Below are 1,153,433 nucleotides of genomic sequence, written 5' to 3'. Positions count from 1 at the left end.
GCAATAATAGATTCCTTCTCTTTTGACTATTATGATATCACTGGAATGAATTTGAACATGGATCTCAATGCTATTATATCTATTCTGTTACGGTGAAGATGTTTTCTCAGCAGAGCAATCCAACATGCTATGGAAAAATACCTCAGTGAAAACTTGGCTAGTTTAAGGCTATAGGTTTTTTGCTCTTTTGTGCAGAAAAATGGATGATTTGGACAACTAAAAATAGTATGTATTTGAAAATGAAGCATAAGCATATAAAATAATTAAGGGCTTATTTAATTTTGACTAATTGTGGATATTTGAGGTCATGTGAAAAATTTCAGGAATATAGATTTTTTTTTTTTCTACCAAGAATTTTAACAAATAACATCAAAAGTACCAACACTGAATATCTTGGGTTGGCATTAGATAGAAGAGCAGTAGCGATGCAGTAATGTACATAGTTTACATTTTGGTTTTCTGAAGACTGATCAAGGTAAGAAGATATTTTTAAAGTCTAACAAGAGCAGTAGTTTAAGAACATGGAAAAATAGGTCTCTGGAATGTAAAAGAAGAGTGAAAAAAGCAAAGCAGTGACCCAGACAGAACTTTAAAAAAGAGTTTAAAACTGGTAATACAGGAGTAAAACAGAATTTAAATATGAGCATGCAGAATTTTAAACTCTTTACCATGGCTAGAGTTATGGATGGAGCAGGAAGTAGATTTAGAGAGTGTGTGTATGAGTTTGGATCCAGAAATGGAATGGACACCAGTGCTCCTACAAGGTAATTGATGCTCAGATGAATAGTCTTAATATGAAATTATTTAACCTTATTTTCCATGTTTCAATGGAGTTCATTCCAGCATAAGAATGCGTGTTTTTTAAAACCTATATTTACTGACATTAATTTTTACATGACTTATGTCAAAAATATATGATCTTATAAGAATTGTAAATTTTGTGATTAAGAGTATTTAATTGCCTATAATTCCTTCTATCACTTCCCAAGATCTGTAATAGTTTTGAAAAATTATTGAAAAATGCCTGTTTATAACTACTGATCCTTATTCTTAAAGAATAAGGCTACTAGTCAGTCTGTGTTTTATTCCTCCCTGAAAAAAATAAAAAGGTCTTCCTTACTCTTGTTTATGTCTTCATTTTAGCAGAATCTAGGAACACAGCTTTTACATAGCTTTTTATATTCTCTTTCAAATTATAATAAATTATTTTTCCTTTTCCCCATTTTCTTGTTGAACTGAAGTATTTTTCTAGAGGTTTATCAAAATAGGGAATCTTTATCTAATAAATTGCTGTAGAGTAGTCTTGACTGCCTTACCCTCATGTAAAATTCTACAGAAGTTAAAGAAACTGTTCTGGCAGAAAGAAGTAAAGCATCTTATTCACACTGTGTACTCTTGGCCAAGAATTTTATCTCTTCAAGCAACTCTCAGGGAGGAGGAAGTCAGGTTCAAACCTTATGAAGTGGCATGTGTTAATCTTCTTCAGTTAAAAACTGTATTACATTTTGATTGGCATGTACCTCAGAGCTTACAAGTTCTTTTTTCTGCAGATGCTCTATTAAAAACCAATTAACTTTCAGTGTAATCAGGTATTTAACTTATCAGTTATGCAGTGAAAAATGTTGGGGGTGATAGCAATGACAAACAGGCTTACCAACTAATCAGCTGTCTAATTAATTTGAAAGTCTTTCATGTCTGATAAAAATTATACATAATATGAACTGTTTAAATCCTGGGGATAAATATACCTGTGTGAAGGTTTGTCTTGGGATATATTCAGAAGGCAATAAAACATGTGAAGACGTTGTGGTACAAAACATTTTAGTTTCTTCTTTCTTATTTTACCTTCCTCAGATATTAATAGAGAAATCTAGAAAGAAAAAATTATTTAACTAAGGTTAATTAATAAACAACCTTTTCAATGATGTCAAAACTGATGTTCCAGGGCAGACCCGCATCTGTAATCAGGGAATATTTAATTTCCTGAAAATTTCAGGGCAGATTATTACTTCTCTCCAGTTATTTATAAATATTATGGCCTTTCCATCCCAAACAGGCAATTATTGATAGGGTTTGGGTATTGAGCATTGCAGAATGCCATGTGTGGGAAGAGGTCAGGAGATACCCTGTGACAGTCAAGCCAGATTCAGCTGACTTGGCAACAGATAGAAACAATCCACAGCCCACCAGAATTTCAGGATGAGGAGCACATGGCAACACCTCTCAAACATCATTAAGAAACACCAGTAGCTGTGGGGAGTAGGAGAAATGAAAAGAAAGCTGAGGCAGGAGGATGAGGAGGAGGCACAGGAGACAAAAATGGAAATACACAAGGAGAGGTGAAGAGCATATTTCACAGAAAACAGAGAAAAAGTTCAGAAGACATAAGGAAAAAGACATTGCTGGGAATACTGCTAGAAAAAAAGCTCTTGAAAGGGGATGATCCATGCCAGAGAAGGACTAGGACTGCAAGAGCCCTGAAAGAGTACACAGTATTGAGACCTCTGAGGTATTGCAGGCTATGGTGAAGCCAGCTGCTGAAAACTGTGGGAATGGTGACTGAAAAAGGCAAGGAGAGGTGTTCAAATGAAGTTGACCCTATAAGGCCAGGAGCAAAACTCTTGCTCTACATGTCTATAATTGCATGAGTTTTGTTCCTCAATATCTGAACCAATAATAAAAATTATCGTTAATTATCAATAATTCAAATGAAGTTAAAAATCCCATGGTCAAGATTGTTTTACCTATGAAGGTAGTGGAAATAGAAATGTAACAGAACTTCAAATATTTTTAAATTTTTTTTTCTCTTTGTATTCTAGCTAAAATAAATTCAATTAGCAACATTTCATCAGACACTCATTTATGGTGTCAGTATTGTCTAAGCATTGTCATTATGGCTTCAGATGTTTTATTTTTTAATTATTTTTTCTCTGTTTTGATAGTGAAAGAATTTTGGGTAGATACTGGTATAGTAATAGTTATATCTACAGGAAGATTTGAACATGCACTGCTCAATTTGAATGTTTCTTGCATACCCCAGGGACAAGAACTATTGTCTGGGTGACCTGACTGTCTAAAAAGTGCATTAAGAATGTGATACTTTGAGAGTACAAATGCAAGTCAGACAACAGAAGCAGGCAACATTACCCTGATCTATCAATCCTGCCTTTCTTTAGGTTGCCTCTTTCAGAGGTTGACTAGATAACTAAACTGCATAATATTCCCTGCTTTCAGTTTTGCCTTACTTCCATGTCTATTAAAAGGATCTGTAGGAAATTTTTAGAATACCTTAGCAGAGATGGGGAATAGTGGTAATTTAGCTATAGGTTCAGTTACCAGCAAGTGTGGATATGGCTTATATGTTGCTTCTGAAATTACAGCAGTTTCATGGAGGAAGAAGGGTAGTTTAAAGATTAGATGGGAGTACAGCAGCTTTCCTCATGTCTTAAACTTATCTGTGAGTCATTCTTTATTTCAGAAAAGGATCTGAACCCAACACTAGACTACAGAGAAAGGTGCCTACAACTGGCCACTGGGAAATGTAATTATGGATCACTGAATATTTTCCACCTGCTCTAGTTATAAAAGAATGGTTTCTGATAGCTACAGTAAAATAAAAGTGCTGCTGTCAGACTATTGAGATAAATTAGATTACATGGGTATCTCTGTTCTGAAGGATTTTAGCATGCAGCTTTTGTTTTCAAATGCCTGTTTTTCAGGTGACTCTCAGTTTGTACTTTATAAAAAATTCAAAACTCATTAATAGGGACTGGAACATAACTTTGTTGAGATACTCAGATGGGAAAGAGGCTTTCGTTTTTCTTTTTGTTCCTAGAAATTTGTACACTTCTGTATAACATGAGGCAAATAAAGGAAAACAGGTTTCTCTCTGAATATCCCACCAGTCTGCAGAGGTATATTAGAACTTGAAAAAAAAAACCAAAACCCTGCAAAGATTGCTTACAATACAAATACAACCATTATTTGGTCCATGATACACATGATTTTATGCCTAAACATATCTACAAACAAGAACACACCTCTCTCTGGGGAGTTTTCTCTTGTACTGCTGGTGGTGATTTGATTCAGCAGGCTCCTCATGGACCTGTGCTCTCTGTGCCCTAGGTAGGTCTGGCAATCCCGACACTCTCAGTGGAGCTTTTGATCTTCTCTGCTGGGATCCTCTCTGCACCACTGCTTTGCTTTATTTCTGGGCCTTCCCTAGGTGGACACTTCCATGCAGTTTTTTGGCTGTTTCTTGGTCATAACTCCCCATCTTAGTTTAAACAGTCAATTCTATATAATTCGATCTCACTGCTCTGTTTAACACCTCGTTTCCATGTGAGAGCATGAGAACTTCCCCACTTCTATCATCAGGAAAGTTTTGTCTTTGATTTTGCTGCAATCTTTGCATCACAACCCACAGGAAGTATACAATAAAGAGCAAGCATCCAACTCTTTCTAGGTTTATGCACCACTTGGCAAGGGATTTTCAGGAAGCACTTTTGAATCTGAGGACCTCTGCTCATTCTAAGTCTTACACTGGCCATCTTTCTGTAGGTCATCTAGTTCTTAACATTTTTATAAACTAGTGACTCACAAAACTCTTACCAGAGCCCATTTGCTGTACCTTAGAGATACATAATAAAATAGTTCAGAGTATTTTAGTCTGAATAAACATGACAGATTAAGTGTAACAACTTGTTAGAAACCTCTAATGAATTGCTAAAGGTATAGAATTATATCTGCTAATGTACTCCCATGCTGCTGGAGGGAGTTGCTTCTGTTCATTTCACTGAATAAAAAACATCTTTTAAATTTATTTTAGTATTCATGACATTCTACTTAATATTCATTGGAGATTTTAGGGAGCTAGCAAAAATGTGACGTAATTCTTTTTTTTGCTATACACAACGAGTCTATTTGGATGGATGTGGAGAACAAGTTTTTATACCTGAATTTGACTGGAAATTGTGCTGTCCAACCAAAATCTCAGTTGATGGAGGAATATAAACCTAGCAGGTTTTGAAAAGGCACAGAACTAACAGGAGGATTTTGGTTTCATTCCAGGGAAAGCAGGTCATATATACAGGAAAAAGTTGCATAAGAGTTCAGACAGAATCTCTATTTACATTGTATGAGGACATTTTAAAAGTTTCAGGAGAAGATAATCAAGCAACACCAAATTAGTTGTATTGTTTAAGTAAAATAATAATTTAATGCTTCTCAGACTGTTTCAATTGTAGGTCATGTGCTGCATTAATGCCTCTCAAAGTCTGACACTGCGAAGTTGAAATAAGCATATTTTACAGCACGAAATTTTGAAATGCTTCAGGCAATTCTTCACTAGTCATTAGCTTACGTACTTAAAGAAAATCTTATTAACAGTATAATCTTTATTTTTATTCAAGAGAAAAATTTAAATTTATATTTGGTTACCATAACAAGAATAAATCCAGCAACTATAATTGCCCTTTTCTACTAAAATTTATCTTTATAGCTACATTAGGGATGATAAACAAAATCCAGTTGTAATGTAATTTTCAAATGCATTTATTTTCTTTATTTTTCTTCTTTAGGCTTTTTGTCGCAAACAAAAAAGCATTTGTTGAGTACAAGATTTTACTCTTTCCTCTTACTGACAAAATGGGCTGGCATGAATCTTTCAGCTATGCTAAAAAAGGTGCTGTTTTTCTACTTGTTTGCCCTAACTGATCTCTTTTCTGGGAAGTTACTTCTAGTTCACCAGACCTGCATTACAGAGGTCAAAAACTGCACTTCTTAATGACCTTGATGTCCTGAGAGGCTACCTAGAACAGAGGCTAGACAGAGTTAAAGGAATAAAGTAGGTATTTATTAAAAAGTCCTTCAAAGGATACACCTTGGGCAGTATAAGAGTCCAGCCGTGGCTACATCCAAGATGAATGCTGTGCCACAAGTTTGCACACTTTTATAAGTTTTGATCCATTTACATATTGACATTAAATGTCCAATTACAGCTTCAGGTTATGAAGTCACATCTTCCCAGTTTGCTCTCCTCAACTGGCTGTTATTTATGCATTTTATGTTATGCTAGGCTGTAATGGCTGTGCTTGGTTCTTGGGCTGGGAAAGGATTGTTTTGTCTAACGAAACTGTGAAGAGAACTTGCTGACACTTTATATGAAGTTCAGAGTTATATACTAATGCAGTATAGAATCTGGAAAAGATGATAGCTAAAACCTAAGGCAGCAAACAGTGTGACTGGGTGCAAACTCAGCAGGCTTGCAGATTACACCAAATTGAAGACACAATTGATATGCTAGAGTGGTGGGATACCATCCAGAGGGACCTGAGAGATTTGAGGAGTGAGTGCTTGGGAACCTCATGAAGTTCAACAACGTGGTCAGGGCAATCATCAGTATGAATAGTCTGTGGAAGGAAGGGACTGAGACCAGCCCTGCAGGGGACTTGGGGATAAAAAATTGAACATAAGCCAGCAATATGCCCTGTGGCCTAGAAAGCCAGTTGTATCCTGAGCTGCATAAAATGAAACATCAACAGAAGTTTTGGGAGGTGGTTCTCCCACCTCTATTCTGCCCTCGTGACACTTCACCTGGAGTACTGCATTCACTTCTGCAGTCCAGTTCTGGGTAAAGAAAGACATGGACCTGGTAGAGGGTCATGAAATGGGATGCTGGAGCACCTCTCCTACAAAGACAGGCTGAGATACTCAATGGAAGGCTATTGGGAGAGTTTATTGTGGCCCTTTATAAATAAAATGGGGCTTATAAGAAAGTCAGAGTGACATTTTACTGAGGCCTGTAGAGACAGGAGAAGGGACACTTATTTTAAACTCAGAGGGCAGATTTAGATTTTATATAAGCAATAAATTCTTTGCTGTGAGGATGTGAGGCACTGGAACAGGTTGTCCTCAGAAGCTATGGACAATGCATCCCTGGAAGTGTTCAAGGCAAGGTTGGAAGGGGCTTTGAGCAACCCCAGGTTGTTGAGGTCTAGTGGAAGGCATTTCTGCCCATGGAAATGTGGCTGGGATTAGATGTGGTGTAAAGTTCTTTCCAACTCAAAACATTCTATGACTCCATGATTTTATAATTCATCTTTTAAAAATTTAAATAGTTCCACATTTAAGTTCTTAATTTCTAATAGATCAAGAGAGCAGTTGTTATAGTAACTAAACTGAAGTTGCTGTTGTACACTAACTTTATTCTAATTTTGTTCTGTACTGTATTACAACTTGCCAAAGTAGGTGTAGGGAAATAGAGAAATTGAAATAATTGTGTGATTTCAAGCATGTTTTATACATAAATATTCTATAATGAAATTCAGACATATTTCTGTCATTATTTTGCACATAATATTACTGGAACTGAGCAACGCTTATACTAATCTTAGGCTACTGAGGTTTCTAACTTACAAACATCTTGAAATTTCATACAAAAAAAAAGTATATTTATTCTGCTTATTCAGGCATATGCTTAAGTACTACTACCTTCTCCCTTCATTGTACTCCATTGTACTCCATTGTACTCCATAAAACTTGTGACTTTTCTTTATTCTCAGATCAGTAATTAGCTCCCAGATCCTTTGATTTGACTGAAGTCAGCAGAGAGATGGAGGAGCAGTGACTATAATCAATAATGCATCTCTCTACAGGTTCTTTAACAGAATCAACATAGAAATATGCTCAATCCCATTGAATGAAACACAAACTATATTTCACACTACAAGCTGGGAGACTTAAACCAGTATAGTTGCTTGGATCCAAAGATTCAAGGATAGCACTATCAGTGTAGCTGGGATTAAGAAATAAAATAATTTAAAATTATCCTTTACTTTGTCAATACACTTAGGCCGTGCTTTTCTGGAGTAAAGTTCTGTATTTAGGCTTTGTATATATTTTATGAAAATTTGCACTGAATGATAGTGTACTATAGTAGCAGAATGAGACTTCTTTTCCTAAAATACTAGTAAGAAAAATGCAGTCAGAGCAAATGCTGCTCAATGTGAATATGTTTTCAAAATACCTGTCACCACTAATTGGCAATTCCACGGCTTGCTCAGGAAAAACTGTATGAGCATCTCAACCTGTTGATTAAGAAATCTTCTGGGTGTCTTGATTTATTGGGTAGAGGAATTGATGTGGAGGGGGATGGAATGAATGGTCTGCCACATAGTCTGCCAAATTAAACTGAGTTCTGATTATCATCAAGAATAAAAATGCACATATTTTATCTAATACTTATTTAAGATACCTGTTCTTATTTAGCTGTAGATCTATCTGCCTAGCAGCTATTTGTACTTCTAAGTACCAGACATGATAAAGTTATCCTAAAATGACCATTTAAAAAACCCCCAAATATCTGGAAAATTTAGAATATTTAACTTAAATTTATCAATCAGAGCAGGTTTAAAAGTTGTTCCAACTGGTGTTCCTGAAAATTAAATGTTTGCTTCATTTTCTTAAGTTCATCGATTTTCCAGTTATCAGTATCTTCAGGTTCTACAGAAGTGGCACAGGATGAATGTAAACTGTTATTTCTATCAAACTACATGTGACAGAAAAACACATTTGCTATGCTTTAAGCAGTACGTGGAAGAGAAAGTAATAGAATTGTTCACTTTAAAAAAATGCTTCTTTCACAGTTCAGTGGAAGATGCATTTCTCCAATTGAGTGTTGGTAGCTCTTTCCATGCTCTAACATGTGAACAAGAACTGGATTAAAGCAATTGCTGACTTTGTACATTTGGGCTGCTGGAAATTCATTTTTCTGAGAGGTGGTAGGTTCTCAGATCAACATTGACAATGGTCCAAATTATAGTCCAAAGACTATAATTTATCAGCTTCAAGAAGGTCCAGAGAGGAGGAGGAGGAAAGAAAGGTTACCTCTATTGCTTTATAGAGCAGCAACCTCTAGCATCAAGTCCTTTCAGACTTTTGTTCTAGGCTGCCTCATTTCTGAGCCTAATTATAAGACATGGTTCAATTTATTATGGAAAGTAGCTTGAAAGAAAACAGTCAAATTCATGTCAAAGTGTTTCTTAAAAAAAGTGTTTATGAATCAGAAAGTTCTCTGTAGCATAGTGTCATTCTTTTTTTCTGTGAGATTTAGCTGCAGCCCAAAGAAAATCAAAGACTGCGATAGGTCCAGGTATTGGAAGAGAAAAGTAAAAGCACTGGAGGGAGAAGTGAAAAAACAGTAGAATTACAGAATGATTGAAGTTGGAAAGGACCTCTTGAGGTCATTTGGACCACCTTCCCTCCTCAAGTAGGGGAAACTTGAGTTGATTGCTCAATTCTCCGCTCACTTGAGTTTTGAATATCCCAGTATCCCTACCACTTCTCTGGGAAGATCATGTCTGTCTCTCACAACTCTCAAAGCACAACTGTTGTCTTATGTTTAGATGTAATTTCCAGTATTTCAGTTTGTGCCCATTGAGTCTTGTCCTGCACACTACCACTCAGTCTGTCTGTTTCATCTTCATTCCCTCAAAAACAGGCATTTGTATACACTGATAAGACCCCCCTTGAGCCTCCACTTCTCCAGGCTAAAGTGTGACAGCTCTCTTAGCCCTTTTTCATATGAGAAATGCTCCACTTTCTCATCTTTGAGTGTCTTTGTCAGGTTCCCTCCAGAAAGTTCTTATCTTTCTTGTGTGAGAAAACTAGGTATTGTCAAAGATAAATCAGTAAATGGCTGAGGGAGAAAGACATTTTAAATTGACTGCGGGTTATATTGGTGAAATTTTGTACATAAACACCCTTAGAATATTATATGACGTGAACGTAGAATGCAATTTTCCAGGATTCAATGTAAATTTTACATAGAATTTATAGATGTTTTTGAAAGTGGGAATTTCATGGTCACTTTTTTTTTTTTTCTGAAAAAAAAAGGAAAGTCACCTAGTACTAAAGACTTAATTCCTGTTGATTCCAAGAGCTTTTGCATATTATGTGAAAATGTATAATACCTTTAGGCTTTTCTCACAAGAGATAATGAATGACGTGTTTCTATCCTGAACAGATGAGCTTAAATGAAAATCCAGCACAGCCTTAAACCATGCGTAGGTTCTGGTATATGTATAGAGATTCTACCAGTAGAAGGGGGTTTTGCTGTTATGTTTCTGGGGATTTTTTTTGTGTGTGTTTGTAGTCTAGGGAAAGAAAAACTTTCATCAGCAAAGGTTGGGATCAAAACCATAAAGTGAGAAAGTTCTATAAAATTGTTTTATTAGCTGCACAGCATGCTTCAGAAAAGTTGTCTGGTTTTGGAGTAATAACTTTAAGAAATAGTGAGATAGCATAGATGGAGTTGTTTTTTTAAGGTCAGGACAGTTCTCTATTTTTATCATCTACGTAAGTATGTAAGTGACCTTTGTTCTGTGACCTTTGTTACCTACTGATCACACCACACCCATGGTTTCTGAATGCTAGTGTATTCTGAGGAGGACTGAAATATCAGCTGGAAGTTCCAATGTATTAGAAGATCAAGCAAACTTATTTAAACTGATTAATTTTTAAATGATAACTAATAAAACATCTTGGGTGAATAGATTAATGAGTAACTGGTGATCTGATTTCATTGAACCTTCAGAATGAACCCCACATGGACAGAAACTAAGGTAAAAAGATCAGCTTTTCACTTCTGAGTTATTTTTTGAATATTCAGATTGTAGCTATTCAAACATTAACTGCAGTGGCAAGACTTTCATATCTACACTGGACCCGGCTTGGATGCAGTAAATCCAAATAGTGATGAGATTTGTATCTGTGACTGAAATAGTGCTGATAACACACCGCTTTTTCAATATAACCATAACAGTAGGAGAGAGGATTGCTTGACTAGAGAAAGAATCATTAAAAAAATATCATTCATAAGAACACTTATGAGGGAATGAAGCAGTTGTAGTGTAAACACCAAGCTTCAGATCTCTTAAAGTCTGCTGTTGTGTTTTTTTCTCTCAAACATAGAACTTCAGTGGGACCTAAACTTGTCCTATGTTTCCATAACTCCTTCCTTCAAAAAAGTAGAAGATAGGTGGGGATATTTTTCCAAATCTCATAGAAAAGTGACAGAAAGCTTCTAGGTATTTAAAGCTTATGCATTCATATACATACAGAGACTTAGACATAAATATACATATGCATTTATATTCAATAAATATACACTATATAATGATAAATATGTGTATAACTATAAATGTCTATGAGATAAAAATAAATGATATGCATAATAAATGTATAACTTCAGACAGTATAACTGTTAGTTTAAACAACCTTCCTTTTCCTATTTAGCACAGTAAATGAATAGAAGGTATGCCATATTTGACCAGTAATATTTTCTAATTATTTTCAAAAGTGTCTCTCAAAGTGACTTTTTTTCAATAAACACCTTTCTTTTTCCATGTGTGTAAGCTCCATTAAAAAAAGGAAAGAAAAATTAAAATCCTATACCTTTTTCCTTTATCTATTCCTAATCAGAGAATAATGTGATGAGAATAATCAAAATTTGGAATACACTCTCCTAAGCCATTTATTTTTTCCTGATTTTTCTTTTTTGTCTGCTCCATAACACTGTGTCTTCCATATGGGAAAAGCTATGAAAAATAATGTTTTGAGCATTAGAAGCAGAGGAAAAAAGTTGAAGTTAGTTCCAGCATAGCTGTCAGTAAGTGTGGCCCATGGTAATGTCTAAAATCTTAAAATTTAGAGTTATTTGAAATTCAGAGAAAAACTTACCTATTTTATATGCTGAAACCTGTTTTCTAGGTCTACTCTTAGTAGCTTTGGACACTTTTTTTGCCTCCAGACATTTTCTTTGCCATTTGAATTACACAAAGATTGGTGTTTTCTTCTGTCACTAAAATTGCTGAATAAGTAGCTGTTTCAGACACTAAGTAAGGATTACTACAGACATATAGGTTATAGACAGCCTTAAATTTTTAATAGCAAAATATTTTTTTTATAGTTTGAAGACTAAAACTACATTCAGAATATTCTGTATTGCTTGAAGTCTGTCAGAATATGATGAGTGTTAGTTGTTTTCAGTAACTTTCTTAGAATGCTGCTTGTTTCCCTTTGGAAATAAAAACTTGGGTCATTGATTGAAAATTTAAGGGCAGAAATAACTATTTCTTACAGGATTATTTCATGTCAGTGGCTGATAATGTTAATAGCCTAAGGAGTATTTGCCAGCCTGCTCCATTTAATGTGGTCTGAAAACGCCATCCTAGAAATCCTACTACTTTTCAAAACTTAGTAATACATTTTCAGAGCACTTTTTCCATTCCATATCCCATTTTAATGGCAGGTTCAATATAGAGAAATATCATATATAAAACAAAAGATAAGTAGATTCCAAATGGAAAGACTCCATAAAATCATGGAATTTAGAAAAGACACATTCTTTTTCAATGAAAAAATGTGTGTTTTAGGGTTGTCAGATGTAGGCAAAAGTTCTGCTTTTCTTTCCTTTTTCTATTTTATTATAATTAAATTCCAAATATCATTGTATTTGGTATTGCAATACCAAGGTTCATATTGAAAAATATATTGTTACATTTAGAACCTCTTGGGTACTCTGACTTCAGGTAAAAATTGTGATCTTAAGATGACCTCAGATTGTGTTTAGAATAAGTTAATTTCCACTTTGTAAAGTCCAGTTTAACAGAACCTTGCTTTTCCTTGCACAATCAATGTTCTTTTCTTTCCAGGCTATGAGGTAAAAGTGGTAAAAGTGCATTGGCCTCCCAGTAAAAGGTGAAAAATTGACCACAGTCAATTTCTATGATGCCTAGGAAAAAGCAGGTGCCTTTCTTATGTCCTCAGTTTTCAAAGTTCTGTTTTCAAGCTGAATGATTACAGCCAATTTTGTCAGTCTTAAAGCAGAAGCCATTTCCTACACTTGATATTTCACACTGGCTTTTTTCTGCTAGTTCTACTGCACCCTTTCTGCAACGTCAACCTGAACCAGGCAAAACCACCAGCATTGCATGGATGATGCAATAAGAGAATAAAGCTTCCCTTTTGTCCTTATGTCTTTCTCCTTAATTACTGTGTTTTTCTGGATGTGTTTGGACTTTTGGACAAAAATGAACAGCAGACCACACAACTTCATGCCTGTTTGAGTAGCTATGGTCAGCTCACACATTCCTCTGTGGCACATATAATAATTTTGCTGCTGTTTTGCTGCCTGGCTATTGAATAAAACTGGCATATCCCAATAGCTGAGCAAGTACCCATTTATCTTTATCAGTATTTGCAAAAAGCCTTTAGGTTTCAATTTTCATGACCTAAGTGATGGATTCATATTCTTTTAGCAGTACTGACTTAGCTCTTATCTTATTGGAAGAGTATAATATTACTATAAGTCATTATAGACTTATAAGTCTACTTATTATCTACTATATATTTATTGCACTCAATGTAATGTCTTCTTGCTCCATTTGCTACCTCCATTTCTCTCTCTGAGTTGAGAGAAATAGCCATACAGAAAATTTTTGGTAGATCCTGTCTTAAATGTTCCTATGAAATATGTTTAAAATAGCTAAATTACAAATTAAGACTGCAAAGAAAAATTCATCAAGCAGAAAAATAAAAAAAAGATACAAAGTTTTGAATGTCATAAAAACTGCAAAGCAAAAGCTTCTAAGGGATAGAAAGGTTCTTGGAAGAAAAACAATGCTTGCTTTGGATCAATGAACATTTTTTCCTTCTACTCAAAATGGAACATTCCTTTTTTTGGACATCTGTAATGTAGTCTGAGGAAAAGAAGAGCTTAAACTATAAAATTATTAATAAAGATGCTGAAATCCCAACTTGGTAAGATACAGCTGAATAGGACTCCACAGTTCAAATCCCCCATCCTTTTATTTAGAGAGATTGAGCTTCAGTCACATTATAGGTACTGAGCGCCTTTTCTCACAGAAATCTTCAGGCTGGCCTGAACTTTTTCTAGAATTGATTAGTTCTGTTGGAACAAAACCTTAATTTTAGACAATGACTGTTTATGACTGGAAACCTTAATCTCTTTGAGAACATATTATATTTTTTATGTTAAATATTGAGGCCTTAATTTAAACTTAATTTAACTAAATCTAGATATAGAGAGACATAACAGAAATTATATTCCAGTAAACCATACTCTTTGCTAAATTTTTCATGCTCCTGACAAAACATTGTATTTGTTTAGGTCTGCAATTCTGCCTTCTTTTTTTTTTTTTTTTTTTTTTTTTTTTTTTTTTTTTTTTTTTTTTTTTTTTTTTTGTGGTTCTTGAAGTTCCCAATACTTCCAGTTTTCAACCATTACAGTGTACACTCTCATTGTCCTTGAAATTCAGTCTGGAATCCAATTTACTGGGATCATTTTATTTCCCACCCAGAAAAAAAACAGAGTATACTTTCCTATTAGGGTTTTTTTAGTAGCATATCCAGTGTTTCTGAAAACATTCTCATTGCAGTCACAATTTTCCTCAACACAGAACATCAAAATAACACATAAAAGTGGATATCCAAAACTAGAGAAATTAGTCTGAGCAAGATTATTCAGAATTTGTCTCACTAATATTTTATTCCTTTGCCATTGTTATAATTTCCACAATTATATCCCAAGCATCAGAAAGAAGCGTTTATCTGCTTTAATTTAGAAAAGGAAAATGAAGTGATGATTTCAGCATCACTGTTACAGCCTCTGTTACTTATGCATAACTTTATAACCTAGCATGTAAGTGGTTTAACACTACGGACATAGACAGTGTACCTAACCAACATTTGTATTCTAAAACTACATTTTCAAAGCAAAGAGAGTTTCTATAGAGAACAATCTCAATTATTATTCCAAAAGAGCCCCAAAATGTAAAAATTTACAGTTAGAATCTCAAGTCTTCTTCCTACCTTTAAGCATATAATTTTAATGAAGCAAAATATTTCTGAGAATTATTTGCTTTGCGAGCATTGTAAGGTGAAACTATATACAGAGGGAACAGAACGATATGCAAAGGAAGGGATAAGGTGCTTTGGACAGTAAAAAATTTGGGAAAATAGTGGCATAAGGAGATAAAAAGGGATACTCATGTAAAAATTAGCAAATTTTAGAAAATTAGCCCTACCTCAGATAAGTATTGTTTATAGACTAAAAGGCTGCATCTGTTATCTGTGTTTGCAGAGCAAAGAAAGAAGGCAAAATAATTTAAAACTCTAGAAAAAATGAATAAAACCTCAATATCTGCCTCATTTTTGCATTTGCTAAGACAGCAATATCTCCTTATTGACAAAGTAGTTTTCTCTTTTAAGCTATACCTTTTCTTGCCAAATTTTGGATTTTCCAGTCCCATTGTAAGGATTATTTTTTGTTGTTTATTATAGAAATACAATATGAGAAATTATAGATGATACGGAAGGAGTTTTCAAGAGGTCCCTAGATTATGACACCTATTTGAAAACTCTCTTCTCCCATTTTTATTTTGCATTTCACTATGTAAAAAGAAAGTGTATTCTTGGCACATAATGTGTTTTGTTCTTATAGTTGTGTTTCATTTCTTTTTTTAATTAAGGTGCTGTTTCATCCCAATACGATTTTACTTGTACATTAAAAAAAAAAAAAATCTTTGGAGAGTTATCTCCTAAAAGTCTGATAAGCACTTTTTAAAAAAAACAATATTTTTCTTTCTGTGAAAAAAAGGACTTGGAGATATACTTTGCCAGTTTCCCAGATAACTTTCACAGACTTTTTAAAATTTAATATATATTATTTAATCGTTACTAATGAAAATTATGAACGGCACTCTTACCAATCACCTTCTATACTTCATTATATGTTTTCCAGACCACAGGTCTCTTAGCTCTCAGCTTTTCCCAAGAATTTAAAAATATTTAAAAAATGGCTAATTTGTCAAGAAATGTCTGAAGTCTGATTGACTATCAAGTTTCTCAGACTATCTTATACAGACAGAGATTTTATTTTTCAAATGCAGCTGTGCCTCCCTTAACTAATGCAAACTGTTAAAGCTAAGTGTTCTTGATTCCAATTTCCACAGCATTCTGGTGATTTTATCTTCTATATGCTTTTAAGGTATTATAAGATTCATGTCTTGCACCACAACTACACATAATTTTGTGATACCATTACTTCAGAATTGCAGATTTTCTCCAAATAAATTGTTAGGTTTTTATTTCAGGATACATCAAAGGTATTTTTAAATTAAAAACTAAAGCAAATAGTGTCAGTTCCTAAGGGTAGCTCTCTGAATGAACAAATTAGTTTTAAAGTATTCAATTGCAAATAAAAAATTCTCATTAAATACTCTGTCACAGACTTGACAACTTAATGGAAAACAGACTAACAAAGAAGTACATATGTGAGCTACCAGAAAATAAAATAGTTGCATTTCTAAGTGCCTCTTTCAAACAACGAAAGTGTCTTTAATGCAATCAAATACTGCATCTTGTTTTGTATTTCTGAAATGCATGTGTCTATTTGGCCTTTTACTTGATCACTCTTCTGAAAGACTTGAAGTGCAACTTTTTGTTGGCTTTTCATTTAGCAGGGTATCAGAGAGCCATGGGAGATGACAATAATACATTTTTGTTATTTTTTACTTTAAAATTGTGGGGTTTTGTCCAACACAATTGCTTGTATATTATTATAATTTCGTAAAGCAGATCTGAATTAATCTAATACTAGTATTTTATTCCTACTCAGAAAACTAAGGAATCCTGTAGCTAATACTTTGTCTTAAACCAGATGAAATAGGAATATATTTTATTTACTTCTTCCCTTCTTCCAGAGAAAATTTCAGTTTCTACCTAATGCTTCAAACCTAATTATTTCCTAATTATTTCCTATTTATTTCTTCTACTACTATCTCACAACAAATTTTGAGTCTTTACACTACTAAAATAACTGGGACTACTTAAAACTGTACTGCAGTCAGTAGAGTCTGCCAGTGTAACCATAATACAGTGACAAGTCATGACTTTTCCTGCCACACCTCAACAAGTAGTTAGTGTTACTGAAAACCTGGATGGGATGCTCAGTGCTCTAAATAATTTTTTTAGGTATTTTTATCCATCTTTATTCTAAAACATTTGCAAAAATAGTGAGAAGACTTTGCTGTCCGTCTTTCATCTTCCAGTTCAGGAGTATTGACCAAACCTGTTTTGTTTTATGGTGTTCTAAACAGGAATGGAACTTGATGTAAAGAGACATCTCAGTGCTTCAAAAGGAATGATGGTGTAGGGATGGGGCTGGTGTTTTTTTTTTTTTTTTTTTTTTTGTTTTTTTGTTTTTTTGTTTTTTTTTGCAGAAGGTTTATATGGTTCATAACCATGACAGGGATAGGTTATATGTTTATAACCATGAGAGGGAATGAAAAGAGTGGTATCTAACCTTGATGGTGACAGTAGAATCAGAGTTAGTATCCTCTTCCAAAATCACTGTATATTTAGTTCAAAAAGAGGAGACCTCTAGATTTTTCATGTAGCATTGTTTTTTGATAAGATCATAATTACAGATATATCACTCTCATATACATTTTCAATTTAAATTCCTTGCAACAAGAAATTGATACCTCGGAAGACTTGAAATTCATCCAGTGAGCTAAAATCCATTTCACACACTTAAAAAAACTGTATTAGTCAATTAGAACATCATAAAAAGTTTAAAAATTCCAAATCACATATTCTTACTGAATTGGCTTTGGTTTAAGAGGCCTAAATTATTTGGAAGGACATGTACGTTAATTTGGTTTTAGTCTCTATTTTTCATTCATGTAATGAATTGACTTGATTCATATCATCAATACTATAAAACTCATCTGTATGTTAATAGACGCTATGTAGTTCCACACTGTATTTTGAAGGGGAATTAGAAATATCTAATAATCCATCAGTGATGAGCTCCTTTTAAACATTTGTGTATTTAAAATAGCAAAAAAATGTTAAGTTCTGTATTGCCTCTGTCTTTCATAACACAAAAATTCAGCTCTGACATATTAACTTGTGGAAAAACTTAACATCATATGCAAACTATGATTTAGAGTGGTAGTCTTGCAGGCAGTCATCACATATTTCCAGGTCTACATTATGAATTAAAAAAATACAAAACAACCTCTTATGATAATTATCAGTTAAATTATACAGAATTTCTCCATAAATAAATACGTTGCTTTTTTTTTAGCCAAGTTTAGCTCCAGGGCCAAGGAAATATTAATTTTCCTATATTGAGAGAAATGGACTGTTCTTTTGTGTCATTTATACTGGAATGTGAACTTAAACAAGCCCTGAATCTAGCACAGTAAACAAATCTGAAAAGAAATCTACTTCTGCAACATTTTAAATACTGCTCTAAACCTTTTAGTACAGACCAAGCCAATGCAGATCACAATGAGCTGCACACTATAATGAATGGTTTTTCTATTCCTGGCACTTTCCTTATTGAGTGGTTTTACTCAGGAGTCAAATCCATTAGGAACTGAAATAAAAATATTTTCTCCTGATACTCTCATAGTGTCTCTATGGAGACAGTGAGCAGTAGTTTTGTCTTCTTCATACATTTTGAAAGACCAAGAGAGAAACAAAAATGTAATTAGACAACAAGCATAAACATGGATTTTTATGCCTTTTAATCACATACTATATCATAAAACAAAACATCCTTTGTTTTAAATCAAATACTAAAAAATGTAGCATAGCTAATTATTGAAGAGAGACATCAGATCAGAAAAACATCTCTGCTACACAGTTTTAGACTTTCACCTGGAAAGACTGAATGATAATAATTAATAGGAAATATCAGATTTTTCCTTGTATGATAGACATGATTGGAAAAATTTTTTAAGCACAGTGTTAATTTAATGACACTCTGAACCCTGTTTCTAATAGTAACATGTGATTAGTACATTTGTGAATGTTTGGAGAAAAAAAAAGTAAATTGAAGGACCATAAACTTTTTTCTTGAAGGGCAGGAGGCTTTGTTCAAGTAAATAAAAAAAATATGGAAATGTAAATCTTGCTGGTTTATGTAAAATATTTTTATTCTAATTTCATTCCTATCACTACCATGTGTTCTGATGTTAAGCATAAATTAATGCCATGAACTAAGTGCTCATATTCTCTTTTAAGTGCAACAAACTTTCATTCATAGCTTTTGTTCATAGAAGATAAAAACATGGAAGAAATTCTGTTTAATTCCAGCCTGTCATTTTATTCTGGTATGACATAAAGTTTTTACTGGCAATTGCTGCATTTTCAATATTTGAACTTCCCATACATGGATTCATTTATATAATTTCTTCTCATAAAGAAATTTTCTCAGCTTTTTCTCCTTAATTTCTTAACCTTTTACTCCTTAAGCATTAGACTGTTGAATTTTACAAGGTGGAACAATCTCTTTTTATTGTATTAAATGTACTTTTTCCCAAAAGTCTTCAAGCAATTTTTAAATTTCTTCTAAGGGTCATCCTGGAAAAATACTGTGAGAGAAAATATTTCTGTGCACTGTTGAGTACTCAAAGCAAAAAGAAACAACAGACTGTTCAATAACATGGTGCAGTACTTGATTGGACACAATAAGTTCAAATTGAACACAATAAGTCCAATTTGATACCAGGTATTTACTGACTGTAAGAGAGGAAAGATCAACCTGGAGAAACAATCAGCTAAATGAAAAGTAACAAACACAGGTTCCAATCACCTGATTCATACCTTGAAACTTATCCTTTAATTCACATTAAATATCTGACTTTTATGTTATACAGCCTTTCAGGTGGATAAACCAAAACTGTCTGCACACTTTAGAAAAACTAAACCTAAAGCCTGAAAATGTTATGAGGAGAGCAGAGCTTTTTAACAAAGGTTCATCTCAGAAGTTGGTCAAATAACATTAGGAGCACAGAGGTTACCTTGCCATTCCACTTTCAAATCTATTAAAGTCATCAAAAATTGTAAGATGTAACACTTCTCTTTTTGCCCTTATTGTCAGATTGGAGTGGCAACAGACCTCTTGATTAAGTGCTTTTTCAGCTTATAAATTCACAGTAGAAAAATGATTGAAACTAAACCCATTAGTGTAAAACACGATGTGCACGAACTTTGTAGAGTGAGGTACACAGAGAACAGAACGGGAGATTGCCTGAATTTAGTGGGAAAAAAAAAATCAGTTCAATTTTCTTTATAATAAAGCTAAACAGAGTGTCAGCTAAGACTGTGTCATAAAACTGAGACTTCATGTGTGTTCATGTATAGATATATGCATGAATATTTATTGCATGTTCAGATGAAAAGATGTGCTAAAATTTCGTTCTTTGAAGATATATCCTCAGTGTTAAAAATAATTTATTTATAAAAATAAATATATAACAGAATAAAAGCACAGGGAAACAATATACTCAGCTGTGCATAAGAAAGGACAGACTGAGTGCATTGTCTGGGATGCATTAAATCTGACTGCATGCCTATCTTTTTCATTCAGATTTTGTTCCTCTTGTACAGTAATGTTCCTTGATATGACAGTGACTTCTGTTGATGCAGAGGTTACACTTTTTTTTCCTTCCACAAGGAACGAAGAAGTAGAGTTGTGGAAGGAAAAAAAGACTTACTGATGTTCCTGGTGCTGTAAAAGTCTTTTTGGTTCTCGAGGCCATTTGAGTGCATCAGCCCTGTCACACACTCAGCGAGGCAATTTGTCATTTATAGAACAGATTCTATCTGCCATTTTGCTATGAAAACACTGTCTTGTTAAAAAGTTTTCTTGACAGAGAGCACAGTTCCAGAAAATGTGTACAGGTAATGCGACAATTCATTGCTGCTAAACAAGGTGTTTCAGCCACACTTTCTCCATCACCACCTATCTTTTGGCATCTCTTTCATATCTTAGACCCTTTCATGGCCACTTTAAATACTATTATATAGGGGGAAATTTTCTGACTGTTTCCTGTCAAGATAATGTTAAAGAAGCTTACAGAAAGGCCAGAAATGTGCAGAATATGATTCAAGATCAGGAGGAAGATGAAGAAATGAGAGGAAAGGTTCCTCACTATGAAAACCCTGAGTTATTAGTCCACCTCTACTTCCTATAAAATAAAACAATCCCCATGCTGCAGTACTAGCAATCTGAGCTCTATATGATGTTCCACTCATTCCAGCTTGAAAGGTTCTATAGCTGAAGTAACACTTATCTTTGTGGTGAAAGTCCCAAGGATGCTACAGAAAAATAGCTTAGTACTGATGAGAAAGATCATGGATGAAAGATCAAACATTTTGTCAACTATTAGAGATAATAAAGCACAACAGAAGTCAATGTATTAATACCTATTAATAAAAAAGGATGAGGTTAACAAGAGAGAATTGAATCTGTTTATGAGGAGAATACTGTAAACTTAAACACTAGCTATTTCCAGGCATGGTTGCAATTATGACTCTGGAAAGAGGCAGTACCGAACATGGAATTAGACAGAATGAATAAAAAGAAGGCAAAACAATGTCTGCCAAAAAACAAACCCAGAATAAACTGCCTAGAGTCACAGTTTTAGCTACTATAAACTGAGTAAAATTCTATTGAGGAGAAAGCGCAGCATAAATAACAAGAGAACCAAAAAGGAATAAAACATATAGCAGCCCCATTCTCTTTATTTGTAAAAAGAAAAAGAAGGAAAGCCACAATAAAACTGGTTTTTATACTTATGGTGCCTCAGTTGGTCATAGCTAAATGCAGCAAACTATAAAGGGATCAGTGAGAGCTACAGGGAAAACTGAACAAGCAAGACCAAGTTTGCCCATTGCCTTATACAATATCTGGAACCTGAGTAAATACCTAGGCTGGTATGACTGAGAGCCTTTCCTGTGAACAGGGACTAAAGAAATCATTTCATGAGTCAAACATTTCACACATGCACAGAGGAAAGTCTTGTAAGATTGAACCTGCTACCCAGAGCAGATGGCTGTTTTGTTACCATAACTGTGAAAGTTTCTTTGCTGTAGAAATAGCTGTCATACTAGAATACTTAGTCCTGTGTTTACATGAGAACTTTACTGGTTTTTATCCTAATTTTTTTTCTAGATTTTTTAGTATTTGTCTAATATATTTGCTTTAGGTAAATTTTAATCTCATCAAATATATCAGTTTGTAAGGCATCCATAAGAATCATTGAATCCATGTTCCTGCTCCTTGTAAAATGACCTAAAATGAAAAAAAAAAACCACCTAAACCATGGGAATAAAATTATCTAGATATTCTGCAATAACCTAGATATTCTATAACTCTGGCAGGCTTGGCAGAGCCTTTTCTGGAGACTGTGTTCCTGTGATTGATCACCCTCTCAGTGAAGAACAGTTTTCTAATACCAAGCCTCAACTTCTCATGATACAGCTTCCCTTCATTTCTTTGTCACTTTTGGAGATCAGAACCTTCCCCTCTGCTGGTCCCTTGAGGAAGTTGTAGACTGTGATGAAGTTGCCCTCAGCCTTCTCCAAGCTGAATGAATGAAGTGATCTCAGCCTCTCCTCAACAGTCCTTGAGACCTTTCAGCACCTTTGGATGCTTTCTAAAAGCTTTGTATCCTTTACTTATTGTCGTGCCCAAAACTGCACACAGGACTTGAGGTGAGGCCACAGAGCAGCAGAGTGAGACAATCACCTCCTTCAATAAGTCATTTAGCATCTCTGCTTTGTCTTTGTCCCTATTTTAAGGTGGACTAACCCCATCAAATACTAGATCAGTGTTATTTCTAATCTTCCTTTTACTGTTTAAATATGCCAAAAAGCCTTCACTGGTTGAACTCTGCTCAGGCTATGGCCTCATGAACTTTCTTCCTACAGCAGCAAACAGCATCTCTGTAGTCCTCCTGTGCCACCTGTCCTGGCTTCCAATGTCCAAAGACTTTCTTTTTCTACCTAAGTTTTAGTCTGGTTTAAAAAGGTTTACAGCAGGCTTTTTAAAGCTCTTGAACCTATTTGAAGAGCTTTAAAGCTCTTTGAACCTCTTTAAAGCAAGTAGATGGTAGTGTGCTATTTAAAGATGGGAGTAGATATCTAAGTTCGTAAGGGGAAGGAAGGCAAGCAGAGGAAAATCTTTTAGTACTGGATTAAAGTGTCACCATTAAGTCATATTCTGCCATGTTCCCTCATGATATTTTTTCTTTGTTTCATGAATGGTCTCATTAGCATAATTTTATCTTCATGCATAGCAACTCACTGACTGCTACAGATCAACGTAATGAAATCTAATCCTTAGGAAATTAGTGGCATAAATTGGCACTGTCTATGGAATGTTAAAACCATCTATGTTAACAGAAAATAAACCATGTCAGTGTAGTATTCACATAAGAGAGACATTTATTATTTTAATAAGACAATAAAATTAATTAAACTAGCCTTGTTCCTAAAATTTAACTGTAAGCATATTTTCTTATTTAACAACTCGCCCCTCTCTTTGGACTATGTTTTCTTCCTCTCCTCTTTATCCAGGCCACAAATAGGTAACATCTCAGACAGTTTTCCAAGCCCATGTGGGGCTTTCCAACCCATCTAAAAGAAGTCAAACCAGGAGAAAATGCTTATGATATATGCAGCGATACTGTCTCCTGTTTCAGTTTTCCTTGTGGTTTAAAATTGTATGATTGATAGTCTAACCTCATATATATAAGAAACAATGACAATACCCAAGGAAGTTCCAAATGACAATATTCCATTTTCTCAGGCCAGAAAAAATAAGAATGGAATTTTTCAAGTGTCCCCTTAGAACTAAGAGAAGAGAGAATGCTTGCTCTTATTCCAATGTGACTATATGATCTTTTCGAGGACAATATCCATGGTGTATGTAGTGTTTTTCATGAATTTCAGATAGATCTGGGAGATGATTTGTCCAGGAACAGTTGCCATAGAAAAATAAATACATTCAGTAAGCACAACTTTCTTTTCTCAGCTATGATCATTCATTTACCACTTTTATTTCCCCCTCTTCCCCCAACTATGGGACACTTTCTGTGACCTTCAGAATTCAAGCACACAGCCCAAAGCACATATCAGAATGTGAGGGAAACTCATCCTCTTCTGGTAAGCTCTCTGGGCTATAGAGCTCAAACAAAGGCTCATTGTGTTCCTCTTTTGATAATAGTAGTTAATGCCTTAGGTATCCAAAACACAAGGTGTTATTTTAGTGTTTCAGTTGTTTGATTGGCTGTGTCAGATTCTGTTTTTAACAGTTGCCTCATTTTGCCTCAAAATGAGGGGGAAGTAAAATGTAATGAAATATTTGTTTATAACATCCTAAGCAGTCTTTGCATCTACTGGTATATACAACAGATATTGCTAAAGGCAGAAAGTATTCCTTTACTTTTTAAAAGATGTTTATGTATCTTTTCTAAAGTAAGGATCATCCCTGAAAATGAACAGCTTGTAGACATCTGGTGTCACGGAAGTTAAGACTTGTTTATTCTTTGTAACTCAATAGGATATTACAGTTCAAAATATGTTCTTACATTCTATAACCAGTGCATCACAAATACACAGAATACCCTAAAGACAAATACACATACCTATTTTCTGGTATTTGACTGTCACCAGAGACAATACACATTAGGTGATTTCAGATACTGATCCACAACTTCTTTCTCATTCATACCCTAGTACAAATAAACTTTCTCTGTACCCCAGGTTCTTGATTTAATTAATAAAATATTGCTATTTTTATTATTAACTTACTTCAATATTTTACTTCAAATTTTTAAATAGGAAATGTAACAATTTCTAGTGAAAACAAATTCTTAATCCATAACTGCAATTTAACGGTGGACTTGATAATCTTAAAGGTCCTTTAGAACTTAAACAATCCCATTGTTCTGTGATTCCAGTTGAAAACATAAAATCCTAGTGGTTAGAGTAAAATTCTTCAATAACTTTTGAAAATATGCAACTTTTTTGGCTTTGGCTTATATGGACCACAGTTCCCAGAGAAAAAAAATTGTCCATATTTCACAGCACATTTTTAGTATGTCTGTTGATGAGCAATTTCCAGTCTTGCTGTTGCTGCTCAACTTATTTCATTTTCTGTGGTGTCTCCCAGTATGACAACTTACTGTAACTCAGTGAGATTGATTCTGAGAAAGAGAGAGATGGTTGGCTTCCAGTCACTGAAGTTATTTTCTTCTTCTACCTTTCCCAGCCAACCGTTCTGTTAGCAGAATTCTCTCTCAGCAGGCAGCTGTCAGTGCTGTTGCTTAAGTGTTTTTGCTGGTGTGTGCTCTTATTGAGCTATTGCCAATGAATTTCATGATGCTTCCTGTTTGGATATTTTGGCCTTTCTGATGCCACTGTACAGCAAAATAGCCATAATTTTTTTTTCCAGAGATTGTAGTATTTTTTACAGAGATAGTACAGCATCCCAGACTTGTGAACAGAGTGGCAGAAACCTCACATGAGTTTCCTGTTGTTCACTCTTTTTTTACTCCATAGAGTTTGTAGTCTCTGTTATTTTTGGATTTAATGTAGCACTTCTTTCTGCCACTTCACCACCAATCATACAGACTTGCGTATTTCCCATGTCTCTTCTAAAGAAACAGCCCTTCCTTCTTCTGAAGTCTTAAATTCGGAAATTAACATGGAAGAAGTAGTAAAGTTTTTAGTAGAAAGAAAACTAGAATAAGTTGCATGACTGTGGCCTTGTATATATATAAATGATATATATATATATACACATATATATATATGATGATGGCTCCTATAATGAAGAGCTTTTAAATGGTATTCTAGTCCTTTGCTGAGCTCCCCCTATTTCCCCAATTTACACAAAGTAAAATCTCAGTCTTTTTTCAAGTTCCTGATGTATTGTCTTTCTCAGTTGCATTTACTTTTACCTAACAAAGATTATTTTGTGTATTTTTTTCCTGCAAAATGGAAAGAACTTTCAATGCATGTCTGCTGTCATATTTTTTATGAATATGGGTTGCCATTTTCTAGCAGTTATAATCATAAAACCTGCTCTTTAAATAGAAGGGAAAAACCCCCAAAAAACTAACTGAATGAAAAAATCAGATAAAAGTTTAGATAATGTTTTTTTTTTTTTTTTTTTTTTTTTTTTTTTTTTTTTTTTTTTTTTTTTTTTTTTTTTCATTTGGGAAGCTTACACTGTCTAAATTTGGAAAAGTAGAAATTTACAGTTTTGGTCCTGTTCAAGGCTAGAATGTCTATTGAGATTTGAAATGTTAAGACCTTTTGAGAAGTCTGCGTTGGATCTAGATTCTTTACCTTATGAAGTTAAAAGTGATTTTTCTTTCCTGAAACTCAGTTGTATTTTATGAATCTGCTGTAAGCCAAGTAATGTGGTGATAATATGAATACAGCTGGTTATTCATTGTACTTTTTGTGCCTCATATTTAGAAATATGAAAGGGTTGCTCTTTTTTCAGAAGATTTGTCTTTTTCTTATAAGAGAATATTGACGCGATTCAAGTTGTCTCATGCAGATGTAAATGTGTTTCATTTACAACTCTGACTAGAGTCACTCAAATTTTGACGAAATGTTGGTGGAAATAATTCTACAGCTTTTTTTTGGATGTTATTAGTTTTTGGTTTTTTTTTTTTTTTACAGGACACCAGTATATTTGCATCATTTAAAATAATTCCTGGTCAGTTGTTCATCTAGACATTTCCTAAATCATCCGTTTCTCCTAATCACTAAGGCATTAGATTTAATGTTACTCATTTCTTAGTCTGGGCTCCAGGATTTTTACTATACTTAATTTTTAACAAATCAGATTCCCACTTTTAGGAACTCTGACCAAATATTCTATGGCAATTTCACAGTCTTTCTAGAACAAAATCAAAGTGAATTAAAAGACCTTCAAGGACTGTTCTAAAATCTTGTGTCTATCTTAGCTAAATTCCCCACTCCAATGTTTGCCTGCACAAATCAAACTTTTTCAGATATTCCAGAAAAGCATTTTCGCAATTATTTTATTGAATAATTCTGAAAAATTAGATTTGCCAGGGCAAGAGTGAGGGTCACCTGTTGTCCCCTGAGATTTCCTGCATTCCTAAGTATAAAGCACTGTCAAACTCACTTCTGTTAGCTCCAGAGGATGCCAAAACCAATATTATGGTGTCACTCTCAGAGCCATTTCCTTATGTATTTGCTACTGTGTAGCTCATCACAGGTTTTTCTGCAATCATCTGATGAAACCAACCAAAGACAGGCAAAGGAACACTGTTTAACCGGAGTGGCCATGCATTAATTAGCAGCTTGATATAAAGAGTTCAGTAAATTTCATGCATTCATTTAAATGTATGTATTTTGTGCATCTTGTTTGTATCAATTTTGATAAATGTCCAGCATCATACTGCAGACAGGCTCCCTGACAGCTGCCAGTTTTTGGTTTTCAGTGTTAGAACTTCAACCTGAGCATTCTAACCTTTGATATGGAGATATGTAGAGGTCTGATGGGCAATTATGATTGATCAGAGTTCCTTAGCAGTGGTTCAGAAAAGTAGATATTTTTACTACTATTTTGTGTAGTAGTGTTGCAATATTTATTCTTCTCCTGTGCACTATCAATGGAATATGCCAAATCATTTGTGATGGAATACATACGAAATGTTGTAAGACATATTTATAATACACCTTACAGACAGGCAAATGTGAATTTGTTTTAAAAGAAGAGGGGCTGGGAATAGAAAGGATTTTATTATTCATTTTACAAATAATACACTAATTGCAAATATTTCTCCTACCTTTTCTCTTTTCTTTTTCTAATGGAAGAAGAATTGTTTCTGACCAGCACCAGTGCAAATTACTGTTGTGTTGTTACAAGGACGATATATCTCAAAAAACAAGCCAAGTATGGCTAACATATTTTCCCCCAATATTGACTAAATAAAGATATTTTTAAAGGGTTATCTAGCTTACAACTAACTTTTAGATACTTAAGAATTTACAGGACAATACATACATCATAAATCTCTATTTTATTTCATCTTCTCCAGATACATAATTTTTAAAAGAAATGGTAAGTTTCTTCACTGAAGAGTGTTGGAAAAGTTGACATTATTTGTCCTAACAAGAACTCAACATTAGACTTCAAGTAATATCCTGGCAAAAAGATGTCATGTCAATCTGTGCTGTATGTGAGAAGTGATGATAGAACTCAATAGGGAAAATTTAGTAATCAATGACAAGTCAAATACAGAACAAAAATAATCTGATTCCTCATGACATAAATTTATTTCCTGCCAGCTCACGTCTGGATTCATCCTCGATCAACTTCATTCACCACTAACAGATCCATCACAATTCAGAAACAAAATAAAAAATTGCATAAATTATGTGCCTAGTGAAATATGGAGGCTACAGGATTAGTCATTTAGTGACAGCTTTGAAATATGTATTCTGTTGAATACCATATGTTTTTAATGCTTTTAGTCAAACTGCATTTATGGAGTTTTTCTGGTAAAATCACTTAAGTGTGTGCAAAATATTCATGGAAATCTAAATTATGGGATTCATTTGAATATTCAGGTACTCATAGTGAGAAGGACTCACTGTAGGAAATTAGTCATTTTCCATACACTCACATAAACAATAATCACTATAAATGGAACAGTTACATGACAAGGTTACTTTTGTAGTTACCAGGACAACAAAGCTGAAGTTACAGATGCAAGCAATTAAGTTAGTTTAATTCACAATAGTAAAAATTTCATTCTTTATAATTGAGGTCACAAGGGTGGAGGCAACTTTTTACAAATTGTGGCATGCTATTCTGAAGGGTGTGGGATCCATGATTAATTCTTGCTCAGCTGCTGTTGTATTTTTCTGAAGCTGTTCAAATACCAAAACTTATATTAATTGACAAAAATAAAGATAGTTTTATGGCTATAAAAAGTCCATAACATGAAATATTATTTATAAAAATCCCTATTTTGAAATTAGATTAAAACCCTCGTGCCTATTCATGCTAGGAAATGTTTGTTTAATGTTTCAATTCTGTTACAAACCATGTGCTTTAATTTGAATTTAAGTTGCTTTCAGTTCAGTTTATCATCTTCCATAAACTACATCCTGAAGCTGTACATATTTGTTTGTGACTGTTCAGTTTCCAGACATTCACTTTACAAGCTACCCATATTTAATCCAAAGAAATAATAGTGTAAATTCAACCCAAACTAATTCATTAAAAAAAATAAAATTCAATTTTAAACCAATTTGATAAGAGATTATTCAAAGTATTATGTCTCACTGATATGTTTGGTATTGACAATATATGCATATAATTAGCTAAACCTCTATCAGCAAACTATATACACATTTTTCTGAGAAAATTTTATGATTTGTCTTGTGATCTTGCTGATGGAAAAATCTGACCTGAAATACTGATGTGAGAAGTGCCCTTTCATATTTCTTTCACTTTGAGAATTAAGAGAAGGTACTGTTCAGTGCAAAATAGTGTAAATATTTTTATGTGAATAAAAGGATATGTGTGTCTGTATGCCCCAAGAAAAAATGTCCATCCTTCTTCCAATTCTTAAATTTCATGTGGATTTAAGGCCTTTTTCAATATTATTTCAAAGATTTCTCACAATTTTACTATGAAAACATTCAAGTAGAAACCTGTAGATTTTTGGCAAGGGATTTTTTTAGTTTTGTACACGTACACTCTTCATATTTTCAGTGTAACTAACATTGAACTATGGTTCACAAAATCTTATACTGGTTTCTCTGACAAAAGTTTGCTAAACCATGACATTTTCTTCCTTCCTCCATTATTTTTCAGTTCTTTCCCACTTTGCATGATCCATATAAAATAAGACATCAAAGAAAATCATGAAAATGAAGAGTTCTTTTGACTGCCAGCAGTAGCTGCTGAGACAAAATTTTTTGTCTATGTATTTTCTTATGTTTAAGGCCATAGGAACTTCAGAAAATATTGTCTTTTGTTGCTTCACTCCCTATTCAGCCCTTGACGTGTGGAACTGGTATCATAGCATTGCACAGATATATATTTTAAGGAATTTTAATGATGGACCTTCCCTGCTCTCCACAGTTTTCTTCCTGTTTCTTCCAACAGAATGAAGCTTCAGATTGCTCAGACTAAAGGGTGCTTTTTACATACGAATTGTTCATATAGTGCCTAAATATGAAAATTAACATGTGCAGTTGTAGCTTTCCACTTTAGCAGTGTAATGCACATCCAATACCAGAAAGTATTTTATCTGATACCAGAAACTATATTTTTCTTTTTTTTCTTTTTTTTTTTTTTCTTTCAAGACAACAGAACATGGTTATGGACTGATTCATAATGATTTCTTATGAAGATGTGATGTCTGTGGTTCTTGCTCTCTTCAAAGTCATTGACTAGACAAAAAAATTTGAAACTCTTACAAAAAAACAAAAGTGTCCCTTCTTACAGATTCTCTACTACTATATTTACCTTTCTTCTTAATTTTTCAGATTCTTACATTTTTTTTCTTAATGTATTTTGGAATAGAAGGAGCTGGAATGTGAATGTGATATTAGATGGAAAAAACCACTTTCTTATTTTTCTTAAGTCAGCAAACCTGAGTATGACAGTGGTCAAGCTTAACAAGAATAAACTTGGATAAAATTGAGGTCTTTAAAACTAATCCTTTTTTTTTTTTTTCCTTCCTGTGTGATAAGCTCTAACTCAGACTCCTAAGTAGAAGGCAGTGAGAAAATAGGAAGTGGACAGATAAAGATGCCCTTCTATCTCAGCAGAAACTTGCTGATGAGGCATGCCTTGTATCTTCTAGCTACTGAATTTTTATGTATATTTATACTTGTGCATCATCTAATTTCTACAGCATACTGTCAACTTTGTCACATGAAATGAAAAGGAGGTTGGCATACGCATTGTTCAGTCCCACACAAAATAGTCTGTCATAGTTACCCTCATGCTGAAGAGTTCTGAGAAAATGCAGGAAATATATTTTGGTTGTTAAGTTGTTGAAGACAAGTCTATCTTTCAAAGTATGTCGATACAATATATTGGAAGCTTCAGGGTAGATATACAACAAGTAGTAAAAAAAACCCCAAACAACCCACACTAGGAACGTGTGGATCCTTATGCTAGATATGTATATATATATAAATATTTATATTAACTTATTACTTGCTTGTGGCAGTGTGGCTTGCTTAAAGACTGTAAGATCTTCAGAGTTGGGATTATATTTCATATAGCTTGTATATTATAATGTCTATAATCCTGATAAATAAGGAAAAGTGACGTAACTAGTAAAAAGGTTTTTGGCACTCTGGTTAGTTTTTCAGCAGTTCATTAGGAAATATCATGTACTCCACTCCATAAATGTTTACAATTATGCTGATCTCTTAAAAATAGCTTTCATTTAAAGTGTTTATTTGGTTTTCTCTGAAAATAACCAACTAATCATTTTCAAACTGTACCTGTTTAAATCAAAATCCCTAGCACTGAAATTTTGTGAAGACACTTTAGAAGACACCACATCTTTGACTATGCACTGCTTGAAAAACAAAAGTATCGCTGTCCTGGGTTTATCTGGGACAGTGGATTTTCTTCCTTGCATCTGGTGCAGTTCTGTGTTTGGATTTAGGGTGATAATAATTTTGATAACACACAGATCTTTTAGTTGTTGCTGAGCAGTGCTTGCCCTAAGTCAGGGACTTTTCAGTTTCCCTTGCTCTGACAGTGAGCAGGTGCAAAAAAAAAGCTGGAAGACAGCATGGCCAGGGCAGCTGACCCAAACTGGCCAAAAGGATATTCCACACCACAGAACATTATGTCCAATATACAAACTGAGGGAAGTTGGCCAGGAGAGGCCATTTGCTTCTCAAGGGCAGGCTGGGCATCAGCGAGCAGGTGGTGAGCAATGGTATTGTGCACTACTCCTCTCTTTTTGTTATCTTCCATTTCTTCATAATCATTATTGCTATTATTGGTATGGTGGTCACATTTTTTTTTCCTTATTTAAACTGTTAAACTGTTTTTATCTCAACCCACAGGTTTTATCTTTTTCTGATTCTCATCCCTAACCCAGTGGGAGAGGGGAGCGGAGAAGTGAAGGAGTGAGCAAACATCCGTGTGGTGATGTTTTGGTAGCTGTGGTTATACCAAAACACCCGGAAGGCCAAGAGTGAAAAGTATCTTGCAACTGACAAGTCTTACCCTTTTTGATTAAATAAGCAGTGACACTCTTCAGTCATCCTTGGACCATTGTATTGTAATGAACACTTAGCTCTTTCTGGGTGGTGCAAAAATTACATTTGACAGAGACTGTTTTGATATGGACATCTGTAAATACTTCTCCTGGTAATGGCTGTAAATTTGTTGTAAAACTTTCCTTTAAACAGCACAATAAGGCCTTTATAGACATTTTGTCCCTAGAAATTTTGCTTTCCAGATTCAATTCCAAAAATTCAACATTTGTGTTCCTACAAATGTTCAAATATCAGAGACACTTATTTTCAAAGTGTCAATTAACAACCCTAAGTTTGGTTAATTTGTGTTCTCCATACAAGATAAAAAGCTGGATTTAGATTGTTTTCTATTTCTTCACCATTAGGGTAAAAGGTATTCTTTTGTTCAGCATTTGACAAAAATTTCTGAGTGGGTCATCTGAAGTTTTTTAACGAAATCTTTGTTTCCTTTTCTGCTCTAACTTAAAGTGATATCTCCAGCTTAAATTTACAAATAGATTATAAATTTAACCTTTGTGTCAGAGAAAACTCTGTTTTTATCTATCTTTTTTTTTTAACTGAATTTTTGATTTATCTAGATTTTTGGCTGTTTCTATTGGTTATGATAATTCTGCTGCTTTTTGGAAAAAAGCAAATCTCCCCTCTTTATTTTAAGAATGATTCACTTTAAACATATTGCTCATTTCACAAAAAGGTCTTTGGAGTTGTTTTTTTTTTTTATGGCACTTTCCAAGGACATGGTATATCCTAGCTCTTTTTGGTTCAGTAGCATTTTATATGTATTGTAGAAAAATGCCACTCATTCTTTTGTGACAGTAGAGATTGCCAGCAGTGCTTGCCATCAGTTTTTAGAGGTCTCTAAATATGTTGTGCATATCTTCTGAAATTTTGTGCCACATTTTTCAAGTTAGCTAAAGGTGTCTTACTCTTCTGACCTTTGAAATGGAAGTAAAATGGAAACTGTGCCATTTGTTTCCTCATGTTGTCAGTGATGGCCTCAAATATGTACAATTTAAACTTCAAAAATATTCTGTGGGTTGTTTGTTGGGGTTTTTTTCTTTGATTTTCTTTTTCATTTGAAGTGCCCCATTGTAATGTTGTGCTTTATGCATAAAAGGACACTTTTGAGAAACTGAAGTCCATTTGTGTCATAATGAAATCTAAGCCATTTCTTTCTAGCATTCACATTGAATGTTGAGAAGGGTGTTTTTCTTTGGACCTTGTTTTCCTTACTTGATCCTGGTTTGCATCCAGATGCAAACAGGGAAAATGGATATAAGAAAAATTTGGAAACCTCCAGGTTATCAGAGGGGTTATCTGAAAACCCCTCTGTTTAATTTTTCAGTATAAAAAATGTTCTATTACAGTTCTTCATTATTTTGGACACATTTCACTCTTTTACAAGAAGATGGATATACTAATTTATTTCCTTTTATAACTGAGTAGGCAATGTCAATCTGATAATTTTGCCAGTGGGAACTGAGGCACATTTTATTCCCAAAGAAACTGTCAGCTTCTTCCCATGCTATTATTTTTATGTGGCTGCTGACTTTACTTTCCTATTACATGTTTCCTATTAAGTGATAATGTCAGGACTGGCAGCTAAATTTCTCCTGGTCTTCTTTAAAATGAAAAAGGCGTTATGTTATTCACCTCCCAGTCCTCTGCTATCAAGGTGCTACTGCAGAAGAGTTTTATATAGAAACTCTTGGACTGACTATTCTGGAGAAGAGTCCAGTCTTTCTATGCTCTTCCTACTTCTGGATGAAACCAGTCTCAAAGAGGTGGTGCTGTGATGACACCAACTGAAACAGAGCAGGGTAATATTTCACCTCAGTGCCAAAGATAATTGTGAGGAAGCTGACTGGAAGGTACAAAGAGCTGAGAGCAAGAAAATCTGAGCACTAGTGAGATGAGGAAAGGTGATGTCTCCTCAATGCTCCTGACCATTGCTCACAAGTTGTTTGAGATGCAGGAGCTTCTCAAATAAAAAATGATTTATTTGTTAGTCCGCATCACATTCGGGGAAATTATGGAAATAAATACAGAGAAAGAAAACTGATGGTTCTTTAGCAGTCATATCACTCCAGGTTTTCCTTACTGCATTTCAATGCTATATTTTCTGCCATGATACTGCTCTTGGTGATCAGGGCTGACATTCAGTACTCTGTGTTTTCAGATGTCTTTTTATTTTTCTTTATCTTTTATTGATTCTTTAGGAAATTATGCTGTTTTCTTACAGATATTTTATCTACTATGACTTCAATTTAATATTTAACTGTTGTTAAAGGAAACATTTCTTCCATTGCTTGGCGCCTACCATGGATATCTTGGAGCTGGATATTTTTATAAATATTGCTGTTCTGCAGAAGAAATTCAATATTTGTATTCAAAAGTCTTTGTCTTAGCACCTTTTAGAAAGCTGTTTTAAAGTATACCTGCTGAGAAAAACTTTACTTAAAGGTGTTTTGAATGGTGCCAAGTTGAAGAGAACTCAGAGATTCTTTGTGAAATGTACAACAGGATTGTACTATAGTGTTGCTGTAACTCAGTTGGACTTCTGAATGCCCTTTACAAGTCCCATTTCAGAATGAAATTATGATTTTTCTTCTTTTCTTTTCCTAATACTTAGACATTTCAGCTTGCATTTGAGTAGGGACTTCAAGCTGCTGTGTACCTATGTAACAAAAGCAGGCAAATTGTGTATACTTAGGACCAAAGAACTGTATCTGTAGAATTGCGAAAACAAGTTTATTTGAAAAGAGACAGAAGACACTTACTACCATGCATCAAGATGTAAGTTCCAATTATCTTTTCATAATTCAAAACTCTCTGAAATGAAGCATTTGTTTATTTTCTTGAAACTATCATGAGGCAAAAAATCTTCCATCATCTGCATCAAAAATAATGCTTTCTGCTTATTGCATCCATCTCCTGTCTAAAACATCAAATTTTTTATATTTATGTGAAATTTAGATATGCGCTTATCCACTTCTTGAACATAATAAACTACAGACAAACACAATGGGATGATTTACCTTTCAATCTTAATTTTAGGAGATAAATTTACTTATTGCAGCTTCTCAGTGGACATGTGATTTTTTTTTTTCTCCTGCACAAATAATACTGAAATTAAATCATAAGGGACAGTCACTGTTTATAGATACAGATTTTAAAATATATGTATTTTTTAATACATTTTGGAAAATAAGAGAAATCTATAATGTTGGTTTATTTTGAAGGACTTATTAGTGAGCCAAGAAAAAATCTGAAATATTGTAGACATCGATATGAAGGTTTTTGCATCCTAATAAAGATTACAGAGAGGAGCTAGATTTAAGAGCACTGGAGTAAAGCATTGTCATATTTGTTTCAAGGTATTGAGTAAGCTCTCTTTCAGCTCAGCTAATATTTTTTTTTTATCTTGAGCTCCACTGTAAATATTTGCCTTATTCCTACAACATAATTGTTATCTACAATTTAAAAAAAATAATTGCATGAGCCTTTGTGACTTTCAAGAAATCTGGATGGAACATACAACTTAGTAGTCACCTGTATAATGACTCTTCTCACAGTATCTCTGACATATTCTGGTATTTCATACCAAAGTAATTTTAATTTAGCAGCTAAAAGCAGAAGCTAATAAAATACAAGGTATCTATCCATTGCATACCGGTGTTAATGTTGGCAGTATGCTAGATATCAGGAATATTGCTCTATCTTGTGATTTTACTGATCTACAATTAAGAGTACATATTAAATCAGCATATTTAAATTATAAAAATTATGTCCAAACTAGTATCAAGAGCTTAATCTAAAGGCCCATCAACAAAAGAAAGAACATTTTTTCAATAGCATGAACTCTGGTAAAATGGAAAATTTCTGTTTCCAATATGTGATCTTTGAAATTCAACTGTAACAGAATTGATATGTGAATTTTTACAAATTAAGTGTCTTCAAAAATAAATCTCTATTCATTAATCTTATGGTGTACGGAATCCCTGCCTGAGTGAGTGCACAAAGACTGAGCAGAAATTTTGAAGTCTTCTTCACTATCCAATATAAAGCATTTCTATTTTGAGCACCTGAGTTTCTATTCCAGCACAAAATGCTCTTGCAAATTCTCATACCAAACATGTATTTTCAGTACTTATACCACCCTGTGTTTAGCCTTTAAGTTAAACAATTCTTTTAAAATCTCCTTCACCCAGGATTGCCTTCCCTTCTGCCTTTCCTGATCTCTTTCAAATGCCCTTTATCCACTAGGTTCAGCAGCCAGCTCTGTTGCCCTCACCTGCTGCTTTCACCTGCAGATACTCAGCTGCAGTGCTTTGTGGAAACTCCTTCTCCCACCTGCAAAAGTCATCAGGAAATGCTGCTGAAAAGGATTGTGAAGTCTCACTTATTTTGCATGTATAACCTAAAGAGTGATTCCTACTGCTAAGAAAAAAAAGTGTTTGTTGATTTTATTTCAGCAATATTTTCTTCTCTGAGATGTACTGGATAATCTGAATTATTGCATGGTATATAAGGCTAAAAAGAATGGATGGTGGTGTGGGGCAGTGTTTAGATGTGAGTTTGGGTCTTGTGTGGGGCTGCTTTGGAAAAGATAGGAATTTTGCTTTCCAGTTTCAGTTTGTGTAAGTATATCCAAATTAAAGGATAACTGCAATCACACAAGAGCTTTTAGACCTCAGTTTTCATATGTGACTACATGTGCTTGGGGTTGTTCTTTTGGGCCTTGGTTTACTGTACAAACTCACAGAATTGTAGAATGGTTTAGGTTGGAAAAGACCTCCATGATCATTGAGTCCAGCTGTTAACCCAGCACAACCAAGTCCAGCACTAAACCATATTCCAAGTGCCACATCTTTGTCTTTTAAATATTTCCAGGGATGGTAATTCTACCACTTTCCTGGACAGACTGTCCTTGACACCCCTTTTAGTGTTGAAATTTTTTGTAATATCCAAACTAAACCTTCCCTTGTGCAACTTGAGGCCATCCCTCTTGCTTGTTAGTGAGGAGAAGAGTCACTTCACTACAATCTTGTTTCATATAGTTGTAGAGGGTAATAAGGTCCTCTTGATTGTTTTTTTTTTTCTCCAAGCTAAACAACCTCAGAACTCTTAGCCACTCCTCCTGAGTCTTGTGCTCCAGATCCTTCATCAACTCTGTTGCCCTTCTCTGGACACACTCTAGCACCTCAATATCTCTTTAGTAGTGAGAGGCCCAGAATTGGATGCAAGATTTGAAGTGTGGCCCGGTAAAGGGGACAATCACTGCCCTGGTCCTGCTGGCCACACTATTGCTGATACAGGTCAGGATGCCATTGGCCTTCTTTGCCAGCCGGGTGCATACTAGATTGTGTTTGGCCCCTGTCACCAGCACTCCCAGGTCCTTTTTCCACTGGGCAGCTTTCCAGCCACTGCCCCAGCCTGTCACACTGCCTTGGGGTTGTTGTGACCCAGCTGCAGGACCCAGCACCAGACCTTTTAAACCTCATACAATTGACTCTGGCCCATCGGTCCAGCCTGTCCAGACTCCTCCAGAGAGCCTTCCTACCCTCCATCAGATCAACACTCCTGCCCAGCTTGTTTTCATCTGAGAACTGAGAGAGGGTACACTCCATCTGCTCATCCAGGTCATTGATAAAGATATTTATCTTGACTGGCCCCAACACTGAGCTCTAAGGAAAACCACCTGTGACATGCCACCCGCAGGATTTAACTCTATTTACCACCACTCTCTAAGCCTGGCAGTTCAGCCAGTTTTTTTTCTTACAAACAGTACACATGTCCAGGCAATGAGTAGCCACTGTTTCCACACAGTGGATACAGTATCAAAGATTTTATTAAATTGCTGGTGGACAACATCCTTAGCTTTTACTGCATCCACTAATCAGTTCACCTTGCTATACAAGGGGATCAGGTTGGTCAAGCGAGACCTGTCTTTCATAAAGTCATCTTGAGTTTATTTTCCTGATCCCCTGGTTGTCCTGGACGTGCTGTGTGATGATGCTTAAAATTATCAGCTCTGCGACCTTCCCTAGAACCAAAGGTCAGACTGACTGGACTGTAGTTTCCTGGATCCTCTGCCCAGTTCTTATAGATAGATGGCACATTTGTGAACTTCCAGTCACCTGGGACGTCCTTAGTTAGACAGGACTGCTGGCAAATGATGAAAAATGTCTTGGTGAGCATTTCTGCCAGCTCCCTCAGTACCCCTGGGTAAATCCCTTCTGGTCCCATAGACCAAGTGGTGCTAACAGGTCACTGACCATTTGCCCTTGGATTTTGGGGGCTTTATTCTGCTTCCTGTCTTCCTAGCATAGGGGGCTACTACCTAGAGAACAAGTGGTCTTGCAGTTAAAGACTGAGGCAAAGAAGACATTAAGCACCTCAGCCTTTTCCTCATTATTTGCAACTATATTTCCCCCTGCATCCAAAAAAGGATGGAGATTTTCCTTAGACCTCCTTTTGTGACACATGTATTTATATAAACATTTTTATTTTTACAGCAGTAGCCAGATTAATTTCTGGTTGGGGTTTTGGCTTTCTAATTTTTTTTTTTTCCTTGAAATCCTAGTAGTCCTCCTCAGCTGTCATCCAATTCTTCCAAAGGTTAAAAATCCTCCTATTTTTCCTAAGTTACAGCCACAGCTCTCTGTTCAGCCAGGATACTTTTCCTCACCATTGGTTCATCCTTCAGTATGTGGGGATGCCCTGCTTCTGTCCTTTTCATATTACTTTCACAAAGAGTGCCCAGCCTTATTGGACTCCTTGTCCCTCAGGACTGCCTCTCAAGGGACTCTTCCAACCAGCCAGCCAAAGTCTGTCCTTCCAATGGCCAAGGCAGGAGGTCTGCTGACTCTTCTCCTTACTTCTCTGAGAATCAAAAGTCATTAGCTCATTATGACAATGCCCAAGATGGCCTCCACAGCCATCGCATCACCCACCAGTCTTTTCTCTATTCAAAGGTAATCAAGCGGGCACCTCTCCTAGCTGCCTCTCTTACCAGCTGTGTCAGGAAGTTATCTTCCAAGCACTCCAGGAAACACTTAAACTGTTTCCTCTCTGCTGTACTTTATTTCCAGCAGATATCTCATCCTATAAGTTGTAGTTCCCTATGGTGGGGCTTCTCCCAGAGGTTTATAGAATATTTCATCTGTTTCTTCATTTTGGTTGAGTGGTCTATAAGACACTGCCACCAGGATATCCATCTCATTGTCCTTCCCTGATTCTTACCCACAAATTCTGAAGGCTATGCACAAGTTATCCTACCATGTTTCTGTGATGTCATAGTCTTCCTGCTGCACAGCTCCTCCTGTCTGTTGCCCATACACATGTGTTAGCATGATGCATTTCAGTTGGGCTATTTATCCCACCACCTTCTTTGTGGGGGTGATGCCTTAAGTTTTAGCTACCATATTTTTCAGATTCTCTACTGCCTTAGTGTGTAACTCTGAACTTCATATGCAAAAAAAAAAACACTTTTTTTTTTTTTAAAAAAAAAAAAAAAAAAAAAAAAAAAAAAAGTAAACAATGGCAAATTGAAGAAAGCAATCTGGGAGGATGAGATTTCATAACCTGAAGCTGTAATTGGACAATTAACCCCAATATGTAAATGGACCAAAACTTATAAAAGTGTGAAAACTCGTGACCTGTTGTCCACCTTGCGTCCATCTTGAGTCCATCTCGAGTCCATCTTGGGTAGAGCTTGGCCAGGTTCTTTTACTGCCCAAGGTGTATCCTTTGAAGGCCTTTTAATAAATATCTACTTTATTCCTTTAACTCTGTCTATCCTCTGTTCCAGGTAGCCTCTCTTAGCAGCAGGGGAAACCCCTAATTCTTGGATGGAATTTTCTAGTGATGGATAATACTTTTGCTACAGAATAATTGTTTGCTCCTAAGGTTTAATTTAAATGGCAGGGTGCACAAATTTTATACTTATCTCCAGCTATGTGTCTCTACTTCAAAGGCAAATAGTTCACAGGAGTTGAAACCTGACAATCTGAAAACATATTGAGACAGTTCTGTAGATGAGTAATCTAGCAGGCAGCAGCTGGGCTTATTCAATCAGCACTGTCTTCTCTGATCTCATACCTCACAAATCACTTTCATCTGACAAAATTTCAGTCCTTTTCCTGTTGTGATTTCCTGTGAACACTGTTATTGTGAAATAGTTGTACAGTGCTTAAACACCTTGATCTAACTGCAAGAAAGACTTGTTTCTTGTACTTGATCACCTGAAGCGTTGAGTTTTAGTTCCTTGTGATCAGTTGTAGGCAGTTTGAATTTGTGTGTTCTGTTCTGTAAATGGCCTCTTTTCTCTCTGAGTGAAGTATACAATTATGTTCTGCTGCAAATATAAAAATAATTATTTTCTTTACTGTTAATCAATGTAGAGTAACATAAATCTTCACAATACATCATTTGGAACGTTTATTTGCTTTAGAATATTATTTTTTTTTTCTTCAAAATACCTCTTTGACTGCTTCCCTTTGAAATCAGTACCAGCAGGAGTAGTAGAATGAGGACCATCATTATCTAGATTTCTCTCCATAGCCTGCTGTCTGATTATAGATAACAGAAGTAAACATCCACTTAATTACCAAGTATATTGCAGTTAAAACTGTCTGTTAACTATAATTATAAATAGACGCTACCATATAATTTCATTCCTATTCATGACCCTTTTTGTTTGCTTATTGATAAACACTAAGTTGTATAAATTTATTTGTAAGCATGTTTGTGATAAGTACAAATGTTGCACATGGGAACCTAAATAAATATTTGCAAGATACGAAACTTTGGCAAAGAGCTTTCATGTACACTTAAGATTCACCTCTTTCTCCTCTATCAACTTCTATTTAATTTTATGCTGTAAAATACTGGTGCTGAGGTAATTTAATTGTTATTATGCACAACTTTCAAGTCAAAAATGTAGCTCTAAAACAGGCACCACTCTCCCACTCCTGTTCAAATTCTTCTTACTATATCTCCCTTGCCTACTTCAAACAACCTTAAAAATTTTACTATAAGTCAGAAAACAAACCAAAAAAAGGATCTAATTTGAACAAAGCATGTGATTGCCTTTTGTTTTTTTAATCCACAATCTAAATATTAGGGTCATTCTGCAAAAAAAAAAAAAAGTCTTTGAGAAAATCACCTGTTATGGATTAATGAACTAAACAGTACAACCAAACTAGAAAAACCTACAGTGTGGTTGCACTTATTTCTCATTACTCTTGAGAAATCACAGATGTGATTCAAAGTCATAAGAATATTGCAACTCTTACACATTTCTCGTTCAATATGAATTCTTTAGAGTTTGTCTGCATGTAAAATTTACTGCCATAGTTTTTACTGCTATAGTTACATTGATCTAATTCTTCCTGGAAATGCTTATTTTAGAATAGGTACCATGAGAGGGAGCAATAAATACAGTGGTATGGTTATGATAGTATTGTTCCCTGTAGATCTTCTTTCTGGGTTAATTTTTGATGCAGAACATAATTTCTATAACCATTTCACAAAAAAACAGAGGTTGTGGCTTACCAGAATAAAACTAGCATAGCTGGGAAACAGAATCAAAGTGCTAGTTTCATCATCACTGTCTCTGCATACACCTAAGGACTACAGCCACATTATTAAATTACACTGGCTGAGAAAATTTCCCATAAGAATAAGTTTGTCTGTGGAAGTAGGTTGTTAGAGATGTTACTTGCATCGGCTTGGCCCATGCTAGTTACCAATCTTCCCAAATAATTCCCAGCTGTATTTCAGTGGTTAAAATGTCTCTTGGGACCTGTTTCTGCCTTTCAACAACATCGAAGCAGGCCCTGTGACTCCACCAAACTGTAACTCCATGCACTCCTTCATGCTATTGTGTTGTTCTACCATAGCACTGGAGGAGCACTTAAAGGATCATTCCACATATCTCCACCCTTTGGAGCAGAGAGCAGGCTTTTGTTCTCATAGCCTGGTGGAATTGCAGGGGAAGGGATCTTCAGATTCAAGGAAAGCACACTGCAAATGCAGTTTATGAGACTTGCCATGAGCAGACTGGCTGCAGGTTTGGATGGGCAGTTCATAGTTGAGTCTTTTCCAGCTTTTATCCTCCCTCCTGTCTCTTCCTTAAGTTCATTATTTGGGTATTGCAATTTGGTATGTTGTGATTGTGGGTAACAAATGCATGAAATAGAAATCAGTGTGGTAAACTGGGGACAGACAGAATTTTCTTAAAACCATTTGTTGTGGTTTAACCCTGGCTAAATTCCAGCCACCCATGAAAGTCACTCGCCCTCCCCTGCTGCACGAGGAGAGGAAAAATTAAGGAAGGCTTTATGAGTTGAGATGAAGACTGGGAGAAAACACTCCAAGTACAAAACAGGCTCAATTTAGAGGTAAAAAAGTGAATTTATTAAGAGTAAAGTCAGAGGAAGATAATGAGAAGTAAAATAAGACCTTAAGACCATCTTTTTTTCCCCAACCCATCCCTCCTTCCCACCAACAGGGGAGGGAGACGGGGTGGGTGTTTTGGTCATTTCATCACCCAAGGTTTTCTTCTTCTACTCTGGGAGAGGAGTCCTTCCCCTGAGACCATGGGGTCCCTTCCACAGGAGACAGTTCTGCATGAACTTCTCCAGTGTGGATCCACGCTCATGAGCAGCAGTTCTCCTAAAATTGCTGCAACATGAGTCCCTCCCACAGGCACAGTCCTCCCAAAACTGTTTTGGTGTCCATCACTCTTCTACAGGGTGCAGTCCTCCAAGGACAGGATGCTTCTCTGGAAGGGCCCTCTCTCCATGGGTCTTCCACTAGATCACAGCCTCCTCCAGGCATCCACCCACTCCACTGGCACTTCCCCCACAGGCTGTGGGTGGATCTCTGCATCCCCCATGGGTGCCCATGGGCTGCAGGGGGACAACCTGATTCATCATGGTTTCACCACAGACTGCAGAGGGATCTTGGCTCCAGCACCTAGAGCACCTCCTGCCCCTCCTTCTCCACTGACCTTGGTGTCTCCATGTTGTTTCTCTCACATGTTCCCACATCCTCCTCTTCTCTGACTAGAAAAATCTGTGTCCCACTTTGTTTTTATTTTCTTTTTAAATTTGTTATCACAGAGGCATTACCATCATCTCTAATTGGCCCAGCGTTGGCCAGCAGCTTTTCCATCTTCAGAGCCATCAGGGATTGGCTCTGCTGGACATGGTGGAAGCTTCTAGCAGCTTCTCACTGAAGCCACCTCTGTGGCACCCTGCTACCAAAAACCAGGTTTTGCAACACCAACACACCATTGTATCACAATGATAGGAAAGCAAACATTGCATAAGAATACCCACCTATCTATCTATAGACAGAGGAGAACAGCACTTAAGATTCCTAATATAGAGATGGAAGCAAAGTCTAACTCAACACCTACAAGCTGAAGTGTATCATACAGACAGGTTGAAACAGTGGAATCTAGAAACTGTTTAGGTGAGTGTGGGTGGTGGGTGCCCAGGGCTCATCCAGAAAGTCTGTGTGAGAATACAGAGAAGGTAGGTGGGAACAGGCTAGAACAGCTGGGAAGGGGCTGTGGTTTAGCAGAGCGAATTTTGCACCTCATCAGATGATCTGTGTTCCAAGCAGATGGTGTGGCAATGGAGAGTGAGGTGGTTGGAACTAAATGGTCAATATTATATGACTGGGTGTAGAGGGAGTACCCATTATAGATTTTTGGGTTAGTTAGGTGTCTTTTTCTTCTGGAATTTAATTTTGTTTTGGGGTCTTTTTCTTTCTCTTTTCTTTTTTTTTTTTAAGTCAAAGAACTGATGTACAGCAAGAAAATATGTTAGTGCCATATAGAGCGTGGGAGAGAGCTCAGATCTATTTTTAAAACCTGCTTTTTGGTATGTGGCTGATGGAATGCTGCTGCAATCCTCATGAATATTTTGATGGAAAAGCCCTTAACAAGATGAGGGCAGTGAAGTCAGGGAAGATTTACATGAGCTAAAGGACCCAATCCTGCAGTGAATTGTCCTTATGAAATAGTTTGCCTGCATTCTCAGTCACGACTAAGATACTCCAGGTAGATGTTTTCTGCAGCACTGGGCATGCTGAAGTCCAACCTGTCCCTCATAGTTTTCTGTTTCAAAATCAGCAGGTCAAACACTGCAATGAGATTCTAAGGGACCACAGGTCCTAATCCAAAATCAGGTCTTGTAGTTATTGTTGGAACGGCTGCAAGTTTTGGGCAGAACTAACCAGAATATGTGTGATTCTTCACTGATAGTCTAACAACAACCTTCTGGATTTGTGACTGGAAGACCTTTCAGCTGCTGTAGGAATTCTGCAGAGGCCTATGGCTGCAAAGGACAGAAAGGGCATGACTTTCCGTGGGTTTAGCAGTATGCTAATTTTTTTCTTGTGCAGGTGGGACAGTGATGCCTTCACTGTAGGTTTGCTTGGCCTTGCTGATACTGTGGACATGCACCAGTCATGGGTAGATGATCTATATGATGGTCTCTGTGCCATCTGAAATAATCCTACCTGCTATGGACCTTCTGACCCCAAACTGTTTGTATGTTGACTGGGACAAGCAACAGGAGTTTATTTCATTTTTGCGATAGAGGTTCAAGATACTTGAAAAGAGACTATCACACATGCCAACAACGCATGGTTTCCACAGTAGTGCTTTCCTGTTTAAGTCTTGGCATTCACAAGAGCAAAATCCTAATTTTTTTTACGAATTCAAGTGTCAAGATGTTGAAGAAGAGAAGAAAGGAGATGACTTTTATGGTAGCATTAGAGTAAGAAGAGTTAGTTAAAGTATTAGGTAATTAACAAGGTCATATACTGTAGAAGTACTGCCCTCAAAATTAATGGACAGTCCAAATGCTGATGAAATATTTCTACACAAGGTCAGGATGAAGAAGAAAGCACGGTGCATGAGCCAATGTTTTGGTCTACTTTGTGGGCAGGTTTCAGGAGTACCTGGTTTTTTACTAATAGGAGTTGAAACTCTATGGATATTTCCTTTCAAAGGATATGTCCTTTGAAAACACTGTCTGACCACCTTCTGAGCAAGTACTTAATCTATTTCTATCAAAGTGCAGCCTGATATTAGAGCTGTAGGCCTTTCCCATTCACTAATGACTATATAGATTTGGATTAGCATTTTTAATCAGAATGTTCTTCTGCCTAAACCTGAATACATGTTTTATGTTCAATGTCTGTGTGCATGATCTATCAGGTGACAATTTAATCTATTAAATGAGATTATAAGGGAAACACTGTAAATCAAAACTAGAAAGTGTTATTAAAAAAAATTTATTTTGATATCTAGTCTTACAAAGGGTTAAAAAATGTTTTTTTCGAATGCAGATTATTCCTAGAAATCAGTTGTAGATATCAGATATATGTGCACATTGTTAATGTGACTCCTTTTCTTTGGAGAAAAAGGAATGATTGATGATTGCTTCTGAAAAAGAAATTAACTTAGGTTGTTGCCTGATAGCTCCCTCTGTTCTATCTGAGATGCCGTCATTGAAATGTTATTATTCAGAACTGAGAAATATTGTTGAGACCTACTGCCTAAGGCAGGGAGGAAGCAGAATGCAGGCTGTTTAATTGAACCTGCTAACAATAACATTGACTATTCATGTGAAACAGAGGTGCATAATCAGAGGAACTGGGACAGAGGGAATATATTAATTCTCCGTCTTAGTATGAAGAAGAAGCTTCAGATACAGTCACTGGGTTTTTTTGTTGTTTTTTTTTTTTTTTTAATAGTACATTACTTTTCACTGTATGGACAAATTAGGCTGCTAGACATGCACAGTGGAGCAAATTTCTGCTTGAGATCTCTGCAGAAAAAAAAAAAAAGTGGTCTTATTTTTTTTTTTGGAAAGTATAAAGTAATGGGTCTCAGTGATGTACAGTGTCTTCCATCCATCCATCCATCCATCCATCCATCCATCCATCCATCCATCCATCCTCTAGCCAATGTGGCTGCTCAATACACTTGTAGGTGATACTGTGCAGGAAATCGTGCAAGTATAGATGGTCTATCAAACATACAACCATGTCTGAAGGTTGTCTTTCTGGAGGATATGGGAGAGCTCAGATCCGTGAGCATAGTGTAATGTGACTAATCTTACTGAGCCCAACAATACACAGTATCAGACTTGTATTTGCAAAACCAGTAGCATCTCAACTCCTGAAAACTAAAAAGCATTCAGGTAGACTGAGACTGTGCCAGATAGTATAACAAACCCCGAATTCTGACTGATACTTAACTTTGGTAGCACACAGGAGTTTCCCACACAGGTGCCTTGCCTTTCATTCCAAAAGCTGATAGCTAATCATGGCTGGTTCTCAGCTTTTTCACCCCTACTCATTTAATGGGAAGGAAGTGGTATCTGAGGAATCTGTCCTATTGAGGTGTGTTATACGCTGTACAGTATGTTACTAACTTCTCTGTTTCTTAAGTTTTACCAGACTACCATAGCCCCTTATAACCTCCTGGAGACACTGTCTTGCAGAGAGAAGGGTAGTCAGTAGTCAGCCATTTTGATACACAGGCTGGGCATTAATTTTGTGGTTGTCATGGAAACAACATTGTATTTGAAACAAAAATGTGTCTGCAGAATGTGCAAAGATGATACATTTCAAAATTAAAGGGAATTAATAGAATTCTCAGCAAGAAAAAGTTAACTTAGTTAACTCTGTTTAGTTTGGTATTATGCAGAAAGTCTAAAATGGCGTATGTCAAACCACACATTAACAAGACCACTTTTAGACACCACTGAAAATTAAATAGTTCTGCATTATGACAGCAGGTAGTGCAAATGGGGTAGCAGTTTGTAAGTGGTCCATAGCTTCCCTCTGAAATATTGCAGTGGTATAAAAAAGTAGACAACTTGTACATGGTTAAATATTTGAAGCTGATATTCACTGACATGGTAAGTGTACAAACACAATTTACTGAATCAAATTCATGTCTCAACTGCAGTCAGGAAATTACAGCCTTGTGTTATTTTCCAGAAGTTGAAATTTTCAATTAAGGAAAGAATGTCTAAGAGATGAATTCTTGGTTCTTTACTAGCAAACTTGGGAATTTCCAACCATATCCTTCTGGAAGTGATTACTCTTTACTAATCCATATTATTAAATATAAAATAATTTTACTTTCCCTGGTGAAATCTGACCTCCCCAAATTAAAACATAAGATGTAGCACATCCCACATAACCATTTAAGTACTCCAGTGTTTCATTTACTGTGCTAAAACTATCAGGATCCAGCTGGCTGACTCTTGTATGTTTTTGTCTTTGTAAAATTGGAAATACATTTGTTTTCTAATAAAATATTGCACACTAGGAAAGTAACTCTTCTACCAATATCAATACATTACTGAGGCTTGACCTTTTTACATTAAGAATCTTAAAACAGGAGAGGAAAAAAAACTGGAAGGCTTTGGGGTTTATGAGACCTACAGAACAACAGAAAAAAAAAATAGAGGAAATATTCACAGCCTAATAGAGCAAACTTCATGGAACCTCTTACTTGTACTGACAGAAGCATGCAGGAGATGTTTAAAAGCTTTCTGTTGTTTAAATATAAAGCAGGAGAATATCACATGATAGAATAAATAATATATTATTCAAGTGGAGGTCTTTAGCAGTCCCTTTTATGAGTGGGGACAGTGCAGGCTCTGCATAAGGTTGATTTACTGGAATTAAAAATGTAAAGGAAAAAAACCCAGCTAACCTCAAAGGCAAACTGAAATAATACCAGCTGGATATTTTTACGTATTTAACTGCCAAGCATAGTGAAACTAATACCATATTGATCTAATTCAGAAGAAAGATAAAAGACTATTTTAAAAAAAATTTATCTCAAAAATATTTGTTCAGACTCTGACTGTACATATATTTTGACTCAACTCCATTTAACTGTTGAAGCTTTTGATGTTCTAGAGGATAATTGTTTATTTAATTATGTAAACTGCACATAGTACATGGTATACCGACCTTAAAATCTCATTGGGTCACTAAAATGCATTTGAAAATAGATTAAGTTATTGCAAAAATTTGTATATATTCTCTTCAATCATGAAAGCAATGTGTGTATACAAATGTGAAGGACTAACCTAAGATTCAAAACATTACTGGGTGAACCCTTCCCAAAAGGCTATCAGATAAAATGAGACCTTGACTGCACTACCCAGTTCTATGCCATCAGATGACGTTCATATGTGCTGGGAAAAGAACGAAAACCCAAATCATTGTTAGGGAAAGATGTGTCACTTTCCTCTGGATAGTATCTCCCCTTCTGTCGCAGTTTAAGCCCAGCCAGTAACCAAGCCGCACACAGCCATTTGCCCATTCCCTCACTGGTGGGTAGGGGAAAGAATCAAAATGTCAAAAAGTAAAAAAAGTATGGTTTGAGATAAATACAATTTAAAAGCGAAAAGAAAACCCACCACATAAGGAAAGCAAAACAAGGAATTAATTCACTGCTTCTCATGGCTGGACAGGTGCTCAGCCATCCCCTAGACAGCATGTCCCTATCAGACATTAGAGTGACTTGGGAAGACAAATGCTAGCACTCCAAATGTTCTCCTGCTTCCTTCTTCTTTCTCCCACTTCATAAACTGAGTATGATGTTACACAGTCTGGAATACCCCTTTGGTCAGTTGGGATCACCTTTCCCAGCCGTGTCTCCTCCTACCCACCTCCCAAGCACCCCGGTTTCCTTGCCAACATTGCAGTGCAAAAAGCAGAAAAGGCCTTGGCTCTGTGCAGACACTGCTCAGCAACAACAAAAACATCTCTACATTTTCAACCCTGTCTTCAGCACAAATCCAAAACATAGCTCATAGCCACTGTGAAGAAAATCAACTCTACTGCAGCCAAAATCAACACACCTGTTCTGATATTATAATATGAGGGGGAAAGAAACAAAACATCACTGTTTCACATCCCTGTAACAGAAGTGACTCCAGAAACTGCACTAACTGGCTCTAGATACAGTGGAATTCAGATATTAGCCTGTGTAATTTAACCAGCAAGGCCACTACTTACTTCTGGGACCATCTAAGTCAGAAAAAAAACAAATAATAAACCAACTAAACTCTCAGTGGAGGATGTGTTACCCAAGTATACGGTAAAGCCATAGTACATCAGAGAATCGTGGAAATATGCTGTCCTGAATAAGAATACAATTTGAGTCTCCTCAAGTCAAGTAAAAGAAACAAGAATTTTGTATAGAATTGTATGTAATTTTGGCAGGAATCAATAAGGAAAAGTTGGTATTTTTTTGCAAGATTACTCAAAATTTTTAGTCCTTGAGTCTCTGGTCTCTGGGTTTTATTTTATGTATTTGCATTTTCAACAGCTCACTGTTTTTTTTTCTTTTTTTTTTTCTTTCTTTTTTTTAGCTGATACTAGACAAATTTGGTTGAGGGAAAAAAAATTGTGAAATGGATTTTGCTGATGTGATCTGAAGCCCCATATGCCAGGATGAATCTCTTTTCTCTATAGATATCTGATATATTACATACCAGTGTTCTATCTGTTGACTTAAAACATTTTCAAGGCGGACACTGAAAGAAGAGAGAACATTTTCTTTACAATATTTTAATTAAGAGTCTCATGAGTTTGATTGGATTGTCTAAAACCATAAACCCTTCATTACTTCTGCTAACAGTGTCACTAATAACATTATGAACCTAAATCTTCTTATCCTGCTTTCTATTTGCTGAAATGTTCCATAATTACTGTTGATTTGGTTAATAATAGCATATTCTAACTATTAAGAGAAAAGAAATTGACAATGACAGTGTATTTAATCTATATGAAACAAGATATACAGAAGAAAGAGGAACAGCAAAGTAGACAAATTCTCTCACCTATGTAATATTTTTACCAAGAAAAAGAACTCTAAATTAAAACAACATGAGGGCAAGCAACAGAACAATAAGCATTAAGTATGACCCACAAGGATCTCTCAATATGTGTGAGAATTAAGAGCATAATCAGAGCTGCAATTCTGGCCCACCCTACAGCTGACGTGTTTCTAGCTTTCTCCTGCCACAATTTTTGAACCAGTAGGAATAGGTAAGGGAGAGCTTTCTAGGCTATGAAAAATCCCAAACAAACAAAAACCTTAAAAGTGCTCTCTACTGGAACATTCATAGTGTGCTGGGAGGTTTTTATCTATAAACAATACTTCATGCTTGAAGATTTCCCTTTCAAAAACAAATGGATAATTTTTTTTCATGTATTTTTCTCAAGCCATTTATTGTTTCCCATACTTTAATTCCCTGTTTGTATACCTCATTCTATTTGTGTTATTCTTATAGCATTAGGGATATGTTAAGGATTAAACTATTTGTAAATTTGCTGAACTCTTTATTTTCTAATAATCTGGAAAATAAACTGAGATGTGTGGGGTGTTACTTAATTTGTTGTATTTCTCTTTGGAAGTGCTGCACTGCATTAAAAAGGATTTAACTAGATATTAAGAAAGACTTTGAAAATTATCTAGTATGGTATTAGCAATGAAAAACTGCACAAAATGTTAAAAACTAAATGCATATCTAGAAAAGCCCTGGGATGTCAATAAAAAAGAGAACTAGGAATTCAGGTAATGAAATTATTACTTTTGTACATGTACATGGATTTGTGTGAGTCCAAAGAGGTACGTGATGTGTACATAAAGAAATAGTAAAATGCTGAGGCATTTTTTTGCTCTTAAAGCATTCACAATAGGACTTAGGTCCTGTATAATACTATCAGTTACAATTCTGAGTTTCACTGTTATAACAAGGTCATGTAGAACTAAAAATTTTGTCTTTTTATCATCACGTCATGACTAAAGATATCAACATGAAGTGATGTAGAAAATCTTTTGCTGGAAGATTTTACATTAGTAATCAGTAGCATCCTAAGACTGGGATCTGCAGGGACAACAGTGGTGGAAATAGAATAAGGGAAGAGGATAGCTTTAAGCAATTTTCAACATTTTAACATACACTTATTGTTTATTGTTTTATCTCAGGATGTGCTGGTTCCTTTTGGATCCCAGCAAGAAAGCCAAATATTGATAGTCCAGGAAAAGTGATAGTATGTAGGAAGACATTACATGCCTGATAATGAAAACCTGGAGTGATGACACAGGCTAAGGAACGGTTAGGGACTGGCATTCTGAACAAAATTCCTGTTTATGGTGAGGTTTGTTGCTACTGTTGTCTTTAGAGATTTTTAGCATTTTCTTCAAGAGAATGTACTTCTGAAACATGTTGGGAACTGAAGTTATCCTTCATCAAAGTACGTGTGTAGCACAGCTCTCCTTGAGGCTAAGTAATATGCGTGGTACAACCCAGCACAGCCCAGAACCCACTCAGAACAGCTGTTGATGGAGCACTAACTCCTCAATATACAATAACCTCCCAGGCAGGGCCACAGTGTTTATTAGGAGTACTTGAGCAATATTTTGTGGCTATTTTACCTTTCGTCTTACCTGAGCTGCAAGCAGGAGCTCTGCTAGCAATCTGGTAGCCCCAAAAGCACCGCTGAAACAGGATCAAACCATAGCCTGCATTTTGTGAAAGGTATTCTAGAGAAAGGACTTGAGTTCATCTATTTTGCCTGAGATACTGCAGTAGGGTATAAAAAGAGCGTAACAGTTGCATGTAACTAATAGGGATATTACTGGTGAGTTTTGAATGTTGTATTACATTACTAATTGCCAAAAATAATGCTCTGCTGCCTGCTACGTGATGTGATAACATGGTGTGAACATATCTGAAACTTGGTGTAGTGGATTGAGCCTGGCTGGAATCCAGGTGTCTACTAAAGCTGCTCTATCACTCTCCTCCTCAGCTGCACAACAGAGAGAAAATATAGCAAAAAGCTTCTGGGATGAGATACGGGCAGTAGGAGATCACTCACCAATTACCATCTGAGGCAAAACAGACTCGACTTGGGGAAATTAATTCAATTTATTACTGAACAAATCAGAGTAATAAGAAATAATTTCTCAGGGTAATGACAAATCAAATTAAATCTTAAAACACCTTTCCATCCCTCCCTTCTTCCTGGACTCAGCTTCATTCCCCATTTTCTCTACCTTCTGGCCCCCACAGCAATGCAGGGGTACAGGGAATGGGTCCTGTGGTCAGTTTGCCACACGTTGTCTCTGCTGTTCCTTTTCCCTCAGAACTGGGACTCCTCACATTCTTTCCCTGCTCACACAGGGAGTCCCTCCCACAGGAGACATCTCTAACACGAGTCCTTTGCACAGGCTGCAGTTCTTCACAAAGTGCTCCAGTGCAGGTCCCTCCCAGGGGTTCAGTCTTTCAGAACCAAGCTGCTCCAGGTAGGGATCTCTGGGTGGGGTCACAGCTTCTGTCAGTAGCCTGCTCCAGCACAGTCTTCCCACAGAGTCACAGGCTCCTTTGGTCACCCACCTGCTCCAGCCTTAGCTGCAGCTGGATCTGTGCTCCCTCTTGTGCTTCAGGAGGACAGCTTGCCTCCTCAGGTTCTTCCTCACAGGCTGCAGGGGAATCTCTGTTCCAACATCTGGAGCGCCATGCCCCACCCTTCTCCTTCTTCAGTACCCTTGGTGTCTGCAGATTTCTTTCTCCCACATATTTCTACTCCTCTCTCCAATTTCAATTGATCCTGAGCAGCTTTTTTCCTCTTCTTAAATGTGTTATGACAGTTTATGCTACCATGACCGCTGATGGGCTCAGCCTTGGCCAGCAGCAGATCCATCTTGGAGCCAGCTGGCATTGGTTCTGTCGGACATGAGGGGACCTTCTGGCATCTTCTCATAGAAGCCACTACTGCACCCCCTTGCTACCAAAAGCCTTGTCATGCAAAGCCAGTGCACTTGGCAAAGAACATTTTGAAATATATCTTTCACCTTTTTTTGAAGCTTTTTAGAGACTCTGTGTGTCAAAATAAGAATAATGCAAGAGTTAATTCCAAAGTGTTAAGATATTTACAAGGTTTGGTCTTTTTTTGAAGTTAAATTTTTAAGACTGGCAGTTTCCTAAATATTTTAGATGTTGGTGATGGTGATTTGATAGAAAATGAGTGTCTTTTTTTTATGATCTCTAAGCCTAACTTTCATTTATACTGCACACGAATTCTTATCTTTGAAAGTTCAATTCGGCCCTTAAAATCATTCTTAAATTTAGTGACCTGGCTTTAAAATATTATTACTCACAGAAAAATACAAAAAAGCCTTTTCTGGGTGGTAGTGAATAGGGATATGCTGAACCTAAGAACTCAGTTGTGAAGCTATCATCCAGGGTTATTCCTGTCCACAAGCAAGACTTGGCATTTCCTTGCACTGAACTTCATGAGTTCAATGAAGTTGAACTCTCTGCCTGATTCTACAATCTGTCAAGGTCCCTCTGAATGACAGCAACTTTCTGCTGGATCTGTTGCTCCTTTCAGTTTGGTACAACTTGCAAACTTGTGGAGTGTACACTCTGCCCTATACTCTAGATCATTAACAAGGATTTTAAAAGGTCAGCCCCTGGAACACATCACTAGTGACTGGCCTCCAGCTGGAGTCCAGCAATTCAGACAGTTTTCAGCCCATTCTTGTTCATTCATCTGTCTCAGATGGTGCAGCAGGAGACAATGTTGATAGCCTTTCTCTAATTTATAACACCCTCCCCTCAATAACCACGTCAGTCACATCAGGTGGATTAAGAAAAAATTCATTATGGTAAATCCATGTTGCTGATTCCTGATGACATTCTTGTCCTTAATATATTTGGAAAGGTTTCCAGAAAGATTTGCTCTATCACATTTCCAAAGATCAACATGAAGACTAACAAGGTTATAATTCACCACATCCTGCTTCTTACACATCTGGATGAAAAGATTGATGTTTCCTTCTTTTCAAATTTTAGAACTTCTCCTTGCAAGATGGAACCCCTCCACTCCACTGCAAATTATAAGTGATACATGCAATTGTTTTTCATCTTCAGTCTAATTTTGTAGTTCCAGCTTCTGCTTTTCGTCTCAGTTTTGGTGCAAACACTGTTTAGCAACACTGATTAAATTTCTCTCATATTGGTTGCTTCCTTTTGATTCCACCCCTTCCCTCCCTTTTCTGTGCACCAGCATCTCACATTTGCAAAGCAAGTACCCAGTGATTTCTATTTTCCAGTCACCATCTGCTAGACAGTGTATCTGTACCTAGGTAGCCATCCCCTAACCAAGTACACATAGCATAAAGGTTTCCAGAGTGGTAAAGAGGTTCCAGCTTTACACTCCAGGCATCAAAGGGCCCTCCTACAGAGAAAATACTTCCCAGTAGCAGCATGACTTCTCCACTGTGATGCAACTTGGTTTGCTTTTTATTTACCTCACATAAGCCTGAGCGAGTGACTTGATAGACAGCCTCATGCCTCTACTTTCAACAAAACTGTTAACTTCTCACTGAGAAGTCTGTGTCCTGATATTCAGTCTATGCCTGTACATATGCCTGGCCTTAATATATTTGTTTTAATATTATTTATATGGAACTCTGATTGTGATATGGTAGAACACAAGGAAAAGTGTTCTACTAGTATACTACTAGTTTTAAATTCAGTGTTAGTTTTGTATATGTGGATACACAGACATTGGAAATATTTAGATATAAGAATAGATTATATGCTTTCCAGGCCTTTGAATAAAGGCCTTACTACAGAGGTCTCAAGCAATATCCCAGGCAATATTCTCAGGAACAGAGCCAGTACATCAAGAGAAGAGATTATGCCCCTCTGCCTGGTATTTGGGATATCACACCTAAGACTTCGCCTTGCTCCTCCCACCTCCAACTGTGTATTGCAGAAAGGACATACAGCAGAGATCACCGTTGTTGCAGCACATGACATATGAGAGGCTGAGGAACCAGATCTGGAGAAGAATTCAGGGAAACTTAATGACAGCCTAGAAAAACCTACAAATGATAACTTGATGAGAGTATAAGTGACAAGAAGTGTGAGCTGAAACAAGAGAAGAGTTTCACACTGGATAGAAAGAAAACCTTTTTCATTCTGAGAATAGTCAAGCAAAGGAGAAGGATGTAAATTATTTCTAAAGCAGAAATTGCATTGCTTTAAGTGATGAAAACAGACTGCAACTGAAGTGAAGTTGGTGAAGTTCTGCAGCTTCACCAAGAAATCTACCTTGTAGTCTGGTTATGTTTTTATTTTTTATTTTTAAACTGTTACAGAATGGTCACTATTTACCTTTCTCTCAGTGGGTAATTTGGAGATAATTTGCTTCTCTTTTCTTTAATATATTTTAAAGAGATTTTTTCAAAATAAAAGTATTTTTTCCACATGAGATTCCATTATGTTCAAAGCAGGGGACTGATTTTGTACCTCCTTTAATATTTCAAGATGGTTTTTTTGTCCTGAGTGACTCTGGACCTTGTGATTTCTGACTAAGTGCAGAGTCTTATATTTGTCCCTATGTAATTTCAGCTGCTTTTTTTGGAACAGTTCTCCACCTCTGTCTGTCCTGTCTTTTTTGAACTCCGCTTCTGTCTTTGGTGAAGTTGATGATATATTGAGCTGTAGGTGCATGGCTTTTTTTTAGGCAGAAAAACAGTTTCTGAGTAATAGATTTCATGGACCAGATCCATGGTATATCTAGCCTCTTTCATGATTTGTAGCCTGAAAGACTAAACATTCAATAATTTAAGCACCAGTAAATGAGTCAATAGCTATGAACTCATTCCCAGAGTAGTTCCCGTTTAATTCCAATGTTTATAATTTCTGAATATTTTCTGGATAATGCAAACAACTGTTATGCACAAAAACTCACCATGTTAGAACTGCTTTTGTACTTTGGAAATTTTCAGATTTTGCAAAATCAGATTCAGATTTTTTTCCAGCATCTAAAAGAAAACATATGTTTCTTGCAAATCTATATTTAAGGAACCAAAAAAAATGACACAGGAATAGAAGGGAATTCTGATCGGTAATGGATCTTGGTCTGGGCCTTAGGCTGATCACTCTTCTGTATAGTAAGCAGTGTGTGTGTGAGACAGTGCTCACACACAAAACTAACTTGTAGGTTTTACTGGCTTTACTTTACAGGGTGTATATTCCATAAATGTTTAATATTTTATTGCTTGATGGACTGTTGCTTTTTAATATATAACTTTAGTATATTAAGTTATTAAAAGCATTCATTCTCTGTAGCATGAACTACTTCTCAGCTATTCTTTAAAGAAGCATTAAGGAAATAGAATTGTTGACCTCTTTTGCTTTGCCTAGGGATGTTTTTGAAATGCTGATGTCTAAGTACTACTATTTACCTTTCTTGAAGAGCTATGATGTATATTGGGTCTGCAAACCCTGAGAACTTCCTAAAGCAGCAGTATTTCTATTATCATTGAACTTCTGTCACATCCTACTGGGAAGATTAACTTTTATTACTACTTTTCAGGGAAATTACGAAAGTGAGAATTTACTTCATTCATTGTACTGTTTTCTTGCTAATATTTGTGAATTTGAGTACTAAAGTGAGTACAGCTGCACCAAAGATAGAGTGAAATAATTGGGTTTCTGGAAGATACAGTTGCACAGAGTTAAGTGGTAATTTTTTACCAAAAGAGAATGGACCAAATGTGAAATATTTATTTAGTAACTTTAAAAGTTCCATAAGACCAAAGGACATTTGCAATAAACATAAATAATTCAAAGTTTTAAACTAAGGCAAAAAAATGACTGGAAGCCTTTGTATAATTTATTTTAAGTAAGGTGATTTTGTACATAGCCTTGCAACAGAATCTTCTTTCCTTTATTGTGACAATAAACATGAGAAATACACTCTAATCACTTGAAGCAATAGCGTCTTTAAATATATGACCTGGTTAGTTTGATAATGTGGCTCTACACTGCAACAGCATGGTAGGAAAATTAGCGAAGTAAAGCTCAGTGCTGGATATCTATTTACAAATTCCTCAAGCGAAGGATTTTATGCATTCACACTCACTCACATACTTGTATGCAATATGAAAAGCATTAGTTCTTGATGAGAGATGGCAAAAAGGTTTCTGGACAATTCTCTCACACCCCTTAGGAGTCACCAGATGTCACTGTCATCTCGGAATCTTGCCAATTTATGCTTTCATAAATCTTTGAATATGTTGATGCCTATCATATGCTTTTACTCACTTGCGGGTGTATAGTCTGTTCTTTTGAGCAAGGAGAAAAACAGGATGGTGTGCACCACATGCAGCAACCTAGTTTCCTTCTTCCTTGTGTGAGGGCAGTGGTCATCAGCTAGAAAGTCATCTGTGCTGTGACCTTTTCAGAATGCAGGCCTTGTCATCTTGTCATAAGCAACATCTTCCTCAGTACCTCCCAAGAGAACAGTGCCTGGGGAAGGGTGCCCTTTCCTTCCCAGTGCAGGCTACCTTTTAAAACCTTTTTGTGCTGTTTCTTCTGATGCTTGAAAACATGTATTTCATTTATTCTGCATCCATACAATACTTGCTCTATCTGTTATAAGTCTGTGGAAATAAAGAGTGCAAATATTTACCTCATCTCAAGACTTTCTGCCATAAACTGTCATAAGAAATTAGAATTCCAACTGTGCTTTCATTTATTGGTATTTGATGGTTGCTATTAGTCCATCCTAATAGGGGGTAACAGAACACACCAAATGAATCCTGCACCACAACATAAGGACTCATCAAATTCTATGTTTGAATAATGGTATGCAGAAGAACATCATGAAGAGTGGGAATATTTATGAAGAACAGATGTCTTGAGCTTGAGACTTCAGTTACAACTTCCTTGAGGCTTCTCAGTGCTTAGGAATTCTTTGTGCAAATGAAGTAGATCGCCAGGGCTCAGAAGATTAAAAAATGTTCTAAATGCTCAGACAGCAATTTATTTGGAGACTTTAATAATGAAGGTTCAATATGATGTGGCACAAGGAAAGTGTAAAAGAAGAAAAAGAAACCTGGTCATTTAAACAGTTTTTTGAAACTACAATCAGAATTTTTCTCTATATTCTTTATTTAGCAGAATGTAATAGAATGTCAAAAACTTTTCCATTGTTAATCAAGTTTCCCATGGTGCCTGACCTGACCCATAGACAACCAACAATACAAACTAACTTCAAATTTTACATCAAATGAAACATAGAGGAACTCTTTTTTCACTGGAAATTTTTATCAGAATGATGCTTTGTTCAACAAGCAATGGTTATGCCAGCCCTGAGAATCCTTTCAAAACTCTGTGTTTCAGGATCAAACACACTGTGACTATTCACAGCTGCATTCAATTAATGAAAATTTAGCATGTTGTGTTGATGTTGGGCTCCTGTGGCTATTGATGGTGTTTCTCTGTGGAGTGAGAAAATGATGTGTTCTTGGTTTCCAGAAAGACTCAGTTCTGGCCATATTTCTGGCTTCAATGTAAAAGCATTATATTGTTCAGGGCTATTGAAAATTTGCCATGTTCGGCTGACGTTGTAAGAAATGAAACCTTGGATTGCAGCATTGTAATATGGAGGCAGGCACTACTCTTGCAGCAAGGAATTGAGCATGAAGATAGAATGGTTTTAGTTAGACTTGCTGTGAAGACATTGGGCAGATAGTCAAAGGATATTATTCATCAGGAAGTTATTTGGCAAGGAGCTAGGAATTATAGCACTGAATGTCAACCCCTGTACTGCAGGACCAGTTTTTTAGGGAAAGTAGCTCCAAGGGGAACTTGAGAAGCATTAGAGTGAGCTTCTGAAAAGCAGATGACATGGCAGAAAAATTATTAAGCTACTAATCCAGGGAAGAATCTGTACTAACTTGGGGGCTCAGTAGACTTTTGGACACATCAGCTATGGAGGAGAAATGCGTGGAATTTTTTTTTGCTGTACAAGACCAGGGGTTACAGCTAGGTGCTCTGAATGCAGGAACAGCTTGAGTGAAGAAGAGATTGGTACACTTTTGGGTATACATGAGATGCCAGTTTAGCTCACTCGCTATTGGCAGCAACACTTTTTGTATTCACATGCAGTCCTGCTCTAATTTTGTCTCTTCCTCTTAAATTATTCAGTCTTGCTCATTGGTAAAAAAACCAGGCATGCTCTTTCAAAGAAGGAATGAACAAACTAGTATCATTCTATCCCTCTGCATCCATAGCTGGAACAGTAGTTAAAATTCAACACTTTTGCAATAATCTACATAGAGTTCTATAATACTAAATCCAGAAATACTTTTTTTTTTTCCTCTCACAGTTGGTTTTGGGGTTTTGTTTTGGGGGTTTTTTGTTTGGGGGTTTTTGTTTTTATTGTTTTTAATGGTTATGATGTAAGCAGCAGTAAGAGAATTTTAATTTGTCATTTTGATAAGCTAAATGGCAGCATTATCAAATTTGAAAGGTGATTAAATTTTGGAATCTCTTTTAGAAGTATCTACCGAGTTGTTTGCTGTGGATGTTTGCTGACTTACAAATAAATAGCACATAAATCTACCCTGAGCTGATTAATATTGTTTTCGATAATATAGCTATCACAGAACTCTGCTAAGATTTAGAATCTGCAGCTTTTCATTAACTATTTTTCAGAAGCTTCAACTATTTTTCAGAAGCTTCTTTTTTTTTTTTTTTTTTTTCCCATGGGCATAATTAATTAAGATAATCTAAATAAAGCGTACATATAAGATTTATTTGCCAAGCCAGATGAATGTTACTTGAAATCTGTCTCATCTAAAATATTTGTTAGAAGAAAATAGTGCAAATAAAACAAATCTATTAAAAGTTTTCAAATAACTTATGCCTAAGAGTTACCATTGAATTTTACCATTGAAGACCTCCTAAATTAACTATTTTTAAAAACAAATGAAATAAAATTTGTTTATTTGCAAAACCTAAAACAACACCACGTTTTATTTCCTACCTTCTTCATAATTTACAATAGTTTCAAAGCTTCCTTTAAATAGATGAGCAGCCCTTTAGAAATACAGCTTTTAACATTTTAATAGATTTAGTCCCTTATAGCCACTATATAAGTTAGGTATCCACCCATATTTGATCTGGAACTAACCTTATGATTCTCTTGTTTTCTACATTATTGATTGTGATCAGGCAGTCATCAGCATGATCTTTCAGAACTGATTTACTAGACTTGAATGACTTAAGATATTGTGTTAGCTTTTCCTGAGAAATAAGTTCCTCATAACTAAGTATTCTGCGTATATCTTAAGTCTGTCCTCATTGATGTAAAAAGTTACTACAGCAGACATGGGTACTTAACAAGAGTACAACACCACAGCTCTGACATCCACAATTTTGTCCCCTTTGATTGAGATATGCCTGAGTGAATAGCTGAAATTTCTGACTGCTCAAAAAAACCCCTCATTAGCTTAGATATTGAAGTGCAATGCAGAAGTGTAATGCAAATTATTTCCCAATTTAGACCAATTTCAAAATATACTTATTGTGGTTTGAAATTAGAATTATTTTAAAAATGAATGTAATTTTTCAACATTATTAAATTAGGCATTTTCAAGTATTTATTTTCATAATGGTTAGAATATTATTTATCTGATATTAGAGTAGTAATAGCAAGAGAACAGATTAGAACTGAAAGCTAGGATTTCAAAAGGGTAAGGTTAGGTATATAGGGGATTTTTTAGCCACAATTTTTCATTCATATAATTTTTTTCAGATTTTTTATGCTTTTTATATTTGCTATTTCTTATAATTTGTTTTACTATTTTTTTATAATATTGAGGTCTTTGTTTTTCACTCTGTTCCTGCAGACAAATAGGTTGGGGCTTAGCAAGTGGAGGTATGAGAGGAGGCACAGCCTGGACAGCTGATCACAACTGAGCAAAGGAATATCCAATATCATCTGACATCATCCTCAGCAGTAGAAATTTGGGAAAGAAAGATAAAGCAGAAGGATGACTGCTGCTGTTTGTCTTCTGGTGTTTTTATTCCATCATCATTACAAATGATGGGGCCCTGTTTTCCTGGGGGTGGCTGAACACTGCCTGCCCATGAAAAGGGGGCAAAAAATTCCATGTTTCACTTTGATTGCATGTGCAAATTTAACTTCACCTACTAAACTTTCCTTATTGCAACTCATTATTTTTCTCATTCTTCATCTTCCAAAGAGCAAGTGGCTGCATGGGGCTTGTTGGCTGCCAGAGCTAAACCACAACCATGGTCCAATTCAACTACAGAGAGAAAGAAAAAAAAATAGCTCAGGTTTTTACAAACGTGTTTGGCAAAGTTATTTACACTACAGTTCTAGCTATTCTTGATTCCTGTATAGCTCGCTGTTTCTCACTAGTTATCAAATAACCTTTTTTTATGTTCTAATATTCAGGTGGTATTTAATGTTGTTTAATATTTATGGGTGATTATTATGAAATACAAAATTAACAGGACCAAAAATAATATTTAAAGAAATTTTAGAGAAATGTAAACTATAAGAATAAAATATTGCTGTAAATATTTACAAATGTGTGTGTGTCTGCAGCTGTGGGCACAAACCTCAGTAGCTTGGGATGTGGTTAAAAATTACTTGTTCTATTTACCCACTATTTAAATCTTTCAGAAGAAAATCTGAATAGCTTTCTGGAAATTCTTTAATAAGCTTCCTGTATCAGCTATTTAAAAGAAAAAAGCAATAATAGTTTCTCAAAGCATTAGAAAAACTGCTACTAATATGGATATTTCAAACAAAAATTAAAAAAAAAAAAGTATAGCATGACCCCATTAACTATACCATGGCCATCTACGAATCTAGAACCTGGGGAAAAAAGTGAAGTAATTTAAAATGTGTACATGATTGTTCTACTAACTCAACCTTAAACGAACTTCCACATTCTCATGAGTTGGTCTTCTTTGGGATTTATTCTAATTGCTTTTTATCAATACATTTTTCTTTCATTTTGTTATTCCTTTTATAATTCACAAAGGATATCCTGCTCATTAATGAGAATTAGTAAGTCGTTATTAAGATCAAATGCTCTCTTTCTTTTTTTGGCCTTTTGCTCAAGGGCAACTACTGCAGATCATTCTGATATCCTGGATAGGAGTGAAAGTAATTTAGTTCACACCAAGTTATTCCACAGTGCCAGAATTCCAGGGCCATATGGGGCACTCAGTAACAATCCTGTTCAGAATATTACCAGGAGCTTTTAACAGCACTCTTTTTTTGAAGGATTTCTCTCCTGAAGGTTGAAATATTTCATTGCTGGAAGCAGCACTACAGCTGGTCTATGAGATGAGAGAGATAACCCTGCTCTCTGTCCTAAGGTCAATTAAACACAGCCCCGAAGGGCAGAGCTAACTGAAAGTGGATTTTTATTTTGTATGTACAATTTCTGTCAAAACCAACAGGTGTTAACTCTATATTACCAAGAGCAATACTTGGAATGTAGCTTAGTGTGTTAAATCTATTACTTTCAAGGTACAATGAAGATTTCACAGGGATTTTTTATGACCCTAGCTAGACTCTACTTTCATTTGTGCACACTACAAACAAAAGTATTCAGGACTAAAAATAGAAAGAGTTCTTGCTTTAGATGTGAATCACAAATCTAATCCTTTTTTCTAGATATTGATTCGGTTGATACTAAAAAGTTATAAGATACTGCTCAATACAATCAGTTTTGTTTTAATAGCTTACCAAGAAATTTAACTGTGAACCTTCCTTTTTTCAGGGTTTGCTTGTTGGGGAGTTTATGATTTTAGTCCATCTAGCCATTTTCCCAGCAGTTGTCTGGTGCCAGCCCACAGTACCCTTCTAAGGGGCTGAACTCACCTGGCTTTCTGCTAAGTGCATGAACATCTGCAATCTGCATAATGCTAGTCCCCAGTGCAGGTTGGGACTCACTTTTTCTGTACATTGACCATCCCAACAATACATTAATTAAGAGCACAACTTATTCTGAATATGTCTTTTATGTGCTTTAATTTTTCTCTAATCAAATGTAAGGAAGGCATCATGCATTTATTTTTCCATCTGACAGCACCTCACTCAGGGTCAACTGGTTTTGAATTTTTTTTTTCTGTGGATCATTGAATTCCATTTGCCATTAAGTTGTCATCACCTCACATGTTGATATTTCAATTAAAAAGGACTGGCTTATATGACTTAATTTTTAATATGCACAGCTGTTTTTCCTTAATTAGCCTGGCCTTACTGGTGAGGATCTAGGTATGCAGAACTAAAGTGGCCAGATGAGTCAGTCAAAAATTAGAACATGGAAATTTGTATTTAGACTTTTTACATGGTCACACAACTGGGCACTTTCTTATCTCAAAGCTGGAAATATTTTGAAAGAGTGAAATTGTGAGTGTCATGCAAATGGCAGAGGAGTCAAAGTGATTTAGATAAATCATCTGTAGGCTGTAAAGGAGTTTGTTGGTGTCTCTAATTACATCTCCCACTGCATCACACTTAGTTAAAACAGCAAAAATTATATCAGGGAGGTAATACAGATGAGATACTGCTGTCTTAGAAGTTCAGGACTTTTTGAGTCTAGGAGATCTGAAAAATGGCAAAGAGAAGCAGTAAACCACACTGTCACAAGAAAAGAAAATTTTATTTGATAGTAATAAAATATTTTGGATTATGCTAAAAGATACAGAAAGAAAGCAGTATCTCAAACATGAGGGTATTAGCTTTTTAAACAATGCAGTTGTTTAGTCTTCTGTTTTGTTTCCAAGGGGAATCAAAATATGACTAGCAGCCAAAAACTGAATTTTATTTGATGTTTGTTGTCCTTTCATATCACTAATTCCCAAGAGTTTTTTGTTGTTTTATGTAGAAACCTTCAGTTAATTAAATACATTTATGAAACACTGCTTTCCAACAGATGACTGAAAAGTCTGGGCAATCCTATTTAATTCCTGCTGCTCTTCTGCAAACTCTTATCTAATGTCATCAAATGTGCTCCCTTTTTCAGCAAATGCAGTATCCCCCGAGGCTGCCCATTTTCTCCATTGCTAAAAATACTTCCTTCTGTCTCAAAATGAGCATCCTATTGGACAGGACAGAGGGTCCTTGTCTCCCACAACAGATTTTTGGTATCCAGAGATCATGATATGCAAACTGTTATTTTAGGACAGTAAATGTTTTTAAGGGAACTCAAATTATGATAATGCTCCAATCAGGTAAAACAGAAATACAAGGTTACAATATCCAAAAGATCTTCTGGACATATTTTAGTGTAATAGGCAATAACAATCAGTAAATCATATGATGATGATCCCTCTTAGTTCCCCCTGTTGAATTAGGTTTTCACTACATCCTTTGTCACCTCAAAATGTTGAGCCATCTAATAGATGAGACATTGCCCTACCTTTACCTTGGACTCAATAAGTTTTTTGTCCTTAGACTCGCAGCTTCTCTTTAATGTCTATATCAAAATATTTGAACAAAGGTTTGGTTTGTTTTCAGAAGGAAGGAAAAATTGATACCTAAATTGACACTTTTGTCAGTGTAACTAAATCTTATTTGCTGTTAAACCCTGTCTGCTAGAAATGACCACCATTTCACATTTTTAAAAAAGTTTATTTCTTATAAACAATATGTGTGTTATTTCTTGTTTTAAAAAATGGACAATATTGAATTCTCTGGCTGTAAATTATAAAAGAGAATGCAGGTATTTCTATAATGAGAGACTACAAAAAGTATTGTATTATGTGGTGCAATGTCCAGTCAACTTTGTAAAAGGCAACTTTGAAATTTTGAAGCTGAATGCCTCTTTGACCAACCTAACTATAACCTCTGTTAAAAAAAAAAAAAAAAACAAAAAAAGAGAAAAAATTCTCCCCTATCCTTAAAACCAAGTATTTCACTGTACACAGAACCTTAGAAATCATGCTTCTTATGATAAAGGAATTTAAAGGATATACAAAAAGTAAAGCAATTGCTTAGTGAGATTATCCAGTATGTCTTCTGATCCAATAAACAGAAAGTGCCAAATTAGAATAGCAGCAAGAGGTTTGAAAAAAGCTAGAGATTGCTTTTCCTAAAATGGGACACTTAAACAGCAGAATTGTGTCAACTGGATATCTGAGATACTAAAATCAGCTGGACAGATGATTCAAGGAAGAGAAATTATCAAGCACTAATTATAAAAAAAATTAGCCTTGACTGATCTGTCATTCCCGTTCTTAAATTCTTATTTTCCTTTCAAATAATTATATCCATTAATATATATTTATGGTTTGGAGACTACTCTTTCTGTCTTGGCTGTTTAATTGTCAGTAGGGATGATTTCAAATATATGCCTTCCTGATATCAGAAGGTGCTGGGAAACTTTACTTTCCATCACTCACCTCACTCAGTGTGCCTATCAGCAATAAAATAACATGTGCTAGGAGGAACTTTGGAATTGTACTAAAGCTGTGAGTGAAACCTTTAAGATATTCTTGCCCTCATGTAAAATTACTCTGCAGTAGCCTAGAGTAACATGTGCTTATTCTCCTTCAGTCATGTATCAGGATTAGCTACATCATCATTACAACATACATGGATTATTAAGTTCTTCTCTATTAGAGCAAAATCAGGCTTCTTTTAGTAGAACCATTGATAAAGAAGATACACAGAAAGGTCTTTTGACTTTGTCAGCTGGGAAGAAATGAGAAATCTGCATAATTTTCACTATTTCCAATAAGGAAATGTAGTTTCAGTTCTCAAGTTATGTTAGCGAGCATCTGTCAGGGTTTGAGAACACCAGTTGTCACAGAGCAACGAGTCATATGGTTCATAAGACAGTGTGTTGATGTGCTGTGAAGAGCATCCTCTTGGGCACAGGAATTAATGTGTCCCATCCTCACTTACTGCGGCTGTTAATTGCAGTCATGGATGGGAAGCAAGGGCACTGGCAGACAGCTCTGTTTAGATGTTTATGTGACTCTCACTGTCGTTCCTTGGGATAATACAGAAATTGCCAAAAACAGAATAGTCCAGTAATAAAATCATACATAGTGCATTGGGATCATATTGGTGTTAAAATTATAGAAATTTCATTTGATAGACATTTCCTGATAACATGAAAAAAGCTGATGACCTTTGGATATCAGTATGAAAGTCATGAGAAAACAGACCGTGAAAGAAGTCACAAGAAAAGATAATGCAGAAACAATCAAACTCTGGGTGACACAATTACTTGGTTTCTGTATCAAAGTTTCCCTGGTAATATGGATGTCTAACATCCTTCTGAATATGTAGGAGGTTTACATATGCTAAATCTCTGACCAAGCATATCATTTTTTATAGCTATAGACATCCTTTACTCTGGGTGTTAAACTTTGTGTATCAGTACTTTCTGCTGTACTGACACTGCAACATAAGGTTAGTTGCAACAGTACCCCACTGTCAGGCCCACACAACCTGTCATCTTCCCAGCCCAGTCACCAAAGCTATCAAATGAGATAAGGCACTCAGTAACAGAAAAGTTTTGGTTTTATACCATAAGATGTGTCTAGGTGTGTCACATATATTTATTTATAAAATACACAAAAGTTAATGAATATAGAAAATGGCAACTATTTTTTGCTTATCTAGTCTGTAGCAATTCTTCCACTTAAAATGTTCAGCTCCCTATTTGCATTTGCGCTGTTCTGATCTCTGCATAACACTTTAGCATAGCTAGATTCCAAATATCCAACTAAATTGTATTGGTAGAGGAAGGATTTAGCTAACTGTGGACATTCCTCTTCTGATGAAGTACTGCATGGTATTTGCAAGAAAATAAAAGAATACAAGAGAGGTCTCTCATACTGCTTCAACAGATGCTTGCTCTAGGGAGTCAATTCCTCATTCTTCCACTTCTGTTATTAACTTCCAATTTCCTGATGGTCATTCTCCAGAGCACGGCTACAAATTGCCTGCTTTCTAGACATGGATGCGCTTATTTTTTTTCTTTTCCAGCTTGGCAGAGATGCATAGGCTTTCCTTACTTTATCTGGAGCTGAAATTTCTTCTGTGGTTCTGGTCACTGTCTGATATCTTATAATGGGTTCTGTCAAATTTCTCTAGCTATCTAACTGAGTCATTAATCGAATATAAGTAAGAAATTAATCAAATTATTAATCAATTAATCAAATTATTCTTCTTGAATATGTAGACTCTAATAAACTTGTTCTTTATAATAGTGTTATATTTCTGTTGAGGTGTTATAATCTTTAATCTTATTATTTCATACTTCTTTCATCTTAAAAAATGTATTAGCATTTTTAGTTTCACATAACTTCTGAATCTTTTTATATATTGAAATCCTCTTTCTCAAAGAGTGTTTTTTCTTCTATATAGGTGTAATTTGCTTGAACAATTTCAAGACATTGCAATTAGGTCTGTTGTTCCAGATACTTGGGAATTCCATTTCCTCTCCCTGCCCCTCTGGGGCAGTAAGAAAAAAAGATTTGCCTTTCCATAATCATACTTTCTGGTGAGTCGTATTGAGTCCTTGAAGAAAAACTCAACTAAATGCAAATGTGAAATTTCCTGCAAAAGCTAAAATTTCATTGCAGACAGGCTTGTAGGTGCTCAATGGATTCACCTTCACAATTTCATGTGCAGTGTAAGGTAATATATGTAGTCTCCCCATTATTTTATTAGTATGCAATTTGTGGCCAGCAGCACATTCTTTAGTCTTGACCTCCACAGTCAGTGGGAAGCTGGCTGGAAAGGAGTTGTCCAGTCGCTGTATGCATAAACACTAAACTGAAAAGTGATGTTTGCTGCACTGAGTCAAGGCATTTATTTCTTGTAGGTAAATATGATTCTGCAGCACACCAAAGTCTTCCAGTACACAGAATACTGCAGGACTTTTGTAGTTGCACAGATTGTCTGCGACAGCACATGGTCTACCTAGTTAGTGCAAAGTTAAGGTTATGATCACATTTGATTTTTCCCATGGCAAAGAGATTAACACAACATAGTACATAAACATGGCACTGAAAAAGATATTAATAATCTAATTATTACAAGTCATATAAAATATTGCAATTTCCATTTTGTACATTTATTTAGCAGTAGCTAAAATCATTAAATACCATATTTTTTTTCCCACAGAGAAGTTTGAAGCTTAGCAGTGTTTGGAAAAAAGTATGAACCCTTTCAGTATATTATCTATCTCTCTATATCCATAATTTTTGTCTCAAGTGAGTATAGACTGCCTTCACACAGAGTCTTACAGCCCCTGGACAAAATGGATTTACATTATGAGCACCATTAAAATATTTAGCTATCCCTTTTCACTGTTTGGATGTTTTCCAGAGCTGCTTATGCAGAGTTGCTGTTTCTGTCAGATGAAATATTAAGGCACGTTACCTTGTCTGACAGAAACAGTAAGCATCAAGGATTTCCTGGAAGAAACATCAATATGCAGCATGTTAAGTTTAATATTTCACAACACTACTAATTACATTATCACCTCAACATCAGCTTCTAATAATAGCTATAACTAAAATGTGTACAGCTGTTTATCTTCTTTAAAGATAATCCATCTGACAGACTGCACAGGTCTTTTATCTCCCCCATTGTCTTAAAGTGACTCAGGAACTATTCCAGATGAATGATGAATCAATGGCAATAATCCAGCTTAATTCAACAGTGGGAGGCTAGAACCACAGTGACAGGAAAAATGTCTTCTTTAGACATATAGTATGATGTGAGGAGATATTTGTATTTTTATGTTATGCTCTTTGTTTGTTGGGCTTTTTGGATTTTTGGGTTTTTGGTGGGTTTTGGTTTCCTTTTTATTTTTTTTGGTTTGTTTGTTTATTTTGTTGGTGGTTTTTTCTTTATTTTTTTCTTTTTTTTTTCTCTATTTTTTTCAGTTTTAAATTAAGTATGACATGCAACCTGACTACAAAGATAAGTAGGGCAGCTGACAGGAAAATTGAAATTTATGGCACTGAAGAGATTTCATGTTAAACATAATCTTACCTATCTATTCAGGCCATTTTTTTCAAACATTGTAGCTGATATATGCCTTGTTTTTTTTCTTAGAAGGGAAAGTGGTATCCAATCAGAGATCAGAAATACATGCTAAACTAAAAAGAGAAACCATTTTGGAGATGAATATGAAAGAGAGAAAACCTGTTATACTTATAAAGGTACTATGTATATATGTGAATTATATGCATGTATGTTCTTCAAAATATATAATTAATTCAGAAAATCATGAAAGGAACAAATGCAACCACATGCAGCACAGTTTTTCTAGGATACTTGGAAGATAACCAAGCATTCATGAAGTAGATATACACAATGGTTCATAACAAGTGGCAAGAGTGTTCAACAAACAACCTGAATGAAGTAATCAGTGCTGAAAATTCCAGATAAGATACAAAAATATTGCCAGTAGGAATAAATACAAAATGATGGATGCTGAGCACATTGAGGAAAAACAAAAACTAATACTAACTTGCCGATAATTTTAAAAATTCCTTTTCACAGTTGGATAAACAGAGAGGTAATTTTATAGCAAATACGAAGATTTGTTAAAAAAAACAACAGTTAATATATCTAAGAGAAGTCAGAATCCAACTGAAAATTTAGTAGGGAAAAAGCTGTATATATTAAGGTTAAGGGTTACACTGGAAACTGACCTTAGTCATTGAAAGCACGGCAGCAGAGAGACCTCTGCACAAGTGGGCAGAAAGAAGTAAACATAAATAAAATTTTGGGGTCTTGCTGGAAGGATATGACAAGAGCTAGTGAGGTAAGGCGGAGGTAACAGGAAAACCACTGGAGCACAAAACCCTGAAAGCCCAAGGAAGTAATAGATAAGCCATAAATAATTTAAAGTCTGAAAACACTTCAGTGATCAAAGGGGGAGGAGAGCAGAGAAAATATCTTTGAGTATAGCCAGCTGCAGTTTATTAGCAAACTTTTAAAAAAGTAGTTCAGAAGAATTTAAGAGGGTGAAAACAAGAGACTGCTTATTTTCTCTGCTATTATTGAGAATTAAAATTAAGAATATGAATTTAGAGCTAGGATGACAACTGTCAAGTACATACAAACCAGAACTGTAATAAAGCTTCTGAATGCAGTTAGCAGTCAATCATGTTTGGAAAGCTCTTAAACCTTGAAAATCTGCACCAGATGCAGAATAAAAGAAAGCAATTTCTGATGCAATTGTTCACCTTTGCCTTTTTCTTAGTACCAACAGAATTGATAACAAACTCTCAATGCCTCTCAGTGATCACTTCATATCACAGCTCTCCCTACTTCACCTATAGAACTCTCGTTAAATAACTAGTTGTGACCCAGTAAGCTCTTGGTGTTAAGAAGTCATTATTTATTTTGTTCTAATACTGCACAGTGTGTCATTTGCAAACTGCATGAGACTGTCAACACAAGTTAAAATAAAGGCAAAGGTATGCAGCAGTCATGTTTTCCACCTCTTTCTGAATGAGTATTTATCAGATAGAACAGGTCAATGTCTTTCAGCACAATAATTTTAAAGCTCTACTGCCCCCAGTTTCTTCCATATTTGGTGTAATTGCCTAACAACAGCCATTACACATCCTGTAATACACGATATGTATTTTCTTGACAAAATTCATATAGAATGTATTTAAATAGGCATGCCAGCTATCAGTGTAACACATAAAACCAAGGGAAAGATTAGAAATGTAGCAAAATTTCAGGGATACCCTTGAGAAGTAGAGAAGCTGAAATTACCATACTGTGATGCAGAAGTCTACTACCATAGTGACTTCTGTAGCTTTCTCATAAAAAGGGCAGCATTGGAGTTCATCAAATATGACACAGACTTAAAAGCATTTTGAGCTTGTCCACATTTGTAATACTGCACTTCATAACAATTATATAGTAAATGCTACAGTGCTTAAGCTGCACTAGGATTTCTGGGAGGTTATTAAGATTTATTACTACTCTTGGAATATAAACAATCTGAAACAGTATCTTGAAATTGCTGTGGTTAACCACCCTTTCATAATAATTAAGGGTAGCATAAATATACTAATAGAGTATATATAAATATATGTATATATATATTTATATATACACTCTCTGTTGTCTGCCTACTGTTTAACAAATTAACTAACTAAATGTAGTTGGAAGGATTGACACTAATTCAGTTTTTCGGAACAGCCAAAAAACCCCATGATATTTAAGGTTCTCAAGACATTTGGAAAAGAAGCAGGAGCTTCTTTAGTGACAATTTTTTTTTTGTTTTGGAGTATGTTCTCTTTTTTGTGTGTGCCTTTTTAGATTCTGTTGCCTTTTTTTTTTTCCTCCCCTGAAACAAAACTGTATGTTTCTGATCTAGAAAGAAATAAAAGAGGTTTAACTGATAAGAAGCCCTAACAGTAATTGGACTATATAGAATTATTATTTTCGATGTATAAGCAGAACATGTAAGTGAAGGTCAGCCTCCTGAAATATTCTGTAAGAAAAAAAAAAAAAAATGGAAAAAATAATCTTGGACTCATTATAATAAAAAATTTCATTGAGGAGAAGAGACTTTAGATGACTTGCATTTTCAGGTGAATGCAAAACAAGATTTATATCTTTTGGTTTGGCAGAACACCAAGTTGCTTAAAGTATCAAAGGAAATAAATGGAGTATATTAATTTTTATTATTTTATATTACCCTTAAGACTTATTTCTGTGTTGTCTGTTATATTCCAATGATTTTAATGAAGACTAAGTCAAGACTTTCAGTTTTGGGCACTAAAAATTTGGTGTTGTGCCAGGTAGTATAATGGAGGGTAAAAATAATATCTATGCTCTATTACCAGCTAACACTTTTTTTTTTTCTTTTTTTTTTTTTTTTACTCCATGTATCATAGACTACAAGGACTCCTGTTTTAGGAAAGCCAGAATCTATTTGATGAAGACTTGCCTTAAATGCAGACACACAGACTAACCTTCTGCCTTTTTCTTAATTGGCTATTAGAAAGTTTGAGATGTGAGAATAAGCAGCCTCCCACAGGATAAATTAGGGATATGTTGAAAACCTTTCATTGTTGTAGATTACGGGAATTTGGATGAGATTGTGTTCAAAATCTGGTCAGCTTCAGCCTTTGCTCTGTCTAAATCTTAAATGCTTGAATTAGCCCTTAGGTTTCCAAAGCCAAATCTAGTGAGACAAACCAACATGGTTGAATGGCATATATTTATAACCTGTGGCTGAATGATAATAATAAAATTATTGTCTAGCTGTGGTTAGTACAAGCTTCATGAAAGTGCATAATGTTAGTTGCAATCACTGTGTAGAATATATTCTGCTCACAAGTTGCACAACGACATTGCAGCCAGCTTCAGTTGGTTAATGGGTCACCTAAATGAAATGACAGGGGAGATTGCAGCTGAACTCCCATTTGACAAATGCCTTAATCATAAAAAGTAATAAACATTGTCACTTCCTCCTGTGCTGCCATTACTTGGAGAATGGTGGCAAGGTTAAATTACATAGGTAAGCAGAAAAGAAATTAGTGGTGACTTACAGACGCCCACCATAATTATCATTGCCACTTGTGGTCTCACAGTTTCTGATTGTAGCAGTGCAGTACTTTTTCATAGCATTAAAATTCAGTCTAGACTGTACTGCGAATAAACTTTTGTCAAATGCATTAGAAGTGTCTCATACACAGGGAAATTTTTCAAGGTATTCCCACAGACTTAGTGGAAATTTTAGTGGTGCATTTCTTAAGTTGCTGGGGAGAAATTAAAAAGTTGAAATGCGAAACAAAAAGGGGAAAGAAGAAACTAAAATATTCAGCATCAAATCCAATAAAAGACAGCTTTTTGCAAGTTATCTTAAAATTATGGTAAAATTTACACTTTTAAGCGATCTGGATTTTCAGTTACATAACTTAATGGAATTTGAATTTTCCTCATTGATAAAACTACATTGCTGGAATTTGCACATATATTTATGTAAATATGTTAAAAATACTGAAGTCCCATCAGTTTCTAAAATGATATACTGAAAGTAAAAAGTCTTGATGTGAAAATTTTCTAATGTTACTCTTTTCATTTTTCACACATAGCCATCAAGCTTTGCTTATGAGAGACCTTGCTGAAGATAACTTCCTACTCCACAGCATGATAAAAACTGGGAAAATGGCATGTGAAACTAATTTTTCTCTAGTGGTCATATATTACAGCTGTTTACTATAGATGCAGCACCTCTGGAGACTGGCAGCTCTACCTATTGCCTTACACTATTTTAGCGTCATAACACAAACAAATACATATTTAACTCTTTGAATGTATGATCTCATTGCAACCTTTTGGTTACAGAGATAAGGAAAATTGTAGCATCTTTAAGAATTAAAATAAACGTACTTTTCAATAGCTATCATGTACTTTGTCTTGTCAAGAATATAATTAAGATGAAAGACTAAGTGTTATTCTGTTTCTGATAAAAGCCTTAAATAATCCTCAGCAAAACCCAAGAACCTCCACAGTTCCATCTAGCATGAACTATATAGTCAAGGTGCATTGCATTCCGAGGGGTAGTCAGAGATGCTGTTTATTCCTTCAATAGATAACAACCAGATAACTTCTCATATATTAGTCTTTTCTAAATAGGCTCACATTCTGAAAAAGAATGAGTTTTTAAGTCTGCAAATACTCCTGCAACTGCCTTTCATTTGGAAAAACAAGGCTTTATTATGGATGGTATTTAAAATAAATCAAGTTTTCATGTTAAAGAAGATGAAAACATGATTTTTTTTCCTCTCTCACATCCTTCATTCCTACAAGCTATGTTTTCTCCATGTTACTTAAGAAAGACTTCCTATTTTTTTCCATGTTTTTTGAGCAAAAAGCTAATTGCATCACCTCACAATTCCAGCAGATTTGCAGTCACTTTTAAGAAATCTGAAGATCAACTGGGGTAAACCAGAAGAAAAGAGAAGAAATAAACTCAATTATATGGATATAAACCTTCACAAAAAGAAAGAAATTGCAGAATATTAGTAGTGACAATAACAATACTTTTATTTTGACATAAAAAAAGAACAGGAATTATTTTAAAATTATGATGGTCACACCAGGTGCAACTGTTGTCTTTTTCTTTCCTTCTAATTATTGCTGTTGCACTCACAAAGAAATGTTAAAGAGGAGATTGATGATAAGAGTAGGAAAGTGCTGCTAAAACTTAAATTTTAAGAGAAGTTTTATACTCTTTGTGTTGGCTTTTTTGTGGGTTTTTCTTGTTGTTGTTATTGTTTGTTTGTTTTGTTTTGTTTGTGTTTTGATTGGGATGTATTTTTGTAATATGGTTTATGGTTTTTATTTCCACCATTTGCATTTTCAAACATAGTAAAGTTCTGAGTCTTAACAAGACAACTTCCTCATAACAAAAATTGCTCATATAAAGTGCCAAAATATTTTATTTCATACACAACAATTTTGAGAGTGATGATCAATCAAATATTAACTAATCACCTCTTCCTTTTTGTTCTTCATTTAAATGTCAGTGCAGATGTGTGAAGAAGCAAAAGTCATCTCAGGAAAGACAGGGCAAACTTCTGAAAATATTTCTTTTACTTCAAAGTTTTATTTCTCTGTAAGGGCTTCTCAGTCATTCTGCATGGAAGTTATCTATTTCCTAATTGCAGGAGTCTCCATGAAAAAAAGAAGCTAGCTAAAGATGGAGAACTACATGGCTTTGGGAACTATGTAGAGTAATTAAGGCTTTGTAAAAATATTTAAGAGTTTCTAACAATGCAGTTCAGAAGCTGGAGAGTTTTCCCAACTTCTGTAGGGAGAGGGAGGTTGTTAGTAAGTCTATCACTCATATTTACTGCTGCAAGTTTATTCATTCTGCACGATTCGAAGTGGCTCTTGCAGATAACTCCACTATCCATCCAAAGACTGAATAATGGAGAAATAGGGGAACATGCAAGCCTGATTTTTTTATTCATTTTTTTAGTTCTAATTAATTAGAAAAACTATTGCAACCAAAATATTCCTAATATAATAGAGAAGACAGGAAATAAATAGTTCTGTGAAAACTGTGATTCTATGATCATCCTTCCTGAATGGTCTCAGAAACTTCAAAGCACCAGAAAAAAAATTATTTTCTTGATGTTATTTTGTAAGTTTAACTTACGTAGATTCAAGAAACAGATAAAATTATTCTTGGAGGCTAATCCTGATTTCAAGTATTGATTTTCTTACACTTGAACATTGCTGGATGTTGCTGGGTATTTAGGTAAACATTGCCCTGAGAAGTCTCTTCAGCTGCTTTTTTTTTTTTTTTTTCCCTTGAATTCAGGGATTTTTTTTGTTTTTTTTTTTTTTTTTTTTTAATTCAAATTATCTCTCAATTTTTTAATACTAAGTGTAATAAAATAAGAAAGGGCAGAAGATATTAGTTTACTAAATCAGAGACATTTTACCCTTCAATCTAGCAATGCCAACAAAAAAATCCCAGCAAACACCTTATGAAATTCCATCTAAAAACTCAATGCAAGAATAATTAGAAGTTATTTGGTTATCTCTTGTTTTCTTAGACTTTTAAAAATTAAAGAAAATCTTCCTTTGTACACACAAAATTTGTACTCTGGAAGGACAAGTCAAGGAACCTGACCAACCTTGGCATTTTCTGATGTTCCAGAATGATAGACTAAGAATCCTCCTGTGGTCCATGAAAGATCACAGTAAATCCCTGGAAAGCAAGGCAAAGCCCAAGGATATTTTCATCTGATGACTGAACAGTAAATAGAGGGATAAAGGAGGAAATGTTGCAGCCTTCTGTTTTGCAGTCCTGAAGACACTCTTGTCATGAATCTCCAGCCATGCGATTCTCTTCCTACTGACTGTCAGCCTGACCTTTGGTTTCACAAAGGCTGCATTTCTGATGGCACCATTGGGAATGTACCACTTTAACTATCAAAAATTCTGAGTTGATTTATTTTTTTTCTCACACTCCTTTCTCACAAAATACAGGGTGCAGATTAGGACAAAGCTCAATGATCTTGAAGACTGGAGATTATTACAGTAGGTCCTGACTGAAATATTTCTGATTTTATTAACTTTTGCTGTAAAGTTATTGCTTGCAGGACTTGTGTTTATGTTGAATTTGTAACTCTGTTGTTAGTCAAAAAGACTAGATTAGGTTTTTTCTGTGTGCTTGATGTCATAGATGAACCATGTATGTTTCTCATGGTGCTTCTTTTGTAGATCTGATATGAGGTCTACATATTGTAATATTCAACATATCCAGAGTTCTTTGCCCCAGATTTTTAATAGGGTCCTCTGGCAGAAGTGGCACTCCTCCTTCACTACATTGGTGAGAGATATCAGAGGGGACTGAAATGAAAATGCTGAGAAAGAGATGAAAAACACACAGTTGTTATTGCATTTTTTTTCCTAAGGTAATTTTAAATTTTTTTGCAGATTTTACTTAAAGATACAAATAAAGTTGTAATTAAATTGAAATTTTAATAAGGAATATTTAATAGTAAGTAAGGAAGAATGGCTATTGCAGAAATCCTATTAATACCTAATAAGATGTTATGTTGGTTTATGGTTTGTGACCATTCTTAACTAAAGCAAGATTTGGTCCACTTGTAAACATTATAAAAATCCCAAATTAATATAGAAGTTTAATAACTATATCTTCATAAAGCTTGTGCCCATTAAAAATTGTTATATGCCTCACTAAAAGATTGGTATCACATGAGGACACAAGGAAACAATTAAAAAATTACTTTGGCTTTATATATATATATATATATATATATATATCTTGATAGACTTTAAAGTTTTACTGGAATAGTGCTCTAAAAGACTTTTGCTCTTTTCAGTGATTATGTTTGACTTTCTTGCCACCAGAATTTTTCAAATTAAAATGAGCCCATTTCTATTTGTGGCTAGTTCAGGCGATTACTCTTTAAACAAATATTTCTCATAATACCTTGAATTTGCTTTGAAGATTCCTATGCCCTATTTCATACACCAACATAACATTAGCACATGTATGTTTCTCATATAACTCTCTATAATAACATAACTTTTCATGTTTGTGATATTTCTAATTTCTTTTAATTTATTCTACATCTTGTTACACATTTCCAAAAAACAAAATGCTGGTGCATAGTCATTTTATTCTGCTTACAGAATCATAGAAGAGTCCATCTTGAAAGAGCTTTAAAGATCATCTAGGACAGTAAAGAATTAATTTCTTTTTTTAACTGTGCTTTTTTCTCAAGGAGTTTCAGTGCTAGTGATTGTCTTAGGACAGGATCCCCAAACCTCTTTATTTCTTCATTTCTTCAAAGGTTCTTTTATGCTTTTTCAATTACACAATAATGCAGTAGTGAGAAAAGTCATCCTTGTAAGTTCTCAATTTTCTTTACTACGCATCTTAAGAGGAGTCAATCCAGTACAGTGCCAAAACATTTGAAATTAATTTTCTGCAGTCAACAGCTGTTCTTGTTTGGCAGAGGATGTGATTGGTCCAACAGATGGACCTTTATAGTAGCTTACACTCTTCAGGATCCTGATTTATCAGAGTAACTCAAGGAAAATGCTGAAGTTAAGCAGGCATAACTTGGTAGTGACATAGTGATTAATTAGGTTTTCACTGTTGTGCGGAGCAGTCCAGAAAACTACAGAAATAATAAACTATCTTGTTCCCAGAATTTGGGAATCAATCTAAAGTCTTTTTATGCAAGCTGCAACATTATCAGCTTGGTTGGGCAGTTTTTTTGATGTCACAAGACAGGGAAAGGTAGAAAGAGTTTGTTTAAACTGTTGAGAATTAATTATTTTGTGACATCAAAGTATTAACTATACTTTTACTTATTAAGTATAGGTTTCTGTAGGACCCTACAACAGCTGTGCACCTGCATACAAGCCAGAACATCTGAGGAGCTCACCCAGAAAAAAGAGGGTGGAGAGAGAGAAAGAATGAGCTATGTTCCCGTTTCTTAATTGTAGTCAGTTTCTAACTGTACCAAAAATGAAAGACTATAAACTTCCTAAGAACACTGAGGGGCAGAGTTGACAATCTTACATAAAATATTTAACATCAGGTTGAATCTAACATTTAGCATTTTTGGCAAAGGACAAACAACACAAATTGCTTTAGTATGCCACACAGCATGACTTGCCATCTGATAAATCTATATAGACTGTAGCACTTATAAACTGATATTCTTCTCATTTATACTAAGAATGGTAAAAGTTTAAATATTTTGATGGACCTATGATAGGTTTATAAATATGTGCCTTAGTTTGTAAAGAGTAAGTGGATATGGAAAGTTGCCTTATACATTTACAAAGATGAAATTAAAGTTTTTGTAACACCAGCTTAAGGTAAATATAACTTTAATGCATACCTATGTGAAATACAAATGCAAAGAAAATAATAGTGTTATAGTAGTACTTGGTATGCCTGTTCAGGTGTAATCAATTTAGCACAGATAAAGCAGGAATGTTGTTTTGCTAAGAAGACTCAGAGAAGTGTTATTATAGCAAACAGTCTAGGCCTCCTACTTTGCTCTCTCATGGGATCTGATGCCACAGCAGAATTTAAACCATATGCTGACATTCCCTTCAGAACTGCGCTCATCTTTGAATTACAAGATTACATTTTTTAAGACATTGTATTGATGCCAAGATGATTTTTTTGCATTTTCTTTTATATATCTTTTATGTATCCTCAGTACTCCTAGCATGCATACTTGTAATTCCTGAAGTCTGATAACTTAGCATAGTCCTAGAATTCTCTTAAGTCAAGGCACCAAACATCCTGGAGGCCTTGCAGTTGGAGGCCGAAAAGCCCTACGCTATCTTGAGAAACCTCTCTAGAATATATCCTGTAAACTAAGGTTCCGCCCATCCAGAGGGGAATTCCTCAGCATGGGAGGACATCAACTCTATTCTTTCAAGCTTCTCATTGGGGCATCTTTGTTAGATATACCGATTGGTAAGGTCTTTAAAACTGTACATTTGATTTACATTTGTAAAACTGTACATTTTATGTGCATGTTGGTGCATTCCACCTTGGCGAATTGGTGCACCATAAGGATCTTTATTAAACACAGAGGTAAAAACCCTTTATCCCTTGATCGTGTCTGGCTCTTAATTTTTAGGACCAGAGAAAAGGCATTAGTATAAGCTAATTTTCTTGATGCAAGAAAATATTCTCGCTGAAACTCCTGGAATGAGGTGGAGGGAAGAGTCTTTTGTGGTAGTAAAAAAGAGTTTGCATAAAGTAGGGTATAACACTTTGTTATGTCTCTTAGAGCATCCAAAGATATCCTATATTCACAGATGTGAAGAGAGCTTCGTTTTTAAGGCACATTGCAATGCAAATGGAGAAAGAACATGACACCAGCCTTCAAAAACTGGAAAACTGAAGCCATAAAACTTTGTCCACTCATAAGGGATAGTTTACAATTTTCAAAAAATGAGATATTTTGGTTGGAAGAAATGTTAGGAAGAAATTCTTTACTCACTAGATAGTGAGGCATTAGAACAGGTTGCCCAGAGAATCTGTGAATGGCCCAGCCCTGGAAGTGTTTGAGGCCAGGTTGGATGAGGCCCTGGGCAGCCTGATCCAGTGGGTAGCATCCCTGCCCATGGCATGGGGGTTGAAACTATATGATATTTAAGGTCCTTTCCAAACCAAGCTTTTATATTTTATATGATTCCATGATAATTCTTATCATACTGCTAACCACAGCATGAAATATATTCTGTCAACAATCATTTTGGTTCTTTGCATCAAAGCAGTTTGTACAATTGGAGAAGGAAACTGGAAGTATAGGTTTGTGGTTCTGCTGTGTCTGTCAGATTAGATTGCCCTTAAAATACTCAATGATGCACACAAAAAGAACAGGCTATACTGGATGTTTGTGATAAAATGTAAAATTTGCAAAGAGGTACACATGCAGGTGATCTTTCTACATCTGAAACAACTATATTTTATGTGAACAAGATGAAAAATGAGCAAGCTGCTATACATGACTCACCAACAGAACAAAAACCAAAATAATGAAATAAATCCCTATACCAGTAGGTTAGTCAGCTGTGCATTGTCCTTCTGGGTTCAGCTACTCTGAATTGTCAGTCATGAAGGGAAAGAATTCCATTTCCTTAGGAAGTGGATTCCACACCTGAGCTTTGAGTGATTTTTTTTAAGGTTGTAAGGATTCAACACTCAAGAAAATCAGTTAATTGCCCTTCTCCAAAAGACGTTTGCAGTGAATGGAGGAGATTTGAAAGACATTACGTGACTTGTCTTGGGTTCCAGTTTCTCACCTAACATAAATTTACAAAAAGTGTCTCAGTATGTGAGAAGCCCTTAAACGTTGCAGGACTGCAGGACGAAGGAGGATGTTTCTGGCAGTCCAAAGCTGGAATAAAAGGTTGTTCTGAGCCCTCAACTACTACAATCATCTTTCTGCCTCTTTTATGCACCAGGTTAGTGGCTATTTTTGGACAGCTAGTGTCTGCATGAACCTCTCTCCTACTGCTTCTTTATTCCCTAAATTTCAGGGGATTTCTATCCTCCAGGATGTGGAATGAGAGGTTTTTCAGAATTTCTTATATGGTTCTCTTGAAAACAAAACCTTCATAAAAATGTTATTCTAGAGCTTTGTTTCAATTTCTGTTATTTTTTGAAGTCTTATCCTCTTACCTATTTTCTTGTCATGCCTGGTTTTATTTTGAATTTTTCACAGTTTTGTTTAAAGCAAAGGTGTATGCAACGGTATGATGGCTGGCTGACTGCATGAGCTGTAATAAAGGAGTGATGAATGACATCTAGTGATTTTTTCTTTTTAGAGCACAAACAATTATCCTACAAATCTACAGATCAGTATGCGTAATTTCCATGGCACTGCCAGTACAAAATAAAACGGCATTCTCCTATAAAGTAAAAAGATTTATTCAGGAAAATGCAACAGTTGGTGCATGTGTTGTCCCACAGTTGTTAATGTAAATAAGAGTGATTAATATTCTCAAAACCTAAAACAGCAAAGGAAAAACCTTTATTTTCTCCACTAGAGAAACACTGTTACTGTACCATTCTTTGAACTGTGCTGTTAACAGCAAGAATTACAGGTCCCATTGCTGAGTAGGGTGCAAATGCATCAATGTAAGAATAGGAAAAGTTGAGCTCAGACTATTACAGCTTTCCTGCACTTTGCAGGATGCTAGAGACATTTTTCTTCCTTTATTTAAACAAATAATTTTACAAATAAAAATTTGTACTTTCATTGTGAATGATTTTTAATTATAGCTGCTCCCACTATCTGCTATCAGCTATATCCCAGAAGAGAACTCTATTCTCCCTGTTATGTTATCAATTGTTATTACATTTACTGATCCTGTGAATTTATTTGTATTGAAATACTGTATCCCTGTGCAGAAAAGATGACATTTTTGTGAAACATCAGTGTTACAGTTTTATTGTTGCTCTGAAATCTCTGTTTTGTTACCCTGCAAATTATATGGTGTTAGCTTTCTGTGGAGCATTTAGTTTGTATTAAACTTGCAGAAAGAACTACAACAACATCTGAACTCATACAGAGCATTAATTTAAAAATCCTATTTTTTCTAGTAATTTTTTGTGTTATAATTTTCATGCATCGCAGCTTTGAATTGTGTAACATGATACTTTTTATCCTAATTTTGATCTTTTCATTAGCAGTTGGGGCTAAAAAAAAAGAATAAGAAAAGGATTAGCTGAAAAGTGATGGTTAGAAAGAACAATTGAACACATGAATGTGGAAATACACAAGCAAAAGTGGGATTTTTTTCCCCAGCAAGGTGGTATTTCAGGACTGACTTTGTTTTTTATTTTCTCAAAGCAAGAATCAGATGTAAGAGAAGAACAGAAATAGCCTTAGTAATATATTTACTGTATTGATCAAAAATTACTGTAAAATCTGTTTTGCAGTAACTATGTAGCAAAATCAAAGACAGTAGGTTAAATATCAAGACAAAACAAAAATTAATACAATACATTCATAAATAGTTCAGTGAAATACAAAAATGCTAATATGTTTTACTGATATCGATTAGGTTTTTAGTATCTCACTTTATACATGCTTGGTTAAGTCACTTTTTGTTTTCAAGAGCATTAGTGGGAAAAAATGAAATGATTACTTACAAATTACTGACATTTTTGCTGGTTTTAGACATATTTTTAGGAAGTCTTATTATCTACGCAGTGTATTAAAATTATGAGTATGAGAAATGTTTTAAAGAACAGTTTTTTACTAAATTAATATAATCAATGAATAGCAATTCAAAATAGCAAATAGCAAATATTCTATAGTGAAAATTTCCATGGTGGAAAATGAACCAGTATTTAAAACTTGTTGTAAAATTCCATTAAAATTGCAAAGGGAAAGAATGACTATCTGCAAATAATTTATAAGCAAAGGAAAAGATTTAGTTTTGAAAATGTTCACATCTATGTATATTTGAATAGTTATGCTCATGTATGGTTTATGAATACGTCTGTTCTGTAAGAATTCCAAATCTACTATGATAGTGTTAATGCCGCATTGGGACTTCCACTGAAACCAGCTAGCATCCCCTGGGATAAGCTCTACTTAGGATTTTTTTTTTTTTTAGTTGAATGCAATGCATTTGTATGTTTATGGGTAATAAATCTGGTGAAGGATTTAAAGAACAAGCCCTGTGAGGAGCAGCTGAGGGAGCTGGGTTTGTTTAACCTCGAGAAAAGGAGGTTCAAGGGTGTCTCTATTTCTTTTCACCTCTACCCAACAGGAGGCTGTGTCCAAGTGGGGATTGGTCTCCTCTCCTGGGTAACAAGAGATAGGACAAGATGAAAAGGCCTCAAGTTGTGCCAAGGGAGTTTTAGATTGGATATTGGAAAAACAGTTTTCACCCAAAGGGTCATTAAGCCCTGGAACAGGCTGCTTGGGGAAGTGGTGGCGTCACCATCCCTGGAGCTATCTAAAGGGCTTGTAGGTGTGTGCTTAGAGATGTGGTTTATTGGTGTGCATGGCCATGCTGGGATAATGGTTGGACTTGATCTTTAGGGTCTTTTCCAACCTAAAATGATTCACTCTTTTCCAACCTTAATGATTCGTTGAATTTATGATGATCCTAATGACCTTTTCCAACATATACAATTCTACAATTTTATGTATAATGCCAAAAATGAACGTGAGCTTTTTAAGAATGATGGTATAACACATGCCAGTGATGTCCCTGTTCTCTTTTGAAGTTAATAGAAAACTTAATTATCTAGGAATTTGTAAAGGTAAAACAGCCTTCAGATGTCTTGTTTAACATTTTAAAGCAATGTATTGCAAGAATATATATATATGAAATATTTATATTTGTGGATTTTTATGCAAAAGATGTTTCCTTTTCTGTAAGAAACAGTGTTACAAAATGGACCTCTTAATCCTGATGTGCAGTATCTATATCTACATATAAAGTGAAAATGCCATAAACACACTGAAGTCACAACATAAAAGCTGAAAAGAAATGGGAATTACACATACTATTGAGCACAGCAAATCAACAATATGAAAATTGTCCAGTATAAAAATAAACTCTTTTCCAAAAGCCCTTAATGCAAGAAAGGTATATAATCTATAACAGTGAGATAATTGGATTTCACTACAATACAATTTGAAAAAAATCTTTTAAATTCTTAAGAGTGATGTTACCCGTTCACCATAAGTCTTGGAAATGAGGACACACCTGGATTTCCAAATACCAGCTGAAAAGGAAGAACAGCAATATAAACAACACAGTGTAAAAGAAAGCTGCCTTCTATTTTGTTTTTTAACTATTCATTTTCTTGAAGGCAGTCAGGAGACTGTCATAGCCAGTAGAGAACAGAGGAAGTAAGGGTATAAGGACAGACATACTACATGGAAGCAAGAAGTTTGCCTAGCCTACTATTTTGTGGATGCATACAGAAGCACGAAGATGACAAAAGAGTGTACACATAATTCATCTTCGGGATTTACCAAGCTGAAAAGGGAAAATATTTGGAGATTCCAAGTGTAAGAAATTACATCTTTGGTGTTATTTGTATGAAATTATTGGGTTGATGAATTGGGTTGATGAAACTCTTGTTTCATCAATTCATCTAATTGACTGGTAAACTCATGGCATCTTGTAGAAAAGAATTCCTCAGCTTATTTACGATGTGCCATAGGAAGTTCCTCCATCTGGCTGCTTTGAACCTTTCACTTTCTAGCTTTAACTGATGTTATCGTTACCTGTACAGGAGGATAGCGAAACATATTTCCTAATTGTTTTTCCGATGCTGCTCACAATTTTGCAAGTCTTCATCCTCTTCCTCTTTCCAACCTTATTTTTGTCTCCTTTAAGATTTAGAGGCAAACAAGCAAATGAATGCAAAACACATATAGAGAAGTGGTGTTGATTTGGAAAACATTCTAGACCTTTGATCATCCTTGGCACCCTTCTCTGAACTATTTCTGGTATTATCTGTGTCCTGATGAGAAAAGAAAAGAATGATCTTCAGGACAAAGAAAGACGGGGTATACAAAATGGCAAAGTAATGAAATTTTCTCTCCTGATAAAGTTCTTGACTCTGTGTAAAAACAAGGATTCACCATAAACTATTCTGCAGCTCATTATGTCTTCCAAGGGATTTCTTGTGTCTGGTTTTAAATAAGCCCATCCCATTGCGATGCTAATTATAAATTTTTGATAGGAGTAGAAATTTGTTCAATTTGTCTCTCTATATAGTGACATATCATGTTTCTCTGATTGAAAATTTGAGTCATATTCACTTCAGATATAAAATGTCTGGACAAAATTGTAGCTCTGCAAGCTTCCCAGTGTAGCAGTTTATCCTCATACGAATTTATAGCCATAATTTCAGATGATGATGATATTTTATACTCTCAAAGCATAGCTGGTGACATCAGGGCAAGTTGTACTTGGAAATAGCTGGTACAAAATGGTTGCAAAAGAGACGAGCTGTACACCAAGGGAATAGTCATGATTTCGGAAATAGCTGAATACACTAAGGTGATTTCTTTGGTAATTACCCATGATCCTCCTTAAAAATCTCAGTGCCTTTCCCACAGGTATTCAAATAAGACAAGGTTAGTGTTAATGACTCTAGTTTGTCAAAACCAGCAAGTTTGGAAGCTTTGAAACAGGGCTACTTTTGGCACAGTTGCACTTGAACAATACATAGCCTTACTCCAAGGGGTGGTGCACAGCCATCTTGCAGTTGTGCAGCAGTACAATGTGAGAAAAATACTGTCTGTGACTACAGACATATTTCATAAGAAGAGTTAGCTCTGTTTGAATGACACATTATACTGTATGAGACATAAATGAACAGAACATCTCATCTAAGTATGTAAAACAGGCACAAGGATCAGAGAACTTAAGGAAAACTTCTCTGCCTGAGAACATAAATGCCTGAGTTCTTAGCTGTGCCAGGTTTGATGTGGCTTCAAATAATTCAGTAATGAGCTTTCTTGCACACACTTTCACAAATAAACCAGTACTGATTATTTTCAGTTCATTCAAGCTCAGAATCATAGAATCCTAGAATCATCAAGGTTGAAAGAGACCTTCAAGATCCTTCAGTCCAACCATTCATTCAGCACTGCCTCTGCAATCCCTAAGTTACCAAACCACATCACTCAGCACCAGATCCAGACACCTCTTGCACATCCCCAGGAATGGGGACTCCACCACCTCCTCTGTCTGTTTATGGCCATTTCCACTGGTGCTCTCTCTGCAGGCACAGAAGAAGAGGTTGGACCCCATGTCATTGTAACATTCTTTCAGCTGTAGAGAGCAATGAGGTACCCACTGAGCCGCCTCTTCTCAAGACCAAACAAACCCAGCTCCCTCAGCCATTCCCATAAGACAGGTTATCTAAACCCTTAATAAACCTTGTTGCCCCTGTCTGGACATGCTCTGGCACCACAATGTTCTTTTGAGGCAAAGTGTCCAAAGCTGAATGCAATAATCAAGGAGTGGCTCCATCAGTGCTGAGTACAGGGGGGAAATCATTACCCCAGTCCTGCTGGGTGCACTGTTCTTGATAGAGACCACAATGTCATTGGCCTTCTTGGCCACTTGGGCATGCACTGGCTCATGTTCAGCCAGCTGCCAGCCAGCACCCCCAGGCTCCTTTTTGCTGAGCAGTTTTCTAACCACTGCTCTCCAAACCTTACTACACTGGATTGCTGCAACCTGTCTAGATGTGTTCCTGTGTCACCTGTTCTAGGTGACCCTGCCTTGGCAGGGTACTTGGACTAAATTATATCCAGAGGTCAGTTCAAGTAAGAATTCTGTGATTTTTTTGACGCAAGCACAGGAGCCAGGGGCCTTGCGTCATTGAACTTCTTGCTGTTGTCCTTACTCCATTGATCAAGTCTGTCAAGGTCTCTCTATAGACCCTTTCTACCCCTGAGCAGATCAACACTCCCACCCAACTTGATATCATCTGCAAATTTACTGAGGGTGCTCTTGATCACCACATCTGGATCATCAATAAAGATACTAATCAGGACCAGCCCCAAAACTGAGCCCTGGGGAATACCACTAGTGACTGACTGCCAACAGGATTTAACTCCATTCACCACAACTCTCTGGGGCTGCCCATCCCACCAGCTTTCTACCCACCACAGTCACCCATCCAAGTTGTGAGCTGTCATTTTTTCCAGGAGCATGCTGTGGATGATTGCACCAAGTGCTTTACTGAAGTCAGGAGAGACAACATCCACATCTTTTCCCTCATCTAGTAGCAGGTCATCTTGATCTTGAAGAAGATGAGGTTTGTTAAGAACAACTTTCATAAGTCCATGTGGACAAGGCCTCATGTTTGTATGTGCCGTGTAATGTCACTCAGGTTGATCTCTTCCACAACCTTGCCCTGAACTGAGGTAAGCTTTTTTTTTCCTTAGAAACACAGCATTGCTACTCCTATATTACTTTTTAAAAAGTTTGTCATGGTTGTTTTTCTAGTAACAGAAAATAAACTGACTTTTCACTTAGCACTTACCAAATTATACATTATTTAATTTTGTATGGGATTTTTTCCTAATTTTTTAGATTACCAGGTTTATTTGTATTTAATCAATTTGTATTTAAATCCTTTAAGCCTGCTGCATCAATTAGGATTAATCTTCTTGCTCTTTCTCATAAAACCACAACCAAAGATGAACGGTTCTTAGGAGAATGTGATGGAGTGGTTCCATGGATAATAATTTACTACATCCATCATTTATATCTGAGTCACTGTAGGTATCTTAAGGTGCCCTGACTGATGCACTGAGACCTAGGTCACCAGCTTCAGTTTTGCTGCCTGTGCATGTTGTTCTTAAACCATAACAAAGTATTTCAGTCCCTTACTGTTCATGACACTCTGTGGTACAGACCAGTCTTGCTCTCATTCACATCTCACTAAGCTTGGTTTCTGAATGTAATTTAAGTTGCAAAAGTGATTATTTTCTTCCTACACAGAGAGTCTTTCTGTAGATCTCCTAACCTGACCTGAAAGCTGCTGTATCTTCTATACCAATACATCATTCATAATCTAATTATGTTGTTGTTTGTACATAGTAATAGAGGGTGTGGCCTCTCTCACCTAAATTTTAACACTTATTTAAGTTTGTTTTCAGCAGAGTTTTATTACTTTATTGCTGCAAGACAGAAGACTTTTTTTGATTTTTGTTTTAGAAGTGACGAGACACTTTTTTAAATGAAGCGCTTTTCTATCATCAGCCATCATGCCTCCTCCAGTTCTCCCCGTCCTTCCTTTTCTGCCCTTCATTGCCACTGAAGAGGAGCCCTTTCCCACAGTTCAATTTCACAGTCCCAGACATGTCACATTCCATTCACAAGGTCAGATATTTCAGAAGAAGGCAGAAAAGCCCAAATCTTTGCTTGTGTAGCTGGTGTTAATCCCCCAACACCAAACCCAGTTTAAGGAAATCCACATTTCAGATAGGTTTTCAATTTTGAAGCCACACCTAAAGTAATTAATAAAAGCCATTAAATGAACCACCCTGCAAGAGACTCAGAAATTAACTTAAGCAGAAGGAAGGATCAGTCTGTAAAGAACAAGTTCTAGAGCAGTGTGACCATTCAGATTGTTAGGTGACATTAGATGTAAAAATTCAACACTAATGGAAAATATTGACTTAAGAAAAAAATTGAAAAATTTAGCAATGCTTTATGGGCAAATTAGAAATTGGTTTTGTTGCTGATGCTTTTTTTAATGGCTTAGAAAGCAATGGATTTTCCTTCTTTTTTATTTTTAAATCATGATCCTTTTATTGACTACTACTTCAGGTCATAATAAATCAACATGTTTCATCAGACAAAGATTAAGACAATGTTTTAAAGCATAATATTGACATGGTTAATAACAAAATTTTGATTGCAACAGCCAATGACAGCTCAAAGTGAAACTAGAAAAATATATAAGTTGAATTGATATTTGATATATTATTATATCATATTTGATATATTAATTTGAAAAACTGTTTCACAAAGGAATAGTATTAAAATTTGGGAAGTCTTTCTTTTTGGAGTTTGCTATCAGTCAGTGTTGGTTCTGCTTCCAATCTTAGCAAGTAATATATGTCAAAAATTTTTACCACCATGAGTTTCCAACTTTTAGCAGGTTTGCACTTTGCTTAAAATTAGCTGTGGTGAAAAGAGGAAGAACAAGATGCATGAAAAGGTTGCAATTTTCTTCATCCTACAGTTTAGTTCTTTGCCCTGTGAGCTCTTTGCACTTCATACCATCTAGACTGCATAAGAGCCTTTAAAGAGAGGTTTGTTTGCAGTTATTTGTCCTCTGCTTTCTTTTTCCGTCTGTTTCCATCAGTGTGAACTGAAGCCATCAGTCTACAAGACTACAAATAATTTTACGGTTTTTGAATGCATGATTAAATGTATCAATTTAAATTAAAAGTGCATGTAGAAATCAATTTATTAGCCCAAAATGGTTGCTGATAGCAACTTGTACCCAAAAGCAGATGACAATAATAACAAAATTCTCTCTCTCCTATCTTGTTATTCTTGTTTTTCATGTAAGTCTTTGATTATCAGCATGCGTCTCCTAAATATGAGTTTTACTCACAAAGAAACCAGGGTTCACAGAAGTAAGAAAGTGAAGTGTCCTTCTTGATATTATTGACATAAAGGTTTAACCCCCTTAAATTGTGATAGGGAGTCAGATTCAAACTTTAAGGATGCCCAACTATATTTCTCTTTTTCTTCTCCTTCAGCTTTACAATATATAATTTGCCCACTCATGCAAGACAGATAAGGTAAAAAAAAAAATAATTCTTTCATTTCTGTAAGCTTTATGCACCAGAAAATATTGTTTTTAAAATCTCAGTTCTATACTGCAGTGGTTACATTGTGAGTTGACTTTTCTTGTAAATTCAGTGCTCAGTTTTCAGTGTTCTCCTCTCTCAGTGTTTTCCTATTTCAGTGTTTAGATTGTGCTGAAGATTTAAAAAATCCATAAATATTGTGGTCTACAGAATTGTAACTCTTAAATTAACTAAGCCTTTGAATAGCATCTATATTTTGAAAATAAATCAATTTTTGCATCTTTTCCTCTTAAAAATATATTTTAAAAGCTACTTCTATGTTCATCCTGTCTTTCAAATTAATATATTTTATATCTGGTAAATCAAAGGTGACACAGAATTCATAATGATTTAGGTGACAAAAATATTAACAGTGCTGTTTAAAGAGCAATAGCAGCCTAAAATAGCAATTAGTACGCAAAATAAAGCCAGCCAAATAATCCTGGTACATAAACAGTCAATGGGAAAGATGTAACTAAACATTTGCAAAGTCATAGCAGATTGACTTGAAAGCTCTCAAATGGACGGTTTCCAGCTATAAATATTTTCTTATAGAATCTGTCATTCCTGACTTCCTAATATGTTATCTTTTTTGCATATTTTATTTTATTTGTGGCCTTATTAAGACATAATTATCTATTACATCCATTACATCATTGTTAAAATTGACTTAATATTTCTCTTTCTTTTTCTTCGGTGTTGCAAAGATGATCCAGGAATATTTGTACAGATAATGAATGACAAACAGTCTTGAGTTTCTCTCTGCTGTCACAGGTGAACAGATTTCCACTCTAAATGAAAAGAAATATAATAACTAAGATCTAGTAGGTAGAAATTGGTATTGGCAATTAGCTTTAATTTTCAGCACATTCCTGGTCCTATCTGGACAGTGAATGCCTCAATAAAGCTGACATATTTACTGAGCACATCAGTAAAAATGAAAATAAACTGCAGAGCTAGTGGATAGATACAGCATACCAGACAAGTTAAAAGACAGCTAACTAGCTGATAATAAATAGTTCAGCTTCATGTAGAAACCAGTCACGGTGAAGTCATGCTGGAGGATTGATACAGATATCCCTAAGATTATGACAGGCTGTGGAATATGAATATAGAAAAACTGATCACTTTCTGTTCTAAGAAAATAAATTAATTTTACTAACACAGAGTTAAACTGTAGAACACTTTACCACAGCTCGGTAGGGTTACCAGAAGTGCACATGGCAGATAGAAAACCAGCATGGGTGTCTTTGTAGAAGCAATTTAACGAAAAGGAGTCAAGAGAGAGAAAGAATGTTCTAAGGGTTGTGGGGTAATACACTTTACAGCCTTTCTTGTACCTCCACAAAATCTTTTGGCCTAGTAAGAAGAGAAGCAAAAATCTTTTCATCATTTTATTATTGATAGTTTTGCCACTGTTTATACTGCACATGATCAAATTAATGCAATTTGGGTAAAACAATATGCTTGCATAGTGTTAGTACCTAAAAGACTGCCAGTACATATTTTTTTTTAATTTCTCTAAATTTTAAGTGTTGCATTTATGCATTTCTTAGGCTGTAATCTCTTGTGGCGTTGCACCTTTGGTGGCTTGTTGACTGCTGTTAATGGAAAATGATGGGCTACAGAAATGCTGGATGTTTCTTCTCTGCAACACTGCAATACCTTCAATTTCTACAGTGTGTTAGTACTTGATGCTTGCTATAATTTATTATCTCTAGACTCTTTGGGTAACCTAAACATTTTCTCTGTTTTCCTCTTTCATGTAGAAATAACACTTAAGATTTTGCTTATTTAACAACTTGGAGGAATTTATTTTTGATTGTTATTCTTCTAGATACATTGTATCAGATCAAATAACTGTATCAGACAAGTCACTGATATAGCTGCTGAGTAATTTCTCTGCTCCAAATGCGAATCTATGGAAAGCTATTTATATGTATAATGATTGATCAGTACTTAATTTAGGTTATGCTTTTAAATTTATAACATCCACAACACAAACTCCTGCAGTCCTAGGATATTAATGATTCAGAAGATAACACTTTGAAAAACAGCTCTATCGTTACTGACTTTGATGTGAACAGTCATTATGTAAATTGTTTCCCTTAGCAAATAAAAGTTTAGGAAGTGACATAATTGTGATATATCTGCAGTTATGGGTCAGTAACTGTACATCGCCTTGTCAGTGTGATGGGATGTATCCAATGTGCTTAAGTATAACCTGGAACAAATTTGTTTCTATTCAACTCATCATTGTCCTTTTCAATATTCTACTCAAAACTACTGATAAAATTTTTTGAGCATAAGAAGGAGTAAATAGACAAGCATTTCTGCTGTTGATCCAGGACATATCTTGGCTGTACTGTTTGATGTAACTAACCTTTTTGATAGGCTTTGGACAGTCAGTTGACCTTTTTCTCCTAATACCTCCCAGCATTCATGCACTTCAGAAATGATGGTTTTTGCTTGCTTTAGCCATACTTTTTCTTATGAACACAGTGTTCATTATCCTTCTCACTATAATGTCAGATTGAAAGGCAAACATTTGCTCTGCTATTGCCTTCTTCTTTCAATATATCAATGGCTTAAGCTATGAACCCTGTATATGCTTGACACTCCCAAGCACATCAAGGGAAACTGGATATAACTGTCCTTTGTCATGCGAATACCAACCAGAAAGTGATCAACAAGTTACTTCAGGTAAGATCAGTATCAATTTCTCTCTCTTTATTGTTTTGGGATTACTCAATGAGGCAACTAAGGGAAAGAGATGACCAGCGCTGTTATAACTTGTGAAACATAAAAAGTGTTGTGGATCATGAGTAAAGCAATAACAGCTCTGCCTAGAAATGGAAATTTGATTCTCGACTTACAGTTAATGAGACCATTAACATGTTCTTCATAGTTCTAAACACATAGAGGCTGTTGTTATGCAATCTAACAGATTTGTATCATTATGTTCTGGAAATGATGGAAATTAGCATAAATCGCCTGAAATGTGCCATTTGAAATGCAGCACAGAGTGATGCTGAGGATATTGTCTTTCCACTTTGTAAAGCATTAGTTTATAATGACTTTGTATCCCTTGTGCTAATATTGCATGTATGTAAATATTAAATGCTGCCAACAACAATTATAAAGTAGAAAAGTTTGTTTGCTTTATTCCATATTCATCCTGATAATGAGAGATGAATTGTGCTGGGTATCCAGAAACACTGCTGGTGAAACAGGCTAAAACTTAATGAATACAAAGTGTAATTAATATAGTTCCATATCCCTCTGTGTAGGGAATTTAATGGTAAAGTATTTTCCTAAGAAGTGATGCTTGTGATGATGAGGAATTTGTTGCCAATATTTTCCTCTCAGACTTTGGGATTAAGACAAGGAACCATAAGTTTACACACTGTTCTTTATGGCTAACTGCTTGTTGCAAAAGTTTTCCTTGGAAATACCTTGGAAAACGCCTGCAGAAAGAAAAAAAAAAGGCATCATATTTGCTATATGTTCAGCTGCATTGTGTCCTTTCAATGAAACTGGGGAAGTATTTTGAATATCAAGTTTAAGCTTGAACAATTTCCCTCAAATATTTATCTTTTGTTAGGCTGTATTAAGTGTCAGGTGTTGCTATTACTTTTAAGGTCTTGTCCAGGTGAAGTGGAAGGGACCTTCAAAAGGGACAAAACCATGTACTTCTTCTCAACCTAGGTAGTGTGTCACACTGCTCAAGAATGAGTGAGGATTCCCACAGGGTGGGGGAATTGTTCTGGAAATCATGGCTTTTTACAAGGTGAAGGAGGAGAGAGATTTTTTTTTCAGTTATGTAACAAAAAAATCCGCACAGAAAGTAATCAAAAAGTCAAGAATGCAATTGTAAGAGCAGGGAAATTAGTTAATAGTACCTGTGCCTCCATACTAATTGGAAAAATGTTGCTAATTTTGAGCAAAGTTGGTGTCCTTGCTGACAGCTTCCTACTGTGTTCATAGAAGTAGAACTTGTTACATCCTTAATCCATAAACAGGATTGCCTTGAATCCACTTCCTATTTATCGTTTCCTAATGCTTGGCTGCCTCCAAATTTGTAATTGACTCATAGGTTCATAACTTAACTTGTTGATTAATAACCCAATAATAGTGTTCTGTGAAATAAACCTTATAGCTTTATCAAACTTTTCTTTTTGATTCTCTTCTTTTTAGCATTCAGGTGGAGGATTTTTTTGGTTCTATTTTTAGCAGTGATTTTGAACATCATTACTAAAATAAGGAACTCATTTTCCTGGTGGTTCTTATTAAGCCATTCCTTTAAAACTTTAGGAATTTTTGCTTAATGGCAGTGGGAGCTGTAAGAAGTCAGGTCTACAGTTTCTTCTAGTATTTTATAGGATCACATTTTATTTATGATAATCAAAATGTGTGTTTACATTGAGATCTCAACATTCTATGAGATAGCAATACATATCACACAAAATAAAGCTCAAAATTAAGGATGTGTTTTGCAAGTTCTTATCATGCTATACACTAACATTAATTAAAGAACAGGACAGTCTGGTTGTCTCTAAAGGTACTCAGTGTTTGTTGCATGTTTGGATGCACTGCACACCTTCCCAGAGGATATTAATCTAAAATTATTCCGTTCTCCTCTGTATTTTCCAAACCATTAACAATTTCCCCATTTTTCAAAGGGAGACTAAAAAACTAGAGAGCAAGTACGTTTTCCTATTTTAATGGAAATATTTTTACATTTATTTGTTTTTATTTAGTTTGGATTTTCTTCTCATAGTTACTGATTATCTTAAGAAATATCTGCTTCTCTGGTTGAGCCTTGCTTCCAGTATGCAACTAAGACTTCAGAATGGCTTCAGAGGCCAAAGGAGTGACTGACCCAAGTAAGCTCCATTTTCTTAAAAAAATATTCAGAGAGAAATCCTTATTGAAAAATAAAACACTAAAGCCAGATAGTTTTTCTTGTTATCTTACAAGAATAAGAATAAGCTTTAAAAATACCTCTTTAATACCTCCAAAATTATGCATTTGAAAGTTCAGTTTCCACATTAAGCATTTGGCTTTATTCATTTTGCTGACATACAACCACTCCTCCCCACAAAAAACCCAATATCGAAACCAAACAAAACAACAACATCAAACAACATCAACAACAACAACATCAACAAACCTTCAATCCAATACTTACGGATAATTACAGAGACAATTGAATATGAGCCTTAATTGTTCTTTGAATTTCTCTTTTCTTTAAAAATGTATGTAGGGCATTGTAAAATACATAGAAAAAAAAAGAGGTTTATTTCCTTGCTGGTTTGGTTTTTTGTTTGTTTAAGGGAAAAAAAAAATCTCATAATAATATTTTCTGGTTTTTGAGACATCTATATTCCCCAAAAGAATTGGTGATTTCAGATGTTTATCTTGAAGGACTACTCCAGAACATCTGGGATAAAAGTGTCTGAGGATCATGAGAGAAAATAACCAGTAATTCCACTGCTCTAGTGCATGCCCATGTTTATTTACACATGGTAACATTTGTAGCAACTGAGGTAAACATTAAGCGTACTTGAAAAGGGAGGACAGATCAAAGAAATATCTTCTCAAAGATCTGAAAATATTTATAGAAGACCAAGAATGTTTCCACACAGTCAGGAAACTACCCTGGAAAAACCTGACATGCACTGCTAGCAATAAAAAGTGAAACACTGGCGCTTTGGGAACTACAACACAAAAAAGACATTAAGCTACCAGACAGTGTCCAAAGGAGGACCAAGAGGATGGGAAACAGTCTGGAGGGGAAACCTGATGAAAACTGGATGGGGACACTTGGCCTGTTCAGCCTGGAGGAGGCTGAGGGAGACCTCATAGTGCTCTCCAACAACCTTACAAGGGGAAGACAAGGGGCAGGCTCTGATCTCTTCACTTTCGTGACCAGGGACAGGACTTGGGGAAACAATATGAAGCCAAGGCAGGGGAAATTTAGGTTGGATATCAGGTACAGGTTCTTCCCCCACAGTGTGGTTGGGCACTGGAACAGACTTTCCAGGGAAGTAGTCACAAGCCTGACAGAATTCAAGAAGTTTTTGGACAACACTCTGAGATCCACGGTGTGACTTGGAGTGTCCTGCACAGGTTCAGGCATGGGGCTTGATGATCCTTGTGGATTCTTCTAACTCAGTGTATTTTACAATTCTATTATATATTGAGTCTGAAGTTCACTTTGTGGGGTAAGCAAGGCCTCACCACTTCAGCAGTATATCCAATGAGATGTACAAAACCTTAGCCCCAGTGACTGCAGTCGCACATTACAAGATGGCCAATGTCACATCTCCTAGCTGGCCATCTGTCTCATTTACAGAAAGTCTTGACCTCATTTACTTACACTGAAGAAAAAATTGAAAGCTGTGAAACAGAACCACATGTCTTTTTAAGAACTGAACTGATGATACAAACTGAGAAAATGCAGGCAGTTGTAGGGCAGACATATTAGGCAGTTCAATTTCAGGTTTCAAACACTAAGTCAGACTGGGTCTGGTGGCACTTCTCCAGCTGAGAATCATCACGAGGATAGAACACTCCTTGTCACAGAATGAGTCCACTTCCCTTCTCTCCACTCACAGCAAGGGATTTGTCACAAAAAGAAAATGGTTAACCTTCAGCAATTGCCTCAACATGTTTGGGAAGTAACTATTCCTTCATTATGGCTACACTACTCCACAACTGGACAGCCCTATGCAGTCCCCTGATACACAGTAACAAACCTGGCTTTTTGTAATCTGAGTGATTCAGAAATAGGAAGACAAAATCCCTCTTTTTTTTTTTTTTTTTTTTTTTTTTTTTTTTTTGTAGATTCATAGAATAGTTAGGATGTCAAGGGACATTAAAGTTCATCTCCTTCCAACACTCCTGCCTGCCATGGACAAGGATACCACCTTCTAGACCAGATTGCTCAAAGCCCCATCCAACCTGGCTTTGATCACCTGTTTCATAATAAGAAATGTTAATAAAAATATTATTTTATAAGAAATAAACATATGTTTTAAAGTGAGATTAAATAAATACATTTGGACAATCATGTCTGTATGCATAGATGTTTTTATTATAAATGAATATTTCTTGTTTCTATCAGTCTGTGTCCACACTCAGATATAGAATGAGTTTAGTTTGAGCATTTCCCAGAAATTTCATTCAATAAAACAATGTTTCTGTAGTTTTTTCTTCTTATTTAGTTATGTCTTTTTTACTAATGTTTTGAAAGTGAAGTCAAAATAACAGTAACAATAGAGGAAAATTTCATTGAACCATAGATCAAGTTGCTGTCAAGAATATTTATTAATTTATATTCTGTAAACAAAAGAGGTTTTTTTATGTTGAGTATGAAATAGATTATATTCTTGTACACTTGTTTTCTTTGGTTTATGCTTCTATTGCTTGTATTTCAGAACCAATATAATAAACAAAGACTGTTGCTTAGCAACTTCAAATATTTACTTCTTAAATTCGATGCTCATATTTTGCATTGTAATGTGAGTTCATTTTATACTGTGTGATGAGCTATTGGAAAATAATTAACTTCTTTCTTGGACTAATTTATCAAAAATTTATCTATTATTTGTCTAGAGAAAAGGAAGTTTTCTAAATCATATTCATCTGCAGAGATTTTGTTAAAAAGGCAATTTATTATTTTACATACTGAAGGATTAATTTTTCAGTAATTACCATTTAAGTAGAATTTTTTTTCTTTGGTATATATAGAACAATCTTAAACCAGTAGACTTCTAGATTTTAAATGTACCCCAAGTAGAGGGATTCCAGTTTTTATATCTCTAATGAGTACCCAGTGATGCAACCTCTTCATGCTGTACAGTTACACTTTGAAATTTTTGTATTTTGAGTGTGAAACAACAGGCTAGACTTTTATCTATTTATCAGTTCAGTGATATAGAAGTTAGAAGCTATTAATCATTTTCTAGTACAAGGTGTCCCAACAGTGTTTGACTTCTAATAAAATCAACTTGTTATTAATGACTAGTTGGATTATGTGGCTATTAATAAAAGTAGGGTTATATGGTTATTATTTTTACCATCTACTTTATTTGCAAACTTGTATTTTCCTCTTCAATATATTATGAAATAATTTCTTGTAAAATACTACACATATATTTTCCCCCAGGAATTAGAAGTCATGAATTCATTTAGCTGATATTTTTTATGTTGATTAAAACTTGAAATTGACTGTTCCTTTTATACATTTTCTAATTGTTCCTGGTAACAGATTTAGGTAGTAAGGTTCTAAAATACAAAACAGCAGACATAAAATTTCCCTCCTCACTAGTGAGTCACATTTACAGTTTGGGTTTTTTTTCGGGTGTTGTTGTTTCAGGGTTTTTAAAGTGTTTTTCATTCTATGTTTGGAATGAAAGATTTCTGCATTTTGGTGGATTAATTATTGTGTATAGAACTGAGACTTTGATCAGAAGAAGAAATTTATGGAAGATTGTTCCATTGTGACAAAAAGGGTTTTCAATATAGCAAAGTGAATATGGATGAAAGAAACATAGAAATGTTTATTTAGTTGGAACTCATGTTAAATTTGGGTGCTGTCATAACACAGTATCTATACTAAAGAAAGGGAAAGGACAGGAGTTCCTTATTATATAATAGTATGCCTCTGCTGTTTAAATGTTATTTACCCTATTGGGGGACATTTAAAACAAACACAGTATTTCCCAATAGCAAGAAGCTGGCAGAAACGTAATAGGCAAAGATTAACATATTTCCTTACAATTTATTAACTTAGGTAATTTAGGTAGACTGCGTTGCTGGTTTGTTTTTTTCCCTGAACTTTTCTTTGAAGAAAAATAGATCTTGAGCTAACTCTCTGGTGGAAGGGCAGCATTTGCTAGATTTTACTTGTTAAACACCAGCATTTTAATGTGCCATGAGTATCATGGCACAGAGCACTCTGGAATATCATATTCACAGGGAGTGAACCAGTGAATATGCTTTCCCAAATATTTTTTTTTTAGTGAAGAGAGAGATAACTGTTAACTTTTGAATATGAATGGGTAATATATTATTGCTTTAATTACCTTTTGACTTCAAAGTGTAGACAAATTTCTAAATAAATTAAGATATAAGCAAAAATGTTCTTAGTACTTTCTTTAAGCAGAAAATGCAGCTGTCAAACTTTCTCTTTTAGTCTTGTTTAGCACTTGAAATTTAGTGACAAATACTGCCTGTTTTACAAATTTGTATAGTCATCCACTTCTTACTGAATGTAGAATCTGTTAAGGGGAATAAACTCATGGAAGCTGGCATTCTTGATTTAGAAAATGGACTATCAAACTGCAGAGAGATGAGTTGCAATATTCTCCATGCCGTGTTAAGTTGTTGAACATAAAAAATGTTAAACAGAATCCCATTTAGGGAAAAAGAAAACCAGCAACCACTGAAAAAAGTTATTTATTTTTCATTCAACTTAGTCACAAGCATGAATATGAAAAGCTTTCAAAACACAGTGATTTCTGAGTTGGTTAACAGCTACATTTGACAAAATATGAAAAAACACAGCAAAATACTATTATCAGTGATAGCAGCTGGGATCATAATTTCCAGAGTTTTAAACACACTCTACAAATATTTTGTAGCTCAGGATATTCTTGCTTGGCAAGTCCTTTAGTAAATTTTTCAAAACCAGTTTTTCTGTTTTTTCTGCGGGGGGTGTTTGGTTTGTTTGTTTGGTTGATTTTTGTTTTGTTTGTCTGGGGTTTTTTTGTTTGGTTTTGTTTTCTTCTTTGGTTTCTTTTCTATTTCTGAAAAGACAGTATAAAATGAATAGATTATCTGCTGTGTTTGTTTCATACCAAACTCTACAGTCTAATATCTGATTGCAATATACATTTTTATGGCTTGTTATTAACTCTGTAGGTATTTTGCATATTTCAGGAAAAGGCACTTATCTAAGAAACAAAGGTAGCTTGTGATTCAGGAGATGGTCTCAAAAATTGCCAAAAGCTATAATAAGACTTAATCTTGCAGTTTCTCTTTAGTCATGTATATAATAAGCATCATAATTAACCATTTAGCTCAGATTTCATAGCATCAGTCCTTGAAATTCCTGCAGTTCTGTTTCCCACTTTTCATGAGTTTGAACTGGTTGCTGATTGCACACCTGCTTGCACCTTTCTTCACCTTGCTGCATTTTGTTCATGTCAGGTGTTCTCCACAGAGAATTTTTATAGCCCTCCTAGAGAATATGCATTCTTATTCTTTGGCTTAGCTGCATTTGTTTTTTTTTTTTTTTTTTTTTTTTTTTTTTTTTTTTTTTTTTTTTTTTTTTTTTTGCCTTGTACCTGAAAGGAAAAAAACAAACCAGGGAATGCTAAAATACTTTTCTGTATAGGTTATTATTCTCACAGTGAGAGAACATAAAATAATATGTTAATGTTGTTTCTTGAGAAATGCAGAATGGGATAGAAATTTGGCATTACAAACATGTGGGAAAGAAAGGATAGCTTCTACAGCTTTTATTGAAGGAGAAGACATGCAAGATGACTATATATTCATACCAAAACTTACTGATTTAGGGACTTCTATGAGTGAACAGTTTTTAAAACCTAAGTTTGTAATATGATTATCTGAAATATGGTAATCTTAATAGTTTAATGTTGTAGAGAAGATGTATTCTGGTTTTAGAGGTTCTCTTTCCATGTCTACCTACAGTATCTCTACTTTTTTCCTGTATCTCTACTTTTTTCCTGTAAGTGTTTACTTGCATCTATCTGGTAGAGTCCACATTTTGGGGGTTTCTGTTTCTCTCCCCTCTCTTACTCCCTTCAAAATGTTGTTAATAATTCTCCTATGGAGCACTTTACATTCCTTTGAATCCTGAAAATGTAACCATGCAACAATTCTGCTTCCATTTTAGATTTGATTTTTTTCAGTCGGTACTCTAATCTGTGGAATGTTATGTGTCAAAACAGATAAGCTGGGTTGAAAATTGAATTTTTTCTTATCCATATATTTATCTTTTAACATTTCCTTTTTTTGCATTGGACCTGCAAAAACATACACTTAATTCTTCTCTTTCATTCATCAGTATTACTTCATCATTCAGACGATTCAGAAGACTGCTTCTAGAAAGAAAATGCGCATGTCCTATATTTTGTGAAAAAATAATCTCTTTGAGTTTTGATCCTTTTTATTGCAATTGAAGAGAAAGATGTTTGTTCTGAGTAAAAAGGAAAAATAATGACTAAATCTTTAAGAGAAAATGAAACACCTACTGGGAATTAAATGTAAGTCAGTCAAAAGGCTTCTTCTGTGAAGCTATTGTATCACCTCCCAAGAGACTGAAATCATCTTATTTGGCTTCCAGGAGGTACCACACAGAATTATTTCTGCCCTAAGAGAAAAAATCCCATTAATTCAAAATGATTTAATGTTGAATTTTTCATATCCTCAATGATAAAAGCTCTAACTATTTTCCCTGCAGGCTAGAAAAATATGCAAGTATCATTTCTATGTGGTTTCAAAATGTATGACTGTGTGTGTGTTTGTGTGTGTTTCTGTATGCGTTTGTATGGTATATACACAGGAAAAAAAGCCACACTAATCTGGAGATTCAGATTTTTAAATCTTTTGTCTTTTAATTTTTTTAAAACTTGTTTCTCTCATCATTATAGGTGTTAATTATTGGAAAACCTGAGCTGGTATTTTAAGATAATCTTACCCACACTAACTAGAAAAATCAGGAAAATGTCTACTTAAAATAATTATGAAAAATAATTGTTGCTGAATAGCATGTTTTTAAGGTGCTACAGTGAAAAACAACTGAGAGGCCTGGATTCTCTGCTCATATGTCATCTGGCAATTATGTGGCTTTCACTTTCTCTAAGATATGAAAAGGCCACTTTGATTTCAAACAGAAAGCCATACAGAGGCAGTTTATATTCTATAGACCCTGCTCTGAATGTCTTTTTGATGATACTCTGAACAGTATGAATTATGGCTCTAGACATCTGATCCTATGTGTCTTTCTGTACCAACATTCCAGTTAGGACAGATAATGGTGGAGTAATATTTATGAGTTAAGAACAAAAAAAAAGGCAGAAGATGCATTGTAGGTAATCCATGTGCATTACAGTAATAGGACACAATTTCTCAGATTAAATTACCATTAGTAAAGCTACTACAATAAATGGTGTTATTTGTATGTCTGACTTAGCAAGTTTACAAGCTGTTTGGCTAGTTTGGTGTTTACCTCCAATTTGTCACCAGTGAAACTTGCTTTAATTGTCATTTTTCAGTAGTTGCTGCCGATTTGGTTTCATTAAACTCACAACTGTACACAATTTCTAATAATCAAACAAGCTAATAGTGCTTGCTGCAGACTGCAGCTTGACCCATCTATGGTTCAAAATCTGAAAAATCAAGAAGAATAAATGCACTCCTTTTTCTCTTGTCACATGAAGAGGGGAGATTTCCTTGACCCTTAGTATTTGGTTTGTCTGTTAGTGTCCCAGGAAAGCTGACACCCTTGTGCTCAACCGGGCTGTCAGCATCCTATTATGGGGACTCATCACTGAGCAGCTCACTAGAATGGAGAGTGGTTTGGCTGACTTGTTCAGGGATATCCACAAATAGCATAAAGGAGACCCCTCAGCAGGTCTTCCCACTTTATGACTCCTATGTGGGTCTTCCCCTTTAACTGAGTATATATCTTTCCACATCCCCTCTCAGATTTAGTTACTACCTCACATAGTTTCAAGAATACTCTATATTATGATTTGCAGGTCTAAGCAACATTCCAAAGACATTAACTGGATGTATTCAGAATTATTTGATTCTTACTGTTGTTTCCCCCCCCCGCCCCAGGTCAAGTCCTTTCTCTGGAGTTCCCACTTTTACACTAGATGTACTTTGTCCATGTAAATTTATCTCAAAGAATTGTTCTTGGCCTTCGTTCCCAGGAAGAACCAAGAGAGCGCTGAGACCTTGTACCCCCTGGGGCTTGGAGCTCTGGAGGTTGCTCTTTCTTTCTGCCTAGGGAAAGGCCATGGAAAATTACTGGCAAAACTAGCCTCCAATACAATAGGCTACAGAGCTACAAATATATGTGTGAAGAATATAGAGAACATAGGAAAAAAAGGCAAAACCTGAACAGCATCATTGTGGCAACGTAAGCCATATGGATTTTTTTCCTGCTTACTTGATTGGGTGACAGCAATTTAAATTCTGACTGTGAAAATGTTATAGTTACTTGCAGAATTACTTTTTCTTCCTTCTTTTTAATGATTGCAATTTAGGAACATTTTTCTTACTAAGCTCATTTAAAGGACAATTCCAGAAAATAAAAAAAAAATAGTGGAAACAACAAAACTATTGGAAATTTCTCTCTGAAATAACATGAAAGAAAGACATTTCAGACAAAATTTCCCAAGAGTAAAATGTACACTGTGTATCAAATATTAAGGAAATTATGAAATCAATTTATTCTCAAAAAATCTGCATGTGTATATATGTGCAAGTTTGTATGTTTGTGCAGGCATATATACAAAATAGTTGAAAAATATCTGAAGGATAGACAGAGAATACATAGTAATTATTCTTTGTGTATCACTGCAGACCTGTGTGTGATTAATTAATGTGGTTTTTGCTGTTTTTCTTGGAGAAGAGCCAATCTGTCCTTAACATGAGATTTAGGAATTATTTCTTACGTGTGAATACTCAACTACTAGGTATTTTGTTTGGAATTGCAGTCAGATCTCTGATCTACTCTACAAAGTCTTTACTTTTTTAACCACCTTGCTTATCATAGCATAAATTCCCTGTCAATAAGGATTCAAGAGATTTTTACTTCTGAGAAACACACAATAATTTTTTTATTTCCACTGTGGTCAGCAAGAAACTTCCATGCTGCCTGAGAAGACTTTCACTTCCTATCTTTTTCTTCTACCTTTTTTTCATTAAATTTGTTCATTTCTATGTTTCTCACCTTTTTAAATTGACAGCAGCTCTAGTGAATGTCTGCTTTTGTTGCTACAGAAGAGGGCTACAGAAATGCTGAATGTTCTAGAGGAAGCAATTTGAAGCTGGCTCTTGTCCAGCCAAGAGAAGAGGACACTGAGAAGAGATCTCATGGTGGTCCACAACTTATTCACATGGGAAAGCAGAAGGGCAGGCAGTGATCTCTTCTCTCTGGTGATCGGTGGCAGGACTGAGGGAATGGCCGGAGTCTGTGTCAGAAGCGGCTTAGTTTAGATATTGTGAAAAGCCTCTTCACCCAGACAGTGGTTGGGCACCAGAAAAAGCTCCCCAAGGAAGTAGTCATGGCACAAAACTGCCAGAGTTCAAGAAGCACTTGGACAGTGCTCTCAGGCACACAGTGTGACTCTTGGGGATGTCCTGAGCAGGGTGATTTCTGTCTCCTAGAGATTTTTGTCTCTTCCAAATAAGGATACTCTGTGATTTTATAAATACTGAATTAAAAAAATCAGTCACTGTAATTGAATTGACCTCAAGCGTCAGCACTTAGAATCACATCCTTTGTGCTGGTGAGGACCAAATAAAAAATTACCCTGCCTCTTATGAGAACTTCTGTGATCTTTCCCTGGTTTAAATAAGGTAAGTAAAATTTGCCATTTCTCTTGAATGCTCTAATCTCAAAGCTAATACTACAAAAGCCCACCAATACTACTTCTGATACTTAATTCAGTTAACTTGGAAATCCATCCTCTTGAAATATTTCTTAGTGCTCATTTTACCTATTTCAAATGACAAGATATTACTCCAGGTACTCCAAAGTATCTAGCTGCTATGGCTGACATTCCTTACTAAATTTCTGTCCCAAGTTACAAAAGGTATTTTAGACTTCAGTCTTCTGTTGTTGCTTCATTTACTCCATGTTAAAAATACCTTTACAGTTTATTTATGTACAGATTTTGTTTATTGTTGATCTTCATGTGACAAAGATGGTTTTGGTGTGCTTCAAAGTTATCCATATATATGTCATAAATATTCATGCCAACAAATGTGACCAGTGTGTGGTTGGGTCTACACATTAGCCAGATTCTTTCTTGACTGCTTTCCCACTCCTACAACATTGTGGATTTGTAAGATCTTAGAAATTCCTCAGTGTTCCTTAGCGACAGGATCAAGTCCTTAGGTACAGTGATGATTATAATTCTCAAGGTTTACAACTTGCTTCTTCATCTGCTCTGTACAGGGCGGGAGCATTCTATATGCAAACTCTCCTCGGCTAAGTTTATATTAAAATTTTTGGTGGAGTTTTAGTCTAGTATCTTATATCTTTATAGAGTGATTTCGCTTGAAATTCAGAGAATTTAATTTGCTAGCTCAACACTTTTCAGACTAGATTAGATTATTTTTTGATAAAGGAAGCTTTAAAGTTATTAATGAGAATGTGAACTACCATTTTGTTCCTACCTTCACTTTTCAAGGAAACACACTTTCTAAAGTGAACCAAAAAGTATCCTAAGAAAATAGGGACATCTCTTTGGACAGAAAGCCCTATTTTCCCACAGCTGCAGTTAGATAATAGAATAAGATGAACCATATTTGTTTAGAACAACCATGGACTATGAACAATAAAGCAGAATAATTTGTCTGACCTCTGTCTTCCCTCATCTGCCTCAGAAACTATGATTTCTGTCCTGCTGTCATCCCAAAGGTACTTAACTGAAGCACTTTCACAAGGATTCTGTCAAGTCAGTCTAGCCAGCTAGATGAACTGATTCATTTGTCTTGGGGATTCTTCTCCTTTGACACAAGATGAAAAGTAAGTAAATATTCTCATTGGATAAGGTGATGCCAGGAGAATTCCTAATTTTTAATATTCTAGATGCCTAACATGTGCCTTAGGTCTGTGTTCTGCCCAGACAGCCACAAGCAGTCAAAGACCAATTCACCTGAATATTTAAATATACAAGAAAAAGTTATTAAAGCCTCTAACCAAAGCAAATCTTCAACACCCACGAAATCGTTCTTCTAAGGATTCTGCACAAACTAGACATACATAGCCATAGCTATCTAATTTAAAGCACACATTACCCTTGCCTCTTGACAGCAAGGTCACATGGTTGTACTCCTGAGAATGTATTTTCTTTTTTGTCACCTGTGAATTTCTGTGCTACTTTCTCCCTTACAGTTCTAATAATTTTATTATTAGCACTGTAATAAATCTGTTGTATAACATGTATAACAACCTTTTATTCAAAAAGAAAAGCATGCGCATTCAATGTTGTCAAGACCCACCAAAAAGGACAGAACCAATATTTTTGTGGCACTTGGTGGACAACAAAAAATTGCTAGGAATTTTAATATCCTCAAAATGTCATAGAATCATAGAAACATAGAATCATTGAATAATTTGGGTTGGAAGGTACCTTAAACGTCACCTAGTTCCAACCCCCATATTTGTTGGCAGGGACATTGTCCACTAGATCAGGTTGCTTACAGCCCCATCCAACAGGTCATTCCTTCCAGGAACGGGATACCATACCTTCTCTCAGCAGTCTGATTTTACTTGAATTTACAGAATCAGGATTGGTTAATTTGGAATGGACCAATGAGCCTGTGAAATCTTCACCTTTCAACTATTAAACAGTAAATAAGTCAAGAGTCTGATAAAAACGGATCAGCTTATTCATTATATATGTCTAGAAACTTTGTGTCAAGTTTACTTTTATTGGACAAATTAAGTGCAATGTTGATGATGACATAAAAATTTTATATTCCTTTGGACCCTACTGCTTTCATGGTTTTTTACTTTTATCAAAAAAATCTTTTGCAAAATAAACCACATTTATTGTTGCAAGAGAGAATTCAGATTAATTCTAGAAAAATAGCTACACAGTTTATTTTTATATTTTCATTGGCAGCAATTTCTTGTCAACCAAAAATTTTAATCTTTTTATGTTAACATAAAGAAAATTGATATTTTTAGTCATTTAGTGTTTGAAAGAATTTCAGATTTCAGGATAACTGCTAAAAGAAGAGAAAGCTAAAATGTTCATTGATTGAGGCAGTCTCCAAGTAAAGGAACAGAGTCTGTTTCTTAGTCAAGTACTGTTTCAGATTTTCAGAGCCTGAAGACTAAACCAATAATCAAACTAAGGGACATTATTTTGCCTATTTGCATGAGAAAATTTCCAGAATACTTAAAAAACTCTTTTGAAGTGCAGAAATGTGGACCCCAAATATTTTTTTAGGCTCAATCGCTAAATCTTCTCCATCTCTATGGATTGTTTGTATTCATACTGTGAATGCATTACACTTCCAGGAGTATTGATCCCACAAGTGTATCAGTTGTTCATATTCCAGATTCAGATGTTATGGTATATGTACATTTTATGAATAAAAATATTTTTAAATCAAGTTCCTTCATACTTTCATTTCAGCAGTTTTAGGGTTAGAGTTTTTATTCATCAAATTCAACCACATTATATTTTCATATAGTAGTGTTTGTGAAATCGAGCTTTATTTTAAAGTATGAATTTATTAAAAGTTACATGGTCACACAATTTGCCTTATAGGTTAAGTGTCAGTTACAAGGTACCAAGTCTAATGTCAAATACCCCTACCTCACCACAATCACAGAATAGATTGGGTTGGAAAGAACCTTTTAAAACCATATAGTTCCAAACATCTTCCTTGGTCAGGAACACCTTCCACTAGACCTGTTTGCTTAGAGTTTCATCCAACCTGGCCTTGAATACTTCTAGGAATGGGGCAGCCTCTCAAAAAAAAAAAAAAAAAAAAAAAAAAAAAAAAAAAAAAAAAAAAAAAGGTAAAGAAAGTTTAGATTAGATATTAGAGGAAGAAAATCTTTACATGTGTTTCCTCCTTGTCCTGTCAATACTTGCCCTTGCAAAAAGTCCTTCTCTATGTTTCCCTTCAGGTACCGGAAGGCCACAGTTGCATCACTCCCAAAGGTCACAGACTTTTCTTTTCCAGACTGAGCAATCACAGTTCTCTGATTTTTCTCATAGGAGAAATGCTCCATCTCTCTGATCAACTTGTTGGCTTTCTCTGGCTTGTGGGAATCCATAAAATCAGGGGGTTTGGGGAAAGCTGTGAAAGGCAGGCCTCAGACACAGCAGAACTGTGATTAGAGCTAAGCAGTAGCCATAAAATAAGTCAGCAGAAAAATTATGTAAAAAGTAGAAAAGTAAGAACAAATGGAAGAATGGTCTGTGTATTAACACTTGTCTAGAATAACTCCCTAAACAGCAGAAAAGTATATCTAGCGAGACATTAGGAAGTTCTAAGTTTAATAATGGAGCTCTGTGCATTGTGTTTTAAGGTTTAGAAACAGGTATTGTATTTGAAATAAGAAAGCATTGTTTTAACCGAAGGTACGTGTGCTTATAGTGGTTGGATAGAACTACTGTCACTATGCTTTTGCTTTGTGTGATTGGTCAAAAAACTTATAAAGTTGTAGCATAAAGTTCTTGGTCTGCTGCCTGGGATGTGAGCTGCTGGCATCTTCCCATTGTCATAACCAAGTAATGAGACTGATGCTGGGAAATAAAACGGCTCAAGGCACGTTCCTAGAAGTCCTGTCCCATTCATGATTTGTACATAGCCTCTGGCTGGTGATATGGACTTGCTCCAATAAGTCGTGTCCTTCCTGTGCTGGGACCCCAGAACTGGAGGAAGCACTGTAGGTGGAGTCTCAGCTGAGCAGAGCAGAGGGGCAGAATCCCCTCCCTCCCTCCCTTGCTGGCCACACTGCTTTGGATGCAGTCCATGATACATTTGGTTTCTGGGATGTGAGTGCCTATGGCTGGGTCGTGTCCAGCCTCTCATTTCCCAGCACCCCCAAGCCCTTCTCAGCAGGACTGCTCCTATCTGTTCATCCCCTAGCCTGTGGTGATACCAGGGGTTACCCCAACCCAGGTGTAGCTTTGTCTTGTTAAACCTCATGAGATTCCCATGGGCCAGCTCTAGAAGTGTCTAGAGCTTGTCCAGCTCCCTCTGAGTGTCATCCAGTCCTTCAGATGGCTCAACCACACCACTCAGCTTAGTGTCATCTGCACATTTGCTGAGGGTGCAGCCACCAGTGGCTTACCCACCTTCTAGCTGTCACCAACTCAGGCTTTTTTTTTTTTTTTAATCGCAGATTATTTCTGAACAGTGTTTCACTAATACTGCTGTCAGTGTTGCCCTGTGGACAGCTGATAATGTAGACTATGAGTTAGGTGGAATACCATGTGGGGTTTTATATGAATCAGGAAATTTTGCAATGAAAGGAAGGAAACAGAGAAGCTGGGGAATGGATGTATCTAACTTTTTGAGTTTAATGCAGGAATATCTTCATTAAATGGAAGTACCATCAGCCCTAGAGCTAAACCTCCTTAATAATCAAAAGTTCAAGTGTGATTCTCTTTACAGCAAAATCTCTAAAAAAAGAGAGGAAAAGAGGAACCACAATTCTGAGCTAAAAAAAAAACAACTAGAAGTCTATTCATTTGAGTAGTGAAATGAGAGTTTTAGTGTGGAGATCACTCCTTGATCATGTAATATAAAATGAATCCTGAAACTATAAGTAGTACAGACAGCAGGACCAAGAATATTTGGGAGAAGATGTAATTGATAACATTCCTCAGTCATGAAACAGAGGAAATCTAGCACCACTGAAATCTTCTTTCTTGGTCTTTGCTAGAAATAAATGCAGTAAGGTCTCTCAATATTTATTTAAATATTTAAAACATTTATTAATAAACATCTAATCTAATCTGGAGAAAAAACACTTGCAAAAATGTACCTTGTACTTGTAGGCATGAAGAACTAGCCTTTAGAAGGTCTCAGATTCTTGTGAAATACTCATGCCTTGTCATACTATCACAGGGAATGTCTTTGACAGTAACACACTATGGTGATAAAGATTTCTAGAACAGTGTAAATCACTTGATTGTTAAGCAAGTATTTTCTTTGGGTGTGTTTAAAGAAGTCCTCATAGATCAGCATTGCTGAAGAAGCTTCACGGAACTTACTTTAATCTTCAGAATTAGTAAAGGAATTTGTGTTTCTGTCTTTCAGAACAGATCATTAAAGAATCACTGAAATATGCCAGAAAAGGAATGGGAAAACTTTTGCATCCACAGCCATAAATGAAAACAGTTGCTGAGGCACAACAGAGACAGCTCTGAGATAGGAAGATGATCTTGTTAAAAATGAAATAAATTAGAGTCTAAGCACTAAGGAGGAAGTACTGGCAGAAGAAAATATTGTGAGAAATAATGAAAGTTTAAAGAGATCTTCAGTTTAGCCAGCAGGAAATCTCCTTTCACCAGAAAAGTAATTCAGTACCAAGAGAGGCTACCCAGAGAGGCTGCAGATTCTCTGTCCAGGGTGATTTTTAAGACTCAGTTAAATAAAGCCATATCTGACTTGATGCAGTGTGGGTGTAGCGCCTGTTTAAATTGGAGAATGGACTTCATGAATTCCAAAATTTGCTTTAAGCTAATACTTCTGTAACTTTAGGGAAAAAAAGATAGGTGGATAACTTGAAAAGAGAGCAGGTATTAGAAGCTGGAGGATTGTAAATGGTAAAGTATTATGTTGTGGGAGGATGTGTGGCATTGCAAGATTAATAGGGTACACCAGAGATTTAATATTTGCCTTCTCATTTCTTAAGTGTTCACCTGATGTCGTGTATGGCTAAAATCCTTTCATTCTTTTTGAAAGTACATGAAAGCAGCTTGTAAAATCAATTTAACAAATGGTCTGAGAACAATAAAAAATTCAGGCAAAAATACTCTAAAGCCATAAAGTATTCTCAGAAAAGAATAGAAAATGGCAGTATATGCTCCAATTTCTGCATATTCCTGTGTATGCACTGAGTCACTACAGAAAGCTTGGGGACAGGAAAATATCACAATGAGATGTCTCAGGAGGGTTTTTCAGAACAAATCAGATTAATATCTGTTACATGCATCCCAGCTCATTATATGTTTGGTTTGGATACCCTTTAAGATTAAATAAAAGTAAGATTTTGCATGAACGAAACATGAGTCATTTCTAAGCATAATAACTACTATTCAGGTATTTAGATTTGTAGTAGTTTTTGTTTTAAGTCAGTTGCTCTGTCTGTGTCTTCAGTATACTGAAGCCTCAAGGGCTAGTGGTTTAAAGAAATTTACATTTAGGCTTTTGCAAAAAAACTTCATAAAACAGATATTAAAAATATAATGACTAAGGTAATTGACTTCTCTAGTTGCTCAACGCGCTCTTGAAATCTGAGGAGACGAGAGTGCATGTGCGTGTGTGACTGAAATTTCACCACTGTGTGCTTGTACTTTCTAACTGAGAAAATTGCAATCAAAACAATTGGCAAACTTCATACTTGGCCTTTTTTGTGCTACAGAATTTTTCTTAAATGATCTGAAAATGGCACTTGTCAGTGTGATTTTTCACATTTTTCTTCTCATTTTATGCATCTAAATAATGCTAGTCATTAAGCTCAGTTCTCGAGTGGCATACTTGAAATTGTGACTTCCACAAATTAAATGGGGATATTGGATGTGAAATGAATAGAGCGAAAGTATGAGAACTATTCATTTTAATGAAGAATTTTTCAAGTCCCATGGATGACTTACCTTATTAACATCCTACCCAGGCTTAAACTTTTACTAAAATATGTCTTTTATATTGATGCTAGCAGTAGACAGCATTAAAATGAATAGAAAACACTTTCTCTTCACTGTACCATTCATTTTACAAGTACTTAATTTATGCTCACTTCTCTACTTGTTAAATGGCACTGTAACTTCAAACTACAAACCAGTGTAAAACAATACTATTCACACTCTGCTATTTGGCTCTTCTATTACTGAATCCTCATGGGACGATTATGTTTCTGCATGCATATCATGAATTATACAATTATAGAGAATTAAGACTAAGAGCTGAACATAAAAAGGTATTTGTATTTTCAATCATGAATGAAGTGTGCACAAACACACTTAAAAATATGTATATTTAGCCTAGTTATAGTAAAGCTGAAAATTCCCTTTTTTTAATAGCAGAATTCAGTTTGAGACCATTGTTAAGTGGCATTGGAATCTGACAAAAAGAATCCAAATTTTCAAATACTCATAACTCTATTAAACATGTATACATCACATTCACAACTAGCATTTTCATTTTTCTTCAGTCTATGGAATCTCATTTAGGAAATGAAGAGTAGATTTTCCAATTGAGATGTCAGTTTTGATCAAGAACAGGGTTGCTTCAAAATACTTACAGTAGAAAGCAAAGAAATCAAATTATTCTTTTTACATCATTGTGGAGTGATGTTTGAAATTCAAATTAAAAGGATGCATCAGGTTTAACAGCCATGGCAGTAATACCTGGCCTAAACAAAAAAAAAAAAGAAAAACCAAACCAACCAACAACCAAACAAAAAGCAGCTGCAGAGTTTGGTCTAGTTTTGTTTGCAGCACGTAAAACAGAAGCAGCTGCCTTTTACACAAAACATTCTTAGGATAGACTCCAACGTGTATCAGCTTTGGTGCTAAGTCTAGAAAACAAAATGTTACAACTTTTTTAACACTAAGCCATCAACTTATTAAGTGATTTATAATTTTTAATACCAGGTATGATTTCCCCTAATTTGTCCTAAACCAGGACATAATCATATGAGAATATTTACCTCAAAGTGAATTATATGGTAAATTAATTTTGTAGGTCTGTAGAATCTGTCTTACTCTTTAACAAGGACTAGATACCTAGGTAAATGTTACATAATCCTGAGTAGAAATGAATTAAATTTAACCAAAATGAGATACTCAGTCTTCTGAAGAATTTTTTTCTCTTATTATACTGTTTATTTAGAAACAACTTAGCCAGCCAATTTTGGGCAAAATATTTTTATTAGCAGAAAGCAAATCTTTCTCAAACTTTATGAAGTTCAGCATTGTGTCAGATTAGTGCAGCTTTGCAAAAAATTCAGTAATTTTCAACCATGCTTTTCTTCAGCTGTAGAAACAGGGCAAGATACAAAGCAGTCTTGACAAGAAAATGGTCATAGCCATGTTGTTCACATAGAATTATAAGAACACAAGTAATCAAAACAGGTATTTTCACAATCTTCAAAACTGTAGAATGTAGAAATAAAAACTACTTATTGTAGAAGGCACATTTCCCATAAAAAAAAGATTAAAGGAGTCAAAATGCATCTTATGAAAACATACTTTAAAGAGATTTCTGTAAACTTCAAGTACTAGACCATCATAATCTTAGCAGTTAGGGCATGGTTTTCTCATTTTCTGAAGAAAAATGTTTAGATGTTTTGGGATATCCATTGTGGTATTTGGAAAGGAGTAAATACCGTGTTAAAAAGAAACGGTAAAAATTTTACAGGAGACTATAATTACTCTTTCAAGTAACTATATCTACGCTAAGCATGTATTCTCATTGGTTAATCATTGCACTCCAGTATGACAACATATCAGTAATTTTTCAGTTCATTTCTTCATGTTGCTGATGTACATAGTTTTTTACATGGAATCGAGGAACAATCAGACTTTTGTGGAACAGAATTTTAAATTGATATAAAGTTAGTGTCATTTTCCAAAAATATTTGAATCAATTTTCTTACTTAATGGAGAATATTAAATTATTAAAGATATATTTGTCCCTAGGTAGCTCAGGCCTCCGTTCTGATACACTGTGTGAAATAGAACTTGGTGACTATATAGCTAATTAAACTAAGGTGGAAGTTACATTCCTGATTTTGGACTAATATCCAATATTTATAAAAACATCTGCTAGTATGGATTCCTGTGATCAGAGATGTTACCTTGATTGTAAACTACAATTTTATTTCCATAAATGTGAGTTTCCAAAAGCAGATTCAGTTACCTAAACAAAGTGTACAAGATATAATATATACATATATACATATACATATATATATATATATATATATATATATATATATATATATAAAATGCTCACGATCTGACAAGAGAAATACCTTGATTAGTTGACAAGTGTTGTCTGTAAATAGAGCAAGACAATAGCAATGTTCCTTAGTAGGATGTTCCTTAGTAGGAACATAATGACTCGTTAGGGGGCTGTGCAGCCCAGTAGATTTGAGAGCAACCTCGTAGTGATGTGACATGATCAGCAGCAGAACAGTACTTGTCCAAGGATTATGGGGTGAACTGCTATTAGTGAGTCAACTCAGAAACTAGTTGCACCCCTGGAGTAGCATGCTTTCATCCCGTTTCCTTGTGAAGCTTCCAGCCAATTGCTAGTCATTGATAGTGTATAAAATTGCTGTCTCCGCATTAGAGCCTCATAAGACATTTTTCTAGTTTAAATGGAGTCAAGATTACCATGCCTGCTGTATTTCTTGCCTCTAATTTCTATAAACAGATCAAAACCAGTGTCACCATCATGTGTTATCAGAAAATCACATCAAAATAGTATACTCTTCCTATCTGAGACTGGAAATTTCAATCTATTTGGATTCTGTTACCTTCTGGGGTAAACAATATTTCATATATATTTCAGTATTAATCCTGTACATTGTGTAACCCAGTTACAGTCTCCCAATGATTAGATAAATATTCAGCATTCTATTATATGTCTTCATTTAGTGCTGGACTAAGATAATCCACACTATTCTTCACATGTCCTTGTTCTGGCCAGGACAGGGTTAATGTTTGCAGTAACCAGGAGGGGTATGGACACTGAGGATCCTGAATTTATTCTATACCACACCACAACATGTGCAGGCATTGGAGGAAAAGGGTCCCTGTGGTTGGGTAGCGTGGTGGATCAGTCGGGTATTGATGATTCCCCTGTGGTAGGCGCTCGCATGTGAATCATTCACCTCTTGTACACTCTGTTATTAACATTGTAGCTGTTGCTGTTCATTTCTAATTTCATTCTTGTTTCTAGTAAATTGTTCTTATCTCAACCCATGATCTTCACCTTTTGTTCCTCCAATTCTCCTCTCCAGTCTGCTGTAAGAAGGGTCAGGGGAAGTGATTGAGTAGCAAGAGGTTTGGAGTGTTTCATTTAATTGTGGCCTGACGTTCTTAAACCATGACAGCATCCTGTATGAAGAGAACCCAACCATTCCTAATTCCTCCGCTTGAGTGTGCATGCTCTCTCCCATAACTTAACTATTGCTATTTATTTCAAGCACAAGAAACCTAGTTCTATTGTTGAGTTAAAATCCATTTCTTCCTAAAAGATGCTCTTTAATCTACTGTGGTTGGATGAATCCTATTGGTTTCTGATGAATCCAAGTTCTTACTCCTTGCACTTTCTGAGCCTGATACTAAGATTCTTCAACTTCTTAGGAACTTTCTCTGGCATAGCTGTGCTTACTGCCTCATTCTTCTGAATCATCTGAATTTGCTTTCAGATTCTTTCTCTTGCTCTTCTCTGTCAGCAGCATCCATGCAAACTGGGATTATTGGCTTTTCACCAAATCTTTCTAGTATGGATCCATACTCCCTAGGAGATCAGGTTTTTCTATATCCAACAGACAAATCACTACACAGTATTCTCTGGGAGAAGGAGAAGAGGTTGTCAATTGGATTGAAATAGCATCTTCTGCCACTGAAGAACTGCTTTAGACTTTGGGTTTCTGATTCCAAAAAGATTTGCTCCATGCAAGAGGTTAAAAGGCCATATGTTTTTTTTTTAATCACACTGATATCTCCCCTTTCTTTCAGTTTGGTGTCCTCCCAGAAACCAGCTGCTGTTTAGACTTTCACTCTACTGTGTGATATGATATTCTTAAAGATCTCTACGAAGCTCTGCTGCCTTTCTCAGCACAGGATTGTTTGCTTTTTAAGAATAATCTGCTCAAGGTTGTTGTTAAATTTAGTGAGTGAAACTCTTCAGTACAGCTACTCTGCTCTCAAGAGATAAAATGTTCTCTGATGCTATAAGTGGTCTGTATTATGCATAGATGTATACTATCTTTTCAGAAAGATCCTAGCTATAAAATTCATCCCCACTTTATTTTGCTGCAGTTCTTTCTCCATTTCTTCTTTCAGAGTAGAGAAAACAGAAGCAGTTTGAAGTTGATTTTGTGTCAAGATGAGTTTACATACTGCAGTACACTGAATCAAGCTAGATATCATTTAGCTGTAGCACCAAATGTACAATAATATACTATATCATATATACACACTGATTATTTTCTAATTGAAATTAGAAATTTAATTACATAGATGTAATTAAATTGTGCACTTTCATTTGTAGCACATTCATTTGTAGTGATTAATATATATATACAGGATAAATTGGTCAAATGATCTATAGTTTGTGTACATCAGTTATGACTTGTAAATAATATTCACAATTAAAGTGGGGTTTTTTACTCTCCAGAAGTCCAGTAGGTTTTGTTTGAATTAAAAATATTGCTTTTCAATTTTTCATAATTGACACCACTATTAACTTTTTTTGGCATTAATTTTCTTTTATGCCAATAAGAACTATGGATTGAAAAAAATGCATCTCTTAATTTTTAACTATGATATCTGTTATTATTTTAACTCCTAGTTTGGAAAAACTGAATTCATGTATTGCCATATAGGCATCCTTAGGTTTTCTCATGGGCCAAATGAAGTCTCCAGAAAGGCAACAGATTTTTCCATCTCATCTCTCCATGCTTTGTCTTCATTTGTTGAAGGCCATAAATGTTATCTATCATTATCCAATAGATATATTTAGTTCTAGCTTGTTCACAGCAGTCAGTAGAGGACTCATAATTTTGTAGCATTTCACTCACCCTGGAGAGGAATGATAGGTTGCCTGGCAGCAATTCTCATTCAAGATGATATCAGGCCCATCCAAACCTCCTTGTCAAGGTCAGTTCTCAATAAATAACAAAGGGTAGAATCAATCTGCAGAAAAATACTTTCCTGCACAGGATGCAAATCAAACCTAAAGTAGTTTTGTGTTAAATCATATAAATGTTAACATACACATGCAATTAAATATATTGAAGAGAATATGCAGAAGGCAAACAACTGAAAAACTATAGCTATTTTGATGAGTTCGCTTCTTAACATGATTTATTAGCTCTGAAGAAAGACTGTCTTGCAACTAGAGAAAACAATTTCAGTCTACAGTAGAAATCCTCCAATAAAATGAACACATTAAAACACCAATCTTGCTATTGCCTCCCAACAAAATTTATTTGGAGTAAAATAAATGTATTTGTAGATTCTAGACTCTCTTAGAATGGTTTAATGAAGCCTTATGGTGTGAAGTAACAAACAGACAGAAAAATCAGGTATCCTGCTCTACTGTGAAATTTCTGATGAAGGAAGAAATAAAACAAACTTAGAAAAAGTATATTGTTCTTTTCACATAAAAAAACTCTTAGGAAATAACCACTGAATATTTATTTTTACTAGCAAAATAGTCTCCATTAAAATTTGACAGTATATATAAATGCAACCATATGCTTTTGTAAGGCTTTATACACCAACTTTGGAAATAACTTCACTTGATCCTGCTGGTTTTCCTAAATTTCCATCACTATGTTCACAGAACTCATTCATCGTCCCCTCACTGAACCCTAGTTTAAGAGTCAACCAAACTGCTGGTTTTCCTGCTGGTATCTCTAATATATATTCTAATTAAGTCTGGAATGCCCCCCAGAAGTCAAACTGAAACTTTTTCCTGAATGCCATAGAGATTTCTGCATTATAACACTCATGAATCAAACAAAATATCAGCTGCCAATCTCAATTTACTGGCTGAGAGGTGATGAGCAACAAATGAATTCCTCTTGACTGTAAGTGATCCTATCAGGCAACTGCTTCCTTTCCAGTAGAAAATCAAACAGAATATTGAAAAAACACAGTATAGGTGAACTCATTTGAGTTTGTGAAGAAAGGAGTAGGAGTACAGACACCACTAGCTAGAGATGACAGAGACTGAAGTAAAATGTAACCACTCCATTTCAATGCAAATTCCAATAGGCAGTCATTTTTCTTTCACTGGTAATATTAATAGAAAAAGCTCTGCTTTCCTGCGGACATGAATATTTCAGCAGCATGATGTTGCATTGCACTAACTTGCTTATTTAGTTGTTGTTTTGCACTCGGTGATTTCAGATTTGCACTGAGTAGTCTTTATATTGCACCGAATACTTTATGTTCTATCACGTAGTTTGTTCTCCCCATCTCCCATTACATGCTCTTACCCTCATCTACCCCAGTACCCCCTGGTGGATTCTCCCTTGGTTTGCCGCTCCTCTCGCTCCTCCTCACTGGTATCCCATTGGCTGTGGACCTCTACCACTGACCCCCACTCCCCCAGGAATAAAACTCTCCAGACATAAGGGAACAGCCTCTTTCCTGCTTTGGAAATAAATATAGCATATAGTAGTCCAGGTGGCAAAGACCATTTCTAATCCTTTCCTCATGTCCATGGAACATTGTGTGGTCTAGGGTCCATAGCTAGCCGGAGTGAGCCCAAAAAACTGGTCCAGACATGGTCTTAGAGATGTTGCAAAGTCAGGAGAAAAAATCAAGGAGGAAAACAGCACGTTGAGGGGAGAATAGAAGTGAGATGGCATGGATCCTGAAAAAAAAATAAGATCTTTACCAAAGTCAAAGCCATCCAAAGGCATGGGATGCTGTGAAGTTCAGGGACGTGGACCAAAGCTTGCCAAAACTGATCCCCATTGAAACCTTAGAAACAGAAAAGAAGGACTTACAAACACTCTGGAATGGAGATATAATCAAACGAAATGCAATTGAAGAAAAAAACCCTAAAATTGGGACATTTAATGACTTCAAGAAATGGATTGACAATACATCAGGTGCAGGACAAACTACAAAAAGATGACAAAACGAACCTCACAGATGTTGCAAAGTCAGGAGAAAAAAATCAAGGAGGAAGACAGAACTTTGAGGGGAGAATAAGACTGAGATAGCACGGACACTGAAAATAAAAAATTTGCCAAACTCAAACCCATCAGAAGGCATGGGATGCTGTCAAGTGCTGGGACATGGACCAAAGACTGCCCAAATTATGCCCATTGAAATCGCAAGATTTCATTTCCCTTCCCGAAAGAAATTTCATTTCTTTTTGGGAAGAGAAACGAAATCTTGTGACCCTGAACAGAAAGGTTTTCAAATGCTCTGGAAAGGAGATATGATCAAGTGAAATGCGCCTGAAAAAAATACTAAAAAACAGAAAATTTGGACATTAGGTGACTACAAGAAAATGGTGTGGGAGGAAACGTACAGCAGTGCAAAGGACCAAAAGGTACCAAAACTAAGCTCACAGATGCTGCAAAGGCAGGGCAAAAGGTTGAGGAGGAAGACACAACTTGCAGGGGAAGATAGGAGAGCCTTGGCATGGTTGCTGAAGAAAAAAAAAATGTACAAATTTAGTGACTATAGGAAAATAGACCAGGATTACATGACGTGCAGTGCAAAGGACCAAAAGATGCCAAAACTAAGCTCACAGATGCTGCAAAAGCAGGGCAAAAAGTAGAGGAGGAAGATGCAACTTGGAGGGGAAGATATGAGAGCCATGTCATGAAATGAAATTAAATTAAATTAAATTTCGGGAAGGGAAACAAAATCTTGCCAACATGAAAAGAAAAGCTTACAAACACTCTGCAAAGGAGATAGGATCAAAAGAAAAGCACCCGAAAAAAAGTCTCAAAAAACAGAAAATTTGGACATTAGGTGACTACAAGGATATGGTGTGGGAGGAAATGTGGTGCAGTGCAAGGGACCAAAAGGTACCAAAAATAAGCTCACAGATGGTGCAAAGGCAGGGCAAAAAGTTGAGGAGGAAGACAAAACTTGCAGCGGAAGATATGAGAGCCATGGCATGGATACTGGAAAAAAAAAAATAACCTTTGCCAAACTCAAACCCATCAAAAGGCATGGGATGGTGTCAAGTGCTGGGACTTGGTCCAAAGATTGCCCAATTGATCCCCTATTGAATTCGTAAGATTTCGTTTCCCTTCCCGAAAGGAAATTTCATTTGTAAGAAAGGCATACAAAGGCTCTGGAAAGGAGATAGCATCAAATGAAATGCGCCTGAAAAAAATCCAAAAATCCTGAAAACTGGGAAACTATTTTTGACAAGAAAATGGTCTTTGACGAAATGAGGTGCTGTGCAAACGACAAAACCATGCCTAAACTAACCTCAGAGATGTTGCAAAAGCAGGAGAAAATATCAAGGTGCAAGACAAACCTTTGACGGGAAAATAGTATTGACATAGAATGGATAAAACAAAAAAATTGGGAAATTTAGTGACTACATGTAAATGGACCAGGATTACATGAGGTGCAATGCAAAGAGAAAACATGCCAAAACTAACCACAGAGATGTTGCCAAAGCAGGAGAAAAAATGGAGGAAGAAGACAGATCTTTGAGGGGTGCATAGGAGGGACATGGCATGGATACTGGAAAAAAAAAAAAAATTAATCGCCAGAGTGAAAGGCATCAAAAGGCATGAGATGCCGGCAACTGCAGGGACATGGACTAAAGATTGCCCACTTTATTCCCATTGAAAACTCAAGATTTCGTTTCCCTTCCCGAAAGGAAATTTCATTTCTTTTTGGGAAGGGAGACAAAATCTTGCGACCCAGAAAAGAAAGATTTACAAAGGCTCTGGAAAGGACATACGATCAAATGAAATGCACCTGAAAAAAACCCCAAAGTTTTGGGAAATTTAGTGATGATAAGAAAATGGTCTGAGAGGAAATAACATGCAGTGCAAAGGACCAAAGAATGCCAAAACTAACCTCAGAGTTGCTGCAAAAGCAGGGGGAAAAAGCAAGGAGGAAGACACAACTTTGAGGGGAAGATATGAGAGTCGTGGCATGTGTACTGAAAAAAAAAAAAAAATCTTCACCAAAGTCAAAGCCATCCAGAGGCGTGGGATGCCATGAAGTGCAGGGATGTGGACCAAAGCTTGTCAAAATTGATTCCCACTGAAGTCTTGGAAACAGAAAAGAAGGACTTACAAACGGTCTGGAATGGAGATACGATCAATGAAATGGAAATGAAGAAAAAAATTAACAAATCTGGGACATGTAGTGACTACCAGAAAATGGACCAGGAATACATCAGGTGCAGTGCAAAGTACAAAAAGATGCCAAAACCAACCTCACATATGTTGCAAAATCAGGAGAAAAATCAAGGAGGCTGACAGAACTTCGGGGGGAGAATAAAAGTGAGATGACATGGATACTGAAAAAAAAAAAATTCTTCACCATAGTCAAAGCCATCAAAAGACATGGGATGCCATGAAGTGCAGGGACATGTATCAAAGATTGCCCAAATGATCCCATTGAAATCACATCATTTGGGCAATGAATTTCATTTGGGCAAATGAAATTTCCTTTTGGAAAGGGAAACGAAATCTTGTGACCCAGAAAAGAAAGACTTAGAAACTCTCTGGAAAGGAGATACGATCAAATGAAGTGCACCCGAAAAAAACCCAAAATTTTGGGACATTTAGTGACTACAAGAAAATGGTCTAGGAGGAAATGAGGTCCAGTGCAAAGGACCAAAAAATGCCAAAACTAACCTCAGAGATGCTGCAAAAACAAGGAAAAAAAAATCAAGGAGGAAGACACAACTTTGAGGGGAAGATATGAGAGCCAGGGCATGCATTGTCGAAAAAACCCCAAAAACTTCTCCAAAGTCAAAGCGTTCACAAGCCATGGGATGCCATGAAGTCCAGGGATGTGGACCAAAGCTTGTCAAAATTGATCCCCATTGAAGTCTTGGAAACAGAAAAGAAGGACTTAGAAACACTCTGGAATGGAGGTATGATCAAAGGAAATGGATATGAAGAAATAAAAAAAAAAATAAAACTGGAGACTTCAGTGACAACAAGAAAATGGACCGGGATTACATGAGGCAAAGGTATAAAAGATGTCTTTTGCATTGCACTGAATTTTTTATTTTGTTGTTGTTTTGCTCTGCTTTATTTGACATTTGCACTGAGTAGTCTTTATATTGCTTTGAATACTTTATGTTCTATCACATGGTTTGTTATTCCCGTCTCCCATCACATGGTCATTCCTTCATCCACCCCAGTACACCCTGGTAGTGTCTTCCCTAGTTTACCCCTCTTCCCACCCCGCCTCACTGGTATCCCATTGGTGTGGACCTCTTCGTCTGCCCCCCATTCCCCCGGGCATAAAAGCCTCCCGCCATGAGGTGACAGCCTCTTTCCCTCTTTGGAAATAAAGATAGCACATTGGACTCTATGTGGAGAAGAGCGCTTCTCGTCTTTTGCTCTCGTCCATAAAAGACCCTGTAGGCTAGGGTCCACAGCTAGCCAGAGTGGACCCAAACAGCCCATCCAGACACGATCTTACAGCATAAGAAAATTTTTTTTTGTTTTGAGCTACATCTGAACTTGAATAAGGTGTGTCAGGAAGGCACAGCTAGTTACCCAAAAATAAATACAGGTTAAGAGGTGTTTGGGGCCCCAGGTGTAGTTAATAGTCAAATATATTCCCCACAGAGATTAAGCAATTGGATAAACACTAGCCCAAGAGAAATGAAGGGATAACTTCCAAAAAAATAATTTTCATTAGATTTCATTTCTCTTTTGTGCAATTTCAGATTCACAGGTGTGAATACATGGCTGACTTGTAGATAATGTACAAGCGCACTTCTAAATAAAGATGAAACTCATTATTTAATTTTTTTGCCCTTTCAGAAGGAGAAAGACAGCTTGTCATTGAAAAATAACGAGTTGACATTCTTCTTTTGACAGTGGAGAAAAAGCATACAATCTTTATTTTATTATAATTTTAATCAAGCTAGCAGCTGCTCACTGTTGCAATTGAATGAAAGGAAGTTTATATAAAAAATAAACCATTGGTCAAGCCTGGTAGCATAATCTCTTAGTTTTTTTACTTTTTGTAGCATTGCTGTGATTGTACCATTTTTAAATTCCTTGGCATTTTAGCCATTAAAGCTCAACAGAGTGCATCTGGGGGTGGTGTTTTGTTCTGGGGTTTTTTTGTTGTTTTGTTTGTTTGGGGTGTTTCTGGGCTTCATTTGTTTGTTAGTTTTGTATTTCTATCAACAGTTGTTACTCAGAGCTACTCAAACATTGTTTCTGATAGAGGTAAGCAGTGCACAAGAAAGCAGTCAGAACACTGTTTTTAACTAATATTACAAGAAATTTCCAGGTTAATATTAATTAAAACCACATTTGCTTGTGAAGAAAAATTCAAGCCTCATTCCAGATAGGTTTTTCTTTTTTTTCAAATGGTAAGAGACAGCGTCTGGTTGTTCACCTTATGGTGCTACACATTTCTGGGACATTGTCGCTAGTTTTTTTAGTTTTTCAAATTTTTCTAAAGAAACACAACCATCTTGGCCTGAATATTAGATGTTTATGCAAGCAACTGAAAAGAAATCTGAATTTCTTTAGGGTCTCTGAAACATGAGAATCTCTTGGCTTGATTCATATCTTGGGGGCTCAGGTTTGGCCAATTAGCCTGAGGGAGTATATCAGACAGATGATTCCATAGCTTAATCGCTAATGATTATATCCCATGATCTATCATCTTAGGCTACTTTCTGTTCTTTGACACTGATGATATCTGGTTATTACTAGACACTTTTATATTGATATACAAAAATTACCCAACATCAGTGTTCACCTTCTCTCAGTAACTTGTCTGCAGTTGACAGAAATTGAGGGTCACCATTTAAAGTAAGCTAAAATTTGATGCTATTCAGGAAAGGAATCTAGAATGCCTTAATATTTTTTTACAGATTATGTGTTTAGAGACATCACCCTTCAGGTTAGAAATACTTTCTAGAACTAGTAAAGCTTCTAGGTTCTAAGAACCTCCAATGCCACATGTAAGTTTTCACCTAGATGCATATGTAAATAACAGAAGTTTCATGATCTCTTATTGGAGCAAATAGAATGCAGTACAATAAAAATAGTGAAATTTAAGTTCTCTGAATTTGCAATTATGAGAACACAGAATTTAATGTCACATATTATGAAATGTAAATAAAAATATTTCCTTAGTTTATGGCAAACAGCGAAGTTCCATTAATTTGAATTAGAATGCCAGATTACAGAAGACAGCTAACTAGAGAGCAGGGATTTCTGTCCTCTCTCCCAGAGGAGACTGGATTTTTTTATGTTTTATTTAAATAAAAGTAAAAGAAGGCTGGAAGCTTACCTTTAGCAGCAGTAGGAGGTTTTGGAATAAGGAAAAAAATGTTGGGAATTATGAAAATGATAATAACATACATTTACTTCTAAAGAAAAATAGTTTCTCATCCTCTTAACAAAGCCAGAAATATCTATTCACAATACACTCACAGACACATACCCCTTGTTTTTATACTTTGAATCAATCTTTCAGGTAATTGTTCATAAATATGCGATGACTACAGCCTATGTTCAAACATACACTATATTTCAAAAACTGAAGGTTTAGTGCTTTTGTTCTAAATACTTTGCAGTTCTTGGGCCATTTGGTGTGGGAAATGCAGTGGAGATTTCCTGTCTGAGTTTTCTGCTATTGTAGCTCAATTGCTTTCTGAAAATGCTTTGCTATCCTATATAACAAAAAGCTTTTTTTCCTGGAAATACTTTTACTTTAAGATAAACCTTCCTCTTCTGAGGAAGAGTTCTTAAAGTTATCAAGAGTCTATTAAATATTGTTTAATTTCCAATTATTTTCCATTTTAGTCTTCTCTGAAAGTTTTTTGAAGAGATAGTGCTTTCTTATGTATAGCCATTAATTTTGCATAAAACATGTTGTAATTCTTTCTTTGGAGATGATACTTATTTGGAGAAAGGTATTTTTCCTGGATCATTTTTCAATGAAAGTTGAAATACTGTAGTTTACTATCAACCCTTCTAATACTGTGCTAATATTCTAGGAATAAGTTTTTTTTTGCCTGAAACTTCTGGTAGATGTAGGGAAAACAGTTTTTCTTTACTTATTTTTGGCTTGAATCCTTCTATCTTTTCTATATCTATATCATTTATCTATATCATCTATCTGTATCTCTATCTCTATATCATCTACATCTATATACATATGCACATTTATTTATTTATTTATTTGTATTTACATATTTACATAGGTACATATATTTAGTATCTGAAAATATCCATGCCTCTGTTTCTTCTCAATTTTCTCATTGTGATAGTTGAAGTTATAAATCTATTGGTCAGGACTTTAAAGTATCATACTTTATATTATATTACATGTGTATAATTATATTTAATGTAATACTTTAAAGCATAATGACATGGTGACCACCTGAAACTCTCATTAATATTGTGGCCTAACCCTGTAGGCCCCACACAGCTGCCTAAAATCCAAAACACAGCATTGTGCAAGGTACTATAAGGAAAATTAATAACATCACATTGAGACATAGTAAAAGTTGGTTCTGGTGTTCTTATAACTTAGGAGCAAAGCTGTCAGAGAAGTCAGCTAGAGCACCTGTTCCAGAGGTACACAGTGTTGTGAAAAGGATGCTGGGACAGGTTCAAATGCACAAAAATTTAACACAGCAGTCTGCAGCTGATGGCAAACACATTCTATTGGTGACAGATACTGCTTTGGGGCATAAAGAAAAAATATGAAACAAGAGTGAAAGAGAAGGGAGAGAGAGAGGAAAGGGAAAACTGTTCCTAGTGGACAGTTCTTAAAGAATGCACAATAATTCCTAGACAAACATCTTACCTGTATGTTTTCTCTGATGCAGCTGGCTGTTTTTCCCTGTAGCACTTTAGCAACTACACAGTTTCTATCAGGAATTGCTCAGCCTCCCAGCTGGTTGTTCCTGCTGGTGCTGCCTCAGTTGCTGAGGACATCAGGGCAGATACTGCCCACTGCCTTGCTCTGACCTTTCTGGATGCACATTATTGTCCCCACTAGCACAACCAGGCTTATCTTGGGCAGCAGCTAGAACAATGGTAAAGAAGGGTCTTTCTTACTCTAATGGCAGCTGCTTCTCAGAAGTAACTAAAGTAGCAACACCACTGAGCCTGTGGGAGCCAGACCATGGGAATTATAGCAGCAAAACAACAGCACGAGAAAAATTTTGGGAAACAAGGTCACAGCAGATTGCGTGAAGAGGTACAAAGCTTGAAGGATGTAGAGTGGGAAAACTGAAGATCCTTAGCAATACAAAAAGGCTAAGGCACCTAAGGAACTGTGAAAAAAAAACCAGGTTGGTACCACCTGAAGAATGAAATCCTCTTTCTTAGGTGGAAGGGCGGGTGAGAAAGAAGAAAGAGGTGAGGTCTCATGCTGATCTACAGTGTAAATGACGGACCTTTGTTTTGAGGTTTTTTCCTCTACCTAGTAGAAAATATGGGATTGTTTAGAAGCACTGTATATTTTAAACCCAAAATAATAGAAATATAAATTCCTACCTAGTTTGTACAAAGGCTGAGGTTCGTTTTTTGGAACAAAATATGAAATACTTATTTTGAAATGTGGAGACATTTTTATAGAGGTTTTGACATCAAATTGCATTTGCTTAGAGTGCTGCAGGAAATTATGATTCATTCAGCTAATATTATCTTTCTTCTTGAGGACAATATCTTCTATAATCTTCCAAGCAGAAAGTAAAACAGTGTTTTATAATAATCTATGCAGTTAAAAAGAGAAAATAAGATACAAACTGCATGAACTGATGACAACTGGAATAAATGAAGTTTATTTTATACAAAGCAGTTTAATTTTATACAATAAACATTGTATTTTTGATACATAATAAATATTTTAATCTTATTGTAACACAAGTAATGCATTTTCTCTTGAAAAATCATAGCTGAATTTTTTTTCTGTCCTGCTTATGGATAAGATTAATCTTATAAATTATTATGAATCTAACATTTTTGCTTAGAAAACATATTAGGCTTTACAGTTCCTCAAGCATCATGAGATTTTCTGGAATGAGGAATTCTTAGTTAATTTTGGTTTCTTGTTTAATTGAAATATTGCCTTCTGTAGCTGGTACCAATGAGCTCTATTTATTGAGAAGTCATGTTATTTGCGTATACTTAGATTGTTAGACTGCAAAATATTTAAACTGATTGGCAGCTCTTCTGATCATATGTGCATAACATCCTGAGGTCACTGCCTCTCAGCCATCAAAAATGGAAATTTTATTAATAAGATGCTTACCTCACAAAACTGTTGCTCTTTGAAATACATTGTCTGTATACAAGACATAGGGGAATCTCTGATTTTACACTTTAAGCCAAAAACAACACCCAGACACAATCCTGTGGTTTTTTGAGTGGCAGCTGGGAGAGGACTCAGAAGGTTGTTGCAATGTGAGTTGGAACAAATATATAAGGAAAGTTCCTTTAAGGTATGAGGAGTCAAAGTTCCAATAAAAGGTTACACTGAGTATTTGTTTTTGAGGCAGGTACTTTCATACAGAAAGAGGAAGAAGCATAGGACTCTAGCGAGTTTCAGCAGTCAGTGCCTGAGGACACTTGCTATGCTCTTACTGGTTTAACTGGGATTTAACTCCTAGTTCTAGCAGGTGATGCTCTCTTCCACATCCTTTATAATGATGAAAAATTTTTTGCTATCTTGTCTTCTATGATCCCACATGAAGAAGAAGCAGCCTGGATATGAGAAGGATGGGAACATTCCTTTAACATTCCTTAACATTCTTTTAGGCAGTAGACAACACAATTGTCAGCTGCAACAGATAGCAAAGCATGTCATGGTAGAGATTGCAAACACATTCCAAGACTTGCACAATCACAGCGCAGCTCAAGTTTGGAAGGGATCTCAGGAGGTCATCCTGTCTTAGCTCTTACTAGAAACTGGGTCAGTTATGAGGTCAGGCCTAGTTGCTCAGAGATTTCCCCAGTCATGTCTTTAAACCTCCTGGAGACTGCACCACTGCTCTGTGCATCCAAGTTTGAGTGTTTACCTGCCATCAGAGCAATGACAAACAAGTCTCTCACTATTTCAGATATAAAAATAAATTGAAAGCAGTGCAATGAGTTTATGCCAAAACCACTGACATAGTTTACATTTTCTCCTGAGCCATAACGAAATACACTGCATTTTGCTAGACTACTTGTAAGAAGTTCTTGCTTTCTTACAGTGAAAAAAAAAAGAAAATAAAACACACCTAAGCCTGCAAAGAAGCAACCAAAACTTCTGTAAAAATTAATTTCCCATATTTACTGAAAGATGCATTCACTCTTCTTATTTTTCACTTTGAAAAGTTAAAAGCTTTTTCTTGCTTTCTAATTTTTCTGGAAATAGACAATTACAGAGAACTACAACAACCCCATTCACATTTCATGTCATGTGTTATACTTTTCAAGTTATATTCTTAGCACCACTCACAAATACTCATCTGAAAATAATTTTTGGCTACCAGAATAATGCAGCTAGGAAAAAAAAAATCACTACTCTCTTTTAAAGATGTGTATTTTAATCATCATTTGCAATATGTTATAGACTTGCAGCTCTGTCTGGTAGGTATCAGAAACTTCTCATGACTAAAGCACAAGGAATAGTTCTTTTGACTTCTGTAATTTAAGGAAACCACAAAAGTGAATTTTTAGTCTAAAAATTTTTGTCTGTCTCTACGTCCTTTTTCCCAAGAAACCCTGCAACATTTGTTACCTCAGGTGATGTATTTAATATCTAATTCACACTAATAAATTTGCACTGCAGATTTAGAAAGGTTGTATAGGCCAAACTACACAATACAATTGGTTATCACCTTTAGATGGATACAAGGAGTCAGTGATATAGCGTAGATTTAATATCCTATTACTATTAATTAGGTTTGCTTCACTTGCTTTGTTCTCTTTTGAATCCTTGTCCTATAACCTGTCTTGTCCTTGATAGATATAGGTGTCTAAAGACAAAATATGGTCATTGCCACATGCAATCCTGCTTTCATCAAGTGAAAGTTATTTAAATGTTTTACAGTTCATTCTTCCCCTCCTCTGCTGTACTACAGGCTGCCATATTAAATGACAAAGTAAGGACAATACCTGTTTAGGTATACCATGTAATACATCAGCTTAGTAACTCCTTTGCCATCAAATGGTGCTTATCTAGGACCGTAGAAATAGACATTTTGTTTTCATCTGCAAGTCTATGACCTCTCCAGCAATTATCCCAGGCTCAAGATCAGCCAGGCAGGAAGAGGAACAGCATGAGACAATGGCTCAGTGCTAAAGAGAAGCCTAAACATTTCCCAAAAAACAACGAGCTTCATCTTTACCAGGCAGGGGGTCAGTATCATCAGCAAAGGATGAATGATTACTTACTGCAGGATAGCCAGCATTTCAGAAGCATCTAAAGCTTTTCTGTTGCTCCAAATCTTACCACTGTTTAACAGCTGTCACAAGAAGGCTAATGACCACAGGGAATGTGTCTCAGATCCCATCTCTGAGACAGTAATGTATCGTATCTCACATTCTATATATAGATTGAAAGACATGCAAATTCACTTGTGGATTTTTGCTCTGCTATTATTCACTGATGTCAGTATTAAAAATAGGAAAAAAAGGAGACACAGTTTCAGTCAGTGGGATTTGAGAGACAAGATGCACAAGGTTAATGAATTACAGAGATTCAAAACCTAAATAAATTTTTACATGTAAATTAGATTGAATGTTCCATGAAGAAGATAAAATATAAAAAATAGGGTTCACTAAAGTAATTGAAAATCAAAGTGTAAATACAATTATATTGTATTAGTGTAAATGATAAAACAAATTTGTATTATAATTTTGATAGTGATGTCCATAAAACTTGTGCAGGTCTATTCATGGGCAAACAGAAATAGTAAATCAAGGGACAATGGGGTTCAAACTGAAAATATTTCAGATTTCTTACACTTCTACTACATAGATATAGAAACCAGGAGAATTCACTCTTATAAAAGTTATTTTTCAGTCTGGTCTTGTAGTATGTAAACAAGGTTGTAGATGGTACCCTTTTTATAAATAATTTAGAAAAAGCTAGGGGCTTACTGGTGAACAGGAAGCTTTTTTTTCTGAGATTGGGTAGGGGTTATTATATATTCAGAGTGTTTCTTAGTATTGCTCTTGGGTTTCTAAAGTGTGTTGGGAACATGGGACACTTCAGCAACATCTTCTATATTTATGTAAAATAGGACTGTGCTTTCTGGGTTGGCTTTTGCCTGTAGTTGTTCATGCCTTACTGTCGTGGTTTTGGATGCAGTTATTTTTGTTCCTAGAACGACAGAATTGCTTTGGTTAAAAGCAACCTTGAAGGGACCTAGTTTCAATCCCTTTGCCATGGGCAGGAATACCTTTCTCTAGATCAGGTTGCTCACCGCTCCAACCAACTTTCCCTTGAACATTTCTAGGGATGGGACATTGACAGCTTCTCTGGGAAACCTGATCGAGCACCTCACATTCTTCAAAAGTATTTTAATAATGTTTGCCATGAAATTCTTCCCCTGTTTCATGAAAAATTTCACAAGACTTAAAAATTTTCACATTATGGGCTCTTGTATGTCTATTAATTGTTTTACTGGTTTCACTTTTCCTTTGAATCAATTATTATGTGTTCATGGTAGCTGTCTGAATTCAAAGTATTTTAAAACTTCTGTCACATTCTACTGTCTTTCCATGATAAAATGGGTAGTTAGCACATGATAAATGTGGAAGAGAAAGGCAAAGGTGAATAACTTCTAGCTTCTTTAGCATATTCTTTTCTTTAGGAAAATGTCTTGCTACTGTTATGATTAAATGAGGTCATGTTTGAATAAAGAAATGGTATTTTGCTTGCAGGCTGAGGGTATAAAAGAGACATTGCATCTTTAAGCAGGGCTCAGTAAAACCTGACCCTAAATTATTATTTTTCACTGATATGACTGTTTCTTGACCACCATGGAGCAAGCTGTGGTGATGAGATTTAAAGTAGCTCCTCGCTTTCTCATGCCAACAAATGAAGCTGTCTGCGTACAGATGAGGCACGTTAAGGACTGTGATGATCTGTTCCCTTTAGCAAAGCAGAGTACTCATTGTTTCAAGTTTATAGTCTGGGGATAGTCATAACTGAGTTTGTTACTGAGAAAAAGAAATTATACCAAGGACTTGATCCAAGGTCTTGATGTACATTTGATGTCTTCCAATTTCCTTAAATAAGCTTTTGATTGCACTCAAAGTTCTCTGGTTGGAATTTTCAAGCCAGTTAAAGGAAAAGAATAGGTAATCCAGGTAATTCTGTGTTTGTAAGGAGATGGGATATGAATTTAGTTAGCTCCCCTTCCCACCTTGTGCATGGACTAAATATTGGAATATTGGAATTTTCAAACACTTGGTCAATACATGATGAAGAACATGCTGGGATTGAGAATGGAAGGTGGAAGTAAATGGAGGAATGGGAGGAGGAATCCTGCATGCCAATAGTCATGTTTGTATGATGAATGATGATTAGTCGCATGAAGAGCAGTTAATAGAACTACTCCTAAATCATTAAGAGTCATATAAATCTCTCTTTAGGGGAAAGGAGGTGTTGAAATTTAGATCAAAATTTAACTACAACTTCATTACTTTAAAAAAAGGCAAAAAAGCTTGTTTTGCTGCCTGACTGGAGTGACTAAATCACAGTATGTGTATCATACTGTGGACTATGTGTATCAACTAATGCAAAATAAAGTAAGCGCTATAAAATCAGAAAGGTCTGATCCTTGGGTGTAGGTCAAACAAATTGGATATATTAAAGATGTTTAATCTGGTAGTTTTGAGTTTGAACAGAATTTTATTACTTGTTTAATTCACCTTCATGTTTAGTGTGAAAACAACTGCAAGGAATGAAATATTGCTTAAAATATTCAGGGCAGCAACATATGCCTCAAGAGATAAGAGTTTCACTGTTAGTTTAATTAAGAGAAAAAAAAGCACAAGCTTCAAGTGTTATTTACAGGTTCTTGACATATTCACTAATGAATCATAGGATGCTGTAAAGGTTATTCTGCCTATTACAAAAGAAGAACACAATAATTGTTTCTTAACCAACTTATTTTCTTTGCACTTTTAGTCTGTTCATAGTAGATCAACGTGCTTGAAATTGGAAACAAAGATTCATTGTTTTCATTGTATCAGCAAGCTGGCAAGATACCTTCATATGTGAGATAGAGTACAGTGGGACATTTTTATGTACATTGTTGTACATTAAGGAGTTGAGCAGAGGTTTCACTATTCTGTACTTTCCAGGTCACTTAAATTGATTTGAGGAATGGCAGAAATGTTTTGCAACATTGCAGCATACCAGACAACAATGGATTTTCAAAATACAATGCATTATTTTCTTTAGTACAATCAATCTTTATTCTTTCTGCATGCATACTTACTAACTGGATTGGTAATTTTTGTTTCTATTTCTTTTTTCATTCTTTCTAATGCAGACACTATTTCTTGAGAAATTACCTGTTACATAAGACAATCTCTCAGCTAAAACAAATCAAGAAACAATGCTTCCTTTCCAAATGAGTGACTTTATGAGTTGATGGAGATGATAGTGCATCCTACCTCAGATATAAGGAGTGCTAGACAATGTGCAGCATCCATATTAGCATTATGCCAGAGTTTTAACAGCTCTAAGTCCAGCATGTCTTACATACTAATGTGTTGCTCATCTTCAGTCTTCTAAAGAACAGGCATCTTCTTATTTCAGCTGTGGCTAACTACAGAAAGACAGATTATGAAATAGAGCATTTATAGTTCTTGGGTTTGAGTGCTATCAAGATTAGAGAGCCAATATTGGAGAGTTACTGATGTGTGCCTGTGAGAAAATAACCTATGTGCACCAGAAGATCAAAAAACCCCATATTTTTAATGTTTGAAACATTTATGTTATTTGTTCCTTATTAAATGGAAAAACTATTTTTTTAATAAAAGATGGATGAAATATTGGTTTTATTATTAATATATAAATTTTTAAAAGTGAAATCTTGCCTCTTTTCATATGACCAGGATTTGAAGGTTTAGATTTTGTCTGAAAAAACCTTGATTTCCTATACTTGGCATTGAAGGAAGGAATAGCACTCTATTATAGCTGTAATAGCTAGTCTGAGCTATACACACTCAGAGGAAAGGAAGAAAACCTAACATCCCAAACCTTCTTCAAGGGTGACAGTGAGCAGAAAATTAGATACAGCTAGTGGTAAAGCATGGCTGCAAGAAGGCCATAACTTGCCCTGCTGAAGATCTAGATACATTTCCCTGTCTGCTTTAGTTTCCCTGCATTTTGTGCACAGATGCAGATTTATCAGTCTCCAGCAGTCAGCAAAGGTATAGAAAAAAACCTGGAGGAAATTACATTTCCCCCAACAGCAGGTGATTTCCCTCTAATGAGATTTTCTGAGGACCTTAAATGGGCCCATTTAATTTCTGGTTATGTTCTAAGAGCTGTTTTGTAGGTGACTGTCTTTAACTTAAACACTGATACCGATGCATTTGTGTCAGGTTATGTCCTGAAAGATTCAATTACAAAATGGGTGGATTTTTTTCTCTCTATCTGTCACACAGCCTCTTCCACCAGCTGTAAACTTGTCCACATTAAGAACTTTACCACATCTGCAAGTCCCTTTCTTCCTTTCAGTGGAGACAGGGCAGTGAAGAATTACCACAAGCCAGAAAGAAAAACAAGAGGAGAAAAAAACCCCAAACAAACTAAACCAAAAAAACCAGTCATTTGATTTCTCTGTTATTCAGATCCCACTGTCAGTTGTTTATAAATAATTGTGATCACATCTGAGATACTTGACTTCATCACTAAATTTGGCTTCTAACTGAAATAAAATATAAAACTCAAAATTTTTAAGATTTAAAAGCAAAACCTATGGCTATCTAAATTGAAAATGAGGGTGGGGGGTGGGTTAGGTGTTTGAAACAAACAAACAAACCCAAGATTTTTCTCATACATCCTACTCTTTCACACAGACATATTTTAAGACATCTTTGCATAGTCCTGTTGATGGTTTTCACATCTTTCTCTCCTTTTTACAAAGAAGCAAATCACTCTGAAGTTCCACAGTAAATGAATAAAAAAGCAAAAATAAGCCAAATGGAGGATGTATATATGCTTTCCTATACAACATATTTTATTATCTATTTATTGGTTTTCTTGTTCATGGAAAAAGTAGATGTGAAACAGCCGTTTGAATACTGCATAGGACTTCATTAATAGAAACCTTTCTCAATAGAAAGCTATAACTCTTATTGTAGATTTGGAGGTTCTCCATCCATTCAAATGAAAGAAACAATCCTCCACCAGGATTTAAAGTGAAAACTGAAGTGGTGCAATTATTGTTTTCTGAGCCCCAAAAGAGCAAAGTAAACTAATATACAGTCTGAAATTTTTATACCTTGCCAGATGAGTCAAACTTGCTTTGAATTGTTCCAAAATTTTATTACAAGTATTTAAACTGAAATCCAGGAAAGAAACCTAAATGCCAATAGCAGAGTTCTCAGAATGGTCAGGGAGACATAGTATACTAAAAGTTTTCTTATTATGTTGATAGTTAAAACAGGCTTTGGAAATGTAGATTTGATCAGGAGAATCTATTTGAAGCAAAGATAATCTTTATTTATCTGCTCTTTTGTGCTTCTATTAGCAGATATTTCCCATAATTGAAAAATAAGAAAGAATTCCTCTATCAAGAGACAACAACAGAAAAAATTGAACAGTTTTGACAGTATTGTCATAGAAGTTGACCAGGAAAGCCTTTGCTTTTTAAATCAATTTTTCAGCAACTGATTTTAAGAAGTGACATTGCCATTTCTTCTGAAAGAAGTCTTCTCCATATTTCAGAGTCCAAATAAATACAGAGAAACAATACAGAGAAAAAGCAATAAAGAAGATGGCTGAAACAGTGTGATTATTCAATATAGTTATAGAGGTTCCCATATAAATGAGCATTCTATTTTTATTCCAAATGCCAAAAATCTCCTAACATGGTACTACTTAACAATGCACTGTACAAAACCCAGGGAAATATAACAGCATCTAACTGTGAATTTTTTTCATTGAAGACTCAAATCTACATATCTCACCTGCATGGAAGGGATATCAAATGACCTAGAAGAAAAGGAAATGGAAGTTCAAAGTCTCATGGTTTCCTGTCAAATGACAATTACTATTCACTGCTGTAGCAGGTAACAGTTTCTCTCTGCCTCAGGGTTAATATAACCTGTTATTTAGTAAATGTTGATTTTATTTTGTAAAAGTAGTATGTGGAGGACCCTACATGAAGAAAATATGCCCATGTTGCCAATGGCTGACAGATCTTTTTTTTTTACCTTAAGGTGCAAACAGACCCAGATATCCAGTAAGATGAGAGCTATGGAGGTCATATTCATAAAAAACATTTTTTCAATTTTTTGTGGCATGGATACCTTTTTCACAGTAACTATTCACTGTAACGTGGACCATCAAGATAATACTCTTTAAAAAGAAATTATACTGCAATATGAGGTACAGACTTAGACAGTTGGTACTGGATAATTTCAAAAGTTTTAGAGAAACAGAGAGGAATACTTTTACACTGAAATGCTACTGCAGAGAAAACTGTTGTTTCTGGAAATCTTTTATATTTTATTGGAATTTCCTTCAGTGACAACCACACTGCCATGCCCTCATAAAATTTGATTGTATCTGAATCTTTATTTTCTTTTGGAGTCTTCAAAATTGTATGACACATTTTAGAGGTTATTGTCTTTTCTGCACTTCTGTTCCCTATCAGACACCAGACACACCCAAATGGTTAGCATGGTCAAGAAATTAGGAGGGAATGTAGCCAGGACATTTGACCCAAATTGACCAAAGGGATCATCCCTACCTTATGAGATCATGTTTAGCAATAAAAGCTAAGGGAAAAGAGGAAGAGGTGAGAAATTCCTTATTAAAGTGTTTGTCTTCCAAAACAAATACTAGTCATAGTGATGCTCTACTTTCTAGAAAGTGGCTGGGCATCATGTGCTGGTGGGAAGGAGAGAATTAATCATATCTCCTGATCTGTCGTAGGAGGTGGAGTAGGATAACTACATAGCTAAGTTGTGAATGCAGTTTTCAGCAGAAGGGCCTTGCATTCTGAAGACTTCCAAGACTGTCTTGGAAAACATTCAGCATGTCACGAGGCAAAGGTATCTGCCAGCTCCATCAATAGAAACCATCCAGACATTTCAGTCTGAGGCTTCACAGAGGCCATCTAGATTCTCAGAATTTTGAAGACATCATAAAAAGCATGGTGGCATTTATTCTGGACTCTCAGTAGGCCATGAAGGAAAAAAAAAGAATAAATCTATTAGTTTGTGACTTCCAAGTGCATGGAGAATTTGTAGATGCCATACCTAATGATCCATCTTGGATCACAGTTCTGCAAAGATCTGAAGTCTGAGAGTGTATTTTACAAAAGAGTGTGATACATCCCTTTCCTGTTTCAAATATTGTCATTTGTCTTCATGACACAAGAGAGATGGATCATTTTGATTTAGAAAATTGAACTTACATTTAGAACCAATATTCCTATTACACTTGACTGAAGTTCTGCCACTGAGTGACATGGGAATAGAACAAGTACTTGTAGCTTGTATGTTTGCCTAACTTCATTCAGAAGCATGAATCAGTTTCCCTTAGACTGGAAATAAGAACACATTAAACAAAATTACATACATTCTGGTCCTAAATTACTGTTTCTATTTAAGAGTTTGTCATTGTTTAAGTCATTTAGAAGTTAAACAAAGTAATTTTTTTTTTCAGTGTCTTTACCTAGGTAAGGCTTAAATAATTGTTTCTGGCAAGCATGTCATCACAGGATAAAACTCATGCTCTGATTGCAGTGGATGTAAGCATTTATCTTCTGCTGACAGCTTCAGACAAAAGGAAGTTAAGTGACGCTATTGTAACTGTAAAGTGACCTTTCTGCTATAAGGGTATTGACAGCCATCGTCTCACTTCTGTACAGTATGTTTTCCACCATGAAAACTAGGTTTTTGCTAGTCTATTGTTGGCTTTTATGCTTACAGTGCTCTCTCTCAAGTGTTTGTAGATTTTTTTCTGTTTTCCTCAAGATAACATTTACTATGTACCTGACAAAATGTCAGCAAATAGTAGTACATATTTTCTTAAAAGGACTCTTGCTTTTTTCATGTTGATATCAAATCACAATTTTGCTGAACAGAAAAATAAAAAGCTCGTCCTTTTTCAGTTTTAAGAACCATTTTTTTCATCCACATCCCTTTGGGGTCCCCCTGGTTAGAATGCAGAAGAGTAGACCAACTGCAAAGATTTGTGTGTCAAATAAGAAGGCATAAAATTAACTATGGAATACAAGAAAATGAAGCTGGATTTGCAACTCAGTTTTCAACAAAACTCTTAAAAAATTCAGGCAGCTATATGAGGGAAACATTTATTTAGTGATTTTTAAAATAAAGCTGATGTTAGTGCAAGTAATATAACAGGGTACTGTTAATTTTAACAGTGACAAAGTGACCAAAAGGGCTAGAGGGTAAGGATTAGACTTTAATTTGATTTGGCAACAAGTCAGGTAACTACAAAAGCCCTATTACATTTTAATTGTTCAAGTACACATGAATAAATTTGGATTTCTGTCTGCTACCCACACTTAGGATTGGATCTCTGTCAAGGCACTGGCACTGACCATAGTTATGGCTTAACTTTCCATCTTCTTGGTCAATACCCCTGATTAAAAGCAAGGATTATCCTGATTTAGAGAAGCTGTACACTATCTGAAATTTACCATTCTTCTTCTCTCAGGGAAAGGAGGAATTTAGACTTAACAGTTTGACTTAAGTCATAAACTAGATGTTAGAGAACTCCTCTTTGACAATGCCACCCTGTGGCAGGCAAGTGGATTCACTGCTCCACTGAAACAGATCTCAGCAAATAATTCATAGGCCTTTTCCCTCAGCTTTCACAGTAAATGTGACTAGTCTGCTGTTTCCCAGCACTAGTGCACTATTTGTGTGTTTGACAACTATCTTTCAAGTCACTGCTATTTGGATTGTTCGTGTAGATTTTTTGTGATCATGACTTGTGCATAGATATTCCATGCATGAGAAGAAATGTTATAGTCAATGGGGTGATGATTTGCCCATAAATTTTGCCTCAGTTGTATTATTAGAACATCACTACTTGAATGTTATCATTCTAATTTAATAATGTATATTTATCATTTCACATTAGGTCATTTCAATCCTTTATATTTCTTCCTATTCTCTTGTGAGTAAAGTTAATGTAAGAGCAAAGGTTATCAAAACAACACGTACCTCACTCAAAATCCATTGAAGTTCAGAGGAGGAACTTAGAGTCAAGGCAAGCTCTTCCACATTTGTACTTTGACTTTTATCTTTAGATACTGTCCATTTGACAGGATTCATGTTAGAATCTAATTTTTAAAAATAGTTTTAAGGAAGCATTACAGAAGGCATCTTCAGAAAAATATTCCTGAAGTTACTCTAACAGCTTCTGGCCTTCCAAGTCAACTAGAGATGTGGAAAAATATTTGCCTCTTTAGAACAATATATCATATAAAATGGCTTACATTCTGCAGTTTATGATGAAGAAAACATCTTATGTGCAAAAATGGCACTGACAGTAAAATTCAATGAAAAACAGTTTTTCCTTATTTCTTCATAAAATATCCCTATTTAGGTCTGATATGCCACAGGAAAACTGTTGCTTACAACAATCTCCCTTTTATGAATCCCAGCTATGCGACATTTATTGTCTTAACAATTGGTAATTATTGATCAATCCTTTGCATCAAATGTGTAGTTTTTATTTTTGTACATGTAGACTTCAAAATTTTTTATTTCTTCAATAACTTTTTTTCTCTTTATATACTTTCAATATTTTTGATGTGTTCTGTTCTTAAAAGACTATCAGTAATATTTGACAGTAGGGGAAGGTTACTGTTTTTATTAATATGATAGTATTGTGGGCCAAAAATGATGGGCCTAGGGCTCAATGAGGACCCTGTGCCAATACACCCTCTACCCAAAATCATCATTCTGTTCCTGCAGAAGAACCTCTCAGAACCATTGCAAGACCCCAGATTGTGTGAATCATACATTGCCAGCTGCTGTTACTTAATTTGCCTTAAGAAGGAGCTGTCTTCTGTCAATGAGAGTGCTTGCCAAGGAAAGAAAGGACCAGATATATAGAAAAATTAATTCCTTTACTTTCAGATCCCCGAAGGGATCTCTGCAATTGGAATTCTGACTGAAAATCTCTACCTGTGGAGAGTCACTTAGGTGCTTACAGATAATTTTCATGATGATGTTCAGGTTTTGATCTGTTACCCATTTTTTATTATTTGAATCATCTACACTGACTTTGCTGTTATGGAGGCAGGCAGACAAAAAATACAGCTAGATATAAAATTTTTATGGACAGCACATATCATAAAGGGAAAACTTTATTAAATAATGTATTCCTTACCTGGAAATATTGATGATCAGCCCAAATATTTTTTTCTATGAAATATAGGAAAGGAAAATAAAATGGATTAATTTGACCTTGCACTGTCAATTTACACCTCTAAGTACTGTCTGTAGTTAAAAGTGAATCAGTTTATGCTAATATTATAAAAGATTATGTCACATGTTGTGATGTTTACGTTTGTTTTATGCATTTGTTCTAAGAGCTTGTCATTACTTAGGGTAATTTCTCTATGCTTATGACCTTAAAAAGTAAGAGAAGAATGAAAAGAGAAGTATAGAAGTTGCATTAAAGTGTTATCCAACTTCTTTTTGATTGATATTTTTGAGCTGTCAGTGCCAAAAGCTATGATATAATGTACAACAGGAATGCTAAATTATCCATGTAGAAAACATTAAAAAAAATTGAGTCTAAAGGTGAACTTCAGAGTAGTTACTTATTCTAGAGAGCAGTCTCTATAAAATGCTTTTCCCCCCTGATGCCAGTAATTTTAACAATAAAAGTGAAAGGATAACAAACTTGTCTTTAAAAGTGACAATGCAGTGATTGAAATGAGTGATGTTCCTACACATATAAAGCAGCTAGAGTCTTTCCTCTGTTTTTAGTGGTACATAAATCAATCAGTCTTGTAGACCCAAATACAGAAATCTTTTTTCATGATTAGTTGTTTTATACGTAAACAGAATCCTGTAAAAATAAAAGACTTTCAACTGACTAATATTTTAGCACAGCCACAACTGCAGTGTCTGTTCTATTTAGATGATGAAATCAAAATTGGTCATTCCTTGTTATTAAAAAATACTCCTTCAAGAATGCAAAAAAGAAGACAATATATTAACTTTTTAAACTACTCTCTAGCCACTCTACAATTTTGGGAGGAGTTCAACAAAACACTTATAGAGGTTTTTCTTTCTTGTAGAGCAATCAGATTTGATGATATCCATGCATTCTACAAGATCTCCATGGATTTTTCTGATGCAGTGGAATAGCTGCTAATAGCACTCTACATTAATAAATTGAATCTATAAGGAAATTGTCTGGATTTTTCCCTCTCAGCAGTCATCTTTGCAAAATGATATTGTTAAAATGGAAACTGTGCCTTATTGATGAAATTTATTCTAGTGCATTTTTGAAAAAAAAAAAAATTGCATTGGAAGAAAAATCTAAATATTTTTTAGTCCCAGAGCTGAATTAGATTTTATGCTCCATTCATCACCAGAACTGTTAACCTGAAGGTTTTAATTCCAGGAACATTTATTCAGTTTTGATGGGCAAGTTGATAAGAAAAAGAGGGAAAGAATTTCACTGATATATCAGTATAGGTAGGCAACCTGCCATTTAAAAAATAAATTTTAGAAATGAAATGAGATAACTATGTCCCACCAAGGACACATAAGCCATACCCACTGAAGCTTATTAGAGAAATACCTGCTGGAACTAAAAACATCTATATTCAGAATGATAAAGATATTTTAGAAGAAAAAGGAGGAAATTTCAGGGATGGAATCTGAAAAGCAAACCTTTTTAGGGCAGATAAAGGCTTGCTCAAACCAATTTTCAGTAGCAAGCAGTTCTTGAATTTTTCACATATCTTGCTTTGGAGTTTCATTCTCTTTTTCAGATGCAAATAACAAGGTAACCACTTTTTTTCGACTTATATACTTGAGACCTATGATACGGAAACAGATTCTTCTGCTTATCTTACATGACCTTTATTACTTTCTGATTGCACTGACATTACGAAGCATTGCTCCAAATCCTGAAGCAAGTATTAAACAGTTGGCTAGTGTTTTCTCCTTAAATTCTACTTTATTTTGGCTTATCAGTTCACCTCAAGTTCTTTACATTCCAGTGATACTGTCCAGAGGCTTTCCAGAAGTCTCAGTGGCTTAAAGATGTGGGAGTTAGTGCTATACAGACCTACAGTTTGGCTCTCCATATTTACTATATATTCCCATAGTTCCTGGTGCAAGACTGATTTTTTTCTTCCAGTGCATACAATTTCTTAACTACTTGATCTAGTCAGATTATCTCCTTTACTGTTGTTCTAGCTGATAAAATGTAGCAGTGATACTAAAATAATAGCCATGCTTCTGCTTCAGCCAATCTTCTCTTTTTCAGTGACTTGTTCATTTAGAGGCTTCACATCTTTTCAATGGGGATTAGCTGTAACTGTGAGAATTTACTTATATGGTGCTGTAAGACAACAAAAGGTCAAACACAAGAAAGAGAAAAAATTCACAAGAAAGAAAGGTAGAAAAACTTGCTATAACAGTTTGTGGCCTGTCTGTGTAAAGATGTGTTCCCTTATACTGAACAGGGTAATTTCTTTCCTTAAATGCTTATTTCATTTTACTTTTGTGTCTTTATCCTGACCCAAACTTTCATCTCTATTTTCCAAAAACTCCATTACTTAATCTTCTCATTTCTCCATTAATCTTTTGGCTCCAGCAACATCCAGTACTGCTAGGAATTTAAACCTTTTCTTGTGCTGGCTATGATTCTTAGCTCTGTTGACAGGTCTAAAATATAGCCTCCTGCAGTCTATATAAAGATGAGAAGTGTAATGATGCTAGAAAAACAATGTGATGTGGAGATTGAATTTGTTGAATTTGGATTTTAACACAAAGCTTCTCTTTCTCCCATGTGAAAACAAATGAGCAGAGCAGTGATTATGCAAGACTGAGCATCTTCAGCTCAAGAATATACCTGATGTATCTGCTCTTACAACCAGAAGACATACACATGCTCTTGAGGGGGTGAGAGCATAATCTCAATTTGACTTTATGCTAAAGCTGGATTGTGTTTTAGAAACATGAAGGGGAAACACAGTAGCATAGTTCCTTAAGGAGTAATGGCAGTCTTGTTTCTAAGAATTCTTAAGAAAGGGCTGAGTCCTGTGGGGCTGCAATTCTGCCTTTGTTTCCTTGTGCCTGTCCAGTTATTACAAAACAGATAAAAGACTGTACAATCTAAGCACTGTCTAAGCAAACTGGGTTAAATATCCTGGAAGATTTAAGTGATCCAATTGTCCCCATATTTGACACTTGCAATTGATTTGTGCTCACTAAAAAAACCACTAAAAAAACCCCAAACAAACAAAAAACCAACCCCATTAAAAATATTTTAAAAAATAATATTAAAAACCAACCAAAGCCAAACTCACCACTGAGTACTGTGCTCTTAAGTGTATACAGAATTTAGGTCCAGAAAATCTGCTACCTTTGAAATGTGGATGTTAGTACTAGGACATAATGCTTGGTGCATGTAGCAAGTGACTACCTACTTCTGTACTGGTGAATTCGAGCACCAACAGAAATGTTTTTGGACATGAATTTGGCCTGTGCTAACTACTGCCTTACCAAAGAAAACCCAAGCACATTTGGACAATGAAAATGTTATCACAGGATGAAATCAGAGAATCATTAATGTTAGAAGGTGTCACAGAGGCAGACTACTAATTTTGCATGGTTTAAATCAAGAGCAGGTCTGAAGTGGTTTATTAGTTTACTAACAACTTGTAATTAACCAGCAATCAATAATCTATACATGGAGGTTAAATATTGCTAATCCTGCAGTTAAAACTGAAATGTTAATAAATGCATACAAAAGTCTAAATATATCTCCATAACTATTCCCAAGTAGTTCTAATCAGAAACACAAATGGTGGTACAAACACACCCCACCCTCTAACAGCACTTGTGCATTACAAGTACCCCCTGCCCTGTCTGGGGCAACAGGTTCCCTTACATGTACCCTCATCCTTCAAGAGCTGTGGATGCTCTGGCCTTGTGGGACTCATTGATGCTCTCTGCATCTGATGAGACAACATGCATGATCTCACATGCATCCTGCGAGGGGTCTCCTTGCAGTAATCCATGCTAGTACCCCTGATCAGAGAGAAACAGCTTATGGTATCTGACCACACTGCTTTGCCTAGCCATGGAAGAAGTGTGAAGCCAGTGCAATGACTTCTAGCCGCGTCAAAACAGGATTTTGCTACTGCTGTGTCTACTCCAAAGTCCCTACACGCATCTTCCAACTTGTCGGTCTCCTTTCATGCTTTTTCCTGTGCTGACTCCTTCATTTCAAAGAGTCCTTTGTAATTCCTTGTGTAATTCCTTGGTTATTCATTTTGAGATGATTTATGTATTTCCTTTTTACATTTGGCAATTCATAGTTGTCTTTCAATTGAGCACAATGTTTTGTGGCAAATGTTTTCCAGTTTGGCATACTCAGCCCAATATATGCATTAAATAGTTTCATGTTCTTACCCACAGCAGACACTGTTATCCAGGCCATTTGCCAAGGGTAGACTGTGAAAACACCCCACAAAAGAGATCTTGTGAAGTCATTTACTCCTCCTGCTCAAAACAAGTTCAACATACAACTCTGATCAGAGTGCTTAGGTTTTTTGTCCAGTTGGGTTTTGGAAGCCTCCAGAGCTGGAGATTGTACAGATTCTTGGGGCAATTGGCTCCAGTTCTTAATTATACTCTGCATACTTTTCCCTATATCTGATTGGAAGAGGGAGGGTAGGGGCTCTTTCTTAAAAAAGAAGAAGGTGTGATAACATCAGATAATGGCAGAACATGGCAGGCATGTTGCACCAGACGATCATAGTTCTTAACATCCTCTGAAACCTGTGGGATATGTTCTGTGTTAGGATCTGTGTCAGCTAGTTTTCAATCTGATCAAGGCTGATTTGTTTTATGATACAGGAAGTTTTAATCTTTAGAAAAGACTGTTCCATGCTGGTGGCATCAGTGACAGAGGCTTAATTTACTATTGTAAATATAATCCACATGCCTTCTCTTTCCTACTTTTACTTGCTTGCAACCACACTGTACTATAGCTCAAGACATTTCCTCAAACATTCTCCTAAATTGTTTGTAATTGGAGACAGACTAAATTCTGACCTACATGTATAGCAAACCTTTGGGATTCAGTGGAAAATTACATGGAAATATAAAATTCTAATTTTTTTTAAAATAATTATAATATATGCCAACTATATCTGGGCTGCATCACAAGAAGCGTGGCCAGCAGGTTGAGAGATGTGGTTCTCCACTTTTACTCCACTTTCATGGAGTGCTGCATCCTTCTTTGGAACACCTAACATAAGATAGAAGTGGACCTGCTGGAGCAAGTCCAGAGCAGAGCCACCAAGATGATCAGAGCCCTGAAGCACCTTTCCTGTGAAGATGGGCTGAGAGAATTGGGATTGTTTAGCCTGAAGACAAAACTCCAAGGAAGCCTACAAGAGACCTTGAGAAGGACTTTTCTTTTAGAAGGGTGCGTAGTGACAGGACAAGGGGGAGAAGTTTCAAACTGAAAGACAGTAGGCTGGGATTAGATGTTAGGAAGAAATTCTTTACTGTGCAAGTCCTGAGGTACTGGAATAACTTGCCCAGAGAAGCTGTGGATGCCTCATCCCTGGAAGTATTCAAGGCCAGGCTGAATGGGGTTTTAAACAGCCTGCTTTAGTGGAAGATCTCCCTGCTCATGGCAGGGGACTGGAAGTAGATGATCTTTAAGATCCTTTCCAACACAAATCACTCTATAATTCTCTGATAGTTCCTTCTACAGTGTAGATAATATAGCAGCAAGGTTGCTTATTCCTAAAAATACTTTGTTTATGTATTATTAGTAACCGAGTTCAGCAAAAAGAAAATACAGCTTTCTTTCAAAGAATGACAGTTCCATAAAGTCTGGTGATCAAACATTCCTGAGGGGAAAGAGGTTTTTTATTTCCCTTTGTGTGGAAAAATGAGAAAAAGTGCAAGACATACATCACCCACTCACACCTCCTCTAGGGATATTTGGAGAGGCATTCTAGCCATCAGAGTTGATGAGCAGTGGATTTTTCACTTCACAGAAGCAGCCAAAGTTTTACATTCTATTATGTTCTGATATGAAAACTAGAAGTACAGCCATATTTTCCATCTGAAAATTTCCAGGCAGCTCTAATAACTGCATATGAACTTAGACACCAGCAAGGTAATGGATGTGCAGAAAAGCTCAGTGAAGGAAACATCTCTTACTCAAGAGCTCAGGTTTGGCAGCCAGACTTCTATTTAAAAGGACTACAAGCTCGTTACTGCTCTCCCGTGAGGCATGTGGTGTGACACATTGCACATATGACAGTAAACAGTGCTGACTGAGACCACTTTTCTAGGCAACATGACACAGAGGACATAACATAAGATTATGAGGAAAAAAAACTTAAAAAACCCCTATACAGCTAATCAATTTACTGTGGATTTAACAGAGCTGGCCTTACAGCAAAAATGAGGAGCTTCAATACAGGGCCAGAACCGGAGGTAAGCAATCTCTGGTTAGCCTTTCTAAGTCCCTCAGTACACCTTTAAAGAATATTTTATGGTCATTCCTTGTGGCAGAACCAGAGAACCTGGAAAGATGCAGTCTGGCTCAGGCTGCATCTAACTATGTGCCTGATTAAGACTCTTAATCAACACTGATTAAGCAAGTCTTTCTTGCTTGATTGTCCTTATTTTGTACAGTATCTCCTGCACTAACTGGAATGACCAATATTGCAAAGAGCTGAGTAAAAGAAGAAAGTCTAATTTCTAGCAACCGTGTCTACTACTCAGAAAAGATTTTGCTACTGCTCAGAAGGTTTGACTATATTAAGATGAAATATGCTAGTACATGTGCCTTTGTGTAGAGGGAATAATCTAGATGCATGTAATGTCTTGTTATTTTATGTTAGTGGAAACTTAGTAAGAATGAGACATTAATAAGGCACAGACATAGCTGACACATTATAAGATAGCACCAAGAAATTCTAGTTATTGCAGTCATTTCCAGAGAAGACCTGCTCATGCCTGCAGTCCTCTCTCCAGAACTTTCTTCCATGTGTTAAAATCCATTACCTACTTCAGCCAGAGCCTCTGACCTTTTCTGTCAAGGTCTTCATTATACAAAACATAAGGCCACTCTTTTGCAGACAGTTTGGTAAATTAGATAATGCAATGTATGGACTGTTTCGGGGGATAAATGTACTTTCCTTCCTTTGAAGTCTGATAGAAGAAACCAGTGCCTGAAACAGGAAAAAAAAAGAGGTTGCTGAAAAAGGCAATTAATTTTATGCCTTTCTCCACATGATGTTTATGAGTGTCATTGTGCACATGTTAATCCAGAGCAGGTGATGCCTCTCTCAAACCAGTGAGCCTCGTCATCGAAGGTCAAACAGAAACTTGAAGCTGGGAAGGGTCAAGCTAGTGAATGAGAAGGAAAAGCTTGCTGTGACCATAATCCCTTCAATCATGTCAAAACAGATTTGAGCTATTGTTCAGCCTGTGGAACCTCTATTACCTTTAGAAGTCATTCTCTTTGAAAGCATTCAGGAGGCTGTGGATAGGAAACTTGAAATGAGCCCAGTTTAAAAGAATTCACCTTTGTCATTTCAAGGAGAGAACAGCCTGTGCCCTACAGATATGAGCATAAAACACAGGCACAGTGAAAGCCCACTGGTTTATGAGTTTTGTTGTTAGAATGATTACAGTCATTTGGTTTTGAATATTTTTAAAATAATTTTTATAATTTAAGGTATTAACAAAGGTAATTGCATTAATCTTGGTCTGAAGGGTAAAATTTCTTTAGATATTGATGGAAGCAATACTTGTAAAAGATATAAGCTGTCAAGCATCGCTGTAATGCACAGCTGAAAAACTCTGCTAAGACAAGAAACTCAGAAGAAAATCTAAGTCCTTTGCAGAGTGAGTAAAGACTATAAAATGTATTTTTAAAAAGACAAATGATTGTAGAGCATCATTATAGTCTGAATGGGACTCAACATTTATGTGGAAGTAAGAAGGTATGGAATTCGGGGAAATAGATAATAAGGCAGATCATGCATGAGGTCATGACTTCTGGGAAGATAAATATTGACTTTGTAAATAGAGATAGAGAAGAAAATTATTGGGCATGGGAATTTGGAGACCAATCCATCTTCTTTGAACTGAAGGCCAGTAAGACCTAAGCAGGCTTTCCATATTTTTTGAGATCTTTTGCTAAAATTATCAGCACATAGTCAGTATAAATTACTAGTAAGAACATGAACACTGAGCAACATACTGAAAGTAAAAACTAATGGTGTGATTTGGTAGAAATCACTAAATCACTAGGTCTGTTGGTGATATAATAAAAGTGTATATGTGATCTTTCAAGGAATGCAAAGTAATGGTTTGCTTGAGTTTACAAGAAAATTAGGCATATATGCTGGGTCTCAGACTAGAGCCATAATTCTCAGCTGCCTGATTTAAACAAAATTCTCTGCAGAAGAAGAGTGCATAAGTGGTTTTATTCTTTGGTGGGAAGGATCCTAGGAGACTTGATCTGATAGAAGTTGTTAGAGAAACAGAAAAGAACAGGACAGATTATTGCTTTTGTTCTTAAGTGTGATGAATTGCCATTATTTTCATCTTGTTAGTGAAAGAAACAAAAAAAAAAAAAAAGGAAAAAGAGGGCATTTATCAAGAGATTTTGACTGCAACACTGACTGTTTGGCTGGAAATTCTTTTTTTTACACACTCTCTCTTTATCTTCCCCTTCCCAAGAGACCCTATAACACCTTACAGAAAGAACAAAGCTAAAATCTAATTCCAATGCCAAAATGATCTTAAAAAGAAATTTATTAGATCTGGACAACCACAGAAATTCCTAAACTCTGTAAGAGCTTCAAGTAGGATTATCAGGTTGCAAAGAAAAGATTGTAGAAAATAGTACAAAAGCAACCAGAAAAAAACAAAAACAGAAGAAGGATCCATGAGGAAAAAAAGCAGAATTTACATTTTCAGTATACCAGCAGTAAGACAAGGTTCATCTTCCTTATCATTTCACTGCCATTACTATATTATTCCATGCATGCATTAACATTATTGTGATATATTTTTTTAAGACTAACCAGGGCACCTGCCAATATGTACAGATAAATTTTGATAGTTGGACTTAATTGTAGAAGCCTCTTATAAGCCACTGAAGTCTGCAGAGGGTCTTGTTCAACATAGGAACTACTTACGTGTTAGCGTTTACAAGAGATACTTAAAAACTGTTATTGTCAGAGTAATCTTCAGTGTAGGGAAAATTGACATGGACCTCAACACAAATGCCTGCATTCCTTCTTCTACCATGATCTTGTAAGGCTGATGTTGGGGCTGTATTGTGTAAGCCAACACACTCTCACTCGTGTTTCCCAGAATCTAATATTGAAAAAAATGGCTTCCTTTGTGTAGGAAACATTTCTTATGAAAAAGGATGTGTTTAAATCTGACCTTACTTGAATCAGCACAAATGTAATAGAGGGGCTAATAGAACTGGATACACATGGCATAAACCCACTTGTTAGCAACATATTCTTGGTGCTGAGTTACGTTTTGATAGCTGGTCTAACTTACGCAATTAAAGGATGAAGAAGAATTAGAGAGAAACCCCAAATGCTGCATGGAAGAAATAAATAAAATGCCTTAGTTTTTATCATGGAAATTTTCATAGACTACATTGATTACAGAAGTTGTGAAGGAAAGAGAGAGGTAGGGGAGAGAAATTGTAACGAGAAATAAAACCATTTCTATTGTTCCACTTGGTGTGGACATACTGGTAATATGTCTCAGTGTGTTGCAAAATCTAAAGACAAGAAGGATCAAAGCTACCTTTTGAAACTTCAAATTTCAAAGGACACCTTAGCCTTATGACTTCAGATTAAACCAGACAGCTGCCTGCCAGATCTAAAAGAAGTTAACTTCTACTAGTAGTAGTCACAAGTTTCATGAAATGATGTGAGACTCAGCTTGAGAAAACTGACAGTCTTAAATCCTGTCAAGTAAATGCCCACAGTATGCCAATAAAAACACTTAATACTTGCTGGCACATATATATTCCAAGAATCAGATAAAGGATTCATTTTCAAATTAGATTAATGCAACTGAGCTGTTCAGTATATGGGATGAAATAATAATTCTGAATATTTAACCAGTCTATCACTGTTAGGGAGGTGGAAGTTCAGGCAGGTATAAAAAAATTAGCCCTTGTTATGATATGGATTGAGAACTACCAGGAATTCTAATAGCTGTCAAAGAAGTTGTAATTTTCTAACTGAAGACACTTTTTTATTCTAATGAAAAAAGTGAAATTGTTGTAATCAGATACCTTAGTATAGTGAAGAAAGGTAAACGGCAATATCAACTACTTATTTTTTAAAAGGATCAGCTTTTTAAAGTGAGCAAAAGGGCAACTCAGTGTTTGGTTATGAGAACAGATATTATTAAGGAAACAAAACCATAGTAAGGGACTAAATTTGAAGAGACAACCCAAGTAATGGTAAAAATATTAAGAAAAAAAAAAAGATCACCCATTCTTGCACCATGTAGAAAGACCTTATATTAAAACAGACATTTGACTCTCCTCTAAGTGGTCCATATGTTCACTTGAGAAATACAATGCAGTATTGGAGAAATAGACACCTTAGTGTCAAAAAGTCTTCTTTAGAACCACATGAAAATGTGGCTTTTCTACCATAATGCAATGTATAGTGAGCCACAAATTCATAAATATCTACCGAGTGGTGCTGTTTATGGTAGAATAAATCTATAATCCTGTTTTCTTACTCCTTGGTCAAAGACATTTAATGTCTTATTTTAGTATTTTCATTAAGGGCACTGAGTTAACACATGGTAATATCACCCTAAGACAGCACTTCTTGTCATTTTATCTTATTCTCTAAAGTCCATTTGCTTTGATAAGAAAGATCATAAGTGAATATTTGACAAATCAACACTGTCCAGACACCAGCTATTCTACTCTATTTTACTGCACATATTTTCTTCTGTATCTCATAATGACAGACTGTTATCCATTAGATTAGGTTTAGAGAACAATGAGACACTCATTTTTTATTTATCTGATAAAGATGCATTGCTCTGATAGCATTACTTTTATTTTAGAAGGATATTATCTCAGCCTGCAAGACTGACAGCATAATTCTAGTTTAATTCATGAGGCCTAAGATTTTTCACGGCCTTGGTCTCTGTCTTTCGCAAAAAGACAAGTGTATATCTAATAGGAAAACAGAACTGCAAGTTAATTGTTTCAATGAATTCCCACAGGAATAAGAAAGACTTAACATGAGTGTTTTAAGCATATTCATTTTGAGAGTGGAGGGATGGAGAGGAAGTCTCTGAAGGTTCATTGTAACAAAAATCACATCACCTATAGGGGCCTTGAGTATGTGCTGCCCTGAGTTCTGTAACAAGAGTGGAAACCAGAAAAATCAATTATAAAAAAATTAAAATGGTCTACAGAGAGAAAGACTTGTAATACCTTCTGTGACAGCTGAGATCAGCTGATGGTTGCAACCTTTTCTTTCATCAAGAATATGTGGTTAAGAAAGCAAAGAAAAATGCCTGAAATTCACATTTGCACATTTCTACCCATCTGCCATGTTGGTAGCCATGTTTTTAACCTGTGTGATAGAAAGATGTTGACATCAGGATATAACTTCAGTAAGAAAAACTGAAGGCTTGTAAACCCTGAACTACAACTTGCAGGCTCTTTGAGAAATGAAAGCAAACTTAGTCACCTGAAGTTCACAATGGCTGGCTAAAACAGCACTACAATATTACAAAAGGAAGTAAACAAAAGCAAGAATCCAAAAGCATTTCTGCACCTGTTTCTTTACGAAAACTGAAAAACATCATGGTACTCTCAAAGCCTGGAGCCAATCTTATAAAAATTCAAGTGAAGTGTGTTGGAGATTCATTGCTGCTACCATTCAGGGACATTTTAAACTTATTGCTGAAGCTGAAAAATTAGCTTTTCAAGCATGCTGAAGTTACAGAGGGATGCAAGCTGTTACATACAAGCATAAGTCTTTTTTCAATTTTTAGTGGTATCTTCATAATTAAAAAAAAAAGAAAGAGGAAATCAAAGTGCCTCTTATGCTGTTTGCACAATATCTGTGATATCAGACTGGATACTGTTTGGAAATAAGCCTACAAAAGTCTTAATTTTTATCCAGAGTTCATTTTTACAGTCAAGTCAAGTTTGTATCCTTAGCTTAATTTTTACCATTCACAAACCACCTAAACCACAAAACAGTGGGCAAATATTTAACCTTAAGTCTATACCAAGATTATGTGTAAGGCAGAAGGAACCATTTTTTCCCAATTTATGGTAAAGGTTGGAAGCAAGTAAAGGGATATTCTATTGCATATTGCTCCAGTTGTGCTATATCAGATGATAAGGAGACAGCTTGATAACAGAGAAGATCCTTGGTTTCCACTGTCCATTCACTTCTGCCTATCTGAAACCTCATGGAATAACAGAAATGTTAGAAATGGCTGCAATAGATGCAACATTAAGTGCTTTACTGAGTCACTAGAAGTATGTGGACTTTCAACAGCACTTGGAGAAGATTTTTAATTGCTTCATCAGCATTCTACTTTTTCTGTCTCATTCACTGACAAACCAATAGCCATATATTTTGTCTGTGGTAGAGATACCGCTGAAATACGTTCACTTATTTCAAACAAGATTAATAATGATGCAAGATTGCCTGATCTGGAAGTCAGGAAAATGAAACTAGAGGAGGCAGGGCAGAGAAACAAGGGAAGAAAGAAGGCATAGTTAATCTGAAAACTTTTAAAGTATCTCAAAGTGAAGACAGAGGAAATTTGTGATGTTTCTGAGAGAAGATAGCAGCCAATTCCCAATTTTCAACACGACTAAAATTGTTTGAACAAGGAACACTGTGAGTCAGTCACTGCCTGGTCTGCTATGCCCAGGTAGTTACTTAGGTAAGCTAAAACAAATTTCAGACAGAACTCAGCTCCTGACTTCTTTTATGTAACTTTTCACTCACTTTAAATAGCACACAGTCTGCGATTTAAACAGCTGCATGATACATATACAGACTATTTCCCTACTAGCAGGGAAATGTGAGAGTCCCTGTAACAGGTCTTAGCAACACTAAGTATTAGCATAAAGTGAAGACTTAGAATTCGATTCTGCTTAGCCACCATGCAAATTTTCTTATGGAGGCAGTAGAGAAGACATAGGACATATGCACTCAAAAAAACCCAAACAAACCAGCAAACCTAGCTTTGTGCCAGGCCTGTCTTCACCTAAAGATCTTTCTGTTAGACAGGCAGTGACATGAAAGACATAATATAGCAGTGTTACCACAAGCATTCAGAAATCATTATGGCTGCCCCACACATCAAGCCATAGCATGAGCTAAAAATAAGTTTAAAAATTTCAATGTAATAATGTTGGATTCAAAATCTTTTTTCATTTTGAAGCTTCGGAATTAATATACTTTCATAACTCTTTTGCAACTCAGAATCTTGCCCAGCTTTCAGTTTAGAACTATTCATCATTAAAAAGTAAAATCATGTCATTGGTCGTAATGTGTAAGTTCACATAGTAAATGTTGTTTTACAGATCACAAGAGAATTTGAGGTTGGTGACCCAAAGAGAGAATATAATGTCAGTTTGTTCTCAATCTCCTTTGTGAATAGTTGTCACTCAGTATTACTCATTTATGTTTTTCCAAGTTTGTTCAGGTTAAAGAGCAAAAACAGTATAAAAGGATTCATCCTATACTTGAATCCAGATTGTAATAAAATGTTCCAAATGTTGAATGCCACACAAAATACATCTTCTTTTGGCAGATTTTTCCTGAGGAGCTGAGGAGAAACTGCTCTTGTTCTGATTTTTTTTCTGATGCCTTCACAGGGCCTAGGGTTATGACTGTAATCATAAGGTAAGAGCAAGATAGAGAGAAACAAATGCCTTCCTGTATATGCATACAGAAAATCCCTGGGGAAAGCAAGCCACTGTTGCTATGTCAAGTGTGGACCATCCTGAGCTACACAACATACTCTTTCCGTGACTGCTGTACAACATAGTTCTTTTCTTCACTGTGTATCTCCAAAATTCAATGAATGAGTGTCTTGCTCTTCCAGAGACAATGCAAGAGCAGGAGGAATAGTACACAAATCAGTTGTTATCAGGATAATCTGAAACTTCTTTTCATGTAAAAGTTAGTAAGCAAAGGAGGTCCTAGAGTTCATTTTTTATTCATCCAGTGAGGTGCAAATCCATCAAATTTCACAGAACTATAGAGCATCTTTCTAAATTGAGACTAAGTATTACCAAAAAGTATACAGATTATAACCTATCTTCAAAAGAAAATTCATATGGCTGTTTCTGTCAGGACTTTATACCTGGCTATAAGATCTGTGAGACTAGTGTCATAAATCAATATTCCTCAGTATAATATCTTTCTCATTGTAAATATACAGTCCAAAGACTACTTTCATGAGCTATGTAAGAAAAGTCATTCATGCTCTTAACAGCAGCAAACTCCATGGATACTGTTCAAATCCTGATATTTATTTTATTAACATCTATGATCAATTATTTATATTAATCTAGGTTTCATTTTTATGTTTAATAATTGTTTTATTGTGGGATCATTTTTCTTGTCTCAGATGATCTCTGCCCTGAACAATGATAATGCAAACTCCTTTGACAACTTTCTATTTGTATCCAGAGGTTAGAGAACACAACCCAAAAATTTTCTCTGAAAACGTATTTTTTAAATTAATCTTTCTGTTTTAAACTTTCATTGTTATGTGGAAAAATAGTGTTTTCCTGGTTTTCTTTTTCTTAAAATGTACCTACTAGCAAGGGCAAGTAAGAAGCCAGGTGAGAAGGGTCTTAATAGAAAATTATACAGTAGCAAAGAATGGGGTATGAATTTTATATATGTTGTAAGAAAAATTGTTCATTTTTGAAAACAAATAATGCTTCTATGATCCTTTATCATTGCTGTAGATGAAACCTTTTTGAACTGTTTCAGAATAATTTGCTGAGGTGGAATATTGGAAAAAATAATTAGCACTGCCAGGTAATTCACAGTTCGGTGATTAAGGCTGCCTCCTCTTGCCCTTTCTGTTTGCATTTGTATTTGTTGTTTCTTTGTGAGTGAGCACAAAAGAGTTTTTTCTCAATTTTTTTGTTTTCCCTTGTTTTCTACATTTCTCATTCAGCCTTCTTTCTTCCCAATGGGAATTAGAAAGAAAAATAATTTAAAAAGTGAAAAGGGAAGGAAAAGCACAAACAAGAAAACTTTTTTTCCAGCTTTTTCTTCTCTACTAATATAAATTCAGCATGTTTGAATAAGGAACAAAACTTTGAACATATTGAATAATGACTTTTTGAACCAAGAAGGACATTTTCATAAATAATTGACTTCCTCATTGAGATACAGAATTGACCTTTATAATGGAAATTTTCTGGATTAAAAAAAAAAAATTGAATCTTTAACTGTTCATGTAAAGTTTTATTTTTAACAGAAGTCAATAAGAAAATAATGTTTTAAGTGGCATTATCTTCTATATTCGTTCAGCTGTTTCACAGGCCCAGGAAACAAAGAATAATATTTTCATGAAAACATAAAATTTAAGCTCTTTATTGTCGCTCCTGATACTGCACACTACTTATTGATGGAAATTTACAGTATCTGATCTGTGAAGGGCCAAATATACATTGACTGTATTCTGACTTTTCCTGTGCTATGTCACATGCAGAATTACATAATCTAAATATATTCAAATGGTTTCTCAAAATAAGAATAGATTTCAAGCACCTTATAAATATTTTTATTTTAAAGGTAGTAAAGTAGTTATGTAAGTTTTAAGCATTAGGTTTCTTTTTATTTCATCTCTGTTTGGTTGAGACACTTGGCACTATGCACTGCAAATACTTACTAGCACCACAAAGATACAACCAGGCTGGAAGGTGTTTGATGACTGCACTTAACATTGATGGATTAATATTGATACATTAAGTTTCACCTTAAGCAGACTATTTGGAGGTAATGGGCCAAATAGTACATTGTTGCTCTAGATAAGATTCTGTCATGATGTGAAAAATTAATTTTTTGAAGCCCTTAATAAATCAGTGGTAGATTAGACTACAACCTACCATTTCCTGGTAGTTCATCCCACACCTATCCCATTAACCTGACTGCAATTATACAGGGAATACATTTTTTTTAAGGATGTTAACAAAGCTCTGCACATGTGAAAACTTACACTGTAATCTAATAAAACTGTTCAATTTTACTAGCTTTTATGCTTCTATTAACACTTGAATGATGCTACTGAATAATTTTTCCAGCACTTCTGTTGGGGCATCATACTGATGACTATTAAGATAAACTCCTGAGTTCATAAAACCAAAGTACAAATGTTCAGGAGTCAATAGATGAGATGCACATTTTTGCGGTGATCCAAGTAATCTCTTAGTGACTACATAAAGAAAAACAAGTGTCTATTAATAAGATTAATATTAATGAATGTTTTTAAGAGGTAGTAATGTCATCAGCCATATGCCATTTTGAGTTTGCATTGCAGTTTCAAGAGTACCTTTGGATAACAATCTGATGTTAAAATAAATGACAGGCTTTACAGAGAGAAAAGTTTTGAAGGACTTTTCAACATCTCTGTTTGTATCTGACCTATACTTACCCTCTTTTCCACTTCTCTTCTATTGCTTTCACTTTTCACTTTTTAGTCTCAACCAAGAAAGTGAATTATATGCTCAGTTGGCTCAAACCACTATAGTCATTACAGAAATATTCAACACCAGGGAACAAATAGTATTTCATTACAATTAGGATCTGTCAATACTGCAAACATGAACTGTATAGAATTTGATTAAAGTGCTGCTGTGTCCTGACCTGGTTGTGAAGTGATTCTAATTTGCAGTGTAGACAGTTTGCCATCTTTTATCGTTTTCCCTTTATAACCTTCTCCACTCTCTTAATGATAATAGGATCTGATTATTTCCATTTTATTTTGGTGAGAAAGTTGGAGATGAGCACCATGGAGAGCTGCTGAATTTCTGTCACATGACCAAAAAAGTCAGCAAGAACATAGTAAAGCAAATTTCATTTTCAACATTTAATTTGATCCATAATGTTATACTTAATATCCAGATAAATAGCTTGTTTAATATTAGTTTTATTCTCTTCTTATAAAGGTTTCTTATTCTGTTTGATCTCTGTGCTAGGAAATTCAGTTTCTTCAGTTGTTTCTTAGTGATTTCTGTGAGGTCCTTTACAGATTTGCTTATCTCTATTCTTCCATTTTCAACACCTTATGGTACTTCATTTCTAAATAGCATTTTGCCTTCTTTATTGCAGGAAAAAATAAACAGAAAAACAGAGCTGAAGAAAATATGGAAGTGTTTTATGTCCCAGAACACACTAAAGAATATGGCATCTATAAATTAAAAACAAACAAACAAACTACCAAAAAATAAACAAAAAACCCAACCAACCAACCAATCATAAAAAAACAAGAAAAACAAACTCTTTAAAAAAACCCTTAAAAGCAGGGCCAGTTCCTGGCCTGATGGGACTATGGACATCCATAAAGGTGGGGAATAGTTAAGGTAAATCACTGTCTCCGGTTATCTCAGTAATTAGGGGTACTCAGTTCACAAATCTTGAGCACACCTGCTGTTGCAGCAGTTTACATAAGAGCACATGACGTCAAGACCACCTAGAAAATGTGAGAATCATATGAAACATCTTTTTAATACTTTACTTTGAGCTTTCACTGTTCAGAATGAAAGTCCTTTCTGAGTGCTGTCTCTCAAGGATGGGTGGAGGGACCAGTCATCAGTTACAGAGACTGCAGGATTGAGTACAACCCCAGCAACTTTGCATGCCACTCCAAGCTGAGTGCTGAACCTGATATGCCTGAAGGAAAGATCCATAAAAACCTCATGAAATTCAACAAGTCCACATGCAAGGCCCTGAACCTGGGACAGAATAATCCCAACATTGGTATAGTCTGAGGAATTAAGGGATTCTGAGCAGCCCTTTGGCAAAAGACTTGAGGTTGCTGCTGGATGAAAAACTTGGAATGAGCTAATAATGTGCACCCACAGCTCAGAAAGGCAACTGCATCCTTTACTGCATAAACAGGAACATGTCCTGCAGGTCAAGGGAGTTGGTTCTGTGCCTCTACTTCACTGTTGTGAGACCCCACCTGGAGTGACACATCCAGCTCTGAATTCCCTGGAACAAGAAAGACATAGACCTCTTGGAACAGCTCCAGAGGAGGGCTGCAAAAATGATCAGAAGGCTGGAACATTTTGTCTCCTTGGGAAGAGTGAGAGAGTTGGGGTTTTTTGACCTGAAGAAAACAAGACTTTGTGGAGAACTTATAGTACCAGTCCATATCTAAAGGAAGCTTATATGATAGTTAGAGAAACATTTCTGGCCAAGGCTAATAGGACAATAGTTTCAAACAGACAGACAGAAAGGCAGATTTATATCAGATTTTAATCTGAAAAAGACTACTTTTATATAAGAGAGAAGGAAGAAAGGTGAGGATAGTGAGTCACTGGAAGAGGTTGCCCAGAGAAGTTGTGGACACTGGAAGTATTCAAAATAAGGTTGGAGGAGCTTTAAGGTCTATTCTGCCAATACAAACCATTCTATTATTCTATGAAATAACTGAAAATGCACAAGTAGGAAAATTCTAGACCAATTCTGGGAATAAATGACTAAATACTAAATAAAAACCAAGAGTAAAGCTGTTGAAAATGAAGATAGAAAAACATTGTCAAAAACCCTTAAGCTTTTGGAAAAAATGTGCTGGGTCTTACCTGAAATAAATCTAGAGACACAGTGCAATTCAGCTTAAGTAGAAGTTCATTTAGATGTAGTCCCATTAAATATTTTAATCTAGACTGCAGAAATCATGAAATCTTTGGGCTTATGCTGTGGTTAACCTCAGCCTGCCACAAAGCCCTGCAGCCTGCCCGTTTGTGGGATGGGGGAGACAATCAGAAAAGTAAGAACAAACTCATGGATTGAATAAAGACACTTAAATAAGGAAAGTAAAAGCTCTGCACACAAAACATCAGAACAAGAAATTAATTAATTAATTCATTCATTCATTCCCATGTGCAGACCATCCCCAGGAAAGCAGGGCTCCATCACTTCTAAAAGTGACTTGGGAAGACATATGCTATCACCATGAATGCCATATTCCACTTCCTTCTTGTCTGCCCAACTTTCTATACTGAGCATAACATGACATGGATTTTCCCTTTGGTCAGATGAGGTCAGCTGTCCCAACTTTGCCCTTTCCAAATATTTCTGCACCCCAGTACCATTGCTGGTGTTGTGGTGTCAGGAGCAAAAAAAAGGCTTTGGCTCTGTGTTAGGGCCACTCAGCAGTAACAAATAAATCTCGGAGTCATCAATGTTGTTTTCAGCACAAATACACAGCTGCTGTCCATACCAGCTATTGTACCAGCCAAAACAATATCATAAGAATGTACATGCTATATTCTTTGTCCCATCAAGTTCAAGAAGGTGAAAGATACATTGTATTATAAAGGAGGTGCTTTAAAAGCAAGCACCATTTTCAAATAAAATTGGAAGCCTCAGCTAAATAGATTGTCAGTTTTATCCTTGTTTTTGCTACAAGTGTAGACTGAGTTCATAATACAAGCAAAAAATAAAGGCAATGCAAGCCTATTAACTTTCATGAGAACTTCTTCAATACATATAAGAGGGACTTTAGAACCCATTTGTGATCTTTGGAAACTCATTTGAATTCTGTGGATGAAATCATGGCCTCATTCAGTGAGGTCAAAATATTGTTGAGTTTAGGATTTCTTTTTCAGAGACCAACTTCATCTGCATGCTGGAGATAAAACTAATTCTACATTGTTAATTTATTCAATTTATGACAGCTGGTGGTAACTGTTCACACCAGGTATAGCATGCAGTTGCAAAAATTAACATTTCTAATTATGTGTCAGAGTCCTGAGTTTTTTCTTGCTTCCCCTCTGGGGTTTGACTGTGCTCAAGGCCAGTTCTGATGTGGTGCAGCTGTGGAAATGAGGGTTAGAGTGCTGGGAAAAGAGCTTGGACAGAAAAGGCTGTGAGAAGCCTTTTTAGCATCCCGTTCCCCTTTGTACAAGAAATGTTTTTTAGGCAAAGATGCTTAGACTTGTTTTTGCCAGAGCTATATTACCGCTTTGCCTGTGCCTGTGGTCACCTGTGTATCTCACTGTTCTTGACCTGTGGATTTGACTTCCGTGGCTTTCCAGCTTGGTCTTGGAGCTGTCTTCTGGCTATAAGTTGGCCTGGTGATCTGAACTGTCCACTGAACCAAATCCCTGGAGCTGCTCTTCTCCCTTGTGTACCATGGGACTATGTCCTTTATCTTCGGGGGTGCTGCCCCTCCTGCTCTGCTGTCTCTCAACGACTGGCTTTCCCTCTCCCCTGGACTATCTGCTGCTGGGTTCCTCCTGCCCTCCAATTCTGTGTGCAAAAATGTCACAGCATGTGCCATGGACTCCTCATCCTTGCCTCTAAGAATAAGCACATATTCATCATTTGCAGTCATAAATGAAGAAAGGAGGAAACAACTTACTAAATAAATGATGAATCCCTGTGTAGTGGGTATGGTGCTTAAAGTCTACGCCTTTACTAAAAACCAAGCTATGTCAAACCATGGCACCCTAACGCTGATATCTTAGTGTGTTTTGCTCTGAATGCTCTGAAAGATAAAGCTTAAATCAGCCCTTAAATTCAGGTAAACATGAACTTAGTGAAAACTTGTCACTCAACCTTGCTTGTTTTTAGAAAGCTTTATTAGTTTCACAGCTATAGTGTGCAAAACGTACATCCACTTAACTTCAATAAACTTGGTTTTTTAAAGATACTTTGCTCACCCACAATGCACCAAATAATTTTGTGGTTGTAAGAAACCCTGATTTTGTGTAATTTGTTCAGTCAATACAATGGAGAGACAGATTACGAGAGCTAAAGAGAATTTAACACTTTGCAATATATGCCAAATTATCTATCAAGGTGTTTTCTATGCATGGAGATGGAAAAATAAGGAATTGCCCAGATGGATCAGAACAGAAAGGAAAAGAGAAACAACTTTGCTAGTACACTCTATGAATTTTCAGAAACTTCTTCATTTGGACTCCATTTTTCTGGAATTCTACAACTTTGTGATTCAAACAAGAGATGCAGTGTCAGTGCAATATAATATATATCCATGATATTAAGAGGACCAGATCTTGTAACATCCATCCAAGGTTTTCTGCTTCTGTCTTTGAGGACTGAACAGCTGGAAACCTATTTTCCAGGAACACCCAATAGAGATACAATTCTGCAGTGACTGATCTGGGAATAGATGGCCTTTAAGAAGCAATGAAATTCAGGAGTAATATAATATAGCATGAAGGTGGAACCCAAACTGTTACCAGAAGAGAGTAAGGTAGTTGAAAACAAATTCACCTGTTCATCATGTAGTCCAGATGAGCCAATGATACTTTTCTTCCTGATAATAGCAAAGTCCTTTGTGTATGAACTGTAATTCAGACATCTTCCTAAAGATGTCTGCTAAATTCGCCAGGACAAAAGAAGATTAAGACATCAAAATTTTTCATTACAGATTGATCACCAATTTATATTTCTGCTTTGTCTCAGCTGTCCAAGTGTGCTGCAGCCCAAAGAAAGAATGTTTTGAAAATCCTTCTATTAGCAATACCAGCAAGTAGGGGTTAAAGTGTATTAAGTAACTTATTCCTTTCTCCAGTGATAGAAAACTTGCCAGACCAAACCAGATTATTAAAATTCTGCATCTTTCTTGAAGTAGTGACTACAACAGCAAACACAGCAAACATTCATGCTTGCTAACTCTTACATGAACATGCTAGCTGTGGCATAATTTGATCTCAACTACAATCCATTATTCATGTTTCATATTTCCTAGAAAGTTTACAACAGAGTGGAGTTCAACCACTAAAACATTACAGATATTAAGATATTTTTTAATCACAATCCTTACCAGTTAAACTGCATGGAGGTTGTGCATCTCTTAAGGCAGAGTCTTTTGTATTGTCCCTCACTCTGTCACTGCCTTGAAGATGCAGCAGCAGCTGCCAACCACAAGCTTCCTGTAGAATATGTCAAAGAATCTATTTAAGAAATCCATTATCTCACTGGAAAGGCACAATATTTTAATGACATAATTAAAGGGTTCCATGTGTACTCAAAGTACGTTGAATTTGTATCTCACCTAATAAATGGTCAAAGCACAAGAAACTAAAGGTGCTTTTATTTAACAAAAAAAATTACAGTGTAGTGATAATTTAACCAGAAAGCCTGAGTGAAATTCCTTTTTTTATTTGCTTGATTTTGATTATCAATTTGTTGTACAGGTTTTGAAAGGAATCATTGCAGGTGAAAATTTCCAGAATGTTAACATACACTAGATTTCAGCTGAGTTATTTATGCTCTAATGTCACACATACAACTGATTTAAGGTATTTTGCACTTAGCTGCCATGGCTTTTTCTTCTAACCTCACCAACCATAATCATTCTAGATACTGAGCCCCTTCTGAAGATCCAGGATTTCCTTGGTCATTTTGACTTTAGATCTCAGATTTTCTGAGAGAATATGACATTTTACAAAGATCAGTTCTGTGTGGATTTTTTACAGATCGTGCACTAACCAGTCCTCTCTCTTACCTGTCATATTGCATTTTGTTTAAATGGTATGCTCTGTCTCACCCCTCCGAAATGTATGGTGTATTCTAAGCCTGTGGTCCTGCCCTGAACCATCCTGTATCTGTCATCCCATTGGCCCAATATGATTCCACGCCCAATTTAATTCCCCTCTTAAGCTGTGCTATGAAATCAGCCTCTCTCTTAGCCCTTCCGCTCTCTCAGCCTTTCCCCCCTCTTGCCCCTTCCCCCTCCCTAGACTCCCCCTCCTTCCCCTTTCCCCCCTTTTCCCTCAGTAACCACCATGCTGTTCCTGGGGATGGGACCCCAAATAAACCTTCATCTGATCAGCACCCTCAGAAGCCGTGTGGAGTCTCCTTGCCTGCCCGCTGCTGCCAGCCAACTCACAGCCTAAGGGGCCCTCCGGGGACACCCCGGGATGCCCCCACCCCCAAACGACCCACATCACTCACCTAAAATACAGAAGCATGGAACATTTCTTTCTTGTTTTGCAGCCAAATCTCTCAATTCTCAGGTATTTACTTTGTAACCTGGAAATTATTTTTGTCTCTGCATACCTTAGGTGAACCACTTTCCCAAGTATTGCAACAAATCCTTTAAAATGGGAGGGTTTATGGAGAGAAACATTTATTAGCAGCCAGAGGAGCTGCAATGACTGAGCTTCTTACAGGAAGCAAGATTTCAGAGTTTTGGTTTTGTGCTATCTGCAGCAGGTTGGACTGGAAATGATGAGCTGATGAACAAAGTGATTTTTTTGTTATCATTTGTTCTTCAATTCCATTTATTCAAGTCATGTTACAATGTCAATCCTACAATAGCTAGCTGTGCCACCTTCAAGGGTTTCTCTCTGCTGAACTGTCAGTCAAACTTGTAAATCTTTTTCATTGAAACTGTCATCTCATGGCTTAAACACAAGAGATGAAACTGCTATTACAAATGAGTGTGAGCTTTTTCTTTTAATTTCAGTGAAGAGAGGAGGACTTTTTAAAATCATTATACATTTTACAGAACTCTAACTTCCATGACTTATATTCAGCTTAACTGATGATTTCTCTATTGACAATTCATACAGACGGGCTGTGTGAATGAGGAGGGATATTTCTGAGCTGAACAAGTAATGAGGAAATATTCTGGCAAAAAGTTGAGTGCTTCATAATCCATTAGAGAAGATAGAAAAATATTTCTGTCAGTTTCACATGCTGTGCAATACATATCATGCAGATTTCAAGATTATTATTTCTCATTCAGAAATTTGAAAATTGAGCTACAGAGCACACCCTTCCCACTCCTCAGTTACTCAAAATTTAGTTCCATAAAATTATTTAAATGGCACATCATGCTGTGGAGAAAAAAATCATTCCAATTAAGTAATTTTCAGGATGTCATGAAGTTATATCTACAGACATTGTTTTTATTAAATGAATTTCCAGAATACACGATATTGTAAGTATCATCCAAGCCATTTGAATGTTAAAAGAAATATTATATTTCATATATATTTCAAATATTCTTATTTGAAAATTACTACATGAAAACTTTAATATAAATAAAAAAATTGTAAGCCATGCAGAGGAATGCATGCACCATGAGAAAATATAAATTCTTGTTGCTAGGTTTACCAATGCCTGTAAGAATGAGGTCAAATTTTGTCATTCACTTCATTCCATATGTATAACAATAAGCTTCATTCTCATAGGTAATATATAAAGACTTATCAAACTAGGTGTGCCATGCTAACACAAAGGACCAATACTTTTATAAAAGAACTGTGTTGTTATTCATATTAGGTTAAAACAGTGATCCACTATAAGCAAATTATCCGCACCATAAATACTCTCACAGGAGGGAATAACTTCTCAAACTGCAAATATTACCTGTGCTCAAGTCATAGTTGACCCCTGTTGCAGCAATTAAATCTTAGCAAGCAAATGGGGGCTTTGTGCAGTAGTAGACCGATCTTCTGTCAGGTTTTGTGGTTTCTAACCTGAAGACATGAAGTAGATTTCAACTGGGGATCAAAACTAAATATATTTGTGAAAGAAAAACTTGCATAACAAATTTAATATAAAACACACGTAGACCTTATTTTAATCACTGAACCAAAATTATTTTTCTTGGAAAGCATAACCACTAAAAGCTACCAATAAAGATTTAACCCTACTGCGAATATCAAGCATGAAAAGAGCCATCTGGCCTTTTTCATTTTTCACTTTAAATTTATGGCACAACCTTGTGTCATACATGTTATGCCATTTTAAAATAAGTCCTTTTTACAAGAGTGCATACTCTTTTGTTTGCCCAAAAACTTTTGTTACCATACCTGTATATTATTGAAGAGATGTATAGAACACTCTTTGTACTTCAGAAAGTTGTTTTGCTGGAAAAAAAAATACATTACTTTAAGAGTTCTACAAATACTGTAAAATTTCATACAGTTTAAATCTGTCACAACAGATTTATATAAAAGGTTGGATTATTTGATGTGCACTGAAATTTTTATTATAAATTGAGTGATGGGTACCTGAAAAGGAATATAACACTCTACAGCTCTTTCCAATGACTTACAAAAAATTAAAGTAAAATGAAATACACAGATAGCATACATGGTTAATGGAGAAAATAAATCTTTGAAGATCTGCAGTGCTCTAGTTGTATTTTTAATTTCGCCAATTTTTGTTTGGTTGGTTTTTTTTACTAACATTTGTGCTATGAAGAGGAGGTCCATGGAGAATAAAAATAATCTTATTCAAGGTCTCAAAACTGTAGTCCAGAAATAGTATTTCAAAAATGAGTTTTCCATTAACCTTTGCAAAACACACATACCAAGACTTTTAAGATCTGGAACTTCATGCAAACTGACTTCATGAACACATGGTTCAGTGGAGATGCATTTCATCCGTGGGTATTATTTTCTGCCTTGGTAGAAATTTGAAGTTAGAATATTTCTCAACTAGAGCAAGTAATTCTCTGTTCTGTCAAGAATCTTCTCTAAACACTGTAAGAACCAAGGTCACATTATTGCCTCTCCTCCTGCCTTCTTCACTACAAGGAAAGTAGGTGTTACATCTGTGTTATTTCCCAAAATATAAGTACTTACTAACAGGTGAGTATATTGCTAGCATGAAAAATAATACTAGCTGACTCTAAAGGTGGTATATTTTTTATTTTTTCTGTGGATTTCTTTGTTTGTACCTTTTTTCTAGAATACCTTGTTAATCTCCAGTCAAGATATTTGTCAGCTAAAGGAACAACAAGGAGACTGTGTGTGATTTTCTTGTTTTAGAGAAAATCCAGGATTTCATTAGTTTGGTGTGAGAAAGAGGTGTTATTCAGATATGAGCCCAAGCCCCATGTCAAACTAGTACTTAACCTCTGCTGCTAGTCAGATGAGGTGTAGTATCCAGGCAAATAAGGTAAGTTCATGTGGCCTGCGTGCTTGCTACAGTGAGAGAATAATGCACATATATATCTTAGGGCAGATAATGAAGGCAGGAAGAAGAAAGAGAATGTATGGTGGGAGTGCTAATGCTAGACTACATCCAGCCTGTCCAATCAAAGATGTCTTAACACATAACATGGATCTCATTTATGCTCACTTACTGCTCCTTACTGACAAAACAAATGGTGATAGCAAGTATGTGACTAGAACCAGCCACAGGTGTACTGGAACTAAATAAGCAAAATATATTGCAGGGGACAAGGAAAGAAGAGAAGTCAATGTCTAAATAACAGAAATCACAGCACCTCAGCTACAGTTTGTAAAGCAGAATTTTGAAGTAACCAATTCTCTGGAAAGTGAAAATCTGGAGGGCTTTATTATATGTGGTTGTAAATGTTTATTCAGGAAGAATTTAATGGAATAGCAAGGCTACTAGAGCTTCCCACAGAATCTTGCTAACTGAATTTAGTCAAATTTAGATAAAATGCTTTTGGTTTGATGTTTAGGATTGATTTGCTTGGTAGTACTTCCAATGGTGTCTGCCTCTTTGCCTGAGATTCTGTTAAGCTGTAGCTCTTTCATTTGAAAACAGAGACAAAGCCACATTCTCCTGTAACTTGTAGAATTATCAAGAATTGAGTCGTATATGTACATTTTCACCTGTACTTGGCACTGATGAGGCTGCACCTTAAGCACTGTGTCCAGATCTGGGCCCCTAAGTTTAGGCAGGACACATCCAGAGGAGGGCAGCAAGGCTGGTGAAGGACTTGGAACACAAGCCGTACGAAGAATGGCTGAGGGAGCTGGGGTTGTTTAGCTTGGAGAAAAGGAGATTCAGAGATGACCTTATCACTCTCTACAACTTCCTGAGAGGTTGTTGCAGCCAGATAGGGGTTGGTCTCTTCTTCCAGACAGCCACTGATGGAAAGAGAAGACACAGTCTTAACCTGCACCAGGAATAGTTTAGGCTAGAAATTACCAAAAAATACTTCACTGAAAGGGTGGTTGGGCGCTGGAATGGAGTGCCCAGTGAGGTGGTAGAGTCACCGTCCCAGGTGGTGTTTAAAAATAAACCTGGATGTGCACGCGGTGCCATGATTTAAGTAATGTGGTGTTAGGTTGACTTGATGATCTCAAAGGTATTTTCCAACCTAGTTAATTCTGTAAGTCCGTGATCCTGATACTATCATTTTATTGTTACAATGTTCTGTCATTTTGAAGATCAGTGGAGGAGTCTGAAAAGAAGGACGTGACTGTTGATGTGGGAAAATGAGTGGAAGAAGCATTAAGGGACCAGACAGTCTGACAGAAGAAACTAGTTGAGGTAGAGGAACAGCATTGGAAATATCTCTTCAGTCTTGAATATTTGGGAAGGGGAAAGATGAGGCGTTAGACTCAAAGTTAAGAAATACATTTGTGGGAAAGGAAAAAATAGAAATGGTTCTAAGAAGCCAGGTTGAAGAAGGCTATAGAAGAGGAAAAACACAATAAATATTGCCGGAAAAAGAAACATGTCTTAGAAGAAGAAGAAGCAAAGAAGCATGGCTAGCATCATTCATGTGGTGTTTTGTGCTTTTTTTTTTTTTTTTTTCCCTCAGCTGGGAGTTTCTGTAATACTGGCTCAGACAGGTACAGAGATGCTGCTTGCAACTGAATGTGTTCATAGGGTGTAAAATGTTTAGGGCCTTCAGCAGGGAAAGAAGAGGAGATTCTCCTCACAAGAGCATCAAGTGCCTTTGGAGATGACTGGAGGGCCTGTCTGGAGCATGCTGAGTTTGTTACAGTTTGGTAAATTGCCTAAACCACACCTGGAAACAAAGGCATGGAGATCAGGATTAGCTGTAAACTCTTCTTTATTTCTGTTTATTCTGACCTAATTTGAACTTTTCCTAGTTAAAAAGTTAATTACTCTTCTATAATAAAAGCTGATTTTTCTGAGTTTAGCCTTTCCAGTTTCCACTGGGAGTTCCCTACAGGGTATTGACATTAAAGTTTTGGTGACTCAGGTTACACTATCTTTTTAAAAGACACTGCATTTACAGGAATGGAAGATAAATGTCTGTGGAAAGAGAGGGGATAGGTAGGAATAGAAAAGAAAAAATAGAGAATATTTTTTTTTGCTAAGCTATGATCTCACCTGGATACTCTGCTTTAGATTGTACGTTGAATTTAAATAGCATGGATCATTATGCACAATGACTTTGATTAAAACCTCAGTTGGATTATTCTGGATTTGAAATATTTTAACTTATTCTCACCTATTACTATGCTGAATGGATGGGAACACACTTTTCTTTTAGCGGGATCTATAAAATCTCGTTTAAGAGAAAGCTGTTCACTGTACATTAGAGTTTGATCCCCTGGGCCATCGGTCAGCAGTGTGCATTTCTGACACAGCAGTAGATAGTTATATATCACAGTGCCATCTCAGCTTTTTACCTCTCCTTATTCTCAGGGTTATTGTTGTAACACTTCAGATAATTCTTTATGTGATGGTTTGCTTTTAAAAAATGATGGCTATTAGAACAGAGAAACATTCATCCTAATATGCTTCCTCTGTTCACACTTTTTTTCTATCCAATGTAGCACAGAGTAAAATAACGTTTTTCTAACTATGGATTTATGAGCAAAATTTTTACAATATTTATTGAAAGCATGAGCATAAATTTCTTTGCGAACTGATGGCGTTGTACTTCCTGGAATGTATGTGCATTGCATGTCTTTGATGCTTGGCTTTGCTAGAAACCTCCCAGCCATTTCTTCAAACCTCTTAAATGCAAGCCATTAAGGTACCTTTTCATGCACAGACATTTCTGAAAAACTTTCACATAGTTACTGTTGCTAGGTAAATCACTCCCTTGACATCCATGTATTTAGATATGTTTCTTACTTTCTTTGTCTTAGATCTGACACAGTGACATGAATTTGGGCGTGGGGGTAAGGAAAGATGTATGCAGCCAAAGCAACTGCTGAACTGTGAGAATAAAAGAAATTAAGTTTATATCTTTTAGGCATTTAAAATGTGTTTTAATATATCTGGATGGAGCTCACACATTGGATGGATAATTATCAAGCTGAGGGTAAAGAATAGCAGAAAGATATTCAAGCATAGGTCATCTTTGACAGCAGACAACTGTTGGTAAATTAAACTCCTCAGACTGAGCCTTTCTTTAGGATTTTCACTCCTATTGTATTTCTGTCTGTACTTACATGTGTTTTTTGCACCTGAGTTACTGCACATCTGTATTTAGATCAGTTTTGGATGATGTAAACAATTCACAAATTACTTGTCCATGTCCTGAACAGGAAAGCTTCAGTTTCAAAACTGAGACATGACTGTTGATTGCTGACTTTTAGGATTTGTCAGATGAATGCATAGGCTAGGCTAAAGAATAAAAAAGCCCAAAAATTTTTTAAGAAAATCTGTAGATGATGAACAAGAGAAAGGTAGACTCTTCTTCATGAAAGAAATACTAGACTGAGTTGAGATTTAATATTCTGCAACAGTGTTCTAGATGTTATCCTCCGAGTGTTGGAATTGAACAGGCTTGCAGCAGCACAGTAGTTCTAATACTTCTAATATCCTTCTGCAAAAGGGCAAAATCTACCTGTTGTGAACATTCAGTAGACTGTCAATGGTACTGATGATATTTCTAATGGATGTTACCATTCAGTGGATGCAAGATGTGTCTCACAGCTTTTATAGAAATTTCTTAACCAACTATTTTCAAAAAGTACATTACAACCTTAGGATTTGGCTCTTAGTAACACAATTGTTATGTAAACAGTAGTGGAAAAATTATTTTCTGGAACTAACAGATAAAATAAAGGTAAAAGTCCTAGATCAGCTTTCATGAATGCATAATGAGGCAATTCATGTGATGTAGATCTTTCATCAAAGCCTTTCTGGTTTTTACCTTTAATAATTTTATTAACTTCTTTGTATTGTGAAAGCCAAAAAATAATTAATTTAGAAGCCACAATACGTGTTGAGATACTTGGGATGTTTGACTTGCAGAGTTGTAGGTGTTACTAGTAAATAATACCTTTTATGTTGCTGAGCCACTGACCAGTAATACCCTACAATGGAAGAAAGCTCAGAGGAGATTGGTTAGAAGGCCCAGGAAGCCCAGGGAGTACTGCAGGGTGTGACTGAAGACAGCTGTTGCACAGAAGCTGTCTGTATCTTGACACAGTGGGGACCAGTGGAAGTTTTAGAAAAACAGCTGTTAACAGTCCAGTGCATCAACATGAAGTACAAATGCTTCTCCCCCAAGTTCCTTAAATGACCCTGAAAGTCTCCCTGTGTTAGCCAGACCAGGATGAGGAAAGTAAATACATGGCCCAACCCAACTTGGAGGTGAAAGCTGAACAATTAACAAAGATATTTTAAAGAGAGTAATGAGCATGAGCTGCTTTTAACCCACGTTCTCCTTCCTAGCAACTGGGGACACCCAGAATTGTGAGTGTATTGCAGAACCTGATAACTGGGACCTCATTGGTGTTGTGATTGAACCCTGTACTGCAATTGTTTTTTTTCCGTAAGTGTTAACGTTAATTTGTGTCATATTTTTCAGTATATTTTGTATTACTTTGCTAAATGAGAAATTCCATTTCACATCAGCTATCTCATGCAAGTAAATATGATGCTAAACATTGCATCTTCCACTCTGAGAATGTCCAAAAGAACTTGACCAGAAAGGATGAGACTCTGGCACACTGATTTCCTTATAAAGCATTTGATTTCTCTCTTTTAATGTTCCATTTGCAAAAAAAAAAATTAATTAGTTATATCAGTAAATCGTAATTAGCAATATCATAACTATGTACACACACAGATATGTGCTAAATAGCTAAAAATGTGAATTTAAAATGTTAATTTAAAAAGTCCTATACCTTAGTATTTTTCTTCATGATTTTTCAAGATGACTTTTCTAGGGAATGAGAGCGCTACTGTCAGAATTATTTTTTGTGCTTTTTCAGTGTCTACATTTTTCTTTGCAAGTTTTCTATTTGCAACAAAAAAAAAAAAAAAAAAAAAAGTAAGTTTCCAATATTCAATGTCACCTGAATCATTATTTTTCCTTCTTCAGGTTTAGTTTCTCTGCTCAGTTTGGGGGATACCAATTTTTCTTCAAGCTGTACTGATTAAAGACATTATACCTTGTCCAATCTGAATCTTTTAATTCAGAGGATTTATTCCTTGCCAAAAAAAAAAAAAAACCAAAAAAAACCAAAAAACCCCAAGTTAAATTAAACCCAAGAAAAAAGCAACTGAACAACATAAATGCCCATTAATTTAAAATTGCTTTGAAAAGTGTTACTGACTAAGCTACATGGGACATAAAGTATTTATTGATATTTAAAAATAACTAGAAGGGAAGAAGATTATTTACATTAACCCTTCAGCATTCTCTGAAACACATAGTTTATTACAAACAAGCAAATATTCTTCTGGATAAAAATAGAAAAGGAGAAAAAGAAATTTGTTCTTATGGTACCATCTAAGGCTTGTACCGAGTCTCTATTTAGTTGTTCTAAATTTATTCTAACCCAATTTTCTTATGTACGTTTCTATGCAATAAGTGTTAGAATGAACATTGGCATCAAACTCTGTTAAAGTCTCACAAGTTCTTAATAGAACCTGCTTTTTGCCAATACATTTGAAGGTGGTTCTTTAAAGTGGACCACACCAGCTCTTCCTTATGGTGATTTAAGGCAATTTAACAACAACACAATATTTCTCTTGGATCCGACAACCCTGTAAACCAACGAATGTTATAACTTATTCCAGTGAGGAATAAGAAGTTAGTCCTCAGCCTAGGCAAAGAAGGATCTTCAAGAGAGTTCTCCAGCATTTAAAAATCCTGTATTATTATTTATACAAGGATGTTGACAATCTTTACAACAGAACTTAGTTCAGAAGACAGGACACCAGAGTATTTAATTCCTTTGATGAATATTTTCAGGTATGCTTAATGTACAGGCTAGACAAAGAAATATAGTGGTATTATACAAATTATCCACTTAGTATTTGTGGCTACTTAACTGACTTCATTAGAAGCATGAAGAATTTATTCATATTGTAGCAAGCACAGTTCAGTTTGCACAACAATAACTAGAAAAGGAAATAGAATGGAATAGAAAATAAATTCATGTTTGCAGAGAGGGAGAATTCTCCATCATTCAAGATCTTTATAATGAGGTTTTATAGTGGTATCTGTAGGTACAGCTGACTCTGCTTTAGAGTAAGGAAATGAAACACAAGACCTGATTTACACATTTAGACTTACACAACAAACAGCTCTCACGAACTGTAATACAGATTTTCCAACAGACCAGAAGCAAAATGAAAACCTAAAAGCTGGGTTAATTTAAATGACATATGTCAAGTGACAAAAAGTAAGAGCATTTGGCTTTTAAAAAGTAGTGTGATATTAGACACAACACTTCATAATGCTTTTTAATTTAGGTAGCACCTTTCATCTCAGATAATTTTGCACATTATTTAATTCAGAAAAAAAAAGAGTTTCTTCTGAATTGGCCTGTAGCAAGGATAGTAAAATAAATTATATTCAAGTGAAACTCTGAGCATTTTGAAATTGTTACTGTTTTAGAACCTTCCAACATGTGCTGACCTTGGAAACAAAAATATCTGCCTTACAGACATGAAATAAACCAATTCTGCTTGCATATTGATATGTGAATTCAAGGGTCATATTTAACATTTTTTTTCTGCTATAGAAATTCTCATCATAAGTTGTTTGCAGCAATGCTAGACATTAAAAAAAATGTTTTTTCCTTTACTTTCAACAATGTTATAAACCATATGTTATAAAACCAGAAAACATAAGGAAACAAAATCATTCATAAATTCTCCAAGAATGAGTAATCATGAGACATCAGCTGTGTACCTCTGTGGAGAATTTCTACAGCAAAACTGAGTTTTCAGAAGGGTATTCACTGGGTTTTCCAAGTTGGTTGCCCATTTATTTATGATTTTCGAAAGAACTTGCTACAAACCCAGGAAGAGAATATCAGCAAAGCCAAGGTTATTTCTTAGAAAGAAAATTTCTGTAAAGTTTCTGCAGTGCTGAAGTGGAAGGAAAAATCAACATCCCAATAGGGTGCAAGAAATACTGGATAGATTATGCTGTGTCAGTTTGACACATTTGACAATACCAGTCCTTATGATTCCATTTGAACAGGATCATTTTTATTGCAGGTAAAAGGGAATTTCTTGAGAACTGAAAAAGAAGATGGCAGCACATAAACCATGAAAATGGTCTCCACAAAATAATTTTGGGAATAAAGAATCAAGTCTGAATATTAAATTCATTTTAATAGAAGGAACATATTCCATTAGAAGTCTCATTCTTAGGGTGCGCACTTTCACTTTAGCATTGCTACTTACCTTGGATGTTAAATCCAGTTCAGAAAGTTTTACTTTGGGATGTTGTTTTTTTTCCTGTAAGGTATTATGCACATGATTATTTTTGTAGTCTACTCTTGTGAAGGATCTATCTTGCATATTATCTTCTTCTTTCAGTTTATTTCTCCCAGAAAATGTCTTAATTTTTTTTCAGCCTGTAGGCTCTCAGTCTTGTTAGTATTCTGAGTAATGTGAAATTTGACTACAGAAAGGAACAATTCTTACCCTGTATAACAGCTCTGTCATTAGTCATGCAGAAAAATAAAAGGATAATGTTTGTGGAATGCTTTATTTTCTTAACATCCCCAAATTCCTCAAACTCTTCCTTTCTCTTCACCTCCACATTTTCTTAGAAGATGCCAAATGTGTATTTGACTGCCTAGTGAAAAGGCTCTATGCTCTTTCGTGTGTTTGGAGTTTTTCAGGAGAAAGCTGTAATTCCAAGGGCAATAAACTAAAATCACCTGTTTCTTTCACTGTTTACTTGCCTATTTTTACATTTTCAAGGAACTGTAGTGCTCAATTGATAGGTATCTTCACTTTTGATGGAACAGCTATTATCTGTTATTCCAGCATTACAGGATCAAAAGGAAATGATGACTAATCAGTTAGATTTACTCCACTGACGGTTTATGTGTCTTTCTGTGCCTAATTGCAGGAATTGTGAGTTTGATTCTCTTCTAGAGACTCATTTTAGTTAAAATAAACCTAACCTAGGATGAATAAAAGAACTCTTGTTTACCTCAGTGGATTTTGTCATCTGACTGAGCTAATTAAATAAAATCTAGCATATTTCCATATTGGTGCCCTTAGCCCTCCGACAGAAATGCCAACTCAAGTAGCAGATAATTTGCAATGTATCTGGAAATAAAGACCATAGTCATTTACACTCTCTAGGAAAGTTTGATTTTGGATTAGCAATATGATTTTATAATCCTGTTTCATTAAAAGGAATGAAAATAACATTTTTTTGCGGCAGTTTCTGAGGATATTTCTTCAGTTTTCTCCAGCCTTGTATTTGGCATGTTTGTGATGATGTTTCAGGCTAATTTGTTTTTCTTAAATGTCTCATATTGTGGATTAGTTTTGGTTTTGTTTTTATTTTTAATTTTTCCTACCAAGATTACATCCATCCCTTAGTCTGCACCTATACTTATCTTTTAATAAGTTCTCTTTAAAGAATGTCATAATAAGTAAAAATTTTCTCCATTTGTGCCACAGCTAAATTTTCACAGAATATATGCATTTTTTCTTATAAAGTCAGCTAAGTTCCTTGGAAGATTTTTTTGTACTCTTTTCATTACTTACTAAGGTTTGGTTTTTTTAGTTATTCTTTTGTGGCATTCTCCTGACTAAGACAATTTCAAGATCACTTAGAAAGCACTTTGAAACCTTGGTAAACTTATCTTCAGTGTATGTGATGCTCTGAGTTAAAAATTATCAATAAGCAATCATCCCTTGAGTATTTAGTAATAGTAATCACAAGAAATGTTACCTTTCCACTGACTGTTTGGGTTTGTATCTGGTTGCCTGGCAATGTATAAAATGCATATTCCAGATGTCTCTTGGGAAAGCTGAGGCATTCCTAAAACAGTATTCAACAGTATTCAAACAGTATTGGACAGATCACCTGACCTTCCCTACCCTGAGAAATAAAGAACAGACCATAGTGCAGCCCTTAAAATTTATCAGATATTGCTTTTTTTTCCATGCCAAGTTCAAGTGAGCTAGATATTCTTCAAGGATTTTTGAAAATGACAGATCTGTGAACAGATTTCACTAGTGTCTCACCCCATATTCTAGTCACTACTTTGATAAAAGCTATGTAAGCTTTGAATGACCAAGGGTTGTAGGGTCAATCCTGTTATAAAAAATTGAAAAGAAAATAATGAAAATACTTAATGGCACAAACACTTCTTGAAGCTCTGCCATCTTTGAGCTTTTGAGCAAAAAATATTCTCAACCAGCTCTTGGGCTTTTTGTAAGTGTCCATGAACTGGGAAAGTCCAAAGACTGCCCTTGATTTGTGTGCTTCCAGGTAGAGTATGGCCAAAGTCAGGCCAGAGTCTCTCCTTTAGTAATATGTTAGACTTAGAACAATTTAGGTTGGGAAAGAGCTTTAAGATCATCAAGTCCAACTGTTAACTCAGCACTGCCAAATCTGCCACTAAACTGCGTCCCCAGGTGTCACATCTATACTTCTTTTAAATACCTTCAGGGGTAGTGACTTCACCAGTTCCTTGGGTGGCTTACCCCAGTGCTTGCTGACCTTTAAGTCAAGAAGTTTCTCCTGATATCTAAACTAAATCTCCCCTGGCACAACTGGAAGCCTTTTCCTCTTGTTGTGTCACTTGTTACCTAGGAGAATAAGCTGACCCCCACCTGGCTATGGCCTCCTTTCAGGTATTTGTAGCGTGATAAGATCCCTTTCAGCCTCTTTTGCTGCAGGTTAAAGAGCCCCAGCTACCTCAGCTTCTCATCATCAGACTTGTGCTTCAGATCCTTTCCCAGTTTCATTACTCTTTTCAGTTCAGCACCTCATTGTTCTTGTAATAAGGGGCCCAAAACTGAACACAGGATTCCAGGTGTGGCCTCACCGCCGCTGAGTACAGAGGATAAATCACTGCTCTGGTCCTGCTGGACACACTATTGCTGATGGAAGGCAGGATGCTGCTGGCCTTCTTGGATGCATGGGCACACTGCTGCTTAATCAGCTGTCTGTCTAACCTGGGGATAGAGAAGCAGAGCCATTAATAACTGATCTTTCAAAATTATCAGTTAACCAAAGACGGAAACCTATGTATATTTTCTGAAGTCTACAATTTAAGTCAAATCTGGCTAACCATGAATTAAATCGAGGCAAAATTCCTAAAATTATTTTGCCTTCCTGACTATTAGTAATTAATTTGAGTATGAAGATTGCAATCCTGACCTGGAGTAGCGTAGATGAGCTACTGTATTGTACTCATCCAAAGACCAGAGCAATTCACAGACACAAGCTTTGTTTTGAGAAGGAAAGAAAATAGTCTGAAGGCTGGGATAAAATAGGTGTTGCTACTGTAGGCATCATTGTCATAGCCTGGGAAACTCAGCTTCCAGAAAACAGATAAAGTTTTGTCAGTTTTAATAATGTTCATGCTACTGAAGCTATGCCCTCTGAAATGTTTTACCGTGCTGTGGATCAGTTGTAGCAAACACAATAGTTTCTGTTTATCTAAATTAATCCACCTGCCTTAGCATTTAAAGCAGAATAGTTTAAGCATGCTCATAAAAGTACAGGTATGCTATTGAGGCAGTTATTGCTGTCTCATAAATTTTCTCTTAACTGGCTGTACTTTCTGAAATGTATTCTCTGCAATGATCTTGTTACTGCCAAAATATGATTTTGGTTTTAAGTTTATGCATATTTTTAAAATGGCACTATTATATCTCATGATATTGACAAAACAACTTATTCCCCTGCATTCTGCCATGCCTGCCATACAAAGCCAGGAGCGGGCACAGATCACTCAGTTCAGTTTTGTTCATCATGCACAAAGGCTGAATTTTTTATTAGGATTTCTAGGGACACTGGATATCTTTCCTGGCTATATCCTGATCTACATATCCTATGCAGGTATGTCTAGCTATTTGTGGGGTAGACAGTTTTTCCAATTATATAATTCATTTGATTAAAGTCAAAGTCTCAGAGGTTTGGTTTTTTATGAAACTTTGTGCTTCAAGAGCTTCATAGCGTATTCGATTAACTTGTTAAATTGTTTTGGTTTCTGTGATTTTCAAGATCTGCTCATTTAATATTTTAGCAATTGGGAAGAAAACCATCAAAGCCAAAGTATTAAATGTAAATAAACTTAAAAAAAGAAACCCTGAACTTCTTGAATTGGAAGAAATTCTATTTAAAATGTTCAGATTTCATAAGGATGAAGTAGTCTTCCTAACATTGAAAAAAATATAAAATCCTGAATTTAGCATTTCAGGACTTCGTGTTCTCTCATCTTTTTGTGATACTAGAAAATTTAAAAAATTAGCATCACTGTTTCAAATATTCATTGGGTAAAATGTTTTGCAGTTGATTTATTATATGTTTTCAAGTTACATCAGAGGAAATTGTACTAGTGCTTTTAATATTAGCACTGAATTACTGCCTGATGAGAAACCCTTCCTTTAATGGAAACCTCAGTGGAGTTCAATAGACAGCTTTTCTTTATTTCATATGGAACTAGATGTGACAAAGGTCTTTCCATAAAGGGTGATGTAATCTGACTGCAGTACATTTTCCTTCAATCATAACACTTTGCTAATTACTTGTATCTTTCCACAATTTTCTTGCAGAGCTGTATTCCATAAAAAATACACATTTGGTGCTATAATTTTTTAGAAACATTTTCCTACTCTCTCCTCAAAATTTTAATATTTTGGCAAGCATGCTTTGACAGTTGTGACAGTTTTGAGAATGGCATCAGTTGAAGAGATGTACTACTGATTACAAAACAACTACTCCAATTACACCAACAATGTAAAATCCATAGATTTAAGTAGATAATTGTTTATATTGACTTCTTTTGGCCTAATTAGTACATGTGCTTGAAATATTTGCTGGTCTGTCACTCAATCAAATTGTTGAAGAATACAAGAATCTCTTAGTACATAAAAAAGGTCTATATTGAGGTTAGAAATTGCTAATATGTTTCTTGTTATTTTCTCTCATTGTACAGAGATTTCTTGGTTTCCTGTTAGAAGTGCTAAATGAGTCTTAATGTTTCTGTCACAAAGACTACTACAGCCTACCTGACCCAATCATATTCCCCAGCTACCAGTTGCAAAAAAAATCAGAGAATTTAAAATTAAAAAATTAAAAAATAACAAGACTGAAACCAAAACCAACAACCATAAAACACCAAACTTATAATTTGAAAGAAATTTTTCAATGTTGGATTTGTTTGAACAGCAAAATATCTGAAGCATTATGAGAGGCCTGGAAGATTTTAGTTTTACAAATCTTCCTTTTTAAAAGTTGAACAATAAAACTTTGTTAGGCATTGTAATAAATGAAAACTATACAAAAATACTCTTATAAATTTTAGAAAGCAAACAAACCCTGAGCTGTAATATTGTATCTGTTGGTAGGTTAGTTCTATTTGTTTTGAATTATTTAGAACTGCTGGACCTTTGCACAGGAAGCTGACATTGAAAATTATTCTTGCTACACTTGTTGCTAAGTGTAGCAAACCTTCTCTGGATAAGTCTGGTGAGGTAATTAATGAGACAGCTTTTGACTCATTTGATAGATACTTAAAAAAATATCAGTATTGTGTTACATAGCCTGTGAACCTCTACTTATTCTCTACTTAATCCTAATCTTTTTACATTTCATATATTTAAGGAAATATGAAGTCATTAAATCAATTTGGATTTATTTTCAGCTTACTAAGTGTCCTTATTTTAGACAATACAGATAAAATACTTCTTTCTTTTAGGAGTTTATTATTTTGCACCAATATCCTATAAAAATATGCATGTACCTTTACCTTGAAAAAAAGGCTATTGTAGAGAGACCTCTGAAATAATCTCATTGAGATCAAGGATGGTATGGAGCCTAAAAGGTAAAAAACTACTCAGATATGCATGATTTTGTCTTACACTTAAAACCTGTCATATTAGTTAACTGTGTGTTTGCCCTTTCTTACTGTTCTCAAACATATAAACATATTTTTTAGCTCAGTACCTCTTGAGAATCAAAACATGAATTCATGTATACCAATTTCTTATCACATACACTGGACATGAACTTCTGAGTTATGTACAGTGTTTTGTTCAGAGATCTTAAGCATATTTATTTGTATGTATTCACCATATACAGTTCATCTCACAACTGTGAACTCTTATGACACCAAACTAGCCCCTTACTTCTTGTAAAGAAGCAAATTGATTTTCTGGGAAAGCTACTATTGCCCTAATTTTGTTACAATACCATAAACTGGGATTCACACTAAGGCATCATTCCAAAATTCATCAGGCAGTCATTCAGGTTTGTACAATAATGATTGTTTGAACATGCCTTATCCTGTAACAGTGGACAAAAGTGGAAAATGGTCCAGCTAGGTGAAGGTGAGAAAGGCAGTCTGAGAAGGAATAGTATTCTTGGACCTTATTGTGTTTGTTGCTGGCCACTAAAAGAGTGTGTCACAGGGAAGAAAGCATATTTATTTTTAATGATAGTGAAAGCACGGCCAAAGCAAGCATAGCAATCATTTACATTTTCTATCAACTGAAAAAGTGGAAGTGTAAAGAGCACACAAAATCTTGATTGATTTTAAAATTTGTGAAAATTTGTGAAAATCTGTTCATTAGACTAGATTCATAAATAGAGATGAGCGGCAATTGAAAAGATAGCTACTCAAATTGTCTTCTTCCCTGCCTCTAATTTCCCTAGCAAATCAGGAGTGTGCTTGTATTGTACAGCATGATCTAGATCAAAGATCCTGAGGCAAACACCAAAAGGTTATCTCTGGGGTTGCAAGCAGTACAGCTTCATAAACTTGGACCAAAATGTTTTAGCTATTTTCCTTATGGACCTGAACTCCTTTCCATGTGCAACCCTGAAAACATGAAACATCAAGCATCATCATAAAAGTTCCTTTAGAGGTGCTGTGCATTTTTATGACTGGGCACATCCATAATTTGCCTTGATAACACCAAGAAGCTGCCACTTCACCTCTGCCAGGTACTCCACCTGCTGAGCTATGCTGCCTCTTATGTCCAGTCCCATGGTATTTTACTTAAGCATTCCCTGTGAAATTATGCAACAGTAACAAAGTCATCACTTCTGGTCTAAGCAGCTTAAGCATCTCTGAAGCCTGTCTTAAGAAACATACAGTGTTTTGTGCACTAGAAAGAATGATGGACTATCTGCCCAATTCTCTGTTCCTCCACTTAAGTCTGAATGTGTTCAGCCCCATCATGCCTAGACAACAAGTCAGTTTTGCTTATATTTCTAATACTCTATAACCAACCGTTACACTGAAATCTTCACTGCTTCCCAACTCAGACTTTCACACTAGTGTCATGTCATTTCATCATTTTCTTAAGAGCCTAAGTCTTATAGACTTATAGTAAGTATACAACTTTAGCTGTTTGACCTAATTGAGACACAGAAGTACATTAAGTTGTTTTTATTTGAATTATCTCCTTTTTTGGATTTTCTCCAATTATCTGTTTGAATCAGTCCCAGTTATCTCAATTTACCACTTTAGCCTATATCTTTTTTCTCTCCTTCTCCATCCTTCTCCTGCTACAGGCCTGGAAATGCAGCCCATCTGTTATTTGCTATCATAGCATTGCAATTTTCAATTGTACCTAAACTCGGTTGATTTGTTGGTTGGTTTGTTTCTCCCTGATGCCAGCATTTAACATTTAACACTTGGGGCCATGAAAGAGGTCAAATTCAATCATTGCTACCTGCAGTGTTTAATGTTTGAATATTTCAACTAATCTAACAGGGAAAGCACCCACTCTAATTTGTGTGCTTAATTACAGTATAAATAGAATTTTAATTTCCATAGCCAGAAGCATCATTCTTATTTTAATATCATGGGGTAACATCAACTAAAATCCCATATAATGCTGGACATACTGCCCCACCACAGTCTTAAAGCAGCCCTAAAACCATTAACTATTGGGCATTTTTTGGACTAGAAATATAATGAATTCCCTAGGCATCAGTTAACATTTAAGGGTTTCATGATTTCCTTGTGTTTCTTAATCGCTGCATAAACACAACATCTCCCTTGATTTCCGGAGTTTTTACTCTATCCAATTCAATTTTATGTTCTCTGGGAAATTTAGGGGAGGGTAGTTATGACCTCTAACCCCAATCTAAATAAGATCTCAGTCAGTTCTATCAGTAGGCAAAGATAATAAGATAATTTACTTTAAATTAGATTTTATTACTTCTAGTCTTCTATTCTGAAATTACTTCTAAATTATTGTGGCAGGGAACTAACTTAAATAATAGTATAAAAACTACTTATTGAATCAGAAAAGAAAGTTGATCATGAAAGCAGGTGGTTGGAGTTCAGCCTGAGGTGTCCCCTGCTACCACATGTATTTCCTTGCTTGAAGGACAAATCACGTTCTTTTATTGTGTCTATTAGGCAAGTTGCAAATCTCTTGGTACAGTATTTCAGGATTTATTTTGTTGTAAATAACTGATGACATGATTTAACACAGGAGTAAGAAGTTAAATTATTTTCTCACATCCTAAATAATATTACATTTGCCCCAAACAAAAACATTTTGTAAAATTTACTCTTTCCCATATGCATCTATTTTTTTTATTGTGAAAAAGTCAGTGCATAAATTTCATTGATAAGAGGGTATACAATGCAACAGTCAATCATATAGTACTGTTTGAGATAAAAATATGTTTTCTGTTGCAATCATATAATTATCTTACATATTCCAATGTTAACCACATTAAATATGTTGCTTTGAGTGTCAGTTTTAGTAATCTTTTCATTAACAACTGTAATACAAAGTTACTAAGGTAACAGAAGCATACAGAGTAATATTTTTCTATTCATTTTCTATATTATGATAAAACAAAAACTTAATTTATAACTGAATAAAATGCTCAAAATCCAGATGCCTTGTTCTTCAGTTTGTTACCCACCTGTTCTTTGCCGATGTACAAGCTTTATATTGGACTTATTATTGTAATCTGGATTGGATTGTGCTGGAGAAATTTATTCATATCCATGAATATGCAAGTATCTCTATGTTTTGTCTTGTCATTATTGGTTTACTTCAGGGTCTTACTTCAGGTCATTTTTCTCAAGCTTTTCAACCAGGGATGTTTAAGGCTAGTTAGGTTCTTAATTGCTAAAGATCTGTTAAATACTCATGTAAGATATATTAAATACAGTCTTTCTGAGTCTGGGATTTTTCAGCATTGACTTCTTCTGCAGAGAAAGGTGAGCAGTGTAGGTCAGATTACTAGAAACCTTTAAACACAAGACTTCAAGGAAAGATGCTGTGTCACCTAAAGACACAGAAATTCTGTATCCCTCTCTTCTATCATGCTCAGGATCACAGGGAAACTTATGAGATTTTCTTTTCTTCTTTTTTAGAAAAGCACCTGTAAAGTTTGATTTTCTCTTGCTATTTAATGGCTATGCAAGACTTGTGATCATACAAGCACTGTACATTTTCAGGAAAGAAAATAGCATTTTGGTTTTATAGCCTGTCTTTGACACTTGGAATGGTGAGTTGTCCCTTACTGACACCTGCCTTTGATTATAACTCATCCCAATGCACAGACAACCTGTTGGAATTGTGCATTAATAATACAACATGTAAAAAAGAGATGTCACCAGGGTTTTCACACATAATAAGCTTTTTATAAAAATATGCCTGATTTCTAATATAAAACTGAAAATATATTAATGACCTTGCTCCTAACCTAGAATAAACGAGACATTCATTTGCTGCAAATTGGTATAGCTTCTTTGACTGTTTGGCACCAACCTGATTTACAAATAAAAAGAGTCTAGTCCAGTGATGGTAAATGTATTTCCTGCACCTTTTTTAGCTGTTTGTTCTTGTTTCATCCCTAATCCTGATTTTGGATGACATGAATAAGGAATTCAGAAATATGTGCACATATGACTTGGAGAAGATTTGTTTACCTCAGCTTGCAGATTCCTCCTCTCCCATGGGAGAATTATAGCTCCCACTGAATTTTAACTCCTACTAAAGTCTTTGAAAAGAAGGGCAGGATATCTCTCAGAATTTGGCTTACAGGTTAATGGCAGGGTTGGTTGCTGGCAAAGGAATAATAACATAGCTAATTCTCAGGACATGCATTCTGTATTAGTTCAAATACTGTTATCTACCCACACACCAAGAAATTTTCAATAGATTCTTGCTCACCATATATGCAGGCAGAAGTCTGAAGCCTGTGTATTTTTGTGTAATGGGCAAATACCAAGTATCTTGCTCCATGCAGGGAGGATCTGTCTGCTTGTACTATAAAGGAAGTTTCATTTATTATAGCAACAATGTTACTCTTCATTTGTTACCAAAAAAAAGAGCCAATTCATGTTTCTTTAAACATTTCCCTATATTTACAAGGCTTTTTACACTGCAGCTGGCTAACACCAGTGAGCACTTACTTGTAAGGTCAGTGGCCTGGTCAGAAACTGGTATTGCTGTGAGAATGGCCCACAGTCTCATATGGCCTGGGAAAGTCATTGAGGAAATTATTTTGGGAGGTATTGAAAATTACCTGAAAGGCAATGCAGTCATTGGTCACAGCATGAGAGGAAAGTCCTGCTTATCAAACCTGATTTTTTTTAGAACATGGTAACTCCCCTAGTTGATCAAGGGAAGCCAATTGATGTAATCTTTTGGGATTTCAATAAAGTTTTCTATACTGTCTCAGAACAGATCCTTCTGGACCAAATGCGCAGCATTCAGTTGCATAAACACATCATGCAATGGGTGAGCAACTGGCTCATGGGTCAGGCACAGAGGGTTACAGTGGATGGGGTGACTGACATCAGCCTGGGAACCTGTCCCTAGTGGGGTTCCTCAGCGCCCCATCCTTGGCCCTGTGCTCTTCAATGTCTTCATAAATGATTTGGATCAGGGCTGGGAGGGATGTTAAGCAAGTTCACAGATGATGCAAATCTGGGAGGAGATGTTGACTCCTTTGAGGGCAGAGAGGCCATGCAGAGAGACCTAGACAAATTAGAAGGCTGGGCAGTCAGCAGCCACCTGAAGTTCACCAACAGAAGGTGTCAGATCCTGCACCTGGGATGGGGTGCCCCGGGATGTACAGACAGACTGGGGAATGAGAAGCTGGAAAGCAGTGCCACAGAAAGGGACCTGGGGGTCCTGGTCAACATAAAGTTGAACATGAGTCAGCAGTGCCCTGGCAGGCAGGGGACAAAGAGTGTCCTGGCAGGGCAGGAACAGCACCAGGGAGGGAATTGTCCTTCTCTGCTCTGCACTGGGGTGGCCTCACCTCGAATGCTGGCAGCAGTTTTGGGTTCCACTGATGCCATGGACTGGGTACCTAGAACAGAGGCTAGTCAAAGTTAGAGAATAAAGTGGGTATTTATTAAAGGCTTTCAATAGATACACCTTAGGCAGTGCAAAAGCCTCACAGTGGCTACAACCAACATGGATGATGGTCATGAATTTTTCAGATATATATAAGTTCGGTCTACTTGCATATCAGAGGTTAATCTTCCTATTACAGCTTCAGGTATAAGTCATATACCCCCTGTTTGCTTCCTCTTCCCAATTCACTTTTGTTCATACTTTTCAGGGCCTGAAGCCAAGGATGTCCTTGGTTCTCAGGCTTACAAGGATTATTTTGTCAAAATGTGAAGAGAATTTACTAATACTTTATATGGAGATCAGAGTTATACACTAAGGCAGTACAAGATCTGAAAAATATAAAAGCTAAAACTTAAGGCATCACCACAATATAAGAAAGATATTAAGTTATTAGAGAGCATCCAAAGGATGGTGGCAAAGATGGTGAAGGGCCTTGAGGGGAAGCCGTATGAGGAGCAGCTGAGGTCACTTGGTCTGTTCAGCCTGGAGAAGAAATGGCTGAGGAGAGACCTCACTGCAGCTACAGCTTCCTCCTGGGGGGAAGAGGAGGAACAAACACTGATCTCTTCTCTATGGTGACAGGACCTGAGAGAAGAAGGTTTAGTTTGGATGTTAGAAAAGGCTTCTTCACCCAGCAACCTTTGGACAATTCTCTCGGGCACATGGTGTGATTCTTGGAGTGTTCTGTGCAGGCCCAGGACTTGGACTTGGTGATCCTTGTGGGTTCTTTCCAACCAATCATGTTCTATAATTCTGTGATGACCTAGAACCTCCATGATGGTTGTAGTCTCCAGATTGAAGACTTTTCTGCTTTGTGAAATTCCCTTAATTTTAGATTTCCAAGTATATCAGTGAAAGAGATGAAATATGGGTTAATTGACCCAGCAATGTAGTAGCCGTTTTACTGCTTTCAGTCAAATTATTTACTAAAATGTTTGCTAGAACTAAATTAGGGTGCAGGAGGACACTAAATTAATTTGGATCATTTTGAGTGTTAAAGGTTGTCAATGAAATTGAAAATTAATAGTACATATTGTCTTGTCAGCAATTAGAAAGATTAGAAAGTTTTGTTACATCTCTAGAATGTCTGGCAAATTGCATTTATAGGTCATAGGATATCATTTGTCATGATTAGTGGATGCCAAAATGGATTTCAGCAGGAATACTGATTTTGTGTTTTGACATTTGTTTTGGAAGAGGGAAAGGGAAGAGGTCACTTGTTTGATGTTATTTATTTGCAGCCACCCAAAGAGACTGATCAAACTTGGCTCTGTTGCAGAGTAACTTTCACTGCTGTCTGTGTGTGACAAGACCCAGAGCTGACCTGAGTTTCAGATGCGTATGAGTAGACTTTTATATTTAGACCAAAACCTGTAAAATCAATTTGTATTTCAACATGAGGTAAACCTCCTGAAGGTTTGCAAATAGACTAAACAGAATGAATTGGAACATGAGTAAGGCCAGTTCTTTTCTTTCAAACTTGCTCTTAGTCAAGAACATCTAAATTTTTTTTAGTTTTGGGTGATAACAAACTCTTTAAAGCCTTCTTTAAGTCTTCAGATAATTATAAATCACCTCTATAATTTGGATTTGTTTCTACTGTCTGCTTGTCTCAGCCATTCATGTTGCCCTCCAGATGCAGTTCTTGATGGACACTCAATCCTGGGCCCCCTTACCCGCAACTAGGAAATTATATTTTATCTTTTGTGTGAACCTGCTCATTTGCAGTAGTAGGTTCAGTCTCCCAGGATGATCTGCACATTTCCCACACTTTTATCTGTCACTTTGCTCCTGCCTCTGGTTAAATAGCCCTTGAATTTTACTGTAATTTAGGAATCTGCATTCTTTCTATAGCAAATTATTTTTGTAGATAACAGACCCCACTGACCAAAAATTAGATTCCTACAAAAAACCTTTGGCTTTCAAAATAAGACATAACATTGTTTAAGGTTTATTTTCTTGTAAATGTCAGTAAACATTAGTCATAATTTTTAGTTTCCTATGTAAATTGCATGTCCTGATATTAGTTTTCATATAATTTTTAGGTTAAAATTTCAGTTTCAATAAGATAAAAATAAGGACCGTTTCCTTAAATGAGGTGAGGTGGTAGGCAATAACCTTAGGGTCCTGGCCATGCCCCTTCTGGCCACTGCAAAAATTAACCCTGTCCTGGCTGGAATGAGGATGTACACCAGGATAATATAGCCCATAGTGGTACATTGTTAGAAATCCTAAACATTGACCTCTGGAAGAATTGGTCTGTCGTTTTGCCCATGGCAAAAAATGACATGATAGATGAATGGGAATTATAAAGTCTAGTCCTAAACCCATATTTCCTGTGTTCCTTAGCTTTGCTTCCCTGATATGATATTCCAGATATGTGATTTCCATACAGAAACAGGGAAATAAAAAGCTTATAATTTCATAAAATAGCATATAAAACAGTGTCTTCTTGTTGGATGATCTTTTTACATTTAAATAGCTAATCTGTGTTTGTATGTACTAACTATAATTTTTGAAGCATGTTGCTATCTTTGCCTAGTTGTACTTAATTAGCACTTCCAGTGAAACACTCCTTCAGAAGTAGGTTGTTGTCACCAAACATAAAACAATTCACACTATTGGAGGCAGGAAGGTATTTTTATGACTGCTTTGTATTGGATTCTATGGAACATATGGCTCTTAAATAAGGCAGGAAAAATCACAGAAGGTGGATTAACATCTACGTGTTTTTACAAAGAAATCAATGTTCATTTGAATTAATTGATGTTTAGGCAGGCAGATGAGGAAATATTAAGTTAAAAATCAGTAGGAAGCCATTTTACCACAATGGTAAAAATTGATTCAGTTTTCTCTGTAATAACTCATCAAACAGGATTTTGAAGCTAAGAGCTGAACACTTGGTACTGATTTTGATCAGGCAAGTTTGAGAACAGTTATTCCTTTCTTGTTCGAAATCAGTTTTGGAAAGATTTCATAAGTCTGAAAAGCCATTCTTTGTCTAGTGAAACACATCAATCTTTTACATACTGTTAAGTCTTCTTATAGTCTTACTCTGTAACAAAAATGAAGGCAGCTTGCACCTGCAGATGTGAATGTGGACACTCCATTAGATAAACTAATGGCCCTAGTCACTAGGTACACTTCATTACACTAAAAATCCACTTCCAACTGACTGGGGGTTAAATTAGTCATGAGCTGGTATGAGATACAGGGTAGGTTAAAACATAATACATTTTATATAGGAAGATAATTTCTAGCTCTCCGGTGGTTTTTTGTCCCTTCTTAAAGTGCAAACCTTCAGCCATAATGACACAGTTTGCTGTTTGCTGTTACATAGAAATTTAGCTCTTTCCATCTTCAGATGCACCTAATTGTGTAGACAGGGCTTAACCTTGACCTGTGAGCGAACATCCAGTGGGTGGCAGTGTCATGGTGATTCACCCAGTCAAGAAACATTCTTGCTGATACTGTGGTCCTCCTGCTTCCCTCATTTCCTTCTATGGAAAGGGAAGAAGAATAAGAAAAGTTTCACCATCATATGGAGCTACCCAGAAGTCCAAACCCTCTGGAGTACTTAAAAACAGTGGTACCCTCTCTGAAGTTGGGTTATGGAACTGAAATCATCCCTCAGAGTGCCCTCTGCAGCTCTGTCCTCACAAGAATATCTCTTTCTGTGGCATAATATTATATGTACAGAACCTGCAAAACTTTGCTATGCCATGCCAAAAGCTTTGATGTGGCTATTGTACATCTCTTACCTGACACTTTCAATAAGGAAATTAGCATTTAGGACTGTTTTTAGTAGGTTAATCAAATAAATCTGTGCTTTCACATTACTGGGCATTGTTATTTATAACATGTACAGGGATTGTATCCACAGGTACCTGTCAGAATCTCATTTTCTTGGCTATTGTACAGACCTACCATAGGAGAAAACCCCTCTTAGAATGAGTGAGTACAAAATGTGAAAACACAGCATGGGTTGGCAAAAATGAGGCAGCAGCAAAAGGAAGCAAATTGTTGTGCCATTACTGAAGGCTCCACTTACTCTGCTTACAGTCTGCAGCACACTGTGTCCTTGCTGTGTGCTACTACACAGAGAAATTTCTAAGTACAAATATCACTTCTGTTCTTAATGGACACAAGATTTTGAAACCCTTTTGAAGAGGATTAAACCTTTAGTTTTAGCATAAGCGTAACATGAAAATAAGTTCAATTCTGTGGGGCAGGGAGAGTATTTTGCTTTTATTTGGAGTTTTTCTTGACTTGAAATATGAAGAATTCTACATTAGATGCAGATATGATTATTTAAAATCTCTAAAGAGATCTAAATTTATCTGAGAAATAATTGCATCCACACCACTAAGGAAACTCTGTCAGAGACACCAGAGGCAATACACCTATGCATATTCTTCAAAAGCAATCAGCCCACTTCTAAAAATGACTTCTAAGATCTCCCTATGACTAAAATACTGTTGGGTTTTTCTCCCTGGGAACCCCTTATGGGAAGTTTTTCTTCTTTCAAGTACAGCTTCAACTTTATAGGTATTAAGTTTTCACTGTATTGATAACAAGCAGAAGTGTTTCAACCAAGAGTTGCTTGACCAAGGTCAGTCCTGATCACTTCTTGTGATCAGCCTCTTGTGTGGGTAGTGACCATGACTGAATACATTTGTGATCTCAGCCCAGTCACCAGTGAAATATATCCTTTTAACATGAAGAAAACCAAACAATAGCATAATCACGTCTCCAGGTAGCTGCCTTACAGAGGTGAAGTTCTGAATGAAGTTGTCAGGTGGAGCTTGTTTGATGAGTGTTTGGATAACTTAGATCTGTCTTGTACCCCACAAATCATTTTTTGCACACAGCCTTATTAAAGCATTTCAGTTGGAAACATAATTAAGTGCAAGTTCCCAATATTTCCTGTCTGTAAAAATGCTTCTTAGATAAGAATGCTATTGCTACTGATTTAAACAGATGAAATATTTTTTTCTCTAGGCCTTGTAATGTGGATAAAACATTGACATATATTCTTGAACCCTGGCAGAAACTTCAACACAAGATTTACAGTGTCATCCCACAAACATCTGACTGATGTCAAATGGTTGCAGGCATTAGTCTTAAATCATTAAAAAGGCACAGTTGTAATGCAATTAGTGCATCATCTTATCTTTGTAAGTGTATTAAATTGTAGTCTACTGAGTAATCTCTGTTCTTTAGGATAATTCACCTTACTCCTAAAACTAATTGTGCCAGATTAATGATCAAACTATGCTTTCCATTCTGAGAAGTCAGAAAATAGATATTTTCTTCTTTTTTTATATTCAAGATGAATTTATTTCTATAAATAAAACAACAATTAAATCCCTGTCTCTTTAGAAATCTTTTTATAAAACTTTAAGAGCACATTTGAAGATAAGTCTTCTAGGAGCCTCCGCTGGTTACTTACCAGTCTAATCTTATGATTAAAGATCTGTTTTCAAAATCCCTATAGGATTTGGTATACCATGGGTTTAATGATGTTTAAATTTGTTACAGTTCTTCTGAATTAGGAGAATCACTGTTCTGACTTAAAATTTAAGACTAATTCGGCTCAAATATGATTAATATGATGAATATGAAATAAACTAAAGAAAGCAAGCTAGCAAATAGGTGGTTGGGGTTTTTTTCCAGATAAGGTCTCCCAAAAATTTTAGGAGCTTTCTCATTTCTTGTTTGACCCATATATCCTAACCCTGATGTATTTTCATATTAAAAAATTCACATGGGATTGGGTGGTTTATCTCAGCAATCTCAATTGTCTTTTGGATCACAAAAGACAATTTTATAAACCTTCAAGACATACGGGACATTTGAAAAACAATTTTAAAAGCTGGACAGCAGGGAATCAATAGTGGGGAATCAAGACAATTTACAATAATTACCTGATTGCCTTTTGTATTCCAATTGATAATTAAATATCTCTTAGGTGAAAGAATTAAACCAGTCAGGTAAAGAGGGGTTAGAAATCTTTTATGTACTGAGGATTTTAGTTAAAATATTTTCATGATAGCCAAATAGATTCAACTGACTTTATAGAGACTATTGTTCTTCCTGAAACACTGTGGTGTGACAAATCTCAAAGGAAAAAAATATGGTATTCAAGTCGTATTAGTTAAAATCCAGCACTTTTCTGTTTTCCAGTTCTATAAAAAGGACACAATTTTTAAGGGCTCTCATGAGTAAATCAGGATATTTTTAAAAACAATTGATTAAAAAAAAGATAAAAAAATAAGACTGACAAGTAGGCCCCACAGAGCTGCTTGTTCACTCCCCACCAACATGATGGGAGAGAAAACTGGAAGTGTAAAAGTGAGAAAACTTGTGGGATGAGATTAGGACAGTTCAATATGGAAAGCAAAAGTCAGCACACAAGCAAAGAAAAACAAGGATTTTATTCACCACTTCCCATGGACAGACAGTTGCTCAGAAGTGATCTTCTATAAAGGTAATTTCCTTGTAGGGATCTTTCAAAAGACAAGAATTTTTAGCTGCTTACTTTAATAATTGCAGCTCTTTTTTTTATAGAAACACAACATTTTGTAAAAAAGAAAACAAATAAAATAAAATTCTTTATGTTTGAATGTATTTCTTTTAATTTTTTTTTTCTTTAGAAATCAGAGCACATAAAGACTACAGCAAAATGATAGTGCACTACTGCAACCTGATAAGCAACTTTGTTTGCGTTCATTTCGGTGAAGTTCAACCCCGTGCAGGCATCGCTGCGAGCACTGTGGAGGTATGGACTGAACATGCAGGAGCTGCCCTTTTGAAGTTTCCCTAGAGCTGGGATGCATTCCTTCTGACTAAGCGCTAACCATGTGAGCTGTGACACTATTCAGTAGGGCTATTTGTGGCAAGACTAGTATGTGCACAGCACTTTGAGAGAGCTTCTGTGAAGTTCTAGGGTCTACCAGTACAGCAGTAAAAGAGTAACTCCCTCTCTCCTGTAGCATTAATAATTTCTTCTGGATAAGAAGCTTGCTACTGCTGACACACTAATTAAAGTCCATTGGTATGGGTTTTGCTAATGTCTGTTTGGTACTTATGTATTTGTACATAAGTAATCATTTGAGGTTTCCTTTTTAAGGTTTCTTAGAAATGTTGCCTATAGCTTACTAATGCATCATAGAGACAGAAACTGCTCCAAAGTGGCAACAAAATCCTTCCTGCTGGCATACAGTAATGGAATAATCAAAACAAAACCAAGGAAATAAATTATTTTGCTCTGGACTAAACTTGACTTTTTTTTTTCTCCCTTAAAATAAATAAAATAGGGTTCCATGAGCATCTGTTGTGATGATGGTACTTGAGATCGTTTTGGAATATAATTTGTAACATATCTTTGTACTTTCATCCCCATTGTTTCTTCAGGCTGTAAAGAACTTGTCTCTGAAATTAAAGAGGGGAGACATGGAGAAGAGTTTGCACATGCCAAATGAATTAAAAAGGCTTTATCAGCTCCATAAAAAATGTTGGATTCATGAACTAAACTGTATTTAATTCATTAGTTTTGAGAGTACCCTGAAGTGGAAGCACAATATCAGTCTTAAATTAAGGTACTATTAAAAGAGATTAAATTATATTATTTGTGACTATTTATAATACGTAAATATTTTCAAGCTTGATTCATAGTGAAAAGAAAATTTATATCCTATTTTAAGCATAACTGAAACTTTTATTTTGTAAGATGAGACCAAGTTACTCCATTTCTAATTCCACCTTTTAATTTCTTCTAAAATTATGAAACTTCACCTTTCAATGTAAATAATGTCATCGTATTAGCATACCATTGCATTCTTATATTTTCTGCCTGATGCAAACCCTCGGTAATGCTAATCCTGCTTCCCTTTAGAAGTCTGATTTAAAAGGTGGACCATTAGTTCTGCATTTTTACACCTTGGAAATAATATATTCTCTGATTTTTCAGCATGATTAGTACTCTTTTGTACCAGTGATTAAAAAAAATAATTAAATTTAGATCATATATACCTTAGTAGGTGTTAAAAAAACCAACTTATGAACCTGAGTAACTGTTGAAAAAGTTTCTTCACTAAGTGTCACAACTGACATATTTTGAAATTTTTGTATACCCACAACTAAGGTATAAATTCTGTTATTCATATAAGTATCCAAGCACTTTTTGAAAACTCTTGTTCACCTGTTTTCTTTTCTATTTATTTTTCTTTGAATAATTTCTGCCATGGTTTAATTGCACTCCTGTATTTTGCATTATGCATTATGGAAGATGTAGAAGCAATCATTACATTGATAATAATATATGGTTAAATTCAAGTAAATTTCTATGAGACAGTATTCTCCTTCATGAACTAATACTAATTCATTCTTTACAGAATTCTTGCTACTGAAGGTAATTTTTTCTTATTCATCATCCATTTTTTGTTTCATGGACTTATTCTTTTCAACTCTTTTTGTTGATAATTGGTCAGTTATTTTATGCAATTTGTGCAAGACCATGCAGAAATATAACATCAAATAGCAATGTAAAATTCTATCAGTAAATGAAAAAAGCTATCAAGAAGTAATCTGTGACAAAATATCTTGTTTGGGAAACAAACTTGAAAATAAGAATTTACTTAAATTATTATATAAGCTTACTCACATAATTTAGCCCTACAGAACAGCAGAAAAATACCAGTAACCTGGGAAATCTGAAGTTGGATCACTTCATAAGTTGGGTGTTTTGCATATCTTGAAGGTGAAAGCACTCCCTTTTTTTTAGGAAGGTACAAAACAATTAGGAATCCGTGAAAATACTTAGACTTCAATGATACTAAGTTCCATAAGAGCATCTTTCTTTGGATTGCAGCAAGCTGTCATGCCAGCTGACTCTCAGAGTCTCATTAGCAGTGTTTTGGTTCCAATTCCCCACAACATTTATTTACTTGTTCTTTATTCACCAAAGATATGTCTCTCCCTGTAAGCGTGTTACTCATATCTCTTTTTTTCTCATCCCTAATGTAAAACAAATATGAAAAGGGTTTGCTCTTTTCTTAACTTCCCTGTAGATCTTCTTTTACAGATAGTCCCATATCACATTACTGAAAAATATCAGGGAAAACTAAAGATGTTCAACACAAATGCAATTTCCATGGTAAAACTGTGAGGTTACAATGAATCTGTTTCTTCGCTGGAAATTTCTGCGTGTGCCTCTTGCGCTCTTTTTCCTGCTTCCTTTACCCTTTGGTTTGTGTCACATTGCTGGTAGCTCAATGAATATACTCAAATTTTTTCCTTCCAGAAATTGTTTAGTATCTGTCTGCCCTTGTTGCTTATCCCCCCTTGATTTCGGTGACGTCATGAAACACCATCTGTTGCCATGGCAATGATCAGCGGTGTGTGGCGTGATCTGCGATGATTACAGGTCTGCACTGCTCCACTGTTTTTTCCAGTCAGTTCACAGAGACAGCTTTTGTTTTGCGGTATATTTCAAGTTGTGTTATTAACATGCTTAACCAATTTTGTGCTTATATAAGTGCCTATCACGGTAGAAAATACATTTCCCAAAGGGCTTTCCATGCACCCTTTCGTGTACGTGCAGCCACACTTCTTCAACTGGCATTTATGCCTTTGAGAGGCATTACCTCACTTGTGTGGAGAAGAACATATGGAAGGGCTAATTTCTAGTCTGCAATAGCACTTAGTTCTTCTTACTAGACCTAGAGGCAAGCAGGCCCAGAATGGGACAAGCTGTGAGTAGTTATTAAATGAGGAGGAGATTGCTGTACAGGGGGCTTTCCTTTAACAATACTGTCACAGAAATCCTCCTCTTTTTTATTTCATTTCTTTTCTTTTTAAGAGCAAAGATTGAGATGTGATTTACAACTCAGATCCATGATCTGAAAAGGGAGAATTTCCTGGTGACATATCTGCCTATGGAAGAACTTTGATTCAGCTATTACAGACAGCCACAGCTCAGCCGTTCTCATATGGCATGCAGCAAATATTTCTTTTTAAGTTTATTTAGTTACACTTTGCAACTGGAGGAAAGGTGGACAGAAAATCTCATTTTGCTTAATTTTGAGACCTTCAATGTCTCATACTAGGAATGTCCTGGGGTGTCTTTATGATGCTTGTATCCCCAGTCATCTGTTCTGTTTATGCTGGATATTAAAGTCTGCACCTTTAAGACTGATTCTGAGAGTGAAGGGGGAGAGAAGAAGCGCAGAAAAGCGCATTTGTTATCAGAAATGCACTTGCTCCCCCACATCCTGCTCCTGGACTGTGCTGTCTGTGGAATGGAGTAAGAGAGAGCTCTCCTTTGCTTTTAATTAGTTTTTTGCTGGCTGAGGCAGTGAAGTTCCCTTGACTGTGGTTTTTCTTTTTCTTGGAACTGTTTGAACCTGCTCTGGACTGAAATTCACCAGGAGCTCAGGAGCATCAGGAGCTCATGCCTGTGGTCCACGGGGCCTGGGACACTGCATTCCAGCATGTAGCTGTGAGTTGCTCAGACACAATTTATTAACATGAATAATTTCAGCTAGCATCTTGCTGCACTTTTGCATTGGGCTAAAAAATTCTTCCGTCAAATTGTTCCCAAATGCTTTCCAAGCACATTAAAAAATGCAAACGTTCTGCTTGAGAAGAATTTACCTAAATCTCCCTCTTCAAACTTTATGATGATTTTACTGTATATAATATCTTTAAGGAATTTAGGGGGAAAAATATTATAAATATTCTAACCATTCCTTATCATCCATTAAGTCCATAGCTGAATCTTCCTTTCCATCCTCAAACCAGAAAAAAATCTTCATGAAAACTGTTGGATAAAACCTGAAGTGGTGAGAAACAAGACAAGTGAGAAGAGTTCTGCTACACCTTGCAGATGAGCCACAGTCCTGTGACTGGGAAACCATCATGGCAAGGACTGTTTATGACTTTTTGACTTTCAGAATCATAGGATTCTCAAATTATGTTTAGTTTAACAAATCATGTGGTGCGAAAGAATAGGTGCTTACAGAAAAAGAGTTGGTGTGCTCCTGGAGCATGCTCCTATTTTTGTTGCAAGAAGAATATTGCAAAAAAGTGAGAGTTTGCTCACTTGAAATCAAAGCAGAGCAAACGGGAATAATGTGATTTACTTCAGAAATGCTTTTCACATCTGAATTGTAGCTTGACCCTGAATTGAGAGCTGCCCAGGGATGTTGCAGCGTTTGTTGCAGGTACCCTTCTTTAAAGAAAAGTCGGTTTGTTTGTTGTTCTTAATTTAAAAAAAAAAAAAAAAAAAAAAGTGGCATGTGCTCATATTCTTTGGATAACACTTGAACAGCCCTGAACTGTGCTCCATCATATATTTTTCTTCCACATTTAGATTACAGGCTACCTAGGAATTCCTCCAATATTTCAGGGATTTTCTCTGTTTCCAAAAACAAAGTTTAAATATATTTGAAAAACTGTATTTAAATAATATATTTAATGCTGTATAAACATTTTTAGCATAGTATCTTGAAATGCTAACTCAACAAAATGTTTTGCATTCTTTTCTTTGCTCTCAAAATTAAAGCCTTAAGGAAAGAAACCTTCCTTTTTTAAAAAGCAACTCAGCCAAACAATTCTTCTATATGCTCTTTCCCCTTCGAAGAAACAAAAGAAGAGGACGTAAATATGTAATGAAATCTGTAAATGAATTTGGACAAGTTTGCATTCCTGTTTTAAAAATCAGTGGCAAAAGGAAGGAATTTTTCTCTCCTTTGCTGGAATCAAAAATACTCTTTGATAAGAAGGAACATTTTCTTACACTTTTGTATTTTTGAGAAAGCACTTTACTTTGAGATCACTGTACATTTTAGATTCTGTAATGGAGGGGCATTTATATACCTATGTATCTATCTATATCTATATCTAATCTATCTATATCTATATCATATGTATATAAATGTAATTCCTAAATTAACCACTTGCTTTCATTTTCTTCTCCTGTCTTTTGCTCCTTGACTGCAAAGAGATGAACTAATACAAAAATTAGAAATTTGCAAATAATTTTTTAATATAGAAAGTACATTAATTTTTCAAGGACAGGTTTTATTCTTCTTTGATATAAGGTGTACTGGCTTGCTTATTTCCACTAATTCCTTATACTTCAGGGCATGGACAAATGTTATCTGCTCCTGGACTGCAGGCAAAGACTTTCAGTCATTCACTTCCATCTTCTCTGTTGCTTTTCTGAGGCTAGAAGTTAGGAAGACTGAAGAACATCCTTACATATTCTATGGTGATATGTCCTTTTTCTTCTAAATTTCTATTTCTTCTGAGTCTTGACAGCATATCAATGTGAATCATGTGCTTGCATATAGAAAGAACAACAGCTTTTGTAGATGGATGCTAGTCATGAATTCTTTTGGGATTTTGACATAAAATTGTAACTAGTCATGTATCTAAGAATGTTGATGCCTTAATACAACAATTAATTATACAATAGAATTAAATCATAGAACCATCACTGATTATTTTCCTGTCTGGCATTTAATCAAAGAAATGAGACTATACCCAAACCCACATATGGATGTAAATTAGCCTGGTTCCTTTCACTGAAGACACATTTTTGGGTTGTGCTTCTCCTTGTAATTTCCAGCACGTGTCCTATGGATGCAAAACAGTTAGTGTAAATCAATCAGTTATCAGTTAGCTAGATTTGTTTGTTAAACCTTTGCAGGCCTCACTAGCCAAAAAACATTTGCAGCCAACGGTCTGTCAGTCAGCCCAATCTATCAGAGGAGTGAATTATTTGTAAGAGAATGCCCTGTATGGAGCCTCAGTATCTGAAAGACTTTGATGTCTGATGTTATTTACCATATCCTGTGTGTCTGACCCAGTTTTGAAGAAGAATGTGCTGTGTAACCTAAAGGTGTGCAAGTTCTGTCACTGCTCCATTCAGGCAGGGCTGGCCCTGGCAGAGCCCGGATCTGCTGTCCCTGGCTCTCTCCCTCAATAATAATAAATGTCAAATTATTATTATTGTTTGCTTGTCAGATTCCATTTATTTCTGCAACAGACCCTTACACTTAGAAACCAAGAGTAGTTAGTTCAAAATACTAATTTTCTGAGCATAGGATGATATTAAGTCAAGTGTAGTTTCCAAGGATGGGGTAACGTCTCCTTACTTAGGCCACTGATGTGAGGAGGGGGTAATAGTGCAAAAAGAGTACAGAAATTTGGAAGAAAATAAACCCTCTTGCTTTCCAGATGGACCTCGGGGATTAAAGGGACTGAGTGTGTCTGGATTAATTTCTGATTAGAACCAATTCAACACCGTAAGTCTGGTCACCCATGTTCAAAAATAATTTTCACGGGTGCAGATTCACAAATAGCACAGTTTACCAATCCAATACCATGAGGCTGGCTGAGTTCTGTAAGAACTTTCACAATCCAAATTCACTAAAAATACACTTTATTGAAACAACAGGGCAGAGGTACAGAATTGCCAGTGATAAATTCACTAATTAGTGACTGTTAATATGTACCACTACAGAAGGTACAGCAGCAGAGATTTATTAGTACTATATACATATATATAGAGTCTGTCTGCTGATTTCAAGCAAACAGAGGTGCTTCCCTTTTTCTCTTCTCTCTCTCTTTTTTTTTTTTTTTTTTTTCTGGAACTCACTTTCTCTTAATACTATAATTTTTGGCTCTTCCCAAAGGAGTGGAACAATTGTGTGCCTCATAGGTGGGGCTTTGAAAACTGTGGTCATACATGCAATGCATATTCTCTTTCTCTTCATTTCCATCCTTATGGGTAAGAAATTTAACAAAGAAATGGTTATCATGAAGGTCTTGGTTACTTTCAGTCAGACTTTACAGTTGATTCAAAAGATAAAATAAAGGCTTAATTCTGCCTCCACCTGTTTTGGTGGCAGTAAAGACTGTCTGATCCCAGAGGGTCTTTGAGCTTATCCTTATCTCCTTAATGGACCAGATTTACAGCAAAGATTGGTATGCATGGTAAAGGGGGACTGAGACTAATGGATTTTGTCTCGCTGAAACAACATCAGGCCATGAGTCCTCTGTTTCATTGCAAACATTTTTCAGTCATTAGGTCCTGCTTGAGGCAGGTACAGGATGAGGGACCCAGTTGATGTTTTTCTCAAACAGCCTCATCAATTCTTCTCTGACTTAAACCTCAGATTTAAGGCTCTGCCTGTAGCAAGTCTGACCATTTGCCACAGATAAATACCTGATGATGATACCTTGTACCTGTAGTGGTACAAGGTTGCACAAAAGAGCAGAGAAGGCATTCATTAAGCATGTGCTCTTTTTCTTCGTTCTGTTTAATATCCTTTCAAGAAATTGATCCTGCACTGGAAAAGGAGGGTCTAGGAAATTTTCCATGCGTGATGTGGTGGTGATTAGCTGGAGTTCTTAGTGAGGATCAAATTTCTGTACCCTATTATCATAATTAATAAGCAAACATTAATAAATATTTTGCAGTTTAAGAGAAATCTTTTCAAATAGTATAAACAAACCAATACATAGATATTGCTAAAATTGAGGCTGTCTCAGTAATAGTTGTGATGAGACAGTTTTGCTCTTTGTACTCTGCTTAAGAGAGAGTACTGCTCTCTCTTGGCATGGAGCATTTTATTAGGTAAACATTGCAGTGTTCCTAGTCTCTATTAAATTTAACTACAGACTTGCTGATGGTCTGCTGGCCTATATGATAGCATAGTTAAAGCTTCTAAACATTATTAGCATACCAGCTACTTGCTTTTGGGAGGGGAAGATATTATGCTGAAGACTTAAAAGGTTTTTTTTCCATGTCAGAGCTAGCTGAATCCACAGGAGAGAAACATTTGAAATGTATCATCTGTTCCTCTTATAATGGTGCTTTATTTCTTTCAAATGAGGAAAAGGTTTAATTCAAATGGCTGTCTTCATGGAACGTACTATTATAAGGCACACTTGGGATTTCCTCAGACACCTGTGTACTATAACTAGGTGCCTCAAGTGATATTAACTTTTAGACTAAAGTATTACAATTTTCTCCTGAAGAACAAGGAGTACAGTTTCAATATATTTTTATATTTTACAGGGGTGTGGGGGAGGGGAGGGCTTTTTGCACTGATTTTTTTGGTTTCTGTTTTGCATTTTCTTAATTCTACTTTTCTTGTCCTGTCTAAAACACCTGTCTGTCTTTCCTATAACTCAAATAACTGTCTGTGAATAAACATTTCCCCTACAAAGAAGTAATGAAATAACCTCTATTCTTGGCTAAATTGACAGAGGTAAAATAAATAAAAATATTATTTATTTCTACTTTCAGATATTTTACGGTTTTTTCCTTAGAACTTCTTTAACGCTCTCCAGAGTTATAGACATAATATATCCTGAAGAAACACACCAAATACATCTCATGCAAAATAGCAATTATGATGCATCATAAAAAATTTTATTACAATACCAGGACCTTCTATCTGTACTTGGATTCAAGGCCCCTTTCACCTTTCTGTTTCTCATGTTTGTCAAAGTAATTCCAGTGACTATGAAAAAACAGACCTATACTGCAAGTTACACCAATATCCAGATAGCAAACAGTTCTGGCTCTCTCTCCTTGTTTTGAAATCTGTTCAGTATACTCCTCTCTGCTGTAAAAGTGTCAAGAAAAAGAAGGTGTTTTTCTCTTAATTATTATGTCACTGAGGAAGCAACGGTTTGGCTTTTATCAGTAGAATGCATATGTTTGTATAATACTTTATGTGGTTACTCCAAAATCAGGTATTAAGCAGCTTTAGATCCTAATGCAAATATACATTTGAGATGCATGTTAGAAAACAAACTGTTTTCCTGTAGCTAAAAAAAGTCAGCCAGATTTGTGAGGGTAAGGCAGAAATATGAAGCAAATTAATTGTTCTGGTATGATTTTACATAGATAATTGGAATTTAGTAATATAAAGCCTTTATTTAAGGAAAAATGTTTTTTTAAGTTGAAATAACTACTTTAATAGTAGGTTTCGAGTAAAAAGTGCATGAAATAAAATACTTCATTGAGTGATCAAATTAATTCATGAAAGCTATGAGCACTAATGACTTCTATGCTTGGGTCCTCATGCCTTCCTAAGAATATATGATTTAGGTATGAGGGACAGTTAGGAACACTGTGTTCTTGAAATCCATACCATGACTGAAAAATGAAGTTGAAACAAGAGAGTTGAATTTCTCTGTTATCTCTTTCAGGTCCACACTCCTGAATACAATACTGAAATTTACTGAAGTTTCTCATTAGTGAATGTCATTTTGAAACAAAAAAAAAAAAGCAAAACAAGACTGCTCCAGCATCTGCATTTGGCTTAAGCTCTCCCACTAACTAATAGAAATAAAAGCATCTAAGAGACAAAGCAAATTATGATCAAGAAATGGTCCAAAGGAAGAGCTCTCTGGTTTTTATATGTGACAGTTTTCACTAGCTTCTTTTTTCAGACGGACTATAGGATTAAAAATACTTTTAAACAAATTAAAGAGTGAGTTTAGCCTAGCTACAATAATTTAGGATAGGGAGAGGAATATTAGATAATTTCACAATTAAGCAAAAGTAAACAGATAAAAACCTGGGCTGTAAAGATGTCCAGGTACTTATATTCTAACATTCTGTAAACTTGGAAACATAAAATTATATAAGTTGTTTTTAAAGTCTTCTAGAAAGAAATGTGAAAATTTAGGGGTCAGGGGGAAACAATCTAAAAAAACAACATGCACACATGCAAAATGAACCCTCAAAACCCCCTAAACACAATCTAAACTTTTAATGTGTTTAAGATGTACTATGGCTATTTTTAATCCACAAGATAAACATACTTTGCTGTGTTTGTTTCCCTCATTACAGCCACAAAAATGATCAAGAGTGCTGGAGAAACTCTTCTTTGAAGACAGGCTGAGAGAGTTCTGGATTCTTCAATCTGGAGAAGAGAAGGCTACCACAAGACCTTATTACAGCCTTTCAATATATTTTCAAAGAGCAGGTCTATAAGAAAGGTGTAGAGAGACTTCACCACAGCAGGTAGTGACAGGATAAAGGCAGTGGTTTTAAACTGAAAGAGGGTAGATTTAGATAAGACTTCTGAAAGAATTTTTTTTAAAAGGAGAATGATGAAACAGTGGAAGAGGTTGCAGCCATCGCCTCTGAAAGTGTTCAAGGTCAGATTGGACAGGGCTTTGAGCAGCCTGATCTTAGAGAAGATGACCCTAACCATGACAGGGAAGTTCTACTAGACGATCTTTAAAGATCCTTTCCAACACAAACCATTCTACAATTCTATGATTTCATGACATTAATTTTTTTTCCACTGAAGCTTGAGTACAAGAGACAGAGCAATTCCAATAAATGCAAATTTTTGAATCTTCCTTGTAAACACTGACTGGTGTAGATAAAAATTATAGTCCCTAAAATGCACAATGAACAATTATTGGAAGACACAGGTTTTATGTTTTTCAACTTTTTGTTTTCTTAGTTGAGGTTTATTAAAGGAGCCATTTAGCCTCCTATACTTTCCATTTTTGCATGCACAAGCTTCTATAGAATTACATTATTGTACAGTCCAAGTAAATAAAAGCTTTCTGGGTTTCTGAGAGAGAAAAGCAAATTAAGACTCAGTGTCTGGTGTCTGAATTAGCTGCATGTCACTCAGACTGAAAGAAATAAACGAGAACTAGATTTTATATTGGGTTTATATTGAAAGGATTCAGTGTGGCATAGGGTTTTTGTGTGCAGGTTTTTGTCAGAAGAGATTGGGAGCTGACCCCTAGTCAGAAACAGCCAATTCCACCTGGCTCCAAACCAGACCCACCACTGGCCAAAATCTGAGCTCCCCAGCAACTCTAGCATAGCCTCTGTGATAATGTATTCAGGAAAGACTAAAAAATGCTACAAAGCTGCTGTGACAGAGAGAGGAATAAGGAAAATGAAGCAGCCTTGCAGACGTCGAGGTGAGAGAAGGAAGACAGATGGAGAGGAAGTGCTCCAGGCACCTGAGCAGGCATTTCCTGGTAACTTCTGAAGTTGTGGAGGAGAAGGTGCTTCCCAGTAGTTCACAGAGAGACCTACTGAAGAAAATACCACACTGCATCCACTGGAGAGACCATGCTGGAGCAGGTGGATATGCCCTGAAGGAAGATGCAGGCCATGGAGATCCCATGCAGGAGCAAACTACTGGCAGAAACTGCACTCAATGAAGCAGAGCCCACACACAGCTTTTCTGGCACACTCTGAGGCGTGTGGGGAACCAGCGCTGCAGCCATTCTTGGAGGACTGTAACACATGGAAAGGGCTCGATTTTTAATTAGAAATAAATTAATCCTAATAAATTAATTCCCCAAGTCCAACCAATATGTTTTGCTCATGAGAGTAATTTTTGAATGATTTCTCTGTCCTTATCTTAAAACATGATCTTCTTCATTTATTTTCTTTCAAGTTTTCTGCTGAAGAAAGAGGTGAGGCAACAGCTTAGTGAGCATCTGGCAGACAGTGAAGGTTAACTGATCAAAGGTTCATATGGAAGAAGAAAAGGGAACAATTATTTCCTACATAAAATGTATATTAGATTTGCATTTGCTGTGTTCATGTTAGCACTTTTTTCTGAAGATCTAGTTTTGTTGTAAATGGACAATGTTGTATCTTTACAGTCTTTTTTTCATATTTCTTTTAGTATTGGCTTGTTTCATTCACAAACCCTTAGTCTTTCTATTAGAACTTCATAAATTATTTTCATTAATCACACCCTTATAAGTTTCAATACTGCAGTATGTATGACAGAAGAAGCCCCTTCTTAATCAATGAAAAATTAATCTCTTGATCACTAGATTGGAATACTGCAAATTCTTTGGCAGATTATGTTCTGGGTTTCAGTCTTCCTCATTTTTCTTTCTGTACTCTCCATTCTCACCCAGATATAATGTGTTTCATAATCATTATTATTTCCATCTTTCCTAAGGAGTTGAAACATCAGTTCTACAACAGCTCATTCCCACAACAATCTATTCTCTGATGAAGAATTGCTTCTGTTTCCTCATACCCACCTCCTGGGTTTCATTCCACACCTGCTCTGCAATCCTGGCTTGATACATTCTGCCTCTCCTGACTTTTTTTCCTCTTATAATATTCTCCGCACACTTCTGGAGGCACCAGAAGGACTCCCCTTCCCCCTAGACTGTGCACTGCAGGGAGACCAGGGGAAGCATCTCCTCACAGTGATAGCGAATTGATAGATCAGGAGAGCTGCTGGACTCATCACAGTCCCCTTTCTTCAGTTTACAAGAGCTGCCCTAGGCTAGTAAGCTAAAGTTTATTCTGCTTGCCAAAAACCTAATCAGATGCCTCCACCTTGAGAGGCAGTAAATTGGGACGGAAAGATAACCTAAGAAGTAGCCTTTCTTCTTCCCAGCATCTATTAAAGATTTATTCAATGTTTCCACAAAAATGTAGATTCTCTTTTCAAAATATTTTTGCATTAACAGGAGGTAACTTGTATTAGACATAAGTGAAAACTGCACTGTTTTTCTAGGTGATAAATCCTTTTAAGGAATGTTTTATCCTGAGAGAGTGTGTTTAAAGTAAATACCAGTTGCCTATTAAGATACAAAATCACAGCAAGTACAACTTTGGCTTTAATATTTGGTGCTGGCTGCACCACTCATAAATCTGTTTAAATATTCAGTCACATTACATGAGAAGTGATCCCTAAGGCAGACAAGGAAACTCTGTCTGTTAAACTACTGGACTGTCAGCTGTTTTTCTCAATGTTTTTCACTCTTGACTAGTGCCCACCACAATTGAAAAGATTGTAGAAGAGTAGAGATATAGGCCAGTTCTGCTTCAACCATTTCTACTCCTGCCTTTTGCTATCAAAAGCTAGATGTTGCAAATGCATTATCTTAAGGTCAGATCTTGGGGAAATATATTTGAAATTTAATAGCAGTAATGAGGTTGATATACTGAAAAGGGACTTTGGGATGCTTGGAAGCCATAATAAAGGGCAAATAAATTCCAAAAGCTAACTATTACAAAGTGTTCATGAGGAAAAAAAAATTAGTTGGAGGAGCCATTTTTAATAAAAATATTGCTTGCAGGAAAGAGAATTTTATGAATTAATGGAAGCTCAGTATGAACTTAACCTGTAAACTGAAATGATGAAAGAAATAAGAACAGGTAGCTTGTCATATTAGAAGAGACCATTAACTTGGCAATTGTGGAGGTATATCCACATCGTGCTAATCATTGGCTGTTTGTCAGAAGAAAGACTTGCACCTGCTTCTTATAAAGTGGTGTCATGCTATCTCCAAGGATTTCAAAGTTATTGTCAGAAAACCTGAATTCCCAGAACTTAAAGTATTAAAACTAGCAAAGCTGATTGAGGATTTATGGGAAAAAAAGCAAACAAGTCACAAAATTTATTTAAAAATTAATAAATATTCCAGCCACAAGTACTGATATGTCCTTTGAGGTTACTTATGAGTTATCTGATGCCTTTCTTGATTTTTGCATCTCTACCTCATGATTTGAAGTGCTAGAAATGTGATATAAATTGGACAGTTGGATGGTGGCCTAAGACCTTAGATGAGTGTCTCTCAAGTATTTTTTAATGTCTCTTGAAAAATGTCAGAGTCCCATCAACTCTGCATGTTCCCTTCCTGTATGGAAAGTTGATGGTCACCGGAAGATACATCTGATTTCTATGATATCCAATCATCCTAGACCATAGCTTTTCTTCATATTCATGGAAATTCACAGTGGGATTTCTAAGGCTGTTCAAATACCCCATGTTTGCTTAATATATCCATTTGTGACAAATGGCTGGATATTAACCAGAAAATCCTCTTTAAGTAAAATGAAATAAGGTAAAATATAAGTGTAGATATCAATCTGAAACTCCCACAATAATAACCGAATTTAGAAGTCTACATCAAGAAAAAAAATGAGATAACTAAAGGAAAAAAAAAAAAACAAAACATGAAACACCTTGCTATTCAGTTTAAGACAAAATTATGCTTAGGATGTCTGTGTTTTGATTCACAATGATTTTCACAAATGCCTGGCACTGCAGGTTGTGCACCTCAGATAACAACATTCATTACTGAAGCATGCTGATTTTACAAACTGTTTTTAGTTTCTTTTCAAGGTCACCCAGAGGGTCTACTCAAATTCTGTGTTTCACCATCAAAATGTATTCCAACCAACCTTCACTGGCTTCTCTGTTGACAGAGACTAGGGTTTCGTATAACCTATCAGCAACATGGTGTCCAGTTCCCGTAATCCAACTCCTTGTGGCAGCATGTCTGATTTTTCCTTCATGTTGCTGGTTGAGGCTTTATGTGAACTAAACTTCTACACCGTTGTTCCTTGCAAAAATTGAGCATGGATTAAGCAATCCAGGAGTTTCATTCCATTCCTAAAATTAAATTACTGTAGCTGAGGTTTGTAAGTGAAAATCTTCCTAGGACAGATGGACAGCAGCTGTCATTCACGCTAGGAGTTTGTTTACATCTGGAACATAAGGTATCATTTTTGTTGATGGGTGATATTTACCTGGGCATTATAGACTGAAAGTATATTTTGTGTACAATACTCAACTTGAAAGGACACATTTGGAAAAATTGTTTGAGAAGTATGATGATTATGAAGCAAATATAAACAAAAGAGGAGAGGAACACATTCAGATTGCTTTATTTTGGACCTTGTATTTGTTTTGGAAAAATGGGAGAGGGATGTGCAAAAAATTGTTTTATTTTGCATATCATGTTTTGCAGTTATTGAGGGTCATATATTCACAGTTATTACATTAATTCAAAGACATTATATGAAAGTCTGAAGAAGAGCATTAAAAATGGAAGAAAACTGCAGTATGACCTATCACTACAATATTGCAATATAATATTGCAGTGATAAATATTAACTCATTGCTGCAGAATTATGAAGTGTTCTGATTTATTTCGGCTCAAGGGGTTTGCAAATATTTAAACATTTACATCCGTGCACATTGGTTTGAACAGCAAATTACAACTATGGCATCTAAGTACTCCATTATGCTGAATTTATAGTTTCACAACATCTTCAATAAAGCTGGGAAGAAAATGAGACTGAGAAGAGGAACCATATGTGGGGAAGGGTGTGGGAGAGGAAAACAGGTGGGTGCTGATGTGGGGGATAAGGCTGGATAAGGAGACAGGAAAGGAAAGCTTACATTTGCTCTACAGGGAGAAAAGATACAAGAATCTGGCCTACGTTCTGTTTAGTAATAAGTCCACATGTGAAATTGTAAGTGTATTTAAGAAACAACATGAAGTACATGGAAAAATTGCGGCTGAGCTGAACAGACTATTATGTTTCTTGATTTTTCAGTTCTACCCTTTGCTACCTCAGACACACCCAAAAATCTGAGAAAAGGAACGTGAGGCATTTCTTTCTAGCCTGGTGGCAGTGCCAGTAACCTGCTGAGAAAGTCAAAGAGGCAAATGAAAACAGGAAGCACAGTATCAGCTGAGGACTTAACTTACCTTGCTACAAATTAGAGGAGAGTGAGGCTGAAGCATGATGATAGGGCTGAAGTTGTAGATGCACATCACGGCTTCTTCATTAAGTTAACAAAGAGAGAAATACAGCAGAGCTGTACACAGTTTTTCAAAGGGGATCTACAAGACAAACAGAAAGCTAGCAGGAGTAGAAAAAAAAAAATTCAGAAGCAGCATAGGAATCATGTTGGAGCCACAGAGCAAAAGCATGACACCTACCAGAAAAGATGTGAGAAGTGATAAAGAGAAATAGGTAAGCAGCAATGTAGAGGAAGCTAAGAAATTAAGAAGGCATTTAAAAAGAATATATATTTTTTTGTACACAATAGAAAGCAGAAGCTTTCCAGAGAATCTTAAGAGCTAATAGAATAACTAAAATATAGAAAGAATACCCTAAGTAAATAATGGTTATAACATTGATTTTTTTTTTCCCATCTGTGTTAACCATGGAGGAGTTTGAAGCGTAGAAACAGGGACCCTTCTCTACAGAGTCTGTGTCAGAGGTTTTGTTTAAAATTGAAGTATTGGCAGAAAAGGTGAATGGATCAAGGAGACGATGTGAGCAGTAAGAAATCACCAGGAGCAGGTGGTTTCTGCCCCAGAGCTCTAAAGGAATTCGAGTGTGAAATAGCCAAACTAAAAAATGTGGTGTGTAAAAACTGAGTCCTTGTTAAAGGACAGGAAAGAGGCTCAAACAATGCCAGTTTTTGAAAAAAGACTCCAGCGGACCACAGATGGATAAAAACTGGAATTAAGGAACATATGGATGCATATGAGAAGTCACAAAACTAGTAGGGTTCTTTGAAAATATTAACAGGCATTTAGATAAAGGAGGTCTGAATACCATTCTTGTGAATTTGCAGGGTGCTTTCATTTATGTACCTCACCAAAGGTTTTCCAGAAAACTAAACAAAAGTACTCTTAAGGGTAAAGACTAATAAAATCTTGGGAAACAGGATAGGAATAAATTAATAACTACACTTGCAGTGAAAGACAATTCAGTGCAGAAAGTCCATAGGTATCTATGCTGTGTTCCTTGGAGCTCATCATACTCACATGCAGTCTGGAAAAGGGAAATTACAAAGTTGCTGATTCTGTTAAACTATTCAGGATTGTAAAGATGATTTCCAGCTGTAAAAAACTGCAAAAAGAAATTACTGGGAGCTGAAGTGAAGCTGAAAACCAGTGTAGACAACTGCAAGTCAAAATCCCTGCCTGAACTACCTTCCTTCAAATATCCAAATCCTATCTTTCAGAGGGAATAATGCAGCATGGATTAGAAAATCACTCCCCAAAATCACCTCCCTGATAATCTACCTTCCATATTCTTAAATTCTGAACTCCATACCTGTGCTGTAGCTGTCATAGAATGGCTGTAAAATGAATTTACTCAAGGATCAGAGTGCTGAAGGACTTCTATGATGAAGAAAGGCTAAGTGTTGGGTTTGTTCAGCCTGGAGAAGAGAACGCTCTTAAGAGACCTAATAAGGCCTTTCAATACTTAACAGGAACCTAAAGAAATAACTCTTTACAGTGTTATGTGGTGATGGGACAAGTGGGAATGGCTTTAAACTGAAAGATAATAGATTTAGATTAAATATTAGGAAGAAATTCTTTACTGTGAGGGTAGAGAGGCACTGGAACAGATAGCCCAGAGAAACTTTGGCTGCCTATTCCTAGAAGCATTCAAGGCCAGCCTGAATGGGGCTTCTGATGTGTCCCTGTCCATGGCACTGGGAGTGAAACTAGGTGATCTTTAAGGTGCCTTCAAGCCTAAACCATTCTATGAATCTATGATTCTCTGACCTGATCCGTATTCATGTGGTAGAAAACACATAACCTTAAGGGAGGAAAAAGCACTTAAACCAAATCTTGCCTATGAAAGCATGAGGATGATTTGATCTATTCCTCCCATCCTTCACTCGTATCAGTTGCAAATGAGACTCACTTAATTGTGACTGTGCTAGTATCTAACCATTATCAGAATAATTTTATCATGGCAAAAATGCAAATCTCTGAGAGATTTTTCCTGGTTTTTAAGTAGAGAGAATGCATTGGCAAATTACTTCAGTTTATTGATTGAAATCCAAACTCTGTGAAAAGACTGCAGAATCAACATGCCATGGGAGAGATGGACACAGGAATGACCATCACATGTAGATAGTATTGGAGTGGACAAGTTATATACATTGACTTTTAAAGCAACATGGAAACTGATTGTGTAAGATATTGATAACAAATGGACTGCTCAGGTGAAAAAAAAAAACAACCTGAGAATTTAATTGTAGTTGCCATGCACTTTAAAAAGCATTAGAATGTGAAATATTCACTTGTTTTCTGACATGATCTTTTGCCTGATTAAGTCTAAAATGAGAGAGAGTCCCTTATATACAAGTGTGTAAGTAGAGGGAGTTAAAAATCAAGTCCTTGCTCAGAATCTCTTTTATCTATGTTTTTATCCCGTGCTATTCTTAAGCTCCATGAGCTCCACATTTAAGTGTCTGTTCTAAAATTGGAAGAGTTTTTGTTGGCTGTTGGCAGAAGACAACATGGATAAGAATATCAGTCAAAGTAGACTATAATGTGTGCCTGCATGAAGATATGTAGGTGTGACTAAAGAAAGTAATACATGCCAAGCACATATTAGTTTCCACTTCTGACTGCATTTTATGTGAATTAATATATCATTTAGTTTAGGAAAGTTCAGTGGCTGATATAAAACAGTTTTCAAGAGAGAGAACTAAGTATGCATAAACCTTATTTCTTAAACAACAATTTCAACCAAGTTTTGTGATGAACTTCTTGGTTCAATATGCAGTTAAAGACCTTTTGTTGGGCTATGGAGAGGGTGGTGAAACTGCCAGTCATGTTAAGTTGCCCAATTTCCATTACTCATTTAAAAGCAGTTTGATGGAAACTAAAGGTACAGATAAATCTCCTAACACTCTTATTCCTATGGTATCTGAGCAAGCTTAAACTCAGTTGGATTATGAGGATCTATTTATTGTGGAGAAAATATTCTAAATTTTCTGATCTTTTCTATTTCTCCAACTTCTTATTTATACAGCTCATTAGTTGTAGGACTCAAAAGACCTGCTATTTCAACAGGTACATCTGCATTGCTGCAGTGTGTGAAGGTTCATAATGGTCTACGCAAATTATGACTGTAATCAAGCCAGGAGGTCAAGTGCCATATACAGTTAAGCAAACATGCACAGAGTGATTCAGTCATATATTGTGATTTAGTCCTGTGGCAATGGGAACTTAAGTTGAAAATTAGTTTTAAATATGAAATTAATATTTGTCCTTTCTTTCTAGCTATGGCATAGTTGTGTCAGTGTTGTGCTTATCTTCACCTATAGTGTACTAAAGTAAATAACTTCTTCAGTTAGTAACTTCACTGTTATTCATGTGCATAAATGAGGCAATGGAGTAATTTGCACAGTGGACTAAAATCAGACCAAGTGATTTAACCCCTAGCCACCTCCATAATTAAGTACTAGAGCAGTTGCTACGATCTCTCCCACTGCCCTGGAGATCCATCTCATGCGGCTCCTCCTGTACCTAAACCAATGGGCATAATTCAGCATGTAAATTAACATCCTAGGTGGAGAATCTGGCCATCTCAGAGGCACACATCCCACACAGAGATTCACAGTTTCAGAAAAAATTGCTCTATAAGTGCAAATAAATGTTCTCTGTGCAGCTAAGTAGTTAGAAGATGTTTTGTACATTATTAAAGTAAATTTTAGCAATAGATAATGCATGTTGAGAAGTCTCACAGAATTGTGAGCTAGAGTGTATAGGAGTTCAAGAAATCTCCAGCTAAAACACCATGAATTTTCTCACACTGTTGTTCCCACAATAAGTTAATGATCTGATTTTTTACTAGAAAGAAAACAATTGCAATAAAACAATGTCAGTTGTTCCTTTCTTAAACAAAAAAAGTTTTTACTTCTTTAATGTTAATTACTCTACATTCTGTATTATGAAGTACATTTTAAACAGTAATACCACAGCTTCCACAATAACCAAATCTAGATACCACAAATTTTAAAAGGAAGTTTAGTAATGAATTTAAATAAAAATATCATTACTATTATACTTTAATAGTTTCCACTTTTTAAAGTACCAGTAATACATTTCAGTAGAGAAGTAACACATACTTTCTTTTGCAGTTCAACATAATGAAATCTCTTTCAAAGACATTAACCTGAAAGTGTATAATAGATGAGCATTGTACAAGTAAATGTGAAAGACAAAAAGAGCAGTGCACTAACCCATATCACTCCTACTGATAATTGGTCTAGAAATAATCCTGAACAGAACAAATATAACTTTTCTTTGATTGATTTTTAGTATTTTTGATTAACTCTAAATTGGCTTTTCTTTTATGTCAGTCTAGCACCATGAAACAGAGGTGTAACCAGGCAATGTGAGATATTATTCAGAATTGAAATGCTGTTCACTGAAAAGCAAGAATCAAATTCAGGAGATAAAGCAAGGCATTGTTATGATTATTAAACTAATGCAAACTAAAACTTATCTTGCTGGGAAAGAAACCTATGATAAAGATTTCACTTTTAGAGAAGAGCTGAAAGTAATAGCATAAAGATGCTTTCTGCTGTTACTTATCCTTTCAAATCCAATTAATAAAGCCATTAGGAATCAAGTCAAAACAAGCAAGGAGGTGAGTCTTCATGCAACATTTAGCAACCTTTCCAAAGGCTGCTGTGAAAATAAGAAGATTACTTTCATTCTAAAGAGTCATTCGCAGGAAGAAAAATCCTATCAGGGCACTTAGTTCATGGCACTTGAAAGGCTGGAAGGTATTAAGAGGAAACATCCTGTACTCTTGCCCAGTTTTTATTCTTTCTGAATCATTAGCACATACCTGTTCTGCCTTTTAGTTGTCTTTTGCACATTGAAAGAACCTAAATCTCTAATATGTGCTTAAAGCCCTCCTTGAAAATGAGGTTACTAAAAGATATTGGAAGGGTGGGGAGAAGAAGGGTTCAAGACCACAAATTTTGTGGGAGTGGGCAAGAGAATGAACTGAATGTCAAAGGCTCAGAAGTGGAGAAATGAGGAACCCAGAAGATAATCTGAAAAGCAGGAACACCCCCAGCAGCACCTCTACTCCCTGGAAACAGTCTGAGGAGCTGGCTGATGGACATAGCTGGAAGGAAGGTTCTGAGGTGGAGGAATCCTTGATCTGACCCATTCCTGTGTAACTTGCTAAAGTGTCATATGAGTTTATGTTGTTGAGCACTGTCTGTTTTCTGTGAACAACTCAGAACAGTTCCCAGTGGGAGAGCACTTACATTGACAAAAGTGTGTGTGTTGACACATTTGACAGTGGGCCTGCAGGCTGAATGGGCTGTGACGAGAAAGGTGATTTTAGTTGCCTGCACCAAAACGGGATCTTCTGTCTTAGAAAAGAGAATAAGGAGCAGAACACTGAAGCTAAATAAGGCAGATGTGTAAATGTTTTCCCTGGTTATGTAACAACACACTTAGGATTGAAAGCGTTGAAAGGTCAGTTGCTTTACTAGTAGAGTAGGAAGGATTTGTTGTACAAGATCTTCAAACTTAATTTATTTTAAGTAGTAATTTTATTCATTTTCTTAATTTCTGTTTATTGTATAAAATGCCAAACCTACTCACAGTAACACAGGAACATGCTGCTGCTTATATGGAGGTGTAAATGCTAGGATATCATATCTAATTCTGGAGCAAGGTCCAAGAACCATTCTTTTGTGAGTCAAGTGAAATAGGACATCCATTTAGTTAAAAGCAAATAATTAAGCTTGTTGTTGTCATTGTTGTTGATATTGATCTTCACATTTTTTGACATTGGAATCAAACAAACTTGGGATTGTAGAATTGAAAGGTTTTCCAAAGAACTGCACTGAAACATATTACTGTGCAATAATACGGTGCGTAGAATAAAACCTCAACTGACATGTTCTTCAAAAAATCAGAGTTGATAGTCATACCAAAATTTTTGTCTGGAAATTTTCAAAAAATTGATGGAGAAATTATGTTTAAACAATCCTGTAAAACTCTGTTGTTGGCCCAGTTTTTATGCATTTCTAGCAAAAATAATTTTCTTTGGTGGGGTTATTTTGTTTTGTTGAGGGTTTTGGCAGATTTAACACTTCCTTATAGAATATTGGAAATTTTCTGAAAAGAGTTCATGAAAATGTCATAGAGAACACTTTGCCACTGACTCCTTGCAACCTGGTTTTCATTCAGCAATACCTTTGTCTTGTCCTTTTTCCCATTGTTAGATTACACTAAACAATATTTTCCAATGTATAAGCCTTGCTTGAGTATCTCCAATTATCATCCTACAGTCTGACAGAAAAAGCTATGATAAGGATTTTTTTTAGTTTAAAAGTCTAGTTAATAATAGTTTGCATTTGGACTAGGCAATTCAGGAGTTATATAATTCATTATTTTTTTTAAGTAACAACAATGTTTAAAAATGCAATACTTCATTCTGTTTTATTTTTATTAGTCTTCATTTTGAAGGGAATTACAGACAAGATAAAACCAGCCCACTTGAACAAGTTCATAAACAAGGTTGACAGCAGCAATTACAGATCAGAGACTTGTGTTCTTGATTCTGTACTGCTGGAACCACCGACCATTCGGCTTTGGATCAAGCACCAGATTTATATTTGCTGTCAAGCAGCACAATGCAGAGAGAGTTTACTAGAAAAAATTTAAAATAGAATTCAAAAGTAGGGTTAAATGACCATTAATGTACTAAATCTAAAAACACTCAATACGTATTTGAACTTTGCACCACAATCAGCATGGATTTCTTCTTCATACTATGTATAGGAGGAATGAACATCCCTCTGCTGCAGATTTTAATCCAGCTTTCATTGTGTTAGAGATTTTGCATCAGTCAAATGCACATTTGAACTGTACATTTAATTGTCCCAAAATAAACATACATAAACACAAATTTGGATATTACTTTTTGATTTCCATTTTCTCTTTTTTTTCCATTTTCTGCAGCCCTCCTATTACTCACAGTAAACTGCTGACAGATTTCAGTTTAAATATACATTGTACTATACTCTCTGGTCATTGCTTCCCTCTTGTTGTTTTTTCCAGTAACTATATCCCATAAAAAGCATGTTTCCTTTTCTTTCTCCTTTTGACTAGTTCTCTTGGTTCATTAATTTTAACCATAATGCAAACCTTTCTGGATCCTATCTTTTATTTATTGTGTAAATCAAGAACAAAAAACTAAGCTGTTCAGGCTCTGTTAGAAGTTCTTGCATTTCTGTCCACTGTTGTATATCATTATACTTCATATTGAACTGTTAACAAGATTTGTGCTTTTTCATAATGTACGGATACTTTGATGCAATGACGCAAATGACAATCAAAATGATGAGGTGATATTCCCTAATATTTCAATAATATTTGAGTAGTCTGATGCATTTCCTTGATTCAGTACTGTTTTCTGTAGTGTGTTGAAGGAAAAATTATTTGCCCACAAAACTATATCTAAATTTGTTATGATCAGCATTTTCATAAGAAGATTTTTAATCATAATATCATAATAACATTATCAGAAATCTCAATATTTCAGAATGAGATATTAACCATTAAAAGTAGTCTTTCTTTTGTTAAAGACTGATGTGGCAGTTGCTTTCCTCTCTCAATTCATCTCCAATCTGGGCATTCTTTGTTTCCTCTGTCATCAATATTATATAGCCCATTTGTTTGGCACTTTAATAAAACCATAATCCTTGTCCTACTTTAATAGTATTGTTTTCTAGGAATTTCTTCTGCAATTTGCATGTAGTTATGTTTTTCTATCATCATGTAATTTGTATTTGTGTCTTTTTTGTCCATTTTATTAAGATGAGTCATTTGTACTGTTTCTCTTCCATGGATTTTAATGGATATGTATGTACTTTAAAATTTTAATATGGTTCAATAAGAATTTTATTATTTTTAATTGATTTTAAAAATATATATAATTATTTATGTACTTTCAAAGAAAATACCTTCTATTCTTATGGTTTCTTATAATAAAATTGATCAACTGAAACCTCTTTTGGTTTTTCAATATATTCTTATCAACCTAAAGTAATTTGCAGTATATTTCTGAAAACTGTACTTTCCACAGAGGCGACGTATCCAACATAATGTCTTGGAACAGACTGAATTGGCTCCATAAAAATTCATTCTATGCTTTCTAAATGTTTTTGTTTAAACCACATTTGAATTTCACATATGGAGGATCATCGTGTTAGATCTATTGGGGAAAATAAAACTGTTAAACTGGAAAGTCTGGTTTTATGATGAAAAGATGTAATCTGATATATAATGAGGGAAAGATGTCTGCAAAAAATGTACTTTGTTTACTGAGTCAATATAGCAACAGGGTGAGAATGAGTTTATTTCAATGTCATTTTAGTTTAATTGTTCTTTTCAGTGGAATCAAATTCCTGAAATAATAGGATGCATCTGTGAAGAAGGCAAATGCAATTCTAAGTTGCTCCAGGGCAAACATTTCCAAGAGAAGTAAGGAAGTTTTTGTGCCATTGTACAAGGTCCCACACCAAACTCATCTGGAAAACTGCTCTAGTCAGCCATATTCAATAAAAGAAACTGAAATGAGAAGATCTACATATAAGAGGACAAGGAACATCAGGAGAATGAGCAGTTCGTACTTGGAGAAGATTCTGGTAGAACAGCTTGTTTGTATGAGCAAAATGAAGATTTACAAGGGGTATGATTACTGTCTTGGAATATGTTATAAGGGAAGCTCTTAGGAAAGAAGATGCTAAAGCTAAATATCAATGCTGGCAAAAACACAAGTGGGAATGAACTGGCTATAATTAAACTGAGCACAGCTATTGCAAAATGCCTGACTATCAAAGTAACAAACTTCTGAAAAAATCCTCAGATCAGAAAAACAGGGTCAAAATCTTGACCAAAATTTTTGCCAATTAGGCTTCAAGATTCACCTCACTATCACACAATATGTCACAGTAATGTTCAGTTTCATTGTTATGTTTTGAGTGATTCTTTTTGAGCTGCTCTGATTTGTAATAGTTCTTTTTTATGTACAATGCCTATGTTTTGTGCTGTTTTGATTCTTAAAAAATTTAAGAATACCTTTAACTTGCTTTCAATGGTCAACTTGTTTTTAACTCTCACTTTACTTGTACTTTATAATATATGCTACTTTGCCACCACTTTTTCCTGAAGGCTTTTGTTCCCTTCTGCACACGCACTGAACTAAGGAAAAGAACATAAAATTTCAGAGAAGTTGTGGAACTTTCTCAAGTGGACACGCCATTTTTTAAAAACAATGCTATGATCAATTTTAATCTCAAATTCATTACATAGGGAAATCCAGAAGATGTATAACCAAATAGCAACCAAAGGGCAGGATTATGAAATATTAATATATTTTTGATAATGACAAGTATGCATTATTTTACACTGAAATCATTACGTTTTGTAGTGAATGGCTGATGGTTTAATTCTACATGCTAAAGGACAAACCATGTGCAGCTTGGTATGTACTTGCACAGTTTTCTCTACTGCCAATAATTTTCAATTGTATAATCAAATTGCCAGCAAAATTACGTGTAAGTAACTAGGCAGGATCTACATGTTTAACATTAAGATATAAATAACATTAAGATTTTTGGTTTTTATTTATTTCCAGTGCTCTTTGTTCATCAACAAATCAAAAGCACTTTTGGAAAAGAAACACAGATAAATTCACTCACGTTTGAAGCCAATATAATAATCCACACTGTGATTATCTTCCAAATTGTTTAGAGACTTAGATGAACAAATACACTGAATGTATGTTGTTTAAATTGAGTATCCTAGATCTTTCACATACAGGTCACCAGAACAGTAGGTCAGCCCCCAGGTGTGTCTTTCTTGCTGTTCATTATGCTGAAAGATACCAAGGAAACAGAGATTCGAGACACCAACCATCCTGTTGAGGTACATATCAGATATGAAGACTAATCTGTCAGATATATTTTTAGCTCTTTTATAGAGCTCAGTGCCTGAACTCAGTCAAATGTCATAGGAACGTTTCATCTCTCAAGATCTTGCTTCTGTAAAGTAGTTGAGGCAAGTTCTGAAACTTCAACAGAGGGAATACAGAAAACTGACTGAAATGCAATACTGTAAACATCTTCTGAGAAGTGCAAAGGCACAGGATAGGTAAGACCCCTTTGAAAGTTCCCCACCAAAAGTATACAATATAAATACTTCCAAGAAACTGCCTTTTTTACAGTAGCAGTTCTGAGTGGACAGAAGACAGAGTAAATATATGCCACACTACAGGAATCTGCTGCTCTGAACTACTCTAACTGCCATTAGAACTTCCAGCACTACTTAATTTCTTTAAATTTTATTTTAATTAAAAATAATATCTCTAATGCGTTGCTACCTCTGAGCTACTCTGAATTTTTAAACACCAGTAGTGCTGTGGCAAGTGTCATTTGACAGTATTGGCTGACTCATTGCAGCCTGGACCCTTAGGTTTCTGTCAGGTAGTATATTTCTCACAACAGAATGATTTCTGTCTGCCCTATTTAAACGCTTCCAATTTATGTCTATAAAGCACCATGCCTTGAAACTAGTTCATTAACTTTATGTGCAGCAGTCACTCAGATGTGATAGCAGCACTTGTGATGAATGCCCAAAACATGGCTGAAAAAAATGATATTCCTATTAAGACAAATAAGATTATTAAATAGTTGGTACCTGTCTCTCATATATCATAGCTGAGATTTAAGTTTGCAGTCAAAACTTACACATTTGTAGCAATTATCAAGCACACTAACTGAAAACAGAATGACATGAAGACATGTAGACATGTATATATGTGTATCTATATATATGCATATAATATGTGAGTTTCAAACAGCAGTTCTAAAAATTGTATAACTTAAACTCCTTAGGAACAGTGCCACTGTCTTTCCGATTTTTTTTTTTTTTTTTTGACTTTGCAGGGAGCTACTTCTTGAAAGCAACTGTCAGGGATTCAGGGTTTTTTGAAAACTTTCAGGATAAATATTAGCTCAGAATACTCTCTGGAGATACTAATTTCTGAAATGCTGACCATGGTTGGTAAAACAGAGTAGTGCTTAAAGCAGTAATACATTCTAGCATGGCGTAGCCTGTCATACCATAAAAATGTGGGTAGAGGTTCATGAATTCTTTGAGAAGAAAACAAAAATCTTTAACATTTAAATAAAAATTTTCTTTTGTCAGCTATTGATTGGAATATATGTCAGCTGTTGTTTGTATTGTTTGGAATATTTTGTCAAATGTGCTTGAATGTTTGTTGACAAAAATGTGAGAATGAAATCAGTTTTCCATGGGCAGAGCAGATTTGTAGAGTTCAGGAATAAATTACAGCATACCATAATCACTCCTCTCTTATCCCTCTCTGTTTCAGGTGAAAGTTCTTACAGACCATTTTTCCTACCTTATTTTAACTTGATATTTCTACTATTCACATCTTGCCATTCAGTGCTGATACTTTTGCTTCTTTCACCCACATCACCCTACTGCAGATCACACTTGTATCTGTGACACTTCATTTCTCTTTTACAGATTCCCATTTTATCAAGCCAGTTGCTTTCCCAGCCTGTTCATCCTGCTAATAACCTTTCTTTTCCTCTCAAAGATATTATCATCTTAATTTTTCTCTCTAGAATTTTTTCCTACACCTCCTGAATTTATGCTTCTGGACAAAAAAGAAATTGATTAGTTAAGGTCAAAGTTTTTTAAATCAAAGAACTTTAATGTATATCTAAATGCAAATTTTAAAAGCTATACTTGTGCACTAGACAGATTTAAGAGAGCTATAAATCTGTATGTGTTCCTGTAAAATCCCTCTATTTTTTTTAGTTAATCTCTCTTCAATATTCTAAGTAGCAGTAATGCTCCAAAATAAAACTTCACATATATATCATAGCTTTATTGGTCGGGGGAGGAGGGAAGTTTACCTATTAAGTGGAGTGAAATTTTTAGATGAATCAAAATGATGTATCAGAACAGCAAAGAGAGCACAATTACAGATATGATGTAATGCCACATCTAAAAAGATCATATAAGATCAGACTTCAGGATATTTCACAATTTGAGCATAGTCTGAGGATAGGGGAAATTAATTTTAAAATTATATGGCAGTTAAGTCACTCCAATTTTAACTTTTTCAAAATCTTCCTTGCATCACCCCCACTCAAAAGATGTTTGCCACAGATCTCAGCGACAACTCGCTTCTTTATGCAACATGAAAAATTAATGGAGGGGATGGTGTAATGTTGTGGGTTTGATGCTGATCTTTTCCTGTTCTCTTACAGATGTATGGGGTGAGTCTAAATGTTACCAGACAGCTGTCCAGTCCAGCACCTTGTCTACATCACTGCTTCATAGGAACATCTAGAAACTTTACTGAAAATTATTATGCAGTAAACTTTCATGGGAAAGAAAATTATTCGTTTTCTACTGCTTTTTAATTCTGTTAAAGACATAAGGAAAACATTGCTAGAAAATTTTGTGGGGCTTCTTGCAGTGAGTTTTATCACAGATTATTTCTCTACAAAATAGTTGCTCAGCAATGCCAACTGATGTTGAACATCTCTCTTTTTTAATATCATCCTATGTCTCAGATGACAAATTATTCTTAATGTGTGAACTTTTAGAAAGCTGGACTTGTTGAAATAAGAATATTTTGCCTTTAAGCTGCATGAAAATGTCACTTCACTCCTCTCAGCATGCTGGACACCTGCAATGTAAGGTGGAAATTAGATCTGGGCCTTAAAAACAATTCTGTATCTACAAGATTCTCAAAAACTGAAATACCTGGCAAGTACCTTGATGACAGGTAGCAGGAAAAAGCAGAGGTCTTTGAAAGACAATATCATCTGAAAAAGGTAAAACTTTAAAAAAGGCAGCCTAAATTTGAAATGCAAGTGAGATGCAGTAGGTTGCTTTCCTAATAAATAAGAAAGGTCTTTTCTAGACATTCTATAAAATTATAAACTTATTTTCTCAATAGTTTTTTAAATGAGATTCCTAAACAGTCTTTGTGACTCACTTTCTGGGAAAGAATAACACATATGAAGGTCAATGGCAAAGTTCAACTCACTTTAATAGCTTAAGAATTAAGTTCATTCGGAGATGACATTTCTCTGACAGTATACTCTGTCTTGAAATATTTCTATGAAGTAATGCTAAGGTACAATTACAAATTTTTTAGTATATGAAAAAGCACAAATCTTGATACACCTTCAAAATCTTAAACATCCTAATCATTCAATAATAGAATATTTTTGCTAACACAATTTCATTACTATTGCTAAACCTGAAAAAAAAAATATCTGCATTGTCTGTTAGTACCTTAAGAAAGACATCTCTTTCTACCTAACTTTCCAGCTCTTCAGCCTATCTCCAAGAAATTGCACTGTACTGCAGTCTATGAGTTGCATCATAATCAATTAAAAATTAACCCCATACTGCAATGGTACACCAAAACTTTATGTGTGGTCTTATTACAATAAAAAGTGTTCTGGCTTAGCTATTACTGAATTAAAATAGTTTTTTTACAACTTTCCAGTGCTCACTTCATAGTAATTGTGCTGTGTGAGAATAGCAGTACATCATGCTATTTACTGAAAACTTTTGGAAGCCCCAAATGGTCAATCAGAGAAAAATTCTATCAGTCTTTAAGCTTTTTTTTTTTTTTTTTTTTAATTAAAGCCAGAATCTCTAACTTAGAACATGCTAAGAAGCCATCCAGAATGTTCAAGGATTTTACAAAAAAAAAGGGCGGGGGGGGGGGGGGGGGTTTAAATTCTTTTTTCTTTGTGATTTTTTTTTCCTAAGCATGTTTTCAGAGACTTTTTTTCCTCTGGATATTCCCAAGAGAAGCAAACCCCTTCCTATCACTATGAAATTGATTCAACCATAAATCCAGAAACTGACTACTTTGATTTTTTTTTTTTCTTAGCCTTGTAAAAAATGGAAATCTGATACCCCATTTGGTAATTGGATATTCTTTTCTGTGTAGTGATCAAGCCTTGCCATGGTCAAGCTGAGCAATGGTTCATACTTAAAAAAATCACAACTGACCTCTCAGCCACACTGTCAAAGACCACGCAAAGATAAAATTTCAATGACATTCCTATGCTTTGTATTTGCACTCCAGCTGATGCAGTTATCATGACAGATGTATTTTTTCAGCTCAGACTTACATTTCAGTTCAGCTCTGAAGTACACAACTGTCCTAATTTAAAAGCATATATAAATTTTTCCTTATAAGCTGAAAAATGTGGAAGGGTGGATAAGAGCTGACAGACTGACATCTGTTTATACTGAAATTAAAGTATTGAAGTTCATCACTTTTGAAGTGAAACATTAATCCATTAGTTTCCTCAGCCTACATTTTTTTAACCTATATAGGAAGAATTTAAAGAGTGAGCTAGTGAGCTGTTACTAAGATCATGAAATATGTTACCATGATCAAATAGAATAAGAGAATACTCTTTGTCATGTCATTTTCTGACTGCAATCTCTGTTTAGCTCTTGTTGGGATGACAAGGTGCTGCTGCTTTTGCTGGTTCTGCAATTGAGAATTGCCATTACCATCTGAGTTGTTGTTGTATCGTGCTTTTTGTTTTATCAGTGGGTCTATGGTTTGATTTGTGATTTAGTGCTTTTCCTTGTTCTGGTTTTTTCTTTTGTCTCCACCCTTTTCCCAGAAATGTCGTCAGCTAGTTCCTAGTTTCTATTTCTCCAAATTTTACCCATTTCCTAAAACTGTTTTTCTTCCTTGGAAGCCTATTGGTTCGCTCCTGTTATTCCCCGCCTGGGTTTTTACTCCCAACTCTCCTGATTTGTTGGAAGTTGGGTCTGCCCCTGCCTTTCCCCTGAGATATAAGTCTTTGTCGGCCCCTTAGTGAGGGCCCAGGAAGAAAGAGGGGAAGAAACACCATCAAATAAAGTTTCCCTGGGCCCCATGTGCACTGCCTGTGTTTTATTCTGCGCCGAATCAACTGACAACTGGGATTCAAGGAGCTCCAGGGGGAAAAACTGCCGCCCCCCAGCTCTCAACATCAGCTAGCCGGGGAAAGCGAAGTGGCAGAAGTTGTGTTTCTGGGAACTATGTTTAATTCAAGTAAATTTTCCACTGGTTGGAAAACTTTTACTCCACAGAGTGTCCATCCCTTGGAACAGGCTGCCTAAGGAAGTAGTTGAGTGATCATCCCTGAAGTTATTTAAAAGACACGCAGATGTGGTACTTGGAGACATGGTGTTGTGGGCTTGGAAGTGCTGTGTTAATGGTTGGACTCATTGGTCTTGGGAGCCATTTTCAGCATAGATGACTTTATGATTCTGTCATTCTGTAAGGATGACTATGCAGAAGAAATAAATATATGCTTCACTTTCTGTAACTGGGGTTTGGTGGCATGGATGGGGCCAGCTGTAGCTCAGTACTGCTGGAGACAACGCATTGCTTGTTGGCATGTCACCTGTCCTCAGCCCTAACATCTCGCAGTGTCATGCTTGCACTAAGCCAGATGGCTACAAGATGGAGAAGCCTGCAGGACTTGCCCCACACCAGTGTACTCGCAAAGGGTTTTATCCTTTAAGAACTTGTGCAAGGTGCTGCTTCAGTTTTCCCTGCAGGAGTTCGTTCCCTGGCCAAGGTTCCACTCTCACATCCACTCACAGCTCACAGTATGCACCATGCCCAGCTCAGCACAGACACCTCAATCAGTGTAATAGCTGAGCTCTCTGGTAAAAAAAAAAAAAAAACACAAAAACACCAAACTAATAAACAAGAAACAAATCCCAAAAAACAACAAAAAATCCAATCAACAAATAAATCTGCTTTACTTCCAACTTTTCTCTCCTTGTTTGGAAAGCATATTAAGCTACTACTTAGTCTTTTCCCTCCGGGCTTCTGACAGACCACATGCCTTTGTTTTCACACTTAGTGTTTACCTTTTAAAAGCACTCCTCTCAATATCATGCTGTTTTCTGTATTTTGTCCTTTATCTCAGTGTATGTACTCTGCAGAGGCCAGGAGCTTGGAAAAAGCCATGAATTCTTTTCCTAACTAGAAGTGTCAAAGCTGCTGCACATACATCTTTTCACATATAATTTGTAGTTGGGATTCAGCCATGACTGCCTTCTCAACTCAAAATATTAGCACTGGGACTGATGAACTGCACAAACATATGCTGAGTTTGATGGAATATTCACACATTTTAGATTCTACTTGCTAAAATAAAAGGTTCAGGGACAAGACAACAGTTTTTTCTTATAAAACTATTTAAATTATCAGAAAAAAACATTTATCAAAAACAAAGGTTCAACCACCAATTTTCCAGACCCTGGCCATATTTCTGATCTTGGTCAAAGTGACTGTAACACTGAGGTAAGACCCAATACAGCCTTGTCATAACTCCAGGATAGTAACCTTTATCTCTAGTCATGCAGGAGGAGGTTTTTGATGATTGTGGGCACATTACCACCACAAGTGTGGCAAATGCAGAAGGCTCTGCAAAAGGATCATGGGACAAACACCTTCCACAGAAGATGTCAGTCCCAAATTCCTTCTTGCTTCAAGAACAGTTATACTAGAAAAATCCTACCCTTCTATTCAGTTCCTGCATAGGCTCCTCACAATGGATTTCATCCCAGTAGATGAATTCCACTCTCCTGTAAAAGTTTCTCCTCCTTCCTCGTTTCCAGCCCATAGGATGTTACACAAGTTCAGATTTTTTTTAGTCTGAAAGGGGATGGCCCTGGTGGCTTTTCTTGGAGTATAGACATAAAAGGGGTTTGTTCTTCCTGGGGTGAGACATAAAAGGGGTTTGTTCTTCCTGAGCAATAGCTGGAAACAGAAGAGTGCATATAGAGCGCAGAGGTGTACTCCCTTATCTGCCTTTACCTCAGTTCCTTGTATTGCAAAGCCAAAGCTCGCAGTCTGTGTATGAAGAGATTTGGACTCTTGCACTCTTTTATCTTGCATTTTTGTGTCCCAGTGAAACATAAAATTGGTTAGGCTGGCAAAAAGTTCAGATCATTAAGTTCAACCATTAACCTAGCACTTCCTAGTCCACCACTAAACATTTGTTTTTAGTATATATATAATGTGTGTGATGGCTTCCTGTTCAGAAAAATATGACTGTGTGAGAGTCTGATGCTATGTCAAATACGAAAGACAAAAGAGTTGATGTTGTGTTATCACTACAAAGCAGAATCATTTATTGGTACTACACCTATTTACTAAAGAACAGATGCTTGTATTTTGCCAGTGCAGCACTGACAAAGTTGTTTCCATTCTGAAGACTTGTATTTCACCATTCTGAGTAGTTTATATGAGTAATTGGGAAGATTTTCTGTATTTGCTAGGCTTTTCTCAGTCTCCAGCTTAGCAGCTAATTCTGGTGCCTCTCCAGAGAGCCACAGAATAGAGACCTGGGTGAGCTTGGGTTGCCTTGGGCATCAGGACATTGTCTGGTCCCTCTCATCACTTAGAGGACAGCTTAGACCCAGTGCCCAAAGGCATTGGAGTGCTGTGACCTGCCTAGTTTGCCATTCTCCTGAATGAAGAGTCCAGCATTCAGACTCACTGATGGGGGAGAGTCTCATCACAAATACTAGGTCAGAACTTTTCGGTAATAGTTTTTTTAAAGTTTTCACTGAAATGTTCAGTGCAGGAAGTCTGAATAATTAGTGGGTTTACATCCCGTTAGACAACTACTTGCTTATTCCACACATAGTAGAGGAAACAATTCTAAGTATTTATATACACATATCAGATACTTTACTTGTACTCGTGTATATATATATATATATATATATATATATATATATATATATATAAATGTAATATTTATTGGCATGGAAAATTGTTCAGAATTGCCCTTTGATTTACATTTTCTTCATTGAAATTATTTTAAAGTAGCTACCAGAAATGGTCACTGTTTAAATTTGTTTTAATAGCTATTTTTTTGATTACCTGTTAAAAGCTCAAGTTCTAGTTGTGAATAATTGTACATGAACCGATATAGATGTCTTTTAGGAGAACAAAAAATCAAGCATGCAATTGTATGTGTAACAAGGGGAAGGAAACAAGATTGGAAAACATATAAAACATAAACGTTTTGTTAAAAGTGCGTATTTTTCATTGTATAAATAACTTGAAATTCCGATTTTTTAAATTAGTAACAGAAGCATTTTTACAAATAAAACTTATGAATACTTCATGTATTATGTGTTATATAATTCAAAATTATATATGCATGTGATATACATGTGCAAAGGAACAGTATACATCTCATTTATATGCTACAGATATAACTTATCTGTTTATACAAACACATATTTTCTGTGCTTATGTTTAAATATGAGAATCCTGTAAATTAGAACTTTTTACTTAAAACATTTTTAAAATAGCCATATGTTTAACAAAATTCAATAAATTATCATGCATTTTTGTTGATAAACCCTTGAGAGAAATTTATTTCTGGTTAATTGGTGTTACCTGTAAAATTGAAATGAAAGTGTCTTCCCAGTCTATCAGATAATCATTATTTGATAATGATAATCTCATATCCACATAGGACTGGAGAAACAGATATTGCCTTGAATACCAAATACATATGTATTTTAAAATTATCATCTAGGTTATTATGCAATATCTTCTTATAATTCTCTTTGTGCCTCAAACTATTTAGGGCATGAAGTTGAATCCATGCAAATTCTCAGTTCACGTTAGTCAATTAAAGAAATTATTAATAGAGAAAATCTGAGGAGATTTTTTTTTTCCTACAATATAACCATTCAGGATTCAGGATGTGGCAGTAAAAACAGTCAACAACACAATTTTGAGATCAGGACACCTGCAACACAAAAAAAAAAAAATAGTTAAACTTCACAGTGTACTTTTCTTTTACTTTGTTTCTTACTTGGATCCTTCAATTAAAAAAAAAAAAAAAACAAAAACCAAAACCAATAAATATTTAAATTCCAGTAGCTAAAACTCTTACCTTCATAAGAAGATCAGGGAAAAGATACAAGGTTTTCAAGAAATGAAGGCAAAGAATTGTTGAACACGGGGTACATATAATCATAAAATATTTAACCAAGTCAGGATTGCAAGACAATGGCCGGGGAGAGACAACATGAGCTACACAGCAGTTTCACGATATGCACAATTTTACTGAGCCACTAATAATATTTACCTCCTCTATTTCATCCTCTTCAGACACATTTTTCATGATTACCATCACTTCTTCACTTTACAGAGACAATATGGACGCAACAGGTGAGAACCAGTAGAACAGAAAAGGTTTTAATGCTAATTGGTCAAAAATCAAATATGTAAATCACCATGACTTCTGTTCTTTCCAGGATAAAGCAGAACATAAGTTACCTGTTTTCCAATTTTGTATGCCATAAGCTGCTCTTTTGCTTCAGTTAATTTATGATTTGTTCCTTGATAATGAACCTTTGAGAAAGGCTATGAATTGGTGTGAAACAAATTGATTATCCTGGAAAGAAAGATGCATTCTGCTTTGAAGAAGAAAAACTCAGAAAGTTAAAAACCTAAAAAGCTGTGTTGAGCAACTCTACAATAATTTGACATTCCCGGATAGGCATCTGGGTACCACGTGTAGAATAAACCCACTGCTCAATACATCATGCCCGACACTTCCCACTCTCCCTTGCTTGCTGTTTGGCTTTGACACAGATGATAAAACCTACTACACTCGTGACTGTGCCACTGTGGAGACTTAGTTGTGGGATTTCCTCTCAGCCCCTTGTTTGTCACCATTTTCCACATTGCATTCTCAGACTTATGCAAAAACTGGGAGTTAGGAAGCTAACTTGTAAGGTTTATTAGACAGCTTTCTCCCTTCCTCCTTTTCTCTCTATTTCACTACCCTCTTCCCCATACACACTCCCCACATCTGAGTAGGAATGATCCCTTTATAATGGGATGAACATCCAGCTCATGTGTAAAATCAGTGGCTTGGTTTTTCCTTTGCTAAATGGTCATAAATGTGCAACTCTTCCATTTTCTTCAGTTTCTTCACCCATTTACTACCTTTTAGCTGAGGCTTCTGAGCATCCTGTGGCGTCCTTCTCCAGACATTTCTGTTGTTGAGAGCAGGACTGGCTCTCTGCTAGCAAGCCAGTGCTTCCCAGTGAGCCTGCAAGGGGCTAATGCCCATTGCAGTGCTGTTACCAGCACACTGTGTAAGTGCCATTCAGCTCCGACCTTTCTGGTCACCTTAAACTGGGAACTGCAAAGGTAGTTCTGCTAGGAAACTCTTAAATCCCTGCAAAACTTTCAAGCTTTTACTGGAAATGTTCAGTTTCTTGAGCCTGCCCACACAGCAACATTGTGTTCAAAATAAAGTCATTAACAGAACTGCAAACAATTTAAAAGTCAAAGAAGTTAAGTTGAATAAGACTCACTCTTAATTTGTGGTACTTCAGGATTTAATCAACAGTATTTTCTGACTAAGTAAAATCAGTAGAAAATAAACCCATCAGAATTAGTTGCTGTGAAAAAATCTATTAACCTATGTTTAAAAGCGTGCTGATTTAGGTCTCAAAGTGGTACACAGGAGTTACAAGTGATTGCTATGGGTAATAAAGAGTGGAAGTTTAGCAGTTATTCTCTATATTTAGAACAAATGTTTTCTGTTTTAAGTTAATTCAGCAGTTGTGGAAGCAGATACTGAAGCTTTAGTGGCATTGAAATGATTGAGACTGAAATCTACATTGCTTTTATTTTGGAGCTGGAAATAAAATGTTATGGAACTGAATTATAGAATTTCAAAAAATATTTTATTTGCTTTTGGACATGTCAGTTTAGGGTGCTGTAATTTTTTGCCAGTATTTGTGATTAAATTATCTCAAATCTTAGACTTTAACAGCTGAAATATATTTCTCTGAACATGTTGCACATGAGCAATCCATGTAAACATTGATGCTGTAAACCAACGTGTTTAGTGTTTGTATTTTACTTTTTACATGGGTTTTTTCGGTTTGGGTTTTTTTTTTCTCTGTTTGATTTGTTTATTTGTTTGGGTTTTGGGTTTGGGGTTTTTTTTGGGGGGGTGGGTTTGTTTTTGGGTTTTAGGTTTTTTTAATGAATCTGTGTCAACAGTTCTGATCTATTAAGTCCTATCATTGTTATTTTCATTTTGTGCTTTCACGACTACTAGGAACAAGAGAACGTCAAGTCCCTCCTTATTTGTAGGTTTTTACTACCCCAATTATTTTAGTTGTTAAATTAGGTGTGAAATAAACTAACATCATTAATTCTTGAGATAAACGAAATTGTTAGATGATATTGTTTGTGTTTGGATGGCTCTTCTGAAAGGACATTGAATATCTTGGAAAAGCATGTCTGTTGTCATTCCAGTGGAAAAAAATGCTAATAGGAAATAGTTAACCTGTACAGACAAAAAGACCTGATGAGATTTTAGAAAAATATTGCTTTGCTCACCTGTACAAACAGGAGAGCATTTTGTTGACAAAGTTAGTCCTGGAGTGCCTAAATCAGAGCTATGAATTGCTTCACTGGAAATCATAACACTGGGTAGTCCTTACACATTCTGTGTAGTAATTTATTTAGCATTTACTAATGGCCTTGGTTTAAGCAATGTAAACTTCTTTGGATGAAAGTTTAAATTTATTGAAAGCAGATCATCAAAACTAGAGTGATTATCCCAATTGATTGCTGTCATAGATGCCATTCCCCAAATTTACTGTTTGTGAGAGTGCCTAATGATGCAGGTTATATTTTATCACCAGCAGTTTTCAATTTTTACCTTCAGAACCCCATTTACAGATGTCATATAATATCATTGTTACTTTTTTCCCATTCAAATAGCATTGTTCTTTCTTCCAAGCAGACTTTGGTGAATTGTGAAGAACTTTTATTCAGAAGAGATTGAATGAAAGGTACTGATATTCCTGAAGTGATTGTGATCCAGGACTCAGAATCTTGTTTACAGCAAGGAAGAGAAAATTTTGTCCTGGAGAAGAGAAGGTTTAAGAAACAAGAAAATTAAAAGTGTCACCAGGCATTATTGCATTGAGGAGAAAATCAGAAAACACTCAGATTTCTTTTGAAGCAATTAACCTGCCAAATGATCAAACTTTTCTAAGAAAATTCCAATGTCTTCTAAGTCTAAGGTAGACAGAAATAACAGCAGATCTTCACACAATGTTTTCAGTTTATGTTAAAAAAATTGCTCATTTTTCATGGTTTTAAAAAAATCCACTTCAGTTTAAGAGTCTGACCTTTTCCCCCTTATTCTCTTAGTATGCAGGTGAATATATCTGTAATTTTTTTTTTTTTCACTAGTGACAATTAATACTGAGAGTCACTTGCATGATGAGCATATGTTCTTGTGGTCAAAAAAGGGCAGATTGACTAATTTCATCATCATGTCATATGAAAGTGCTGAAGTACCTGAGGTCATATGACTAACTGTCTGTCCAGAATGCAGACAACCAAAAAGAATGGTTTAACCTCCCTACTGAATTTTAGGAGGTGATTAACTCAGGTGATTTACAAGTGGAATGGAATTGCACCATTCCTGGAGATTTCAAAGAGAGTATTTATTTCATTATGGATTTTTTTTTTAAATTCTACATCAGTATTTTAAAATGGATGTATTTAGATGAACAATTCAGAAGCTTGTTTTTAACTTTCATGCTAGTATTCTGCCCTAAGGGTAGGATATACACTGCATTTTTTTTAACATTATACTAATATGAGGGGGTAATTCAACAGTTTGGACTTTGGACTGTGATTCAATAAAGCTCTTAAAATACCCCTGAACTTATTTCACTAAATCATATACATATTCAGTTAGTCCCAGTCCTCTGTTAGGTGTGAATGAATATCTTTTGATTGGGAAAAATATCTTTAAAGCTAAAAATATACTATAGGATTTCTTTTGGAAAATAAAATGTAGTCTGACAGCTACGTCCTAAATCAGGCATGATAAATATAATGTAGATTTAGAACATTAAGGTCTTACAGTTGGTGTTGTTTCTCTGGCACATAGAAAGGCCCTTGAGATGAATAATCTACTGTAAAATATCAAAGTGGAATTTTTGTTTTATTTGATCCTTAAATTACTGGGTTTAAAGACATTGTAACTAATCAGGTGGGGTTTTGATCTACCTAGATAGCTCCAAATAGTATTCTTCTGTTATTTTTTGTATATTCTAATATAAAGTATTTCTTCTGTTATTTTTCTCTTTTTTTTTTAAATTTTGTTATATATTAAAATTATAAAGCTTTTAAATACTTGCTCTTTAAAATTACTGAAATCTTGTTTTGATTAACAGATCAAACCTATGTATTTTCACCAGGAGCCAAATTTTCACAAGTGCATTATCCCCTTGTAGCATGAGTCACCAAAGCATGTGCCATTCATGTAGAGTCCAAATTATTCTGTCAAGCAGTCAATTTTGAAAGAATTCAAATTCTTCCTAGGTGTTCCCTCAGTCTTTTTAATTGTTTTAGTTATACAGTAATAGTACATAAGTTATTAATACATTAATTTTTCTACAGAAATTCAGAAAAGAAGGCATACTAGAAAAGATAAATCTGGGTTTAGGATTGGCAATGACAATGGAAATCTTCTTGCATAAAACACTGATTGAAATTATGTGCAACACAGGTAAATGTCATGATCCAGAATCACCCTGGATGTGAAAGATTTCTTAATCTTTGGAAAGCCTTGTTTTCTTCAAAGTAATTCTGCTTTGCAGTAGGACAAACATTTCATTTTGTGGTCAAATTTATCTCTGGGATGATGGAGAGTAGGGAAAGAAAAAGTGAAATATTTTTTGTGTCCTTCGCTGACTGTTACTCCATTGAATCTAAAGATGGAGCACGTTATTTGGAATGGCATGATATATTAATAAGCTTTTTAAGTAGCTCAGAATATGCCATTATTAATATTTCGGGTGATTTTTTTAAAATTAATGTGGAGCTTTTCTGCTGTATAAAGAGATTCTGCAGTATAAACAGATTCTTCTTGCAACTCTTTGGTTCTACCTGGAAAAGAAATGTAGCAATCTCCTGGGATTTTCTTTGGATTTAAAGAAAGCCCTAAGGTTTCCTTTGAAGGGGGATTCCTGAAGACTGGCTGCTATTTAGTGAATTTCAGAGTGCAGGGTTTAAACTGACAGAGACAATCTTGTAAGAAGGGGAGCTGCTAAGTCTCATCCTTTCTCTGCATATATCATAGTCCAATAGATGAGTAATTGAATGTTTTTACTTTAGATATTTCATATATTGCAACTGTATTTAGTCTGGCAAGTTTAGTTTTCCAGTGCCATCTCTAAAGCATTTCCTTCATTGCCACACGTGTTTAAGTTATGTATTTTAATTCTATTAGCAGTTATTCTAGTGGTACTTGACTTAAGGATCCCTCTAAGACATGAGTAAAAAATGCTGTTATAATTCTCTTGATGGTTATCTGTATCACCATTGTATCCAAACAGTGAAATATTATCTTTACTTTTCTGAGTGTGAATAAAGAACAGATTCTGACAATGTTTAATTGTTTCATAAAAAAATGTTATATCTTGCATATTTGGAATACTGATGTGTGCAGAACTTACAGTCTTAAAGTGCAGGACAACATTCATAGTCTTTTCACAGTCTGTGAAATATCACCGACAGTGAAAATATCAGTATGTGAGTGATATTTCACTGTCTTATGAGAGTGCGTCAGAGCAAGTAATTCACACTTTTCCAGAAATAATCCAGTGTGCCCTCCACAGAGCAGTAAATATTTACTTTTTTCTTTAGGCCCTATGTTGCACTGCTTAAGCTGGAAAGGTTGACTCATGGAGGAACAAAGATGGTGAGGGAAAAGAAGAAAATTGTGCAGTCTATATACTCACCAGTTCTTGAAAAAGAGGGTAGATAACAAAGTTATGGAGTTTGAAGTGAATAAAAATCAACCTTCTGTGAGTCCAAACTAAAACTCTCTGGAGAACTGCATCAGGATCTCATAATGCTGAATAAAAATTGCAAATAAAATTTCATATCCACATGAGAAAAATAAAACATGGGAGCACAGACAACACCATACACAGACTATCATGTTTCAGAAGTAGCTGCCACTGCTTAAGAGATTGTAATCATTATAGTTATCACCTCCCTCTTTACAGAATGCTCAAATAATTGCAGAGAAAATAACAGAAAGAATGATATCCCACTAAGTAAATTCATTGCTGTCACAACTTGTGTACTGCTTGCACTTCTGGATTACCTATTTTCCCCTTTGATCAGGGCTACAGAGAAAATAACAGGGGTCAGAAGTGCTTTCTGCAGAAGACAAGAAACCAAGTACAGTACTTCTCTTTAAAAAGCTGAAAACAGATGGCTATAATGAAATCATGAATATAGAGAAAGTGTGTAATGAATGATTTTTCATTTTCTGCTTAAAGCTACTGCAGTCATACCAAAAGGATGAATGAGTTATATTCTTCCTTTCTTAAACACTGGTAACACCACAAGACCTTTGATGTGAGAATCAAGATACTTTTCATTGGTTGCGATCTTTAAGGATAAACCTGAAAGTTTAGTAAGTCCTCTAGTAAGACCCATGGAAAGTTTAGTAATTCCTCCATCATGGACTTCATGAGCCATGTTCTTTCAGGGAATGTCCACCTACACAGTGGAGTTGTCCAGGCACTCAGTGTGGATACCCAGTTCACCATGGGGCCTCTCTAGGAGCTGCAGACACCATCTCCTCCAGCAGGGACTCTGCAGGGACCACAGGGACCCATCTGCTGAGGCTCCCAGAGGACCTCCTCTGCTCCTACTGCTTTCCCCTCCGGTCTCAAAGGGTCATTTATCACACTTTTTCTCTCAGTCCTCACTGTCCCCCACCACTGATAGTACCCCTGCAGCCACTCTCTGCTACCAAAACCTTGGCACCTGCACTCAATAAAATTATTTGCTTTCCAAGTACCTGAGGTCAAAACTGTTTAAAAATATACTTTACATCCTTTGTGTTGGATTATGTGACTGAAAAGTTAATATCTTACAAATTTCGAATAATGGAAGTCAATATAGAAATCTGGTAGCTTGCTGTTTGCAAGCCAAAAGTAGTTCATGCCTCCTAAAAAATGCTGCATATCATTGTACTGTTCTCTCCTTCCTTTGGCTGTACCTGCCTTCTTCGACTGTGTTTTTTGTTTCATTTCTTTGTAATTGTGTCAGGACAAAAATTTTAGCTTTTTGGCAACATGGAACATTCTTTTCAAATTTTCTCTCCCATCAGTATGATGAAGTAAAATCTCATGTTTTATTGAGCAATTATGTCATGGAGTAATAATGGCACTGAATTAAGTAGCTAAAAGATATTCAGATATCATTTGTCAACCCTTTTCCTCAGTATTGATGACATTATATTCTTCGCCTGACACTGTAAAATATATTAAATCTTTACAATTTTTTTCAATTTTAAAAATGCCAGAGTGCTTGCATATGCTGAATTCATGAATCTTTTTCTACAGTCTTCTCTTAAGCCATAATTTTCATCTATGAAAATGGCACTCAATTTTTTCTGAACTTAAAAAAATTATAAAAAGTTATATTCACACAGAAGACTTCATTGGCCTTTCTTCTCTTTAATGTTTCCTTCATTCTTTCAGAGCAGATATGTCTGAAGACAGACTAAATACTCAAGGACTAGTCACAAGTCAGAAGAAAATCTAAGCCCTTTCACTAATTATAAATGTCAGTGATATGAAGATCACAGCGGCCTATAATTTATATAAAGTCTCTGGTTATTTCAAAGTTATAAGCCAATTAATACACTCAGATTATTAATGAATAATGTATTAGGAAAAAAGAGAAAACATTGCTGTCTTTGAAGAGTTTGCTTGCTGCAGTCAGAGATATTTTTTAAAGATCACTCATTGTACATCAATAATCTTTTAGATCAAATACCACCATCAGTTACATGAAGCTCTCCAGTAACAACCATAGCTAGTAAATTACAACAGTGAACAGACTGATCAAGATCTGTTTGATGGAAAGTGAACATCTTCCTGATGTTGTGCAACACTGAATTAAAGAAGAACCCTTGCTGAAAATATAAATTTGAACTCCAATACTGATGTAAAACAGAGGGGGTTTTTAGTTATGCCCTTTGTTCTTTCCTTCTCAGAGTCTTAGGTAGCTGTTGGATGATGAGGAGCAGCCCAGTGGGAGATTTTCTTGCATCTTGCCAGTAGTAAGTGAGCCTTTTATTTATCCTATCCCAGGAAAGAGCAACATGAAAATACATGCTGTGATTTCTTGTTTTACCATAATGTGCAGCACATCCCCTTGTTTTTTCAAGCTTCCTTTATTGGCAGTTTTAATTTCAGCACATTCCTTGCTCAAATTAAAGGAATATTTTATATTCACTATGTGCTAGAAGCTAGAACCGAGACAATTTAGAGGTCCAAAAGAAACATCAGGTAAATACAGAGAAGATAAACTTAGAAACTTGTATTATCCCTATACGGCAAGAAAGTAACATGCACAGAGGCTATCTAGTAAAGACACAGATTTTCTATCTGAAAAGAACATACCATAAGATAACAGCTTTTATCCATCTCACAGATGCCAACATTTGTTACATAGGAAGGACTGATTTTTTTCCTATGCGATCATTCTTGACTTCTCCAACTTTTCCTTGGAGAGATAACAATGAATAGTTGTCTCTTTTTCACTGCTCTAACTTTTGTGTCTCTTCAATAATTTTGGGAAGAAAAAGTTTTGAGACTCCTATACCAGGTTCATCCTCAAGTTCTTCAAATGTTCTACTATTTTCTGTTACCTTTACAAAAGTTTAACAAAAATGCAGCTATGAGCTGTGTAACTTCAAGCACCAATCCTCTCTAACTTTTAACTCGGGTAGAGTTTCTGTATCAGAAAAATCGCCAGTGCTTGAGTTTTTTCTAAGATTTTTTTGTTTATTCAGTTAAGTCATAGTTATGTGTTTATTGTTTTAGCATATGGGGTATCCAACTGGAGCTGGAACATCCAAACTTTTCTGAATCGGCATCTTTTTCTCAGTGGTGAAGATTGAAAACACAGAATAATGAGATCTGGAAGGGACTTCAGGTTGTATATGCTTCCAACCATTGCTCATTAAATCATAGAGTAAGACTGAAAACTAAATATTTGTGGGGAAGCCATGCAAAGAATGGCTGAGGTCACCTGACTTATCCAGCCTGGAGAAGAGAAGACTGAGGGAAGATGCCGTGGCAGTCTACAGCTTTCTTACAAGGGGAATTGAAGGGACAAGTACTTATCTTTTCTTTCTAGTCACCAGTGACGGAGCCTGAGTTTGTGCCAGGGGAGGATTAGGTTGGAAATTAGAGGGTGACTGAGCACTGGAACAGTCTCCACAGGGAAGTGGTCACAGTACAAAGCCTGACAGAGTTCCAGAAGCATTTGGACAACACCCTCAGGCACATGGTGTGATTCTTGGGGTGTCCTGTGCAGGGCGAGGAGTTGGAGGCTCAATGATCCTCATGAGTCCCTTCCTCAGGATATTCTATGATTTTTTAGTTAGACTTCCTGTATTCTGAGGATTGTCTGAGATAAATCCTGTCTTCTGGTTTTTAGTGTCACTCTTTAAATTTGGTGAGTTCTATATCCATTCCAGGAGAATTCAAAAGTTGAAGTTCTTTAATTTCTTTTCTTCAATTCTGTCTAAACTGTTACCATGTTTAGTGGCAATCCTTTTAAGTGTAGAATCAGCTGTTTATTTCTTGTTATAGAAAACCTCAGGATGTTCAAAAATTGCTGTCTTTTGGGAATTATCTCAGGTTCCTAGGTTTTTGTTTGGTGAAACCTAATGCTTATTCATTAGATGGAAAATGAGAATGTCACTATACCATTCTGTTTACATGCCCACTTTCTACAATGAAATTTCTGATCTGCCATGAAAATTCTTCTAGCTGATAAATTTTAAAGGTCCTCTGGATAAAGGAAGAACTTGGTTTGAACTACAAAATTCTTTCTAATTCCTACAAATATTATGAACAATGCACTTAGCAAAAATACCCCTGGAATTTTATACATTAAAAATAAATGAGATTAGAGTAACACAGAAAATAATTTCTATCTCTACCAGGCACATATCTGCACAAATATTTTCCTAAAGCAGAGTCAAACATTTCAAAGCCTAGTGAAAATCAAAATTAATTTATATGTATATAAACTGTAGTGGAAATGAAATACTTTTTTTTTAATATTCATTTCATAATCTAGCATACACATTCATAAACAGGTTCTCATTTACTAATATGTAAGTAACACATTTGTATAGCCTTCAAATGTGTGATGGAGAGCTGTTCCTTCTGGAGAAATTACTCCATCTGGAATAATTTCCAGAGCTTCTATGACTTTTTTCACAGGCTTGGTCCTTTCAGATAGACTATAAAATAAATCTTCCCTCTTCATTCATCCTAAAGTCCTACAGCATCACGAGGTGCTTCTGGGGGGAAAAAAAAAAAAAAAAAAAAAAATAATAGCTAAATTTCATCATAGTGCCTAGACTACAAAAGTTAAGAGACCTCCTCAAAGTCTCATGAGAAAGGATGTATTGTCAAGTTAAATACTGGAAAGCTTCCAGAGGGAGACAGTGGGAACAGTGTAAGAATTTACTTAAAGCAGGGATTGAAAGCATAGAAAATTGAAAGCATAGAAGAGAAGATAATTAAAAATCTCAGATCTAACCTATTTCGATAACTCTTCTATTGTGTTCTCTGTGGAGCATCTCTGCAAAGGCTGAGATAAGCACTTGATGGATCTGTGGGTTTGACAGCAGAATGACAGCAAGAAAAAAAAAAAGGATTGATGAACTATGGGACTTTTTTTTTGTATTAAATTGCAGGATGGGTAAAGAGAGATTGTGGAAATGGAGCCTTGGGCTATGAGAGTATTAGTGACCAAACAGTGGGCTTGCACACCCTTAGGCTCTCTATGAATTTAGTCACACTGAAGCTCCCTGCAAAGCACATTGTTTTGCAGCAAGGATATATAGCAGCAGAACACTTCTCAGAGCTCAGTGATGCACTGACACAGAGTAATGTTCCAAACCAGCAAAACTTTGCGCTGCTGCTCTTCTTTTGTGAAGACAAAAGCATTTCCACTTCTAATTCAGTAGAGAGTTTCTCTATTCTAATTCAGCAGTGCTCAGTAATGTTTCTCTATTGCACTAAATTTTAACATGTCTAGGTGTGTTATAGAGAAGCCGTGATTTAGACATCAACTTAAAGATTAACCGGTTCTTCCATGATGGTTGTTTTTGACTCCACCACGCAACTTATAGTGTCATAAAATAAAGGTTTTATTTTCCTATTAATTACTGCCCAGCAAAATCCAGTGGTGCTCTGGTGGATGGCAGAGTCTAAGCTATTTAAAGGTGTTTTGCTTTTTCAAGGATTTTCAGTGAACCACAAGGAACAGCTGTGTGTTTCTAATGCCACTCCAGATCTGTAATGTTCTCACTCCCCAAGGACTCTTTGTTTCTGTTCCAGTGATATGTCTAGACCCATGGAAAGTCAGAGATGGAGAAAGGTCCTCACAAGGACAGCAGGTCCTGGGCAAGGCAAGGCCCAGAGAGATTAAGCATGTGGGGTAGTGGTGATTAGCAGAAAAATATTCCTTTCACAGTGCAATAGAATAATTAGTAAGAAATATTTTGGCTTGAAGTATTTCTCCGTAGTCCACCTTGAGCTAAACTGAAGAACCTGCTAGGTCTCCAATAGTACATATAATAGGAATATGCTCCTGCACAACCAAGAGAAAATCCCTTTTGGAATTCCAAATGGGAATATATTTGAAAGATTAATTGTATCCTTTATTTATTCGTTTATTTTTGGAAAAATTGTGAAAGAGGAATATATAGTGTGAATTGTGTGAAATGCGTCCTTATACGGAGTATTTCAATAAATGCAGAAAACTGAGGAAATTAACTAACATTCTAAACAATTTTTTCCCTGACCTTTGCCTTGGAGACAAAGTTGCTTATAAGACCTTTTGAAGTTGTTAAGTGTTGTTGGAAATTAGGATGAGAAATAGACTACACTGTTTACACTTCATTTTTTCCTTGTGTTTTAAAGCAACACAGTGGACTGAATTGGTGGATTGGGTGTGTAGCCATGCTTTAATACCAGAGGGTGGCTACCCAGGTGGCTATCCAGGTGGCTTCTATGAGAAGCCACCAGAAGATTTCCCCATGCCTGGAAGCCCAGGGGAATGCAGAGATCCCCCTGCAGCCCACGAAGGGCTCCAAGCCACAGCAGGTGGATGCCTAAGAGGAGGCTGTGACCCCATGGGAGGCCTGTGCTGGAACAGAGTCCTGGTAGGGACCTGCAGACGCATGGAGACAGGAGCCCACACTGGAGCAGATTTCCTGCTAGGACTTGTGGCCCTGTGTGGCATCCACTCTAAAGCAGATTGTTCTTGAAGTACTGACCCCATGGAAGAATGACCCACGTTACGATAGTTCATGGAGAACTGTTGCCCTTGGGATGGACTCAGACTGGAGAAGTTCACGGAGGGCTGTCTCTCATGGGAGGGACTCCACGAGCAGGGAAAGGGCTCCTCTCCCTGGGAAGTGTCAGGAAAAAACATTTCATGAACTGACGATAACCCCGATTTCCCATCTCCCTGCGCCACTGCAGTGGAGAAAATAGAGTTCAGGAAGAAGGAGCAATGGGGAAAAGGTGTTTTTAAGATTTATTTTCTTCCCGTTATCCTGCTCTGATCTAGTTAGGAATAAATTCACTTAATATCCTCAGGCTGAGTCTGTTATGCCTGTGATGGTATCTGGTTAGTGATCTCTCCTAGTCCTTATCTCAAACCTTGAATCTTTTGCTATTTTTTCTTTTCTTTGTCTGTCTGAGAAGGAGAGTGATAGAGGAGTACTGGTGAGCACCTGGTGTCTAGCCAGTGACAAACCCTTACAACTGATCATTGCTAAACTGCATACATTTCCAAACATGTTAGTTAAGATGGCCCTTGCAATCACATAATGGAAGTCTCTTTACACTGTACTACAATTGCCAGTTTACATACCTTGTTATGTCATTACAGAATTATATATAAATAAAATTGGTACTTTGGAAACTTAATCTTAGTCCTGCTGCCATATCTTCTGAGATAATTTACTCTGTTTCGTCTTATGCCACTACTTCTGTTCTTGCTGTGTAAAGAGAAGCCTGGGAATGAGCATCCCATTGCTATCATGCGGTCAGATGTTTGCTGGCCTACAGGATGTTATCCAGGTGGGCAGCTGGTATGCCCTACACAGTTCTAGATCCATGGTTTGGATTGTGGCTGAGACATATCACTGCATGTTGAAATGGAATTTCTACACCTGAGAGATTAGTTTTGACAATATCATTGCTCTCTGTAATGTGTGAGAGATGGGAGATCTGTCAGTTTGGCATGTCACTTCCTCTCTCTCTGTGGCAGCACCTTGCACTTTACATGGCTTTTTTTGATTCTAGTACCACAGGGTCTGCAAAATACTGGCAAGGGTAAGAGAACTTCCACATTTAGACTGGGCACCTGTTTCTTCTAAGGGCCACTTATTTTTCATTTTCTCCAGAAGCAGTAAAAGACTATTTTTGCCAGGTTTCCTCTGTGCTGCTAAGGACAAGTTGTGATAAGTCGCTTTGACAAACACTGTCAAGAAGCCAGAGAAGGGAGGTGCAAAAATTTAAGGCGCTGTCATTAGAATGGGGTTCCCTGTTCATTTCGTTTTGTTCAGATCCAGATTTTGTTGACCTAGAGCACAGACTGTCTTCATTTGCCTCACAACACCTAGTGTATTTGTGGACATTGCTGTACATTGATGTCTTTTCAGATGAAGTTTGGGTAACACTACAGTATGAGTACAGAGTATATTAGACAAATATTTCCTGGTTAGTGTTTTTGTCCTTGACCTTCATTCCACCAGCTTTCCTTTCCCTGAAACAACACTAATCTATGTTCCTGTCAAAAGTTATTCAACCATGTTTCTCCAGGTGTTCCTACTGGGAAATTCTCCAGGCAGCATCTCTTCTTCCAGCATAATCAGACCAAAAATTCAATTTAGTCCAGTCCCCAGGTTATCCTTCTCTGGTCCTAGGACTGGGATTACAACATCTTCTTTCTCTTCTATAGCATCTGTAAGAAGTAACAAAATGCTCTGCAGGAGACTTTTGTTTTCCAGCATGAGAGACACGTGTTTTTATAGCTTTTTGAAGTCATGGGATCATTAGGTTATAGGGAGTTTTGGAAGAAATTGTTGTAGGGCTCAGGCAGGAAAGGAAGACTGAAGTTTGTTGTTTCATTATGCTCTGGATAAACCAGCTTTTCCTCTCCTACTTCATTTTTGGGGTTATGACTAGAAATGTGACCAGAAACTTTCTTCCTTAACATGTGACTCATGCAATACAGATAGTAGGTAAAAAGATACTCTAAGTAGCCCAAGTACCTTTGTTCAGTATACTTCCTAATGTTCCAGCTGAAGTTGCAAAATGTTAATCTATATAAGTGAGACTGTAAAATCACACAAAGAACACAGAGAAATCAAATATATGAAATAAATATATAAAAAATGAAACAAACTCTGAAGAATATAATTTTAATAGACGAAGATACATTCCTTGCATGTGAACAGATTTCAAAGTAGGAACCATTAGGATTTCTCAAAAATTTTAAAGAATTATTGCAGTAAAACTTGAAATTTCACTGGTGGAGAATGAGCCATTTGGTCCTGCAATTTACAGTGAATTAAAGTTTTCTTGTACCATGACATACAGAAATAATATTGGGGGTTTTATAAAATAGTTAAATGAGGAAGCACAGTTGGCTAAAAGGATTATCTAAACAAAATTGCATATAGAGATGGAAAGCATTCACGGAGATCTATACTTAAAAGATTTAGGCACAATGACTGATATTAAATGTCTGTTTCAAAGAATGACTCATGCAGTAGTCTGTGGAGACAGTATGGTGAGGCGTAGCTTTTCTGCAACTTTTCAATGGCACAGGTAATTGGACAACAAAGTGGAGACACTGATGTGTGGCTGACAGTGAGTTTAAGTTTGACTGGGTGATGTATGATGTCTCCCTGAAATCAAACTCTCAGGAAATGTCTAATGGTGTCACACAAAATGATGACCCCTGAGAGAGTTGCAAGCTGGGCATGTTCTTGGGGCTTATACAACATATAGGAGTGATAGGGCTGAAATCGTTTAATAATAAAATAATAAAATAATTTTTAAAATTGTCTCAGTGTTTTTCGTGCTATTTTTATTTAGCTGAACAGAGCCTTTGGCATGCACAGTTGTTACAAGGGACCAACTACTATATAAAACACAAGAAGCTGTTTGAAGCTATCACACCCTCTAAACTGAGGTGTTTCAAAACTGTTCAGAAAAAGGAAATACTGTAGCTGTTTTCAAACCTTGTTCTAAAGAGGTCAGAGCAGAGAGAGGTACTGAAAATGCTAGTGCTGGCAGGAGGCTCTGGAAGCACCATCAAGAAGATTTGGCAGTACCTGTTTTGACAATATTCAGCCTTCTGCAGGCTTCTGTCCATATCAATGTGTGAAGAAGTGCCTCTTCAAGGAGTCACAACTCCCCTGAGTCTCCCACATTCCCTGAGCACTCCCATCTGAACCACTTCTTATATACAAGGCAACAATGCAGCTTTCTTTCAGATAAGAGAGCAAATGTATTTGAAATCCTGGAAAGGAGGCTGTATCAACCTGGTTCAGACACTATTCCAGCTGTCAAGCCAAAACAATGCAGAATTTCAGAGTTTTGATACTCATCCAGAAACCATAGCAGCTGGGTTATCAGTAAAACACAGTGGCAGAACTACCTATTATGGTACTCAGCTGTACTTGATGTAAGGCCCTGAATATTTGTTATGAGACAAACCCAGGATGTTGCCAGTAGCAAATATCTGCTTTGAAGTTTCTGGAAAAATAGAGACTTAGTCTGACAATGGTTGACAAGGGGCTGTCTTATCTCATAATACCTGCAATTAAAGCTAAGAGGATTGCAGTTTTGGTGGCATAGTAGATGTTTTTGTATCTGAAGGATGACAGTAAACTTCAGAAAACTCTTCTAACATAAGTAGCAGTGGAAATGCTGTAAAATCAAGAATACCTTAACACTTAAGTGGAAATGTTTCGGGCAAATTAATGTAAAATCTACGTTTCCTTCATATCACAAAGTAGATGTGTGTAGGACAAACGTGCAAAGATTTATTACATAAATCAATGAAAAAGAAAAATAAAATGTCATCTGTTGTTTAATGGGTTTTTTTCTTTTTTAAACTCTGAAGCAAGAAAGATTCATTAAGTGCCAGAAATTCTGAATTTTTTACAGCTCTTATTCGCTTTTACCCAAACTTAGTACTTCTGAATTAATGAGTCTTTGTCAGAAGAACAGCCATAAGATCTTCTGTCAAATGAAGACATTTTCCCAGTAAGTTTTACAGTTCTGAAATGCAATAAAGCCACTCACAACACTACAGGCTGGATGGCTTTTTGTATTTCCATCATGGACACATTTTATCAGTGTGGTTTGTTGCAAGGAGTCATTATAAGTGAATAACCAGTTATGCAGGGAAAAACATAACATAATATAGAAACGCCAATATTCAAAATCCATGATTTGTGAGTATTTACCATTTGGGTGAAATTCTTCATCCTGTCTTCCTGCATAACTCAGTCTTTGCATTTCAAATTTGTTTCAATGAATGGTTATAAGAAGTTTTTCTAGTGGGCAGAAATACTAATCACACTTGCAAAACATGAAAAGCAGTTGAAATGAAACTGTGCCATAAATGAAGACGATTTTAAATTCAGTGCACCTTTAAAACATTAATTGCATGGATTTCCATAATATTAGAGACCTCAGATTGTGGTGGTTTAGGAGCCTGATCATTTGAATTCTGCAAGTGTTGCTGCATAGAACAGTTCATTTTAAGTATAGTAATCAGAAGATTGTCATAAATACATATATGTATGTTTTAAAATGAAAAATTAAATTTGAATGTTTCTTCTTTGCAACAATGTGCTTTCCTCAGTATAGTTCGACACAACAAAATTTGTGGAGAAAAGTTATACCTTTTATTAGTTCAGCTGATGTTACTGGGAAAGACAGACATCTGTTTTGACATTATGTTATTAGACATACCAGTCTCAGACATGCCACTAGTTTTTAGAGAGGGGAGAAAGTCATTAGGCAAATTACAGTAACAAAAGCAAAAATATGAAGACTGGTTTCCTAGAGGCACTTTCTTTATCAGAGTATTTAATTAATTTCACCCTTTGAATATGAAATTAATAAATGAACTATGGGGTAAAGAAGATGAGTACCATCTTGTCTCATGGCTTTGCACAGTTTATTTTGATACAAAAGGACTGGAAAAAGGCAGTTAGGTCAAAAGCATGGAAAACATTCTAAACTTGTCAAGCAGAAAGGTTAGCTAAGAATTAACTTGTTACTTCACATGGGGAATTCAGGAGGAGGTGAGTAATCCAACTGAACTGTGCCAAAATAAGTACAGAAGATGAGGGAAGATGATACTTCGATAAAGGCCTGTCAATCTATCTTACATCTTCCGTTCATATGAAATTTCTTGTAATTGAATTTCAAAAGAAAAATGAGGAACAAATTCCAACAGTGATTAAATATAATTTAATATTATTAACATTCAGATTTTTAACTTTTTTGTATTTATTAATGAGATGCATAATAAAATAATTTGCTTGGTTTTCTAACTGATTTATTTTTTCATGAAAAAATTTGAGTGTAAAATCCAACAACAAAATAAAAGAACATTGTTCCTATGTTAACGTCACTAGATTATAAGGAAGTTATTTTCAGATTCTCATAACATGGGATTTTTTTATTGGTGAGTGGATGCTTTACAAGTATTATTTGGGTATTCCTGTTACAAGAAATTATAAAAGTAAAACACAATAAAGAATATCTAAGAAAAATATTTCTGTGTTTTGCTGTGTAAAGTATTCCATAAGAATGAGGTTTGTAATTTTTTCTAATTTCTCAGATTTTAAATGCAACAAATTTATATGCCCTACTCCTTTCATAAAAAAGAAAAAGAACAAAAAATCCCACAAAAAACCATTCTTACAAAAAGCAAGATGTCATTTGTAGCTAGCACATAAGAAGTTAATTAAAATTTTGCAGACAGGAGAGAAAAATTTTCTTTCAGTCAAAAACACTGTCACGGAAAAACAAAGATTCAAGTCAGCCAAACTTGTCACAGGTTCTTTTTGAATGGATTTGGCAGGAAAGTCAATTAAAAAAAAGTAAGAGCCTGTTCAGAAATTGTTTAAAATTTTAAACTTTCATCCTGAACTTCTTATGCCATCCTAATTAGCTAAGGTATTTAGAACACTTACTAGCCTTTCACTGCCTTTTAACATATGATTATGTATTAACATATGTCTTTATTCAAAGTTATCATAGCTATTCAGAAAAATTTAACAAAAAATGGTGGAAAACCCCCAATCATTTTCAGAATCCTTTCTTAGTAGAAAAATAAATATTTTTAAGAAATTAGTTTACCGTAATAAAATATTTGTTCTCCTCCTTGTCTTACTTGATTTTTTTTAAATTTGCTTAATTGCACTGCGCTCTATACCACATTTACATGTCTCTGGCAGTTATCATCATTCATCAAAAAGCATTCTAACAACAGGCTATATTTCTTAAAGCATCTAATCAAAATATTTCGATAGTCACTGAGAAATTAGAATTAATCTCAATACAGTAAGTGTTTCATATATAGACAGTGAGCAATTTAGAGAAAATATTCTGTCATGGAATTCCAATATGAAATACAAATTTCAGCTTTGACTACAGAACCAGCAACAATATCTTTTTAGGACATATTGATCATGTATGGCCCTTTGTAATACCTATTAGAAGAACTGAATATTCTTAAAGCTGCCTTTTCCCTTTAGTTGAGTTTTAAGTCACAGCAAGCTGTATTAAAGTCCTCTGAATTGTGTATTTTAGGGATGCTTTTCAGCCAAAGGACTTCTTTTCAACATACTGTAATAGCCTTTCTGAAAGCTTAGCTTTGAACACTTACAATTGGAAAGGCCTCTCTGTCAGGCTTTTGCTCAGGAGATTTTGCATACATTTTAGATGATTTTGCAGTCTAACAGAGCGTGCTGTAGCAGCCCCTGGTCTTATGAAATGCTTTTCTAGTTGCTTAGAAGTACAAGCGTCTGCCCTGTCTGCCATCATTGCTCCCTTCCCAAGGTTCCTGCATAGATCCTTAAAGAACAAATGAATAATTAAAAAAACAAAAAAAAACCAAACAAAAATTAAATTAACCCACAAAACAAACACAAAAAAAAACCACCAAAAAAAGTAAAGTAAGAAAAGCAATTTCTTAGTCTCAGATAAATTAATTCTTAAGAAGACACGAGGCTTCATCAGACTGCTTCTGTAAGAAGACTTCTGTAAGTCCACTTACTGCATCTCCACAGAGGAAATAAATTCACTGACTTACCTGTAAAATAATATTTTGCTTTGAGAGATCTCATTCTTCTTTGATCCCTAATATGCCCACTCCAACAAACAAATGAATGTCCTTATTCTAAATTACAGATCATGTCAATCTAAAGATATTATGAAAATTTGTATGTGAAATATATCCCTCTAACCATCCAGCACATCTTGTTACTACTCACAGGTTACAGCTTTAGAGGTTGCAGATTTGCACCACACTTTCCGTGTGATTAAAAAATATTGTGACATACGCAAAGATTCTAAAACATTATATAATCGTAAGTATTTCCCAGGTGAAAAATGCAGGCTCTAGGTAACTAAGAATGAGAAATCTGTTCAAACTTTTCCTTCATCATATAACCTGTATTCTAAAAATTGCAATATGCCTTTAAACTATAGGCCTGTAAAGATATTTTAATATTTTTGCTCATGAAAATACTATCTTAGCAGGTTATAGATATTAGATAAGATTTTAGCATCAGAGTGTTTATTCAAATATAATGAAAACCATTACTGAAAAGTATATTACAATGTTTGTATCACTGTGTCCTTTTAAAAATCTAATATTAAAATGCCAAAATTGAGATTATTACAGGAATTTTTTTCTTTTAAGTTACTGACATATTTCTGTTAGTGTTACATGTCATGCATGGAATTTTTGTGCAACATTGCAGGTGATACAGAAACACTTAAGAGAAAGATTAGACATCTTTCTGTCTTCATTAATGGTTGAGTTGTGCTTTACCTTTGGTGGATCATAAATACCTTTATTTTCTTCACTGTCTGTAAGATTATTATACATGTGCAATACAATACATTAATTCAAATACATTTGAATTAATCGAAATTCAATCAAAATCACACAATCAAAAACTCCAGAATCAGAGTCCAGAAATAAAATATATTTGGTTTTGATCTTTAACGAAAGCTTAAAACACGTCACTGAGAGAAAACTTGTTTATCTGGATGTCAGTGGGCATTATGCTTTATAAAGATCTAATCTGTAAGAAGGGAAATGCTAGATTGCTGTGTGTCAGCACTGATCTTTTCTTTCACTTGGAATAATTCTGGGTCAGGTGAAACTGTAATTTTTTATACTTACTTGATGCCAGTCCATATTCCAACTTGAAACACAACCTGAATGCAAATTCAACATATGCCATATGGACATTACGATACAGGCAGATGATGACAGAATTGGAGACACTTGCTAGAAGGAAAATAATAAAATTTTGAGAAACTCTCTTACTTTGGGATACTCTATTAATCTCAAATACATTATGCCAGATGATAAACTAATTGATTTCTAGGGGACTAAAGCTATCCTCATTGTTCATCCTTGAATTTGAATGATACAGCAGTGGGTAAAGGGAGATACATTGCCAACTAGGTCAAATTATGTGTATTGTGTATATTGTGTTATGTATATTGTGTTTTACATGAAATAAATCTACTAGTGCCTTGGAAGTTAAAAAGAATTAAATTTATGTCAAAACTGAAAAGCAAGCAAACAAAACCACTTCACTTGGGAAAAAAAAACCAAAAAAACAACAAGGAATATGTGTTACTTGAAAAATGGTTTTTTGACTAGGGTAGGAATGTGAAAACCTTAGCTGACCTGATGACAGGGACTCAAACCTTTAAATCCATGTTGACATACTGCACAACACTAGTGGGCACTTGAAGTCAGCACATGTCAGCGCTGAGCTAATAGAAGTGAGTTTACTTTTGTCTCTCCTCACTCCCCTTTCATTCCATTTCAATAACGCGCCTTGCCCCTCTCTTTTGCTGGTGGAGGAAGTGTCTGAGGTGCAACATGTGCCAGGGAATCTCTCTGCTCCTGCTAAAGCTCTGCTCTTCCACAGCAAAGAATCTCACTCAGCAGGTCAGACAGGGACACAAAGTTCGTGCTCATGAAATCTAAAACCCTACATTATCGTATTTACTTATTAACCTCCTCACTTGGAGAGAGAGCCTAGCCTTGCTCCCTAGTCCCAGGCACATTTGGTAATTGATCCAGTGAGTGATTTAAATTAGTGCTTGCCATGGGCCTTCCTGTGATATTACTTGGGCCTAAGTCAGTTCTTTTCATAAAGTGATTTGCTATAGAAGAAGAATAATATTGGTCACTTGGTTTTGTCATCACCTGAGCCGTTGGAATTTTGCTTCCAATATACATCCAAACTGTGATGTCCGGGACCTTTGCTGTGCAGTGAGCCAGACTAAGAACAATGTGAACTGTGCAGGGCTTGCACTTTAATCTGAAACACGATATTTCTAGTAAAAAACCACAAATTACATTTTCTTCTGTTATTTCATTAACACTTTATCCCAAATATATTTTTTTTTTATTTTAAAATAAATTCCTCTTTTATATTAAACAATTTTTGTTTATTTCTTTGTGTTTGAGATCAATGTATTTATTTACCCTTTGTTATTGATTGCAGAAATAGAAAAGAAATGTAATTTTAAAATGTGCAAGAAGTACAAGTTCCCAATTTAGCTGCAGCAGAACCTGAGATAAATATATTTGAGTATTTGTAACTCAAAATCTTTTTTGGTAAACAGAATAAATGTTTCTGAGCTGTCCATCTGCTTCAAGTAAGATTATTTGTACTGCATATGTTTAAATTAACTACAGAAGAAGGTTAATTCTGGTAATAACCCTGAGTGATGACTTCCTTTTTTTAATTGCAATTAGAGAATGAGGTATCAATTTAGTCATTTATTCATTAGTAGAATATAATAGATAAATGAAAGACACAAATTAATGTCTTCAGTGTTATGTAAATAATGAAAAGTCTCTTTCCCTGCTGTAGTTACACTTTTGATGAGTAGACTAAGATAGTTCTCATCACATGAATATTACATTGTGCTGCTTGATGGAAAGAATTAATCACATTTTTGTGGAAGCAAGCATTGTGTTTATTTCAATGAAACTGCAAAAGGTGATAGGAAGATCTAGTTTTGTTTCTCCTCAGTAGTGCCTTTGCAGTGACAAATGCAGTGCAGAAAGCAAAGCTGGTATTGTGTCAGATTTGCAAGCACTGAACAAAAAATTTGTTGTCCCATTCCATCAGTTTTCACTCTGGGCAAAATTATTCTTGCCAAACACTATATGTTATAGTTGAGTGGGTAAAAAGAGGATGTTAAAGAGGAAAGTTTAAAGTGATTTGTTTGCTTTGTTGTAGAGCTGCAGCAATCCTGTGGACCATAGCAGTCTCACTGAAATGAGTGAGTATACAATTAAGCAGATTAGCAGAGAAAGTGTACTGGGTCTGTGTCATCATTTCCCTTTGGGGTTTTCTGAAAGTGATCACAACATGAGGAAAGGCTAAGGCACTTTCTTTACAAAACTCTTCTCACATCTCAGTCTTGTATTTTACCTATTACAGTAGGATATGGCACAGCCCATCTAAAAAGAAATTTGCATCTTTTGCTGAGTCTCACAGTTTTTAATTCTGTTTCTTATCCCCAATAAAACAGGGATAGGTCCCCTGAGCACTGTAGAAGGAATTCCACAGTTCATATGACTGCAGAGGTGAACCTGAGTTTCTTTCCATTCTTGGTATATTCCAAACATGTCTGAATACCATTTCTGGGCCCTGACACAATACAACCATCCTTTCATTCTTCCCGCTCCATGACTGCCTTCACACTTGAGCTCTGTAGTGCGTTAACTATGGAGCACCTGGTTATTGAGAATTTTATGGACGTTTCTCCTTGTTGACTCTTTTCCCCTGAAATAACTGGGGAATGTTCTGTTTGTTTGGAAAAAAGTCAGTGTGTATGGTCCTTGTCCCATTTTTTCTTGCCAACCCAGCATGGGATATGAGATTTGTAATGCAATAAGGCACCTGTTGACTTCAACCTGACCTCATTTGTATGAAGGTTATTTATCTGAAATGCTTATTTCAAGAAACTTTTTTCTGGAGACTAATAGAAATTATATTGTCCAAATCTTGTTTTACAGATGAAGATTAAGGATATTTTTGATCCAAATTTTCATTTTTAAAGCATTATCCTACTAATCACTCTGATTTTTCAGTACGTTGGTGTTAACCTTTGCAAGTTGCTGACCCCTGCTAAATGATATATGTTCTACACAAATAAAATTGCTAATGTATCTTTTCCATGCCATTTCTATAATTTTTCCTGTACAGAGAGAGGTAAAAGCATAAAAAGAACCCTGAGATAACTCTGAAATACCTGACTAACTCCAGATCTCAAATCATCAATTTATATTATTTTCTTACAGGACAGTGAAAGCAGGAACAGCATTTATTTCATTCAGATTAATGCTAATTTAGTTTGAATTTGCTATTAATTTCTTCTGGCTCTCCTTGCATAGAGACAGACAAAACAAGAAAAAAAGAAATACCAAAAATTAAGACTGAATTGCTTGTAGCAAGGACCTGGAAAGCTTTGCAGACAACAGGTTCTCTATTTTAGTCTATATACTGAAAGAGATGAGGACCAGAGGGAGATGAGAGGAGAGGGTGAGTGAATAGTCACCTGCAGTCTCACTCTGCAGGCACCAATGTTCAGATTTCCAAGCCAGTTTTTAACTATCCAGAATTTAAAATGGTGTCTACAACAACCTCAGGGAAGGTTAATTCACCTTTCTGGGGCAGACACATTCACTTTCCCACCTTAACACAGAAGGTGAGTCAGGGTTGGTGGATTGATCCCAGCCTGACTACTTTGTTTACATTCCCCTGGTTTGCTTTTTTTAAAAATGTCATTTGGGACTGGTTTTAAAAAGAGCCTTCTCAGAGACACTCATTTTCTCCCAAGTTAAAATTTCTGTTGAGATGAACTGGGTAAAGTCCAAATAAATGCTTTTGGTAAAATGATAAAATGCACGGACATGATCAATGGCTCCACAACAGCTTGTTCTTTGGGCAGCCTGTGTGTCAGGATCAAGGGGTGGGGGGTGCAGTGAGAAAGCTGCACTTGAAAAAATAAGTAGTATTTACAGAAAGGACTTGTTTCCTTGTTCTTGATGAGTAACCATTTATTAAACAGACTCAAACTTTCATGAAATTTGCAGTTTTTACTGAGTCCGTGCTTAGGATAGCCTACATTACTCACTTCAATTTAACAACTCAGAACACGTCAGGAGGAAATACATCTAGACTGAGAGATTACTAACTGCATTTCTTCTTCTCTGGTAGCAAAACACAAACTTTGAGAACTAGCAAAGCACTGTTCCTCTGGAGTGACAGTTAAGAGAAACATAACTGAAGTAGATCCAGAGGACACTTGCCAAAATATATCACATCCTTCCTGGTTTGTAAATTTTGAGCACCTTAAGTACTTGGCAAAAGGTTTTTAAGCTACAGCAGGCAAAATTCCAGCTGCAAAATCAGAACTTTAAAGAGGTTTGATTAATTTGCCATTCATGCTTGTACTATTATAATTATGTTTTCTCTTGGCTGTTTGATTAAAGAAATAAGTAAACCACTTCAGCATTATTGGCATTAATATCAAACGTGCTGATCCTGGTGGGAACTTAATACTTCCTTCTGTGAAGACAATGACACAATCACTTAGCAGATGGGAAATGGCATCTTTGTCTTCAGGTGTCACAATGTAAGACAGGAGAAGCAAAGCTGTTCTGCCATGGAAAGCTCACTGTGTAAAAGAGGCTGAGTCATCAATGCAGACAGTCAGAAAGTAGATGGTTTTTTCCATAAGAGATCTCTGGGTCTGAAAGGTTTGTGCCACATACTTTTCACAGTAGAATGAAAAAAAAAAAAAAAAAAAAAAAAAAAAAAAAAAAAAACCAAAACCAGCCAGCTGACAATAAATAAATCAAGACAAATAAGATTTTAGCCAATTCAGAGGCCTGTGACACCAATAAACTATAAATGGACTAATGAAGGTATAATCAACATTAACTACACTATAAAATATGAACCTATTAAATGGTATAATTAACAGTAGTATGTATTTATAACACTGTGACAGCATAGACAGACAGAACTTTGCTTAAATATTTGAGTAATACATTCACCAAATAGTCAAAAAAGCTAGGTCTGGTTGCATATAGAAAGCATCCTGACAACTAAAGCTGCCAGAGTGAGAACAGGATAAGCATAAGGGACATCCTTCCAAATACTCACAGATGACTGGCAAGATAAAAGTTATGGGCTAAAACTGCCTTTCCTCTTGTGATAGGACAGCACTAGCACAAGCACATGGAGCACGAGTAGAACTGGAGAATGGGAGAAAGGGAAGGAAGACAAGCTCATTTCATTTCTGACTTCTCTTGTTGAATAACTTCCAAGCCTGATCAATGGGATCTCTGCAATTAAAATCCACGAAGGGCTCCACCCACTGATAGTAGCTATATGGTATGTGCTCCATGGTGTTATGTACTGGCAGCTAATTTAGACTGGGACTCTCAAAAGATGGAGAGTTTTGTGCATATACTGTTGATGATGACTATTAAAATCTGACCATTAACAAATCTGCTACTAATGAAAAACTCTAAAGCTGGCTTATTTTACCACTCTAGTTCTAAACAGCTACATCATGATGGTTCTCTAGCTTATATATATATATATATATATATGTATATATATATATATAGATATAGATATATATAAGACTAATACTTACATACAGATATGTTGAGTAGGAATAAGGATAAGGTATTACACCATTTTTCCATATTAAGATAATTTACACATAATATGCAGAACTGTGTGATAGCATTTGGTATGAACACAATATCATTGACAGAGAAGGACATCCACATCCTTGCAAGCTAGAAGCCACAATACCTTACTCTTAAATCCTAGGGAAGAATTTAAACTACAATAACACTCAATTTCTAACCTGGAAAACATATCTGAATGGTATTAATGTTTTTTCTTTAAGAGCATCAAAAAAAGACCTAATTGTCTCTGTCTATCCTTTTTACCATGTTGGAAGTAAGCTCTCTTCTCACCAAGATTTCAAAGCAGATGTAACTTCAGAGCATTCTCTATTTTAACTTCATTTTATTCACTAACTACTTAATGCAAATTGCAATAGTGAGTTGCTTCATTACTAGATTAGTGATGCAGGCTCTCATGGCCATTAGTCTGTTTGATGCCATGAATCTTGAAAACTCCCTGTTCCCCATAGTAGCACAGCTGCTGCTGTGAAGCAGCCTGAACATTCTGAGCTTTCCAGAAACAGTGGAATTTGTCTTCAGAAGTGTGAGCTCGAACTTGTTCCAACTCAGGTGAGCATAAGCCCTTGGGCAAATGCTAAAGTCACAATGTTTGGTTTGCTGTGTTTTTTTCCCAGCAATTTAAAGAGTTGTTATATTTAACATTAGTGGGAAATCTTGTGAGTTCACAAAATCTGCTTTGGCTCTGCTAGTGGTCCAGGGCTTTGGTTCTTCTTTATCTGCTTTCCTGTGTGACTGAGAAAAGAAGAGGATGTGACAACAAATTTTAAGCAGGCAATTTGTAGAACGAAAGACATCAATAGAGCAAAATGTCAATGCAAGAAGAGGCACTCCTTTAAAGCGGTGATATTTGGTATAATATCCAAATTACAGATTATACCCGGATTTCTTAGCTCAGTCCAAAATTTTTTTTTAATTGCTCATGTTGTAGACAACAAGAAATGCATGTCTTTGCCACAGGGTAGACTAGGATTTACATATAATTTTATCAATTCTTGACCTTGCAGACTGTTACACAAAATCTTAAGTGCCATTTACACTGAAAGAAAGTGGCACCTGAAAATAATAAGCTTGAAGTTAATGAGGTAATTTATAGAGGTAGATTCATCTTATAAGGTTTTTTTTTAAAGTATGAAAGCTAGAAAAGCAGAATGATATGAAAACAACTCATTAGTCAGAGAGCTATCATAAAACTAAACCTCTGCCTTACACAGCTCTTAAATGAAACTGCATTCCCTAACTACTGTTTTCTAACATACCCATAGATTTTATATGTATTTAGTATAAATATTTAAACAACTGGATGGATATCTCCATCTGTTTGATGCATGCTAGATTTGCTGTTTCTATTCCGGCACCAAAGATTGCCACTTAGATTTAGGACATGAAAGATGTTACAAAAATTTTAGAGGTCAAAATATATCTTAAAATTGCTCCATACAGTACAGAGAATTCCAAATTAGGGTCCAGGTTTACACTGTGATGGCACAACTCCCTGATCTATAATAAACTTGAAATAAGTGTAACACTAGCATCACAGTTGCAGGTTTAGGCATTTAAAATCAAAGCTTCACCTGTGGCGGTTGAAATTCTGGTGCCAAATCTTCAGAAGTCAGAGAGCTGTAAATCATATTTGGAGTTTCCATGGAGTTGTGACCACAGACATGTATCTCAAGACTTCACTTTCAATTCTACATCAAAGTCAGAGAATGCCTGGTGTTGAAAGGCATCTTAAAGGGCATCTAGTTCTAAACCCCTGCCATAAGCAGGGATACCTTTCACTGGACCGGGTTGCTCAGGGACACATCCAGCCTGGCCTTGATCACTTCAAAGTATGGGTGGGGCAACCGCAGCTTCTCTAGGCAGCTGTTCCCATACCTCAACACCCTCAGAGTAAAGAATTTTTTCCTAATATCTAACCTAAACCTATTTTCTTTCTGTTTGAATCCATTCCCCAGTCCCATTAATACATGCTTTTGGAAAAAGAACCTCTCCATTTTTTTTTGTAAGTTCCCTTCAGCTACTGGAAGGGCACAATTAGGTCGCCAAAAGTCTTCTCTTTTCCACCTGGGACCAATCCTAATTGTCTCAGCCTTTCCTCATAGGAGAGGTGCTCCATCCCTCTAATCACCCTAGTGGCCTCCTCTGGACTCACTCCAACAGTTCCATGTCCTCTGTGCTGGACACCCCAGAGCTGGCTGCAGCACTGCAGGTGGGGTCTCAGCAGAGCAGAGCAGAGGGGCAGAATCCCCTCCCTGGCCCTGCTGCCCACACTGCTTTGAATGCAGCCCAGGACACGTTTGGCTTTCTGGGCTGTCAGTGCCCATGGCTGGGTCATGTCCAACCTCTCCAGCACCCCCAAGTCTTTTTGGCAGGGCTGTTCATTTCCAGCCTGTGTCAATACTGATCAGCAGCACGTTTCACTTGTTCTTATTACACCTCATGAGATTCCCATGGGCTACTTCTAGAGCTTGTCCAGGTCTCGCTGGATGCCATCCTTTCTTCAGGTGTGTCAACTGCATCACTCAGTTTGGTGTCATCTGCAAATATGCTGAGTGCACTTGATCCCTCTATGCCATTAATGAATATATTAAATATCACAGGTCTCAGTACAAACTCCTGAGGGTTCTCACTTTTCTGTGATATCTGTCAGGACTCTTTATCACTATCCTACTAAATAACTCATGTTATAAAATCTAGAAGATGTAGTAAAACCTCTCGGAGAAACCATTGCCTATGAAACAAACAAAACAAAGGACTAAATATCTGATATAGCAAAATGTTTGGCATCCTTACCACTCATCATTTTAGTGAGAGGCTTAAGGACACTCACTACTTCATGATGTTTCCAGAGACTTGTCATGCATGTGGATTTAATTTGTATCTTTAAGGTGTGGCTTTCACATGCAGGTACAGACAACAAACAGACTGGGATCCATGATTATAAACACCTACAGTCAATGAAAGCATCAAAATTACTTCCGCTATAGAACATTTCACATGCAGCATTTATTTTGAAGCACACTCTTCTCTGATGTGCTGACCTAGGAATTGTCTGTATAACTATCAGCAGAAACTCAAAACAGCAGAGGAACTGTAGAGAAAAGATCTGAAATATTGCTTTATAACCAAAAAAAAACTTGGTTAATCAACATCACAGAAAGCTGGTAAAACAAATTAGTAGAATTGGAAGTCCAGTAAAGCAGAAACAGTTTATTCAGGAATCATGAACAGGAGAAAAGGAGACCAATATTATACTGTAGATCAAGAATGCTTTGAAGTCACACTCTGAAGCTGAGAATAAGGTGAGAGGCAAATTTGTTGCATTTCTCTAGGTGAAGATAAAAGAGGAAAGAATAAAACAAAAGCTCCTATCAAAAAGAAGCCACAGATGAAATTTTTGATTAGGCAACAACAGCAACCAAAGGAAGAAAGCAATGTGGGACTGAGTACTTAATTATTTATTGGAAAAGAGTATGTAGGGCACAGTTCTACAAAATGTCTGGAACAGAACTTTGCATAGGATATGTCAGAGAGGTTCAAATGTTCAGAGAATGATAAAATTCTTTCTAGAGTACCTCAAAAGTAATACAGACCATATCACTGTTATTCTTGAAGAAATAGTTTTGCTACATCAGGAAACTTACCCTCCAAAGGAAACTGTATCAATGGAAAAAAGGTATAATTGATAAATCATAGATTTAGTGCTTCAACTTGCCTTCTGAATTCATTGAGTTATCAATTTGTAAGCAACTGAATGACAACAACAAAAAACCTGTACTGTTTCTGATCATTGCCATTACTTTTTGGCAATATAACTGGCATAGAAGATAAGGATGTTGTAATACTTGAGATATATTATTACCTTAATAATCTTTCTTGCACTAGTCACATGACATTTGAAAATAATGATGGCCAGGTTATATACTATGGGCATGAGCCAAATTCCTGAGTCAGTGTGTGCTCTTAGAGTGGATAATGGTTCGCTGTTCATCAGCACTGTTCATCAGCACTGTTCGCTGATGAGCTGAGGAGATTTTTTAGATGGATGCCTGCAGGGTTCTTGCTTGGGCCAACTTCTAAATGATGTTTTCATTAATGGCTTTAAAGAAAGAAATAATCAAGGTTATGTTTGTAAGACTTGCACAAAGTGCTAGTCTAAGAGGAATTTCTAGTTGAAAGAACAAAATGATAATTCAAAATGCATCTGATATTCACAAGATCAAAATAAATTAAAAACAACCAGTACTTTGATAAAAAGGAGACATCAGACAATCTATCTGAGACAAGAGTCTGATCTCCAGCAGGCACTGAGCTCTGTGGATTTCTGCTGATGGAGACCCTTATGAATGCAAACAGCAGGAACAATTCCTGTCAACGAGGTCGACAGCCCTTCAATGAGCCTGGTGCCAACCTCAAGTGCAGTGAGGGTGGTTTGCTTAGAAAAGTCAAAGAGAGGAAGTCTAAATGAAAGTCTTCCCTGATTCTTATTAATAAAGTATCAGAGGCTCCCATCTCCACTACAATGGACACTAAGTCCATTGTTTCCTTCTATGTCTTTCTTAGTTGCAAAAGCTCACTCTTCTTTTCCAGGGTTGGATCTAGCAAGAAATCTGTCTTAGATTCTATTAGAGTTTCTCCTCCTCTGAAAAAGCAAGGTTTATTTGTTCTTATTGTTTGAAACTTTGAAGAAGACAGATTTCAAGGCAAAATGCTGTTCAGCTGAGATGTCAAAAAATAATCTTATGCTGTCTCAACAGAAGCGTGTTGGGCATCTCAGTCCAACTGCTGAATGGAAGCTAGAAACACATGGATGCTATTTCTTAGTTTTTATCAGCTTTTATATATTTCCCCTTTAAAGGAACTGTTTGTTTTCTTTATACCACACAGGTTGCTCAGGGTTGCAAACTCAGTGCCTCTTGTCTGGAAAAAAATCCTCCCAAGTTTTGCAAAATTACTTGAAGACAGCTCCAACCTTAGAATAGAGAGTAAGTTACAAAGCCAGCCTACTCACATGGCTATCCTTCACTTTTTTACTGGAGATAAAATAATCCTTTTTCTTACTTAAAAAAGAGGTTAAGAATCTAACACATCCAGACTCCTGGAACAGCAGGAAGAATAAGAAGGTTTTAGTCCTTTTGCAAGCAAAATGTATGTTTCTTTTTATGCCTGACTTTTACCACTTTCTTAATGGCATGGGTGAATGAAATATCCACAGGGCAGTAAGAGGTTGGAAAAAGGCCCCAGAAAGCAAAGTTTTCTGAGTATGCAACCAATCTCTTCTTAACCACTGCAAAGTTAGGTCCAAATTATTGGTTATAAATATTGTAGTGAGATAATTCTATGCATGCTCCAATTTGGTTTTAATATCTTCTCTTGATGAAGAAAGAACACTGTAAGGTAGCCATGAGTTGTCTGTGTCTCTCTGAAAAGATGTTGGGGATTATTTCATTGTGAGGATCTTGGTTGCTAGAGGAAAGGGTCGGTTTGGCCCAGGAGTAGAGCGGTGTAATTGCAAATTTGATTCAGTTCCTCCCTTTGTTATTGATAACACACCACAACCATTTCCACAGGTTCTGCCTGTGGTACCATGAAAGGGGCCACAATACCAATTTAGATCTTCTAAATCGCAAGCACAGTAGCTATCTCCTGGACCAGCTAGGGGGAAGATCACCACCACTGATTTCATTAATACCTGGTAGCTGGTATAGCATTCTAATTGACACAGACACCTGCCTTCAGGTGCTAAAATTGAGTTCAGGGGAGAAGTACAAATTCTATGTCAGCCATTTCCTTTTCCTTTCTTTCCTCATTTCATTCCAATATTATTCTCACTGGATTCTTAGAGATGTATTAATCTAATTCTGCTAACCAGAAATCTTATTTCTTCACAGAATACAGTTATACAGTTTATACAGTTGCAAATTGCTCTTTACTCTTACTGTCTGTGAGGACAGTTTTTCTTGAGGATATTTCTACTGCTAGGAAGAAGGAGATCCGTGTGGTGGTAATCCCTCTTGCATTATTTCTTTGATGAATGAGACCTCTGTCACAACTTATCTAAGGTTCTACCTAAGGTGAAAAAGTGACTTGGTACTAACATTATGGAAACAATTTTTTTTTCCCCTAGTTTTATATTTATGAGCTCAAGGGTTGTTTTTCCTGCATAGACTAAGTCTTCTGTGTCAATACAACAAATTTCCACCCTATTTCTTGAGTGGATGACAGTGAAAAAGTTGTTCCAAAATTGTACTTGTGAGAAGTAGAAATCAACAAGACACAATTTTTAAAAAAAAAAACTCAAATAAGACATTGAGATTTTTCTCATGCTGTTTGGACTGAGTGAATAGAGTACACCCAATGTCCAATAGTATATTTCATTAATTTAGTAGCAAAGGTCAATAGGGCAGACCATATCTTGCTAAGGAAGATCAATGTATTTACCTGTCAGGTAAAAAAAATTTCTAATTGAGAAGCATGACAAAAAGATTTGCCTGAAATGCAGCAAGAAGAGGCTGTAAAAAATGAATGCCATAAAGCCCAACCCTCCAAAGATGGGTTAGCTGTCTGATGTAAGCATCAGCTGATTGATGAGCTATAGCCTGTTGAATACAGAGTTCCTATATTATTTTTTTAAATAAAACCTTTGCAAGTCTGTAGTCTGCTCTTCAATTGCCAACAAAGAAATTCTTGCCTGATTACAGGTATTAGAGGCAGGAATTATCTCCTAGTGCAAAGGTGCTGACTGTTCTGAAAAATCTCAGTGGCTGTTTGGATCAATAGTTAGAGATCTCTGCACAAAGAAAATTTGGATCAGGGACTTTGTTAAAATATCTAAGACCCAGGTAGATCTACCTTCATTGATCAAAGTATATTCTGACAGAGCCAATATTATTGCAGGAGCCTTGATAAGTGATATCTCTATTAGCATATTTTTCCATAGAAAAGAAAAAGGAAAAAGAAAAAGAAAAAGAAAAAGAAAAAGAAAAAGAAAAAGAAAAAGAAAAAGAACCACCACGGTGTGAATCCATACACAGACAAGCATTCAAACCAGAAAAGTAACTGGGAAATTTAAACATATTTTATCCACGCACATATTGTTTATTCTTGTCCATATTTTCTTCAAGTTATTAGGCACTTGGGACTTAGCAGGTTGAAATTGGGGAAAGTATATATATATATATATATATATATATATATATATATGTATGTATGTATGTATAAATACAATATATAATTGTTACAACATGGAGTAATTTGTTTCCTCTATGTTTCAATGGTGACAGCTTGCCAAAATACCATGTCTAGGTTGGTAAGAATATAGAGAATGATAGAAAAGAGAATGAAAAAAGAGCATAAGCAACAAAGTAAAATATTTGCTACACTGTCTTGTAAAGACTGAGTCAAAAGATAAATGTTACTACATTAAAAAAAAAAAAAAAAAAGAGAAGAAAAGAAAAGATTACTGAAAATGATCAGTCAGTTTTTCCCTGTTGTTGGTTGGTTGCTTTGTTTAGAGAGAGGGATGGAAATAGATATTTATTAAAGGTGATCAGTTATTAAAAGAAGTTTTCATGGAATCCTAGAATGTTAAGGGCTGGAAGGGACTTTTAGAACTCTCTAGTTCCAACCCCCCTGTTGTGGGCAGGGACATCTCTCACCAGACCAGGTTGCTCAAGGCCTTATCCAACAGGTCTTTGAACACTTCCATGGATGTAGCATCCACAAGATCCATGGGCAACCTGCACATAACCTTCAAGGCTAACTATAAACAGGAAAAAAGGTTTTCTTGGAGAGTTTATAAAATCCTTTTCACTGCAGATTTTTGTGAGAGAGAGGTAGCCAAACACTTTGCAAGAGAGGGCTTCAAGTATTATTTTCCTTCTCATAGGACAGACTGCGTAGACTTTTTAAAGGAATTTGAGACAAATGTGTTTGAAATTCTTTTAGATTTTTCTCTTTTTTCTCAGCCTGTATGAAAATTCCATGAAAATTCCACACCCAGATCATAATCAATAAATAATTTGTATTGAAGTCAAATCTTAGGACTCTCTTGTACTTCAGAAGCAGTACAATCTTGATTTATAATCCACATTCAGAGATATATTGTCTTCCAGGCTAAAAAGTATCCTCAAACAAAACAGTTCTTAATAGTTTTTCAGAGTTGTTCCCTGATTTTATTACTCCCAAATCAACAGTAATATAGATTCTGTCTTTCTTTTAATATGAGGAAACTGGATTCTTTTCATTTCCCTTTATTTAAGATTGGTTTTGTTCATTTCAAAGACACTCAGCATTATTATTCCTTATTATATATATTCCTTATTCCTTGTTATTTCCTTTGGATGGATCACAGTGTATCAAGCATCAATTTCAAACAAGTAACCCTTGAGGTAAATTTTTGTTACTGCTGTGTCTTTCCAATCTTTCTATTTAAATGGAGAGTCAATAGTAAAGACAGTAATTTCTTTCCTTTCTATTATTCTAGGAGTCTCCTAAAACATCATATCTATCTAAACAATTCTATTGCTGAGATTAAAATATTTCTCTATACAAGATCAGAACTGATGATAATTTCTAGCAGCCACAAGTCATGTTTAAACCTCAAAAATAGTAAATAATTTAAACCTCTAATATGTAGACCATTCCTTGTCATTTTCTAGTGATTTTAAACTTTCAGTTTGTATTTTTTGCACACATACAATTTTTGTACACTTTTGTTGCTGAAGTGAAAACTTTAAACTAGAGTTGTGTTTTTCTGAAAGGTCAGCACCTTCACCCAGAGGAAGCAACAGCACTGGGCTAAAGATTTGGATATTTCAGTCTCAGTGTTGCTTCTGGTAATGAAACATTTGTCGTTGAGGACTTTTCCCCCCCACCCACTGTTCCAAACTACTTTGAAAAAATTAGTTACAAAGTTTGCACTATTAATGTATTCCATCATAAACTTCAATATGAAAATGCATTAGATAGGGTTTTAAAACTGGAATGTGAAAAACCATTGGAAATTTGAAGAGATAGCAGATTTTTACTTGCTAATAATATCTTTTTCTCATAATCTGTATGCTCATAATCTATATATATTTATATATATTTATATATAATCTATATATGTCTCATATCTGTATTCTTATAATCTATATCATATGCAATATGTATAACTTGCAGTTGGATTTGTTGTGTTTTGGTTGTTATATAAAACTAGCTTCAGGATGCTGGAAAATATTTCAAAGACCTTTTGATGTCAGTTGTATTGAGATAATACTCTGGTAGGGGATGTGCTTCCATGTGATGCCATTGTCAACAGGCAGATGAAGGCAGGATGTCCAGAATTTTTGAAAATACATTTAGATTTTGTGGAAGAAAAGAAATAACATAAAAATCCACAACTTCCAATTCTTTCTATTGATCATTGCATGAATCTCTGGATGTTAACTTGTCTGGAGTTTATTTACCTATTTTTCACCTAAAAAGAGATAGTTGGAAATAAATGGTTGATTTTCCTTTTCAGGTATTCATTAGAGACCCCTCTGAAAGGTAACTTCAAATTGTTGTCAGATAAAGACAGAGTGTCAAGTTTCAAGTAACTTGAATCTGGCATTTATTTTTGTTGGTTTTTGTTGTTAAAAATTCTTAATTGAATTTAACTTCTGTCTATAAAACAATCAAATGGGAAATAATTAAGTCCTTTTTCCAGAAGTTCAGCAGTAAGCAAACATAAGAAATACAACAATATTTCTGTGGATTGTGGCAACAGTTGCCATGGAAAAAAACATGCCATTTTCATTTAAACCTCTGTTCTTCTCAAATGAAATGGCAGTTACTATATTGCGCTACCAAGGTGTTGGAGTTTAGCTTTAGGTAAATCTCCAATTATAATTTAATACATTATTTTGATTGGCTTGATTAACATTTATTGCTTCTCTGACTCAGTTCTAACTTGTACAAGTGGGAAAACGACTGGGGAGTACAATAATTGGGGAATAAAAAAGCCCCAGAGTCATCAGAAGCTGTTCTGCAGTTGGCTTCATGATATATTTTGCTGGCATTTTGACAATTAACCATAAGAAACGGAGAAACCTCCTCTGTCTAAATGACAAACTTTCTGTAACCATTACCTCTAAAACACCATGAAAACATCTCAGTACACTCTTATATGATCAGTTATTCTCTGCTCACCATCACCTGTGTTTTGGGATATGGCACCCTACACTCAATGCACTGCAAAATCCATATTTACCCCCCCATGGAGTATGCCAATATCTACTCCACCTAGCAGGGAATTAAGAATGTCTAAATAATGTCACCATTGAGCCAGAAATTACACAAATTCACTTGAAGGCTGTTTTGCAGAAGTGCATTTAATATGAAAAATCCTCACATTCTACTTGATCGGCTAACCAACAAAAACATCTTTCTCACAAACAGTCCTTGAGAAGAACAGAAAAACAGAGTAGGAAAACACCACCTGCAGGTTGTTTATACTAACAAGCTATCATTGTTTTTCTACAAATCCCTAAAAGTCTCACAAGTCCATTGTGAGAAAATGAAGCCCATTTTCTTGCTTTCTGACCAGACTATTGCATCCACAAAATAAAATCAGCATTGAATATATACAATCATAATTTTGAAGACCAGACCTAGTTTGGAAATAAATTTTCATTTCAGTGGTGACAGAACAACTTGTTGCTGAGTTATACAAAGCATGAAGTGTCCAGTCATGTCTTCTGAGTTACAATCAGATATCTTATCTTCAATGTTCTTATAGCCACTTCCAGATACTTGAGAAAGTGAGTATTTTTTTAATAATACACAGAGAAGGGTTGGTTGTTTGGTTTGGGGTTTTTGGGTTTTTTGGGTTGTTTTTTTTTTTTTTTTGTTTGTTTGTTTGTTTGGGTTTTTTTGTGGGTTTTTTTTTTGGTTTTTTTGGGGTTTTTTTTTGTTTGTTTTTGTTTGTTTGTTTGTTTGTTTGTTTTTGTTGGTTGTTTTTTTCCATTCAGAGAACTCTTGGGTTTATTAGTTGTTGGGGTTCATTATATGTTAAATGAAAGACAAGAAGAAGACTTAACTTTTAGCCATCAGTAGCCATCAATTCCTAAATGTTAAAGTCAGGCTGCAGTTAGAGGCCTAATCATAATAATTATGGAGTGGCATAGCTTTGAACTCCTCAAGATTTACTGTGATTGGTACAGTTTAATTTGGTAATGAATTTCTACCAGAATGAATTCCATGAAAATGAGAGATGGTGCTTGACAGCGTAAAGTGTTCTTTGGTCTTTTAAATATAATTACATTTTTTAAAACCTTAATATTTTATGTAGATGCATGTGAAGAAAATATTAGATTTTTTGAGTAGACTTAAAATGAGTTTATAATTGTAAACTTGTTCTGTTGGCGTAAGACAAAGGCTGAAGTCTAAACTTCCTTCTGAGCATGCACCATAAAGATCTGAAAATCACAGCTGCTGAAAACATATTTATTTCAGTACAGCTTAGCTACTATATGTTTTACACAATAGGTGCAAGTTAGACCCTATTTACAATTTATGCCTTTATGAGTTCATTATTTTTGTTGAAATCTACTTGATTTCATAGTAAAGAACAGTTTTCTCACTACTGAAGATACAATACATCAAGACAATGACAGTTACAGGCAGAAGTCATCACATTCTCTCAGCACATAAGACATCCATCAGAATGTCATTTTTATCATGTGATTTTACAGTTTTTCGTGTCTTCTCTAGAAGATACAAGACAAAAACTAACTTCAGCAAGCACTGATGAAGAAGTCAAGGTGTGGGAGAAGCAAGTCTTGATATTAAATAGTGTTGCTGTTTTCTTTTTGCATTTAAATAATTAAATCTGATTTAATCTTTGAGGCTTTTTCTACAAATTTGCTACAGCTTCACTATAGGGATATTTAGTTTTTGCTGATTTTCTGTCTGCTTTTATTTACTTAGTGAGTTGACTGCTTCTCCATTTCTTGTAAAATTTTCTTTCTTTTTCTTCCTTGCTTTGTTTTCAATCTCTCTAAAGAATGCATTTCATAGTCTCTTATTATTTTTTATTTGCCAGAAAACTTAAGGAATATGAGGCTGCAGATAAAAATCCTTCTACAAGCAGTCAACCTAATGTTGTAATGAAATAGAGCAACTTCAACTGATTTCATTTGGAGTGAAATAATTCATTCTGATACCTTGAAAATCCTCAGTGTCTCTCTTTTTTCTTTCTTAAAGCAGAGAGGACATTCTTCAGTTTTCCCAGCTGCTGTAAATGCATTATTGCTTTCCATCAAATTTCATTTTTACAAGAGTGCACATTTACATTTTGCTTGTATTCATACATTAGATTTTTATTGCTCCATATTAAAATTTACAGCTCATAGATTTGGTATTCTTCTCTGCATTATCCTCTTTGAATTAATAGGTGATTATCCTGACTTCATTCGCTGTCTGTGGTCAAAAAAATCAAACATTGTGCATTTGTCATGTTAGTGTATATGATGAATTTTTAAGGATCAAAATTGATATTTGTTTATGCCATATTCATCTATTTCATTAGGATTCTGCATATTCATGGATGCCAGAATCCCCTGTGCTTCCATATTTTACATACTTTTTTTTTTTCACAGCATAAAACCATTTGACAACTTTATTATTCTTTGGGACAAAATTTAAAAGGAAGAATGTCCCATGCCTTATAGACATCTGGATGCTTCAAGTTATCCTTTAACTATATGTTATGAGGAAAATGGGCTTCAGATCCACATCTGAGAAAAAAAGGGACAAAATAACACCTCCTCTCAGATGTGAAAGACCTTTAAAATGTATGCAGTTAATACATAAAAATACACTATAAACCCAGAATTTAGATTCCATAAGGCCTGTTTTGTCTGCCAACTGTTAAAACTCCCCAGATAACTGAGCTTCCTTGGCTGCTTAACCTGTGCAGCCACAAGTTCAAAGCTTACATAGTTAGAACTGCAGGAACCAGGAGCCAATCCTGGAGTGTGAAGTGTCTCCCTTGATCTTCCATCACATTAATTTCATAAAGCATCAGCCATGGGAAAGTTGCCAGAGCAGTGTTTTGCTGTTTAAAGCGAGGATGTGGCACATTTGGAGAGAAGAACCATTCTGAATGATATTAGCACTGGTCTGTAATTCTGTGTGAGCCTTTGGAAACAGAAAACACTGACAAACTAGTAAGGCAAAGTTTGCACTTATATTTCCATGACTCAGGCTGTTGTGCAGTGTTGAGGTAAATGTTTGTCCCAGAAAAGGCAAAGTAGGTATATCAGATTTTTTTTTTGTTTTGGTTTGGTTTTTTGTTTGATTTTTTTGTTTTTGTTTTTGTTTTTGTTTTTGTTTTTTAGCATTTGAAATCTATTGTATAGAAGCAGAAAAGATATAGCACAGCACAGAATAATGGCCAGTGATGTACAAGTTGTATCTCCCTGTTATTGCAGTGACTGACATTTTCTACAGCAATTAGGTGTTTTGCAAAGGAAAGTGAAAAGAAAATCAAGTGTGGAGTATATCTTTCCTTATTTTCCTGCTTGAAAAACCATGAATTCTTTATTGGTCAGAGCTACCAAGGGTTCTTAATAGCTGAATGCCACTGCTTACTAAAGCAAATCTGTAAGAATATTGAAACAAAAAATATTTTCAGCTGTGCTATCTGAACTCTCTTATACCATGCAGTAAAACATTAGCATTAACACTTCCAGTAATAAAGCATGGAGCCTGTTAAGATTATTGCAGACAGAAGCTTTTTGTTACCGTAGGAGTTGAGAGCTAATGAGATAAAATGGCAGGGAGTACCTCTGACCTCCTGCCCTGCACGGTCTCACCTGTGCCTACCACCAAGGGAAGCAGGGCCAGGTCCTGCACATGTGGACCAGTCAGCTCTGGTTTGTTGTAGACAGGCTTCAGAGCCAGTTTTCAGTGCACCACAGCAGCATCCTGCGAGCTCTGCCTGGCCTTTGCCTCCCAACAGCCTCCATAGCTCAACAGCACTGAGAATCTCAGGGGATGCAAGGAAATGGGAATGTTGGGAAATAAGGCCAGCAGCCATCCACAGGGCTGGCATTCTGTTATTTAGACAGGGATCAGGGTAAGGTTCTACAGCAGGTTCTGCCTAGTACCTTCAAGTTTAATTCAGAAAAATCACTGGCACAGGTGTACTTGTCAAAGCACTGTCCTTCATGGTGTCCTTAAAAGAAGATAGATTACTCTAGATGCAAGAAATAAAACACTTCATCATAATAAGTGTCCCATAATTCAGTGACTGGGATGAGAAAGAGCATATTGTTAAACATTTAAAAATACCAGATGGGAAGTTTAACTTACTCATTCCTGTCTCGGTCTACCTAACACTCTCACTCTTTTGCCAAACGCACATATTAATATTTCTCCTTAAACCATCTGAGACTGAGAATATATTACATTCAAATAATTAACAGAATTAAGTAGAATGATTTTGATAGATGATTTGTGTGAAAGCTGGGTGCCATGAAAATTTCTGGGAGTTTCAGTACTTATTCTACAAGTGTAAAAGCTGTGAATGTGGTGGATTTAACCTAGCTGACAGTCAAACACCCATCCACCAAGTTGCTTGTTCACTTGCAGTGGGATAAGGAAAGAAAACAGGAAGAACAGGCATGAGAAAGATCACAGGTCAAGCTTAAGACTGTAAAATTGCTTACGAAATGCCAGTGTGGGAAAAACACTCTCAACTCAGGGAAAATTAATATAACTTGTTGCTAACTAAACTAAATATTATCAACTTGACGGTGAGAAACAAAAAGACAAACAAACACCTTTCCTGCTCCATTTCCAAGTCTCAACTTCACTCCTTCATCCTCGATTCCTCTACTTCTACACTTGTTAGTGCCACACCTTCAACCCCTTTGGCAAAGACATGGACAGAGTAAACATAAGGACAGGGAGTTAGGGTCAGCACATTATGTTTTTCTCCTTAAAGTGCTCAGCTGTGACCGTTTCTGAGTCTTTATGCAGTAGTCTTTGTAAATCAAGTCTGTGTGAGGTTTGTCTGCTCATATATATATATATATATATATATATATATATATATGCATTTGTGCTCATATATGTTTGAATGTTTGATAATTTAAAATTATTAAATGACAACAACTTGTTTTATCTTCCAGAATCTTAATTCTTCAAACCCAGAATCTCAGTGGTCAGTCCTCATACTGGTCTTACCAAGCCTGCAGTGGTGTGTTAGCTCTGCACAGATATGGGCTGTAGGCCAGACAATGTGAGTTAAACATTCATACTACTTGTAAGGTTGAAGTTTTGAGTTCAGACAGTTGTCAGCCTGCCAAATTTTTCCTGGATTGAAGACTGACTTTTTTTAATCCCTAAAGGAAAAGAATTACTTCTCTGCTTAGTTCATGAAGATCAAGGTATTTTATGAAACACATACATTTCCTACACACACAGGATCTGCTCAAAATGCTTATTTCAGAAGGTCATTAGTGAAATAGTTAAACAAATACTTAAACAAATTTATATATCCACCATACACATCAGCTCTTGAATTAAGGATCTGCTATCCCTTTAGACAAATTAGATGCAGTTAATTTATCTTTCTCTCAGCTACCATGTTTAGATTCTCTAAAAACTAAACTCAACAATTTAGTAAGAGGTGCGTTTAATTGGCACAAAAAGAGCTTAGGATAAATGGACACAAATTCTGTGTTTATGCCAAAGAAAAGGATACTCAGGTTATGTGCAAATCCTGTTCTGCATCTTGCACATGAAATTCAAACTTTTTCTCTGTCTTGATTTTTTTATCTAGATGAGTGCTCTATATACTAGGAGTTAGCAAAAGCTTTGGAAATGACACCTCTTGCACTTCACAAATTCAAATGTTTTAAAAGAGGATTAACAGTTCTCAGCAATCAACATCTCTTGCTGACTTCCTGGAAGTTGGTTAGAGCAGTATTTATAATATTTTGTAACTTTGTCTTAATATATTCACTTGCCAATTTTTTCTTTTTAGCATTCTCTTTTCCAATCCTTTTTTTGCTTGCATCAGTGACCTTTTCTTATCTTGTGCTTTCTCTTCATGGCCTGGCATGCAGCTCTCTTCTTTTCACAACATCTGTATTTTTTTCCTCAAACCTCTACCACCATGAAATTTCTAATTTCCTCTAAATGTTAAAATCAGTTGCTAAACAGCATGTAGGAATCACTTCTGAATGTGTGTATGTGGCATTTTAGGAGGCCCTTCAGGAGGCAAAAATGTCACCAGCACAGCCATTTGGTTAGAATGAGGAAAAGAGTAATAAATTATTTATGTGTGGTATTTTGTAAAAACAGCTTCATTTGATAATGTTGTATGTCATTTGGACCTAACCTAGATAAACCTACTTGTAGGATCAGTTAGTATGACAAAAAACTAATATAGCATATTATTATATTTGGAAAGACAATTTTTTTGAAATCTATATGTACTACAAGTCCCTAGTGCTCACTGGGTCTGCACACTTGAAATACAAGAACATTTTAAAAAAACCCTAAAAACTCAAAAAGAAACAAGCATGGTTACTGCAATACTGCAAAGTATTGACATTGCTATGAACTAAATCACAAGTAATGCAAGGCAACTTTGCATGTTCTGGACAATTGGTTAGAGAAAAGTAAAAGGAATTGTTCAGTGAAAGCAATTCAGTGATGTTTGGATGAAAAACTAGAATGTGGAATTAGGACATATTAGATGTTAATGTTCCATTATTCAGCCAGTAGATAGGTAGTGCTGAGATCTGACTTGCATGCCACCAAGCCTCAGGACCATGGACAGGCATCATCAATGCTATAATATAGTCTATATTACAGAAAAACAATAGCAATACCAAAATACACAGCATGACATAGTGATTAATGTTTCTTGGGTGAGGTCTCTCTTAAGCTTAGACTCTGTGACTGCCTAAGTTGGGCCTGCTTGGACATAGAGACCTTACCTAGCTTCAGGATCTTTGCCATGACAGGAATATCTGATTGCCTTTATAATCAGAAAAATGCTCTCTAAGTTTTGAGCAAAAGTCAAAGTGCATAAATACAAATCCTTCTCTCAGAAGAAAAAGAACAAACAAACAAGCAAGCAAACAAATGCACTTGTTTCATTTCCTCAAACCAAGCTCCACATGTTAAGCTCCACAGGCTTTGGGGTGCAGATGCAAAGCAGGGATGCCCTGCATGGTTCTATGGAGTCTGACTGCCAGAAAGGCTGAGGACTGCATATGGTATCCTCATCAAAGGGCAGAAAGGCACAGAGCATTACAATGCAATATCACAGATACAGGAAAAAATAAGTTTTTAATAAACTTCATGATTCTGAGATAGAGTTGTATTTTGTGGTATAGCTGGGGTCAGCCTTTGGGAGAGAAAAAGGGGAATTGCACGATTTAATTTTCTCTTGCAATATGCTGTAATTATCTCAACAAATCTAAATTCAGATTGGTACTTGCACTTTTCCTTTGTGAGAACACTGATAAGTTCAGTTAATGATCTCTCCCTAAGAAAAGCACTGTTTACTCAGGACAGTAGCATTACAATGGAAATGAAAATGAGATGTAAGTGCCTGTCTTGCTTAGGAGTAGTCTATTAATATCCCTAAAGAAATATAAATCTAAATCTCTTCCCTCTGACTGTTCACTCAGCTCCTGCCCAGGTTTTGGCCTGGTACACAGCTCACAGTAAGACCTGGTGTGTGCTGGGAGCAGGACCATTAGGTCAGCAAGAGAGCCACATGTAGGCAGGACAGGATAGATAGGACTGCACAAAGGTCATCACGCAGCTGTCATCACCTGCTGCTTGCTGTCTCCTCCAGCCACTGTGTCTTCCCTCCTCGCATATTAATTGCCTGAAGTTTCTTCTGTGTCCATTAATTTATGGAAATGACATAGGCCAAATTTCCAAGCCTGAGGTTATAAATGCATCTTCTTACCTAAGGGAATTTTGAAGCAGTTCTCATAGCAGCCAGACAGCTGAGGATTTCATTCTTCCCTGTGTGACACAGACGACACCTGTGCTGTGAGGGAGGAGGGAGAATGAACACTTCCACCCTTTCCAAGGTAAGGGGTTTGGTCATTGGCATGTGAGTAAAACTTAAAGAACTTGTGAGTCATGATTTACTGAAGTGAATTCATGTTAGGCTAGCCTGTACCAGTAAGGTTGAGTGTTTGTTTTCCTTTCCTCAAAAAGTAGAGATTAATTTACAGAGTATATTGTCCTTTAAATTTAAGAGGTTCAAGCAGACCATGACACCACTTCTAGTGCTTGTTATACCTGCTACAGTCCCAAGTCATTAATTTGCAAACAGTATCTATTTTTTCAGCCTGGACTGCCAATTTTCTAATTTTAAAGTCTGATTTCCTTTTCTGCCTCTCTGGCTAGGTCAATTATTTCAAATATTCCTTGGTGGGGAAAGAAAATATGGCCAGTGACATCTCAAAAGGCTTTTCACTTGCATTCTTTCCCTATAACAATTTGGTCTTATAGGCTCCTAACCTTTTCTAAACTCTTAGGACCATCCTTTAGCTCACCATCTTCTTTTTGGTCTTACTGCTGACTGAATTCCTGGCTTCTTGTATATCATTTATAGTCCTAACATGGTAGCCTTCTGCTGTTCTGTGGCATTACAGGGTTTTTCAGATGGGATATTGATCACTCAAAACTATGAATATTGAAAAACAAGAATTTATTGCTTTCTGTAAGCTGTGACTCTTCAATAATGCTGCATTTAAATAATTCAAGAGTAAGTAGGGCTTCTGTATTACAGAATGCCATCCACTCCATCTTAAAATTTCATTTTGATAGCTTTTTCCTAATGTCAGCTTTCTAAATTCCTCTATTTATAACTGACATCATCCCTTGAAATTCAACAGAAAAAAACAGTGCTTCTTGTAATAGTAATTTCTGAACAAGCATTTCCTTTCTGTTCTCTCTATGGAGATTGGAGTTTTATTTAGGCAATGAGTGTAAATCTCATCTAAAACTAGAAAACGTTGCTGTCAAATGATTATTCAATGCTATTTCAGTACTGGGATAACAAATTAAAAATTATAATATCACATATTGCATCTTACTGAGGATGCCTAAGAGATCTAAAAATTGCTGTGGATTCAGCTGCAAGAATCCCGTAGGTATTGCACACTTTAGCGGGACAGAAATCTGCAATGCCATATGGCAAACTGAAGTCAGATCCAAATAGAATAATTGTTTTGTGGCTGAGGAATAAGTTTTCTTTCATTGTATAAAGTAGATATTCATCTAATTTTCACCCAATTGTTCTTTCATAATTTAAGATAAGATTAATTTTTTTTTTCTGGTACTACTGCTGTGAATAATGTTAAGACAAACAGGATCACATACTTAGTTGGACCTGAACAGATGATCCATCTATTAATTTCTTCTTTCAAACCACACAACTGTGCAATTTCATGTTCATTTAGCTAGGTAATATCCCTTTTTTTTTTCCATATTTTTACCTTTAGAGGAATAATGGAAAGGCCTTTCCGATAGTGAGGTAGCAAAACCTTGTCAAACCCCCAGATTTTATTAGTTCAGTTTACAGAAACATTATATGTTGTGGAACCTGAAGGAAGTATACCAGAAAGCTGTCTCAAAGTCTCAAAATAGCCCTTTGTTTCTATCCAGGAAATACTAGACACAATTTAATTTTGGGCATTGTTCTTAAGAGGAAATAGTCCCAATTTTATATTTTTAAATTATTAATAAATTTGGGTGGTCTTGTACATTTAGTTTTATCGCAGTTAAGGAAGAAAATATCACTGTGTAATGAAGTTTTGAGTAGGCCATGTGAGACATGAAAACCAGCAGTAGTAGTTGGCATGGCAAAGAATTTTGCTTTTGTGTTTATTTCAAAAATATGCCTACTTCTTTATCTTTAAACAGCATATCTTTAAACTTCTTTATCTTTAAACAGCTTATCTTTAAACAGCATTTTATTATCATCATAGAGCATCTGAAATTTTAGTTCAAGGCTACCTTTTAGCAGACCGTTTCTGTCCACTCATCACTCCTATACCTGAGGTGAATGTTATATTTTTCTTTTCAAATGAGGTAGAAATTCCAATGTTCTTTATCAAGAATGTAATTTTTTTCTCCATTGAGAAATAACATAAATGAACATAAAGAATATTTGCTTTATCTGAGAAAAATAATCAGCTGATAGAAGTTTGTGACTGTGCTATAGCTCTGCAAAATGTGGTAAATATAGTGGATAATCTCATTCAGAAAGAATAGCTACAACTACTGAGCAAACACCCATGGAAAGACAATTCTTGGTAGACCTTGCAGGATTTTTTTTTTTTTTTAACAAAAGGAAAAGTTTATCCTGTGTTTACAGAACTAAGATAAAAAGACCATATCACTTGTTCAGCCCCTTCTTCCTAAGAGGTGTCTTTTAAAATAAATATTAACTTTCTTCAGTGAAGGCCAGGAAGTTTAAATAACCCTTGTCAGCAATATTAGGTAGAAGGGCATGAAGCAGCCTCCCACTGAAGATGGGTTGCAGAAAAATTTAACTGCTGATAGTTCATTTAAGTGTGAGGAAACCTAGTCTTGCAAGCGTTTTACAACTTGACAGCAAGGTCCTAACATTACAGGGAGGACCATAGGACCTAAGAAAAACATTCAGTGTGGTAGCAGAACAGCTGAGGATAAGATACTTTTCCTCTCAGAAATGACTGCTATAGAATGGCATATGCTCCTGCTTTCCTTAACTGCAGAAATCTCACCAATTAAATTAAGGCAAATACATGGAAATGAAAGGCAGATGGAAGAAAAGGAAACAAAAAATTACCTCCAAAACCTTGAATTCAGTCAAGCTGTAGACTACTGCAAATGGTTGCTTATCAGGAAAACACTTAGGTGGTGTTATCACCTACACTTACAATAGTATTCTCTGGTATCAGACATTTATTGAACTCTGGCTGAAAAAAGTCTAGCAGATAACCCTTGTAAATGTATGTTTCTTAGCTGGACAGTTTGCACGTGTTTGTTGTTTTTTTTGTTTGGTTGGTTGGTTGGTTGGTTTTTTTTAAATAATTTAGTGGGAGTGATATGAACTTTTTTTTTTCCTTCACACCTGGAATTTCAATGGGCAGCCCTCATAGCTGGTCTTACCAAGCATGCAGTGGATTTTTAGCTCTGCACAGCTATGGGTTGTAGGCCAGACAGTGTGAGCTGAACATTCGTACTGATTCCAAGGTTCAAATTTTGAGTTCAGACCAGTTGTCAGCCTGCTAATTTTTTACTTGATCAGAGACTGACATCTCTCAAGCTGCTGAAAAACCCCCAAAGAAAGCATTGATATAATTTATCCAAACTAAATTCAACAGATGTAAGCCAACAGAGTCAAAAGACTGAACTAAATAAAGTATTTCATCACAGTCCAATGAAGTGTTACTGAAATGGTTACATGATATAGACATAAAGAAATTGAGGAAATTGTGTTTATTTGATCGGAATGAGAAAAGATGGGGAGATGTAACTGCAGCCGTCTATTGCACTGAGGTTGGGTTGTGCAAAAGAGGGACAAAAAATAATCACTGAGCTGCCCAATGAAAAGATGAGCCATAATTGTAGGCTGCAGCAAAGAAATTCTAGATAGATATAAGGAAAATATCTTCACAAACAAATGCAGTGGTCAAGGACTTAAACAGGTGGATTGCGGAAAGTTGTGAAATCTTTATCCGCAGAGATTTTTGAAAGGAGAATGTCCTGAGCAAACTAATCATTCTTTGAAGCTAGTCCTACATAACAAGCTTGAATGATCCCTTCCAAATTAATTTTTCTTGTGATTTCTATGAAGTATATTTGAACAACAATATAGTCAGTTCTGGGTTCTCCAGTACAAAAGAGATAAGGCGTCACTGAGGAGAGATCAGTGAATGGCCACAAAGACAATGAAGGGACTGCAGCCTCTCTCCTGCATGGAAAGGCTGGGAGAACAGGAGCTGTTCAGACTGGAGAAGAGAAGGCTTCAGGTGATCTCATCATTGTATATAAGTATCTGAAGGAAGATACAAAGAAGTTAGAACCACTTTCTTTCTAGTGGTATCCAGTGAGAGGACCAGAGGTAATAGACACAAACTGGAAGACGAGAGGTTCTCTCAAAACTTCAGGACATGCTTTTTCACCACTTCAGTTTGACCAGAGAGATCGTGACATCACCATCCTTGGAGAGACTAAAAAGATGTCATAGTGCTGGGCAGTGAGGTCTTGGTAGCCCTCCCTGAGCAAGGGAATTGGACCACGTAACTTCCAGAGGTCACTTCCTACCTCAACCCTTCCATGATTCTGCTATACATATTAAGTTAAAAAACAATTTTGGGGCTATGTTGACAGTACAGATCAATCCTCTGAGTTTCTCTCTTTTTCCCGATGGTAACAGCTCTAAATGGCATAAATGTCAGTGGTAATCAATATTCAGTGATAGGTTTTGTCCAATTATTAAAACATGGAAGTTGTATTATATAGACATTTATAATTTCTGAAAACTAATTGTCTAAATTCCAAGGAAAATGGGGTTTACAAGTATTCATAACCATCATTGGCTTTAATAGGATTAATTTTTAAAATTACATTTGTTTTAGTCATAAAAAGGCATTATCCAAGATTATGGTTGAAATGTCTTTCTAGGTCTCTGAAAATATTACATAGCCAAACTCTCAAAGTAAATTGAAAAGCCGCCCCTTCCCTCTCTCCATCACAGCTAACTTTTCTCCTGTACTCACAGAAAGTCCAAGAAAAAAAAATATCTGAGCTTCAAACTGACATTGAATATACTTGGCAATCAAAATGTATTCCCAGTTTGAACTCTAAAACACAGAGTTCTTTCAAGGTTAGGCAATAACTTTATGAAAGAAAAAAATATGATATCTGCTGGTGCCTGCACCTGTATCAGCAATTCAATTAAATAACTGAACTGTTCTACCTTATTCTGGAAGCAACATTTTCCCTGGAGTAATTAATGTTCAAATGGAAGCAAAACCAAATGCAAACCAATCAAATCTATGTGACGTTATTAAGACACTTTTAGGTTTATTTCTCTAACAGTGTTGTCTATATAAAGCAGAAGCTCAGGTGAACATCTCTTATCTGACAAGACTCTAAACTGCAGTAGCTGTCTGGCATCTTTGCTCTCTGAAAAAATTGAAACTTTTAATAAGTTTTCTCCTTGTTTCATGTGTGTTTGTTTTCCTTCTTTTAAGAATTTTAGTGAGGTAAATCAGAGGAATAAACAGTTCATGGCATGGTATGAACCAAGAACTCTTTCCAGTTCACATTTTGTGTAAGGCTTCCCAGGCAGCACACCAGTGTGGACTTCCCTATTGACTCCAGAGCCCAAGAACTGTCCCTGGCCTATTTAAAAGCCTTTGTTCTGAGTTCCAAACCTCAAGGTTTGTAACTGACTATGTTTCTTCCACTCATACATTCTGCATCTCAATTCATGGTGCTGGATATGCCTGGAGTTACCATCTACTGACAGAAGTGAGAGGAAAGGCTCCAGCTGAGTTATTCCCATGTGGTACAAGGCATAATACCAGCCCATCAGAATATGCCTCCTGTTTTAGAGTAAGCAGTAGCCTTCCACAGTTTTGACACTCACTATTGCAGTTTTAGCCATGATTCAAATTAAACCTCTTTGTCAGTAAATTTGAACACTGAAATGCTTCAGGTGGGTATAATAAAAGTTGAGTTTTCAGGTTTCAAAAAATTTGAAATACTTTCTATGACATAGGAAAGGACCATCTCTGGATATGTGCATGAAGATAATCAGGATATGACCCAAGAACATTTCTATTTACAAGAAAAAACTTACTTTTAGGGAGTCAGGCTGCTTCATGTCTTGCTGACAGCTCAGCAGGAAGAATAGAAGCTGATGTAGTCTTTACCTAATTTTTGTTGTTTTATACTTCTCAAGTAATTCCAACCCAAATCTCTTGGCTAGAGCTAGGACTTTTTAACTGCCTAGATGGGAAGACTGGTACATGATGTCCGACATAACTGTGGGTGTGAGAGTGATAATTCTTCTTTATCTACACATTTTCATTGTTTAAGAAACTATTTGTCTCCCTGAGGAAAAGAGCTGAATTTAGCATTCATTCTCTAGTTACTTCTATTTCTCTTTTATTCATTTGTGACTGGGGCATAAAAACACTGAATGGATTCTTCATTTTATTTTTATATGAGAACATAAATACACACTACAGTTGTGTCCCATGGATTCACAGTTGAATGAAACACTAAAGTGCTGTCTTTTTTATGTGACACTCAATTTTGTAAGCTAAGCAGCAGTGTAAAGTAGTCTGAAGATCCGCTTGACTTGAAAGATAATTGCAAATACTTATGAGACTCTTAACAATTGTGATTTATTATCAAGTAGTTTATATTCAAAAGCATTAATAATATTCTGAAGTAATGCAAACTCTTGACTGTGACAAAAGGATTCATAAAGACAGTTAGTGTTTCATGAAATGATGAAATGACAGCTTTCACTCCAGTGTATGCAAATTGCTAAAAATATGGTGTGACACCTTTGCTTTGCTGTCAAAGGTTTTCCATCTGAATATATGCTTAGTCTTCCCTGCTGCTTCAAAAGATAAGTAGAATATTTTAGTTTCTGAGGAAAGCAATAAGGAACTACCATCACAGCTTGCCCCTTTAAATACCTTTCTTTTGGTCCATTGACATCCGTACTTATGGAAAGAAGCCAGCAGTCAAGGTGGAGAATACAGAATGCCAAAGGGTTTGCAGAGAGTATCCAGAGTAGGCAACATAACAGTGGTTAGATTGCTCTAAAAGTGAGCAGGGTGGAATCTAATTTAGGAATTACTTGAGATTAATTAGATACAAAATGACTAAGGAGATAAAGGGACTAATTGAGCTGAAAATGCCTGGGGAAATGTGGAGTCCATGTGGTCCAAATGCACCTCATTTTCTTTGTACAAGCATTTAGAAAGAGATGTTTTAAAAGTGTGGGAGAAGCCAAAAGTCTTGGGAACATCACAGCCTCATTCCAAGTTTCAGGAAATACTTCAGTGCTTTGTCTCTGATTGTGTTAAGCCTCTCTCCAGGAGCATGGATCTCAATCTAGTTTCATCCACATTTCTAATCAATCATGCCAGGAAAGTAGAATAGCATCTGCAAGTGAATTTTTTATACAAAGATCTGAATTTTTTCCTGTATATAGATGCTGAGCAGCTTATTGATTATGAGGAAAATAATGTCTGATACTCTTATGAGCGTATACATTTAATTGAGGGAAGCACATTTCGTTGTGATGGGTACAAAAGTGGGAAATTCCTTCACACACACTAATCATTGGTATTAAGACATAACCTGTGTTTACTTTTAGCTTTAACCTCTCTTCCCTTCAAATTGTGCAGTATTTTTCTCCAACTGCAGGTCATGAAATGGTTCTACACCAAAACAGGAGCACCTTGGGAGAGTTTCATGGGCATGGTGAGGGAAGGGTGGAGGGCACCACAGGCAGCTCTAGTTCCATGTACTGAGTCCCTCTCTGGGGACAAGTTGTGAGCATGTAAGAAGTTCAATGGGTCTGGAAATGCCCTCCCCAGTGAGTTGATCAGGAAGAGGACAGGCCTCAGCTGCATTGCCTCTGAGCTGGCCCTGAGCTCCAGCAGCCAGGGCCGCAGGAGCGAGGATGAATACAGGGCTCTCACTTTTACTTGATAGCTTCTCTTTGTTTGCTCATCTTTACAACAAATTTTTGACCTTCTGTCTAGAAAGTGTATATGCTAATTAATGCCTTTCATTTCCTTGGAATGTTTTCAAATATTATTTTTATAATCCTTAATGTTGAGCTTGGTTCTGTTACACTAGTAAATCAGAAATAAAAGAAAGTCTGGGATGGTTGATATATTTTTATGGTCCCTATAATATTTAAATCATTAGTTTGTATAAAAGAATGATATTGACAGGCAGAACATGGAGAAAGCTAGAATTCCAATTGTATTGTAAAAATCCTCTTTTATCTTTCAGAGGTATTTTTCCTTTAACAGATTGGGGTTTTTACATAATATTTTTTCTCTTAGAGAGGTATATTTCTGTCCTCTGCCAGAGTAGCTACAAAATCATTAGAATATGAGGAATTAGACTCTCCTGTCTTAAGATTAGCATTACTGACTGAGTTGAAAGAATTTTAACAATTATGAAGGTCAGTAACAAGGACAGAAATGCAATAAACTATCATTTGTTGTTATAGTAACAGCAATTTCATTATAAAATTAAGCTGGACTAATTACTGTGACTTTGGTGGTTCTGGTGGACAAAGTTTTTTCTTCTTTAGATTGGGATGATTTTGCTTTTCATCATTCAATTAGGTTTTCACTTTTAAGTGTGGTACCACTCAAATGATCTGGTAAACAACAGGCACAAAATTACAGGTACAATGATGAAGGTGTCATCTTTTTTTCAAGTCAGAATTGGGTTTTTAGGGTTTTCTACTTGGAAACCTGTTAAACAAAACTATAGAAAACTGTAGAAAGAAAAAATGATGGGAGAATTCCTGCAGTTAGTCTGGAACTATAATTATATTATAATACTAATATTCTTCATTATCTATGACCTAGATGGTAAGGCAGCCATCAGTGTAAAATAATCTTTTCCATATAAGCAATTAACTATTGAATACTTAAGTATTTGTACATTATACTTCTACCTAAATATTCTCTTAAATTGTTTTTTGGCTTTGTCAGGAAAAATGGGCTATAAAATTATTTACTGTCTGTTTTATGTAAAAAGATAAAAAGTAGATTTTTTTTCTATGAATCTATTACCCACTTTTTGGCCTGATAAACTTTCTTTATGGCAAAACCAAGCCTCTTTCCTGAAATTCTAGGCAAGATTTTAAACTTAGCTCCTGTCTTCTCTTTTAGTTGTTTCTTCTATTGTTAAAAACATTTGAATGGATTTAATCTTAGGTTTGTGGCACTGATTGAATTTCTTATTCCCTTTTTTGCACATGGTGTTGCCACCCCCTTTGCAGAGAAGCTGGCTACCTGCTAAAACTTCTCTCCATCCTTACGTATATGTTGCAAACAGACTGGTTACTTACAAAGAAAGTCCCTGTCACTAGTGTCCTTGAAGACAGCTTAGCAAGAAGAGGAATAGAAGGTGTAAAAGGGGATACAAATGTGTAGCTGTATAATTAAGAAGTCATATAGGAGATTAGAAACTGATTGGAAAAGGCAAGGGATAACACAGAGAAGTACAGTTTGGGTAAAACATATTGTCTAGCTATTTCTCTCCTTATACATATCCAAGAAAAAAAGACCCAGAAAAAATACTATGTCCTCCATGGTCTGTTAACAGTTGCCTGTATTACCAATGAAAAGGTAATAACTTTCCTCTAACACCTGGGGAGAATTAAGTTTCAGTGTGTGATAGCAACTATTTGTATGCATGAGTATGGATACACACACAGATTCATATATTGGGGTGTGTATTAGTAAAGCATAACATCAGCTATACTACTAGCACAATATTCTGTATTATTGTGTGGATATACATACATACATGGACACCTGCAAAATACATATACTAAAATAAATATATTACATATGACATGTCTTTACATATATGTAAAGAAACAGGCACATTTTTGCCTTTGAAAGTATAGCTAGCAACAGTTTGAATTTCCAGGTATCAGACAGGCTAAGGACATCGCCCGTCCAAAAATCTTATTTAATTAAAATTTTGTGCATGATCTATACACTAGTAGCTTGTTGCTGAAACAGAAGTGACTAAATCTTAATGTAGATGGGGAAGAGAGAAAATAACATCTTTCACCAATTCCTTTTCTCCAAGTGCTAGACAGTCCTTGCAGTACCAATTTAGAGATTTTCATTTGTTTTAACTGATTTCTCAGTCTGAATATTAAAGTTTCTACTACCCATTATTTGGAATTTAGGAATTATAGACCTATCCAGGATACTATATAAACAAGATACCTGCTATTTAAAGTAGAAGTTCAATAATTTCATATATTTAATTTCCAGGATTGGTATTTAGACTTACTCATCCTTCTGTAGCCAGCTAAATTTCCTAGAACAGTTTTTAGTCAAATGATTCCTGACAAACATTTAAAAATTAATTTGTCTTGAATAAGCAATGGACTTCAGATAAAGGAGGTTCCTCAAGGGAAAGTATTCTACAAGCTCCCCTGCCTCACCTTGTACATACAAATGCACATAGAATTGTAAATATAGACATTTCTGAATTAAAAATTACCCCTCTGTCCAAAAAAAGCTGAAAAGTAGAACTTTCACATTTCTCAAAGTCTCTCATTTCTGCTAGGAAAGTCCTTAACATACTAAGCACTTTTTCTCCAACCTGCTAGTGACTACCCTGTCTCCTTGAGCTCCTTGACTTGTTTCTCAGATATCAGTAATAAAGGCAAGAAAACCCTGCAGAGGAATACAAAGGGATCTGTGCAGGACAGGCTATAGGACTTGAAAAAAACGAAAAAAATGGAATTTTACGCTGCTTCCTGCAGTCAGGCAGCACGTGGAGCTGGTCACAAAAAATGAATGCCAGATTTGGGCATGGGATGGGCAGGGTGTTGGTTGAATTCTGAGAGGAATAAGGGCTGAGTGAAATACAAAGTGCTCAATTACTATGCACTTGTGGAGAAAGTGATAATGGAAAACCTTTCTTCTGAGGAGAAATTTTTTAGCAAACTAAAGAGGTTGTATTGGCTGGAGGGAGGACTTGAGACAACCAATGAATTGCTAAATGTTCCCCACTCCCCACATGAGAGGCTGGAAGACTCAAACACAACCTTGACTGCAAAAATGCTGACAAAATAACAAGGGAGTCTTTGCCACTTAATACATACATAGGTAATCAAACATTATTTTCACATAAACTTGTTTCTTTCATTCAGTTTGAAGCTGTCCACGTCTTTAGTTGGATGCTAGGGGATTGTATAAGTGTGTGGGCAATATTACACAAGTATGTGGACCTGAAAGACACAGGAAAGTAATTTGGATAATACATTTGAGGCTTTCAGAAACATGAACATCTTCCCTGTTTCTCAGCTACTGTATAATGTATGGCAGAAGTGGGACACTCTTCCTTTTGAGTTTATAAACGATGTGAGTTTTAACTATCTGTAAAACCAGAATTTCTGGCACAGAAACTCCTACATTTTGGAGGAATAACACCCTTGGGAGCCATTAGAATGAAATCTGGAATGTCATAGAATAACCAAACATCATAATGGAGCATGATGCAGGTGCTCCTTTTCAGAAGAAAATACTTTCAGCTGAATTTCCATCACCACTTCCCTACATATCTTGCATGCTCTCTTAGGTCTCTGGTTTGATCCACATTCTCCAGTACAGCTCAGGTTGGGGGCCTTGGAGCAGGTGTGATTACAGTGAGGTGGTTAAGCCAATTGAAGCAAATGAAGATTTACACAATTTGTCTTGTTTAAATAAATCTTAATTTCATGAAAGGAGCAGATGACCAGGATTTACAGGGAATGTTGGGAAGGCAGAGAAGGAAGATGAATAAGAATAGATTTAGTTGTAACTGTCAAGCTTTGAAGACCTTATTTGCAAGTCATCTGCTGGCTCCGTACTTCAAATGCAAAGAAAGGATTTACAAATCTACTCATTTTAATTTAGGATTTATTGGGATGATTTGTAAATTAATCATAGGAATTACACACAGTAAGTAGGATTTATAAGCCTAGGGGAGGATTATAAAGTGTGATGTAGGATTAGTAAATCTATTGTACGTATATAAATATATTTCCAGATATCTAAAGCTATAACATACAATAGTTATATCATATTTTTGAATTAATGGCGTGCAAATCAAAACTGAGTAAAATACTTTTTTTTTTTAACCTAGTAGCAACATATGACAAGTTGGTACAAAATCTAAAAAAAAGTCTCATAAACACATACAATTTGTAGAACAAAGTCAGTACAGAGTACATATTACCTATGTAAATGTATGTGAAGAAGAAGAAGAAGAGGAGGATATACTGAAATAGTGACTTTCCCTAACTAGATTTAATTTGTAGAAACAAGTCCAGTTGAAGCAAAGTAGCAGTCTAAAACAACCCTTTCAGTGATCATATATACGATGGTGAGGGGAAGTGAAGACACTGGAACACAATAGAACTAGGGAAGAGTGCTTGCATCATGTTGATTAAGTCAATTAGAACACAAAATCCAGTGACAGTGCAGTGATTAGAAATGACAGGGAAGTTACACTACAAGTCTGAAAAAAAACAACTTGCCCTCTGCAATGACTCTGGGATCTCTTCCCTTTTTATTCCTTCTCCTTAAGTCCTAGGTCAAGGGAAGACGGGCTTGGTGAACCACTGGCAGAAGTCTAACAGACTGTTCCATCTTTCAGAGGGCAAAATAACCTGTAGAGATAGCATGAGTAATTTTAGATTTTTAGTAGTACAGCTTTCCAGAATAAAAACTTTACATAACGACAAAAAGTTAAAGCCTTCTGGTAACCTGTAATCATTCAGTTGAAGGCGCCACAAAGTAGCAGGCATAAAATGCAAGAGAAAAACAACTGGCAGTGTTATCAGAACAATCTGAGGAATTTGACTCACACTATGAGCATGTTTGAAATTTTTCTTGGCTGGCACTCAGATTGCATTTGCCAGCTTCTAGCAAGTTGCTCAGATTTGCTCTGTGTTTGTAAACACTCTGCAGAATTCATTTTTATTCCATCAAAAAAATCTATTTTTATTCTGTTTTTAGATAACCACATATATAAGAAAAGTCAAAGCAAAACTTAGCCAAAGATATTCAAAGGAAGAAGGCAAATGAGAAAGAGAGCTTCATTATGTAGAAAGCTTATCTGTAGAAAAGTCATAATTCTCTATTACTAAAAGACAGAGATTGCCTGCTTGGGCTCCTACATGCAAGTAAGTTTCATCAAATTTTTAGCACTAAAAATTCTAGTCAGGTGTTCAGCTTCATCCATATTCCATTAATAATTCAACAAAAATATCTCAGGAATAAGGAATAAGTTTCCTTTTTATTAATGTTGACTTACACAAGCTCTAATTTTTCTTAATTACTTAATCACTTCTTCTGCAAATGCATTCAATGGTCACAGAGTAAACAGAGCAAGAGCTTCTCCTTTAAATCACTGGCAAAGTTTAATATTCAAGGGAAGTTAGGGCTTGACTTTGAGGTTCCAAAATGAACTTTCAGAGCAGAAGTTAAGGAAAAGATGCTATTCCTTACTAAGGAAAAAAGTTCGGACTCCAGATAATTGAAACATAAGACTAACAATTCCACTTTATTCCTTCTTCAAAACACAAATGCATGACGAAAAATGTAAGTAAAGCAAAAAGAAGGAAGCAGCAAAAATTGCTTGAAGCTGAAAGTCAAGTCAGGATAGCATATAAGCATAGACACAGATGAAAATTTAGAGTTGTGACAACTGACAGGTATTTACTTTCCCCCATTTTACCTCATTGAAGTTGTATTTAAGAAATACCATGTTGCCTCCTCCCAGTCATCTGCAATGTTAAATCCTGCTTCATACTGCCCTTTGGAAAAAAAAAAAAAAAACAAAAAAAACAAAACCAAAAAAAAACCAGCCTGTGGCCTAAATATTTTATTGTAGCACCAAGCACCCCAAATTGTTTCCATCATGTGCATAACTAGGAACTGCAAAGTATGGAAGGACCATTAGATAACAACTCACCACTGCTACCAAGGTAGCCACCACTGGTACCCTATTTCTCCTAAGTTGTCCCGTTCTCATCTTTTTGTGCTTGCTATTTCATCCTCTGCAAAAGTCAACTGAACAGTGTTTCTTGGTTGTGTCTACTTTTAATAGGACTGTAGAACTGTAGAATCATGCAATTATCTAGTCTGGAAGGGAGCCCCAGAGGGCATCTCATTCAACTCATTGCTCAAAGTCTCATTAGATCATGTTGCTCAGGGCTGTGTCCAGTCAAGTCTTGAACAATTCCAAGGACAGTTTCTGGACAACCTGTTCTTTCATTTTTACCTCATCTTGTTTAAAACAAAAAATAATCCTTGTATCTAATCAGAATTTTCAATGTTCCAACTTGTTCCTCGTTCATCCTGACTTCTCACTCTCTCAGAAGAGTCTCGGTTTTTCTCTATATCCTCACAAGTAACTTTGGACAGCAATAAGCTCTCCCCTTAGCCTTCTCTTCTCCAGACTGAACAATCTTGTCTCAGTCTGTCCTAGTGCACCATGTGCCCCAAGACCCTAACAATCTTGGTGGGCCCCACTGGATTTTCTTTATGACAACAGTATGCTCCTCATACTGGTGAGCCCAAAACTGGACACAGAACTGTAAATATAATTTGATAAGTGCTGAATAAGTTGGAAGGATCACTTCCTTGAAACTTCTGGCTACAATCCTGCTAATACAGTCCAGGATGCAGCTGGTCTTTTTGCTGCAAGAGTTCACTGCAGGCTCATGCTCAACTTGTTATCCAACACAGATAAGTTAAGCATGTTCTTTTCTTCAGACCTCCTTGCTAGTCAGTTCCCACCTTGTTCTGTTGTGTAGGATTATCCTACTCTGAATATAAGACTGCATCTTCTTCACTGAACTTAATGACATTCCATCAGACCATTCCTCCAGTCTGCCCAGGTGCCCATGTCCTCTAACATACTGATCACTTTCCACATTTGGCATCATTCACAAATTCACTGACAGTGCACTCTGTCCCATCCTTCAGGCTTTAACAGAGACATTAAACAATGCTGGTTCCAGTATTGATTCCTGATGGCCACTATCTACTGACCTTCAGATGGATTAGACAATGATTCCAACTCTTTGAGACTTGCAGTCCAGCTGATTTTCCACCCACCTTGAGAACCAGGCCATGTTTTACCGATGTGGTGACAGGGAAACTATGAGCAACGGTGTCAGAAGCTTTGTTAAATAAAGTCAAAGTATAAAGCATTCACTACCATCCTTTTGGGAGTCACACTAGGCATCTTATCATAAAAAACTTGAGATTTTTCAGGCACGGCTTGCCCTTTGTAAATCTCAGCTTGCTGTTTCTAGTCACTATCTTGTTGTTCACATATTTGGGAGTTGCTTCTAAGAGGACTTGGTCCAAAATCTTTCACGAGACTGATGTGAGGTTGATCAGCTTGTTAACTGAATCTCCCTTCTGGCCCATCTTTAAGATGGGCATGACACTTGCTTTTTTCCAGTCATTAAGAACTTTTCCCAGCTCTAGTGACCATTAGGAAATGACAGAGAGCACCCCTAAAGCGCCATCAGCCATCTCCATCAGCACTGGAGGAGGCATTCCATCTGGTTCCAAAGGCTGTTCAATTTATATCTGGCTTAAGTGATTCCAGACTCTTCCTCTACTGTGAGCAGAGCTTCACTTTTATAGACTCTGCTAGTGGGCTCAGGGACCTGGGATGCCTGAGTAAATATGATAAATATTTCACTAGTAAATATTACCAGTGAAAGCTGAGGCAAAGCAAATGTATTCTGCATCCCTAGTCATTAAATGCCCTGCTCCACTGAACAGCGGACTCATTTCCTAGCCTTTCTTTAAACTGTCAACATATTTACAAAATCCCTTCTTGTTTTCTGTTACCTCCCTCACTGTATTCAACTCCAACTAACCTTTAGCTTTCCTAGGTAAATTGCTACACACAAAGGCAATACCTTTTTATTCCTTTTGAGCAGACTGTTTCCACCTTCTGTGTATTTCCTTTTTTTATCAGACAGAATTTTCATGTTCATCCACACTGGCCTTCTGCTGTGATTGCTCAACTTTCTGTGTGTTGGAATGCACCATTCTTTCCCTTTAAGTAAGCTGTCACTGGAACCTCCCCAGAGGGGTCTGTGCATTTTTCTTGGGCTCTTTGAACTCCAGGCAAGATTCCTGTGGATTCTTGCCAAACAGGTCCATGAAGAAGTGAACATCTGCTCTTTTGAGTCCAAGGCTGAAATTCAGATAGATACATGTCTTGCTTACTTCTCTGAGGATTTTAAAATTCATAGCCTCACAGTCACTGCAGCCAAGGTTGTCCTTAACCTTAATATCTTAATCCAGTTTTTACTTCCTTGGGAAGAAATAACTGGTCCAAGAAAGAATTTGAATTTGTTCACTGATTACTTACATTTAAAAAGCCTTCTGTACATTTTAGAGATCTCCTAGCTCTCTTGTACCTCACTTTATTGCTCTTCCAGAAAATATTTTAGCAGTTTAAATAGCACATGAGCATTGTGACCCATGATTCTGAGTCTTTCTCCAGCTACTTTAAAGTCTTCTAAAGTTAAGTGAAGCAAGTGAAGCAGGAACCAGAGCACATAAACTTCCAGATTTCTCCATCTTGGGAGCAAACCTCCACTCCTTGTTTGACCACGGCCTCAGACTGTTTCTCCTTTGCTGTTTTGTATGGATCATGCTGCTATCTCTGCCAATTTTCAGTGAAGACTCACTCAACCACCTTTCTATTTTTCCTGTACACAACCTGCTCACCTCTTCCTTCAGCTCCTCCACTGAGTGACTCAGTGCCTCTAGCTAAGTACACCTCACACTTGGGAGGTCTCTGGGACCAGGCATTCCCCAGAGCTCTGCAGCTGAACATGGATATAATTCCCATGGAGCTCTGTTAGGAAAAAGGTTTCCAAAGCATCAATGGCAATTGTACCAGTTGATACCAAAGAATGTACCCTCAGCATGCTGAAACCATTATCAAATACTTTTCAAACAGCCTCACAGAGCCTTGAGTGTTTTTTCTGTGTCCTGTGCCCCTGCCGTGCCATGATATCTGCTATCCTTCTGGTGTGCTCAAAAATCTGGAAAAATAGCAATTGTTTCCTTCTCTCTGCTGCTCGGTATTCTGTTTTTCCTTTGCTTCTCAGATAGCTGAACCTGGCAGCAAAAAGAAAACATATGCCAAGAGCTTGAGTTAGAAGAAGAGGATTTTAACACAGAAGAGAAATTTGAAAGGTGATAAGTTATAATCCATTACTACTACTCAGTAATTCCAGCTAAGATTTTTAACCTTGTACCCAAAAAATATACCATATGCACTGCACTACCCACTACAGATAACATCACTATTTTAGCAGTTTATATTTTGATGTAAAATTTCTTATGAACATTCATAGAACTGACCACTTTACCTAGCCATGTCATTGCTATGCTCAACTTTACATCTGTCAGCACAGCTCTAAAAAACAGACTAAAGAAACAAGGTTCCAGACCTTAATTACTTACAATTGTATTTGTATTGATTTATTGAACACCTTGTTCATGAGCTCTCATTGCAAGGATTACACTGTTTGTGATCTTTTTACCTTTTCCTGCCACTTGCAAATCAAACACGCATTTGAAAGTCAAGAAAGCATGTTTACATTACTGTTGTAATTGAAAAAGCACACCTGTTATCCTCTCAATGGATAAATTAAACCTATGATAGACCTTGGAAAAAAAGTATGAAAGGGAAATGACAGTTATTTCAAGTAACATGGAACACAAAATGTAGGAATGAGAGCCTGAAAGCAAATGGCATGAAATACGGCTTATGAACATGTGTCAAACTTATGCAGTTTTGTGCTTGCATAAGTTATTTTACTTTTTAAGTAGGTACTTCAAAGATAGTGGAAAGTTTTTTATGTGTGTATGCCTTGGTTTTTACTTCCTGACAATGACAGTTCTTTTATCTGAACTATAGGGAAAACAGTCCTGTCAGGCATCAGTAGTAAAATCATGAAAATCACGAACCATAACAGAAGTGAAATTAAGAGGGTAGAGGAAATAGCAAACGACCTAGGACAAGCACACTCATACCCATCTCTTTTAAGCACATGCTTAACAAGGTTTCTTAAAAATTCCCAGTGATAGTCACTCCACCATTCCTTATGTCTAGAGAAATCCCATTTTATCCAGCAATTAAATGTCCATACTATTTTCTATATTTTCTTCATGGTGAGACTGCAGAACAGTTTATTTCTTTCTTCTCTGTGGCAACAAACATTCAAAAAACATCACAGTGTGCAGAACTAGAAAATAAACAGACTAGAATTTCATTCTAAGGTTACTTTGTTACCTTCCAAACTGCAACACATAGCAGTTTGTTCAATGGTACTTTTCTCACTCAATTTATTTTTTTAAATTATTAGGGGAGAAGTCTTACCTGGTTAGTTAAATTTATTTGCTTTGTATTATCTTTAGTAAAAGTACCTTTTAATAATAGGCTTCTGGGGTTTTTTGGGTATGTGTTTTTTTGGGGTTTTTTTGGGGGTTTTTTTGGGGTTTTTTGTTGGGTTTTTTTTTGGTGGTTTTGTTTTGTTTTGTTTTTTGAGTTTTTTTTTTTGTTTTGTACTCCTTGTTTTTACTGACTTTACTGGGTCTGGTTGGGACAGAGTTGATTTCGTTCATTCACAGCCTATGTCATTCTGTGTTTTGGATTTGTAACTAAACCAGTGTTGAAAACACAACAGTGTTTCGCCTATTGCTGAGCAGTATTTACACAGCAACCAGGTTTTATCTTTTTCCCATTCTCTTTCCTTCATGAATGTCATGGGGGTGTGCAAAAAACTGGGAGGAAACATGGCTGGGACAGGTGACCCAAACTTATCACAGAAATACTCCATACCACATGACTTCATGATCAGCCATCATCTGGGAGAAAGGGACTTCCAATGGGAAGTAATGAAAAGTTCCTTATTTTGCTTTGCTTCCATGTGAGCTTTGTTTTACCTATTAAAGTCTTTTTATCTTTATGCTCAAATTTTCTTGGCTTTAATCTTCCAGTTCTCTTTCCCATCCCAATGAGTTGGAAATAAGCCAACAACTGATTTGCTCAGCTGCTAGCCAGGGTCAACCCAGCACCCTGGCTGTAAATATGAGAAGAGATACTGCCAATCTTAAGAATTTCTGTCTATGTTTCTATGCCATAGGAACTTTAGATTCTTAGTAACTTTCAGTGGCATTTTCTTATTTTCTTTTGTTTTTTATTCTTTTGTCTCTACTTCAAGTGATATTATTTGTCAGTTCAGGAGCAAAATAAAGCAAAATAAATTACTTAATCTACTTCATCTGTGTGAAGGTGAAGTTGAGTGTTAGGTGTGTTGAGTACTTTCATAGCAGCTTGAGAAACTGGGCAAATGATAAGCACCTGACTGAAGCCATAGAATTACTCATGAACATATGCATTGTGGAGACACTTCCCCCGAAGCAACCGCCCCGCTGACTCCTCAGCATGGCCATTCTGGCAGAGTCTAAGAGTTCATCTCCTTGGAGGCAGACTCTCCAAGGTCATTCACCAGGGTTCTCGATGCTAAAAGTTCACTGAGGGTATGCCTCTGCCTTGGGAGGGGGGCATATGGCCATTCAGTGAGCCATCAGCATAAACCCAGTGTTTCAGTTTCCCAGTTATGCTTTCATACCACCTTCCTCACGTGCCTTCCGTTACATTCATTCACACTGAGATTCAGCTGACATTCTATTGCCTCTCAATTTGCCTCCTGCAATTTTACAAGTGGCCCTTACTTTTCATGTTCTGAGTCAGCTGGTATATTAACAAATTTTTGTCTTTCACTGCTTAATCTCTTCAGGAGTATCTGAGATTAAACTAACACACTTCCCTGCAGAACCCCACTGCTAGCCAGCCTCCACTCTGAGGGCTGAATACTTAATCTCATTTCCTGAGGCTTACTCTGCAAATTTTTGGACACGCTAGAACTTTTTCTCCTCCTCCTGTTTGTTGGGATATTTTTAAAGATTTATGAAAAATGTTGTCAATGCCTTTTTTTAAAAGTCCTTTGAATCAATATTCAAGAACTATCTGAATTATAAGCACCTAACATGGAATGTCCTACAGTTAGTACTTACACTGCAGGAAGGGAAAATAGCCCAGGGTTTAAGAGCAGCACCAAGTAATTTAAAAATATCAAAAATTAAGAGCATATATTTGGCAGCCTCCTGCTGTATAAACTTTTTCCTTAAGTACTAAGATTCACAGTCTAAAACTAGAGACCACAAAGACCATAAACTACTTGTCTCTCTCCTTGTTTTAGGAGGCTGGTACTTTCTCAGCTCTCAGAAAGCGATCTTTTTGAGATTTAGAAGTCACTACCCTCATCCCAAATATTTTTCCATTTCTTAGGTAGCAGCTGCACTATCTTTCAGAAACAGTATAACTGATACTTATCTAATTAAATTCCCATTGGTTCTTCCAAATCTGTTTTCAGACTTTTTCCCTCTGTTCATTGATCTGAAGGATTTGTTTGCCTGAAACCTTCTCTGTTTTTTCCTATCTATGGCAGTGGATGTAACAAAAGAGGTGTGTCACAATACGACACACAATGAATGACACACACACACTGAGATGTCCAAGGCCAAAAAGAGCACATTTATTTCCCGACCTCGATTTTTATAGAATTCCAAAAGTGACCATAGATTGGAGGATGAATTTGCCACCTCTCCAACCACACTGGTCAAACCAACAGTCCATCAATTCTCTCCTCTTCCAGAAAGGAATGCAAAACAATCATTATTTACATGAAAAATGCATGAGAAACTCCATTACAAAAATGTAAATATCAGAAGGCTTAGAAGAACTTTAGAAGAACAGGGTGACAGAGGTGTTAATGCCACTTGTAAACTTTGTCTTGCCTGTATCCCTAAAGTGTTATTGCAGAAGCAATACTACCATTAAAAAGAGGTTATTGGTGTAAATTCACTCAGTCAGAAGAAAATAGAGCTGCCTTGTTTCTCCTTCTTTAACTCAGAGATTACACAAAGGATTATGCATCACAAAATTTTCTTCTTAACCTCATTAATTCTGAAGAACATTTTGTGAAGAAATTTGCTGTTTTATCTTTAATTTCCTTTCTTTCTAGACAGATTTTTAGTCACGAGGTTAGGCTTACGCTGCTGTTTTCCATCATAAAAGAATAATGAGTTATGAAATATTTTAAAAATAATGGTTTGTATGCACCTTTAATTAAAAACTCATTTTCTAACATATTTCAAGAGTAAATATCAATATTTTACCATATATTGCCTTTGATACGTCAGCAGAATAAAAAATATAATAACATTAAAATTTGAATAGCAACTGATTCATTTTGCAAACCTAAAATTCTCTGTGAAACCGGGATGAGGTTTGGATAGCTAGGAACTATAGCAATGATCAGAATTCAGTGTTATCAGAGATTCTAGGTTCTCTTAGTCTTTGGTGATACTAATAAGAGGGTCACTGATTTGCCTTGAGTTATGACCATTATATTCAAGATCCTAAATTTTCACTTCATTTAAGGAAAAAAGCAATGTCACTCTAGCCATACCTTACACTGTATTTCTCACATTTTCCACATATTTAAAAATGAATAGAATTCTCTTTTACTCCTGAACATAACACTAAGGTATGAGGTGAACTCTGAATTAAAAATAAGTTCCTGTGAGATTTTAAAATGTTTGATTTTCACATTTATTTGTTTTTCACTTTTATTGTGCAGTAAGATATTTTCTTTAGAAATTTTTATTTTCTCTATGGAAGTTACTAAACAGAATTAGATTCTCATTTGTATTTTAAAACATTATTTAAAGAGGTGTAAATAATTTCTTTTTTGCCAGAAAAGAATTACCAGCTACATACAATCCAATACTTATCTAGTTTCCCATTAACATGGTATTCATTAGAAATCAGCAGGTGAAATCCATCTCCAGGAGCTGCAGCAGAAGTATTGAATCTAATTACTACATGTAGCACACTGCATGTCAGCTTCTAGACAGCACACTCAGCTAACTCTCGGAGTAAAAGAGGCATGGCATAAAAAAAGGATAGCTCATATATTTGGTGCTTTACTCTTTATGTATGCAAGAGTTTTTTCATAGGAAGAAGTAGGTGTGAACAGCAGATGCTTTTAAACACACATTTGTTGTATTATTAATTCTATGACAAAGTGCAGTGTGAATCAAGCAGTACTTTGTTTCCAGAGTGCTGAAGACTCACAGATGAAGCAGGTTTTCAAAAAGCACAGTAAAGCCTTCAGGCAATTAAATGCCGTCATTTTTTCCTCATACTTGGTACCACTACGACCATCATGGCAGAGGTTTTTTTTAAATAACCTAGCACATGATGTACTAGTCTATTCTGAATTGTAACAATTTATTTGGATATGTAAATAAGACCACAACCATCAAAAAGCTCTGCCCCTTCACACATTTCTCTTTGGATTCAGAACTAACTTAGGCCAGACTTTGAATTTTACTCTAGTGAAACAAAATCTAAGTTTGTTCTGAATTAAGGGAATTCAATTCCAGCGCTTAAGAGTTAACATCAGATTTTCTTTCTATTCACAGAGACAGGACTAATCTTTTCCAGTTTCCCTGTCCTCTGAGCCATCAACAGACACTAATTTTAGCTGACATTGGGTTCCTATTCACTTCTCTCATACTAGGAGATTGTTAAGACATTAGTGACAATGAAGAATTGCTTGTCTGCATAGCATGTTGTGTATTGCAGCAATCACTACATGCAGGAAACTTTGAAGAGTGACAATGATGGCTTGATGTGCACAAAACTATTGATGTCACATGAAGAATATCAGGTTTTATATCAAGTTTTAATTGTCATTCATCTTGTTATCAAATTTTTCATGTTCTTGAACAGAATTAAAAACAGTGTGTTTGTCATATTAATCCATATTTCTATTGATACTTCCAAAATTATTTCACAAACATGAAACCATTCAAGCAAGGCTGACAATTTTTAAATGCCACCTATATATTACTCATGCCTGCACTGAATCTGCAGTAGAATATTTTATGTTTTGTATTCTGTACTTATACGCTACACACAGAACTATAAAATCATAATTACACCTCAATTTAAAATAGGATACAAAAAGGTATGATCAGAAAGCCATAAATGAAATTTAACATGTTCAATCTTCTTTATAGTTACCATGTGTTTTTCTTAGGTTTCTACTTGTTTGAAGGTTTTATGAGGTAAGAAGCCTTGAAATATTGATATAGTTATAATTACAAACTTTTAATAATCTAACAGGATGTAAGATAAAAGCTACTTGAAGCTTTTTATAGCCTGAGGGACTATGTTGATTCCTTTCTGCACTCATTTCTTAAAGTATTAAAAATGCATTATTGGAAGTGCTCCGATAAATGCTCAGATGTCTATTTATTCAACTCTGCAATTGTTTATGTTAGAATTATGGACTTGGTTTTCTATTCAGACAGTTATTTAGTTTGCTTGCTTGCTGAGTCTTGAATCTATTTTAGTTCAAATTATATTAGAGCACCACATACAAAAGAATTCTTTGTTCACAGCCTATCCAACAAAATAGAGAAGACTTCAGAGGCATCTGTAGCTCCAGGGCCCAGTAAATTAGGTCTTGACTAGAAAAATGAAAGGAATAAAAATTGCCATATGTAAGAGGGTGGATTGGATGTGCTGTCTTCCACTAAGAAAAAGGCAACTTCATTCTCTTATAAATTGAGTATGTTTATTTTACAAACTTTTTCAAAAAGTCACATATTCTGAGATAACAGGATCTACTCTAAGATAAAGAAACACTGTGTTTTCTATTCTTTCTGTGGCCCAGATGACATTTTTCTATGATAAAAAAGAGAAGGAAGTCAGATAACAAATCTCTATGGAATTTACATTGTCTTGGCAACTACCCATCTTTACACCAGCCAGGAAAGCTGTGGAAGCGCATGGCTCCAGGGAATCTAGTTTTTGCCACACCCTTATTGTTGTACAACATCACAGTCTGAAAGTGGGAAGTATTTGTAGAAGCTGTTTCAAAATAGAGTGTTTTTCTTTTCTTTCTCTGCTACTGCCCTTTTTCAAAAGGTTGAAAATCAATTTACAATGTATTCTTCTACTGAAGCAGCCACTGAAAGATATCTTGGGAAGGCTAAGACATGAAAACTCTGGTATCATCAAAACATTGGTTTTTTTGCCCTTATTCTTTTAATGATAATATTTTGAAGCAGGTATCCTTTTAAATACCTTTCACAGAGAAGAACCCAATTGTTTCATTTCCTGTAGATGTCTTATTAGCTATGTTATTTTCCTTCACTTTTTTATTTACATAGCTGAAGCATAGAATTAGGTGGAAACTGATAAAATTAGCTTTATGTACAATTTTGATAGCTATTTTTGCATTGAAAATTATTGTCCTGTATTAATACAAGCTGTAGAAGGAGGATTATTGTTAATTAGATTGATTAATCCTTAATATTTTAGTGAGAAAGAGTGTGGTTTCAGTCATGTCTATGTAGGGCCATCTGCAAAATCTTCTACATTGTTTTAGAAAAATCTTTTCTTGTATTGCATGTTACATTTTTTCAGTATTAACTCATATGAATATTGTACATACGCTATCCTTTAATACTAGTTAATAATATTTTAATTTCTACTTTCTTCCAGCACACTTGACAAGGATGAGGATCCAACTTCAGTTTTATTTCAGAGTTCATTAAAAGGACATTTTATTTTGATCTGTTTGTCTTTCTTTATAAGATCAGGTCCCTGCATATCATTTGTATATTTTGAAAAAAAAAAATTAACAAAACAGAAAAAAACAGCATAAAAAAAAACAAAGGGGGAAGAATTATGTCTTACTGGAAACAATGAAAAATTAATAGTGTATTTTAAATATGCCAGGTACTATTTTTGATTCATCTGTATTATAAATATGCATCTTTAAACAAGTATATGTTGCTTAGTTAAAATTTTATATACCTCTTGAATTCATTCATGTAGTAAGCTAAAAGCTCATTCTTTAGTGCTTCATGTGTTACTTTAGACCAGGATTCTAATTTAAGAACATTTTTCAGAAACTATCAATCAGAATTGTAGGTAGCTTTTCATTATAGCAATGAGATATTGATTTTTTTTCCTGTAATAACATGGGCCAATGCCTTTTTTCTTAAGAATTGTAATGTCTCATTTTTTTTTGTTTGTTTCAATATTCAGCTAAAGAAGGATATTCACAGCACAACCTTTTAAGCTATCAGTAGTGACAATGATATGAAACAGTGACAAAATATGGAAAGAATAGATTGATAAATCAGTCACATTTCAGGGTTGACAATAAGGTGTTTAAGGGTCAGCTGAAGAAATGTTCATGCCGCTTAACTTTGGGAGTTACAGGATGATGGCCCTGGTCTTGGAGGTGTGGGAGCTGTAGCACAACACCTATATTTCAAGCAGGGGAAATAAAAATGAAAATATGAAGTCATTTAGCCTTGAAAGATTTTAGCACTACTTAAGTAATTGGGGTGTGCATATGTGAATTCAAGAGAGTAACAAATGTCAGATATGAATTTGCTGTCACTCAATGTCTTTCATCACCAGAACAGAGGCTTACTGAATGGAAGATATGGCAAACATGATACAACTTCATTTCAGCAATATTTTGATTGCACCATATGGCTTGAAATTCATACAACCAACTAGAAAAATACATTTTAGAAAGTCTTTATGAACTATTAGTAACAAAACTTGCAAATTAATTATCAATTAATCATAGCAACACTGAAAACATGCCAAAGCTAAATGCATTAGGAGTTCTGAATACTCAGAAGATCCAAACTGGATGTGAGAGTGAAATCCAGACACAATAATTAGATGAGGGTCTGATCTACTGGGTAGGGTCAAGAAAAGTGAGTTCTTCATCGGATCCAGTGAACAGTGTCCCTCTCCTTACAAATGAAAGAATTACCTTAATCTCTGTCACTTTTGGCTTGGCACAACATTTCTTGCAAATTTATAGATCTCAGAGGAAAAAAAAGAAAAAATTGAAGTCATTGCAGTTCAACAACTTGAACAGCTTCAGAACATTATCTGTGCCTTTTAATCAAGTCCTCTACAAATAAAAAATTGAAATTAATACTGATTTAATAATACTGTAATGATATTTAATACTGGTTACTAAGTTTACTGAATTTTAGGAAGTAAAATAACTTAGCTTTTTACTTTTCTAGCCATGGGCAACCTGCAATCCCTCTTCTGAGATGAGCAGAAAAAATATACAAAGACCTCTTAAAAGAACGGCTTTTGTGCAGAAGTTTTGTTTGTACATGTGAATAATGGCTTCTCAGGACTGAGAAAGCAATTTCAAAGTGAGTGTAGACCACGAGGAAACAGAAAATGTCTTTCGGTCTTTTAGCCAACATACAGCACGGAAGCATCACAGATCTTTTTCTGGCAATGTAACATTTTCTGTTTCTGAGAGTCAGACACTTTACAGTGGTGTGTGATAGGAGAACACAAGACCACAGAGAAAGCCAGGAACTAGAGAGGCTCCAGCCTGATATATGAAAAAATTCAAGGACTGGAACAGGTTGCCCAGAGACTGTATGCAACCTCCACTGCTGAATACCTTCAAAAACATAGAAAAAATGGTGAATATTCTGGTCTGATATCACAGCCAACCCTGCTTTAGTAGGGATTTGGACCAGAAACTGAGATTCTTTCCAACTTGAGTTATCCTATAAACATAGAACCAGCAGTTTTTCATATCATTAGCTAGCAGGGTTTTCCTCATACCTCTCTCTGGTCTGTTTTCAGTGTACTTGTAATAATCAGATGTGGATTACAGCCTTACAGTTGTAGTGAACTTCAAGTTTCCAACTTTTTACAAATTGTGAGGCGGAAATTCTAAGCTCCCATAACATTTTGGACTTAAATCAGACTCACTAAGTGAAACAGCACTCATCTCACTTTGTATTCTAAATGGCACTTTTTTGTGTCCGGTTTAGTGCCTGCAGATGCCTGAATTGTATGTGTTGGTCTGCTTCTTTCTGGCTCTCAAGGCACTGAGTACCTGCCTTACAGTCCACCACAGAGGGAATACCTTTTACTAAAAAAACACGTAAGTAAATATGGTCTTTTCTGTTTGGCCTGTCTCATTCTTAGCCATGTTTACTTTACTACCCTTTCATTCTTTCTTTTTACCCACTGCTGGTAAGAAACAACTTTGTACATCAGCAGAAAAAATAGACAATCTTTTTTTGTGTCTTCTTACTTTGACCTAAAAGGAATTGGGGGGGGAGGGGNGGGGGGGGGCGGGGGAAGTGGGGTGTGTGGAAATTTATATATATATATATAACATATTTCCTGTCTGGGCTGAGAGAGAAATAGGTTTGATGGGAGAGCAAAACAAGTTTCTTTGTTTTTAGTAAGACAGATCGTACTAATACGATGTCACACACAATTATCAGGGTTAAATTAAATAATATCAAGCTTAATTGATATTAATACCTTAAAGATTAGGAGATGCCCTGTAGGTTGTTCTGAATGGGGTTCTATCATTTCAGAGGTCTGTAGAGTCATCCTTAAAGCATCAAGAACAGAGAACATATATGGACTGTATTCAGTGACTGTAATGAGTTAATTTCTTATCTGTTTTTCTGTAGGACAGTTCTGAGATCTCTTGCTTCTCCAGGTCTGCTTCTTCAAAATGTCAGTGATTTGAATGAAAAGGATCTAGAAAGAACAAGTTGCGCTATTTTCACATTCTTTCTATTTGTGTTGAAAGTTTGATCAAACCTGCCAAAAAAATTAATCTTGTCATGCAGATGTCTGGGGTGTTTATGTTCTAAACAGAACCACTCAGAGCTGGCCAACTCCATTACTGAAATGAAACTGTCTCAACTTAACAGAGAGAAGAGATGCTTTACCAAGGTATAATTGCCCAGTTTTTCTTTTTACTGTGATATCTTATGCTTAAATTTTGTTAGTAAACTATTAATTGAAAGTAAATATTGGTAGGGGAAAAAAAAGGTAAATGAAATTTCAAGTTGATCCCTGCTTAGTCTTCATAATTTACAAAGACTAAGCCTCCTTTTTAAAAAAAAATACAAATATTCACTGACCAAATATTTTCTTGAATCTTTTGAGGTTTTTGGACTTTTTAGTTTTCTTTTTTTTTTTTTTCTGTATAAATCTCATTTTTCAAAAGAAATCAGTAATGTCTAGTTATCTATATTAACTATATTTACAAAAGCATTCCCTATATATAGCTGTAGGTGTTCCAAAAACATAAAAGATATCATGTTCTTGAAAAGCATATCTCAAAAGATGGATAAAGCTAAATAGTCCTCTGGAATCTACAGGTTTGTTCTGCATGTGCTGGGAGTCACAAGCTAACCTTTGATACAGTCATAATGTGCAGGAAATTTTTACTATCCAATTTCTGGCCCTTGTGAACATTTCTCACTGCTTTCTAGAATTTCCAGTCAGCACTATAAATTTCCAGTATGACTATGAATAAACAACCTCTAATCTGTATTCTGGTGTCACTTTTCTCAGAGCATCATGCTTAAAGCATGACTCTTTATCTACAAGAAACTTTGTCATGGCTGCAAGATAAGTATTATGATACAGAGAGCACAGACACTTCTGCATGGAAGGTTTGGTGACTTTCCCATGCTTTCGTTATTAAATATTTGAAAGAAATTGATTGTACAAGATGGATTGCTTTGGCATGTTTCTAAAGCTACAGAAGCAATGCATATGACCTTCAGATTAATAAATAAGACTTCTTTAGAATATCGTTCATATTTTTTCTTTGGAAATTTATCCATTGGGACTGCAGTTATTTCAACCCACCTTTTGGGCAGACAGGAAACCTGTACAATGGAATTCTCCTTGTTTCAATTCTGAAGATCTTTTGGAAAAAAGCCCTGTGATTGGAGACCTGGATATATCTTAGGAACTCACAGAATTCAAGCATTTAATGTTTCCCTTCCGAAAGTCAACTCATACATCTACATTTCAAGCTAAAGTGATGATGACTAAGAAACCCTGCAAATAATTATCTAAAATATCATCATATTTTTCATTATAGATTCTGTCATTCTTAAATGAGTTATTTAAAAACTTTTCAACTAAAATAGCAAATGAAGCATTGGAAGCTTATTATGAAACACAAAAACCTGCAGTACAAACTCAAATAACAGATACTCCTCAGCTGGTCCCACATCTAAGCAAATATTTGCGAAATAAGTTTAAACGATGGTGACAGCAATTTAAGATTATTTGTATGACAAAACTGGGAGCTGAATAATTTTCCACACAAAATATACTTAACTGAAAACTCTTCAGTGTAAATTAAATGTACAATTAAAGTGACATATGGCAAGACAGTATTTGAAATGCCCAGACAAAGATCCACTTGAACAAACTTTAAACATTACACAGCAGAAATTACCATTATACATTAATATAACATGATCCTTATGGTTTATATTCATTATCCATGTAATGCAAAAAAGATTAAGAAAATGCATTGCTTTAAAGTATTGAAAATTTCCTGATCCTAACAATCCCCTAGAGGAATCATATTTCTCTTGATAACAGAAATATCTGCTATATATAAATATTTGTAAAGATTTTTCATTATTTCAAAAAACATCATGGAAAACAACAAGTTATATTTAATTACTTATGTTAATTTATTTACAATTAATTTATGAGTTTTGCATTTAAATTATACAACCTACAGCAAAGAAACTGCTTTACAAACCTGAACTGACATGTGCATGAAAGCATCATTGAAATCAAATTCAAACAGAAAATGTTTTTTAGAAAGTTATATCCTTCTCTTTTTTTTCATATGAGGTTACTATTTATTGTTCTCCCTTACATGCTTGACATACTGAAACAAATATAACTGTAAGCAAAATTGCAACATAATTGTTTCTTACAGTAAAAATTAAGAAAAGGTGAGAAAAATTTAGGAAAAATATATATTATTTTTATAATTTCACTGGTGTCTATATTGTATATCACTGTAAATAACAAAATGCTGGATTTCTTTTGAAAATACAAATATATTGTCAAAAATTCTTGCAATATTTAAAGCTTTTCTACAAAAAATAGAATTTCTAAAATAATGTTTACCTTTATAAGTATAACCTTACAGAGGCTTTATCAGTCTAATATCTTTCAACACATCAAATTTCATAAGTTTGCAGAAAAACTAGAATCTAAAGGAAACAGTAAAACGATCATGCAGCAAATTTAAAAGGAAAGAAAATGCAAGTTAAAAATCCTCACATCATTTTATTTCTGCTCTTTCATGTACACACTGTAATTTTTCACAGTATTATTGAACCATCTCTATGTACTCAAATACATGGATACAAAATTGATGGAAAAACTCATCATTCTGGTGATGGTGGTATTTTTTGCTGCTGTGTTACCCAAGTTATTTTTACCTTCCTCTGTATCACCATGTGTCATCTGTTTCTAGGCTCATCAGAGCACATTCACCTAAAAAAGTTATCTGCCATTCTATTGACATGGGGATTGCTAATACACTGGATTGTTCCTGCCCTCCTTCTATTTTTGTGATCTTTTACACTAAAGTTCTTCATTTCTAAAGCACTGAATTGCTTTGTGATTCAGGGTGTGTCAGTATGGTCCCTTCTAGATTAGATATTTGTTAAATGGATGGCTGTAATTCACAGCTGGGTGTATTTGATGGGTCAGAAGGTCTTCTTGAGCGTTATAGTTCTAAAACTAAATGTGATTACATAAGGTGGGAAGTAGTAAAGATATTTAATTACTAAATCACACAGGCTATTATTTGTGAAGGCAGTGATGCATCATGAATAAGGTAAATGGAGCACATTGCTTTTATCCTCTCCTTTCAGTAAGCAAGGACACCTGCATCATTCCTCTGTCCGCTGTTTATTCTGTCAGGGGGGATTGTTCTCGTGAGCATAGTACAAATTAGATTATTCCTTCTAAACAAGACAGGGATCTAAAATGCATTGCCATGCTTGTGAAATCAGATATTAGCATCCTTAAGCAATTTTTCTGAAACTCATTTTGGTAGTCTGTGTATGTTTTTTGAAGAGATATTCTCTTCTGCTGATTTGTTTTTGCCATTCAAGCTATCCCCACTTTCCTGGGACTGCAAGGTGGTGGTTGACTGAGTCTTGACCTACCTACCTGAATGGGCATCATAAACTACTAAACAAGAGAAACTCCTGGACGTGATAAGATGGATTTGTGGGAATCTAACAACAGTAACAGAAGTGCCATGAGGGGATGGTTGGATTTCACTGGCAGCTCAGGAGTAGGTATGCAAGAAACAGGCAAACTTGACAGGAGATGAAAAGGACCTTTGGGAAAGGGAATCTTGCAAGGCCCAAGATACTGAGAAAATCATATCAGCAGTAGCACATGCCTGAGAACCCTCCATAACAGTAGCAGAAATACCAGATTAGAGTACAGATAGATGTAACAAAACATGATATGAAAAGTAATTAGGGACATACTGTTTATTTTGTAGGAAACAGTAGTAAAAAAGGGAAAACCTGAGAAAAAAAGTAAAAGAAAGCAGCAGCTAAGGATGAGTTGGAGCTACATAGGTGGAGCAGCTGGTGGTCTTGGTGCTTGATTACTACCCCTGGCAGCACAGCAAAACAGAACTGTTATTCTGCCCATAAAATGTGGCGAATGTGCTTCAACTCCTAGGTGGACCAAGATCATCCTGACATCTTCGTATGCTTAGTGGAGAATGTCTAGACAGTCCTGCTACTGTCACTTTTTCAGTACCCTTTCTGGGTCTCATGACACCACAACCTTCCACATAGCTACCCAGCACTCTTCTAGTCTGACTATAGGAAACACGTGATTAAAAACCCAGAACAGATATGGACTTGAGGCTGTTTCAGATGAATGCCCTGTTGTAGGTAAAAATTGTATTAACACTGCATCAGCCCCCAGAAAGCTGAGAATAGGTGAACAGGAAAATTGCATAAAATTATACATAAATTTATGTATAATAAAAACAGTCTTCTAGTTCTCTTCTGTTACTTTGCAGTCCGAGAGCAATGAACAATTAAAACTTTTCAGACTTCACAGAGTAACTTTGAAAACCTTTCAGACCCTTTGGTCTACAATAATACACTGGAGAGTCAGAGAGTCATAGAAAAACTGAGTTGGAAGGCACCCATAACAACCATTGAGTCCAACTCCTGGCCCTGCACAGGACCCTTCCCAAGAGACACACCACATGCCCAGCTGTACTGTCCAAACCCTTGTCAAATTCTGTCAGGATTTGTGTTTTGACTACTTCCCTGGGAAGCCAGTTCCAGGGCTCAATCACGCTCTCGTTGAAGAATTTTTTCCTAATATCTGACATAAACTTCCCCTGACACAACTGCAGGCCATTCCCTTCAGTCCTGCCACTGATCACCAGAGAGAAGAGATCTGTGCCTGTCCCTCCACTTCCCCTCATGAGGAAGTTGTGACTGCAATGACAACTCCCCTCAGCCTCCTCCAGGCTGAACAGACCAAGTTCAGCTGCTCCTCATACAGCTTCCCCTCCAGACCCCTCATCATTGCTGCCCTCCTCTCTATGCTCTCTAACAACTTTATACCCTTCTTATATTGTGGCAGAACTTCCCCCAGCACTACAGGTGAGGCCACCCTAGCTCAGAGCAGAGCGGGACAATCCCCTCCCTTGCCTGGCTGGCGATGCCGTGCCTGATGTCCGCAGGACACGCTTGGCTCTGCCAGGGCACTGCTGACTCGTGTTCAACTTGCCATCAACCAGGACCCTCAGTCAGTCTGTCCCTATATCCAGTTTTGCCCTGTCACAGGTGTAGAATCCAACCTTCCCTTAGTGAACTTCATCTGGTTGGTGATTGCCCACCCCTCTCATTTGTTGAGGTCTCTCTGCAGGGCCTCCCTTCCTTGGAGGGAGTCAACAGCTCCTCCCAGATTTGTATCATCTGCCAACTTACTTAGTATCCTTTCCAATCCTGTATCCAAGTAATTTATGAAGACGTTGAAGAGCACAGGGCTGAGGATGGGGCTCTGTGGAACCCCGCTAGTGACAGATTGTCAATCTGATGTCAGTCACCCCTCCACTGTAACCCTCTGTGCTGACCTGTGAGCCAGTTGCTCACCCATCACATGAAGTGTTTATCCAACTGAATGCTGGACATTTTGTTCAGCACCACTTTAAGATTGCTCTGGTTTTATATTCTTTACCAGGCATCCTCTACCAACCTCTGCCCAAAAAAATGCCAGGTTGCCTTTTGGTCTGGTCTGAGCAGCTAGTAGTAGGTGCAAGGGAAGATCTCTCCAGACATTTGCATTGATGCCTGACTTTGAGGAAGTCAGGCATCAATAGGCTTGGGAGCACTGGTCAATATTATAGTGGTCCACACAAATCTATGGATTTGAAGATGAAATCTAATATTTCATATTCCATGCAGTCTCCTCCTCTTCTGCCAAAAGGAAGAATTAAGAAGAAACATTTTGAAGCATTTCTCCCATGATAGTCTGCTAAACATTCTCCCAAATGTCAAGCTGGTCTGTGTGACCAGAGAAGACGTGATAGAACCAAAAAAGGCATTTCAGACAGGAAAAAGGCATTAAAATAGCTTAACCATAAATCTGAAGATAAAGTTGAAACAAACAAGAACTAGTCTTATAGAAGTGTGTTGAAAATACTAGCTTACAAACACTAAAATGTGTAAAAGTTTCAGTCCTCAAAAGTACAATCTAGGCAAACACTTGTAAAAAATTTTGCCTTACTTGACCATTAATGAAAGAAAATATCAAGGTAAATTAGATTTTTGTGTGTGTCTTTCCAGCATAATGGCCAAATGCAACTTGGCTTATTTTAATCTGACTACTTTAAAACCACTGTAAATAGCACAGTTAGACATAAGGAGGACTAATGTAGCCAATGTCTAGACTGAGGTCAGTGAAGCATGGCTGTCCTTCTTCAGGGCCAGGTGTCAAAACAACAAAACACTTTCTGAACAGGTAAAGGTAAAATCCAGTAATCTGTTCTCAGGGTTGAAACATCAGGGGCAGGGACATGACATGATTTCTGAAATGGGAAATATTTTTGCTTAAAAATAATACCATAGCTTTCAGTGCTGACACTAAGTACCTTTTTCACAGATCCCTTTATGATTTCCTGCATAGGAGTTAATACATTCAATTTTCAACAGCATCATTCAGTCTCATGGTGATCTGGATAACACACTACCAATTAATTAAGTTCAGAAATAAGGTGTAATTAATTCTCTGAGCATTTATTTAATTTCTGTCCAAGCAAACTAATTCTACCTAAAAATGTGCATGTTTTTCTGTGGTTAGCTGTGCTTCAAAGAAAGACTATTCAAATATAACCCACATGTTTTTTCTTCCCCCATCCCCCATGTACTAAGAGTTTAAATATAATTGAATTTATCATCACAGAACACATCCAGTAGAGTGTGCACGAATAGACAACATAAACAATGCACATAATATACAGACAATTCTGTCAAATATTGATTGATGCCTTTGCTGCATGTGTTGGAGAAGGCTATTATAGAGATTCAGCTAATATGTGAAAACGTTTATTTTCACCTATTCTTTTACATTTACTTTTCACCCTTACACATTTACTTAAGATTTATCATGAGAAGCTTAGAAAATATTTGATGTTCCTATGCATCTGGTATATTTTAACAGGGTTTCACTGGAACTGCATCAAATAAAAAAGCAAAACTTACTGAAACCAATTGGGCTACTCCAGCCATATGCAAAAGCTAAATATTTACAAATGCTTTCCTAACTCCATGACTGAGGGACGTGCATATATTTTCAGTGTTGCCTGAACCAGAATGCAATCATTCATAGTAGTTATCAATCTGCTTCAACACTCCCTCATGTTTCTAAGCTTTCATCAAAAGAACTCTTTTTATAATGCAATAAAAAGTAAATCATATAGGAAAGTAAAATGTGAATTCTGCATCTCTCATTTTTAAATACTTTCTTTGCTTGGAATACAGTTGCAAAATACCCACATATCAGTCCTTAGAGCTAGATAAAATGTTCAACTGTGCTTATCATGTTTTAGTTGGTTTCATTTGACTTTTGCTGGAGGAATGGATTGCCTTTTCAATTTTTTTGCTTAGTTTTTTTGGTTTTTTGGTTTTTTGGGTTTTTTTTAAGGAGCATATTTATGTCATCTTTAAGAAGAATGAAGTTATGTCAGACACTCTTCCAGGACTGATGTGCCAATTCTTCTTCTGCTGCTGGAAAACTAAATATATATGTGTGTAAATCTGTTTTTTCAAGTGTTCTTTGGCTGTCTCAATGAACAAACTGTAAAATACAGTTTTATCTTCTTCCTCCACATCCATTCCTAAATGTTATCTCATTTATCAGTCTTTTAAAAAAATTACAGGGAAAAGACATTCTATCAGCAGAATTAACAAGGACTGTAACAAAAACATCCTTCTTCATGGAAGTCTATAAGGTAAACTGGCACAGTATAAGTTTAGAGAGTGTGTTAGTTTCTTTTCACTAAAGTGAACATAAGACAGCATTCAACTGGCATAATTTTCACTGGGGATGGCTTGCAAGAGATATAGAATTTCAAGATATTTCATTTTATTGCTGATTTTTTTTTTGTGTTTGGTACTCTCCTACAAGTAAATAATGTCCAGATGTTAATATTTCCTAATCAGGATGTTTTAGAATTGTCTAAGTCAGCTATGTGCCTTGTTGGAGTCAAGCCTTGTTGCTGTTGCCAATTAACATTTTGGTTCTTTCCCCCTATTGTCAATAGGTTTTTCAAGCCTATTGTCATTAAGTTTTCAAAAGTATTAGATAACTAGGATATAAATTTCTCCAAAGTGTTCATCATTCATCTGTTCTAATCCCTTTAATTATTGTTTCATGTCTTTTCAATTCTCCATTTATTGCTATCAAGTTTTGTGATGAACTATGTCAATATTTTAGTTTCCACATTTTACTTTCTTCTCTTTGATAAATCATGTAGGTTCTGAGCATATATATGTATGAAACATAATGTCCAAACTGGTGACACTAGCTAACATCTCAGAACTTCCAGGTTCTGTTCTAAGAATCCTGAAATATTCTTGGTTTTAACATCAAAAGTAATGCTCACATAAAACAATCCCGGACCAAAAAAAAAAAAAAAAAAAAAAAAACACCACTAAGGAAGTAAAGGACAGCCAATCAAACAATAGTGTCTTTGAGAAATTAAGTGCTAAACACTTTTAGCAAAGCCTTTCTAACTTTTCAAAGTTGAGAAAAGTAAGACTGACTTTTTACTGGTTGTAAGTATAACTAAGTTAGAAAATACAGAGAAAGGTGTAAGTTTGTCATTAGTTGCATCTTTATTCACAAGTTTTCAACTTGAACATCCACAGGCATTTGAAGAAAGTCTTAGATGCTCTTTAAAGATGTTTTTGTTTAAAGCAAATAAATGCTTCTAAAGAGTACAGTACAAGATTGAGAATAGAAAATCTATGAGTAAACATAGAATTTGTTGTTGATAAATGGTTATAAATTCAGAAATATGTATAAAGAGTGCAGGGAGAGAGAAGAGCAACATGGGAGGAATCTCAATTGACACAAAAAGATGAGCAATTGTACACAAAACTATAAATGTAATTTCTTTGGCTGTATTTATGATAAATTAAACAGTAAATGTAGTTTTGTTTTAACTGAATTGAAAAGGGCAACTGAGAAAAAAGCTTGCATCCTAATATAAAATAAAGACACTGTGGCTTTGACAACTTCCTCCAGTCTAAGCCACGAGCATGGAAAACTGACATGCAAGAGCAGATGGTGATCTAATGTAAATTTTAATATTTATATAAACTATGTTAATATAATCGCCTAATATTTGGGATTATTATTCTCATATAGGATCCTACTGGGATCCTGTGTTCCTCTGCCCTCAAATATAGCAATTACCCTCCTTTTTCCTTTGTAATAATTTAACAGATGAGAAAACTGAATATTTGTTTGCATTTCATTAGCTGTGGATCGTAGAACAGAAGTCCAATTTCAAGGAGGTAGACGTCTGCTAGCATTATCATTTAGAAGTCAAAGGATGCAACAGTGTGAAAAATGAGGATATTTATCAATGAGATGAAAAAATTTTGAGGCTGGATGTTCCTTAATTTCATATATCAGATCTAAGCTACTTTAGAAAGAAATGAATCATTCTTTGAAAGGTCCTGTCTCTTCCCATGAGATGTAAAGGTAGTCTAAAGATCCACAAATATTTGGTGCTGAAGTAAAGGTCAGCAAGATGTATCCAATTCTAAATTAGTGAATGTAAGCCACTGATTCTATGCTCTTTACTTGGCTTCATCTCATTTTAATTTTCCAAAACGAACAATGTTTGTATACCACATTACAATGTTCTGATCATTATGGTTGCTATGGAAACTTAGCTCAAGTTTTATCAATATAAACTCAAATAATTGAATTGTGATTAAGCACAGTAGGAGAAAGAAGAGCTCACACAATATCCTTGTACTTCAAAGCAAATTACAAGGTCATGAGTCCAGGCATGTAGGAACAAGATCTCCAGGGTAATTCCATTGCTCCCACCAAGGTGTGTCTGAACAGGAGTAAAGGCTACAAAGACAGAGGCTATGACTCCCTCTTGGTACATGCCATGAGTAAAGTACCAGGGTAACTTCTGCCTGCCATGCCTCATCAAGGATAGAAATGAAACTTCTGGAGCCTTGCAATGGCAGTGAAAGCAAAAAACAAACCCAAGTGCAAGGTCCTGCAGCTGGCTCGTGGCAATCCCAGGAATACCTGCAGGCTGGAAGGAGAAAAGATTGAGAGCAGCCCTGTGGAGAAGGCCTTAGGGATGTCAGTTGGTGAAAAATTCAACCTGAGCCTGCAGTGTGCACACACAGCCCAGAAAGCCAGTGGAATCCTGGGCTGCCTCCAAAGGGGCTTGGCCTGCAGATCTAGGGAGGTGATTCTGCCCCTCTACTCCACTCTGTGAGATCCCACCTGTACTGCATCCAGTTCTGGTGTCCCAAACATAAGAAGGACATGGAACTGTTGGAGCAAGTCCAGAGGAGGGTCATGAAGCCAGTAAGTGGACTAGAGCAAGTTGTGCTTGAGAAGGTTGTCGCTGTTCATCCTGGAGGAGATTGTGTGGAGATCTCATAGCAAATTTCCAGTATCAGAAGGGAGCCTCCAGGGAAGCTGGAGAGGGACTCTTCTTCAGCAGCTTTAGGGACAGGACAAGGGAGAATGGGTACAAACTGAAAGCGGAAATTTGGGTTAAATATTAGGAAGAGAGTGGTGAGACATTGGAAGAGGTTGCCCAGGAAGGCTGTGGATGCACCAACCCAGGCAGTGTTCAAAGCCAGGCTGGATAAGATCTCAAACCACCTGGTCTACTGGGAGGTGTCCCTTCCCATGTCAGGGGGCTAGAACTTGATGACCTTTAAGGTCCATTCCAACGTCTTAACTTTCTCTGTTTCTGTGAAGGCCTGGATACAGCTGAAGAGTAATCCAGTCTCAACTCACACCTATCAGCCTTGACCTTATATGTAAAGTTGATTTTATGTCACCTAATAACTAATATACATAATTAGCATCAATTATCAAATAATTATGTACACAAATTCCAGTGTGGAAAAAAAATGTTAAATGTTTGTAGTATCTCCCTGGAAAGGCACAAATCTTCAAGCCAACACTAGAAGAACACAGGACAGTAATTAGTGATGTAGAACAGAGTATAATCAGAAAAATAAATAACTTCTCACATGATTGAAAAGAGTTTGAGCCTGCAGCAGCAGAATATATTCTAAAGGTTTTTAGGGCAGCTATGTAAACACAAGATATTATATAGTATTGTTCATGCAAAAATAGAGTCAGCAAGCACAAAGCAATGGTTACAATGAACTGTTTGTGAACACTGTGGGGTAGAGGCAATTACTCAGCCACAGCTGTGTAGGGAAAGGAACTGGGTATCAGCTGCACAGCTCAACTGCAGTACAGTTTTCAGTTTTGGTCATCTTAATTAGAAAGGGAAAGAGCACATAAGGATCAGGCTTAGTAAGAGTCAATGTGACTCAGCAGAAACAGTGAAAAAGCCATAAAGAATTTTTTCTGAAATATCTAAGTTTATCTTAGAGAAGAATAACAATGCCTTTTGGTATAAAAAAACCACAATGAATTCCAGAGGGAAAAAATGGCGGAAAACAGTAAATCCTTTTGCCATTTCTTTTAGGAGGCAAAAAAGGGTAGCTAATTTGGTACTACTGTCTGTCATTCAGTGAAAGAACTCCTTGCCACAAAATAGCACCAGGAGAAACTTTTAAGTTGAAAGGGGAAAGGAGTTTGATACTGACACAGTTGGTGAGTACTTCTGTAGTTAAATCCTAGAGAGAATTTTAGAGAAGCGAGGTTTGTAAACTGACACATTTTTATCCAGAACAAAATGTCAAAGGTGCTTGTATCATGCCAGTTTTTCTAGATTCAGCTTTCTAGATTATTTCACACTGTCAAATATCAAACAGAATTACCAGACTATGGTTAGCATTATAGTTCATTAATAATTGTCTCCCAACCATTTTTCTAATTTCTGAACTTCTCTATTTCTGTGATGATCTCAGATCACAACAGCCCCTTTTGTACAAGAATTAGATTGAAATTAATCCGCAGCAAATGAAAAGATAATTCCATGAGTTATAGTTGTAGGTCAGGTTTCAGCATGGGAAAAAAAAGTTAATTTATTTCAAAATAGGAAATATGCTGATATAAATGACATGCTAGAGCTATTGACTGACAGAAATTCTTAATTCTTTGTTAGAATCAAGAAGGACAAAAGCAGGGAAGCTGGGCTTTTTTTTGTTGTTGTTGTTGTTTGTTTGGTTTTGTTTGTTTGTTTGGTTTTTTAAGAAACAGGAAGTTTTTGTGGCTTGATATGGTTCTGTATTCTTTTGACCTCACTGAAATAACTTGATGTGGCCAGCAAGTGCAGTAACAGGCATTACTCAGGATTTGAATGAAGATGCTAATGGGCCAGTTTCCAGACAGACTTCTTATACTGAGACTGTGATCTTTCACTCAAGGGATCACTAATATGAATCTTCCAGTTCTATGTGATAGTTTACTTTTATGAAGCTTGTAGTAACTTAAAAGCTTTGAGTCCTCAGCTGTGCTTTCACATTTTTTTGAAATTGGAAACCTTTTTTGAAAGTGGTTGTGTAGACTCACAGACTGACAGACAGATAAATGGCCGTGGACAGCATGATTGCATAAAACTTTTCTGTTTAGAAAACCAGGATAAAAATAAACTCCCTTTATTATAACACTCAGTAGACTTCTGGAATCACTAAGAAAGCCTCCATAATTACAGTACTATGCTTCTAAGGCTGCTTGAAGGTATATAATGGTTATAACTGTTATTCTTGTCTGACTACCTGTAAAATTGCTGCATGCCACTCATTCCTAATGTTTAACAATTTTTATTGTCGAATATGTGCTACCAACTGACTGGAGGAAGCTCGAAGAAGCAAATAACACGACAAAACAAAAATCTCAATATTCATTTAGAGTTGTCTCCACTGAGTTCTGTAAACAAAAGCTATTAATTCAACTGGAAGCATGATGAGTGATGCTGAATAGTTCAATCCAAGAGAACTAAACTCTTTAGAATGGTTTTGGTTGGAAAAGACCTTTAAGGTTATTGAGCACAACTGTTAACCCAGCACTGCCACGGCCACGACTAAACAGTTTCCCAAGCACCACATCTACACAGATTTTAAATACTTCCAGGGATAGTGACTCCACCACTTCCATGGGAAGCCTGTTCAAATGCTTAACAACTCTTTTGGTGGAGAATATTTTCTTTAATATCCAGATTAACCCTTCTCTGGCACAACCTAAGGCTGTTTTCTTTTGAATGGTCACTTGTTTATTGGGAAAAGAGACTGACACATACCTTTCAAGTAGATGTAGAGAGCAAAAAGTAATCCTCTGAGCCTTCTTTTTTCCAGGCTAAACAACCCCAGCTCCCTCTGCCACTCTTATAGAACTTGTTCTCCAGACACTTCACCAGCCTTGTTGCTCTGCACTTACAAGTCATTCGCAATTATTTTATGATGCCATTTTTTGAGAATCAAGTGAATACTTGATTCTGAAGTACATCAGAAAAAGCTTGAGGTCCTTTTGGCCATTTAATGGAACACAAAAAGCTATTAAAGTAAACTGTGCTCCTTAAATGAATATTTATTCAGATCATGAAGTGGTTTATTTCAACCAATTCAATTTTTAAAATCCATCTTTGCTGCATTCCAGTTGTTATTTTCAGTAAACAGATAGGCATTTATCTAGAGGCAGAAGAATATTTGCCTGTAAAAATAACCCATTATGATGAAATTATCAAGATTATAATGTATGCAGCTTTCAACAAAAGCAAGTTACCTTTCTGGAAACTTACAGATACTTGGTCTGATTAGATTATTTACTGTTTTAAAAGACAGGCCTGTGACTCCTTACTGGACTAGCCTAGTGTTTGTTTTTTTCGGGGAGATGAAGACCCTGCTGGAAGTTTGACGCAAAGCTAAGAGTCCATTGCTGGCATTGAAGTTACAATCTGGGTGCAATTTGGGCCAACATCACCATAGTTTAACATTAAATTAATGTTTTTGATTAAATAATAAGTAATGATTTTTGAGTTCTCATCTCATATTTTTCAGTAACATAGACATAAGCTAGAAAAAGGGTACAGTCTTGTTCTTCTTTACTCTCATGGTAAGGTATCTATTTTCATCAATAGAAGTCATACGTGCTTGATCTGTTTTCTCTTCTCTTGCAATTGTCAAGCACAGAACAGCTGAGCTGGGAGGAGAATAGCAGTGAAAAAAAGGAAATAGATTTGTTAATCATGCTCTTCATTTAGTTAAAATGGCGTTGGCCATTCTTACTATTATTATTCCTACTTTTTTGTGATTTATTTTTCATCTCTTTATTACTAATGCATATCCATTAGCTCCAAAGATTTGTTTTTAAATTTGCTGATGAACAACCCCATACAATGGCTTGGCAACAGTCCCCTAGAATAATGTGGTATTCAAATGTTCTGCCCTTGTCACCTTGTGCTGGTCTAGTCTTTGTCATAACAAACAGAAAGTTGGAATACTGAACAAAGAGATTTTTAAATCATTGGAGAAGGCTTATTGTACCATAATGATCCTTTCTGGGCAAAATCTAAAAATAATACTCTATAGGTGAGCTGACCTTATGTCTAAAGCCAACCCTTAGTATTTATCACTATGTTGGCTTTCTTGATTACAGAATTATGATATGCAGTCCTGCATCTAACACTGTTGCTCTAAAGTTTTGGGATGATTTTGCTACTAAGTGCAAATAAGAGGCAAGATGCCAAACTTGAGGTAGAGACAGTTTTCACTACTGGACTGGGTAGAAGAGTTATGTGTCTTTTTTAAAATATCTGTTTCATCTCTTACTTGAATGCATCCATTTGCTCCAATGGCACCTCAGTGTTTTGTTTCCCTTAAAACACCTTGGATGCGAGATTTTCTTTTTGATGAAGGGCTATTCAGGGCTTAGTGTTTTCATATCTTAAACCTTTCCATGCTGAAAATATACACCCTTTCCATCACACACCAGAAAGAAGACAATAAAACTGTCATAGCAGAATAGACTGCAAGGTAAGTAACTGTTTTCCAGTTCTTAAAGACAACTTGTAAAAAGAAAATAGGCAGTTTTTTTACAACCATATTTGAAAGAATTGATGTATTTATCTTGAAACCTGGAAGAATTTTTATACTATCAGTAAGTTTTGACCTATTGATCTGCCTTCCATCTGGTAACACCATTTATACTCATGCAGAGCACAATCAATAGTATAGAAAAACCATATTTCTCCTGTAACTCCTGTATTACTGGGATATTTTAAGTGACAGTATGGTCAAGGGAGAAGTCTTCAATAATAATAAAAAAAAATTAAAATAAGAAATATAGTTTGGGGTTTAATAACTTGCCCATATTGATTTTTACCAGGATTACTTGCCATATTTTACCATCAGGAGGAGCTGTCATCTCTGCAAAAGCCATTATTTTCCAATTAATTATTTCAGCTTGGGAAAGCAAATAAGAATACCTAGGGATTATTGTTTCCCAAAAAAGTAAGCCAAGCTTTCCTGCCCCAGGGTTCTATCCACTTTCTGCACCATTTCCTCTGGCTCTTTGGGATCCTTGAAGCTTAATATTTTTCAAAAATGTGAAATGATCCCAGTTCATCCTTGAGTCTCAGCAGTGCAGACTATTATGTCACAAACAAGAGAGGTTTCCAGAGGTCCTGTTAGGAGGAGGGAAAGCAAGAACACACCCTTGGCTTATGCTCCAGCAGAAATCATTTAGGCAAACATAGGCTTTCCTTGACAGGCTTAGGCAACAGCCACTGCTCAGTACCACAGAGGAACATAAACAAAAGCCCAAAGTCTCAGTCAGTCTGACTGGGAAGAAAAGTCCTTCCTCACTTCAAAGCCAGCAAGTATTGTTTCACAGAGTCTGTCTTATGGGGGATGAAGCTTACCTGAAAGCACTGCTCACGTAACAAGATCCTGTTTATTTCTTCACAGCCCTGACTGAATGTATCAATCCGCTATAGACACTAGAAAACAAAAAAGACCCGATAAACTTTAAATTGCTGCTGCCAAATTCACACCCTTTTAACATTTTGGGGGGCAAGAGGCTTGAGTGTCATAGAAATCAAGACAAAAAGTGTTAAAAGGTCTTCAATATAAAGAAACTCAAGGAAATTGATTTGGACTACATGATTAGCAGCTTATCAAATCGATTTTAGAAAACACTAAATGGTGAAGACAATTCTGGGGAGACAAGCGGAACTCTAACACAGACACTGTGAAGTCTGAGTCCAAGGTGAACCACTGTGAGGACTGAGTCCAAGGTGAAACCAGGGGTCAGGCCACCTGCCACATGTTGAGAAATTAGACCAGTGTCGTGCTGCAGATCTGTGGTGCTTGTCAGACCTGCACTGCAGGGCCTCAGTTATGTGAGAATTACTTGAGTGCTGTGGAACAGAAATCTTAGAATTGAACTTATTACTCACATTTTTTACCTTATTACATAAATTTAACTCTGTGTCACTGAGTGGTGTGGTTCTGTTCTCATATCCATCTGATTCAGATTCCCTCCAGGACAGCACAAGAACAAGAATAGCGCAGCTGACATTTTGGGTCATTGCTTTTACTGATGCTATCTGAACACTAATGCTGTCTTCTCTGGGGTTTCCCACATTCACAGGCAGCAGTATCAATGTTTCAAAAGAAAAGGGAAGGAAAAATGAACTATAATGAAATGAAAAAAATTCTTTCTTTTCTCTTCAGTGAATTTATACTTTTATAGACCCTTCCATCAAAATCTTTGGTGTTTTTCCCCTACAAAAGCAACCGGCCTTGTAAACAAATATAAGAAATAATGATAAGCATTGTTTGCATGAAATGTCTATGGAGATGACATGAATTTATCATTCTTCCAATCATAGCCCAGAGTCTACATATGTGGTTTTAACCACTTGTTAAAAGAGTTTGCATCTCTCCGATGGGGCTCTGTGACTTTGTGCAACTCCAGAGAGGTTGTGCCTGTCAATGCAACAGGCTGTCTTAGTCATAATTTTCTTTAAGAGAGAAGAAACTTCCAAGGACTTAATTTAGCACAAAGCAGCTTAGCTTTCTCTGGGCCCTGAAGCAATCAGCAACAAGTAGTGAAATCCACACATACAAAAAAAAAAAAAAACCCAAACCAAACCAAACAAACAAAAAAACAAAAACATAAACAAACAAACAAACAAAAAAAGGAAAAAAAAACCATAAAAACCAAAAAAACCCAAAACCAAACAAAAGAACCCCTACCTTTAAAGTCAGTGAGAAAATAATTGCAATAGTATATGTTATATTGTTCTTACAGCCATCCTTTGGGAATTGTAAACTCCCTGGAAATTTCACAGAAATTTCAGCTGAAAGATTGTTCATCTGAAACTGGTAAATGAAGAAAGACACAGCTGGAAGGGTAAAAAAGAGAAGTGTTTGCTCTGCAGCAGCAATTAATTTATTAACTCTTCAAGGGAAAGATGAGAGATGCTATGAATGATATCTCTGTACTTGTGCACTGTACAGCAAAGGTAAGGGAAGTGTGGCAGCTGCAAGTTTTGCAGGGACTAAATTATTAAGCACAAATAGTCTTAATATGATGGAAACCTAAGACTAAGACATTGGGAACATTTCCTGTAAAACTCCACCTTGATTTCATGATTATTTGTTCTGTTTTGTTCTACTAGGTTTTTGTAGACTTTTTGTTATTAAAGAGGAGATGAATCAACATGGATAACTGAAAAAAAACCCCAACCAAACAAAACACCCCTAAACCAACAACAACCATAGCCTCCCCCACCCCCTCAAAAAAAAAGCCAAACCGGTTTTGTCTCAACAAAAAGAAATCTCAGGCTTAAGGGTAATTTTATGTGAAAGATGGATAAAGGTGAAGCTTTCTAGGGAATCTGTAGCACACAGAAATGAATCAAAGAATGAAAAGAGGCTGCAGAGGAAGGGAGGCCACAACAGAGAAGAAAAATTACTTGTTTATATCCCTGCCTAACTTGGGTAACTTCAGGGAGATTTCTGAGCTGAACTATGTTTTTTAGCTCTAGACTCATTAAAGGATACTCTCAACTGTCAGCAGAAGATATTGAAGTAATAGAATTAAGAATAAAAAATCTGCAAGTCTGATTGGTATTACTCTTTAGGCTCTAGGGAGGCTTAAAGATGAAACACAAGAATCTCAAACCTCCGTCTCAAATACAGCATGGTGGCACATGTGACATCAATTACTTCAGTAAGCTGCAGGGGAATCCAAAGACTGACCAGTAGCTCAATGCATCCACCATGTTACTTAATTGAAACTGCCTGAAAAATGAAAATAATGTGCATCTGAATAAATATGAACAATTACGATTCATAAATATGACAAATTAGGGAAGAGCAATATGGCTTTTGCAAATGGATAATGGTTTTTACAAATGCACAGTCCTCTAAAGTAATCAGCACACTTCCAGACTGGTGCAAGAAGGCTGATAAAGTGCACCATTACCTTGAAAAGGTGTTGAACAAGGTCTTCCAACAAAGACTTAAAGAGATGAAGATAACTGTGGAGAAAGGACTAAAATGAATAAATAAATTCCTTATTAAGAGGTAGAAAACAAGGGGCAAAAATAGTTAGATTTCACAGGGGAGGAAGATTAGCAGAAATATTCCTTAGTGAGTTGCACTTGACTCCATAATTCTTAATTTAGTTTTTAATGATCTTGAAAAGATGCTGAGCAGTGAGGTGGAAAAGTCTGTCAAAGTTAATAAGTTATTTGGTACAGTATATATGACCAGTGGCTGTGAAAAACACAAAAGCACTTCCTAGTGGTGACTGACTGGGTGACAGAATGGTGGATGAATGTAAAGGAGAGAGCAGAAGCCCACTTTCTTACCTTTAGTGTGCTTTTATCAATCTTTTGATAAATGAAATTTAGAGAAGGCAAATATAAAGTCATCAACCCATTTCAGAAAGAATATGGCAGCCTTAGAAAACTCTCCAAAATACTGTTTCAGTTCAAAATCAGTATTTATAAATTACATCGTTGAGTGTGTGGATATTGTTCCCTTGGTTTTCAGACAGAATGGAAGAGAATGAAACATCTGGTTTATGATCTATTAAATAAAATCCATCTATGAAAACTTCTAATGTAATATTATGATTTAATTTTATTTGACAAGCTGATAAACCATTTGATATTTGTTTCCAGTGTAAGATCCAGAAATAATGTGTCAATTACCATTAAGCTACTGCAACTTTTAATGATCTTTTAAAGTAAATATATTACAACTGCTTTATAAAGCCAGGCCAAGAGCTAGACAACCTAATACATATCATAACGTAATGAACACAACCTAAGCAAAAGTCTTCCAAAACAAACCTGGGAAACTTTTCTACATATTCTTCCCCAGGGCACTTTGATCAATATGCCGTCATAGAAACTGTTGTTCATGCATATTTTTCTGTCCATTGTCTTGTTTTCCTGGGACTGATAGAAGAAACAGATTCTTTTTCTTATACTGAGAAATTTTGCATTTTCTATTTTTTATATCCTTTCAATGATAAACACTAAAATCAGCAAGATTTGTAGAATCATAGAATCACTTAGGTTGGAAAAGACCTTTAGGGTCATTGAGTCTAACCATATGTGAAGGAATCATTTCTGTAGCTCTTGAGAAAAAAAAGTAAATAGATCAAAAAACTGAATTAGCCTTTGGAAAAAAAAAACAAAACAATTTTTAATAGTTTTAAGAAAAGTTAGCAGGGCCACTGAAATCTGTCTTGAGGTTTTGACAATCTCACTGTAATTGTTGATGCAATTAACTGCATCTCTTGAAGGTTTTTGCAACCCTAAGAGGGTTTGACCATCATGTCCGTACTCCAGGTAGTTTATCAAGCTTATATCTCAGAGTTTTAAGGTATTGCAACCTTAAAACTGGCTGGTTGTCTTGCATTTAATATGTTAAAATGTTAGTGCTTCAACTTTTCGTTGGTCTTATCAATTTGTATAATTTTGTTTGCAGCCTTTATAAAATTTATAATTATTAAAAGTGACACACAAGGAGTTGATTTAAGGTGACAAAGTAAATATATGCCATAAGTAAAATGAAAATAATAGTTTTATCAGTTATCTCTTCATCTCTCTTTTTCTTCACTGAAAAAATATATCAGTTATAGTTTAGCAAAACTTGAATTAAACTATCAGTATCTAATTTAGAGAAATTTCCTGAAACATAGAGCAAAAATGGTAGAGGCCATCATCCCAAAATAATCAGCTTACTTTTAAAATGTCTTTCAGTTTGATGAGTTTGTCAATGTCATTAATTATAGTTCCTCCACTCAGACAATCTGTCAAATCCAGTAGACACCAAGAAAAACCCACCTGATCTAGCGAAAATACGGGTAATTTTAATAGAGGAGTTTAAACTGTAGAACTGCAATATTGTTCATTTTGAGTCATCTAATTTCATTTTCTCCAAATAAATTAGTAAATATTGGACAACATTTTGAAGGGTCTCAGATATTAAAGAAAAATATTTAGCTGCTCAATAATTTTAAAATAAAGGTTCACTATTACTTTTGCTAATTTTAAAATGGAATGTCAAATATTAATTCTTCTAACATGTATATGCTGTTAGTTTAGTTTGCTACTGTTATTGGCAAAAGCTTCTGAGTGTATGCTATTATTTTAAATGTTCAGAGATTCTAGAAGCATATTTTCTTGTAATGTCTCATGATTGTTTTAGGTACTGGGAGTAACAAAGATATCTGAATATAGCTGAACTAATTAGAGAGGTCAAGAGTGGTGTCAGCAAACTTTCAGCTGTTTAAGGAGCTAGTGGATGTGGCCTCCTGGAAAATGCCCTCAGGGATAAAGGATTGAACAGAGCTTAGAGAATATTTTTCTCACAGCACAAGAACTTTCAATTTCCCTTTTTAAGAAATCAGGCACAGAAGGCAAAGTGATAAGCGTGGCTGAGCAAGGATCTCCTGATCAAATTAAGTACAAGAAATGCACAAGCAGTGGAACCAAGGACAGGTTTCCTGATTATAAAATAGCCTAGATATGTAGGGATGGGATCAGGGAAGATATGGTTCAGTTAGAGCTTAATTAAGCAAGGAATGCAAAGAATAATAAGGCTATCTATATGTATGTTGATATGAAAAGGAAGATAAAAAGAAAAGTACCTGCCCTGATAAGTAAGACAGGGGAACTGATGGCAACAAACATGAAGAATACTTGAGATACTTAAATTATTTTCTGCTTCAATTTTCTGTTTTAATCTCTCCTCCCACACCTCTCAAATCCCTAAACCTCAAGAGAAGGGATGAGGGAGTGATCTCTTTGGCCCTAGAAGATCATTTTCAAGAACACCTGAGAAACCTGAATGTATGTAAGTCCATGCGACCTCATGAGATGCATCTCAGGGTCTTGAGGCAATTAGCTGCCTAAGATAGTGGTCTCTTAAGATGGAGTGACTACATCAGTGGACAAGGGAAGAACTATGGGTGTCATCAATCTGGGCTTCTGTATGGCCTTTAACATGTCCCCCCATCCAATATTCTACTTGATAAATTGGACAGATATGGGTTTGATGAATGCACTTTTAAATGGATACGAACTTTGCTGGATGACTGTGTCTGAAGTTCAGTCACAGCTATCAGCTCAATAGACAAGTGGAAACTAGTAATGAGAGGTGTCCTTCAAGGGTCCATACTGGAACAATACTATTTAATACCTTCACCAGTTACATAGACAGAGGGTTTGAGTACACTCTCACCAAGGTTGCAGATAACACCAAGCTCAGTGGTGAGGATCTTGGTGTTATCTGCTGGTGTGTTTTAGGGAAGTGATGCCAACCAGAGGGACCTTGACAGGCTTGAGAAATGAGCATATGCAAACCTCATGAAATCCTACAAGCCCAAGTACAAGATCCTGCACCTGTGTCAGGGCAATCCTAAGCACAAATACAGGCTGGGTGGAGAATAGATAGGGAGCAGCCCTGCAGTGAAAGACTTCAGAATATTGATTGTATATGAGACAGCAATACGCACTTACAGCCCAGAAAGCCATCTGTAACCAGGGCTGCATCCAAAGCAGCCAGGGCAGCAGGGTGAGGAACGGGATTCTGCCTCTCTGCTCTTGTGAGACCCCACTTGCTGGTCTGGAGTTCAGCAAACACATGGACATGTTAGAACTGACCCAGAGGAGGGCCACACCAATGACCAGAGGGGTGGAGAACCTCTCTTATGAAGAAAGGCTGAGTTGTTGCAGCTGGATTTGTTCAGCCTGGAGAAGGGAAGACTCATGGAAGATCTTATTGCAGCTTTTCAGTGTGTAAAATGGGGCTTACAAGAAAGATGGAGGGACACTTTTTTATGAAGATCTGTACTAATTGGACAGGGGTAATGCTTTTAAGTTGAAAGAGGATATAAGAAAGACCTTCTTTACAATGTGAACAAAGATATGAAGAATTGTGTATGCTCCATTTCTGGAAGTGTTCAAGGTCGGGTTGCATAGAGCTTTGAGCAATCTCATCCAACAGAAAATGTCCTGGCCCATGGCAGGGTGTCTGGACCAGATGATCCGTAGAGATGCTTTTCATAAACATCCCATGGTTCTATTATTTCATGATCCATAAAGTGACAAATACAGTGAAGCAAGAACTCTGGTTCTTTAGGATGAGACACACAGAAGATTTGTAAATAATGAGATTTCCCAAGATGCTCACTTTTGTACAACCTTTTTCAGATTTACCAATTACTAACCTAGATTGAACAATTTTATAAATCTGTCATATTTTATTTCAGCTAAAAATGAAGAAAAATAAGATAGTTAAACACAGAATAAACAATAAGAGGACAGCTAAATTAAGGGGGGGGGAGGAAGAACTAGCTATAAAATTATGCTTTGAAAAAATCAGACTGCTAAAAATACATTTAAATAGCAAAGATGAATAACAGTATCTAACAAATGTAAATAGTATTGGCACATTCTAATCTTGAGCCTGTATATTCTACCATGTAAATAATATACATGTTTCTTCTTCCCTAAGTTGATGTTCTCTCAGCAAAAATATTTTTGCTTATAAGTGCTTGAAAAGTAAACCAATTTACAGAAATCTACCGCAGAATATAATTGCCACCTAGTACTACAGGCAGCTTTGCCCTTAAATGGAGGAGAAAGTAATAGATAAGGGGGAAACATAAAAAACAATGAGAAAGAAGTGGAATTTTAGACTGCTGAGAAGAGGAACTACTTTTTTCAGTCCTGCCAGTTCATGAGAAACTGATCTGCAATTCATGAGTGTGACAAAACACATTTTCCTTACAAAACAAAAAGAAGGGAGGTAAATAGAGCAAAAGGTGCCCTATTCGACTGCAGAATGGTGAATAGTATTTCTACTTAGGTAGATCCTTTGTGTATTTACAAAACAAGAGCCTGAAGAATAAAGAAATTAGAAAAAAAAATCACATTTTTTACAGTTGAAAAAATTAGATCCACAAAAATTAAGACATCTATGTAAAGTTTTGAACATGTATATAACTTCTGGTAAAGTATGGAATCCTCAAAGCCTTGCATTTGAGAAGCTGTTAGGGAAAACTGCTTACTTTTTTCTTCTAATTTAGGTTTCTTTCTAGCTAACAGAAGCTGAGATCCTTTTATGTGTTTTTTACTGTTGTTTTCCTTTTTTATATAAGAGTAGAGCTCCTGTGATCCTTTGTCTATGACTTTTTTTGTCTGTTTACTCCAAAGTAACCACATGCTTTCTTTTTCTCTCCTGTATTCCCATGTCTTTAAAGGCACTGTATGGGAAATTTATTTTTCCCCTCTCTGTTGGAAAATCAGGACTGTTGTTTTGCTTCTGGAAACAAAGAAAGGAGACTTTATGGATCAGACCCAGTAGATTTTTTTTTTTAATCAAGTCAAATAGTACATGCTATTGATTATGCATTCAAATGCAAATGTTGTACACTTAAATATTAGTTCTAACCTTATCAGTTTCGGTCTTTAAGCTTTTTTATTTTTTACATTCCTTTTCCTCTGTGAGATTTTGATTCATTTTAAAATCCACTTGTAGGACTTCTAACCCTGGAAACATTGTGGGCTTTCAGACTGACATAAGGAAGCAGGGGAATCTCTGATGGAAATGGTCTTAAATCAGATGGCCACCCCACAAGACATTGTGGAAAACCTTATTGTAACATATGTATCTACACAATAAAATTTTTGTCAAGCATGACAGCACCACTGTTCCAGGGCAACGTGTCTGTGTCTTCTTGGGCGTTAACATTTCCATCACAAGTCCTTTTCCTCTTCATTTTTTCTCAACTAACAAATTCCTTCTCCTTCTTATATCTGTATGCAGAACAAATAAGGGTAATATCTCAAAAGAATTACAGTAACAGATTAAAAGTAATGTGCAGGATCACGATTACATTGTACATGTCCAAAATGAATAAAATAGAATTAATTTCAGATTTATAATCACAAGAAATGAGGTTAATGAACAGCACTAATTACATCCCTGTAACATGATAAGCATAAAATAATTAAGTATGGATAATGTATTATATGATTTTAACAGAGATCAGGATCATAGGTTTTCAGGAGAAGTTCTAGGCAGTGGAGAAGATTCTAAACCTTTAAAATTAGCAAAGATCTCTGGAGTATGAGATTTTCCTTTAGGTGTCTGTAATAACACTTTTTAAACCGGCATTTTATATAACTTAAACATGAACTGCAAAACTGCAGCTTATATTTAAGGCCAGGAGGACATAACTGCCTAATTTCCATTTCTGACTGTTCTTTAGAGCATCTTTATTGTAATAACTTTGATGCCTCTTATATCACATTATGTTAATTCTTTATGAGCACTTATTAAATTGTTATTTTTAGGAATACCTCCAAGTACTGATTGAATTTGTATATCTTAGCTTTCTCTAGAAAAGTAGATTTTTGTTTGTACAAATAACATTACAACAATAATAAAAAATATTAGGTGTCCACACTGGAAATAGAAACATAAAATTAGACAAAGGTATGGAAAACTAGTCCACCTTAAAATTATAATATTTAGTGTTTAAATAGCAAACAAAAGCATTCAAAGAAATATTGGGGAAATTATACAAATCACAATCCAAATTATTAGCAAGCAGAAGAGGAAGATTGGTTTGTTCTCCAACCATTATTTCTGAAATGGGATTTCTGAACGGTACCATGTTACGGAGTTTTCCTCTTTCAATTTTTGATTCATACCTTAATACTGCTGAGGTTTCTTACAAAAATATTTCTGAAATCAAACATTTTCTTTAACAGCACTTCAGATTTGAACCAAACCTTCTAATGCTTGCTACCCTTTTACATGGAGTATTCTTATGAACCAGCAGATGCAAAGATGAACAGGAGGGTTTCCAGTCACGTGCTGTGGACTGCTTATCTTTAAAAATGCTTCATGAAAAGCACATTCTAAATGGCAGGTGTGTCGCCTAATGGAAGGAAAGGCCTTTTAAAAACTACATGTTTTCAAGTTGTTTTACCAATGCTTCATTAGCTTTACTTTACAATCAAGAATAAGTTCTTCCTCTTTTTTTTTTTTTTTTTTTTTTTTTTTGTAAAGTAAAACTAGAGCTGGTAGGACTTGGTGGAGGGGAGGGGGGGTGGGTGTATGTGGAAGGAAAGCAGTAGCACTTCTGTTTATGTTTCATTCTTTGTAAAGCCAGAGAGTCTCACAACCCACTTGCAGCTGCATCAGGCTTTAGCCAGTCTGCAGAATTGTGTCGGATAGGAAAGGGCTGAAGCTGAAAGATGAGCTGCTGTACATCTTGGGTTAAAACTTCCCAGGGTGCAAATAGCATCTCAGAGCATGATCAACATTTTCAAAACTTCTGTCAAGCACTGAGCAGAAACCATGTTTGTGTAGCTTCCAAAGGAAAACCAGCTTTGCTAGGTGATCAGAAATGGAGACCAGCTAAATGTATTTGGACTCTCATGCAGCAAAGCACAGAAGCATGGCCTTATTCTCCATATAGCCTGACCACATGCACAAAAAATCATATTCCTTGGGCCTGATCAGATTGAAGCTTGTACTTGAACTGATCCTTCTGGGTCCATTGAAAGCTCACTAAGCGAATGAAAAATGTTGCATTAGCATTAACAAGCTTCAGAAACTAAAATCCTATGATCTGCAGAGCATGAAGCTGATTTCACAGTAAATCGCCTCATTGCAGTTTTTGAACTGAACAAATACAATGAGATTAGAAGGACCCTCTCATGGATATTTACAGTATAAATGAGTATGCATTGCCTATAGATATGTTTTTGTCTGTTACTTATCACCAACTAGTAATTCCAAAAAATTTTTCTCCTCTGAAAATGTCTTGAAACTTCTTGGACTCAACTAAGCATTATGACTTGGAATAGATGACAACTTTGAGTCAGAACTTACAAGAATAAAGTTAAAAGATGGACGTTTTTATTACTTCTGCACAGCAAATACCCAGACTACAATGTGATTTTCTGAATGAAGAAATTATGGAATCTATGTAAGGAAGTCTTGGCATGACTAAATTCTATTGAATTATTTAATTGATCAGTGTCTTGAAAGACAAATTTAGTGGCATTTTTTGAATAAAGAATAATAGAGATTCAGAAAATACAACACTAGAAGGGGAAAGCTTCCATTTGTGACCAGGAAAAGACATTAATGAGAAAGTAAATCACACTCTTCATCAAATAAAAACCTTGTTGAGAACTGAAAACTGTCAGCAAAAGGAAATTGTAAGCCAGGTTGCTCATTTTATCCATGTTGTGTCTTTAGCTGGAACAGAGCATGGCTTAAACAGTCAAAAAAATATTTTTGTGTGGATACGTGCTCTGTATCACTTCGGACTCACCCAGCAGAGGAAGAAAGCCAAGGTTGAACAGATGTCCATTTCCAGCCTCACACTGTACCATATGGCAGAGACATACAGACAGTGCCCAGAGGAGAGAGACAAAAGGTTTGTTTAATTCCAAAAACCCTAAAGTGCTATGGATGGGTGTTATAACAAAAAAAAGTGGGAAAAGCAGCCTGCAGCTCCTGGTACTGGGCAAGCTGTGTGTCTCCCATGCCATCTTATCTGCTGATAAACCAGTTGTAGTAGATTATTTTGCACCAGCAGAGCATGCAGAGGTCTCCCACTGGAGCAGTAAATCTAACCCAGCAGACTTCATAATGGAGGGAACTGCTGAGCCTAACATTTACATGACCTGCAAATGATATTACAGTCCTTTATTTCACAGTAGACTAACCATGCTGGATGTCACTTCAGGGTGGAATGGGCGTGCCTGCGTATTCCTATACATACAGGTTTGTGAAGGAACTGCAGTACCACATATTTTGGTTTTATCATAGTAACTCTGATTCTTGAAAAAAACAAAATTAACATTTAATAAATCCACAATTTTCTTGATAAGGGACTTGACAACTGGTCTTGGCCTATCCTGGAGACATGTAATGAAGAGCTATTTTTGTACTGGAGATCTAGCCCCTTTAATATGATATGGCGCATCTGAGAAATGTAGACGAGACATAAAGGGGTAAGCACAGGGTCTTTTTTTCTTCTGGAGTGGCATCTGGAAGATAAACAGCATACCCTGTACTAAAATGGCACAGGAATCCACCCTCAGGTACCTGAATAACCAACTCCTTAATTTTTTTGCGAGAAAACAAGAACAAAAAAATCAGTTCAACAAACCCAAATACATAAACTAGCAATTATGAATTTTTTGGCTGTGAGCACTAGCACAGATCACATGCCAAAGTATTATTCTGAACATTTAAAAATAAAGTTACTAAAAATTTAAGTGTCACCAGTGCTGATATTACAAAACATATGTAGCCCTCCTTGCTTCAGAGCAAGGCCTCCAGTGTGGGCCCAGAAATGCACAACATGTGCCTTCCTTTGGCCAGGGTTGTCTGGTGTGAGGGATTGGGGAGCAAGTGTGTGTTGCCCAGTTGTTCCAGGGAGAAGTGGCCTGCCAGCAACTTTCCTTCCATCATACCCACATCTCTCTAGCCTGTTCATCTGACTGTCAGCCTCAGCTCCTTCCTGCCCCATTCCTCCCATCCTCCTCACTGGGGAGATATAACAAGGATTCTGGTCTCAAGAGCCAACAAAAATCACCTGTGGGTGAGCAACCTGCAAACACATTACACACGAGCACAACACAATAGAAGCAAATGAGATATGAGATTATACTGAATTAAAGATTCAATGAAGCCTTTAGGTTCAATGGCAAGGTTGGTATTCTCATTTACAAAGCTGTCTTATGCAAGCTGGTAATTGAGCATTTACAGTAACATATATGTGATTTATTCCAATCCCAGATGAATGGTGGTGGAATCCATAACAAAATTATTTTTACAAAAGAAAAGAAAAAGCGAACTTACTCCACTCCCAAATGTGAATAAAAAATACTTTTAATTCATACTACTATTTTAATAGTAGTATGAATCAAAAATAAATATTAAAAATACATACTTTTATTTTTAATTCATACTAGTTTTCAAATAGTGGAACTATCCAGGAATAACTATGGAGTTATTGGCAAATTACTTCAAATATATGTATATTGTAATCAAGAAGCCCCAACGAAGGCAGGAATGATGAGGAGGACTCCATGTTCTCAGAAGGCTAATTTATTACTTTATTATACTATATTATATTAAAGAATACTGTACTACACTATAGTAAAGAATACAGAAAAGATACTTACTCAATGCTAAAGAGATAATAATAAAATCTCATGACTCTTTCCAGAGTCCCGACACAGCTTGGCCCTGACTGGCCAATGAGTCAAACAACTCACACCAGAATCCAATGAAACAATCACCTGTGGGTGTACAATATGCAGACACATTACACACCAGCACAACACAAGAGAAGTAAATGAGATAAGAGATATTTTCCTTTTCTCTGAGACCTCTCTCGCTGCCTTTCAGCTTCCCTGGAGAAAAGCCCTGGGCGAAGGAATTTTTCAGAGAACATGAATGCCACATAGTATATGATACTATACATACATAGAACACAACATTTGAAGGAGATAAATGTGGTTTATCATGTTAGCTACATTAAGCTTAAGTATATGAAATTATCTTTGACAAATTCAATTGATTTGAGCACTGTGTTTTGAAAGTTGAAAAGCAACTGAAAACTCAAAAAGCTGGAAAACAAAAAAGATACAATTCTTTTACCTCCGGTTCATACACCAAGCAGGTAAAAAAAATTATTTCCCACCTCATCTCTTCTTTTAATCATATGATCAGTTTCAGTCCCTGTTTCACATTAGCATTATGTAAAATCATTCTATTAGGTCCTTGTTTTCACTCTATGTATTATATGTGCTTTGGGTTTCATGTACATTTTACTTAGAATATTAGAATACAGAATGGATTATAATCCTCTGTATTCTACTGTATCTTTACTTAGTCACACACATATTTAATGCTTATAAATTACTATGGGGTGGTAGACTTTTTTCAGTTGAACTTTCACCAACTCTCCCTTAGATGCAATTTCTTGCTTGTTAAAAAAAAAAAGCTGTAATTAATTACATAATATTTCCTTTTATGTTCCTCAGTTCTGCTAAGAATATAAATATTTTTCAACCTAAACATATTGTTTAGGTTGCTGGATAATTAGCTTTTGCCCCTCCTTAGGTACAGGCCTGAGTTCTCAAGGACCCACAAGACAAATGTATCATAGAACTGTTAATCCTGAAGGAAAATTATATCAGCCCTCAGTCCCTCCTACTTCAGACAAGTCAATTATAAAATGTCAGTGACAGCAACAGTGCCAGCGTTTTCACTTTAAGAGAGGCAAAATGTTCCTTCCTTCTTAATGCTTTCAGATAGGGAAATTTAAAGAACAAAGCTCTAGCAAAGGAAATTAAAATTAAAGGGAGAAAGTGACCTGAGTAAAGCATCAAGTTTGACTGACTGGTTATATTAACGAGATCATACTGAGTTTAACTAATGTTATTTTCAGTAGCTAAAATCAGGGATCTCTGACCATTGCAAAACTAGAATTTTGTGACTATTATGTTTAATAAACTTAATAATAAAATTATTATGTTAATAATTTTAAAAATTAATAATATCAAATAATTATAATTATCATTTAATTATTTAATTAATATAAATTATTATTATGTTAATAATTTAATAATATTATATTATTAAAATAATTTAATAATTTTACATAAACATAGAGGCAACAGCCTCAACTAAGTAAAAAAAAATAGGGAAAGAAGAATTTAATTTGTAATATTTTGTTTAAAACTTATTTTTAGCCCAAGCTCTCAATACATACCGGGCAGTCTATCTCACGCTCTTGCACATCACAGTACAATGCATGTCAATGTCCTACATGCTGCAAAGTGTCCTAAATAAATAATGCTGGCATATAAAAATAGTTCTTTGCCAGCCAAGACAGAAAGCAGGTATGTGATCTGTATAACAGAAACCTATGTCTGTATCATCTTTATGGAAAGACATAATTGAAAATGGAGTCAAAGGGATATTTTGTGTAAATTATTGATTGCTTTGAATTTAAGGCTTCTACAAAATTAGTAACTTTTGATAAGAAATGGTAAAAATCTCCCAAAAGTTAGTGTTTGCTATAGAGAACTGAGTCTTGGGTTAGAAATGTTTATAAAATTAGAAGACAAACAGTAAAATGGTAGGCTATTAAGTAATTTTAATTTTCTAAAGCTACTTCTAGAAAATTAATGCAAGGTTATTAGGAGTTATCATATTCCTTGGTAGATAAAAAAACTCCAAAACATATTTATTTGTTAAACAGTTAAGACATAAGAACAAAATATAATACTAGTTTTATTTTTAGTGAGATAAATCTTACCAAAGCAATAGGAAACTTTCGTTTACATTTTGAGTCAGTCAACTCAGTTAAAATTTCAGAAGAACAAACTTTGAGGAATACTGGAAATTTTCTAGCACGTTTCCCTGGAATGATGAATTCAAGAATATCTGAACCTCTGAAACTGAAGAGGATGCAGAAACATGTTGTGTCCAATATATTAGCTTGGTGCTTGAAGGTCAGGGGGAAAAAATCCATTACAAACCAGAACTTTGAGAGGCTTACAGACTTCCTGGGATGACTAAGCAGTTCCTACAGAGATGAGGAGTAAAAATAGAGCATGCAAATATGGAAATTGGAATGTAACACTTTTCTACATCTTGGCAATTTAGAGATTTACAAAAGACCAACAGCCTACTGTGGACCTAGATCTTACAAAGAATGAAAGTATGACACTAATGTTCTCCCTAACCATAAAGCAAGAAGTAAACAGAAAGTGCAAAACCAGTGTACTGCAGACTGAAAACACAAGACTAATGCCAAAAATAATGAAGCACACCCAAATATTAAAACATGATACTAGAGTCAAGGAAGAAAAGAGAGGGTAGAATAATGGAAAAACAATATACATCACGGAAAAAATATCCAGATTGCTCAAGATAACAAAAGGAGGGGCTGAAAGATCAACATGTGAAACACAGCTACAAATATCCAAACACTACAGAACCGGGGAAAGAATTTAAAATGACACAACCATATTTTTGTGAAAGTATGTTTATTCTAGATATTGTTCCCATTTTTCACTTTTCTGACTTGGTTATTTTTCTCTATTGGTGTACTTTGCACTAGAGAAATTTTTACACATTTTACAATAAAGGCAGGTCATACTCATATGAGATTATAAAATTTCAATACTGGAAACCTGGAGCCTCACTTTTCTTACAAGATATTGGGAATCCAATTAAAAGAAATATTTGTATGATTTCTGATGATTCTCCACTGCTGTCAATGAAATATTTATAAGAGCCTCAGTTCTTTTGATATTATAAAAAAATGCTATGCTATTTTACAAGTGTGACCCATGAAATACAACAAATTTGTGGCGTGTCTAAAACTTTTGTGCCTACCTAGACCCTGCCTGAGATTTCAAGCAGAATTGGAGAATATCACCTCTGTAGTCAGTTCCACTCTAGTACCATAGCAGCTGAACAATGAAATGGTTGATTTCAGAAAGCATCACAGGAAACAGTAATCCACAGAAACCTACAAAGAATCAAGTAATCTCAATCTCAATAATCAATAGCCATAACTATAATGACTACCACAGGAAAAAAAAAAAAAAAAAAAAGAATGTCAAACTAAACAAAAAAAGGAAAGAACAGCATTGTACAAAAGAAGGGGGAAAAAAGAAAAAAGTATAAAAACTATAAATGTTCTCTGTGATTTGACATGCAAGAAAACAGTCTTCCTGATTTCCAGTATAGTCTCCACTCTAACCCTGAGCATGTGAGCAGGGCTCAAAAACACAGTACCTGATAAATTGATAGTACTGAGTACTAGTGAGCACTATTCTCCAGTCTGCCACTGTGTTCAACTAAGAAAATACCTTAGGGAGAAAAAAAACCAAGAAGCAACAAAACACAAACACAAAAAACCCCACATTATTCATGGAACAAAAAACTAAGCTGGTCTTATTTGACAAAAGAAAAAATTTCTGAAGCATATTAATATAACTATCCATTTATAGCATATAAAAAGAACAATCACTCTCCTAAAATATTGATACATCAGACAGACACAGATTTTGCTTCATTTTTCAAATATTCTGTCATCTTTTCCATGAACTTGACATGTTCTGATGATTCTTCATTGTTATGCTGTTTTGGAAGATTTTTTTGAGCATAAACCTATAAAAAAGAAAGGAGAAGAAAGAAAGAGGAAGGAAGGAAGGAAGGAAGGAAGGAAGGAAGGAAGGAAGGAAGGAAGGAAGGAAGGAAGGAAGGGTCAGTAACAATGATGACAACAATGATGATGCTGACAATTGAGTTTATTTTTGTATTTCCTCTCCTGAAATTTACTTGTTTATTTTAGTAGGTGGTCAACAACCCCCTCAGACTCTGTTCCACTAATCAGAACAAGTAAACTCCTTTTAATTCCACTTCTTTAGGATAATCTTCTCCTTTGATTAATCTAGTAAACCACAGGCTGCTTTCAGATAAGAATTTTGTTACTTGAAAAAGGCTAATCTAAGCATTATATGTTATTTCAGAGGAAGTCCTGACATTGTCTCAAATAAGAATTCTGATAACTCTATATCTCCATCAGATGACAGTTTTCTCTCCAAGGTCACTGCTGCCCTGTTTTGCCAAATTTATCTCAAAGCAGCAGCACTTCTCACACACGACTCAGGGGGACGGCTCAGATGCCTTCTCCAGGCGACCGTGCACACAGATACCTCTTGTCATCTCTTGTCTCCTTTTGGACAAGGGATCAAACTACAGCAGCTCTTTGTGGCTGCCTCTGTGCCTAAGTTTTCATTGTTTAATACCATTTTATTCCCATGTCTCCACAATAGTGGCAATCCTCTCCAGCTTTCTTGTTTCCCTGATGAAATGAACCTATGCCAGCCCTTACCTGGTGGCCACTACTGCATCTATTCAACAGGATCCCATTCCCAAGTGTCACCAAAAAGTGATCCCTGTCCTTTCTGACAACTGTTTAACTGTCCCTTTTCCTCCAGCTTTTTCAATCTACCTCACAATTCACTAGCAATCTCTGTCATCCACACCTCCCTTTTTTAATGTACAGAAGTCACATACAGATGCTAAACCTGGACATTCTCTGGATTAGATCCCTTCTCTGAGAAACTGGAAATATTAAAAAACTTCAAAAGGTGGAATTCCATTTCGCTCTTGTCAATTTTCACACTTTCCTTCAAGATCTTTTTTAAGACAATGTCCAGTATTTAGGTCTACTATCAAGAAGTTTGTTGGTGGGTAATTTTCCAAATTTTTTGGAATATGTGTTGATAAACTTCAGCAAGTTTTGAAATAGATTTTCCTCCATGAGAAAAAACCAAAAACCACACCAACTAACCAATCAAGACTGGTTTTGTTATTCTTTAATCCACTTGATAAAAAGAGCTCAAGAAAACACTGAACTTACAGAAATGGTATTTGTTACAGAACACCATATATATGTTACAGAACAATTATATACTCTGCATGTTCAAGGATTGAAAATTTTATTACCTCTTGGTTCCTGCATATTTTTAATTATCCAATTTTAAGACTAATGTTCATACAAATATTTTTGGGAAATGCATGAGGATTCATCTAACATTGTTTTTTACTATATGGACTACAATTATATAAGAAAAGTACACCTGAATATAAAATAAAATTATGCTTCTCAAAAGACCTTTTCTTAAAAAGAAATAAAAGTTTGGTAAAAGAGCTGCTGCATTGTCAAGGATATTCAAGGATGTAAGGAAGAGGAACCAAGAGCAACTAAAAAACTCAGAGAAAAATAGCTTTACTTTTTCAGGAAAATTCACATTCAAAAAAAAAGAGATAGTGAAAATAAAAGTTCATTACTCTTATCACAAGCATCATTAGTTGGCTGCAGGTATTTTTATCTACTGAAAGTAGTGGCTAAATATGTGTTTATTTTAACAGAAACAGAATTTCAAAAACCTTTTAAAAAAAACTTTGCTGGATAGTTAAGGCAATTGTATCCATTAATTAGCCTGGACACAAAAAAAAAAAAAAAAACCAAAACCAAAAAGAAAACCAAAACCAAACAAACAAAAAAAAAAAATTAAAAAAAAAACCCCAAACAAATAAACAAACAAAAACAACCAAAAAAACCCCAAGAAATAAAATTAAAAAAAATGCACCAGAACTTTGACTTGGTTGCACCTATCAAATGTTACATTCTAAGATATCATGAAATACAGACACAGACACAAAAATTATTGGAGCTAACTGGAATTAACACAGGACTTTCCCTGAGATAATTTGCCCTTCATTATCCACTACTGAGAGATTTAGATACCACCACTCTGTTGAAGTGTGCTTTTCCTTTTCTTTCTGAAGTTCTCTACATCATCCTCACAAAACTACATATGATATCTTAGTCATTACAGGGAATCTTAGTTCTCAGCTACTGTTTGCCTTGGAAGATCTTCCTTTATGAAGCATCCGCTAAAACAGATGTCTTCCAGCTTAGACTGAAAGATCAGAAATGAAGTAATAGCATGAAAATCACATTATCCTCATGAAATCTGGCAATGCAGACAGCAACAGGAGACTGGAAACAGGGTGAGAACTCAGCTAACCATCTGATTTCCAAGCAGATACTATGTTATATGCTGCATACAGCAGGTACAAGGCTGAAAATTCATTCATGTTAGCAAAAAGCATATAGTAGATGTGCTGAAAGGAACACAAAGTTTTCTAAGCATTACTAGTATTCATGCCATGTGATATCAAGGAGGAGCTGCAGATAAACTAGAGTACCTTTTTGTAGATATCAGTGTTTTCTCTCTTTTTTTTTTTTTAGCAATACACATTGCTATCTAATGAAAAATCAAAAAGTGTCAAAAAGAATAAGAATTATTCAACAATACAAAACCGCAGCTTTTAAGGCCACAGTTTTTTTCAAAGTAGTACACTTTTCTAAACTATGTTGTATGAAGATGCTTTGGGTCTTGAATGTGTCTAACATTTATTACACATGCAACAGAAACTAAAAAGATTGCCTGAAACTTAAGACAGACTCTTTCGTATTTAAGCGTATAGCAAGTCTACCCTGATTCTGTGAATCACCAAACACTTCACTACCTCTGAAAGATTTTGCATAGATCTGGCATGAGCTAGATCCTCCTCCTGCTACAAACTTAGATGAGCAGACGGCAAATATTAAAATTAAATTACTTCGATGCAACCTTATGCACAAGCATTTCACTCAGTGATTACACATACACTGAAAATAGAGCTCCTGATCTCTAAATTCAGACTCAGATATTTGAGAGCTAGAAATGGATCTGTTTTTGTATAAGAGCTTTGTCATGTACCTTAATTACTGCATTGCAGAACACAAGTATAATGACCATCATATATTTAGAAAGAAATTTCTTGAACATCTTTATTTTATATATTAGAGTCAATGACAGAATTAATAAACTATCTATCATGTGATTGTCTAAAATAAAAGATGAAGTCTCATTAACAGAATACTATTGAATACAGAACAGAATACTACTTTCTATAGTTTACTCAGTAATATGATGAGTTCTAAAACATGGAATGGTCTCTAAGAGTAACAATAAATCAAGTGTAATATTATGAGTTTGGCTTATTTTTTCCTTAGTTTACATTCATCCTACTCCTTTCAATTCTAAAATATAAGCTAGTTTCAACCAAAATCTGCACTGGGACCTCAAGGACTGCAAAAATATTGTATGCTTCATCATTCTGTGCCTGTGAATGATTGTCTACACCTGAAATCCCAAAATTCATGGAAGCAAAGAGCAGTAAAAAACCCCATCAGAATGCACACATCGTCTTGACTATCTAACCTTGAAATTTATGGAACCAAGGGAGTGTACTAACTTTTCAATGTAAGTGTGATGAACAATGTGAGCCCCTGTCCTGAATTGCAAGAATTTTATTTTGGACAAGGTCCATTTAAATTATTTTTCCTCATGAGTGACCTGTCAGTGTAAAACAACCGTTACATACGTAATTTTACTGCAGTTGGCATTTTCAAATGCTCCTGAGTTTGTAACACCAAAGTTGGAATGCTTTCCAGGGTATCATCATTCAGTGTCATGTTGTCTACTCTCAATTTACATCAAAACTGAAATTCCAATTATTCCTACCTTTGATTTCTTGTTCAAATTCTGGTTTCTACTTTGCTATGTGTTATTTCCCACTGCATGCTCCACTTAATGAATATAAATGGTGAGTTTTGGATTAGACAATCTTTTCGTTCTTAATATCATGCTGGTTTTAAACAATAGGCACTCTGTACCTGAACAAAGTAGGGAGGGTTCACAATCTGTATGAATCTGGACCAGATACAATGTGATTGTCCAGGGAAAAGAGGGGACATTAAAGATTGTATATGGACAGCTGATCATGACCAGATGGAGTATCTAGCTGTGCTTAGCAGCAGATAAAATATTTTGAAGGACCCATAACAATCTCAGCAAAACTGTAAAATTTCAGATTAAATATATATATGTGAACCTTTTTTAATTATTTTTTTTCAGTAGATAGTCATTTAAAGTTGCTAACAAATGAAAAAAAGTTGAATTTCTAAGTAGTTTCCCTAAAAGTAAGTTCTACATGAAGTAAAATACATATTACAATATGAATATTTTAAGGACTACAGAAATTCAGAGTACCACTTCAGGGTGAAAAATAGACAAAACTTAATTTCCTGCTGAACAGAAGTTGCCTTGCTTTGGTGAAGAGCTGGAATCAGTCATGGTTCTTGACAATTTGCCAGGCTACAAAATGTGAAGCAGAATTAAAGAAAATCTAGTTATTTATGATTTAATTATTTCAGGTTGATAAAATATAGTGCTGATTTAGCAAACCACGTTTGAAGTGCTTTGCAAACATTATCTAATTTGTTTATAAATATGTCTCTCTCTTTTGCGTTTTTATTTGTACCACTCTTTGTTTTGGATAAATGTGTTAAATTAAAATTAGCCACCCCAATAAGAGATACTGTAGAAAAAGAGACTCAGTAAAATGTAAGAGGATTCAATGCAGCACAGAGCAGATTCTAATATTAACAACTATTATGTCAAAATTCAGGTTTTGAAGGCTGCAGCACTGCAGGGCAGACTATATCATTAAGGCACATCTGTGGAGGTGGCAGAGAGAGACTACTGAAAGCACTGAAAAATAGCTTTTTCCCTAAAAGAGGTGTAACACACATATCTTAACCAGCCACTGAAGTCAGGTAGGGATAGAGTCACAAAAAACACCCACATACAAAAAAAATCTAGGGTCTGAGCAATGCAAAAGCTGCTGTACTTTATATAGTTGCTACAAATGCTTCTGCCTTATTAGAACACTGCATTTTTTGCCTGCATCTCTATACTAAATACCATGAGGTTTCTAATCTGTCATCTTGAAAGACTTTAAAGTTTTCATGAAGTTGGTCTTTCCATGAATTCCATTATGTCAGAACAACTACAGATAGGACATATCCCATGTTAAAACCACAGTGTAAGTCTCAGCTGACATAAATTCTTTCAGATCTGAAAATGTATCTACCCCTGAGACTGGTTTTGTTTTAATGAACAGTTGTGATATTTCTTACTAAGTATATTAAATTAATAATATTTTATGAGGAAAAATTATATAAAAATTATTCAAAGAACAGTACATTTATTTTTCAGAAGTTTACTTTTAGTTTCTACTAATTTTCAATTATTTTTGCCTTATTTTTCTTTAATTTCACTAAGCAGGAAGAGAAATAAAATGCAAGATTTCTGTAATAAATTTCTTGTGATGGATGTAAATAACTACAAGCTAAAAGGGGGGAAAGGTATATATTTACACTCATTTTTAAGCAGTATTCTTTTTCATAATGCAGTTCAGATTTTAATTTAGCCTTGTAAGTGTCTGCACTTACAGGGTAGGCAGATTTTTACACCCATGTGACCAGACAGCTTTTGGGGCAAGCAAAGCTTGCTGGAGCTTTCTTTCTGTTTGTTTTCAACTTGAAAGTTTTCAAAATATATATATATACCTAATCCTGTCTGGCTAAACATTTGAGTTATGACTCAGCTCTTGATGTGAGCAAACAAGAACTCAGAAAGGAAGAAGCAGCTTGTAAGGCTTCTGCAGGTGTGCTTAAAAAGCAGCCAGTGCTTCCAATGTGTTTAGATGCCTAGGATACTGCTGCAAGGGAAGAGTTGGCTGCTTCAGATCCTGGGTAACACCAATTCTACCTGAAAGCACTTTCTCAGTGGTATTTTGGTGGTTTGGAGCACCTTCACACAATTCCCCACCTCTGGCTGAACGACATATCTGGTGTCTATAAATGTACAAGTACCCGCAGGTGCACTGTCGGTACATATTTATATATGTGGACATATACAAACACTGTGTGTGGAGATATCTGCTCCCCACTGAGCCAGGGGTAGGCTTCAGGAGCCTACTTGCTGAGAACACAGCCGCTGACCTGTTAGTGTTGGACTCTTGACAGACCTGGCCACCTCCTTCTAAGGAGCTGTGAGGGCCAAGGCAAAGCCCAGCCATCAAATGCAGAGGCCCATGTGCTTGGCTGTCAAAAGAAAAAATGAAAGACAGACTGCATCTAAAATGCTTCTCTCCACCATGTATACATGCTACAATAAGAAGTTTCTGAACGCATTTCCACTATTTGATAGCAAGCAATATCATCAGGATTTGCTGGAATGACTGAAAGTGCCTTCTGGGGAATGGAAGATGTTAAGCACAGCTATAGCGTACTCCATTTCATTTTTTGAGCAAGAAATGCATCTTTCTTATGCTCTCCACTGACACAAAAGTCAGTCTTTATTACTGCTTAGGAAAAAGGCTTCGTAAGAATCTCGTTGCCACCTGGACACTTCTTTCAATGACTGTCAGGATGTTCATGATAAATGTGTGATTCCAGCAAAATAATTTTCCTAGATGCATATATTAATCAGCATATCTCTATCTAAGTATATAGTAGTCAGTTTAATGAACATATATTGCTGGATATGTTTTGCTATTTGTTTCTTTTCATTAATTGATGGCCTATGAGAATTCAACGTTTTCTATACTTAATTAATTAATAAATATAGCACACCAATTACTTTTTTTTACAATAAAAAGCAGGTCATAAAATATCACAAGGAAATGATCATGAATCTACAACTATGCCAGCAGCTAGGTTTAATTGTGTCATAAAACAACCAAATGTCTCTTACAACTGTTTCATTTTCTCACCCCACTTCTTACTGGAAAGATGGTTCAAAGTCTCATTTTGTTAAAGAACGTATTGTTAAATCTAATCTAAACTTACTTGTGCACAGCATAGAGCTTTTTTACTTTTCCTGTATCAATATTTTCTTCTGGCTTAACAAACTCCTCCACAGTTTTTGGTCTAGAAGTGAAGGTCTCTCACAGAGGGATCAAGTGTGTGTCATTCAGCCTTTTTTTAGTGAGATTATTAAACCAAATTCTGTTAGTCACTGTTTGCAGGAAGTTTTGCCCTTTTGCTGAGCAGTCTCTGTACTCCTTTTAATGCAAATTTCTTTTTCCTGAGTGTGGATGATCACAATGTATGTAAGACTCTCCAATAAGACTCTCCATGAAAATTTTCTTCTAGGACTTTATTAATATTTCTTAGTCTCCTGCCAATTCTTCTGATATGTTTAATTATATTTCCTTTCTCTCGACCACATCATACTGATAACTTATCACTCATCTTGATGAACTCAAACTTTTCTTTTCCACTGTCACTAGTTCATTTCCTTTTCATGAACCTTCAATTTATAGAAGAAAATTTTTTTATCAATCCATAGTAACAAGACCTTCTTGTTCTTGCATTTTATACCAATTCCTATTTGCCTTTCTAGTCTTAATTGCTTTTTCTTTGACAATATATTCCAAGTCTTGCACACTGTAGAGGTCAAAGTCATCTATTTGCAGCTGCCTAGATAACTCATTCCTTTTGAAAAGTTACTGCTTCAAGAACTATTTTTGATATCTTAAAAAATCGAGTCTTTAGTAAAAAACATTGCTACTAGACTCACTTGCACACTTTACTATGTTTCTGTACTTGGAAATCTAAAAATTGTAGGTAAGCCATCCTAACAGGTAGGCCACTCCCCCTCCTCCAGTGAGGAGGTACCCATGAGGAGGATCTGACCTCCTTAATTTCTCCTGGCATTTTCTATGACTCAGTTTCCACTTCCACACAATCCTTCTCACAGCCATCTTACTCCTGCTATATATTCACCAATGATGTCCCATCTTCTGCAAAGAGAAGCAGAATGCTGCTTTAACTTAGCCACCCCTGTAATTATTTTGACCCTTCATCACTGATCAGGATGAGCTCAACTTTGTTTAATCATTTTTTTCTTAACTTTCTGGTTGTCCTGATAAGATTTTTTTATTATTAATATTTTCTCAGGATTTTTTTTCATCCAAGTTTCCAGGTTATTATTACCATCCTGTTTCAGTTACCTAGGTATTCAACTAAATCTAGAGTGCTATGGAATTTCCTTTGTGCTTGACAACAAACTCCACGTACTGTAAATGTTTCCTTCACATCCTTCCAGAGCCTTGGACACACGAATCCTCTCAGTCTGACCTCTGAATTCCTTTGTAAAACTCAAATCTGTGATTTTGAACTAGAAAGAATTATCTAGTAGCCTGGATTTTTAAACTTCTTTTTTATTTAAGCTGAACAACTCTAAGATACTGGTTTGTGTATTTAGCACTTACGAGCCTTCCAGAATAACTTTATTTCTTGACACTGCATCACTCTTGAATGACAAAATCTTTTAGCTTTTGCAAACAGAAATGACATTGTTATTCTTCGTAATAATATTTTGTGTTACCCATATCTAGGAAATTTAAAGTCTGGTAAGCACAGAAATATAAATACTTGTAGTATTTACAAGATAAAGAACCACAGATTAAAGTTCTTGAAATCTTTAAAATATTTTTATGTTGTTGCAGTGGTACTAATTTGTTGCAGTCCTTTCCCAAATTTGACTAATATATTATTTCAGTGCCTCTGCTCTTCCTCTCCTCCTCCACATGTAGCTCAGTTATGATTGGGCCATTTCAGTGGGAATATTTTAGCTCAAGAATAGCAATTTGTATATTTTTCTTGGTTTCTATAAGTGTCTCTTTTTTTAACCTTACCTCCACTTTTCTTATTCTGTATGACAGGCAATTCTTTTTTCCATTCTCTGTTTCTTCTTTGGATTTAGGACTGAAAGTTCTTTAACAGCAGTCCACACTAGAAAAATTCAAACAGACTTGTGGTATTTGTACCAGGCCCTATATTTTACTTTCAGTTTTCTCTTACAGTCTCTTTGGCATCATTCACCTTTTGGGGGCATTACTGCCTCTATCCACTCCCATTTTCTTTGTCTGCTCTGATGGAAAGAATCTCCTTTCTCCTTGTCCTTGTCACCCTGTCTCTTACCTGATTCTCTTTTTACTTCCCCAGCGCAGCTAAACTTGTTCTTCAGGGGACAAAAAGACTTGTTTATCTTGGGAATTAGCCAAGCCAGACAGGATATTGGTTTGAGCCTGCATTCAGCAGAGAAGAGAGGGAAATATGGGAAATTGTTGCTGGAGTGGGATGAAGACTACATGTGGCAGAATCCCAAAAAGCAGCTGCTCTTTACTTCTGCTTAGCTCCTGTCAGTCAGTTCTCATTAGTTGTCTTATTTAATTAACATTTATGCAATTACAGGCCTAAGAGTGCAGGCTTTAGTCAGGCAAGCCGCCTGCTGAGTTTTCAAAGTGACTTTTCTACAAGTTTTCCCTTTCTAGAGTTCAAGTACAAGAGAAGCAATAGCTGAGTTTTATGTCTTTTGTATCTGGACTGATTCCCACACCATCTGCAATAAGCATTTTTAAACAACTTGTTAATTCTCTAGGGTTCCTTACAGAAGCAACATGATGACTACGTTACTAGATCAGTTCTGTTTCAGAAAGAGATGAGGGCATTACCTTGATAAGCCTCAACAAAATTCCAGTGTCAGGCACTACTCCAGATTTTCACCAAAGTCTTATTTCTAACTCACGAGTTTAGTCATCAGCAAACACAGCTTGCATTCAATATAATATTGAATTTTATAGTTATGCAATACCATAGAGATAACCATCAATATTTACTTTATATTAGAAGCTTCCTTTGGTCCAGCTTTGACCCTTATTCATTTTATGTAGTCTCCTGCAAAATGGTGTAATTTCATGAAAAACTTCCCAGAGCCTGGATCTTTGAGCGACGGTGGAAATGACAAGGGAAACGCTAAGATTATTTAGAAATGTCAAGCCCAGTGATGCAGCAGTGAGTACTTTCATTTTTTTCAATTTTGTTAACTGTAGTTTTGAATCAGCTTTACACTGAGAAAATAATGGATCTATTTCTGCCAACTGTAATAACTGTGGTTCATGAGGTCTGTTCTGGCTGTGAACTGAAGGGTTGCAAAGTCAACGGAAGTTTATAAAATGTTTTGATAGCTGTTAATAACATAAACTGAGGGGTAAAAGTTACCAAAGAGAGAGAAAAAAGAGGAAAAAAAAAAGAAAAAAATTACAAATTATATCTGTATGTGGATATGAAAAAAGGACTGCACTGAAACCATATTTAGCCAGAAAATAAAGCAGCATAGAAATGAAAGAAGGCAAACTGGTGTGTTGGAAACAGTCTGTTCAACATCTGCCCTTAATCACTGCCTTTTTAATGGCCTTTAAAGAGGCACTTTGAAAGGAACAGGTGGACACAAAACCCAACCATCAAATAGGGAAATAACTGTTTTTTCACTCCAGAGACTTCAGCCTTTGATTTTGATTCCTGAACTCATCTCCCTAAGGGTGTTTCCAGATTAGCTCATTATAAAATTAACAAAATCCCCGTTCTGATTAATGTGAAGCCTTCCTTCTGTTATCTGCCCAGGACTCAGGGGAATGAATTTGGTGATAATACTTATGGTGATTGAGCTCCAGCCTTGGACACTAAAAAGCACTAAAAAAATGGGGAGGAAAAATAAGAACAGAGCTCTTCTCTGTTACCAGATATCACTTTCCCTATTTTGTGTTTGCTCCCTTTAAAAAAAAAAGGAAAACTACCATCTTTCAAAGAACAGAAAGACAGACATAGCCTTGTTTTCTCTATGAAATATGTCCCCACAGCAACAAATTACTTTTTCTGCTAGATCCTGACATTTTAAAAAGGCTCTTTGGTGATCTTTGACCATAGTTTTCAGTTTTGTAATCAGGCAAGATTTCTTTTGCTTTTTTTTTTTTCTTGTAAATAATTATTTCCTACTTTAACATGTATTTTCTATATTCTTTGAAACAGTAAACAAGTACCTCTACTTAAAACCTGTTTACCATTTGACACACTGTTACAATGGAGTTTTCATATTAATATTGATAATTTGCTCTGCCTATTTACCCTTTGTGAATAAAGGCAGTTGTGCTGAAGCTCAAGTATAACTGAGCAATCCCTAGTGACTCCAGATCTGCTCAGTCATACCATCAAACAAACTCCCTTTCGTGGGCTGTACCAGAAGGGCTGAGAAGCTGAGACTCAGCTGAGAAATAAGAGGATATCAGACCACAGAAACAAAGAGCACTGTTCACACTGCAGCTGCGGTTGTCCAATCCACATTCATCCATTCCTGAAAAAGTTTTTGCCTTTGCTTTCCTTGCCAGAATACAGCTGCTGCTGACTAATGAATGCTGCTCAGAATAACCACATTTTGCTGAAAGTGAACCACTGGCACTATGCTCCCCCCATGACTACTGACAGAGAAGGTATTTGAAGTACAAGCTCTCTTTAAATAGCCCAATGTAACTTAAAATACAGTCTAATTTGGTAAACAGGTGGGGAGGCTTATGGACAACTATGTGTTTCATACCTGCTATTACATGAATACTGCAAAACACTAAGGGTCTTCCTGATCATGTCTGAACAGTAATTTCTATGGGTGAAGATGTCCAATTTTGCAGTGTGAAATGTTATCATAGAATATGAAAAATTCCTCTTTTTTTCAAATGTAGTTGGACTGCGTTACCAGCACAACCCAAAATGAAATTTTTCTGAAATCATATGATCTTGTTAACACTTAGGAAATTTGTCCATGAATTATTTACAGCTTGCTGTTACTTAGACATGTTCTCTACTGCCTACGTGATTCAGATAATTTTACCTTCCTTTTGCACTATCATGCTCTTGCCACAGTCTTGCCACAGTCTTATTTCTTACCTCATTCAAATATTTATTATGTTTCATTTCAGACAGAAATCATTCCAGGGCATATGACTCAACTCAAGACTTTAATTATATTTCAGCAGGTAAAGTTTGAGAGTTTTGAGTCAGATGCATCACTTGGTAATTTTTCACCCAGTATAATATCACATACTGGGTTATATTAATACAGGTTTTTCTTCATTACAGGAATATACGGCTTGTCTCCTCCTTAGATGACACAACTAATTAAATCCTGAGTTAACAAGTAAAGGCATCTGCTTTCTGATAGCTTGCTATATGGTTGAAGGGAGTTCCATTGGCTGGCTGTTCATCCCAGTGAAATATCACAGATATTGATTATTAAGCATTCCATAAGTAGGATATAAACTATTTCCTCGCCAAGTGGAACTATAATATATTTAGTTACTATTATATTTGTATTCAGAAACTAAGGTGATTTGGTTTCATAAGTCAGAAGGTGTGTAGTACTGTTAAATGCAATTACGAGCCAGCTGTGAATTATTTTGTAATGTTTTTAAATCACTGTGAAAATTTTGCACTGAAATTATTCCATATTCCTTTTTGCCTCTAATGATCAAAATGTAATATATTCTTTAAAGAACTAAACTCCTTACTAAATGCTTTATATTGGTTCTAAGTTTTTATCTTAAACCTGTTTTTCTTCATTGCACTGCACTTGTGAGATATGGTGGAGTCAAATGAATTAAGTAGAGTGAAAATAAGGAAAAATAATTCTTTGCAGAATGACCAGCCACACTCATATCTGGAGTTTATCTACAATATTTTCTTCTATATAAAATTCTACAGATTTTTGTTCCCAACAGTGCTTGCCAATTTAAATTAATTTTTCATTATATTCTGAAAAAAATAGTTGTGTAAAGTAATCTCCAGAGACCTTTGAGGTTTATGTAAATGGACTCTAAGGTGGTATCTCAGATCAAATGAAACAACATATTGATTCTCATTAAGAATTCTGATCATTGATTCAGCAGTGCACTCAAATGATGGTGTTGTAGGTAGACATTCATGGACAGGGATCCTCAGATTTACATCCATCTGGCCAAAATGGATATCGTAATAGACAAAGTATGATGTGTAAGAAAAAAAGGTGAAGCAGCAACCAGCTGCTTAGAGGGGATTTATGCAGTTTTTTGTAACACAATTCAGACTGTGCTGCAGGCTATCTGAATCTGAAAAAAAAGTACAGAGGAAGTAGAAAGAAACCATTCACATGGAAAAACTCTTCTGTGATAGTCACTGGTTTTATTTTCAGTCTTCTTTTGGTTTTAAAAACAAAAAAGAGATTAGCAATTACCAGGAGATTGTTGTCTTTTTGCAGATAGGGATTCTACACAAAAAGTGGCATTCATTAAAATAAAATGAGGGGCCTTTTATTTTTGCTCAGGAAAATTATTGATGTTTCTCTTTCCTCCATTTTCAAGAACTTTAATGTGCTGTTGATCCCATGAGAATGGGAACTCCCCTTTCTTTACTCCTCTAACACAGAGGCGTATGTATGCATGCGCAAACACTCACACATCTGTTCTTGCTGGTCCATTTACGAATAATTCCAGATTGATTTCAGCTAAATCAGGAGTACTCATATTCTAAGCGCTTTTGGGAATGGTAGCGCAAAAAGAGACCCTCTGACAAATCCTGGAATTAGTGATTATAAGAAAATGGGAGGAAAGGACTGGAGAGACTCTTTGCTTAGTCTGAAGAAGTCTAAAGAAAATAAGCAGAGTTATCCTGTGCCATCTGTTGGAAAAGGATTGGGAGGAAGAATACAGGCATGAAGTCTTTCCAAAGAATCATGGAATACGAGGTACACAGAGACGAGAAGGAAATAAATAAGAGTAATGAGTGGATTGGACAGCAAAGTCCACTTGTGAGCCCTGTACTAAGGCATGATGCTAAAAGTGTCAAGGATGATAGAAGTAGGGACCCTTTGGTATGCTGTCACATGCATTTACTCTCACTAAGAGCCTGTCCAGACAATGCAAGAATGTCCTTCTCTACTTTTATTTATTTATTTATTTATTTGGGAGGACTATTCAAGTGGATAATGGACAAAGTGCATATGAAGTTTCATTGTCTTGTAGAGAAAGGATCTTGCTACCATGAGAATTCCTTGTGGCTTTCTAAAAGTGCTAGCATACATCAATTACTCCACAAGAAAAATACAGTTTGATCAATGCCAGTCTATGTATGGAAAAAGCATGGGAACTTCAGCAGCAGAATACTATCTGAGGCTTTAGCACATTACTTCATTAAGTACCCCTGAATTTTAAGTTCCCCCTTTCTCAAGCCTGCTCCCCAGAGCCTATATTTTTTTGCATTGCAATCAAAATTGTGCATGAAAAGAAAAATCTGAGTTTGAACAATATTTTTTTGTCTGTATTATAGCAACATATTGTTCCACATTTTTTCAACCATCATTTTACTGTAAAATTTTTGTCCTAGCAGATAGAGAAGATATGCAGATCTAGAATTTAAAGGAAATTTAATGTAATGAAGTTTCTAAGATAGAAAGACAATATTCCAATTTCTTTGCAGTCATTAAAATATGAAAGATTTTCAACAATCATAATATAGTAGAACATGAAAATGAAATTTGACCTAGGAGAATATATGGAAACATATACAATATAAGTAAAACATCACTTCAGAACAAAAGACTTTTGAGTACATCATATTAAAAAAAAATAAAAAAGAGACAAAAGAGACAGTCTGCTATACAGCAGAAAGATAGATCAAATATGTATGGAGGTATTTGGTTGTTTAAGTGGCACCGATTTCTTTGAACAATTGTTACTAGCTCTTCTGTAGGTGTCCAGCAATCAGTCACAACGCCACATCTGGTCCAGAAGTCACTATTTAAACTATGCTGACAGAAGTGAATAATGCTGCAGGCTCCTAAAACTAATTTTAATTAATAAGCAATGGAATACTTATTGCACATCAGCTTAATTTTTCATAAATAGACATTTCAAAAATCACACTGAGGTCACTGATAACTTTATGCATTAAGGAAAGACCTTAGGAGAGCACTTATTCCCAACTCACTTATTAAAGCACAGTCAGTGTTCAACACACACCAGGCTGCTTTGTCCAACCAGCTCTTGAAAACCTCCTTAAAGCTATTTGAGACATCTGTGATATAGTAAAAGTCCTGTGAAAGCTCCTTGGCCATTTCCTTCAGTTTTGATTCAGAGATCCAGAAAAAGACTACCTCAGAGATACTTCACCAATAAAGTTCCTCAGGAATTTTCCAAATTATATAATTGTAACAGAACTGCAATGATATTGTCCCAGTCTAGGAAATGAAAATATATTACAAATATATTGGTTTTCCTGACTGTATTTGCTTTTCAGCATTAAACAACTGGTGTGGTGGGAGAGACATTCTGTTCGACACCTGCCTTTTTTTTTTTTTTTTTTTTTTTTTGATCTCTTGAGTCTTTAGTAGAGCCCCTTTTGAAATTACAGAAATACTCACAGCTTCTATTTTAACAAAATGTAATTCCTGCACTGACATCCACTCATAGCCCGCTGGTAAGTATTTTTTTAAGATGTTATATTGGTACAATCATGGGCTAAAATTTTAGTGAAGCAGTTCTTCCTTAAGGAAATGAACAAATATAAGATTGCTTGATTTTTATTCATAAGCAGCAGGCAGATGTTTGCTGTGGTCCTACTTGGTTTTGAGGCTCTTAAGAAGTTCTGTGCTACATTGTGAAAACATAGGAAATAATTTGATTATATGAAAAGGAATTGTTAATACATTTATTCTACAGATAGATTTAACTTTTTCTTTTATCTTCTATTAATTTTTCTTGAAAACACATTTCCCATTACTTGCATATGCTAGAATTAAGATCTACAAAAAATTAAAATGTAAAAATATTTTCTTTACAACACATAAGGCATCACCTATAAAAGCACAGCAAAGAACAATCATTTAAGTGTTTTTTCATCTCTCTGGTACTTGAGAATACATCTTCATGAAGAAGAAATTTTGACTTAGGCAAAGGCCGTTATAATATCACTAAATGTTTTCTCATAGCACGATATGTACAAGTTTTGATTATAACTTTTTCAGTTTTATATCATCATTCAAAATAGAATAATATCACTTTTAGCAAATGAAAGAAAATAATTTCTTGTATTAAACAAAACAAACAAGGAAAGGGTTGAATTTTTCCAAGAATTTCACAGGGTTACATGAAAACTCCTGAGATGTGTTTAATTGTCAGACTATTGCCTCACACATTAAAATATATAGTTTTAATTTTTTTTCTTATGTATGAATCTTAAATCTATTTCACCTACATTACACTCACTGAGAGCATGAAACTGTAGCCTGTTTGTGCTTATAGGAAAGCAGCAAATCATATGTGACAGACAAGCAAGAACCTGCTCATTTTCAGCCTACGGATTCATAATTCCTGATTTGGGGGGAAACTTCTATTTGGCTTTTTAGTGTTGGTGATGGGAGTTTTTAAGCTTGGGAATTCTTGATTTTAGCTTGAGCTCCAGGACAGCATTATAAAATATAGTTGCAATGTCAGAAGATCTAAGTATAGAGACAGAACTACCAATTTAGGTACTTACTTTTAATTTTCTGGATCTAATTTGAGTAAAAGAAGGTTGAACAGGTGATAAGAGAATTATTTTGATCAAGATCTGCACTTCCCATGCTTTAGCTACTGACATGGATATTCAACAAACTGCATCAAGAAAACCTATCCTGATACTTTATGCTTGAAACAAGAAAATGGTAATTCTTTTTTTCAGCTCAAGTGTACCTTTATAACTGCATAAAACTCTCTTCAAGAATTTCTCAATCTTTTTTTACTCCTACATCTCAGTACATGTAGTCACACTTTCCATGACCCCACAGTCAACGCTTTGCAGCAGCTCATCCTCAGATTCAGAAGTGCTCCAAGATATTTTCTGTGTGTTTTCCAGAGACACAAAAGTAACACCTATGACCCCAACAAACACAGTGTTCTCTGATTTGGTCATAGGACTAAGCAACTGAGAAGTTGCTGCAAAAAATTGGCAGACTAGATGAGTTAGAGGAAATGCTGCAATACTTCAAGACTTTATCTCTTAAAAAAGCAGAGGGAGAAGTGTGAAGATCAAACAGATGGAGGTTGTCAAAAGCCTTTATTAATGTTTGATTTTATGTATCACACTATATGAGACACTTATACACTCAATCTTTTTACTGCTCCAGATATACATTAGATAGGATCTGTGTTGTCTGGAATGGCTGATAAAAATAAAACACCTTTTGTAATTGCAAGAAAAGAAGTAGTAAGAGTTATTACACAGGAAGAAGATTTATAATGCTGCCACAGGGCACATTACAAACAACCAGAAAACAAATGAACATTAAAGGCCAGAGGAAGATGACTTTATTGTTCTTCTAGATCTGCCCTCACCATATGGTCTACAACCTCTGATTGTTTTTACCTTTCCCAATGTTTTATTATCCCTTCGTGTTACACACATAAAATGTTAGGAAAATTAACCACTGGCACATTCTGATAAGATGGTTTTCAAACATAAAATGAAAAACCTTTCAGCATTTTTTGCCTTTGAAAATAATGCTAGCTTCATTTTTGTGTCCAGGTTGAGAATCATTATTTGTTTTATAGGAGCTGCCAAATGGTGTCCAAAATGATACCTGAATGTATCTTGCCTCACAAAAATGTGTGTTCTAATGCAATCAGAGCCAAGTCTTGCCACTACATCAAAAATTAGGCAGACAAGAGGGGAAAAGGCCTTACAACAAGGGTGAAAGCAGCTTGTGTGTGTGCTGCATACTCCTCACCATCTGACTATGTCCAGATCATGTGCTACCAATTTTTCCATCCCAACCCTTCTGGTGCCCAGTCACAGCTCATTTATCTTTTTTGCAATTACAGCCAGAGTGCCATATGACATGGGAGGTCCAGGTCTCCCAGAGGTGGAGGTTGTTTGAAGTGCTGGGCATTCCCTAGTTTTCCTGGGGTGCTCAGTGTTGCCTTTTTGAGCCCTTCTCACAGCTTCCTTCATCACCAGTAGGGCTGAAGAGGTCAACTGATGGACATTTCCAGCCTTACTTGGCTCACCCTTTTCCTCTGCCCTGTGATAGCAATAGTTTCTGACAGTAGCAGGCACTACTAGCAGCATCCTGGAGCACCACCACTGCTCTGACTCCCAAAAGCAAAGCAGGGACTAGAAAGACTAGAAGTTAAGAAAGACTAGAAGTTAAACCTGGCTCATTTTTCCTCTCAGTCAATGCCTGTGGGAGTATTATGCTCTATAAAGATAAGGTCTGTGAATTTGAAACACATATTTGACCTTCAGTATTATAAAGGTTCTTTATGTTCTTCTCAGCATGGGAAAAGCTTCATGAGGTGGGAGCTGGAGTGTGGGAGAGAACTGTTTTGTGCATGTTGTCCTGAAATGGTAAAGAATTTCTCTGTACAAGAGCAACTGCACCTCTTGAATCAAGCACATCAGAGGTGAATCCAATAGAAAAAGAAAGATATAAAAGGTGTTGAGTCTAAAAATAGAGTAAAACAAATTGTTGGTTTCAAGAAGGGGCTATAGTGCTATGGGAGTTTCACTGTGGATCTCAGGAAATACAGGTTTCAAGAGTTCTCTCTTCTGATGACATCACAAAAGAAGAGTGGGAGGTCAAATGGACCCTAAAAGCCCTTCTCAAAAAAAAAAAAAAAAAAGTGGCAATATTTCACAGCCTGAGGTGTGTAATGCAGACATTCCATTGTTCGTCGCTGATTTACATGTATGATAGCACAAACATAAGATCTTTTATTTATTTCTATATTAGTTGTTTGACCATTTCTTTTCATAGAGGGAGAGGTCAATATTTTCTCCTGAATTAATAGAAAATATTATTAATATTACACAAAATACTACATATTATACATATAATTAGTATTTTTAATTACAAAGGACCAAGATACTGTGGCTTGTCAGATGTCATTTATTATGTAAACAGTGACACCATTTAATGCTTTCTGTATAAGGGCATCTACCCTTCTCCAGAGGTACTGAATTCTGCAAAGTGAATTATAATAATTCTTACAGGCTGCAGTGACAGCTTTTAACAAAGGAACAGCTGATCTGCTGTAGATGCATCAGCTGCCAGACTGAGTCAACTGTGAGGCCACAATGAGCTGATGAGCCCCGCTTATGTGCATGTGTGTGTAAGTAATCAAAACAAAATCAGTCAGAAACACCTATAAATAGTAGCATTGTTCATAGCTGTAAATTCCTGCTCGTGTAGTGACTCAGTTGGTAATTTGTTAGGTGTTTGTAGGTCTTGTCAAATGCCAGCTAGTATAATTGACTGGTATTAGTATTGTTTGCAAAACAGACTTGTAGGATTATAAAACAGGCTTTATAAAAACAGGTGAAAACCAAAAAAGGCATTAATGCTCTCCTAGACAATATGTTTATATTACTCTTAAAATACATAACTGATAAAATAAAACAATTCCAATGCCTCTGTGTGCTATGTAAATTAAATGTATGTCTGATTTAGAAAAAGCTAATTCGCTCTTTATTAGCTGTATATCTCCCTCTGATAATTTTTTATCCGTCACATTCACTTGTGAGTAGGCATCACCTCTTCTGAAGAATGTCATGTCACACATGACTTTTAAGCTGTAGTCATATTTTCACACAATTTTGTAGTGCAGTGAAGGGGAAGGATAAGAAGAGATCGATGTAACTAATGACTTCTTCACTTACTTCAAGCAAAAGATGAATCCAGGAAGTGAAGACAAAATCAGGTTGCTAAAGATTAATGCAAAACAATGTAGGTGAGATATATGGAAACAAAAGACCAAAGTATAAACTCCATGAAACTGAAAAGACATATCCCCATAACATAGGCACAGCTTGCTAGCAGAAAAGTAGGAAAAAAAATCCCTGCTCCTTACTCAACAGTGAAGAAAACCCATTAATTTTGTGCCTTTTTTGAAACTTGCTTTTCCAGAATTCCCCATCAATTATCACTGGCTTTCATAATTGATTACTTCACACCGGTGGGACCTTAGCCTAGAAAAGGGAAAAAGAGGTGTGAATACATTTAGGTAAGATAATTTTTTGGAAATCAGCTGGACCTGATACATTTAATTCTACAGTATCAAAATAGCTGAAATAAACACATTTATTAGCAGTTGTTTTTGAAAATGTATAGGGACAAAAGGTGGCCTAAATGCCCTAAGAACCCTAAGAACAGTTAAAAGAAGTGAGCTGGACAAGTTCATGGGGATTTTGCAGATTTTTCAGCTTTGTTGTGGACCCTGAAAAGCCTTGATACAAGCAACTAAACCATTTCCAAGCAGACGAGACTGAAAGATTACAGGATTAATAGCAGCTAATGTGGATTTGTAAAAAAAATAAAATGTGTCAATTACAATATAATTTTATCCTACAGTGGGGTGATGAAACCTGGAATAGAATGGAACTACAGCTACATGGATATATGTTTCATATCAGAAGAATAATAAAAACTTTTAATGGTGCCCTACATGATACTCAATAAGCAGGTTAGGGAGATGTGATGTAGATAAAATTTATTACAGGACGATTTGGATAAATCAGTTAGAGAGTGGGTGGAAATCTTTTTGGAAACCAGTAATCAGAAGGGTATCTGTCAATGAATTGCCGCCCACAGTAGAAGAGGTCTGCTCCGAATCTGTTTTTACTTAAATCTTGTCATGAATTATGATATTGATGAATTTGATATTAAAGTAAAGCTTATTAAATGCACAAAGATGGAAAATCAGGTGAGACTGCAAGCATGTTGAAACATAAACTTTAAATAAAGAATTCAAAATTACTTTGATAAATTGAAGAGATGATCCTACAATTTAAGAAAAGGTTTTTAATGGTTAGAAATGCAGTGTGCAGTTGTGCATGTAAAAGGTGAAAAGCAACCTGTTAAAAGTCAGTCCTATGGGAAGAAAGGTTATTCTCAGAGGATTATTTTTGGAAGACAGCACAGTTTTAAGACATCCATGTGTCCACACTGTGCATCTGTTACTTAGTACTGCTGTCCATATACCAAGAATAAAGGAGAAAATCTATTATCATTGATGGACACTGAATATTTTGGTAAGGTAAGATCTAATTTGTGGACTTTAGTGGTTTTAAATACACTTCAGAATAGGATGATATCCACTCTATAGATAAACCATGCCAGAAAACTATAGTTATCTAGATAATAATTCTTCTTTACCATTGCCTCCAGAAGCAACCATTCCTTCCCTGAATTTTTTGAAACGTATCTGCAGTAGACCTGGTGGATATTTGATCTCTAGATTAGCTGGCTGGCTCAGCATGTGAGGACCAAATTTAGAGCAAAATTACCTCAATCTGTGAATTCATAGGAATCTGCAACAAATAAAATCATAACCAGTTTCTAGGAAGATGTTCTTTTTTGTATTATACTATGTAATATGCAGTATCAATTATTTTCTCAGGAGTTTTAAAGGTTTGTAGGCTGTAAAAACCAATGCCATGTCATTGAGAAATTATTTTTATCCATCCATGTATTTTCCTATATCTAGGATGTAGGATGCTTTCCTGACATAATTCTTGGAAAGGCCAAAATCACTTTAACTCCCACCTCCCCACTATTTTACTATCTGGAGCTCTAGATCAAAGAAGTCTATCAAATCTGTGGCTCATTCAAAAGTCTGAACACCTTAAAGTGAGTACAAATCTGGTTTGTGTCACTTGGAGACACAACAAGAAAGGATAAACTGCCTCTGGGAAGGGGTTGAGGTACATGGAATATCTTGGCAGGCTATCTACAATAGATGAAAATATTTTAATCAATCAAAATAGAGATGAATTTGTCCAGTTCCTTTGTTCTTGTTTTTTTTTTTTTTTCCTTCATGTAATATTTTATGTTCTTCAAGGATTCTCTTTCAGTACGAAAAGTTAATTATTGAAAACTGAGTTTTTTCAATAATTTCTGATTCACAGCTAAAAAACATCAGGTGAAATGAAGTCACATGAGCAAGTTCTCACATAATGCACTAGAGCAGGGAAATTACCTTGAAAGAGCTCAGGAAGATACCCCGGGAAAAGTAGAGGGTTGCAGCTAAAATATTTTTGCTTATCAGCTTTTGCTGAATACTGGTAATTCAGTTCAGAATATGCAGACTGTCTCAGCTGCTGTTGTAAAAAATCTGTCAAAGCAGCACTAAAAGATCTGAAGATTATTGGTTATTTTAAAAGCTCACAGGACTGGAGATGTTTTTGAGTCTTCGTGTTAAATTATTACATAATCCAAGTGGCTAGTTATTTGTTGTTACCAGGGGTCTTTTTCTTTTAATATCAGTGCTCATTTTCTACCAGGAAAATACTTTGTAAAAATCAAAGTTATTTTATGCAGCTGTTGCTCTCTTCAGAGTCTGCAAAAAACACATTGTATTTCTTGAAAGAGCACCAGGTGATGTTACCTTCAGAATACCCTTAACAAATGACTCAAACAAAAAGAACTGGCTTAGTTTTTTTCATCTAGATTCATTCTCCTAAGAAGATGAGCTCCAGTTGCTAAACATTGTGTTAATATTGATAAGTACTGTAAGGATAGGTGGAAGGTAAAAGCAGTGTGAAATATAAAGGACATCTGACATTGGTGATGTAAGGACATTTTTTGAGAATAGTATTGAAAAAAAAAAATAAAGAGAAGACCAGAAAAAGTAATAAACCCCATCTTGATACACAGATCCTCCGGAAAACGAGATAACAGAGACAATATCTCTGACCAGATCTCCCATCTCACAGATTGAGGGAACACAACTGAACAAATCACTCAAGGCCTTGGAGAGGTTCCATCAGCTTTCTGTAACTGATAAGAAGGAGTGCAAAGAAGGAGAAAGAGTCTCACAGGTCTCTCAGAAAAGAACATTTTCAGAATCTTTAAGGGTCTTTAAGGCAATGGATGAAACTGACTATAGCATGTTATGGGATCCAAAACAAAGGTTGACAGAGTTGGCTGACATAGACAACGACATTGAAGTGAAATCATGTGATCATAGATCTATAGAGACAAGAAATTAAGAGCAAAAGAGACACTTTTGGTATATAAGTGGAATAGCCTTCCCCCTTGCTCTGGAAGGACGATGAACACCCACTGCCTGTCTGAGCTGAAAGAGCAGTCAGGACTTTGACCAAAATGGTCAGGAGTACCTAGTTTGTGCCATTCTTCATAAAAAAAAATATATTGATCTGCAGCATCTGGTGGGAAACTTCACCTCTTCCAGTGACATCATATTTATTTGTCAGTTACTTAAAAAGGGGAAAACTGAGCCCCCCCTAACAAACCAGTGGGAGAGGAGAAGCCTGTGAAAGAGTCACAGTCAGGACAGTCTGCCTTTCACAGATATTCAATATGTGGCAGCTCTTTATACTTGCTCATTCTAGAGTACACTGCTTATATTTCGGGAGTTCCTCTATCATGCTTATATGTTGTTCCTTATCCAAAAACCTCAGTCTAATCTAACAAGTTTGATACACCCATTCAATAAGTGAAACAGTAGAAATCCGTTGTGTGGAAGCTACAGACGCATCCTGCCTCAGTGAGGATCTGACCCTCAGCCCTCTGATTTACTGAGAACCTCATATATACATTAAATTCATAAATTGTCTGCTATCCCTGTGACTACGATCATCTTGAGATTGTTATTTCCTCTGTAAAAATTCCAGATCACATTTTTCATAATAGACTAATGCAATATTATATCTGAAGAACAAGTTGCTAAATAATGACTAAAGAAACGTACTTTACAGATAAAAGTATTTTTCTTCACCGTAATACACTGACTTCTACCCATGAAACCTAAGTGAAGAATGAAATTTGCAAATTGTTGAAATTAATGCTTGCCATTGTAAGCCCACAGTGCATTCTATAAAGAGGCAAGGAGTAATGAGTACAAAATGAAAGAGGAAATTTAGACTAGTTGTTAGGAAGAAATTCTTTACTGTGAGGTGATGAGGTACGGGAGCAGGTTGCCCAGAGAAACTTTGAGTGCATCATCCCTGGAAGTGTTCAAGGCCAGGCTGGAAAAGGCCTTGAGCAACCTGATCTATTGGGAGGTGAATGGAAGAGGAGTTGAGACTAGATGATCTTTAAGGTACCTTCCAGTCCTTAATATTCTGTGATTCTATAAGTCTTCTTTTTTTGAGCTCTGTGTATGAAAACAAAAACTGTAGCTTTTGTAACGTGAGGGGGGTTAGCCACTATGTACTATTGAAATAACAGCATATTAACATCTCTTACATTTTGTTTTGTGGTTTGATCATTTTTTTATAAGAAGCAGCTACCTTGACAAAGTGCAAATACGGTCTAGCCATAAATTTCCTGCAAAGTGTATGAAGATCAAAGCCTACTGCGTGTCACACAACTGCTTGATGCAGTGTTAGGTTAAATTGGCAACTACATTGTCAATCACTCATTAGAATAAACAGGAAAAAATAATCCAAAGATGGATCATTGCTCACCTGTAATTTTCTACAGAATATGTTCAAACTTCCAAAACCACAGTACCATTCTCAGCTGCTTTATAACAGCTGAAAAATCTCACAGGCATCACAAATAACATAAATATGACCAAAGGTCACTGAATCTAACACAAATTTCTAAATTTATATCCTAGAATGAAAAAGGAGAATATTTACCATCTGAACTCTGTATGAGACAAAAGTAACTAACTTTAGGGACAGAGTTGACATGGGAAATGTCAAAGATTTTTTTGTAACTCAGTTAAAAGGCTTTAACTCTTTAAATGGATTCTTGTTGTTGAGCTCACCAGAGCTGTCACAGCATGCTTTCACAGTTTCTCCAAAAGGACAGACGCTGGGACTGACTATGTTACCTTTGAATAGCTACAGTTGTTTTCATAATGTATAGCTGCAGTAGAAGTTATGGAAATTAAAAAAAAAATTAGCAAAAATTACTGGCAACATAAATTTAGATAAATGCATTTTAATAAGTCCTTGATAAATAATAATAGTGATAGTGATAATAAAATTTTTACATTCGGATGATAAAACGTCTTATTTCTCTCTTAGAATTTGGTACTACTTTACAGCTTATTACTTTCATTTATTTCTTCTTTCATAAAAGGTAAGAAATTACTAAATACAGTCATCTTCTCCTTTGTAATTTTAGCAGGTGGTGCTGATAAAACACATTTTTCTGTTTTCCACTAAGTTAAAAATACCACAGGGGAGGTCAGGTGTGCTGTACCACAGAGATTTACATAACAGGATTACATGAAAATAAGCAGTTAGTTTTTCTGCTGAAAAAACATAGGATAAGAAACTCAAGTTTTCCTTCAAAATCTGTTACCCTGAAACTGAAAGAGCAGGGGTAGAACGGGAAATGAGGAAAAAACATTCTGCCCCTTGTACACCACGTATTTTCTTGATGCACTTAAAAGATGTGCTGAGAACTACCACAAAGAACTTGAGACAGCAACAGACTTTAAGAATGATACCAAGCTTAACAATTTATAATTGTTTAAATGCTGTGTCACAGATTTTTTCACTATTTACATTTCTAAAATGTCATTGTGAAAATCTAGTTTCCTAGATAGAAAACCATGATGTTGTAAACCTTCATAGGAAAAATTCAGTACTGTATTCATCCATTGCACAGTCAGCCCTTCAACTCTTATGTGAATTTAAACTGCAATTAAACTGCAGCAACTGGTTGCTGAAATTTATTCTTTCTAAACAACTTGGTTTGTACAAGTAAGCTTGCTACTGAAAACTCTACAGGATGATGACAAACACACCTTTTTACAAACCATGTATAGGACCAGAAATAGGCAATTATGCAAGACAGCCTGTAGCAAAAAGTGGTAAAACTGGGTAGCAGGCATGAATCAGATGATCTGACACAGTCCAACCTTTTCTGAGGTGTACTGAGGCCTGACAGAGAAAACTATCAGGTCAAAGTGTAAGGAAATCTGCTTCACAGCTATGAAGTGCAGAACAGCTCAGCTGAGAAACAAAATGCAATGGAGTATTTTGGGCCTCACAAGGTACAGGATATGCTGGAGGGCCTTGTGTCCACACTGCCATCAGTGCTTTCCAGACAGCCGCCACTGCGACTTCAGCCTTGGTGCCACTGGTGCGGCAAACATTTTAAGTGCTCCAGTGGCATACCCAAGAAGCTTCAAGTATTGGGAATATTACCAGGTGTCTTCCTGTACACTGAAACACTCATGTGCATGCCTCATAGGAAGACAATTCTTGTAAGTTGTCCTTGCTAACAGTTGTATACCTGTGGAGCTTCAGAGCTGTGGGTTTTCATAACAGTTGTTAGTGAAACTATCAAATTAAATTTAGAGTAAGTTTCTGAAAAAGTGTCAGATGAGAAGCTCTTCCGAGCACTGGAAAAACACACTAAGACTCCCCAGAAAATTAAAATCACACTGGCTGGAAAAGGTGTGTCACTTTTGGAGTATGGCATTCACGGAGTATAACAGTGAAGTAAAACTAGCTTCATCTTTCCTGATACTTACGAATTATAATAGTGCCCAGATTAGAAAATGATCCAGCATTCCATAATTCCGTAATGCCAAGTCATTAACTTTGTCTTCAGGGTAAGTAATATCTCAGTCTTATGCAATATGAGGTCTAACTAGATAATCAATCTATTGGTTCCTTGAACTCTGACAGTCTTTTACACTGTGGAAAGATACAAAGTAGAACCCAGACATAAATGGACTAAATAAAAGGATAATCATTGTAACAAGTTTTCACTAACTTTTTTTCAAACAGCATCATTTTATGAATCTGTGTCAAGATTTCTGCTTGACTTTTTGCAAAATGGTCTTTTTTGTTGAGATAGACTTATTCAATATACAAATACAGAAAAGAGAAAAAAACAATCCGAAAGTACAATATAGTTTTGTAAGTGTAATACCTTAATCTTAAATGCTTTTATAGCTGTAAATGTATTAAAGGATGTATCCTGAGAATGGCTTGTCATTTCAGTTGACAGTAATAGAGATAAACTTGTTTTGAACATTCAAAGATATCCAATCCATAGATTACAATTTGCAGCCAAGTTGACATTGTACTGCTAGTAGTACTGGGTGACGTGAAGACAGAATGAAATTACTTTCTTTCATGGGGTTAATGTTTACAAATTATTTCAGAACAATCATCTCTTTGTATAACCTATACATGTACAGGGTACATGAATTTATAACAGCAAACTTTGTTTTACTGGATGCTGAAAAGAACAGTTTTTACACTACACTAATTTTCATTTCAACTTCTGGCCTTCCATCTTCCAAATAACAATATATCAAAAAACAACAAAAACCCCACAAACTAAAAACCCCAAGCCCTCTTTAAATCAGATCTATTTAATGGATAGGAAAAAGCACTTACATTGTTTGTTACCCTCTTAATATTTTCACCATGTTTTTCTGTGAAGTTAAGTAAAACTCCAACTAGCTCCTTAATCAGGAACACTTAAATGAACTTTTATTAGTAATAAATGTAGCTCCTTACTATACCTTGAATAGGAACTCTGTGTGACTGGCACACACTATTGAATTCAATTGAATTTTTAACCTTTTGTATAATTTCATGTGAAAATTTGACATGCTCAAAATGCCAAATTGTTTAGGAAACCAATGGCAGCTATTCACTAAACAATAATTTTACAATGATTTGTTAAAGTAAGATAGGTCCAAAAATATTTTAATACAGCTGTTTCAGAGAGATTTTGTTCATTACTGCATATTTGGTCATCAATGGATGAAGCTGGGAATAAGAAAATCTCAGTCAGGTCCTAGGGATGTGAGTTGTCTTCAGTACATAAAAACCAACTCTCCCAATGCAAATACAGATTCATTTACAAAATCTGCAGGTACTACAAATTCAATTGTATCTTCCTATTGCCAGTCGAGCTTAGCACTTCAACAATAATTTACTCATAATCAGACTGAGTCAAAGCCAGCTGTGCCTCAGAATTGAAAATACCTTATATTTCTTTAGGAGACTTCTGTTCAAAAAATATTTTCATGAGATCAGAATGCAAGCTTTTGCGAATACAATCATGCATATCTTTTCTTGTCATGTCATCATTGCAGCATAGAAAATGATCCTCATCCCTGGATTTATGGGTACTTTGTTGTTATACAATATTGTGAAACAATTTAGGAGAAATGGAAATTCTATATTTCAAGGATGAAAAATTCTATAATTCAAGAGAAAAATTCTATAATTCAAGGATGATTTGACATTTTAAAAATAACATCAAAGTCAAATAAAAGAGAGGAAATTTGGACCAATTATTTGAATTCATTGCAGCTTAGTTTCATTAAGACATAATACTCTGTGACTTAAGAAACATGTTCTTTCTTATCTGAAATCTGTATTTTGGTGGATATTGTTAATGTCTTTTAATAATTTCACCTTGAAATAATTCTTAGAAAGGGATAAGACAGTGATTTTAAGAACTTCTTTGAAATACTGCTCTAAACTTAAAAACTATACATGCTTGACTGATTTTTCAGTTTATTTAAAATGGCAAAAACAAGTTTTCCCAATTTTATTCTAGATTTGCTAATGATTGTCTGAAACATGGAACTATAGCTAGTTTCACTTCAGTTACATTTTTAGTATGGAAAGTTCCCATTGACTTCAGCTTGAAAAAAGAAGTTGCTGGACATGGACATGACAGAGGAGCTCAACAATCTTCATATCAAGTACACATTTAAATTTAAACATAATCTTAAAGTCAAAACAGAAAAGAAATGTTTTCCTTTCTGTCCAAAAATTCAAGCTTCCAAACTCTGTTCCAAGAAGGATCAAACAAAAATTAAATATGAATTGAGACAGAACATGCAGACACAACTAGTATCTAGGTGTCCCATATTTTAGATGACCCATCCTGGCTGTTGACTCAATTGTTGACCAATGGACTTTTCCTTAGGTTCCTCCACTCCTAGCTTCATCCTTTACCTCATGAAGAAATTGTTCCAAAGAAAAATAAGTATTTTTATTCAGCAGGATGGAAAAATGATCACTGGTAACCAGCTATTCCAAGATGGAACCCTTGAGTCTAAACTTGAAAAATTTGTTACTGCTTTTTTTTTATAACACAGTCATTTGGAGGATTAATTATCTGGAAATTCTATTACTGCATTTAACTCTATTCATGTTATTACTTCTTTTTTTTCTGTTTTCTAAAAATTTTACTTGCTATTACCTTGTCCAAATAGAAATTGGAGGCTCAAGAACCTTTGTAAATCTAACAGGTAGCTATAAATGGCAAAGATGATTTTACAGCTGCTGTGCTAGAAAATATCTGCGTTGGTATGATAATTTCCTTTTCTTTTTCCATCTTTTTCAAGGAAAAAATAAAAATTTCCAACTTAAACAAACTCTCAGGGAAGCTAACCAAAGATTAGGATAGATACACCACTTCTAGGTACAGACCTGAGAAGCCTGAGAAAACAGACTGTCTATACCCAAGAAGTCTGGGACTGACCAAAAAAAGGGAACAGCTTCCGCCTACGCATGCTTTTGGCTTTTCAGAAGAAGAGGTTTAGTCACTGAGAATAAAGTTGGCAGACCTCTTCCAGAAGCTGTGTGGAATGCAGCCTTTTCCAGAAGCTGATCTCGATGCTTTTCACATTCTTAACCCTCACTGATCTCCCTTACTCTTCCTCTGTGACAGCAACAACAGCACTAAAAAGTCGTAGGGCAACTCCGATTTAATTCCTTTGTTACGTTTCTCCATATCCATAAGCAGGGCTTGGTCCTGGCCCCTTCTCTGACCTCATGTTATATCAGGGAACATTGAAAACTTGATGCATCAGGGAGAATCAAAGAGGAATGTGACAGGAAAAGAAGCTTTTTGAATGTTGAAGCATCTTGAGATGAAATCCCTCTCATGCAAAACTGTGATGTGAAAGGAGGAAACTATGTGAGAGAAAAATAGATTTCAGACACCTCCCAGATTCTTTCAAAACCCTTCTGCCTCCAGGCCTCACTTTTCCTATGGAGAATCTAAATTATTATATATCTTTTTTGTTACTTTATTTAACTTCCAGTCTAACAGCTTCCATACTAACTACTCAGATCAGTACAGCCAGCTGGGTAATCTTTGCAGTGTGGAGAGAATCAGATGTTTTAGGTTCATTCTTCACTAGCACACACTGTTTATCCTACAATTAGGTCAGATGTGTGCAGTCCCCAGGGCCATGAAATGTCCCTATTACATGGGAATATTTGAGGGGGGAATGGAAGAAGGACACAGCCTACTTCTAGTCTTTCAATCTCCTTTACCTTTATTGACAGAAAGATTTTCAGCTCTGAAAAAGAGGCTGAGCTGCAGAAGGTAGATCACATGATGCTATGGCATATCTATGATATTGTAGTACCCAGTAATTTTACCATCAAGTACATATTGAAGTTTAACTCTAAGACAGTGACTCCAGGTAACTATTGAGAGATCCTCTACTTTCAGTTCAGAGTCAGAGGTCTGTCTCAGGCTGGGAATCACAAATCCAGGGTCTTGCACTTAGCAGAAAAAATGAATTTTTGGTCCAACCAAAAGTTCGGACAATGGGCTAGTTGGTCACTTCTCTGCTTGAGTCAAGACTGGATTGGCCACTGTGTTCTGCCACCAGCAAGCTCCCCTCTATAGTTGCAACTCAGCAGGCATCAAGACATGCCAGACCAGAACCCGACAATGAGGTTTTGGGCTTACTTTAGACTTGAGCCCAGAGATGCTCTTTTCACAAGTCCTAATAGTTGGGCAAAATCTGGATTGGCATTGAGGGGTGCTGCCAGGCTGAATCACCCTCAGCTATAACTTACCGATTTTGTCACAGGTGCATGGGCGACCTTCACCTAACCCGGGGAAAGGACACATACTAGTCATCTATATGGTCCAATAAATATGGAAATAAACCCCCCTTGCCCCCCCAAAAAAGTAACCTCAAGCCATTCTGGCAGTGGGAAGACGTACCCTCCGGCTTTCCCGTGACATTAAAGGAGGGGTAGCCACCTCAACCATCCGTCAGTGAGAAGTGGGTTCTTCAGCCAGGTGAATCTCCTGCTCTCAGCAGTTTGGGAAGCTGCGAGAACGCCAGGCGAGAGGTGGCAGCAGCGAGTCGCCGTGCAGCCCGGTGGCGGCGGTGGGCCCGCGCCGCTGCCGCCTCGGCTCAGCCCGGCCGCAGGCACCGCTGCCCAGCCCGCTGCGGGGCCCGGCACGGCTTATCTGGCACGGCGGTGCGGGGCCGGAGGGGCGCGGGGAGGATGGATGGGACCGACGTGTCCCGCGGGAGAGGCCCGCCTGGCTCCTGGCGCCCGGGGACACGCGGGTCCCTCCCTGCGGGGCAGGTGCTGGGACCGCGATTTTGGGCAACAAATATCCATCCGGCTGTAGGCGCTGGCCGGGCACCTCGGCCGCGCCTGTGGCTGTCCTCAGTGCAGCACTGATGCTCAACCCTCTGCGAGCGTGAATTAGCAGAGGTTACCCCGGGCAACAACCCCAAACAATTGGGTGGTATTGTTCAGGTACCAAAACTTCGAGCAGCGAGTTGAAAGGAGCCGTGGAGAGGCAACTTTCAGGTGAGTGCTGCAATTGCATTCCACACAAGTTTCTCAACGAAGGGTTAAGCGTGCGCAGGAGTAAAACACGACTTCCATATTCCTTACCCTATTTGCTCGCCAGAAGACTTCTGAAAACACTGTAGGATTTCCACCTAGGTTTCCCAAGCATGGGAAGAGAGACCCGAGGTAGACACGAGCCAGGAAACGAGCTCTGGCTTCCCTGTTGCTGTCACCGTCTTGGCTGGCCGACCTCAAGTTCCCAACCCATGACAGCAGGAGCCGCGGTCACTGCCGAGGGGCTGCTCCCCACCGAGGACCCCCGCCCCAGGGTGCGCTCCCACACCTGCGCCCTCTGCCCTGCCTCCCCTTCCCCAGTAAATCAGAGAGCCCCCCGGCCACGGGAGTCTGAGGGAACACGAGGACGCGCCCCTCTGCGGCGAGGCTGGGGGACCCGGCCCGGCCCGGCCCTACCTCAGCCCCGCCCGGCACAGGCGGCAGCGCCTCATCGGTAGCGGGGCCGCCCGTCCCCCTCTGTGCCCCCCCAGCGCCGGCTGCTCGGCCGCGGCGGGCGCGCTCCTGCTGGGGAGGGGACGGGCAGGGAGGGGCGGAGGGAGGCGGGAGGGAGGCAGGGCGGGCGGGAGCGCGGCGGCGGCAGATGCTGCGGCGGCGGCTGTGTCTCCTTCGGCCACATCCCGCGGCCGGTGCGCCCGCCCGGCGCGCCGCCGCCGCCGCAGCGGCCCCGCGCCTCGCCCCAGCGGCGGGGCGGTGGATGCCGAGCCCTCCTCGCCCCGGCAGCCAGCGGGCAGCTGTCCTGCGGCCGAGCCCCTCGGAGCCGGATCGGCGCGCTCGCACGGACACGGGGACACACGGGCGCACACGCACGCCCTGGGGGGGGGCAAGCCGAAGATGCTGCAGCTGGGCAAGGTCAGGACCTTGCGGTGAAGCCCGGAGCCGTCGCTCGCCCCCCCCCACCCCCGCTCCCCCGCTTCATTCTCGCTTAGCGGACTGAGGATTTGCTGTTGGGTTTTGGTATATGTTTGGGAGCAAGCAGGCTGAATCGGCGCCGATCGGTGAGTACGACAGGCACCGTAATGGTGCCAGGTCCGTCCCCCTCCCCCCCACACACCCTTCCCGCCTGCGTAATATTTCTTCTTGGTGCGGGGTCCTGCGCTGCTCCCCTCGGCGAGGCAGCCGGGCTGGGTTGGGCTGCAAGGAGCGGTGTTTATGCCCTCAGCCGAAAGGTAACAAAGTGCGTTATTTCCTCATGGCTCTTTCTCCCGGGCCTCCCCCCTCTATGGCTTTCCTCCCTTTCTTGCTACGTTAGTCGTTGCTTATGTAGGGCATCCGCGGCACAGTGTCTCCCGACGCCCTGCACTAATGTGCTCGTTACGGCGGTGAAGTCATGGGCCAGGGAGAAGGAGGAGGAAGAAGAGGAGAAAGAAGATGAAGGGGCCCGGGGACCCGCGGGCGGAGGCAGCGCCCGGCCCTGCGCGGAGCCCGCGCCCTGGGGCGGCTCCGAGCGACGGCTGCTGCGTGTTTCTGTGTGTCTGTGCTGCGTGTGTGTCTGTGTGTGTGTGTGTGTGCACGGAGGGGTGTGTGGGGTGTGTGCTCTTCCTTTGAAGCCACCGTCTGCGAAATCCTGCGCTCGAGGAGCGGGCGGAGGGGGTGGGGAGGGGAGCCGCGATGTGCGCTGTGATGTTTCGTTGATCTATATTTAATGGCTGAAAGAAGAGATGCTTTTCTTTCCTTTACCCTTACCTTACTCTTATTCTGATGTGTAATGTGCTTGCATCGATCGGTCAAATCGTAGCTTCAGCTGAATCAAGTCACCACAGAGGAAGGAGGTACAGCGGCACAGGCAGTACATGTAATACACAAATTCATCTGGCCAGGGATCTTGGAGAAAAATGAAAAAAACCCGTTAAAGGGATAATTTTAGAAATCATGTTAAATTTCCCCTGGAGGGACTGGAAGGACGAATAGACGGAAGAGTGTAATACAGTGTCTTGTGCTGTTACATTTTCTTATACTTTGTTAGGGTGTGCTTTGTTTGGATTCAGGGTGTCACGATTAACCCTATGCTTTACAGAAAAGAAAAATCCAAAACTTGGAAGAAATATTTAGAAATAAATAGGCTCCTTTATTGAACAGCCAGCTCTTAACTTTAGTGGCTGTAGTAACTGATATCCGTGCCCCGAAGACATGCATGCCTTTTTATTGGCAATAACAAGGTAAAGTAAAAACTTCACATTGCGGGTTTATTTTCGAAGTCTTTTTAGGTAGCCTATATGTAAAGTGAAAACAGTGAGTCAGGCTGAGCTGTGCTTTGTAGCAAACCTTTCCATAGGGTACGTCAAGACTTACGTACCTCAAGACAGAGGGAGGACAACCCAGAATTATATGGAGTTTATGTAAGTCTGTTGTGTCTCTTGCAAAATCAAGAGAGGGGGAAAAAAAATCTTTAATCATTCTGTACTTCAGGATCTATTCATCCTGTCTTAAAAAAATGAACTGATTATGTAACTCATGTAGGCTGGGTTTATCTTTTTCAGACAGCCTAGTTAGTTGGCAGTGTATAAATGATATGGCACGAAGGGGTTAAGGGCAGGTCTCCAGAGAAAGCTGCTGTATATCCTGCTTGTGGGCCTCTGAGACTCAAGTGGCTTTAGGGCTTTTGTTGCCTTTACACAGGTTATCTGGGGAAGAGACCCAACACTAAGCCCAAACCACCTGGAATGACTGTGATATTTAAGCAAAACATTATATGATGATCAAATACCCTTGTAAGACTAATTTCAGAGCTGAGTTGGTGAAGCTGTCTCATTTCAGTCTGTGAATGACATGATCCTTTGGGAACCTTGACTGACTATCAGCTGCAAAACTGCGGAGAACTTGCGATCGATCATCGTCATTAGTAAGAAGTTGATTAATAGCTCAGGACTGGGTTGAATGTGATTATGTTGAATGTTGTAGTTCCAAAAGAGGAGATCACATCTTGATCACGTTGTTCAGAGATGGTTTTTGCAGTCTGTTATATAAGAGAGGCTTGGGAAAAAAAAAAGGAGTAGCGGGCTGTGCTGTGTATACCTACTGAGGGAAATACACCCCAAAGCTGCTAGTAGGAAGCTAAGTATTTATTTCCAAATGCCAGTTGCATGACTTTTTGTGGATTGGAAGAAAGATGCTTTTAGGAGAGGATTCCAGCTACAATTCTGAAGTTCTGTTTGTCAGGTGCCTTAATAGATGTTAAAGGCAATAAATAGCTCATCAGTGACACAAGCCTCTGACTTTTGCTGTGGGGTTTTTTTTTGATAACAATACCAAGATAATTTTATCCTCACATAATGAACTCTAACAGACAATTGCACAAAATAGAAATAGTAGCAACTAAAAAAAAAGATTTTTGCATAATTCTGATTTGTATAATTTACCTCTGCTAATGGATGGTAGCAATTTAATGACTATGGTTTGGTGTTGAGTATTTGTTGCTCAAGACACGTGTAAAATCAACTTATGCTACAAAAGAAGTGCTGGAGTAGTTTATGTTAAGCATTTTAGGAAAAGCCTTTTTAGGTAGGGGTGTAGATTGGCGTGTAAATGGAGCAGATAACAGAATCAGCGGAACTCATGAGTGTTAAATTTTGCACTAAATTTCAGGTACATTTTCTATTTCATGGTTCAGTGTGATATGATTTTTAGAGCTGATCATTTGTGGAAATTCCAGCATATCTTTGTTAGGATTTCAATAAGCTGTTTTCAGGAGTATCAGCAAGATAAGGAAAATGCATTATTACAGTACTCTTCACTTAAATAAGGACCTGTGATTTTGATGCTCATTGATTGTGCCTGTAAGTCATGAAGGGTTTGATATTTGAAGTTGCAGCTGAGGTTTGACAAAAATGATAGTGATTGTTTTTTCTCTTTGAAGTTCTCAGTAAGATTCTATTAGAGGATGAATTTTGGATACTAATTTACCTGCACAATATTAAGTTTAGTAGTAGAAATAACATACAAGTAAACAACATAACTTCATAGAGGCAGCACTTTTAAATACGGAAAAGTTATTTCATAAGTGACAGAATGACTGTCAAATAGGACCAAATCACATTTTCTCTTCGAGAAGAGATTATTTGTGTCATGACAAAAGATATTATACCAGGAAAAACATTGTATTTTTGGCCTTTTTTTAATGGGGGTATGTTGGGAAAAGTATTTTGTCTCATATGAATAGGAAGTCTCTGTGCAGGATAGGTAAGTAGTCCTCTGCTCACACACTGCAGAACCACACAACTCTTTGGCTAAATGGCTCCTTGGTAGTTAGGCTCACCTGGAAAGAAATCTGAATGCAGCATGACACACTGAAACAATTTCTTCTATCCCCTTGGGATGTGCTCAATTTGTAGTGAATGGGTTGTAAAAGCAGACTGCCTGACCAGATTGTCTGGCATTATGCTGGACAAAATTTAAATTCAATAGTATTAAAAAGGAAATATGCTATTTGTTTCTATGTAAACCAATTGCCATGTTAATAGATTTTTTTTTCTTATATAAACTGCCAGTTTAGTCTAGAACTACGAAACAGAGAAACATTTCATTATCTATGAGAGCAAGCATTTAATATTTGTTTAAATTGCTCTTGGCATGGTAACTTCTAGTGCATCCTACCGGCTCTTAATCTGCCTATTCTACTTTACAAAATTCTATTATAATAATAAGCAATAACTTCAAGACACATAAAGCATGGAACAAAATGTATTGTCTTGTGCTTTTGGTTGCTGCCTATTTTATTGAAGCTTCTGGAAAAAAAAAAACCAAAACCAAAAACCACTCAACCTAAACTCTCTCAAGAAACGCCCCAGGTTTCTAATGAAACTTTTAAAGTTTGTACTTCTCAGAGCTGCCAAAATGGTGTTAACTTTCTAAAACTTATATATAAAATAACCATGTTTGATGTTACATTTTGTTTTGCTTTATTATGTTAATCGTAATAATTCTACTATATGATGAAGTATTATTTTCCACTTGTTTTAATCCCACTTTAAGAAGCCACAAACATGTAGAGTTTGACTTGTAGCATCCAAAATAAAGAACATCTGAGACTCAGAGGGGCTTTACATAAAACATTCTGTAGAGGAGGGTTTTTGCATTTTCCCCCTCCTATGTTTTTGATGTTTTGTCTTCCATTCTTTTTTCCTTGCCAAATTTACAATTGATTTCTTCATCTCCCAAAAATCTTCACAGTAGAGCAACTTACTTTTGGTCAAGATAATTACTTTTACTGACAGTGTAACTTAAATTTGCCTGCTTAATGTAACATAAACATCTTTTTTTTCAGCCATGGGTACATTTTCCTGTTCAAATACTGTCAGATGTTATTCAATTTAGTAGCCAAGATATACCTTTAAGGCTGAATTTTTGAAGGGAGCCAAAGAAAATAAGCAGGTAGTGTAAATATATATTCTGATGGGATTCTTGATTATTTTAAACCCACTGAATAAGACTTAACCCTTACACATTCATTTATATCAGATTTCTATTAAATAGTTTCATTCAAATTATTAAGATGCTTATTATGGGAAAAAAATTAGGAATAAGTTTCAGTCTGGTGGTAGAAAATTACTGTACCTTTTAGCTCCAGTAGGATGACTATAGGTTGTTATCTTCATCCTGTAAAAGTATGTGCTTTCCATCAGAACCAGCAAGCAGTTTAGAAGGGTGACTGGCAAGGATGGTCTGAGAGGTAACTCAAGGCTCCAGACAACGACTTTTAAGGTATTTTAATTCCTGCTTTCCAAGAGACTTCTACAATTTTTGAAGCTGGGTATCTGAAAGGCAAGAAAACATTCACTGGATATTATAAACCGAACATGTGAACTTTTTCATTTTTCTTAACAGTTTCGTTTTTCCTAACATTTCTTAACACCTTAATGCTGGAATTCATGAATTTGTGTGTTTCTGATATGCTAGCTGGTCTATAAGTGGCTGTAGTTTTTTGTTTGTTTACTTGGGGTGTCTTTTTTTGGGGTGTTTTTTGTTTGTTTTGTTTTGGGTTTTTGTTTTTTCAATGTATACATTGTTTTAGATTTATGTGAGCAAAGAGTGTAACTTTTCTGAAGATGGCATAAATGAATCAAATCCTGGCATGTTGGCTGGGTAATAATCAGGTTTCTTTGAAAGCAAGTTGTTGTTGTCCTCAGTCAAATTTGCTTGCTCAAAAAAAAATTGTTCTTCTTGACAGGAGGTTGACTGTTGCTTTACCTGTTTGGCATATGGGAAGGCAAAAGCTTTTTCATGCTCTTTTTTTTGTTTGAAAAATGTCATGATATTAGATATGGATGTTCATATTCAGCGAAAACAGAGTGAGAAGGCAGAAGGCTAGGTGGGACAATGATTATCTAAGGAAACAACAACTTAAATGTTTTCAGCAATGGAAATGCCTCAAGATTAAACATGTAAATCATGCCTGTACAAACCTTGTTGTTGTTTTGTATGCCGGAATTTGTAGAGTCAGTTCTTTAAATAAGCAGGTACTTGGAGACATTCATTACACCATCACTTTCTCATATTTCTTATGCCAACCAAACTTCAGGACAACTTTTGAAAGTGCCTAATGGCGTCATCGAATTTGTGCATGACACGATACCGTAGTAGGTGAGATTCTGTGTGATTGAGAAATTGAAATCTCCTGGAAAGCTGGAGTTAGGCCTGCTAAAAATTGTAGGTACTAAATTCAGAGTGGTACATCTAGTGAATTCTTTCAAATCAAAATCTAGGTTAGTCTGTGAGCATTTGAAAAATTTTAACAAAATGATTAGTCATATTTGATATTTTCTGAGTGCTTCTGATAAAACACCTGTATCCTTGATCACCACATGATGGTAACCTGAACCTTCAGTTCAGTGCCTAACCTTGTCTGACCTAGTGTGCTTAGAAATGCAGTGACTAGAACAAAAAAGTTCTGGGTATTTTAAAAAGTTTGCGTTTTAATGAAGGAGGTTGACAGTAATTGATGAGTTGTAGAATTTTTGCTGCAAATGGTTTTGAAGCCTGAGTTACAAGAATAATGTGATTTTACATGTGGGTTTCCACTGCAGTGCTGATGTATGTCATCTGATGTTACAAAGGGAAAAACTTGGAAGTGTGATAGTACATCTCTATCATTGCAGTGGGCCCCCAGCCAGGTAATAGCTTACATAGACTCCATGTATTACAGAAGGCTGATTAATCTCTTTGTTATATTAAGAAGCCCATTGTTCTTTTATATCTTAGTTCACTACAGGTGTACTTGATTGGTCCTTTAATTAAAGCACCATCACCACTGGCTAATTAAGAAACCACCCTTTGGTAAACAAATTTCCATAACACATTCCACATGTTCACAATACTGGGTGCAGCAAGTTAAGATAAGAATTGTTTCTCATTCTTTTCTCTGACCTTCTCACAGTCTTTTTCCAGAACGACGCCTAGGAAAGTTGTGTTTCTCTCTGTGGTCAGAGAGCTGCTGCCACACATCTCTTCTTTATAAGTGTCAAAAATATAGAATGTATTCTAAAATATTTCATTAGGATTAAAGCAACAGAAGACTGTTGGCTTCTGTTTTCTTTACTTCTGACATTTAATTGTGTTAACTTTCCCAATAGAACGATTTTGGGTAGCAGGTTTGGAAGTCCTGTCCTGCTTATGGCTCACCAGGTTAATTCCAGATCCTTCTCACTATGTTTGTGTGATTTTCAGATGATAAAGTTTGGCCATTCTGGGAAAAAAAAAAAGGGGTTGCAATCTGCCACAGACCTCGAGGGTTAACTACTACACATACATTTGTTTTACTGATGACTTACAGCACTCTACAGTTGAATGCATAGGAGATAGGTAACACCAATGCCTCTTTTTCTGCCATAATAAATATGATAGTCCCTTACAGATTTTATAGATTCAGTAGTATGTGTTTTTCGTTGAAAATGTTTCTGACAAGCTTGGTGGTTTATTGCACTTATTTTTCATTTCTGACTTCTACTGCCTTTATCAAGAACAAGTAAATTATTGCACAGAGCCTCAGGAGTCTTGGGGGACTGACTTTAATCTCTTCAAAGAAGAATGGACAGGTTGAGCTTAATTAGAAACATGCATGTCTAATCAAAGGGTAAATTTAGAATCACAAGTTTTAAGAACTGGCATTAAAAGCAGACTCATGATACCAAAAAATCTTTGGTATCATGAAGCCATGGTATGCTAAGCAATTGTTTAATATCTCAGGTACATAGGCCTTCCTAATATTTGTCGTTACATAGTTTTTTCAATTAAAAAAATTCCAAAGCATGCAATTGTGGTCAAACTATGGAAGTTCGTTAGCCCCTGAGTGTTTCTACTGGGATCCTCTGCACTTAATTCTCAATGCAGACTCTCATAATGAGCACCCAAAGGATGGCTAATACTCCTCATTTCAGAAAGGAACAAACATTTCCTTACATTCCATGTATCTTATGTAGCATAGATCTGTTCAGCAAGTACTGTATGTGGATGAAGTGGAAAGCTATGGTGTAAAATATAACCTTTACATTTTCTTTGCTTTTCTTGAGGTTGAGTTTTGATTAGTTGGCTTACATGTTCCCTCTCTATACATACCTTATACATAAAAGTAGCCAAGAGTAATCTGTTTATTAATTCTTACTTTTCTATCCCTAAGTCTTGGAGATACAGTGTATATATAGGTCTTGCTGTTTGGTTTTTTTTTTTTAGTTTTGTTGTAGTTTTTTTCTCCAGTCAGTAAGAGATGTGATTTTTTTGTAGTGAGTAATAAATATTTCTTATATTTCATGTGTATTAGAAAAGCAGTATTTGAAATCAGCACAGGAGACATCTGGTTTTGTGTGCTAAAAAAATTTTCCAGGTTTTGATGATGTTTAATGCCTTCAATTTAGCTTAGAGTGGATAACATTTTACAGAGATATATAAAGTAATTTAGTTTGATTTCTAGAATAAAATTTATGTACTTAATTTTTTTTTTTTTTTTTTTTTTTTTTGTGAGCAAGTGCAACACTGGTATATGAGGAATATGCTATACCTGACAGTGACAGTTAAGTGCAACATAAACTTGACCTACTCTTAGGATTTTGGACAACTTGGATTTTTGAGACCTGGCATTTCTGACTCCTGGACATGCTGGTGTCATTTCATTGGAAAGCTGGCTGAACAAAGCCACTTCAAAGAACCTGATTTTCCTGTTTGTGTGTGAAGTCCCTAATATCTAGTTACTCAGAGGGGAGCCTGGCCAGTGAAGGGGAGCAGGTTTTCCTTCACAGCTGTGTTCTGCCCACCAGAGTCCTCAGGCTGACATTGCTGATGGATTGCTCTCCCTGAGACTGTCTTCCCTCTAAAAATATCCAGGGAGGAACTACTTGGCTTTTGATCAGTGGTGATGGAAATATTTGAGGTCCCCAAATGACAGATTGTTGGTGATCTATTGACAGAACAGACTTGGAGCAATGATGTTTGTCAAGGAGCCAAAGAGTCTGCAATATAAATTGCTTTTACATTTTGAGGTTTGTTTCATTTTGCTTTCATTTGAGTTTTTTTTGTTTGTTTGTTTGTTTTTACTGTACACAGTGTCCAAAGCAAAGAAGGAGATCTGAGTTACTGCTTATAGCAGGCCAGAAAAAGGCTGGATGTGAATATGGGGACAGGGAGGCAGACTGGAATGTATAACTGCTATGTTGTCATGTTGTCAATGAATAGGAAAGATGCTAATTCAATCTCTAACAACTGGTGGTTAATCCAGTGTGATGATTTCTAGCAAATAGTTTTAGAAATACATTTTTGGGAGTGTTTTATTTACTGAAGTGCATCAGTTCTAGCAGAACACCTTGCACAGATAAGCAAAATAGAGTTTGAAAATGTTTAAGAAATGCATGCATGCATATATTCTATTTTTGTGCATTAAACACATATGGAATTAGTTGCACTTCTGTCAAATGTAAAAATTCCTTTCTTGCATGCACATTACACAACCTGCATATTAATCTCAATGTAATGTTGTCATCTCCCCCAGGCAAAACCCAGGTGTACTCTTGTTGAATTTGGCAATAGAAATCCAACTGATTCAATTTCCATGGGACCCCTGTGTTTTACTAGATGTCTCATAGTAAAAATATTTTTTTCTATTTAATTCGCCTTCTTTCACTTGACTCTTTAGTAATTCCACAAGATAATGTTTGTCGTGAAACAATTGGGGTGAGCTTTTTAAGTGGATTTTGTTGTGTTTGGTTTGGTTTTTGATTGGTTGGCTTGTTGGTTGAGCTTTTTTTTTTTGTTTAGTGGAGGTTTCTGTTTGTTTTTTGGTTTTTGGTTTTTTTTTTAAGAAAATTGCAGTTATTATACTGTTATCATAAAACAGGCAGGATGAGTAAACTCAGTAGCAGTTAATAGTTTTTATACTATTTGGTCAATATATAAGTTACAGGTGACAGTAAAAATGGTGGAGAATTGGGAAAGAGAAGAAAAGATCAGAATATAAGTTGGTTTAGCTAACTTATCTTACTGAAAGATTCTTCCTGACCTACTGTTCTACTGTAGAACAGTATAGTTCTGGAAGTATGAGGTTTGTTTATCTGATAGTTTAGTATGCTAGTCATCAAATGGAATTGCTCTCTAGGAAGTTGTACAGATCTCCTAAAACAAGTGACTGAGTTTATGGAAATACACATTCTTGGGAATAAAGCAATTTATTCTTCCCCTTCTGCTCTTTTTAAATTCATTTTTTCATAAAGTATTTAGCATGCCTCCAGTAAAATACTGTAATAAAGAAGCAAGAGCTCCTGATTTTTGAAGGGCTTAATATTCTCGTAATATTCAAGTATCCATGTTTTTTTCAAATACTTATTATAATAGATCTTTATTTAAATATGGTCTTTTGGTTCCACTTTGGATTTAATAACTAAATAGTATTGGCAGATCTCCAAAAATAAGGGATTTTTTTTTTTTTGTCATATGGTTTTGTTTAGGAGTGTCTAATTTGTATATTACTGTGCAATGCATTAATGTATTTGCTAAACAAAAGAGAATGAGCAATGGGTATTAAAAATACTAGTTGACCAGGAGGAATGGGATAAATGGAAAAGTGACATAGTCTTGAAATGTAGATGTTTAGCTGTGCTTCAGAAATAAATGTTGTGTCTAAAACCTAGTATTGTGAATTACATTGTGAGTTTCTCACTCTTTCACATCAATGACAGTAAGTTGCACATTTAAGGGAATAGGATGCAGAAATAAAATTATTTTAGCCATCCTCAAACTCCATGGAAACAGTAGAAGATTTATTTCAGTGATATTGCTTCCATTAGCTGACCCAAAACACATCTCAAGTCATATCATTCCAACCAACATGGAAGGTTCTCGATGAATTTTACAGGCGAGCTGAGGTGCTGTCACTACCACTTACTGCTGAGGCTGATTTTTGTCTGAATGGGAACATCCACTGAAAACTTGTACCACTTCTGTGTAGGCTTTTCTACCTTTAAGTATGTTCCTGCACCTTGATACAGACCCTGATGGATGTCTGTCTCTCTTGTACCATCTACTTAAGTTGGTTGTACAATAACTATTACGAACTACTGTAGTCTTGTTTTTTCACTGTAAGAAAACAAACATTTTTTGCTTAAAAAACAGTAAAGAACTTCCTCTAATCTGAATTTCCAGTAGCTACCACACTTGCTAACAACATGATGGGAAATTTATGGAGTCCAAATTCTCTGTCATTTTTATTTTAAAACTTTTATTTGAACAGCAGTAACCCACAAATAAATATATGTGCATTCAAGAAGCATGGAGAAGAATGGTTATGTCTGATTGTGTTATCAGTATCCAAAGCTTGCACTTCTGTCCAAAGACTGTGAAAGGAAAGGGTTAGAGACTTGTGATTGATTTCACAATACCAGTTTTTAGATACAAAGTGTATTTCAGAGGCACAGCTATACATCTGCATTTCACAGGAACAGCTGAAGAAAGGAAGGCCAGCACAAAGCTTTTTCTTTTTTGCAGATGAATCCTTCTGAAGCTCCTTCAAAAAGGTGACTTACCTCGCTGAATGAATTTATAGAACATTGTTCAATGTTTCTGATGTTTTAATCTTCACATTTTTTGTACATGTGTAGAAGAGAAGAATAAAAGAGACTTGCAATTTAAAGTATGAGCATTTATACATCCAAAACTTCTGAAGTTTGAAGATGTGTGCAGAGCTTTTAATAGTACCTAAATATGAGATTCAAATATTACCCAAAGTGTAACAGGCATGTAAAGTAATACTTTCTATCTTTTTATTATTTGTTTCTGCCAGGCAGGCTTCCTTCTTTTGAATAGATTTTTTATTTGGTTGTCTTGAAACACTCATTAATGGGTTAAATAGAATATCATGGAAGTTGTGGTGGCCTTGTGATTTCTGTTCTTACCTTTTAATTTTTATTTATTTATTTTTTTACTATTTTGATAAGCTCTACAGTTTATGATACTACTTTATCCCTGAAATAATTTTAAGGTGCAAAAAGATATTGTGAAGGGCCCGAAGCTCTTAATTCTAGATGTTGTGAACGGCCCGAAACTGTTAATTCTAGACGCAGGCTAGCTCACAGTGGCTAGCCCAAGAGGCTCCTTCAGTATTCCTGTTTGCAACTGTTGTTTCAAACTTTCTTACCATTCTGCCTACAGGAAATCAAACTTGTCAGTGTTTAAGTGGAAGTGTATTTGCTTTGTATTGATACTGAATTTCAGTAGGCTAATTTTATTGTGGGGATGGATCTTAGAACTGCATTAGAACAAGACCTTGAAGCTAGCTGTAAATACCCCAGTGTTTCCCACATTGAAATACAGAGTGAGCTCAGCACTCATGAGTCTGTCTGTGGCTCTTTACAATAACAAACAGACCCACAGGGTGGACTGTGCCCCAGCACTCTCTCCCTCTGCAGGGGGGTGTGTGACCAATCCCCTCCTGGGGCGCGCTTAGAAAATTGCGTGCTGGAGCTTCATTAAGTGCACCGTGTATGAGAGACCATATGCAAGAATGCAGATGGAGGAACAGGCTGGACTCATCTAAGCAATCAAACATAGTGGAGGCTCTTTATTTTGTATTACATCAGTGTTTTGACAGCCATCCTTAGATCACAGCCCCGTTGAACCTGTGCTGTCCAAAACATACTCACAGATGGTCCTTGTGCTGAAAAGTTCAAAAACCTATCTAATGAGACTGCTGAAGGGAAAACAAGTCAAGAGAGGCTGAAAATAGGCCAGGAGCAAGCATGAAAATAGGATCCTGGTTGCTTATGTACTCTGTCTCCTAGAGCATGTAGCCTTTTCCATGTTGCTTAAGCAAAAAGCTCTTGCTACACTACTCTCAGTGCATGGGTGGCATGAAAGTTTACTTTTGTTTGATTTCAGCTGTTTTTTTCCGAAACAAGTAACAACATATTTTATGTGATGTAAGAGACTTTTTTTCCAAAACAGAAAATTTCATTAGTGAGCTTTTTCTACATCTTTAAGAAAATGAAAATAAGTTAAAAAGAGAGTAATTTGAGGGGGTGTAAACAAGGCGGGGGTGGAGGGGGGGGGAGGAAGTATGCTGTACTAGATCCCTTCTCTGTGAGAATGTTAAAGAAGAAAGCTAGAACTTGCTTTGGTAAGAATAATGAAGCCCTAGAAAGCATCAGCAAATACCCTGCTGCTGGTCCCTTACTATGCTGTTACTTCTATTGTATTAAAAGAGAGTGTGTAAGGAATGGCATTATACTCATTTGTAGACAAAGGTTGCTACTGTTTCATTATGTACTAAGAGAGAAGTGGACAGACAACTTCTGCTCGAGCCTCGCTGTGATACCGATAGTAGTCTTTTCAGTCCTTTGTTATTTCAAGCAAAAAGGAGCCATTTCAGAGAAGGAAAATGAGGAAAAAATGCTTGAATTCCCTACATCTCTAGGTTTTCTTCTTTTAATAAGGGTCAAGATGGTGTTGGAGTAATTAGAGATTGTTTCAGCTAAATAAGTAGCATAGGCAAGCCCTTGAGTATTTGAACAATCTTTCAGCATTTTTTTTCACTTCCACAAAATTAATACTACTCTAATATTTGTCTGAAAATATCTCAGTGCGTTTAAGTTTGTTTCTCACAAGTGTCTTTTCTGATATAGTATTTCTTGGTGTTCATTTTGTGAGGAGAAATAAACAAACAAATACAAAAGAAACAAAAAGGAAAGAGAAGGGGAAGGGTCTAAGGTGGCTGAGCACCCAAGGCTTTGGCTCAGTGGATCAGATTTTTCTTTGTAGTTGGTTTATTAGGCAAAAGTTGCCTTTATCACTTCATGAGTTTTAAATAAAGTAAAATATCTCAACAAATATAGGTGATGGCAAGAATATATAATATTTTTGGACATACTGTAGATTGTGTTTATTGTTCTGGAATAATTTACAGGTAGCAGTATGATACATTCTCAAAACCATAATTAATGCAGTATTAATTTGAAAAAGAAAATGTGTTAAATCTAACAAATTCCATGAAACTTTAGTTGTAGCTTTTGTAGCTGCTGCTCTTTCAGTCAAAGTAATAATTAAAGAAGGTTTGCTGAGCAAAATTAATTTAATTTACTGAAGAAATCTAATTTACTCAACTCTGATCCATTTATGTACTTGTACTCAGCCTTTATAGCATGGTCTATTGAAATTCACAGTGAATTTTAGAACATCTGCCTTCTAATTATTCTAAATATCACTATCCTAAAAGCATGTACATAAGGCAGTTACTCCTTATGGTTTTATACTTTCAGAGCTGCTCAAAGCATGTCTTTGTTTTTCTTATCCATTGCTCCTCTAGGTTGTCAGGTTACAATCAACAGGGCTTGTGCAGTTACACCTCAAAAGGGTAACTACAGCACAAATGACAATGGTGTTTCCTACAGATATAATCTGAAGAGAAAGTTCGGTTTAAACCCCGTATTTTCTAGGACATAAGTTTATTTACCCATGTGTGTGAATGTAGTACATTACCTCCTTTATTCATGGCATAGGTGTTTTTTATCTCAGAGAATGGTTAGAACACAGATCTTATTTTTTTTTCTACTTCCAACAGACTGTTCCACAGTTGAACATCTTTCCCTAACATCACTTAATCTTCTCTCATAAGCTTTGCTCTAGGCTTTATTTCCTGTGTTTTCAGCTACTAGCTAGCTTGTTTTGGATTCTGCTTTTCCTGACTTAGGGCACAGGCTGCTGTAAGTGACAGAAAACCTGGGCTCACTCATCATGACTGTGGTAACCCAAAATTCTTTGGCATCTCATTATTGGTCTGTGACTATCAAACTGTCTCAGGATGTTTCAAGTAGGGCCTTTCCTTTTATTCTAGTGTGGACTCTGTTACAGATACAAGAACATATCTGATCAAATGCTAATAAACAGCTGAATTGGGCTTCAGAATTTTCTTCTAGACAACAGTTTCCTCCAGCAACAGAAAGTGATATCTCTCTCATGCATTTCTGCCATATTTGCTCACTGAAGAATGGAGGAGTTTATACCAATCCTCTTTATCATGGCATCTGCCCATCATCTACTTAAAAAATTATAATTATATGAGATTTAAAATCTCTAATAATTATCTTTGAAAGGTCATGGCTCTCATGGGAGTTTCCTAAGGACTGGAGCAAAGCAGACATCATCCCTGCTGTTGAGAGGATGATCTGGAGAACTACAGTCAAGTCAGCCTTACCTCTGTCCTTGGGAAGGTGATGGAGAAAATCCACCTGGAAACACTTTCCAAATATATGAAGGACAAGAAGATGATTTGGAGTAGTCATAATTGATTTATGAAGGAGAAGACAAACTTTGCCAGCCTGATGGCCTTCTATGGTGAGATATGATGACCATGGGGCATGAAGGAAGAGCAACAGTTGTAATTTATTTTGACTTTATGGAAGATTTTTGACAGTATTCTATAATATATTCATACTCAATCTTTAAAAGTATGGAAAGAAGAAATAAATGAGCATTGACGTGAGATGAAAACTGTCAGATCTGTTGGGTCTAAGGATTGTTGTCATCTACATGACATCCAGCTGGAGGCCAGGCACTAACAGTATGCACCAAAGGTTTCTGTTGTGTCCTGTATTGTTGAACATCTTTGTTCCTGATCTCAGTGATGGGACACTGAGCTGCACTCAGCAGCTGATAGGAAACTCAGAGGATACACCAGATTGGTAAGATGGTGTGTCTGGCTGATACACCAGAAGATTGTGCTGCTGTTCAGAAACATTTTACCAGATTGGAGAAAAGAGAAGAAGGAAATCTTGTGAAGTTCAGTGAAGCCAAAATGCCAAATTTTGCACCTTGATTGGAATAACCTCTTGTGCCAATTACATGCTGGGGCCGGCTGGCTAGAAAGCAGCTTTGCAGAGAAGGATCTGAAAGTTCCTGGTGGATGGCAGCAGTGTGCTCTCATGGCAGAAAAGATCCAACCACTTCCCAGGCTTCAGAGGGAAGTGACTTTTTCATTCTATGCATTACTGATGAAGCCATGTCTGAACAAATGTGCACAGTTTTGCTGTATTTCATAATTCACATTCTTTGACTTAAGCATTGACATCTCCACTGTCTCAAAGAAATTCAGATATTAATGGACTGTAGTATCAGTTTAACTGTTATTTAATATTGATCAAAGAACAAGGCTTTAAACCAGGAATGGAAGTTGTTTAGTACCATGGAAGAATTTTGGGTGTGGGCCTGATGTGTTTCCATTGATGCTTGCTTTTAACACAGCAGACAACTTGTTTCTCTGCAAGTGAGAATCTGTGTGGTCTTCAGATTGTTCATTGAATGTGGCGGTCATCCCAAGGATGTCACTTGCATTTATTACCTTGGCTTGTTTGTTGACAGGCAGATGGAAAGGAAATACTCTAATGCTGCCTGAAGACTTAGATATTTCAGGATGGAAAGGAGCTTTGCATGAGTTCCAGTAGAGCCCAAAAGACTGCAGTAAGTATGCCTGTGCAGAAGCATTCAGCCTTGTCTGAGACTGCCTTTTCTACATTCAAGAGCTAGTCTCCTGAAATTCAGAATTCACAGTAGCTAGAGCTGCATCCCTTAGGAGCCATCATCAGGATGTTTCAAGAGTCTCATTACAGTTTTCTCTGAAGCAGATGCTGTATGATTTTTGTTAACAATTGGTCTTCATTTAATTTCACCAGTCACTGAAATGGCAGTCTAATTCAAATAAAGCCATGAGTAGGTCTCAAATTAGTCTGATACTGGAACTGGAAAAGTATATGTATAGAATCATAGAAAATGCATATGCTACATTGGAAGGAACCTGTCAGGATCATAGAGTTCAACTCCTGGCCCTGTGCAGGACACCACAAGAATCACACTGTGTTCCTGAGAGCATTTCCCTTGTGCTTCTTGAACTCAGACTATCTTGGTGCTGGGACCACTTCCCTGGGAAGCCTTTTCCAGTGTCCAACCAACATCTGGGTGAAAAACTTTCTCCTGATATCCAACCTAAATCTCCCCTGACTCAATTTTGTGCTGTTTCCTCGAGTCCTATCACTGGTCGTGAGAGTGAAGAAGTTGGTACCTGCTTCTCTTCTTCCAGTCATGAGGAAGTTGTGACTCCAATGAGGTTTCCCCTTAGTCTCCTCTTCTCCAGGCTGAACAGACCAAGTGACTTCAGATGCTCCTCCTATGGCTTCCCCTCCAGACCCTTCACCATCCTTGTGGCTGTCTTTTGGACACTCTATAACAGCTTAATGCCTTTTTTATATTGTGGCACCCAGAACTGCCCTCAGCATTTGAGGTGAGGCTGCCCCAGTGCAGAGCAGAGCAGGACAATCCCCTCCCTTGCCCACTGGCCATGCTGTGCCTGATGCACCCCAGGGCAGGGTTGGCCCTCCTGGCTGCCAGGGCACTGCTGGCTCATGTTCAACTTGCCACTGACCAGAATCCCCAGGGCCCTTTCCATAGCACTGCTCTCCAGCATCTCGTTTCCAGTCAGTCTGTCCATGCATCCAGGGCTGTCCCATCCCAGGTGCAGAACCCAGCACATTTCCTTGTTGAACTTTGTACAGTTGGTGATTGGTGAGGTCTCTCTGCAGGGCTTCTCTGTCATCAAGGGAGTCAAGAGCTCCTTGCCATTTAGTGTCATCAGCAAGCTTATTTAGTATTCTTTTGAGTCCTGAGTCCAGATGCTTAATGAACATGTGGAAAAGAACTGGGCCAAGGATATAGCAGTCCTTCTTTTTTCTTTTACTCCTGGGATACCCTGGATTCCCTAATCTGTGTGTTCTGGGATTTTTTAGATTTGCTTTCTTAAGAAAATCAAGGCGAGATGTTTGCAGCAAAAGACCAGTGGTTGGAAAGCTCTGGATTAATGGCTTGCAATTTCAAATGATTCTAAAAATAAACACTTCACAGTCAGAATTTCTGTGATATAATTGATGATGACAAATGCTTCTTCAATATTCAGATTGCAGAATGTTTTGTTGGGATTTTTTCTTTCATAATGAAGCATCTAAAATGAGCAAATGCTTTCTGCTTTGTTTTAGGAACTTGTGTAAATCTGCTTGAAATACCCTTTATTTTTAGATATAAAGTGAGTATGGCAGAAAATTAATGCTTCATTCCTGATAAATTTGTGTTGGACCTGAAGAGCATGATCTACTGAGATTTGAAGAGCTAGTTATATAGTATAGAAAATGGCATCCTAACACTAACTTGGTCCAAAAGTCAGAAGGCAGTTTTGCAATAGAAGGCTCTTTTCCCTTCATACTTTGTATGGACAGGATTTTGTGGGAAGGTGTCTGGAAAAATGGTGGCAAAATGGATTATTAATTCTGCTTTTATTCAGAGAACATGAACAAAATTTAACTTCCACTTTATAAAAATATATCCACGTGACAGTAGAGGTTTGAAATATTATTTTACAGTGTTGCATAGATGGGTGACCTATTATTTTGCTAGATGTCTTCCAGGTTGGTTAATTTTCTCATAAACTAAGTGAAATATTATTTTTTATAAAGACACAGTTATGTGGTGATTCCCTATGTTTTAACAGGGGAGAATTAATTGTCATCTGTTTTTCTAGTTGTTCTTACAAATCCAAAAGTCCTGGGCTGATAGACTGAGTTGAGTAATCTGATCACAAAGAATGAAACCAGAATTGATTTTCTGATGTATTAGCTTTGCATTCTTGCATAAACCTTTATGTAGAAAGCTTCACTGGTTCAAGGCTTGAGTTCTGGGTTGTAAGCTCTTCTAAATTTTGTTATAAGTATCTATCTTCTGAATTGTTTCTTTGTGGGAGCAAAACCTCTAGAGGGTGCCAAAAACTGGTTTTGGTTAAAGAAGCTGTTGGGTCCTGCACTACTAATGTTAGAAGTGGAGAAGTGCAGGTCACAGATCAGGCCCTGAAAGCTCTTCCTGCTCCCAGTAATTCAGGTACCTTTAAAATCCCTGCTCCTTTAAATTTGATTCCTAAGCCTTTCTACTCTGTGATAATAATCTTTTTATTTATTTATTTATTTATTTATTTATTTATTTATTTAATACTAGGCTCTAACTGTATCATTGACAGGACTGGCATTGGACTTACTTTTTTAGAAAAACTTGGTTAATCTTTGTTTATAATTTCTCCAAATGGGAATAATTCATCATGTTTCCAATGTCACACAGTGCATACACTAAGATAAGTACTTTTTATTTGATCAAGGCTTCTTGTACCAGCAGGCTCTAGATGTCTACAAACTGTAGATTTTCCAATTCCTTTGTAACTCTTAATCTTGCCCTTCACCATTGCTAGGTTTTAAAAAGGTCCAGCTAGCATTAAGAACACTCTGCATTTTAAAGGGAAGCAAAACAAAACCAAAACCAACCTAACCACCCCCTCACTCCAAAACCAAACAGGGAGGAAGGGGAGGAGTTCGGTAGTGGAGATTGGTGCAAAGTCGAAGCTCCAGGAACAGATTCTCTTAGTGGCTACTTCTAATTGACTTCTTGTCATGTAGCTACAATTTAAGAATAACTAGATCAGTTGTTTTTTTTCTAAGAAACACTGTTTTCTTGCAGTTAAACATGTACATGACAAAGTATTGCCTACTGAACAATGTATCAAGCTGCATCAATGCCAATCATCTGCAGCTAGGGGTGAGGAGGACACTATCAGAAGCAACTGGCTTGTAATTGCTCCTGCTGCACCTTGTAAGAGACATGACATGTGCCTTGTTTCTTCTCTTTCTCTGTGTAGGTGTGCCAAAAATACCTGGGTGTGCTCATGTATTTTAGGTTGAAATATTGCTAGGAATTCTTCTTGGTGGCAGCCTTGCACACAACGCCAACAGTTGTAGAGGTTATAGACAGTAGTGATGTGCCTTTAAACATAAAGTGCTATATCAGAGTTTCAACTATCAGTACAAATTAAAAGTTGGGGAAGAATGTTCTGAAGAGTTTTTTAGGGATTTGGAAGCTTCTGCTGTACGATATGATTATTTAGAGGATTTGTATATGACCTAGGACCACTGCTCCCACTTTTCAAGGTACGGAAGATCTTTGTATTTTGGTCAACACAATTGTTCATAATTACTCTCAAAATTCTCTTGACATCAGTGGAACTCTTTACATGAGTGAAACCAATGGGATTTGCCCCAAATTATATAATCTCTGAATGAATTTAATAATTTGCATGTATTAACAACATTTACAGCTCTTGATCAAGATCAATATGTAGTCCACAGAAATTGTGCTGCACATAAATCAATTACATGACCTGCCTAAAGAGGACATTAAGAACATTTGCAGACTTAGGAGCCTCAAAAAAACTTCTCTTAAAAAAAAGGGTAGCATATATTCTTAAGTGGATATGATCATTTTCAATAGGGTGCTGAGAAAACATGATGAAAAGACCAGCTAAAAATAAAGATTGTCCCAGTAAAATATTGACTTGTTAGAATGGCAAGGCTAATGGGCACAATTGACAAAATCAATTGGTTTTACCAAAAAAGTTTTTTTATGAAGCGAATCATACAAGTGCAGGGAAAATCTGATGTCCTTTCTAGGGAAGAGCAAAACATGGGGATTAAGAAAAAAAGGAGGAGTGATTACTCTGTCCCAGACAAAATCACATACTGTTTATTGGATTAAAGATTAGTTGAACAAAAAACCAAACCAAACAAACAAACAAAAAAAAACCCAAAAAACAAAATAAACAACAAAAAAAAACCCAAAACCAAAACAACACCCAACCACACAACAGCAAAAGTTTAAGTTTAAGGATTCTCACCCTTCAGTGCAGTCAGCTGAGACACTGTGCACATGTATTGACAGGGTCTTTCTGCAGTGAATCGTGATCTAGAAAGCACACCTGCAGAAGATGATAAAGAAGCTCAAGCTGTTTTCCTTTGCCAGATGAATCAAATTATTGCAGACTGTTAGTACCTCCCTGGAAGGTAGTTTCTGTTGGATGGCTTTTTGATTTTGTAGCAAATAATGAGATTTGGAGTTGGTGGCTAATGTGAACAAATTGATTTTAGAAATGGATTTAGACTTATAATACTTCTTGTAGTTCATCATGGAAATAAAACCATCAAATTACAATTATCTGGATATATTTCTTGAATGCTATATATATTTTTAAAATGCATAAATAGTCTGATTGGTAAACTATTCTGTTGTGGATATCAAATGATAGTATATTCTGGCCTCACAACTGAATTAATTACTGAGCTCATGCACTTCAGAAGTTATTCTTTAAATTGTTCTCAGTTGCTCACTAGTTCAGTGTGCTGGTTGCATACTTCATCCTTCCTTTTGAAAGAACACTTAATGCTCATTTATTTCTACTTAAATCACCAGAGGTAATACTACTGCTTAAAATTTTGATATTTATTTATTCTATTACCACTGGTTCTGGGATGCTTCCAAGAGAACCATACATTTATAGGTATGAGTAAACCCTGATTTAATTTGTTTTCATTTCATGATGGTGGAATCTTATCCAATTTAAAATCAAGAACAAAATCTCATGCGCAGTTCTAAGGACCTGCTTCCTTCATCATCTGAAATTCATGAGTTATCGGGTTTCTATCTTCCTGTTGAAATATTCCACAAAACTAGCACCAGAAGGCAAATCATAGCATTTGATTTCCTTTTCTCTGTATTTTTAGGCTTTTACTTCTATCTGCTTCTCAAAAGCACGAGGGAGATTTTGGCTCCAATAGGAACCTTGTTAATATACAGTAAAAGACGCTGGATGTAGGCTATTGATAATTCTGTGTCTTGGTCTTTAGTTTATCTGTCTGTTTGGCTTGAACTTTGTTTTAGAATAGTAAGGGTCATAAATGTCTGTTCCAAATTTTTGGCTAATTGACTTTCTGCATAATGAATGTGGGTTTTTTAGAAAGCAAACTGAAAAAGTATTAACTGGTAACAGAATGTGCAGAAGATGGAGTTGGTTTTGTCTCAACTGCAGTTGTTTGCTAAGCTACAGAAGTGAACTTCTTTATAGGTGCATGATGTCACCAAATCTGACTGAGGAACACAGGAAGATAGAGTCACATTCTGCAGGGTTTTTTTTGTAATAAATGCTTATGATAATTTTCAAAACCAAACTGCTTTGGTGAGGTAGCCTTAGAATGATGACATTCTGTTCAGAGAGAAATGCAAGTACATCTGCATTTTGCATAAGGATTGCTCTGTATAGTGCATTTCTGTTACAGAGTCATGGAATCATTCAGGTTGGAAAAGACTTTTAAGATCACTGAGTCCAACCGTCAGCCCAGCACTGTCAAGCCCACCACTAATCTGTGTCCCCATCGGACAGCAGCACATCTAGGCGTCTTCTAAACACCTCCAGGGATGGTGACTCCACCACTTCCCTGCGCAGCCCGTTCTGATGCTTGACAAGTCTTTCTGTGAAGACTTTTTTCCTAATATCCAGTCAGAAATCCGCTGGTGCAACTTGAAGCCATTTGCTCTTGTTCTCTTGTTTGTTACTTGGGACAAGACGCTGACCTCCACCTGACAACAGACTCCTTTCACGTGGTTGTAGAGAGTGATAAGGTCTCCCTTGAGTCTCCTTTCCTCCAGGCTAAACAACCTCAGTTCTCTCAGCTGCTCCTCATTAGACTTGTGCTCCAGACCCTTCACCAGCCTGGTTGCCCTTCTCTGGATACACTCCAGCATCTCAATGTCTTCCTTGCAGAGAGGGACCCAAAACTGAACACAGGATTTGAGTTGCGCCCCCTCAAGGGCTGAGTACAGAGGGTCAGTCACTGCCCTGGTCCTGCTGGCCTTTTGGGAACCTTGTCTATCATAACTCCAGGACTTGTTCCTAAACATGACTCTACAATCAAGACAGGCTTACTGAGTATTTTGGTACTTGGCAATAACTGAATATCCAAATACTTGAAAAGGTACATGCCACTTAGTTTCTTAATATTATAAAGAACTAGAGTTAGGAGGCTTACACTCTTACATGTGTGTAGAACACAAGTTTCCAGCGCCCTTGAAGTGTGGTGGTGCTTGGGTTTGTAATTTGAGAGTAAGCCTGTTTCTCCTGCAGCTGACTTCTTACCTGACTGGCACTTCTGAAATTTAATTTAGGCTTCACAGGTGTGCTAATTGAACTTTATTAATTTTAAATGCCTTAACCGTGTTATGAAGAGCAAGAAAGCATTTGTTTATGTTTTGAAGAGAGAAGAAAAAAGGTTGTTCTTCTCCAAATTTCTTGTGTAAGAAATAAAGATCTCTTCTTAAGATTGCAGTAAAAACTACAGATAACCTTTATAAAATCCATCTGACTACTGAGTAGCTTTTTGTTTTAACAATGTAGACACCTACATGTTCAGTTTTAAGATTCCACTTTTCTGAACCTTGATGTATTATGTAGTATACCACTGTTTTTTGTTCTTAATGATAGATAATTAAGGGTAATTTGTATCAATTTTTACTCACAGAGCTAGACTTATTAGCAACAGAAAGTGATGCTCTTTCTCATGCATTTCTGTCATATCAGTCTACTGTTAAAGCCATATATCCTGGCATGCATCCCGGTGTATTTCCCAGCCTTCTACTCTCGGTAGTGCTAATTGATATGTAATGTTTCATACCTACCTTCTTGTCAATTTCCCAGTATTTATATCGAGCACAGGTTATTTTGTTACCCGCTAAGTGTGAGACTTGTTACTTTTCTGGGCATTTAGTAAAATTGTGTTAGGAATGTTTATTGGGAAATTATAGTAGCCATTATTAAAAATTGAGAGTTTGCCAAACAATTTATTTTTTGTAAGACGTTGCATTTTACTGCTTCCTAAATAAAGGAAACGTGGGCTCCATGAGTACCTGTCCAGCTGATTCCAAAACAGCATGCATATGTCTTTTAAATCCTGGTTTCTCTCAAAATATAATGGCAATTTGTGATGATGTTTTTTCTGAAGAGTGATAACCTAGGCATCTTCAATTGGTTTAGAAATTATTTGTTATATGATGATACATAGTTCAGAACAAGGTAATTCTTGTAAGAGTATAATGATGAAAACTGTCACTTTTAAAAAAAACATTTCCACTTATAAATTGAAATGGATCAGATAATAATGAGACTTCTTTCTGTTTTCCCTCAATTATAGTACTAACAGATCTTTAGTGAACTTAGGCATTCAGAAGTAGAGCATCTCATAACTAATTGACAGAGAAATGCACGTGCAAGTAGAAGATTATTCTTGTACTTATTTTTATCCTCAGAGTTTTAACAGCTGCATATTTCAATTATGTGTGGCTAATTAGAAGCCTGGCTTAAAGGCACTACTGCTCTTGGGGTTTTAAAAAATGCACTGGGCTCTTTATCACAAGAATGAAATTGTGAGTCTGTTTTCACTTTGGACTACTTCTTCCATGTTTCATTGCTTCTTTTTTGCCTGGAGAGATGAGGCATCGCCTTCAGTTGTATTAGGTTACTCAAGCTTGTTACTCAAGCGGCCTTTGTTCATAGGATCCTTTTTTTCAGAGGATGCTAACGCTCTCCTGTAATCACTTTATTTGGATTGTCAGTCTGTTGGCCTCTTAAAATCCAAAGATAATAGATTTTTTTTTTCTAGTATTGGTATTTGTATTTTTTCTAGTATTAGTATTTGTTTCAGAGTTTGGAGGAAATTACGATAATGGTCTCCTAGTGCCTCAAAGCAGAGGTGAAATTTTGAAATCTTACATAAATACCATTGTTTACTGGTGGACCTTGAGCAGCCACCTGCTTGTCTGAAAGTCAAGCTTTTGTTCTCCCCAGTGTTCTCTGAAGGCTTTGGCTAAAGCATCAAAGGTTCTCTCCTAAGCAGTGGATAACTTGTGAAATCACTCAAACGGTGTGTAGCTTTCCTTGAGCCTTTCCTTTGGGCTTTGTCAAGAGAGACATGGGTTTTATGCTGCTGTTGGGCTGTGTGTTCTGAATGAATTGATTCTTTGGACAGCTGCAGGGACCAGCTTTGCACCATGATCTGGGCCCAGAACTGTCATTCTGAAGCAGGGGGTGGAACTGCTCTGTTGAAGATAAGGCTTTCAGAAGGGAGAACTCAAGATGCTTTCTCGATTTATATAAATCGTGCTTGAAAGAGCAATTGCAATGTCAGGTGAAATAAAAGAGCATTATGTAATGGGTCTTGAAACATCTCCAAGCTGAAGGAATCAGGACAAGATTCAGTCCAGTTTGCTGACAGTTTGCTTTCTGCACCCTTCCTTATGGTAAATCCATTAAATTTCACTCACTTTTTAACAGAAGAGGGAGTGGACTTAGTGATTAGCAGTTAATGTGATAGCACCAGCTTTACTTCAGAGTGAAATGGTGTGTGTAACAATGTGAAAGTATGATTTCTTTTTTTTTTTGTTCCTGAATCTGGCGGTATATATTGACTTATAGAACACACTAAGCAGGATTTTGTTAGCATTTGGAGATACAGTAGAAAATTCAGCAATAAGAACATTCTACACTATAAAAAGAATTTGAATTATTTTCAAGGTTGTTTAAGGAACCCAATTGCTAGTTCTAAATAAACACCCATAAAGGTAATACATTTAAGTATTAGTGGAGTTCAGAAAGGCCTTTTAACTTGACTAGGATGGGAGTGTAGGTGTGGGCTTTTTGTGGGTGTGTTTGCCTTGGTTTTGGTGGTGTTGACTTTGGTTTTTTTTTTTAGCTTACTTTAAGAAAAACTGATTCTGTCCTCAGAACAATTAATGTTTATGTTCTTGGTGACCAAACACACTTAATTCCACATTGGCACTTGCTCTGTGCAGTTGGAAAGCGTAATTGAATTTTCTGATTTTTTTTTTTTATTTTTTAAGACATTTTAAGCCCATCTCTTTTTTGAATGACTAAAAACAGCCGAATAACTAACAAAAAGGGTACAGAAGTGCTCAAGCGAAGAACAAAAGAACAAAGCCAGATTCAAACATGATTTGAAATGACATTGGTAGAACTTTATTTTCACTTTTAGAATCCAGCTTAAAAAAATGTGCTCTCTCCTGTGCACAGATAACCATTGACTTCAAGGGGGAAACTTGATAATCATGGACAGAATCAGGTCCACAAGCACTAACACCCTTTTTTACTAAGTACAAAATACATGTGTAAGCATTTTCCAGATGTTTCAAATGTTTTCATTGCCATCTTCTGAACCTGGATTTGATGTGGATAATTAAAAGAGTCATTGCTTACATAGCAAATAGGGAGGAATAAATGTTTTACAGTGTGTTTATTGTGCACGACCAGATGTCATGTTATCACGCTGCATTATTTTTCTTTGAGATTAACAGTGCTTTGTCTGTCTCCCAGATGTATGCGACACCTGCTAGTTTAATATCTGTCTAGGTCATTGTTACAGAAAGTCTCTCCATTCTATCCCTGCTGTAAGGATAGATCCTGTGTAATGACTTTGCTCCAGTTTATGCTGCTTGTTTTTCATCATTTAGAGGATACATGCATCGATCTGTGGAGCTGTAGGAAAAGTCCTCAGCTTCCTTCTTTCTCTTCTGGCACTGAGAATGTTTTCAAGACCAGTTTTAGAGTGTATGTGAGAGCCGAAGCTGTTTCCTGGTTTGGCCAAAACCTCTGTGCCAATGCAGACATCAGGATAGAGAGAAACAGATCTGTCTCTTCCACCTACTGGTTCTGCCAGATGAAAAGAGAGGTGCAAATTTCTTTCGCTATCCCTTTATCCTCTTTGTGGTGTTTCTGGCATCCATTTAGCTCATGAATAACTGCACCACTTGTTTCAGATGCTCTTCACAGGGTCTTGCCAACAGCAGTGCTGTGAAATAAGCGTGGTTCATGTGAGGTGTCGTGGCTCCCCACTGGGCTCTCAGTGGCAGCGCTGAGCGATAATAACATGGTCTTTTTGTTTTCACTCTGCTGTGGTTTAACAAGCCCATGTGTAACAGCAGAGATTAATTCAGCTTTCCGTCTGCTGGCTTGGGACAGCATTACAGCACTTCGCATTACAAAGTTTAGATTTACTATTATGTCATGTAGTAGGACTTATTCTTACTACTACTACTACTATTATTATTATTATGGAATAATTTGAAACAGGAACGCTTCTGGCCTGTTTGGCTTGCTTTGGGAGGTTTTACCTCTTGATAATTAGCAAAGTAATATATAGATTTTAGAACCTTTTCGTGCTGTGTAGTCTGATCTGTGTAAGTGTTTTATCTGATTCCTACCAGGATAACAGGGTTTAGGGTGGTGGTGCTAGTGGTAATCCCAGATAGAGTAGGGTTTGAGTCAAGAAAAAGCTCCTCTTACATCTAAACCATATTAGTTTATTTAAACATTCCTAAGGATGTTTCTTTATGAAGCAGTGAGGGTATACGTGCTGTTGCTGGTCCATGGTAAAGGAAAACTTGTAGTGGTCCTTCTCAAGTCCGCCCCTGAGAATGGGGGCTGCCTTTGCTGTCCCTTTGTAGCAGCACTGGCTTCTCTGCTCTTCTCTGTATGGGATCCTCAGAACTGCTGCTGGTGCTTTAGAAAAGGTCTTACTTTTCCAGATTATTGCACTCTCAGGTTTCAGGACTTCTTGCATGCATGTCCTGGCCTCCTGGGTTTTTCTTGCCCCATATTTCCCTTCTCAGTGGGAGGCAGGGTAGAAAAGAAAAAGTCAGCAAGATTTTTGAGGATGTCTCACTGTGCAGTGGTTGCCTCATTTTTAATGTGCTTTTGGAACATTCTTTGCTGATTGACCAAAAACCATCGTTTTTGGGTATTTCAAGGTGTAATGAGTTTCAGACCTACTAGACAAGATTTTAATTTTTTATTCCTCATGAACCAGGATCTGTTCAACCCTGTTCTTCTCAAGTCCCTCCACTACCAAGGCAAGCAAGTCACATGCAAAGGATTTGTTTTGCACTGCAGCTTGCTTTGTACTGCTAATGCTGCTGTTGCAGCACTGTTACTTCACTCTTCTGCTCTATTGTGGGGTCTCAATCACAGTGTGCTCTCTTGTAATGAACACAGAAAATTCTCCTGCCTAGCATGAAGTTTCAAAGACAATGCATAAATCTCCCTTGTACAGCACTGCACAGAGATAGAATCTTATTTTCAGTATTGTGGCATCTGCTGAATTGCAATACTTCTCCTGCAATAATTTATTCTGTTTTATTTTAATACTGTGGTCTAATGCACACAGATTACCCGCCTTTGCATTGAAAAAGATGGGGTGAGAAATCCATGTGAAGGTCTGAGATGGACAGACCTGCTAACCTCTGCCATAAAGTCCCTTCAAAATTGCTGTGGAAATGCAGTATAAGAGTTAGATATTTGCTCTTGCTGATGAAGCTGGCATCTGTATTTGCTATGGTGTAGTTTAGTGGGTTTGTTAATTAGTTTTAATATGTGGTTGAAGCTGCTTCTGCTATCTACAAGTAGATAGGGACTAAAGTTGCCAAAAATGAGTTGTCATTGCAGCTGCTTCCACTCTGTGAAGAGATGGAGTGTATTTTTTCAGGCTCAGATGAGTATATCTGTGATGCAGGAACAACACTTGCAGATAAACGCCAACTATTTGTCATTTGCATCCAGTTCAGACACTGTTCAGAAGTCAGTTAAAATTAGTCAAAATTTGTTCCTAAATGTTATATTAAAATGTGTCCTTTCATTTAATGTCATATTTATCTTTAAGTTTGAGGAAGAACATGAAGTTGCACATTTACTACAGGGCTTTAATAATTCTGCAGCTAATTTTGGGAAATTAGAAATTACTCCATCTGCTTGCTGTTATTTAGAAGTGTGTGATTTCTCAGGTGTCTAGGTAGAAGAGCCAAGCTATTTTGGAGTGCACAGAATAAACTCACGTTCAAATGTCAATGTAAATTTTCAAGTATACCTTTAAATAAATTCACTCATTCGCAACCTTCAACCTTTTGTAAATTGAAATGATCTTTACCAGATATTAACTTGTTATATTTTAGTAAGCTTAAGTATCACAACTGATGAAAAGGAATAAAATTTATATTAGGGGCAAACTTTTGAGATGCGGTGTTACTTAAATTTTGATAAAATAGAAAATTTAAGTTAAATGAAACATTTTGTTTCAATTGCAGAGGCATTACATTTTATATATTGGATGAATTTTAATGTGGTGAAAAAATCCTATTGAAACATTGTTCTATTCTGAGCTTGTCTCTTCAGTGTGCTATTTCGCCATTATCTAGATTTTCCCCATTCAAAATATTATATTCGGCTTTAGTGTTTTAGAAGACTTTGGCCAAGGAGAGGCAGTGTGCTGCAAATAACTTCCTATGGTATTTTTGGAAGCTGTCTGAGAAGGTGAAGAAAAGGTCTGTAAGGGTGAATATTCATCAAAGCATCAAGCTTATTACATGGTCCATCAATGCAACCAGGCATCTTTGCTTGCTGACTCCAGCTAAGGCCAGCTCTGCCTTTCTGTGTTTTGCTGGGCTTTTTTGCTGATGTGAGGAGCTTGGGTTTCTGCTGTAGCTGTGAAATATGCATTTTTCATATGTTCAGCAGAAAGTGAATGGATCGTATGGATCCTAACTTCCTAATATTTTTTAGGCTTTGCAAGGGGTGATGTGAAGTACCAGCTCTCTGCTGAGCCTGTTGGTTGAGCTGTGTTTCACTTTGAGTGTGAAAGGTGCCTTCATATTAGTGATGTAGTTTTTCAGATCATGTTGGAGGGAGTATATAATTGGTGTAAACAAGAGTCTTTGCATTTTTAAGTATTGCAAACAAAATTCACCCTTGTCAGGGCGATCCCAAGAACAATTATGGGCTGAGTGGAGAATGATTTGAGAGCAGCCCTTTGGAGAAGGACTTGAGGGTGTTGGGGGACAAAACCTGACATGAGCCAGCCATGTGCAGTCACAGCCCAGAAGGCCAAACATGTCCTGGGCTGCATCCAAAGCAGCGTGGGCAGCAGAGTGAGAGAGGGGTTTCTGCCCCTCTGCTCTGCTCTGGTGACACCCCACCTGCAGTGCTGCATCCAGCTCTGGGGCCCCCATAATAAGGACATGGACCTGTTGGAACAAGTCCAAAGGAGGACCACGAAGATGATCAGAGGGATGGAATACCTCTCCTATGACAACAGGCTGAGAGAACTGGGATTGTTCTGCCTGGAGAAGAGAAGGTTCCAGGCAGATACTATCATAGCATTCCATAATAATGAGGGACTACAAGAAAGATGGAGGGGGACTTTTTCTAAGGTCCTGTAGTGACAGGAAAAGGGATTATGTTTTTGAAATGAAAGAGGGTAGGTTTAGGTTAGATATTAGGAAGAAATTCTTTACAATGAGGGTGGTGAGGCACTGGAACATATTGCTGAAGGAAACTGTGGGTGGAAGCCTTCAAGGCTGGGTTAGATGGAGCTCTGAGCAGCCTGGTCTGTTGGAAGGTATCTCTGCCCATGGTGGAGAGGCTGGAACTAGATGGTCTTTAACATTCCTTCCAACTTAAACCATTCTATGGAAATATTGTGTTGTAGCTGAAAAGAATGTGTTGGTTGTCATCCTCTTGCACTGGGTTCTGGTGGTATGGGCTCTCTTCAGGACTGGTGGTCTTATCTATGAATTACCCATCTGTTCTGCTAGATTACTGCCAGGTTTTGGACATTCTCTGGCTCCTGTGTCCAGCTTTCCAATTCCATGTCCTGTTCCACTGCAGGCAGTGCTCAGGTATGTGATGGAATAATTTTGCTTGCTGGGGGACCCCAGGCTGTTGCTGATGGTGGAAGTGGTTTCTGTATGTATCCTTGCAATTCTGGCACCTCCAAGGCAGGCATGATCTGCTGTGAGCATGCTTCTACCTACAGTGAATCCAGGAGCCTTTGCCTAACTGTTTGTGCTTGTGGGATGAAAGCAGTAAGGAAGACACATGGAGTTGAATAAAAGTGCCTGCTCTGACCATGTTGCTCTGAGTGACAAGAGGCTCTGACATACAGCTCCCTGGACCTTCCCCTCTCAGGAGGTCCCCAGAGAAGCCTGAATAATTTTTACATTAAGAAAGCATCAGGTTTTACCACGGGGGAAGATACTTCCTTTGTTAAAAAAAACATCACCCTAAGTGATGGGTGGGAGACAGGAATGTAAAGGGAGGACTGTGAGTAACTTTTGTTCAGGTATGCCCTTACAGGGAGAGCCCTTGTGGCTGGGCATAGCTGTCATGGCAGCAAACTGCACAGATCCATTTGATTTGGGGAGGATTTTTCCATTCTACAATCCTGGAAGAAAAAGCATTCGTCATAAGGATCTTCAGGGTAGGATAGTAACGATAGGTCATTACTAAATGTCTGAGCACTGGATTAGATCAGACAAGATGTTATGAGGCTAAGTAAGGAACCGGGTTTTTAATCTATGGTCAAATTACATTTTTAATTTTGTTCCTACTAGATGTTTTAGTAGCATGCTGTGGGGTTTTCTGTTTGGTTGGATATGAGGGTTTTGTTGTTGTGTTGGGGTCTTCTATTTTTTTTTTTCTTTACTGCATGCTTTCCAGTTATTTGTATTGTTTTATGTTTCTTTGTCTCTTTCTTCTGTTTGCAATTGTACAGTTATTTTTATGGTGCCACTTTTTAGTAAGTAAAGAGTGTCTGCTGCTGATTTTTAGCATCTGTAAATAACTTCCATTGTTATTTACTCAAAGAGAGAGCTGATGAAGGAGTGACTGCGTATATCCTGCCTAATGATCTCAGGCAATTCAGTTTAATCATGGGTGTTGCTATTTACTCTGCAAATGTTTTTTAAAAATAAAAAAAAAAACCCTACATAATACATTATGGAGGAAAAAGCTGCATATTGAGATGACCATACAATGTTCATATATATAAAAACTAACATAAAAATACTAAAATGTTACTTGAAATAGCTGGTTGAATAGCCAAGCTTCATCACTTATTATGTGTATTGATTTTTATTTTGTTCCCATTGTGAACTTCAGAAAAATATAATGCTTATTTGTCGGTGATTTCGGTGTCCAGTGGGAACCTGTGAAACACTTTGGTATGGAGGTCATCAAGATTCTTAATTTTCTTGCTAAGTACTTAACCCTGCTGTGCAATTCTTAAATTCAATTTTACATAGTGCTGACTAAAGGAAACCACAATATAAATAGCAAAACATCTCAGTGTAATATTTATTTAAGAATAATTTTACAATGAACATAAGTCCCATAAGATGTGGGCAAGTAGGAAATCCTGTGAATTATTTGGCATATTACATGATCTGTGTAAAAAGTGTTTTCTTTCTCTTTATTAATTAAAAAATAAAAAGGAAAGAACCTTTTATATATGGTTTTAGCTTTTAGTAAAGGATTGTGTCTATTTTAATTTTATTAAGGCATTAGTCTTTACATTAAATATATCTTTAATTTTATTGAGGCATTATTGAGAAGATGAAACAGTCTGGCAGCCTTTTTCCTCCCCCTTAATTGAGAGTTCAATGTCAGACCACTAGAAAGCTTTCCCCCCACTCCAAAGCCCCTGCTGCTCCTAAACTCACCAAATTCATACTGCTGCAATGACCATAGAACCTGAACTTTGCTGAAAAATACTAGATGAACTTCTGTATGAGGCAAAGGAGATGGTAGAGAAGGTCATATAGATGAGGATTCTTTTTATTTAGTGTAGAGGACAAGCCCCACTATGCATGAAAGATATTTGGTTGAAAGTTTTAGAGGTGTTTCAGCTTGATAAGAATACTTGTCACTGTTTATGTTGTATTGGAGGATTAAATTAAAATTTTATAGGACTAATGAATTCAGACTATTGCTTCCAATTATATTTTGACAAGATTTGTGTGACCTCCTTTCCTCTGTATGAGTTATGAGCAAAATTATGGGAGATCACAGAGAATGAATAAACTTTAGAACTAAAATGCAAGTAGTTTATTTCTCTAAATTTAAGTTAATAGAAGTCTATGCAGTTTTATGGGAGTGTTTGAATAGAACATGCCATACGTATTTCAGCTCATTTATGTTCCAATATGCACACATATAGGCAAAAATAAAGAACTTGCTTATCCTGCCTATTGAGATTGTAGATTGTACATGTTTCTTAAAAAAAGAAAGGGGGGAGATACCCCACCTCCCCATCCCCATTTTATTTGCTTTCTGCAATAAACTATGGTGTTTCTTGAGCATGTTGGTCTTTACTTTGTATATTATTCATGCTGTCACTGTGCCTAGGGCTTTACCAAAGCTAATGAATAAATGCATCAGTTATAGCTGCAGAAGAAACCAGTTCAGCTGGAAGGCTGATTCTGAATTATATCAAGGAATGCTTGGAAAATAAGCAAATAAGCCAAAATACATACATAGCTGGGAATTGTAAATTTGCAGATGGTGATAAAGCTTTCAATATAAAGCTGCTGCTTCTTCTAGTATAATGCACTGTCCTGCATTTGAGCCTCTACTCCCCTAATGTGCAGTAAGTAGGCTGCAAGCAGTGAATGCAGTGGGAGTCAGGTTTGTGTGCACAGGACTGGGGAAGTCTCTATGCTCTTATGCCTGGCTGATACGTTTCTTGGAAAAAAATAATGCACCATACAATGTTAAGTCCTATCTCATATAAGAAAGGGCTGATTAACTTATTTATTTGAGGATTAAGTGACTGGCTATAAATTTCTGTAAAAAAAAAAATTAGATTTGGAGAGTAAAAAGATTACCAGGCCTTAAAAACCTGTAAGTACACAAAAATATTTCCTTATATGGGATTAAGACAGAAAATATGACCTTATACTTTAGGGTGTCTGCAAAGTACAAAGGGAGTAGGAAGAAAATTCTGTGATAGGCTATTTTTTGCATGCTGACCCAGACTGGATTTCGTTTTTCTGAAAATATCCTCCCACAGTCTCCTGTACTAGCCATGGACTGATCTCAATGTAGCTAGAAAAATCAGTGGGGTCTGATCCCTCCTATTGCATGTGCAGAGGATTCCAGCAATATTGTTAAAGATGATCTGGTTAGGAATGTATAGGCATGAAAGAACCAAGAGCAATAAATTGCAGGAAAGGGGCTATAGGAAGGGGCAAGTCTAAATGCAGCTTTTCCTGAGCCCTGGGTTAAGGGGCAGTGATTAGGCCCTGGTGGCTCCCAGGATGGAAAGATTGATCACTGGCAGCTCCTGAAGGCTGGGAGAAGCCACACATAGCTGCCTATGGCTGCCATCTGACGGGAAGAGGACTCATCCTGTGAGCACCTTGGCTCCCAGATCATCCTGGGAGGCCATGGGTGGATGCCAGTGACACTCTGACCTTGCAGCCTCATCACTGGGCAGGCTGCTCAGACCAGTGAGTTTTGGTGCTGGTGAATATTTGGGTATGAGAGCAAGAATGTGAGTGAGTGAAGACAGCTTTGTTTAAAAGCAAACCCGCCTTATTCTCCGGTAAGTTTTGCTACAGGAACACTGCGATAATGGAGCAACGCTCTCTACATAGCAACCGGCATCTGCTCACCAGTGAACCATTGCATGCATTTCTCCTGACGTAACTAAAGATTGTGGCAGTCTTATGGGGGCTCAGTAGGGTGTTGCATATGTTTTTCGCAAATATCCCATCTGTGAGTAGTTAAGTACTGGAAAAACACTTAGAAACACAAATGAAAGCAGAAAAACACACACAGAGAAACTCAATCACCAAGATGTTGTTATGCTTCTTCAGTGCATTGGTCCTGGAGCGCTGCTTGTGTCGGTGGTGCTGCCTGGTGGGCGTGAGTGGGGTGTGAGGAGGGAGGGGGGTTTATTGGTTTGCGTCTTCCTGCAGGAGACCCTTATGCCAGGGTCTTATCAGATCAAAGCAGTAACAAAAGTTGCTCTTGGTTTTGTTTTAAATGAAAAGAAAGGCAGAACCTTTGCTTCATCTTCCTCAAATGTTTGGGAAAAGAAAGCTATGGATTGCTTGTGGCGTTTTCAGGATTCCATTCTTTTTGTTTGAATAGGTACATCGTACTTAAAAAGTTAAGTCTGGAAAGAAATGATAAACACTCATGTATTTCACAGCCATCACTGGTCTAATCAGTGTGTAACTGTTAATTTCTTGCTTTGTTTTTTCCATCCCTTGCCATGACTCTGGTGAATTAATAGGAAAAAGAAATCAGTGGTTTGACTTGTACCTCCCTTCAATAACATCTGTAAAACAAGCTGCTCTTCATGCATGAAGAATCCTTTTCTGTCATTGGTGTTAGGCTATGGGAAGTCTTTCTAAATTTTGGGGTTTCTCTGTTATCTTTTAACTTGGGCTCTCACAAGGTTCTCTCATTGGTGTGCAGATTCTTTTTTTCTGCCAACACAAGATGTGGTTTGTAGTTTATAATATGGATGCATGGTAGCAGAAGTTTCCCAGGTGTGTACAGGGGCCATGGTTCTATCTGAGCCAGCATGCTGATTATTCACTTACCTTGTGATCTTTACTTCTTCATAATAAAGGCAGTTGTGAGGTAAAAGGTGTGGTGTGCACACTGTTCCCCCAAAGCTGCAGAAGCGTGTACTGGGGGCCTACTTGCTGGTGTAGGGAAGAAGTCTGGGAGACTGGAGACTGTAACACAGCAATAGTATTAGAAAAGTTCACTCAGTGGGATGTCTGTGTAAGCTATGCTGTACCCAGGCAGAAAAATGTTTGGCATCATACATCAGTCTGGAGGAGTAGACTTTACTGAAGCACATAGTGGAAAAAAAATGTATGTTGTTTACATGAATTGATTTTGATTTGTTGTAACAAAATTAACTTGAAATTCAATTTCTAAAAGTGTTAAATGTATTTTCACCAGCAGTAAACTGATAATTTATTAGTCTGAGTCTAGTCATCTGTTCTTTTAGCTGCAAGGATGTGGGCTGAAAATTTTCTCGAGTAGGAGAGAGATCTTTTTAAGTCATTCTATTGGAAGTACATCCTACTCATGGTGAACAAATTCAGTTGTCTGAAAGATGCTATGGATAATCCATCCAATACTGCATTTATTATGAAGATGTAAAGATTACAAGGTAAATGAATAATTAGCATGCTGGCAACCTTATGAAGTCTCAGGCTTACTGGCTTTCATATTTTTTTCAGGTATTTCTAATTTTTTTGCCACAAATTAACATATTTATTTAAATTCCTTTGAAATACTATTTCTTAAACATCAAAGAAATTTTCTCCATCAGGATTACTATTTATTATTCATCAGGATTCTGAAAGAAGCATTGTATTATTTAATTTAGATCCTGGAGGAAGGTGAGGAGAGACAAAGCAGAACTGGTGTTAAGTCAATGTATCATTTTTTTATTTGAATAGAGAAGGTTATTGTTCAGCTGGCTTCCTGCCAGATGTTCCTATGCTAAGAGGACTCTCACCATAGAGTTAAGATAACTTGAATTTCATAATGAAGTTCCAAACCAGTGACTAGGAGACTAGTAAAAGAATGAGGGAGTCCCGTGTTGCTTTGTGAGCACAGCTTTTCTCCTGAAATGCTTACATAGTGGTGTGAGATGTAAAATGCTTACACATATTGCAGGTTAGTCTTGCAAAGAGTATAGAAATAACTATAAAACATGACCATCAAATAATTATAAAATATGGCTGTTAATAGAAGAAGCATTTAACATGCATATGACATTGAAACAATATTGATTTATGCTTTATAACCCACAGTTACTGATATAGAGTTATATTTCCTCCACATTTTAACAGTGACAAAAGCTTTCTTTCTCACGGGGTTAGAAAACAAGTCAAGTTTTTACTCAGAAAATAAAATTTAATGCTTTTTAATTTTAAGTAGTTGAGAAACTTCACAGTTTAGCTTAAAATAAATCATTACCCAATTAAGTGCTTACGCAAGTGTTTTATTTGCCTTCAGATAACTGTGTGTTACAGAACTTAGTTTAGAAAGTTACTGACTCCAGGCTTTGACAATAGTGCTTGCTCCCACTGATAGAGAAGAGTGTAAGCCTCTAGACTGCGGTTCATTTATTGCAACTAAACTTGACTAACTTCAGGGTCCCAGTCTGTAGGGATGTAGCATTATTTTACCTGAGGGAGAGGAGGTGTGGTGGACACCTATGGCCTTGGACAGGAAAATATGGAGCTGTGTTTAATACAGAATGAAGGAACTTCTCCTAAGTAAATGTCCGACTCAGTGCACTGAGTGATACTGAGCAAAAGCTGAAGATGAGAAAAATGTCTTACTCTCTGGTGATGCTTATCAAATGATGTACAAAATAAGCTCCAAATATGGTGGAAAACATCCAGCCAGACTTTTGATATGCTTGACTCCATTCAGTTTTGAATTTAATTAATCTAGTTTAATTAAACTGGTTTTTTTATTGTGTTTACTTTTACTAAAGGTGTAAGATGTAAGCCTAGATACATCACAGTGGGGAGAAAAATAAAATAATTTTGGATTTTAGAGAAGATTTCTCCACAAATGAAATTCTTGGCCTTGCTTTGTGCAGAAAAGAACATCTTTGGCCTTATTAATTGGGAAAGAGTTTTATGTGAAATACTACTTAAAATCAATCCTATCTTTTTGATTCTTAGGATGTCTCTCTATGACAGTTACATGTTTGTGGACAGAAGTATTAACATCCTTAATTCTTGCTCTTGCTTGTGATTCTGCTATGCTTTATATTCTTTACTTTTCATGGTCTGGGGGACTGAACAGTGACTGTATATATACTGCCTTGCTAGTGCAGTTTTCTGGATCTGGAGGTTTTATTTATGTGCCGGACTCTTGGCTGCTGAGCTTGGATGTACCAGGTGGCTGTGGGAGTTGAGCTGTTCTCACAGTTTATGTAAAACTAATCAGTATTTCTTTGTTAGTGTTTTGCCTCTCTTATGGGCTACCTGTTTTGCTAAGTAGTGCTATGAAGCTCTGAGTATATGATGTGCTTACAGAATCAGAAAGCTGTAATAGTGTCTTTGCTACTGTGTGGTATCATTTTTTTTCTCCCCATTTGTTCTTTAATGCTGTGTTGCAAAACATTGAGCTGTGTTTGGACTCTTTTAATGCTATGACTGTTATGGGCTTTAATAATAATCTCTCAAACCTGTTTTGCACATAATTGTTTTTTCTGGCAGTGGAAATCTGGCAAATGTTAGGTCATTTCATTTTAAAATAATCCTAATGTTTGTAAATTGCCTGAAACACAGTTGGTATTAAAAAAAAAAAAAAAAAAAAACCAACAAAAACCACCAGCAATTATCTTTGCCTTTTGCTATCCAAAATAAACAACAAATGCTAAGAATCCTTTTATTCTAATTTCTCCATTTTCCTGTTTTGAAATAATTTATGAGATATCATTTATACCTCTACAAAATCCTTAAATTAAAAAATGGTGTCATACCTTTGAATGGAAAGGCATGGCAGTTTCTGTAAATTATGTGTGTTACTTAAAGCAGTGTAGCTTTCATGCTATTCAGCGCTACTGACTTATTTCATACAGACTAATTAGAGCCATGGAGCCTGGCTTCAATGGGGCTTTGAACTTTGGTTCTTACTTGGGCAGAGTATCTCAATTACAGAAATGCTGAAGGTGTGATACATCAACGTGGTTTATTAAATAATGTACTTGCCTAGTGTTGAATAAACTTTAGAGTCCCATCAAAAATATATCCTATACAGTAGTCCTGCACAGTAATATTTCTTGTGAAGTAGCTGTTTGAAACTCATTTTGCTCTTGAATTCCCCTCTGATCAATTATGGAGCCTGTATCCAAGACAGAGAATCTGGGAGATCAAGGGACAAGGGATTTATGCAGACATGGCTGTATGCTAAATAACAAAATCTAAATCCATGGACCAGACAGCCCTACTCAAGTGAAGTAGTTGCAAGAGTTTTGGTAGATCCCTACTTGAACAACTGAGAAGCTCAAAACCAAAACAAAACAACCCAGCCACTGTCCTCCCCAAAAAAACCTCCCAAAACTACAAACTCAAAGAAAACCCACCAACACCCCAAAACAACAACAAAAAACTAAACTACAATTAAATCAAATTCTAGCCAAAGCATCTATTTGCCCTACACAAGGGACATGCTAGGAGCTGAGGAGCCTCAGACATCAAGTATATCCTTGAGCTTCATGGATGCTAAATGGGAAGGAGTCTGCTGTTATCATACCCAGACTGCTAAAAAATTTTTGCTCTTTTTTTGAATGGAGCATGCATGGTAACAATTTTAGACAACATTTTACTGGCGTTCTGTTGCTTCAAGTACAGACTTTTTAGAAGGGTGGATACACCACTGACATGTAAAGCATGCCTGTCCCCCTGTGGCAGTCAACCCTAATCGTAGAGAACAGCAGTGACTAACTGCACGTGCAATAAACACTTTCCTTAGTGAAAACCAAGGCTGACAGAAATTGCTTAGCCTTGGCAGACTAGAGTAGCTGGCTGAGAAAAAGCATATCTGGACTGAATCTTGGATAGAAACATTGCTTTCATATGTGGAAGCCTAAAATAATTAGATGATTCTTGTGCTGGGGGCGGGGAAGGTCAAAAATTTAAGTATGGTATTTCTAATTTCTTTGAAAATAAGTGACCACAAAAAATTGACATTTTAACAAAAAAGAAATAGCGTACATTGAATCGAGAGTATAAATTCTTTGGTTTGTAAAGTTGTGTTTGTCAATGGTAAAGCATTTGGTTTGTGTTTCTCCCAGTTTAGGAGATTTCAGGGAAGTTTACTATCATAATCAGAAATAAATTTAGTTTTACAATATGTTCAATTAATATTTCTTTAAAATTGGCATAGCTTTTATCTTTGGGGTGCTGGTTGTATTAATGATTGTTTAATTAGGTTTCTTATAGCAGTCTCAAATACAGTGCTGTATTTCTTACATACTTCTTAAAAAGCCCTGAAAGGTGTTAGGTCACGTCACTGAAAGTGTGTGTGGTGGGATTATTTTCTTTTGATTTGCAGTCTTAGTGTGCAGAAAATGAAACCATTGCTACCCACCTGCACTTCCAAAGGTAGACTAGTTTTTTTCAGGCTTGTGCCTCTCTAGTTCAGAGGTTCTCTCATGTAGGTGAAAGAACAACTGGATTTTCATAATTTACTTGTAAACCAGAGCATTGAGAATGTAATGGGTAATAGGCTGAATTCCCAGCCTGATCAGAGAGGCTTGTCTGAAGCAGTTGTCTGCACATAACTCTAGAAATGCTGCTTTCAGGTTTTGTAGCATGGTTTTGTGAAACATTTGCAAGCTTGGCAACACGTGGGCCAGCCCTGTTGTTCAACCTCGAATGTCAGGGCACAGAGATAAATGTTGTCACAATATAATATGTGTGTATGTCTTCAAGTATGTGAGACTTGCTAATATTTTTACAAGCTTCTGTAGCAGCTGTGTTGCAACTGCCTCCAGAAAAGGGAAAATAATGAAACAGATCTCTGTGTGTTCTCTCTTCTGAACAATCACGAACAGAATAGATCCTGTTTACATCTCCACTAGAAAACATAATTTGTTGGTCTTGATACTGTTTTCTGGAAATATTCTTCTAAAGAAAATGTAGAGCTAGATAACCATTATACTGAATAATTGTATCTCACAGGTGAGCTTGCTCAACATTTCAGACCAATTCCTGCAGACCAGCCTGAAATGGGTGGTAGTGGAGATTTTTATGGAAGAGTACATTGAGCAAGATGGTATTTTCTTGATTTGGCCTCAGGAATTTAGTTCCCTGTTAAATGGAAGATGCCTTTTCTGAGGACATGGTCCTGGAAGGAAAGGTCAGGTGTGTCTGTGCTGCAGTGTTGAGGGTCAGGGGAAATTAATAGCATTAATGAATTTGCAGTAGTTCATAATAGCTCATTAGTAGCAGTCTCATGAAGTAAGCTGTATGTAAAACTTTTTTTCTATGATAAAGATGATCCTCTTACAATGCTTAGATACCATTTCATTATAATGACAAGTAGTTATGCTTAATTGGTACTATATAAAGAATAAATTACAGAAGTATGACCTGTACCAGGCTTTAGAAAGTCATCACTACAATTTCTTAAATAAACTTTTTTTTTAAGATACAGCTGGCATGATGTCAGCAAAATTCTTCAATTACTATTTTTTTTTACTTAAGTTTTTAATTTAATGGTTTAAAAATTACACTGATTTTAATGATGGAAATAACTACAGAGGATAAAAAATTAGCAACTTTTTAATGATAAATTTTAACTTTGAAAGAAATGTAAGAATTGTATGCAAATGTTTACTATAAGCTACTTTTACTGGAAGATCTATTACTTAAAAAAATATAGATATATGGAAGAATTTAATTGGGTTTTTTTCATTGGGTCCTCAATTGTTCTTAAGAGAAGTAAAGCCTTTCACTTTTGCTTGCATTCTCTGCTTTTACAAAATTCTTGTTCCTTTTCTGTTATCTCTCTGTTTCCTTTATCTGCTAAACATTGGGTTGCCTTTGAGCCTTTGTGTTTGGATAAATACCTGGGGTTTCTTTGTAAATGGTTGAGAGACTGATAGTCAGTGTAGCCTATTTGTTCTTCTGAAAGAGAAGGATGGTATTTTGCAGTTGGTTATGTCTGTGTTTCACTGCTCGTGCACTAAGCACAAATGAGGTTTTCTTTTTTTTTTTTTTTTGGCCAGATCTCTCTTTATGTTGAATTATTGATTACTCATTGGAGAAATAGATTTAGTTTAGCTGTTACTCAAAAGTACTACACAAAGACTCATTCTCCTCCATTCCTTTCCCTTTTTTCTGACACTTTTGGTATTTTGGTAAAATACTGAAGTATTTTACCCATTCATTTTGAAGGAAAAGTGCACTCTTGCTGGCTTTTAGAAGCAGAGAGAAGTGCAAGTGGAGACTATGCAGAACTAAAATTCTGTTACACAAAGAATAGGCAGCAGACTGCATGTGCTCATGTGTCCTTAATAGATCTGGGAAGCAGGTCTCCATTGAGACAGAGAAATCTGCTTGGCTAACCTCCATGTCTCTGCAGCTTTACCCAAAGATGTTTTTTCAACTTTTCATCAGTCACTTTTTTCATCACAACTTAACAGTTTGTGAGACTGTTAAGTAGACAAGTGCACACTCAGTTAATGAACACAAACTGGGCGTCCAGACTACTTTGTGATTCAAAGCTCCCCCCTCCAGTTCACTGGGAATGCTCAGTCTGGGATGCTCAGTCCTTCTGCGAAGTGTAAGACATGGTTGTCTTGTTTGACAAGGGGTTCTCCTGAAATTGCAGATCTGTTGGTTGAGTGTGCCCTGAGCAATCTGAGGTTCCACTTGCTTCACGACCAACACAAGCTGTGTTGCATGCCAATGCAGTTCAAAGGTCCTTTCCTTTGGAAATAGTGGCGCTGTTGGCCTGTTAGTTGTATTGAGGTACAGTAACATTGCTAGACCCCAAAATAAAAGTGAGTGGTCTGTAATTCAGTTGTTCTAGCTTAGCATTTGCAGCTGTGGCATGGCGAATGAGCAGAAGGGATGAGTGCTTTGAGTTAGTATGTGGATGAGACAACCTTTGTTGCCTTCTCTTTGAGGGACTTTCTCACAATTCAGTTTCCATTACTTTTACCTTCTTGAGTAAATTCTTTTTGCTACTCATAAGTGGTAATTTGTGTACAGAAAAGATCCTGCTGACTGCAACTGCTTTGTACTTTTGCTGAGACCTTGCTGGAGTTTAGAGTCAGCATTTTTTTCTATAGTGAAATTAATTTTTTATTGCTGCTTAATGTTCAGCATGTAAATCTTGTGGCACAGTTGCTTGTTACTTGCCACTTTTTAAAATTAATTTTTTCTTTGTCTCGCTCTGTCATTCTCTGTAGAGAATGGTGCTTGTTCTCTGCAGTTGTAAGTGAATTGTGAGACTCTGCACCCTGAGCCATATTTCCTTCACATTTGTTTTGCAGCAAATGTTTTAGATTGCCTGGCATCTTCCCCAAACCAATTAACATTAAAATCTGTCAAGAACAGTTCAAGCAAAAGAACTTAGCCTCTAACGTGTCAGACTACAGTGAGCAATTGCATTTTTGACAAAAAATTCAGACAAGCATTTCTGCTGTTTAAATTATTATTTTATTTAGCTGTGATTTTCTTCTTCTGTAGTGTTTACTGTCTGGCGAACGTATTCCCTAAACATAGACAATGCTGAAATACAATCTCTATTCCAAACATTTTAGAGCCTATAATCTCCCCAGTCATTTAAATACCTGTCAGAGCCAGAATCAAATTTCTACAATCTCATTTTTCTCAGTTTCATGAACAGTAGAATTACTTCTCCACCACTGTAGGGAAAACAAGTAGGATTGCTATTGTGGTGAGGGAGGGGTTTTTTTAATGCCTGTGAGTTCTCACTCTCCTCTTAATGCTCAAGTTGAGCCATTCTCCAGTACTTCAGATGTGGTTGTGGAAGCTGAACTGAGAAAGTTTCTTATATGTTTCCATGCTGTATTTAAACGTTGTTAAGCCATAAAGTAAGGAGAAATTGTAATTAATTTTTTGCAACAGCAATTGGTTTTGTGGTGGGACCTAGAAAGTCAAGTTTAGGACAGTGTTACAAACACATAAGAAAGAGGGAAGCTTCACCATGGAACTGCACCACACATGTCATCAGAGGTGGGCAAGGGATGAGCAAATTTGTTTAAAGTTCAGTAGGCAAATGCAGTGTCCCCTGGCAGTGTCCCCTGGCAGCAGTGAAAGCTGACAGCGTCCTGGACTGTGTTAGACAGTACACTGATGGAAGTGTCCCATTCCCCTTTTTGTCAGCACTTGTCAGAACCCACCTGGAATACTGTGTTGAGATTTCAACACCACCTCCCCTCTTTCTGCCTGCCCAGCTCAAGACAGACATGGAATGACTGGAATATATTCAGTGGAGGGTGGTCAAAACAGTTGGAAACTGAAGCGTACATCCTTTGTTAAGATGAGGGAACCGAGCTTGTTCAGCCTGGAGGAGATACGCCAAGGGGAGGATAACCTAATGGCAGCCTTCCATGACAGATAAGGAGGCAATCAAGTGAGTAGAGCTGGGCTCTTCACTGAGGTGCTCGGCCAGAAAACGAGACACCGTGTACGTAAATCAAGAGATAAGAGGCTCAGTCTTAAGGAGAAATATCCATTCACTGTGGGGATAATTAAGCATTGAGAGAGGCTGCCTAGCAAGGCTGTGGAATCTCTGTCCTTGAGATTTTTCAAGTCCTGCCTGACAAAGCCCTGAGCAACCTGATGTGAATTCAGAATTGGCTCTGCTTTCTGTAGATTGGAGTAGATGACCACCTAATTCCTTTCCAACATGACTTATAATTTGATTCTATGAACCAAGGAAGATCACCAAGGAAGATCCTGGGAAGAAGAATATTTGCTGTCAAAGGTAGTGGTTTATAGAAGATAGGCCTACTTCCTTGTAGCTGATCAAGAAAAAGATTTCAAATAGTTTTCAAGAGCCCACATTTCAGGTTTTTGAGAGACTCATCCCTCTGAACCACAGAATTATGCAGTGTTCCAAAAGTATAGCAGTGATCAAGAAAGTACGGAAAGCTGAAATAATTATCAGGATAGGGCACAACTTCCCTGAGAGGGATGGTGTATGTTTGGGATCTACAGGCTACAGAATGGATAACTGAACACGTGTAAGGTAAATCACAGGAAATATGCAGGCTATGAACTTGGAGCTCTTGTTTTTTTTCCACTAGCAGGCAAACATGGTCATGAAATGCAGCAAACAAGAAACAGGTCCAAGATACAAGCCACTGGTTCCCTCCTAATAAAGGCAGTTGGTTGGGATTGCTTGCTGCAGCCATTAATGTAAAAAATAAGTCAATAAATAAGTAACCTTCAATATGTTTTAAAAAACTGAAGAAATAATGGAAGATTAAAAAATCAGTTACAGGTGGTCTACCATAGACTTGACAAGAGTATGTGAGAGAAAAAACCTAGTTTTGATGAACACTAGAGACAGGAGAGGACTCTGTACCTGACTATTAGTACTGCTGCGCTCTGATTAAAGGAATAGTCTGTTACCTAAGTTTGAATTGTACCAGCTCGGAATTTCCCATATTTGCAAACCTTAAAATGACGTCATGTCACAGTCTGACAACTGATCAGTAATTGATTGATTAATACCAATCATCTGAGAACCTGGAAAGGACATAAAGGCATGAAATTAAAAGGATGGATTTACTGGAAGGGGACTCAGAGAGAGTTTCCTCCTTGCTGCTGGTTTTGTTGACATTCAGGAACTGTTCATCATTCAGTCTGGGAAAAAGTATTTTATCACAGGATCTTTTCCACAGAGTTTTCATCCTCTTGTAAGCTGATTTTCCTCTGGTTAAGAAAAAAACCCGTCCTTTGAAGATGTCAATAGGCATATCATATATGTAGAAGTATTTAGAGCAGTAACTTTATGATACTTTGATGTAATAAGGTCAGAAGGAAACTATTTCAGACAGCAAAAAATTTGTACTTGGACTACTTTGTCCTTTGGGCAACACATCAAGCAGGAGTGGAATGTGTGCATACACATACAAAGTATCCAATGTTCAATCACATTCAATAATACTCAAAATCCTGACTTCACAATCTGCGTAGGCAACTGAAGTCCAAATGCCATGAAAGTGAGCTTCTTAAATTAGCAAAATTTGACCAGTGTAGTTGGTGGGCAGGATGCAATAGTCTATAGAAAATACCCAGTACAGAGTCAAGAGTGTATAATTTAACATAGTGTGCTTTGGGCGCTTCAAATGAGCATAGGGTGTGAGGGTATTGCAACAAATTTATGCACTGTAAATTTTTCTCAATGTGTGTGGGATTTTTAATCATCACAACATGTTTCAAGAACTGCAGATAGAGAATTGCTGTAACAGCTTCCTCATATTTGAATAAGTTTATGTTAATAGCAAATACGTGATGACTGCTTCAGAAGTAGGAACAGAATTCCAGAAATACTAATGAACTTCCAGAGCTTTATGTACTCTTTTCCACTTCAGTTATGATATATATTGAATCTGTTTTTTGGGTACAGCATCCAGCCTTGGAGAAGTGTGTGGGTGGGATGCAGAGGACAGTGGAAGGGAAATACACCCCTGACTACATCTGCCAGGAACATGTTTTATAAAACAAAAACTTGGAACAGGGATTATATTCCATATGAACCTTTCCAAGTGAGGATAGGCTGTGTCTTGGCATGCTCTTTGTTGGTGTTTGACACACAGTTCTCATCTTCCCTTCAGTGCAGAAACAAATGTTAGTAGTCACCACAGTGTGCCTGTAGTTGGGAGATGGTTGTTTCCCACGTGCTGCATTCTTTGCACTGAGCTACATCTAGAGATGCCAGAGAGCATCTTTGTATCTGCAAGTTTTAAACTGTCCTCAAAGCTACTGTTAGAACAGTCTTTACATGGCATGGCAAAAGCAATGATATATTCTATTTTAAGCAGGAGAGACAACACTTGGAAGAAACAAATACCTATGTGTGAATACTATAAAAGCAAAAATGTGGTGCTATTAAGCAAATACACTCTTTTTGTTCAGCTGGTTTTGGTCTTACATACTTAATCATCCATTTAAAAACCCAGAGACCTAGTCAGCAACAATGGATTATGTCTATTACTTGATCACAGAAGTTCATAACTATAAAAGTTTTGGTTTTATATATAATTAAGAGCACCTAAATACAGTTAGTCCATTTTGTTTACTTTATGCTAGTTGAAAACACTCGCAGTGAAACAAAATATTCAGTGTGCATTGTACCATCTTTTACTTAAAACAACAAAAAAATTGTATAAAAAGATTATTTCCTAAAGCTGTAAGCTCAGATGCTTGTGTTCAGCTGTGAATAATCAACTGGCAAACACTCTACTCATTTCTAATTTTGGCATCCTTTATGCAGCTGTGTTATAAAAGAATGTGTTAAAGATTTTGGATTACTTTTATCTGTCTCTATATTGGTGGTCCCTAACCTCCACATGTAATGATAAGTGTTTCAACTCAGATGGTCCTATTTTATTTGTTTGCATCAATTAGAATTGCTTTTATTAAAAAGACCAAACAAACAGAAAACCCCCAGCAAACACAAAACACACACACAAGCCCAAACAGCAAAAATAAGAATTTAATAAGTAGCCTGAATGATGTAATGGGAATTCGTGGTAATACTCTGAAACCATTTAGAGAAAGAAAATTAAGTATTCTGAACAATGCCATGTTTCACATATGAAGTCTGTTAATGCTGAATGATCAAATGCTTGTTTGGAAACATTTCTGGGGATAATGAAATAGTATCAGAATGGAGTTGATGAAATGTTTGTGACAGACACATAATGTCAGATGTGCTTAGTGACTACTTCTCCTGAACCAGTTCATATTTTGTACATGTGCTAAATGGCAAAATAGCTACCAAACGCCTGAGTGTTGCTGGTACGTTAACAGGTTGATTTAGACAACAGGAGATGTTTGAATGTATCTATCTGCCACAAAAATATTGTTATTATAATTTATTAGCATGGATCAAAAATGACATCACCGTGTGCAGGAAGATGACTGCTAACTGAAGCAAATTTAGTTTGTTGTCAGGACCTATAAATTTATGTTAAAGTAGTCCTAAATAATGCAAGTGCTGCTCTAGAATACAGGGGAAGGCACAGTGAAGCAATTGCTTAGCAATGATGTTAATCAGTCACTGCGATGATTCTGTAATTACTGATTGTCAGAGACATGTCCAGTTTCAATAACATAGCCAAAGTCATTGTGATGCTGGAAGAAGATTGTCATTTCTGGATGCCCATGGCAGTTTGGAATTTTTTAACACCCATTTCTGGAAAAGGGTCAATGAGAGAAAATAAACAGTAGATACTGGGGCACTCATTAAATATGTTTTGGTTTGCATTTAGAAATTAGTTGCTGGAGGACTCTGAGAAATTCTATTTGTGTTCCAAGCTTCTTTCCTAATTTGCAAAATGATCATCATACTTGCAGGTGATTGGCTGTGTCCATTTTACAGGAGTCTATGATTATAATTGTCAGAACTGAGAACTGGCTCTCTGAGACCATTCAGGTCAAAGCAAAGCAGGCATGCTTTGAAGTCCTTTGGTGGCATGGGTTGAATTTTTGTGTTACACTGAATATGTCAGTCACAAGGAGAGGAGGACTGTGTGTGGTACTCCTATGCCTCCATCAGAACTTCTGTCAGCTGCTGGATTTGTTTAGAGGTGTTTCAGATTATGAACTCTAAAAGGTTTGCAATTGAAGATGGTGGAGGTAGAACATCCTTCCTAGATCAGATTATTCCACTTTTTTGTCATTTCAAAAGCTGTTTAGGATATGTACCACCATCAGCTGAAAAAAAAAATTAAAAATACATTCACTATTAAACATGGTCATATCTTGTTTCATAATTTTATGCAACTTCAAAGCCATGCACATGAGAATATTCATAGCTGACCTCATATAGAAGCTGCTGTTGTATCAGGGCTTCAGCTTCTTTTTCAGCTCCCTCCTTGATGTCAAATATGACTGTGAAAACAGTGACTTATTGCAGAAATATGGTTAAAGGAATACTTCAAGATTTCAATCCAAGATCTTCAACATGTAACAGGAAAACTGGAAATTATTCTCTTTTCTTGTAACTCCTTCAATCTTGACAGCAACTTTTTTGTTTTAGTGGTAAGATATGTTCTGATGGCGTAAACATAGTGCTTTAGTTATACCACACAAGAATCTTTTGTTTCTCATATCAAGGAATAATATATATAGTTAAATTTCTTAGTTCCTCTCTTACCTCTTATGTAGTTTGCATACAATGAGTTTCCATTTTCCGGTCTTTGTTTCTCTTTGTGGTTTTTTTCCTGATGTTTCTTTGCTCCCTACTCTGTTAAATGAAATTTGAGGTATTGGTTTCATTAACTGAGGCATTAATAAGAAACTGTGGGATTGCTGACATAAGAATGGCCTGCAGAAACAGACCTTCAAATAATACAATAGAGAAAAATCTTGGAAATTTATATTCATAAACTAATTCACTTTCCTCTTTTGCCTGCTTTTCCTCACTAAAGATTTGACAAAATTCTTGTTCTTTTGTCAACAGTCACATCTTTAGGTGTTTTTTGTTCCTCATCATTAGATGATCATGTCTTGCATTTGTAAATATGTAGCAAAAATCCTACTGCTGTAGGACTTTTGTCTTAATCAGAAATGTCTTAAGTTGCCAGTTACTGCACAGGTATGACAAAAACCATCCTGTTGTTTGGTGGAATTTTTTACTGTTAAACAGATGGCATAGAGAGACAAAGAGCAGGTGAAGAGATTGTATACTTGGGTGAAAAGCTACACCTTTCTGAGCAAACACCTAGTTTCAGGATTGCTTCAGTAATTAGTGTTTTGTTCTGTCCTTTTTACCTGACTCAGACTTCACAGTGCCCAAGGAAAGATGCACGACTGTGAAACTTGCTTTTCTTTTATAAAAACCATTACAGAGGCATTTGTTGTAGTACTAGCAGTTTTTAAACTAGTGAAATAGTTTAAAAATGTTTTATACACCTGGAAAAGGGAACATTTGTCTGTGAAAGAATGGAAGAGCTTAAATTTCATAGTTGCAATGGGAATATATAATTAATATTTCCTCATTGCTACTATAATAGAAATTAAATGGTAAAACAAAGCGTTTTCTCTGTGAAACATAATTGTAGAGAAAAATCAGTTCTGCACAATTGGCAGGTTGAGCATCTATGTGAAATTTCCATTTAATTTAGTAGCCTACTTCGTGAACAAGGAGATATTGCAAATAAGGACACAGATGAGAAAAAAATCCCAAAGTATTAATTATCAAATATTTTAGTAAAATAAAATTGAGTTTCTTGAATATTTTACTTTTTTCTCAGCCTAAAATAGATCACATTTTTTAGAAAATGCAAATATTCATGACTTCTTTGTCTAAGTGGTGGAGAAATTCACTAGGAACGTCATGTTCTTCTGTGTTCCTTGCTTCTGGAAGATATTCCTCTTCAGAAGAGACTGCTTGTGTTTTTTAATGAGCTGGACAATTTGAGTGGTGCTTGGGGTGTTTCTTCTGACTGGCAGCATGTGCTGAAGGTGGGGGTAGGAGTTGCAACAAGCCACTGGACAGAAGTAGAGAGCTGAAGGAGTAACCATTTGGTTTGAGAATAAGTTTGGTAGTTAGTTGCATGGAGTCATATCAAAGCTAAGAAACACTAGGCTGATCTGACATGAAGAGTAAACAGATTGTACTTCCATAGTTACATCTATTCTGAAAACAGATACACAGTGCTGAAATTGCTCAGCTTCGTGTGACGACTGTGGAATCTGAATGTGAACTCCAGAGTTTTAGACAAATATATGTACTCTCTATATTTAAAATATATTTACTCTATATATTAGGAAAACTTAAGGATTGTCTTCTATATGAACCACAACAAAAAAAAAAATAGCATACCATACCATAGAATTGTTCCACATGCCGGGGACTTGTAATGATCGTCTGGTCCAGCTACCTGATCACTGTATAGCTGACCAAAGTTCAGTGACTGGACACTGGAAAAGGTTTCCTAGGGAGGTGATTGATGACCCATGTTTGTCAGTGCCTAAAAATAAAGATATATTTGGCAATTGGTTATGCCCTTGATAATGGGATTCACTTCTTGGTCAGCCCTGACGTGGTCAGGCAGTTGGACTAGGTCATCACTGTAGGTCCCTGCAAAATGAACTGTATCCTCCCCTCCCTTCCTCTCCCCTTCCCTGTCCTCTCCTTTCCTCTCCTTTTGGTGAAGAAGATGATGAGGTCATTACTTAACATACTTTGTTCTCCAGCTTTCTCCTGCCTCTTTCTGTTCTGGGAATTGTCTTGATTATTGGGACTTGGTGTAGAGCTGTTTATGGTCTTTATTTTCTAAAGCATTTTCTATATGCTTCAGGGTTTTATTTGTTACCCTTTCATAAGTTTGAACTTAAAATATTTTGTAGACATACAAATTATTAACTTGGGAAGGTGAAATTTCATGTAATATACTTTCAGACATTGACATGCATGTGTGAACAGGTTTAGTAAGGAGAAAGAAATTTAACCTAATTCAGTGGTATTGTTTGGTAATGGATACATACATTGTGTATAAAATAATGTTATACATTAAGTAGTCAAAAAGAAAAGTAAATTGTTAGGTTACACAGAGAAGAGTCATACGAATTCAATCTGTGATATAAAGCTCAAAAATGTTAATTATTTCTGCAGTTGGGAGATTTGGTAGAGATTAAAAACTACTTCTGTCTCAGGCTGATAGACTAATGTTACTGATCTCTTATGATACATGAAGAATAATGTTCCTATGCTAACACATTTTACTTAATCTCTCAGATTTGTAATTCTGAAAAGGAAGCTCTAAAGAATGCAGCATTCTGCATAAAGTTCCCAATATTGATGTGAAGGTGATTCCTGAAAGTTAATTTTCTATGCACTGTTAGTATTCCGTCTTCCTTTTGGCATTCATTCATTGACTCATTCATTCATTCATTCATTCATTCACAATTATAAGAACTCACGATACGGAGTTAGCATGTTTATCCAGAGCAGGCAAGCACATATTGTTTTCCATGCAGTGAAGCATCAATAAAGCATCTCTAATGTTAACACGTGCTGCACCCCTGTGTTACATTTGACTGCATTAATGCAGTGTGCACCCATCCCTTCTTCCCTGGTAAAGTTTTGTTGGACAGCACCTTGGGATCAGTGCTTGTGCTAGCTGTGGATGGAAAAATGCATGGTCGTGGAGGAGGTGTGTGTTTTTTGTTTTAGTTGGTTTGTTTTTCTGAGCAACAGATAGAGAGGAGGCACAGAGAAGACACTGTGGCTACTGTGCCAGTTCTTCTGATGCCTTGGACTGGCTACCTAGAACCAGAGGCTTGGCAGAGTTAAGAGAATAATGTGGATATTTATTAAAGGCCTGCAATAGATACACCTTGGGCAGTCAAAAGCCTTGCAGGAGGCTACACCCAGTGTGAGCGATGGTCATGAGTTTTTCAGGCATAAACCAGGTTTTCAGGTATAAGACTGGTTTGTTTGCATATCAGGTGTTAATTCTCCAATTACAGCTTCAGGTAATGAAGTCATATACCCCCCAGTTTGCTCCCTCCCCCTCCAATTCACTTTTGTTTCTACTTTATGGGGCCTGATGCTATGGTATATCCTTGGATCACAGGCCTAGAGGGATTGTTTGGTCTAACCAAAAGGTGAAGACAGTTAACTACACATTATATGGAGTTTAAAGCTATACACTAATGCACTACAGGATTTAAAACATATAAAAGCTGAAATCTTAAAGGCATCCATTCTACCACTATGAAGGGAGAGCAGGGAAGAGGAAAGAACAGGGCTCTGTGCTCTTCATGAACACAGAAAGCAGAAGTTAAGCAACCATGCTTAGAAGTGTACAGTGTTGCACTACACCTGATATGTTTTTGTAGGTCAAAGAAACACACCTTACACACAAAGACAAGAATTTATTGTTAGTCTAATTGAAATTGTACCTCAGTCTCATCAAGAAGCGTCATTTTAATTGGACTAATAATACCAATGACTCAAAAAAACTCATTAACATTATGTTTAAAGTTGTTCATAAATGTCCTTGAATTGACTTTTGTGTCACACTCATGTAACGTGGCTTGGGTCCTGAGGTCAGTGGCATTGAGGACAGGGGGGCAGGGCAGCACTGATGTTCTCTGGGAGTGGTGAGATACTGTCTGCATGAGTGGAAAGCTTTCCCCCTTGGTCTCAGATCTGTTTAGGTCTGGCTTTACACATTTGAGTCTGTTCATACAGTCTCTTTTCTAAATGACTTGAAGGGTGGATACACAAGGATTCACTCAGACCATTATCACAGCAAGGTTAAAGCACATCATGGCAGTTGGCACAAAGCAGTAGCAAAGGAATCTCCTGTCAAGCTCTAGAAAATAAGTCTTTGTAGAGTCACAGAACCATGGAATGGTTTGGGTTGGAAGATACCTTAAAAATAAGATAGTTCCAGCCTCCCTGGTGTGGGCAGGGACACCTTCCAATAGCCCAGGTTGCTCAGAGCCCCATCCAAACTGGTCTTGACATTTTAAAGTTAATGCCAGGCATGGGGCATCCATAGCCTTCTCTGGGAAACCAGATCCAGTGTCTCACCAACCTCATTATAAAAGATTTCCTTGTAATATCTAATCCAAACCTACCCTCCTTCAGCTTAGGGCCATTACCCCATGTCCTATCCTTACATGTCCTTGTGTAAAAAGTTCGTATCCAGCTTCCTCCATTAGGTACTGGAATGCTGCTGTAAGTTCACCCTGGAACGTTCTCTTCTCCAGGCTGAACAACCTCAAAACCTTTTAGCCTGCCTGCCTAGGAGAAGTTCTCCATCCCTCATCTTTGTGGTCCTCCTCTGGACTTGCTTCAGCAATTCCACATTCTTCTTATGCAGGGGACCCCAGAGCTGGATGCAGCACTATAGATGGGGTCTTACCAGAGCAGAGGGGCAGAACCCCCTCCCTCACCCTGCTGGCCATGCTGCTTTGGATGGAATCTAGGATACTATTGGCCTTCTGGCTTCCAAGTTCACATTGCTGGTTCATGTCCTGGCTCATGTCATGACTCATTGCTGGCTTCTTGTCCACCAAGACCTCCGAGACTTTCTCCTCAGGACTGCTCTTAATATCCAGAGTCACTGTCCAATTCTAGGAAATAATCTTCCCATCCTTTCCTGACCCTTTTCAATGTTTGCAGTTACAGCTAAAGCAGACCCATAGCCATTGAAAGCATTCTCTGTTCAGGGGCCAGTGTTGTGAAGCTGCTGATGGGCTCTGATGTCTCCTGCTGGTGCTGCAGGTGCAGGGGAGAAGAGCACTGTGGGATGGGCATGAAGGCCATGTGAGCTGAGGAGAGGAGGTGCCCAAGGAGAGGATTCTGAGGGTGGATGCAAAAGCAGTACAGCTTCACATCAGCCATGGAGTGTCTAACAGAAGATGTTACCCAGCACTTCACACGTGGGTCTATGGAGACCTTTCTTTACCCTGTGTCAGACAGTGGCAGTTCAAAAAGTCACTTTTTTGCCTTAAGCTTATGAACTGACCAAGCCAATTTGAGCACACAAGAAAAAATCAGAGTTTGAGCACATGTTTCCATTTTTGGCATTTTAAATCTTTGATTGCTCTTTAAGCCTTTAACTTTAAAATGTCATTGATTTTCATTAGAAGGCTTTGTAATCTATTTCAGAACTGCTCTTAAAAAAAAAAAAAAATCTATGTTGTTAGGGAGTTACACCGATTTTCTGTGTTGGCCTCCTTCCACTTTTATAAATTGAGAGTTAATCAGGGCTACTGAACTGAAATTGATTTTATAGAAAGTAACAACCCATTAATAATATCTTTTACTTTAAATAAGTCTTTAATTGGAGCTCTGTACAAATGTGATAGAGGAAAAATGTTTGTTAGTGCCATGACTTAATATTGACTAATATTTGTTCTTTGAGAAATATATTTTTCCTTCTCTATTTGTTAGAGAGTACAACCAAATCTGGATCTAAGCTTTATTTCCCTAACCAAATGCATTTGAGGCATTAACGGATATTTTTTTTTCAAATGTCTATCAACTTAATCTTGTGTAGCAATCTTGATTCAGCAGTTTAGAGCTCTAAATTGTTACAATAGTCTACTTTAATGAATTTCCAAACCTTGGAAAACCCTGTTAAATCTTTTTGTCCCCTCCCCCTCAGATCCACTACTGAGGGAAAAAAAAGTCTATGGAGCTGAAGTATGAAAATAAGATGGTATCCCTAATGAAATGTGTCTTAAATAAAGGTTAATGTGAGTAGACTATATTGATCACCCCCTCCCTGGTCATCTTTCTTTCAGTCTCCATACCTCATTGAATTACCTGATACCATTTTTTGCCAGGACATTGCTACAGAGCTGCCCAATACAATGGTGTATCTCTGGCTGATTAATGTAAGCATTACTCAATGATGCATAATCTCTAATCCTTGTATAACAAGCTGGTTGAGTTTCTATTGCTCTTATTTTCTGTCTTCCCTGCAAAACGATCCTATTTCTTAATTTAGAGTTTTCAAGGAGATGACCTTGTTATCTCATTGGGACAGGAGTTCTCTCTCAGGTGTAGACCCTGGGCCCTTTCTGGTCAGGGTTCTCACAAGTAGTTATCAGACTGTACTCCAGTTCCAGGTGTGAGACAGTGGTGTGCCATTTTTAACCCATTTCAGCTGCCTTTACAAATGCTTTTGAAAGATAAGCTCAGTTCTGTCATGGGCATACAGTCGATGTGATGTTTCTCAAGGAAATGCATCATTTTATTGATAACAAGCTGTTTTTTCTATTGATGTGTCACTTGGTCAGCACTGCAGTGACATGGCTCTCAGTGATAGTTTTTGTCTGAAAGGTCAGATACATTTCAGGACATCTCAGTCAGTGTGTGTTGACACTTACAGGGAGAAATTAGAGAAGGAGATCACTTAAGCTTCTGTCAATAACAGCTACACTTCCAGCCAACAGCAGGATCTCCTGAGTCTTGTGGATCTGACCAAGTGGTGCTCCTGGCATGTATTGCAGCAGTTATGGAGTTGTTAGTCAGGAGGGACCAATACAAACTCTTCTACATCTTGGAAAGCTTTAAATGTTGTTGAAGGTTAAATACAGAAATTCCTGCTTGTAGTTTGTACTGCTTCAGCTGTTCATTCCGACTAGGCAGTACGTTTCTGGCTATCTTTCCCCATGCAACTGTACAATAATTAAAGTGTAAAAAAGCTCAAAGATGTTCCTGCAGACATTTGATACATATGGCCTATAGGTATCTGCCTGATTTTCTGACCAGGAAAACAGCTGGGCTTTTTCCTTCAGAAGTCTCTTAAGCATTATTAAGATGCTGAACCTCATTAGTTCCCATCCCAGATTGCTTTAACATTCTGACTTGGAAGTACTGCTCTTTGAAAAGATAGTCTAGGATCTTTATTTAATTGGCTCATAATTTAACCACAAATTAGCCAGTAAATTTGTAAATTAGTAACTTTCAAGTTTATGCTCCAAATTAGACTTATCGAAGGAGTATTTGCATTACTTTATGCAGGTGGAATAATTACCTTAGCTTACTAGCACTCAACAGATTTTCAGCTTACTTTCAGCTTAGATTGCATTTGTTTAAACAAACACAATAAGCAGATATTCTTTAAATATCAAAATATCAAGGTCTTAATTGAAGTCCCCAAAATTCTTTATATCTAATCCCCACCCCCAAGGTATGTAAAGATGGCCCTATATAGTAGGCAGACAGAACCAAATCCATTTCCCTCTTCTTTGTCAAGAAGCTTGGAAAACTGACATTACCATAACTCTTCCAAGGGAATCTGTATCTTACCAATCAGTTTTCTCTAATACCATAGCTTTGCAAAGCTGTTAATTGTTTTTTTAAAAAGTTATTTTGCTATGTCCTTAGCATTTTTTCTTGATGCATATGAGTGTGGGTGTGGAATGTATATTTGCAGCCAGTCAGTCAAAGGAAAGAAAAATTAAGAGACAACAATAGAAGACTCGAAATTATAAGTATTTTTCAAAGGTTGAAACCCAGAACTGATTAAGATAATGAAAAATACTGGGAGTGGGCAGAGTCACTGATGCTTAAATGCTTCAATTAACAGACGAAAAACCAAACCCAAATTCAGAATGAAGTGTTAATTGTGATGGTTAATGAACATCTCTAAATAAGCTGGAAAATAATTTCCCACCCAGAATCTCACACTTGTTACCAGAATGATTCTTTTAAATGCCTTTGAAGTATGGTATTAAGAAATTCTGAGTCTTTGCCTATTTTGCACATGCCTTTATTATGCATAAACCTTATTCTTGACAGATGAGTCTTAATGTGAATAATTCTTTTTACCTTGTTTCAAAATAATATCACACTTCCCAGAATTCCAAAATCAGGACTGAATATAAGCCCTATCATGTTTTGGTAAAAAAAAAAAGTTTATTCCTAAATTATTGGTGTTACGTGTTCAGGCTACTTTTCAGTCTTCTTCCTTTCCTTCCTGCTCTGAACTTCCCCATCACATCCCAAGCAAGAGGCTGGAACATGTTTACACCATCAAGTGAAACATTTCTGCTAAATTATTCTTGTTGTTTCCAATTTAACTTAAATGAGGCACAAATAACACCTAATAAACACCAACCAGCCACCTCCCAAAAAACCCCACCTGCAAAGAAAGCCTTCCCCAAACAACTGTGTTTCAAAAGTCAGTGTCCTTATCTTGGGATGAAGAAAGGAGAAATTTTCTAAGAGGCTTGGGTATGACTACCAAATATGTTATGATTTTTGAGGTAAAAAGTCTCCTAAGGATATGTCTAAGCTGAGGAAGCTTTGTGTGACTCTAGCAGTGGAACATAGCTGGCAAGTCTACTGTAGGCTGAAATTTTATTTCATATTCCGTTAACTGCTGCTACAGTGGCAGCAGTTTGTTGTTCTGTTCTGTCAGCTAGTGGAAATAACCTGTGGTGGTAAAAGGTGTTAGTGTGAACATGGCTCTGATTTGATTTAGGAGCTGTGCACATATGTCATGGCAGGGCAAAAGGAATTCATTTGGAGTAAAGGACTTACTGAATATGGTCTGCTACAATGACATGTATCTGTCAGCTGAGGTTAGTGTGGTAGCTGGTGGCGGAACATTGACCTATTTATGCGTACCTTCATAGAGACTTGGGCTATTTGAGGTTTTTTTACCCAAAAAGAATAAATGAAAAATTAATTACCCCAAAATGGTAACATTTTTCCCTGTTACAGTTTGGTTACTGGGCTCTATTCCATGTATAATAGCATTGATGTCAAATTTCACATTTTGGTGCCATCAGTACTGAGACAGGGACCACCTCTAAAAAATTATGTAAGACAGTGCATATAAGATGAGGAAAAAGGATTCTTTTCTGCTACCATCCAGAGGAGAACTCCAGGTTATCTGTAGCAAGTTTATCAAAAAGATCAAGAAAGCTTATGCATTTGGAATTTAATGGTGACATTTTTTCAAAGTGCTGATAATCTGAAATCATAAATTACTTGGCACTGATACTGCCTTTAAATAGGAAATGTTATGTAACACTTGTCAGAAGAGGTATTTAATCCTAAATTAGCTTTTTAAGGAGCTGTTGAATTGCTGAATAACCATGATATGGGAAACTACAAATCCTTCTATAATAAGAAAAGATGCAAGAGGAATGTAACAGGGTGGGAACTTGAAAGTGAAAGGTGAGGGTCAAGTCTGACAGTTTTAACTATGTGTAGCAGAATTAAGAACCAGCTGTCTGAGAAGCTGCCTGTGCTTGGTGTGAAATCCTGATCACTCAAAACATATCCCATAGTAACTTTTGCAGCCCAATGGGAGGAGAGGAAGACTGGGTCTCACTTATCCTGAACATGAGTTCCTCCAAGGCTGAAAATTCCAGAATGGTGATGAAGAACAATAGGGAAAGTACTGCATGGTTTTTTTGCTCATCTGTATCACAGACCTCTTCAGTCCTTGGCTCAATTTAGAGTGGCCTTGCAGCTCCTGCTGCTTGTGTCATGGTGACAGTTCCTTGATAGCTGTGCAGTTGCAGAGGTGCTCGAGTATGGCATGTTCATCTCTTCTGTTGGCAGGAGCACTTAGGTTGGATACCATTTTAGGGTGGTTTTTTTGATCCCTGTCAGTATACTTTGTCCTTATATATGAATATGACAAGATATGTAACTAGAAAGTAGAAAAGCTTCCTGAATGCTGTGTAGGAGTCTGTGCAATTTTAGTTATGTAGTACAGTAGAAGGGAGAAAAGAGTAGATACATTAAAAAGGATTATCTTGTCATCATCTTTTGTATAACCATGATCAGATTTTTCTTTGCCCTTTGCCTGTCTCCAGGTTAAGAAATGCAATGGGGATTTTTCACTGGATTTCATGTTTCCAAATTTTTATTGTAATGTGTCATGATGAATTACACTTTGCTGCAAAATGTGGTGCTGTGTTTTTGTGCTGTAGCCTTAACATTAATAGCATAGTCCCACTGGAACGAGTCCAGGTTTGTTGTGTAAAGGAGGGGGTCAGTCTTGGACCAGTCACCTGGCTGTTGGAATGAAGCCTGTAAACAATACTTCTGACAGTGTTTGATGCTCTCCACTCTCTGCCCCTCTAAAATGTTAATTAGCCTCAGGCTTTAAGTAACTCTTTAATCTGAAAAGTGAGCATCTTTTCAAAAGTACTATACCTCGCTCACTTTCCACTGCAGAGGCACAACAGATGTGTCTTCCCATCTGGTTAGTAGTGCTGATCCTACTTGAGATCAAATTGTGCCACAAAATTGTGATCTCCTCATACTTCTAAACAAGAATTACTTGAAGTCTGAGACACTACAGCTTCAGAGGCAATTTTTGAGCGCTTACCTTCAGGATTCTGTTTCCTAGAATGTACGTGTAATGCAGTCCTTGCAGTATCCCATCCTGTAACATTGTATTTTTCACCATTCTTGAATGCACCCATTTTTAGGATATCTGACATGATCAGTGCTGACAGCCAAACTGACTACATCAGTTTAAGGAGACGGGTATGGCAATAAAGGAAAATAGCAGCAGCAATGATGGTGGGGAATGGAGTTTGCTGGAAATGTTGAAATGTGGTTGTCTTTCTTTCTGCAGTTCAGAAGGAGTGTAGAAGGGGAAATTCAGCAATGTAAAGCTGTAATTTGCCTGATCCTGTTGAAGATAGCCTGAGCCCTATTGAGCACTGTATTGAAACACCAATGTTTTTGGAATGTTTGATTGTCAGTCTAACTACTGTGGTGTGTTATAGACTCCTGGCAGATAAAGTCTATGCATTTCTGCCTGGTGGCACAAGATCATGCCAGACGTGTGGGTTTTAGACAGGCATAAGAACATCTCACATCACCTTATAATATCTGAGCTCTCTCAGGGGAGGCTCAGATTAGGAAAAGGCTCTTCACTGAGAGGGTGGTCAGCCCCTGGAGCAGGCTTCCCAGGAAAGAAGTTAGAGCACCAAGCCTGTCGGAGTTCAATGAGATTCTGGATTCCAGGATCCTTATGGTTTCCTTCCAACTTGAGATACTCAATGATTCTATGATTTTCATCAGCCAAAAAAACCTGTATTTCCAATGCAAATAGACATTTAGACATTAGGCTATACTACTGAATTACTATTCTTGTACATTTAAACATGTTCAAGTTATGTTGGGTGGACATAATCTTAAAAAGGCTAGTTAGTTATCTTGGCTTGTACGGCATTGCTACTCACCAATTTATTAAGGTGAAGAGTACAGACTGCATGATTTCTGCAAACAAGTCTTGACATCTGTGAAGATGTGAGGATTAACATTTATCAATTTCATTGTGACTTCTCCTTAGTTTGGTTCAATTTTTACATGTAACTCATATTTCACTAAATATAATGAATATGAAACTTTTGAAATTCTTCACTTTAAAGTTAAAAAAACCCAGAGCCAGAAGTGTTTGAGGTTTTCATAATGTTCTGATTTGTCTAAGTACCATATCCTCCTTTCAAATTCCCCGTACTGGAGGGGATGAGTGAGAGGTTCCTGGAAACTACTTCAGTTTTCCTCTATGTATTCAAATATCTTGTTGTCTCTTAGTGCAACACTTAGTAGATAAAAACATTCACAAATGAGAGCTTTTGTATATAAAATAGGTAGCTCTTGTTTCTTTACTGGGCTGAATATAAAGTCCTATGTTGGTTGCAAACATCTAAAAGGGTTGGACAATGTGTGATTGCTACATAACTAATACAATATAAAAATAAATGGCTTTTTCAGAAACATGATGGAAAAAAATAAGCAAGTAGTTTGACAACTAAGACAATGTTACCAACAATGAGAATAAAACCACCAATTCCAAATAGTAATCCCTTTTTATCTGGACACATACTATCTGCCACTTCCTTGCTGGGGAAAATCATAGTGTGATAATATCACCCTAAGCTAGTAGATATTTTCAGTCTTTTCCATGCCAGTAGCCTCTTCTGATGCCAATATCAGAAAGCTAAAAACAGTCCGTAGAATTTTAAAAACTTGAATTTTGCATCCTGAGTCTAAGGATCTCAGCTGAAGTGGCCCACCTCAAGTGGATTTTTGTATGGTAAGGGGCTAATTGTAAGAGGAAACAAGTAGTGGGATTGACCTGAAAGAATACATTAAATTTTATTTTATTTTCCTTTGGCTTAAAATTTATTTATTGTCCATTTAAAACTTACCAAAGCTAGTCCTATAAAAAGAAACAAAACCAAGCAGCCTTCCAAGACCAATATCATATCTGTACAAAAGTGTTTGAAAGACTTGAGAAAAGAAGGCTAAAGTCCATCTTGTTTATCTCAAATGGTGAGAAAACCAATTGCACTATACCCTACTCTGCCAACAAAAGTAGTTTGACTAAATTGAAGACGGTCATAAACTGTGAGGAATGTGACAGATTGATGAGTAGGTTGAAAATGTTTATCCTGTAGAATATGGAGGCTTAGGGATGAAGACCATCATCAATCTGTAAAGCAAATGAGATAACTTGAGAAAAATGTGAGTTGAATGTGGCATAATTTAGTCATAAGAAGTAATTTATGAAGGGTTCTCATTTTTTTTCCATGAAACCATTATGTTGGTGTTGGGTTGAATAAATGACTTTCATATCGTGTTGTCAAAGATAGTTGTTGTAACCATTCACTACAAAAATGTGGCTCCTCTGTCCTCATTGTTTCTTATCACTGCCTGAGTATTATTTCAGGATACAATGAATGATATTTTCTGTGGAAATTTATCAGTTCAGAGTTTTCTCTGGTAGAGCCAGCAACAGAAGATATGAAGGACTGGGGGCAAGGTAGGGATGGAGGGGGAAAGAAGGGCAACAATAAACAGGTGAGATAAATTTTGCACCACCAGATATGATAACCCTTAATGATTTTTTTTTTATGGTTGTTATTTTCTGCAGTCTTATTCATGGAAATATTTTTTTGAGTTTTGGAATTAGTCTAACCTCCTTACTATTAAGGGCAATAATTTTATATTAAACCAGATCCCAATTTTAGCAGTTCTGAGTGCCTGTGGAATGCACCCTTCTCTTTGTCTGTGTGGAAAAAAAACCATGAAACAAATTCCCAATCATTACCTGTTCATGTAGTGACTAGGAAAGTCACATTAGTAAGTTAGATTTTCTGGGAGACAGAGCTATATTATTTGTACGTACTTGAACATTTATCTAAATTGGCTCAATCAAATAAATGCAAGAAGCTAATTCTAATTGACTGCATTTAATGCAGTGTCACCTGAAAGTGTCTATATTGCTAAATTTAAACATGAGCAGAATGACTTACATAGCCCAAGAGAAAGTTCAGGGCGTTTGGTTTTTTTTCTGCTCCGCTTAGCAATTAAAGAGCAAATCTCTCAAGATTAGCCAGGTGCAATATGCTGCTGCTCACTTTTCTGTGTAGCATCAGGTATTGGCCAGAGCTGGAGGCAGCACACTGGATTTTACAGAGCAGCAATGTGATCTGCTATGACAAATCCTGTGAGTTCTTTTTGAGGAAGTGGAAAGCTGCTCTGCTTTGAACACTGATGCATTCTCCAGATTGTCTTTGTGGGTTTAGTGGCATGTCTATTTTTCTACTTCCTGCTTCATAGTAGTAACATTTCCTTCTCCAACTGAAAAGTTATTTTAAACTGAATAACTTTTCAGTTGGAGCGGGAAATGTTAGCGGGGACAAGATGTTTACATTACTTTAGGGGCTGGCATGAATGCAGTTGAAAGGGTGGAAGTATTTAGAAGGAAAGCATCAAGGGCAATGTTGCATGACTGTTGCATGACTGTAGGCACCCTGTTTAATAGGTGAAAAGGAAGTAGGACTTGCTAAACTAGAACAGAAGCTGAGATGTTAAGCAAGAACGATGCACTTAATCTCTGGTTCATCACTCCACATTTACTGCCTGAAGACCGTTCCAGTTAACTTGAGCCATGCTTTGAGCAGGCTGTGGTGTGACTTCACAAATGTCTCCTGGCTAAGTAACTCACAGGAAAGGCAACCATAAGCACCAGTACGTGCTGGGGGACACCCAGCTGAAAACCAGCTGTTCTGGAAAGGGCATGGGGTTCCAGTGGACACTATGGTGACCATGAGCAAATAAATCAAGAGCAAAGGGAGACAATATGTAGGAGTGTCAGTCAAATTGATAATGAATAACAAAAGGGCGAAGAAGGGGATGCCAGATAATGCATTATTGAAGGCTTTCTAGCTCTAAAAAAAGAAGTAATAGGGATTCCATTTTTAAAAGGATGACATTGCAAATCTTTCCCTAGGATGGTTTTCAGGACAATGCTTCAATGTTCTCAGAACTGTTATTGGAGGAGGGAGCAAAGGATGTCAGAAGAATTTGGCATAGGGGTGATGGAGATAATTTCATTCTTTATTTCTATCTAATGTCAGTTCAAGGAACTTGGATGCATAAAAGCAGCTCGAAGGCTAATTACAAGATGACAGGAATGAGTCTGTATTAAAGATAAAACTTTCCAGACTTTGCTTTTATGTGAGGAAGATATTCAAATTCAAAGTGAAGGTTGCTGATATAGTGAACATCATCTTGTCCAATTTTCTTCTCTTCTTATTTCTTCTCCTGTTGCAGCATGGACTTAGTTTAAAAACTTTACTCCCCTTCCCTATTGCTGACAAGTTTCAGAAAAATGAGTACCAAATGCAGATACCTTTTATGAGGAAACAGCACTATACTGCATGTCTTGAATCAGTGCTTTCATCAGTTTTGTGTGATAGTGGGCTGAATAGTATTTGTGCTCAGTATAGCTTAAATTTCAGGATAATATTTTCAAACATTAGTATGGAAAGAGGTTGGGTTTTTTTCTCTTTCCCCCTTGATTCACCCCCAATGAAAACAATTGTGTTTTCTGCTCTAAAAACACAGAGGAATTTTAAGTTTAAAAATTATTCATTCTTGTTATGAGTATGTGCACAAAAATGTCAGAATGTATTTTAGGGAGTATCTGTGTTTTCACTGTTTCAGCAGCATTATGGTCTATAAAAAAATCATCGTTGTTATTCCAAATTTCCAAACTATGGTTGTGTGGGTTTTTTGTTTTTCTTTTCAAGACTGGGTGCACTGAATGTGGAAAATCAAAGATAGCAGTGAGAGGATGATACAGAATGCATTAAGCATCAGAACAAAGCATCTGGAATTATGCTATCCTTACCTGAGACTGAACACAAGATTAAAACATCACAGTTGTATTAGCTGGTGTTTACAGAGAAAGAAAAAACCAAAACAGTATGAAGAGATCTTTGGAAAATCGAGTGATGGGGATTCTGGTTTGCCTTTTTGCATGTCAAGCAGTTTATGAAAGATCTCAGTTGTCTTATGTCATGGCTTCAGGCATATACCCTTGCTCTGAGAGAAACATGAAGTTAAATGTTCTTGACTATGACCTAGGATTTTTATAATTATTGGTTAAATGAAGGAACAGACTAGACCAGAAACGTAGATACTTTGACCAGGATGTGATCTGTTCTAAAAGTTCAGAATAGCCCATGACTCACCAGTTACAAGAAAGATACAATGATTTGTATTTCAGAGGATTTCTTGGAATGCTGCCTGGCACCTTGCAGATGGTTTCACTTAGAATTTATGATTGAAAGAAACAGAAGTGTTGCTAGGTATCCCTTTTTTCCTTAAATCAACCAACCAACAAGCCAGTTTTTTCTCTAGTCTCTCTGAGACAAAAAAGACATGTTTGTTGTTGCACTAGGTGAACTTGAATCCAGCTAAATAGAGTAAATCACTGTAATTTCTCAGAAAAAAAAAAAAAAATTGGAAACTATATTATTGAAACAGTGAATTGAAATGGATAAATATCTGAAACACCTGCAGTGAATCAGTGATCTCTGAGTAATAAAGACCCAATAGAATTTGCACAAATTTCTTTTTGTTCAGTGGTAGAATATAATCATTTTCCATAATCTGCTTTCTGTGGTGCAAAAATTGCATTATTTTAATGTATGCTTGCATTGTTAATAATCCTAAAATACTTGATTTTGGGATAATGGATTGTTCTGTTCCTTCATGTGGTAGGTATAGATGAAACGAGTGCAGGTACAGCTGTATGATCCATGCTTGCTTTAAAAACCAAACAAATAAGCTCAATAGCAGGAACGAAAAAACCCTGGAACCACACCTCACAAGAGTCTACATTTTATCCTTCTTTTTATCCTTGATCTCATTTAATCAGTAGCTCAGATCTCTTCCAAGAATATGGGATTGCACACCACATTAGAAATGCAGAGAGAGAATGAAATAGACTTAAATGTAATCATTTTACTTTCTTGGTTCTTGCTGATTTTTTAAAGCTGTGTGAATGATATTTTAACTTGTATTGGTAAGCCCTTTGTAAAATCAGCTGAAATATTATAATTACAAAAGAGGGAACTTTGTTTGCTGTGCTTTTTATTAAAGCAAAGACTATTTGATGTACCTTGAGGGGGAAATATTTTGAGCTTGAGTAATCATGTAATCCTTCATTAAAATGCATTTATTTTGCCAAGGACTTGAGTGTCCTGCTCACAAAGACTTTGAGACTTACGTATTCCTCCAAGGGCACTGCACACACCCAAGTTTTTGTAGCTTTGGACATAGTCTCACTTGGTCCTTAATTTTGTTTGTTTGGGGTTTTTGTTGTTGGTTTTGTTTGTTTTGGGTATTTTTTGGTTTTTTTCTTTATGTTTGGGGGTTTTTTTTATTTCTTGACAGAATTCTTTAAATAAAGCAAAGGTCTGGGACATTCTGTAGTCTAGATTTTTTTCCTTATTTTTTTCTTATTTATTAAACTCCCCTTCTTATTTTGAAATGCAGCAGTAGAGTAGGAAAACTGGAAAAATCTTTTGTGTGAAATAGCTTCAGGAAATAAATTCAATCCAGGGAAGGAAAACTAAGTTCACTTGTCTTTCACTAAAACTGTTCTTTTCCCTGAAAAAAAAATCTGAAAATTTTCATTTTCAGAAAACTTATTTAGACAGTATTTTACCTGTAAAGCAAGATGTCCACTGTGAATAAACATCCTTGCTAAACTGCTGCTGTGGATGATTAGCTTTTTCATTAAAGGCTTGAAATGCATTCAGAATATCAATGTAGCAGTCCTTGAGATCCACCTCTTGGTCTAGCACATAAAGGTAATATTCCTGTCTAGTTTATATCTTCCCATATGGAAATCAAGTTTTTTTCTGTAATCTACCAGGTTGTTGATAATTGATTTTAAACATAAGGGGAATTTTTTTTCTGTATAGAAGTGTTGTCATGGTTGTCTTTCAGCGCACATTCTTTGTACTATGGATGTCAGAACTTAACACACTTATCATGTGTTTGTCTTTGGATTTATTAACTCTTTCCACTGTCATTTCAGTTCATGGGTATCATCTGTGCCCTCTCCCACAGAACAGAAAATTTCACATCTGTACATACCTGTATATATCAATTCAATGTGTACCATGGGGATCCATTTTTGGAATATTTAAATGTACATAGATATGCCCTAAGAGAAGAACACTAACATTACTACTGCTTTCAGAAGAGGAAAATTGTCCTTCCGTATTCTGTTCCTTATTTAATATAAAATGTTATCTTGATAGACACATAATTGCTTTAATTATTTTATCAATGGAGAATTTATAGGGGGTATTCTTTTTATTCAGCCTACTTAATATTTTAAGCACAGTTCTTGGTAATTTCACTTGCAAAGTAAAATTTAATCAGTTATCAGGGAAGAATTCTAAGTGGCATTTTAACTTGTGCATATCAACTTATCCAGCTATTCTTGGTTTTTTATTGATTGATCTATTATATGGAACAGGTATGCTGCCCTGAGATTGCTGTGCATTGCAGCTGCAGGGAGGGATTTGGGTCTGTGTTCAGGGCTACCTCAGGGTGTGAAGGCAGGCAGCCTTCACTATGAGAATATGTGAGGTGATCTGTCCTGGCTTTGGGGGGGTTAAAATTGTACATAATTCTTCCCATGCTAGTAATTAAGCTATGTAAGTGCTTCTGTAAATCTGGCATGCTCCCCCTTGCCCGTAATGTACCTCAGGCCTGCATACATTTAAGTTGACTGCTAACATCTGTAAGGTTTCAATCAATATGGTTTGTAGTAAAAGTAATAACATGCAAGTTTTGTACGATGTTTCATTTGTTAACTGAGACTGCTAATTATGGTTATTACTACTCACATTGCTAGTCACATTTGTAAGTATGAAAAGTAATCCCCTCTTTGCAGGGGGTTTAGGTCTTAAGCATAATTAAATTGTTTTTAAATGTCTATGTATTAGTATTCTGGAGGACATTCAAATGAAAAGACACTGAAATCAAATTGTGGGTGTAAATTTTATTCCAGTAATTTGAACTGAGAAAGTTCCAAATCCATATCCTAAATGGGACCCTGATTGTGTGCCAATCTATATTCTGAATGGTTATGGGGGAGAAAAAAGGAAAAAAATGTGCCATTTAAGGCTATATTTCTCATTTTATTTGGTTATAAATGGGACAAAAAATAGTCACTATATAATTCTGGAGAAAAATCTGTTTCCATAGATCACGACATATACCTATTCGTAACTGTATGCATAATGTGATTTATAATTTTTTTTTCTTCAGAGCATTTGTAGATTCTTAGATATGTATGTTCTCATTCCACCTTATGAATTTTGAATAATTCTTCTGGATGTATCTTAGCTTTCCTGAACCTCCTTTTTAAGTCAAAGAAATCCTCATTTTGACTAATATTCATAGCACAAAGAGATGGTCTTATGGTCTCTGAAAATTTTACTGCACATTCTGTTTAAAAGGCTAGCCAAAGCTACAGCTGAAGCATATATTTTGACCATATATATTCCTACCCACTTTATGGGAGGGAGGTGGGGGGAAATGGTGACACTATGTATTCTTCTAACCTTAGTCCCTTAAATTTTTTTATTGAAATCAGAGATAATTTTTGATCATTCTGTGGCTGATTTGTAGTCTACAGTGAAATCTCTTAATCTTCCCAACAACACAGAAGTGCCCTTTTTCATTCACTTTTTTCTTCCTTAATGAATGAATTTTTTTTTTCAGGTTGTGGTCATTCACTGACCTTTTTTTGTTATGACAGTAGAAACCTTCTCAGCAATTAATTAGTGTGAAGAGATCACTACCACAGCTGCATAGTGAAATTTGACCTTGCCACAAATAAATGAGGGTAGAGAGTAACAGATGCAGCAGCAAACATTTTCACAGTGATGGGATTTAATTTTTTTTTATTCTAGTCTTTTTTGCAGACAGGTTATTTTTCTGTCCTTGTGAGTGAATTAATCAAAATAAATGACTTATATATTTTTCTGATTTTTAGTTTTTACTAGTTACAATAGATAACCTAACAAAAACTTTTTATTAAATAGAAGGAATTGCTCTTCAAGTGTCGTCTTATATTTTGTTTGCTGCATTTTTTTATTCAGGTGCACAGTCTAGTGGTTAGTACTGAAGTGATGTATTTTTAGCAATGTAGATGAGATATCGTATTTTGGATTATTCCTACTCTGTTTGATTTTGGTTTTGCATTTGGCTGGCAGCAATGAAGAATTCAGATAAACTTGTGGAATGACAAACCTATGTTTGTAAAGGGCTGTCCTGATGTCAAGCTGCATACATAATTTTTGCAGTGTTTCCTTTCTCCTGTGGGAGATTTCTGCTGTTGGATGCTATCAGTCCAGATAGTTACAAGCATGAGACACAACCTTTAAAACCAGTCATTTCCAAGTGTTTCCCCTGCCTCCACAGCTGTAGAAATTTCATTTTTTACTGATTCCTTTCCAACCTTTGGTTGGTTTAGGCTGCTCTTGGAGGTTGTTCCTGAGCTGTGCATTAAACACTGTTTTCAAGCTCATTTGTGTGATGGTAGCTGGCACAGAGGAATACGTGTGCTAAAGCATTACGAAGATATCTCTTTGTCTTCCAACTTATCTTACATTTGGCATTTTTAGAACTTTTCATAAAATCATCCTGTGATAGTGACAGATTTGTTTTCTCAACAAGAGCTTCTAAACAAGGTATTGCTTTCGTTCACCTAAAGGTGAGTAGCTTAAATAACAAAGTTTAAAACCAATACTCTTTGAAATCAGATAAAAAAAATATTTAAATGAGCTGTTATATAAAAACCTTACTGATTTCACACAGAAGTAATTATTATTATACACTGTGACTACAAATATTAAATCCAGCATTATTTACATAGATTAGGAAAATTTTGATTTTGATGAAAGAGAAATTGACCATGAGAACAGTAAGGAGGTGGATCAGCTTGCCCAGAGAGGTTAGGCAGCCTCCTAACCCTGGGGGTATTCCAGACCCAGATGGATGGAGCCATGAGCAACTTAGTCAGATTTCATGGCTGACACTGCTTTGAGGACAAGCTTTGCTTGGATGATTTTCTGAGACACTTTCCAACCTGATTCAGCCTTTGATCCTATGAAAATGAGTTGAAGTCACCTGCTACTACTGCAAGTGAAGTAGTTGTGTTATAGGATTTATAGGTCTCTTTTAATCAGTCATACCTTGTTTAAAGATAGTGAAAGAAACAAGATTTAATGCATAGTGCAGGAAAACATTAATCCCTGAATATTTAGATTTTTCCCATTGCCTTTTGATATCAAGAAAGTTTGACTACCCAAAATGTTGCAGTATATCGGGCAAATACATGGAGTTTATTGATTCCCAGTTTCTGAAAGGATACCTTGTCACAGGTGGTCATGGTTTGTCTTTGCCGATCTGTGGTGAAAAAATGTGTTCTGTACTTGAAACAAATAGGAGTTGAGATCTAGCAGGAGGAAAGTAATGAATTTCAATATATTAAGAAGAGATGTACTGTACTCAAAGAGCTTGCTGCAGAATAATCAGAAAAGGCCTGGAAAATCACTTGACTATTTGATACGAATGGAGTTACTTTCTGAGATCTTTAAATACTGTTTTTAGCAATTGCTGTTTAGTTTTTCTTGTGTGCAGTGTTTACAGGATACTTTTACTGGCCCTGCAGTCTAGCACCAAGCCTTTCTCTTAAAAACAGGAAAGCAGGTGCATCTTGGGCTATGGAATATTTAGAACAGTGTATAACTTTACTTAATTTTCCTTGGCACAAATGGCAATATGCATAATAGGCATTTCAAACAAATGACTTCACATTCTTTTATTTAAATGTCTAAGGCCATTTGCAGAGGCAATGAAGAGTTTTCAGGGTTTGATTGTGTGGTTTTGCTTTTTGTTTTTGTTGATCATGATTGCCTTTGTTTTTAGTACAATCATTGCTACTCTTAGTATAGTGTTTGTGGTAGCCTTGGTCTGGTAGGGTGTAGAGTGACAGAAGGAAAACAGGACATACTAGGTTTTTTTTATTTCTCCATGCTCTTCCCTTCACCCTGCCCCCCAACAACTATTGGGACACAGGAAGAATTTTGTGAGTAGGAAGGGTGATAAGAAATCCCCATAGCCCAAAAGCTGTCCTGTTTTCTTTTCCCCTGATGGTCTGGGAGGTTCCAGCTCCTCCTGTGCACAGAGTAGCCCCTTGTCTTGATCCATCCCATAACTCTGGTGCTTGTGTGCTTTGGGAATGTGAAGGTACTTTTGTGTTTGCCAGCACACTGCTGTGTATTTCTGAGCAAATTACCACAGAAGTTCTAAGGTCTCAGAGGACAAATCTTGATGTCTAGTCTCAGTCTTTGCTCAGGCTTTACTTTTGACACTTCCTATCAGTCTGTGTGTATGCTTCTTAAGGGCCTTTATATTTATTACACAATATAAAATCACCAGAGGATTTTCAGAATATTTTGCTACCTGAAGTAGTGAGATCAATCAAGTAGGGTAAGGTAATCTAGCAACTGTGTACTTCATTTAGCTTCTCAAGGTAACGAGCTGTCTAGCCTATTTGCTAGAAATGCCTGGTGTGATTCCTAACATGCTGTCCTTTGTCAGAGAAGAGAAAATAGCATCTTCACATTTACAATTTGGATAAAGTTTTTTCATTGCTCAGATGGGCAAATATTTTATAGTTTTTTGTTGCATATTAAAGAGAGTAAAATGCCACTAGTTAGGAAAAAAAGGTTTTTAACTTTGTTCTAAAACCTTTTTATTTCTATATAGTGCCATGCTTCTCAGAAGCATGGATTTCCCTAGCAGTTGTGCAAAAGGACTTTCAAGCTTCTTGTAAAACAACACAATGATTTTTTCATTTTTGTTTTTAATTTAGAACACATTAATGAGAGACATTGATGTCTTTCAGTTGGTAGACTTCCATGTCAAGTAATAAAAGTTATCTTTGGTTGATTGAGAAGAATTTTAACTTTTTAAACACTTAGGTGTTTAAAACTGAATGGCCAGAATACTTGAGTCTAAATACTAGAGGAGAGGAAGTCTGTGTGTGGAAATTAACTGTTTCTGTGGCTGAGTCTTGGATAGTGACATGAAAATTCTCTGAGCATTCTGCATTCCATTACAATTCCTTGTGGGAAGTGAATTCAGCCCTGACATGAAAATGTGGGAGGCTACAACTTAGCAGGCATCTTTCATTTCTATCTCCTTTCCCATATTGTCATTGACAATATTTCAGACCTACGCTTTAGCACCAGAAAAACTGAGCAAATAAAGGTTCTGCTGGAGTAACACATGTCTCTGGGCACTCATCTTTCCATTTGCTAAACAAAATAAAACAAACAAATCAAAGAAAAAAAATATAGATGAAGAATATACCAAGAATATGAGACCAGCCAATACCTTAGTCTGGAATGGGGTGGGCTGAGAACTGATGAAGAGGGGGAAGAAATACCTTTGGTTCCTAGCAAATCTGAACATGAAAACCATGAAAACTGCATTTTCTTCAGTAGACTGACTTGCTAGAAGAAACAATGGATTAGGTATTTATAAACTTTTAAATACAGAATAAAGTGCAACTGTGTTTTTTACCACATTCTTGGTTCTAGATATTTGATGCTTCATACAAGTAAGGATATACATGACTTGTTATTCCATGCTTCACTTTTTCATACATTCTTACAGTTCTTTATCTGATGACTCCCTTTCAAAATAGGAAGTTATATAAAAATACACATCTTCACGTGCATGAAGAGAGATGTGATGGCAGGTGGGAAACCCTATTATTTCAGCCTAATGGCTTAGGGTTGACACACATTTCTGTGAGCACCCATTGCAGCGTCTGTGTGCACTCACTGCCCAAGGGTATGGGGCAAATCATGGGTTGCAATGGAAGGGCATCTTAAGGTTGCTCCAGCTGGTGAGGAGGTTGAGGACTTCAGTGTGCTGAGCATCAGGATTTGGCTGGTGGAGTGACCAGAGGGTCCAGGGGAACTCCCAGAGAGACAGTGGGGGATAGCAGTGTCTGTGCATGAGGCTACTGCAGATGAGAGGATTCAGACACGGGATACAGAGCAGACTGAAAATGTCAGGTCAGTTACTAGAGAGTTGCACAGCATGGTTTTCCCACTAGTGGACCTTCATCCTGGTCTGCTAGTGGTTAACAGGGTGAAACTGCTGGCAATGTTTATGTTTCCAGCTGACAATTTACCGCTGTGAGAAGCAAGTGAGGTAGCTGTGCTGCTGCTTTTATTAGTCAGCATGATGCTTTCATAACCATATGAATGAATTTCATGGAATCATTTAGGTTGGAAAAGACCTCTGAGATCATCAAGTCCAACACTTAACCCATCAGCCAAATTCACCACTAAACCATGTCTCTCAGTGCCGCATCAACACATCTGTTAAATACCTCCAAGGATGGTGGCTCCACCACTTCTCTGCGTAGGTTGTGCCAATTCTTGACAACCCTTTCAGTGAAGAAATTTTTCCAAATACCCAAACTAAACTTCCCCTGGTACAACTTAAGACCATTTCCTCTTGCCCCGTTCCTTGTGACATGGGAGAAGAGACTGACACCTGAACCAAGCAGAGTTTCTCCTGACAGCTACTTGACCTTTCTTTGCAGGACTGATTTCTCTTCAGCTGTTTCTTTCTCATTTCTGTGTAATTAGTTTTCTAGCTGGAATCTGACAGTTGGCTGCATGGGATCTGGTCACATCCCATTTTTTTCTCCCTATTCCACACTCAATTCTAACTCCATTTTTGCTGTGAGGGGAGAGTAGAATATCTGTTTGATTTGCCCTATCTTCTCTGGTGTATGATATTGCCACTTGAGGTCTCTAGCTCATTGAGTGTGCTCAAAATACATGGTTTTGTCTCTAGTCCCATCCTTCGGAAGTGCTGAGCAGAATTTACAGCAAAGCTACCAATTCATATGAAAATTAGTTCATCCAAACTGTCTGTCAAGTAAAAGATCTTTCTTTTTTTTTTCTTCTTCTTTTTCTTAATGCAACAGAATCACAAATGCATTTGTTGCTTGCCTGTTACATGGAACAATAGAATCAAAGTTTCTGGTTATCACACTGCAGATATCCAAAACAGTAAAGCTGATTGTAATTGAAAGCATATTTATATTAAGCAGCAAATATGCTCATTTTTAATATAAAGAAAAGTGTTCATTAGAAAAAAAGGAGTTCATTTCTTTTGAACAGAATGAAATGTAAGTTTAATTTTCAGAACATTGCTTGGGGCAATGGTTTGACATTTTCTTGAAAGTAATCTGATTAATTCTCAGAATTATGCTGAGAAATGTCACTAACTGTAGAAAATACCTTTCTAAGAAGTGAACCTCAGAAATTAAAAGAAAAATTTTTTTTTCTTTTTCTTTACACATTACTGTGTGCATTTTAGTTGCAAGGGCAACAGTTCTACTTGTGTATTGAACTTGGTTTTATATGATTATGGAATCAATTCAGAATCTTAACAGGAAAATGATATGGATTGAACCAAGCCCATTGTGTTATTTTTGTGAAGGTGACCTTATGTAGAAGGTGTAAAGGCTTTCCAGTTTGAAATTTCAATACTCTTCTGCTGTAATTTTTATAACAAAATTATATGAAGATAAGAGTTGCTTGTGCAAAATCTCCCTTAAATGAAACAGACTTTTTCATCTGAATTGGTGGAAAAGATACATTGCATTGCTCAGACATGGCTTTTGAAAGAGTGAATAAATATAACAAGGTTGCACACTATCACTTACAGGACATGCTAATACAAAGATTTCGCTTGTATAGTTTTCCAGGACTATGAAGATTTCAGTAGACTTACTAGATCCTACTGGACAGTGAAATGATATTTTAAATTGGACATTCAAACTAGTGTGGTTAAACAGCTGGTAGGATTTCCAGAGCCAAAAGCCAGACTTTGATGATCACATTTCATCTAGTGCAAAGTTTAAAGTTTCTGACAAGGGTACCGTTTTCACATCTGAATCACGATTTGTGGTTGTTGTATAAGGCAAGGCCAGCAGAATGCACTGTCTGGGTGAAATATCTTTTTCAGCACTGTAGAAGGTTTTAATAACTAGGCTTCTTCATTAACTATATATATATATATATATATAAATAATAAAGACTGTAAATATTTTAAAAACTTGATAGTGTTTTTGATGCTTATTATTTAAATTCCACCCTGTGTTATTTTTTAAATTAAAAAAACAGTGGTGATTTGGACCTCTTCACTAGTTGACTCAGTACTATAGTTGTTGACTGTCTACTTTACTACAACTTACTTTCTAATTATAAAACTTTTTACATGACAATGAAGTTGACCTATCTGTATTTTTGTGCAGTGTTTAATGCCATTGTAAAAAAATTATATTTTCAGGGTAGTACATCCTATCCATTAAGAAGAGAATACAAAGCCAGTTGTTTTATTCCCAGTTCTGGAAAATGTAAATTTTACCTCCAATTTAAAAAAGAGTAATTATTATTGAAGACAGAGAAAAGAAGATGGATTTGTGTGGTATGCAACATGCAGTTTACAGCACAGAACATGAAAGTAAAGGGAAGGCCTCCAAAATGGTTTGAATGGCTTTAAGCTTACATTGAAGGGAACTCAACCTTGCACTATGCTGTTGATAACATTGATTTAAATGTTCATATGTTAATGCATATGTTAGTAGTTGGATATACAAGCTGATGTATCTAAAATCCATTCTCACCCCTGTTATCTGAAATGTCCATGTCTTTACCTTTAAAAAAAAATTATTGTTCAAAACATTTGTAACAGTGGCCAGTATCTTTTTTTTCTTCCTTCTCTTCAATTGCCAGGTTTACAGATAGGGAAATGGATAAGAGAAAACAAAATGTTGTTCACTCAAGGTGGATTAAGGTGGTCAGAGAAAGGACCCAAGTGTCTGTACTCCCAGCCATATTACCTTCCTTATTCTTAATCAAATCCTCTTTCAAGAAATGTTTGTTTTAATTAAATAGAACTAGTCCTATCTCTAAGCTTCATTAAGGTATCATTAAGAAAATAGGGATATGAGAAAAGGATGCCAGAGTTCCTTCAGCAGGACCTTAAATTCTGTTTCTAAACCATAATGCAATTTCATATTCCAGTTTATTTAATCATTAAGGACCTGGTTTCTATTGACCCCTTCTGAAATACAAAAATGCTGGTCATATTCTAAAGGAGCCTTCCAAATTATAAAAAAAAAAAATTGTTTATATATTCATCTCACCTTAAACATTTTTGGGGTCTGGAGATAACAAAACAGCCTTAATTGTGGGGAGAAAATTGCTTAATTTAATACTCAATACCTGGGAAAAACCACACAAGTTGTGACTGAAGTGTCTCAAGTTGGAAGTTGGCATCATGGGAATCTCATGAGGTCCAACAAGACCAAGTGCAAGGTGCTACACCTGGGTCAGGACAACTTCTGGTGCCAACCCAGAGGATGGCTGGAGTATGAACAGGAGGATGGACAGATCAGAGCAGCCCCACCCAGAAGGACTTGGGGGTGCTGCTGAGTGAGAGGCTGGATATGACCCAGCATGGGCACTCAGCCCAGAGAGCCAAACATGTCCTGGGCTGCATTCAAAGCAGCGTGGGCAGCAGGGGAGGGAGGAGATTCTGCCCCTCTGCTCTGCTCTGGTGAGACCCCACCTGCAGTGCTGCATCCAGCTCTGGACCCTCAGCACAGGGAGGACAGGGAACTGTTGGAGTGAGTCCAGAGGAGGCCCCTGAGATGGTCAGAGAGATGGAGCACTTCTGCTGTGAGGAAAGGCTGAGAATTAGGGCTGTTTTTTCTGGAGGAGAAGGCTCTGGGAAAACCTTATAGAAGACTTCCAGTACCTAAAGGAGGATTACAAGAAAGCCAAAGAAGGACTTTTTACAAGGACATGTACTGATGGGACAAGGAGGAATGGCATCAAGCTGGAGGAGGGTAGATTTAGATTAGATACTAGAAAGAATTCTTTGTAAGAAGGGTGGTGAAACACTGGAATGTGATGTTAAGAGAAGTTTTGAATTTCCCATCCCTCACAGTGTTCAAGGCCAAATTAGATAGGACTTTGAGCAAACTAGTCTAATAGTAGATGTCCCAGACCACAACAGAAGGGTTGGAATTAAATGAATTTTGACTTCCCTTCCAATTGAAAACATACTATGGTTCCATGATCTGAGACAACTAGAAAATAGTAATTTTTCAGATGCTCTCTTTTTATGCTAAAATATTGTTACTGTCATCCTGAAATCAAGTTTGTCATCATGTGATATTCTATTCTGCATGGGGCTTAAGCATAATAAAGTTCAGAGTTTTAGGTTTTCCTCCTGTATTAGGGATTTGTAGACAGGTCAGAGAATTACATGACGTTTCTTCAAGGAGGAAGAGGTAGTATTAATGTTGTAATAATGTTTAAAATTTTCTAAGAGGCTGAAAACTGTTTACTTTTCCTTAGAGGTGAAATGCAGCACCATATGTGAGCAATTTAAAGCAGTCTCTTTAATTACACAGTGTTTTGAAATTCGCAGCATATGCTTGTGTGTTGGGATGACTAATTGATGTCCACTCAGTTTTCACAACACTCTCAAGAGCAGAAACTGCATTCCAACATGGCAACTTCGTTTTTTGAAGTAATGGTAACAGGAAATGGTACAGGTGCTAGGAGGAAATGGCAGGGTGGGCATTGAGCAGGCATTTTGCCCTGAATTCATATATTTAAAATTGCTTGCAGTCTCTGTGAAATTTATAAAGTTAAAACTGTCTCCTTAATTTCTTTTCAATTTGTTTTTCCATCTGACTTTAATCATCTGAGAGGTAGAGGACAGAGGATGTGTCCTGAAAGAACATTGCTTTGTTTATTTGGTTTGTACTGTTTTTCTCTGGAGACAGAGCACAGCCAGTGTTATCTTTGTTCAGCAGTCTCACCAATATGCCTTATTCCTGGCCCGTTCCTTCCCTCTTCCTAGAGGGGATCAAGCAGCTTTCATCCTCTTCAGCTCACTGCTTGCACTATCTGCAGAGCTCTTGTTTTGAGGCATTTCTTTTATGTCTTTGGTAATCTGGGGCCTAAGGAATTGGCCTTGTTGCTTTCCAGCACCAATGAATTGAGCCAGGGACTAAGGAAGGACTTGCAGTTCAAATACAAGGATGATTGTGGTAAACTGTACATTGACTAAAAAAAAAAAAAAAAAATTTTTTTTTAGCATTTCCTCTCAGCACTATGCTTTAGGAAGAAATGACTCAATGAACTGTATCTTCTTTTCTTCCCCTTTGCTTTTCTTTGTTGTCCTGGCATTTTCCCTTTCTTATTTCTGAATCTGCAAGTTGGCTGCATTTAAGCAACACTTTCCCCTCTTTATTTTGTTACTGACTCTAAAGATAGGATAACATTTGTTACATGTACGAGAAAAACCTCCTGAAGTGACATGGAGCGATTTAACTCCCACTAAGAGTGACACTTGCACACAACATGTCCTCTATTTGCCTTGCAAGCACGAGCTGTGTTCTGAGCAGCCTTCAGCTGTGTTTAGAGTACACACTGCACTGTGATTTCTGGGTGCAGCCACACACTCTTTATCTAGTCATGTGCAAATGTGCAAACGATTAGAACGTGCAAAAATTAGAAATATGTGTACTTCAAAAAGTGCAAAAATTATTTTGGACCCTCTCTGCGTGTTTTGGATTTTAGGCTCGTTGGGACTCAGCATTCAAAATTAATCAGATTCACATCAACAGATTCCCTATAGCCTAACTATGGGGAGCTACTAATGCAGGCAAAGAGTGAGCTCTTACTTGGGCTTTCATTTAGTTTCACTTGATCTGATCCCTTCAGGAAGAGATTTCATCAGCTTCATTGCTCTCTAGGTAGAAACATGAAGTCCTCAGTGGTAGGCTGAAAACTGGGCTACAGTATGATTAGAAAATGAGGTGGAAACTTACAGTGACCCAGTGTACCATAGGATATTCATAATATGAATGCCTGGGATGTCAGCTCTTTTATGTCTGGAAAGTTTCTTCCAAAGAACATGTAGTTCATTCATCCAGGGGAGTTTAGAACCTGGCATGACACAGAAGAAAGCCTTAATAGGCATGGGTCTTACCTCTTAAATTCATTGATATTTTGCTACTGAAGGTAATTTGCTTTCCATTGTTGTAGTGAGAAAAACACACTTGCAGTGTTCTCCCCATCCTTCTGATTCTAGCAGAGAACATGTGCCCCAATGCCTTTTAAAAACTGGCACAGCAGTTATTTTAAGACCAGTATCCCTAAGGTTCTCATAGTATTTTGTTCCTGAAAGTAGATGTAGGAGGAAAGTAAATCTGCCAGCATATTGATTAAAGGAGCAATGTAACCATTCCCTCACAGTTGTTTTCCCAGTGACCTGCTTTTCTTACCGAGGAATTCAAGTGTGGTCCTACAGCTTCTGAAGAGCAAAGTTCTGCCTGTCAACACGTCTGCGAGATTTGGGACACCAGTACTGCAATTTTCTAACCCACTTCTTAACACATAGTTGCCCAGATGAGATGTCTCACTGATTTGTAAGTGAGGGAGACTCCTTTCTCACAGTAGTCCTTTCTCACAGTGTCCTTCTTTCTGTGGAATGGTGAAATTCAAAGATCTTTGTACTAAATAATATGTACCTATTTGAATTTGTCCACTGCACAGAAAGAAGCAGCCTGCAATAAAGGGCTCCCATGAATCTATGTCACATAAGGATGTGGATTACTATGTAATGAGTGCTTTAAAGTAAATATGCAGGCATGTGTGCATATGTATGTGCTCATAAACATGGCTGTAATATGTAGGGTGTACTTACAGATATGTACTTGCAGGTTTTTTAAACTGAAAGCTCTCTTGCATGATGAACACACAGTCTTGCCCCTCCTTAGACATCTTTTTTTTTTTCTCTTATTTATTGTATTTTTACACTTGCTAGTATTTGTCTCTTAGTTAGTGTATTTTTATACTTGCTAGTATTTCCAGAAACAAGCTCAGCACCCACACCTGTGTACTGTGTTCAGTTTTGATTTCTGCTCTACATAAAAAGCGTGCACAAGCTGGAGAGGATCCACAGAAGGACCACAAATACGATCAAAGGACTGGGAAGTGTGCCATGTGAGGAAAGGCCGAGAGAACTGGGTTTGTTCAGCCCGGATAAAAGAAGGCTTATCACTGTGTTCCAGTATTTAAAGGCTGGCTAAAAAGAACATGGAGAGTCCATTTTTACAAGGAATCACATGGAAAAGATGAGGTGTAATGAATCCAAGTTTCTCCATGGAGATTCTGGTTGAACATAAGAGGAAACTTTTTCACAATGAAAACAATTACTCGTTGGAATAATCTCCCTAGGGAAGTGGTGGATTCCCCAATGTCAAACACTTACAAGAGCCAGCTGGACAGGGTGCTGGGCCATCTTGACTAGACTGTGCTTTTGCCAGGAAAGGTTGGGCCAGATTATCCTTGAGGTCTCTTCCGACCTGGTATTTTAGTATTCTAACTACAAAGCTGAAGTGATGAAAAAAGAAGGAATATTGCTCATTTAGTTGCTCCATCTTTTAACAGATAAAAGTGGCGCTTTCATAGTTTTCTTCTAAAGCATTAGCTGTACATTTCCCTTAGGATTTTCTACCATCAGAAATTCAAAGGTAACACTGACAGCCGTGACAGGAAGACTGAGGTGTTGATCTGCAGATGTATGGTATCTTATTTATTTTAAGTCTAACTCTTTAAAAAAGTTAGAGAAAGTAGTATTGGACATATACATTTACATAATAGTTATGAAAAATTATTCTTCATCTCTGATTGAGATTTTGCTTTCTGTCTTACAGTATTTCCATTTCTGATGGGAAACTTTGTAAAAGTTAAGCAACTTAGGGGAAGTTTTAATATTTCTTAATGCTTTAGCAGTGAAGAAAGACTTGTTATCAAATGTCTTCCACTGCTGCAACAGCTTTGAAAAAAAATTAGTATTTAATGTATTTCTTAAAATATTAAATAGTCATAGTTAGTGTTTGACCTTATGCAAAAGTATAAAAAATTATAATGAAGGATCTACTTTAGCAAACTGATTATGCTACTCTCATTTATGCATGGAGTTTGACTTCACCAGTGCTTCTCATGGGAGTCTACTTCAACTTTAGCTGAACAGTACCAAATGGATGGTATTATTCATTTTAAATAACTTTCCCACATGTGTTACTTAAAAACAAACAAAAAAAAAGACAACAAACCACCTAAATTCCACTTAGTTTTTCTTTACCTTTATTTAAAGCTTCCATATTTTCACTGAAGTAATCATAGTTCCTGAAAAGCATAAACAGAAATTAATATAGAGGCATTTCATCAATGGGGTGTTAGCTGTTCAAAATGGATTTGAAAACTTCTGTCTTGGGATCTATGCAAGAAACCATTGCTATGTTATGTATACCATATTTTTATTGTCTATTTCTATATAATTAAATTTTAAAAAGGGAAAGGGAAGCTAATTTTGTTTCAGATCTAATTTTACACAATAAATTGATCAAACTACTTGGTTAGTGAGTAGAAGTATCCTGTCTCATTTAATCATCTAAATGTGTGTATTTATTGTTGGCAAAGAGAGTTACTGTAAGTCTTTATATGCGTGTACTTAAATTAAAAAGCCATGTTGTACAATTTGTTGGTGGTAGGAACTAGAAAAAAAGAGATGTCCTTAGGTTTCTAAAACCTGACTTATGAGTGTAGTGATCATCTCAAGGAGTTCTATATAAAAGTGCTTGGTCTTTTTGTCATGCATTTTCCGTTTAAGTCAGGGGAAGTTGTATAGCTAAAATCACACTGAATTCATTGCAAATCTAGGACATGCTTAAAGGGCACTTCATCTGAGCAAAGAAATCATTGCTTTGACTGTGGCTATGTTAAGTGAGAGATGGAAGTGAATAGCTTTTAGTTTATTGCTCATTTGAAAGCTAGAGGGAAAAATGGCCTTTGTCTACCTGCCAAGCTCTTCCCCTTCCCTGCCCAGACTTCCTAAAAATGCTTATTTGAAATCTGGCAGCAGTTACCCTTCATTTCTTTCAGGAGCTTTTTCTTTTCTTTTTGGTGTTTTTTTTTTTTTTTTTACAGCATTTTTTTTCTTTCTTTCCTGTAATAAATTTTATCCATTTTTAAAATGTAATAAGTAAAAAGCTAATGTGGCTTGAAAGCAAGCCCCAAAGAAAGTCACTTATTGATAATTTGATACTTAATTCAAAATCTAATCACTAATATGTACTCTTCAGTTGCTCAGTTTTTCTCTGTACAATGATAAATGAACCTGTTATGTTTCCTTAGGAAAATTTTAAAAGTCCTACCTCTATGTAAATACTATAATGACATCTTATTGCAGATGCAATAAAATTGTGTAATAATGTAGAAATCCAATAATTGCAGCTTGTAGCAAATTTGTCTTCTGCATATATGTGGATATGACACCTTATTGTTGTGTAATTTAAAAAGGAAAATGAAATTATGATGTCTTTTGTTACCTTAAACAATAGTGTATTTAATGCATTAATTAGGCCGTGTTTGCTCTGAGACCAGCAAAAGAACAGAAAATATCTGTTGTTTTCATGGTAGACTATTAAAAAACACAAGCTTTTCTTAATAGAAGTGATCATGAACTTATTGTGATTTTGCATTTATTCTGCTTTTTATCTTCTCATTTATTTGGGAATTTTTCAACTCCTGGCAGCGCCATGGTTATCAAGTAGGCAGTTCTTGGAGATTTTCATGAGAGGTTTGTTTTTATGGAGGAGAAAAAAAATGCTTGATTTTTTTTTCCTTCAAAACTGTGTAATGATAAAGTACTTTTCATACTCAGGGGTTCCACTTAAGGGTATAGCTAAATAAACCTGAAATCTTGCCAAGTCCTGCAACTCATTGCAAGATGAAATGAAAACAGTTCCTGAACAGTGTGTCTTTCTATGTGATGTTGTGAACATGTCCATTTATACTTTGCCCTTGTAAGACAGCGTTACTTCCTTAGAGTTTTAAATAGCTTTTATGTTTGCTTTAGAGTGACTGCTGATGCCAGGAACAAAGTCAAGAAAGTTTCCCAAGAACAGAAAAATAAGTCAATTTAGAAAAATTCAGTCTCTGTTTGAACTGGATTCAGATTTTATTAGTGGGTGTGAAACTGAAGAGGAGGTACTCATGATGATATTAATAAGCACAAGCTGAAGGGAACAAACTCCACAGAAGTTAAACTTTGGGGTGGGTTTAGTAATGAGTTCCCAAGCGATGCTTCCTCTTTGCTGCACTGTGTTTGCTGGATTGTGAGAAAAACAAGTAATTAAGTAATTAAGCATTCCTGCTACTTGAAACCATTTCCTAAGTTAAATACGGCCCTATTATTGGTCTTAAGTTAGCCAAGCCCAGACTTTTCTCTATTTATAGCTCCTCTTCTCTCAATATTTTTACTTTAAGCATCCTCTCACCTAAGCTCTGATGCCATTTTAGCTACCATGGTCTTTTATTCATCTCCATCTGAATTAAAACAACCCTTAAATAAACCCCTTAATAAACACTTAAATTCCAAGGATTAAAACTAGCAGGCTGTACTCTTTGTGATGACTATTACAAAAAAAAGCTGACCAGTAAAAAAAAATGTTGTAGCAACATGATTCCTGCTTGATAAAGATGCTACTATAGATAATGATGCTGCCAGATAAATGTCATTACAGTATGAGACATTTATCAAAAACAAATATCAGGCCTCAGCTGATGTGCATGTTGATCCAAAAAAGTATTTTAACAGGAGCATGGAAGGTTTTTATTTTTGCATTGAGGTTAAGCATATTAGGATGATGACTCCTTAAGCACCTTAAGAGGATATTTAGGAGAGGTACTTTCTCTTTTTGCCTTCATGATTAAAGAGGCTAAAATTCTTTTCTGAAGCTGTGTGGTTGCCAGACCGAGGGGAGGCCATTGGTTTCTCTGGGCAGTGCAGCCTGGTGTTGTCAGTACAAACGTGATGGGAGAATTTTGAACCTTGTGTAGACTGTACAAAGTACAGTTTGAAGGAATAGTGATATCCTTGGTTGAAAATAAATGATTGGATTATTCCTGGTAATTTCATAATCTGATCAATTGGATTTAAGGGCGAAAGAGCTTTCTTCATAATGTGACTTAAATACCTTTAACAACATGTCTATGCTACAGAAAAGATATTTTTAGGGAATGACTGTCTTAGCAAAACAGCTTTGTTTCCTATTAGTTTACTTAAGTGTTTTCAGAGATATCCTTCCTGTAGTTCAAGGTGAACTTAAAAAAAATAGAATGTTACGAGTTTTACAGGCTGTTATGTAAGAATACTGTCTCTAAGAATTACTTCACAAGATCCACTTTGCAGCATCATTTCTCTCTGTTTTCAAAAGTATTATAATTGACAATTACTTTATATGTTTGATTTCCATGAGGTTTTGTTGGACAATATTGCCATATAAAATTAAGTTTTGAACATAATTTTTTGAATATTTTATGTCTTTTTTTAAACATAACTCTGAAATAACTAATTGTTTTGGCTTATACAAAACAGGAAAAAGTAAAATTTGTTTAGCATGTTTATCTATTTTAATCTTTAGTGTGGTTTATGGAGGTGTTTGGTTTAGATTTTTTTGTTTGTTCTTGGTTCAGGATTATTTTGTGTGCTTTCTTTTTGGTGTTTGGATTTGTGCTGGTTTTGTTTGTGGTTTGTTTTTCTTTTCCAAATAGTGTAATTGTTTTGCAAAGCATTTATGTTTTTCCTTGGAGGCAGTATTTCATTTAGATGAAGTACCTTTCTGGAAGTAACCATGCTTCTCTCCTATCTCAGTCTGTGATGTAAAATGTAAGTAGATAATTGGATCTTTGGGAGACATTTCATAAGAGTTAATATCTCATAAAGTGATTTGTGCTGGATATGTTTAGAAAATTACAGACACCACACTATTTGTGTAAACCTCTCAGTGTTACACTTTTGAGGTGTTAATACTTCATGTAAAAAAAGAAAAATTAAGATACTGCCCACATTGCCTACAGCTTGAAGTATGGGGATATGAGTAGCATCTGTTCAGTGCATGTAGCTTCAGGATGTCATGGCCTCTAGTCAGAAGGAAATGCAGGGAAGAGAAGTCTTGTGATTCATTCTGATTATAGCCAAGTTTGCTCTCGATTTAATTTCTGCCAGTAGCAAACCCCAGAGATAGGTAGCATCTGCCAAGAACTCTCTCCTTTTGAGTGCATAAAACCAAAATGCTTGGAACCCATCAAACTTTGTGTGGTTGGGTTAGAGAAGGGTAGAACATGAGTCTTCCAAAAGAAATTGCATCCAGGGAATTGCCAGGTACACTGACTGCCCAGCACTGCTCATTTCACACAGAATATTGCCAGCTGCCACAGAGCAGCAGCACAGCCTAAAACATGTATTGTGCTTTCACCTCCCATGCAATACCATATTATGGAAAGCATGATACAGCTTTTTACAGCAAAGTCCTAGTCTAGAATGTTGGAACATTTCACTGACTGCTGTGTGTACTAAAAATACAAACAAACAACGAAGATATATCTATATACAATATAGATCTAGGTTGGACAAATTCAGTTTCCTATCAGTATTTTCTCACTCAAAAAACCAAACTTTTGTCAGACATGCTTCTCAAACATATGAGAAATTTTTGAAATTCCAGGTCCTTGAAGAGTAATCACTAAGAATGGAGTGATGCTTGAGTTTTCATCCACTGCCTTCTTTCCCCAGGTAGAGGAGACAGATTTGGCTTTAGCGAGCAGAGGAAAAAGTATCAGTTATAAAAGCAGTACATGGAAGCTTTCAAGAGCAATGAATCAATATCCTGATATTTCCTAAGTTTTGGTTATGTTTGGGCAATGATTTTTGTTGTAAATTTGACTGTATTTTATTAGCATTCAAAGTGCCTTATAAAACATTTCTAAATTTAAACTTTTGTCCTTAATGTTATATGTAGGTATAACATATACCCACATATAACAAGTTTGGACTACTTTTTCTTCCCTCTGTAGTAACAAAATTGGTAGTCTATTTGGCAGTGATAACTGCTTTACTAAGCTGACTTTAAAGAGTATTTATATTTCTTCATTTGCCATAGAAATGTTATCTTCCCAAATGGCACCTGAAATATTTCTAAAATGGCAGATATAATTTAGCTTAAAAGCCACAATATCTGATGCTCCTGTAGTTAAGGAGACTGTGAATAGTGCATGATAAGCAGAACTTAAATTCCTTGACATTTAATATTTTAAAAAAATGGAAATATCATTATCAGTGTTGTGCTCTTTCACACAGGACACACTGGAATTTGGTATCTACACTTTATCTTACGATCAGATTAGTCAAGCTTGTAAAGTTTTTGGTTGTTATACTATGCCCTACCCTTCTCTTGGGAAAACTTTCAAACTTCTCCTCTGTTGATTAGTGCTTTCTGTGGGAAGCTGGGTAGGTCCTCAGCAGAGTTACTGCAGTTAGAAGAAGAAAAGCTTTTCCTTCTGCAGAGCCTAGGAGATTTGGTCCCACAGAATATGGGAAGCTGCCTTGCAGCCAGTTGGTGAGCTCATAAGAAAACAACAGCCTTCCCCGTCCCCATAAGGAAAAAAAAAACAAAAAAAACCCAGGTACAATGCGAGTTTTCTTGCTTTGAGATTGGCTCAGACAAGTGACACTAAGTTGTTTTCTTTTGTCTTGTCTTCTTGTTTTCTTTGTTCCTCAAGATTGCCTGGCCGAACATCCCTCACCAAGGGACTCCTGGCAACTCCTGGACCATTTTCCAAAACCCCATGCCTTGCTTTTACTACTCTTTATTGCGCCTTCAAAACCTTTATTCATTGTGTTCCCATTCCTCTAAGTCACAGTCTAGCACATAATCTCAGTGTGTACTTTGGCAGGGCTGCTGTGGTATCGACTGCTGTTCTCCTGTAGAGGAAGATACCAAAAATGTAAAGTCATTAAGTTATGCAAGCAAGATTTTGAATAAATGGATGTATGCAAAGTGGGTTGAATGACTGTTGATTTAGTGTTACTATATGGATTTTTTTGTGGTCAAGGTCTTGACTTTCTTTTATTGATCATTCACTTTTGGGACAAGGGTAGTCACTGAACAAAGAATATATTTGAATAACCTTTGCATGTGATTAATGTGTGCTTGGAATAATTTGCAATGAAGTGCTTCAATATGTATCCATACCAATTGTTATTTTTAGAGCCTATGTTAAAATGGTCTTAAGCTTGCTGATATATAAATTAGAAGGAAATAGTGAAAAAGAAGACAAAACAATGAAAATTAGCTGATCTTGAGTAAGTACTATATAATATCCAGTTCACTTGTGCTGAACATTGTTTTCAGAATCATCATGGAAGTCTGAATTATATAGATGTTAGAATTACAATGTCCATAACATTATGGTCAGCCCAGCTTCCCCTCATACTCTTACCTATTGAAAGAATTAGTGTGATATAAATCAACAATCAGGATGGCTTGTGGGAGTTGGACTTGATGATCCCTGTGGGTCCTTTCCAATAGAACTCATTCTGATTCTGAGATTCTGTGAAAAGTAGGGGACTTGTGAGTACAGGAGTGGCAAGCGTAGAAAGGCATCTGGAATACTGAATATTTGCAGTATGCCTCAAACCTAAGGAAAAGCTTTTCATTACACAGGGGAAAGCTTTGGTGGAGCCAAAAGCTTTCCCCTGTTTAAGGAAGGCTTTTGGCTCCACCAAAGAAAAGCTTTGGTTTGAGCTTTAGACAGAAACAGAAGTGAGACTTCTCATGCTATTTTTGGACTTGGGTTCAAATTTCTGTAATTCTTCTATTACAAGAACGTCTGTTTACACATTTTTTATGAGAAAAATGTGTTTTCAGAGAGACTCCCATCTGCTGTAAGACTTTTTTACAACTGTTACCTTTAAATGTAAGTATCAATAACTTTATTACTGAGTTTACTTTTAAGAGCATCACTGATAAAACTACTTGTAACAACTTTCTTCCTCATAAGATATTAAAATATTATTGAGCATGATCAACTGGCATCTTATATTTTAGCAGATTTAATGTTTATATGCAAGAATATAAACATGCATCTAAAGTGCTCAGCAGTCTCATTTATTGGGAACATTTGTTTCCAGACAGGAAAAATAAATATGCTTTTCCTAATAGGGAAAAATCCTTTACTCTTAATTTATTGTCCTGAAAAGGTGTGGCAAAATTTTGTGTTCTTATGAATGTATTTCAGCTCTTAATGTCTTCCCTGTCCTCCCATATAAGCTGAACAGACATACTACAGTACATTTTAAGCATAATTCTGTTGTGATTTCCTAGCTGGTGAACTACTGCTAACAATCCTTCCTGTTGCTCTTCTGTGTCTGCATTGTATTCGCCCTCATATAGAGTAACTCAGAATGAAAACCATTCTTGCTGCCAGATATTTCTTGTGATTGATACTGCATGCTTCTTTTTCTGTTCTTATTCTCTATAATTTTTCTGACTCTCCAGAGAGTTCTTTGAAGCAACTTACTTAATGTATGTATCGCTGTTATGGATTGATTATTTTTTTTTTTAATTTTGTTGGCTTATCTTTTTCATCAGCAGTGTCTCCAAAAGTTCTCATGCTAAAACTGGTAGAGGATTTGTGGCAGAATGTGAAGCATTGTGCTGGGCTGGTGAAGAGTATTTCTTCAGACCTTTGTCAGTGTTTTTTGTCTCCCACCCTTTAGTAATTGTCTCATACTTGAGAATTACAGCATTCCACTGCATTCCCTTGCATGCAGGGAGAATGAGGTTTGAAATGCTGCTGTTGTAATCATCCATACCTGTTTCACACGATGTGGCAAGGTGGGTTGTCCTGGAGAATCCCATGTCACTAGGTTGACTGTGTTTTAGACTGTCCAGGGGAGAAACACTAGACCTTGTGGGGAATCTGCTTCCTGAAAAACGCATAAATAAAACTCATAAATTTGCAATTTCAAATACTTGAAGTAGGCTTTCCTCACATACCCCCGGGCTTAAGAAAAAGAGCATTATAAGAAATCCTGAGCAGTCCCTCTAGATATACCATCTCCTTTTGTCTCCTTTGTCTTTCAGAAAGCAATTAATTTTCACCTTCTGCTTCCTTTTCTTTTGTTCCTTCATCTTTTGGAAAACAATACATTTTCACCTTCTGTTTCCTTTTCTTTTGTTACCTATTTTTTTTCTTTTTCATTGGTAATTCTAGAGCTCAGATATGCATCAAATTAGAAAATGCTGGTTTTCTCTTGTGGCTTTCTAAGTGCTGCTCTGTGACCATGAGGCTTGGTATGGCATTCATTTGGTATTTGCTTTAAGATGTAGCTAGCCCTAAAAGAGTGCATTCTAGATTCAGCTTGTTCAGCATATGAAGTACTTCCATTGGAGTACTGGAATGACCAGATAATCAAAGGTGGCAGTGAGCCATCAGTAGCAATGATTAGCTTTGTATGGTGATGAAATTCTTATATGCCAAGATGAGTGGAAACAGCTGCCTTCTTTCCATACCTTGTTCTCAACTAAAACACAGGTGCTGGAATGAGAGAGCTAGTTCCTGAAACTAAAGCATAGGCTGTTCAATTTTCAATTTTAAGAAAAAAATTACTAAAGAGGGCAAAGTTTGGAGTGCTTGTCTGCTACCTGAAGGTATGAAAATAATTCAAAAATTGTTGTGCGCTGAGAAGTATATGTTCAGGATAAATGCTAGGAAAAATACTTGCCCTTGTGGAAACATGTAAGTCCGTAATTTGGGTTTTTTTTTTTTTTGTATGGCAGAGGTAACAGCTTAGAGAAGGAACAGGGTCACACTGTCCTAGAATCATAGGATGGTTTGGGTTGAAAGAAACCTTAAAGATCATCCAGTTCCAATCCCCTGCCAGGGGCAGGGACATCTTGCTCAGAGCTTCATCCAGCTTGGCTTTGAACACTTAGAGGGAAAGGATATCCACAGCTTCTCCAGACAACCTGTTCCAGTGCCTCACCACCCTCACAGTAAAGAATTTCTTCCTAATATCTAATCTAAATCTGCCCTCTTTCCTTTTAAAACTGTTGCCTTCTTTCAATTCCTACAGAAATTGCTGTAAGGCCTACCTTGTTCTTTTTCATAAGCCTTTCAATAATGGATGGCTGCAGTAAGGCTTTCCTTGAGCCTTCTCTTGTCTGGGCTGAACCACATCAATTCTCTCAGCACTTCTTCATAGCAAAGGTGTTCATTATCACAGTAGTTGACAAATTTTGGATGCTAATGATTTTGGAATTTTTTTTTCTTCATATAGTGAATGAAATAGGCTGAACAACTCTACTAAGTTTAATTTCCTTTTTACAATTGTTATAGCAACAAAATCTATAATCACACACAATTTAAATATATATTTATTTAAATTAAAGCATTTTAAAAATAAATATACACTTGACAAGCAATGAATTCAAGTAATATCAGTGGGAGATCTTATTTTAGAAAATTAATTATCTAGAGTACATATTTGTAAAGAACTGCAGAGCTAATTTTACTTTTTAATTTATATTGTTAAAAGAAAAAACTGGAAGGAGAAAGCAAAGGCTTAATAATATATTATAAATGTATATATTTTTTAAAGTGTATAAGCCCGTGACTTTTAATTTATTCATGATATTATGCATAGTAGCTATGGACATGATCAGAAGGAAATCTGATTATGTGAAAACAGGGTCTAAACATTCTGCTCTAAGTCATACTAAAATCTTTCCCACTTAGCAAGCCATCCTTGTGCTGTTGCTGAATGTTGCCATGGAGTTTGGTAGTTGAAGAAGCAGACAAAGTAATGTAAGAAAAGAACAGACAGCCAAATGAAGCCCGAACATTAAGTGAAACCTGTTGCACACTGTGGATAGTGGCCATGCTGAGCTTCCCAATAGAGTCCTGCTGTACCAGCATTTATGTGGCTGAGAAATTCTCCCTCGGGTCAAAACAGGAGAAAAAAGGGGTGGCTGAGTTTTTCTCCCCCAGAGGTCTTTTACTGTAACTTCCCTGACTTTCAAAATATTTTTTTCTCAAAGTTATTTAAACTCTGTAGAAGTAATTGAAAAGAGGGGCATCTGCTTTCTTGGCAGATTGACATGGTTGGTTGAAATACTGCAAATTTACTGCATAACTGAAGTAGAACTGAGGAGGGAATCCCTGCCAAATTGTAATCAGGCTGGGACCATCAACTGCTTTGAAACAATTTCCCTCCTTTTTTCACTTCTCTTTTTTTTTCATTGATGCTTTTATGAATTAATGGTGCATGTGTGATGCTTTTATCCTATTAGTACTGCATATGCATACTGCAAATGTCAGCTTAGGTGGCAAGGCCAGAGGAGCAGTATGCTTTAGTTCACTGGTTTTTGACACAATATCCTGTCTAAAGGGGGCAACAGAATCTGCATCCGCCCAATTTGTTTCTGTTTTTATATTCTGTAAATACATGCCAGATGAAAAGCTGAAATTGTGGTTCTCATTCAAAATAATTGCCTTGGAGAGGCAGTTTTATTTTGTGCTAAAATGTGCATCCTACAACAGGTATTCTTTTTGTGGAAGCCTCAAAATAACATGATGACATTTAAACCAATATATATATGAAATTGAAAGAATGTTACTCTTAATATTCCTTTTTTTTCTTCCCCCCCCTCCCCTTTGAAATGAGTAAGTGTGATTGTGCTCTTCTGTACACACATCTGGTTCAGGATTGAGCTTGTCAGTTCAAAATTTGAATTTTAAACTCTATTCTTCTGCCTTCAGAAGTGCTGTTGTAAACCTGCAGCTTCTTCATTAGGATTGACTCCGACATCTCTCAGAGTACTCTGCTTTTTTTTTATTATCAGTCAGAATTTGATGTAAAGTAACCATATCAGTTAGGGTCCTTACTAAATCACCTACACAGAGTTTAAAAAATGCTGCTAACAAAATCTTCCATTTATCACTTTTATTTAAGTAATAGTTGTGTTTTCCCATCTCCATCCTCCTAGAACATCCTACATCACTCTTTCTTCTTTGCGTAATCATAGATACTAGTTTCTTCCTCTGTTTTGGGCTTCTCAGCTGAAAGAAAATTCAAAATTCATTCAAAATTCATTCAAAATTGGAGGTAAACTTCTAGTATATTCACTGGAATTTTAATATTATGACAATGAGATGCCTTTGTCACACTGTCCATCTAGTCCAGTTACCATCTGGCACAGTGATACAGAACATAAAAATTGCTTTTGTAATAAGGGAAACCTGATTGCTGGGAAATTTTTCATTTTGCTTTTGAAATTTCCTTTGATACTAGTTTCTATTCTTGCTAAATTTCCTGGGAGAGAATTTGGCTGTGTCTTGCATGTTTGTGTAGTATCCAAGTAAGAGGCAGTTTAAAGATCCCAGTTTGGCTACTCTTGTGATAGGAACAATTTTGTCCAGCATTTGTAGCTACATCTCTCCTCATACTAATGCAGAAGTACCCACAAAGCAAATTATTCTTACGATATGTTAAAAATCTGATGATACTTGCTTTTTGTTTGTTAGAATTCTGTGCCAGACTTTAAGGTGTATTTTTGATTTGCAGAAAAGAGACTTGTGCTAATTCTTGAATAATTGTGAGTTCATAATTTATTGCAGTGGATGCAATACATATGACCAATCTTTTGAAGTTCCAATATTATTTTTGCTTTGTTTATGGACTGTCCCTCTATGTCCATGTGTCATGCCACTCCCCCACCAGTTGTCACTTGAGATTTATTCATTTTGGTCACTGGGCTTTCGGTGCCTTATTTTGAACTTAGGGCAGGAGTATTCAAGAATATTTTTCATCACTTGTATCTCAAAGTGTAGATCTAGGCATTCTTCTTTTTACATTATTTTTCCTTCCACCTGGAACTATTGCAGAAAAACCATGATAAAGTTTATTCTGCATGTGAACGGTAAAAATCAGTGCCTAGTGTAAGTGATGTTTTCACTGCAGCTAAAGAAAATTATTACTTTATCTGCCTGAAGTGTCATAACCTGCTGTTGTTTAGAGGTGATTCTCGCCATGGCCTTGTAGACGTAAAAGCTTAACCAGCGCTCAAGTAATTCTCTCGATGTCAACATACTTCAGCTTGTCAGCTGCCTGCCTCACTGTGCTTTGAGTTACAGCATTGTAATCATTACTGCATTAAATCAAAGCTCCGAGCCGCCCTTGCAAATGGAGGTTGATAGGTACCTTCTCTGTTGTGAGTGAGAACGTGTGCCTTCAGCATCAGGCAGCAAGAGAGCAGGGAAATTAAAACTGGGAGAAGGAAAGACAAAGTAAATGGAAATGCAAAAGGAAAACAGAAGAGAAGCTTGTTTAGCCTTCAGCAGTTATTAGTGAGTTATAATTTTAATTTGTAAAATAATTAAATTGTTTGGGTGTTGTGTGCTGCAGACCTGCAGTTCGAATTGCTTTGTCAGAGTCTTAAATTCAGCATTATTAAGAAAGTAACTTTGTGTGTAAGATTATCATGTGCTCACATTTTTATTTTTACCTGTAATTTCATAAGATTTTATTCCCTACAGAACCAGTGTAGGATGTTATGCACTGAGCAGAGGATTTCTAATCTCATGGAATAAATTCATAGATGGTTTTGGGAAAGGCTGAAATACAAATTTATTCAAATTAGCTTAGTGAAGCAAATTTTAGGGGTTTGCTGGAAAGAGAACATCATGTACATCAGAGAAGCAAATTATGTATCTGATTATTTGAGAATTTGCATAGAAATAGGAAATTATGCAGAAATCAAAACTTAATGTTCACTGGAGTTTGGACAAGGGCAGTAAAGAGACTTGGAGTTACACAAAGTAGAAAATGAAGGCAAAATCTCTGACATTCTCTACTTCAATTGAGATTATGTCCAAAGAAAGATATTTTTTTTTCTTTTCTTTCCTTCTCCCGTTTTGCATATGCCTCTGGAAGGGATCATTGCTATCCATTGTATGTGAGACACTGCCCTTTAAATATGTTTGATAATACTGTGTGTATTAAGATCCATAACACTGATTGATTTTGAAGTTAGTTTTTTAATGCAATGCCTTCCTGAAATATTTGTTTATGCTTGCAACAATAAGCAATGCTCAAGTGGATTTTAACATAAGTAGGACATCATGTTAGATTTTCTTGATCCACAGCTCATGGATAAAATTTATGCTAAGGGTAATAAAGTTGTTAGCCTATAAAAAGTATCTATAGTTATATAAGACACGGATATCATGTATTCTCTTACCCACTTGTAGTCAGAAAATAAGAGAGAAGTGCCAAAGTAATTTTAAAGCCACCCACCTGCAAAGAACCATCATACTACTGCACATAATACCAGTGAAATGTTTTGGAGAATGTTTTGGAGAATGTTTTGGAGAAAGTGAAATGTTTTGGAGTCAAACCAGAAATTATCTTCTACCTTGCTTATGCTGTTCCAAATGAAATTAATGGTACAGTTATTGCATTTGAGTTTCACAAGAGAAAAATTAAATAGGCTCTGAACAAATTTTAATCAGGCTGAAATTTATTTCTTGGGATAAGTACAAATTGTGTTAATACTTCTCTTTTTTTAGAAACCACTTCATCTCTTGTCACTGGATGTGCCTTTACTTAAAGATGTAAGGTGATATTACAGATGTTAGATAAGCTTATGCATAAAGAGAACTGATGTAGAAGAAGGTGCAAAAGTGAAGGGAGAGGCATTAGCTGCTGAAATATTGAGGAGAATTCTGTGGAAAGGTTTATAGGAAAGGCAAATGCACATGGATCTTTGAATAAGGTAAACAAAATATTTGAATTAGAGAGAGGAATAATGAAGTAACAAGGCAGTTAGAAAAGCAATGCATATCCTCAATACTTCAGAATCATTCTGAAATGAATGTAGGAGGATTACAAAGGTAAACATCACAGCTGAAAAAAAAAACCCAAAACCAACAAAAAAAAAAAAACCCAAAAAAAACAACAACAAAAAAAAACAACAAACCACAGAAGACATGATAGGCAGCTCTATGTTTAAGTGATCTTGTTGAAATGAAAAGCAAATGACATTGTAGTGATGTTGTGAAGCAGATCTAAAAGGCAGCCCCGAATCTCCAAACTGCAGGGACTTGGAACATTGTGGATCAGCTTGTTGCGGTGAAGATATAAATAGGCTTGGTCATCCCCAGTGGTGAAAACCTTACAAGGAAATTTTATCTGAAAGCCTTTGAGGATCTTTCTTGTCTCTGTGAAGCATCTGACAAATGACTCATTAAAACAAATCAAATTAAGCCTTTGTGTTAAGGATGACTTTAAAATGTTTTTGTCATCTTGGAGAGAAGGAAAATTCATCAGACTTGAGGACTAGGCACAATTCACAAACTGAGAACCAGGGCAAGAGAGATGAGATAGTAAAAGGGCATTGTGCAACTGATTAGGGACCATTTGCCTACAACACAGTAATGGACTTCTTCATGAAGCAAATTGTTGACATTGATGCAGCTAAATCATGAAAAAGTAAAAATACGACTGCAGTTCACAAGCACAGGTTTATAGCAGACAGAACATGGGATAGCCACAGAATAAGGAATTGTCAATTAAAGATCAAAAGCAGAAAGGATTGCATTTATGTCCAGACAAGGAGGAAGGGGAAATAAAACAAAGAAGCTAAAACACCCAAACAAGATCTATACATACAATGAAGTAATAATAGAGAAACCTTTCTGAAACCAGGAAATTATTTCTTGTAAAGAGTAAAATAAATAATTAGTCAATTTAATTTAATTCCATCTACAGGACAGAAGTATAATTTTTCTGGTAATTAAAATCCCAAAAAGCAGAAAATATTTCTTTCCCAACCAAGCTTCTTTCCATGTAAGGTATGTACTAGGTACCTTGGAAAATGGATTTTTGTGCAAATTACATGACTCATCTATATCCCCAGGGAGTGAAAGAAGGTGGAGAAAGAAAATTATTTCTTTTTATCAGTCTTGGTGATAGAGGAAAGGGAAGGGAAATACTAGCATTGCACTAAGCAAGCTAGAAAATTGATTCCTTGTAGCCAGCTGAAATAGCATTACTGTACACTGCATTTCACCAGATCTGCCTTGCAACTGTATGCAAGTGCTAAATGTTTCAAAAAGGTTAAATCAAAGCACTAGACTTCACAGTTGTTAATTATTTCCATTGAGAAGATACTTAGAGATGAAATATTCCTTGAAGATGAATACATGAAAACTAGCATGCTTTTAGTAAATGTAAATGGGATTCTCACTGCATAGTGAATTGAAATGGGGCCTGTCTACCAAACATATCAGAGCTCAGCATTTCCTTGAGAAAATATTTAGCATATTGAACATTTTGGAATTGAAATATGTCTCAAAGCTTTTGTGAAAGTGTATCTTATTCACTGTTGGAGGCAGAGACAAATCCTCACTCTTCAGTGATCTTCTCTAACTTCATTGTCTGTGGATCCTTTGCAGTGAAAGGATATGAGTCAACATGACAAGGTCATCTTCTATGGCTTCTATTCCTTCTCTGATTTGTATTTCAATCTCTGGTAACAGTCTATGAATTGAATTCAGATGCTGCATTTCTCAACAGCATCCTGCTTCAGCTCTGTCCTCAGTAGAGAGGCACTTTTCTGTATCTCTGTGTGTCAGCCCTGGTGGAAATCTTGCCTTGTTTATTGACTTAATCAGTCCTGCTCTCTGCCTGGTCTTGTTAGCATTGTTCAAAAAGACTGGCTGCTGTCACTAGTAATTTCATTACTTGTCTGTGTCTTGTGACAATCTGTTGACCACACTAAGCACAAGTCACCTCACAGCAGTAATAAGTACTGCTTTACTCCAGTAAATGCTTTATTTGGCATATGGTTTCCAACTGGACATGACAAACTGCCCAAGTGGCCTCCTTTACTGTTCTGCAATCTCTGGACTGCTAGATTTTCACCCAAAATTTACTCAGTAAATTTACTCCTTTAAGTTATTAAAGTACAATTTCAGATACAAAAGGATATGCATTTCTATCCAGAAATGTTTTTATCTTCATATCTTTTGAAGAAATTAAGATTGTAAATGTTGAAATACTAGACTTCATTAATATTCTCCTGATCTTTGCCAATACATATTAGTGAGTTGTTGCCAAGTGAGCTATGTATTGTTTTTCTTGAGCTCTAATAACACTGATTTCCATGAGATCCACTTGCTGTTATTCATGTTGGACCTAAGCTTTACTCTTACAGCCATGTACAACAATGTTTTTGTGATCATTATGTGCTATAAATATAATGCACAGTATAGAATTAGTGCAGAAATATGTGGATGAAGTTCAGATAATATTTGTAGGAATTTTAACTCTGCACATAACAATACCTGTCTCTATTGGAGAAAAACTGGAAATCGTCTGAAAAAACTGCTGCTCCCTACAGGTGCACATTTTCAGAAAGAGGGCATTAAAAAAAATATACATTATATTAAGTATTTCTAAACTTGTGTGGTATTTTGTCAGTTCACAGAATCAATAATTCTCTATTTAAAATAAAATATATAGTAAGTTTTACAGTAAAGTCCAATTATCTGTGTAAGAATTTCTTCCCAAGGCTTTTGCACAATTTGCAGTACATTGTGGTATTTCCGTTTTTCTAAAATAGCTGCTTTGTGTTGCTTTTGAAGGTCAGTGTCAAAGAAGATATTTAAAAATCACTCCTCCTTCTTCCAGTATAGCAATTTTTGTATAGACTTTGCTGAAATTCTCTTTTCTATTTAAGGTAGGCTGCCTATCCAGCTGATCTCAAGGCTTGTGGTTCTAAAGGATAAGGAAGCACTGTTAATGCCAATAAGCAAGCGATAAGCATGGCAAAATACCTGTGTTTTATCTTTTTCATAACCAAGTCACAATAAAAAAAGGAAAGTGTTTTGAAGCAGAGCAGTGTGGTGTTGCACTGCAAATTGTGTTCAGTTAAGAAAAATAATAGTACTGCAAGTAAATGCTTTGCAAAACACGTACACAGGAATTTGTAAAGCCTGGATTTTTGATAAAACTTCATTGCATCTACTCATCTTTGTGCATCATCTTTGGTACGTGTCTTTCGGTGTACCTGATTTCATACTTTAAACTGTTCCATAAGAGATAATTCATACAATACAAATTCCATAGCTATGAAAATCATTGCAGTATCACTTCAATAAATGATTTATTTTTTATTTATACTGAGATATCTGCTGGGGGCAAGAGGACAGTTCCATTGTAAACAGAATCATTCAAAGTGCTGATAATGGTGCTGAAATGGTGTTTTATTTTCAGTCCAGCAGTTTAGATGAGGACAGTTCCATTGTAAACAGAATCATTCAAAGTGCTGATAATGTGCTGAAATGGTGTTTTATTTTCAGAGCTAGCTGACCATCATTTATCAGTTGGCAGATGTTGATGAATGCATGTGTAAGACAGTACAGAGCAGGAAGCAGATTGTGCACCACTGTTGACCCTGATGCACCTGTCTTACAATCTTTTTCAAGAGGCCACAGGTTCACTCGCAGTAGACAGCACAGTTTTCACACCCAGTGAATACTGTGCCTTCCTTTGTACTGGATATGGGCTATCTCAGATAGCCAGAAGCTTGGTAATAGAGCTGGAGTTTTAAAGAGAAAGAAGAGTCTGTTTCTCTGCAATCTGTCATATAATTTATGTGGGTCTCATTGCTTTCCTGCCCAGAGAATTATTATTTTCAGTAAAAAAATTCTTCATCCAAATAGTCAGGCAAAACCTCACTTCTGAGGAAACCTTTGGTATTACAATTACCAATTGGAATCTGTATTCTCAATAACATGGTGTAATCAGTTTGTTACTTGCACTCTCTGCACATATAACTTATCCTAAATGTGCAATGTAAAAGTAGGATTTTAAGTATAATGAGTATTAATTACATTTGTTTTCCTGCAGATTTCTTGGTTTGGACCTTAGTTTCTAGGTGTACCCTCCTAATTTCAAATGTTATCCTAATTTTTATTTTATAAAGATTATGTACATCATCCTGAAATATGTCACTCAAAAGCAGTTATACCTGAACACAAAAATAAAACACAGAACTCAAAGTTGTATCAATAATTTTTTGTACAGAAAGAGTTCAGTTCACATTCACCAGCTCAAATGGAGCTTAATATTGTGTGGTTGTTGCAGTCAGAGAGCTTGTCTAATGTGACAGACTAATGGCACTTTGCCTTGTCACTCCTGAACACCAGCCCATCTGAAAGAAGCAACTTGGGCTCACTCAGTGAGTGCTCTGGCCACATTCCACTGCTACCTGCCAGAAATTCTGAGTGATTTGCTGGCCACTTCTTAGATTCTTGGGTCACAGAGTGTTTGGGAATATTTTTTGCTTCCTCTTGGTGTACTTGCAACAATCAGCATTTGTTGGTAGGTCTTGGATCTTCTATGCTGGCTATTATTGCATGCCTAAATAGGAGAAATAATTTTTTTTTTTAACAAAATGATAGATCTTCTGATCTTTAAAATTAGATCTTTTTAAGTGACAAAGGTTTAGTAAAATGACTTAGGAAGCAAAGGAAATAGTATTTTTCTAAGTATACTTGAATTTACAGAGACTCTTATTATGTTTAAGCAACATGTTTTCTATAAAAAGCAATTCTAAATAAATAATCTGGCTAGCTTTATCACTGTGTGGGATCTTTCCAAAACTATATTCAAATGCCCTGTCAGACCCTTTAAAAAAGGAGGGATAGAAGCCTGAATTTTATTTCATAGAAATTGTTTTGTCTCCTTGCATACAATAGGCTAATTTATCACTGGCATAGTCCTGATCTTAATTTAAGTTCTTTGCCATTATCAAGGTTACTTTTTCTATTTTACCATATCCATATTGTTCAATTGGACTTCTGTTTCATGAGCTCATGTGGCTGTTTTATCACACTTGGTTAATAACATTTTATTTTGAGCCTTTGCAGCTTTTCATAATTCAGTGCTTAAATTTCATGTAACTTGCAACTGCTGAGAGGCTGCAGTGCTGCTTTGGTTATGCATTAAACCTGTTCCATAGCTCCACAGCATGGAGTAAAAACAAATGTCTTGTTTCTGTAGCAAGCTCTGGTTTCTCTGAATCATGCGTGCACTGCAAAAACAATGGCTTTCCATGAAAAATACATAATTTTTTCCCACATTAAGCTCTTTATGTGGTGTTTTTCTCTTATTTCACTGTGTTCTAGGAATGAAGGGCTCAATTCAGTTACCTCAACATACATGGTTAGTGCCATTTGAGACAACCCAAGTTTTTGTGGTTCCAGTATAGCAAATACAATACAGGATCTACAAGAGACTCCTCCTGAGTGCCACCTGGACTCCAGGCAGGAGAGAGAGAGACCCAAAGGCCACCTGTTCTTGGTTACCTTTAACGTAATTAATGTAATTACTCAATTTTTTAATTGGGTATTGTGATGAGAACAGCTCTATGGGATCTGACTGTCCAGGCCCAAAAATTGCCAAATATAAATGATCAGAGAAAAAGGTCTGAACGTGGCAAGTGTGCATTATCTATATTTTTAGCACAGTGCTAGCCTCAGGCACTTTCCAGAAAAAGTGTGGTTCGGTGTGTTTATTTAGTAATCTTGGTGCATTTTTCTCACCTGAAACCATGTATGTGTTTAGCAACTGCAGGAGCATTTCACAAGGACTTCAACAGCTCGGCAGTGTACAAAGAGCCTCTTCCTTTTATATGTGTGGAATTTACCACTCACTCACTTCATGTGCTGTCCCTGTTTGTTCCTAATCTACCCTTCCTGTGCTACCCAGACTTGCAGATTTTTCTCATTCATCTTCTCAACCCTGTCTTCTCTGAACGAAGGAGTTCTGAAATGCATACTTATTCTTGATGTGGGGGCCATTTCTTGCCTCTGATTGTCTCTGTCGCCCTTCTCTGGCTTTCTAGTTCTTCTAAATCCTTTTAACAAAGGGGAGCCAGACCTGCCCACGCTATTCAAGATGCAAGTTGCTGTTTATTAACCAGTCATTTAGTCTTGCAAGGGTCTTTGCTGTTCTCCCTAATTGACCATTTTCTGTAATATTTCAATTTCATATCATTAGCAATTTTCATTACCACCTGTAATCCAAAAAAAGGAATGAGCAGTATGAACATGTATGAAAACCTAGCTTGCAATCCAGCTATTTCCTAGAATTTGTCTGTGGTGTCTGCTGAAAGAGCTTGCTCTCTCTGCTGTTGTTTGTCCTCATGAAATTAGTCACTCTTGAAGGAACTTTCTATCCTCTGTAATATTTCTACAGTTTGCCCAAAAACTTTCAGTGAAGGACTTAAGAAAGGCTTTGGGACAGGCTGGCACAGCATCGTTTTATCCAGCTTGGCACATTACATCCCACATGAGTGGTCTTACTAGATGGATGAGAAAATGTGTGGAACATCTGACCAGAGGTGTATCTTGACTTTTTTCATTCTTCATCAGTGACATGAACGCGGCGATGCAAGGCATTGTTGACAAGTTTGTGGATCACAACAAATGGTGAGATGCACTCAAAGCACTCAGAGGCCTGGCTGCCATTCAGACAAACCTGCACAGGCTTGATGAGGGAGCTGGCAGAGACCTTGTGAAATGAGGCAGATAACTTAGCCTTGAGCCTCAGATGGAAAAACTCCGGCCATTGGTACATCCTGGGCAGTCAATGGCAAGCAGCTCTGCTGGAACAGACCTGTAGGCCATGGTAGCCAGCAGCCTGAGCGGGAGCTGGCAGGATGCCTTGGCAGCCAAATGCGTCCTGAGCTTTGTTAGTAGCAGCACAGCCAGGAGACTGAGGGAGAGGTTTGTCTGCTTTTAGTCAGCACTCATTAGACTGTGCCGAAACTGCCGTGCACAGGTGTGGGGGACAGCCCAGCACAGGAAGGACCTTGATACATTGGGGCGAGTTCAGCAGAGGCCTCCATGATGGCCAGTGGCAGGAGCACTTGCTCTGTGTGAAGAGGCTCAGAAGTGGGACTTGTTAAGTCTGGAAAAGAGACAGCTGTGGGAAAACCTAGAAGCCACCTTCTTGTATCTGTGAGGAAGTTATGGAGAAGACTGAGGCAGGCTCTTCTGCTGAGATGTATGGCTGGAGCCTGACTCATTAATTGAGAGGAGATATTTTGGCTTGACTTACAGGAAAGAAAAGTTCACCGTAAATGTAATTAAGCAGTTGAAGAGGTTGCCTGGAGAAGCTAAAGGATCTTAATTCCTGGAAGTTTCAAGAGCCAGCTGAACAAAGCCTAAGTAACCTGGTCTTGAATGTTGATCACCTGGTTAAAGCAGATTTCCCTGATCTGCTTGAACTGGGATGTTGGATCAAAAAGCCTGTTGAGATCCCTTCTGACCTGAATAATTAATTTTGTATGATCATTGCTAATTTTATACTTGCTTTTTTCTTAATATTCACCTTCTTACCTGCATGTTTATTTAAATCCAGCTTCTTAGCTAAAAGCAAAGTAATGTTTTTAAAAAATAGTTACACTTTGGCAAACAGATTTGTTCATATTGTCATTCAGCACTCACATGATTGAGTTCTTACATTTCAATATACAGACATAACTTAAAAATGTGCAAAAATAATATAATTTTTGTAAGGAATTTTAGTTTGAAATAAATCCTCCTCCCCTGCACTGGAGGAGTATTATATCATCTCCTTTTCCAAAGGGAAAAAAATCCCAACAATTAACTCTATCATAAATGCTGCGTACTTAGCATAATTATTTTTGTACTGAATCTGCATGTGCATATATTTCTGCTGAAAATATTGTACTAAAAAATCTCAGATGATGCCTAATTTTGTGTGTGAAAAAAAAAACAAAACACACAGGCAAGCTTGGGCTTGGATGTTTTCATGTCAGGGACAATTTCTAAGTCCTGGATAATTATACTCATCTTTCCAGAAGAAGTTTTGAATAACCTTTTGATTATATAGCATTTCTCTGATGAGCTTGTTTGTTGGTATATTTATTATGCATCTCAGATGCAATTCATCTACCTAATTTTAGCTACCTGGAAAGGTAGTCACTGAGTTTAAAATAGTTGCCTAGGCACCCGCTACAGGTAATGGAGATGATTCTTCCTATCCCCAAACATGAGTCATGCTGTCTGCCTCAGAGGCTTGACTTGTGATAAAATTAATCACTTTGCAAAGCACCTGTTTTACCCTATTAACTAGACAGGGACTTTAGGTACCTAGCTCTTCCAGGAGAACTATTTTAATATGCTTATATTTTAAATCTCTACATTCAGACTCATCCTGTGTCACTTTTTGTTTCTCGCATATCTTAGAAATACTTGGGAGAAACAGAAGTGAACCCAACTAAAAAAAAAAAAAATGCTTTAAGATATCCTGAGATATGATAGCTCATACAAGTGTCTATTTCAGCATAGAATTTTGTAATAAAAGTCAGCTGGAGCCCATATCTGGAGCACCTACCTGGTGTGACGACTCATTGGAAATAAGAAGTCAGCATCATCTGTGCTACAGAGTGAGTTGTTTGCATGGCATGATGGAGTGAGGATTCTTGGTTTGGGGGTTATTTGTTTGGGGTTTTTGGATTTGGTTGAGGTTGTAGGATTTTTGTTGTGGGGTTTTGTGCATGTAGGCGTCTGTGTGTGCATTTTTTCATTTTCCTCATCTCTGGATATCTCACAGGAGACATTGGTGGCTGGAAAGGTATTGATAACACACCAGAGTTTTGGGTATTGCTGAGCAGCACTTGCACAGCATCAGCTCTGGCTCTCAATATTCCCCACATCAAGGGGCTGGGCGTGAGCAAGATCCTGGGAGGGGATGCAACCAGGCCAGCTGACCCAAAATACCCAAAGGGATATTCCATGCCATATGACATATGCTCAGATATAAAAGCTAAGGAAAGGAGGAGGAAGGTCTGGCATTTATTATTTGTGATGTTTGTCTTCTGGAGCAACTACTATGTGTGCTGAAGCCCTGCTTCCTGGGAAGTGGCTGAACATCGCTTGCTAAAGGGAAGTAGAAAATAATTTTTTTTTTTTTGTCTTTGCTTGTGCTCGTGAAAACTTTTCCTTTTGCTTTAGTAAACTGAGTTGTTCTCCATCTTATTTTTTCTCCCCTATCCATCTCGGAAAGGGAGAGCAGCTTGGGGGTCACCTGGTATCCAGCCAAGGTCAACCCACCACAGTAGCATTGGGAGACTATAAGTGATGTCAGTGAAATAAGACTCCAAAGCTATACTGGAATTTCCTATTCTTATCCTTCTTTTTCTTGATTGCTCGCTAGACTTAAAAGCAGATTGATGTTGGATACATACCTCTTTTCTTCTCCCTTATCAATACATGAATTCTCTTCAAGACAAGTCACACATGAGTTTGTATCCACTTCAGATTAATCCAGATGAAATCTTAAGTATTACTTCTTTCTTTTCTTTTGGAAAGTAATTGAAAGCAAGTTCATTCTTCTAGCAGCAGAATTGTGTGTACTTCATAGAAAACTCATGTAATTGATAAGCATTTCTAAAAGCCCAACTTGAACTCCTTGGCTAAAGGTGATAGAAATAATGATTAGCATTCAAAGACTGCCTGCAAGTGAACAATGAAAGCAATGCCAAATCAGCTCAAAACATAGAATTTATCTGAGGGTTTAAGGTGCAGGACAGGAAACAGGTGTCTGTGTTGTTAAGACTTCTCTTTTGTGGGCAACACTGTAATAAGTGTTAAGTCTAGTGGATTAATTAGAATGACTGTTCTTTTGGGGTTGTACATTCAATCATCTCTGGCAAATTCTGACACCCCAATTAAAATAAATGGGTAATCATGAATACAGCCAGTGAAGTGCTATTTCTAACCTTGCACTGTCCCTATGTTTAGTATTTTCATTCAGTAAATCTTGCATGTGTTTGCTGGTCATAAATTAATGATTTTCTACTTACTTAAAATGTTTTAGAATGCTTTTTTAATTATTTTAGAGAGATCATGAAGTTCTAATTACCTCATTTTTGAGTCACTGTTGATCTCTCGGTTTCTCATAGCTGGCTTTACTGCAGACAGGTAAACTTCCAGTGGATTTTTTTTTCCCGTGCATGTCTGGTCTAACAAGCCCCAAGCATCTTATCAAATAACAGTATCAAATAACTTATGAATAATCCTTGTGAATAATTTATTTTTAGTCAGAAAATACCTGCATATGTTAAATTCTATGCTTGACTGACAATATTGAATTCAGTAGAGATCTGCATATTATGCTTTTATGATATTTTTTTCTAGTCTTTTTGTAATTTGCATAGTGCTCAGGCCAATGGATCTTCATTTGCAGTTGAAGGCTCTAGATATTCCTATAGTACAAATAATTATTTTGCTGCTGTGCCCTGTAAGAACAGAAACATTTCCATCAATTCCACTTTCTTGACAGATTTTTTTATAATGCAAACAGAAAAAGATACTCTCCAGAAACACAAATCTTGGAAATGGCCAAACAGTTAAAAGCGGGGGGAGCGTGTGTACGTGTGAGCTTAATTACTAGACAGCTGCTTGGATAGAGTATTTCAACCCAAACAGTGAGCTTGTGAAAAGTGTAAGTAGCTCAAAATAGGATCCTAAAAAGCGAAGTGCTAAACACTGCTAACTCTGTCTGCAACCAGAAAGAAAATTGTGAAACCTCCTTACCAGATATACAACATGGAATTCCACCAGAACTGCTTTTAAAAATTGCTCCCAGCAAATTTGACTTCCTGGTGTTGCTGATTGCTTTCCTAGAAGCTGTGATGTCTCAGGTCTGCATTGCTCACCTTCCCCCTCTTCACCAGCTTTATTTCAGGAAGCAACTCTTCTCATCTTAGTTGACGAAGGGGAAAGGAAGAAGAGGCACAGGGAGGAGTGGCACCTTCTTTCTTGGCTTCCTGCCCACATCCTTGGCCTCCTCCCCAGTTTCATGGGTTATATCTTTGTCAGTATATTCCTGAATATAACGTTTGTTTAACTTGTGCAAACGTTTTTTATGGTAAAGAAATTTAATTTTCTGTTATGATGTGTAATTTGACAGGATGATCGTGTAATTAGAATCACAAAAACAACAGAGATTCTGTGGATATAAGTAGATTAAAGATTACTGTATATACATTCGAAGTATGTATGTAGGAAGTTAAAAATAGGGAATGTAAACAGCCAAAATCGGCACTGGAAAATGTGCATAACTTAAAACAATTGTGTGTGTGTCTTTCCATGTGCGCTCAAATGTATCTGCTTTGAGTGGATGTTGTTGCCATTCCAGCCAGTGCAAAGGAATTCAGTGCTGTCTTAAATCAACCTCACAATGAAAATGGGAGACAACAATTATAACACAGCTCCAGTTTAACCCAGCAAGGCAATTTTAAGGATTTGCATATTGCAGAAATTTAGTTTTAATTCTGTTGAAGACTTGGACAATATTGTGGATTTGAAAATAGTGTTCTTAAAAGAAAGAATGATTAAAAAAAGTCAATCTGCATGAAGACTGGAATACATTCTCAATCCATGAGAGTGTTTAAGGAAAAAAAAGGAGTAGTGTATCTTTGTAAGGCTACACAAATGGAAGAAGTAGATGCTGGAGAATGTGTACTGAATTGAATATATTGATTTCTTTTCTGTTACTGCTAATAACTTTGATTTAGAAAAACAGAGTTACACAGTGTATAATAAAATTCAAGTACACAAAAGTCACAGGTGATTTTCAGTTCTGTGCAGCTAGCTGATTTAAACCCAAGTCATTGAGGTAAGAGCTGATTTTCTGCCTATGCTTAACTGGCACTGCAACTTTATTTTTGTTTCTGATATTTTAGCATAGACTTTAATAATGGGCCCATTTTTTAGTAACCAAATTTTGTACTGTTATATGTTCTTATATATTATATGATAAGTCCTGTGAAAGTAGACAGGCCCCCAATAAAAGACAGTGATGTGATGTTGTAAAAGAAGGTCGTAGTTTTAGGCTTGCAAAGAAAATTATTGCAAGTTCTCTTGCCCAGCATACTTGTAGGTGCAATAAAAATGTAATCATAATTAAAGGTCAATTTATGTTGCTATGTTAGTTTAGCTACTTATCCTCACTGAAAAAATGGTCTAGTATCTCTGTTCTGGGAGAGTTTGTGGTTCTTCAAGCAACACATCCCTTGCACTGAAATAAGGAATTTGATTAAGGTTCTGATGGTACTGTAGGACCATTCCTTTGGACGAGTTATGGTGACACTTCACTGTTTTATGAATGATTAGTCAGTTGATGCCATGTGAGGTTGCTTTTCACTTGTGATCTTGTAGGCAAAATGGCCATGGATAAGCAAGACATGATGTACATTCTTCACATGTACAGTTCAAACCCTCAGTCTGAGCCTTCTTCCTGCTTAAGTTCAGTCAGCCTGTGTTTGGACAGAATTTCTTCTTAAGCAACAGCAAGTCTTTATCTGCTTACCATCTTTTATCGCTTAGCAACAAAAATATTTGAATGAACTAGTTCTGCACTTAGAATCACAGAATGTTAAGGGCTGGGATGGACCTTAAAGATCATCTAGTCCCAATGCCCCTGCCATAGACAGGGTCATCTCCCACTGGACCAAGATGCTGAAGGCCTTATCCAACCTGCATTTGAACACTGCCTGGGTTGAGGTATCCACAATCTTCCTGGGCAATTTGTTCCAGTGTCTCACCACCCACACAGTAAAGAATTTCTTCCTAATGTCTAACCTAAATTTCCCTTCTTTCAGTTTGAACTCATTACCCCTTGTCCTACTACAGGCAGGTCTCACAACAGCAGAGTAGAGGGGAAGAATCACCTCCCTTGACCTGCTGGCCAAGCTCCTTTTGCTGCAACCCAGGATTCCAATGGCCTTCTGGGCTGTGTGGGCACACTACATGATCATGTTGATTTTTTTTCATCACCATCACCCCCTGCACCTTCTCCCCAGGGCTGCTCTCAACCACTTCTCCACCCAGCCTGCTGGTGAGCCTGGGATTGCCATAACCTGGGTGTAAGGAACTTGCACTTGGCTTTTTGATCCTTACAAGGTTTGCGTTGAGTCATCTTCCCAGCCTGTCAAGGTTTCTCTGGATGGCCTCCTTTCCCTACCTGTGTCTAACACACCACCCAGCCTGGTGTTGTACTTGCTGAGGGTACACTCAATCCTACTGTCCATGTCACCAACAAAGGTGCTGAACAGTATCAGCCCCAGTACCAACCCCTGAGGGACACCATTGGTCACTGGTCTCCACTTGTACAAGGAGACAGACCACAACCCTTTGCCATCCAGACAGTTCACTGTCCACCAAGTGGTTCATGCATCAAATCCATGCCTCTCCAATTTTACCACAAGAATGTCAGGCAGGACAGTTTCAAGAACTTTGAGTAAGTCCAGGGAGACAATGTTGGTTGCTCTGCTCCATAAAACAACTGTAAACCAATTGGCTCTGAGAGAGTTATACAAAGGTTTAGGTTTATTCATGCTTTTCCCCCAGCAATTTTTACTACTATTTAAAAGATTATCTGGCACAATGTATAGAAAACAGGAAGAAAAGACTTAACATAGCCAGTCTATTAAAAGCCTTGCAAATTATGTATTTTTCACTGATATATTTTAAGTATGCTCTCAACATATGTGTACGATGATAACACTGTAAATTGATACCCCTTTAGCGTGACAGAATGAAGCCTGAAACTCTTAGACTAATTACAGTCTTACACAACTTAAACATACCTATTTTTATTCTTTTCTTTCAATAAGCTCTCTCCTGGATAGTGTAATTTTTGGCTAGAAAGAAAGTCAAACAAAAGATACATACTTTGAAGGGACACTGGGTTCAGTTTAACTGTGAGGGGGTTAGTAATTTCCAAACTTTCAGACAAACTGTGAAGAAAGTGCAGTTGTCATCACATTCTTATAAAGATTGTCATTGTTGATTTAAGTTATATTAAGTTATATTTCAGTTAAATCCAAACTTTCAAACTTCGTTTGGGTGTGTAAAGTATACTTAGCAGAAAATAATCTATTCATGCAAGGACTTCTGCCTCTGCTTTCTGGCAGGCAGAGATCCAGAAACGGTTTTCTACTCTATTGAATTTTTTTTATGTCTATGTTTCTAATGGACTTTATTAGTTGACGTTTCAGCAGAAATTTCTGTCAGTATTTATTTCTATGAAAATCCAGATTTCATGCTTGGGAGCACATAAAATATTCCTCTGTATAGAGTTTAGAAAAATGACTAGGATTGCACTTATAGAATTTCTGGTTTGTTTTATCCATTAAATTGTACATACTGTCTAATAGATCAAAGAAGTTGGACTCTTGGAAGAGCTGAATTCAATTCTGATGTCCTTTAGATTTCTGCTGTTATCTAACGTGAGATACCTTGCCTCTTTGTGACGCTATAGATGTGTACACAGTTATAAGTGTCACATGATTTTGATACCCATCAGAGAGATTATTTGGTCCAGGAGAAAATCTGGGCAGGTTAGCACAATGGTTGTTTCACACATCTTCTCTTTTCTGCAGAGTGACAGTGAAGTCAAGGAAAGAATGCAGGTGGGTCAGCACAGTGTTTCAAGCTGGACTGTGTGCAGACCTGGTGTGGAGTCATGGGGTCCCCCAGAGCACTCTCTGGTGCTCTTGGATCCTCTGCATGCTGGTGAAGTGGTCCCTAATCTTGCTGTAGAGTCATGAGGTTCTCGCCTCTCACTTTTGTACTCTGGTATCCTGCAATATTAAATATCCTTAGTTATAGGATTAGGCAGGGAATATCACGTTGGTAATGAGTCCTTTCAGGTCTTGACCTTTCCCAATTTGCATTTGCTGCTCTTGCTGCTCACAGTCTGTTCCTGATACTGAGCCTTTGAACTTTTTGATGATCATCAAGCAGTTTGCATAGTTTGGCTACCTGTTTTCTTCAGCACACAAAACCAATTCTCTTTTTCAGGACAACTGGCTGACTGTATTTCATCTGCTTTTGCCACAGTAAAGAGCTGTTTTTACCATTTACTGGCTTATGCTAACAGCTATCTTGTCTGGACATAAATCATGCTAATTGCTACAGAGAGTGAAGAAAAAACCCTAAGTTCTGTATCTTTTTTTCTTTTTTGTCCCAACTTCCTTGGTCATAAAGTCTGTTTAGGGAGCTTCCCATTCTGCAGTGTTATTTGTGGAGATGCTCTAGACTCTCAAAATATTTTAAAGAGTTTATGGAGCCAAAAAATCAAAATAATGGATGACAGAAAATTTATGTAGATAAACTCGAAATGATGCATATATGGAGAACAAGAGTAATACGACAACCCAGCTTCACACAGGAATCTGATTTGGGATTTGCTGCTTTTTGTGGGGCTTGGGCTGTGAGCATAAGCCCATATCAAAAGGAACGAGGAGACAAGAACCTACAGTTCCCATTAGGAGTACAACACTCTTCAGGAAAACACTCAGGAAATGTTTGATTCTCATGCTCATCTTTGTCTGGGGGTGGTGCATCCAAATAGTTAGAAAGCAGATGTTCATACCTCAGCAGATCCCTACTTCAGCATGCTGTGAACAAATGAGGAGATGCTGTGCTCATCTGCCAACCCCTTATTTAGGGGGTACAGCCATGGAAAGAACCCAGTTATTGCTGTCTTGTTCCCTAGTGTGGCCTTACCTGTCAGGCATTGTGTCTCTGAAGGTCAGTCTGGAGGTAGGTTGCAGAGTGTTGTATGGGGCTTGGAAATATGCATCTGCTGTCTGGCTCTAATAAAAGGGAGAGATGTCAGGCAAAGAGGATTGTGCAATTCAGTATGATATATATAAGTAAGCTCCTTAACTGCAGGAATTAGTGAGGAAGTAGATTAGTCCTGAGATTACACCAGTACCAGAACTGTCTATCCTCCTTCAGGTTCAGAGCCATGGGAGACGTGAAGAGTAGTCAGCATGAATCAGCATGCAATTTAAATTTAAAGTAGTAGTAATAAAGTCTAATTTGGCAAGAACTTTAGTGGATTATTTGCCTCAGACTCATAGGGCTGTGCTTTTGCCTTGCCATTTCTGGTTTTTGTAATGAACATGTGTCCTCAGGTGTTTCTGCCATTGACCCTATCTCTTTCATTACAAACTTCTTTTTCCTCTGATTACTGATGATGGTGTTTAGAGGAATTAGTTGTAATGTGGTTGGGGTTTGACTCTGGCCTTCAGCTACTTGCTTGGTAACCCACTACAGCAGGATGGGGGAGAGAACTGGACTGGCAAAAGCGAGGAAAAGACCTATAGCGAGTCAAGGTAAAGACAGTGCATGAAAGGGGAAAAAAAAAAGTAACAAATGATGCAAAAGCACTCACCACCATCAGACTGTTGCCCAGCCAGTCCCCAAGGAAAAGCTACTTTGGAGAAACTGCCCCCAGCTTATATGCTAATCATGACATTGTAGGGTATGGAGTATGCCTTTGATCTCTTGGGGTCAGCTGTCCTGGCTGTGTCCCTCCCTACCCTGCTGAGGGGCAGAGTGAGAAACAGGCAAGGCTCAATTCTGTGCAAGCCCTACTCAGCAGTAGCTGAAACAGTTTTTTAATCACGGTGTTACGAATGAGCTTCTACTGAGAAAATTAACTCCATTCCACCATGAACAAAACGTAATGCCACTTTCTTTTTCAATTTGCCCCAAGGCAATAAATGACCAACTGATGAAAAAAACCCAAAAAAATATTACGTTAGTATCATCTACTCCTATGGAGTCTACATAATACAAGATTTTAGGAATTCAGTGTAAGGATGACCAACTGATGAAAAAAACCCAAAAATATATTACGTTAGTATCATCTACTCCTATGGAAGATTTTAAGAATTCAGTGTAAGAACTGTTCTGAGCTTTTTTTTTGTAGATGTGCATTTTGCTCTCTATGCTTGAGGATATTGGCATTGTCACTGAAGTAAGAACTCCTGTTCCCTCAGTAACAGCAGCAAACAATATTCTCTCACTGGATTCCATGAATGGAACAAATTTGCTTGATTTGTGAATAGATTTTTCAGCAAAACTGAAATCAATTTTTGTAAATCCTCATGTTGAGGTCTCCAAAATATGGAGAGGAGGATGAATTTTTATGCTCTATATGATTGTGTTACTAACTCCAAATGAAATATTTTCCTAAGAATTTGAGGAGGTTGCTCAGTTCTCAGATGGTTATGCTAACTGGTGAGGGTAAATCCTTACAGATTAGGATGGTGGTTTCAGGACCAATGAAGCAGGAAGAAGCAGCATGTGGTTTATCTGCTCTGATTAATCACTTATTCAGTTGCTACAATAAATTGACATAGAAGGGGGCTGGGGATAGTAAACTGACACAGGTCTGGCTTTGTGATTTGACTCTGATCTTTAAATCTTCATGCACTGGTCAGCAGTAGTTCGGGCTCTGGTTTGAGAGAAAAAAACAACAAAGGATGTACAATTAGACTGTGTTTGCCTTTTTTTTCAAGGTCCTTTGGGCAAAATATTGTACCTTTTTTCTCATAAGTACTTCAGAGTTATCCTGCTAAAATAACTAGGAATGGTTTAGAATTTTGGTTTAATTTTAAGGAGGCTGGCTGTATAAGTAATTCAGAGTATTTGAAATTGTAAACATTACAACAAAAAGCAAAACTTCCATGCTTTATGACATATTAGTTGAGCAAAAAAATATTTAGCAGGATCATATTGAATTAAAAAGTTTGGAATCATTGCAGATGGCTTAAGCACTAGTCAAGACTTCAGGTTTCATATAGCTTCTAATGTTCTTACACTGGTTAATGTAGACAGTGGCAGGAAAATATTTGATACAGCCTGTGGAGGCCTCAGGCTGTTGTGTACATAAGACCCTTCATTTTGCTTCCTCTATGCAGAGCAGGAAAATAGAGATATTTTAATCAAGACTCAGGGCAGAAGTGGAGAGTTCCTGAGGAAGAAACTTTTTTGTCTTGAGCTATAGTCTTTGGAATGTTTCAGGAAATGCCTTTTTGAGCTAGGCATCTGTGGAAGATAAGGAAATTTTAGGTATTTCATATTTATCTATCAGACTTTAGAACAATTTAAGTCAATGAAAATATTGAAGGAAGTTTTCCAGTATAGCTTCTCTACTGTCAGGTTTTAGAATATAGTTTTCTTTATCCTTTACTTTAGTAGGGATCTTTTATGTCTTCTACCACACTTCTGTAAAGAGCAGGAGGGTAGAAAAAGAAATTTTATGATCTAACGAACCTGAACCTCAACTTTGCCTAAATTTTAAACCAGTGAATTCTTTTTCACACCCTTAGAGGCCCTAAATACTTAAACAGTATGATTGAAATAACCGAGTGCAACAAGGTGAAGTCACAAAAGAAGACAAAAGCCAAGCTCATCTGTCTTAATGAGCAGGGAGATGGATGAGTCTGTGAACAAAGAACAATCCCAGAAAGAAAACAGCCCTTGCTCTTTGGAAAGCCCTCGTGATGCCTTAGCTAGAATAAGAGTGTTGACTGATCCACATATCCCTGATCCTTAATTGAGCCTAAGCCTTTCCAAAGGTCTTTAAGATATCATGTCTCCTTTAATTAATCTGTTTTCCTGCCTTAGTAATTTCAACATAGGAGATATATGCTTTAGGATGTTGTGATAACTACTTAGGCAATCAGAAGACATTTTCGCCTTCAAGGTATTTGGCAGGTTCTGGCAGTTTTTCTTATCTTACTGTTGACTCAAGAGATTATCAACCTATTTTTAAGAACACTTACCCAGACACAAATTGAACCAGGCTTGTCAACTAAGATAGGACAGTAACAGGAATCTGCAATTTCAAAGGGTTTTTGTGCAGGAGGAGGGAGGGCCCATGTTTACAGACTCTCTACCCTGTTTCACTGTCACACAGCTGCAGGATTCAGATTCATTGCAGAAAAAATTAATGCAGCATTAGTAGGTATGTGTCCTGCTGTCTACAGCCAATGCTGTCTCAGCCTTCAGTCACCTCCGTAGTTTGAGATTACTGAAAGAATAATGGGTCATCTTTCTACTGGGAGCGATAATTTGCATATCTAAATTCTCAAGCAGCGCCAATTTCTACGTCTTCCAGTTGGAATCTTATGCCAAAAGTCTAATGTAAACATATTTGTTAGTCTGCCAGTCGTATGTGATAATATTTGAATTGACTTTACAATATGTAATAGTGAGAATTACTGTTTTGGGTATTTTTTCCCATCCATATCTGTACCTAATATGACTTGTGATATATATAATAATTTGCAAGAATGACCAGCCCTATTTAATTTTGTGTCGTTCTGACTCATCTTTTATACCCACTGAATTCTTAGCTTATCAGAATGACTCAGTGAACAGGTAGAAACAGGATCAACATTAGCCCTTCTGACATCATTATATTAGTTTAGATATCATAAACAATAAATTTAAGTGTAGGAATAGTTTTAGGTAAAAAAAAAAGAAAAATTAAATTATTTTCGTTTTACAGTAAGTCCTCATATATTTGAAACAATAGAAAAAAGGTAAGAGCAATTCTAATAGAAACAATAGAAATACCTATTATAAATTCTAGTCATACAGCAATCTCTATACAGTATATGTAAGGTAGAGGAAAGGAAGAAAAAGTTTTCTTGATGCATGATTGCATATTGGATTATTTTAAGTGACTGATTCTTATCCAAGACTACTTCAGTATCATTTGTGGTTTTCCAGATGAGCTCAGTAACATGCCAGATTTGATTACTGTCTAGTAAGACAGCATGACTTACACTTTTATAATGAATGCACTCACTGATTAATGGTTCATTGTACAGGAAGAGCTCACTGCCGTGTACGTGTTTCTTACTGCAATATCTTTTTATTAAAGGAAGATATTTAGATTGTCTGATTTCCATGATTTGATGCAGTTGCTAGTGTAGTGGCTGACTTGGCTTTTGCAATGGATTCTCAGACATTATGGAGCTGATTGGCTTGAGTTTTTTTAACCTATATGTACTTTCTACCCATGAAACAGTGATAAACATTAGACTACATAAACATTAACAAAGTTGCTTTTAGAGGAACTTCAATCTCATACTTAAACCTGAAAATCTGCCTCTTTAAGCAACATTCTCTCCTTCTTTAAGCATTGATGCTGTGGCTTCTTAAGTTCTAGATTTTTTTTTTCTGTGAATGAAGGTTGGTTTTTTCTGATGTGGAGAAGGAGAATAATATCAGTGAAAGGCATATGTAACTACACCATCTGAGAAAGAGCAGAAAGACTGGCAATGTGTAATTGGAGAACCATGCAACCAAACTGCTTCCACCAATGACATCTTCACGGCTATACTTATTTAGTTCCCTATGTAGTAAATCTCTTCCCATAACCTATGCAAAGTGTGTGTGCAAAATTAAACTTTTAAGTGAAACCTCAACACCTGACATTGCCATTTTCATATGCATTTTTAAATCCTATAAATATTTTGTTTTATCTAAGGATTTATTTATGGTGTAGAATGAACCTCTGTGCCTGAGTTCAGCCTGAACAGACTTTTGCAATTTGACCTTGGAACTAGCTATGTTAGATGTGTTACCTCAGACAAGGCATGAAATCCTCCTACAAGGAAGAGTGTCTGCCATCCAGCATCCACTGCCATCCCAAGGGTCACAGAAGGAATGTGGTCATGCAATCTTTTATTTTCCAGTTCTGAGTGTCATGCTATTACTATTGCCAGATATTTGATCTAGTCATAAAGATTTGGATCACAAAGGTACAAACTGATGGTCCTCTGAGATCATTGACTCCAGCCATTAAACTAGTACTGTGAGTCTACCATGAAACTGTATCCTTAAGCACCACATCTACATGTGTTTTAAACACTTCCAGGGATGATGATTGCACCAGTTCTCTGGGCAGCCTGTTCTAATGATTGACAACCCTTCTGGTGGAGCTTTTTTTCTAATATCCAGTCTAAACCTCTCCTGGCAGAACCTGGGGCTGTTTCCTCTCGTTGTATCATGTGAGGCTAGGAAGAAGAGACCAACCCTAAGCTCCTTTCAGGTGGTTGTAGAGAATGATAAGGTCTCGCCTCAGCCTCCTTTTCTCCAGGCTAAACAACCCCAGCTCCCTCAGCTGTTCTGGACTTGCTCCAGCACTTCAATGTCCTTGCTGTGAGGGGCCCAGAACTGGACATGGGATTCACAGTGCCCTCACTGGTGCCAAGTACAGGGTGGCAATCACATCCCAGGTCCTGCTGGCCACTCTATTGCTGACACAGGCCAGGATGCCATTGGCCTTCTTGGACACCAGGGCAAACGTGGATCACGTTCAGATGGCTTCCAGGTCCATTTCTGCCAGGCAGCTTTCTACTGCTGCCACTTTTTCCACCTCACATTATCCCTGTTCCAACGTGGGGCCTTCCCAGTGGCCGCAGGGAAAGCGCAGCCGGGCCGGGCTCTCTGCCAGGCCGCAGGGCCATCCCTGCCGGGCCTCTCCTGCCCCGTCCCTGCTCCCGCTGTCCCCTCGGGGCTCGCAGGGCTGTTTCTCGCTCGCTTCCCCTGGCTCAGCCCTGGCTGCTGGGCAGCGTTTTGCCTTCCCTTGCCCAGGCTTTCCCCGGGGCTGAGGGGCTCAGCCGTGCCCTGCGCTGGGGCCGCTGCAGCCGCCGGCACCGCCTGGGGCCGGCCCGGGCAGCGCGGCCGCTCGCAGAGCCAGCAGCGGGACACCTGCTCCCAGCTGGGGAGAGAACGGTCTCGTCCGGATTTACAGGGTTGTTGGTTTTTTTGGTTTTTTTTTTTTTTTTTCATTAAATTGAGATAAAGTTTTTAGATGCTCTTAGAAGGACAGGGGGAAAAAATTAAAGGGTCGAACTCTAGACAGAATTTTCCCAGCACGGGAAGCCATGAATTATTTATGTCTGACTTCCCAGTATGTTCCCAAAAGGCTGGTAGTATTTTCCCTGTTCATCTGTCTATGATCGCCTCAGATTTTAATTCGGTTCTCTCAGGAGCATGTTTGTGCTCTGACTTACAGAATTTCATCTGTGTTTTTGTGGCACAGATAGGAAATAGTGTTGCTGTTGTAAAAATTAAATGTAGCCAAGTTCCTTCTAGTAGTTTCTCAGCTATGGTGAAATCTCTTAAGCTGCTTAGATTTTCTTCTTGTACTCCCTCTACCTTTCCCTTTGTTTTTGGTGCTGAGTTCCCAGAAGTGTGGGTTAAAAGACTATTAGCCAACTTATTTTATAATGAAAAATGAAAGCACTGGGGTGGCTTTTTAGAGAAGGGAAGCCAGAGACGAAGGAAAGGTACCATGGTCATTATCATTATGTGGGAAAATGCTTTTTTGAAGACAACTGGTGCAATTGTTAGGGTTTTTTGTGCCCATGCTGAGCAGTGGAGTAAACAGGGAGATTAAATATATTATATTAAACAGCAAAGCAAATTTTCTACTGATAAGGCCAGTACAGACCCTCAGTACAGCAGTGTCTCTGTTGCTTGTGAAAATTCATTCTGTGTTTCCCTTCTGTATGGTATTTCTCATGCAAATTTATGTAAGGAAAACATAACTGTTAGGGTCTATAATGTTAACAGTTCAGCTGGATATCACATAGCTGTAGATCCAGGGACACTGGGCTACTAAGTGCTATTGGCTGCAACCTTTCCCCTTGAAGAACTGTACTAATAAATGAACTCATGTGATAGATGTTTGAAATTACATTTTCTGTCCAGAAGAAATATTTTAATAGGGGCACAAAACATTCCTTTTAACGTCAGAGACATTTATTTTGATTTCTCTGTTTCTAGATGAAGAGGACATGTGCAGCATGCCTTTTTTAAAAAAATCTTTTTCTTCGCCCTTCTTTTAATATCTGTATTAAAAAAACAAAACATAACAAAAATTATGGAAACATGCAGTGGTTGCAGAATGTTAGCCACTTCCAGATATTGAATCTATTTGAAGCAAATACAATTTATGACAGTAGTTGATTGTGTAATCAGATTTTTTTCCCATTTAAACTAATGCTTACAAATGTAGATTATTAAAGCAGTTTTGAAGTGTTCTTTGGTGAAAACAAAGAGTTTAAAAAAACTTACAGCCTAAAAATTAAAATTTACTAAAATTGAATATAGCCCTAAAAGAAGTTAACAACAGCAGCAGGCTGTTGCTGCCTGTGTCTCATGGATGTAATTGTTTTGAACTCAGATAAACTGTTGTTGTTGTACCAGCAGCATCTTTTTGGTCACAGAGCGGTTCCCCGTTGGCCACGCAGCCCTGCAGTCCTTCCCAAATACACTTTAAATATTCTGGAGCGCTTGTGCTAGGGCAAACATTTTGTGTAGTCCTGGCCTCCCAGCCTCGTTTCCATCGCTGGGTTTTATCTCCTCGGGCGAGTGTTGTTGATAAAACAGCCGATTCAGCAGAGCCTCCCGGCCGGGGGTCGGGCAGCGTGGGGATGAGCCGAGCAGACAAAGGAGCTTTTCCCAGAGAGCACCTCAGCCCTGCACCGACAGCGGGGTGCAGCAGAGGGGCCGCTCCCAGCCAGGGAGCCTGAAAACATTTCACCAGGCGCCTCATCCACAGCTCTGGGGCTCCTTCCCAGCCCAGCGCAGTCTCGGGATGCAGTTCTCGGAGCCTCTTGAGCCTTTGAGTTCTTTGCAGTTCTTTGATGCTGCTGTAGTTGCACGCGTCTCCCCGGTGAGCTGCCCCGAGCAGGGAGCACGGCATCCCTGCGCCTGGAGCGAGTGTTGCAGGGCCGGTGGGACTGCTGCACTTGGCCTTGCTCACGTGCTTGCATCCCGTGGGCTCCTGCAGACTTCACAGGCTGCGGAGCTGATAGCAAGGAGTGTTGCATTACAGTGATTTCTGCAAATATCACTCTGCAAAATTAACTGTCAGGCAACAAAATCAACTATTAGGCCATTTTTTTTTTTTGTATGTAAATAGCCACACCAAAAAGAAAACTACTTTTGTTTCTATTATGATAATGTAATTATTAATTCAGTGAGAAAATAAAATAACTAGATTGTTTGAAATCAAGGTAACAGAGTCAACATTTATATGTGTGTGCCTGCATGTTTTTTCTCTGGTACTTCACAAGACAACAGCAAGTTTAATTGTATGTCACAAACTAGTTAAATTCCTATAACAGAAGCCGGTACTTTTTTTAAAAATACTCAAGAAAATGTAATTTAAGAAGTCCTTTCAGATTGAGGTATTGGAATTGTTAAGAAGTTTTGTTCGGTCTGCTTGTGCTTGTGATAGAATAAGGCAGGTATTTCCCCCAAGCTTTTCTAGTTTAACTTCAGATAGTGTTTCTTCTGAAGCAAGGGAATTATCAGAGCCAAAGATTTGGTATTTACCATTGTCAGTGAGATTTGCTTACAAAAAGTAAATTAATTAAAATCTTATATAATCACATTCTTCAATATATAAACTAATGTAGCCTGAGATTTACAGAGATTTTTCTTCTAACAAATAGCTGGATTTTTATGAATAATCTGTGTTTTCATGTTTTTGTCTTGCATATGTATGTCAGTGTCTTGAGCTTCAGGAAGCTTTGGAAAAATGCTACCCAGCTGGGCTAGTTGTGTCTTCTTGGGCAGCACAGTGGCTTCAGAGAAAAAGCTTTATAGAATGTTATTTTCCCTTCTGTTAGAGCTCTAATTTCTGTGGCAGACTGATGCAGAGATGCCTGGTATGGGTATTGAATTCTATTTTTGTTTTTACCAACTATCCTTTCCTACTGTTTTCAGCCTTCTCACTTCTTCCAGAAAAAAGCTGTATTATTATCTATTTTAGCAGAATAGAGCCAAGGCAGGACTTTTGCTTCTTATGCAAATGGTGACTGCTCTGAAAATCCCCACTGCTCTTTATGAGGCCCATCCAGCTGGCAGTCTGTGGGCCACTTCTCTTGCACAGGATAATTCTGGCCAGCTCCCACATGAACATGATTTTATCCTATCGTGCCTGTGCATAACCATGCAAGCTGCCTCTCTGCTCCTTTACTTCTGGAATGTGGCACAATGTGTCTGCCTCTGGAGATGTGCCTATAGTGACATTTAAAGAGAGATACTGCACTATAGCTTAGCCTTCAGAAAGATAAATCACTCCACAGTCACACCACTGTTTTGCCCTCTGAAAAGAAATGCTAGAAATACCTTCAAATGCCAAGACTTTTCTTTTTCTCTTTTTTTATTTTTTTTTAATTGGTAAGAGATCTTAAAAATGGCTTAACAACTGGTTGGTGTGCTTTTCATAAAAATAGATAAAATATTGCCAGAATCACCTTCTAGACTAGAAGAAAGGGTATGAAAGTTACCTAGGCTTAAAATATAATACATGTTAAATAAACATGTGCGTTAGCAAGTAAACACTAGATAGCTTATATTTCTCTCATGTGTCACTTGTTGGGTTTCTGTTTGCAAAGCATTTCATGATTCATTGCTTTCATGATACTGTAATTTTATGCTGTAAGCTGCCACTGGAATACTATACAAAAATCCCAGCTGTAAATTATTTGAATCCTCACAAATGTACTGATGGTAACTATTTCAGAGTAGGAGTGAGAGATTTTTTTTTTAAATTCAGAAACTGTTTATGTTTTAAATGACTGTTCTACAGCAAAGAACAGAAGCATATTCTATAATTTTTACCTTAAATGAATGTTACTATTCTTGTATTTATATGAGTCTGATATTTATCAGGTTTATGATAATAAATCCATTGTTTTATTTTTCCATGAACTGCAGAAACTATGCCTGTTCCAGACCAGCCCTCGTCTTCTGACAAGACAAGTTCCCTTAGTCCTGTGTTGAACACATCTAATGGTGATGGCTCTGAAACTGAGACAACCTCTGCCATTCTAGCTTCAGTCAAAGAACAGGTAGGCAAGTGATGTATCTGTAGGCTGGAAAACAATTGTATGATTTACTGGTTTGGTTTTTTTTTTACAAATGCTTCATAGCTGGTATCTGAATAATTTAGTTTAAAAATGCATATTCTAAAGAATGTTAACCATTTCTTCATGCCTTAGTATACTTCTGTAAGCTTTTCTACAGTAAATATAATTTTAATTGAGTTGCTCATTGTATTCTCCACTTTCACACTTTACTGTGTATGGTGGTTTTCTGATGGCTCTCCTTTTATTGTTGGCAGTCTGCATGTGAGTTACAGTATACTGACATGTAAGAGTTACAGACAAATGAATTGTGGACAAGATGTGTTATTGTAGAATTCTTAAAAGATTAGTAAGAACCTTAGGATTTTAAAATTTATATACATATTTTTGGGGGTTTTGTGTAAAACGTGATGTAAGATTATTTCAGGGCAAAACTGGCTATAGATAGAGACACTCAGTTTTGGATGATTAAAACAAAAATATTAGAAGTTTTCAAGGAAAAGGTCTCCAGTGTGATGGTCTGCTTGATGCTAATAAGACAGGTATGGACATTTTAATGTAAATTTTTGTGGGCTGAATGTCGGAGATTTTGCTTTCAATGCCTTTGTGTACTTTAGGAGATGGTTAATATTTCAGTCAATGCAAACAACTGGTCTCTGTCGCTACCTCCTTCGGTTTGACAGCATCAACAGGAATTCCAAGGAGAGACATTAAATCAGCTGCTTTTAGGCAGCTTTCTCCTTGCTGAAGGTGTTTAAATTGGTTCTTCCTTTATCAAGTACTGATCTTTCCTTGCCAAAAGACATTCACTGGTTTTTTATTTAAATTAATGCATTAATTCAGCTTATGATATCTCTCAGCACTGGAGTAATAGCTCTTGAGTCTTAGAGATTTTATAAAAATTATAACATTGCTCTTTCTTGGTTTTTTTAGTGTATGCCAGCTCTCTCTTTTGGGTGGTAGAGGTTAGTCATATTTTCTGTTCTGAAAAGAGAAGTGCAAAAATGAAATGTTATAATGTGGAGTTTTGTCTTGAGATTTATGGCACATCATTGGAATTGAAAATTGCCTATGGTTTAGATGTTTGTATTCTCTTCCATGTCAATGATATTTCTTGGGTGTGTACCAGTGTTTCAGCCTGTGTCACTGCATTATTATGTAGAAAAATACCTGCCTTACTTTCTGACCCTTTGATAGTGAAAAAGTGTACAGGGGGATTACATAGATAGAAGATATATCTGTGTGTTGGAATGTGAATCACAGTATGGAATAGTGACAAGAACTTCTCTGTTGTTTGGTGTTGTGATTTTCACTAGTTTATACCTGGTTATGTTTTACACAAATGAACCTCCCACCCGTATAAATCAATTGAGTACCAGAGGAAATTGCTGCTGAATCCACTAGATTAAAAGGATTTCAAGTGGTAATATATTAGCAAAGTTATTTCTGATTCCTGTGAACCACAGCAGAAAGGAGACTGTAATAAAGTAGTTGTGCATTCACTTATCACCAAGAACAGCCTAGCCAGCTAACCTAAGGTACTGCTGACTAAAAACATAATGTCTTGAACTATTGTGATACAAGGTAGCAAAATTTAACAGGTCTTCTCTGAAGGAAATTTGCTTCTTGGCAGGTATCTCTGGTCACACCTATCTTGAAGCTGGAAGACTGTACTAAGCTCAAAAACAAGCCATAATAGTAACACTAACACTAACAACAACAACAACAAAACAACAACAACAACAATAATAATAATAATAATAATAATAATAATAATAATAATAATAATACACACCCCCCAACAACCAAACCTGCTTTCGGCCTTTTTCCCCACAAGATTTTGTGTTTTGACACACTTCCATTATTTAATATTCTGTTGGAAAAATTCTAGGTAATGCCACAATCCTAGTCTTCAGACAGATGAAATACATTGCACTGATTCTCCATTATTGGAGTAAATAAAGTTAAGTTTCTAACTGACTATTCAAAGCCACCTGCTTTTTAGAAGAAGGAGTTACTTTACTGTCTGGTATGTGATTTTGTTCTGCTTGCTCTTTGACTGTAGCCAAAAATATAACTAGAGTTATACAGATACAATTATTCAAAAGTACTGTCAATATTGAGAAATTAAGGCGTTTTTCAATATATCCGAATTAGGATGGTTTTCAACTAATCAAGTTTATTACATTTTCTTTTTCTCTGCTGATGCTTAGCTTTAAAAGGTTTCCTTGCATTTTTTCTTTTGGAACACTTGGGGTAACTTCATGTGTTACTTCTCATAAAATGAATAGAACATTTTCACTGAATGATGGCAGTAGAGTAAAATGTGGTATCTATGATGCGGAAAGAAGTAAAAGGTGTTTGCAATCTTTGAAGAGGGCAAGATACATGAAAGGCATAGAGAAGAGGTAATAAATGTGTTTGTTTTACTTGAATCTCCTACGTGAAACTTAGATTATATATTCAGAAAATTTAAAGTTTTGCTGCGCTTAGTTTGAAAAACACGTATCCCTGTGCTGTCACATTTTGAGGAACTGATTTATTTGGTCTAAAAAGTTTATTGGGGCAAAAAATTGTGCTTGATATGTCAAATGTAAAGTGACACACATGATTGTCATGACATGATAAGAAGATTTCGCCACATGCTTTTCAAGCTGAGGGTATCTGTCAAAAGAGAAATTTTGCTGTTGAGAAGTTAGGTTGAGTTTGGGAAATGCAAATGCAAAACTCCTTGCTTTTAAATACAGGCCATTTCATTTGTGCTTTACCTCTGGACAAGTGTGGTCATTCACGTTTGGGTTTCAGACTTCAGAGATGCTATTCAGAACTGACAGATATGGAACTTGAATCCATTCTTTATCCCTTGCTGTGAACTTTCTTAACATTAGACAGCACTGCTGGAGGCAAGGTCAGAATCATTCACCATGTGTCTAAGAAACCATGAGATGCCAGGCAAGTGACCTATGGCTTAGCTGTTTTTGAGCAGTCCTTATGAAGAGAAATAGTAAATAATGTCTGTGAAAATGGAAGTTGTTGTTTTGGGAGTCTTTTGTGTGGTTTTTATTTGTTTGTAGTTTTTAGACAGTATCAAGTTGTTTAAAGAGAAACCAACCAATAAAGACATAATTTCAGTTTTCCATGAAATGTATGAAGAAGGAGTCTGGGAATATATACTGGGAAACACCTTTGGCCCAATGCTTAATAGGTTTTAGAAAACATAAGGCCATTTATTTTTTGCATTTTGTCATCTGGTTTTGTATCTGTAAATTTGGGGAAACTTCTGCAACAAAAAAGTGGGATATCAGGACTCTTAATTAGTGAGAATATATGTGATAGATGCAACTATTTCTGCAAAGAGTATGATGTGCTTCTGACTGGGAATTTCTACCTGCAAAAGAGACTTCTGAGCTCACTTGTTAAAAAAAATCCTGGGAAGGGAGCTATTGTTGATGCTCTTTTGAAGGTGGAAATAGCTGCTAGGGAGCCTTTTGAGTAAATATGTAATGAAGCTGATGCTTTTCCTGGAAGTCTCCAGGCATATGTGGTTCACAGTACTTGGTTCTTGGCATACAAAAAATTGCTCCCTTGGAAGCTGAGCAGGATTGTAGTGACCTAGCAGAGACTTGTTTTGGCAGATTTTATTTTTATAGGAACATTTGGAAAACATGAGATAAATTAATATCCTAGGAGTAAGAGCCATCTTGAAGTAGGGACAGCTATTTTCAACTCAGAAATAGTATCATGCATATTTTTATTTTCTTTGTGTCTCTAGATTCCTTTAGCATCTTAGTAGAAGGCTGTTTCAGAGAACAGCTTTCACTTTCACAAAACTTATGCAGAACAAGTTGTGCCGATGTTAATATTTCTTTTGACTTTTTTTGTACGTACCTATTTTGAATAAAGGTACTTGTTTCCAGTTACACCCTTTCAAGAAAAACATTTAGACTAATCCTTTTGAAATATTTCTCACACAGTTCAAATAAGTTCAAATCATATTTTAAATCATATTGTTGATTCCCGAGAATATAGAAGTTTGGCTTTTATGGTTGCTGGTGGATTTTTTTTGGTTTGGGTTTTTTGGTTTGGGTTGTTTGTTTTGGGTTTGTTTTTTTTTTTTTGTCTTTGTAAGATGTATTTTGTTCCTAAAATGGTTTATGTTGCTTTTAATATATACTGTTATATATTAATATATAGTTTTCCCACTAAAAAGCTATTTGTTTGCCAAGTAATTATGATTTGAAACTATATTAAAATCACATACAGGGCAACAATTACTAAGTGTTATTATTCATGTCAGTATTAAATAAGGGCAATATATGTGACTTAATTAAACTTTTACATTAGGTGTTAGTACATTTTGGAAACACGGTTATGTGTGCCATGCACGTCTTATATAGGTACGTGTAAGTAAAACTGCAGTAAAATTTTTTTTCTTTGCTCTGCCAGGTTGTGTTTCTTGTGTCTTTATATCATGATTGAAGTTTTAGAAAAAAAATCACATATTTAGATGGATGTTTCAATTCAGACTATTTTTTTTAAGGTCTTAAGTCCAGAAGAGATGTAAAATCACCTAGTCTGACCAGGTCATAATATTTTATATAGTCATCCAAGTTTTGGGCCCCCAAATCTGATTACAGAACGACATATGCACTGTTTTCTGTAATATAATGCATGTCATAATGTAATATGTAATATTCACCAAATAAAACTCCATTCTTATCTTTTGGGTACCAGTAATTACTCTAGTGATATCAAGTGTTCAGCAGGTTTTCTAAATAGGTTCAATTATGATATATTCATGTCTTGCTTCCCCTCAAACAGCAGGCTCTGTTTCTGCCTTTAAAAGTTCTAGCAACTCTATTTCAAGCCAATGCTAATTATATTCGATCAATAGATATTTCTTTCATAATTTCTCTTAAGTAGCATGTCAATATATTCATTTCCTTAGTTATAGAAGTCTCTTGTTTCCCATTGTGTTTTAAAATATTCCAGAGAGATATTCCTCTTCTATTTTCATTAATATGTTGATTTAAGACAAGAACTGGACCCCGCTGTATTATATATTCTAGAATAGCACAGGTTGTACAGTGTATACCATGCTTCTAAGTTGCTGAATGGACCAACACATTATTGAAATATGAAGCTTTGAAGTACAGCTGGTGCTTCCCAGATACATCTTCAGGTTGGTGGGTATTGCTTTTGAGATGTACAACTCCGCTACTGGAAATGGCAAGGTGAGTGGAGAAGTTTTGAAGAACACCATCACATTGTCTGATGAAGAAGGAAATTGTGGAGGGGGCTCACAGCTCGTCTGTGAGTCAGAAAGAGTTAGTTGAAGAAGAGAAGCTGATAAGAGTTGCCTTTTCCCCTGAAAGGAGTTCTGTCAAGGCCATCGGTGTGGAAAGGAGAAGAAGAAGAAGAGATAAACAAGGGGCCTGCCATTAGATTTTGGCAGGAAACAGCGGTGGAGACTATCTTACACCAATGAACATTATTTTGATTTATTGTGCATAAACTTTGTGAGAAGGTATAAAAGAAAGCATGCTGCAAAAATAAGAGGGAGAAGCCTTCTCAAATACATGGTGTTGTTCTGTTTGTTACAACTGTGTCAAAACGACAGAAAATCATGTAATATATCCTGCTCCACAAGATCCTCAGGCTCTTAATTTAATCTGGGACTAAATTTCACACAGCTCTTTGGAGCAACCATGAGTGTATTTGTGTTGTTCTTCTCAGGAAACAGAAGTTAACAGGACTGGAGAACTCAACAAGCAACAGTTATTTGTGATCAGAGCCCTGTAGCTCTTACATTGTGTAAGAGGGCAAAGTAACTATAGGAGGTGCGTATGAAGAAACCAAAAATTGCTTCACTGATAAAAGATTGCAATGATAATCCAAAACATTTTTGGGATAGTTTGAAATGATCTGGAAGTGGAAAGGTTTCTGTGGAGATTTAGTGTGATCGAAGAGTATTGAGGCAATATATCTTCCCAGCAAAACCATCTTTGAAGAGGGAAGAAAATGCTAATTATCAGAATAAAATTAGAGTTATATATGATACTATTTTGACTTGAAATAATGTTGAAAAATTAATATTTCAAAGCTAGTAATTTCAGAGAAGCTGGATAGAAAGCCACTTAGCCACAGCTCAGTCTAATGCTAATTTAAAGCATTAATAAAGGCCATCACAAAGAAAGGCAAAGTATCCTTTCTTATCAGGCAGCCAGTATATGAACATGCTTTTGGTAATCCAAAAGCATTTCTGCCTTAGCTTATTTTTTTGCCAGAGTGCAATAATTTCAAACTTGGAATAAAGATACCCTATGAAAGTAATAATATTGATCTCAATGCCAACATAATTTAAATTTTAGTATATTACATTTTTAACACTTTAACACATTACATTTATAACTTTTTCAGATCATTGATTGCTTTCTCTCTGGTATCATTCATTAGGGCTTCTTTAAACATAAAACATATACCTAAACCTGACTTTTTTAGCCAGTGTAGAGGAAGAGAGTCTTTATTTCAACTCAAAGTCACTTGAGGGGCAGATCTGAACTTAAAATACAAGAAGCAAGTCAAGTTGTGCCTTTTCCTGTTCTGACTCATCTCGCTCGGTTGTACTGGCAAACAGGTATTTCTGCAGCCACGTGGGGAATGCTGCTGGGGAGCTGAGTGGGTTGCAAATATGAGAAAATGAGATGGCAGTTTTGGGTTATTGGAGGTCAAGTGTGTTGCTTTCCCTTTTGATGAAGGGCAGTTGGGTCAATGTGTCAGCTTGTTTGCAAGTATTGAGCTTTTTTAGCATGACTGTTGTAAACATATACTTCAGGCCATGAGTTTAATCAACTTTGCTGTAATATTTGGAATTATTCAGAAAGTCCAACATAATAGGCCTATATAATTGTTCAGGGGGGAAGAAGTTTTGGGTGTGTCTCCCAAAAATCTACCCCACTTCTTTCTCTAAAAGCAAATTACAGTCTTTATGAGACTTAGCTATCTAAACTGTTTGCATCATTTTTCTCTTTCTGCACTTGAATTAGGCAATATCCATCAACAGTAATTTTCATTTGCATAGAGAATATTTGAGGTTTGAGTTCCATGGCTTTCAAAACCATCATACCTCTTCTACATGCTTTTAAAAGGCAAAACTCTGAAGGCTTCAGTTAGTCATTGCTTTTATTTCTTCTGTCTTCTTGGGAAATGAAAAAAACTACTAAAGAGCACTTTCCAGATTCCACAGTGACCCATTTCCTTTAAGTTGTCTTGCCAGTGTTTTTCATGCGGTTTGCTCTTAAAACTTAAATTTTAAATGGGATTTTTGAAGGAGATTTGATTTTTGTAATTATTTTAGCAATTTTTGTTCCTCTTATGTAATTTTGAAACTTCTGTTGTGTTTCCCCATCTGTTTCTATGTGTTCTCTCACATGGTATTATTTTCTACTCCTGATGCATTTACTGCAAAATGAAACTATATCTTCATGTGGGTAGTTTAAATCTTTTGTATTTCTAGGTAAAACTACTTTAGGGGTAGGCTTAATTCTATTCATGTTACGTTTGACAGAATAAGCTACAATTTAGTTTATCCCCATACATGAAAACTAGAATGCAGGAAATGCTAAACTAAGTTTAAACTTAAGTCTACCCCAAAGTTAAGGTACTTTACTACCAAAATAACCTTAACCTAGGCTGTGAGTTACAGAGTTATTGTAAGAATAAACCAGTTTAGAATAACATAATAAATCTATTTCAACATGTGGAGCATGTACTTCTCTTTTTCCTCCTCTGAGGTGAAAATATGTTTGTCTCTAAAATTTCTGGTGAATTCTAGTTGCTTCTGATGAGGATCTTTCCAGTGTGAAGTGGTAAAAGGCCAGCAAAGGACATTATTCTTTAAAAAAATACTTTGAAGATTCACAGTAAAGTTCTAGACAAATTAGTTGCTCTATTCATAGTTCTTTTCCTCAGTGTTAACATTGCATTTTAGGTAAAACTTCACTCACTTTGTTTTGGAGGAAGGCTTTAGATGTATAGCATGCTTAATAGTGGAGCCAGACTTTTTGTGGGAGTTCCTTACTACTTTTTATGAAAGAGTTTTCTTTTTCTATGCAAAGAGCAAATCCAAGTCCTGAGGCCCAAAGACGTTTTCTCCTTTTTATTTTCTAAGAGGTTTCATTATATTTTTTTTAAGGGGTAGATATCAGATGACAGCAGCTTAAACTTTTTTCTGGTTGAGACCTTGTCATAGTGCAATACTTTTTGACCATGTTCTTTTAGATGCATGTACAGGACTCCTAATATATAGTAAAAAGTTTAAATAATTTCCCATTGTTTCAGTTACAGGGGATTTTGATTTGAAAGTGATACAATTCACTCAAATCACAATTGAGTTGGTGAAGTGCAGCAATTGCATCATGCAATTGATACAATATAAATGGAATTTAATTATTTAAAACAAGCTCAGCATCATGGTGCTGAGCATCTCCCAGTCCCCAGAAAGGAATGTGTGTGTTGAAGTCAGCTGAAGGCCTCAGCTCTGTTCAGAAAGGAGTCACTTGTTTCATTAAGAGTTCCATATAAATCACATAAGGCTATCCAGCAAGCTTCCCGGTGGGGACCATATTCCTTCCTCCATCACCCTCTGAGTCCAGTAGCATAAGATGTCCTGCATGCCTGGAGCTCAAGGCTGGCAGCCACAGGGGAGTGAGGCAGGTCTCCCAGGGGGAGTGTCCCAGCTCAGCTCACTTGCTTGGAGTTTGCTTTTGCACTGGGACTTCATCAGTCACTCACTGTAGGAGGTATCACAGCAGACAAGGCATGAGGGCATGACTGGGCTCTGCAGAAAAGCATAAAACAATAATCTAAACACCTATTATAGTCTTATGAGTAAAAGGTACACTTGATTAGAGTTATAGCATGGTAATTTATAAGCAGATCCAGTACATACAGAAGTTACATTACTTCAACCAGAAGCTAAAGCTAGCTAAAACTAACGTAACCCCTGAAATTAGTTTTGTTTTGCTCTGAGTCTACATTCCTTTCGGTCAGGGACAGGCTCTTAGGCAAACAGTCAAAATACTTTACTAATACAGTCAGTTTGTCTAAAACAAAGGCACCCTTGGGTTTCCCTTGGCAGGAAGATGAGTCTGGCTTCCTTTTCAAGGTTTGTGATCAATCATGCCATTATTCTCCCCTGAGCCTTCAGGTCATGTAGGCTCTATTTATCTCTTCTGAGCATTCCTTCATTGTGGGTGTCTAAACTGTGACGGGACTGTATGGGGAGGGGGGTCTTTGATCTATTAAAGCTCTTTGTCCCATTATTTTGCAATGCATGATTGGAAAATCTTGTTTTCCCCTGTGCAGAAATTTACCTTTTTTGTGTAATAATAATTTGTGGCACTGCATTTTTGTAAGCAGAAACCTGCCACTGGTTATCTACTCGACAGCACACTGAGTAAAACTTCTGTTTCTATTAGTATTCCCTCAGTTTCTTCAGTCTGGATTGTAACACAGCAGATAGCTGCTTGTAGTCTATTTCCTTAGTTGCTTCAAAATGTGAGCTGTACTTTTCAAATTTCATCTCTGTTCCTTTAGTTGCCACATTTGTTTTTCCTGGATTTCTCAAAAGGCATTATTCTTTACATTTTTCAGACAGTCCCATGTCTTATGCATTACTAGCTCCTGTCTGTGTTGATCTTTCCTTGCTTGGCTTTCTAGTGCCCTTCAACATAACGATCTGAGTAATCTGGAATGACATTTTGCTGCTTAGTGTGGTATTCCATCACTCTAACCTGCGATTCATGTTGCACTGCTGTCCCATGGTCATGATTCTCCATCTACCCCAACAGTAACACAGTGCAGTTATGTGCCTGACTGTATATAAGATTTAAATTGAGCCATTTCTATACCATTACCAGCCCCTTCGTCCAGGAAAAATTGTAGTTCGTGATCACATAGCTAGGCAATTTTCAACAGATTTTTTTCAGTGAAAAATGAAAAAAAAAAAAAACCATGCTCAGAATGGGAAAAATTTCCAACTTTATCTGTTCACTTCTACATATTTCATAATCTTCAGAGTCTTGATGTGAATAAGTAGGTTTAAGAATTGTACTGTATATTGTCTTGAAAACAGTAAATATTTTGTTCACCCCCTGTCTGATTCCAGCAGAGTAACACATCTTGGTAAAATTCTGTTTATATTTTAGTGTATTGTTATTTTCTAAAGTAGCTCAGTGCTTCAGCTGGTACTCCTGGAAAATATTGTTTTCATGTTTCAAAGTAGTTGCAGATTTTTTTTCCTCCTTTTTTATTTTTTATATGCATAGTTAGATCTGTCTTTGTTCAGCTCATTGTCAGTCTAGGTCATTATTTGAAGCTTTTGTTGACAGACCTCTGGAGGGTAAGTATATCTGATGCTATAAATAGGGCTGATTCTTCTTAATAAGTCAGCAGATTCACTAGGAATTTCTCGGCTTTGTAGTAGGTTTGATGCAATGGAAGATGTACTGCATTCTTCTGTCATCCAGTGACATAATCATGTTTAATTAATTAATTAATATCTTCAATACTGTGACATTTAGTAATTTTGAATTAATACAGGATTACTAATTTTGTTTAGAAGGGTGAAATGGACTCCTTAAATTATCTCTTTTTAAATTATGTTTTTTAAAACTTCTATTTTTTATGTCACAAAGCAGTGCTTACACAAGAAAACTTGTTCCAACACATTTTATGCTGTTCTGTTTGTTGCAGATCCTAGAAAATAGAGGGTATTATTTCTCTTACTTATGTTTTCAGTTTTCAGTAGTAGTACTGTGAAAATAAATGATTCTTTGCATTAGGTTTTTGTTGTTAGTTTAGCACAAATTGTGTCAAGGACCAACCAAACAGTACTCATTCTTGCCACAAAGTAAGGTAGCTGCATGGTACAGCTCCAAGATGCTGTTCTACTGGATAAAAATGTTCCGGAATTGTAAATCTTGGAATAGGTTGTGTTTTCTGTATGGGTACAATCGCAGGAAGGGAGTTAGGAGCAGCTCTGTCTGCAGCATGTGCATGGGCACCAATCTGAAACCTTTGACAACTGTATGTCATGCTGGAGCATTGAAAATCCAAGAATTACGCCATTTTCACATTCTGTACTAGTCCTTAAAGGCTTATATAAACAATGAATAAATTCTTGAGATTAAATTAGCGATGTATTTTCATCCTATGGGCACAACAAATGTATTATGGAGCCAGGTACAACACTAGGTAACGCCTCTGTCTCCGAAAGTGGGACTGGATGTCCCACTGTGGTGCACATGGGGTTGAGAAGCGGTGTAGGTAGGGGTACAGACCACAGGCTGTAGGGATTTGACAAAGTGCTCCCCACAGCTGAAAGGCAGCATCAGCATCCTGGAGCTTTGTCACACTGAGGCTGCATGAGGGATTGAACAGTTGAAACCTGAACAGCTGTCCATGATAAATCTGATAGCCACTAAAACTGAGTTTTGAACCAGTGCCTATTGGCTGATTCTGAGTTCGCATTGCTGCTGGTGCTGTGCTTTACCTGCCAGATTCACTGTCAGACACAGAAATATAAATTAATGGATAGCATATGCCACAGTGATGCCTATCTAAATGCAGAAGAGCTAAGTTAATAACTTAAATAAATTACTTATTTATTTAGTAATACATCAATATTTAAAGGCTGATGAGAAATCCACTAAGTGCTTTCCATTTAATTTTAGAAAATGAACTACAGCTTATTCCACAATTTTTTAAAAATAAAAACAAGTTAAAAAGTAGTTTCTGCACAAGTGTTGTGTCATTGATATGCAGCTGTATTTCCATATTTAGCATGAGAAATTGTCCAATACTTAGAGTCTTTGCTAGGTTGTTTTTGTCTGAGAGAGAGAACCTTTACACTGTCACTTGTTTTAGTGCACTTTGGTTTGCAAAGGCTGTACTTAATTGTGTTTCCTTTATGCATTGGGAATGAAATGATTTAAAGAAATCTGTCTGGTTGTCATAAGTTTAGTCAGAACAGAAACAAGTGTGTTGCCTCCTCTCTTCTTCTTTTCTACGGTGAGATTCATGTGAAGCTTATTCTTCTCAGTTTCCCCCACCATATAAGAAGTTTTGCTTCTTATTTTCTTGCGCTGACAATTTTGTCTACTCCCTCTCAATCTGTGGTTGTGCAAAGAGCTGCCTTGTGGCTTCTTACACGAAATTTGAATGGTACATAGAGTCCCTTGATTTTTTGGTTGTTGTTGCTTTTTATTTAATAAGGTAAACTGTGAGTGTATAGCCATAATGCAAGATTTATAGGTATAATTAACAACTTTTATGAGGCCAGCTGCACCCTTTACTGTGGTCTAACTTATGCACCGCAATATTTACCTTTTTTTTTGAATACAGTCAATGGTTCCTTTTAGTGTAGCAGTGCACAGGTATGCATACAGAGAAGTAAAGTCTTTTAAAAAAAGAATATTAATTTGTGACTGTTCTGTTCAGTATTTTAGACATTTGTGAAGATTTCCACATTGTGAAACTTAAGTTCGATTTTTTTTTACTTTTAAAAAAAGAATATTAATTTGTGACTGTTCTGTTCAGTATTTTAGATATTTGTGAAGATTTCCACATTATGAAACTTAAGTTCGATTTTTTTTTTTAAATTTACTTCTTTGATCCGTAATCTGCATTAATAATCTTCATTACTTGGAAATGGAAAAATAGGCAGAGAGGTTGTTTAAGCTCTCATCAATGATTGTAGTGAGACATGAATGGACAGACTAAAGAAAAGTGAAAATCTTCAAGTTAACGTTGAAAAGGAATGTATTAACATTGACAAAGATGCACAAACTACTAAAATTAAAATAATTCTGATTTTAATTTGAATATTCTTGATATAGACCTTCCTAGTTGGGTGTGTTTATTTTTAGGATTTGTTTTCCATATATGTACTTGAAAGAGTCATCAAATGGTGGCATCAGGGTGTCCTTGCAGTTGTGGTCTAATATTGCCTTTTTTCCCTGGAGTTCAAGATTAATTGGTTTAGATAAAAAATTGCCATGCAAGTTTTAAAATGTTTCTATTCATTACTAAAATGCACAATATGGGAAAGATTAGATTACTTCAATCCCATTCACTTTAATAGGTAAATTATAAAGGTTATCACTAGCTGTATGCTTTTCCTTCCCCCCCCCCCCCCCCCCCCCCCCCCCCCCCCCCCCCCCCAATGTCAGACTAGTTGATTCATAGCAAGAAAAAGTCATTTATTTTCATTTCTTTTTCTGCAATGGTCCTTGAGACTTCTAAGAAATTTTTCACCTGCATTACCTACTGGATAGAAGTTTCTATGTGTGATGCCTTATGTCACTGAAGAAAAAGCCTATACCATTCCAGAATTTGTTCCTAACATTATTATGATCTTTAAGTTGAATTCAAGTTTGCTGTAGTGCTAGTGCTTCATACAATGCCTTTAATTTCTCCTTCATTATTTCTGATGGAAGGAAATTGAAACTAGAAAGGCCAAAGCCTACCTGGAGCTGAATGTGAATGCACAGAATAATGAGAAAGGATTCTTTACATATTTTCCAGAGGGAACTCAGGAAATTTGCAGGTCCGTGGTTGAATGTTGGAGGTATCTAATGGTGGACATAGAAACATAGAAAAACCAGAATTTTTCTTTGTTTTTTCAGTGGTTTCCAGACAAGAGACAGTATCATGACAGACACACAGGTTCAGGACTGTTTAGTAGAAAATGGATGTATTCAGCTTCTTGGGGATCTATGCCAAGACTGACAAGAGCCCATTTAAGTAATAGTACAGCAAGGCAGCTGTCATCCAAGAGGAAACATGGTCAGTGAGGAAAGTCCTGAGAATTAGGAGACTAATCTTACAGCGGCCTTTACAAAAGTAAGGAGAATGGTACTGGTATACACAGGCTGTGTCAGGTCAGTGTCGGTCTCCAGGAGGACCATGGAGATCATCATGCTCTTGTTTCTAGACATGAGAATGGCAAGTGTGCCTAGAAAGAGTCAGAACAGATTTCTGCAGTGCACTCAGTGTTTTATTTGACTGAGGGGAGCACATGTGGTGTAGTGTAAACTGTAACTTTATTAAGGCTTCTGATTCCTTCTCCCACACACTTTTGTCAGTAGTAAGCTGAGGAAGCATGGGCTGGGTGTTGAGTGGGCTGAAAATTGGCTGGACTACTGTACTGAAAGAGTAGTAATCAATGTTATCAACTAACCAATTGACCAACTACCAGACAGTAAGAAGTGAAAATACCTCAAGGGTTGATTCTGGCACTCCTGCTACTCAATTCTGCAGTGACTTGGATGACAGAACTGAACAGAATGCACCCTCAGCAAATTTATGAATGATACTAAATTAGGGTGATGCTTGGAAAGCCAGATTGAGCTTCAGTCTTAAATCATTCTGGGACCTTGAATGAACTGAGGACTTAGCCAATAGGAAACCCGTGTATTTAAAAAAGAACAGATTGAAATTCTGCATCTGAGGTAGAACAACATCATGGCTGGGAAGCACCTGTCTGAGTCACAGCCCTGCTGAAAAGGACCTGTAATAGCCTGTAATCATTAAGAATGTCAAGCTGAATAGGAGCCAGCACTGCAGACAAAACTCTCTGTGTTCTGAGCTGCATTAGAAGGAAGGAGGAACATGACTGGCAGACTGAAGGAAATTGTTGCCATCCCTACACTGGAGGTGCTTCTTGCACAAGAGTATGTTGTTTTGGTAACCCACATCAAGGAATCTTGAATCCAAGATATTAAATAGGAGGAACATGACTGGCAGACTGAAGGAAATTGTTGCCATCCCTACACTGGAGGTGCTTCTTGCACAAGAGTATGTTGTTTTGGTAACCCCCAATACGGAGAGGATGTTGAGGAATCTTGAATCCAAGATATTAAACTGCTTGGAGGCATAGACAGCATAATGTAATGGGAGCGGTTAAGGAGCTGTGATTTTCAGGGAGCTGGGCCAGGTGAAGCAGAGGCTAAGGGTGTGAGTTTAGGTTAGCTCACAGTATCATCAAAAAGAGGGACAAAGATGATGGCACCAAAATTTTTCCAGTAATGGTGTAAATTTAGCAGGGGGCAATACCATAAATTACAGCTTGGGGTGTTCAGACTGGAAAATTTTCTTCATTAAGAGGTTACTATAATAATGGAAAAGGTGACTAGAAAGGCTGTGAGTTTGATCTTTTCCAGTCAACTACATAAATCCTGATCTGGTGTTGGAAATGATCATATTTTTAGTGAGAGGTGAGACTAAGTGACTTCCAGCCTAAATTTCTGTGATTCTATATTGATTCTTTGATCATGTACAATTTTACTGAAATTATGATTTAAATATTTTTTTATGTAGACCATGGAAAATAAAATGTGAGGGAGGACAGTGTAGCTTAACATTTCCCCCATTGTGATTGCTTAACTTTTAATGCTTTAAAAATAGGATAGAAAATGAGGATAGCTTATTATTGAAGTATAATCTCAATACTTTTCACTGTTTATATTAAATGGCAAGAAATGAATTAGATCAACCAATAGAACTGGTGGATAAAGAGGAAAATTAGCTAACACAGAGTGGAATACTGGAAGATTTTGATAATATTTAGGGGTTTTTTTCAACCGTGGAGATGTCACCTATCTTTTTAGATAGGTTTTAGGCACCAAGTTATTAATTCTCAAACTCTACCAGAACTTAGTATTTGCAAGAAATAAACATATGGAAATACATAAACAGTGTTTTCTTGGTGTTATTTTACAAAAGTGTAAAGATAGCCTCACATTTAGATTTGATATCCTTTCTGTCAAACTTTGTATGACTGATCCAGTCTTTTCACAATGCCTTAGCTTTTTATTTATTTTTGTTTTTATTTTAATTTGGAAAAGTAGCATTTACCTTTTTTTCAGACAGCTTGCGTGTATACATACAAGAAGAAAGACAGCATAGGTCCCTTAAGGGAGATAGGGCACTTTTCTCTCTGTTGCTTATGTCAGGTTGAATATGTGGAGAAGAGCAAAACAGGTATGAAAACGATGTTACACACTTTAATATGGCAAAGATTCCTATCTCAGAAGGGCTGAACCTTCCCTTCAGAGGATTCAGAGCTAATTCATAGAGACTTTGGATCTCCCCATGTGACTTAGACCTCAGGTCACAGAAAATAAGTCCAGGCAAGTCAGTTAGGCCTTCAGCAGGAAAATTAATCACCTCATAGGCTGTGTGTGGCATATAAATAATTAGGCTGGAAACCAGAGCAAGATATTGCTAATAAAAGGAAACTGAGTGATTTCATGTGGCTGCAATAAACTGTCTGTCTGTGACTGCATGATCTCAGTGGCACAGAGAACAGTCAACACTTTTTGAATGCATGATCAGTTCTACAGGAGACTATTCTTTGTGTTAATCCTCAGATTCAGCAAGGTATTTCCTGGTGTTTGTTCAGCTCTCCCTGGAGCTGAGGGAGAAATACAATGTAATTGTTGTAACGATGGATTTTAGGATATAGTATGTTGATTGTTATCTTTCTAATACTGAACAGGTTGGCATGAAAATACATGACTGTTTCACATCAGACACAGTTCTTGTGAAGAAGTTTCAGTGTCAGCATGCCAGATGAGGATTTCAGGCAACAGAAGTGTGACTGTGGCCTACTTCTGCCTAATTTATCAGACTATTTATACAGTAGACATATAGCAATACCTGTTCCTGCCCTCCTTCCTTAAATCCTAAGAAACACTTGGTGCTTTAAAGAAAATCTGTACTTTAAGGGCTTTTGTGAGCATCTCGTAGTATACTGAGATGATATTCAACAGTGCTGGTTTACTTTTTATGCCACTCTTAATGAGTTTTGTTGTTCAATTCTGGGCTGTACCCTATAATCCAATGTATTTGAGTGGTGCCCAGAAGGGGGATGTAATAATAATAAAAATTTATGCAGAATCTGCTGCAGCTAATGTGCATTGTCTAATGTGCAAGCATTTTCTACAGCAGTCTGTTCACAGTTAAAGTTTACTTTCTCCAATTCCTTCTAAAAACTGTAAAACTGATGTTCTGCATTTTCATATACTTGTAGAGCCTTATTGTCCACAGCAAGTTTCTGTGATTTTGGCCATTTGAAGTAATTTTGCTATAGTGTTCTTGATTATTGCATGAATCAAGATGCTTTCTGACTAAGATACTGCCTAGCTTTCGATTACAGATGTCATCTGTGGTTGGGTTATTTTTCAGTAGGTTTTGCATTTCAGGTAGTTAACTTTAGCCCTAAGGAAGTTGTTCTGCAGCACAAGAATTCCTATGCAGTTATCATGTTCGTATCTCAGTTTTTTTTCTTTAGTGTGACGTATTTTATTGAAAGAGAGACTTGCTAGTGCATAAAAAGCTTACTTTTTCCATTAGCATTTTATTCCCAACACAGTAAAATTATTTCCTGTTGCTAGGACTTATGGATGCTGTCATGCATTTTTTGAATTGGAATAGCTTAATCTTCAGTATCTTTGACACTTTAGTAGTAAGTTAGGACAATCTCCAGGAGCATGTTTTTGTAAACAAGACTTTTTTATCTGCACACTTGTGTAACAGAGCAACATAAATAATACTGGTGTAGCTCTCTCTCAGTGGCCTGACAGACAGTCAGTATCTGGGAGGGCTAGTACTGCGTTTGTTAATATGCTGAGGAAGACCTGAGGTGGCTTTGTGTGATCAGAATTCCCCGTGGTTTTGAGCACTTGTAGTCTCAAAATGAAATAAATGAATTGCTTCTAGATCCCAGCATGTGTTGAATGGCTTACAGAGGCTTGATGCTCTACCTGTCTCTTCTTGACCTTTCATCTCTCCACACTTCCCTAGTGCATGACTTTGTCTTGTTATGTTGCCATCTTCTGGATTCAATTCTCTGAACTTCACTTTTTTCATGCTCCAAAGTTGCCTTTGTTAGACCAAGCTGTGTTCAGTCTTCTGAGCTATGAAAGGTACTAAAGGTATCCACTACAGGTCTGCTAGAAAACGAAATGGTAGAAAAAGAAATTATACAAAAGGAGATCATAAATCACATCTATTTGTCTGAATATGGTAAATATGAAATTATCCTACTTCTTGGTCAGGAAAGAGTTACTCAGTTTTTCATGGGACCTCCCTCTCATACTCTTTCTGTACTTAGGCATCTGGGAAGTCCTTTCTCCTGTGCTGATGTAGCAGCATTCATAGGAATAGCTAGAAGTTAAATTTTCAAGCAATTTCTGTGTAAATATTATAGTGAAAGGGGAATAATCCTGCAGATCCTTGAGCATAACTGTGCTCACCTGAACATCATAATACAGCTGGTGAGGTTGCTTGTATGAATTGTTTGCCAGTCAGAGGGCTTAGAGATTTGAGAAGAATCCTGATTTTAATTTTGAAGAGATGGCTTTGAAGACTGGGATTCAAATGATGTTTAAGTTAATTCTTGAAAATAAATCCTTACATGGAAGTACATAAGCAATTTTAGCACATAAATTTCCAAATGGAAGTGATATAATATCCGATTTTTTTTTTTTCATAGGAATAGCTAGAAGTTAAATTGTTTTTTTTTTTTATTTGTTTGTTTGTTTGTTTGTTTTTTTTTTTTGTTTTGTTTTTGTTTTGGTTTGGTTTGGTTTGTTTTTTTTTTTTCATTTTGGAAGCAGGACATATTTGCATAATTTTACACAAGTTTTAAATACATCAAATAGCCTGTATATGAATATTTTATACTAACAACTTATAGTATGTAACAAGTTATTTGGCTTTCAGAAGGGTTTATCTAATTTTTCCTAAATTTCAAACCTGAGATGGGCTTCAAATTTAAGACATCTGTATCTGATATATGTATTTATACAAGAATTTGGAAATTTCCTTTACATTTTAAAATACTAAAAAGCCAATAGAAAGTTAAAAGTCCAGTCTGGTGCTGAAAAAGTCTAATTTGATAAATTAGATCCTCATTAGAGTTTTGAGAAGGAATACTTGTTATTTCTGTGTTAGTAAAAAACACATTTTCTTTCATGTGTTTCAAGGTATTCTGGTTGGTTGGTTGGTTTGGTGATGGTGGTGGTGAGTTTTTTTAATTGGGGTTTTTTTCACTGACTAGAAAGTAATACCTTTAACTGGAGAGAAATATTTGAAAGCAGATGATTAGTTGATATAACCTTAATATAATCTTAATAATAACCTTTAGGAGGTTATTAATAAAAACAACTGTATCGGTAAAAAAATAATGTACAATTGAGGACTTGGAGACATTAGGTGTGGCTCATGTTTTGAGGATTACTTATTAACTGAGTTAACGAGGTTAGTTTTCCTGTCTTTTTATGTACTAAAATAGAACTGCCCTGCACATTCTTGTTCTTTCTATTGCAAGGTCTCAAAAAAGAATGTTTCAGCAGAATGTTTTAAAGGGAATCTAAATGGAAAATACAGCTCAAACTTTAGTATTGCCTAATCAGTGTGCAAAGCAATTCTGGACCACTTGCACAACCCAATTACAGTGTGACAAGCAGTGAAGATTATAAATATTACCAACCTACTGATACAAATTAATTTACATTTGTTTATTTAACATGAAGAGGAAACAATTTTTAAAGATCATAGTCATTAAATGCACAAAATCCGATGCATTTAGTGAAAACTGCAAGGCTATTTTATTTCTGCTGGTATAGTAGAGTTGTGAGAGTAAACCATTTTTTTTCTCATGCATCTACTGTCTTTTTTTTTCTCTGAGCTCTGAATGTTTGCATTCTGTCTTCATTTACTCCTTTGCAAGCTCATTGAATTTTATTAGTTATCACTGCAAGCTAAATGAAATACAAGTAGTTGCACAGCTGCAGTGATATGAGTCTGAACTGCCTCATCATCCTTACTTGCAGATATGAGAACAGGACAAAATGAGCTTGATTATAGATCTTAGGAACTTTGCCAGAACCAATATACAAGTGATTCTCTCAAAATGGAATAATTTTGCACTGGGAATCTTGGGAAAAAAAATCAACAAAACCTGGGGGGAAAAAAGAAAAAGTGGGGAAAAAACCAATAACAAAACAAACCAAAAAAGCCAAACAAACAAAAAAAAATTCCATCCAAAAAAAAACAAAGAAAGAAAATATAGTCTCTTTAATTCTCAGATGCTTAGCATTCTTTGTCTTTTCAAGTCAGTGAGAAGTGTGGGCTCCCACTGTCTTCTAAAAGTTTGACCAATATGGAAAAATTTTTGCTCATATTTAAGTTATCTTAGTGTAACAGTAGTGTATCCTAATGCACTCTAGTTGAGTGTGTGTAAACTAGTCTGTTTGTGGCAGAAACAGCTGTGCCTGAATATTGATCTTAGCTATCAAAATAAAACCATTTATTTTGTGTACACAGAAGTAAGTATTTTAAGCTTCCAGAATGAGCACTTTTGTACTCTGCAGTTAGGTAATTTTACAGCAGGCACAAAGATTGGAGTGAGGGAACATCTCTCAAGTGGGGTTGTACCTGTTGAACTGCTGCTTGTAATTCATATTTAGTGCAGTGTGTGTTTGTTTTGTAAATATTGTTTTCTGCTGTTCCTACTCTGTAGGTTCACAAAAACTGTGCCTTGAAGATTTCAGGCTGATTTGCCCTGAGATTTTCCCCAGTGGTGCAGGTTGGCCTAAGAAGCTCAGATCAAGGCAGTGTTGTAAACAGGGAGCAGCAGTCTGTCTCCTGAGACTGGAGATAGGGAGTTCTTGTGCCTGACTCCAGAGGCAGTGTGTGCTTTCTCACCTGCTGTGTGTCTGTCCTGGCTTTGCACCAGCCTGTGACTCCAGGGGGCACAAAGGCACAGTGCAGGTTAGGCTTTGCAGGGAGCTCACAGAAACATGAAATGGTGAGTGTACAAAGGGAAGTCCTGGGACTGGCCATGTGTCATGAGCACAGTTACTTTCAGCTGACATGGGCAGGAAGGGCTGCCTGGTCTGGATAGGCACAAAAGGATATAAGATGCTTTTAGTGTAAAGCCAGCCTCGCTTGAACCTAATGAAAAGCTGCTGAAGGGCTGTGCTGTTCATAACTGTAATACCATGCCTTCGTTCCAAAATAGTTTTAATGTTTTATGATCAGCTTTTATCAGTCAGATAGACAGTGTGGAGTCTTTAAAAATACCTTTAAAAGTAGTTTTTTAACATATATTTTGGATTTTTGCATTAGACTCCCCAGAATGCTATTAAAGATCAAATCTGACAGATCATTCATAAATTTACTTGTAAAGAAAGAATCTATTACAGTTTCTTACTTGCTTTTTTGGTTTTAATTTCCAAGGTAAGTAAATTACTAGTAAATTAATGTTTTATTTCTTTAGTGCTTTAAGAAACAAATAATTAGTTGAGCAGCTGTTTATTCTTCCCTCCTTGCAGTTCTGTTATTGGCAGGTTTTTAAATGAAAAGGAGGATTGAAGGAACAAATCTGCCATTCAAATATTTTCAATATTTTTTAATGGGCTTTTTGGTTTTATATGTATTTATACTTCCTCTTCTTAGTGTCCATTTCAGTGAAACAAATAAATATAATAATAATAATAATAATAGTCATTTTGCAATACCATCTTAGTATTTTATCTTTGCTCTTGGTAAATCAGGAAAGTTGAAATTATATTTTCTGATCTGATTGCAGTCAATTATGTTAGTGCCTGAGGTGCCTGTGTTCCCTCCACTTAAATCTGGCAACAGTTTTTAAAAATTCTTTCCTTTTACCTTTCAGATTTTAAAAAGGTGAAAGCTCTCAGTTGCTAAATTTTTTTTTTTTTTTTTTTTCTGTTAGAATAAGAAAATATTCCACTGTAGGGAAAAAGTTGTATTACCTTGCTTGGAGAGCAGGGAAAATTTATTCTTATATGAGTGTATAAATAAAAATTGAAGTTTACACAGATGCGCTTTAGTTTCAAGAGGGGGAAAAATATTGTTGTGCCTTTTTTTTATTATTTTAAATTTGGAATTTTGTTCTTTGCTTCAAGTCTTGGAGTAAGGCATGTTTGGTGCTTCAAGTCCTGTGGGAATACATGCTACAGTGGTCAACTCTGCTTGCTAAATCCATTACCTCTGGATGCTGCTGACACACTGTATGGCAGTAAACTGAGAAGAAGCAAGATAGTGGGAAGTGCTGGTGACTTGGTGTTGCACTGAGGGTTGCACTTCCTGTTTTTCCAACATAACTTATAGCACTGTCTCTTCTTTGGCCAGCCTGGAAGGAGCAGCCCTCCTATATCCAGAGAGATCAATATGCTGCTGGCTGTCTGCAGGATAAGGAGCATTGAAATGTTTTGACTTGAAGTTGTTAGTCCTAGTAAGTTTTTAAATATTCCTAAGGAATTGGCATGGTTTAGTTCATCATTCACATGTAATAGTTTTTGGCATATGCTAATACAAGTATGTTTTCCATCATGGTTCACATGTGGAAACACCTAATTTATTCTTTTGTTGCAATAAATACTTTTATATCTCTCTTCTATTACATCAAGCAGAATGCTGGGGAGACAATGCAAAAATTTGAACTTCAAAGTACTTCTTTAAACTTATTTCAAAAAGTGTACCTGTTTTCAATGGCACTGATAAGTTACTATTATATCTTGTAATGAGAGAAACTTCTGACTCCTACAAGGATATTAATTGTAGGAAAGGGAAGCAGGATGGGCTCTTGCCTTTTGCCACTCAGGTGGTACCTGTAGAAACAAGACTGTAAAGATTTCTTTTTCTGCATCATAATGGAGAGCATCAGCTTCCTCAGTCATGATTTTTAGTACCAAACATGTGACTAGACAGGCCCAGAAAAGTTCTTTTATTTTATTTTGGTTTGCTTTTGTTAAATCTTTCAGATTTTGAACATAGGAATTCACTTACTTTTGTGCTTTCACATAAATATAGGCCCTTTTTTTTTTGGATGAAAAATTAGATTTTCTTGCCGACTACCAGAGAGCAAAGAAGCCAGAAGTTTCAGGAAATATGACAACAAATGACTGAAGGCTTCCTATATTACCTACCTTTTGTAGTAGGTAGGGACAAAGTATGAGAAAAATTTGCTGCATCCCTTCAGGAACAATAACAGTAGGGTTTCTTATTATTCTTGAGAGTTTTTCAGAGAGAATTCTGAATTTCAGGGGAAATAACTTTTCCTTACAGGATCTTAAGCTGAGAAATAGCCTGTAAAGTTGTCTGAACTTAGCTACTGTTTCTCAAGTACTGGAATTCCTAGAATAACTGTCTCCTTTTATGATGATTGACGTACCAAATAAGCAGGTACGATATAGTCTATCCGCTAATGTGTGTGTTTGTTAAAATTATTTCATTGAAGTAGAAGTTGAGCATTGTTGAGCTATAAGTAAACCACTCTTGAGTTCATTTGAGAGTCACAGTACTAATAGATTGTACAAATGTAAACACACAGAAAAGTTTCATTTCTCTACATTAAACACAAAGGATAAAATTAACATTTACTTCAGTTTAAAGTATGAGGAGTAAATGACAAAGTATTGCCAAATCTTTGTCAGAAATAATACTAATTTTTTCATAGTTTTACAATAAAATAATTAAGCTCATAATAAGAAGTAATTCCTAGTTTGATTTCAAACAAGTCTACCCAAACCCTTTGCTCAGTTAAAGTACTTTTATGGATACTCCATATTTGTTTCATTACTATAATTTCGATGGAAAAATAATATAAGGCAAAATTACTGTGATTGCTTGTTGAAGTTTCTCAGAATGTTGAAGACAAAAAAGATAAAACAGCCACTGAAGCTACTGGTATTTTAAGCTGTTTTCAAGTCACTCCATTACTTTTTGGTGCTTTTTATAGACATGGTCTTCAGTGTAGTAGGTGAAAGAATACTCTTCCCAGCCCCTCTCCCCATATTTTTATCACTGATTTAAATATTGTATCAGCAGAACACTGGCAATTACACCATTGCTTTAAAAACACAGTAGATAACTCTTCTGATGCCAGGTAGTTAAAGTGATATCATGTTCTTGTAAATCCTTGAAGTGCAGAATCCGTGATGCAGAAACTTGGACCTAGAAGCAGTGAGCAATGGTGTGTACTTGAAATATGGTTTTGCCTTCTGGGCAGGATAAGAATGAGGCCTTATTGTTTCCATTCCTTTATTAAAGAGTCCTTTGGGACAAGTTGTATATCAGTGTGTTGTTGTTTTGATTTTGGCTTTGGTTTTTGTTTTAATCTTGATATTGGCCTACCAAATTCATGTTTGTGTGGGTAAATAAATGACCTAATATCCAGTGGTGGGACATACTGAAACCAGCTGTTTTGAGCATCAGTCAGTCACTAGAAGTTAATAATTCATGTGTGAATATTTTGCTGACTCTAGTCTTTTTTTATATTTGTGGCAGTATGTAGCATGTAGGGACTGAAACTGTTGAAGAATTATTTTATTTTTTTACGATTTCCAGGGAGCCATGAAAAATAAAATAGCAAGGCAATCTCCCAAATGTTTCTGATCAATCCCTTCCTCTCCCGTAATGGTTTAAATAATTCAAAAGATAATTCTGGTCTTCAACTTCATGGCCTATGAGTCTCAAAAAGATTATAACTTGCCATTTTTATAATGCCCAAAGTTTCTATATCTACAAAAGACTTTTTGTTTTCATTCACTCTGTTCCACCTTTTTTTTTTCAGTTACAATTATGAGAGAAGTCTTTTAAGCCCCTGTTAGAAATAAATTAAACTATCATTCAGTAACAAACATTAATTGCCCCTACCTGAAAATTTGATTTAAAGTGTAATTTCAAATTAAACTAATACTTAATTTGCTGTCAAAGTTGCATTTAAATAACAGCCTTCTTAGAATTGCTGACAGACCAGCACAGGTACAGGTTTTAATCTGTTATTCTGGCTACCATTGTACTTGTGCAGAAATCTCAAAACCTGAGTAAAATGGCAGAATTTTATGTGGGCAGAAAATCAAAATACCTGACACATGTTCAGCATAGACTAGAAAATAATTAAACAAGCTGAAAATAAGTACAGGTAGTTTTGGCCAATGCCATTTTGCTAATGGTTTATGGGGAATGATAGGCCTCAGCCTGTCCAACTTTCAGAATCACAGTTAGGAGTGGGTCACTTTTAGAGTGTCACCAAAATGAGAGTATTTAAATTCTTGTTCAAGTCAAAGTTAGTTTGATTTATCTTAAAAGCAACTTGTGTTGCATTGGGTGGTATTTTACCCCAGTGACCCAGCACATGTAAGAGTGGTGCTTGGTAGGAGTAGCAGGAGGTTGTAATATTCTCACTGACTCAGGAGAATGTTCAAGTGGTACTGGATACTCCAGTTGTTTTTGAATACATCCCAGCTCTAGACCCTAGTCCTGCACTAAGTTACATTGAAAGCTGAGTCGATGCCTACTTTCATCTGAACTTATACATATGAAAATGTATGTAAACATCAAGGAGCCTTGATGATGAAGTAGAATAGCCACGGACTTGATTTGTCATGTCATCACAGTCAGCAGGATCTAAACTGACTTTCCTTGTTTAAAGAAGTGATTACAAAAACAACAGACTGCAACATTTCTGGATGAGAGAGGAGACAAAAATTAGTAAAAAAGGGGGTGCAAATTGTGGTGTTCCTAATTGTAAAAAATGTCAGAGTAAATTATTTTGATATGGGGTAAATGCACCAATATGCATAGGAGTGTCTCAAATTCCTTGCAGCAAGAGAATGAACAGTGTAATAAATACTATTGTTTTGCCACATAGTATTTCTGATGACAGGATAAAGAGTAAAGTGAAAACTACTTCCAGCTGAAGTCTGTGTCATAGTTAGAACTGATTATTAAACAGTAATTTTCTTGAAATACAACACAAATTATACAAGCAAGCTGGTATTTTATTTTGATGAATCATTCAGTTTGCAATTTTTGTTTACCCAGTCACAGCCAGCTCTGCAGGTAGCTGAGATTCAGAGGATGTGAAATTCTCACTGTCACCTCATTCTTAATTAGTGCATTGATCCCATGTGATCCCTGTAGAGTAAACACTGGGATTTCACAACAGTTTTTCACTTAATTCTTTCCTGCCTGAAAATCCATATCACCTAATATTTAAAATAAAATGTAAGTCAGATACTCATTTTATAGTCCACTTAATATATGGGCAGGCTTCACATTTTTAATGTGTTCTTATTCGCTAGAATCTTTTCAAATGACTGCATTAACTCAAGAACATAGTAAATACAAAAACCAGATCAGTATCTGCTGTCACCACTGGTTGTTCCCTGTTACTGTAACCCATTAAAAAAACCCAGCTCTTTACTCTGGCAGTAATGTCATATATTTGAACCTAGGTACTTTCTCTACTTTTATTTTATAGCCTTCTTCAGTAAATATTTTGCAGCATGTAGTTTTCTGTAATACAGTTCGCTTCCTGTTACCTGTGATGCAATGGGAATACTGTGTGTCACGGTACCCTTGGAAAGGCAGCTGTGCCCTGGAACACTTGTAGAAATATACACCAGGAATCTTAAGCACACACGTGTCCTGGTGGCTGCCCTGGAGTAGGGTCACCCATATGCAAAATGGTGTGTGTTAAACAAGACACAAAAATGGGTTGAGTAATTCTGAGGTAACTCCTACATTTGTGTGTAAAGCTCTACACACAAGTGGTCTGTGAACCAGAAGAGTCTATTTGCACAGAAGAGTCTATGGTTTTTCAACTTAAATGGCTCCCTGTACATGCAACAAGACTGTTCTTGTAAATCTCTGTAGACATGAGCTTTGGGTTCATCATTCAAGTACCTAACTTGTTAATTAAGACTCAGCTTGGGTGTAAGTCACCTTGTTGCCTCTGTTTCAGGGCTGGCCACCCTGGAGCAGGGCTAACTGTTGTAGGGGCTCCTAAAGAAAGTCAACACTTTCTTCTTGGTTCTCATGGATGTGTACTAAGAACTGCTTATCTTAGTGCTGTGTGCCAGTGGACACAGCTAAACCTGCCATGGAATCCTGGGATTACTCAGTAAGGTTCTTCCTATCTTTACAGTTTTAAAAATCTAAACCTGTCCATATCTCCATAAAGAATACAGCTACAAATCTCAACTGTGTGTCTAGTTGTTCATGATGCATTGCTGGGAATCAGGAGAAGATTTGCATTTCTGTAGCTTACAGCTACAAAGCTCACACACTGCTTAAATGGCTTTTGAGAGTCTGGAAGACAGTGCTAATAAGCAAATGTCATGTTGAAATGCAGTTTTCATTACCTAACCCATAGATTTTTAAATGCTTGTAACTTCAAGTGCTTTTCAGGGACTGAAATTATTCCAGGCTCTGTTTCAACTTGAGATCATTAATTTTTAATTTTTTAAAAAAACCCATATTTATTATTTTTTATTTTTGAAAAGGAAAAAAAGGAAAGGAACACCAAACTTCATTTCTAATTAAGATTTTTTTTTCAACTACAGTACTAAAAAGATAAAACTTTTGTTTCAACCTTCTGTACTTCACAGACTGTGTAAACCTTTAAACACTAATCCTCTCATAAAGAAAATTGGTGCAATAACTCTGGGCCTTTCCCTGTAAAACACTGTACTTTATGAGACATTAACTCTATACCTATTACATTGATTTGTAAGTAAAGGGAACATTGCTGAAATATTTTTTGTGGAAAGGAGTTGATCCTAAAATACCAGTATAAAATTGAACTGTGAGTGGTAGCTCCATAAAATTTGAACTGTTTCATTAAAAAGTAATTTTTTGTAAAAGTTAGACTCAAATAGTTATACTTGTAATGGATACAAGTTTAATTTACTCATTGAGACTCAGTTTTCTAGGAAGGAGTGGTAGAAATGCAAAAGCTATGATTATTAGTAAAATTATATTCATTGAATATTTACAAAGTTGTTCCTTCTAGCCTGTTGACAGTTTGCTATGTAAAATTTTCTCATCATAATTATATATCATCCTACATATCAGGTCCTCTGAATGAAATAAATTCATCTCAGCATTTATCTCTTTCAAGTATTTAAAACACAACCCATAAACTCTCACATTTTGAGTTAAATCTAGAAGAGTTGGGCTCTTTGGCTTACTGAGGTTTACTTCGCTTTTAAACAATGTTTTAATACTTTTTATCTTCCTTTTGTTTGCTCGGAGAATGCCATATGGATATCCCTCTATTTGTGCTGACCAGAATAAAGCAAAAAGAAAACAAGCAATTGTACATGGAAGTTTTCTCGGTTTTTTGGGGGGTTTTTTTGTTTGTTTGGTTGGGGTTTTTTTTGTTTTGTTTTGTTTTGTTTTACAGTTCAGACATAGGTGTCCTTTTTCTTAGAGATCCTTAGCAGTGAAGTGAAAGTTTAATGAGGTTTTTAAGTGAAATGCTAGTCAAGTACAAATAGTGTGGTGGTGCATGGCATTTAGTGTATGATGGGAAGGATTGCGTAGGCTGGAAACAGTGTAAGCATAAGCAGATTATTTTCTTTATATAGAGTAAACTGGGCATTTCAGTCATTATTTCAGTGCAGCTTTCTAGTAAAACTGTAAGTTTGGAAACAGTCTCTGGAGGAGGGGAACATGCTGGCTATCAGACATGTATCTCAAATGCTAGATTTCTGAGTATTCAAGTAATTGAATTTGGGTTGCAAAGACAATGGATAGCACTGACAATTTCAAGTATGCTTGAATTTAACCATGTATCTTGTAATTAATCAAAGTGTAGTGCAAGTATTTCTTTCAGGAGGCCATGAGCACACAGAGCAGATGTGAGGAATGCAGCCAGCGGTCGTGGCACTGCTCTCACCATGACTTACAAGGATAATACACAATTACAAAGGGCTTCTCCCCACTTTTCTGCACTACAGTGGGAGTGGCTGAAGCTGGATTTTTTCAGCTTAACTACTTAATGAGACTGGTGAATGAAATCACAGTTTTCATTTCAGCCTTAACAGCTTAAGGCATCTGTGGGGAAAAGTAATTTTGAGCATCTAACTCTTAAGTTTAAGCTGATTAACTGTGCTGCTCCACTCCCTAATCGCTCATCCCTTTCAACATATAGTCCATCACTTTTACCTTTTCCCTTACCCACAACGTTTTAAAGTAATTTTAGAAGCTGATAGTACTCAAACATTGCCATTTTCTATTTTGTGCTTCTTTAGTCCTCTGTGAGTATCTCAGTGTATCAGTGAACAACAAAAAGTAGTTTATCATGTAGCCCAGTTTGTGTATTAAATTGTGCTCTCCTATTTAACCTGTCTTCAGTTGTTCATTCAAAACCAAAATTTAGGATTTGTTCATCTCTCTGGCCATTTCCTTCACTTCAGTAAACCTGCAGAGGATTGTGATTGTCACATGGCAACAGAGTTAAGAAAGGCAGAGGGAGAGACTAAAGTCTTAGAGAGGAAAACAGGGAGTAAAGCTTAAATACAAATCTGCATATAGCTACATCCCACTGGTTTGTAGGCCATATTTCTTAGCTGAATGCTCATTCCTTATAGTGTATCATATTAGTGTCTAAAATATGTACCTAATAATTAGAAGATTATGAGAGCCTTTGATTAAGCCTTCAAGTAAAATAAAACAACACACACCTTCAAATCCACTAAACAAGTAAAAAAAAAAAAAACAAAAAAACCCAAAAAAAACAAACCCAAAAGAAAATTGATTTTTTTAAAGTCTCTCTTCCTCTTTTCCCTCTTCTTGCCTTCCTCCTTCCCTTCCTTCACCATCCCACTCCCAAATTTGGATCTGACATCCAAACTGACTGACACAACCCTTTTGAATTTTGGTAAGCTTGCAATTTTTAGATTTATAAATCCTCCTTAAATATTCTGATTCTACTAAAGGCAGAGGCACAAAAGTTTCTCAGATGGATGAGAGTATGTTATCAGATATGTAGAAAATAAGAAGGCTTGTTTAGCTCTGTGGTTGTACATCACCTGTCCCAGTGGTGGGGACACTGTCTCAGGCACCAGCCATGCCCATTTTCCATGTTTCATCCCAGCTGCCAACCAGAGTGCCGCTCAGTAGGCATCATGCTCTGCTCAGAGGAGCATGGTTGGATCTCAGATATGATCACATCCACAGTGCAACAGGGCTGTGCTCCATCAAATATGCAAAGACAAGACAAGGAGCTTGCCTTCCAGTACACTAACTAGGAACCTATGGCTTTGGAAGATAGGGGTATCAGATCCAAGTCCCCTGAAGCAGAAATGAAAAGGCTTCTGAGATAGGTCTGAGACACTCCTTTCCCCCACCCTCCAATGAACACAAAGACAAGAATTGTATCCACCCTGTATCCTTCCCAATAACTTGTGGTCCATTGTCCAGCTGTCCTTCTGGATCTGAGCATCAGACAGCTCTCAGCATGCTTGGGTGCAGCCGGTCATGTCCAACCTGTGGGTCAAGATCTCTCAGGTAATCATTGACCAGATGCTCCTTCATGCCTAGTAATTCTCCTTTCCTATCTTTTCCTATGGAAATAGAGAACTGGGATACCTTGTTGTTTCACTTTCAGAAGGAGGCAGAGGACGCATCAATTATTTCAATGTGTATCTATCTGTCTGCTGTCATTAAATCATCCACCCTATTCAACCAGAGTCCCACATTTTCCTTGTTTCACTTTTACCAGTAATTTAATGGTCTCTTTGTTGCATTCAATTCCTTTTGCAAATCTTACTGTAGTTCAGCTTTGGCCTTTCCTAATACCATCCCCTGCATGCCTAGGCAGTGTTTTCAAACTCCTCCTTTATAGCTTGTCTCTGCTTCCATCTTCTGACGGAGGAAGAGTTTTATGCAATATATATTTAGTTTATGTGAATGCTCACCGCATGTGTGAGAAAACTGGGAAACTGCATATAAATAGAAGCAGTTGAAGCTTGCAATTTAAGAGGTACACAGGAGACTTCCACGTGGGCTTTCTCTCATCGGTTTGTACATAACAGTCACTTGGTGGAAAAACATTACTAAATGCTTCTGTAGGAATGATGTGGTATACACAATGTGAAATCTTTGCTTTCTGTTATCATTTATCCACCACTGGAGTGTCTGTAATTTGGCCCAGTTTATTTATAGATGCAGTACAAAAAAGTTGCATTTGACTAGTGCTTTTAGCAGTAATGAAAATATTCAGAATCATAGTTCTATTCCTTTTGGAACTCTCTACTGATAACTGTCTTGGAGAAAAAGATGTCTTTCTCTGGATTCTCAAAACTTTGGATTTTCAAAACTTCTGTTTTGAAAATGGGCAGAGAAATTTCAAAACTTCTGTTTTGTGTTAATGGGCAGAGAAAAAGATGTCTTTCTCTGGATTCTCAAAACTTTGGATTTTCAAAACTTCTATATGTATGTTTTGTGTTAATGGGCAGGGAAATTGAGGACTTGAGATCACATGATTTTTTTTTAATAAGATTTCTCCAGTTAATGCTTTAGGTATTATATTAATTTGGAAATTTTACATAAAATAAAGATATTTCAGAAGGAGAGATAAATAAGAAAACCTGTATGGAAAATAGGATTTTTTAAAACAATTCTTAATTAAGCCTCAAGTCTTTTTTATATTGTATGATTACTGAATGTTAAATATAGACTATACTAAAAAGGAAAAAGAACCACTGAAAACTATTAGTTCTGGGCATCTGTAGTTGTTTTGCATAGTTACTTATCTAGTGTGTCTCTGCCTACCACTGTAGTAGCACATTTATCTGAAAGACTCACCAGTTATTCTGTTCCAAATGATTATTATAATAATCTAAGCAATGTTCAACTACTATCTTGTGATATTCAATATGATTACAGTTATAATCCACATGATGATCGAATGTTTTCTTTTGATAGTCTTGTTACTACCCACTCACAACAGAGACAGTATGTTGTTTATCTGTTATGAAATAGGACCATAAGTGTTACTGAATATTCCAAAATTCATCGTTTAAGGGGAGTTATGAAGTAAGGTAGTAATTTAGAAGAGTTATTCAGTGAATCAGATCAAGCCTATTGCATATGGCAAGGTACAAACCTTATTTAGATACATGAAGTTTCAGCTATTTATGTTTTTTCTAAAATTAGGTGAGCCATATTGTGATATGGAAATGTACACTTAGGGCACTCATGTAACTTTAACAGCCCTATCACCAATGCCCACACAACCTTAAGTGCTTTATCACAGCTGCTTTCCAAAGGCACACTTCAATTTCACTGAAATCTTCAGGGCAGAATATATTTGAACACAGAAATAATTCTATTTTTGCATAGCAAAGCTTATGTCAGACTTAGAAGTTACTTGTTATATAACTGAAAACATTTTTGTAAGTCATTGACATCCATACTACTTAAAAGGTATCCTGCTTTTATACTTTTAAATACAGGTTTGGAAGCCGGATTGCAGTTTGAACCTGCAGCTATCAGAGCTAGGTGTTTCACAGTTTGGGACACGTGACCAGAGTACTGCAGTAATGGAACAGACATTGTAAAAAAAAGGGCAAAGAACTTGTTGGGGTGTGCCTCTCAAATGTCACACAGGTGTTAATTTGAGGAAATGGATGACCTGAAGAGTGGCAGCATGGCACCAAATAGTTCCAGAATCCTGAGCGTCCCTGCTGATCGCCTTGAGCAGCTACACTGCTGAGCAGACAAGTGGATGTCACAGCCTATTTTTACAAATATTAATTGCAGGAGTGGGCATGAAAGCAAGGAAGTGTGTAGGTAGATCCTTGCTATTCCCTTTGGAGTTACTTGCTGTAATTTTAGAGCTGCAGTGCATATGCCAATATTCTTGAAGTGTGAGTATCTGTGCATGTCAGCTGTAGAATACCTTAAATCCAGTTGATAATTGATTTATCTGAACTCTGTCATATCATGAAGAAACAAGACCATTTCTGTGCTGTCAAGCTCTGTATTATTAAAAAGCCTGAGGAAATAATTCTTATTTTTGAAATATAAAAGAAGTCAGATTTATTGTCCTGATATTTTTAAAGTTTATTAATGAATATTTGTAATTGAAATATTGTGAGAATGTAGAATGCAGGTCTAGCCTCACAAGATTCCCTTTTAAATTCCCAATACATGAAGTATAATGTAAACTGGTAATTTCTCTCTTAGTACACCCAAATTCACATTTTATATAAGTTTTTACATATTTCTGCTAAAACTTGCTGTCTGGTCTACACACAGGTGAAGCTTGCATGATGGATGAGGAAACACAACTGTTATCCATAATAGTCAGAAGGAGCCTGGATATTCAAAGTAATATAATTACATGAATAAAAGCAAAATAAAATATTCATGTAAATGAGAACATACAGTTTTGCAAAAACTGAAGGGAAACAGGGAATTTCAAAACTTGGTTTCTAAAGCCCTAAGCCTCTGTGTAGACATTTAATATTTGCATCAAGAAAGGGGTGTATTGTTTTCAGTTAGCGAGCACTAAAATTAGTGATGTTAGTGGATACAGCAAGTGCTCCACATTTTAAAAGCAACTATGCACTTGGTGAATGAAAAAAGATCTACAAACCTAAATTCAGACATCAAGCTCTGAAAATTCTGGATGAAGATAATATTGATTCTTTTCATATCTTGTGGTCTTTGTGTACCTACAGGCACGTTCTGATAAAACATAGTCTTCTAATCCCACACTGATCCCTGCTCCTTTCAGATTCACCAGACAAACAAATACCTCCTGTAGAGGTATTTCCTGGCTTTTCTTCCAGTTTCTGAGTCCCTGCCCTGTCACTGAGTCTTCTGATAGGGCAAATCAGCTGAAAAAGGCTACATTTGTGCTTTATATCTTGATTTTGTAGTTAACTTACCAAAGGATGGTAAAAAACCAAAGAAAAACATTTGGGTTTTTTTTCAAAGGCATACCCATGCAATTTGTTATTTTGACAGTAATTATATACAGGTTCCTGTTTCCAACAGACACTTTTGAAAGTATTCACAGAGCAATTAGGCTTGTTATTAAGAAGATGTAACATAAAATTTTGTTTTTCAAGGTTTTCATTCATGTATTGATCCATGTCATTTAAATCTGGCAAAGAACACTCTCTTTACCCATCTGTGAAAGATGGAGTACAGTCATTTTGGAGAATGCTAAGTAAATGCTTCTGCAGTCTTATTGTGGATAGCAGCTTGGGCTTGGATCTCAGCAAGCATGTTTCAACCCTCTGTGAGAGAAGGGAGGATATGAAATATGTGCCCCAGAGTGGCATTGAGTAATTGTTTGGAGTAAAATGGGATTAAAGAGTAAATCCTACCTCTTTAGCACTGACTGACAAATTTCATAGTGTGAGGAAACAAGATAAGCAGTAATGAAGAAGAAGTGTTAATCTGGTGTATTATATTTTTCCTCAGTGGTCATGATTTTTGATTTTTGATTTTAATATGGTTTAATTTACCTCATGACTTAACTCCTTCTACTAAGGAATATTTTGTTTTGTTGCCAAAAAGGGAGACCACTGTTCTCAGCTGTAAAGTTTAAGTGGCTTTTGCTTCTATGTTGCACCTAAAACATATTATCTTTAAAGCCTGAGACATCAGTTCCTGATGATGCTGAGAGGCAGAATGCTTATTCTGTTCCTTGTTTGAATGTGATATGAGGTTATTTGAGGTAAACAGTGGATATAATATATGTGCAGTTATAATATTATGTCCAGTGATGATGATACTGGATGTTTCTGTAGGGGTTGCTATCAAGGGAGTTGTTTTACCTGTCTTTGTGTTAAAGATTTAAAATAGTCTCATATTATCTGGTTTCTCATAGTTTTTGTATTCATCTTGGCAGTAATGAAAACATTTAGGATTTTTTGTTTATGAAAGTCATGTGTTTAACTGAACCAGGAAATGAAATACTATATCTATATTGTCCTGTTTGTATTTTGCTAAGGCATATAATCTTCTTTCTTTGTTAATGAACTTGTTTAGAAGCCTCACTGAATTCCCACTCAATATTATTTAGATTTCATTTTATGAACTAACAGCAGTAATGCTGTAATTAAGACCACATTAGACTTGATATTACATCAAGTTTTGTCATCATAGTATCTAGCTATATAAAGTTTATTGTAGCTGAACTGTGTTTTGTTTTGCTACCTATGAATGATTTCTAAATTATTTGGTCCAACATTGTTTTGGTCAGTTTTCCCTAGATAAATTAATGGCCTTAATATTTTACTAAACAGTCTGAATTTCTGCCAGTAAGCTGTAATACAATTAGTATTGAAAAAGTAATTTCCATTGCTTTGTTCACTTATCTTAGAAATTGTTTCTCAGTGTCCTAGGTTTGAAAAGATGCAATTCTTTCTAAAAACTTAGAAAATTTGCACAGGAGTGTCTTCCTTAATTTTTCTGGTTTTATCTGTTACGGGTTTTAGTTGCCATCACTGTTTGCCTGTAATGATGTAATCATGGTGAATACTATTTTTCTAAGGGGCTTTCTGATTTAAGGAAGAATGCCAGACACTTTAACTTTTAGGAAGCAGATTCAGAAAACACCTCAATAATTTCAGAAAATTCTTGCTTCATTATTTTGATAGCTTTTGATGAAGATTATGACATATTTATATTTAAGATAACATAATTCTCTAAATAATGACTGGGGGTTTGAGGTCCAAGAGCATGGCACGACAGGTGTGAGACAGACACAGGTTTACCACATGGGCTACAGTGTCTTTGCCTTACAGTGCCTTTTGCTTTTGTTGGCACTGTTTGGTATGGCAGATGCTCTTGCGTCATCTGGTAGTGTCTCATCTCTGTGCAACTATCCCATCCTGTAAATTGAGGCTGCATCTTTCCATGTGAAATGTTAGTTGGGAATGAAGATTTTTTTTCAGTTCCTTTAATATATCAGTTTGTATCCCATGAAACAGAGTTTATTACTTGTCAGTGGTTTATCTTTCATCTCCTGCTCAGGATTGTTACAAAGTACTACTCCACATCTGAAGCAGCAAGGGGCCTTTCTTCACCATGTAAACTATGAACGTTACAAAATATTTCAATAATCTCGTAAAGTTTTTCCTTCTGCTGTCGGGCATCCTAGAAGTTTGTGTATGGTCTGAATCTTCTCTTAAATAAGAAAGAGTAAAAGGCAGTGGAAAGGAAGAATGGCTTTGTCCTAAAGGCTTTCTGAATGTTCTTTGTTACAGGTCCCCTTTCTTGTGTACCAGCGAGAGGTGTGCACACAGAAGCAAGTGTTTCAACATATGTAGTAGAGTGATTGAATTATAACACTAATTTACATGCTGGCATATGAGTCATGTTTACTTCTGCTGCTACACAATTCAAATATGTGTCCAGAGCAGTTAATCATAAAAGAGCTCAAAGTTAGGGGAGAATGTAACAAGATTAGTTTGGTTACTTACCAGCCAAAAAAATAAAGAATCTAATTATCACTTGAACTCTGTCCTTGTCAAATAGCTGTGAATAAAAAAGGCCAGTATCCTGTGGCATAGCATAATAAATAAAATAAACTTTGAAACTTGTTTTAGGAAGGAAACACGATTTTCTTTCTACTTGATTAACTAAAAAGGCATGATGTGCATCCCTTCTCCACTAATGAACCAGTTTAAGCTAAGTGTTAATTCTCATTGTCAAAGTTTAAGCCTAATATACCAACTGTTTTTATTGTCACTTGATGATATTAAACTAATGAAGAAAAATGGATCTGGAAAAAAAAAAACCAATAGGCACAACCTGTAGGACTCCTGTCAGGTTTTGATTCATGAAGAAAAATGGATCTGGAAAAAAAAACCCAATAGGCACAACCTGTCTTTAAGGGATTCCTTATGTGTGATACAGACATCTGGATAGTCGAAAGTACTCTCTTTATTTACAGGATTGTACAGGAGAGAGTGCATTTCTAAAAAATAAATCCCTCCCTCCCCAAACCTCTTTTCAGTTACAGTCTTTAAACTTGTCACAACAAGAATAGGTCAAAGTCATTGAAGTAGACAGTTTTTTCAAGTTACAAATGCTGTGCATAAGCATCTTGTTCATGACTGATTTTAATGAGATTTCTTCATGTTCTCTCTGTTTGTTGTCACTTCTATAGTAATACTCCAAATAGCTTGGATTTTTTACTGGTACTATTTTTTGGTTCCAGAACTAGTAAAAAGGAGGATCCCATTCTCACTGCATAGTTGCTTCCCACAGAAAAACTTTCCTTTTTCTCTGACCATGCTGTAAGGCAGCTGGCAAGCTTCAGAAGGAGCTTCTGGAGACGGGGACACTTTGTTGGGATGCCATGTTCAGTGCAGCCACATCATAGCTCTCCACCCTACAAGAAGGGATTGCTCTTGGCCATTCTGTGTCTTAAAAAAGGCCACCCAGTGAACAATCAAACAAAAATTGCTCTAACAACCTATGGAGAAAATCCTTGATTGTGTAGGGCTCAGTATTTTTCCCAGTAGCAGTCCAGCTAAACACCTTGGGAAAGTAAGAGATACATTTAACTCCTGTAACAAACTAAAAGGTCTGTTGAACATATCTGAAGTCTTCCAACAGAATTAGGTTGCTGCAGTCCTATTTTGTAGCCCACACAGGTGGCATTGTACTGGGGAATTACGGAACATAGATTGATTTTGTTTGTAATGAAAGGTAAAGGAGAATAGAAACTTAAGTGCCAGCAATTATCCATAGAATTTGGAGCAAACAAAATAGCAAATGATAAGGAAAAATACAAAATTTGTATTTGTGTCTGCCTTAAGCTTTTTTTTTTTTTTTTTTTTTTTTTGTAAAAGGTACAGAATTTACATAACTGTAGTGCTGGTACCTGGAAAAGTATGGAAAAAACAGCAGTGAAAAGTCTACTTCACCTGTTCCATTTAAATTAAAATACTTAGTGTGAAGAAACAGTGAGTTAGGTTTTTAGGGATGATTGGGGGGTTTTTGCCCCTTTTCTTTTGAAGGATGTGCTTTAATTTTAACACTCCCATAATCTGATACACATCAACATGTTTCTCTCAGAGAGACCTTAGCATTCTGTTCTCAGAAATGCAAAGCACTACGTTTTTAGGTGGTCTCTGATTTATTTTTTCTCCCCCAAACCTCATGTAGGTAGAATTTGCTGATAGTTGTTAAAAAAAAAAGGAAAAAAATAATTTATTTTCCTAAAGGTTTTCCTTACTTTGCATCTTCATTAGGCAGCTTTCTGTTGCATTTTTGGTTTTTTGTTCTGCTTTTCATAGCCTTTGGTTCTCTTTTGGTCTTTCGATTAGCATCAACCAGATTAGGTCTTGGAGATGTTTGATAGATTATATTGTGCAATCTAAGTCTGCTGTTCATTATTTTCTTCCATTTTTCCACTTCTGATCAGGTGACTTAATACTCTTTGAACTTGGCTTAGTTACCTCATATTGTATATATTTGTCTTACACATTTTGCATGGCTCAGCCTCAGCATATCTTCCAAAATCTCACTCCATACAACTTCCTTCTTAAATAGGTCTGAGCATCAGTTGACACAAATGTTCAAGGTGTTGTGATGCCTGTTCTCAGGTTAGGCTTACATAATTTGCCGGAGGCAATTGTCCTAGGTACTAATTATATTCCTAAACACATGGAAATTACTTAATATATAGCTTCCCCTTGCAAGTATAAGTGCTTCAGATGAAATACAGATTTTAAACGCTGAAGTCAACCTTTCACCTATGAATAGCAATGAGAATCATAATAGGGACATTGTGAGAAGCTACCAAAGCCTTTTATGTATGAAAATTATTGGAAAAACCTGACATAGTAGTAAGGTAAGAAATCGGGTGTGTTGATTTTAATAAAGATACAAGGAACGTGTCATCGAAGAATGTTAACACATTCAGGATAGAGCTGAATACAATTGCAAATGATAAAGTAGACTGATAGAACAAGGTAATAAAAAGGCTTCAGAATAGAGAAAATCATACCTTTTCAGATAATCTCTAAGCAAAATGTCAAATCAAAGTGGGAGGCAAAATATCTCAGAACCGCAGATTTATTAAAATCTACTTATATTATGCAATCTTGAAAATCTTAATTCTCTAAATATGCAAATAAAAAGATTTGGTGGGTGACTTCATAGGTGGCTTAAATATCAGCTTTAGAAGAGAAGGGCTTGATAAAATGACTTTAAAAAAAAAGAAAACCTGGGTTTAAGCCTCATATGTGTAATCATAAAATAGGTTAGATGTGGTAAAATTTATTAAACCTTTTAGAAATTCTGCATTAAATTAACTGTAATTTTTTGGTGTCATCTTAGCAGGGCTTTGAGAAACTGCTATTATTTGAGACCCATATTTAAGAAAAGAGCAAGAGTAGCTGGTTTGTATATTTACTCTGCCAAATTAAAAGCAAAATATCTCAGGTTGCACCCTGCATTTTGTTGCATGGTAAATCTGCTGAGCTTTTGATTTTTGTTAAAAAAAAAACAAAACCAAAAACCAAAAAACAAAAAAAAAACAAAAAAAAAAAAAAAATAAAAAAAATAAAAAAAAAAAAACAAAAAAAAAAAAAACCCCACACTTTTTAAAACTTTGCAAAATTTATGGGAAACTATTTTTCCTTTCATAACTCAATCCAATAATAAGTCAGTAGGGTTAAGAATGATATTTTAATTCCTCATTTCATAATGAGAAGAAGCAGTAAATTCAAGAGTCTGTATCTTAATTCTGTGGCCAAATTGCATAAGAAAATTGCTTTATTTCTGTATTGATGCAAAGTTCTTTTAATCTGGTGGGGAAAAAAAACCCTTTGATTTTTAAGTCTCAAGTAATGTGGTTCAATACCAATTTTAAAAAGTGCCATTTAAAAAGTATGAAGATTAGAAGTGATGGGTAAGCTAACTCAAGTATGCCTACAGCTGCTCTGCTGCCCAGTTTGCTGTTCTGTTCCTTCAAGTGCCTGATCTGCCTAGTGTGGCTCCAGGGAAAGTATGTGCTGCAGAAGCTTGAGACGGAGAAGGTACCAGTTTGTCTTCTAATTCTGCAGCAGGTTCTAACAGAGGCAGGGAGGTTCAGTCCTGGTACTGAGAGTGACACCAAGCTGCATCTCACAAGAGGGAAATCTGGCCTTGATGGAATACCAGGTGATGGCTACTTCAGGGAGATTCACTTTTTCCACTTTTTGATGGGCCTGAGCCCTGTCTCTGGGAGTCACTGTCACCCATGTCCTTCTGCTGGCCTCCTCTGCAGAAGGATATGGCATGCAGTGTCTGAGAGGGAAAGCTGCTAGAGCTGAAGGTGAATCTGAAGAGCTTTTGTCTTTGTTGACTTCCACCAACTGAAGACTATTTTGAATCTGGGCAGCAGCTGAACACACTTTCTACTCGTGGAAACTTCAGTGTCTGAGTAAGTGGTCGGTGTGGCCTCCACAAGAAGGCTTGAAGCCATGTTATTTCCTGGTATTGCATGGACTTCTCCAGAGCTTGGTGTCCTTTTGGTTAGTGCTTCTGTTTCAGGAGTTTCTCTGCAGTGTTATTACTCCTATAGAGTCTTCACTTCCCCTTTGGTTGTTTGCTGTTACCTGTTATCACTTCTAAAAATTACAAAAAAGCTGATATTTACTGGAGGAGAAGGCACTAACTCTCTGTTGCACTCCACTTGTGTTCCCTGGGGTTTTACACTTGCATCTGTTCCCTAGCCAGTGAATCCTGGAAAGTTTTAGGTTACTTTTTTGAGGTTTCCAATGAATGTCAGGTGGCCTTTTGTTCTTGCAAATGAAGAAAAACAACTGAGGCAGAAAAAAGTGCTTACTCCTGCTGATCCTTACAGCATATGAAACAGAATGGGAAACTCAAGAGATACATGGAATAGAAGACTGACTTTTCAGGGTAATTCACAGCATCCAGACTTTTTTACATTTCCTAAATCACACAGGAATTGTGACCCTGGGAAGGTCAGAATGATATAACAAAACTTAAGGAAAGAGGAGGTGTGTGCCCTATATAAGTACAAAGTTGCTCCCAGAATTCGGCAAGGTAGAGTAGAATACAAATTGAATATTTTCAGCCTCTAGCAAAACATTCCTTTCTCTTACGCTCTTCCCACAGTATATTCTACAGATGTTGCTTCTCCAAAGTATTGTGGGTCCACTGGACTTTGGTCTTTCCTTGGTATAACAATATGTATTATCATTAAGGGAAAAGGATTTATGCTCTTAGTATTTGCAGATTTTAATGTATTTATGAGGACTGCTGAAAAAGAACAACCAACCTCTCCAAATAACCTAAAGGAAAAAAAAACCAAAAACCAAAAAACAACAACAACAACAACAACAAAAACTTACCAAAAAAACCATCTCAAAACAGTTTTAAGATATACATATGCCTGAAAGCTTATCTTTGTAGATTAAAAACAGGGAGGAAATTAAATACTCTAACCTTAGCCTTATTCATCTCTTGTTGATGAACATTTCTGAGGTTAAAGTTTGGGGTTTTTTCTCAGCATTTGATGAGGAATTTATATATATGTTTTATGTGTGTGTGTGTGTATGTATATGTGTATATGTATGTATTTCAACTATTGGCTCTTCCCTCAAGTTAAGCAATTCTCTGAAGGAAAGAAATGCCTGAAAGGAAAGAGCTCAGGACAAGATTATCATGTTACACAAATGCATACTGTGGCAGGAGGGTAGCTGAGTTGATCAGAAAATAGGACTATAAAACTTGCATGAAATAAGAATAGAAATCAAAATCCCAATCAGAATTTGAAAACAAGCTGTAGGCCTGGAAAATTCAGCTTTTTGTAGTATGTTACATTTTTTTAAGGAAGTTACCAGTCTTTTGGAAAAAGACTGTTAAAAATCTTGTTTCTAATGGCCTAAGTTTGTTAAAGGAACTTCTGTATTCTCTATTTTATTTCTTGTTGTGGAGCCTTTTTTCCCTCTGTTTTCCTTTCACCTTTGGCCCAGACATGGTAGCTAAAGAAAAAATACACTGTTCTGGTGCTTCTGACTGCATGGTTTACGATTGGATCTGATAGAGATACCAGGGCAAGGGCTGCTTTGAGAACTTAACTGACTGTCTTCTTGCTGTTTTATATTTCCCTTGCAAGGACATCTCTGAAATTCCTGGTGATGTAGGGGAAGTGCAATATCATCTCATTGCCATCAGTTTTATTAATAGCAAGTAGTGCATATGGCTATGTAGAAGCATTCTCTCTTGAACTGTACTTCTACTAAATGGATTTGCTTTGATTATTTTATAAATCCTCCTTTAGGAGCATAAGGAGCAGCTACTCTGATACCCAGCCAGATTTCTTAAATATTTTGCTTGTAATGTTTGCATCACATCTACTAAGTAGTATGAAGATAATTCAAAAAATATATTAAGAAGCAAGAGGATTCACTAGCAGTGAGCTGCAGATGGTCTATTATTGAATTACTAAGTAACAGTGGGAAGGCCAGGACAATAATTATGGCATTTACCTGCACAGGGGCCAGCAAGCTGTTCAGACCTAGTTGTCTGAGAGGCAGCCTTGCTGTTTTGCACACTAAACATAATTTTTTGTTCACTTACTCCTTTTCAGGAGGCATCTGAGAAAAAGAAACCCTTTGCACACTGGTTTAAAATAAAATAAGTCTGTTAAGGGGATTCTCCAAATTTCTACTTTAATACCAAGAATTCCAGACAGTATGTAAATAGTTACAGTCAAAATTAACATTATACATGGGAGATCATAGCTATGTATGTAGCACCTCACCACAAGGATGTGAGCAGTTTCTTGCAGGACAAAAAAAATGAAGAACAGGCTTTGCTAGAATTTAGCAAAATAGCTCAAGTTTCTAACAGACTAGATACATTTTTGTCCTTCTTATCATCTTTGTTGCATTCTCATGTTGTATGCTTTTCTATTTATAATCTAACTGCCATATAGATAAGCACTTCACATACAAATTCATCAGAAGAAGGATCAAAGGAGTATGAAGCAATCTACAGTTACTATAGGAGAGACTTTAATTATCCATACCCAATTTATAATTGAGTAAGAAAGCAATGGATTTTTTTAATAAAATATAACACCTAGGCAATTATCTGGGAAGATTACATAGTTTAAAATGTATTTTGATGACTGTGTCTTATAATTTTAATCCATTTTATCTCAACATTTAAGTAGAAATGAATTACACAAACTCATTTTCTTTTTAACAGTTCAACTACCTGTTTGTAAAATGTCTATGAGAGAACAAACTCCCCAAGGTGCATTTCAGGATGTTTTCCATGCTGGAAAATAGCAGAAAGCCTGATCACTCAGTAGTTTTTATTGACTTTCTCTGCAGTTCTGTCTCTCCTGGTGAATGTCTTTTGTCTCAGATTCCCTCAAGTTCATTCAAGTAGCAGAATTACACAGTCCTGTTCAATGTCAACAGGTGCACCCAAATTTTATCTCTTTAAATAATTCATTGTTGTTTGAAACTCTTTTTGTAAACAACATCTGACAGTGGAAGACTGCTCATATTCTTTTTACTCTTTACTCAGAAATGTCACTCACACATTTGATTACATAGTTTAAGTATGAATTTATTATTAAGCACATGTCCCACATTCCTCATTCTGCATAATACATTGAGCCAGACAGATGCATATCGTAATTGTTCATGCATTTTATTTTACTGGAGTAAAAGTAACTAATGTTTTACTGTAGATTAAAGCCTTTTATTTTACTTTATTGTCTTGAAAATCACAATTTAAGGCATAAAGACTGAGAGAGGATGATCAGTTGGATGCCTTGTTAGCTGTGGTTAATGACTTTAAATGGAAGAAGCTTTTTCAAATGGTGGAAAATGATTGATTTAAAACAAGGCTTATTCTCGCTTTTTTCCCCCCATAGTCAAAATGCTTCCCCCAAGCTGCTGCAGATGGTCACAGTCTTTTTTCAAACTTTTTTTGTCTTGCATTTCCACGCATTAGGCTTGATTATTTCTGTTGGATTGCTTTAGGGAACCCAACATCAACACTCATTTGAAATATCCGAGTAAGATGATGCAGTGCGATAGCTTGTTCTCAAAGGAAGGTCATTACTTTTCCTTTAACCCTTCCTACAGATATGCTATAGCCAGACATATTATCAGAAATCTCAAAGCTCCTTTTACTAAGGGAGGCTGCTGTTGGCAAAGGTTTAATATTATAAGCTTTCACAGTGTATTTAGTTTGTATGTCTTTTTGTGTATTACCATAATTCCATGCAGTATTTGATAGAGTTTATACTGTTCATCGAAATATTAGTATAATCTGTCCTTTCACATTGTTTCATTTGGTTTGTTTCATGAATTATTAAAAATGTAAGCTAGAGAAGACCTATGAGGTCATCTCATTCATCCCTAGAGTCCAAAGGTGGAAGTAACTCTACCACCAAATTATTATTGCCATTAAGTAAAATGTCATTTTTCAGTTCAAACTTTCCCTGCTTCAAATGTTTGATTAACTTAATCATAAGCAGTTTGCATGTTCTTTTTCACATGCAAAAGTGTCAGCAGTACTGCACTTTTAGATTATTCTGCCTCAACTGTGTTTTTATCTAGCACAATGAATGATATAATTTCACTTTCTGTCTTCCAATAAATTATTAGGGGAACACAGAATTCATCTGAGCATTCATATTTTTAATGCTTGGCCAAACCTAAGCTTTTCTGTTCTGCTCTTTTAATAATAATAATGATAATAATAATAATAATAATAATGTTAATGCTAATACTAATACTACTAAAAACATAGTAATTAAGTAGTCAGGGCTTCTTATAATAACCATTGTTTCGGTGTCACTCTGTTCCCAACCCTTCATAAAATACTAAGAAAACCCCATACCTTGATGTCTCCCCAAATGTTGTATATTTACTCAAGGAAAACAAAACAATTCTGAATTTAGCATATGAAGAAAGGGGAAAAAGGGAAGGTATTGTTGCCAAAGAGAAAAAAGGTAGTATTTTTAACATAAAGTATTAAAAAAACCCAATAACTGGTTTCAGAAAGGGAGTGTGAGAGGCATGATAATACATAGAAGAAAAACCCAAAACAAAATTAAAAAACTCAAAACTCCCAAAACCTACTGAAAACCCCCAAAAACTCAAGATGGGAAATATATTAGGTATACATGGAAAAATATATGACATGAGAGACTGTCAAATGAGAAATGAAGAAGCAAGCTATATTGACATGTTGAAGTTTTTATATTTTTGAAAGAGTTGTTAGTATAAGAAGCTCTTGAGTGGGGCTGCTAAATGAAGCATATATGCTGCTGAAGCAGAGAGCTTTATGTGTTGATTCAGGGAGGAATCTCCCTGAAAAGTAGAACAGTTTTTGTCTTGTCTTAGGTCATGATATCACAGGGAACCTAAAACATGAAGTAGCTCTGTTGGTGAAAGGACAAGGAAGAAGCCAAAAATTCTTTTTCAGTTTTAACTTCATGTAATTCCACTTCAAGTACTGTGTGGAAGTGGTAGTGAGAAGCCTACTAATATCCAGGATGTTATTGTTTTGGTTATAATAAAAAGGGGCTTGACATTTACTGGATTTGTCCCCTCTGCCCATTTCTCCTTCGTTCATTATTTTTGTTCCACATTTTATTTCAGCTATCCAGAGTCAGTGGTCCAAATTGTGGTTCTAGGGACTGTCACTGTATCTCAGCTGCCTGCACAACATTAGAAGTGGCATTCTGTCATATCACAGTCTCCAGGAGCCTGAAGGCGTCTTGATATTAGCTTTATACAAGTGCTCAGTGTTCCTTTGCTACTGTCATCTGGTCTCACCTATACAGAATTTTCAGTGCTTATAATTTCTATTCATGAAAATTTCAACTCAAAAAGGTTTATTTTTGCTTATGAGGAACAATATCTGATATTTGTAAGATAGAATAAAAAGCTATAAATCATGGGGGTCTTTTTAAATTTTAAGCTTTTACATTACTTGGCAATACACACATATTACCTGCCAACATCATACATGCAGATGTGCTCTTTCCAGTTGTGATTTGGTTTGTGCACATTGCTAATAAGATTGCAGAAGATGACCTTATACTTGGAATATTTTTTATCAATTATAGTCATCAGTGCACTCCATATATCTCGTGTATTTAAATCTTTTCTATAATGTTAGGTCATGCTTCCATTCTCTGGACACTTGCTCCAGTGCCTTTTTATTTTCCTATATAGGAAACACTGTCAGTGGCATAAATCTCTGTAAATTTTCCAGGTGATATTCAGGCCTAAAGGCAGCTCAGCAGGAATTTATGCCAGCCTCCTGCTGAAATAGGTCTTTGTCCTTCACGTCCCAGAAACTTGCTCCAAGACAACTTGATCCATGATTTTCCCTTGGGTTGAAGTGGGGCTGGCTGTCTTTCTTAAGACTTCAGCCAGCTCTGCAGCAGCCTTGGATGATGAGGTGCAGCAGATCCTACAGACTTGATGAGCTCCCATGACTAATCCCTTACTGATGGCAGTTTCTTGCCTCCTTGAACCCTACCTCTTAGTGCAGCAGTCCTGAAGCCTCAGCAGCATCCACTGGCACAGTCCCACAGTTTCTGTGTTTACAGTTTCTGTATATCAGTAGCTGCTTTCTGAGGATCTAGGTAGCTGGTTGCTAGCTCAGAGCTCTGCAAATCACTCCCAAGGAAAGGAGGTGGGAGTGCCAAGTGAACTAAGGAACTAGGGGAGCAGCAGTCCCTGTTCAGGAGCAAGGGAGAGAGGCTTTGCTTGTCAGCAGAGGTGCTGCATGTAGGTGCTGTGAGACAGAATGGAAGGGAGACTTGAGAAGGGTGTGAATGTAGTGTCCATGGCTTGGGAGAGAGGGCAGCTTCTTGGTGAGAGTTAAACCAAGGGCAGAAGTAGTTATTTGTGCCTGTGGAAGAGGACCCTCTCAATAAGGAAGTCTTTTTGCCTCTATTTGCCAGAAGAGCATCTTCTTTTCCACACTGTATTCAACTCTCACGAGATATCACCTCTCTCTGCTATGAGTGGATATAGGTACTCCCTTAGGATGGATAATCACCATGCAAAAGGTCATACTTCTCACACAGAACCCTTTTTTATTCTCCAAAGTCTGTTCTGCACAAGGAGCAGTAAGTGACCAAGTGCCCTGGTGTACCTACCACCAGGTTAAAGGGAGCAATTCATTGAGTGTCCATGCACTTCCCAAATCATGATGATCCATTGACACATCTGGGTCTGTGCTTTCTGTGTCACCCACATTGTCCCCACACCCCCAAGGATAAGCATGTAAGGAATGAATGTAGGAGTAATACTTCAGCGATGGATGGTGTGGTCTTTTCAGGTTCTCCCTCATGGCCAGCCTGGAAGTTTGGGTTCAAACAACCCGCAGAGATCAGCTCATCCCTTGTAAGCTGAAGGGTTCAATGATGTGGTCCTGTCTGAACCCCCTTTTTAGTAGATTAATGTCTTACTTAAAGTAGTTTTACTTGTATTATGATTATTATTCCTTGTTTTCAAGAAAAGGTGGCATCACCTTTTGTGGTTTAATGGAATATTCCTCTCACACTGGACTGCAGCTGTAAGTTACAAACCTGCTGATGCTGTCACCAAGCTGAACCACTGCCCAAGACACTTGTAGTCCTCTTTTAGAGGTTAAGATACCTAATGTAATGTCACATTCATGAAGTCATTTCTCTTTTTCCGAGAGTGGCAAGAGGTAGCCATTGACTGATAAAACAGAAGATAGTTAAACGTAGAGAACTATAATAGGTAATAGTAGCAAAAATTAGTTTAACCAGGGGTGACTGCAGTAGAAGAAAGTGCTGGTAAGGAAAAGAAAGGCTTTCAGAGCAGAAAATGTGTGTGACTGAAGAAGGAACAGCAGAAATGAAGAACAGTTTGAGAACTTTCAGTCACTTGGTATAGCGGAGGAGCCTCCTCATATTTGCTGTGCTTGACAAACTTTTAGTGGTGCTAAAAGTTGCATGTGGCAGTGTCAGCTCTGTAGGAGTTTGGACCTAATTATCCCCATCAGAGTTGTAGAGCACTTCGGTGCAGTACTTCTAGTTGATTTTTCTAAAATCTAATTTGTTCTCAAAACTGCTCTGAGAACTGAGCAAGCACCCAGGAAACGCAGTGAAGCGAACCGGAGAATTCGGTTTGAGAGTGTTTATCTAAATGGGATTGCTAATGTACTCACAGGCTCTCTGAAAAAAAGGGGGAAAAAACTTGCAAAACAAGCATATTCTGCTTGTATGCTTGTATTTTACCAAAAGAATAGAGAAATTACCATTTCCTGTTAAAAAAACCACCCAAAAAACAAACAAAACAAAAAAAAACAAAACAAAACAAAACAAAACAAAAAAAAAAAAAAAAACCCCAACCCAATAAAAACCCCAAACACCCAATAAGCACAAAACATCTCTGTTTAATTAGGTTTTCCAGATATCATTTTTCTGAAATATATGTTCAAGCCTTGGACTTCCAACACCCTTGCTTTTACTTCCTTTACACTTGCATTTAGTGTATTGTTTCCAGCAATCTAAGCTGTTTAATGGGTTTACACAGCTTCCAATTACATTTGAATCACAGGTTCAGGTCATAATATGCTTGACTAAAAATCTACATTTACATAAATTTGTCTGTTTTATCTTAACAATTTACGATACAAACATGAAGTATTTCTTTGCAAGCTTAAAATGCTACTTCATTTATATGTGACATCTTTGTTCTGACAATTGAATGTCTCCATTTTTTTAATAAACAGTATCAACTGCGTGTAAGCTACTAATCAAGAGACAAAAAGTGTTTTAAAATGAGGTAGTAGTTCAAAGCTGTTGAGCCATAGTCAATTCTTCTTAGCTCCCTATTCTAAGGTAACTTGTTTTGTAATACAATAGAAAGAATTCTGCTCAAAATAAAGACAAAAGGAAAGGCGGAATTAAATCAACTTTCTGGCCTTCTTAACCTTGTTGTCTCCCAGTCAATGTAATTTGTTCTTTGTATAGGCTTAATAATTGTTTGCAAAGCACTTTGATAAGTGTTAAATAAATACTTAATATTAATATTACAAGTATATTTCTTTGCAACTCACTCATCTAATTGACCTCTATTTTACTACAGCTTATAATTATAATCAATTAAATCTTTTTTCAGGCTTCACTAATCTTCTTTCATCCCACATTGTGTTTTCTAACTATTTTTCATCTCAAATCCCTTTAGAAGATAGGAATAAATGTAAAATTGCTTAAATTTATTTTAGCTTCCCCCTCCTCAAGCTACCCACAGATTTGGAAGATTTTTACAGTATTTCAGCTACAAAAATTCAAAACAAGCATACTCATTAAGCTATACAGATTAAATAATGATGATCAACTGAAGTGAAATACAACAATTGCAATAGTTTATCAGTATATTTGAGAGGAGTGCAAAAAACACCTCAGATGTTTTGTTCATTTCAGTGGTAAAAGGGAAGTGAAACAGTCCTAATCCTTTTTATTTGTCATATGGAGAATAATTGGTCAGTTCTACATTTGGTGTTTCTAACTCAGCATATTCCTTGTCAAAGTAATTCACTAGGAGCTGGGTTTGTATTAATGGTAGATTCCACAGAATGGGGAAGCATTTTGTATCAACTGTGTGTACTAGAATGGAAATTCCCAGTGATGCCATCCTGGTTCTTACTCTTGTAACCTTTTGTAACCTGCTTACACGGAAACCTACTGGTCTATGGGGTGGGATACATCAGAATTCCATGTCAAAAAATAAGAGCAGTGTTTTGTGATACTGGCTAAGAGCAAAAATAAGAAAGACGAAAGAAGAACACAGAAGAAATGCAAAGACTTGGAATATCAGTGAGTGAGATGTATTTTAAGGTTTTTTTCAGAGTTGGAAGTAGCTCAGAAAATCACAACTGAAAAAACCCATTTGCTACAGCAAATCATGACTGGCAAAAGGAAGAGAGAGTATTCTTAGAGTTCTCAGATCATAAGTGTAGAGAGGTTACTTTTTAAGCTTCAGTTAATAATTGAAAGATCCTTTTTGCATCTGACCTGTTAAATAAAGGTTAATGAAATAACCTCTATAAATTATCGGATGTTTATTTATTGCATTGAAATGGATTAAAATCTAAGTTAATAGGAATTATAGGTGCTGTTTCTAAATAGCTGGTTTTATAATTGTTTTCACCATTATAATGCATATCATCTGGAAGGAAGTATTTAAGAAAGAAGAAGAAATAATATTTGGAAAGTAATTAATTTTCAGGAAACTAGAACATAATGCCAGTCAGAAATAAACTGGGATAGAAAAGAGCATCATGGAGAAAAATGCAATCTAAGTCAGTTTAAAAATATATATATATATTCATGTGTGTATGCACAAATAGATTAAAAGTGCAAGCCATTGGATGTAAACACAATCTGATGGAATCTGAAACATTTAGAAAATAGCTGGTGAGAACTATAAACAGAAGTATAATAAGGAAAGTTGAGGCAGCAAAATAATGGTTTTTGAAGTATAACAGTTGACATGGCACAGCATACTAGCAGTCAAAAAGTTGCTTTAATTAATGGGGGATTTATTGTTGTTATTATTACTATTACTACAGTGTTCAAAGAGGAAACAGAATCATTGCTGTTTAATTAAGAACTGAAGAAACAAGATGATTATACTTTTTCTTAATTAATTTCAAATTGCATTAATAAACATGACAGAAATAGTAGAATAGGCTTTCGTAATACACTTGATTTAATATTACCTCTGTCCTAAGAAATTAAAATAGGATGCATTAAATTATAAAATTATAAAAAAACAGGGTTTTGATGAATTTCAGATGTATCAGGAAAAAGTCTTCAAATGCAGCTATGTGTCGTCAACAGCAAAAAACTTTCTACTTTTTCATTTTTTGTAGTGTCCCAGATGACAAAATAATATTGTTGCTTACCTGCTTGATATTGCATGTGTCTTAAGGATGAGTGCTATAATTAGAAAAGGCTTATTGTTGGTAAAGAAACAGGTCATGGTTAGCAAATTTACAGACAGGTTAATCAGTATTATCTCAGAAGGGTTAAAGAAGATGTCATGCAAGATAGATAGATAGATAGATAGATAGATAGATAGATACATAGATATCATTATGGAGATCTTTGTATCTGGTATACACAAAGATTTCAGACCATACTTAAAGTAGTCAACTTTGTTGGCCAAATGATTGGAAGGCAGGATGGGACAGTTCCAAGTGTGACTTTAAAGCCAAGCATGTTATTTAGTGGTAGCGGAGTGATTATTTTCAGAGTATCTTTGTTTTTAATTCAAGTCCTACAGGAGTTAACTAGTTCAAGAAAGATGCTGATAAGTTTAAGAGTATTTACAGAATGAGAGTGATTAAAGATCAAGAAAACTTCCTCTTTCTTCTGTGAAAGATTCACAGAACTTGATCTGATTAGTTTATCAAGGGGATGATAAAAGGTACCTGTCTAGAAAGAAAGATATCTGATAACAAGGTTAATCTGTAGTCCACCAGAAGTAAATCATCCAAACTCTGGAAACTGAAGATATGAAAATTCAGACTCGGGTAATAAATTGTTAATAATAAAAGTAAATAAGATTAGATAAGCTGTTATAAGAATTATCACGTATGTACCATCAAGATTATTGTGTTGCACATATTGTGTTTTAAAATGAATGCTTAGTTCAGAGAAACTTTGTAAGTTCTTTTTTTTTGGAAGCCAAAGTGGATATAGTTACTACAGAATATTTGCACCACCCCTTGAGAAGTAATATATTAATAACCACTCAAATTTCACTGTTCAAAATAATTTTATTACTCAGCAATCCTTCATAATACAAAAGGATTAGGTTCACTGATTTATAGCACTTCAGTTTGAACTTCACATAATCAATGTTACATCAAGCCAGTGCAAAGATCCACCCACCTGAGTGCCCTGTCTTCAGTCATAAGAATGTGCGTAGAAAAAGGAATACAAGTGAGTTCTTACATACAGGTGCAGAAATCTGTGGCTAATGAGCCACACATTGACTCTAGTGGTGAATTACTTTTGGGGGAAATGGAAAAAGAAGAGGAGAGGAATGAGAAAGGATAAAATCCCCCTGTAAGCAGGAGGAGAAGTGCTGGGGGAACCCCACGCTGTTAAGCTCTCTGCATGCATATATTGATTGCCCAAATGTAAACCAAGAGCTACAAGGAAAAAAGGGGAAGGAAGAAGTGACCAGTGATAGTTCCTTCCCTTGACAACCACCACGAGAACGCTGTTGGATTCTGCAGCAGGCAAAAGGCCGTAGGAATAACATCATAAGGGCAACTGCATAAGAACAGCAGAGAAAATGCTGCCTCTGAGGCTCTAGAAAGCACTTCCCTCACAGCTTGAGCAAAGGGATCCAGACACACAGCTGGAGGGCTCTTAGACCATTCAGAAAGGAAGACATCAAAACCACAAAATACCTCTTGGTCTGTGTCATGAACACATATATTTTATGTATCTCTAGTCATATATAAGATGTTTTTCCCTTTCTGAAACTCAGTTATGAGCTTTTACACTCAATGCACTGGCTGCTATTCATCATTGAGTAATATTATATTAGCTGCATTAGAATTGAGTAATTAAATTTCACCATGTCTTGGTTTGAACATGATAAGCTCCATGATTTTTTCTTCAAAACTTTTTCCGATTTGGACATTGCTATTTGTTTACATTCCACTTGCAATTCCCGTTTACTCTTTCTTAAACAGTTTTCCTTTCTAAAAATTGAGTGAATTGTTTATTTACTTCTTGAGCCATATATTGATAGCCTTTAATTTTGTACCCAACCTCACTAAGGCCTTGTTCATTTCTGTTGTTAGCAGTTGTATCCATATTCAGCCATGTAAAAATGAAATGAAATATGTCTTAATGATTACTGACTGAAGGAAGTAAATTTTTTTGAAGGATAGAAAAAAATTAGAAAAATACTTTTAAAACTTGGTGACTTAATTTCATTTAAATTTAAATTAAAGAACCATGAACAAGAACAAAAAGCATCTTTATATACTACAATCAATATTTATGCAAGAAGGTGTTTGAAAGATGTGGAATGCCTAAGAGGGAACATTAAAAGGGCAGTTTAAATAATTCTTTAGAACTTCAAATAAACATGAGTTTGTTTTTAGATTTTATAAGCTGAATTGGTAATCTTGGCTGAGACAGAAGTGAACATTTTATCTTTTTATTCCACAGCAAATGGAAGAGAATGATAAGCCTGGTGTGTAGGGGTTTTTACTTTGTTGGGGTTTTTTTTTGTGTGTATGTGTAGATGCTCACTGAGTATAGGGATTTTTTTGCTTTTTACATGCATGACAGAAACTGCTGCAGGTATTCACTGAAATCCAAACAAGCCTGTACAAGAAAATTAAATAAATAACCACTGTTGAGTTTTGAGCCAGTGAGTACATTAGGAATTTTACATTTGAATGTGATAAATTATGAGAGAAACAATAAATCTTATTAAAAATAACATTTCAACTCTTATTTTTACACAGAATTATCTGACTGCCAGAGTGTTTATCTCCATACAAAGATATTGTAAATCTTTAGAAAGGAGGAAAATCCTTTTTAAAAATATTTGCTATCTTTTACAATCTTAGCTGTCATATGATTACCAAACAATAAATTTTAATAGACTCTGTACAAGATTTTTTCAGGGTTAGGGGGTTTTGGCATTCTTTTTTTTTTTTTTTTTTTTTTTTTTTTTTTTTTTTTTTTTTTTTTTTTTTTGGTTTTTTGGGTTTTTTTTTTGGTTGGTTGGTTAGATGGCTTTTGTTTTCTGTTTAGTGTTTTGTTGGGTTTTTTCCCCTAATTTGAGAGTTTGGATATCTCAAATTCCTCAATAAAAGCAAAAATATGACAAGGAAAGGAATTTTATCTACATTTATAGTAGAGAGCTTGCTATTTAACACTTCTGACTTCTATGGAACTGAGGACTGATGCATGCCATTGAATCAGAGTATGACTGCTCCTTTAATCAGGCTGAACCCAGTGGCAATCCAATTTCAGGTTTTGCCCTAGAACATAAATTCAGTTAGTTCAGCTGTTTATTTGCAGCATACCAACCCAGAAATACAAACAAAAAGGAACTGATTGAAGAAAACACTGTGCTGATGGTATGAAGCCTGTGTCACCATATTAAATGGGCAAAGAAGGTGTATTTAGGGGGCTGGGAGCGTGGTGGGGTAGGACAGTGTCACCAGCTATAAATGTATGAGCTTGTGCCTGACAAAGGCAAGAAATGAAGGAATGCATTACTACTATAGCTTTTTGCCAAACAGGGGGATAGAGAATAATACCAAAAGGCCTAATTTACCTGCAAGTAAATTATTCATTATATTCAGGTTAGTTGCCCAGATTAATTTGATTTAGGTAAAGTTGATTGGAAAATAGTATAATACTTACATTCTTCAGTATTAGATACTATTGTGAGGTTCTTATAGTTCTTTCTTTTTTCATGTTATAAAACATTAGTATAATCATCAACAAATGCAACTACTGGTATTACAAAATCTAGCTTTAACCCATATCTTTGGACTGTGTAATGACTTACTCATTTAAACCAGTCCATTTTATATTGGCAGTAAAAAAATTCATTCAAGTAGGTAATTATAAGGGTAATAGAAAAATCTGGCAGGAAGCAAAGGCAGAAAAAAGAACAATGGTTTCAAACACTGAACAGTTGGCACAAGAAAAGGTTATTGGTGAAAGCTAAATACAGAATAGGGACAAAGACAAGCCACTCTTGTTCACTGTGTTCCCACAAATGATCTCACAAGCACAACAGCTTAGCAGGAGCTTCTCAGTACACACAGCAGGATCTAGCTGGTACCAAGAATATGCTGCCCAAGGGTTGTGCGAGGGCATTGTCAGCCTCCTCCGCTTCCCTGTGAGATGTCCCGAGTGAACCCCAAGGTGGGACATTGAGTTAAAACTTAGGGCAGTGTTGGATGCTGGATAGCATCCTCTTCCAACAGAATGAAAGAGCTGGAAAGAGTGTTTCCTTGGTTTTAAATAGATAAAAAGGAAGTAGGAAGTTAAGAGACAGGAGCGCGCAAAAGGAACAGTGCAATGAAAAGAAAGTGAGAGGATTGAGAGAGAGAGAGAGAGAGACGGGAGAGAATAGCATGAGGGGAGAATAAACAGCTTTGCCATTTGGTTTGGAGCTCAACTCCAGCTATGCCAATGAATGTCCTTTCCTGCCTCTGTGCTAATCAAAGCTGGCAGAATTCTCTGGCAGTCAGATACTGGGGAGCACAAAAGGCCAGAAGCACTTCCTCTTATGTAGGGAAATTCCCTCTCTGAAATGGGAACCAGACATCTTGACAGTATAACCTAAGCTGCAAATGCAATTTCAGTCAAATGCAGAACGCTGAGCAATCAATACAGTCAAAAGCTATACTGGACATGGAAAATTACTGGCTATGAGTCAAGTATGATGAATGCATTCATCTGGGAGAGCACCTAGAATTTATTACGCCAAAAATGGGTTCTGCAAGCAGTAGTAGGAAAATACTTGACTTCTGTAAAACGGACTCTGAGGGAAAATAGAATGATTTGAGGAAAACTCCATAACATCTGAAAGGTCTGTGCTGGAAAGTAAAGAGATATGCAAATGTGGAGTAATCCATACCCAAAAGTCATACTGAAAACCTAAAATATGTGAGAAAGGAACATGAGCAATTGTAGCTTATTATAATTAAGGACACACTGAGAATATCAAAATGCAAAGTAAATAAAGTGACTGAACATTATTATTTAGTAGTAATGCTGTAGAATTAGCATAAAGAATGAAATAAGAGAACCAGTAAGCTGGTGACAGCAACCAGTAAAAGAAGAATTTCTAATTGGAAGGAGAAGCAAAGAAAAACAGAACCTAATCACCAGAGAAAAAGGCCTAAATGTATTATAGCTGAAAATAAGGTGTGAGGTGCTTGTTCCTTACAGAAGATAAGTATAAGTGAGAGGGATTTTGAGAGGCAAGAGGCTAAATTATGTAAGAAAAAGTCACACAATGAAAGAGAAAACTAGAACTATAGTTGTTTATAATACCAACAACATCTGTTGCTGTGGTTTGACTTTCCACTGGAACACTCTCTCTTCTCTGTAAGATCAGAGGTCTTGCTTCCTTTCATTGTCTGTACTCCTGCTTATCCCACCTTCTCTGCTTGTGTGCAGTTGTGTGCTAATGTGCTTCTCCATCTGGTGGGAGGTATGTCAAGGAAGTTTTCCTGCCCTGAAATTATTGCTAGAAATAGCTAAGAATAGTTATCAGTCTGGTATAATTGTAATGAAATGCAGTTCAGGAGAAGAGTTTCAAAGAAGTCTCAGGTACTGTGAGATGGTCTGAGTATGGATCTTTTCCATTCTAACACTAACTCAAATAGTCTTGGCTGCTAAAAAAGTGCATGTAGAGAAATTCTGTCTCAGATGGCTTGGATATTTATCAAAAATATAGGCCACTGTCAGAACCCAGGACATCCCTCTGGATGGCTTGAGCCCCTGGCAGGGGCTCAGAGTCCTCGCAGGAAGCCAGAGCCACTTGGGATTTTGATCTTAACCCATGGAGCAAATGACCAACTTTGAATGAAGAATTACAAGTCAGGTGAAAAGTAGAATTTTGGGATTTTTACAGTAGGGGTTCGGACTCCCAAGATGGAGGAATTTGGGCGTTCCCTGTCCTTCTTCTTTCTCCTTCCTAACCTCCATGTTCTGGGTGCTGCTGGCACATTTAGATTGGTCTGGAGTAGAAGTAGACTGTCTAACATAGGTGATAGGTACTGGGAAATAACTGTAAATATAGCACACATGACTCATAGTATAAAATGTAGACACCAGCCCAGGGACGGGCAGTGTGCTCTTGACAGACCTGCAGATCAGACCTCTGTGTGTCTGAGAGAAAATATTTTAGATAATAGATAATAAACGACCTTGTGAACAACCTTGTGAACCAGAGCCGAAGAATCCCGACTCTTTCTTCGGCCCTCGGGCTGGCAAAAAGGGACCCTCGGGCCGACAGTAGGGAACCTGAGAAGCCACCTTCCTTACTACCTGAAACTAGATGGTACTGGCAAAACAGGCAAGAAACAGGTACAGAAATTCTGTGCAGAGACCTGAGATGCAGTACAGTGAGAATAGATATAGCCTTTATTAAATATATGCATTATCTGCAAAGTATCTAATGCTAAAAAAACCCCTGAGCTCAACTCTCACTTGCTGTTATTAAATTAATTAAATATTCAATACGATGCTTGAGATTTCTTAGATGGCACAATAGTTGTCTGAAGGGAGAGCAAAATGAAAAAAACAATATCCCAAAGCCCCTATTTTGAGAAAGATGTGTCAGAATAACACCTAGTAAAACAGTTTGATAAAGGATATCCACAGTGAATTCAGGCAGAAGAGGTCATGCTGAGCTAATCTGTTTGAGTTCTTTGAAGATACTAGTGGTAAGAAAGATAAGGAAAATTTAGAGGATGTAGCATCCTTACATTTCAAAAAGAATTTGACAGGCTTTCACATCAGAGATAAATGCCTACGGAAAAGAACTCTGGGGGAGGAAGTAAATGAGGATGCTGCTAAAAAATTAGTTGATTGTGGGGAAATGCTTTGTGAATTTCAGAGAAGTTGAATGACATTCTCCTGGTCATTCTGTTTTATGAAACTTAGACAATAGGACCAAATATGATATTGTTGATTTTTAAAATGGTTGCAGAAAGACAGCAGAAGTGACTTAGGGTTATTAAACTTGAATTTAATAACCAGTTGCTCAAAAATCAAATCATTGGGATTAAGATTTTTGAGGAAACTATTTATGTTCACACTCAGAAAATCTCCTATTACATGATCACAACAACATTTTCCACAGCATTTGCTTTCTTTACTGTATAAAGGGTTTAGTATTCACTTGGCTATTTAGTGATTTGTTTTACTTTCTTTCAGCCTCGGGTCCTATTAATTATTACCGCTTGCCTTGTGATTTAAGATAGATTTTTTTAAAATTCCTCATTGACTTTTCCATGACAGTTACTAATAGCACAGACTTTGCTACAGTGGAAGAATACAGATTCCATCTTTCAGTGATGGGGAACTGAGGCACTAGGCAATTACAAAGGTGTTCTTATTTTGCACTGTAATTCTGAGGTTCCTGCAATATGACCTTTTATTATACTTAATTTATACAGCATTCTGTTTCAAAGGATAATGTGATACAGCTTTTGAAGTGCATAGTATTAAAATTCTAAAGTTGGAAAGAGCCATAAAATCACTGCTGATAGCAAGCTTTTTTGCATGTTGAGGAGAGAGGAAATGGAAACGTTGGGTTTTATAAAGTCAATGACACATTTGCTGATTGCTGTTTCTCCTGTTATTCCTGCACACTTTGCATAAGTGGTCCCATGGTAATGTGATGTAATCACTTTCAGTTTCTATAATAAGGGTGTGCTACTGTTTCTTATTTCCATAGAAAAACTTATTGGATATGACACCATCTTCATTTCTGAAGTTTGAGCCTGTCAGGAAGAGCACAGTATTTTTTAGAATTATTCTGTTGGTTAAAATCTTTCTGCTTAACTTGATTGAAATCTTGTATCTTTCTTGTGTTTGTCCCTTCCAATAAGTCTGTAGACTTTGTCTGATTAGAATGCAACATTTGGAAGAAAAAAGAATCTCATGTCTTTAAAGTGAATCTGGTAAACCCGAACTGTGATTTTAATTGAAGGCCGTTGGAACTCATAGAATAAAAGTGTTGTGTCACACTGCTGTTGTTAGGTCAGCACAGGATGAGCAGGAAATATAAACATGTAAACCAAAGTGGGGAGTTTAGTTCTTTAGAAGCTTCATTTCATGTGATTGTAGCTTGTGGTTAACATTGAATTTGGCAGTATAAACAAAGAGATCTCTTCTCCTTCAAGCTTCAGAGATTAAGTCATGAGTACTTATTCCTTGACTGTCACTTAATTTATGTCTTTTGTTGTAAAATCTTTATCTGTCCAATATAAATTGTTCTTTGTCTCTGTATTGAGTGAGTTCTGTCACGAGAGAGATTGTTTCCTGCTAAATATCATTTTACTGCAATATATAACAGGCTAAACAAGGCATGACTTTTTTTTCATTTATGTGTCATATATATCACCTGACTTATTTAATGCAGGAACTGAATTAATATATAAACAAAGGAATCAAAACCCATAAAGCATTATTTTCTGGAAAAAATTCTGTAGTAAACATACCACTATTCAGATATATGTTAGAATTATGACTGCTTGTATTTACTGTATTCCCTTGCTTTGAGGCACATTTGCTATGGATTTTTCCCTGGGGCAACCAGTCTTAAAATTACAAATTGGCAACAATGAACTGACAGAAAGCAATGTGTGTTTCTGAAATAGACATAAATCAGAGGTGTCAATTGTAGGTATTTGAAAAAAAGAAAAACAGATGTAGGGTCATATTGTGAGGAAGAAATAGCAACCTGAAAGCAACTTGAAAGATGGTGTCATATCCAACATGCTGTAGTTACTGAATCTACAAAATGTATTGTTTTTATTTCTTTATATGAATCTCAAAACCTTAAGGTGACAATCATGCTTGGGTTCTTGAAGCTGAATCATCAAGAGATCATCTTGGGGGCTTGGAAAATTTGACTGTTTCTTTATTTTTTTAATATTGAGTTCTGCTATCACACAAACAATGCTGGTACTTTAGAGTGATAAAACTCAATGAATGAAAATTGTCAGTCACATCATCATTTTGATGATCAGGCTTGACTGAAGCTTTTTTCAATCAAAAGATGGTGCTGTTAAATAAGCATTTGTGTTGTAATCCTCCAGCTTGAGTCATTACAAGGCTATTTCAGGAATTACCTTAGGAACAAGTTTTAGGTATGGATTTTGGGATTTGGTTTGGCTTTGTTGGTTTTGTTTGTCACAAACTCAACAAGGAAGTAAAAGGGAAGGAGGCAGGGAGGAAAGAAGGAAAAGAGGGAAAGAGAGAATGGAACAAAGAAAGAAAGAGAAAAGAAGGGGGGGAGAGACAGAGAGAGAGCGAGAAAGGAACTAGAATAATCAGAAGCCTTGGGTCAGTCACTTTCAGTCACTTTCAGAAGCCTTGGGTCAGTCACCTTGGGTCCTCCGTTTCAGTTTTGGAGTGCTTTCGTTCAGATGTATTTAATTTACTCTTTCACACTTTCTTTACATGTTTAAAAATGATTTTGCCTTACTGAGGAAGATGTATATAAAAAGCAATCATTTCCTTTCATTGTCATTTTTCCTCTGTAAAAACAAGAGGATATTTTTGCAGATTTCAGACTGCACCTCTGTGCACTGACTCATGTGAAATGACTGTAATATCCTATATTCATTCTGGTTTGTACTTCACAATTTATTCAGGTTGTTAAAGTTCTGGAATTCATTGCTAGGCTTCTGGGTCTTCATATTATCACAGGACAAAAGGAATGACCTCTATGGGTGAATTCATTTTATTGTTGTTTTCTACATGGGTTGATGATGGCAGCCGATGGGGATGAGACACTAAAGCTTAAACAGTAAAGCTCTCTTCAAGGATGAAGCAGTAAAAAGTGAGGGTATCTTTCCTTTCTTTATAAATAAGAAAAATAGTTGTACCTGATGAGTTTTAGCAATGAAATTGGTGAGCTGGAAAACTTCAGTCAGGTGAAAAGGCCTCTTCTCCAGTCAATTTTTGGAGACTGCTTGATGGAATATGTCCATTTGAATAAAAACTTAGAGTGTAGAAGAAAGATTTTATTGAGAATTTAATCTTTGCGTTATAAAAGAAACTCCTGAAATTTAGAAGACAATTTGCCTTTAGGGAGCCTTTGGAAAATAAGAGGATTTTTATTTTTTAATAGAGGAAGTGTTTAGGAATATTAGAAAGGAGGATGACTTTTCCCATCAGTACCAGTTTTGATTGTAGAAAATTATTAGCACTCGCCTGAGGAAAAAAACCAAATTATTTTGCTGTATTTCAGAAAAAATGTAATTACAGTATTTATTTCTAAATATGTTTTTAGGGAAGAATTTGATTGACCTTTATTACTATCACTGTCAAAGGAGAACCAAAACTAAGATTGGTGTGAATAAGTGCAGCTGATACTGACCCCTTGTTAAATAACCTGAAGAAATAATAAGGCTGGATGAGTAGACAACACTCAGTTGACTTCAGCATCATTCCAGGGTACACACACAGAAAAGGGACTGACCAGTTCTAAAAGACAGTTAAAACCTACCACAACAGTAATTAACTGGACATACGTGCTTTTTTTTTTTTTCATTAATTGAAAATAAAACATTTTGAGGCCAAAATTTCTGTCCTTCTTTAGCTAATAAATGTGTTGTTAAAAACCTTAATCTGTGAAGGACCTACAGTCATATATACCTTGGCGACAGAAATGAAATTTTAGAATCATAGTTTCGTTTCAGTTGGAAGAGACCTCTAAAGATCACACAAAGTCCAACACCTCTGCCATGGGCAGGGACATGTTTCAATGAACCAGGTCGCTCAAAGCCCCATCCAGCCTGGCCTTGAACTTTTGAACTTCCAGGGACAGGATATCTACAGCCTCTCTGGACAACCTGTTCCACATAACATATCTTATGTTCTCATTCCAAAAAAAAAAAAAAAAAAAAAAAAAAAAGTTTCTTTTATTTCATCTAAATTTACCCCCATTCAATTTAAAACTTTTGCCCCTTATCCTGTCAGTCCAGGCCTAGGTAAAAAGCTTCTCCCTATCTTGCTTATATCTCTCTTTTATATAGTGAAGTGAACCTCTGGTGCATTTTTTTTTTTTACAAAAAAAAAAAAAAAAAAAAAAAAAAAAAAAAAAAAAAAAAAAAAAAAAAAAAAAAAAAAAAAAAGTTTCTTTTATTTCATCTAAATTTACCCCCATTCAATTTAAAACTTTTGCCCCTTATCCTGTCAGTCCAGGCCTAGGTAAAAAGCTTCTCCCTATCTTGCTTATAAGCCTCTTTTATATAGTGAAGTGAACCTCTGGTGCAAGTAGGAGGCAGTAGGATGACAATGGCTTAGAAAAATGGAGCCATCTTGGATGTGAGTGGTTGCTAAAGTTAGCAGGCATTGATGCCCAACCCAAATGTGCAGGAGGTCATTCAGAAGTAACAAGCAGGACCAGTATGACAAGCTTGCGAGCCCTTGGTGGTCAACTTCTATTAAGTTGCAAATGTGTATTCCTTGAGCTGGGCAAAAGAATCTGGTTGGAAATCACACACCAGTGCTCTACAGAGGCTCCAGCAGAGGCCCTGCTCAGCTTCCCCAACAGACAAGTCTTCTTTAGTTCCATGTCTTTGCAACCCATTGTTGTCTGAGCATTGAGGATGTTCAATAAAATTATATCCATAAAACTTTCTTTTCAAAACTTCTACTCTTTGTTGGAAATGTGTTGTGCAAGAGCACTGCCAGCATTTAAATAACGGAAGTTTTCTGTTTACTTCAGCCTCAGTGTAGATACTTAAATGACTGATTTTTAGTTACATGGAAAACTTCGGCAGCTGCTGAATATCAAGATGGCTGAAACCAGGGATTTTTTTGTCAGTAGTCAGGAAGAAATAACTTGTTGCAGCAATTTTCTGTGCACAGAGTGGTTCTTGCACTAAGGCCAATATTTCAAGAATTTGTCAAAATTTACCTAACTGCTTGCCTTGTCATAGGGCTTTTGTGATGGGAATCAGTTTAGCGCGTTTTATTTTAGCTGATCTATTTTTATCTGGTTTTTCAAATGTATGGGAGTTTATTGGCAAAAAAGTGAGAAATGTGCCAGCAATCCAGGGAACTTGAGAGTTTTCCTGCTGAGCTTAATATAAGAGCAGTTCTCACTCCACAGGGGCACTCTATTTTCTGCTAGCTAATGTCCACATGGTGGGGTTTTTTTCATTTAGTAAAGAAGATGTTTTTGAAATCTGCTTCAGAGCACATTAACAATTGCAGGAATGCTTTGGAGCTCGAAGCACATGTAGAATATTTACTTAGGTGCTTTTTTGAATCTGAGCCTTACATGCCATCCCTGAAAATTTGGATTCTAAGTTTACACCTGCAGGTGTTACAAGTGGAGGTTTCAATATCTAAAAATAAGTTAATGTTATTATAAACCAGTCACACCTGTTACAGGAGCAAGGAGCAAAGACAGGGCTGCTTTGGACCATCCACTGCAATACTGGGGAATCTTTCATGAGGAGTCACTGCAAGGGTCTTAAAATTTAGCAGTTTCAGATTGTGATGTAGCATTCCTGTGACAGGTCTCAGGTTAAAGAACAGCCTGACTACTTCAGTAAGACATCAGTTACCTGTCAGTCACAAAGACTTTTTTTTTTTTTCTGGTCAGTAAGAAATAATTTCAAATGTATTTGTATTCTTGGGGAATTTGTTTAATTGGAGTGTCCTGTGAAAATGAAACAGGAAATTTCCTCTTTGAATGCCGTCCTTAAACACCTTTAGTGTTATATAATAGTGGTTTTGAGTTTCATACTGTTACTTGGCCTTGATCCATAGATTTCACTAGTCCTCACCTGAAATACTATTCCCTCATGGTTATATTTTGATTTCTTTAAATTAAAAAAGAAAAAAAAAATCTTTCTTTTTCTTTCTGTTTCCATAAAAAGGCTTCAGCATAGGTTGTGAGGGTTCACCTTCCTGGTGGGAAAAAGCTGTAAGATGTAGAGTCACGACATATCTTTGTGTAATTAGTCTTTCCAAAATCCCTTTCTGTTGGAATTATCTCAGCTGCTGCTTGTAATTATAAAATACATATTTTTCAAATACAAATCTAGTGATTTCTCTCTTATACAAGACCACATAAATTGCAGGAGCATGGCAGTAATTAACTTGGAGGGGGATAAAATTAGTGAATAGTGTTTTCAACAACATATTTTCTAATTTGATTTAAAAAGTAATTGTATCATAAAAGGTATTTCAAAAGCCTGTGGAACTAGTGCCATGTTTGTTGCTTTCTTGGTACATATGGTCGACCTCTAAAGTGATGGGATTGCAAATGTCCTGCTTTTAATGTCTTCCAGTGTGTTGAGAAGCAGATTCTCACCTTGTGACAGGCCACTACATTGTCTAAAACTCATTTGGGTTCCCAGTAATGGCAACAGACAATATTCTTGGTGTGTTAATCGTTGAGATGCCAAGTCAGAATACAATTAGAAGTAGTTTAACACACCCTTAAATCCCAATAAAACAAATTGAAACTATGTGCTCAAATTCTTTCCTGCAATGAAGACTAAAGGAATAGAGGCAGACTGGATGCTTGAAAGTGTCTCTGATCTGAACAAAACATCATAAAAGCAACTTAAATTCTTCCCTTCTCTGCAGTTCAGCTATGAGGCTCAGCAATACAAACTGAAGTCCAAAAGTAACCAGCATTCATTTACCTTTATTTCCCCAGGAGTGGAGACTCATGGAAATCCTGCCTAGCAAGTTGTGTTTTTACTCTAGTAATTGTATATTGTACCTCTTGCCATCTTATAGCAAGGGTAACTGATAACATTACCTGTGTAAGAAGTGGTCAAAATGTTGCTGAGAAAGTAATTTCAGGAGAGATAATGCATCTGTACAGTCTGTTGTCTTTCTCAATTTTTGTAGGGCTGTTCAGATGCACTTGCTAAGTAAACTGCCCACAGCAAGGGGGAACAAATCTCTGTAGAGGGATTCTTATTTCAGATTTTCAGAAATTGCTGTACTTCAGCTGTGACAACTGACATGTTGAACTCATTTTTGTACATGTGTAACATACACATACATATGTGAAATAACACACAACCTAATGTGTAATCTGGAAAGGTCATACACCAGGCTAGGATTAGGCATTTTCTGAATTATTTAGGGATTGTTACCTAGCAAGAGAATGGCAAAAATAATACCCTTTCACCTAATATTTGGTGAAGTGACTTAGGAGTTTCAATATCCCAAGATGCAACATAACACTGAATGATAAGCCTTTTAAGCAGAACTTCTTATACATTGGTGAATTGTACGTTAGAAGTAGTGAATACCAACCATCTTTTCTAAAAGAGAATGAAATAGATACTTGAGTGAAAAATACTTTGCCAGTGCTGAAGCAGAAAGAAGATTCCTACTTCTCCCTCTCGGCTTTGAAGATAATGCTCAAAGTACAGTAATTATTTCTGATTATGCCTTTTTGGTTGCCCCCTAAGTTGCAGTCTGTATCTTGGACTCCAGATGGAGTCCCCACTCCAGAAGCCTCCCACATCTATAAGCCTAGGGTTGCCAGTTCCTGAGTGGCTGATAGGGGTTAATTTGAGCTAATGTATTTTATGCATTTTAAGAATATCTGGTCTGTTTGAAATGTGGCATAAGTGAAACTTCTTTGCTTTCTGATCACTTGCTAATTGAGTGTCCTTACAGTTCTCTACCTGAGTGCTTCAAATGTAATGAATGAATATTAATGAAAACCTCTAATGAATTTAGATTATGGAATATTTTTGATCATTAGATTATATCTTTGAAAAACTTCAGTTAGAAGAATGAGAAAGAATTCTGTGCTGAAACTTGATTCCAAATTTATGCATATTAAATTTGCTTCTTATTATGCTAGAAGGTCATTAGGTTTCACAGAACATGTATTCTGCAGTAAAACTGTGTTTTTGTGAAGATTTTACTCAAAAGTGTCAATGAAGTTCTTTTCCACTTAAAATTAGTTTTATTGCAGTCGTTACTGTTCAGCTGCAATTGATTTTTAAAGAAAAAAATAGACGATGAATTTCTAAGCATATTAAAAAAGTGGTTGATAATTTATATGGTAAACGAACTGGGTCCTCACAAAAGGAAATGAAAATGCTGACTTTGTGCCAATTCCTACCATCTTTATTCACAGTGTCTTATACTTTATTCCACATGAAAGCCCTAGCTGAGAGAGCTGGACTACTTGCCTAGAAAAGCAATTACCTTGATAAATGAAGATGACAGAGTCTTTTCTTAAATAAACATGAATAATCCTTCCACCCATTCAGAAAGCTGAACATACAGGTGCCATCTTATCCTGGCATAACAGTTCGTTAAAAAACCCCAACCTTTTCATTCACCATTTCAAAGGGATGGATTAAGCTACAGTTATTTCCATATTCCTTGCTCTTTATTCCTGGTTTTGATTCAGAGGTAAGTAATAGTTATTACAACAATTCAGGATGAACTTTCTAATTTCTGCATAAATGGATCAGTAAAATAGTCTTTTCAAATATGATAAGCCTTTGCAAATACTGTTCCAATTAAAGTTTCATGAAATCAGCAGGACTTTTTTTGGATAATCTCACTGCAGATATTTTGCTCCAAAAAAAATAATACTCATATTTGATACAGGGAAAAAAACTAAGTAAAACCAAAATAGGTCAAAATAGGTTACATTCTAGGTGAAGTGGTACTTTATGTGTATCCTGTTTCTGGTTTTTCAAAATCTGACTTCCATATTCTATTAATCAGGTTATTTCTACTGTCTTTCATTGATCCATCTCTTGATTTAATTATTAATGAAGGTTTTCCTATTACAGAGAAGAGCATCCAAAGCACTTATTCTTCCAACTCTTTGGCATTTTTTACTTCTGGTTTTCTCCTAGAGGAAGGAGAAAGATTCAATGGCAAGATTTAACCCCTCATATGTTTGTATATGACAAAAAAAGAAGCCAAATTTTCCAGAGTCTCCAAATTATTTTTTCTTTTCTCCATCTCGTAATATACTGTCTTTGTGTAATAGCAATGCCTTGCCAAAATTCACCACTTGGCCAAATAATACTGGAGCAATTGACTTAAAAATAATAATAAAGAAAAAGAAACAAAAAAACCCAACCAAACAAACAAAACCCCAAAACAACCCCCCCCCAAAAAAAAAACAAACCCAAAAAACCAAACAAACAACCAAAAAAAAAACCAAAAAAGAACACCCCAAAAAATGCTAACAGTTTGTTCTGAACTGAAACTGACTGATCCCAAAAATGCAGCATGGATGTCCAGTTTCTGTCACTGTTGGCCAGCCTTTGTGCAGTCTGGCATGATAGAGTATGTTCTTTGTGATTCGTGTTATCTGCCGGGGCCTTGGTGGTCTCTACGTGCTGAAGCCTCCCCTGTAGCAGCTACAGTCTCCATCTAAGCATGTGTTGCTCACTCCAGTGAGAAGGAACGTTGACAGAGATGCCACTGAAGGGCTGTCCATGCAGAAATGAGCCTTGTAGTCTTATGCCTCTGGCCAGGAAAAAAAAACAACCCAGTACCTACCTTGTTATTTGCACTCAGTTCTAGATTTTTCCAAGTCTCATTCGGCAGTCTTCCTAGGAAGTCCTTTAAGTGTCTCCTCCAGAAAAATATTCCCCTTCAGAGGCTGTAGTCAGCTGATGTAGTCCTTGCCCCTATTAAGAACTTGGCTCAACAGCCAAGGTGCTGTGGGAGCAGACTTTCTGCCAGGCATTCTCTTCAAATTGAAACCACTAATCAGACTAATGTGTTTTTCTGTTTTGCACAAGATTTTAAGTCTTGTTTTGGCTAAAAAGACCAAAAGCAGATGTTATAGGAACTGATGCTGAATTCTCCATCATCCCTCCCATTCTGAAATCCAGTAAATACACTTTTGGCTTTGACAGTAGGAGGTCACAGGCTTGGTGCAGACCTGATAGTGTCTCAGAACGTGTCTGGCCTTGCCTTGGGGAGAGCTGGGTTTAGCAGGGGCAGCAGCTGTCTGGTGGCCACATGCCTGTAGCTCTCCTACCTTGGCCTCTTTAGACTTTTATACTACCAAATAGACTAACAACATGTTGAGTGTAACTCCTGCACTGTAGCATGACCAGCAGAGAGGGACATGGATAGTGGCTGAGACAAAGAAGGGTTGGCACTAGAGCAAATTCCTAGTGCAACCTGGGTCTGCCTGTCAGGACCTCTCTCCACTGGAAAGTGATAAACTTGCAGCCTGTTCAAGATCCCCTAGTCCTCCCAGCTGTATTGAATCAAATACTGCAATCTGCCTTTGAGGTGTGGCATTTTTGCCTTGGCTGCCCTTTTTTGGATATGTTAAGAGATTCAAAACTCTCTGCAATGTTCTGAAAGGCAGCATCCAAGTTGTATTTAGATGGTAACAAAAAAATGCCACTACAGATTTTAAACAATACGGCAATCTGTGATCTGTAACAAAATAGATTTTAAATGTACCACAAAATGGCTCCAAAAATTCTAGTTTTTCTCAGAGAGCTAATGTGATCTGCCATGTATCTCTTCTCCTTGCTTTAGCCTACAAAATAGCCCTAAATTCTTGCTATTTAAAGTTTGTCTGAGCATTTACTTAGATGAGCATTTGGAACTAGTTAGTGAAGTAGTTTCTCATAGCTATCATGATACTACCATGACCAAAACATTGTGTCCTCTTTCTTCCTTCCTCTTAATTCTATGTCCTTTATTGTGTTGAAGCTACATTTCAGTGATGAGTAGCTACAGTTTTTCTAAATTAAAGCAGTTCCAGCAGAAATGTGATCTGTGTGCCAGCATTCCTGTAGTAGTTTATTTTCTTTCCTCAAAATACCATTTCAAGTGACCTGCACATAGGTTGGTTAGTGATGTTTTGGTTTGACACTGGCCAAGTGCCAGACACCCAGAGAAGTTGCTCACTCACCCTCCCCTGCCACAGCTGGGCAGTGGGTGAGAAAAAAAGTTAACAAAGGGTTCATGAGTTGAGATAATGACTGGGAGAAAATATTTCAAGGGCAAAACAGGCTCATCTTAAAGGTACAAAGTGAATATATTACCAACTAAATAAGAGCAGGATAATGACAAGTAAAATATGCCCTTAAAATACCTTTTCCCCCCCCCACCTCTCCCTCCTTGTCACTGACAGTGCAGGGAGACAGGGTATAGGGATAATGACAAGTAAAATATGCCCTTAAAATACCTTTTTTCCCCCACCTCTCCCTCCTTGCTACTGACAGTGCAGGGAGACAGGGTATGGGGGGTTTGGTCAGTTCATCACCTGAGGTTTTCTTTCACTACCCAGGGAGAGGAGCCCTTCCCCTGTGAGACCATGGGGTCCCTCCCACAGGAGACAGTTGTCCGAGGGAGACAGGGTATGGGGGGTTTGGTCAGTTCATCACCTGAGGTTTGCTTTCACTGTCCAGGCAGAGGAGTCCTTCCCCTGTGAGACCATGGGGTTCCTCCCACAGGAGACAGTTGTCCATGAACTTCTCCAGTGTGGCTCCAATCTCATGAGCAGCAGTCCTCCCAAAACTGCTGTGATGTGGCTCTCTTTCCATGGGGTGCAGTCACCCAAGGACAGGCTGCTCCAGCCTGGAAGCAGGGGACCCCTCTCTCCACCGTCTCCCACTGGATCACACCCTCCTCCAGACTTCCACCCACTCCAGCCTTGGCATCTCTGCATCCCCGTGGATCCCCATGGGCTGCAGGGGCACATCTGCTTCACCATGGTCTCACCATGGCCTGCAGAGGAACCTCAGCACCTCCTGCCCCTCCTTCCCCACTGACCTTGTTGTCTCCATGTTGTTTCTCTCACATCCTCCTCACCTTCTCCTCATCTCTGGCTAGGAAAAAGCTGTGTGTGCATTTATTTTTATTTTCTTCCTTAATATGTTATCACAGAGGCATTACCATCATCTCTAACTGGCCCAGCTTTGGCCAGCAGCATTTCCATCTTCAGAGCCATCAGGGATTGGCTCTGCCAGACATGGTGGAAGCTTCCAGCAGCTTCTCACTGAAGCCACTTCTGTGGCTCCCCACTACCAAAAACCAGGCAGAGCAAAACCAAACAAACCAAAACAGGTAATATGACATGCCATCTCATCTATTCAGGAGGAAACTGTGCTTCATTTTAAGTTAGCATCTTTGTTGATTATGAACTCCATTTACAGTATTAGTAATTATTTTCCAAGAGCTACTTTACCGTTGCTTGGAATTTTTCCTGAATGAATCTGAAAAAAGTTGTTCTAATTGCTTTAACAATTCAATGATCTATGCAATAAATCCACTTCAGCAGTTCATTTAAATTTATAGTTAGTACCATTTCAACCAATACTATCTATTTTGTGCATTTACAGTGAGGAAATGCCATAGGTACTGCTAATAGCGTTAACCCTTATAGCATGTTTGAACTGTAATCAACTACAGATGAAAAGTTATTTGCTACAATATTTTAACTAGGGTCATCCACTGGGATGCAACATTTTTCCTTGGCACATGTTAAATATGACAAAAATAATCCATAATACTTCCAAAGCTAATTTTCTTGTCAAAAATTTAATTGTCTTCAATGAATTTCATTCCTTTCTGAAGTAGGATGAAAACTTGGATAAGAGCAGTCTGTCCTACTTGTTGCTGATGCATTTGTCCAAGTCCCATATAATCTGGTGTCGTTTCCACCTTAGCAAAATAGCAGAGAGAACAGTGAGTTTCAGGATTTAGGGTTTTTTTATGTTTGTTTGCTTGTTTGTTGTTATGTTGGACTTCTCTCTACACTCATGCAAGACTTCTGTCTAAAAATCAGTCTTAGAGTTTAGCTTTATAACCAGATATTATTTATCCTGCAATATTCCACTGTCGGGAAGTATGATACACATTATCCTTTATAGTGATGTAAAAAGGGAGTTTCTTGTATGTAAAACCCTCAAAATACAAAGGTAGGTTAGTGTATGCTTCAATAGCAAGTATTTCAGCTAAGGAATAAGAAATAATAATAAAAATGTAAACCTTAATGTTGGCATCATGACCACATATTACAGGGCTATGATAATCAGCAGAGGTTTTGAACATTATGTTTTCTGTAAAGTTAGGTGATTTATTTCAGCAGGAAATAGATTGTTCTGTTAATAATTATAAAGAACTTTACTCTCAGCTTCTGTCCACACAGCACTGGTTGTCTGAAATTCTGCCTGCTAGAAGACAAGCAAATAAAGAATTGGTCCTTACCAGGAGAAAAATCAGATAATGTGCATTATCCTTCCATCCTTCCATTTCCTAGCAACCATGTCTTCAAGCTATATTTTGTCCATAAAAAAGCAAGTAAAGTAAGCTTCACTCTTGTCCTAGCCTAATTCAGTTCCTTTCTTCCTGCCTTCCTGCCTTCCTGCCTTCCTTCCTTTTGATAAGTTCAGTAGATACTGTTATGGAACTCTGTCCTGATGAGTTTAACTTTGACAAAAGATTTGGAGCAAATTTTATGATAGAGAAAAACAATCATGCTATTTTAAATATGCTGGATCATATATTTCCCCCTATTTTTTTTACTTTAACAGTGAAATGCTAGAAGTTTTCAACAGGATTTTCAACCCTATCTTCACTGTACAATGCAGCTTAGCTTTTGTTTCTCACTAATTTTTTTTTATATATACAGTGGATCATTACTGCAAACACCTCACAGATGAAATCTGGATCATCTCCAACACTTTGTAATATGCTGAATTCCTATAAGGATAAAGGTCTATTCACTTAAGATAATTTAATATGGGAAAAATACTATTTTTTACTATTTTTCTCTAAAGAAGTGGAAGGAAACTAAATAGTAGTATGTTTGTAGGAAATCTTTGTAGAAAGAGAGTAAGATATAAGAATGAGATGTAGAGTAAGATGAGATGTAAGAAGTCCAAAAGGCAAGCTGGCTTGCTGTACACCATTTTTTTTCAAAGGTCTTGGTAGCAAAAGGGAGCAGCTATACTTAGAAGTGTTTCATCTTGTGCATAATTGATGGGTAGGCAGGTGTGCTTTATAAGGAGAATGCCTATAACGAGAATGTGTTGATCTGTACATGTCGATAGAGTGAGGAGAGAGACCCTAAAAATACAAAGCACTTTGGTCTAAAAGGTGTTTTAAATTTTTGGTTTGAATTATTGTAAACACTGGTTTTCACACCCTTTCACTGTTGTGAGAACTAAATATTTCATTTTTAAGATCTGAGACAAAAATTGTCTAAATATTTTCAAAAGGTTTTTATTAACAGATAGCATTAAAATTTTGGTGCAATTGGATCTTCAAAATGGTGCCTCATGGGCATGGCTGCTGGATGTATTGCTTAACACAGGAAGGACATAGCTTTGTACTCTTGCTTTCAAATCCAAAATAAAACTAGTGAATTAGATAGTGAATTATTGCTTAACGGTCATAAGTATAAGGGAAGAAACCAAAACCGTTTTTGTTTTTTTTTTTTTAAAGTCAAAATCTGCTATGGGCGAGGTTTCCTAAGCTTCAAGAAAAAATGTTACTGCTTGATATATATGCATGCATCAACTGCTGTTCATGCTGCATTCACTTGGAAAGTAACCACTTGAAAACTCTACTTTTGTTCACTGATGCTTGCTGAAGTATTACATGATGGAGGATGGAGCTCAGAGGGAATCTCATCCATGTATGTAAATACCTAAAGGGAGGATGCAAGAAGGAGGGAGCCGGGCTCTTTTCATTGATGGCCATGACAGGATCAGAGACCACGGGCACAAACTGAAACATTGAAGGTTCCCTGTTAACATCAGGAAACACTTTGTCACTATGAGCACTGGCACAGAGTGCCCAGAGTGGCTGAAGAGTCTCCCTCTTTGGAGGTATTCAAAAGTCACCTGGACACAGTCCAAGTGATCAACCTGATTTATTCCGTCCCAGCTTGAGCAGGCGGGTTAGAGCAGACAAGCTCCAGAGGCCCCTGCCAATCTCAAGCATTCTGCCATCCAGTGGAGATGCCTGCTGTACATGGTTAGAGCCACTGTATCCAGGCAGCTTAACTTCTTGTGCTGGAATAATATTTACTCCTTGTTTTTACAAAAAGCACAATTTAGGCAGCTGGCATTGTAGGCACATGAGCAGAAGCCTAAAGCTACTGTGAACTAACAAACAGTCATGATCTGTCATGAAATCCCAACAGCAGAAAAGGGCTGACTGATGAAATTATTTGAAGCCAGCCCTTTCATTGGCCCACCTGTTCTGGTAGTATCCCATCACTGGAGGGAGAGAGTAGTTTTCTTGTTACAAAGGGAATTACTACGAGACCTCAAAAGGTGTGCTGCAAGATAGCATGCTGTCTCAAGACAGCTATTTCAGTCACTTGACAGAGTGGTGTAATCAAAAGATTATGCAGTAACAGCAAGACTGTTGATGCATGTGCACCGCCACCACTTCCTTTGTGCTCCTGATAAATGATTGAGCCAGACAGCCTATGGGGTCAGTGTGCACAGTACAGCAGGATGCCCAGATCTAGTAATGGGGATTGAGGACAGAACTTTTGAGCTTTCCTACCTGCTGTTACACACTTCTTTTGGCAGGTGTGGTTCTTGCTTCTCTTCTCCCAGTTGTAAAATGCAGCATTTTCTTCCCACTGTGTTGTAAGGATTAATTAGTTGGCATTTACAGAGAGTTTCAAAGAGGAGTTAATAGGACAATGTTAAATCTAAGACACAAGAGAGTACAATCTATTTGGTTTTTATCTGAGCGATCTCATTTATGTCAGAGAGCCAAGTTCCTTTTCTAATCTAGGAAGCAAAATCCTGGGAGGTGAAAAACCTCTGCAGCTTGCATTTGAAAATTTGATTTGAAATATTTCTGAACATATTTTCTGAACTGTGACATGATGAATTAAATCAAAGTAAAGAAGCTGAAAATGTGACTTTATTTTCAGTTCTGAGCACTCAGCGTCTCTCAGTAAAGTTAAGAGGAAACGTGCAAAATTTTTGGGTTTTTTTCTCTTTTTTTTTAATGAGGTCACTTAAACAGCTGCTTCAAGTATGGAATTATGAAGCTAACTTTGTTATGTTGTCTTCTCAGAATACTAAAAAATTTAAGAAGGGCTTTCATTATATAGGGAAATCATAATGTGCCTTCTCTGAAGATTTCATGCATAAATAAATTCTTGTAAGCAGAGCTTAATATCAAATGAGTAGAGTATGCAGCTACAGCAGGTGTTTGAAAGTCAAAGAGTGACACTAATAGGCATAATTTAAAGTTCATTAACATTAGTAGAAGAAAAAAAATATTTTTCTGTTAAGTTATTTATTTTAACTAGAGCTTTACAAGGGCATATATGCATCGGTAATTTTAAAATTATATCTTTTAACAGCAGTGTTAAAGTGCTTTTTAATCATTACAATATTGCTTTGAAAATTCAGGTTTAAAAATAAAGTATAGATGAAATGAGGACTTCATTAAAACAATTAAATAGCCCTTACTGCAGGGCTTGGCTTTGGTATCTCTGCAGGGCTTGTGCAAATAACAGGAATCCCAGGGGTGGGCTCTTAACATGCCAAGAGACATTTTATCTTCAAAGCCCATCAGCAGAAACCCTTGGATGCAGAAGCTGCCTGTTCAATGCCCAGGTCTCATGTGACTAAGGAAGTAACACAGTCTGGGGGTGTGTGTCCTGTTGGGATTGCACAGAAAGTGCAGCCTTATGTGCCACTCTCCCAGCCCTGGGGAGGAAGTGGGAAGAGAGGAAGCCTGTCCTTCTGACTGCCAGTCCCCCCCGCCCCCCATTAATCTTCAGACTGTTTTGTTGCAGCTGTGCTGAAATGTATTCCATACACCAGCTGTCAGCCTAATGTGACTTGAAATGGGCTGCTGTAATAAACCATTATCAGAGCACTTGAGGAGAATGTGAGCCTTGACCTTATCTGGATAATTATCTAATAGAGTGCACAGAGTGATCCCTTTAATTGCTGTTGTCATCCTTTGCAGCCATGGCAGAATGTGCTGGCTTGGACAGTTACTGATTCCTAGGGTGTCTTTACACTTTTTCTATCAACATCCTCCTTGCTGGTCTGTAGACTTTACTATGGATGAGAATCACACTGAACTTATAAATGAATTGTATTGGGATAATTTTTAAAATTCTGTTATTTAAATAGCTTGCTAAATTGACGCCAGCCAGTTCTTGACAATTACTAATGTTTTAGACTGTGTTATGTAAGAAATCCTTGAACAATATAACAAGTTTAGGTTATGGTCAGCAGACTGTCAAAACGCAGGTCTACCTGGTGAAGACAAGTTTTTCACCCCTTCCTGACTCACTGTCACGCAGGCAAGATGCTCAGCTCTTCTAGAATGCAAATTTACACATTTTGCTTACTCCAGAAAAACAATTCATTTTGGCAAAGGATGGTTGAATAAGATTCAGCAGTGCATCCTTAACAGTTTGTTTCCTCTGGTGGTGAATGGGGGCCAAGCAGAGGACCCAAACAAGTTCTATTTGTGTTACTTTATTTAGGAGCTTTCAAAAACGTTGTTTTTTCATATGCAAAGAAGGCATTTTGTGAGAATCTATATATGTAGGAGGGAGGCTAGTTTTTAAGTCATTCTTGTCTTCTGTCTCTCATCTGCTTTCTGCTGCAAGTTCATCTAGTGGTAAAAATGGTGTCATTCCTTTTTAAGTAGCAAAATACACTATCAGTTCCCATTACAGGTCCATTTTTTGGACCCTGAAAAAATTCTGCCAGTGTACCTGTGTTAGTAATATAAATACACTTAATTGTGACTTGTGTGTGATGTAACTGACATTTAATCCCAAATCCAGTTTATCATCTTTGAAAGTCTCTCATAATCTGTATTGTTGTCATGTTTCTAGTCCATATTGTATCCTGAAATGTCAGATTCTGGAAAGCAAGATCCCTCACTTTTTAAAAATACATTGGATAATTTTTTACTGAATAGTGATGGTATTGGAATGCTATTTCATTTTTTACCTTGCCAAGAAGTCCTGCTCTAGTCTATACTCTTGGACTTTTGGCCTTGTATCTTTCTCAGAATCAGATGGCCAGAAGAAAACAGGCAAGTATTCTCATTACAGATGTTTATGCTTTATTTTTTCATGCTTTAGGCATTTTTTCCTTTATGTTATGAAAAAAATTCTGATCATCCCTTTATGTTGGCAAGTTTATGTCATTACTTTTGCTTGGTTTCTCTGTTTTCCTAATGAATACTATATTAATACACTATAACATTATTGATTTTTCACTTACAACCAATGAGAGATTTCAGATGTGAATAGCAACTCATATTTCAGACTCTGAGAAGACTGGAAATTGAATGCACTGAAATTTTTTTAAAATGTTTGTAGATAACAAAGGCCTTTGACTTTTTTCTTTTTTGCATGCATATATAAATGAAAATACAGTACAAAGATTGTTGTTATTTAAAAAAACAAAGATTTAAAATACAGCAAAAAAACCCTTTTTTTTACAATGCTATGAAAATAAAGTAACTGTGTGAGTGAGTAGTGATGTAGGTCAATTCAGCTGCTTCTCATATTCATTGTGACAGTTATTGGAATAGCTGGAGGCGGAGTGGTTACTGATACACTATGCTGTATTTAGAGTTTTAGATGCTATGGCATCAACAGCAAGACCAATGGGAGCACTTAAAAGGATATTGGTGATACAGAGGTTGAATTTCATCCTGAGAGGAGATAACGATTCTCATGGATTTTGGTGGTGAGACACAATTGACAGGACAATAGGTACCAGATGCTTACATTTTTTTCCTCTTGTTACTGCTTTTATGACGCTAAATTTCTTTCTTCCCCAGTTCTCCACATTTCCCTACTTAATGGTGTACATAAGGAGAAAAAGATTAAAAAGGGTTAGATATCAGATATTACTGTAACAGAAATCATTTAGCTCCACATAAATCATAATCCCTCACTTCCTAGTTACATTGACTAAGCAATCAAGGCTGAACGCAGTCGTTCTAGGTACTGGGCAAACAGAAAATTGTAGAGTTTCCATCTTACCCTGAACAGTTTAGTGGACACACACTGCATATCTAACATGAGGGGTACACCAAACAAGAATGATAGAAGAAATATTGTGGAAATTCTGTGATTCTGTGTGATCTGTTTTATTCAAGTGGAAAAGGCAGTGGAATGGAGGCAAACACTGAGAGGGAGAGAGATAATAGACAGGGAAAAGCATAGAGTGATAAAAGTGGTACAGTGAAGGAACAGGGGTTCAGAGAAGGTTTGATTTTGCTGGTACTGCGTGTACCATTTTTTAATACAGCACTAACACAAGAACAAATTCATTTGAGAAGTGGACTGTTTTTGTTTTTGTTTTTTTTTAGCACAGGCCACAATTTCAGGAGTATTAAGTAATATATGCCATTACCAACAGAATTGGCATATTCTGAGAACTACTTCCTGTGTGGAAATAAATATTGTAACTTAGAAACATGTATTATATAGACTCCTAAAATAAATGCAGATCTTTTCACTTCACATTGACTCTGATGCCTAGGCAAAGAAATGTCGCATCACTGCAGATCTGTATCTCCCTGATAAGTAGTCGAGTAGGATTGGAAGGTTGCTTTGGAATACTGTAAGTAAAGGGCACATAGGAAGACCTTTCAGCTGATGTTCGCAGCTAAAGGTGAGAAAAGGGTAGGTTTCATGATGACTGATGAAGTTCAGAGTTGCACTATGCCTGCAGCTTAATAGCAGTTATCAGTAGTCAAGAGAGATTGTGAATAGTCTGTTCTATAAATAATACTTTGTAATGCTGTGTTCTTGACTGTAACCCTTTCTTTACAACTGTTTTTCTGAGATTTGCCTTCATTTTTATGCAAGTGAGGAAAACCATTTCATCTGTACTGTCATGTTACAAGCATGGGTTACCACTTAACTGAGATCTGTATGTCATGATCGTGGCTCTCACCCCAGCGCACGCAGCCATGCTGATAAGAACTTGAAATTTTAGGAAAAGGTGCGAGACCAATTCCATGCTGCACACAGAGCGCTCTACTCCAAAAGTAAAACCAAGTGAGTTATCTTAGCTTTCAGTTATTAGTTATGCTGCCTTAATCTTGCAGCTCTTTGGATCTTCATGAGCCTTCTTTTGCAGGATAAAAGCAAGATTTAATTTGACATTGACTTGACTTTCAGATAATTCAGTTTTAAGCAGAAAGTAGGTAAGATTTTTAAATGCACTTGAATAAAATTGGTACTATGTGCTGATTCTCATTAAAGGATTAAACTGTGTGAGCATTTTATGAAGTTATTCTTTATAAAGCTATTTTTATCAAGTTATTTTTAATTGACAGAAGAAAAAAAAATAGAGGAACTCAAAATAGAGGGAAGTGCCATTATTCAGAAGCTTCCAACCAGGAAATTATTTGTCTACTTTGAATATAAAAAAACCCAAGTACTCTGTATTGTACAGAGATCATGCTGGGCAAACTTTATTCAATTTCTTTTTTTTTTCCTGGGTCCTCTAATTAACAATTCACCTAGAACATACTTCAATTTCTTGGGTCATTATTCCCTATAGGAGGACTTGGAGTGTGAAGAATGGAGTTATACTTTCTTCCTCCTCTTTTTCTTTACCGCTTCATCTGAGAAAACTGACAGAATTCACAGTGTTGATTTGGGTTTATTCCATAAGTGGATGAAAACCTACCTATGTGCAACAGGGCAGTGAAGGGGCTGTTGAAGAATAAACAAGCAAAAGCCTTGTGATTTGAAGATAACTTTTCCCCTGAAAAAGACCGTGGTTTTTCACACGTATCCTTGGCAAAAGTAGCCAGATATTTCGTAGTGGTTTTCTCTCTGTTGTATGGAGTTGCGTAAGCTGCTTTTATCTTATCTTTTGCCCTGCTGTGATAAAAATCACCTCCCTTCCAGCTCTCACTTAGTCTAGTCAAAGTGGTCTTGTACTGTCCTGGGAGGATGAAAAAGCAATAGCTTCCTCTCTGAAAGATCAGGATGACCTGACTAGCCTCAGGTGGCTAAGGATAAGGGAAAGGAATAGTTCAGGGAGGAGAAATGCGGGGACAAGGGTGAAGCTAGAAAGCTCTCTTAGTCTTGTCATGAGGTGAAATGAAGCCGTGCTGGAGCTCAAAAAACAAATGGTGATATTGGGAAAAGCCTGGGAAAGAAACTGGTTTACCAGGCCAGGGAAACATCTTCAAATCCTTAAATGTTGAATTTGAATTATTTTGTGCTTATTTATATTCTGCTAAAGAAAACCTGACTTGATATATTCTAATAATAGTTGATGACAGCACCAGTCAAATGTTCTGTTTAGAGAGCAGTGATCACCTCATGGAAAATGCATAGTATACATCCAGGTATTAAAAACTGACCCCAGTGACTGAGATAATTGTGAGCTAGTTTAAATGTGATACAAAATAATAAAAGCTATAATTAATAATAACTATTTCTTGCTATATAGTTATTTCCCATTTGAAGCATATGGTATATGCCTTTTTTCACTTCAGGCTTCTTTTGTATTCAAGCTTCATATACTGTTAATAGGTCATAAATCCATCGAATTAAAAGATATTGTGTACAATAATTTGCTTTAATTACAAAGTATCATGTGTTCTGTTTAACTGTGAGTTTAATGAATGGCTATTTAATTAAGGGTTTTAACTCAGGTAATCAGTTTGCATCACTGGGCAACAAATAATCAGTTTATTACATGCAGTTGAACAGTCAAAAAAAGCATCAGGCAAACCTTTTCCTGATAGCATTTATTGGCTAATTAAATGATCTGGATGCCCGGAAATAGATGGTAGGTGAAAAGGATGTCACAGGAGGGTACTTGACTGAACTTGTTGAAGCCATGTAAATGTTGGTAAAGGCTTGTCATTCACTATGTAAATATATCAATTCGCTGCAGACACTATCACATGTAGAAAAAGAAAGTCCTATACTCTTGCCTATCTTTTGCAAATATATTACAACTCTAATAATGAAATACTGAAATTATTTATTGTTGGCTATGATATAAAAGAACACATCAGTTCAGGTTTTTTTGGGTGGTAATATTAAAATCTTTAACTTTCCCTTTTTTTTTCTTTTTAGGTTTGTTTTATCTTTCCACTTCTACCACATCTTGAATTATTTCTATTTGAATTAAATTGATTATGCATTTACATTAAAAAAACTACTGTTTACATCAATACCTTTCAGAGCATATACAATAGTTGACTATATTCACATTCTGTGGCTGATATACCTTCTAAAGGTGTAACGTGAGGTTAAAAAGACTTGTATTTATGATTATGAGCAATGTCTTCATTTGATATCTCTGCTGTCATCTATTCAGATTTGTATTTCATTCATTGTAAGGATAAAGAGGGACATTCTGATAGTCCATGACAATATTTTGTAGGCCATAAGCTTTTAGCCAACAATCCTAGTATTTGTTTCAAAAGCTGTGGCTGATCTATTGAATTGTTTTAGAAAGACAGAGTATAAAAAGAGGAAGTGATGCATAATCCAGTACAATGATGGAAAGTTACTCCAAAATTTTATTCCCTTTATTATTTAAGCTTTCCACCTTATTTATCAATTTCTTTTACTTTTCTTCACCTAAGCCTAGTTGAACTGTCAGCTAAAGAGCTCTTCTTTAGAATCCTTTTTATATACAACAGCTAAATCTTTTCAGATTATTTCTTCCTGGTAATAATTTACATTAGGCAATTCCTAAAGATTACAATTCAAAAGAATTGTTTTGGTGATGCTCATGGTTTGTATATAGTGTTCTAGTTCAACTGAGAGACCAAAACCAAGCATGGTCCATTTGAACTGAAAATGCCCAAGTACCATGGATTTAATTATTAGTTTTACCTTTAAGAGTTTTAGATTTAATAAAACAAATTGAAGTCTGCTACACATCACATACATATGAACCATTATTTTTTTGTTTTAGGTTATGGCAAATATACGTTTTGCAGTTAGAGTACAAGAATAGATTTCTCCTCTCCTGCATCATAAAAGAGCTAAGTCATCATGATAGTACATGTGTACAAGACAAGAAAAAGATACTACATCTTAAATTAGTGCAATATTATTCCATATATTAAAGCTCTTTTCCTAGGTTCCTTTCTTCATGGCCTATTAATAAAGCATTTTTTCCCCTTGTCATTTTGCTGGGTCAGAGGAAAATGACTTTTTTTCTGTGTAAGACTTTTGGAAGGGAATATTAGAAAGTTTTCTTTTCCTGTTCTAGGTATAACTCCAAAATAGTTGTCTTCACATCAGCCTAACAGTGTGTGCACAAAATCCTACATCTGCATGGTAGGCTGACCAAAGAAATTGTTTTTAACTTTTATAGCTAATTTAGACTGAGATTTCTGTGACTTTCTGCTTATATCACATGAAAATTTCAATTTTCAGACATTCAGTGGCTATTTGAGTGAATTCTAAAAATGCAATTAAATGAAGATGAATTGGAGTCTTAAGTTTAGATTAATCATGCTTAGACGTAATTTAAAAACAAGTGAAATTCTAATTGTTCTTACTAAGAGCCCAACAGCTTCTGCAGTAAAAAAAAATGTATTGGTGATCATAACACATTTCACTGTCTTAGTGGACTAATGTTTTTCAGTGAGGGCTACCTATAGATGGCACCAAGAGTAAATACTAGAGGCGCTATACAGAAAAGGTTTTTTGAATCCAGTGTACTCATGCTTCTGAAGAAGCAGTACTCAATGACTTTCTGATTATTATCACAGTGTTACAGTAGTTTTATTAATTCTTATGGCAAATAATTGAAATCCTTCTTCTGACCTAAACTGAATATAGGAAATGGGGACTGGATTTGGGAGATATTAGCTTAAATGGCCTTTGCCTTAAAGTCTGTCTTTCTAGCCTGTTCTAGGTCTGGTGACAGTTCTGATGATTGTAACCTCTCACAGCTCTGAGCAGCAGCATCACAAGGCTCTCTACTCCTGCGTGTGCTGCTGAAGAAGATGGAGAGCTAGAACCCTGTCTCAGATGGTTTTTCTTTCCCCCAGCTGCATCCTGGTTTTCCTAAAACACAAGCAAAACCTTTCTGGGGGAAAACAAAGGGGTGCTGAATTACATAGGAATGGTCCCAGTGCTGTACTATTTCTTTATGTGACCCTGTGCAGTGAAATGTTCTGAGACATGTTGGGAAGCAAAATTAGCCTTTGAGGCAGTGCGGCCCTTGGTTTCTGTGATTACTACGTGCATCACTGCCTTTCTGCTGTCAATCTCTTTGTCCAAATTGGCTCAGCATCCCCAGTCATAAAGCCTGCAATGCCAATTGGAAGCATCATCAACATTAATAATGTGTTACTCTCCATCTTCAACTGCAAATATAATAACCAAGAAAAAAAAGTCAGCAGAAGCTGCACAGAGAGTCGGTCCCAGTGTTATTCACCTTTGTAAGTAAAGCACCAATACATTAAAGTACAGAGAAGTCAGGCTGACACTAGAGCAGGACTCTGGAGATTAGTAGAGATGAAAAGTCCATATTACACATTTTCCCATTTTGTCTTAGATAGGGCAAAAAACAACACTATTAAAGCAAAATAATGTATGAGATACAAAGAAAGAAAATGTTGCAAGGTAACTAGTAACTATTTTAATTTCTGAATTTATCTGCAAATCTGAAATTAGACTGTTAATAATGGCTTTCTTGTTATGTGAGTTCATAAAGGCCAGAGGACTTATCATTCTCTTGAAAAATCTTTTTATTTATGAAATTCACAGAACTTAGATTTTTCCAGTTTCCTTAATCTTTGCTGCGATCTCAGTCTTTCATTCCTATCTTGAACAGTTATCATCTTGAGTGCCATCACATGGCACCTACAGGATGGCTGAGGGGTCACGCCCAGCCAGCATGGATTTAGGAGGGGCAGGTCCTGCCTGACCAACCTGATCTCCCTTTATGACCAAGTGAGATGTCTGGTGGGTGAGGGACACGCTGTGAGTGTTGTCTACCTGGATGTCAGCAAAGCCATTGACACTGTCTCCCACAGCATGCTCCTGGAAAAGCTGGCAGCCTGCAGCGTGGACAGGTGCACTTCTGGCTGGACGGCCAGGTCCAGAGAGCTGAGGTGAATGGGCTGCATCCGGCTGGTGGCCAGTCACTAGCAGTGTCCTGCAGGGATCTGGGTTGGGCCCAGTTCTGTTTAATACTTTTACTGATGATCTGGATGAGGGGATTGAGTCTACCATTAGCAAATGTGCAGATGACACCAAGTAGTGGGGAGTGTCAATCTGCTGGTGGGTACAAGGACTCTGCAGAGGGACCCGGACAGGCTGGATCAATGGTCCACATCCAACAATATGAGGGTCAACAAGACCAAGTGCCAGGTCCAGCACTTTGGCCACAACAACCCCATGCAGCGCTAGAGGCTGGATGGAGACTGGCTGGCAAACTGCCCAGTGAAAAAGGACCTAGGTTGCTTTTTGAGTCAGCTGAACATGAGCCAACGTGTGCCCACATGGCCAAGAAGGCCAATGGCATCCTGGCCTGTATCAGCAATAGTGTGGCCAGCAGCATTAGGGCAGTGATTGCCACATTGTACTCAGCACTGGTGAGGCCACACCTTGAGTGCTGTGTCCAGTTCTGTGCCCCCCAGCTTAGGAAGAATGTTGAAATGCTTGAATGTGTCCAGAGAAGGACAACAAGGCTGGTGAAAGGTCTGGAACACAAATCATGTGGGGGGTGTCTGGGGGACCTGGGGCTGTTTAGCCTGAGGAAAATGAGGCTCAGGGGAGACCTTACCACTGTACAACTCTCTGAAAGTAGGATGTAGCCAGGTGAAAGACAATCTCCCAGGCAACTGGCAGTAGGATAAGACGACAGAGTCTTGAGGTGTGCCAGGGGAGACTTAAGTAGAAAGAAGTTCTTCACAGAAAAGGTTATTTGATACTGAAAGGGGCTGCCCAGGGAAGTGGTAAAGTCACCATCCCTGGAGGTGTTTAAGGAAAGACTAGATGTGCCATTCGGTACCATGGTCTGGTTGATATGGTGGTACTAGTTCATAGGTTGGACTTGATGATCTCAAAGATCTTTTCAAACATAGCTCACTCTGTGAGTCTGTGATTCTGTAAAACATTGTGCAAATGAGGTGAATGGCCATGTGCTATCACCCTTCTGGAGTTCACCTTCTCAGACAGATTTGTGTGTGTAGATTGCACAGGAGAGGTTCACAGACCCAAAAAAAAAAAAAAAAAAAAAAAAAAAAAAAAAAAAAAGATTGGGTACAAACATTTAAATGTATCTCATGCAGGATAAATTTTTGACATTGCTTATCAACTGTAGTTTTTCCAAGCACTTCATCTCTTATAGCAGCACTGATCCTGTAAATATGAAGAAAGGGTGTTGTAGTGTTCGTTTTTGAGAGAGTGACGGTTCAAGGCTGTTGAAGTCAGTTTGTGAGAGGAAAAGAAGGGAAAAAAGGAAAGATTCAATTTTTAGGAAATTATTGCCTCAGAGTACACTTTTCTTTTGATGTTGGCTTGAATACTGTTTCCATCATACAAATAAATTTTCCTTTCTTTCTATTTATTTCATATCATTGGACTTCAGGCAACAAATTTTCTATGCAAGGGATACATACACAAGGGGGTTTTAATTCTTTGCTCTCCTTTCCAAGAGCAAGTCTCAAATACTTACAGTTTGGGGGGGTTTAATACTCTAGTAAAGCTTTATTCTTTTATCAAACAACAGATTTTCTGGTTTGTTGGTTTCAAAAACCTTCCACAAAATAGGTTTCAAATACAATGCATGGCAGTGCCATTTTGGTTGAGTGTTGATGCAGAACATACAATCTATAAGGCTACTATACTGCTAAAGTCACATAAACTTCTTTTTAAAATTAAACATTTTGTTTCCTAACAAACAAAACCTGACATGGCATGTGTCATATTCTCATGGTACTATGGTACTATATCTCAGCCATTTTAAAAATAACATGTACTGTGCTGTAATTACTTTGAAGTGTTTAAAAAGTTGAAAATATTGTGTGCTATTTAAGGGTATTATTGCTTTTATTCTTCTTAACTGGAATTCTGTAATTTCATTCCAAATTCCTTCTCACTGAAAGAATTAAAGTTTTAATTGTTTTAATGTAACAACAAGGAGATGTGTAACTCTTCCTAGCTATGATGTCTAACTTTTGAACTGTACAAATACATGTAAGTAGCACTAGTGATATCAACTGAAACCATGAAATTATGTTAGTATCTCCTAGTGCCTATAGTTACACCAAGCCACCATGGGCATTTTGTGTTTGGGGAGTGAATTACTTTGGATAACAGCACAAAAAGTGAATACTCTTTAACTTCTACACAGCCATTTAGTCCTAACTTCTCTCTCATTGATGCAATTTTACATAAAGTGTTACATACTGTGTAATTCACACATTTGGTTATGAATATATAAAATCATGGTGGAATGGAAAGGAAGTGTTATTGTTTGTACTTTAAAATTTCTTATGTAAATTCCATGTATTCCTTTTTTATTATGCTCCAAGTTGATATGCAGTTCTTGTTAGTGTTGCCTTTATCTTCATATAATTTTATATTTTTATATTCCAGTATTCCCTTTAGCCTATAAGGATGACTCTGACTTGTTTCAGTCTTCAATGGCAAAGTATTCATTCTTAGTGTGTAGGGTTGCTCTGGACTTATGAACTTATTCCCATTTCTAAAATGTGTTTTTCCAGAAAAGAGTCAGTGTATTTTGATATGATAAATAATACTCATACATTTTCTCTAAGTCTACAAGTCCAGCATATTATAAGGCCATGTAATAATCTCAACATTTAAATAATTCCTTAGTGACCTTTAATTGCTTGATATAGCCAGCATCTACTTTAAGAAATTGGTCATGGTAAGTTTATCAAATTAAAAACATCTTCACATTAAGAAAGATATGACACATTTGGCACATGGTACTTTCTATGTTTTTGGGTTTTTTTTGCCTTGGATATTTTACTTAGCTAGATCGAGGCATCTTTATTATAGGAGAAATTCTGAAGGTACTTGATGCTGTATCTCCAGTGATAGAGCAGCAGATGATAAAATGTCTGGGTCACAGAGAATTTTTCATGTCTTCTAGGCCATATCAATTTTTCCTTAATTAAACACTCAGTAGGAGGCTTGCAGTTTCTCTGTTTTATGCAAATCATAAATTAAAAAATTACCTGCCATTTTTAGGTGAAATAGAATTTAGTAGATTTGTGAAGTAGTTATCTTAATTAAAAGGAAAAATACTGTGTGGTAACTCGGTAATTTTCCATGTGAGCTTCATACAATTTTAAATTTAAGGGAAGGAAAAGTATAGTTGCCCTTACTTTAGGATGGAGGAAAAGAATTAGAGAGACACTCCAATAAAAACAGCAAAAGCTGTGAGGGATGGAGAAAAGAAACTGGAAAAGGCAGAATAAGAAAAATAGCTTCAAAATGTTAGGTCGTAGAGTCAAGAAAAACCAAGCAAGCAAACACTTTCTGCAACAAGCCTTGTGTTCTGTGCTGAACACTTCCTACCTCTTCACCGCCTCCTGGCTTCATTAACAGTACCAGCTGTCAACAGGAGACAAACACCTCAGAAAAGGCCTTGCCCTTCTGAATGACTGAGATTTACTCGCTCATCCTTTCTCCCAGGATGCTCCACAGACTTTCTTATCAAGGTCCCAAAATGTTTCAAAGCCCATGACGTACCCCAAAAATAGAATGTTTTGTGTGAATTGGTAGATGGTATAAGGAATACAGCTGACTTCTAACGTGGTGTTTCCAAGCCATCGTCCTGTTCAGTGGAAGACTACCCATGAGCACACAGCCACAGGCTCTTGTTCAAGATTTCCTGCTGTAATGCTAAAAGTGAAACTCCCCCCAGGCTGTGAGAGCAGGGGAAATTGCCTCACTGGGCTCTACTCTCTCCTTACTCACGGCTTTCAATTGCCTTCCCACAGTCTAAATAATTTGGTTTAGGCTTATGAAGTAGTGTGAATTAATCTCCAGACTGACTTTATTTCACTACTTAGTGCTAAACAGCTGGCAAAAGAATTGTTTTTTTACTGAAGCATATCTCGTTTTCTCATTGTCTTCAGTAAAGCGAAGGTGCAGAAAGGTGGACATGATTATCCATTATGATTATCACTTATTTACATCTGCTTGAAATTCTAGATGCTTGATAAGTCTACTTTTTTATTGAATATGAGAAAAACATTTTTTCATTAAAAGCCACAAGTTTTTGATTATTATTTTGGTACATCTTGCTCTGTTAATGCAGTCTCTAAAAACATGGTGATTGTCACATATTACCTGCTAGAAGGCTGTACTACCTACACCAATAAGTAATATAATATTCTGTAAGTTCTAAGCAGATTAATCGCTGGATACCCTTTGCATAAATATTTCAAGTATGGAAAGGCTTATTTAAATGGGTGCAACACTTTCTGCTCATATATTTACTTGTGGGATGCATATGGCAGCAATGTTGCAGCTATATGCAACACATCCCAGTGTTGCATAAACATTTACCTGTTTCAAACCTCTCAACATGAGCAAGTGTAACTTCCTTCCTGATTCTGCATTTATTTGCAATTATTTTTATTGTTAGAATAAGTAAAGGCCAAACTGGATGCTGTCTAAGCCATGCAGGTCTATTAGAATCAGTTCTTTTGTTCTCCAAAACAGCTCCAGCTGACATGTGTGGGGTATGTCTGCATGTGGGTGAGCAGAACTGCTCTCCCTAGGTCACAGGGAGCACAACCCAGTCTGTAAGTGGAAGAAACCCAGCATGTGCCGGTGCAGTTAGGTGTTTTTAGTTTAGAAATGTGCAGTAGGCATCACTTTCCTCATCATGAAGGAAATTTCAATTGTAATTTACACAAATGCCTGCAGAATAGGTCTCAAGATTCTTTTAGGCAGATACAATTGCTTGTATTCATGCAGAAAATCCCTATTCTCTGTCATGCCCTTGGTTTTAATCTCCATAACATCCTAGCTGGGAGAAATTCTGTCTGTAACTAGCAAAGCATAAAGGCAACTTCATTTACAGTAACTAGGCCCTATCCACCAGTTATTGAACACACCCAAAAGACAACCCTTTTACTCTGGGAGGCCAAGGCAAGGAGACAATCTTCCCTGAGACATGGTGTTGTCAGCTATTTCAAAGATGTTTCAGGAGGCATGAGTTAGGGAAGACTTTAGCTGTTCTTCTTATAAAGGTAGACAGCATGAAAAAGGTTCTCATTAGAAGGGTTAAATTCCTTACTCAACTAAGACATCCTGGGAAATGTATTGCTACCTTTCTGTGCCCACTCCCAGCAAATATTTTGAATGTAGGGAGTTTGAGTTCTTATGTAGGTCAACACAATGTAACTTTTCACTTTCCAGTTTATAGAGATAATGTTGTCTCATAAATATAAGTTCTTAGACTGAACATTAACTCGGTAGTTTCCACTAATGTTTTCTACCCAGTGTATCAGCTTGGTTTACTGATAGTTTTTATATCACATGAGGGCAGCTACTCAAAAGCTTAGAAACAGATTTTGAATTTAACACTTGTGGGCAAGGTGTAAAGGCTGACAGACAGCTCAGCATGGGCCAAGACACAAGAAATTCTTGCACAATGTGTTGCCATGAAAAGAAAGGAGACAATAAATTTGCATCACAGCATGGGAAGATGCAATGACCAAAATCTCTTGGCATCTCTCAAGAGGGAGAAGAAAATATTGTGGTTGAGCACCCTGTGCACAGAAAAAATAATAATACACTAGGTCAAAGTTACTTGTGGTTTACTGGGCACATAAAGGTGGGGTGAAAGATATTGTAGGTAGTTATGTGTACTGTCACACCTAAATAAAACTGATGCTGTAGGACAGCACCCTGCTTGGGGGGGGACACTGCTCTGCAGATGGTAGAGGCATGCCTCTTCCTGCTCCAGTGCAGCTCAGCACTGCTGCTCCCTGATGGTCACTGGAGCCAGCACCCAGTGCTCAAAGCAGAGCTGGAATTCAGCCCCTTCACACGTGGGCCAGGGTGTGTGCCCTTGGTGGGCAGTGAAGGTCTGGCGCTGCAGCCTGTTGCTGTTGCACGGGAAACGGTGGGTCTGGTTTCCAGGCTGAATTGAAATAGTTGTTTGTTTTTGGGGCACTGAGGTTTTTGGGATGCTAATAACCTCCTGCCATATTTTGAAGTGGAAAGAGGCAATTTAAAGGCAAGTTGGATTTTAAAAAAAATACTACTGCGGTTCATGCTTACTGCACTATAAGTAACTAGCAACACAGTCCCCAAGAGTGTGTGCAGAAAGAGCTGTAGGTGTTATTTCTTCACAAAATATTGTTTCATTTGTTTGAGGACACAGGCGGAGAGATAACATGCCAACAGAGGGAAGGAATTGTGTGCTGGAGTGTTGCTGGGATTTTTTTTTATTTTTCCTTAAGGAAACTGGATTTACTGTAAGGCGAGCAAAGTGGCAGGAAAGAATAAGGGAGTGATTGAGAAGAGAAGAAGAAAAATATGGAGTTGCAGAGTGAAGACAAAGTGTGAAAAGGGTGTTATTTAAATGTAGCATTGTTAAGTTATTATAGTGAATGCTTTATTGACTGGAGAATGTTAGCAGAAGTTTAAATAACTTAATTAATTGGTCTGTTAATCATTGTCCAAGTTGCTTTCTCTTGGGTGCAAATAACGTTGCTTGGATTTTGCCACAAATATTCAACAGGTAGAAGTGAGGCCTTTGCTATTTGCTATGGTAATATGTGACTATACTTCATAACTTTCTGTTCTACAAAATCATTGTATCTGTAATAAAACTTATGGAACAGATGCACTGTGTGCTTTTAGGAGGAAAAAACCCAAACACCAAAACCACACCAAACCAAAACCAAAACTACACCTCTGTCCTTATCCGATTAAAAACCTAAACTGAAACTCCAGTAGCCAAGCAGTCATGATTGTCCAAAAGAATTCCCTGAAACAGATTTAATTTTTACCTGATATGACCCCTGTAGCAAGGAAAGGTTAGTATGGCTGTCACCTTGAAAGGAATGGTGGGTGCAGTCATTAACAGGTGCCTCTCTCTCTTTCCTGGTAGTATCAGTATCTCATACACCATTCTGAACATCAAATTCATCCCCAGCTTTTTATCTTTTCTCTTTTTATCCCTCAGCCTCCACAACTTCCTTCTCATCAGGTTAACTTGTTTTATTTGTGACAATCATTCATCAGTTTATTCTGAGTACTTCTACAGCCAAAACAGAAATCCATTAAATCTATATAGCAGTTTAATCTCAACCAATAATTGCTCATTAATCTTGCTGGAAATACACATTTTCTTCAGCCCATTGCCAAGGCACAAGCTTGAGGAAAAAAAGCAAAGTATTTAATCAGTTTTTTAAAGTTTGTTAATGAAAAATTCTGGCTGACAGATTAAAAAATTAGGTCCGCTGCATTGGGGTGCATTCAGTTTTTAAAAAGTGATTAACTATATGCCAAGCTGTCAAAGAAATTTTGCATGAAAAAAGAGGAGTTGTTAACATTATTATGTCTCTGCCCAATGATTTTATAATGTCCATTTTAAATATAAATGGAAAAAAATAAGCATCATACAGTAATTTTCAAAAAGGGGAGTTTTTAACTGTGAAAAGAGAAGCCTGAAACACCTGCTCACTCATACCCTCCCCCAATTTTTTTATCCCAATTTTTTTAGTTTGACTTTAAAAACACTTCCGTCTTTCCCTCTAAAATTTTAGTTGTATCTGCTAGCTAACTGAATTGAACAGATTTTGGCTTTTCTGTCTCGAAGAACTTCTCCTTATTCTTGCTCTCCCATCACACCATGTCTGCATCCTGGGAGACTCAGTTTTTCAGTGCAATTGGATTTGCTGACACAGGTAGGTCATGGCCTGGGTTGATTTAGAAGTCCCACACTTGCTAAATAATTCAACCTATTTTATGGCTACTTGCTTAATACCCAGTTTCTGTGGAGTTGGTAAAGTGTCTGACAAAAGGTCAAATTGATTGCACTACTTTTCTCTGTTGAACTTTTGCTGCTTCCTCATGCTGCTGTCAGTATATCTTCACTTCTGATTGATTTTCTTAATTCAAAAATTGATGCAAAAAAAGTCTTTTCTAATGAAAAAGCATGTTTGTCAATATTCTCCACTCCCTTTATGGATTTCTGTTGCGTTGTTACTTTGATTACCAGCTCCTGACCTGTTTATATTTTGGTTTGCTTGAAAATCCAAATATTCCTTCTCCAAGTGTGTAGTGTCATTTTAAAGATCTTTTGGAGAGCAGAAAGCAGCCTCATGCTACCTGACCCGTAATGTATTTTTATATTCAGAAAGAGAAGAAAAACAACCTGTTGTGAGCAGCAAGTCTTTATTTCTGGTCAGAGATGAATTCCCAGATAAAAGATATATTTCTTCTTTGCCTTTTGACACAAAGTCAGACTTCAAAAGCCTTCTACTTGTTCAAAGTGACTTGGAGGCTGAAGAAGTGACACTGTGTAAGACTGTATATGACACACACCGCTGCTGTGCACTTGTTCTGTGCAAACTATTGAGTCTTGAACTCGTTTTAGTTTGATAGAAAACCCATCATAATGTTTGACTATTACAAAGCTTCAGCATCACAGATGTTGAACTTTTCTTGATGCTTGTATACATCATACAAGATGAAGCAAGTGAAGCTGTGTTACCGACATTGTTTTGTGTTGTGATGATGAATTGTTTCTGCCACTGATCACCACACCAGCAATGGAGTACATGGCTGTAATAACACATTTTCACATTCCATTTGTTAGTTCTAATATGGATTAATTTTTTTCCAATGCAGCCTTAGACTTCCTTTGCAGTTAAATACAGCAACTTTTGAGGATTTCTGTATTCAAACAGTAAACACTAACTAAAAAAGGTCCTATCATTCAAGTGAAAATAGCCCACATTACCCAGTCCTCCAAGATTTTATACAGTTGAGCACATCCTCTCATTAATTTGGTTTTCCAGGATTCTGATTGTTGAAGTGAAGTTTAATAAGAATACACATGTAACCGAAGCACCTTCTCTCCCTACATTTGTTAAAGTTGTCCTAGAAGGATGTGAACACAAACTGAACTGGCATCAAATTTTACAAATCAAATTTTGATCAGGAAATCTTTACTACCAACTTGATGTGAGGGAAGTGAATTGGTAGTCCAAGTGGAGACCGGTGACAAGTGGTAAGTGGTGTTCTTTGTTGATTGGTATCAGGACTGGTGGTGTTCAGCATCTTTGTTGGCAACATGGACACTGGTACAGAGTTCACTCTTATCAGGTTTGCTGATTACACCAAGCTAAGTGATGCGATCAATACAACAGAAGGAAGGGATACCATCCAGCAGGACCTGGACAAACTTGAGAGGTGGACCTTTGCAATCTTCATGAAGTTGAGCAAGACAAATCGTAAGGTGCCAATCCCAAGCACAAATATAGGCTGTGTGGAGAATGGATTGAGAGTAGCCCTGTGGAGAAAGACTTGGGGGCATTGCTGGACATGAAGTTTGATGTGAGTTAACAATACACACTTTTATTCCAGAAGGCCAACTGTATCCTCAGAAGCATCAATGAAGCAGGACCAGCAGATCAGTTGAGGTGATTTCTGCCTGTCTGGTCTGCTCTTGTGAGACCGCATCTGGAGTGCTGCATCCAGCTGTGGAGTCCCAAACAAAAGAAAGAAAAGGACCTGTTGGATTGAGTCAAGAGGAAGGCCCTGAAGATGCTCAGAGGCCTGGAACACCTCTCCTGTGAAGACAGACTGAGAGACTGGGGCTATTCAGCCTGCAGAAGAGAAGGCTTCAGAGAGACCTTATAGCATCTTCCAGTGCCTAAAGGGAGCCTACAGGAAAGCAAGAGAGGGATTTGTTACAAGGGCGTGTAGTGACAGGACAAGGGGGAATGGCCCTAAGTTGAAGGATGGCAGGTTCAGTTTATATATTAGGAAGAAATTCTTTACAATTTGGGTGGTGAAGCACTGGAACAAGGTTGCCCAGAGAGATTGTGGATGCCCCATCTCTGGAAGCATTCAAAGTCCAACATGGATGAGGCATTGAGCAACCTGGTCTAGTGCAAAGTTTCCCTGTCCATGGAGGGAGGGTTGAAACTACATGATCTCTAAGGTCCCTTACAACCAAAACTATTCTACAAATCTGTGATTCTTTCTTCTTATCCTAATGCACTGTATTCTGCATTGCTGGGCATCTAGTAGATTTTTCTCATGTTGTGAGACAGTAATGCCTACTAGTGCACCAATTTTCTTCTGCTTTAACTATAGATATTCAAGATGAAATATTTTAAACAAATTGCAGGCTACAAACTAGTCTCATTTGTGCTCATTGCAATATAGCCATAAATGCACGTAGATGGTAGAAACAGAATATTCTTTTGAGGGAGAATTTCTTCAATTTCTCCTATATTCTCTGCGTAAGTCAACAACCAAAAAGTTGAAAACAAGTGGAAAGAAATCCCCAGCGTCATGGCTTCTGGGTCCTCTTTTTATGCTTGCATTTAATCTTTATGATAGCGAGGAGTACTTAGTAGCACAGAATAGTACTGACCATTCAGCACTGCCTGTGAGAGGTGGGTGGTGTGGGTTTCTTGATGAGGTTATCTATCAGATCACACAGCTCCAATGGTGATTAAGTCATCAACAGAAAAAACCATGCAGATTACGCTGTGGAATAACCTACTTTTTTGCCCTTTTTTGTCCCATCCCACTTCTCTAATGCAAAGCTTAGTGCAGCTTTCTGTAACAAGGCCCAGGTGATCCATATTCTCTCCAAGAAACAGGGATTATCTTCAGCATGCCTTCTGAAATTGTTTTGCTTTCTACTCTATGACTTAAAAGTGGCTCACATTCTGCGAAGCTCTTGCTGAGTGTTAAAAACATTTAGCAATATTGCTTTTCTCAAAGCTGCTACAAAGTAGTAAGAAATTCTTAGTAGTTCTTTTAACAAAGCTGGCTAGCAAATGGGCATGTTTTCTTCTTGCTTTCTCTTAGTAAACTGGTTATTCCCCCAAACAGGAAAACAGAGTAAGTCTTAAAGACTCTGTGGCCTGTAATATAATTTTAAAATAATTTTGCTATTCATTGGTGTTACAGAACATAAAGAGCAAAAGTTGGTGGAAATAACTGCTATCTACTACTGTCAATTCAGACCCTGAAAAAGGCTTTCTTCATTTACTATACAAGAACAAAATGTCCTGTTTATTCAATTTGCCTGAGCTTAGTATGTCATGGAAGAAAAATTGTAGGGATCTGCAGGGCCACCATGCCCAGTATCACACAAAACTCTTGCTTATTCTTAGAGTGTTTGTCCCCATAGGGTTATCAAATCAAGAGAGAAACATGAGTAAAATATAGTAAGACATTCTGACAGAGGCCTGAGCTTCTGAAAAACATCTGAAGTTTTGCAGTATTTGAGGACTATTTCACGGTAACTTAGTGTCCCAAACCAGAAAATGTTAGTAGAGAAAAAGGAAAAATTCTGGCGTAATCTCTCCATGCAGTCTGCATATGCATAGATTGTCAAGCAGAAGAACAGCAAAGAGTCCCCCTAGAAAGGGTTTAGGAGGAAAAAAAACCCTACCACAACTCAGTACAGAAACTACCTCAGTAAATATCTTTATTTACTTAATTTCATTTAAATGAAATAAATGAAATAGTCTTATTTCTAGCAGGTACAGCAGTTTATCCTGTGCATGATTGTTGGCTCACTACACACATTAAGGATAGCACAAGCTAACCTTAACTCTAGCCTTAGTACAACTGTATTGAAATGTTCACAGATGTATCTTTTCTGAAAACATAGATTTCGGTATTGTTGTTTTTCAGTCAAATTACAATGACTCCACCTAGCCACTACACTCTTGATGTCTGGAGCTGTTTCAAATGATTCTTGATGAGCCAACATGAAAAAAGGGGAATGGGCACTTGTGTGGATTAAAGTGAGGTGTGGATGTTTGCATAAAAACACTGAATTGTGGTTCAGAGATAACTGTTCATGTGTTGCATGAATGAAAGAAAAATCATACACCTGATTTCTTTTCTCTGCACTCCAACTAAAACACGGTTTTCCTTTTATTCCAGTAGTTCAGGAATAAATTATAGGGTTTCTTTCTGTTTCTCTCTGTTCAAACTCTCAAAGTTTGCAAAGCGTCAGCATACAATGGGTCAAATATCAACAGAGCACTTAAGGAGTTGATCAGTTTTGTGTGTAGGAGTTTCTGTGTTTCAGTTCTGTGATTCAGAAAAAGTAGGTATTCTACCCATAGACAGTAACAATATATAGGTTTGAAATGGGAATAGTCTTCCCTCACTTTCATAAATCATTTTTATGAGATAGAATCCCTTTATATAAAGATAGCAATCTGCACAAATGTCAAATGATTGAACAACTCTTTCAAGAATATGTGGCAATCCATTTTAATATCAATCATTGATTTTGGCAATGAGAGTGAAATCCCTTCAACTGTATTGATAGGTTAAATTTCCCTATTAAATATACTGCAAAATGGCCTGAGTGTTGTGCAGTGCTGCAATAGATGCAATAACTTTATAGTATCTGTTTTCTTATTTTTTTAACAGAGCTTTTCTGAGGTGGTGATGCATATTAGCTCATTGAAATGAAACAGGATGGCCCTTCACAATATTTTAATAAAAGAGAACATGCTCAGGCTGCTATGTTATTAAGTATGCCTTTGAGATATTCTTGCGAGTAGAGTAGATTTTTTTCCTATTAAATTGCCAGTTATTTGTGACCTTTAATGTATCACAAACAGTCTTCTTTCTACATCCTAAGCAGTGCTGGAGAGCAACAATAAACTGTTGTATTGCTCTCCTTAAATGACACTTACAGCTTGGCAGTGTTACAAGGAAGCTGGTATGTTTGCCATTCAGGAGCTAAAATAAAGGACTTATCCGTTGCTCCCAGCAACATTTTACTTCCTTGAAATTTTAGAGATACAATTAACTGTTGGATTTTCCCCTTCCAGAACTTTCAGGGATAAATAGCTGATTGTGTCCTTTATTATTATTATTATTATTATTATTATCACTGTAGTTGGCCTCGGCAGGTTTAAAAGAAGTTTAAACTCTGAACCTTCTTTGGAGCTATCTGTTTCTTCCCTCCCTTTTGGGAGGATGCTGAGGGCAACCCCTGCACCTATGTCTGCCCCAGGCAACACACACAAACCCAGGCAAGACTGGTAGAAGCCAAATCAGCTATTTTTTTTGTTCTTTCAGACCCTGAAATGCTGCTTTTCCTCCCTCAACGTGTATGCCATGTCCTGTCAAATCAAGCAAAAGTGACCTCAGCTTCATTGTGACATTTTGAGAGAAGGCTGCTGAAGTGTGCAGTGAAATTTTATGATTCATAATAAAAAGTGGTAACTATTAATGATAGGGGATGTTAAGTACATGGTCACTGGGGTTCAGAGAAAGGGGTGGCCCTATGTAAGTAGAAAGGAGCTGGTTTTTTAAAGATCTGTATTGAATATGGAATTTTAAGAAAAGGCTAAAATGGAAGCCTCTAGTCCAGTCCTGCAGCCTTTTACCTAATCATTGGCAGCAAATAACAAAGGCTGTGTGCAAGGAATTCTTTTAAAATTAAAATTAGTATAAAAATGACATTAAAAACCTTGGGAAGGGCTCATTTTGCAGTCTAAGCTGACAGTTTTTTCACACAAAGTATTTGAGTATGAAACTTAATATTTATATGAAAGGGAAGGCTATTTTGCCTGACAGGATCTTTATACACAAAATAATGGAACAGTTGTTTTCTACCAGCATTCAGATCACAGAGGTGTTGACCAATGGAAATGAGTGTACTGAATAAGGCAGTTTAGCAAGAAAATTTTAGGAGTAAGTTAAATCTTTTTGACTTCAGCGGAATAATTGAACCACTTTACATTTGCACCATGCCAAAAACACCACCAATCTTTTATGGGCATAATTACACCTATGGGGGTCTTGCCTGAGGTTGTAGAAATTTGCCATGAATATTGATTGAGTTTCATTTCCAGCTTTGGCATCTTGATCCTTGACCCGAGCTCTCAGACTTCAGGGTGCACACAAAGTCTTGCTGCATTCAGTGGCAAGTAATGCTGTACATGGACTTGTTCCTAGCAATGTAGTTTGGAGCCTCAGAGTTGTCCCCATTGGAGGCTGGACCAGGCACTTATCCCGTAGCTTGTGACCTTGTCACCTGTTGCTGTGCACACATCTAAAAATTCAAGAGTAAGTTTTATTTTCTAGATGACTGCATATTTTAAAGTTTCACAGCTTCAGGTCATACAGTCTGCAAAGCAGACGTTTAAAAGAAAAGGTAAAGAAAGAATATATGCCCCAAAATGTAATGTTTTGTATTGTAAGAGACTAATAAGACCTGTAAGACTCTGATGTGGAGTTAAATCCATTCAGGGTGATGTTATGCTATGCATAAAATCATAGAATATCTGAGTTGGACAGGACCTACAAGGAACATCAACCCCTGGCCCTGCACAGGACAGCCCCAAGACATCACACCATGTGCCCGAGAACACTGAACACTTTTTGAACTCTGCCAAGCTTGGTGCTATGAACACTTCCCTGAGGAGCCTTCCAGTGCCCAAGAATGCTCTGTGTGAAAAACCTTATTCTAATATCCAACCTAAACCTCTAACACAGCTTCAAGTCATTCCTTTGGGTCCTGTCACTGGTCACTACAGAGAAGATATCAGTGTTTGCTTCCCTGCTTCCCGTCTGTGACTGCAATGAGGTAACCCCTCAGCCTCCTCCAGGCTGAACAGACCAAGTGACCTCATACACTCCTCATGCAGCTTCCCCTCAAGGCCTTTCACCATCCTCATGGCTCTCCTTTGGATGCTCTCTAAAAGCTTAAAGTCTTTTTTATATTGCGGCCCCTAAGCCTGTCCCCAGCACTCGAGGTGAATCCACCCCGTTGCAGAGCAGAGCAGGACAATCCCCTCCCTTGCCCAGCTGGCCATGCTGTGCCTGCTGCCCCCAGGACAGGCGTGGCCCTCCTGGCTGCCAGGGCACTGCTGACTCAGATTCAAGTTGCCATCGACCAGGATCCCCAGGTCCCTTTCCCTGGCGCTGATTTCCAGCCTCTGGTTCCCCAGTCTGTCCATACACCCAGGACTGTCCCGTCCCAGCTGCAGAATCCGGCACTTTCCCTTGTTAAACTTCGCAGGGTTGGTGACTGCCCAGCCCTCCAATTTGTTCACTAGCAGCCTATCGACTTCCCTCAATTAGAAAGCCTAAATGCCTATACCTGTGTGTGAACATTGATCTTCACTCTGATGGAAAAAATAAATAAATAAAAAATGCTGCAGACGTGTGTCTGGGCCCGTGGCAGGCCGGGGGCTGCAGCCCCTGCCCGGTTCCCGACCCGGTGTCGCCGAGGGCGGCTTCCCCGAGCCGCTGTCGCGATCGCTGCTGCGGGGGGCGGCGTGGGCGGGTCCGGCGGTGCCGGGGGCGCGGTGGGCTCGTCCCGCCGTTGCCATGGAGCCCTTTGTGCCCGCGGAGCGCCTCCCCCGGCCCGCCCGCGCTGCTCCCGGCCCGGCAGCTGCCGCCGCGCGCCCCCGGCCCCCGCCCGCCTCAGCGCACGGCGGCGCGGGCTGCCTGTTGTTGTCGGCCCCGCGCTCTGCCCGCCCCGGCCGCGGCCGCTGCTGTCCCCAAGTTTCTTTTTGTAAGTGTTAAAAGGAGAGGGGGGGCATTAAAAAAGAAGAGTAGAGCTGCTTGAGCCGCCGCTCCGGTGAGGAGGGAAAGGCGGCTCGGCGGTGAGGAGGCTTCCCGGGCGCAGCGAACTGATTCAGGAGATTAATTTACAAGTGAGCGACAAAAGGTAAAGCTTGAAAGATGGATCGCTTGTGTGAGATGGAATGGGAGCTGTCGTGGAAAGGTTTATGACTTGTCTTAAAATGTCACTTTTGAATGTCTTTCGGATGGTTTTCGACTTCAAAATGCTCTTACCATCGGTAGCATAATTAGCTACATTTTAGAGTTCACAGGAAAGGCAAGAAAGTAAATGTTATTCTTCAGTATCTTATTTCCCCCAAATGTCTCATGTTCTTATTCAGCAGCACTTGATTTGGCCGCGGTTATTTCTTGGTGCGACCCGTCTAAAGCAGCTTTAAGTAATTCCAGTGAGTTATAATAATTCAACCAGCCGATCGTCCTTGTGCAAAAATGTCTTTCTGTACATGCATGCTTTTGAGTTTGCAGACCTGTTGCTTTGTACTTTCACCCTAGAAAATGTTCTTAGTAAAATACCATATACCTAATTATAGTGATACCTCTCTTCAAATTATGGTTTTATGTAGGTGAGAATGGGATTTGCATTTTTTATAATTATATTTAGCCTTTCGAACTTTGCTGGGGGCTTTTCAGGTAGCTTTTTTTTTTTTTTCTATTTTTTTTAAGATGCATCAGCTAATTTGAAATTCATTAGAGATAGTAAAAAGAATGCATGGTTATGACTTGCTAGTTTCATCTGGTGCTGCCCAAGTCCCAGGGAAATGTTCAAGGGATTAAATAAATGAATTTCATGTGGAATGCTGTTGTGTGGAAAAAGTCCCGACAGCCTTCTTTTACACAGATCTGTATCGTTGTTAAGGTAACAGTTCAATAGTTTTATCTTTTGGCTGAATAAATGAAATACATAAAATGTAAAAACAAACCACCCTTCCTTATGTCTAGTACTCTCTACTAACAATTAAAAAAGAGAGTTTTTAGAACGTGTTGTTTTTATGTATCTTTCCTGAATCAAAACACTGCAAGAATGTCTTAATGTGGAGTAATGCTGTTTACTAGGTGACTGCATTTGTGCAATTAAAGGAGTAAACATGTGTCCTCCCAAAGTACATAAGGACTGAAATACATGACTTTGGGGAATTTCTTTTCTGATACAGTTAGATTTTATCAATTGAAGTAGGAAACAAAAAGTTTTCTAGATCAAAATGGTATAATTACTCAATGTTATGGTGAGTGCTGGGGTGTTTTGTAGTGTGGGTTTGGTTTGTTTGTTTTTCCCTTTTTTTTTTCTTCTGGTAATCTAGGGTATTCATCTTTCTTCAGATGTTCCCATCTTTATTAGACCAATAGAACTTCAGTAATTACTTGAAGACCAAATTTTATTTCAAAAAAAGTTTTGTAAAACAAATTCAACATTTTACTAGTGCTCAGTAGTTTAAGTGCTGTGTGCAATTGATCCAAGCTTTTTCTCACTTGATCCACTTAGTCATTTTAACTAGTTTATACCACTAGAATGATTTCAGTAAGACTGCTTAACATGTTCTGTGGTATTTTTCACTTGATTGTGGTGTCTTAAAGCGTGCTCATTTACTGTGGATTCTTTCAGTAGCTTTCTAATTGCAGACAGTTTAGTTTTAGTGGCTTCTGAAGTTGTGTGCAGAGACTGGGTACCTTCGTCCTCTCCCTCCTAAGATGTGCTGCATAAAGGCCCCAGTTGGTCTCAGCGGTGGGAAGAACATTAAAGTGACTTAGAAGCACTCATGAAGTGCTCGTGAAACTTGTAGTGTCAGAGCAGTACCTGAAGTTGTTACAGCGGTTAATTCCAGTCTCCTTTTCTAAAGTGCTCTGAGTCAGGTGTAGAAATAAAAATTCAGTGAAGTTCCTAATACAGTGTGCTCTCAGTGGAACCTCCTGCGGTTGATAAATATTTCAAGAAGCTGAAAGTTAGTGATACATTTTAAATGCACTGCTAAGCTGAGATACTTCATGGTCCTTTGCATACACATTTGCATTATTCATTTGTGCTGTGCAGGTAGATAATGGGCCAAATCTATCTTTGGTATTACTCCACTGATTTCTGAGTAACTGAGCTAATTCAACCATATGTGTACATCTTGCTTTTTGGAAGTCCAAGGCAAAGTCGGAATTACTTTGGTGATTTTATTATACAGGTAAGAGTTGTTTGTACACTAACTATTAATGTTTGGTAGGTTAAGCATTTCTTCATTAAGATAATTGTAAGCAGAAGGTATAATTTAATTTTTCTCTTTTTTTTTCTGAAAAAACCCCCCATGGTTTAGTTGCAGAAGTGACTGAGAGATGTGATAAACCAGCTTTCTGTCACTGGTAAAAGTTCATCCTAATCACCTACTAACTTAGTAGGTTAGCCTTGACACACTTCTTTGTATCATGATACACTCTCTCTACATGCTTTAAGGAGCCTTTCATGCCTGGGTCCATGATACTGATGTCCTGCAGGTTTTTTTATGTGTGTATACAAACTGTACATATATCTCTATTTTAAATAACTAGGTACTTGCTTTAACATACGATGAGAGGCAGAGGTAACAGAAAATGGAAAGACTTGATCCATTTGCATGGACTAGATTTAAAATGCTGACTCTGAGCAGGTCATTCAGATGGCAGAGTATGTAACACATTTGATGGAAGCTACTATCCCTACATTTAAATCTGTATATGAAAGAGGTTATTTTTTGTGGGGGAGCTTTCTTTCTTTATTTCCTTCTTTTAGAAGATAATGATGCTATAGAAATTTTAATGTCAAATTTAACTATTTAATTTTAAGAACCAGAGAGATCCTCTCACAAGACCCTTAGCATGGGGCTCATGCTATTATGAATAGTTTCTGCCAGAGATCGAGACCTTTGTATGGCATTCTCAGAATGCTCATTCCAGTAACTGGCTTATGAAAAAGTTAACCTGAAAATTTAAGCAGAAACTTTGTCCTCCCAGCTGTGAACACATGAGAAACATCTCTGTCAGTGTTGAATGCTACAAAAATGTGCATTTTTAGGGGTCTGGAAGAAAAAGTAGGTGGAAACACAGCTTTCATTTCACTCAGTTGAAGTAAGGCTCTACTTAATACACCCTGTGTCTAACATTTTTCAATTACAGTGTGCACAGCCATCTTATTCAGCAAAAGTCCTTCCTTAGTGGAGCAAATCAGAACTTGGGAGTCAATAAGAAAAACACTTAAGCGTTCAGGATGTTGCCAAGGAATTATCACTGTTCTATGTAATTCCTGTTAAGACCAGTTTTAAAGTTTTAGTCTCAGTGGAATGAAACATGTTGTAGTCAAATAACTTTTGCAGCTTTAGCATTTGTCAGAGAAGCTAAGTCTTGGGACACCTCTCACTTCTGTGCCAAGGAATTCTGCAAGAGTCTATTGAGACTGCAATAAGCATTTGACAATTTCTTCCAAAACTATAGGCAGAGAAATATTATTTTTTTGAACTGTTGCACAGTTACATTAAATTGGTTGGTGATCAGCAGGCACTCAGATATCATCACATTTTTGGGGATTTTTCCTAGTTCTGGCATCAGTTTTCCTGGTAGTGATGAATACTGATTTTTTTTTTTTAAAGAAAACTTGACTTCTTTTAAATAATATTACCATTGAGCAGGTGTCTAAGATATTTTGATTGTGTAATAAATAAATTAATTAATACTGATTATTGGCATTCTCTTAGCTTTTTACAAGTGTTTTGTAGGGATATCTACATGTGGAGTGGTATCAAGCAGTCAGTTTGGAAACTGAGGGCAGAAGATGCCTTTGCTTTCTAGTATCTCGTCCTGGCATATACTCAGGGCTATTTCACCTGGAACAGCTACCCATTCCGTGTGATGTTTGCATGCATGGTGGCTCGAAGATAACTTTGGTTGCCATGGTGGGAAAAGGGCAGACTGCTTGTCCAACCTGCTGGACAGACTATGAATAAGTAACAGCATTTCTTCTACAGCCTTGCTTGTGCAGTTGCTCATTTCTATTTTGTGAGCCCGTTGCACAGTTGGAATTTGTAGTAAATCTGAAGTCTAATAAGTTTGCTTTTCTGTGTTTTCAACTCTTTCAACTTTCTTAACTGACAGAGTTCATGAATGTGCAAAAGGGACATGCCCGATACAAATCTCTTGCACAGAGGATTAAAATGACTGCATCATCAATAATGTCAGAGGGGTGTTGTTAACTAAAATGTAGAAAACAATATAAAAGTGAAGAGGAAATATTACACACTTGTAGGGTTTTTTTGCAGTTTATGGCCATTGTCAGAAGGGTCAGTATTTTATTGCTGAGTCCACCTAGCATGAACCTTCTAATCATGCTTTTATCTTTTAAAGTCTTGAAACCCTTAGTTGTCACAAGAAGGCCTTTAAGCAATAGAAAAATCAGCCTGTTGCTGGAAACTAACTTAGAAAACCTAAAACATTCTTCTAATGCAAGAGGTGGTTAATTGACAATAGATAAAGACAAAGAATTAAAATAGAAGGATAGCAGAGATTTTAAACAAGCAAACAAAACCCTTCAAATCCTAATAAACAGTTCTGCAATTCTTCTTTTTTTTTAAAAAAAAGGTTACAGTGCTATCTGTCTGCCCTGCCCTGATTTTGGGATAGATTTCTTTTGGCTCCCCAGTTGACACCCTCAATTGGCTTTTTATGTAATAAAAATTGAATAGTCTAATTTCAAATTGAGAGTCAAGCGTGCAAATGGCTCCATGACAGCTTTCTGTGAGGAGCGGGTTCTCATCTTTGTCCTTGGTCTGTGCTCCTTTTCTCCACCTCAGTCTGCACAGTGGCTCTGTTGTTTTTCATTGTCTTTCTGTGGCATTCAAAGCCATTATGTATTCACAGCTCTATACTGCTGAGCTATGACTCTTTTTAAATAATTCCCACCTAATTGATACTCAGTCACATGGGTAAAGTCCTTCAAAAAAGCTCCTGTCAGCCTAGTCCCTGCCATTAGCTGGGGAGGGAGATGCTCCTCAGCTCTCATATGAAATTCAGAGCCATTAGGGAGGGAACTTCATGGCTGCTGAATCAGAGGAAATATTTTTAGTGATCTGTCTCTAGTACTTTTTTTTTTTTTCCTTAATGAACTTGATGACATTCAGTCAAAGCCAGAAGTTCTCAGATGGTTTAAAATGAGGTATCAAGATCTGCTGAAATTAGGGGAATTTGGCTTACTTACCAGGAGGTGGATCTGTGTTGGGTTGCCTTATGTTGCCCTTGTAGTTATGGAAGACTTGCCTGACCTGATAGAATCTGTATGTTTTGTTGTGCTCTTGCTGAAATTGCTACACAACTGCTTTAAGTAACTTCAGCCATAATAAACTACAGCACATATTGGCATATCCTGTGGAGGAGGTGAAATGTCACCAGCTCTATCTGCGTAAACTGTATTTGAAATTATGTGCTCAGAAGGATGTAATTAAAAGAGGAAAGAAAATAATATATAAACTGCAAAAGCCCTTGGGCTTTCCTAAATAACTTTACAGCATCCTCACCATATTTGTTCCCCTCTAAAGAGTCATAAGGGTAGACATTGCACTGGAAGGGTATGTGCTTGACATTCATAAAGTTTCAAACACTGATGTATTTTGGGTTTAATTTTAACCAAGCACAGATGCCTAAAAAGTAGTTTCCAGTAAATGATTTGCTGGTGCTAGGATCTGATGAATAACTTGTGTTCCCTAATCTATTAATTGAACAAATATATAGAAAATAATTTAGAGCAATTTTATTTTAATATGATTGTTCCTATATGAGATTAATGCTACATAAGAGTATTGAGTAACCCCATTATGAATCATATGTCCTTTTCATAATTCTTTTTCTGCCTCAGTTCACTGTAAGGATATATATGCTCTTGTCCAGCAATGATTTGTGATTTTCGTTGCAAATAACAGAGACTGTATATTCAGTACCAAAATATTAAATGTATTGAAATTGTATTTACAGAGATGGAGAATTTTTCTTCAGCATTAGCATAAAGGAGTGTATTGATTTCTCAGTAATTTTTGTCATATGAGATATTTGCATCCATTTTTGAGGAGGTCATGTTATACCTCCATTCTCCCATTACTGCTCTTGTAATGCGCTGGCAATCCATGGTTTTGGTTTGAGTTTTGTTTGTTTGTTTTGGGGTTTTGTTTGTTTGTTGGTGTTCTTTGGGTTGGTTTGTTTGTTGTTATTTTGTTGTGGTTTTTTGTATTTTTTTTGTCTGTCTTTTTATGATTATTGCTTAAATTTTGTTTCATAGATGAAATAGCTACTTTGTTCACTTTTCAACTGTAACATAGTTACTGCTCTGAGTACCCTATATACTTTGTTTCTAATAAATATTTACCACACACAAAAAAGTTATTAAGCTATTTTTAGTATACCTATAGTAGGGTTTTTCAAGTGCCATTTCCCCTCTTAAATAAGCTTCTGCAGTTGTTTTAAAGCCCATGTGCATACACATACAGTGCTGAATTATATGAAGAATGATACCAAAATTAGCCTTGTCCAAATTAGCTCTGTATTTAAGTAAGAACTTTACCTAGAATGTGCATCTATATACTCCCTCAGTGCTCTTTGCACAAGTTGTCTGTCTTTGAAGAGTGGCATTTCACACAACATTAGTGCTAACAAAGTATTATTTTCACAGTATCTTTTAGTTTGACAATCTTTTATTTTCACTGTGTTTAATGGTAGTTTAAAGTATATTTTTAATTAGTGTTAAATTATTATAATGACCCTGTGCAGCGGATCATAAATAAGTTATTTCTAATATCGTATGAGCTGTCTGGCTTATACTGTAAATTTTGTACAATGAGAACTTGCTGTAAATCAGACACATGCTCCTTGATTCAATTGATGGAGTAGACCAGAACTTCATTTGCTTGGTAGCTGTAGTTCTGTGCTGAAGAGCTAACACTAGGTCACAGCTTCAGGGAGACAGGGAAGGGGGAAACAAAAAGTAAAGTCTTAAAAGGTGGTGATATTTTTCATTTGGACATCTAGCTGATGTATTGGTCCTTCCAACTAAAGAAAAAGGCTACTATTATTTTAACAGCGCAGTAAAAATGTATAGATGTTTTCAAGGAAAGATTAAAGCAGAAGGGTTTATAGATCCATCACATATTGAATGAGACCCAAAGCACCTTTGCAATGTCCCTGTAGGCATCTCAGGACTGGGTTATGCTCAAATGGAATGGGCAAAGTTCATCTTTTTCCTATGGACTATGGCAATACACTATCTGCTGGATTACCTGAAAGCATTCCTTAGTAGTTACAGGATTTCCTGTAATGGATAAACTCTTGTGATAACAGCTTCTTGACACTTGTATCTTTAGACTCTCTTCTTTAGGCTGTCATGACAGATTTTTTTTTTAAAATGTTGCCAGTTTGTTCATGTGTTGGTGATGACTTGCACACAGACACAATAGCATTGCTTCAGAGCACGTGCATTACACATGTGCATTTATCTCTTTGCAGAAAATGATACCTGAACTAATATTCTGGAAAGACCAGGAGTCTACTTCAAGTATATGAAATTTTATTTATAGCCTTGCCATCTGGAAAGACACAAGGCATCTCAGCCTTGTGAACGTGCTTGGTGATGTTTGAGGAAAAATAGAGGGAATAAATTTGGCTGTGGCTCCTTTGTCATCCATGTTCCTGCACTGCTAACATGAAGACAGAAGTGGAGGTGTTTTGTAGGACAAGATGCTCACAGTTTTAAATAATAGCAAAATTCTACATACTTTGGAGTGTAAGTCTTTGCTATGATGTGTAGACAAGTAAGTTACAAAGCAGCCGCCCATCATTTTCAAGTGCTCACAAGTGGAGGACACCCCCTTGCATTGCAACTTGAGGCCATTTCTGTTGCAATCTGGATGGTCAGGTTCCAGGCTAGTAAGCTGGCAGCATCTGAGCTGAAAAATCTTGACATCCCTGACTTGAGACTATACTTCTTTGCTTTTCTAGAGAGTAAAATCCAGAAGCAACTTGACAAGTTTGGTTAGTGTGCTAAGCAGCCAGTGTTTCTGGGAGCCAGGTGATGCTAAAATCAGATTGGGGTTAAGAGTTTATGTGCTTAAAAGTGTTTCTCTGGTTGATCTCAGACTGTTGAGGAAGTCTTGAGCAGCTGGGAGGGTGTCTGTTCTGGCAGGCTCCAGGATGGCCTTACTTCCATTGGGTCTCCTGCTCTGAGAGTTGTCTCCTGTGACTTATGCAACAGAACGTTTTCTTTGTCGTTACTTTCTCTTGGCTTTTTTCCCCAGGAATAATTGGTGCATTGGGAGTAAACAAGTACAGCAGTGATTCTAGCATTGCTGCACCACTTTCTTTCTTCTCCCAAACTTTTGTTCTGTGTTCACTCCTGCCATTCCATTACTGTTGTGTTATGAATGGGTCTTGCTATGTTCTTGGAGTTCTCTGGGTTAGGAGTGCAATTTTCCCGTCTGATATTATATATTGAACTATGTGTTGTTTTTCATTAGGAATTGTGTGTCTGAAATTATTTTATAATGAAATTCTGAGTTCTTTTTGAGTTATTGAAATGGTTAGAAATTGCATATATGGCTGTGGTAAGTGCAGCATTAGATGTAAGTGGACTCATTTCCTCCTAAACAGGAATGCATGTTTGAATAGTACCTGCATCCATCTGAATAGGGCTTAATTTTTTCTATATATATGCATGAAGATTAAACTAGCTTTGCATATTTCTGATTTTCTCTTTCCAAACAAATTGTGATTTATTTGCCATTTTGTTTATTTTAAGTTTTTGGGTATTATTGAATCATAATATTAATTAGTGCCCTGCTATCAGTTTTGCATACTTGAAATCTATGACATTATTTGACTGTCAGTATCTCATTACTGCTTCCTTCTGTAGTGTGTTCAGGGGCTTCAACTTAGAAAGTCTGGCAGCAATAATCTCAACTGTTGTCCTGTTCTTATTTTTCATTCTTTGGCATCAGTGTTATAATGCCTTAAAATGAAAATAAGAATGGATAAATGTAAAGGCAGTGCCCGGACACTTGTTAATAACTGCCTTGGGTGAGGAAGTTGTACAAATAGGGGTGGCTGTGGCATAGCTGCAGGATAGAGCACATAAAGAAATTGCCTGCTTGGATGTAACCTCCAGATAGACTCTGGATATCTGTTTAGACAAACTCTAAAATGCCTTATGATTAGGCTTTTATTGCACATGGGCTTCCTAATGTAATCTTTTAACATTTTTAAGACAGGAAAGAGACAGACCTAAGTTTTAATTAGTCCTGGCTCTTGCAAAACAGCTGTCCATAAAATCAGTGAAATTCCTATTTGTACATAGGTGCATTTTCCAAGTTCTTACACAACCTCCTTGTGTGGGTGGCTGCCTTTCCTTCCTTTAAACTTTTATTGTTAATATTCATGGAATGCGTTAAAAGAATGATTAGCCATTTTGTTATTTGGAGGGAGAAGTCACATGCAGATTTGAGACAGTCAGCATTTGGACTTGGCATTTTATGATTGATTTTTATGAATGGCAGAGTAGGTTTGTTAGAAAATCTCAAACACACTCTTCCATCTAAAAATCAGTATATTTGAAAGGAAATTTAGAAAAAAAATTATATACAAGCATTGTGAACAGATTGAAAGTTTTTTCTGGGAATGGGAGGTCCAGTCATGACTGTTTGGCAGCACTGTCTTTATTGTTTCAGAATATCCTTGTGCATGACATACTATTTTTTTATGTATAAAGGAATTAATTTTCATTATGATTTTTGTCATTCACTTCATTCAGATTTTAGTTGAAGTTTTGAAGCATGCACCACTAAGGTACAATATAACTTTGAAAAAACAGTATTAAAAGAAAAAATAGTTTGAAAACTAATTAAAAAAAATCCATTTACAAACAAAATCAATTTGGCTCAGTTTACCAAAACATGAGCAGGATTCAGAAACAGCTTGCTGGCTGAGCTCAACAGCAGGAGAAGCTGTAGTCGATCAGTTCTGCCCTCTTCAGCAGGTGTAATACCATTTGATGGAAATTGCAATACATGGTTTCAGGGGACATGTGGATAATGTGTCCAGATGATAGCAACATCAACAAAGTATAGAAAAAAAACATGGGCAGATGTTTGGCTTATTCTGTCTACATGGTTACACGTACTTGAATTCACTGTAATGGAGTTTATCTACTGTCGTGTTGTGGTTTGCTCTCTTACAAAGAAGGATTTTATGGCAGGCTGCTAATCTTGCAAAACAGTTCACCTGTTGCAGCAGCAGCCATATTTTGCAGCCTTAGCTGCAGGATTGTTTTACCTTTTTTTTGATCTTTTTTTTCCCCCCTACACTTTCTTTCCAAATATATTGAAGTCCTAGGTTTGACTACAGTGGAATGAATTGCTTTATGGTTTTGACATAGAACAGGGTATTCTTGCAGTGTGACTGGATATTGCAGGACTTCACAGGCAGAAGAAGATAAATTGAACACTTTTCAAATGTCACCCTTAGAAAAAAATAAGCCTCTAGGTTTATCTAACTGAATAACTTTTACTTTTGATTTTTATATTCTGCTCTGTGTGTTCCAGAAGTATGTCTGCTCCTAAAATTACTGAAATAGAATGTTGATTCAACTTGATCTATGGAATATAAAATGTATCAATAATTATTGAAAATATTTAGACAGATGTTTCACTTAAGAGTCATTATTCTTCAGATCCATTTATGTAGAATTAAAAGTGGTGATGTATCCAGCTGTTCTATCATCAGGAGGTCCTGTTGCCATGGGTAGGGCATCCCATCTCTATTATCTGCTCCTGTCTCTTTTCATTCCCCTTACTAGAACTCCTTAAAATTCTAGATCAACGCAGCTTGCAAATTTAAATTCAGTGCTTTGTAAGATTAATTCAAAAAATGTATTAAACTATAATTTTGAAGCTGATGTGAACATTTAAAGGAAAGGGGGTTTATCTGCTATTCATTTAATGCAGCACAAAATTAACATCTGAATCAAACAGCAAAATTTTAGTAAATAAGATGCAGCATTTATTATGAGGCCTCATTATTCCATATGCATAGTAATATTTTCAAAGTGTAATTTTTAATTCTTCCTAAGCCGCTCAAAATGTTTCCCCCTGTTTTTCAACAAGGTATTGTGTGTTGATGTTTGTAATTAGATCATTTGCATACAGTCATTGTCATTAGAAAGTTAGCATTTTCAGTGGTTGTAGTTGTCTGAGTTATCCAAAGCTTTCTCATTTAGAAATATTTGAAATTATAATTTAGGTCACATAGTTTTTATGCTAACCATTATTTGGAGTGTTATTTCTCACATGACTGCTTCTCAAGCTTAAGCTTGTTTCACTGTAAATAATTTTGTAGTTTCCATTTTAGTGGAATTCTAACTGTAGAGTATTTTCTTTTATGGAACACATAGTTGCAAGTTATTTATGTGAGGTACTGTATCCAGAGCCATGTGTACTCAGTTGCTATGGAGATACCTGTCATTCTGTCTTCCTAGGAAAGTGATAGTCCAGTGTGGCACCAAACATGCCCAAAGCAGTGGTGTGCAGAAAATTCACTAGCAGGTACAAAACCCATGTCACTGGCTTGAGTGATGTGTTCTGGAAATTCAGGAAAGGAAGGTACAATGCTAAAATAACCAAACCCTCTGCACTTTGGCTTACCTCCAGGAGGTTATGTTCCCCTCTGTCCAGTCCTGACAATAATCCAGTTTCCAAACTTCAGTTAGGATTGTCTGTAGAGACCATACCCTATGCAAGTACTGGATCCAAAAGGGCTCCTTGCATGTCTCCTGTATCAAACATGAGCTGGAGGAACAAAAGATAGAAACTGTCTGCAGTGTTTGTGAAGCTGCTTAAAAGGAAGGAAACTGATTTATAAGGCTTTAATTTTCAAAGTCCTCCTCTTTAAGCAGTATTTCACTGTTGGAAGACTTTGGTCTTCCAAAAAAAGACATGAAAAGTGGTTAAAGGCACTTTATATTCCAATGATGCTGTCAAAGACATCCCAAACATTGTTGCAAGGTCTCTGCCCACTTTTCATGAATGTATTCAAGGAAGGGTGTGCTGTATTTCTCTCTCTCTCTGTTTCTCTCTTTCTGGCTTTTCTCTGCAATGGACGTGAGCCAGAGAAATGTCTTTCCTGGTCAATGCAGCCTCTTGTTTGAGGAAATGAAGTAAAGTGCATCCCATTAAATTATTTCTTTCATTCTAATTTCAGTGACTTTGCTTTTGGAAAGGATACACACTTTGCCAGCCATGTAATAAGAAAAACCAGTCTGTACTAAATAGGAATCAAGCTTTAGGGATGGGAAAGTAACACAATATTAAGAAAGCTTCAGCAGAGGTGAAATTTGGTTCAAAATCCTGATTTTCTTATGCTAAATATATACTTTCTCTTTTTAAGACAGAGAGGAATTTGCTCTATACATTTTTAGCCCTTGATAAATCAGTTTGATGTCACATTTTGCTTGTCACATCATTAGATAATGTAAAATACACAAGGAATAGACAACAGAACAGGTCCAGAAAATTAAGTAGCTTTTCTTTTATTCTTACAGTTTAGCATTGCAAATGTTTCTGGTACTTGTGTATTCCAGTCTGGTGAGACTCTCCTCGAAAGGGTCTGAATCCAAGGAGCCAGACTTACTGAGCAAAGAGGCTTCTCAGGACTGTATCCAGTGCAGCTGTCAGACTAGGGAAAGTTAGTGTTTTGCATGGTGCAGGCTATTTAAATTAGAGTGTCTGTGAGATGAGAGGAATAAACTTTGTAAGGTAAGACAAGTTGAACCGTCTTTGATCAATTCAGTAAATAAAACAATATTCTCCTATATTGATGTAATCTGATATCTTACCCATTCTAACCCTCAGGTGCACTAGGAAGAAGCCACACCTCTCACTCTGATCAGATGGAGAAAAATTCTAGAAAATCTCTCTTTTACTACGTTCTGAGAGGGAGAGTAATTATGACGGCACAAAAAAGTTACTTAGAACAGTGTGCCTGACAACTGTCTGGTCAAATTTTGCTGCTTCTGAGATGATGTGTTTGCCTCAGTAACCTTGGTAAGGTTCGTTTCAGACAGGGCTATGCCCAGTAACTCTGTGCACCAGTACATGCTGGGAGCCACCCGGCTGGCAAGTAGCTTTGCCAAAAAAGGCCCCAAAGGGGTCCTAGTGGACACCAAGTTGAGCATGAGACTGAAATGCGCCCTCGTGGTAAAAAAGGTAACCAGAGTCCTTGGCTGCCTTAGGAGGATGAGTGTTGCCAGCAGGTCAAAGTGATCTTTCTCCTCTTCTCAGCGCTAGTAAGGCCACACCTCTAGCACTGGGTCCAGTTCTGGGCTTCTTAGTTCAAGACAGATACAGACATATTGGAGGGGGTCCAGCAAAGAGCCACTAAGATGATGAAGGGAACATCTCTCCTTTAAGGAAAGGCTGAGAGCTGAGACTGTTCAGCCTGGGGTAAAGAAGGCTTGAGGAAGGAAGTCATGAATATGTACAAACACCAGAACAGAGGGTGCAAAGAAGAGGGAGATTCTTTTCAGTGGTGCCCAGAGCCAGTGGACACAAACTGAAACACAGAAGGTGCTGTATGAACACCAGGAGACACACCATTACTGGGAGAGTGACTGAACACTGGAACAAGTTGCCCAGAGAGGTTGTAGATTTTTCCTCCTTAGAGATATTCAAAAGCTACCTGGGCATGGTCCTGCACAGCTGGCTCAGCGTGGCCCTCTGTGAATTGGACAAGGTGGCCTCCAGAGGCCCCCGCCTACCTCCACATGTCTGTGATCCTTTAAAGGTGCCTGCATGGTTAGGGCATGTGTCTACTGCTGGTGCATTACATTCTGGTTTGTGAGAAGGTTGGGGATTGGAAACAGACAGAGTAATCATGCATTATAGTATGTTGTGTAAGCAGAGATTGCAATTCCAGATTCTCATTATTTCAGACTAGCGAAGATCATTCAGAAGTGTCACATCACATCTCGTTTCTGTCTTTGAGATGTGTGGCTGTGCAAATCATATGGCTTTGACAAGTAATCCCAACACATGCACAGTTCTGAGATGCTGAAAAATACAGCTAAAACTTTGGTACCACGGGTTTGGTATTTCTGATTTGTGAAGTAAAAACAAGGTTCTCCTTGTGCTGCTTCAGTTCATAGCAAGTACATATCTCTACTTCCCCTCAGCCATGGAATGGCCCGAAATCCATCTGCTGTACAGTCAATGTGCTCCTGGAGGGCAGGAGAGCCAAATGCTTTCTGGCCATCCCAGATCTGCTCCCACATACCAGCAAAACTGGGCACTCCATCCACCACATCACATGGGCTTGAACCTCAGCAACTCTCAACAAACACAAAGAGAGGTTTTCAGGCTGCATGGTGCTGCCGGGCCCTCGGTCCCTCCCAGGCCGTGCAGTCAGCTTCACTCTTGTCCCTGGTTTCTCAGAGTGCCTTGCCCAGGGAGGTGAGAGGGAGCTCTGCTGGAGGGGTGATTCTCGTTCCCTCCCTACCAGACCAGTTTGGAATGGCTTTCCTGTCATTGAAACAGTGCCCGGAGTTATAGAAGAGGGAATATGTGTGGCATTCAGCTGCTGCCAGGTGTGGGGAGGAGAGAGGCCTCATTTTACCCAGTCCAAACTCCCACTGGGGGAAGAGATGTCAGATTTAAGATGGGGAGGCAGAGTAAAGAACAGTATGGCTCTAAACTGCAGCCTAAAAACCATGTCTGGAAATTAATTTGAATTGCCTCTCTGCCATTAAATTTACTTAAAACACTGAGTTTAAAATCCTGCATGCATGGCTTGTTTCCATTTACTGTGCCTTTTCTTTTCAATACTGTGACATCATGAACCTTTTTTTTTCCTGAAAAAAAGAGAGAGCTGCAACTTCTCCCTGCTTGTCCTGCATTTGGAAACAGGGGCTTTAGTAATATGCATTGTTTGAAACAGGTCTTGGACCTGTTATCAATGCTGCTAGAAGGTTCCTAGCAGGAAGCCAGTTCCACAGGGATACATGCAGTTTTGATGACTGTGTTTTGCTGTAATAAAGACTTAAATTTCAGGTGACTTTCACAATACCATTAATGAAATATTCTGATTGAAGTCATACAACAAATTTATTCATTCATTATTTCTACTCACTGTCTCTTCCGTCTTTTTTCTTTCCCCTGAATCAATGAAAGTAACAATGATTCCTATGGCTCTCTTATTTTATAATTGTATCATAGCAGTAATTTTGATATTCCTTCTGTAAGGAGCATCCCTGTAGAGATGTTTCTCTCCTTTCAGTCTACTGACAGTTTCCTCGACATCATTTTGGTGGCAACTGAGTTGTCTTTGAACTGAAATCTGTGCTGTAATTGTGGAAGCAGCACAATTGTCTTAGTGAGGCATGGTCATTCTTGAGTGCAGCAAGTGTTACTTGTGTGTTTGAACTCCCAGAGGCATAACCACAAATCCAGTCCAGAATATTTAACTATTCTTGTTCTGTTGAGCTATATTGTTCTATTTTTTGCTTTACTTACAATGAGCAGTACAAATCTGGAATCTTTCTGACGGATTGAGAACTCAGTAGTAAAATCTATTTAGTGTTTTATTGAAAGAATAGCCTGGATTCCCAGTCTGGATGTTTTAAGGATGAAAATCTATTCTTCTGTAGAAAAACCTGATACATTATATTTTCTGGTGTCTGTTTGGTGGCAATAAATGTATGTTTCACTAGCAAGAACAGCCATTGTTGGTCGGATTAACTGTCTTCACTGATGACATCAAGTATATGCTGACTAAAGAGTAAGTGCAGGGCCATAATGTGTGATACTGTCTTCTAATACTCAAAAGCCACCTGTTTTCAGGTTTCCACGACCCAGTGCAGTTATGATGTACGTAGTAGCCATCTGTTACATAGTCATCTTCTTTCATCTGTTTTCAAGCCAGTAGAGTGTTTCTGGGTCAAAATCAGAGCTGTTGAGAGAAATCTCATGGTGTCTGCTATGGACCTAGGTGAGGAAGAAGATGTGGATCAAACCTTTGCTTCCAAGATGCCTCAGGCTCTGGTTCTCATGAGGGAATTCAGCCATTCTGGGAAAACAGCATGATGGTGCATAACAATCTGGAACGTTTCCAGGGTGTGTTGGGAGCAGCTTCTTCATGTGGTTGTGGATGGACCAACTAGGAGCAGTGTTCTCCTGGACTGAATGTTTACCAGTAAAGACTTGTTGGAAGATAAAAATATCAACAGCAGCTGCAGAGACAGTAAGAGCATAGAGGCCAAAGACCTGAGGAGGACAAGTGATCAAATAAAGACCTGAACTTCAGAAAAGCAGATTTCAACTCAGTCAGGGAACTTCTAGGAAGGATCCAATGGGAACCTGTCTTGGATGGCAAAGAAGCTCAGGAATGTTGGGAGATTTCCCAGTGCAGCTGCTTCTTGAAGTACAAAAGAGCAGTCTATCCCCCTAAGCAGGAAAAGGAGCAGACATAAAAAGAAATCAGTTGGAAAGGCACCAAGCTACCAAAAGAGCTCAGATGAGAAAAGGAGCACTGGAGCAGTGCAAAAGGGGACAAGCTTCCAAAGATGAATAGAGAGGTACTGCTTCAGTGTACAGAGATGCAATTAGGAAGGCAAAAGCTCAGCTGGAACTCAAAATAGCAAGAGATAATAAAAATAATTTAAGACTTTCTGCAAGTATGTTAGCAAGTAGAAGTACAAGAAAGATAGAGCTTTGCTGCTGCTAAGGGCCAGTGAGTTCATCAAAAATGGCACAGAAAAAACTGAGGCACTCGGCCTCTCTTCTTGGGTAGTGTCAGGCCCCAAAACTGTGTCAAAAAGATACAACAAAGCAAATGATAATACAGAAGGGTCAAGTGTTGTTGCTGTTCAGCCCTACTGTCCTCCATAACTTTTTATTGTTGCCTAACTTTGTTGACCTGTTGCTCATTCCTTGTTTCAGGTCATTCTATATGTATTAAACAGTGTGAAACATGGCATCAGGACTTCACTGGTGGACACCTTCAGCTGGGAGAACTTACCATTTATTTCCTGATTTGACTTCCTATTTAAGAAAGACCTTATCCATGCAGAAGCCTTCTAGAGAACTTGTTCATGTTTATGTTAGAGGCCACGAATTCTGTTCTGTTACAGACTCTGATAATTTGCCCAGTAAGACTATCTGACTTGCTGGTCTGTAGTCTTCTAAATCTCCCTGAAACTGGCATTGCATTCAATGTCTTACAGTTTAAAGCTGTGTATTTCTTAGTTTCTTAGAACTATTGAGCAAATACCATCTGATCTTCAATTTGCTACATGTTGTTTTGTCAGTTTGTTTCATGACCTATTCACTTCAATTTTGGGCAGATCTGCTGATAAGACTCCCTCAATGATTTCTTAGCATGAGAATTTCCCATAAAATAGTAATATTTTCCATGAGGGATTCATTTGGTTTCTCTTCAGTGAACCCTTTTATATTCTCACCAGTGGTTTTACAGACTCTCCAGGCAGATTCTTGCTCCTGATGCATTTGGAGAAATATGTGTTGGTTGCTTTGATGCTTTTGGCTATTTGTCCTTTAAAATCATATTGTGTTGTCTTGTCTTCTTATGGTTAACCTGTCAACATTTATGCTGTTGTATTTTCTTCACTTGAAGATGATTTAAACTTTCAGAAAAAGGGTTTTTTTTAGGAACAGCTTCCTTTGCCCTCACCAACTTTCTGTATCTTGACCTTTTCTTGATATACTGCCCTAACTCTGTATATTCATCATACACTTCCAACAATCAGTTTCCCTCATAACTATAAATACTTTACTTTTAGCTTTAAGCAATTTTTTAAATATTTTTTCCTATCATTTTCTCTTTTTATGTGGCTCCTAACTGGCAGATGCTCTGCTTTCTATGGGGATGTTGGATTCAAGGACAGAATGATCACTTAGGGTGGCTTCTCAACCACAAAATATGAAACTATCTTGCTTGACCAAGTCAAGAATTTAATTTTTTCCTGTGCATCCCAAGCATCTATATATGATATTATCCCAAATTCAGCTAATGTGCCATGTCGTCGTGTTACTCTATTTCTTTTTTTGTACCAAGTGTTTGGGTAATTGAAGACTCCCAGAACTGTTGCATTTTGTACCCATCTTTCAAACTACATCTCTGCCAACTCAATACTGCATCAACCCATATGTCAACTCAAAAAAGGAATTTTTATTCAGTGAGATTGTTTTACAGATTCTAAGCTCTTTCCCTACCTATCCTTGTCCATACTACATATGTTACCCTGAAGTATATGTTCCTTACCTATTTGTTTTCAAACAGGTGATTTTTAGACTATAATTTCATTATGAAAACATTTTTACTTTGTTCAAAAGATGAGCTATTCATACCAGAAATCAGGAGAATAAGATCATAATGATACTTCTTAAAACTAACATTTTCATTACTAATTGCTTTTTTCTTTCATAAGAAACAATATGAATCTGTTGGGAATTTCCTGAAACTGTGGTATTTCCGTAGGGTAGCCAGAAAAGGAATGAATTGCCTAATTATTTTACTAGTTCTCTTCTTTGGAATAAAAGATATAATAAAAGAGGAAATATTCAAAAGCTATTAAAGTTAACTGCTACTGCCATAGAATCATCTGTGAGAGAAAATGTGCAAATCTCAAGGGTTTGCAGTCCTTGAGTTCAAATTTTTTTTAGCCCATGCTGGGAATATTTTTCTTTAGCACTTAATAGTACTTAGTAGCAGAAATAAATTAATTATTTGACTAATCAATGTACTGTCAACTAGAATACTAGAATTTTTGTTTATGAACATCTCTGTATTTGAGCTAAATTTACAATTTTGATGTAATCCTTTATTTATTTGATAGTCCATCCACATTCAGTTAGTGTAGCAAACTGCATGTCTCAAGTGAGCAGAAAATCAAGCTTCTAAGTTATTAGTCTCAAGACAAGGAAAAAAATCCTATAGGTATTCCTATGTATGTGCTAGGTGGTCTTAAAAAAAAATAGGCCCAACTTTCTTTGTTAGATAACTTTTGAATCTCTTAGTAACTTGCTAATGACCAGCTTTTTAATAGCTTCTCATGACAATATTCAGACCTAGTATCCTAATTAATTCAGAAATTCAGGGATTATTGCAAATTATAGAGTGTGTTCTTGGATATGCTGCAAATTAAGTCTTTCTTATAAGATGAGGAAAATCAAAAGAAAAAAATATTCACCAGAATAATTTCCTCAATTCAAGTAGGGGAAGAGAAAGGGAATAGTTAGCTGCTCATTTAGACCATTTTGGACAAGTGTAAAGCTAATGATTTATCGTGCTGGTTCTCCATCTGTTCCCAGTGCCTAGGATGATGCGTATTCTCTGGGAGGGAGAACTAGTTCAGAGGCATATAGATAGGGAACTGGAGAACTCCATGAATAAAATGCTGGAGAAGACTTCAGATCTCTAAGCATGTAGACAGACTGGTCAAGAAGTTGTGTGTGTCACTGGTGTGCACATATATTGGTGTGTGCTCTTACAGCTCTGCAGCTATTGCTGGCATCTTGGCACATTGCCCTACAGAACACAGATCTAATCAGATAAGAAAGGCAAACTAGAACCTGAGGATTTTGTCAGAACCAAAAAAGACTTTCTTAGTGCTTCAATGACTAAGACATTTTTAGAAGTTTCACATTTTGTGACCATGTTGTTCAACTTCCTTTGTTTCTCACGTCTTTAAATTATACAAATATATGTATAATTAAGCATCTTCCATCTTCAATAAAATTATTCTGTAGATATGTACTGGAAAATCAAGGTAAAAAAACATCAGTCCACAGTTTTGTCTGGTATATTAAATTTGCTGAAAATGTAAAGTCAGGCTTCAAGAGCTGCTACTATAAATGGAATTGCCCTTTTCCACTTAGACATATGCTTGGAGAGCTAAGAAGTAAATGAGAATTACAAGCTCAGGCCGGTGTAAGACTGAAGAGTGAGGGTCTGTTACTAAACTCCAGCTCTACTTCTCTTGCTCTCCTTGGAGAAGGCCTACCACTTTGACGATTTGTTTTGCTCTCACATTGAGCTTTGCAAATAATAACAGTAAGCCCTAAAGCAGGTCAAAGTTAGTATGGTAGAAAGTCAGTTTAATCTTACATCCTCCTTAAATTGCTGCTGCAGAGGGTGGAGAAGCACAGCACTTACATTGGAAATCTCACAGTAGTCCTAATCCTGTCTTAACACTATAAAGTTTTTACTTACACTTTATTGCTTTATGGGCAGAAGGAGTTTGCATGGGAGGAAGTGCATGGTGGGTTATGAACCATTGGGAGTGTTGGCAAGGGATGTAAAAACTAATAATAAGAAGAAAAGAGGTAGCTTAAAGACTGAAGCTGAACCTAAAACAGAGAGAAGAAAAAATGGGTTAAAAAAGACAATTTGAAATTTTAAAAACTTTGGTGATTATGTTGGAAAAGAAATAATGCAATTTTTCTAGGAACAGAAGTCCAGGCAGTTGGGCAATGTGCCTTCAGAGAGCAAGGCTTGCCTGCAATTCACAGAGGAATAGGGCAGTATGCCTAGAGAGCTAAAACAATCCTGTGAAATGCAATTGTCACCATATTTATATCAAGATCCGAAACACAGAAAATAAAATAGTGCCTTCTTTCTTTAAAAGTTGTTAGAGATATAAAAGGGACTTTGAAGTAATCTTACACGAAAATGAAGGAATAGTTTATTTTTAAACACTGTAATCAGCCAAACTAGTTCTTTATCCCATAAATAATCCATATGCATAATAGCCTAGATGTCATGCTAATCTCTTGTAAAGAAGCATGGGATTGCTAAAACAGTCAAATCAGGTGAAGGAATAAGCCACAGAAATTCAGATGATAAAATACAAGCATTTACATGAAGTGAGATATGTCTTTATGTAATCATCACGATCAGAGAGTTTGGTAGCCTCTGATCTAATAAAAAACCTTGGTATAAAGACTTGGAAAAAAATATTCAGAGCTCATCAGTTCTAGGATCATGGAGGAAATAGTTAAAAGAGACTCTGGAGGTCTGCTTCAAGCAAGTCTATCTTCAGTGTTAGATCAGATGTGAAGATGACTTTTGAAATCTCCAAGAATGGAGATTCTATGTGTACAACCTGTTCCAGTGTTTTGCTACCTTTGATGTATTGTTTGGTTTTGGAGCCTTTTTTAAATCGCTGGTTTTGTTTGTGTTTATTCTTTTACCTTTTGTTCAGTTAGAATTTACTTCATTGCAGCTTGTCACTGTTGCCTGTGTCTGCTTGCTGCATATGTCTGGCAAGAGCCTGGTGATGTTTTCACTATAATCGCCTTAAAGTGGAAGTCTGCAACAACCAAGCTACAGGCTGAGGGCAGAGCATCTGGAAAGCTGCCCAGCAGAAAAGGACCTGGGGGTGTTGATTGACAGCAGCTGAACAGGAGCCAGAGTGTGCCCAGGTGGCCAAGAAGGCCGATGGCATCCTGGCCTGTACCAGCAATAGTGTGGCCAACAGGAGCAGATTGTCCCCCTGTACTCGCCACTGGTGAGGCCACACCTCAAATCCTGTGTTCAGTTCTGGGCCACTCCCTGCAAGAATGACACTGAGGGGCTGTAGTGTGTCCAGAGGAGCGCAGCAGAACTGGTGAAGGGTCTGGAGGGTCAGTTACATGAGGAGCGGCTGAGGGAGCTGGGATTGTTTAGCCTGGAGAAAAGGAGACACAGGGTAGAGACCTTGTTGCTCTCTACAACTGCCTGACAGGAGGGTATTGCAAGGTGAGGATTAGTCTCTTCTTCCAGGCAGCCAGTGGGAGGACAAGGGCACAACAGTCTCAAACTGTGCCAGGGCAGGTTTAGGTTGGACATCAGAAAGAATTTTTTCACTGGCAGGGTTGTTAAAAATTGGAACAGAGTCATCCCTGGAAGTGTTCAAGAAACGACTGGATGTCTCACTTAGTTCTGTGGTCTAGTTGACATGGCAGTATTTGGTCAAAGGTTGGACTTTTATTCTTGGAGGTCTTTTCCAGCCTTGCAGATTCTATAAAAGATATCCTCCCTAGATGGTCTCTTCTCCATGCTAAACAAACCAAATTCCTCCACCTTCTGCTTGTATAATGTGTGCTTTAATCTTCTGACCATTTCTGTGGTCCTCTCATGATCTTGCTTCAAAGTCTCGTCATGTCTTGTCCTGGTGGCCCAAAGCCAACCACTGTATTTGAGATGTGGCTTAAGGAGTAGCATATAAAAGGCAATAGTTATTTCAATTGTTTCCTTGTTCTGCTAGCGGCTCTCTTGTTAGTTCAGGTTGGTCATTGTCACCACAGGAATGCACTGCTAAGTCATAACTTTGTCCACCACACCCCCAGGTCCTTCCTGAGGAGATGCTCTACTGTTACATGGCATTCCATCCCCTGTGCAGGACTGATTTTCTTTTGTGAGCTTCATGACACTCTTGCTGGCCTATTCTTCCAGCTTGTCAAAGTTCCTCTGAATGGTAGTCCTGCCCTCCAGCGTATGAATTGCTTCCTTCCGGTTGGTTATGTGGAAACTTGGACTTGCTTATAGGTGCAGTCATCTCTCCATTAAGATTCTGCAAAAATGTACATACTCACCACTGAGTTTCTGAATCTACCACCTCCCTGCTTATGTAATTACCTTTCTGTGAGCTTTCTCCCTCACCCCCATGTTATTCAGTATAATGGAAGCATGAAACAATCCAGTGAAAAAGGATAAGAACAGAACAAATGAAAACACAGTCCTACAATGGAGAGTGTAGAGACTGTGAAAGGTATTGATTGGTACATTCTAAAGCCCGGTTTTGAAGCTTTTAGAACAACATTTAGTATCAGATGTTTAGGGGCGTTGCTAGTGGTGTTTTTTTCCTGTTTTGAAAGCATGAAGACACTCTTGTTTTCCTTCTATTTACAGGATGGGTTGTCAGGTCTGGTTTATGTCTGATGATATCTGTCCCTATATTTCTGCCAAGTTAGACTTTCCTAGGTTTTGCTGTTTTCCTTAGGAATTAAGTGCTCCAGTTTTTGCTACTCATGTGTGTTTGATACTGTAGGTTAAAAATAGTTTGTTGCCAACGTGACTCTTAAGTAGTGGTGTTCAGTGGAGTGTACAGATGTGGAGTATATGGAATTGTGCATGATGTTATAGGATGTGCCTAGGAATATACACATACTTGTGATGTTGATTGAGGTAACTTTTTTCTTGTTTAATAGGTTACAAAAAGGTAGAGCCAATGCTGTACACTTCTACAACCTGTGTACTTTTTGAAGTTTTGTGGTTTCTAACATATTCCTCTGAAAGACTTCAATCTCAGAGACTATTTATTTATTTGTGTAGCTGTAATCAGGTTTACTGTATTCATCTCACCAGGGATTCCCAACCTGGATTATCAGTGCTGTTATTTGTTTGCATTTGAAGATTCAAATGATCACCAGTGCCCCAATTAGGTTTTGTATAGTGTATTTTTAATCAAAAGCTAGGCACTTCTCCTTTTTTAATGTCACAACCTAAAGGTTCTTAGGAACCCAATAATTTTGCAAGGCTCTTGTGCCTAAATTTAGATTTTTTTTTTTTTTTATTTTTTTTTTTAGTTGATTTTTATTGTCTCTACTGATTTTGCTACGTCTTTTGCTTAGCATCGATACACATCTCTTTGCAAAAGGATTGAAGGATTACTTTAAGATTTTAAAGTAAAATGAGATCAACTCCAAATACCAGCCAAATTTCTTTTGTCCTATTTTACCTTTCCCAACATTCAAATGGGTCAATACAGTAGATGGCCCATCAGATGTGCCCTGAGCTCAGGAGTTCCTAACTTGTCCAAAGGCTGTGAAAATTTCCATCTTGCTTATTCAGTGTCTGGACCACTGTGAAATGTTGTGACGTCCCTCAAGTCTTATATTGTTCTTGAAACTTTGCTGGCTGCAGAGGATAGATAAAATACAAAACTCATGCTGATAATGCATATACATTGAATTGCCATCTCTGGAATAATGAAATATTTTTACAAAATGAACCCCACCATGGTTGTAGACATATACCTTTTTTTTTAAACATAAATTACTTCAGGCCCTAGCAGATAAATACTTTGTATCACTTCAAAACAATTTGATAAGGTTATCATGAAGTTCCTCCCTTTCCAAGTTGCACTTTTGAGTGATTACTCTGGATTACTGTCATCATTATCTCTGATCTCTGGTGGCTTCCCACTCCCACATCCCCTCCTGGTGCCAATTGCTAAGGACTGCCATGCTGGTCACTGCACTTTGTAGTGCTTTTGCATGGGCACTTGCTTTGGCATTATTGCCCTTTGCAGCACAGTCCTTGAGGCTGCTCTTGACATGTTATTATGTAAATTAATTTTGATGTTGCATTGTAGTTTCTGCTGTTCTTCATTCTGCAATTGTCCTGGCAACACATTTGCATAATCAGTGAGTAGGATTTTTTTTTTAATTTTGATGTTCTGATTAGCTTGATTCAGATAAATAATAGAAAGTTGTGAAGATAACACAACGTGGCATGAACTGGTGAGAATGATTGTAAACACAACAAATAATACAAATTATGGAGTCAGGTTCAGTGATTATTTTTGTAAAATGTCAGCAAACCAGAAACTATTTCTGGTTTCTGTCTTCTTGCGCTATGACAGCTGCTTGAAATCTAAACATATGGATTTATTCGAATATTAGTCACTCTCACTGCTTCCCAAAGAGAAAGAAGCTTATTAATTTGTTTTCTGCCAGGTTTTCTTGGTATGTAGGGAAAACAGATTCACAAATCTTACTTGAATTCTTTCCTTTTTTCAGTCCAAAGGCAGCCCTGTGGACCTGCATCTTTTTCATGGGCATGAGGAAATACCAAAGGAAACTGCTTATTAAATTTAATGTAGAGGATAATTCTTGAAGTTATAATTGTTTGGCTCTGCACATATCCCACCTCCCCACCTTCTGTTTCCTTTCTTTCATTTCTGACTTCTGGTGGCCCTGGACAGAAGATAATTAAGTAAGAAATAGTAGCAATTAAAAAGCTAGTAGTGAAGAAGAAGTTCCTGTTCATGTTTTCTAGCCATTTTCATGTATTAGAAACTCAAGGTTATTCCTTGCTTAAGTGATCAGGTAGATCTCTGCTTCCTGCTTTAGGAGTAACATAGATACAACTGCTTTTTTCTAGTCATCTCTGCAGGGCAGAACTTAAATAATGTGGGCAGTGAAACCAGAAAATGTCAATTTGAACATCTTAAGAACAGAAGAGTTTCCTCAAGGAACCAGGGAGAGAGAGAATGACAGAAACTCCTTAAACCAATCAGTTTAGTGCATTTGTTGGAGTAGCACTTTGTGTAATAGGACTGAAAGAGATTTACTGGAGGATGAATCATGAAATGCACTAGGAAATGAAAGATGGAAGGCAGAAGAGAGCACAAAGCAGTAAGTAGGAAAGAAAAATAAATGACAGAGTGAAGAGTAGAAAAGTATATTTTGGAGACTAGAATAATGAGCAAAAAAAACCATTCTGGGGACAAAATAATCATAGCAAAAGGGTATTTGTTGAGGCAATGCAGAAGTTTCTGGAAAAGTTGTCAACCAGTGTGATTAACTGAAGGAATAGAAAGCATAGAAAAGATATGAGAAGACATACAATCCAGACAGCTGAATTGAGGAAAAAAAAAGGCAAAATAATATTTACTTTTTAAATATTTCAGTAAAATAGGATTGGGGCATTTCTGTATTTATTTAGCTTGGGATAGCATGGACAAAAGGAGAAACTAGAGAACCATTGTTTGCACTCCTACTAGACGTGAAGAACTCAAGGAGCTGCACTTTTTTGTCTAGAAAAAGGCAAGTGGACAACATAGAGAGTGAGGAGCATTTGTTCCCAGGTTCTTGGTACTTAACATTCTCTTAGCAGCACTGAGGGGACAGCTGCACCTTCTCACGGGGCGGGTAAGGCAAGTGCCTGTGCTGAGCCATGGCAAAGAGCACTTCTGACCTGCCTCACCTGGGATGGTGAGAGCTGAACTGACTGGGTGAAAATCTATCCTAAACACATAAATTTGCATCGTTGTGATAGAATCAAGTGTCTTAAAAAATGCAGTGGCACAGAATAGGTGTTAAAGTTCTGCTTGTATTTTGAAAGTAAACATAATGCTCGGTTAGATTTTCTTGGGTATTTTATACTTTCAAAATTTCTCCAGGCTTACACACTTTGATTTAAGCATGCTGGTATGGCAAATACTGTACTACTTTGATTTTTCATTCCTCAACAATTTAGTAATATTTCTATTACAATCCTTTCTGCATTAAGGGTTTTATTTTATGCAAACAAGACCCGGATTTGAATAATAACTCTTGGAAAGCCAATAAATTGTCTCTTCAGCTTTTCAGGCAATTGATTCTTCTAGGTGAGAGAAATGCTGTCTGTGAAGAAGGTATATATGAAATAGATGATTATTGTCAGGCAATTTTTATTAATCGTATTTTCAGACAACAGTGAAAAAGTTGTTTCTGCACTCTACAAAAATGTGCAGAGAATATTATTAACTACTGATTTAATGAACAGTGATGTTTTGGTCTTTACACCAGTCTGAGTTTCAGTGGTATTCTTGTACTCTGTATAGATTTGTTTGGAATAATAAATTCACAGTTAAGCAGGCTTTGTCACATAGTCAGTGGCCATTTAAGTATTCATTGGCTATTTCATGATGAATGTAACCTATGTAGATGTCTCCCTTTACTCATAGTGCAGGGCAGAAATTATTCCATGACAATAGCAAGAGAAACAAAGGGGAATGATCCAGCTGGATTAAGCAGAATGATGACCAGCCAGTTCCTTCTTACATTTCAGTTATCATTTGCCTCATTTCAGAGATTTGAAAAATTTAATACCTTTATTTACCCTTGATTACTTGGTGAGAGGTTTTAGGTAGGACTTAGAATGAACACTTACAAATCCTACTCTGCTTCCACCATTTCTTCCTTTCTCTCAAAAACTAAGTCCTTCAATGTCAGTTGGTGGGCATAAGTCATTACTGCAGTAAGTTCCAGTGCTGTTCTGCCCAGCAGGACCTTGCTGGGGAGTTATTCAAGGGACTCCCTCCCATACCTCTGCATTACAGGGAGGTCGTTTTGGAAAAAAAAAAAAAAAAAAAAAAAAAAAAGAGGGAGAAAGAGATATTGGGTTCATTCGTGTGGATAAGGGAATTATTTAATAAATGGTTTCAAGATATTTCTCCTTGAGCCTTCAACAAACCTAAATAAAAGGGGCAGGAGAGATGTTTTTGTTTACCTATGAAAATGATGGAATGTTACTGATCAAAATGAAAGGGCAGCAACACTCGACGAATTTACAATAACCATAACTCCCTACAGGTATTTAATTTTTTTATTTCATAAAACTAGTGCTCCAATATGTGAGGATTGTAACCCTTTGAGAAATGGTGGGGATTTTAATTATATTGGTTTTCCTTTTTCTGTTTAATAAAAAATAATATTTTGTGTATAAAAAAAACCCCACTTTATAAGCTCTGTGGATAAATCTCATCTGGTAGGACTGGTTTGGTTTCCTTGATAGAATAAAAGAAAATAAATTAAATTAGTGGTAGGAATTTAAGCACAGCTTTTGTCCAAAACTACTTGAGTTTCCCTTCTTCACATCATTAGCTGCAGAAATTAAGCTGTACCCAGGCCGCATCAGCACACCTTCCAGTTTATTTCACTGGTGTATACTGTGATGGTTATCCTTTTAAGTGCAGAAACTTAAATTAATTTATCCACAGAATTTAGTATCTTTTTGTTCAGTAACACAAATTGTACTTATTTGTGATCACAGGTCAGTTTGCTAAGACCTCTATGTTACTGAGAGAGCTGCATGAACTCTCTAGGCTAAATTATTCCGTATATTTAGAATTTCCTTTCCTGATACAGTCTTATTCTATGACATACATCATTAGAATAAAGGAAGGAACAAGTAGGTGTGAACTTTGAATATATTAAAAAAGGAAAAAAAGAAAACCTTGTTATAAGGTATTAAGCTAATAATTCTTGCATAAATTTCATTTTTGTGTGCTGAAATTCCTTCTTAATCTCAAGAGAAGTCAAAGCAAAATGTTTAACTTACTTTTTTCAGGAACTGCAGTTTGAGAGACTGACTCGAGAACTTGAGGCTGAACGTCAGATTGTGGCGAGCCAGCTGGAGAGATGTAAGCTTGGATCAGAAACTGGAAGCATGAGCAGCATTAGGTAATGTACAAATTGTTGAGATCTTTATAATTACTAAATTTTGTTGCTGTTCTGAATTATCACCAAGAACAAGTTTGATTTTTTTTTTTGGTAAAAATAATGTACACTAGGGAGCGTGAGATTTAAGTAGAGTTTGAAAATTTGCATTATGACCTGCTTTTTAAAAAGAAAATTTATTGTAATTTTGTATCTTCTTTGCTCAGTAACAAAATAGTAGTCACGTTTGGAATTCCTTGATTTGCTGGAGCTTGAATGAATTATCAGCAACTTGTTTCCACCACCAATACAGCTGTAATTTCTAGCTGAAGATTTTTAGCTTCCTAATTGCAGAGATGTGTTGATAAGTTTTGTGACCCTGTTTAACCGTAATTTTATCATTCAAGGTATTAAAAGGTTTAGAATGAATTATGTAAAGCTGCTGACCTGCCTTCAAAATGTCAGGTATATCTTCATGAGGAGATATAAGTCCCTTTCTTTGTGTAAACATTGGTTTACTTTAATAAATTTTTCTGGTACATTGTTTGGAGGATAACAAGTGCATTTAAGAAATTGTAACAAAAGAAAACTGACCTCTTGGTGAATTTAGTGGAAGTAAAGGCTTTGCATTTTTTTAGCTGCTTGATAAGTGTGTTTCTTTGTTTTCTCAGTGAACCTAATAAATGGAAGGTGATGGTACTTGAGTTTCAAGAACTGAGAAAAAAATAAGTTGTATAGGCATGTGTTCTTTTTTTATCAGTGGAAATATGAATAGATAATATTAAGTATAACATGCCAAGCTTAGTGCAAAGTTTTATGTGATAATTGTAGCAAAAATACAAAGAACATTGATCACTTTTTCAGTTTATGCAATTCAAACTACCCTTCAATCAAGTGAATGATTTTCCCATAAGTAAGAAATAATTATTCAGTAGAATGCCAAAGATGTAACAAAAATATGGAATTCAAGTTCAGTTAAAAATGGCAGTAGTCAGAAAAATCTTTCACTAATTCAGCAGAAGCTGTACATGAAGTTGACTTAAATGTAAGCATTCTTAATAAATCAAGTGAGAATTAACTCCGTAAGATAAACTCTTATTTTATACAATATCACCATCTAGACTTGTTAACATTGGAGAAAGTTACTTAAAATTATTGAAGCATAGCCTGTATTGGCATGTCAAGTGTACTTCTCTAGCACTTTAAATTTTACATATAGTTTGACTGCATTTCAAGAACATTATCTGAAATATGTTTGAGTGATACTGAGGTATTTTTAAATATTGCTGTTATTTTAGGATTATTCCAGTCAGTGGTATGAAGGTTGGGAAATTTCTTGTTGTGCAGGAGATGTTTCCTTGGTGAACTTTTTTTTTCATTGATAAATTTATACTATTGAGTTATCAATGATATCAAGGTCAGATGACTTGGAATGAGTTCTGAGACTCCAGTTATTCAAGAAGTTTAATAATTGGGCTGCTAATCTGTCTGTGAATAACAGAAGAATAACGGAATCGAATAACAGAAGAGATTTTATACAAATTTTTGCAATTGCAGTACAGTTTGCAATTTTGTACAAATTTTCTGTAATTTGCCCTTGTAATATTTTACATATGCAATTTCTAGCATTTAAACGAAAAACATTTTAAGAAATACCTGAAATACTGTTTTGCAGAAGATAACATTGAAAGCTTGCTATTAGATGACTGTCCTTAGACTTGGCAAGTGATGTAAAGGTGAAAATAAACAATAATCTAATACTGTTCTTATTGGGTTGTTGCTTATCCCATATATATTAAATGAGTAATCTTCTGTCCAAAATATTCTAAATCGTCATTAGAGGGGCTTAGAACTAACGCAAATGCAAAATGAAGTCAAGTATCTTTCTGACTGCTCTGCTGACTTTCCGGCGGTCATCCAGATTTGAGAAAGTTTCTTTAGCATTCTATTCTTTGACATATACTTGAACTGTAGTTATTTTTTTAGGGGATTGGGGACTGTATTCAATAGGAATTTTGCTAAAAAGGACTTGAGTGTATTATTTTCAGGAACAGGTACTTGGATGTGAACCAAAGGCAGAATAAGTCGCTTCTGATAAAACTGAAAAAAATGCTTAGACCATGAGTTAGGACAAAACTCGTGAACTCTTCCCTTCCCCAGTTTCCCTGTTGGCAAACTTTGAACTGTTCATTACTCAGCCTGCTGAGTATTAAAATTTCGTTATACGTTCCATAAGGAGACAAGTCATGTTCTATGCTGCTCCTTTCCTCTGGCTGAAGTGCTTATTCCTTCTGGGCCAGATCTATCAGTCTGTCACTCCCTTTGGTATGGGGGGAGGGGGGGCAATTAGGTGCCAGAGTTCGTGTCTCTGATAATTTTAAGTGCATATTAAAGAAATGTACTGTTAGCAAATCCTTAAAATTTTAAGTTCCTGTTTCATAGTCTTTGACACTGTTTTGAGCAGTTTCTTTGGGTTTTTGTTGTTTTGGGGTTTTTTTGAAAAAGCCTTAGTGTTCAAACTGAGGAGCGTAGCTCAAGCCTAGCCTACTTTTCTTCTTTGAACACAGCGTTTGCAAATCGGTCAGGCAACAGACTTTTTCTCAACCGAATGTCTACCTGCTACTGAAATTGGTAAAAGTGATGTCCTATTTGTTATTGAAAGTCTCTTGAATGGACTGGCATTTGTGCCTGAGTGCCTGAAGCAAAATGCTGAAGTTTCTGTATCTTACAAGTGGCAAAAATACGGTCTAATAAACTGAATAACGTGTAAAACATACCTGCTTTGTAAATGTTTTTTTCCAGTCAAGTTCTCGGTGTCTGAAATTTATATGTTATTCACACTTAATTACCAGGAAAATTGTTTTCCTTAGGCGGATGCAATCTTTGCAAATTCACTGAAAATAAAAGTACAGCAAGTCTAATTGATAAACCTATCAGATCCTTCATTTCAAGAACATTGAAGAAATAGCTGGGATGTATTGTGACATAGGTAGACAACTGCTGCTGTGTTGGTCAAGTAAATAAAACTTCAATTACAGTTTTCCTGGACAGATGTTATTGTTTGATCTAATTTAGGCTACTTATTGTGAAAGAATATATAGTAGTCTTTGTAGATATTTAATTTTAAGGATTGTCAAATCCAGTAACCTCATAAGAGGTGAGGCTGCTGGAACCTAGACCTGCACAGACTGGAGAAATGGGCTGAATGGAGCTTTATCAAGTTGAAATTCATAAATGATTTGCAAATGCATCTGGGATGGAATATCCCCTTGTTACAACACAGGCAGAGGTAGAAAACAACCTTGCAGGAAAAGACCTTCAGGACCTTGGAGGTCTTTTCCAACCTAAGTGATTCTCTGAATTACTGTGGTACTTAGTGATTCTCTGAGTCAGCCATGTGTCCTTGCAGCGAAGGCCAGCTGCACCTTGGGCTGCAACAGCGAAGGTGCAGCCAGCAGATCAGGACAAGTGATTCATCCCTTCTGTTTGAAGCTGTTGGGGATACACCTTGAGTGCCCTATCCAGTTTTGGGCATCCCACTATAGGAAAGACATCAACATGCTGGAACGGGTTCTGTGCAGGGCTGCCAGGAAGGCAGGTGGCTAGAGAGCACCTGGGGTGTGAAAAGAGGCTGAGGAAACAAGGGGTTTTAACTGCAACAAGAGAAGGGTCAGGAGGGGCCAGCTTCTGATTGCAACTAGGTAAAGGGGGGACGTATAGAAGACAGGGCAAGAGTGTTCTCAGACATGCATTGGGGTAGAATGATAGGTGACAGACGGAAATTGTAACACAGAGCGTTTTAATTAGCTGTAAGGTGTTTTAAGTGTTTTTCAGAATGAATTTGGTTAAACATTGTCGCAGGTTGCATTGATAGATTCTAGAGTTTCCATCTGTAGAAATAATAAGGACATTATGTTCCCACATAAATTTTTCTGTGTTTTTTATTACTATTTCTTCATAAATCCTGGGAATAGAATTGTATTAGTATTCTTTTTCTTTTTTTTTTCGCATAAAGTTAAAGGCTCCCCGGGGAAGTGGTCATAGCATCAAGGCTGCCAGAATGAAAGGAGGATTTAGATAAGTAAAGCACATGGTTGGGTTCTTGGGGCTGTCCTGTGCAGCGCCCAGAGTTGATGCTCTTTGTGGGTCCCTTTTGACTCAGGATATTCTATGATTCTATTCAAGTATTTCAGAAAAAATCCCTCTCTTACCTGAAGTGGTGAATGTGTTTGCTTTTGCTTGTGAATGTAGGTGTTAAAATAAGAATATAGGTACTAAAACAAAGTTGAAAAATACATGGTTAATATGGATTCTGGAGCAAAATATGAGCCAAAAGACAAAGATATGATTGTCAAATTGTGAGAACAGAACAGGGTTTTTTTAATGCAAAGAGTTTGATCAACAGCCCTGTGCAAAAAAAAACCACTGAAACTTTCAAGTAAAATTTATACACCATCATATACATTTAATATACATTTCAACACATATTAGAAAATAGATCAGCCTGCATTGTGGTTCTTTTTCAACTCAGGATTTATCAGTTAAGTGTGTTAAGTTTTTTCACATTGGTTTGTTTATGGTAATATCTCCAAATGCTACTGGGAAGCTTCTAACTTGAAAACAAAAATTTAAAAATCCTTTTAATTAAATGTAAATTAGAAAGCTAACTTTTAAAAAGAAAAAGAAAAGTCAACAATTATTGCAGAGCAGAATGAAAAAGAATCAGTACTTTACCTATGAAAATGCCAATTATAATGATTGTACTTATTTTTTAAAAACAAGCCAATAGCATGGCTATTTTTAACAGGATTTTAAAAAGTGATGTTTTTAAAGAGACGGCATTTCACCAGTGGGAGGAGAAGATTTTACTAAACTTTTGTCAGCAAATGCAGTAGCTCAAAATTAATCTCATTCTGCAGTGTGTGTTTGCTTAGTAGTTCAGAAGCTGAATAAGCTTTATGTTTCTTCACACACTGTTGTTCATCATTGTGAATTGTGTAAAGCTTAACAATTCATACTTGGATGAATTTTTGTCAACTGAATTAATAAAAAAGTTTATCTGAAATAAAATTTAAAATGGCAATAAAAGCATTTAGGTTTTTGAAAATGTAAGATTATAAAAATAATCCTCACAAATTCTACAAGTCGGAATTAATTAGCTGTGATAAGATAACATTTTGTAGGGGCTTTTTTGTTGTGTCTTTCCTGCTCACTCCCCCGCCCTTTATTTCACAATGATTTTATGGTGCTATAAGTGACCAGGTCAGGTAGAAACTTTCTAAAAGATGCAGATTGTTCAACTCCCAAAGAGAGTTTTGTCAATGTTAAGCATGGTACTATCAGATATATTTCTAGATCTTGTGTAAAGCTTTTCACGTGTGGGCTTGTGATAGAGCAGAACATGCTAAAAGTATTTGTTTGTGGGTTTCAAGGTAGAAGAGATTAAAAACATCCTACCATTCTTTGCTAGGAAACCTATAATGCTGTTAAGCCAAAATGAAATTAGCTGGAAGGAAGCATTCAATTAGGACAAAAGAATGGGGAAATGTGCAAGAGCATGTTGTACCAGAAGGTTTTCATTGAGGTGTTTGCATTATTTGAGTTCTTTGCTATCTCTGGAAGACAGGAATCCAAAAAAATACCTTTAAAAAACATCACCACTGCCAAAAAACCAAAACAAAACAGGAAAACATAATTACTTTCTTATAAAAAGTTGAAAAGATGGTATTTTTCTTACATTCAGAATCCTTAAGGAGTTCATTTGTATTATCTCAGAAGAAAAGAAACTGAAGCAGCCTTTGTCAAACCATAATTAAGAATGAACAATGTGGGTTTAATGCTCGCCACTTTAAAGGTTGGTTTGATTTGTTTTGTTGTTTTGATATTTGTTTGGGTTTTTCTTCGCATATCAGTTTTCAGCCTATGGCTTAACTAAGTCATTGAGGGATTCTTCCCCACACCATTAATCTTTTCCAATAATCGACTGAGCTACCACAAAAAATGTTTGTGACTGTTTGGTAGAAAAGAAACTGAAGCAGCCTTTGTCAAACCATAATTAAGAATGAACAATGTGGGTTTAATGCTCGCCACTTTAAAGGTTGGTTTGATTTGTTTTGTTGTTTTGATATTTGTTTGGGTTTTTCTTCACATGTCAGTTTTCAGCCTATGGCTTAACTAAGTCATTGAGGGATTCTTCCCCACACCATTAATCTTTTCCAATAATCGACTGAGCTACCACAAAAGATGTTTGTGACTTTGTTGGGCTGCTAGGATTGCTAGCTGATGGCTGATAGTCACTGTGCTAATGTGTGCCCAACTAGGTAATAGCTGGAATCCTTCTGAAAATATCTGGAAGCACTTCTGAAAATTGGGCTACTGATTTCCATGCCCAGTCACAACATTTAGGCATTTCTGATGATGGGAAGGTGGAGGGGCAGGTGCTGATCTTCGCTCTTTGTGAGCAGTGGTAGGACTCGAAACAACATGAAGCTGAACCAGGGGGGGTTTAAGTTGAATATCAGGAAGTGTTTTTTCACCCAGAGGGTGGTTGGGCTCTGGAACAGGCTCCCCAGGGAAGTGGTCACAGCACCAGCCTGAGAGAGTTTGTGAAGTGTTTGGACAATGCTCTCAGGTAGATAGTGTGACTCTTGGGGTGTCCTGCTCTGGGCCAGGAAATGGGAGACTTGGTGATCCTTGTGAGTCGCTTCCAATTCAGCATATTGTATGTTTCTCTGATTCTGAAATCTTGGAAATTTTGTGGACTACAATAAGTTGTCCAGAAGTAGAATGGGCAGATTCTGCTTGTTGTTGTTACAGTGTACCAGGCCTAATTTCCTACACAGTTTGACATCAATATTTGATGTTACTGGTGTTGTGTGTACCACCACATGTCAGAGAGTTTGAGTCAGAGAAAAGGTTTTAGAACCCAGGGAAATACTGAGGATAATATTTTCAATACTTCAGTATCACCTTGTACTTGGTATCTTTTGATCCTTTGATTGTGAGACCTAGAGACCTGAAACGTGATGAATGTATACTATTAGACTTTGTCAACAAATTAGTTTAAATCCACCAATAGAAGAAGATTTTAAGAAAATGTCACTCTAGGAAATAAATTATGGCTGGAACAGTTGGCACAATTAATATTAGTAATGCATGTACTTAATTATATTCTGAAGAATGACATTTTACTGGATTAAAGTATCAGACTTGTGATCTGATCATTCCAAACAATCTGATCTCAGATTAAGTTTGAGCTTGTTTGTACTCAGTTTATTGTATGTCCAGCATTGAAGGCAATGGTTTATAAAATACTGAGATAAGAAATTGGTACAAGAGCAAAAAAATTAGATGAAGTCAAAGGTTGTACAATTTTTTTTGTATTTCCATTACTAGAATATGTGTAGCTTCTTTGTGCTGGTTCTCCACGATAAGACATATCAAGAGAATATTTATTATATTAGTCCTGTTATCCTCTGCCAAAAACTAACTGGTTTTGTAGTTTTGGAGCAGATAAGCTTCTGTTGCTGAAAGGCAAGTTTCCAGAATATGTCCAAACAATCAGGTTTGGTGTAATTTTGTTTTATACAATGCATCCATGTCTTTTACAGCAGTAGTATGGATCATATAATTCCCAGATAGACATGTCTCTGAAGGCACAAACTCCAACAGGACTTTTACAACACCCCTGCTATAGGTACTCTTCCTCTTTTTCTGCTTGCTGAATGCCTTCCAGGGATACCATCTCCATGAGAGGAGTAGCCCAGTAATATTCAGACAAACTCATTACACTGGCATGTTAATGAAATCAAATGTCAGGTTTTCATTTAATCTCAGTAAAGAGAAGATATGTCAGTAAGGATATGGACATTTTTCTGCCCTAAGAAAGGGTCTTAAAGTCTGAAAGCCTTATATGGGGCTGCCAATTGTCACTTACATTCTCTCTCAAGTTTTTCTTGATGTCTTCTGTTTTATTAATACAGAACATACAGGAATAATACAGGAAAGAGGACATAGGCAAAACCACAAAAAAGCAGAATGACAACAGAAAAAGCTGATACTTTACGTGTCAACTTTTACTGATATGTGAGCCACTGAAGACTGTACTTAATAGTAAATTCTCTACCTTAGTGCACTTTAGGCATACTACTAACTTATTTGAAAACTGTTTCCAAATTTTGCATTCACAATTTAAATGTGTTTTTGAAAGTCTGACACTTGGGTATGGCTAATTTGAAATATGCATGGAATTGCTGATCTTAGGAATTACATTGTTAATGTAATACTTGGTTATGTCTTACAAAGTATGGTTCTGTGTTCAGCCTACTGTTCACAAGGTGTTTGAAAAATCAGGACACTTCAGTTTATCATAAATGGTTGATAAGCACAGTAGCAGTTTGCCCAAGGACACAATAATAAAAACTATCATTTGAAACTTAAGGATATGTAGAATATCTGTCAAGAATGGGGCACGAGTGACAAGTCTATTTCTCTACAGCCCTTCTAGCTCTCTTGCTGGGCACTGCTTTAATAATTTGACATTCTTTTTGTCCCCATCCTTCCTTATCATGTGTCAAACTGTTTTTGGATAGGTTAGGAGGAAGACAAAATTGAGGATATACTGAGGAAAAGTGCCTTATTATTAAAAAGTTCATGAATTTAGAGTGTTTGCAGACAAGTTTGATAAAACTTCTCCAGGAAAGCTCATTTTTAGTGCTTACTTCTTGTGAGTCTAAGGTACTAGATAGTGATTTTGTGATATCTTAGATATAGAATACAGCTGAAAACAAGTCCTGTAACATGGTGCCAGTAAAAAATGGCCATAGGCAATCAGCATCAAACATTGAAACAGAAGTAAGGTATCCAAGGTGCTTTAAGGAGTCAGTTCTGAGAAAGCTCTCTGAAAGTTCTCTGGACAGAGACCAAAGTGCTATCTGTCATCAAAGTTGCCTGCTGCTTTGTGCAGAACTAGGATTTCAACTGTTCCTTATTTTGATAAGCTGTATCTTCCAGGTTGCATATTTCCTTTTCAAAATGCATATACTGAGGTTTTAAAGGGAATTTCAGCTAAGTAACTTCCTTGCTGATTTTATAAATTTGCACCAAAAGACTTATCAGAGGAATTAAACATACCTTTGCAAAGAGTTATGGAGATAATTCCCTATTTTCCGACAGTGCTTTTTGCCTTCTTCCTAATGTGGTGTATGATGGGGCAGAATACTGGAGCTTGGAGGGAAGTCTCTTCAGTGTTATTCCATCCTTCCTTGCATGCTATCAGGGTAAGGAGGTGTCCTTTGAGTCCAGTGGCAAGAAGTTAAGAAGCAGATTTCCAGCTGCATTTAACATCCCAGTTAATGCATGTATGGGGGAAAGTTAGAGGGGAGGAACCTTTGTTCAAAATGTGCATGAGGCTTCTGGTAGAAGGCAGATTCAGTCTATAAAGTGTAGATTGGTCAAAATTGGAGACTTGAGAAGTGAAGGTTGAAGAAGGATGAAGAAAAAACAGGAGCAGAGAAGAGCAGAAGAGGTGGCTAAGGCAGAGGAGTCAGGGAGATATGTTCTTTCCTTACAGCTGGAAGATCAAAGACTGAAGTTGAAAATACTCTTTTGTCCAGGCTACTCAGTCTGAGATATCTCAGAGTAATTACTGAAGAGATCTTACTGGGTTCATTTGCTGCTATAAGCAGTTATCACATCTGCACATCGTTTCCTGATCTGGATATTAGGATCCCTGCATGTCTGGAAAGCTGTACAGAGAAACAAGAAGCAAAGAATACCTGTCAGGGATTCAAATGAATCACTACAGTAGCAGCATTAGGCAGCAGAGCAACTCCACAGGTACAATTCCACTGCATTGCCTTCAGCTATTACAAGCAGGTAGATAGTTATTTTCCTAATGCACATTTTGCAAGTTATGAAATCTATTGGTCCTGTAAACAATAGTTTACAGGCATGACTTATCCCTTGAGCAGTTTAGAAACGAAGTGGTCATGAAAAACAAGTTGTGTAATAACACATTTGTACAAGGACTAAGTCAAAATGCTACCAGCTGAACGTGTCCCAGAATTCCAGATAGACTTTTTCTTCATGTGTGTGTTTCACCTGTGAAAACACAGCCTATCTTATTGCTTTCTTGAAAAAAAAAAAAAAAAAAAGAAAAAGAAAAAAAAAAGTCTGATGTTGAGTTTCAAAGAAATATTTCAAAGAACTTTTGCAGTCAGGCATGGTAATTTCTCTCCCTTTACCTTCTACTTCTGCTTTACCCCTACCTTCTGCTTCTCACCATCTGACCTTGTGTAGACAACCTTGAATTATGTCTTGAGCATCCACTCTTCTGATATCTTTCTTCTTCAACCCTGCCTAAATTTAATTTCCACTTAAATCACTAGACACTGTAATTTGACAAAATAAAGCTCTTACCTCATGCTCTCAGTACTTCTATGCTTTGGCAAGTCCTTCTCACCTTTCAGAGCAGATAGGGGAACAGTTGCTAAAGGTCCTAGCCAAACCCTCATCCTGGCTACTTTATCTGTCCCTAGCAAGCTATTTTTTTATTAAGGTGGCTTTTGGGGGGTTCTTGATTTTAATAAGAGCATAGTTGTTTTCCAATGCAAACTTAAGAAACTGATTTTCAATAGAAATCTATTGGTGAATGTTACAGACTTCCCAGTAGTCACAGCTCTCAAAGGTATACTCCTCTTGACAGTTGTAATTTCTGCAGTCAGAGCAAAAGTGGATCCTGTATCTTGCCATGATTTGTCTTGTCTAGATAAAAAAAAAAAAAGATGAATTTTGTTCTATTTAGCTGTAGTGTTTGGTACAGCAAACTTAAAACTTACCAATTCACTTAGAAAACAATTTGGGGTAGGGTTTTTTTTCTGTCCCTTTATCCTCACTTTAGAAATTGACTGTTCTATTGCTCTTAATTTTTAGGTATTCTCTCCTTGCTCATTTGTGGTAATTGGTCCCAATTATCCTTTGTGTTGTCTGTATACTTTTCTGTTGGATTGACATCATTGAACTTCTTAATGCTGCTGCTACAACTGTGATTGTTTTGTAGTGGAAACTGAACTATGCATTCTTTGATGCTCACGTATTTCAACTACCAGAAGTGCTCAGGAAGTATTACTAGTATATTTAGTTGAATTCCATGAAAGACATGAATGGACACAGTTCTATTCCACTGGCATCTCAGAAGTGGATAGCAGTGTACGTTGAATGGCTAATTTTAGATGCTTTCTAGGCATGTTGCCACTTGAGCAGTTAAGGAATATTTTATAGACTTTAATACGTTAAACTTAGAGGGGCTTTTAAATTCCTCATGCTTTCAGCTCATAGATGTACTCTCAGCTATTGCTAATTGTGAATAAATACTGTGCCTCCTGCTGGCTTTCCTTTACCCCTTGTATTTTTACCTTGTTCTCTACCCTACTTGGTTGTACAAACAAATGATGAAAAACCCAAAGACCAAAACCAACCATACAAACCAAAACCCAAAACCAAGGAAAACCCCAAAACTTTTGCACACATCAACTCACTGCTTCTTCACTCTCTAAAGAGCAATATACCCCAACTCCCCAGGTAGAGAGGAGGAAAATTTGGTACAAATGTTGCATTTATGTCCGTTCTATTATCTTAACTAGATCAAGATTATATAGTTGTATTTTTTTCATTTAAATCTACTTTCTGAATTTTTTCTTGAAAGTCTTCAACATAAATGTTATCACAAAGATGGCTGTGAGTGCAGCTACAATAGAATTCATATCAAACTGAGTACAGTGTGAAGTTTGCCTAATTTCAAATATCCTATGAAAGTTACCATAAATGTTCCCAATATAGCTACTGACTTTTTTGACTGCATTCATGAATGGCTAGCAGGAGCCAGTGGCTAACCTGAAAGGAATGTCTTTAGCTTAAATAAGAATGCTTTCTTCAAAGCTTACCAGAAAAAGCATTAAAAAAAATTATAGGGCACCAGTAGCTGGTAGAAAGTTCTATGTAAAGTTCTATGGATTCTGGCCAGTATTTCCAGCCTCTCTTCTGGGTTTGAGCTCTCCAAACCTTTTTGTTCATGAGCCCCTATCAGTGAAACATTTTTGAGCATACACCCACAATATATGGTTATTTATTTATCAATTACATTTCGGTACTACTGTATTAATATATTATGACCCTTATAAACCATAAAACCCACAGAAATTAAAGAAGTATGAGATAAAAATGAAGTAAACACAATTTTTAAAAAAAATTATGTTTCTTTTATGTATTAATGGTACAAAAAGAATTTTTTCCTGCACTCCAGCGACTTGTCTCATGGAATGCCTGGAGTATCTACAACCCACTTTGGAGAGTGCTGGGATGGAGGACTAGTCCCACAGTGGTACTAACTTTTCTGCTGAGGAGTCTGACTGAAGCCTTTTAGAAGCAGTCCTGCTTTAGGTCAGGCTCTTCAAGAAAGGAGTACAAGATAGTAGTGTTGGCAAGATAAGCAAGAGTGCTGTAGATGGGAGTTTCCCCTCCACCTAAACCATCTGAGAGCTGCAGTCCCCCTTTCACAGTATCGGGCACTGTGTAGGGAATGCAGCAGCAGCAGCCACACCAAAGTGGTAGTTTTCTTCTTCTCCCCCTTCTTTTACTGCCTTTTTCCCCCATTCTCACAATGTGAAAGAGATGTCATTAATATTTTAAGTTTTGGCCTAGGTTTATGGGTTTACTGAATAATATGTACAGTTATCTTTACAGTAGATTCATGCCATACTTTGCGTGTAGGTCCCAGTACTTAAGGGATCTTGTCCTTAAAGGCACGTATTGCCTGTATTTGGATTAGTTCCCTTCTGTAAGCTGGGGCATGTATAGTTGGGGTGCTGTTATGCCATTTCTTTTCACTTTTGTATCACTCATGAAGAAACTTGTTTATTCTAGAAACCTCTTGTAAGTAGTATTTAAATCTAGACCCATTTCAACCACTTCAATCTAACACAAAAACAGCATATAAGCAACATCGATCTGACTGTGTCAGTCTATGTGGAGCCACTTTTAATCAGAACACCAAGCTAGTAGATAGAGAGCATTACAAGAATTTTCATTATTACACTCATAGGACCCATTCAGTTATAATCAGTGCTTTGTAGTTCAACTATCCAATTTTCCCCTTCTTCTTGATTCACTGAAAGCTCTGGTAGATCTTTAGAAGCTCATGGCCAAATAATTTGTCAATGAAATGTATTGTATGTAAATTGGTAAATGTAGCTGTTAGGTGGAAATAATCATTGCAAATTCTTGATGAGAACAGAGGACCCTGTTAATAATTTGAAGCAATCATCATCTCCACTTTCTTTCTTAGTCTGCTAAATATATTGCATCACAATATATTACATGTTGCTTCCTCGGGATATGTAAACATAAGGGCATAAGGAACTCTGTATGTTTATGAAAGGCTTTTGCAAAAAGCTTTCTGATTTCCTCCATCCAGTCCGTGTTAATCATGTTGAAGAAATGAGCCAGAGATATAGTTTATCCATACATAATGGTGTTTATAAATCTGCTCTTGAAAAGAGGAGTGTATTTTATGCAGTGGATTCTAGAAGTCAATCTGAAACAGCTTCTGTAGCAGCATTTATGTTTCCCAGCTTTTGTTTACGATTTAAAAAATACCTCCATTCAGATGTCAGAAGATTAGTATTTTTATTATTGGGTGTTCTCTCATGCACCTCTTCTCCTTTCCTTTCCCCCCAACTTAGATCCTCATAGTGTTCCCAATTAGAGCCATAATTAAGAAGGCACTGTATTTATATTTGAAGATAAAGACTTTAAGACTTTCACCTTCCTTGAGTCTTTATTTTTTGGCACTAATCTGAAGAGGACATTGTGCGCTATCCTGCTTACCACTATGAGAATCTAATTGTACTGCAACTCACTTTGTTCTGATTTTGAACTGTTTTTTAAATCCATGTAAATCTTTCTATAGCCAACTCTACTAATAAAACCTAAAAATGGACTTATTTTAGTGGCTTTTGAATAAACAACTGTTTCAATATTAATCTCTGTTTCTGCAGTGCGACACTGGTACTCTGTTGCTTTACTCCTTTGCAGTGAATTTAGATGACAGTTTATATTCAGCTTAGAAGAAAGATCCCAACAACAAAAAAGGGATATTGATATAATTACAGTAAATGCCCTTTTTCATGCTATTAAAATAATCTGTGACAGGAACTGCCTAACATCAAGGATATTTCAATAAGCATTATTTTTATCCCTTGATGAATAAAAGTTAAAGAAGGCCCTGTGCATAATATAGCCCTTGTCAGATTTTGATTATTTAAAGCATTTTTGATTATTTAAAGCATTTACTGAAAATGTAGGTTATGAATTACTTTTATTTTGTTCAAAATAATGCAGGATACACATAGTGAAGAGATAAATTGTGGCTAGTCATTTAGAAAGATATTATGGTTAATGTACAGCTTTGTGCATTAATGTTGACTTTAGTGCAAAACAGTACTGCTTTTACTGAATGTTTTGATAGTAGCATATCATTAGTTAAGAGTGTAGCCAGCCTGGGGTACAATTTTTTTTATTTTTTTTAACTCTATCCTGTTATGATTTAAAGCTATATTAAGGGATGCTAAGCCGTAATAATGCTAAACATTTTTAATCTAATCCAATTATTAAAATAGGATTTTAAGGGTTTATTTTACTTTTTTTTTTTTAAATTATACATGGGAATAAGTTGTTTTGATGTTACTATTGCTGTTCAGAGTTCAAGCGGCTTGAGTTAGCTTGTGAGGTACAGCAGATCTCATGAAAGAAACTACAAGAATATTCTTAATGTCATTTTCGTATTTTCTGAAATCTCATATTTTCAGTCGCTTCTGTATTTTTCTTAACATTTCAGTTCTGCTTTAGATTTTTGTCATATTTATAGCAGTTTCTTCTCTCTCTCCTTTTCTCTTTTATTGGTATTATAAAGGTGTAGGCCTTTTGACGAACAGTGATCTGTTCTGTATGATTCAATGGTTTTGCCACCCTAGAATGTCTGATGAGGTAAATAATTTATTTTACTGGTGTAGTGTCAAATCCTTACCAATTAACCAACTCTGAAAAGCAAGGTGTGTCTAGAAGGACAGAGATTTTTTTTTTTCTCTGTTGATCATCTCTGATTCTCAGCTACTCTAGGAGGAGATACAGGGTTTTCCAATCTACTTTCTTTAGACTCTCCATACCACTTTCTCTTTTGGCTTTGGAGGTATCTCGTCATTTGCTTCTGCAAGAACAATCAATTGCTTTGTCCCCTTAGCTTTTCCATCGCTTCATGATGATGATAGGCCCCTCCATGCTCTGCTAACATATTCCATTCAATAATGGTTCCTGGGTCAGAATCAGGAGACACAAGACAAGAGGTAGTGTAGTTTGGAAAAAATGGTAATTCTTTCATTGATACTGGCAGTCTGATTGAAAAAAGTACTTCCATGAAGGTCTGTCGGAAATACTACATGCTACATTTCTTGATAGCCACTACAAATAGAATATTATATGCCAACACATGTACTTATTGCAACTAAAATTTTAAGACTTCCAAGGAAACGTGCTTGCCTTCCTGCCTTGAGTTCCTTTGAACTGCTCAGTCAAAAAGCCTTCCACTAATGTTGCTGAAGTTTGAAAGTAATCTATTAAAAAATTAATCCATTAAATCCATTTTGACTGATGTGTAATTTTACTGCAGACAAGTCTCAAAGAGGGACACCATGCAATGTGACTTGAAGGCAGGCAGGAAGCCTTTTAGTGGAAGATACAAATCTTGCAGCCAGTCTTCAATTCATTGACTGCTCATTCATTTCAATGGTATTCCTTGGGTAAAGAAGTTAGAAAATGACCTTTGATTTTGCCTGTTTAAATGTTGCATCGTTCTTATGGAAAAGAACTGTAGAAGTAGAACAAAAAGTAATAAATGCATAATTGAAAATACATTCTGTATATTTGTTTCTGTATTTACTTTAACTTAATTTGTCATGGTTAAGGGTTAAGCTCAAAGAAAAACAAAACAGAAAAAAAACAAACAAAACCCCCACCTTACAGCATTGTGTTGACATTGGTCCTTCTTGCAAGGATGGAATTGCAAGAGAAAGCAGAGGCTTCAAAACTAGCTGTACAGTCACAGTTAAATTTAAACAATATGTATTAAATTGCAAGTTCTCTTTTGTGGAACTTGAGAGCGCTGAATATCTGTAGGAATAAGATTATAAAGAGCATCAGGGAAGAAATTCAAGGTTATTTTCTAATGGACAATTTTTATGGTCCAAGGTGAAATCTTAATTGCTTTTTATAACACAGTTTGAATAGAGATAAATATTGAAGTTTTACTTCTCTGTTGAATTGTCATACTTCATTTTAAAAGGAAGGGACCTAGGTGCCTTACCCTGTGGAGATGTGTTGATTTCCTTCTTTGAGTTCTTTTGTTCCCATGTGCAGGGGAATGGGGGAAAAAAAAAAAACAAAAAACAAAAAACACAACAAGTAAAAAAGACCTTTATTGGCATGGAGGAAGGGCAGGGGTTGAATGAAGCATTCAGCTCTGCCAAGGCAGCCATTCTCTTCTGTGGCATCAGTACTCTGCCAAGACTGTCACACTGTGATACCTCCTTTATTTTAAGTTGGAGACTGTGTAAAACTAGGATCTTTTAAGTCTGTGGTTTTGCAGTGTGATAACATGAAGCCTGATGGGAAGGATTCACCATGAACTGCTGACTGGAAATGTTTGGCCAGTTCTCTTCGAGCAGAAAGCTTGCAGTGAAAGAAATGGCAACAGAGGAGAGAAGCAATGAATGTGGTATAAAGTTACTTTAATTTTTTGATAGGACACTAAGCAAAGTTAGTGTGGTTTTTCTTATCTTTTCCACTCTCATCTTGATGGCCTTTAGGTAGCATCAGGGGGCAAAACTATTAACGTTAAGAAAAAAGATTCAAATACATGAGGGCACAGAGTCTCTTATGGGAAATACAGCATCTAAAATGGCAATGCTTACTTCCTGAATGCAATTTAAAATGCCTTCAAATGCCAGTTTTGACTGCATTGAGTATTCCAATTAGTGTGATTATTTTTCCAAAATATCTTTTTTTAAATAAGTTTAAACAAGCTCTCTACATTATTAGAAGTTATGGCAACCATAGGGATTTCCAACTATTACTGTAAGAAAAGAAATGCCTTACTGCTCAGATTAATTTTTTTTCAGTGTTGCAGTATATGCTTATTTTCATATTTCATCTAAATTCATGAGCTATAGAATAATTACTACAGGAAATATATTTTATTTAAATAGCTGGGGTTTTTTTTCTCAGAATCAAAATTATGTTTTCAATTAATGAAAATAATATTAGGCAATTCTTTGAAAGTCTATTGTGAGTCCTTCAGTGGTTTCCAGATTTTCTCTGAGATTTTAAACATGTTGTAAGTAAAAAACCTAAAAGCTCAAGTACTTCAAATAGTTTATAACTGTTAAAGATAGTGCTCAATTACATTCAAAATTGTGATATTTTGGATACTATGAGTTGTTCCACTGGTACTTGGGGAATAAAGGCAACTTTAAGGTTTCTGTGGTGACTGGCTCTATGTGCCTTGCAATCTCACTGCACTTGGTCACCAGTTGTCCAGACATGGAGTTCTGAATGTCTGGTTCTAGCTGCATCACTGTCTGTTTAACCAAGTTCTTTTCAAATGGAAGCCAACGATGCCTTTTGGTTCTTACTTCACTTATAAATTTTTCATTGTTTTAATCTGTTTTGCACTTGAAACTTTAAATTTATGCTTGCTCTTGTATCATGGTAATGACGTATCAGGGACAGTTGATCTACTGTAGCAAGGCACCTGCCATTGCTTGCTTGTACACAGGATAACTGTTTAATAAAATGTAAGCGGTGTTACGGAACGATCCCATTTCAGTGAAAGCTATAAAATAAATGTATACATAAGGCTTTCATAGACGTTTTTAGAGTATTTGTAAAGGGAAAAAGCTGTATCAAATGAAAAGGCCAAGAATTACTTATGGGGGACTATTTAAGCATTCTCTGAACTAATTGTATCTGAAAATCCTTTTTGAATATATTCCAGTGCTTCACCTGCATAAAATGTATACTGCTTCTCTGATTTATAGTGTTGTCCGTTTTACCAAGAGTTGCAGCCAAGTGGCAATATATTTGTTCTCTCAGAGATAGGTACAAGATGACTGCACTTGCAGACTGGCTGTGAGACTGACAGTGACACAGAGCTTGCTTTTTAGTTTGCTTATGTTACTCTGTAAACGTATAGACAGGTCATGCTTGAAATGAATGTGTCACCATTACTTTGCTATACACTGGTATCTTTAATGTCATTTCCATTTCATTACCCTACCCAGAGCAATTTAAGCTATCTGTGATAACATTCTTTGTCTGCTGTCAACATAGTATTCGTAAGGCATTCAGGGGCCAATGGAAAACAAATGGTGTGGGTATCCTTGCCCCCCGCCGCAAGATAAATTTACAGAATGGTGCACTAATAATGTTCAAGTTTCTAGAAAACTTTCCATGTCTGTCCTGTGGACTAGCTTTCAGCCAGAAAATGTATGACACTGAGACTAAATGTCACTGTCCTAAGGGCACAGAGCCAGTTTGTAGGTGTTCATTTTCCAGTCCCATTTCCTTGAGGAGCACTGAATGTCTGTTGTAGGTAGTCATGTCTTCAGCCTTGTGCATTGCTGTGTCACCTGGGGGAACCTTGAATATATATTATGGGTGACTTCTCTCCTGGATGAACCTCCTGCATGTGCACTACAGCTTGTATTCAGGTCTATTCCCAGCCCTACCTCCGGATGCTCCTGATGTGATTCGAGTCCCTGGATGGATTCTGGACCCGATCAGTTACTTCACTGTTTTGGGAACTGTAGGTAGACTGATACCAACACCCTGTCTGCTCAATTCCTTGGCAGGAGTGAGGAAGTTATCCACAGCACAGTGTGGGGCACTGAGCAGACCAAAGATGTGTTCCTGGATGTTTCTTCACAAGGGTCTTCTGTCCTTGGGGGCTTGATATTGATGCAGGACGACCCCCAGCCAGGGAATAACATGCAGTGACTCCATGATTTGGAAGGCTGAACAATTGCTTTATTAAGCTATACTCTATTATATTACATACTATACTATACTATACTATACTAAACATTACTATACTACTAAAGAAAAACCTGTGACCCTTTCAGACAGTCATGACACAGCTTTTTCCTAATTGGTCACTCAATCCATACAATCATCACCAGAGTCCAATTAACAAATCACTCTTCAGTAAACAATCTCCATAACACATTCCACATGTGCCAAACAACAGGAGCAGCAAGTAGAGATAAGAATTGTTTTCTCTTCTCTCTCTGAGCTTTCTCACTGCCTTCCCCAGGAAAAATCCTGGGAAAGAGAATTATGTTTCTCTCTGTTCAGAGAATGTGAATACCACAGCATGAAGACTTTTCTATCCTTAAAGATTCTCCCATGTGATGATCCTGGTTCTGTGGGTGGGAGTATCCAAATGAGTGCAAAGCTCAAGCTCTGTGTTTCCAGGTGAAAGTGAGCTTGAGATCTCTGTAACAGGGATGTGTCTGTTTTGCTACCCTCAAAGTCTGGTTGTGGTTTAGGGTCTTCCAAGACTAAGGTTTTTGTCTTCATGAACGCAATGCAGCACCTGGTCAACTCACTCATTGCAGGGTAGTATAAGCACTAGAGAGTAGCTCTGAGCCTCTAAGCCTTTCTAGAGCCTTTTGGATGGCACATGAATGTTTAGTGAGTATTTGGTGTACCTCCGGAACAATGTTTTCAGCTAAGTTTCCTCCTAAAAGGATCTAGTTAGCATGCACTGTACCAATTCTGCAAACTGACCTGGCATTCCAAAGGGTCTTTACTTCATGCATTTGCTTCAAAATTATTCTAAGTCTGCTTAAGACTGAAAATAGTACCATAGGTGCAGCCTTAGGACATGGGTTCGTCTTGCAATGACTGCCTGCCGCTGAAAGGAGCAATAGTTGTCTCGTGCTCACATCACTTTGTGTGTGCTCCTTCTGCTTCCTCTTCTGAGTTCTACTTGTCATATTAAACGTTCCCTGCTTGGAGGGAAAGCTAACTCATGAAAACCTCCGAGTTTTCCCTCAGATCAGCAAGCTGAGGAGAGCCACTAGAGAGTTGCACAATTACTAAATTTAACTCAAGGGAAGAGTCAGAAAAGCAGGGAGAAAGTGGGTCTACCCCCTCTGGCCTCCGCATGCTGTTAGATTGAATTAAGTCTAATATGAAAATATACCTTGAAGGAGAAGCATGTGAGTTTATTTAGAGAAGATTATCACTGTTGCTGCTGGTTGAGAATTCACACAGCTGAAGATTCACTGTTTAAAAAATGTTGTGGAATTCCCCAAATCCCTGAGACTTTTTTTTTTTGGGGGAGATAATAAATATTTTCAGATGTCTTGTGGAAGTCTTTACTGACAGATGAAAAAACAATAGAGAGGTGTTTGGTTTTTTTCTTTCATTCTGACCTTCTCAGAAGAATGGAAAAAAATCAGAAAGTAATAGCAAACTGTTATAATCAGTGTGATATTCATAGGCAGATACAGTAACTAATGCACCACAAAGATCATGCTTCTTTTATTCATCTTTCCAAAATCTGTTTTAATATGAGGTCAGTAGTTTCCAAATTTTAATATGGTTTTGTGTATCTGTACTTGGATGATGATAAAGATAAAAATTTTATATTCTATTTTTCTACCTATAACTTAAAAAACTCATATTATCTGCCTTCTTTCCAATCTATTTACCTTTTTCTAAGAAAAAACCCACCAACAACAACCCTCCTTAAAATGCCATGTTAACATGCCACTCAGGCTAGGATTGAATTTTGAGCCTCCTGCTGAAAATACTTTCAGCTCACTTTGAAGTAAACTGAACGGAAACAGTGGGAGAGTATTCTATTCCCTAAATATACATTTTGTTAGAAATAACTTTATCTAATTAGAGCATATTAGTTGTGAAAATTGGGAAGTCTCAGTGCTGATGTATAGGCAGATTAAGGTGGAAGTTCTAAAACAAAATCTGACTTTAGTATTCTTGCACTGTAAATTATTTCATGCTGCTTTTGTGCACTAGGAGCTTCCAGAGATTTTTCTGGATTGAACAGGTACCATACATTTCCTCCTAGGCTCTTAAGTGTCTGGGCTTTTTTCCCCAGAGATTGCTCTGCACTATGGCTGAGGTCTGCTTTCTGCTCTGAGCAGAGCCTCTCCCTTCTGGGAATTTCTGCCTTTCAGCCTCATCCTGGAAGCCCTTCCTCTTCCCTCTGGATAATTGTTCTGAATGCAGCAGCTGACCACACACACTTTTAGTAATAATAGTAGATAATGTGTGTGCATCACATTCAACAGCACATTTGCCCAACACAACGTTAAATTATGAAGACAGAAGCAGATACCAAAGAAGATCCCTTGGCCCTAGTTAAATCCTGCAGTTGTTGTGAGCCTGTAGCTAGGACAGTCCAGATTTAGCACTAGGTGTGTGTCAAATGACTACAACTGAATGGTTGAACAATTTAAGGTGTCTGGTGTTTATTATATCCATTACATTAAGCATGCTTTGGGAAAGTGAAGTGTGATAAACAAATCTAGCTTCAAAGACCTTGGCTGAACTGGCAATTTCATGGTTACTGTTCATGAAACCAAAATGATTTTTCTGCTGTGAAAAATACACATGTGAGTATGTCCAGCAAGGCTGCGACAGGATATATTGAAGTATGTAAGTTTGTGTGTTGAAATTTAGACAGAAATTACCAAGGCATTGCTTCTGGAGAGTGCTTAAAGATTGTGCTAGAACAAGCTTTAGAGTCATTATTTACAGAGAATTTGCATACATGACATTTTATCACAAATTTTGCTGACCTCAAGGAGGACCCACATCTATTTGTCACAGGTACTCCCTGCTCCTAACCTCAGGTACCTTCATCATTCTGCCTACAGTTCCCAAGGAACCTGTCTTTCCCCATAATGTTGGGTGAAACTGTTGTATCTCTTCTGGTCGAACTTCTGAGTTTCATCCAACTGGAAAATCAGCATAAGAAAGTCAAGAATAGTCCAAGATGAAAACTAATCCAAGGCACAACCATATGAAATTTAATACAGGCAAGTGCTAGATTCTGCACCTGGGACGAGACAACCCATCGGTGTGGGTTGTCCCATCTGGTTCCCCAGTCTGTCTGAACATTCCCCAGATGTTCAGACAGACTGGGGAGTGAGAAGCTGGAAACCGGTGCTAGGGAAAGGGACCTGGGGGTTCTGGTTGATAGCAAGTTGAGTCTCAGTCAACTCTGCCCTGGCATCCAGGAGGGCCTGCCCTGTCCTGTGGGCATCAGGCACAGCATCGCCAGCCAGGCAAGGGAGGGGATTGTCCTGCTCTGCTCTGGGCTGGGGCAGCCTCACCTTGAGTGCTGGGGGCAGTTCTGGGTGCCACAATATTAAAAAAAGATATTGAGCTCTTAGAGAGCATCCAAAGGAGAGCCATGAGGATGGTGAAAGGCCTTGAGGGGAAGCTGCATGAGGAGTGTATGAGGTCACTTGGTCTGTTCAGCCTGGAGGAGACTGACGGGATACCTCATTGCAGTCACAACTTCCTCATGAGTTGAAGAGGAGGAACAAACACTGATCCCTTCTCTGTGGTGACCAGTGACAGGACCCAAGGGAATGTCCTGAAGTTGTGTCATGGGAGGTTTAGGTTGGATGTTAGAATAAGGTTCTTCACCCAGAGGGTGGTTAGGTACTGGAATAGGCTCCCCAGGGAAGTGGTCACAGCACCAAAACCACAAGAACTCAAGAGATGTTTTGGATAACATTCTCAGGCACATGATGTGATTCTGGGGAGTTATTGTACAGGGCTAAGAATTGGACTCTGTGATCCTTGTGAGTCCTTTCCAACTCAGAATATTCCATGATTCTGTAAATTTAATCTTTTAAAAAGTTATGAGATAGAATTGATGAATTCCTTGTTCCTATGTCCTTTGTACATCTCACCTAAGCAAACAAGTCAATCTCCATTTTCCCTCAGCTCTTGAACCTCCACATGAATAGCTATAGTTTCTTGAAAGAAGCTGGCAAATGTGCCTTCTCTCTGCACATCCTTGATGAATGTGAGGAGGGTGGATACAGCCCCTAACTCTTCTGGCTTTCAGAAGGGCCCACTCTGTGCAGAGAGCATAAGCCTCCAGACCTCTCCCTTTTGTTTTCATAAGGGTCTCCTTGTGTTTTGTTACTATTTTATGAGAAAGGGGGAAGGTAGGAACAAAACAGAGCAAAACCTAAAAAAAAAAAAAAATGAGGAAGTGGCAGAGAAATTTAAATGGATGTTTAATGGTGAGAGGCTTGGGAATTTAGTAGCAAGGTAAGGAGAGTGTAAGTTAGGAGCAGGAGAGGGTGAGTGGCAAGCTGGGACTGGATGAACAAACACAGGAAGGCAATGGTGTACCATAACTTGAGAAAAGAGTAACATGAGATTATAAAAGGAACTAGGCTAGGTCGATGGGAGCCAAAGGAAGTGGATAGACAGTTTAAAGATAAGGAAGACCTGATTCAGCACAAAATGATGATTGTTAGACTCAAAATCTTATTATCAACAAAAGGGTACACACCATATGGATATATAAAGAGGAACTCTTCAATGCAAATAAATACTTAAATTGTCAAAAAGTTAAAATAATTTTTTAAAAAGGAAAACATCATTTGAAATAGCTTTTAAATTTTAAATACAAGAGACACTTTCAAGTAGCTGCCCTTTCACCCTGCTGCTGTGTGTATTCTTTCAGTGTTCCTCTGGGTTCTGGAGCTGAAAGTGTCAGTGTTTCTGAAGGGAAAATGAGGCAATTAGAACAAGTTTTCAGCAGTGTGCAGGTTTTGCTTAGCAAGGTTCATGGTGGCAGTCCCTTTCTCCTCAGTCTTGGCTCTATTTTGGGCATATTTGTATGTAATATCTTGCCACAGTCTGTCTTCCCCCTGCTTTCCAAGTTGGGAAGCTGCACACTGCCACCTCAAGTCCCATTACACTGGAGGGGCTGTTTGTCACACCATGATTACGCAGGAGTGCCAGCCCTGTGCCCTGGGTGCTCCCAAATCCAAGCCATTGTAGGGAAGCACAGGCATGTGGCCATCAGACAACTGCTGCCACAGCTAAAAGCAGCTTCCAACAAGGCAGATCCAGACGCATCCAGAGATCCCATGCTGCTGACTGAACAAAAAGCCTCTGACCTTGTGCCAGTGATAGTCAAAACTGTATTTACTTAGCAAAGGGAGAAAGGCTGATGGAAAAGACAAAGATGCTGGAGTTATAATCAAACTGGAAAAAGTGAACCTGCATGTTGCTGTACAGGGAGATGGAGTCTGGCTCCCTCCAACCCAAGAAAGGGATGCCAGAGTTCTTTATGGTGTACTTGTGGATACAGGACTTGGCAAAACAACTTGGCACTATAAAGCAGAGGAGGTCAAGCTTGGAGAAAAGGTAGCCTTATGGAGTAAGATCTAATGTTCTCCAGAAAAGTGGGTTTGAGTTCAGAATTGATCCTACATGTTCCCATTCTTTGCTGTCAGCAAGTGTCTATTGGGAAGCATGTCCAGTCTTTTCTGAGGCAAAGTGTACCAGCCTTCAAATTTGCCAACTACTCTTTTAATACAGAATGCAAAATCAATTCAAAACCAAGTCTTGTCATATTATTGATCTGTATGGATCACGGCATGATGCCGTATTTATGGAGAAAACTGTGCAACAGGTTGTATCTGTGTTGAAGATTTTCAAGATTCATAGTATTTTATACATTTTTAGTTACAATGCTTAAGAGGGTGATCAGGGGTATTTTTCTACAATCATTTGTGTCATTCTGCAAACAGGATGGATCAGCTCTCAAAACAGTTCATCATCATTATGCAGTTTGGGGTATTAAAAATTAAAGACAAAAATGTTTAAATGGGTTGTGTTGTGCTCAGTATTTTGAAAAATAAGTTCCTAATAATATTTTTATATATCTTTATTTATTTATTTATTTATAGGTATATATATTTACACACACAGATAATATATATCTCCTAAAGCATGCAGATTTCTCCACTCCTGTTCACTTGCAGTAATAGTTTTGTTGTATCATGTCAAGGTGCCAGTTACAGTCTGGAAAAACCTATTTAATCAGTGCTTTTATTATATTTTGGATATACTTAAAGAAGACAATTGAATTAGATATTCAGTTTTTGACAATAACCTGCTTTTTCCTCTCTAGAAACAGAAGAATTAATCAACAAAATAGTAGATGAGGACAAAGCCAAAACATGTATTTATAATGAGACAGTCAAATTGTGTGTTGAGGCTATAGTGCAGGGAATTTTATTCCATTGTATTAAATGGCAAGCAAAAGCAATAACAATTTTGTTTGATATCGGTACAGTAAAGTAAGTGCTCAGCTTAGATGTATTTTGATTATCTTTCAGAAAAGATTAATTTTTCAACCCAGTCATCAATCTAATTTATTAGTAAATTGAGTTAAAAAAGTATGACTCAGTATCCACATATATTTTAGGTTCTCTTGAACGTACCAAGAAGTGTAAGTGTCACTGATGGGGAGGCTTTGTTAATTTTTGATTTTTATTTTTTGGAAAAAGGTCAGTGCTGTGTCTTTTGGGAAGAAAGCCTGGTGCATAGACAGTTTTCTTTCGATGGTTTGATTAATCTCAAGGATTCTTATTGTGGCAGAGTAAGTGATTCAGGGATCACTGCTCAAACTCAATACTCAACTTCAAAGAGGTCATGTACATTGCACATACTGGCTCATCCCCTGTCTAGGTCTTTTGCTCTGGGCATGGAAGGTACAGACAGACTAATTCAGATCTGGAATTGCAGGAAAAAAAAGTTCCTATTGAGCTGCAATTGAAATGCCAAGATTGGAGGAAGGAGAAAGTTTAAATTATAACTCAAAATCTATTGTGGCAGTGTTTGCAGACATTCCTTTTTGCTGACCTGCTGCGCAAGAACTTGAATTGCTTGTGTTTTGGAGCTGAGGGGCCACCTTACCCAGGGGGCTACTGTGCCTTTTGTGTGAGCTAGCTGGGCTTTCTCATGTCCTTCCTGACTATAGAGACACTCAGGGAGGTTGGATTTCTCCATGCTGTGTTTTGCTGTACTTGCAATTGTGTGCAGCACTAGAGGAGAAGACGCAGACTGTGCTGGGAGGGCAGTGCTAGAAGCAGGTTACACAATCAGTTCAGCAACAACTGTGTTCAGGGCTCTGCACCTGTGGCTCTGACTCATTTCATGTAGCCAGAGTGGTTTCAGCCACTTTTTTAATGAGCATAAATGTTGCAGTGGAAAAGTATGAAGGACAATTAGTTGGCCTCTATTTTCCTCAATTTTACCCTTCTTTCGTCAGGCCGTGGTTCTTAGAATTTGGTGCATTACTTGTGGGAAATGCAAGTTTTGATGGCTGGGTCAAGTATCAGGATTTGATGGATTATATTATTTTAAGTTAATGACCTAACAGAAAGAAGAAAATGTATTCTATTATCTTTCAGAAAAGGGACAACTGTATGTATGTATGGAACAACTTTAAAATTGGTAAATCAGGATCAGACAATGCAAATTTATAAAGTCACTCGCTTGTCAAATATCAGTGTCAAGATATAGGTTATAATCTACAATAAATGTTAGATACAGCACAGCACTGAGTGTTCTCAGTTGATGCTCAGGATCACGCTGCCTCTAGATGACTATATCTGAAAAAACTGTTAAGAACTCACAGTGCTCAAAATATGTTTATTGAATGGAACATTCGAGAATTTTGGAGATTGTCTTCATCTCTGTATATGTATAACAATGCACCACTTGTTTCCTTGTCAAAATTAGTGTATTTTATCATTAATGTTAAACTTCAGTCAAAGTACCCAAAATCTTGTAGTTTCTTGTATATGTGACTTTGCTTTTAATATCACTAGAGGGTGATACTGTAATTTACTGCTTATATTCAATTGCTGTTTAACTGGCCCAGTGCTAAAATTTGATGGCCAGAAGACTTCCTTTGTGATCAGACTAGTCAGAACATTGGCAGTCTGTTCCTGTTATGTGGGATCATCCCACACCACAAACTGTTGCGGGGAGCTGAGGTTCTCTTTTACCCAATGTCAGGCTGAAGGAGTATAAATTCTGCTTTTGGAATGACTGTTTGAGGGGTTTTACTTTGCTTCTGTGCCAGCATCCCTCACAAAGGCTACAGTGTTCAAGTACAAAATAGTATTTCTTACCACTTAACAGGATGCTCTTGGATTCTTTTCCCAACTCAGCAGGACTCTAACACGGTGCCAGACCTTTATTTTGTGGGCATCCGGTCTGTACTCCCAGTTCCAGCGTGACCGTCAGACCCAGCAAGGGATGGCTGGCCATCAGCCCCGGGGAGTCAGGGCAGAGCATGCTAACAAGCCTGGCACCATGGGGGGCTCACCAGCCTGGACCACATCCCTCAGGATCCAAGCAGGGCGGATCTGGAGACAGGAACAAGGTTCCAAGAAGAATGGAGTTTGCCCAGATTCAGCGAAGAGGTCAGACAAGTTTGTGGTGATGAGGCAGGGCTGAAGTGAAGCCCATAACACCAGTCAGTGACTCCTGCTCAAGGCAGGCCCGGGGGCAGTAGCTGGGTCAGTGTGCAGAGGTCACCAGGCGAGATTCCAGGGATGAGGCAGTTCCCATGTCAGACTGGGAAGTCAGTCTGGGTCAATGGGGTCAATGGGGTCAGTGCCCGGGCACAGGCACCTGCAGTGTGGTGGCAGCACAGCTCAGGTGGTCTGTGGTGAAGTGTGGCAGCCTCAGCTCTGCAGCCATTCCTACACAAGGGCTAGGGCAGCCACCAAACCTTCTTCCAGCTTCCTCCTGAAAAGCTCTTTCAGGCTTGCCAGGATGTCTCAGCACTGGTCTTTGCCACACAAAGCTGGGCTGGAGCGTGTTGCAGTCTAGACAATCACTGGGAAGTCTCATCTCTGTCTCCTGTATAACAGTGATATGAAAATACTCTCATTTGATCAATGTTTAACAAAGTAAGAATATTTCTGATACACACCCAAGGACAACCTACTGGGATATCTTCCGTAGCACATGGAATGGTCAAGAATTATAAAAAAAAAATTAAAAAAACAATATAGGACTTCTTGTTCATACTGTTTATCCACAGATCTATGACATTTAATCTCTGTTCTATACAATGTTGGAGGCAGACTGTACATGTCAACTAGTGATGAGGCAGACATAAAAGTCTGCTTTCAGAGACTGACTCTTTCAAGTACCTCTAGGCAGAGTAGCTTACTCCTGCCACAGAGCGAATCTAAGGGAAATAATTTTAAGATCTGAAGCCCCCTGGATGTGCTTTTATCAGCAAAAGAGTATCTAATTTTCTTACAGAAAGTCACATCCATAGACTATTCCTTCCTCTTCTACCATGAGGAAGGTAGTGGGTGGGGAATGAGGCAAGCTAGGTGGTCTCTGTGAGGGTCTCTGTTCATCACTTCCCTGACTCATGGAGGTCATGTCAACCCAGGAAAGCTCAGCTTAGGGAGGGACTCCTCTCCTTATTTACATTCCACATACTTCCAACAAAAAAGTTTCTGTAAATCATTAACAGGAGCTCAAATACTGAATTTACTTTGCCTGGCACAGATGCTAACCTTATGGTCAACATAAGTGACAGCATCATTCACGTGGTCTTAAACAATATAACAAAAGGATAAATGAAGGCTCCCTCCATTTTCTTTATTTTAGGACTAGCCCCTCACATCCAACATTGTTGTATCAAATTTTGTGAAGCAGCAAAAGCTGCAGGAAGTATTTTTTAGCAAGTGTCTCATGGCTATTTAGAGCAAGGCAAGGTAGCTGTGATGCCTTGCAGTTTTGTTAGCAAGCTGGGCCTTCTGTGCGATTTCTTCTGCTCACTACCATTGGGAAGGGCTCCCCCTTTCCATAACCATGAAGCATGGGGTATTTTTTCCCTGCTGGAGCAGGCTCATATCTCCCTATGAACTTATGCTCTTAGCTCTCCTGGCTGAAGATTTATGAGATCCTGGGCACAATTTAGTGGGCAGACTTTAGGAAGTGAAAGCTATCTCTTCTGGCACTTGCTGGCAACTGTGACCTGCCTGCAGAATATATCAGAATAGATATTTAGTGTTATGTTTTTGTGGACCTCATTACTTGAATCAAGGCAGTGTTTTAAGTGAAGGCTGAGCAAATCTTTCAGTGCATCATGGGGGCATTCGGCAGGGATTCTGCGAGGAACCGCTGAGGGTTTTCTCTGCTTCAAAGTTTCTTTGGCATTCACCCCAGCTAAAGGCACCAGCTGCTATTAAGGCTTGTCATTTTTTTCTTACCTTCTCTGCTTTCGTTTCTCTGCAATTAAATAATTAACTTAATGAGAGATTTCTGGTTATTCTGATAATGTTCTGGGACATTGTTGAACTTCTGTGATCAACGGGAACTCTGACAGGTGTCAGGTTATATTTTCTGTCATGTAGAAAGGTAGTGAGAAGCAGCCAAAAGCAGCATAGAGGATTGACATAGCACAAAGCAATTCAGGAAAATCACAAAGTCCCTTAAATCAAAACTGTCTGTATGTTTAGGGAAGACTACATTTGATGGCTCAGTAATTTTTGTTTACTAATTTTTTTTTGTTTATTTTTCTGACTAGATTAATGGTGCACTTGAAAGGAGTGAGTAGAAAAACTGGAGGTTTTGTAGTAAAGAAAATAATTTCAAGATACATATAAAGTAAAATTTACTTTGGTACTTAAGTTAATACATACTTGTCAGGAATAAAAGTTGGAAGACTTTTTTTTCCCCAGAGGCAAATGGGGAAGGAAAACTTACTTGTGCCTGTAAAATTGTTGTGTAAGTTCTTGTTCTGAATGGTACATGGTTTATATGCAAAATTAAAATATTTTTGCTATGTGTGGCTTTTTAACTGTTTAACTTAAGTATACTTGGAAATTTTTATTTTTAAATGGCGAGTGCATTCAAGCAATGCTGCCAAATTCCTGGATTAGTACAGTTACTAAAGAACATTGTGTTGAATTTAATTTGTGAAAAGGGATATGCAGCCTCAATTATCTTTGGAAAAAATGCTACAAAATCTGAAAGTGTTAGAACACCCAAATGATTTATAGACATAGTAGTTTGTTGTCAAGGATAATTGATCTGAAATACATATACAGTATATAGTATTTCTGACAATGAGATGATGCCATGCCAGTACTCCAACTTCTGTTTCAGAAGAACACATCACCCTATCTTTGTATTTGTGTCTTCTTAGGGGAAAAGGCAGTAAGGCAAAAATTATGTGGTAGCTGGTTTGAAAACCATTCCTCAGAGCAGAACCTTACTGAAGTTACCTTGCTGCTAGATGTAGGAGGTTGTGACAAGATCTCAAGTGAGATGAGCAAGCCTAGTCTTCCTCATAAAAATAAACTCTCCAAAGAAGATGAAAAGGGTTCCTAAGTGCAGAAAGGGCAGGGAGCAGGGGGAAGAAGGTGGAAAACTTATCTTTTAAATACAGAAAAATTCCAAATGACTAAGAAAACAGCACAGAGATGAAAGTGGTTCCTACTGTGTCATGGTACAGTGATTTAGTCCTTCTGGGTTTGTTTTATGCCAGCTAGTGACCTTGAGTTGCAAACTGTGAACATTTTCTCCCCCTCCTCCTTCCCCTGCCATGGTTTGCTGCATTTCCTCTCTCCTTACCCCTGATGTCCAGCTGGTCCAGAGTTCCTCTGGCTTCTCTTCTTCCCCCTACACCTCACATTACTCTGTGGCCACTTGCTCCAGCAGGCAATCTCTTTTTTAGTGGCATCCCTGGGCATCCCAGTGGGGAAGCACAACCTCCAGCCTGGTCTCCTCAGGGAGCGGAACGTACCCCCGAGAGCCAAGGCCTCGACGAGGTGGCTGATGAGAGCTTTCCCCAACAGACACTGAATTACTCAGCATGCAGCTGCTTGCTGCTTTCCAGCAATTGCTAAATCACAGTACGGGCAGAGGCAAAACAAAGCTGCCCTTGACTTAAGGAATAACAGGCTGCAGCCTTAATTATTCTGGAATTTAAAGGCTTACTGTTAGCACTAGACAATCAAAAAGAGTGCTTTAATACTGCTAGAGATACGGGTTTGCTGGTAACCCAGCAAACTTATAAAGCTGATGTTTCTTCATTTGAGCAACCTTCTCTAGTTTCTGTGTAATTTTGTGCTGCCTCTATGGAGACAACATATGAGTGAAGAAAATTCCTAATTCCAAACACAGGGTTAGAGGAACTTTTCCTCAACATCTCAAAGTTATTCTGGCATCTTTTCTCAGTGGTAGTCCTCTTTGTGGTGTTATACCACACCTGCTAATAAGGGTCTGTGTGATATGAAAATGGGCAAGTGCAGGGAAACAAGAAAAGGTGCCCTTTACTAAATGGTTGCTGGAGTGGCTTTTCCAAGTGTCACACCAGAGCAGGCCGAAACATTGAATGGCTGTCGGGACTGCAGCTTGATGGGTTTTTCACTGAAAAGCTGACACTGACATTATGTTTTGAATCTTTTGTACTTCTTCACAGGTTGAGTAAGATGAATTTGCCAAATATCTATCCAGTAAATAATGTGTAGAAATCATCCAAGTGGCACGTCTTTTAGCTTGTCTGGTTTTTTTGCCCTTCTGTTGGTTTAGAGCTGCCTGTGAACAAAGAGACTGTTACTACCCCCATTTTGTCTGCACATTTTCAAGTTGTTAGTTTGACAATGTTCTTTTAACTTTAGAAATCTTATTACCTATTGATAAAAACCTTCATATTTGAATATGCTTTTAAAAATAAAATAGAAGCCTAAGTTTTTTTAGCATTATCCTGTTCTTTGCCTATGCCCTCCACCCCCAAAATGTTTGGAAAACAGAACACTAAAACAAGTGCTGAAAAGATCCTTTTAAATTCTGACACATTATACTGTTAAATGATATTGTATATCCAAAGAACTTAGCCTTGGTAAACTGTTGAAGTAAAAATTTAGTTACTTACCACAGTATAATTTTAGGTATCTGTTTCTAAAGCTGCACTTTCCACCTGAGTTCCCTGCCTGCTTGCTTCATTCTGTTCTCAGTTACAGACTGTGCGTGCAATACTGATGGTAACTGAGCCATATGATTGGTTTAGTCTATATTCTGAAGAAAAATTTAGTTATTCAAACTAGTATGTGATTCAGTGTCCTATTTAAGATTGATTTTTCTTTACTTTTGGCAAAATATTTTGGGATTCCCATCGCCAAGGTTTAAAGTATAAAATTATAAAAAGAAGCTTCAGCTGAACTCTTTAAGTGCAGAAGAATGGGCAAAAAAAGGGGAACAAAGCTAAGTAGAAAACTGTAAGGAAAATATGCCAAAATTTTTTTGTTTAAATTTTTGTAACTTTTTTTCTTTCTTCTGCTAAAATACAATTTTTACATGCATAAAATCTTGAGCAAAAGAGAGGACTACAAAAGCAGATTAAAACCAATGGCCTCTTTTTACATTTAGTTTACAATGCCTTGCTGAATATAAGGTAATTCCAGCTTATTTAAAAACAAGGTCCATGAGAATGGATTTCTTGACTCGAAGAGACATTATATATAGCTACATAATTGGAACAAGTGATAGATTGAAAAGTTTTTCCGTTGTTTGGTTTTTTAGCAGCTATTTGATATAGTTTATAACTAGAAATTTAAAGAAGTATCGAGGTGTTTGTAAGCAACCAAATGGAAACGAAGACACCTACTCTGTGAAGACAACAGTTATACTTTAAAAAATTAGAGCTCAGATTTTCTGAGGTGATTTCTGAATCTAGACCAGGAAAAAATGGAATACAAAATATACAGAAGAAATTAACCTTTCCCCACTGTACAGATCAGCTTTGAGCCCTTGGGTTTTGTGCTTAATAGCATGGGTTACTAGGCCACTTCTACCCAGTTTTTTTTTCCCTTGTCCTGCTTTATTACCAAAGTAGTCTTTGCTTTTTTCGAAAACTTTGTCTTCTGAGATGACAGCATCCTCTGGAAGAGATTAAATCCATTGGCAAATAGTTGCTCATTAGAGTGTTTGTACTTTAGTCACCAATTTGGAAAGGTGCAACAAGCTTATTTGGTGCCACTTTTATTTGAACAAATGGTTATCCATGGTATAATAACAAATAATTAATAATTAAATATTCACTGTAAGCCTGTAGTAGGTTCAGGACTGGCTTAAAATTCGAATATATTAAAATCCAATATGTAAATTAAAGCAAAGATGAAGGCATACTGCAATTCAAAAGGCAGAAGAAGTTTTACCGAGTATTTCAGTGATAGGTTTGAAGCATTTAAATTTGCTACTTTTTGCACCTTTTTAATCTTCTTTATTTTTGCATACTCTCTTTAACTTAATGGATAAAGAGAGTTCTGCATTTATTTGGAAAAGATAATGCTGTTGCTTACAGAATGAACATTTCATGTTTTTTTGTGCTTCAGTGACTGAGCCTGAGTTTAGTTAGCATTATTGTCTTTTCATCAAAGGAGGTCACACAAGGCATCTATACCAAATACCTGAAGTCTAGTGTACACTCTGCACTTGTGTAGTGGGGCCCAGTCTTTTCAAAGGAACCCTGAACAGGTTACGCTCTGGATTTTTAAGCAAACAGCTACTGTAATCATCTGGGAAATCAGATTTGTCATCTTAAACTGAGATTCTGAACCTTTTTTCAGTGACAAACACCAGTGCTTACAGATGCGTAGAAAAAACGGAATCCTGTTAGAAGTAACTAATGTGTGTCACCCCATGACAGTAGTTCAGAAGGTTTGACTTGCCATTTTAATTCCAGTGCTGATGTTTTCTTCAATGCCTGTAGAGGTTCAGGGAGGCTCTCTGTATATAATCTGCAGCATTCCACCTTTATGAAGAGTGGTGATTTTTTTTTTAAATCAGGTTGCCTTCTGTTTGACAATACCTGCACAAGGCAACATGATCACTTCATCTGATCATGTATGTCAATAAACCTCATTATTTAACAGCATCATAACTTATATATGCAGAAAAAAAAAAAACCAAGCAAGAAGACAAGAAGTGAAGGAAGTAGAAGAGGAAAAATACACAGATAAAGAGATGAGGAAGCAAAACTGAAGGGAAAATTTGATAAAAGACGGCCAGTATTTAAAGAATTCTTATTTTGGAAATATTGCTAATTTTGATTTTTTTTTTTCTTTTAAATCTCTGCAAATATCCAGGTATGTAATTTTGACAATAGTAGTTGTAATCAGTTTGGACATCTAGTCCATCTCATTGTCACATAATTGAACTAGAAGATTTTTAAAGGTGCCTTCAATGCAAACAATTCTGTGACATGAGGAAGCTGTCTTTGACTGAAAACCATCTTGACAAGTAACAAGGGTTACGATTACCTAATTTGTAGATTAAGCTTGTTCTTTTTAATATTTTTTTCTGACTTGAGAGAAAAAAGCATTCATTAAAAATGTCTAGTTCAAAAGAACAAATGTTGGGATAATAGTGCATGTCTATATTTCATGTTCAAACAAATAGCTCTAGTATTTATAGATGACTCCAATTATATGTTAGGAGGAGAAAAAACTGAAAATGGCTACAGTATAACATCAGATAAAACCCCAAAGTTATGCTTCCTATATCTGTCCGTTTTTTCAATGTGTGACATTGATACTATATCAATTTGAGTAACTTCATAAGTCACACAACTTGAGGTGCTTCCACAAAGAAGGAAGAGAAGGAGAAATGAGTATTTATGGAGAATGCCTTTAGTTTTTTTACAAACTTTGCTTTCTTTAAAGATTAACTGCTGCTCGTTTTTCTTTTGTAACTAGTAACTGACAAGAAACATTCCAGGACTATAGATGCAGCAAAAGGACTTGCATTTAATCCTCTCTGTAATTCAGGAATAAAACAGTAAGGCCTCTATTCAAGATAAGAGCTAGTAACATTTGTTTCAATTTAAGTGTATTTTTCACTGCTATTTCTGCCCTGGAACTTTCATGGCTTAACCCTGCAAGTACAACAAAACAAAAGTTGAAACTCTTTCACTAACAACTCCTGAGGCTGCAGATGACAAGTCAAAGTTGTGGTCTTCAGCTCATGTGGCTTGAGTGGAATGGACAATTTGTTTGCTAGCAGTGGCTTCCAGAACTGCCAAACATTTAAGAATAAGGATTTTTTTTTTTTTTTTTTTAATCCATAAACTAATTAAAGACATATTCTGACTGGCTTTTCAGGAGAGGGCAGGTGTAAGGTGTGAGCATGGACTGTAGTAGAAGCAATGCATTTGTGCTGAGAAGAAAGAGGGAAACCTTAAATTTTTGAGAAGTCAGCTATAGTAGAATTTCACACATGACTGGCTTCCATTTGTCACTGTTCTCTGTAAACAGAGGTTCCACCACCATGAGCAATATTTAGTTTTTGTGATGTTATTTACTGTGTAATCCTGCTTTGTGGTTTTGCTGGCACATAAATGTCATTAATGATGGACATTGCAAAACTCAGTCATCTTTCAACAGTTGCTTCCTGTTTTTAGGTAACAAATTAACCACTGAAAACTGAATGGAAGTCTGAGGATTTCATTTGACAACAGTGAATTTGGGAACCTGTTCCAAAACATTGAAATATTGACATTTAAATGAGTTGACCGTCATTGTGTCTATAGACTTCAAGTAAATTCATCAGACAGGGAGAGTTATTTTGACCTGCTTAGGAGCCCTTTTCTGGATCAGTTAATCAAAACTTCAGCACTGGTGTGTATGTGCTCAGCATGAATTCCCAGACTGCCAGGATTTTTATTTGAAAATCATAACTTTGCAGGTAACAAACATTCATTTTGAGAATCTGAAGGATTGACATAGAAAACTGGTAATCCCCTGTGGTCTCTTAAGCTATCTCAAATTTCTAAAGGCTGTAAAGAGCACATGGAGAAAGTGAGACTGTTTATTATCCTGTAACTTCATTATTTTCTCCTTTCCATTGCTTTGTCATATCTACATCTCTTTTAAAATTTTGCTCTTCTTCTAGAGGATGCACACTAGAAGTAAAACAGAAGTTAACTGTACATATCTATTTTACATCTCAGTTTAAATTCTGAAATACTATATCAGGGAGTATGGGAAGACATGACAAGAAAAATTACAAATTTTTTTTGAGGACTTTTAAATTCTTGGAAACTTAAGCTCATATTCATGATTCCTGTTTATCTGAGAGAATGTTGTATTCCATATATCTGCTGTTGAGTATGCCACATTGAAACTGTCTCAATCAGATTACTGCTAAGAACTATGTGGGACACTTCATTTCTACCACGTTTTTGTTGGCTTGAGTATACGTATATTCCCTTTCTCCGAAAGTGATTTTCATATTCCTAACGGTTTGTGTTTCCCGAAAATTGCTCCTTGTTTCCCAGTAAAACTGTAGTCTGCGTGCAGATGCTGTGCTGCAGGGCACGCAAAGATCAGAATATGCACTGGTTGATTGATTCCTTCTAATAAAATGAGAATTTTATGCCACTCTAAAAATTTGATTTAGTAGCACTTCCTACATTCCAAAATGTCAAATTTTATCCTGTTCCATCAATGTGTTTAGTTATTGCTTGTGTACAGTACTTGTATTTGAATGCAAAAAGATGAGCTACTGCAGTCTTAAGGTTGCCTATCTAAAATTACTTAAAAAATAAAAAAGGTCAACGAGCAATACTAATGTGTTGTCTTACCACCTGCAGACTTACTAATGCTCCATCATAGAGGTCAAAGGGAGGAAATTGAATTAATTCAAAGAGCTCCTGGAGTGTAGGGACTAATCCTGTTTAAACCTATGAGTTAATGAAATAGTAGGTGTGGAGTCTTCAGCAGAAGAAGGCAACCTTTTTCTCATAACAGAGTTATGTGTAATTTTGTTGCCTGTCAGGTCAGATAAACAGCAATGGATGGCTACATCTGTATTTTGCTAAAAGCCCAGGGTTTTGACAGCATACATGGAGACTTCTTAGATTGAATTTTTGAAATAGTTCAAATGTTGCATGGAAATATTTTCACCAAAATATTGCTGCATTGATTCATATTTATTTTGCATGGTCCGTCCTGTATTGTCAGTGGTTTACCTTACAGATAAAATTTTCTGTAACATGTACATACAGTAACATGTACTATAGTGTGGGTATTGCCTGTCATCTTTATTTAACATCAGGATAAAAAGATGCAAAAATTGCCAATAGAAAAGAATCTCTGACTTCACTAATTAATAAAATTAAGTGCATTGGTGGTAAAAAGCAACCAAGAATACATGACCTAGCAGGATAGATGTCTAAAGGGTGAGAGGACTGAGTGTGGGACTGAAGAAAATGCCCTGGATTGCTTCACAGGTTTCACAAGATGGAATTAACTTTGCAATTTGACTTCAGGTTTGCAATGCCAAGTCTGTAACTCACTGTGGGCCTGGGTTAGTACTTCCCTTTGTTTTGTTCTTTCTTTTCTTTGCAGGGTGTCTGTGGATGAAACATTTTCATTACAGCAATAAATTTTCTGTCCAATCATTGCTTGCAAGAGGTAGAAGGGTAGAGACTTAGATTGTGATTTCATTTTGTGTGGAGCTGAGAGCACTGAGCCAAAGAATTCTTCTCTCAGTTATCCTAAAAGGCATGAGCATATTCTGTGCCTCACACAGGCACACACATGTGCTGCATACACAAGTGGTAGCTACATTTGCCCTTATGTCTTGGGCCTAAGTGAAATATGAACATAGCAAATATATGATAGCACAAAGAGAAAATTATGTAAAATAGAAACAAAGAGTTGTAAAAATATGGGACAAAAAGATTATGGCTAATGTGATCAAGAACTTAAAATTGTATATACAAGGTACATTAGGTAAATGAAGAAAAAATTAAAAATTAGTAAGTTGATCTTCTGATTAAGATTTTCAAAGAAGCCTTGCTAAAGTTATCAATTCCTGTTGGTTTAAAGGAAAAGTTGCAGGCCTAATTACTTTAAACCTCTTTCAAAGCTGAAGAATTTGATTTATCATTTGAGATGCAAATGATTCTCTCATGTGAAAAAAAATCAAAATACTTGTACAAATATTAAGTTCTTAATGTAAAATATGAATATCTGAGAGGGCAAATAAAATTATAAATAAAATTGGGTTGTAGGATGAAAGGGTATAAAATAGAAGTCAAATATTTCACTTCTGAGGAAAAATCTAGTAATATGGAGATAGAAGTCTGAGAAAACAAGTATGTTGTTTGCTAACAAAATTGTTGAATATACAGTCCAACAAATACATAGTTCTTTTTATCCTCTCTTGATGGACACACATTAATTAGCCTCATTGTGTCTTGCCAAGTTTTACATTTGGCTATTGGCTTGTGAAATAGCACTGTTGCTGCTTAAAGTATTGGGTTTAGTAACAGAGTGGGTAATACTGAGAAAAAGTTTCATATTGTAATAAAATTGTGATGTGTGCCTATATTTTCAGACACATTTTGAGAAAATTTCTTTAATTTCACGAGTCACATCCAGCTGTTAGTTTTCTTTGTTATGGAATTATAGAATAGATATATTTCCTATGTTATGAAAATATGGAATTTGTGTTGGAAGGGGCCTTGAAAGATCATCTAGTCCAAACCCCAAGCAAAGAGCAGGGACAACTTCATCTAGGTCAGGTTTCTCAGAGGCCCACCCAACCTGACCATGAATATTTCCAGGGGCATCTGCCAGCTCTTTGTGCAATTTCTCTGATGTTTCTCCAGCCTCGTAATTAAAAATGTCATCCTTACATCTAATTTAAATCGACTCTCTTTCACTTTGAAACCTTTACCTCCTGTTCTATCACAACAGCTCCACTAAAAAGTCTGTCCTTGTCTTTGTTAGAAGCACCCTGTAAGCACTGAAAGGACACAATGAGATCTCCTTGGACCCTTTCCTCTCCAGTCTGGACAAACCCAACTCTCTCACCCTGTCCTGTAATCATCTTTGTGACTGTCTTGTGAACCCATTTCATGTCTTTCATATGCTGAGGATCCCAGAGCTCGATGGAGAACTCGAAGCAGAGTCTCACCATGTGGAGCAGAGGGGCAGAACCTGCTGCCCGTATTTGTTTGGACGCAGCCCAGGATGCAGTTGGCTTTCTGGGCTGCAAGTACACATTATTGGCTCATGTCCAGCTTTTCATTCACCAGCAGCCCCAAGTCCTTCTTGGCAGGACTGCTTTCAAGTCCCTTCATCTCCCAGCCACTCTTGATACCAGGGCTTAGCCTGACTCAAGCACATAACCTTGTACTTGGTATTGCTGAACCTCATGAGATTCCCATGCACCCACTTCTCGGGTTTGTCCGGTCCCTCTGGATGGCATCCCATTCCTCAAGCATGTCAGCTGCACCATGCAACTTGGTGTCACCTGCGGGCTTGCTGGGCGTGCACTCAATCCCTGTGTCATTGATGGAGATGTTAAACAGTTCTGGCCCCAGTACAAACCCCTGAGGGAGGGACACCACTCATCACTGATCTCTGTTCAGATATTGAGCCATTGACCATTACTCTCTGGGTATGACCATCTGAGCAATTCCTTATCCACTGAACAGTCCATCCATCACTGTTATGGTAAAACATATTTGAGTCTCTTACAATGTGTTCACTGTCAGCAGTGATTTACTTCCACTTTTTCTATCTTTTGTATATAACCAAAGCATTAGTATGAGAGAAAATTGCATATAACTGTTACTACCGTGGAACATGCTATAGTGTATGATGGAATTGTAAATAAGTGAACCCTGTGGAAGAAGCACTCTGCAACCTCCCTCTTCTGCTGCTGTTTCCCATGTAAGGTCCTCCAGGAATTTGCTGTTGCATTTTTTAAATAGCTGCTGTAAAACACATGTGATGATACAAAATGCTTCAGCTATGTAAATACAAATCCTTCAGTGAAGTTGCACATTATGTGTGTCAGCATGGAATTTATCTAAATGTCTTTATCTACCATGCCTTACCAAACACCTCAAAAGATGAGCTGCTGCCTTGTTAATCAATTGAGATTTAAGCAGGGATGGTTAATGTTCCATAGTCACACAGTATAAGGAGTTAACATCTTGAAAGTGAATGATTAGTGTTTGATTCAGAGTACACAGAATTATAGGTATAGACTTAAGAAATCATATAAACTCAGTGTACATTCCTATAAATGTATCAGAACTAAATGCTTAATTAAATGACTTGCAACATGGTTTATGTTATGTTTGCTAAGTATTCTTCATCTCAGCTTATCTTCTCAGGAGATCTACACCACTTTTTTAAAACCTTTGTAGTAAGAGGGTCATATGGTGATCTTAAAGTCAAAGAGATGGTGCATAGCTCATTAACAGTATCTTAGATTGTCATTTTGTGAATGTTTTACTATTGGGATACCCTACATCCATTTTGTTATACTTTTTGGAGGAAGGACATTGGTGAAACAAAGGCTATCTGTTAAAACTAGACAAAGGAGATAACTCTATCAAAGTCTGCCAAATACCTATCATTAATAGCTAGGTAATTTAGCAAATGAATGTGGATTATTTCAGTCTTCCATGCATATTGTCTTCATGAGGGCAGAACAGGAATGGATATAAGGGATGGAAAAAATTTCTGTGTTGTGTATATCAATTGGCAACCCTTTTTAGTGATTTCTCCTACTGAAAGGGTGGACTTGGAATGCAAATAAGATTTGCAGTCCCTGATCTAGGAGTTGTAGGTTATATTAAAATACTTCATCAAAGAATTAATATAGCTTTAAATACTGCATAATTACTCACCAGTGTCCATTTGTGCCATACATGTACTTGATCTTTGTTGAAGAAATACATCCCCAAAATATATGTAGTAAGCCTAGAGGAAGTGAATTTTTGCAGCTATAATTTATATTTGTCAGTGTAGCATCTGTAAAGAAGTCAAGACATTGAACCATCATTAAAAATGCAAATGAATTCTTATCTTTTCCAAGCACTTGATAGTGGATGAGCTGTGATAAGACTGGCTCTTTGCTACACAGTGCATAAATCTGCAAGCTGTGTCAATGTGAGATGGTTGTTGTAGGATCATTTAGGCTGATGCAAGTGGTAATGCAATTCCCAAAGCCTGGACCTCTATTAAACTGTATACTCTCTCATCAGAACTGTCTAAGTCTTTCACATATAGCTAAACATAATTTCATTCACTGAATTTTTTTCTGAGGTGGATGTTATGCCAAGGTCAATTAATGTCTAATAAATAGTAGAAGCATCTCACATGATCCAGGATGATGGGTAAGTAGTAAAGCATGAAATAAAAATGGTTTATTGGAAATTGAAGTGTTTTTTAAATAAAGTTGTTTCATTATAGGTTCACTATAGATAATTATAAACACGCCTTTTACAATTTTAGAAATAAAATGAAACTTCTGTGATTACAATACCTATTAAAGACATGCAAGATATAATAGCTGCTGGCACAGTGAAGGATGACACAAATGAGGATCTCTTAGGCATTAACCTATACAAAGGTGTGGGTTAGTGCCTAATAATGCTACAAACACAACTTAAGCTGCAAGTAGGAAGGTCTACCAGTCCAGATGTTTTTTTAACCTCTTCTCATTAATGGTTATGTCATGATTTTATTTCTCCACTGATTATGTGGCTATTTCAGTGGCAGATATCACTTGTGAGACAGCCTCCTTCTGGACAAAATGTGTAAACATAATATTTGTTGTGTCTAGGGTAGCATTGGTTTAGGTTTCGTTTTTCACCTAGTATTGGCTTGACTGAACAATCTTTTTTAAGGAAATTATAGGCTAAGACTCCTCAAGTAGCTCTTTAGCTTCTGTGTGGATAGCTGCTTGCTATGGGATTTTTGTATCTGAAGTGTACCTGAATTGACCAGCTCACATTCCAGTTCCTCAGTGAAGAACAACTGTTCCTGGCTCTATCTTGACTCCCAATTTACATTTAAGGATGTGAGTCTGCACTGGACTTGGGGAGACTTGAAGTCTTAGATAGACACAGGTTTTAAGCAGTACTAGGATTTTCTCAAAAATCAAACTTAATGTGATTTTGCTGTGTTCTTTTATTGACCAATTTCCTTTCGATTAATGAAAAAGTCCCCACCATGTGATGCTTTGAAGTTCTCCCTGGATAGTCAGAGAGTTCTCTCAGCAATACCCTGGGCAATCTTTTCACCTGAGAAATATTTTTTTTCTGTACAGGATGTAAGCAGTAAGGGACAAACCATTGGTTGAACATGGTAATACATCTCTGTTAATTAATCTTAATTGTATTTTGCTCTTCAGGAAAGGTGGGGTAGGGGCAGGGAGAATAACCTTTATCAATTTTCACCCTAACTGAGAAACATTTCTCCTTGATTCCAGAGTGTCTGATCAGCCAGATATATTTGTTGCATGGAACATGTACTCACTGACAGGCTGTTTGTTGAAAAACAGCCAGCATGGAGATCACTTAGTCCAGTGGCCCGGATCAGTCCAGGGTGTCACTTGTGTTCACCGAAGCATAGCAGGTCTTGGTCTGCCCAGAGAACTGATGGCTGACATCCTGGATGTGCACAGAGATAAATCCCTGATACCCAGGCATGAGTGATTTATGATTTCATCTTTGATTTACAGTTACAATTTAAGCTTCATAAATCTGGACACATATACCTACCTGAAAATGCATATCCTACATTAGCATTGGAGGGAAGTCGGATAGGACAGATGTAGAAGAGAAGCACTGAAAATGCATTGATATGTTGAAATCAATGCCACATCCATGGCAAACATTTCTCTCTATCCTGGAGGAAGAAGGAGGCACATGTTGCTGTAAAATGGGTCTCATTCACCCTACTGAAAATGTTTTCAGTTCCCTCCTTGTAGGTTTTCTTCTTCTGGTCCCAGGTAACAACCTTGTCTGAGACAGGCTCAGATCTTTTTTCAAATGAGGCCCTAGAAGAAAATCTGCCATTGGGCCACTATCAAACACCAGTACCTGGCTGTTAGAAAGTTTGCTTTTATCCTTATCACAGCTGTGGATAACATGAACTCTTAAGCTTATGGCTCATCCTTAAAGGTGGTGAGCCTGTGGAAACTTGTCCATAAAAGGTTTCTGACTGTGGAATGTGCTTCACAGATATTCTAGGAAAGTGAATTGACCTCACATAGTACATTGCAACAGGTTAACATTGGAAACTGAAGAAAGTTTCATTACAAACTCCTTGATCTTGGAATTTCTAGGAATTTTTTTTTTCCTTCATTATAGCTAGGGAGCACTCTTGTGAGAATTTCATAGAAGGGGATAGAGATAAATAGTACAGAATGTACCACTGTCTATTATCTTTATACAGGCAATATGAAAGAAGAAGGTGAATTTGAGATGAATTTTTCCTTTCTATAGCTGTCCCCACACCCACACCAACTGATTTCTTTTTAAGGCAAGTCTTGTGGTTAACAGACAGTTAGGAACATCTGATAGTACCTGGATTCCTGTAGGACATGACACTGGAGGATGCAGAGGTTTCAGAGGCTGCATGTGGATGCACAATTTATAGAATAGCCATGAGCTGTGTTGAGTGCTGGAAGTCATGCTGGTTTTCTGAAATAGGACATTTTGTGAATTTAAGGTGAGAAATGGGCTGCACTGAGGAATTTTTTCATGAAGATAACATTCTGACTCTTCTCTCATATGTGTTAATAATTTCAATAACTAAGCCACTATTGATGGCCACTTTGTGAATTATTAAAGTGCTGCTGTCTTTAAGCCTTAAAACTCATTGCTATTGACATATTTGTTTAGGAAGACCAATATTCTCTCTGAGCTTATATGAGACAAAACCATCATTAATTAAACTTTATATGTTGCGCAAGGCAGTTTGAGTTCAAGTAGATAAGAAAACCATGCATGTATATTAGCAAAGACCACTGAGGTAGTACGTGTTGTAAACAAAACAGCAGTAAAAGAGTTTCATTTCATTCTCAACAGTTCAGCCCCAGCCTGTACTATCATTTGTCTTACATAAATCAATCTGCTTATTTAGTTTCTGACAATGTCCCTTGAGTTATGGTCTGTCCTCATTTTTCTTATTTTTCTAATTTAAGTAGGAAATAGTATCAGTAAGATTCCTAAGAAAATACCTAACAAGAAACAGGATTCAGTGAAAATATTAATTAATACTAACTAACAAGCATTCATATATTGCAGCGTGGAAACTCCATAGAAATGATACTGCAAAAAAGTTACAGGTGATTACGGCGTTAACCTCTGTTCCACTGTCCCATCCATAAAAATCCATGTAGTGTCCATCAGTCACAATAACGACAGTACATTGCTGCACTGATGAGAATAAAGGTGTCTCATGAAAAAGTAGATAACTTGGTTTCAGATTATTGTTGGATTCATCAGATAAACTACCAGGGTTAGATACTGTGACTAAAGAAGTGATAAATAAAAGCCTTGTCAGAGACTGATACTGTTATAAAATTTCATGGTTATGTAGATTATATACTTGTAGAAGGTCAATAGTACATAAAACACCATAGTCATTACCATTCTTGTTAATATAGTGTGTGTCTGCAGAAAAGTGGTTAATTTATGACCCAAATGCTATTGGAAGTAATAAACATAATGCCCTGGAAAACTACATGAGTAACTGTCATATAGAAATGATGCTTTAGACCTTGGAGAATGTCTTCAAATATTTTGATAGCTATATATGGTCATGAGCTCCTACAGTTGGTGCAGGATGATTGTTTTTGGTACTGTGACAGCGATACCATATTATGTGCTGGTTATTCTCATGCCTACTTGGTCTCTGGAAGACTTGGTGTTGGAAGGTTCTCTCAAGCAGAACCACCTAGATCTACTTGTCCATAACCTTGTCCATGCAGCTCTTGAATGTCTCCAGGAATGGAGATGCTACAGCCTCCGTGGGCAAGCTGTGTCACTACTTGGCCAGTACAAAAGTGTCTCCTGATGTTCATGCAGTACTTTCTGTGTTTTACCTTGTATCCATTGGCTCTTGTTCTGTCCCTGGTCACCACTTGCAAATAGTCTGGCTCCATCTTCTTTGTGCCTCCCTTCAGTCATTTACAGCCATTAATAAGATCCCCCTGAGCCTTCTCTTCCCCAGGCTGAGCAGTCCCAGCTTTTACATCTGATGACTTCCATACTACAAGTTGCCCTTTGGAGGCTCCTAGTTAATTTGAAACAGAGTTTGCAAGGCAAATGATGCTTGAATTATATGGTAAAGTACTGCAACAGGCATGTAATATCTTAAAAAGCATTATTTGTGGTTTCTTTAGAAATTATTTTAAACAATATTAGCTGGCATTATTTGAGTACAAATGGTGATTCTGTATTCTTCTTGATGTCACTGAGAGGTAAAATTTGTTTGTAGCATAACATAATATTACGTCTCCCATACCTTGTCTGTTTCTTGTCAGGTTCGTAACTAGTCAATATAATCTGTTGAAAATTTGGTTCAGTAATATAAGGAAAGATGGTTCAGAATGGTATATCCTAGTGGTTCTTGATTTTTATTGCAACTTCACTTCTCCAATTTTAAATAATTAGGCACACTTTGGAATTAAGGATTCATTTTTATTTTGGACACATCAGGTCAAAACCGCAGCTAAGTAGGTGGGGATATCCATTCAGACTTAAGTATAAGTTTCTTCATGTAAAGGTTATTTTTGCTTATATCCCCTTAGACAAAAACACTGGGATATTGAAAGAAAAAATATAAATGTCTGAGTGTACCATTTGAATTGCTTGACTGTATATATATTGATATATATACAGTATAATATATTGATATATATTGCAGGATTTCCTGATACCGACATAATTTTAATCAGTTAAGTTTGTACAGTGTACTGAAGGTTTTTGTTTTGTTTCCATGCAGCTTAGTACCAGAATATTTCTCTTCTTCTCTTGTGTTACCTGACATATTAATTACTAGCATACTTTTGCAGCTCTAGGCAGAATGTCTTAGTTTGATCTATGGCAAATTTTAAATTCTATTTATCATGGTTAGGTTTTTTTCATTTCTGTGTTTTGGCTTCTCATTTTTCTTCTTTTCTTCCCATACTACTTACAGAGGGGCCCCAATACCACAGAGTGCTTACCTGCATCCAAATCTAAAGGCAGCTGAATTGTCATGAGTTATCCATGCAGAAGCAAAGCAGCAGGAAGCTGTGTGTGACAGAGTTATATTATAAATCGCAATTCACTACTTGGCTGTCCTGCTACATCAGATAATTGATAATCTGATGCCTTTCCCATCCTGCACCTGTACCCTGGTGACAAAGAAATTAGCTGCCAAATAGCTGCTGTAAAACAAAACAAAATAAACAGAAAACAATCAAAAAAATCTCAAAACAAAACTAACCCTGGAGGTGGGTACTCATGGAAAAGAATATTTTTCAGTGTTATCTTTTCACCCTCTACTTCATTTAATCACTCGTGACAATTGTCTCAACTCTCCCTCCATTTTACAAACAATTTAAGTTCTGCATCTGAAATGGAATATCCTCGTCCAAAAGCAGGGCTGGGGCTGCCTGGGTGGAAAGCAGCTCAGGGGCCCTGGTGTACAGTAGACATGAACCAACCCTGACAGAGTGAAAGGCAACAGTCACAAACTGCAGCATGGCCAATTCTGATTAAATATTGTGGATTCTTTTATTTTCACCATGAGAGCAGTCAGGTTTGGGAACAGGGGCACAATTTGGTGGTGGAATTTCATCCTGACATATATTGAATCCTCACACAAATACAACCTTGAAAATCTGATTTACTTGGAACTGCTCTGGGCAGAGAGCTGGGCTAAATGGTCTTCAGAGTTCCTTTGTGACCTTAATTTCTCTATAGTTTCATGAGAAGCCAGGATGAGCCCTGCAAGGGTAACAGAAAATACCTAATGAAGCAACTTCATTGTTGAATTTGGAACAATAAATGATGGGTTTTTTCCTTTCATGTATATAATTTTCAATCTAAATGAAGAAATCAAACTTAGATACATTTTTCAGAAAGTGTTTTGAATTTCATTAGACATAGTGACTTTCACTATGTCTAATGAATTTACTCTGGACAATATTTTAACCTGGTTTTTAGGAGAGCTAGTGACTGACTCAAGTTTTATATTTTCAGCTGAGGACTTATGAAAGGCTGGAGTTGTAGGGATGAAATATTCTGCACCAGTATTATATATACACAAGTTCTGTTTCATTGGAGTGTCTTTAAAAGTAGGTTAGACAGGACTATTTTCAGGGTCTCAAAAACTGATATCCAAGCAAATCTTAGGTAAATAGAGCCATAGCAATAAGCAACTGTTTTAAGAATATTAGGAATGTTAACTCATAAGAGAGACAGGATGTAGATTTCTCTTGTGCCGTAATTGATTTTTCTCTATGGAAGGAAATATAATACAATCCTTGTTTACAAATCAAGGGAGTTGAAATGTAGAAAGACAGAGAAGACAGGGCTATGATTCTGATGTTTCACTGGGAATGTTTGCCTTTTGGGTTCTGCCTGAAGGACAAGACCAAACATCTGTGCAGTATTGATAAATGGATTTTTATTCCTTCAAGGTTACAGGGCTACTGTATTACTTATACATTCTTGTATGTATGCAAAAACTTACATGCATGCATGTAAAAACATGGAAATGTAGAACATGTATTCTCGTGAGTAAAAAAAATGAAACCCAGCAGAAGTCTTCCGTGTAGGACTCGTACACTCCAGGCTTAGGATTTAACAGATAACATCCTAAATATCCTGAGATATTTTGTTTCTGTCTAAACCAAATATGATCTTTTCTTAGGAAGTAAAATTACCCAAAAGGCAAAAAGAGAAAGGGGGAAAACATCCACCACTGTATATGTGCCTCCTGTGTGGCAGATAGGGAGGCAAAAACTTAATCTGTAGGCATAGCCCCATTTACTGAAATATTTGAATGTCACCCTTTCATGTCCTGTTGTTTGGACATTGCTTAACAGTGCTGCCTTGTGACATTAATTTCTGCAGTTTCATTGTTTGTTTTGTTCTTATGTGGCAAATACAGTATTTACTACAGCCAAAAGCAACCAAGAGATGGCAGCACTGCTTTTAATATTCTGTGTGCACCATCTGCACTAAATGGTACATCTGTCAGTAATACTTTGGAACTTTTCCCTTTGTACCTGGCACATGCTTTCACCACTCAGTGAGTAGTTCTTTCTTTACAGAAGACCTGTTAAAATTAGTGGCCTTACTGCTAATGGAAATGATCTTTTCCCACTGCAAATTTGCTTAATGCTGTCTCATCTCTTCAGCAGGAAAAGCCTAACAGACACAGGAACTCCAGTGAATATTTAAGTGCCACAAGGCTTTGGTCAGTGTGACTAGCAATCTTGCTTAATCATTTTCTTTTTTTCCTTGCAATCATTTCTGCTTCATTTTTTTATTCCAGAAAACAATTGTTTTCATCAGACAAGGTGTTTTGGAATACAGGATACTGAATTAACTGCCCATTTTTAGTGGTTTCTTTTTACCAGTATGCTTAAATACCTTCTACCCTTCTGAAGTGAACATCAATCACTTCAGTTTAATCCAAAGAAAGCCCCAAGGGGACATAGCCATCAAAGAATTATTAACACTGTCAGGAGATTATTAGCATTTCAGTAATTGTTCATAGGCTGTATAGAGTCACTTTGTTTCTTGCACTGTAATGGTCACGCCATGTCACTAAATATATACAAAGACTCAAAGAATTTTAATCAACTAATTCTGTTTTCATACTGTATTTTTTAAGATTTTTTTTAGCAACTAGACATCTGCAAAAGATGGCAGTATAAATGTGGTGATTGAAACTACAAATTAAGTATTTGAATATTAAGTGAAATAGGTTGTGATACAGTGTGAGGTTTGATACACTGCATATAAATGTGAGCATTTTTAATTTTGTATTTAAAGAAGTCAATAACATGTATATAGTTGCAGTGTCAAAATGATTTGGTCATGTTGAAAAGCAAGAAAATTTAGCTTGATTCTCCTAGAATCAACATCTGCTTCTAGCAAACTGACTTTCAGATCACCTCTTACTGTGACTTGTAATGTGCTGCTTGATTTTTGAATTTTGTGGGTTGTGATTAGTATTTTAAAACCTTCAGTCTTGCCAAGAAAGACTCCATAACATGTAGACTACATACATATTCCAGCCCAAAACCATTAGATGATTCAGAGTGATCTAGAATTGCTTATCCATGTGTGCCTAAACATTCAGAAAAAAGGCAAAAGCTGATGGGTCTGAATTTTATGGGGTTTTTTTGCAATATTTGAAAAAATAGCTTGCCATGTTTTGTTAAGAAATCAGTGTCGTCATGAGAAAATGAGCCTATTTCTGGCATTGCTGATCTTCCAGTACTCACCTGGGTTGGTCTTTACAGCAACACTGCTGAATGGAATAGACCATAATTATTTTAAAATTAGCACTTTGGTTTTTTTCTTATACAGAAAGTTTATAACTCAAATGATTGTCCATACTCAGAATTAGAGTTGTGTTATTTCAGCATTTCTCTTTGCATCTGCTCTGGAAGTGGCCATCACCAGGAGCCTTCAACCATCAGATTTGCCAACCTGCATGTGGGTAATTTTAAATGATCTGTTGTAAGCCATTTCTTTGGAAGCAGAAATGGTGATGCCAGCTGGGAGACGTGGTGCCCGTGTGATGGTGCAGGGACAGACAGGTGGTGGGAATCTGGCAGAAGTCTGGAGATCTCACCCAAGTTGGGCAGCCACTGCTGCAGGGATGCATGCAGAGGCTACTGCTGCCACTCAGGCAGCAGCTGGCCATGCTCTGTGTGAAATCTCCGTATGTCTGGGAGTGTTACCCAAGGCAAAGCATATAAATTAGCAAGTTTTGGGTTGTTTTTTTCAATAACTGTTTGCCAGTGTCTCTGCCTTGCTGCTTTATGGGTATTTCCATTGACACAAACTGCACGGAGGAGCACAGTGCCCATGAGCTGCTTGTGGCAGGCTTAGATTTGTGCTGGCAGCAAAAAAGGCAATGGTTTAGGGCTGGTGTTGAACTTAGAAGTTGTCAGATCAAGCAGGGCAGCTGAGGGAGGCACAGGGGAAGCTCCAGCCTGTCACTGGGCACTTCCCTGGGGACGGGATAAGGTCAGGCTGGGACTTGGACCCATCCTTGGGCTGGGCAATACTATGGGGAGCTGGAGACCAGCCCTGCTACAGCATCACTGGGGTGACAGCCCTGGGGGACTGATGTAGGGTCCTGGGCTGTGGCTAGGTTTGGGAAGCACCAAGGAAGACTGGGCAGGGACTGCAAGGCCTCATGCGTTCCTGACACATCTGGTCAGCTCATGGATTGACCACTCATGATAACAGGAGTTTTTATTGGCAGCATCTTGTAGGGGGAAAAAAAAATAACAGACAACCCAAACAGCTGCAAGTGGATATTACAGGCATTTCAAGAAAATGTTTGTACACCTTAGACATACCTTCAAAAGCTACAGGAGAAAATTAAGTAAGAAGCTTTGTTATGCAATCAGTATTGGTAAGTGGCTACACTAAAGAAAGGTCATGGTGGCTTAGCATTTCTATGGGTATGTGTAGAGTCCAGTGGAGTAAATCACAGGGATGGCATTAGGGCAGCCAGCTGAAGTGAGCAACTCTGGTTTCCTTATTGACCCATATTTTCTATTTCAAAATGGCTGTAGTTTTCAAAAAGCAATTGTTTGCAGTTGGGCTGGAGAGATGCTGTCTTTTCCTTCACTTTGTTCTTGAAATCTCCCTTTTCTTTTCTGTAACTGGGAGGGTGCTGTCATTAATGAAGTAGAAACCTTGGTAGAAATCAAACCTTTTGAAGGACTTCACAGTCCAGTAGATTTTGACAAATGAAGACAAGTGGGAATGCCCTGGAAGGTGTTTATCTGAATGATGGTTAACAGGTCTGTCTATAGGCTGGGCCAGGGACAGAGACATGTTATATCAGTGGCTCTGTTTGAAATGTATCCAAACCATACAGTAAAAGAGCTTTTTAATGGTAATACTGGATTTTAAATTCCTTATGAAGCCTAAAAGCTTTTTGAACTTCATGAACTTGAAAGTGTCATCGCAGTTTCTTCATTGCCTTCAGAGTTCAAAGGATTCCACTATGAATAATATGAATGTTGATATAATCCCAATCAGAGAAAATTACAATAATAGTTAATACCTCAGTCATTGTTTTAATTAATTATTCATAATAGGTTCGTCCACCATTGCTAACTAAGTAGAAGATGCAGCCACTTTTAATAAATAAGGTATTTGAGCAACTTTATTGGCAAGTAACTTGAAACAAACCTTGAAAGCATAAAATTGATCAAATCAAGATTGGTGAAAGGTGCAACAAAATAGTTTGTGTTCACTGGTGGGAAAATAACTAGTGAAACAAAATCCTGAGTAATCTTTAATAGGACCTGAAGTACATCGAGCAAACCAATAAAGTTCTTCATAACAGAGATATGCAGTCATGCAGTAAAAGAATTTAGATAGCATTGCAAAAAGTATTCCAAGTGTAATAGTAAAAGTTACATCAAGAATTTAACTCAGATTTGGATTAACAGGAAAGCATTCTTTTAACAGAAAATCTGAAAACTTAGTTGAAGATGAAGACGAAGAAATTCTAATAATGAAATTCACTTTGTGTATTCTACTGTGTAAAGTTTTTTGTCTTTTAGGCTTTATAGCTACTAAGATTCAGCTCTAATATTTATACTTATTCACTCTAGAAAATTATAAACCCCTATTATATTTGAGCAAAATATCTGCCTTTTTAATTTTCCTCTGTCTGTTCCAAAGTGATGAAGGAATGTCAAATACCGCACATGAAAGCAGTTACTCAGACAGAGAAATTTAAAGTGAAAACTCTCCAGCCCTGAAAACCAAGTGTTTTGTTTTTCCTAAGTAAACAACAAGCTGAGCATAGAAGAAGATACTGGATGTAGTGGCAGCCTGAGAGTCTTGAACAGTTGGAAACACATGCTGCAAAGAACCTCTGTATGGAGAATGTTTTCAAGGAAAGAAACAATAGATTCAATAAGTTTTGCCTAAAAAAGTGTTTGAGACAGCAAAATGTTTCATGAGCATGCTTAAGGAAATGTCTTGTAAGAGAGAATGGGTCTTACTTTAGTTGCAGAATTACAACAGGCTGGGTCACCAGCAATTGCTGCAACACTGATTGAAAAAGCCCTGTCTTTGTAATGCTATTAGTGCCTGAAGGTGTTTTATCTGACACCAGAGAATTTCTTGCTAAAGACACCTATGCAGGGGAGACAGAATGAGGGAGGGTTGAGAAACCTATCAATGTCCCGCTGTGTGACTTCCCAAATAAGATAAAATTGAATTTTGGATGCCAACTGCTCACAGTTCACTGGTAGGCTGCACAGTTACACCAAGCAGTAGACTTTAGGCCAGGTAAAATAACTTAAAGGATTAAGCATTGGCAGCTCTGTGTTTGATATGTATTTACTGATCTATTTGAATTTGATTTTTTAATGTAGGTGGGAATATTGGAAGGTAGGAGTTGAGAAAAGAATCTTAGAAGGGATTAAGAGCAGCTAACACAGAAGTAGAGCTAAACAATGCACTATTTAGTTGCCTTGCATTAAGAGAAAAGTCCAGGTCTTTGACTTATAGATAGCCCTTCAACATTTGTCCAGCTTTGGTGACACAGAAATCAAGTTTAGGTGCATTTCACAATCAAATGTACGACCCAAGTATAGACTTCAACAAGGTCTGCTTTTTTAAATGGAAAATGAAACCCTTTCCAATAAGTGTTAAGCCTTCATCTGAGCAAACATAATAAAACTTCAGTGAAATTGATAAGGCAAACCTTTCATGTGCAAGTAAAATAAATTGAATTCTAAATTAATGACTCTTTCTCAATGGTTTGAATCATAGCATGATATTAATGCACAAGAAAAGCTGCTATATTAAAATACTAGACCACACAACAAATCCATGTTGTTTGGTTTCCATCGTAGAAAGCATATTTACCCAGATTATGTGGCCTGCATGCAAAAAGTAGTTTTGCTGTGGGTAACAAAGATCCTCCTTTAGGCTTTTGTATGTCAGTAACTATAGCCTCAGAGTTATAGTTGTCTAAATGGCTACCTTAGTAATTTTTTATTTAGATTCTCTGGTTGTCTGTACTGGCTTAGCAGATGACCTCAGATTTAAATTCCCTGGAGCAGGGACCATACATTTATATGGGCATGAACAGTGAGGGTTTGATCTTGGCTGGAGCTGCAGGCTGTAGCTGCGATGTAAATGTCAAGTCATAATAGAGTAAGCTCAGGCAATTTCTCTTAGAAATAAAACTTGCTGCTTTCAAATGTCACGAGGCTAAAGACATTTCAGCATAAACTAATGCTGAAGTCAGTGGGAAATATATTTATTCACAATGTAGCTTCAATATAAGTTATTTAATTGTAAGATATATTAAAATTTTATTAATCCAGTTATGCTGTATTGTTCACTCTAGCAAAACTATGCCATTTGAGAGGAAAAAGTTTATTGGATGCCTTTGGAATTGCCGCACTTCCTTCTGTCTCCCAGGCACTCCTTGCAATTTTTGGCCAGACAGTCTAAAAATAAATAATTATAATTAAAACAAAAATATAGTAACACCTCTAAACATAATCTTATGTGTTAAATCAGCCATAATGCAAACGCTTTTTAGGGAAGTCAAGTTCTCAAGTGTCTCTTTACCAACTGTGTGATTTCCAATTAATATTTTTTCACTGCAAGTCCAGAAAATTGTATGTCACCTTTATGAGGAACAGTGATAAGTTGGAATGATTTCCTCCATTTTTTTAGATTTTTATGGCTAGTTACCCAGAACATCTAATAGGATTTATCTGCAAAGCATAAATCTTAGTAGTGCAGTCTCAGTGAATGGAAAGAACTCTATATGTACATATGTATGATCTTGGACTTTTCTTACAAACAGCCTTTTATTCCTGGTGTATACTTTTTGTTTTCAGGCACTTAATTTGTTGTATTTGGAAGAAGTCACCATTCCTCTCTCTTGCAGCTCTAGGGCTTCTGTGCAAAACTCAGTTAAGAATTCAAATATGGATTATACCTGAACCGTGAAGAGAAAAATTTCTGTGATGTGAGGTACAGAAGTAAATATTTGAGTTGATACATGTGAATTTCTTGTATTTCTGAAATACATATACAGTCATTCTCCTCAGTGGTGTCACAAAAATAGTTAATGTTTGAATTTCATGGCAGATAGCTACATGAAAATTAAATACTGATTTGGAGTCACAAAGTCCATGTATTTTAAGTTAAATTGCTGCCATGATTGAAAGGAAATAATTGTGAGAAAAATATGGTAAGTTGCAAAATCATACAGAATACAAAAATGTGCTGCGATTTATCTTTAGACAGACTTGCACGTTTTGAAAAGGTTTCTTATTGGCACCAGTAAAAAAAAAAAAAAATGAAGCATCTTGAATTGGGTTGATGCATGTCGGGTTCAGTGAATGATGTCTGTCATCATGAAAGATGTCTTTCCCTAAGGAAAGGTCCTGGTCTTACACCTGTTTTTCATGATCATAAAGTAGGTAAAGTTGGTTGGGTGCATAATTTTGGATTGCCTAGTGGCAATCCTTCAGTAGGCATTGCTGTTGTTCGCTACAGCTGTAAGCTCTGAGCTTTGCAGGGACAAGATGGATGCTAAGGCAGGACTCAGTGGGTGTGTCTACCTCCTTGGTTTGTTCCCTACACCTTTGTGAGGAATGGGAAAAGCTAACAGCAGGAAGCACGTCTCCAAATTAAGGCTTTTATGTAGGTCTGTCTACTTCTTCCTGGCTTATAAAAGTCTTTGTTTTAGTAGCTTCGAATTAGATCTGTGTGATGTCTTGCATCTACTGTAGCTCAGCTGTGAAGCCTTAGCAAAGAGTGAAATTAATTGAATGTAGGCTCTTGGTGTTTTATGGAGCAGTGTTTGCTTGACATATTTTTCACTGTAGAATCAGGACAGGCCTTGAAAATATGCAGTTATACACTCTCATGGATATGTATTGCTAAGATGGAGCAATCAGCATCAAGTTATGTAGATACCGGTTGCATGACATGAAAGACATGCTTACATATGGATACAATTAATCTCCCTTTGCAAAAAAATATAGACAACAGTAAGAAATTAATCCAAAACCAACTAATTCTAAAAAAAGGTACTGTATTACTTTTTAACCTGAAATTCCTAAGCTATTTTTTCTCCTCACTTGGCTTTCAAGTTGACCTAGCAACTGCCATGGGTTCTCCTGCATTGCAGTCATCTTCCAGTTTCAATGAGGGATGCAGGAAATGCTGACCTACATAAGGATGTGTTGATACAATAAGTTATCCTTGTGTTTTGGTGTAACAGAAAGGTTCTGAAGGGAGAGACTGGAATAGGGGTGCAAGTCAGGGTAGAAATTAAGAGTCTTACAGGAGAAAGTGATAAGCTGATGATTTATTTGTAACACAGTATGTCCACAAAGAGATGTAAGGTATGTGTAGGGCAGACAGAAGATGAATACTGAAATGCCGTCCATCCAGGGAATGGGCTGGTCAAAGATTTGAGGCCTTAGGCTAACATGAAGGCCTCTGCACATTTCCCTAAAGCATTGGAGGTGGCAGCCTGTAACACTTTTCTCAGAGAACTTCCCGGAGCCATCTCACCAAAGGAAATGTCTTGCTGGTGCAGGTAGAAGTTTGTCTTGCTACACAGTTTCCATTCTGCTTCTGCTCTGAAAAAAAGTTAGAAAGCAGAAAAACACTGTGGTATCCACATTCCCTCATAACAGAAAGATGCATAATTCTCCCTCTCATGTTTTTTCCTGGAGAAGCACAGAGGGAAAACAATTTTTATCTCTGCTTGCTGCGCCCGTTGTTTTGCACATGTGGAATGTGATGGAAGATTATTTACCTGAAAGAATTTGGTAATTGGATTCTACTGAGGATTGTTTTTGTTTCCTTAGCCAGTCACTCAAAGCGGTGTCCTGGCTGTCTCAAGACAGTCACGAGTTTTCTTTAACATTCTTTAATATTCTTTGTAGTATAGCATTTTTTTTTAGTATAGTATAATGTAATATAGTATAGTTTTAATAAAACGAGTGTTCAACATTCGGAAGCCTTGGAGTCAGATGCCAGTCATTTCCCAGATGTTGGGATCACCTGCAATTACTATAACAAACAGCCAAACAAACCTCACATCTTTAGTCTCTCAAAAGGAAATGTATTGAGTCCTGTATTGCTTTAGGTGACAAATTGTCTGATGGTGTAATTTCCACTTTTAATTTGGACTAATTGAACTGGAGGAGTGGGGCTCAGGGAAGCATTGCTGATCTGTTCACTATGGAAATAAAATGGGCTAGTCCTGAAGGAGATTACATAATCCATAATCCAATTTACCTTTCCTAATGAAAGTTCATCGTTGACTGTCTAAAGGACAGTGTCCTTAACTAAGGACACTGGCTTTAAATCCTATAACTGGCCACAGGTGTGGATGCTACCAAATGGACTAATCAATCCAAGGGTTAGTAAGTTGGTAAAATAATGGGAAAAAAAATAATTTGAGAACAAGGAATTTATGAAAAATGAAGATAGAGGAAACGCTAAGTTTGCATAGAAATGTTTTAAAATCAGTGAAAAAACTGAAGCAAGTAATTAAGTAGACTTTAGAAAATCAGTAACATTGTGTCTGCATTAAAACTATCAAGATATTCTACAACTTTTAATATCCAGAAATTGTTAGAGTGAAAACATCTGTTCTCTTTCCTGTAATTTATATGCAAACAGTGAAAGAAACATTTAAAAGTAGTTATTTTAATGGGCTGGGAGATCCTATTCACTGTAATAATTGCTCATACAACTAATACAACAGGTCAATGTGAGTGAAGTAATTATTAACTTTAATCAATTTAGTAGTAGTAAAGTTGCTTACTACATGATCTGATACTGTTATGACTACTCATCACTTCCTCAGAGTGTTGCAATCCAGTGTCTCAGATTTATTAGTAAACTGAGCAACAAATCCTCCTTCTCTTTCTATTCAGCCATGGATGAAAGCATCATATGTGGACTTTCTATTCAATTTTTTTTTTATCTTTTAGCAAATACATCACCATTTATAATAGTTGCAGTCATGATCAGTCACAGATGATCAGTGGTTGTAATCATGATTAGTGATGCACTCAGTTCCCAAAGTGAAATGTACTGTGTTAAAAAATAGAGAAGTATTCTTATTTCAATAAACAACTGGCATGCATTGACCCCTCACCAGCTTCCCTCAAGATTACTGCATTTCATCCTTACACTACTGAAAAATTGTTCTGAAATTTGAACACTGATCAGAAGTAAGGACGTTATTGGGTTTTCATTGGCTTTTATATATCAGAGTGTGATTTCGTCTTAAGTCTTGAGTTGCTGATTAATATTAGTACCTCTTCAAAGTCAATTGGCATGGAAATTCAAGCATTCCTAATCTTTATTTACTTAAAAACAATTTTCTGTCCAGTCTAAAAAAGCTGATGGAAGACTTGGGACTTTCCCAAAATTATTTTCCTTAGAATTTTACTTTTTAAATCCAATTTTAAGAGCTGAAATGTCAAATAATGTAAAGACCATCTAAGATCTCCTGTATACTTCTGTTCTGATCTGAAAGTTCTGTCAGTGAAATTATCCAGTCCACAGCTGAAGTTCTGTTGGCAATTTTAACCCTTATTAACTGATAATGCTGGTATAACTGGTCATGTTCCTGGTAATATCAGGAACATGAAAGGTTCTTTGAAGAAAAAAGAAAAAGGTTGTGGTAGTGGAGGATTTGAAGAAGGGGCTTGTGTGCCATCTGCAATAGCTGTCCTGATAAATTGCCTCTCCTCTCAAAGCGTGCCTTGCTTCAGTGCAGAAAATCAGGCATTGGAGGATCTGAATGGCTTAGAGGATGAAATGTAGGTCAAAAATTGACAAAAAAAGCTGGTGTCCTTATGTCTTCCATGGGATTCTTCTCATCTCTTACCCTAAAAGATGATTGCATAGTCACTCACTTTGGATATGATTTCTGAAGCTTCCTGAGCTACTACTGTTTTCCATTCATACTTTCCATTCTTACTTAGTACCTTTTACTTAGGCAGGCACATCACTTGGTACATAACAGTGAGATATCCCATGAATCATTTTCTTCTTCAAGCTTAGCCATACAGTTAGCAGGGTTGTTGAGACACAGAATACAAAATTTGTCAGAGTAATGACTTAAAAATGCTGTAGAACCTCAATACTGCATTTTCTCTCCCTCTGCAATTATGGACATGCATTTCAAATTGATGCCACCTTGTTTGAGGCTTAAACATTATCTCAGTTTCACTAATTGTCCGACCCTTGTGACCTCATATTTCATCCATGTACTTGCAACATTTGTTCTCTAGGCCACACTTCTTGTGGCTTTTTTGCATTGTCAGCTTTTGTTCTTTTTGTTACTTTTTTCCCCCTGGGGTGCAGCTCATGTTAATACTGTGATGGCAGTGTCAGGCTGATTACATGCGAGACCAAGAAATAGTTTTAAAAAGGGGAGGGGAAAATAGTTGCAACACAAAAAAAACCCTAAACCCCTCTAGGGTTTGCCAGCTCTACTTTGCTGCAGTGTGTGTCACTTTTTCACTTTCTGAGGCAAGCACTGACGTGTGTTAGGAAAATGCATGAAGGAAAGAAGTTATGGTGTCTCGTTTTCCCTTCTACAGACAGTACTTTGTTACAATTGGGATAGGAATCTATATTTCTTAAAGTATAAAAATGGTTGAGATTGAGCACTGCATATTCATGGCCATGCCTGTAGATGTCCCTTGTGTTAATAGAAGAGACCACAGCACAGCAAGCAGTACAAAATCTGTGCTGCCAAATGCTTTTTGGTTGGAAATTACTTTGCTTCTCTAAGGAAAAATGTTGCACTGGGTTTAAGGTACAGTTATCACCTATTCTTATTCTTTGAATAAGCCAAGAAGTGAGAAACTGTGGTCTGCTGTGTCTGAATGCTGTCCCTTTAAAGTCAAAGAAGATGTGCTCTCAGATCTGATTTTCTATTTGTTAAGTCCAAGGAATGGCAGTTGACAGGTGAGTAAATGCTTAAAGTATTTTGGGAAGAATAGTGACTTTCCAGGAGAAGATACAAGAATGCTAGGCCACTGTTTTATTAGAAGGGATAGAAACAAAAACCTTGCTGATACATATCAATCAAGCTTTCTATCTGTCGTCTTCTTTCTGTGTGAGAAATATTAGCTATGAACACTTTTTTAAACCTTTCTTTTTTGTAGTGTGGCAAGATGGTAAAGATGGTAACTAATTTAGGGAGGTGGATTGAGTTGGCATTATTTGACTCTTATTGCAAGCCAGTTTCAACAATCCTGCTCTATGGTTCTATAAATACAGCTATCTATGACACAAAAACTACTGCATGAAAAAAAGCTTAATTCTCTATTCAATGTAGTAGCTTATTTTTAATTTTAAATATTTTCTTATTAATTTATTAGATAAAATGGTGCATTTTTCACATGTTGAAAATTATGGAAGTCCTATCTTTAATATGCTTTACCATATTGGATGATTCTCTTACTTTACTCTGTATTGTAAATTGGTGAGAAGCAGGAATGTACAATTATATTCCATTACAATTAAAATCTTTACATATAAAGAAAATTAGTAAAATAGCTATATTGATATTTTTTGTCTTAATCCTCAAAAAATTTGTTACAACAGTTCTAAATTAACTACAAATATTGGATAAGATGGGGTCTAAGACTTGTAAGATGGGGAAGGATGCGAGAAAGTTTCTTGGAAGTGAACTCTCAAGTTCAGCCAAATATAGAGGGCAATATGTTTATGGGTATTTTTTGCTATTTATATCAAAGGTCCAGTGTTTTTCCTCTAGAACTCACATACAAAGAGACAAAAAATGGATTCTTTGAGGTGAGGTTGTTGTTGTTTGCATTTAGCTAATGTACACATGAGTGACTTTTCTCATGACCAAAGCAAACAAACAAACAACAACAACAACAACAAAAAAAAAAAAAAAACCAAACAAAAAAAACCTCAAACAAACAACAACAACAACAAAATACAAAAAAAAATTCCTGTGCCAAATCCCTTATTAGTTATCAGTTCAAATCCTTTTTTTTTTTTTGCTCTCTCTTTAAAAAGAAAAATCATCTTTAACCAGAGCAAAGTCTTGATTATAAGTTCATTTTAATACTTACTAGGTAAGCACTAGTTCCTAATATTAACTTTACTACATGTTTACCTAAAAGAACAGATATATAGCAACTTTTAATTTTTATAGCAAACACAGAAGTGTCAGCAGCATTTGTAATTGTTTTAAGGTTTCTCTTACTTCATTTTAGGGTTAATATTATGAAGCATCATTTTGGCAGAAATAAAATAAGTGAGAATCAGCTGAATGCCTAGTATAAAGCATTTAATAGGAATCAAATGTTCTTTATCTACGTTCGACCAGCTGTAATCAACAAGAGATTTGAAATTCAGAGCACTTTTTAACACCATTTCAAGTGCAGGACCTTTGGATATTTGTGTGCTGAAGACTAAAATCACAGTGTGTGATATTAATGCATTTATCCTTCAGAAAGAAAAAAGTATTTTAGTCTAGACTGCCAAAGCTGCTACAGATTTAAATCTAAATGGCATTGCTACCACACTAGAAAATCAAGTGAAAGTGGTAGAGAGTCCACCTGTAAAGGAATTTTAGATAGAAAAGGAATGTGTTATCCAATATATATGTAATAATACCAAAATACTGGTTTGGAACAATGAAACCAAATACACTGAGTCTTCCCAGCATTTCCTTTAACATAAATTGAATGACCAATCTTCTGGTATCTAAATACTGCTTGGACACCAAAAGTTAAAAACAATAAGCAGCAGTTGCAAGAACTGTCACACAAATAAAGGACACAAGTTTGAGAAAAAATGTATGGTTCTTGATTGTATAATGCTCATAAAGTTAAGTGTAAGGTTTAATAAGTTGTAGGATAAAGCAAAATAAAAGTTTCTTCTTTCTTTCTCCATTTTGATTCTTGAAATACTTTCAAGGAACAATCTGTGTATTTGGTCCTGCCTAGCCATCATGGCTATACCTGTCTTCTTTTCCTGTGTTGAAAATTTCTGCACATATCTCTTCTGACATCTGTTATCCCATGGTCAAATCCTACAGCTTTGATAAAATCTTTGGGGATGACTGGAATTTTATCTCTGTAAAAATGGAGTTTTGGCTTCAAGATTTATCATGAACTGCTTGAAGGATATTGAAACAAATTCCTTGTGAGTCTCAGTGTCCAGAAAAATAGTGTCATTCAAAATAAGGCTGAGTTGTTATCATTTGGCCTGTAGTCAAATATTTTTAAGGTCAACATAGTAATTATCATAACCTATATTTTGGATAATCCTGGAAAGGTACATAACTTTTAGTGTGGTTATATTTGATTGTAGTACATGTTTATGTTGTTACCTTCGATTTCATGTGTGTAAAGCTCTGTGAGCTCATCTCTGGCATTTGTGGTTTGGACAGGTAGATGCATAGAGCAGTGAAGTTACTGCTCTCCCAGACAATTTGCTGAGTTTCCTTTGGTATGCCTGGAGTTTTTCTCAAGTGCACTGTGCACCAAAGAGTTTAAATACTGGCTACAGTAGACATAACTTGCCTTTAATTTACTGTTATTGTGAACTAAACCACATGAGGTTAAGAGCTTGTCAGTGTGATGTGGAACAGCCAGCATACTGCATGTGGCACCTCCTGAATCAACAGCATATTAGAACACAGCTGTACACATCTAGTCACATTTTCATTTCATCACTGCATGCTTCAGGAGGTCAGCTCTGTCCAGCCAAGGCATAATGGCCTAAATCTTTTCTGGTATATAAAAAAATGTACCAGGTGTCTTCCACTCATCTCCAAAAGGCCACCAGAAAAGGTGTTCAATGCTCTAGGTATAAAATGTGTGAAAACTAAGTTCAATTCCTTTCCCTAACCAACAGGGAGAATTTTCTAATGACAAGAAATATAAATTATTTTGGCTGAGATTTATTTTTATACTTCCTATGATGGCTGTTCTACTATGCACACAACTGAAGATTCATTGGAGTGGAAAGAGGTCAAGGAACATTATTCTGACAGCTGGGGAGGTACCTGCATTTCCATCTGTGCTTCCAGAACTGTTTTTGCCCTGTGGTTTCATGGACTGAAATATTAGCCTTTAAAACGTAAAGCTTTTATTTTTATTTTTTCCTTTTATCACCACCACGTGCCACATTTGCTAAGAGTGATTTTTTTTGAGGTAAACAAGTGCAATACCATAAATGGAAAGATGTCATTTCTCTGCTTGTTGGTGTTAAAAAAAGCAGTGGGGTCTTTTGTTAGAAGGTGAGAATACAGTTTGTGTAACTGAAATTGTTGAAGGTTGTTCAATAAGAATGGCACAGGGAGGTGAAAGTACCTATCAAATTTGGTGGGCTTTTTATGAAGTTACATGCTTTCTGTTCAAAAGGTTTCTGTTTGTTTTTTTTTTTTTTTTTTTAATCATCACCCATGGAGCTGTGGATATGGTTTTTCTTACGCATCATGCTACTGTGCTGTTGGCAACACACACAAACGTCATATTGAGTACTTCTCTTTTGAGAATATCCCAGTGGTATTATGAACCTTAGGGAGGAAAAAAAAAAAAAAGAACTGTAACTTAGACAATCACATCTTCTGTTGAAATCCAGGACAAGAGCTGTTCTCATTACCTGCAAATATACCTAGCTCTGTGTTGGTTGTAAATATAAATTAACTAAGAAATTATTTTAGTTGTTTAAGAGAGCAGAAGGCTTCTCCCACCAGCTTTTTCTACATTGAGAAGAGGTATAACCACAAAGTTAGTAGTAGATCTCACAGAAAGAACATCAAATTTCAATTAATTGCTCATGTGACAGCACACAAATCTCTAGCATGAACAAAGAGAAACAAAGCTTGTAAAATATTAAGCTTAGCATTTGAACCAGATGTCATAAGATTAATTATCTTTATGAATCATCTTTCCAAATTTTTACAAGCTAAGTGTACAGTTTTTTTGTACAGTTTGGAGTTCTAGTTCAGTGCATACAGTCCAGTGGTTACATAGGGTTAGCCTGATCCTGCTGAAGACAATCACACATTCCAAATAAAAGATCAAATACCTTGAAGTAGATCACTTGGAGATAAACAGTATTAAAATGGAAGCACATCTGCCAAGTATCAGCTGTCAAAGCCCTGCAGCTATCTGAAACCAATCAAGTGTTAGAATAATCTGTTGTAGTGCACTTCATCTTTATGTCTTTGTAATCATCCAGGCAATTTCATGAGCAACATGGAAAAGCATACGTGTGTGTTTGTGATTATAATAATGCTTTAGGTGAAATCAGAAATAAAGAATAAACACTTAATCTGCAGCTATGAATTTCAGCACCTCATTTGTTCATTATTTCCTGATTTCCCATCAATTCATGATTGCCTATGGCAGTTGAAGACATTTGTTCATTCTGTATCTGGCTGAGAATTAAGAAAACTTGATGTAAATAGTCTGAACCTCTTAAGCAATTGCATACAAGGCTTAAATGATTCCGACACATGCATTGTTGCACTTTCATCCTTTAAAAATGTTTGTGTGAGACTCTTACAGAGGAATAGGACAAGCTGATTGCTAAGGTCCAAAGTCAATTTTCTGCTCACCTAGTTGTCGGATCAGATATCTTCTGTGTTTGTAAGGGGGGCTGCAAAAGTTAGGTATATACTCTGTCACAGTCACTGAATAAAACTGAAAGCATTCTCTGGTGTTTACAGAGCAGGTTGATATTGAGAACTGGAAGGCTGTCAGAAATGGAAGACAGCCCATGTGACATAAGAAAGGCCACTTCAGGGCACCCATTTTTCTTCTACCTCTTCACCTTTTCTTCTACCTCTTCACCCATCATCATACTATTTGGATACTTTATAGAGCAGAAACTGGCTTTTCATATAAACTAAGTCTAGCGTGTTTTGGCATTCATAGAGCACTTGGGAACTATGCTGTACACACTAATTGCCTTTCTTATGCAGTTGGTTCTAAAGACAGAGTCTTATACTCTTGGTTTTTCATGCAGAGAATTCTGATAGGGTAGAGGAGCTGCTGGAGAAAAGTTGAATGTGAAGTCTAGGCCATGGCCATCAGGACGTTATAGATGCCACTGGAGTTCAAGAATCTACTTACTAAATATCAATAGTTGAAACTATGTTTGACTTTTGCCATTGGTTTTATGGTTTTCAGCATAATCACTAATTTCTGTGTATGGGTTTGACTGCTTTCCCTGTTGTGGAGATAAAAACTGGGTGCGGTCTTTAAAAGTATCATGGACAGAAATGACCCTGGGAGTGTTCAGATCTGACCTCTCATTCACCTTAAGCCATTTCATTTCAGCCAGCTTATATGTACTTGAATAACATGTGTTTACCTCACATAATTTTCAGATAAATGTAAACTCTTGGTTTGTAGGCATTAAGGAATGGAGAGTCTATAAGTGCCCTTGGTAGTTTGCAGCTCTAGTGGTTACATAACTTTATGAATATTTATATCAGATTATTCAAAGGAAGAGTTTGCTATTGTAATGTTCTCCTGTTCTGCTTTCTGTACCAGGAGAAAACCCTAATGCTTTGACTGGGAGAAAGTTTCATACATTGTAATCAGAAACCCTCTCAGTCTTCTTGATTAACTGATCAAAAGAAGCCTTTTAATCATACAGGTCATACAGAGGCATTTTCATTAGTTTAATTTGTTTCATTCCTCACTTTTTTCTACAGTTCTTTCAGTGACCCCTTTTGAATTTTATCTCTCTAAGCAATATTTGAATATCAAGAATATTTCTGGAAGCCTTTAACCAAAATAGAATTTTCTCCACTATTTTTATGCTCTTTTTGCATCCAAGGTTTTTAAATTTGCTCTTCCTGCCACAGCATATTGCTTAACTAAATGGATATTTAACCATGACACCAAAAATCATCTTTGACTTTTTTTCCAAGATACATTCTCCATTTTTTCAGGAAAAAACAGAATTACTTATTGTTTAATGAATGGCCCTTCTTTTGACTGTAATAAAACACATTTATACCTAGGAAAATAATCACAATTTTTCTTTCCACTTGTTTCCTTCGCATCTAATAATTTTGCCAATTCCAGTCATCACCAAGCTTTATAAAGCAATTGTTATACTTTCTTGCAGCTCATCAGTGAAAGTAGTGTTAGCTGTCCTACATACTGTCCCATTTGCTACAGAAGATGTCAGCCATTTCTCTACATGTGCTTTGATTCGGCCCAGTCCTATTTTCTATCTGAAAATATTATGCAGAATGGCATTGTGTAAACTGTATCTACCATTCATTTAAAAAAGTGAAACTTTAATTCTAGGAACGCAATCAAATTGTTTTGCTAATAACGATTCTGGTAAACTGTTGGTAAACTGTTATTAACTTACATTTGGGGCCAGCTCTTGGTCACTGCAAAGTAAAATACCTTAATAGTCCCACCAATTGATTCAACAAGTGGAAGAATAATAAGGTAGACTAAAGCAAAAAATGTAAAAAGACTTTCATAAAGTTGTTTCGCCTCACTCTTGCCATAGAACCCCTCAAAAGAATTTCAGCTTTCGTGGTTGTTACTCAGGCATGATTTATTGACAAATTTATGCTTAGAATAATATGCTTTTTTTTTTGTTGTTGTTGACCAGAGTTCTCTAAAACACTTAGCAGTTTGAACCAACATATAATCTGCTAACTGGATCACAAGTGATGTGAACAAAGTAGCAATATAGTCTGGTAGTCAGAGTATTCTTGAAAATAAGCAAGACTACCTAATAGTACCTGAATGTTCATGCATAGTCCTGCCAGTCAGTATGTTAACAATTAATTGTCTTACCAGAATACAGGCTTAAATATAAGTTATTAACTAGACTGTGTGACTTAAATTTTATTGTGAATCTTACGATATTTTTAAGTATAAATTGTGCAAGAGATTAACCTTGACCTTTTTTAAATTCATTGAGAGAGAAGGGTTTTGGAGTCAGCATTTGAGATCATGGGCAAACGAACCAGTATTGGAATTGTTGTAACTACCCTTCACATGCTTTGTAAGGTGTTGCATTTGCTATCTGTTGTAAATAATTCAACATTCTTTTTATAAGATCCAGGAATAAATTAACCTATTAACTGAATGTATGGTATTCTGTATTAAATTTTTGTTTCCATTAAAAACCCACAATCTTCTCTTTTCCATTATTCAGACTGTTAAGTAGTTTGGACTGTATAATATATTAGATTCTCACATTTGAATCAGAGCAGTGTCAAGATTACTTTTCGGTTGAGACAAATCTGTTTCTGTAGCTTTTAATATGCCTGCAGGTGTGCAGAATGTTCAAAATGTTTGTGACAGTACCCAGTTCTGAGGGGGAAGGGGGGCTGCTTGCCTTTTGCCTTTTTTTTTTTTTTAACCATCAGACATAGTATCAGACCATACTTTCCACACCAGGCTTGACAGAGAGACAGCAGTGAGTTCAGCAGCTGCTACACCTGTAGTAGTGTTCACTGGTGGCTGAGTTACACTTCAAAATCAGCAGTGAAGGGCTCACAGACCTAAGCAGCCTCGCCTTACTTGACTGTCCCGTTCAGGGGTTCAGCTGAGGAGATGTAGGTAGGAGCCATATGGCTTGGATTACCACACAGTGTAAGATCTGGAGATGAAAGGGTACAGGGACTGCTCTGGGAGCCTGCTGATAGGTGGATGATCCCCTCAAACAGTAAATACAAAGATTTGCATGTCTTTGCCAAGTCTGGTGAGTGACTTTACATTTGACATTAGCAGTTGTTACAGTCATTTATAATAAAGCTAAGACCTTTTTCTTCTCTTTTTCAATTACATTATTTTGTCCAGCATCAAAAACAATAGCATCACAATTTTGTCAATTTTGCAGGATGAGGTGCCATTCTTATTTTTATGTGAAATTGTCCAAAACACTTAAGGAACCAGGAGCATGTAGATAATGCATGTGTCAATGTTATAGTTCTAGCAAAAATACAATATGAAAATTAAAGTATTTATGCTTGCATATAGTTCACATTGCTGGGAGCTCTACATGTAATCACTTTCATTTTTCCTGGCAAATGTGCTCAGAACAATACAGCATCACAGCACTTTGCAACACTTGTTGGTGATTAGCTTGATTAAGTTATATGGTACTCACAATGAGTAATTCAAAAGTATGTAATATTCAGAGATAGGAGCAGGAGAAAACAGCTCCCTTCCTTTGGTGTGTACTTACTGTTAACTGTCCAGTGAATGGCCTTATGCCTTTGTCAAACATCTTGTAATTTCTTTTACGTGCCAATTTTGTGACTTTTGTGAATGTGCCATACAGTGAGAATGTATCTCACTGTTCTGTAGTTTTAAGGAAACACTTCTAATCAGTGGCAGAGTTTGGCTTCTTCCCTTCAAAATTTTGATCTGCTTCATGCATCTTCTAGGAGTTTGTTCTCTCTAGCTCATTGGGAAGTACAAAATTCATACTCCGTTCACAGTTGCCCACTGAAACATTTATTTCCAATACAAATTTTTTAGCTTAATCTTTTACTCCAGGAAATGACAACCAAGGAGAGACATGAATTCTGTAGAGCAAGTAAAATGCAATAGCTTCAGCTATTAAATAAAAATGTTACAGATTTTTGCAGCTGGAGCTTAAGAAATATTGGGTAGTGAGTAATATTATTCAAAATATATTCCCATGATGTTTCCATTTAGAAACATTCCTTCAATCTATGTATATTATTCTCCACTTGATTATGCAGTTTGAATTTTTTTTTAGCCAAAATTCTCTTTGGCCTTCTCATAATGATTACACTATAAAATGTCTTCAAATATTTTAAAAATAAAATAGCTTTCAGTAACAAGTTATATTATTTACTATCTATAGATCTCTTCAGAAAAAGCTTTTTTTTTCTGTCAAGTTGACTCTGGAGCCATTTCTTCTATCCTTATTCTTTCATTTCTTGCATGGATACCATCATCATTACTAAACATTTATGTACAGCTGTGCATGCACTGTCATAATGATTTGACAATATTTTGCAAGCGAGAGAAAGTCAGTATTTGCATCTTCAGTAGCTTTACCCAGACTTCTTAGAGATGCCTTTCTAGCAGCAATACTTACTGTGTACTGCTCAGATTTTGCCCTTTGTTATTTGATACAGCTACAAACTCAGAATTTTGCATGGATGGTACTTGCTGTGAGGGCCTCTGATTTCTCTTAATGCATTACAAATATCCAGAAACAAGCGAAATATATTGATTTCATAAAGAGGATATTAAGTACAGGAAAGACTAAAATTCTCTGAATATTCAGGTACTAATTTTTAGGCCTATTTTCAAGAGTATATGTTGGGATATCACATTATAGAGGTAGTGATCGTCTCCAGGCCTGTCTCGTACTGCACTAAGACTGATAACCAAGCTTTCTTTAGTTATTATTGGTTTTGTCTGTGGAAAAACCAATGTGAACTGTGAACTGAAACTATGCACTCAATTTTAATCCACAGACCACCAGCTAGCTGGGGATACAGTATTGCCAGTTTGGATTCCAATTTAGACAATAAAAAGAGATCCTTATCCTGTCATCTGCCTGTGCTCTGCTGAGTGCAGTAGAAGAACATAACTATTAAAACTCAGGCAGTTTTGAGGTGTAGTCATGGTAGATTTTTATTCATTTCTGAGATTTAGAACACAATAATGGAATATTTGGATTCTTTTGAATGATAAGCTAGTTTGTCTCAGTGTTGTAATTTCTTTTTTCTATACTGATATAACTCATATACAAAAGATGCTATTTAGTAGCAATCCCTGTTCTAATTAGGAGTACTGGTGTCACATTTTTCATGAAAGAAAAGATTTCTAATAGTTCAAGTGTCAGGTAATGATAATTTAACTGAAATCAACATTGGCAGAAAATTTTAATAAGACTTTCATTTTCCATGTATATCTGATTTGAACAGATTATTTTTTAATACATTACAAAACTCTGGAATTTAAAAATAGTTCACTGTGCAGGGATTAGAATGATCATATTTTTTTTTTTTTAACAGAGTAAGTGGAGACCATCTGTCTATTAATTATTTTTCCCTCCAAGTTCTAACTGTAATTATTTTGTAGTATCACATACCTTCATATTTAATCATTTCACTTGTATGAAAAGTTATATTTTTAACTCATCTTAAGTGTAATACAAAAACATGGCTTAAATGTTTTTTCTTGCTTGGTTAAGGTGCATCCTAAGTTCAAAAAATCCTATCTGTTTTTTGTACACATCTCAATTTAAATATTTGCAGAATGCAGTTAGCACAAAATTGACATTTATCATGAGACTGTTCTTGAAATATAAGATTTACTGAGCAATTTAGATGTGGGAGGAACCCAGCTTTCATCCTGGATGCATGATGTTCTGAAAATAGAAGTGGTATTTCCGATGCTTGCTTATGATCCAGCTAAGTTGATATGTGCTGGCAAGGGGTTTTGGGAGCTGCAAACATTTCTTATTTTCAGGATGTCTTTTCACTTTTAAATCAAATCTCAGTTTCTGCTAGCTGACCATTAGATGCTGGGACAATAATCCTTTTCAGTTCTGAAAATTAAAAGAACCTGAGTTCCAGGACAGTAGGGTTCTGCTAAAATTATTTTAAAAAATTTGTTTGTGGTTGTATTTTCTTTTGCAAATATGAACATCACTTTCTGTCTTCTGAAAAATGTGTCTATGTTGTCTTCAAAATACTTTTAATTTAAAAAATAATGATACAGAGTCTTCTTAATTAGGTCTCTGATTGTGATAGCAAGCAGCAGGGGAGGAGGCATACAAGGATAACTTATGTGACATTTTCTCCCATGTATGCATCCTCAAGACTAGATCAAAATGAAGCCATATGTTGTTAAGCAGTCAGAGAGTGCTATACCTGCTGGTATCATCCTTTTATTCCAAAAGCAGGTGTATCTTATTTTCATTAACTCCTTCTGATATACAGCCAGGTACATGTTGGGTGGGACAGACAGCACTTCAGCCAGGGGAACCACTGTGGTTAAGGGCTGACAGCTGAACTTCAAGTTCACGCTTTACTTTTCTCAACAGAGAAAGTTCACTTTCTCTGTGGCAGCAAAGTTGCATGTAAAGGTTGAAGACAATGATCTTTTAGCATTTTTGTTAATTTATTTATTTTGCAACTTTCAGCATACCTGGGTTTAAATTCTGGTTTATAATTTATCTGATCTTGATAACATTGTTTTAGGGTAATCTAGAAATTGGTTTCATTTTCTCCCCGTTCCTTTACAAAACACCAGTATTTTTAAAATCACATTGAGATCCCAATATGCTCCATCTTTTTGACATTCTGATGTAAAACCAGTGAACAGTCAAGACTGCAAGGCACCTGTGGAAGTGTCTAGTGCCAGCTCAAAGCAGGGTCAACTAGAGCAGCTTTCTCAAGATTGCATGCAGTGGGATTGGCTCCACAACCTCTCTGACCAACCAGTTCTAGTTACTAACTGTAAAACAATTTTTTTCATGTTTAAGTGGATTTTCTTCAGTCTTAATTTGGGCTCACTGCCACTTGTCCTCTCACTTCCACTGCAAGGTCCGGCTCTTCCTTTCTGCCTTCCATCAGGTTCTTACACAAATTGATAAGATCCCTCCAAGCCTTTCCTTCTTGAAGCCTTCACAGCTCTCTCAGCTTTTCCTTGCATGCCAGAGACTCAAGTGCAGTTGTCATCTTTGTGGCCCTTCACTGGACTCTCCATTTCTCTGTACCTTACATCCTGGGGAGCCCACAGAGCTGCCCACTGTGCGCAATGTGTAGCCTCACTCGTGCTGAGTAGAGGGAAAGGATCACCTCCCTCTGCTCACAGGCAATGATTTTCTTAATACAGCTCTGGGTCTTGTTGGCCACCTTTTACTGCAAGGTCACACTATTGATTTGTGTGCTATTTATTACCCAAAAGGACTTCTCTGCAAAGATTCTTTCTAGCTGGTTAGACCCCAGCCTGCACTGGTGGAATTGTTCCTCCTTAACCCCTTGTTGAACTTTGTGAGGTTTCTGTCAGCCCATTTCTTTAGTCTGTTGGGATCTCTCTGAATGGCAACACAATTCCCTGGTCTCTCAAACACTTCTCACAATTTTTCATAATCTCTAAACTTGCTGAAGCTGCGCTCTGTCCTATTATCTACACAGTTAAATTATGATGCTCAAAATGCTCATCTCCACACTGATATAATTCATGTGGTATTTTCACCCAGCTGCCTTGAATTGATGAAGAGAGGCAATATATGTTAGGGAATAGATGCACTGTATACAAACAACAAAAGACCACTTCTTAATTTCCTGTAGCCTCACAAAGGGCTACAGAACAACAGTTCGGCTGTAAAGGATAGTGGACTTGGAAACTTAGGTGAGTCTAGTTATGAATACTATAGAAATGCAGCATTTTCACATCCAAGGCCTCATTTTGACTTCATTTTGAGCACCAAATGTATTACTTTTGGGTCTGGCTCACTGAAAGGGAAATAACCTCTAGCACGTGTTTCTGATTTTCAGTATAGTCCTCTTCTACCTTACACATGTAACAGCTCCTAAATTTACTGTTATCTGTATTCAGTCCTTAAGTACATATCTTATATCTCATGTTTAAATGTCTCTTTATATATTGCTTTATCAAATTTTTAGGCCATAATAACATCATAAAATTACTGCTGCAGTACCTAATCTGTATTCTACCTATGTCTATGCATACTAGTTCACAATTTCAAAGTTCATACTTAATGGACAATAAAAACTTGTTTAGTAACTGTCTCCCTGGAAATACGTTATTTTTACCAGGAATACTGGTTTATCGGTTATTCATTTAAGTAGGTTTTATTTAAATGTGTCTGTAGTTTTGTTTGGGCTACAAAGTTCTCGGCCATGATTGTACTGACAGCTGTGGATCCAGTAATCCATTTGTATAAAAATCAAAGTATTACTCACAACCTTAAAGCTGAAAATGGATAAAATGGTGGAATAGAATTTAAACATGGAAGTCAGAGAAGGATAGAAAAAATGTTTATGACTGGAATATTTATAAGGTTAAATTAATTTTAAATGTGATTCACACTGTGATGTGAGGAGTGAGTATAGCTTCATTATTAAATAAATAAATAAAACAAAAATAAACCTCTTAGCTACTGATTGGGCCATATTCTAGTCTTACGGAATTATTCAAATATTTTTGCTGTGTAAGTATGTCCAGAACTTGCTACATAGACGTGGCCAGTTTGTAGGGGAAGTAGTTGTCTGACAGATCTAGCAGCCTGTGACTTCCATAGCCAAAGGATGTGGCTGCCAAGTGGATCACATGCTGGTACACATCATGAGTGGAACCAACAAGGTGTGCTGGCCCTGGCTAGTCTGTTTGCCTGAGAAGTTGAGAGTGAACCATGTGAACCACGTTCAGTTTGTCACTGAGCAGGAAGGAAATGGAAATGCACTTGAAGTCAGTGTGATAGGCTCAGAAAGGTATAGTGGCAATAGTGGAGTGTCTGAGCTGTGGTTGCCCTTGGCTGATGGCTCTGATACAGTAAGTTAGACACAGGTGACATACATTGCAGTGGAACTATATGGAATCTGACTGTTGGAGATTCCTGCCGGGGCATTTAAGATGCAAAATAGGACTGGGGCATTGGGGGATATGGAGAAAGAAGGCTGAATTCAGGGCAGTTATGGACTCATTCAGGTAGTCAAGGCTTTCATAAAATAATGGGGCTGATGTTACAAATTTGTTTGGATTAACATAAAAGCTTGAGCCTTGTGGAAGATAGTGAAAACTACAAAGTAACTGTGCGGTCAGCTGCTCCCATAAAGCTGAATTTGCTACACATAATAATTATGTCAAATGTCCTGAGCTAGTTATACAATGACAAGGAATTTTTTTTTTTTCCAGAAGTAAGGATTTGTTCTTTGCTCAAATGCACACTTACAAAGGGCTTGAAGGAGAAAGAGGAAGGTGCCCATCTTATGTCAGATAGCCCTTCACTTAGCTGATCACACCCTTTTGCTTAGCAGATTGTTCTGCAGCTGGGAGAAAGCCAGCCCTATCTGTCACATGCATATCTTGTGTCAGCAATCTAAAGAGTGAATTTCCATGAAGGCAGGCTTCTGGTCACAAGTTTCAGTTGGTTTTCAGGTGATGCCACATATGTCTCATTGCCCTCAGCTGAAGAAGTTGTTGAAAGAATCCTTTTCTTTCAGATACATTTCTGAAAATGTAACTCAGCCCTGAGAGCATGATATCATGGCCTGCTGTTTCTGCTGTCCCAGTGATTCCAGGTTATACTTTCACAGGTTCAAAGCAAACATGAGGATTGCATTCACCTTCTCTTTTCCCCGTCTGCAATGCAATTTGAGACTGGATTTTAAATGCAGCCAGACCTTCTTCCATATGATGTCCTGGTTAGGAGGACACTGACAGTAATACCAAGCACAATGTACAAGCCAGAAAAAAACACTTGCTTTTTCTAAGCAGCATTGGCTCTGGGTTTACAGGAGTTAAATCTATGTGTCGAATCTAAGTACTGGCACGTGCAAATATACCTGCTTCAGGTACTTGGAATCAAGTTGCTTAATATACCAACATTTTTAATCTCATGTTTTATGGACAATCTCACTTGCATAGTAATCTACCTTCTTCAACTCCTACTAAGTTGAGTAAAATCTGAATCTAAAATCTGCTTAGGAAGTAATAAAAGGATCCATTAATTGTTTGCAATAAATATATTTATTGACTGGATAAATGGTATTTGAGATTCCAGTATGCTTGTCTTGTCACAGGTTCCATTAATGCTTATTGTAATACGCAGAAGATGGGAGGAGGAGGTAGTAATTCTGGAAAAAAGGAAACAGAACAAAATCTAAAAAAAACCCCGAGGAACTCATGTTAAAGGTTTTCAGAAATACAGCTCTTTGAGTACAGGTGCTGGGTAGCAGGAACGCTAAAGTTTTGGATTGGAGTGAAGAGGAATTAACTAGGCAGTCAGACCACCCACCATGTGTACAAACACCGTGTGCCGTAGGAGAGTTTTTCCTCACGTAGACATACCAGGGAATCCTCGATCCTTTTCTCCCACTACTGGTGATGTGCTCACTCATGCACTTCGGTATTTCTGGATTCCGCCCAGCACCAGGTCAGCTCACCCTGTGAAAAGGCAGGTGAGGGTGCTGGCTGTCACACCAAGGTCACCTCTTGTCAGTGTCTCCAGCTCTGTGCTCTGCAGCTGCCTGGAACTGACCTGGCACACAGGGGAGTCACTCGGTGATGGAGTGCAACCTGGATTCTTGTGTAGGTTATTTTAATTATGTATTACTTCTCGAAAGCACTTCTGCTCTTGTAAAGAGGACTTTGTAGAACATGTCAATCTTGAGAAGGCAGTCTTTATGTGTAATATGGAAATTTTAAAGGTGTTACGGACTTGCAGTGCTGCAGAAGAACAGGTTTTTGAATTTTTCTTCAGTGGTGAAAACAATGACTAGAAAAATAGGACAGAAAACTTTTGGCCTCTATTAGTGTGCATCACTGACATTTCACATGCAATTTTTGGTAGTATTTAGTTTCAGACAGAGGTCAAGAAGTCCAGTCTTTTCTAATACCAAAGGACTGCTTTAATATGTTTCAGGCACTGATCTTGCCTCATTTCCAAACTGCCTGAATTTGTCTTGCATGCTTCTGTGGAAAAGTGTATTCCCCCAAGACTGAATTTTGGGGAATGCTGGGTTGTGTCTCTCTTGCTCAGCTTCAGTTTAACGCTGCCAATTGTCTCTTGTCTGGCTCTTTTTATGCACAGTGTTTGAATCTTGTACTGTTTCTCACTTTCTTTTTGAAGCTATTAACTTGGAAATGTCATCTGATAATGGGTTAAATGCCCAGTGGAATTCCAGATGTATTAGATCTACTTTTCCTTTTTTTTTTCTCTCTATGAAGGAAATTGTGCTCTGTGAAGCCTTAATAAAATCAAGTGCATTTACTTCTTTTCCTTTTGACTTCTTAGCAAATTTTTAACTTTAGAAGCTAGCCTAGGCTTGAGTTGTTAGTTTTGATTTTTTCCTCCTTTCTTAAATAAGTATGATACTTTGTAATGTCTGTTTAGAAATTACCACCCCCAGCTTGATGGAATAACAAAATGTGTGATTACATCTGCTTATTTCACTTACAGACTGGACACAATATAGTTCATCATGGGACATAGAATATACCATATTATTCAATTTCTCCTTACCGTTATCCCTGAGTAGAACACCATTCTTGTTGAAAAAAGGCCAAATGAAATGTTCTTCTCTGTACAGGTCACTTCTGTTCCAGTCCATCCTAAAAGCAAAGCTGTTTTTTATTGGAGTCTAAACTATCCAGTTGTTGTGCACAGGGTTGTAATGAACTATATTTCTCAACACAAGAAATTGTTGAAATTGAGATTCTTAGAATTTTATCAGTGGATCTTTTCATGTTTTCTTTATAAACTTTTTGCTTACTCAGTGTTTTTTGGGGTTTTTAAAACAAAAAACCCATTATGATCTGGATACAATTTTTAACAACTGAAGGCTAGGAACACCTCCCATCCAGCACTCATTGATCTGGCTTTGAGCAGAGGTTTTGCTACTTGATGGGCAGTAAAAATTTGTCTCTGCTCTTGACACTGACAGCCCTGAAGCTAAATTGCAAATACTTGTTCTTCCTCAAAATGGCCACAAAATTCACTGCTTTCTTAAGCAAAATTATTGTTTTCAACTCTTAGCTTTAGCATTTCTGTACTACGAAAAATTAATTTTGTGAAGTCTAGAACAGATTTTTTGTGATTCATATTCAGAGAGAAAAAAAATAAATCAGTTTCCTTGCTTTTCATATTAGCTCTGTTTTGCAGTGAGAACAGATTTAGCTTTTTGATTGGACTACTTCCAAGATGCACTGAATAAGTAATATAAAATCTCAATTTTACAATCAGCTTTTAAGCCTAGATTAAGATATTGAAAGAGAAAGAAGCTAAGAGAGTTAGCAAATGATGGCATAACTCAGTTGACAACCCCTCAAAGCTTCATTTAGTGTAATTAAAGAAAGCTAAAATAAATGCACAGCTGGTAACTTCTATGTATATGTAGTATTTCTGGACATGGAATATAGTGATTTAGATGGGCATGAAGAGGAAAATATTACTTAGTGGCATGAGCTTTAGTGAAAACTAACTGGAGTCTGGATCTACAAGGCATGGGAAAGAAAGAATTTTAATTGTTTTGAACAAGTGATGTTGAGGCATCCTAGAGAGGGATTTCCATAGGTAGCCAAGAACTCAATTTTCTTATGGTTCAGTAATCTTTTCACCCAAACAAAGGACTTTCAAAGAATTGTACCTGCCAATGTAAAGCTCAGCTAGTTACTTGAGATCTGGGTTTCATTTCCCTTGTCTGCTGTTTCAGCAGAGTCAGCAGAGAAAATTAGTGCTTTTATTTAACCAAATATAGTCTAATATTTTTCTGCATAATTGTGCAGACTTTACAGAAAGTACTAGATGGTCCTGTGCACAGAATGAGAATCAGTACCCTATCTTAATACTTTCAAGTTTTACAACTTTCAAAATTGAAGTGTTTTGAGGACTACAGTAGGTAGAATTTTGTTTTATCAAGAAAGCCATCTCAGCAGTTGAATTCTTTTATGAAAAAGTTCTTAGATATGAACTCAGTGCTACCATAAGTGACAGACTAATTGGTCTCTTAAATATTTACAAGTGATAAAAGCATATAGCTAAGCCTCCTGCATTTTTTTTTCAATGCACCATGAAAACCTGTAATATTTGGGAATATAGTCACTTCTTTAGTATTTGCCACATTTGTGTTGGAAAAATTTGCAATAAATAAGTAACAGACGGCTTTCACTACTTGTCCAATTAACACTCTGCTTTGGTGTCCACATTTTGTGGAGAGAAAGATGATCTTTTCTGCAGCTTAACAGAACAGTAATATGGCATTCAAGGGTATGCTTTTTTTTTTTTTTCCTGAGTATTGGTAAGATTGCTTAAAACAGGCCACAAGTGTTAGGAAAAAATTTGTAGCAATATGAGCTGCATGGTAATAGGTGCAGACGAGGTACTTGCTTCAATATGTAGACAGTGAGCAATAGAGGGGTTGTAGAAGAACCAAAAAGAACAAAGAAGTTGCTGTGATGTAGAATTTCCAAAGTTGACTGAGCACTTGTTTTTGGATCTGATCAGAGTTTTAGTCTAACTCTGGCTACTAGAGTGCATCCCTCTAGTATGCAGAGGGATGGTTGGCAAACCTTTGGGATTGGATCAAGACATAAAGTTTTGTTGCAAAGTAATTGCAACAGAAGTAATTCAGTATTGAAGTGTTAGATTATATATGAAATTAAAAGATTCAGTATTTAACTGTCTTGTGAGATTTCATGTTCTGGATGTAAAGAATATATAAGTAGAAAGGTGATTTCATCCTTTTGTTAACAAAAAAGAATTCAAATGATTGCTTCAGTTGTCTAGTAACTTTTGCAACATTTTATATGGTAATATTCTTCTAAAAATAAAGATGATTGAAAATAATATTTGTTTCAGCATGACTAGTATGATATCTGTAAGATATTTTCTTCTTAATTATAAAAAATATCCTTTTACTCTTTAGGAATATTCTTTTTAATGCCTGCATATAATTTTCTAAAATACGAGCATATTTCTTGCATCTGTCTTTGCTAAATGTCTGACCTATGAACCTGCTTTTACTTGTGTTGTGTCTCCTGTGTTGTATTTCTTCTGGTAGGCAATAAATAATGGAAGAAATATTATTTTTATAGGGAACTGATTCTTGTTTTCCCCTCTGCACCTTAGTGGTGGAAAAAGCCAGAATAAAAAGACTCTGTGCTTACAGCAATGCTCCCAATCTGTCTAAAGGTTACATTTACTTTTTGTCAGCTTGCATTAATATAATTTTAGCCATTTTCAGTAATAAATGTGTGATTAAAGGTTATCCATATAGCTAAATAGCAGTTATTACCATGTGCCATTTTAGTTACTTGGATAATTTGTCAACTCTATATACAAACAGACAGTTTACAAATAAGAACTTTCACTCCTGTTGTTAAAATTATAAACCAATAGCAATTTTTCATGGGTTGATCCAGTGGCTTATCACCTGCCTAACAGACCCAATTACCTTTACATTCATCTAACATTCTAGGTTAGAAAGTAGTTTTCTGTTGCCTTTATGTTCATCCACTGAAATGTAAAAGTACCACTCTTCAGTTCTTACAACACTGTTCTTGGTACTGGCTGCTTCTAGAAAATTCTATTGCCTGGTGTTTCTGGTGGTATCACTTATATGTGGATACTGCTCTGTAACAATCATCAGTTTGCCAACAGATCACAGATTAAGGTTATTTCAAATAGAGAACTGGAGGCACCATCCTGGGCTGTCCTCCAGTTCCTTGAAGCTGGAACTTACATCAGCTCTTTCTAATAAACTTATCAAGCAACCTTCTAAGAGCAGAGTGAGTATAGTTTTGACACCTCAACTCAAATTGTGTGGGATTGTCTGCTTCCATGATGTTTTAATACCTTTTTTGAAGTTCCATCAAAAATTTCAGTGTCCAGCTTGAACTTGTTTGTCCTTGTCCCATATGTGCTTCCTCTGACTATTCTTCTGTTCTTCAGCCTTACTAAATTATAAAAGCCAGGTGTGCTCCTTTCTCAGACTTCAATTCTTTCATTTAAATTCACCACTCTTCTGACTTTCATCAGTCTTTATTTTCTCTATTAATAAAAAGATAATTAACTGAACAAATGCTGAACAGCAGAATACTGATGGAGTCTCCCACGTGCCTTGCTGCATTACGTCCAGGACAGTACTTTGAAAGTAGCCCAGCTTTAAGTGGGGACTGGACCAAATGTTGCCTTAAAAAAGATCAAGAAAATCTTTTGTGCTTCCTGTTTCACGGGAGTGTTTCATGTTCACGCATCTGGTGGAGAATATGAAAACAAAAGACAACCTATAAGGTATACGTGACCACCATGCAGTCTCTTTAGTGCCAAATGCAGACAATATATTGACATTAAAACTATCCTTTGTTAGTTACAGGGGCCTTCCGACCACTGTGGAGGCACAGTAGGAGTTTGCTTCTTGGCTCCAACAGGCATAAGCTACAGGGAAGGAAGTAGCTACATAAAAAGAAGAAACATCCTGGTTCTGTATTTTCTTCTGTGGAGGGGAAAAGAAATGCAGAGAAAAGGAAAGAATTGTTTACAACGAAAGAGGTGAAGGTGAGGAGCCCTGTGAAGGGAGGTTTTGTGGAAGCAGCTGAGTGAAGCTAATGTGAAGAGGCTGTAAGGGAGAAGAATTGGGAAGGGCTGTGATGTGTGATTTCACACAGTGACAGGCTCTGTGTGTGTGTATTGGGAATTTCCTGCATGGAATACACTTTTTTCAAGGTAGAGGCCGTCTGGCTTCTGTCTGTTTTATTTCCCTAAGGAAGTGCTGAATTTAAAATGAATCATCCCTTCAAAACATTGAGAAAATCCCTTTCTATTATTTATCAAGGACAACACAGAGCACATATTGTAGCTGAAATAGTCGTATAAAGTGTGATCATACTTCACATAATTTACCTAAAACAATGGTCAGCATGATGTTCTTGGCTTGAGCTTCATGTTAAGGATCAACTCTTTTGCAGAAGGGGTATCCTTGTGCAATTTGTTGGTATTGAGAAGAAGAGCTTCATGTTACTAGTGCTTTGTCTTTTTTACCTGCTCTAGCAGTTAGCTGTCCCTAGGAAAAAATATTGCAATATCTTCATTTACAGAAGTGGGTTTCCTTAAAGGAATTTCATTTACATTACAACATATTTATTTGGAAATGAATGTTATGGTACCAAGGACCAGACCCAAAAATACACTGAAAAAATGTGTTGTAATCCTTATTTTTAGGTGACTGCCTCCACGCATCCATGGTTTGAGTTACCACCCAAACCACAGTGCTCATACAATGCATAGGGAACTATATGCCTCAGAAAAGAATTGATCTCATATTCACTGAATGTTTCTTACCCAGCATCAAAGACAGGTTGTTTAAGGCACCTATGAAGAAGAAATTCACCCTCACTCCTTGATCTTTAGTACCTTTTTTTGCTCCACTGGGAAAACACCTTTCCTTAGTGCTACTGTCTGCACAATTTCCCTGAAGGCATCTTTCAAAACTTGGTGTGAAGAAAATGTAGCTGTGGTGGTGTCCTTTATAATGGAGTTTCTTAACCAAAATAATGTATTGTTTTCTATACAGAATAGAGGTTTCAATAGGAAGGACAGAGAATAGCCCGATGGTTACATTGAACTTAAACACTGCTTTGATTTCTCACAAAATATTATAACTAGTTCCATCACATTGTGCATGAGTGCTTTAATAGCTAAACTTTTGGAATAAGAGGGAGAAGGGAATGAAGAAACTAGACCTCACTTTATCTTTTAGGGCATGGTGCTGTTTTCTTTAAAGCATGACAACCTCAATCCTACTTTTTGTGCAATGTTGTCAATAAGGCATGCTTGAAGAACACAGTTTTATGGGCACTGATAGGCTGTGGTGTGATTTAGGCACCAGACTGCTCTGTTGCCTTAGAGCAGAGATTATTCTATCTCTCCACTATTGATTTCTCTAATTTGCCATTTTTGATTCTATTTTAGATGCTTGTTGGGTTTGGATCAGATCCAAATAACAACACTGGGACTGAAGGAATATCACAGTACACTGCTGTCTAAACTGCTCTGCTGTGTAGAAGCGGCAAAATTGAAAATTTAAGATGGCTGACCAGTGAGCTCATTGCTCACTGAGGAGGTGAAGGAGGGAAGAGCTGAGCTATTCTCCCTGGAATCTAGATACAGAGGACACCTGGGAACAGTTCAGAGCTAGGTCAGGGGATGTTCAGACTGGGTATGAAGAAGCATTTCTTTACCAAGAGGGTGGGCAAACACTGGAGCAGGCTCCTAGGGACGTGGTTGAGGCCCCAAACCTGTCAGTGTTTAAGAAGCTTTTGGACAATGACCTTAATAACCTGCTGTATAACCTTCAGTCAGCCCTGGAGTGGTTAGGTATTTAGACGTAATGGTCACTGTCGGTCCCTTGCAATTGAAATATTCTAATTCTGTTCTCTTCTAAATGTGTTCCTGTGTAGCTATGTTCAGTTTGGGAAATGAGCTCTTTTCTCAAATAAAAATAGGTTTGAAGCAAACCAGAAGAACTAACAGTATTAGCAGAAATCCAGCCTTGAGCTAATTCCTTCTTATTGTGAACCATTATCCTTTTTCTTAATTAATTAATAATGGGAAATTACAAAATTAAGTAATTTGGTTTGACTTTGGATTCTCTAAATAAGAACAGAAGAGTGGCTGTATTGATTCAAACCTGGGGTCTATCTAGCCCAGTATTCTGTCTGGAATGTGTAAGGGCATGAAAGGGACATCGGCGAAGAGTGAGAACAGGGCAATCACATGGTATTTGTTTCCCTAATGTTGTTATTGTGTCCAAGTTTAAAGTTAAATAAATACACAAAGTGCCTGTTGCCCTCTAAATTATTTTCCATAGAACAGCAGAACTTCGAAGGCTTCCACTCTGAAGGAATTCTCTGTGTTCACTGTCATGCCAGTTCTGTCTGCAGAACTGAAACTAAAGGAAACTGGCTGGTTGCAAGTGAAGTAGCAAGTGTTCTCTCCCTAGGTGACCAAGTTCATTCAAAACTGAAGTAAATGGGTTTTGGGGGTTTGGTCTGTGTGAAATTAATTCAGTAACAAAATAAAATTTACCACAGTTGATGCTCTTGGAGACCACTTCAGGAGTGATGGTCAAAATCTACAGGAAAACAGGCTGTGTTATGCTTTGTCCATTAGATAACAGCCTCTGGCACCTGCTTTACAAGCCCTTTAGCAGTGCACTGTGTGGAATGCAAGGCTGCTGCTGCCTTTCCATGCTTGCTGTGTACTTAGTGTTCTTAGTGGTGTAGCACCTGAACTTAAAATCACTTCTAAATAAGAAACAGAACAGTTTTATTAAGCACAATCAGCATAGGGAAATTGAATATAGATAGGACTGGAGCACTTTAAAACTTGTTTTTTTAAAGGAAAATAATGTCAGCAAATTTCTGCAAGTATTAAATGTAGAGGAAAGCATTGATTTTTGAGACCTGTTTGGAAATTTGGCTGCAAATATTTCCCTCTGTCATTGAAAAGAAGTACAAAACTTTCACAGCACAGCCACAAAGTTCTGCTATTGATTTCATAAAACCTAGGGAATAACAATCATTTTTCTATGAAAAAAAAAAAAAAATGGACAGTTTTCTTTCCCTGCAGGAACTTGAAGCTAGGCTGTTCTAATAAAGGTGGGAATTAACCACCTGAATGGTTTCCTGGCATCTACAGCTAAGAACCTTGTCATCATTTTAAAGTCAGTTTGAAATTTCCAAGGTACAAAACATCAGCCATCAGTTAAATATGTGTGGGTTTGTGGGGGTATTGTTTAGTTATTTTGGTTTGTTGGACTGTTTTTTTACATTTTCCAGGATCCTCATAGGGAATTGGATGAGGTTTGTTGGAACATCAGAAAAAGGACTTCTTGATAGGGTAGCCAAGTTGATACCACAGCTGATTAATAGAGTGCTATTCAATATTTGAGAGAGCCTACAGTGTCATATTTATAGAGGTGAAGAGAGTGCCTACCAATGTCATAGATTTTGATGTTATTTTAAATTGGTCTCAAACCCCAAAATTTGCTCTTAAGGATTGTTTTTTACTATGGAAATTTATTGAAGGGTTGGTACTTTTTTGCAGGATTATCTGATGTAAAATTTATTCTTAGGTTGTTTGTATTTTCCCCCACCAGATAGTTGATACTAAAAGTTGTTTACTATTTTGCAGATAACCTGAAATGTACTGCTGATTTAAAATGTGCTTCTCCTTTGCTTTAGATGGAATATTAGTTTTTCAGCCTCCTTGCTTTTTGTGAAATGCTTCTGGATCTTTTTTTTTTTCCACCTTCCACAACAACAAAAACAATTTAAAAATCAGTAGACAGTATCTGCCCATAATTATATACAGCAATATTTGTGTAGCTCCATTCTAGAAATAATTTAAAAGATCATGTGCTGATACAACTCCTTGTAAAATATTTTCATAGCTTTTCTACAGTAGTGTTATATACAATTTCATTAATTGTTTTAGATATAATTTCATTAATTGTTTTAGAAAACAAGAAAAATATTTTGGTGCAGCAGATAGCTATAGCAATTTTTCAAAAAATGAGTGACAACTGTAAACTGAATGACTTCACACAAAGGAGAGGCACACAAACATTTCTTGGATAATTAGAGGAATACAAAAGTGTGAATTTGTCCTGGCAGCCTGCATGCAGGCTCAGTGATAAAGCAAGGAGTGTGCCAGAAACAGCGAATGAAAGAAAACCTACCTCCCTTCCCAATACAAAGTGAGTTTCTTTGCTGTGGTGTTCTTCTGGGGAGCAGCAAGGCAATGAATAACCATAACTGCTTTGGCCTGCTGTGCATGTGCACTGATGTATTTTGGTGCATGTTAGGAACAATGAATTTCTGCAGGCTGCATAGTAAATACTGTTGCTGGGGAAATGTGTGCAGGGCAGTGGAGCTCCTTCTTGCACTGAATGGTTCTGAACCTCTCGAGGCATTTCTCTGAAGTGGGCCTGGTCTCACATCAGGCCATGTAATGTCTAAAACTAAACCCAAGTGATGCTGCAAGTACTGCTGTGGCCATGTAGTGTGCAAAACATGTCTAGGCCTGTGGTTTGGTGTCACTTACCTTTGCCTGCCATTGTCCCTGCTGCCAGTGCCACAGGCAGACATGCACCTTCCGGGAGTTCAGCTGAGTCCAAGGTGCCCTTGCTGCTTCCTGGCACCTGCTTTGGAAATGAATCTTTGGGTGTTTGTAGAGGTCCTAATAGCAACACAGTCTGAAGATGTATCAGGTAGCTTTCCTTCTGCCAAAATACTCAGTAGCAATCTCCACCTCTGGGTTACCTCCCTTGAGGAGTTTGGTTGCTTTTATAGAAATATGGCTGGTGAATGTTGTCCAGGAAAGCATTATTTTGGTGTCATATGGAGCATTCACTGCTACACCACCAAAATGCCTTTTGACTCCTGTAAAGTGCTGAGAGAGGCATTTGATGGTCTTCTGTAACTCACCTTGCTACGCAGGTGCTGGCTCATCTAATCATGGTGGATTTCTATCAAGTCCATCATGAAGGGGCACCCACTTCTTGTTTAACTTGATTTGAGGCAGGCATAGGAAAAAATTAAGGCTCCCTGAGGCCTGGTTTGTTGCTTGTTTATGGACAAACTGTAGGTCAGTCTGGGATTTTTCTCTATTTTTGTCTGAAAAGGGATACACTTGATGTACAGAGCTGCTGGTAATAGTAAGACATCCTCAGCTGGCTGTAGAAAATCTGTGTTTTTGCAGTGCTTCATGCTGCTGCTGTTCCCTCGCTGTGCAGAGGTAGTAGAGCTCCCCAGGTGATGCTCCCCAAAACGAGCTCCCTGCAGCATGCTGTGCTCATTTGCCTTTCACCCTCCCCATATGCAAGGGCACACACAGAGGGTTCTCACTGCTTTGGTGCTTTTATGACATTCATGCAGAAATGGGAATGTGTGAGTTCAGCTGGAATCAAGATGACTGTTCTGTGGATATTTCCTTCCCTCATTCTTGCCTAGGGAGGTAAACCAATTTTTACCGGAGTACCTCCTTTCCTAGGTAGTTACTAAAGGTAAAGTTTTAAGCACAATGTAGTGCATCCTTACAGAAGATAGGTTCATTAGCTTAAACATCAACATCAAGAACTAAACATGTAACAATATTCTTCTTTTCTTTAGTCAAGTGTTTTGTTCAATTTTTTGGGTTTTAGCATTATCTTCTCATTCTTAAGTTATTCAGCTTCCTTGCAATTTTCCTTCAACACATGGAGATTTCCAAAGGCAATATAAGCATAGAAGAATCAAGTTTTGCATAGTTGAATAGTGATGGAGGATTCTTTCAATAAGTCACATAGAATTAAGTAGAACAGTAGTCTTATTTGTACCTAGAACATTTGAAGTATAAACAGGATGCAATGACTACCAAAAATAAAAGAAGAATACATAAATTACAATTATTCTTCTGAGTTTGGGTTAAGGGACTTAGTAATTCTAACTGCTTGAGTTCTCAGGTCAGTCATTTTTTATGCTAGAATTTTCTAAGGCTATACTAATGTAGTTCTGGTTAAAATCCCTTCCTCAAACTCTTAAGGTGGGCTCAGGCTACCATTGCTCATCTTCCTCAGTCAAAGTTACTAACGTTTGCAAACTTACATAATGAGGCAAAGGAACATCCAGAAAAGTGGTTGTTAATACATTTTTTTCTTCATAAAAAAATATGAAGCAAAAATACGTTTTGCTGAACATGCTGAAAAAAATTATTAGGACAATACTTCTGTTAATTATTGTTTTTTTGTCTTTTCATGTATTTGATATAACTATGCAGACAATTGTACCGATCTCTTGTGCAGCTGGGAAACACCTGAAAGGAAAGGATAGAAAAGGGTGCCCTTTTGTACACTCAAGCAGATTTGGCAGAGTCGTGTGACAGCCTAAAGGCTTCCTGCACAAACAAGTCAGGCTTCAGTCAGGAACCATTTTCAGGCCAAAAGCAGGGGAAGTTCTGTTAAAAAAAAAAAAAAGGAAAAAGGAAAAATAAACAGTATTTAGATTAAAACTATGGCAAATTCTAATAAAGTTTTTGAGTGAAACCCTTTAAATGTTTGTTTGCAACAAACTGGCATTGGATTGCAACCAAGAAATAGCAGCTTCAATATCCAACTACACTGGATTGTTAAAAAGCTAAAGAACATGAATTTAACTAAGGAAAACAGCACTCTTTCTATACCAGAATATACTGATATCTTTGTAGGAGCAAATACAACTTTAATAGAGAATCATAAAATCTTTTATATTGGAAAAGACCTTTGTGACCATTGAGTCCAAGCATTGACCCAGCACTGCCAAGTCCACCACTAAACCATGTCCCCAGGTGTCACATCTACACATGTTTTAAAATACCTCCAGGGATGGGGACTCACCACTGACCTGCTCAGCCTGGTTCATTTTCCACATGTTGAATAAGAAGGTAGCATTAGGATAAAAATTCTGATGGTGGATCTGCAATCATTACTCTAAAAGCTACATTATTTATTGAAAGACCATTACAGTACTGGTGAGGAGAAGCGTGACTAAAATTGGAAAAGACAAAATGTAGCGAAAATTCATGGTGATCCTGAGATTAATATGGATACTGTACAGTGTTTCTGTGGAAGTCAGACAAATTATATTGGGGATTACTATGAATCAACCACAAGAGATTAATTTAACATAATGACCTTTGTTACATTTTGTACAAGTTTGCTACTTAAAAAGGACTAAGCTGGAATTCCTGGAAGTGGTAATTCACTCTTTATGCACGACCTGATTTTCTTTTCTAATTTATTTGGATGAGATGGCATTGGCTTTTACATCATTGTGTTCTTGCCAGCAACATCTAGTAATTCATTCTGCCAGCAAGAATGCCCCCTGAGATATTACCTTTTTTTTCTGGCTGGTGAGGTGATATCTATCACAAAGAAATCTGGATACTGGAAGAGGGACTCTGGAGTGGAAAGTAGTACATTACTTATTATGGATTGTGCTAATTACAGAAAGGAAGATTGCTCTCAAGTATGTCAAATGAAGCTGCAGTTATTTAGTACATCTGAAAATCAGACAAAAGGAATGTAAAATTGGAAAAAGTGTTATTTCAAAAAGAGTCACTGTCTCTAGTCACCACTAGGACTTCATTTCAAAGGTAATTTAAATTAAAGTAATTTTGTACAGTTCAGCACTTTGCAGTTATTATTGTTTGTCTGAGGACTCTGGCAACACTTATCTTCAATATTGTTAATTTCAGTGGACTTGCATGCAAGAATTTTAGTTCACTATCTCATCAAAGGCCTGGCTTCTTAATCTATAATATCTCACTACTGTGAGTCAATATAAACCACAGACCGTAGATATTAGGAAATTTATGATGATGTATAGATTTGAACTTGCCATGTTAACATTTACGATGCCAGGTAGAAATTGAAAGTCCTTTAGAACTATTTTTATGTAAATTAGACAATATTTATTTTTAACACTATCAAATCTGGTAAATAATTTACATAACTTCTTTACTGTAAAAATAGACCTCCACAAGGAAGCATTTAATTTAATTTACATTACTATTGTTCAGAGCATAGATAGTAGGAGGTATACTGACATATTAATAAATGATCCAGCATCTGCTGGGAAAAGGGAAAACAATTAGAGATTTAAATCCTTTTATTCATTCAAAAGAGCATTTAGTCTCAACATGAGAAAATAAATGAAAAAATAAATATAATTGTTGGAAAAGTTAAAATAATTTCAGTCTTTGTTGTTTTGGTTTCTTTTTTAACTTATGGATGCAACAGATGTTGTTGTTCTCACTAATAAGTATCTTACAAAAATGTACAGAAAAATCTTTCAGTCACGGGTGTAATAATCAGTTCATTGTTATCAAAAGAATGGGTAGTACTGAGTAACTTCAGTCCTTTTTGTATTCTTGTCATATGAGAAAGACCTATATTGAGGCATAAACAAAACATGCCTTGGAGGAAAGTGTAGTCATTGCTTAATTGAATATACAATTTATTTTATCATTCATTTGAATGTATCTTTCATTTTGTTGGGAAAAAAAAAACAACCTACCTAGCCCATCCTCTGGTGTGCATGCTCATTATTTTAAAATTAAGACCTTCTGTTGCTTAAATGCTTGTACATAGAAGCACAAACACATCTAAATTTACTCTCCTGTGTAGGCCAATTGAATTAACTTGGCTGCACATTTGAATAATATAAAAATGTACATAATGATCAGCAGAACCAGGAATCATACTCATAATTTCTTTCAGAAATCACATGTGGCTATTCACTTGAGAAAGCAGTTTATAATTTTCTTGATAAACACGGAGAATCAGACAAATGGAAGAATCCAAAAGTTGAAAAATGCTAACGTTTTTTTGAAATAGTGTAGTTTGTATATCAAAATCAAGAGGCCAATTTCTATATGCATGATTCAAATTACTTGATAAAGAAATAAAGATGCTTCCCTCCAGCTGAGTGCATGCTGTACAAGTCATTAATTAAAACTATATACAAAATTATGTATTCTAAATACGTTTTTTATTCTTAAGTGTGTTCTTCTCTTAAATCAGTTCCTTCAGAATAGATTTATATCTGTATATTCATGGCACACTACAAAACAATTTAATTAAAAATGATCACTTTTTTCTTTCTCTTTCCAGTTCAACAGAAGAGCAGTTTCACTGGCAAACACAAGGTAATGTGCCTATCTACAAATATGTATTACTTACATTTTCTCCCAGAAAGATCATTTTTACCTAAAGAAGAGGGAGGGGAAAAGCACATTGATGTATGTGGAGGTTTTTGTTGGGGTTTTTGTGTGTTTTTTTCTCATTGCTAGTGTGTAAAAACTGTACTTAAAAAGTGACAGGATCTGGCAAAAGTTTTTAGGATTGACAAAAAGTACACTGAAACTAAGTAGAGTTTTGAGAAGAGGCATTGCTAAATGTGTCTCTGGCTTTTTTTTCTACTGGACCTAAATATTCTCATTTTGCTTTTATTAATCCAAGGCCCTACTATCAAAGGATGGCACAATTTTCAGTATGGCCAGCGTCCTGGGAGTGTTTGGCCTGCATTCCTTCATCAGCTGTGAATGCTTAGTCACATATAACTGGTTTTAGCTTTTGTCTTGTATATGGCTTTACCTTTTTGACCTTCTTCTATGTTTTTATGTTGTTAATTTCATTATAGATGGTCAGAAGGATATAGAAGATGAACTCACCACTGGTCTGGAGCTGGTGGACTCCTGTATTAGATCGCTGCAGGAATCAGGGATACTTGATCCACAGGACTATTCAGCCAGTGAAAGTAAGTTGCTAGAAATATGTTTTCTAGAACCCCAACATTTCTTGCTTTAAAACTGAATTAATGTCTTTAAGTACTGCTAGTTGTTTGGGAGAAAAACAAGCACATTAAATATATTTTAAGGAAAATATTTTCTAATTGCAATGTTGCTGTACTATACTATAAGGTCATGTTTCAAAACTTCAACATCACCACCATAAAAACAACATGCAAACAGCAATTTTTCACTATCCAAATGTAATAAAATGAAACATACTGGGTGGCTGTGAGGAAGTCTGATGTCTCATGGTAACGACTTGGCCAGGTAGCTGGTAACTCCTTACAAGTAAAATTTTCTTGTGGATACACAGACAGAAATAAGTGAACTTAAAGATGATGCATGGAACGGCAGCTGTAGCAAGAAAGGTGAAGCCTTTTCTCCAAGGTTGGCTCACTGGTCACTTACCAGCCATTCTGTTTGCAGAACTGTGCAGTGAGTGGATGGACTGTTGGCTAAAACCAGCCACTGGGGAAGTGAATCAAGGCTACACAACAGCAAAAGTGATCAAGGGACATGCCACTCAATGTGTTTGTAGAGCAGATGTCTACCAACAGTTGTGCTCATGAGTCACACCGAGACTGTTTTCCAGCATGTTAACTGGTCTGTTATCAGATGGAGCACTAGATGATGAAAAAGCAGGTTAATTCCCTAGCTTCCTTTCTTTTTTCTCAGGCTCCTGTCTCATATTCTGTCCCCATCTGCCACAATATAAACCCACATTCACTTCCCTGCCTCTGCAGCACCTGACACTGGCTTTGCTTTTTTTCAATATTCCTCTACATCTCCTTCCCTCTTGGTCAGTTGATCCCTGCTACCCAGTACCTTGTGACTGAGTCACATCTTTGGAGGTGGCTGCCCAAATTCAGCTTTCTTGATATCAAAAGGGAAAATCTCCCCTTCACCTGAAAAGGTTGATGAACTTTGACAGCCACCTTCTTCAATGCATCTCTAGCAATGACAAGTCATCACTTGCAATATGGTCATCAGGTGACAAAAGGAAGACATTGCACATTGGGTGCAGAATTTTAATTTGTCAGAACACTTTTCATTATTTTAAAACAAGGTTTCCTGTCAAATTCAAGCTGACAATCCTGGGACAGTAGAAAATCTTTCATTTTTCATGTGCACAGGATTTCTGGGCCAACAGTGTCAATAACACTTTTGTTATGGTTTTGCTTAATCTGAACACAGTCTGTATGATTGACATCTATTAAAATGTTGCTTGATCTGAACAAAATGGTAAAAACATGATGAAAGAATGTAAGTCCTTGTTTTTTTTTCATTTGGGGTGAAGAGAAACAAAACAGATTAGCATGATAAGGATTGCCTTCAAAAGGATTCTATGATAGAAAAATGAAATGGGTAGATGGCAATAGAGGAGACTGAGAGCAGAGTGGGGCCAACTTGTATGAAGAGCTGCCAAAAACTGGCTTAAGAGATGGAAAGTAAGAAAAAAATATTGGAGAAAGATAGTACATGGAATGAGGAAAACTAATACTAAAGACATTTCTGGGGAGCATCACAATAAGCTAAAACACAAATAGGAATGCAGGTAGATAGAAAGAAGAATAAAGAACATGGGCAAATGGAAAACGGTGATGGAGAAGAGGAACAATGGAGAAGGATTTGTAGGGGATCATCAGGAGAGGAACTGACATTTGTTGAAGCAGGAGGTCCATACAGAATGTTGAAAGATGAGTTTGCTTGGCTGGATGATTTGTTTGTGGGAGCAAGAGCTAGGTGCAAAGAAAGGGAACAACAGGGTGATGAGAATGACAGCCAAGAAAAGGAAAAGTGGTATCATTATGGACAGGACAGTTACTGTCCCTAAGAAACATAGGTTTGGAGAGAACAGGCAGGTGCGTGTGCTCACAAGGAAGCAGGCTTCCCCACAGGGCTGCAAGCTTGATTTTCTGCATTGTCAGGAAATATTTATAAAGCCTTTTGTCACCGTGCCCTTATTCCTCTGCTCAGGGCTCAGCTTGTAATAAAACTAGATTGCTATTTGCCATTTATGGGTTTAATTAAGAATCAGATCTATATGCCAAAGCTAACAGTTGCAGCTCTGCTAATCACTCATAAATATAATTAGGATGTCATATACTGGATTTTTTTTTCCGGTTTGGGAATCTTTTTTGATTTTTGAGTAAAATGTTATAAACACATCAGACAGGTAAAATGTTACTGTGTTTTAAAAGTCAAAAGTACAAAAGTCAAGATTGTCTGTACAGCATAATTTGAATTTTTAATGAATGCATTAGAAAACAATTATTATCATGCCCTATTTTTTACATTTTCTGTCCATGCCTCATTTGCCCTAAGCTGAAGCTCAAATTGCAACAGCACACTAGAGGGGAGAGTGCTTCTGACTTCTGTAAGCAACAAGTAGAACACACATACACAATGAAAACAAAAGTCTCATATTTACTTAAAATTTTATTTTGTCCCTCCTTTGTGTCCTAAAGCTTTCCTGTTACAGTTGTAAAATCATTCAAACTATTTTCTGCTGATACATAGTTTTAGGTGTTCCCAGTTAGGTGTGCTGAGAACAAACGGTTGTAACAAAACACTGTGGGAGCACAGTGTCAAATATGTGAAGCATGATATAAAAAGGAAGTTTAAAGCGCACTCTGTAATACTCAAACACAGTATTTGCATTTCCTAGACACTTCAGTTCTTAATTCTTTCAATTTTGAAACAGGAAATGAGGTCTATATAAATGTCTCACTTTTCAGGTATTCCAAAAATCACCATTTCTGATGTATCTGAAGTAAACGTTGAGTGCTACAGAATTATCCACCAGGGTGCTATTTTTTTTTTTTCTTTGTATTGAACATTTTTCAATGGAGACCTGATGTGATGCAGTAAAAAACACAGACCATTTTGCATTGTGTGCACTGGCTGTAAGGCAAGGAAGGAGGGGAAGTGTGATGACTCAGAAAAGGAAGCTTAGTCTGGCATTTTCTAACTTTTGAGCTACCGATTTGACAATTTTACTTATGTTTACTTCTCTGCAATTTGACTGCAAAACTGTATTTTAAGTAACAAGACTGACTCTGAGGAGAGCATTTCCTGCCTGCCATGCATTTGAAGCAGATTTTTTGAAATCATCACATGAAAGCCTGCCCAGTGATGTGACCACAGCTTCCTTTTCTGAACTGTGTGCATCTAGTCTAATGACTTAATCTATCAGTAGCCCTGCCTTTGTAGAGGATTAGTGTGTCTCTACTCAGAATCTTTACAATTTGGTTTCACGCACTCTGATTTTCTCAGACTTAGTTTTAAAAGTCGTCACATAGCAGTGAGCTGTTATAATACTCTAAATCCCAAACATCATTTCACATGTGCTATTCCTTTAGCAGCATATAAAAAGCATGAAAAAAAGGCTAATGGGACAAGTCACATGAAAGGGGCTTACACAGGAGGGGTTCTGTATTGCTAATAAAGATGCTCATTAATTATCTTTACTGAGTGAATCAGCAAATGTAAAAAACCTTAAGTATATAAAACTTCTTGGGTTTTGGTGAAATGAAAGCAGAGTGATTACTGGTTTGAAAGTCATTATCAGCCAGGCAGATTCATAACTGCTGCAAGGTCTCATACGAGCTTCCTGTGGTGGAGCTGACCCTGGGAAAAGGTTATATGCAATCAAGGGGAGCTCCTGAACTGTCCCCCACCTCTTTCTTCTGTCCCAATGCAGTGTTAGTTGTCTTCCGGAACCCATGTGCTTCCTACAACCAACAGACAGAGAGTCAGGAAACTTCAGAATTATGCACGAAACTGCATCTGACTGGAGCCCTGAGCCTGCATCTCCATGGTCCATTTCCCCATACTGCAGTGATTTCTCATTATCTCTGCGTAGCTCTAGATCTGTCAAGACTATGTCACTCCAGTTTACATCGAACATGTAATAAGTTTGTGGCCTCAGAGAGGCATTCAGCCTGTCCTGAGTGTTCCTGGGGATCATCAGTAGAACAACAGTGGTCCACACATCCCCTCAGTCCCCAAGGGAGGACACACACAGGCTCCTGCTAGTGTCAGTAGACATCAGGTATGGAGGGTCCCTGAGGGGTCTCAATCCATCCTCCTCCCTGCTCTACATTGCTGTAACACCCAGCTTGCCTGGCTGCTCCTCTCTGAAAACATTTCTTCGTGCTGCCATTACCTTTTTCTAAAGGGAACTCAAAAGTACTGCTTTTGCATAAATGAAGATAAGTAACTGTCACCTTAAATAGGGTCAGGGGAAAAACCAGACGTGTGAAAGGCAATGTAATCACATATAAGATGCTGGAAACAAGTCATGGAAGAGGGATGGGAATGCACAATAAGTGCAGGACCTGAAATCATGGGGCGAGGAAACATGCAGAGGAATGAAATTTAGTTCAGAACAGAGTTATCTCATTAGGGATGTTTCAGGAGACACAGCAGTACTGAACAGTGAATGTAGCTCAGGAAAGGTATTTTCATGGCAGAATGGTTTAATCTAGTGAGGAAATACATGTGAAAATAAATTTTGTGAGGGCTGAGTATGCACTGTGGAGACGAAAAATTAATATTTCTGACTAGAAATCTTGGAAACGTGGGATAGAGAAGAAGCAAGACATTATTTCCTCACCTTCCCATCACTGCATCACTTTCTCAAAACTACTACTTCAGCTCCAACAACTACTTCAGATCCATTCCTTTTACTGCCTTGTCAATGCACCTCCTTTATTGGTTTTGTTTTTTGGTTTTTTTGCCTTTTTTTCCACTCACATTATATGTAAGAACAATTGAAAATATGGAAAGCTGCATGGAAGGAAGGAGAGTAAACACAGATATACAGCTGTCTGAATTAGGAAGATTGGTTGCTGAGGTCTTTTGTCATTAAGGTTTAATAAGGTTGCAGTCTGGCCTGCAGATGAGTGGAAAAGGTCCTGATGAACTGCCTGTGGCCCCCAGATTTCTATTCTCTGTGACAGAGAAACTGGAGTCCTCTAAGCAGTTGTTAAGACCAAACTACCTTTTCCTGATGATGTTTGTAAATTTGCAGTTTACAGATGGGTAGTGTAAGGTAAAAGCAGAACAAGAGGAAAAGGTGGTTCTATATTTCTTTCCCTTCTATTAGTTTCTCTGTCCCCCTGTTCCTGTGGGTCACTAGCATGCCACACTAGAGGACGGACATGACACTGTCATCAAAACAACTTCTGAGATAATTAGCTGAAGCTCTACGGAGTCTTTACAGAATACACTGCATCCTTGCAGTCTACAGTGGTGGAGACAGGCAGTGGTTTTTCCTTCTGTCATGGCATTAGCAAAAGGAGGGTTAGAAGACTTCTAAGATTACTGAGCAAATCCATTGGCACTTTCTTCCTAACTTAAACCACAGGCTGAAATGTCTGTTAATACAGAAGTCTCTAATTTTAATTTATCTATTCTTAAATCTTCCATGGTTTTTCCTTTGCTTCGGCCTCCACAAAATGACCGTAGGACTGATCTTTAAAGGATTATGGGGCAGATTTATGAAGCTTTTGGAGTTTATGTTTCTAACTGAAACAGAATAATTTCATTATTTTTCACTTGCTTCGTCACTTCATTTGGCAACCTTCCTTGTTTGCTCTCTAAATCAACAGCACAGACTGTAGGAACAGAGCTCTCGTTGACATGGATCAGAAAACTTTCTGAATAGTTCTCCCAATTGTCTTGATAATTTTTAAATGCTCATTTTTAATTTCAGTTTTTAATTTTTTTTTTAGAACAAGCAGTTTCTATTAGGATTGAAGTTTTTCCCACACAACACTGCCAGTACTCCAGATGAATTTTTTTCCCCACATTTTCTGGATACATATTTTTATTTATGTCTGTGACCCTGTTGTCCTGGTGCTCAGGATTAATTGCAGAATTCAGAGCACTGATAAGAGAATAAATACAATATGGATTTAATAATGCCATCTTCTTGGTTAAGGCCAATTCATAATGCACTTCACAGATGCTACATATTGACAGAAATGCAGGCAATTAAGAGTGTCCAAGTTCTTGGGAAGAAAATTAATGGTTTACCACTGTCTCAATCCCACAATATATTAACTCTTTTAGTCATTTGAAACTATTTGCCCTGAATATAGCACAAACAGGTAGCAGTACCATTTAGATGCTGGGGTTTTTTCCCTCTGAAGAATTAATTATGTTACAAGAACAGTTTACCACATGAAATTATATACAGATGTTGCACTAGACAGATGTGAATTTCACTTAAAACCCCTGTCTAATTATGAGGCTCAAAAGGTAGGCTAAATTCTTACTTTATTCTCTTAATTCACTTTTGTTTCAGCGATTTTTTGTAATATGAGAGATCCTCTTACCAGTGGCAAGCAGATGTCCCAGCTTGAAAAAAGCACTCTTTTGTTTCAGCGATTTTTTGTAATATGAGAGATCCTCTTACCCAGTGGCAAGCAGATGTCCCAGCTGGACAAAAGCACTTCTTGTTCAACCTGTATGATTTTATCAGCTGATTTCATCATAGATGCTGAAAATGGATTGAAGCAAAAAGGCACTATTTACACAATGAATGTGTAAAAGGATGTCTGTTTATGTGTTTTCCATCCCATAGCTCTTTCTTTGTGAAATTGCCACCTGTCAGATGGCTGGACATGCTCAATGAGATGAAATTTGGCAACAGTGGACATCGCAATTTTTGACAGATGAAGTTATTTCCATTTCATTATCTGCTCTGAGAGCCAGGGCTATGCAGTTTAGTCATTCTTTGTACACACAAAGGAGGTGTTCTTGTGGGATCTTCTGGTAAACATACACACTAATAAAATGATGTGCTCTTTGAGTATGTTTGCAAGCAGAAAAACCCCTAGGAAGTGTGCATGCCTCTCCTCTATTTCAGGATCAGAGTCTTAGGAGTAGAAGTGGCATAAGTGTCTAACCCAGGGTACACTATCTTTCTGTCTGCTGCATTAATGCAAATCTGGCAGTGTCTGACTCAACAGTTCATAGCTACCAATAAATCTCTCAGAGTATGAAGTCTGATGAAATTGTGATTTATTATGGAAACTTCTGTCAGTATTGTAATATATTCAGGGTAAATATTTATGGTTGGACATTTTGGATGCCTCTCTTTACTCCATTCATCTCTTCTAAAACAAGCCTTTAGCCAATCTCTGCTTCAAAACTTTGGGGTTTTAAAGTCATCTTTGCCCAATTTCTAATAGAGTAAATCTCTGAAAGGGGGACACCATTTTTCAAAGGGTGGTTTCACGGTTGTTCCTTGTATGTTCTCACAGAGAAACTTGTAAAGGAATAGTCTCAACTGTGAGTCAAATTCAGTCTTTTAAAGTAGTTGTTAAATATGTAGATTTCTTAGAAATGGGGATAAGACGTTTCCTTTATCCATCTCCCTTTTTGGCCCTAGTCACCCTAAGTGTGAGCATGAAATAACTATTAAGTCATTTAACATTGTACTAGCCACTGGCTGATCACAGAGACCTGCTTTCCAGGGGCAATCCTCAGCAGGAGATGGATGTCTTTACAAAAGAGCTGATGATGAAAAGCTCCTGTAGATTCATTGCTACACCCCAGTAAGACATTAGGATTTGATGAAATGAAGCTGGCTCTAGTGCTCCTGAGAGCCAGCTCTTACATCTCAGCATCAGTGTTTACAGCCAGTGCTGCCTCAGGAAATGCTCCATCAGCACTAAGCATCCTTAGCTTGGACTCTATTGAATATTTTCATTCTCTGTCACAGGCAGAGCTCAAGGCATTGAGAATAGCACCAGAAGAAGAGATGTAGCTCAAACACTGTCATGCAGTACTCCATCACCTCTGCCCTTCTGGCTATCAGGATGGTGTAACAGGCACATCTTTGTGACTGACATATCACATCCTGGTAAATTCACGTCAGTCTTCTTACTTTAAGAGCATGAGTGAAGTTTTCCTTTTTGGCTGCTTCGCTTATGCAGGCAGAAGAACAAGCTTAGGAGCAGAGTCACAGTATGGGCTTTCACCACCAGGATTCCTCACAGACTTTGGTATCTACTTCAGGATGGGCTCAGGTCCAGCTATCTTGTTACTATTTGGTTGCTGCCTGTCTTCAAATTCATGTGTGATTGTTGCAAGCAGGAAACCTGGTGAGGGCTGAATGAACCATCAGTGTTCAGGGAAGCAGTTTATGCTTTCCCTGGTTTCCTCAGAGGTGGCACAGAAGTTGCTGCGGGCACCCTCTTCAATCATCTCAATTCTTCTGCAGCACTTCTGTAAACTGGTAGGTGCCTGGGTGAGTTTATAGGCTTCTAGAGGAAAGCACTAGAAGCCACTGGCAGAAGTGCTGTTCAAAACTGATAGCCCAGTACATGCCCTTATTGTTGAACCTAAACTTCTGCAGGCTGCCTCTTGCAATTTCCTCTCCTCTCTCCAGCTGGAGATACTCACACCATCGTAACATCCACTCTTCTCTGCTCCTATGCTATCTTGCCTTCTCTTCCTGCACCATCTTTCCCTAAACCACCAACATCTGTCTTACCACATCCTTGTCTTTTGCATCCTTTCTTGTTTCCATTCCCATCTTTTCTTTTATCTTCTTCCTTTATCTTTTGCTTTTTCACATGGCATGCAATAAAGCCTCAGTGCTTGTCCCCAAAACAGGTGATCATTCATCCTCAGAGACAAAAAAAAAATCCATCAAAACTCCCCAAAAGCTCGTACACATTTTCTGCATATAAGTGACCTTTCTATCCTGGCTTTTCACATGCCTTCCCATTAACTAGAAGTAAACCCAGATTGTGTATTGCTGTGTCATGTTAGGAGTCCAGAGGTAGCACTATGAGAACATTGCAATTAATGTATTTCTAATTTCTCTCAATTTCTGCACAGCAGCCTACAGGCTGAATTTTTGTGTCAATGTGCTGTGACCTGTAACATGGATTTTCTTGGAGTTTACCTCTATCTGCAAGATGAAACGTGTTTATATATAAGTTCCATACTGACATTACAATATTACTTCATATCTATGAACTTGTCCTGTGATGAATCTGATTTTATTATCTGGTGTCACTTAATGCTATGCAACTGACTTAAAATACATGATTGAGGAAAACAACCCCTCACAATCAAGTTTTAGTACTGTAGTACAGAATAGTAAAAAAAAACCAAACAAACAAACAAACAAAAAAAAAAAAACCACAAACAAACAAACAAAAAAACCACCAACAAAATTTAAAAAAACAAAACAAAACAAAACCAAAAAACAGAACAAAAAAACCCCAAAAAACCACCAAACCAGTAACAGCAGGCAAAACATACGTGGAGGGGGGAAATGGAAAGATGAGAGTCAAGACCAGGACAGCAGGAACAATTAGTGGCAACATCAAAGATGGATAGGAGGTAATGATCAGTTTGTAATGCTTAGTCTGTGTCAAAGACAAATCCTTTACAGGCAACCAGGTGTTTCCTCATCCACTGCAGGAAGCAGCTACTGAAACTTGTTAGGAAATGACAGTGACTTATAGTAGCGTCTGTAGGAGCAGAACAAAGAAAGGCTTTTGGCATCCGAACCTACAGCGCAAAAGAACATCAGTAAATATTGTGCCTGTGGTACGGGCCAGAAAACAAATGCATCCACATCCCCACAACAGACTGATAAACCACTCACCCTGCTCCTGCCTCAGTGGCAATGCCAGTGCCTGCACACTCGGCTCAGTCAGGAGTGCCAAGAGCCACATAATTCTGGGATCTGCTGATGCCAGCTTGTGAGCATAAGGATTGTGGAGATGCAGCCCTGGAAAAAGAGGTAGTTGGCTTGTTAGCCTATGTAAAATGATGTATGTGGAAGATAAAATTTTGGCAGGTATGGATTTAGGGTTTGATTTCTGTTGTGCTACATGCAGTTTACACAGCTCTCAATCAAGTAGGATTTTTGTGACTTCTGTGGTAATGCAGATTAGGGAGCTGCTTCTGTTTTTTTCATTCTGGCCTTATAAATGGAGAAATGCATTTTCTCCGGACAGTGTGAGAGCAGAGAGTGGTGCACATTTGTGTGGAGACAGAGAAAGAAAGCAGAAGGGTATACTTTCTGATTTATGGCAGAGGAGGTTTTGGCAGATGAAAAAGATTGTAATAAAATTTTGACCTTTTTGACTTACTTTTTAATTGACTTCTGTGGCAGAGCTAAACACATTCTGAACTGCCTTACCTCAGAGACCAAATAGTCATTTTCTTTTGTGGACAGAAAAGATTCAGGATTTAAGCCTGTCAAAGGTCTGGAAAAATGGAGTTCTGCTTTGCACAAGAAGAGGAAACCTGTTTTGTGCTAGTAGTTAAGTTCATAGAACAACATAATAGCATAATAGATCTGCTGATATCTTTTGTATTAGATCCATATATCTGTGAGGGGTTTTATAGGATTTTATAATCAGAAGCTGTTGGGCACTTTTTTTTTTTTTTCCAGCAGTCTAATTTAGGTCTATCAGAAGAGATTTGTCTGTTTGTTTTCTTTTCGGATAATGCATTCAGCTTCCATGTGCATCATGTTTGTGTGATGTCTACAAACATCAGATTTCATTTCCTAGTAATAAAAAGGGAACACATTAGTTTAGTGCTATTGACAGCAATTTTAGGCTGTGCTAGGCACAGAGGGTGACTAGAAACACTTGATGCTCGCAGCTGGTTTTCACAGGTAGAAAACACTTCAAAAAATTAGGATTTAATAATGCAAAATATGTTCTTAATGTAGTTGGCCTTTTTTTTTTCCCCTTTAAACAAAGTGCACACACCATTTTAGTTATTCCTTTAAAAATGGGAGACTGATAATGAAAACACAGATTAAAAAATGACAATTTTTAATGCTAAAACCCAGTGTTTCTCAAATGGAAACATGGCAGTTCCCTCTGAGTTGGAGTTTCCTGTTTGTGTTGCAACGTGCAGTGCCTCCTTCTGTACACATATTTCTTCTTCTGGTCACATTCACAAATGTATCTAATCCCATTAAGGAGCCCCACTCAGGTACTACTGTGATTCCACAGTGATATTTTAATAGAGAGCAAGCTTCTGTTACAGTGAATTGTTCTACCACTCCTAGTGTTGCACAGTGTCACAGAAGCAGCATCAGAAAGGCCTGAGGATACTATTTTTCCTGTTTGTGTTTTCTGTAATGCAGAAATGCAATTTAGTTATCATCCTTGCTGCCCATCTTGTTCTTGTATTTTGTCTGTTTATTGCTCCAATAAAGCTCATTATCCTAATGGCCAATGATAAATTATCTTGTTCAGAGACTATCTGATTTCCATATCTGCAGGGTTTAGCAAATAATTTCATAAAATATTATTAATCTTCTACCAAAAAAAATTGTTTTAATCCTGGAGTCAATTAAAAACTCATATTAGTAGGGTTATCCTTGGTTTTAAACGCAATTGAGGATAGATTTTATGTTAAAAAACCAAACAAACAGAAGGAAAAGACAAGGCCAGCTTCTGTATTCTGAGCTTAAATATGTATAGATCTATTCTTGCTCAGTGCATGTATTTCAGTCCTGGTCTGCAGCATCTTCAGGAATTTCTCTCATTAGTAATGGAACTCCAGATTTTTCCTGCTGTCAAACATTACCCAGTATTGCTTATGAAAGAAGATCTGGCTGGTTTTACATTTCATACAAACATCTGGAGTAATGCTATGCATGATACGGAATAAAAAGCAAAATACACACTATCTGAAGTTACCCTATCATGTCAGAATTACTTAAGCTTTGCTATGTTACCTTATTCCATGAGGTTTAAAAAAAAATCTTCTAGGAATCAAAAAATAAATATTTACTGTTTGGATGGAATGCAAACTTTTTTTTTTTCTATGCCCTTCAAGTCTTATACTTTTCTACTACTTCTTGTGGACATTTATGGTGCTTTGCTAGCCCTTGGAGTAGAGATTTATTATTTCAAATCCCAGAAAATGCCTCTGTTTTCTTCTTACAGTATTGGCAGAAGTGTTACCTTCTGTAAAAACCATAAGATAATCAGCATCTAATGAAACTAGTTTCTATTTCCAGTTCACTTTCTGTTGAAATAAAGTGTTTTTCATCTTTCTTTCCAATAGTAATTAGGTCAGAAGGAGAGTTAGAACGGGATATCCTTGTATTTTTCACTTATATAATGGTATCAGCCTAGTTTTTTGCATCATTTCTCCATATATATATATATATATATATCAGTTATAGAATTTAGAATTCTTGGATGAAAATTAACTTCTTCCACACTCATGAATGCATTCCACAAAAGCCTATTTTCCAGTACCTAAGAATACATTCTATAGCAGTACTAAAGACCTTTTCTGTATTTGTAGGTAGAACATAGCCCTCTTAATGCTGGTAGAGCATGGCACTGCATATAAATTACTCTCCCTTTTTGTAAAACAAGTTTGTTTTCAGTGTACCCATTTAAGATTTGCTGCCTCTCATCTAAAGAGATGTGTTTGGTTCATAACAAGGGAGCTGCTTGTGATTAAGCATTTAAAGTATTACCATTTATTTCTCTGTTTTAAGTATGCAGATGGTGTCCCCCCTCTTGCCTTCCCCCTGCCTTTTTTTTGCACTTCAACTTCCTTCATTTCTAGGGTATGGAATTCCTTTGCTATATTGCAGCCTTTGCATTTTTCTTGTAATATAAAGCTACTGATATATTTAATATTTAATATCTCCTAGAAGGTAGATGTTGAAATATTTGCCTAGACATATTCTAGTTCTAGTCTAAGATTTGGAGGGAGAATGGGTGCCATGCTTATTACTGTTGTTATAGGAGAGCTGCTTGTTATCTTCTATTTGAGGTCAGACTAACAGGTGCCTTGAAACCCTTTCTTTTCCTACAGAATCTGTTTGACCAGTTGCAGCTGACAAGTTGTGTTTCCAACTGCAGATCTTAAGTTTAGCCTTGATTAAATCTCTCCCTTTTCTAATTAAGAAAATGTCTTCTTTTTAAGATTGCCACAAAGTTCTGTCATCTAGTTCCCAAGGACTTTCCTTAGTGCCCTGTGCCTCTGCATTTCTCACAACTTCCCTGGAGACTAGAAAATGGAGAAGGTCCATACCTTTGTGGCATTGTCACTGCTTTTTGCCACTCTCTGTGGTACCTGCAGGGCCTCTCTTCTGCTCACTCAATTCCTCCACTTCCAAAACCATCCTGAATCATCTTGGCAACATAGAGTTTCTTCAAAGAATGTTTCAGATGACCTCAAAAATAGGACATAGTGCAATGGAGGGGGTTAAAACAGACAAATAAGAGTTCTTTACCCTTCTGATTTGGAAGGAAAGTTTACTTCTCATTCCAGATGGAACAGTTTATTTCTGGGAGCAGGACTTAAAAAACAGGATGACAAAGAATTTAATATCACCAGAAATAAGTCTGTCCACATTGTCATTAACTATCATCACCTCTTCTCTAATGTCAGATACTGTGGAAGACACCAACAGGTTACCATCAGAAACTCTCTCTTGTTATGCTGTTCTTATTTAATTATCCATTCCTGTGCAAAACTGGGCAACAAATGGAACTCAGCCTTAGGAGGGGTTGGCAACTGCTTAGTCGGAGTACAGACACTTTAATGAACTAACAAAAAAGTAGGTTGTAGGGTAGGAATCGATATTTTGCACTCAAACTAAATGACCTGGGAGGCAGAAGAAACAAGTAAGTCATGACTTTTTGGTATTTGAGGTCCTTAATTAGGCATATACTAACAGTTAGGAGGTGGCTCCTCTCAATGGGATGTGAGGCACCTCAACCTATTAACTCTGTACATGAATGTTTAAAGGACATTAAAGGAGTTTTGCCAGTGTTTTTCATTCAACTGTTATCCAAATGAGCAAAGCAGGTTGAAGAATGTGTGAAGTGATTAATTACACTAATTAAAAACACTTTATTTACACTTACTCTATAATTTATCATTACTACTTTTGTCAGTTGATCGAAGGTGAGTGAAGTGTTGTTTATAATTGGTATGGGAGCTAATTAAATGGTCGTTCAAGCACGTTTTGGTCTATTTCCTTTGTCAATTAGAACTGGCATCGTAATAGATGACCGACCAAATGGAGATGTATAGCACAATAGTAGTGCTACACTTTACTACTTACTTGGAGAAGCAAATGGGAAGCCAACTGACTTTAAATCTCAAGAAGAAAAAACCCTTCTCCTTTCACTTGCCTGCTATTTTTGATTGTAACTTCATATGAAAAACTCAGGTAACAAACATGCAATTACCTCACAGAGGGTGACTAGGTAGATGTTTCTGTTGTTTGTACTGTAATTATTTTAGCCAATTTAGAGGTAATTATTGCATAGATTTGGAATACTGAATTAATCATACCATTATTTTGCAATAATATAGCTCTATATGTAACTTGTCATTATCTGATATTTATTTTATAATGGAAAAACTACCAGATAACATATTATTGAATACTTGTTCCACACTAAATACTGTTGTATAGTGTAATACATTAATCCTGATTCGTAAATCAGCCTTTTTATTTGGTTTGTTTGTTTGTTTTGGAGAGTTACCATACTATTTCTATAGTATTATCTTGAATTGTTAGATACTGTGAAGCTAAAATGTTTGAAGTATTCCCTAAGATACTGTGGTCTAAGGATTAGGAAACGGAAGAAACTTTCCAGATGTTTGACAGGCAGACACTAGGGATAGATATGTCAGTGATATCCCCAAGAGAGGAATTTCTGTTGTTTCTTTTTGGGTGTTCCTCCTTTACAAGAAACCCACATTCATCTGACTACTTAGCTTTGTGACACAGCAATGGTGCTACAATGTGACACAAAAACTATAAAGATCGCTGAGTATGTAATAAAATTAATCCACACTCCTGCAATCTTAACTTGCTCTCCTGTAGTTTAAATAGTATCACAAATACTGATTGTACTTAAATCTTATCAGACTTTCCCTTGGGAAGCTGTCCTTAAGAAAAAAGGGGTCCTGCTAGGCTGGACACACTTTAAAAAGGAAATCTTAATGGCACAGGATTGCCATCCTTATATGCCAAAAGATGAGCTGATGGGGAAGAAGACCAGCCTGGCTGAAGAGGGAGGAGTTCTTTTGCAGGAACTCAGGGGAAAAAGGAGAGTTTATGACCTTTGGAAGAAGGGGTAGGCAACTCAGGAAGACTACAAAGATGTCAATTGATCATGCAGAGAGAAAATGAGAAAGGCAAAAGCACACTAGAACTCAATCTGTTAACTGCTGTGAAAGATAATAAAATGTGTTTATATAAATACATTAACAACAAAAGGAGGGCCAAGGAAAATCTCCATCCATTATTGGATTTCCCAGGAGGGGGAACATTGCCAATGCCATTATTGGTTTTGGGCAGGAGGAGGAACAAGGCTGAGGTATGGTTCTTCGCCTGAGTCTTTATCAGAAAGACCAGTTATCCTCAGAATAACCAGACCCCTGAGCTGGTAGACAGACGTGGGGAGCAGAATAGACCTCTTGCAATGCAGGAAGAAGTTGTGAGTGACCTATTCTGCCACTTAGACACTCACTCACAAGTCTATATGGGGCAGGATGGGATTCACCAGAGGGTGCGGAGGGAGTCGGCTCACCAAGTCATTCTCCATCATTTATCTTCAGTTATCATGATGGTTAACCAGGGAGGTCCCAGATAACAGGAGGCTGGCAGATGTGATGCCTGTCTACAAGAAGTGTTGGAAGGAGGAACTACAGGGCTGTCAGCCCAGCCTTGGTGATGAGGAAGATTATGGAACAGATTATCCTGAGTGTGATCACATGGCACATACTGGACAATCAGGGGATCAGACCCAGCCACAACAGCTTTAGGAAAGGCAAGTCCTCTTCACCAACCTGATCTCCTTCTATGACCAGGTGACCTGCCTTGATTGTGAGGGAAAGACTGTGGATTTAATCTATCTGGACTTCAGTAAAGCTTTTGATACTCTCTCCCACAGCATTCTCCTGGAAAAACTGGCAGCCTATGGCTTGGACTTGGGTTAAAAATTGGAATGGTAGCCAGACCCAAAGAGTAGTGGTAAATGTTGCTGCATTCCGTTGGTGGCCAGTCAGTTGTGGCCAGAATTGGAGCCAGTCCTATTTAATATCTTTATCAACAGTCTGGACAAGGGGATGGAGTGCACTCTGAGCAAGTTCATGGTTGACAACAAGTTGGGCAGGAGTGTCAATCTGCTAGAGAGTAGGCAGGCTCTGCAGGGAGATCTGGGCAGGCAGGATCAATGGGCCAAGGCCAGCTGCATGAGGTTCAACAAGGTGAAGTGCCAGGTCCTGCACTTTGGCCACAACAGCCTCATGCACCTCTACAGGCTGGGGGAAGAGTGGCTGGAAAGCTGCCCAGTGGAAAAGGACGTGGTGGGGCTGGTTGACAGCTGGCTGAGCATGATCTTGGAGTGCGTCCAGGTGGCCAATGGCATCCTGGCCTGGACCAGCAATAGTGTGGCCAGCCGGACCAGGGCAGTGATCATCACCCTGTACTCAGCACTGGTGAGGCCACACCTCAAATCCTGTGTCCAGTTTGGGATCTCTCAATGCAAGAAAGACATTGAGGTGCTGGAGCATGTCCAGAGAAGGGCAGCAGAGCTGGTGAAGAGTCTGGAGCACAAATCTTATGAGGAGCAGCTGAGGGAGCTGGGGTTGTTTAGCCTGGAGGAAGAGAGACTCAAGGGAGACCTCATTGCTCTCTACAATTGCCAGAAAGGAGACTGTAGCCAGGTGGAGGTTGGTCCCTTCTCCCAGGCAACCACCAACAGGACAAGAGGAAATGGGCTCAAGCTGCACCAGGTGATGTTCAGGTTGGGCATCAGGAAGAATTTTTTTCACTGAAGGGGTGGTTAAGCATTGGAAGAAGATTCCCAGGGAGGTGGTGGAGTCATGGTCCCTGGAAGTGTTCAAGAAATGACTGGAAGTGGCACTTAGTGCTGTGCTTTTGTTGATAAGGTGGTGTTCAGTCAAAGGTTGGACTCAATGATCCTGAAGGTCTTTTTCAACCTTAACAATTCTATGATTCCATCATGTGTTTGTTTTTAAAACTTCACTCGTGATCTGGTAGCATTAGAAATATTACAAATTTAATAGGATGAGCTTTATTGCCCCCCATCTCTAAACAGTGTCAGTGTAATGAATCAGTCTCTCAGGACTTAGAAAATTGCTTATCTTCTGACAGTGGTAAGCTCCTTGGAGCACAAGTTCCTACTGGCTTTCTTATATGAGATACTCTTCTGCTTATGAACACCATGGGCTATGATTCAGTGGAGCTCTGCTACTTTTATGGTCACTAGACAAGTTCTTGCTCTCAGGTGGAAGGGAAGAAAACATTTAATGACTCACCAGCTCTGACTCCCAAACCAGATTCCTGTCTTTTCAACTACTGTTGGTGCTGATGTCTGTTTTTTGTAATCTCAAATGAAGCTTCACTCAGCATTAATGACTTTTCATTAAATCAAAATTCATTGTGCTGATGCACTTTTGTCTTTGTTGGTTTTGGTTTGATTTTTTTTTTTTTAGATAGAACAGTATAAGCAGGTACTGGGAAGTATCTTAGTATTTTGTTGTTCTGCCATTTAAAATATTTTTGCTTGCAAACATTTGCCATTCAAGAACAATTTATTTAAAACATAAATTAAAAACTTAAATTTTTATGTTGTGACTTTGTTTCCTTGGTTTGATTTTTGTTTTTTTAACCCTGAATTACATAATAAGGAAGAGGACATGGTCTGAAGAGAGCAGAGATGACAAGCAAAATATTTTATTTTCAAAGAAAATATTGCTCTTGAAAATTAAAAAGAAAAATGTTTTCATAATTTCATTTTTTTCCTCACTTTTGACCCAGTCATGAATTATAATAGTATCCTGGGTTCTTTGCATCACTTTGCTTCCCGTAATCAACTCCTACTGTGAGGTCCTTGAATTAATAATAGTCTCATCATTTAAGACCACTCACTTCCTTAGTTTGGTTTTTAAATAGCTACTCTGCACTTTATTGCAGCATTGTACATTGTATTTTCAGAAGGAAAAGCAGAGGTCCCTGCAGGAATCCTGCCAGTGCAGATCCCTGTCCCTCACAGGCCAGGGGGCACAGCTCAGCCCCAGCTGCACCGTGGGGCTCACCGTGCAACCCTGGCCTCCTGCTTCCCCCACCAGCTCCCCCTTGGCAGAAGCAGGAAGATGCTGTGGAAGCTCTCCTGTGCTGTGGTTTGTCCGGAGCCTGGAGCTTACCAGTTTACACTGATGGCCACATGCAGTGTTCTCAGTGCCAAGAACCAGGCTGGTCAGTGCAATGTCAGACTGTTTTGTCAAATGCAGAGTGGCAGGAAGATAGCAAGTGTGGGCTTCAGTGCTGCTCTCTTTAGTAAGAGAGCACTGCCTCTGCTCCTCTTCCCCATTTGGCTTGAAGTGTGCAAGGTACTCTCAGGTCCTCCACATCTCTTAAAACTAGTAAGTTTTGAAATACAAAAAATAATAGCTGTGTAATAACCAGCAAAACTGGCAGTAAGAGGGGTAGATAATATTAACTAAGGGAAAGGGCTTCACAGAATGCCCCCTCTCCTCACTGTCTGAATGGGGGAGTTATTTTCCTCTAACCCTGTCAATGCCTGCCAGCACCTGGGCTTCCAAACCACAGAAGAAATTTCTGTTTCCCTTCTCTGATCCTAGAAAAGTCCTCTGCTCTCCATCACCTCTGAAGTTTCTTTGTGGGTTGGCTCCCTGATGTAAGCATATCCTCCGTCTACATCTGTTCACTTCTTGCCTGGTCTTCTCTGTGCTTCAGCAGCTGTCCCCCACTTATGTGCACTTTGTGTCCCAAGCAAGACACCACCCTCTCCCTCTCCTTCCAGCTCCTTTCTGAGCTGGGTTACAGAGGCCAAGGTGAGCAAGGTAGGGAGACTTGCACATTGCTCTGCTCAAGAATAAGAGGAAGAGGAAGGTATTGTCTGCAGTATCGGTTCTCCAAACTGGAGACAAGTTAAAGAGTTGATTGTTCTACCCTGCTCCATCATTTGAAGTCAGTCCATAGAGGTGTCTCTTGCAGTTATGATGGCTCTGATTCAGTTTCCTGAATTTTCACTCTTACCTCTACTATTTTAATAAAGGAGGAGAGTGGCACAAACTGAATCAGTGAAAAATTGATACTGGTACTATCAACCCTGAATAATCCAACATCAATATTCTTTCACAAGGAATTTTATTTTTTTAATGTGGTGGTGAAAGCATAAGGGAGAACAGGTATTTATATCTTCCCCATAGCCTCAAATAGAAACCAAACAGTACAAAATTTTAAAGCAATATTACAGATCATCGATATCTGCTACACTAAATCTTATGAAGCCCAAAGTGTTTGTTTTAAATTGAACAATTGCAGTAATTATGTCTCATTAAGGGAACAAGTAAGACTGAATTGTGCTAGCAGTTAACTAGTGATTTCCAGTGCATAGCTAAAAATTGAGAATTTCCAGCTGCCTTAACTCTTCTGAAAGCAAATGAAAAACAGTTGGATGAACAGAGTTTAAATTCTAGCCTGGAAGAAATGATAGATTATTGTCAAGAGCCATCAGTGTACAGGACACAAACAAACTTCTCTTCTGAGTGAACTGCAGGCTCTTTAGAAGGTTTGGTTTTACCTTCAGATTGAAATCTCAAGAATGTTAATGAGAAAAGCAATCCATCTTTTCCCTATCAGACAAGGCAGGACTGCTTGTAATCCCTGAAAAACGAACTTGTGTTTTTTCATGGTCACTTTGATTGATCTCAAATGTATCTTCTAGTTGGTATGCTTGATTTAGGGCTTTGCTATTTACAGGTGAGCAACCACTACTCTATTCTACACTTGCTTGGGCTTATTTAAAATTCTAGGCTTACTTAAAATATATATCTGTCTCTCTGAAATTACTTTGTAATTATTGAAATGTATGTTCATTTTAATTGTTCATTACTGCTTGTTAAAGTAAAAAATAAAAACTGCTAAACAAAAGCAATATTTTAGTGAACTTCAAACTATGTGTGCCAAACTTTTTACACACTTTTTTTCAAGGGGTTGGATAAGTGTCTTTAAGTGCATGAAAGTGTTTAAACTAAATGGTGCAGGGAACCCATGTATGTGTTTCTAGCTGGCAATGTAAATCCCCTAGTGAGCCACAGTAATATGAAAGCAGCACTTGAAAGCCAGATGCAATGAAAATTTAAACATATTGCATTCATAGCATGTGATAGTTTAATCATTATTTAAGCTTTAGAAATGTCACAGCATAATTACTTTCAGAATGAGTACAAACACTTTCATGCACAAAAATTGCTTTCTTCTTGCAACTTTTGTTTCTCATGGGAAACTTATGCCTTTGTGAAATTTCTGAACTTGATCTTGTTCATCACTTGATCACAGAAAAATTCTCAGTAAAAATTCAAAATCAAAAAGATTGAAATAAACCCTACAGATCTTTTTAGAACTAAGAATGTATTTTCTTTATGCTCTTAAAAAAAAATCTGTGAAAGTATTTCTTTCATTAAAGAATAAATTTTGCAACAAAACCAGTTAAATGGAAAATGCTACACAAACCCTATTTGCAGAGCCAGGGAATGGAAAGTACCAAAGGCTGGATTTATAAGCACACATAGAGGATTAAATTCAGCTCTCCTATGGATGTGATACATTTTTACTGCCCTCACAGCATACATAGAGCTCTACCTTCTTCTGTACTTGTAAGGAAAATACAGGGACCAGAACTCATGTTCTAAATTTGCCCAGTATCACGAATGTTCTGATGAATGCTGTTGATTTTGCAGTATAAATTATGTTGATATGTAAAATAGTGTCAAAATCCCAGTCTACATTTAGATGCAAATACTTCCTCTTTACATAGCCTACTACGATTTGTTTATAATATGAGCAGTTTAGGTTGGATTTGGAAAATAGCAGTTATAATGGTTCTGCCATTTCTGAGAAATTGGCTAGAGGAAAAAATACTCTCTGTGTAATTCGGGGGTGGGGTTGTTTGCACGTTTTCTAAGTGGAAATCTTTTTGGAACAGCTTTACATCCTCATAGCAAAGATTTGAAGGTCATGAAAACTGCCTTTGTATCAGGAATGTACTGAAAGTTATTTCTGGTAAATTCATTGGAATTTTTCCATTGTGAGTCTGTTTAAAACTGAATTTACCACATGTTCTGTAGGAGCAAAATCACTGTAATCATTTCACATCTCCTAAGGCTTATGTCACCTTCTGTGCTTTTGTGAGCTTGTTAGTGCTAACCAGAAGATGAACCTGTCATCCCTGTGGAGCCACAGAGTGTGCTACACATGACAGCTGTTGGGTTGAAGGTAACCTATGCAATGGCCAAGGTATAACCCTTTTTCCTCCTCTTGTATTTCACCTCCTGACCCAGACACTGAAAGAGACTAGTATCAGTGAAGAGAGAGAGAGGATTAAGTGTGTATTCATTAATGTAGCTCTGTGTATCATAGAATCATAGAATGACAGAATGGCTTGGGTCAGAAAGAATCTTTAGGATCATCTAGTTCCAACCCCCCAGCTGTGGATTGGGATATCTTCATCTACACCGGGCTGCTCAGGACTCCATCCCATGTGGTCTTGAACACTTCCAGGGATGGGTTATCCACATCTTCTTTGGACAACTTGTGCCATTGCCTTACCACCACAGGGAATAATTTCTTCCTAACAGCTAATCTAAAGCTACTCTGTCACAGTGAAGCCATTGTGATGCCACTACATGCCCTTATAAAAAGTCTCTCTCTGTCTTTCTTGTATGTTCCCTTCAGGTGCTGGAAGGCCACAGTTAGGTCACCCTAAAGCCTTTACTTTTCCAGACTGAACAATCCCAATTCTCTTAGCCTTTCATCACAGGAGAGGTGCTCCATCTAACTTAGTGGCTCTCCTCTGGACTTGCTCCAACAAATGCTCTTCCTATGCAGGGATCTCAGAGCTGGATGCAACACTGCAAGTGGGGGTCTAAGCAGAGCAGAGCAGAGGGACAGAATCCCCTCCCTCACCCTGCTGCCCACACTGCTTTGGATGCAGCCCAGAACATGGTTGGCTCTCTGGGCTGTCAGTGCCCATGGCTGGGTCATGTCCAGCCATTCCAGCACCCCCAAGTCCTTCTGGACAGGGCTGCTCTGGATCTGTTCATCCCCCAGCCTGGGTTGATACCAGGGTTTACCCTGATCCAGGAGTAGCACCTTGCACTCGGTCTTGTTAAACCTCGTGAGATTCCCATGCACCCACTTCTCAAGCTTGTCCAGGTCCCTCTGGATGCAATCCCATCCTTCAGGTGTGGCAACTGCACCACTCAGCTTGGTGTCATCTGCAAATTTGCTGCAGGTGCACTTGATTCCTTTGTGGAAAAATTGGGAAATTTGCTATGTGCATGTAGTAAGCTAAATCACTTGTACGTGAACCTAATGAAGATTAGAACATGTTTTAGTTTCACAGAACTACTAAATAACTGTGGAAAGTGTTCATGGTCCTGACATGCCCTTCAGTCTGGCAGCCCCGGTTCGCTGCCTGTACGTGGCTCTCCTGTTATGCAGTGCTGTAGTGGGGAAGATAAGATAGCTGAAAAACAGTCGTCAAAGATTCACTGAGATCAGGGTGTGTCCTGCATGATGAGAAAAGCAATTAAAATTTTAAAGGCTGTCATCCATCCCTACAGGCACCAAAGTATTACATCACTCTGTGTACAGGACAGTGGCAGTAATCAATAGATCTAATGTGCTGGGGGCTCAGGGAGGGACAAGTTAGCATTTCCCAGGCAGAATGACTGGATATAATTAAGAGAAATAAACAAAGCTTATCCTTAGGGGGAAAAAACCCTCATCGACTATTCTGAGTTGAAAAGCAGGAGTTCTCTACCAAATAGTATGGTTAGATTTGTTCAGGCATAGAATTTCTTCACCAGGCAAAATGATACATTTCTTGCAAAGACAGCAGTTTGGTCTGTTGCTTGAACATGATGACTGAGTGGTAAGGAAACAAGGTAATGCATGTATTTTTATTACTGAAAAGTCAAATTCTGAAAATCTGAAGGAGATACATCTGATAATTTCAAGACTCACTTGACAGATAATACAGGTGTGCTCTTTTACTGAGGCTTTCTGACTGCTCTCAAATCCTGTCCCCACAGGGCCCAGCCTCCTCTCCCAGAGCGCACTCCAGCTCAATTCCAAACCTGAAGGATCCTTCCAGTACTCAGCCAGCTACCACAGCAACCAGACCCTCGCCCTGGGCGAAACTGCATCTGCCCAGCTCCCGTCCCGCAGCAGTCAGGCCAGAGGTGCCATCCAGAGCTACAGCCAGGTATGTGTCCTAAGCAATCGTGGTCTCTCACACCTGAAATTGTGTGGAACTGCCAGCAAAGAGCTGTTCAGTGCTTCCCACACCTGAATTTCTGCCTTTACTTTCTGTCTTGTTTAACACACCTGCAGCAGGGTGGAGTTACTATCTTGATTTTTCTAAATCTCCGGTGGGTTGACTTGCATAGTAATAAAGTAATCCTGATTATCAAGGAGATCTGCATACCAGATTAACTTAATGGTTGGATATATATTTTGGTAATAGCATGTTCAAGCATTTAGTTTTCAAAGCAAATTCCTGTCCCTGTGCTGATTAGGTGTCCATCGTAAAGTATAGGACCTGCCAGCATTGCCATGGTACTGAAAGCAGTAAGTGCCAGGAAACAGAAACAAAGCCAGGCTGACACCAGATGTGAAATCTGCCTGGGACACCAGGCATCACATGGTGCTATGGCCTCGTCTCAAGTGTAGGAAATGTTTTTTTCACCACATATAGTACGACTGTGGCCTCTGCATTTGAAACATTTTGAAAGATTGTCTCAGATACTCATGAAAACTTTGTAAATCCCTCTACCTGTCTAAACCATCTCTCCTGGTCTCACCTTCTGTGCTTTTCACTGTGATATCAAAGTCTCTCAGGGGAAAGTTAAGCTTCACTTTAGACAAAACCCGTTCATGCCTCTGTACCTAAACAAAGTCTAACTGGCTTGTGTCAGTCAGCACTGGTTGTTTTCTCTGTTTAGATGCTAACCATCCTAGCAAAGCAGATCATCTCAATGTAATAGCAGGACATTTTGCAGTTCAGGATTCTGTACAAGAGAGTAGTTATTTGAATTTCAAAGCCTTAAATTGCTAAGAGATTTCAGGTATTAGAGTCATTGCACAGTTTGTGAGATACTGAGACACATACAATATTCTATTCTCTCCATTTTCTCAGAAAAGCTCCCTATTCTGTAAGACTGAAAAATGAAATAAACCACAGTTAAATTAAATTTCAAATTTTGTAGGTAAGAACAGAGTCCAAATATTAACCCAGCACTGGCCATCAGTGAATCACGTCCCCAACTGCCACTTCTGCATGTCTTCTAAATACCCTCAGGGATGGTGACTTGACAAACCCTTCAGTGAAAAAAATTCTTCCTGATGCCCAACCTGAACATCACCTGGTGCAGCTTGAGCCCATTTCCTCTTGTCCTGTTGGTGGTTGCCTGGGAGAAGGGACCAACCTCCACCTGGCTACAGTCTCCTTTCTGGCAATTGTAGAGAGCAATGAGGTCTCCCTTGAGTCTCTCTTCCTCCAGGCTAAACAACCCCAGCTCCCTCAGCTGCTCCTCATAAGATTTGTGCTCCAGACTCTTCACCAGCTCTGCTGCCCTTCTCTGGACATGCTCCAGCACCTCAATATCTTTCTTGCATTGAGAGATCCCAAACTGGACACAGGATTTGAGGTGTGGCCTCACCAGTACAGACTACAGGGTGATGATCACTGCCCTGGTCCAGCTGGCCACACTATTGCTGGTCCAGGCCAGGATGCCATTGGCCACCTGGACGCACTCCAAGATCATGCTCAGCCAGCTGTCAACCAGCCCCACCACGTCCTTTTCCACTGGGCAGCTTTCCAGCCACTCTTCCCCCAGCCTGTGGAGGTGCATGAGGCTGTTGTGGCCAAAGTGCAGGACCTGGCACTTCACCTTGTTGAACCTCATGCAGCTGGCCTTGGCCCATTGATCCTGCCTGCCCAGATCTCCCTGCAGAGCCTGCCTACTCTCTAGCAGATTGACACTCCCAGCCAGCTTGGTTTTTTTTCTGCAAACTGATTGAGGGTGCACTTCATCCCCTTGTCCAGGACATTGTTAATGATATTAAACAACACAGATCCCTGGGGAATTCCACTTGTGGCAGGCCACCCACTTGATGCAACCTTTCACCGCCATTCCCTAGGCCCTGTCATCCAGCCAGTTTTTTACCTAGTGAAGAGTGCACCCAGCCATGCCATGGGCTGCCAGTTTCTGCAGGTGAATCTTGTGGAAAATAGAGTCATCTGGAGTTGTGCTTTTTAAAAAAAGCATCATACCCTGGGGGTTAGCCTGAAAGACTGTAATGCACTCTTTAAGGAGGCTGGAAAAATCAGATGATGGAAATGGAGCAGGTTATGGGAGCAATTGAAAAAAAGTGGAAGTGAGAGAGGATGGAGAAAGAATCTCTATTTAAAAAAAGGCAGGAAGGAAAATCATGCAGATTTGTAAAGGTTAAAAATTGATATATTCTTAATATAAATTCTGTTATCAACATTGATAGAAAAAATAATTTATGGAGGGGGAAAAATTAATTACTTAGATGTTTTTTTAATTGAAATTACACTGATCAGACACTGCTTAGATCTGAGAAGCTCTCATGAACCATCAACTTCAGAGAGAACTGGTTTCCTTCAGAAAGGTAATTAATAAGTTAGAAAGGCAACATTTCCTATCCTTTGTTTTTCTTGGTATGAGAGGACAGAAAAGAGTTTTTCTTTTTACTTTCATACACATTGTAGGATAGATATTCCTGCAGGAAAATATTTCAGAGAACTTAATTTTTCACACCATGATGCTGCAAAAGATGCCTGACAACTTCAGATGAATTAAAATATATTTTGAAAATACTAACAAACATATAAACTATTGATTAATACCATTAAAAGAATATAAAAGGGGCTTTAAAAGAGGTAGACAGAAAGAGGAAAATTCAAAAGTCAAAATTAAAAAATTCTGAATATGACCATTGCTGATCCCAAAATAACAGGGGAAAAAAAAAGTCAATCCTAAGACTTGTTTTGCTATACTTATTATAATTAAAATAAGCCTCAGGAGCTGAAGCTTCTCAGATTGTGATAATTTCCTTTGGTAGTTGTGTGCAAGGAATATAGCTATCTCTCAGCATGAATGATAGTCCAAATGCTTGAAAAAAAAAAAAAAAAAGTAAATAGTCCCAAGGCCAGCTGTGACAGCAAGAACAATTTGTGAAAATGCAATTGTATAAAAAAGAGAAACTAATTAGTCTTGAGACTTCCTGTACAGTGTAGCAAAGTGCAATCTAACATTTTTGTCAATTTGGTGGAGTTCATTATAGATCACAGAGTTTTTCCAGTGCTTTGCCTCCTTCAGAACACAAAACTTTTATCTTCCAAATACTACTGGGATAGGATTTCTTAGCAAAAACTGCTCCTCTGGCAGGGAATTATTCTGTTTCCCCACTGAAAACTGCTTTTTAAACTCAGTGTCCAACCAGGTTTAGTACAACCTTGAGAATTATCATTCTTATGATGCAGAGATATCAAAGGAGTATACAGTATAGCATGTACTAAAAAGAGTGCTTTTCTGCATGCTCTGCCATGTTTTTGTAAGGGGACAGGAAAAGAAGTTTACATTTACATCTGGATGAGGACTTTAGCTGTTAGTAATGTTGCAGTCTTTTCAGAGGCTGTGGCAGCAACACAGGTAAATCCCTACTGTGTATTATCCTGTGCACCTGATGCTTTTGGACTGAATAAGCTAGCACAGAATTTGAAAACTTTAAAAACAAAAAAGTATACGGAAATAAAAGGTGATTAAAAAGTCTTGAAAACCCATTTTACAGTTAGTGTTCTACCTTGTCTCCTTTTCCTTATAAACAAGTTTATCAGACCACCACACCTCACTAGCAAATGAGTGCTAGAATGCATTAAGTTTTTAAGCAGAAACTGTATACTGGCTACAAGGTAACAGACTGCTTGATAACCTACCCAGACAAAAGCTAAAATAAAGATTTCCCTTCTGGTAGGTATGGCCAATGATGATGTGTTTAATACCAAATTCCAAATATAAACATAAGAATTTTTTTTGTCATAAAGGAAACAAGACGAAATCTTAAGACAGATTACTCTTATTACAGCACTTGGAGAACACTTCACTAGTAGAGGTTTTGGCAGTGGAAATCTGCACTGCTGCTTTGATTCTACCATAGGTAATGACTGTCACATTCACTGCTGCTTTAAAACCAGAGATGGACCATCTCTGGACACTCTGAAAAGATCTCACACAATTCTGTTTGTGGATGTAGAAGACTACAATTACCTACCTTCATCTATATGTATGACCTTTGAGAGCAGGATCAGGTAGGCTGACAAATTTTCCTAACAGTGCTGGAATTTTGGAATGGAACAATGGAACAAAATCAGGAGAAAGAGATAGAATAAGCCATATTTGAGGGATCCAGAGGTATAGTCTGGCATCTGTTATTGTATAAGAGCATTTGAACATAGGTAGGTAGCATCTTTCTAGTCAGGTCAGGAACTTACAAATTACATTAAAGCAGTCTTGCAGAAGAAAGCCCCTTCTATAGGTCCTGCCCAAAGACTGAAGGGTGCATTCCAAGACTAGAGAATGTTATGCAATTTCCATGCCCTCTTCTACCCTTTGTAAGAGTGTTGACTGAGGCACTGGACCACAGCAGAATGATGCCTTGAGTGAAGCCTTATGGAAGGTTCTTTGGACTTACAGGAAAAAAAGTAGCCCTCAAGAGACTGGCAAGTCTAGCTGTCTCTGAAAAAGCTCAGAGCATCACTGAGACTCTGAAACGGAGCTGTACCCGTGGAATATCTCTAGAAAACCCAATCAGGATGAACAAGTTTTCTGCCTAAAGCTACCAACACACACCGATAGTTAAAAGCCAAAGGGGCCTGGAGGGAGGTTTTCTACACAACTTGGAAAATCCTTCCTAAAATCAAAAAGAAAGGGTCTCCTCATGGACCACAGTGTACTGTATATGACTATGTCTGTATTCATCAGATGTGACTTGTTTGAGATTATGAAGGCAAAGAGATCCAGATAGCAAAATGAGCTGAAAACTGGCACTGGCATTTACTGCTAAACTAAAGTTCATCCAGACCTAAGATGGGCATGCAGACTTACTCAAACCTCTGCGAGCAATCTCCAAGAATCAATATACTGATTAATAATTAGCAGCTGGCCCCAAGGTTTCACTTAAAGTTGTCTTGCCATTTTGTAATTCCTTATCCATGAAAAATTTTCTGCAGAATAAGTAAGTAAACAATTCTTTGGCCCTCTCAATTCTACTCTATAGAACAGAAATCTTATAGTGCAGTCTTTTATTTACTCTTTCCTTGGTTAAAGTTCCAATTTATGTTATCAATTGGATTGTAAAAAAAAAAAACAAAAAAAACCAAAAAAACCCAACCAACCAACCAACCAACCAAAAAAAAAAAAAAAACCCAAACAAAAAAAACCCCCCCAAAAAAAACCACCAAAAAAACACCCCACACAAGAACAACCAAACAACCAAAAAAAAAAACCACAAAAAAACCCAAGCCCCAAAAAACTAATTTCCTGGAATTCTGGGCATTAAATGCTTGAATGAACAGGCAAACAACAGTTGGACTGTTCTCTAGTCTCCTGTAACCTAACTGGATACCCCAAATAATTTTCTGTATGAAGCTCTAAAGATACTGTTTTTAATCAGTAGAAAATTATCTTAGTAACATTAAATGGGAAGGAAAATATTTTTATAACTGTGCTAATGTTCTCATGTTTTTTTCACACATTCCTGTTTCTAAAAAGGATATATCAGAATCCATATATTGAATCCAAATAAGCAAGGCTACTTTTTGTTGGGATGCCAGGGAAATGAAACCCCTGTGTCTTGGAAGAGATATTCATAGGGCTGTAGTAAGAAAGTCCTTGATTTTTATTCACATCTATAAAATAGAATGATGATAGAGAATATAATTACTGAGAAGCAAATTTGCTCTTAGTTTATTAGCTTAAACACGGTTTTGTTATCAGGTTGACAAAAATAATGGATAAATAGAAAAATATAAGGGAAAAATACCATTGTATTTTATTCTTCCATGTGAAGTATGTCACATTGAAGGGTGAACAATGACATGTCTTTATGTCTGCCTTAAGCCACAGACAGGAAGAAACACAATGAAAAACTAAACCACATTTTGTCTCTGAAAAGATGTGTGGAGAATGTTACTGCACACTTGGCCCTTTGAAAAAACCTAAGAGCCTCACGGTACATTTAAGACAGGTCTGAGATTAGTCACATCCTAAAAAATGCTGCATGATGGTGTTTTCATTGCAATCTGTTCATCCGTAAGTTCTCTCCTTCACACAGAGCAAATGCTTAGCTTTTTAGGAAGAGCTATATACTGCATTTTTAATTAAGCATTTAATTATTGTGTCCCACCACTACACCTTTTTCCCTACAACAATTCATCATGAAACGGGATTTTTTGGGTTTTTTTGAATTAGTGCTTGCAGAATGCCCGCAGCTTTATAGAGATTTATTAGGAATATGGGATAATACTGGTTTACTCGAAATTAATTACTCTAAATCCTTGACACATTAAGCAGTGTAGAAATAGATTAGAAAAAGAAATTTTGTATACATGATGACAGTGCTTGCCTAAAACCCTTAGGATCAACAGCAAACTGTTAAAGTTACCAATGCGTTACCAGTGCGTTGAAGAAGTAAGTGGTGCACTGGTAACATTGCAGTAGACTGTATTTTGGAACACTGTTTATTACAAAATTATTATTATTATTATTAGTATGCCACTTAACAGTCCAAAAAGTAAAATTTATTAATAAATATCAATCGATAATGTAGCTAGTTTGAATGACATTTTGTTAAGTGCAAAATGTGCTCTGCCCATGTTGTCTTAAATCATGCCAACCTTTTTTTTGTTTAATGGAAGTTGTTACCATATAGTCTAAACCTGGAAAATGAAAACTGTACTCCTGTCAAATACATTATTGGACAGTCAGCTGAAGATTAGCCCTTCTTTCCAGTTTAAAGCATATACGGTAAGTAGCTCAGCATGAAAGTAGCTTTTAAAAGTTCGCTGATGTTCCCACAGTTTTCCTTCAGAGTTTTAATTAGGAGCCTTTCAAATGAATAACTTGAGATTGTTGACCATTTTTGAGAATGTCATGACTTGTACTTGAAGCTGTGGTGTTTGTTATTCGCTGCTGCAATCCGAACAGTCCAGCTCAAAAGAGAGCAGCTACTTCCATCTATGAGCCCCTTGCTCACCTGGCAGTCACCCTACAGAGCAGCTGGAGTGGAACAGTTTACATTTTATTATGTGTAAGGCCATAGCTCTGCCAGGTGCAAAGCCTCAAAGCCAGGGAGGTCTGGGTCTGGCAGTACTCTCTTAAGAAGCCTGAACAATGTCAGTGCTGGTAGCTTCTTCCATGCTACTAACAACTGGGAGCAAAGCTCCAGGAGGAGCTTCTCTTCTCCAAAGCCTTGTTTCTTGTCTCTGTCTAGGAAAATACATATTCTTCCTCCGGACACAAAGCATTTAAGATGAGGGGCAGGCTCCAAAAGTAAAAAAAAAGACAGAAACATTTCCAGTGGGCGTACATAGGAAGAAGTACAGATTTCTGGCATTTTGAATCTTGTTTATTTTCTGCTCCGATTAGTTACGTTGTCCTCAGTTCCTGACCAAATCCTTTACTGAGTGCAAATAGTGCAGATAAACCAAATTTCATACCAGGAACATGGTGCTTTTGCGCACTTGTTTTTTTGTAGGATGCTACTGGAAAACCGCATTGCTATTCAACATATAACAATGCTACTGTTGGCATTCACAACACCTCTTTGAATTGAGTCACAAAATTCATTATTCACATTTTAAAGCTTCTTCTGGCTAAGGAAATCAGTAGCTGAGAGGCATGTGCATGTGTTTGGGCAAAGCACCTCAGACCGATTCAAACTATGCTGTCAACTCCGAGGATCCACAGCACTTTCTGAGGTTTCAAGTAAATCCCCTGCCTAACCAGAAAAAAAAAAAAAAATAGTATCTGAATCTAACAGCGCATCTTCCAACAGAGCGCTGAGCTCTCACTCACTGCAGGGTGCAGTTATGAGAGGCTTTTAATGTTACCAGACTCACAGATGATCTCTTGAGCCTAAGATCCCCGACAAAATGGAAGAAAAATGGGGGGGGGGGGGGGGGGGGGGGACCGCCTGTGTGTGAGGGCGAGCTCCATCCTTTGCGGCTTCAGAGGCGGCTCAGGCACAGAACCGAAATTTCTCATAGGCATTATCTCCCGAGGATTTTCTCTCGCTCCCTCTCCCCAGCTCCCCTCAATTACTGGTCTTAGAGGGAGCTCAGCGCTGCCTTGCCCGCGGGTCGGTGCAGGGAGCTCTCTCCCTCCTCTCTGCAGATTCCCCGCTGGATGCGGCCCAGGGAAGAGCCCGGCCCCGGCAGCTCCTCCCGTACCCCCCGCCCCCTTCGTGCCGCGTAACTGAGTACGAGGCGGCCGCTCGCCGTGCTGCCAGGGGGGCTCGGCGTGCGCCGGCCCGGGCTTCCCCTCCCTCCGCCCCTTCACCCAGGTCGGGGTCGCAGGGGGCAGCGAGCTCCTAGTGCGGTGCCTCTCCTCGTAGGATGCAGATTGCTGGAAACTGAGGAAAGTTACTCGATTAAAGGCTTTTCCGAGGCTTCGGCCGCTCTTCTCTAATGTATGCAGAATAAAGGGGCGAGGGTGTATTTATCTGTGTATATGTACGTACGTAAGTATTTGAGCCGGGGCTAAACCCTGCCTGGTTTAGGAGTTGGCAGGCGAGCGCGTTCCGGAACCGGCGCCCCGGAACGCTGTGCCCCACGGCCGGGTGCCGGCTTCAGCCGTCGGGAGGAGTTTCGACGCCTCTCGGGCCGAGCCGGCCGCTGTTTTTTCCCTGAAAGGCCGGGAATGCTTTAGCAGATTACCGACTCCCGTAATCCCGCGGGCGTCGGGTGCCGGCCTGGTTCGAGGTCAGCGAGGGGGCTGCGTGCGGCCGGGGGGCTGCTCGCCGGCCCCCTCTCCCGCCCGGCTCCGCTCCGCACTGCGCGGCGCTCCCGGAGCCGCCGCCGCCGCCCGCCGCCCCGCAGCCGCGGGAGCCCTTCGCGCCCAGCCACGGCAGCGCCTTCCACCTGCCCGAGCCCCAGCACGCCGCGGCGCTCTACTACGCCAGCTCCACGCTGCCAGCGCAGCGGGTGAGCTCCCCGCTGCCCGCCCAGCCCGGCGGCTCCCCCACCAAGCTGCCGCGGGCCGGCTCCGCCGCCGAGGGCGCCGCCTACGCCACCGCGCAGCGCCTCTCCTCCCCGAAGCAGTCCCCCAGCCGCCTGGCCAAGTCCTACAGCACCAGCTCGCCCATCAACATCGTCGTCTCCTCGGCGGGACTGTCGCCGTCCCCCATCCGAGTGACCTCCCCGCCCACCGTCCAGTCTAACATTTCCTCCTCTCCTATCCACCAGTTAAGCTCCACCATCGGCACTTACGCCACCCTGTCGCCTACCAAGCGGCTTGTTCACGCTGCCGATCAGTACAGCAAGCACTCCCAGGAGCTGTACGCCACCGCCACCCTGCAGAGACCCGGCTCCCTCGCAGGTAAAACCGCGGCCGGCAGCGCCTCGGGTCCGCGGCGGGGACGGGGCTGCGCGGTGCCGCCGCGCCCGCCGAGGGAGGCGGCGAGGGGCGAGGGACGGCGAGAGGCGGGGGGCAGGGCCGCCGGCCGAGGACGGGAGGGAGTGGGGGGCGTTTGACAGAGGAGCGGTACTTGGGAATTGCGGGTGGGTGTCATCCCAGGTCGTGCTCGGGGAGGCTGCTTGCCTCTGCTGGAGCAAAGTACCTGAGTTCTCCCGGCTCGTCCCGCCTTCCCGGCGCCGGGCAGGTGTGCGTGCTGCCGGGGGGTGCGGGGCTCGCCGCCGTGACCCGCGGTGCGGGTGGGGGGTTTGTTACTATGGCGAATCTCTTCTCTGCCGCCATCAGAACCTCTGAGCCTTTTGCAGGGAATCGCTCTTCCCCGGATTTACAGGGGGCTTAGGCGTACTTGACAAGTTTGGGGTTACTTAGCAGGAACTCCCGATGTACCGAGTCGTGCCGAGTAAGAGGTAGTGGTGATTTGGCTCCGAGTGCTCTTTGGGAACAGGCTGTTACAGCTGATTTAATGTCTCTGTAAACGCAGACTTTGAGCAGATCCAAGAAGTGAGATACTGGTGCGCTGTTCTCTAAACCATCTCTTAGCTAAACTGAGCATCCTTCAGGGGTGGGTTTTTTGTGTTCTCAAAATTTTCAGTTTCATTGCTATAGTAACAGCTGCTATGCTCATATGTTCTCTTGTGTGACATAAATAGATTTGAAGATAAATAGGATACATAAAGAAGTTAGGCTGAGTTTATCAGTCAGGTACATAAGTCTCTTACTGGAGTGAAGACCTCACCCCCCTTTCTCCTCTCACCCACCTACCCTCCCCCACTCCAGCTGTTGTCAGCATCCTATGTAATTCCTGTGTGTCTAAACACACAGATGGAATTAACTAATAATAAAATACTGTTTTGATCTAGCTCCTTGTAAGAACTATTTGCTGGATTTTTCTCATATTTAAAGGGCAGGAATTTTAAAACTTTTTAATAACACCACATTTTCATTGTGAGTATGAATGACTAAATGAGTAAAGTGACAGTATCGTTAAATTAAGGTGAAATTCAAGATATCAAGATGCTTATATCAAACCTGTTGTCAAATACTGAGTCTCAGTATTTGACAACATTAAGTGGTTAATTTACCATTAAGTGACAAGTATTAAGTGGTTTATTTATCATTTATATTAATACAACTTCTTCCTGCTGTAGTCCAACACACTGTTGGCCACAGGTATTAAATACTGCCTTTGTACAGAGGAAATTTAGGATTGCCACAGACTTTGTATTTTAGGGAGTTTTCTAACTTCATTGTATAGCAAGAGTTCAAGTCTAAAAAGGCATGGATGGAACAGTCAGCATCAAGGGAATGGAGAAAAAAAATGGATTTAAAACTTATATACCTGTGGCTATGAGCTACTAGTATTTGCCTGATTTTTCTTACCTTTATTCTAGCATAGAAGTCTTTGCTTTGGGAAGTTTCTAACAGGCACAGTACTTTTTCCTTTTTATGGGCTGTTAGCATTGACATTTGTGTTGTATTAGGGGTTTGGTTTTGGTTTTTTTTAGAAGACATCTTTGTATCATTGGAGCATCAAATCTGTGATGTTAGCTTCATCCAAAACTTTTTCATTTAGGGATTAAGGTTCAGCGTAATGACTCTGAAGTGCTACAGAAGCTGTTTGACCTGAGAGAGATCCAAGTTGAAATGTGGATTTAGACTCTTTTGGCCTTCTTGGCCAATAATGCTTCTGTAGACATTCCTAACAGAATTTTCTACTTTGTTTTGAATAAAAGTTAAGGAACTGACATTCATTTTCTTGGATTACTTTTAAAAAAAAGCTTTTGATAAGACTTCTGCCTCTTGCATAACCTGCATCTTTTTAAAGCCTACTACAGGGCGTTGCCTGATTTACTGATTTATGGCTTTGGTGAAGTAAAAAGCCTATAGGTGATACATGCATTTAGGAAATGGCTTGTGTATTTTTGTGTATATTTTCCTATAGAAGGGAAGTAGTGATTTACCATTTGAGTTTGCTGTTGAGTTCGTAAAAATTGATAAAGCAACAGTAACCTTGCCAAGTGCTGGGCTGATCAGAGCAAACATAACAATTTACTGGGTTACTCATCCCTTAGGGATTTGATTTTAAGATATATAAAAACCCTCGTTGTTTTATTTTATAACAAATGGAAAATCGTGTAACTTGAATAAGTATTGGGTGGCAGACCTGGAGAGAGAAAGTATTGCTACTTCAAAGACTCAGTGTAAGCAACAGTAAGTTAGTAAATATCTTTTTTTTTTTTCCCCACAGTGGTGACATGCCTTTCAAGTAGTCCTTGAAAGGAGCTCTATCACATGATCCATTCTTTTGCAAAGGTTTCCTATTGTGTGCTCCTACCCCTTATTTTCCACTGCCTTTCTTATGCATGTTCCTCGTGGCCTCACTGCCATCCCAGAGTTACACATTTGCTAGCAGTGTTAAGTGCCTGACTAATCTTCTAGACTTTCACTGGATTCACTGAGGCCAGTGGACTACTCAGAGGCTTAAAATTAGCATATGCTTTAGAGTTAGCCAGGATCAGATGTTACAGACACTACTAAGGTAATGTTAATTTCTTCCTTTTTTCTGTAAGTATTTTTGCTCAAAATAGGTTTGGAATTTGAGCTATAAGTATATTATATTTTTGCAGGAGTTTTTCTGTCATTGTGTTAGAAATCAAACCCACTGAGAAGGAGAGCAAGCAATAGTATTTTGAAAAGCTAATGTTCAATGAATAGTGGTTTTGCTTCTTGTTTGAAACATCCAAAGATGAGTTTAAGTTTTTTGGGGTTTTTGAGAGAGAGAGAGGAGGAGGAAGAATGGAGAACAGTTGTCACATTGCACTGATTGATGGTTTGCCTGCTGTGATTAATGTGAAGTTGCATTGGCGTGTATGTGTCATCACAGGGATGATGTTATACTAAGTAATCTTTTTTATATCTGGCAATAAAAAAATAAGTATTTGTAGTAATTACTAGAAACACAAATGATGCATTTGTTTTAATTATTTTTGCATTATACTAGAAATTTGTCCTGGAGCTATCTAGTTCATGAATACTACTGGGTTTCAGTGTGCTAAACAAGCCAAACTGTATCAGTGCCAGACTCAGATATTTAAAAGAGAAAACATTCAGATAAGATCCTTAAAAAAAAAAATCAAGCAAAAAGTTACATAGATGACCCAAAACATAATCTGTATGAGACTTAACTGAGGAGATGGCATTATTTATATTAATTTCCTACAAATTCGATTATGAAACAATTTGAAATTTTAAAAATGGCAATTCTTAGACTTCGTCCTGAATTTCAAATGAGACATGCAACAGCGTGCAATGACTCAGTTTTAACCGAGTAACCTTAGAAACGTCTTCAGAAATGGCTTTTAGTCTAGTTATATTTGTGTTGCTGCCACTGCCAAGTGTGTGTGTGTATGGGTGTGTGTGTACATGTGTATATAGTGGCTCTGGTGAGTGTACATTTGCTGTGTTTATTCTTAGTCTAGCTGCTTCATTGCTATGATCTGCAATTACAGTTTTAGAAGTAGTTTTCTGCTCTGCACTGCTCCCAAGCATATTCGACCGTCTGTTCAAGCAGCGATCAAAATCCAGAAAGCACAGTTTGTAAATACCTTCTTGCAACTTCCACACCTGGACTAAGCTTTGGAGTGCTGCTGGGAGCCAAACTCACCAAAGCAGCCCATTTTGCCTGGAAGTAGGAGTGTTTAGGACAGCAAGCAGCAGAAATATGGGAAAACTTCCAGGAAGCAGGTCATGGCACAGGTGCCCACTCTTCATGCTCTTCTGAAGCATCTTCTCGTGGGCAGAATCAGACAGACAGTACTAGAGGAGTACTGAGTTTATTTAGGAGCAAAGGGGAAGAAGGCAGTCAAAGTGTGTTGTTCATGTGGTTTGTGCCTCAGGTTATGTGGCTGGGAGCAGCCCCAATGTTACAAAGCCACTCCTGCCTCTTCATCCATGTTTAGGGAAGACGAGAGACATGTGAAGCAATGGAAAGTAGTTTCATGCATTGCCTTATTGCAAAAATCTCAAAGGATAATAATCCTGCTTGAAGACTGCACCATGTTTCATAAGCTGTACTAAAAGGTTAAGTTTAAGAAATGAGTGTTGGTGTGAATCACTTGATGTAATGTTAGATGGAAAGAATATTACACAGCTATCTTTCATGTAGTGGTGACACATTTCACTGAAACAAGAACTGCAGCATCCCTCTAGACAGCTCTGCTGCTACCAGCGTTGAAAACTTCAGTGCTCAGCCTGATGTTTACAATCTTCTTTCAAGTAAAATCGAAATGGAAAAGAATTTTTCTTTTCTGAGTAGGACTATTTGTATGCAAGTGTAGTACTAACATTAAAATAACATCAGTTTATAAAAATGTGGCATGGGTTAATACATAAAATATGCTTTCCACCCCTTATTGAGCAGAGAGTTCTAAATTTATCAGGCACTTAATTGGTTCCTTCTGCTCCTTCATATGTTTTGCCTCACTCATCTCTCTTTGCTGAGGACCTTCCTTTACCACTTCTCATTCTGTAAGCTTTTCACTGCATATGACATGTTGAACCCTGGTTTCCTGTTGGGGCTTATGGCAGGACTTCTATTTGATGGTGAGTGTTGACATGTTAATGTCAGTGTGCAATCATAGGGGCACAGAACAGCTTAAGCAACTTTCTGTGGGATAACTGATGTACATTACTGCTAGCATGGATTGATGTTTCCTTTTGATTGCATGAAGATATTGGATCATCTATATATCACTAGTTCATTGCCATCTTTAAAAATATTACCTTGTTAAGTGTTAGAGGTCTTCAGTAAATCACACTGTACTTGTTTTTGTGCTAGAAGAGCTGCATTACTGTTAACTTACAGCCAAAGTGAATCTAAATCACCCCAGAATTAAAAGTTCCCTGTGCCTTTAAATCCCCATCTGAGGCACAGGGCTGAGTTAATAAAATAGTCTAGGTGTGATGTGCCATTGTACTTTTTTGGACAGGCAAGGAAGAAAAATATTTGATTTTTTTTTTTTGGCTTTAACGTAAGCTCTTGGACCATCTATGTGATTGATCGTAACAGAAAGGACACTCAGTTGTTTCCCGTAACTATTCTGTATTTTTACAGAATCCTGTGAGTATCTCTTTTATAGAGAGAAACAAACTGCTTCATTAATTTTAACCAAAAGAGTTCTCCATAGATTTTTTTCTAAGTTTTTTTTCCTTTGTTTTTATTAGCTGGAAAAGTCCTTTATCTGCTGCCAGACACATGAGAACACAGTTAATGCTCTTTTGTTCTGGGACAGACACTGCAGTTTTAGGGGTTTTTACTTCTCCTTTTACTCTTATTTGTTTTGAGACTCTTTTCTTTCAGATAAGAAAACAAAGTGGAAGATTTTGAGTAATATCCAGCAATGTTTCAGATATTAATCAGAACATGGAATTTGTTGTCTTTCTGATACAAAATTACTTGCTTCCACATTGCAACCCGGAGGTTAGATATGCTGGTGTTGCTTTAGAGTTGATACAAATACACAACTCAATATTCACTTTGATTTTCTTTGTCACTTATTCTACCTATTTCTTTAGCAATAGTTATGTTTCTAATTGTTACAACTGGAACCTTTACAATAGTGCTCAATTCCAGTTTGGAAAATGTATCCACAATGGACAGTGTACAGCAAGAAAGCAGAAGGAATAAGGTGAATGACTTTGAAATATGTTATTATTGCCATGATTTTTGCTCCTGTATCTTTCAGATTTAGATCACATGAAATTAATTTGCTCGTAGGAGAGGAATAATTGACAAGAGCCAAAGAAGCCCCATGTATATCTTTGAGCTAATGAATTTGATGTTGGCTCCCAATGTGAGCAAACACAAGAAATATGTGTAAACTTGGGTCCTGTTCTTTCACTGATTAGCACCTTTCCCTTTGCTTCCCATTCTTGATGAGGGACATTGTTTGGCTGATACTCCTAATGATCTTTCAGAGGGGTGTTAAATAATATTGCAGACCAACAAGCTTTTTGGGCAGAGAGCACCAGTGTGTACTACTGCTGAAAATGGGTTCAACTTGTGTAAAGCTGCACGTATTTTAACCAAATGACTGGGAAACTATGGCAGTGGCTGTTTCTGAGATTTTGGGTAAATGTAACATCAGACATGCTTCTGGGGACTACTGAGGCCTGTGCTGTTTCTTGGTAACCACAAATGTGGTTTCTGGCCTCTGGTCCTGAACTTTAGCAGTACCTAAGAAGGCCAGGATTCAAATTGAAGCATGCAAGTCACTAGAAGAAATTTCTTAAGCATCAGAGCAGAACTTGAAATGTCTCTGCTTATATACCTGTTGAGCAGGAGGACAAGAAGGAGGTGAAGTTGACAAAAAGCTAACAAAGAAGAGTCTCTGTCCCTAGCAGAATGATGGTTAAACCAAGGAGCTGGAATTTGCCAGTTTTTCTTGGCTGCTGAAATCCCTGGAATGATGAAGTCAAAGAGCAGTGTTTTGGGAACCTGACTTCTTGGAACTTAGGTTACTGAAATGGAAATACATTAACCAGTGCTGGCACTACAGTTCCTATGCTTGTCTTGCTTATGTTGATCTGCGTTCTGTTTAGTGTGAGATTGCAGGAAGGTAACAGGGCCTCATAAACAATTATGCATCCAAACTTTTGGGTCTTAAGGGTGTGCTAGTGAGGCTAAGTCTCATCCTTGCCTATTATAACCCGTTTTTGCCTTCAGGTCTCAGTGGTGTCCTCATGTACCTATTCTCCTCTTCAGTTGCCAGGAGCATGATTCTGTGCTGTAGGTCTTTGGCCTCAAACTCACTCCTTGAGAGCAGAGGAGAGTGCTGTTGTGTGAGATAGGGAGTGAGTATAAGCAAAGGCAAGGTCCCCTTCTATAAAATTTCTGACACTCAGTCTTTTATGGCATCAGTGGAAATATTTATTAGTGCTGTGCAGTCTGAAATGGGATGATTGTGTTTGTCTTGCTTATGCACTGGGCAAAGAAGGCACATGTGAAAGCTGCAGCTGCCTCAGTCTCAATCCCTGTTGCAAGGCGTTATCCAGTAGCCTGGAAATGTTTGTTGCAAAAGTATTGATAAGAAATGACAGAAATCTTATGTTCATCATGGGTTTTCGGTATTTAAGGGATGTGAGAACAAGCCCTTCGTTTTTACTGTGATGGAAAACATCATCCTTTCCAGTTGTTGTGGCACTGAAACTTTTAGTAATAGATGGAGTAGCTCAGATTTAGGAAGTCGGTATGCAGCTTATCAGTAGCATAAGCATATCTAATGGTTTTTGGGTTGTTGTGTGCACATACTCTCTTTAAAGCAGTGCAGGTGCCTCTGATCAAGAATAATTAATTATGGCAGAAAGAAGAAGGCAAAATGGCCAGTTGTGGAAGGTCCCTTTATTTAAGGCCAATGCTTGTGTGGGGAGGTTGCCCATGTCTGCCTGTGCCACATGCAGAGTGCTCATGGGTGAAACACATTACTTGTCAGTGGTAACAGCTGCCAGAAGATAGACTGGGCCAAATTTGCTCTGTGAGCAATCATGGGAGATAAATGAGGCAATTTTTCAGTAATCATAGGGTCAAATTTGAAGATCACATAGATGTGGACTCAGAACAGAATACCTTTTGGTTTTATAGAAGTGATATTGGAGAGGACAGAGAGGTATTGTCTAATGATAATGAATTCATGGAACTGTACATTATCATATGTGGTTAGAAGCAAAAGTCACAATTAATATACTGAAATGAGAAGGACCAAGTGATGACTAATCTTACAATTATAAGGCATGGCATATAAAACTACCAGTTGGATCACATAGATTTCTAATAAGTACATCAAGTTGCAACTTAGAGTGTGTTGGTGAAGAAGTGTCCCTGCCCTTGACAGGGGGTTGAAACTAATCTTTAAGGTCCCTTGCAACCCAAACCATTCTGCGATGCTGTAATTGAAAAATGCGATATTGAATACAAGTGGTTTGAAATCTCATGCAATCCTCCCTTTACTGAGGAAATTTTTGCATATGCCTTTCTATATTTACTTCCTCCACAGTGTATGTCTATGTCTAGCCTTATGGCCCCTTATCCTCTCAGTCCAATCCAGGTGCAAAGCATCCCTTTTATCAGCTAGCCAGCTGTGCTGCTCTGAGGCAGTAAAAGCTTTTGATCATCCAGCTAAAGCTGTCCCTGGGTTTAAAGAGTGTTGCCTGGGAGGAAAGTAAGGGTGGAGAAGGAGCTGTGACCCTCTGATACTAGGGCAGATTTCCTGTCACTGGAGAGCAAAATGACACCTCTCCATGGGGTCTTTCCCCCACCCCACTACTTTCCTGAGCATCCTGGTTCAGTGGGAATGCAGTCATATTTACATTTGATCACCAAAAGGTGTCATAAGCTCTTCAATCCTGGGAGGGTGGTCTGTAAAAAGAGGGTGGTTTGGACTCTTTTCAGGTATTTATGGGGGAAAAGAAGGTGGAGAGGGAGAAGATGACAATCCTTTGCATATTCGGGGCTAATATACTGTGGAGCAAGGGAGGACTGAGTGAAAGAAAAATTACAGATCTGCTAATCATAGTGTTCTTTGGACATTGTAACATAACCTGATAGAAAGGATAATAAAAGACATGAAGGTAGTAAATGGTTAATGGGATAATTTGCAAAAGGAGTTCTCCAAAACCAGATTGTGCTGGAATGACCTGCTTACTGACCTTTTCTTAGATGATATTTGATGTCTTTCTATTTCCTGTCAGGGCTCTGAGCATGGTTTTTCTATAGTGCCACTTGGGAAATGTTTAGTTAAGCTAGAGAAGATGGATATTCTTGCAAGAGTGTAGTTGGGCAGGGACCTGGGTAAAGGAACATTTTCAGTTTGTCATTTTGAAGATTGAAGTAATGGAAAGGAAGGGTACTCCTAATAAAGTTCCACAAGGAAAACTCTTTTTGGCTACTTGAAAAATACTTTTTCATTTTATTATCTTGGCACAAAACTATGAAATAAGCCAAGGAAACTTCTTGATAGTGGAGTATTAGGAGGCATTTTCTGAAGAGAGGAAGATAAATCCTGTGTAGAAAGATGGAAAGATGGAAGGAGAAAGGAGAACAGGATTGGAGCTGAGGTAATAATACACTTAATAGCTAGTTACATGTTCAGCATCTTTGGCTGAAAAGAAGAGTAGGAAAATACCTATGTGACCTGGTTGAGTACAGCATATCTCAGCCACCTGTATTAGAAACATAATAGAATATTACATTGCCTCACATAACAAGCAAAACTGGGAGGGTTAGGACTTCATCTGGAGAACTGTGCACAGCTGTGACCCTCTGTAGGCAAGAGACACTTTCTAGCTTTCATTTCTTCTGAACTGTCCTGCATGGATTATCAGGAAATAAAGAAGCTTGTTGTACACAGACCTGACTTAGTGTTTTTTCTCCATTTCTTAATAGAGGAGAGGCTGCTAGATTACATAGCTTCTTACAGTAAATAGAGGTTATTGTTATTCTGGTAAGAATAATTAATTTGATGAAGGATTTACTTTCTTTGAAAAAACACAAGATTAGTTGAGTCCCTGGCAGCTTTTAGGATAGTTCATTTCTGCCCATGTTGAGGTATGTTTGAAACTAGATGATTTTTAAGGTTCCTTCCAACCCAGGTCTTTCTGTATTTCTATAATTCATCTGACCAAGGAAGGAGTGAGAGCTAAAGGTATCTTCTGAGTGGCTTTTTACCATCAGCCTTTGATTTTAGGGCTTTGACTAACCAGCCATGATGTGTTTGATTGGAGCATCTTTGTCAGCTAGTTCTTCTCCATTTTCCCTCAAAAGATTTGAACCCAGTAGCCCTAGTGAATACAGTGACCTCCCGGAGCCATGATTGCACTTTGTCTGGTCTCTGACCAAACTTCAAAGTTTTCAAGGTTTATTCACTGAAATTTTGTGTTTATTTCTGTCTGAGGTTGTAGTTCCTGTGTAGTTCATGTCATCCTTGTCTGTGTTGCATCTTGAGATGCCTTTGGCAAGAATCAGCTAATGCTGAACATAACTGAGTAACTTCTCCGAAGTGATGTAGTTTGTGTCCTGCCATGCTTGAGATCCTAACTTGTGAATCCATAAATTCAAGAATTAACTGTCTTAGCTGAAAAAGCTCTTTTTCTCTGAAGTTTATCAAGGTTGTGATTGCATGTCACTACTTTTTTCAGTTGGCAGTAGATTTTGGACCACTTTCATAAAATCAGGCAAGACTTGATGCACATGTCTTCAGCCAGCCATATGGCCATGGAAGTGTTGGCTTCACAGTCAGGGCAGCCATTTGACATGCAAATAGTGTCAATTTGCATTTGTGAATAACCAGTAAGTAATGGTGTGACACTTCAGAATGCCTCAAGTGCTTGTCACCTTTGGACTACATGAATTGCATTCTTCTAATTGAAATTACTGTTAAAGCTATTCTTGAAGCTGAATGCTTCCAGTAGTTTATTGCAAACTGTTGTGAACACATTTCTTATGTTCCTTATCTTAGATCTACTTTCCTTTTGCCGGTGACCTTCTTTGACCATTTGTCTCCTGCAGCATTTGTCATGGCCATTTCATTTTAGCATGGACTCTCTGCTGGAGTGACAGCACTCTTTCAGCCTAAGGTCCTTTTCTGGCCATGCTTTTCAACAATAATCTGAATTTGTGAGGTTAATTGCAAAGTCTGTTTTGCTGTGTTTGTAGATTTTTTTCTCTGCTCTCTTTTTTTCTTTTTTCTTTTTTTTTTCTTCCCTTACAATAAGTTCCTGCTAAAAAGAATCTGTAGCCATCCATTTCCTCATTTGCTTGTTGCTTATTGTGGAAGGCTTTACTTAAGGTATTTTTCTGAATCTTTGGAAGTTGGATACTAAATGCATGCTATTGAGTGATTGCTATATTAGTAAGAATAGTAATTTAAAAGAGAACTTTATTTTATGGGATGCAATGATTATTTCAGCATAAATTTTGAGTCCTTGAGCTACTCATGTGTTGGTGTTAACAGTATTTCTTCTCTTTGTCTCTACATTCAGCATTTCTTTTATTTAGAGCATCCTTGTTAGAATTGCTTTAGATTATAATGGCTTTAGTAATAGGAGATTATTTTATGTTTTCTAGCAGAGGTCTCAATAGGTGCATCATGGAAACAACCTAAAACCAGCTTGAATAATGGTGCAATAATCTTTTGAGCATAATTCTAAAAGTGGGTAATTGTTGGTCTAAACTTTACAGGCATAACTAAATTCTTTAGTTAGATTGTATCAAATTGATTTTGTATACATTTAATAAAATGTCCATGTTTTAACTCCCGTATTTTAAATGCAACGAGTCTCAAATGTATAGTGAAAACTTGATGAGTAATAGAGTGTCACAGAATATCCAGACATATCTTCCCTTTCTTGAATTCGGCCTTGAGAAAAAGATAATGATAATGAACTCCATTTTTTTCTCCTGGAATGTCACATACTTCTACCTCATGTCTTGGTGAAGTCTAGAAACCAGGGACTGCAAGTAAGTCTTCATTGAGGAGGAGAAAGCCTCTGAGAGGAGAAGGTGTTTAAAATTCTATCAAAGATGACCTTACATGAAAGAACAAATACTATCAATGCTTTTCTCTGTTCTCTTAATGAAAGACAAGTTTGAATACAAAGAGTTACAGATAAAATTTCCAAATTTATTATTGTTCAGACCTCTAATAATGTGCAATCCTTTTGTAAAAGAAATTACAAAAGATAAGTTGCCAACACTTTCCTGTGAGCAAACCCCAGATGCAGTGTCTGAGATTTCAGCTGTGTCTGTCAGAAACTGGATCACAGGTTTTCAAAACAAGAATATTCATAATAAGTTAATACTTTTTAAAAAGTGCATGTGTGATTGAGATTCGTTAGAATTATGTTTGCCTTTTCCCTGTTAGCAGGAAAACCACCTCTTGGAACAGTGTACTTCTAGGAAGGACATTACAATTAGGTAGAGAATTCAGGTTGCCCAGCAAAAGCCAGTTGAGGAATACTGTAGTTGGGCAGACTTGACACTTCATTACCCAACTGAGTTTTGTTTTCTGTTGCTACTTTTTCCAGAGTATTGCACAGTGACAGTTTTTTTTTTTTTTTGTTTGGGAACTACTGTTCCACAAGCTCCTTCCTTAACAAATTCTCTGAAAATCTTGAGAATTTCACTTCTAGTTGGATTTAAGCTCTAGATATTCTTTCTGTTCCTTGTGCAGGGACGAGTTGATGTGGAAAGGTTTTCCCCTTCCCCCTGCACCAGAGCTGCTGTGAGAAGTTGCTCTGTTTAAGGTTGACTGAGCTGATGCTCGGTTTGGGGGAAGGCTTCCGAATTGCTGGGGTTTTTAGCTGCTGTGCTTTTCCACAGTGTTAAACACGATCAGAAAGTTAAATTCTCACCAGCAGGCATTAGTGCAGTAGTGCCTGATTTGTTTAGCTGGAGGCAGCAGTGCTTCTTAGCAAATCACTCATGCTGCTGGAAGTGGTCTCTAGCCCTCCAAAGACCTTTAGGGTTTTGGATGTTTAGCCTATACTGCTGCTTAACCAGCAGAAATTGGGTCTCCAAGTTTGCTTAGGTACAGCCTTGTGAAAGAAGGAAGACGCCTTGGGGAAATAAGGATGCACTGTTACTTCCCTTTGGTTTGCAATCCTTGTCAGTGAAGCATTCACTATGGGGCTTCACAGACTATCCTGTAGAAGGGTTTTTTTCTGGATATTTGCTTTTGGGGCCTGTCTCATCAAGTACACCAGTATTTCATTCCTTTATTTGCTGAGTAGAAAGCATTGCCACAGCCCTTGTATCAGCATAGAGCCCATGGTCCAATACAAACTATTGGCGTTCAGAATTGGAAATAATAAATTTTTATCTTTTCTAAGATGAAGATAAGCAAAACATCAAAGATCTCTGCTGCTACAAAGCCCTAATATTGTTTTCAATAGTGTTGTAGCTGTGGTGAACTATCCAAACAGCTTCTGCAGAGCTGCTTGGCCGTGTTGCTTAGTAACATCATCCTGTTGCTGAGGCACTCGGCCCTCACTAAAAGTGGGTAGTGAGCACGAAAGTTAGGAACAGTGATTTGTATAACCAGATAGCAGCATCTGTTCCCATTTGTGCATGGGACTTCTCTTCCCTTTTCTTGTGAAATTTGCAGGGTTGAGAGGCATGGAAGAGGCAGAGCTTAAGAGAAGGGAGAGAAAAAACACCAAACAAACACAAAGTAGCACCCAGGATGATAATTTGCTAAATGGTTTAAAAAAAAAATTATCTTTACTTCCTTGCTGGCTGAAGGCAAATTGTTGATGTATGGTAGTAGTTGCTTTGGGGCAATTTCTGGTTTTAGTTTTTTCTTCATTGACAGTACCCTAGACGAGAAATGAAATAGGAATTATCTCCCTGAACTTGTCTGTCACATTTAATCTGCTATTTCTTCCTGGCTATACTTGCCTCATATATCTTTGCTCCCAGTCAAACTTTTCTTTTCCACTAGCAATTTATTTTTGATAAAATGTTGTAAGCAGGTGAGTGCTTTTCAACAGAATGAGGGCAGTAGCAGAAAGAAGAAAATGCCTAGGATGAGGTACAAATTTATAGTATGGTCCTTCTGTTTTCCCAAGATTCTTAGAATTACAATAACTGATACAATATTTTACAGTGAAGTTAGACTGCGTGACTAAAATCACGGACTATTTAAAAATATTTCTACCTTTATTTTTCTTTTAAATATGCTGAGAAATGTAATGGAAGCCAATATTTGGTTAAAAACTTACTAACTTAATATTTGGTTAGTTTAAATGGGATAAAAATTATGTGGATGCTTCTTAAAAGACACAATAAACTTTATAGAATGATTTTTAAAGTTTATTTGGGGCCTGTTTATTACACTTACAAAAGTGTAATCCCTTTTTTTCCTCCTTCCTTTCTCTATTTTTAGCACTAATGTGAAAACTGTTGGCCTTAGTTCAGATGTTGGTTTTGTGGTGTCCCTTAAGCAGCCAAAGCCAATCTGTTTTGATGAGACTTTTCTAAGATACTTAATCTGGTTAATGGACAAATTGTCTGGGAAATTCCACAGTGTGAGCTGAACGTGGCAGTATCCTGACGGTGACACTGCTAATAGGTTTGACAGTGCAGTGAGAGTTTGCAAGAAACACTCCAGACCATGCATCGTATTGCATTTCAATCTTCTAAGAAGAAAACCTGAGGAAAAGCATTCTAAGATACTGACAGGTGAGGCAAGGCTGTTCTTTTAGTTCTGGGGATTTGAATATTGGGGCAGACTTTTTGTTTGGTGGTGAGCTCCTATTGTTTGGGCTGATGATGCCGAAGTAGCATACCTGTAGGGCTTTTTTCAGGCATCCAGGGTTTGATATCAGTTGAAAGATGTCATGTGTAATTATTCAATTCACTGAGAGCATTATTTTTTTCTGTATCTCTACAAATAGTCCTGAGTCAGAGAGAGAATAATGTAGTAAGAATGGAAAAAGTGTAAAAACAGAAATGAGTTTTAATTCTGAGCTTTCATTAGTTAATCTTTCATTCTAGTATTTCAGGAAAGAAAAAATTGATGCATTTGTGTTTGTGTGTATGTAAAATCTATACAGGTGAGAATCCTGTGTTTAGAAAAACCCTAAACCCAGTTAAAAAGAATTCACTGGAGACTATGTCCCGATGCTAGTGACTGCAGGTCTTTGGTATGCTGAGGGTCCAAGCTGATGTACCAAGGTGTGCATTAGCTGGAGCTGCCATATGGCCTGTCATGTCTTACTGGTTAATTTAGCCATCTGTCATGTCTTAACAATTTGTATTCACTTTCAGTTGTCAGGTTAGAAGGGTTTTCTTCTCTTTGGTATAGTAATTTTCATCATACAGTGCTGTTACATTTCCCTTATCTGAGTTCTATTAGTTTTATTTATAGTCATATTACTTGTTGATCATACTTTCCTTTTCCAATGTTATGACTTGAAGATGCATACATTCAGGCAGGCATTTTGGAGATGTTTCTGCTTAAATTTCTGGCACAAAACAAAGTCAGTATCAAAACTTGAGCTGTGAATGTTTGACTCCACTTCTCCTCCTGTTCAGTTCTAATTCTGCACTTGTGTTCAGATCAATTTCTTTACTATGTAAATTAAGATAAGTTAGTGTCTGTAAAACAGGTTTCATAACATATGAGTTTAGAGTAAAAATCCCACTGTTCATATGCTCTTTCTCACATGTTGCATTTTCAGAATTGCAGTGAAGCTATGACTCGATCTACTGTATATATATATTCATTTAATAAGTAGCATTATTATTATGCTACTATTTATTTAATAGTAGCATTTCAGGACAAGCATCTAAGAGAAACTTAGATCAAAAAGGGTTTTCAGACATGATGTGCTATTTAAATCAAAAAGTTCTTTCAGTCCTCTGAAAAGCATGCAACATATCAAAGCCACAAAATTCCTATGATTCTCTTTCAGATTCTGTGCCTGCAGGCTCTTATCTCAGTGATGGGCTTATTGCAATTTTACCATAGTCTGGGGCTGGTTGTTGTTTTTTTTTTTTAAACTTGTAGTGCAAGCAACACTGTCATTATATTTAAAGTTAAGAATTGATGCAGCCAGCTGTGGATCTTTAATCTTCCTTGTCAGAAAGATGCATCTTCTAAGTGCAAAGTGTTGTAGTGTGTTTAGTCTGATTTTGGTACTTAGAGCCTCAAGTAGCCGGAGGTCTGCTGTGTGTTGCAAGGTCTGGGGTTGCAGCAAAGTTTGATTAATTAAATGAAGTTGTTAACATGTAACTGATAAAGAATAATACAATGGTTGTTGATCTTGAGCTTATGTGTGATGTTTCTCCATAATATACATAAGGAAATTGTTTAACAGGACTCTTGATCAATGGATAATGATCAAGGATTTCTAAATGAGGGCTGAATGGTATATCTGGTCAAATCTGATTGGGGTTTTTTAACATCGAGATTATCACTTGCATGTTTTGTGTTTCCAAGGAGCTCTTAAATCCTGGACTGGAGAACAGTACCGTATGCTCTTGCTATTAGAGATGTTTAAGAGTATTCTTGTCTTTGGAGAGCTTCTTCTTAAAGCTGTAGCAAGGCAGGATGGTAGGTTATAAAGCCTTTCAAAAAGGGCACAAATAAAAGCTGTCCAAGATTTATTACAGCATACTCAATGCCAGTGATTCATTAATTTCAGTAATTTTAATGTCTTTAGTTTCTTGCAATGACAAATGCCAATATATTGGTTTCCTTTATTGACCTAAACTGTCAGATCAGCGGTGTCACTCAAACGTGTCTGTTGTATTTATTTTCTTGACAGCCTGCACCAGCTATGAAGAGCAATTAGGGATTATTTGGTGTATTTCTCTCATGTTGCACTTGTCTGATTACAGTATTTATCTTCCTGTGGGAAGTGAGACTTTGTCAAAAAAGAGCATTTCCTAGGAAACAACTATTTCCCTGTGCCGCTGAGGAATGTATCTAACAAATGTGGAAAAATTTAGCTAGTAGGGTGGGCATTTTTCAAGTGTAAAGAGTGGAGATCGACTTTTTGATCCAATTTGGTAGGACTGCACTTCTCATGTGTTCTTTCTATTGCCTCTCTTGAATGTGGGAAGAGAGGAAATACTACACGTAGGAATGTGTATTTTCATCTGGACAGTTCTAGGTTATCCTTGTTGCCCTAATCCAGTTCACCTGGCTGGGGGCTCATGTGATACCCTGATGGAACCTGGCCACAGATGACTTCTAAAAGCTCCACAGTGGTGCAGAAGATAGGACGTTCCACTTGCTTTCAGATTTCAGTCTTGGAGGCTTCAGAAGACAGAGAAGACTCTCCTTACTATATGCTTTTGTTCATATGGTTAATCAGTTTCTGTTCTAAAAAAAATATTTAACTTTTTTTTTTTCTTAATTTGATACCTCTCACAGTTATTTTAGATCTGTATAGTCTTCTATATATCTTCTGCTGTGATACATCTCTGGCATTGCAATCAAATAATTTCTCAGTCTTTTGTGAAATAAGATTGGACTATTGGAATAATTGATTAATAGATGGTTTCTTGAACCCCTAAATAATGGTTTAGTTCTTCTCAGTGGTTTTTGATTGGTTTGGTTGCTTTGGGCTTTTTAAATTAATCTACTACCCCACTTTTTGGCCACCATGATTATGAGAGTTCTGGCTATGCTCTGGTGCTGAATACGTATTTGTAAATAAAGACTAGCAGGACTGAAAGTTTGATAATGAGTTTTCTTTGAACTTGAGCATAGACCTGTCTGTGAATGGGCTTTCATGCCTGATGACATTTCTGAAAGAAAAATAGCTTTGCTGTTAGCGTGGGCTGACCGGGAGTAGGGCTGAGTCCATTTTCAGAATATGTAGGAGGAAGGTGTGTGGCCTTGGTGCACATCACTGCTTTGATTTCAGGCAACACAGAGAGGTGCAGTGTTAGTGGGGTGAAGGGCTGGCAGCTGGATAAGAAGGTTTGGCGAGTGCAGTCTGGGGGGAGCCATGCATTCATGATGCCTCCACGTTTAGGGAAACCGCTTTGAGGGTGCTGAGCTTCCTTAATGTGAGACTGCTCATGGGCCTTGCTGATCTTATCTTCTATTGCTTTCTAGTAGTATATTGGTTGCTGCTTTTCCATTCTGACCTGGTTGCTTTTCCAGCCTCTGTGAGCTTCAAACGGCTTTAATGCAGGAGTTTTTGAAGGCAGTGATGCAGATGAGCTTGCAGTGTTGAATAGGAAAGGATGTAGCTGTTGGCTGCTAACCCAGGATACAGGCGGGAGACCCATTACCCCTCTCCTTCTCAGTGGTATCAGTTCTTTGAGTTCATGGTCTTTGTTTTGATCATTTATCTCAACTTCAGTGCCTTCCAAAGCATCAGAATGTGGTGGAGGGTGTGTGTAGATGAGGTGGGATTCAGTTGTCTGAAATCCCCAAGTTATCTGTGTGACCTTTCCTGGATATAACTCTTGGTTTAACTACTAGTTAGTTGATTTTAATATTTAAATAAAATATGCAATAAAAAACTGTTGCTCCTCAGTTGAGACTATGGTAAATTAATACATAGAAAAACTTCTAGGAGCAGCTGAAAAGAAATTTTAACTTAAATCAACTTGCTATTCTAGTTTTTTTAAATATCAATTTAATAGAAACATTAAGAAGTATGATAGTGTTACATCTTTTTTATAAATCTTATGATTTATTGTCTTTTTAGCTAGATTTGAGAACCTTGAAGGTTAGTAGTATTTTGTGTTTAAATACTGACACCTGATAATTTGGAAATAGTGTAGTAAAATTCCATATAGAAAAGTATTGTTTTTGCTTAAAACTTAAGGTGTTTAAGAGACATGATTTTAAAATTATCTTAATTTCTGAGATTTGAGAGTGGTTTAGTTTCTAAAATGAAAATATTTTAGTTACCAGTTGAAATCTTCATTTTCTTGAAATGTTAGAGGGATAGTAGCAGTTACTCCCTGATAGAGTTTTAACTCTTGAACTTCCTGGGGAGGATGTTCGGTCATAATATTGTTATTCAGATGTGTTGAAGTTGTTTTTAGATTGCCAATTAACTGTTTTCAGTCAAATCAGGTTGGTTAAATGTTTTGGTCAAGAAGTTTCTCTGGTTATACATGTGCTTACTGTTTGGTGCAGTAGTGTTAAAGTCCTAATTACATGTATAATTTGCAAATAAATCTCTGTTCAATGTTAGCATAATAAACTAATGTTAAGCTTCTATTTAGACTAGTATCAGCACTTGCAAATGCAGAAGTATTGGTAGAGTATGAAGGAGGATGAATTAAGCCCACCTCACCAGAAGATTACAGTTACAGATAACAGTTTGGAAACATGCTGATATCTGAGCTATACTGCTACTGAGTTCAATGGGAAAAATATTTAGGCTTACAGGAAGCTGAGTTAGGAAGAAAATCTGTGGTTCGAAAACCACTGTTAACTTGTATGTGGGCAAAAGAATTGTAGTGCTTCTAAAATAGGTTATAATCATTATTCTGTAGCAAGTCTGATTTGTTGATGCACTGTTAAATGTCTGAAATGTTCTCCACAATTTTTCTGTATTTTTCCCTCTGATACAGATTGAGCCAAATATGCATTGAAATTTGGACATAATCACAACAAGCAGTTTTTCAGGCCACTCTGCAGGATACTAGACCTTGGTGGGAGCAGTTCAGCTGTTCTGAAAATCAGTCTCAAGGGTGCAGGGCTAAAGAGCACTTTGAAAATATAGACCATGAAGAATTTAATTCTGTAATAGTAATATCAACTTTCTGGATAATTGCTGTCGTTAGAGATAAAATATTTGGGATTCTTGGCAGACTTTCTTGTAAGGAGAGCAACAGAATTACTTTCAGCAGTGTGCTAATGGCAAGTCAGACTGAAAAATGTTTGAAGGGAAAAATATGCAAATAGGGCATTCCACTAAAAAATATGCACGAAAGTTGAAAAATTCAGAGGAAAACACATGTATGGCAAAAGCTGATTAGAAGAAGGAAAGGGAATAAATTATTCTTTTCTCCAGACAATTTGTATTAAAGTTTAAGTAATGTTGTGTCGGTGTATATTCCTATCCTGTGTTGCAATTTCACCTTACTTTATATCTGTGCTTTGCATTTTAAAAGTATTTAGTGTCTGTTTATGCAACAAAACCACTGCAAAAACAATGATTGTGGCAAAGGCTCTCAGCAGGAATGGCCACACCCATGGTCTGACAAGCTCAGCCAGTGGAATGTCACCTACATCCAGGATTTCAACCTCACAGAACTAGCAGCAAGAACCAGAATAGTTGTATCTTTGATTGCTTTTCTAAATACTTAAAAGTAGCATGTTACCACTTTGTGTATAGATCTGACATTTGCAAAGTGTCACTTGCATACTTATTGTCTACTTTACTTTATTCTTACCTTCAAAATGTGTAATGTTTGTACGGCATCCCCATGACTCTTCTTGCCAATCTTGATAACAGACCACAGAGCTGAAGTACGTGAGTGGCAAAAGGATTGAAGTGACAACTTCAATCACAGCTGGAAATATACAAGTCTCTTTTTTAAATGTTCTAATATAATCTGGTTTTAGTGGTAGGATAAGAAGATGTTTTAATAAAATTGCATTTGATCTTGTTATTTACCAAAAAAAAAGAAATAAGCTGTATCCTTAAAATGTTTTTTTCACGAGGCGTGTTTAATTTATTCATTCTCAGAGGATATTTAAGTTTTAGAAAGTCTTAGCAACTTGAATTTTTTCAAAGTGTTGAAGACGAAATGTTGATAAGGCACAACCATTCTATTGCAATTTTAGTGAAGCATTTGAAAGATCAGCCTTCATGTAAATCTACATCCATTCATCAACTACAGCTTATTTCATTTGTAAATCTTCAGATATGGGCATAACATGTGAAACTTGTTCTGACTGCTGCTGCTTTTTTCTCCCCAACCCTCCTACCTCCCCCAGTCCTGGACCCGTTTAGTTGAGGATATTCCTGGGTTGTGCAGCTTTTGCCTTTTCTTGTTTGTTTGGTTGGTTTATTTTAGGGTGTTTTTTTTTGGGGGGGGGTATTTGGGTTTTTTTTTTTTTTTTTTTGAGAGAAGGTGGTGGGTTATTTGGTCTCTGTTTAAGAAGACATGATAATCATGATATCTACCTCACCAAAATATATAGTTTCTTTGGAAGAAATGGGATTTTTGTCTAGATGCAGGCAGCTGGATGATGCAGCTAAAGGGGTTAAGTGGAGCTGTAGCTGCCCTTGTTTGCAATTTTATTTGCATATTGAAAACACTTACTACTTAGCTTTGTTTGGGGATTTTTTTTTTTTGTGTTTAAGTGCTGTTTTCAAGTAAAATTTTAATAGTCAGATCCTGTATTTGTCTCTTCTTTTCTCCCTCTTAAAACGTCTCTTATAAATCTCTTTGCAGCTGGGTCTCGGGCATCTTACAGCAGCCAGCACAGCCACCTTGGCTCCGAGTTAAGGGCACTGCAGTCTCCAGAACACCATATAGATCCTATTTACGAAGACAGAGTTTATCAGAAGCCCCCTATGAGGAGTCTCAGCCAGAGTCAGGGGGACCCTCTGCAACCAGCACACACAGGCACATACCGCACTAGTACAGGTAGGTGGATGTAACCTGCATGATTGTCTTTCTATGAGATACGTAACTTACTCTCTGCTACTAACTCTTCTTTTCTTCCTGATGTGCTTAACCAGATGTATTCTGTGCATGCCAGTCAGATAAATTACCTTTTGCAGATGGCACCTATCAATAGAACCCCAGATACATGCACAAAAGGGGAAAATACTTAATGTTGTGCTGCATGTACAATAGGTTAAGCTAATTTGGAGAGGGAGCTTACTCATAAAGAGAGAGAAAATACTTCTGCTAATCTAGTGTATTGTCTTGGAGACAGATCTGTTGTCTCTGAAGAAATTGCTAGGATTTTTTTTTTTGCTTACGAAGGTATTTTTTATGTTGCAGTTGGACTTCAAAGTTCCTGCCACATAAAGCTAAGTGATTGTTCACTTGCTTTCAAAGTAAATCATAAGTAAATTTTCTTCCTCTGTCCCACAGAGGTATGCTTTGGTGTAGGTACGCAGACATAAAATTGAACGATAACATAGGGAAAAGCTGTTAGCATCACTGGTTTATTCATAAATAATAATGATTGTCCCTGAAATGCATTGGTGTACAAGTCCTACTTGCAGAATGTCCTCTCAACTAAATGAAATACAGCTGTATGTTGGAACCCACAAATAGATCAAAAATCAACAGGGATATTTATGGTATTTAATGCACAAAATAATTAGAGTATATAAATGCTACAGCCAAAATAGCCTAAAGCAGATGTAGAAGAAACTTGCCTTAGGAATTGTAAGTATTTCTGGTGTTTCATGTTTGCTATGTTGATGAAAGAGGGAAGATTATGTCCATTTTCAGATCACTCCTATTTTCATCAAGGAAAAGTTAAGTGCACTTTTCAGAGCAAGATACTTTGCTTTCTTTTAAAACGATTTTTTTGAAACTTCTTTAAAAAACCCAGTTTTCCAAGGGAAAAGCTGCCAGTTTTTGCGTGTCCTACTGCCTTATGCAAGTTTGGGTGTTCAGAGTACATGAGGAAATAAAAAAAGGAAATTTAGCCAGACAATCACCTAGCAAAATACCTGTAATGGCTTTAGGCTTTTTTGAAGGGCACCGTTGCACCATTTCCCTCCTGTTAAAGAAATTATCACAGTCTCATATTTTGTATGGAGTCACACATGGATATGAGGAAAAATTACTATACTTTGCATGAAAGGGAGAAAACCCTCTGCTTACATTAGTAAGCTGTGGAGGCAGTGGTAGTGATTGAAACCACTGTTTCTATTGAACTTTAAGCCTTCTGTTCCACCTGTGGCTGCCTCATATTGCCTATGTGATGCTCTCTTTCCCAGACATGGCCTGAAGAGGGTTTCTTGTTTTGCTTGCAGAATATCTCTTTGGTTGTCTGTGTTGAAGTAGCAGGCTGTCCTGTGTCTGTACTGTTCACAGCACCTTGGTAAGGAAGGAAAGCTAGTCAACACAGATAACAATAACAGTGAATTAAACTGGGACACGAGATGTTAGTTGGTTACACATGGAGATGGGTTTTCAAAACGAAAGAGAAAAAAATAAAAAAAGCCCCACAGTCATATGGGTAGCAGAAACATGCCCTGTGAAGGTGAGTTTTGTTTTGCCACTTGGAATGTGGATTTGAGCATTGCTTCAGGATCACTCTGAAGAAAGACCCCATCAGTCCAGCTTTGTGTTGGGTTGATCCTCCCTGCACCCCTATCATTAGGGTCACGGGAAATGAAAGCAGATGGATGTGTGCCAGTCTGATCTGATCACTCTGTTGCTCTGTTGGTAGCTGTCAGCTGCAGATGCTATCAGCCTTTCACACAGCCATGCTGAAGAGCTGTCAGTGCTCAGAGGAAATTTTGAGCTGGATTGAATCAGCTCTTGGACTCCTGCCTCTAGCGCAAATACCAATAGGAATATATCCTTTCTGATGGAGACCATACAATTTTTTTCAAATTAACAGAAAGGAGGGAAAGGAGTTCAAGTTTGCAAGTTTGGGGGTTTTTTCCCTTTATTGGGTTTTTTTAAGTGTTGATTTGCCTTTTTTTTTATTTTTTTTTATTTTTTTTATTTTTTTTTATTTTAGGACTAGCTTCCTATTTTTTTTTTTTTTTTTTTTTTTTAATTTTAGGACTAGCTTCCTAGTTGTGGTGTAGGATATGAGGGGTGTAGATTACTGTGTACTCCATGAAGATACGTGCCAAGGATTCATGGCCTGTATATTCTGTGTGCATGAGTCATGGCAGAGTGGGGAGCTTTAAGACTTCAGAGCCCTCCTTCATACACCATAGTTCACACTCTTTGTGTATGACAAAAAAATAGCTTTAATCATGAAAATGATGCATGCTTTTCCACATCTGACTGAAAGAAAAGTGAAGACAAACTTAAAGATATTGTCCAAAGGATTCTTTTCTCTGCAGCTGAAACTGCCCATGGGAAATAAAAATTAAGTTAGTTATACTTGCAAGCTATTTAATTTAATTTTTTTAGTATGGTTTCCTTTTTGGTTGGTTTTGGTTTGGTTTTTTTTTTCTTTTTTTTTTTAGTTTTGTTGTACTTTGTGGGGTTTGAGGGGATTTTTATGGGTTTTTTTTGGTTTGTTTGATTTTAAAGATTATTCCTGAATTTGAAAATTTCACTTATTTTGTAAAAGTAACCAAGAATGGTTACTTACTATAGGCATCACCTCTTTCTATTTTATGAGCCCTTAAATACATATTACATTGAAGAATGTTTGCACAACTGAGGATAAAGCCCTCTCAAGAATTTTTCGTCTTCTAGGTGAATGAATATTCAGTAAGCAAAATTCCATAAGCTAAAATTTCTGAATGGGGTGAACTAAATCAAGTTTGTTTTATATACTCATTGTTTTTTGGGTGATGTTTTGGTTCTTAACTTTAGTATTTTCTTTGTATTTCACTTGAGAATGAAATGCATGGTGATAGTTCTGCACTACATAACTGCAGAAGGTACAAAACATGTCTGAACATCTCCCCTAATAGCTTTAAAGAGGATTAGTTCTTCATAGAAGGGTTTGTGTAGGAAGGGACCTTAAAGATCATCACATTCTGTCTTCCCTGTCACTGGTGAAGCCTTTTACTTGACCAGGTTGCTCTGAGCTCTGTGCAGCCTGGTCTTGAGCATTCCCAGGGATGGAGAGTCCACAGCTTCTGTGGGCAACCTGTTCCAGTGCCGCACCACCCTCACAGTAAAGAATTTCTTCTTCATATCTTATCTAAACTTATCCTCCTTTAGTTTAAGTCTATTCCCCCTTGTCCTATCACTTAGTGCTCTTGTGAAAAGCCACTCTCCAGTTCTTGTAGGCCTTTTTCAGATACTGAAAGAGGCTCTAAAGTGTCCCTGGAGCCTTCTCTTCTCCAGGCTGGACAGCCCCAACTCTCTCAGCCTGTCCTCTCAGGAGAGGTGCTCCAGCCCTCTGATTATCTTGATGGCCTCCTCTGGACTCACTCTAACAGGTCCCTGTCCTTCCTGTGCTGGGATCCCAGAGCTGGATGCAGCACTGCAGATAGGGTCTCACCAGAGGACAGGAACAGAATCTCCTCCCTCGTCTTCCTGGCCACATTGCTTTGGATGCAACCCAAGCCATGGCTGGATTTCTGGACTGCAAGCACAAATTGCCAGGTCATGTTGAGCTTTTCATCCACAAATACTCCCAGGTCTGTCTCCCCAGGTCTAGTCTTGTTCCATTCTCCAGCCAGCCTGTACCTGTGGCATAAATTATAACTGGGTGTGTTACTGTCATGCTGTCTAAGCTAAAAATATTGTTTCAAATTTGACAGCAGTAGCTGTAAAAGCTCTTTTGGTTGTTAAGCTTTTACTGAACAATCCCTTTTGCTCTTCAAAGGGTGATGCCTTCTCTCATATAAAAAGTACCAGCCCAAACTTTTGCACTAAAAGCAGTAAGTGTTAAATTTTCCTTTTGAAATGGGAAGCCTCAAAGGATGTGCTTGGAGGGAGTACTCAGACACAATACAAAAAGCAAATTAATTTATTTACTGAATAGCAACTTACAGCTTGTATTTGTAACTCAACTAAATAACTCTAATAATTTTTGTTCTGGCGGGTTTGTTACTGATTTTCCTCATAAACCTAAAGGTTTTGAATTATTCATATAGTAGAGATAAGCTTATTTGATGGGATGTTTACATGAACACTGATGGAATTTGAAGAGGGCTGTTAATTAAGAGGGAGGAAGGGTTGCCTTTCAGCCAGAGTGGCACATGGAATCAATGATTGTTTGCTTATTTGCAGAATTAGAGTTTTGAACTAGAGGTTTATTCTATAGTTATTGACATTTTATCCACGTCAAACACAAAACCAGGCAAAACAGGCAAAATCACACTATTTTGCAAGCCTGGGATTTCTGTAGCTGCCTTGAGGACAAAGCATCCTCACTGTTCTGGTTGTGGGCTGTCAGTGCTGTGCTGCAGCTCAGGAGCACAGCTTTGGCAGCTGTGGGGACTGTGTGAACAGTTGTCATCACTCTCCAGAGGCTGGCATCACTGTCTGGAAGCTCATGCTTCTATTGTGGTCCCTCAGAGAAACAGATGAGCCCTCTTCTGTAAAAAGGATGTAATTTCCAGATAAAGTTTGTAAAAGCCTTGAAAGAGTACTATCCCCAGTGGTCTGGGAGGGACGGATGAGAAATGGGAGAGCTGTGCTTGTTCTGAACTCTCTACAAAGAGCGACTTTATCAGATGAAGCGTAGCTGTGTAAGAGCACTGGTGTTGCTGGTGAACTGTGAGCATTTAGATCTTAAAACCTGCAGAGATCTCAAACCGTGCTTTAAGAGCACTCACTGGTTTCAGGGGCTGCAGGCAAATACTTTTGACCCCAACCTTACAAAGTGACAAGGATGCACTGGAGGAGTGAACCTGTCCTCCTCAGCTCTGTGAAGGGTGCGTGCATCTTGCTGGCATCAGGACAACCCTGGCAGCCTGGATAAAAGTTTAGGGATGGTCTTGGGATGCACAGCCTGAGAATGGTGTCTGTCTCAGTCACCAGAGGGTCACCATGGGGAAGGTGTTGTGACGCAGTTCAGTCATAGTTGAATGGACTTCAAAGTCCAGCAGCTTCGTGTGGTTACACAACCACTTGGTGTTTGTTGGAGAGCTGGGTGCACGGAGCTGAGCTGCCTCCTTGATGAAGACAGGGCATGAAAGGTACTGCACAGACCATTCTGAGAGCATTAGGAGAATGAGGAGTCTGTGATTGATCTGCTGAAATTAAAGAGAACCCTGAAAGGAAGGCTTTATTGAAAGGAGGTTGGCTAGTAGAAGGGTAAGCAGTAGAAGTTTGCATTGTCTCTGAAGAGTCACTTAGGGTGGGATCTGCAGGGCCCATCAGGCATGCTCCTGCAATGGGTTACCTATCGGGGAACGTGTTTGTGGCAGGTGTGCACTGCAGCACTTCCTGTGCTACCCTCAGAGCTGCCCAATGTCCCTGTGTGTGCAGCAGTTGCCAGGCTGCCCTCAGGCTTCTCTGATGGCCTCCATTCCTTCAGGCCAGGTCCATCTCTCTGAGATTCCTCCTGCTGAGGCTTGAGTGCTTCCCCCAGTGCACCAGCACCTCTGAAGATGTCTGTTACCCAAAGCTGTGCTGCCACAGGCTGCACCACTTTCTGGGCATCATGGCACAGAGTACCGATCCAAAAGAAGAGGCCTGTGGTGGCAGGTGCAAAGCAAAAATGTGTCTATTTGCAAGCTGGATTTCTGTGTGGAGGAAGAATGCTGACTGGAGAGCGGTTAACAGCCAAGGCAGCTGCTTTTCAAAGGAAAGAGTTACCTGTTGCTGCTGGCCATTTGCCAGTGATGGGGAAAACCACAATATTTCATTGTCCTGTGATGCAGCTCAGGAAAAACTGCCGAAGGTGAGAATTGCCATTGTGTATCTGGACAGATGCTCTTGTCCTCTTCTCTGCCTTCCATCCCACTCCTGCCTTGTACTTCATTTGCTGAAGCAAGTGTCTGCACGGAGGGATGCTTTACCTCAAGTGCTGCTTGTAGTAATGTTGCATTTCTCCTGTAAAAGTGTGGTTTGATTTAGTAGGGTAGAAGCAGTGTTTGTTTCTGGAGTCCAGTCTTTGTTCATGGACTAGATGTCCGTGAACAAAGGTAGGTTTGTTCATGGAGGTATCTAGTATGGAAGAGGAGGTATCTGCTGGAGGTATCTAGTATGGAAGAGGAGCCAGGTGCCAGTGGCAGCATTTGCTGCTTCCTGCCTGCTGCGCTTGGCCTGGGCTTCTGCTGTCCTGGAGTTTAAGCAGTGTCCAAGGAGAAGGTGTACAAGAAAACCTAGTCCTTCTTTTGTCACTGGGCTGATGGCTTTCTCACAACAGGACTGAGCTGCCTCCTTGTTCTGTCTGATGAGGTGTCTGTTGTGAGGATCATGTCTCTATTCATGATCTGAAAAAGTAGAGAAGGAGAAGCCAAATGCCCATATTTCTTCTGCCCCAGGCAGGAACAGTCCATACAAAACACATTTTACTCTTTGTTTGTGTTTTTTTTGCAGGTAGGAGACATTGCTAGTTTTGTTTCTTGGGGGTGTTCAAATGGCTCTGGCCTCCTCCTCTTTGCACGAGTGAAGTGGGGCAGTCCAGGTTCTCAGAGCCAGGTTCATGTGTCATTTGCTCCTGCTCCGTGTATGAAAGACCTGACCTCTTCAAACTCCCATCTCACTGACCTGGTAGGCAGAAGTCTGGCATTGTGGAGTGGCTTCTGGAAAGCTGCACTGGCCACCCTCCCCTCTGCCCTGCCCTCCCTCTGCAACTGGCCTGGTGGGGCAGAGACCACCTTGTCCTTGTCCTAGGAGGGAGTGACTGCTGCCCGATGGTCCTGCCTTGCCAGCAAGGGAGCCAGTGGTCTGTGGGAGCAGTAATTGCTGAGTAGGTCCAAGGAATTTTTTTTAACAGATTTTTACAGCAAGGATGGAGGAGGGTGTTGCATGGGCTTGTTAATGCTGCTTTGAAATACCCACGGGCTTCATTTGCTGCATGTTTTTTATGCTGGTCCAGCTTAGCCTTTCTTTGGTTCTCAACATTTTGTCATGTCTCTTACCTCTTTTGTTGTCCTGTACAAAAGGAGAATGAGGCTACAAAGAATGCATGAAATGAGCCAAAGTACATCATCTTCACAAGACCATAAATATTTGTCTTGCTATGTAATAAAGTAGTGAATGTCTTTGAAATTTTTAGAAGTCATTATTTCAGTGTGTATTTTCTACATATTATGAAGCAATTTTCCAATACTCAAAAATTTGACATATGAAAAATTCAGATGTCTGAATCCTTTGGAGTGATTTGCTCTTCTTTCAAGAACCGTTAAGCTACTTTATTGTAGTTGTGTTTTATCACAAATGGATTGTCTTTTTCTGTGCACTTTGAGAGATAAACTGTTCTTGAACCATTTTTAAGGTTTTAAACCTTAATATTTTGACTTTCGAAATTTGTTGAGATTTTTTAATGGTTATGAAATAGTTTAAAACAGAATTATAGAGTCATAGAATAGATTGGGTTGCAAGGGGACTCCAAAGATCCTGTAGTCCAAACCTTCTGCAGTAGGCAGGGATTTCTTCAACCAGACCAGGTTGCACAGAGCCCTGTCCAACCTGACCTTGAATGTCTCCAGGGATGTGGCATCTACCACCTGCCTCTGGGCAGCCTGTTCCAGTTGCTCCTTACAACCATCATTGTCAAAAAACCCTTCCTTCTTTCAGTCTCTCTGTTTAAAACCATTGCCTCTTGTCCTATTGCAACAACCCTGCTAAAAGGTCCCTCCCCAGCTTTATTTCAGGGCCCTTTCAGGTACCCTTTCAAGTCTCCCTGAAGCTTTCTCTTTTCCAGGCTGAACAACCCCAACTCTCTCAGCCTTTCATCGTAGGAGAGGTGCTCCAGCCCTCTGTCCATCTCTGTGGCCCTCCTCTGGACCAGCTCTAACATGTCTGTGTCTCTCTTGTGCTGAGCTGGCTGCAGCACTCCAGGTGGGGTCTCACGGAGCAGTGTAGATGGGGAGAATGCCCTCTCTCACCCTGCTGCCTGTGCTGCTTTGGATGCAGCCCAGGATACGATTGGTTTCTGGGCTGTCAGTGCCCATGGCTGGGTCATGTGTAGCCTCTCATCCACCCCCAGGTCCTTCTGAGCAGGGCTGCTCCTAATCCCTTCATCCCCCCACCTGTATTGATACCACAGGTTTTCTGCACCTTTCAGATGATATCTGAAATATGAGGGCGGTTTTTTAAGCTTTACTTGGAGATACATATTTTTGATGGTCCCTTGATAACTTGTTTGTTATTAGCTGTTTCAAATCACTGAAGCTGTCTTATGATTTAAACATGCTGAAGAAAATTTAGAAAATTAACACAGCATGAAATAAAATGAGACTATGTAAAATGACATTGCGGGACTGCAATTTTAATGTCATGATGAATTACATACAGAGGGCTTAGTTCAGCTTTCTGCACCTGTAAGGTGTGCAAACATAACTTCAGCTTTGGGAATCAGAAGTCTGATCCTTGCATATTACGAGTGGCAGTTTCCAAAAGGCATTTTATATCCCAGTTAATGGACAGTTATCCTTTCTTGGGTTAAGTATTGCTTTTCAGCAGGGAACTGGAATTTAGTTAACCAGATGTATCACTTCTAATTCCATGGACTTCAGATTAATGAGTGAAAGGAGTCTAAAGGGGCTTAGAGGACAAAAAAATAGTGTATACAAGCAGTTAGATATTGTCAGGTTCTTACAGGGAGCACCAGCGAGTACACTGGTATAGTAATTCCAGAATATCATCTGGCTGTTAATGAAAAGTTAACTGTTACATGCTCTTTCCTGTATTACAAATACTTGATTTAAAAGTTAAAGGGAACTTTGGTATCAAATATATATTTTTCTTTATTTGTCTCTAAAATTATCAGTTCAGGGGAAAAGGAGGAGCAACAGAAATACCAGCTTTCACTTGCCCCATTTAGGTTAAACCCTTTGTCCTTTATGCTGTTTCTCAAATCTGTATTTAATTTTTCATTCTTCCTGATCTAAAAGAGTTGGATTATAAATACCAAATATTGCTTCTTTCTGCTTAGGTGATGGCTTTTTTTCTGGCTGGGGGACAGGTTGTTTTGTTGTGTCATAAGCTGTTGTACATGGATGTGCTGTGATGGCACAGCTGCAGATTAATTGAGGATCATGCTGATAAATCACACAGCATGGAGTTCTGGCTATAGGACATAATGTTTTCAGAGAAATTAAAAAGAAAAATTATTCCTACAACTGCGTCTCTTTCAGTTTGGTAATGTTGTGATAATAGACCTGTACTCCTAACTGACATCCACTTGATAACATTGTTTTGGGAGAGAGAATTATAGGAAGCAAGCAGGGAACAAATCTTCAGTACAAAGTAAATTGAGCAGAAAATACCTTAGTAATCTGCATAAAGAATAACAAATCACCTCAAAGCAATACAAAGTCATAATCCCATTTCCTTTGTCAGATCCACATTCGCTTGTATAGTTTTACCTGTGTTATAGTCTTGCATATGTGTTTTTAGGTAATTTTTTTTTCTTCTGTGACAAAGAATTTTCTGTTTTATTTCCTTCCTATTAAAAATTTGGCAGAGGAATAACAAAATGCAGTGTTTTCAACTTCAGCAGTATCCTGTGGTCAGGAATGGAGAGGAAGGGGCCAGAAGTTGAAACCCTTCAGAATCATCTTTGTAATCTGAAAGCAATATCCCCCCCTTATAGTGCAGAAGCATTTCTCCATATAAAATAGTTGTAGTTTAAAAGTACTGAGCCCATGATTGGGTTCCATAGAGGAATTGCACCCATATGAATATAGACAAGATTTTACCACTCAGAAGAGAAATCTTTTAGAATGGTTAGTATCCATGACTTCTTTCCTGTGTCCCATGAGGAGGATACCTTCAGAGGCTTGTATTTTATCCACATATTTTCTTATTCTTCTGTTCTCCTTTTTTTTAGTAGAATGACTTGTAACATGTCTGAGCATTTCTCAGGTGCACCTTGACTTTTGCCACCTTTTGAGGCAGAGCTGTGATTATAAAATCTTGCTCAGGGGAGTACATACTCTATAAATCTCATCTGCCACTGCTGAGAAAAGTTTGTGCCAGAAACTGTAGGTGTATTTGTCATATATTTACTGTACAGGTGTAGTCCCTGTTTAAAGATTCATCACATTAGATTTAAGTGATGCAGGACATCCATTCTCATTTATATACTTCAGTGTTGCATAGAAATGCAAGGTTGTCATTCATGAAATAAAAATTCAATTCAAACACCTTTCATAAATCTTGTTCTTGTAAATCTTTGCTGAATGAAAACACTGCTGTGCCTCAGGTAACTACCCAGTCATGTCTTTAAGATGACTAAATTTTTTTGTTAGAGGATCATTCCTTCTTCAGTATTACATTTAAAGGCACGCTTAAAAATCACTAGCCCATTATTTGTTTTTTACTCAGACTGTACTATTTTTTCTTAGTATAAGACTGGCTACTTTTAGAACTATCCCTTTGTCGTAATTTCTGCAGTTCACATGTAGTTTTTATGCGTACAAGTATACAAATAGAGTAGGTTTTACTTAAATGTGTTCAACAACTTTCAAACTATCATTTGGAGAAGTTAGGTTAATGTTTAAGGTGAACATACTATGTGGTCTGGTACTGGAACACAAATGTGATTACCTTAATAACAAAACAACTGTCTATTCCAGAGTAGAAACTACTAATTAAAATAGCTGAGGATTATTAGGGTGTTCTAAGAAATACAATTTAGTAACCACTTTACTACTCTAGGATTATAATGGCCTAAATAAGGAAGAGTCAAAATCTGAAGGAGATGTCCATGTGCTTGATGGCTGTAGCACGATGTAGTGCAGTCTGTAAATTTGTTATTGTCTCATACTATTTACATATCTTTTTATATATTAACTGTGACTTTTGTCCATGTGTTCAGCCTTATGCTGGCCAGATGGACAGGAAACTTCAGAAATTTCAAGAGAAGGTTGTTTTAGGAGTGAAAGCAGAGATTTAGTTGCAGTAGGCTCATTTATGTGCAGCAGTGTGGTCTGCGTGGATTTGCTGTGATTGGGTCGTTTTGTCCCACGCACAGAATGTGAAATAATGTATTACTGCAAAGAGGAGGAAAGTGATGTATATGTTTCCTATATTGTGGCATTGCTCAGGGTTGAATTTTATCTCTAGTGAGGAAATTCCCATGATGAATTTTAGTATGTCAAATTCTAGAAGGGCAGTTGTTGATTTCTCTGTCTAAATGCTCATGTAACAAATGAATTAAACTCCATGTTCTTCCTAAACTGAGGGATGGAGCTCAAAGAGAGAAGACACAATCTGAGAAAAGATCTTGGCAATAACATTTTCAGCAGCCAAAGTTGGCATCTGATTATCACATTATATGTACACACCATTTTTTATGTGCAGAGGAGCATCACTGAAACATGGTAGAAGCTTAACCTGAGAATGAAAGTTGCATATATTAGTGAGATTAAAATCTGGCAGATTTAAAAGGCAGTCAGTTCCTAGAGGTTGAAGAGAGTGTTATATTTCTTAATACTGATAACTTGAAAAATGAGGCTTCTTCTCTGTTTGGTTGTAAACAAGGAAGTCGTTCCAGCCTTGAGTTGGAAATATGAAATAATTGAAAATATATAGTTGTATATTTATATATAAACTATATATATGTATATATAGTAATATCTGCATAAAACCCTGGAGTCCACTTGGACTAGATGGATTTTAAAATTACACTTTAACTATATGGCCTTTTGAGATACAGGCCTTTGAGATGCAGGCTGTGTTACTGTGTTGGACACCTTGTAACTCTGGAACATCGTGGTGGTAAATGACTGGAGGGAAGCATGTAGAATTGGAGAAGGTTATGGGTGTGGCGATGTGAGATTGGGCACAGCAGTGAAGCCTGTGACAAACCCGGCTGTGGAAGAGGCTGTATTCAGGTTTGGACTTCAGGCTTCACTGAAGACTCATTAAGTAAGCGCTGTTGCAAAATTAGCTTGGACAGGAACTCACTCATCTCAGCCATTATATCTGTTGAACTGAAATACAGGTTTCTAAAATACAAATTCTGTCACTGTTGCTGTTTACTGAATTACTTAATCTACCTGTTTCTGCATTGACATTTGCTTAGAATACAAAAATCTTTATAGATGACTTCGTTCGTAAAGTCATTTGCTTCCATTGCCAACCCTGGTGGCACCAGGTGATTTCAGATTGACACCAGCTAATCGCCTAATGAACCCATAAGTAAAATAATTAGTAGTAAAGAAATGCCAAGTCTAAATTGGTGATGAAGAAAATCATTCCACAATTTTCCATGCTGAGGGTTAGGCAGTGGCAGTTATATAACTTCCCCCAATAGGAAAAAAAAAAAAAAAGGAACTAAGACACAATGAGAGAGTGGGCAAACTGAAGTAGAACAAGATAGACAAAAGCCTTCAAAGTGACCAGGTAACAGCTATAATGTAAATAGAGGAATAGCTCAGAAACCAAGCAAGCAGTATTTTCTTTGTCTGAGTCTTTCTGCATTATAGAAAAAACATCAGTTTCTAAGCAAAGGAATTTTCAGCCTTACTGTTACAATTAGTGTTAGATCAAAGAACACTTAGAAAATGGAACTGAAAGGACACCCCAGTGCAGTAGCAAGTTCAGTTCTTCAGTCTTCAAAGATTGTCCATTTTTGTATTGAAAGACTCATTGAACACAATATACAGAGCACAAGTGATCTTTTCTTGGTTTCTCTGAAATAAGAGATTCTTCTGCAAAAGAATGGCATGTAGATATTGCAGTGGTAAGGAGATGATTGGTTGGAGTGTACACTCAGTTTGAATATGTTTGTGACCTTCATTAGGATTAGTACTTTACAGCTGCCAGCAATGGCAATGAGCCTATTAAATAATTCAGAGAGGCCCTGAGTATTTCCCATAGCAGTGGGAGCATAGCAGCTAAGCAGCCACCTGTGATTTTGAAGATGGGATGGAAAAGTGAGTAAAATACAAATCTCCTGTGATGGTATCTGGTAGACAGGGATGTTGCCTTGATAAAAAGGCTTCCTCCTCACCATGTCATGAAAACATCTGATGATTAAAATATTACTGAATACCTACTTGCACCAGCTTGTAGACATGCTAATTACAAGTAGGTGTGACAGCTAGGTATAACCAGTACTTGAGGAAATTATGACTAACATGTTTGTGGGTGGAAAAGAGGCCTTTTTTGCTACGCACCATCCTGTTCTGTATTAATTTTTTTTAGTTTGCTTGCGTTTCCCCTGTACATTGTGGTGTGTTCCCTTAAAAGATATCCTTGTGCAGCAGGGAAACCTGTTTGCCATGACCAGCTGCTTAAAGCACGGAGCTGAGCATAGGGAAGCTGACTGGAGGGAAGGAGGTTGTATTTCCCCTAATTTATACAAAATAGGAGCATCTGGAGACAGCTGGAGCCCACAGAAAGAATTAGGCAGAACAATCCTGGAAGCCCTAAAGGGTTGATGTGTTTGAAATCAAAGGTGGCTGGCTGGTGAAGAGCCCATCTCATGAGGATGCAAAGGAAGATTTGCTGAAAAGTCCTTTTCATTTGTCTCTGGCTGAGAATTAGGAGACTGGAATTTTGATTGCAAGAAAAACTAGATACGACAAAATAAAGAGTGCAGAAAAGTGAGGGAGGAGCAGATGGAAAACAAGAGAAATAGAAAGTTGTAGTAGTTTTCACAGTTTTTTTTTCTGGTTTGAGTATGAGAAGTCACATAGCAAAGATGTCAACCTCCAGAGAGCTCTTGTGGTATTGGTATTTGCAGAAGGTCCTAAATTTTTTAAATCTAAACTGTAGCCTTGTATCTTGAAATCCTGTAGTGTTTGCTTTTTTTGTTGGTGGTAGTTTTTTGGGGGTTTTTTTTGTTGTTTTGTTCTCACTTTGCATGTGTGAAGTACAAAATTCCTTGTGCATGTGTATTTTGAGCAGAGGACATGATAGTGCCTTTATCAAATCTTGACAGCATTAGAGATAGTTGCTAATACAATTACAGGGAGGGATTTTTCCCCTCTTTCAGTAAATATTTTCAGTTTCCCTCAACCATGTATTTCTCTAAAATTTTATACTTCCCATGCTTCTAAATGCTTCTAAAAGTAACATCTAAGCAAATTATTAGTAGTAGTTTTTATTATTTTTATATGTAATACCATGTATCTTGAACAGTATTAAAATTGACTGTTTGTGCTTGTTCCTTTGGATTGCCACTTCACTACTAGCTTGATTAACATCTGTGTTCTTAAGCTTCTATGGCAAAAAGGCTGGTATGTGCCTTAAAACACTAATTTCAGCCTTTTGAGTTAAAGTGTTTGTATGTCCCAAGATTGATGAGTTTTTTTCATAATTGACAGAGAAACACTGTGTTATTTTTATGGTATATTAGGTGGGCAAAGGATCTGCTTTATAAATCTTCCTATAAATTTGGTACCAACAGAATGCACCACATTTATATCATTTATGAACTCAGGGTGGGATGGTGGACATACTTTGCACTGAAAAGATATCTCACTGGGGTCCAATTTTCAACTTTCACGAGAGGGTATAAATCAACTGCAAGTTCAAACCAGTGAAGAAAATAAATGAGGGGAGAAAACAAAGAAAATAATTTTGAAATCTCCATGAAAGAAACTAGGAGAAGGTTAGCACAGGAACTGAATGTCTAATATCAAATAATAAGAGGAAAATTTTACAAGGTAGTACCTGAAAATCAAACAGCAGCACCAGTGAGGTAATTTTCAACAAGCAGGTGTAGAAAGATAATTCTCATCAGTTTATAATTTCTGAAGGTCTGATCTTTCTTATGTTTACTTGGCAGAATGTCCTCTGGCTTCTAGAAGTTCTGAACTTTTTAGCAGTTCATATGCAAACTTGATCTCCCTAAGATACTCGGGTATGGTGCAATAGTATCCCTGCCTAGATCAAGGCATTCTTGCTTTTTACATTAGTGGTTCCTAACATCTGTCACAGATGTGAGAAGAACATTCAAAAGCCGAAAGTCAGCTTCTGAGTATCACATTGTGAGCATATTTAGTGATACACCTAAATTATCAACATTAATATAAAAGTTGTGGTATCTTTGTTAATACTATGTATTAACAATTAAAATGATAAAGACTGGCTTTTCTATATGCTGTTTCTGCAATCAAGAGAACCATAATCACGGCATATATGAGGTTTTTGGAGGGTTTTCATTATATTTAACAGGGGCTTTTCTTTCTCTTAGACAGACATTTGGAGGAGTATACTGAATGTCTGTGTGGTACCCCAGATACACTATTTACTGTGTATGTGATTTTGGTTGGAGTAGTGAGGGGCTGAGATCATACAGTATCTTTTAGGTATTAATGACATGACAAATTCAAGCAAGATCTTAAATGTTTAGGGGACAAACTGAGATCACTGAGATTGTAGTGCTTGATTTGCAGTGTGAAATTCTCACCTGGAAAATTCTCATTTCCTCAGTGAAACCCTTCTCTCAACCCAAAATTAAAATTCTTCTTTTCAAGCACAGTTCTGATATTGAAGTTTAAAATATTGATAATGCTTAGAGATTTACTGGCCTACCACTGAGCATGTCATTTTTTGTACTGGGTCTTTTCTGGCTGCAGCAGAGAGTGTATGCTGTGGCTCTCCCTCCAGCATGAGCCGGGCTCAGCTGCAGGCCATGGACCCTGCAAGCCCTTCCTGCGTGTCTGGAGTGCGGCACTTGGGAGGGGAGGTCGGGTCCCAGTCGCCTTCTCCTTGTGTCTCTGCATGGCCACTGTGCTGAGCAGGAGCCATGGGAAGGCCAGCCAGTGCAAAAGGAGCAAGCAGAGCTTCAGAAACTTACCTGTCATTCAGAATCCACTGAATTTCCGGTAAATTCCTGAAAAATGAGGAGAGCAGTCACTATTGAAAGCAGTGTTTTCATGGGTGCTCACTTAGGTAAGACACAATACAGGATAAATAAGGTTTTGAGTCCTTCTGCTTATTTGATTTTAATCTTGATCTCCTTGTGAATTTTGGGACTTTGAAGACCAGAGGAAGGTCTGGTTTTGTGGACACCTTTGCCTTCAAGCTTCACAAAACTAAACCTGCTTCTTCACAGTGTGGTTATGAGTTTTGGTTTTACCTTTTTCTAGAGGCAGAATAGGGTCAGCGGTAGACCCAGTGAAACAACATGACTTGACCGTCTGCTTCACCCAGGCCAGATCTCAGGCTGGTGGGAAAGACAGCCCATTTCTCCAGAAACAGTTATGTTGCAATTCCTTTTTGTTCCTCTCGTCTCTTGCTGGGGCAAACCCCCTATCCTTGTCACCTCAGTTAAACTGACCTGGTTCTGGTCAAAGTGTAGCTGGCTTGGATTTGACAAATGCAACAGTTAGAGCAAGGGCTAAGTGTCTTCAATTGAAAAACATGTTAAAAGGTTGCACGACCATCTGCAAATGTACCTGGTATGTGAATGCTTTCTGGTTCAGTCCAGGTGTGTGCCTTCTGGATACACTGTGCTCAGAGAAGATTTACTATGCTGGGTGAGGAAATCAACTTCTAAATCTGTTTCATTAGACATAATCACACTGGCTTTGCTGTTTGCATAGCTAAATAGAAGGGAGATCTCAATAGTTTGCCATAGCCTAAAAGAGCCACAGTTCACTCAGTAGGCTTGGCTGCCAAAAGGTTTTGTTTAAGCAAGGGAAGTGTATTGGTAGGAGATGACTTTTCTTTAGTTTTACATACACATATTTTTGTAAAAATGTCTGCTAGAGCATAACCCTCATTTACAGTGACAGTGGATGTAGTCAAGTTAGATGTAGAAGTTTTTCTAATGTGTAGTTGTTTGGGTTTTTTGTTTTTCTTTTAATTGATCTGGGTGACACAGTCCAAATAAACATGATTGTGAATATTTAAATCATAGATTTGTGTCATTCTCATATTCTGAATATGGCATTTCTATGTTCATTGTGATAAAATTCAAAAGGAAGTAACAGTCTGCTAGGAAGGTAATTTGAGAAATGAATCAGAGTGAATAGATCAGCTTGTAGGTGTTAGGATGACAGCCAGTTTCAGTTTATATAAATACCTATTTTGATAACAAGACAAAGGAGAAAATACAAAGAAAACATTTCAAATAATTTAAAAACAAACATGATTTTCATTGAACTGTCTTGCAAAGAAGATGAAAGAAATACAGTGGAATATCTTGCAAAGCCATAAACATTACGATTAAGTTCTTGTTTTCAGCAGTATTGGTATTGTAGAGTTTTTTGCAATTCCCCATACAATTTGTCAAAAGCTGGTAGCATATTCCACGGAATGACAGTGCTTAAGAGTATGCTCTGTCAGTATACAATTACATTTTCTCTTTTTCACTTGAAAATATTTATAGTATTTTCTCTAACTTGTTTTATTACTCTTTTTCTCACAAGGTACCTGATTTTGGTTTTGAACTCTGTATTTTCTGTTAATATGTGATGTTTGTCTTTCTTTCTAACACTGAATTTTGCATGATTTGTGCATGGGATGTGTAAATATGCTGATACTGTTAATGTATTTGAACTGATGCAGTTTTATGAAAAGGTCTGTGTGTCTTAATTACTCATTTCTTAAGGAGGTATGTGTATATACACACACGCACACACACACCCACACACACTAGTAATTAAACCAAAACAATACATATAAAATGCTACCATATATGTGAGTAAATGTGATTGTAGAATCACAGAGTGGTTTGGTTTGGAAGGGACCTTTAGGGTCATCCAGTTTCAGCCCCCTGTAGTGAGCAGGGACCCTTTCAACTAGATCAGGTAGCTCAAACTCTATCCAGCCTGACCTTGGGTACTTCCAGGGATGGGGTAATAGATAAGTGGGTGATCCCATTTTCTTATGTTTGGAATGAAGTTATGATACTTGCTGTTGTAAAATTAAATACTTTAGAACCATAAGAAAAGAAATTAAAATAAGTCAAAAAATTGAATATAAATTTAAAATTTTCAGGTGGTGTAATTTTGATAAGTAAAAGATCATACAAAACCATGGTAATGGAATTTAAAGCTCATTGTATTTCATTTGCTGACACTTTGAGATAAAATGCTTAAAATCCCTTTCATGAACCTATAATGCATTAAATATTTGTTTTGAAATGTGCATGCCAATGAAAAATGATTGGGAAATCTGTTATTAAAACCTCTCTCTTCAGTATGTGGTTTTGTCTGCAGTTTAGCATATGAATTTGACCCAGCTAAAAATAGCCCTGGACTCGGGCCACTCCTTTTGGCAAAAGTATTCTTGTTGTCTTGGGACAGGAAGAAATGGCAACCACCATGAGTTCATGTGCCACTTCAAACAGTCCAAATTTTCTTCTGAGCAGAGCCAGCATTTAATTTGTATCTGTCTCCAGGCCAAAGATCGTGTGGGTATTGGTCCTCTTGCCCTTACAGTGATAATCCATTTGCCATTAACTGGACTTTGGTTCAAAAATACTGTATGTTTAATCCAGTGGACTGGATCTCCACTACTCAGTGCTGTAACAGAAAGATAATGGGCTACAAGAGAGATTAATAAGATTTTTGAGTCGCAAAAGCATTAAGCCAGTTTAAAGCTATTGGTTAAGCTGCTCAGAACTGGTAATGCATTAATCTTGAGCTGTGGTGTATGAGCACAGCCACTGCTGGTGTGCATTAAGACATCTACGTGGTCACCTTGTACTTAGCTCTTTTCCAGACTGAGTTAGCAATAACACTCTCCTAAGTCTTAAGGTGAATTTCCAGCGGATGGGTAACAAAGCATATGCAGTGACTCTCAGTAGCAGGTGTCTGGTTTTACCTGCTTTATGCATACCAGGGCTACAAATCTGGGATGGCTGGGTATTTCTTCTGCTGGAGAGCCATCTGTCTCAGTTTGGACTCTTGAGCCTGCTTTGATTCTCCTCCTATTGGTTGATCTGACTGACTTCCACCCCTGTAAGGACTACAAAAGCCTCACTCCGTGGTGGTTGTGAATTTTAGCTTGAATATTCCCATACTGCTTCTGCACTTAATTTTGTGTTAGTGCAGTTAGAACCCTGGGTGAAAATACCTCTCCAATATGTTTAATTGGAATTAAGGTCTTCTAGTCCAGAACTGGCATGTCATTTAGAAATTTGTTTGATGGTTACTTCCTTCTAAGGTTTGCAAAATGACAATGTTGCTTGTTTCTTTTTGTTTGTTTTTTTTCTCATTCTTTTTGAACCCTCGTTTTATATGTGTGTGTTTTTTTTTTCCTCTGCCTAGACCTGGTTAACCATTTCTGTGAACAGGTCCTCAATTTTTTACTTTGTCCCTACTTTCCTGTCGTAGCCCCATCTTCCCCTGGTGTCGACTCCGTACCCTTACAGCGCACAGGCAGTCAACACGGCACACAGAACGCAACCGCGACCTTCCAGAGGGCCAGCTATGCGGCCGGCCCAGCCTCCAATTACGCAGACCCCTACCGACAGCTGCAGTATTGTCCTTCTGTTGAATCACCATACAGCAAATCTGGGCCAGCCATCCCACCCGAAGGGACCTTGGCTAGGTCACCTTCCATTGATAGCATTCAGAAAGACCCCAGGTGGGTGAAACCTTCTTCATTGTCTTTTATTTCCTGCTCGCGCTGAGGTTTGAAATTGCGGTTTGCTTTGCGTGTTTGCTGTTGGATATAAAAAAAAAAAACACATGTGGTGGTACACGAAAGACTTTGTTTGCATGACAGCATTGTCCTAATGCTTCACCTTGGAAAGCTCTCATGAGCTGTTCTGTGCAATGAAATGATAGGTGTGGTCTTGAATGTGTGTGTGTTTAGCCTGCTTTCAGCAGTGCCACACCTCAAAAGCTTAAGAAAAGTAATTTTCTCTGGAAATGGGAGGAGTGGAGTGACTGTTGACTCTGTAGCCATTGTGGATTGAATTTTCAAGTTGCTTCTTGGGCAGAAGTTGTTGCAGTTCTTGGTTTGTCTACATGTAATGTTTATAAATGCTGCAGAAAAGGATATTTTGGTGTTGTGCAATGAGAGTGAGCAATGTGAAAGCAACATGTAACCAGGGTTGTGTTTCATCCCACGTGTTGTACAGGCTTGCAGTGCCAGTATGTGGTAAAACAATGTATGATTACAGCTTTGCAGAAATGGTTATTGCTGTGGATGCTTTTCAAATATTTAGCACAATTTTTAGTGTTGCTGGTGACCATTCTGATCTACTTAGGGAAGGTGCAAGGAGGAAGCTTTACAGCCCAAGCAGGCGCATAGATTAGAGAGAGAATTTTCTGGGAAATGATTTGACTTCTGTGATAGCAGCAACAGAAAGGCTAGCTGGAATCCTCAATGCGCTTTGTGGTTCTGTTCAGTTTTCTGCGGGAAAAGAAAGCAATTCCCTTTGGTAACTTGAGTTTAAACTTGTTGAAAGTGTTAGTTTATACCAGTGTTTTTCTTTGGCAGATGGTGTGATTTATTTATTTATTTGTTTGTTTGTTGTAATGTGCAATTTAATGATAGGAGAGTCCAAAAATTTGCCTGCAACAAAAATGCTGGAGGTTTTTAAGTAACAATTTGAAGAAATGTCTTTGCCAAAATTTAGAATTTTTTTAGCATTATAGTTCTTTCTCTCTCTCCACCCAGGAACAGAACAGCAGATAACATTTTACAGCACATCAGAAACATCACTGCTTGCAGGGTTTTACTTGTTGAGAACACTTCTGTCTTCAACCTTTTTTTTTCCCCCTTAGCTTTAACTGGAGAAAATTGAAAAAAATTTGTATTTAATTGCTCCCTTTCTTCCCCCTGTGCCAAAGCAAACATTAGTGAGAGGGAAAAGGTATTTTTCTGCAACGGAGGTATTATATTTCTATTCCAGAATATAAGAGCCCATGTATAAAAAAGAGCTTTGCTTTGTAATTGTGTTATGTTGCAAGTTAAAGAAACTTACATTAGGAGTGTGCTAGACCAGATGAGAAATGACTGTAATCTATTTGAAATGTTCATAGGAGAAGCATGATGGTGTGCTATTCCCTATAAACAGGAAAGACATACTTACAGTATCTCTGCAGGTCTGAGACATAATATCTTTTTAAGAAAAGGTTATTTCTGTTCAATTCCTTTGCTATCACTTTGCAACTGCTAATGTACAGGATATGTGCTAGTATTTTTCATTTCCTTCTTTTTTGGTTCTTCCTTGTTGTGCTATTTGTACATTCATGAGTATTGATTTCTGTAGGTAAAATAGGAGCGAGGAGGCATCTAGGTATAAAATGAACTTCATAAACCCTTTAGAGTGGATCATTAAATATTAATGATTACTGTGAGATGGATTGGAAATTTGTACAAAACATTTGTAAATAGGTTTGCATTACTCTTGATTTCATTTGTTTGATCCATAGGCTGTATGTGGTATATATTAGTATTTCTGCCCTTGCATGTTGGTTTGAATAATTCTGCTAAAGAAATGTCAGAAGCACATTTGATTATGTTATGCTTTAATCCCCAGAAACCATACTCCACCAGTCTTTCACAAGTCAAAGACTGACTTGTGAAACTGTCTGTGGCCTACAGCAGTTGCTGGTCATTCAGCTATTGGAACGACATTGAACATTTGAAAGGAGTTTGGAGAAAACTAACAAAAGCAATCAGAATGCCTTTAACATGTTGAATTATATGAATAGATTACAAAAATGCCAATATATTACAAGAGTGGAAGTGATAAAATGAAAGACTTTCCAGATGCTTCAAAAAATAATATGGAAGGATTGAAATTACTTTGGGTAGAATGTGGGAGATAGAATCAGGAAAAGGAAAATGACCCAAATGCAATACAGGCTTTCAGTGGCTGTGTTGAGTTGTGCCGTATGTCCCAGAGGGTTACCAGTTATATCTTAAACAGCAAGAAAAAAGTACACAGGTTGTCAGCAGCTCGCTTTGTCATCTGATAAGTCACAAGTGTCCTTACAGACATGTCGCTGCTTTTGTTGGCTGGTGGTTAGAGTGTTTTATGACTGTAACAAATTGTAGAAGGCAATAGTAGGCGTCATTTTCAGACACCAAACCTACCTGTCCAACCAGAGGCCCAAAAAAGTGCTCAGTGGCATTTTCTGCAAAGCGGCAAAATCTGCAAGACAAAAGCACACTATTTGTAGGCTTTTGATTAGCCTATGTATCATTCAGCTCAAGATGAAAAAGTAGATATCCAGAAGAGATTGTACTCAACCTTATAAGCAATTAGTATTCCTAAAATTGAATATAATTTTCTGGAATCTTCAGTTCAGACATAATTTCTGTCTGGAGGCCCAGAGAAATGGTTGGCAGACACAGATGTAATTGACATTTTTTTCCATTATTTTCACCAAGTAGTTAGTCTTACTGATACTCCTAATTTTAAATACGTGTTCTGAGCTTACATTTGGCAAATGAAATTTTAACTCAATATCTGTTCTGCACCATCCAGCTGTCATAAAATGCAGTTCAGTGTTCATTAACTTAAAGTTTAGGACAAAAATGATAAAAAAAATGGGTATTAAGATGTTTGTAATCAAGTTTGTGGCAGGGGATAATTTTTAATTTATGCAGGTAGACTGTTAGCTCATAGGTGTTTATAGACAGGGAGTAAAAACTTTACACATCTATACTGTTGGGGAGTGAGGCTTTGCTGTTTGAAAAGGAAATAATTCCCATATCACTGGCAGAAATAATACTGAAGTTCTGCATATGGGAAATGGAAAGTTCTTATCATTGCAGACTGATTTTTCAGAGCATTCTTTTATGTTCCCTTCATATAAGAAAAAGGAAAATAAATATGTGCTAGGTCTGTGAAATCAACTGTTTCATGCCATAATTTCTTATATGAAGATGTGGTATAAGAAGGGAAATAACACTATTTATTTTATAATTATTTGGTTTCTTCCGAACTGTGATTGAGAGAAGTCTTGAGTGTTTTAAGGTATCAGAAATACATGTTAATGTGGTATTTTCCAGCCTACTTTCATGAAGGAAGATTAATCCGTCTCTTTGCATCAACAAATTATCTGTGGCTAGTGTATACTTATTATTATTGTTATTATTTTATTATTTTATTCTTCAGTTTTATTTTGTCTGTTTCTAAATTTTAGAAAAACTGGGGAATCCTAGACATGTTGGGGTCCAGTTGTCAGTATATGTGCCTTCCAGATTTAATTCCAAATTCTGAACTTGACAAATGTGTATAAGTTATTTAATTTTTTGAAGTTTTAACCTAGTAAGAAACCATCTACATGTACCGCTGTGGCTAAGTTACACTTGCTACACAAGAGATGAAAATAGAGCATTTTCATATCCTTCATTTAAATACATACCAATGAGGTTTTGTGGTTTCAGTGTTTTTGGTGGTTTATGAACTCAGACTGTGTGGTTTGATGTGTCCAGTCACCAGGTGTTCTTCATTGTTGTGTGAATTCCCACCTGTTTTTATTTATGCACATATACACAGGTCATCTCCTGCAAAGAAGCTGGCAAAAAGATGAGGTAACAACAAAAATTATGTGGAATACAGTCCACCGTGGCTACCAAAGTGATTTTCAGAGCTCATTGTCCCTTTTCATATTGCCTTGAATTATATTGAGCTGCACTTAAAACTTTCCATTATGGCTTCACTTTCCATGTGTTTCAGAACCTTTAGAACTATTTATTCAGAAAAAGTGGGATAATTTGGTGAATGAAACTGTAAAAGGTCCGTTATTCATTATAGAACAGACTGCAATAATGATTGGGCTCTTGTTTAAAAAGAAAAAAAATCATTATCATTAGAGAATCATGTTGCAACTTCACAAGAAAAAAAGAAATAAACCCCAGTTACCTTGTAGCAGTTCTCACCTTTAGAACTGTCTGGGTGTAAGTCAGTACAGAGACAAAAGTTTTCCAGGAGATGCATGATTTAGCTGTAATACCCTGAAACGTTTCTTATCGGTTTTGCATTTTCAGAGTCAACTTCTCATTTCATTACATCTGCTGACCTTAATTTCCTCCTAAGCAGAAAACAACAGTGCTGTCTATCTTCTAAACTAGCTTTCTTTTCACTTATGAAAGGATATAAATTAGATCAGAACATTTTGTGTGAACTATAAGTTTCAAAACTCTTCTTTTTTCTCTTTTTTTTTCTTCTAGAAATATATTTCCTCTGCAAAATACAAGCTAGAAAGCATTATTTTTCTGTAGGAAAAATGACAGAAGTAAAATAAACTCTAGTTTAATTTCTGTGCTCCCATAAAACTGCTTATGAGATTAGCACACAGAGTTTGGAGCATGGCCTGTTAAAAGTTTCTACAGGAGAATTCTCCAAATACTTAATCTCACTTGGTTACAAGGATTGTCTCAGTATTAATAGTGTTAGTCTGCTCTAAGTCTGAATAGCAGCCAGGCACTCTGAGAGTCCAAAGAATTAAGAACACACCAATATAATCCTGTACAGGTGGGATGTTGGCAATCTTGGTGGGAACGTTTCTGCTAGGTTCTTTGGGAAGGGTTGTCACTTTCAGAAAGAAACTTCTGGTGAGATGGAAGGCATTGCTGTGACTGTGGTATAGCTGGTGGCAGCAGTGTGAAATACTGCTGTTTTCAGGCCTGAGATATTGGCTGGAATTTTCAGAATCCCAAGGGACTAGTGATGGCATCGGTGGGTTTCTGGCCTAACTCTCTAATGCAAGGTGTAGAAGATTAAAGTTCACATTCCCAGTCTGGATGAGACAGAACAGGGCTTGCAGACACTCCTCCTGCTTTTATGTGACACAAGGCATGGTAGGCAGCTCTCCTTTTCTCTTAATTGGTCCCTCTTACCCTTACCCAAAATTAAGGGTAAAGGGGAACATTTCTCCAGAGGTGGTGGTAGTAGGGCATCCATGGGAAGCACACTTTTTAGTGAATCAGATAATGTAAATTTTGGCAGTGTAGGCTTATCTCCAGAAACAAATGTTTCAACTTTTTAGGTCCTGTGAACACCCTAAGTTTTTGGGGATTTTTTTGCTCTAGACTTAGTCAGGCCAGGCCCCTTGTATTGGTAGAACCAACCAGACAGTGTTTGAGAGTGCTCATTTTGTAGGTCTGTGTTTAAGTATTTCTTTCATACAGGAAGGACATACCAGGTTTACTTTTTCTGCACAGAAATCATACAGTCTCTCAGGATTTAATCTATACTCCTCCTCAGTATGAAAAACTGACCCCAGAAGAATAAATTTGAAGAATCTAAACAGCACAAAGATATACCCAATTCAAAAATAGCAAGTCTGGAGCACATTGCAATTCTTCATGCAGATGTCTTCTGCATGGAAGGTGGGAATTTTTACTTAGTGCACAAGTTAGTTTTTAAAAAGCATAGCAGCTATGACAAAATAAACAGCAATCTGTTTTTCTTTCCTGATGAAGATAATTAAGGATGAATCTTGCTTCCTTAAAATAGATGGGGATGGAATCCATAGACTCTCCTACAGTCTCTTAATTTGGGATTTTGGGACCTAGCTGAAAACCTTGTCTGGAAAAGATTTTCCCAGCGAGTATTTAGTTCCAGCTTGAGCATGACAAAATAAACAAGCATCTGACTTGTCCTTGCAAGTGTCACCTTATGGTGAGGTAAAGAATTGACTCCCAGAACTTGTAAAACTTCTTTTTGTGTGTATTTGAGCACACTGTGGTATGTGCCAACAGTTCCTGTCTTTCCACTTTTTACATTGAGGTGGTTTATAAATGGCTGGGGAGGCGTTGGACACAGGTGGAACCGTCTCACAGCACAGCAAATACAATTCTGTATGTACAGAATTATCCACCTGTATTTGCTATTTTTTTCTCACTGGAATTTGCCCTATATTATTTAGCAACATTCTTTCTCTAGGATAAAGGCTTGGTAGTAAAAATAAAAAAAAAAAAAGAACCAAACTGAACCAAAGGAACAGAAAATTTTTAAAAATCTATCTAGAACTGTAATCTACAGGAATTAAATGACTCTGCTTTTAGCTCATGAAGTACTTACTACCCTCTTTGTCTCCTTTTTGACTGGTACCATTTTACTGACATCGCAGGTCTGCAGGATGTTGGCATCCTGTCTTTCAAGAAATCCGATCCTATCATTAGAAAATCTGCTCTGTTGTGCTCATGAAACATCATGCTTTCAGGATATTGCAGTAAGATGGATGGTGCTGGTCCATGAATTTTGAATAATGAGTATGTTCAAGAGAGCTTACAGTTCCTAACCTGTGAGCAGAGTAGAAGAGGTTATGTGTAGCCATTTTATTTGCCAGGTTATTTAGCAGCAGGGTATAATTTTGAGAAAGATGATACCTTGTCTCTTGTTTTGATCTGCATGTTTAGCTCTTCCAGTCCTCTCCCTCTACCAGAAAGTAATTCCTTTCCATTATGCTGAAGAGAGGGAAGCGAAGGGCTCCTCAGGCACTTGTGACTGAGGCAGGGTGTTCAGGAAGATGCTGGCAGGAGAGCCACGTAGTGTGGTAAATGCACTTCTAATAGCTCAGGGGAGATAAGACTGATATTTCCTTTTTGAATTTCTAACCTCCCTTCCTCCCCACTGCTGGTCTGCCACTTGAAGAACAGCAATAAAGCACTTCCCTCCCTTTCTTTCTTCATCTGTTGTGTATTTTAATGGCCTTATTCATCCAAGAAGAAACAAGTGGACAGTGTACTTCATACTGTTCATAGCTCATTTCTGGTTTTTGCATGGCATTACTAAGTTTCTAATGGCAAATATATGTTTCAGTGCAGTTTTTGCCTTTGTTTGCCACACATTTTGCTCAGCATCCTGTGGCTCATTTGCAAACTTTGACAGATGCAAAATCTGTGTGGTGCCTTTCTGTGATGACAGACTGTAAGAGCCAGGAAATGTTGTAAGTATATTTTCCAACCAGACATTAAAAACAAGGAGAAGAATCATGCTTTTAGACTTTACTGGGCTCTTGTAAGCTGTTATGAGCTTCTGGCAAGATAAACCACATAAGAAGCTTCTCAGTAGTAGCTCTTGGATATCTCATCAGCCAAATGGATAATAATAATCTTAATTTTTACAGGGACATTGAGAATAAGTTAAATTTTTAAGGTACATTGAAGTTCAAAGGATAATCTTGCTTTTAATTTCATGGGAAATGCAATGGGAGCAAGAAGAGGGAAATAGATGGAGAAACTGAATGGGGGAAAATTTAAAGAAGTGATATAAGATCAGGATGCATAGTCTCAATTTTTTTCATTAAAATAGCAACTGAAAGTCGTCCTTGATCGTGTGATAAATTGCCATGCAGATTTCAGAACCTGGACCTCAGTGTCATATACCATAGCTGTTTTATACGCAGGAAACAAGAGCTAACATTGAGAGTATGGAACATTCTGCAAGATAATAATATCAAGTGTTTGCTAAAAAAAAATCTCTAATGTAGTGCAGAGCTAAAAAGTTTGAAGGGAAGGAATGGTCAAAAACTTTTGCTAGTTTCTAGCATAACTTTTTAGCTGTTATAAATTAAAAACTTGACTTTAAGAACTTCAGCTCTGTATAGATTTAGAATGTTAGATGGTAATAGACCTATCTCTGCTAGCTCATTCAAGATCACAAAAACTCAGAATATTCTGAGTCAGAAGGGCCCATAAGGATCATCAAATGATCATAGAATGGTCCCTGCACAGGACACACCAGGAGTCACACCCTGTGCCTGAAAGCATTGTCCAAATGCTTCTTGAACTCTGTCAGGCTTGGTGCTGTGACCTGTGGAGGTCCCTGTAGAGTCTGTTCCAGTGCCCAACCTCTGGATGAAGAACCTTTTCCCGATATCAAAACTAAACCTTCTCTGACACAACTCAGGGCATTCCCTCAGCTCCTGTCCCTGGTCACCACAGAGTAGAGATCAGTGTTTGCTCCTCTTCTTCCTGTCATGAAGAAGTTGTAACTGCAGTGAGGTCTCAGCTCAGTCTTTTCCAGGCTGAAGAGACCAAGTGACCTTGGCCATTTCTCAAACAGCTTCCCCTCAAGGCCCTTCATCATCTTCCTAGCCCTCTTTTGGGATCAGAGCCTGGTGTGAAGTCCAGACTCCAGCTTGTATTTTCTCTGGTGCACCACTGTTTCCCTGGTGATCCCCAGCAGCTTCACTTAGATTGTTCTTTCTCAGCTCACTCCACGGCCCCACTCCAGGAAGTCAGTGAGCAAGTGGGGTTCACAGATTCACCTCAGTTCTTAGCATTAAGCTAGTGGTTTCCTAGGAAGCAAAAGATACCACTGATCCCATAGAAAACTGCAGCCATTGTTGCCAGGGAAACTCCTAGTCTCTAGACTTAATATGAAATATTTGGGGTTTTTACCTGTTTGGTTTTGGTTGGTTAGTTTCTTTAAACCACTGTAGCATCAGTGGGACCACTGGCTGCTTAGCTTACCATTTACCATTAATAATTTGGGGGTTATGTTTGTCTTCACTGTTTAATGAAGTGGAAAGATCTGGATGCCTGAATAGCTTCTGGATGACTGAAGACCTGAAATTTAATGGACGGGTTTTCTTAGCCCAAAGGAAGGCTAGGAGTGAGAAATCTAGGTTTCCTGAACATACCAAAGGTAAAAATGTGGAGAAGAGCTATGTAAACTCTGTCCCAAGACAAATAATTTATGTCAGGAAATGACCGAAAGCTACACAGGTTTAAGGAAAGTACTTGAATATAGTTTTTTACTCTTCAGAAATCATTTAAAGTTAGCTTGATAATCTTTTCATTCCATGTGAGAACATGATGTATTTATTTCATAGATTTCTTTTTGAAGAGTAGGGCTGATTTTTGTTTTTATTGTTTGATGCTACGTTTTTCTTTCTGAAAATAATTTCTTTCTGAACCTACCTGAATTTGAGCATTTTGAGTGTAAAAACTTGGTTTGAAAGTTTGGGCCTAAAAGCTGCAGCTTAAGAAGAGTGGTCGTGTGTGTTGGTGAGAGGAACGAGTACGGACAGCGCAGGTGTGACAGGTTTCTTAGTAAAGGCGACTTCATTACTTTCCCATTAGCCAGGGCTGCATAACATTTCATTGTGACTCTCTCTCAGAATCTGTGCTGATCCATCAGCCTCACTTACTCCAGCTCTTGTTGCTAGTATAAAGAGTGGTCCCTTTTCTTGACCAGGAGATGGCTGCTAGGAGTCTAGGCAAAGGGTGAGCCTGGAGCAACCTAGCAGTGTTTGTTTTTCAGAAGTATTGGTACTTTCCTGTTAGCTGTGTGATATTGCTGCCGTGCCCGGTTCAGAACTTGGAGCTGCGGATCTGAAGTGGGAGTTCCCTGCTTGCAGAGAGCCAGGATGGCCGGGCCCACTCTCAGCAGGGGGTTTGCTGCCAGTGAAGTTTACTGCAACTTAAGACGCAAAATATTTGAACTGTTTTAATCAGTTGTAGTTCATGTCCAATGATTCACAGAGAGAAGCAGCCTCTGTTTTTTGGTGAAATGATCCTGTAATTACATACATAGTATGAATTACATTACACCATAGCTAGATTTATGGCCTTAAAATAAAAGGAATTTGTTTTCATCCTGTAAGAAATTGGCCTTTAAGGGCATACCCTTTTTACGCCTTATTAGGTTCTGTATAGTTCTGATTCTGTCCAATACCTTTTTATGGAGAAAGCTTGACATTTTTCTGCATGAGAATAGCTGTCAAATGTCTTGTAAAGCTCTGGCTGCACACAAATGGGCACGCAGGAGGATCTTTTAGATGTTTTGCTGTTAGCTTTTTCAGGAAAAAATGGGGGTAAGGCATTTGATTTCTCCTCTGCCTTTACCTGAGTTTGCCATGATTGGCCAAATTGCAGAACTTCTGTTTCAGCAAGGCATTTCCTCTCTCATGTATTTAGAAATTCTTTTAAATGCAGGAAATCGTCTCTGTAGGATGAAATCTTCTTTGCATAGTCTTCTCCGGTGGATGTTTTTTCATTTGTCAGCAGCCACATTTTTTTTAAATGAAATTTTATCCTAAACTGTCAAGGTTTTATCTGCAGCTGTGAAGGGATAACAGATCCTGTCAGCCACTGCTTTTTCTGTGGCATGGCTCCAGCAACCATCTGTTACCTTTCTGCTTCTGCATGATTTACACACCAGAATCTCCCCTCGTAAAAAAAAACCAAAAACAAAACCATAGGGAAGTATTGTACAAAAGCTTAATTTGAAGTATGTAAGATCATATAAATTATTTTAGTAAATGTGGGGGACCAGTTCTTGAGTCCGATAAGAGAGACTTTAGAGCAATTTGGTTACGCTTCACAGGAGGAAGGGGCTGCTTTTTCACAGGGTGAAATGGCTTGCATAAAATTTTCTCATTCAAAAGTGTGTGTGCATGACTTTCACAGAGAAATTCAGGAGAAATGCACACTAAACACCTCTCCACCTTTTTATTTCCAGTTATGAGTTCAAGCTGATCAATTTTCAAGTCAGCTAAAGTGGAAATACTTCCATTGAGAAGCCTGTTTATCACCTCCTATATGCCTGTAATCATTTCAGTTGTACACACGGGTGCAGTGAAACTGAGCCTAATAGTTCCTAATCCACAATAGGTTTATTACTAAGCCAGATTTGCCTCATAATAATAATGCAGACAGCTTCTCAGAATAACTTAATAACTGCAGTGTGAATATAGAATACTTATTCCTGTTTCATTTCATATTCATCAACATAAAACTGTCTGATACTGAACTTACATCTTCTTTGCTTTTGTTGTTCTAAAATAAAATCAGATTTTGGTTTAGACTTTATTATTTACAAATATTAAACATGACCAAGTTTCATTCTGTTTCAGTGTTTCTATTGTGGACTTTTTTTGTTAATCTTTTTTTGTAGTTAGCACTGAGAATGGGGTAAGAGTCATTAGCTTCTCAACTGTTTTCTAAGAGAAACATGTACACTTCATTGCTAAAAGGAAAAAGAAAAAAAGATGTTTTGGAAGGGTGAAGGGAAGAACTGATGGAGCTGTTTTCCTTCAATAGAGAGTTGTCGGCAAAAAATGTATCAATCTCACTAAAATTTATTTCAGAGCACTATTTATTTATTTTGCCTCTCTACAGTTAAGAATAGAATGAATAGCAGAGAAATGATAGAGCTGGTAGGTGACAGCTGAGACATGGAGAATAGCGAAGGTAACCTCTTACACTTGTATTGAGAACTTCAGCACAGCCTGAAGGATAATTAAATGCACAAAGTAGTTTTCAGAAACATTTTAAAGAAAAACTATGTATGAGTTCGTGTCTCTAACATTTTAAACTTCTTTGGAAAATGCAATTCTCTGCATGTGGTGTTGATTTACTTCCTTGCTGTTGCAGGCTTCTTGGGAAAGCTAAACTTATGGTGCTCCCAGTTGTGCTGAATATAAGCAATATAAGCTAAATCCTGCAGTCTTTTCAAAGAGAAAATGTCATTTACTTTGTAACATGTCTTTGAACAGAGTAAGTGCAACAATTCAAAGAAACTTCTATTGTACTGGAGTATTGACCACGAGTTTTGGTCATCAGCAGTTAAGAGGCAATTTTTTAGTTTTGGATAAAAAAATAAGAGGATAAGAGGATAAAACTGTCATGTGACATTTTCTTAGATTACAATGTAAACTAGTGAGGTTCAAGAATTTGGTGATGATAGTTTGAAGTCCAGTGTTTGTTCACAGTACAAGCAGCGTCTGGAGTTTTATCAGTATATTATTCTCCACTTCATGAATCTTGTATGTAGGGGAGAAAATGTTTAAAAGGCACTGTTGTCAAGTTCACAAAATATGTGCAATGAGAAATATGTGGAGAAAACATTTTCATCCTGTTTCCTTTAAAATGGTCTTGTAGCTTCCCTGTACCTCTCTTATATGCAACAGCTGAGTCTCTCAGCAAGTTCACAACAGCCAGAAGCAGTTTAGGGATGGGGTTTTTTCATACTTTCAGACGAATAAAGCTGCTTGATTTAAACAAGAAAATAACATTTCTTGGATAATAACTGTCAGATAACCTATCACTCAAATTGTAAGATGTCAGTGTAACAAGAGAAGTATTTTTTATTGTCAACATCTCTCTTGAGTAAGAATTTTTTTTCAGTTGGGATGTCATGCACCCTGCTTGAAAATTTTTAAACTTCTGGAGAGACATGTTTTAGATTTTCTTGTAAGACCTAAAGATTGAACTCTTAATGGTAACAAAGTAAAGCAAATAAACTTTTAATAGAGCAAGTAAGATTTTCATATGCTGGCATTTGGTTTTGTTTAGAAAATTCAGAAAAAAATAATGCTCTTTTGAAATAAAAGCCAGGAAAAAAAGAATAAAAGCTAAAATTAATAAATATAGCTTTTATGTTTTCTGTGAATTTAAAGACTGATTGAGTGTTTAGAAAGTTCAGAGGGAAAAGAGATGGCTGCTTTTACATGAGAGTTGTAATATTTTAAACAATATGATCTCTGCCTTTGTTTCTTTTACCATGAGGAAAGAACATTCTGGCAAAGAACATTTTTTCCTCATTCTCCCCACACCCATGTAAAATTTAGGCTTTGTAATACTGAATTCTCTTAGGACTCCATTGAAAAGGAGACTGGTGTGAGGATTTATGTATCTCTCTCAATATGTGCCTGTGATAGTGATAGTGATGAAACTCTCTTGAGAAGGTGCAAGTTGGAATGGAGGCTGTGAAAAGTGCCTGGAGAATTACTGGCCAGCATCCCCTTTTAATATGCAAACCAAAAGTAAAAATATGGATTGATGCCACTGTTTCTGGACATCTTGCTAGCATTTAAATGGCCCAGTGGTTTCATTTTGCTGTACACGTTCAGTTCCAAAAAGCTCATGTTCAATTTGAAATGAGATGTGAAAAGCTGGACTGATGAAGAATAAGAGAAAGAAAGGCAGGATTAAAAACAAGAGCAGTTAAATTGTTTAGTTATGCCAAGGATTAAGAATCGGTAGTTTCTTTCTGGACAGGTCTGCTGTGAAAGCCCGTAGGAAGGATGCCACGTGAAAATTGCAAAAATCTTTTTGGAAAATTTGGGCAAATATATACTCAAGGTTGTTAAAGGAGCTTTTCAAGGACTGCAGCAAAGGGCAGAACTCTGAAGGACCTTGGACATCTATGAAAACTGTGTGGAAAATGTACCCAACTAAATTCAACAGTCTCATGATACCATCTTGTAAAAATCAAAATTGCTTTGAAAGCCTGATTGCTGGAATGAAAAGCTCACATCTTTGAAGTAGAGTAGCAATTTAACTGCATGACTGTTAAATCTGGTTAACTAACTTGGAAAAAAAAATCTGTTTTCTTTACTACTCCACACATGGCATTTGCTAAACTTAGCTTATTATATATACGTGTATTTTTGTGCATATATCTATGTATTTAGTATTAAGTAGGGCTTTTAGCTTGAGCCTGTGCTGGCCATGGAATGTCTTGAAAAGAGAAAGCACAGAGCACAGGATTTTTAGCAATGACAAGACAGTGAAAGACCTCCTGTGGAAACTTCAGTCTTTCTGTGTGTAGAATAAATACAATTTATATATGTAGTATGTATGCACATGTAAAAACCATGTTTGGTATGTCTGGGAAAGGCTGGTGTCTTACTAGGGTGTGATATTTGGAAGCTCTCCCCCAGCAGAGTGGACCTGTGAGAATTAAGTTCATAATCCATGTTTGCCTGGCTTAAATCTGTATGCTGAAAGTGTGTGTTTGTAGGTGGAGAGAAGGAGCACAGGAGCAGGGTGTGATTTTTATTCAAAGACATGTGAGATTACTTTGGTTTATAAGAAACAGTAGGATCAGAACAGCGTGAGTGGAATCTCCTTGGCTGCTGCTGAAATTCCTTGTGTAAATCAAATTGAAAGAGAGTACATTTAGCTTAGATATTAGGAAGAAATTATTCATTGTGAGGGTGGTGAGGCACTGGAACAGGTTGCCAGCAGAAGCTGGGGATGCCCCAGCCCTGAAAGTGTTCAAGGCTGGATGGGATGGGGCTTTGAGAAACATGGTCTAGTGAAAGATCACAGCCCATGGTCATGGGGGAGTGGAACTGGAAGATCTGTTCCAGCCCAAACCATTCAGATGCTGGTAAGCACATGGCCCTATGTAGACCCCAGCCTCTCCAGCACTCTTCACATAGAAACCTCAGGTTGAAAGGACGTGGTGTGTCCTGTGTCACCTTCAGAAAAGATACACGTTCATTGTGTCCTCTGCTTAAGGTGGAGTCATTGCCCATATCTGTTATGGTCTTCATGATGGTCTGTCCAAAGTATCTTCTCTATTGTCTGAAATTACAAGCTCAGGAGGTGCAAATTTTACGTATGCAAATTCAATTGCAGCAGCTAGTTTTATTTATGCCCTTGGGATTTCCTTGATTATAAAGTGGAAACTGCAGTATCATTTTATTTCAGGTATTTGTGATGGTTTTCGCTGACAGCTCTAGGAATAGTCATGGTCATTTTCAGTGTTTGAGTTACAGGCAAGTTATAGAGAATCTCTTTTATTTCCATGGTTTCTAATAAAGAGTTAATATGGATGCTTTGTCAAAAAGAAATGAAAATAATCTGAGTATTCTAAAAAGAGCAATATATTGGCTGGGTTTCACATTAATGAGTTGCTGTAGCTTAAAACTTTACCTTGGATAGTAACACAAATCCAGTTCTGTGGTTAATTAGACTGACACATGCTACACCAAATTACATCCACGGGCATATTATATGAAGAACCAAAATATGTGACAAGGTAGTGTAATCCTGAAGTGACAATGGTTCTGGCTTGGTTTGCATCGGCTGGTATGTCTGAGAAAGGCTGGTGTCTTACTAGGGTGTGATATTTGGAAGCTCTCCCCCAGCAGAGCGGACCTGTGAGAATTAAGTTCTGTGTCTTTGTTTCATGACTAAGTTTATGATGGAAAGAAGCTTTCAAATTCAAAAGAGGCAAAAGAATAAGAAGGATTTCTTAAAGTCCTACCTAATTTGCTTGCTAGGAGATGTTGCTTGTCCTGGGAAATGCACAACTGAGACCTGGATTTGCCTAAACTTTAAAGAATGCTAATACTTTTTAAAGTTGTTAGATTTTGTAGAGTAACAATAATCTTCATATTAAATAAGTGTATTTATTGCATATTTCACATATATATGACCAAATTCTTTGTTGTAAAAAGATAAGTTTGCCATTTAGGACAATTTTAAAACAAAGTTGTTTGTTTTAAAATGAAATGTAGTTATTGTCTAATGTGGTACTGTTTATTTGTCTGTTTGTTTGCTTTTTGTTAAAAATTTCATAATAACATTTATCCCTGAGTAGAGTTTTAATTTTAATTTTTAGACTAAAAATTGCATTTGCTGAGGACCTGTAAATTAATTTAAAAGGATTGTATGTTGTACTAAATAAGATGATGTTTTCTTCTTTTGGGTAGGAAGCATATTCTGTATGTGCTTAATAGAGATTTATATTTTATAGCCTATTACATAAGACTGCTTTCTGTAGAACCTCAAGAAATTAGGGAAAGTAACAAATTTTCTGCTTTTTTGGGTTTTTTTTCTTAGTTTGGTGTTTTGTTGTTTTTTGGGGTTTTTTTTTTTGGGGGGGGGGGTTTTGTTGTTGTTGTTCTTGGTTTTGGGGGTTTTTTTGGTTTTTTTGGTTTGGTTTTTTTGTATCACTGGGGAATCTCAGAAACATTGCAGGAATACAAACCTAGTAAGAGTCAAGTGAAAAATCCCCTTCATGTGTTGCCTCACTTCCAAACCAAAGACTTGAGTCTCTGAAGTCCTTAGAATAGGTTCTTCCTTCCTTTTCTGTTCTCTTATTTGTCACCTCAGCTAGACAGAGCTGAGTGATTTTTCAACAAGTAGCTAAAAATATGTAGGAGAGTGGCAGATGTAAAGCTAGTATGAATTAAAATGGTCAGAAGATTGACATGGATGTGTTTCTCCTAAATTTGTCGAAGAGTGAAGCAGAAAAACTTTTTAAGACCTACAGTAAAGTAGACTTGCTTGTGAACTCCAAGAGCAATATCCTAGTTGCGAATTTGTCTCCTGCTTATTTTCATCCTAGGAGGCATTTCTGGCTCCTAGGTTCCTGAACCTTCAAATTCGAAGTATGATGTATAAGACATCATTCAGAATTTCCTCTTTTAATGGTTTTGGGAGCTGTAGCATGCATGTGTCCTATCAAATAACACTCACTTGGAATGGCAGTTGGTCTCTTCCTTTATTTCTCCTTTTTTAAAAATAATTTTTAGAGCCTGTAGTGATGTGCTGTGTGCCGGGGTGTGCAGCCATCTCATCTCATGTGGGTTTTGACTCTGAAGTGGTCCCTGATGCAAATGAGAGTTCTGTTTCATGCACACACCTTTTTTTTTTTTCTTCTCACAGAGCAGGATGCTGGCCAGTTTTTTATTGGAATAACTACTTACGTCTCTGCTGAAATAGGAAGAATTCAGAGCAGAATTTTATAATGGTTACCGAAAGTGTTGTGAGTAGCTGAGAGAGTGAAGCTGAGCTCTTATTTGTTTACATGCTAGGAAGGTTAGAAGAGACAGTGCGGTGATAGTGTAAGGCTTTAATGTCTCATCATTCAGAATAGGTCGTAGGGCAAATTGCAACTTAAATTTGGTGGTGGAAGAGACACATACTTGCTGAGGGGCTTATTCTTTGCTGTACTGTACACAGTATGCCTAGGCTATATCACTTTGACTTATTATTGTTTAGTATTTGGATTGCCATTACTGGCAGCTCTCTAGCTGGCGGTGTCTGATGTTTTTAAGAACAGGTCTAATAAGCACAACCATGTTGGTTGGAGTTGGTAGAAGAAGCTCCGAGGGATGATAGAAAGCTGCTGATGAGAAATTATGTATTAATTAGTTAATGGTCGGAGCCTTTTGTGTATATCAGACTTCCAGAAACAACACTGGAAACCAGGTCTGGATTTCATTTTTCAAAGTACTGGACGTGTATTGTATAATTGAAAAACTTATCCGCTTGGTTTTCAGGCTAGTTGGAGGCACAGGAGGGTGCTTTTTTTGCCTTTCTCCATGCCCTGTCTCCTCTACAAGTTGTAGTTAGACTGCAGCAGTGCAATTTATGGTGTGCCATATGGAATGCCATATGAGGGGGGAAGCAAGGATCAAGAATCTTCTGTTATGGATAGCTAATGAATACTTTCAGAATTAAAGCTGACCTGAAAGCTGTGGCTTGTTCCAGTTACTTGCAGGTTATATCAGTGGCCTCAGTAATTCTGCAACAAGAAAACAAGAACAAGGGTTGAAGTCTGCCTTTCCCCACAGAAAAGGCTCAGGGGTCTGAGGGTTCTCGTTCCGAGAGATTAGTAAAGTTGAAGATGATATGAACCTGTGAAGTACTAAAATGTGGCATTAATAAATGTTTGCTGGTTGAAGTTGTTTTTATGTGAATTCTCTTTGTGTCTTCATTCTGAATTTACAAAACAGTTTAAATATTCTAAATTATTGCAGACAAAATTCAATTTTTTCTGTATTTTGCCTTTTTATTTTTATGTGGTTGAAGAAGCATGTAGATGCCTTCAGAAAGGAAAGTGTCTTTCATGAGCTCTTTTATCAATAAAGGAGGCAGAAAATTAGTCTTTGCATTTTGAGATACAAAGTTATGCTTTCAAGTACATGAATTAAGTTTTTGTTTAATAGAAATTGAGTGGAGGGAGTATCACAGGCGTATCTGGAATATAATATACTGAGGAGGAAATTTTTTAATGCACTCACATGAAACAGCTTTTTTCATTTTATTTACAAAATTTACCTCTTTTTTTTACCTTGGTCTTAACTGATCTCTAACAGAAGGTATAGTATCTGATTCACAATAAATGTTCTAAAATATACTGTTTACAACCCCTCTTTAAGTTCTTAGTGTTGAAGCCTTGTCTCTAAAGGTGTATGTACAGTACTGTTAATTTTACACAGGGAGAATAAATTATGTATTGCGAACCTGAGCCAGGCAGCCTGGGTGTTGATAACAATGTGCAGAACCAGGATCACTCTGCAAAGCAATCCAAAAAATGAGGCTATCAGTTGCTATCTCAGTAGGTAGGTGAGGCAGCTATAACTGAATAAACTCTGTCTAGCTTGTACTTACACTGAGATGACTGAATTCTCCAAACAAAATTGTCACAGGTTGTCAAGAAAATCTGTTTGTTGATGTGAATGAAAGATACCCGTCTCTGGGACTTCCAAAGGACAGTATTTGAATGCATGACAGTGTTTACAGAGTACATTATTTCTGGCTTGGGTTGGTTCTGAGTCTGCAAGTTTTACCCACTTTACTGTCCACTGTCATCTTCAGCAGGAGGCAGATTATCCTAAGTGAGGTGATACATGTGTAGCTGCTTGTGTATCACAGAAGCAGGCTTAATCTCTTAAAGTCCAGTAAAAGGTGGGATGGACAGTAGTTACAGAGAAGGATAAGCAGGAATAAAAAGGCATGTGATATCCCTTTTCTTTCATTTACACTGTCTAGTACAGAACTCAGCCTGTGTTATGTCACAGGATGGCTGTCACAGTGGCTGTGCAGCTCCAGCATATATTGGTCCAGTTTGGCTTGTGAAAACAGTCGTGATTTAGTATGTAGTAGTTTTTGTTCAGGTATTTTCCTGTTTCATCCTTTCCCATGAAGCAAAATGCTGCTTCTCTCAGTTATAAACACTATTTTGGGACCCAGACTGTAGTTTTGTTTTCCACTACTTTGAGAGAAGTCAGGTTTTTTACATGATCCCTTTCATGTGTTCTTGGTATTTGTTCTACAGTCATGAATGCAAAGCTGTGATCCACATTTATTGTATTGCCACCAGTTGCTTTAGGCCCAGAGTATTTACCTACTCCCCTTAATCCCCTTATCTGCTAATTGAAATAATCCTTGGAAATTTTTTGAGATACTATTATCCTAATTCATTCTATCAGGTAGTAAATAATATTATTTCAAACTTCTGGTTCATGTACAGAACTTGAACAGGAGAGTAAAGGGCAAACTCATCCTGTAGCTCTGTAGATAGTGTTTAGAGAGGTGGGATAAGGGGTTCACCTGGAGTATTTTGTTTGGGGTTTATTTTCAGTAGCTGAACATACCTTCTTAAAGGCTTTTTCTTAGGGCATTTTTGTGTTTGGTTGCGTTTTTTGGAGTTTTCTAGATTACTTGACAGAGTTTGATTATCAGCTGTGTTTGCTTTGCTTTATGGTGACTGAATACCTGCTTTATGTCTCCATAAAGGTTTGGGAGTAAGAATGCTGTCATTTTTACAAATGAGTTGTGAGTAGCCTTCCAAATTGTAGTTGCATTGTTCAGCCATGTATGATTATAGGATCATCTGGTAAAAAAGCAGTGTAATGCATATGAAATCTTGTTGCCCAGCTCCCACAAAAACCCTCTTGGGTTCATTATGTACCTCTCATTTTGGCCACAGGTTAAAAGTAGACATGTAGGTACTGTAATACTACTTAAATAAATTCTAAACGTAAAAAGGCTGAACACTGTGATTTGAACTTAAAAGAAATAAAAACAAACCACAGCCTAAACTAACAGTTTTAGTTGGTTTCCTTTTACATGCTTGAGAACATTTTCTATTCGGCAGGGGAATATCATCTCATTTGAAAAGTCGACATCACGACACTTACAGATTTGTCATGTAGCACATTGCAAATTATCCATGAGAGCTGTACTGTGCTAGTTTTTACTGCTGCCCATATTTCTCCATACATTAAAAAAGATTAACTAGACTTGAGATGAAAAAAAGTGTTGCCATACTTTTTCAGATGCATAATTGACTTCATCTTATTAAACTGGAAATCCTCTGGGATGCTAGAGCTTATCTTGAATAACAGCTCCTTGGTGGCCATCTGGGCTTTTAGATGATAAAACAATGTACTCATTTTTCTTAACACTGTGATATTCTAGAGTACAGTGCAAGATCTGTATTAAAATCAACTTCCCTAGGGGGGGCTTCCCCATCATGTTTTTTTACACCCTCCTACTACAATATTTTTTTTTGCTCTGCTTACAGACTTCACTTACATAAAATCCAAAAGGCAGACAGCTTGTGTAGATTCTGAGCATTTCTTACCTTATATAGGTTAAAGTAGTTTATAAACTTCAAAAACATCAGTTATTTTTGTCACACTGTACAACCTGGAAAATGGTTTTTAGATTGATATTGCTTATGAAGCTTGTTAGCTATCTGGCCTCTCTTCTTCTTACAAGATGTTGCTGAAAAATCCTTTTAAAGTTACTTCAGTTTTTCTAATATGTCATTTATTTCTAGACTGCCTATCTTGATTTCATCATTCAATAGCAATGAAAACCATACTCTTTAGGCAAAACATTCTTGAGGGTGTTTCTATCTCTAAAATGGTAACTATCCTTTAGTTGGATTTAGCCAGGTAGAATATAAGAGTAGAATAACATACTTTGTTCAAAGTCCAAAACACTCCTTGTCCTAGGAGCTCAGGTGCAGCCAGAAATGCCACTGCCACTAAAGAAAAAAGTCTGGTTAGGAAATGCTGGATAGTGCAACTTGTTGAAGCCTAGGTTTGTTAAATGTTATTAAAATGAAGAAAAATGAAAGAAATAAGTGCTTCAAAGCATTTTCTTTGTGCCTGTTGTTTCTTTCAGTTTAGTGAAACAGTTAAACTAGATACTAGTTGTTATACAAAGGCATTTTATACATCTGTACTTTTGTAGCTGAGTGAAGGAAGGATATTATTGATTAAAAAGAAAATTGTGTAGCAATACAGGAGATGAGCCTGTCCTTGCAGGCTGATAGTCTGTCTGAAACAAGGTCACATCATCAGCTACCTTAAGGTGGCTACATGCCCCCCTTAACTTAAAGAGTAACTGTTCTTCAAAGGAGACTCCTCAATGGAGGTGTGTTAGCTGATTTTCTGCTCTGAAGTCACCATGCTTTTTTATTTATTAATACCGCTATTAAGCATGCAAGGGACATACATATATATTTCCCCTCATCTAAAAGTTCTGTTGACTTCAATCTGAGATTTAAATGAGGTCTGTACACTCGTAGCATTCTGGAAGAGCAAGCAATGAAACTTCAGATTTGTGATTCTAAGTTAACTCAAAGGGCTTTTGAGTCCTATATGCCCTCTGACAGAGGCCAGTGCCCAGGGAAGAGGACAGAACAAGCCTGCTGATATTATGCAAAATGTGTTTGCATCCATATTGCGTTCAAGGAGGTTTTCAACTTACATGCACCTGCTTTAAAGATCTCTTGGGAAACTTGCATTTCATATTTTAGTTAGATGTCTATCAGTTCTGTATTGAACACAGCTTTTAAGAGGAGATCCATATTTTTCTTCTCCATGGCAGTCATGATTGTGTAGATCTCTACCACACATCCTGTAACTCATTTGTTTTATAGGTTGAAGCATTCTCTGTATATTTAGAAGTATATGTTATAGAAGCTGCTCATTTACTATTAGGGTTCCCTTATAGTCTTCTCTATTTTCATTAAGGTTTACTTAATTATTTTTGCAGAAGGGAGGTTAGAACCAGGCATTCAAGGTGAATACCACAGATATGCAAGTAAAGATAATGACAGTGGTGCCTGTGTCTTACATTGTTTTCCTAATCACATATTGGTTTCATAGATATTTCACAGTATGAAGCTGATACTTTCCTAGAACTGTTATAATCCAAGTTTTTTTCATTTTTTGAAAAACAATGCACTCCTTGGCTTCTCCACAAACTTCCAGTGGCTCATGTGCTTGCATGTGCTCATAAATTCAGTTTTTAAAATCAGTTTCTAAAAATAAGGCTGGGTTTTTGCAGGCCTGTGGTTCCTCAAATACTCCCTGCAACTTTCTTCTTTTTTACTTAGCATTCCTTTATCTGCACACACACACACACTCACCCACACCCCATTACTTAATACACATATAATTTTAAGCAGGAGGTTGCACAGTTTAGCTAGAGGTTCTCTTATTTCATTCTTGCATGTCTTTCATTGTGCATGCCATCATAGAAAAATTTGAGTTGGAAGGGACCTTTAAAGTCCATCTAGTCTACCTCCCCTGCAATGGGCAGGGATCTTCAACTAGACCAGGTTGCTCAGAGTCGCATCCAACGTGACCTTGAATGTTTTCAGGGATGAGGCATCTACCTGGGCAGCCAGTTCCAGTGTTTCACCATCCTCATCTGGAAGACATCTGAAGAATGTCTTCCTTTGATCTTGTCTCAGACTACCCTCCTTCAGTTTAAAACAATTCCCCTTGTTCTGTTGCCACAGACACTGCTAAAAACTTTGTCCCCAGCTTTCTAAGACACTTCCTTTAAGTACTAAAATACCACAATAAGAGGTCCTCAACTCCAGCTCTCTCAGGATTTCCGCATAGGAGAAATGATCCAGTCCTCTAATCATTTCTCTTCCCCTTCTGTGGACTCATTCCAACAGTTCCACATCCTTTTTGTCCTCTGGGACCCCCAGAGCTGGATGCAGCACTGCAGGTGGGGTCTCACCAGAGCAGAGCAGAGAAGCAGAATCCCCGCCATCACCCTGCTGACCACTCTGCTTTGGATGGAGCCCAGGATGCTGGCTTCCTGGGCTGGGAGTGCATGTTGCTGGCTCATGTTCAGCCTTTTATCCAGCAGGATCCCCAAGTCTGTCTTGGCAGGACTGCTCTCAATCTGTTCATCCTCTAGTCTGTATCTATACTGGGGATTGCCCCAACTCAGGGTCAGCATCTCTTGCACTTGGCATTGTTAAACCTCATGAGGTTCCCATGGGAACACTATTCAAGGCTGTCTAGGTCCCTCTGGGTGGCATTCCATCCTTCAGGAGTGGCAGCTGTAACACTGAGCTTGGTGTCATTTGCAAACTTGCTGAAGGCGCAGTTGATTCCACTGTCTGTGTCATTCATGAAGATATTAATCAGGACTGGTCTGAAGATGGACCCCTGAAGGACTCCACTCATCATCAATCTCCGTTTGGACAGCGGGTTCTTGACTGCTGCCATATGGAGGCAACCTGCCAGCCAATTCTTCATCCACATCCACTATTTCATCAATGGACTTCTTCATCCATTGATCAAATACATGTCTCTGTAACTTAGAGAAAAGTATGTTGTGGTGGACCACGGCAAAGGCCTTAAAGCAGTCCAGGTAAATGACATCTGGAACCCTTCCCTTGTCTGTTAATGTAGTTGCTCCATCATAAAAGGCCATTAGATTGGTCAGGTAGGTCTTGCTCTTGGCCATGCTGGTTTTATCAAATCACCTCTCTGTCTTCAATTTGCCTTAGCATAGCTTCTAGGAAGTTCTGTTCCATGATTGTTCCAGACAGAAGTGCGACTGACAGTTCAGTAATTCCCAAAGGCCTCCTTTCTACTCTTTCTTTTTTTTTTTTTAAGTGGTGTAATGTTTTCCTTTTTCCAGTCAGCTGGGACTTCATCTGACTGCCATGACTCTTCAAACATCATGGAGACTGGCTGGGAAACATCAGCCAATTCCTTTACATACTTCTCAGGGGTGTTTTAAAATTTTGATATGTGCTTGAAAAAATCATTTAACATTGGATTTTATATGTGTGAAGGTACTTCTTTACCTACTGATTTGGCCATTCCTTTGACCTACCTAATTTTCAATATTTCACCTGTTATTTTATGTGTCGTGCACAAAGGGGAGATATTCTCAAGCCCTTTGTGTTTGATCAGTCTGTCAGCACCCCAGAAAAGCCAAGATCCTTGTGCCTAACCCATCTGTCAGTATGGCGTTATGTGGAACACTGAACAGTCCCTCTGGATCGGAGGGTGGGCCAAATGTCTTGTTCAGGGACGCACATCAACAGCATGAAAGAAACCCTCTCCCAGGTCTCCATAGTTGAGTATCTTGCCTGTTACTGGCCACTGCTAGCGCCCTTGAAGGAGTCACACCAACACTTTACAGAATATCACTCTGTATAATGTGACAGCTTAAGGTTTGAAGATTGACAGTGGTAGTACCAGGCTGCAAAAATTTACACAAAGCAATATACAGATAAGCTCTAATTCTTAACAAAAACTATCTCGAGATAATCAGTGCACATAAACTGCTGGCTTTTATCCTGTAGATGTTCCTATGGAAAAGAGGGCAGGTTCAGCCCAGAAGTTAGGATGGAGTCTTCCCTAACTTCTCCCCATTCTCAAATTACTTTTCTGTTATTACTTTGCATTTTAGGTGGAGCTTGAGGGACTCTAGTCATATGTAATTTTGTCACTGTTTGATGTAAATTCTGAGGCATAGTCAATGAAATATAGAACACGTGCTTCTGTGAGAGATGGTGATACTTTGGAGGCAGATAGCTTGGGATGGGTTATTGCATTTGGGATCAGGCCATGGTTGCTGTTTCAACAGCAGTACATCTTTTTGCTTCCATGCTTGGCAGCTACTATGTGAATTATCAGCTGCAAGGTACCACCAAGTTCCCTCCATTGCAAGGATTTCCACAGAGCCTGGCCACGGTGTCTCTGCTCCCCTCCACCCTTCATTTTGTTCCCTGGGGCATGTACTGTGTGCAGGAAGTCAGGCATGCTGACTGCACCCCATCCAGGGAGTAGAAACTGCATTTCACCCTGTAATGTCTGTATTGTTATAACCTCTGTTAGAATGTGAATATAACTTCCCACTTTTTTTCTAATTTACCCCAAGGCATTTTCCCATGTCAAGAAGCTTTAGTTTCCTCATTTTAGCACAATCCCAAGTTTTCTGGAAACTTTTCTCTTATTTTCCAGTTATGCCCTTTTTGCTGCTCTTTAGCCATGGTAACTTCTTTTTAGGGTTTATTAATTATTTTCAGATTTAAGTATAGTGTACTAAATATTGCTAAATCTTCAGTGATGGTAGAGAGACCATTTAGCTGCTCTTCCTAATTTCCTTTTAGCAAGCTGCCTCATTCTAATGTGATTTCTCTCCTTGAAATCAAAGACAACTGTACTGCTGTCTTTGGGATTTTGCTCCAACAAAGATGTTTTATCTGTGTATTCTTTATGTTGTCTTGGGCTGGTTTATTTACTGCAATGTTTGGGAGCTAGACCTTTGCACAAGTGGGGACCAACACAGGCATTACATTCCTTGCATGGATTAACAAAGATTAGAGCTCTTCCATGTAATAGCTGTGCCACTGTCCAAAAACTAATTAGTAATGGTGGATTTATTCGGCGTGAGTGTTCACCACAAAATATCCAATGACATCAGAAATAGTAATTTATTTCCATTTTTAAGATTAGACATTTTTTAAAATTAGTGTACCCTTGGAGTTAATTAAATGGAACTGTAAAGTGAACGTCTGGTGTAGTGAGTTTTTCTGGTATAAGTTAATGGGCATGTGAATGAAAAGATGACTGGAAACAGTCACTGTAGATTCACTTAGGGAGAATTATGCCTGACTAGCCCAAATGGCTTCTCTTATAAACTGACTAGATTTCAGGATGAGAGACTAGTAGCTCATGTAATTGACTTTAGCAAGGCTTTACTCCCACAGTATTCTTTAGTCCACATTAGAATATTATGGTTTTAATGGGACAATGGCTCAATGTGTGGAAAGGTGGGTTTATGAGCACACTCTGAGGCTGATTGAAGGACATCCTATACCTGAAGGCCAATAGCAGTTGAAATATCCTGGGACCTGTCCTGCTTAATTTCTTTATCAATAACCTGCTAGAAATAATAAAGAACACTGTATTCAAATTTCTAGATGACACCAGATTAGGGTGTTGATACCCTTGACACTAGTTGATTCCCGTGAGGCAAGGCCACTATCCAGAGAGACCTAGAGAGGCTGTGGAAATGGGTTAGCAGAGGAACCTTAGGAAATTTCAGGCGGGCAGGTGCCAAGTCCTGCAGCTGACAAGGAATAAGGCCATGCAGTGACTCAGGCTGGTGCCTGACTGGTTGGGGGCAGCTCTGCAGCAAGAGACATGGGACCTTGGCAGGCACAAGCTGGGCAGGAGCCAGCACTGTGTCCTGACTTCAGGCACAGCCAGCTGCACCCTGGGCTGTGTCAACAGGGGCACAGCCAGCACAGCAGGGGAAGTAATGATTTGCCTCTGGCTAGTCCTTGTTGAGTCACGTTTAAGTTACTGTGCACAGCCCCCCCACCTGATACAGGAGAGACATCAGCAAACCAAAGCAGCTTCAGTGAAGGGGACCCCAAAGATGAGCAGGGAGCTAAATGTAAGTCCCATGAGGAGAGCCTGAGAGAATGGAGGTTATGGAGAAGACTTTGGTGGTGTCTTTTCTGGTGCCTAGGAGGATGTTACTGAGAAGCGTTTTCATGGTGTTGTGGTTGAAGGACGGGAGGAAGGCAAAGGCTGAACCAGGAGAGATGTAGACCTCAGGTACGAAACCTTTATTACCACATGGAAGCTCAAGCTGGGAAGAGGTTGCTCTCAGAGGTGCTGTGGTTTTTATCCTTGAGATTTTCAAGACATGACACCTGTCAAGTTTAAGCCCTGGGCTCTGAACAGGAGGTGGGAGGAGGTGATTTTCTGTTGTTGCTTCCAACCACAACTTTGAGTTTGTTACAAATGTATCCAAGGATGACCATTCATTCTTTCCAGCTGTTTGACTGGGCATTCAGAAAAAAATTATAAGTTTGTGTCTGTGTGTGTGTCTGTGTGTGTGTCTGTGTGTGTGAGTGCACACACGTACATGCATACATGAAGAATTTGAGATGAATTAATGTTGTTTTAGAGTTTAGGAGTGAAAGTAGTGTGGATGATGTGAAATAAACCAGTTTTTTGTGGGTATTACAATCTGTTGCTAAAGAGTGGTCATTAACTTACTGTTCCATGACCAATGGTATCTTTGCTGTATTCTGTATTCTTACATGGAGTACTCAAAGGCAGGGTAGATTTTCTTAAAGAGAACAACAAGATGGAAAGCTTGGGAGTAACAAGGAGTGGGCAAACGTACCAAGAATTCACTTTGAACATCAGTTGCTGTCGTTTGATCCCTACAGAGTTACTGGTTCTGTTATAATTCTTTGTGAAAGCACTTTGTTCCCCACTGGATCATCATTTTTCAACACTCTTAAAATACTATCTGAATTCCCTATTTATAGCCATTGGGTTTTTTTCTAATTAGCTGGAGGTTAAAGCAGTTTAAATTTCAGGTGACTTTGAATGCACCTTGCTGCAATCTGAGCCCAACTCATTGTTAGGAAGGCTGGCACAGGAAGACAAAATAGTCCCTGAGGCAGAGTCAGATCTGATACTTTACAAAGCTTCTCCTGGAAGAAAATGTTGCCCAAAGCTACTGAGGTTTTGGTGGAATTTGTTATGATTTACTAGGTTTAAAACTCAGTTCAGGTATATAGAATTCATAATACACCTGCTAAGAAATCAAGTAAACCTAACACAAGTGCTGGTGTATATGAATGGCACTTTTGTTCTTCTTGCCTTAAGGTTGTTGAGCACTTTTTCTCTAATGTGTGTTTCATTTAGGCTGGGCTGCTTGTGTTTCTCCCAAGGAATCCGTTGAATACATCCGTTAGTGTAACATCTCGGTTTAAAAATATTGCTAGAACACAGCACTGAAAATTAAATTACAGATATTACAACTATAACTTGGACCTAAAGAAACTCTAGCTTCATGAAACATTTCAGAATTAAAAGTATGATTTAAATTGTGTACACTTTCACAATGACAAATAAAAACTTCCATTGTTAAACTACACTGAAGATTATTAACCAAACTGAGCTGCAGTCCTCTTACAGGTATGACAGTGAATGAGCTCTGCATAATCTTATTTCAGGACACCATTTGGACCTAGGGTGTATGTGCTGTTTCTCTTTTTTACGTGTGACTGGTGCTCTGTATCCATGCTGCAAAGAAGAGGTGTAGGTAGTAGCTGACTTTGAGGAAGAAAGGAGCGTATTTACAGCCTCCATCCATGTGTGTGTTTCCTGTTAACATGCACATTCCTTTTATCTTGGGGAAAAGAGCATGAATCCTGGGATTACAACCACAATATATGAGGCAGTTAGACATTCAGTTTTCTGAACGCTAAGAACAGGCTCTCAAAATAGAATGGTACTTTACTCATGGTCACCACCTAGAAATGCTCCTTGTAGGTAACAAAAGATCCATTTTTTTTCCTCTACAAGATAGCAATTAGCTTTAGATATTATTTTTAAAGAGAAACCATGAAAATAAGGAGAGCTTAAATAGTTGATCATAAATAACCAGAAACTGTCCACCAAAATGGGGCATCAGGAGGGTGGGGAGCAGTGGTACCACAATGAGGAGACAGGTGACCTTCTGCCACCCTTATCCATGGCAACAGACTGGTCTCAGTGACCCAAGGCTCCCATTCCATGGCCCTTTGAGAGGCTGGTCAACATCCTACCTGATACTATTGCACAAGGAGGCAATATTAAGGCAAGACCACATAGAAATCTTGCCTTACTCCTACTGTGAATTTTGCTTGAGCTCCTATTTTGTCCAGTCTTTTCCTAGTTCAGGCAGTAGCTAAGGAAAACCCTTTTCCATACCTTTCCATACTTTATATACCTTTTCCATTCCTTCTGGAGGAATAATAAAGGGAGCAAGTAAAAACTCCAGTTGACAGAGAAAGTGTTGAACTAGAAGCAGGGAGTCTGTAGTTACTTTTATAGAGAGGTTAAGGGGGCTACACACTGTGAATTGTGAAGGTGCGACAGGAGATCTCAAAACTGATATATTTAGGAGCAGTTTAGTTATCTGTAAAATTTGTTTACAGTTGCCATCTGAACCATCTGTTGCCTTTCCTGGCGTTGTAGTCAGTCGGGGTAGATGATATTCTGTAATAGATGAAAGGTTTTTTAAAAGTATAGTTTATATCTCTACATATACATTTATAGAGTACATCTTCTAACGAGGCCTAGATCCCATTGGTGCTATTTGGGGATGCCACTGTAGTAACAATGATATATTACACACTGTTAATGCTGTGTTTGCAAAGCATTTCCAATTAAACTCATTATGCAAATGAAAGTTGCCTCCTTTCTCCATCTGGTTGTTTGCATACAGGCTGTGGTATGCTTTTCAGTAAAATAGTTTTTGGTGTTATATTTCTTAAAGTTTATCTTTAATGTTGGCAGGGGTAGGGGAGGACTTCCCTCATATGGAGTCAGTATCCCATGACAGGAATTGCCGCCAGTGCTTGGACTTGTTGGATGTACAGCTCTGTGCTTGAGCATTTGAGCTGATGGGGGATTGGCCACAGCACTGTTATGTTCTACCCTCTCTTGCTGGTAAGGGCATGGAGGCTACGGCACAATGTCAGGAATCACAGCTGCTTTCCAAGGGGTCAAGTAGTATTAGGAGCCTAGAATAGGTGTACAGTTCCAGACACAATGTTGCAGTGTTCTCCAGGGTAATGGACAGGAAAACATACAAGAATTGACTGGATCTGGTTTCTGAACTGCCCACTGAGCCATAGACTTGGTTCCTCCTGGTCATGTTTGGAAGACCAGAGACAGCTTTTTCCCTTGCATCTTAGTGAGAATGTCACCATTCAGGCTTGCCACTCAGACATTTGTCACAGGGACTACAGGATAACTAAAAAAGCTGGGAATCGGCTGTCATTTTTGAGAGTGAAAGGTAAATTCCACTCTTGTGCTGACATTAACATCAATTGAAAAAGCAAAATCTCCACTGGGACTCCACAGAACTAAGATTAACTGAGATTTAATGCACCATTTACAGATGTCTTTATTCCACTGCAGTTTTTGTCAGGATTTGTCAGTCTCATATGTAGTCATGACCAATCTATTTGAGAGCCCATCCCAAGTACATATCTAATAGTTTGTATGGTAGTTATTTCACAACATAGTATTCACTTCAGAGAAATTGCAGCTTCTAGTTTAACAAAGTATTAGGAGTTTAACATCTGTGAAGGAATGTGTGGATATGTGGATCAATATGTGGATCCAAGTTTTCCTTCAATAGAAAGAACATAACTATGAATCAAATAATGCTGAATCAGAAGTTAGGTGGACCTTTCTGAAAAAAATAGCAAACAAAACATTTCTGCCAGCACTAATAACTATTTGCTGTAGCATTTAGTCTTGTAGAAGATAACCCAATTTTTGTTGTCCAACCTAAATGACACTTGTGTGTTCAATGCAAGACAAGTCTCAGCAGCTGTGATCAGCACTTCAAACAGATACAATGAACCTTTCTCCTGTTTCACCTAGAGGTGTATTACCTTCCTCCAGGATCACAACATATGATTTTCCTTAGAAATGGGATTTTTAATTCAATGCAAGCTTAATCTGATTGTGGGGCCAAATCACAGCAGTTTTCAAAATCTGGTGTATGCTCTGGACTCAGTATCAAAATGCATCTCTTTCCTCAGGGAGGGCTTGGGTTTTTTGCCCTCTACTTGTGGACTGTGGCAGATAACGATCACCTGTTAAAAATCTTGTATTTACAAAAACTCCACAAAATAGTGCATGAATCCTAATTGCATGTGAAAGGAAAGGGATCAAGTTGAGCAATCTAGTGTTTGCATATTAAAAGAGTAAACAGGTGTGTAAATACCACAGGGTGTGGTTGACTCTGCTCCTCTTAATACAAAATACTGCAAGAAGTTATGTATATTTATGTATGTGTATACATACATGCATTTATTAGCATGTAGTTGAATACATATATTTTAATATACATACATCTATGTATTTATATACACATGCATAATTATATGTAGGATATATGTTTTTATCTAGAGAAACTGATGCTGTGAAGTCAGTATTCACATTTGGCAAAGAACTCAAGGAATGGGTACTGCTGTCCTTTCATTGATGTTTGCTTTACCATTACTAGTTGTTTATTCTGAAATACAAAGTGTTTTTAGGGATTAAAGGAATGAAGAGAGGCAAATTTCTTTAAAGTAAACTTTTAGCAACTAAATGCAGTGCTGCTGAAAGGGCCCTGGGGGTCCTGGTCGATGGCAAGTTGAACGAGTCAGCAGTGCCTTGGCAGCCAGCCCTGTCCTGGGGGGCATCAGGCACAGCATTGTAGCTGGGCAAGGGAGGGGATTGTCCTGCTTTGGTCTCCACTGGTGCAGCCTCATCTCGAGCCCTGTGTGCAGGTTTGGGTGCCACAATATAAAAATGACGTTAAACTACCAGAGAGTGCCCAAAGGAGGGTCACAAGGATGGTGAAGGGTCTGGAGGGGAAGACATGGGAGGAGCATCTGAGGTCACTTGGTCTGTTCAGCCTGGAGGAGACTGAAGGGAGATCTCATTGCAGTGTGCAGCTTCCACGTGATGGGAAGTGGAAGGGCAGGCACTGATATTTCCAATCTCATTACTAGTGACAGGACTTGAGGAAATGACATGAAGCTGAGTCAGGGCAGGTTTAGGATGAATATCAAGGGAAAGTTTTTCACCCAGAGGGTGGTTGAGCACTGGAACAGGCTCCCCTGAGAAGTGGTCACAGCACCAAGCCTGACAGAGTTCAAAAAGCATTTGGACAGTGTTCTCAGGCACACAGTGTGACTCCTGGAGTGTCCTGCATAGCGCCAGGATTGGCCTCAATGAACCTTATAGTCTTTTCCAGTGTAGCATATTTTGTGCTTCTGTAAATCTACAGGACTGCAAATCCTTGATAATCTTTTTAACTCTAGGGAGCAAACTAAGGAAAACATGTAAGGCACATAGGACAAAGTAGTTGTTTCTGTAGCTAGCTGACAGCCCCAGACCTGTTTGTCAGATGGTGGCATTTCATAATTCACATCCTGTTCCTACATCAACCATAAATGATGAAGTTGGTCACAAAGTTTTGACATAAAAATTTGTACACTATTTAGAAAACGATATTGGGCTCTTTCTTATTGCAGCAATGTGGGACAGATGCTAGAGAGAAGTCAAAATTAAGTTGAAGAATACTATTGTAATATTTCATCATAGTTTGCATGTTCAAAGCACTTTGGTAATTTCTATTATTGTATAAATGTCTAACATAAAGCTGCTCAGTATTTCATAAGGGATTTAGTAGTTTAATAGTAAATATCATAAAAAGAATCAATAGTTTCAATAGTTCATGGTTTAAAAAGTAATTCTAAGGACGAACACTACTAAATAGAAATTTTAAATTGGAATATTGTGTATCCCTATCTCTACAACCCATGTTTTAGCCTCAGGAGCTGAAAACCTGTAGCTATGTTGTGTAAAACCTCTGAGTAACCTTCTGTTTACATGAAAAAAAAAGATAAATAGTAATCAGTGTGCATTGTTTATTTGAGTTAATATTTAATGTACATTATGAGTTTCTAAAATAAACTGCTTACAATAATTCATAATGGAAAGATAATTGGTTTATAATTTTATTGTGTCCTGTGTGTTCATGCTGGCACTAATCAAAGAAAAAATGGTAACAAGAATTTTGCCCTCATTTGAAACAAACTTTTCATGTTGCTGGTTTTTTTCCCTCAAACATCATAAACACAGGTTGTTTTATTAATACTTCAGTACTTAAATATTCCTAAAGAATTCTATTCCTAAAGAATATACATCTTGTTTTCTTTCCTATTTATATGAGAATAAGCAAGTATTAATCACTGCTGAATTTTTTTAGGAGGTCAGAGAATCCTTTAGATAGGAGTAATTGTTACAACACAAAGATTTTTAAACTACTTTATGTTTTCATTTGCCCCTCTAATCCTCTTGAAAAGGTCACTTAAGAGGTATGAATAGTTGTAATTACAGTTTCCTAGTAGCTTTATGTTTTAAGTTGGTTAGATTGTTAAAATAATTTTTAGTATGAAGAAGCAGTTTGTGTTGCTTAGCCTGTAGCTTAACTATAAAAGAGAAATTCAAATTAAGTCTTTTCCTGTTCAGTCATCATACAAAGACACAATAAACATACTTATTAAGGTATAATATTTGAGATGGGAAGTATTTGGTGTTCCTTTCTCATGTGAATAGTCCTTTCTTACACAACTAGTCATTATCAGCTCAAGAGATTTGCTTCTGCTAAGGCTCATTAATAGTGATTTTGGAGTTGGTGCACATACTTCTCTGAAATTAAGGATAAGTAAAACAAATTTAATGAGTTTCATATCTGTACCAGTCCTGGCCAAGAAACTAGAAGCATGCATATGGTTACATTGTGATGTGGTTGCACAGACCATCTACAGTAAGAAAATCTTCTATTATCTCGCACGAAAAAAAAAACCAAAACATTGTTTTGTATGTCTTACTGAGCAGAAAAAATGGCATTATTCCCCCTGTGTTTACATCTAAAAAGGTGAAGAGCTGAATTTGCTAGTTGCATGTTGCTGTAGAAATTATGCACCATCATAGAAAGAAGTAAATGTTTTCTATCTCATGAAGTAAACATTATTAAATTCTTGAATCATTGAAGTGGAAACAACTTAGTATTGTTTTGAAAAATCTGCAGTGTATGAACACTGAAACTGTTTGTAAATCCAGTGTTAATTCTAACTAGCTAGGAAAACATTATATAAGCTAAGTAGAAGTTTGCTATGCTACTGGTGGTGATTTTTTTTTTATTATTGTTGTGGTTTGGTTTGCTTTGGTTTGGATTGGCTTGACTTGCTTTGGATTGGTTTGGTTTGGTTTGGATTGGTTTGGTTTGGTTTGGTTTGGTTTGGTTTGGTTTGGTTTGTGGGGGAAGTGATGTATTTTTTCTTTGTTTTAGTTGCCAGGTTAGTGCTTTCCTGAAAACAGCCAGTTAGATTGTAGAAACTCTCATCCTGTAACCTCTTGGGAGGTTCTGATCCAGTGGTCTTTTCAGTAAAAAGTCAACACCAAATTTAGACCAGAATGCTGAAGGCTTTGTCTAGGTGTGTCTTGAGAATCTCCAAGAACAGAGATTATGCTGCCTCCCTAAGCAGTGTTTTATAGTGCTTAATTCTCCTGATTTTGAACATTCCTTTATTTATGCCAAGGCAGAGCCTCTCTCATTTTAATTTTTGACCATGGTCTTTTAAGCTTCAGCCACGGATCTCAGTAAAGAGCTTAGGTCAGCCTTTGGTATAACCTTCTCTTACATAAAGGAAGATAGCTGTTAGGTCCTGATTCCCAGACAGCTATTTCCCACCCTGTATTATTGCAGGTGTTTATTCCAAGAAGCAGAACTTTGCATTTGTCCATTTTGTATGTCATGAGGTACCTGCTGGTCTGTTCCTCCAGTCTGACCCCAAGTTTGTCTGCACAGCTCTCAAAGTTGCTCCCACATAGGATAAGAGGCAGCAGACACAAGTTGAAACAGAGGAATTTTGGATGAAGTGCAAAGATTTATGGTTTTGATCCATGTGCCTAGAAGTGGCTTTCAAGACAACTTCCTCCATTATTTTTCCAGGTGCCAAAGAAAGACTATCTTATCACCTTGCCATTTTTTAAATACCAGTGTAGTTGGTTTTTCTCCCTCTGTTATTGAGGACCTTAACCAATCTTCATTACATGCCAAATGGCAGACTTTCAGGGTCACCAGCAGGCTCTTGGCACCATCACATGCATCAGATTTGTCAAGTCTCTTGCTATTTGCAAACTATTCTCTGTCAGCGTCTCTCCTCCTTGAACTCTTCAGACATAAAATCCTAGGACACTTTGTTGGGGAAGACTAACACAGAAGGTATCAGGTACCTTGATCTTCTCCGTGAGTGTGATTACTGGTTTAGCAATGAGTTTATGATTTCATTGTTCATCTTCTGGTGTTAATGTTGCAATAAGAGCTGTTCTCATTGCCTTTGACATTGCTTGCACATCTCAATTCAAGCTCATTTTTAGCTTTCTTAACAGCACCCATGCATGTTCAGGCAGTATTTCTGCTTTCCTCTTTCTACATCCTGTCCTCACTTGCATCCCATGTACCCGTCCTTGCTACACTGGAGCTCAGTGATGAGTTCCTCAGACTTTTTACTTGGTACACTAACATAAATAATCTTGGCTTATGGTCTGTTCAGTATTAAAACTTGAGGGTTTTTTTTCTGATTGATGCAAACTTTGTCCTGTGACAAAAGCTGAGAACAAAATGCTAAAAATAAATCAGTTAATTAGCCTTAATTTTCTTCATTTGAATTGGTTTTACAAATAAATCAGTATTTAGAACACGTCTGGAATTTTCTGAAAAGCTTCAGCTAGGTTTTCAGTGATAACTAAAACTCATCCATGCTTTGTCTAAAGTTCATGCTAGTAACATTAATTTACTGTAAAATTGAAGACTATCAATGTAGTCTTTAATCCCGAGAAAAATTAGAAAAATATGTCCTATCTGGACGAAACTGGATAGAGGAGATGTAGGCTTTGTGTGTCTGTGTAACAGTTGATACTGCCTGTCATGAATTCAAAGCAGCTGATGTAAAAGCTGGATCTCATAAGGAAAAATAAGCTAAACACTGTTTAGAAGGTAAGACAGTGATGTATGGATAGACAGCAAGGCATATGGTGCCAGGAGCTTGATGCTGGGAACAGTCCCACTCTCTATCTTCATTATTAATTTGGAAAGAATGCAAACATATGTTAAGTTAGATTTTATATTTTTCTTTGCATAAATGGAACCTTATGAATTGAAGAATCTTGTGCTTTACCAGTCAGGACAGAGCATAATGTGATTTGGCATGATTATTTTTTTATTGGAAAGAAAAAAATAGGCATAATAGTATATGACTTGGAAATTACAAACTAATGTAATTAAGGGGAAATGTGGCCAATTTATTTATTTAAAGACAGAGACAGTCATGTAGGAAATAATGCTACTACAAGAGACCCTTGACATTCCTTCTCCCTGGCAGCAGGATGGGAGTGCAGAGAGCTGTATTACAAAGGCCTCCGCTCATGGATGAGGGGAGAAGGAGCTGCCCTTTCCTGCAAAGATGTGTTGCTGTTTGTCAGAGGGAGGAAAAAAAGGTTGAATTAGGATTTAAGGAAAACTGCTAGAATCTGTGACAGTGTTGAGCAAGTGTGGACCTTTTGCTTTTACTCATTTGTAATCAGTAAATTCAGTCATCAGTTCTGCACTTAAACAAATCACAGGTGGAGGGCTGAGTTAAGGAATAAAAAGAAAACTGGCACATGGCTTAATCTGTCACTAGGATGTTCCGGAAAGCTTGGGAGCATGGTTAAAGTATTATGGATTCTTAAGCAGAACAGAGGCTACAGGCAGTCATTGAATTTGGCTATTTTGAGTGTGAAAATGCCATCTGAATACATTCAAAAACATAAACAGTTATCAGGAAAACAGAAAAGTCTGCCATGCAGAAGTTCATCAGCACAAGCACAGGAACAGCAAAACTGGAGTTGTTTTACAGCAGCTCAGAATGCCAAGTGTGTTTCTTGCACTGATACTCCTTCAGGCAGCACGTACTTGCTTGCCAGCACTGTGTTGAATGAAACTGGGGGTTAGAAAAGAAACCAGCATTTCTCTTACATCTGCTGTCTGGGAAGTGGAATTTATTTTAGCAATAGTTATCTTTGTGCCTGACTTTCTTCCTTATTGCTTTCATTCTGTGTGGAACAGTGGTTTGGGTTTTATCCTTTAATAACAATAAAATAATAGTAGAATTTCAAAGCTGAAACGCTGAGATTTACTTTCTTCACCTGTGTTTTCATGTATTTCTTTTAAAATTTCTGTTCAACCAGTCTCAAAAAAGTAGAGAATATTTAAGTAATGTCCTCTGCTGCATATGATTATGCATGACATTTGCTTGATATTTGCTAGTATATCTTGCTGGTTTTAGTCTCTACAGCATATTAAAACTTTGCTTCTATAATAAATATTGAAAAAGTACTTCTCAGCATTTAGCAAGTAATGCTAGCTTTATATTTTATCAATATGAATTCAGTAAATGTTAAATTAATGGTAATATATAGAAAATTTAGAAAATGAAGATATAATGCCATTGTTTATACCAAATTGTTTTTATTATTTCTAGTGAATCCTGCAGGAAAATTCCACAGTCATTACAGTGTTCCTGTTACAGTTTCTTCTGAAGATTGTTTTTCAAGAAACAGTGACTGCATAGTAAGCTGGACAGATGTTTGCACAGTATATGTACCATAGCATTTATGTGAGTCACTGCATAGAGGGATTGCTCTGGAATAATAACCATTCTCTTTAAAAAATTAATTCACAATACATGCAGTTACATGTTCAGGAGTGTATATCTGGGAAAACACATTTAAATTACAGAATTAATAATAAATTTCTGATGTGATTTCATTTTCACTGCATACAATCCTGCATTGCTTGAAATCATGAAGCTGCTCTTTGGGGAGTTGTTGCTTGCCATTTTAAAACATCTTGCTGTGTTTGTATCTTAGTGGGGATAATACATGAACAAGTTGGAAAATGTATACATAAAAAATCTAGGACTATAATAAATAAGTGAAAGGAATTGATCAACTACAATAACAATAGACACATAATTATTGGAAAAAACAAGCTTCATATGCATTGATTAATGAAGATAATCATATTTGTTTTAAAACCTTATCCAGATAATCTTGAGATTGCTCTTTGTTGCTTTTACAGTTTTTGAAGTTGACTGTAAAAAATTCTTTTTCTCCAGTCAGATTAAGAAACTTGCTTGATAAAATGCTTGTTTTTAGTCTCTTAGTGTGACTTTTTCTATAATCTCTTTAGTTGTCTCTCAGAATACCTCAAGCCAGTACTGCTCAGTCACTATGAAAATGTTAAAGTATCAGTAAGATTTTTACCCTTCAGGATGAGATTATCCAGGCAGTTCAAAGAATAACAGAGGCTCAGTGTTCTCTCTATTGTTATGGGTGAATTTTTGTATCACAATATTTTCTCTGGAGCCACCAAGAGTCTCCTCTCCATATTTTCCGTGGTTGGACATCACATCACACCATCTTGATTCAACAGGAAAGGAATAATAACAGTCCAAGCAATGACCCAGGTTAGAATTACTTCTCTGGTATCTATGTGTTGAGATTTACTTGGGGTGGAAATAAAAATGTACTAAGCTGTGGTTTCACCCAAGCTGGCAACTAAGCTTCACGCAGCTGTGGTATTTCTGTGCAATAGGAAGTCTTGAAAATTTAGCTTGGATTTAGTTGCTTTCATATGTGTAGTTAATTTCCACATACTTCACTAAAGTAGACTAAAATACAGAAGATCAAGTGTTGTATCAAAAAGGTCAAAGTCTTTTGAATCAATAAGTTTTTTTTTACTCTGGAAATGTGTGCCAGCTCAGTACTGAGGAGTCCAGGTATTGCCTGAGTTAACTCAGCTGCAGTACAAGAGATGGCACTCATGTTTCAAAATCACACATAATGATCTTGATGCCTTTTGTCTGGCTTTGAATTGTTGTTAGTCAACATCAACTTGATAGACATGTTATCCGTGCTGGAACTCCACAAAAATGACTCAGTAATTTGCCTGGAAGCATATGCTTGAGTTTCACAAAGTATATGGGTATGTTTTCAATAAAAATTAGTTACTAGAGGGTTGAAAAAGTAGCTAAAATACTATTGCTATTAGTCATTGATGATGGTCAGTAGACATTTGTTTCAGCCTTTTTCTAAGTTATATTCACTAAATCACATATGCCACTGATCTCATTTTACTAAACACAGTCACTAGTTATAATAAACTCAATTGGTGTTTTTAAGTGTTTCAAGCTATTTTTTTAACAGATTTAGATGAATTTAGGTACTGGTTCTTGGCCATGATGCTCTTGAGGAGCAAGAGACATTTTCACTAATGAAGTGTCTAGTTCAATAGTCTAATGATCATGCAAGTCATACAAAATCTTGAAAGGGAAAGGATCCAGAGGCTAAATTACCTAGCTGACTTATTACTTTAAAGTTTCTTGTTATTCTTTTACCTTCCCATATTTGTCCCTTTCCCCTTGCTTTTTTCACAGCAGTACTTTCTTTCAAAGGTTTCATAATACTCAGCTTTTGAAAATAATTTGTTTGTAAGGATTTCACAATTGCTGCTTCGGTGGCAAATAGCAAGTATTCATTAATCACTGTCCAGAGAGTTGTTCTCTATATATCCATATGCAACAAAGATTAAAAGATAATGATTAGTTCAACAAAGAGTTCTAAATGTGTCTCTCATCTTAACTTGTAGTATAGCTTCTTCCTCCTCCCAGCTTGTGCTTCCATCTCTTTAGATTTTATCACTTTAGCAGGCACGTGCCAGAAGCACATTCAAGTATGACCTTCGAACGATGTTGGGAAGGCAGCAGGTTAGGGTAGCCTTGCTTTTTGGGTCCGCTTCAGAGCCCAGAGTGATGGTAGGGGAGTGCCAGCAAAGAGAGAGAATATCCGAAGGCCTGACTCTTTCCTCAATGGCAGGATCTAGTTTTATTTGCTCCTTCAGTGAGATAATTAACTAACTCCTGTTCTAGCCTTACACTGAAATAATGATGTGCTCTTTCTGAGCATTTAGAAACTGTGTGCAGTAACTGTTAAGTCCCAGTTCAAGTGTGACTTCATTCTTAAACCAGACATTTTATCCATCTCAGCAAATTGATTTTCATTTTCAGCTCTTAGGATGAAATGAGAACAGCACAAAAATTTTTCAGGTTCTTCATCGTTGGTTCTTTTTGACTTTGCACATCACAAAACGGCTTAAATACTACATTGCTGTTGTCCTTGACCTCTATGCAAATGCTTCTTCCATTACTGACACATCTCATGGATGTGATGCAATCAATGTAGCTAGAGCAGCATCATTTCACAATGCCTGTAGTGAGCTGAAGAGTTAAGTCTGCTTTTGATTCGTCTTCATTCTTCAACTTCACTGGCTTGTGTTTTCAAATGTCTTGGAAGCACATCTTAAAAATGAACTTCCCTCATCTTTTTTGCTCATTTTCCCCTTTCATCAGGCTCCTTTTGATAGGTGATTCACGCTACTATTGTCTTTTCCTTAGGGTGTTGTAAGGGAGCATTGAAGCTCCATTAAGTATCATCACTACTCCTGTTATGAAGACAGTATTTTCTTTTTTCTGTAGCTTTCTTCTGTGAAGTTCAGTGATACTGGAGGATATTGTGGTCTTCATGTTTCACATTGGGATGTTGATCCAAAGGACATTCTAGTCACTTGAGGAATGTGTCTTCAGTTGCAAGAGCTCAAACAAGAGCTTACACATCATCAGAGGCAAGAGTTGCACATTCTGTTATAGACTCCTTAAGTAGGAGTTTTACTGTTTGTCTTCATCAGTAGAAGACCCACCCTAGACCATGTGCTATTCCATACTCTCCATCTTCTAACCCTCCTGCTGCCAGCCCCCACTAGTCAGCAAGAAGCTCATTCATGACCTTCTGAATTTGAAATGCTAACAGGTTGGTTCCCTTAAGATTTAAATAAGCTTCTTGTGTCTAGCTTCAAATGTCTCATACAAAGGAGTCTCCACTTCATAATGAATAGGAAACCCCACTTTTTAGCCAAGCATCCTTGCACATTTGTCCATTTGCAGTCCTCTATGGTATGTAAGTACATAATTACTTGGAAGACCTTGATTTCAGTTTCCCTTGTAGGGTCCTAGATTTTTGCTCTAAAATCTTTCTGTTGCCTGTTCCCTGTGCTACTGGCAGCCATGGAAAGCAGATGTGCAGGCTTCTCAGACCTAATGCTTCTTCCCTGATGATCCACAACTTTTGTACCCCTCATATGACCTTTGCCTTCATTCTTAAACAAGACATACACAAGTGACTGTTTGGTGCTATCTGGTCTTGAAAACCCCTAGTTCCTCAGTGCCAATCCCACTTTTCCCTTCATCATAGGTCCCTGGTTCCAGGACAAAAGGATACTTGGTACTCAGCATGGTCATCAGTGGTCTATTGCCATGTCCTCCTACCATGTGGTGGCGCCGCACTTGGATCGTTTCCTGAACTTTCTGGAAATCTTCTGTGCAGGCTGATCATCCTCCTTCTCAGAGAACTTGGTTTCTGTGTTTGGAGAGCGTATTGCTCACCAGTGTCTCCATAAACACTGCCTCTAACACATGGATTTTGTTTCTCTTGAATTCCTTTGGTCCAGCCCCCTCAGAAAAGCTCCCAGAGATACTGTCTTCATGGTGCATCAAGGCTGCTTTCCTACCGTTCAGGTGTTTGTACATGAGATGTTCAACAGATATCTGCTTGCTGGAGCTCCATCTTTTTTCATTCTGGATGGGTAACAGCAGTTCTTTAAGATGGTTTCTGTATTACAGTGATTCACCTAACTGGCAGATTTCCAGATGTTGCTGAATTGCCCCTGGGTCCAAAAGTCCATTTATCTTCTCAGCTCACTTCCTCTGATGTTTCTAGGAGCTCTGCTCATTCTACACTTGGACTCATGCTACTTTCAGCAAGGGCCTCATTTCTAAATTGAGATTTTTGGCTGCATCTTCCTTCTCTTCCTTCTTCCTACCACACGCAGTGCATTACTGAGTAAATACCTGTTCTTGATGTTCCAAAAATTTGACTGATTTCTTATTAATGCAAGATGGACAAAGCAAAAACATGTAAATATTTTTGCACAAAGCAATATATTCACATAACATATTTTAAATTACCAGAGACAAACTAGATCCTGTATTCTGTGTTTGAAAAATAGGAAGAGCATTAAACAATATGCCATGGTCAAAACAGACTTTCTGATAGTTTTTATTTCAATTTAAATGAGCAGCTTACTGGGGAGAATTGTATTAGGGACTTGTCTTTGAGTATCAGTTATAAAATACACAAAATGGTAAAATATGGAAAATTTTCCATATATCATCTATTTTCTATAGGAAAATAGACCATGACTTTCCTAGTTTAGGGAAATTAGACCAAAACTAGCTACATCCTCTGATCAGGAATCAATCACACTCAAGGGAGAGCTAGGTCACAACTTGAGGTTACCTTGCCACCCTTATCCTTAATGTGCATATTGCTAAATGGTCACCCGACTTTTTGAGGGCTTTTTTGGATTTGGCAAGGCTTGAGTATGTCCACCTTCTTTGGGGTATCTCCAGATTTGATCCCTAGCCATTTCCCGTCATTTTATCTGAACTGACACCAGGATTCTTAAAAAAGTTGTTAGCAAGAGCATCGTGTTGTTCACTGGACCAATGCCAACAAAAATTCAAACAAAATGTCCATGTCCCACTGTATGTGGACAGTGAATTGGTCCCAGAAATGGTGAGCTCATTGGGCTGAATAGCTTTAACCACTTAGGACCATTGGATCAGAAGTTCATCATCCTCAACAAAAATAAGTAAAGTGAATGCACACTCCATAATTCCAAGAAATTCCCTATTTAACTAAGAGCAGTTCTTTGAGTTCATTCTGCAATTGACCTGAAGCATCCTTATCTGTGAGCAGCTATTGTGATCTTTCAGGTATTTCACAGAAACAGTTCCTGATCTTACATGGTCATGTTTTGTTTCCCATTACTGGGGCTGCATATATGTGTTTGGGTGAAATATAAAAATACATTATTCTGTTTCCGTTTGTGCAGGACAGATGACTTGTGTTTTCAGAGATACTTTGTGTCAGAATGAGTTTTGCGTAAGGGAGGATACGTAGCTGCAGAACACTGAATGATTCAGCAGTGTTCCAAGGGAACAGACTTTGACATATAGATGTGTAAATGACATGAGCTTTTCCAGTAGACAAGGCTTACAGCATAGATTCATCTACTTATCCCTGTTTTCTCTTGCTGTATTTATTCTTTTGTAGCCTGGATGTTTTTCTAATGGACTGTTTCAGACTTCAATTATAAATTTCCAGCAGTCGTAAATCTTCTATGACCATTGTTTCATTATGATTGTCCTGTTGGTTTTTTTTTTGGTACTACAGAAAACTGAATACACCTCTGTTATTTTTGTGTTTCTTGCAATTTTAATTAGTATTTTGGGCAGTTTATATGAAATCTATTAGGATTTAGGTTTGCATTTTATATTGTGTCGCATTAAATATGTCTCAAATTAATATGCATATTTTCAGTTTGAATGTTGTCATCTATTCCAAGAGTTTGTTAAAGGCTTTAGATTAGTCATGATTATTAAATCTTTTGGCTTAGGTTGTGGAAAAATGTATATTTTTTGAAATAATATCTGTGCCTGATCATTCTAAATGAGCTGTCTATATTAAAAAAGCCAGAGAGGGAATGAGGAAGCATAACAATAAAAGCCATAAGCAGTTCTTCTTTGGAAGCCTGCCTTACAGTACCTCGGAAAAACAGGGAAACATGAAAGACCTAGAAAAGTCAGTAGGCAAAATCCTTATAGTTACATTCGAACTGATAATGTGTTCAAAAAAAGATTATGAAGAAAAATCTATGAAGAATGACAGTGGATGGCAAATCAGATATTTTAGAGATATGACGTTTGATATATAGTAGTTTACAAGACTCTTCTATGGTTAAGTCAAAGAATTTTATGACTTGAAAGCTAACCAGGATAATATGCACGAAGGTGTTCTTCAGAATCAGTCAGAAGATGGACAGGCACCTGTGTTAAATTTAACACAGGAAAGAAAAAGCTAACTAAAATGTTCTGTATGGGTTGCTGTTTGCAAAAATTTTGCTATTCCTTTGGGTATGCAGAGTGTAATTGTTTTCTACTTCATCTGTGAAGCATTTGCTGAAATAATGTAAATAATTGTGTTTATCTAAATCAAATTTTACTCTTCATTGGAGAGGCAAATTGCAAAATCTGAAAATAATAAAGAAGCAGATCACATAACTTTTATTGCTGTGAAAAAGAAATTGATGATGTTTCTCATTAACACATTAATATTTTAATGTGTTAATGAGAAACACATAAAATTAATATTAAAATATGTGATTTGAATTACTTTTGTAGTTTACCTTGTCACAATCCAGTTTATGACATCTTTTCAATGAAACAACAAAAGCAGGAAAAACAAAGCCAAAGTTCAATATATTAAAGTCAACTACTACTGAATAGAGATGATCAATACATTTAAAGGGAATTGCATTCCAGAAGTGCCACATGCTTGCACAGCTCAATACTGGAACTGTAGCTCCTCTGAAAATCAGATTTCTCTAATTTTTCTTTTAATATGTTGTTCCAGAAACTACCAAAATGTTTAGTCTCATATGTGTGTTCTCTTAGCTAGTTTGTTTTGGGGTTTTTTCCATCTTGTGGTTAATTCAAATTATACCTGCTGTCAGGAAAGAATCTGCTTCTTATTAATAAACCAAAGTTTGCCAAGAATTACATGCTGAATTTGATCTGTGTCTACATAATTCCTTGAGGAGACAGAAGAACGTGGAAAGCTGGGAGTGCCTCAACCCTACTTGCACGTTTTTTCCTCCTTCCTGTAACTATTACAAATTTTATGTGAAGAAGCACAGGAAGTAAGAAGGTTGGTATGGAGTTCTGGCTTAGTAAGTTCTGATTCATGTGTTTAGAATTTAAAGTTTCACTATCTGAAAATTAACCTTAATTTTTTTTCTAAATTTTTCATTTAAAATTTTGATTGATTTTATTTTTGAGACACTGCATTAAATTTGATCTTTTTTTCTCTGATACACACTGTGCCATGAATGAAATTGCTGTTCTTAAATAAGGGATTGTCCAAAACCTAATGTGCTAAACCTGCTGGATTCAGTGAGTCTGATGTGAGGTTTTACGTCCTACCATCCCTAATGCAGTGTAGAAGTTTCCAAGCCTACTCATCTGCCAGTCTCATTTTACTCCTTTTCTCGTGATGAAGGCTGACAGGGTAATCTTGGTCTGTAAGACTTCCAGGTTTCCCCTTCTCTCTTACTCTGTATTTTGCCAAGAAAATTTTTGGATTTCCTCTACTGCATAAGAGATGATGAGACATTTGGTCATGCAGGTTTGAGACATCTTTACATCCTACGTGCTGACCTACTGGCCCCTTAGCCCGCGCTGCCTCTGATTCCATTCTCACAGTTTTTAAGGGTGTAGATGTATATGCCCATTCCCAGTTGATGGCCAACTTTTAACGTGGAAAACTGCCCCATGTCATCATGTAAAATGATGTGTTCTGGAGTCAGACATTCTGAGGTCAAGGTAGGCAAAGCATAGAAGTGACAAGAGCTTGCATGAAGACAAGAAGAATGTCATGAAACAGTTCAATGGAAATGCCCTCGCTGTCAGATTGCTTGTGCAGACTTTGCCAGTTAGTTAGTTCAGCTTGTGAATCACAGTGTTTGTTACACTGGAGGAACATTTATTTCTTTCTGAATTTCCCTGCCAGCACTTGCTCACTGAAGAGCAAGTGAAAAGCTTTGGCTTTCTCTCCTTTTGAGAAGCATTTCTGAGAGAAGAGAAAAAGAACTTAGCATAGGAAGTATCTCAAAATGTATCAGCAGCAAAATGGGGGAACAAACACTAAATTAGGAATAACAGATTGCCAGGACTAGATAATGTTCATCCAAGAGTAGCAAGAACACTCAGAAACAAAAGAGCTAAGCTGAAGGCTATAGTGTTTCTCTTTTAGCCCCCACAAAATGTCTCTTAGGACACCTGTGTTCCAGATGGGCTTCCAGGTAGGTCTAGGCAGCTCAAATCTGTATCACATTTGCATCAGACTAATAGAAAAGGCAATCAGGAGCAGAACTGATTAGCTTACATACTTACACAGTATGGTGTGAGATAAAAAACATGGAGTTTTAAAGCAAGAAATTGTGATGCCACACAAATCAGTTAAAAATTATTTTGGGTAAATATGAAGTGATGTATATGGTAAAATCATGAATTCACATAGACATGTGATGCATTGTAAGCCAATATGAGGCATTAAAAGGGTCATGTGGTGATAACAGGATCATTCTACTAAAATCGTTGTTTAGTGGTCAGTAGCAAGATGCTGAGAAGTGCCTGAGGTTACCTGGTAGCTCAACACAGAATGGCTTTTCCTACTTTGTGTCATATAACTCAGAGTGGTATTTTTGACAACTTTGGTTTAGCTTTGCAAGTTCCTTACTATTTGAGATAGGCAGTCCTGAATTGCTTCCCAAATTTTCCAGTAGCATCTGCCTCTTTCAGATCCGTTTATCTTCATCAGAATTTCCTGCTGAGAACTTTCAAACTATAAGGAGTCAGAGATCTTGGTTTTGATGAAATAACCAAGTTCTTCAGGTCAAAAACGCAGATGACAACCATTTAACCATCCAAAACATACTATGGGTTGATATTTCAATTTTTAAGTAGCATAAGCAGAGATTTACTTTATGCATTCTAAACTGTTTTTTAGATACAAATGAATATTTGTATGTTTTCACATTGAGAATCAGAGAGAGCCCATTCTTCTGCTACGCTTGTTGTCAGAACTACTATAAACCTTTATTTCTGCTGGAGTAAAAGGTTTTAGTCCACATGCAATTCTTCACAGTCTTCTTAAAATCTACTCCACCAGTGAAATACATTTTTTTTATTAAAGTATCTTTCCTCCAACTCATAAAATTAGACCTTTTTTATTAAATGTAATTATCAAGATTTACCACATGCTGTCCTTTCTTCTGTGGAAGTGCTAGGCCTACATCAGTCATCTTTTGCTTTGTGAGTCATAAAGGATGTTGAGAAGTGTGTCCCAAATAGACTTTTAAATCACTTCTGTGGGTCTCCACGGCCAACTGCCATTTTCCGTTCCATCCCAACAGTGCCAGTCTAATTTAAAACATACCATTTATTAACAAATGCAGTGACTCAGCTACATGATCCAAAGCACTGTTCAAAAATTAAAACTGTGGAGAAAACTGAAGATTTTGGAAAAAAAATGTATGTTTGTACACTACCCCATGCCCCCCCAAACAGCAAAACAAAAAAAAAAACACCAACAAAAAACCAACAAACCTACTAGAAAATCTAAATAGTCATTCATGCTGTTTGTGGTGGAGATATATTTTAATGTCTTCACACTCCAGAGCAGGAAAAAAATCCATTAGCACACAGATTCTCACAGTCATTGACTGTGTGGGAAGATACAGATGGGTTTTTTTTCTTCATTGCAACAATATCACTAACAGCAGGAGCTGAAACATACTATGTCATGTCAACCTGAAACAAATTAGGATTTAAGAATCTAATAACGTTGGGATTGCTCAGTGGTGCAGTTTGCTGACAGAATGTCATTGTGCACGAATGGCATGTGCTCGGAGTTGAGTCGCTCTGGCAGTTAAAATACCCATGTTTCCCTATTAAGCCAGAATGCCAGCAGCTACCCCACTGGGGGCTTCAGGGTAATATAATACACTCATCCCAAATTTTCTGTGGCACTGGGTGGTCAGAAAGCTGTATGGCCAAACAACTGAACTGAAGAAAATGAAGAAAAATACCTGGTAACCTGTCAGAAGCTTAAAACCTGCAGATTTCAGTGGCTGCCTCACTGTGGCTAATTGATGCTATCTCACAGATTCAAATAAATATGTTGATATATTCTGTACTATGCTTAATAGCAATGTTTTTAAAAACTTCAAAAGTTTGGGGTTCTTTTGCTAAAGAACTAAAGTACTAATTGTGTCAGTTTTCTATATTATTTCTGTTACAGTGAGAAGGAAAGCAGAAGTTTCATGAGCAGACTTTACATTTTGTTACGAAGAACTGCGTTTGCAGGTTTTTGCTTCATATATAGCCAGAGCTAAGAAACATTTTAGAGCTAAACAGCTCGAAATAGTGCATGTTTCTTAGACCTGATTTGAATTCATGGTCACAGGAATGTATGTACAATCTAAAAGAAAAGTTTGCATATAGAGATGTTAATTGCATACACTGTCCATCTTGTTTTACCCGTGATAAAAGAAAACTCACATAAGCACGTGTTGTGTCAACAACGGGCTGTTGATATATTCCAAATTCAGAATACTCTCTAATAGATAGTGCAAATACAAGGCTGTGCTATCCTTCTAAAATTGGCTGTTCTTAGCTCACTTGTTTTGTGAAGCAGGACACAGCTCACTTGTTCCCAAATGTCAACAGACCATGTTAGAAGGCTTTGTATGGACACGGCTCTTCAATGCAATGGCAGTGGCAGCTTGACCGCCTTCCTGTTGCAAAGATATTTTTTAAATGGCCATGTTTGAAAATGTAAAGACTGTTGTATGTATTAGCTGCCAGTTTTTCAACCACTTCAGAGAATTCTCTGTTCTTGAGTTCACTTAAAAATATGCAAAGAATTTGGACATCAGTATCGTATACAAACTAAATTAAATGTTTTATTTTTTTTTTCCGCTAAAATAGAGAAGGTATGTTAAATATATGGTAGAAAAACTTAACGATTTTCAAGGTCCAGTTGAATGGTGCAGAAGCCATCTTCTGGTTTTGCACTTCTTTTGCTTAACCCCCAGTGTACATATTTGTGCTTTTCTGAAGCTAATGGGTGCTAAAGCTGGTGATCCTGTATTTTTTCCCCTATTTCTCTGTCTGGACAGCTGGACCTCATTATCTTCTAGTGCATTCCACAAGATCTAGCACTATTAATTGTCAGTTCTCATGTGCATGGAGAAAGGAAGGGAAAAGTGTCTGTAAGTTTAAAGAATTTCTGTATATGTACCTAGGATCCATCACTATTTAAAAGAGGAGAAAATTCATCCCTGCTGCTTTCACATCTTTTACTGAAATAGTAGCAGATCTTCTATATGGAGAGTGAATGTTCTGTTTAAAGACTAAAAGCTCGAGTAGAAGGTCATAGGGAGATGCAGAAATCCTAGTGATTAAGTGAACAAACCTTTGAGCAGCAGACATTTTCAGCTTGACTGCACATTTCAGTGCTCCTTGTGGGTGTTTTATGGCACCACTTTCTTGTGTCTTAGGAGCTGCTGGTACAGCCTTGGCATCCTGTGCCTGCATGTGTGCATCCTCAGCTCAGAAAGCTGTCCCCTGACTGCAGTGTTCCACATCTAATTGCTGCTTCTCTCACTGGATCTTGCTGAGTTTAAATCTCGTAACTCCCTGCTCTGCACTGATGGATTGTTATCTTCTCCATGTCCTTTTATCTACCAGTGGTAGGACAACATTCTTTGAGCAGATAGTTATATAAGGGTTTTGCTTTCTCTTAGGGAAGAGGAATAGCTGTGAGTTCTTTACTATGTCTATGCACACCTTTGAAATGGAAATTAAGATATCAGCAGATACCTGAAGGCCAGTTTGCTCTGAATATACCTTAAACCAAGCCTTTGCAGAAAGCAAGTCATTATTTAGTTTTTCTGTATATTCCATTGGCTAGTCCTTAACTAGCACTGTCAAATGAATCTCACAGAGAACCATAAGGTTTTTTTAACTGTATCACTGTCCTTGTCACTGGCCTGTGTGCTGGATGATCTTACTCACTTCTGAGGCCCCATCTGAATTTCAGCAACAGTCAGCCTTAGAGCATCGTTATGTATTATTGTTCAGAATGGATCACATGAAAATATTGATAATTATTGCTTTTTACCTCCATTACTGCTCTAGGAAGTGTTTGAATTATCACAGACTTTCAACTTCTGGATTTCATTACAAACATTAAAAATGCATTGCTTTTTAAAAATCCATGAGCTGTTACCTCTACAAAGTGGGATTTGCTGAGACAGTTCTGGTCATCTCAGCAACTACTTCAGTCAGTGCATCTCCAAAGGCTGGACACCCTGATGCAGTCACAGTCCAGGTGGACAGATACACGTTCCTTCCAAAGGATTGCTGAGCAGCTTGGACAGGCTCCTGGCTGAGCAGTCCTTTTCTCTGGAGCTCATATGACAAGTGGTTGTCACAGAGGGTTATTTATCTTGCTGTTGTTTGCTCATGAGTTTAAACAGAGCTTTGGAGTTTTTAGATTATGCCAAATCCTCACAATGAAGTGTGATACAGTTCTTTAACACTTGGATGTGTAAGAAACTGCCTGTCAGTCAGTCCAGTTGCACCTGGAGATCCTGGGCAGTTGTCTGCCTACCAAAGAAACAGCAAGTGGGGATGTTTTACATGGGCAAGGCTCATGACTTCACCTCACAACTGGTGTTTTAGGGCAGCTTTGCTCTGAAGTCCTTATTTTGAAATGTGTAGAACTCAAGAAGAAAGCAGGTCTGCCATCTGTCAATAAACTCTTAAAGTTGGAGAAACATTTGGCTCATGAGTTTTACCGTGCACCAAAGATAGTCTTGGGAAGACATAGAAGGTTTAATGTGGTAATAAATGTGTTTTTAATGATTACTCAGCATGACTGTGAATAAAAGGTTGCAAATAGCTTGATTAGTTTAGTTACCTATTCCCTGGGTGAGTGTTAACCTCTTGATTGATACCTCATGGCACTTGTACAAAACTTTTGTCCTCCTTCCAGGATTAGTTAATTACTCATTTAATAGTCACACAGCTTATTTGATCTCCAACTCTCAAAAGTCTTCTCCAGGATAATGGAAAATTGCTTGTCATGTTCCTGGTTCTCTCTCATTCACGTTTGACTTTCCTTATGAAGCAGCCCCTGAGAGTCTGATGCTGTGCTTTGTATGGTTGTAGGTACCATTTATGAGAAAAAGAACATTGGATAAAATGCGATGTCAAACTATTAACCCATAAATTGCAATTAATAAAATATACAGCAGTGAATTTTGGTTAACAAAGAAACTATTTGATACTTTAATTTTGCTATCACTTAGAATGAAATCAAAGATGCCGTCTAAGTATGTGGCTACAGTATAAAAATCAGAATGTCTGAAAAGAAAATCTAGTGCTGAGAAATCATCTCAATAAGTAAAATTTTGGCTCTTAAAAATGTTATCCCTTATTGATGTGGAAGGAAATCGGTTCCAAGGCCAGCAGCATTCTCTAGAAATGTAAACTTCTCATCTGGTTGTAGTGGATGATGAAAGTATTTTTAAGGAAGACGGTGGGAGTAGTATTTAGATGCTTCCCAGTTGGTAAACAGTTGAGACTGCTGAACAGATGGCAGTAAAGTCTGATAGGTATTGGTGAGTCTGGTGATTGGTGTCACATAAATACTCAGCTATTCTGTGTGTACATCCTGGGTCTGTTCAAGATTTGTCATTAAATTGCTCTTGAGTGTATGTAAAGCAAAATCCAAGTTTTCAGCCTCTGTATTGCTGAGTGGTTCCATTATCATGGGGAAAATCAAGAGCAAGTCTAACTTGCTAAAACAGTCATGAAACCACCCAGTTTCAATTGTTCAGTTGTGAGAGTCATTCATGTATTTTGTCAGCAGTGTGGTAACAGATCAGGTAAAATGCTGACCTAAGGTGTCATTTTATTAAGGGCTGTCCTCAGTGAGTATTTGTAATTTACCATTTTGCAGCTGCATACACTGGGATTATTTTTAATAAGGTGAGGATTTTTTTCTTAAGCCTCTCTTTAGATACATGCAGTGCCTATATTCTCCAGTCAGCATCAGTTCTGAGAACTGGGATGTTAGGATTCTGTTCCTAGGAAATTTGAGTTTTAGGGCAAAATACCTGACAACATAATTGAGAAACAGAACTTCCTTAGGCATGTGAAACAAATTGCATTTTACTAAGCTTTTCTCATTTTCTTTTTGCACAGTGCTTGCTTAACAAATGGTAGTCAATAATTTGCCTCTTGATGGGTTTTTTTGGTCTTAGATCTTCACCGTCTTTAAAACCATTTCTGTCTCGGTGACTACTCTGCACTTCTGTGGCAGCACTGATAATAACATTTTGCCCTGGAGTCAGTGACTTTTATAGCAAGGTTTCAAAAATCTTTCAGAAAGGCCTTTCAGAAGGGCTATTTTTAATAGGTAGCAAATCAGATGTATAGAGATATGAAATGACATGGAAAAAATAACAATATATTTGTGCCTCCCATTTCCTTCTCTCTTGCTGTGCTTACTCTGCATGATCTCTGCCTGACCTACTCGGGTTTTTTTCTTAGTTTAATTCATGGAGTTTGTGGCTGTGAGTATATTGCTTTGCTTTTATCTCATGTCTTCAAGCCATAACTCTTTATCTCCTAACTCAAAGCTGTGGGACTGAAGGCGAAGCTGATTTGCTTTCTTCTTTTCTCAGTGCTCTGATGTTCTGCAAGGAAAATTTGGCAGAGGTAAATAACTGTCAAAGAGAAAGAACAAGACAAACCTAGCAGATCAAGGTTTTCAAAATTGGCTAGTAATTTTAGGTGCATTCATTTTGGATGTGCCGTTGACAAAGACTCACAGCCAGGCCCTTGTAGTTTGGCAGCCAAAACCGTTAGCATCTTTTAATAAACTTGGCTACCATGCTATCTTTAAAGATAACCTGATTTTAAACAGCTGGCTAAAGTAAATTTTTATTACCAAAGGTAATTGAGTCTGTTGAAAAATATGACTATTTTTATTGTTCATGTGTTCTAATCTTAATTACAACAAGCAAAGTTTACCTTCAGAAAAAGGGTAATACTTGTCTTCTGACAAGCCAGCTTTTAATTTTTGCTGTGTGGAACTCCAGTTCAAAGGGAATAGAACAGAAGGCTCAGCTGTTGTTGGCTTTGCAATGCAGACTGATGGGAGCTGCACAGCTGCAGCTGTAAGCAAACCTGGCTGCTCTGGGTTAGACCCAAGCTGCCTGTCCCAGGAGCATCCTCCTAAGCTGCCCTGGGCCTGAAGGTCAGGCAGATTTTGCAGGTGCAGAACTAGTTAGCCATGGTTTCCCTCCCTCCCTCCCTCCCTCCCTCCCTCCCTGCTTCTGCCAAAGCAGGGCCTCCCTCAATATTGGGTTGCATCACTCTGAGACGGGGCAGCGGAGCAGCTTCGCAGGGCATCTTCAGTTTTCCGTGCGTTTCTGTAAACCTGTTGAATGGGCTGTGTTTATATAGTGTCGAGACAGTAGCTGATGCATCATTTATACGTCTGAATAAAAATTCTTTTAGGACCTAATTTATGATGTATTTCCTTATCTTAAATTCTAATCAGGCAGAACTTGCCTAGTTGTATGTATTCCAATGAAAGCAGTTAATTGAAATAGGTATTGCCAACTTTTTTTTTTTCCTCCAAGACCTATTTTATCAGTTGCTCTGAATTTTTGTTGAATTTTTAGGTCATCTCTTCTTATGTTATGTTGCAGTAGCAGCAGTCCATGACTGATTAGTATGCAGAGATCATTTTGGTCCTGGTCTTGCCTAATAATACTAACCTCAAAATAAAAAGTTAATTAGAGCAAGTGAAGTTATTAAAAGTGCCTGTGTGATTTAAAAGCTGGAGTCTACGTTTTTTTTCAGGAGAGTCTTTAGGCATTTTGGAGACCAGATTAAATTAAAATCCTATATGAGGTTACATGAAAATAGAACTTTGGCTTTAAATCACCTTGCTGATTTTGATAATCTTAGAGTCTTTCATCATCTTGCACTGTAATAAATGGTAATTCTTCACAGGTGAAATTCACCATTCATAGTTATGGAGGAGTACAAGGACATCCTCACCAATACCATATATTTAGTCAAAATTTTTCACAAAACCCAACTTCTGATAACAATTCATTTTAAATTATCATTATATAGAAGCAGTTAGGTGAAGACATAAGAAAGTTTATTTGTTTGGGTTTTTTTAAAAATTTAGTTCTTTACTGTCAGGAGAGACTTAGTGACTGTTTGTGCTATGGTTGAGATTACACTTTGTAGCCCAGATATATAAAAATCTGATACACTCTGACACCCAGCACATTGTGGGCAGGAGAAGAACAAGTTGAATCAGAGGGTTGCTGGGGGAGGCAGAGCCTCTCCTCCAAACTCAGTGTTAATAACAAGCACAGCACTACTCAGGTGCCATTGTCCACATATGCATTGTCTCCATTGACCACAGAAAACTTGTTTGGTGTGGTAGTACCAGGGAAATAGGTGTCCATAAGTGTCCCAATTGCTGAATCCTTACTGGCAAACTAAAGACTAAATGAGCCTGGAGACTGATTTGTGTTTTCACCTACAGTGACTCTCTTCAGTGGAAATTGACTGCCTGTGTTTAAATTAGTGTAAGAAATGCAAGACAGTATGCGTTTTCTTTCTGAAGAAAACTAATACATAGAGTGGGAGAATGAATAATCTGCAGGCTGTCCTTGGTGAGGGGGATGAGATGCAGTGACGGGGGAGGAAGGAGCTGTGGAGGATGTGGAACCACTTCTAGTGGAGTGGACAAGAGACATCTCAAATCCTTCAAGTATTTTGCTTATCTTTAGTGAAAGCACTTGAGATGCTTGTGCTGGTACAGATAGTATTGAATTCATACTCTTGTTTTATGTGTACTATCTTGGTAGCATAATAGGTGTTTAATGCAGCTCTGCCTGTCTCCCTTTTTTTACTTGTCTAGAATATCCTCGGTGTTTTAGAACAACCCTTATGTCAGCTTCTTTATTAAAGAATGTGCTGCGGAAATTATGCTAATTAAGCTGGAGTGTAATTATGGGCTAGAAAGATTATTTCACAGTCAGAATCGAATTGTTGTAGATAAATGTGCATTAACTTAATAGTGTGCAGCTAATTAGTTTTGCTATTTACTCGTAAAAATTTTTAAAAAAGATATAATCAGTTATACTAAAGCTTGAGAAATTAATATATTGCAAAGCCAACGGGGAGTGCATTCCCAATCTCTCTTCAATTATTGTTTTGCTGGAATTTTTTCTTAGTTTTCCTATTCTGAACTTGTAATGGACACAAGGAGCTAATTAACAAACTTTATTTCTCCTTAAAATATATATTATGCAAGTAAAATGTGGTTGCCAGATTGACAGTTATGTCTGTAATTCGTGCTAAAGCAGTTACAGCATCAGTGTCTGTACTCTCCACAAAAGTTAAATTGCTTTGGGTCTCATTGTGTAGCAAATTAAGATAGAGACTTTATTTTCTGTGTATATCTAACTTTAATTTTTGTATTTGTCAGTCAGCTGGCATTAGTCCTTAGCATGGCTTTAGGAAGAAAAGAATGAAGTACTGTCATGCTCAGATACATCCACTAAATACCTCTTAGAGTACTGCAGTGCGTAGTCATGGTACAGTCCTGAAAACCAAAGAACACAGAATTGCTTGACCCCCATCTAAAAGACTGAAAGCCTTGAGGTGTTTGCAAACAAACATGTAATTTTATATGTTCCAAAAATACCCTTTATAGCTGTATGTCTCAGGTGTTCACAAGTTTGAAAGGAAGGCTGCAGAACATTCTCCTTAATGTATGTTAGTATCAGCTTCTGGGAAAATCTAATACAGTAATTTGATTTGTGCATATAAATTCATATATAGAAATTTTTCTAAGCCACCTCTGAGCATAATATGTCTTCCATTGACTTCAGAGTGAAAGAGACTCCTGTATAAATTAAAGTAGTGATTAAAAAGTGCAGTCTCAAACTGAAGTCTGCTGTGCTCTGAACTTCATGTGCAGTGTTGCCTACAGGGCTTTACTGTATGATCATCTTTCTTTATGCTGAAATGAAAAAACATAGAAGAGGGACATATTTTTATGAAACAAAGAAAACTAATTTCAATACCTATATAGTGATTTCTCACCTAATAAATAAATAATACCAGATATAATATCCTCTGTTGCAGAACAGTTCCATGGCTTTTCCACAGTGAGTTTTAATGAAATTGGATATCAGTTTCATTTTTATCAAGTTATATCAAGAACACTAGCTCCTATGTGAATTTGTATTTGCCATTAGAACAAAACTTATGAACAGCAAGTATTGACACAAACCTAAATAATCTCAGACTTTTCCCACTTCCAGTCTCCCTCCTGCAAACAGCACAGCTGAAAATCTGTGAACTTTGAAATTGGCTTTGGAATTTGCAACAAGAATTTGCAATATGAATTTCCAAATGATACATATTTTTCCTAACATGACCAAAAATGTAAAATTAAGGATGTGTAAAAAACATAAATTTTTTTCTGCTTTGAAGGATTTTATAGCTGCAGTTGATACTATCAGTTGAGCACAGAGAGAAGAGTTTCAAAGTCTGAGGGAGTGGTGTTGTCCTTTCAGTTCCAATACGGAAATATGGAGGCAAAGATTAGCAAAATCTGATAGAAATCAGCTCTGAGGTGAAAAGGGAAAGGTATGATTCACATTCTGTACTTCTTGCTGCTGGCAAAATATATTGCAGGGTGTCACTCACCAACTAAATTGTTGGATCAGTAATGGTAATGAGCACTGGAATTTAGTGTACCAGACAAAAAATCCCCCCTGAACATGTTGCATGGAAATAAGTACCATACAAGGAGCAGTGAGTAAAATACGAGTAGCTCGTTCTTTTTCTGTCAACAGCTGTACTTCCACTAGCTGAGGAAAGATTTTTGATAGATTGAGGTGCATATTTTCCTTTAATATATTCAAGTTTCAAAGACCTATTTAAGATATTGATTCTGATTTCCAAATGATAGATCCTTGGCAGTATATCTGTCATTCATTAATAAGGGCAATTGCCCTGAGTCAGTACCATGATTATTGTCTCCAGTGGATTTATTAGATACATGCAGTGTTTCACAGTTCAGCTGGAAACATTTCTGTAGAAATGCTGTACAGCACATTCTGCAACCTCATTCTTTTACTCAAAAACAGAAGAGTTACATCCCCATTGTATCCTGACAGGATGGCAATTAAGGGAGGAGCTAGTTTCCCTCATTCAGAGGGTGTTTTTCTGTGAGCTGGATTTTACTTGGTTAAAACTATCAAATATACATGTGAGATGTTTATTTTAGCTTCTTTTAAAATATACAGCCTACTTCTGCACTAAATATTGTATTCATATCTGAATATCATCCGTGTAAATGAGTTTTTTTCCTGATTCAGCTTTTGCATTAATTTTAGTAAGACGCTTCCTGGTTTCAGCTGGGATTTACTGTTCTTGGTCTGCTTTTGTTGCTGATCCATCAGTTCAGGGTTGTGGATTTTTCTGGTGTTGACGAGCACTTGGTTGTACTTTAACCACTGACAAACTCATCGTTCTTCTGCTGGCTTTTGAGTCATTGTGAAGACTCTCTGGGTTATACTGTAGCCCAAATAGAGATCAGAGACCTTACCACACTAAATAGCCAGCTAAAAATCATCCTTTCTCCATTTACTTCCTCCTTTAAGTGCTGAAGTACAGCCTTGTTTTCTTAGTATTCAGAAAAGAGGGACATGTATTATGCTTATTGATGCTTTGCATAGAAGAGGATGAAATCAAAATACCCAGTTAGCAACAGCAATACCGATAACAAAAAAGCACTTTTTCTGAAAGAATGTGTGACGGATCTTCTTTTATTATTGTTATTATTTATAAACTGAAACTGTTGTTAGTTTATATCAACAGAATCTGAAATTGATTTAAATTCAAGCCAATTGAATTTAAGAATTTAATTCAAGATGCCATCTTTAGCTTTAGCAATGGATGTGAGAGCAACCATGCCAAAGAGCAGGAGAGTCACAGTCAGAGGTTGGCTTTGGTAGCCCAAAAGTTCTCCTCTTCCCCTGCACTCCCCTGAAGTGCTGTCCAGATTCCCTGCATTTTTTATATCCTTGAAAACCTTTTGCAGTCAGCTAACGGTGTGTCAGTCTCTCTGGGTTCCGGGAGTGAGGATTTAATAGCAGCCCTTTTAGCTTTTGCCAATTTTTTTTCCCCCTCTATCAGAGAGTCATGTAAGCACTTTCTCTCTTTACCCATGCTTGGCATGAAGATGATATCTATGTACTGCATTAGGAGAGTTCCCTAGAATTTCTACAAAGCTTTGAAGAAGATGAAAAGCATGTGATGGGAAGTAGCAATAGTATGAGTATCACTACTCATTGCTGTTAGATATGTTTTCTTCAATCCAACAGCTTTTATTTGAACCATTTTTTAACAATTTAACTCCCCTGTTACTGACTCCATGAACTTTCTGTCTCATGAGTGTCAAGTATGTCTTGCATTATTGCATTGTTTTGGTGGTTGTACATTTAGGTACCTCAAGCCAGCATGCAGGAGATCAGTTTTTCCATGCTTAATGAAAACTGAAATAAAAGCATCACAGGAAAACCATTAGTCTGTATTTCCCTTTGACAACAAAAGCAATTTCAAGTGCATTTATGGTTTTGTACAGCTTGCAACTTTAGTGAACAAAATTAATTCCTCAGTTTTCCAAAAGACTGAATAGGAGTCTAGTTGTAAGAAAAGGAAATGAATACTGTTTGTTGCTTCTCTTTTTTAAAATTCAATATTAGAAATTTATGTAAGCTTTTTTCTTGGCTTTCCAGAGTTGGTGTTTCAGGACAAATTCTGGACTTACCAATTTGTATTGTTTTTATCAATATCTTGAGTCACTCTTAAATTTTATTGTTTAATATTCATTATTAAGCATCAAATGAATGCCTATTACCAAGAGTTTGCTGTGCTCAGGAAAACAGGGAGTGCTGGAAAATGTTGCCTAGATAAGAATGATGTATGTATGTGTGGGGATGAGAATGGTTTGGATTTCAGCTGTACAGCAAAAAATCTAGGCCATAGTACGTTCAGTGGAGTAATCATTTAAGGACTGAGATAACACGAGATATTTAGGATTAAGACTTCCTGTTAGTTTAGATTAATGCCTTTTCGTGGTGCCTCACCCCAACGGTATACAGTATTTCTGCAGCTTGTGCTAAACTGTGTGCTCTGTTGGAATTTCCTATTTTCTGCTATTTGCACACATAGAAAACACCCAATTTCTAGTGTTGGTGGTCACTGCTTTCCTGTGGCAATCTCCAGATTACCCAGGCAGTGGTAGGTCCAAGCTTTACATTTGAGAACATGACAGAAACATCCAGTTTCATTGTTTCTTGGTTTGCCTAAACCTTCAAAAGTTTGACTTCGTCATCCCTGCTGGAAAAGGGTAGAAGCAGTTTTCCTGTCACTGCCATCGAACTTGGGATCTGGAGCCAGAAGCTTGATCAGGCAAAGAGAGCAGCAGGGAGAGACAAACCATGTGTTGTCACTCCCTTATTGTGAAACTCATGCTGTTTAATTGCACAACATTGAAAAGCTTTGACTGGAGAGAGGTGCAATGCCTCAAAACCTTTTGGGAACTTTTTGTGGTTCTGGTTGTTAAAAAAAATTAGTGTGGATGCTTTGAGCCTTTCAGGGAGCATTGTGTGTGCCAGCTTCCCCTCCTGCAGATGAATGTGATTTCAGTCATTAACATTGGTGCTGTTAGGCTAATGTTTGAATTCTCCTGCTGCTTTTTTTTTTCCACTTCCTTTTTTATAGCTGCAATGTTTAGGTGTTATCATATATGTAGGGAAATAAATATCTTCCTCAGAAATGCTTCTCTCACTTTCCTAGGGAAATCAAGGGTTTGTGGAGTAACATTTGTTTAGAAAGGATACATTTCTATATGGCTGTGTAGGAGCAGAGTCTCAAAAGCCTTTTTTCCCCTGTTGTTGAAATACAGAATGGTTTAGGAGCCTCTTAGTGGGAACAGTAGTTCTAGAAAAGGAGACAGCTTTGATTTATGGGTCTGTGGAGGTGGAAAACCTCTCAAACCTCAGAGAAAGGCATTAAAGTAAATAATTCTGTCTGACAGTGTAAGTCAATGACATAGTCAAGGCTGGAATCCCCTAGGTCTGTGTACTGTTCTAATCTCCTGCCTACGTTTCCACCTTTCTGATCTATGAGGAAAACATATCTGCATCTGTAACAGCAGTGCTGCCAGTGAATAACATTTCACAATCTCCTGGAATCTGCCCTGTGATGTGTGAACTCCTGTAGATGGAGGGAGGCCAATGTAAGCTGGTCTCCTAGGGAAGGGTTAACTTGGCATATTTTCACAGCTGCAATGTATTAAGCTACTGTAAGGCCCTTTGGTAGTTGGAGGTCAGAAAAATGTTATTCATCACAGGGAAAAAGAAGATAAATTAGGCAGCTTAAAGATATCGTGATAGCTTAGCTAATTTGCCTCTTACTTGCTTTTTCAGAGGCAGTCCCTGTATATGCAGATACCTGCTGAGGAACAGATAAAGCAAATTTTTCAAGACTTTCAGCTCAACAGCCTCAAAGGACAAATACCGCTTTCTAACTAAAACAAACTAAACAAACCAAGTAATACAAATGGGAAAGTAAAAGATAGTCTAAAGCACTGAAGTCCCTGCTCCAAACACAGTCTATAAGAGAGATAACATTGTACCAGGTACTGAGGGTATGGTTACCTCACAGTACAGGCAGCTTTTCTCATAGGAATAAGAAATGCAAGCTCCCTCACAAGGTGTGAGAGAATTAATATATAGATCAGTAACGATATAGAGTGAAAAAATATTTCATAAGTGTTAATAAAAACATTTTCATTAAAAAGACATTTGTAAATGAAATTAGGGTAACCTTGAGTAGATGATACTTATACCTCTGAATATAATCATGTTGTATTGAAGGCAGTAACCTGGAACTGTAAATAGTGACATGTGGTCCAGTGTCATTAGATAACCTTTACTCAACTGAATCATCTTTAAAATCTTTTCCTCTTGAATGAAATGTTCACAAAATCTAAAGATGGTTCAGCTCTAGGACATTTTTGAAGCGTTGAAGTAGTTCTCATGTTGCCTCTTCACATGCTCACCTCTTAGGGTTTTTTTAATTCTAAAATCTAAATAGCAGAAGAGTGATGTCTTACCAAAGAAAATGTGAAGGATGCAAAGGCAGAACTGCAGGAGGGTATATTTGCCATTGTACAAGCCAGTTTTAGTCCTTTGCTGTATTCAAGATGTAAGTTTTTGAAGTACTGGATTAACCCTGAGACCCCAGGTTTATGGTTGTGTTAAGAGCCTGGGATATGCTGAGCATCTCCGTTGCTGCTTGGCAGAGCTGGACAAGAATCCTGTGCATCTGGTACATCACATCCTTCTCTGCACCTCATTAGCAGACAGAAATATATTGTAAAAACCACATTGTGCTGAATCTGTGTAAGCACGGCTGCATGGCAGTTTTACTTTAGACCACGTGAAAGCATAAACCAAGGAAAATGTCATAACCCAAGAAGAACATCCAAGTTTTTGGCATGAGTTCCAGATACTTTTTCAGCTGTTTTACATACAGTCATCTTAAATTTGAAAAGCTCTAAAAAGAGCAACTTCCCAGAAAGTGTTAAGAGCTCTTTTAGAGGAAGAAAGAAATGGTGAAGATTTGCAAGATTCTGGAATCACAGGTTTGGTGAGATGTTCCCATTCAGTCTGAGTGATGGTGGATCACCTGTTTCCAGTCTTAAGGAGCACCCCACACAGGCTACAATTTTCAAGTTGGAATAAACAATAACATATTTTTTTGTTTCATAAGAATTTAACATTTTTATTCATAGAAGATACATCTTCAGTGCCTTTTCTCTGTTGTCCTTCTGGTACATCCAAATTTAGACTAAACTATGTCAGATTATTTTGTTCCTTGCTTTTTCAGTAAGGTTTGGCTTATCTAATTTGAAAGGACAAAAAGAGAAGCATAGGGAGCTGTCTGCTGATGAGGGTTCATTTCTGTCCTAAGACCTTTGCATTAGGCCCAAACAGGCTATTTCTACATCTTGTGGTTAGTTATGTGGTGTTTGTGTCACCATGGGTCTGAGGATGATGCTCAAGTGGTTGTTATGGTGCACTCCTTTGACCAGGTTTGACTGGGGGAGTGTACTGAAGGGTTTTGAGGGTTTTCCAAAGTGAGAGGAACAGAGATTGACGTGTCTATTTTGTTTCCTAAAATTGAGTGCTGAAATTACCCAGTATTCATATGTTCCATTTTCAAAGCAAATATAGTGGTTCTGCCTCCTCTTAAACTGTAGGAGATCGTTCAGAGCAGGCTGGCAATCTCTGTCTATGTGTGTATGGAGATGTGTGTTTGAAAAAGAGAAAGTACTTCAAGGAAGCACTTCAAATTTAACTCTCAATAAATTAAGTGTAGTAAGTCTGTGTTCTCTTTTGTTTGACTGACTGTCAGAGAACCACAGAAAAAATATAAGGAAATGAGCTGTTAGATGGCTCCTTCCTCTTTATATCACATTAATTTTTTGTGGATTATGTTTAAGTATTCTTGATTTCTTTTTCTATTTGGATGTAACATCCTATCTTTGTTTTTTTTTAAATATACCAAGTCCTTAGAGATTCTTGTAGTATTGGTATATTGCCTTCCAAATATTTTAATAGAAGTTAATTTCTCCCTTTAAACACAGAAGCTAGTTCTTCTCTTGGCTTTTGATTAGTTCTCCTTGTTTGATCCTGAGCTACATGCAGTTTGTTTGCTTTTAGTACTACCAGAAAACCATTTTCACAGCTCTCCTTTCTGAAATGAGGAAAAAGAGATTTTCAGATTTTATTTATTGAATTGAGGGAGGAAGCAAACAGAAGGGTCTGTGTCTGTAGGCATAAATTCAACAGAAAGTCTTTGAGACTGGCATTATCAATGCCACAATGTATATGAGGTAAAAATTGAGGAAATATTCTTAGCTTGGATTGAATTGCCTTTGCCGTTGAGCACCACTTCGTATATGAAGACCTTTCCTTAACCAGTTTAAGGCTGTTTCACATGCATATTAAGACAGCCAGGAACTCACAGGTGAGTTTGGTTTAAACAGTCTTGGAATAAAAAATCGTGCATTCTCTTTCTTTGATAAATTCTTGGTGGTAGCTCAGTCTTTGTCAAGCATATGGTTCTTTATAGCGGGCGTCTTCACAGCACTGCCTTTGGGGAATGCTGCGGAGACAGGAATAGCTCTGGGTGTCAGTGCTTGCCTGTGCCAACTGCCTGATCAGATGGGAATGTTCTGCTCTAATAATGTAAATCAGAAATAAGAACCCAAGCTCTCGTGAGATTCACTGTGACCAGTGGCTGGAGAGTAGACAGAGCCATCACACCTGCTCTTGCAATGCTTTGTAGAAGCAATCAGTATCCTTAGTTACCAGCTGGAGACCTGTGTTGTTAAAACTCATTTAGTAGCCTTTTTTAAATCAGTGCAGATATATATGTAACAGGATGTTTGGTTTTGCTTTTCTGTGTACTATCAGCATTTTCAGTAGCTGAAGAAAAAAATTCTGGCACAATTAAAGCAAATATTCAGATGCAGTACATCCTCTGTGTTCAGCAGCACCTCTCTGAGTGAGCCCACAGAACCAGTGCACCTAGCTGTATTACAAACAATCTCTTTTAAGTTTGCATCTCTTTTGCTTCTTTTACTACACACACATGTATGTGATACAATAGCAGGAGCAGGACCTGTTTTCAGTGCATTACTTGCAGTACCCAAGTCAGCCTGGATTTCTCGGCGCTACTGCTTCTATGTCAGAATTGTGTCTCATGTAGAACTCCTCCTTGATTCTCTTCAGTTGCTCACAATATGACATAGCCTTTTGTGATAACTCTAGGCATATATATTGCCAGTTTACATAGAGCTTAGTGTTCCCCTTTGTTCCTCTTCTACTGCAGGAGCAGTAGTCTGGTGTGATCCGTGGAACATCTGCCTTAGTCACCACGTCGAGCTAAAACCTTCTGCAGGATTCCAAATTAGATCAATCCTACAATCCTAGAGCACAATTTTCATCAAAAAAAGAAGGTTGGAACACTTTGGTGTGTTTCAGTCAGTCTCCTCAGATGAGGATGCTTCCTAGAAAAAATGCACTTTTACAACCTGCCAAAATATTTGGAGTCCACGGTGGCAAATGCTGCTTTCCAGACAAACTGTGAAGTTCTTGCACAGCTGGGATTCTCTTGTGGACAAACTTACACTGCCAGCAGAAGCCTTTGGCTGACCTAAATGGATTAGTACTCTTACTCCGAGGAAATCATAGGCAAGGGGTAGATTAGTGAAGATCTTGTGTGTACAACTACTACCTTACTCTTCATTTTTGGATCAACCACACAGATACTTTATTAACATTCTCAAAATGCCACGCAACTCCTCAGATTTAATCCAGCCTTACAGCTTGTTTCACCATCTGTGTGGATTGCCTCTCTCAGATTTTGTAAGCATGGTGATGTTTTAATAAGGGGCACAGGCTTAGATAGTGTTTGTTTAGGATGTTCACTGTGATTTCAAATTCTGCTTTATTCTACTTTATAATTTTACTAAATGCAAGTTTTGTCAATTTGCATGTGGCACAGTATCAGATGTTTCACAAAACTCAAGGTAGATTGGATTTTAATTAACCTTCTACTTTCCTTTAGCCTTATCTCTATCAAATACTGACCCAACTGCTTTTTCTTGCTAGGGAGTAAAAGATCACTTAATTCCAGCTCTTTCCTACTAGTTGTTACCTTTTGTTTGGCTCTCTATTTTAATACATATTTTTTTGTCATTTAGGTAAGTGTGCTTGGAGGCATGGCCTTGATTTTCCCCCACATCTATGTAAATTGTTCCACAAACACTTTGTGCCTTTGTCTTTAAGAATACCGGTCCTCCTTCCTTCTCCAGGCATCTGCCAGATGACTTCATTAAGTAGCCTTTCTAACCTCTCATAATAAGGCTAAATTGAAAAAAACAAAAAAACAAAAAAAAAACCCAAACCTTACAATAAATGTTAATAGAGCTGCAAACTTGCTGTCCTTTCTCATTCTTACTTTTTTCCACCTATAAAACACTTATATAAAACAAATGAAAAATTTAAATTCCTGGAAACTACTCTTTCTTGCCCTGAAGGTGGCTAAAATTATCACAATTATCCAGGCAGCCCTAACTGTTGACAGAAGTTTTTGTTTGTTTTATGTAGCTACTGTATTTCATTTAGAAACTACTAAAAATAAAATTGTCTTAGAGACCATCTGCTTAAAATGACAGTGCATACTAGGGATAAATTTTTATACTTCTTTTCCTGCTTTGTTCATTATCTCTCCAAAAACTGGTTACTTAACAAAATCAATATGCAGTGCTAAGGGCTTCTTTTCTGAATTTATTTTCTACTTACATCCAATGTGCACACATCCATTTGCAACAAGTACTCATACTTCACTCATATGCTGACTGCTCTGGGAGATCAAAGGGTAAAAGTAGGGAGAGCCTTGTTATCATGCTTATGTACCATGTAGAGGCTTCAGGTTCCTCAGAAAAATTAATTGTTCCTTTGGTGAAGGGACCATTTTCCTTTTGCCCCCTCATTGCCTGTTCTGTTCTGGATTCCAGGACACAAGGAAGAAAAACCTGACCAGATGGTCAGAGCCCATTGTGTACTACAGCATATCATGGGCCTTTTGTTTAGTTTGGTTTTGGTTGGTTTGTTTCTTGATTGGATTAAGTAATAGACATGTTGAGAAGGAGGAAATTTCCTTTTCGAGAGAATTTGTTGGTAGAAGTTCCCACACTTCATCATGTAGTGTAGTCTTGTCATTCAAACTGTTTTCTACTGGTATTTTGTGATCTTGAAAATACCCGCACCTGCATTTGGCATCTAGGCTTGAAAATGAGAATAAATTAGAAATGGAGGTAGGCTAATTAATTTGTCTTCAGTTAGTTTATTGGATTTTGCTTTCATTTCTTATTTTTGTTGAATCAAAAAGTCTGGAAGATGTCTTTGGTTTGTTTAGAGCTGTTTCTATAGAATGCAGGCCTAATAGGTTTGAAGAACCAGTTGGGAAGTGTTAATATTGTTAATTAAAAGAAAGCAGATGCAAGAGGAAGCTACCCTGTCAGATAACATTGTTTCTATGATCTCTAGCAATTCAAACATTAAAAAAAAGTGTGCCCAGTGAATCCCTTCCTTTCCACCTGTTGACAGAGTCATGGTAAGCTGAAAATGTGATGCTCACAATCTTCAGCCACTGAAGTTTGTAGCCTTCCCTGATACCTTTTACGATGTTCTCTGGCTTTTCAAAATATCAGTTAATTGTTAAAATCTTTCAGAACCCATGCAGATGTCTCTTGCAGAGATTTCCAACAGTCCATATCCTCTGAAAATGCATTGGAATAGTCCATATGTGATTTATTACTACATCTTTATGGTTTCTTTGTTTTAAATGTTTAATGTGAATTCTAATATTCATGAGTTAACCTATGTTTTGTCAGAGGAGAAATAACCAATGAAATTCTGAGAGGTTTTCTTATGTCTCATATTCGTATTCTGACTCTCCATAAAGACACAACTGTAGTGACAACTCTCAATCTGGCAAGCATCACATATGAGAAAAGAACAGACAATCCCTTTCTGTAGCAATTCATTATTATTGTAAAATAAGTCTTCCTTCCCTGAAATGTCATGGAGAATTGTTGTATTTAAAGTGTTGGGACAGATTGGAGAGATGCTGTGAATTCCCCTAGTGATGTAAACTTGACCTCAGTGCAGAATAATCTTTATAATTTAGGAAGGAGTCTGGTTGGTGATCAGGATTATTTTGGCCAAATATTATAGCTGGAGTCTGCAACAGGTCTACCAGGTTGTTTTTGGTTTTTTTTGGCAATGAGGTCCCAGATGATCATGGTAAATGCCACAGAGAACTTTTTTGTAAGTTACCTCTTTTTCCCAGTTTCCCTGATTTCCCTTTTTTAGTTAAAAATGTATCACTAGATAGAAGATGGTCAAAATGTTTATATGGCACAAAAAATAAGCTCTTGGGGAAAAGACATATGATAACTGAGTATGCCATGCAGAGAGGTTGTGTGTATTTCTGGTTTTAGGGACACAAAGTCCAAAGCCATTTCCATGAATGATTTTACCTGTAAACCCAGAGTGGAAAAATTCACCTGAAGTGATAGATTGATTTTAAGTTCAGGTGTGAAAGCTTCATTATACATACTGGGACCTCTTCAGCATACTTGAATTCAGTTCTTTTATGTGATGCTAATGGCATTTCATGTTTTGTAGGATTAAAGTAAAGTGCAAAGACTTGAGTGCTCAAGTATGGCCAGAAATGTGTAAGAGTTTTGCACTGACTGTATCTGAAAAAAAAAAAAAACCAACCCAAACAATAGACAAAATTGGTCATTGCTTTCTGTATAAGATAGTGATTGGTATTGCATAGAGACAGTAATAAGTAAAAAGGACTTTTTTGCAAATCAGTATTTCATAGCAAACCATTTGTGGTGATATGAGCATGCATTTTCTTTCTTTTCATATTTTAAGGTTTCATGGAGCCTTTTTATTTAGAAAACTTAATCAGTTAGAGAACTAATTCCACAAAGTTACTTCTTCTAGTTATACTTGGTATAGTTCTTTTCCAGAGAAGTACAGCTTAAAATGACAAATAGCTTCATATTTCATTTTAATGTTTGCTTTGATACTAATGGAGGCGAAAATATTTTATTTAGACATTTCTGTCTTCTTTGTTGACTAACTGTTGGCACTTTTATTCACTAATAGCAGAATTTTTTATGAATCTTCTGTATTTGCTTTCACGCAGAGAGTTTGGATGGCGGGATCCAGAGCTTCCAGAAGTTATACAGATGTTACAGCATCAATTTCCCTCAGTACAGTCAAATGCTGCAGCCTACTTACAACACCTCTGTTTTGGAGACAATAAAATAAAAGCAGAGGTAAGATTTATAAACCCTTTTTTCAGCAGTGTTGCTGTCTGCTATTTATCATCACCAATTATTTATGTGTGCTTTGAAAAACTTAAAAGAGACATCATGGATATATGCCTAGACCCATTTTACTAAAGCTTTCTCTTAAGTCATTTGTTATTGTTACAAAATGAAAAAAAAGCATAAAATACTGTTGTAACTTATTGTTTTATTTTCTTTGGAATATTTTGATTGATTGCATACCATTTAAACACTATCACAGTTGTTCAGTAATCACCCAGTGGTGTAGTCTTGATCTCTGGAACATATGGGCATTTCCTTAGGGCTCTCTCAGAGGCATCTAGACACTAAATACAAACACAGAATATGAAAATTTAGCAAGAAATTTCTAAATCAAAGCATCCTGTAATGCATAATTGTGTGAATAGGTTTAATTTGGCTGTGTTTGCAGCTTGAATGGTGCTCAGTGTTCTATGATCTTGGAATTCACTGCACATTGTATCTAAAATGTAATTCAGACATCAGTATAGAGCTTGTTCTGTACCTGTAGCTGACAGGTACTTCTTTCTTGTTTGTTCCCTGTGGTTAATGGGACCAGCGCTGCTTTTGGCACAAGTTAAACAGAAGGAAGGCAGCTCTGAGGGATCTGACAAACACACAGCAGTCAATTAAAATTGAATGAGTGAAGCCATTACCAGCCCCAGCTGCTTCCCCTGGCCCTCTCAGAGACACTGCTAATCAGGGGACATGTGGTGTGCACATAAATCTGTGCCTGTACTGGCACCTTTTAGCCTGGCATGTAAAGGTAAACTGAGATCAAGATCTGCTCCTGCTTATTCATCAGAGCTGTGCAGTGATGCTGACTTGCCAGTGCTTCATCTTCCTCACCCTCAGCACAGCCCACTCCGTGGATCTATGTCACTACAGAACCTTCCCTTGCGGGCTTTTTCGTGCTCAGGAAATTACTTAGTGAGTAAGCATGTAGTCTGCTGGTGTTGGCAGAATTGCGCTGGTTGCAAACATCACCTCAAACGTCTTAGATATAGTAATAAAAATTTTTTTGCTTTAATGTAAAGTGAGGAATGTTTGGAGAAGAGAATTCTGGTACAGGTATCACAGAAAATTTTAATTGCGTGTTCTCTCTGTACTTGACTCTCATCCTTATTCAGAAATAAGTTTTTCAATAAAAGAACTGATAAAACTCTGAGAAAGGCAGTTAAATTATTAGAGCAATTTACTCATTGCACAATCTCTGCTGGCTCCTGTTAGCCATAGATTGAGACCCCTTAAGTAGCTGTCTCATTTGAGGGAGGCAGTTGGTTTAATTTCTGTTGCTAACCATTTAGGGAAGAAGGGGTCTGATCATTGTTGGTCTCACCCATCCCAGCAACCTTTGGGCATCAGCCTTTGTAAGCTTTTAAGGCTCATGAGCTGGAAGGGTGAAGGTAGGTAAATACAACAGTAGAGCACTAGGCAGTGTTCTGAGCTTCTTCTGTGAGAAAGGATAGCAGATAAAACAAGGATTCCCCCATTTCATTTGTTATTATTCAGGACTTTTATATAGCCCTCGCTATGTAATAACATGAACTGCTATAGAAACAAACCAAAGTACCTTTCTTAAAGCAGTTCATCTAAGAATATGCTTTCAAACTTCTGGTACTTTGGATTTTTGTTAGAGGACAAAATAATGGGATGTATTGTAATACTTTCCTAATGCTTTGTGGAGCTTTTCAGCCTAAAGCACCCAACATTATCAAACTATTTTATCTCTGTCTGTATATATCTATTGTTCTCTCTCTGTTGTTCAACGGCAAGTCCTGTTGTGTTTAGGTCATGCTTCAGCAGAACTCTTTGAACAGTTTCTGTGTTTGGTTGTTGGGATCAGGGTGTACCCAAATGGCTCAGTAGTGTGCCTAGGGCCTGCTCGACCTCCCACTGAATTAGTTTCTCAAGGAGCCTTTTTTGTGAGAGTTCAAAATCCTGTTGATGAGGAGATAACACAACAGATACCTCAGATTCTTTGTAGGTGTATACCTAGCCAGAGGAACTTGGGCAGTCCTGTTAAACCTGCCCAGGACAACTCCTGTGATAACTGTTAAGGATGTGTCTGAATTATGAGTTTAATTAACACCTAAATAATAGAAACTGATACCAAAATTCTCTTTTCTGCAAAGTATTTGTGTTGTAGTTGTGTGTTGTGGCCAGTTCTCTTCTGTGTGAGAATGACCACATTTAATATTGAATTCCTTCTTCATGATAGCAGCATTCCAGTCTTGCTGCACATGGTTGCAGGGAATCTTGCCAGCTCTGACACAAGCAAAAAAGCGCCAGGATACAGCATATTTTCCTTACAATCTCTTATTGAAATTACAGAGCAAGAAAATTCCAAACAATTATTTTGAAGCAGAGAAAAGTGCTCTTTGATGAAATACCTAGCTTTAATATAGCAAAGGACTTAGGCTAAAGATAAGAAACTGTCTTGGTGGTCTTTCAAATCCTAGAGAAAGGACAAACCTAAATATGTGTAAGTAAAGAAGAGGTGCTGCTATTTTATGTGCCCGACAGCCACTGAGGAAAAGGCAAATGGAATTCACTAAATAATTTTTTAAATGTTAATCTTTAATATACACTTGATCATGCATGCACAGAAAGAATAATATTATACAACAATTCAGTTTGTTTACCTGGTTGTATTGAATTTAAAATGTAATGCAGTTTTTAAAGTTTTAGCTCTGGAGTTTCCTGACAGGGAAAAAAACTTCTCTTACCTTTGTCACTATTGAGCATCAAATACTCACACTGCAATTAATGGCTATTTCATCCAGAGTCTCTGGAAATAACTGTTCTGAAATACTTTTTTTATTCTTATTCTTTGAAACATGATTTATACTGTATCACCTATCCAAAAAGATGATTAATGATCTTTCCTCTGAACCTGACCATTCTTTCAGTCTTGTTTTTGTATAGTGGCAGACTTGTCCTACTCTCATAAATTAGTGGGATATGTATAAAATTTCTCCTCATGTACTTGGTAGAACAAAGGCCTGCCTCCTCTTTCGTGTCACATAAAATTTAGACAGAAATAGAAAATAGCAGCTGTGACTATATGCATTTCTGAGATTCCTAGTATCTTTTATGGTTTTACCATTACATTTTTATATTCTAAAATATTTCAGTTTCTGTGGCTGAAATGTGGAACACTACCCCTTGCTTCTTCTGAATCTTCCTCTCAAGAAAAGGAAGTGGAAATGCTCTCCAGTAAACATCTGAGAAAAAAATGCTCAGTCAAAAATGTTGGATGCATGGCTAGGGAAACTAGAGCTATTTTTCCTTTCCTGACCATATTGTTTATGGTAGGTGTTATTTCTAGAGCACATTGATCACAGGTGTGCTTATGAATTTGGTGATGTCACTGGAAATGTGCTTTTATTGTTGCATCAGCATAAATGTCCTGCTCAGTCTTACACAGCAATGAGGTTTGCAAATCCCCTTCTCTATCTTAAAGTACTTCAAGCAAAGTTGGTAACTGTTCATGTGAAGATGTCCCAGGCTGAATGCTAAGGTTATCAGAAGCAATTTTCTTTCTCACAGAATAAACCCAGCTTCTGGAGTGAATTAGGTTTTATATTTCTGGAAGAATTTCTATTTTTTCCCTTGTTACCCCTGATCACAGCAGAACAGCAATAGGTAAATGCAATAAACACTTGCCATTGATAAAGACAGTGATGTTACTTCTTGCAGGTGCTGCCACTTCTATGCTGCTCAAAACCATTCAGTGCGAGTCTTTATTTCAAAGTACAGTTGTAACTGCTGCTGTAATCTGAAAGTTTTTCACAAATGCTACTCTTGAGTCTCCTTGCTGACTGCAAGGCAGGTGCTATACATGTTCTCAGTAGTGCTTCTCATTCTGTGCCTTTATTTTTATTCCCTGTGCTGGGTTCTATGTGGTGCAGCAGACATTAGAATGGAGTTGAAGAAATTGGATTGTTTTTGCTATTGTTTGATAGTTGGATTTTTCATCTTCCTTTGAGTAGTGACCAATCATCACTGAAGGTCTCACATAAGTAGAAGGGGGCATAGGGAGGCAGAAGTCATAATATAAAGATTATAAAAATTGCCAGGCAACCCATTACAGTTAGGCATAATAATTCCAAAATTGAGAATCTCAGAATTCTTCAGTGAATTAGTATATAAATTATTCTTTCACTGGTAATAGTGAAGAATGTAACTTAAAGGCAAACGGGAAAGAGGGAAGAAGTTTTGATCAGATATTTGAAAGCAAATGAAAAGCCTATCAGGCAGAAGAGCACAAGAAGACCCTTTCAGATGGCATTTTTCTTCTCAGGAGAGGCTCTTACACCAACAATGGTAAGATTGTGAGCAGGGCCAGAGTAGCTGCTCCTGGATGCCAAGGAACAGACAGGGGATATAGGAAAGGAGAAGCATTTTAAAGTACTCTGCAGAGAACATTTCTTTAAAAGAGCACATTCTATTAAACACAGGGTTCATTCTTCCACAGCATTCTTTTCTTCCTATAATGACATTTTCCTCCTTTGTATGAGGTCACCATGTAAAAGGATTGAATTGTGCAGTTTCACATGCCAACACCATTTTGCCCTCATGGAAAATGGCAGCTTGCCATCAGCTGCAGAGGTGTAACAGTTCACTCAGGGGTTTTGGTACCAATGATTCCTTTCCTCAAGATAGGAAATTAATTTTTGCCAGCAAAGTCACAACACTTGAGATTCTTGTCTCAGGAAAATAATTCAAAGATGCCAAATAAAAGAACAGCAACTGCTGAACTGTCCTGCCTGAAGCCATCCCTTGCACCCTTAATAAGTACTGCTGAATTGGACAGTGTCCTCTTTATCTTGGAGAGCATTTCCATGAACTCTCTTCAGAAGAAACGTATCAGTCCAGACACTATCACATGGAGTTGTAACAGCTGAGTGACTGCACGCTGAAAGCATCTATTTTTCCAACTCATTGAAGGCCATCATTCACTGTAATTTTGTCATTAAACTAAAGGTATTTCTACATCTTCTTCTGTGAGTTTGTTAGACTGTGCCCAGCATCCTTTCATCACAGCACCCTGCTTGTTCACATGTCAGGCAGTGGGCATAAACTCCATTAGCCCCTTGTTTATCTTCTTTATAATACACATAGTTGCATTGTTGTAGTAACTTCGATGTTTTTCATTGCACTGCTGGATTCCTGGTGATCAAGGGTATGTACATACCTGTTTCTAGCATAGTTTTCTCCTAGGGAATACTTGCACTTAGTATGGGGTGATGGAGAAACAGTCAATAATGTTGCTTTTAGACATGCTGACTGACAGAAAACTTCATAGTATTTGAAGGATCCAGAAGGATGATTGGATGTGCTCACATCATCCTCAGAGGGTATCTTGATTTGAAAACTACAGTGTTCTGCAAGATTCCCCTCTGTTTCCATAAGGATAGTCAGAGAAAACATACTATCTTACCATGCTGCAGGCTTGGGGAAGAGAGTTACTGGAAAAGCTGGAATGCTGCCCAGCAGGAAAGGATCTCCACCTAGTGCTGGTTGAGAGCCAGCTGAACAGGAGCCAGCATGTGCCCAGATGGCCAAGAAGGTCAGTGGCATCCTGGCCTGTACCAACAACAGTGTGGCCAGCAGGACCAGGGCAGTGAATTTCCCCTGTGCTCGGCACTGGTGAGGCTGCTCCTTGAGTGCCGAGTCCAGTTCTGGGCCCCTGGACATCAAAGTGCAAGAGCATGTCTAGAGGAGGGGCTGGTTATGTAGATGTGGCACTTAAGGGACATAGTCTGGTGGTGGACTTGGCAGTGCTGGGTTAATGGTTGGACTTGATGATCTTAAAGGTCTTTTCTAACCTAAATTACTTTATGTTATTTTTTTCCTCTGTGTGTTTGAATAAGAATTATAGTTCTGGATTCACTTTCCCGTACATAGCCTTGCTCTTCTCCTTTTACTTCTAAAATGTCTTCAGTTAAAGGCTGCAATGTGGCTTGTACACTGGTGATCCTGTCAGTTTTCCATTAAAGATATTATGAGAACTCCTTTAATCTCTGCATACAGTAAGATAGAGGCATTGTACTTAATTTAGATGAAAGAAGTATCCTACAGGTAATACTGAAAAGTAATGCAGTAATTGCAGAGAGACTCTACAGCATTTGTTGAGAGTGCATTTTAGTGCAGACAACACGTGTATACCTTTGGAGAAATTTTACTTCCCTGTTGGGTCATAAACATTTTGTTAGTGCTTTGATAACCATAATTTTCATATGTTAAAATAACATTATGGGTAAAATCTCACAATTTGAGAAATTACTTCCCTCAATGGCTTCACAAGGAACTTCCTATTGTAGTGATGGTTTTTTATATTAAATGGTGCTTGCCTGTACTTGATTACTAAAATGAACACTAAGATGTTCATGCTTTTGTTTACCTGTGTTTGGATCACTGCAGTACAGTTTGGGTCTATGCCCCCATCCCCCTGGGCAGCTGTATTCATCTCTGCAGGTAGACATCAAGCAATCCATTTTCAATACACTTTCTGTCTAGTTTTTTCTGGTAGAAATTACTTAAATGAAATAAAGCAGCACCCAGTGGCATACCCAGAAACAGCCTTTTAATTTTTTTTTTTAAATTTTATTTTCTAAAGCCTCATTGATGATTTTACAAGACTTACCTTACAGGTTTTTACTCATCTCTGGTTTGTTTTCCAAGAAGTCAGTCAACAGATGGTATATAGTTTTGCAGTAAAGGTTGGGACATTTTATTGATGGGTTATTTACTGTCAAATATTCAAAGACAAAATGCTGCTTGTTTGGGGGTTTTTATACTTTACACTCAAAGCATTTTTGGAAATGATCCTTTGATTTGTCTTTTGTAAATTGTCTTAGTTTTCACTGTTGAAATAGTTTCTACAACAAGGCTTTCCACTCTTAGCATCTTGTAATTCAAGGATATGATTTTTACACTGAGAGAAAGTTAGGTGTAACTTCTACTCAGAGCCATCAACAACACCAGGGAGTCTCACTCTTCACAGTAGGACAAGGAAGACGAGGCATACAAATAGATACATGATTATTTCTTGTCCCACTATGTTCAAGGTTTTTGTTCTTTAGAATGAGGAATGACATTTTTCATTCTACCTCAAAATTTATTTCTATTTTAATGTTAGTTTTCAAAGAGCTTTTGAACTACTTAAAGAATGCATTTCAGACAAGAGAGGCTGCACTGTTACAGTATTTCTGGTATACTGCATATACCTTACGTGAGAAGTAACCTCCAGTGTAAAATAACTGACCTGTAATTACTAAATGACATTTGGTCAGCTGGGCTGTTGGTAATTCCAAAACCAAACTGTGACAGGAACAATTAATTTAATCAATTTGAGTGTCCATTGCTGTAGATTTCTCTAGCATACCTACAGCTCAAATGCACTCCTGTCATGCTGTGACATGAAAAAAAGCCTCCACATATTTATGTTTCATTATCATCAGACAGAGAAGAGAAAGGGGTGAATGTGTGAGAGTGTCACAGATAACAAACATGTTAAGTAAAAGCTACACACATGATTGTACATGAAATAAAAAGGGTTTATAGTGAAAGCATCTACTAAGTTTCAAAAGCATGGCCCATTTTTAGCCCTGCATGACAATGGGCACTCTTGTAAATGGGGATGTTATTTTTTTTTTTATTCTTATTATTTCCTTTTATTCTTCTTAAGGGTTCTAAGTTGGCAACAACCAGTCAATATCAACTCCTACATGGCTTCAGGATGAAAACATTTGTGAGGACTGTTCCTCTATCATGGTTTGACCCCAACCAGCAGCTAAACCCCACACATCCACTCGTTCACTTCCCCACAGTGGGATGGAGGAGTGAAAAAAAGTGAAAAAACTCAAGAGATGCGATAAAGACAGCTAAATGAGGAGAGCAAAAGCCACACACACTAGAAAAGCAAACCAAGGAATTAATTTGTCACAGCAAAACAAGGAATTTCCTATTCCATCACTGTATGGGCAGGCACTTTGCCTGGCATTGTGCATCTTGTGGTATTCTTGCAGTTCCACTTGAAGTGGGATAGAGGGGCTGAAGATGTCTTTTCCCCTGTCCTATTGGAAGATCTCTAAAACACCTGGGACAGCTGAAAGATGAATCCACTTTTTTTAAAAATATAAATTATGTCCTTTTATTCTCACATGATCAAAATCCCATCACTTGGATACACTAACTATGGCTTGTCCCACCTTCTTTCCACAGAAATTTTGTAGAAAATTTATTAGTAGACTAGCCCTTGTTTTCTTCTACTGCTACTTGGTTTTGATTTTCTTCTTCTTCTTCTTTTTTTTTTTGATCTCATCTTCTGCACTGTGTAACCACTGGTGATCACTCTGCTCCCTTCCATTTTATTCATTCCAGCAGTCAGTAGCTTGAATTCTCTTTCTCTGTTAAGACAGGCAGATATAAATGGTTTGTTTCTCCTGAGCAAAGCAGTGATATCTGTGCTGCAAGCTCTTCTCTACTGACAGGTGCACAAGAGAGTTTATATGACAGCATTTCAGTAACTACAGTTCCAGTTTGAAGTGTCTCATATGTCTGCTCTGGATGTCCCTTTATGCCATATCCATGATACGCTCTCTCCTCTTTCAGCTGTGCATATAATACAAGCCTGTGGCTGAAAATTTTTCCTCTTTACTATTAACTGGAACAGTTGAGGCAGAAATGGCTACACTGGTCTTGACACAATAGTCTGTGTTAACACTGTTAAGACCATCTAAATATGAGTGGTCTTAATTACAATGCTAATAAAAGCCCAGTTTTGCTCACTTCACATAAAGTATTGTAATTATGTTTCTCGGTCTACAGACAAACACTGAGCTACTAAATAATATTTATGAAAGTATATCACTCTGTTTTCTTCTTGCTAATATATTGTCTTTATTTTGCTAGAATCTTCCAGAAAAAAATTATAAAGTGGTAGGCCTTTTCACCTTTTCACAGGAAAAAAGCATAAAAGTGTACCTTCTATCTGGTATTTAAATCTTACACTGACAGTCTTGCTTTCAAAAGCAATTCTGAATGCATTTCTGTGTTTAGTTTTGCCATCTTACTTATACAGTACCATTTTATGGTATTTCTCTTTTCTGATGAGAGATGATATTTCTCTTTTCATCTCTTTTTTTTTTGCACAGTCTTTACACTGATTAAGACTGAGTATTAATGGCTGTCACTGAGTGCTGTGCTGTGTCCCCATAATATGTGCTTTCTGTAGCACTAAAGTGGCATTTTACACTCTGGTGTCCCTCTGGGATCATTAAACCATGGTTATTCTTGATTTCATCATCAAGATACTGTGCCTGAATTATAATACTGATTTACTGTGTACTTGGCATATATTTCACTTGGCTTAAGGTTAGGAAAGTGTTCCATTTGTTCAATAAATGAATCAATGACAAGCCCTGCAGGAGTAACATTTCTTATAAGGGGTAAAGGCAGAGTTAGGATGTTAAGTTGGGATGTTAACTGAAGATTAACACAACAAAGTAGTGGCAGATTTCTGGGGCCAGTTCTTGTCTTCTCATCCCCTGCTCTGCTAAGGATCTTGATGAATGCTTTGGGTTTATGGCATTCACATTCAAAATTATTTCTGTTGGAAAAAGGCTTTAGTCATGTGAAGTGGCATGATTTTAAAAGAAATAACTAAGGGTGTATTATTGCATAAATTTAATGAAACATATAGTTGTGGTTGGGGTTTTTTGAGTTAATGTTAGATAAGCAAAAATTAGAAATTTTTCTTGCCTTCCTCTTTTCAGCTGTTTTGTGTAACATACTATTCTTTCTCATCTTGAGAAGAGACTGAATCAAACAAATTTACAAGGTGACTTAAAATATTATTTTCTAAAATTGTGGGCTTAATATTGAGAACGTATGTTGGTGTTTTCATCTCAACACTGCTTTATACTGCTTTTGTGTTTCTCCCCTTCCACTGACCAGTTATTCCCTCTCCAGGGAATAACCAAAAGGACAGTATTTTTCCCACTCTTCCAAAAAAGTTTCTCTCTAAGGTTTTTCTATGATAGTAATAGTCAGTAACAATTATTTAGAGTGAAAGTGAGCCAAAATTTTACATATATTTAAGCAGTAGTAGTAGTTAAAAAATGTCTATGTTTTATTTGGATAATTGCAACTTAGCTATTCGGACTCTGCTGTTTATTCACTACAGTGGAAGCTGGTAGCAGCTGTTCGCAAACAACTTTGGGATGCAGAATTTGACCTTTGTTCTGCTGCTGTTTAGGGGTCCTAGTTCTGGTCTTCTTGCAGGCTGAAGGGAGTGAGTGTAGACGAGAACCTGTCTGTAATCCCTGTTTATCTGGGTTTAGCATTCACTCCTATAGTGTGTGCCTCACTGGAGATGGGAATACTGGCTAAAGGTTTCTGTCTTTTTCATCTCTGGGCAGCCAGAAAAAGCGCCTAGAAAAGAATTTCAGGCAATGAATTTGATAAGCAAAAAAATTCAGATGTGAATACCTGATGAAAATGCTTTTCATGAAGTTAGAAGAGGAAAAAAAAAGCAGTATTATATGTGCAAGATAAATGCCTTTGTGCTACTTTCTGTGGTATGCAGCAGACACAGAAAGAGCATTGCCCTGTACTGTTCCTCTCTCCACTGGTCTGAGGAAAACATGTTGTACTTGTATCAAAACATTTGCAAAAGCTTTCTATTTTGTATTTGAAAATATTCGGTGGTAGGGAAAGAAGGGTAATTCACTGAAAGACAGTGTCATTTGACATAGGTAGTATGACATTTTGAATGGGTAATAAATATATTTGCAGCTTTTTCAAGCAGCGTAGTGCTCTGCTGTATATGCCATGGATTTCTTTCTGTTCATAACTTTCCTGCCAATTGCTTCTCTGATTTATTAGACTGATGTGTGAATGCAGAGGATTCTATTCAATTTCCTATTGTAGAGCATATTTTTTATTACTGTTCTCATCATCCAGCAAGCCATGGTAAGACTTTACATACTATATATAGAAATAAAATAACCTAGATTGATATCAATATCTGTAATTTGGTGCTTTCTCAACATATCTCTACTAAAAAGGTTGGCAGCAAAATGATTTCAATAAGGAAAATCATAGTCCTGATAAAAAGGACCTGCCAAATGAAACTTTTAGGGTAAAGACCATCAGTTGATCTTCAAAATGTGTTCAAAAATACAAAGAGATGGCTGTTACTAAGCTGCTGAGAATGGTGGCAGCAGAAGGCACGGGTTTGTGAGACATAAGAACACCTAAGGCTCTAAAACAGAAATGCCCATCTAGAAACCAGTACATGTGTGTGTGTGTGTGTGTGTGTGTGTGTGTGTGTGTGTGTGTGTATGTATTTATACACACACACACTCATTTATTACATAATACCTACTTTTATATCTATATATAAAATTTTGCATATTGATCTGTGGGTAATAGGAAGTGTATTAGCTGTGAGGTGTTTACTTGTGCTGACTTTTACTTCTTTTATAAAACTCACGTAAATTGAGAGATTGAGGAAAGATTCTGCAGTGCAGCTTTCTGCTTCACTGAAATTCTTAAACTGCAGGTCGTGGCCTTCCTTTGTGAACTTAGACAAAAATGAAAATTTTATGTGCCTGGTGTTCTGTTAGCAAAACTTCCTACCAAGCAGGGATGCTGTTAGAATGCATTCATTAGCTCTTGAGGGAGTAGCTTGCTCCCAGAACACTTCAGGACAGAAAATTCTCATGTGACTGAGAGATTCTTTGAAGGATGATGCCTCATTTCTGAGAAGAGAACACCTCACATTCAAATCACAGTATGGAATGTCCTGTGAGCAGAGGTCATCAGGTCATCATGATGTTCAACATAATAAATTGTAAATGTATTTTTAATCTGAGAAGAGACCTTTTGTTTATTCTGTGAGGCAAACTGAGCTAACTACAGCAAACATCAATAAAAAGGAACTTCTTGAATTTCCAGTTAGAGCTGAAATGTCAGATAGAGTTGTTTTCTTGTTTGGGCATAAATGACTGGAAAAAATTTTCTTCAGTCTTGTTTGTGTTCAAATTGATTAAATCCCATTTATGATACCCTTAACTGAAGAGAGTGAGCTACAGCTTCAGAAATTTTTCATATATCACTGAGGTGATGTCTTCTATTGCTGTTAAAATATTTGAAAAAGTAACATACTGCTATCTCTAAAAAACTTATTTTTGCTTTACATTAAAAAAAATGAATTTTCTTTATTTTGTTAAACTTCAGTAGGTATCTGGTTATAGGAATACCAGGATGTTTTTAGTTGAAGTATATATGTCAGGTGTTTTCACCAATAATAAATATAAAACTTCATTCTCAAATAGATACTTAATAATTTTTAAATACCAGAAAGTAAATGATCCAAACCGTTGGTGTTAATCATAATTTTTCATTTAATGTCAGACAGTACTAAATCAGTTGATTGGTTGAGTAATGCCAGTGTCTTTGCATCCTAAATTAATATTGCTATCACACTGTCTATGAAGTGCATGCTGCTGAACCTTTCGTAGCATTGTGCATTTTTTGGAAAATAAAGACCCTGAATCAATATCAAGTAGTTAAAATACTGACTGAGGACTTTAGCATGTGTGTATTTTATCATATTTATGTGTGTTCCTCAGTTTATAATGTAGGTCAGTGCCAGTCTGTTAATTTTAGGAGATACTGCTTTCAACAGTGGGATTGAAAATTGTTTTTCTGATGCCTTCTCAGTCAGACATGCACTAAAGGTCAGCTCGATGCTTGCAGTTATAAGTGTTATTTGGAAGATCCCACTAGTCCTTCATGATCAGAGTAGCATACTTGTCCTTCAAATGTAATGTTTTTTAAAGTATTAGACTAAAGTGCTTTACAATTGTAGGTAACTCATGTCTACCCAGGGATTTTTATTTTTGTAAAATCTCAAATCACATGAAAACTTTGATTTATAATAGGTGTGGTCTTCCTACAAAGCATGGAAAACAAAATGTGTCACAGAGCAGTATACATTAAGGCTTACTGACTGAGAAAGCAACACATTTATTCATACCTTCTCAGGGCAATTTTAGAACATGATTTTTAGTCTCCTCCTGTTCAGAAAATGGTTTTGAACCTCTGTCAACCCCAGACATAGATCCCAAGATCTAAGTGGTCACTTAAGAGACACAGGGGAAAAAAAACCCATCTGTACTCAGTAACAGAAATAAGATACCCACTCCTGAAGAAAAAAGCTCCTGAGTATTGATCCTGTGCTTTGCATTCTCACGTCACACAACCTTTCCACCAAACACCCACCTGGTTTCTATAGACACAGAGAAAAAGATCCCCATCCTTCTCCACATAGTGCAGTTTAACACAGAGGGAATGATTCTTGCTTCATTTTAAGCAGAACATTGTATATATACTGGTAGTAGAATTTATTTACATGTGCCTGTTCACAGCTTTATGTTACCTTTGTATCTGATCTAAAATGTCCTAATGAGAAAGCCATTCTTAAATGGGACCTACACCCAAGCCCTGGTTTAGATTCCTTAAACAAATTAGACTTTGGAGTTAATGCAGCAATTTGCATAACATTCTGCTCTATTTTCAGCTAAAATTGCTCAGCACTTTTTTAAGCCTGTAGCAAATTACTTCACTAATGAGGCTAAATTACCCTGTGATGTTACAGGTAAATTTGTCTGTAATAAATCTCATGTGCATTTGCAATGTACAGATTTTGCATTGTCTACCTGCTGTTCCATAGGCACATCAGAAGAAATAATGGAGAGGACTTAAAGTTTGAACCAGTATATTTGTCTTAAGAGATGTGCTGCACTAACTAGTATTCCAATATTCTGTTCTGATGAATTGTTTTCTCCCTTCCACATCCATTGCAAGTTCTAGGAATCAGCCTTCTGACACTAGCTAGCAGTGGGGCTGCTTGTCTTCCAAACCCTTCTCCAAAAAATTGTGTAGTTCTTTCCCTCTTAGATGGAAGTCATTTTAGTAATGTAAACAAGGCAAAGATAAATAACTGCGAGAATTTCTAACTGCAGTAAAAACATGAAGAAATAGAATGATTCCATGGATACTGTGGGTAAAGAGTCAGTGCAGTCAAGTTGCTGTGCGAGCATCTTGGCCTTGGCTGCAGTGCCCTGGTCCGTGTGGCCAAACCAGTCAGCTCCCACTGTGAGCCTGAGAAGAAGACGGTGGCTGTAGTCAAAGACTGTCTCACTACACAGCCTGCTATCATTTAAAAATTCTTGGGAATTTGGTTTGGATCTTGCAGCTTCTCCTTCCAGCACTGGTGGAATGGAGTTGCTCAAAATCCATTGACATGAGAAGTAGTTAGCGCTTGCCCTGCTGGTTGGAAAACCGGTATCTGACAGTGAAACCAATTCTTACTAATTGTTTCCAGAAGCAGACTTAAACTGAATTGCTCTTCTAATTTGGTATTTATTGTATACATAACATCACCTGTGCTAGCAGACAGTTACTTTTTAATTCTGTACTATATGTAACAGAGTGGCATTAAAAATAATTCCATGTATTTAAATACGTGTATTTTGATATATTAAAACATGCTTTCTTAATAGCAGAAATGTCACAGAATAAGTGGCAGATGATGCAGTGTGTTACATCAATTAAACTGGCAATTAAGATCTATGATGTGTAGAAAAGATTGATTGTTGTTAGGTTTCCTTCACCTCCTCTGGATGAAGAGTTACTCAATAGTGATTATTAAGAAAAATGTGGAAAGTAAGCATCTAACCATGAATTAATCTTTGAATTAGGAACGTGGAGCTGTTAATAGTGGAACACTTAATGTCTTACTGGGAAGAGGAGATTGTGTTATTTTATCAGCACACTTTATCACTCTGTCAGTCTAACAGGTTTTTTTTACCTGTTCCTACTTCTCTTCTTTTTCCATTACATTTTACTTTGTAAGGCAGGGTACTCAGAATTAAATGCAGAAAAGGCTGTTTCAGTTATACCTACTGGCAAAATTTGAACAATATCTTAGATACCCACTTGCTGAGTATAAATAGAACAGGAAGGGTGCTTTGGTTTCTGTCACAGAAGTATTTTTAGGCTGTTTTGGAGTACTTCATTATCTAACAGTCTTTGGCTATACTGTTTAAAACTTGAAGCTTCACTTTTCTTTCTTTTTGTATCTCTAGCTCTAATTTTTGTAGCATTTCAAGAGATGCAAGAGGCAATTTCCATTATGCAGTGATTGAAAGAAAGGGTTTTGCTTCTTTTCTTTGCTGCTGGGAGGAATAGAATAATTTTCACTCTACAGATTTCAAAGAATGTATTTCAAAATTGGGTTCAAAACCTTAGTGAGAGTCAAAACAGATAATATCTATTTGCTTTAACTTTGCTTCTGCTGTTGCAAAGCCATAGGCAATAGCCAGGTTCCAGGGCCAGATATCTCATAGCTTGATATGAAGAGGTCACTCACATTTTGCTCACTCTGGTCTCACTGATATCTATCCTTGAGATCCACAGTGTCTCTGATAGTTCTTTCCCATGTCTCCTCTTCTTCTCAGCTATTCCATCTAAAGGTTCACTTGTGTTAATGCCACTGTTAGCAATTGGGATTAATAAGAATGTAAAACAGGGTGCAGGGATTAAATGAGGGCCGTGGCCAGACTCACATGCTGAAGCACAACTTACTTACAGATGACCAAGCCCTTTCATCATGCCCTTCTCTGTTTCCTTATGTTCTTCCTCCCCCGTGCATTTGGAATGACTCCCTTTTCATATCTTTGCCCTTCTGCTAAGCATCCTGTGAGTCTGGCACACTGCCACAATCCCATCAGCATGCTCTTTACCATAGGACCTTTCCGTTTGTTCATCCCTGTGTGCCCACTTTACCAATTAACAAAGCTCAGGCTGCACCTCTCCAAGCCTTGGAGTGGTTCCTTCAGCAGCTCATTGAGCAGTGACCTCCCAGTCCTGGTCTTTGATATTGTCCCTTGCTCTGCAGGGTTTGTGCACATCAGTCCTGTCTCGTCTCCGTTTATACACTGGACAGCCATTGAGCAGATGTCCTCACAGAACAGGTGCCTGTACATTCCAAGTACATACCCTTCACATCCTACATTTCATTTCCTTCCACACATTCAGACAATCTGTTGTATTGAGTTGGGAAAGCAAGCTATCAAGAATTCATATGGTAAAATCGTACAGTAATCAAGCTTATATCTATAGATATAGTTTCAGACATATTGTCGATGTCTTATTGACTTGTTTTTATCAACACATATGCTTCAGGCTGGTCATGTGTAACTCCTGGTAGATTAGGTGTCTAACAGTCCACTTTGGGATAAACACCACCAAGTCAAAGATAAGCCTTGAAAGAGATAAATTAATTTCTCATAGGCTCTTGGCATGGGGTATAGAAGCTGTCCTTACTGGGAGCATAATTGGCATCTTCACTGCCTCCAGTAGCAGCCTGAACCCCTTCTTGAATCTAAATTTTATTTTCATAGTGTGGATACACATATATATTCTCAGATGTAAAGCAAAAAACTTCATATTATGCTAGAGGAGAAGAATCTGTCATCAAGCTGACATGAGTGCACTTTTATCAATCTCTGTACTAGAGTCTGGCACCTCTTCCTGTCCTGGCTGCCTGTGTTTGGGCGTCAGTGGGGCCAGTCAAGTGCTTGTGGCCAGCAAGTAGAGAGTGACATTAATGGCAGAGAGCCAACTTTAAAGGAAAGTTTGAAAATACCCTGGTGAAAGAACACATATGGTTCCTCAGATGAAAGAAGGAAGATGCATTCTTCCATGGAAATAGTTTTTTTCCCAAAATTGATGTAATCTCTGTTCTTTCAGTTTTCACTTTGATTGGCATAGATTCCTAATCACAGCTCTGTATTTAACAGCTTTCTAACAGTGTCTTCCAAAGACATACACAAAATATTTTCAGTGAGAAAAAAGAAGGAAGATAACTTTCAGAAATTACTGGTATCCATGGATTAAGAGAGTCATGAGAAACAACACAGCACAGATTCACCAAGCCTTATTAATATTGTTAATCCTTCCCCTTTGATCCTCTTTTTTTATTTTTGAGAAAAGATGGTGTAAAAAGGGGACAATGCATCTGAGACATGGGTAGATGCAACTGGGCATACTCAGTTGCTGGGGAGTGGAAGGTCATTCTTTTGAGATCAGAAGTGGCTACTTTGGGGCTGGTCTGTGTGAGAATAGAGTTGGTCCTCTCTATCTCCCGACAAGTTGGTACTCCACTGTTTGTTTTTATTAGGCAAACAGACTGACATATTCTGTTTTTCTCCTAGATGTAACAAGGTAGCAGCTGCTGATATGTCAATAAATATTATATTAGGAATTGTTTTCTTCATCTTAAGTTAGGAAAGAGACAGAAGTATCAAATTGGGATTTGGGATTTGATGCCCCATTGGTGCAAATTTCTGCTTATCCATCCATCCAGGCATTTTTGGCATAGACATTTGGCAGTAGCATTGCTGAATTCACTGGAGCTGTGACTAACTTAGCTGAGATCTGCCCCAGGAGACTAGGTCAGAATTGTCCTCCAGGCTATGGCTCTTAGCTCCCTAAAGCTAAGAACAAATAATTTCATTTCCCTTGCCTCATTTTCCATGCATTTAAATAGATCCTGATAACATCCATCACAGTCCCACAATTTGTCAGGCACACTTAAACCTGCTGGGGAGTATAGTTTTAAACATCTATATAGATTTTTGATAGAAGCAGGAAGATGGGGTGAGACTTGTGGAGAGTAAAGGCCTGTTGTAAAAAAAAAAACAAAACAGCAACCAAAGCAAGAGATGAGTCCAGATAAAAAACAGCATCAGAAACTGGGCTCCTAGTTGTGAACAATCAGCTCCAGTTCTCCTGGCATGATACTCTGCGAAATACTTGAGCTTGGAAATTCAAAGAAAGTTTGTAAAATAAATCTTCTATTTCTGAGGTAAGAATAGGTTCTTTCTTCAGTAAAATTTAAGAAATTTTGTCAAGTTATGTAAAGTGTTATGTAACAACTGTTTCATTTCTGTTTTATTACCCTTTTTTTTTTCTGACAGAAATGCATTTTAGATTAATATTTAATGCCTTTGCTTTTAAGAAACTCTTTGAATCACTTCAGTCTGCTCCCTGGCTTCAGGTTCCTGGGAGAAGAGGGCTGCATGAGCTGAACACTAGTGTGCTGTCAGCTGCCATAACTGGAAAGGGAAGGTGCAGCTCAGGAATACTGTCTCAGTGTAGCAGAACCACACATTTGCCTTTAGAAATGAGCAGAAGATAGCAAAACCTATCACCTGAGAGCATCCACGGGATAAACTGCTGAGAAGTGTGAGATGCCACTTGGTTGTGTGCAAGGGAAAGAGTGGGAAAAACAGCACAGGCACAGAGTCCTTCTGAATGGAGACAGAGCCCTCTAAGTCTTTAGCTAAATTGTAGCACACAGAATGATTTTTTTCTATGAAGTAATACTTTTTCTCATTCTTAATATTTTTTTTTTTAGCAGCAAAGCAATTAAAATATTCATTCAACATATTGTGGTTTAAAAATATAATTCACAAAGATCAGCAGGCATGTTTTCATTCTGTCATTTCTGATATTACTCATCACACCAGGCAACTCATATATTTTTAAACTGTATTCTTTCTTCTATCAGATCTTGTTTCTTTTCCGAGGTTGAAGTGTGAAGCTCTGTGGTTGATTCACCTTTTGTAGAACTGATGCATAAATTTTTGTTCCCAGTCTTTTTAGTAAATGTCATCTGTTTTGTCATGTAGGTGGCTCTTCATGTAGCATGCTTGGTTTTTAAATCTGGTTAGTAGGGGAAGCAAATATATTTTAATATGAAGGTTAAATGATAATGGATTGTAAACCCAAGCAAGCAAAACAAGCAAGATTCACCCCCCACCTCCCCCAGATTAACTTGGTAATTTTTTTTCTGGCTCAGAAACGAGCTAATTATTTAATTGCAAGTCATCCAGTTAACATAGAAAATATTTGACTAGTGATATATTTTTCAGCACCTTTTCTTTTTGACCTGTTTTTCTCATTTCTAAACTGAAAGAGGTCATGGTTTCTCTAAGCAGCAGAAGCATAAATTCTCAAAAAGACTGGTGAACTTTTCTGCCTGAAATTCATATATTTTACCAATGTCCATTCGTATCTCTTCATCCATCATATAGTGCCAGCTGCTGTAGTGTTTGAGGTGACCTGCATATTGCTCAGAAAGTTGCACATTAGTACTGATATAATGCCTATTTAAGGAAAAATATCCTCATTTGTTTAAACACTATCACTTTAGCATTTAGATCAAAGCTGTGTGGTAACTGTATAGACATTAAAACATCTTAATTTAACACTGTAACATCATGGTGTATATGCTTTTTGATAACACAGCTGTTCTATTTTTTGGTTTTGCTGTTACTAAAAAAGTAAGAATATGCCAGATAAACTTAAAGAAGAAAGGGAGAACTTCTGGTTTAGCAGTAAGTTATTTCATATAGCTCAATTTTGGAACCCTAAAGCCTGAATCACTTTTCAGTCTTTTCTGAGGTGAATCACAGATTCACATAATCATTTAGGTTAGAAACAATCAAGATAATCTAGTCCAACCATTAACTCAGCACTCACATTCCACCAGTAAGTGCGGCATCTGCACACCTTTTAAATGCCTTCAGGCATGGTGACTCCACCAATTCCCTGGGCAGCCCATTCCAGTGCTTGATAACCTTTTCGGTGAAGAATATTTTCATAATATCCAACCTAAACCTCCCCTGACATAACATGAGGCCATTTCCTCTTGTTCTGCCACTTGTTACTAGGGAGAAGAGACTAATTCCCACCTGGCTACAGACTTCTTTTAGGCAGTTGTAGAGAGTGATAAGGTCACCCCTGAGCCTCCTTTCCTCCTGGCTAAACCCCAGCTACTTCAGCTGCTTCTCTCAGGACTTGTGCTCCAGACCCTTCCCCGGTCCATTGCCCTTCTCTGGACTTGCTCCAGGTCCTCAATGTCCTTCTTGTAGTGAGGGACCCAGAACTGAGCACAGGATCTGAGTACTCACCAGTGCCAAGCAGAGGGGGAAGATCACTGCCCTAATGCTGCTGGCCACACTATTGCTGATAGAGGCCAGGATGCCATTGGCCTTCTTGGCCACCTGGGCACACGCTGGCTCATGTTGAGCTGCCTGTAGACAGTTCCTTTTCCAACAGCCAGCTTTCCAGCTGCTCTTCTCCAAGCCTGTAGCATTGCATGGGCTTGTTGTGACAGTAACACAGGACCCAGCACTTGACCTTGCTTAAGCTTGTGTTAGATCCATGAAATGGTATAAAGTGGTTCTACATAAAGATTGTAAGTTAGCAAATTAAGCTAATTCTTAATAGACTTTTTTGTACTTTAGCTGTTTCCTTCTTCCAGGACTTCCCCCTGCAGAGCCCCAAGAACACATGGCCATGCAAAAACTGCTTCACAAATATTTCAAATTTTTTTTGTCCTAAATGTAAAATGGCCAGCTGAAATGCCTGGCTTGTTTTGGGCCTTAGCCAACTACACTACACTACATATGGGGAAACTTCTTGACCTTTTCAGAGTTGTCTGTGTAATTTGCTTGAAGCTAGAGCATTGTACTCATCAGATGTTAGTTATGAACCTGTGTGGTTTCTTAAAATTAGATCCAAGAATGATTACTCTTTGAGGAGCAAATAGTGCCACAGAACAATAAAGAAGTATTTGTTTGAAATGGTTTCATAATAAATTGTACTTAATATTCCTGACCTTCTTGATCATTTGTCTCAAATATTTTTGTGCTTTTTTAGAAAGATTTTTACATGAGATACCACATTAGAAATCTATTTTTTAGGCTACCTTGGGTACACATAAGATTTCTGTTCCTGCATCACTTAAGGGTCTTCCTCAATATTGTTAGAACAAGCTTACCACGATTTATTTTATATCCTTATGTTTCTGGTGATTCCTCCTTTTCCTTTCATCATTGCTCATCCCAATTTAGTTGATATAATGTCCTTACTGAGACTACAGTAGTTGTTCCCATTCCCAGTAATTAAATGTAAAGGCAGGACGCCTAAAAACTTTATGATGCTAAGTGCTTTTTTTGTTTGCTGAAGCCTTGTGGTTTTTTCCTCTAGCATGTGATGTGTTACACTCTGAAGGAGATGAGGTTCTCCAGCACATAATAAACTCTTGCCAAGGCAAACTTTGACGAACCATGAGAAACCTTGATGAGGCAACACTTGACTAATCTTGGCTGCTTTTACAGAAGTTCTGATTTGTCAGTGTACAGTTATGTTGCCACTGAAAGAATAATACTAGGAATCAAGGCAGTGAAATGTAGCAGCTCTGTGGTGTTACCAACGCACCTTTGCTGGCCTGCAGCTTGCGTAAAACACAGCTTAATTACATTGGACGGCATTAATTCGTACTGGTGTTCATTGCCTAACTGCATGATTGTCACTTTGGCCTTTTTCAGATAAGAAGACAAGGTGGAATACAATTACTGGTGGACCTATTGGACCATCGGATGACAGAAGTCCACCGTAGTGCCTGTGGAGCTTTGAGGAACTTGGTATATGGGAAAGCAAATGATGACAACAAAATAGCTCTGAAAAACTGTGGTGGTATCCCAGCATTAGTACGGTTACTCCGCAAGACTACAGATTTGGAAATCAGAGAACTGGTCACAGGTTTGAATTTTTCAATACTTTTTTGTTCAAACTCTCTGTCAGTCTTGTAAGCACGGTTCTGTGCAACATGCCACTTGCTCCATCAATAACCATTTCATGACCATCTTGTTTGCCATAACAAAAAGCTTTCAAGCCCTTTGGATTTATGTAATGTGTGAATGGCTTTCAATACCATGCAGTTTACAGATGTAGGTATGGTTTATGCACATCGTTGCTGGTTCACTTTGTTCTTAGTTAGCCGTGAGTGCTCTTGTGGGAGATGTGTTCCACACATGGATGTGTTGTGGTGACAGTCCTCTGCTCTCCCTCCTGTCTGGTGTAGGGCTGGCCAGGCAAGAGCCATATTTTGCTGAATTTACTTAGAAACTGTTACTCATTGCTTTAATACCCTATGTAGTGATATTGTGAGAGGGAGGATTTGTTCAGGGTATTTCTGCCTTTCTTGGGGCTCTTACAGGAAAGTGGAAAACTGTGTTGGAGAGGTGGACGTCATCTTCTGAAGCCTTTTGTCTGAAATTTGATAGCATGCTATGTGATGTGTTGCACACAGAGCATGCAGGTAGTGGTAGTTTATTTCTTTTCTTAATGTAGGCAGATCTGGTCTTTTTAACACTGTGTGAATTTTTTCCTTTCTGAAATTCAAGGGAGAGGGGAGGGGTGGTGGTGTTCAGGAATACAGGAATGCTGTCAAGCAGGACTGATATGAAATGCTTGGAGGTTTTTTGTTTTTTTTTTTTACCCTGCCCTTAAGCTAGTTTATTTAATATGTAAAACAGAAGCGAGGTAGAGTTTTATTTATTTTTCACTTTGTGATTTCATTCTGTTTGGTGATTATTTAACGCTATAAATCAAAAATATTTTCATTATCCTGTTTCCAGTTTTCAATTGTATTTTCATTATGACTTTCCTACTAAAATATATAAGAAAATTTGTCATTTCTGTCACGAATCATCAGAGTACACGTTATCATCTATGTTTGTGTAGAAATTACTTACCCTTGTACATCAGACCTCATTTAGGATACAGTTGATAAGATTATCATCTTTTGGTTGAGTCCAGGTTTCTTCCTTGAGGGTGTTTGAATAAACTTCATGGTGTTTATTAAATGTAGATTTTTTTTTTATATTTAATTTTGTTTCTTAGTTACAACAGTTATCACCTCCTACTTGTTAGTCAGGATTAATGGGGCAGAGATACAGGTTACATGAGCTCGGATCGTGCCTCCTGTGGAGTGACAGAATTACTGACAGATCTAATAAAGTGTAACCACTGCTTCATATTCAGCATACTTGTTTGTCTCTTGGTTGTGTTGTCAGTATCGTGGCTCCAGGGAACATTCTGCCTGTTTATTCTGAGTTGTAAGTGGCAAACTGCTAATACACCTCAGCAGTCACTGTGGCACTTCCCATGCCATCTGTAGATGGAACACATAATGTCATTAGGTCATTTAAAAAATATATACTGGGCTACAGCTTACAGTTCCATTGCACAGTATGCTGTTAAATATTCCCAAATTCCCACTGAAAGAAAGGATATTTGTTTTCTAGTATACCCTCACAGTGTTATTACCAAGAGAAGTAGGTACTGACCATCAGTGGTGGGCAGTAACCTGCCTTTGTACAGGTAGATGCAGCTTCCAGGGATGGTGAACATCAGGAGTGCTGGACGTGTATGAAAGGGGAGAAGACCAAGATGGTGACCCTGAGGAATGGAATCAAAGTCGGTGGTATTTCAAGATTTTATTCCTGAGCCTGTTTTTGTATTGGAGTTTTTTTGTTTGTTTTTAATAGCCAGTACATCCCAGAAGGCCACTGCTTGCCCTGGCACACAGTGCCATATTTTCTGGAAAGCAGATGTTTTGTGCCTTTTCAGGATGCAGATCACTGGCCATTGCTTTCAAAATGCAGACGTGTTTGTGGTAGTGTTCTGCAAAGCTTCCTTCCAAAGCAAGGCTCATAGCTGCAGCTCTCATCTTGCATCTCTTAGGAAATAGGCTAAAGTCATGCATCTGAATCAGTTCTCCTTTCCTTTTTATTTAGGTAAAGTTTTGTGGTGTGACAGCTGAATTCCTTCTTTCTGTCCTTTCTGGGGAATGAAAGGTAGCTCCTGCAGCAGCTCCCTTGGTAATAAAAAGATTTGACTTGGTGGCAGGCATAAGGAAAAACAAAAAGTTCCTCATGCTTTCCATCAGCCTTCCTGAGCTGAGGTGGCAGGAAGGTAATTATTTCAGTAGGGGCTCTACAGCCCAGAGGAGATGTAGAGAAAATAATAACAAATGTCTGCTTTGGAAATAAACATAATACCTTGAGCCTTTCCATCTTGTGTTCATTGTGCATCCTGTCTATATAAAGGCTGCTCTTGTTTGTTACTTTTAGAGAGGACACAAAGTTCATGCCTTAGGAATTCCATACAGGCTCTGACATGGCTGCCCCTAAATAGTAATCCACATTTGTCAGCAGAGCACTTCTCTTAGGTGGGGAAGTATCATTATCTCTATCCTACAGGTGGGGAACTGAGCCTATCAAGTGTGAATGACCTGTCCAGAAGTCTGGCAAGATGAAGGTGTGAATCACTCTGAATAGGCACCCAGCTGCAAGGGAAGAAATATGGCCTGGAGAGGTTTCTTTGCAGCTCAATTTGTCTGGCAGTGGTGAAGCACTCATTGCCTGCCCCATTGCCTGCTGTGAAGCACTTGCCCAGCAGAGGAAAAGTTCTGATATTAGTTTCTTGCTCAAACATGCACATTCTCTTCCTTCTTGTTGCTCTTCTCTAAGTAGATTATAACTTCAATTTCTGGCAATCTCAAGACTGGTTTTGGAAGGGTATTTAAACCTGCAGATCAGCTTTCTAGCCCCCATAGCTCCTTTAGGATTGCCTTCAGCACCATTTGTGGCTTGTCCTCTTTTCTAGAGATTTCTTTCTGCCATAATCTCTCCAAAACAGAGTTTTTTACTTTTTCCTTTATCTTGTCTTTCTCCTCCTCAGCAGCAGAGGTCATGAGGTAATACTGGTCAACCTTACCATGCTCAAATTTTTGGATTGCACAAACTTAACCTTATAGTGAAGTGTTAGAGCTTCAAGGCTGCCTTATGTCAAGGAAATGGTTTCAATGCAGGCTCCCATGAAGAAGCTCTGAGGGAAGTGTGCTGCCTGGCTGTTATGAAATTAAATGCTATTAATGCCCAGGAAATATCTCCTAGGATATGGAAAGATTATTCATACAGAAACACTTCCACAGTTACGAGTTTTTACTAGAAGAACATGGATAAAATTAGGTATACCCATGAATATACACATTTGTGTAAAAGTGAAATACTCTGATAGAAATAGAGATGTTGGCATGACCTACAGCCTCTGGCAGTTTCCAGAGACTCAAGGAGAACCCGAATCACAATGTAAATCTGTAAATGAAAAGAACTAGCTGTAAGCTGAATGCACCACACTTAATCTAGCCATTTTTTACCCCAGCACTGTGCTGCCTGTTTCCACAGTAGCACCTGTTAATGGGAAAAAATAAAAGCCTTCTATTTTAAAATAATTAAATGTTAACACTTTTCTAATAAATATAAATAGAGAGGAGCACAGTACAAAATTAGCACAGATCCTGCAGATGGTAGAAAGAAATGTTTTCACTTGGTAATAATGACACTGAGTAACTGATTTCTGATTCTCTTGCCTTTAACAAGTTAATTATGAACCCTTCCACAAAGTTCTATTTTATAATGTTTTCTATTTGTTTTGCTGTACGGGGGGAAAAAAACACGGAAAAATCTGACATTTTAGCAAGGATAACAGAGGAATCCTATGGATGCCTTGTGCAGAAGGTGAGGTCAAGCAGCTGTTGCTAGATCCTTTCCATCTCAGGCTGTTCTATAATTCTGAGATTCAACTTATGCTTGCTCCTTCTTCCATCAGCTTGATTGGTTAACTGGTTACCTGTCTCAGTTAAAATGGTTTAAAATGCTGTTCTTCTCAGTTTTGACAAACAAGATCCTTCATAGCTATAATGACAGTTTCTGCCTATGAACAATGAGGTAGCTGGATTTAAGTAACTCCTTTTAAAGAGGGCCCTTTTATGACTGCATCACCTGTTTAAAATCTGTAAAAACCATTTCTGATTGAAAGGTAAAAGTGGATAATCCACTTTTAGAAAGTACATGATGATAAAGAGCTGCAGCTATAAATAATGTCGGAGAAACTGTTTTTTCCTGTGGTAGCAGCCAGTCTCCTGCTTATTTTGGTTGACAGTAAAGTGTCAGAGATTTAACTGTTGTCTACTGAAAATATATAAATTATAAAAATTAGCACATAAAAAATTACAAAGCAGAAACTAACACTATACATATATACTAAATATAGATAGGTAGATACTGACTCCATGTACTTCATTCACATTTTGATTCACTGAATTAAATGGCATATATTCCATTCCTGCAAAACACTACAAGATACTGTGTACAAAATGTTTATTACAAAGAAGCACTAGTTCCCCAAGTGTCCTTAGCCCACAGTCAAGCTGGAGAGGGAAAAATTTCGTTTACTTCCCAGACTTGGGATTCCAGTATTCATTAGTGTTGTCTTTAATTTCAGCTGTGGCCAGTTCTTGTTTTGGCCTGGTTAGTCCCCTGTTTTCACCTCATGTTATGCAATACTATTACACAGTCCTGTTGCAGTTTTAGTAGCTGCCATATGTTTATAAGGAGGGGTTTATAACCTTATGGATAATCTCTCAGTGTCACTGAAAGCAATTGCATCTTAGTTCACCTTAGATCTCTCTGGTCTGAGTTCAGTACTGCAGGTGAGAGCTCCTTTGGATTGCATGCTGTTCTTAGCATGTGCATAAATTATTGGCAGATTGGTCAAGTCACTCCAGAAGGCCCCTTTGAGCCCTGTGTCTGCCCTTGCTAATCTGTGTAGCTGTAAGTTAGTGAGCCTGCAGTGATATGTAAAGCATGTTTAAGGGAGTGTTCTATTTAAATGGACCTTTTAGCTCACTTCAGTGGAAGATCTAAATGGATTTAATTTTTTAAAGTAATTCTGGCCAATTATTTAGGAATTTTTACTTCCTAGTCCAGTGGCAGTTCTTCTGGGGGTTCCCAAAGTCAAAATAACATGCCTGCAGTTGTTTCCTATTTGTAATGTTATTTTCTAATTGGACTTTGTAAGGTGTTACATGTGTGATTTTTTTGCATAGTCTTTTTGCATAATCTTATTTAACAATATTATGGCAAAGGGTTGACTGTTTAATACTTAGAATCTTGAAGCAATTTAATTCAATAATTTAATAGTTTTCTGCAAAAGTGGCCTTGACATACCTTAGTTACTGGAGTGTGTAAACACAGATGTGAGACTATTGTGATATAAACATTCATTTGGAGGTGGCATCTATTTGTAACCTTATGACATACCTTAGTTACTGGAGTGTGTAAACACAGATGTGAGACTTTATTGTGATATAAACATTCATTTAGAGGTGGCATCTATTTGTAACCTTACTGCTCTCTGGAAATTTGATTTGAAAATGAATAAAGGCTCTTTTATCCCATTCTGATATGACTTTCCCATAGCCTTAAGTAAAAAAGAATCAAACTCTTCTATGAATTCTGTATTCTTACAGTATTTCACCTTGATGTAATTCCTTAAATCTCTATTATATCCCTTTTCCTTTGCAGGTTTGTATTAGGTATTGCTCCAGTATTGCTCATATTAAGTATCCCATTTCTTAACTGTATTCAAGTTTTGTAATGGAGCAATGCAAGTTTAAGGAAGCCTCACCAGAGAAAGGCCTAATTAATTAGCAGCTTTTGATATGTAATGTAAAAAGATAGGTAGGAAGATAAATGTACAAAGCGGCTTGCTCTTGGAACCAAAGAGATGATTTCAGCATTACACAAACTGAAAATCAGATTATAAAACTACGTGTTTTAGGTTCAGATACATACCCTGCCTATCTCAAGCTTTTCAAACAGATGACAAGAAAAGCCATGTATGTGTGTGTTTAAATTGTCGCAATGGCATAATCATGCTGTGAGGCTGCTGCTACACTGGTTCAATATATGCTTAGCTAAGAGAATAAGACTGCCAAATATCCTTTGGGGCCCATAACTATATACTAAAACAAAATGGAGATGTGCAGCTCCTCTGCTTCCAGTATCTGATCACTCTGTCCTGTCAAGTCAAGGAAATTAGAAAGGTTAAGCATGGAGTTAGATAACTGCAAGCACAGAACTCTGCTTTCAGAAGTGATGATTTTGATTTTGGCAGGAAAATAGGTTCATTCATTTCTTACTGGGTGTCTGCTCTGCGCATAAGCGAATACTCTTTAGTAACTTCAAACAAGTGTTGTGAGGAATTCTGCCAAGCACAGAGGCAGGTGCCTTACAGACTTGAATTATTTTTCCACCAACAGATTTAGGATAAAATTAACAAATTTCAAATCTACTTGCCTGAGCAGGCACTAAAGTTTGCTTGAATTTTTAAATTATTTTTATTCAAAATGGGAATTTAAAGGGTATTAGCTCTAACAAACCTTTCCTACTCCTTTGTTAAATGGATGTAATTGCAAGTACAATATCCTACCACAATCAGTTTTAAAAGTTGATTATCAAGCTTATGAAGTAATTTACTTCTAATTAGGTGTTTTAAATAAAAGTTGTTTTCAACATTAACAAGATTATTTGTGTAATGAAAATTCCTATCTATTTACTCTGGATCGAAGCCAGTGGCTGAATAAGGAATTACATATTGTAGTTTCTTCAGTATTCATTTCATCAAGGATAAGAGCCTTTTCAGTTCCCAGAGGTTACATACTAATTTGACTCCTTCCTTTTGCTTGAGATACTTCTAAGCAAACCTCCTCACTTCAACCTCTACCCTGAGTTCTGTAAACCACTGAGAATTAAAAAAAAAATGTCCAACTCCATCTAATCCCTTCCAGGTCTCAGCTTGCTTTTGAAACAATATGTTTCATCTCACAGCCAAAACTTTGCACAGGCTGGTTTATCATTTCATACTGTTACATCTAAAATCTTCTGGGGGGACAAAAGGAAACCAGGGGTTTGTTTAACTCAGAAAGACTACTTGTTACTGCTACCTTAATAAAATTTGGCTTAATCCAGACCATTATCAAAACTGAGCAAAAGCAAAATAAATGAAGGCATATGGTCTGCAGAAGCAGCTGCTCAAGTTAGTCTCACTGAGGGTCCAAGTGCCCCAACACAACTTTAAACAACTCCACCAAGGTAGTAAAAACCCTGTGGCAGGATTAGTGGGCTGCATGGCAACTCTGTTTCTCCACCCCAGTCAACAGTTATTTTAAGGTTTTACAGACAGTCTCCAAAAATCACTATTACATCATCGTAATTTTCATAAAATACTTAAATCTTGTATTTTGTACTGTTTGTACTTTTCCAGACTAATAGGCTGTCCTTTCATCGTCAGTGGATGTGCTATGGCCAGGCACTGCTGTGTGTTGTACTTTACAGTATGATTCTACAGTGTGGCAGCGTTTAAATTTTAGATTTTAACATCACCTACAGAAAATACTGCCATCATTTCCGCACATGTGGAAGTGATTTTCAAACAAATTCAGAGCAGGAATTAATTGGCATTTTATAAAATTTTCATGTGAACCCAGTGTGGAACTACTCACCAAAATGCCAAATCTTTGTGGTCATTTTCCTTGCAAAACAGGAAGGTGAAAGGTTCTACAGATTACACTCATATGATGTTGGGAAACTGTTTTCCAGCCGATAGGCTATGACATCTTCAAGAAATTCAAGAGTCATTCAAAACACATCCTATTTATAGTTCATATGTACCAGCAAATCTAGAAGTAATTTAATAAATTGTGTAATTTTTCTTCCGAAATGATGCTGCCTTATCAAATAACACTTAGGCAAACAATGTTGACAGTTCAACTGGATCATTTTATACCATATCTATTACACTTTTACTGTCTAATTATAAAGCAATCTTTGCCCCCTTTCTCAATATGCTCTCACTATTTTGACTCTGAAAATGGGAAAACCCACTGATGGAATCTGTTGTCTTCATGAAGAGTTATTCTCAACTTTTTCTGAATCATCAGATTAACTTCTTCACCCCCTGCTGCTCCCAGTTAAATAAGAAGATGTGTTAAAATAGATACTTTCTCAAATCTTACGCCCTGCTTTCTTAGCAACAGGCTGGGGTACTGATTTATCGTGCAAGGTGTTAAATCCAAAGGATTTTTAGAGGTAGAAGGGAATGTACTGTTACACAGCAATATAAAACCTTTCCAGGCTTGCAGTGCCTGTTTCCCTGGAGGTGAATGTGGCAGAGGAGAACAAGTCACTGGGTGCTGAGGTCTCTGCTGGGCACAGTGCAATGCTCCTGGTGGGGGAGTCCCTCTCCTCTCTCTTAGGGGTCTGCTTGGGGGTGGTTTAATCTGTTTTCTCATCACAGCCTGCTTCCTTCTCCCTATTTCCCAGGCAAATTCACATTCACTTGTCCTGCATCTACCACCCTCAGTACCAACACAAAACCCAAGGTGGTTCCTTGTTGCTCTCCTTTTCTCTCTAAGTGGGAAGTAACTGTTTTTTTCTTGTACAGTGAGATGTATCTTCTATAGAAAATCCATTCAAGATTTTCCCATGTTTCAATTCATGGAGCAGTGAAACTGATTTCATAATTTGCTTGTTAATATACTACATAAATAATTTTCTTTTTTCTTTTTTTACTTCAGTCAAACTTTAAGTTTAAGAGGATATATCAAACAGGGTGATCTGGAGTGATAAATACAGGGCATCTGTTGCAGCATATGGCTTGACATAAGAGCTGCATTGAACTTTTTCAGCAAGTAGTAATTCTTTGGAAAAAGTCAGCTGGACATACAGTTTTGATGGGCCTGCCTGAATGATGGAGTATTAAAATGCTTGCAGTTTAAAACCACTTTGTTGTTTAAAATGTTTGAGATTTGCCACACCAAGTACTTAAAATTTATTTTGAAATTTTTTTTTGTTTAGAAAAAGATTAGAATATTTTCCTTTTCATTTACAAAATGAAAGTTTGAGGTTATGGTGAAACATGTTCATTCTGTGGTCAAATTACGTTTTTCACTATGCCCAGTAACTTTTTTTTTATTTTTAATTTTGTTGTTTGTAAATTCAAAGGCCAACTTCCCTTCTCTCCCAAATGTTATTTACATTTAATGTTATTTACAGTGCTCTCTTTTTCTTAAGCAACAATTTGGTTAGTAAACGTTTCCTTCTTTTTTCTTTTTTAGCAACTATACACCAAGCCTTTCATTTTGCACATAGATGCAATTTTGTAGATAGGACTAACTTTCTAACTGTTTGTATTTAGAAATGAGTTTTGTATTTAGAGATGTAACTTAATGTTCAGCTTTAGTTATAACATTTTTATTCTCTGTATTAGGGTCTGTTATCAAACAAGTTTTGATTTTGGGTGCTAATACAGATGTAAGCACTGAAAAACACCTTGCCATTCATCTATATCCATCCTTGTTAGATTCCCATGTTTTCTAATAAAGTACTTAATTTGGAATGGCATTGCCATTAGTCATGTGTTAGGATTAAACTTTTTTTGAAGGCAGTTGATATATTTTTTCTGTGTTTCTGTCACTTAGAATGAATTGGTTTTGGTTTGGCTTCAGTGTTTAACAGGACTCATTGAATTTCATCAGCCAGGAAAGGAAGTTAAGCAGGAGCCACTGATCTTTCCACAGTAACCTTGGTCAACTCCTCTAGTATTTCTTCTGCTGTTTAACATGAAGGCTAATAACTCTATTAACATTCTTGGCTGACACGTCTTCCCTTCCACAGTTACGTGTTAATTTTCAGTGTACAGCAGAAAAAGAGGAGCAACCTTAAGTCAAAATTCAGTCCCATTAGAGACATACAATACTGCAATAGCATTTGTGTAGAACTTGGTCTTAATCAATACTAAAATTGGCTCTTCCTTTTTGTTTTAATAAAATCCAAGATGTAAATTTTGGATGAAAAGAGCAGCAGTTGAGGGGAAAAAAGGGCTAGTTTTTCAGAGAAATTATTTACGCTTTTTATACTCTGTAGTCTTGTATTTTTATGTAGTCAAGATCAGCTGTGTTTTTTGTAATAAAACAAAGAAACACCACACCATAATAATCCTTCTCCTCTGTGGAAGCTTTTCCCTTGTAAGGCTATGAGTGGATGCAAAGGCAAAAAAATTATTGCTGCAACTTTGCTTAGCATTCCATAAGCTCCTGCCTGCTCATGGCTTTTACTGAAACTTCCAATATTTCTCAATGTGGACTTTTCCTACGTCAGCTTATACACAGAGAGCAAACCACCTCTGTGCACATCAACCAGTGAATTACAGCAAGGTATGCATAGGTACTCATTCACAAACCAGATAAATATTTTGAGAAAATTGGTGAAGGTTCCTCATCTGTTTTGCCAATTTTTAACTTACTTTCACAGTGTGCTTTTAAGGAGATTCCTTCTGAGCTGTGTGTTGTTCAGGTGCCAGAACTTTTCAAATCAGCCACTTTTTCGTTCCTACAGAAAGCCTGTTACTGATCCAGTTTCTCACGGTTGAGCTGGTTGTGAAGTCTTACTGTGCTTTGTATTAAGAAATGTTGTGGTTGATATTCTGCATCTCTGCAGCAGAACTGCTGTAATCTATCGAGAGCCCACATCTGCTGCCAAGGAGCAGATCCAGCTCTGCAGAGCAGCCTTGCAATTACAGCACAGTCTCCAAGCAGCAGCCAGCAAATGACTTTTCTAGCACTTGGGAGCTTGGGGTAGAAGTTTTTTTTCTTAAGGATTCCGGCAAAAGATCCCTTGTGCTTGGCTTCTGTTCAGGGTATTTAGCACTCAGATTTCAATCTTAATTGTCATGTTCATAAGGGGAACTCCCAGTAATATTTCTGTGCCTTCAGCATATAAAGAAAAATGCCTGCCAATGCTTTGGTCTCTATTTGTGGGATGCAGTCTCTCTGCACTATCAGAGGGGTTTCTGCATCACTCCATGACCAAACTATTAAATTATCATGGAAAAGGAGAACCTGGATGTATTAGAATACTTTGAGATTATTATTTTTACAGAGAATATGAAAAAAGCAATATTTTAATATAATTGAAAGTTGACTTAAACATCCGTTATTGAGAAGAATCAAAGTCTCTTTTCTCCAAACAGTATTTGTTTATTTACAATCATTTTACCGTATAATTTATTTTTAAAAACATAGTGCAGGGGCAATGCTTTTTGGAAAAGATTACTTTTCCAGTTTAATGGTTTCCCTTTATATTTGCAGTCTAAGTTGTTCTGAGAGGTTTGTTTTTTACATATAAGTCATAATTTGAGGTCGCATTAAATAATGACCTAAATAGTTATTTAGACTTCCCTGGTTTTGCATATGTTCTCTTGCTATGATGGTATTTTTTGCATAGATGTATGTGATCTCTATTTTCTTAGCTTTGAATGGAATAAGGATAGCATGTGGCTTATCAGGTCTTGAGTTATGTTTGACTACAGATACACATATACGAGTTCTAACTAAAACACCAGCACAAAAATGCACTGAAGTCTTTAATCAGCGCGAGTTTGAGCTCCAGCCTGATTCAGAGATTATGGGGTTTTCACTCTGACTGCTCAAATAAATTGAGCAACCCACTGACCATAGCGGCTGTATGACCTCTGATAAACTGCTCCAGAAGATGCAACTTGATGATGGAAGATCTCCAGAATAAGCATTCCTGTAGTCTTCTCTAAGAATCCTTCATGTGATGTCTGCTAGACTGATACTCAGACCCAAAATTCATCTTCTAACTGGAATCAACTGAATATTTTCAATACCAGTTTCTCCTCAGTTTTAAAATGTGATTGCAAGATCACATGTATTTCACTGTATTTACATTTTTTATGTGTAAGAGTGAAAAACCTCAACCTGAAAAAAGAATTGTTTAGTCTGGTGTAGCTCTTTTTGTCTTTCTACAGTCTTCCAATATAACCAAAAAGTGATCTGAAAATGAGGACAAAAAATGCTTAATCTGAATGCCTCACGGCTTTAAAAGCAAGAAGAAGATAAGATATGAATGAAAGTGATTAAGAGACTTTCAGCACTGATTAGTTCTTTATTTCATACCTCTCACAAGAGTCAGTCTACAGATGGTAAACAGTTGAGTTGGACTGTTGGGTTGTTGGGTGGATCCCACTGTTTGTCATTGGTTACTGGTGAGTCCAGTCCCTTACCTTCTTGTGAGCAGCAGTGAGATGACAAAGCAAATTCTCCAGGGGTCAGTCAGGGCACCTCTGAGGCTATTGCAGAGTCGCTTCTTGTGCTCAGAAGCCCAGTTCATGCAGGGCTTTCAGAGTATTCTGAAAGCTTCTTGCAGTAGCCCTAAAGGGCATGTCATGAATACACACTTGGAAAATAATTTTCAGAATCGTGTGGTGAAAAGGTGGCTCTGTAATGGAAGGTGTGTCAGGTGAAGGATTTATTTTACTGTCATTCTCCCTTGCAAAGTCAAGGCAATGGATCATCTTCTCAGACCCCACATAAATCTAGCTCCAGGTTATCCTCAGCAAAAATAGTGAGAAGTGAATTGCCAGTGCCCTTTCATAGTTGCAAAATCTTAATTAAGCAGGTTACAAGGAGGCGTGTAGAATGCCAGCATCAGCATGTAGCAGACCGCACTGCTTGTGAGAATAAATTTTAGCATGTCAATACAAAATTTTTGTTTCATGTGGTTGGTAGTATTCAGTCTCACAATTAGATAAAACGCATTGTTCTGGGGTGGAAGAGGATTATCTCACTCTTTAAAACTGTGAGGAGTAAAAACTTGGAAGAAGGCATCAGGCTTACTGCGCAATGCTTCTGCCTTGCCTTAAATTTTGCTCGCTCCTGCCTTGACTTAAAATGATTTTAGGAGAAAGTGTAATAGCCATTTCAGCCAGGTGATCCCATCATCCTCTTACTCTGAAGGTTTCATTTTCCAGTTAGAGAAATCAGAGAGAAAGAGAGCTTAAAGAATATTTCCTAGGCTCAACTATTGCTGAATACCATGATGTTTATGTGAGTTTATTTTAAATGAGCAAGAAGCTGAAGTGAACAGAAAATAGTTTTGACATACATGTTCTTAAGCATTTTGCTAGATGGGGCTCTTATGTTTGCTTCTTTTGTATTCTTTTATGCTTTTCCAGTTCATAACTACTTTTTGAAACCCAAAGTATTGTTTTGTTGCCATCAAAACACGCTCTTCTGCTTCAGTTTTGAAGTAGGACTTCTTCACAAAGTTACAGTGCATTGTCTTGTATAAGAACTAAATTGAACCTTAAAGATTTGCATTCTGATTCTCTGCTTTTATACCATGCACATCATTTACATCTATCTAGATAAATTAAAAAAAAAAAAAAGGCAACCGTATTGTTGTTTTTTACTGACAAGATGCTAGGTATTTCAAGAATACTAGATGTGCCATTAAAGCTTTCCAAGAGCAAGAACACATAGAAAAGCAAGTATAGTATAAATGCCCTTATGAAGGTCTTTATTCCTTTAAATATGGAATTCCTTTTCATAAAGACATTCAGAACAGAATTCAAGCAGACTCTTTTCCCTTTAAAGTAGCAATCCTTAATGAAAAAATGAGCATTATTAAAATGAACATTTTTCTTATTTCTGGGGTTTTTTATCTGTAGCTAAAGTTGGTCTGCCTCACACAGATCATGTTAATGGGGTTTTTTTACTAGTATACTGATCAAAATTTTATATTAAACTGTGCAACTACCTTTGCAGACAGTCACGTATAAAATAATTGAAACATGAAATGGAGTAACTGAAACAGTCTCCCCATAGAGGTAATTAATTTTAAAGGGAAATCCAAAAATGTAAGTTGATTCCTGTTAATTACACTGCTCTAGTAAAGCACAGAATGCTAAGGAAAATCTTGAGCAAGTAGTGTTCTTGCTGCTTGTATTTATAAATAAATAAGTCTGTGTTCCTAAGGCCTTCCTTCAGAATTTTCCTCCCACAACACTGACTTGGATTTTTTGTAGTGTTTGTATTTGTAACCTATATACATATAGGTTACATATACATCATCATGATGATGATGATGATGGTAGTAATTCTTCTCTTTTGGTTGAAAACTTTGATAGATGTAAAATCAAAACTCAATTTTGCCACTCCAGGTCAGATGTGAGGCCAGGCTACTGTCCTTTGGGAAGGAGAGTAGGGAGGAGTAGGATTGGATTCTTCAGAAGAGGATGCATGTTGGCAAGGGGAGGTGCATGATGAGGCAGGCTTCCTCTTCCAGCTACTCCTGGGAGGGTGCCGAGCTAAAATAAAGATCACTGGTTCTTCAGAACAGCAAATTGTCCTTCCCCCAGCAATAAGAGCTGCCCAGCAGCAGCAGGCGCTTGGCACAGCTCAAAAGTCACACGTGCTTTTCCAGCAAATACACAAAAATGTAAATAGGGGAATGGAAAGCAGTGTGTCTTTTGCTCTTAACAATTTTTTGCCTGCCTTCTGTGTGGCAGAATTGCAGTGACCTTGAGCTTTGCAAATGTGCTTAGAAAACTTTGGCTCTTGATTTCTCTTCTTTTTCTTTGGCACATTATGAGTTGCAATGGAAGAGATCTTGGTTTTCTTAAACTGAGAATATTTTATACTAAAAATTACAGTATTCTCTAACTTTGTGTAGCTAAATATTTACAAAATATGATATTACTTGCTGAAAGTACTACTGTATCAGATTGTGGAGGAAGTATTTTTGCTTGTAATACCAACAAGCCTAGACAGTTACTTCCATTATAGTGAAGATCACAGGGCTGAGGTTTTGTTCTCTCAATGTATATCTGTTAACAGTGAAAATTCTAGTGTAAATCAGAACCTGTTTTCTGCTACTGGTTTTTATTCATTTTACTTGGAAGGAAGATATCTGAAGACCAAGCCCTAAAAGATTGCTTGTAATACTCCTTCATTCCATGTGTGCTTCACAGCCTGTGTGCACCTAGATCGTAACCAGCTGCTCAGATTTTAGGCGGAACACTTAGAAATTTCCAGTGCTGCTGTGAATGCATGTTTGGCATTTAAAGCTGTATTCCCACTGCAGAAGTTTGCAGGTGTCATTCAGCCCCATCTACAGTGTAGTCTGTTTTATTTTCTGACAGAAACAGCTAAATTAAACACAATAATGCTGTGAAATATATGGGTTTGTATTTGGTTTTTTAAAGAAAAAATATTCAAACTTTTTTGGAGAAGTGTTAATTATTAGTCATTTTACTTTTTGTAGGAGTTCTCTGGAATCTGTCCTCCTGTGATGCACTGAAAATGCCAATCATCCAGGATGCCCTTGCAGTGTTGACCAATGCAGTGATCATCCCTCACTCTGGATGGGAAAACTCTCCACTCCAGGATGATCATAAAATACAGCTCCATTCATCACAGGTGCTGCGCAATGCCACTGGGTGCCTAAGGTGAGTACTTCAAAACCTTTGCTTTAGCTTAATCATGTTGTTTTTGTTTGAATTGGTATTCCTTATTCTTAGTTACCTATAAACTAAACAATTGATTGGTCCATCAAGAGGGATGATGACTTTCAGTGATGTAAACCTGAAGTTGGAAATTAATTTGAATGCAAGCTTCAAGTCATTTAAAAGCAATCTTTAGAAGGGCTGTTGGGGGTGTTCTGTTTTTCTTTTCTTAGCTGTTTTCATCCAAGCTTGTATATTACATATATTTTCTTTCTTGTAGATTTGTGTTGTTTCCCCATTTGCTAAAATAAAGTCAGTATGTTCTCACTATTACATCACATGTAATCAGTACAAAAAATAACAAAGATATTCACAAAAAGTAACATGTCTTAAAGATTCCAGATGCCATTGCTGGAGTTATGATAAATATATTAATGCTCTGGCAAGATGAGAATTTCAATAAGAGACCAACCAATGTAACATTTTTTAACTAAAAGACTTAAATAAATCCTTAACAAATATGATAACTATTTATGTTTGTGTTTCTATGCCAAACTTGTATATGCAATGCAAAGGTGCATTTATATAAATATGTGAAATTTGATCTGTCCATTCCTAAAAGTCACTGTAGATGTGAAAATGAAAGTAGAACGAGTAAGAACAGTTTCAGTTCTGACAAAATCTTACTAAGGTTAGAGTCATAGCAATTTCTGAATTCCAATGCATATACTTTTTGTGAAATGTTTTAAGATAATAGGCAGGTTCTTTTTAAGTGTAGGGGTTTTTTTCTCCAGGTATATTGGAGAAAATAACCTATAATCTATCTCAGAGATATGAAAATAGATTAGTTAATATTTTTATATACATCGCTAGAAAATAATATAATGAATAGTAGGTGTTTGGAAGGCAATCTGTGTTGTATGCTGCATCCAAAGAAGATATATATTGAAGAGCTAAATAAAAAAGAAAAGTGATAGGAGGCAAAGTAAAATAGCAATATTTTTTATGTATCTGTAGCAATCAGTTTTTGTCTTTGTGCTCTTTCATCAAATGAAATGTCTCTCTTTCCAAAGTTGTATTTGCAAAGTTTAAGGGGAAAAGCAGTAAATGTTATTGACAGTTTATGTGCAATCAGAAGAGAATGAAAGATCGAAGATAACTTCCATATTGCAAATATGGAATTAAATACAGTATTGCAGTATTGGACTCTAACCCAGGTGTGATTATGTGAATACCAGCTATCTTGGGGTATGTGGCTGAAGCCAGGTGTTCGTGCCTGAGTTGACTTTTTTGAGAAGAGTTTATAATATAATTGTGTTGCATTGCATTCAAATAACTACTAAAAAACAGTTGCCATAATCGCTAGCAGGTGACAGAAGGTGTTACATGCAGACCTTCACTACATTAAAAGTCTCACATTTCCAGTATTTCATGTGTCTCAGTTAAAGAGCTGCCTCTGAAAGAAACTTCTGGTAAAAATTTGGGGCTTCTCAGTGTCCCCTCTCTCAGTGAGCATATCCAGTGTTGATCTCCCCTCACCATAAGCTCCATCTTCCTGTTAATTTTTCTCAACTGCTTCTCAGGGACCACTGCTCATCCCAGATGCTGCAAACTTCAGTTTTTCCTACCTATTAGTTGATGGATTCATTGCACACTGGTCTTGAAATATTTTTTCTTTCTTTTTTTTTCCTTGTGAGTGTGTGTGCACGCCCATTTGCAAACTGATGTGAGCTTACTGTAGCCTGCACTCTGGGTCAGCCTGAGGACTGGGGCCACGTGAGAAGGGTACGTTGCCTGATGGAATACACACTGCTTTGCAGCAAGGCTTACTACCAAGCGCTTGATGGGATGCTGGCATAGCAGAATGGCTTCTGGTCAGCTCGTGCAAAATAAGCTCATATCTGCCTGCAAAAGACTGTGCAAATTACAACTCCTGAATCCTTCCCAGGTAGCTGTAGCAGCAGCTCAAACTGCTGTCCTGAGCAGCTTGGTCTTCCTTTTAAGCCCTTCAGTCATAGTACAGCTTTTTAATATCTTTCTGATATCAAACCCTCACTATTTCCCAAATGCACCTTTCTGTCCTCTCTAGTGGCTTCAGATATTTTTTGGCCTCCATCCATCTTCTTTAGATAGTTCCATCCCACTGAGTCTGTGTGGATGCTCTTTGGCAGAGCAAGAACATTTGGAAAGCGTTGAAACTTACTTCTACTTCACACTAGTGGTAACTTCTCTTGCTTACTTTTCCCCGCTGTTGAAAATACCTCTCTCTATGCAAAATGTCAAATCTGAGGTTGTGCAAGAGAGAAAAGTGGAAGCTCACCCCGAGAAGGTAGCTGGTTTCTTCTGTTGAATTTGTGTAATATCCTGGGACTGCAGACTGGAGGAAACAGCAGGTGTCAGAATGAAAAGATTAGAAAATTATGTGAAGATGGTTGGAGTCTTGCTCTGTTCAAGTGAAATATCCACCACCCTCAATAAACTCAGCTTTCACTATTTCCATTTGGGTCTAGTTATAAGACCTGTATTTCTATTTCAAGATCTCAGTGGACAAGGGAGGTAAATTAAGAAGATCTGACAAGGTTGCTGGCTGAGGTTGTGCTATGCTTATATGCTAAATGGAAAGTCCATTGGCATCTTCCGTGGGAGAATTTCTTCTAAGACTCTGGTTTGGTTATCCTCTGCTGTTTTCTGTTTTTGCTAGAGCACATTTTGAGGGGATGCAGTTAAAATTCACTTGCATTGGGATTACCAGTGACAGTGCTCAGTATCAGAGGAAGTGTAGTGGTGTTCAGGATACTTGACAAATTCTGAATATCTAATGTTGGCAGATTTTAGAGACTTCAGGTTGTGTTACATAGGTTTAATGCTAACAAATACGCCAGGAGGATTTGGGTTTGAGGGTTTTTTCAGTCTTCTGTGACTTTGGTTGTCTGGTGTATTCACTGCTGAAAATGTTAAATAATATCTGAGAGGTGATGTAATATAATCCATATACAATGCTAGTAAGTAGTTTACAATGACCATTACACAGGAATAGTCAGATCTTTGTTTTATGTTTTTGTCACAACAGTATATGAATTATTATTCTTTCTGCTGATCTTTGTTTACTCCTTCATTTCATGATGAAAATTTCTTATGATTTTTCAGTTAAAAAGTTGGTTATTACCTACAATTTTTGGTACTCATGCTTACTCATTATCTTTCCTAACCACATTCTTATGTCTGTAACTCCAGTCACCCATTAATGCAGCTGAAATCACATAAAAAGCAGCAGCAATATCAGACCTTCTTCTCTTGTAATTTTCTCTTTTCCTTAAAGACGTTATTTACAAAATGCACTTTGCGTACTTTTCTGATTTGAAAAAATAATGTATTTTAATACAATATTGTACAAATTAACTTGGAAAAAATTAATAACTGTAACACTGAAATTGTTTAGGTAATTCAAAGGTCTAAATACAGAATTATGACTATCACTTGCAAATTTAATCTAAATATTCAGCTTTCATAAATTGTCAGACCTCAGTGTGACATGTTGGAATAATCACCCAATTTAGTTGCTCCCCACTGAGATACTAGTACCTTACCTCATTAAGCTCTGGTAAAGTTAGACTTCTTTTTTCCTTTTGTATTTTAGCTGTAACTCTTTAACTTGTATTAGGGAACTACTGTATCTTTGATTTATAATTTCTGATTCACTTAAACAAATTAGGGATAATCAGGTGAAAACTTAATTTGTAATCCCAGTTGTTAGTGGGAGGGGGTTTGCAATCCCCAGTCTGAAATTTAAAAAACAACAGGAGATACATTGAATAATGTTGTCTTAACCTGAAACATCAAGGTTACTTACTACAAAACTATAAATCTCTGTCCAGAGATTTATTTGAAAAAAAATTGTAGACAAAAAATTTTCGAAAATGTTTGCCTCATGTACAATCTGGAACCTTGTTTTTCCATTCATTTAAAAAGAATTTAAGTTAAATCTAAGGGCTTTAAAGAATTTTAAGACTTTGCTGGTTTAAAATTCTAATGTGGGTTTAGACACAACTGTTAAAATATTTTTCTTTCTTCCTTTTGTTGTATCTAATCTTTAATCATACGCTGAAAGTACAGGGGCAACTGTGAAAATCAAAGACCTGTTAAAATATTTTTCTTTACACCATTAATCTATTAGAAATTGTATGGGAGTATTATTCAAGAAGTTATTTATTTAGAAAGCTCCATATCTTTTCAAGTTTAATACTTCATACTTTTTACTTGTAAAACCTTTATCAAACTACCTTACTATTTTCAATTCTTTTTCAACTGAATAAATATGTAACAAGCTCTCAAAGTAGAAGAGTAAAGGGGAAAAGTGCTTCTAAAACATGACTTGCATAACTGACCCAGTAGTATTTTCTGGATAGATCAGCTTTTGGATAGAACAAATTGCCTTGTTAAAACAATTTTTGTTAGCTGTGAAACATGAATATCAAATGTTTTGAACTGGTTTGCAGGTGAGTGATGTATCTCAGAGAGGTTTACATCCAATGCATTTGTCTATCTTATATCTTCTCCAGTTCTCTTCTAAACATCCAAAGTCTATTTACTCCTGTCCTTAGGAACTTTTGTACTCTGTTTTCCATAGAACATTCTGCTGCGTACTGACAAAATAAGACACGGGAACAGCATCAAATAAATGACTCAGACTGTATTATTTGTCATCTGTTGAGTTGCTAGCAAAATATACATGTACACACGTGTATGTGAAACATGTTGGAGACTAAACTGATTCATGTGTGTATGTGCACAGGTGTAGGTGTGTTTGTGTTGTAACATTCAGATATAGAAAGGATGATTATGGAAGCCAAGACACCTTTCTGTCTTTACTGGCTGGTGTAAGCTCTGAGTATCTGCTGTTGAGTATAAATGCAGCTGGCTTCTTACAGTAGGACCAGGACCATTGTTGCTGATTTTGTGATTCTCCTCCTGTTAACAGAGCAGTCCTGTTTTGTCCATCTCTGTTGATGCTGTGGTGGATATAGAGATTTTGGACTTAGCAACCCATCTCAGGTCTTTCCATGCTTTTCTTGAACCCAGGAGCTCTTCTCAGGCTCTGACCATGCATTGTTGTCCATCAGAAAGCCCACGTTTTCTGTCAGAAAGAAACCTGTCAGAATGCAAATTGAGGACAAAACTCAAATGAATTGTGTATTTCCATAGACAGCCTCCTCAAGGGAGGGACTTCAGGATTCAAGTTTCTACAAGCAGTTCCCACAAGCCAAAATGGGAAAAAGCACCGGAAATATAAAATTCAGTCTGCAGGCAAACGTTTATTTCACGTTTTCAAGAATCTAAATTCCAGCATAGAAAAGAGTCACAAACCAATTGAGAGGCCACAAAAATTACATCTCAGTTAAGCCTAAAGTTTTGAAGGTGAATTTCTGCAAGATATTAAAGAGATTGTTCCTTCCTGAATGTTGCAATTGTTCAGAAATGTAGCTGAAATAAAAGTCTAATGTTAAGACTCAGGGGGAGAGAGAGATTTTAGTAGGAATAGATCAGTGTCCTCTGATTACTGCTGTAATATTTTTATTCAGAAGATACTCAAGGGAAAAGTACCAACAGAATTAAATGTGTAGTTCTGTCAGATATTTAAGCACCCCACTTTTTCTTCACAGTGTAGTTATTCCTAATTTGCATATTCATGAACTAATTTATAAGGTTTACACAAGGTCATACTGTATTAATTATAGCAGTGGCATTCAAATAGCACTCTCAAGTATAGTGTTTTTAATGCTTCTTCAGCATTCCTGGTAAAAGCATTATTTCAACATATCACATTGATGCTTCAAATTCTGTGTAGCTCTGGAAGTTTATTCTGGACTCAAGATAATGAAAATCTTAAACAGAAATTTTGATTTTAAACTGATATTATGGAATGCCCCTTGTATTCTTTTTTGGTCTGAAAAATAATACAACATAATTCCAGCCACTTTTTACTTTTCTGTACTTAAAAACTTAGAAGTTTTGGTGGCACACCTCCTTCCTGCATCATTTTAGCTGATAAAAGACATGCTGGACTGCTCTGCAAAAATCTCCCTTCAAACACAGAACAAACTCCCAATGAATTGATTTTGCACAGTTAGCCAAAACGTGATCTGTCAACATACATCTTCAAAATACTATGTAAGTGCTTCCTGGGCAAACAAGATAACTCACTCATGGGTCTTCAGTGGGGCTTCATGTTTGGATGCCAAATAGAAATACTGGACCTATATGTTGAGAATTGAGGACCTAGCTGAAATTTAGTTCCTGTTCTTCAATTTACATGTTTTATTCTCTTTAACATGAATGTATGTGGATTATTTCAGGAAAAAAGTCCACAGCTTAACTGGGTGTCACACAATTAGAAGTATTTACTTATTGCTATGGCAGGAGTGTTTTCTTCCTGTATTTAAGTAATTTACTGTTTCTGGAAATTATAGACTTACTTGTGAAAAGAATGAATATGTTTTTGCATCTTATGATATTCTTAGGCTCAGCAACAGTGACAAAATTATAAAGTGTTGCTTCTAAGGCTGAATGGCTTATGATGTACCCTAGCCTTAAATGTGGGGAGTGTTGAATATCTCAAGTATATTTTGAAGGACTGACTGTTTTTCCAGATTTTGATGATTTTCATTCCTTTCAGGTTGAATGCCTACTGTTAAGTAGTGCCTAATGTGAAAATTAAATGTCCATTCTTATTTGCATAGTTAGGCAGTGTTAATTTGCATTCCTTCTGCCAGTGGTTTAAGCCTTGTGGATGTGAATGCTTTGAAGAAAATAAATAGTTTCTTTTGTGAAATGGCTTCAACTTTATTGTTTGGGGTTTTTGTCATTTCAAAAGTTTCTATTTATGCAGTAACAAGTGTTAGCTTCGCAGACACTGTAATAAAGTATGATTTCAGTCTTAGTGTCTTGCTGGCTTGATTTTAGCTGACTCTTCAGCACAGCTGTTGATAACAGGTCTCCTCACTGGCCAGCTGCAGAGCTGAGTATCATAGTGCCACAGATGTTTTCTTTTAGGGAAGAGCCCCCTAAGCCTGTGTGGTACCACATGTGTTTCAGAGCTCATCCGTGCAGTCGCTGTATGGGAAGATAAAGCCAATTTTTTTCTTGACTGTCTGGGCCCATTGCGAAGAATAACCACAAGCGTCACTGGGAATCAAGGTGTACCTCTATTGTGGCTTTGCTGACCATGAAAAATTCTGAATAGTCCTTTTTGAATGAGTGCTTTAAAAAACTCACATAGTCTGGCTCCACAGAAAATACTATTTGTCTCAGCATGAGAGAAAAGCTGATTGTGACAATTCTGTGGCACCACTCATGGTCACGGTGATTGATGATAGAGGATGATGTTTTATTTACCCAAGAAAGATGAGAAACACAGTCATTCAGAGTTTGTATGCCCAGTCAATTTCACAGAGATAATAAAATAACACTCAGTAAGTTTGGGTTCTTTGGTGCTCATCATGTGGTTTTCCATATTGACTAGATTTTCTCTTCCTAAAACTATTTGCATTACTAGGCAATATGAAAAAGGAACATGTGAAAACACATGGCTCTGAATAGTGAAGGAAAGCAGGGTGTACTTCTGCAACTTTCCCTCTTTGTGTCTTGATAAATGGCTTCAAATCTGAAGAAACTTTGCCTAGGAATGGAGGATCATTTGGTCTCTGCTCAGTCTGAGGATTTGCAGTAGAGAGATGTATTTAAAGTACTCTGAGCTTGCTTCAGCCGTCTGGATAAGCCAGCCGACATCACAGAGTAAACATTTTATCACCTCCTTTCAGAATGCTGTGGGCATGTGAACTGTTGGGCTTCAGGCACAGGAGTAATTAATGCCAGAAACTCAGAAGTTGAGGCAGTGCTCAAATCTTTTCCTGAGAGATGCTTTGATGGCATTCCACACGTTTGCAAGTTGGAGAGCTACTGAGAGCTGGTGAGAAATGCTCTCCAGCAGCAAGTGTAGCACTGAAACCCCAAGAGCTGCAGTCCGTACTAATCACATTCACAAACTTTGCAATTTTTCTGTTTGGGAAATATTTTCCCAAGAAGTCTCCTGATGAAGTAAGTAAATAAATAAAAATACAACTCCTGAGGGGTTTGATGAAACAGGCTGCAGCCTGCCAGGCCTGCTTAGTTTGCAGTCCTGAACCCTTAGTTTGAACCCTGAAAAGCAGAATGTCTGAGCCGAGCCCTGAATAGCAGAAGATCATTTCAGAATATCATATTTTGTGAAACTTTGCCTAGTGAGTGTTGAGATTATGTTCTTGTTATCATCACTGCAAATCTCCATAGAGGAGTGTTAGCACTTTGGAAGATTTTTTGTTGATCTCTTTTGATGAAGAGAGGGCAGTCTGGTAAGAGCACGCTGAGAAATGAAGACCACTACTTGCAATAAAATGGATTCCTTCCCTTTCTGAGAGGACTAGTAAAGTGGACAGTTAATTTGAGGGTAAATTGATGCTTCTATAAAAACTAAAGTAAAAAGCAAGTGATGCTTTTCACTAATTAAATTCAATTTCATTGATTTTATCCAATTTGAATTTCTGTGGTCACAATACAAACTAACACACAAGTAACATGATGTAAAGCTTGGGCAAGGTGGTGCTGATTTCCAGCTACAGCTTACTGAGACACACACAGCCTTGCAATCAGTGCCTCAGAAAGGCAACAGCAGCACAAAAGGAGAGGATTTTTGTGTGTTCTGCTGGCAAAGTGTGTGCTGTTTTTGTCTAATACAGAAAACAGAGTGGCACACTGCCCTCTTCAAAAATCAGTTAGAGATACTGGGGGGGTTTGTATTTCAGGTGCTTATTTCCTACTCTTTTCCCTAAATTAGCTTCATATACAATATTTTCAACGTTGTTATTACTGGTGGGAGAGTTTTCTTGGGAAAGGAAGAATACATTCAGTAAAAAATATTAAGTATCCAGTATTTTAAATGCATAAGCCTGTACTAGGAAAACATTTAACATCTGCCTGAAGGATGTCCTTTTACCAGAACATATAGTGACAAGGAGGAATGGTTTCAAACTGAGAGTAGGTTTAGATTATATTTTAGAAGGAAATTCTTTACTGTGAGGGTGGTAAGGCACTGGACCTGGTTGTCCAGAGAAGCTGTGTATGCCCCATCCCTGAAAGTGTTCAAGGCCAGGCTAGTTGGGGATTTGAGCAACCTGGGATGCTGGAAAGTGTCCCTGCCCACAGCAGGGAGGCTGCAGCCAGATGATCTATAAGGCCCCTTCCAACCCAGACCATTTATGATTCCATAATAGTATTTTTATCTAGGATTGCACACTCCATGCAGACAATTTCTGTGACAAAGTACTTCTGAAGTATTTGTCCTAGTGTAGCTTTTTTACATTCACACCTCATTTCTTTTTGTCAAGTAGTCATTTATTACAATTAGTTGGTTCCAGTTTCAGCATTTCCTCTTGAAGGACAGTAGTATTGTGAAACACCTCCTCTTCTCCCCCTGCTGTCATTCATCCATCTTTGTATTGGATTTACTGTGTACAAAAGAACAATATTTGGAAAGCGTTTCAAACAGATGGTCATGAGAGGGCACAATATAGGTATTGTGCCCACACAAATTTGAGTTTAGGGTTTTTTTAATCCCCTAATGAAGTAAAAATACCCACCAGAATGGATAATAAAAATAGTTATTTACAAAAAACTTACTTCATTCCCTGTATTCACTTTATATAATTGATTTGTGCTGAGGAAGTTTTTTAGTTGACTGGTCAAATTGATTGACTTCGGTTGATTTTGATACCTGCTGTGTTTGCTTGCCAGACTTCATGTTAAGAACGAGTGTCTTCTCATCAATGCAAATATGAGAAAATGCACAATGTTATTTGCACTCATGGTAGTTACTTAGGCTTTAGAGTCAGCTGCCTCTGCTCACGGTCTGATTGCACAGGTGGGCACTTGCAGTCGGTGAGGAGAGAGACCTACAGCTGCCTGGCCTTGGCCACAGCTTATGACCCCAGAAATATTTTAAGTTTCATAAGCCCACAGGAATAAGGACAGTCTTATTTTTTGTCAACAAACACTGTGGAAGGCCATCCTTGTTATAGCCCATGTGATAAAGGGGAGCAAAGCAGAGAGTAGTGTATCATCTACCATGACCAAATATTCATACTAACTCACAAATGTTTGTGAGTCAGTGTGCATATTTGCTGTGCACAACAGAAGGATCAGCTGGGACACATCTAAGAGAAGAACCAACCGAGACAAGGTCAAGAAGGAGGGTGCAGCTTTATTCATTTAACATCAAGGATGGTGATGTAATAGGGTGGTATCTTCTGTGCTGGATATCAGTCTGTTTTGGAAACAGTGCAGTCCTCCTTAGCCCACTCTGAGATGGAACCCTGTCACCCTTCCCTGTCACTAGGTTGCAGAGGTTATGAAGGACACCTGGTCCACACAAAAGGCACAGGATCCACCAGCAAAATCAGCAGGAGTGTGGCTGCCACTGGAATCACCAGCACTGAAACAGGGAAGAGGGAAATCCACATGAATGATACCATTTTCAGAAATGAAATTTTGTACATAAATGACATGGGAGTTTTTAATTGTTTTTACAAGAATAATGTGTTTGCATTTTTTGTTTCCTTTACCTTTTAGAGAATTGGTAGTTTTGTTTTTGCCCTCACCTAGGTTATAGAAGACTCAGCTAAAAGAGTCCTTGGGCACTGAATTACTCAAAGATTTCCAAGATTGTTTTTATTATTATTATTATGGGTTTTTTGTTAATAAAAAAAACTGGAGTACATAAATAGGCAGTGTTTCCACCTTGAAGAATTTTAGGAAAAAATTGTCTCCCTTTGGTTATAAAAGCAATTTATTACTTGTTTTAGGTGTCTTATTTAACTAGACACCTGAATAAGGTACTGGCTGTTTAGAGGCATATTAGTGCTGTATGCATGTCACATTTGTGTATACAAAGATCATCTGTAAATAATCAGTTTGTTTTACAATTTTTTCCCCTGAATATGTAGGTACTTTAAGCACTTTGCTCGTATTATTATCTGTAATGAAAATGCATAATTACTTGCTAATAGAACAGGAAGACGTGTGCATCTCTGGAGAGGATTGTATGTATTTATACATTTTTCTTTTTTTTTCTTCTTTTTTTTTTTTTTTTTTGTACTCTTTGGTCTGAATAATGGGGTTGGTAGAATTTGTTTTAAGGCAGTGGGAAGTGATTGCATTAGCAGAAATATTTTATTTTGAGAATCATGGCTCCACATATCATGAAACACCATGGAAAGCATTAACTGATTAATTATCCCCCATAATTCTCTAACATATCTCTGTCTAGATTATAATGCTTACAGTGTCGCTTCTGCTGGGGTTACATTTTGCCTGACCTTATGGCAGACATGCAGTGTAATTACTAAATAGGGGCTAATTTGTGTAAACAAATGTTAGTTTTTCATAGCATGAGTCCTATCATTATGTTTTATTGCTGGTGGATGTGTTATGTAGTCAGCCATTCTTCAACAGTTTGGGTAGACCATTGTAGTAAATTATCTTTATACTATAAACTAAAAAGATTAAAGTTTACAAAGTGGAAGTAGCATAATCCTTAGATACTATTCATATTTCCTCCCCTATAAATATGTGAGAGCTTCAGCTGATCATACTTTAGCAAAGTAAGTATATTTTACTTTGTATGAAGACACTTCAGGTATCTTCCATTTAGTACAGTTTGGGGATTCCAATGCAAACCACAGCTTGTATCAGATGTAATAGATTTTAAAAAATATGCAGGAACTGGAGCTTATTTAATGCTGTGGTAACTGTCATGTACTGACCTTCATCTATCAGAAACTTCTGAGGTAGCTGCCATACAGTAAAAGTAATTGATTTCCATTGTTCCTTATGATCTAAATTAACCTGATAGCCCCCATTCTTAAATCAAGTGCAGGAATGTGTTATGAGGGTAACAGTGAAACTACCCACACATTTTCTTCTTGGTTTCAAATAGTACTAATAATAACATTTCCTTCTTTCTTTCCTTACTTCTTATTCTTAGATAAGGAAAGAAAGGAGATTGATCATGTTTATAGTGACATCTGGAGTTTTCACTGCTGCAGACATGCAGCAGTATTGGGAAAGGGTCTCTTGGCAGGCGTCTAAGCTTATTCATGCCTTTTCTGTTTAATCATTTGACATTTACTCCTCTCTGCTGGAGGTCTGTCCTTGTGCTCTTCATTCTTTCAAGTTCAGGTATTCACTAAGAAACAAATTATTAATCTATGTTATTAATTATAAATATTTGTTCATGTTTAGAATTTGCAATGAGAAATAGAATGGTTTCCAGCAGATGCCATTTGGGAGTTTGCTCTGCTTTTTTCATAGTTAGTGTGAAATGAAGTTAGGGGCCTCAGCACAGCTGCTAGTGTCTCACGAGAAGCAGTACTGCTGTTGCAGTCCTTGATACCCAGGCAGGAAATAGGAATGATGTTGGCAGTGCAAGTGGAAGGTAACTTGCAGCACTAGGTACGTGTGCCCTGCAGCAGGTTCACATCAGCACGTTCAGCCAGCAGTACAGACTGTTTCATCTGATATCAACTTCCTATGGTTGTTTACTATACATTTAGGTTGTTATTCTCAACTCTAGTGGCATTCTTCCAAGTATAAGTTTGGTTGTTAAACACACCTGCCTAAGTGTTTGATCATTCCTCCTGACCGCAGCATCAAACTATCCATGGCGGCCACACACTCAGTGGATTTTGAGTCCTTTGTGAATCCATTTCAGAGGAGAAAGGTGTGCACAAATTAAAAAAAAACAAGCAAACAAAAAAAATCCCCAAAACCAACCAAACCACTAAACAAAAAGCAATCAGCTTGCTGGGAACTTGGGAGCAAATCATGCTGCTCTACAGGAAGACTGGAAATTATGGCAGAACACTCACTTGGGTAAACAGAAAGTCTCCTGAAGCACAAGAAGAAACCAGAATGGAAACCAGAACAACAAATGCAGCTTTTCATATTCCTTTAAAGGAATATTGAAAGCTGCATTTGGAGATAAAATGAGGAAGATCAAAGACCAGCAGGAGGTAACTTGGGATATAAAGGGTCACAGCAGGGGATTTTACAGGCATACGTATCCTAAAAGGAGAAAGAAGTTGAGAAAGTTTAAGTCCATTAATGCATGGGGAAGACAAATTAGTGACGGATAAAAGGGAAAAGACTGAAGAACTCAACACCTGTTGTGCCACAGTTTTATCAGGCAAATCCTACTCCTGGACTCCTGTACATTTAAGTGTGTTTTAAGAAGAGCAAGATGAAGCAGGCATGGACATCAACAGGATAAGGGCTATTTGGAGAATATACATATTTATGTATGTATTTGGATCCATGACATTGGATGGAATTTACCCAAGAGTACTGCAAAAAAAGCGGATTGGTGTGGTGTGAGGCATCTGTCACACTGGTGTTTCAGGAAGGTGGCTGAGGACTAGAGAAAGGCTGAAAATTAATCTGGCTTTGAGGAGAACAGAAATAGTCTGAGGAACACCTTTACCTCAAACCTCAGAAAAAACACAGACTATGACTTTTTTAGAATCCATTTAAAAGCATGTGATGGAGGAACAGTCAGCATGGATTTACCACTTTCAGATCGTGTTTAGTGAGCGTGATTGCCTTGTGTGATGAAGTGTTTGTCCACGTGGATGAGAGTGCTGATGGAATATACTATTCCTTTATTGTTTTATTAGCACAGGCTGTTAATCCTGACTAAAGCAGCACACTTCTGAAAAGCAACTGGGGTTTGTAGAGGACACCAATCCAAATAGGAGCCAACAATGTCTTTTCCTCCTGTATATGGTAGACTGGGATACATCTGTGACCAGCAGGTGCATGGAAGATTATCTCCCTTTTCTTGGTACTGCTATGGACACCTGGGCAGCACTGTTTCCATTTTTGGGCCTACTCCATTCAATAAGAATTCTCAGAATCTGGAGAGGTTTCAGCTTGGGAAGTTCAGATTGGACATTGCACTTTACCAGGTAGGCAGTGCAACACTGGAACAGAGAGGTGGTGGAATGTCATCCTTTGATCACTTCAAGGCTCTCCAACAAAACTGCTGACCTTATCTGGTCTTGATAATCCTTCCATAGGCAGCAGGCTGGACTCTGATGGCTTCTTCCAACCAACAATTCTAAGATTACATGAGTGACTCCAGAGTTTCAAGTCATGCCCCTGGAAAACTGGGAATACAAAAAGTACAAGCTCTGAGACAAAATCTGAAATCCCTTACCTTCTTTTTCATGTCAGGGCCATTATTCGTCTTCCCTTGCATTGATCATGGAGCACTTGCTGACAGAGGTGAGGAGGCTAATGGAAAACAAACCCAACAAACCCTTCTAAGCGAAACTGTCATTCACATCAAATAAATCCATTGTGTGTGGTGGATTCCTACACAGTGAGTTCTATGGGAGTGAAAAGTGACAGCGCAGACAACATATCACAACCGTTCTGTAAAAGGGGATTGAATGAAGGATGCAGAGGCCAACTTAATTTAGGTATTATATCAGTTTTCAGTGCTTGACTTTCTAACTGTACTGTTCTGTAAAGCATGTTACAATGATGAGCTGATTAGCAATTGCAAGTATGATTACTTTCAAATGTCAGCCAAACAGCTCGAGAAAGATTTGTATTTGAAAATCTTTTTTCAATTATGGTCACATAGGCTAATAAGTGTTAATTTGGGTTCTCTTAATAAATAAGCAAATAAGTGGTATTTTGATGGTACTTTAAATTGATGTGTGCATTTGCAATACTGGAAATTTTTAATTAATGTTAATTTAAACGGACACTTTCTGAATTGCAGTTGCAAGCTGCTTTTTGTATTTTTTACATCAAGATGAAATTGCAGGGAAGAAGTATTGATCATTACATTCACAATGTCTTCCCATTTGTAAGTGTCTAAATTCAGTTAAATCCCCTTGAAATTGCAACCAAGCTTTAAAATTTTATGCAAAATATTAATACTACAATGTTTGAAGAACTGGACATAGAGGAAGCAAAGTAGATTTTTTTGTTAATCAGTTTACCTAACTAATACAACTTTGGGATGTTTAGGTCTTATTTTTCAATCCCATTGATACTTCCATATATTTCTGGAGTTCTCTGAACTGAAGTATTTTCAGAACTCTCTTCTGTTTGTTCAGAGTGACTTCACCATTGGTCTAAATAAATAAAGATGGTTGCACTTAATCTTTAAAGTAAACTTTGAAGTTTATGCTTGTTACTGCTTTTCTTTCTGGTGTTATAGTAGTGATAAACTTCTCTGGCATTGCTATTTTTTTTAGCTGTCATGTTTTGTTCAGTTAACAGGGCAGATTTGTAAATCAAGTTTACAGCCTAGCAGCCAGCCTGAATCTTCTGAGGCAGCTTATAGTGCCAGTTTTCAAGTGGACTTTGGGTTATAAGTGTGTAAATTGAAGACCTAAGTGGTATAACTTTTATCTGAGGAAAGAGGGCAGGAGGCATATTGATAGTCATGACATGATTCCTGTAAGAGGCTATAACAGATAGCAAAGACAGGTGTATGAGGTTTTGCTGCCTGAATTAGGAATGTTTAACTGCTCAGTTTAATTAGGCATGGTTTGAGAAAATATTTCATGGTGTGGATTGAATTTCAGGCATTCACCTACAGGCATGTGAGTGGCTTTGGCTGCAGCCATCACAGCAGTACCACTGCCCAGCACATGTAGTATTTGGGGAAGCCCAACACATTCCCAAAAATGTGGGAAAACACTGAATTTGTGTTTCCGTCTCCCAGGGTGCTGCTTTCCATGGAGATTCTCAAGAGAACAGATGACATGGATGACAGTGGTGTTGTGTCATGATGCTGAAGGGAACATTTTAGGTAAAATGGTGAGGCAAGAGTGCAGATGTATTTGGTGAGAAGTAGGCAGATTGAGCAGATAAAATTGAAGCTGGGTATGGATTACTACTTGTCTGTTATAATCAAGAGTTTTATCTTAGGGACTTCACTACACTGTGGAATAGCATAAAGCAAAGAACTGCAGAATAGTTGTTTCTCAGTAATTCTCCCAGTGAATACTCTCAGGGTAGACCCTGTGTCTCCAGAGGAAGTTAGTGCAGGATAAATTCTGCATATGAAATACAGATAATGTTTCCAAAACTTCCTCCAGCAGAAGGGTTCATACAGTGCCTGAATGTTCCTGAAGTGTTCAGTGGCACCCATTGGTGCCAGTGGGTGTTTCTGGAGTGCAGGTGTGCTGTTCTTCCCTTCCTCTAAACCCTGTTGTTTTATACAGCCAAGTTGCCAGAGCTGTGATCAGAGATAGATTTACCAGCTGCCAGAGCCCAAGGACACAGAAAGTGGTGCTTGTGCCCAGAAAAGCCCAGTCACTGTCTGATTCTGATTGCAGTACGGGAGACAGGGTGAGCCCCAGCTGAGGCCCCTCCAATGCCTCTGCCTCACATGGTGGATAAGTAATTGGCTGGATGGACGCAGACAGAGAGTTGTGGTCAATGGCTCTATCTTTAGGGGGAGCCTGGTGATGAGTGGTGCCCCTCAAAGCTCCGTCTTGTGGCCAGTGCTCTTCAATATCAGTGATCAAGTGCACCATCAGTAATTTGCAGATAACATGAAGCTGAGCAGTGCAGTTGACAGAACAGAAGGAAGGGGCCTCATTCAGGGGGACCTGGACAAACTTGAGAAGTGGGCCCATGAGAACCTCATGAAGTTCAACAAGTCAAACTGCAAGGTGCCACACCTGGGTCAGGGCAGTCACAGAGGTAAGTGCAGACTGAATGAAGCCACTGAGAGCAGCCCTGCCAAGAAACACTTGGGAGTTCTGGTGGATGAAAAGCTGGACATGAGCCAAAAGTGTGTGCTTTACAGCCCAGTGGTATCCTGGGCTGCATCAAAAGAAGCGTAGCCAGGAGGTCAAGGGAGGTGGCTCCCCTGCGCTACTCTGCTCTCCTGAGAGAGCAGCTGGAGGGCTGCATCCAGCTCTGGGGCCCCCAAAATCAGAAGGTCATGGAGCTGTTGGAGCAAGTCCAGAGGAGGGACATGGAGACAATCTGCTCTGGGCAGAAAGATAACTCAAGGACAAGGAACTGGAACATTGCAGTACTCGATTCATACACTTATTGTCGTGATGGAGTGTCATTTTACCAGAGCCACCTGCTAAGAAAGGAAGAAAAAATGCTCTTGTATTTGGTACTAACATATTTATTTCAACAAGGTTTTGGCAAAGGAAATCTTCTCTGAGCTGGGAAATAAGTACTAAACTTCCTAAAGTTCTATTAAATAATTTGCAGTCTTTATACCTAATACAGGAAATTTTTCTGTAATTCAGAGAATTGTGTTTGTACTGTTTCATAGGGAGCTATGTTTTCAAGTAACTGACAATTAACTGAGAATGGTAAAATAATAATTACAAAATTAGAATGAGTGTTTATTCATAAAAGAACAGGCACCTTTATAAGCAGTAATTATCTTTTTGCTAATTTGGTCTGACTGGCAAACGAAGCATACAGAGGATGATTCTTTTCCCGCACATGGCACCACCGCAGTCAGAGCACTGCTAGAGGTGAGGTTCATTGTAAAAGCAGGTCACATGGCAGCAAGTACTGATGGTGCTCAGTATCTCTTGCTCGGGGAATTCTTATCTGTCAACTGAAGAGTAAAAACAACTGCAGACATTTTTCAGTGTAGGAATAATTAACCAGAGACTCAGGCTGAAGTTTGTCACAGCGCTTGAAACCAGCTCTCAACTTTTTTTGCTTACTCTGGATAGTTTTTCCCCCACTCTTTTTTTTTTAATTGTTGGTGAATTGTGGGTTTCAAGAACACAATACACTCTCTCTTGGCCCAAGAGACATGTACCTATGCACGTGTCCTCCTATGTAAGGTGAAAATAGGATGCACAAAGGCACATCATGAGAGAAAGAAGACAATGATTCTGCAGAAAATTTTACTCAATCACAGCTCCTGCAAACTGTATTTTTCAGGGAGAGGAAGGATTGAAGGTGAGGTGTTCTCTTCTTTCACGGCATACAAGTGATTTGGTGCAATTTATACGTAGAATCAGGATGAAGCAAATACAGTAATGTGTTAAATGCATGTCTTTGCAGAAGGGAGGGTGAAATATCTGAAGCATAATAGTATATTTCATGGCCTAGCAAATAACAAAGTAGAGAGTCTGCTACACATGCAAGAGTTTCACGAGCATCTTAAGGCACCAGTGCAAAGTTTGAATTTGGCATTTAGTTTTAACAGGAATGAGCAAATTGATTCAAAAGGTATGTGTTAAAATGGAAAGGGAAAAATTAAATCTCTAACAATATCTGCCTCCTGACCAGTTCCTGTGATATGCAAGAGAGCTAGGCATGAAAACAGGGCAATGTAGGGTCTTGTGAGAAGTTTGTTCTGGCAGAAGATCCAGGTTGTCAGATGCCATCCCTGGGATATCAGCTGAAGGGATAAAGAGCATCGACAGTAACACTCATAGCAGAGTTTGTTCATTGTTCATGGTATGGACTAGGTGGGGGTAAGTAGAGTTGTGGTAGAGTGATCCCCTTCTTTTTGTACAGGTTGACTCTGAGATTAGCTCAGTTGGTTAGAGCACTGTGCTAAGCAGCCGTGATGCACAGGGACTCATTAGGCTGAAGGGCACGCTAGAGGGTCAGTTCTTTCACCATCCCTCAGTGTGCACATAAAGCCATTTGGAGATGGGATGATGTGACATAATTTGAGATGGGATGCTCACTGGCAATTTCAGGTGAACTGTCATGAAAATAGGACATGAACAAACATACATATTTATTTCTTATGCTGTAGGCACATTTGGACAAAGCGTAAGAATTGTAATTTATTGTGCATCACATTATACGTTTTTTACAATTAGGCAATTTATGATAATGAGATTTTTTTTTTACAGGTATTTAGCTCAAGAATTCATAACACCCTGAGATGCTATTACTGGGAAGCAGCATAGATACCTTGATGTCTTTAATAGCGTTAAAGCATAAAGAAAAGAAAATTGAGGGTAGAGATTGTTCTAGAAATAAGAAAATGCAATTTCACAGGAACGGTATCATTTAATTATGTGACTAGAAAGAAATAGTATGAGCAAATAATAAATTGATTTTGAGATGTCTAACTGAAAACCCGGAAGGAGGAGCTGGTAACAATGTGTTTATGACAGGATTATGAGAGTAAAAGAACTTACATACTGCAAACTAATTTAGACAAAGAACAGTGAGAAATGGCAGAAAAGCAGCATTTCTAAAGATTTTTAGTTTGGTAGGGGAGAAAGATGCTCTCTCAGAGAGACTCCAGCCAGAGAAATGTCCATAGCAGTCAATTCACTGAGAACATGGGCGATCACACAGATGAAAAGCACGTCTTCTACTTTGCTGTGCTGTGCTCTAACTTAATTTGTTTCAGAGCACCATTTCATACTTCTGATACTCTAATAAGTGCTCTGCTTTGTGACTTCTTATCCTCTGTATTAAAATTTCTAAGTAGCTGATCAAAAAGAGATGAAGCTAATAATCTAATGAACTGATTGGTGTTGTAATTAATTGTGCTCATCTGATTAGTCAACTACCAAAGCTGGTTTACCCTCCTTTCTTCTCAAGGCACTGCATTGATAATGGCTTTTCAAGACTGCAAAATACATGCAGGAAGGCACTTGAAACTCAGATGTGAGAGGGAGATTGCTTTGTAGGTTAAGGGAATCATCTTACTTTAGCAATCACAATCCTGTTTGTTTGTTTGTTCCTTTGGATTGGTAGGATTGCATATTGCTTGTGTTTTTTCTGGAACCTAATCTTTATTCATAGCATTTTTAGGATGGTAACTTTGTTAAATATACCTATTTACATTGTTTCTAGTCTTATTTTTGCAATTGTCTTTTTCACTGAGTTCCAAAACCAAAGCAAGAGCAACATAACTTTCCAATACTTTGACTTATAAGACCTGAGAAGAACTGCATTCCTGATAATGCTTTTAAATGTTTCAAACTTAAGGGCAGAGGCAAACAGACTTACTGAGCTTAAGTGTCTACCAAAGTATATAAAAAGAATATTCACTATGTTGTAATAACTCATCCAAAACTTTTGGATTTTGTTTAGTAACAACAGTGTCAACTTAAAAACCAGCATACCCAATGGAAAAGTGAAAATCAGAGCATTTTGACAGAATCCTATGTCAAAATGGAATCCAAAATTCATCTCCAATGCCATTATTTATTCTTATATTTATACAGCTAGAAAGTCACATCTGAACTGTTGCGTAGCCCAAGCAGAATACTTATCTTAACAGAGTGAGAAACCAAAATGACAGTGTCATGATATCCCATCCCAGGGTTTAAAGTAGTTTTCCCTCATACAGATGCTCCCCTGAGTTTCTATGTCTGAAATAAGCTCTATTTATTTTTAATATTTTTTAAATTTTTTTCAAATGTAGCTGTTGTGTTTGCCTAGAAACATATTCACAACCCTTTATCATCAAACAAGGAGAATTAATTTCAGTTTCCTATCATTTCAAAGTGTCTGTTTATTTGGAAGTGTAAAATTACTAGGTTTATACCTGAATCACAGATTTATCTTCTTGCGTCATGCAGTAGAAGGAGTTTGAGAGTTGCGGTATTTTGCTTTTTACTACATGTATTTGGTTGCTCTTAAACTGAATTTGTGTGGCCAGTGCATCTATGTTGCATATGGACTGTTTGCCATGTAACAAGCATTCACTGGGTATTTAAATGGGCTGGTCTTTCTGGCAAACTAACTGACTTCTTACTGTTCCATTTGTTTGTATGAGCCACAAAGGAGACCAAGACAGGGACCTATAATTTATGCATTAAAGCACTTTCTTCTTTTATAATTGTCAGTTAATTTAGGGGCAGCAGGACTCACTGGAATGCAAGACACTCAAATGACTGAGAAAATTTTAATGCAGAGACATTGGGCTTCAAATCACTTCCTTTTTTGCTTCTGTGAGGTAGTGCAATGACATTCTTTGCACAAAGACTTGTGAGTGTGCTGGAGACCCAGTTCTAAGTGCCTTATTAGAATGGAGCAGAGGATGGCTCCAGAGGGTACCAAATATCTGGTACAGAGTTCATCATTACTTGAGAAAGGGGAGAAAGGATGCACAAATTAGTCCTTTGAGACTGCAAGATATTTAATAAATAAACGTTAAGAAAGTATAACCCAAAGTCTGTTTTTCATAGGTTTTGCCCTTAGATTTTGGGGGTTTTTTTTCTGATTGCAGAAATTATACTTGTGAAACTTCTTCATAGGTTTTGTAGTTATTGTTGTTTAGGAGTTTCATTAAATAAGTGGTCTGTTAGAAAAAGCATCATGTTTATATTTTTAATTAACTGTTAATTTTATGTGATGGTCTGGTCCTTTTCTATTACTATAGTCAAATATGTCTCTGTAGGTAGAACGTTTCCACTAGTACTGACCAGTTTCAGGTAAAACCTGGCAGCAAGTCAGAAATGTATTTTGGCCCTGTGTTGGATTCTGAAGTTGCTCTTTTATCATGACCAACTCAGGCGTTGAAATATTTCTGAGTGCATAGAACAGAGGCTTGCATGTATTCCTGAAAAGCACAAGAGCTATACTGGGATTACGTCAAGGGGAAAGAGCTGTCAAAACTAAAATTTCTTTTTCTGTTTGTTAGTACTAGTTGTTCGTAAGATTAAAAAAAAAAAAAAAGGCAAATACGTCAAAGGATGGCAAGAAATTTCACACACTGTGAGAAGTTGGCTAAATTCCTTTTCCAAGTTTCAGGTACGAATGAAAATACTTTCCCCAGCTGTTGTGTATATTACAATTTTGACTGAGGGAGAGTGATTTTTCTTTGCAGCTAAAATTATACTAGACAAATAACATTCAAATGATTTTATAAAGAGATCTCAGCAGTGTAAGGCATGCTGGTTCACTCAGAATAATATTTTAGACACAGTGAATTACTGCCTTTTACAGATAGTATATTTCTTTGATGCTTGCTCCAGACTCTAAAGCATTTTGTCTGCTTCTTTTCAATTGTTCTTAAGAAAGCAGTCATAATACCAAGTTTTTCCTGAGACTATAGCCTACGAAAAATAAAAGAGGGGATATTTTTATTCTGTGAAGTATTTTTGCTAGGGGAGTTCGTGCAAGTTAAAGACTTTCCCACAGGTCAGCTTGTGGAAGTATTTTTGCTAGGGCAGCTGATGCAAGTCAAAGACTTTCCCTATAAACAGGACAAATGGAGGCTTCATCTTTTAGTGAAGAAAAGTAGACACAGAAATGATGTACAAATAATCTGATTTATAATACTTTAGAGATTGCTTGAATGGTTGATGTGGAGAAAGGCAATTGAGAACATATATATTGCATATATACATGCAGTATATAAGCATTTGAAGAAAATAACGTGATAAACAATAGGTAGAATGAGGTTAATTGAAAACCATTTATGTCTTTTCAGTTTTGTTCTGAATAAAATAACAAGCTGAACACAAAAATGAAAACGGACTACTTTCCAATGCTGAAGCATCTGGCACAGTAATTTTGAGGTTTCACAGTGATCAGAATAGGTAGCCAGGGAAGAAATGTGGAATGAGACCAGTAGTACTTCCTCAGGGCATGCTCCCACTGGCCACGCAGGTGTTTCACTGAGTGCTGGTGGTGGGGAGTGCATTTGGCAGCCTCAGTGCCATCCTTCTCCACAAATTTGTCCTGTTACTCTTCAGTCCATGCAAGGAGTAAGAGCTGCAGAGTCCTCTGGACAGTGGTTTTGTAGGACAGAAGTACCTGAGCTAATGCTGGTATTTAATGCTGGGTCATCAAAAGCTGATGCTGTTGTATTTACATTCTTGCAGTCTTCAACACATCTAGAGCTCCATTTAGTAACATAACAATTGTTAATGGAGAGAAGTGACTTGACACTGACATGTTTAAACTATTCCCATTTTGACCTTCAGAGTCTGTACCACAGCGAGTCTTCCCAAGGGCAGTAAGGGACTCAATATTTCAGCTCTTTCTGAATGAACAGGTAGTGTATTAAAAGCTGTATAAAAAGATGAGCATTAATGAGTGCAGTGATTTTTATGAAAGCAAATACTACATGTCAGAGAAATTAAATATCAAAACAGAAATTTGATGCAGGTAGGATTTTTTAATACCATAATTTAAAAGTTTCCCTCAATACGCTATGTCTAATTCTGTGCATTGTAGTTAAATAGAATTGCACATCAAATGAAAACACAGCAAAAGAGGAGAGGAGTAGTTGGAATTTTTTTTTCTTTCAGATGAAGCTATGGTTGATTATAGCATGAAATCTTACCAAAATTGTTCATGCCACAAAATTCAGGGTGGTTTGGCATTTGTTTTACAGAGACAGTTTCTTTTAAGATGTTTATTGCAGTTCATGTGCTGTCCCATCGTGTGTCTTTCAAAACTATCAAATTAGCAAAAAATGATGTTAGGGGTCAACTGCTTCACAAATCACACAGAGCAGTCTCAAAAAACAATGCATTTAGCCTTAGGATTGGACACTCAGAAGCACAGCAGTAAAAGGCACCTGTTGAGTGCTTGACTTGGTAGGCTAATTGCTCTGATGCTTTGAAAACAACAGGTACCACTGAATAACCAAAAGTAAATAACATTGTCATAGCATTTGATAGAAAGGTTAATAACCAAGACTGTATCCACATTAGACTGTCAGATGTTTGTCTAATTGCAAAGTATTCTTTTAAAGTGAAAGTGATACCTAAGAGAGAAAGATCTCATTTAGGCCAAATTCGTTGTTGATATGGAATAGATCTTCTTTAACTACAGTTGAGCTATTTTAATTAATACAAGACAAGTTTTCCCCAAAACTTATGTTATACTTAATCCAGGATTGCTAAATTCTGACAGTCAGTTTATAGATAAAGAAAGCTGTAAGTGGTACTAAGAATACTTAGGAAAAAGAAATCTTGCTGATTTGGGTGATACTGCGCTGAACTGTCATTCAAATCAGGAAAAGTTAAAGGGATGTCTGTGGCAGTGACTAAAAAATCTATTTTAATTTATTTTTACTTCCAAACTGTAAGCTGATTTTATAGTCACTGAAAATCTGACACTTAGAAACTCTAATAATGAAGAATGAACCATCTTGTGTTTTCTTAGGTTTTGTCTCACTGCTTTGTTTAAAATTCTGAGAAATAGCTAGTCTTATCACCTAGTTTAGTTTTCAGCAATAAGAGATGATTTTGAGAAGTCTTACTATACAAATGATAAAAAATCAGAGTTTGTGTAAAAGTTACAGTAGTAACCAGAAGTACTATGGCTAACTATCTATTCCACGTCCAAAGGCTGCACTGAGTGCTTACAGATAAGCCAATATGACTCCAGGTCTACTCCACTATAAAAAGCCCCTCAAATGTTATGGCTGCACAGGGTCTGCTGACAGCACTGGGCACACTTGATGGGTACATGCATGGTGTTAATTGCTTCATTTTGCTGCCTGTGTCATTGTATTAAACCCTTGCAGCAAAGAGCCTGAATGACAGAAACAGCTGGGAGTGTACAGAAAAAGCTCTTAGGGGATCATGTGTTACATGGCAGGCCAGCTCAGAGGATCATCACCACATCACCCTCTGATGGGACTGGGGATGCCAGCTTGCCCATGAGACAAGGCTTGGTCCCCGAAGGAGAAATGCTCAGTCAATCAGACAGAAATAGAAAGAGGCTGCATATAAAAGAGCACATCTAGACAAGGCCAGTTTCAGGGTTTGTTTGTTTGGGTTTTGAATTTAATGGAAATTATTTTGTGTGCCTGTTGTAACTCAGTTACTCAGTATTCTGAGGGCTTTTCCCTTGCTAGGTATCCTCAGGCAAACATAATCACAGTTGCTGTAATATTAATGGGGTTGGTGTAGTTCTTGATTTATGTAAACCTTTCCCCCTCGCTGTGAAGAATCTTTTTTTGGTGGCTTTTATAACATGTGGAAAGACGAAAAAGATTAAGGCTTTTATGATTAGTGCCTCTTACACAAAACTTCTAGGAATAATTATATACTTGGAAGGCCCCTGAAGTTTCATGCCAAAGATAACTTGTGCTTTCCAGCTGATTTAGGAGATTATCCTTCCTGTGTCTGTCCTCTCTTATTCAGTCCATGACAAAAATATTACATATACTACATATTAAACATACTTTCTCTTTTTATCCTGGGGCTTTGAGGAATACCTGTCTCAATTTCACCTTTGCTAAATGCAGATTATTTGTTTTCAACCATTATCTGGCATGACTACAATGAGATCTGCAAACTGAAGACTGGTAGCTGCTACAGGGAAGGTCCTACTACTTGATCCTACTACTTCCCTACCTGAGCATGCTTAGGGAAGGCAGATGCAGATGCTTTAATTCTGTCTTTGAGATGGATAAAACTGCCCTGGGAGTAGTGTTAACAGCTTGCTAAATATTCCCATATCCAGAGGTCGTGTCTCAGCATGCTGGCTTGCCTTCTGGATGATCTTTCCATAGAAATCCATGTCCCTCCCCTGTATAAGGCAGTTGATTTTATTTATCCTAGAATCATAAGGAAATTACTCTGAACTTCCACAGTTTGTATGAGTGTATGGAAAATGGTCCTAAAGCAGAAAGAAATTACTTAGCACCACCAATCTTCCCCTACCTCAAAGCCTGACAATGGCATTGAATAACTAATGCGAGTGCCAGGGTTGACAGGAGCCAGGTGAGTTCTGCACAGTGCACTCCTTTATACCACACCCTTCATATCCCAAGAGCCTTGGATTGACATGCCCTAGGTATGGAGGGTCATGCCTGCTGATAGTTTTCAGGTGATGATGTGATAGTTGGCACATTTTCACATGAAACTGAAGTGGTATTATTTTAGTTCTCTTTCCATTCCTAAGAAATTAGCAAAGTCAATCTGCCGTTTGTTCAGAAGAGCAGTTTGATGAGCCATGGCTCTGAGGTCCTGCTCTGACTGTCTGTTCCTCTTGTGAGAAATAGCTGTTTACATTAGCAGGGTTTTAGAGGTCTAACGGGAACCTTCTGACTAAACTGAGAGTTATTCTTCAGCTCTCTGTATTCTTGGTATTCCTGCGTGACTGGATTCTATTTGAAATTCATTTTACTGGTTTATGGCAGGCTGAAGGACTCCTCACCCCATTAGATTCAAAATGACAGCCTATGGCTCACATATACCATGAGCAGAATTTACACAAAGAATCAAAGTATACAGGGTGATCAAGCTGGGCTGCATTTAGAATGGAGAAGTATTTTTCCCTGAAAACTTGTGCATCGTATCTCCACATCCTGTAAGACATCCAGAAAACATTGTTTCACCTGTTTGAAAAATGACAGTGGAAAATTATGCACTGACTTAGTGGGACATCTTACCAACAGTAGATACTACTAATGTTCCAATTTAACATCTGCACAGTGACCTGTAAACTCACAAATGACAAATCATGTCTTATTCCCTGTCACACTGGCAGCTACAGCATGTCCAAGTTCACAATGAGAAATAAAATTAAGACAACAGTGTGTTTTCTTATCTCAGTGAGGGCTGTGGTAGCTACGAGCCAGTGCAGAAAGTAAACAGTGACTTTTGTAAGAAAAGGAAAGTCATGGGAGTTCAGAATATCCATCTCTTGATTACAGGAGCAACTGGAGCATAATGGGGAAGGCTGATAAACAGAAGAACCAAACTTGACAGCTCCTCCATACAGAGCCAGGAAATGCATTGTCTGTGCAAGATGTGCCCCTGGTGTGTCTGTATTGCTTCGTGCAAAGGCCTCATATTCTTTGTATGCTGGAAGTGAATGAGGCAGATAGCTCGCAGCTCAGGGACTATAAGGTTGTCTACATTGCTGTCTTGGTGAGGAATTTCTGGTGAACTTGGAGAGGAACTGAGAGGCTGACAGTCTCTCTCTGGACAGTCAAGGTGACGTGCAGTTGGCTGTGATAAGAGAGAAGGAAAAATCACCTCAATTAGAAGATCAGGGAGACAATATGTCTCCATTTCTAATGGTGTCTAAATCAGTCTATTTTGAAAGCTTGGACTCCGTATATAAAGAAGCTTGGACACATTATTCTAGTACAGACTTGATCTATCTCTATTTAAAAGGATTCAGGAATATTTCAGCTTTTTTCTTCCTAGTGGTGCAAAGAAAGGCGCAAAGCCATGCTGAGAACTCTTCCTTAGCATCCTCCTACTATAATTGGTGCAGTTGCTCTTCTAGGGCTGGATACAACTTCCTTTCTTCATCATAAAGTCATAGGATCATAAAATGGTTTAGGTTGGAAGGCATCTTAAAGACCTTAAAGACTATTGAATTTTAACACCTACCATGGACAGCAACATCTTCCTGTAGACCAGATTGCTCAAAGCTGCTTCCAGCCTGGCCTTGAACACTAGCAGGGAATGGGACATCCACAACTTCTTTGGGTAACCTGCACCAGTGCCTCAATGCCCTCTCTCCATCTATATTTATTTACCTACCACTGTCTTTGTCTGCCCAGAGGGTAAGAGAACGAAATTTCAGAAAGAAGTCAAATAATCCTTCTTGTCCTCACTATATACCCTACAATGAGCTTGTCCAGTCCATGATTCTACTTTCCTACATGTGCTGCCCTTTCAGAATATCAGTGGAGCTCTTGCCTTTAAAAGAGGGTGGTCTACTGTGCTGTAGGTGGAGTCCCCAGCCCTGCAAATATAGGGCACAGGCACTGTTGGGGAAAACCATGCTCTGTATTTTTACCTTCTTATTTGTGCCACACCAAGGTAAGTCAGAAGTTTCTATCACTTCTAAGGGAGAGAGTGTTTCCAATTGATGTTGTTCAGACCCTACTTCCTAGATTACAGATTAAAGTTTCCCCATCAACTGGAGGAAAACTCCTCACCTCTGATCTTATAGCAGCAGAGAGATAGAGGAAGGAGGCATTGGAGTTCAGGGACCAGAGGAACCAGACAACGCAAAATTTGCAAGCTGTTATGAAGGGCAGGCCTCTGATGTGTAATGTGGCAAAAAATGAGGGGTTTCAAGGAGAGTGAATTTGTTTGCTAGAGAGATACAGGAATTCATTCCAGTGCTCCAGGACTATATGTTTTCTGTCAAACTGTCTGCTGAGGTGAAGGGAACAGTATTGAATTAATTGGGCCAGTTTGTGTGTGGGAGAGCAGCACAAATTAGGACTGTGTGGGGAGGCAAGTGTAGATGGTATGTCATATATGTTTAGGGGGTAGAGTCAATTAGGAGCCTGCACTGGAACTGGGGAATTGTCCAGTTATAAGACTTTTGGTTGCTTTGGGGAAATGAAAATGCTTTTTTCTTCTGTTTTTTTTTTTGTTGGTTTGTTTTTTTTGGTTTTTGTTTTTTTTTTTTTGGATAATAAGGAGGCAGAACAGGATGAAGTAGATAGAGCAGAAAAAGAATTGAAAGGAAACCTAGCCCTAAGTCCACTCATCTTCCTCCATCTGAAATTCTTTCCCCCTTCCCAGGATTCCTGTGCGTTTTCTACCTTTAATGCAAAGGTCATTGAAAATGGGATAAAAGATAGAAAGTGCCTTGCCTTCTTCCCAAATTCAAGGGCCAATGTCCTCCCTTCCATTTCCACACATTAGCATTAACTGCATAGGTCTGGTGTGTGTGCTTTCTATGTTCTTTCTTTGTAGAAACTTTAGTAGTGGGTTGAGAAGAGCCACATCAGCAAAGGGTTATCTTTCCCTGTTGAAGGAGACTCTGGAAAGTTTTATCCCATTCTTGAGATTGCTAATTCACCCATTTCCAAATCAAACCTGCTGTGCAAATTTTGCATGCAGTTTTTCTCTGGGAGACTTGATGTTAGCAAATATAGATTCTGTTTGTAAATGCTCATTCATACATATTTGTTTCTTTGTGTCTCAGTACTTTGAGCTTTATGACACAATATGTTATGCAGTGAATTTTGTTTTAATTGGATTTGTATAAATGTATTCAGAAGGCCATGTGGCCCCATCTAAGGAATACAAGAATTACAATATTACAATAAGGAACACAAGAATTACAAATATTACATTTTTATTATTATTGTTATTATTACTATTATCATTACTATTATTATCTGAGGCCTTAAGTTTTGCTATGTAAAATAAACTACATAAAGAGAAGATTGAGGCATTAATGTTCTCTAAAAATGAAATAGAAAAAGAAACACTCATGTAAAATGAGAAGAGAGCAACAGCAGGTCTTTTATATTATGCCCTGATAATATTTTTCTCTCAGGTTAAGAACCCTAACTACTGGGCTCTTCAATTCCTAGGAGATGTATTTGGCAAAACCTCTAGACTTTTTAAATCGATTTATATGTACATATGCATATTTTAAAAAGAAAGGAAGGAAGGAAGGAAGGAAGGAAGGAATTATCAGCCCTTCTCCAAATTTAGTGGGCCATGAGTCTCCCCATGCAGGTGGGCGCATGCTGCTTGGCCACTCAGCCCCATCCTGTGGAGGACCCAATGTCTTCCATTTGTTCCCCTCTGCGTTACATTTCCTGAGCTCATTCACAGCTGTCTCCATTATTCACAGCTCTGAACTGATGAGAGGAAGAAAGAAAATGTGTGTTTTATCTGTATGTGAACTGTGAGAAGGTTTCAGGCGGGGCAGTGGGCAGGGAGCTGTGGAGATAGTGACCCTTGCTGTTGCCTTGCAGGAATGTCAGCTCTGCTGGAGAGGAGGCCCGCAGAAGAATGAGGGAGTGTGATGGCCTGACAGATGCATTGCTGTATGTGATCCAGTCTGCTCTGGGGAGCAGTGAAATTGATAGTAAGGTTTGTCGTCTTTGTCTTTTCAGCAGCAAATACAGGTATTCAGGGTACATGGGGACTATAAAGAGACAATTTTTTCATGGTACTCCTTTTTAAATGCATTGTGAGGAATGTCTTAGCAAAGCATAATTTAGCCCATCTTTTCCTTTTTTTTTTTTTTTTTCTGCTGAGCTGTTTATTTTCATGTGCTAAGCATTGTATTTGTACCTGTGTAGTATGCACAGGTAAGCATGTCTTCCTCTCTATTGAATTATTGAAGTAGAAAATATGATACTCGTTTAAGGAGAGCAAATATATCATATTCCATGTAAAGTTCCTTACATTGTTCTGCCAGTTTTACCTTAAAATTGATTTTTAGTACCCGGTATGAGAGCTAATGAGAGTGAGGTAGGCTTAGAAGGAAAACAAGCAAAAAAAAATTGGGCAATTAATAGGCAGTTTTGCAGTAAAACCAACATTATTTCTTCTTTGAAGAGGATCAGTGAATGCTTTCAATAACAACTGTGTTAAGATGCCTCATTATGTCAACTTTACTTCTCTTAAAATGCTAGGATATGAACAAGCTTCTCCAGAGGTGAAAGGCACTCCCTAATTAAAAAGACTCCAAGCATTTACAAATTGAAGATTTGTAATGCATTAAAGTATTCCAGAGAAGAAGAAAAAGGCCAGTTTCTTTTGCTTTCAGTATATGGTGCTAAATTAATTACAGTTGCTGCTCTAGGGCACCTTGGTCCATTTGCAAACCCTTCGGAATTGCAGGAGAGCAGCCTTTTATGCAGCAAGGTTTTAAAGCCCACTGGGCTTGTATTTCCAAATAATATTTCACAGAGTTGTCTGTGGACTCCCATGTGTTTATAGATTTGAGAGGAATAATCTCCAGGAGTCTCTGGCTACTGTCTGAATCAAATGGAGGAAATTTGCCTGTGAATTCAGGGGTCAGGGAGAGGAATTAAGAGAGGTTCATAGCATGAGGTACTGGGCTAGCAGCATGTTTGTTTTTCTTTTAAGAAAACACCCAAAAAAATCTCACAACCCATTACCCTGTAATCAATTTTCCATTAATAGAAGTTTAATAGAGGGATGCTCAAAGGACACCAACCCACAAGGCAGGCACAACAGCTGGCAGCAGGATTTGGGGCAAACTTGGCTGTTGCCAGCCCCCACTACCCTGCCCAGACACTTCCTGCAGAACAGCCCCCAAACACAGGGATGTTTTTAACGTCATTACTTAACGTCATTTAACTTAGCTCCCTTATGATGAAACTGAAAACAGAATAAGGAATTCAAGGATCCTTGAAAGTCAAGGAGGAGTGAAGTCTGTCCAGCTGTGTGGTTAGAACCAGCTTTCTTGGCTTGTAGGAGTTCACCGTAATAGAGAAGGTGTTGATTGCATTTGAGCCTTGGAAGTTTGCTTATCAGTTTTTAGTTTAAGGTAACATTGTCCTCGTGATGGTTTAGCTTATGTTTTCCACAAAATGAGAATTTTAAATGCAAAACCTATGATTTATTAAAAGAAAAATTAAAATTTAGTATTCTAATCAACAAATGCAAAGCTTCAACTTCAGCATACCATATCAAATGTGAATAAAATTCTTGTTAAAAAAAACGAAGAGGTAGCAAACTTTGAAAAATTATTATAGTCACTGTAATGTTTGTAAAGCTTTCAGATATGAAAGGTGCACTTAGAACACTTTCTAGACACAGACACACAGATGCATACATATTTCTACATGTGTTTATATATTTGGCAGAAATTTCAAATCAGTACAAGTGTATTGCGAAATTGAGACATTTCATCTAAGTTAAAAAACAGATATATAAGTATGCTTGTATAGATGAATCTGAATTAGATGTCACCTCTGGAGCTTCTTGTCATCACAAAAAAGGTGTGCTGATTGCATGCCTGGCAGAAGCTCATGCCATACATGAAAGGAAACAAAGCCCCATCTGTTTGCCTCACTGGTGAATATGGCAGAATATGGTAGAGCTGAAAGCCATTCCATTCTGGGTTAATGGAGCAGAAGAGCTGGGATGTAGTGACTGTTGCTTTTTATCTCCCTCCAGCATTAGGAACAGTTGAAATAAATATAAATACATAGAAAATGGCTTTTTTAACCACGCTTTCCTTGTGTGCAGAAAACTAAGCTCATATCCTTGTTATTAGGGGTAATCAAACCAAACTGAACCAATTAAATGAGGAGGTTTCATGTCTAAACTGAACTTCTTTTAGACTTGGAGAAATTAGGTTGAATTACAAGTGAGTTTTCCTCCACTGGGTCTCATCCATTTATGGATTCCTGCTTGCATCTTCTACAGAAGGCACAACCTATTAGAGGGATAAATGGATAAAAGGGAAAGGCTACATACAAGGTATCTGTTTGCAGCCTGGCTAGAAGCAGTAAAAGCAGCAAGACAGATTTCTAGTCCTACTTCTGGGACTGGAGAAACATCATCTGTTCATGCTACAAGTACTTGTGAAATGGAACTCAAATCCCAATTTTATGGCAATTTACATAGAATTTTGCCAGAAAAAAAGGTTATTTCTGGTTTTAAAAGGACAAAACCCAGGATCTATTGCCACTTTCTATTTGTAGCGTTTTCTGTTCACTGAGGTGGGAGTTTTCTGACATTCAGAGTCTTCAGGTTCTCTTGATCACTTTTACCTTGACATCTGTTTCACATGGGGCTCCAGTGTGAAATTCAGAACAACAATAAAAAAAAACTCCCAGAAAAGTATTGTCCAGACTACTGATTAGTTACCATAAAAATTTCTGAATCTCTTAACCTGTGATTAACTGGGGAGCACTCAGAAATGTGCACATAAGAATTGTGGTGGGAAAATGCACATGCAAAGATAGATGACATTCCTTCTGCTTCATATTCAAGAGTGAGCAAGGGGAGGATTTTAATGTTTTTCTGGTTTTGTTTTCTGTATTTTTCTTTTTGTCATACCTTTCAGACCGTTGAAAACTGTGTGTGCATTTTGAGGAACCTCTCATACAGGCTAGCTGCAGAAACATCTCAGGGACAGCAGATGGGAACAGATGAACTTGATGGATTACTCTGTGGTGATGCCAATGGAAAAGATGCAGAGAGTTCAGGGTGCTGGGGGAAGAAGAAGAAGAAAAAGAAATCACAAGATCAGGTAATGAAAGTTATTTGCAGCTGTGTTGTGAGTAGTTGAAGTGCCCATCATTTAAAATATAAATAATTAATGCACTGTATTAGAAATTAAATGCATGATGCATAATATACAAAACTGTTGTCCTTGTTAATTAGCTGAGAGCTTAAAGTAGAATATGGCTCTGGAGTAATAAAATATGTTTGCTTGAGAAATTGTACATTATGTGGTGCACCTGGAAACTGTAGTCATGGGTACTCTGTGAATTCCATAAATACTGTAAAATGCTCTTTGAAAGGAAGCCATTTCTAATGAAAAGTGTAATCTGCATACACTTTACACTGTACTTCCACAGAGCCACGTGTGTGTAGAAAGGCTTTAATGCAAGCAAACATCAGGCTTGTATATATACACTCACCTCCTTCAAAGTTAGTCTTGTACCATGCCTCTACACATTGAGAGGAAACTGTACAGGACTGAATCGAGTAATATGAGTAAATGTTAAAAAACCATTCATATTTTGATATATTTGATGTTGTTTCCAAAGAAATATTGAAAAGCAAAGTCTTGATTGCTTCCTCAAGTTATTTGACAGGTTATAATTTTGGGTGGGTTGATTTTTAAAGTGTATTTTTCTCCTTTTTTATCCCATCAAGAACTTATAATTTTGGGAATACTGACAATTATATTGCAGAGAAAGAAACTGTTGTATCTGTACACACAGCAAATAGCAGTAAGAATGGCTACTGATTTATGGGCTTTTTCAGACAGCCTGTGCTGACAGTAAGTTTTCCACCTCTTCCTACACTTACTCACTTACCTTTTTGCATTGTAGTTTATTTCTATTTCAGATTCCTCAAGGAAAATATTTATTTGAGTAAGCAATTAAGTGCACAGGGTAATAAATCATGTCAACCAGTACTGAAAATATTCCTGAGTTCCTAAAGCCAAATGGTGTTGATGTGGAAAGGTTCTAGCAACATTACTAAGCTAAAACTTGGATACTGAAAAATTCAGCACTCATTACTAGTAAGACTTTATTTTCACCTACTCTTGTGGTTAAACACCATGTCATCAGATAACTTGAATTTATTATGGCCTTTTGTTGGGATTCCTGTGTTAGGCTACAGTGAGATTAGAAGTGTCAAAGCAAACTAATTTTACCCCATGAAGCAGTCATCATCCCTGTTACTGAATTAACAGTTCTCACACACTGTGCTTGCAGTTATTCAAAGTGCAGGAGCAAAAAATAGCGTGTCTGGGTCTGAATGCGTCACACTGCAGCTTGGCTTGCTCTTTGATGCTCTGTTTACTAACACATGCACACACACTCACTATCTAAAGGCTTTTTTAAGTCTTCCTCTTCTATTTCTTCTGTGACTTTTGGATCTCACAGTCATACTTTTAACTCTGTACTGTTGACTCTTTCAGTATTCCCACAGGGTCTCTCTGTACTGTAATGGTTCCCTTAAAAATATTTTTTTGCTCCTCCAGGCCAAAGAGCTGAGCTCTTTTGGCCGATTGCCTTTACAATGTGCATGCTTTTGCCTGCTCTTAGATATTTTTTGTCTGTTCCTATGAGTGCTCATTATCAGCACATTGCGTGGTAAAGGTCTCTTTAGAGCTCTTAGTGTTGGCCTCATGGAAGAGTTTTATATAATTTTTAAAATCCAAAGAATAATAAAAGTACACGCATATTTTCGGGTTTATGATCACTAGGCTTTTCTGCGGCAAGGACATAAATTTACACTTTCCAGAACTGATTCTGTTGTGCATAGCACTGCTTTGTATTACAAGTATTAGAAACATTTTTCTAATAGGTTTTCTTCGTTCAACTAATTTCCTTTAAATCCAGATATCCTACTTCATCTTGCCATTCTAAAGGTCTCACATGTGGATATTATTCAGGTCAGGAATTTTAAGGGGGCCTTGTAAGCCTTCTGCAGGTTATTTTCACCCCATAATCCTTGACTGTTGTTGAACATTCCAAATGATTTGAAGTATATTATCAAGTTCATATATTATCAAGTTAACTAGAGTGCCACTAAAAATAATAGCAGCAAGATCACTGTGTCAGAAACAGCTCTCCCAACTTACCCTCAAAAATGGAAAAGAAAAACAATATTTTTCATGTAACCACATTTATATTAATAGCATAAAATAACTCAAACTGTGATAAGGGTAAATGTAACTTTTTTGTCCATTTATTTTGCAAAAATAAGTACAGAAGTATGTTCAGAGGTGCTTGTCCAGTGTGGACACAATTGTCAATTGTGTAAAAAGACCTGTTCTTTTTGCTTCTTTGTCTTTGTGGTTCCTTTAATACTTCAGTGTTTTATCTTTTCAGGCAAAGCCCAGGGCACAGGCTCATCTCTGTCAGTTGTGACACCTCAGTACAGGGGAGTCGTATCCAGTCTATGGTTGCTACATTTTACATCCCCAGAAGATGTATTCAGGGTATAGGTTTTTTCCTTTTTTTGGCAGCCCATGGGGTTTTTGAAAAACAAAATTACTGTTTCAGTCCTTCTCAGAATATAAGATATACAAAAGTGTGTGGAGGAAAATTGTTCAGATTTTAGTGAATGCTGTTTTGAAATTTTCCTATTACACTATCGCTGTAACTTAGTTTCTTCATTTTTATGTGAATTTTCTTGAACTCAATTTGTGCATTTATGAGGTAGTCTTTAATTTTTGGATAAAAGTGTTAGTAAAAAAATAATAGCAAAACTATTGTAGTTGCAAAAGAAAAACAGCTGTATCATTTTAGACAAAGAATGTGAATGAAAATGCAGTTTTCTGTACTTAAAAAAAATCCCTCACAGAGCAGGGGAGTTTGTTTCTTAAGCCATAAAACAGGAGAAGCTTGATATTAAAGTCACTTTCTCGTGGGTTTTCTCTATGATGAAAGTACACGTTAATTTCTTTGTTTTATGATTTATGGAGCAAGTATCCCAGTTTTTCTGTCATGTTTCAGGTGTTTCACATGTAAATTACTTGAAGGAAAGAACATAATTGTGTGGTAGTATAAAATTTGGCTTCTTTTAAAGGTCTTTCAAGAACAAACTAGAATTTATTTTTATTGATGACGTCAGTTGTCTATCAATTATCTACAATGGCAACTTCTGTACATCTTGGAATCTGTACATCTTGGAATCTTGGTTTTATCACAACAGAGAAAGCAAAACACAGAAAGCAAGTGAAACTCACTTGGCTTCTCTCTCAAACCTCTAGGACTGTAATTCTCTGCTGTTTTATTAGTTTTTCTCTGCTGCTTACCTGTGATCAGCTGGTACTGAGCCCTCACCCCAATAAGCCCTCCAGCCTCAGACCCCTTCATCTCTGACTAAGACCTTGTAGACATCAACCTCTCTGCCTTGTATTGTGTCACTCTTAAATGGAAACTGATTCTTGCACTGCTGAAAATGCTTTTCATGCAGCTGGCATGCTCACTGCTACCAACAGGTTTATTCTTTGAGCTGTATGAGAAACGAGGATTGTGACAAAAAGCAGTTAGGGCAAATCAGGTGTATGGTCCAACTTCAGTAAAAAAAACCGTGAGGGAGTTATCATTAATCCTTATTTATTTCTTGTTACACAGCCCATTATGTATACATGTGGAGCAATTTCATTTCCTTTCTTCTCTAAGAGAAACAAGATGACTTCTTGGCTTCATGCTCATCTCAAGTTCCCCATCTGTGATCATTCTTGTCAAACCAGAATCTAGCCCAAAGTCTGTTTTTTGATTGGAAGTGACGCTTCTCAAATGAGCCTGACCTTCTTTTTCACCTTCTGTCAGGAGCCTTAAGCTATAACAGCAACATTTCAAGTTATATATCATTAAGAATTGACTAGCACACCTCTTTAGCATGCTTGCTAAATGGCCTATAAATTCTTCTATCTGTGTGAAGTAGAAGGCAATAATATTTCAAAAAGCATAAAAAATAAACCTGCCAGATATGTCTTTTCATGTGGTGAGACCACAGTTTTAGCAAGTATGCTTCATACTCTGCCAAGCCATACCAAGCTAATAAGCCCAGAAACAGAGAAATGGTGACAGGTCCTGGGTTTAACCAATAATGTGAACTGTGATTAGGGATTAAAGGCTCTGTTGCCAATACATTCTTGCTCAGAAGGAGTATTATTTCCACTTACTGCTTCATCATCTTGCACAAGGTGGTGATGTCAGATGTTGAGTAGCAAGAATCAACTGTCTTGAGCGATTCCTTACAGAGCATTTTGAAAACCATTTCTGCTTTCTTGCTTGCCTAGATACTCTGTGAGCTTCTCAGTGTCATGTTTGGCCAGTTTGTTTTCAAAGTCAAAACTGCAGGGTTATTAAATATAATTTGTATTTGTCACTTGGTGGAACATGCTGCAAAGCCAATTAGATTCAGTTTTCTGTGGAGAGGAGAAGGGCATGCAGCTTTAACTCCATCCCCTTTCATTTGGGGAGGGTCTGTTTTTAAGCAAAGAGAAAATGTACAAACTGAATTAATATTTTTTCTTAGCTAATATTAAGCATAATATTAAAAGGTTTAATAAAGGCATTGACAATTATTTTAAGAGTGTAATGTACAATGTAAAGTACAATTTAGATTTATTAATATCTGAATTAATTATAATGAGTCAGTGCACTGAAATGTTTTGAAAGCATTTTAAACACTATAATTGTAAATGTTGTTGCATCAAACTGGGAAGGGTACCTTTATTTATGTAATGAGCTCTGCTTTCTCCCACCATGCTCCTGTAGTCTCTGTATCAGTTAACACCTGCACTTATATTCACTACCTTTATTTAGGCCTGGATATCTAAACTGAAGTTTGACTTGATGTAAACAGTGTTATTCCTGCCTGCTTAATGTCAGCTGCATGGATTCTGAAATCAAGCTCTGTGACTTGGTTGTATTTTTTGTTGCTGAATTTCTGATTTCTGCTCTTTTTTCAGCATTGGCCAATTCACCTCTTGGACAAAGCTGTCCAAAAGAGGTTATTGGATGACCTGCCTAGGGAGAGCTGGCAGAGACTGTCACAGCCACTAAGACATGCAGGATGAGATATCAGTGTCTTCTTAGGGGGCCTGTTAATTTAAAAATCTTTGTCATTTCAGAAATGGTTTTAGTAAGCACTATGTAATTACTCATTTGAATTTTGTCACTTCTGCTTCAAAAAACATAGCTACAGTGTTATCATGTTATCCCAAATATCTGGGATCATTTCAGAAGGGTCTAGATGGTTTTAGACATTTCTGGGGTTTGTTTTAATTTCTTCCTGGATTTTTGTAGTAGTGGTATTTTTGGAGAGGACGTATTCATATGTAATTGATTGAAATCAAACAGGTTTTGTTGTTATCACAGGAAAACCTGTGGTCATGTGATACCTATTTAAAAGCAAACCCCACCAATTTGAGGTTGTTAGTACAAACCCTAAAATCTACAGAGTATACTTATTTTGCTGAGTTGAAGCCTTCCCAGGTATTTAGTACAATTGCACTATAAATATGGATTTGCTTTCATTAAAATGATAAAGGTGGTGGTAGATAATCTATTGTGCAGCACAGGAAAGCATCTCGATGAGTGATCTTCTTCTCCTCTCAAAGTTCCTTACAATTATGAAAATTAGGAAATTTTATTGGAGTACTCTTACTATCAGAAGTCTGTTTTTCTTACAAGATCTTGGTATTTGGCTTTTTATTTTTCTAGGCTTTCATCCTTTTTTTGCACCAGTCTCAGGAAATGAGAGATTTGTATCTCACCCACGTAACAAGCAGTTTGTCAGCTTCAACCACAATATATGTGGGTAATTTCAGCTGAAGGAGGGAAGCCTGGAAGGAATATTTGTTTATGACTTTTTTTTTCCTTAGTATAAGCTAGGAAGAGTAATTGCATGTTGTCCTCTTTTTTGGAGGCTCCTACTGCAGCCTAAGTCTCTTTCAAATAGACCTTCCTGATCATTTCTGATGGGCTACAACAGTACAGTAACTCTTCCAGTAATTTACTGGGTAGAGGTGTTTACTGGGTTAAGATGCTACCTCTGCTCATCAATATTTAGCAATGCAAACTGCAAAGCAACTTCTGCCCTTCTGCCATGCCTTACTACTATTTTAGATACTGACTCTAATACCACTTGGGGAATTTTTTTTGCTCAGGCAATTGATGTTTATGAAATACAAAATAAATGAATGAAGATCAGGCAAATCCCCTTTGCAATAGCTTCTTTGCCTACCCGGGTCACTTCTGTGTGCCCTGCAGCGGTTGGGCTGCACAGCTTCGGGCACTGGTCTCAGCTACACAAAAGACACCAGAAGCCACTGAGCCCTACAGTGAAGAGGCTGCCACAGACACAGCAGGTGTCGTGGTTTAACCCCAGTCAGCAACCAAACCCACACAGCCCTCACCCAGTGGGGTGGGGGAGAAGAAGAGTGAAAGTGAGAAGACGTGTGGGTTGAGGTAGAAGCAGTTTAATGGGGAAAGCAAAAGCCCCACATACAAGCAAAGCAAAGGAAGAAATTCATTCACCACTTCCCATGGGCAGGCATAAACACTTCCCATCTTCAGCCATCCCCAGGAAAGCAGGGCTCCATAATGCATAACAGTGATTTGGGTAAATAAACCCATCCCTCCGAATGTCCTCCCTTCCTTCTCCTTCCCGATAGCTTTATAGCGTGACACCATGGGCTATGGAATGTCCCCTTGGTCAGCTGGAGTCAGCTGTCCTGACTGTATTCCCTCCCAGCTCTGTGCATCCCCATTCTCCTCGCTGGTGGGGTGGGATGAGGAGCAGAAAAGGCTGTGTCGGTGTTACTCAGCTGTGACTAAAACATCCCTGGGTTATCAAGGCTGTTTCGAGCACAAATTGAAAACATGGCCCCATACCAACTACTATGAAGGTAATTACTCCAGCCAAAACCAGCGCAGCGTGGTGAACAGTGACACCCTCCCTGTGCAGCCTCAGCTGCTCTGGGCATACACACCACATGTGAGGAACACTGCAGGACATTTTCTACAGTCACTGAATTTCCTATGCTTTCACTGCACATGCATGTGTGGTACCAAAGATTTTCATCATTATTACATGGACTCTGAGGCATCACAGCATCTTGGGAAAAAGGTTTTCCCTCACAGTTGGTGATAAATTAATGCAATCATGCTGAAAGTGAGTTGCAAGAAGGGCAGGGAAATGCAGTAATTTGTCTCTCTCTTTTTTTGTGGTTTTTTTTTTTTAATGTTTTCTCATTACTGGGCAGAATGGCAAAACAACATTAAATATTAATTTATCTGCTAAATCATTTTTAGTGCTTTATATGTAACAGCACAGCATGAACATGTATATAGAGCTCTACTTACATCAGCTGATTTTCAGTACTCCTTGGGATCATACGAGTGTAAATAGCTGAGCATAAAAAAAAAATCATACATAGGCATATACCCCCTTATATAGGTAGATACATTTGATGCATTTCATATGCTTTGTCCTTGATATAATATACCCTGTGCAAACAGTCTTTACCTGCATAATGCATAATTGGTGCAAGTTGGAATGACACAAGTGAAGACTTGAACTGGTGCCCTTGGACATCACAAGTCATTCATTAGTGGATTTACTAAGGTGCAAAACCTCAACCTGATGTGAAGTCAGATTTGACCTGTAAGATATGTCTCTCATTTGTTTTCAAAAAAAGTTTGACAGTGTGAATGATTGAATTCTGAGAGTTAAAATAAGAAGCAGGCTTTAATGTATTTTTTATGAGCTGAAAAGAACTCATTTCTAGCAAGGCTGGTGATTTATAAGGAGGAAAAAGAAGAACGGAGTCCCATGCACTGAAAACAATCTATTGGTTTAAAGGCAAAAATGCATTAAAAATTTCAAAGACACAGCCCCATAGTGGTGTCATTTGAAGGCATTGTTTCTCCAGGAGGCATTTGTCCTCTACTTTCTCCACCACCACTGGGCATTGGTATGCCAGTTCTTTTAATCTATGATAACATTTGTCCAGTGTAGTGAGTTTCACATCTGAGCTGCTTTCTGGTAACTGCTGATATGTATGAAATGGTTCCTCTAGCTTTCCACTTTGGTGTTTTTTCTGATTTAATTTAGAAAAGAATAGCAGGTTTCATTCCTAAAGGTATTGATCACACAAAACCTTGTTGAAATTGGGTTAGTTGTTATTAGGGAAAACCTGATTGATTATCCCTTAAAATATACGTATTTTATTTTTAAAGTTAGTGTAAATAAAATTATGGTTGATACTTTGTGAAAACAAGAGGTTCTGGGTCTTTCCCAGTGCAAGTATTATTGTACACTCATAACTAGTTAAATTAAATGTTGCAGATTTAAACCAGGAGTTAATTTGACTTATGCTATCAGTTTAGTAAATGTTTAATGTTATAGTACAGATTTTTTGTTTATATAGGCACAGTAACCTCTCACCCAAGGTACTAAAAGGTATACTTTTTATTCTATTACACAATGTGGACGTACCAGAAGTCTTAGAAAAGATATTTCATTTAAAAGTTACGGCTTATTCCTAACAGTTGCACTAGTGTAATGAATTATTAAAATCTCTTTATCTGCACAAAACAAAACAAAATATACAATAAATATATAAGTAGATTTCCATTTAAAATTTTATTGAAAGTGCATTTCACATCTTACTTTTGTTTAAAAGGCAAAAAGAAAGTCTGTGTATTTTCCTTTGCGATGTTTCATACGTAGGTGCAAGTGTTGTGTGCTCCACTGGAGAGGAGAATCCCTGTCCTCCTGGAGTAAAGTATTTATTTCTGGTAGGAGTGGGTTTTGTGCAGTAACCTACCAGTTGTTCAGGTTTAAATATCGCACATTTTGGATATCAGACTTGGATTGTTTTTCATGGCAAAACTCTGCATGTGATGAGAGGAACAGCGTGTTTTGTGAGGGCTGGTTCTACCGATTGCACTGGAGTCTCAGACCACACAACTGGCTGGCTGAATAATTCCTGCACTGCCATTGTGAGAAGCCAGAAGTTGTGCCATTGAAGAAGATTTGTCACACTTCTGCCTTTCATGGGATGGAGGGCTCATGGCCTTGAATGATTTTGTTCTCCATAGTAGCATTGTGTGTTGTTTTTCCTCTCATGGGAAGACGGAGAATGTGGAGAACTGAGAAGGATGTAAAAAGAACATCTCTTCTCCCCATGCAAGTTCTAGATTTGCCTATTAAGATAACGTTCATTGGGCTTCTGTTCCCACACACAAAAAATACATACTGTGAAAAGTGTTTTTGTGATGTCAGCTAGCTAAAACATAGGGATTTCAGCCAATCTTATAGCTTGTGTATATGGAATGCTGAGTAGGAAATTTGGTCCCTCCATGAAGAATCACATGATGTGCAAAAATTGAGAACATCTGTTTATGGGCAGATGCCTTCACAGATGTTATAGTTTCAACTGAGGCAATTCTCAAATGTATTCCACTGTTCCTTGCTGACAATCTGATTTGTGCTTTCCAACAGTGGGATGGCGTAGGACCTCTCCCAGACTGTGCAGAACCACCCAAAGGAATCCAGATGCTGTGGCACCCTTCAATAGTCAAACCCTACCTCACACTTCTTTCTGAGTGCTCAAATCCAGACACGCTGGAGGGGGCAGCAGGGGCACTGCAGAACTTGGCTGCTGGGAGCTGGAAGGTAGGAATATTAACCCAATACATATTTCCTCTTCAGTTCTGAAAGCACCCTACAGCTGACAGCAGGTTGGTGATATCAATGTATCTAATTGCTTCTGGTAGTGGGATAACCTTCTGTTCTCATAGAACTATCTGAAGTCAAATCTGAAATAGTATTTCAAGTCCTAGGTAGTCTTATCATAGCAAATGTCAGCATACAGCAGCAAAGATCGCATCGGTCAAGTCAAGTATGAAAAATTGCTACTGAAAACCAATATCCAAATACGGAAAATGAGAAGAAGTAGTTCTTTATGAACCTGGGTTGACAGAGCCATGAAAAATGAACCAAAAATGCCACCAGTGGCAACCAAATGAAACCATGTTGTTTTGTCACTGCAGAAACTGGTTGACATTCTGTCCCTTAGGAGAAGGCAGGGCACGGCAGAGCAGGATATAAACGATATTGACACCAACACAAGTAATCTTAGCATCTACTTTTTTTTTAAATAAGGCATTATTAAAATACATTCATAATATGATAAATTATATACAATGAGTGAGGAAATGTGCAATCAAGGCACTCTATTCCAGCTAACCTTATTTTTCAATTATATTCAAAAGCACCATTTTTCTTTTACATATTATTTGCAGTATGTCAAGTAAAAAATTTAAGAAAATGCTTGCAAATTTAGAACAGTTCAGCAAAATTCCACATTGAACTTTGTTTACTTTTTAGGGCAACTTTCCTGATGGTAAACTGGTTTAATTGGGTGAAAGTACTAACTGTGTAATCCTATGGTGTAACTGTATTGCATTGATTTTAAATTAACTCTCAGCAGGAATTTTTCTCATTTAAAATGAAAACAGTCATGTACAGGGAAATGCACTGATCAAAGTTATGTCTCAGAAGGTATCCTGTTGGGTTTTAAGCAGTTGGGCATTCATATGTGATATGTAAATACCAGTTTAATTAGGTATTCATTTTGAAATATTAGCACTGACACTAAGAAATTGTTTTCTTTTTCACATAAAGTTTTATTGGAAGTTGGGTTGGCACACTCACTAGCTCTTCCAAGTCATATTATGTTTTTGGGGTTTTTTTTATAATGGTGTTCCACCAGACTTATAATATATGGTTGACTGTTGCATTCAATGGCATGTAAAACGATTTAACAAAGTATCTGTTCAGTGATTTTTGTCCTATATAGCACTGTGCCTGAAAATCATTATGGTTTTATTATTCTAGTGTTGTAGACTGCTTCAGATGGTGTAATGCTGGCAGCAAAATGCAATAAATGTGTTCTATCCATCTGGGAATGGGTGTAGCCATGGTCCAAATGAGAAAACAACGCATGCATGTTTGCCAGGACTAATAGAAGTGCTAAAATACAAGTGGTGTCCCTTCTCCCAGTTCTAATAAATCTGTATACCTGTCATCCTTTACTTGGCAAAAGTGTACAGTGAGAAGAAGGGAGGGTCTGCAGAGCTCTTTGGCAAGTGCTGGCTTAGAAAAACTGGTTCTGGACTTTAATACTATCTGTGCTGATACCATGGGAAAAGCTGGGTTGTTCTCATATTGCTCTATTTTTCTAAAGATCCACCAATTCTATTACAAGGGATGTGCAGAGACACAATGAATATCCTTAATTTCACATGTCATACTAGCCATTTTTGTGAGGGGAGTAATCCTCTTTGGGGATTACATAAGCATTGATGTTTCCACCTTTTGACCTCTCCTTTCCACTGCTGCAGTCCAGACATAAAATGACTGAAATAGAAGATAGAAAACTCTTAAAAGAAGAGGTTATTCCTAAGGGAGATTTTAATATTTTAGTTCCTCCAACAAATGGTAATTGTATAAAGAATGGAAATTTATTTTTTTTTACTTTCAAGAATTCTTTCAAGAACTTTATGATTACTGAAACTTATAGCTGAAAGAGAGAAGAGCAAACTGTATGAAGATAAACAATGTTGCTATTAATATTATTAGCAATAGCAGTTGTGGGCTTTTTCCAATTAGCATTATTTTAATGCCAGAAGAATCACAGACTATATGAAGCACCCAGCCTAGCAGGTGTGCTCACACACTACTGAAGTTATAGTCTCTTCTGGAAAAAATACAATGCAGTTGATACAATTGCACAATTCTTTCTTAGCTGTTTCACCCTTTTGGTTCCTCTGGTACAAAGCTGTCTAATCCTCTTGGGTGGCCAATAGGTAATATTTTTAACACAGGCAGTGCTTAGCCAGTGCTATTACAGAGAGAAAGTGAGCAGATAAAATGAAGCCTGAGTAATTTTTAAAAAATAAAAAGTTATGTAGGGGATTTAGATAAATGTCTACCACTAGAATTAACAGACAATATGTGTCTAAATCCCCTAGACTGCTTTGGAGAATTTCAGGCACAAAAAGAAAGCAGCAGTATGTAGCTTTAAGGATTAATAGCTCAGAAAGGCTGAAAGTTTTCATTATTTCAGGGAGTATAGTTTCTCAGGGATACATACACATAAAATCAACACATGCACATGGTAAAACATAATCTGGAGGACAATTTTAGTACTGCTTCAGTTGCAGGAATTCCTCTAAAGCCAAATAATAGCATGAAAAAAAAGTGGGACATGCTTATATTTACAGACAGTTTTTCTGTGTCAGAATGAAATGCTTAGGACTAAAGTCTTGACATATATTACTCATCTGCAGAGTAAAGCTTGGGAATTTATTATAATGACTAATGAAATATTTGGTCAGTGCAGTTATTGTTACAGCAAGCACAGTCTGTACCAGAAAAAGGAGCATCTTGGTGGCAAATACATTAAGAGATCTAAATGAAGGTTTATTAATAAGTCAGGATACTGATTTTGAGGTATGAGAAAGAATATTTTCAATGTGAAAATTTAACCTGGCATAATTTATGATTGCGTATCTTGACTTCGCTGTATATTCTAGTTTTGAAAAAGATTGACAGCTTATATACAAAGCAGAACTCATTTTGGAAGAGACTGTTTCAGATAAACACAGATATTTGTTCATCTCACTGTTCTGGATCAAGATGTCATCACTTAAGGAGGACACTGGTATTGGAATCTGAAGGAGAAGAACCATCTTTGTCACAGAAAATTACATGCATGTCCACACAGAGATATCTTTTTTTGTTCGTGTGCTTGCTTGATGCATCTATGAAAGATAGGATTGGCCCTCCTGGTGTAATATCTATGGAGACAGCCAATATGTAAGTCTTTTGGAAAGACTGGACAAATTAACATTTTCCACATCACTGCCAGGCTATCACACTGCCTAAGGTCCAACTGCTGCCTTGCACAACGATGTGTGACACCAGCCAGGGGTCACTGCGTGTCCCGCTCCTGGCAGGGCTGGTGGCTGCCAGTAATACACACTCCAAGCACAGTGCAGCACTGGGGCAGTTTGTCAGCCCTGGATCTGCACCCACCTACCGCCTTCTGCTGAGCTCAGCTGCTACATGGAAGGGTTGCTGTTTTAGAGAAGTCATTGCTTCCCAAAACATTTTATCCCATCAGAGCATAACCACGGTAGTTCCATGATATCCTGAACATCCCGCAGGCACAAGGAGCAACACGTGAAAAGTGTGGCCATTGGGTTAGGCTTTGCTTCCTCTTATTGCCTCTCTAAGTTTTTTGGTGTTTTTTTTTCAAATAATAGGCTTTTTTTAATTATACTTGATGTGAATTTGAATATTAAAGCTGCTTAGAAATATGAAATAATAAAAGTAGGGAAAGACTTTTCTCATCAATCTTAGCTGGAGTTTTCCCTGAACAAATAAGATTTGAGACATGCCTTTGGAAGCAGTGCAAACTCTTTATTTCCCATTAGGTATTAACTTTCACTGGGAGCTCTGTTATTTTTCTTTGCCACTTAATTTGTGTTTAAGCAAATTTGTGCAAAAATGTAGAATAAGTAAAAAGGAGACTTTCTGACTCTCTCAGCTCTATTCTGAAGACAATTGCCTGCTTATTAAGAAATTTCTCCCATTATAACTCTTCAAACCAGAAGTTCTTTCTGCAACGTCATATAATTTTTTTTATTTTAATGCCTTGTATTGAAAAAATTATATGGTTTAAAATTACAAGAGTGATCCTGTAAAAGATTATCTTTTTATATGTAGTCTGGCATTAGTACTCCTCCTCAGATGGTAAAAATAAAAGTGGCAAGTTCTTTTTAGTTTTCACCTTGGTCAACTGGCTATTAACACATTATATCTCCTGAGCCTGTAAAAAGTTATATGCAAAATGTCCTTGAGTTAACAGTGTCAAGCATCCAAGGTTATGTATCTTCTGAATAAAATTACCCTCTCAGGAAGAAAGGAAATATTAGGATTACTGTGTCTGTATGTATGTATCTGACAGCTGAATTTAGGTTGATATCAGTTTATCTGCCAGACATTCTTCCAATATTGCAAGACCTGTTGCTCTGAACTCATAGAATCACAAAAGAGCTCAGGCTGGCAGGGAGCTCTGCAGGTCATCTGGTCCAACCCCCTGCTTAAGCAAGGCCACCTAGAGGCAGTTGCCTGGGACCATGTCCAGATGTTTTCCTGAATGTCTTCAAGACTGGAGACTTTACAAGCTCTCTGGGCAACCTGTGCTAGTGTTCAGTCCCCCTCACAAGTGAAGAAGCAATTCCTGCTGTTCTGCAAAAGTGCTGTGTTTCAGTTGTTGCCCATTGCCTCTGGCCCTACATTACCTTTGCTGTTACGTGCAGTTGGCAATGCAGTGTTGTCACCACAAGTGGCATTTCCTTAGTTTTGCCAAACCGTTAAAAATAAATTCTTCATTCGTATGATCCTTTAAAAAAAATACTATCATGACTTACATAGGCAATACCTGTCTTTTAAAACCAGGAAACAAGATTTAGTTTATTTCTTCTGGCTTACATTGGAACAGGTAGCACACCTGCTCTGGGCCTTGCTTAGTCCCTTCTGTGCACCCAGTCTTCTGTCTCAGTTCCTTTACAGGCTTTATGAACTCCCTCATCTGCTTTAATGAGAGGATGGCCAACTTCCTTTTCCACACTATTGCTGATACAGGCCAGGATGCCCTTGGCCTTCTTGGCCACCTGGGCACACGCTAGATCATGTTCAGCACTGCCAAGAAGCACCCCCAGGTTCTTTTTTACTGGGCCACTTTCCAGCCACTCTGTCCCCAGCCTGTGGCACTGCCTGGGGTTGTGATCTAAGGACGAGATGCATTAGGTACCTCAGCCTTTTCCTCATCCCCTGTCACTGTGTTTCTCCCCGCATCCAATAAAGGATTGAGATTCTCCTTAGCCTTCTTTTTGTTGGTGCTGTATTTATAGAAACATTTTTATTGTCTTTTACAGCAGTAGCCAGACTAAGTTCTAGCTGGACTTTGGCCCTTCTGATTTTCTCCTTGACATCTCAGAGCATCCATGTAGTCCTCCTGTACTCTCTTCTTCTGAAGGACGGAGAAAAAATCTGTTCAATTTTTCCTTAGCTCCAGCTTTGTTCAGCCAGGCTGCTGCTTTTCCCCACTGGCTCATCTTTTAACCTACAGGGATGACTTGTTCCTCTCAGCAACTGGAACAAGCTTTTAAGATTTCCTACTTGAACAATGTCTAGCCTTCCTGGACTTCTTTGCCCTTCAGTACTGTCTCCCAAGGTACTCTGTGAACCAATCTCCCTCACAGCCCAGAGTTTGTCCTCTGCAAGTCCAAGGTAGCAGTTCTGCTGAGCCTCCTCCTTTCTTATCCTTTGTAATGTGAGGAGCAAGTGCTGCTCTGTTGAGGTTAGTATCAGTCTCATGAAATTATCGCATTCCTATCTTTCTATCACCTCTCCTTTCTGTTCCATGTTTGATCATGCTCAGCAGGGAATGAGGAGCTCTTTGGTTAGCCTGCTGAATGTCCCTGCCTTTGATCCCTAATATACAGGTACAATACCCATGTGAATGGTGTTTATAGGTCATGGGCCTGATCTCTTGAGATAGGCTAGATGCTATCTCAGTCTTTGTTCCTTAGACAAGCAACTGCATTATTTTTTTAATTCCATGCAAGGGAAATCTGACTCTCATAGGAGCAAGAACTCCATTAAGTAAATTATTAGATAAGGAGACTGAAAACATAAAAGGGTCCATTTTAGACACAAGGTCAGTGCAGCTGCTTCAAAGAGTAGTATGAGAAAGAGTTTCAAGCTCCTTACAGTCCAGACTCTTGAAGATAATGAGTAATTATTTTTTAAAGCAGCAGACATCTAGGTTATCAATCTTCTCTTATCAGGCAAGGACATATTGTGGGTTCCTTGCCAGACTTTTCTGATTACTCTAGTTATTTATGTATTAACCCTTCAAAGTTTCATCAGGCTGTTCCAGGAGAAAGTTTTCTTGGATTGCAGTGAAAAGGCTTTCATTTTCTCCAAAATAGTAGTATTATGAATCTTTATGTGATAGGATGCAGAAGATTATTTACAACATACTACGTAATCAACAAAGTTAGTTTTTTTAAATAACCAATGCTTTATTCTGTCAGGAATTCTTACCTGGGTAGAAACACCTCATAAATGAGGCAGCATCAGTTGTTAAAGGGAGATGTATTGGCTCTAGAGGACAGAAGACAAAATTGAACGGTATTTAAAAAGCAAGACCTGCTGCTGCAAACACTTGTATCACAGACATCAGGAGGAAATTGCATGGCCATCTCTATGTGGAATGGGAGCACAGTAGTTCATAGTGGCTTCTTGTTCAAGGTAATGCCTTACTATAAGCAGTTTTCTTCCCATGAGATGTGTCACTTTTGTCCCAAATCTTTTCTTTGTTAATTATATTGATTACAATATTTGGAAAACTGATAGTAAAAGTTCTCAGATCATTTTGGAAACACAATACCTACTTGTACTGGAGAACCAAGAATGAGGTGCGACGGCAGTTCCTTATCAGTTTTGCCTTCCTGTTTAAGATAACTTCTGTTAACACTGTTTTATTTTTGTCTCGTTTATTTATTAACTTTGTATCTTTACCCACTGTATCTTTTTTCTTTTCTCTTTAAGATTGACTAAGGTTGTGGAGCAAGAGAAGAGCAACCTGTTAATACTTTTCTCTTGTCCCAGCACAAAGATATAGAGGACTTGCTGGTAGTATACCAGATAGGATAATTTCTGAGAACAGAACACTGCAATCAGGGGGCAGAAAGTCCTTGGGAAGTCTCTTTCTGCTCTCTTCAGAAACTGCAGAAAGTTAACCAAGATTTCAGAGCTTTGCTCTCTGTCAGGTTCATGTGACTTCTTAGGGATCCCAATAGAGTTAATTGGTTAAAGTACATCTGTAATTTTTAAATTTAAAAATATTTTAATTTTTTCTGATAAGTATATTACATTGAGTCTGATCAGACAGAGAGGAACATTAATCTTTAATTATTCATTGATTTTTGATTATTCAACATGCAGTTCTCTTTCATGGTCTGCTATTTTACTACTGTTAGCATGGACTCTTTCTAAGCCTTTCCTAGCAGACCTCAAGTCTCTCTAATCTTCCTGGTGCTCTAGTTTGCTGAGTAATTCAGTTTACTATGTCATGCCTGCTCCCCTGATTTAGCTTTCATGTTGTAGTTTACGTCTGAGTAGTTCTCTTTAGTATTTAGTAACTCAATAGTCATTGGATCACAGTGTTGAACTGTACCAGTACAGTCCAAATTTTAGTCAAAGCTGAAGTATGGGATGAAATATTCTGCAGATACTTCGGGAGCACTGATGTCAATGTCAGGAAAGTGAATCTGTTCAAAATGTCAAGTGTATACAATTGGTGGTATTTCTTGCATTTTGTGGGGGGAATTTATTTTGGTAGTTTTTTTCTTTCTCATTTTGTGATGGAAATTTCTTCATTGTTCAGTTTGGTCTCCTGTGTTGCTGCTTCATAGGAAAATAAAGAAAACCGTATGAAACACCAAAAGGAGTTAAGTGAATAAGTGGTTTTAATTTTTCTGAAAAATATAAATTAGTTTTATCTAGAGTAATTACTCTTTTCTTGAGTTTCAGCCTAATATAATCTTAAATCCCTAGAGGCATTCACTTGTGCAGATGGTATCTGACAAACAAAAAAATAATTTGCAGGTTTACTCTATTTTTCTACCTAATTACTGTGATGAAAATAAAAAGGGAGCTACTAATGAAAGCGGATGTAGAGCTCTACTGTGTACTTTCAAAGTGATGTGTAGTAGTTATGCCCCCCAAATTCTGTTATTGGTGAAGTGTATTCATGCACAGACTCGGGCTCCTGTGCCTGTCTCTGATAATTTAGCATCAGTCCGATGCAACAAAAATGATTTTATTTTATTTTTCTAGCTGCTTGTTCCCGCTGAAGTGTTTGCTGTTCCCACAGGAATGCTTTTGCTTTACAAACTGAACAGCTATTTGATCGTTGCCACTGCCATTGATTTCTGCAGTAACAGGATGATTAAGCATATTAGCAGAGTGCCTCATTTACTTACTGATAGGCAACAAACTCTTTGTCCTTTTTCTTTTTTATGATTTTTCATCTCTTCACTTTTATACTTCACTGAGCTCGTATCAGCAGTTGACCCCCAATGTGGAAATGCAGGCACCACACGATGGCTTTAGGCAAATGGAAGGATCATCAGTGTACACAAGGCTGAATCAATTTCTCCATTCTATGCAAGAATGAAATAGCCTTTTGAGGCACCTCAATTTGAGCTTTCCTGAAATCCACATAGTGCAGCGTAATTGCTTGCAGAGGCTTGTCCTAATTGGCAGCTTAAGGAAAGAGAACCAGACAGTTCATACCACTTTCCACATGGAAAGTTCTCCAGAGACCCTTGAAACAATTAAAAACATTTCTCTCTTTCTGCCTAAGGTTCATGACTTGAAACAGCAGATAAAATGATAGCAAATCACACATTGAGGAGTCTGTGAACTTTTCCCAAAGTGGATGACATCCTCTGGAAAAAGACAGCTTGGGAAGGAGAGGAGTACGCAGGGGAGAGGAGAGGTTTAGTACATGACTTTTCTGTAGTCCTCCTCCCATTGATTTATATATGTATGTGTGCATATGTGCATGTGTAAAATATTATATCTGGATCTTTTCCCCTGTGAAAGCTCTGGAGCTCTATTTTTTACTGTTGTAATCAAATTAACTGGTTCATTACAGATCCTGAAGTCTTGCATGTCATTTATTTAGTAAGGAGGTTTATATTTTCTCCTTTTTTTCATACTGAGTTATTTCAGTGTTTCTCCTACAATGTCTCCTACTATCCCTAGGCTTAAAAGCAAAGCATTCCCTAATTTGTTCCTCTTAAACTTTTGGGTTGGAATGGGTAATGAAAATACTACATCCCAAGAAGTCTGTTGTAAACCTGGCTTTATGAAACAAGTGCTTATGTTTTCTCTTGGTAGGTGGCTAAAAAAAAAAAAAATCAAAGAAAACTGTTTACTGAGGTTTTAATATGGAGGTTTTTAAAATATAGTGAATAATCTAAAGGATTATTCTTGATTCTCCTTGGTATTGAATAGACATAGATAAGTTTTTTTTTCCCCTCAAAACAAACACCCCCACTGGTTCGCCATGTAGCCCATCCTGGAGATGTTACATATGTGGTGTACTTCTGCAATGAACAACAGCATCTCTCAGAATACTCTCAGCTAGCCTGAACTCTCACCTCAACCAGACAGGCTCACTTCTTTCTCAAAATATTCCCACTGCTGTCTTGAACTCTCACGCTGGCAGTCACCTTGTAATCACAGCAGACAAAACAGATGCTTCCCCTGTGAGAGATGTACAAAATACAGCATTTTTTAAGTGCAAGGAGGTGTTGCTCATTTCCCAGCTGCAGGTGAGAATGAATCTACCTGGCAGGTAAATACATATTTATTAAGCCAGGAAGGTTAGAAATACCAGTTCGTTATTTCCATGACATCCATTATATTTAATATCCCATTAAAATTAATGTATATGAAAGAAACTTTTTCACTTTAATAGGAAGTATTTTTCAAAATACTTCCTATTAAACTCATTCATCTTTAAGATCTGTTTTAGTGTTTTTAGTTTTTTATCTGATGATCATCCTATACACTGGTTCTGGAGAAGAAACTGGAGGAGAGAACATAGAATAAGATTAACAAAGATTCCTGCTATCATTTTTCTCCCCTAAGCTGTTTCCTTTGCAGTGCAAAATGTCAGCACATTTATGTTTTAGATACATTATTATGCTCAGGGATGGTGAGAACCCCTTGTCCAACATAACTGACTAGATAGCTTATCATAACCATTATCACTTTCATCTTCAGCAAAGTCCAGCCAACTGGCTTTTGTTATGCATAGTTACTACAGAGAAGAATTAATAAAAAAATACTCCTTAAATTCTGGTTTGCTTTCTTTTTTCCCAGTTTCCCCTGATCATATCACCTGGAATGAATTTGCACTACAGACATTGCAGCACTGTAGTTCTTGTCTATCTCCACATCTGCTGTTTTTATCATAAATATATATTCTGGGTTTTGCTATTCAGGGCATATATCTTCTATAAATAGGTGCTTTTAAAGTGAGCTCTTCAGCTGTGGTAAGTAGAGGCCATATGCAGGGGTTAAGCATGGTCTGCTGACAGTGAATGTGCTAACCTTTTTTTTTTTTCTTTTTTTTTTTTAACTCTGCCTGGTTATGGAGTAATGCTATTGCAATGTAATTATTCTTTGCAGTGGGATGTCTTTGTCAGAAGAGAAGAGCCATCTAGATCTTTCACCCCTTTATGTGGTGGGAGCCCCAAGTTGTGCAGCTCTGGATGGATCTCCTACTCACGGCACACTGCACAGATCCATTGTTCACTGGCATGATAACCTTTAGAGCTCCTGAAGGGTTTTTAGAAGTAAACAACTCCATTCATCATTTCTGCTGTCAAATGAAAAGGATGTTTACATGAGAACATACTGCTCGCTTTGATACAAAGACAAGGCCATGCCGGTGGTGCCATGACCAGCTGTCAAGTGGGAGATGCCTACAGGCTTCTCTGATAGAATCAGCCACTGGGTTTGTCCTGCAGCCTCGTGATTCCTGCAGCCAGGCACAGCACAGGCACACACTGCCCTCAGGTCAGCTCTTGAGGGAATGGCTAACACTTCAATGTACAATAGTATTCCAGTTAGGATCAATGTAGTTATCCTCAGTTTTCCTTCTGAACAAGTTAACAATCACAAGAGAAATTATAATAGTGTTTTCATGTTTGTAGACTGAATCATTCTTATAGTAACAACAAAGAATACTCAGACCTCTTGAACTTGCATTGTAATACAAATACATATTTTGTAAAATAAATATTGTTAGTTTAGCAGTAAACAAGCATCATTAGATGTTGCATACAAAACGCTGGTGAAGAGTAAGTTTTCTGCAGACTTGGGCCATGAAAATGTAACCAGGTGTGCTGGGAGAGAAGTCAATTCATCATTTAATTTCTCTGTCCCCATAAAAAAAATGAGTGCTGATTGCCAAATCAAGTGGTTGCCTAGCATCATCAATGCAATTATTTCCACTCCTTTGAATTTTGCATCCAGATGCTTCTGTTAGCCCTTACTCTGCTGTGAGCTCAGATGCCTCACTGCCTGTGGTGGATTCCTCACTTTGTTCCCTCTCTCTCTCCCCTGTGTGTTCGCAGTGGTCAGTGTACATCCGCGCTGCCGTCCGCAAAGAGAAAGGATTGCCCATCCTGGTGGAGCTGCTCCGGATAGACAATGACCGCGTGGTGTGTGCAGTTGCTACAGCTTTACGAAACATGGCCTTAGATGTCAGAAATAAAGAGTTAATAGGTATGTTCTTTCCAAACAATCTATATATACTGTGGGTTTGGGGATTTTTTTTTTTCCAGTTTGTAGCAGAATGAGCGCAATGAAAATTATTCTCACATTTCTAGAACAATTTCTTTAATTCTTTCTCTAGTGTGTCATATTCAGATTTTATGGGACAGCTTGCTAGTATATATCAAGGAATTGTTAAATTAATTAAACATTATGCAATGTTTCTTGATCTCTCAGGCTGTAATCTCTGTAAGAAAAGCAATGGCTTTGTTCTACTTTAGCATTTCATTCTTAGGCTGGCAGTAGCGCTTCCATCTTCCAGATCAAGGATCCAAGCAGAGTATCCCCTCCTGATCCTCAGATTATCTATTGCAAGTAATTTTGGAGTCATGAAGTAACAAGTCGTAAAAATTTTAAGAAGGTTACAGGAATTTACTGGACAGATTAGTAGCTCCAGCAAGAGAACTGGGAGACTCTTGCTTCACAAACAAATACACTGTTAAGGAAAAGGACAAGAATTCATGTAAATCAATATTGCCCCTGAATTCTGATTGTATAGGAAGCACACATCTAGGGGTTTTATTTTGTTCAGGCTTTTGGTGGGGTTGTTTAGCTGAAATTCATCCAAACACTGTGGGTCATTGAGCTTTTATTTTCATATTCTGTCTTTGAAAAATAATCACTATCTTGTTTTTTAACTATTTCAACAATCATAACCAAATTATTTCTGCTTCTGTACATTAAGAGCTTATTTTCGGTTAATTTTCCTAACTTGTTGATTTGTTATCATTACAGCATATTTCTTCTCTGCTTTTAATTACAGAATTATATAAATCGATACTATGATCATAATGTTTATTATTTGCATCCAGTGCTATCTTAGGGTTAATGCTTCTTTACAGCAGTGCTCTGCAAGTTGTTAAAACAAGGCAGTCACTCCTCTCATATTGGGAGGAGTGTCTTATTTTGCTAATGTTCCCGGATCTGCAAATTTCATTTAGGAATGTAACACTATACATTTAGAATTGAGCTGTTTTACTCTGGTGTGCCATTCAAAATACTGGTAAAATTATGGATAGTAAATTTGCACAACCTCAGCATTTTAGTATTTTATGAAATTCTTAAATAACACATCATAAAAGCAAAGATAAAAATAGATAAAAGGTAAAAAATGTGGGAAGAGTCTGTTGAATATAATAACCTAATGTATTTATTTATGTAGCCAGCTAATAATAACTGTAGATTGCTGCTCTGCTTTATGTTATTTGTAGGGTTACTCTGAGATATTGTACTTCATAATTGCAATAGTAATTTGCTGCAGCTTAAAAACAGTCCAAACATGCCAATATGACAGGGGAGTTATGATTATAATTCTTGAACCATTTCAGCTGTGGTCTTTGATTGTTCATTTCTTTGGCTTTCATCATTGAAGTTCAAAGAAACAGTAATAGCGGTCATTACTGCTCTTGTTCCCTAGTATTTCTTAGCAAATAGGGCCTATCATAGAGCTGATTTTTAGAAATGCTGAACATCGGCAGTGGTCAAGGATTTCAACTCATGTTGTAGTCCATCCATTTTTGTGATATTGCATTTCCGCGTATTGTATACGTATTGCAGTATGCCTTAGCTGTTGTTATGCAAAGGAAGCCTCAAAAGGAGCTTGTGCTTTATCAGGGTAGTTCCTCAAGCACCCTCCTGCCTAGGCAAAGTCAACATGCTATTTATCTTTTCTCTTTCTGATTTTTGTTAGTGCATCAAGTTGTTGTGGTGACACACTCTGCCTCACAAGCTGGAATTTTCCCCATAAAATAACCTTTCCTAAAGGAGATTTTTCCAGCTGTATATATAGTAAAGTTACATAGCTAGAAATGAGTTGGTTGGGGGGTTTTTAATGCCTTTATAAAGCTTTCTTTTCAGTGGTGCTGACATTCCATTCCCAGCTGACATTTTTTTACTGAAATGTGCCAGAGAATGATATATTTAATTCTGCTTCAGCCAAGCAGCCCATAAATCAGTGTTGAGGAATGTGGAAAATATATTAGAAAGCTTGCTAAAATCCAGACTCACCTGTACTGTGCTACAAAACAAACAGAAAGACCCTTTTCTCAGTGGCTAGAAGTTTCATACTAGACTTTATTGAATTGACCAATCCGTTTTGTTTTTCACACAGATCTATCAGCTATGATGTTATATTGCTACAGGTTGGTGAGAGGCTTCTCTTATAATTTATCTGAGCCATTCCCATAGTAACATTTTCTTTATTTATTTTGAGATTTTCTTCCTGGGTTCCATTTCAGGCATGCTCCATGTCTTTAAAAGGACCTTCTCTATTCTCCTTCTTCGTTGCTTTTGCATTGTACCGTGTGTCCCTTGGCCGAGACAGCAGACATATTCATCCTCCTCCTTCCCAAAATTCAACTGCACTCAAAAACATGATAAATCTGGCCTACTTAGTACTGGAACAGATAATGCAACACCGAGTTTTCTCTCCTTGAACACACTGCCCAGGTGCATTCCTGGTCACAGGTTAGACTACATTAATTTTCTCTTGACTTCCAAGACCCTTGTTTGCATAAAATAGTACACAGTCTTTGTTGCTTCCCAAGAGAGCACCCAAGGGTGTTTGTCAGCTTTTTCTCTCTCCCCGCTGAGGGAAAGATCCACTACTGATATTGCCTGTTTTGTTCTTCCTTAGTTTCACTGATCTAGGCTGCACAGCATCCCTGTGTCCCTCTGGTACCACATTTTTCCACTTCTATTCATGTGCTCAGCGTTTTGGAAGGCTTCTTTTCCTTCCTTGAAGCAGGTTCTGTCTCTACTAAACTTCTCCATGGGTCCATTAGCTTCTCCCCCCACCCCCAGTAGATGTCACTGAGCTGACAAAAATCACTTTTATTTGCTTTTGACTGTTCACTCAGGCAGAAGAAAATCACTTTTATCCCACAAGTCCTCTAAAAGCTATGTTGGTGACCTTTGTGCAGTTATGTCATTCCCACATTCTTTCCCTCTTCTTCATCTGTCCCTTTCTCTTAAAAAAAAAAAAGGTGAGTAAGGGAAAGTGTAATAACAAACCCACCATTCTATGTTCCTGAGAACTATACTGGTGCCTTAGCTTGAGGATGTGACATTGTTCTCTTCCTGCTGGGAATGCAGTTTTTAACTTGAGGATTACCTGCAGACCTCTTGCTTCTGGCATTGCCGGTCAGGCCAGCTCCTCACACCAAAGCCGTCCCACTGTCTTCCCTACAGTGAGTGCACCTACAAACTTCCATTTTCTAAAGCCACATTTTGTTGGCATGGTATCGGAAATTGCTAACTCAATATAGTTTCTTTTCTTTAATTAGAAGGAGCTTGGATCAGCTGGATGGGTCAGAAAGCTCCTGTAAACATTATCTTTACAGGATGAATTGTTTCCTTGCAGTCTGCCCCAGCAACCTTCAGTGGCTTTCTGGTTCAAACACCTTCCACACAGTACTCTGGACTTTAAGGGAACTTTCTGTGGGTTACCTGAGCCTGCACTGTACACTTGTGTCCTCAGGAGTCTCCCAGCCAGCGCTGGTGCAGCAGCCTCCCTTCTCTACCCACTCTGCATGAGAGAAGGTTTCCAAATCAGGATTCCCCATTCAGTCCTGGGAAACAAGCCAGCTTCATCTTTCTTTTATCTGAAAGACAGACAGCATTTTCCTCTCTACTGCTATCCACAACCTCTTTAACAAAAGAGATTATGCATTGTACAGTTAATTGAAAAACGATGTGACTTGTTATTCTGCCTAAACAGGGAGGTACAGACTATTCCTCTCTGAAATTTTTGGAGGATGACTAACCACAAAATTTGAGTTTTCCTTGTTCCTGTAAATGGCATTTGCATTTTATTTTAAATGGCAATTAACTGTGGTATTTTAAAGTGCAATAGGTGGTCTTTCAAACAAGTTACGCTGATTTTTCTAGCTAACCCAAATGAGAAATTTGTCACTATTCATGTACTGCAAAATATGTACAATATGGGATTTTTCCTCTTGAAGGAAAATTTGGAATTTGTATTATTACTGTTCAGTGGTAAGCCCACAGAGTACGGGCTTTGGAGAGAAAGGAGGTAAAATGTATAAAACTTCAATGCACAGTTTTCTGCTTTAAGTCTTTCTTCAACTTTTATTTTATCCTGACAGTGGTTTTTAATGCCATTCTGGCTCAGTGTTGATTAAGAGGAATATTGTAATAGTAATTGAAAAGAACCATTCTTTCTCGTGCCCTCTTGGTCTACACTTTTGCATTTAAATAAAAGGGGTTTTTTTTCTTTTTTTTAGAGACTGGTAGTATTTTAATCCCTGGGGAAAAAAGAGGACAGTTCCACTTAAAAGTTTTTGTTGACTTCTTGTACTGTGTAGAAAACAAGTCCTTGCATATCTATGCGCTTAAAATGTTTAGAGAATCCAGGTGTCTGTTCAGGGCTCTAGATTCTACAGTTTTGTGGGATAAGTTGAAGTGTTGTAATAATTAAAACTTTCTTGTTGTGGCATCATTGTAAAAGCTTGATTCAGATAAGTAAAATTAGTGGTGTGATTTGTTCTGCCTTCACAAGGTTTTGAATTAGGTTTCGAAACAGGCCTGTAGCAGGGGTCATTTTTAAATAATCATTCCTGAGTTAGGGGCTGTGTGTCAGTACTGAATTATCCTCTTTTCACTGTTTGTCTGTCAGTAATGCAGTTATACATGCAAAATTCAACAATAGCACATCAATTAAATTATTACCTAATGGGTGCTGGAAACTGCTTACTTTTGCTAGGTGTCTGGAAGTTCATTGTCCAAGATAAGATACCTGTATTGGATGCCCTTATAGGTGACTGAGAGACTCACAGAAAGTGACTTATTTTGTCTAAAACGTGTTAAGATGGAAGTTACCCAGTATTACCATATCACTGTTGTTTAATGATGAAAACCATCTAAGAAGTGTTTAAATTGTCAGTGTATGTCTTTTGATCTCATAGCAATGTGAGTCTGTTTGGGTGCTTGGTGTTTGTTTCAAAGTTTTACTGCTAAACTTGAGAACGTTTGACTGAATTATATATCAGGAGTTCACAACTCTAATGAATTGTTAGATTTGCAGAATAATTCATGTTCAAAGAAGCCTCAGAGGGTCACCTTGCCTAGTTTTGCGCTCAAAGAAAGGTCAGATATGTTATTTCAAAGTGTGATATCAAAGTTTGGAAAGATTGCTTCAGCTGTGAGGCTGAAGATGCATCAGAATCAAGTATTTGCATTCTCAAAGCAGAACATGGCTCTTCTGTTGTGTTAACAGCTACACAGAGTCCTCCTATCTTAAAGCATGGTTGCATTCTGTTTCAGAATTAGTAATAAATCCAAGAGTTTTGTAGTTACAAGAACAACAGCCAAATCCTAGTAATGTACATTGATGGGGAATGTGGGGATGTGCTGGGTGATGATTAAATCAAATATGCAGCTTTCATCCTCTTAAGAGTGCCTACATGCAGCTTTCTCTTATTTTTAGATGTGAGCATTTCTGAATTTCTCACACATGCATCTGCTGACAGTGAGAGACACTGTTTTTTTTAATTGAATTTTTAATTGACATATAAAGTATCTTAGTCACTGGAATGTTAAATTAACATAAATTCGCAATGCAGAAGATTCCAGATAGCACTAATCAGGCATTTGTTCAGAAGAAGGTGAAGACATAATATATCCTGCAATTTTTTAATTTGTGTCAGTTTTTAATGCACTTCATTTTTAGTGTTTGATAGTTGAGCTGGGCAAAACAGTAAACAGATACCTGAGTGAGAACAGGCTGTCATCAAGAAGTTAAGGATGTTGATTTACAAAATTAAACATTGTCATACATTAATAACTGTTGCTCCTTACCCTTCATCAGTGAAAAGAAAGATACTATTTAAGTTAGTAAAGGAGTAATTAAACTATGATGTTTTATAGCACCTGTATAGCAACATCTGGATTCCCTGGTTTCTAGTGTTGTATAAATATGTTAGCTGAGAATTTAACCTGATAAATTTTTAAATGTTAAGTACTTTTTCCATTGCGGTGTAAAAGCCTTGTGTCAAGGAGATGTTGACTCTTCATGTGCCTTAGCTACTTGCATGTTGCTTTTTGCTCTGTGTTTCCTCAAATACATTTGTGACAAGCAGACCTGGTAGTTACAGAGGTTAGAAAAGGTTTTCAACCTCAGTCATTTCTTATTAAATAACACTCTCATGTGAAGAGATTTAGGAGGAAAACTAGCATAGGTAAAACTGAATTCTTTTTTTTTAGTATCAAATTCAAGATCAAGCACTTTCAGAATTATATCATCTCTTCTACATCTGAACTTTCCTATTGCCTAAGTACACCTGTCTGGATTTGGAGAGATTTTTCTCTTCCATGAAATATCTGAGAAAAATGGTGTTTCAAGCGGTCAGCTGGGCTTCTGAACAGTAGAAAGGAAATGGCATGAACACCTCTAGGTGTTCATCCCACTTATCTCTATCACATAAAATGTTTGATCTTACAGTCTAATGGGTCTTGTGTGAGAACCTAGAGAAGTGGCCAGAGACTCAGTGGCCAACTTTTGTGTAACTGAAGATAGGGAAGCAGTATCCCATCAGAAGTTGTTCTTGTAATACAGACTAAGCACTGTCCTGCTCCCCTTTAATTAGGTCAACAGGCCCGGCAAGGGCAATTAATGAAAAAGCTCTACAATTTTTCATTGTCACCCAAAACAGCAGAAATAACTGCGTCAGGTTCAAATCTAGGATAATGGGGGACACTCCTTCCACAGATCTGTTTTTCCTTGTAATGCCAAGTCAGAGAATCATTTCATCTCTGTCATGGTAAGGTCAAGATTCACAAATTGTAACCACAACCTAGCCATAGGTCAGCTGTTCCTTCTAGCAGAATAAACTGTGGGGAAATGCCTGTAAAATGCATGTATTTCTATTTTAAGTGCTGTAATCAAGAAAATCATCTTCAGAATTGCGCCATGACAGCTTCTGTAGATCATGATGGTAATGTTAAATGATGCCATATAGTGCTTTAAGGTTTATAAACCTAGACGTTTTTATTATAGGTTTTATCATTTTGTATTCACATTCGGCATTACTTAAGATTGAATTCTGTGTGCAAGTCATACAAGTTGCAAAATCTGGTAAGGTGGCCCAAGAAAGCTGAGATTAATTGTGACTGCCAAAAGCACCACCACCTCCAAAAACAGCTGAGGAATGTACCTTTTCACTTCACTGGTGTACATTTCATATGCAAGAAAGTGCCCTGACCTGCACCTTACATTTTGTTTGATAAACAATTTCTGTTCATTTCTGTTCTCCTGCACAAGGTAACAAGCAATTAAACTGTAACTGCATCTGCTTTTCTCACTCAGAAGATTGACATTTCAAACAATTTAATATTAATTTTCATCTCTGTTTCTCAGTATGTTCATGCTGAGAAGTGCCACTTACCTTTTGAAAATTTGGAGTTCTGATCTAGAAAGTGAGTATAATTTAGTCACATGAAGTATACAAAGGTAGAAATGCAAATTTCAGAAACTGCCAAAGTAATTTTAAAAACACTTTTAAATCCATGAGAATGGAAAAGCAGTTTTGAAAATCCAAGTTTCATGACAGCCTTACAATAACAGATAAATGTATCAAAACATATTTCCAGCCTATTCTGTGTGAACTTCAATTGATGAAACAGCGAGCTACTTTTATTCTCTGTAAGATTCAAAATAGTGTTTTCCCATGAAATACATATCATCTTAAGTGACTTTTAAATGATAGAAGTGACATATATGGCATTTTTTACTAAAAGCACTTTTCTTTGAAAAAATTCAAATTCCCATTCATGACACATGTCAGTGCAAGAGAATAGAAGATGGCAGAAATTAGCATTTGATGAAGCAATGTCATTTTCTTCTCACGTGTGAAGACCCTGAGAATGGGTCTGGGGCACTGTAGTTTCAAAAGATGTTGAAGGTGGATCTGAGAAATTTAAACAAGTAAGAAAAGCAAGGATGAATATGTATTGATTAAATTTAAACTTCCTATAGATGGCTTTCATTCATAGGAACAGTAATTTTCTCTGTGCATCTACATCCTTGCACTCTCTAAATTAGTGCAGTTGTTCCTGCAAGACCTCATTCAATGCTAGTTCCCAAGTTAGATGTTGGCAGGTGAAGTGGGCAGTACACAATGTCCCTCTCACCTCATGTGGCTTTTGAGAGATTCTTCCACTTCTATTTTTGTGTCCCCAGAGTTGTTTTCTTCATGTTTTAGAGTGCTTGAAAAGGCAAAATGTTAAGGACAAAACCCGAACACCATTCACAAAGGTAACACTGGTAGAAAATTCTTATTGTGGGACCTAAGCTATGTCCTTGCACAGGAGGACTAATTGTAGGCCAACACAGAAATAAAATACCTGCAAATATGCAATCCATATGTTTGTCATCATCTATTAGATTAAAAAATGCACCATAGAAAGTCTCATTTTCACTGGATAAAAATGTGGTTGTCGGGGTTTAGAAATGGTATTCTTTAATTTAATGCTCCCACTAAAGTGGAAAAGCACAAGCTGCTTCCGTGTCCCCATCCCCTCCAGTGAGAGACAAATGGCAGACATACCAAGGTGAGATAAAAACAATTTACTGGAAACCACTATGAGATAAGAAGATGGACAGTAAAAGAAACAGCAACAAAGTTGATAACAAAAAGATACAGAATTGATACAAAAAGAGGATGTCTTACAGGCAAAAATTGCTCTCCAACCAGGACAGTGAACAACACAGTGGACAGACTGTCCATGTCCATGCTTTCTTTTTCCCTCAAGCCTGACAGTGATAGTGTCCAATAGCTCCAGGCTCTGCCCCATCACAACCACTGCAGAAAATTAACTCTGTCCATGACTGAAACTAGGACAATGCAAAGGTAGAACATACCAGAGAGTTAGTGTTCAAAGAATGCAGGATCAGGAAAGACTGTGAATGTCTGGATTCTTACAACTGGCATTTTAACTAAATCTCAGTGCAGTTAATTTGAATTTAGTTATTCTTTCTGTTCCTGATCATTAGGTGCTTACACATTATTATTGGTTCTTAGCATTTGCCCAGTAAGACAGAAGGTGATGGTAGTTTTATGTTGGGTTATATGCACTCTGTGCCAAAATAGCCGTGGACATGTGTTGGTTTAGTCTTTGATGGATATAAAAAAGGCAATCAGTCACAATACTTGTTGGTTTCTGCACGTCATCTTCAGAGGCTTGGGTTTTCTGACAGTTTAATTCATCTTCATTAAGTATTCCATGTAGGATTTTTTCGCTTGTAAGAGCCAAGTCATACCCTGGTTGTTTCCATCATTTATTATGGGGTTTAGTGTTAAAGGCCCTTGTTTCAGGTAACACTAGTAAAACTTCAAATATCCTCTTAATTACAGAAAGCAGAATAATGGTCTTTTGCTGCAGCCTTTGCAAATGAATGCTTGTGTTTCCTACGAATATTGTACCTTTATGCTCATGTAGTACATCTGAAAAGGCACTGTCTGGGACTGGCTGGTAGCACTGTCACTATATCTTAGGTGTCTGGTCATTTATGGGCTCTTATTTTTTTTTTATTGATTGAATAAGTCTTTCAAAAAACCCACTTCCACCCCTACTTAACGAAATACTTAACAAACACTATTTTACAAAATCAAAATCTGCTGTTTCATGCTTGTAACTGGTGGGATTGAACAGCAGCAGTTTTGTAATACACAGTTACAAAATATTAAAAGGGTAAAAAATTCTCATCATCTGAGATAAGTGAGGGAATAATCAATTTTCTGAGGGGCCTTATTATCATAATTCCATAAGGTAAGACTGTGATTCTTCTACTTAATATCTCGATGGGCTCAATTAAACAAAAGTAAAGAAATGTAGTTTTGCTCCCAAGGAAAGCCTAGAGAACCCTCAGAATGAGCTTCAAAGCCCCATTGATCTCTCCATGGCATCTCTATAAAATTACTTGAAATCTGCTATTACTGATACAATCTTCAGTGTTATTATGTTTTCCATTTTCCTTTTGCTTCCTCTTGTGGCTGTGTTATGCAAGAGGTTGTGTAAATGTGAGAAAGATTCAATGACTACCCCCTAGAGTTAGCAATTTTATGTATGTATAATGTATGATTTTTTATAATGATAGATTGGAGTTCAGGAATTGACCTAAGAAAGTATTAAGATGCATTAATGCTTAAATCCATGCTTTTTGTATAGATGTGTAATATGAGTAGTGCAGGTTGAAAGACCAGGTTAAGACAAAAGAAAACAGCATGTTGTTAGCACTTAAAATTGAAGGCCTTTATTTTTAAAAAAAATGAACTAAATAATTGATATAATCACTCCAATATTCCAGAATCAAGAGAGACACCTTTAGAGAGATAGTTTTGAGAATTGTCAGTAGATTGACGAGCCCTACCTTACAAAAAGAAATGGAAATAAAACCTACCTTGTTGCTGATGCTTTATAAACCTTGATCAATGTGCAGGCAAGGAAACAACAATGAATTTCAAACTTGCTTGTCTTTGTGGTCTCAGCTGTTAAGTAATTGCTAACAGTCTGGGATACATATACTATGAAATTCCTTTGGTCACTAGATGATATTGTGCTAGTTTACTTCCTTTAGTCCATATAAGCCTAGAAAATTAAGTTAACTGGGTAACTTTGGAAAATACACTTAAAAATAAAGAAACTTTTTCAGGTTGTAGGGAAGGCTTCATTCTGCAAGTACAATAAAGACAAAATTTGGTATTACTGGATCTGTTTGGCTTGGAAAGGACCTCCAGAGGTCAAGCTGGTCCAGTAACAGAGGCTTGCTTAGGACTTTATACAGCTGATGGGATGGAGATTCATCAACCTCGCTTGGCAACCTGTTCTGTTATTTGACCACACCATAGCAAAATTGGTGTCCTTCTATCCGTTGGAATTGCCTGTGTTTCATCATGTCTTTTGCTTCTTTTTCTTAGACTGTGGAACTCTTTAAGACGATCCTGACCTTGTCTTCTCCACACCATTCCATTAAGAAGTAGTAAACAGTAGCAAGATCTCTCCATGACCTTCCTTTAAGGCCCAGATGATTCAGTTCTAGTCTGCCATGTGTTACAGTCCCCCAGCTGTCTTTGTGGTGCTCCACTGAACTTGTTCCAGTATTTTGCAATGCGTTTTTGTCCTGGGCAGAAAAAACCTGCATGTGACACTCTGGGTGTAGTGTAAATGCAGAATGGTTTGAGTGAGAGGAAGAATCGTATCTTCATTGGATTGGCTAGACTCCATGTAATAAAGCCCAGTCATTGGGCCTTCATGTCATTGGCTTCTGCACTGCAAGGGCACATTCTGGACTCCTGCTCAACTTGTCCACCAGCATTTCTAGGTTTCAGAGGTTTTTTTTCTAAAAAATTGTTTTCTAACCAGTTAACACCTGTCTGTGTGCTGGTACAGGGGCTTATTTAATCTTGAGTGCATTTGCCTTTGTTGAACTTCGAGTTTGCACGGCAGCTGTTCACCTGAATAGCAGTCCTGCCCTCCAGTACATTGACTACTTCTGTCAGCACCACATTGTCCACAGTCTTTGTTTCTGTCCTGTCCTTCAGGCTGTTAATGAAGATGTGAAACAGTCTTGCCCCCACTACTACCACCTATGGGGCACCTCTAAATAACCATTTGCCAGCTGGATTTCATACGGGCAATGAAGCCCTTTTGTCTGGCCAGTTTTCTGCCCACCATATCATCTACTTATCTGGTCAAAATCTCAGTAAGGACCCTATATGGAGTAAGGGTTAAGTGGCACGTTTGTTATTTCAAGCAGTGTTGAGTAAACTCTGTAATTCCTCAATTAGAAGTGTAAAAACGCAATTTAAATGTCTTCAACCTCAGTGACATGATTGCAGATAATTAAGTTACTTCAGGACAATGTTCACCAAATTTTAAACTACAGTTTCAGTGTGACAATGTATAAGCTTCAGGGGATAACCATCTTATTGTGGAATCAGGGCCATAATAGGATGATTGTAACTGAATTCACTTAAACACAGAAGTTTGCTTTATTTACCAGAGGGAATTGTAATAGTAGCTCCATTTGTTGCATTTTTAGCAAGGCACTGTACTTACAGATTTTAAAAAGGAAATACTGTGGAATGTCATAGGTCTCTTCTAACTCATATCCCGAGTTAGAAGAGACCTGCAAGGATCATCAAGTTCAACTCCTGGCCCTGAACAGGAGACACCCATGAGACATTCCCATGAGACACCCTGTGCCTGAGAGCATTGTCCAAATGCTTCTTGAACTCTGTCAAGCTTGGTATTGTGGCCACTTTCTAAGGGAACCAGTGCCCAACCACCCTCTGGGAGAAAAACCTTTTCCTAACATTTAAGTTTGTCTTTGGAAATTATTACTTTCAAATCAGTGGAAATAAGTGTAATTTCTGTAGCAGTCAACAGTGATGTCTTCTATTAAACTAATCACATGTAGACTAATAGATTCTGATCTGGTACATAATTCAGTTGTTTACTATAACATAACTGTAAATTATTTCAGAAACATGGAAAAAAAGGTTGTAAGAAATGTAATCAGAACACTCTTATGTACGAAGGCATTTTTGTTCTGTCTTTTAAAATAACTTACTTCAAATTCACCTCTGAATATCACCTGCCAAAGTATCTGCATATTAAATTGATGTAAAGTGCCGTTAACCTAATCTTTATTTATATTAATATATACACACCACAACACTATATATGTGTGTAGTAGTGTGTGTTCATATGTGTTTAGGTAGGTTTTATTCCCGCCTTAACCTGCACCAAAGAGGAAGAGAAGCTGTGCTAAGGAGTACACGTGCGTGTAGAAAATTACTCCCTTCATGTAAAACACACATTGTATTATGGCATACAATTGCAACAACTAGGAGAAAATCTTGTTGCTGTCAGCTGAATCATCTCATGGGAGCTAGAAGGAATTTTCCATCAAGTTCCTGAGAAGCAGGATTCAACTCAGAGTAACAAAGCAGAGTTATTAAGATAGAGTGAGTAGGCTGCACGGGTACTAATCACAATACAATGCCAAACAATGGTAAAGTCTACTTTAAATCAAGTAATTAAATAGGAGAGTTAAGTGAAAGTACAAGTGATTCTTACCATGTTAATAACATCTGGGCAAAATTCTTAGGTGCCTGATGGTAAATTAAGAACTGAATTTCTGTTTTCAGTCACGACATAGGCATGAAATGGACTGTTTTAAAGGACTAATAGTTTATTATAAGAAACAGGGTTGGATGCCAGCTAATTCACTTTGATCCTTTGAAAATGTTGTACTTACCACATTAAGTATATTTAATAGAAATAAATTCATGTTAAATATATTAAATAATACAGTTCATTTTTTAATAGTGGAATTTTCACTCTGAAAATTATAGGTTCTCAGCCAATTGAGTTAGCATATTTAAGAAACTACAGTTCCCTAACCTGTGGTAATTCACCATGACCCAGTCAGTGACACAATGTCCTCCTGCTTCTATTCTATTCAGCCCATCGTTAACACGTCACATCTACATTGAATCGGCACTGCCTGACTAATCTGTCAAAATGAACTGGGGGAGCAAAAACATTACTGTTTCCATTTACAGACAAATTTCATTAAGCACATCAAACTCAAATGACTCAAATGAGCAGATGACCTGAGATGTGAAAAACTCTGACTTGCCCCAGTAGTGCTTATGAGGCTCAAAATGATAAATTTTCATGCTTGCATACGAGGTCTGCCCACAGCCTGGAAGACTTTCTGTTTTGTTAGAATCCAGCCACCATGAAGCTTATCTTAATATTATTGCACTACTGTAAACTGTTGCTTTACTAAAAACCCGCCCTCCCCCTTCTTCCCTCCCTCCCAAAACAAAACAATGAGTTTTGGGAATTCCTTCATGTCTTACTGGAAAATTAGAATAGGAAAACAGAGAAGCTCTGTTCCTTGGACAGACAAAAGCAGGGTCCTTTGGAATATATCAGATTGGCTGGCAAGCTGGCCTGTATAATTTCTCTACATTGGTGTTAAATCTTCAGCAGCTAAAGGTGTTATCCTCTGCTGTACAATTCTGTACCACAATGTCTAAATCAAGCCCCAAAGAAAAGGCCATGCCTCCTTCTCTCTTGTGAGCCACTAACAGTCTGAAATAACAAGTACATCACAAGCAAAGCCTTTGAGACAGGGGGTTCTGAGGATGGATTTTTGTGTGTTATCCACTGTAGTTAAATCCATTCTTCTGCCTTGGGATTGAATATGTATATGCCTTATACTGATAGGCTCAACTTCTTCCTAGGGAGACTGAAATTCATCTCATTCAGTTGTAGCCCTGTTCAAGCATCTTTCATTCACTAGGACTTTTCTGATAAGCTGTGCTCAGCTTACAGAAACTTCAAAGCTGAGGCAAAGTTATTAAAACAGAGAGAAAAGAACTGCACCTCTAGTTCAATCTTCAAACAATACAAAAATCGATTAAGAGTCAGAGATTAGCTTCACTGTAACCCTCCCCACATTCTCATGAAAATTAAGTGTTGTCTCTTTCCTTCCCCATTTTATTCTAAAGTCAACTTAAGAGATCAGTAACTGTTAGTCTGGCAATATTAATAACAAGCTGCACTTTGGAGCCCTGTGGCTAGAGATTAGTTGTAGAGTTGCCACCAAAGTAAACAAATAGAATGAAATTATTGACAAAGCAAATACTAAAAAACCTCATCTTGAAGCTGGAAGAATTCATTTGCTTCAGTCATTCCTGAGGAGAAGAACACTAAGTCTTAGGTGGCTTCTTGAGTTGGACATTGGCGTATCTTGCCTTGGTTTCTGTAACTGTGAGTGAACAATGATGTGTGGCTTGGTCATTGTGAGAGACAATTGGTATGCAGAAAATGTCTAGACATCACCCACTAAAAGGAATTCTAAAAAGCACACCATTATTACAAAACTGATGGAAATACTTCCAGAAGCAGTGGTGCCAATTTGAAAGTTAGGATGGCATGGGCTTTTTAACCACTCCTGGGGTAAAACCTGGATTAGATTGCTGTGGGAACTCAGGAGAAAGCATCCAAGGTGAGCTGTTCACACACTAATCTTCCTGGAAAGAGCAGGATGCTTTTGAGTATTGGCCCATCAGTGTGTGCATAATTCTTGCAGGGTGGGTGAGCCAGAGTAGGCACTTGGCCATCTGGCCATGGCAGCAGCTGAGCCAGGAGCCAAGTCACCTGAAGGCTGTGAGCAAAGAGAAGGAATATTCCCTGGATTATGAAGAGGAGTGGAGGAAGATAAGATGTTTCAGCTTTCTGCTTTGCCTGATTCTGAAAGAAAAGGAGCAGACAAAAAAAAAAATAACCAAGAAAAGAAGGATGGTGATCAAATATACCCAAGGAATTGTGCAATTAAAAATGTAAGGAAAATACTCAGAGACCTGGATCTGGGGATTCATATGGTGAATCTGCCATTTTTCATCTAGGTTTTTGCCTTGGATCTCTTTTCTTCCCTTTCTTCCAAATACCAGGAAGTTAAGCAGTTCCTTCTTTTACAAGATCATACTATCATCCAACAAGTATTGCACTCATTCACAGGCTAAACGGGTATTTCATCTAAGGAGGATGTTTACAGGAGTGTGAACCACAGAGACTTCAAGCAAAAGTCTCAAGCCATTATGATCCTGAAGAAGATGCAGAGTATTATCAAAAGCAGCTATCGTATTTTGGCTGCAGGAGTTTTGAAAATAAGCTCTGTGTGCAGGTTCCTGCCAGCCATCATTCTGAGCCCACTAAACCAATTCATCTGCAGAATCAGCTGAGGTTGACCAATTATTCTACAGGGAAACCAAGTGATGCTGAATCAATTGATAGAAAACACTATGAGCCAGTCCATCAAGCTGCAGCTCCACCTCCTACTCTTTCAAAATACAGCATACACAAACAACCTCAGTCAATTGATAGTCCTGTCCTGTCTCTCCCAGCACATTACAAGCCTCCACTTTCTGAAGTTTACTCTGTGCCTGACCCTCCTCCACCTCAGAATAAGCCAGCAATTTTCAGATCCTCTAGAGGAGACATGGTGTGGTTCACTTTTTATCCTCAGAAAAGCTTACCTGACAAAGGCCCTGTTAAAGGAACTAACAGATTCAGAAAACACTCACTCCTTCTTACAACTGCTTTGCAATAAAACCTTACCTAGTGCTGTAAGGCCATTTGAGCACAAGTTTGGAAGTCCTAAACCCAAATGCAATCTCTTGACAAATGAAGTTCAACATAAATCACAGTGACTATCAAAATTTCCCAGTTCTCACTAAGCTGTTTCAAAAGTACACAGCTTATTGCAGCTTCCCAAGTTTGACAGTGGAATGGCTACAATACCTTCAGTGAACAGGTTCAACAGTCCTGAATATCAGCCCATGATGTTAATGCTGTTCCTAAAGCCATTCCTATAAGCCCTTCAGCACTCGAGGATGAGAAGGAGGACCACAGACACACTGTTGCAGCCACAGCAAGAGGTGTATTTAACAGCTGTGCTGGTGTGTTCAGGGTCTGGAGGTAGTATTTTTGTGCCATAGGGTATATTCCAGATGGACTAGAGCAAGAAATCTGTTTCAAAGTCTGCAAAAAACAACTCTTCCACTCTTGGTCAAAGACAAAAGTAAAATGCTTCTTAACCCCTCAGTAATGTCAGGGCCTCATGGATTAACATGCCTGAAATCAGTGGAGCTGTGCCTGACGTACAGTGACCCCAAAACCTGTCAGAACAAGTCCCTTCCTGAGGAGTAAGAGTATCTCATTGGAGGAAACTGTTTCTCAGTCCTAATTGACCCTTTATAAATATGAAGTTAGCTCAGTAAATAAAAAATGGGAAACTGAGATAGACCTCACATATAAGGTGAACCACTCTATTTCAAGGCCAGTAAGAGCAGCTTGCAAGCATAAATTATAGACAATAAAATTTACCATATGAACCAGTTCTTTCTTCTCTTTTTGGACACTTGGCTTGCAATTTTCTTTGTTCCAGTTCTTTAAGTGGATCATATGAGGACCTCATCCTAAACATGCAGTGGGGCCATATGTCCACAGAGTCTGCTTTTTCTGCTATCTCTTGATGACCTGCAGTCTCCAGTAGCAGCCTTCTCTTCCATGTGTGCTGTGCATGAAGACACTGAGTAAGAATGGTGTCCCTGCAGTACATTACCATAAAGAACACAGCATTGTTCCTTGTTTGGAGGTTGAAGGGGTAGAGTAGCTGAATACATAGTTAAAGCTGAGATGGCAGTCAGTTCAGTCTGTCTTCCTCACTCTTTTTTTGCTTTCATTTGGACTCATTCTGGTTGGTCCTTGTGTTTCCTGAAGTCTGCCATTCAGACTTGTGGTATTTCGGGTATTTCTCCATAAGCTCTGCACAGAGGAACATATCATCTGCATGTTCTGCCAGGGACAGTTAATATACTTCTGAATAGCTGTCTTTGTCACAGCAACCCGTTCTTGTAACACATGCCTATCTTGTGATCTTCTCTGGCTTCCTGATCCTTTCCTCCAGAATTGCTACTCAGTAAATTGTTCTTCATTCTGTATTTCTGCAGATAATCATCTCCTGCTACTCTATAATAATATTATCCATTTGACTTTAATGAATTCCATCTTCCAAAATCAAGATAACTGAAATCTAAAGCAGTCCTCAAACATTTTTCACCCTCTGTCCTTGTTTCTATCCATACAACAGACTGTCACAGCGGATGGACATAGATCCAGGATAGAAGTTTCTCTACAGAAATTAATTCATATATTTTCTACCGAATTCTTTTGATAAATGCTTATATTTTAATGATGAACCATTAGTACCTGTTCTGAGTAGCACCATGCAAACATTTTTTCATCCTATTTTCACCAGTTCTGTCTTAGCTTCCATCCCTGTTCTGTCAATAAATAGATATTTTTCTCCTCTGTATTAGTTAATCTTTCTTCTTGCATACTCTTGCTGCCTTCATACCCCAGAATATATTCATATCAAAAAGAATGCAGTCCATTGTCATCTTTATGTCGTTAAAATTGTAGTTAAAATTTCTAAGGGGAGAAGAGACTAAACAAATGTGCGCACATGAAGACACACATTCATCATATTTAAATGTTTCTTCCATTATGAATAGTAATCTTTTTGACAGGAGAGCAGAAAGGAGCTATATGTGCCATCTACTGTTAACTGTGTTATGTCAACTATATGAGGTATAATACATGTATCTTTTTAACAGTTTTCTATTGATCTGCAGTTGCCTTATGATGGTTTTGCATTGCATTGGTTTTGCATTTGTTGTGGGCAGGGAGGTTAGGTTAGACAAATTCTTGATGTCCTTTCCAACCTCAGTTGATGTCCTTTCCAACCTCAGTTATTCTGGTTCTACATGTAATTTTTAAATTTACTTGATATTAATAAAAGCATTTTTTCATGTGTATCTACATAAAGTAAAATACTTCTATGAATTATAAGGACAGCATTATCAGACTCAGTCTGTGAAAGGAGAAGTAATTCCAGGATAAAGAGAACTTGAACATAAGTGACAGATCTATCTACTTTAATTTGTTTTCAGAAGAGTATTTCGTAGCTCAAAAGTGGGCCAGGTTCCAAGATATTCTTCAGTATATTTACTTTTAATTTTTGAAATAAATATGTACTAAGGATATATTTCAGACATTTTCAAAGATGAGAATATGTGTGTCAATAAATCTGGAAGCTAAGACCTACCCAATAGAATATCTCATAATCGGTAAGAGAGTGCTTTATATTAATGATCTTTAAAGAATCCTTTCAGTATGGTTTGTCTGCAATAAATTTGATACAACATGACTGCAAATGTGCTTTGTATTGCTGTTTATATTAGATAAGGAACTCACGTTTAAATGAATGTGTCGCTGCACAATATTGCTGTTAACTGTGTCTCACTCAAAAGCTGATATGCCAGTACTAATATTCTCCTTCCATCATGCTTTTTCACAAAACTTTCATTTATCTGAGTGGATTTTTTTGGGAGTAGCACTATGATATTTAATCCATTTAGCTTAATGGTGCCATTTAAATGGACTATTTAGCGTAATTGTTAAAGGGAAGACCACTGCCACTTGCTAGTGCACTGCATCATATTTGATTCATAGGCAGGAATGTTAATTGGGTGTTTCTGCTAAATCAAGCTGGGAACCAGTTTGAGCTGCAGGAAAAGCAGGGCTAACAGGAGTAAAATCTTGAATTTTCTCACATAATGAAGACTAGTATTTGCTTGAGACTGTGATAAATGAAGCCTTACCTCATTGCTGCTGCTCAGCTTTGTGAGAGTAAGACCATTCCAAAAAAACTGGTTTATTTTTTGGTGATTATAAACATTTGTGTCAGCTTATTTTCTACTGTTACCAGCTTACTTGGTCTTTGGTTTTTTTATAGATTCAGAAATTATTTGTGCTGTTGGGGTCAAGGATTACAGTTTGGGATTGGGGTAGGAAGTGGGGGAGAGGTAGGAGCTAGGAGTCAGGCTTGGGGTTAGTGGTCAGAGTCAGTGTAAAGGTTTAGCAAGCATGGTCTAACACCCAAAGCCCACTCACAGCCACAAAATCAACCCTTCCTTGCTGGCCCAGCTCTCATACCCTTTGTTTGAACTTCACATGCCAACCTTCAGGTCCTGCCTATTGAAGTGCTGAGGCATGAGAACCCCCAGGGATCCAGCTGAAGCATTCTGTCCTCCTTGACCTCTGCCCATGTCCCAGCTCCTGGACACAGGCACCTGAGACCTGGGGTCAGAAGAGGGGCTGAACGCGCAGGGTCAAGAAGGAGGGCTTAGGCCTTGGGAATTTGCACAGGTTTAGAGCTGGGGGTTAAACCTGCCTTTTGGGGAGAGGGATGAGCCTTTGGAGTTACAGAAGGGATTTGGCTCAAGGTTTGGAGTTCCATTAAGAGTTTTTGGTAAGCAGTTGGGGTGTAGGTTGGAGGGGGGAGTCACAGTGAGGACTAGCATTAGGGTTAGGGACAACAGGTTAAGGCTGCCATCAGAACAAGGATTTGTGGTAGGGATAAGATAAAGGGTTTCAGGTTTAGTTTTTGGCCTTTGCGATAGACCTTGGGGTTAGGGTTTAGTGAAGGGTGCTGGGGTAAGGTTTAGGGGTCAGGTTACATGGGCTTTGTGTTAGTGGCCAGAGATGGGTAAGGGTTTAAACAGTGTGCTGCTCTTGCACCTGCTGTACCCACTACTTTGCCATCACTTTTGTTGTCGAGACAAATCTAAAAAAATCCTGGAGTCCGCAGCATGCCCCAGCAGCAAAGTGGGCCAGCAGCCTCCTGGGCTTTCAGGAGTGTTAGCAGCAGGTCAGTGAAGGAGAACATGCTCCTCAGCTCAGCACTGGTGAGGCCTAATGGAGCACCAAGTCCAGTTCTGGGGCTCACCAGTGCAGGAGAGACACAGACATACTAGAGAAAGTTCAGTAAAGAGCCCTAAGAATAATTATGGACCTGGAGTATCTCTCCTGTGAGGAGATACTCAGGGAGCAGGGACTGCTCAGACCAGAGAAGAGGAGGCTCAGTGAGACCTTATACATTGTTTAAATGCCTAATAGGCAGGTGAAAAGAGGACAGAGCCAGACTCTGCTTGGTGGTGCCCAGTGTCAGGACAGGAGTTCATGAGCATAAACTGAAATACAGGAAATTCCAGCTATAAGAGTATAAGAGAACACTGAGCTGAACCTACACTGAAGAGAAGGGTTAAATTAGGTTATCTCTAGAGAACCCTGGCAACCTCAACTGTTCTATAATTTATAAGGAAATTATTTGCATAAATTTTTCTTTAATTTTTGCTAGAAGTATCAAGGTCCACAATCAAGCATGACTATGCTAGGGGCCTCATTCATTGGTGGTTGCAGTTCAGTTTTACCCACTTAGTCCTTTGTGGAATACAGAGTTGGGCTAATCTTTGTAACATAGCTTAGTCAATTAATTAATCAGTGAGTGACCCTGCTGTTTTATGGCTGTTCTTGTATTTTATTCAAGGTACAGGCTGTAACCTTTCTTCTGAGTTCTCTGCAACGTTAAGAAAGATGAAAAGGCTCCTAGTCCAAATTTACAGATTTTGCAGCATAGGCTCTGTGTACCAAAAGAATGTGCCATGGTGGTGTTCAAGAGTTCACCTGCTGTTTGGTGGATCTAATGTGCAATATGAGAAAAATTAATTGTCTCATTACTTACTCCTCTCAGGAGAAAAGTTACAGGATCTCTTAGATTGTGTGCTACTCAGGGTGCTCTATGTTTTATACATTATTTGGATTTCATAACTCAGGATTATTTTAGCAAATCATCAATGCTAATTTTAATTAGAGGAAAATGCTTCTATTACCGCGAGAATATGCAAAGTCATATATTTGTGTATAAAGTTTTTCAAGGTGACACTGACAACAAAGGTTGTTCTCACAAAGGGAACATGACATTCTGCAGGTTTATGGTTTTCAGAGGAGCAGTCTATCAAGAAATATTTTACCTTTGGTAATGCTGTCCTCTGAATCTCCTGTGATTAGGAGGTCAGCATTGTATCTGACCTGTTACCTGTTTCATTTAGCTGAGAGCATTTATTTTTCAGCCTTGTTTTTCTGTTGTTGTTATGTCAAATCTTTTCCAGCTCTCTCAGCCTGATCTCCCATCCCTCCCCTGCAATGCAGATTGTGGTTTATATTCTGCCACATCTCAGGGAAGTAGCAAGGCTGCTGAGTATATGTAAAACTTTCACTCTGACTCCTCCCTAGTCTTTCAGAGCACTCTGATCATTTAAAATAAGGCACTGGAGCCTGGGAGCTAGCTGCTGTCTGCCAAATTTGTCTTTTCCATAAATCTGGAGGGGAGGAAAACTTGCAATATTTGCCCAATTCTCCCACTCTCTTTGGAAGCGACTGAGGTCAGCCAATGTTGCGGAAGTCAGTGAACTTGAAGGATCTAGGAGGTTATGGGCTTTGCCTTAAGCTGGTCTCCTCTGTCCAGCCTATCTCTAAGAAGGACATGAAGCCCAGCATAACAGGTTTAACATATGAACTCTCTGACTCTTGCCATGTGGCCAACTGCTTCTCCATGGAGGTAAGAGAATGAAACTGTGTAGGTGCACAGTCCTGAGAATCCTCCTGCCATGTGTTACTGAGTTGTGGGTGAGCAGCTGTGACTTGGGTTGAAAAAGCAACAGTTTAATGACACTGAGCAACCTCAAATGAGTGTCTGGAGGCAAGGTTTCTTTGAGGGCCACTAGAGAGAAGACTTGATCAGCTCCTAGCCTGAAGGTGATGCCTGGAGCTGTTACTTTGAAAGGATCAGCAGCAGCACAACCCAAAACCAAGTCATGTTATGAACTGTTTGACTCCCAGCTCCTGAGGAAGCACAAATAGAACTGTGCTCCAGTAGATCTGTACTCTGCTGGATCAGTTGGGACTAGGATTCATTTGACACAATTTCTTTAAACACAACTAGTAATGAGCTGTATGCCTTAGAAGAGCTGGGAAACCTTTTTTATGAAAAATGTAAGAACTAGTAGTGTTGTAGTCAAAACAATAATGTACTACTCATTTGTTAAAGAAGGTTATTAAATGCATTTTTGCCCTTCCTATGAGAACCTGCTTTGAGTCTGCATCATACATATCCTTCTCACATACTTACTGTATTCAGTTAAGTGGTAGCTGTATGTGATTTAAAATATAGAACTACAATATAGTTTGCTCTTTTCCAGTGGCTGTGTTGCTAAGACAAAACACTGTAGGGATGAGGAATTTAACTGAGTCAGAACATCAGTAATATTTGCAAAATTAATTGACCTCTAAAAAGTACCTGTCCACTTTCTACGTAACTAATGTGGGAGGCCCTTTTTCTAATAAATGTACCTACAGCTTCATTACCGCAGCAGACCTTTGGATGGTCTGGTTTAGTTATAGTGATACATTAGTAGTTCAACAGATCAACACTGTTTCCTTGAGATATTGCTCACAATTGCAAATTGCAGGAAAAAGAAAATCAAATACTGTATTATATTCTTACCCATTCGTGGATTGTCTTTAAAGTTTTAAAAAATAATTTTTAAACACCCATCACTTTTTCCCATATTGTTCTTTTACTGGTTCTTCTCCCTTATGTCCTTCTCCCAACTGCTAAAATCTGTAAAGTTAGTGTGTGATTTCACTGAGCCTTAGAAACTAACCAGTATTTTGTAACTGAAATATAAATTATTTTATTTTATGGTGCACAATAAAGCAATGTGAAATGGTGATACATATCCTCAGTATTGTTATGCCGTCATGCACACATTAATTATCCTAACTATTCCATGTAGCTTTTTCATGGTGATGACGTAAGAAATATTTGAACACTGAAGTAATTACAGAATAGATTAACATTGCAGTATGACTTGAAGTGGTTTTGATGTCTGTTGGAAGAGTTGTTTTCAAAAGACACTACCACTTTACCAAGATTTTTATTTACTGAGCTAATACATTTACATCTATGCTTTTTATTTAACCTTTAATAACAGAGTAGATCATGAGGATCTATTTTATTTCCCTTAATATGAAGTAAAAGAATCTTCATGTTTTCACCATAGTGTTGAATATAAAAGCATACAAAAACAATCAGTCTTTCAGACGATACCATGGAGACAAATTTCTTCTTGAGTTTCAGGCAATACTCTAGCATAAGTAAAGAAGCAGAAAAGAGTAGCAAATAAATTGCAATTCCTTCATGGACACTTAAAATAATGTCTAGTTGCAGTTTCCTCTGACTACCCCTATCAGAATCTTGCTCTGTCTTGGACACAAAAACCAAAGTGGAAACAAAGAGCTTTTTTCTGCATCTGATTTTATACCTTTTAACACTGGTAGACAGGCTCATTAATTTCAGTGGGTGTTGGATCAGGCTATAGATCTGGAAGCCTAAACTTACTTTTCCAAAAATAGATAACATTTTTATTTCTTCATTATGCCCTAATTTGAAGTCTCTTGAATCAGACTATTAACAAAATATTATCCTATCTCACAAAATAATGCAGATAAAACTAAAATTCCACTCAACACTCACATAGTACTTTTCCTCTTCAAAGCATTTTAGCACCACTGATTAATCATAGCATTAATTAAACAACTATATTGTTGAAAAATTTCAGCCTTCCAAAAGCTCTGTTCTCTGCAGGGAGCAGGGAAGAGCATAGCAAGGGACTAAAACCAGCTCCAGTAATCAGAAAACTTAGCCTGCAGCAATTAAACTGAGGAATCACTTCCCTTGCAGAATCTTTTTTACCTTGGGCTAGTGGAAAGATGAAAGGAAAGATGATAGTGCAGTCTAAACAAGAAATAGATCTGTTGGCGTGTAAAGGAGGTGGTTAATTGGATATATTTGCACTATCTGAATCAATAGGTAGGCTCACAACTCCTTTCCATGCATTTTCTAGTTTGTATACCTGGCAGGAAATGCAATCAAAATTAATTTGAAAGGAAATTATTTGAGTTATTGCACTCATGGACTCCATCCATGATGGATATAAAACCTAAACATGCAAGAATAAATTCCTTGAATCCAACAACAATTAACCTGAGGTTGTCATTTCTGTTCTCAGACAGCCCTCCAGAGCTAAGTCTGCAAGGGAGACAGCCAAAGCCACCACACAAATCCTTTTTTCGGGCCAAGAGAGCAGATGCAGCAGGACTGTAGCAATACCTCTGATTGCCTTAAAAAATGCTGCTTTCTTCACTGCTGAGGGTGACAAATAGAATCTTATTAGTGAAGATTTTTCTCCTTCTGTGGACCCAGCAGTTGTTTGGCATACCAGGTCAGCAGATAATTAGGCAGGTCAAGCTGAACTTGAACTGACTCATTTTTATAGTCCCAGCATGGGTGAGACAGTCAACAAATTAATGCTTGCACCTCTTCCCAAATTCATCTTCATAAACCAGATTGCAAGTCAGAGAGCACACCCTTGAGTTGGGTTGTGTTTGATGGTTGCTTCGCTTCTCCAGCGTGAGAGAGGGAGGATTGCTGATACATGGATGAACATTCAAAGCAGAAGCCATCCACTGTGCTGGGTGAGAGGTGGTGTTATGAAACAGAAAATCCATTTGGCCATGGTACACAAAAATCCATTTCAGTATTAGTCTCTGACTGTTTTGCTGCAAACGTGTACGCCCCTGAAGGACATCTGGTTTCTCCAGAAATCCACATGGCAGGCAGCATGCATCCCATGAAAACTGCCAAAAGGACAGCAGCAAAGATGGAAGAGGCAGAGACGTTCAGCAGGGTCTCAATGCAGTGCTCTACCTTTGGCATTACCTCCAACAGAGCCAGCTGAAGTGCTTCTGCATGCAAAGTGCAGACATGCATCTAGCCTTTAAAGCACGTGTTAGAACGTGAATCAGCAGGTGTAAAGTCTGAATATCTGTAGCCTTACTGTGTGAGAGACAGCCAGAACATGGCGTGCCATTGAGAAAGGGGTAAAATCAGTTTTAGAAGTAACAGCAGATTAAATAATTGCCTGTGGAATTGAGATATACAGGAGAGGCAACAAGAGTAGTACAAGAGCAATTGTATTTAAACACTCTGGTAATTTTGAGTCTAAAATCTGTGCTTGCAAAGTAGCTAAAATGTCTTTTAGTTCAGAACATTAAAAAGCGTGAGTCTGTGGTGGGTAGGGGGGACTGAAAATGCAGGGGTGTGGCAAAAGCAGCATCTAGCTGACCATCCAAGTGTAGGTGTTTAAAGCAAAATGAGGAGAGATTGGAAAAGCTTGGCAAACAAGGCAGATGCAGAGATTTACAAGACATGGCAAAGGACGATGAAAACTTCACAGTTGAGACCCAAAGTTCGGGGGGATGCAGCTCAAGGAAGAAAAATTATTAGTCCTGTAGTGGAGGGGAGAGGGGATAGCCCTGAGAAGATGAGTTGGACACAAAAAAGTAATCAGCCAGAGGGAGGAAGGAAACATACAAAATTGAAAAGTTATGTTTCTGGAAGCAGAAAGAGAGGCTTCAGAGAGGCTGAAGGAGGAGAGTAACTGGGTTAAAATGCTGTTACAGGAAAGAAAATCTGTGAAGGGTCTGAGAAAGCATAGTGCTGAAAAGCAGTGATTGCATTGCACCCAGTTGTGATTTCCCATGGCATGTTCAGGTTCAAAACACTAAAATGCTTCCTTTTGTCTTTCTGCAATGCTAATAGTTTCTATACATGCTGCTCCTTCATCCTTGTTATGGATGTGCCCTTTGTCATTCCTTGTTCTCCTCATACCTTTTGCAAAATATAGAACCAACATCTTTAATCTTTTTCAAAAGATAAAAGCTTCTATATTGGTTACCCTTTTAGATATTTGATTCTTTTACAAGCAAATCTCAACTGACATTGCCACGCAGTTATTGGTGTTCTACTTGCTTTCATCACTCTGTGGTAGTTTGAGGGTTTCTTCCCTAAAACTGTAGAAGATTACTATTCCTGCTCCCTGTAGGGCTTTATATGCTACACTGCTGATGGCTGAATTTATTCTTGATAAAAAAAGATTTTTTAAAAAGAAAACCAGTGACTGACACATCACATATAATGCATCTGGGAAGATACTGTTCCTCTTTGTTTTGGTCCATACCAAATACCAATCTTATGTCTGGAAATCTTGCTGCCTGTCCTCAGAGAAAAAAAAAAAAAGAAAAGTGAAAAACTGAAAGTGTGTATCCTTTATCTGAAGTGAAGAGGGAATCTGAGACCTCCACCTGGTTCTTTGTTCAGTCTCAGCAGCCATCAGCAAAGTGCACCTGGATCCTTGGGGGCACAGGAGGGCATGTGCATGTAATGGATTTTATTCTTCCTTTATTCTCAAAAAATAATTTATCTCTACAGACTCTTCAAATTTAAATTTTAAAAAAACTGCAAGGAAATTATGTCTGGTATCATTCTCTAGCTCAAAGTACTCATTATCCCAACTTAACTGGCAAGTTATGCTTAATGTGAAACAGCTAAAACAGTGGCTTCCAGCCCATAAGGCTTAAGCTGCTTACTAAAACAAATTGAAGTTAACTAATCACTCTTTCCTTTATAAATTATTGAGCTGAAGTGATAGTTCTTTTGGACAGAGATAATTGCAGTACTATAGTCAATTCCCATTATGTAGTGCAATACATGTATATTTTGAAGTGCCAAAGGTTGCAAATGTTTGTGCATGTCACTAACATAAGAAGTAAAAGGACCTGAGTACCTAATCAACATTTTTGGCCAAACATTGAGAATGATGTCTAGGTACCTAGTGATAAGCATTAAACTTTAAAGACCAAGGGGTATCTAATTTTGTTTACATCTGCTTTTCCAGAAGCCTGTGTGTCTTCCATAGGTCTACTAACCATGCATTGTATCTCAAGTATCCAAAGGAATTTGAAACCACATTGCCCCCATCTGTTTGGACACATAAGTTTCCCCCTATTTACCTGAAAATGGTTTGATTTTTTTTTTTTTTTTACACTTCTGTCCCAAAGTGATCCAGAATTATCCATTCCCTGACAGTTGCTAGAAGTGGTGGGGCTCATGCTATTTGGGGCATGTTTTTCTGTCCTACTGCTTGAGGGTTTTTACACTTCTTTCTTCCAGTAAGGATTCATGCACAGTTGTCTTAGGAATAAGAAACAGATGTGTTGTGATGAGCAGCATCGCAGACCATGAGCCAGCACAGGCCAGGCCATGGGGGTTTGACAGTAGACCTACCTTGGAGTATCCTAAACCTGCTCTGTCCACAGCTGAAGTCATGTCAAATGAGGGCCCCCAGAGAGAGGGAAGAGGGCAATACTGCTGTATGCAAACTGTGGCACTTGCAGTCCCTCACATGCAAGGCACCCTGCAGCAGGCACTGCTGCAGACTGTGTCTTTTGGAGTCACGTGGAGAGCAAAGTCACTGGCTCGGTGCTTGCAGTGGAAAGCCTGTCTGGAGACAGTCATGTCATTTAGTGATGAGTGAGAGGGCATTAAACTCTTTGCTGGCTGATGACCCTTATTTCAGGTTGTGCTGCTCTATCTTCTTTTATAAACCTTCTTTCAAAAGGTTACAAACCTTTATAAACCAACGTTGCCTCATAAGGTGGATTTTTTCTTACTCTTCACTCACCTTTCCTGCTGCTCCCCAAAGTCTGAGGAGTAATCATTTACTCAGTGGGTCAAGTGTCTCTCAACCTCAGTACTGCAGTCTTTTTTGCTTTCAAAGATACAGGTTTGTGTCTCCTTCCATCTGCTGCCTTTACTCCTGGCTCAGCAGCTCTAGCATTATTACCCTGCTTCATCTTTTTGGGCTTGCTTCCAGCTCTTGCCCCACAAAAAAAACACGTGTTTGGCTCTAAGACCCAGCATGATAGCATTTCTTACCTCTTAGCCTATTTTGTCCTTAAAATTGAGCATGGTTTTCTCCCTTGAGTCTTTCACTGGTGATAGAAAATCTCCTTATGCAAACTAACACACCTTTACCCTCTGAAATGTCATGAGGTTGACTGCTCTGATGCCTACACTGTAACTTGTATTGTCCAAGTCCAGAGTCTGCTACATACTGCAATAAGCATAATCATTCTTTTTTATGGGCTCTTACACCCCCTCTTGCACCTCAGTATGTACTAGAAAATTTCCAGTGTTCAGAATACACACAGGACTCCTCTGGAACACCGACAGCTGGACTCTGAGGGAGTTACAGGTGCCAGTAATATATTGCAGCTTAGAAGAGTGGTATCTGACAGGGAAAGCGTGGTGTAGGAATGAGTCATCAGATATAGTCGTGTTTCTGCCACTGCTGTTATGTGATGAATGCACTCTAATTTATTAAACTAGTAGTTGAATAATACACTGACCTAAGACCAAAATCTGTTCCATAAAAATTAAGTAGACAGTTGTGGCGCATTTCTTAAGTAATGATTGAAAGTAATCATAAAAGCTCTCCCAGTCATATTCTTTCCATAAGTCTGTGAAACACTGAAGTTGAGTAGTATTAAAACACAGGGGTGGTGAAAGTGCCCAAAACCACGTAAGTCTGAGTAGAGTGCACATGTTAGAACGAAGAGAATAAATTTCAGATATATTCTGACATACAGGCACCAGTAGTTCTGGAATAGGATGTCTGTGTCTTTACAACAAAGTATGGTGACATTTTGCCATTTTTATATTAGCTAGCTACATTATATGAATTAATGGATATCTTTGGAGCGGGGGGAATAGTGAACAATTACTTTTATAGAAAAAAATCTATTTCTAGGACAGAGGTCTTTGTCGGAATTAATATCTGTTTGGGGTGTCTTGTTTCTTTAATAGGTCGATTTTCCTAATCTTGTACTCTCAAACTAGGAACCATGTCACAACTGTTTAATAAATTTGCCAATGTGTCAAAGGCATTATTCAGAGATCAGTGAAAATGGAAGTGGTTTCAACAATGTTACAACAGCAGCGAATTTGTCTCAAGGCAATAGTAGGGAAGTATTTCCAGAAGTAGAACCTTATCTGTGATGATTTTGCTCTGGTTTAATCTACCAGAAGAATAGTTTGCTGTGCTGTTTGGCTGTGAAGGCAGAATCATTCTTAGGACAGTTATTTCATTCTCTGATATGAAAATTTTCCTGAATTAAGCAATGGAGGCAGGTATTAAGGTGCTGAGGCTTTTATCATGCAAAGGAAAAGACATTAAGTCTTCATTGTTGAAATAATAAGCAGATGCTATCCTCTTAGAGTCAAAGACTTAGTGCATAGCATTAGATGAATCACCTTCTTAATATGAAAATGATGGATGTCTTATCTTAGAAAAATAACTTTTAAATGTATAGTATCAGAAAAATGTTCTTCCAAGCACCCACAAGGTAACTCCTTTCCTCTTATGTCTCTTTTATATCTTTCTTCCTTCCTTTAAGAGTAAAATTGGACAAATAAATATGTTTTCTTTTTTCCTTGTCAAGCTGTTGGCTATGTTTAATCATATTATGTAAATCCTCTTTAAAAGCTTCAAATCAGTTTTGGCTCTTACAATGTGTAATATTGTTCAAATACAAAAAATGAATTTAAAAAATCAATTTTTTTGTAGATGAAAGTAGTTCTGCGTGGACCCTGATGAAAATTAACAAGGCTATTTATTTTTAATATAATCCTCACACACATCCGCCTCTCTTCCCAGCATCCTCATCAATTCTCACTTCTTCCATTCAGGGAGGCTTCTTGTATTGCAAGATGAATTGCCCAGCTCTCCTACTAGTGGTGCTAGATAATAGTAGTGCTAGATAACATTTTGCTGACATTCCAGCACTGGTTTCCATTGCACATTTCAGTCTGCTTTCAGGAGAGGCTCTTAACACAGGCAAACATAATTCTAAGTGCGGAATGTAACACACACCAGTGCAGAAGTCAAGGATCTCAGTTGTGTCGGGCTGGTGCAACAGTACCTGTGGGAGGACTTCACATTCATACCACTGTAGAGCAAGGTTTCTTCTATAGCTCCTGCCAAAAAACATGACTCTTCGTGTCTGTAGTAAAGAAGTGGGAGTATAACTGAGATAAGTGAAGTTAACCAATAACTAATGGGGTTTTTTTTTCTGTGAATGTCCTACAGTGATTTATTAACTAACTATATGTATAGTTTTAGAAAATCATCTTGCAGTATAAAGAATGTACTTTATTTTTACTTGACTTTCAACTTCCATGGCTAAATTCTATATTAAAGAAAATTCCCTGCTTTTTCAATATATTTTCATATAGCTAACATAGTGTTTGTAGTTCAACTGCAGAAAATGTGCTAACAGTTACACTCGTTAATAGGTTTTAAGACTTGGATCAGCTTTGTAGCTCAGCCACTCCCTTCTTCTTCCAGCTGGTGTGCCACCTGTGTTTGGTGAACCTCTGGAAGGACATTTTGATGTCCTTGACCATGATGCCTGTTGGATTATAGTCGGTGGCTTTACCTACATGGGTGAGCAGCTATGTTGAAAGCATCAGTTCTGCCTTTTGCTGCTGCCTCCTGGGGACAGGGCAGGGAGAGGGACGCCTGTATCCCCAACAGGCAGCTCCTGGCAGGGGGGACTGGCATTGACATTACAGGTTCTGGTAGGGAGGTCTCCAAACTGGACACCAGCTTGCACAGCTGCCACAGATGAAATACAGTGACTAGATTTTAGATCTACAAAATGCGAGTCTTCTGGTAGTTGCTATCCAAAGGCTAAATTTGATGCAATTCTTGGGGGAGAAAGAAGGGGAAAGCAATTAAAAAACCCTACCAAACCCACTCAGAATATATTTTTCTTTAAATATGCTTCTGATGAAGAATTGAATGGTAATGTTGGGCTGGAATTACTGCAACTGCTCAGAATAAGGAATGCTGTACTATCCCACTGTTACACATTATGTATAAAAAAACTGTTTTATGGTTTTGAAGTATGTAATACTGACTTGATCTTCTCAGGCCTTACTGAAGGGTGTGCACAGCAGAAATGTTAGAACTGCTGAGCATTGGCATTTCCAGAATGCTTATAACCTGCTTGATTGTGTCTGTTTTAGTTTTCCGGCTGAACTCTCCCTGATAGCTCCAAAGCCTTTATTTATTGTAAGAAGCGTTTTGTGTGTCTAGGCATGTGTACTGGTGTGAGTACTACTGCCTGGAATACCAGACCAGTTCCAGAAAAGAAATCTGCTTGGGGCAGCCATGCAAATTTCCTTATACCCAGTGTTCTGGGAGGTAATCTTTGGCTGCTGATGAAATTATCGTCATGAACTGATTCCACCAGAGGACTGAGGTGCTGAGATGCTCTGTTGCAATTTAAGTGAGGACCAAAAAGAAAAAGGAATATTGGTCTATTCTGAATGTGTGCACAGAGTAAAGCAGAAAGTCTCACAGATCTGATTTATCTACTTATACTTACTCCCAACCAGTGGCAGACACTGCACTAGAGGAGTAAAAGCTAAATCAAATCATGGTTTATTTTTTGAAACACCAGCTTAATTTGATATGTGTTGGAAACTGAAGTACTCACTGTAAGTGATATACAGCTATTAATGTGTTCATGTTGCACAGAACAGACAGATGCAGGTGAAAATAGCATTTCAGACTTTTCTGCAACAGTGTTTCATTAATGTGTGGGGAAAAAGAAAATTTTCAGTTTGCTCAAATAAATCATTTCTGGAAGAGAAAGAGGTGCTAACAACTGTTCTACATCTGATATTAATAATATTGCTTAAAATCATTACAGTGCAAGTAAATTAAATATTAAGTTCAAAGAAATAAAAATGTTTGAGCACAGGATTTGTATTTGTATTGCAGCATACTGGAAACATTCAAATCCTACTGTACACATTTTGTACACAGTTGAATGATTTTTGTAATCAGGAATGTCTTTACATAATATAGAGTATTTTCTAACACTTCACATTACCACAAAATCTATTTGACAGTCTTTAACAGTTCAGTATAGAGATTTAAGTTTTTATCTGTATTATGAATATTCTGTTCAAATGACTGACTGAAGTTCCACCACATCAGGCAAAACTGTGAGAAATAAAAATTATTCAATGTCTGCTAGTTGAAAGATGTGATTTTCCTCTTGCCTCTGCTTTCAGATATGGATACAAACAACTGAATTTATGAATTCAGAAATAAGATTTTTAATAAGTATGCATAAACACTATGCGTAAACATTTTTAAGTTATCAAAAAAATCTGATTAAATTACCATATTATATACAATAATCATACCTGATCATTCACAAAATGTAATGTAGATTAGATTACTAATTATGTTTATATTTCCCAATTTTCCTGTGCTTTTCATCCTGCATGATACACTCATGGTGATTGCTGTATGCAAATTCCTAGCACATCTGCACTGAAGGTGATTCAGAGTTGTTTCACTGACCTCAGTAATAACTCCATCAGGCCTTCACCTTTTCTGATCTTCTCTTTATCACAATGAAGGGTTGAGCAGCCATTCACCATAACAGCAATCCTCTAGAACTGATGTGAGGCTTCTTGTACATCTGTGTTGGTGCTAATCTGCCATATATATATATTCTCAGAAGCTGCTTTTTTATTATTTTTACAAGCAATGCATGACTTTTAGATGCAGTTTTGAAAAAGAAATCTGTTTATTTAAGCATGAAAAAAATTACAATAATCTTAGAATCACTTAGGTTGAAAAAGATCATCAAGCCCAAATATAACATACAGAATTTATTTTTATTTAAATTATGTGACCATTTAAAAAATTCCCTTCATTTTAGGAGATTTTAAGTTCTGGAGGGTAGTGTTTTATTCAGTAAATCCTTGCACAGTGCCAGATTGGAATAGATGTCAGAAAGGCTCTTTTTCTGGTCAGTACCGTGCATACAACTAAGGATGTGTGAAAAAGATGGCATCCTCTTGAGCAGTGCAGTCCAAGAAACACTATTAAACCCATTTAAATTGCTGCATGTAGAACAGAATTAACCTTGTACAGGGAAGAATTCTTCAGAGAAGACCTTTTCACAAATAACATCGTTGGGTTTGCGTTCACTGCTGTGGTTTTAACAGTTGATGCACATTCAATTTATGGTAACAAACTGTGAGTGGTTTGGTGGGAGGTGTGGACTTGCCAAGTTCTGTGAATTGTGGTATTCAGGTTGTCTTTGTGCATATACTTGGCCTTTCCCATCACAATTCCATTCTCTTACGGGTGTGATGTGGCCATATCCAAAGTCTCTGACTGATGCAGTAAGGAAGTATTAACAGGGTCCGTAATGTGTGAAATGCTTGAACATGCAATCATGTAAATATGGCTTGCTCCAAATTAATACCAGTATCCAATTAAATTACCTGCAATGATGCAAGTGGTGCTATTAGCCTTGCGTGTTTTCCCTGTACTTCCCCATCACCCTTTATTGCTGTATCTTCTGAATTCTCCCTTCGTTTTCTTTCAACAAAGGCAAGTATGCCATGAGGGATCTGGTCCACCGACTGCCAGGCGCTAACAACAGCAACAGCTCAGCGAGCAAGGCCATGTCTGATGACACCGTTACTGCCATTTGCTGCACTCTGCATGAAGTCATCACTAAAAACATGGAGAATGCCAAGGCCTTACGAGACGCAGGCGGCATTGAGAAACTGGTTGGCATATCTAAGAGTAAAGGAGACAAGTATGTTTTGCAAATCACCTTGCACCTTTTTAACCTCTCCAGTAGTTATTACTAGTCCTGAATGTGTTTGCCTTCTCTGTGCAATTGTGAGTTGAATCCTTCCGTTTCCACAGAAATCACATGCCCAGCGTGAAGGATGACGAGAAACAGACAATGGCAATACCAAACATCTCCCTCTGCTTTGGTTTATTTTTGATGTGCCGTCCACAGTGCAGGGAGGGCACTCCGTGTTCATTTTAAGGAAGAGTAATTATCTACAGCAACCCCTACCTCTAAGCAATTGCAGAAGATCCCAATAAACATTAGGGATCAGAGTGGTTGGATTGCACCCTGCACAAGGTGTGACATGCAGGTGGAGAGGTCCTTTGAAAGGAAGGACCTCACCACAGTTCTGGTACTGCTTCTCTTGATCTAGGAGTGAAGAATGTAAAGTCACTGTCCCTCTTCACAGCACCCTTTTCCCTGCCACCAGCTTAGTAGTAGATCCATGGATTTTCTGACTGGTTGCTTCTGAGAGAGCCTTTAGGCTGCTTTGTGAGGCAAAAAAATGTCTTGCACACAACTGTGACATTTTCAGAACAGCTATGGTTTCATCTTGTCTGTTTGGCTATGTACACACTCTTCATGAAGAGGTCACTCTTTATCCTTCTTTTGCCTAAAACAGATAGCCTGGTTCTCATATTTGTCAACCTGATGAAGTATAGTGCAATGGGACTATGGCAGTTTGAAAACAAAAAGCCTTCACTGTAGTGTACAAAACCCATCAGTTCACCTACTCGGAGCTGTCATCACACAGCCTACTGCAGCATCAGAGCTCTTAAAGAGCCCCACAAAGCCAGGCCACAACCTGAAGGAAAGATTTATGCACCCTACATTTGGTATGAGAACTTATGCTCGCCTATATGATCGGAGCATTGCCAGTATAATTTAATCCCATTTCTTTTCCTCTATTGTCACCCTTTTCCTTTCATGCCAAATTCATTATTGAAACATTCTTGCATTCAAATTGTAAGGGGTAAAAAGTAGTGTGACCAAGTATGTGATTTCAGCTGTGGGTGCTCCCCATGCTCTGCCAATTTATTTATATTTGCAGTTTATTGTTATTGACATTACCTAAATTTTTTATTTATATTTTCTAGATCAAATGTACTGACATTGCAAGCAGGTTCATACCATTTCTCTTAAGTTGAATGTGTATTTCCTCAGAATAATGCATTTGTCTACCTGTTCATTATCTGGTAAAGAATACTAATACCTGTTGAGTCTGGAATTTTTGAAGTATCATGGGCAGTTTCAGGAGGATCCAAGGGCATAATTCCCTGTTTGAATATACCTCATAAGAGTGAAAGACATCTATTTCTAATTAATCTAGAGCAGAATAATTCCAAAATGCTCTTCCAAGTCATGATATGTATCCCTCCTCTCAAGTACTTTGACCTGCAGTCCCATATTATTATTTTTACAGGTTGCACAGTTCTAGGACAAGAAAACCTGTCAACACACAGTGCTGCAAATGCCCATCTTAAGTAAAAGTTCATTTTTCAGCTTTCAGAAATGTCAGTACTGTGTGCTGCTGGCTTGGTTTGGTTTCTTACTGATAATTCATTGTTTGAAAACCGAAATTGCTGGTTCTTGGACTGATAGAAAATTCTGACATGCTCACTTTAATACAGTAAATCACTTCTGTATGAAGTAATTTTGTCCAGGATGAAGCAACTGTTTCTGAATGTGCAGGATACTGAACTAGCCATGCATGCTGGTATGTATCAGTGCCAGTAGTGTTGGGCTGACCCTGATAGCCTTTGGAATATGCCCAGGGCTTGAACAGTCTCCCAGTATGACACATGAGAGAAATGGTGTTCCTAAGGTTATTTATATTGGCCAAGCCCATATCAGCTTCACATAGCTCCTGCCTCTCCTCAGTATTCATGGAGTGGTTGGCACAGTTATTTTCCTGGTTACTCCATGCTTACCAGCACCCCACTAGCCAGTACAGCTGGAGGTATAATAAAAACAATTATGCTTGAAAGGGCTTATCAAAACCCTGTTTACTCACCAATTACCCACCTACTGCTCTACTCTGGGTGAGAAATGGAATAGAAGTGGAAAAAAGCACCAAATAAATTACTAGGGAAATGTTGTATTAATAAATCAGTTGTGTCATAACAGCGCTTTACCAGCTTGCACGTCAGCCTGCCAGTGATTCTTCTCAGAAGTCACAGAATGAACCAAAGCCTGGCCCCTGCCCAAAGCAGCAACTTAGGATTGTTGCTGGTTTTCTGGTTCCTCTTTGATGTTTCAAAACATATGCCTCTTCTGAGTAAAACATAAATCACCTCAATGACTGCCCCGAACTCCATCAATCCTCCCTCTGATCCTTGGCCTTTTCAAGGTTTTCTAGCATTCTGCTGTTTTGTATGTACTTTTGGTCCTGCACAGTGTATGCTTCCTTAATGGCCTGGGTTATCTTCCTGGTCCTTTTCTATTTGACCCCTTTTTTTTTCCTTTATTTTTTAAAGATTTTTTTTAACTACCTATTCCAACGGGATTATATGACACCAGCTGATTGTAACAATAGTTTAGATCTTCTTTCAAAACTTGTCTTGTGAAGTTACATGGTTTTCAACACCACATTGTATTCCTGTCATTAAAGGATAATGGTGTGAGCAAAATCCCAGTCCACATTTGGATTCCTAATGAAATTTATCATAACTTTTTGTAATCAGTTGTATTTCTGCATCTTGGCTCTGCATTTCAAAACCAGTGCTCATCACCCATCTAGAATTTCTTTTGGCCACTGCTGAGAGGAGCTTAATGAGTTGAGCACACTGTCCTGAGCTGGAGTTCAGCAGCTTGCAGAGAAAGAAATTCTGCTTTGTCTCCTTGTCCTTTACGCCAAAAGTTATAGCATATCTTAGATGTACGTGATGCCAGTTGGGTCCTCAACAATTTTGCCAATTTCTACCTCCTGTTCCCCTTACTCTGCTCTCAGCAGAAATCCCTGTGTGTACTGAGATGCACAAGTTTTTACCCCTCACATTGATTGATACATTGCCCTTCCCTAAAAACACCTTGGTGTCCATGATGCTAAGCAAAGATGTTACAGTACACTTGAAACACACTTCATTTGTGGGTTTAAATTCGTAGCATTTGAAAATTGGAATGAATGACGTCCTTTATTTAACAGTTTCTTTCTCACTCTTTTTTTCTCTCTCTCCCTTTTTAATGTATGTGTGTAACAGGCATTCGCCCAAAGTGGTGAAAGCAGCATCTCAGGTCCTCAATAGTATGTGGCAGTACAGAGACCTGAGAAGTCTCTACAAGAAGGTAAGGCTTGGGTTTTTTCTAGATTTTTTCAGATCTTTCATGCTGTTATCCAAATTTGGGGGCTGAGAGACTTTAGACCAAAATATTTGTTGATGTCACTGGAAATTCACTTGGAGTTTAAAGTTTCAGATACTTGGAGTTCTTTTTTTTTCCTTAATTTCTATTTTTAACATAAAAATGCCCTTTGAAAATATGTGTGGTGGTGAAAAGGGGATGTGAATTTGATTTTGAAATAAATTCATACAAAATGTGCTGGATCTGACAGCCCTGGAGAGTGAAATGCTCTGTTCGTTGAACAAATAATGTATGTAAGCTCTCCTACTGGAACAGTCTTTCTTACACCTCCTCACATTTCTGAGGAGATTACCAGATTTCCAGCCCTTCAGCTCCCAAATTTCCTCATGAGATTGTAAACAAGAGTATCTGAAGGAGAGGTGCTTAGGGACCAGCTACATATGGAGGTGGGCAGAAACCTGTAGCTTTGTTTCTAATCCGCCAGCAGACAGTGGCATCATGTTCTTGGTTTTCAGTCTGTTGAGTCCATAGTACCATGCCATTCCCACAGGCCTGCTAACCTCTTGAAAATGAATTGCAGTAGAGTAATATAATACTGCAAAACAACATTCTATATAGCTTTTTTAACTTAAGTGTCTACTTAGTAAATGAAAACATTTACAGTAATTCTTGCTGAATATTTCCAAACTGAATTACGTTCCATGTGAGTATCAGCCTGCGGATTTAGTTCTTCAATGTCTTCTTGCTTGGAATGTCGCATCTTATGTAAGTGATACTTGTATTTGGAATCTCATCAGAGAAAGCTAAGGCTTCATGTGGCATCTTCAGTTCAGGCCCTAGTAGAGGCTGAGGTATAAGGATTGTGGAGTAGGGAGGGTTCACAGTGGTGTGGTCTGTGTTGTATGTATTCTGCAAAAGAAAATAGCTTAGTTACATTAAATGTATGCACCAAGTCTCAAGCTGGCAGAAGCTGACCTTCTGTGTGAAATGCTGTTCTTTTGCATGCCTCAGCCCTGCTTGTGTCAAGTCTGAGGAGTGAGGAAGATGACTGTTGAGTCTCTCCCATTGTTCACTTCCAATATTTTCAGTCATCCTTGGCAGCCCTAGGGATACCATATGTGAAGACGTTCCAAGTAACAAGCTGGTCCTCAACTGTCCCATTATGAGGCGGGAACAAACATGAGCAGGCTTTTCTTGATCCAAGGCAGAAACACACTGGAAGCGTGCGTAGCCTGACTTCTGTGCATGTGGGTGGCTGCACTGTAGAGGCTGAGCTGTTCTGCACCGTAATCTCTTTGAGGTTCTTACAATATCTGGCTCATGTCCAACCTTCTGTCTGTATATATATGCTGTGATGGAAAAGCAGTTTCTGGGGTTGCTCGGTGCAGGAGGTAATAATGTTTGTGCTGTGTGGCTGCTGAGTTTACTGCTGCCTAAAGTATGCTGTTGGCTGCTGGTGTGACTGCTGGTGATGGACTTACATACTAAGCATGCTCAGGTACTAAGTACCTCGCGTGCTTACAACAGCATTTTTCATGGCCACAAATACATACTTGTCATATGGAAAAAAGGACAGGCTAGCTTTAGAGGTAGCTTCCCGGACAGTCATAGCAGACAGGTCATCTATATTATCAGGAAGAGAATTGTAATAATGTCTATATTACTTAATTCCTACACAAAATCTTAAAATGAAGATCAATCTCTGCTACATATTTGTATATTAATTACATACCATTATATGTGCTGTTAAGCTTTGTATAAATATGGTTTCTTCTAATAAAATTGTTCAGATAGTTAATGTTACATACTCCTTTTTGTTGAAATACATACAATAATCTTTATAAAATTATAATATTTATTAAACTTGCCTGTAATAGGCTGTCTCTTATGCTGGCCGTCTGATTTCAACCACTGTCTGGAAGGCAATGGCAATGGTTTTATGGTAGGAAAATTAGAGAAATTTTCATTATAGTAATAGTCAGCTACTTATGTAATATAAAGATACTGGATTAATGCAATCTTTGTTTTGTCCCATTAAAATACATATGTACCAGTAAAAATGAGTGAACATAGAGTGTAATGCGATCAGCACTTTGCAGTGTCTTGCACTTGCACAGCCTTTTTTTGAAGCGCAGGTAAATCCCACTGAATAACCATATAACCATCAGCAATTTGCTCCCATATACCAAAGTATCTATACTTGGCCAACAGAGACCCAATTTTGTATTGTAATACAAGGAAATTGCTAGCATCCCGTTATAATTAAGTGAAAGCAGCAACGCTTACCTTCTCTTTTAGAAACAATATAACCAAATAGTTTAAATTGTGGTATATTTTAGAGCTACAGGTTCACAATAAAGTATAAATTGTAAAATGAATAGAAGTATTATTCTTTGTATTAATGGGCAAAGAAGGCAATACATGTTTACTGCTAATACAGTAGCATTCAGTATATTTAGTCCAAGTATGACGGGATCAGCAAAAACACTAAAACCTCTTTCATTTTTCTAATTTTGCTCAACATAGCAAGGAATATCCTACAGCCAGAAGAAGATAAACTGCACTGACAGAAATCCAGAGTTGGGGATTGGTGTGGGTGCTCTTTTAAGTCCACAATATCTTATGCACTGAGTTTGCAGAGCCGTGCCACAAACTGTACCCTCCACTGGCAGGTTCTATCCATTGTCTGGTGATTTCCAGGTCATGGAAGCTGTATTGTGGCTTTACTGAGAACACAGATTCTTTAGGCTGGATTGGTGTGGGAAAGACATAGAAAGTAAACAGCTTTCAGATCTGTGAGTAAGGCAGTAGTGTTAGATACTCCTCTGTAGGCTTGTGCTTTGAGGGGAAAAAGTCAATTTTGCTCCCTGGTGTGGTTAAGTTGGCACTATCCTAGCACAGTCCAACAAGGAAAAGTTGTAAAACGCAAAAATATTTGTGGTCCTAAAACTGTAGGAAAAAAAAAAAGAAGGCTTGATAGACAAAGAGGAAGCAATTAATTTAGTCTTGAAATGAAGGATTTGCCAGCCACCCCAAAAGTTGCAGGTCCTTCATCATGCAAGAGCTCATTGGATATACTGCTTAATTTACAAGTGATAGCTGGTACAGAAATCTAGTCTGAAAAAGTCCACCAAGAGGAAAACAATGTTCAGGTTTTGTTATGTATAGACAGTGATTAGATTAGTGTGATTAATTTCTAGAAAGGAGGTGATGACATTTTTCATTGATAGAGGTAATATGGTCTCCCGAAGACAATATCATCATTTGTTTTCTACAAGCAAGACATATATTCATAAATGATCATTCATCTGTCTCTGTTTTCATGAGTCTGATCTAATTACTTAAAATCTGATTTTCAACCATCCTTAATGGTCCCATGGCCCAAAGCCCCATCGGTGGGTCAGTGTCTCAACACATCGGAAAAACAAGGTACAGGAGCTATCCCACAGCTTGTTCCTATTCTTCAAACTCCTGGTACACCCCTCCTCTTCAAGTGTCATGGCAACCTGTATTATAGAGTTAGCAGGAGAAATAAGTGCTGCTTGAAGCGCTTAGAAAGAGAGATCCTGCCCCATTTATGCTTAGCCCCTTAAGAGCTGTTACATGGCTTCTTTAAGGCACCTATGTTTGACTCAGTATCACTGTCCCCGCTCTAGTCTCTAGGGTATTCACTGGTTGAATGTTTGGGGACACCTGAGAAAATACAGATGTGACTGACTATAAGAGAGCAAATTTCCATTAGCTGGTAAACTCTATGTCAATATTCTAAAAAATAACCAACTACTCTTAAATACAGATAGCTTGTTAAATTACATGAGGAAATTTGAGCAAAAGGGTTGTGCTAAATGAGCTTAACATGAAAGACAATTTATTAGCTAAAAACAAGCTTCAATTAGCATTAAATGTGTACAGTATTAAAGAGCTGGAGGAACTGTCAGGAAGAATATGTTTTCTGTTAATTGGTTTGCTTTGCCTAACCACTTAGGCTCCAGCAAAATATGTTTACATTCTATCATTATATTTACACTTACTCTGTGTTCTAGTGTGTAAGTAGAGGTCATGATGAATTTGTAGAAAATATTTTTCTTTCCCATTTATTGTGGTAGGTTTCTGTTCTGCACGGAATACTAGAAATGTTTGTCCCATTCACCTGCCATCTGAATAAAAATAGCACCCAACACTGGAAACCAGGGAGGCTATTCAGGGCAGTCGTCCTTCAGTTTGTATTGTGCCATTTACAGCAGAGATACTTTTGTGATAGGCATTTAATGGAGTCACTCGGAAGATGGCCTCATCTGTCATTGGTTAGAAAAAATACATAGAATTGCCTGAAGTCTTCTGAGCAGTTAAGGCCATGTGGATATAGAAAAAGACTTGTTTTTCATGTGATTTTCAGAGTAATAAGAAGATGGCTTTATGAGAAGTCCTTTATGACTAAATGCTCCATGAAAATTGACAGCATTAAAATTCAAAACCTTAGTCTCAAGGACTTTTAGAATCTAAAGTCTTTTCTTAAATAAAATATACCTACTCACCTTTTAAAAATGTTAATTACAACGTCAGATCATGTAAACTTGGGACACATCATTTGGATTTTCTTCTGGTAAGGTTATTATTATCAGTTAGACATCCCTCAAAAGGAAGCTGGTTTAGGTTAAATTTATCTAGTGAAAAGGTCTGTGCAGAACTTAAACCCTACATTAAAGATCTAAATTCTAAATCCAGAGCATAATAATTCCTCAAAAATAGTGGCTTGACTTGAAGGAACTATTCATGTGTTCAGATTATTCATGAGCATATGTACTTTGCAGTACTGATCTTTCAGCGGGGCTTAATTTATTTCTGTACAATTGGCAAAAGCTTTTTCAGATTAATATGTCACCCTCTTAGAAAAAGGATGAATTAATTTAAGACAAACTCGCTTCTGTAATATGAAGCTAAAGTATCATTATAGAGAAGGCATTGTCTACAGCCCATTTTTATATTAACTATGAAAATGCAAGTACCTGATTAATAAATGATTGACTAATTGATTGATTTATGGCAGTGGGCGTCCCCAAGCTTCAGTGTGACTGATGACAGAGGATTTTCACCAACCCACGACTCTGGGTCATGGCACGCTCAGCATACTCTCTCCCAGAGCCAAGAAACCAGAATCTATTCCCCAACCCAGGTATTCTGGCTGTCAGCTGACCAGTCTTGAATTGTTGTGTTTCATGCATACTGAGATTTGTACCCAAAGCAGTTCTTCAGGAGACCTTTGAATCAAAAGTAACAAAGCCTAACTGGAGAATATGTTCTTAAGTTGCACAGTTTAATTCACTGAACCCTATAGGTTCTAGATGGAAAGTGCCTCACTTCACTTAGGAGTGGGAATGTACATTTCCTTCAGACAGAATTATAGAGGGGAATTAACTTATTTATTTATTTATTTATTTCCATAATTAAATATTACTTTGTGGCATTATGGCAAAACCAAAATACCTTCTACATTTGTACAACATCCTAGTAAGTCCATGGAGTGGTTGTGTTTATGTCTGTGCATTATGTGTGTGTGTGTGTGTGTATATATATATATATATATATATATATATATATATACACACACGCAGACATATATAGACAGTCATACATATATGTCTGTATATTACCTCTGATAGTATATTTAGAGGAAATTGGAATTTACATGTTTTTCCTGGCCCCACAGAACATAGTAGCTATGCTATTTCTTTCATCTTTTTGGTTTTTTGCACTAAGTTTGCCTGTAAATAGAAGACATCAGAGAAGACCTCATTTAAATACTCCAGACATAAATATCTTTCAAGGTTACTCTAAATCCTTTTCATCTTTAGCTAACAGGAATATAGTTAAAACACACAGCATTTCATCATCTGATATATTACACTACTTTCTTTTGTTAATTAGGAAGTAGGCAAAGTCCTAATCTGACTTTAAATGAAGGAAATGTGGAAATTTTTTGCTGAACTAAAATACTCTCAAGCCTTTTTAAAGCATCATCTGATTAATTTGAGTAGAAAGAGATTGTATAACCAATATAGCAAAAGAGTTGCAGTCTACAAGTGTATTCTTTCATTTTTTCTTTCTTAAGGAACATGTGATTTGCCTTTAGTTGAGCATTTTAAATGTGGCTTTTTATCAATTGGCAATCTTGCAAAATACTGAATCCTGAAATTGTCATTAGATTCATTGCTAGAGAAAAAGTTGTCATTACTGATTTGTGTGTGTGCGTTCTTAATTCTGCTTTTTATGCTGAATATTGCTTTCCAGTGTTCATATCAGATAGGTTTGCCTATCCCAAAGCACACAAAAATATAAAGAATTTTCATCATTAAAGCAAAGGCATATTTTGTATTCTGCAGCAAATAGCAGGTAGTTGCTGCAGAGGAAAGAATAATATGATAATCTTTTCACATTATTTCTTAGAGACACGAGAACCTCTTCAGTGAGCAATGATATGAGAGTCTGGAACTTCATTTTTACCTTGATGTTACTTTTTCAACATAACTTTCCCTAGGCAGCATCACCATATAAACTTACCATTTAAATTACTTCCTCTTTTGATTGCATAAACCTTCACAGGGATTGTTTTTTAAGAATCATTCAGACCTTTGGCAAGAAAATTTTAACATTTCTGTCTCTTTGATTGCCAATTGCCTGCTTGAATAACACCCTATTTGTCTATACAATAGGAATTTACATATCATGAGAACAATCATGAATCTTAAAGGGGAAATTGTACAAATAAATTGAACTGACATGTAGAGGCAAACTCTTTGGCTTATGCAGAAGTAGTCAAGAGTATTCACACAGGGAAAAAAGTGATGTAAAAACCACTCCTGAATTTTTAAAAATAGAGAGAGAAAAATTGCATCATTTGTCAAAACACATATTGTTTTCACCTAGCTGCACTACCATTCGAAATTTTTTGGCTACTTTTGTAAGAAGAACAATTTAAAAAAAGACCAAAATATTACAAAATGCTAAGTCAAACTGAATGTTGTTTTGATTTCTTTTTAATGCCCAGAATTATCATTTCACTTGTGGCATCAAGTGAATATGTTCTGATTTCCTTGGCTTTTTCATCATCTCAAGTAATTTTTTTTGTAGTCCTTCTAATTTTCAGTTTATTAACAATCTCAAACAGTACTAGAAAGATAGCAAGTGATTGCTATTATAAAAATATACATTGCATGGCCTAAAGAGGGTAGAAAACATTTAATAATGCAAAATATTCATGTTCTTACCTATATCACAATGGCAACACATTGAGGAGTATCAAATCATGTGTTTCAGCATCAGTTGTTGGAAGGAGATGTTCTCAAATGTTTTATCCGTATGGATTCTGTAATTTACTATATATTAATCAGCATTGTTTCTTTTAATAATTTTAAATTTTACATACTCAAAATTTTTGTGATGCCCTCAAGAAAGGTTTTTATACTATTCAGTATCACCTACCATTCCTTTAGTTTTGTTTCGGTATTTACATGTTTCTCTCTAAAACATTTTCCACGTCTATGATGATATTGAAAATATTAATAGCTATCTAAGATAGTATGGCCTGAACTGAAAATTCAATGATCATTTTTCATGAAAACAGACATACCTTTACTTTTACTATTTCAATAATGAATGAGATTTTTAAAAATCCTGTATGATAACTGAACAGAATTAGAGCAAAACTAAAGGTGGTTTTGGGGGTTTTTTTTGCAAATACTTGTCTGTCTGTTGGACAGTATGCCTTTGTGTTTGGTGGTAAATACCTCTGTGTACATGTATATATACAAATGGGGTGGGTTGAGGTAAGACTTGAACACAAGCACAGAGTAGATTTAGAGGAGCTGCCTTTAATTATGGTGCCCACAATACCTGTAGGTTGGATATTGTGTAAAGTTCTTCACCCAGAGGGTGTTTGGGCACTGGAACAGGCTCCCCAGGGAAGTGGTCACAGCACCAAGCCTGAGAGAGTTCAAGAAGGGTTTGGACAATGCTGTCAGGTACATGGTGTGACCTTTGGGGTGTCCTGTGCAGGAGAAAGAGTTGGACTGATTATGACAGGTCCCTTCTAAATCAAGAGATTCTGTGATTCTGTGTCCAAAGAAAGAGACCTTGGGAATGTGTAAAGAAATAAAACTTAATGGTTTTAATTGTGTGCTTAGAAAGCATCTACAGCTGTAGTTGATTGTTGCTTTTCCCCTGAGGGCGCTAAGGGCATGATAGTACTTCCCTCTAGTAAGGCATTGACCATTGTGGCAAGTAATAATTCAACAACCAAATTTAGTAGTAATTTTTCCACATAATCACTAAGGAGTGCATGGAAGCTCGCACCATTCTCATCCAAAATCTACTAGATTCAAGAGGTGCTAAACAAATGAGTAAAGAATCAAAGTTTATCCAAACAATTCTCTAGGATGCACCATATATATGTGACGCTAAAGCATCCTCAGCATTGATGCTGGGTCTCATGGTAAGCTCTAGCTGATTCATAAGGGAAGTATGAGGTATTGTTCACTTAAAAACTCAAGTCCACTCTAAGGTTGCTAAGTACAGATTTAGAAGAGAGAAATTTTATCTCATAGTTGTGTAAAGTCTGTCCCCAAAGTACTCCACCCTTTGAACTTTTCTGAAGAAAAGAAAATTTAAAATGCAGCCCAGGAGTCTGTATCTTTAAGTTAAAGCCTTCTTTCTGAAGGGAATTTTATAACTGAAGTTTCTGAAATATCCTTAGGGTACAGCTATGAGGAGGCATCCAGAATCCAGAAGGTTATTCATAGGTCACAACTACAGATGTTTTTTCGAAAGTATGGTACCTCAGAATAAAATTGGATTTTAATATTTTAGTAGAATATAGTGACCTAAGAAAATTAACTACATATCTTTTGGCATTTTTAGTCCATTTAAATAATGTATTAAATGTTTTAAAACTAATTTACATTAGTTAATGGCAAACAGTGCTTAGCTGGATTCATATGTACAATACTGAAAAAAATGTAGACATCTTCCTAAAGGCTTTCAAAGGTGTTTTAAGGATACATGCAAAAAGAAACTATTTTTAATTGATGTCAGTATTTTTCTCCAAAATTCCTTCAAGGAATATGATTTCTACCATTCTGAACAAAATGTCATATTTAATGAACTTGTATGCTTAATATTTGCATGTCTAGGTTCAGGCACAGATCAGAGTAGATGTGCAGTTAAGAGTATGGGTGAGAAACTGTTCCTCTCAGCAGACTTGAGCGGGATTGTTGTATCCATTGGTGCTGGATGGCTGCTTACAGTTCTGCAAATGGATCAGACCAGTAGAACTCTTATTTGCAGTAACATCACACTCATGGAGCACAGAGGGGAGGGAAATCAGTAAATTCCTGTGTCAATCACAGCATATTTCTGTCTCAGAGGTAAAGAGTTGAGCTGAGATAGTCGGTGCATAACAGTGGGTGTCTTTGTGTTGCCCTACTTGCACTATCACCATCCACATTCTTCTGGGTTCTACAAGGAGGTCAAAAGTGTGTGTTCAGCATGGCTGGTACATGTTAATTCAATCAAAGGTCAATGAAATATTAAGCTGCTGCATCAACATCCTACTTTCATGTTTTTGATGTTCTACATGATCTAATAATGGGTGGGGGAAAAATACTACGAAGTCCTTCTCATTTCTTCCTTCATCTCTTCCTAAAACTGCTAATGGAATTCAAAAATGCCCTAAATATGTCTGCCATTTCAGACTTTAAAAAAGAAGGAAAAAAAAAAAGAAAGAAACCTTATATTTTGAAAGGAGTCTCTTTTGTAGTATGTGTGCTTTGTTCTGAGTGTTTTACTTCCTTACATGCTGATACAGTTTGTCTTGATGAAAGAGCTGTAGCTACTTCTTCCTGCAAAAAGTAGAAATGAGAAGTTTCACTGGAAATTTCTGAATTGGTTTATTACTTTTAATTGAACAGAGCGCTTTTAGAGAAAGTTGAGGATCCTCTAAATTTAGAGTTGTAATCTTTGGTCCAACAGTATGTTTCTCTTTGGGTTAACAATACTTACTTTGTGAATTGGAAACTGTTAAAGGTGTATCAGTAAAAAACAATGTGCATTTCTCATTATTAATGTCCATGTGTGCTGGTGAGCTACATGTTCAAAGCAGAATATCCGTAAACTCACACAGGTTATCAGTAATCACTTGGATCTCTAACTCTCTGATTCAGGTGTATTATGCACAAACTTTTTACCTAAAACCGAGGACAGTATGAGTTCCTCCAGTGAGTTTTCTGAAGGGTCACTGACTCCTCTTATGTTAGACAGCTCAACATTTGAATAAAATGATTGTCTGTTTTCAGCTGCACTGCTGCTGTTTGGGAAGCACAAACTTCTACTGGCTCTGATCACAGTCAGAATCATCAGTATTCCATGTTCTTTTCCATAAGGGAGAATGATGCAAATTTCACTCTGCTAATGATTTTTTTCATGGTTTACACTCATAGGTGTAATAGAAGAGTTCTATCTGGTTGATTTTTGGTTAATGCATGAAAAGTAAGAGTAGGAGGTAGATTGGTTTGTAGGCTTTGGAAGGACAGTAGATTTAAGAAACTGACCATGAACATAAAGTAGTACTTGTCTCTCTCCTGAAATTTTGTGGCCAGGAGTGCATTTCTAGATGATACACATGTTAAGATAGCTGGAATTGCATTACTGGAATGAAAATTACAACACAAATCAAAAATCATTGTACACATTTTTTGTACATACATGATACAAGCAAGAATAGTTCTTGTGTGATTCTAACAATTTAAATTATAGCTTATATACATTATGCAGGAGGTAATAGAAGAACAGAAATTCTAGCTGAAGGGCCAAGTACGGCTTTCATTTCCTCTAAAATATATTAAAACAATTTTTTTTCTGTATAAGGGGCAAAGTGATGCTTTGAGAAATGAATTTATTTCATTTTATTGCAGTGTTGTGGAAGTTTTATTTTTTCACTGCATATAACCTTAGCAAAATGAATAATGAACTCTGCCATATCTGAAATCTTGTCCTTCATGCTTTGCCTCACATACAATTCTCTTTTCTTGCAGCTATTTTATTTATCAGATTAGGTCTTGTCATCTTTGCAATTCACACAACAGGAAATCAATAATTAATTATGGATAGGTAAAGCAATGCCTCACTGATTGCCTAAAACATCCAAGACTTGCACTTTATAAAACCACCGGGGATAGTTTCCTTGCTGTTTCTCACTTGAATAGATTTGGCAAGTAATTAGCACTTATCTCTCCCTCATCGTGTGTCTCTTCATAGCTAAAATCAAGGGATGAGGTGTAAAATTAAGGTACAAGATCTGTGATTAGAAGATGATAACAATGCACATCAAAAAGTGCATTTGAAAAAAGAGAAAAGTCACCAAGGCCATCTGTGGTATTTTGAAAGGGAGAAAATGGATGATACTCTCAGAAGAATGTAGTACCCCTTGTACTGCAATGGAAGAGAAAAACAGGGAGAGAAAATATTGTAGATTATTTTGAGGTGGAATGCTGACATTGGGAGAGTAATGCCATTGCTTTCAGAGAAGCTGAAAGATGGAGGCTGGGAGGTATATATCTCACTTTGAAAAAAATGAGTTTAACCACCGATTCTGAAAATGTCACTTCAAAGAGCCTACAGAAAACTTAATAATCCTCAGCCAGTGCCAGACAGTTTTGCTGCAGTTAATGACTGTCTGACTAGGAGCCCTTCTTTAAGCCTCATGCTGCCCTAAATACGTATTTCAGTATCTATTTGTCTTTCGGCTTCTTAAACAATTGAGCTTCTGTTGTGTCTGGGATGCAGAAATGGTCACTTTTAAGTAAAAGCCATTTGTACACTGAAATTCAGAGTAAGAAGACGAGAAGCCCTGAGGTCTAGCCCGCTGCACCAGATAGGAGACAGAAGCACTGCGTGTGTCACAGCTGCACCAGCTGTGGAGCAACATGGCAGCCCCAGCATGTGGCACTGGGACAGGGCACTGAGGGTCCCTGGGAGAGGTGGCTGCTCCAGTGGAGCTCTGCCACCTGCCTGGCCTGGTCCTTCCCTACCTGGCCCTGCTGCTGCTGCTGCTCTTTGCCTTGGCTCAAGTGTTGGCATTGCTTCCATGGGGCTCTCAGCAGGGTCTCCATCCTCTCCCCCAGTTAGGTCTGTGCAGAGGAGGAGGAGTGTCCTTCCTCAGAGGCTCACACAGGGTGGTGCTCCCAGCATGACCTTTAACCAGCAAAGAACTGGCTTCATTGTCATCATGAAAAGGCATGGGAAGGCTGTGCTTTCCTTTAAACACTTTGGCTAACTTCTCATCCAGTCACCAACTCTGCTTTTTTATCCACATTAATGTAATATTTTTAAAGTCCCAAAACTTGATTAATTTCTCTTTTAAAAATAATCTTCTGGCTTCTCTAAGATGTGGAAATGAGACTATAAGCACAAATACTAAAATCTTCAAATTAAGATGAGCTTCAGTGATGCATGTCTTCACTTTGAGTCTGTTGATTTTGGGTGCTTGGCTCATAACTCTTTGGGAGAGGAGGGAAAATATGACACTTGGAGTCAGCAGCCCTCCTAAAGCCATTGAAATTGCTCCAGAATAAAAGATTTAAGCCAAATGGACATGTAAGCTAGGAGAACACCAGGATCTTCCAGGCTCAATCCCTCTCTTCTCTTGAGCAGCATGTCCTGATTTACCTCTTTGGAAGGAAAAGATAAAATCCTGTGAATAAAAATGTTAATACTTATTAGAATTGTAGAGTAACTGATGGCACTAAAATGATGTTTATAAGTAATACATTGTAAAGCAGATCAATGTCCAGGAATTCTTTTCTGGCTTTGAGGTTTTCTGGAAACAACACAAGCAAATCCAGACAGAAGAATACTTTAGGAGTCATTTACTGTTAATAGGATTTGACAGTGTAAATTCAATTTGAATTTTTACACTCAAAGAAAAAATTAAAAAAACACTTTTGAGTTTAAATTAGATACTTTATATAAAACTAGTTGGTTTGCTTTTCAGGAGTGTTTCTCAAGTTTTTGAATCTGTAAGAATTTAGTTGAAATCTCTTCCAAAGTAAATACTCTTCAAGTACAAAGGCAGGGGCTTTTTTTAGAGAACACTTGTCTCACCATTTCTTCCTCAGCACCTCACATTTCCTTGTCACCCCTCCAGTGGTGCACAGGTTCTCTTGTTGGGGACTAGTTAGCTTCTGCCCTTGCTGCCATGGGACTGGCTTGGTGTCTTTTTTGAGAAACATTGAGAAATGTATTTATTCTTTCTCTTGTATTAAAACAAAATAATATGATCCCAGATTGTAAATCCTAATAAGTAAGGGTTGTTGTTGGTGATCATAAAAAATGCATTATTTCAGAAATCCCATGTAAGAGCTCCATGAGATATTTATGTGGATCACCCCAACTTTGTGACTATTTCAGATTTCTCACCACAGTCAAGTCATACACATAATTTTCATATGGCAATGTGTGTAGATTATTTGATCCAGTTGTAATTTCTGCTTTGTCCTATTAGAGTTGTGACAGCAAATTCCCACTGAAGAATTGCCCAGACCTATGTAAGTCTGATGAGCCTTGACTTACTTCACATCAGATTTATCTTTCGCTGTAGACGGCGTCACACTGGTGCACACCAGTGGGGATGTTTCATTTAACCTGACAGTGCTGGCTTTGCCTTGTGAAGGAAGCAACACTCAGAGCAGTGCCTGGCTGAGTTTCAAAGCGAGTAGATCCTACCTTACGTACTTACAGGCACTTTGCCTTGTTGCTGTGTCACCTGCTTCTGACGCCACAGTGGGTCTAGTTACTGATCCCTGCAAGAGGTTATCTATCAAAACTTCGCATTTGTACACCTTATAGCCATTACAAGAACAGTTATTACTTCAGTTAATATCCTGGAACCAGTAAAAAGCTGGCTTGTGGATAAGGAAGTAGAATGACGAAGCAAGTCTGGGCCTGTGTGCTTCAAGTTGTCTGTAAATCATCTATTAAATTGGGTTACAAGAGGATCAGACCTGAAGCAAGAAGTAGCATGCTGGCAAGGTTGTAAATTTCAGGAAGGCAGGACACAACATTATCTATAGTTTTTCAGGCTTTAGCTGTTTTTTATTAGATTTTTTGCATTATTGTAATTTTTTCCCTCTAGTAGGAATTTCCCATTTACAGAAATTGCTCTTCTCTGTTCCTGACAATGTTCAGACACCCATGTCCAGGAGTCAGAGCAGGCTGTGCTCTTCAACACTGAAAGATACTGAGCCATCACACAGCCATCATACATCATACTGTTTTTCTAGAGCACTCAGTGCTTTTCAAGTCAGTGTCTTCTTATAGAAGTTCAGATCAGTCAGAGGATAGGGCTTGTTTTCACTTTTGCTGCATGGCTATTAGCACATGGACTGTTGTGGGATTTCTTTCTGAGTGGATTCTGTAAGATATCCAGGTTAGGCACCATACCCTTCCTGACTCCTGGACATTCCTTGTTCCTGTTTGGAACTGTTGGGTCAACATGTTGTCAGTTCCCATCAGGACTTAATTTAATTCAGTCTTTACAATGTTACTGTACTACAAGAGAGAAAATAGTGTGTCTGATATCGTCCACCTCCACAAATCTTCTCCTCAAATGAAAGACTCCACTACCAGTGACTTCAGAAAATTTGAAATTCTTGCAAGCACAATAGAAATCTGATTCCCATTTCTCCCTTACACTTCAAACACAAAGAGAATAGCAAGAAAAGAAAGAAGAAACAAATTATATTTTCATGAGGCACATGCAGTAGGTGTTTGGTGCAATAAGATTAGTCACCCTGACAAAATAATTATTTTCACATGGGCCTGATGAAAATTATTTCTTTTCAAAATGACTGAAAGTTGAGCAGGGAGATAAAGAACCTGTTCACCCCTTAAGGCCAGCAAAGTGTTCAGAGAGACTACAATATCACTTTCATTTTCTGTAGTGAACATCCAACTCCCGTCCCAATTTTAATCCTGCAGCTTTTTCAAGAGGATTTTGTCAGAAACACATCACTGCCAATCAAGCTTTAGCATTTGGACTTTATAAAGTATAATTGATATAATAGTATAATGAGTATATTCAGTATAGTAAAAATATAGACAAATGCCCAGTGGAAGTTGCGTTGGAAGGGTGTATAATGGTATTTCTGTACTCTGGTTGTTCTCTCTCATCCTGTAGTGTGCAGTTGCTACTTTCTAATTAATTTAACAAAATACATTTAACATTACGTTTAAAAAACACATCCATTCTGTAACAGAATTGCATTGAATTGCTTTCCAGTTTGTCAAATCCTTTTGTCTTACTCTTCCTCTCCTAGATCACATTTGTGACTAGTAAATTGGCTTCTTAAATTCAGCCTCACATACTTTGGTCTTGAGTTAACTTTCTTCTCTGCAGGACACTTCTGTATACTGTACCTTTAAGTACCCAAGTCAATTTAATTAAATTTCATTACAGGCAGTAGACCTGAAACAAACTAATGAAAGCAGCCATCATGTCAGGTGGTATTTATCTAGCCATTAAATTGAAAATACCCCCTTTAGGCTCTTAAAAATTAGTTTCAATATTTAATACTAATAGCTTTTGGAATTGTTAATGGGTAGAGTTTTATATAAATTTGTTACAAACTGTTTACCTTTTCAAGGAAAGAAGCTTGTTGCTTGCACCAGGAGAGCTAAAGATATATAACTTGAAAGTATTAGGGTTTTGAAATACTGTGAGGTCGGGGAGCTGCCGGCAGTCTATGGAAAAACAAAAAGTTGTCATACAGTGATAGGAGTATGCCTTGTTTAGTCAAAGGCAATGCCAAGCCAGTACAAAACTTGCCTTAGAGTTTATTGTTTGCCTCACTTGTCTTATTGAGCTGATTTGGCTTGCTAGCTTGAGAGTTTGTAGCAGAATTTATTTAAAGACCTCATTATAAGCACTATTGTCACCAGAGAGAAAAATGAAAATTTGCAGGGAAGAGAAGAAGGGAAAACCTCTGCTGCAGGAAAGACTGCTAGTGCCAGCATCCACAGCAGCTCTCCTTGCTGCTCAGGCACCTCACAGTGCTGTGTCTCAGGGAGCAGCGTTGACAAGGTACCTGTTGATATCCTGCACAGCAAAACTGGTGCCGTGTCTATTCCTGCAGAGTCCGTGGGACCGTGCAGGTGTCAGGGATTTATTTCATTCGCTTCCCGTCAGAACCAGGCTGCAGGTATCAATGTATACCATTTCAATGGAATAGGCAACAGGAAGAAAGGAGAAGACTCTTTTCACTTTTTCTGAATGATACACCTGAGTTTTACTTGAGGGAAACAAGAGTGCAAAAGGAGAGTATACTTGGCAGTGAGTGTATCCAGATCCACAAAACTGGAAACATTTCTGCCTGGCTCTGTGTTAAGCATGGTTGATGTCTCTTCTTTTGCAGGCAGAGAGCAACGAACAGTGCGTCCCTTTTCTTTTTGTCACATCTAAAGTCTGTCCTCTTCATAGCTTCCCCTTCTTCCATCTGTTTAAAAGAAAGTTTGTTTTCAACAAAAATAAATTCTGTTGTAGAAAACTACAACAGCATGAGATATAGTCACCTTTTTGTAAGAAATTCTTACCACAGAGGAGAAAGAACCATTTTTCTTCATCAGGATAAAGGCATGGGCTTCTCACATGTTTGCTCCTTCAGTTTTATAATAGAGAAATGAATGCACAAGTTATTGTCAATCAGAGACAAAAATTAAGGCTGTATGTGCTACTTGTAGTCTTGGATAAGATTATTGAACTTAAGCTGTTCATTCTAACCCTAACTATAACTATTATGTCTTTTTTAAAATACATGTATTTTTTTATATATACACATATCATGTATATTAATTTCCAATTTGATTTAAGAAGTTAGGGCTTCACAGATTTTTTTCTTCCATTATCATGAACTCTCCCTCTAGCTTGGAGGATGTGGTTTGTGTAGAAACTTCTTTTTGGAAACGGGATATAGATTTATATATAGAAAATTTTGGTTTAAGGAAGAGGTATTGAAGATCAAGTATTTCTTTTTCAAGTTACTATTACTATGTTTTATTAATTAAAAAGATTTCTCCCTTATATTTTCTTATATTTCTTTGATTAAATATGAGGTGCAGTTCAGTGAATTGTCCTAAACATGAGTGATAGAGGACAAACAGTCACTGCTGACTCCAGGGAAAGTCCTGGCTGCACTGTAAATGCCATAGCCCAGATTTCACTCCTCCTCATTTTTGTCTTTGAAATTGCAGCTGAGATACACCCCTGTTTGTACAAATCCATTACATGAGGAGTACAGTCATTCAGCACCCATAGTTAGGTGTCACCTCTAGCTGTCCCAATTTGTTTATAAAATTTTCCTCTGCAAGAATGGTGAGTATCTTCTTTCCTCCTGCTGTGTCACAGTCTTGCTCAGTTCTCTTTTCTAAGAGTCTCATGGGAATGGGTTTTTCAATTCATCTTCTCATCTTAGAGCCGGTGCCCATGGTTTCTGTGGATAGAACGAAGTCAGACAGATAACCTTGAGCAAAGGCAGAGCATGGCAAGGTGTGGCATTCATTGCTGGATGTGTGGAATAGCTTAGTTAGGGTGTGAGAATAGTCTTTACTACCCCAACCATGAATTATTATTCTGTGAGCAAGAGTAAAAATCCAACTCGTATTTTGGTAATGTTGTGTTTATTTTTTTCAGCATTTGCAAAACTTTTGTTTAGCACCATGCCTGGTGCTTGACTCGATTTCCACTGAGCCAAACAGAAAGTGGGCATTTTTAAAACTGTGTGAGACTGGAAATCTCAATATTACTGATTTAGATTAAACATTAAGAACTAATAAAGACAGTTGCAATCCATCAATACTGCAGGCAGTTGAAATGCTGTAATTTATTAAGAACGCTACCAGAAGTCAGTTTATGCTCTCATGATAGTTTCAGACTATATGTAATACGTTTTTTAAAATGTGAAGTACATTATTTTGGTTTATTGCATTACGTTATGGTGCAGAAATAAAACATGAATTATTTAAACTTTCCCTTTTTATTTTTGAACTAGCTGTTTATAGTATTTGTATTACTTTGTTGCAGTTTTTTAATATGTCACCATGAACATAGTTTTAAATGGAAGAAGTAGAGTTTCATTCTGTATGCCTTGAAGAAAACTGGAACAAAATGCATTGATTCTTTTTCTCTCGTGTGTGAGCAAAAGGGCAGTTAGTATAAATAAGCAGAATTGATGTGCAGTCTGGTAATCCTGGAACTTCCCAATCTACTTATTCCAAAACTCCATATAAATTAGAAAATATTTCAAGCCAGAATGCTGTTTGCAATGTGGAAATTGAGGTGTGGAAAAAAAGGCAGAGCTGTGAAACAAATAGCCTAAAACAGTGTTAATAATTTGAGTCTTTTTGAGATACATTATTTTATAGAACTTTCTACATTTATTTTTAATCTTGCTGTGTCAGTACAGTCAGCACATCCTGTCCTATACCACTAACTATATTTACCTTACCCAGTGGCAGGAAGAAGACAGCAGCCTACTGGTGTATCCATAGTGAGAACACCAGAGAAAAAGACTCTGCTTAAAGCGGAGAGCCAGGTGGCATTTTCACTGACCGTTGTCACGATTCTTGGTGTTGCAGGATGGATGGTCACAGTATCACTTTGTAGCCTCATCTTCAACAATAGAAAGGGATCGGCAAAGACCGTACTCCTCATCCCGCACGCCCTCCATCTCTCCCGTGCGCATGTCTCCCAACAACCGCTCAGGTAAGTCCAGAGGTAAAAAATCCATCGCCGTCATTTTCCTTGACATCTGGATTTGTTGTTCACTCTGGTGGAAGGGCACAAAGTGTGTTCTTTACTGTCACCAAATTACTTGTTCAAAAGCAGGATTTAGTATTTTTTTTCATTAGCACCTGGTACTTTACAGAAGAAAGATTATTCCGTAATGTTTTGTCATAAATTCTCCCAAAATGTTTTCTTAATGGGAATTATCTGACTAGATCTTAGGGCAATGGCATCCATTGTTAGCACCAGGAAATTCTGTTGCTCACTTTGCTAGTCCTGAAAGCTACTATGTGGTTTATTACCATTTTGCACACTTAGCAGAAGTTTAAAGACCCACATGACATTTTTTGTGATCTTTTATTCTCGGTATGTGTATATACATATGCAAATGTAAGTTTTACAGATTTGTCTACGTATCTTCCTAACATTGACAGCATATTTACACCAGCTATTATCAATTCTATATGATCTGCATAATTAACTAATGCAAGTATCTCAACTAATGCCATAGTGCAAATTAATTTTTCTATCTAGAAATTGGACAATCTTTCCCTCACTTTACTCTAAGGTAAAACATACCTCCATTAGACAAAACTATTCCCAGTGAAAATATTTCAAGATAAACAGAGTCCACTTAGAGTCTTTCAGTGGCCTTTCTGCTGCTTTTCAATGAAATCTTGTCATTCCATAGGCACACCAAGAGTTTAGGATTAAAATTGCCAAACTTATTATTACCATTATGCCAAAGTTTGTTTTTTAAGAAAATTGTTTTGTTAATTATCTAGAAGCTGCATCTTAGTCCTGCAGAACAGTTGAGGAGATGTGAAAATGTAGCCAGAAGTACAGTGAGAGCTGCTATTCTGTTTTTAAAATCTGCCATTACACAAGTCCATAAAGGGCTCTTGTTCCTTTTTTTCTTCTCTAAAATGTCATCTTGACTGTAAGTGCAAAGTACTTGAAATGTCTGGCCCTGAGATCTTAGTTCTGTCTCTTGCCAGAACCATTTTCTTATTTCTGTTATTCTACATTTTGGATGAAATTTTCCTGCTGTTCTCAGTTATCGTAAGACTGGAAAGCACAAATAATAGTGGCTGGTTTTGGTGGAAGAAGAGCCCATGTCATTACATACCAGTCAGCTCAATGTCAGTCTAGAAAATTGCTGGAACAAATAATCAGAACCTGAACAGCTCGAAGGTATTAGGAACCTAAGGTATTACTTAACTCTAGGAGTATCTATTTCTGCATAATAATGTAAGTTGCTGTGTGTCTGGTATTGTCCATATCAAATGCAAGTATTAATTCAATTGCTCTTATTAAATCCATCTGAATTCCTGCTACAAAAATTTGCAGGAAGAAAATTCAGTAAGTACAATATCCTATGATTAGTAAGACTCTTTCACACAACATTTTTATGGAAAAGCCTGAGGCAAAGCTAGCCAACAGTTCAGAAAACTTCCTGTGTCGTAAATAAAAAACTTACTTAAAACCATTCACAAAGAAAGGGTATTGTTTACTGCCAAAATGGCAGAATGCTGTGCTTAGAGCCTAGCTTGGATCCAGTACTCTTCAGTGGTTTTAGTAATGACCCAGATAATATGCAAAAGTTACCTATTACCTTTGTGGGTGACATAAACCTGGGAGAAACTCATGTTCTTTGATGGGAATTATTGAAATTCAAAGTGATCCGGAGAAATTGAAGGTAATGTTCAAACTGAAAAAAGTAACCAATCCTTTAAAAATAAGTTATAAGGAGAATGTTTGACTAGGTGACATTTCCTAATTTCTAAAGTTCTTTAGAAGTTATCTGGGGATTTTTGTCAGTTGCACACATGAATTGGAAGGGGGAAATAAGGATATGAGAATATACTGAATGGACTGTAATTGTTTAACTTCAGTAAAAGAGACTTGAGATGGAAACAGTGGGAAGAGGTACACACCAAGTCTTCAAGCATGTAACAGCCAGCTGTGAAGAGGAATGGTGTGAACTTTTTCTGCTTTCATAGCAGACAAATGGAAATAATGAGCAGCAAGGAGTCAGGCTATACATTTTCTAGCAGTGGGAAAGAAAGCACTGGAACAGAGTAATTGGAGCAGTTAAGTGATCTCTGTCATTAGAGATCTTTAGTTCCAGATTAAAATCTGTCAACAATTTTGTTGGTATACTGGATCCTACCTTGGGGTAGTTGAAGTAAACAAACTCACACCATCCCATCCCATCCATCCCTAGGACTGGGTGATAACAGGATTTTCTGTGTTCTTTAAGAATTAGAGCAGAAAAACATTATATCAATTTTCAGTCTAATATCAACCAAAGTCTTCATCTTTGCTTCCAGTAAAAACTCTGAAAGAGGGTGCTTCTGCATTTTAATGCTTCCCAGAAAGTAGTTTTCCTCTCATGGGAAGAGCAAGGGAATTCCCACAGGGAACAAAGAGAGATGATTTTATCTGTATCAGTCAATTTTGTTCAAAACACCAGAGTGTTTATAACCATTACCAGAGTATGTGAAATAAAATGTGTCTCTCTGCTAGCAGCTTTTTCAAGGTTTGCATTCTGGCCTGCTCCCCATTACACTCAAGCTGCCATTAGCTGATTTGGTAGTTTAACGTCATGTTTCTTTATATCTGCCGGATTATCAGCTTTAGATTTACATCACTATTGGCAAACAGTTTAAAAGCAATCCCCAATTCTAATGGCTTCATAAGAAAGAACATCTGTCCCACATTTGCTCTGTAAATTCAGAGGCCAGGGCCAGCAAAATCAATCAAAGAAGAATTCAACATCACTTGTGCTTCCCTACTCCGTAGTTGAGTGCAAGTACGTCACTGTTGCTCAACTAAAAAATGTAACATAGTTTAGAGATGCTGGAAGATGTGCCTCAAGGTCAAGCTTCACAAAGAATTTGTATTACATTTTAATTTTTTTTTTCTGTTCCTTGTTTTTGGATAAAGACATTGTTACTTGTTTTGAGCTTCTTTTTGCATATCAAATACCTGGGTGGAGGCAGGGAAGTGTGTGGGGGTAAGCAGCCGCACTTTAGTAATGTTTGTATCACTGTGCCCTTATGAGGTTTTGGGGAGCTCTGCCACTCACACTGTGCTCCTCCTGCCCTCCACAACAGGGAAGGTGCACTTTATTTACCAACAACTAAATATATTGAAGTCAGTTTACTTGAAAGCCATTATTTTTTCCTTTGCTTTTCTCCTTTTCCTAAGCATTGCAAGCTCTAAGGCTTCATGATCAGTGCCAGTGATCGCCTCCACATTCTCCAGTGTGTGAGACTCGAGTACAAAACCCAGTTCTCTTTTGTGTTACCTGTGCTTTCCTCCTTTTAGCTGTACCATGAGTATAGGTGATGAAGGATTTAGTTTTAATAAAAATAGCTTAAAGTAGCAGTTGTTGCTTTAATGGCAGTTAGTCACGCATATAAATATTTAAAGACAGTGAAATTATTTGAGTTACCTTTAATTGTTAGGCATTCTTTGATATGTGTTTTCTAGGGGGAAAAAAGGCTTTCTTTTCTTCCCTTTTCCATTAGAATAATTTAATTGGTTTATTTTCAAGAGAAAAGGGAAGAAAATAATTTCAAATGGGTTTATTCCACACAGTTGAAAATTAACAGTCTTTTCAATGGAAATAAAGTAACCATTTTGAGGGAAAAATGGAAGTGCCCATACCAGAAAGTTTTGACAAGTTAAAGAAACTGAAAAGCAAAAGGGGAAAATGTTGTACTTTTATTTTTTTAATAGCGATCATCTTAGATGTTGGATGCAAGTAAAAAGAAATTTAACATTCAGAAATAAAATTATGTTTGCAGTTGATTGTCCAATGAATGCATTTGCCTTGCCCTTGAAATTACAGCATCTCCTCTTTTCCTCCATCATGTGTTAGTGTTTCTTCAATCAGCTTCATGTTAGAAAACTAACAGATACAAACTTTACTGGAATGCTTACTCAAGAGTTAAACCCTACTATCAGTCACGTATGATTAAAAAAAGAAAAAATCCGTTTTTGTTATCTAGCAAGTGCCCCAGCCTCACCTCGGGAAATGATCAGCCTAAAAGAAAGAAAAACAGACTATGAATCAACTGGAACTAATGCCACTTACCATGGAAGTAAGGGAGAACACACTTCTAGGAAAGACACCATGACAGGTGAGATTTTGCTTGCATAGCTTATATAAAAATCAGCTGTGATAGAACACTGATTTGATAGAATTTCCTGGGCTTGCTGCACTGTAGAAAAGTGTCAACCTGCTTTGTTTAATCCAAGTTTTAATTACCTTGAGAAATTCAACTGAAGATATATTTGAATGAATACAAGACTATGAGAAAATGATTTGTGAACACCATGGTTCTTCACAGAAGAAAGGCTCTAAATCCAATTTTGCATGTCTTTTTCAATTTTACATTTGTTTTCATTTCAGAAGGAAGTTGGTTTGAATTAATTTATATATTTGAGTATGTGCAGTGATCCCTAACATCTGTCTTTTGCAGGGAATGCTCTCCAGGATGAGTTACCTTATTTTGTGTGTCTGTATTCATACGAAGTTTGTGGCTCTTTGTAAAGTTTATCCACATTACTTTCTTAGCGGGGCTGATTTAAATGAAGTAATTTTCTGTGTATGTTTTAGCATCTGTTACAGATTTCTCTGAAGGCCTCTCTTCCCCAGTGAGTTCATTAATCTCTTAGCATTTCAGTAATTAGGAAATTTTGAGTGCTTTTCCCAGTGATGTACCTCTTCATGAATTCTCTTGCAAGATACATGTTGGTCTCCATCACCATTGTACAGGCTGATATAACCATTCTTGAACTTTCTGTCACATTTATACAGTACCAAGCATCACGGTTTTCTCTTCTCCAAATGCTACCTCAGAGCAGGCAAAAAATCCCATTGAGAAGTCTGAATGCCTGTTACCTTCTCCCAAGCCCTCTGTAGACTTCTTGCTCAGAAGCAGAATGGGTTGCTCACCAGGAACATGTTGACTCAGCATCAATCCATCCATAAGAACAATCTTTCAAGGCTATATTCAGGATATGAAGATACTCACATTGTAACTACTATGTTAAATGTGATTATGTAATCAAAACCTAAAGAGCAGTGAAAATGCAATATGGAATGTTAATTAGCCTGAAGGTGAAAATCTGAAGAGAGGAATGACAGTCAAGAGCGTTTGGAAACCACAGAAAATCAGTGTCCTGAATGACTTCTGTGGGGTACTACAGGAAAGTGCAGAAGATTCAGTCAAGGTACTGCATTTTATGTGTCTGTAATGTTTTGAGTGTTTCATAGTCATGACACGAGGTAGTTTTCTGTAACAGTTCAGTGGCCCTTACTTGGCTGATGATGAAGGACAGCACTGATGTTTTTTCATCCATTTGTCAAGGACCCATAAAAGGTGAATCTCAGGAATAAGAGCATCAGGCTGAAAAGGAAAAGGCAGAAACAGTGGTATTTTGTTCCAGCTGTATCTGGAAAATCAGATTAGCAAATTATATCTGAAACTTCACCAAAATACAGTGTCTCCATGCTGAAAATTTGGGTTTCTTTGCATATAGTCTTGCCTCTCTCCACACATTAAAAAAATTTACTTTTCTTTTTTCACACCCCTTTTCACTTTCTTTTTTAGTGTGGTGCTTTTCTTCTCCAGTTCCTATTTCCCTTATTTCCTTTCTCTCACAGTGTAATTGTCAGATTGTGAGGTTTGTACTGCCTCAGCAACCTTTACTCTACTTTGATTTCTCTATTGTGTTTTCCTGTAATATTGTCTTGTATGTTGTCTATTTCTGCTGATTATTTGGGTGGGCTTTTAGTAAGGAAACTTGAAACTCTTAGTATCATGCTCAGCTATCAACTGTCCTTCCAGTTCCTGAGCTCAGTGAGGGGAAAAAAAATCAAACTAATTCAAATAAAAAAAATGTAATATTTCACAATCTTACATGACCAATGTACAAATAAATATGGAATTAACAAGTAACTTTCTCTCTTTCAGATCACCAAATCTCTGCACGTTTGGTCGAAGCTCAAATGAAGCACCATTATAAGACAAAAAGAAAATTACAGAAGGAGTTTTGCTCGTCAACATTCCACATGGAATTTGTGCAACATAATTGTAGCTCATTAAATAATAAATGTTTGATTTAAAAAAACATATAAAGTCAGTATTTGTGATTTTGTGAGTCATTTTGACTTTGCATGAGTGGCCTAATACAAGTTCATGCAGCAAGTTTCTTGCGATGCCTGTGTTTCATTTTGTGCATCAGACAGTACATTGCAGCCGATACATCCACGTGGATGGGACTTAGATGGATGTTTTCTCAGGTTCCACCTGGCACACACATATTTTGATCTGATCTTCTACTTTTGTGCCAAGCTGATGTATTACACAAAGCTTTCTTTGACTTAACAGATTTTACACAGAGCGTAGAGCCGCAGCTGTAGTTCCAATTTATCCATGACTGTCTCCATGCTCTTCTCCAAAGCTCTTCTCAGTTTGTAGTTGAGAAATGTTATGACCTTTGGGCTGGGACTGAAATGAAGGTTTTTTGATGGATTTTCGAAGTAGGAACATTGGCTTCCTGCCATCCTGAGGATTTGTCAGGAAACCTCTGGGGGAAATGGAGAATCTATGAAGTAAACAGTTTGGCTGAAGATGATAACTTACACTGATTTCATGAGGATAGATAAAAAAAAAAAAAAAGAGGCACAGTATCAAAGTTTTCATTGCCCTCTTCACAGGTTTATGATGCCTTTTATATGTACTGTCCATTTTCTCCTCGCTGTAGAAAATAATAACCAATTATAAAATTTTGTCACCTAAAGTATATTTTTGAGACAAAAACTGTTATATTTCGTTTAGGAAAAAGGGAACTGTAAGTGCACGTGATAATGTTATTTATGCATGGTGTTTTCCTTCAGAACAGGGAAGATAAGGTTCCTGTGTACCATCATGGGACTCCTTCTTTGAGGTTTACTTTTTTAGTTCCCTCCCTGAACTAATATGTACATCATAGTCTACACTCTATGTCTTCTCTTCCAGCAGCAGAAAAAACTTCTGATTAATTTATTTTTCCTTTGTTTGTAAAGAGTCAATCATGAGTACTTTTGTAATTTAAACTTACTGGCAAGTCCATGCATATTTGGAACACAAAAAAAAAACACCATCAGGTTTTACAGGTGGTCAGGATTGTCATTATTATTATTATTACTTTCAGAAACAAGAATGCACTCTAACCTTTTCTCATGTCCTTACCTCATTTTTCACTGTGCAGGAAGGTGGCAGTTGTAGTGACAGGTAATGATCTGTGTTACCTAAGATTTGTGAGGTACAGAAGCATTTTCCTTTACTGTGTTGAACTAAATTTTTTTTAAATGGAGACCTGCTGCTAATAGCAGAAAAAGCAGGTTGTGTGATACCAGATGAGGCTGAGCTGTCCTTTCTTACTATCTGTTTGTGTTCCTGAGGGCAAAAGGCTAGCATCTTGTTATTCCAAAGTGTCTGTAAATGTGTTCAGAATAAGCACTTCCAAGATCTGAAAGCCGAATGTTAAACTGTGAATTAAGTGACTGGGATAAATGGGCATGAATTTGGTCAATGACATCTTTGTCATGTAAACCACTGAGTAACATAATTTTCAGTTTTTGTCATCTTTAAAGAAAACTGCTATAGGGAACTATGTGACTTTTTTTTTTAACCAGTATCACCTAGAAGACTGAACAGAGGGGAGAAAGAAAGGTGTTTTTCTGTAATGTCCTGTATGCAATCGAACCACAAAGGTTGATCATAGGTACTGCAGGTTGATCATAGTATTCATTCTAGAATGCTCACAATTTTGCCTAACAGAATGTGCCTTTTCAATATTATCATGTACTGATGTTTATAGACTGCATAAAATATGCACATAAACACACATGCTGATCACTCCTCTATTAATTTAATTTTCACCTAGTTCTCACATCTCTGTGAAGAAATGTGGCTGCAGAAATATCTCTGTTTCTTACTCTGTTCACTCCTTTCCCTTCTCTTGCCATTTTTATTTTTTAAAAATAGTTCATTGACTTCTCTATTTGTTTTACAATTTTATTATGATGGTAAATATACAATATTATCAGGAAAAATTAGATACTAACCACACAGTATCTGTCTATTCATCTAGCTCATTCTCTCCTTTCTTGTATATTTGTCCTCTGCTTTTGGATAGCAAGAGTCAACTGCTCATTTTAACATGGCAGAGTGGGAATGGAGTTCCCAGGGATTCCACCTGCATGTTCAGAAGCAGGTACTGGAGGCAGGGCTGCATTCACTGCTAGCAGCTACATTGCTTCACTTACATTTCCTCCAGAATCAGAATTACCTCAACCTCCAAGCTAGTCTGAGTCAAGATTTCTTGAACTTGATCTTATTCTTGAACTTCTGGCATTTATTTTCAAGCATTTTATGTCTCATTGTTTTTATTGCTTTATAAAAAGATTACTAAGGGTTTGAGTTCTTTTTTTTTTATTTTAAACTTTTGAATTTGTATCCCCATCACTGCAGTGAAATCAGCAACACAGAGCTGGCAACTATTTTCATAAGCTGAAATGATCCATTTTCCATTGCAGAATATGTGATCCAAGAGACCGTAAAATTTCAGTCTGGTATGTGACGTTTGTGAGCACATCAGTGCAAATGCCACAGTAGTGCACTGGACAGCTACACACCAACTCAGAACTATTTCTAGGTTTATAATAGGCATGGCTAATAGCAGCACCTATGTACCACATGTCTTTTATATCTCATTATGGAAAGGTCATGACCTGCCTCCTCATGTCTGATTGCCTGAAGGAACAGCATACAAATTAGCATCTGTTCAGTTTGTTATTTTTCATCAGATTCTTCAAAATACCCTCAGATTACAGTTGCACATTGTACCAGTCTTTTGCTCTTGACGTTGAACAACCCTGAACAGCATTGACGTGTCTGCATTCAGTATATCCAGTCATGTCTGACTAGAAACTCACATGCAAGAAACTTCCAACCCACTTATCTTGGCACATATGTTCATAAAAGCAAAATGGTTACAAGAAGTTCTTCCTCCATCTATGACAGTCCGAGACATTGAATGTCACTTAAATGCTTTTTGAAGAACTAGGACTTCACAAAATGGATATCTGAAACACTTGAATCTTTAGATCTTGAGAAGAGGAATTTGTATAACAAAACAACTTCTGACATTTTGTGGGACAAGCAAGAAAATCAGAAAAACAGCATTTAAAAGATTATATCAAGGAAAGATCTGGCAGCTGTCCTACTGAGAGTCATGTTGTCATGAGATGCACCATAAAGAGCAATGTTGATGCAAACTTCTCTAATACTAAAGATCATCAGGAGGGGTATTTTCAATCACAGCAGAGGCTGCAGCTGGAATATAAAGAAACCCACTGAAATAACAGTCAAGTCTCAAAATTCCTTAAGTGACAAAATGTAACCTGAACAGTGACAACCTCTGCAGATCAACTCTTTGGTGCTAATGTTGACTACCAAAGAAAACTACTCAAGCACTACTTTCCATCACTTCACCTTTTTCTATCAGGTATTTGTATATCAGCCTATTGGAATACAGGTAGAATTAAGAGTATCTGTCACTGAAGGAGCCCAACCAGCATCTGTCACTAGAGTTCATATTCTTGCTGCCTTAAAAAAGAAGGGTCATGCTGCGCTTGGAGACCTCCAGGGCTCCAGTTCCTACACAGGACTCTGCACTTTCTTAGTTATTGCATCCAGCTCTTCAAGGAACAAGAGGGGTTTCACCCCTATCAGTTAATGGTTATGAAGTGAAAAGTCTCTTTTTCCAGCTGTTAGAGCTCATCAAGCTACCATATAAGTCCTGTCTTTATCCTGTTTTCACAAACATAGTGCAGATCTTTAAGAAAAATCATCTGAGACCTGTAAAGCAGCAACATGGAGCAGTGCATCAAGCTGACAAAAATTATACCCTCAGCGTGGAACCCATGGCAGATATGAAGATCACAACAGATGTATTCCAGTCAGCTTTTGCTGAAGGTCATGCCATTCCTTTCTCCAGAAAGGGGTGGAAGGAAAGGTAGAGGAAGTTTTATGTGCAGATGTCCATGCTTGCACATTACCAAAGGAAGAAAGAGTGCTTACGCTTTTGGTAATGTCGTTCTTCCTAGTGAAGTGACTAGCATGGATCTCATGTCCAGCTTTCAGCTCTGATGCTCAGCACTTGCCATCACAAGTTTGGAGCTGTGAAAGTATTAAAGGCCACTCTTGGTGCCTCCAGGTTTTATGCCATTGCACAGAGACCTGAGAGTAGTCACGAGCCACATGTTTCAGTTCCACTCGTGACTTTGATTCACAGGTACTCAATTTTTACTTTCAGAGCCTGTTCTTTTATAGTAAGAGTCCTCATAACAGCATTCAGTCATTGGTTAGAATGTCTGGAAAGTTAATAATGCATGAAAAGTGCGCAGCAGCCACACAAAATGATACATTCATAGTCTTTCAAATATGAGAAGTAACCAGAGTCTTTCAAGTCCTACCAGCAAACTAAGCTTCAGCTGCATTGCCAAATCAGAGGGATCAGTGGAGTCACCTTAGTAAGGAAAATCCTTTGCTTTTCATTTGGGGTTTTTTGGGATTGGGTTAGAAACAAATTTTTGCAAGACTGTATATTATCCTCCTTTTCTTTATAAATACTTCCAGTTTCAAACTCGTAGCTCAGTTTTGTCTGTGCATTTGAGTAGTAGGACATCTGAGAAGAAAGTGACAGCAGTGACTGTGGCAGTCATGTATTTGAGACTATCTTGGCCAGACCTCTCCAGTATAACTACATATTACTTTTTGCGTAATTCGTCACTTATATTTAATCACTTTATGCTTGAATAATTTCATGAGAAAGCAAAATGACTGTAGGATTAATAATCCACATTGTCCAACTGAAGGGAAATAACTTAAATGTTTCTTAATCTCAATATTTACAGCTGCTGTTAGTTGCATGTGTTACATAAGCCCGTCTAGAACCTGAAATTTATTATTGAATGCTAGCTTTATATGAAATTATTTTGTTGATGCATATAAGAAGTGCACAAGATTGTTATGAACATGATATGGAGCCTGTTACCATTAATAAATTAATACCAAAGAGATGTATTTGCACCAAAGCAAAGATGATGACCATTCAGTGGGAGGAAAAACCTGCAAGATGCTTTTAAAGGCTTTGGTGTGTGGGAAACAGGCTTGGTATGATGTATTTAGTGAAGAATTCACTTTGAGGCTAAAGAGGTATGTTTGGTAAATTTGCTTTGTCTCTCTCTGCAGCTCAGAACACTGGAATCTCAACTTTGTACAGGAATTCGTATGGTGCGCCTGCTGAAGATATCAAACATAACCAGGTAAGTACAGAGACTAAAATGTTACTGTTCCAGATGGCAAAAGACTGGTGCATTAGTATGTTTTCATTGTATATGGAAATGGAAAAAAATACCAGAAACTTAAAAACATCACAAATAAACAGATTGCTCCATGTAAAATTTTACTCCTATGTCCAAATCAAACACCTGTGTTCGAATATGGAAATTAAATGAGGTCCTGAAGGTCAGTTGCACCTTGATAACAGTTCTAGAAATAGAAGCTAAAAACTAGAGTAGTTACACTCCTTTGTGCAGTTGTAATATCAGGCCAAAACTTCTAAGATCACTTATAGAGCTGCTAAAAGTAGTGAACTTAGGCAGCCTTTCTCAATCCCTGCATAGAGTCCAATACAGATATTTGTTTTGAACAGATATCATGGAGTTTGGGCCGCAGCAAACTGTTCCTGCCAGCTTGAGGGAACATTACTAACATGTGCAGAGCAGCAGGATCCACAAAGCGTTCTCACATTGGTGTCTGAGCATCAGTATTCCCAGTGATAACCATCTGAGGAATGACAGGCTACATCATTTTGCAGTCACAAAGTCTGCCCAAACTTACAGAGATGGCCTGAAGCAGAAGATCGTCTTCTAGGATAGTCAGCATGTGTTTATACATGTCAGATTTCAATAAAGTCCCAACTATAACATCAGAGATTCACTAGGGATGTCTGAAAAAAAAGTATGGCAACCTTAGGTTAGAGGACCATCTGAGATTTATTTTTCTGCTTGTCATAAACATTCCAGCTTCAAGGTAACTAGCTGGAATGTACCAACAACACAACGTTGTCAATAGGAAGTGTTGAGGAGGTGTTAAGAAAATGCTTCTGCTTAACAGTAGCGGAGGAACCCATTTCAGGGCACTTTTCTCATGTCAGTGCCCTGGACACTGTAAATGGTTTTTAAGGATATGATGTCACCTCTTCCCCTAAATCTCACTTCAGTCAAAGGCAGCTGCAAAATGTTCAGCATCTTTGGAGTGTAAATTGATTACATTCAAATTCTTCAAGGCTGAGTTTTGGCCATCAATATTTGCATTCTACAGCTCCAAGTTACACACAGAATATAGTTGCAAAATGAAGTATAAGCTATGCTGCATGAACTACTTTTTACATAAACCAGTATCTTCTGCAGCAATAATATCAAATAATAAATATATTTGATAATAACAATGCTATTAAATAAATGTAAAGAAATAAAATTACAAGGCAGAGCTGTGGAATTAATTCACCATTAAAGCAGTGCTTTGAGCAGAAGTTAAGATAATGCACAATTTTGTATTTTTAGCATGAGAAATATGAGATTTACTCCTTCCATCCTGTTGCCTGCAACTAGTTGTATCTAACAAGCTGTGGGTATTGGTGTCTTCCAGGTTTCAACACAGCCAGTTCCACAGGAGCCCAGCAGAAAAGATTATGAACCATATCAGTCATTTCAGAATTCAACAAGAAACTATGACGAGTCCTTCTTTGAGGACCAAGTGCATCATCGTCCACCTGCAAGCGAATACAACATGCACCTGGGACTAAAGTCAACTGGCAACTACGTCGACTTCTACTCAGCTGCTCGTCCCTATAGTGAACTTAACTATGAAACAAGCCACTATCCAGCCTCTCCCGACTCCTGGGTTTGAGACTTGGGCAGATACAAAAGCTCCAGGAACTGTGCATGTGCATGCATACCACGAGACATTTTTTTCCTGCAAATTTAGTTTGTTAAAGCCTGTTCCATAGGAAGGCACAGATAACCAGTATGGAAAAAATTAAGAGATTTTTTTAGAAGGCTAAAAGATATGAAAGCTAAACCTGGGGGTAATTAGAAAGAAATATATATATATACTTATATATATTTTACAGTGTGGGGCAACTTTACTGTTGGCCTGTAGAGTCTAAAGTTCAGTGCTGTATATTGAACGTGGCTGAAGGAAGGAGGAAGAACATGACAGTGGATCTGGGTCAAGAGTTAAGCACAAGTTACTGAGCAGCGTACATACTTTATGGGGAACAGCTTCTCACACCTTGTTTAATATCCTCATTCATTGTGAATCTAGGCTTCAAGTTGCATTTGGGGTTTCCTCTGTACAGCAAGATGTTTCTTGCCTTTTGTTAATGCATTGTTGTAAAGTATTTGATGTACATTACAGATAAAAAAAAAGGTGCATTGTGTATATTACACCAATGCCACAGTGTTTCTTCATCTATGGTTCTAAATATTGCTTCAATTTCAAATTTTGAAAGATGTATGAATTTCCAGTTTTTTGTTTTCTTTTCCCCGGTGCGTTTTAACAAAAAAAATCAAAAAAAATCAAAAAAACAAAAAGGAATATTTAGCAGTATTGTTTGTTCTGATATGTGACTTTGTTTGTGGCAACTCAAAAAAAAAAAGGCATTCAGCAGTTTCTGACAATTAACATTCATCATTCCACACTCCTTGTCAACAAAGTGCTTTTTCACTGCCTAAAATTTTAGATGTAGATATTTGAAATAGATTTTTTTCATTTATACCAGTTTTCTTTATGATGATACAGTGTTAAAAGAAAATAAATTACAATTGATCTGTCATCCATATTTGCTAAGAATGTCTATTTCCAAGAACCTACCATACAAATACACATTCTTACTCGTGTGTGTCCATGTATGCATAGTATTCCGTGTGCGTGTGTTTGAGTGTGTGTGTTTGTGTGGTGTAAGACTTCTTTTCATCCGATGTTCTCCTTGTTAAGCTTCAATTTTTGTTTGATTTTCAGTTCTTTTGAACAGTGGAAACTCCAGTATGTGCTTTCTCTTACTCACTTCTGTAACCATCAATAGCAATTCAACATTGCTAGGCCACATGCTCACAAAAGAAGGGGTAGCTGATTTTTTATCACCAACTCCATCACCCTTAGGTGCCATTTCCTTTAAAATAACATCTTTTGATCTCCTCTTGAGGAAATTTCATTACTCTCCAGCCACCAACCAGTAAGTGCTCAAGGAAGGCAGAGTTTGATCTTGCCATCTCCCTGAGGGAATGAAAAACTAAGACCCATCAGACTTTAATCTGGACTCTCCAAACTCTTTAGACTACAGAAGGGTCCAATTCTTGAACCATTAGGACAATCATTTATTTTAACCCATACCAAAAATAAAACCCAACACCCAGAACACATTCCTCAAATATGATAATAAAGACCATTTCTGTGCATTTAAAGTGAAATTCTAAAAATGTAAGGGACAGAGAATTTTTTTTTTTAAATTTTAAAAGTAAACAACAGCTACACAGGCTAGGAGGCCAGAAGACCTGGCATATTCATCTTAGCTTCTTGTAATGCTGGAAGGAAAAAAAAAGAAGCATTTCTTCATTTCCGTAATTCAGGCAACAAACAGTTCAGCATACAGTTTTCAGAGCATAAGACCCACCACTAATGGAGTAGTTGTAAATTGCTTAAATTGCCAATAAGGAATTTGTTTTAGGTTGCAAACATTTCTGTGGTTAGTCACTGTAATAGTTTTAACATCACCTGGCACACTTCTGGCTGTGCGCAGGGGAGAAGTCTCTCACAAGTCATCACCTGCTCTATAGGATGCAGCCCAAGTAGTTCATGCAGGCGGGTATTGTGACGTAGAATTGGTTTATTGGTAATCTAGAACTATAGTTTAATCTTTTGGGCAGCTTTTCCCAGTGTACGATATGTAACCTTTGCTCTTTGTAGTAAACAAGGGGAAAAAAATAGCATGCAAAAAAATTTTTAAAAAATTTCAGAAAGGGTGGGTGGGAGGGGCACAGTGGGCCAGATGTATAGTGAGGTAGATAAAAATACTATTCATAGTTTTGGACACAGGTTGTTTATATTTTATTTATTACATTGATTTTAATAAGTGACATTTGCAGTGCTCTTTTGAACAAAGCACATTTTCAGTATAAAAACTTTTTTTTTAATAAAGAATGTCACTCGCAACTGGAAGTTCTTCTTGACTGCCTGACAAACAGCAGGCTGGTGCAGCTCTCCAGGCACAGGGTTGCCAACAGGCCGAGGGGATGCATCGTTCTGTTTGAAGTTCTTAGGACAGGAGATTATTGTAAGTTGGATATATTTACATTCTTCAAACTACTGAAATGCCCACATTGCCCTCTTTCAGCTCCTCTTAGGAATTACTTGGAGTCAAATGTTGACCATTGCTCAAGTGAGAGATTCTGGATTGATGACGTGGCATAAAATACCTTTTGTCTATACTTTGTGTTGGTTTGTTTCCATTTTTCTGTAGTGGCAAGTGCTCCGACTGGTAATGTTCACTCTTGCTGTACTGGGTTTTGAGAAGGTGTTGAATTACCTGGCTCCTTTTCCAGGTGTGGAATTACAACACTGCCGCCATACTGAGCAAGATATATATGATGCATTCTTTTTAATACTGAGGAAAGTATCATTACCTATTGCTGTTCCCTTCATTCTTGTACTAGATCACACACAGAAATAGAGAAGAAACAAAACTGTTCAAAAAAATTGTATAAAATGCAATTGATGTACTGTAAAATGTCGGATTTTTTTTTTTTTTAACAAGCTTCGTATTAGAATCTTGTTCAGCTGTGTAGAGCTATATAAATCTCACTGTTTTATTAAATGCTGTTTATGGTCTGGAAGGAATGGTTAACCTATCTCAAGATTTAACAAATTTGCACTAACATGAGCAATATTGATTTGAAAAAATAATATGAATTCAATATTTGAAAGATAAACTATGATTTTAAAGGTATATTAACACTGAAAGTACATTTTGACAAATAACATATTTAAGCCCAAAATATAAGTGGTTATGTCAGATAACACAAAAGAACTATAACAATATAGATTGAGAAAAAAAAAAAGTGTTTCACTGTACATGTTGCTAACATGTACAAAGACAAACTCATATTGACGTATTTTCTATTAATAAATCCTACTGTATTGTGGAGAATCGCTGGTCATAGTGCAGTGTGTTTAAACTCAGAAGTTGACTCCGTAGAAGCTGCCCAGCTTCACACAGCAAACAGATCCTTGTGATTTAAGTATTTTAAATATTAATCAGATGCCTAACTTTTAGCTCTGAAGTCAGTCACTGCCCCCTTCCCCTCCACAAGGTTGATTAGCACAACCTGCTCTACATCAACCAGCCAAGGGGAAAGGTATTTTTGAGAGCACCCAGCTCACCCCTAATTATGTCTGCAAGGGCTCAGCTGCCACCACTAGTAGAGAGAGTTTATCTACACCCCCTAGAAAAAACCTGAAAACCTCAAGGCTGGTGCCACTGGATAGGAACATGCTGTGAAATATATGATCTTGGCTACAGGTTACATCAACCACAGCCAAGAAACAAAGAGCAAAACATTAATTTACTTGTGCATTGCTGGAAGACCCAGCACACAGTGCATGTAAAGGCTCGGGAATAATTGTTTCCCGGGTTCCATGAGCTTGCAGAAGCGTCTCGCCAGGAGACTTGCAACTCAAATCAGAAATGCTGACTTTTTTTTGTACCTTGGCACAGCACAGGCTGTGCACGCCAGTGCATGGCAAGAGAGGCTTTCTCATCTCCTCTGTCACTGTTACTCATCTTCTCCTGCCAGCAGACAGAAAGAGCTCTGAGTTTAGAGTTATTGCTTGTGTCATGAGTGGGAGAGATGGAGATGGCAATCTGAACCAGGGGAAGGAAACAGAAGGGCCTAAAAATACGCTTCAGAGTGTGTGCATGAAGACAGATCCTCACCCATAATTACTAACAGTGCAATTGACCCAAGAAGAGATTTTATGCAGCAAGATCTTCAAATATTACCATCAAGTTAATGTAATGAATATTTAATAGTAGCAGTGTGATGAACACCGAGCTTTATGCTAGAAAAGTGTGAGGGAGTGGCATGGAGAAGTCACAGGCCACCACTGGGGACTTCCAGCTTCAGCCAGCAGATGTTGGGCATGTGGGCAGACTGCTTACTGCTGTGAGGAGAGGGAGAGGGATGACTTTTGAGGAGTAACTTCAGGTCCAAGCCTTTCAGATTCAGCCAAAACAACATTAGTTAAAACAGAGGCCCCTTTTACCAAACCTGCCCCGTGCCCCACCATCCTCAATGGCAGAGTGAGGTGCCCCTAGCAGACACATGGTGCACATGGGGGGCAATCCTATCAAGGGCCCGGCTTGAAAAGGCTCTTTTCCCTCAGCTGGAAAATACCTGGTGCAGGTGTGTGTGTCTGAAAGCTGCCAGGGCCAAGGCTGAGCTTGTCGAGCAGCTGCAGCCGCTTTCAGTTTGTAGTCCAGCATTTTCCCTGGAGGACAGATGGGCACCAACATCTGCCAAAGAGCTGTGCAATCCTGGCTCTTTCCCACGGACTGAACAGTTTCTAAACAGTGGCCTAAAGCCAGTTTCAGACATTTAGGCTGAAAGGAAGAGATTTGAGTTTCATCCCTAGGCAAGGGGGCTGAAGCCTGTGGTTGATACCTGTAAGGAGAGGGGCATCCCCAACTACCAGGCTGTTCTGAAACACAAGAAAGGGAGGAGAGAAGAGAAGAGAGAAGAGAGAAGAGAGAAGAGAGAAGAGAGAAGAGAGGAGAAGAGAGAAGAGCTGTACTGGCTATCTCACACCTTTTGACAACCTGTGTTCGGAGCACTTGCTTGTAACTCACGCTCTGTTCTTCTGAGGGCCAAACCAAACAGCTCCACATAACACAAACATTTCTACTTCTTCCTTCCCACAGCTGCCCCTGGGTTTTGCACTATCTCAACTGGGACACATCAGTCAAAAGAGCAGCGCACCACAGCCCTCTCTGCAAGTCAACAAGGCACGTGCAGGGATACTGGTGCTAGTCAGGTGCTCTGATCGAGCAGGACACCGTGCCAATTCTTAAACCTAATTCTCACTCAAACTTGCTGTAGTATTTTAACGCAATTTTAAAAGCAGTTTCCTTCCTCTGTGAGCATCGGTACAGCTTTGCCAGAAGAAAGCACATGCTAACCTCTTGCAAATTATAAATGTTTCACTTACACCCAATTTCAATGCCCGTGGAAGTCCCTGGAAATATTTCCATCAGCTTCAGCAGGCCCAAGTGAGAAGAGGTGAAGAATTGGTACAACCTTCTCAAAGGAGTACCTCCTCATCAAGGTCACTCTTGCCAGCATAACAAAGGGTGCAACCTTCTAATAGCTAACAGGAGGAAAAAGTTATTTACTAGTACCCATCTGTCAAAATTTACTCTAGAGTCTTTGTCTTTCTGCACTTTTACTTTCACTGCTTTCAGAGAGTGACAAATAAAAAGTAGTCACAGTGACTCATAGCTGCAGTTAATTTCAGTAGCTGGATGAGTAGTTTCAAATGCTGAAGTACCTTTCTTTTCCAAGCAGGTAAACTCTGAAACTTGCCACTAAACCTAGGAAAGCAAAATGGCAGTGGTTTGCTGATTCTTTTTTTTTTTTTCACAAACTCAATTAAAATAATAACTCGGGCTACGGGGGCTGATTTTTACCAAATTTATTTATTTTACATTAATATTACATAGGCAGAAAATATTGATTACTAAACATCAAGATAATAACTTGTTTAATAACATCCAGTCTGAAGAGAAAATTTGTGGCATGGAATTCAGGCTACGTGTGCAGATGCTATCAATTATTACCTCTATCATCAAGGGAGAGAGAGGGAAAAAAAAAGCCTCTACCACCATTTGAAGCCAAACATCTTCTTTAGCAAATGAGAGTCCATTTTGAAAGACTTTGGCTCTTTCCCTCAGAAAAACAGCACCAAAAACAAACAAACGAACAAAAAAAAACGCTACCCCAAAACCTCTCAACCTTTTCCTTAAGCTACCCTGGGTTTGAGGTTTTTATTGGGGTAACAGGAAGGGAGGAGAAATTGCACTATATGCAATATTTGAACAATATGTTGTGTTGCTTTTGTTTCTGCCTAAGGTCTGTGGATGTGGGCAAGAGCACCACCCACTGTAGTGCTGTAGCAGCATTAAGCAAATCAAAATATGCCAAATAGCAGCTGCACTGCCAAATGTGACAGCCACCACTTCCAGTAACCTGGCTACCACTGCAGGCTTGTCATCATGGGGAAGAACCAAGAGAGCGTCAGCCTCCTGTTTCACAGCCGCAGCAGCTCGCGGCCGAGCCGAAGGAGCGCGCTGTGCGAAAGCCGCTGGCAGCAGACGGGCTGCCCGTGGGCTGTCCCTGTCCCTGTCCCGCCGTGGGACAATCTGGGCCAGCGTGTGGGACAGCCCACAGCCTGTGGGAGCACCACGGGCAGGAGGATGTGGGGCTCAAGGGTGGGCACAATGGGCAGAATTGGGCAGAAGCGTCTTAGACCTCGACGAGGCACACGTGCTGGGGCCAAGGAGCTGGTGCTGGCCAGAGGGTGCTGAGGCTGCTGCAGCTGCAAGAGACTCAGAGCTGACCAGGCACTGCTGCCTCACTCTGCTCCTGCAGCTCAACCAGGGACCTTCCTGTCCAAATTTTTGCTTTCCTTTCAGTTAGAATGGTTTAAGAGGTGACATGTTTGGGTTTCTTTTCTTCTCGTTCTTTTTCTAGCAATGCAACACTTCATAAAATCATGGAATGATTGAAGGGACCTTAAAGATAATTTTGTCCAAATTCCCTCTCTTGGACAGGGATGCCTTCCACTAGACCATGTTTCTCAGAGCCCCATCCAGCCTGGCCTTAAACACTTCTAGGGATGGGACATCCACAACTTCTCTGGGCAACAGTTTCCAGTGTCTCACCAGCCTCACAGTGAAGCATTTCTTCCTAACATCTAATCTAAATCTCCTATCTTTTAGTTTAATACCACTCCACTTGTCCCATCACTATCTGCCTTTAGTTAGAATGGTTTAAGAGTTTACCTTTTGGGTTTGTTTTGTTCTCTTCCGTTTCTTTGTAATAATGCAGGAGTTGTTGCAGTCCACTCCAATTACCAACCCCAGGTGCAGAGCCAATGCTTGCGTGTCAGCAGCTCACTCTGCTCTTGCACTCACAGTTGATCTGTAATGTAGTGAAAAAAAAAAAAAAATCTCAGTTCCTAGATTATATGTTCTGGACAAACTAAAGGGGTGTTTGAGTATGCATGGCTTGCTGGTGCACTAAAGGCTGGGCACAGCTCCCAGTCCTGAGAGGCGCTGGCTGGGCACAGCAGGAGGATGTTTGGGCAGGCGGCTGCAGACTGCCCAAAGTGGGGACACTCCGGGCCCAGTGGGGACACCCTGACACACACACACAGTCCCCACTGAGGAGAAAAGCATATGGACATTTATAGTGTTTTTTTAAGTTATCAAGAGGGAAATGTAAAGTTGGGAACCAGAGATCAGGAGATTTAACACTACAGTTGTTTACATAGTAAAGTGGGAGCTACCCTTCCCACTGCTGAGGTCTGTAGTTTGGGGGTTTGGGCTTTTTTTAGTGTTTTTTTTTCTTTGGTTTTATTAATATGGTTTAGGGCAATAACATTTTTGATGCAACCATCTGTGGAATATGTTCTGAATAAGCATAAAGAAAAGTGACATTAATAAATACAATTGGAAATAAAAAACAGCTGGAGACAAGTTGGTTTGATTTCCTAAATTATGATGTATATGTGTAGTTTAAGATAAGGATTTGGTTCAACAACACTGTGATGTAAATTCAAATTATGTACTCTAATAGACTGTGAAATTCCAGGTCTATCAGCAGTGTATCCTATACATAGTTAATTAATGACTGCTCAAATAAGCAAAATTAAGGTTAAAATGTTAAAAGACAGGAAGATTGTGTAGCTGCTTCATAAAGTGACAGATGATGGCCGTCATGCATCTTGTCTCTGACATGCCACAGTTTAAGTATGATGTTTGTCTTCTGTATTAATTTTGATTTTAAAAATAAAACTAGTTTTATAAACCAGAACACCTTCAGTCACAACTAAGCCTGACCTGTTGGACTGAGGGATGTAAAAAGTGGGAAATTAACTATGTAGTCTTTTATTGCGTTTCCAACACCATGTCCAGAGATCATGAATTATTCTAGAAAAACTGGAACTCTTTTACTTCCAGGGATTTACTCTGTTCCTTGCTGATGGCACTTACTGCCTCTCACAAGACCATCTGTCAAGGCGCTGTTGGAACCCCGCTGAAAGGCCAACAATATTTTCCTGAAATCTCAGCAGAGCAGTGCTTGGGAAGCAAATCAGCAGATTTGCATCTTGTCACAACTGTATTTCTGATCCCTGCTCCAAGACCTTTGTCCACCCCACACAGAAGAGCAGAAAGAAGATGTGACTGCCCCAGCCTATTTGAAATAAATCACCACATGGGACTAGGAGCACGTAAAACTGTCTAATGGCCCCATAGCTCTTTTTTTTTTTTTTTTTTTTTTTGTGTGGGTACTCCAATGGCAAAGGGTGCCCCATGGCAAAGGGAGCAATTCAACTTATGGCATGCAGAAAAACTTTAAGCCTAATTTTCTTCCCCTCAGCACCTCTAAGAGTGCTGAAGTCAGTGTTTTATTAGCAACCTCCTTAAATGTACCCACTGCTCCCCTTACTTCCACCCACATCCTTGCAGACTTGCCCCTCCTGTCCCCGGTTCAATAGCAAGATATGAAATAGTGCCACTGGGAAGTGAAGTGAACTGAGGCTCAAAAGGTCAAAGCAGTTTGATGTAATGGAGGAGACTTGCAAGATCCTGAGTTGGTTTAAAGTGTCCCCTGAAAAAAAGAGGTCCCCTCGTCACAGAAAGGGGTGAAAGGCAGCGTGCCTGCAGAAGAGGCAGAGGGGCACTGAGTCTGCCAGGTCCTCGCTCAGCTGCCTGCTAAGCTGGACACAGTTTGCTGGGCATGCATTTCAGTGCCTCTGCTCAGGACAGGAGCCACCAGCCACTCTTCCCCAGAGGAGATGGCACTGTCAAGTGTTTTGCAGCAGCTGGTCCTCTGGCACAGTTTGAGAAGCCACAGCGTGACAGCAGCAGAGCTTGTGCCATGCATGGGTGGCACTGGCAGAGGCACAAGAGCTGAGGAGAGCCATGGGGAACCAAGGCTTCACTGAACTCAGACAATGAGACACGCCAAGGTCTGCAAGGTTGTCAAACAAAAATTATATTAATGGCAATCATGCATTTGTACAGTTACAGTAAATTCTGATCTTTATAACAATAATGGAATTTTTTAAGCCTTGTCTGGATTTGTCTGGGTTTTAACCCATTTTAGCAGTATATGGAAAAATTATCCTAGACACTTTTGCAGCAGCAGCTCTGCTGTCCATCTTTCTTTGGCTGTCTCAGTATTTATATGTCTTAGCTGAGGTTTTGCTTAGCCTTGCACAATTGTGTGGTGTCAGCAGTCAGCATGAGCAAAAATACTGATCCAAATACCAGAGGGATAAAGTATTACAATTAAACAGTTGCAGATTTAAGGCATGAACAGCATGTGATGAGGGAGGAAAGGAGGACATGAGCTGCATCCAAGGCCAAGCTAACACCACTTAAAGAGCACAGGTGTGCCCACAAACCAAGCAACCCAACAGGAACTGGATGTTAACTGGTTAGCAGCAGATATGTAAAGGATTTTCCCCTCAGCACAGGGGCACCAGGAGAGGATGCTCTGGGCAGAAAGAGATCTGACATTCTCAAGCTTGGAAAGCCTAGGCAAGGAAAATGAGCTTAGGTGTGAATGTGTGTCTGTTCTTCACATGTGTGAAATCAGGCTAAAACTACATCAAAAATCAGGAAGTGTTGCCAAGTTGTTGGTGTGCAGCACCAGGTATCCAAGACCTGTAAATCAGTGTAGCATCCATGTCTGTCCCAGCATAAAAACCAGAAGGGGAGTGACTTTTTCCTAGCACATTTACAACTCTGAATTTATAGGTGAGGACCTCAAAAATTATTCTAATAAGGTACTGCTTCAGTCAGTTCTCAGCTGCCAAAGTCACAGAACTGCTCAATTTTGGTTTTGTTTCATTTTGCTGGAAAAGAAAAATTCCCTTGGGCAAATCAAAAATTCAAAAGCTTTCAGGAGAGTAAAATGCCTCATGGCATTCCTGCCTGCTGGAATATGATGGGAAAGGACTCAGTAGCGTGTGGAACAAAAGTCCTGTTGAGGTCTGTTGAAGACTAATTACAGCAGAGGAGATCTCCACAAGACAATTAAAATGTTGTACTTGATCAGGTGGTTATTTTGCTATAGCCAACCTTTCTTCTTGAGCTCAGTTTTCTAAAGGCAGAATGGAATATCCTTTTCCTATGGCCTGATGAAGCTGACTCCGATTAGGACAAACACTTTAAAATATAGACAGAATTCAGTGTAGATAGAAGAAATCAAATACTGTTGTTCTCATCTGTGTTCTTTATGCTGTTATTATTGTCTCCTGAAAGGATGATGAATGTTCTTTTTATGTGCTTGATAATTGATTTGCATTATTATTGAATTTCCTTAATGTTGATAGAGCTAAGTAGAACAATATGGATTATATTGATCTTTCTGGAAACAGACTATTTATCTGCAATTTCTATTAATTCACTGAAGCTTTACAGTGATGATCAAATAATGCATAACTGGCTTTCCACTGCTTTCAGGAGGCATCAAGAACGAAGAGTGATCAAGGCATTAAGTTCAATAGACGTTAGAGTTTTGTCCTTTATAAAACTGTCTGAAGGGTCTTCATAAAAGCGTAAATGAGATCTTAACACTCGATTTACATCAGAGGGTACCTGGAGCTTTTCGTCCTTGGTCAAGTTTAGTTCCAGAATTCCCTTACTCATCCAATCAAAGTCAATAAACATTTTATGTTGCAGAGAACATCTCTTGTTTTGGACTTCACAGATGTGATGTAGGCTGGAGAAAAGAGAAGTTCTGAATAAGCACAAAGATATATTTTAGCTGAGCTTTTCATCTAGATATGTGCTTTCTGAAAAACACATGCAGAGGGACTTGTTGAAGAGGGTTTCATACATTTCAGTAAGTCAATATTACCTTTCAGTCCTGAAGGGAAACTGCCCTCATTAGAAAAATCTTCCTTGTCTGAGTTTGCATAGCAAACTGTGAAGAATCTGTATGACCATGTTGCATGACAGGCTTCAAATCTTATGGCTCACAATCATTTTATAGTGATGTAACCAAATTAAATTGTATTTGCCTAATCCAACACCTATCAGCATAAGAAGACTTCTTTTATAAACGTATTTTCCAGCTGGATTCCTGAAGTGTGTGTATGAGGGCAGGTTGTTTTAGGATGTTGACTAGAGCTTGAATGTCCATTATGTCCAATAAAATAAGAAAGAAGCCTGCAGCATTTGTTAAAATGACAGTTCCGTTTCCTCGTATCATCCCTTCCACTAATTAGCTCCCATTTTTTGTTTATACCTTACACAAGAATAATTTCTTTTTCATGAGAAAACAATTTTCCCCTTATCTGTTCTAAAGGGTTAAGTAGCTTTTTCATTACTCTTAGGAACATAACTGCAACCTTGAGTCTTCCATGAAAGCCTTTCTTTCCTGCAAGGGCATGCTGACTACACTCATCTAATTTTGCTGCTCTGATTTGCATATTAAAGAATTGTTTCTTCTTGCAGAAAAACAGTGTGAGCAAAATCGATGGCTTTTGATGCCAACTGTAAGCTAGATTAATGTAAGAGAAAATAATTACAGAATCCAAAATAATATATAACATACTAGAGAACTAACAAGGTGGTAGCTAGTCACAGGGTAAAGAGCTTGAAGAGTGAGAGCTCTGCTTCTAAAGGCTTTTGTCTGCCAACAGATGTCTGTAAAAGAAAATCATCACAAGAATACAACGCTGAATCTGTAGAGCAGATCTGGGAGGGCGTGGATTACCCACACACAAAACCACGTCCCAAAACAAACAAGAATCCCAAAGCAAATACTTGGTGGCAGTATGCAGACCAAATTGGGGATTTGGTAAGTGCTGCCGACTCTTCATTTGAAAAGTCCAGCTTTCACAACCAGCTTGCAGCCTCTTTTGTCCAGTCATAAAAGTGCTAAAGTAGGCAATATGATGTCAGTCTTATGAAGAATTTAACATGCAGCCTGACTGATAATTAGATCTATGTGATCATAGCTTGGGTACCAAACGCTTTGGAACAAAGCTTTTTGATGGCTTCCAAAGGCTGGTGGGAGAGCCAGACACCAACACCCTACCGTCTGTCCAGACACATTCTTCACATATGTGGAGACTGCATTTGTCCTGTGAGAAGAAGAGGAAACTGAACATGTCTATAATACAGGTTATTTGCATGTGTTTGACAAGCCAAATACATTTCCCTTGTGTTTTGTATTCCCAGTACAGCTTTTTTGGATTATGACAGATTTTTAGAAAAGAGGCAAAATTCCTAACTGTTCTGCTGTCGTACAATTCTCCTTGGTTGAAGTCAGAAAGATTTGCATGATTCTTTACCATGCCTGTAACCAACTATCACTTAAAAGTTTCCTTTCTTCTAAATCTGGTCTGAATGTGAAGTCTATGGCCTCTCTCTCAATTGTCTCTTTGTCTGTTATTTTAGAACTGTCCTACTAATGCACTCCTGAGGTGCATATATACAACCCAGATGAAATTGTGCCTTTTGTTCTTTTAACCCCCCCTGCTTGTCTGGAGATGAACTAAAGTTGTTTGTTTGGGGTTTTTTTGTTTTGGTGTTTTTTTGGTTTTTTTGTGGTTTTTTTGGTTTGGTTTTTTTTTTTTCTTTTTATTTCCATTTCACAGAGCAGCCAAGCATTTGATCAACTGTATGGTATAATTTCCAGAAATTAAAACACACTGATTTTCTACACAGTCTTTAAAGACTAGAGCCAATCTGAACTACACTTACACCACAGAGCTGGAATGCATTGAAAAAGTGATCAGAAAGAAATACTAGAACTGCATTCTCTAAAGTCTTGTCCTTTGCTGTCATTTGTGGAGGATGCTTTTCACTTCCTGCCAAGGCTTCAGTCTTGCCAAAGATCACCCTAACTCATGCCTACGTAAGAAAGTGTTGCCATAGTTAACATTTATCTGAAATGCCATCACAAGCTTTTGCATCTCATTATGTGATAGCATGTTCTGTGGTAGTCCCCCTCATATTTTGTCTCTTTTGAGCACCTTTTCAGGTGAAGGTGACACATACAAAGTTCTCCAAACCAGCTTGCTTGTTCTCATTCTCTTACATGTACCTTTTCCACTTCTACAAGAATTATTTAGGTAGCTGTCTTTTTTCTTTGCATTTCCAAGAAAATAAATACAGCAAGTTTTCCACTCTCTGCTGTCATGAAATTGTCTAACACATCTAAATTTCAGTCTCTCTACAGATGCTTCCAGTAATCCATGCCAAGGCTTCATATTCTGCAGCACCATTTCACTTGAATAATTTGTGCTGAGCTTAACACTTTTCCACATTTAAATAGATACTCTGCAAAGCTTTTACAGCATTGGTTTACTACTTTCTTAGACTTAGGAAAACAATCAAACATAACAAGTCACCTCAGCAAATGTATTGGCACTTCATCAAGAGACTTTCCTCACTTTGATATTCCTACCCATTTTTGTGACTTGCTCCTTCTAAATACAGCCTATCTCATCCCAATTGGATTTATATTATTTAATTCCTCTCTTGCATTTTCTTCATGTGGTACTCTTGCAAAATAATTGCTCCAAGCATTGCTAATTAATTCAGCATTCATTTCCAATATTCCTTATTTACCTCTTATATAAGCAAGTGTGTCTGTATCCTTTATAATTTGTTCTCCTGCCTCAATGAGCTTGAAAATTTTTTTTCTATGTCTTGGGTCTTCCCCATCCCTGGAGAGCTATTAAATTCACTGATAACTCTACTTTTAGCTGACACTGCTGCTTCAGCTTCCTTTTTTCTTGTCATATTTTCACTAATTTAAGTGATTATTCCAATCTTTCCAATTTTCCAATTCAACAGGCTCTTTTACTTGAGTTTTTCATAAACAATCTACTTTATTATCCATTTCAGTTCTGATATTAGTGCTGGGGGCTTTCTGAAGAAAACCTACCTATAGTTCCAACTCTGCCCCATTTAAATTGATTGAATTTAACAGATCACAGACGTCAGAGATGGAAAATGGGGATTAGGTGTATGCAGTAGGATGCCCTCTTGCAATGGGCTTGTCTCAGTGATTTTTCTCCAGCGGTGATGGTGTTCTAGACAGCAATCAATTCCTTTACCCCAAATGTCTATAAGAGGCAAAGCACTGTTACATGGATAAAGAATCAAGGTAATGCAAAGCATACAGATAAACCTAACAAGAATAAAAAAAATATTATAAAATGCTCAGCACTTTAAAATTTCAGACATAATTTTCATGGAAAGATATCTTTTCAGAAGATCTCATTAGCAAACATGAGTTCCTTTTGAAAACTTTCTTCCTGACCCTCTTTCATAAAATACATCTTCTACCAAACAGCTGATGGGCTGCACAGTGTGTTTGTAGTAATGCCAGCAAAAATGGGCACCATATCCTCACTCTTTATGCCGTGTTTCTGCAGCCCAAAATCCTTCCACTGTGCAACCCTTGTTTTGTCTGACTGCTGTGCATAAAATTCAACAAGAAAGCAGGGAGGAAAAAGAAGTTTGCTTTCTGAAGAAGAAAGATTAATCATCTCTGCAATATCTCAGTGGTGCAACTAATATAAAACATCAGTGGGGCAGCAGAAAGCTGTGTGCAACAGCTCCTTGCAGCCAAGAAGAGAGAAATCAGATAACCTCTAACCAGAACATCTAAAGCTCTGTCATGTCACTTGAGTGTTAATTTAATTTTTTGACAAGGTTACTTTAATTAGTTGGCAGATGATAGAAAGAAACCTGACAGGTAAGCATAACCTGACAGGTCCTGAATCCCTGCTGTCCCTCTGTCTTTTCATTTTGAGTTGAAATTTGGGCTAAAATTTGCATTGCCATGAGGCTAAATGTTGGCATGGAAGTTCCTGCACCAGATGTTTGTTTCACCTCTAGGAGATTTTGGATGTATACCTACAATATTTTAACAACAACAACAATAGGAATGGACAAGAGCTTAAATTTTAAAGAACCCAAGCCAAGACTGACTTTTTCCAGTTTTAGTCAGCAAGAAAGGACTGTCCAAGTCTTCCTAATTTGAAAACACATATTATTCTCTGAAAGAAAGGACTGTAATAAAATACAAAAATCAAACATTTTTCAGGGTCAGTGAGGACAAAAAATAAGATGGATTTCGGGGGTGGGGGGGGGGTAGCTGTATAAATCTGGTTTTATTTTTATTATAATTTAAACAATTTTACAATATTTAAGATCACAATTCACGGTACAATTAGGACAGCAGGCCTTCTCATCTTAAGTCTTCTGGTAGTTAGAACTGGGCCTGAGAAATGGAAATTACAAGTACCACATCTGGGACTGCCACTTATCATTTGGGCCTGATGCTGCAGATATTTGTGCATGTGAGTACCACTGCCTTCATGAATAGACCCAAGGTTTTACCAAACCATTTGTAGGTGTTAAGCTGCACAGGACTGTGAAGCATTTTCAGGATCAGAGTCCTAACTTCCCACTTGGGCTTTGAAGTACAAATGTGCCTCCATGCCCTGAGGGTGAACAGGGACCTCAGTTTCCTCTGTCACTTCCAGGTAAATCAGTGGAATTTCTGCTTAAAACTGTTTTATTTTTCCCTTAAGTTGATCTGATTCTGTGCACTCCCTGGAGCCCAAATGCCAGATATTATATTTAAGACCTGAAAAACTTTTGCATTACAATCCCATTTTGTAATGTTGTTCTGACTAATAGCAAGCATGAGCATGAGCATGAGCTGGAGATGAGACTACAACGAAAATCCAGCTTGGAATAATTCAGGGCACCATGGCTCAGCTGAGTGCATATGGATGCAGTGGAGGTTTCCTGTGTTGCTTCTCTGTTACCTTAGTTGTAATATTGGAGATTGTTCCATAAAGCAGCTTGTCATTTTTCTGTTGAGACTTTTATAGCTTTCAGGCTCAAAAAGCAGGCCCTTCTCTGACATCTGATGTTTATTATACTGAAACAGACAACATCCTCTTGGCACAAGTACTACTTGACTGAAATTTTTAACTTCTCACATATTTGACTACAGGGTGGGATTTTATTTTATACAGAGCTCAAGAAAATATTTTGCTCCAAATTGTTCACAGTTTGTGAGACTCATCTGGTTAGGGTCAGTTGACATTCCTGTTTTCTGTGTATTATAGAAATGACTTTGCTCAGCTCTAGGTATGTGTTTGCTGACTTTTCCACTAGAAGTTGCCATCAGCCATCTGAATCAAAGCCATAAGGAACATTCAGGGAGAGAAACTGATTCTGCCCAGTCAGAGATGGTTGTTTCCTGGTAAGATTTGGGTAAGTATTGTGTAATTAGCGCCACTCAGTAAGCCCCATTAAAGGACCTCTGCCTCAGCAGAGAGGTTGTTGTGGTCTGGTGTCTTGTGCAGCTGGAGGGTTCTTTGCCACCTTCACTCCTGACTGGGCAACAATCATTTCAGAGCTTCTTAAGAAATAATGATGTCTTAAACCTAATGCTCTTGGCTTATAAAAAAACCCACAAACATCAGAAATACTGACTTTTCATTATTAGGAGATTACATTTCAAAAAATTAGTCAGGTTCCTCATAAAGTCAGTCCTAACTTAACTATATAACCAACATACAAACATATAACTTTGCTTACTATTACTCAAAAAAAATTTTAAATAGTTAAAAGATTTAGTTCTAGTTCTCCAGGAACAGTTTCTGGTCTCTCAAATTTTATTTCCATTTTATATCATCATCTTGATGTCTAGTTGCAGCACCTGGCTTGGAATCTATAAAAAATAAACTCACTTTCAAGGCAAGAGTTCTTTTCTAAAATAAATAAATAAATAAATAAATAAATAAATAGCAGAAAAAAAATCTAACCCCCAAACCCAACTCTGTTAATATTGCAATAAAGTTGTAGGATTTTTTTGAAATAAGAAAAGCCAAAACATCTAAATCAAAAGTCAAAGCTGGCATGCAGAGGTAAAGTGAAAATAAAATTAACAGAATGTTGTAAGAGTGCTATTAAAGCATTGTGCACTGTCGTTCATATATATTTTATATATTCATGGTTTGTGTGTAGGCATATTTGGTACATTAATGTTTATTTCAGCATTTGGCTTAGCACAGTTCTGATATTGGTAATGAACCAATCCAATTTGATCTTAAAGAATGTTATCTACCGATTCATGATAACATCACAGATTGAAATTTGGACCATAAAGATTTTAAAGATCAATTCTAGAACAAGAAAATAATGGACAGAGTACTTAATATAACCTACAAACTCTCTGCTATGCCCCAGTCCTGCTGGCCTGGGTTACATTCCTTCTTCACAGCAAAAAGATGCTTCAGCATCCTGGTGTGTCCCATCCTGGTGTCCCTTCCAAACAAGGTCCACACGACGGCAGGAGAAATTCACCGTCAGTTTCTGAACAATCTCTGGTGGGAGCAACAAGAAGAGGTGGGAGGCAGGCACCAAAAAGAGCCTTTGCTTGACAAAGGACACAGCCTCAGTTTCTCTTGCTCATTTATTCCCCATAACTTAAAATTGCTGGTTATTGTAAGGTATCACATGCAAAACAGGGCAATTATCATCTCTAGTTTCTACCCTACACTCAAAACTGTTGAAACATTTCTTGACAGTAATTAAGTAAATGAAGTTCTAGAGGCTCTGATATAATTGTGAAAAGACAGAGTGCTCAGATTTCTTTTGTAATTAAATATTTTTTCACTACTTTGCGAAAGTCTCACATCATTTTCACAGAAATAGATTATAGTAACTGCTCTGAATGCACACTTTGAAGAATTAACTACTGTGTAAAAGATAATAATTTCGATTTTCAGAAAGAAAAAGCCTACATGATTTTTAACTGAAAGATCCATCTGAGCAGGCTGCCAGTTTGCTGTCTTTCTTGGTACAATCATGTGGGACAGCTGGGAGAAGTCACTCACTTCCTAATCTCAGTGAATTGTTTCAGACCACTTCAAACAGAAGTCTCAGACCACTTCCTTTTCTTTTTGGTGAAGGGAAGAGTTTGGGTGTTGCTCATTGCTCTATGCATGAGCTCAAACACTGCTGACTAAATTAAGTTCAGGAGTGCAGTTGTGGTTTTCCTTGTTAACTTGCACCTGTAGTGAAATAAGTGGGAGGCCACTGCTACAGGCAAGCTTTTCCTCAGATTTTACAGTCAATTCCTTCAGGACACATTTCCTACACATACAACAATGCATAAAATATTGCCCAAATATTTCCTGGTTCTGTTGGAAAGACTTCCCTCCAAGACATTTTACTTTATTGGAAGGAGGAGCATCAATGAGATTTCTAGCAAAGCTAATTAACTAGATTATCTTGCTAACACCCTTCCAGTTGCACACGTCGATAAAATGCTTTTGAGATGCTGTCTCAAGGCCAACTGCCCCAGGGCAAAATATGAAATAGACGTGGCTTCACAGGTGGCTTTAGAGCAGTGCCATACAGATATGGCAGTGATAAACTGACAGTGGAATAACTGAGAAATCCAAACCATTACAAGCTATTTTTCAAATCTGCTACTAGGCTGCGTGGGAATTGGCGAGTCCAAGCCTGAGAAAGGCGTGATTTGAAGTCTGTGTACACACTGCTAAAAGGCAGGTGCAATTGCACCTCTCCATCACTGCTCTTAATAAATACCTAACTTAGTTTTATGAATTGACTCTGTGAGTACATCGTTAACCAGCACAGGGCAAATTCATCATGATGAGCAAGATAAACATAGAGATCCACCGTGGTGAAGAGAACGTGACTAATGGGTGTGGAGGGTGGAGAAGAATTTAAAACTACAATGCAGCTACAGTACAGGGTGTTGGGCTGCCAGTAATGCTGTATTTCAAAGAGAGAAAAAAAAAAATCAGTTAAGAGCAGACAGCTGTCAGAGCCCTGTGATTTTGGAGAAGGAGTCAGAGGTGCTTCTTTGAGAATGAACATGAAATGGAAAACAAAGAGGAGAAATTGTGTTGTCTGAGAAGATTATGTGCGTGGGGGAGGTTCAGACAGAAAAATAATTACTTTCAAAACAAAAAACCCTACACGGAAATATTAGCAGTGAAATCAGAGAAAAACTCTTACGTGTTAGCTGGCTAATTTGTGGGTTTATTTTGAAAATCTAGAATATGCATGTATATGCATATTGGCTGGCTTATGCATGCATGTGTACACAGATAGGTGCATATATGAATGCACATTTTTATACGTATGTGTGTATATTTAGACATTTATGTATATACAGACACACACCCCCCCTTCATTTCCACACACAGCAGATGTCTGATTGCCATTTCCAGACCTACTGCATACTTTGAGTACCAGTTGCCACCTGCTTTAAGAATAAAGTGGGATATTGAGCAGGAATTTAAGCATGTGTTGCATTAATCCAAGTAAAAAGCAAATCAAGATAAACAATTAGTAAAACCATGCCTATTGCCCCTTTTTTATATTCAGAGTATGGCAAGGAACATGAACACAAGACATAGTGATTTTTCCTTTTACCAAACAGGCAACAAAGTGGGCAAAAGACAAAAAATAACACAGCAACAGTAATGCAGTTGGTTTGCACCCAAAATGTACTATTTTAGAAATATCTCATACAGAGCAATTATGAAAAAAGAAACAGGCCATTCCAGTTGCGTGATAAATTTCTCAAATTTCCAAACACTAAATATAATCCAAGGTTGAAAAGTTTTATTGTTCCTTTATTTTTATTCTGTTCCCAGGTTTTATTGTACTCAAACAATCAGAGAAACTGTAAACTGGAAAATAGCTCTGGAATGAATCACTGCAGAGAAGTTCACAATATGTTGCCTGAGAATTTTATCAAAGAAACTTCACTAGCCCTTGACAGCACCTATGGATTGCTTGAACTATCTTTTAATCAACACGTTTTTCAGATAAAAAATATTTTTGAAAAGATTACCATAAGACTGAGCCTCTGCATGTCATTATCAATTTATAGTCAGAAGAAAAGTGCCACAATTACATCATGATTTCTTTGTGGGCTTGGGAGACATAAAAAAAATGTAATGGCAGCCAAAAAAATATTCCACCCAAATACTCTTTTAGTTATTTTTTCTCTTGTTTTAAACTATAAAATGAAATATGGAAGAATGAGGTAGAAGTGAATGGAAAACTGAAAAGTTCTCATTTCCATTAGAAAATCAACTTCTTTTCTGTCAGAAAATTGGATAGTTAAAATAATCAGCATTAAACATAACCAACAAATAATCCTCATTATGCTATATTATCTTGAAATCTCTTTTGCTAACCTTGCCTTTAAGAGCCTTAGATGAAAACTTGTATATTACATAAGCATAACACTTGACACAGCCATGCCTATAGGCACCACAAGATGGTTTACAAAATCTTAAATTATGTATATTGTAGATTATTCACTCCATGAATAAACTATTAAATCAGTAGTTCAAACTTCAGCAGTTATGCAAATCTGTGACTGTAGCACTGAGTGGCAAGTTGAGGATGACAGGTTCATGAAGTTTTGTCAATAGCCAAACATCAAATGCACTAACACAAATACTTTTGAGAGTGTCTGGATGAAAAACTTTCTCAGTGCTGCAATGCTCTTGGTAGACTTCAGACCAAAGATGTATTTAAAAATTACATGTATTCAATGAATTATTTGCTTATGTGGTTGTTGCCAAATCAGTAGAGAGAAACATCATTGCAAACTTGAATGAATATTCATATGGCACAAATAAACAATGAATACTCATCATGGCAAGCTGACAAAAATTATGCTAAAATTATGTTGAAATTGGTTTGGGAACAAATTCAAATTCATAGCCTGTTGGCAAATGCTTTGCTGAAAGAAAAAGAGCTACAATTGTCATAAAGCCATTTGCATACTTCAAATGTTACACTGAGTTATTTTATTTAGCCATAAGGACTCTAAGACTTTGAAGTCTGAAATCAATACCCATGGGAAATAAACAGGTTTTAGAAGATGCACTGATTAATTGCCTTTGGTTCCCAACATTAACCCTCTTAGCAAGACAGATGAACAAGCTGGCTCTACAGATTCTCTTATTTAAACACCATTACATTTCCTTGGATAGCATTACTGGGAATTGCAAGGTATTAATTTTCAGTTCCTGTTCCAATGTGGAGCCTGAGCTTAACTTTCATTTTCTTTCCACATCAGCTGATCGTTAAGGTGGAAGTTTAGCTGGCAGCCATCCTTATCCTGGCCTGACTTTTTCATACCTTTCAGTTCAAAAGCCCCTTCAGTCACTGGAGCCCATTAACACCTGCTGTGCCTCTCAGCCAGACTCTGACTCACTCAACACTTGTTTGGCTTTTCCATCAGCTGGCTGTTATTGCAAACATACCCAATTTTTCTTTGGTTTCATTGTGCCCCTTCCTTTATTATCTATTCTATCAAACCATTTCACTTTAAACAGTGTATGAAGACAGCTGCATTGTCAGATGCCCAGTTTGACTTGGAGGGATTTTTCTTCCTCAGAACTTTCTGTAGAAGGGAGCTGAAGATGTAGTTTCTAGAGGCCTGCAAGTTTGTGCTTTTATTAATAACACTGAATTTCTTCAGTTTTCAAATACACCACTTGCCTTACACTTCCAGAATCAGTACTTAATCAGCTAGGGAAGGCAAATAATTTTTTGTTTGTGTGTCTTTAGACTAAAGGCAATTTTGAACCCACAAAAAGTGGTAACAAGATGCAAATATATGTTTTTAGTCACTGTTGGGGCCTGATAACTAATGAAAGTGTTGTTTTATTATGTAAGCTGAATGGCACCCACTTGTCATCATATCCCTGGACATCCTACCCACAACATCACTGTGGCCCTTAAATAAGGGATTCTACTCTACACTTAAATAAGAGACCATTTTGGACAAATTTTCAAGTATCCACAGTCATCACATAGTCAAAAGCTGTTTCTTTTATCAAGCAAATAATTTTGCACATAAAAGCAAGAGGCTGAAACATTGAACTCTATTATAATGACTTCACTTTACAAGATTTCCATAAACTCAGCAAAGCTCCAGCTAATTACCACAGTCTTAAAATGTGGAGATGAAGGCTGCTTGGAGGAAGAGCTTGTTAGAAAGGCAGTATGGAATGAAGGCAGGAGTTAAAAACCAGTCATGAGGCCAACACTTCAAGACTAATTAAAGCAAGAATATTTTGTCTCTAAAAAATCAACTCCAGTACTGATACATTGACAAGTAGCTGGAGGAATATTCCCGACTCAATTATGACAGCTAAAATCTTATAGGTATTTGAAAACACAGCACAAATTTGATTGAATACTCACTAATCCTGCCAGGACTTTACCCTTCTCTATCTTCTTGGCTCTGCCTTGTCTGGGATTGCAGCCCTATCTGTAGCTTTGTGCTCCATTCACAAACGTGAGCAGTGGAGTATTGTAATGAACCTGGGCTTTTCTGAGTTTAAAAGCTGCTTGGGGAATTCACTGCAGGAAAAGGTCCAGGCAAATCCTCTTCACATTTGTACACCATCTGGAGACCTGTCACATGCATTTTTGAGCATAAGGTGGTAAATGCTGAAGGGCCTTTGTCCCATTAGATTTCAATTTACATGTCCTTGCTCTGTAAGTGTCTCTGGGCAGCATTGCTTCCAAGAAACATATCTGGAGGTATCCAGCCTTTCTCTCAGGTACATTCATCCCACTGCCTGTCCCCAGCCTTGCACTCTCATTGAAGGATAATTAAGGAGTGCACTATCTCTCTTTCACAGCATTGCACCCAGATCATGAGTGGCCCCACAACTCAGTGACCTATTCCAACCGTGTCATGACAAGACCTTCCCATTTTTTCTCTGAAACAAATCCAACAGCAGCATTTAAAATTTAAAAAACTGTCACACACTGTAAAATTGAAGTCCTTACATATTTGCATTACCTAGAGTCTAATGGCTAATCTGTGCAGTAGCCTGTTGTGAACTTCATGGTCTCTGCTTTGACATCAGTAGATTTGGATTTCTAATTTCAAAACAACAGCCGTTGCTAAAATCCTGTCGGGCAAAACCAGCCACCTTTACCTCCCCCTCTTTCAGGAATTTGGAGGTGACATTGTTTGTGACATGGATTTGTTGTGAAATGGATTTGTCTGATGTGATTCTCTCACCTGCATGTGGGCTGAACCCTTGCAGTGCTTGTGCTCCTCATATGCTCTGTTGCTTTCCTTGGCTGATGACAGTAACTGGGATGCCAAGGTAAACTTCTTTTTTTGCTGTTTGGTATTGTTGCCAACATTGCAGAATATGTCCCTTAGCCTTAAGCCAGCTGCAAATTATTTGTTTTCATCTCCTTTGGTACTCCCTGTAAACACAGACAATACCAGTCCCATGTCAGAAAAAGAAATACCTAGTTAACTGAAAAGTAGTAAAACCATCGGAACTAAAAATTGAAGGCACCCTCTGTGTCATTCATGTTGGCAGGTGCTGCTTGCAGACCCTGAGCAAGGGGCTGCTTTCAGTCTCCAAGGTGTCCTCCTGGCTTCTGGAGGGATTCAGTTTTCCTCAGATTTTAAGTGCTTACTCATGCTTTCCAGGTGGGTTTTTTTGTTGGTTTTTTTTTGGTTTTTTTTTTTTTTTTTTGTTTTTTGTTTTTTTTTTTTTTTTTTTGGTTTTTTTTTGTTTTTTTTTTTTTTTTAGTTAGTTTGTTGTTTTTTTTTTTTTTTTTTTTTGTGATGTTGTTTTGGGTTTTTCCCCCAGTCACACTCTAGGTTCAGTGATCACTGGAGAGATCTGACAGAGGTGAGCTGCATGAAATGTTTCAGTTGTACCTGAGCGTTACACAGAGGAGCCATCCATCATTACCAGGCCAGGCATATTTACCACTTGGTCCCCTGCTGATGGGACTACAGTTATGATGGATACTTTTTTTTTCCTGCTGCAAATACACTGAAGGATTTTCAGGAAAGTTTTCTGTCTCCCTTTTTTCCAGTAGGATAAAGTTAGCAGTATGGCACTGATAAAACCCCATGTATTTCCATTTAAAGAACATGCTACTACTCTTTTTCCCTTACATTTGAAGCTACAGTCCCCTTTCTTGTCAATGCAGACAGATTCTGTGCACAGGAGCTTGAAGTTGGTGATGTCTTGAAAGGTAGAGCAGCCTCTCCTTTTGACATCTGATGGAAATAAGAGATTAATAAAACAGATCCATGAAGCATGCCTTGTATAAATGTATCTGTGGGGATATTCTTCATTTTCTTCCTTTATACTCTGCTCTTTTATAAAGCAAATTCATTCACAAATGAGAAAGGTTTGGTCATTGAGGAACTGAAAGTTTAATTTAATTTCCCCAGTTTCCGGACAGGAATGAAAGCCAGTGTTTTATTACTAACACTGAAATTTGAACTTACTGCTGACCCTTACTGCTGTCAGTCAGATCCTGAGACATGGGTTGAACACAGACACCACAAACAAGGATGTTGTGGATGCAGCTAATCCTGTAATCCAAGGCACCTGCATCTACAAAGGCCTGCAAGGATGTGTGAACTGTCTTGTTGCATGATTTAGGAGTGACCTGACACAAAAGCATGTCAGATTCCCAAGAATTTTGGATGCTGACTGGGTAGGAGAGTAGGTTTATAGCACAAAGTTCTATCAAAACTTTTCTTATAGTTGTGAATTCATGTGGAAGTAATATCTTAAGTTAGTTTTCAGTCACTCCATTTTAATGCGGCGTTTCTGCACTAGAAATAGCTATCAGCAGCATTACTGTGCAATAACCTCTAAAGCCCACATCAAGAACCTCTCATAGTACAGTATCCATGTTTAATAGGAGGGAGACAGAGAGAGCAGGAAAATCAGAACAGCAAAACGTGTATAAATCTTTAAGACTTTATCAAATTAGTTTTTCAAAGTTTAAAAAAAAAAAAAAAGACGAAAAAAGAAAAGCAAAGCAAAGCAAAGCAAAGCAAAGAAAAGAACCAAACAAAAAACCAAACTCAACCGAAATACCTCTCTTTCATGCAGTGGCTAGAAGTGCCATTTATAACTTACCCTGTTAAATGTGACATCTAGAATCATAAAGAAAATAGCAATAAATCCCTATAACTCCTAACAATTTGGCTATTGAAAGCCTGGTTTTCTACCAGGGTAAAAAGTTGGAAAATTTAGCGTATTCATACAAAGCCATATACACTGTCACATCCTGGAATTTCACTCCTGTTTGGTAATTATAAAATATTTTGCAATGATTAGATTGAGGACTTCACATGAGCTACTGGAGACTTCACTGGTCATGGTTCATTGTCTCTCTGTAGCGTGGAGCTCAGCTCTGTGTCTTCAAGCTGGTCTAATGTAGAAGCAAAATAAAAATTACTCCCTACAGTGCCAGGCAATAACAAGAAGGAGCAATAGTTGGCAGACCAGCGGAGAGACAGACTTAAGAAAACATTTACATGCAGGAAGTTCACTAATATACCTGCTTTCTTTTGTGAGCCAAAATCTGTGTATTGAAGGAGCTGAACACACCAGCCTTTCCTGAGTTCTTAATTGCCATGGTTATGGAAGCAGAAGTAAAAGCACTTGCATTTATGGAAGTTACCTGCTGCTGCCCCCCTTTAAAGTCTTTGCACTTGTAGAAAGTGACAGAAATACATGGTGAATTAATTCCCTTCTTCTACATGGTCAAGAGAAACACTGCCAAAACAAGGAAACCAATGCAAGTCGTACTGTGATTAACAAATTACATACAGAATGAATCTCTTCCTGTCTTCAGGGACTAGGTGACAATTATTCCCATTGATGTTACCCTAATTGGTGGATAGGCTCATGTCTGAGCTGGATGACCTACTTAACTCTGTGTCACTCATAATGATTTTCATGAATTCGGAGTATTCAAGACAATTCCTATTTTTGTGTTTACACTTTGTTGAATATGCAATAAATGAAGTGTCCTTTTGCCTACATTTTATAGACTGGTGGTACGGAGATCTCCCAATTACCTTTACTACATTATGTATTAAGAATTTATAAAATGCCTGATGGGTGCGGATTAACAATCTTACAGAGGTGGGATATGACTGCCACTATTTACAGCCCACCCTCCTTGTGCCCCTCCATTAATGAGAACGAAGTGAGAGATGCCAGAGGGTGTGCAGCCCTGCTCGTTCTGTTTGATACATGTGTGTGTGCACCTGCAGACCCTGAATTTGGCTGCTGCCCTTCCCCACTGGACCTGCTGGCCGTGCCTGCCTCCACGATATCCCACAGCAAAGAACACCAGGTGCTCACCACCCACAGCCCTGAAAGGTGCTTTCATTTCTCCATTTTAATTCAGTCTCCTACCAGTGTCCTTGAGCACACCCAGTGCCAGTACTACATGGGATCCAGTTAACAGCCCAGTTACATATTTAGTTCATCTGCCTCTGTGATTTGTAACCTCAGTCTTATGCCCCATCCATCTCCTCCTCTAATCAGGCAAGAGCCACAGCCTCTTTAGTCATTCCTTATGAAGAAACCCCTATATCCCTTTGACTGCTGCAGTTTTTCTTTTCTGCACCTTCTCTAACACCATGCTCTTCTGGAGATGTGGCATTCCCAGTACTTTTCCTGATGATGTCCAGAGCCTCACTGACTTTTCTGGCTGCTGTTTCACAACAAATCAGTGAGTTTAAAGACAGTCAGCAATGGCTCCAGTATATCTTTCCTGGGTTGTAGCTGTCCTGAGTTGCAACAGTATTTTAGGTTCCCGTATCATATCTTCTCTTAATACTCTTTCCAGTAACAGCCATGATCATTTACAATTCCCTTCACAAAGGCAACAGCTCCAACTCTCCGATTATCTGCTGCCCTTCTCAAGCCAACTGCTTCTGCTTCAGTCATGTCCCTTTTGAAACAAAGTAATAAAGTCAGATTGGGCTATCCAAAGCAAGGAGAGCAAGATGTGGCATTTCTGAAATACTTTCTATGTTGCACTGTGGAATTTCTGAAAGATTTTTTTATTGCACTTTTAATTTTCCTTTGTATACTCTAACTTCCCAATCTGAAATTTTATTTGGCATTGAAACTATGTGTTGTTTGACATAGAAAATATAGCCTAAGCAGCTTCTTCATTTTATAGATCAAAATGTTTCCCATTTTTAAAGAAATTTCAGCATATCCAGAAACTATGGAGTATTGTTTTATTTAGGTGTCACCAAATGATAACTTTTCTATAGAGTTTGACATTCTTCACAAGTATTTCTAAAGTATGGAACAACATGCTGTGCTCTTTTACTCATTACACTCATTTTCCAAGCAAATCAAGACCTTAAGCAGGTCTACCAGGACGAGCTGCACACATGTCCATGTATTTCTATCTTGTTTTTTACCTGTAGAAGTGGTTTTGTAGATGGTAAGGCTTCTCACAAACACTATACTACTTATCACAGCATGTATCTCTTGAAATAATTATGTGCTGGAACAAGGACATGAAATTTATGAGTAGGTTTCAATAAATACTGCCCCAAGAAGATCCAGCCTGGCCCAGCTGCAACATGTATATCAAGAGAGAGTAAGAATATGCAAAAGTGTTTTTTAAAAAGGAAAGTGTGCTTACCAGCAACTTTTTATCCAAGAAAGTAAGGAACATTTTTAAGGGCTAGGGACCCATATCAATTTTTGGAAGATGGAATTACAAAACCACACAGAATAATGTCAGGAGAATGAGAGAGAGGAGAAATTATCTGAGTCTCAGGAATCATGGTCTGTAGTGAAGTTTAGCTGTTGTTTTCCAAGGAAGTTTGAAAGCAATAAAAGCACTGATAAATGCTAACCTGAAAAGCAGAAAAGTATGTCAAAGGTGTTTGGGGTTTTGCTGGAGTCTTTTTGGTGGGTTGGTTGGCTGATTGGTTGGTTGGGTTTTTTTTGTTCTTCTGTCAAGCTTTGTAATTTTTTATCATGTATATATGGTATATCACACATTTGTGAACTATATATTGTTTATTAGCATAAATAAATCTCAGCATCCATATTTTTGAATTATATATTCAAAATCTAAATTTCATAAAAAACAAAAATATATGCCAAATATTTAGGCAGCGGTTTTACAAGAGGTACTGAGCAAGAGAGATTTTTTATCTGCTCCAGGAGCAAACCAATCACATGGCATCACAGAGTTTTTTCTCCAAACTGACTTCCACTCACCTGCTGCTCTTTTGTTTGAAGGAGTCTCTGAGTGGATGCAATACTGATAGCCTTCTTCTAACTAAATAGCAATGGCCAAAACCAGAAGAACCCTCTAAAATTAGTTGCCAGACCAGTTAGTTGGACTTTTTTTTATTTTGAGACTGCTCTTTGATAAGCAGTTGGCTTTCCTTCCCTAGCTTGCCTGTGGCATTTCAAAACATCTGCTGCATTAAAGAAGTCACATCATGGAGCACGTTTGCTCCATGCCAGACGAGTTAGTTGGACTTTTTTTATTTTGAGACTGCTCTTTGATAAGCAGTTGGCTTTCCTTCCCTAGCTTGCCTGTGGCATTTCAAAACATCTGCTGCATTAAAGAAGTCACATCATGGAGCACGTTGGGGATTGGCTTTAAGCTCCACAATCTCTTAAAGAATGGGCTGTCCTATTACAGGGACAAAGGTATTTTAATTGACATTTTAGACTATTTTAGGAAGGTTTGGTGGTTTTTAATCAGTTTTCTGTGGAAGAACCAAAGAATTATGTGTATTTCTGTCAAGTATGGGCCTCTTAACCATGGACCAAATAGACACACAAATCAATGCCTTTGGCAGCTCTGTGAATGTTTGGAACCACATCTATCCACTTCCAAGGAAGCTACTTGTCTAAACTTTCATTCAGTGCCTTGAAAAAGCAAGGCAATGGCACTGCTGCGTCTCACTGATCTTCTGCTCATTTATCACATCTTCATTCTTAGAGAATAGACCAAGGCATTACATATGATGTTTGTTGAGATTACAGCAGCTCCAATACCATTAAGTGCTTTCTAATAGTGTGTCTAGGGTAGCTCCCGGGCTGTGTACCTTCCATCACCTCTCTGGCAACTGGCTGGCTTTGAAGGAAGGCTTACAAATTTTAAGACCTCTGACTACCACTTCACATTTTCCCTTCAGCAGGAGCAGCAGAACAGCTCTGGTAGGTAGGCTCATTTGGTTGCCACTGATGAGGAAGGCAATTGTGGGCACTGATGCAAATATTTCAAGAGGCAGAGCTCAGACCCAGCTGTGATGGATGCCTCAGAGTACAAACTGTGTTGCTGTCTCCTGAAAACTTCTCTGAACAACAGACTGGTTGACAGGGAAACTGGTTAAGTCAGTCTGTAAATTTACTCACAATAAGTCCAGTCAATCTTCCTGAATAATGATTAACATACTTAGAGTTGAAAGTTCTACTTTCAAGTGAAATGTCACTGTTTTGTGGCCTTTGGACAGATTGTTATATGGGAATGTTTCTGCAGGCTGCTAGTAACCTACTGTCATTACTGCTAAGCATTCTGCCTAGGTGATGTATAGCATATTTTCTCTTTAAAGTGCTCTGTGGTTGTAGGCCTACTTGTTAAAAGATGCCACTTTCTTGAGAAAACCAAATGAACAAAAAGTAGGAAAAAAATGGTTTTCAGCACTGCAAAAAATATTTAGCTTCATAATGCTATGAAGAAGACCAAAGCCCAGAACAGGATTTGCTGATGTGGTTTCCAGAACACCAAAATGTGACTAATACAGCTCTCAAACATGCCCCCTCTTACCTCTTAATATTGGAACTATGTCTACACCATTCTTCAGAGGAAATTTTAGGACCATGTATCAAAAAATAATCATCCAGCTCTTAATAGTATCAGACGTACATTTAAAGCAAATGAGTAACATCAAACTCTTTCTAAGTTTAAGAGTTAAAAAAGTCTAACAAGAAAATACCTATCTTTGCCACTAATGCAAAGCCAAAATGAACAGAGCACAGACTTTGATTAATAAATAAATAATAAAGCTCTCAGAATTACTTTTATAATTTTTTTCCACTTGGGATATTGTCTTCCATATCTACTTGTGGCATTATCACCTTGTTTGGAAATTGAAATTCAAAACAATAAATAAGTACCATTCTACAGCTGCAATGACCAAGCAAGTAACCTGGCTAATGAGAAAGGCAAATTAGATGTGGTCTAAAAGGTGCTGCAGTGAACTGTCTCATGTGCATGTGCATCTGTGCCAGGGAGCCACAAGTTATGTGCTGCTGTAAATTTAAAGGTTGTTTCTCTTATGGTAGCACAGCCATGTGCTTTTGATACAGAACACCCATCTCTGCTTCCCACTGCTTCTGTGGAGTCACTTTCACATGAAGCAGCAGCAGGCACAAAGCCTTATATATTTAATATATTTATATATATATTTAATATTCCTTTTAATATATTATCATATTTATACATTTATGACTCTTAATATCATGCTGGGTTGGTGCCCACCAAACAATGCATGGACCTTTTTTGATTAGAGTGAATTACTAGGAGCTGGGTAAAAATAGGACATGTAAAGTGTAGGTTAAAAGGAGTGAGAAAAAAAGTGAAGAAATGCTTTTTCATGTATTTATGCATTTATGCAATTTGGTGCATGTTTGCTGTCATGCCAGATGGATAAGGATACACTTTTCATATGTACTACAGTAGACAAAATACAAATGGTCTGCTACATTTATAAAGCCAACCTATAATACTGATTTTCTTTCATCTCAAATCATGATTCCTGACTTTTTAAAAATCACAGATCTGGGCTCTCACTGAAAAATTCAAAGCTGTCATTGAATATGGCACATTGGAAAACAGAGAACCATGTAGGGTCACAGTTCCTTCCCAACATGACTGCGTATTTGAAGTTGTTATGAAACATATTTGCAGATGCAGAGGAGCATAACTGCAGGGTGTTTGAAAATAATAGAAGTCTTCAAAATAATGATCAGAGGAATTAGATATAATTATACCAGAAGAGCATCCAGAGATATGGAAACCTTGTTAACTGTCTAGCTCAACTCATACATATGAAGCAGCCTACCCAGGTCCTGGATGGATCTCCTGAGAGGCAGAAAGCAAGAGAACATCCCTCAGAACACACAGCCACTGCAACATCTGAAGATTTGGTTCTCTGTATGCAGCCTACAAGCTGCTGACAGAGACCTTCTTAAACTACACAGGACAGGAAAGAAGTGCCTGGAGTCAGGAATTCTCCACTGATCCACAAAGCAGAGAGAACGTGGATAGCATAATATCCAGCAGCAACTGGAATATCTTTTTTATTAATGATGGAAGCTGCTGTTGGAATAATGTGTTTCAAAATTGAAACTGCCTGATTATATAATGAATAGGCCCCATGCTACCTACCATTTGGTTATCTATACATATGCTTTTGTACAATGAAATAGTCAGTCTTGGAAAGATTATGCTGTACTTTGAGCAGTTTACCTTTCAGCAGAGATTACAGAAAATAATTTGTGGAGTCCACAGATACTGTGTATTACACAGTGCATAAGACAAAGAAATGTATACCATTCAAATCAACAAAGGAAAATGTAGCGATCATATCTGGAGCTAACAAGAGTTAGCTTTTACAGTATCTATTCCAAATTGAAGAAAAGGGAAGAAGCAAAGTGATAACTTTGAGGTATTAAATGAGTGAAGTGTGAAATAGACTAAAACTGCTTCTTAATCTAAACCTTTACTATTACTTGTAAGTCTCCAGTGTGCTAACCTGTGTATCTGTGTGAAGAATACAGAGCAAGTGTAGGTACTAACACAACTTCCTAGGAACACTAGTGGTGTGGAAGGAAAGCAGGAGACACAAGATGATGGAGAGATTGCCCTTCTCTGAGGAGCGACAATGAGGTGCATGATGTGGCTGGAGGGAGCCTGTTCAAGGTTGTCCTTTCAGATATCCTGACATGAGGGCTGTAGGACAGAACAATAAGACCATAGTGGCCTTTCACAGCAAGAAAGTTTTCAGATAACTTCTCTGGAGTATTTGCAAGGATTCAAGTTCACCAGAAGAGCATCCAGAGATATGGAAACCTTGTTAACTGTCTAGCTCAACTCATACATATGAAGCAGCCTACCCAGGTCCTGGATGGATCTCCTGAGAGGCAGAAAGCAAGAGAACATCCCTCAGAACACACAGCCACTGCAACATCTGAAGATTTGGTTCTCTGTATGCAGCCTACAAGCTGCTGACAGAGACCTTCTTAAACTACACAGGACAGGAAAGAAGTGCCTGGAGTCAGGAATTCTCCACTGATCCACAAAGCAGAGAGAACGTGGATAGCATAATATCCAGCAGCAACTGGAATATCTTTTTTATTAATGATGGAAGCTGCTGTTGGAATAATGTGTTTCAAAATTGAAACTGCCTGATTATATAATGAATAGGCCCCATGCTACCTACCATTTAGTTATCTATACATATGCTTTTGTACAATGAAATAGTCAGTCTTGGAAAGATTATGCTGTACTTTGAGCAGTTTACCTCTCAGCAGAGATTACAGAAAATAATTTGTGGAGTCCACAGATACTGTGTATTACACAGTGCATAAGACAAAGAAATGTATACCATTCAAATCAACAAAGGAAAATGTAGCGATCATATCTGGAGCTAACAAGAGTTTATTTTCTTTTACAGTATCTATTCCAAATTGAAGAAAAGGGAAGAAGCAAAGTGATAACTTTGAGGTATTAAATGAGTGAAGTGTGAAATAGACTAAAACTGCTTCTTAATCTAAACCTTTACTATTACTTGTAAGTCTCCAGTGTGCTAACCTGTGTATCTGTGTGAAGAATACAGAGCAAGTGTAGGTACTAACACAACTTCCTAGGAACACTAGTGGTGTGGAAGGAAAGCAGGAGACACAAGATGATGGAGAGATTGCCCTTCTCTGAGGAGCGACAATGAGGTGCATGATGTGGCTGGAGGGAGCCTGTTCAAGGTTGTCCTTTCAGATATCCTGACATGAGGGCTGTAGGACAGAACAATAAGACCATAGTGGCCTTTCACAGCAAGAAAGTTTTCAGATAACTTCTCTGGAGTATTTGCAAGGATTCAAGTTCACATACCCAAGAGCCAGCTGAGAAGTATATTGTGAGTTTCTTCCTTTTTTTTTTTTTTTTTTTTTTTAACATAAGGATATTCTCCTGAGGGTCCTGGAGAAAACTTTGTAAAAAATAGCTAGATACAGCCTTAAGTTTCCCTACAGAAGAGCTTGTCCTTTGTTCTCAGAAGTGACTGCTTTCCTCAGCAGTGTACAAGCTGGGGGCATTTAAATCAGACAGTAGAACTCAGGGAACAAACTGCTTTTTGTGCCCTGATCATTTAGATTGTGACAATTAGAATCACTTCTGGGAACTGAGGCTTCCTCTTTGTATGTAAAGCCTGGCTTTCAGACCTAGGTTTTAATCATAAGCACTACATAAGGCTGAAAATAATTAATTGGAAATTTTGCAGTTGCAAGCTGCAGTTCTGGAAAAAAGTGATATATCACTTGGAGATCAACTATAAATGTGAAATTGGCTTGAATGACTTCATCTTGTGCACTGGTGTGTTGAGACTACAGCCATCAATGACTACAGAATGCCCAGAAATTATAAACTCAAGTAAAATATTGTCTCAAAGTAGGGAAACGTCAGAATAAAATAGGTCTAACCTCCTGATGCTACTGGTGGTTCACTGGCAGGACTATGTATGTTGGTTTTCTTATGTTTACATCGACATTTTAAGAACTATAGGCGGTTGTACACAAAATGCCTTCACAAGAAAGGTGTTATCGCAGCTGTAAGGTCATGGCAGTCTAAGCCAACACAGCCAGAAAGTCCTGTCACCACAGCTTCTACCACTGTGTCAATGCGTTGGTCTACGTGTGCAACTGCCTGGGAACCTGATTTTCCACTAAGTGGGAAATAGCACAATTTTACAGAAAAAGAACCCCCTACTGGACAGAAACAACAACAGAAGTCAATCTCTGTGGAACAGAGTGGGAGGTTATGAATATTTGATCAGAATGAATGGAGCTCACAGCACTGTCCATGGTTTTACGGTTTCCAGGCTTATATCTTCATATCCATATTCTGGGTTGTGATACCCTGCCTTGAAAGTATGGTGCCTGTGATGGAAAGAGACAAGAACTAAAAAGAGACGGGTAAAGGACAGAAGACATTCCAGAAAGCAGCGCCTGTGCTGGGCTGAAAGTCATTAACTCCTCCCTCCTTTACAAAGTGGGACTGTCATAACACTTTGCTGTCACCACAGGGCAAGGGTAAAAAGCCAAATGAAGAGGTCGAGCACTGTATCTGCTCACATTAACAACCAGAGCATGTAGATGGTCTCCTTCCCTTGTCAGATACCAGGCAAGAAATGAAATTTCAAGGGTCTGATGTGCAAAAATTCCAAGGTCGCTCAACCCGAGGAGGATAAATGATAATAAGCTTCGCTATAAATAGCAACCTCAGTGACCTATTGTTGCAATTCTGGGTAAGTTATCAGCGATACATTTTCAAGTATTCGCCATTAAGAATAATATGCATCATATTGAATGTCAGAATGTAGATGTTGTAGCTCTTTTTCTTCTTTAGACAAAGGGATGAGACATCCCATCAAGTTGCAGCCAATATAAGGCATCTAGTTTACAGTAGTTATTTAAGTTTCCCATCCATGTATTGTATATTTTTATACAAGAGAGATTCATCTTGGTATCAAATTAATTGACTTCTGGAGGTGCCTATTTTCTTTACAGTTAACTATGAAGGGAGCTTAAACAGCTGTCCTTAAACCAAGGATCTGTATTTTAGAATGGTAAAGTGTGAATTCCATGATTGTGTTTAGTGATATCCAGTGCCAGTGTAGTCTGTATCAGTCAGTGTTTTATCTTACCCTACAGGGTTAATAAGATGAAAGGTGATACTTGTCCCAGACAGAGACATCTAAAAAACAAATGTTATTAAATTAATGTAGGGAGAAAGGGACAAAATTATGGCAAACACCAGGTAAACACAAAGATGTTCAAGTGAGCATGGAAAACACCATTGAGTGTCACTGTCACAAGTATAGGCCCTCTTCTTCTATTGATTACAAATTTTGTATCTCAGCAAAAACAATTATTTCAGTGTAAATATTCCTAACTTTTTACAGTACAGGCAAGAAGAAGCTAATAAATGTGATTATTAATTCTTTGTCAGTTCAAATAAACTATTCAAGTAAGGCATATTTTCTATTGGGTTTTCAGTGATACTGAAGGAACATGAACCTGCATTGTTTAATATCAATTTACTGCTAAACATAGTCTCTTCTGACTTCAGTGTGGCTCATGAATAGCAAATTAATCAAATTTGGAACTGTTTGTTTGGTCTTTAAAATGATTTAATCAGACATACTTCATTTAGAAAGTAATTTAATAAGAGAGGTAAAGTAACAGTTAACACTGCTTCCGTGGTGAAGCAGATTGTTCAGAACAGGTTTATAAATCCAGTATGTAGTATATAAAAATGCAGACCTATCACCCTGCTCTTTTTGGATCAATAACCTCAACAAGTTCCTAATAACATGTTTCATATAAAGCATTCAAAAACAAGTTTCTTATAATTCTGTTTCATGAAAATAAATGTTTGCATTCAATACACAATTTTAATATACAATGTATCAAAAAGTCAGTATGGGTCAGATTAATAAAAATTCACAAAATCTGTATCATTGATCTCACAGAAGCTACTCCAGCTCATTCTTGTGATGGATGCATCCCCAGACAATGCATTGTAGAAGAGGAAAAAGTGCAACATGAAAATTATTCTCTGTGGAGAAATGACTAGATTAGCAAAGGAATGAGTAATAACTTGTCAGCACTTACTCTATAAAGAAGTTTACTCCTGTTTATGGAGCAGGACAAAAATGCCTGGCCACTCTGATAATGTTGTCACAGAAGAGAGATCTTAAGAAGATTCAGGTTTCAGAATTAGTGTTTTCATCACCTTCTAAAATATATGCTTTAAAAAGTGCATTACAACTACAACAGCAAAGGTGCAAATAATGAAGAAAAACCATTACCTGTACCATTGAAATTATTCATTGCTCCTAAGCAAAAACCTTCATGTTTCAGCAGGCACCAAGAAAGGACTCCGCTGGGACATAATGTAGACTCTTTTTTTCAGTTGACAATTATATTACATAATTTAGGTTTGCATTTATCTGTCTTCAGCTGAGAGATGCAAACTCTTTTTGGGTACCCAAACAGGAACTCTATGATGAGTCAATCAGGCATACAATGAAGACTTTACTAAAATGTGTCATGGATCTCTTCTTGATATCAGATGATGTTTGCATGAGGAATCATCACCCTCTCAGCTCTCCCATATTTCCTACCAGCACTCCTGTGCTAAGCTCACCTTCCCTGGCCTCTCTTCACATGTGCAGCATCTTATCATGCTCCTCACCCTGTCAAAAATGCCCACAGCTCTGCAAACTCTCTCTCACATCTCACTGATTCTGCCCTTCTTCCTTCAGATCTACAAGTGTCCTGTGTTCTGTCAGACTCTCATACTCAAGGAAGCACAAACTACGATGCACTCCCTGCTAAAGATGTACTTTTTAGGTGGTGTTTTTAAAAATTCAGAAGGCTAAGAGGCACTGCCATTATGTACAGCTGACAGGATGCTGGCTCTTGGCTCCACCTGTGTTTACAGAGACATAAAGAGGGCTGCAGTGGGGCAAGCCAAGCATCTGTCTACTCTGGGACCCTCAGTTCAGCTGCAGACAATAGCAAACATACATGGAAGAGGCTATAAAGTAAGATAACATACAACAATGACAGTATTTTCCTAGAATTTTCTCACAGTTGTAACCCTGTAAATAAGATTTTTTGACACTAAGAAGTAAAAGGATACAGACTGGTGGCCATGTGGCTGTTGTCTCCCTGCATTTTCTTTGCTCTGGGTATGCCAAGGGCAGGATGTAGTCACTGTGGGACAAAGAGCTTCTCCAGACTTTGTCTGGGAAACAAGGAGAAGGAGGTAGGCTGTGATAAAACTTTATATAAAAATATATCCAAAGAGACCCAAGGCTGAAGAGAAGGAGATCCCTGGTCATCCTCACACTGCTCACAGCAAATACTTCAGGACACTGATTATATCCCACTCCATCTTTTATGAGGGAAACTCAGCTCCTTGGCCTTGGACCTGAGAGAGCCCTTGGAAGGCTCTTCAGAGCATCAGAGAAAAGAAAGTGATATTAATAAATCTTCTTGCAAACAATTTAAACTCTATTACTCATGGAGTTTCTCTATATTAAATTTGGACTTAGAATGCATGGTATTGTAAATGCACTAGTAATTTGGACTATTAGGCTGTTAAAATACTAGTAGGGCTGATGCTAAACTATTCCTTTATGCCAATAAGAAGGCTTGGAGTGTAAATAGATTCTGAGTGCAAGCACATCCAAATAAATTGCTATCCCACTAGGGACTTCCTGAACCACAGCAGGTATTTCTGGAGTTAGTAGCCATGAATGTTGTTCCCACCATGACTTTTTCCAGTCACTTTTTTTACAGACCAATGCAGATCACTTGTCTTGCAAAGCTGGACATATATTATATGTTACCTCACGGGAACTGGCAAACTGAAGAAGGGCTTTGGGGCACATGTATTTTGTAAAATGTATTTTGCTCTGCTTCATAATATAGACAAGCAGAAACTCCCATATTCTCATTGTTTTGCAGAAATTTCTCCATAATTGTGAAGATGTGTGAGAACATCTGACTATGTGTTATTACAGCATCCATACCATCATCTTCCTAATGTCCAAAATTCTTTGTTTGTGCTGTTCTTCAGCTGTGTGGGACGGTTTTGTAATGCACCTACCACTGGTAGCTGAAGTGCTCTTACTTCTGTGTCTTGTAGGCAGCACTTCGCCTCAACATGTAGAAGTGAAGAGGTCAGCTTTGAACACAATCCGGAATTCCTAAAGGAGGGAACAATGTTTGAGATGTCTGGCCTTGATGTTCACCCTTGGCTGACAGGAACTACAGAATAGCACACAAATAATCTGTTAGATCAGCAAAACCCAAGAAACAAACCAGTTCAGGACTCACTGGGGACTCTTCCCTGTATTTGTACGCTGCAAGAGAGCTTTACATCCACAGGTTTGTTTGCTTGTGATATCATTTCTCCCTCCACTTATAAATGACTCAGGCACGACTCTGCTGTTAGAAAATCCAAACATGAATTCTGACTTCAGTAATTTGCTACTGAGTTGTGCCTCTGCCCTGAGCAATATGTATACACTCTCAAAGGCAGTGAATGAAATAAAACTGCCACAAAAACTTGTCTGTAGTTCTTTCTGTAAGAAGAACTGGGAACTTCTCTGCCTGTGCAGCAAGCAGCAGGGGCAGGGACCCAGGACACTTCATCAAAAGCATTATGAAAGTGTCTAGTTACCCTGGGAGGCTGAAGAACGTGATTTTCTGAAAACTCCACTCTGTTCATTAGTGGAAAAAACCAAAACCAACACCAGCTTTAACAATTATTGGAAGACGTTTGCATTCTGGTAGTAGTGACTCAGACCTTAGAGGAACATCATTTATCTAATAGCTCATCTTTCCACATCCTCTGCAATGTTTGGTGAATCACGACTTATGTCCCTTCCTCTGTTTTCCACTATATATACTCCCTTTCTTCTATTATTTGCCCTAGGCTGCCCATTCATTATGGCAATGATTCACTCTTACTATGGGTAGCAACAGACACAGTGGTGAAAAATATTTTGGCACTGCTAGCAGTTATCATTATGCAAAAAACCCAACACTGCTTAGTTAATCTTGTTCAATATAACAATCAACAGAAGGCCAATATTAAGTTTTCTGTTTCAGGAAGGCAGAAATGTTATTATGTATGTCCTTATTTCTGGAAAACACCCTTATCCTGGACATCTTGTGCCCAAAGTGTCTAAAGTGGAAGGTAAAATTGAAAAATGAACTGTTGGAACTGTTTCTTAACAGGAAAAATGTAATATAGTTCTTCTGGGAAATTAATATTGTGCTTGTACCTCCTGTGGATAAGTGATCTAGAAGGTCTTTACAATTGCTAATAGTACAAAAATTCTCATTTGCACTACAGGTTGGTAAGCAATCAAAGCATCATGGTCATGTTGCCAGGAAGGGACCTCTAAAAATTATTTAGTCCACTATGTATTCAAAGCACAAGTATCAGCAACACATTTTCAGGTCAGCTATGGCTTTTCTCGGTCACTTCTTGAAAATCTTCAAGGTTTCCCATGTTCTCAGGTAAGGAGTTCCTGTGCTGCACTGACCTCTTAGTGGAAAAGCTTTTCCTCATATTCTATCTGAAGTTACCAAGATACAACTGGTGCCCTTTGCACCCTGCTGTATCATCTGTGACTGCTATGCAGAATTTGTCTTCTCATCTTTGTGACTTTCCCTGAAGTACTCTTGGCAGCTATTACGTGGCTCCTTATTTTCTTCTCCTGCAGACTACAAAAGCTAAACTCCTTCTAACTGCAGACCCCTGACCAGCCCAGATAGTGAAAGGCTGTCAGCACCATTGCTTTGTTTGGTTCTCCTAAATGAATGAAATTACCTTCTAGTGAAACCTAGGGGAGAAAACCAACAACAACAACAACAACAACCACAACAAAAACCCAAACAGAAATTCCCACCCTACCAGAAAGCAAAACTTTAAAATATTTTTAATCTCTCACACAAAATCAGAGGAATTTCTTGTTTTCACATAAAAACCATGTTATATTGAACTTTTAGCTATCTCTGCACAAACAAGAACCTTCACAGTACTGTCTCCTGTGATAACTGAAACTGCAGTTTGCATTGTAATGGTTTTTAGTAGTCTTGAAATAGTGCATGAATTGCTTTTGTCATATTAAGTGCATCCAGCAAATCTCTGTCCAGCACAGCAGTACAGCTATGTAAAATATACAGGATTCAGCATCTACTTGATATGTAACAAAAGTCAACACAGGCAACCAAGCACATAATACAGGTTAAAAAGTGATAAACTCCAAAAGAACTGTGGGATTACAGATTCAAATATGAACAGAAATGACTGACTCGATTCCAACACTGGCTTAGTGATCTGAAGCCATCCTGATACGCCTTTTATGTTCTCAAAAGAGCAGCACATAGAGTGCAAGCTGGCCTACTGCTCCAAGACAGTAGACGAGCAATCCATACCTCCACACTTCAGAAAGCTCTTTTGTACTAGCTGCAAGAGTACAATTCCAAACAGCCTGATCCAGTCACAGAACTGCAGGCCACAGTGTGCACTGCAGGGATAGTGAAGCCATACTGAGGGCACATCCTTGTCACCAGCTTTCAGAACGCCCAGGAGAAAGGGTGGAGCTCTTGGATGCTGTTTACCCAGGGAAACCTCTGGCAGGACCAAGGCAAACAAGAGGGCACAGAACTCGAGGTCACTTCATCCATCCCCTACTTTTCTATTCCTAACTCCATGTAGAAGCACTGCACTCTCTCATCAAGTGCCACTGTCCAGTCTTGCAATGCTGCTTAGCTTCCCACCCTTAAAGTAGCCAGTTATGCAGGATAGCCCCCCTTAGCCATTCTTCCAAGAATTTTGTAGCTGCTATGCTGTTATTTCACATTTATTTCCTCAAGAGCAATCTTCCCTATAAAAATCTGTCTGATTACATGAAAAGCAGTGTGTTGAGGGATTTCAAAATCTGCTCTTTCCACCTATGTGCAATGAGCCTTGAGTAATTTGGTTTTGTCCAGTCATGGAGCACAGTTCTCTATTGCAGGGAAGGGTAGAAGACATAGCTTGTTTTTTAAGGATTTCTGAATCTGCATAAAGTAAACACAAATCATCATTTAGATATAAGGAAAAAAAGAAAAGTTAGCATTGGATAATGTATCAATTAATGATTCAGTTGAAATCAAGACACACTTTGTTCTCATTGGAGACTGCTCACTTTCTGATATGAAGGAAATACCCTGGGATATCCAACAAATGATTTCTAGAACTTTAATCTACTTTGAAAATTCCTTCTGAAAAAGTGAAGGAGGACTGTGAGCTGAGATTTCAGAATCCCTGTGTGAGGAAACCTTATCAAAATAGTGTTTGTGCTTTAGGAGAGAAATGAAAGCAGAGAGAACCTTCTGAATTAAGTGAAAGCAGGAGCATAGATTCCTACTGTAAGACTTTTGAAATTTGTTTTCAAATTCTGAATTTTGTCTGTTATTCAAAACAAGAAAATAATTTCCTCTTGTCTCAGTGGAATCCAGAAATAATGGCCACCTGCTGCCTGCTGCTGCTTTACATCAACAGCACCTTCTAACAGCAGCTTCCCTTCAGGGAAACTATCTTTTATGTTTGAGTGAGGGAGAAAATAAGTTCATTAGAACATTTTCTTTTTGTACACTAGGAATGCTCTTCTGTATCAGTCCAGGATGTGGTGAGAGGCACAGTTCCTGGGACCTAAGGGTTGGTCAGTTTAATTTTCTCTTCCCTTGTGATTAGGAAATAATTTTAAAAGTGACTATATAACAGGCCAAAATGGGCAGAAAAGCAGAAGTGGAGCTTTGTGTTCAGACTTTGAGAACATTATTGCACAAAAGATTTAGAGATTACTTGTTTGCTATTAGTTTGACCGTTTTACCTTATTTGGTTTTTGTTCATGACTTTCACTTCAGCTTGACAGATCTTAGTGTCATCAGGATTTTTTTCCTATGAATATCACTACCATTCTAAACAACCTACCTTTAAAAAGTATACTAATCCTAATTATAACCCTGTTAGAAAACATTCCCTAAAGGAAAAAAAGGCATGATGAAGGAGGCTTGATGAAAACTAGAGCCTTCTGAATTTTTCATGCATAACTTTTTTACTAAGATGGTGAAAAACACTGGCTTACAGCAACTCCCCCACCTCCCAAGAACTGCAGCAGGTCTGTGACTTGTTTAAATTGGTGCCACAGCCATCTTACCCCTTTCTCAGGCAGTGAAACACCAGAGTGTTCAGTTCCTTTTCTCACAGAAGAATTTGTTGGGGGCTCTTTCTAATTTCATAAAGTTGCACTAGTCTGGCTGTAATTCAATGAATTATTGGCTAGGGGAAAATTATTGAAGCTCATCATGACAACATTTTTCATCAAATTAAGCAGTGTTGCTGAGAGGGGAAAAAGTTATACTTCCAAGACAATGCACCTGCAGAGAATTAGCTGATAAATGATTTACAGACATGTGGCTGAAAACATTAATGGGGAAACACATTTTTTAAATGAACTTGGGTTTCTTTCCAACTCTAAATGCCTCCCCTGTGTGATCTTAAATATTTGGCTGTTCAAAGATGCAACACTATACTTTGTGCCATGGGAAGCAAATTGCTCAGACATTTTTCCCCTCTTGCATGCTGTTTGATGTTTCTCCTCCCTGTTATTTTGTCACTGACACTAGCATTCACAAATAAATCATAATGGATAGTGATTCCCTCCCATTGCCACAGAAAAAGTGGGAGCATATAACTACTTGCCCAAAAGGGGCAACCATCTCTGCGCTGGGTATACATCCTTACTTCAAGTAGTGTTAGCTATACTCTGTAGGTCTATGATGATTAATTTATATTTATACTACAGGAACAGTAAAAACTACCAGCATGTTACTGCCAGATCCTCAGAAGTATTATTTGGATGTCTAACTCCTGGGCTTTTGTCGCTGTGCAGTGTCTGAAGGCTGCAGATGGAAGAGGTAGTCAAGCATCAAATTACATCGTGTCCTACAGCTCCCTTGATTCCCATGCTGCAGCTTTTGGGAAGTATGGGGTGAGTAAAGAAGAAACCTGCAGGAATAAAAAGAAGGTATGAACCAGCAGAATGGTGCCATGGAGAAATGTACTTTATCCCCCAGTCTCCTGCTGGAGAATTCCTATATGATGCTCATAACTAAACTTTCCAAAGTAATTGGTTCCTGGTACCCAAAGTCAAGAACAGAAAGGGCTGGGTTTGTCAAAGTGTCAGCCTCTGAGAACACCGACTGAGAAATCTTGGTGCTGTGCAATGACCTGCTGTGAGAAAACTAGGACAAAGAAAGTGATGAAACTGCCAGGTGGTTTTACAGTCATTCCTGAGCACAGAAGAAAGCAAACAGAAGGCTTTGTGGAAGTGTTTGGAAAGGACTGTTATCTAAAAATCTGGGAGGCAATAATTGCTTTGACCACTTTTCTATGTCTCTACCCCAGACCTCTAAATGGATCCATCTAGGACTGGATCTTCTGTGCAAGATTCCCTCTTTCTCACCCCCATCCTCACCTTTTTATCTTCTCCGTGGATCCTTACTTTCCCCTCACTTAATTTATTTCCCTTTGCTTCCTTTCACCTACTTCCTCCTAATTCTCCTCTTTAATCTTTCTTCTGCAATGTTATTTACACTGTACTCTTCACCTTTCCTCTCTCCACATCACAGCTTGGAGTAGCATCAAATTCAGTAATTCTCGGGGAAGTTTTGATCATTCCCTGAGTCCCTATTATGTGCAGTCACCTTGCTGAGACAAATCAAGCTCCATTGACTTAAATTTTCTTCTTTCAGTGGGAACATGTAGTATGCCTGAAATCCAGATGTGGACCTGAATCTTTTCTCCTGAGTTTAAACCAATTACTTTTTCCCCCTGCGTATTACAGACATAGAGAAGAGCTTATTCACTTGCTTTTAGCAGCAATGTCTTTAAACATCCGAAGACTGTTATTATGTCTCTCCTTGACATTTTCCGCTCTAGATTAAATAGCCTCAGTTGACTTAACTTTTCCCTGTAGGTGATATTTTATAGTGCTCTCATTGTTCTCTGTGCAGTGCCTTTTTGCTCAGCCTTTTTGAAGCATGTCATCAAAAGTGGACATAGATGTCCTGCTGAGATCCTGGCAATGCTGACTGCAGTGGAATTCAGACTTTTAAGATATAATCCCTTCTTTCTCTACCCATATATAGAGATATAAAAATATAAATTATCTTTCAGTATAGAGGGTTTAGGGCTGCTTTTTTTTTTTTTTTTTTTGTTTTTGTTAGCAATAACATGACATTGCTGACTTATATTCTTTGCTATAATTCTTTTCCTCACAGGAGGATTTCTTGCCAATTCTTACTCTTGCTATGTCAACATAAAGGACTGTTCCTGACTAAGTGTATTGCTTCTTATTCCTAATGGCAAGCAGCCTTCTTTGAAGAATATTCATCCAATTCAACAAAATTATCCAGAATCCTAAGCTTGCTCTCTAAGATCCTTCCTAGTCTGACATCATCTGCAGATTCAGTAGTCATACTTTTCCTTCTGTTGCTTCCACTGTCCCACTTTCTGCCCCCAAACTTCCTGACCCAGGTTAATCATGAAAATTTTATGCAAGGCTGTACACAGATCAACCCTTACTGGAATGCTGTTTTGCATTTTTCCGATTCTGACAGTGTCTTATTTTCTAGACAGTTTTTCCCCTGTATAAAATTAATTAATGTAGTACTCCATGTTTCTTTAATCTAATTATAGACTAATGGAAGGCAATGCCTATTGAAACATAAGATACATGAACCCTGATGATTCCTCCGTATACACAGATTTGTAATTCTGGATGGATTAATGTCACTGTCATATTTTCTGGAAAAATCCCTTGCCCAGGATTTCTCTCCTGGGAAGCTGAGAAGCCTCCGAGAAAAAGGAAAACAATAATTATCTCATTTGCTTTTGCTGTGTTTTGATGCTTTGAAATGTGGTTTGGAGATTGTTTATCCAACAGGCATTTTCATGTGAATTGTTTTTACTTATTGGCCAATCACAGCCAGCTGTGTCGAGAGAGTCATGAGTTTTTCATAAGTATTCTTTCTAGCTTTCTGTCTGTATCCTTTCTGCATTCTTTAGTATACTTTAGTATAGTTTAGTATAGTTTAGTATAGTATTCTTTAATATAATACAGATCATAAAATAATAAATTAGCCTTCTAAGAACATGGAGTCAGATTCATCATTTTCCTCACCTTCATCAGGGGTCTCAGGAAATACAAAAGATTAAGAAGTCCATTTTGGATGTGTCACTTCATTATCTTCTAGATGCTTATGTACAGTTTGCTTGCTCATTTGCTCCTCTCTTTTTCTGTGAGTGAAGTCTGTTGCAGATGTGTTAGCATAGGTGTCCTTTGTTCATAGAATCAGTATTTCTAATAGACATTGTTAGTATTTATTAGTACTGGACCATGCTGCACAAGGAAGTGGTGGCCACCATCCCTGGAGGCATTTAAAAGATGTTTTGATGTGACATTTGGTGGTCTGGTTTAATGGTGGACTTGGCTGCGCCAAAATATTGTTTTGACTTAACCATTTTAGAGGTCTTTTCCAACCTAAAAGATTCTATGTGTCTATTAATAAATGCCATTTCTTGTGCAAAGACCCACAAAACCAACAGAGAGACAAGTGAAGGAAGTGAGCAGCTTTGGCCGTTGACATCTGCTGTGTCTGTGGTTCACTACATAACGTGCCTTATATTACCCCACAGCCTGGCCCTGGCTACTGCAGGCTGAGTCAGAAGAAACCTCTGGAGGGAGGAATAGCCTGTTCTTTCCCTGGAAGTCACTGAGCAAGGCCAGGGGAAGTGTAATGGGTCAAGGGTGGCAAAGGGAGTGGTTGGGTACCACAGTGTCCAAGCAATTATGTGTTTATCATTTGCCTATCCTCTACACTTTGTTATCAATGTTGTAGCTGATACCTTTTGCTTTCTTATCTCATTGCTATTTCCAATAAATTGTTCTTACCTCAACTTGTGGTCTTTACCTTTTGTGCCTCTAATTCTCCTCTCTGTCCTGCCTCAGTGGGAAGGAGAATAGGGTGGGGCAAGGGGAAGTGAGCAAGCAGTGCATGGTTTGGAGTGTTTTGGTAGGAATATTAAATTGGGGAATACCATTCCTAAACTACAGAAGAAAGATTGACACAAACCAAAATAGAGAAAGGGGAGGGGGAGTTTTCTAGCTAAAGGGACAAAAATATTTCCTTTCCTCACAATGGGTTTGTCTGATTTGGTATGCACATTATCTTAGGTTTATTCTCTTAGGTTTTTATTTCTCTTTAGGTTTCTCTTAGGTTTACTCTTAAGTTAGAGGCTTTCATATATATGAATGCCTACTAAATAAAACTGTCAGCACGAGGGCATAAATTCACAGTTAAACTGCAACAAGGGTCTGATGGCTTTTTGCTAGGTAGGTCTTTTCTTCAAGAAAATTCCTCAGAGTCTGTGAGAAAAGATTTGTGTAGCAAGACAAAATCCAGGCAAATCAAAGAGTGATAAAAAAGTGGCCTCCTCAGCAATGAGCACAAAAATAAATCCTCAGTACCTTAGCAAAGAACATGAGATTTTTCTGTATCATCTGCACTGCTATTCAAATCTTTCTGATCAGTGACAGATCAGGAAAACCTCAATCTTACAAGCTGATGTTCTTGAAAGACCCTGTGCCATAGCTGAACTTCCTCAAATACTGGAGCTTCTGGAATCACAAGACAATGCCTCAGTTATGACGAGGTAGAATGTACTGTGTAAGAAGGCATTTTTAAACATAATCATAGAATGATTTGAGTTGGAAGATACCTTAAAAGAACATCTAGTTTGAGCTCTAATGCCGTGGGCAGGGAATCTACCACTAGACCAAGTCACTCAGAGTCCCAACCAACCTGCCTTTAAACACCTCTGGGGATGGGACATCCACACCTTCTCTGGCCACTTCTTTCAGTGCCTCACCACCCTTACGGTAAAAAATTTCTTCCCAATGTCTAATCTAATCTAAACCGTCACTCTTTCTGTTTAAAGCCATTACCTCCTGTCCTGTCACTACATGCTGTAAGAGACTTAAAGATCACAATTGCCTTTAAACATTATCAAGTCTGCAGAAGGAATTTGCTGTAGGATAAACCACCACAGTAGGAAACTCAGATAAGCACGGAGGAGAGGAGCATGCAACAAGAAGGCAATGATTCCAGGCCTAGCAGAGGTGAGCTTTCCTTATCACCTCCTAGTTAATGCATCCAGAAAAAATTCTCACTGTGACGGACTGTGGGAAAGGAAGCAACTGCTTTTATACATGCCATGCCAAGTTATGGGCATAGCATCTACACCCTGTGAATACCGAACTTGGACTGTATGAAGGTGATATCCCAGAAGAATAACTTGGGGACCCCCACCACCAAGAAGGGCAGAGGAAGAAAGACCAACAGGACATCACCTGGATCCATGGTGATACCTTTCTGCTTATTCTCTGACTCTTTTTCTCTCCCAACCCCCCTTTCCTATATCTTTCCATCTCCCTTCACATTCACTGTTGAATAGAATCCATATTATTGACTTTGACATATGATCTTGTTTGCACTTTAACTTTGTAGAGGCATCTCTTAATAAATGGATCATAAAAATTGCCCTCATGAAATGTCCCTCTCAAGCTTCCTCGTAGGCTCTTTCAGGTACTGGAAGGTGCTCAAAGCTGTCTCTGGAACTTCTCTTCTCCAGATAGAATAACCCCAACTCTCTCAGCCTGTCTTCACAGGAGAGGTGCTCCAGCCCTCTGATCATCTTTGTGGCCTTCCTTTGGACCAGGTCCATGTCCTTCTTATATTGGACAACCAGGGCTGGATGTAGCACTCCAGGTGGGGTCTCAAAAGAGCAGAGTAGAATTTCCATTTTGAAACCTCTGAAAACTACAACAAATAGATCAGCTCAATGGGAAATCTTCAGTTTCTAAGTTTTACATTTAATAAGACCCACTCATTGATATCCTTGAATATATTACTTACAGGGTCATAGCAGCTGAGACCACCTGTCACTTTGACTTACAGCTCTGATGATTACTTCATTATAGAGGCTTCAATGTTTCAAAAGGAAGGAATTAATTCTTTCAAGAGAAAATATCCCTCCAAGAAGAAAGTCCAGCAAGTCTCTAAATTCTCATTACAGAGATTCTCTGCAGAAGAGAGTTTTGCACATTGGCCTGAAGCTGCCTCAGCTGTGCACGTCTGGTCCCTAGCACTCTCTATCACGAACAGGGCATCTGAGAGTGAAAATGATGATCGCATTCTGGTTGCAGATTAGCTTGAAACAAGATTTCACTAAGTCATGAGTGCTAGAGGGTTTCTCTGGGTTATTGCAGTCACGACTTGTGTGTGTACTGCAGGATGTAGATTGTTCTACACAGGCTCCCAGGCATTAGCCAGGCTACAGAAAGTAATCTTTTTGGCAGAAGCAGCCTTTGTTGATTGCAAAAACTGTAAATGCCAGGGGCTACTCCAGCTAAACAGCATATTTCATCCTTTCAAGTCCTGAGAGTGCAGGCAGGCTTGGTCAGACCTCAGTGACTTATTCTGTCTGAAATAAGGAAGCAGTCAGCACAGTGCTGTTGAAGTGGCCAGAATCTCCTATGAAAAACAATTCCCTCAAAAGAATTATTATCAGAAAAGAAAACTTTGTCACTACAGTATAATATTTTTATCTTTCAAGTGTTACTTTAGCTATAAAATAATTTATTTTAGCTTATATAGTACTTCAACTTTGCCTTTTTATTATTTTGATGCATGGGAGTGATTCTAGAAAGTGTTAATATCTCTTTTGTTCTTCTACCATATACGTGTCTGCCTTCAACCTCATGTATGTACAACATAATAAATATCCAACTAATGATACATTACAAAACAATTTAATTTCAATATTAATGAATTATCAAAGATAATTCATTATTATCTTGATTTTTATAATAACTGATCAAGGCTGAAAACAAAAACCATTTAGATGCTGGAGGTAGAACAAGTGAGTAATTACTCTGTGATCCTTCCTTCTCTGGCAAGACACTTTTCCTATTTTTTTTTTTTTTGCTTTTCTTTTACACCAATTGTGGATATCACCAATTTTAGCTTACATAGTACTTCAACTTTGCCTTTTTATTATTTTGATGCATGGGAGTGATTCTAGAAAGTGTTAATATCTCTTTTGTTCTTCTACCATATACGTGTCTGCCTTCAACCTCATGTATGTACAACATAATAAATATCCAACTAATGATACATTACAAAACAATTTAATTTCAATATTAATGAATTATCAAAGATAATTCATTATTATCTTGATTTTTATAATAACTGATCAAGGCTGAAAACAAAAACCATTTAGATGCTGGAGGTAGAACAAGTGAGTAATTACTCTGTGATCCTTCCTTCTCTGGCAAGACACTTTTCCTTTTTTTTTTTTTGTTTTTTTGCTTTTTTTTTTACACCAATTGTGGATATCACCCGGATATTATGTATTTAGTGTCACAATTTGGTTATACTGTGGGCTTTGCTATCCTGGATGAGCCATATCAGTCTGTGCTATTATTCTTTGTTTTATACGCCTAGCCTGAAAATACTATGCCAAATACATAAGGAAATAATTGAAGCTTCAAACTCAAAAAGTGGCTTAGCCTTGTTTCTTCAACACAACAATACATTGAGGTTTTTCACTACATTTCACAAACTGCAATTAATATTAGGATAATAATTACTGATTAACTAGAAATATGCCATCATATTTACTCTACTAAATGGTTTAGAAACAGACTGGGTAGTCATTACCCATTATTAAGTCAATGAAGGAAAAGGAGAATTTCACAACTGTTCTGTTCCATCCATTCATCTTTTATCAGTTCTTTCTTAGCCTGCACTAATTCAGAAACCTGTTTCATGGATCAGGTCCTCAGCTAAATGGAGCTCTTTGTAAACTCCTTAAAATCACTCACTCACTCACTCACTCACTCACTCACTCACTCACTCACTCACCCCCTCACCCAGAGAACAGCATCACAGAGGAGAAGAGCAGGGCAGAAGGTTGAATAACGGCAAAACCAGAATAATTATTTCCCAGTCCTTATTAATACAAGTGTCACATCATTCTCATTTTGGCCTTTGCATGTCAGGGGAAATTACATGATGCTCAAGTCAGACTTTGTACCAACCTTCCATATACAAAAACCAGATCATGCAGGAATGACTGAGAGGTTAGTACAAACACATGCAGAAGGTGAAGAGGATTCTAAGGGAACTGTGTTTTCACAGGATAATTGTTCATGTCTCTTGAGCAACTATATACACCTTCCACTGCTAAGATGATCAACAGCTGGGCAGATCCATCTAAAAAATGTCTGCTTACCAGGGAATGTCTGCCTCTCTCTATATATCCATATATATATATATATATATATATATATATTCATACCCTATTTACCTTAGTGGCAGAAACTGGTACACTTGTTGTTACAGCCTAACAACAATGAATCTAATAATGGGGTGTGGTAATAGTACAAACTGGAACAGCTCTTAAATTCCAGCTTGACTTGGACAGTAAAAGCAGAACTAATTCTGAAATATACATGTGCAGCTACTGCCTATGTCCTTACAATCCAACATTTAGAAGACTGACTTAACTGTAAGGACACAATTGGAACATCCAAAGGTTTTAAGATTGTGTATAAGAGTCAAATGCATGTGAAATATCATATAGTAAAATCCTTTTCATTTAATTTGCAATGTTGTCCTGCATATCTCAGGCATAATGAATCAATTCTTGTTTGTCCTTTTATGAAGCAAGGTCTTTTTTTTTTTTTTTTTTTTGGCAGCAGTCTGGCTATTCACTATATTTTTTCATTGAAGTCCTAAAACTGGGGAAAGAAAATAATCTATTAATTAACCGCAGTAGTTACATTGCAGCGGGAGTCTCAGATCACAGTCTAGATGAGCAGTAGTAGCTGCAGAGAGGTTACATCAGGTCAGTCATTTGGGCTCTTTGCTCAAAGTGTTGGGCTAAACAGCTGTTCACGGGATTACTCACAAACAAGACTGTAAAAAGAAGACACTTAAAAGGTAATCTGCATTCTATTTTAGAAACAAAACTAAATCCCCCAATTCTGAATAATCTGCACAGCTTGTTACGAAGCCTTTGCTCTGGCAGTAGTCTCAAAGTTAATTACCTTTTTTTATTCCAGTTTTTCACACATCATTTCAACTATAGTGTTAGTAATTTTATCTTTGATGCTCATTTTAGCTTCTCACCAGTTCCTGCAGCCATCTTCTGGGAATTGTGAGATCTGGCTGGAAATGATAAGTTTACAGGCTGACTGCTCAGAAAGAAAGCATGGTCAAAGAATGCAACATTAGACTGTGGTTTTGGCATGGATTTTTCAATAGGTTTTGACTCAGGTTGGGCTAAACATTTCATTCCCTTTCCTTGATTGGAGCCAACATTTTTAAGATTAGATGCCTTAAGGAATTGTGCTATGCTGAAAAAAGAAAAAAATAGTGTGGTTCTTTGATAAGCAGAAAAAATAACCCCATCATGATGGTTGAGACTCATTAATAGTTCTACTTTTCAATTTTTTACAACTTTGCTGTGTGCTTTGGAAAAATGGGACATGGGGGGATAAAAGCATCAAGGCAAAGCTAATGTTACTGTATTCAGAGTCTTCTTTTTAGATTAACAAGGTTTTTTGTGAAAAAATAATAAAAAGTTTATATGGAGATCAGAACATCTTGGCCTCTAGTCATCTGAACACTGATGCACCAAAAATCATGTGCTGAATTTACAATATATATATATATATGCTAAAAATATAAGGGATTGCAAAAGAGAATAAAGATTTATTATGCGCAATAAACTCAACTGGACTATAAGATTTCTGGGTAGATTTATGTAAGCAAGGAAAACCAAAGCTTTATATAATTCCTACCATGAATATCTAGAAATTTTTTAACCAGGCTACATTTTTGTCATCGGAGGACTTTCCAGCACAGCCTGAGGCAATTTCACTAACATCTGCCTGTCACAACTTTTTTCTCATACTCTTAAATCTTGCACACTTGTGTCATGAAGCCATCAACGAGGCAGAATACAGAAGTTTGTTTCAGGCTTGGTTTCTCTGTATAAACCATGGAGACAGAGAGATACATGCCTAAAGAATCCACACAAGACAGCAGGCGGACTCTGCCAGGCAGAGAGCTTACCTAACCAAAAAGGAAGGGGGGGTAAAAAAAGTGATCTTTGTGTTCAGCTTTCTCTTGATATACCTCTTATGAAGGAAAATGTTTCCATCATCTGGCTCCAGAAATCCCAAAAGAAGTACAAGCCTTACCAAAACAAAGTGGAGATGAGGGCTGTGTAAAATAATATATTTGCTGCAACAGTGTTTTTGCACCTTTTTCTTGGGAAGAAGATGGAGCATTCATGACTTTTGGCCATACCACAATTTGAAAGACATCAGGCTGCAGCATTCTGGTTTACAATAATGTGAAGCAGATTCTGTTTCTTCTGTTACAGTAGCCCTACTTCACGTGAAACTACTGGAGAGAGAATAAACATGCTTCTAACCTACTGATTTCAATACCTGCTTGGGCAGAAAAACATGCAGGTCACTATCCAGATTGTGCTGGGATGCAGTAGAAGCTAAGTCTTTTGAACCCTGGTCAAGTGCTCCAGGAAACATATCTCCTACATGTCCAATATTTTAAGTAGCTCTTTTTCCCTCCTGATAATGTATGCTGAACCCTGAAGTCTTTAGACAACATTCATACTCCATTTCCTAAGAAGGGTCTGAATAATCTTCTCTCCTTTTATTATTCTAATAGACCTCCTCTCCAGCATCAGTTCCAGACTGAATTCAATTTTCTCTACCACAGGTAAGCAAAAGTGAGACATTATCAACACAAGTGTTTTCTCCTGATGTGAATCTATTCTTTAGATGGAGAATCAGCACCTTGTTTATTTCCAGTTGGACTGCCTCAAATATTGGAACGTGCTGCAGTCATTACACTGGCTGCCCTTTAGCTGGGGCATCTCCTATGTCATCTACTTTGCAAGAGGTTTCCTGAATGGATAAAGTTTCAGTGTGGCTGTGATGTGCTTTTTGTACCTGCCAGGACTCTAGAAAATAAAAAGTAAAATATGAATTATGTTAGAGGAAGGACAGGTATTTGTAACAACTCTTGATAAAACTCATCGCAGAAATATGCCTTTCATTAATAATGTTTTATTTTCCTTGTTGTAGCATTTTCTGTAAGTTATATCTGGTATTTTTAAATTAAAATGAAAATAAACCCCAGTCATTTTACTTCTCACAGATGTTTTCTTTTACCACATGCTTACAGTTTTGTTCTGCCTGTCTTCCCCACCTCTCTGTTGATCATTATGGGTTTTTTTGGCTTTTATCTTAGCTTTGTCCAATCCTACAAGAACTCTTCCATCTGCTTGACATTAGGACCCTCCTAAAGTAGAAATATAAATCTCAATGTGGCTAAAGCATTAGACTAGAAATATTTTTAGGATATAGGATCTATTTCTGATTCATAAGCCTTCCCTTAAAGTGGAATCTCATTCTAACTTGAGTGCCTGCATGTGACTGAAAAATAATTTATTTTTTAAATAACCTCAAAAGAAAAAAGAATTCTTGCCTGCTTCCTAATATAGGAACTGCTCTTCTCAGTTACCAAGCAGAGTGCCAATAAAAGTAGCTGGCTCTCACCATGTTGAATGGAAAAGCAGGAAATTTCACAAATTGGACTTGCTTTAAAAAGGTTTTATCTAGATGCATTGGAAATAAGGAAGAGATTTTAAACATTAATGTTTATACAAACATCAAATAACTATGGAAAAATTTTAAAATGCTTTCAAAAAAATAACAATGTATATGGCTTTTGATGCCTCAGGTTTTAGCTTTTATATTTTTCAGATTCTGTACTGCTGTGTATTCTTTTTCTGTGTGTAATTCTGAGCTTCATATTAGGGGATAGTAAGCTCTCTTACAGAGTAGGTAGGCAAAACAATTCCTTCTCTAGCTGGGGACCAAGGACAAATGATCCAAACCTCAGGCCCAAGAGCATAAACAACAGTGGACTGAAGAGAGAAAAATAAGGATGGGACTTCGTAACCTAAAGCTATAACTGGATAATTAGCTCCAACATGCAAATGGAGCAGAACCTACAAAATTTTGAGACCCCATGACCGGTTGCCCATTTTGTGATCATTTTGGGTTCATCTTGGGTGTAGCCCTGGCTAGGCTCTTGTGCTGCCCAAGGTGGATCCATTGAGACTTTCTAATAAATCCCTACTTTATTCTTTACCTCCATCTAGTCTCTGTTCTAGGTCAGCCTCCACAAGGTATCACTTTCAGCAAACATAAAGATCAGTTAAAAGAAATGCATCTGTGTTTGCTGCTTCAAAACATTTAGGAAGATGTTGATTCCAGAGATGCATTAACCACCTCTTCAACTTAACCACTACTCTTCATTGCAAAACCATCCCCCACGGGGAGTATGGATTACTATTTTCATTTGTCAACTGTTAAAACACTCGAATAGTGGGAGAAATAGTAATTGCAGCATTCCCATGTCTTTTAGTTAGCAAAATGTAGGACTTGTTGGAATATTATTGTGCAAAATTTATATATTAACTGCAAGAAAAAGTCTAAAGATCACTTCAAATTCTACTTTAATTTCTCTACACCCCTTGTAGACTGGGAAATTGTCTAGACAGAACAAAAGAGTTTTGTCCTTAACTGTACTGTTAAATATAGGGTAGAATTTTAATTACTAAAGCAAAATTCTGTCCTTTCTGCCAGGTGTACTGTGCCCTGAGCCTTTCTTCTGCCCACAAAATCTTTTGAAAATTAAATGTATTTGTTGGCTGATAAAAACAAAACAAAAAAACAAACAAAAAAAAAAAAAAAGGGGGAAAGAGAGAAATTTTCTTCTGTGAGAAGTCAAGAAGATCACTTAAATGCATATTAGTGGCTTCTACCTTTAAAATCAGAATCTGTTTACACTGGGATAAAAAGGGTGCTGCAGTTAAGATAGAGCTCTGGGAAATATTTCAACTCTCTATAAATAAGCACTTTGTCACTTTGTGGACTTTCTAGTATCTTCAGAGTCTTCTGTGCAGTGTATCTCTGTGACACCTCTATATAGGGTAATAGAGAAAAATGGTCATTCTACAAATAAACTTCGTCTACACCAACTTTTATTTTATTTCCCCTCCGTCAAGAATAAACCTTCACTTGAAGTTGTCAGATGTGATTATTGATCTGAGTCTGACAGCATAACTCTAGACAACAGTACAGGAATAACTAAAAAGTTGAGCTATTCTTTTCCTTCACTTTTAATTTAAATTTTATTTTAAACAAGGATAGCAAAGATTGAAGAAAAAGGTAGCAAACTACTGAAGTTAAAGCATAGTATCAAAGCAGCATTATGCTGTTTATGGCTTAGAATCCTGAGAGGCCTGCAGGAATAGTGGTGGCCATGCGGCTATACATCTCTCTGAACCTAGGATTCGACATACTGTGCTGATTGAATAAAAACAAAATGACAAAAGACACTAAACAGGAGCAAAGCTGGAGCACTGACAATTTTGAACGAGGTCTGGCAGAAGCATCTTTCACCATGATCTGGTGACTTGTCCTGCACATTAGAGGAGGCAGATGCCCTTTCCCTACCTTCTCTAATTTTTTGTACTAGTAAAATTTTATGTTCCGAAAGTTTTACTCATGAAGTAGTTTGTCAGGCTGTAGTATTTTTTGACATATGCCCCTCTGTACCATAGAAAAGTTTCTGCAAGTTTAGAATAGTGAAGAAAGACACATCTTTTTTGAAAGCACTGTGGATGGCCTGAAGGCTTATTTATTAACCAAAATTTTCTATTGCAACTATTGCAAATTCCAAAGCTTTCAATCCATTGATTTCTAAGGGAATTTGCTTGAGTAGAAAAAATGATGACTGTTGACTAGAGATATAACGTGGCTCCCAAACTTCTAACCTGAGGCAGAGCTGGCTTGAGGCTTTGCAGAAGTAGTCATAAAATCATGGAATATTTTAGGCTGGAAAAAAACCTTATAGATCATTGAATCCAACTGTTAACCCAGCACTGCTGAGCCTACCACAAAACCATGTCTCTAAAAGCCACATAGACATGTCTTTTAAATAGCTCCAGGGATGGTGACTCCAGCACTTCCCTGGGCAACCTTTTCCATTACCTGATCATGTTTTCAGTGAATAAATTTTTTCCTAACACGCAATCTAATCCTTCCCTGGTGCAACTTGAGGCAGTTTCCTTTCATCCTGTCACTTGTTACTTGGGAGAAGAGGCCAAGCCCAACCTCATACACCCTCCTTTCAGGGAGTTGTAAAGAACAAGGTGACCCCTGAGCCTCCTTTTCTCCAGGCTAAACAAGCCCAGTTCCCTCACCACCCTTCATCAGATTGTGCTCCGGACCCTTCACCAGCCTTACTGCCCTTCTCTGGACACCCTCCAGCAGATCAACACTCCAGCCCAGTTTGGTGTCATCTGAGAAATGATGGATGGTCCACTCAATCCCCTCATCCAGATAATTTGTAAAGATATTAAAAGGTCTGGCCCTAACCACAGCCCTGTGGAACACCACTAGTGACTGATGAACAACGTGATTTAACTCCATTCACCACCACTCTCTAGTGGCCATCCAGCCAATTTTTTACACAGGGAAGGGTGCACATCCAAGCCATGAGCAGCCAGTTGCCCCAGGAAAATGCTATGGGAAGTGGTGTCAAGGTACCAATGTGCTGGCAGAAAACAGCCACAGCTTTTCCCTCATCCATTAAGCAGGCTACCCTGCCATAGAAGGAGATCACATTGGTCAAGCAGGACCTGCCTTTCCTAAACCCACGCTGGCTGGGCCTGATCCCCTGGCTGTCCTGTACATGCCATGTGATGATCTGCTCAATAGATCACTCAAGATGATCTGCTCCATGATATTTTCCTGCACCAAGGTCAGGCTCACAGCTCTGTAGTTCCCCAGATCCTCCTTCTGGCACTTCCTGTAGATAGGTGTCACATTTTCTAACCTCCAGTTGTCTGGGTCCTTCCCACTCAGCCAGGACTCCTGGTAAATCATGGGAAGTGTCTTGGTGAGCTCCCTCAGTACTCTTAGGAGGATCCCATCTGGCCCTATGACCTGTGTATTCCTAAGCAGTGCAGCAGATCACTGATTATTTCCCCTTGGATTATGGGGCCTTAAACTTATAACTATAGACATACTTTCTGTGCAATGAGGAAGTGAAAACTTATTTTGCTGTCATTCTGAGGAAGTAAAATAATTTTTTAATAGAAAAATTACCTTTTTTGGGTGGAGACTAGCAGAGACTCAAGAGTGACTGGAAGTGATCTGTAAAATATATATTGACTAGGGATGGAGAAACAAAAGGATCTGGTGTGAATTTTCTGGACCTGATTCATGACTCCTTCCTTTAGATATTCAGCCCTAAGTTGAAGGAGTCTTGCATTGGCAAGTAAAAGCAGCTCTACTAGGTCGATCCAGAAGTCCAGTTATCTGTGTCTTATTTGTGACAATAACCAAAACTGGGAAAAACTGATCAAAACAGGATGAGCATATTGCAATTCACTAAATTTTGGGTTTGCCATTAAACAAATGGCCAGAAGCTTGTGCTTCAGAACTGGCAGTGCAGGGTCCCAGGATGTGTGTGTCCTGCCTTGGCATGAGCTGCTCTTAATGGTGAATCATTCAATGCCATGTGCTTGTGGCCTCCCCTGCTCTGATTTCACTCTGAGAGCACCCAGCACAGGAGGCTGGCACCCCTACCTAGTCACTGTGGGACAAATAGGACCTGTGGGGCAGTGGGGAGGGGGAGGGCACATTGTGTGGCTGGGAAGCAGAAAGAAGGAGGCAGGTTGTGACAGGAAAACTGCAGGAGTGAAAGAGGGACACCCCCATGACTGTGCCAAACTGAGAGCTGAGAACGCTGATGATTTGTTCTGACTCACCATTCATCTTGAGGAAGACTCGAATCTTAATTTTGACACCTAGAGGGACACCAGAAAGATGAACACAACACCAGAGAAAATGCACAGCTATCAATAATTTTCTTGCATAACAATTTTAAGGCAGTGCCTGTGACAAGGTCCCTCTGGCAAAGTAGGTGGCCAAGTACTTGTCTCGTGGCTGCTATGCGAGACTGTGCATGAGTAGGTTTGGAGAGGCTTTGGCCTGAAATGACTCAGACTCTTATAAGTTTCTTCATAAGCACAAATACACCAGTAATATATTTATTTAAAAAAAAAAAAAAAAAAAAAAAAAAAAAAAAAAAAAGGTAACTTTACAATGTTGGTCTTAGATATCTAAATCCTTTCCAAACATTTACGTGGGCCTGTGTGTAAATGTCTTTTTCCAGCTTTATAGAAGGGTAGAAAAAAAGAACAAATCATAACTTGTGCAATAATGAACAGTAATTATATATATTTTATAGAACTGAAAAAAGAAGACTCACTTTTTAAAGACACAAAGATTTCAGGAGAGTGCATTGTGCCAATTAGATTTAGTAGTACTGTTAGGAAATAAAATTGTGTTATTCAATTATCAGTCACATTTGCAGACATTAGTTCCCCTGGAAACTTGTCAAAGCTTTAGAGTACAGCTGTCAAGGCAAAAAACACAGAAAAAGAATACAAACAATTTGCAATTGACCTTTAAATGTTATTTTCATCAATGAAACTAAATATTTGGAAAATTTCTCAGAATAATTTCTTACGCCTGACTAAAATGATATCATATTCTGCTTGTGTATTACTTGATATATCTACATATATATACATACACAAATACAAATTTAACTGCTATGTGTACCTGATATGTGCACACGTGTTATATGTATATACTACATCAGATAATTTTGTTACCTGCAGTAGCTTTCCAAAAATTCCTTTTGGACAAAAATAGGACACAAATGTTAGGAACAGAAGCACTTATGCCACTTGCTTCATGTCTAATAATGATCTTAGCAAGACTGAAGATGAAATTTCTACCCTAGGTGTTTAGTAGTACACAATCAGATTTTGGTTTGTTTGTTTGCTTCTCCCATCTGATGCACCAAATGCTGGACGCTGGCAGAGTTTCCAACCTGAATTGAAATATATTTAATATAGTCTTGCAACTCTATGGCTCCAGTGTAGCAAAAACACAGAAAGAATAAATAATTTAATCTGAGTTTTACTGTGCTCCTAAATGAGAGTCTCATGCATAGAGGAAAGACTGTCTCCCCAGTGTATTTTTTAGGATATACACAAGACATGAAAAGCATGGATATATTTTTATAAAGAGACATGTAATTTACAACTTTTTTTTCTACTTCAGAAAGCAAAACAAATTTTGCAGGTATTGACTGCTAAATAAAACAGTTTCCTACATAATACTAGAGATTATTATGACATTACAGGAGAAAACATTCAACAAGAATTGCTATTTTATAATATAAACAGTTTCAGTATTGTAAAGAAATCTGTTGTGTCCTTCATTTTGTTCTTTTTTTTTCTACTTTTACTCAGGACTTCTTTCCATACCTGTCTTGTTTCTGTTCGTGGTATTAGAAAAAAATTAACATAACTTTTCTAATTATATCTTTACAGAAAAACTAGGAATAAAGGGTAGGTGCTTACTACTTTAGGGTAATAATCTGAATTACCTGTTAGAGAGTTTATTCCTGTTAGGTTTAAAATGCCGCCATGAGTTGCTAGTTAAGCAAAGAAAAAAAATGCTTATAACACTCTCTCAAATTCAGAACACTGATTGCATTTTTTTTATAGCATCATCATTTGCTATTGATTATTCCCAAGGAACATCAATCTAATAGAGTGGCAGTGTTCTAAGTTCTGTGTGTGTGGGGCTTAGATATAGTTAAAGACATACTACAAGAGGAACATGCTGTGGGGAACACTACAATGAACACTGGTTCTTCATCTCCACTGATCAATGTGACAAAAAATATTTTACAATTTATGTTCCAAAAACATCTAATAAAAGGTAATAAAAGAAAAAAGTAAGGGTGATAAAAGTGTAGGCACATGATGTTACCAGTTTAATGATATTTCTTCTTTTTATTAGTAGCAATCCCACAGATGCCTGAGGAAGCATATTTGCCTTTGTTAAAACAAATCCATTCTAGAAACTGTTCTGACATCCATCATTAAAGCGTTTTATGTGAGTAGTCTTTCTTACTGTATTATTAAACCATTCATTAACATGATAGATAAAAACTCCATTCCACTGAGAATCTGCCTTGGGATTACATAAATGTACCAGAATGCTTGGCAACGATTAAATATGCCATGACAGGAAAACAATGGAACAATGTATCTTAACATTAGGCTTTCCAACTGTGGAATATTTCTATTGTGCTATTTAGCATACACACCAAAGTAAATTTCCTCTTACAATAAATAAATGAATAAATAAATTCCCTTTGTACCAGAATAGAATCTAGGCAGTGCAGTCTGCAATATGATTGCTAAAACAAGACAAAAACAAAGATGGAAAACTCTTAGTTACAGGATGACTCATTTTAAGCTCCTGATACAGCTCTTAAATGTGCCTGGAAAGCCTGAACTGTATCTCTGTAATTGAGCAAATAGCAAATGACTGTACTTAAAACACCTGAAACTGCACAGGCTTTAGAGAGCAATGTATTAGGCATGAAGACATCACCAGCCTTTCTTTAGTATTCTCCAGGGAAAACTATATTTTCAAAACTTGGCTTTATAGGTAATTTTTTCACACTATTATTGAAGTATTTAAGCACTTCACAGCCTTTATCATCTCTTGTAGTTATATCTTGGAAACAGATAAAACAGAATCACAGCATCACACAATCACTGAAACTGGAAGGACCTCTGAAGACACTCCAGTCCAAACCTTCTGCTCAAAAAAAAAGTCACCACCAGCAAGTTACTCAGGGTCATGTGCAGATATCTCAGTGGATGGACACTCCACAACGTTTCTGTACTGCCCATTCCAGTGCTCACTTGGCTTCCCAGTAAAAGAAGTGTTCTTCACAGGTTTAAGTAGAATTCTGTGTGTCCATTTCTGCCCATTGCCTCTTGTCCTGTCCCTGGGCACTACTGAAAAAAATCTGGTTCCATTTAATCTACACCCTCTTTGAGCCCTGTCTTGTTCAGGTTGAACAGTACCATTTCTCTCATCCTTTCACCACGTGACAAGCACTCCAGTCCCTTCATCATCTTTGTGGCTCTTTACTCTTGCCCCAGTATGCCAGTGTCTTGTACTGGGAAACACAGCACTCCAGACACAGCCTCACTAGTGCTGAGCAGAGGGAAACCTGCTGGAAATGTTCTTCCTAACAGGCCCAGGGTGCCCAGGGAACAGGACAGAGTACTCTTACAAATGAAATAAACTGTACAACACCTTGGAAATGAGCTTCCAGCTCTCAAAACCAGAGCTCCCATTTCCCTGCAACCCAGTCCACTGACTCCAGATCCAACATTGAAGTTATTAACCCTCAATAATCTGGGTTGGAAGGGACCAGTAAAGGTCATCTAGTCCAACCCCTCTGCAATGAGGAGGGACTTCTTTAAATAGATCAGGTTGCTCAGAGCCCTGTCCAACCTGGCCTTGAATATTTCCAAAGATAGGGCACCTACCACTTCTCCAGTCAACCTGCTCCCCTGTTTTATCCCCCTCACTGTAAAAAATGTTTTCCTCACATCTAGTTTAGGCCAACCTTCTTTTAGTTTAAAAATTATTACTCCTTGTCCAATCACAACAGGCCTTACTACAATTTTTTCCCCATCATTCTTACAGGCTCTTTAGGTACTGGAAGGTGCCCTATGGCCTCCCTGGAGCTTTCTCTTCTCCAGGCTGAGCAGACCCAGATCTCTCAGCCTGTCCTCAAAGGAAAGGGGTTTCCATGCTATGTGCTTGGGCAAAAGACCCAATTCTTCCACAGTGTGTCCTTCACAGGGAATGGTGGTTGGAAGCAGTAACAGATTACACAAACTGCATCAAAGCCTGAGGTAAAAGGGATCCGTAAAACTCAGAAGATTTCTAGGCACTGCAAAAGCAACACTAAAGGGCATCTAAAATATTTTCTCTGATCTACAAGGGGAAAAACAACTAACTGGGACTTCTGATGCCAAATGTTGGCATCAGAGAGATTGCTATGCAACATATAATGCATGAACTAAGCCTAGCCTGGGAAGGACACACAACTTTGCAATGAATCTCCAGTTTTTGGAGGGTGAACAGGATTCCATATCATAGTGCTGTCATGGATCTTACAGCATGAAACAGAGACAGCCCAACCCCCCTGGGATATCAGTGCACCTTGGAAGCTGACCTGCTGTACTTTGAGGACTTTGGTGAGTGATATAGGAGATTCCCATGAAAAGAGGGAGTGCAAGAACAATACCATATATCAATTTTTGGTATCCTCATCAGCGGTGCAGATCAGAGGAACCTGGCTTAAGCACATACTACTGCCTCAGTGGTTATTCAAATGCATACAGAGGTATCTAGAATTGGAAAATTTCAGCACAATAGTATGAAAAATTTAAAATTGTGCAGTTAATTGCAGTTGACAGAGTTGAGTGAATCTTCAACAATGAAGGGTATTACTGCAGTCAAACTGTGTTTCATGGCCAAAGTGCTCAAAGTCCTTGGTTGGCCCTCATTTTTATTTTATTTTATTTTAATCCCCTAAAATCATTATATTATTCATCCTCACAACACTGAGCAGAAGGGCATGTGATTACCCTCACTGCTGATATGCTGAGGTACACAAAGACCAGAAAACAATTTAAGCACCTGATTTTTAAAAGTTCCTTTTTATCCCATTAAGCATTTCTGTTTCTGATAGTCAAGCTACTTAGATGCTTGAAGTTTTTCTCTTGTACATGGACTAATCATTTTTTGACTGTACTTGTGTGCCTTACTAGAACAAGATTTGGAGGCTCATTCAAGAATGCTCTGTGCCCACCTGACTCTGTGCCCCATTGCTTAGCATGGTCCCTAACACAAGTTTGCCCACAGACTCTGTGAACCAAAGCTGAACCAAAGCTGAACCAAAGAGCAAGAACACCAGGCAGCATGGACAAGACTGTACCACACCTGTTTGACCTGCACTGTCCTTCAGTGCACTTGCAGGGGACTGTGTAATCAAAACCATTTTTATACACTGTTATGCCCCATCATAATGCATGCAACACATGGCTCTGTTTCAGCTGTAGGCAGCTGCCTTTCAGCACTCTCCTTGCCTCAGACACTATGAAGTAAAAGGTAGGCAGAAACCTGGTATGTCCATCCTGGAGTCACAGAAACACCCCACAGAGGAGACTTAAGGCTGGTTGCTATGTCATGAATACACACAGGTCAAGCCAGCTATGCCAGGTGTACAAAGCTCATGGCCACAGAAGACTCTTTAGTGCTGTTTAATGTATTGGTAGAGACATAGTTTCAGGTGAACAATTGTGTGTAAATATAACATGGACCCTTAGGTTAAGTGTGCTCCAGCCAATATAGCCAAGAGGCACGTCCCAGCAGGAGCAGTCTCTCCTGCTCCCTTTCACTGGGACAATGATTTGTTCATTATTGAGAGTGTTTTCTTAGAAAACCACTGATGTGGATTTGAATCTTCCACTTGTTTTTTCAGAGGAAATGGGATCTTTGATTTCTGTTACCTAGCAAAGCTTCAACTCAGGTAAATATGTCAAACTGCATACATCAAACTTCAGAGCTGAGACATTAGGCACTACAGTTCAACTGATTCTCTCCAAATTATTATTTTTAAGTGACTTGCTTAGGGCCCCCTCTGCTACCAAGGTACAGAGAACCAGACTTGTAGGCACATCTGCCATCCACACAGCTGCTCTAACCTCTAACCTCTCTAACCTGTAATCTCTAACCTCTCTAACCTGCTCTAACCTCTCCTGCTTCTGACCAGGAAGCATGGCTCGTTTGGCCTGACCAGCCATGGTTCCAGAGTCACTGCTAGAAATGTACCTGCTATAGCACTTCTATAAGAAGTGCTATAACACCTCTGTAGCACCTCTGCTTAGTCTTTTGTAGGCTCACATGGAGGAACACACAAAGGCCGCCGAGGCTAGGAGTCCACAGGACACACATCAGTGAATACCAATTAGAGCCTCTCCTTTGCAGCCACAACCCACATATTTGGAAAATGGCTTTGTCATACCAGCTTAAGCACCTGGTTTTCAGACATGAATATGCTTAGGTATTACATCTCAGGTAATTGCTTTTCAGGTCCTCTCCTTGGAAAGTCTGCTACCAAAACCCCCACGCATCTTTGATGCACTTGTGGCTTTCTCTGACTTAGAACAGAATAGTTGCATTTAAATTTATTTAAATATTTAATATCCATCTTTCTCAGAGTGAATAGCAATGCTCTCTAAACTTTCTTAGTTATGTACCCACAGGAGTGCTTTTTCAGTCTTCCCTGTTGCTGTCGGCTAAATGTGAAAAAAGTGGATTATTGCTAGCAAGTATGTGAGCTCTTCCTTCTGATTTGTGAAGTTTCAGACATAATTCTTTGGTGTATACTGCTCTGCCTGACCTCCTTTTTCTTCTAAATAACATTGAAACTACTATAACTGGTTCAGTCTCTCCTCCCTATTGTTCCTTTCTTGACAAGCTTTTTTCCCCCCTGGCAATTCAATTTTCTGAGTTTCTGTGGTGCAATTTTAATCTTTTCTATGGTTTTCTAGGATTTTTTTCAAAGACCATAAGGTCTTCTCTGACAGGTCCTTCCTGCTGCTGTCTCCTGTTCTTCAGGCTTAATGTGGCTTGTGTGAGTTTGTAGCAATTTAGTCAAAATTAATGAAAATTTGTGCTAAATTACTAGAGCTCAAGGGCTTACACTTCCTCTTTATTTGGGTAATTGAGAGAGCCTAAAGAAGTACCATAAATACCTCAGAGGTGCTCACCACACAGGAGTATTTTAATCTTCAGACTGAAATCTATTCACAAAATGTATTTTGCATTTTCTTTCTGCTTTTATCCAGTAGACTCAAAGCATTTTGCAAAAAGAAAAAAAAACCCCATGTACTAGTTTTGTGTCAGGATGTTTTAAGAGACAAATAAAGTGAAAAGTGCATGCAGTAAAGCTGATTTACCTGTGGTGCAGTGATGAAGAGTGAAGCAGCTCTCTGAGACACTCACGCTAAATGTCGCAGTCACCCTGCTCAGAGAAACACAGTGCCCTGTACCTCTCATGATTCCTCCAGAGAAGGGTACCACATGTCCTTCCTCAGCTGCAGAGAATGATGTGCCAGCCATCTGGCCCAAAGGCTGCCTGGTGTCTCTGAGTGGCAAATCTGTCTGAATTGTGGGAAATGATAGACACTAACTGGCAAGGCAGATTTCCTCCCTGGCATACATAAGCCATCTCCTACTATTTTGAGAACTAAGTAAGACTCCACTGTGTAGTTTATGCAGCTGGAGACAGAGTTTTTATACTTTATGCTTTCCCTCTGACCAATACAAAATTTGCTGGGACTCAAAAATGACTTTTCAGGAACCATTTAATAAAATCAGAGCAGTCAGGAGTAACAGCTGTGAGTTTCAGTTGCCACTAGCTGTATTATCATTATATGAAAATCAGATACAAAAGATAGATATGTCTGGGCTTTCCTCTTTCTCCTTTTTAATCTGGAATGTATTAAGACCTCTGAGGAATTGTTAAGTTTGATATCAGCTGTTTCCCCAGCTGCTTCTACTTGGAAAAATACTATAAATCTGGACTGTGCCTCCAAAGGCATCCCACTAAGAACTTGCAATACTACAGCAGTGAAGAAAATGCAAAACACTCACTGAGCCACTGAATCTCTACAACCAATTCTAACACTTCAACAAAACTAAGTTCAGTTTCAAGCAAGAAGCTTTACTCAGTGGCAGACTAAAAAAAAACTATCTCACTAGTTAAGATCGGCCTCCTTTTTCTCACCCAATCACCACCCTCTATTTCTTTTTGTCGGGAAAAAAGAACTAGTAAATTTAATTAAAAGAGCTGCTAAAGCAGAAAAGAATACTTTAGTCATATGATCTTCTGAGTTCTCTCCAACATCATCTTAGGTAATGGCTTATCATGTAACATGTGCTTTATTTTCTCTTTAGCAGTAAGATATTTCCAAACTTGTGCATCCCATCTGTATCCATTTTCACAATGACTGAACAAATGCAATTAGTCTGCAGTCAGCCATGTAATGGTCTCCTACTACTACCACTAGGTATTTTTAGTCCATGGATTCTCTTATTTCTCAGCTATGCCTTCTTTCTTTCCCTAGCATATAGTTATTACCAGAATTGCTTTTCTCCCTTCACTGCCATTCTGTGTTATTGAAAGAATCTCATATACTTTATCTTTTCATAATTCTCTCATGGTCACCTCATTGCAACATACAGATGGTTGTAAAAGTAGGAAATTTTTCATTAAAAATATTGCAAAATTTGTCATTTATTTCTTCTCAAATTCTGTATTTTGCTTTATTTCTTAGATCTGAGCAGTCTGTCTTCTACCCAGACTCCCTTTTACTGCTTACTATGCTTTCACAAAGATATATGAACCACTGGAGAAGAGAAAATCTCCATATCAACCTTTTGAGAAAGAAGCTCAGCTTCCTTCTCTCATAACAGACTTCCTATGGTCCACCCACCTCGCAGCAGAATGCAACACTGATCTTTTTTAAGTCCAGATTGCAGTTCTCTTATGTGCTGAACAGAGCAGGGATGAACATGACTTTGTGTGTGCCCTTTGCCTATGACGTGCGAACACAGCATGCTTTCTGACTTAGCTTCAACCTGTTAAAAACAAAGACGTGTCACTAACACTTCTTTCACCCTTCTGAGAGTTAAACATGACATGCTTTGAATTCTCTGAATTTGTCAGCTGGTTCCTTCACCAAGCTAAATGTGATGCTCCTCTGACTCTATGAATGCTTCTGCTTTCCTTAAAGCTGTTTGGTGAACAGGCCCTTCTGTCTTTCAATATATTTTATTTCTGATTTTGTCGTTCAATTTTGCGCTGTATATGGAATTTCCTGTTTGTTTGAGGTGCTGGTATTTGACTTTTTTTTCTTGTCATTGTTTTTATGAGACAGACAAATTTTATTATTTCCAGCTTCTTTTTCAAAGTACTTCTTTGAAAAATGGTGAACCCTCAGTTGCCTCTCAACAGGTGTGAAATACTTGTATCAGGTTGGTCTCTGATAGGGACAATACACATGCAGGAAGCCTTCCTCACAGCAGAAAAATACATTAATTTAATTTAAACCAGGTTTTAAACCAACCTTGTTTAACAAATGTAACAAATGTTCTTGTGTAGATCTTCATTCTCTATATAGCTTATGCAAGTTATTCATTGTCCTAAATTAAAGAGAGAAGAAAAGGTTTCAGCTTAATTAGGAATGTTTATCATATTTATTTGAAACTACACACCTAAACAGACTGGTGCAACTTTCTCACGGAGAAAAGGGTTTAAAATATACACAGCAATATGAGAAAAAAGCATATACAGTTCCCTAGAGTATTCTTCCCACTATACTCTTGAGTTCCCCATCCTTTCCACACTTCTGATTAGAAGCTCAGTTTTTCACTTGTTTCATAAAACAGAAACTTAAGTAAATTTCACTGCAGCTTCTGGGGACCTCAACAATCTGAAGAAATGTTCCTGTGGTGACACTTCCTGTTCACCAGCTCCTGTTTCCTTTTTTACCCTTCTTTTTCCACACTTTCTCTGTGAATTGTACTGGCTCTAAAACAATTTTGAACATTTGGACTACAGCATCGCCTTTCAAAATTTAACCAAGCTTCTAGGAATATCTTCAGAATACTCTCCCACCATCCCCCCAACACATTCTTACCTTTTAAGAGAAAGAGCCATTAAAAAGAAATATTCTGTCAGTGAATAGAAAATGAAATGGATTTATACCTCTCGATTTGATTAAGTTACATTCAGAGGCAGGATATACTGAAGAAGTTACAGAAATACAAGCAGGCTGAATCTTTCATTACCTTAGAGAATAGGCAAGCTTAGCAGCAGTGATTTCATCTCCAAGTCCAAAATCTTCAGCTGAAAATACTTTCCTTGCTTTCTTTTGAACAGGCTCAGAAACCTTTTCTTCCTTCGTCTCACTTTTTTTCCCAGCAAAAGAAATTATTCCGGTTTTTCAGTCAGCCTATTTTCACTAAGCATTTCAGTTTGCACCCTCAGCTCAGGTTTATGTGTGTGAATCACTTAAGCAGAGCTGATAAAATGTTGCTATTTTCTTTTTTTCCCCTTACACATAGGCCTATTTGCTATTACATTTCCTTCCCTTTGATATCAGATTAGTGAGGCTACATTAATTATTCATTTCCCTAGGTGACAAACACTCTGTGTTCAATAGTTGATTGACCTGGTTCTTTAAGCTGAATAGAGATGTTAGTTTTAGCTATACCAGGGAGGACAAAGGAGAAGAGATACCTCAGCAAGAGTTCAAACATTTATAACAGACCATTTTCCTACTGCTTCTCCCAGTGCTGCATGCCTTCCACTTTATGAAACTCGACATTTTAAAAAATCTTTTCATTCAGTACTAGGAAATGCTTTGACACTGAAACTGGAAGAATTCGTAGGTTAAATAAGCTCCTCCACTATTCTGGTGCTTTCCTGACTAGCTCAAGTCACCAGACAATGTTTCTTCCACTTAAATCCCTGTCTGACAAGCTCTAAAAAAAAAAAAAAAAGGTACAGGCTGCTGGGTATTGCAAGGATATTACACTAAACTGCTTCTAAGGTTAGCTGCACCTATGGGATTAAGCCATTAGCTATTTACCTTGGAATCACCCTTAATTGAAGCCTAAACTAAAAGGCAAAAGAATACATGCTTACAGAATTTAAAATAGGTGCTTGCAGAATTTTCTGACGTCTAAGTGCTAAAAGGAAACAGAAAATACATGCAGATCTTTAGTCATTATTTATGTTGGCTCTAAAGTTTCTTCTCACCCATTATGAGGCAGCTGAGACTAGAAATTCACATCCTCTTGACAGAGGATTCAGTCTTGAAAAACCTGAAAACATCCTCAGGCTGAGGTCATGGAAGGGGATCTTGGCTCAGAAAAGAATGTTACCATTCAGAACATGTTGATGTAAACACATTTTAAGGATGAAATTTCTTTTTTACCAGATGAAAAAGAGAGATTTACCCAAACCCTTTTTGTTTGATTTGTCAAGGAAAGACAAGACCCAGGAATGCTCAGACCTTGTGCCCAACCAGCCTTAAGGGTACCTTAGGGGTACCCTTCAGTGATCAGTTCACTAGATCAGAGACTGACTTGTTCAGGGTCACACACCAAACAGAGACTCCTCATGGGTCTCCACACTTTTACCCACTGCCCGTGACTGCCAACACCCGTGAAATACTCACATTAACAGTTTACAGAATAGCACTCTTCATAAATGAAATTGTGAGAATTTAAGGTTCTAAAATTGCTGGTGATAATATCTGACTGCAAATATATACTCAAAGTTAGGTAGTAATTCAAAGCAATATACTAAGAAGCTCTAATCCCCAGTAAAAACCGGCTCAAGAAGATCATTCAGCATGCAGACAACACAGTTCTTTACCAGAAACACATCCCTGTGGGGGAGAAGACAGGTTCAGCCCATCAACTGATGCCAGCTGGAGTCTTCCCCTACTTCCCTCTTTTATCTTTTACATTATTTCTTTCCATTTAGATGGAGCTTGGGTGACTTTAGTCATACATCTTACTAGTGAGTGGTGGTCATATCTTGGGGCTGGATATCTCAGGATAGTACCTGAGATAACCTTGGGAGTGAGGCGTGGGTCTGTCCAAGATTTTGCCACTGTTGCTGATGCAACAGCAGGACATCTTCCTTTATCTCCCTTGGTTTTCAGCTGCTGTGTGGTTTAACAGTTGGAAAGTACCACGCAGTTCTCTCCTCTGCAAGGGTTTTGGCAGAGCCTGGTCATGGTGGCTCCACTCCACTCCATCATTTGTTTAATCCCCCTTGGATTGTACTGTGTGGGGAGGTCGGACATGCTGACTGCATTCCATACGGGGAGCAGCAATTGCACGTTTCCCTAGAACTTCCATGCCATTATCTTTCTACCCTCAGTGATTTTCTCACCTCTTCACACAAAATTTTTAACTTTCACTTCTTAAACAAGGAGTGATCCTTCACTTTGGACCTTTTTCTTGAGTATTAATTTCCCATGCCCCTTTGAAAATGCTGGGTTTTTTCTGCCAAACCAGACATAGTCATCTCGCTGGCTTGAGTATTAGCAAACTGTTAATGAGTTTATCACCCACTTCTCTTCCTACCTGATCAAAACTGACTTCTGGAAGTCAGTGTATATTATCATTTTAATAAGAACATTCCATTTCACCTAAGGCTTCACCCATGTTTTATAAAAACATAACAATGGACTATGCCACATCTGTCTGTCAGATATAATCCCTGACGCAACTGAGCTCAGGGAAGTCACACAATAAGTCAGGCATGGGATGTCTGAAGAGTTTCCCCAGCTGACACATATTTGTAGCACAGGGTTTGATTCATTTCAGGCCCATGCTGCAGCAAATTGTGGTCAGTGCAGCATGCAGGCTCTCACACAGCACTTCTGAGCCATTGCCACAGCACTCCAAAGCCACTGCAGGAACAGATGAAGCCTCCCCAGGCACAAGTTACCTTTGCTGGCTTCTCAGCATTTGCAGAGCTGAAGGGACAGCAGAAATGCCCATGTGGAACAAGGACTATGAGCAACAGGCCATAAAAACCACTCCAAGAGACAGAGTGCAAGCATTTGGGGATTGTGTAAGACTTTTTGTTTGGTATTTTTAATATTTGGTTTTTATTTTTCCTTACAGACTTGGGAGTCATGAGATATGATAAATGTCCATGAGACTAAAAAGCAGCTGTATTGTTATCATATGTATTTCATTCACTGAGAGTGAATTTGATGCAGTAGAGCTTTATTCCAGGATTGTCTCCAAAATCCAAGGTTATGTGAACAGAAGCAAGCAAAACAACCAGCATTTAACTCTCATATGGGGCTGAGAAGAGCAAAGAAACAGGGCATTTCTTCTTGAACAACCTGTTGGTGAAGGGATTTTCATCAGGTGTTTGGAACTAGTAGCAACACAGAGGACTGGCTAATCTTCTGTAAAGACATTTGAAAGAGGACTACGTGGAACTAATTTCATTGTTGCACTGGAAACAGATAGCAACAGAGCAGAGAAAGGAGAGGCCAGAGGTAACAACAAGCATTACAGAAGCAGAGGCATGCCTAATAGATGGCTTTGAAGGATGTATTTTTAACCTGCAATTGAATTTAAACCGAAATTAACTGATGTACGGGGGACAGCAGCATGAACGTGACTTATGGCTGCTGCTAATGACAGCAGAAGTGCAGTTTAGTTCCAGTGCAGAATACTGTCTTTCAGGGTTATAAACTCTCAAACCGTTGTGTTAGACACAGGTCTGTAAACCAAGATAAGTTTGTGTCATGGAAGAGGGCAATTAGGATGATAAGAAGTAGATGATAAGGGCAAGGAAGAAGCACTAACCTTTGGACAGAAGGATGAGGTAGTTTGGGGAGGCAGAACTTTCCCAGGTAATCTGTATAAACTTGAGGCTGTGTCAGGATGACCCTAAGAGACAATATTTCTAGCAGACTTGTCCTTCAGGGGGAACCAAGAATACTGTAACAGCCGAGAATTTAAAATCAGTAGAATTGGAAAGAAATGGCCTATAAAAAAAATAAATGAGGTCTCTGAAAAGAGGACTATGGGACCCTTTAGTCCTCCAGCACAGATATTGACAACAGAATGTGATGAATTCAGAATGATCCATTCATCCCACCTCTTACCCTTGCACAGTGTCCATAAATGATGGTGGTGACCCTCAATGTGCTTGTTGATACACATTTTCCTTGACCTGGCAGTATCAGACATTTTTTCCCCACGGCCTTGTAACGTGGCTTGCAAATTGTTACACCAAATTGGTAGTTCAGCTATTACCAGACCAACATCATGATTCCAATTTTGCTGGGATCCAAGACCCAGGGATAGTATTTCTTCAAGAAAGCAATTGTCAGTGTGTTGCCTGGTGGCTGGTACTGACTCTGGCAATTCATCACAGTTCACTACAGGCATTGAAATGGGAGGTGGAAAGCTTCTGGTATCTTATTGTCCTCAGGTTTTAGCTGGAAAGGGAGGGAAGAAAGAACAGTACTACACAAAAATGTGGTGGCTGGCACTGACAAAGGCTATAGAGAAGGCGAGGTACTTAATGCTCTTTTTGCCTCAGTTTTTACTGACATGTTCTTCTCTCAGGTATGCCAATAATCTTAATAATGGTCAGTGCAATTGAAGCATTACTCATGGTAAAGGGTAACTAGCAGAGCTAGGAATCACTTAAGCCATCATATGAGACTTGATGGGGTGAATTCAATAGTGCTGGGACAGCTGTCTTTTGTCACTGCAAGACCTTTATCACTTTTGAAAGGGTGTGGCAATCACAAATAGGTTTCTGAAGACAGAAGAAAGTAAATTTCACACCTCTCTTCAAAAGAGGGACAAGAAGGAAGATCCAGAGAAAACAAGCCACTCAGCCCTGTACGGAGAAGTTGGGGAACAAATTTTCCTGGAGGCCAGTTAGGACTGTAGGTTTGACTGCTACAGATGCTGAAGAGCTGCCATGAGGACAGGCTCATCATAGGTCAGCGCCTTTCAGTACATGACAGGGTGAAGATCTTCGGCACAAGCAGCCACTCCAAGACACGGTGAAGCTGGCACTCAGCTTCCCACAGTCTGCACTCTGGTGGGACGACCCGGGCCAACAGCCAGGCACCCACTCACTTCCCCTTCTCCCTCTTACTGAGGGGCACAGAGCGGGAAATAGAGAAAGCCTCGATGCTGTGCAAGCACTGCTCAGCAACAGCCCAAACACTGCTCACACTGCTTTGCTCACAAATCCAAAACAGAGGAGTGTAAGGGCAGTTATGATGAGAATTACCGCCATCCCAGACTGACACAGCACAAGCATGAAAAACATTCTAATGATATTTTGATAAATTCTTAACACAGGTTAATTGGTGAACATAAGACTAGACTTCTGTGGAAAGTTTAAAAAATTGTAATACCAGAAACAACAAAAAATAAAGAAAAATAAAGAAGAATTTAAATTATGTAATCTGGACAGCAGGAAAAAATGAAAACTGCTAAACAAACTGAATCTTTGTGCGAAGAAAAATAAAATATAGATCTATACTCTAAAAACATCTATAACCTCTATCTCTCAGCCAGCAAGCACTTTGAAAATATACTCATTAAAATTGACATAATTCTGGGATGCAACTGAAAAGCAAAACAGCGCTTCCACCATTGTTCAAATGCTGCAGCTTCCTAAAGAGAGGTCATAAAACTTCCCAAACTTAAAGAATGCTGATACTTTGCATTCTTTTCATGTAAGAAGAAAGAGGACTGGAGAGATAACAGGAGAAAAAATGTGTTAGCCTTATACCCTTGAGCTGTGATGAAATACCAGTCTACTTACATTTAATTATGTTCAGTTTATAACAAAGCATTCAGCAGAAAACATCAATAAGAATGTTGACACACTGAGACTCCTTCTAATAAGAGTGAAGAATTATAGCTGGAAATCTGGCATCTAGAATTCAACTGAAAAGGGATTTTGCTGTTTAGCAATTAGTTCTCTCTGAAACATAAAGTAGTCTTTCTAAAGGAAAATTATTGGGTAGATTTACAATTGAGGTATGTGTTCAGATCAGTTCAAAGATTAAAAAATTACTACATTACTCTAGACAGAGACACATTTGGACTAAATATACACCACAATATATAATTTCTTGTTGTATATTACTTAACATTTTCTGGAAGGAACATAAATAAATAATGCAGAGTGTAAAGAACTTTGCAATTGATATGTTTACTGCAAAGTTAACAGAAATCTTAGGTCTGAAACCAAGGCACTATGGCTCTTCCAGAAGAAAAAGTGTCTTTTAGAATAGGTCTGGATGTATCAGAAGGATAAAGCAGAGCCAGGCAAAGCCTGTGTCAGGTATTGGTGATGTGGGAAGCTGAGTACCAACTTCACTCCTGCCTTAGGAGTGGCTGTTTGTATCTAAGCTAAAAGACACCACACTGTCAGGTATAGAAAGGTGCTGTTCTATGATGAGGTTGTGCTAATGGCAGCTCTTTAGCACCTGCAGCAGTCAAACCTACAGTCTTGGAAAGTTATTTCCTAGAAGCTAGAGGCAACTTGTGTACATACAAAACTCCCTCTGAAGCCAACAAAGCTTTTGTGAAAAATTAGAAACAACCTGAAGATACTGAAATCAATGAAGTTTGATGTTACATACCATGGTATTTGACTTTAAACATGAAATATGGACACTAAGCAACCATCAGTTCTGTACTAAGTGCTTACTGCAAGGCTTGATGTTAGCCAGGTTCTTAGTTTCCATCACAACCACAAAACCCCCACATTGATGATAGCTGTTTTCAGAAATAAAATGTAGAAAACCCCCCACAAAATCCAATGTGTTTGTAAACACTAAGAAGTTAAATCAGCTTGACTTTTTTCATTTTCACTTTTGAACCAACATAAATTCCTTCCTTTTTTGAAAAAGCACAGCTTGCACAGGTACAAATCAATAAGACAGAATGGGATGGGAAAGAAAGGAAGTGAGGAGTGGGTGAGATCCACTTGCTACATCTAATTCTCTTGAGCTCATTTGGTATGAACACCATTAACTCCCAGGAGCAACTCCCATCACAGCCCCCACTCACACTGATCCCGAGACTGTGATGAAAGTCCAAAACTGCAAGAGGCTCTGCACACTCATCTCAAGCGGAGGGAAGCCTTGCTGTCTACAGAGCTAAAAGAACAAGACCCTAAGTGGGCATCACTGATGTGCCCATTTTCTATCATGACAAAATACACTGTTTCTTTAGTAAATCCCAGATTAATGAGAAAATGGAGAGAGAACCGTGCCCCAAGGGGCACTGGCAGTGCTTCATGTTTTCATCTCTGCCACTAGGTCTGTCTTGGCAACTTAATTTTCTGTACTTCTGCTTACCCATTCTAAGGCAGGGGATAATGAAAATTATGACCTTTACACAGAACATTGGTCTTTTTGGATAAAAAACCTCCAAAAGAAAAAATCTACTTTCTCTGTTGAAAACCTCCCTACTTTCCTTCTTTTTTTCTCTTCCCCGCCCTCTTTCTTCTTCCCTCTTCCTCCTCCCCCCTTTCTACCTTTCTTCCATTGAATCTATAAATTGTTTTGGTAAACTTCCATATCAGAATACTTCTGCTAGTAGTATCACAATGAGTAGCATTTTAAAGCAGAATTGCAGTGCACTGCTTTGGAGGAAGAATTAATATTTTGCAAGGCAAAGCCTCTGGAAACCCACACACATTCTCTTTATTTTCCTTTTAGTATATAGTGGTAAAACCATTTTTATATAATTTTATTTTCATTTAATGAAAAGCAATAAATTGTAACTTAATGTAAGGATGTATTGTGATAGCAGTTTCCATTTGGGTTTTCCTTAAAGGCAGAATTCTCATGTGAACTCAATATAAATTTTTACTTCAACTGTATGGCAAACAGCAACCTATTCGTGAAAGAAAAGAAACCTAAAACAAATTATGTCGCTCTAGCATGCACCATGTCCAAAACTTAACAGCTAAAATAATATTGTAGAGTGGAGAGGAGCAAATGCAAAAAGCAGTCATAGCTAAGGTAGATATTAACAGAGTAACAGACTGCTTTTGCGAAAAAGACATACAGAACAATTTCTTAATTTGCTGCAAGCCTCCTGAATATGATTCATTCCTCAGTAGTAATCCATCATACAGAGAAATTGCTTTTCATGATGATTTAATATTTGATAACAGCTTAGAAGTCTGAACTTCATGACAATATAATATAAGAGTGGCAATGTAACATTGCAACATTTCTTTCTGAAAACATCATCATTCTACCTTTCTCATGAGAAAGATCTGTAGCATACTTTTTAATCAGAAATATATCCAAGGAAATCTAATAAAACACTAAGAAAAAGAGCATTTGAGTCTTACAATTACATTGCGATTCAATTCAGAGACTTTTAACAATCAACAAATTTATATTTGATCCAATGGAAACTTATTCAAACCCTAAAGAAAAAAAAAATTATATAGGTTTTCCTGGAAAACTGAATTAGTAAATCAAGAAAGCAAATAAATTTGAGTTCCTTGTCAGAATAAGTGTACAGTTAGAGTAACAAAATGGAATTAATCAGATCATCAAGATACAGAGAAACCAGCAAATACTGCAACCCAAGTAACTTTAATGAGTCAGTGCAATTGGTGACAATTGGTGAGGGAAGGGTAGAAAATCATTACTAAAGCAAATTACTCCTTGCCCCAAATTTATTTGCTTGTTAACGTACACAAACTATTTTCCCAAGTCTGCACATTAAAATAAAATCACCTTTTTGGGTGGCATCCCACACAATCTCTGAAAATTTCCTAACAAAGCATAATCCTAAACCCCGCACTCTTTTCTCAGTCTGGCATAAAAGTGAGACAGAACTAAAATGGCATTATTTGACTTTTGCTGAAAGCTTTACATATTTCCACATCAGTAAAAAAGCAAGGAATTTTCCCAACTGGCTGCATCAGACTAAGCCCATTCTTTTAAGTAGTGGGCGGCAACGTATACAAATAAAGATCTGCAAACTCAAAAAGTCAAAGTGAAGGATCAAATTCCTAAGTAAACCTTTTGGTTTGTTTTATCATTTCTCAGAAACTAAGGCACCCTAAAAATGCCACAAAGGATTAGGACTATACGGACAACTGATATTTTTATTATCAATGAAGGTGAAAAAAATTGGTAGGTGAAAAAAAAAAGAAAAATAAGAAGATAAAAAGAGAAAATTATTTTATTTCCCCATGTTTTTTCAGGTTTAAAAATAGCAAAATTTTAAAACATATTATTGAAATAAAACAAGCAAAACTTCAAAACAACTACCTGCTTTGAGGCAAAACTATCTTGGATGCACTATCAAAATCAGCTGGTAATTTTCATTGACTTGATGCGTGTCTATAAATTGGACAAACTCCTGTTCACTGAAAGAGTTTTGCCTACCCTGTAGCTAAGCAGAGCAGATTATTGTACTTCCCAGGATTTACAGCATGCGTGCATATATGTGTGCTGGAAATGACAGCAGAAGTGGAGTGGCAAAGCAGTTAGCTGCCTTTAAAATGCTGAGTGACTCTAGGTTGCACTATTATAATTTACCATTGACTTGAATGCAAAAACTGCTTTTCTATGCATGGCAGTATTTTCAGAAAGAACACAAAATTCTGCTGCCCCAAGTGAAAGCACCAAAAACTACAGCCATCTGTTTAGTACTGGTGAGCATTTTCAAAACTGACAAAAAATGGTGTCCTAATCATAGTTCAACAGACTGTTTATTTTTAAAAAAAGACTGCTTACTGAACATACTTTGGGCTATAAAGGACAAAAAATAAGAACCTGGTATTACTGTCAAAAGTGCTGTGAATGTCCAACTGCTACTGAAAATAGCTGTTATATGCATGCTTTTGCATACTTTCCTAACAATTCTCTTCAGAATTGTTTTTTTTAACTTAGCCTTTGGGATTTGTAAAGGCCTCTTTCCTATTTTTGGCTGGCTTTTTTTTTCCTGCACCATCACCACAAAAGGCATAGCTTCTTTCTGCTTGCTATTTTAGCTAAAATTTGTAGTAGCTGGAGAGCTCTCTTTCTTGATTGAGCTAGATAATGTCACAGAGACTTAAGATGTCTGTTACCAGCTCTTACCCATGCACTGAGGAGGTATGTGGCGGAATTCTAAACAAAAATACTTCTATTCTAAAACATCCAGCAGTCTTCAAAACACGTTACAACATGAAATACCCTAAACAACATGCTTTATTTACTCTTCCCTCAGTGTGCTGCAACATTTCAGTGCCCTGTGATGCTGTCATTCACAGGTTTTCCAGCAGGGACTTGACTTTGCTACAGTCTCTGGGGAAAAGTGTGTCAGCACCAGGTGTGGCTGAATTGGCAAAGGAAGTGACTCCACAGCCAACTTTTTGTAAAAACTCTGCCTGTTTTCCGATGAGGTTTCCCACTGTTGCCATTTGTGTGTGCTAGTACAAACAACCCAGCCTGCTGGAAATGACTAAGTGACGGAAAAATCCCGGCATTTTACTGCCAGTCACTAAGAATGCCTCTCTGTTTCTTGTACATTGGCACAATTGAGCAGGGCATTGTTCAGCCTGGGGAAAAGGAGGCAGACCTTACTGCTCTCTACAAGTCCCTGTGAAAGGAGGCTGTAGCCAGGTGGGTGCCAGTCTCTTCTCCCAGATAACAAGTAACTGGATTAGAGGAAGTGGCCTCAAGTTCTGCCATGGGGAACATTGGATATTAGGAAAAATGTCTTCATGGAAGGGGTTGAAATAATTGGAACAGATTGTCCAGGGTGAACTATTAAACCATGTCCTCAAGTGCCATATCCACACATTTTTGAACACTTCCATGGGCAGTGCTAAGTTGATGGACGGACTTGATGATCTTAAGGGTCTTTTCCAGCCTTAATGACCCTCTGAGCTGTGATTGTTACTGGCACTAGCTAGAAGCTAGTGCCAGTAATTATCAAGGCACTGGCACTAGCTAGAAGCATGTGTGTTGCCTTACATTTATTTGCCAAAGAACCCATCACACCGTTTCACAAAACTGAAGTACCACTTACAAACTTCATGGCATCTCCTCATTTAGGTGCTCGATTCTACAAATCTCTATTTACTTAACGCATTTATTTTTATTTTGGATTTTTGTCTTCCTTTTCCTTTTCTTGCAAGAATTTAAGAACAATATCTGAAAATTAAATTCTATCCTATGGTATCATACTGTCATCTCTATAATTCTTCTGCAAGCATAGAAACAGCATTGGCACAGGCCCCTGTCTCTTGAGGAAAGCAGTAATTATGTGCACTGACTACTATAGAGAGGTAGGTCTGAGCAGCTCCACACCATGGAAAGCAGCAAAGATCCTCCCCTCTCCCTCCCACAAGCCTGATGCTCCGCTCGCTCCTGCCTGACCTACCTTCAGTCCTCTCTCCTTTCTCCCTGGGGTCCACATCCTCATCTCACTCAACCAGTTCTGGCTCCTACTTCATTGAGGAAAAACATTTATTTCCTTCTGCCATGGTGTTTGCCCTGCTTCACAATTCTCATGTTAGCTCTCCACCACCCCCTACTCAACTTTTTGACCGTGTCTCCTGGTCCACTAATGCCAAGTCCTCCTGTTCCTCGTTTCATTCTCTTCCAACCTGTCTTCACCTCTTCCAGTTCTTGCTCCTTCTGCACCAGTATGGTTTGCCTTGAGATCCCAGCTTCCAAACATGATGCACAGCTGTGCTTCCAGGAAATTTCAGCCCTGTGTCTCTGAGAAATACTCAGGGTGGATGTTGTATTTTACCTGCGAAGCCACAGCAAGCCTTCTTACAAATACTTGTGTTAATGGCAACATGAATTCTCATAATGTAAAGAAATGTTGCTGGCTGTAGCAAGAACAGCCAAAGCACATCTTTGATGTAATACTTCCTCCCAGTGCACCTTCATGTACTAAAACGTTGTGCTTAAATAAGAAATTATTAAATTAAACTGTTTCTTAGAGAAAAATCATTAACTTGCAGGTGTTTTAATGTAATATAGCACATTTTTCTTTAATTTAATTTCTATAACAGCTGTTTTAGATTAAACCTGCAACGGCAAAAATTTCTATCAACTTCAGTAATCAGCATGGGAAAATCCAAAGCAAACAAACCTGGGTAAACCAAGAAAACGTGAAAATTAATTCAAATTCAGAGGATGGTAGACAAAAAAGCATATAATATAAACTGGATAGACTTTGACAGAGACTAGAAAGGGAATTGGAGTAATTTGTGTAAGGCTACACGGAAGGTGACAGAGCTGAAAATACATTCTGTAACTTTAACATGCTGCATGTGTAAGAAATTGATATAACCCAGCAGCAAAATGTAAGAACTTAGTTACAGCATTTTTACAACATTTATTCATTCAGACTGTTAAGGATTCCATGACGTGAATATATTTTGGACTGTTGCAAAAGAACCCCAAAATGTGTATTTACACATCACATATATTTTTGCAATGATAAAATAACTGTTACATAGAGTGATAGCAATTAAATATTATTACATTAATTTCCCTATAACAAAGGCGTGATGAATTATTTCTATACCACTTTGGAGGCAGTGAGGGTCAACTTTCAAACATCATACACTCATCTTTTGGGGTACTTGCTTTCTTATTTCAAACTATAAAAGAAAACTAGAATGGCCGGCATGGTTTACACCTTGCTGCTAATATAATTAATCCAGATATTATGCTTTGTGCCTTTCCACATGACTTGGAAAAGCTAACTCAAGTGTTTGGAAATGTTCTTAAAACTATGTGAATCAGGTCTGTAATTTTAAACAGCAAGGCAATGAGGTCCGAAGCAAAGGCAAGGTGGGCACTTACTGCCCCGAGTTGTCAACAGGGTCTCCAGCACAATTCCAAACCACGGCCCATACCAGCTATCGCGAAGAAAACTTCAGCCAAAAACTGCACAGCTCTTTATACCGCTCACACACATGCAGCTTGGCAGAACACAACCAAGCGCAAGGCGCGCACCGCCAATTAGTCACTAATTACGAGTATTACTTGAAGCGCAGACGATTCAAAACCTCGCTGTTAACTGCCCGCGCCGTTCTCCTTCCCAAATAAAACCAACGGGGCGGATCAGGCCGCAGGAGCTGCCTACGCTGCCCTCACGGCTCGGGAGGCGTCGCCTGCCGCGGGCGCCACGTCCCCCGCCCGGCCGGGGCAGGGCCCGGCGCCCGGCGGCACCGCCCCCCCGGCGGCCACGTTGACAGGGCGGGCGTGGGCCGTGTTCGCCGGGCCCGGGTGGCGGGGTGCGGGTACTCGGTGCGGGAGCGGGGCCGCTGCCACAGTAAAAATGTCTTCGCCTCCCAAAGAGAAAGCAGAGACGCGGGCCGGACACCCTCCTGCTGGTACGGCCGCCGGTTCCCGTCTCTCCGCTCTTTCTCTTGCCACGCCGGGGGACGGGACGGGGGGGCCGGGGCGGCTGTGGGCCGGCGGGGCCGGGCGCCGGTTCCCCGCCACGTCCCCTCCTGTGCGCGCCGGGGCTGAGGAGGGCGAGGGCGGCCTCGGGCGGGTCCCGCCGCTGCCGGGGATGCGAGCCCGGGGGTGTGAGCCCCGGTAGGTTCGAGCCCCCGAGGATGCGAGCCCCGGCGGGTCTCCTCGCTCTCCACTGCTCGGGCGCGATGCGGCGCTCCGGCCGCGGGAGGTACGCTGGGAGTCCCGCCTAAGCCCTGGGCGCCCGCAGCGCTCTGTGCCCTCCGGCAGCCTCTCCCGGTGACGGGGCGACGCTCCCTGCCTTGCCTCGCCCCGAGGAGAGCTCCGGTTGTGGTCTATACCTCATCGGGTGTGTGCAGCTTTGCATCTCCAGGCTCCCACCCGGCAGGCAGACTGCGTTGTCGTCTCCGGCATCCCGCCCTCGAAAGGCGGCGGAGGCCCCGGAGCCCCGCCTGGTAGTCGTGGTAGTGCTGGGAAGGGGAGCGGAGCGGTCTCGGCCCCACAGCCTGCGGGGCTGTTCCTGTAGAGTGTGCTCTGAGTGTGAACAGACACTGCACACCACGAGTGCTGTGTGCATCCATTTTGCCTGTGGGCATCCCGGTATGAGTGCCAGAGCATTCTGCGCGCTCCTGGCTGCGATTCTGGAGCCTGGCAGGGTAGGAAACAGGTAGAGCTGTTGAGAAGTGCCCAGCAAAGGAGCTCCATCAGCTGCTGCTGTGTGCGAGTGGACGGTCATGGTGGGAGCTGTGTGTCACCTCCAGTGGGACGTTCATCTGCCAGGGTCCATAGACAGTAGCTCCTCTCTGTACACAGGTGGGGTTCAATTCCTCGCAGTATCAAAGTTGTGTCCCTTCACCTACTGTTAGTTTTGCTTCTTACAGTTTTCTTAAAAAGGGGAACTTTGGTCCCTGCATCAGCAGCTTTACATATGTTGTCTAATGTTTCTCTGTGGAGTAGTTGGCAAGCTTTTTTTAAGTGTTTCAGTAAAAAATCCCAAGGTCGCTAGTTTTATATTCAGATTAGTTGATGGGATTTAAAGCTAAATTTGTAAACAGGTGTTGAACCATAATTGAATTCTGTGCTTTTTATAATGAGGACCTGAAATTCCTCTAATAGAAGTGAGAAATAATGGCTTTGCATGGCAGATAAGAGTTCAGCAGTGCAGGTAAGTCAGTCTCTTGGCTGAGCAGTCATTCCAGTCCTGCAGCCTCCCTTGTCATGGCATTTGCTCTTACCTGGCTTCTTGCTGAGCTGCTTCAGGGAACAGACCAAAGCATTTTCCAGTGCTGACAGCTTTTGTTGCCCTAGCTGCTCTAGCTGGCTTGTCTTGAGGTACGTGTCAGCTTCGGAGTAGAGGGATCATTAAGATCTTACATTGGTTTAGCTCTGTCTTCCAGCCACACCATTGATGAAACAAATATATTTTGTATTTTCTGATGTCTTTCCATGTTTGAGGGTTTTGCTTCAAAACCTGTCTTTTGAAACTGGTGAAAATTTTTAAAAGACCTGAAGTGAGCCTCTCTAGGCCATACGAGAAACTAACAATGTACAGTGTAAAAGCTCACCTGGAGTACAGTACAGGTTTCCTTTGCCATCAGAATATTTCAATTTGAATTTTTTACTTTTTAAAACATGGGCCCACGGATGAATTGAAGAACACCTTCACCTATGTGCCATTTAAGGCATACCTGTTTTGGTTTTTCTTTATATTTTTTGTGAACATGCACACAGAATTTATCTTTGGAAAAAGGGTAATCACTCAGCCTGTCTGAGGCAAAAAAAAACACCTAATGCTTTACCATATCTTCAAGTTGCTTTGGGCAGAAGATTTTTCTAAACTGTTTGGCCCTTTGGTCTTTTACCACCTGGAAAACCCACAAGAAGTGTTATGACTAGCAAGAGTATATATTTAGTCTAGTGGTTGAAGATAGGCTTTAATTCTCAATCTCAAGCTTGTTTAGATCCCTGAATATTTTAATAAAAATGAAAGTAAGAAATTCTTTTAAAAAACTAATACAGGTGGAATTTTATTCATAAATAACAAGGCAAATTTCTATCAAAGAAAAGGTGTGACTAGGGAATCTCTTTTGATAAACAGCCTAAAAGCCCAGGTTTCTCTGCATCCAGTTCCATAAAGAGCACTGCCTGTAATTACAGATGTGTCTTACCCTACTGAGTATGTTGGACATGTAAGTTTAAAAGGATTTGGGTCATCAAATTAAAAACAAAATTGACAAATCTGTTGTTTTTCAAGTGCATCGTTGGCCCTTGCTTACTGATTGCCCTGTATTCCTCTCTGCATTGATCTTTCACATAGGGGGAAAGGAAAAGGCACTTGAAAAGACAAAGGGTAATGAAATGGAAAGAAACCTCAAGACCTCAGTGCAGGAAGCGACTTTGACCTCACCTCTGAAATTTAAGAGGGCCCTAACTTAATCTTTATTAAATATCTGCTTGTCAGTGAGATCAAGTATGCCCATAATACATTGCTGAGTAGGTTAATACAGTTCCTCTGAAGAGATCTGTGTAATTATGCTTTAGCTGTTCATCTGGTACATACTTTGGAAGGTGATTGTGTTAATAGTGTGTTTATGAAGTTTTATGATAGATTTGTGAAAAGTTACGTGCTTTTTTTTGTATATTGAAAAAAATAGCTCTGAGCTGAGATTTCTGTGAAATGAAGGCATATAATAACTTCTTTTCTTACTTTGTTGAACACTAACATACACTCCCTTAATCTTGTACAGCAGTGTATTTTGTGTTTCCCTTTTCATACGTCTTATCATTGTAATGGAATCTGTTACTACACACTACATAAGAAATAAATTTTTATGTTAACATTGAATGCATACTCAAGGAAAAGGAAAGCTTCTAAGACTCTTGGTGTACTCTGGATTTGTAAAAGTTCCTGTCTGGTTGCCGTGACCAGTGGGTGATTTGTGCTGAGCTGGAAGGTTTCCCTGGGAAGGACTGCCTCAGGTCTGCACCCTGAGCGAGCTGGGGCCAGCCCTGTCCCTGACCTGTGGTGCTTCTCTAGGCACTTGGTACTTGCTCCAACTCAGTGGGGTTTATTTCAGAATTCAGTCTCAGAAACAGAGAGGAGTCCAGCAGTGGGGGCAGGGAGGAAAAAGTAGAATGCTTCCTGACTCCAGATCAGCTTAAGTGGTAATTGATTAACGCAGTTATTTAATACATTTCCAGAAGGAGTAGTCATACCCTTACGAGGAACACAGGCTGGCATTCACAGGACTGACAGGGTAGTCCTGTCTGCCTCTCAAGGTGGGGGAAAACATGACATATGATAATTAAAATCCAAAACTTGTATTCAGTAGTGAAGCAGATAGACTTGTTGCTCTTCTGAGTGTGCTGGCAAATGATCCCTTCTTTATTTCATGCTTTAGTAAAGGCTTAGGGTCACTTGGCTGTCACCACTCCAGGGATACGTTTCCTGTCCTCTCCTGCCTTAGCACCTGAGCTCTGCATTTGCTCTTCAGCACAGGAGCTGTTTTCTTCGTAATCCCAACACAGGGTCGTTGACACAATCCACTTCTGGACACTGCTGTCTGACAGTGTTCTGGAAGGTGGTTTATCATTTATTTAAATCCTTTGTTTGCAGGATAAGGAAATGTGAGCTCTTTTAAGGATGATTTTTAAGTGACAAAATCACCATGGTAAGCATCAGTCAAATTATGTAGTAAATGCTAGGTAAGTAGGAAATAGATGATTCCTCATAACTCCTGAGAAAAATCTCACAAATGTTGAGTGAGTTTTTCATTAGCTTCGTGGATGTAATCAGTTCCTCTCTTGTCACACCCTGAGGTAATGTAGCTTAGTTGATACCTTTTGAAAAGGAAGGTGAATTATGCTGTAAGAGTATTTATCATCTTAAGCTAAATCTCCTGAAACTGGATTGGGTATGAGCATGCTGTGTCATGGGTGGCCGATATGTACAAAATGCTATCTAATTATTTTACCTCTGGTCTCACAAATACACATGATTATTGCAGCTGTTTGCTGGTTCCTTCTGCGCAGTAACCTTGGATTGCTAAATATAATTCAATAATGCACCAAAGTACTTTAAGCTGTATATACTATGCCTGACAATATTAGTTCAAAAAATCACATTTAAAATTCTAAGTTGCTGTATTAGTCACTATTATGCCATTTAGTTGTCTGGTTATTTGCTTCTTAATCCCTGCTTTCTAATTCTGCATACAGGCAAATCTGAATGTGTTAGCTGTGTATTTTTTCCAGTGGCAGATAAAGAGAAAAGGAGTGGCTGGTGGCCTGATGATGCACAATGTGAGAGGAGAGACATTTTAGATCTAAATTAGCACTAAATCTTCAGGTATCATTTTCTCTAGTTTTCTGTTAGATGTTGAAGGACATGGAAGTGTGTGTATTGTTCAGAATTTTGTTTGTAACCCTGGCAGATGTTGCTGTGGAGACAGCATCTTCCATGAAAAGTCATTTGAAACAAATAAATAAAAGGTCCTGACTGTGCAATGATGTTAAATTTAGAAATCAATTAAAATAAATTAATAATTTATAAATAAATGTAAATAAAACTTAGCAGTACTTTGTTAACTGAGATGTTAAAAGAAGACTGCACTTTACAAAACTCAGTGTTTGCTTTTGCAAACAGACTTAAATTTCTAAGGAGCTTGAATCAAGAAAAATTAATTGGAATTTTAATTTTTGCTTCACTTCATGCAACAAAGAAATGTAGTTTTCTGCAAAGAAATGTAGTCTTTCTTTCCTTGTCCCATGTGAAACATTTCTCCAGTTAAAGTTTTCCACTGGACAGGGAACACAAAATGGTTAGTGATTTGGGATTGGGGTTTTTTTAGTGCATGATAAGAGGACACAGTTTTGATAGGTTTTGAAAGATATTTCTTTGAGTTTGTCTATTGTTAATGACCTTTATTGAATTAGAAGTTTATCATTCAAATATCACTCAGAACCAAAAATCTGTTTCTAAAAGACAGGGTCAAAGAGCTTTCACTTTCTCCTGGAGCACGTCACTTTCTGTTTCCTGCTTTCCTTCACCCAGGCTGTAAAATTTATGCACAGCAGTGGCCTTTCCATTGCTGTCCTGGTTAAGAACTGGGAATTAGACCTGTGTCTAGGTTTCTGGGATAGCACTGAAGAGCTGTGAGGTGCCCTGCTCCCTCTGTGGCAGGACACAGGAGGGCTGTCAGAAGCACAGCCGCCCTGTCCCTGCCAGCTTCAGCTTCTCCGAGTGCTGCTCTGGCATCGTGCTCGCTCCAGCCGTACCATCTCTGCGAGGCTCACCACAGACACTGTGTCAAGGCACTGTGAAACACGAACCAGCGTGTCTCTAAGTGGTTTTATTGACTTCTGACCACTATAGTGGTTTTCTGATGTGGTTGCTGATGGTAGTGTAACCCATCCAATTAAGCTAACGAGATGCATCGTCTTATCCTGTGCTGTCCTGTAAGCCTGTGTAGCAATTGTTTAGGGAAAAGTACAGTATTGAACCAGAAGGAGATCAAGAGCAACATGTCTGTTGTTCTGCTTAGTAGCTGCAGTGCTAAGCCTGGCTTGGTTCCTGTTTTAGATTGCACTTTGGAGTGGATAAGTGATGCACATAAGTGGATTTGCTTTCACTTCGTGTTTTGTGTTTCAAAGGGCTGCTTTCATGTTTGCATCATTTCTAAAACTTAAATGATGCAAGGATTTAAAATGTTGTAAAAGCTCATATTTTTTGCAAACCAAAAAGCTCTGTTCTAAAAGCAAGTAACAATTCTCCTAAATTTTGATTTTTATTACACTATTTGTGAAGTACTTCTTTGTATAAATACCATTATTATGGACGTAGTTTTTAACATGAAATGACAAATCAGTTTTGTTGGTTTGTGGCCTTTCATGTAGTGTTATGCAAGTAATTGCCTCTGTTTCTTCTGACTGCTGCAAGTTAGTATGGGGTGGAGGGGGAATTAAAACAAAATTGAGTTGTCTAAAATGTCATTGGAAGCAGGTGGTAAAATGAGCTGCAGCTTCTCAGGATATGCCAAGATGGCATCATGTGAAAGGGAATGGCAGATGTGGTCCTGAAGTAGCTGTTTTTTAGGCTTTAACACTTTGTGCCTCTTTTTCACACTGTGGTTACTATTAAATTACTATGCAAAGTATCAGGAGGGAAGCAGGGTGGGTCATCCTTACATTCTTCACTTGACACTGATTTGACTGAGGTTTGTTGTTATCTATTTAATTTTCATTCCAGTGAAAGCTGGCGGGATGCGGATTGTGCAGAAACACCCACACAATTCAGATGCCAAAGAAGAAAAAGATAAGGATGACCAAGACTGGGAAACCAGCAGGTGAGCACTTAGATTTGGTGCATGTGCTACAGTGAATTTCCATGACCTTGAACCTTATCACCAGTTTATTTTCCTTGTGACTAGCAGACCAAAGGGGCAGTTGTTTTTGTATCATAAAGCAGCAGCAAGTTAGACACTCCTTCAAGAGAATTAGAGAATTTGGGAATTTTCGTATTGCTGAGCCTTCTTTAGATGATCCTGCCATGTAAGAGAAGGCTGGAGAAAAAAGTACAATAGAAGTAAAACCTCAGCTTGCCTAAAATGTTTCAGTTCAGACTGTGCAGAAGCGTAGAGGCTTGGCATATTTGGACATAGGCTGGCAGTCCATATATGAGGTGATCTTTCTGTGTGCTGGGTGTTTCTTTTCACCCTTTGTCACCTAATCCTGTGTCTGTCTGGTCTTTGATAATATGGTACTTATAAAAAGACAAGTAAAAATATATGGTACTATTATCTGCTTTTCTTTTTAGATGGGAATCTTTCAGTTTTGGTGGTGGAGGATAGCTAAGACTGCAGTTACTTAGCAGTTTTAGCTAGATTTGTTGGATTATTGCTGTTTAGAAATGAAAGCGGGGAGGTTTGATGGACTGTCACTGTTTCACTGTTCTTACAAAAGCTACCTGGTTTTGTGCTGATTTCCTCAGCTAGCTGTTTTTCTTTCCAGCCAAGACTATATTTACCTGAAATGTTTATCTACTAACTTAGGGCATGGGTTTGTCCTTGCTATTTGCTCAAGTTAAAAAAACAAACTAGAGAACCATTCCTGTGTTTTGGTAAGTAGACTGACTTAGATAATATTTATTTTACGCATAAAATAATGGTAATAAATAAGCATTGTGAAATGTCTAGAAATAAACCCAAATGTGTTTATTTACTTGAATAAGAAACATACTTCTGAGAAGGTAAAAGTAATTTTAATTAATAGATTCAAATACCAGGCAGGAGAATTAAAATTTGTGTCCTTTCTTCATCAACCAAGTTGGTCGTCTTGTAATTCTGCACTGTGACACATCAGTTGAAAGTGTCTGTATTGCAGTCAAGTTTTGTCTGAAGTAAGAAATTTTATCTTGGGGTCAATTTAAACTTTGTGTGGGGATGCATCCTTTTATTTAAGGCATTTTGACCTTGACTGGACAGTCAGTGTCTACTAAGCTGCTTTATTACTCCCCTACTCAGCAGGATAAGGAGGGAGAAAGTAAGATGAAAAAACACGTGTCAAGATAAGGGCAGTTTAATAAAGCAAAAGCCATGCATGGGAGCAAAGGAAAATAAAATAATGTATCCACTATATCCCATCAGTGGATGATGTCCATCACTTCCTGGGAAGTACGGCTTCAGTAGGTGTTAGCGATTGCTCTGGAAGATAAACATCATAGTAATGAATTCTCCCTGCCTTCTCCTCCTTTCTCCTAGTTTTTATTGCTGAGCAGATGGTATGGAATATTCTCTTGGTCACTTGGGGTCAGCTGTCCTGGCTGTGTCCCCTCCCAAGATCTTGTCTACCCACTGCCTGCAGGTGAGAGGATAATTTTGGAGGAACAGCTTAGGTTCTGTGGAAGTGCTGCTCAGCAGTAGCAAAAACATGTGTTTTATGTTACATGGTGTTTCTAGCTACCAGAGGAAAGCACAGCACTGTGAGGGTTGCTGTGAGGAGAATTTACCACCTCAGCCAGACCCAGCACAGTGTTATATGCCTGCTTATCTTTCCCTGGCACGCTAGCCTCATGGCAAGGAGCCTCATTAGGATCCAAATGACAAGACTTCTTGTGCCTGTTCGCAAATCTAAGCCTCTCTTACAACACAGCACCTGCTTTATTCCCTTCTTCAAACAAGATTATGTTTTCTCTGTTTCACTCAAATAGTGCAGGGAAAAGTTAAAATTTAACCTTGATTTTTGTGTCTGTGTCTGCTGTAGCAGGTGCTGTGACACAGTAGAAGCACATCTCTAGAGGTAGGCAGTGGGTGCTGAGGACTTCATGTTCACACTGTGTGTGTTTTAGATATTAATTAGTTTGGTCATCTGGACTGAAGGGCCAGTCCTAGCTGGCATGTGTTAGGTGCCTCCTTGAAATGTGTGTGTCAGTTTAGCATCACCTCAGGGAGTCTAGGTGAGGTGCCCTGAGACCAATCCCCAGTGTGAAACAAAGCCTAGGCAGCTAGGCTGGAATGATTGGGTGAGAGGTGAACTCTTGATCTGTAGATACTAACAAAAATAAACTGTATTTTAATACTGTGAGCAAAGTTTATGCTTTTAAGACAGAGGAGAAAGTTTAAAGACTTCTAGAGCTATCTTATTAACTAGCTGTGGAACTTCAAAATCCATTCCTTCATCCACCTGACCTGTTGATTATCAAAATACACACTTTGAGTGTGCCCTTTGCTTTGGTTTTCATGTAGAGGATACATTATTGGTATGTATTAGGCACTCGTACATACAGTTATTTTGAGTCTGTGTATCAGACTCAGCATTGAGCTGAACTATTTTATTTCTTTGATCTAATCCTCTTGAGAAAGAAAGCAGCAGGAGGACATAAGCATAGTTAGGTGGGAATTAATATGAATTATAATACAAGTTTGTTTACAAGTCAAGAGAAGTTGTTTTCCTGGTAGAACTGAGAGCCCTTTGTGTATGTAAGGGAAAGGGTTTATTATGTCTGTTGTAGGCTCCTTTGGGAATATTTGCACAGCTCTGGTGGCAGTACAAGCTATGTGAGCAAGAAGGTATTTAGCCATAGACAGAATAAGATAGTCAAAGTTAAATTAGGTTTGCAGCTCATCGTCTGCTTTTGTGCTGGAAGGTGCAGTCCCCCAGAGTTCGTGTCTGCTCCAGATGATTCAGGGTGCTGTTTGAAAACCCTTGGATTTCTGATGTATGTGAGGTGTGGTTTATCAGGAAATGGATTTCTCAGGAGGGGTGAAGTGACATTGCTGCTTTCTCCAGCACTGATACACACGTACTTTTGGGGCTTAGTTAGCTGGTGTTTTATGTCCCTTTGTTAGGCAGATGTAGAAACATCTGTGTTTTTAACTTTGTACTAGTCGTGGTTTTAGTCTTTACCATTTTAAGGTGGTATTGTTGGTATGATGCAATCTCTACTCCCATTGCATCTGAAGTCATAAGAAGCAAACAGCCCTTCAGGAAATCTCTGTCAGCTGATATGGGCAGCTGACAGTGGGGTGAGAAAATAAGAAAACAGAGAAGAGTAACTTGTGTGTGAAGAGGGAAGCTAGGATGAGTCATTATTTTTAATCTCATTGTAAACTTACCTGAAAACAGATTAGTGGAAGTGGCAGTAAATGGAAGCAGAAGAATTCAGTCTTTCCCAGAGTTCTCTGGGAACTCTGAGAGCACATGGCCTCCCATAATGGCACAGATCTGAGCAGTTGCTGAGCAAGAAAGCTTTCGGCTTCAGTTCATAGAGCTATTTGTGGCATTGGAGACAGCTGAAACAGACAAGTTTTTGCAGCTTGCAGGAAAAGACTTGGATCAGTGTTTCTAGTCTTAATGTAAGTGAAGCTGACATAGGTAAACACCCCTGACATAGCTAACTGTGCTATGATAAAGGTGACTTTAACATTCACCAGGTAGGTCTTTGATGTTTATTTTTCTCAGTTGTTTAGCAACTTGAAGTCAGTTACTGTAACTTACTCTGAAAAGTATTTTACTCAATTCTGTTTCCTAAAATAAAATTGTTATGGCAACATCCCATTTCATGAAATTGTAGGGTGACTTGTCAGGGTGGTGATTTGCAATCCCTTAAAACAATATGTGATAAAAACGTTTTGCACAAATTTCAACTTTTCCTGCACAGCAGGTTTCAGTCTTGAGTTGTAGCAGAAATAATTTTATGTGTCTAATATAAATATAGTTTTACTTAAAAAAAGGAATGTCTGGATATGATTGTATGGTGGAGAAGGCTCAATGAAAGAAAGTTGCACAGTTTGGTTTAGGTGAACTAAAGATATGTGTGGTATCAAAGCCAGTGGCACCCCCATGGTCAGGGTGTGCATGTTAAACTGTGCTGTATGGTAGGACCCTCAGCCCACTTTCTTTTCAAGATGAGTGATTTTGATCAACCTGTTTAGAGCTAGGATGCTGGCTGGCTGAACTTCTGTACTGATGAATTACTGATTTTTCTCAGGGTTTTGTAATTTTTTAACATTTGTGTTGGTTTGGTTTTTTGGATACGGTTGCAGTTTTTATTGATTGACAGTCATACTGATTGCTGCTGGAAGCTTTTTTTGTGATGCTAGAGGAGGGTGAAACATATAAATAGAAGTATGGTTATGAATCAAAACCATCATTTTTCAGGACTGTATGTTGTCATAGAAATTATTTGGAATAAATAGGCTACTCACAGTCCTAGGCTTTATTAAAAGCCCATTAATGCCTGTTTGACTGAGATTTGCAGTATCATGTGCATTTCTGTGCCAGCAGCTGACTCTAGGCATAATAAATACTCTTGAAAGACAGATAATTTGAATTGAGAGCTGCATGTTCAGTTTTGCACAAGAGATTAATTAATTGTCACTCTGGGATCTCAAGAAAAAGAAACTGTAATTATCTATCAGGATCTGGATTTAAAAATATATTTAAAGTATCTGGCTTGTTTTTAACAAACAGGTAAACTGCAAAGGCTTTTATGTCTTAAAGTTTCTTCTCTTTTGTTATATTTCTGAAACAAAATGGGTAATTACCATGATTTAATTACTTAAGATAAGTGCAGTAGTGTAGTTTATATATGTGTAAATTGTATGTGGTTTGTATGTTAAGCCTACTTGGAGATTGTGAACCCAGCATTATGCCTGACTTTTACAGTGTGGATGTTCGCCTTCATCCATCGGGTGAAAGAAAAAAAACCAAGAGAGTAATTTAGAATGTTGACTCAAAAGCAAAATTATGGTAATGAAGCATATGGGTGTTTATATGCCAAAGAATACTCTCAATATGTAGTTACATGGTGAGAGAGGAGTTGTCAAAGGCCCCTGTTACCCCTTCCGTGTTACTTATTAAGTCTGAATCATGAATATGCAAGTTGAGCTAAAACTGTTTTTTTTCTTTTGGAAATGCAGTGAAAAATCTCAAAAACTTGGCTGTGGGTATATACTTTCATTCAAGAGTAAATTTGTTTTTCCTTTCCCTCACTTTGCTCTGCTGCAGCTGACAAGAAATAAGTCACAGGCATTATTTCCATTTTCCATTTGCCGCTGAAGATTCTCCTGTCATTAAAATATTCTTCGTTTTTGCCTTGTCATGACCCATGTGGACCAAACTTCTGACAGAATTTTAAAAATATAAATTGGTTATATATTTAAGCCATTAGAGAAGGTTTGTATGTCTGTTTACATCCTGAATATGGAAGTGTTTGGAACCATTTCCATTCTTTGTATTTTATTGTTTTGGTTGTTTTAGCTGGGGTAGAAAGTGTCAAAGTTCTGACCATTTAGCGTGGGAATAACTTCTCTTCAGGACAGCTAAGACCTGGGAAATTACGTGCAGTGTTCAGTTCACTTGCATGCACATCCTTTAGGAGGTAGTTTCCATTATGTATGAAGATGTTCCAGCCCAGGTGGTTCTGATGTAGTTTGTTGTAGAGTCAACAGGTGTTTGACAGAGGAAAATCTTGAGAGTTCTATGTGTAAACAAACAAACAAAAAACCCCCCAAAACTTTGCAGCTTGTTAAACATGGAAACCAAACTCATATAAATGTGAACAGGTAGCAATGAACTTCCATAAATACTTGGAGTGAATAACCCATTAGTGTTCCTCCCATGAAGTTCACCGACATAAAGCTGAAAAAGACCTCGTTACCTGTGTTCATGTATCTGTAAAACCAAAGTACTGGAAATGTAAGCAGGCATTGACCCAGTGTGATGAATATTTAAGGTTAAAAGAAAGAGACAGGTCAGGACAGACAGACTGCTACACCTTCTGAATAAGTTTCTAGAGAGGAAGTATGCAGCTTTGGTGGGTAGAGGACTAACTAAGCCCCCTTTTGCTTCAAAGGTCCATTGGGCTGCTGTGTGAGTGGAGGCAGCCCTGAAGGAATGAACTGGTACTCTGTAAAAGCATCTGTCATCCTCTTCTTGGACAGAATTCAAATTTCTTCCACCATATTTCTAACCATCTCCTTTTTTCCACTCTTTGTGGCCTGATTGTGTTACCTGTATGAGCTGATATGGTTGCACAAAAGAGGTTATGTTCATAGATTTTATTGTCATTTTACATTTGACCATGTAAAAAATGAAGTTTGATTAAATGTGGGGATATAATGGGTATGACTCAGAAGTTTTTATTCCTGTCTTTGGCCTTTGAACTCTTGTTACTCAGATATGGAGCTTTGGAGGCAACTGGCCTTAAAAATTAAATGTCTTGTGGAAATGCAATGGAAAAGCAGCCTGGCTGTGTATACTATGCTTGTGGTTTCTGGGAAAGATACAAATTGGAGCAAACATTGGGTGTTACCCCATGGTCATATTAGAGCTTTGTGTGACTAACTTTTTCTTTACTTGGCTAAATATTCCAAAGGTTAAAAGAAGGTTCTGCTGTAAAAAGGCTGTCAAAGAATTGCAACTATAATTTTGTAATATTATTAAGCATAATAATAAGCATTACTAAGCAACATAGTGCAGTTAGGGAAATATCTTCCTACCTTCTCCAAAATATCTTTATTTCCAAAAAAGATTCTGTGCTTATGCTTGGGGTTTTTTTTAATCCCTTCCCCCTTCTTATCTTTATTATTTTGGACTTAAATTTACTTCGCAGTTAAGGGAATAGGTTCTTAATAGTGTTACACTATTCTCCTTTACATAAGTGGCACTGCCTTCAAGGCATTTTTCTACTTTATTATTCATCTTTGTGTCTCAATCTTTTGCCTAGGGTTTTTATGATTAGCAGATGCTCAAGTCAGCTAAAGTTTATACATACATAATTTATAAAACCTGAAAACAATATTAGCTGTGTTCATGTGATTTTTCAGGACAATGGGTTCTGCAGATGACCAGTTACTTTGAGAAGTAGCAAAGTAATTGCTGTGACCTCTGTTGAACTCTATCAAACGCCTATGCAGTAACAGATGTAAGTGTATGTACAGAGAATAAAATGTGTAATACTGATTTTTAAATGCAGAGCTACTGTAAAGCAAGAAAATAGGCTGTGAATATTTCCATTTAAGAACTGAAAATATCTGTGAATGTAGGGAATGGAGAAAAAGCTAGGCAAGATTATGAATGAAGCATTCTCATACAGGAAGATGAGAGCCTTCCGAAAGACTATTTTATGCTTCCAGTATTTCTTGATGATTGAAGCAGTAAGTTGATAAATCCATCACTGTAAGTGCCAGTTATGACATTATATGGATAGTTCTTTTCACATTCCTGAAGTACTGTGTGCATGTGTGAAAGAACTAAAAAAGATCTGATATTTCTCCCCCTCAAAGTGAATAGAAGATAACATCATCCAGCTCAGCGAGAGCCAGGTTCTGTCCTGAAAAAACATATGCTGTCTTACGAAATTAGCTGGGAAGCTGAGTTGAATTGTCAGCCAAGCTGGTGTAAGAAAAAAGATTTTAAAATAATGAAAGTCTTTAATTTGTATTCTGTGTGATGAGGAAGGTGAGAACAACTTAGTCATATATGAGAGGAAAATGGATGGGAAGCAGTGTCTTTACTGTGGCACAGCTTAGTTAGCACAGCATTCCATGTCAGTACAGAAAAGTCAATGATCTTGAACTAATAGCTTGTGTGGTATTTTTCCTAGTTCTTTTCTTTTGATATCTTTCTGAAGTATTGGAATGCATGGGATGAAGATGACTATGCCAGTCTGTAAGCACAGGCATTATGAAGCACAAAAAGTTTCAAACACACAAGTACATTCAAATCCATTTCACTATGCTAAGTGAGCCCAAATCTCTATTATTTAAGTGTTCAACAACACTGAGAGTATTTCTAAAGCCAAAGGTATGAATTTCTCCTAGAAGAAGCTTGCAGAGGACCAGATGCTACTCATTTATTTAGCATCAAAACCCTATGTTTGAAGTGAAGTCACCAAGAGCTGAAAATGAGTAGGAGGTGCATGCAATTGACACTGTGTGCCAAGGAGGGGGATCTTTTTCCAGTAGCACCTTTCTCTCCTTTAAGTTTCTTCTGCCTCAGCTGCATCAGGCACCAAACTTTGAAGTAGCTTAATATTAAAATAAACTTTGAATTATCATTTCTTAACTGTCACTGTGCCAAACAGGAGGGAATTTATTTCACTCCCAGCTGCTTCCAGAACACTGGTACTAGAACTAGGCAAGAGATACATGGGAGATAGATAAGAACAACAGTGAAAGCATTTGTTACAATGTCATCATTAGAGCTCTATTTAGTCTGCTGTGGCAGACTGTTCGCTGCAGTACAGTGCTTGTTGGGGGAGTGTTCACTGCAGTAGGCTTGCTGTCTTCTGATATTACTGTAACATTTTAATGACCTCATCTCGGTCACAGACATCATGTTAAATAGATGGCAGTTAGTAAAAATACTTTAGCAACATTCACACAAATCTTAGTTCTGGTAAATTTCAGTTTCTCTGGGACTTATTCCTTAGAACATATGTATTGCCTGGAGCTAGTATTGTATTCGAAGGGCAGCTGGCTTTGTTGCTGCTGGGTACAACCAAAGTGGTTAGTTATTTTCTCTAATAATCTTGAAATTTAACTTTTTTCTTCTTTTTTTTTCCTCCCCAGCTTGTTAGAGCTGTAATTAAATACTAGACTAGCTCTCAGTTATGTCTGGCTTCATCTAGCACCTCACACTGCAGTACTGAATCAAACAGTGTTTGAGATCCAGGTACTTTTGAGTGTTTGCCCATTGCTTCCAAACCCTATTCTAAAGCCTTCTTTTTTACTTTAAATAAATAAATCAGTGCAGAGCTCTGGATGTTACAGTGGAAGAGCTAGGCTGGATTTTTTGCTGGAACAGTTTAAGTCGAAATGTCTCTTATGAGAGTATTTGGAACTACCAAAAATGTGCAAAATAATTCAGTAAGCGAAATCTCACTATTCACTGTGTGCATCCTTGCGCACCTTGAGTGTTGCTAATAAGCTTGACTGCATTCCAGTGCTGATGGTCACGTTCCTGAGACCGCAACCTCATATGAGTGTTTAGAACATGCAGTGGTAAACTGTATTTACTGATTAGTGGTTATCAGGATGGTCAAGGGTACTCTGCATTATGCTATTTACAAAAGCTGCTATTGCTAGATTTTTTTTTGTTTAAAGCTTTTATTTTTCTCCGTGCAGCTTATTAACATATGTGCTCCTGTGCAACATGTTATTGTTGCTAATAAGCAATTTTTTGTGTGTGTAATGTATTAATGTTTTGACTTTGTGGAGCACTAAGGAATTAATCAACCAGTTAAGGGACAGCCCCATTTGGCTTGCTTGTTAAAATGTTGCTTTTGAATGGGAGGTGATGGAATGAAATTTTAGTAAATTGAACTGAGTATTTTTCACTTCTGTGATTCTCCCTTTATTTCTGTATCATGCTACCCACTGATTCTAGAGGAAAAGTGTATTTAGCCATGTGTATGCTGTATTATATCAACAGTGACACTAATAGCATTACCACAAATTCTTCCACATAAGGCTATTTAGAAGGCTTTTGACTAAATGAAATTTAGCATTCCTATTTTTTGCTTTGCAAACTGCTGTAGAATTAATTTCCTGTTTTCAGAGATTACATGATTCTGTTTCTGCTGGTGTGTTTGAAAGATTTTATTCTTCTTCCAGTTTACAATAGGAGAAAAAAGGCCAGAGCAAAAAAAATCTTCTGCAGGGTGGAGCTTTGTGTTCTGCTGTTTTTTTCCAAGCATAGGCTTTCTGGCTGATAACACTGGTTGGCTTGGTTCCTTCCCTGTATTGGGATGGTTTGAATTACCTCTATATAGTTTTGAAGTTTAATATTACATTTTGAATTCCTGCTGATAATGTATTATTTATTCCTTCTGCTGTTCTTCAGAAGATCTCTCTTTATGACACCTGGTTTCCTAGTTTAGATTCTTTTGTGTTGTGTCCGACCCTTGAAATTATTTATTTATTAGTTAGTGATCACCAGCTATTCTCATCCTGTTGTATTTTCCTGAATCTCCCTTTTTTTTAACTCCTGAGAAGAGTGTTAATGTTAAGAGACCTGTATACCTTTCTTCCTCCTGTGCAGAGCTAACAGATTAGCGGTCCTGATTAGATGATCAGGACTTGGCTCTTTTATAAAAATTTTCTGTGTCAGACTGAGAAATAAATAAATCTGCTGTTTAGGAGCTGTGTAGTTCTGACAGGAATAGATACGTAATAGTCATACATTTTAAGGCCATTTATGTGTCATTTCTGTATTTGACTATTGCCGTTTCTCTCTGCTTTATCCCATGCTAACTCAGTTTAATGAGAGGTCTTACAGGCATTTTTGGAAATCTCTGCATACCAAGTAGGCTAGAAGATTTTTGGGTGCTTTTTTTGCTTTGATAATTCCCCTCATGTTTTAATACCTTTTACTAGGAAGACAAAATTGCCATATTAGTACACATCTGCCATGGGAGGTGAAAAGGGAAGATAACTGCTCACAGTTAATGCACCAGATTTTGTCTTTCTTTCTACCTTTTTAAAAATTTTTGTAGGTTTATTATATAATGGCTTTTTAAGACACGGGATGTTTCATACTTCTCCCTGCCTGTTCCCATGTCTTCTAAAACAATAAATAAGTAGCAATGCAGTGGAGGAAAGTGGGAGTTATAACCTTGTTATAATCTCTATCTTTCTCTTCTGTTTTAAAGAGTATGGATGTCTCTGCAGGGCCAGCACAAAACTCTGCCTGTGCAGCACTCCCCAGCAGATGGTCCTTTGGGGCAGTGTACGAGAAGAATTTGTGTACAATGAGCCTGATAAATTCCTCCAGCATCTAGCAATCCAAATTATTCCTTAGGAACTTGCTGATCAAATTATTGCCATTCGACCTAGTTCCTATTTCTCTATCCCTCCTCGACCATATGGACTTTTCTCACCTTGATAATCCACTTTCTGAAATAGCAGCATCACACTCCAAGTAGTGCGTGCTGCAAAAAGTTTTTCTTTTTGCATGCCTGGTAACTTTTTCCTGTGTCCCTCAGGTATTACATACTAAGAAATACTGAATAATTTACATTCTCCTCTCTATTGTATATTTTTCTTGAGTTCTCTTTTATCTTTTTGTTTGTTTTTTTGGGGTCATAACCAGAATTGCAGTGTGGAGGGTAAAAACCTGCCCCCGACATATGCACTGACATAGTTACATTTTTCTGCTTCTTTTCCTTCTCTTAATTGTTCTTGTGTTCCAGTTGTCTTTTTAACTGCCTTTTAGGTATTAAGCTGCTGATTTGAAAAATCTTTTCCGAGTGATTCCAACATTTGTTATTGAGTTTAATAACTGTGGTAGAGACCATCATCATGTAGGTTCAGTTAGGACTGTTTTCTCAGTGTGTGTTTTCTGCATTTATCATGGTGCCATCTTTCTTCTTTCCCTTTATTGTTCTGTCATTCCTCTGAGATCTCTTGAAACTGTTTACATTCAGGCTTTTTTTGTCTTGAATAATTCTCTAACATTAGCATATATTGTCATCTATTTAGACCTGTTTTCAAGTTTCTTGCAGGATCCCACTGTTAACCTCCATCATTATGATATTTGATTTATTCCTCTGCTCTATTTTCAGTTTGTGATTCTCGAGAGTGTCTTCTGCCATATCCCATGATAACTCAGTTTATGTGCTGAGGAGCCTTGTTTGCATTTTTTGGAATTGCGTGCATACCAAATAGACTGACTTTTTTTTTTTCCACTTGATCATTGATTCAGATTTTAATACCAATACTATTAAATATTTAGCCAACAAATATAACCTCTATTTTGGGGTATTTTACAGTGACTTTACCTTAAACACTCATTCTCTCACTAGAAAATCCTCAACTAAGATTTTCTAATACTACTACACTTGTTAGATAGCATGCAAAAATATGCAAACAAAGATATTAAGTAATAGATTCATCTGCTGAATCTAAAATAGCATTCATATTGCTGAAAAAAAATGAAATCTTTATTTGCTTGTTTTTAGTATTTCCTTTTCTAAGCCATCTCTATGTACATACTTGAGAGAAACCTTGGCAAATAAATAGCTTCTGTGAGATAAGTGGCATTCATTTATTTATATTTGAACTTAATTATGTTACTACAAAATGTGGTGAAAAATAGTATCATTAAATGGGACAAAGTGTCTATGCAAAGAACCTAGCAGCAAAATTTCCATCAGACATCCCCTTGGGTTTTCACAGCCATTTTAGTGATGTTTGCTAACACTGGAATTACTGAATCCTCACAGTTGATGTTTAGTCTGCCATAATTTCGGTGAGTGTTTACAGCCATGAGATTCCATAGTGTGCCGCACCTTTCAGTAGAGAAGGCAGTGCTGAGCCAAGCTTCTGGGCAAACAGTCATGAATTAGGATTTGAATGAATAAACAAAAGCTGTGTTTACAGGAATGGTGGACATATTACTTGATCTATGCAACAGTAGCAGGGCTGATTGTTGTCAGTGACCTTGGAAGTAAACAGTGAATCTTCAAGTGTGCTGATGGTAAATGGCTGTTTTGCTTAGTTAAATGCCACACCATTGTGGAGAAACTCCAGATGTGCAACATAAAGTCTGCAAAAAAAAAGTTTCAGATTAGAAAATTCACGGAATGCAGTTGGTACTATAGGACAATACAAGGACACAGGGAAGTTCTGAGTAAGTTCTGAGCTGCAGATTTCTGGAGAGTCTCTCAGGGGCACACTTGTGCATGCTCCGTCTTCATCTCCTGCCCTGAGTGTTCACTGCTGCCCCCTGGCAGCGACGGGAATCTGTGGTCCCACACTGTCCGACTGACTGTAGGCTGAGTTAGTGTTGAGTTGCTACTTCAGTACAGAGATGTGTTGGAAAGAAGTGGTGCTCTCAAAGATTTCTGTAGTGAAGCTGAGTAAGGGAGCTGTTTGGGCATTTCTTCTCAGTAGCTGTGATGCAAACAGTCATGAATTAGGATTTGAATGAATAAACAAAAGCTGTGTTTACAGGAATGGTGGACATATTACTTGATCTATGCAACAGTAGCAGGGCTGATTGTTGTCAGTGACCTTGGAAGTAAACAGTGAATCTTCAAGTGTGCTGATGGTAAATGGCTGTTTTGCTTAGTTAAATGCCACACCATTGTGGAGAAACTCCAGATGTGCAACATAAAGTCTGCAAAAAAAAAGTTTCAGATTAGAAAATTCACGGAATGCAGTTGGTACTATAGGACAATACAAGGACACAGCCTCTGGCTTGGGAAGTTCTGAGCTGCAGATTTCTGGAGAGTCTCTCAGGGGCACACTTGTGCATGCTCCGTCTTCATCTCCTGCCCTGAGTGTTCACTGCTGCCCCCTGAGAGGCAGCGACGGGAGTCTGTGGTCCCACACTGTCCAACTGACTGTAGGCTGAGTTAGTGTTGAGTTGCTACTTCAGTACAGAGATGTGTTGGAAAGAAGTGGTGCTCTCAAAGATTTCTGTAGTGAAGCTGAGTAAGGGAGCTGTTTGGGCATTTCTTCTCAGTAGCTGTGATGGTTTTGGTTGGTTACAGAGGTAACCCAGTACTGCTGCATTAGGCTGCAAAACGTTTGTGCTGGATTAAAATTTCCATCAGACATCCCCTTGGGTTTTCACAGCCATTTTAGTGATGTTTGCTAACACTGGAATTACTGAATCCTCACAGTTGATGTTTAGTCTGCCATAATTTCGGTGAGTGTTTACAGCCATGAGATTCCATAGTGTGCCGCACCTTTCAGTAGAGAAGGCAGTGCTGAGCCAAGCTTCTGGGCAAACAGTCATGAATTAGGATTTGAATGAATAAACAAAAGCTGTGTTTACAGGAATGGTGGACATATTACTTGATCTATGCAACAGTAGCAGGGCTGATTGTTGTCAGTGACCTTGGAAGTAAACAGTGAATCTTCAAGTGTGCTGATGGTAAATGGCTGTTTTGCTTAGTTAAATGCCACACCATTGTGGAGAAACTCCAGATGTGCAACATAAAGTCTGCAAAAAAAAAGTTTCAGATTAGAAAATTCACGGAATGCAGTTGGTACTATAGGACAATACAAGGACACAGCCTCTGGCTTGGGAAGTTCTGAGCTGCAGATTTCTGGAGAGTCTCTCAGGGGCACACTTGTGCATGCTCCGTCTTCATCTCCTGCCCTGAGTGTTCACTGCTGCCCCCTGAGAGGCAGCGACGGGAGTCTGTGGTCCCACACTGTCCAACTGACTGTAGGCTGAGTTAGTGTTGAGTTGCTACTTCAGTACAGAGATGTGTTGGAAAGAAGTGGTGATCTCATGAAAGATTTCTGTAGTGAAGCTGAGTAAGGGAGCTGTTTGGGCATTTCTTCTCAGTAGCTGTGATGGTTTTGGTTGGTTACAGAGGTAACCCAGTACTGCTGCATTAGGCTGCAAAACGTTTGTGCTGGATTTTTAGGGACTTGAAAAGTCAGCAGCACCTTCTAGCAAGGCATTTTTGTTGTCAGTGACCTTGGAAGTAAACAGTGAATCTTCAAGTGTGCTGATGGTAAATGGCTGTTTTGCTTAGTTAAATGCCACACCATTGTGGAGAAACTCCAGATGTGCAACATAAAGTCTGCAAAAAAAAAGTTTCAGATTAGAAAATTCACGGAATGCAGTTGGTACTATAGGACAATACAAGGACACAGCCTCTGGCTTGGGAAGTTCTGAGCTGCAGATTTCTGGAGAGTCTCTCAGGGGCACACTTGTGCATGCTCCGTCTTCATCTCCTGCCCTGAGTGTTCACTGCTGCCCCCTGAGAGGCAGCGACGGGAGTCTGTGGTCCCACACTGTCCAACTGACTGTAGGCTGAGTTAGTGTTGAGTTGCTACTTCAGTACAGAGATGTGTTGGAAAGAAGTGGTGATCTCATGAAAGATTTCTGTAGTGAAGCTGAGTAAGGGAGTTGTTTGGGCATTTCTTCTCAGTAGATGGTTTTGGTTGGTTACAGAGGTAACCCAGTACTGCTGCATTAGGCTGCAAAACGTTTGTGCTGGATTTTTAGGGACTTGAAAAGTCAGCAGCACCTTCTAGGAAGGCATTTTAAAACTGACTCTAAGTTATTCTAATAACCTGCTGCTTTTCTTAGCCCTGCTGGAAGTAAGATAAATAGGATAGAGTCCCAGGCAGTGACGCCTCCATAGCCTTACTTGAGGATTGGGTCTCTGTATCCCATGTTGTGTGCAATGTCTATAGGGTCTATAGCAAATCAACTCAAAAGCAGTTGTTCTATGGATTCTCTTTTGTTGCTCTCTGGATTCACCACTGCTGCACGTATTATTAATACCTTTAATCTTGCAAGATTCCATAGGCAAAAAGGGCTAGAAAAAAATGTCAATCTTAATTTCTCAGACATAACACTGGTACTGTTTACATTACTTCAGAACATGCCTCCTGGCGAGATTCTGAGAATTAGTTTGGGGGAGGGTGAATTCAAGGCATATATATGTTTGTTTGGTTTGGTTTGTTTTTTAAGATTTCATTGCCAAGAAGTGCTTCCAGAAGTTCAGTTTTGGCATAACAGCGTATGAATTAGCACCTTGATTTTCCTAGGCTTTCCTTAGATTTGTATCTGTTATCTGTAATATGTGGCATAAATTCAGTATGAGTAATTCTTCTCTGGTTTCTTCAGACTACAGTCATGGATGTAAATATGCACTGAGCTTTCTAGCAGATACAAGAAAAGAATGAAAAACGAAGAGAGGAAAAGAGCCTCAATTTACACTTTTTCCAGTTTGATTTTTTTTCTTTTATAAGATGAAGGGAGGTAAGAGTTGCAGTGTTAGTTGGTGATTCATGATCTGCCAAAATAAGCTTGACTAAAAGAGGAGGGGAAAAAACTCCACCTAAAAGTCATGTTTTAGCTTTTGAAATATGGAAAAGGAAGAAAATGTAAGCATTCTCAGAAAAAAAAAATTTTGCCATAAACTTGGCAGAGATTTTTGAGGAGAAATGTGTGTGTTCTTCCAGATGAAAATTGAGAAAACAACCTGGTAAATATAAATGAAAAATTTAAGTACCACGTGTTAGTCTAACTAGCACAGTCTCTGCAAATAAATTCTAGTAAGATCAGTCAGTCTTTGGATGAATATCAAGATATGGATGGTTTTGATGTAAAAGTTTCATTTGATTCTGTGCAAACATCTTTTACTTTCACTTCCCTAAAATAAATCATTGGAAGATATGAATTATTGCTTTATGGAAAAAAGCCTGGAAAACCTTTATACAAACCTTTATAAGTTGCTTTAATTCAGTGTGTGGTATTTGGTGTTCATGACTTTTCATATTCAATAATAAACTTCTCTTCACCCACCTGCCCTTGCAGCCCTGGTGCTTTTCATTTAGGATGCAAGTCTGTGGTCCATCTGCTGCTAGGCATCTTGAAATATTTCATTTGTAGGAGATGTTCATTTAGATACAATGTCCTGGAAGGGTTCACATTTGGTGGGAGTGGTATTGGCAGCATAAATACTGGCTTCTGTGGTAGCACTCGTCAGCTGGTAATTACAGGCAAGCCAGAGATGATCAGAACTGACGTCTGTCACGTGCCCACGCAGTAGCTGGGACCAGAGACACTTCTTCAGCAGTGTTCAAAAGTCTCTTTAAACTGGAGCAACAGCAGCATTTCCTGAGGCAAGAGGAGTCTTCTGAAAGCATGAAGCCTCTTGTATCCCTGTATATAGCAGCCTTCACCCAACCATTTTCTATTAATTTTTCAGTGGCCTTTGTAATCCAAACCTTTTTGCAGAGTTTGATGCCGTTCCAGAATTCCTCTCCACTGGTAGGGCATTTAACTGAAGGGCTGTCAGCTGGACTGGTGAGTGGCATTGGTGCCTGGGCTGTGCGTGGTACTGTGTTTGGGAACAAGGTCACAAGCATACAGTGTAAACCCAGCTTGAAGCTGGAAGGTCAGTCTGAGCTCAAGAAGGACCTGTCCTTCCTGTTCAGTTCCATTCTTGGACCACCCTGTTTTGGAGCTCTTTCCTATAAGGTTCATGATAAGCAAGAACCTGCATTTTTTTGGTTTTGCTAATCTCCCCCAGTCTTAACCCAGGAGTTATGGGTAGAGAGGGTTTTTTGTGATCAAATACCACAACAACATGAGAAACAGAAGATGAAAATCCCTTCAGTTGCACTGTCGTCCCTGCTTTGCCTTGCAGATTGAAACACTTTCAGCCTGCTGGCAGTCTTGTTACTGTCTGAAATATTCATGTGGCACCTTTGCATTTTGACTAGATTCCTGTCTCTGGCATGGTGATAGGGAGAGACAGAAGGGTGGAGGTGGGGACAGCATGCTGTCAGTGAGGTCAGACAGTAAAACAGTTAAACATCTCTGCAGTGGGAGCTCTGCTGCTGTTGCAAGCCCTGGCCATGGGCTAATACAGTTTTGTGCTGGTTAACAAATAAAACTACTGAAGTCTAGGCTGCAGCCAGAGTAACCTACTTCCCCTACTTCCACCAGTTAGGAGGAATAATCTGTTGCCTGAAGTTATCTACAGAGCATTTGAGCTCTGTGCTTACTTTTCAGCTTAGCCAGGAACAAGCTTGTAGTAGTTTTGGGTTTGCAGACTATACTGCTGACCTCTAACTCCAATTTGAAATGCCTTCTTGAGGAGAAAAGAAATTTGTGAGGTGACAAATTTGACTACCTCTTCTCTCGCATTTCTGTAGAGGTGAACAATTTGCTTTATATGAGCCCAATGTGAGTTAGAAACTACAAACTGTAAATTTATGATCTTGTCGTAGTAAAAAAATGAAGCAGCATAAGTGTTCATTTCTGTAAGCAATCTGAGAAAAAAAATGGTTGTGAAAATAGTTGGATTGTGTTCCCACCTGTCTGTGATCATGCAGAAGAAACTGCAGGCAACTGGGTATTTGCCCTACAGGCCACTTGAGCTGTTATCTGTGGGTATCTGTTTCCTGCTCTGGATAATATATGGAAAAATTCTTCTGGCCTAAGGCACATTTTAAAGACTGCAAGCTGGATTGTACTCAGGCCAGCTGAGATGATACCAGATATTATTGAGGAGCCCTGCAAGGCAGTCAGGTTGGTGTTACACTCCTAGGGTAAGCAAAAGTGTGGAGGCACCAGCTTTGAAGACTTCTGGTTTTTTACCTGCCTTTAAACACAGGATCTTTGACCCCTGGTGCAGGTGGTGCTGTGTGCTCTGTCGGCACCCACTGGGAAGCAGTATCCAGTGCACAGTTCCTTTAAATATTTATGAAGTAATCTTCTGCATCTGTGCCACTGCTCTGTTGAGATCTCTGCTGGTTCTTATTGAAGTTCATTAATCAGTTGTGGAGTTCTGGTTTTAAATGCAAGTCCTTCATAGTTTTGTTCTTCATTACCTGGCATGCAATAAACACAGCTGCTGAACTTGAGTTCCCTCAACAAAACATGCTGCAAGAGTATTGTGAGTAGGTTATGAAAATCTGACATACTCCAAGTCTCTTAAAAAAAGGAATCAGCTTTGCCAGATAATTTGGCACTTCCTGCCTCAGTGAGCAGGAGGACTGAGTTGAGGTTGACTGGCAGGCTTGACAGGCTGGAGAGGGGAGCTAGTGTGAACATGGTGAAGTGCAGCATGGCCAAGTGCAAAGTCCTGCACCTAGGTTGGGACAATTGCCATCACACAGGCTGTGTGATCAATGGATTGAGAGCAGCCCTTCAGAGAAAAACTTGTGGGGATTCTGGTGGATGAGAGGCTGAACGTGTGCATGTGCAGCCCAGAAGGCAAGTTGTACCTTGGTCTGCACCCACCTGGAGTATTGTGTCCAGCTCTGGGGACTCCCAAGATAAGAAGGATGTGGACCCGTTGGAGTTGGTCTAGAGGAAGGCCATAAAAATGGTGAGAGGGTTGGAGCACCTCTTCTATGAGGAAAGGCTGAGAGAGTTGTGGTTATTAAGCCTGGAGAAGAGCAGGTTCCCAGGTTACCTCTGTGGCTTTTCATCTTCTAAAGGGATCTTACAAGAGAGATGGGGACAGACTTTTTAATAGGACCAATTACCACAAGGGACAGTGGTTTAAGCTGAAAGAAGGTAGATTTAGATTAGATATTAAGAAGAAATTCTTTACTGTGAGGGTCATGACGCACTGGAACAGGTTGCCCAGAGAAGTAGTGGATGCTCCATTGTTGGAAGTACTCAAAATCAAGTTGGATGGGACCTTGAGCAGGCTGCTCAAGGCAACCTTAAAGATGTCCCTGCCTGCGGCAGAGAAATTTTGACTCAAATTTTGAAATTTGAGATCGTGTTTAAACAACCCTTACAGCCCAAACCATTTGGTGGTTCTGTGTCTACAGGTAGTGTCTATGTTATTTTATATTTTGAAAGGAGGGAATTTCAGACCCTTGACTAGCTTATGACTGTATTTTTAAAAGTCCAAGCGAAAAAAGAATGTTTAACTGAAGAGCATTTGATGTAGATATTTGGTGTTATTGCAAACAAGAGCTGTAGAAGGTTTGGAAATAAAGACTTAGAGTAGCAATGTTTATAGTCTCATTTATGTGTAAACCATTTTTGTTAAAAAATACCAGCTTCCATATGATACAGTAGAAAGAAGTTTCCTTATAAGCAGATTCTAGTACAGTTTGCTTGCTGTTGTATGTCTGACACCTCTTCCTGAGGCAAGATGAGGCTGTGAAGGAGAGGGAACATTGACTGATACTGAATTAAAAATACCAAGTCTTCAAGGCTGATTTTCCTGGCATTTCTTCGAGTATTTCTTTTCATCTGATATGGGAAGACAGCTGTCCTTCAGTGTCCTTTGTTTTCTGGTAGCTAAACATCAAGTGTTCCCATTGTGTGACTTTGGTTATTGTTCCTCAGTCCTGGAGGCACTTTGTAGACCTCAGCTGCAAAAGGGTAAAGGCATGGGTAGATGAAGAATCTGTCTGAGGAAAAACAATGAAGTGTAGAGGGTATTTTGCTTATTGAATGTCAGTTCCTCAGAGGGTTGCCATCCTTATTTAACAGGGTAATACAGGAGAAGTTGTCTTGTTTCGTGTTCCTTATTAGCAGGGTCACTAGCGTACGATGGCGACACCTGAGCCTGGATTTCATGTCTGCTTCTTTACGGAGCAGAGGAAGCCTTTGTTTTGTTTACCACTTAAGAGTAACTAAGAGGTTTGCTGTATTCGCTGTAAGAATTTGTGGAATGACAGGAAGAGGAATCCTACCTAGCAGGAGGAGTATCAAGAAAGCTGTGTGCTTGATGGAAGCAGTATTTTGAAAGAGAAGAGGTATGTGTTTTAGCTAAATTAGTGTGTGTTCTGTCACCAAGGGATTGCCTGTCAGGTCTAATTTGAAATGAAACTAATTGTTAGTCTGACAGCTTGATGTGCTGGGAAACATGATAAATACATTGGTACCAAAAATCGTTTTCAGCTCTATTATCTAACTGTTGTTTGACTTAATGAGAAAGGAAGAGCTGAAACATGCATGTTCTTAGGAACAGCTGCCTATAGGTTTTGCTTATGTAGAAATAATGCAAGATTTTGTGCTCTTTTCATCAAATGCTTTTAAAAACTGTTGTACTCTTGTTTTATAATCTTTGCTAATTAACATAGGCATAAAAATATTGCTAGCTCTGGTAACGTAAGTATGTTTATCCTGTTTTTCTTCCCTACTCAGGCATATCCAGGATAGAGAGCAATCCGAATTCCCTAAACTACTGAGATGTAGAACTAAAGAATTAATTTGCATTTTTGGTCATAAGAGATTTCATTAGAATCACTTGAACTTTAAAGAACTAATTGCAAGCTTATTTTACAGCTGGTATTAAAAGGACAGCAAGGTCACTTTCTCTGATCAAAGTGAAGACTGAAAATAACTGCCTGGCAAATCGCATAGATAAACTTGGAACCAATTGTATGAATCATCAAAGTTTTATTGTTATGGCTTCAGACCGGTGTAATTAGGCATTACCTTTTGGGCAGACACTGAATGTAGTCTCTCTCTCAAAAATTAAAAGCGGCTTGCTGTGAGACTGGCTTTGAAATAAAATAGGGAGTGGTTTGTCAGGAAGGTAGGACTTCAGGCATGAATCTGGGCTAAGTACTGTCGTTGTAGGCAGATGTCTTTACTGCTGCCACCAGTTTCTTCTCTTTGCTTTGTTCCAGCAGTTGTTTTGATTTTCTGAAGAAATCACTTAACATTTAGTGGCTCTTGCCTTGTGACAGCAGCCAAAACTGCAACAGTACCAGAAAGATTTTCAGCGAAGCTTTCAAGTTAAGTTGACTCCTAAATATCTGTAAGCATTTGTTTCTTTCTTAAGGAATTGGGTTTTTTTCTCTCGTTTTGCAATCTGCTGTCATCTCTGGAGGGGTACTGGTTAGTGGCAGCAGGGAAATGTTCTGTTTTCTGAAGTTCCTTTTTGATCCTGCAAGAAGAAGTAAATCAGCAGAGGATCCTTGCTGTAGAAATATCCAGGGACTAAATTCTCCAAGCAGTAATTTATCAGAGCTATATAATAAGGGAAAGGAATTAAAGATCCTGAGGGGTTGAATATCTTTCTAGGACAAAGAAGGGAGGGTCAAGGAATAGAAGACTCTTGGAAGAAAAGATTACTATTTTCTGAAAAGATAATGGGAAGGTGATTGTCTTGGGTTTGAGAGAGACCCCTGAACTGTACTAGATAGGGCAGAAAACTGAGTGATAGGCCTACTGAAATTAATAAAGAGCTGGATAGAAAGAGGGAGAGGAAGGGAGAGATCAAAATCAAGATTTACTAGAATGGCAGAAGGGATTAAACTTGAGAAACGGAAGGGACTGCAAGAAAATGTGTTTGCTCTTAATACTGCTCCTTCTCCTTTGTGGCCAGGAACTAGACACAGCAGTGTCCTTACCTCATGCAGTGCTAGCCAGTGCAGAGGGCTCATTACTGTTATCACTTACCCTTCTGGCTTAAGTAGCTAACCTTCGTCTGTGTGATGATTAGTATGATGAACTCTGTTTTCCAACTTCACTTGTTAAAGGCAAACTTGGAGATTTAGTCCCATGCAGGCTTACCATCTAATGAGCTGTGTGCAGCCCTGTGCCCCTTGTGAAAGCGATCTTCAGAAGAGCAAAAAAACCACTTTCTCCCTTTTCCATACCCAGCCTAAATGATATTAATAGGGTAGGCTAAGCTAAGCTGAAAAAAAAAGATATCAACTTGACCTTCACTGACCTTTGTTTCAGTGTTTTCTTTTAAATGCAGTGGGGGCTGCAGAAAACCTGTCAGTTCTTTCAGACTTGAGAATTCAATAACAACTGTTTTAGATTTAACTTCTCTTAATTATTAGACCATCATACTGAAATGATACCAATCAGAAGCTCCATATGTGCAATAGTTGTCTTCAAATAACATTATGACTTCATTCAAGCAAACAAATGCCCTCAAACCTAAGAATTGTGGTCAAATCTGTTCCATCTTTATATTCACTGACAAACTTTAGTTGTCTGATCAACTCTCCAGGTTTTCTTCAGAACTTGCTTTATTCCACAGAATTTATGCCATTAAGAAGGTGCTTGCCCAACTTTTTATAATACCCATTGAATTTCCTGTGGCTCTAGCTCCTATTTATTACACTTTAAAAATCTTTTTTCACAGCAGTCTCTGAATAATTTCCTTATGGGCTTTATTATTGTGCTTATAAGTGGTGCCTTCTGAATCAGTTTATTTTTAAAATGTTCTTCAGGTATAAAGAAGCCAAGTTTGAAGTTAAAGTATAATTAATGGGCTGGCCAGCTTGACCCTAAGGTGCAGTCATATTAGAATACTTAGTTTGCATGTTGCACTTGGTATTTTCCAGCTATAGTTCCTGTTGCCTTTGTTTGCATTGACCTTTCCTGCATTGAATTGAACATCTCAAGTTGGACACTATAAAAAAAAAAGAAGAAAGTTTAATCTGTGAAAAGTTTGATTATATGATTTACTAAGTATATCTTTGGGATATTTTCTGGGAAATTACTAGACTCTTTTAGTTCTAGATGTCTTCTTTCTTGAGCATTCCCTAGCTTTTTTGCCAAATGCTTTCCAGCTGTTACAGCAAGGGCATCTCTTGTGTAATCCTCATTGATAACCAGAGGTCTGTTCTGTTTGCTGAAGAAAGACAGGGTTTATGTGAGGGTAACATAAGAGAAATTAGTTGAGCAGTCAGTGCAATTTGTGCGTACTGTTTATTAGCAGACAAACTGAGTAGAATCATCTAAATTCTAGTAAGTAACATCTGGTTCATCCACACCTTCGTGCTTCTTTTCTTTCAGTTTCTCAGCCTCTTTCATTTTAAAACAATTTACATACTATTATCAAAATTTTGTTTTCTACTGGTTGCATGCTAGATGGGAATGTACATTAATTGAACGTGATTTCAGATGCGTGCTGACCAAAGCAGATTTCAGATGCGTGCACCAAAGACCATGGTGAGACTTGGGAAATCTCTCATCCAATTGCCAATATGGATGGGAATAGATTAAGACAAAGAGCTGTTGATGACATGGATAGCATGGAAGTGATCCCTTTGAACTTAACTTAGTCATTAGCACTTTTGCAATTGGTCACTATTAGAAACCAATTGCTAGGTGCAGATTGCCTGGTTTAAAATTCTAAGCCTCTTACAAACCATAGCATCTAAGGACACAGTCCACGCTCTGGATCATGAGAACTCAGGCCAGAGATGGCTTGAGAGATCTCTAGTGCAGGCTCAAAGCAGGGATAAGCAGAGCTCAGACCAGAATGAATACTCGTGGCTTTATTCAACCAGGTCTTGTAAATCTCCAGAGTTGGAGGCTGTGCAATCCCTACAAGCAACCTGTTCTTCTGCTCCACTGTCCTCATGGCAAGTTTTTCCACACAGAACCTACCTTTTCAGCTTATCCCTGTTGTCTCATCCTGCAGCCATGCACCACTGTTTAAAGCTTGGCTCTGTCTTCTTGGTAACATCCATGCAGGCATTGGCAAATTGCAGTTAGGTTTTCCCAAAGCCTTTGTTCCTGCAGGCTTAACAAACCCAGTTCCCTGAGCCTTTCCTCAGAGGAAACATGGTCCAACACCGGGAGCATCCTGATGGTCCTCCCCGAGATCACTCTACTTTATGGATGTTTTGGTGGTCCAGAACTGAACACATTATTCCAAATGTGGTCTAGTGTCAGCAGAGCAGGATAATCTCCAGCACAAAATAAAGCCAGCTTTATAGGCTACTAGAAAATGCTGCTGGCTCATGTTCAGCTTGCTGTTCACCAGGAATACAGGAGAGAAATTAGTTATATTAGTTGTAAAATTTAGTCTGACCTCTTCATCAGCCTCATAATCTGCAGCCTATATTTCATAACTTATCACTCTGTGTCAGGTTTCTCTCCAGTTTAGCTTTAGGTGTCTTTACCTCTTTTTTCACAAATCCCAGTCTTTCGTCTTTTTTGTCTCCCTCCGTGCCTGCCTGGCCTGTGAAGCTCCTATTTTCTGCCCTTGGATCTCCTGGGATTTTCCTTTTTAAGAGTGTATAGTAGGGACAACATATAGAAGCAGTGGTGATAAAGAATAGCTGTTGTTTTATATGTTGTTTTGAGGATATTGCTGTCTGCCAAAATTGCAGGACAGTCTTATTTGGCTCATGAAGCTTTGAGAAATCTTGTGCAGGTGAAGCTGTATTTATTTTGCCTTAGCTGTGCAGAGCAGATACCTGCAAGCAGAAATGCTTTATCTGCAAGCACAGATGGTATATCTCATTAGACCTCCTAGCAGAGCTAAAAATTTAGATGACCTCTTGGTCTTGTCAACGTTTGTATATTTGAAATACTCAGAATTCTGTTTCTTGCCTGAAGATTCCTGCACATCTTGCTTTACTTGTGTCCCATCATTGGAACAATGTGTTCCCGTTATTGGGACTGTCACCTCAACACCTCATTTTTTTGCCACATGCACAAATGCCACAGAGAATGTTCTTGACAAACAAATGGCAATTGAGAGTTCCTGATAAGCTGTGGCATTACACATCTTCTTAAAGTTGCTTTCACTCTCAGTATGGCAGAGCAGCTGATCATTCCTTGAAGATAGTTTTTCAAAGACTTAAGCTACATCCCTGTTTTCCACAAGATCTGCACTTTATGGAGTAGATACCTGCAGAGCATAGACAGCCTTGTTGCTGTGGAGGAAGTCAAGTCCTGGTTGGAACTGTTTCAGTTCAGCTGTCTATCACACAGGAATATTTCAAGAAGTATCAGGATGAATTTATGATAAGCTAAGAGGTAATATGTTTTGAATTATATATAGGTGTTAAAGTAAGTAATGCCATGTGAGTCCCACCTTGTGACTTCTGCTGTGCATCTCTTCAAGATCTTTATTTCATTTATATTCCCTTAGCTGAATTGCAAGAACCAGTTGATCCCAGAAAACAATCCTTATCTAATCAGTTTGCTGGTCTTAAGGTATCCTGGGAGAAACAGGTAATTTTGCTGTTTGTTTTTGGTTGTTTTTTTTTTTAATTCAAAGCATAGTAATATAGAACATGTGAGATTATCATCAGTCTGCTGCAACCAAACAGCTCAGCATCTTGGAGAATACTTCTTGCCACGGATAAGGGGTTAATTCTTACTGAGACAGACATTATCTTGGATGAAGCTCTCATAGTTGAAATTATCTGCAATGAATGAAGTAATGCTGTCAAATTACAGCACAGGAAAAGCCATCTAGATATGCACTGGATTTTTTTTTTAATTAGATTAATAGACCTGAGCACATAGACAAGTAGAAAGCCTAAGGTCTAGATATCCTGTATCATTCTAAAAATGGAAAGAAATGTTTGTTACAGGCTTTGTGTTTTCAATAGGAAAATTATGTGCCCTGTGCCTTAGAGTAAGATAAACTTCTTACTTGAAGTTTTGATATCAGCCTTATATATGAAGTGCGCATTTCTTCTTGGCTGTGGAATTCATGTCAGCCAAAGCAAACTGTGATGTAAAGGGTATTAGGTATTCCTTTTAATTCCTTTTAAAGGGGATATTGCAGGTTCCTATGTCCAAGCTTGGATAGTATGAAGCATCTCAGGCCCACTAAAATAAAAGGCAGTTCCTAGGATCTAATTTGTTTGTCTTCGTTTACATATTGCAGTTGCAGAATTATTTTAGGGGTGTCACTTTTATCACTGGTTCCCTATTCTCTGCTCTCAGAACTGAATTTTTAAAGTCATTTTACTTGCATTTTACTGTGGTAACTCTGACAGAGACTTTGCTTCCCCTATCATGATTGGTCTCCCACAAAAGGGGATTAAACAGCAACCAGCCAACCTTTATTTTAGGATAAAAAGGCTAATGGGGGAAAAAAACAGTTTACAAGTTAACTTTCATGGGATTTGACCAGTCTTCTGTTAAGTTTTTAATGTCTGTTAATCACGCATTTTCTGTGAAGATGAAGTGTTGACTGCAGAGGCCCATTGTTTTCCAGTTTGTCTATGTTCTAGAAATTTTACATTAATCTTCCATTTTTAGGAGCTCAAGATTTGTCTAGACTTTGTATCACTGGTACAGTACATTTTTAGTGTTACATGTGCTGTTTAATTCAAATATGTCTCCATATAATAATTCCTGAAGTTTCCTTACCCCAGAAGTCTCTCAGCTGTTAGATGATTATATTAGAATGGTTGAATTGTTTTATGCAGAAGTTGACTTCATAAATGCAGGAAAGGAGGAAATAAAATTCTACTTTGTAATAGCACTATGTAAAAACTATTTTGGTGGATAATAACTTTTAAGACTGTATCTATAGCAAAATGTAATACTCCTGAAATTCACTGATCTGCTGTATTTTCTAGAGGAATGTACATGTACATGGTTAATTCTAAACCATGAAATGTAAATGTGGGTATCTTGATCACTTCATGAGTTTGTAGTTCTGTAATTATCTTTTGTATTTATTTCAGAATAATCACTGCATAATCTCATGTCTATGTCTCAATTTAAAAAGTTTTGAATGCTTTATATGTAGCTATATTTGACAGTTAAAAGATTCAGCTAAGTTAAAATCTTTAGAAGAATGAAATAGCTTATTCATAATTTTGACTTTTCAGTCCCACCCTTGCAGTAGCTTTTTTGTTTTCTTGAAGCACCTAACAGAAACTCTTGGAATAATAAGAAAGTTCCCAGTGTTTATAAGTACTTCAGAAAAAGCAGTCAGGAAGACCCGGGAACTACAGACTGGTCAGCCTTACCTCACTTCCTGATAGAGCAGGTAATCGGGGAAACTATTTCAAGTACTAGAAGGACATGAAAATGATGGAAAAGTCAGCATGGATTCATCAAAGGGAGTCATACTTGATAAACTTAATCAGCTTCTGCAATGAAAATATCAGCTTGATAGACAAGGGGAGAGCCTTGGATGTTTTCTACCTAGGCTTCAAAAAGGCCTTCAAAGCTGTCTGCTGAAGATCTCCATAGAGAGGATCTGATGAAGCATGGGTTCGATGAGCAGAGTGAGGTCAGTGGAAAACTGCTTGAATAGCCGGGCCCAGAGAGAATAGATCAGTTGAAGGAAGTCTAGTTGGAGGCCAGTTATTAGCACTGAACCCCTGAGGTCAGTACTGGATCTGGTCCAATCCTCTTCAACATTTCATTAATGATCCAGGTGATGGGGCAGACCGTGCCCACAGCAAGTTTGCATATGACACAAAACTAGGAGGAAGGGCTGATATGCCAGAAGATTGTGTCCAGTTCTGGGCTCCTTGGTACAAGAGGAAGTTGGAGCTACTGAAGAGGGTCAACTCAGTGAAGTGCCACAAAAGTGATGAAGAAATTGGAGCAGCTTTGCTGTGAAGTGGGGTTGCAAGAGCCAGGGAGAGCTTTTCAATATATATAAATACCTGCAAGTAGGGCACAGAGGAAAGGTAGACAGTGGTTTTCAGTGGTGCCTTGTGACAGGACCAGAGACAATGGGCACAAATACGGGAGGTTCTCTTTGGACATGAGTAAAAAAAAAAAAAAAAAATGAAGGAAGTCTAGTTGGAGGCCAGTTATTAGCACTGAACCCCTGAGGTCAGTACTGGATCTGGTCCAATCCTCTTCAACATTTCATTAATGATCCAGGTGATGGGGCAGACCGTGCCCACAGCAAGTTTGCATATGACACAAAACTAGGAGGAAGGGCTGATATGCCAGAAGATTGTGTCCAGTTCTGGGCTCCTTGGTACAAGAGGAAGTTGGAGCTACTGAAGAGGGTCAACTCAGTGAAGTGCCACAAAAGTGATGAAGAAATTGGAGCAGCTTTGCTGTGAAGTGGGGTTGCAAGAGCCAGGGAGAGCTTTTCAATATATATAAATACCTGCAAGTAGGGCACAGAGGAAAGGTAGACAGTGGTTTTCAGTGGTGCCTTGTGGCGCCCAGAGTGGCGCCCAGAGACAATGGGCGCAAATACATATTAAGATCTTTGGACATGAGTAAAAAAAAAAAAAAACAAAAACAAAACAAAAAAACCCCATGTTTCCTGTGAGAGTGACTGAGCACTGGCACAGATTTCTCAAAGAGATTTTTGAGTCTTGATACTTGGAGATAATAGAAAGCTGTCTGGACATTGTTTTGGGCAGCCTGCTCTAGATTGCCCAGCTGGAGCAGGGGTTTGGGTCAGATGATCTCCAGAGGTCACTGCCATCCTCAACCCTTCTGCCGTTCTGTTGTGGAGTGCTCTGTAATTACAGTTCTGTAATTTGTTTTACTAGTTTTTTTCAGTGTTGTTTGTCTTTTAGACTGTCTAGACTAGACTCTCTTAGTCCTCAAGTCATTGAAGGCAATTTTGGTTTATGAACTCTGTAAATAGTATGTCCAGAGAATAGGTCAGGAATTAGTGTTTCCAAGACTCTCTTAGGTTGAAGAAGGATAATAATCTAAGATTGATTTTCAATTTCTATCTGAAGTATAGTGGCAGACCTCTACTAAGAGGGATCTTAGAGGAAGCACTTGTCCTTTGTGCTGCTGTCCAGGAGGAGCCACCCAAGCAGCACATACTGGAGACTGGATGATCCAGGACAACCATCTTCTAGCCTTTTCAGAGTGTGACCTTGTACAGCCATCCCCACATCTTATAAATTATCTGATGGGACAATGTGGAACCTGCTTTCGGTTGTCTGTATGCCTGTGTTGGTCCAAAGTGACCAGAGTTCTGATCAGTAGGCTGCCAGTGTCAGATGAGTGCCAAAAAATTATACATTCACAATGAAATGCTCCATGAAGGAGGAAAAAGCTGGTGATCTTCAGAGCGAAACAGCTGCCATGGGCACATGAAGCTCCAGAGAGACAGCCTGCTCTGAGCACTGACCCAGCGCAGGCTGCAGTGATGGGACTCTTATCTGTGGCTTGGCATCTGTTTATGGGCACTGCTGAGTGAGCCTGAGCTGCAGCCAGATGGACCACTAGGGAAGGCACTGAAGGGCAGGTCCAGGGACAAGGTCACATTAGCAACGATGTTTGAGTTGGCCTCTGCTTGCATTGCCTGTTCTGTATTTAAAAGGATTATGATCTTCTGGCCTGTCAAGCCCACATTTTGCACAATACTATATTTCCTTGTCATTACAAGCAAATTGTTAATAGTAAAAAAGCACATGTGAGAAGGTGGATGACCAGCTCTTTTGCACTATCCTGTTTATGCTCAGAGAATTTGTGCTCAAATTCTTTCCATATTTTCCCTAAGGATTATATCAGATATTTCCCTTTTCTCATGCTTCTGTGACAGAGGCTCTGCAGGCTCAGTCACACATTCTACTGAAAATTCAGAAATGGTTTCTCAAGTGCAACTACCCTACTTAATAATTTTCACTCAGTTTTCAGAGGTACAGGTGTTCCTGTTTAAATCAGTCACATTTGTGAAGGCCTTAGCCCTTTGAAAAATGCAGCAGGGTATATTAATGAAAATAGCCAGAGTTCAAGTTTACAAACTGCATTTGAAACTGTTGTGGCTGAATAGGTTTCCTTAGTTTTTCTAAGGACATAAACATCACCAAATTACACCTTCCCATTGCTATGTTAAAATTTTAATTTGATCTAAAACATGACCCACCTGAAATAATTACCAGCCTTCCTGAAATTCTAAATGCACATTTGCATTAAAAAACTGCTACTGAAGTCACACCTGTCAGTCTGGTTTAATTAATTTGTTCCTCAAGATTACTATACCTAAAAGAAATGGTAACAGATGATGAAATTGCTTCATGTGCCAAGAGTGACAGTGAGATAACATGTGGTGAAATAAAAAAATGAAACTTTCTGAGCACTGAGTGGTTTATGAGAAAGTTATGAGGGGCTGCTTGCCAGTCTGTGATACCTAGAGAAAGACAGGAATTACTTCAGGCTGGACTTTTGTGTAATAGTGAATTGGCTTAGCTTGTGTTTTCTGGAGTATTTCCATTCGTTGTTAACACCCTACTGTTACTTGAAGCTCTGCAAAGTGAATGCAGGCTAAAATCAGCATGACTTTGCCACTTCCAAGGGTGATCATAGCTCTCCCTTTGACATAATGCTAGGTAGCTGCTTGCTGTCACACAGTGTGGTCTGTCATGCCAGCACAGGCAGATACAGAGAGTGGGAAATTCTCCATTCATTTTTCTTCTGTTGTGGAGGGTTGTGGTCTTCCTCTTTCACATGCCGAAGTAATAATGTTAATTCACAAAAGATTGAGGATCTCCAGTGGTCTGTATGGAGACTGGGCTTCAGGAAATAGCAGAGGTACCAAAATTAACCCATAAATGTCTGGTAGTTCATTACTCCTGATAGCTTATTGGTGCTTTTCATATGAGTTGCCAATCTGTCTTTTGGTGGTCTTTCAAAAGAATGGCAGTGTTCCTCATCTCTGCATAGGCTACAAAACACTTGGATAGTTTCTCCATGTCACTAAAAGTGGGGGGAAGGGGATTGGGATGGGAATCACATACATGTGATTATACTTAGCTCACGCACACAGAAAAGGGGGAGAAAAAAAAATATTTGTGCACCAGTGTTGTGTCCCTTTGTATGCTTAACAAGATCATGGCTGAGCCCTTTGTCTGCATGAGGTGGGAGGTCCAAGGCAACATGTCAGTGATACCCTGGGGTACCTACATCAAAGCACTTCATAGGCAGATCACTGGCATCCTGACATTGTCTTTTCATGGGCTTTCTCTAGCCTTACTATTGTCTACAAAACAAGATAGCTTGTGCTTGACACGGAGCACATCCCTAGATATCTCTGCTGCCCTGTTATTGGGGCCTGGAATAGGAGCTTACACTTCCACTGTGTTTCAGGGAATTTTTTCCTGATGTGTATTGAACAGTACTGCCAAAGGAGAGGATGTTCTTTTTTCCTTCATTTTTTCCCTTCCCCTCCCCCTTTTCCTTTCTTTTCTCTCTCCTTACAGTTTTCTTTCCTACTGTACCTCTGCCCAGTACTCACAAAACTCCTGAACCTAGGATGGATGGGCTCTCCTCTTCTTACTTCTATTTACAGATCAAATAGCATGATTGTGTCGTGTTTTTTCTGAGCTCTGGGTTGTGCTACTATCCCCTCTGTGTTGCATCAGGAAGTGTTGCTGTTCTCTGTAGCAGAGCTTCACAACAAAACTTGCTATTCTCCCTTAAAGCTCCTGCATGCTTTACTTTCTACTCCTTTTGATGTGCTACAGTTATGAATGAGGATTGGTGCTGCAAAATTCATGGATGTTTCTTCACAACTGGAAGTAGCTAGAAGAGATCCCTCTGATAGGCAAGAATGAAATTAAACTTCAGTTTGCAGCTGGCTATTATGTAGCAGCAATAGCATTGCTGTCATCTGGGTGCCTAGGGTATGTCTCTGTGGGCTTCTTCCGTATGGAGATTTTAAATAAATATGACAGGAGCCCAATACCCTTCTGTCAATTTTAATGTCATAGCAGCAAGTACTCAGAGCAAGAATACACAAGAGAATCTGTCTCCTCTCTTGACAGTGCAGGTTAATAATAGGAATGCCATGTTGGTTAATGGGAACTTTTTCCATAAATATGGAGGATGAAAATTGGAAAATTATTTGTCCTTTTGATAAATTAAGGACATTCACTTAGAGCTCTTTTTGCTTTTTTTTTTTTTTTTTTTTTTTTTTGTGGTCATAGAATGAATGGGTAGGCATTTGATGTGAAAGGAGTGTGCAAACTTGTTTGTTGGTCAAAAATTTACATGGATCAGTTTATAAAATATGATCTCAAAATATAATGTAAAAGGAGGATTATAAGTGAATACAAGTACAAACAGTAAGTATCTCAGACATTAATTTGGTTTCTTGTGTTCTTATTTTGAGGTTTTTGAGGTCACAGCTATCTGGTTGTTACCAAAAACCTGTAGTAATGCAGTTGTTTAGGGTTTTTTCAGCCCCTATTCAGAGAATAGACTGTCACTGAACCACAGCTCTTTGTGTCTGAGCAGCCTCAAACGCAGTCTGGCCTCATGACTTATTTGCACCTGCCATGAGTAGGTGCACTGGGAGTCACTTGGAGACTGAGACGTGACAACAGATAGACACCAAAAATACATTATTGCTACTTCTAGAGTTGTTGCATTCTGCTGACCTTCGCTATTCTATATTTTGCAGCTGTCTTCTGAATAAAATATTCAAATAATACCTCTACTTTTCAGTTAAATGAAAACTAGGATTTTTTTGGGGGGGAGGGCGGGGGCTCAGTTTTTTAAGATTATCTGTATTGTAAGATATCAAACAGAATATAGAGCCTTAATGGAAACTGAGGCCTTTCTCAGATACATGCATTTCTGTCAGTATGATTTCTACTCTGTCTCACACTCTTTCATGAGATATTTTTCTGATGAAAGTGGGATAACCATCTGAATCCTTTCCTGTGTTCTTTGATTTAGCAATCCCAGGGCAGTATATTTTCTGTCTTCTTCCAGAGTCTTTGCTTAAAAAAAAAGAAAGAACTATAAGATCTAAATTGGTGCTGTTGTTCCTCTAAAGTATTTTTAAGACTTCTCATTGCAAAGGTTTTTAGCTGTGTCTAGGATCACGTGAATTCAGAAAAGTTTAGCTGAGTCAGGCAGTGCATCATCTTACACTCCAGCCTGGAGCAAAATTTGGTTGCTACAACTTCCATATTCCTGATATATTTACATATGAAGTGATTATGCTGCAAGTTACAGAGATGCTTTCTCAGGAAAGCACTGACTTTGGAAATATATTATCCAAAGTCATCACATCATAGCAAATAAAGAGTTTGGTGATTAACTTGCCACTGTTGCATAGTTAATGTCTTGCAATTAAAAACAACCACAAAAAACTACTGGTTTGGGATCAAATGTCCTTGGGGGCTAAAAGGGTGTTAGAGCAGGATAGGGTCATTACCTCCCCTGTACCCTCTGCCAAAAAAGTACCATTGAAAAATATCCTCCTGTTCTTGCTCCTGCAGATCTTGAGCTCCCTCTAACCACTTTCTTTTGTAATGAAAACTCAACAGGGATGTGTTTTATACTGAACTTTTAAAATAGTCAGCATTCCACACATGTTTAGCTCTGTGTCCCAGCATATTGAGGAGTCTTAAAGGTGGGAGGGGAAATAAGGAAATGTTATGGAATCAAGAGATAAATAATAGAAAATACATTTTTGTAGTAGAAATAGCTCCTGTTTACAAAGTGTTTCTTCCAAATAGGAAAATTTGAAATTAATAAGCTTTGAGTCACACCACATTATGAAAAGTTATGAAAAGTAGTGTTTACAAATTGGTTGTGTATAGTTATTATGACAGTTGCTATTTTCACTTTTTAATTATTTGAAAATGTGATTGTGGTGATGTATGTTTTCATTAATGTTCACAGTGATATACTGGGTATATCAGTGTGAACATTACATACAAGTAAAAATTACCTGAATCATGAGAAATCTCTGCATTTGCATGTCAGTAGGCTTTTACAAAGCATGTCCCAATTCGTTAGTAAATAAAAAGCCATTAATTAAAATGCTTCTGTGTCCAAATATACACAGAATAACTGAAACAGGTTTTTGAAGCATACAGAGGAATTGTTATTTTTGCTAATCCAATCTAAGCTGATGCTTAAATAGGTACACTTTTCAAAGATGAGTAGGGTAACGATTTCTTAAGTCAGTTCCCATTGTTATGTTGTCACTTGTTGAAACATCCAGACAGTGGCCAAAGGTACTGCCACCAGGCGGTTATTTTGGGAAAATTATGTTCTTGCTGGGGACATCCTTCAGCTGGAAGAACAGAAATGTAGCTTTAGACAGTACTGTAGCCAGAGGTGTCCCACCAGGTAGTGGATAAAGTAAAATGAGTAACTTTTAGTGCATCTTTGTTCTTTTCTGTTGTGCTGTGCATGGAAATGACCAGTATAAAATACTAGTACTAACTCGCACATAAAGTAGCACTAGTACTGCTGCTGCTTAATAAATGTAAGCTCAGCTGAGACTGTGCATGCATGTTTTATTTTCATTCCTCAGACAGGCTGATCTGTTTGTCCCATAGAAGCAATGTGAAGAAGCAAAGATCTGCATCACAAACTGAAAAAATGTAGTCTAACTCTGCTCTGTATGGTAGAAGGTAAAGCTGCCAGGTACTCAGCTGCCATCCTGCAGGTGCTATGGTGCTTCTTCAAGGAAATGAACTGCTTTTGCTGTTACTAAAGCCATTCAAACAAACAGAACACTAGCAAGTGGCAGATCTAAGAGATTGAACTAGAAAAGTAGCAGTCATTCTTCTTTGATTAACAGAAAAATCACTAGTGGTATTGACATTCAGGAGTTTGTAGCTGCTTTAAGATTTCTACATCCCATTGAAATGAATGGGTATGACTTTACTACTATATTCAGATTTAACAGCACATTGATCTGTTATCCATTTGAATTGTCATGGCTTCTATTATCACTTTACAAAGCTAGACATTTATTTCACACAGAGTGAAAGCTTAGTGTCTAAGAACTCCTCTTGACATCCTTCAGATTACAATGCTTTGAATCCCGTTGCTATTGATTTCCTGAAGGTTATTTTCTGTGTGTTTTCATAGCACCAAGTCCCAGTCCCATTGACAGTGGAAGTTTTGCAGATGATTGTAGTAATATCTGATATTGACCTTCTAGATTAAACCCATAAGATTAATATGGAAGGAAGAAACAGCATGTTCTGAAGTGTTCAGGGGACTGGATGTTTCTAGATGGAAAATGATTCTGCCTTTCCAACCACCACCTCTCAGCACACACATAGTTATGGTAGTAGAGGAATCGAGTGGTTGCTTCCTCTCAGGTCAATGGAGGTCAGCTTCTCTGTGGATAAATTATACTTCAACAAGTTCATTTAAGCAAAGATGCACCCGTGTCTGAATCCCTTTGAGAGAACTTTGTTCCTTGTCTTGTGTCGCAGTAAAAACCTATCTGGGCTAAATGTATTAGGGACTAGGGGGTTTCTTGCTATTAAAAGTAAGCTGTTAAGTTAAAAACATTTCTTAATTCTGTCTTCTGTTGCTCCTATGTGAGCTCTGAATATAAAATTGCATACTAAAATAATGTTTTCTGTGTCTGGATGACATGATTTATGGCTCCACCTGCCACTGGAGAATAGGGAAAATTGTGTTGATAACTTTGGCAGGGTTTGAACTAAGGTGAGTTTTTGGCCAGGACCAGTCCGTTTATACAATCTTCAGCCGTGATCTGATACTATCCATGACCTTCCAACAACATCCTTTATCATGTTCAGACCTTCCCCAGGAGTGGCCTATTGAAATGGTCAAGAGCTTCCTTCCTCATGGTCCCTTGTGCTATGGGCATCTATTTGCTTTGTAGAGCTTCACATAACAGTAGGGTGCGACTGTAGAATGGTAACCATTCAGAATGTGCAGTGAGAAATTGGATTGAGAAGGCTCCTCACAGTTGCATGGCTGTGGAAGGTGATGTAGTGTTTATGCATGTGCAGATGCCTGCATATTTCACTTCATGTCTGCACTGGTTTTGGGGATAATAACAAATTATACTGTACTTGCTGAAAGCAGTAGGAGAGTGAAAGGTTCACGTCTGCTGAATGATTAATACTGTGAAACATTTGAAAGCCAGATTCTGGTTATGAACTCGTAGCAGGAAAGGTCGGCAAATTTTGGGCCACTGCTGTGTGGCTTTGAGACAAACACAGCCTCACCTGGGCAGAAATGATAAAACTTTAACCTTCTCAGCTTCCATCTTCTTGTGTTTTTCTCACTGCACTGACATCCTGTATTCCTAGTACAGCATCAAGCTATTCCTCTACTTGCGCTCCATCTTTCATCTGCTGAGAGATGGAGGAGTACAACAGTGCCACGACTGGCTCCTACATCTCTGTAGCCGAGACACTGCAGTGCAGGCCCACGGTCATGATATTTTCAGCATGGAAATGCATTGTTGTCATGGGAACATGCATGGAAATGCACTTCAGCACCTGACAAACACGTGGAAGATTTGGTCTTCTCTCCCTTTTGAACCACAGTCTTTGGTAGTTTTGCAAATGCTTAAAGTCTACCTTATTTCATTCCTTATTTTAGAGTTTCTTTGGAGTTACATCACCATTTAAGCACTACTTACTTCATGTCAGTTTTCATACCTCTTTTTTCCACAGTTATGTAGTTAGAAGTTATTAAGTGGGCTAATGCTGCAGTAGCTGTATGTGAAAAGTTGGTCATTGGTGTTCACTAAGAGCTAATGGAGATACTGCAATAACAGGATGGAACCTTTATAAATCAACCAGCAGTTGGAGAATTGCGGACTATTTCTAAATCCTCCGAGTCTATGGAAAAGGTGAAATACTTAAATCTTCATTTTGTGATCAGAAGGCAGCATGAAAGAGAAATTTATTCTCTGATAGCAATATCATGTACAACAATATAGATAAGAGATAGTGGATCTCTTTCTTAAATAATTTCCTTTTATGGGTTATACATTAACTAAAACAAAAGATGAATGAGAGGCTGGTGAGATTAATCAAGCCATATGCTGCAATGCCTTAATAGTGAATGTAAGAATAATGAATGTCAATCAGTTGCTATAAAATGTAATGGCCAGTCATTTGCCACCTCATTAAAAGATCAGGACACTCAATTTGCTTGTGTGTGAACAGCAAAACAAATAGTAATTAAAACTTTCTGATAGGGCATTGCATTCTCTTAGGGTGTATCGGGGCACAGCCTAAGACACGCAGACAGGAAAGTTGTATCCCAAAGTAACATCTGTAGGTATGTGTAAGAATTTAGTGTGTATTTGTGTATGTATTGTGTTTCGTCAAGATTTGTCATCAAGCGGAAATGCTGCTTTTTACTTGGCTTAGTATTTGCTGCAGCACCTGGATGTTTTTGAGGTTGTTCCCTACTTCCATCTACATGAGACTCTGAGGTTCAACAGTGCCATCCTGTGGATGATCTTAAAGATCTGAAAGCTCTGGCAGATAAATGACCACAACACAATAAATTACCATAGAATATCAGATACTGTATGTCCCCATGCAATCAGCTAAAACATTTCCCTCTGGTAGTCAGTCAGACTAATTATTACTTTTCTATCCAGAAAATTAATAACCTAAACGTATTATAACCAACGGGAAATTATTTCAAGCAAGCTGATGAGCAGGATGCTTGTTAGTTTTATTCTGTTGCTGAGAAGTATGATTTTAATCATCTCAGTGTGGTTTTAATCATCTTGGAATTTATTTTTGCAGACAATGCCAAAATCAAAGGCAACTTTGTAAATTCAAATAATCACCCCTGTAGTAACATATCTGGACATCTTTAGAGAAAGCATTAGATGGAAACTAAGAGTAGTTCATGTTTCATAACCAGAAAACACAAATTCCCAAACAACCTTGAAGATTAAGGTGAATTATTTGAACAACTGGGCACAATACTTTCAATTGCAGAAATAGAAGGGCAGGATTAAAGTATGAAATTTTGTTGTCTGAAAAGGAAATTCTGCTCAGAATACTTGGGGAACCTGTTCACGGAGTGAATATCATGCCAGGAAAAAGTAAAACCCCACAAAACTTGCTCTCATTAGGGAGCAGTTGGGGGATCAATGAGTAACTGCAGATCGTAGTATTTTGTATATGGTTTTCATTTTGCTTGCCTAAGTTAATTGTGAGGAAAGTGAATGGTGTTTATTCAGAAATGAGCAGAGAAATAAAAGGCAAGCTGATCAAGTGGAAGGTTCTGTCCAAGTCCTTGCCGTTCTGGGGTGTTGGAGGGGCAGGGGTATGCTGTCTGCGTGCTGCCTTTGCCTGAAGGGTCAGGGAGCTGGGTGCAGCTCCAGGTGCTGTGCTCTAATCTCTTTGGTTTGTAGGAATTTCTCCTCTGCATTCTCCATGCCTGTCACAGAAATTGCTCCTTTGCTTTCCACAGCTATAGGCCAACTATGAGTCGCAGTATATGCCAGTGGATGATTTGATTAAAACAAGGAAGCACCAAGTCACAAACTCCAGCATTATTTTTGGATAGCTAAAAATGATGATGTAATTTGTGGTTCCAAAGTCTTTGAAAAACACTTACTTATAGATTCTATATATCTGTTTGCCAGGCTTACTTAAAAAAAGGTGATCACCAGTGATAAATCATACCATTAATTTCCATGAATATGAATATGAAAAGTCATTCCCATTCTTTAATCATAAATATGAATCATTCCACCTAGAAGATTAGTTTAATGCAGTTTTAATGATTTAACTGTAATCTAACATATTTTGACAAAAAAAATCATCCAGTCTAACCAAAGCCTTGCATCTATGTAGTTTTGTCCTTTTTGTTGTAGGCTAACCTGTTTTAAATGTTGGCGTAGTAGAAATTTTGAGGTTGATGCCTTATTTTGAGGAGGTTCTACATTTAGCTCTATTTTGAAGGTATCTGCTATTAATAATTTTAAATTTAGTCTTCTGCAAGTGTCACTGTCTACTTATGCTGTAATGAAGGTAGATGAGAGCAATATTACCTACCTCTTTGTATACTGTATGCTAAGAGTTCTTAGCTGTCTCCTTATGTGGGTTCTTTGTGCTCTCTCAGCTATTTTTTCCATCTATATTTTTTTGCTCTTGTTCTTCACTTATGGTGTTCCTGGTCTGAATACCATATTTTAATAGAGGTATACTGTGAGCTACTATTTTTACTATTGTTTTTTTTCATTCTTTCTTTGTCTTGGTATGTTATTTTGATTTTTCTGGTCACCAGTGTGCATGGGGCACTCACCTTCTGCACTGTCTGGCTGCAGTAAGACCCACTTCCCATTTTAGGAGCTTTTATGTTTGGGTGGACAGCAACAATGCTTGGGGGTGTTTCCTGGTTTTGTCAACTCTGAACGGAGCCCTTTGGTTTGGACTGCACTGTGAGTAGTGCTCACAGTCCTTCCTCCAGACTGGATCTGCTGTTCAAACTTCTGCTGGAAGCCAACATTGTATCCAGTCAATCCCATCAGGTAAGGGATGCAGTGGGCAATTTGGGTGCACCAAACAGCAGAGTGGCTGGAGTTCATTCCCCCCCAGCAATGTGCTTGCTCTGAAACAGCTGTGAATGTGTGTCATCTCTGTGTGCACACATGCACAGCCTCTGCACGTGTGTGCACACATTCACTGCATTTATAGACAGAGATACAGTTAACTATAAATTTCCCTGTTAAATTAGAAAACTGATTTAGGTTCTCTGTTTTTATGGAGTTGGATAAATACTCATCTGCCCTATGTGTGTTTTGTAGCCTCTAGGAGATTTCACAGTAACTCCTGTGTCACTGTGTTTGTCTTTATAGTATGTCTGTCATACTTCAGTTCAACCAGTCCCTCTAAGGTGAAGACATAAGATTTTAGTATTGTTAATGCCTCGTTTCATCTAGTTAATGATCTTTGCAAGTTGTTTCATCTTCTTTGTGATTTACCTTCCATGTCAAATAAAGATCTTGTTTAAACTAAGTATTATGGAATAATAGAAATCTATTCTATTTGAACAGTCAGGACAGATGAATCCAGTAGAGAATCTGATGTTAAACAGGTGCAGCATCACACATGTAAAATCAGAACACTTAGGTCTTAACAGATGTGTTCTTTTTCTCCATATGTTATAACAAAATAAGGATTTGCTCTGAAAGTATTGACACAAACACTAACCAGTTTTGGCAAACACAAAACTGTTGCTTACACAGTATCAGCTGTGACTGTTCATTAACTTTAAATAAATGTGTGCATTAAATAGCTGTAAAGTACATATATGTATAAACAAAATCAGTTTTTGTCAGAAAAAAATTTTTTTTCTTTCTGGTTTACTGATGCCTAGACAAAGGAATGCTGCATCTTCAAAACAACATCTGTCAAACCGATTTTCATCAGATTAAGTACGTCCTCAGAACAACCATCACAGCTTACAAAGTACTGGAAATGTAGGTTGTGCTTTGTATAAAACACCAATGGAATTTAAAGCACTTAAAAGTGTTTTATAAATGTAGCAATGATAGCCTGTGCCTGTTCTCCATTTTTGTTTCTGTTTTCAGGAAGTTCTTGGGAAAGATAATGAGTGATGTTGCAACACTGCAGTCCCAGTAGATGTCTCAGAGTGCAATTACAGAGTTATGGTCCTGGCAGCTAATCTGGGTCCACAAAAGCCCATGGTTTGGGAGTCTGGCAGTAGAGACTGAATTTATTATGACAAAGTTCATCTGTGGAAAGATTTCTCTCATTAGGAATGAAATTAAAGCATGAATCAATGACTGATTATCCAGGCCTTGCTCTGATCTGTTGAATTCTTCATTAGTATAGATGTGTGATTATATATGCTCTGGCCTGGTTCTGCTTCTATAGATCATCAAAGATAATGAATAATATTAGTTTTTTAAAGTTTTTATTCTGAAACAATGTAATCTGGTAAAAATATTAGGAAAGTCAGTAGCTTGATATAGGACATAAATAGTGACACACTCAATCATGCTAATTTCTGGCCAGCTTTGGGTTTTTTTCCCTGCTACAGGATAATTAATACATGGAAATGAGCTTCCTATTAAGCTTGTGTGTCTTCTGTAAGAGCAAAGCATTTTTCCTGTGTAACAAGTTAAATAGAGAAGTAAAGCCTCATTACCGTGTGCACCTGCAGCTGATCATGGAAACCTGGGGGAGCCAAAAACAAATGCCACCATAGATCTTGGTTTCTGCAAGATCTTTGTGGATGCAGGGTAGAGGCACTTGAACTGGAAGCTGGGTTGGCATTCCCATTAGTTCTTCCATTTAAAAGCTGGAAATCTAGTATGGAGCAGGGAGGGTCAAGTCAAAAATCCGTGCAGATGACAAACAAGGGGGAAAGTCAAGGAGAAAACTGTTCCAGCTGTATCTGGGAGTAGATACCATTTGCAACTCTGATTTCCTGTTAGGTTGTTCTCTGTGTGTCAGCACTGTCCTAGAATGTGCCACACGAACCCTAAGGGAGGTGTTTCGGTGCCTACCACACACCTGTGAGAGAGCCCTAACCAGTGTCCTGTTTCCAAGGCAGTGTAACTAAAGACAGTCACAGAACCCATTGCATACAAACAAGGCTGAATGTGTTATGTCGTGATAGTGTCCAAGATAAATGCTTTGTGTCTGAAAAATATAGTTTTTACTAAGAAAATGGTACTGCTGACTTTCTTTATAAAGATATGCTGACTGCTTCTGAAGTACTACCTGAAGCATAAACCTCAGATTGGATTTTACCTTACCTGAAAATGACAATGATCTTTACAGGATCTTCTGCCTAATTCCTGAGACAAAAAGAACATACAATTAAATTAAAATAAATACAGAAATCTGCCAAATATTCTAACTCTATCCAGCTCTATCATGTCCTTGGGAGACTTAACACTTGCAAGTTTGGGCCCTGTGAGTATTAATAGCATCACATTTCAACGGGAGACTGGGGTTTCTGAGAAGATTTTTGCAATTTGCAGTGGTAAAAAATGTGTTTGGAATGACCATTATGCAAGAGATGCCTTCTGGTTGTCATTTTTGGCCAAACCCATGGAGCATTGCACTTGTTTTTAAAGCAAGAATTACCAACCACACAGGTTCATAATAATGAATCTGTAAGCAGGTAATACGGTGTGGTAGTTGGTGAACAGCTCGAGTTCTTCCATTTAAAAGCTGGAAATCTAGTATGGAGCAGGGAGGGTCAAGTCAAAAATCCGTGCAGATGACAAACTGCGGTGTGGTAGTTGGTGAACAGCTCATGGCACATTCAGCAAATACAGGCTCTGTTGGGGAAACGTTGATTTGAATTTCATGCATCATCCAAGCATAATGAACATTGAAAGGTCATGTTAAGAATATTTTTTTAAAAATCCATCTGATTTGACTTTTTCACTTTCCAGTATTGTTAATAATACAATGTCAAGCAAAAAACAGTTTCTCAGAGTGTGACTAAAGCCAGATTCCATGTGTAGCTGAAGAATAAATTGCCATACTTTTTTTTTTTTTCATTTACTCTTCATTTCCTTTATAATGTCATGGTGTGAGTGTGTGAATTGTACCTTGAGCCACTGCAGTACATCTGTATTTTCTCAGTCAGAGTTATTTCTTTGAGTTTGTTACTCAGCATCCAGTAAGTCTCATGCAGACTGTAACATACTAATTGGCTCGGTATAATTAGAATGAAATGGAAGTGTTTTGCTATTGATCTTTGCTTGTTATTTGCTTGTACTGACAGAGAATTGGATTGAAAAAGTCTAATACAACTATTAAAATGTTATTTCTCATGGCAGGAAATATCACTGTAATCCTTCCATGGAAGTATTTTAGAGCAGAACTCTCTTCCTTTCTCCTTTTTTTCTAACCTTGTCTTTGTCTTTCTGACTTTTTAAAAATTTCTAGGAGGGATGCTGAGCCTTGTTAAATAACCAGGCTGTTCAGAGACTGAGTAGCAATACCATGACTTAAACAGGGCTCAGGCAATATTTATGAGTTCATTATAACAAGTCTAATACTGTGCTGCTTGTTATCTTAACTTCACACAACATCATGTTAATAAATTTTTACAAGCTGTGTAGTTGTAAAGTGCATCATAGTAATCACTATCATTCCTCTAATAGGTCATTTGATTTGTGTATGCTTTGTGTTATTCCAGCCTTGTGAGCTGTAACATCTCAGGGTAGAACCTTTCTTGTGGTCCAGGTTAATGGAGCTGCTCTGAGTCCTCAGTTACAGATGTTCTCAGGGGGAGGGACACCTTCAGCTCCCCACTCTGCTTCCCTCTGCAGTGCCTCAGGTTACATGGTTTTCTTACAGGAGAGTTACCCCTATTGTGGAGATTTTCTGGAGCTCCAGGTCCCAACCCTTCTGCAGATTCCATGCATGTGTGGTTTTAGTTGCCCAGAGGCACTGAGGTTGCTGAGTGTCTGTAATTCAGACGCCGGCAGTGCCAGCAGGGCGAGCAGTTGACATGGCTGTGCTGGGGCCTCCAGGTAGAGGTGCTCAGTTCAGGAGAACAGTGACCCAGGGAAACCAATGGCTCATGCTGACCAAGATACAGAGAGCTCTGGCTGTGGAGAATCTGTTCCTGTTGGTGTGGATGGAGGGTCTGCAAATGAAGAAACCGGGAAAGGCTTTGGTTTATGTTTTTTAATATTTGTTTGATTACAGAGATGTTTCTTGTAATAGAGCAGACTACCTGCTTGAAAATATGTGATTTCAAGTACAGTGTGTTGCTCTTTCTGAGACTTAGAATCCTCATTCATTCAATTGACAGATGTGAACTTGAAATTTATTTTCTTCTCTAACACAGCAGTGACTTTAGTCCTGTTTAGTTTTCTTTGTGCAATACAAATACACCAAGTCTAAAGTACTGCTGGCAGTTTATATACAAAATTAGAGGATTAAGAAACCAATGCAAACAAAGACTCTGCTTTAAGAAGCAGTATTGTTGGACTAGCCTCTTACTGCTGTCACAATTAATGTGAAGTAACAGCAGCCAAAACCTACAGGTCTGGTTTCGGCTGCAGTAAGTACTACTAAGGCAATAGTCATTTGAAGAGGAAATTTGTCTTGTCTATTTGAAACATTAATCAGTTTCCAAAAATGCCACCTTTTTTTTTTGTGTGTGTGTGTGTGTGTTGTATATGTGATTTCCTGTTCATTTTTACCTTCTAAATAACTGATACAAATAATCTCTTATTTTTTTCAGCCCACCTAAGCCAGCAGTGTTCATCTCCGGTGTCATTGCTAGGGTAAGATTATCAGTAAATTTCTCTCAGTCATAGTGAAATTACTGTAAGCTTTTCAGAATTACCTCCAATCAGAGCAAAATTAATCTTTTTCATACCCTTTCCTCTTTTGTGAGAGGAGGCTTTGTGTTTTCCATATTCGTGTAAGGCCCTTTGAGCATTCTTTCTGGGTTTGTGTGAAATTGAAATTATTCATTGAAATTATTTCCACCGTTTTTCTTTGAATTTTAGCACTTTAAGTTTATTGGATTATCTTTTTATATCTAAGCTAGATATTACTGTATTCATTTCCTTTGGAAGAGGCTGCATATTAAACTGCTGCTGGAGCTTGATCTGTGATGAAGGGCAACCCTCCTGCCTGTAAGGTTACGTGCTTGAGGATAGTGTGTTTCAGCTGCCATATGTGCCTTGAGGTACTTGGGATTTAGGGTGTTGTTCCCTGGACTTCAAGAGCAGGCAGGACCTGTAAATCCTTAATATTAACTGGCCATTAATCATGTGATCAGTAATTCATGCATTGTGGCAGGGTTTTTGTCATGGCTTTGTGTGGTGGTCACCTTACATCACTGGGGGTTGTAGTGTTGTTTACTGTAAGATGCTATGCTTGTGTCAGATCACATGGGAAAGAGTGAGCTGAATGCCATTTTCCTTAGCCCATAAGGAATGGACAATTGGCAGCATCAGGGGAGAAGAGGCAGAAAATGTCGAGTCTGAGGAGAGCAGATCTTTGAACACTGGAAGCAAGTTGGAGTCCAGAAAAAAATACAAAATGTAACCAAGTTAACATCCCGATTAAAACAAAACCAAAACAAAACAGTGTAAGGCTGTTGCCCTGTGAGCCAGTGGATTGCCAGAGTTTCTGGCATATGATATGTTTGTCCCACTTTCTGAAGGGGGAAGTTGTGGTGCTATTGTCCCGCTGTGACTGAGCACTTTGTATTTATATGATAGTATTTGTATCCTGTTGCTTTTTGAAAGCCTCGTGGGACTGACCCTAGAAATGGCAATGGTAAATAGGTGACTTGAGGGTTACACCTGGACTGAGACTGCCCAGCAGCAGCCCCTGAGAGCTGACATAGCAGAGCTGGTTAAAAGAGCATGTTAAACTTAAAAGCCAGCCGTCCCTAAGATTGAGTCATAAGTAGTTTTAGATCCTGCTTTCTTCCTAAAGAACTGGCATTGTTTAGCCTGGAAAAGAGAAGGCTTTGGGGTGACTTAACTGCATCCCTCAGGATGGAGTCCTGAGCAGCCTGGTCTAGTGGAGGGTATCCCTGCCCATGGCATTGATGTTGGAGCTGGTAAGGCTTCCAAGCCAGGCCATTGTACAACTCTGATTCCTACAGCAGGCTTTTTGTGCAGGTATTTTTCATGCTGCCTTACCTTACTTTTAAAATAGTCTATTCTTTCTAGTGGCTTCTTGGAAACCAAACACATCTGAAGATAGGAATATTTTGATTTTTTTTTCCCTTGGGGACACATTAAGATACCATATTATTGGATAGTGTGTATAACTGGAGGAAGTGAAGCTTGTGTAAGAAAAATTTTGAAGAAAAATAAAAACACAGAATGTGTACAGGGGGACCCCACATAACATGCAACACTATTTTTCATCTGATTTTCACATTTTTTAGAATTTACATCTATTTGAACTGGAAAGTGCACTTTTAAGATTCCTTAAACTTTTCCTGCTGTGTTCTTCAAACAGGGTGATAAGGACTTCCCTCCAGCTGCAGCTCAGGTGGCTCATCAGAAACCACATCCTTCTGTGGAGAAGCTTCCTCACCCACAGCATGTCAAACAGCACATCCACCAGCCTCGCAAGTGAGCTCCCCGTCAGGATCTCTGCCAACCTGCTCTCAGTGGATGTTTTCAAGAGAAGACAAAAACCCTTTAGTATTCACACTGTCAAATCTGTAAAATTGACATCTAAAATAATATGCTGTTTCTTTTACTTTAATTCTCAAGGGTTAATAAGAATGAAGACATTGTTCAGTTGTTATCCTAGATGGAAAATTCTGTACTGAGTATTTGCTGATCAGGGGTGCTTTTTTATAAGATTTTCTTATTGCCAAGATAAAAACTTCAGTATGAATAATATGATTAATGGGCCTAAAATTTATACTTTTAGTTGTGGACTCACATCAGCAGATAGTTTAGTTAATGTAGTTTTTAAGCTAAGCCAGTAAGGAAGAACAGCCCTTTTGTACTGGTACCTTTACTGTCTGGAGGGAGTTTGTTGGGTGTGTTGAGACAGAAGTCAGTCATTATCTTGATTATGTAGAACCCTTGCAGCCTTCAGTATCCTACAGTGCTACAGCCCAGTACCCTCTGGATTCAACCAGGGAGATGATGATAGGCCCCTATACATTCTGAAGTGGGCAGAGATCCAGCTGAGTCTTCTTTACACCCCTTTGCACTCGCACAGTCTTGCTGAGATTTTTCCCTCTGGTGGTCTGTAGGAATGGAGAGGAGAGAGAAATCAGAATTACAAGAACACTGCTACTGTAGACAGCTCATTTGTAATCTCATGGGTCTCACTGGGGGCTGTATTTTTGAGGTGAGGATTTCACATTCCAATAACAAGCTGAAGGAGTTAATGACCCTATGTATTTAATTTAAAATGTTGGTCAAAAATCCTTTTTTTAATTTAGAATTGGAGATCACCTTTTTAAATTGAGGTACCATTAGTAAAGATGTTTATGATCCAATCTCCTTTGCACATAATTTTTTTTCCTAATCTTCTTATTCTAAAATACAGTAGGGATATGAGGGAGTAAAAAGAAAGTTTTTCCAAACAGAGCAATCATTTTATTTTTACCAGATAATTAAAACGTTTGATTTCTCAGTTCAAAATCACTTAGCTCTATCATTTTTCTTCTGTAACTCACCTCTGTAAAAACCAGGAAAAAAATTTTATACATTCTACCTATTTTAAAGTGTCCTTCTGTTTTTAACTATAAATGCAATACAGCCTTTAGTAGCCTCCAGGTTTATAAAATTTCTAATGATGTCAAAAAAGTGGGAGCTAATGTTGCAGCCATTCACCTGGCAAATCAGTGAGATTTCAAGGTCACTTGGGGCTTTACCAGTTCATTTATGGTTATAAAACAGTGAGGAAAGTTTAGAAATTTTTTTTTAATTCTGCAGATTTAATAATTATTTCCTGAGTAGCTGATTTAAAACAACAGCAACAAAATAATGGGAAATACGGCCCATTTCACAAGTGGAACAAGTCCCTTCATGTGGGTGCAAGGGACCTGACATTTCCATCTCTTTCTAGGCTTGAAATGGAAATGATGTTTTACAAATTATATGCATGGACATATTTATTCTAAACCCAAGGAAGGATGTACAATCTACACATGCAGTCCTTATTTTCAATTTGATTAGAAACCATACTTGCCTTAAGGAACGAGTGTTGTTTGTAAGAATTATTCTGTATTAGAGTATGCATGACTTTTCAGATCTGCTTTCTGTTTCTGATGTCGGTGCAGCAGAGGCCTTGTTTGTAGCTGCTTATGAGTGTACAAGTGGTTCACACCTGAGCAGCTCACTCATAAGGGAAGCATTGTGAGCCTCTTGGAATCTCTGCAGGAGATGTTTTGCTGGCAGGAATGTTTGCAGACGCAGGAGAGAAGTTGTTTGGTGATGCAGCCGGAGCTGTCTGTGTGCGGTGTCAGCGATGGAGCAGCTCATCGCCGTCACTTCTGGTACCTGCTGGCCTGAGGGGGAGCTGGGTGGGATTCAGCTCTGCCTCCTGCTGTGCCTGCATCTGAAGCAGTGTCTAGAGCTCAGTGTAGTCAGTGGTGGTGCAGTCAGGAGAGTCAGCAGAGCTTAGGTATGGCATCACTGACCAAAGGGAAGAGTCTTTCAGGATGAGCTGGATCACTCTTGGCTCCATTGACTGCAGTGGAAAACTAAACCTCAATCTGGAGGCACACAGTGAGGTGGGGCTGGGTACCTCTGCTCCCTGTCTTGTAATAGGTAGAAACGGTTTTGAAAGCCACACCATATCTCCATTCTGACAGTAAAAGTTAGGAGCATGGATGCTTTCAAATTGCAAACTACTGCTCCTGGTTATTAATGCAATATACACAATATATATAGACAATACCTGATTTTTGTCTTTGATTACTTAGATAGATATGTAAGTTTGTACAATGAAGTATGGCTCTTAAGATAGCTTTAGTGGCTTTTAGAGCGCAGAAATTCATATATGGTTAGAAAATGTCTCTGTATGAAAGCTATATATTGTTGGGAGGTATCCATGTTTATACATAGATGTCCTTACCAAAGCATTACCTTTTCCAAAATAATCATAACTGGTGAACTGGATTTCTTACTGATGGTTATTGATACTTTTAAAAGATGTTGCAATAGCATATAAGCACAGGAGATGTTCAGATGTTACCTTGAAATAACTGCAAAAGAAATTTGCTGTAATTGTCTATGTGGCAATAATGCAACAATAAAGCATGAAGTTGTATATTGGGCTCTTTTTTCTCTGTAAGTGCAGTGTAAGTCAGCAGGGTGCAGCTTTGTGGCATTTATGGGATTTTATTACAGATTGCTGCATGACTAATCAACATTTTGTAGATAGTGAAATTTATTATGAAGTTTTATGACACAGTGGATGAGCTGTTTTGAATAGTCCACTCTCATGTAAAATAAAAAGTAGATACTGCCACCTAGAATGGGAGTTGCTGTTTTCCACTATGAAATTGGAGATGCTCGCTCAGCCCCTATGAAGCTAGACAATCTAACCCTGGTAATAAACCAGGATGGTAAAGGAAACTAAATATAACATTTTCCATTGCTTTGCAAGTTGTAGTCTTTCAGAAACAGCAAGTATTGTAATCAGAAGAGGTGGCAAGCTTTTCATAAAGCTGCAGTTTACACAGTGCAGGCCATAACACAAGCGATTTGCTGAAGAGTATGGAGAAATTGCTGCAGTGTCTCTTGGCCCGTTCTGATACTTTGTGCATCCCGTGTTTAGTGCATGTGTGATGCAGCAGATGTGTGTGATGCAGTGCAGAGGAGATGGCTGCTGCCCTGGGACTCTGCGCTTACATGATCACAGAATGGTTTCGGTTGGAAAAGACCCTTCAAGGCATCGAGTCCAAGCGTTGACCCAGCACTGCCAAGTCCACCACTAAGCCATGTCCCTAAGAGCCAGGTCCATACATCTTTTAAATACCTCTGGGGTGGTGACTTAACCACTTCCCTGGGCAGTCTGTTCTAAAGCTTGACAACCATTTTGGTGAATAAAGTTTTCCTCATATCCAATCTAAATCTCCCCTGGCAAAACTTGAGCCCATTTCCTCTTATGCTGTCACTTGTTACTTTGGAGAAGAGGCCAACCCCACCTTGCTAAAACCTCCTTAGAGGTAGTTGTGATGAGCAATAGGGTCTCCTCTCAGCCTGCTTTTCATGCTACATTATTCAAAAGATATATTTCATTAACATTTTGGGAAAATACATGTGCATGATGTCGGGCATGCTGTTGATTGCATTGTCCATTGTTACTCTAAATTTCATGGCCTTGTTACCAGCAGTACTGCAAATGTTGTTAGTAATTAGAAATTATTTACTTCTGTGTCAACAGTATGATCTACCCTTTTGTCACTGAATGCCTTGAAACAGAAGTATTGTGCTTTTTTCCCCAGTAGTGTGATCACTGTATGCTCCTGGCTGTTTAATGAAAATACTCCCAGCAGTTTTCCATACAAACGTGAAGGGAATGAATGGAACTATGTTTGTATCCCTTTGGAATAACTTTACTCTGACTACTTGCCATCTTCATAGGGGAGGGTGGTGTGGCTTTATAAGGCACTTCTTGTGTTCACTTCAGATTTGGGTACATTAGAATTATATTTAAGTCTAGGCTAATGCCTTAAGGTGCTAGATTAATACACATAATTGCATTTTAGAAAATGTGGGGATGTCAGTATGGGTGCAGTTACTTTTGCAACAGGGGGATATGTTGCTGGTCAGAGGCTACAATGATGTAAAGAATCAAGACAAATCTCTGTTTTAATTTAAATTCTTTGCACACAAACCTCTCACAAGATAAAGACATTTAAATATTACTGGTTACAGCTAATGTTACCTGCTATATAAGGATGCAGAGGGATGCAGGTCATAATGACTGGCTGGCTCAAGAAGAAACTGAGTCAAGTCTGCAGCAGTAAATCATGGGATTTTTTTCAGCAGATGGGTAAAATAAAACATCATTGTAGCTGTAACCTTTGGTAAGTGCTGTGCGTGATTCTGTTATATAAAATTAGTAAAGGTAGTTTCTTAAGAAGGTGGAGTTTTGTATTTTGTTTGTCTCTGTGGTTTTGGGTCTCCTTCAAGAATGTGCCTTTATTGATTTTCTTCATCCCCTATCAGAGAAAAGACTGCAGCTAGTGTATACTACTCCTTGAATCACAAAATGGAAGCACTAGCATTCAGATGTGAGGCCTGAGAGGAGAGGTAGAGTGCATTGTATTTGACAAAGCACTTTGTGAACAAAGCAGTAATTTCTATTGCAATGGACTGTTTTCCTTCCCTTCAGAATGCTGATCTGAGGCGAGAAAAATAATATGATATCCCTTTCTGGGAATGGAATTTATCACTATTTGGAGCTCACAGACATGCATGGTTGCTGATGATTTTTTGCGAAACACAGAATGTTGTCAATGACAAAACTGAATTTAAGGATACTAAAGCCATGGCACGCAGAGATCTTGCAAGTGACCTTGAAAGAATCCCTGTAGCATAATCTCTGCTGTCCAGCTTACATTGGAGGTATTTTTAGAAAACGTGAGTGCCTGGCATTCTATAGGTCACTCGTAGCTTTAGGAAAAGAAAAGCATTAGTAATCTACAGTGATTTTAAGGATTATGAAAATTGGTTAGCTGCTAATAACACTGCAGCTCGCATCAGTGTCAGTAAGGTACCACGGTGTTACCTTCAGTGTAGTGTCACATTGTCCTGACTAAAGCTGGTTCAGCATAATGGTCTTTATCCTCCCTTCTGGCAGAGAAGCAAGTGGCAGGTTATGAAGGTGTGTGAAATGGGCCCTTACGAGCCATGTGTGGTGGCTGCTCAGGTGTCAGTGGCTGTCTGATACCAGGTGAAGATGGATAGTGACATCACTTTATTAGAGGAGTGAGTGAACTGGAGAGCACAGCAATGAGACCACAGTTTCCAAATCACAGAATACTCTGAGCTGGAAGGGACTCACAAAGACCCAGCGAGTCCAGTTAAGTGAATAGCCCCTGGGGGATTGGACCCACAGCCCTGGTGTTAGCACCATGCCCTGGCCAACTGAGTTAATCTCAGGGTCACAAAGGAACCCACTTGGCTTCTCTCTTAAGCCAGAAGTGCATTTTAAAATATAGAACAGTGGAGTTAGTTAAAATGAAAAGCAAGAGTTAGCCATTTATTTCTGTATGCTTGTAGCAGCTGAAATGACAAATATCTTCTCATGTTTCAGGGGTGACTGAAACCACATATTCAATGCCTTTCAGAGTAAAATTGCACCAAGTGTGTCAGTGTTTGGGTCTGAAGGAAGAAAGGCATCACCTTTTTCCTTGTTTTATGCTTACTTCAGAACCTAATGTTCTGAATGTAACTGATGTAACAGAAAACTTCACTTGGTATTTAAAAAAAAAAAAAAACTTTTTTCTGAGCCTTATTTCTAAGATGAGATGTGCACCTCATCTTAAGCTATATTTAATTTTTCATATGGTATGTCTGAAGAAGATAAAGGTTATCTGGCTTTGTCTCTTGAAGACCACCAGACTGGGGCGCATGCCAGTGGAATGTTGCACACTTCATTTCACTTTCTGGTGTATTTAAATCAGTGGTGAGCAGGAGCTGTGATTAGAGAAGCAAAGCCTTAAATGTTAAAAGTAGAACAGTAAATGGATCAGCACAGAAGTGGATTCAGTTGTGCTCTGTAAAGCTGTTGTTAGAGGATGATAAGAGAAAACAAGCAGAGCTGTCATATTGTTTCAGAACTGTACACTGGCCATTTCTTGTGCTGCTCGGTGACCTCAATTCCCCATGCCTAATTACATACTGAGAGGACAATTCTTTGATTCGTAAATCTATATGTCCTTGAATCTTTTTTGCATGGAAGAGGCCTTTGGATGAGGGAAATCTGCAAATGCAAATACATGTTAATAAATTCTGGTTCTTCTAACCTGCAAGGTTAAGCATAAAGAAATATATGTTATCTCTCTTCACTGCAAAAGGCAGGCAGCATATATGTGGATATAGGATGTAGAACTAAGACATACTCTAGTTGAACTGAGACCTAATTAATATTCATGTGTGTGTGTTTGTGTATGTCCCTACAATGAAAGAACAGTCTGTTTTAAAAACTAGGATGTAAGATTTCGTTCATCCCAGAGGTATTAAGCAATGGGAGATCAGATTCTTTGGAACATGCAGTTTGGGTGAACACCTTTAACATCCTTTTTGCAGGTAGCTAGTGTTACATCTGAGTTGCTAATAAAAAAGACCCATATCAGAAGCTAATTCCTTACCTAATTCCTTCCCTCTGGACAAGAGATAATTAATAGCAAATACAAGAATTCTCCTTTTAGGGCCTGATTTATTACCCAGAACATCATAAACATTAGCCTGCTGCTGATGTGACAGTTGTGACAGCTGGAGGGGTTTGGAATGAAAGGCTGAAGCCTTAAATAAGCCTGTCAACTGAGCTTGTTATGAGGATCTTGGTTAAGGTCCTCGGTTAAGACTGTGCTTTTTGTGGCCCCAAAGAGCTCCTACAACATCCACACTGAAAACTTCACAGTGTTAGAACTGTGCTTTGCATGCTGATGACTGGCTCGCCACCAGCCAGTAGCGGCTAAGGTAAATACTTAAAGAAAGCACTGAGCTTGGTCTGACTATTTATCATGACCCATAACATTCCTCTCCCCTAGGTGCATATGTTTAGTTTGTTTATGCACCTGGTTTTGTTCCTGGCTGTATTGGTGTGCTCTGTGTGTCACTCTCTGATGGCTGGTCCTTTACAATAGGAATGACTTTGTTAGTGCGTGCAGGATAAAAAAGAATCATAAAAGGCAGAATCTATACTTTAAAAAGTATGGAAAATGTTACCAATGCCATCTAAGCAGATCTCCCCTGGGAGATTTAGGATTCCTACAGGTGTAGGTTCCTTCAAGGCAGGTTATTTTCCTATTCCATGCAGGCCACCCATCTTTTAGAGGATTTCTACTTTGTGTTTATAGTCCTGTTAACTTCAGTGATACTCCCCAAGGAATTATGGTAAGTTCAGATTTATTTTGCAGGACTGGAGAGTCAAACTAGGTGTTTTACATGAGGTAGAGACCTCCAAACATCCCTCTTTTCAAACATTGTAACTAACACTTTTCTATCAACCTAAAAAGTGCTGGAGAAGACTTGTGGGCAGATCCTTTCCTTTATGTGAGTTGTATTTTTGGAGTTCTGCAGAGGAATGCTGGTGTTACACAGCTGTGTCCCATCTTCAGTTCTGCAGCTTGGTCACTGCTAAGCCACTTTTTAAACATTGATTTCTGGGCTTTTTCCTGACTCACAAATGTGTTGTGAAGCTCTGGCTTCAGGGCATGAAATGAAATTTGTCATGCAAAATCTGACCCTAGACTGTCGTTGTGTAGACCCCATGATTTCAAAAATAGGGACTGGAATTCAACAAAGCTCCTTGGAAGAAGGAGCACAGGTCTGTGCAGTGCTCCTGTCTGGAACAGCAAGTTTAGAAGAAAAGATTATATGAGTGAGAATATGAGTTCTTTTGAAAACAGTTGAACAAAATGGTTCAGAGTAAATTAGCTTGTGAGATAGAAGGGAGGAGGGAACCACTGTTGTAACACACAACAGTATGTGTACAACTAAACATATACATGTTGTATAAATCAGTATACTTGATTTTAATAACTAAGGGGAAAAGATCCTAATTTTTCATTTACTAGTAAACAAGTGTACAATCTGTTTCAGCAGAAACAAGCATAAGCACAACCACAGCCCCTTTTTGAGGAATGATGTAAACATTGTATATAAATGCATATTTTAAAAATTATATCCTTTGTTTATTTATAAAAGCAGTCTCAGGGTTACTGCTCTGCAGTTTCTCTTTTACTTACCTGTTGCTTTGCCTATAATCAAACAAGATTGCAAAACAAATGGCAAGATGTCAGCTCAGCCTGCAGGTGCTATTGAAATGCTTTCAATAGTCAGAATCAAGCAAGAACTTCACTCTTGATTTATTGTCCTTTATGTTCTGAAAATACAAATATTTCTGTGGCTGAGATTACAGAGTGAAAAGATTAAAGCACAGCACTTGAGGAAGAAGAGCTCTACCAATTACCCTGAGAAACAATTCTAAACAGCATTAGTGACCCAGTACGAATACTCTGAAAGGTGGCTGAGTAACAATGGCACCTTCATACTCATTTTGAGCACTCCATTTTGATAGCTTAGCATTTGTACTCAAGGTGAAATGCTAGGGCCAATGTAAATGGAGAATATCACTTTGATAGCATTATAGTTCTAATAGGTAATACAAGCTACAAGGAATGAACATGAGCCCTGTATATTTTTTCAGCCATATTTGCTGGCATAATAACCATAGAGCTGAAGCCTTTTTGCCTTTCATCAACTGTGCAGCAGAAGCTCTTCAAGTGTAAAAGGAGAGGTGAATTTGTTTTTATTCTGCACACTTAACAGAAATGCTTCTTAGAGTGAAATCTTCAATCCCTGTGTGCCTGGAGTCACCGAGAGGCAGCGTGTCTAACAGTCTGTGTCATCTGCTGGCCTCTCGCTCCCCAGTGCTGCCACTCTCAAGGACAGGCTGTCACAACACTTCATGGTCCTGCTCCTGCCTGTGCCTTGCAAAGCCACAGATTAACTTTGATGTAACTGGTACTGTTTTGTGGTGCACTAGACTGCTTCGAGGTGGGAACTTACTCAGGTGTGGGAAGGTGACTAAAAGCAGCGTCTGGGAGAGCATCCAGGGGAGAGAACTCAAGCGGAGCTTGGATCTTCACTCCCTAAAACTGCCAGTGGATGCTGAGCATCAGGTGGGCATTTTCTGTAGATTCACTGAGGGATGGTTTAGCTGATGAACAGAATTTGGGGAAGATATTAATGAAAAACAATGGTGTGAGGCTACAGCAGCTGAGCTGTTCTAACCTTGATATTTTAAGAGGAAAATGCTAGTGCCTTTTTAGACATGCACCTTGGAAATGTTGATGCCTTGGAGCATCAACGAAGTCTAAAAGGTGTTACTCAGTATTAGAAAGCATTTTTAAGTGTTCTCAAGGTCCTTTTTATTAGAGGTGAGTCTCCTGGTGTTGTTCTGTCCCAGTCAGTTCTCTGGATGATGCAGTGGACAGCCTTTGGTCTTAGCCAGAGGCTGCCATGGAAGACCAGAGTGTGGTCTCTGTACCCTTCCTTGGTGGGGGTCTCTGAGGTTTATCCCCAGGTGTGGGAGTTTGGAGGGTCCCTGCCAGGGTCACTTCTCAAGACACTGCCTTGCACGATCTTTGGGGGCCAGGCACCTCAGAGAGTCCCAGCCCATGAGGCATTTCTGGGGACCAGAGGCATCCAGCCACCAGCACGGTCTGTGGGAGCTTGTTGTGCCGTGAGCAGCTGCTGGAAGAGAGGGCAAAAAGAGTGTTTTGTTCTGGACCAGTGGATATGTTTGGAGTTTGCAGCAACCATAAAGTGTGTGGGGTTACCCCATCACATGTGACTGCATCTGCTGGTGATGCTTAACCTAAGAAAACACACCCTGAGCACCCAATAAGCAGTGTTTACTGCAGTGCCTACAGCATGGTGCTTATAATACGGACTCAGATTTTAAGGGATTTGGATTTCTAGCCCATTTCAGTGAAAGCTTTTGTTATCTTTCATGGAAATTGATTGCTTACTAGTAAAATCCATGTGGTTTATTGTTACAATTTAATAGGGTTTGCCTGTGAAAACAGATGTGAAAAAGCCCTTAAATAGCTACATGCCCTGCCAGCATCCCAGAATTCACTGCTCAACTCAGTAGATATTTTCTCAAATGAAAGATGTGGATAAAATTGAAATTAGCAGAAACACTTTGCAAGGAATCCTAGGAAAGGTATGAGTGCTCTCAAAATATTTCACAGGTATAGATCTTTCTGCAGTGCAGACCTTCCTGCAGAGGTCTGGGTGCAGCCTGGTACTCCAGAATTCTCACTTCAACTCCTTCCCACCACTATGGTTTTCTTGACATTACTCTGAAATGTGAGCAGTGATGCCTTCTTTGGCTTGAGGGACAGACCTTCAGGCCACAAGGATTTCTTCACTCTTCCATGGGTCTAGGACTCCAGAGGCTCCTTTGGGTAAAGTGTAAACCCACAATTCTGTAGGAAGGTTCATGTCCATACATTAATGTGATTTTTAAATAACTGTGTGAGGGATGATCACTGTTAAATTAGATCTTGGCTTTGTCTGACTTACTGCTGCTGCTGCTGCTGGGCTGCTGCTGCCATTTCTCCCTCCTTTTTTCCCCTGCCCTGGGCTCATTTAAATTCCCCCTAAGTGTCATTCTTGGATGTGTCTTCTCAGCTGGCACAAGGCTTTCAGAAGAACCCAGCTAATGGGAAATGGCAACACAGGGATTATATGGTATTTAAACTGCATGGACCTGACTTTTGCTTTCATGACTTCATAAATCCCTTAAATAGCCCACTGGATCTACAAAAGCTGGAATTCTTCAGCAAAATAGGGCATGATGGTGGTATATGATGCAAAACTTCCTTAGTCTTGCATTTTAGGCTAAGCTTTCCTATACAGCCAATACTCATTTACTTAAGGAAATCACTTGGCAGGAAAAAAAGGCCAAGGGCACTGTAACTTCCTGTTACTCAGAGAGAAGCATACTTTTTAAATGTGTTTTGAGGGAGGGCACCTTTAATGTTATATATCTGTACTATAGGGAATGAGCACTCTTGCCCTTCTTTGTCTTCAGAAGCTGTGTGGGCTCAGCCACTCTGCAGCCATGAGCAGCAGATGATCTGTGTCCTGGATGTGTCCAGCCTCACCATCACCTCACATCTGAATACTGCCACTGGGATTGCCACGGGCTCCACTCTGGCCCCTGCTGTCCCAGCTGCCTCTACCATCTCTGAACAATTTTGTGTGGTGTTCCAAAGGCAGGAGATGACACATTCTCGCTTTGCTTGGCTGACATAATTTTCGTTACATGGTTTTGTTTCCATGGATTTTCCCATCCATCCTTTTCCCTCACTACCTGATAACCAAGAGCTGACCTTATGGATTAAAATGGTATTGAAGGAAATATTTCTCTTCAACTGAGGGGTAGACTGAGGCACACAGGAAATAAGCAAGTACAAGCCCTGCACTTGATCCAACACATACCAACACGGAACAGCTGCATCTTTGATGCTTATGGAAATCCCAGATGGTGAGCTTGGCTTTAACTTGCTTTCTTCCCACCATGTTTTCTTCAGCTATATCCCTTTGTGGTGGTGGATTTCTTTTCCTCATTCAGCCTCACATTCTCTTTAGTTTGGTCAGATTTGAGCTGACTGGTGTACAACACTCAGCTCTTCACTGTGGATTCATTTTGTTGCTTTTCCAGTTTAACTAATTCTCGCCCCGAGGAAATGCCATTCAATGCCCTAAAAGAAGAGTGACCCATCTGACATGTTCTGTGCCCTGGGATGATGGGCTTAGGAGAGAAAGAGTCTATCATATTTGTAGAATCTTCCTATCATATTTATAGCTTTTATACTTTTTTTTTTTTTTTTTGACACAACCTGAAGCTGGGATTTTTTCTAGTGACTAAAAATAGCCACAGTTATGAATGTGATCTGCATCTGGCAATTGAAGAGCATACCTGGAGATAAAGAAGGAAGAGAGGTCTCCAGACAAGCCCCAGGTTTGGAGTCTGGGAGGTGGGCTGACTGTCTGCAGTGGTTAAATCCCACGGCTGGCTTCTGTACAAACTGTGTTTTATAGGAGGCGGCCTTGGGAGACCTGCAGACAGGGAATTATTGTAATCCAGCCTGAATGTCACGAAAGCATGGATTAATATTTCATCTTCTGACTCTGACTGTTGTCAGGCTCACTTTGTTCCTGAGCAGGGGCTGTGATCCTCAAAAGACAGTGTTGAATTAAAGATTAAGCCAGTGTTTTACTTGATGGGAGGAGAGCAGTTCTCCGTGGAGGATGGTGACAATGCAGCTCTTACCCAGCGCTGCATGTGAGGATTTAGATTTTCCCAAATCTAAGTGACAGAGCAAAGCTGCAGCATGCTGCTGGGGATGGTGTGAAGGGAAGGATCCCTGGCAGCTGTGAGCCATGTTAATGAAAGTGACACTGGTAATTAGCTAAAGGTGAGCAAGAGGCACTGAGCGGCTCCAGGAGATGCCATTGGCTGCTGTGTGTGAGAGAGCTCATCAACGATGAGCAAAAGGGCAACAAGAACCTGCTTGGAAAAATGGAAGCTGCAAGAAACCAGCATGGTTTGGCAGAGAGCCCAGGTCAGAGCCTTCCCCCAGGTCGAGGATGTGGCAGGGCAGCCCTCTTCTCTGGAAACAACACACCTAAGCTGCCACAGCTTTCTGCATGGAAACCGATTTCAGGATGAATGATTTGTATCTCTAACCACAATCTGTTTCTGATTGGTTAAGTCAAGTGAATATCAGCCTGATTAAAACCAACCCAAGAGAGTTTGTGCACATTAGTTCCGCTTAACTTTTCAGTTAAAATGGCTCAATTGGTTTTTTTTTGTGCTGTTTTTAAGTACCAACCAGACCTCGCTGTGGTGCCTGGCTATCTCTTCTTTGGACAGCTGACATACAGCACTTTTCCCTTGGCTTTCTCTGAGCACAGTATCCTAGGCAGTCATGCAGATTCTCATGAGAGCTGGAAACCCTTCAGAAGCCTAAAAAGGCTCTTGCATAAGACCTGGGAAACCACAGGTAAACACTGCTCATTGTGCCCATGAACAATGAACATGAAAAAAGGACAATGCGGTCAATCATGCGAAGAATAAACCCCACATTTTTCAAAAGCTACAGGTGAGAAACTGATTGTGTAAAACACCCACAAAGTATATTTTTATGGTCATGTTAGTGGAATTTCTGTTTGCACAACAAATTTTTGAGACTGAAACAAAGAAAAATTATTTTAATATGGCTGGTCTGTTCGGTTTGTTGCTCACCAAACAAATATTTTATTTCACTCATATGAATACACTTCAGGCTTCTGCAAAAAGCTGGCTGCAGTATAGTGGCAGCAAACACAAGGAAACCTTAACTTCCTGCTGCTGCATGTGGTGTGAAAGTAAATATTTTATCACCTTTGTCAGCAGAAAGCTGTGCACAGAGGCTCAGGAAGCACCTTTGGTGGTTAACACCTCTCAGAGCTGACTTCAGTTACTATGGCATCCAGAGTTAAAATCCCACTGGCACGCACACACACGGAGCACAGGTGTTCCAGCAGCTCCTGTGCCCCTTTCCTGATCCACATTTACAGGAGCTCACTGCTCCATCAGTGCCTTGTGAGAAATCACTGGATGCATGCAGGACGGCACCCACGAGCACAGATTTTGCACATCTGCCTCTGGAGGGTTTCTGTTCATTTTCTAGCTGTTTGGGAGGAAGGGCTTGGGCAAAGCAAACTGTCATTCATGTGGGAAGCTGCTACAACAGGAAGGGGAAAATGAACCACCTGAACCCGTTTTCCCAACCTCTTCTCTTTCCCTGAGAGACAACCGAAACAGGAGCATTTGGCCCACTAATTATCCACAAACCTCTGCACAGTTTTATAGATATAAAAGCATGCTACAACCATTGCAAATTCAAATGTGCCAAGAGAAGTGGCAAATTTAAACCTGACTATGCAAAATTAATGTGTATAATAACTTTAATTATCCAATGAAGTACAATTTTCACATAAGGCCCTGCCTCTTCTCATGCAAGTGCTCCATAGTGTTCAGTGAAAAGGCAGCTGGTCTGTTTTCCCTTTGTAGCCTCCATAATATACCCAAAATGATTTGTTCCTCTTACAGAACAATTATTTAATATTGGCTTTTTTGAGAGATTATCATCATTAACATATATAAGTGCTCCACATTATCACTAGGAGGTAAGAGGCTTTTTATATGTATATGTGTTAATAATATATGTTAAAAAAATTTAAATTTTATATATATATATATCTATGTTTTATATATGTATCTCATTCTTACTTTTTATAGGAATGATGTTTATGTGTGCCTGTGTTACCTGTAGGTAGTTTTATAGATATGGTTAAGTGTAATACCATGTATAATTAAAATAACTTAATGATATAGGTGTTTATATAGGTGGGGAACTGATTTGGAGCATCCAGTTTGCCCAGTCTGGGATATCCATATTTAGCATATTTAGCATTATAAAGCACATCTCAGTCTCAGCATGGATTTAGCTGATATCATTTATACTTCCCAGTGGTCAGCAGCTCCACAGCCAAAGCAAAAAGGCTCCAGAGTTCACAAAGTTTTTCCATAAATGCTGTATTTAGCTGCACATAGGAATTTGCCAAACAGAAGAAAATTCCTGTTCTCCAGAATAAGATGAATTGGTCCTTCTCATTTTTCAGGCTTCTTTTCTAATGCTGTGACTGCCTGTGATGCCTTTGGAGGTATCTATGAATACTTTTTGGTTTTTTCCTTACTTGGATGATGCCCAGCACAGTGGCTGGTATTGGGTGATGGGGAAGTTGGTGCCTTCTGGGAGGGAGGCTACTGGGAACCCCCATGCTGAAGCTCTTCCTTACCAGAGATGAGAAAATAATATAATTTTAGAAAATGTTGGGAAGCAGTTGGACTTCCACCTTCCACTGTCACTGTCATTAAATCCCTGTTAGTACAGTTACTGCAGAACTGGGTTGGCCCAAGGGGCTGGGAGCTTCCTGGGAGCAGTGTGGTGAGATGTTCCCATGGTACTCAGACAAGTAATGGCTGTGATGGCAGACACAGCCCCCACTCCAGGACATTCTTCCCACTAATGTGCCACACTACAGCCTGGCACTGAAGGCAGGTAGAAAACCTCCCTCTGCCCTAGGAATTAATGTCCCTTTTCCTTCTGAGGAGCATCTTTCTGCAGCAGCACCTTTGCCTTCCCTCAGGGGCTCCAGCTGCCAGGAGGTGCTGCCAAGGGTTTCCTTGCTCTTTTTTAAGAGGTAAACTGTGCTGCTTGAGTGAGCAGGAGCAACCTGAAGTGCAGCCAGTATTGCCTGGCATTTCATAGTTATGGATCTCTTGGGGGAAAAAAAATCCACAACAAAACACAGATCAAGCCACTCTATTTGTGCTGAAATCCAACAGAACTCAAATCCTCCTCGGCAGCAGCAGCTCAAGGGGACAGATGGCTGAAAGCAAGCCACGTGTGCCTTCTCCTCCTCCTCCACTGTGGTCCATTTACCACAGGTTTTCGGAAGTGTTTTGTGGGAGCTTTGCCCACTGCAACCTTTGGACAGGTAAGATAAACAGCAAGTGAGGAGTGCAGCCTTTAGGGTGAGGATGGTGATGAAGAGGGGAAGATAGCTGGAGAGCAGTGAGGCAGCAGGGGAGGAAGGCAGTGAAGACACAGAAACCTGTGGCCTGCACAGCCAAAACTAGCAAGTGCAAAGCTTTACACAGATGCCCCAAGTGGAGTCACACTCTCAGCAAGGATACTGGGAGATCAGCTGCTTGCAGCCGAGCAACATGGACACAGGCCAGCAAAGCAATGAGTTCTCTCTCCAGCAAGATGACCAGTGAAAACCTGATGGGAAACAAATGCAATAGTTTTCCTTAACTCCCAGGGAAAAATTCACAAGGAGTGTGAAGTTGACCCACAATAACTCCAGGGAAAAGAAACTGCTTTTAAGTGATGCTGATGAGTCTTTTGGTGAAAGTGAACGGGCTTTTAGATCCACAAGAAACTGAAAAGCAGCATCCCCCAACCCCTTTGAAGAATAAGAGTGGTTAATAAGTTTAACATCTTGTTCCTCTTTTAATGGAAATATCACATTTATGCACATAAACACAGTAAAGTACAAAGGATTAGAAAATAGGCTTAATTTCCAGCCCCTAATTCTAACATACTGTATGTTAATCCCTGAGTGCACCTGTCCATTGTCGGTACTGAAAGTGCAAGTTCAAGTGCTCAGCTGTAGCACAGGTTGCTTTTCAGAACCAAATCGGAGTGCTAAATCTTCAAAACCCTGGGTTGGCAGTAAACAAAAATTAACAGTTAAAACATTCAATCCATTGTACCAATTTGAAATCTATCCTGATACCTTTGCCACAACCAGCCAAAAGATTGTCTTCCTGCTTTCCAAAGAAATGAGTTCAGCTTGTATTCTGGTCACCCCAAAGCCATTACAAAATTGGTGCCTATGAATTGCACAGCACTGATGCACTTGCAGATTAAAATGCTATTCATATTCCCAGGACTGGGCAGGTGTATTGGCAGGTGTGTATTCCTCCAGCTCTGACGTAGGATGCCACCTGGCACTGCAGTCTGGCCAGCACAGAAGTACAAAGAAAATCCTTGTTTCCCATATCTGTCCTAACCTCTGTCAGACCCCGCAGACAGGAAATGGCAGTGCTGATCTGGGCTCTAGTTTTCAATCAACTGAATTTATTTCTCCTGTGACATCCACAGTTTCATTACAAATTCAGTGAGACTGTGGCCAGCCTTTGTGCCGTGGGACTAAGATGGAAAAGTTTTCCCTCTCTTTAATTGAGGGGAGAACCTGGTGACAGCAGCTGCAGATGCTGGGGTCTGCCTGGGCTCCAGTACAGCAACACCTTCAGGAGGACACACTGCAGCACATTTCAGTTCAAATGTGTGCAAAGCCTGAGCAAAGCCTGAGCAAAACCTTACCCTGAGCATGTGCTCTATGCTGTTTGCATTGGACCTCTACTTCTATGAGTGTGGTCTTTCCTCAGCCAGCAGCAGGTTCACAGCCCTTCCTTACCAGAATTTTCCAGCGCTTGGCTTGCTGTTCAGGCTGACTGCTGGTACAACCAAAAGAATCCTTAATGTGGAGCAGAAAAACCTGCAGCAACCCATGGGAACTGCCACTTGGAGATGCACTTCCATACTAGCGTAGGTTTTCTCTCAGTGTTGACAGGGGTGAGGTACTGCCCTCTTGGGGCACCCAGAGGTGTGGTGCCAAAAGCTTGCAGTGACATCTGGCCACAGCAGTGGCTGAGCTGCCTGGTACTGCGCCTCTGACTGGGCATTCACAGCGTGTAGCTGCACTTGACACCTGGGAAAGTTGCCTGAACCTCTGAAAGCTGCATAATATTCTTGTCCTGGCTATATCCTGGAAAGGCTGACAATAAACCTGGTGAGATTTTTAAAAAGAAACTTAAATATCAACCTAAAAAAAATATCCACTTTGCTTCACCATCTCCCTTATTTCACAGTTAAAAGCAATGACAAAATATTCCCTGAGACTAAAAAGGAGACAACAGATAATGGATATAGGGAAATCTATTGGGGGAGGCAAATCTTAGGTGAAGGTGGCAATCAAAAATTGTCTCGTCTTCTATATATCTTCAAAGAAATCAGTCTCTGCACCTGATTTATACTGCAGAAGACATGAATATCTCAACTGCACAGATATAATATTAAGCCCTTTTTAGGTTCAACACAGCAAATAATAGCATTAAGAACTGCATCCATACCGACTGTATAGACCTGTACTTAAAATCTGTTTACCAGAATAGAAATAAAGTGCTTAGTATATCCAAAGCAACCGTAGACCTGGATTTTCACTGCCAACCAACACTGTGCTAAAATTCTAAACTTTTAAGTATTACTATAAACCTTTGCAATATGTCTACCCAAGGAAGAAGAGGGAGGAATTTCTAGTGTCAAAAGCACAACTCCTTAGTTTTGTCCATTACAAAATGAACAAACACAAGATATAATCCTTTCAAACTTGTTTTTCAAGCTGTTTCACAGTCATTCACCAGGAGCTGGAAAAACAGGAATCCACAAGTGGACTGCACCACTGAGAATGTCCTGTCAACAGCAGACCAGTAAACCCAGTAAGTCTTCCAGCTCAAAATACCTTCCTGTTCCATCACCAGACTTGCTGTGGCATAGCCCTTGCTGTATTTCTGCTCCTTAAAGACCATGACTCAGTATTCCAGCTCCATGAGCAGTGGGCATGCACGAAGGCATTCAGTCTGTTATCTTGCTAGGATAACAAGACTAGCGGCTCAAGAACATTCTCAGCAACTACCTTCAAATCAGGTCCTGCTCTGGGCAGGAGACACCTGCCTGGGCTTTTGAGCCTCTGCTGCTCTATTCTTCTCCAGTTCCTCTGCCTTCCTCCGCTCCTCTTTTAGCTCCTTATACCTCCACTTGGGAATCTGCAGATAGGGGTCCTCCTTGGCGCTGCTTCTCCTCCTCGCCTTTTCTGGCTGGAAGGTGGGTGGAGGAGCCTTGCTGACACGGACTTTGGGGATGACAAACCCCGGCCGGACGCTGCTGCGTCGAAGCAGGTGGAGCGGCAGCAGGCTTGCTTTCCTTGTGGCTACTGTGGTCACTTGGGACATCGCCATGCTGATGGGCTGCAGGCTGGCTCGACGCTCCTTCTTCTTGGGGACCACGGTGACTTTGGAGTTCTGAAAGAGCTTCTCGTAGCTGCTGACGTGATCTTTGTCTTGAGACCGGATCTCCTCTGCTCTCTGCTTCCTAAGGATTTCCTGCACTGCCAGTCTGCGTTTCCCCACACAAGGTGGGCTGCCTGGGCACACAGTCCGGCACCCCAGAGCAATGAAGGGACTTCCCAAACTTGTTGTCACCTTCACCATGTGGTCGAGGACCCCATCCTCTTCTGGGCCATAGAAAGACCGGAACGAGACAGCTGCCCTTACACACTCAGAAATCTTCTGCAAACAGCTTTTTGGCTCTGCAGCCTTGGCAAGAAGTTCCTTCATTTTTGGCCATTCTGGTTTATATTGATCAGAAAACTGTTCTGGGCATGGCCTGTCCATCAGCTTCTGCATGACGAAGG

The 1,153,433-nt window shown here is 37.5% G+C and overlaps 3 protein-coding genes across 3 annotated transcripts in view; 2 read left to right on the top strand and 1 right to left on the bottom strand.

Moving 5' to 3' along the window:
* Window positions 1-482,051: 482,051 nt before the first annotated feature.
* On the top strand, window positions 482,052-1,000,566 carry CTNND2 (catenin delta 2). Its single transcript, XM_041411749.1, has 22 exons — window positions 482,052-482,180; window positions 608,750-608,862; window positions 697,497-697,531; window positions 698,026-698,142; window positions 721,310-721,486; window positions 730,156-730,196; window positions 730,375-730,900; window positions 751,932-752,126; window positions 771,512-771,764; window positions 839,263-839,395; window positions 860,908-861,121; window positions 876,397-876,580; window positions 906,306-906,423; window positions 909,380-909,565; window positions 919,027-919,200; window positions 930,822-930,972; window positions 964,908-965,118; window positions 968,361-968,445; window positions 987,139-987,265; window positions 991,306-991,437; window positions 998,605-998,678; window positions 1,000,066-1,000,566. The coding sequence occupies exons 1-22, from the start codon at window positions 482,052-482,054 to the stop codon at window positions 1,000,324-1,000,326; spliced, it is 3,636 nt and encodes a 1,211-aa protein (XP_041267683.1). The 3' UTR covers window positions 1,000,327-1,000,566.
* An 80,965-nt stretch (window positions 1,000,567-1,081,531) lies between these two features.
* On the top strand, window positions 1,081,532-1,137,061 carry LOC121339755 (death associated protein). The gene is made up of 4 exons (XM_041411842.1): window positions 1,081,532-1,081,674; window positions 1,088,007-1,088,103; window positions 1,132,331-1,132,373; window positions 1,134,076-1,137,061. The coding sequence occupies exons 1-4, from the start codon at window positions 1,081,620-1,081,622 to the stop codon at window positions 1,134,193-1,134,195; spliced, it is 315 nt and encodes a 104-aa protein (XP_041267776.1). The 5' UTR covers window positions 1,081,532-1,081,619; the 3' UTR covers window positions 1,134,196-1,137,061.
* A 15,602-nt stretch (window positions 1,137,062-1,152,663) lies between these two features.
* Window positions 1,152,664-1,153,433, bottom strand: part of ANKRD33B (ankyrin repeat domain 33B) — a 43,777-nt gene continuing 43,007 nt past the window's right edge. The window contains exon 4 of the mRNA XM_041411821.1: window positions 1,152,664-1,153,433. This exon is cut by the window's right edge and continues 81 nt beyond it. Within this exon, the coding sequence (XP_041267755.1) occupies window positions 1,152,664-1,153,433 (770 nt within the window).

This window comes from Onychostruthus taczanowskii, unplaced genomic scaffold, assembly GCF_017590055.1.
Source record: "Onychostruthus taczanowskii isolate IOZ18803 unplaced genomic scaffold, ASM1759005v1 scaffold37, whole genome shotgun sequence".
In the NCBI taxonomy this organism is placed as follows: Eukaryota; Metazoa; Chordata; class Aves; order Passeriformes; family Passeridae; genus Onychostruthus; species Onychostruthus taczanowskii.
Note: the sequence above shows the minus strand (reverse complement) of the source record. Positions and strands in the feature narration are given on the sequence as shown.

What these genes read in the sequence shown, in the direction of transcription:
- LOC121339755 (XM_041411842.1), top strand. Translation starts at nt 1,081,620, where the DNA reads ATGTCTTCGCCTCCCAAAGAGAAAGCAGAGACGCGGGCCGGACACCCT. An exon ending in GGCCGGACACCCTCCTGCTG is followed by an intron (nt 1,081,675 to 1,088,006) that starts GTACGGCCGCCG and finishes TTTTCATTCCAG; the next exon opens with TGAAAGCTGGCGGGATGCGG. An exon ending in CAAGACTGGGAAACCAGCAG is followed by an intron (nt 1,088,104 to 1,132,330) that starts GTGAGCACTTAG and finishes TATTTTTTTCAG; the next exon opens with CCCACCTAAGCCAGCAGTGT.
- CTNND2 (XM_041411749.1), top strand. Translation starts at nt 482,052, where the DNA reads ATGCCTGTTCCAGACCAGCCCTCGTCTTCTGACAAGACAAGTTCCCTT. An exon ending in ACAATAAAATAAAAGCAGAG is followed by an intron (nt 839,396 to 860,907) that starts GTAAGATTTATA and finishes GGCCTTTTTCAG; the next exon opens with ATAAGAAGACAAGGTGGAAT. An exon ending in AAGATATCAAACATAACCAG is followed by an intron (nt 998,679 to 1,000,065) that starts GTAAGTACAGAG and finishes GGTGTCTTCCAG; the next exon opens with GTTTCAACACAGCCAGTTCC.